The following is a 975877-nucleotide window of genomic DNA, read 5'->3' as shown; positions in this document are numbered from 1 at the left end:
CAAGTACATTATTTGAATTTTTCCTTTTGGAATACAATACATACAAATTTTCTTTATAATTTCTTTATTTTTAAGGATCTAGGGGGGGCAGCTGCCCCCCCTGCCCGTACCTGCGAACGCTTTTTCATGGAGTTATGTTTTTAATACGATAGTAGGTGGACAACGAGGCAGAGGAAGACCCCGGACACGATGGAAGACCAAGTGGTTGAAGTACCGTCAACCATTGGTGCTACAAACTGGCAGAGCTCCGCGCAAAAAAGGGACGCGTGGAGGCAAATTGCGCACCAGGCCATGCCCCAATTGGGGCTTCGAGGAATATAATTATAATCTTATGTATGTAACTTATAATTATGCGCTTATCTAAATAAGAGAAATAAATTTCAGCTTTTAATATATATTAAAAATAATTAATATTATATTATTATTTACCTTTATAATTTTTAGACCGGTTGCTCCTATGGAAGCTATAAGATATAGTAGATAGCTTTTGAATAAATTTGGTCAAAATGTATAGAACATAATAACACTTGTTACCAGCGAGTTTGGTTGAGATACGTTGAAAAACAAAAATGTTTGTCACACAGCTCGTTTTCGACCAAGTGTTCCAATGGCAGCTATATGATATAGGATTCCGATTTTGAATAAATTTGATAAGGGTGTAACAGGAAGTCCAAAATACACAATCTGTGAGTTTGGTTAAGATATCCTAAGAAACAAAATAGTTTTCCATACAATAACTATATTTTTTCATACAAATGCCCTGTGGTGACCTTTGACCTTTGATGATCTCCGATCGGGCTCAAATTTTGCAAGTCTATTCTAGGGGTAAAATCGAATATTTTTCAGCCCGGCGCTCATTGATATCAAACTATTTTTTTTAGAAGGCCACCCTAACCTGTAGTCCTTGTTCAATACGACCGTTGTGGTCTTCTCTCCTCTTTGCGTAGGTACTTCCGTATCGTGTGTCTTCCTATTCCACAGAACGGTTCTGAACCTGTTAGGTGCTTATCTGCACAAATTCTGACTAGCTTGTCAGCTGCTTCGTTCCCTGCTATATCCATGGGGGTCCTGGGGTCCATGTTAGGGTTAGCCTATTGTGTGATCAAAGTTGGTTAAGCTTGGTCCGCACCTCATGCACTATCTTAGACGTTATTTTCGCCTTACTGAGTGCATTTTGAGTTACTTGGCTATCAGATAAGATGGCAATTTCTCTATTTCGATAGTTGTGCTTGAGATTAAGGTCAACTCAAACAGGTGCTCATAGCCCCTGTCATATATACACAGGCCGTTCGTTGCAATCTTTGCAACTGTTTCTTGACGGTGATAAGCTGTGCTCTATCACCCAGTCTATTGCTCCGTAGGTGAGCATAGGCCTGACAACCATTAGGTATAGCCATCTGTATATCTTCAGTGATTTGCCTTATGACTTCCCGGTGCAAGGCTGCTTATCGTTATCTTTTTAAGGATTGGTAGGAGTATATCCTGCCCTTGCTGTAGAAAGGATGGTGATATCATATCTAGGCCTGGAGACTTGAATGGCTGGAAAGCTTTAATTTTCCATTGTAGCCGTTCCGTCGTAACCGACGGTCGGTGTACGTTGGCCTGATGATGTTTCTTATTTCGACGGAATCTTCATGTAAGGGGATGCTCCCTGGGAAGTGCGTCTTAAATAATAGCTCTAGTCTTGCTATGCTACTGTTTGTGAAGGTACCATCCCTTCTTTTCAAAGTTAGGTTCGCTTCCGGTGTACGTTTTGAAAGTGCCCTATGGAACCGGGCACCCTCATTTGTACTTTCTATACTTTCGCAGAATTCGCGATAATTCTTCGGTTTGGCCTTTCTTATCTCCTTATTGTAGGAAATCAGGCTTCCTTCCAAAAGCTTTCTTCATATAAATTTATTATGTTACTGTTTAGAGTGTCTACATCTCTGTCCAGTTCCAGTGGCGAGCGGGCATACCCGAACTTCCATTGAAAAGGTTTAGTTGTAGGGTCGTTTTATACTTATCCCAGTTAGTTTTCCTGGGATTGCGGTCTGGTATGCTGCTATCCATATTATCTTGCAGCTCAAATATGAAGGTTCTATGATCAGACATAAATTTATCCGATGAGACATGCCAATTTCTTAAATATGACTTAAGTCATCTACTTTTCATGGTTATGTCTAAGACTTCCCTGATTCTGGTTACAAATGTCGGTGAGATCCAATTTCTAAATTATATTTGAATATAAAGTCAAGAAGGTACTTACCTCTTGTGATTCTGTTTGTGCTTCCCCATACCTCGTGATGAGCGTTGGCATCGCACCCGATGACTAGGGGAAGTTTCTCTTTACGGCAGTGTTCTGCCAGCCGGACGATTTCTGGTGGCGGGCAAGCTCCATCTCCGGCGAAGTACGCCGAATGGTACACAACGGTGGTGCGGGCGTGCTGAGAAATTCTGAAAGAATAGTATAATTAATACATTTCTTTACCATTATGCATGTTCTAGGCACTAGATCCCTTTGATCGCAGACGCTCCTTTCAACTCGTCTGAGAGCTTTTGAGACGACATGGCCAAGAGTTGCTCCAACTCCTCAGCCATAGCGGGATCCAGCGCCATCTCCGCCAAGTCCTCATCCTCGGCCAGATCCTCCAATGTATTGGTGGGATCTGCCAGATAAGCACTGGATCCGCCGACAGCCATGGGAGATGGTTCCTCACCGTCATAGAAGACTCCTCTTTAGCGGTTTCAGCTTCCTAAGTCCACTTACGGGTATTGACCCGTAGCGGAAGAAAAGTTGGTGGCCTGTCGCGATGATGTCGTCCTTCGCCAATTTATCGATGACGAGCACCAGTAAGGCTCGATATTAACCTCTATGCGTCGGTCCTAATCCTGTTTTGATTCCTCAGCAGCATCAACAATGAATCGGTAGACCGTTCCGCACTTCTCGGGAAAAATATCGTGATATTATGCGGTGATGGGATGTCATCTCCCATTTTACTGTCAAGGGATACGCCCTTCCATGACTGACGCTACAGTTATCAACCAGTCTGCCGAGTTCTCGTCGGTGCAATCAATGATCAGGTGTCCCACCCTGAAGTGAATGCCCGCGAAAGAGACCGCAGTGTCCCATCCCGTCAGTATGACTTCATCCAGGGGCAAAAATAATCAGTGTTGCCAGAAATTTTTTTGTAGCATAGATGTTGCGTTGCAATAAAAACCGGTGTTGCCAGAAAGTTTTTTTTTTGTAGCATTGTTATAAGTTAAAAGAATTAAATTGTTGCAGTCTTTCTACAACTGTTTTTTAATATTAATGAAATAACAAGCAGAAACATTTGAAAGAAAAAAATTTCTGATAGCTTCCAAAAAAAAACATCTTCACGAGGTAAAATCCTATTGAAGAAAGGAAAGGATGCCCCAAAATTTCTGATATCCAATTTTGTGACGAACAATAAAAAATTTAATATGCAAATTTTATTAATATTTTAATCATATTTAAAAACAACTAGGGGGACCATACTCGACTGTCGGAGACCCCGTATTTACTTTGGAAGAAGCAAATACTGCTAAAAGTTAAAAAAATATTGAGCTCACTCGAAGCCCTACATACCTTTTACTCAAATTGGCATTCGGCACTGCGCAAAATGTAATTATTACATCCTTTTTGCGCACAGTGCAGAATGCCAATTTTCGTGTTTTTAACGAATATGTGCGTAACAGGCAGAAGCAGGCGTGGCAGACCCTATAAAGTATATATATTCTTGATTAGCATCAACAGCCGAGTCAATATAGCAATGTCCGTCTGTAAGAGCGCCTAGATCTCAGAGACTGTGAGAGATATTGACACCAAACTTGGTATGTAGGCTCCTCTATATGGCAAGCAGATCAAGTTTGTTTCAAAATTTGGCCACGCCCACTTGATCGCCCACAAATCGAAAAAAAAATTTCATATCCAAATTATAAAAACAATTTAAAAGCTAGTGACACCAAATTTGGTATGTAGATTCCTCTATCTTGCAGGCAGGTCAAGTTTGTTTCTTTTTTGAACCGGACCACTATATCATATAGCGCCCATAGGAACAATCGGTCGAAAATCAAGTTTTACTATGAAAAAACTTTTTTGTTTTATGAGATATCCTAACCAAAATGATAGAGTATAAATAAAACTTGGTTTTATATATCCTGTCCAAAGTTGGTTTAAATCGGAGCACTATATCATATAGCTGTCATAGGACCGATCGGGTGAAAATCAAGTCTTAGTATGAAAAACTTTTTTGTTTAATGAGATATCGTAACCAAACTGATTAAATATGCATAACAATTGGTTTTATATATCCTGTCCAAAATTGGTTCAAAATAGACCACTATATCATATAGCTGTCATAGGACCGATCGGACCGATCAAGTCTTAGTATGAAAATCTTTTATGTTTTATGAGACATTGTAACCAATATGATAGAATATGCATTTAAGTTAACTAAATATTTTGTAATTTTTCCCATTATTAATTTTTGATTATTATGCTCGACTTGTAGCACCGGCCGACTAGTTTTTTTTTATATTAAACTTTATTTTGTTCGTCACAAAATTGGATATCAGAAATTTTGGGACTGGAATATGCTTTCGTCACTAGACTTTTACATCGTGTAGATGATTTTTTGTGGAATTATACAATAAGCCGATCGGTGTTTGTGGGCAACAACGAATTTTATTGAGCGACCATGCTCGCTGAACATGCTTATCGTGTGTGGGCACCTTCACTAACACTTCATTCAGTGCTGTATAACTTGTGTTTTAGTGTCAGCTATGAATTTTCTGTCATCGCCAGAACGTCACCGAAGTATTCTTGAATGGGCTGTAAATTCAGACAGCCTCAGTTGTGTTCTGCAACTCGTTCCGAAGGGTTCTCCCATTTTAATTCTTAAATTTTGTTTTTTTTTTTGCCTATTTAAATTTACTATTGTACGTTGGTTGATAATAATGTAAAATTATAATCAACTTAAAAAAAATATTATAGCTCAAAAAGAAGGCTTGAATCGACATGCTAATAATTAAAAAGAGCACTCTTTTTCCTTTTCAACTAGTTTTAATACTGAACTATATGCAATGCATACATCATTACAGTACTAAAACTAGCTGTCGTTTTTTGCACTGCAGAATATAGTGAACGACATAAAGCGCATTTTTCGATCAGCTAACTTCGAGAGATTGTATCAACCAACTTTTTATTGCTTAGAAACAACAAATGACTTTTAATCCAATGTTAATATGCTGTCTAAAAATTAAGTTTTAGTAAATGCCTATTGCTTGTAAAAGCAAAATACAAAAATACAAAAGGTGTGCGGCCACTTTAGCTTAAGTTCTTTAGTGGCTGCAGTTGCTATTTACGTCTCAAAATACTTGTAGATAGCCGATACTAGACTTGGGTTGTTCATGAGTGAGTGAACAAAAAGGAGTTGCTCTTTGAAATGATTGCCCATTTTTGCTCAGCTGTTCAGTTTTGCTCTTTTGATCAATTTGAATAAACTGTTAAATTTTGCTCTGTTCAATTTGGTTAACCTGATGTTGATATAAAGTTTGTTCATTTCGCCCCGTCTTTTGATTACATTGTACAATGTCAGTAAGCGCCAACCGCACCACATCTCAAAATATAATTTGATGTGACATATAATTTAAGTGGCACAAAAAGTGAGTCACTTTTAATGTGAACACTGGTGTCATTCCGTGCTCATATTTTTTGTGCCAAAGGCTTGCACGGATTTGGCAGAAAAAAGTTTGACAGCTGTTTCAGTGGAACCAGCTCAAATGAAAGCTTTTTCCGTGCCAAGTATATCAAGCAAATTGGTTCTTTTGACACACTGAGGCACGACTAATTGTTTTTTTGTAATTCTTGTGTTTTTAAATGGATTTGGTGTACATTTTATAGTTTTTAAATAAACGTGATCTTGAAAATGATTCCCTAGAGAAGCAAGAGTAATATAGGATGAATATTTATTGATTGTTAATTAGACTGTCAAGAAGAAAGGGATGGTAGGGAAGTTGTTTAGAATGTTTAGAAATAATAATTAAGATCATTTTGTTTGCTGGACGAAAAAGCGCGCCACTGGTTTGTTTTTATTCTTTGTTGTGGAACTTGCTTAGTGCTTAATAACCAACAATTGTTCTATGATTTCTTACCTGATACAAACGGTGCTATTACTTTTTCAAAAATTTTGTGTATTAAATCTTGAGAATAAGTCAGTGCTTCATGGGACATTGAGAGATGGGGCAAATCAACATCAGGCTGCACCGTCATCATAGTACTAATGTTCGGCAGCGCAAGATAAGGATTTATACATTTGTAAAGCCGGTATGCTCGAAATGCAAATACTCTGGTTCTTTTTTTTATACTGAATAATATAGTTTGATTGGTCTAATTTAAACCCTGGCGGCATGGCTTCCGTCCGTGGTTAGAGATTCTGGATGTCAAAGCGGTTTTGTTTACCGACTGCCAAGACCTCCAGCTTCTTCATAATGGCGTGATGAGTTATAAGAACAACCAAATCATACTTATCTCTGCGGATGGCAGTTCGCGCTAGTGACGAAAGCAGCACGAAGGGAGCGAAAGGCGACAGATTTTGAAAAGATGGAAAATGCACAGAGGAAACAAAATAATACGTGGGCAGTCCGACAAGTATTGAGCCTTCAACATAGTCTCCTTTTAACTCGATACACTTGGCCCAACGATTCTTTAACCTCTTAAACCCTTTTAAAAAATACGTTGTGTGAAGGTCTGGAAAATCGGCCTCAGTGGCGGCGATAACTTCATCATTTGACTTAAATCTCTTCCCGGCGAATGATTTTTTTAAGTTTTGGAACAAAAAGAAGTCGCACGGGGCCAAGTCGGGGGAATAAGGTGGATGGGGCAGCAGTTCGTATCCTAATTCGCCGATTTTTGACGTGACGACGGTGGAGGTGTGAGCTTGTGCGTTGTCGTGGTGAAAGAGCAAACGGGGTCGTTTCTTGTGCAATTCCGCATCAAATCAGCCTAATAATTCGCTTTAATAGAGACCTGTAATCGTTTTGCATTTTTCCAGATAGTCGATGTAGATAACACCAGAAGACTGGTCATTAACTTCCCAACCGATGGGACAGTCTTCGCCATCTTCGGAGCACTTTCGCCGGGTAAAGTTTCGACTGTTCCTTGGTCTCAAGTGTGTACCAGTGAATTCATGTTTCGTCAACAGTCACAAAACGACGCAGAAAATCTTGTGGATCTTAAGCATTGTTAAACTCTGCTTTGAAATGGTTTCACGAATGCGCTTGTTGTCCGGAGTTAGCAAACGCGGCACCCATCTCGCCAACAGCTTTCTTATGCCCAAAACATCATGTAGGATATAGCCTACGCGGTCTTTTAAGATGCCTACTATCTGAGCTACCTCGCGTACCTTTAATCGGCGGTCTGCTAATACCAGATCATGGCATCATCGATATCAAAATATTCCAAGTGATTGGACTTATGCTCCACCAGCCACGTCATAAGCATTGAAGGCACCAAAGATATATCAAACAAGGAAAGAAAGGGAAAAGTAATGTAAAAAAATTTAAAAAAAAAGTTTTTTGAGAATTAACTATTATTATTAAAATTTATTATTATAGGCCCTGAATCCCCATTGGGGCATGCCTTGTTGCTCAATTGCCTCGTCCTCCTAGTTATGAGAATCGAAAAGAAAGATTTTTGTTCAAATTTGAAAATTAGCAGGTTCGTCAGGTTAAAAACTTATTTTGGTTATCAACTGCTTCTTGTTCACAATTGTTTCAACATCCTCAGGTCATCATCTGCTTTATATTAGCAACTGCTTCAGGTTTAGTTCAAGTAGCAACTGCTTCAGGTCTAAAAAAAAAATTTTGCATAGTTTGAAATCAATTCAAACTTTTATGGTTTACAAAATATTGTATGAGATAAATAAGGCAAAAACAAAAATTGTGTCTTTTGTTGGTTTACTGTGGATATGACACCTTCAGCAAGCAACACAACACTTGCATAAATGCAAGGAGCATGATTTCAATGGATGTTAATTTTCCATCCTCAGTACCGCTTCTGCTAGCTGACCAACAATTTGAACTTAATGCCATCTTTGCGTGACTAGAACTAGTTGAGAATTTTAAGGCGCAAAAATGATCAAAAGGTTTGAATGCCATATTGTGTTGCTGTTGTGACTTAGTTGAAACCTAATACATAAGATCTTAGGCCAACTTTTTAATCTCTTTGGTTACCGACCCCTCTACTGAGTAACAGGCCACATTATACAACCAACGACACACAACACATTTATAAAATCGTAGAGCATGGCATGGTACAGCTGATTCAAGAGATGCCAGTCCATATCATCAGTACCATTTGGGTTGCCTCAATTGGCGATTCAACACGAATGCCATATTTGCGTCGTCAGAACCAGTTGAGAGTTATTTGATGCATTTTTGTTGAGTCTAATAATATTAAAACTATTGCATACTCTTAGCTTATTTTACTTCAAGAACCTTGGCACGGTAATACTGCTGTTCTACTTATTCGATCTTGCTGCGATTTTATAGGATAATAGATAATAGGAACTTGCAACTCTAATACCCACAAAAAACGTATTATCTTAAAAACTGTGGTTGTGGTGGTTTTTCGCGATTTGCGAGGGCGGAGGGGGGCGTGGCTTAAATTTGAAACAAACTTGATCTGCGTGAGGTATATATAAATCACATGGCTATGTCGACAGGACACAATATACCCTTTTACTTATTTTTTAAGTAATGGGTATAAAAATGTCTTTAATTTTAGTTTCTTTGGACTTGGTAACCTTGCAATGTGTATATAATCATCAAGCATCTGATCGTCGCATCCAATGGAAAGAAACTCCAAAGATTCACAGCAATTATCGTTGATAAGATGCTCGAAACACGGGGATTTGAAAATAAATAATGGTATGTGTAATTACTTAAGCAGCGGCAGCCTACGAAATATTTTAATCATCAGTTTCGGGTCCTGCAGTGAATGGCATCCTTCTAGAGTCAGCAATTAAATAGAATTTGGCAAATAATTTAAAGGCTCTACAGTTGACATAGAAGTCTTAGAAAGATCCAGTTTCTTCAGCTGACTCAAATGCTCGAGCGCTGAAACCATAATCAACTATTTCCAGATTTTAAAGATGAGTAGAGATTTTGGATGGGAGTATGGATAGAATCCGGAATATCTATGCCCTGGTGGAATACAAAGTAAAGCAGACATGGTCGTGCTGCTCGCACATTTTTACATAAACAGAAAAATGTGTCTGATCCCGATGTGTTTATAATCATCAAGCATCTGATCGTCGCATCCAACGGAAAGAAACTCAACAGATTCACAGCAATTGTGGGTGATACACGGGGAATTTAAAATAATGAAAGGTATGTGTAATTCCTTAAGCAGCGGCAGCCTACGAAATATTTTAATCAACAGTTCCGGGTCCTGCAGAGAATGGCATTCTTCTAGAGTCAGCGATTGAATGGAATTTTGTTAATAATTCAAATGCTCTACAGTTGACGTAGAATTCTCGGAAAGATCCTATGGCTGTCTGCTACATAGGTTTGCTGCTATATCAAGTTATTGCGGCTGTCATATTTCAACTCTACGTAATATGTATATTTACACTTATTTGTTAATATCTTAAGAAAAAAAATTTTAACAGACATGTATATAACATATTAATATTTTATAAAAATGTTGAATGTAAATTTTTCTAAAATCGGCAAAATGTGAGACAAAAAACATTTTTTCACCTGTAAAATTTTATCTGAGCACTTTAGAAAAAGACACGCCCAAAAGGCCCTCAAACTTACCTTTCGAAAGACATATCTTTAGCTTTTATATTTTAGAACTGCGGAGGTTAAAATTTTAGTGGTTTTAGCGTTTTCCCTCTAAACTAGCGGGTTTTTCCAAAAGTCGTAGAACAAACAATTCTAGATTTTCGAAGAGGAATAAATCCTCATCATAAAATCTAAGCTTTTTAGCTCTTTGATACAAACAGACAAACAGACGAACTGACTTTTCAGCTCATTTTGAGAAGTCATTTCATTTCATTTTCGAACGGTATCAATCGACGCGTATTTTAAATTATACTTTAAAAAAAAAATAAAAAATGTTACCAAAAGGCCCCAACAGAAGTTTTGAAAAAGCCCAAAATGCCATTGCAACTTTCAATAAAGCTAGAATTCACCCGCTAGATCACAATTTTTCCACCATTTGGGATTCGAAAAACGTCAGTTCTGACAGGAATAAAACTGACTTGGCAACACCGCTGAAGACATTCAGACAGACACAGTGGTGTCATTTTCGCTTGTTTCCCGTCAGATTTGGCTTTTTATGAAGTGGGATTGCGGGTAAAAACAGCGGGCAGCGGGAATTCTAAATTTTTTAGCAAATATAAGCAGCTTTTTTTTAATTCCACTTTTACTCAAGTTTGACGGTGGAAATGTTAAAAATGTTTTTCTATCGGGAAAGTATCGATATTTACTTTAATCGAATAATTTCCCTCAAAAGTTCGCCCCTAAATTGGCGCGACTTTCATCGCTAGCATTGTGTTCCAGCGTTTTGTGAAATTTGTTTGCGAAAAAAACTAATAAATTGACGATACGATGCCAAAGGAAGTTTATTAACAAAAAGTCCGAGATGTCTGCATGCAGAGCTAGGAGCTCAAGGAGTGGTTTAGGATCACAGATTTTACATGGTTGTTTTGCAGCTATTGTAAGTGCAGCATAAGGTGCTACAAAAAAAGGACACCAGTGCAATGGAGGGCTTTGTTCAAGTAGCTGGCCAAACAGTTAAAGCAACGGTAAATATCTTCTTTATTTTTATTTATTTGTTGCAGGGAATCAAAAAAATATAGGCTATGGTTTCGGTTCCGGTACGTCCCGAAATAACCATTTCGGTAAAAGGTTATTTTTCAGTTTGATGCTGAATTGATGCGTGAAAAAGAGGAGCACTTCTTAAATTTTTCTTGAATAAACTTCTTTAATGCAAAGTTATTTTGCTGTACTATTTCCAAAAATTCGGGCACTTGTTATTTGGACAACCTAAAAATTCGGTCACTCAATTTTTATCTATAAAATATTCTGTAACCCGTGCACCACACAAATTTGTTTATTCTGAAATCCAATCACATTAACGTGCTTGTACATAAGAAAATAATATAAGTAACAAAAATATGTGCAAATGAAGGCATTTAAACTGCAGTTTTTTCAATTTAAGAGCAAAGTGTCTTTATTTCTAACATTGGGTTTATTCGGCGCGTTTTTTATCAGTCTATTATTATTTTTAACTTCTGATATATCAGTAATTAGTGCCTGCTAAATGACATGACACCTTCTTATACAAATCAGACGACTAAGTTTTTTACCGTTCGTACGATGCAATTACTATCAGTTATCAGTAAATATTTAAAATGTTTTGTAGTGAAAAATTTCAAGCTAAATGTATTTATTGCAACAAACTTATATAATATAACATTTTTTGTAAAAAGAATCGGCTTGATTTGGCAGAAAACTTCGATATTTGGCGTGCAAAAGCGAATCTGTAAGTTTGGTTAAAAAATTGCAAAAATTAAAAAAGTTTTTCATATTAAAGGTTAATTTAAAACCGACGTTCATATATTATATAGTCATCCGATTTCTAACAAATTTGAACAGGGTGTAACATTAACTAAAAAAGACATATTCTGTGAATTTGGTTGAAAAAGCTCAAAAAACAAAAATAATTTTCATACTAAGAGTTAATTTCCATCCAATTGTTCCAATGGCAGCTATATGAATCCAAATGTTGATGAATATGAATATCATAGAATATTAAAAAAAAATTTTTTTTTTTTTTTGTTATTAGGTTATTAAAACTATTTAATATGTTAAAAAATATTGTTTAATAATGAAATAAGATTAAAATAAATATACTAAACACCAAAAAATTGGTTTTTTTTTTAATTTTACATGTCAAAAATGCACCGAAAATATTTTTCAACTTTGGTCAACAACCCTGAATCGCCCTGTGGGCCAAACACCCTGTGCGAGCACTCATTTTAAAGCTTAAAGAGTTTTCTATCAAATGCTTTTTAAATTTTGAAAATATCTTCACCGGTTCAAAAGATATGATTTTTGCAACGCAAAATGAGGATCTGCCCCACTGTGCGCTGTTCACGACCTTAAAGTCGAGCTAATAGGTCTTTAAGTAAATATTTACCCTTTAATTGAATTAAAAAGGGTATTTTGAAATAAAAATTTTTCTTTTAAATGGAATAATCTTTTTCTCAATCAAATTTTTAAAGTTACTAAACAAATTAATCTGACCTTAATCATGCTCAGACATGGGAAGTAAATCAAGTTTGAAAACACATTCAAATGTGTGCATTTTTGGGACTTTTTGAAGTCCCACATAAATATCGAAAATATCGAAAATATCGATATTTTTAGTTAAAAATATCAAATAAAAATGATATTTTTTCATATCGAAATATCGTTGATAATAATATTTTTAAAAATATCAACAACCCTAGTGAAACCCGCTTAATAGTCTCTTATATAGGACGAACAGACGGACAGACACACATGCCTATATCGACTCTGATACCCAATTTTGTGTCGAAAACATAAAGTTTAATTTTAAAATAATAATATAAATAAATAAAAAAAAAACACGAAAATTGGCATTCTGCACTGTGCGCAAAAAGTAATTATTATGTTCGTGGTAGCTCACCCTTTTTGCGCACAGGGCAGAATGCCAATTTTCGTTTTTTTTTTTTTAGTGTGCCAAATTATTAATTTATATTATTATTTATAATTTTTATATCAGTACTTCTCATGCATTCGTTTAAGACGGACGTGTCGCGTTGTGAAAAGTTCTAAATAACCAAACTGAATTCTGTGTGCTTATCTAGCACTTAAATCTATTTTTAGACACTGCTTAGCGGTGTTGGTAACAAGAGATAAGAAAAAACACCGCAAACGAAGTAAGCTTTTGTCCAGTGGGCAAGACTACTGCCCTCGCTCTGCGCGCAGCCGCAAACGAGGGGCATCAAAAGCTCAGTTTTCTTATCAGCAAACAATTCTTGATGCTGGGCAATCGCAAATTTGAAATAAACAAATTTTGTGAATTGCCCAATAATGGAAGGAGACTCATCTGATCATCCCCAGCTTATTGGTAAGCTGTCTGCGATTGAAAAGATGAGGATAATCGCTGGTACATCAGCAGAGCTGCGTGCCAGTCTAGCCAAAGATCTGAACAAATCAATTGGAACCTTCAACTACAATAGTAACTTGATCGCAACGACTACAAGCACTATTACTACGAGCACATTAACTTTCTCAAATGGAAGCTGTCAACCAAATTACTCAACAGCAAACACCGCAGCTGGCAGCATATGTTCCTTATCAAGCACCGCTGAAGTTTCTAACTCAAGCTTAGCCAAAAAATTACACCAAGCAAATGATTGCACTTTTCAGATGCCGATGGTTTCTCTTCGTAAAAAACAAAAAAGAACGGACAAAGTCTCAAAAGCAATCCAGAAAAATACACACACAGCTACTTACAAAAAGCACCCAAACAAGGGCCGTCAAAACAATACACCTGCTACCACCTCTTCGGTAACATTTTAAAACAATCGCTTCGCAGCACTATCTGAAGAAGCTGAGTATGTAATGGAATTGGACGAAGAAGATCAACATGAGCAAGCAGAGGCCAGCAAACAAAGTGTAGCTGGCAATGAGCAGCAGAAAAGCATAATGACAAAGCCACCAGCTATCTGCGTTCCGCAAGTAAACATAATGGTCAAATTCGAAGAAGCCCTTAATTCTGTAATCACAGCTGACGATTATGACATTCGGACATCGAGATTTGGAGTCTCGGGTATATATACAAAAGATTCTAAGGTTTTTCGAGCAGTTGTTAATATGCTCACCAAACAAAATTGTGAATTTTGGCACTATCAGTTAAGAGAGGATACTCCGTTCAGATTATTCATACGAGATATTCATCCAAATGTTCCAAAACAACTGATTGAGCGCACGTTTACTGAAAAAGGTCATACAGTCATGAACATCTATTGCCCCAGAAAGCCAGACTGGCGTAATATTGAAATCAATGAAGATGATGATGAAGAAATAAATAATATAAAAACAAGACAGAACATGTTTTTCGTAAACCTAAAGAAGACACCAAATGTTGTAGAGGCACTTAAAATTACTCAAATTGGTAGACACAGAGTAACTGTGATGAAGGCAAAGCCAAGCAAAAGAATTGGTGCAATGCTTCATATGTCAAGATTTCGGGCATACTCGAAACTACTGCCTTAAAAAGCCAGTTTGTGGTAAATGCTCAGGTGATCACTATACTGGATCGAAATCGTGTGAGCTTAGTCATAGTGATAAATCTATTTGTGCCAATTGTGGTGATGACCACTTATCCAGCTCTAGAAGTTGTTCAGTCAGAACTGAGCTTAGCAAGAAGCTTAAGCCAGTTGCCAGACTACCGGAAAATGGACTCCCAACCACTAGCAAGAATAAAAATAATCCAGTCAAAGCACAGGTCATTTCAAATGCTACTGTTAGGAGTGGCTTTTCCTATGCAGACATGACAAGATCGCGTGGAGAGAAATATATTAACGTAAACACAATGCAGGATAGCTCCCGTTTGGTAGACGGAATTGAAGATCAGCATCTCAGTAGCAAATTTAAAATATTGGAAAAAGCTATAAACGACTTAAATAGCAGAATGGACCAAATGTTTAAGTTCATACAAGATACGATGGAGGCAAATAAAGCCTTCCGTGACCTTGTGCAGAAATTTATTTCAAAATGATTAATTTACAATTAAAAATCGGATTATGGAATGCACGAGGGCTAGTCAAAAACATAGAAGAGCTTGGACTTTTCCTTAGTGCAAATGAAATTGATGTAATGTTAATAACTGAAACACATATGCGTCCTGGCCTGAGAGCATACTTACCAGGATACGACCAATATTACGCTAATCATCCCAGTGAAACCGCGAAGGGTGGATCTGCTGTTTTTATACGATCAACTATTGCTCATACTCAGAATGAACCTATGTCAAGACTGAATATACAGGCTGCCAGCGTGAGTGTGCCGACTGATGGTGGATGCATCAAAATCTCTTCTATATATCTTCCTCCAAACCAACCTTGGTGTAAAACTGAATTTGATCAATTATTTCTAAGCTTGGGCGACAGATTCATCGTGCGCGGTGATTTTAACGCAAAGCATTCATGGTGAGGTAACATAAGATCATGCTCTCGAGGGAAGCAATTGCAAGAGGCCATCATCAGCAGCACATGCGAAATCCTTGCCACTGGCGAGCCAACGTTTTTCTCATATAACACTCGGCTTACACCCTCTGCTCTGGACTTTTTTATTGTCAATGGAATAGCTTTAAATCAACTTTCAGTTGAAATTAAGTATGAGCTCTCTTCAGATCACCTGCCAATTCTAGCAACACTTCATCATGCTCCACAACTTCAAGCCAAAAAGCAATGCATTCTCCCACGCGGCTCTAGTGTTGAATTTTTTAAAGCTGAACTGGATAGAAGAGTCAACCTAAACACGAAAATTAACTGCTCAGATGACATTGAAAATGCAATCTCAATCTTTATGAGAAACATAATATTGGCTGCATCTTACGCTACTCCGGTAAATCAATGCTTTTCAAGTCACCGTCGACAAGCTACTCTTCCACCAAGTGCCGATGCCCTCTTACGATTGAAAAGAAGAGTGAGAAAAGAATATGCAAGAGCTGGTGATATTCGTATACATCAAATCTACTTAAGATTATCAAACCGTTTGCAAAAGGTTCTTGCAAAAGTAAAGCAAAGAAAAATTGATGACATCTTAGAGAGTGCTGGTCCAGATGCATCCTTTAACTATACTCTCTGGAAGCTAACGAGCCGCTTTAAACGAGTTGTCATTCCAAAAACTCCAATTAAAGACCCAGCAGGCGGTTGGTGTTACTCAAGTCAGCAGAAGGCCGAAATCTTTGCAGACAGCTTAGAGGAAAGGTTCAAGCCTCTTAGGTTATCATCTGCGGTTATTCGAAGGGCGGTTGAGCTACGTTTGGATGAGCCGTTTCAAATGTCCTTGCCTACAAAGCCAGTCACACTGCAAGAGGTGGTGCAGCAAATCAAGAATCTGAAGGCCAAAAAATCACCGGGAGAGGTTCTTTTGGATAACAAGACCTTAAAACTCATGCCCAAAAAAGCCCTGCTGTTTATAGTTTTGCTCCTCAACAGTATACTCAGGCTGGGTGACTTCCCAAACAGCTGGAAAACCGCACTGATAACTATGGTACCAAAACCAGAGAAACTACACACAGAAGTTGATGGATACAGACCAATTAGTCTGCTCTCAGCGCTAGGGAAAATGACGGAAAGGGTAATCCTCAACCGTATGCTGCAGCTCGATCCCGTGATTCAAAGAATTCCAAAGTGGCAGTTTGGATTCAGACAAGGTCATGGCACGCCGGAGCAACTTCATCGTGTGGTCAATTTTGCCCTAGATGCAATGGAGCAAAAAATGTATTCAGTAGCTGTGTTCATGGACATTCAGCAAGCTTTTGACAGGGTGTGGCATGATGGCCTCCTCTTTAAACTCAAGAACATCCTAACGCCGCAGCTATTCCAACTTGTAAGTAGCTTTCTCAAGAACAGAAGCTTCAGAGTAGTTGTCGACGGCGCAATATCTTCGAAGCGCCCAATCTGCGCAGGCGTCCCTCAAGGCAGCGTTCTTGGTCCTACGCTATACATTCTGTTTACAGCCGATAGGCCTACCTCAAGCGTTATAACTGGATTAGACGAGGACGATGTGCTGATAGCAACCTACGCGGATGACACTGCTGTGTTGACCAGAAGTCCAAGCATTTTTCTAGCTACGGAAGCCTTGCAGCAATACGTGTGCAGTTTTGAGAAATGGGCTGCGAAATGGAATATAGGCGTCAACAGCAGCAAATGCGCAAATGTTACCTTTGCTACAAGGACATTGTCGTGCAGCGGCATTACGATGCTGGGCTCCACCCTTATGCACAAGAGCTCCCACAAATATTTAGGTGTTGTACTGGACAGGGAACTCAATTTCCAAGCACATACAACAATGGTCCGACAATCGGTAATGGCAAAGGCCAGAAAAATGGCGTGGTTACTGGCTCCCAGAAATAAGCTGTCATTGTACAGCAAAGTCACTATTTATAAATCTATATTAAGCCCCATATGGAAATATGCACTTCAAATTTACGGCATTGCGGCAAAAACAAACTTAAATAAAATTAGAGTTGCCCAATCAAAAATCCTGAGGCGAATATGCAACGCACCATGGTACATGCGAAATAGGGACGTCGAAAGAGACTTAAAGGTTCCTAAAGTGGGCGATGTTATGCAACTACAGGCCTCGAATTACGTTCAACGCCTTGGTGGTCATCCTAACGCGCTAGCCAGACGACTAACTACCAAACCCAGAAAGAGAAGACTCAAAAGGTGCCATCCATTGGATCTCCCTACTAGGTTCCTTCATTAATTTGTAAATTTTGTAAATAATATACTGTAAATAATATAATTCTATATATGTATCTCCTGTGATCAATTGTTCCTTCCCTTAAATGTAAAACTAGATTAAGTTGCCACTAATGGTAGCAGAAAACCACTTTAAATAAAATATACAAAATTTTTATGAAAAAAAAAAAAAAGAAGCGTAAATCCCCAAGTTTACCTTCCTCTTTTTTTTATGGGATAGATAATGCCAGCAACGACTATGCAGCCGCTGAACTATTTGCTAACTTTTTTCAATCCACCTATTCTCCAATCTCCACTTCCAACTCATCTTATCCTTATTCTATTTTTCAATCAAACACTATGTTTGCTTCCTCTATTTCTTTTAACGCTATAATCTCTTCTATTAGCTCTTTAAAATCTTCTTTCATTCCTGGGCCAGACAACATTCCTAGCTGTCTCCTTAAAGAATGTTGTTCTTCTTTAGCTGCTCCGTTGCATAAGCTTTTTAATCTATCCCTTGAATCTTCAATCTTTCCACATCTTTGGAAAGAATCTTATATCATTCCCCTCCACAAAAAAGGTGGTAAGTCTGATATTTCGAACTACAGAGGCATTGCAAAGCTATCAGCCATTCCTAAATTATTTGAAAAAATCCTTGTTTCTTCTTTGCAGCATCTCTGTAAATCGATCATTTCCCCTGCACAACAGGGTTTTATTAAGGGTCGGTCCACTACGACCAACTTTCTTGAATTTACCTCCTTGGTAAATGATGCATTTTCAGAAAAAAAGCAAACTGATGTCATATACACTGACTTCAGTAAAGCCTTTGACTCTGTGAACCATGACCTCTTACTTTATAAACTTAATTGCATAGGTTTCCCTCCCGTCTTTGTCCGTTGGGTTTCCACCAACTTAAAATGTAGGACCCAAAAAGTGCTTCTTAGGTCAACCATTTCGAGTTCGGTTCACGTTACTTCTGGTGTACCTCAAGGTAGTCACTTGGGGCCTTTATTTTTCACTCTGTTCATTAACGATCTACCCACTATTCTGTCCCATTCATATATTATAATGTATGCAGATGATGTAAAGCTTATCTTTTCATACACTGATCCCCTTCTTCATAACCGTCTGCAAGACGCTATGCAACTATGGTGCTCGGCCAATAAGTTGTATCTCAATTGTTCAAAGTGTATGCTCATGACATTTAGTCGTACTAGGCCCTAATTAGGTTCTTATACGATTGACAATACCCCTTTGCAACGTATAAAATCTGTAAAGGATCTTGGAGTTTTATTTGATTGCAAATTATGCTTCAATTTGCACATCTCCACTATAGTTAATGATGCCAAAGGAGTACTTGGTTTTATTAAACGTTGGTCGAAAGAATTTAATGATACTTTCACCACTAAACTCCTTTACGTTTCTTTAGTTGGTCCCATTCTGGAATACTGTTCATGCATTTGGAGCCCACAGTATCAAATAAACAAGAATCGAATTCAATCAGTTCAAAAGCAATTTTTGCTTTTTGCCTTACGTGGTTTTAACTGGGATCCCAACCTTCTTTTACCACCGTACTACCATAGGCTTCGTCTTCTCAATCTTCCGTCTTTTATTAATCGAAGGAAAACTCTTGGTGTTGTTTTTCTTCACAAATTGATTATTGGCGAGATTGATTGTAGTTCCCTTCTGGCCCGCCTCACCTTTTCGGTCCCCCGCAGGTATACTAGGTATTTTCACACGATTCGTTTCGTGCTTTATGCACTACCTATAATAGCCTCTTTCACATTTTCTCCTCAGAACTCTCTCTCCCTTACCTAAAATCCGCAATTTTCCAATACCTATCGTTAAATTACTGACCTTTCTAATACTAATAACTTGTTATGTTACTTTATACTAGTCTAACATTCATACTATTGTTATTAACAATAATAATCTTAATTGATTTGGTTGGGTTTTTCTGGCTTTTCCCCAATCCTAGCAACAAATGTTGGATCATTTATAATTTTTACTTACCCCAGATCTAACTTTAATTTTTTTCTTTACAGTTCATAATTTATTTTTAATTGTATTGTATTTTTAATCTTTAACTTAATTTTTATACTTGGTAATTTTTTTCTTTGCCGACTGCTTTTAGTCGTGCATAAATAAATAAATAAATAAGTAAATAAATAAATAAATAAATAACTGATTGCTATAGATGCTCAACCCTACAGCATTGTAGAGGATCCAGGCTTTATAAATTACAGCAAAGCACTGGATAGTAGGTACAAGCTGCCAAGTCGTGGACATTAAAAAAATGTGTTGATGTTGGACTTGTTCAAAGAAACTTCGGCAAAGCCTTCAACCATCTTTGAAGGAATTTCCGATATTGCTGTAGCATGTGACCTATGGACATCCCGTGCTAACACATGTTTCTTGACAGTGACTTGTCACTTTGTTTGTGGCTACAGCCTGAAAACGGCATCATTAGCGACAAGGAAACTATTGGATGCTACAAACCATTCGGAACAAACTTTGCAAGAAGTATTTGCGTCTTGGGGTTTACTGGAAAGACTGTGTGTGTTGTCACGGACAATGCCAGCTCCATGATCAAAGCTTGCGAACTGTTAAAGATTAGAAATATTCCCTGCTTTGCTCACACGCTATATTTAGTTGTCCAAGATGGACTAAAATTTAAGGATGATGCAACTAACGGGTTAATTCTAAAATGTAAAACAATCGTCAAGTTTTTCAAAAAAGGCTCTATCTCAAACGAAAAATTTAAAATTGCGCAAGAAAGCTTTCAGTACACGTTGCTACAAGAAACTCTTACTCGATGGAATAGCTTCTATTTCATGATCGAAATAGATGCACCGCTACCGTTTCATGCAGAAGAGATTAATGTATTGAAGTAATGTATTGATATGGAAGAAATTCTATCGCTTTTCCAACAAGTCAGCGAAAAAATATCAGGAGGACAGTATGTTACCATATCGCTTATAATTCCACTAACATATGGAATATCGCAATTTCAAACTGATGTTGGGAAAAATGTGGTAACTGTTTTGTTAGATTCCATTGAAAAGCGTTTGTCCCCATATGATAAAAGGACTGTGACGAGGATGGCTACAATTTTGGTTCCAAGATTTAATAAGGTTGGATTCCAACAAAATATAATCTGCAATTTGCTTTGAAAACGAGCTATTAACTTAAAGCAACATGGAAAATGCAGTTAGTTTGAATTTGGAAGTGAACCCAACAACTAATGGGGACTCGTTTTTCGATTTTCTGGATTAAGAATCTAGTAGCCATCATTATTAAGAGACAGTTTTTGGAAAGGCCATTGTGCCGCAGGAAATGGATCCCTTATTATGGATAAAGGTAAAATTAAAAAAAAAATAACTTTCGATACTTTAATATTAATTCTTTTTACATTAATCTCTATTTCAGGTTAACCAGATAGATTTTCCTTCAATTTAAACACTAAAGCTCAAATATTTGTGCATTCCAGCAACATCTGTGAAGTCAGAGCGAGTCTTTAGCAAGGCAGGACAAATAGTCTCGGACCGCAGAAAACGTTTGAAAGAGGAGAATGTCAACGTATTGCTTTTTCTCAATCAAAATCTTTGGATTAATTCTTACAACTTACAACAACAAACAAAAACCTAAAAAGCACAAGCAAGTTGTCAATTGAAGTATGAATACTTTTATTATTTTCTATTTTTTAATTTTTATTTTACCTTGAATTTATTTTGATAAATGATTTGTTTAAGTTTATATTCATTTGCTTACTCTGAAGAATAATAAATATTTACAAAATAAATAACTATTACCCAAAAGCTATGTTTTAAAGTCATTTTATAATAACCGATTTTGAAGAGTTTTAATTGTTTAAAACATCGAGTAGGCCAAGTTTTTAAATACTTAACTACAGTTTTTATATTGGGTACTATCGAGGTCACTATCGTCCACTATCGATGGTTTTGGAAAAACTATCGGCGGCCATCGGTGGGGCCCACTATCGATAGTTTACCACCTCTAACTTAAATGCATGCAGAAATGGTAGAGTGTAGCCATATTTTATGAGAAATTAACCGATGTCATCTCTATGTGAAAACTAGGGATGTCGAATATCATCGATATATCTATCTATCTATATTTTTTTGATGATATATTTTTGGGCAATATTTTTTTTCTGAAGATATCAATATCGATATTATTATGCGATATTATTGTGCGATATTTTTAACCGTTGTTTTTACCGTTGCCGTCCACTTGGTGTGAAATGTGGAAGCGAAAAAATATTTTGATAAAATTGATCAAACAAGTTTAAAGTGCAAACTTTGCAACAAAACAATAAAAAAAAAAGTGGGAACACTACAAATTTGAAGACGCACCTCAAAAACAAACATCATGAGGCTTTACTGCAGGCTAACATTTCTATTTCAATAAAGCGCAAAGCGGTGACAAAAAATATGTATTAAAAAAAATGTTCGATGTTTTGACAACCATAGAAGCAATTTATAAGTAATTTAAAAAAAACAACAAAGTATTTATTTTAAATAAAATATGCAATAGTTTTAATATGTTAAAGTTACTTTACTAACTGTATGACATACATTATTTTGCAAAACATATAACACTTTATTATATTATAGAGCTCAGATATCCCAGACAACGAGGTATCAACTAAAGAGCTGCACAAAATATTTTGATATTCTACTTCACTACTGTTCAGTACTTCAAGACACTTTGTTCTAGTGTAGCTTTGACAGCAATGTTATATGTTCTAATATTTTGTTTTGAAATAAAACAAACACAACAGAATACTGTAATGAGATACGGTGCTTGACAGTGCTTGAGTTCTATTGGGAAGTAAAATTTCAAAACAAAACATATTAGTATAGTAAAAAAAATCGTACATTTTCTAGTGTACAGCGAGTGCACTAGAATATAGAGAAATAACTTAACGTCTCACCTTTTTTGTAGCCCTCTCTCTCTGTAGATTCACAGTAAGTGATATTGTGGCAAATTAAAGAAGTTATGGATGTCTTAGATGGCTTGTGTTCTATTAGTTCTACTGCTTGACGTATAGAATTAGTTCAAATATCAAAAACTTTTGACACTGAAGTATTTGTTTTGAATTTGAGCAGAGTGCTTGTAAAACATAATTTTTGTGCTTGTGCAGCTCTTTAGTATCAACACAGCAGACAGTGCAACAATGCTTTGAAAATATAGAATCCTTCAAAGGTAATAATGATTACATATAATTTTATTTATAAACATGTTATTGTATTTACATTATCAGAAGGTGGATCAAAAGCAATATAACGGATGCAATCGCTTTTTTGATTTGCAAAGACAATATGCCCGTTCGCTGCGTAGAAAAAGAGGGATTAACTAAAGTGATGGCAACTTGCGCCCCTAGATAAAAGTTACCTAGTCGCTCTAAAGCAAGACTTACACTGTATGTAATTATTAGTAAATACAAGTCCCTTCTTTTTACAGATGACATCTTTGATTGAAGAAAAATATAGCATCAAGACAGAACATATGAAGTTAATGTTCCAAAAAGTTGACTACGTGTCCTTTACTTGCGATATTGTCACACTTAGAAATTCAACCCGATCATTCCTCATTATAACCGCTCATTATCTTTATGATAAGAAGCTTGCTTCAATTAACCATGCTGCAGAAAGAATTGTAACGGTAAGAATAACAAATATTAACTAACTACATTTTCAACTTTGTATTTATTATGCTTTATGTTTTATAGTCTCATACGGCAGATCTTATAAGCAAGATGCTTATAAATGCTGCCAATGACTTAAGCATTGATGGAGTGAAGTGGAATAGCTTGACAACAGACAATGCCGCCAATATGATAGCGGCGTCACGTCTATTTGTTGGAAATAACAGTCACATATCATGCTTGGCGCATACAGAGGAGAGGCTGCCAGGACGATTGTAACTGCGAGCTCCAAAAATCGGTTAGATCCCCTAGAGAGATCGAAATATCTCGCCCAGTCCACATTATTAGATCCTAGATTTAAGAAACTGAATTTTTGGTCGTTGCTGACGCTGTTCACGACCTAAAAGTCGAGCTAATGGGTCCTTAAGTAAATATTTACCCTTTAATTGAATTAAAAAGGGTATTTTGAAATAAAATTTTTTTGTTAAATGGAATAATCTTTTTCTCAATCAAATTTTTAAAATTACTGAACAAATTAATCTGACTTTAATCATGCTCAGACATGGGAAATAAATCAAGTTTGAAAACATATTCAAATGTGTGCATTTTTGGGACTTTTTGAAGTCCCACATAAATATCGAAAATATCGAAAATATCGATATTTTTAGTTAAAAATATCAAATAAAAATGATATTTTTTCATATCGAAATATCGTTGATATTAATATTTTTAAAAATATCAACAACCCTAGTGAAACCAGCTTTATAGTCTCTTATATAGGACGAACAGACGGACAAACACACATGCCTATATGGATATCCAATTTTGTGACGAAAAAATAAAGTCTAATTCTAAAATAATAATATAAATTAATAAAAAAAAAAACACGAAAATTGGCATTCTGCACTGTGCGCAAAAAGGGTGAGCTACCACGAACATAATAATTACTTTTTGAGTGCCAAATTATTAATTTATATTATTATTTAAAATTTTTATATTAAACTTTATTTTTTTCGTCACGAAATTGGATATCAGATATTTTGGGGCTGGAATATGCTTTCGTTACTAGACTTTTACCTTGTGTAGAAGTTTTTTTTGGGGGATATCAGAAATTTTTGAATTGCTTTTTTTACATTGTATTATAAATATCATTAATGTAGACAGATAATAAAATATGTACATTTATTTATTGAATTTCTTTCATATTAATAAAAAAAAATGTTTTCTTTAATAATAAAGAGAACAAGGGGGCTGCGGCTACAGTCGGTCACTCTCAACAGTATGACACCCAGGTACTCTTTTATAAAAGTGGATTATCGATCAATTGTTCCTATTGAACAAATTCGTGAGCAAAAAGCAAGTTCCATAAATAGAATAAAAACAAACCAGTGGCGCGCTTTTTCGTCCAGCAAACAAAATTCATTTAATGCATATTTATCAAACAATTATTATTTCTAAACATTCTACACAACTTCGTTAGCATCCCTTTTTTCTTGACAGTCTAATTAACAACTAATAAATATTCATCCAATATTACTTTTGTTTCTCTAGGGAATCAATTTCAAGATCACGTTAATTTAAAAACTATAAAATGTTCACCAAATCCATTTCAAAACACAAGGATTGCAAAAAAACATAATTAGTCGTGCCACACTTTCCCAAAAGAACCAACTTGCTCGATATGCTTGGTACGGGCACCAAGCAAATAACCTATAGAAAAGTCCTCCCATTAGTGATGTAGATTTGGGTCGAAACTTCGATGTCGATGTTCATCGATGTTTACAAAATGAAAATTCGATGGTGTATAAAACATCGGTCAAAAACTTCGATGCATCAATGGTGTCCGATGCTCCGTTTCCTTAACACGATTCCATTAAAAAAAATTAATAAAAATTAACAAAATAATAAAAATTTTGTTTTCATAACATTAAAAATTTTTTACTGACAATGTTTCAAATAAATATTATCACAATAAATTCCGTTGATTCAATTCCGTTGATCCATATTTTTGATTAACAATGTTTTAAATTATAATTATAACAATTAGTGCTTCCGAATCAGTCATTTTTATTGTATGTTATGCTTTTATAACAGTCTTAATCGTTACGACCGATGTTTTTTCAAACTTCGATGCATCGATGAACATCGGTATCTGCAAAAACATCGTAAAACATCGCGAAACATCGTTAAATAAAATTCGATGTGCGATGCATCGATGTTTTTTTACATCACTACTTCCCATACAACTGAAAGTGTCTCAGCTAAAAGCATGACGGGGCGTCCACTGGGTAATTTTTTTGTGGAAGTGTCGTCTAAGGGATATTATTTTTGGTTTCGATTCAGTTGGCTGGCCGAGTTCGTTGGTGGCACAGCGAAACATAAAACATGCGTGCTATGAAATACCCTTTAGCTATAAAAAATTATTGTTTTTAATATTTACAAAGAAAAACACCGTAAAACTAATATATTTCTAAATGTAGATAATAAAAAAAATGGGAAAAATTGGTGAGCTCACCAATTACCATTCACCACCATTGGTTACCGGACCAGTATGCTCGGCTGTAGCAAAGCGAGCAGGGGGCAGAGCCCCCTAGCTTTTCTTTATAATTAAAGAACAATTTTTTTTTCAATAGAAATACGTTTAACAACTAAATTTATATATTTTACTATTTGCCTGCAATAATGATAAAGTTACAATGTCAAAAGCAATTGCAAAAATTTCTGATATCCCACGAAAAAACCTCTACACGAGGTAAAATTCTAGTAATGAAAGCAATTTCTAGCCCCAAAATTTCTGATATCCAATTTTCTGACAAACAAAATTCAGTTAAATCTAAAAATTTTATATAAAAATATAAATTAATTAAAAAAAAGAGAAAATTGGCAATCGGCACTGCGCAAAATAATATACTTAGCTACTTCTGTCCCCTGCGATACCCTTATGTTAACATTTTGGAAAAATGTGAATGAGCTAAAGTTGTTGCAGACTTTGGCATGAAAAATTTTAGCCATTATTAGGCCTGGTTACACTTAGAGCGAAACGAACCGCCAAATAAAAAACTCCATACAAAACAAACGGTAAAAATTTGTACGATTTGCATTTTGATATTTGGTTCAAACTTCTCGCTACGTAACGCTACGTATCGGCATAACGTTGTGTTAACTATAATATGGCACTGTTACAGCCACTCTTCGCAATTACGTATTGGAAATAAGTTTCAAGCCTATTTTTCGTCAGTAAACAATGAAAAAAATGAGCTCGCCAATTAAGTTGATAAGATGCAGCTAATAAATGCCGATAAAATGAAGAACGCAGACATGAATAAATAAAAACAAAATAAAATAAAACTTTCTTTATTGATAATATTAATTAAAAAGGAAAAAGGTCAAACGTAAAGATTTCAGTTCGCTCCGAGTGTAAACTAGGCTATTCCAGTTAGCTCGGCAAGTGAGTGAATTTTTTCAACATCGGGAAATATTTTAAATGATAGACGCACCAAGCTCACAAGTTTTAATTTAGACAAAATCATTTTCTCACATAAGAAAAAAAATATTGAAGGGAAAAATAGTTTTTTTCTTAACAAAAAATTAAATTTTTTTTATATTAAAGAAATAAATAAATTAATGAATAAAGAAAAAATATTTATGTTGCACGAAATTTAAGAAATAGAATGGAATAAAGAAAAAAATTATTTTGTCCCGGGCCAGAATTTTGGTATTTTTGTTATCGATATACGTATTTAATCGACCCATTAGTAAAACAAAGTTATTGCGTGCTGTCAGTGGTGGAACTTGCCAAGTTAAGCCCGATAACATTTGTAAAGTTTGCGATAGTATCGATAGCTCTCTCACATAATTTTCAGCTGTCACAGTCACACAGCTGCTAGCCTACTCCTCCCATCGGTAGCAAAATACAAAGGCAAATTCGAAATTTTCAAGAAACAAATCACAGAAGACTACAAGACTCTAATTGAATTTATCGATGTATCGTTCAAAAATGACTGAATATGCTCAGTTGCTCATTTCAATAGCTCGTTCATTTGAACTTTTTCAGAACGAAAAAACACGTCTCTATAATTTATTGCGCACCTCTAATGCACATGTGTTTTGGTAGTCGACATTTATGCAAATCCGCAAATACCAACTTTAAAAACAAATAGCATCAGAAGCAGTGTAAAAATGGTAAAATACGCAAGGTTAAATAAATAATACGCAAATTTTAAGTGAATTTAAATTATAGGTGAAAGGGAAGAAACCATATATAGACCGCAAGAAGGCCGTCACATTTCACTTGGTGCATCGCAGTCAACACGATCCGTTGGTTACCGATGAAACTGCTCCACAGCGTGTGCTCTTGGAGGCTGGTGCTCGTCAGTCGCAAGGCAAAGCCCAAAATGAAGCGCCGACAGATCCAGCGAAACGTCAAGAGGAACTTAAGAAGTTTGGAATCCACTTTGATGACGACTACGACTATATGCAGCATCTTAAGAAGCGTGAGAATGATGTAGTCTGGGAGTATATGGAGAACCCGAACCAAGCGAAAAAACCAACCGCGGAGGAATCCAAGAATCGCAACCTGCTTTCGCTTCCCAGTTCGGTATTTGCTAGTGAATTCGAAGAGCCAGAGGGCATGTTAAACAAGGCGGCCCCGCAGCCCGGACCTCGTCCTGACTGGGATCCAGACGTTGTGGCAGCTCTTGATAGCGATTGTGAAGATAATGAAGAGTTGGATGACGATTTCGTCATGCAAGCAATGGGCGGTGATGACGACGATGATGAAGATGGCGATGATGATTGGGAAGACGATGATGGAGAAGACGATATGGATTTTGATTCGGATAATTTAAACGAGGACGATGCTGACGAGCTTATGGATCGTCTTGCTCCGCTGATGCGGAAAAATCGTTTTGACGATGAAGAAACCAAGTCGCGTTTCACAGAATACTCAATGTCATCTAGTGTAATCAGACGTAATGAACAGCTATCCTTGCTGGATGATCGTTTTGAACATTTTTATGCAAGCTACGACGATCCTGAGCTTGGTGATCTTGCTTTAGAAGACATTGAAGGCAACTGGCATCAAAAGCATCCTGTTGTTATGCAGTGTTTTAGGGAGTTCAAAAAGAAAACCGATGATTTGAGCTACGATAAAGAATGGGATCGTGAACGCATAAAAAAGTACGATAATGTTGTGGATGGTGAGCAGGATCCAACAGAGGAGCTTGTTGACTACGAGGTGGAAGATGCCAAGGAGAAGAAGTGGGACTGCGAGTCTATACTTTCAACCTACTCAAATATTTACAATCATCCCAAACTGATTGACGAGCCGCGCTCCAGTCGCCGTCCTGTGCCCATTCAAATCGATCCGAAAACTGGTCTCCCGGCAAATGTGTTGCGGGGCGGCGCCGATGCCCAGCTAACAGCAAAAGCACTAGCCAACCTGGGCGACGATTCACCAAATGCAACTGGTCCTAAATCACTGTGTGCCAAATCTGTTCTATCCACGCTCAGTGTTCTATCTATTCGCCCCAAGTCCGAAACTCCCGAAGAGAAACGTGAGCGAAAACGTTTGCTCAAGGATTATCGCACCGAACGTCGCATCGAAAAGAAGGCAAATTCAGAGGCATTCAAGGAGGAGAAGAAGCGTCTGACAAATGTGAAGATTAACCAGCGTACGAATCAACAAGGATCTACAATTGTTTGAACTGCGTCGGGTCCGCTGTTTAGCTTTAATTTCAAAATGAAAATGCTAGTTTTTAAGCTCTGTTTTAATACATAAATTAATCATGATCATGTATTTGTTAACATAAATTTGTTTAACTTAAATGCTAATTGTGTAGATTGGTAATACAATAACTAATTTTGTATAGACTGTTCCCATTGTTTGCGCATGCAACAGAGAGTAGCATATCCAAGCCTCATACCTTTCCTAGGGACTCTGTAAAGTTGTATATACGCCCTGCAAATGTATCTTGATTAAATAATATACAATTTATATCGATTCTGGATGTAGGATTTATAAATGATGTGTTGAATTTGAATAACAAAGCGAGTTGTTATAATTAAAATGAAATATCATAATATTAAAGACTACTTACTATTGTTTATTTGCGCACTACTCTCTACGACCAAAAAAGAACTCAAACCTAAAAGTGTACATAAATAGAAAACTACAAGCCACGCAGCAATTAGCCAGAAACTTTACAACATTGCCTCGGTCTTGGGTCTACTGGGGCCAACAGCACCCAGTAACCAAATGTTTTCGATATTATTTAATTTAATTATTAAAAACTTTACACTTATCTTTAAGTTTGGTTCACATTAAGTTTCTTTATTTAAAATTATTACTCTACTATTACTATTAGTAAATATTTAACAGAACTATCTGAATGAATTCGAGATATTAATACAATTATAATAGGTAAAGTCGATGGCCTAATTAGTTGCCAGAACTCCCAGTAATTGGATTGCCACTTTATAATTAATATTTAATGCTATAAAAAAAAGATAAAAATTATATTATATTATAAGCAGAGTGGCGGGTATCTCAAAGTCGTGCAGAGTTTCAATTTGCTTCGCTGTGGCTAACAGCAACAAATTGTCATAACAAATGCCTTTCGCCTGCTCCCATGATAGATGCGACTTTAAATTTCTCGTATGCATATAGTATACAATACACAGTTAATTATATATGTATATATGTGCAATATACTAAGTATATTTTAGTCCTAAAAACATCATAAACCATACCCTCCCATGAGAAATGACAAAAGGCAGGCACGATTTCCAGCTAGATATCTAGGCACGACGAAGTACTTAAATATGCAAGGTGGGTGTTAGTACTGGAAAGTCCCACATTATAATGGCACCTACATTTGTTTAGTCCTATTACAAGCCTTCATATACAATGAAGGCTTCAGAATAACTTTTGTCTTAGATTTTGGTTAGTTGGTGCAAATTTGAAATTGGAAATCCCAACGTCAATCATTTTGTAAGTCCTATAACGGATTTTCCTGCTGGTGAAAACTTGGCTTATGTGAAAGAAATTAAATAACTGTTTAAGTAGAAGAGATCATAATTACAATTTCGTAATCATAATCATTATAATCATAGCAATAATCATTTCCATTAATGGCTTTGATTTGTGCAACTACTGTGAATTGCACTTGCCATTGTGAATGATTAAAAATCCACAATCCACATGGCCATATTTCCATGGCGCCTAACGGAACCTAACACCAATTTGGAACCAAGCTCGAGCTCGCACGCTTTCCCAGCACGATACTCGGCAACTCCTTGTAAATGGAAACCGTCACAGTTGTCGTGCCCATACCTCCGTCTCTGTCCCCAGCTCCGTCTCTGCCTCCGTCTCTGTCTCCATTGAGCTGGCGGCCAGCGCCGGCGTCGCCGCTTTGCCGTTGGCTGTTGACTGTTGGCATCGCGTTCTGTTAAAGTGGCAAGAAAGCAGCAAAGAAATTCGCGCATTTTCAGTTGTGTTCAGTTCCTGAACGAAGCCGAAGGGATTCAAACGCGCGTCGGCCAACAAACGCGGTAATTTCCTCATGATTATTATTATTGCTGTCCAGTTCAGAGTTGGCTAATAAGTGTCAGTGACTGAGTTGAAAAGTGGAATAAGAATTCCTTACGAAACAAACAAATATTTAATTGTCAAATGCAAAAAAAGCAACTTAATTATTATTGTCCCTGTGTCTGTGCCAAAAACTAAAACAGTTACTCATCGAGAAACCCATTCCCTTTCCCAAGTCAATGCCTATTCCCATTCCCATTCCTTGTGAATGAAAACTCGTGAAAAGTCGTGAAAGCTCGTGTTGGGCCGTTACAAAATAGCTTTGCTTTATGACTGCAATAAAGATAGAATATTAGTAAAAGCGTAAAAAAATGTTTGAAATTAAAATTTAAAATAAATTTATAATAATTAAAAAGTATAAATTTGTAACGTGTGAATGCATTTCAAGTTGACCGCAACAAACAAAATTTATATAAATGGATTTTCAGATTTAATTAGTGACCTACACAAATATATGTATGAAAAGTCTTCTATCATGGCATACATACATAAATACTAAAATATTAAAACCATTAAAAAGTGTAATCAAAATAGCAATAAAAATGTTGATCTTGATTCAAATATGAATGCTTATATAGAGTAAGAGAGATCCACAGATCTACATACTTAAGTGTGTGCCTCTTCTACTTGTTGGGTTTAGCCGGATATGCTTCATCTTGCGGTCCTCTCATTGAAGTGGAATTTTTAATTTGAATGGCGAGAACTGTCATTCCCATTTCCATTCCCGTTCCCATTGCCAGTGCCAATGTCAATGTCGGTGTCGCTGTCAGTGTCAGTTCTTATAGACTACCTGCTCTATCTATACTCGTATGCATATTACATAAATTGTATCTACTTATAACCGATATTTTTAGGCGACTTTCGACTGATTTAAACTTAATTGATGCCAATTGGATTTTCAAGCAAACGCAATTTCTAGAGATAACACGACAGTTATGTTACTGTTACTTGATATATGCCCATTATGATCTAATAGAAGGAACCTACCGCCAACTCCTGTCATAAGCATATATTCCGACCGTTAAGGATGGGTGTGTTTCCTATATAGAATTGTCCAAAATTCTATTGATAGCGATAACAATAACGATAACGATAATACTTAAAGCGTGCGCGCTTAAGTGAAATCGGCACGCGATTCAATTGTCTCGTCCATTGACTGTTGTCGCGAAGTGTGCCACAATTACAGCTACAGTTACACTTATATGTATATGTACATGACTGCCCGTCCGTCTGGCGAGCTTTAACATCGTGTCAGTGGCAGCTATATCATCTTACGAGCACGCCTCCCACACAGATGGCCCGATAATCGCACAATCTATGAACATATGTGCATATCCGACAGCAGAAATCATGAGATAAATATTTTACACACTCTCAGTATCCACACACACATACACGGAATATATGTATATTTATTTAATTTGTTTCTGTGTGGGTACTCTCACAGTTGTCATACATGTCCGCGTTGGGGATGTACTCGCAGCCGAACTGTGGACATCGGATTCTGTATTTGATATTAGAAGGCGAAGTGAGCTGGTATCGAGTCGAGGTGGATCCACCGTGTCGTATAACCCAACAATTCTACAACAACCCGAGCAAACAAAATTAATTATCAACTTAAAACTTAACACGAGTATCGTATCCTAATCACATTTCCCGTCGTATTTTGTTCGTCTCTGAATATTCAAAAGTTAAAATACAAATTTTAAATAAAAGTGAAATTTAAAAAAATTATAAAAGCACATAAAATAATAAATTCAATATTGCTATAACTGTTGCTATATCGTGTTGCAGATTTTCTAAAGCGAATTATGAAATTCCCACGTCGATGTAAAGTGAGATGATTTGAGGTTTAGTTTCATTTTTTGTTCCGTCGTCAACATCATGCTGGGCAAATACAACACAAAAGCATTCATATCGCTTGGATTGACATTCTTATTGATGTGGTGAGTTCCTATTACAGCTGTTCCTCTCTAATCAAATTAACCCTCAGATCAAAGGAGTAATAATACTTACTGCATAAAGAAGATGAAAATTACTTTTAATCAGCATTCATTGTAAATTTGTTTTTTTTTTTTTATATGCAATTCGTTTTCTCAATACATTTCCCACCCCATTTCGATTAAATAAAATAATTGTTATTATTAGATTTATTTACAATCAAGTCTTCAACAAACCTCCAAAATGTTGGGGAAGTTTCGGACTATAGTGCAATATTTCCATTGGTTCACTTAAATAAATCAAATAAAAAGAAAGGCACGCCAATAATTTGATACCCTTGTAAGATTGATATATAATAATTATGATAATATCTCCAGAATAACAAACAAGTTTATACTATAACTTAAATTTTGATTCGATTTAACCAGTTTCGACAAATGTACAAGTGACTTGAGTGACTATTTTACTTAAAAACAAGCGGGGAAGGTCGAAATCCCGACCATAGGATACCCGTCACTTATTTCAATATATATAAAAGTACTTTAAATAAATTACTTGTATTACTTTGAAAACATTAAATCGCCATAGTGGCTTTTCTACTTGTCCGATTTTGATGAGATTCAGTGGAATAATTGATAATACTAATAGATAACGTTAACTATCACAAAATCGAAAATTATTAAAAACTGTGGGTGTGGTGGATTTTAGAACAAACTTTACCTGCGGGGGGTCTATAGAAATCTGTCTGCCAAATTAAGTTGCTCTGTCTCTTATGGTCTCTAAGATCTAGGCGCTTACACACACGGACAGACGGACGGACGGACAGACACACATGGCTATATCGACTCGGCTGTTGATCCTGATCAGGAAAAATATATATATATATATATATATATATATATATATATATATATATATATATATATAAATATATATGGGGTCGGAGATGCCTCCTTCTCGCTGTTACATACATTCCAACGAAGACAATATACCCTTTTACTTATTTTTTAAGTAACTGGTATAAAAAGATTAAAGGTATGTCATAAAGTCCTTTCAACGATACATGACACATATCTGTAGATTCTGTGGGCTGGAAACTGTGGGGTGTCAATTTCAGCGGACTTAAACGATATCACGCTGAGCTATTGGTTTTTTGAAAAAGTCGTACATTCCTAGATTTTTGACAAGGAATAAATCGTCGTCAACAAATCTTAGCCTTTTCAACGCTTTAATACAAACAAACAGACAGACAAAAAACTTTTCATCCAACTTTGGGAAGGCCACCAAAAGTTAAATTACACGGTGCTACAGTCAAAAAAGCTTCTGGGATGCGACATAGCGTAGGTTGTAGATATTGTTAATTGAAACATTGTGGCATACTATATTTTTTTGTTGCACATCGAAATTGTAAATTACGGTAAAAAAAACCTTTTTTTTGAGGTTGATGGAGTTAAGCAATCATATGTTTTAAACTTGAACAATCCGTGAAAATTTTCAAGTCCAAATTTAACATTATTAAGAAACGAGCTGGGAAAAGTTATATTGCGATATGTGATAATTTTGTTGACAAAAACAGGGGCGCCGACTATGCTGCAGTTGTAAACTGTTTTTTTATGGCGTACAATGACATGAACTGCAGCATGTCTATAGAAATCCATTATTTTAATTCCCATTTAAATTTCTTCCCAGTTATTCTGGACCAGTTCAGCAATAACAAACGATAGCTGCTCACCTAGTATGGATCGAGAAACTGATTATAATCAGTACTAAAAGTAAATTAAAAAAAAAATTAATAAAATAAAGTAGCTTGATATATATATTTTTTTTTAATTTTACAGTTCACTCTAAAAAAATTATTTGAAATTTACTATAATGTGCTCAACAATATTACAACAGTCGAAAGTGTAATAATGGCGCGCTCATCAACATATTGCGCAACATATAGTTTCCGAAAATATATTTTAACTTTGCTAATTATTGACCGATTTTAGAAAATGGGCACTCTTGTTACTCGTAAAAATGTGTTTTTTAATAAAAAACTAGTCGGCCGGTGCTACAGTCGAGCATACTCGACTGTCGGAGACCCCGTACTTACTATGGCAAAAACTAATAATGGAAAAAACTAAAAAATATTTAGTTAACTTAAATGCATATTCTATCATATTGGTTACAATGTCTCATAAAACATAAAACATTTTCATACTAAGACTTGATTTTCGCCCGATCGGTCCTATGACAGCTATATGATATAGTGGTCCGATTTGAACTTTGGACAGGATATATAAAACCAAGTCAAATGCATATTGTATCAGTTTGGTTACGATATCTCATAAAACAAAAAAGTTTTTCATACTAAAACTTGATTTTCCACCGATTGTTGGAGATTGCAATCATTTCAATTTTGCCTCTCGCACTTTTAGCCCCTTATTCTTCTTATTATGGAATTTTGATAGTAAAACTATACCTTTCGATCGGTGTATAGCTCGATTTGATCGTTCAGTCGTGACAAATTTTTCATTCTTGATGTATACGAGTATCTTGCTAGTCTCCGAAGAGAGCTTGCTGCTTTAGTTACTAGTAGTAAAAAAAACATTTCACTAGGTAACAATTTTGAACATTTTTAAATTATCGGGTGTCAAACCCACTTTTTTTATATATATGAGGCCCAGATATCGAAAAACAACGTTAATAGTTTTTCTATGATGTCGTTTTTTTTTGAATTTGAATTTTTTAATTTCTGTTTTTAAAATCTGTTTAAAAAAAGCTGTGAGTTTTTTGAAAGCTTATTAACATTAATATTTTAACCAAACTTACAAATTATCAGTCTTATATCGTCTTTTACAACCTGACAAAAATTTGGTTGGAATCGGAGTACTATAGCATATAGCTTCCATGGAAAAGATCGGTCGAAAATCAACCTTTATTTGGAAAATGGCTTGATAGGTAGGTTTTTTGATTCACTATACGAATGTCGAAAAATATTACTCAGAATACGAAAATTCGGAAAAAATATTAGGAAAACAAAATTAGGTATCCTATTTTAGGAATTTAAACTAGGAAATCAAATTAGGAATACTGTTATTAGGAATTAAATATTAGGAAAACAAAAATTAGGAATTACTAGTCGGCCGGTACTTAAAAAAAGTACAGGGGTCTCTTGATCAGCATCAATAGCCAAGTCGATATGGCAATGTCCGTCTGTCTGTCAGTCTGTCCGTCCGTCTGTATGAACACCTAGATCTCAGAAACTATAAGAGCTAGACACACCAAGCTTGGTATGTAGTTTCCTCTATATTGCAAGCAGATCAAGTTTGTTTCAGAATTTGGCAACGCCCCCTTTACCGCCTAAAAATTGACATAGAAAATTTCATATCCAAATTATAAGAACAATTTGAAGGCTAGTGACACTAAACTTGGTATGTAGACTCCTCTATATTGCAGGCAGATCAAGCTTGTTTCTTTTTACGATCAGACCACTATATCATATAGCGCCCATAGGAACAATCGGTCAAAAATCATGTTTTAGTATGAAAAACTTTTTTATTTTATGAGATATCATAACCAAACTTATACAATATGCACTTAAGTTAGTCTTAAACATCCTTACCGAAGTTGGTGCAATTTGGACTACTATATTATATAGCTGTCATAGGACCAATCAGGCGAAAATCAAGTCTTAGTATGAAAAACTTTATTGTTTTATGAGATATAACCAAACTGATACAATATGTATCTAATTTAGTTTTATATATCCTCACTAAAGTTGGTTAATATTGGATCACTATATCATATAGCGCCCATAGGAACAATCGGTCGAAATACAAGTTTTAGTATGAAAAACTTTTTTATTTTATGAGATATCATAACCAAACTTATAGAATATGCATTTAAGTTAGTCTTAAACATCCTTACCGAAGTTGGTTCAATTTGGACTACTATATCATATAGCTGTCATAGGACCAATCGGGCGAAAATCAAGTCTTAGTATGAAAAACTTTTTTGTTTTATGAGATATAACCAAACTTATAAAATGTGTATCTAATTTAGTTTTATATATCTTCACCTAAGTTGGTTCAAATCGGACCACTATATCACATAGCGCCCATAGGAACAATCAGTCGAAAATAAAGTTTTAATATAAAAAACTTTTTTGTTTTATGAGATATCATAACCAAACTTATGGAATATGCGTTTAAGTTAGTCATAAACATCCTTATCGAAGTTGGTTCAAATCGGACTACTATATCATATAGCTGTCGTAGGACCGATCGGGCGAAAATCAAGTCTTAGTATGAAAAACTTTATTGTTTTATGAGATATAACCAAACTGATACAATATGTATCTAATTTAGTTTTATATATCCTCACTAAAGTTGGTTAATATTGGATCACTATATCATATAGCGCCCATAGGAACAATCGGTCGAAATACAAGTTTTAGTATGAAAAACTTTTTTATTTTATGAGATATCATAACCAAACTTATAGAATATGCATTTAAGTTAGTCTTAAACATCCTTACCGAAGTTGGTTCAATTTGGACTACTATATCATATAGCTGTCATAGGACCAATCGGGCGAAAATCAAGTCTTAGTATGAAAAACTTTTTTGTTTTATGAGATATAACCAAACTTATAAAATGTGTATCTAATTTAGTTTTATATATCTTCACCTAAGTTGGTTCAAATCGGACCACTATATCACATAGCGCCTATAGGAACAATCAGTCGAAAATAAAGTTTTAATATAAAAAACTTTTTTGTTTTATGAGATATCATAACCAAACTTATGGAATATGCATTTAAGTTAGTCTTAAACATCCTTATCGAAGTTGGTTCAAAACGGACTACTATATCATATAGCTGTCATAGGACCGATCGGGCGAAAATCAAGTCTTAGTATGAAAAACTTTTTTGTTTTACGAGATATCATAACCAAACTTATACAACATGTATTTAACTTTGTCGAAAATGTAATACAGCGCTTTGCAAGGGCGTCAAGTGAGCAGAATATTTTTGAATTTTGAATAGTCTTAGGTTTTTCCATAGTGAGGTCTTCGACAGTCGAGATTGCTCGATTTTAGCTCCGTCCATCTAGTTTTTTCTATTTTTTTTGTAATTCCTTAAAAAAGGTTAAGAATTTGTCATCTTTCCATGGATTTCAATGATTAATATAAGAAATGTTTATTGTTTTCCTAGAGTTTAAAAATCAAAAAATCGTAGAAAGGAAAATAAAGGTTTTATATTCCTTACTCAAAAAATAATAGGTGTAAAACTATAGGCTTAAATTTAAGACTGTGTATGAATGAGTTACAGATTAGCTCTTAGTAGAGCTTTTGCATATCGGGTTTGGCAGTCTTATGAAATTATGAAATGTGCGCCTTTAGGCTATAGTCGAAATTCCCACCATAGGACACCCGTTACAAAAATTTAAAACAAACTTGACCTGCGTGGGGTCTATAGAAATCTGTGTGCCAAATTTATTTGCTCTGAAACATTATTCTTTGAATAGTTGCGACTAATTTGTTGACCCAGGCTGCAGCAGTAACATCCATAAATATACAGGGAATGCTATAAGAGAACAACAGCATTAAATAAGATCTGAAATTCCGAACTTAAATAAATAAAATAAAGAATTAATCTTTATACCCACAGAAACTACTGTTTCTAAGATCGACAATCTATTGGATATAAAAGGTCGACAATCAACAGGTTCCTTCTTCGCAAATGCTAATTTTTGTAACCAAAATTTTAAGTGCTTCGCCTCAGAAGGTAATCACTGCGGACGGCAGTTCGCGTTAGTAAAGAAAGAAGCTTAAGGGTTCGAAAGGCGACAAACAATATATACAGCTAAGTTGGAAAATTTGCTACGACTGTCCGATCAGATCGAGCTATATACCGATCGAAAGGTTTAGTCCTAACTTACAAAATGGCTAAAACTTTTTCTAACCAACCTGGGTCATGAGATACGGGGGTGTAAGCGGGAAGGGACAAATTTAAATGATTGCAGCTAATGGGGCTGTTAGGGCCTAAATCACCCAAACAGTTCCGATAGTAAAAGAAAATAAATTTGAAAATTTTAGTGGAAAAAAATTAGTTAGTTGTTTGTCTGTTTGTATCAAAGCGCTAAAGAAGCTTAAATGTAATGATGGGGATTTATTCCTTTTCGAAAATCTAGAAATGTTTGTTCTACGCCTTATTGAAAAAAACCGCTAGTTTAGCGGGAAAACGCTAAATCCCGGTAAAATTGAAACCTCATCAGTTTCCAAACCATAGACTCTACAGATATGTTCTATATATCATTAGAAAGGTGTGTTTGAGGGCGAGCAAAATTCAGTTTAATCTAAAAGCTTTAAATAAAAATATAAAATAATAAAAAAAAAAGCGAAAAGCTCACCCTTTTTGCTCACAGTGCACAATGCCAATTTTCGCTTTTTTTTATTTTATATTTTTATTTAAAGCTTTTAGATTAAACTGAATTTTCACAGGCTAGAGTAGATTTTTATTTACCTAGCAACTGCTTTAAAGTACTCTACTTAAAATATCTGTGCCAAGTTTAAACCAAAAATGTTAACATAGAAAAACAAAGAAAGATGGGTAAAATCACTGCGGACGCCAGTTCGCGTTAGTGAAGAAATCAGCATAAAGGGTTCGAAAGGCGACTAGCAATATATACAGCTTACAATGAAAATTTGCTACGACTGTCCGATCAGATCGAGTTATATACCGGTCGAAAGTTTTAGTCCTAACTTACAAAATGGCGTACTAAAACTTATGCTAACTCTTCTGGTTCATGAGATAAAGGGGTGTAAGTGGGAAGGGAAAAATGAGGCCGTTATGGCCTAACTTACAAAATGGCGTACTAAAACTTATGCTAACTCTTCTGGTTCATGAGATAAAGGGGTGTAAGTGGGAAGGGAAAAATGAGGCCGTTATGGCCTTTTGGTAAAATTTAATTAAAAATACGCGTCGATTGATAATACGATCACCCAAATCCGATAACTCGTTTTAAAGATAAATAAATTTGAAAATTTTAGTGGACTTCTCAAAATTAAATGAAAAGTTAGTTTTTTTGTTTGTTTGTTTGTCTGTTTGCATCAATGCGCTAAAAAAGCTTAGATGTAATGATAGGGGTTTTTTTCCTTTTTGAAAATCTAGAAATGTTTGTTCTACGACTATTTGAAAAAATACGCTTAGCGGGAAAACGCTAAATCCCGCTAAAATTAAACAGTTTTTAAATAAAAATATAATTTAATAAAAAAAAACGAAAATTGGCATTCGGCACCGTGCAAAAAGTATTTTTTATGTACAAAGAAGCTCAACCTTTTTAATTAATTATTAATTTATATTTAGACCCCGTACTTAAAAAAAGTACAGGGGTCTATTGGGTTTTTTTTAACGAATATGTGCGTAACAGGCAGAAGGAGGCGTGGCAGACCCTATAAAGTATATATATTCTTGATCAGCATCAACAGCCGAGTCGATATAGCAATGTCCGTCTGTCTGTCTATCTGTCCGTCTGTATGAGCGCCTAGATCTCAGAGACTATAAGAGATAGAGACAGCAAACTTGGTATGTAGGTTCCTCTATATTGCAAGCAGATAAAGTTTGTTTCAAAATTCGGCCAAGCCCCTTTATCGCCCACAAATCAAAAAAAAAATTCATATCCAAATTATAAGAACAATCTAAAAGCTAGTGACACCAAATTTGGTATGTAGACTCCTCTATCTTGCAGGCAGGTCAAGTTTTTTTTTTTTGAATCGGACCACTATATCATATAGCGCCTATAGGAACAATAGGTCAAAAATCAAGCTTTAGTATGAAAAACTTTTTTGTTTTATGAGATATCTAAAGCAAACTGATACAATAATCATAGGACTTGGTTTTATATATCCTGTCCAAAGTTGGTTCAAATTGGTCAACTATATCATATAGCTGTCATAGGACCGATCGGGTATAATTTAAGTCTTAGTATAAAAAAATTTTTTGTTTTATAAGATATCGTAACCAAACTGATAGAATTATTATACATACATTATTAGTTTTTGCCATAGTAAGTACGGGGTCTCCGACAGTCGAGTATGCTCGACTGTAGCACCGGCCAACTAGTTTTATTTAAAAACTGTTTAATTTTAGCGGGATTTAGCGTTTTCCGTATTTTTTCAAAAAAATTAAAATTTTTATATTAAACTGAATTTTGTTCGTCACAAAATTGGATATCAGAAATTTTGGGGCTAGAAATTGCTTTCGTCACTAGACTTTTACCTCGTGTACAGGCTTTTTTGTGGGATCTACATATTACCCATATGTATATGTGGCTCTGACGTACTTCTAAATCCGATTCTGTTTGAAATTCAGCGGAAACGGAAATCCGTTTTAGCAAGTAACGAACGACTTGATTGATTTTTATAGTTAGGGATCCACTCTCCCAAAATGGGTTGTGTCCCAGTGTCATTCCATGTTTGGTGGCATTTTCTCCCAGTTCTAATACAAATCATTAAACGTCACAGTTACTAAATTGCAAATGCGCCATTTTGTTTCGACATTGCGGAGGAGCACTAGCATAACCTTTACATTATACCAAGCTAATTCAAGTATTGGCAAGCTATTAGACAAACCCAGGCAAGGTCAAATCGAATCACAGAAATGAGGTACCAGCACGAATATTTGCTAACTTTAAGCTTGTCTCAGTGGCTGTCAGGTAAAAAAATGAATTTTGCATGTATGAAATGTATGAAATATACTCACAACCAAACAAACTGAGACACGAAGTAAGTTAATTCCAGTTCAGACTTAAATTGACAAAGTTTATACAACAACACACAATAGTTGCATGTGCCCCTGATGACTAAACTAAGCCTCTATCATAAGCCATCAACTATCGACCATATATTTCACGTCCAACTTGCACATGTGAAATGTATTTGCTATTGCTATTATATAGAGTATTATATCCGTTTGGCTTGTTTTTTTGGCCATTTTCAGGATTAGTGAGGCCACGGACACCCACATGAACTACAACTACAACTATAACTACACAACGAAGCCCCGAGTGGTTCTTCCGCCTAATTATGTCAAGGGTAAGTGTGCAATATTTGTGTACTTGGCCGAGTCTCTAGAACTGCATTTCGACTGATTTTTTTCTATTTAATATTCGCTTTGTTTTTCTTTGTTTTCTTTTTATTTTTTCTTTGGTATCTCAATCAAGTTTCATTACCTTTTTCCCCTCATTTTTCTACGGTTGTAAGTTAATTGCATGGACTTTTTAGGATTTGGTTTATTGCCATTGTTGGAGTTGGAACGTTGCGTGCGGCATTTATCGTGACGCAGCCAATTTCAGGGTCTTCCACCATGTAACCCCGCTTTCGGTTTTGGCTGGAATATATTCGCTTAATTTCTGTAATTACTACTTATGTAGATGTATGTCATTTCATAGTGTATATGCCGTAATATATAACTGTCCTCGACAAAGACCGACGTTAGAGCCTTTGGTATCGATTAATCTGAATTATAAGAATTCAATTATTTATTTGGCCATACTTTTGATATAGAAATTCATTGTTATTATTATCCATAGTTAATCTTGAAACTTTATGGGCCGATATCACTGCGGACGACAGTTCGCGTTAGTGACGAAAGCAGCACGTAGGGTTCGAAAGGCGACTAACAATATATACAGCTAAGTTGGAAAATTCGCTACGACTGTCCGATCAGATCGAGTTATATACCGATCGAAAGTTTAGGTCCTAACTTACAAAATGGCACATAAAACTTTTTCTAATTCATATGGGTCATGAGATACGGGGGTGTAAATGGGGGGGAAAAAATTTATTTGATCACAGCTTATGGAGCCGTTGGGGCTTTTTGGTAAAAATTTTATTTTTTAAAAATTTTTATCAAAAATACTCGTCGATTGATACCTCGATGATGCACATCCGCCAACTGGTTCAAAGGATAACTAAATTTGAAATTTTAAGTGGTCATCTCAAAATGAAATGAAAAGTCAGTTTGTCTGTCTGTTTGTCTGTTTGTATCAAAGCGCTAAAAAAAGCTTAGATGTAATGATGGGGATTTATTCCCTTTCGAAAATATAGAAATGTTTGTTCTACGACTTTTTGAAAAAAACGCTAGCTTAGCGGGAAAACGCTAAATCCCGGTAAAATTGAAACCTCAACAGTTTCCAAACCATAAAAGCTACCGATATGTTCTATATATCATTGGAAAGGTGGGCTTTGAGGGCTTTTATGCGTACCTTTAAACTTTTTTTCTTAAGTACTCAGGTAACATTTTACAGGTGATGTAATGTTTTTAGGCTTACATTTGTGCGATTTCTGACATAACGGCTCTAACGATTTTAATATGTTGTAATACGTAAAATATAATACGTTTTTTGGTATATGAAACATAAATTTTGGTTGAGGGATTTGGAAGATATTACCTGTTAAGTGAATAAATACATTTTTCTATCGGTCGAAAATCACGTTTTAGTACGAAAAACTTTTTGTTTTTATGAGAAATCTTAACCAAACTAATACAATATGCATTTTACTTGGTTTTATATATCCTGACCAAAGTTGGTTCAAATCGGACCACTATATCATGTAGCTGTCATAGGCCCGATTGGTCCAATATTAAGTCTTAGTATGAACAACTTTTTTTTTACGAGATATCGTAACCAAACTAATATGCATTTAAGTTAGACTTATATATCCTGACCAAAGTTGGTTCTAATCGAACCACTATATCATATAGCTGTCATAGGACCGATCGGGCGAAATCCAAGTAAGTACGGGGTCTCCGACAGTAGAGTATGCTGGGCTGTAGCAACGCGAGCAAAGCGAGCAGGGGGCGGTGCCCCTAGTTTTTCTTTATATTTAAAGAAAAATTTTTTTTAAATTATGAAATACGTTCAACAACTAAATTTATATATTTTACTATTCGCCTGCATTAATTATTAAGTTACAATGTCAAAAGCAAAAGCAATTGCAAAAACTTCTGATATCCCAATTTTCGCTTTTTTTTTATGAATTTATATTTTTTCTTAAAATTTTTAGATTAAACTGAATTTTGTCACAAAATTGGATATCAGAAATTTTGGGGCTAGAAATTGCTTTTGTCACTAGACTTTTACCTCGTGTAGAGGTTTTTTTTTGTGGGATTTCATATATTCTTAAAGTGTTTGAAAGCCTTTCATTGTATAGAGATGTTTGTTTGCAAAAGTGTTTCTAAAGCAATTTTTTCAATCTATCTACAAACCTATACATCACGTTAAATTGAGAATGAAAAAAATGTTCAAAATGCGAGATCGTTGTTCTTTAAAGCAGAACTTGGTCTTATTTTAAATGTTTTCAAAACCAATATGTGTTTTCTTAATCTAAGAATTTTATGTTCTCGACGCGTTTTTTAGACCAAAATTCGTAGCTTTGAGACTAAAATCTTGATTTTGGAACATTTTTATATCAGTGTACATATCTGCTATAACTGTTAATTTTAAACTTATAGAATATAGTAAATCCTAAATGAGATTAACAACTTCACATAGTATCGGTAATATAACAGGTAATTATGGAAGAGCAACGCCTTAGTTTTCATCGATTTTTACTGTTTACCGTTTACAGCCTATACAGTCTGTCCATGAACTTGAAGAACGACTGATGACCAAAATTGTTAGACCATTCTTAACCACATTCACACCCAGTCTGACTAGGTGTATTACCTGTGTGTTTGTTGTGTAAATGAATTTGCGCACGATATTTATTTTCATTTATTATTCTAAGTTACTGAAGTAAACTGTTGGCACCTCCTTAATACTAAACTGACGGGTATGCTAGAATAGTATAATAATAAAACGATTCACTCGCAACACCATGACTGAAATAACTTTAAGCTAAAGGGGGTATTTTCAAACCCTTTTTCATAAATATCACCTTCCTTCAAATTAAAAACAAGTGGGAAAGGCAATAGTCGAGATCCCGACCATAGGATACCCGTTACTTATTTCAATATATATAGAAGTACTTTAAAGAAATTACTTGTATTACTTTGCGATTCAGTGGGATAATAGATACTAATAGACAACGTTAATTACCACAAAAAACGAATAATCTTAAAAATTGTGGGTGTGGTAGTTTTTCGCGATATATATACTTTATGGGGTCAGAGATGCCTTCTTCTCCCTGTTACATACATTCCAACGAACACAATATACCCTTTTACTTATTTTTTAAGTAACGGGTATAAAATTTACTGAATTGTGTGAAAAAATAAAGTTTAAAATTTTCTGACGTACACGTTTATTTACAGAAATGCGCCCACCTTCTAGGAAGGGCTCCCCAGTGATAGTAGATTTTAGCATATTTGTTGTAGATATTAACTCAATCAATGTAGAGGATATGGACTTTAGGTAAGTGTCATTTAGCACTCCTTCCAATGTCTTTAGAGAACAATGATAATGTAGCCAGTTATTCAGTCATTGTATATTCATTTACAGAGTTGACATGTTTATACATCAACGTTGGATGGAATCCCGACTGGAAATATCTGATGACATATTCGAAGAGGGAGACGACTATGTCACACTACTTCCAGAATTTTTCGACAATCTCTGGCAGCCGGATCCGTATTTTCTTAATTCGAAAATTGCCGGTAAGTTTAGTATTTGAAGTTAATATGTGATAGCGTACCCGTGTGCTGTCCCAATTATAATTTATATATAAATAGTGAAGTGAGTGCATATGGGCTGGGATTTGATAGGTGCATTCCTAAAACTTTTAATTACATATATGTCACTGATTAGAAAAGTCTGTAATGCACTCTTCACTTATCTACGCATTTAATTTGTGTATAATAATATGGTGTTTTTTTTTTACTTTTGATTTTCATTGTTTGAAATATTTTCAAATACAACAAAAAATCAAATAAACAATGCAAACTTCTACTAGGATTTGGAAGTCCATATATTGCCTCAACTTCTCTGCTACGCTATAAGGATGAAAGAGAATCTAAAAACTTTCATCTAAACAAAACTTTAAGTATACCTACTAACAAAACTAGAATGTGTTTTTGTGTTCAAAAATCAAATCAAAAATAAAAGAGATCACAAATTATCTCATACACAATCAGATTGATAAAATACTTATCCGAAGACACTAACTTCGGCATGCCGAACATTAAATACCCTTGCAGACCAAAATATTCCCATGGCTTCAATTTCAGTACAGATAACGTTGTTCGAATATTCAATTTAATAAAATCAATGAATAATCCAATTTTAAAAAGAAATATCTGCAAGGCTATATTAATATTTCCACATGCTTCTGTATCATACTATTCTTATTTGGATCTCATTTCAACAAAAAAAAATAAAAATAAGCATTGTTCTTGCAATCATTCGTACTTATTGCTGTAAAGACGTCCATTATAAGATAACTTATATCACTTACATCGCAATAATAATTAAAACCAATGCTCACACGATCGGGCTTTAATTTTTTGCAATTCACATCAATGTTTACAACAAAAAAACACAGTCAAGATTTGTTTTAGCAGTTAAAAATTGCATTTTTTTAATTTGGTTCGCAAAATTTTGAGAATTTCACACACAACTTAATAGGTATCTCAATCGCATGCGGGAACCCCGTGACGTATAGTTTTACTGTTGTTCTCTAGTCAATTTAACCCGAATCAATTCCAATTTTTAAATCATGAGAATGAATTATGATTTGATAACTGGTAGTCTACTAGGTTTCTTGGTACTTTTGCAACTTTTTTATAGCATTATATGTAATGCTTTGAGAAGTCCATTTAAGTATTATTATATTGTTTGCCGGTGAACCAACATTTAACTATTAATAACTAGACTGCAAATCGGTTCTTAACCGAACCTCGCTGAACCGGTTCGGTTCTGGCTTTTAAGCAATTAGAACTGGATCATGAATCGAACATTTGATGTTATATACTCCTTGAAAAAAAACTTTTTTTGCACAAATTTGAACCAAGATTCGAACCAAACCTTGCGTTTATTAGGTATATAAACTGGTTTGCGAACCGAACCTAAGTCCTGCTCTATGGTTCGAACCGAACCTTTACCAAAATTTTGGTGGTTTGCATCCTTGATTAATAGCTACTTATATAATAACTATACCATAGATTATTATCTTTTTGGTTTCTTTAACGATCGACACAAAATTTTGAGGAAACTTCCGCTTAATGTACGTGTTCCATATAACAAATATAAACTTAAAATAATTTTACGAATAAAGTTCCGACTCCTTTGAAAAAGGTTATTAATTAATTCGAGCTAAAATTATAAATAGGACCATTGTCAGCTGCTGAGCAAAGGTTTAGCCATTATAAGAGTGTCTAAAAAGCATTTTGTGTGTGTTGACTTTGGATAGTTTGTAGTTCATATCATGCATAGTTAGATCTCTTTGTTTTAGCAAAACAAGTTTCTATTATAACTATTTAAGCCTTGGCTGCAACTAAAATATCACCAACAAAGTTCTAAATCTGATATGTGGACTGATTCGTCCTGTTTCCCTTCACAACGTCCTTAAAACAGAATGATTGCAGGTGCGAGTTAGCTATTAATCGCACGCTGACCAAATTGTTTGGGTCGATTTCAAAGTCACGGCCAACTAGAGCTGGTTCGAGTGTTTTTTTAGTCCTGCATTAGTCCATTAGTTTGTTATACTTACCACCCTATTGGCAAGCCATAGTCCAAAGACCATAGTGTCCATAGTATTGTTGAAAATGTGCAGTTGCATGTAGTGCGATAAGATCTCGGCTCGTTTTCATGGTTTATGTTATGGTTGAGTGTTTGTCCTACCAAAGTCAACGCCCACGAAAATCGATTTATACCTCTACCCAAAAAAAAAGGAAAGATTTAGCATTTAACTAACTATATTTTAAAAATATAATCACACAGAATTTAAGCGATTAAGTAAAACACTTAACGCCCATTAATTGGCAAATCCGAATCTATGAAATCTCGAATTCTGTATCTTGTGAGATGGGGTTTTATGGGTAAATAGTAATACGTAGGTTGCCCTAAAAGTTTCCGGAATATCATAGAAAAAACACAAATTTAATCGAAAAAATCACTTTATTGTATTTCAAAATATTCGCCTTCAAGATCAATACACTTTTGCATGCGAATAAACCAGTCATCAAACGTTTATTCCACTCCGAAGTCGGTATGTCAGAAACATGAATGGTCAAATTATGCGGGATCCAACGACTGCAAATCTTTTTCACGCCTAAATGTTCATGTAAGATCGTTTGTATTTGACTTTTGCCAATGCCCATTGTTGCCTCTATCTCACGGTATGTCACATGCCGATCTGCCTCAATCATTTCTCTCACAGCATCGATGTTTGCTGGAACAACAGCAGTTGATGGACGACCTTCACGCTTGAATTCTGAAAACCAATCATATACGGTGGTTTTGGATGGTGCTTCATCACCAAAAGCAGAATGAAGCCGATCGATGCACTGCTTTTGAGTAAGGCCACATTTAAAATCGTAAAAAATCATCGCACGAAAGTTTTCACGAGAAATTTCCATTTTTTCTCAAAATTGATTTTTTTTTTTAAAACGCTGTAAAAACGAAACTACTTGACGAATTTCTGATCTGTCAATGGTGTTTACCTTAAAAGATGTCAAACTTTACGAAAATAATAATGACGTCGCTTGCAAATGCCCCCTAGTGGTCGATTCCGGAAACTTTTAGGGTTACCTTCGTATACTATCCGATTCGAAATTTTATCCTTGTAGAGTCTTGCGAGTTGGTTCGAGAAAAATTAATGCTAGATTAAAATATTAAAATTTTATTTTTTAATTTTTGATAAATTTCACAATTTTGATTAGTTCTCAGTTTGTTTAAGGCAATCCTTTTATTGCTGTCTTTGGTGAGCTATGGAATTCCTCACATTAAAGGATGATTGCATTACATACATTCCAACGGATACACTTTTTTCTTAAAAAAATGTTAGGCAACGGGTATAAATATAATCGAATCACCATTTTCAAACGGTGGGAATATAATAGTTAGCTTAATTGAATAGATCCTTCTCTCTAAAATTTAGGAGTTTTGCAACCTCAATTACAATACTGTAATCAATAGATCCAGAAGGGAAGAGACAATACGGTTCGTAGGGAAAGGAATATTTTTCTACTTGTGGATAGATAATTGCAGCTCATTCATATTCGTAGCACACTGAAAAAAAAAAACGCAACACCCGATCCGAGTCATACGCTTATATAGTGCTACATATATACATACATACATAGATGATATACATATATATATATATATATGTATATATACTTCATAATGAAGGAGAAGGCACATGCAAACACTGAAGGCACAACGCATACTCGTACATTTCAGTAGTCACTAGCAAATATCAGTTAAGATCAGATAAGATCAGGTCAGATCAGATCTGATCAGACAATGAGTGCTTACCAATGCCATAGTTCTAATCGAAACCACTTTGTTCCGCATCTCTGCAACGTCTTTTCGATGTCTTCTCGTTGTAGAAATAGCTACCCTGACGCACAAGTTCACATCGGTGACGCTCTATAAGAATAAGACGGTCCGATATGCGGCTCGGATGCATGCGATAATTGCCTGCCAGATGGAGTTCCAGCTTTATCCAATGGATATCCAAGTGTGTCCTATATATATTGAGAGTTGTAAGTAGCATTTACTCATATAATCTGCTCGTAAATACTTATCTTAATCACATCTCAACTAAAAACGTACTTGGTTAAAGTTTCGTCCAATAACCAGAAGGTGAAGCTACGTTGGTCCGATTCGGGAGTAACGCTCAATCCAGAATTAAAGCTGCTGCAATACAATCTCGGCCAGCCATTGGAGCTGGAGGAGAGTGATGGTTATATGCCCGAGAAGGTGGGAAATTTCTCCCGTCTCACCGTCTATTTTCGATTCGAGCGACAAATCGGACATCATCTGATACAGACATTTGCCCCATCCTCGCTGGTGGTCATGTTGTCGTGGTTCAGCTTTTGGCTCGGCCTGGATGCCATCCCTGGACGGGTTACACTCCTGGTCACCTGCATGCTAACCCTAGTGACAATGTTCACGGGTCTTCGGGCGGACATACCACCCGTTGCGTATGTTAAGGCAAATACCTCGATCCCAAACTGCCCAGACAAACGTGGAACAATAACCCAACTAATCGTCTTCCATCTTGACAGGCGCTTGACCTATGGATGGCCGGATGTATGGTGTCCGTGTTCGCTGCCTTGGCCGAATTTGTCGTCGTCAAAGTGTTGGACGTGCAGTACCAGTACCAGGTAAACCGAATACCAAAGGTACTGCCCATGGTAAGCGCATGTCTGTGTTCCGCTTTAATAAATAAAGACATTTCTTTATCATTTCAAACCTCAACCCCAACTCCAAACCCAAAACCAAAACCAACCCCTATCCCAATCACGACCCCAATACAAACCTAATCCTCATCCTTGTCTTTGGTGTGCAGCGCATAAGCAATATGGAGAAAGGTCAATGTGCAACTGTGGCGAGCTGGGAGGGCGGGGCCGTTCGGTCACGAAAGGCCACACAAACTCCAACGACGCCGGGCCAGGTGAGTTGCCTTGGCACACATCGCAACCGCAACTATCGATGTGTTCCGTGTGGGCAAATCGATGCGTATTAGCGAATTGGCCAAAGATTGACTTATTCCGAATTCCCTTCTGATCATCATCACACAGACATCCCTGCAGGGCAACGGAGGACCGCCGAAGCCTGCCCGTCGTCAGAGTCTTCTGTCCGTGGCTTGGACGGACACGGATACGGGAGTTGAAAAGATCATGTGGCGAGAGATTGATAAAGTATCGCGAGCCGTCTTTCCCATACTTTTCTTTGTCTTTGTGCTCCTCTATTGGCCCATATTGCTGATGAAGTCATCCTAGGATTTGGGGAGTTCCAGAAATCACATTTCTGGACTCCGTTAAAAAAACAAATGGAATGGAACTCAATTCCAATGACTAAACGACTCAATGACACAAGGACACACACTGCAATACGTTTAATTCTTTAACTATCGAACTTATCTATTGCTACGAGTATAAATCATAATCCAAGTATTATGAGGTAACTATAGTTTCCTGAGCTAATCCTTCTTTATGCTAATCTTAGAAATTGAAAGCCTTAAAATAATTTTGCTCATTGATAGAATATTTAATTGGAGCTGTTTTTTAATTGGCATACTCATAGCACCTACAAATATAAGCCTTGATCGATATAAAGTACCTCAGAAACGAATCTTACAAATCGTACAAATGGATGACTAAATATATGATTGCCATACCTAATGAGTACTGCACACGTGTCAGATATCTGGCCATATACTTACAAATAGAAATGAAGAGATATTATAACATTCTATACCCTGTACCAATTAATAGTGGATAAAAAGTTTTGTGAAAATGTATCAATATATTACTTATGACATATTTATGCTTTATAGCATATGTACATAACTTTCAAAGCTGCAAGTTGGTTCTCTTTTAAATCATAAAATGATAATTCACAATCATCTTATTTAACCCGCTTAAAAATATAAAAACAAATTAAGCAATTGAAAAAGCAAAATTCTATTTTTGTATTAAATTGAACCAGGTGTCGAAATATATAACCTTATAATTATGGTGTTCTTAAATCCGGGCTACGAAATCTAACTGAAATCTAGCTCTATCGAACTAAGCTTCTTCAAAAATTTTAAGGCTTACAGCCTTGATACATTTTCTTTATCAATCTTGACCATGATTATATGTTCTTTCAGTATTTTGTAAGAATATTTTAAAGCCGGGTACAGGGATACGATTAAGCTCAAGCTCAGCATTAGTTCTTACAATTCAAGGAATTGACTATAGAGAAGAGTTTATGCAGTTAGCGAAATACGTGTAAGTTATCTTCACAAATAACCTGAATTTAAATTCACTAAAAAATTTGCAAACCAACCAAAATGTTGAACAACCGACAAAGGCTTTGCTATTCAAACATTTAGAGATATATTTATTTGATAAATAAATATTCCACAGCGTATTCAGTGGAATTATTTTGTTACGGCATTCGAAAGAATCTTTTTTTTTACATTTACTTAAGCTTAAGCAAAACAGCCAGAAAATTAATTGGTGCTTTAAAGAGATAATAAAATGTTTACAACCCTCTAAGGATCAATATATAAGTACATATATATAAATTATTGATTAAATGTAAATAAGTAATAAACAAAACGATGTTATATTGGAACTTTTTACACACAAATGAGACAAATAACACTTTAGAGCTGTGGCTTTATACTATATTAAATTTAAAACATTTACCTGTAGTTCAAATGGCACACACTCAAAAGAAGCTAGAAGTACGATCGTATATTAAATATACCTTATAAGTAAAGCAAACATTATATTTTGTATAACAAGAAATTGTGTAAATATAAAACCAATACCATTCAGATTTAAGATTAAAATACACCTAGACATTTATTTACTTTACGAGTAGCTACGATTTGCATGTACATACATTTTCATCGGTTAAGTTCTTCTTTTTAATTTCACACGGCTTTCAGAAATATTGTGCTCTAATTACGTGATTTCGAAACTTTCTAAACTAAATAAAGCCCTTCACATTTATGCAAGTAAATTATAAATAAATAAAATAATTTGATTCTAAACAAAACCTTTAATGGAGTTTACAAAAAACTGTTGAATGTCACGATAACTCATATTCATCATATTTAATTATAATTAGCTGGGGAGTTAACAACAATATCTAATCAATTTACACTACGTCGAGTCGCTTTCCTCAGCAATATCGTCCGTATCCTCCTCGCTGTCATTATTGAACTCCCGTTTCACTTCTTCATCATCATGGCTCCTGATCAACAGCATATCGTCATCGCTGTCCTCATTTGCTGCATCGGCATTGTCGCCACTGGATTGCTTTAACTCTTTCTGCTTCTCTGACCTGTCCAACAGCACGCGTATCGTGTACTTGTTATAGTCACAACTGGGGATTGGAAATAAGGATCAGTAAATTAAGTATTTTCCTTCTTACGTATGTAAATAGAAAAGCCGCAAGACTTACATTTTGTTTAGCATCTCATATTTGCGCGATATACTTTCGTGTAATCCAAGCAGAGCCGTCTGCTGGAAGACGCCGTCATGATAGCCATGAGTGGTTAACAAGCAACAGCACCACTGCAGATAGAACTCAATGTGGGGCGAGGATTGCAGCAGGCGGGATAGGTGTTGCAGCAAACGCTGGGCAAAATCGGGCGATAGGTCCCCACAGAGTAGCTCGACTGTTAAGTAGATTCAAGACATTGACTTTAATACATTCAACCGACACGTGCTGCCAAACAATGGAGGGCATTTTTCTATTTGTGGCAGGTTGCACTGACAGAAGGGGTTATTAACCATAAGCCGATGCAACCCGTACATTTTGCCAACTGCTAACCGGGCACGTGAATGCAGAAAGAACCTTGAAAGTGTTTATTAACACAGCAAGAAATTTGCACATTCGATCCAAATGTTGGTTAGGTAATAAGCGGGCTGCCTTGAATGTTTACCCCAACATCAACTCAACTCTACTCAACTGAACTCCCATCTATTTTTAGACATGCGAAAAACAACGAAATAACTATTGATTGCAAGAACAAAAGAGAATGACGAAGGCTGTAAAAATGACTCCATTTGCAAGGTTGTGCCTTTCTTTCTTTCTGCATTCCTCCAATATTTCTGTAATTTACGAGCACTTACTGTCCCTATAGGGCACACGCTCCAGCACTAAGGTCACCAAATTGGGCTCGTTTAGTTTCAGGGACATAACGAGGGCCTGCGTATACTCCAGCTTCTTGAGCGCGTCATGTGTTGCTTTCGGCGTCACTTCGAGTGACAAATCGAACGGATCAAAGACAACACCTAAAATAAATATTTAAAAAATTAAATTACATTCTTTATATGAATTATAGTAGGATATTTGGATTTACCCTTATCTAGAGCATAGATGCAAAGTCCCTCGGTTCCTGCGGCAGCAAATGCCTGTCCCGTCGGAGAGAACCGAACGGAGAAGACTCTCACTTCGGGCTGAAAGCGTCGAGAGGACATGTCGCCTTTGCGCACGCCTGGCAAGCGTATTGCCACGTTTCCTCCCTCCAGTTCCTCCCGCTGTTCCACCAATGACATGTTGCCAAACTCACTCAGATGCTTCCGGCTAATGAACTCCTGCAAATGAAAGAAACGTTTTCATATTACAAACCTTATTCGGCAATTAATGCGAATTCTGACTATTTTGTATGATTTACATAAAAAAAGCCACAAAAAAACAAAGAATAAAATTTAAGGAAAAAAAAACAATAAAGTATTCAAAAAAGTCAACGATTAGATTAATTATAAAAAATAGTAAAAAACTAGTTCATTATTATTAGAGAAAATCTGTTGATATTTAAATTTTAATATAAAACATTGCGTGTATTTTCGTGTTTTTGCAGGACCGAATGTGAAATCCCTTCCTTATCTGTTTCCCGAGATATTTTAACAGGGTTTTAAAAGTGGTTTTGCTGTGAAATTTTTATATTGATATTTTGATATTTTTATTTCATTGTACGATTTGTATTTCATACTCTGAAATGTGTAACCTTATTTAGAGTATTTTTGGAGCTCTACGAGAATTTACAAAATCAAAAAAATCATTTCAAATCCTTAATTCAAGTTTTTTAGTCTTGTGTCCTCAATTTTTATCACAAAATTGGTGCTGTTAATATTATTTGTCATTCTATGCTTGAAGTTACACTTACGTTTAGTCCATCCAAGCTGTGGTTCTGTGTTATCTGGAATTTCTTCAGCAAGATTGCCTCACGAACATGGTATATGCAAATGTTTGCGGATTTTCCTGCTGCCAGCAGGCATTCTCCATCTGCCGAATACTCTATCGTAGAGAAATAGCTAAATGACAGAATAATAATTAACTAAAGTAGATGATGATGCGGGTGCGACTAAAATGGTTTACTTACTTCGACTGTGCATTCTTTTTAGCAGTCACAACATCAGTCTCCAAGCGTCCACTTCCCAGATCATCGCGCCCCTCAATCGTGGTCACTTGTGTTGCGGATTTCACGTCAAAGATTGTAATGTTACCAGCAAGCGTGGCTACGGCGACCTAGAAAGTAGATTTGAGAGACATTGGGAATTGTGACAATATCATGGATATAAATGGATTTCTTACCTCGTCACCACTTGGACTAAATGTTACACAGGTGACATCAGAAAGGGCTTCGATTGTTTCGTGCTCACTGTTACTTTCGAGGCAGTTCCAAATCTTAACCGTTTTGTCCCAGGAGCCCGAAATGAGCGTCGACGAGGTGGAGACCGGAGAGAATGCTACAGAGGTTACAGGACCCTCGTGGCCGCTGATAACTTCCAATAGCTTGCCCGTCTTGATGGACCACAGGAATATCTCGAAAATATCTTGTCCTCCAGCCACAACCAGCTCGCCAGAGTAATCAACAGCAACACAAGCGAACTGAGCTGGAGTTGGCGACGTAAATGTCCTGAAATTGCGATACCTGCACAGCCACAGGGGGTTAAAATCGGATTCTAGGTAAACAAATAAAGCGAGATCTACCTTATGATATCAAAAGCACGCACTGTGCCGTCCAGAGAACTGCTAACAAGGAACTTCTTATTACGGCTGAATTGGACAGCGGTCACTCCACTCGTGTGTTCACTGAACGTGACAAAGCAGAAGCTGCTTTGAGTGTTCCACAGCTTCACTTTGGAGTCCTCGCCGCCGGTGGCAATATACTGTCCATCTGGCGAGTAGGCAATACACGTCATCTCACTGCTGTGCCCTTGCTGCTTCATAATGTACTGCTCGCTCTGCCACTCCCACACTAGGAGTTGGCCAATTTCTCTTGAGGCCAAGGCTACCCAATCACCAGTACAGTTGAAGAGTGCTGTGGATATGGGATAGTCGGAGATGCTCAGGGAGTGTATCATATTGACGTCGGGCAGCTCGTACAGATAGAAGGCACCAGTGCTGAAGGCCACAACCAAAACCTTGGTCTGACGATTGTAATTGGCTGCCGTTAGGAGTGCATCTCGTTTCTCCTTGCGCGGCTCATTAGCCAAGTAATGCCGTCCCAGCTTCTTGTAAAAGAATGGATGAGTCTTTTTCACGCTCTCGTCCTTAACTTCGTTCTGGTCTTCGGTTACGTCTCCTTCCAATGCTGGTTTTTCCACATTATTTTCGACATCATCTTCGGATTCGTTCTCCCCATCCGATCCCTTTTGCGTAAAAGGCGTCTTTCGTTTGCGTTGTGGTGGCACAGCGTCAGTTTCATCGGCTTCCAAGTCCGAGGGTTCCATGCTGCACTCCCACAGACACAATTGACCATTACGGCTCACCGTGTTGATGTGCAAGCTATTCAATTCGAAGAAGCACGAGACAATGGCATCCGTGTGACCGCTCAGATTGTAGGTTCGGAAGTTTGGCGTGAATTTGACAGCAATTATTTTGGTGGAGCTGTCGCGGCAACCGATGGCAAGCAGCTTTGAGTCTGAGGACCAATCCAGCCACGTGACGTCATCATAGCCGCCAAGGAAACTGCGTCTTAGCACAAATGGATTGTACTCGCCAGTAATTTCTCCCGGAGCGCTAAATATTAGCACAAGATTCTCCCTTGCCACCGCAAAGTAGTTGCCGTCTGGGCTAAAGTTGACACACTGAACTCCCGTTTGGAACTTATGACGATGTATCACTGTACAGGAGACCATACTGATGAGCTGTGCATTGCCCTTCTCATTGATAGCTATCAGCAGACTTCCATCCGGAGACAGGGCAATGTTTGTGTAGTTGTATCGAGACTCCAAAGACAGCGTGCGGGATTTATTGCTAGCAAGGGAACAATGATACGAGTTAAACTTTAGGATAACAGGAAAAAAGTAAGTGACATACTTCTTAAGATCGTATACGGTTATCCGATTGCCCACAGGACTGATGACTGAATTTCCATCTGGTGTAAAAACCAAGTTGCCATTGCGATAAATTGTACCCAACAAATTCGAAAACTAAAAGTAAAAGCAAGTCTTTATTCTAATAATACTTGTCATGGTGAGTATATTTACTTACTTTGTAACCAAACTTCATATTGCGACTTTCTTTTATAAATTAAATATATTGCAAAGCTGCTTCAATGCGGCAATAATAAACAAAACACAAATACACGTGCTCAACACACCACTGTTGACAAGTTAACTATTTTATAGCTATTTCTAGCTATTTTCAGAGTTCGTTTGCTAGAATAATTTCAAAATTTCTATTAGCTGAAAATCTAGCTATCTTAATATATTTTCAGCGAAGTTTTGCTATTCATATTTTTGGTAAAACTGTGCAAAAGTGACCACAAAAACAAATTTGAATACTTTTTAGTCAGAAACAGCTTTTGTTTCCCCTAATTTCTTAATTTGTAAGCTAGAATTTTGTAAGTTTTTGCCAAATTTTCGTTCGAGTTTTCTGCATTTTTTAATATTTATTTTAGATTTCAATTTAAAACTTCTCTCCCCTTAGGGTGACGAATTTCAAACCTTCATTAAAATTTTTTCCTTAATTTTATCTAATTTAGAATTTTAAATTTTCATAAAATTGTTAATTTATTGCAATATTATTGCATTTTGAAATTTGCATTTCCTAAAATTTACATTTACCAGTGTGGCCGCACGCGACCAATAACGGGTTCAGTATTTATTAAATACCAGAAGTTATAGTATATTTTAGGTATAATACTCACGAAGCGCTGCCATCTTGTTGCATTTTTTTTGTGAATTACACTTTATGAAAAAGAAGCACACATCAGAAATAAAGTAATAAATAAATACGTAAATCACACAAAAGCTACTATGGAAAAGGCAAAAACTGCTTCGGAGAAGTTGGCGGAACGCAAGGCGCGTCTTCATGACCTACACAAACAACGACAAGAGGCGCGCACCCAAAACCACCAGGAAGTCGTCGCAGAAGATGCACGCAAAAAACTGCCCAGCAATTGGGAAGCACGTAAAAGGCAAGCGGAATGGTTGCTGGCAGATGATAAAGCACGGGCGGAGGCAGAATCTACTGGCAAGGACTATGAGCGCATGAAGCTGCTGGACGTCTCTGCCGTGGATGCGGAACGCATTGAGAAGAAGAAGAAACGCAAGGATAATCCCGATCTGGGCTTTTCCACATTCGAGGCGCAGACTGCGAGGCAGTACAACAGACTGGTTAAAGGTATGCCAGCCCGCGATATGGCCAAGTATGAGAAACAAAAGGCCGAACTGGGTGAAGCCTTCTATGGCGGTCCAAACACAACACTTCATCTGCTCACCAAGGACACGCCGAGTGCGATTAACAACATGGTCAAGGACTTGGATCAGCAAATTGAGCGCAGAAAGAAGTATTCCAGAAGACGCATCTACAACGATGACGCCGACGTGGATTTCATCAACGAGCGCAACTCGAAGTTCAACAAGAAATTGGATCGATTCTACGGCGAGCATACGGCGGAGATCAAGCAAAACCTCGAGCGCGGAACGGCAATTTAAACTTGCTTTTTATCATAACAAATTACTAATAGTTAAATTTAAATATAAGCAGATATACTTTGTAAGTGCATTGTATCCCCAACAAACTCAAAGTACATGTACACGTATCTATTCGTTGTACATATTTACATACGAAAAGACAATTGAATTTTCATAATACCATGTATGGGAATCAAGTTATTTTGTAATAAAGCTACGCAAAATCAGTTAATGTGATTGTAACAGCTATTTAAATTAAATCGTGGCTAGGACAGCGTATAATAATAGTCAACAATTCAGGGCTCAAGAAACGAGCTTAAAAGCTTTCGCAAAGCCAAACTTCCTTCATTTTATACGATTTAACAATGAGAGAACAAAATGAGGGTGAAGATATATATTTATTTAAGAGATATATGTAGTTTTATTGCCGGTAAGGGAAGAGAAATATATTGAGAGTGGTTATTCTGGAGTTCCCCTTAAGAGTAGATAGCCCATTAAGATCCTTAGCATTCCTTCATTCGATAGCAACAGGGTGAATATTGAAACTGAAAATAACAATATTTATACATCGGCGAACCGCCTGTAATTGGAGAGCGACAGAATCTTATATTAATCTGTTTCAGAAATACCCAAAATGTGGAAGAAATTTAAATTTAAACTGACCAACTGAACAAAATGAACAATTATTAAACGACTAATCATATTCATGCTAAAATGACCCGTTCATTTGAACTTATTCTGAGCGAATCGACTCAGCTCTATCAAAATCTGCGATAGTCTAATTAAAATGCATATCCTTTATAAGGAATTGTAATAACTTGTGAATATCTAACTAACTACGTCCAGTATGCAAAACTTTAACTCACGAGAAAAGTATCTAATTTCAAACACATTAAACTGTTTGCCGGTAATATTACAGGGACGAGCTGTCCTCATAGATCTGCGCAATGAGACTTCTGTGGCGGGCATAATAAGTGTCTCCGACGGCCACATGACGTGCGAGCTGACACAGGCGGTCTTTATCGATAGGAATGGTGAACAGCACGCATTCGACAACTTCCTGGTGCGCAATCGCATGATTCGTCTGCTACATGTTCCAGCTGATCTAGATATCGGAGCTGAGCTATTGCAGGAGCAGAAGGATCGCAGGCGTGTGGGACGGATCAAAACAAATGCGAAGATGACATTTAAGCAGAAGAGAGCCGAACAGCGTCACAAGGAAACTTTGGAGAATGTCGCAAAACTGAGAAATAAGGAATCGACCTGATAATTGATATCAATAAGATTAAGATTATACCCCTATTACAAATGAAAATAAAAGCAGGTTTATGGTTCATCATATTATTTCCATAGCATACTTATTTATTTTATTGTAGCATTTACAAAAGTGGAAAATATTACTTAGATTCCTTCTCTGCTTTGTATTTGTAGTGGAGTTCCATGCAATCTGTTTCTGAAATTTTGATCCAACCATTTGGAGTCATGTGGTAGACACGAACTATACCGCCCGAGTAGGCATCTCTGAAGGTGGCATGGTAGATAGCACGACGTCCCAGCTCCTGGGCTTCGTCGTCCTTCAAATCCCAGTGATAGCCGGAGTCAAGCACACCAAAGGCAAAGATAGAACCGCTGCCAACGGAGAAGACATTGCCAGGAGTGCGTGAGCCTTCCGAGTCAACGTAGTATAGTCCTGGGCCGCGCTTGTCGTAGCCAGCTAACATCATGCCCATGCTCAAGCCCATTCCCTTGTACTCGTGAGCAATGTTGGCCATGATCTTGCTGGCGGCTGCTACAGAGATGCGTTCCTTGTTGCGCAGCTCGTGCAGACGGCATTCCTTGGCCAGAACGCGATCCCAGTAGACACAATCGGCGGCACCGCCGGCCAGTGTGCCAAGCAAGAACTGATTGATTTCCACAATCTTTTTCATTGTTTGCGATCCAATGTACTGACCTCCGGTTGCACGCGAGTCCACGGCCAAAATGACACCACCTTGGTACTTGAAGCCCAATGTTGTGGTGCCGTGATCAAAGTTAATCTTCATGCCGGTCTTCCCAGCATTTGCTTGGATTTTGTTCAAGTTATCAAGTGGCTGCAGGTGCATAACAAAATATTAAAATATAATATATAATTTCATATTTATTCGCAACTTACGTTTTCGAATGGAGGCGCTGCCAATGTGTACGGATTGGCAATGTTGCTTGTGAACGCGTTTATTTCATCTTCAACTTCAGCCGAATTCCAGGCTGCTGGCTTCATGTATGAAGCATTAGAAATTTTACAAATCTGTGCTAATGCCATTTTTTACTCTCTTCAAAAATTCCGATGTCAGGATTAAATGTAGAAATAATATTTGTGATGAGAATGACAAACAAAAATCGTCTAGCGGAATTGGATCCAGAGCTGCCAACTCTTCAGAGCAAAATATAGCTGTTTCTGGCTGGAAAGCATTACTGAAATTGCGATGAAAACTAGCTAAGAAAATACCCAGCCATCCTTAACATCAATTATTTTGCGTGCAAGTTTTGCACACTGATTTAGAAAAAATTTAATAGCATAACGTAGCTGAATAAATGTGTTAAATAGCCAGATTTCGGGACAGTAGCAACTAAAAAATTTTTCTAGCAATTATAGTCTGAAAATTGCAAGAACAAGCTATAAAATAGCTAAGTTGCCTACAGTGGCTGTCAAATATACTAGTAGTGCCGCCAACTTGTTTCAATGTGTCCACCAAAGACTGGTTGGCAGGCTTGTTTCGCGGATTTATGCCCGTTTTCAAATTTTAATTAAATCCCAAAAAGTATTACATTTTGCAAATATAAAATAGATAGCACACTGTAAGATAATAGTACAACAAACATAGCCAAAAGCCTTATGAAGCCAGTGCTATACCCAAACTAGACTACACATTTATCTGTAATCTTGTTATATAATAAATAAATAAACAAAATTAAATTCTGCAATTTCTACAATTTTAAAGCTAGAATTTGGAAAATTTTTTCCTATTTTTTGTTAGAATTTTGTCGAATAAGGGATTTTTTTTATATAGAATCAAATATACAACTTTTCCCACGAGGGGTAGAAATGTTCAACTTTATTGCTTTCATTATAAAAATAACTGATGTTTAAATTAGTTAATTTAAACCGCGCGCTGTTTTCAATAGTCGTAAAAACGATACTATTGTAGTCGATATATCTAATCGATATAATCGTCACAATAATTAAATTGGTGACAACCCTACACAAAACCTGTTGCCAATTTTACAATTCGCCTCAATTTTCTCTTCTATTTTCCTTAAGGCCTGGCTCAAAGCCAAAATTAACACTGGGCGTTCACAAAGTGTAAGCAAAAGAAAATATAAAAATAACAAACAACTGTTGAAGTGTAATATTATAAATAAATTAATAAATAACTTTGATAATAATTCATCAACTGCTAAAGTAACGGACAAAAATTAATCAGCGCTTCAAGTTGTAAGTTGTGAAAACGTCTCAATCCGCCGTCTGCCATTGATCGATCATTTGTAGTGAATTTCTCTGAGGCAAAATAACTGCAATAAGACAAAAATATTTGCAATTATTAAAGTGTGTTATTAATAATTGCAGATTTATTTATAATTTTAAGCAATCGTATATTGCAATAGATATTTTCATATGTGCTTATGAAAGTGTGGCTTACATGCATAAAAGTGATTTTCACTACAAATGTAATCCACGTACAAACACATTTACATTGCCAACTATTCGTATGTATGTATGTAAATACGTACTTGTGCGTGTAATGTAATTTAAACTATTTGATGATCGTTTTTCTCTTGATTTCTTACTAAACAAAATATAAAAGTGATATCAAGTTTATGTATTTATTTAATTAACTCATAGAAAATGCAGTATGGATCGCAACCTGAAGCAGGAAGCCTTGCCGAACGCCATTTCCGGGGTGAGTTGAAGGAGTTGAATATTTTAAGGGTAATGTTAATGAGATTCTTTAAATTTCAGCATGAATCCAGAAACTGGACGGCATTGCACGATGCGGTTGCTGCCGGCGATGATCGACGAGTGCAAATCCTGCTGTCCAGCAATGCTGATCGCCTGGCCAAGGAGTCCAGTCAGGGAAACACACCATTGCATGAGGCAGCTAGTCGGGGACTTAGTCGCTGCGTCAAATTGATCTGTGCACCGCCGTCCACAAAGACGCAGCCCAAGGACAAGAGCAGGCTAAAGGCGAGAGTGGCGAACACGATTGAAGCCCTGCACAATGGAAGCCTGAGTATCATCAACAACGAGGGTCTCTCCGCACTCCATTTGGCTGCACAGAATGGCCACAACCAAAGCTCTAGGGAACTGCTGATGGCTGGGGCGGATCCAGATGTTCAAAATAAGGTAAGATTGCTCTCTCTAAAATATAAAAATAATAATAATAGAGAATCTGTTTGCTATGTAGTATGGTGACACAGCGCTGCACACGGCGTGCCGTTATGGCCATGCGGGAGTAACTCGCATTCTCCTTTCGGCCTTGTGTGATCCCAACAAGACGAATCTGAACGGAGACACCGCCTTGCACATCACCTGCGCCATGGGCAGACGTAAGCTGACGCGGATTCTGCTCGAGGCGGACGCACGTCTGAGTGTGAAGAACGCACAAGGCGAGACGCCTCAAAGCATTGCAATCAGAAAGAATTATCGGGAAATAAACGAGATCCTTAACGCTCCGAAACGTATACGTAATCGCAGGGAAAAGCCCAAGGAAAATGACAAGTCGGCGCCAGCACAGGAGAAAGATAGAGATTGTGTGGATAAGACGATAAATTGGTCGCCTTATGGATGCCATTACTTTCCCGATCCCCGATCATTTCCATCGCCCAAGCTGGAGACCCTACCCAAAGAGCCCTTAAAGCAAGGCGAACAATACTTCCTCGACCTCGCCGGTCACATCCACAAGGGACCTGTCAGCGTTGGCAACACCTGCTATTGTGGTCCCTTCTTCCGGCACATAGAAAACAAGTTGAATTGCAACCGGAAGAGCTTGAAGAAGTATGTGCACAAGACAAAGGAGCGTCTGGGCCACAAGGTGCAGGCACTGGCAATAAAGACAAATGACCAAATCGAGCAGCTGACTCGCACCATGATCGAGGATCGGATACGATGCGAGAGTAAGCGTCAGTATCTGAACGAGTATCTGCGTCGTGGGGAGCCTATGCGTTCCACAGTCGACATTCAACCCAAGTGTCAAAGGATACAGCGTACGTTGTCTCGGTGTCGAAGCTTGGACTTGCTGGAGAGCAGCCATGATGACAACAGGATGTCCAACTCAAAGAGCGTTGAGGTTCTCGAGCAGAACAACCAAGCCGTAGTTACTGCCGTTTATCACTCCCATGCCAACGACGTAGCAGAAGAGAGCGACACTAATGAGGATACACATTCCAATTCGAGTACAGAAGTACCAGGGAACTGCAGTGATGCCATGACCCAAAACTTACCGATGGCTCAAGAGGAATTAAAGAAGTCGAAATTGAATGAACTTAAGCTGGATTTTCTAAAAGTGTCGGAGCGACTGGGAGATCTCTTAGAGAAAACCTCGTTGATCATGGAGAGAGAAAATGAACAAGAGAACAAGCTGCAGCTCTGCTCGCTGTCACCAGAACAAAGTGATCCATCAACTTACAGTCCGGGGAATCAATGCAATTTACTAGAGAATAAGGAGAGTCCCAATAGTCCAAACTACGATGAGTACACACATGTGCAGCGACGCTATCCCAACTCAAGTGAAACTTCGAATCCCTCACAGAACTCAAACAGTTGGGAATTTGAAATGTCTCCTCGAGATAATCAAAAGTATTACCATTGTATGGGCGGAGGGGACAATATGCTGAATACCGTGATTAAAGCACTGCGCAAGGATGCGTCCTTCACGGATCTCAACAAAGACGATGTGGCTCTCAATGAGAACGCGGACAGAATGTGCGGCGATAAGCTACTGTATAAGGCACAAGCCCATGGGACGCCATCTCCATCTCCATCTTGCAGCACAGATGTTGTCTACCATGCGCAGCAGCGCATGTCCAATCTTCTGAAGCGACAGGCACTTTGCTTGGATGAAAACTTTACAGCGAACTCAACGCTATATTATACTAATCCCATTGGCATAGCTCCTGGTGACATGGCGAGACACTCAGAAGGAGTGCAGGCTAGGAGGCAAAGCTCAAATGATGCTCCATCAAAGGTTGAAATCAGAAATAGCGAAATCAAGTATCTTAAAAAACCCATTTCTGGGCAGGTTAAAGACATGGTAGCTCAGTTGCAGGGTAAAATAGACTCCAACCTGCAATCGCCTCATGATATCCCTCTAAGCTCTGCTCTGCAGCATCCGAATGGAATGAGTCCACGCTTGAATAACAGCTTACACCAGCATAGTACTTCGGGTAATGAAAACACTGCACTTCCTTTACACAATCCTTCACTACTGTATGCAGCCCATGTAAGGAACAGTCACCAGTTTGGAGTAGCCGAGCGGCAAGTACCGAAAGATGCATATTTTCACGATCTCCCAAATCGATCGCGGAATCTTCAAAGAAGTCAACCAACTTATTCAGGAGATTTGGTAAATGCTCGGCTACTCAGAGGCTTAACAGGACAGCAAGTGCCTTATGGTCCCAGTGCTACGCATACTCTTCGTTTTCATCAATCGCATGATCATATACACGTACCGAGAGAATACATGAACCAATCTTCCAACTTGGCAAATGGCAATCAGTCTCCTCATTTGCATGCTAGTGCTCAGGTGCAAGGTGCACACTCTTTAAGACCGCATCCTCCCATGATCTTTCGCAATCAGATGCCTCCTGATGTTCTTAACAATGATGTTGATACAGATGTTGATGAAATCGCCGCTGTAGGATTATACAATAACGTGTCAAGCCTTGTTTGAAATGAATAAAACAAGGTTTAGGATAAAAACGTGGAGTCTTGGAAGCCACAAAAATTTGTAAATAGTTCTCAAAATGTATTTATCATAATTAAACAATGTTATGTTGTTGCGATATACTAGATATTTTCCAAATAATTAACTGGACGTTTAGGCGGATTGCAGCAAATATTAAGAAATTATATATAGGCCAATTCGCCATTTGGCGACATCAGTTTGGCACCATTTGACCATTTCGTCTGAAAAGATACGTGTGTACTTAGACATTAGGTAGTTTTGTAAATCTTAAACTATAAGTAACTATTTACGTATAGAATAATTAATTATTGAATTAAAATATATATTTTCTTTAAAAAATTTTAAATATAATAGTATTTAATGTATGTGTAAATATCAGAATGTCAAGTACATATTTATTTGATAACAGATCGTTTTGGTGTTTTGATAGACATGCGGCTTTCGACATTGTACAAATATAAATAAAAACATGGAAAAAATATAAATGGTTTCGAATCAAATGACAATGATGACAACTTTTGATATTCTTAACTTTAATATGCTTGCTGTTTGCTTGTTTCCTATAAATAACTCTCGATGTGTTCACTATTTAATTTAAAATTCCGAATTTTATAAATGATTCTGCAGAAAGTGTAGAGCCCTACAGCTTCCTATATATGCACTTACACTTATCGGCACTTAATAGTATCTTAGTTCTGAATAGTCAAATTACAATAGCCAATAATTTAGTCACTTTAATTGTAGCCTATTATAAACCTATTAACATTATTTTGCAATCTATTGAGGGTGTGTTTTTTTCTTGGCTTTAATCATGAAATGAGTGTCGATCACCCGGCTTTACTCTATTCAACTTAACAATATTGTTGTTGGTCTTCAGACAGCAGAGATGAGTTGCGCTCGCTTGGGACTTTGCAAATATCTTGGATCAGGTAATGTCTCAAAGGGGACTGTTGTCCGAGTCTTCGCGCTCTTGGATTGTTGTTATGCTTTGCTGCAAGGCATTCGGTGTGAGCCACTCTCTGCAATGATTAAGATTGCCTATTAATACGCAGGATATGGAATACATTCGAATGTAATCCACTTACTTTGGTAAGCATCTCTGTAAAAATGGCACACAGGAGCTGAAATGCGCGAGTCGATTCACCCAGCTGGGTATTTCTTGGCCGCAAAGTATCTAATAATTGGAATGATTTCAAATTAGATACATTTATGGCATATTTACAGAGTGACATGTGTGTTACCTGTGTTAATGAACCCGAAAAGTGGTTGCAATTATTGTTCATAAGATGATAACGATCTCCACGAAATTGATTGCCCAATTCCTCGACAATGCGACGCACTTCTTCATATGTAAAATCGGTACACCCAATTTGTATGCTCTGCCGGAATTGAAACTGTTCACCCAACTCATCGTGATCCCGTGGAGTTATTTCAAAGACGCCAGTAAAGGGAAACGGATGTCCGCCGTACGCGAACTCGGTTCCAAATGCTTCAACGCCGGAATGGAACACGCCAAGACCAATGGAAGTTGTGTACTCATTAATCCAATACTGCCAATCAGATTAAATCAAATCAATTAGCATTAATCAGCCAGTCCAACTGCACAACTCTTACTCACCATGTCGTAAACATTGAGAATAACTGGTTCCCTTGTCCCCATATTGGAAGGCAAGAGCTCCTCGTTTCCATCTTTTGGGACACTTAGGCAGCTCGGAAACGACAGGTTGCACGGCAGCCCGTTGGAGAACATTGATTAAATGCGTTGTTGGTTTCTGCTCTGTACTAAGCGAAAAATACATAAACCGCAAACATATTTTAAAAAAAAGTCAATAGATGACTATACACATATGTGGTTTTAAAGTTTTGTTTAATTTCCAACTCGGACTTGATCTTCAAGTGTTCACAGACACACACTCACTAATTTACAACGCAATGTACACATGTTTATGCACTTGTGTACTTGCATATGTGTTCATGTTACATACATATGTACATACACCATCATCTTTGTACATATACATACATACATATGTATTACAAATGTGTCATTCCAAACAACTTACACGAATATCTGATTTCTAATATCCCATAATCCAGTAAAAATTGACAATTTCAATTCTTTAAATATTCAGACATCCGCTTTTATAGTAGTATTTACTTCGGCGTCTGCTTTTAGTTTTATTGTACACAAATTTTTTTTGTTTATGGATTAGACTTGAGTTGTTCATGAGTGAGTGAACAAAAAAGAGTGGCTCTTTGAACTAAGTGAGTGAACATGTTCCTTTAAGCTTGTGCATTTTTGCTCAGCTGCTCACTTTTGTTTTATTGCTCAATTTGAATCAGTTGTTAAATTTAACGCTGCTTTAATTTCTGCGCTGATGTATTTTTTAAGCTTTCCCATTAAATAAGAATATTAAAAATATGTATTAATTATTGATAAGGGCTTATATAATTTGAAAAATAAAGTTTAATAAAAAAATCTCTAATAATTACTAATAATGTTTTTACTATTTTTTTATTTTAATAAATAACCATACGTTGTAACTAAGATAAAAATGTAATTTTGTTTTTTAAGCCTGATTATTTTTTTTTTTACTTAACTTTACGTATTATTTTGTTCATACTTCAAAATATTAGAGTAATTTTAAGAAAAGCTGTACTGTTCATGTAAAGGAACAGATCAATTATAACTGAGTAAACAAGTGAGCAAACTGAGTGGTTGACTCACTTCCAAAAAAAAAGAACAAGGGAGCATGTTCACCAAAGTGATCAAATGAGTATATAGCGAATGGTGAAAGTGAAGAAGCAGAGTAGCGCGCAAATAATTAATTGGAATATCATTTTATACATCATTTGTACAACAAAATCTCATCTAATCACATTTACAGCTTAATTACATTGCAGCTATCTTTTATCATTTAAGCTTAACTAGGGGGCAGTACTGTTGTAAATCAAATATATAAAGGCTGTTTCCAAATTTAATTCACTTGCATAATTGTACTTTATATGCTTGCGTGACCTTGTGCTGTTCAGCTCAGTTATTATTTTGTTTAAGTGATTCTCTAGCGTCAGTTAACCTTAACCCCCTTACCAAAATATAAGCACAACTTATGCGTAATTTAAAAATTTATTTTTTTTGTCAAAGGCTTTCTATTTCTATCCCCTCCTATTAAATTATATTTTTCCGTACACAAAAATATAAAGTCGATCAAAAATGAATTAAACACCAACACTTTAATTTTAGAAGCATTAATTCAAATAAATAATTATTTAATTGTTTCCCGCGGGTACAAAAATCAATGTCAATGTTAATAACATCATCGATTTTTTAAATTGTAAAAAACCAATATTTTTATCGATATTTTCTACCTTTATTCGGTGCCGATTCACATCACTAAATTTGGTGCATTGCAATTTTAGCAAATTTACGAAATGAGCGGCCGTCGAAAAAACAAAGCGTTTGAAGAACTCGGATTTGAATTGATCAGATTAAATAATAAAAAGCCTGCTGCTTATTGCAATATTTGCAACAAAAATTTATTAAACACAGCCGAGGCCCGGCTAAGAGCACATAGGTAAATATGTTATGTACATTTTATGAGCATCTATATTGTTTATTTACTCATTTTTAAGAAATGTATGCAAAATTGTTAACAACGATGATGCCAGCTTATCGAATCTTGATGCATGTAATGTATATGAAACATGTTTTCCAAATTACGAGGATGAAGAGGATGTTTTTGAATCAAAATGCGTTGATATCAGTGTGAGTTTAAGATTAATTTATTGAATCACAACCAGATGTAATATTGACTGTTTTATTATAGATGAAATATAACCCAATTACAATCTCTACACAAGCAAACTATGATCCTATCAATAATAAAGCTGAGTTGACAAGGCCAAAGATATCCGAGTCCACAAGAAGGAGCTCATTAACATCCTTATGTTCAAGCAGTGAACAGTTACCAACATCAGGGTCATGTAAGAGGAAGCGAGTAAATGCAATACAAAATTCCACCTCGAGCACTCACATTACTCAGACATTATCACAAAAAGAAGAAAATGATATAACCAAATCTTTGGCGCAGTTGTTCTTTGGATGTAACATTCCCCTGACTGTCGTAGATTCTTTATACTTCAAAAACTTTATTAACAAATTAAGACCTGCGTACGGAGCCAACATTCCTAAAAAGGAAGTTCTATCATCAACATTATTGGATAACACATATGAACAACTTTTAACTTCTGCAAAGGCTACAATGACTCCCGATTCCGTTTTGTTGATTGATGGTTGGAAAAATTTCTCGGACAATACCAAGACAGTCGTTTCAATATTACATAGCACTAATGGCGAAAAGGCATTTTTGGAACAGTGGGATCTAACGGCAGAAAGTGATACATATGAAAAACTAGCTGATATCGTATCGGAGTCTGTACATTTAGCAGAAAAAGTTTATTCAACCCATGTCTACGCAGTCGTGCTAGCTAATGCTAGCGCGGTGGAGAAAATGGAAAACATTACGAAACATTTAGTTTGGAACAGTAATTGTAGCAGCAGTGCAGGAAACTTGCTCGCTAACGATATTTTGAATAGAGAAATTAATCTCAAAGTCACATCTCTTCTAATGGAATTTAAACGAGCAGATTTCGAAAAAGAGATTATTGAAAAGGCCGGAGCCAGAATAAAATTACCATGCGAAGCTCGATGGTGTTCATATCGTGATGCGTACAAGTTTTTAATAGAGAATGAGCAGCTTTTGAAACAAATTGGAGTTGATAAGAACGTCAAATCAAATGTTGTTAAACTGCTTTATGATAATCAATTTTTAGATGATGTTAAGAGCAACTTACTTTTATTGGATCCAATTTGTAATTTAATTAAAAAATGCCAATCTAATAAGTGTTCAGCAGCGGAAGCAGTCGAAATATGGCTTGATCTTCAGTTGCCTAAAGAATTTTCAGAACAATTGAAGTCGAGACAGGAACTAGCTTTGAACAAATATGCTTTGACAGCTTTTCATTTGCATCCCTTTCTTAATAACTTGAAACTTACCGATGAACACAATAACATCATTTTTGAGTTCTTGTTTACAAGCCTTAATGGAGCTGGTCTTGAAGAGTGGGACAGTTTTAAAAAGAAATCGGGGTTTTTTAAAAGGCTTTATGAGAAGGAAATCAAAAGTCCGTTGGTTTTCTGGAGCTTGGCAGAGATGAAATACCCAAATCTGGCCAAAATAGCAATAAAACTTTTGCAAATACCAGCTTCTTCAGCTCAAATTTCACGCGTATTTTCAAACGCAGAAAATCGACCTGCATTTAAAACATCTAAGATTATGTCATATGTATACTATTCATTAAGAATTAAAGACGTTACCGAAGAGAAAGAGTTTGAAATAAATATATAATAAGGACAAAAGATGATGATGAAGAGGCTTTGACATGTAATAAAATATTTATAAGGAATCAGTTGTTGATACACAAAAATATTATGATTTACAATAAAGTGTGTAAATTCAAATGAAATTTTCTTTTTAACATATGTGACTTTCAATGTTATATTTTTCAATAGTTTACAATTATCACAAGCCGACACTTAATTGGAAAACAGTGCCAAATCTTTCTATTTTACTAAGTAAAGCAGCCGAATACCCCACAGTGACACATTGTAACAGCTGTTCTCGCTAAAAGTTTGTTTGAAAATGCATCTATCAACGTATGTACAAATGCTTATTAACCTGTAAGTAAATCATTACTGCGCATGTCACAGATTTTAATTCACAAACAACACGTGCTGACAAAAGCTCTTCCGTGGTCAGAAAGGAGAGCAATTCAAATTGCCGGCTCTCTCACTTGTTCGGTCGTTGTGGCGTCATTGTCGCTCTCTCGTAAGCAATCTTATAGGTGTCAGCGCCATCCGTACGCTCAGTCAATCTGGTACAGTGGTAACAGCAACCTCCGCTGTGCTTTTAGTTCTTGGTGAGCGACGCGGAAGGACGGTTAAGGTTGAGTCATCTCAAAGGCAACAAGAGAATGTGCAACCTCAAACAAGTAGCTCAGAGAAGGCTCTGAAAATAGTATAGATATAAAAAAAAGTGTGTTTTGGGTTGTGCATCCTTAATACGAGTACCTAACAAAGATAATTCAAAGTAAAAGTCAACATAAATAAAAAAAAATTTACATAATTTTATTTATTGTGTATTGCCGTTAAAATGTGTCTCGAAGTGAAAATGCATTAGTGTAACCAACGTCTATCACAGAAAAGTCCCTGTCAATACAAAATATATACATATATTTGTATATATATATGTGATAACATATTATCAAGTGATTCCGAAATGTGCGAATAAAAATGGAAAGCTCGCCATCCAGTTCCATTGAAAAACAAATTGATCACTTTTTGGAGCACTTCAAACGCAGTGCTTCCAAGGCCATCGATGCGGAGTGGGGCAGCGGCCCCGATATCAACAGTGGACAGTCCGGCAGTCCACAAAGGCAGCCGCCCTTGCAACGTTTGCTGCAAAGAACCAAAAGTCGGTCCAGTTGCCTAGACGTGTCGGAGCTATCGGGTAATGTACTCGCATTTCTGTGGATGAATTAATCAAGACCCCTCCTCATGTCCGGCACTCCTGCATTGTTTCATTGCCGTTTGCTTTTCCATAAACTCGTATATTGATTTTTCATACTCCTTTGGTGTCACGGTTAAACTCATTACGTGTGACATTCATGCAATGAATATGAGCATTTGAGTTTTGTGTGGAATCAAGGCTATGAAATGGGGAAGTATTTAACTTGAATTGATAAAAATATAATTTTTAAGGAAAACTCGACAGGTATAAGAAATGTGCGAGCCGATAGTCAAATTATAATTTTTTTATGTCTGTTGAATACTTTAGCATTGAGCTTGTCCAAGTTTCGATGCACAGTCTAATACTCGTAAAATGCTAAGCAATTTTTTTTAGAAAGCTTTCCAAAAGTTAATCTTTTAGTAAGGATTCTATATAGACATAGATTTGAAAGCAAAACAATACCTTGTATTAATACTTACATATGTATATGCCGGCTGTCAATGCATATAATGTAATGCATATGTCACTTTTCAATTAGCTGCACTTCATTGGCCGCACTTATGAAATACTTGTATGTATATGTACCCATCGGTATATCTGGCGTAAAGTGTTACCCCCATTGTAATTGACGTACACCAAGTGGGCTTCCATTCTATTTAGGGTAGACGATGCTTATTGCTAATCACCGGTACTGAAAATTGTCATTTGCTGCTGCTCCTTGCCCACGTTGGTTGCAACGATGTATGTGGCCTTGGTTTTAAATTATATGCACTGAAAACCAAAGAATAGTAGAATAGAGTTTCTATTCGATTCAATAGAAAGCGGCACTTCTTCTCTAGTCACAGCTCAAAACATTAATGCAACAACTGCACATTCTAGAAAAGTTCTGAGCGTTTCTAATTAAGAATAAATCTTAAATCTTACAAAAACTATTTTATTTTTTCCTTGGGTTTGCGAAATAGCGCATCCTTTAAGCATTCAACGTTTTTCAATTCAAGTAAACTTAATTGTTAAATTTATGGTTTCTTTAATAAGCTGTGATCTGACACCGATAGACTTTTATCTTTGGAGAGCGGTCAAGGACAAATGTTATGCAAACAATCCTGAATCAATTGATGTGTTAAAGAACCAGATTCGAGTTGCTATTGCTGACATACGTTCCAGAACAATTGAAAATATTCTCAAAAATTGGGTGAATCGAATGAGCTACTGCCAAGTCAGCCGTGGTGGTCATTTGATTGAAATTGTTTTTCATAAATAAATGACATGAACCAACCTTTCCAATAAATGTTCAACCATTGAAAATTCCAATTTTTAAATGGACCACGTTTCACTGCTTACTTACTATTTACATATGTATATAATTTTTAAAATTAAGTTTTGACAGTTAAGCTCTGTTGTTGATCTGTTAAAACATTTTGCCATTGAACTATTTATTGTTCGCGGTAAATAACAGTTCTGCAGTTTATAAAGTAGCTAAATTAATATATGGTATATTGCAGAGTTTTAGATGATATAAGGAAGATAAGTTTTTAGCGACGGATTTTAAAAGAAAGTTTTGCCAAATCCCTTTTTGCAGTAAACTCGGTTTCACTACAAGCGGCTTATGTCAACATTTAAACATGGTTTAAGTTATTTCATAATTTAAATCTGATATGTGAGTTGCACTTATAATAGAAAAACTAAAATATCCAAAATTGAAGATATATATTTGATGTAATGGAAAAGAAATGGCGACTTTTGCGAATCGCACTTAGCTTTATGGCTTCATGTTGTAAAAATAGCATTTGGCGCGAATATAAGAAGACTTGTGAGTTTTTAAAGTAAACAAACGCAAAGAAGAGCACGAACGCAAATTGAGCTAACAGTTTGATTGAAAAACTACGCAAAATGCCATTAAAAACTACAGAGCACAGAGAAAGAACAGAGCCAAACAACGAAAAATTTCCAAAATGGAAAATCTTAGCGAATTAAAGCAAAATAGAATAATTGAGCAAAAATAAAACAGTGAGCAGAAACGAGAAAATGAACCACTGAGCAGAAAAGAACAAGTAGAAAGGAACATGTTCACTTTCTCAGTGAGCAAATCTTTGTTGTTCATTTACTCACTGAGACAGTAAAATACCCGGTGCGTACATAGTAAAATAGATGTATTTAGCGATTTAAATAGCTGGTGCATATTTACGCTCATATATATAACAGTGCTATTCATAATCAAAATATAATTTATTTGTATATATATATTACTGAAATCAATTTATAATAATTGTGATCCAAGTTAGCTCAGCTGTGTATGTTTGATATTGCAATTGTTATTGTCGCGGTCCATTCAATTTGCGGATATTCGTTTACGAGAAGAAACAAAAATCTATTTAAAAAGATAATGTTTCGAAGCTATTGATTGTAATAATAATAATTTCCGCCCCTTTTAATGGGATAAGAAAATCGGACTGTTCTGACAATGTGTAAGTGAAACATACATATGTATGTATGTATGTTTTGGATACATCTGTGCGAGTGTGTGCGGGCGTTGTAATATCTCCTTCGCGTCGTCATTGCCAAACGGGATGCTAATTATCAGTACTTTAACAGCTGATCTGCTTCGCATAAATAAAATTCGCCAATTGTATAAGCTACTGCCATCAATGTTATTATTTTGTTATCGTAAAATAAGTTTTCTGTTTAATCTCATCTGTTAGATTCAAGGTTGATCCGAAGTATCAGCTTATAAAAATTGACATCGAGAAAAATTACGTACACATTTATGTATGTGGATACATTCACACATTATCCACTGTCGGCATAGCGCTGCGGGGTGTGCAATTACTTATGAAACAAACTACGCATATTCAAAACCACATACAGACTCTATACGTACATACATATATGTGTACATATTTTCGAACATTTATTGTTGTTTATTTTTGGTTGACCGACAATTTGCAAGCTTTAAACTTGATTGTCGGCGACTGAAATTATTGTTGTGTACAAATAAATAAAAAGAACATTTTCAATATATACATAGTTCTTTGATAATATCATATGATATGAATAAGGTGGCCTCATAATGGAAAATAGCGAATATTATGACTAAAGAGTAGACTCAAAATGTACCGCAATTTCTCGGAAATCACGTACACCTTTAAAAAGGTGACTGTGCTCTTAAATAATTGTATAAAAGATTTCTGCAGGCATTTTGTTTTTAAGTATTATTTTAAAGTACAATTTAACTTTAGATCTAGCTTTTATAAATACCTGATTGAAGTTCTTAACAGGTGCGGGTAGTAGTAAGCTGTGACTCACAGTATATACATAAAAGAGTATAGTCTGTAACCAAACCATAAGGTTGTTGGGCACAGGGTATGGCCCAGTCGACTCACACTGAACTACACTTTTGTTCATGTATATTAACAAATGATATGCGTAAGTGTCGAGTATTTTTACGCATATACAAATAAGCAAAACAAAATAAGTAAAAGTGTTAGTCGAAAGTTACCCACTGTGAAATTCTCTGTACTCGGGATTTAATTGATCATAAATGAGAGTAATACAAAAGATCGAAGATCAATATTTGTATTTTGATATTCGTATCAGTTGTTTTCAACAAATAATCTAAAGGACAAATAGAATAATTGCAGAAGCAAATACATATGAATAGAATCAATTCTAAAGTTTAAATGTTGAGATTCATGAACTTTCACTTGAAGTGTAAATGTAAAAATATACACTTATACATACATCGCTCCCTGAATACGCCAAGAATAAAACATTTGAAAAATTTGAATGCGAAGCATTTAATTGCACGAGTAATTGAAATAAGTGCAAGCTCTCGAAGGCAAAAGTAAAAGTTCACTAAACTCATATCATTTAGATGAGCATTTGCAAAAATAAAAAAATACACTTACCTATTACGTTACTACCTATTTATTAATTTTTTTTTCGAAATACTTTTACATGGATAAGTCTTAAAGTACAGATCTATACAATAATAAATTACCAATTCACTTTCAGTTAATACATCTTAGTTTGATTATACTGATCACCTAATCAAAGAATTTCATAATGATCTGGTAATTATCGCATAGGTTATTCAGTAAAGGTATTTATCAGATTGCAGATCAGGGAAAACTGCCGTGGCGCCATCTAGCGTGCGTCAAGATCATATGTGTGAGAGTAATATCTCAGAAAACACTCTTTTATCTATAATTTGTTACTGAATTCTCTGCTTATTAAACTTGAATGAAATCAAAGCATAAACTTAAAGAAATGTCGTATAGAATGTGTAGTTATAATGCTGTATGAGCATTATGACATCAACTTCGTTTGAGTCGCTGCAACGGTTCGGAACCAACTTAGCGGAACCAAAATCTCAGTATCTCAACTGCAGTTGACAGACGAGAGAACTTTTTCAGTTAACTTTCGTATCTGTTTGTCTATCTATCTGTGTATTCCGTGTATCTTTTGTGTGATCATTGAGTGAACAGCTGCTTACTTGCTGCTCCAATTGGGACTGCAGTCGCACAGAAGAAAGCTGAAGAAACGGTTGGCTTTTTCTTTTTCTGCATTGGTCTTAAATTAAATTGAATTCTAACGATCGGGCAATCGCCCCGATGCCAATTCTTCTCTCTTCTCATGATGGTTTTCTCTTACGCAAGCTCTCTCTCTCTCTCTCTCTCTCTATCTTTCCCTCTCTGTGTGGTTGTCAGAGCAGCTGACGATGATGACGATGCCAGCCAACGTTGGGTCTCACTACACAGAGTCTCGTCGAACACTACTATTCGAGTACGCTGCTTTTCAGTTACGCGATTCTATTTCTCATTTTTGTAGTTGTTGTCAGTGCGGAAAATACATTGGAGAAAAGTGCCGCATTAGTGTTATTACTCATTCCCGTGTACATCCGTATGCTGCTAAAGTTGACAGTCGTTCGGAGAACTCTACAGTCTGAGGTGTTTTTCGCATACAGATGCTTCCATATGGCACAAAGCGAAACCACATGTGATATATTTACATAGACCCGTAATCACTGCTGATACTACAAACTGTTTGCATACTTATGTACAAGTGATACATACATAAATAGCAATAACCGTATCCCGTACCCGTGCCAGGTACTATGGGAAACCAGCAAAGTCAGCTCGGTGGTATGTCAATGCGCCAGATATCTATTTGTAATTGTTTGTGATAAGAACGCCCATCTATATAGCCGATAAACTTACAATTGGCAAACACAACTGGAACACTGTTCTATTATATACCCTGAATCACACGCTATATGTTGGACGATTGTTGTTTCCCTTTTCCAACAATTCCAGTATTTGAAATGAGTTCACGACTTTACTTACAATAGTTGAAGTGTACTTTAGTGAGTGTGATATATTGTATTCGGGATTCAATACATCCATATAATCAAATAAGATAATGTATAGAAATTAAAACTTAACATCAACATTTTCATTGATAAAACTGGAAAACTGCCTAAAGGACTAGGATCTATGTAATTTATTTTCCCTATGCCATTAAAGTTAAGTTCAGTTTGAACATGGAAGTAACGGTTATGAACAGCAGAGAGCGTTGCAAAAGTGGAGACCTATTGATCTATCTTCGTTTAACAAGCAAAATAAGATATGTACATATATACGACACAACCAAATAGATATACGGTATCAGTTTGTAGTTTCAACCACGATGCTTTAATGATTGTTCAAAAGGTTGCATATTGTTGTTAAATTCTTGGTAATACTCTAGGTTCATTCATGTATCTGCTGAGATTGCAGATGTTAAACGAAACCTTGGCAGATGGTTACCAGTTACAAACAACTCTTTAGTTTACTATCAACTGAGTCCAAGACTCCAATTGATGAAAATACACCTGCTTATAACGCCTTACTCAATGAATGGGCATAGTAGAAGAGATAGAGAGAGGAAGAGAGGGAAAGAGAACTTCAAGTGGCTCGTCGACTTTAAATGGGTCAAAGCTAAAAACAAAACGCACCATCCATAACCACTTCGCAGATATGTGCATTCACACAAACATACTTACACACACACACACACACACACATTTATTGAAATGAATACAAACACGAGGGTGGGCTGAAAAGTCATCGATCTAAGTAAAAAGACCCAACACTTTTAAATTCGGTTTAAATTTTACTGCAGAGTGTAATCAACTGATGTTTTTTTTATGAAATTACTTAAGTGAAACGATTAAGTCAAAATTCCGTTTCTTATCTTACCATGACTAGATTGAATTTTGATTCTCCAACTTTAACAAAATTTACCGGAAAGAGTTCCACTCAAATAAAAACGTTGTCTGTGAAACACGTCTATTTTAAGGACCTTGAGCAATCTAATTATTTGAAAATCACAAAAAGGTTTTAGGACCGACAGACTAATTGAGTAGCTCTGAAAATAGATTGTTTTATTTTTATATAATTCTATTAAAAGCAAAGCTTTCTTCCTACTTTGGGCAATGACTTATCAGCCTACCCTCTCACGTGTTGAAAATATATACAATAAGTACTTATAGCAAGAGATTGCTCAAAAAGTGTGTGTGGATGCATCAAATATTCACAGTTCATTCGAAATACTTTTAGAAATAGTTTGTTGCATTTGAATTATGAGTTGAATGAGATGAATGAGATTGAATGAGATGCTAATGATTCGTTTGATTTTGCTTTTCGTTTCCGCCAACAGACAATGATGTGGAAACTGCGCTGGCCGAGTCCCAGGCTATTGTGATGAGCGCATCGCAGACACAGCAATCACAGCAATCTCAGCAATCACAACAATCACAGCAACGACAGCAGCAGTTGGTCAACCATCATATGATTGATTCCCAGATATCGGTTAGCAGTGGGACATCCATACAGACGGCGATCTTTCAATCGCTGAGCAACTCGCCGGCGCATACGAATCGCAGCACGGGATTCCTACAGCATACCACGTCCACGATCAGCAGCAACTCGACCACCTCGGTCAACTCACAGGGTGTCGCCTATGCCGCCGAAGCGTTGAGCTCACAAAGGGCTGCGGAGCAGATCAACTCGTTGCTAGAGCACATTAGTCCGGCCCAAGCGGCTGCTGCGATGAGCGGTGAGGGAGTGCTCAATATAGCCGATGTGGCGGATCTGTTGCATCCACAGCATGCGATCATCACCGGAGGTCGCTCTCAAGAGGGTTGTCCGCTGATCATTTTCCCGGATAACAATAATTTTAACTCCATCGAAGAAGCCGATTATCAGAAGCTCATCTTGTACCTCAGCTCAGTGCCATCGTAAGTGAAGCAGTCATTTTGCCACATATTGATGTTTATAATTATTTATATCATCTTTTTTTTAAGTCTACAAGATGCAGATCTCGGATTCCATTTGATTATCGATCGTCGCAAGGACAGATGGACATCGGTGAAGACGGCGTTACAGCGGATATCGGTGCGTTGTTGGGAAAACGATTGATGGACTCAAATTAATTCTTTAAAATTCCAGATTTACTTCCCAGGTATTATACATGTGGTCTATGTGCTGCGCCCCTCGGGTCTCTTTCAAAAAGCCATATCCGAAGTGAGCTCAAAGTTTTCCTCCAAGGATGAATATCGCTTTCGGCTTGTCGTCTGCTCAGCTCTCTCCGAACTGCATGAGTTTGTCGATGCGAGTCAGTTGACCCCCGACATGGGCGGCTCTCTGATCTATTCACATCATGAGTGGATTCAGCAGCGGATTGTAGGTATTTTCAGTTATGTCTTAATGTTCTCTCTAACAGCATCTACTTCCTGCAGTCGCTTGAGAAGTTTTCCAGCTTGACGCATCAAGTCTCTGCCGAGTTGGACGTATTTATTCAGGCCATACATGACACAGAGTTTCCCAATAACGTTGAGGCGACTAGAAAACTATTGGAAGATCAGGGCGTGGACTATGCGCGATTGAAGGTTAATTTACATTATAATTTATCATGGGCTTAATACTAATTGTTGATCATTTTCAGGATGAGATTCTTGCCGCTGCGAGACATGGCGAGACGCTCTTGAACAAGATCAAGTCAAACGAAGAGCTCAAGGAGTTTTCCGAACGCACTGGCAATGTCAGCGCCATTGAGAGGTACCTACACTACACGTACTATGTATTATACACTACACAACATAAGTTTGGTGTTTTTGAATTGCCCTGTTACCGTATTCTGCAGTATTTGGTTCGATATTTTAAACTTTCTTAACGCGTTTCTCTATTAACTTATCTAACTCCTCTTTTGATTAACTCTCGAAATCTATTTGCATTTGCTTTCGTTTCTTATAGCTCTGCACTGGTTATTGTCCAATAATAATTATGTATTACCATTTATACTTATATTGAAAATATTTTGAAAACATTCGTTTCATTTCGCTCATTCAAATTTGTGCTCTTTCATGTTCTTAGATCACAATCACATTTCTTTCATTATTTTCTTGGTAAAGTAGATGTCGATTTTTAACGAAATTACTAACAAAACTTATGTAATTTTTATTAATAATAGATAAACTAAAGATCTGTTAATTCACACTTGAACTGGGGCATTGTTCTTTAAATACTCTTGACAGATGAACTAAATTAAGAATTTACATCAATATAACAGGATAAAACATGAATATACATCAATTAATTCTAGACCGAGTCTACCGTGTGGATATGAAATAAGTGTGTTATTTTTTTTTATTGGAATGTGGGTAAAGGGTATCCCGTCGTCTAGCAACGTTGACAAAAATAGCTATAATAATTTTTTTTTTGTTATTTTGCTATAACCTTTTTATCATCTCTATTGAATTATATAGAGTATGCAAATTGTATATATTTGTAGAATTAATATTTTTAAGTAAACTATCTATCTGAATTACCAAAATCCGTCCTCAGTGTAAATTTGATAGCAGATAAGTTACAATATTATGTGCCAAAATATGCTGAGCAAATAAAAAAATGACAATAACTTAATTTAGCGTAAAGATTGGTTAGAAATTAAAATCAATATTCAAAGAAAATGTATTATAAGTAATAGCATTTGAAATGATTTAGTCTACATGTTGCATGCCAAATAAAAAATAATTGCTGTCGCTTTGTAAGTTTCGTTTAATTATAGAGAATGCATGTAAATATTTGTTAATAAGTCGGTAACAATCGATTCAAGTTTATTTGTCGATTTTTTTATTGCCAAAAATTCATAAACATCCACTGGGTCTTTGATATGATCACATCCATTCAATTAAGCACAAGCACATTTAACAGTCACAGTCACACAAATAGATACATTTTATTAATGAGATGGGATTAGCTTTAAATCTCATCGGAATTTCACTCATCGCACTCATTAAGCTGTTGTCGTCTCTTGTCTTTTATCTTCCCTGTCGCGCTCTCTCTTTTGTCATACATTCGCGATGTTCCCAAAATATTTTCAATTCAAAATAATAAATCAAAACGAATCGAATTAAATGTTGATGTGCAGATCCAGTGCAGGGCAGCCAATACATCGCCAACAAATTATTTATCACCAACAATATAAGATTAAGCAACCCCAACATTATGATGATTGTCGCGATTACCGTAGACTGCTCGTCCAGCTGGAGGAAACGGAGCGTCGCTTCGACGAGTTCTGGCGGACACATCGCAATCGCCTGGAGCAGTGTCTCCGATTGCGCATGTTCGAGCAGGACTTTCGGGAGCTACAGGTGAGTCAATCAATGTAAAGGATTGTACCTAATCAAACTAATTGTTGGCATTCCCTTTCAGAACATCTTCGATGGACATCTGAAGACGGTGGCCGAAATGACAGAGATCGGTGAGAGCGTCGATCGTGTCTCCACACTCATTCAGGAGACAGAACAATTTCGTGCCCTCATCAAATTGGACGTGGAACACGCCGAGGAGGTTATACAAACTGGTCAGCAACTGGTTGGCTCCCGCGGGGTCTATCCCTGGGAAATTGTTCAGCCCAAGTGCGATGAACTGCAGCGTGTCTGTGACATCATCAGCATGCGCCTGACAAAGCGCTTAGAGATCCTGGCGAAAAACAGCGAACTTATGGAGAGAGTTGAAAAGGTAAACCATCGTTGATCACTGTTATTTCGATTTCCACTCATCTTTTCCTTTTTTCTTTCTAGGCTAATCAATGGTGTGCCAATGGCGTGGAGCTTTTGGCCTCTCAGAGGATTGAGAAGTGTTCAGTTTCAGCTGATTTGGCTGAACAGAGTCTGCACGAAATTCAGGCGTTTATTGCATCTGCATCTGATTTCAAACTATCTAGTCCAAGTGAATTCAAGAAGATCTTCCTGGAAAGCACCACACCTGAAACCAAAGCTCTTGTATCTCAGGTGAGTTTCTGATAGATCCCTTTATTATATCAGGAGTGTTTGCTATAGTTGCGTCCATCTCTATCACCTTCCATCTATATGTTTTTATGTCAACTATTAATTATAACACGATTTATTTTAAAGATGATTAAAACACGTAGGGAGGTCATTAGTTGTCAGAACTTGATTTTAAGACAGATAGTTAAAACCAATTATAAAAAAAAAATGTTTGTAAGTGAATATTATTGTGACGACATTGGTGAAATAACGTATTGTTATCAAAAAATATATTCATAAACTTAATGGCCACATTCACCAGAATGATTTCCTCCCTGATAATTTTTATGAGTGCTCTGCTCCAATTTGTCAATGGTCGCGTTTATCAGTCACGTTTGCTCCCTGATCATTTTTGTGATACCTCTGATACTTCTGGTGAACGGAACTGATAGCGTATCATGATACCTGAGCATGTATCGAAATAATAAAATGTGTTCTAGAAATCTGTGCAGTTTTAAAAGGGAATCGCATTTGAAATCAAACGCTTAAATGTCGGTGGCCTTTAATTGTCAGAGATTTAATTTTTCGAGCATACTCGTATTTTCGAAGTCAAAAAAATCGGCTGCCTTAAATTTACTTCCTGTTTCAACAAAAGTACATATTATATTATTATTATTTTATATTTTATTGAATTAAAAAAAAATTTATTCAATTCAATAGATATTACATTTTGTCAAATCTCAACATTTTTTTAGACATTTCAAAGCAATGGTTACTTGTTTTCAGAAAACCAACAAATGCTTTTAGGTTGGTTTTGGGCTGTTAGAGACTTGAAAACGCACCTGAATATAATTGTAATGTGATGTGATTTTGCTACACAGCTGCTTATATCTGCTGAAAGCATGATGATGCTGTTGCTGATCCAGAATTTATGCCCTTTATTAGGTCTGGCATTTTTCTTTCTACCTGTTGCTCATATTTCGCTTTTGACAACATTTATAGACACTTGTAGTTATTAAGTACATGACATAAATGAGAACAATGTGATAAAATATTTTAATCGAACGAACGATAATGGGACTTAGACCAACGAAGGAACTATCAAGAACTTAGCTCGATATCACACTGTGCAGATTTAAGTTGTTGTTATTAAGTATAAAATGGAATTTTTGTTTTGTCATATTGAATGAAGAATTTTCATTTATTTTTATAATAACTGGTAACTGGCTATAAAACTTGAAATTGAGCTGATTTTAATGAAAATCCAATAGATTTAAATACTCAGAACAAATATCGAAGTCTATTTTAGAAAATAACGAAAGTCATAGACAATGTTCAACTAGATTTCACTACAGGCAGATGAGATAAAATGCATTAGCTAAGCCAAGCAACGGCTATTGACCCGTTGAGAGAAGAAGAGGCTTTTGTATGTTTGTCTAATTTTGCCACAGTCGTCGATTGACCAGATGGAAGAAATGGCGCTAGGAGTTGTTTAGCTTCGCAATGTGCAATTGTGATATAACTCAAAGACTGGTTCTTTCAAGATTGTCTTCAACTAGTTGCCACTTCAGTTTAGCCATGTACGAGTACAGTTAGATAACAGCGCTAGGAACGAAAGTGGGGCATTCTTTAATTTAATTGCAAGTATATTGTGCATTAAATGCTTTTAAAATTCTATCAATCAACCGGTTAATGTCGTCCGTGGGTTCAGTTCCTTATTATGAAGATAACATGAAGTTGTATTTGATATGGGGGATTGAAATAGACATCCATAACCTATTATTCAGGGACTGAAAAGATTATACCTTTTATAAAAATAAATTAGAAAACAAAAAAGCTTGTTGATTTTAAGAAAATTAAGAAATACCCGTATTTTCTTAATCCGATTTCAAGTTTATTTTAATTATCACTAAACATAAACCTTTTTGAAATAAATCATATTTATAACTATTATTTATCAAATCTTATTTTTTTTATATTTTTAATTTTTATAATAAATGTTGGTCTTGTTTTCCCTTTTTTTATATTTTTATTTTAAATCTTTAAATATATATTTGCGTTGGGCTTCAAGACAGGATTTGAGATAAATTTTCGCGTTTAGTTGTCTTTTTTAAACATGTTCGATCGTTATAACTCATGCAACTCCAACATCATCGCCTGCATCAAACTAGACATGTTTGAAGGTTAGGTATGAGTTCGTGTATAAGATGGATCATTAGAATTATTAGCCTTACAAACGCTTGACCGCCAAACAAATGTTTGATTAGAAGTATTAATGCTTTATTTAACAAATAAGGCACAAACTTTAAGTTCGGCTTTTATTTAATTGAAATCTTTGCACTGATTTAGATGTGTTTGATTTTGAATTTTGACCCGAGTACGAATATAAGATGAGATTAAACCAAAAATTTTTAATAAACATTATTTAAATTCAGACTTGGATGTCGAAAGAATATGTGACTAGAAATTTTTAAGCTTAACTTGAAGAAATTCATGTCGAATTTTAGGTTGTCCTCAATATGGTTTGAATGAAATCTTAGCATACGCTCAAGAGCCAAGCAACTCTTCAGAATGACCCATTTTCTTAGCCGTATTGCAATTCCAGTTTTTTGGTTCGGTATTTATTCAATTTAAGCAATAAGTAAAAAGTTGTTGTCGGTATCGAAATGGGTCAACCAGACCAGTTTTTTCGTTAAGACCCCCACTGCGGCACAAGTATTCTTTTAGCATTTACATTTTTCTGGATGTCTTCAGTATGTATAGTATAGCATATATTTGTATGTATGCATGTATGTAATTGTCCCCGATGATTCTGACACAATTCAGCCTTGCTCGCTGGACCGATCGACCGCTTTCATTCCAGTCTTTGGCCGTTTGACTAGTTGCCGAACTGGATATCCTTGCGATTGCGTTAACCAGTTGATGATTTAAAAATTCTTTGATAGTTTGATAACCATCATCTTATGTGTCTGTTGCTCAAGAGTTGCATCATGGAATAATTACCTAGCCTACTTTCCCTTACTCAGAGACCGATGATAGACTCAAAAGTAAACCAGACTTTTTAAGCTATTACAAGTTTAAAGTTTAATTGGACTATACTAGTAGTATTAAATAAGAGACATGTTCTGATGATCTATGATCCATGATCTTCGGGGGGAAAACCCGCCACGGAAAGACTATACACATCTGAATACAGCAATTATTGCTGCTCATCCTCTGCCTTGAGCAAATACGTTGTCTATTGCTATCAAAAGCGGAAAATCCATTCAAGATGCAGACACAAGCATGCTTGTATGTTCAAGTATGAACATGTATGCAGGCATCAAATCCCCGTTTCGAGTTCGTTCACAGCGTAGGCGACGCGTCGTCTCCTGCAAAGGTCAACGGAAGTTCAAGTAAGCTAACTGGTCGTGCATCTTGACAAGTGCCCATTTGAGTATGATTCCAAAGACACTGCCAGAGTTGCCTGCATTCCTAAATATTAAAGAAAAAGTAATTAGATAAATTAAAAAATTTTTATATTCATTATTTTTTTTTTAGTTTTATTTTTAGAATGTGGGATAATAACACTAAATACATTGTTTTTAAATTCTTTGTGAAGTTAGGAATCTTTTTATTTAAAGGTGAAACCATATGGAAAATGTTGAAATTTTTTTCTGTAAAGCTTATCCAAAGATTTATTCAAAACCTTGGGATAAGCGCTTTCTGAAATTCGTCCAAGTACCGAACCGAAATCTTACTCTACACTTTTCGAGGGTTAATAAGTTGTATATAGATGAGTTTTTTTTTTATGAATTTTCATTACAAACTTAAAGTTAAGCTATTGTTTATTTCAGAATTAAGATGTATTTGACAACCCTAAAAAACAACATAAAAAAATTTATGATAACTCTGGCCAAATAAATAACATTTTTAATGGGTTACAAAATACTTGTGTTTGGTTAGCTCATCGTCGGATCGTCGACTGCATTTTATTATGCATTTGATAGAGTTGCACGTGTTGCGTGAAGTTTCGCAGAAACCCACATAACTGGTCAGTGCCTGCCACATCGATGCCTGCCGCCTGTTTCAAGCTGAAGATGCGCCTTTATTTTGTTGACAATAAGCCCGATACGACGCTTTTCCTCGCCTCATTGCCGACCCCGACGAAAGCAAAAGTGAAAGCGGCAATTGTGTTGCCGTCGTCGTCCATTACGTAAAATGTCAAATGTCACGACATTGCCAAATGCCAAACGTTGTCCTCAGGGCGCAATTCGATTATGTAATTGCCAATTTTCGGTTAATAAATCTAACTCTGAAATTAAGGAAGTTAACTTATCGATACATGAAATTTAACGCTTTATATTCTTGGTTATTATTAGTCTATATATGTAAGGTATTCAGCACGTACTTTTAGCAACGAGCAGGAGACTTTAAACTTTCAAAGACATCCAGTTAGGTATTGGTAGTGTAAAAACTAATATTGATTCACAGGAGTCACAAATATTCCTTAGAATATACACAAAGAACTGAAATTTTCTTTTGTCTGCTCTCATTGCTCAAGCAAGACATATTTCGCGATAATCATTGGCCGAAAAATAAATGTACACAGTGTTTCTTATGTTTTTGTTTACATTTTCAGCTGAAAGAACCTTCTCCGAATAATGCCGCACTCTAAGCCCAGAATATGTAAATTCTTTGTTATTTATTACACTCAACTCATAATCAAAATTAAAGTATCCTTAAAAATAACAATTATTCAGTAAATTTTTGCCATGTAATATAATTATCTGCAGTTTTTGCAAATACAATAAGTAAAGTGTTGACTATTAATTTTAAACGACAAGCAAGCACATTTTGTGAGCTTTTAGAAAACTGTTATTTGAAGATGTAACTGCCCAGACACTTTAGTTGTTTGTCATGTCGTTCAGAAGGTATTGATAAATATAAGTAAAGAAGTGATTTCTGATATTATCCATCCTATCTCATTATTTTGTAATGTAACGAACGCATTATTAATCTGTACTGAAAGTTGAATATATGTTTTTAATCAAAAAACTTGCAATAACACAAAAACAAAAAAGAAATAGAGACCAATTGACAAGTCAGCCACGCCTGCGTGATTCGTTGAGGAGTTGATGCACTTTCGTTGTGGCACAAATTCCATTGTTATTTGTGTTGTTGTGTGGTGGCACCTGCATCACTTTTGTTTTTTACTCTTTTTTTCTATTTTTCCACGGCTCTGCTGTGCTTTTCACTCACAACAAATCACGGAGAAAACGCGTGCGAATGCCACTAAATTCTCCTACATAATTACATGACTATTTTGCATCTACACTTGTGGCTGCCTCTATTACACTTGCCACAATGTTGCAGACAGTGGGGGCATTTGTGACCCTATAAAGTACACGTTTTGGCAATTGAATATGAGAATCAAAATTACTATAATAACAAGTTCTGTTGAAGGACGACATAAGAATTAAGCTTCTATTTCGATCGGACCAACAAAAGTTCGGTCTAATTCTAAACGAAGTAAATGGTAAATAACAATAGCCAAAAGTCAAAATCCGAATTGAGCCATATGACATAAAACATATTTTGTTCTATTGCATTTTTTTTTTACTTTTTAAAATTTGGAATGAATGCATTTTTTTTAGTTTTCCTTAACTTTTTAAACTTAAACAATCGTAAAAAACCAAAAAAAAAAAACAACATTTTTTTCAATTAAACAAATGATTTCTCTGAAATTGTAAATAAAAGTTTAATTTAATAATAAAATAAACAGCAGCAATATTAATATATGTATATCTGTGCGTTTATATATTAAGGTGCTTTAAAAAAATTTTAGTACCCTAGTTTCACAGCTCGACACTTTCTCTTTGAAATGACAGACTCTAAGAACTTGACTCATTTTTAGTGTTTCACGCACAATAATGTTGTATAAAAAAGTGTAGACTAAATCTTTGATGAGTTGCTGTATATTGTGTTAATAACAATGAAGGTCTTAAAATGCCTTCTAGTTTCCTCAATACAATATTGTGTGCTTGTTTAATTCTCCGCACATAGATCGAGCTACTTTCCAAAACCATACGAATATGCAGAGAATACGATGACAATCTTTTTATTGTACATACTTTTACACCACTTGTTAGTTGACTAAGAACAACTTGTTACATTTTTTCTTACCGTTTTTCTTGGAAACTTGATTAACCTTGCGAAGTTGACATAATTTATGAAATTTGTTTTCATGAAAAATTCACATTATCAATTGGACATTGAAATAGATGCACCTATAGCAGAGGTCGGCACGACTTATGCGCGGGGCATAGACTTTTGCTCTGCCGCATCCCTGCCTCAAACGTAGAGTGTATAACGTAGCAGTTGTAACCAATACAAGCATAATTTTCTTCCTTTTTGACACGCTTCGTATAACAAAAGTTAAGTTAATATTTGATTGTGTTGGTGCCGACCAGTAACCTATAGATTTAAAAAAAAAACTATAAGAATCGTATATTCTATTCTTTAAACAAGTGGGCGGTTACAGTCGAGCACGCTAGACAGTATGATACCCTGTGCCTAGGTACTCTGTACTGAAAGTTGATTTTCGACCTATTGTTCCTATAGCAGCTATATGATATATGGAACCGAATTAAATCAAATTTGGTTAAAATGTATAAAACCAACTTTCGTGTAAATGTATATTCTAACAGTTTGGTTAGGATTTCTCAAAAAACCAAACTTTTTCATACTAAGACTTAATTTTCGATTGAGCGTCTCTATTGCAGCTATATGATATAGTGGACCGATTTTAACCAAATTTGGTCAGGATGTTTAATACCAGCCCAGATGCATATTCTATCAGTTTGGTTAATATATCTCAACAAACAAAAAACTTTTTCATCCTAAAACTTCATTTTCGATGTATCGTTCCTATGGCAGCTATATGATATAGTGGTCCGATCCAAAAATAAAAACAAGCTTGATATGCGTTTGGTATCCAGAAACCTACATACCAAGTTTGTAGTCTTAAGCTCTTATGGGTTCTGAGATCGACGCGTTCATTACAGACGGACAGACGGACAGACAGACGGACATGGCTCAATCGACTCGGTTGTTGATTCTGTTCAAGAATATATATAATTTGGGGGTCTGCCACGCCCCTTCTGTCTGTTACATTCATTCTGCCAAGGGTATACAAATTAACTACTTTGTCACCTCTTTCAATATGCACAAGTACTTATGTTAATCAAATTTAAAATCGAAATAAAACCATTTTAAGCTTTGTAAAAATATTATTTATGTTCTTCACTTATGCGTTCGCTCGAAACGTTGTATTAATTTGCTCGACTAAACTTAATTCTTCAATTGAAGTGAACTGAAGATTTTTCACGAAAATCTGTTAAAAGAGTTGTTGATATTTCCAAGTGTATATTTAAAATATTTGTACATAAGCTAATTTAATTGTGTTGCTTGTTACAGGTCTTGCAACGCATTGACGACGTGTCCCTGATGTGCGACAAGCGCATTGCGAGCCTCAAGAAACTGGCCCTGAAACCACCGCGTCCTGTGCAACAAGTCACCCCCGAGCCAGCCGTGCCCCTGCAGCCTCCGGGCGGAGCGCCACACCTGTTGCGTCGCAAACAGATTAAGGTGAGTGTCCAATAGACTAAGTCACTCTATGCTCCCAGCTGAGCAGATGGAACTCCGATGCCGCTGCGGCTTATTAACCGCTTGCTGAATATGCAATGCGTTTCTATTTGCATTTGTATTTTGATGCGCACGAAAAGCGTAAGATTCCTAATTAAACAATGACACCGCCGCATTACTCTGACTCTGAGCTGGTTGGCAGACAAATTTCTTTTTGTTGTATTTAGATTTGTTGTACAAATTTCAAGTTCATTGTGCAAAATTCACACGTTCCTCGTTTTTATCTGCCCAAAAGATTCAGGCCCGCTGCTGCGGTTGCCGCAGAGGCCAATTGTATTTGGCCAGAGCCATAAAGCAGCCCAGCAAACCAACAAACCAACAAACCAACAATAGCCGAGGGCTAAACAAAGCCAAGCCAAGACGCTTTACTTTACCATGATAAGACAAATGCCCCAGCAACAAGTTTCACTTTTGCCGACTGCGTAAATCATAGATTACGGCTCAGGCGAGCACAACACCGACCCATAGCTCCGGGCCAACTGTGAAAAGGAGCAGGGGGTAGGACGGGGTGAGGCGTCTGTCCCATTAAAAGTCGTATGGAATCCAAATGCTTGACCATCAGCCAACCGAAATTTCATAATTACCTTCTCCGAGTCGCACAATTGTGCAGCAGACAGTCCATAATTGAGTTGAACCCTCGGTTCCATTTACCATTAGGTTTATTTAATGACAGACACGCTAAAAACATTTACGTTCAGCCATTAGCAGAGTGTTTCCATTTACACGGCTTGCACTGTTGAAGCTAAAGTATGGCCAAGTATTATCTATCTATTAAGAGCTCAAACAGTGATTAGACAGTAGTAATTATAGCTGATAAGATACAGATGGATTGATGGGAGTAGATAAATAAAGAGATCTCTATCTCTGTCGGCAAGTTTAAAAGGTAGACGGATAGATTGATAGATAGCTGTATAGAAGATAGAAATTATATTTTCAATTTGTATCTATCTATCTTGCCATCGCTTGCACACAGTTAGCTAGTTCAAACCTGGCTTATACGAATGTGCGGGAACACAGCTCGCCAAAGGTTGAAGTGGCAAATTAACATTTCCGTTGGCCACAGTAAAAACGCTTTTCAATTCCGCATTGCAAATGAAGCAATTTTCATTCTAAATTATGCATATCTGAATTACTGTTAACTGTGCAGTTTCCCGTTGACCATTCGTTTTCCATCATTTTCCGATCTTGTGTTTAGATGCAAATGTCTTGTGTCCAGCAAACTGCCTTTAACATTTACATGGCCCACAAATAACTCTAAAATATTTGAAGTTGTTCGATATTCAATTGCTAGAAAATGCACTTGATTCACTTGAAAATCGTATGCCAAACTCATAAATAAAAAAAAAAATTGTAAAAGATTTGAATTCTAATTTTTTTTAAACTCATTTTCTAATCTCAAGAAGTTGTTGAATGTCTTCATTCATAATCAAAGGCATCTAGAGATATTTTGTAAAACTTTTTACCTCATTTAAATTTTTTTGTTGGGACTTCATTTCTAGGTGCAGTATTCTTTGTTCGCTTCATTACATTTTGAAGTAAATGCATTTGATCTATTTGCCAACTCATTAACTTGAGTGTCATTTGAAATACATTTGTAATGCTGACGTTTTTTGTTGACTGACTAGAGAATTAAGGCTAACACTCTGGGTGTACACTGTACATAAGAAAAGATACTTTCTAATACGATGGCATCGAAACGAGTTCATTTACTGCAACCTGCAAGCAAGTCATTCCAATTTGCAGCACAGTTTTTTGCTCAACTGATCATAATTTCGCACAGTTTATTTTTTGTTTTTTTTTTTTTGTTTCTTTGCCGACGCCGTTGATCTTCTTCTGCTTCTCCTTCTGCCTGAGGCCGAAGTTTGATGCAGTTCTTCAGCGAGCTGTCCCACATGATTGATGTCTGCAGTCAGGCTATTGTCTGTGCCACAGAGATACTCGTATGTTATGGCCACACGTTCTTACCATGTTGTACATTACCAAGTAATAGGTACCAAGTATAAAGTACTTGCACAATCGTCACACTTTGGCATTCCCAATGTCTTGAATGTCTGTTCGGTTTCAAGAGAGTTGCGTCGATTTCTCCTGCACAGGTGGTCATCATGGAGCAATTAATCGAAAGTCTTCACGCGTTTCGTTTGTAATTGTTTTTATTTTATTTTTTATTTTTGATCGATTCAAATCAAATATTGTCCAAAAAAGGGGAGACTGATGAGCCACTGATGGGTCTAAGCTCCCTCTTCTCAGTTGTAATGCTTGGACAGATGTCTGTGTTTCTCTGTCTGACTGTCTTTTCGTCGACTTGTGATTGTGTTGCATTCGCTGCTTTTCCATAATTAAATAATTAATCGTCATTTGATTAGGCTTGCTAATGCTAATGCTAAGCTATGCGCTCTTTCACTTTCACATTTGTACAACGCGGCGTATGCGCGATATTAAAAAATTATTATACGAGTACGCGACGCCAATTGAATGTGTCGCCATCGCGCAACAACACATAAACAATTTCCATTGTTGTTGTCGCTTCAAAGAAACGCAACCGAGGTTAAATAAGTGCAGCAATCAGATACATTACGAACTTGTGGCACGTATCTGAGGAATACCAAATATGGATGTCTTACAAATTCGCTAAAGATACTTTTATTCAAGTCTGTAAATCGGTTTAGAACCGAACCGCACAGAACTGGTTCCGATTTGATTTTTTGTGGAGTAACACGAATCACATTATTCAAATTAATTACTCCTCGATTCCGTACTAATTTGGTTCTTCAGAAATTTATTACGTAAATTTTATAACTTTTTATATTATATTTAACTAGGGTATTATACATAATATTTTTTAAGCATGATTGTAAAGCTTTGAAAATATTATTATAAAAACATTATTTTAAATATAATATTTGTATAGGATTAAGACATTATTGAAATTTAGAAAATAATCAAGGATATAAAATATCTATCGTATGAAATATGTTTTGTTTGGTTCTAACAATAATTGCGCTAAACCTTCTCCGAAACGTTGAAGGATTGCAGCTCTGCTTTCATTATTCCCCTGAAATGAGGTAAAAAGATGAGCATAAGGACAAAGTTGTAACTCAGAGCTTCATCCAATTTATCCTTTGGGCATTTTACTGAAAAAGTATGAGAGTTGGAATGGGATTTGTATGTGAGGATTGCAATCTACCCACAATTTGACAGTACTCCTCGCACTCCATTTTGTTATAGAATCGATTCTCATTGCCACCACAGCCGGAGTAGATGAACGGCTTGCACTTCTTCAGCTTTGAGATGTAGTACCACTTTCGGAGTTGCGCCTTGCAGGTGCCATACCGCGGGGGTTCACTGCAGATGCCTGTAAGAAAGAGGATTGAGATATTCCCCACATTAAAATGGACCCATGTCTACCCATGCGATGTATTAAGTCGTCTACAGTCCAGGCAGAGATTAAGGACAGGCTCAGCAGGAGAACCTGGCAACAACAGCAGAATCTCAGCAGGTTGATCTTCATATTGTGAGGAAAGCTTCTAATTGAAGTTTTTAGATTGGAGCAATGAATGCAAACTAGTGCCTTTTATAGATAAATCTAATGGAAAACAGAAATATACCAACTGTTTTACATTTGTTACTCAGCAACAATCAATATTGCTGTACAAAAGCGTACGAGACTGTGACATACCCTGTACTAGTTGTGTAAATTCAAATTGTACATCGAGTTTAAACTCGATTTTTTAAAGAATCGACAAATATATGGACAAATAAAAAACAGAACTCCAGTGATTTTTAAAATGGCCGATTTTTCATGATCGTCAATTATTTAACTAGATTCATCGTCCAACAAATATTTGAGTTTGGGTAGTAACAAATGCATGGTAATTTAAATCTAAATCTAAATCTGCATGCAATTTAAGAAAATACTTATAGATGATAAATTCACTCTGCTATTGATAAGTAAATTATAAATAATTGATATTTATAAGATTTGCCTCTCAAATAGTGTATTACATACACTTTCACAAGTCAATAACACCGCTTGTCATATGGAAAGAGGGTATAACAGCTGTTTTGGTCGGCTAATTGCAATTGTTAACTGGGCTAAGATAAGGCCGCAGACTAGAATCGAAGATATATGAACAAACAATGAATAGAGTGTGTATTATTCATGTAGTTTATTCGCAAACTATTCACGAGTGTCGAGTATTCATATTGAGTGAATTTCACTTTCACTGCGAGTCAAAGAAAATTAAAATCCAAATCCGAATTGAAATTTAAATCTCTTAGAGCTATTCGTCGACATTCGACGAATTTCTAAAAGCGACAACAAACAACAACGGAGACTGCAACATGTTGTGCATGTCAATCAAGATGAAGCCCACAAAAAAGTGCCGAAAGTCAAGTTAGCAAGCTACCCAATTGGCCAAATCCGTCTGCAGTGTCGATGGATCGTGCACGCCCAAGAATTTCACTCAACAAGTCATCGACCCGATGTGTGCGGGCCATGACACGACATGGCAGCCTTCAGGCCTGGCCAAAATAGTGTTTGTCACTTAAAAAGTATCTGACAGATACGCAATGTATCTACAGTTGCCTAATTGCTAACACGTACGTAACTGCGAGATACTTTTTAGCATTGCCTTGAGAACTTTCACGCCACTTCCGGATGCGGCTAACTGGAGCTACTCATGGCCAACTGGAGCTAACTGTCTTGGCTCCATCTACATTTCTCCATCTGTAGATCGTCTCGGTTGTCGGCCCTTTGATGGTGCTGGTGAAACGGCCATAAAAAGTGTCTGACATCTCAGAGATCAGCAAAGTGTTTTTGTTTAGGTTTTTTGAGTATTTGTTGAGCTACGTGAAAAGTATCTTTAAGTCGTGTTGGTAGTGAAATCCGTTAATACGAATTAGCGTAAGATATTGCGCAAAAAGATTTGGCAATAAGTGCGTTGATGTGCTAAGAATTTAAGTATTTCGCAACTGGATTTAACCGGGTTAGCTCTCATTGAGTCGAACTTTTTGCCAGCTTGAACTTGGCTGTCAGCAATTCGGCCACAAAGGCCATTAGGGCCACAGTGATGCCCAAGACCCAGACGACCAGAATGCCAGCAAAGTTAGACATGCCCAGGGTGACGGGTTCGATGTTAATGTCATCCTGACCCTGTCCCACACCCGGCATGGTGCTCTCCACCTGCTGCTGCAGCTGCACGTTGAGATTGTCAGCGACCACGCGGTATTCCCAGTACTTGTCGAAGCCAGAGGAATGCCAGCGATAGACGAGATCGTTGAAGCGTCCGAGGAGTGGCCAAAGACGAGGCACAAAGGCGACCGTGTACTGGTAGTAGAGATCCTCCTGCATGATCACCATCTTATCGATGGCCTCCCCCGTGAGGTAATCCCCAATGGCAAAGTGACCTGCAGGCAGTGGGATAACTCGATGACAACGCTTACAGATTAAATGAGATAGATGAAGGGGATATACCAAAGGGCAGACGCTCCACGGTGAATCCCATGCGTCCAGTTTGCGCCAAGTGGAGCAACTGCTCATCGCTGTAGATGTGAAAGTTACTCAATAGATCCTGCACCAGGGGCTGTCGGAATAAAGGAAGAGGTGGAGGATGAGCCAGCTCAGAGATTAGGATCGGCTACTCACATCATCGGTTCCACGTATTGCGGATACCCACGCCTCCGAGTTGGCCGCCCACTGCAATCGATGGCTGCGCATCCTCTGCATCGTGTCAGCCGCCTCCCCGAAACTGGGAATGGTCAAGATGCTGGCCAGGCCTCCGCCGTAGATGCTCGTGATGATGATGTCGTTGAGGAAGCAGGCGAAGAGCAGCACACGAACCGTGACGGATCTCACATTGCTGTTCCCAGACTGCGAAATGAACAGCTTGAAGGTGGTCACCAGGCCAAATGCCCAGCTGCTCCACCAGCTGGCGTCCTCGCTGCCCACCATCTTGTACAGCTTCTGCTCACTCCAATGTGCCACTACCAGACCCATAGTCTCGATGCTTAAGCAGACGACCACGGCGGCCCACAATGTGCCCTGGAACGGTTGCAGTGGCAGGTACCAGCTGGCCAGGCGATAGGGTGCCGGCACCAAGCATGTGATCCCGGATCTGACCAGATACATGGACAGGTCTAGGTAGGTATAATCGTCGGACCAGGAGTACATGGCGCCTATGCAAATGTCCGCCTTGTGCTGGATGATCATGCCCATGGCCCCGTCCCCCGACATGTTTGGGTAGATGGTGCCCCAGTCGTAGGCATCAGCTGGGGAGGGAATCGATGAAGATGATATTGAAATGCCTCACATGTCATACTCACATGTGTCGATCTGCACGGTGCAATTGAACTGTGCACAGAAGTTGAGCACAACTTGCGTCTCGGTGCCATCGATATAGACCTCGGCCTGGTCCGACTCGGCAGCCACGCCAACATCTCGGGCATTGCTCGAGATACCTTTGCTCTGCGAATGTATAGGATCAATGAGTTCTAGTTCGAGATTTGAACTCACCCTAACCTGTGATTGCTTGATGACCGTGTAGGGTCTGTAGTCGAACCCGGCGATGATCACCTCGCGTCCCTGAAGGTCTCTCAGTTTGTCGGGAAAGAGGAATGTGTTGAGCTGAAACTGTTCTTCGCTGGCATCAAAGCGATCCAGTAAAAGCAGCTGGCCAGGCTTCTCAGCTCTTGGTCCCACATACTTGTTCGTCTTCAGCTCAAAGATCGTTCCATGTGAAGAATTGCGCACCACAAACAAAATATTGGGTTGATCTGAATGGAAATAAAAAAAATACTTAAAAACAAGGCAGCAAACCGGCTCTGAACCGAACCGGATCATTAACCGAACCCTTGAAATTATTCACGTTGCGAACCCGAACCTAAACCGAACCGCTTTCTAAAATAAAAGGTTCGGATCGAAAAAAAAAAATAATTACATAAATTGTATGGTTTTCTAATACCACGCAATTACTTGAGACTTCGGATTAGAAAAAGTCATATTTAAATCTTCAAATAAATTTAAATTCACATCAAAAATTGATTTATAAAAAAAAAATGTAGTTATGTAGCTTAAAATTTAGAGAAAATTATGTAACAATAAAAATATTTTTTTTGTATGAAATTGAACCAAGGTTCGAACCCAAACCCAAATTTGGAGGCTTGCAGCCTTGCTTAAAAATGGCGACAAATGCAAGAAATGTTACCTAAAGTGACAGTCGAGGGACATTAGACTTAATATTATCTGCCTCATTACCTTAAAATTTTATACCCATAAGTTTTATTTTTAAGAAGAAAGTAAAAAAGGACAAAGAACTATATTTTTAGGTTGTATGACGCCCAAAAATGGATTTTTTATGTAATAGAATGTACCAGATTTTCAGGTTTCAATTGATTTTAACTGTTGAGAATTCTAAGTAACAAAACTGACAATCGTATAAAGCTGATGTAACTTAGCCTGGAGAAATATGGCTAATAAACTTAAGGTTAATGACGTATTTTTGAGGTTTTTGTATGGCCCAAGACAAGATTTTTGTAGGTAAATCTAACTAGCTTTAAGGCATTTATAAGCTAACATTTTATTTATAGGTAATGAAACTTTCCTTAAATTCTGAGTATACCTCAAAAAGTGTCGCTTACCTTCGAAGAAATATTCCCGGCAGCAGGACTCTCCCAGTTCCATTTCCACATGGGCAAACACGAATCTGTTGTGCAGACTGCGCCAAATAGAGTACATAGATGCCCTCGAGAAGGCGGCCACAAAGAGGGGAATGTGTTCACCAAAGACGAGGAAACTCTATAGGGGGAAGAGCGAAGAGTCTGCAACTAATTCTGATAGTTGGCAGATCTTACCTCGCAGTGCGACATCTCTATGGATATGGTGAGCTTGAGCATCAGATCGTCATAGTTCAAGTCGTTCTGCCTCAGCTGCTGTTCCTTGGCCTCCACATCAACCACATTCCTCTCGAAGCTACCGGAAAGCGTCTCCATCTGGATGCTCACGAAGCTCGAGTAATTTTTGGCTTCACCTTGCAACTGCCACTCAAAGTCATCGTGCCACAGAATACAAGTGGTGGTTCCCGCCAAGTATCTTTCAACTAAACAAGCGCCAAGTCAGGAATTATCCCAGATAGATTTCAATCATATCTTACTTATTATATTCAGAATAAGCGACCAACTTTTGTCAATGACCAACATCTTACCAGAAATTCAACCTGTAGGGATTCTGGTCGTGGCACAACTGAGTCCTAAGACTCAAAGAGTTTTTAGTGGGTATTCATTGAGTATTCATTTCTAATCTGTTTGTTCTGCTGCCCCACAAATTAAGCAATTGACCAAAACTGTTGAGTAATCGTTGTAAACAACGGCGGCAATTTCTCTTTTCTTGGCTTAAACGAAAAGTTTTGTGTTTGTTAAAAGTGAAAACAAGTGCTCGATTTTAGTAGCCCCCTCTTCCCCTTCCTCCCCTTCTCCAGACACGCGATAAAATTGCATAAGCATATTATTCGAATTACTCAAAACGAGGAAGAAGGTCAACAAATAATAATATTCGGCGTGCATCGTAAAACAAATAAATTAAAATATTCCCTAATCGAACACTACTCAAATACGAGGTACCCTGTAGCTAGCTGAGCCGGCATTTCGTTTTCTATTACCACTTAAGCAAAATGTTATTATATCGATTTCGTCACGGCTACAAGACTTTTCTATGTTTCGATTTCGAAATATGGAAATGATTTCGGTTAGCTATGATGACTGTTTCTTAATCGAAAATTAAAATCTTCGTTCATCAATTCCAAAATTGATTAAGAGTCCGAATCGGCTGAAATTTTGACAGTGCCCGTCTAAAAGAATAAACTACACGATAGTAAATGTCTCTTGCGATAGTGGCGACCTCAGGGGAAAAGTCTTACTCCTTGTCGGACTGCCCACGTATATAGGACCAACTTAAATGCAAATTCTATCAGTTAAGTTACAATATCTTATAAAACAAAAAAAAAATTTCATACTTAAACATGATATTCGCCCGATCGAACATATGGCAACTAAATGATATAGTGGACCGATTTGAACCAATTTCGGTTATGATTTATAAGACTAGCTTATATGCATATTCTATATTTGCATACTAATACTTGATTTTTGAGAATGAGGCATCTCCGACCTTATAAAGTATATATATTCTTGATCAGCATCAACAGCCGAGTCGATATAGCCGTGTCTGTCTTTCCGTCCGTGTGAGCGCCTAGATCACAGATATCTATAGACCCCACGCAGGTCAAGTTTGTTTTAAATTTTTGACACGCCCCCGCAAAACGTGAAAAAAACATCACACCCACAGTTTTTAAGATAATTCAGTTTTTATGGTTATGAACGTTATCTATTAATATTATCTTTAATCTCACTTAACCGCAGCAAGATCGGACAAGTAGAACGGGAGTAATAGATAACCAAAGTTATTATTTCAAAACAATCTGCTTAAAGTATGCAGTAGTTTTTATTAGGCAGTAATTTCTTTAAACTACTTTTACATATATTGAAATAAGATGCGGGTATCCTATGGTCGGGATCTCGACTATAGCCTTTCCCACTTGGCCACAAGATTTGTCGGAAGTGGAAATCTTTAGCCTGTTCTTATATCAATCCGGAAAAATTTTGCGTATTGAATTAATTTTGAGCTGGTGAATTTAAGTCCAATAAAGTGATTAAATACAGTTTTAAAATGTTTAGCCCAAATGAAAAATTACATTTTTTGAAATCTGATAACATGGGAAGTGAAAACCGGAAAAGGCCTGTATAATCCCTTAAGATAGCTAATTTCCAACAAAGAACAGCGAAATTTAAAATATATGTAAAAGCGCCTAAGCGATATTATCGAAGATATCGATATAAATACTTTCAAACTGATTTACATCACTAGAATAAGTCAACCTAAAAGTCGTCAAACCTAGTGAACTTGCCTATTGAAGAATTGTGAAATTCAGCACAGCTTCGCTTTGGGCGTCCAAATAAAAAAATCGTACAAAAGAGGGACTTTAATTTGCAAAGCTTATTTTAATACCAGCACAACGAAAAACTGAGTCATAGAACACACACTGCAAAAGGAACACACATACAAGCAAGCAAGTGCGCAACTGTAATCGACATATCTAATGCACATCGTTATCGATGACAATGATAATTGAGCAGACTGGAATATCGCTGAACGAGCGCTTCACTCACATGCAAAAATCGACTCTCAGACGTCGCAGTCGTTCCAATAAACGCCTTCTGAAGGAACTCGAACAAGAACACGGCGCCGGCGCTTGCGGCATCAAATCACTCCGGATCGGGCCAGGTGGAAAGCTCCTGCTCTCAAACAAGGGTACTCGGGTGGCAACCATGCGTGCTGATTTAGTTGCTAATAGTGAAAGGCAACGTCGAAGCAGAATCGACAGCCACCGATCCAGTTCAACGGTTGGACGACTTCCCCACCAACTGGGGATATGTCGACTCAACGTGGGTGGCGCAGCAGAGCGTGTAGCTCAACATATTCCTGGATTGCCTTGGCAGCAGCAGCAGCGTCGAGGACGTGACCCCTCAGTAAGTCGAGGACGTGACCAGAGCCGTGGACGAGCCCGAAGTCGTGGATACGACCAAAGCTGTAAGTTCAGCAGGAGCCGTGGACGCGACCAGATCCGTGACCTTGACCAAAGAGGTGATTTCAATAGGAGTCGTGGATTCATCCGTGGACGCAACCGAACTCGTAGACAAGACCAAAGTCGTGGAAGGGACCGGAGCAATCAGTCCCGTGGATTCAACCAGAACCGTGTACGCAATCAGAACCGTGGACGCGATCAGAGTTTCGGCCGTGTGCAGAGTCGTGGTCGGTGGCAACCGTTGGCAAATGCAGGCAGAGGATTTGACGGACATGTAGCAAGACGTGTTTCAGTGAAGCAGCGTCTGGGCGTGCGACGTGGCAACCGTCATAGTCCCAATTCGAGACCAGTTCTGATAACAGCTGCAACTGCCGTTGGATGGTGTGCGTACAAAGGACAAGAACGTGGCAGATCTGCAGAACGTGGGGTTAGTAATGCCAGTGCTGCCTCTGCTGCTTCTGCTGCTACGCAGCGTTCACGTTTTCGTTCACGATCTTGGAGACGTCGGAGTAATTCAACAGCTGCTCCTTCCGAAAATGCCAATCAGATGGGTGGACGCCGTGAACGCAGCTCACAGCGGGGCTGGAAAAGTGGTCATAGCTGGTCATAGAAATGGCTAAAACAATAATGGATCATTTGCAAGAAACAGAACAGCACAGGGGTTGGAGACACAAGCCAAAGAAAATTTCAACCTCAAAATCTGAATTCGATATTCCGTTGAAGTATAGCAATCAACGATGACTAAAGAAAAGCGATTCACCACCACCACAAACATCTTACGAACAAAAAAATTCTCCAAAACTCTTTAATTAATGCTAATCGAGCATTATGTCTCTACTACTTAAGTGAAGGATATATTCATACAGTTAAAATTGTTTTATTATTATGCAAAAATACAGAGTTTTCTTTCTGTTCAACTTTAAATATAATATATAACAATTTTGAACACGATTTTTTCTGTCAATCTTCTATCATTTACATATTTTATAACTGTTTTTACTAAACAATACATCGACACCTTTTTGCGAAAGTATCGCAAGTTAAATTTTTTCAAAATCCACTTTTTGATGCAATTTTGTTCCTAAACTCCAAACGCATCCAATAAATAAAATATTATATCGGAAATCGCTTTAATTAAGCCAGAATATCACTGTCAATTTTATCGTATGTGAAAGTGTTTTTTTGAATAAGCAGGAAGTTATCGTATGCCCCATAAAAAATATATTTTGAAGAAAATTACTTTCCGATTTGGCCTCACCAAATAGATTGAAGAAAATATTGAACATGCTGTGTACTGCTACTTATCAAAAAAGTATTTTGACAAACGAAATTAAATACCAATCTATCTGTAATTGCAATAAAAAAAAAATAAAAAAAATATTAAACAATTTAGACTTTAACCATAAACCTAGGCCTTCATATCCGTTTTAGTGAACTATCTCTTCTATAAAATCAAAGGATTTAACAATATAATTTTTTAAAATAATATTCTCTCAAAATATCAAGTGGAATAACTAAGTCTTAAGCATTCAAGCAATATCAAAGATGACTTGGCTGAAACGGTCGAAGATACTTAAATTTAATTGAATATTGTAATTAAAAAAATATACTTAAATAAATTACTTGATATAAATGTTTTATTTTGTTAATTTTTAACGTTATTCATTTTTCAAATTTTTATTAAACCTATAGTATATAATACATTTTGTGACAAAGCTATCAAAATTATAGGCACAAAAATATTAAAGGGTTTTTTTTACTACCGAGCAATTATTTACTCCAACTCTACTTAAAGCAAAAATAGAAATTAATCAAATTGTAATTAAATTTAAATGAGAAATTCAATGTGCTAATAATAAAGCACAAATACAAATAAATTCCTATAGCAGAATCGAATGTAAAGTTCATATTTGTAATAAGGGTCACTGTACAAACTTTCTATTAATTGTAATCTTAAAACGCATCAGTGTTTCAACTTTTCATTTTAATTTCTTTAATAGAAATTCGTAATGTTAAAGTTCGTTTACCTAAAACGACTACCGCATTAGCCCTCTGATTCAGTTCGATTTGGTAGCACTGCATTCGATAGTGTTCAACTATGGATACCCTGTAACCATTTTTAAATTATCTTTCCACTTTACACTATAGATGATTGTGCTCTACTTTCTTTATTTTCTATCCAGGGTAGTTAACGTTCATACCTTATATTTTGAAATAGATTTTAGATAAACAATTTATTCACAGCTTGTTCCCATTTGGGGATAGTTTTTTTACTTTGCAACTGTAATTAGTTAGTTGGTTTCTTGTCAATTAGAATTTACAGCACATTTTCTACAACAGTGCACATTTCCGATGAAGAGTATACGAAACGTCAACTTTAAAGATTACACATGTTTTCCATTTAGTTTCTTGTAGGTATCTAATTCATTATTATTGTGTTGTATTAAGCATTGTGCAAAAGATCTTTTGTGTGCCAATTTTTTAAAGAAAAAAATTTCATACAAAAGATTGTCATGTTGTCTTTGCGTTGACCAACTTTGTTGCCAAACAGAAATTGACACCAATCTAAATTTATGGTTTTTAAAGACAGATACAAGACGCTTCTTTTTCTTCTACTCATTAAATACATTCCCTAAATTTTGAGCTATGATTTTGGGATGGAGTAGCTCAGCTTTAGTTTCTACGATACAATTAAGTAAAGTGCTTGGCTCGTTGAACAATAATAAAGAAATAAACAAAAGAATGATGGTCACGTTCATCAGCTACCAAATTTGGTAATACGTTTGCCAATGTCATTACCAACATTGGCGAAATGAACTTGATCAAGGTAAAATATGGTTTGGGAATGCTATAGAGATGGTCCAGATGGTCTAAATATGAGTATATTGAGTGTAGTATATCGAATGTGGTGTCGTCATCTATTACACAGGGCTTACACGCAGCTATTGGCCGTAACGCTGATATGGCCCACAGATTAAACACAAGTTAAGAGCAGCAACGCCGCATTAGCTGTGTCGCTGAGTTGGCCACAAGAAATCATAAATTTAATTTGTGTTTAATGGCATTACATTTCCTTCAGATACGCGTACGCGTACCCGTAAGATACTTATTTGTTATGAGATAGTTTTCTCCGTTTTGTTGTGCTGTGCTGGGTTGTGTTTTCTTTTATTTTATTTTCTTTTCATTTCATTTTGATTTCATTTCTTTTGTTTTGTTTAATTGAATGAATGAACAGTTACAATTTCTTGCTGCACCGATTTCAGTTGCGTTTGCTGCGTTTCACTTTCAATTGAACCCACCGATTTGGCCATGGTCTGTCTTACCAATGCTAATACATATTTGGAGCTCCTACTCAAGCGTAATCCTTTTGCGGGCGACTAGCTTCCGTTTCACGTAATTGCGAAAGCCGGTAGACGCCCAATAGCCAAACTATACCAATGTAAACATTTATGCATACGTGTATGTGTTAGCCAACAACTATGAGTATTGCATGCTTTTGGCCATAAACGGATAAGCACGAACCTACAAATTAAGCTGTTCATTGGCTGCCTCTCGCAAATCGCAGTCATATCAACGTCTATCATGTACTACATACGAGTATGTCTTGTTTATGCTTATCCATATCTATATTTATGTATTAATATATTTCCATATACCCAGTAAATCGTTTTTAGATATCCTAACATATACTCCCACTTATACTCATATCAGCACCTGAACTACTGCATTTCTTAATTAAATTAATGTAAATCCAAACTCGAGTGTAAAATAAGATTTAAAAAATTGACATCGGTCTTATCCATTTTAACTCAAACTTTAAATTATTAAAAATGTAGAATTAGGTTTTTAATTGCTGCGTAGATTTAGGGAATTTTTTTTTGTATGCGACTATTATATCTCAGTAAGGTTTTGATTCGTATTTGTTTCGCTTTGGAAACAACAGACAAATATAGGAAACAAAAAAAGACACAATTATATTTGTATATATATAACATGCAACTTGAAGAAAATCAGACAAACTTTACCCAATTTTCGTTGGTCCTGAAACTATTTTCACGTTGAAAATATGTCAGCCTTTATCGGACTTGCATTTATTAATGAAATTTTATTTTAATTAACTTTACAATTTCTTAATAAATTGTTTTAATGTCAAATGGGCTGGCAAATCGTTTATAAAAATATTTATTTTCGTGCCTAATCATTATCTCATAATACAAAATCGTGGGTTTTTAATTTAACACATTCGGCTTCTCCTATTTAAGAAAATAAAGTGTTTTTAAAACCATTGATAAAATTTCAAATTTATGTAAAAATTTATTTATAAAAATGAAATGTTTTTCAAAATAATGATGGATAACATAACAAGAAGCTGTTATGACAAATGCAAATATACAGAAAAAATAATTTTGTGGAAATTTAAATTTATTTACGTCATCTGATTTTTATGACCTTGACAATATGATACACCTAAAAAATTTGACTTAAAAATTAAGAATAATTTCAGTTTTCTGATACCGATCAATAACATGTACATGTTGAAAATTGAAATATTACATTTATCTTATGTTTTTAAATATTTTTAAGAAAAGAGTTAAGCCATCGAACAGATTTTGTATGCAGCATCCGCTGATGCGGTTCGCTTACAACCAATTGAAACATCTAACAACCGCTTGCAACATGTTGCAAACGAGCTTCGGGTAGCTGTCGTCCATTCAAGTCGTCTGAGCGACAGTTGAAGCCGATCTTTCGAACTGCACGCAACATCGCCGCGCATTCGAGTCGTCAGCGAAGTCGAAAGAAATACGAAACGAGACGCGCGTCGTGTCACAGATCGCGAGTATATTAAACGTCGCGATGTTAGGCATAATTATGAAAAGCTGCATTAAGTGATTGGGTGTGTGTGTGTTTATTGGCAATAATAGAGAGACGGGATCAATAGAGGTGTGACAAAAGCCGACCTCGCAACTGGACCATCCGCAATTTGCATGAGAATAGAGCAAATCGGTGGGAGCGGGGAGCAGAGTGCAGTGTGCAGTGATAGTGACAGTGACAGTGGCAGTGATCACGTCAGTGACTGTGAAATGCGAATTGGGAAATGTGCAGCAAATGTATTGTTGCAATAATCGTTGTTGCTTCTACTGTTTTCATTTTGTTGTTGACCGCCTTGGACTTGGTCAACTGGAGATAAACTTTCGAATATGCCCATAGGCAAAGTACCCCAGGCGCAGTCGATCGCCATGACCCGCAAACCGTCAGCGAGTGAATCGCCGAGCATGGACAGCACGATCGACTCGCGGATGTCGAGCAGTGAGCTGCTCCCGATGGAGCTGCTCAAGGTGAACTATGTGCATCAGTGCAAGCAGGCCATGATGCGCAAGTCGAACGAGCCGCTTCCCACTCCCCATCTGAATAATCCCGCCCGTTTCATGGGCTATCGCCGCCAGCCGGCACCAATGCCAATGCACAGCGTGAACCAAGTGCCACGCCCTGGTCTGACACGCCTGGCAGGTCAACTTTCGCCCAATAGCGCCCACAAGCCCCTGCCCGCTCTGCCCCCGCCCACGGTTGAGTCCTGGCTGTTGCTGGCGAAGCCGACGAAGCCGCAATCCAATGACTCGGATTGCTGCTGTTCCCAGACCGCCTGCTCGTGCTCCGACTCCAGCTCGGATGTCACCGAGGCGAGTACCGTTACGCCGGACTGCGAGAAGTCACAGAGCTGGAACTACCGGGACATTCGGCGGGACATAGCACGAGCTGGAGCTGCAGCTGGGATCAAATCTCGAGCCGATCGCATTGCGCGCATCGAAAGAAGAACCGGCCAATCCCCATCCCAACTCCAATTCCAATCCCAATCCCAGGTGCAGAATAAAGAGCCAATAGATGGTCAGTGTGCAGCATGCGTGCTGCAGCCCGATCCCATGAGGAGTCCAGTGCTCCCGGCGAATCGGTCGCGCATACCAAAGCCGATGGTAGTGCGCAACGAGGCTGCACCGTACAGTGAGGCAAATGTGCAGCTGCAGCGTCGAGTGAAGCAGCTGTTTCAGCAGGATGTGGTGCACAGCCACAATGCGGCGCCCAGATGGATGTTCCAAAAAGCAGGGAGTCGCACTGGAGCCGGGAATACTCCGCCGCCTGTGGGAGCAGTGGAGCAGCAATCGCCTCGACTACAGCAGAAGACCAAGCTGGAACGCGTCCACATCCGCAAGAAGCGACAGCCATTGCATATCGTCAACCAGCTGACTGGAGAGGGAGCACGTGCATCCATGCCGGACACCAAGAGCAGCTGCAGCTTCAAACTGCCACAACTTAGTCCAACAACAAGTGCCGTGATTGCTCAGGGTGAGCGCATGAAGAGATTCTCCCTTGAGAGCTGCTCGGACTCGGGTGTATCCTCCTCCAACGACACCAAGGAGCAGCAGACCAAGCAAACGAATCTGCGGCGGGAAGAGAAGTGCGTCGATTGTGTCCAGGTGCTGGAGACTCCAGTGCCTGCCAAGCACAAGCAAAAGCACTATGAAAGAACACCTGGCAGTGGACAGTCCAAGGTACTTGCCGACCCCAACGACCTGCAGAACTTTGCCAAGAAGAACGTGACCAAGGCGACGACCACTGAGCTCCTTACGGCCGCATCCGCCGCCGGAGGAGTCCAGCCAAAGCAGTGCAACATTGAGAAGGAGCGGCATCTGAACAACCTGAATCATCAGTCGACTTCAACTTCAACCACAACCATAAGCATTGACGACAGCTGGGTTCAGGAGTCCTGCAAGGATCCTAGCGACGACTACATGGACACAGACTCTCTAATGCTCCCGACCATCCCTCAACCCGTGACCCCGCCCAACAGAAATAGTGTCAAGATCTTTGTAGACGGTGGAAATGGGGTTAAAGGATTAAGCAGGTCGCGTATCCTGGCGCCATCGTCAAGGGATTCAATGTCATCCTCGGGCTGCGGCTGTTCCAGTCGAGACAACAGCTCTCTGTGTGAGTCGGAGCAAGATTGCTGTTCATGCTCGGGACATCAGGGCATTCGACCGTCCAGTCCGAGCTGTGCATCCTTCGACTGCTGCAATGCCATCGGAGGCGTCTACTGGAACAACGCGTGCTATCAGATTGAAGCCGATGCAGGCGCCGGATGCTGCTGCAGTCTGTCCAGCTGTGACGAGGATGATTGCTCCTACTACGGAGGCGACTTTGTCGTTGAATTGGATCCCACTCCGCCTCGACATAACAATAAATTACCGCGAAAGGTACGATCCAAGCGTAACTCGAGACCCAATAATTATACGCCCCTAATTAGGCGGAAGTGGGGCTCTTTGGCGTTGTTTCCGCTCTCCACGCTATCATCATCCACACTCTTATTGTCTGTACTGATCATATCTTACTGGGAACTATCCGCATAGTTTCCATAACTTGCAGTTATGTATTTTAGTTCCCTGTCAAGAACTATTTGCATTTACCGTTGGCCAACAGTGTAACGTTTACACTTTTGCACTTACTCGATAAGTTGTCACTTAACTACAGTTTGTGAATTACCATTAGAAACATAGTCAGGAAATTATCTAATTGAGAGTGTATGACTGGGACTTAATTACTCTAATTGATTCTTGTTTATCAGCGTTTAAGTATGGCGATCTGGCAACAAGTTACCAAATAATTTGTGGTCAACATGAGCGAAGCTGATGTAATGTGGTTCAGGTTATATTACGTGCCTCGCCTTTTTGCAGGGTTAAGCATTCCCGCCCAAATTGTTGAAAAAATTGGTTTTGTGGGGTATAAATTCACATTAAGGCGTTATTTTTACTGTGGAACTAAAAAAACAACAACAAAAATCACTTGAATTTGTCAATTTTTTTTCAAAAACAGCAGAGCTTGAAATTGGGCCATTTTTGAGATCAATATATATGTTCCTTCAGTATATCTTTACATCTCTAATATTAATGTATTTCCGTTGCCTCTAATTGCCGTTGCCTGTATTGCCGTTGCCTACAAATCGAATTAGGTTATGGCTACACTCCAGCATGTACGTATTAACTAAATTTTGGTTATTCATTTTCGTCAAAATTGGAATTATTTTTGATTTAGTAGAGCGTTTGCTCTATACACATTACATAAATAGATTAATAAATTATCAGATGTTATACTACTTTGATAATATATACTAGTGGATGTATAATTGAAGTGAATGCTTTCAAACCTCTTGACCATCAAATGACAGACGGTCTCATTAAGTTAATGATCGTTTTAAAATACTACTAAGAATAGATAATTATATATGATGGGAAACGGTTGATAGCTCATATCCGGATTGATGGAAATTATATGCACATATAGCACAAGAAATCTGCAACAGGAAATATAGTAGGTTTGAGATTCGCTCACTATATTATCCGACATACTCCAATGACACGAAATACTCAAACTCAACCCAAATGGAGCACATAATTAGGTCTCTGTTCGTCTTTGCAACGGATGAACTGCTCTTATAATTATTAATCACACATATATACATGCATAGTACTTCCAACCGATATGCAATTGTTATATAACCGAAAGACACACATCCGAGGCGCCCAAAGAGCCGAGTGAATATGCTGATCAAAGGTGAAGGTAGCGTGGAATATACCTGCACTATGTTACCGTGTGCCAGGAAGCTTCGTTTCATTAATAAATACAACAGCTCAAATGTAGCAAGCAAAAAAAAACCACTTTATGTTTGATTTGGACCGTTGTGGTTTTCATTTCGCGGTTTCGTAACAAATTATGAAGATACTTTGCATTTTTTCACGACGAAGCAATTCGTCAGATATACTCTACTGTTATTTTAGTACGATTTTTTCGTTTACTTTTTAAGTAGTAGCCTGCGGCTTCATTAACACCAGGCCAAAACATGATCCGTTGTTTGTTGATAGTAGTTAAGGTTCATATAATTGGTTCCGTCGCGTCGTCTGTCCACTTCAAATATGTGTTTATATGTAAGCAGACATAAAACGACAAGTTATGCTTGTGTGACGATCTGGCCACGTTCAATTTAAAAGTCTACAAGTCAGGTTGAATCGTACTTTTGACTAAAAATTGTAGCCTGAGGTAGTGGGTCAAATAAATGGGTAAATAAAACAAATAGACTTGATGGCGTCTGGTGTGGCTAGCAAAATCTATTCCCACTCCCATTTCTGCAAAAACTTTGTGATATTTTATTTTGAGATTTGCTAATATCACGAATTTTCGTCACTGATCAGTACTTTATGAAGAATTTGATTGAAATTTTCTTTAAGGGGCAAGTTCTCTACTGTTGAGATTTCTCACTTTTAAGTTTTAAAGTTTTTAAAAAATTTTTTTAATAGAATAGAATACAATTACAGAAAATTACAAAATTTCGCTTTTCGGATCTTGGAAAATAATTTTTTAGTGTTCTACATGGAGAACAGGGCAAAATATATATCGGTTCTGGTACCGGAATCAATATTATTCCCTGGGTAAATTTTGATTGCATTCTGCCCAAAATGTTCCACATGAGTACTAAATACAACTTACACATTTTTGTAAGAATTAAACTAGAATTCTCCCTCCCCAGACTACACATGTATGTATATTTTATTCATACACTTTTTTACCATTTGGGTAATAGATACCTACGCAAATTCTCCAAGCTATCATCTTTGTTTTTTTGTGTCTCGCATTTACCGCTAACACCTTTCACTTTCCCTGTTGTTATTGTTGTATTACCAATCAATTTTTTCATATGCATATGTGTGTATTTTATTATTGGCTTCTTACCAAGTTGAAAGAATTCAAGAATTCAATCTCTGCAGAAAGCTGATCTTATCATTTCAATCAATTGTCATAAAGTCTTACGATTAAGATTTGATTGGACGTTGCTTTTTAAATACCGAACTTTATGAGCGTGTACCGTTAACACTTGATCTGAATTTCTCTGTTTGTGTGTTTATTGGCCCCGATTGAAAGCAGCCCAAAACAACAACACAAATTCGTAGTATTTGTCTGGGCTGGCAACTCGAGCTTGTGACCTTCATGGGCTTTCCAAAACTTGGCTCAGTGGGCAATTAGCACTGCCAGAAACTGAAATTATTGTCACCAACTTTAATGTCATAATTTGCCAGGTTTGCAGTGAGATTTGGCATCTCAGTGAGACGATTGTTGTAAACCAAGTTAGGGGAACAGCGTTAATTAATTGTCTTTGTCGACAAATTGTACTCTCACTTTTTTACAATCTAATTAAGTATAGTTATGGCAGGGTAACTGAACCGTAGGCCTATATAATAACTATACAGAGGCATATCCAAATGGACAGGGGTTAGTTAAGTGGCCCAGTTTTTGCTTCTGCTCCAAAAAGTCAACGAAATCGAAATGGAAATGGAAAAGTAAAGAACTGAGCCAATTTAGACCTTGTACTCTTACATTTACTGGTAATACTCGTGGCAATGGGAGAACCAAAGAATAGAGTTAATTCTGCCAAACCAGGCGAGGGAAGTCGCAATTAAAAGCTGAAACAGACTGTGAGCTGCTAACTTGGCCAATTGAGTTGTTGCCTGTTGGCGGTTTAGAAAGCGCAAAGTCTCGAGTTGCTTGGCAATTATCTCATACACTGTTAAAGCAAGTAATTAGATCCTCCCACCGCTTAAGAACTCATCACTATTGGGTAATGGAAAATGTGAAATGTGAAAAAGGCGACACTTGGCCATTAAAAGCATTCCAAATGGGCAGCTCTTTTTTTTTTTTTTGGTTTAAGTATGAAACCAAAAAAGCGTAGAAGCATGGAAAGTCGAACGAATTGACCGGTAAGCGGTAAGAGAGTGGAAAGAGGCAAACGGTCAACCTGAGCCACAGCGAAGCGAAAGTGGTAACAGTGGCTGCCACTGGTGGTTCAGTGGCTCACTGGTTTCTTGCCTACTAAAAGGCCAAAACAAAACTAAAAAAGAACCGTTTGTTTACATTTAAATAAACTTTGTCTAGTTAGAAAAGTCGCAGCTATTGCTAAGCTGTCGAAACCTTAAGATTTGTCCAAAAAGCGACACAAACTCGTCTCTGAGATCTGTGCCAACCGTTGTTTCTTTTAAGTCAGTGGTCAGTTAGTAGACTTAAGGCCTTCTTTCTTGTCAAGTGTGTTCCCTTTAGAAGTGTGTTAAACGCAGTTTGAGTTTGCAGAGGAAACCACGTCTACATATTTCGATATTTGGCGAGCTATTTGAATCTCTTTAATATATATTAATTATTACTGCTATTTATATTTCAATATACATTTGTGTTGGTTATTCTTCTTTTTTTCAGACTGGTATACATGAGTTACGACCCAGATCTATGGACGGTGTCATTGACCCGGGTTCGTTAATTGGCGACAACAGTTCGAGTCCAGACAATGCTGAACATGCAATACAAAATCAACAGGTTGGTCAAAAGCTTAATTACCACATTATATAATTCATTAAACATATCTAAAACATACTTTTGATTAAAAGTAAGTTTCGAGTTATTATTTGCTTATTTAAATATTAACAAAAAAGAATACGCATCGATTTTAATAGTTAATCATTAAAGAACATTTATTCTAAGATAAAATTATTTGTAGTTACACCCGTTAAGTAAAAAGGTATATTGTATTCGTTGGAATGTGTGTAACATATATATATATATATATATATATATATATATATATATGTATGTATGATATACATTGTATGTATATAGCCATGTCCGTCTGTATGAACAACTAGATCGTAGAGACTATAAGAGCTAGAGCAACCAAATTTGGCGCACTGACTTCAGATATACCGTTATATATTATTATCTATCGTCGTACTTAATCGAATCCAGATCTGTTAAACAGAAGGGCAGTAATAACTGTTTTAAATTTTTCAAGAAATAAAAGCTCCTAAAAGTATGTAATGGGTATTTCTATAGTCGGGGTCTCGACTATAGCCTTTTCGACTTAATGGTTATGTAATAAATATTTTACATTTGAGAGTTTGGGTTATGAGCATTTATTCAAGTGATCAATCTAAGCTAACGATTTATTCTTGTTTTATTGCCAAAATCAAAAGCTGAGTATTATTACAATTGTTTTTTTATAACTGGTATGTTTTTTTGTTTGTTAGTACATTAGATCAGTTTGTTTAAAATTCTTAATTTTTTTTATAGCACTCGCAAATTTTGAATGAAATGAGTGCATTTTATAGGTTCATGACCACAAAAAAAAAACAGTTAAGTTCAATTGACCGTAAAATAGCCTGTGCTAAGTATTAAATGTCGCCGCTCCAATTAGCGACGGATTATTTAAATTTTATTCAAATTCTACTATATTAAGCCACAGCCAATTGTTAGAATTAAAATAATAATTTTAAATTCGTTTGCAACGAATTAAAGCATTAAAACAAATGAGTACGTAATAAAATTGACAAGTCAGCATAGGCGTATCCAATAATCATCGGGTTTATTTGCCCCTAGTAATGTGCATTAATCCGATAAGCATCCTCCATACAACACAGATTGCAAATGGTTTTAAGAATAAGAATGCCTATTATGTATTTAGTAAACAGCAACAGAGTGAATGAATTATCTAATTGCAGTTGCGGATGTAAACAGAAATCGAAAAGGATGAATTCACAGCACACAATTTGGAATGCTGTGATATTCAGTATAAGTAGTCTACACACAAAATTAAATGATCCTAGGTGTTACAATCTTTGAGATCTTTTCGCTTCTTCCGACAGACAGAAAGTAGTTTGCCAATGATTGGGTACATTGTATTGTCTTATAAATCCAGAAGATATTTGTCTAAAATCATTTATTCCATTCGATATCATATAGCTGCCATAGCAATCAGAGCTCTATACGGTTATCAAGTCAAGACAACTTTTCTTTCATGTTATGTTTTAGTTTTAACGCTTTTTTTAATTTTCTGTAATTTATAAGTATGAGTACTTTCTACAGTAATCAACCATTTTAAAATTACAGGATGCTGAGGCGCGAAGACTTAAACGGGGTCACGTGCTATCTGAACTACTGGAGACGGAACGGATCTATGTTAATGAAATGAGTTCCATTCTAAAGGTAAATAATATTCAAATAGATAACGATAAGTTTATTGAGTTGATGTGTAAGTAAGTCGCACAACGGTATTTATAACCCTGCCCACAGGCATGGAAGCATGAAGCCTGGAGTTTTAGTCTAAGTCTAAGTCAGTCTCTCACTTTGAGTCAGTGAAGCTGCCCAGTGGTCAGCGAACTGAAACCAATAGAGTTTTGTATTTTATGGAAGTTGCTGGAAGTTCTTCACCATGATGATGTTAATGATGATGATGATGAAGATAATGCCCAAGCAGCGCAGCGCTTGAATGCTTATGCTTGTAATTAGTGCATTAAACTCATTAGGCTAACAGTTAACAGTGGCAACAGTGGCATCGAACTAAAGAAGATACCACTAATAATTTGTAACCAATTCTTGTGGCCGACAGCCCCCAGCGAGTTGCCAGCAATCATTTAGCGATCGTCTGTTGTGCACGACGGTACAATACGAGAAGTTCTAAGTGCGATTTCGACTCTTTAAATTTAATAAATATGCGATACGGCGGCTACGATCTCCGCAAAGCTTCAAAGCCAAAGACACCGACAACGCAAAGCTCATTCCGGCTGCGACGGGTGCAGAATACGGCTAGCAATATTGTCGGACGATTCAACTTGAAGTTTGGCGATTCCCTGATCCGCAGATTCAACACCGACGAGCCTCGCGAGTCGCCGCTCTCGTTTCAAGGCTCCCTTTTCGACTCGCAGGCATCCTGCGAAGGCGTCAGCTATCGCCCGTCGGATTTTCGGCCCCGCTTCGATCTTGGGGGCAACTACATTTTTGGCACCAATCTGTGCAACTTTGCCACACATAACATACTAAACGGCAAGTCGACCATCAAGATAATCAACACACTGCAGGAGTGTGAGGAAAGAGAAGCCTCCTCCCTAGGTAATCGGGAAGAGGAACTGGACTGCCAACCCACGGATATCAACCACGTTGGCAATAGTCTGCAGCGCTTAAAGGATCAACGACGCACCATATTCAAGGAGCTGATCGAATTGTCCAGCTGTGACGAGTCGCTGGAGTATCGTTTGGTCAAGGACTATCTGGAGTCGAATAGTTACTCGGAAATTGAGAACGACACGGAGTTCAAGGACTATTTACAGCGCAAGAACTACATGGATATCCTGGCCTACCTTGACGACAACGAGCCCAAAAGCCTAATGTCCGTTTCCTCCTCTATAGCAAGGGCCCAAAGCTCTCTGGGATCGCTGAACATCGCCAAGTCGTTGTCGACTCCCAAGTCTCTGAAGGCTCCTAAGCAGATACCTGGCTTGGACAGCCAGATGTGTAGCACCTGTCGCTCTAAATGGCCAAATAATCTCAATATTCAGCCGCATCCTGCAAGTAGAAAAGGAAGGCTGAAGGAAACGGGAACGGGAACGGGAACGGGATCGGGATCGGAAAGGGAAACGGAGAAAACGATAGCGGATAATGTTGGCAGTGAATGGAGTAGCTCCTATCGAGAGATACTCAGCTTTTGTCGTCAGTTCTTCGAGGAGACTGGCGAGTCGAGAGAGCTGCCCAAAATCAGGAACACCAAGTTCAAGTTGGCCAAATATGAGCGGGTCCTCAAGGACTTTGTTCTGGCCCAGGGCTACGTCAGCGTCGAGGAGTATGTGGAGCAGAAGTTTGGTCAGTTTATTAGCAGTAAAATGAAAGCCTTCCATGATCTCGACGAATCGCATGTAACATCAACTTAGCTTATTCTTTTAACACTTCCTTTACTGTAGCGACTCCTGTGCTTTCTTTCTCCCATCCTTTCCAGGGCTACTACGATCAAATGCAGTCAGACGAGCTGATGCATCTTGTGCCGGCCAGTCTGCAGGGCAAGGAGGACATACTCTTCGGCAACCTGCACGAGCTCTACACCTTCCACAACGAGGTGTTCCTCAAGGATCTGGAGAATTGCATATCCACGACCGAGCTTGTGGCGCTTTGTTTTGTACAAAGGGTAAGCTTATCCATAAGGATGATGGAGTATGGAATTACATATATTGATGTTGTATGTTTACTTGCAGCGTGATACCTTCTATCGACTGTACTCGTTCTATTGTCAGAACATTCCGAGATCAGAGAGACTGCGTGAGACGCTTGTGGACACGCATCTCTTCCTACAGGAATGCCAAAAGAGATTGGGCCATAAGCTGCCACTGGCCGCGTATCTGCTGAAGCCCGTCCAAAGGATAACCAAGTATCAGTTGCTACTGAAGGATCTGCTACGATTCAGCGACAGTGGCAGCTGCACCAAGGAGTTGCAGAAGGCTCTCGACTGTATGCTCATCGTGCTGAAGTGCGTCAATGACTCCATGCATCAGGTGGCCATCACGGGATTCCCTGTAAGTAATAGCACATTCAATGTTGGTACTCAATTGTAAAGACTTCTATCTTCACAGACCGATCTGACTCAGCAGGGAGACCTGCTACTGCAGGATTCGTTCCAGGTGTGGACGGAATCAAAGAAGGACATCCGATTGCGCATCAAGCCACAACAGCGTCACATCTTTCTCTACCAGAAATCGCTGCTATTCTGCAAGCAAACCTCAAAAACGGGTCACAACAAGAGCACCTATCAGTTCAAGCACCACGTTAAGGTGCGTTCCATATCCCTGAAATATTTATGTAACTCCCTTTAATGATTGCCCTTTCACAGATGTCGCACATCGGTCTAACCGAGTCTGTTCGTGGCGATGCCAAACGATTCGAGGTGTGGCTACAAGGACGCCAAGAGGTTCACACAATGCAGGCTCCATCGCTGGAAGTGAAGAACAAATGGGTGGCCGAGATCAAGCGGGTGTTACTTAACCAGCTCGAGGAGTTGAAGGGCGAGAAGATTAAGCAGTACGGCCTCAACCATCGAGGACTTAAGCAGACAACGTCCTGGGACACGCCAAACATTATTCTCAGCTCAGCAAGTCGCACAATCAGCTGTGACGCCTCCTCGGAGTCATCCAATCGCAACTCCAACTGCAGCACCGAGGACAATGGATCCTCGACAGTTGCCGGTGGCAACTCGAGCAGCGGCATCGGCATTGGCATCGGCGACAGGGAGAGGGAGCATCAAGAGGCATGCGGCTGGAGCTCAGATTACTCCAACAGCGAGGATGAGATGTCCCTGAACGAGGATAATAGCACGCCGGTAATAAATCCTTCAAAGCTCTAATCTGCAAACATATATCGGTTATTGATAGATCTCTAACTTACTTTAATCTAATCAAACTATGAATAATATTTTTATACCTTCATTGGATATATCTGAGTTTATCTTATTTACTTTCATGAACAAACACAACAAAAAAAATACAAATATTTACGAAAATTCCCCTTCGTTACAATATGTATGTGTTATCGATGTACGATCGATGCATTTTTATTTGACATCTTGAACATCAATCGTCAATCGGCAGAGCTTCCTGAATGTCCTCGCACAGTGGGCCTCATACAATGCCGATGGTTCTTCGTCAACATCCTTTACGCGTACCAACAAATCAAACTCCAAATTTTATGTTTCCGTTGACTAGTGCAAATGGCTAGGTACGCGACTCTCAAGTCTAGTATGCACACTCTTAATGTAAAAAGAATGTTTGTAATGCGCTCTTAATAACATTTCATAACGCTAGATCCGCATGTTAATTGCTCTTGCATCCGTTAAAAAGATTTCCAGAAGAATACTTTCCTATAGGAAAGTAGAGATTACCGGATGCAGCAGAAAAGTGATTAGAGCCGATTCTTAAATAATTCCCTGCTTATTATAGCAAATTCAGAAACAAGGCATCAAAGCTAATAACCAATTAAAATCTCTAAATATCAAAACTATCATGCTAACTACTATCCCTATAATTGAACACATATTTACTATTATTAATCTTAAAATGGTTTTCTATATTTTTCATTAGTTATATAGTTATGTAACTGTAAATAGTTTAAACAATATTGCTAGCTATGTTAAGAACTGCTAGAAACTTTAAACAAACAACATAGAAATATATTTATTATTTGGTCTAATAATTAACACTTATTGATTTGCATTCCTCCGCAAAAGACGTAATAATTACACTGTGCTGAATTAAGTGTGTGTGTGTGTGTGTGCAGTGGTTGTGTTATAGATGTCTGTGGGCGAGTAAGAAGGATGACAAAAAAAAAAATTTGCGAGAGATTAAGAAGGATAAAGGCTATTTTTGTTAGTGTTTCGTAGAGTATTGGCGGTTTTTAATCATGTACATTTAACTAATTTTGTGACAAGAATAAATTAATATATTTGCTTTAAAAAAATAAAACCTTTTTTTTTTAATTTTAGTATTTTTTATTTTAATATAGTTGCTTCTAGTTCTTAGAACAAGTTAAAAGAATAAAAAATAAATATATGATTTTTTTTTATTTTATTAAAATAACTACTCGACTTGTTGTGCTCTTAAGGCCACCAAAAAGAAAATTTTGAACAAAAAAGAAGATCGCCTGATATTTAAAGAATGACATATAAAAGCCAGGTTCTCTTATTGTCTGCAAGCGTAGAAAAGAGAGGAATCAAGAGAACGCTGCACAGGAGCGACATGACTTGCTCGCTCATACAAATATGTACGAATATGCTTGCTACACTGTAAAGTTATTTGAATTATTTTGTTAGTGTAATTATAACGCCTTTTGCCAAAGCACACATTACTTACACACTTAAATATAAAAATCTAACATCTAACTGTAACTGGTCACACAATAACCTCTTGTACAAATTTTAATTCAGGGCAGTAAATTCATTGCCCTGGCTGATTACACGGCTATGGGACACTCGGAAGTTTCGATGCGGGAAGGCGAATCTATCGAGCTATTGAAAGTGGGCTGCGCTGGCTGGTGGTATGTGCGCGTCTTAGGTAAATGCATTTCATTAACATGAATGGTGTTGGGTTACTAATATATCAGTGGAGATTGAAAATGCAACTTGCTTACCAATTTTCACTTTTACATTTTCACAGATTCCAATTCAGAAGGTTGGACCCCGGGAGCATATTTGGAATCGATCAATCGAAAATCGTCTCGATCATCGAGCTGCAATCAGGAGCGAATAAATATCAAATAAATCTTTAGAAGAACACACACAGACTACGCACCTCTCTCTCTCTCTCTCTCCAAATATTTTATCGGCTTTCGAATACTCTACAGCACGCTTTCAAAACTTAATCTATCTGTAAGATAGACCACAGCATTTGAGCTTTTATCGTATATTTGAATCATATTACAAATACTACACTACTCATGGAAAACTCTACTCTAAGCCTTTCCTTTCGCCTCAACCCCGCAGCCATGAAGCCTTGTAAAAGTGTACATTAGGAAATCTCTAAAGTATTTCTTGTTAATAAATTATTATAAAATATGATAATCTACTTACATTTAAGAATTCCTACAATTATGTATGTAGCTTCTAGTATCTAGTCCATAGTATACTAAATGTATGTTTATGTGCATACTTACATATGTACCTATGTACATTAATATGTATATCTAGTATTTTGAGGACTGTTGCAATGATTGTTAAGGACAACTTGTCGAATATTTCTTGGAGTCGTATTAATATCAATTGATCAAATTGTTTTCGATTACAGTAAATATTTAAAAAGCATATTTATATACGATTACATTCATTAAAACCCAAATATATTTGTGTAATTTACATATATACTACAATTAAGTACATAATAAATATCCCAAATTAAAAACTAAAGGAGTTGAATCGTTTATTAGACGAAAGCTTATTTTATTTATTTTTAGGATGTTGATGCTAATTAAAAATATTCCTTTTTAAGATCGAAAAATTGTCTTTCTCATAATTTACGGAAAAAGACAAGCAAAGAAATAAGGACTCAATGTTACTCCATACGTTTTATGCCGTTTTTACTAATCACTCAAAAAATCGTTTACTCATACAGGTGCAATTGAGCGCAGAATCTCAAGGTTATATTTTCACACATCCAATGTGGTGTTCGCCTGGTAGTTCACGTGGTTATTTGTAATTTTTTTAAGTACTTTTGCAAGTATTTAAGAACCACAGCTTCCTTAAAGCAACTTGCGACTTCGTTTATATTTCAACCAATAATGTACACTGAAGTTTGATTCATAATTGCTTTATCTTTTAAAAATTCTTGATATTAAAATTTACTGCAGAATGTTTATCTTCACATGCTTAGACGGTTGTAAGCGTGGAAAAGATGACCAAATCTAAATGTATTTGTTGGAAATTTTAGTTTATTTTACATTAATATTGTTTCGTATTACCATCCCAAATAGACTACAAAGCTAACGAATAGTTATTCTCTTTCTTTGACATTGAATACAGAATACATTCATGAAGAAGATAAAGATACTTATTAACGCTTGAGATGTTTTTACTGGAGGCAGATCGTTTTGATACATATTGATGGCTTTTGTTGGTTTCATTTAATTAACGAGTACGACCAATTAAATAAAAATAATCGAACTAACAAAGGAATGTGATTATTATGAACAAACAATTGTATTACGTACATACATACATGAAGTTTTTACTTAATAATTATCATATTTAATTCAATTTAAACATTAGCAACAAAACTTTGGGGATATTATACAGTAAATAAACAAATTTCTTCAACTTTAAATAAAACAATTCAATACTAAGTGTGGTTTTGGTGCCATCGTCGTTGAATGCACACGTTACTATTATGTTTGTATGTTTTGTGTTTCATGGATTCGCATTCAGCTTCGACAAGCAGCTCATAGTTTGAAGTTGAAGCACGGATTTTAGTTGGCAGTTACTCTGCTATTCATGTAGAATTGTTGTGCAGACAGCAAAAGTGTCAATACGTAGATACACGCCGCAATCCAGCAGTTGTATGCATTCTGAAAACAAATAATTTTGAATTATTGTCGTATCCGGAAGTACTACATGCATTCATAAATAATTGTGACTATTTGAACACCCTATGATATGTAGGGATGGGAACCTATTCTCTAATCAAACTCAGATAAACGAACTTGTAAGTACAAAGATATACACAGATACTCGTACACTTGTATATGTGTACATATGTATATACATATATGCATGTATGAAGGCCTCTGGCCTTAGCCAACACAGCTTCGAGTGGTGGAAAACATTCATATATAATATATATGTATGTACATGTTAGTGAACAAGAATGGGTGTATATGCCCATGTACTTAGATAAGCTTATGTCGATAGATATGGATGCATATAATTGTTTTTAAAACGAACCTGATTGTATGCATTATTCGCAGCTGTATAAAATGCATCTAAGCTTGAGTACTTCTCCTCAAGTGGCAAATCCTCAATCAGAGCCACACTATGTATGTAGAAGAAGAGCCCCATGAGCACCTAGTAATGAAAAACATTTGCATTAGATTCACACTTACTATTATGCCAATCATTTGAGTGGGTCTTGTGACTGACTCTGTCTTCAATGACTCCACCAAACAAATCAATTTTAGCAAATACACTCACCAACTGCACGATTCCCCAAACGGAGATAATCAATCCGCAGAGGGAGCACTTAGGACCACAGATTTTCATTTTGCTAGCTTCGTTCTTCGGTGCTGCTCGACGAGGATGAAAATTTCTTCCAATTACACTGGATTTATCGTCAACAGACTTTTTTTCGCAGAAGCTAGCAAATGTCAGGTGAAAATCATGTGACAGTTCGTGGTGACTTTGGTGTTGGGTTCAGTGCTGCCAACTTGCTATAATAGTCATGGCGCAACAAAAAACGGGCTGGCAGGCCTGGTTTGTTTTCATATTGTATTTAATTTCCAAATTTTATAATTTTAAAGATAGAAAAAAAAGCTTGAATTACAAAAATTATGGGTCCAACGATATTAAAGAGTAATCGAAGTAGGCGGCGAATCAGCTGTGAAAAAACCAGTTCGAGTGCTTGGGGTGGAGCAATGCTGTTGGGTGAGGAGCAATGCTGTTATTTTGTAATTTTTTATTTAGTTCATTCAATTTTTAAAATTGCAATAACTTTGAAATTAGCTAAAATTTAAATTTCGAAATTCGAAAAAAAATAAATCTAAATATTAATGAAGGTTTGAAACTCGTCAAGAGAAGTTAGAAATTAAATTCTAAAAAAAAAAAAAATATATCATAAAATTGAGAAAATTCCAACAAAAATTCTGCAAAAATTTAAAAAATTCTAGCTTCAAATTTAAGAAATTGTAAAAATTTTATTTTGACAATTTACCCAAAATGGTAGCCTTTCGTACGGGTGGCAGCACTTGGGCCAGGTGGCAACGCTTTGTCTCACACACACATAAATCAAATTACTATACACAATAATAATAAAGGAAATAACCAACTAAAAACAACAATTAAATTTAGTGAGAGTCATGCCAACATCATCTGTTTACCACGAAAAACAAATGAGGCAATTATGTGCCTTACACGCGCTGAACAATTTATTTCAAGGCGATCAATCGTACACAAAGGCTGAACTAGACGATATTTGCAACAATCTGACCCCAAATGTGTGGATTAATCCTCATCGCTCAGTGCTCGGACTTGGGAACTATGATATAAACGTCATAATGACGGCACTGCAAAGACGAAACTGCGAGGCAATTTGGTTTGATAAACGAAAGTGAGTATCTAGCATTTATTTGTATCTAACTCATATCCAGAGTCTAATGAAACATCTTTACCCAGAGACCCGTCCGTCATTAACTTGGATGCAATTGTTGGATTCATACTCAACATTCCCTCGGACTACAAATTTGGCATTATAACGCTGCCTCTGCGGAGGAGACACTGGATAGCGGTGCGTCGAGTTGGCGACCATTACTACAACCTGGATTCGAAACTAAGCCAGCCGGAATCTCTCGGCAATGAAGCAGATATGCTTCAGTTTTTGCGGGAGCAACTCTCTCAAGAGGACCAACGTGAACTGTTCCTTGTACTGGAACGAAGCACAAGTGAAGAATCGGCACAGCGTTGGCTAAAAGAAACCTGAAACTTGCCTAATTCCAATTTAGAGTGTTAATATGTACACATTAGATTTGAGAAGAATTCACTGTGTGAACAACAACTTCGCATTCATAATTGAATGAATAAACCAATCAATGTTCGTAAATGATACAAAACTTGTGAAGAGTAACGTCTAAAAACACTTAAAGATTGACAGTTTCCACTCTGAAATGTTAAATGCATGCACACTTCTATGAAGAGTTGAAGAATCAGTGTTTCGTCGGACTCCCGCACATTGATCAGGATGAATAACCTTTTACTGAAATGTATGTCTGTATAGACACAATTTATTTAAATAAATACATACATGCGTTGTACAAAAATAATGCTTAGTATTCGTAATGTGTCAAAACTTGTATATAAAATGGAATGTTTCGAGAATGTTATTGATATAGATTCGAGGAAAATTCGGACTTAAAACTAAGGACGACGACTTTACTCGTTAAACAGATAAAAACACATAAAAGGACGGATATGTTATTTGTGTGTATCAACATACACGTGACGGATATGTTGGTTATTGTACGTTTTAAATGTCCGTCTGGATGCCTCCCTGTGGCGGAGCTGTTGGCTGACGACCTGGTTGAGGTCGGCGCGGGCGACTTGGTTCCGGAGCAAAGAAGGACTGTGCTGGGGCCGATGGGGCAGCTACTGCCGCGGAAGCCTGGTTTTGATAATAGTCGTCGCCATATTCGCTAACTTCGCGGTTGCTAATCTCGTTGAGTCGCTTGTATCGCTCCCGACGTGCTTCTACCATGTATAGAATGCCTGCTGGCAACAGCATCACGGCACCGACCACGGCAAGGGCAAAGGACCAGCCCATATCGTTGTTCTGCCAGCCGGGCATCCAATCACGGGAATCTCCTTTGGCTCCGAAAGTCACCACTGCGATGAAGCCGAATATGGAGGCCATGATTTCACAGGTGCCAATAGTAAGAAGCAACACTACGTAGCGGTCATCATCGCGAGATGTTCGCAAAATGGACAATGTTAGGGGCAAGGCAATGAGGCACATAACAAAGCACAATGTGGCAAACAGCTGAACTGCTATGTAGAATCCAGGCAGCAAGAAGTCGTGTATAATGTAGTATTCCTCTTCGAAGACCCACATGCAGCCGTTGAAGCGAGTGTCGTAGAATCGGTGAATGTCCTGGAAGTTGTTGAAGCACACCTCCCAAAGGCCCAAGTTGGTGAAGCGTGGATTTTGAATACGGCCATCAGTGACCAGCCAATAGGGCGTTGAAAACGCGATAATAAACAGCAGAAACGAGAACACTGATATGCCAAGTGCAACTTTTGTGCTGCGATTGGAAACGCCCATGGCTCTACTTTTTAATTACTATATAATTCGCAGTTAGACAAACGGAAAAGAAACAAAAAATACATGGACAAAACAAATTAACAAGACACAAATGTGTCAGAACACACAAACACGGGCGTGACCCAAACGTTGCCACCCAGTCCAAAGACTGCCACTCTATTAACTTCACCGATATGTCAGCATGTACCACTTTGGGTAAAATGTCTAATTTGGTAGCTTTTTCCGTTTTTTTTTTTTTTTTTTTTATCAATTTCTTAATTTTGGAGCTAGAATTTTTTAAATTGATGCAAATTTTTTTTTAGAATTTTCTGCATTTTTAAATATTTTTTTAAGAATTCAACTTGTAACTTCTCTCCCCCTTGGATGATGAACTTACAACCTTCATTAAAATGTTTTCCTTAATTTTATGTAATTTAGAATTTTAAATATTCATCGAATTATTTATTTATTGCGAAGTTATTGCATTTTGAAATTTGCAATACCCAGAATTTACATTTACCGAATATTTACAGTTATTAAAATAAGTTTGCAGCACTGTTACTGCATTGCGGCAACTCTGCACTTTCTTGTAAGCGGCAACTCTGCACTTGTCAGACTCTTGTTTTGTGGCACAAAACTTGTTTGCGAAAGCAAACGAGGAAAAATGCGTGTTTCGGGTATAAAATCAACTTCAGTTGCTTAAAAAACACATTTTGCAATAATAACTTTGTGTTTGTGAATTTTACCTGTTGGAGTAAGCTGTTATTTAAAGGCGTTGCAACGCTCTGCTACCGTAGTCTACTGCCGCTGACGCCGAAGTCGAAGCTGACGCTGACGGCAACAATATGGCTTCCGATATCGCGGTGGTAAACATTGGAAATTTCGAAAAGATTCAGAACTTTTTAAATGACACGGCTTACAAAGAAATACTTGAGAACAGCGAGAACTTTAATACACGTCTGTGCATTGAGCGACGTCTCCGGATGCCGTTCCTCGACCCCCAGACAGGCGTTGCACAGACACATTGCGCGCTCTTCATGAAGCGAAAGCAGCGAATGCCCGGCTTCCGACATGGCCAAATTTACACTTACCCTTCTGCCCGCTGGCGCAAACCCAAACGTCAGTATCTTCTAAATCCGCATCATAGCTACCGCGCCTACCAGTATCGGGAGCACCACCTTTCTCATCAGCACCAGCATCAACACCATCATGTACCAACGTCTGGGTCCGGAACGGTCGGTGCACGTGATCATCATCAGACGGAAAGTGCAGGTAAGACTTACATTTGTTTATAATCAAGCATTTAAGCATCCATATAAATACATATATAAATATGTGCTTACAAAGGCGTTGTAAAATCAATAAAACTCTTACAATTGCTGCTGCTTTGTTCAGTCTCATCCTCATCGCTTCCACCACCTCTGCACAGTGGTCTAAAGTTGGTTAGCACCCCCAAATAAAGTATCTCGACAATGTGCTTACGGGCAATTCAAATGCTATGGATATTTCTACTCTGCTATTGATGATAACATCTATGAAATTTATTTGATTTGATTTCACCTATCGGATTAAGTCTACAGACATTTTGACTAGCCCACTGTAAAATAAAAACAACAATAAAAGTTCATCTTAACATGTGAGGGACTATGATGCTGCATTTATATCATAGAGTTACATTTACGCAGCATGTGCGTGTGTGTGTGTAGTCTTAAGTGAAGGCAACGAGTAACCACCCCATAGGAAAACACACAAACATCTCTGCATATTATAGTTATTGGGGGCTGATTTATGGCTGTGGTTTCACAAGCAATAATACGGCTTGAATCCTCAACGTTGCGTAAAAGGGGCATCCACTATCGAATTTGTTTGTCTTATTCGTTCGTGAAACAAAAATTAATTTTATCACAACATAAAGAATGCACTTTAATATACGACAAATGAATGAAGACTTCCTTAGCTTTATTTCTAATTTTTTAGACCGTTTACAACTTGTTAATTTTACAATCAAATATTTACATATAAATAAATGCAATAATCGGCATTTATTGTATGTTACTAAACTGGAATTATTGTAAATCATGTCAGATTAAGGCAACTATTTGGCGTAGTGCAATTAAGCGAATTATAATGTACTAGATTCGCAAACAATTGCCGATTCGACCTAACGCCTTTAATTTGCTTCACTTGAGTAGGCATTAATCAGAATTTTCACTATATTAGACTTTACGAAATGGAAAACTTTTGTTTCGTCACTGCTTCTGTTAAAAAACTCTCAAGGCCAACTTCGAGTAGACCAGCAATTTTCGCCGGCGGAAAGTCTTCTAGAATAGTGGTCAAAATCATCTTCTCTTGACGTTTTCTGGTCAACTCGATACAAACCTTTAATAAAAAAAAATTATTTTGGCAACTTGGATGACAAAGGGTTTTAAAAAAAATATATATATGACCAATCCAAACCAAGTTTTTGATAGATAAAGTTTGTTTAAAGAGAAGTGTGCTTATCAGACACAATATAGCAATATCCGGCACACCTAGAATCGGATGATATTTCGTCCTATAAATGTATTCGTTCATTGATAAATATTATTTGTTTTTGGTTTTTGTAGCAATTGTTGCGACGGATGGCAACTCGATGGGCGCTTCAGGTGACAATGACAGTAAGGACTCTCATGCGAATGCTGAAAAGGAATGGTTCCATGAGGATATGGACACTTCCCATTACCATCATGTCGATGACTATGAAGATGACTTCGACTCTGACAACGATTTTGATGAGTCCTATAGTAGTAGAGGAAAGCGCAAACGCGGCTCACGCCCACGGCGCTCCAATGCCAATGTGGATGGGACCCCGAAACGTGGACGCAAAGGAGGTGGTAAGGATAATCTTCGAACTCATTATTTGTCAGTAAAAATTTAACTCTTCTTCATATTGCCCAACACAGGCAGTCGTCGTCGCAATGCAACCGATGGAGAGACTGGAGATCGTAGAAGGCGCGGAGCTGGAAATAGTGCGAACACTTCTGCTGCAGCTGCAGCGGCAGCGGCGGCTGTGGCACATGCTGCCAGCACTGCGGCAGCTGCAGCAGCAACAGGACTCTATGCAACGCACTCTAACTCAGCATCACCGATTCCCATTATCGACGAAACCTCACAATCAGCTCTGGTCATGACGGCACCACTACCTTCGACATACGAAAAGAATCCATTAAATGATGCAGGCGCCTCAAATGATTCAATTCCATTGGCCACAATGGCTAGCATGGGCATGTCAACCACAACAGCTGCTACCCCAGCTGTATTCACGACTGTAAACGCAACCCCAACCACTCCGTTAGCCAGTCCCAAGAAGAACAAGATGCGCACTGAACGTGAAGTGGCGCAGCCATCACCGTATTGCGATTTTTGTTTGGGCGATCAGCGAGAAAACAAGAAAACCAATATGCCCGAAGAGCTTGTATCTTGCTCGGACTGCGGTCGTTCTGGTCATCCATCATGTCTGCAGTTTACGCCTAATATGATAATATCAGTGAAGCGCTACCGCTGGCAGTGCATTGAATGTAAATACTGTTCTATTTGTGGCACATCCGACAACGATGACCAGCTGCTTTTTTGCGACGATTGTGATCGCGGATACCATATGTATTGTCTTTCACCACCGCTGGTGACTCCGCCTGAGGGCTCGTGGAGCTGCAAACTCTGTATGGAGGAATTCCACAAGCACAAGTAAAATGAAATGACATGAGAATTGAGGTGTAGAGAACCAAGGGGACGTCGCTAAAGATGTATCTGTCATTTTGTTTGAATTTTCACTTACATGCTTAAATTACAAATTAGTCTCCCAACTCATAAAGCCGCGGCAGCTCTTGAAATTAATTTAAATTTAATGTTCATCTTAAGTATTCCTTAGTACGTTTTTAATTTTATGTACCTACTTAATTTAATTTTTTATTTGTAACTACGCTTATATGGACCGCCCCAAGTATTGTAAGTATTTCCAGCCTTCCGCGCAAAGTGATTGTCACAAGTTCATTACACGAGGTCCTTAAGCAAATCCAATCCTTATCGTACCCCTTTTTTTTACAAAGTTTTGTGTAAATTGTACGATCCATTCTATGAAAATATAATTAACATAATGCCAATAAATACTGCAACACTTTTTGTATCCATTATTTCGATCGGCATTTGATTTAACTCAAACGTAATGAGGATTGTTGAATTGAGTCGTGACAGTTGCCACCTAAGTAACTCTTAGAGTTGAGAACTTGGTTAGAATAATCTGGAAGTGTCAATTACCTTAGAACGTTGCACTTTAGTAAATAGGTTTTGATAGGAATTCTAACAACAGTTTGTTAATTGCTGGGAGCTACTTACTCATTCAGTTGCACTCGAGAATCTTTTGTCAGTCGCGTTTAGTTGGTCAACATGAATCGCAGTGTGTGGTACGTTTGTTTGTTAACTCTGTGCCTGGTCTTATCTGCACAGCTGAAAGACCACCGGACTCGATCTAGACGCTTTCTTATCTTTCCTCGTCAATCCCCAACTAGGCATCAGGTAAAATAAATAATTTTAATTCTAGCAAATTACGGAGCATCTTCCCACGAATTCCCAGTTCATCGCCGGCATTGGAATCCCGGCTGATCTGTCATATGAATCCCTAACCGTCGGTCATGTACTGAAATCCGAGTTCTTTCTGCCGTATAATGCCAGCGTGTACCGACAAAACCCATATCTGCCGGAATACCTGCCGTCAAGAGTGTCCTTAAATGATGGCAGCGACGGAATCACAATTCGTCACATGGCAAAAAATCCCTCCGAGATGCGATGGCAAATTTACGCTTACATTGAGCACATGTTGAATGGGTGAGTTTTAATAAATTAATTGAACTTGTATGTATGTGCATCATTTTGGATGTTGGACTTGCAGTTATGGCTATAACGGACATGAATGCCTGCTTCAAGCCATTTGCGAAGCAAGTTCGATTCGATTTTCAAGGAACTTTAATGTATTTCATGAATTGCTGCACTTGATGCTAAGGTATTTTCGCTATTGCAGGTTAGTTTTCAGATATTCCGAACTTAATTAAGCCTTTATTGCAGTCCTTCCACAACGCTGAATAAGGACTCAGTCGAAGCTTTCGATTTTATGCTGGCCGAAAAATCTAATAAGAACAATTGCGAAATCTACGATTGTAACTTTAAACTTTTGGATTGGATTTCGAAAGTAATACGTATCAATATTTAATTTCAGATATCTTCAAATAGATCTTGCAAAATGCTTACTTATCATTTATGAATACCCCAATAAATACTTAGAAGTATTTTTTTGAATGTATCGCTTATTGCTTAATGAATTGAATAAACAGACAAATTTGAATATATTTTTGAACTTTGCTTTAGGTGCGCTTCACAAACTTAATAAACACTTCAGATTTGGTTCGAATTAAAATTCCAGCCAAGAATCTGTATTCCTTCGGATTACTGACGGGTAATATTTCAAAGTTTCTAAGAATGTAGACCAACAATGTTTTCACTTCCATCATAGCAAACTTTTGGCCAATACAATTTCTTCGACCAGCGCTAAAGGGAATAAAGGCAAAGGGATGCCTGTGATCCGAGTTTTCAGGAAGGAATCGTTCTGGGATGAATTCATTTGGTTGATCAAAGTAACGTGGATTGCGATGTATATCGAATATATGCACTATAATCTGTGTGCCATTTGGCAGAAGCAAATTGTTCGCTAGTTTCGTATCCTCATGACACTCCCGCATAATGCCTGGCACCGATGGGCAAAGTCTCTGCGTCTCCTTGATCACGCATTCCAAATATTTCAGTTGGGCCAGCCTACGGTTGTCCAGTTCCTTAAGATTGTCTGAAACAATTTCATTCGATCATATTTTAGTAAACGAAATAATCTTGCCCATACGTGTACATTTACATAACATATTTCAAGCTCTACACATAACGTCAATAGATGTTTAGAGAATTAAATTTTAGAAAAAGTGTTAGATAAAATTATTGTGAGTGTAATATAAAAACTTAAGTAAAGTAATAGTAATAAAAGTTTAAAGAAATAGTAATAATGAAAGTACAGGTGGTAGTAGTAGTATTGCAAGTAGTAGTAGTAGTAAAATTGGTAAAAGGATTGGAAGTATCTGTACTAACCTGTGTTGGGTATTAGCTCTGTAATCTCCTCAACGCATCGCTGCTGCTTTTGCGGATGATTGGCCAAATAGGCGAGCGTGAGTATGATATTCATAGATGTCGTATCAAAGCCCTCAAACATAAAAGTGTCCACTTCTTCGCAAATGCCAGCATGATCGATAAGGCCTTCCTTTTCCGCCATCAACATTGTGTCCAGCATTGCATAACGTTGCTTAGTATTCAATTCCCTTTGCAGAATATCAAAATTTATATACGAGTTAATATATTTATGTAGCTATACGCTATTGATGGAGTATGCATACCTTGATTCCACATCGTTTGACTCCTTCAAATTATACTCATTAAAGTTCTGTCTTCGTTTTTCTATTATTCTGCTTGAGAATGAATGTAATTTTTTGAGGGTCGGTATATCCTGAAGGCCATCACCATAATGATTATAAAGGGCATCGCTGGACATGAGAGGATTTATAACACGCTTTATAAAACTGTGCTCCGCTATTGTGATGTTATTTCTGTATTCATCACCATCGGAGCAATCGTCCAGTTTCACGCCAAGGGCAGTTTCTAATTAAGGATTAAAGATAAATATATGTGTAGTAATATTCGAGTTCGTAGTAAAAGTAAAATTTGATGTCAAATTAATATTAGTAGTAATAGGTGTGGTAGTATTAGTATTAAAGGTAGAATTAGTAATTGTAACTTACAATATCACACAAAAACAAAATCTCTACACGAGGTAAAAGTCTAGTGATGAAACCATATTCCAGTCCCAAAATTTCTGATATCCAATTTTGTGACGAACAAAATAAAGTTTAATATAAAAATTTTAAATTTAAATATAAATTTATACAAAATTAACACGAAAATTAGCGTTCTGCACTTTGCGCAAAAAAGGTGAGCTACCACGAACATACAAATTTCTTATTTGTTAATATCTTGAGAAAGCAGATATGTGGGAAATATAAAAATTTGCGGAATGTTATTGACTATAACCTATTGAAATTTAATAAATATGTCATGTGTCAATTTTTAGTATTTTAGCGCTTTGATGCAAACAGAAAAACAAACAAACTGACTTCTCATTTAATTTTTAAAAAATCCGCTAAAAATTTCAAATTTAATAACCTTTTGAACTAGTTGTTGGATTAATCGGGGTATCAATCAACTCGTATTTTTGATTAGAATTTTTATAAAATATAAAATTTTACCTAAAGGCCCCAACAGCCCCACTAGCTGCCATCATTTAAATTTTGCCCCTCCCACTTACCTCCCCTTACCTCATGACCCATGTGAGTTAGAAAAAGTCTTAGTATGCCATTTTGTAAGTTAGGACTAAACCAGTCGATCGGTATATAATCGATCTGATTGGACTCGTAGCAAATTTTAATTGTTAGCTGTATATATTGCTAGTCGCCTTTCGCACTATTTGTGCTGGTTTCGTCACTAGCGCGGTCTGCCGTCCGCAGTGACTAATTCAACTCCAAATAATTTTATTTCTAATTGTTCTTTTTTGGAAATAAAAGTAGAAGTGGAAGTAGAGGTGGTAGTAGGAGTTGTTATAAAAGTAGTATTTAAATAAGCTGATCAGGTATTGATAGTAATGAAAGTATATGTGGTAGTAGTGGTTTTGGATGTATAAATAGTAATAAAAATAGTACTAGCTGTATTTAGTACCGCATATGCTGTTGAGGGTAAATCGCGGTATTACGTCGTTTAAATTAATCTCACAAGGTCCGACAGTATTATTCGAGATTTTTTGTAGAAGGTCTATCACTTTTACACTTTCCTGTCTGTTCAAAAGATATAATAATAGATAAATATGATAGCACATTCCATAGCTCTAATCACTTACTTAAACACCTCTAAGAACTGTTCCAGTATTTTAAAATGAAAAGCCGGTGTCAGTAGTTTTCGTCTGGCATGCCAGTGTTGACCTGCAAAGGATATAGTTATGTATGAGTCATAAAATAAATAATTGTTCACTATTAAATCGCAACAACAACAAACAGATGTTTTATAGTTGAAATACAAATGGTAGTAGTTATGTAACTTAGTGGAATACCTGTGCTCGTCAACAAGCCCGATTTCAGAAATGGTTGTAGAAATCGATACATATCACCTTTGGTAATCAAGTTATTGTCATTGAGCACTAACTCAGCATCGTCGGCATCAACAATGTTGTATATTGGAAATCCAAAAACATATTGAATGTAGCTTCGCTTCAGTTCCGCAGCATAATCACGAGAATAATAAAACAATTGTTCTATAGAAATGGTCAAAACAGTTATTTTGTAATCGAAAGATTTTGCACTACATCTTCTCACCAGAGGTCATCCCAATGGTATCAAAAGTATTGCCAAAAATAGTCGTTCCTTTTCCCTTGGCAACCGTCTTTTCCAAAGGTCCACCATCAACGGTTTTAAAACGTCGACATATTGACAATAGCTCATAGTCTTTTCTAAGGCTTAAAGCATAAATGGCTAGTAGAGCCAGTAATATTAAAATAATAAATAACATTGAAAAGCCGAAACTCAATTATTATCACTTGTTCTATACACAAAATGTGCGGATAACACGTCAAATTCACTCAACCGTCAGCTTTCGACTAAAATATGTAGATTACGGTTCTCTGAGATCCGTCATGCAATAATCACCTTATAGTATAGTTTTTACATATATGTAGAATAATCATAAACACATACAAAACTACATATGTATGAACTGACTTTTCAAACACTTCTCGACATTTGATTGGGAACAAGTTTTTGTTTCTACTTCTATTACGGGAATATGCAAATTTTTAAACTTGTGCAACTACAGGTTTATTTATTTTTATTTATAAAACAATTGATTGGTTTAATGAAATAACTTGTTGTGCTAAAAACTCATTCTTAGAGAGAATCACAAATCAAAAAATTTTGAATAGAAATAAATGCAACAATGTGAAAACGTCCCGAAAGCAGTGCATAGGTAGCATAAAATCAGTGTTGGCAATGTAGCCTTTACCTGGATAGATGTGTCCGTCCGTTTAAAAACTTTCTCACCCAGAAAAGTATTCCCCTTTAAAGCAAACTTTAGTTCGTTTTTGGATAGGTTATTCTATCAAGAGATACATTTTGTTAAACATGCAGACCAACAAAGAAAAAATCGGAACATTTTACAATTTTTTTTGATAAAGGCGAAAATGCAAGCAAGACGACTGAAATTGTGAACGATGTTTACGGTCCCGATAGTGTCTCGGCTAATAATGCGCAATTAAGATTTCGATGATTCCATTCAGGGAATTTCGACGTTAAAGATGTCCCCCGCGCCGGGTACATAATTCCGATAAAGCCGTGGAGATAACTGAAGCAGACCGTCATGTCAATAGACATAGCAAAAATATTTTTTTAAAGATCTCTTCGCTTATGTTTTTATTATTATTTTTGTATTGGATAATCTCAGAAAAAATTTGTATGAAAAGGAGGAAATAGTGGCTAAAACTATCATAGCAATTTTCAAATAAAAAAAAATAATATATATAAGCGAAGATATTCTTGAAATAAATTTTTTGCAGCAACTATTAAAATTGTTTGGAGTAACTTTTTGCATCAAAACATTTTTTGGTTTAGCCCTAGGAAATAAGTCAAAAAAGTAGACTATCCATAGATTAAAAATTTTCAATGGGTACTTAATGGGCTAAGGAAACTTTGTATTATTCAAACGAAATTTTAAAGACCTTTCCATTGTTGCCAAAATGTACATGAAGTAAGTTAAAATAGTGAGTAGATTTAACTTTAGTTTAGTGTTAATACCTTTGTCTACCCCTGTATAGTATTTGACTTGAATTAAACAGCCCAAGCCGAAATATTTTAACTTTTAAAATATGAAATAAAAAAGGGATTTATTTTACCCCAACCTAATATTTCTTTTTTGCTGACGTTTATTTTATTTGTTTTTTTTTTTTTGTTTTCATACCCTAGTCGAGGGTTCATTAACTTACCTATATATTCTTTATCAGCATCACCGAACTAATCTCTAAGAAAATAACAGTTATAAGCATCAAGTTTGGTATGAACACTCTATATAAGTTTTTCAATACACATGAAAAATATGTTAAGTGGCTGATTTGATAAAAAATTTTATTTTGAAAATATAATTCGGTTTTCATACTCATTGTGAGTTATATGTCAGGAATTAAATATACTTCTAAAATTTTAAAATATATTTTCTTAAATTCTTCGGTGTTATCATGTAAGTTCCCATGAGTTTTGGTCGCTTTCACGTAATATCACTAAATTGTGCTCGTTTCTTAATAGTTTTACAATGCTCAAGCGTTTGCCAAATTTAAAAGTTGTGCAGCACCCGTTTAAGAAGAGGATTCTGCACGTCCAATCGCCATTCCAAAATTCCAAGTCTGTTCCTATTCAGAAAGTTGTGAACAATGCCAAGCTGGAGCCAGAAACGGAACTCCGAAGAAATGTGCCATATGTAATAGAAGACCAGAATTATAGATACAAAGAAGGCAAAATTTATCACGGATTTCAGTGCGAACGTATCGAGTCTATCCCCGATTATGGGCTTATGTCGTGTACCCTTCGACATCTTGGCACGGGAACTGAGTTCTGGTATCTTGATAGGAATGATGTCCATAATGTATTTTCCATAAATTTCCGCACTACGCCGTTCGACTCAACGGGTCTACCCCATATACTAGAACATATAACTTTATGCGGCTCTAAAAACTATCCAGTTCGGGATCCCTTCTTCAAAATGCTTAATCGATCAGTTGCAACGTTTATGAATGCAATGACTGGACCAGATTACACACTATATCCATTTTCGTCGATGAATGAAGTGGATTTTAGAAACTTGCAGAAGATTTACTTGGATGCCGTATTCAGGTATTGTATATGTACAGAGTAATTCGCCAGAATCATATCTAACTCATACTGTTGCAGGCCAAACTTGTTGCATCTAGACTTTCTGCAAGAAGGATGGCGTCTTGAGCACGAGGATTTGCATAATCGCGACTCTGACATCGTATTTAAAGGTGTCGTCTACAATGAAATGATAGGAGCCCTCTCAGACAACGCCCGATTATTTAAGCATAAGATGGTTAATCACATTCTTCCCAGTCACACGTACGGTCACATAGCGGCAGGCGATCCCCTGGAGATTCCCAAGCTTACGCACAAGGATTTGGTCGAGTTTCATCGCAAATACTACCATCCAAGTAATGCGCGCATCTTCTGCTACGGCTCCTTTGACCTGGAGAAAACTCTTGCCTTTGTCGATAAGGAATACCTATCTCACTATGAGTTTATTGACAATGCCTATAGTTATGTTTCCCCGCATGAACGCTGGTCAGAGCCTCGTATTGTCCACGTTCCGACTAGACTTGATTGCATGGGTGCCAGTATTGACCGGCAGAACCAAATTGCAATTGGATTGCTTACGTGCGATATAACCGATATACAGGAGTGCTTTGAACTCAAAGTACTATCAGAACTGATGATTCGAGGCCCCAACTCCGCCTTCTATAAGAGTTTAATAGAGCCTAACTTCTCTGGCGGCTACATCACGGGAGCAGGGTTTACACCAAATTGCAAGGATACGTTTTTCTTTGTAGGCTTGCGGGATCTTAGGATTGATGATTTCGAAAGGTTCAATGATCTCTATGATCAGACGGTGCATAAAGCTAGCCAGGAAGGCTTTGAGTCTGAGCATATTGAAAGCGTTCTCTGCAATTTGGAGTTGTCTCTAAAGCATGAAAACGAGATGTTCGGCAAGCATCTTCTATATAAAACGGCTATACCGTGGAATCACGGGGGCGACGTTGTCTCGTGTCTGCGAGACTCGAACATGTTGGCAACGCTGCGAGGAAGATTAAAGGAGAACTCCAACTATTTTCAGCAGAAAATTGAAAAGTACTTTTTAGATAATACCCATAAGCTTACACTTACAATGTCTCCTGACGAAATGTGCGAGATCAAACGGAAGCTATCTGAAGCAAAGTTGCTCCTACAGAAATTAAATGAAATCAGCGATGAGGAATATGATAATATATATGAGAATGGCATCAAGTTGGAGGTCGCACAAAAGAGCCCAGAAAATATTGAAGTGCTGCCGTGTCTATCAATAAATGATGTAAAGGACCCTATAAAGTGTCCCCAAATGGAAGAGACAACTGTTCAAAATGTTCCCACGCAGTTCTGTAAGGTGTCCTCGAACGGAATAACCTACTTCAACTGCTTCTTTAATATCACAGGACTCAGTCAAGATGATGCTATGCTAGTACCTTTATTTTGTCATGTGATTAGTGAAATGGGCACTTCTAATCACGACTTTCGAGAATTCGATAGACTTCGTCTTACAAAAATGGCAACATTTACTTGTGATACCAAGGTAGTTGAGAATGTGTTGGACGGTAAGTCATATCGTCTGGGATTGATAATGACGACACACGCACTCGACAAGAATGTTTCCGATATGTTTGAACTATGCGAAGAGTTGATGCTCAATTTTAAGTTCGAGAATACAAGTCGGCTCAGCATGCTTATTGAGAATTATATTTCTAAGCTGTCACTTAAAATTGGATCATCTGGGCACTTGTTTGCCATGCTGAATTCCTCAGGGTTGGTAACAAATGCAGCCAAGTTGAAATCCCAATTAGCTGGGGTCTGTCATATCGACTTAATGAAGGAGTATGTTCAACAAAATAGCATTGAGGACATTCAAGACAGGTTAAGGAATATTGGCGCAATGGTCTTCAGCAAGAACAATTTGCGGGTTGCCATTAACAGCTCGGCTGCACATCAAGCTACTGTCTTGGAGCACTACGAAAGATTCCTGAACAAGTTGCCAACTCTCGAAAAGTCGATTGATAATACCGAACTTCATTTGCTGGAACCCTCGACTCGACACTTCATAATGAACAAACCCCTGAGCTACTGCGCCAAGTCGTTCTCGGCCGTTCCGTATGTACATGAAGATCATCCAGTATTGCGTGTTTTGGCCAAGTTCTTGACTGCTAAGTACCTGTTACCTGTGGTGCGTGAACAGAACGGAGCTTATGGTGCAGGTGCTAGGATAGGATTCGATGGTCTCTTCAGCTTTTACAGTTATCGGGACCCACACGCAAGAAATACTATCGAGGTATTTGATAAGACTTACGAGTGGCTGCAATCCGAAAGCTATAAACTTGACCAACAAGCACTCTTCGAGGCTAAGCTGGGAGTCCTGCAACTCCTAGACTGGCCAACTGGACCCGGAGACATTGGCATGGATAACTTTGTCTTGGGCGCGTCCTATGATATATATTCAAGATATCGCTCTCGAGTGCTTAATGTAACTGTGGACGATGTGCGAGCAGTGATTGAAAAGTACTTTAAGGAGGAACCAAAACACTTTGGAAAATGCATTTTAGGACCGGAAATTGAAGAAAATGAAACCAGTGAAGGTGTTGAAATAACATCATAACTTAAAAAAAAATATCTCGTACAAAATATGCTCTACGATAATATTTTAATATAAATTAATATTGTAAATGCATAAATCTATTGTATACTTTTAGCTGTATTTTGTTTATGCAAATCATATTTTCAAGTGAGATTATTAAATAAAATTTGACAACAATAGAATTTGATCATAGAAACATTAAACGAGAAGCATCCACTTAACTACTGCTATTACTTACTAAAGTCTAAGGGTGAACCATTTTCGAAAGCACAATTTTATTTTTCTACGTTTGTATACAAAAATTTTTAGCAATAAAAACTCTGAGAATACAGAGATTAATGAATAAATAAATTAATCAATTACGAAGATAAGAGAAACGTATGTGACGGCTGTTATTACTTCTCCCGAAATCTAATCATAGATGGACAATTTTTCGCGCCAAGTTGAGACGTGCTGTGACACACTCAATTGATTTAATTTCACGGATTTTTGTTTTTATAGCGCGTTAGAACTTCTAACCTTTTAGAATGACAATTACCCAAACATTCATTGATGTGATTACCACAACCTATCATATTTATAATTGCACTTGTGTAATTATTAATTAAAATTGTAAGCTGTAAAAAAATATATTTGAACTGTAACGATATTAACGAATTTTTGTTGCAAACCTATAGATAACGATAGTCAATATCGTACTTTTTCTGGGAACCAAGGCTGCCACACGTTTCAAAACTATCGGTGACTCTGTTTTTGGATACAAAAGCTGACACACGTTGCAATAAAAAAGGCGGCCAGATAACGGATCCCGGAGAACAATTTAAATGTCAATTTATTTTTATTTGATTTGCTAAAATTAAGCAACAAATTTACAAAATTATTGAACACTTTATTAAAAACTAGATACAAATATGTGAAAATGTTTGGAAATTCTAATGACATATTAAAAAAATCGACAAAGTTCGAACAAAAATTCTGAAAATTCTAACTTTAAAATTTAAACTTATGTGTTTACCTTTTTCGACAATTTACTTAAAATGGTACTTGCTAGATCGAAAAATTTTACTGGATGGCCTTCAGTAGGAACTCTCTACCAGACTGTTTTGGTATTATGTTCGCGTTATTAGTCGCGTGTGGCTACACCGGAAAATTTAAAGTTGGGTGAGTGCAATTTCAAAATGCATTAACTTTGAAATAAATTCATAATTTGATGAAAGCTTAAAATTTGAAACTAAACAAAATTAAGGTAAAGATTTTAATGAAGGTTTGATGTTCGTCAGCTTTCGGGAAGAGAAGTTAGAAAATTTAATTCTAAAAAATTATATCATATAAATCCTAAAAAAATTATGCAAAAATTTAAAAATTTCTAGCAAAAAAAAAAATAAAAAAAATTTAAAATGGGTACAAAAATTAAGAGCACCCATTTTCGGAATTGTACCTTTTTTTTAAGTTCCGGGTGGCAGTCTTTCGCGCCAGTGCTGGCAAGTTTTTAGGGGGAACAATAGCTGTTTCTGTCTGGGGAGCATCTTAATTTGCTTATTTTGGGCAGTTTTATAAAGTTTTACTTAAAATATTAATAGCAAAACATAGCTGAATATATATGTGAAATAGCCAGATTTGCAGCTAATAGCAATTTTGAAATTATTCCAGCAAACGAACTCTAAAAATAGCCAGATCTAGCTTTAAAATAGTTAATAGTTGGCAACAGTGTAAAAATATCAATATCAAAAAAATTTCGATATAACAAATATTAATTTATATTTGATATATTTTACTAAGAAATATCGATAATATCGATATGCCGTGTTTTCACTTAATATTAGTTGTGTTTCCACTAATATTAATATTTTATTACACGATTTGCGCTTGGATGCAGTGTTATCCATTTTGACAAAGTATAATATTGCTTTCATGCTTCACAATAAAAAAAAATTGGTGAAGACGGCAAAGCCAACGGCTAAAAATTTCGCTAAATAATATCAAATATCGATATTGATATTATCGCCAGAAAAAAATATCTCCCAAAAATATTTCATCACCAAAAAATATCTATCGATATATCGATGATATTTCGACATCCCTAGACAGTAGTGTGTAATAGAGATTCGCGGACAAAATAAATAATAACTGGTAAGTCTTGGAAATATTTATAATTAACTGACTACCAATTGAACCCAATTCCATATTAGAACTTATTAGTATATGGAAATTCAATCAGTTTGTGTCTAGAATAAACTAAATTTATCGAGGCATACATACATACATATGGTACATGCATATATGAATGCCGGCTGATGTAACTAAGTTTTGGCTCGTGTTTTATATTGGTTGCTGTTAATTCATGTAGCCCGATGCTTTTACCAGGATATCATCAGCAACTTGTATTGTGTACTTATCATTTATAGACTCGCACTCACAGAAATGCTAACACGGTTACAATGGTTAAAGGCGGTGCCGCGCCCAGTCAGCGTGCTGCACAGCAATTTCACCAGTCGAAATTTGAAGTCGTTCAGAGGCGAGGAGGTCCTGGGCGCTGTCAAGCCGAAGCCCAAGCTTTCGAGCCAAGGGAGTGAGAGAATGCCACATATAATGACAGATCGTAAATACAAATATAGTGAGGGTCAGATATATCACGGGTTCAAGTGCGAGCGTGTCGAGTATATCCCTGACTTTGAGCTAATGTCGTGTAGTCTTCGACATATTGGCACGGGTACTGAGTTTTGGTATCTGGATCGCAAGGATACCAACAATGTATTTTCCATAAATTTCCGTACTACGCCATTTGACTCTACGGGTCTACCTCACATATTGGAGCACCTTGCCTTGTGCGGTTCAAAAAACTTTCCAGTTCGGGATCCCTTCTTCAAAATGCTTAATCGATCAGTTGCAACTTTTATGAATGCAATGACTGGACCAGATTACACACTATATCCATTTTCAACCATGAACGAGGTGGACTTCAGAAACCTGCAGAAGATTTACTTGGATGCCGTATTTAGGTTAGTACCTGTGAACTTATTGCCAATGCCAACTTTCTATAATTTTATATTCGCAGACCAAACTTGGCGCATTTGGACTTTCTACAAGAAGGTTGGCGTCTTGAGCACAAGGATGTGCAGAACCGGGACTCCGAAATCATAATAAAAGGTGTCGTCTATAATGAAATGAAAGGAGCCTTCTCAGAAAACTCCCAAGTTTTCACACAAAACTTGCTGAACAATATGCTCCCAAGTCACACGTATGGCTACGTCTCGGGAGGTAACCCACTGGAGATTCCCAAGCTAACACATACGGATTTGGTCGAGTTCCATCGCAAATACTACCATCCAAGTAATGCGCGCATCTTCTGCTACGGCTCCTTTGACCTGGAGAAAACTCTTGCCTTTGTCGATAAGGAATACCTATCCCACCATGAGTGTATTGACAATGCCTACAGTTGTATTCCCCCGCAGGAGCGTTGGTCACAGCCTCGTAATGTCCACATTCCGAGTAGGTTGGATTGCATGGGCGCCAGCTTTGACCGACAGAACCAAATTGCAATTGGATTGTTAATGTGCGATATAAACGATATACAGGAGAGCTTTGAACTGAACGTGCTATCCGAAGTAATGATTCGTGGTCCCAACTCAGCCTTCTATAAGAGTTTGATAGAGCCCAATTTTTCCGGCGGCTACAACCAAAGTACGGGTTTCTCAGCAGACTGCAAGGACACATATTTCGTAGTGGGCTTACAGGACTTGAAGGTTGAAGACTTTAAAAAGTTCAACGAGCTCTTTGATCAGACGGTGCACAAAACTATCGAAGAAGGTTTTGAGTCGCAGCACATTAAAAGCGTTCTGCACAATCTGGAACTATCATTGAAACATCAGAGTCCTCATTTTGGTAATGCTCTATTGTTCAACTCGACAGCACTGTGGAATCATGAAGGTGACGTTGTCTCCAATCTGCGAGTCTCGGAAATGATTGCAACGCTGAGACAGCGATTAAATGATAATAAAAACTATCTTCAGGAGAAGGTTAAGCAATACTTTACAAACAACACTCATAAGCTCACACTCACAATGTCTCCAGACGAGTTGTACGAGGATAACTTTAAGCAGGCCGAGGCTGAAATGCTTAAACAAAAAGTAAGCGCTCTCGACAGTAAAAAGTTAGATCTGATTTATGAAAATGGCATCAAGTTGGAGACCTCTCAGAAGTCCACAGAAAGTTCAGATATTTTGCCGTGCCTATCGCTGACCGATGTCAAGGAACCGCCAAAGTTGCCCAAAATCACAATGAAATCCATTCAAAATGTGCCCACGCAGCTGTGTAAGGTGCCAACCAATGAAATAACATACTTGAAGTGTTTATTCAACATCACAGGACTGAGTCGAGAGGAAGTTATGCTCGTGCCTCTATTCTGCAATGTAATTAACGAAATGGGTACCTCAAACCACGACTTTCGCGAATTCGACAAACTGGTTCTATCCAAGACAGCGGGTATCGACTTTAAACTGAATTTTGTTGAGAATGTGAAAGATGCCAAGACATATCGCCTGGGATTGATGATGACGACGCACGCCCTCGATAAAAATGTTACTGACATGTTCTGTCTCAGCGAAGAGTTGCTGCTTAACTTTCAGCTGGAAGATACAAGTCGTCTCAAGATGCTTATTGAGAACTATATCTCCAATATATCCGTAGGAATCGCCAGTTCTGGCCACTTGTATGCCATGTTAAGCTCCGCGGGTTTGGTAACCGATGCTGCTCAGTTGAAGTCATTATTATCGGGAGTCGATCATATAGACTTTATGAAGAAGTACGTTCAACAGAATAGCACTGAAAACATTCGGGACATGTTAAAGAATATTGGAACAAAGGTCTTTAGCAAGAGCAACATGCGTGCTGCCATCAATAGCTCGGATGCTTACCAATCTACTGCATTGGAGAAGTACACAAAGTTCGTGGAAAAGTTGCCGGTTCTCGGTGAGATGAAGAGTGATATCAAATTAAATATGCTTGAACCCAGCCTTCAACACTACGTTATGAATATTCCCGTCAACTACTGCGCAAAGACCTTTTTCGCGGTGCCATATTTGCATGAGGATCATCCAGTTCTGCGGGTCTTGGCCAAGCTCATAACTGCCAAATATCTTTTGCCAGTGGTGCGTGAGCAGAATGGAGCTTATGGCGCTGGCGCCAAGATTGGCTCTGATGGCATCTTTAGCTTCTTTAGTTATCGTGATCCGCACTCAACAAAGACACTGAAAGCCTTCGACAAGACTTACGAGTGGTTGCAAGCCGAAAGCAAGAAACTGGATCAGCAAACACTTTTCGAGGCTAAACTGGGTGTGTTGCAGCAGCTGGACTCGCCAATTGCACCTGGAAACATTGGCATTGATTACTTCCTTTACGATGTTTCCCAAGAGATGTTTGTCAAATACCGATCCCGTGTCCTGTCCGTAACAGTCGACGAACTACGCACTGTAATTGACAAGTATTTCAAGGAAGAACCAAAGAACTTTGGCAAATGCATTTTAGGACCAGCCAACGATAAATTGGAAGAGGATTCTAATCTAAAATGGAATGTCATATCCTAAGTGTAGAATTTTGTACTAAAAATAAGACTGTAAATACTTATGCATACTCTCACACTCACATTCAACATTTGTTCCGTTTCTTTTTTAATGTTCGTTTGTTTTTGTTTTCTTCTCGCAAACGTTGATTACTTGTTATTAAAGGATATTTAAAGGACGTTGTCTTTCAACAAACAAATCTTCGAACTATGGAGAATAATCTGTAGCATAACTTTTGTTTATTATTCTATCGTAGTGAAACTTAAAGATTAGCTGGAAACTGTGATGAAATATTTGTAAACATTGAAACTGTTCTTATATTTTTATAAACTGTGGCTATGAAAAATAGGAATTATGTGTTTGGCAGAATGTATGTAGCAGGCAAAAGGAGGCATGGCAGATTCCATCAAGTATATATATTTGAGATCAGTATCAACAGCGGAGTTGAACTAGCCCTGTCCTGCACTAATAGGGGATACTGGTCATTCAATAAAACAAAAAATACGTCAACGAGGTAAAAGTCTAGGGACGCAAGCTTATCCAATTTTGTGACGAGCCATATTCTATTTAATATATAAATTTAAAAAAAAAAAATGATATTCTGCACCATGCGCAAAAAAGGTTGAGCTTCTTAGTCACTATACCGGTTACTTAAAAAATAAGTTAAAGGGTATAAAGGAGGCATCTCCGACCCTATAAAGTACATATATTCTTGATCCGCATCAACAGTCGAGTGTGTCTGTTCGTCCGTCCGTCTGTGTGATCTTAGAGACTATATGAGATAGAGAACAAAAAAAAACCTCTACACGAGGTAAAAGTCTAGTGACGAAAGCAATTTCTAGCCCCAAAATTTCTATATCCAATTTTGTGACGAACAAAATTCGAAAAATTTTAAATAAAAATGTAAATTAATTAAAAAAAAGCGAAAACGCGTACTTTTAAGTAGAATTTTTCAAAAATAAAAAATTTTACCAAAAGACCCCAACAGCCCCATTAGCTGCAATCATTTAAATGTTTCCCCTCCCACTTACACCCCCGTATCTCATGACCCAGGTTGGTTAGAAAAAGTTTTCCAACTTAGCTGTAAATATTGTTTATTCGCCTTTCGCACCCTTCGTGATACTTTCGTCACTAAAGCGAACTGCCGTCCGCAGTGATATAAGTACAAACCAACCTTGACTTAAGTACTAAAGAGAGTTTAAATGGCTATTTGCAGGGAAATCACTATAACATACAAACTATTTTTTAGAAGATTTCAATTGTTGGGTAAAAGATATTTGATATCTTAGTGAAACTTTAAAGATTATACTTCACTGTTAGACCCAGACTACATCCACAACAAATGGTAAAATCCATATTGATTGGGATATATTTTAATTATTATCCTTTAGGTATATTTAATATAAAATATTAATTGCCGAACTTTTTATTATTATAAGATTCATTTAATTTCTTTAAAGTACTTTTATATAATTTGAAATAAGTAACGGGTATCCTATGGTCGGGATCTCGACTATAGCCTTACCAACATGTTTTTTTTTTTATTTATATATTTTGTTATAAATTTATATATTAAATTGAATGTTGTTCGTCACAAAAATTGAATATCAGAAATTTTGGAGGATGGAAATACTTTCGTCTTTGAAGACATCATAATTTTTTAAAATTTCACTTATTTCTAACATTGATACTTCAAAAGAAGGTAATTTTAATGCTTACACCAAATTTAAAAATCAATTCACAATTACATCAAAGCAGGATACCCTGTGCTCAGGCATTTATAAGTCGATCGGCAATGAGAGCTATATAATGTGGTCATCCGATTTGCATAAATTTCGACCGGGAGGCATAAGACCAACTTTAATGCATATTCTGTCAGATTGTGATATCTTAAACTAGATGGACGGAGCTACAGTCGAGAATTCTCGACTGTCGGAGACCCCGTACTTACTATGGAAAAAGCTAAGACTGCTAAATATTAAAAAAATATTCTGCTCACTTGAGGCCTTTGCAGAGCGCTGTATAACATTTTCGACTTCTTGCTTTAATGGCAACTATTTGATATAGTAAACCGATTTCAACTGGTAAGGATGTATAAAACAAACTTAAAAGCATATTCTGTCAGTTTGTTTACGATATCCCATAAAACCAAAAGTTTTTCATTCTAAGACTTGATTTTCAGCCGATCGGTCCTGTGACAGCTTAATGATATAGGGGTCCGACTTAAACCAACTTTGGTCAGGATATATAAAATCAAGTTAGATACATATTGTATCAGTTTGGTTACAATACTTAAAAAAAAAAACAAAAAAGTTTTTCATACTAAGACTTGATTTTCGCCCGATCGGTCCTATGACAGCTTATGATATAGTGGTCCGATTTGAACCAACTTCGGTAAGAACGTATAAGACTAACTTAAATGCATATTCTATAAGTTTGGTTATGAAATCTCAAAAAACAAAAAAGTTTTTCATACTAAAACTAGATTTTTGACCGATTGTTCATATGGGCACTGTAAGATATAGTGGTCCGATCTAAAAAAGAAACAAGCTTGATCTGCCTGCAATAAAGGGGAATCTACATACCAAGTTTGGTGTCACTAGCTTTTAAATTGTTCTTATAGTTTCGATATAAAATTTTCTATGTCGATTTTTAGGCTGTAAAGTGGGCGTGGCCGTTCTGAAACTAACTTGATCTGCTTGCAATATAGAGGAACCTACATACCAAGTTTGGTGTCTCTAGTTCTTATAGTCTCTGAGATCTAGGTGTTCATACAGACGGACAGACAGACAGACATTGCTATATCGACTCGGCTATTGATGCTGTTCAAGAAAATATATACTTTTTAGGGTGTGCCACGCCTCCTTCTGCGTTTTACGCACATATTCCCTAAAACAAACTCAATAGACCCCTGTACGTTTTTTGAGTACGGGGTCTAAAATCAAGAAAGTTTTTTTTAATTTTCTGATTTCTGACCGATTTTTCCTATGGCACCCATTTTACGTTTTAGAACATACTTAAGCTAACATAAAAACATACACTGATAAAAAAAATGTTCTAAAATCAAGATTTTGGTCTCAGAACTAAGATTTTTGGTCTAAAAAATGCGTCGAGAACATAAAATTCTTTAATAAAGAGAACACATCTTGATTTTAAGAACAATTTAAATAAGACCAAGATCTTATTTTAAGAATAAATGTTCTTAAAATTAAAATCATAAAATAAAATGAATAAAAATTATTTTTTATATTTATATTTTATTTTATTTTTAAATTTTAATTTATTTATACTTTATTCTGTTTTAGTAAGTTTTTAAGTGTTATTTTAATTTGTTACGAGTGGGATTCGAACCGACGCCAACTGCTTCACAACTGAAGCGGTCTCTCCAACTAAAGCGCCACGGTGCCACCATTTCTTTGAGACGAAATAGTACCTATTTATTCTTGCCTAACAATTTAAGATCTTTATTCATATATTAAGAGCTTAAGACTTTTTAGATTAATAATCTCAGTTTTAGTAATTTGGTCCTAAAATAATCTTATTTTAAGAACAAAATATTTCAGACGAATGTTCTTGATTTTAGAAGTTGGTCTTTTTTTTCTGTGTAAGCATAAGCTAAAATACCTTATTTTACCTGTGAAATTTTACCTAAGTACTTTAGAAAAAAGTTTAAAGGTACGCCTAAAAGTCCTCAAACATACCTTTCCAACGATATATATATATATGACAAATGGATTGAAAACTATTCAGTTTTGCGTTTTCAAAAAGTCGTGGAACAAACATTTTTAGAATTTCGAAGTTCAATAAATCCCCATCATAATATCTAAGCTTATTATTAATAAGTTATTATTAATACAGTCAAACTGACAAACTGACTTTTCATCCCATTTTGAAAAGGACACTAAAAATTTAAATTTAATTATCTTTTGAACTCGTTTTCAGATTTGGGTTATCGAGGTATCAATCGACGCGTATTTATTTAACAAAAGACCCTAACGGCTGCAATCATTTAAATTTTGACTCTCCCATTAACTCCCCCTTATCTCATGAACCAGGTGAGTTAGCGTAAGTGTTAGTATGCAAATTTGTAAGTGATGACTATACCAGTCGATCTGTATACAATCGATCTTATCGGACAGTTGTATTAAATTTTCTATGTTAGATGTATATATTGCTAGTCGCCTTTCGCACCCTTCGTGCTGCTTTCGTCACTAGCGCCAACTACCGTCCGCAGTGATAATAAATAATAATATCCAATACCAGAATGTTAGGGGCCTTCTTTCCAAGCTCCAACAAAACCTGTGTTGTACTTCTTTTGAGTCTGAAATTGTAGCTTTTTCTGAGACTTGGTTAAATTCTACCATTTCTGACTGCGAAATTTTGTCAAACAATTTTATGATGCATAGAAAGATCGACAGTCTCGAGGCGGGGGTGTCTTAAATTCTGTCAAAACTACTCTTCACTCTGAAGTCCTGCTCCTTAATTCTTTGTCGGATGTTGAAATAGTTGCTTGTGTGCCTGAAGATCCTTATTACCCGTCCTTAGAAATCTCTCTCTCTATGTACCCAAGTCTTTTACCTCACTCACACCTATTCCCACTGAGCCTCGTCGTTGCTTTCGCAAAGTTAATTATACCTTGCTTAACAAACTGATCTTTGCAGCTGATTGGTCTTCGCTCGACAATGCAGTTAGCATTGATAACGCTCTAAGATCCTTCTATTTAATACTTAACGTATGTATACCCAGCTCTTTTCGATCTTTTAATTCTTCTAAGCCTCCATGAAGTACAGCCAGACTCTCAAACCTTAAAAATATTAATTAAAAATGTTTTATAAAATTTAAGAAGTCTGGTTCTAGTCTTGATCTTTTTAAATAATAAATCTAACTTTTCTCTTCTCCATTCTCAGTGTTATGCGGCAAACATTGATCGCTTTTAAAGTCATTTTACTCATAGCCCTAAATAATTTTATTCTTTTGTTAACTCTAGCTATTAAAATGCAGGTAGCGACTCAGCAGATGGTGAATTATTTGCTATTTTTTTTTCCAATCCACATATTCATCTATACCTACCACTAACACTTCTTATCCATATGATATATGCTCCTCTTATATTATTTTTTGTCCCATCATCTCAGAATCTTCCCTACTATCTGCCATAAATTCTGTAAAATTTTCTTACTCAGCTGGACCTGATAATATTTCAAGTTGTGTATTGAGAGAATGTAGTACCTCATTGCTGCAACCTTCACTTAATCTTTATAATCATTCAATTCCCACTGGATTATTTCCAAATCTTTGGAAAGACTCCTTTATTATCCCTTTACATAAAAAAGGTGGTAAGTCCAATATATCTAATTATAGAGGTATTGCAAAGTTATCTGCCATCCCTAAACTTTTTGAGAAAATTGTTTCAGCAACTTTGTAATTTGTAATTCTGTAGTTTCTTCTTCTCAACATGGGTTTATTAAGAGTCGGTCTACTTCGACCAACCTGTTGAAATTTTCATGTCTTATTAATCATGCGTTCCACAGGAAAAAGCAAACTGACGTAATTTTTACCGACTTCAATAAGGCATTTGACTCTGTAAATCATGATCTTTTACTTTTTTTACTCAGTGGTATTGGATTTTCTTCCCCTCTTCTATCCTGGATTTCTTTATACTTGAATGATAGAACGCAAAAAGTTCTAATCAGATCTACACTATGTAAACCTGTCTATGTAACTTCCGGGGTATACCCCAAGAAGTCATCTTGGGCCCCTATTCTTCACTCTCTTTATTATCGACCTTCCATCCATTTTATTAAACTCTCGCATACTTATGTATGCTGATGATGTAAAATTGTTTCTTTCATTTAATGATAATTCTCAACTTAGTCTATTTCAAAACGACCTAAACTCCATGCAACTATGGTGCTTGGCTAATTATCTTCCTTTGAATTGCTCTAAGTGCATTTTTATAACTTACAGTCGTTCCAAGCCATATCTTGGAACCTATACGATAAATAATGTTCCATCACAACGTATGCATACAGTTAAAGATTTAGGTGTTTTTTTTATTCTAAACTAAAATACAACTTACATATTTCCCATATGACTAATGCTGCTAAAGGCGTTTTGGGATTCATAAAGCGCTGGTCGAAGGAATTTAATGATCCCTTTACTACTAAGCTTCTTTATGTATCACTCGTACGTCCTATTCAGGAATATTGCTCATATACATGGTCCCCACAATATAGAAATAATGAGGATCGTATTGAGTCGATCCCGAAGTAGACTCCAACTTCTAAATCTTCCCTCACTATCTGACCATAGAAAAACTCTTGGCGTAATTTTCATTTATAAACTTATAAATAGCGATTATGCACCACAATCCTTTCCGTGTACTCTGCACCCACTATAACTCTTCATTCCATGTTTTCTCCTTCGAGCGTTCTCTGTATTCTATTAAGCTCTCTATTTTCTCTCACCTAAGAAATATTTCGGGCAGAGTCTAAACCCATTTTACCTTTTCTATTCTCAAATTTGTTTCCTTACCCTTTTCTTGTACATTTTTAAAGTTTTCTTTTTCTATGAAACTTCCATCAAACCCAACTGTGAGTAGCTTGCTGGACCGGCTAACAAACTTCCCATATCGAGTTGGATTTTTCATCCTTATTCTATCTTTAGTTTTTAAGGGTTTGAGCTTCTCTTAATTTACTTATAAGTCTCTTTTCTCCTTTTTTTTTCTTTATGTCAAACTTCCTTTACTCTCAATTTTATATTAGGCTCTAATAACTTCACCGACAATCCAAAGCTGGGATTAGGGGCATAGCTAGATGGACTGGCAATTAAAACACCCCCACCGTGTCGGTGTCGTTATTAGATTTGATTGTAATTTTTTGTAGGCTTTTATTTCACTTTTATTATGATTTTGTTAAGTTTTTAATCTATGTAAAATATTGATAATGTTATAATTTGAGGCAGCTTTGTATTTGCCTTCGAAAATAAATAAATAAATAAAATAAACTTAGCTTTACATGATCCTTCCATGACGTTAAAATTACAAGTGCTTCAAGCATTGTGATTGTACATTCATACAATTAATTTGAAAACGAAGTTTCTTTAAATTTTAATTCCAGTTAGTTGTAGTAATTATTTTTTTCATTGTTTGGTATATGGTCCAATATAACTTTAATATGTTGTAAGATACCAAGCTAACTAGTACCCATTTTTGGATAACACCTAACATTGTCAATACCATTTGGAATTACTTATTAATTAAAGAAACTACAAGTATTGTGGGGCAGTCATATTATTATATAGTGGTTCGTTAAATAGCAAAAACTCGTACATAGTCGACTAGCAAGTTGGGCTGCTTCCAAGACGGTAGCCAATCATTCTGCCTTTGCCAGAAATGCAACATTGCCCGTGGATTCTTATTAGACCATGGCTTCTCATAAGTGGCTGTCGTCAGATTATCAACAAAATCTCCAAAGCCGCCAACCGACAGGCCCACCGAAATGTAAAACTGTGAAAGAAAGGATATCAATATAGCATTAATTTAAATACAGACTTTCAATTTTTAACGGTAGCGAACTTGTTTCCATTCAGAATAGAATAAAAACGAAAAAAAAGGACCGTTATAGTCAAGACCCAAACTATTAGATACCCCTTTCACAATTTAATATACATACAATAATTTTGTCTATTAGTTGGAGAAAAATAAGGATTTGATTTTGTCCACATTTTTGCTTTTTTTCAGTTTACCTATTTAAAAATCTTTAGGGGTGCCACAGAAAGCGAAGCAAACCAAAAAACTACCAAAAATTAAATATATTTTCCGTGGTTTCGCTTTCTGTAGTACCTTTAATATCAGGGAATAATACCGGAACAGGTACCGGAACCGTCGAAAGCCAACACGTTTGTACCCAGCGCCGTTGCAACGAAAAGTTGCTCCCGGCGCAAAGATTTGTCGAAACACATTTTTATGCAAATAAACATAACAAAGAGAATTCCTTTAAAGGCATTTTAAACATACTTTAAAAATACATGCTAAAATTAAAAATTTTAAACTTTAATTTTATAATGTTATTTCTAAAATTATAAAATGGATTTAAGATCCCCCAAATTAAGGTATTAATTGTTAGCTTTTATGAAAGCCAAATCATAAATTACTTTACCCATATTTGGAGATATTCGATTGATAGCAAATGGAGAATGCTAAGTCCAATTGATCGTAAGTGGTTTAAATTTATTTGAAGTCGCTGAAAAATCGGTGTCAAATTCATTGTATGCTTTTCAATTTGGATTTAGTGTTAAAGTCCTGTTTATTAATTCAAATAATCGGAAACAATAAGATAGTTGCTAAATGTTGTGGTCGATTGATTCTTGAAACGGAATTCGAAATGTACCAGTTTCTGGTATGTTTTTGCTACCCCATCTGCAGCCACATATTGAAATTGTTTCGCACTTTTCGTTGTCTGATTAATTAATTTTCAAGCTCAACCCCTAAACTTTTTTCTCAGTTCAAACTCTTTTTGAAATATTTCTAATAATAATAATATCTTAGCGACCAGGGCGGTTTGCCAAATCAAACCGAAACAAATATCGGTTCCGATTTCGCATCCGGTACATCCCGAAGCAACTATTTCGGTAAACGGTTCTATTTCGGTATTTTCCTTTCGGTTCCGGTTTCAGTACCGGAACGCCCGTGTGAGCGCCTAGATCTTAGAGACTATAAGATAGCGTACCAGTACAAACGTTTCGGCTTTCGGTTCTTATAAAAAATTTTTTTTCGGTTACAGTTCCGGTTTCGGTACTCAAAATGAAACGGTTAGTTTCGGTTAACTGTTCCGGTACCTGTTCCGGTATTATTCCCTGGCTTTAACTGTGATTCAGATAAAGACTTTTTTTTAATGATTATATTTGTGTTTTTGGCTTACCATGCGATCGAAAGGTGCTAATGGTCCACCACGACGCCAGCCGGCATTCGAATGGGAATCTGCAAAGATACTCGACAGTTCTCCATATTCCTTGCCATCAATGGTAAATCGAAAACTTTGGCTGCTCCATTCCAGGCCATACACATGAAAGTCATTGCCAAAATGGACATTTCGTCGCAATGGCACCATGAAATCCTCTCGCTGAGACGCCTCGGTTGAGAGCACGGGCCCAGCTAACAAAGTGCGGCCATCGATAAGTTTACCGTGCGGAAGCCGCAGATGATCGTTGCCACGAGCCATGGCCACTCGCAGTTGACCTATGATAATCTTTGTTATCTCCCTCTTGAATATAGGGTACCTTACGATATCTCATAAAACTTAAAAGTTTTTCATACTAAGACTTGATTTTCTCCCGATCGGTCCTATGACAGCTATATGATATTGTGCTCCGATTTGAAGCAACTTTGGACAGGATATATAAAACCAAGTTTTATTTATATTCTACCTTGTTCGTCACCAAGTTTTATATTAGAAATTTTTAAAAATGGAAAGTTTTTTGTCACTAGACTTTTAACCCGTAAAGACGTAAATACGTTGCGGATCGTAACGAAAAGTCCTTTAAGGCCTTTAAGGGTAAGTTACTCTAGAAGCGAAACGACCGCGGAATGAAAAACTTCATATACAAAAAACAGCGTAAGATTTGGAGTTTTTCATTCCGCGGTCAATATTAAGAAGAAATAAGTAAAATACTGGGATAAAGGGCAAGATACAATGGAAGCAAAACGACCGCGGAATGAAAAACTTCATATACAAAAAACAGCGTAAGATTTGGAATTTTTCATTCCGCGGTCGTTTCGCTTCCAGTGTATCTTGCCCTTTATCCCAGTTTTTTACTTATTTCTTCTTAATATGCTATCTAGTTTTTGTTTCCTTATTAATATTTCTAAATTTTGGTATTCGTTTTATGTATTGCACAATCTTAAAAAGAATCACCTGATTCATAGCCAGTTTGACCATAATATTCCCTGTACGGTTCCAGCAGTAACAATGGTACAAGCCAATCGCCCTTGGGCAGCTTAGCACGTATCTCAATGCGTCCATATTTAAATTGAAAAGAATCCACGGTGCTTATACGTGGCACCACTACCGGTGGCATTATAAATGTTCCACCTGTGCGCAGTACACATTCCTTTTGTCGATTGTGGATGCCCGTACAGCGCTCGGATAAGTCGAGCTTAGCATTGGTTATATCCAGATCTGGTCGATAGCTAGACCAAAGCTGTGGCTCAATGATAAGCTGTCCATCGCGCACTCGTGCCTTGCCATCGTACAGCAGAAACTCGACATCTGTGATATCAGATGGTGTTCGGACTTCGTGCTGCCATCGAGTCTCGTTTAGCTGATCGAAGTTCTCTTCAAATATCAACTGACCCTTGCAAAGGGTTGCTATTGCAGGTGACGTCTCCGTCTCACTGCTCTGACAAGACATATGCGTTGGGGTTGTTCCCCTGTAATTAACTTGATTGTGGCTATCAATTGTTTCATCCGCCTTCTTTGGACAATCGTCAGGCAAATTATTGCCAGCCAAATCACAAGCTTGCAGCGGCTCAAACTCGTCCTTATAGATGCCATTGTCATTCTCCTCTTCCAGCCATAAAAAAAGTGTATCGTTTGCTCTCAGTGTAGCATTTACAAAATCATATTGCCAGCGTCCATTCTGCGATTTATGTACTTCCCCGCTTAACTCGCCAGTGACAAAATCCTTAAAATACTGATTGCGATTTACATTGAATACGATTCTCTTGGCGACGCTGTTGTCTGCAAAGGCAAGAATTCAAGGTCAACCGATAGCCAGGCAAATTAAATCATTGAGTGCTTACCTGGTATAGACACGCGAAAGCCTTTGGCCAATGTCTCCACTTTGACAGTTGTATCATCCGCGGTCTTGTGGCAATCGACAGGCAAATAATTTCCACCCAAATCACAAGCTGCCAGCGCCTCAAACTTTTCCTTATAGATGTCACTGTCATGCTCCACTTGGATCCAAGCATCGAGTGTATCATTTCCTTTCAGTTCGGCTGTCACAAAATCATATAGCCAGCGTCCATTCTGTGGCTCATGTACTTCCCCACTAAACTCGCCCGCCTCAAATTCCATAAATTTTCGATTTCGATTCACATTAAATATGACTCTCTTGATGCCGCTCTCGTCTGCAAAGAAAATAACTCAAAATAAATCGATAGACAGGCAAATCAAATCATTGAGTACTTACCTGGTATAAACAAACGAAAGCCTTTGGCCGATGTCCGCACTGCGACATTTGGTATTATGTAGCCAAAGATGCCCAAAATCATGGCATATAAAAACAGCACTAGCAGGAGCAGCGATCGTAATCTTCGAGCTGCAGCCATTATGTGTAGCGCGTTCTTCTTGACATTAAAAAACTTACTAACTGGGCTTAGTGAGTTGTGAATCTCTGTCAGACCAGTTTTAAGAATATTTTGTGGTTCGTATTTGCTTTGCCCACCAAGTTTTATCTGTTTATAAACATCACCAACACATTGGATGACTATTGTTCATGATATTCACTCTCTAGCATACATTTAATTAATATTTGTATTGCAATAATTCCGAAACAGGTTCAATATTTATTTGCAGATGTATTTTTGGCAACGTTATTATTATTATTATTATTATTATTATTATTATTATTATTATTATTATTATTATTATTATTATTATTATTATTATTATTATTATTATTATTATTATTATTATTATTATTATTATTATTATTATTATTATTATTATTATTATTATTATTATTATTATTATTATTATTATTATTATTATTATTATTATTATTATTATTATTATTATTATTATTATTATTATTATTATTATTATTATTATTATTATTATTATTATTATTATTATTATTATTATTATTATTATTATTATTATTATTATTATTATTATTATATTATTATTATTATTATTATTATTATTATTATTATTATTATTATTATTATTATTATTATTATTATTATTATTATTATTTTTTTTAGAGGTGCGCCCACATTTGTCATTATTACTTCATTATATCTATCATTCATTTACACACAGTCTTAGATTAAAACCAGTAGTTTTCGAGCCATCAATTTTAAAATTAAGGAAATGATAATTTTTTGTTTACCTTTTTTTTTAGATTTGTTTGCTTTAAAATTCAAGAAAACTATTAATTAAATTTTCTTTTCTATTTTATTTACATAGCTAAATAAATTACGCGATATGAAACGGCGAAACGGCGAGATGATAATAACACATTACTCAATAAGTCCCGGGCCTGACATATAATTGGTTCCACTAATAAGAAATCCATTTTTTTTTTCGAAAGTTCCATCCTTTATAAGATCTGTGTCCAAATTTGAGCTTAATTGGATAATTAGTTTGCAAGTAAATGTCACTTAAAAAAAGTTCCTTTTGTAATTTTCAATCAATGAAATAATCTGAATTTTCTTGCATTGAAAAAAAATTGCTTGATAAATGTTATTTAGAGTCTGCTCTGTTAAAATAACTGTTTTTGGTGGAATGATGAGGTTAAATGTGGTCGTACAAACATAAATGATGAAGAACTCTCTAAGCGTCCAAATTCGGAAATTGTTCAGGAAAATATAATAAAATCTATCAATTATTTTTTTTTGATCGTAAAATGAAGTTGAAGTAGGTAAGGTATTAAGGGTTTCAGATAAAGAATTTTCAAAATCTAGCATGAACATTTGCCGATGAAAAAGTTTTTCTTAAAATGGGTGCGGCGCTTGCCTAAAATAGGTTAAAATTGCCTAAAAAATGTACACTCCTATAGTAAAAAGGTATTCCCAAAATGGCATCGCATTAATACAGAAGTGATTGAATCTGGGTATAATCTTAAAAAATTATAACATTGATGAATAAAATTGAATTTTGTATAAAAGTTGCTGTTTTATTAGTTAGGCCCGGGACTTATTGAGTAATGTGTTACTTAATCTGTAGGGATGTTTTTGTCGATTTTCATGACTTCCTTGTGGAGCGGCATGACCTTTTTTGTGTTTTGTGTTTTTTAAAATACCTTAACCAATCTCACAGAAAATCAATTTGTTGTTGTCTTACACATTATGACCATTAGAGAGGGTCAATTTTTTTTCGCGACAAAGTGGTTATGAAATTCTTAATCTACGATGAATTCAAAGAAGAATTTCTCAAAAAACCATATGTCTCAAATCAATATCATCAACTTTTTTCGAGGAAGGTTTTCATGTGTTTTGTATGGCGAAACTGTCTGTAAGGTAAAACTTACCTCAACAAAAAAAAAGAAACCACAGATAGAGGCCGAATTATAATGAATTTTAAGATAAGAATTAGTTGGCGGTCTTAACTGGTTCAAATCGATCTACTATATCATATACCTGCCACATATTTAATCAAACTAAAAAATTGGGTATCTTTATTAGCCTTTAATATCCTAACCGAATTTGGTAGAAAACGAACCACTATATTATATAGCTGACATAGGAAAGATCGATACAAACGGTCGATAAGCTACCTTTAGTATATAAAACTTCTTTATTTTTTAAGTTATCTTTATCAAACTCACAAATTATGAATCTTGTATCGTCTTATACAACTTGTCCAAATTTGTGAATAATCGGACTACTATAACATATAGCTGCCATTAGACCGATGAGTCGAAAATCAACCATTGCGTGAAACTTGTTTCATTGCTCCCGGGGCGAAGATTTTGTCGGCGCCCCCTCCACCCCCTACAATTTCTTTTTCGCAACAAATTTGTTAAGCAAATAAACAAAACAAAGATAATTTCTTTAAAAACATATTAAATTGACAATTCCAGTGTCAAAAATGTTTACTAAAATTAATTAAATGTTACTATAATAAAAACTTATAACATGATAATTAGCTCGTTAAAAAAAAATTGTGTACTATTAGATTCGTGACAGATTATGGTATACCAGTTTGAACTTTTATATCTCCGAGACTATTCGAGCGAGAGGAACCAAATTGGGTGACAATACTCTTAGGATGTTGACCTATCGGAAGTTAATTTTAAAATTTGGACAGGCCCACGTCAGCCCATGTTTTTTTTAGTAAGATCAAATATTTTATACTTTTTAAATGCTGAGTCGTTGCCATTTTATCCGCATATTGTCTGAATTTAACAATAACATCCTGAATACATACTTAAAAAATACATGATAAAATTAAGTAGTTTAAACTTTAATTTTATAATGTTATTTCTAAAATTATAAAATGGATTTAAGATCCCCCAAATTAAGGTATTAATTGTTAGCTTTTGTGAAAGCCAAATCATAAATTACTTTACGCATGTTTGGAGATATTCGATTGATAGCAAACGGAGACTGCTAAGTTATCTTGTCCAATTGATGATCGTAAGTGGTTCAAATTTATTTGAAGTTTGCTAAATAAACGATGTGCTAATGCTGATGTGATGTGAAGGATGTGATGTGAATCGTTAAAAAATCGTTGTCAAATTCATTGTATGCTTTTCAAGTTCACTGTCCATTTTGGATTTAGTGTTATTATTAACTCAAATCATCAGAAACAATAAAAAGTGCCTCAAATCTCGATCTTAGTCATCAAATATATTACAATTGTTTTCGCAGTTTTCGTTGTCTGATTTATTTAATCTCAGGCTCAACCCCTCAAATTTTTTCTAAGTTCAAACTCTTTTTGAAATATCGGCGCCCCTAATATCTTAGCGCCCCTAATATATTAGCGCCCCTAATATCTTAGCGCCAAGGGCGGTTGCTCCCCCCCCTAATGCAGCTATTTATTTAAAATTGAAAAGAAAATTTTATTATTTTTTTCGAGTTTTCCTTGAATTTTAAAGTAAAACAAGTGGGAAAGGTTATAGTCGAGATCCCGACTATAGGATACCCGTTACTTAACTTAAATATGTATAAAAGTATTTTTTTAAGAATTTTTTTTTTAAGAAAAAAGGATTTTGTTATTATTAATTTTTGTTATTTTATATTGCCTGAATCCAGTTGAGAATTCTTAGGCACAAGAATGACAGAAAAGTTTGCTTGGCATATTGTGTTGCTGTTGTTACTTAGTTGTCGATTCAAAAAATTTTAAATTAGCAACTTCTTCAGGTTTATAATTTTGCTAAATGTCAATCCTCTTGGTTAGTGGCCTCTCTATATGGTAAACGGTGACTTGACACGCTCAACAGCATACTACTTTTGCATAAATGCAAGGAGTATGCTCAATACGATTCGATAGATGCCAGTTCCATCATCATTGAAGATTCATCGGTACCATTTGAGAATTATTTGATGCATTTTTGTTAAGTCTAATAATATTAAAACTATTGCATACTCTAAGGAGCTAATTTTGCTTCAAGAGCTTCGGCATGTTAATACTGCTGTTCTACTTGTCCGATCTTGCTGCGATTTTATAGGATAATAGATAATAGCAACTTGTAACTCTAATACCCACAAAACGTATTATCTTAAATACTGTGGGTGTGGTGGTTTTTCGATTTGCGAGGGCGGAGCGGGGCGTGATAAAATGTAAGACAAACTTGACCTGCGTGGTGTGTAGAGAAATCTGCGAGCCAAATTTGGTTATTCTATCTCTTTTAGACTCTAGATTCCTTTTGTTTAAAGAAATTACTTTGAAAACATTAAATCGCCATAACTGCCGTTGTACTTGTCCGATCTTGATGCAATTCATTGGGATAATAGATAATACTAATAGATTACTTTGAAAACATTAAATCGCCATAACTGCCGCTCTACTTGTCCGATCTTGATGCAATTCAGTGGGATAATAGATAATTCTAATAGATAACGTTTATTTTCACAAAAAAACGTATTATCTTAAAAACTGTGGGTGTGGTGGTTTTTCGCGATTTTCGGGGGCGGAGGGGGGCGTGGCTTAAATTTGAAACAAACTTGATCTGCGTAAGGTATATAGAAATCTGTCTGTCAAATTTGGTTACGCTATCTCTTATAGTCTTTGAGATCCCTTTGTTCAAACAGACGAGCAAAAGGTTTTTCGCTATTTGCGGTGGCGGAGGGGGGCGTAGCTTCAATTTGAAACAAACTTGATCTGCGTGGGGTATATAGAAGTCTGTGATTGAAAGTTTGGTATCTCTATCTCTTATAGTCTCTGAGATCCTTTTGTTCATACGGACGGACGGACGGACGGACGGACGGACGGACGGACAGACGGACAGACACACATGGCTATATCGACTCGGCTATTGATGCTGATCAAGAATATATATACTTTATAGTGTCGGAGATGCCTCCTTCTCCCTTTTACATTCATTCCAACGAACACAATATACCCTTTTACTTATTTTTTAAGTAACGGGTATAAAAATCTAAGAAAAAGCTAAACAATAAATCATAATTTTCTTAATTCAAAAATTTATGGCTCTAAAACTGTTGGTTTAGATCTTAGACTTTGTATGAATGAATTATATATATATTCAATAGCTTGTCCAAAAATTCAAAGAACCAATTTCGCAAGTTGCAGACCTTATAGAAATTTCTGCCAAATTCACTCACTTGTTGACTGCTGGCCCGGTTAGGTCGCCATTCTACTATATATCTTGATTTTTCTGCTACGATTACTTCGATGACCAGACCGTTACATGCATACATCACTTTTAGTCGTCTATGTATGTAGATTGGAAGCCTTTATAGCAGACTGGTGCGGCAGACCTTCGGTTGTCCTTTGTTAGTGGCTGCATACTCGTCTACAAAATATTCTAGTCTCGTGACTTGTGAACTTTTGACCACATGCTGGTCTTTGATTCTCTTCAGCAGTCAGGCGCCGGTGACGGCTGCCCGTGGTTCCAGACACGGTACTGATAGTGTGCACAGAGAACGAATAAGTGCCCGCAGCATGAGGAAGTTGACTTTGGTAGGCACAATTTTGGTTAATATAAAGTTGGATTTCATCACTGTGGACGGCAGTCCACCAAACCCCAGAAACTACATATATGTCACTGCGGACGGCAGTTCGCGCTAGTGACGAAAGCAGCACGAAGCACAGTGGGCGATTTGGCCGATCTTGAGTAACGAAATGAAATTTTTTATCATTGAAATCTACAAAAATTTGAATTCCCGCCAATATCAAACTGTTCAATTATTTCAATTTTTGATCAGCTGGGAGCTTTTAAGGTCAACATATGTAAACACAGCTGTGACAAAAAGCATTTCCCGCCTTTATAATAGCTGCACACATTGTCGCAAATAATTGTCAGATTGGATTGTTAGCAACTTGTTTTTATTAAAGTTAAAGCTATGTAATTAAAGAAAAAAAATAGTTTTGTGACCTGAGTTCTTCTATTAGAGCTTTCTAATAAGCCGAATAATTCGGAATCGAATTTGAGTACCGACTCTGAATATTTTTTGCTATATATATCAAAAAATTTGTTAAATTAAAAAAAAAAACAAAAAAATTTTGTGTTTTTTTTTTAATTTTCAAATTTTTCTTATTTTTAAAAATGAAATAAGAATTAATAATGCATAAAAAAATGCGACTTGCATCACTGCGGACGGCAGCTCGCGCTAGTGACGAAAGCAGCACGAAGGGTGCGAAATGCGACTAGCAGTATATACAGCTAATATGGAAAATTTGCTACGACTGTCCGATCAGATCGAAAGGTTTAGTCTTAACTAACAAAATGACAAAATTTTGCCATTTGCTAACTCATCTGGTTCATAAGATAAGGGGGTGTTAGTGGGAGTGGAAAAATTTAAATGATTACAGCTAATGGGGCTGTTGGGGCCTTTTGGTAAATTTTGTATTTTTATTAATTCTTATCAACCAAAATTTATATATTAAATTGAATATTGTTCGTCACAAAATTGGATATCAGGAATTTTGGGGCATGGAAAGACTTTCGTCACTAGACTTTTAACTCGTTAAAAGGTTTTTTTTGGAAGATCCAATGTTCTTGTATCATTTTTAACTTTAAAAAATTTTTAAGGTATTTTTAAAGAGTTTTAGGCGTACATTTTTTCTAAATTGTTTACGTATTTGTCACTTTATGTATATATACATTGTAGGGGACTTACAGCTGTAAGATAAAGAATAAAAATTCCTATGTTTTCTTTTCAGCAATGTCCCTGCCAAGAGCCTTTGTCAATGAAGATGCATATTTTAAGGCTGCGGTGGACTTCTTGCATAACTATTCTTGGGTATACAGTGAAGCCAACACATCCTGCATAAAAGCTCTCGATTGTATGCCACAAGAGTTCAAGGATTATTTTTTAGATTTATCAAATGAAAATCTAAATACATTTCCATTTGTCCACCAACCTTTAGAGGGTTGTCCAGAGAAGGTGCAACGATTCCGACAACAGATTGCCAGTATGGCACCCCAACAAAATGCAGCTACTTTGTCGCCTTGTGCGTCTCAAGTGAAGACGAAGTGCAGCAACCAGAATCGCAAAATAGGGCTTAAAAAGCTGCATGAGATTGAGCAACTGGCGGGCAAGATTCACGAACATTGTGCAGAGACACAGACTCAACTGATAATCGACTTGGGCTCCGGGCTGGGATACCTGAGCGAGGCGCTGTTTAAACTGAGGAATAACTATTTAATACTCGGTCTGGAGGCGGATGAGCAGAGAGTGGAATCGGCGAGGAAACGATGTCAGAAGTTTCTGCCACAAGAGGCACTTAACTCAATTAGCTACAAAAAGGAATTCATCAAAGCGGACGCCAACTCCCGTGCCCGCATTGAAGGATACGCCTCCAAGTTGGCCCAAAGTCATGGAATGTTGCCAGGACTAGACACGGCGATAATTGGTTTGCATGCGTGCGCGGATTTAAGCATCAGCGCCATGATATTGTTCCTGACAATGCCGCAAGTGCGGTCTCTCCACATCATGCCCTGCTGCTACCACAAGCTCGCTCTGCGCTCAGAGAACGACACCATGACGAGCACGACGAGTCCCTTTGTAAACTTCCCCCTGAGCAATGGACTCCGCAATGCCATATCAGCAGCAACATCAGTGGGATGCTTCAATCGTCCCTTCATGCGTCTGGCCTGTCAGGAGACAAGTTCACGCTGGCGTAAGGATTCCTTCGCACATGCCGACCATGGACGCCAGATGTACATGCGTGCTCTGGCGAATGCCTTATGCGATGTCGAAGAGCTGGTCAAAGTCAAGGTCTGCTCCAAGCCAGCTTTGCTCTCCCTCGAAGATCGAGACAGCTTCAACGAATTGCAGCAACGTTATCAACTGTACTCGCAACAGACGGGGAATCCCCTGGATTGGCGGCATGTGCATGAGGAACGCTTCATCCAGATTGGCAAGAGGTATTCCGACGGACGGGGATGCCGTCTGGCCGAGGCATTGTGCTGTTTACAGACGAGCATGCAGGTAATTCCTTATTGTTTACTCAAATTGTTAGCAAGAAATAACAGTTTCCGCTTCCACTCTCCCCCAGAAACTCTGCGAGAACTTGGTTCTGTACGACCGTCTGTGTTTTCTGAAGGATGCGGCTGCAGGACAACAGCTGCAACTTGAGGTGCGCTATGAGAAGCTGTTTGATGAGCAAATATCTCCACGCTGCCATGTCCTGATTGCCAAGAAGTTGTGATGCGGGCAGCCGAAGAGGCACTTCCACTTTACCCCGCCCACCCCCTCACTGTCCCGGAACAGGGATCAGAGTGTTGTCTATGCATACCTCTTAATACAATTAGCAAGCACTTCGCCGCTAACTGAAGATGTTGTTCCATTCCAATTATAGCCAAGGTGCTCCTACCAAGGCATCTACCGCTATCCGTTGCCATCAATTAAAATCAATGCCAGCTATGGGGAAACTTTATAAACTCACACTCAATTTTTACATTTCTCGTTTTCCATTTTCGCTATAAGAAAGCATTCCACGAGTAAGTGCTTCTCGTCCTTTTTTTTTTTTTGCTCATTACAACAGTTGCGGGCCTTGTTCTAGTAATTACATTTCCTGCTCTACATGTATACATATAAGTACATAAACAATTGTGTCAGCCCGCAGTTTAATGAAATTTTTTAGCAAAAAGTTAATTGCTTTAAGCAATGCAGCAATTGATGTACCTATTTTTACGTACGTAAACAGCTACTTAAACTCTAGGTCTCAAAGAAAGCAAATTAGGATCGGTTATTACGGATATACATATAAATAGCGCCCTGAAACATTTGTGATATGTCATTCTTGACGCACTGCGAAGTATATTAAATAAATAAATAAATTAATTAATTAAATCAATTTCAAAATAAAATGGTGCAAAACAAAGTGGCTAGCTTGCGGCTAGACTAGATGCCGTTCGGCAACGCAATGATTTGATGCCTTTGTAGAGCGCTGTATTACATTTTGGACTCAGTATTCCCATGATAGCTGTATGATGTAGTGGACCGGTTTGACCGACCAAATTTGGTCTGGATAAGTTGAACCAACCCAGATGCATATTTTTTGAGATTGGTTGAGATATCTCAAGAAACAAATCGTTTTCCATACTTAAACTTGATTTTTGACCGATCGTTCCTATATGATCGAATAATAATAAAAACTTGATTTTGATCTAGGAACCTACAAAGTCTCCAGCTCTTATAGTCTCTGAGATCGACCCGTTTAAACAGACGGAAAGACATGGCCAAATCGACTCGACTGTATCAAGAATACTTTAGGATGTCTGCCATGCCTCCTTCTTCCAAACACATTATACCCTGCTTTGTCGTTTTTTAATGGCCACAGGGTATAACAAGGTTACAACACTACAAACACTCGAACCAGAGAGAAAGATTTTATTTTTGGTTCGAGCTTTCCACCTTGTATTTATATCCTTATATCTATCAAGCTAATAGAATTCGTGAGTATCCAGGGTATAATCAAAAGAGCTCCTAACTTTTAAAATAATCTAAGCTCCAAAGCTCTGAATTTGAATAGAAAAATTATGTGAAGAATGGCTACGAATAACTTTCTTTAACAGCATCTAAAAATTAGCAGAACTATATTCTCGTGTTGGAGTAAGTATATTATAATATTAATATTAAGGATCATTTTATTGCCTAATATTCTTTAAAGGACTGCTAATATTATTTTTTCAGTTGAACGCATACTTTTATCAATGTGTTTAATTTTAAAGCAGCAACAGTACTTTTTCTTCAGTGTCGCCAATTATTGCACAGTTGGGATCGTGCGTTGACTTCTGTCGACCACTGTGCGCACTCACATACATTAATTTGATATAAGCTAATGTATTCTATTCGATATGCAAAGTTGAATAGAGAGCGAAAAGCAGAGATATACACATGTATGTAATTGTAATAACAATCTAAATACAATTTGCTTATGTATATAATAGGTAAACACTTATGCCAGTTTGTGTAATAATCGTAATAGATAGTTAAGGTATGCAGGTATTATATATATCGATCGATATAGATGAATGTATATTTACAATTTATTTTTGGGTATTAAAACTTTTCCAGCCCCGTTAAAAATCTTAATACCGTTTGCTTATTGAAAACTAAAATGCGCTACGCGAATAGCGAAAAGCGAAAGAATAATGATAACAGGAAGTGTGTATGTATGTAATAACTGTCAGAGGATCAGGTGTCACAACAGGATGGTCAATCAATCGCCGGTTTGCCGTTGTCACTTAAAGCCAAGGATGTCCGGCATCCTACTTGGTGTTGGTATTGGTGTTGGTATCCTCCGAGGCTATGCTGTTGGAATCCAATGTCATTGCATCGTTGCGGTTCATAATATGGTTGAGCTCGTCTCTGTGAAGGATGAAACTATATACGAGTACTCGTCAGACGAAGACGAAGGATTAACTTACGTGTTGACGTTGCTGCAGCGATAAAAGTCTCTGATGCCTGTGTACACACAGGACATGGTCACAGACATTGCCGGGCCGGTTCTTGTCCTGCTGTTGCTGCTGCCTTTGTTGTTGTCTCCGCCTGCCTCAACGGAATCCCGCTCCGCATCCCGCAAGGATGCCTTGTTAAGGCCCAAGCTCAGGCTACTTTGCTCGTAGGGCGATAGATATTCGTCGCTGCGTTTCCCATATCGGGAGCCTAGGAAGAAGCGATCATTGCGGGGTACAATGATTAGGCGTCGTGACTTCGAGGTACCCACTCCAGAATTGGAAGTACTTCCTCCAGCGCCGCTATTACCGCTAGAGCGTCCATATCGACTACCCACAAAAAATGCCGGTCGCTTGACCAATGATGGAAACTCTGAAAAGCCAGAAGATAAACTAGGCCCGATGTAAGCAGTAAACATTAACCATGAATGCTTACCGTTATCCTTCTGCACTTCATTGTCACCGTAGGCTGAATCCGTTGCTGCTGCCAGGACACCTTGCGTCAAAAATGCACACACGGTGAGCAATAAAAGGCCTACATAAGATTTGCGTGATTGCGTTCCAAAGGACTTTGACTGCGACATTCTGGTCTGTGGATTCTCGCTCTGCAATAAAACAAGACAAAAGCCTCCAGTAAGTGAGCAATTAAATGTGAAATAAGTCAGACACTTTTTTATGCGATATCGTTCGGCAATACGAGTATTTGCACATCGTGTGACATCTCTTAAAGCTACACATAATTTAAACAAATATTAAATATGACTCTTATACTAGTTGACTTTGAATCAATGAATGAAAAAAAAGACACACAATTTTTAAATGACATCCAATTTTACAAGTATTTATTTTTTGAATGTATTCATAATGACAAAATAACCTCGTACTAATGATAGTCTGAACGGATTTTTTGTAAGCTTATACACTACATTTCATTTGAATAGCACATCTTAAAAATTTAAACTCTACTGACATAATCCATAATTGCTAATTGGAAGTTTATAGTCTATGTTTAGAATACCACTTATTAAACTTATAGGCGCACCTATATTAACTTATTTTATCTTAGAAAATTTTATACATTTTTATACATTTTATAAAAAATTTTATTCCTAAGAACCCGAGGCTCCAAAAAAGCAATTGATGATCAAAAATCATAAAAATTTGCTTCCAAGCCACACAATCATAATCAAAGTAAATACTTTATCTATGAATAATTAATAATTATTTTAAAGTCAGGTGTTTAGACTTTTGTGGAGTAAAAACTATCGTTCAGCGGGTTTCTGCGATCTGTTATGTATGTTAAAATAAAGTAGTAAGTGTCTATTCATTAACGTTTGCAATGTTTTTTGTGGCCTTTTCGGTAAATTCAAATTGCAGGTAAGCTTTAATTCTGTCATGCAACGTTGCCGAACGTTTGATCGAAAATATCCGAGTATTTATGTGGTTTCTACCACCTAAAAATTAGTCATAATTCACTTAAAATTATTATTTTACATTTACAAAACTAATAAAAAAAACTCCAGCTCCATGGGAATTTTCTTTTTACATGAATATTACGTATACGCTATGTGTCTTTGTTTGGGCGGTCAAGGTAGGAGTGGTCAAATGAACTTAAAGTTATGTTTATATATTTTGCTTACTAAATTTTTTAAAAATGCCAAAATTCAACTCGATATCTACATTTATGACTTTATGCCAAATATTTCGCGATTGGGCCAGTGTGTACACATCAACATTGTTGAATTAAATTAAATTGGTTTTTTAGTTCAATAAAAAGGCTTAAAACACATATTAAAGGAATTGGTTTTTTTTTTATCAAATAAATCAACAATAAATTTGTTAATATTTGAAATAAATTAATGACAACTTAATTTTGTGTCAGAGCAAATATGTTTAAAAAATGAAATCTCTGACTTTTCTTTGTCCTTCATAAACCTTTGATAAATAGTTTCAAAACTGGAGCTCGTTCTTAATATTGTTCAAGCAATGCTTTTATACATATATCGCTTTCTATTTCTCTTATTGTGGCAAATAAAATTAGTGAAGAATGCACTGGAGAATTTCATCTACACTGAAAAAATAGACCAACTTCTAAAATCAAGAACATTCTTCATAAATATTTTGTTCTTAAAATAATAAACTTTTTTAGACCATATTATTAATAATAAGAATACTAATTTTAAAAATCAAAGTTCTTAATGCAAATATAAAAATCTTAAATTGTTAGGAAACTATAAATCAAGGCTGCAAGCCGGTTCTTAACCGAACCTCGTAGAACCGGTTCGGTTCGGGTTTTTAAGCAGACAGAACCGGATCATGAACCTAATCCTCGAAAATAAAAGGTTCTGTCAAAAAAAAAAGAATTACATAATTTTTATGGTTTTCTAATATTACGCAATTATTTGAGACTTCGGATTAAAATAAGTCACATTAAAGTCTTGGTATACATTTAAATTACCATCAAATATTGATATTTTTTAAGAAAAAAAATTTATATCAGTTGAAAATGTGGAGAAAAATGTATAGCATTCCTTGGGTTTAAGGGGTATATAAACCAACTCGCGAGCCGAACCAATGTCTTGCTCTATGGCTCGAACCGCCGAACCGAACCTTAAACACAATTTTGGAGGTTTGCTGCCTTGCTATAAACTATTTCATATAAAACAAGTGGTGGCCCCGTGGTGCTCTATTTAAGGAAACCGCTTCAGTTGTGAAGCAGTAGACGCCGGTTGGAATCCCACTCGTAACAAAGTAAAATAATATTTACAAATTACCAAGTCAGAATTAAATGTATTAAAATTAAAACAAAAAATTATAAATTTAAAAATCATTTTTAATTTTTTGATTTTTGATTTTAAGAACATTGGTTCTTTAAATAAGAGCTTCGTCTTATTTGAAATGTTTTCAAAACCAAGATATGTTTTCTTAATCCAAGAATTATATGTTCTCAACGCATTTTTAGACCAAAATTCTTAGTTTGTACACCAAAATCTTGATTTTAGAACTTTTTTTTATCAGTGTACTGCCTTCCGTATCGACCTTTTTCGCTTGTCGCTGACAGCATCAGCATTAACATCAGCTCCAGCTTCAGCTTGTCGTATTCAATTTGTATTCATTAATACGAGTAAAAAGTAAAATTTGAGTTTGTCAGTCGCTTTGTTTGCGGACGTGCATTAATGGTAATTACAATTGGTTCGGCTCTTCAACGGAGCTGCACAATTTGTATTGGTTGCTAGTCGTTGTCTTTCCCAGGAGTAATACCTTTTGGACACGTAAATTGCGTGGCTCTCGCGTTGTAATTAAATTTCATTTTTTCTCTTTTTTATAACATTAATAATGTGGCACAAAGGCGGCACGAGTGTGAGAGTATCTGCAATGAGATTACATACGTGTATGTTCATATCTCCGGAATTTAATATGTCCTTGTTAAGGCAATCACGTGTAATTTGCAGCGAAGTTCCAATTGACAAATCTAATTAGATTACGATAGCTACTTAGTTGACGAAAGGCCTAACGAAACAGAGCATTATTAATAGTCCATCCAAGTGAGTTGGATTGGCTTGGATGGGAGGAGAGAGGGAGTGGGAGAGGGTGAGGGAGAGGGGTAGAGGCACCTTTCATTTCCTGCTGATATTTATGAAAACGAGGCTTTTGCGATGCGGTTTTGAAATCAGTTGCAACAGAGAAAGAGGCCAAATTGGTGGCACCAACGCCAACGCCTACGTGAGTGATTATCAAAACAAGCGGCAGGTGGCATGCCGCAAGGAGGAGGGAGGAGGGGAGGAGGGAGGAGGGGAGGAGGCAGGTGACTGCGCTGCTCCACCATCATCATCTGCCACAGCAATAGACTATAAATAGCTAGGCCCTCAGGAGAAGAGTTCAGTGGAAGACAGCAATTGAAATCAGCAGAATGCATTCCAAACCAACTTGCAACTTGATGCAGCTCCTGCTGCTGGCAACAGTTGCCACAACCGGCTGCATTGCGTCGTCCAGCGACAAGACGCTGCCAAAGCGCAGTTTGGGGGATGGCAGCATTCCGTGGGCCTCGACGAGCAGCGGACAACTCGGACTCAGCGGCGCTTGGAATGCAGGTCATGCCGCCGGTGGCTGGTCAAGTGGCGGATGGAGTGGCGGCCACGGTCCGCTCAAGGCTGCACCGTCGCCCAACGAAGTGGCAAACGCCATCTCGGCAGCCAAGCAGGCCTCGGCCAATGTGCTCATTGCCCAGCAGCAAATGCAGGCGGCCAAGGAGAACGTGTTGAACCAACAGCGCATCGCCATGGAGAAGGAGACGCATGCCGCAATCCTCACACAAAAGTCGGAGGCGGCTGCCGCCATTCAGCGCTCTGAGGCAGCATCCGCTGCCTCGGCTGTGGTGCTCGCCCAGCAGAGACTCGCTGCCTCCAAGGCGGCGGTGGCCTATCAACAGCGCATTGCCGCCGCTCGCGAAGCTGAGGCAGCTTCTGCCCTCCAGCGGTCGGCACATGCGGCTGCTGCTGAGATCCAGAAATCGGAGTACGAGGCAACCAAGTTTGGCCAGTTCACACGCAATGGCAATGCAGGCGCGGCTCACCATCTGACCATCATCAAGGATACGGCTCTCTCGCCCATTACGGCTGGCACCAATCACGTTACCAATCTGGAGTCCCTCGGTCTTGGACCCTGGCTTAGTGGCAACAGCGTTGGCAAAGCTGCCGCCGCTGCCTCCAGTTGGTTGTAAGGAAATCCCCCCAAACTGATGTACCCCATATACCCTGTAACTCTGCTGTAACACACGAATAGCACAAATATAATAAGCGCATTGAAATAACCTTTTGTCTTTTGGCTTTATTGCTATTATTGAGCTGTTAACTTATCTCTGGGATAATATACCGATCAAAGTTGTAAGGGTGTGGATTTAAATTTAAAAGACATTAAACATTTTTAATGCAAAACGTCGATTGATACCTCTCAACTGATTAGTCTTTCAAAAGATATTTAATGACATTTTAAGTGGCCTTCCCGAATTAGGATAGCAAGTTTGTTTGTCATTTCGTTGTTTTGAAATGTTTCTTCTACCACTTTTTGAAGAAATATCTGCTTTCTACCAACACAAAAAGTAATTTTCAGTACAAAGAAGCGGGAATAATTCATATATTCAATTTAATTTTAATATCGTTCGTCCCAAATTGGAGTAATTTGGAGGCCTGAAAAGGTTTTCATCACTATCTTTGGGAGAGGAACCACATCATTTGTTGAGCATGGTGTTAACTTTGGGATTAGCCGTGTGTTTTAACTAAATAATTGTGCGGTGTCCAGTCAGAAAAGCTTTCGACGCTTTGCTTATCATTTTTCTTCTCTTGGGCTGGCTTCAAACAAATTAATTACAGACTGTCTGTGAACTGTTTGTCGACTTCCTGGCTCCCTGCCACCTGTTTCCCCTTTGTGGGGGCTACTTTTTTTCGTTTCAAGCCAACATGTTTGTGTCTCACAAGGGCGTGGTCACTCTACATACACACACACACACCTCAACCCGATACTTCGCCGTCCGTGTCATCGTCGTCGTCGGTTTCACAGAATATTTCGCACTTTTGGGACAAGTTTTTCCACACACTTAACCCTAGGTGTTGTCCTATTTATTTACTAGGGCAACTTTTGACTCGAATTTGTAGCTGACCAGAGGATGTAGGTGTGAGGAGGCTAGGAAATAGGTAAGCTCGAAGGTATGCGGTTTCAAAGGACACTCACGTGGTTTATTGCCATTGTGGTTGCAGCTGTTGCATTACGACTTTTCCCTTGTCATTCAATTTTTCAAAGTTTCTCCCATTTTGGGTATGCATTTAATGCAAATATGCAACGCGCCAGCTAATGAGACGTAATTAGATCCACGCCAGCACCAGGGATTCCGCTTTAGAGTGGATTTTAGCGTCAGTGTCTGTTGCTGCTGTGAAAAAGGGGGTGTTTCTTTCTAGCACATATGAATATACATATCGACCACTTTTCTCTTTTCAAAATTAACTATTTGATGCAAATTTGTTCTAAAGCCATTAAAATTTCAACTGGTTAATAATAATAGGAATGAAATAATAATTAGAGTTTTGGACATAATACAGAATTAGTTTTATCGCACGTATACGTATTTTAGGAATATAAAAAAAAGTTAATATGCAATTAAGTTTTAGCAAATTAATATTTATGAAAACTAAGAACGAACCTAAATACTCTCTAATATAAAAACTTGCCAAAAATGTAGATTACGTACATTACTTTAAATACATATGTTGAAATTGAATTTTTGTTACATTTAATTACATTGAGATTATAGAACTTTTATTCCAAAACAGTTGTTTTAAAATCAAATTGAAGTGTAAATTTCATTTGATTATTTATTATTGTAAGTTTTTATTTTTGTTGAAAAAATCATTTCATTATTTATCATGTCTTAAATGAAAAAAATTAAAGAAATTCACTATTTTTTAAGTCATATATAAAAAATCGTAAAATAATTGTTATTTTAAATCTTGTAGTAGTTACGGATCCTGTCACTGCAAACGTTACAGCACGACTGTGTAATACCCTGTACCTATAGCTTTTAGACGCACACATAAGTGTACATATATATTGCGCAACATTACATAAACATGTTATTAACTATGCGTCCTCTCTAATAAAATTTAATTTTCAGATTACTTGAACATATTACACTCTTAAAAAAAATGTTCTTAAATCAAGATTTTGGTCTCAAGACTAGGAATTTTGGTCTTAAAAATTCGACGAGAACATACAGTTCTTAGATTAAGAAAACACATCTTGGTTTTAAGAACATTTGACACAAGACCAAGTTCTTATTTAAAGAATCAATGCTTTTAAAATCAAAAAATTAAAAATGATTTTAACATAATTATTATTATTTTTTAACTTTTATACATTTTATTCTGACTTGCTGATTTTATAAATGTTATTTTATTTTGTTACGATTCGAATCGGTGCCTGTTGTTTTTACAACTGAAGAATTTAAGATTTTTATTCTTGTATTAAGAACTTTGATTTTTTGGATTGATATACTAAAAAATGTTCTTATTTTAAGAACAATATATTTAAGATGAATGTTCTTGGTGTTATAAGTTTTTCTTTTTTTTTAGTGTATCGCATATTTTCAATCCCGCACATAAGGATATGGAGGCAAGAAAATAACATAGTTCCAGCTGTTGATGCATCTTTAATAGCTATATTTAAATTGTTAAAATTGTATGCTACCCCGTTTCAAAATGTATAGGGTATAATAATTTTTACTTGGCTGACAAATAAATCAAATTGTCCAGCTAATTGTCAATACTCTTTCCCCCAGAAAGTCTGTATGCTCTTAGTCTGTGTTTGTCAAATGATGTTGTCCTGATGAGCTGTCAAGTCTGTCAGGACCTACGCCTGCTTGGCCCACAAAGGGGCGGGGAGTAATCTATACGGCAAACTGGTTTATGGGAACCCACCATCTTGTGGCTGTGTGTCTTTGTGTCTGTGGGTGTGTGTTGTTTTCTATGTATATTAATGCTGTGCTACATTGAGTTTCAACAAAGACAAACAAATAAATTTTAATAGATGTCGCCAGGTGACAAACGCCGCATTAGCTCGCACTAAATTGCAATTAGGGAATATTTGGTAATTTAGTAATTGCGGCGCGGGCGTATTCCAGAAAAAGAGTCATTTGGTCGCAGGCTTGGGCCAAATCCCACTGACTTGGCCGCGATGACAGAAATCCTTATCCCCGGTCATGACTGGGGATGACAAAGTCCATGTGATTACACGTGGAAATTCCAGTTAGATGATATCGCTTCGCAACTGATAAGGAAGTGATGTGCTGATGACCGACTGAAGCGAATCCAACTGGATGATAATGGGCCAATTGGTGGGCAATTTGATTGCCCGCCTTCTTTTCTTATCAATTTCAGGTCACGTCATGGCTGATAGTTGATTACTCGATATGCTTTAGACATTTTTACGCTACTGGGCTACTGACTATTAATGGCATTTAATTGCAGGCAATCATAAATTTGCTGTCCCTTTAACGTTGTCGGCCCAATATTTTGATGAAGGCATTGCGAATGTTTTTTAAATCACAATTTATGGTTTTCGGCAAGTTCGGTATTTATCGTAAATACCGTTATTACGTCCCAAACAATTCGAATGCCAATCGAGAACGCACCCTTGATACTCGTATCATGTTCAGAATAAAGGGCAACTTTCGATTTGATTGCCAAGCCGCAATCGTTTAACAAGGTCAGAAAAATCAGGTAAATACAGGGCCCAAAACGAACACGTACGAAATTTGATTTGAATTTTTTTTTCGGCTGATTTGTGCGTCAGCAAGAAAGCAGATGGTCCAATCGTCACCTTACCTCTCCCTCGCTCTGTCTCTGTCTCTCTCTTTCTCTCATTCTCTCTTTCTTTAAGTAAGTGAAGGTGTAATGCGGTGGCAAGTGCGGCATTGACTTAATTAAGAGACGATGGCTGATTTTGGCGGTTTTTGTAAAAAGGATGAATAAAAAAGATGAACATTTACCTGATAGAATTTTAAAAGACCAACGAAAACAACCAAGATGCTAACCATGTTGTTAGCCATGTTCTTTTCGCCACCTTCCACTTTCTCCTTTTATTAATTGAGATTATGAATATTTACTTTTTATTGTTTTGCTTAAAGTTCAATTAAGGTTTCAAGTGCACTGACGCTGACTTTTACCTCAAATCTTTGACAGTTTTTCAACAGGTTTGAAAATTGTGGCACCTCCTGGTCCCTGGTCTTCATCCGTTAAGCGTGGCATCATTAAATATATTTACCCAGGCATGCTTGTGACCACGAGTTACCTGATACAGTAATCGCAATAATTGTGTGCACACTTATAGGTTTGCACATTAATAATATCATCAAAAGTGTTACGCAACTGCATAAAATATACGAATTCATGTCTTTTAAATCAGTTAAATTAGATAACTAAACACAATCCAGGGTGGTCTGCAACACAATTTTTTTTGGGAATTCGAAATTATTTTTGTTGTCAAGATACCGACGTCGAATACCCGTTACTTTAAAGAAATTATTATCTAATAAAAACTACTGCATACTTTTGGGTGATTGTATTGCATTAATTATTAGTAACTTTGGTTTGCTTTTACTGCCGTTCTACTTGTCCGATCTTGCTACGAATAATATATATTTTTATATATTATATTAAATAACGTAAATTGCATAAAAAAAAAAAATCAGAATTATCTTAAAAACTGTGGCTGTGCGGGTTTTACGCGATTTGTGGGGCGGAAGGGGCCGTATCAAAAATTTAAAACTAACTTAATCTACTTCAATGCCATTGGGATCTGCGTACCAAATTTGATATCTCTATCTCTTACAGTTTCTGATATCTAGGCGCTAGATGCTGATCAAGAATATATATACTTTTTAGGGTCGGAGATGTTACCTTTTCCCTATTACATACATTCAATATAGAATAAATTCTTTACTTATTTTTTAAGTAACTGGTATAACAACCTTCTTCGTCGTTATTTTTTAAATTAGTCATGAGAGTATGATAGGCAGGGAATTAATAGGCATTTTGACATGACAACCAATCCTGTGCATATTTTCATGAAAATTAAAAGTTTTTAAATCAGTTCACTATATAATTTTGCCTAAGCTAAACAATGCGCCCATACTTCATGCAACTTTAACAGACAAGAGTTAATAGATTGTCAAATCAAAGTATAATATTATTTAATTTAAAAATGTGCGTTTTCTAATTAGGTCAAAGACTTATTAGCCCACCCTCGTAGATGGTATCAATCGAAATTCAAGATATAGTTTCAGCAATTATTAAGAGTAATTTGTCTTGTCAGAGAAATCAGTACGTCATTGATGATATGAGTCATTTACGACACCCTTTTGTGAGAACTAGCTTGGGAAACATTTCTTCATTATTATTAGATAGCACACCAATAGAATGTGTATATATGTGATGCTTGTCAACGTCATTCACCTTGTGTGCGAATATTTGAACCTATTTTGGTACGTTTAAATGGACAATTGACAAGTCTGTGGGCAACTGAGGTAATACTAGCTGAACGTTGATGTAAATGTTGAATATATTGACATGCCAAGGACAACGCAAAAGACAGCAATAGGGAATTGTAATAAAACAAATATAAACCCATTCCCTTAGTTTTCTAAGAACGTCTTCATGCATGTACATTGTACATAAAACATATTCTACATATTAGAATGTGGATATGGGATTATGTAAATATGAGGACACTGTTAGTGTGTGTTTAGCATGATAGGATTTGGTTTGTGGTACGCGAAATTTTCAAATATGTTTTCAATCGGTATTTTCATTTTTAAAACGAATTTCGGTGAGAAAACAATGCATTTTCACTTTGACTATTGTCTATGGAAAACAAATGAAATGTCAATATCACTGTAAATCCTAATCAAACACAACATAGTTTCTATTTAAGCCAAGCGAAGAGAAGACTGGAAAGGATGGACATGTATAGCATTTGTCACTCCCAAAGGGAGCATGCACAATTTCCATGGCTAAGCTGTCACCTTGGGATGGAGTCGCTGCTGGAGGGTAAGAAAAAGGAAGCTGCTTAGCGACTTCAATTCATATTTTCCGCAAAATTGTAACAAAAACTATTATCGAGATGAAACCTGCGACACTGGATAAAGTGCAAGAAGTATTGTGAACAAGTTGGCAACGTACAGAGCCAAGAACTTCTTGGCCCTCAGGCTCTTGGCTCGGCTGGTTTGCAATTCATAAATATTGATTGAAGAAAACTGTGTAGCCAAGCCTTCTGCTTCTATTCTCTTTGAAAAACAAAATGCGGCCATAATTTGTGCATATTTATTATTTGAAACAGCTACTCATTCACTAAACACTTAACACTCATTTGGCCCCATCAGAGCTTTTCCCACGTACTCGAACTTTATATTTATTCATTAGTTCGGCAGGTGGGAGAGTGGGCGATACAATGCGTCGCTCATTAAGCCAAAACCCATGACCTGGACCAAGTCGAAGGCCATCTCAGCAAAAAGTTTGCTAAAGTATTAGATGGCCATTTAATTTATTAGCAATTTCATCACTTCAACTTGAAAGCACAAGTCAATTTTTGCTTATGTTTAACTTATGCCGTTGAGTAATTTGTCTTAATAAGTTCAAGTCCCTTCCTGAATTTTGTATGCAAGTAAAAGTAGTGCTTATAAAAGTTGCGATTGAATTTTGAATGGACAATTATGCTTCGTAACTTATGCAGAATTGCATTAACCCAAGTCATACTTGAAGCATCCTTAATTATCACACAAAAAAAACAAACACAAAATAAACACGAAAATTGGCCTTCTGCACTATGCGTAAAAAGAGTGAGCTACCACGAACATAAGAATTTCTTTTTGCGCAGTGCCGAATGTCAATTTTCGTGTTTATTTTGAATAAATTGTCTGTCAGTTTGTTTACGATATCTCATAAAACAAAACGTTTTTCATACTTAGACTGATTTTCGCCCGATCGGTCCTATGACAGCTATATGATATAGTGGTCCGATTTGAACCAACTTTGTTCAGGATATATGAAACTAAGTTAGATACATATTGTATTAGTTTGGTTACGATATCCCAAAAAACAAAAAAGTTTTTCATACTAAGATTTGATTTTTGCCCGATCGGTTCTATGCAGCGCCGTTTCGAGGGGGGGACAAGAGGTGCACCCGCCCCGGGCGCTAAGATATTAGGGGCGCCGATATTTCAAAAAGTGTTTGAACTTAGAAAAAATTTGAGGGGTTGAGCCTGAGATTAAATAAATCAGACAACGAAAACTGCGAAAACAATTTTAATGTGTGGCTGCAGATGATGACTAAGATCGGGATTTGAGGCACTTTTTATTGTTTCTGATGATTTGAATTAATAAACAGGACTTTAACACTAAATCCAAAATGGACAGTGAGCTTGAAAAGCATACAATGAATTTGACAACGATTTTTTAACGATTCACATCACATCCTTCACATCACATCAGCATTAGCACATCGTTTATTTAGCAAACTTCAAATAAATTTGATCCACTTACGATCATCAATTGGACAAGTTAACTGCTAGTCTCCGTTTGCTATAAATCGAATATCTCCAAATATGGGTAAAGTAATTTATGATTTTGCTTTCATAAAAGCTAACAATTAATACATCAATTTGGGGGACCTTAAATCAATTTTACAATTTTAAGAATAACAAACCATTATAAAATTAAAGTTTAAAATTCTAAATTTTATCATTTTTTTTTAAGTATGTATTCAGGATGTTATTGTTTAGTTCAGACAATATGCGGATAAAATGGCAACGACTCATAATTTTAATAGTAAAAGAAGTCTAAAATATTTGATTTAGCTAAAAAAAAACATGGGCTGACGTGGGCCTGGCCAAATTTTAAAATTAACTTCCGATAGGTCAACATCCTTAGAGTATTGTCACCCAATTTGGTTCCTCTAACTCGAATAGTCACGGAGATAAAACTGTTCAAACTGGTATACCATTATCTGTCCCGAATCTAATAGTACCCATTTTTATGTAACGAGCTAGTTATCATGTTATAAGTTTTTATTGTAGTAACATTTAATTAATTTAAGTAAACATTTTTGACACTGGAATTGTCAATTTTATATGTTTAAAAGGAATTATCTTTGTTTTGTTGTTTTTCTTAAAAAATGTGTTGCCGAAAAGAAATTGTAGGGGGCGCCGACAAAATCTTTGCCCCGGGAGCAACTTTTCGTTGCAACGGCGCTGGTTCTATGACAGCTATATGGTCCGATCGAAAAAGGAAACAACATTCTACATCAACAAACATGATATCTCATAAAACAAAAAAGTTTTTTATACTAAGACTTTACTTTCGCTCGAGCTTTGCAATATAGTGGTCCGATATGAACCAACTTCGATCGGAATGTATAAGACTAACTTAAATGTATATTCTATAAGTTTGGTTATGATATCTCATAAAACAAAAAAGTTTTTCATACTAAAACTTGATTTTCGACCGATTGTTCCTATGAGCGCTATATAATATAGTGGTCCAATCGAAAAAAGAAACAAGCTTGATCTGCCTGCAATATAGGGGAATCTACATTCCAAGTTTGGTGTCACTAGCCTTTAAATTGTTCTTATAATTTGGATATGAAATTTTCTATGTCGATTTTTAGGCGGTAAAGGGGGCGTTGCCAAATTCTGAAACAAACTTGATCTGCTTGCAATACAGAGGAACCTACATACCAAGTTTGGTGTGTCTAGCTCTTATAGTCTCTGAGATCTAGGTGTTTATACAGACGGACGGACAGACGGACATTGCTTTGTCGACAAGGCTATTGATGCTGATCAAGAATATATATACTTTATAGGGTCTGCCAGGAATCCTTCTGTCTGTTACGCACATATTCCTTAAAACAAACTTAATAGACCCCTGCAATTTTTTTAAGTACGGTGTCTAAAAATTAAACATAAGTTTAATATGCGTAGCAGAAAGGCACAACTAATTTAATTCATTTTAACTAGTTCATTTCATTTAAACTAGTTTTAAAAAGCAAAACTAAACTGTCTGGCAACAATGGCTTTTTCATGGCATTTTTATTTTTGCCGAGCAAATGCTTTCTGCTACATAGGTTTGCTTATATGACACTTTATTGCTGCTGTCATCTTTGAACTCTTAACAATATGTATATGTTATATATGCTTAATTGGTAATATTTTGCCGAATCGAATTTTTACAGATAAGGGTGATATAGCAAAAAACGCGGAATTTTATTGACTATAGCTTTGACTTATCACTTCATTTCGAGAAGTCCACTAAAAATTTCAAATTTAATTATCTTTTGAACTAGTTGTCGGATTTGGGTAAGCGAGGTATCAATCGACGCGTATTTTTGATAAGAATTTTTCAAAAATAAAAAACCAAAGAGCCCCAACAGCCCCGTTAGCTGCAATCATTTAAATTTTGCCCCTCAATCCTACAGAGATAAGTAATTTATTCTGATGGTGCACTCGAAACTTTCAAGGATCTGAATTCTCGTTTCATTGGATGGAATTGGTTATAACATCTTCGAAAATTATAAATTGATTTCATTTCAATGTATGTAAATGCTAAACATAAGTAAAACTTATTGATACAATGCTCTTAAGCCAAAGCTTTTGCTATATATTTCCTAACATTTAATATCTAGATACCTTGATTAGACAAAAAAGATAAAAATTATGGTAATTTTGAGTAAATGTTGCCTTGTTGGCGCATTGTCAAAGTCAGTTGATTATGTAAAATTGTCGGAAAGTATTATCTAACTTTGGGTTGTTAAAAGAGAAAAAAGACTTTTTGTGATAGAATGTTTGCTGAGGAATGTATGTTTGAAAACACTTGTCAATGTTGTGTGTATTTGTCCAATTGTGCTCTATTTTGCTCATGTATTAGTATAGATTGACCCTAGCAATTGAAAACATGTTTCTTGGAATTATGCATTTGCACGACAAAACGTTGCAATTGTTTATAAATGGAAACTTAATAATAAAGCAATGAAGATTTATGGGTAATTTTGAATTCTGGGCGTAATTAATGTTTCGGAAGAAAAAAATTGCGTTGTAGTAGCAATATTTAATGTTAAAATAAAGTAAACTTAATCAAATCATAATTTACGCCAAAAAACTTTTTAATAAAACTTTAGTGCAGTGGATTTCAACCCGACAAAGCATTTACTTTAATAAATATAATTACATTTAATAAGATATCGCTAAAACGCACTGTTATAAATATCTGGGAGAAAAGCTTACATGACGAACCAAAATGTATAACCATTTTCAATGGGTACAGATTATTTTAATTAATTTGATTCACGAACATAAAAATATACGTTTTTTTGAATTTTTAAAAATTTCTGCTTTATAGCTTGTATTTTTTATATAAATTAGTGATGATATATTTAATATTTAACTAAACTCTTTTAAAATTGAAAGATTGGTATATTTGAATTCTTAAAAATTGTTTAAGCACGCACTAATGGGGACATAAAGAATATTCAAATAAGTTCTGTGATCATAAAACTAAATCTGTCGAATCAGTGAAATACGCATTATAACAACAATCATGTTGAAGACATTGCTATACTTTAAAGTTTTGTTTTACTTTAATGAATTTTGGACATTATTTAACTATATAAAATTCATTTATTTTTGGAATGTAGTGTCTTAAAAAAATTGTTGTTTTTATAACCGTTACTTAAAAAATAAATAAAAGGGTGAGCTATTTTTTTTAATACTTATAACTCCAATCATCCGTTTTTCTTTCCAGAAGCAATACCGTAATCAACATCCACATAATATAACAGAATATGATGGTATTACAATTTTCTGTTGTATAAATCTATCGAGATCCATTTGAAAATATAACTCACATTTGATAATCTAGGTATTTGAAATTGCACCGCACTGCGCTATCGCCTGTTGCCGCTGCCACAGGTAGCTCTGTTTTGATGCCGAGTTTTGATATTGACACGAACGTTAGCACACAACTCAACCGAAGTGAATGAGCGCAAGTCCTTTGGCCGCCTTGGCTTTTATACCTATCGGTAAACGGAACGGGTGACGTCGCGTCGCGACAGCGAAGCAACGGAGGAATACATGCACGCACTGGTATTGGAGTCTATCTTATGTGGGTGTGAGATAACACTAACACGCACTGCCTGCGTTTGAGCTGCGCACACCCCCTGTCTCTGCTGCCGCTGCTGTCTCTGCTGCCGCTGCTGTCTTTGCAGTCGCTGCTGCTGTTGAGTGTCGACGACGGGGCAGGTGACTTTTGCTTTGTTTTTGTTTCTGTTTTTGTGTTGCGGTTGCTTTTGTTGCCTTCAGAGGCTTAAGCGAGGCAGCAACATGTTGCACGGCACTGGCAAAATGCCCACAGATTTACCGGAAGCTGCCTATTATTAATGCATTGAGATCGCCAGAAAGCCGTTAAGTGTGTCCATATACTAAAGTGGGGTGATATTTACAACTCTGTTACTTGTCGCACGTATCATAAGTGAAAGTTACAAACTATTTATTTTATTTTGTTTATTTGTTTCTTATTTCCTAGTGCTGCAAGGGAACCCTTATAAATGAATGCACTAGTCACATCTAAAATCATGGGAAAACATAATTATTTTGTAACTTAACTTACTACATAATGTTTTGACATTTAAATTATAATTAAATTAAATTTATAGCTAAGCTGATTTTATATATTATTTATATTACTTAAATATCTATCTAGCATTCAATGATTTTGTCAGTGTGCACTCATGAATTTTAATATAATTAAATAAAGAGAAATTTGGAATGTAGACGAAAACTTAGATGAAATGAATTATAAATCAAAACATGCGCTCAAATAGTCAAATTTAAAGAAAATATTTTGAATCATGTATGTATAAAATTCACAGTTATATGGATTTTTTTGTAGCAGTCACATTTATCACTGTGACACTAATGTCACCATATCGTCCGCACCTGTTTGCTCTGAAAACACGACATTGATCTCAGCTCCCATTTTCAATTGCTATCGATTATAATCGATTATTTGCGTGTGATCAATAAAGTTAATCTAAGGATATTATTATCAATGACGTTTCGTAAAAGTGCGAAATGCTAAACCTATAAAAATGTACCGAAAAACTTATTGTAATCCATTAAAATGGGCTGTTATCTAATCAATGGGCTGTTTTTGGTTCCCCAAAAATTGGGAAATACTTTGTACGTATTTGTGAATGGTACATACATATATGTATTTATTTAGCATGTCTGAAACTTCAAGTGGCAATTAGATTAAACAACAAAAACCCATTGTAATATCCGCAAAGCAAATAATGCTGGCTCACTAATGCGTATACCGTATCGAAGTCTGACGCCGTGACAAATTGGACATATGGAAAAATAATTTAGCTTAATGCAAAGATTCTTTTTAAGTGTCACAAAAGAATCACTTAAGATACTACATCCTCACACGGACATTCGCGACTACGTCAACCCAAACAAAGTTATCGAAACAATTAAAAAGTTATAAAACTCATGCACAACTCTTTATATTTCCTATCTATAAGGCGAAACCAAGAACGACAAAGGCTTTTGACGTCTTAACCATTAAAGCGTATGTGTGCGTGTGTATACATCCCTCTTGCACACTCCCTGTTTGTATACAGTGCATTTTCATTATTACGCATTTTCATTATTATATCAGTTGATTTGTTTCAATCAGTTGAGTTGTCCTCATATCGATAATTATAACGGTAAACATAAATCGCTATAGATTTTGATAGGGATATTGCTTCGACTGGCTGCTTGGGCTCACAAAAAGCTGGCTTGAAACATTGTTTCCATAGACAATTTATGGGCTTTTTCAGGATCGCAAACGCGACATTTTTACGGCTTTAAAATAGAAAAAAATAGCTAAAGCTTTAAAAAAAATTCAAGATTAACATTGAGGAAACTGTGGCTGATTAACGCTATATTTTTGAGAATATAAATATAACAATGTGTTTATTATTGCGGCAAGATTTTTTATGAAAGGACAACTTTAAATCGCTCCTATATTAATATGTCTATGTGATGATTGATGACCACGTTTCATACAAAAAAATCTTTAAAGATCAGTTTTAATCAAACCAAAGCTTCGGCTTTGATGTATCCCCCACACTAATCTTTATTATGTGCTCTGTCCGCTTTTGTATTACTCAATTTTGAGCATTAGTAACCAATTTGGACATATCTTAGGTAAACTAGGTGGACGGAGCTACAGTCGAGCATTCTCGACTGTCGGAGACCCCGTACTTACTATGGAAAAAGCTAAGACTGCCAAGACTGCCAAAAACTCCGAAATATTCTGCTCACTTTGGTCAGAATATATAAAACCAAGTTAGACACATATTGCATTAGTTTGGTTACGATATCTCGAAATACAACAAAGTTTTTCATACTAAGACTTGATTTTCGCCCGATCGATCCTATGACAGCTATATGATATAGTGGTCCGATCGAAAAAGAAACGAGCTGGATCTACCTGCAATATAGAGGAATCTACATACCAAGTTTGGAGTCACTGGCTTTTAAATTGTTCGTATAGTTTGGATGGCTCTTATAGTCTCTGAGATCAAGGTGTTCATACAGACAGTTGGACAGACGGACATTGCTACATCGACTTGGCTATTGAGATTTATCAAGAATATGTATACTTCATAGGGTCTGCCACGCACAGTGGTCGATTTGGCCGATTTAGCGTAACGAAATGAAATTTTTCGATCTTTGAAATCCTATTGGTGAGTAAGTTTTAACTTTGGTGTGTAAATTGACCAAAATAAGCTGCAGCAGTCTGAAGCTGTTAAAACTGTTGATCATTTCAGTAACCATGCTTAGGTGAAAAACCCTGAAACTTAGGTAAAAAAAATCGTCTATTAAAGTTTTCTAATAAGCCGAATAACTCGGAATCGAATTTGAGCACCGACTCTGAGTAAGACTCTGCCTGTTACTCACATATTCCTTAAAACAAACTTAACAGAACCCTGTCCATTTTTTATATACGAGGTCTAAAAAATAATAATAATAATAGACTTTCACTTTTAAGTTCAAGGCTGTGAGTAAAGGATTTTCCTTGACACTAAAGCATTGTACAATTAAACGTGTTGCACAGCAAGTGATGAAATCTTACCTTTGGAAGCCATATTAAAAATTTTTCATTTTCTGGCGGGTCCGTCAACGTTTTACTATTGTTCCAATATTTACAGACTATTTTCACGCTATATCTCTCTCAAAGCTTTTTTTTTCTTTTTATAGATTTGCACCGCACACTTAAATAGCTTTATGTTCTTTATTGGTTTGCCATTGCTTTTGCCCAAATTGTGCTTTAATATAATCGGAGCTCAAAATTTGCTCACAAACTGGCTTACAGAATAAAATTAGGCACTAAAAAGACCAAATAAAACTACACCAACAACAAACTAAAATATGTTGTTACTTGTGTTTCATTAAAATATAATATAAAAGTTAATTTTGGAAATTTAGTTTACATTTTAGCTTATTCAAAATTAATTGCTGCCGTATAAATTAAAAATGGTTAAAAAAAATTCATGTTTTGAACAAATACTTTTATACCTTATACAAATAATTCATTTTCTCAGTTACTTATAAAAAACTTGCGACTATTTTGATTTGAAATGAGAGGTAATAAACTGACCTTTCAAAAAGTTTTACTTTGGATGTGTAATCCTTACCATATATGTACAGGAAGAAGCCATAGAAAGTCATACTTTCATAAAAAATATAAGCACTGACGACAGATAGGTGTCAAATATGGGCTCATGCAATAACGCCCAGTGCAACAACACAGCCAAAAGTGCAATGACAGCCATGGGCATTATTTCACTTTTTAAATTGCAATAACGGCCGAGACAAGTTCAAATCAGTTTTACAAACTCCCATTCTGTACCCTTATTTCCCTGATCCTCGAACTTTCTTATCAACGAAATTCACAAATATCCAAGTGTACAGATATTTTTTCATGACATTATTTTTAGATAAAGATTTTTTACAATCATATTGAAAAATCTATTAGATTTTGCGTTGCTGAAGAGGCCATAAAGAGGACAGATCACAGAACATTAACTTTGGTAAACGGGTCGTAATATTGACGTTTTGTATAAAAATTTTGTTATTCCATTTAAAAAAATTGTTGAGACTTCCAACTAGTGATGTAAAAATATATCGAAATATCGACACCTCGATTTTCGCGGAAGAAATTTTTTTTTTTAAATTCGATATTTGCAACTCGATCTACTATTTTCTGATATATCGACAACTCGATACTTATTCTTAGCGATTTTCACATCACTACTGCCAACTAACATGCATAAATCGCTCTCTATTTGGGCTTTTTAAGATGGCCCTGACTATTACTAAAATGTTAAAAAGCGCCCGCGGGCGTTACTGAAATTTAAAAAGTGTACACGCCCCACGGGCATTATTGCACTGGGCGTTATTGCATGCACCCGTCAAAAGTAACTTGTATTTTTCGATGATATTGAGAAAGATGATTAATTTTAATAGGCAACCAGATCAACAATATGTCTTACACACTCTGTGCAAAATCAGTAGAGAAGCTAGTGGATTTCTTGAATATTTAGAAAATGTCCACTGCGCCAAGAACAAAAAAAGTATAAAAAAAAAACTAAAATCTTGGGATTTTTTCTTCCAGAAATATATTTAGGTTACTCAATCAAACAAATTACCCAGAATTTAATAAATTGAGTTCTTAGATCCCGTACTTAAAAAAAGAATAGGGGTCTATTGGGTTTGTTTTAACGAATATGAGTAACAGGCAGAATAAGGCAGCGACAGGTGATAAAAAATACTTCAAGACGCTTAAGTTTTGCCGATTACAAGGCACGCCAAATGAAAAAATTAGAAGATTCAATCCAGAAAAGGAAAGAGTTTTTTTAGAGTCTAAAAAAATTGTTTGGCATTCGGCACATTACGCAAAAAGGTCCCGATTCTTTATACCCAAAAATAGCTTATATGCGCAGTGTCGAAAGCTAAAAAAAAATTTTTTAATTGTTAATGTACAAAAATTTATTTATTTTTTTTTATTTATATACATATCCCAGTTTCTATATGAATACAATATTTGAAATACTACCCAATATATTTTTCAATAAATCCATCCCGTAAAACTCAATGTAAGTTTTAAGTGATGTGTAGTATGTTTGAGTTCGAAATAGATGCAACCTGAAATAAAATAATGGGTTTAATTATATATCTCATTTATTGTATTTGTATTTACTTGAGTCATTAGCTTCGATTTGACTTCAATCTGAGCTGCGATATTTGGGCAGAATGGTCGATCAGGTTGAAAACCTCGCGTCTCTAATAAATTCAAAAGTGTTGGGAGAAACTTCTCATCAATGAATAAGGTATTACAATTAAGAATATTTAATGATCTACATTCTTTCAACAATCGCAAAATATCAAATTGGGTTATGTCTTGCATACATATTTGGTATAATCGCCTTCCGACAGGTCCAGAATCTAAAATTGGTGCAGTGTCTCCACAAATGAGGTGCTTAAGAGCACGAAGTTTTGATAGATGAGCGATGTCCTTTTCGTTTATAGTTAACAAATGAATGTGGAGATCTTGTAGCTGATCATTGTATCGGCTATTCAACTGAGAGACTAAATTATATACAGCCTTTACTTGAAATAAGCCAAGATACATGAATTTTGGAAAATATGGAAATACGGTTATATTTCTAAAGCTTTCTATAATCAATTTTTCCAGATTTGTAGAATGTTCTGCCAAACGAGTTAGCGTTGTTGTATCGGTATGATTGATATGTAATACACGAAGATATCCAAGTAAAGTGGAGAGATCCCTAACATAATCGGGTGCTATAAAAATAATTCTTAAATCCTTTGATTACAGCAATTTATTTAATTGAATTCCTGCAAATCAAATAAATTATTTTAGTATTCTGTAAAATTCAAATTAGCTTACTTTCGTTTTTATTTAAATAACCGCATAAATAGTGTAGTGAATGTAAATTTGTTAAACTTTGCAATGTTTCAAAAATGTTATGGTCTTGCTGTGGTTTATAAACTTTAAACAAACTATCTTCCAGTTTCTTAATTTTGCTTTCTTTGGCCATGAACATTTTTGTCGTCAAATTGGGACAGAATTTTACAGCAATCTCCATCAGATCTCCTGAGTCAACATAATTACAGCTATTGTTGATTGAGGTGAGACTTAAGCCCCACCATTCTAAAGTAATTTTGAATATACTCATATCTTGAGAGCTGTGTCATTATATTGATTTAAAGTGTGGGTAATTAATCAAATAAAGGAACTGAATCATGAATAATCAAATATATACATTTTTATAATTTGAGATTAAATTTATTTCTACATCAGTTTCCTAAAAAAAGAATTTATTAACAGCCTTTTCCGCTTGTTTGAATAAGTATAAAGCTTTAAACAAGACTTCTTGGCCATATTATTATTATGGTATGATGCCTTTTGTGTGAATCACCTGAGTGTGTAGAGCATATAGTGAAAATTTCCCATATTTCTTAAATTTCGCAACTCCTTCCTCGAGAAGAACAAGTAATTCTTGACTTCTCTCTGCCGTCAGAGCGTGCATTTAATCCAAACTTAGGAAACTTTGGCAGAAATTTATTTTTTTCCCTCTTTATGCAAAAACATAATTAAGAACTCTATAGAGCAATTTGATACTGAAATAAAATATTTTTAAGCGCAGCTGTGTTGATTTGCGATGCCCTCAAAGTCAGTTGGTTTTTTACTGCAACCTTCGACATTCTTTTTTCTGAACTAAATGAAAAGTTTAGACACATGGTATGAAGAATTTTGATTAAGTCCCTAAAAAAGTAATATACGAATTAAAAAAAAAGATTATGTTTAATGTTATTTGTCGGTATGGTTATCTGGTGTTTTGAAGAGATGTTTTTAGCAATTGTTACCTAAAAGTACTTGTATTTCGTGGAAGAAAAGTACAGTGTATTGACGCGTATTGTTGTAAGTGTTAATAAAACAATGTTCCTAAATATGTATAGTATACGATGCTAATAATTTTTTTGATACTTTTTGCAACTCTGTGAAAAAATTGACTTTTTCCAGGTTGAAATTATCGTGTAATACTAATAACCATTTTATGTGAATCTGAAGTAAATGTGCATAATATTTAAAACTTTTGTATAAAAGCTACGACCTAATTAAAATGAATATCCCTGGTACTTAATGTCGGCTACTGTCCACAAAATACTAGCTCTTGGACATTATAGCCTTGTCTGCAGTTCCAGTTAGCTGACTCAGAGAGAACGCTTCTGAGGTTCGATCCAAGATTTATTAACATTAAAGGCTTTCCAATGCCAGACAAAACAGTTGCCTTAATAATATGAATTATGTCTTTTGTAGAGCGCTGGATTCTTGTTTCCATTTATTTGTTAAAAGACGATTCAAAAATCGAAAACATAAAAGTTTTCCAAAAAATTTAAGGTCTGTATAGTCATTTGGACCAGTGTGCCTTCTAAAGAGGTTTTTTTTTGGAAGATTAACCTTGTTCCAATAACAGCGATTTGAACCAAAATCACCTTTACTTTATGTAATTTCGAATTAAAATTTTCAACAAATTATTAATTGATTGCAAAGTTATTGCATTTAGCAAATTCATTATCTAAAATTTAAATTCAACTACGCTGCGCCATCTGTGTTACAGACAGACCACGTATTACAATCTGCAAACGTGCGCAGTTTAAATCTAATTTAAATTAGTTTTTCGACAACAATTTGGCTAAGAATTCACAATTTAATTAAATTTTAACAAAAATTCTGTAAAAATTTTGGCAGTATTTTAGCTATTTTTCAACGTAATTTCGGCTATTTTTAAGATGCTTTCCAGCCAGAAACAGCTGGCAGCACTGGACCGCACAATGTATAAAAATTTTACTTAGCGCCACCTATTGTTTGTTTTCGAAAAAACTCCACCTATGTCTTGATTTTACGATGAGAAATTTCGTGCACTAAAATACTGTTTCGAAAGTTCGGAGCTAAAAATGATCATGGCGAGAAATATATATAATAAGATCCTTTTTTTCCAAAAAGATTCTTTTGCGAAAGGATCTCAACATTTTCAAGGATCTATTAAGAACTCGAAGGTCTGGCAACGTTAAATAGACAGCAACTTTTTTTCTGCCAGCTGGCAACGTCTTTCAAAAATATGAACGATTTGATAACTCTACTTGTCGGCAGTGCAGAATTTTTTTTGTGATTCGTGGAAAATATTGCAAAAAATAAATTTGAAATAAAGAAATAGTTGCACAGCGAAAACAAGTTAGGTAATGTACGAATTAATAATGGTTTGAATTGAATACAAAATAAGGGTTCTTTGACGCTTTGTCACAATTTGACGAACAAAGCGGCGTGGTGGGATACACACGATATAGAAAAGAGACGCTACCAAAAAGACCGAGCGTGAAAAAAGGCAAATTAAATGAATACTGACTAAATGTTAAATAATTAATGCTGTTTGTTTGTTGAGCTAAACGAGAAACGTTTCATTTGATATCATTTAAGCAGACAAAGCAAAGCGAAGCAACCTTTGACTCCGGCTTTATTTCAGCCGGTGGCGCGAAAAGTACACATTGCGCGCGTGCGTTGGCCAAGCATCGATTTTTCCGCAACTGCAGAGTGCAGTAATTACTGCGAATACAACAAACTAGTAGCAGGCACTTCAACATTCAGCTGAATTGACAGGACAGTTCGATTGGATATTCGATTGGAAGCACTGGACATTTCATATAATTCGATATAATAATGGGTGCTTATCTGACGCATCCTAAAACCGAGAAAGCGTCCACAGATGAATTCAACGAGCTGCTCGTCGTGGGTGCCAGCTCGATGCAGGGTTGGCGCAACAGTCAAGAGGTTAGTCAGTCCGTAAAGCATTCGACTATTTCATTATATTTTGCTCAAACATTGTTTTTAATAGGACGCACACAACGCGATACTAAATTTTGATAATAACACATCGTTTTTCGCCGTTTACGATGGTCACGGCGGAGCCGAAGTGGCCCAATACTGCGCTGATAAATTGCCGGAGTTCCTTAAAAGTCTGGAGGCTTATAAAAGCGGTGAGTTGGAGCAAGCGCTCAAGGATGCGTTCCTGGGCTTCGACAAGACTCTGCTTGAGCCCGCAGTGGTCAACACATTAAAGATTCTGGCTGGCGAACACAACATTGTCGACGAAGACGCCGAAGGATATGAAGAGGAAGACGATGAAGAAGATCTTGCCGAGTTGCACGAAGAGAGTCATTTGCCATTGAACGAGGTCCTGGAGAAATACAAAGGTCTCCCGCAGACTCACGACTTGTCCCTGCTCAAGTCTGATTCAGCTGCTGCCAAGCTGATGTCCACTTGCCTGCGTGGCCGTCGTGCTGCTGCTGTTGCTGCCGAGGCGGTCAATAAAGCCGTAATGGATCCAACAGCCAAACCAGCCGGCTCCTCCACCTCAGCCGCAGCTGCTGCGGCCGCTGCAGCTATCAGTGAGACCGACGGAGCAGGTCCCAGCTGTTCGAAGGGCGGCAAACTGGATCAGGAAGATGAGTCCACAGTGAGCAGCAGCAGTTCAAGTGCTAGCAAGGGCAACACTTCCACGACTGCCAGTACTTCTCCTAAGGACGAATGCGTTACCGGCCAAGCTTCTACCAGCAATAACGTTGCAGTTGCACCTACTGAGCAGAATGGTAATGTCACCTCTTCAGAGGCCAAGGCCGTTGTCAAGACTGGCGAAGAGACTGCCACTACATCGGAGGACGCCACCGTATCCGGCTCCAGCGACATTGCAGATGCTAAGTCCAATGGCAGCATTGAAAAGTCGGCAACTAGCAAAGCAGAGCCCGCTGATATTTCATCAACTAGCAAAGAATCGGAAAAGGTTCTGAAGAAGGCTACCACTGCACAAGACGATGACTCGACTGACGACGATGCCGACTATGATGAGAAAGCTGTAGTTAAAGCCCTAGACATCGCATCGCCTGACAGTTCTTCTGATGAGGACATGGAAGATGACGATGATGGCCTCGATGATGAAGACGACGACGATGACGATGATGAGGACGATGAAGTAAGTCACATTTAACTGATTTGATCCTAGCATACGAATCGTTAATGAAATTTGTCCAAACCATTTGCAGGACGAAAATGCCAGTGAAGAAGATGACGCCGATGAGGATCAACTGGCAAATGATCAGTTTTGCGCCAATATGATAGAAGAGCCTGGCAAAGATAGTGGATGTACTGCCGTTGTCTGCCTCCTGCACGGCCGTGACTTGTACGTGGCGAACGCTGGAGATTCCCGATGTGTTATTTCACGTAATGGAAAGGCTATCGAAATGAGTCTGGATCACAAGCCCGAAGACGATGAGGAGTCGACGCGCATTGTCAAGGCTGGAGGTCGTGTCACCCTCGATGGACGCGTTAACGGTGGATTAAATTTGTCCAGGGCTTTGGGTGACCACGCATACAAAACGAACCTTGAGTTATCAGCTGAAGCACAGATGATTTCCGCTCTGCCGGACGTCAAGAAACTCATCATTACACCAGAGGATGACTTTATGGTTCTGGCCTGCGATGGTATTTGGAATTACATGTCTAGCGATGAGGTTGTCGATTTCGTGCGTCTCCGCTTGAAGGATGAAAGCAAGAAACTATCTCAAGTTTGTGAGGAAGTAGGTTGAATTGAGTTCATCAGGGGTGCCACACAAAGCGAAAACAACCGAAAACCTCTCAAAACTCAACAAAATTTTGGGAGATATTCGGTTAGTTTCGTTTTCTTTGGCACACCTGCATATGTGAGTGTTTCAGAAATTTATCAATCAATCATCTTATCCAAATAGCTATTCGATAATTGTTTGGCACCGAACACAATGGGCGATGGCACTGGATGCGACAATATGACAGCCGTGATTGTGAAATTCGAGCAAAAACTTCAAGAACTGCCAGCCACAATTGATCCCACTAAAACGGAAGATGCACTCCTTGCAGCTGCTCAGCTAAAGAAGAAATCAGCCAACGTATCTGCTGAACAAATTGCTCTCAAGCGAAGCGCTTCTCCGGATACGCCTACCGACGAGGCCGATGATTGTGCGGAGAACACCAGCAAATCGAAGCGAGTGAAGATTGAGAGTCAATCATTGGAGTCTCTGGACGGAAAAGAAAAGAATTCCACCGATGTTATAAGTAACACTCCAGCTTCAGTTGATGATCAGAAGGAAAGTGTAGTCGTCTCATCTACGTAAATTCATATATTGAAACAACACGACGGTGGCAAGTGCTTCGGCATTTTGAACATTTTTCTGATCATTATTTCAAATCGGGCTCTTAGAGCTAACAAATAAAATCGAAAAGAAATTTTCAAATCATTTAATACCAGGCCAGTTTATACTAAATACATAACGAATATTCATTTTGTACACATAGATTTTTTTAATTCATAAATATATTTTTTTTATAATTGGATCTTTTTTTAAATTTTATTTAGTTCATTATTCCCTGGTTTTTATAATCAACAACAAGATCATCGTCAAACTGTACAACATATTCATACACGTACAAAAATATTATACATATATACTTTATTTTATATTTTATTCAATGAATGCAAACGAAAAATGTTTTCATACTCGTATATTTAAAATTATTTGTATAATGTGACGAGTAAATAAATAAAACCCAGAAAGAACGAGCATTTCTATCGACCATAGCATTTAAAAAATCAAGTGAATAATGTATCTGTGGAATACATTAATTAAATATTTTTATTAATGAGAAATGGCCTGATTTTGGTAGAATAACATTTGCTTAACGAATAATAAATACATGAAAATACACATGATTTTAAGGTTATTAACATTACTGTTGAATAATTTGGAGCGACAGCTTGGTCACTAATTTAACTGTGTAATGATGGGCTTACATAGGGGCACAAAGAGTCAAATTTGACAGCCACAGTGGCACGGAGCAATGTGAGCACAAATGCTGTGACATAAAATTCAAGTGGCACAAAAAATGTGAGCCACGGAATGACATTGAAAGTGACACATTTTTTTTGCCAGAAGCTGGCACGGAAATTAGCGACGGGTTTAAAAAACAAGCTACACTAAACCACTGTTAGCATTAAAGCGCCTTAAAAAAGTGTTCATAATGATGGTTTAAGGCAACACGCTTTCATTCAAAGCAGCTTAAGCTACTGTATATACATGGTATATATAAACCCAGCATTAGAGTTGCTCACCGTAGTTCAATTGAAGGTTTAGTTTAGTAGTTCAATAGTTTGTTCGTTCAGTGAATAGATCCCATATAGTTCGTTCAGTGAATAGATTTCAATCCCAATATAGTTCGTTCGTTAGACTAGGCCACAGCTGAGTTGAATTAAGGGACGCTGTGGTCATACCATGACTGCTACGGAAGCACTAATTGCTATAAATATAATTTAAAACATTGTTAATCAAAAATATGGATCAACGGAATTTATTGTGATAATATTTTTTTTAAACGTTGTCAATAAAAAATTGTTAATGTTATGAACACAAAATTTTTATTATATTCGAATCACTGCGGACGGCAGTTCGCGTTAGTGACGAAAGCATCACGAAGGGTGCGTAGGGCGACTATCACTGCGGACGGCAGTTCGCGTTCGTGACGAAAGCATCACGAAGGGTGCGAAAGGCGACTAGCAATATATACAGTTAATTTGGAAAATTTGCTGCGACCGTCCGATCAGATCGAGCTATATACCGATCGAAAGGTTTAGTTCTGTTGGGGTCTTTTGAAATATTTTTTTTTTTTTTAATTCTACTTAAATAATACGCGTCGATTGATACCTCAATCACCCAAATCCGATAACTGGTTCAAAAGATACATAAATTTGAAAATTGTAGTGGACTTCTCAAAATGAAATGTTTGTCTGTTTGTCTGTTTGCATCATAGCGATAAAGAAACTTAAATGTAATGATGGGGATTTATTCCTTTTCGAAAATCTAGAAATGTTTTTTTTTAAAACCGCTAGTTTAGCGGGAAAACGCTAAATCCCGTTAAAATTGAAACCTCAACAGTTTCCAAACCATAGAAGCTACAGATATATAGAAGCTATATATCATTAGAATGGTGTGTTTGAGGGCTTTTAGGCGTACCTTTAAGCTTTTTTTCTAAAGTACTCAGGTAACATTTTACAGGTGAAATAAAGTTTTTTAACTTACATTTTGGCGATTTCTGACAAAACGGCTCTAACGATTTTAATATGTTGTAATACGAACAATTTTGCGTATTTTGGTATATGAAACATCAAGTTTGGTTGAGGGGTCTGAAAGATATTACCTGTTAAATGAATAAATACATTTTCCTATCGGTCGAAAATCACGTCTTAGTACGAAAAACTTTTTGGTTTTATGAGATATCTCAACGAAACTGATACAATATGCATTTAACTTGGTTCTATATATCCTGACTAAAGTTGGATCAAATCGGACTTCTATATCATATAGCTGTCATAGGACCTATCGGTCCAATATTAAGTCTTAGTATGAAAAACTTTTTTGTTTTACGAGATATCGTAACCAAAACAATAGAATATGCATTAAAGTTAGACTTATACATCCTGATCAAATTTGGTTCTAATCGAACCACTATATCATATAGCTGTTATAGGACCGATCGGGCGAAATCCAACGCGAAATGCAAAGCGAGCAAGGGGCGGAGCCCCCTAGTTTTTCTTTATAATTAAAGAAAAAATTTTTTTTAAACATGTAATAAACAACTAAGTTTATATATTTTACTATTTGCCTGCATTAATGATAATGTTACAATGTCATAAGCAAAAGCAATTGCAAAAATTTCTGATATAACACAAAAAAAAACCTCTCCATGAGGTAAATGTCTAGTGACGAAAGCAATTTCTAGCCCCAAAAATTTCTGATATCCAATTTTGTGACGAACAAAATTAAGTTTAATCTAAAAATTTGAAATAAAAATATAAAATAATAAAAAAAAAAAGCGAAAATTGGCATTCGGCACTACGCAAAAAGTAATTTTTATGTACAAAGAAGCTCACCCTTTTTGCTCACAGTGCACAATGCCAATTTTCGCTTTATTAATTTATATTTTTATTTAAAACTTTTAGATTAAACAGAAATTTTGGGGCTAGAAATTGCTTTCGTCACTAGACTTTTACCTCGTGTAGAGGTTATTTTGTGGGATAATATTTATACGATATCAACACTAAATTTTTATTAATCATTTTTTAATGAAAAACGGAATATCGGGAACCATCAATGCATCGAAGTTTTTGACTGATGTTTTATACACCATCTAATTTTCATTATGTAAACATCAATTAACATCGACATCGAATTTTCGACCCAAATTTACATCACTAGATCTATTTACTAAACGAACTACATTGGAATTCTGGTCACTGAACTAAATGAGCTACAATCAGGGATTTAGTTCTTTCGTTCACTTTAGGGATAGTTCAATAGATCTCAGTCCGAACGATTCGATACAACTCTAATAATTCTTATAAGATTGAAAACAGCGTCAATAGTTAAGTTAGCAATATTTCGGTATTCCGCTTGAGAGAGTTTAAATATTCGCCAAAATTGATCCGTTAGCGCTCACGGCGAGCGTAAGCAACGCAAAAGAAGGCGTTTGCAAAGGCTCCAAACAAAAGGGCGTGGACGTAGTGAGTGGAAGTGTCGGTGCGGTGGCGGCGGTGGCTGGTCCGTCAAATACAACAACAACAACGACATCAACAACATCGAGCAGCATTGAAATTGACGATTTGAGTGGTGCTTTTAATGGTAAAGTCCATTTAACACCAGCAGTCAGCAACCAACTTGTGCTCCATGCCAAAGAGCCCGAAACAATGTCCGGCGATCAAAAAGTGCTACTCAAGGGACACGCCTCTCAGTACGTTAAACTAAATGTGGGCGGTCGCCTCTACTATACGACAATAGGAACTCTGACGAAACATAATGATACGATGCTAAGCGCCATGTTCAGTGGCCGTATGGAGGTGTTAACTGATTCAGAAGGTTTGCCCATTTAGTTAATAAGTCATGTTCTTTTCTGAATGCATGATTAATCTGTCGCTTATAAAATGTTCCTGCAGGTTGGATCTTGATAGATCGCTGTGGCAATCATTTTGGCATTATTCTCAACTTCTTGCGGGATGGCAGTGTTCCGTTGCCGGAGACAAACAAGGAAATCGCGGAGCTACTCGCAGAGGCCAAATACTACTGCATCACTGAGCTGGCAATGTCCTGCGAGCGTGCATTGTATACACACCAGGAGCCGAAGCCGATCTGCCGCATACCGTTGATAACTTCGCAGAAGGAAGAACAGCTGCTGATCAGTTCATCCTCGAAGCCGGCCGTGATATTGGTGGTGCAGCGACAGAACAACAAATACTCGTACACAAGTACATCCGATGATAATCTGCTCAAGAATATCGAACTATTTGACAAGCTGTCACTGCGCTTCAACGAGCGCATTCTCTTCATCAAGGATGTGATTGGGCCAAGTGAAATCTGTTGCTGGTCCTTCTATGGGCACGGGAAAAAGGTGGCCGAGGTCTGTTGTACGTCAATAGTGTATGCGACAGATCGCAAGCATACGAAGGTCGAGTTCCCAGAGGCGCGCATCTACGAAGAGACTCTTCAAGTACTGCTCTATGAGAATCGCAATGCTCCCGACCAGGAGCTCCTCCAAGCCACATCATCGGTGCGTGCCGGTGGCGTCAGTGGAGCCAGTATGCATCAGTATACCAGCGACGAGGAGGAGGAGCGTACAGGTCTCGCCCGACTGCGCTCCAACAAACGTAACAACCCCACTTGACTTATACCGAAACTGGAGCTCCCTCAGATTTGATGGCAAAATTGCGGTGCTTGCAGCCTCTGTTGGTTCACCTCTTGATCTTTGGCCCGAGTATCGCAAACACCATATGATTAATCGCAACCTAATCTATTATCTATATTCTTTCCGAACCAATCTTTCTATCTATGGTATATACAATTATCTTTAGCCAACTACTGAAATAGCAGATCCCAAGCAAAGTGTAAACAAAGTATTAGGTCTCATATGTTAAATTACGTTTACATGTTTAAATGATATATGAACTTGTTGATAACAATTATATAATATACATCTATGGACACATCCATAGGACATTTAGTCGCTGGCATACATTTTAATTTAGGGGGTGGATTTGGTAGTCATGGCAACAACTCAATAACATTAACGCTTGGTAGATTCCCAGAAAACCCATCACTTAAAATGGAGGAGCTACAGAAAGCGGGTCTTTATATAGACGACATCTACAGGCTGCGAGTTCAGGATCCGAGGATTGCTAATCAGACAATTGAGCTGCGGCAGGAATGCCTGGAATACTCAAGAAACCTGCAGGAACTCAAGAAATTTGGTGAGGACTTCTATAAGATATCCAACAATTTCGCCAAAGATGTGGAGAAGGAGAAATTGCGAGCGATTGGGACACAGAACCAGCTCAAGACAGTGGCAAAGCAGCGACAGAGCGAGCAGCAAGTATACCAGAGTCAGATCCTCGAGCAGACCGTCGAGTTGGAGCGCCTGAAGAGCGAGTACCAATACCTGCAACGCATTGAGTCCGAGCAGCAGGACATCATCAACAATTTCTTAATGAATCAATAAAGTAACATTTATTTTAACTATACCTAAATGGTAGCAACAATCTTCTTTAGGCAACGGCAAGATTCTTGCGGTAGCACGCCAAGCTGCACAGTGGAATATTTGTTTTGGAACAGCTATAAGCCTTGCGGTTGCCACACCCGGCGACACCGCACATCTGAACTGGAGGCGGAGTGAGCGCAGACTGTGCTTCCAGGGGAAACTCCTGTCCCGGGGGCACTATAATGTAGGCGCCTTCCAGGGTATTCATATATGTAAGGGATGGATGCGTCTGCTTTTGGTTGTTTTTGTTACGGGCTGCCGACCGTTGTTTCCCGCTTTCCTGTTTCTTCAGCAATCGCTCCATGGTCTTCTGTTTGTCCTTCTCCCGGCGCTCGTCAGCTTGTTGCTTTCGTTTCTGCGACTTTAGTGCCGCCTTCTGGATGTCCTCGGCCGTCTGGGGCTTTTCCTTCTCCCTGTAGCCACTGGGCAGTGCGATAAGCTCTTCAACAAATCCAGCCAATGCTGGTTCCGCATCTTGCGTTCGTTCATACATGGCTCTCTGGCGTGCTGTCATCAGCTTTGGATCCTTTATCTTCTTCAACTCGTCATCGACATCCTCCAGCTTGCCAGTTTCGATGGCGTTTAGCCAGCGTTCTTCATCGCTGGAGGTGTCGCTATTGCGACGTTTTCTTTGCTTCTTTGCGGCATTTGCAACCAACGTTGGCGCTGGCGGAGGTGTCTTTGTGCTGACGACTGGTCCAGGTCGTTGGCTACAAATCTCAATGCTTTTGGTACTCTGAGCAGGTGCGGCCGCTGTTTGAGTCGTTACCACTTCAACTGATTCGGATATAAAACTTGTTTGAATTGGCGATGACGCCGATTCTGTAGGGGATGCAAATCTTGCAGGTTTCTGTCGTTTGCTACGCTTGGAACGGCGATCTTAAATGAATTTAAATACACAGTTAATTGAAAGCTGCTTTTTAATGTGACATTATTTTTTTGCTTATACCGTCTAATTTCCCCATGCTTAGGTAATATAAGCTGAATTCGAATGGTTTTCTTTTGATTTGCAATCAATTTGGATGCTCAATTGTAGTTGTTAGTGGCACTAGAGTAGATTTGGGTCGTTTCGGTCTAAGCTAGTTCAAATGAACGGGTCATTTGCAATGTGCGAGTGAGCTGGCTCAGTCATTATTTAAGTATTTAGTTCATTTTACAGTTGGTCAGTTTAAATCCAATTTTATATAATATTAATTTTACTTTTTACACAAATACAATTAGAATAGTGTACATGAAGTTCCACAATACGATTTCAATAAATTTCGTGTATTTTTATTTTTTAAATGCAATGTGAAAGGTTAGTCAAACCCAATATAATTTTTCAATAGGCTTTAAGTTAATTAAAATAGATAAATGCTTATTTGTTTTAAAATTTAAATTTAATTTTGTATGCTGTATTAATTGAAAAAAGTGTATGTGACGAGTAAACTTTCCTTAAAAAATTTGATATATATATTCAAATATTGTTATATGTAAATAATGAAGAAATTTAATCCCACCGAGAAACATCATGGATATTATTCTTAGTATTTGTGAAAAAAGTTGAATTATATGAAGAAAATAAAATTAAAGCTGATCAACTGCAAAATTACCGATATAGCTCAGAAATGACTGAATAGGTTCACTCGTTCATTTCAAGACCCGTTCACTAGAACATTTTCAGAACGAAACGACCCAACTCTAATTAAATACAAAAAGAAATTAAAATATTCTAAAGCAAATAAATGCAAATAAATAAATAATAGACATTAAAGCCATTGTCACTGTGTCCACTTTCTAAAGGACAGAAAAGAACAGATGCATATAATTTTGCACCAAAAAGTCAATTTATAGATATGTACAAATAAATAAGTTCTTTATATTAAATGTTTTTCTTTTACATATACTCTAAACATAATTCCACTAATTATCTGCTTCGGCAATTGTTTGGAGTATTTTCAAACGTATGGCCCGCCGCTTTTTGGGATCTTCAACCAGCTCCATTTCAGCTTTAATTAGCTCCCCAAATGCGTCCACATCTGGTTGGTATTTACGCTTGTTTTTGTTAGTGGACAACATATTGTTGGCAGTATTGAAAATATCAGCAGATTCCTCAGCAAATCTACTTGAGTAGCTGGAGGTCTCGAAAAGAGTCTCCTCTTGGATTGGATCCTTCGATTGGATCGTGCGATATGTGCTTGGATCACGTGAGTCCGAATCCGACGAGTCATTTTGAATCTTTGGAACAAGTGTTCCTTTGTCTTCTATTGTCATAATGGGCTCGAGAAATGACATTAACTCATAGTAAGGAAAGGTTGGCTTCTTTGCAGAGCCACTCTGGCTTCTCGTCAAACTTGTCTTTAATGCAGTCTGCAAGAAATGTAATTAAAAAATATTGTTGCAAATAAAAGTATATATGAAAATAAATAACACTCACTCGATATGTGTTACGCAAGCTATTCCATTTGACCACCACGTCTCTATTGCTGACGCCTAGCTGCTCCGATATACTGTTCCAGCTCGCCTCCTTTGCGTAGCGATTTTTATAGTCTGTGTCCGCCACATTCCAGAGACATTCCGACTCCTCGACAGCCTCAATCAGCTGGTGGATGGCTTCGGGATGCCACTGAATGGTGACGCGGCGAGCACGGTTTTTGGTTGACCTATCCATTCTTGAAAGTTGGTTTTAATTCATTATTTTGATTATGCGCGGCAGTCCTTTGTATTTATTCTTCTTGCGAACCATGTGACGCTTTGTGGCAATGACAAGTTGTGTTCACATTGACGTCAATCATTTGGTTTAATCACATTGTGACTTCAGTCACACTGTCACGAATATCTGTCACAGACACAGACCGATAACATTTGCATTCAACAATGTGATTCAAAATTAAACAGACATCAAATGCGTCAGACTCTGTCAGGGAAAATGTATGATAAAAAATGGCACTGGAGCTCACATTAAAATGCTACAAATCTGTGACACAGAATGCATTTATAATTCTGTGACGCTGAAAGATGACGCTCTGTGTCGCAATGTGAACCTGCATTACTGTAAGTGTTACTTTTAAATATCACGGTATGCAAACATTGTTATCGATTTCCTAGTCGCATGGCCCGGCATGGGTCTGTTTTTGTTTTTAATTATTATTAATAATATTAAAAGAATTGCAATTAGTTTTTTAAACTTGACCAAACACGAAAATAACCATTACCATCTGTTTCTGGCAATACAAACCATAGATTGCAATTCGTTTTCAGAAAATAGCCGAAAAGTAAAAATCCTTAGAACTCAGGAGGCGCCGATTAAAGGTTTGGAAGTAAAGTTAATAAGTTAAAGAAATCAAGTCCAATTCAGGCAGTGCAGTTTTACGACCAGCTGAATACAGAGCTAAGTTACAAAATTGATTTTACGGAACCGAGCACTAAATAATAATGAAAATGACTAAAACTGGAAAACATAATCAAATGAAACACAAAAATAACAAAACTAAACCGAAGAAGGAATTGACAGTGCCAATGAAAAATAATAAAGAGTCGTCAGAGGGTTCCTCATGCGTTTTACAAAAGGGATCCAAACGCAAGGTGGAACCTGTTAACGCTACTCGGAGTGATAAAAGAGTTAAACTTAATCCTAAACAAGTTGCCAATGGATCTGACAAGAGATCAAAGAAACCAAATCGAGTTGAACTTGAAGTTCAGGATGAGGATAGAAATTTATTTGAAGATTTCGACGAACTGTCGAATGATTCTGGTAAGAACTTATTAATTTATACTGCTTAATAATAATTTGATAACAAAACTGTTTATTAAATAGATAGTGAGAGTGATTGGGTTAGTGACGATTCTGTCTCGCAATTATCACTGGACAGTGACGAGGAATTCTTCAGGAAACCGCAAGCAATAGAATGCGAAGCGTCTGAAAATATTCCACTTCAGTCAGATTTGGATACAGGCAGTGAGACAGAAAATGAAGAGCTGCCTTGGCTTATGGGCATGGATGCGATTGAAGCTGCAGTCACTAAGGTGAAGGTATTCGAAGGAATGTTTCCCGAAATGGAACCGAAAAGAATTGATGAACGGAAAAAGGAAGTAGTCGAGTTCCAAGAGGGTCAGGGAGCAGCGCCAATAATTGAGGAGCCACTGCCGGAGTCGGAAGATGCTCATTCATCATTTGAAGAGATATTGCCAGAGTTGAGCATCTTCGAGAATAGCCTGAAAAGCAACACAGTGCTGGCTGTGCTCAAGCAGGATATGGAATTGTATGGCACCGTAGTAGTCACAGTGCTGTGCGGCAGGATCACAATTAATGGCTACAAGGCACGCAAGCTGGAGCCACTGACCATTTATTCACCCAAGGGCTTCAATTGGGTTGTCATTTCACCAAAGGCAAACAAGAAGCCGCCCAAAGTCGACTTCGTCTGGGAGCATCTGGATCAGATCTTTTCTCGTGCTCAGGTGGAGAACATTTTGAGCAACTATGATAAGCAACGGGATGCAATTATTCTGCTAAAAAGAAACAGCAGAGCACAGAACGTGCTCAGCACATTTTCCAAGCACATGTCCGAGAATGTGTTCCCGCTGGTGAATGCCACCAATCGACCCAACTATTCCAGCGAGTATCTGCTGAATTGCCTCATCCAGAGTGCCGACAAGTCCAATGGCTTACAGGTGCCCACAGTGTGGACAAAATTGCCCCTGAAACAGGACAGCCGGCTTATGGTAACCGGCGGCAAGGGTGTGGGCAAATCCACACTACTCAGATACATGCTGAATCGTCATCTCGAGCAGTTCCCCCGGGTGCTGCTGATTGATTTGGACATTGGTCAGCCGGAGCTCTTTGTGCCACAAACGGTGTCATGCACTGTCGTCGATGCTCCATTGCTGGGACCCGGACTCTTCCTCAACAAGCAGCCGGATATCGCTTTTGTGGTGGGACACGTCAATGTCGTCATGTGTGCGGAACAATACGTACGAGCGGTGAAAAAACTGCTGGCTTATTGCTGGGAGAGTCCGAGCCTCAAGGGCATTCCTTGGCTAATCAACACGATGGGATACAATAAGGGATTTGGCACGGAGTTGATGGCGCTGATAGTTGACTGTGTTGAGCCAACGGATCTGGTGCAAATATACAGTACCAAGGCCATCAACAACTTTGATGAGCCCCTGGACAGGCAGTCCCTATCCAAGGTGGTTCCGGTGATCTACGTGGCCGATGAGTTCAAATTGAGGGGCACGTTACCAAAATATACCCTGCATCATCTTATGTGTGCAGTGCCCCCCCAATCCGACCGTAATTTTAAACCTTGGACGATGAGTGCCAAGGATAGTCGCTACTCCAATCTTTTGGCGCGTCTTAGTGCTACTCTTCATGGCAACGCTAGAAACCTTACGGACTGTCGGCCCGTACAGGTCGACCTAGATGCGCTGCAAGTTCTTCATCTGACGTCGAATGAGTATTCACGCGAGGAGCTCATTGCCGGCATGGAGGCTAACATGGTCTACCTATGCAAACGCTCGTCAGCCGATCAACCAGTGGAGTGTGTTGGCATTGGTTAGTATATGACGGTCCACTTGTTCCAGTTAATATCGTTATACTCCTCTCCAGGTGTTGTGCGTGCCGTGGACCATAAGACGGACAAGGTTTACCTGGTGCCGGCAATGCCATTCGATCGTCTCACTAAAGTCAACTGTCTGGTTATTGGCGGGGGTATGTGTCTTCCCCAGGGATTCTTTAAGGATCAGGGTGCCTGCGTGGCCAACAAAGTGCCTTTTGTTTTTGTTATCGATGACTCCAAGTCGTCGAAAAGCGTACAGCAGATCTACCACCGAGCTCCTGGTTTCCTAGGCAGTCCAGCAAACAAAAATGTTTAACAAAGATGTTAATCTTCCGAGTCACAAATTGTACAAATATAGTTAACTCTATAATGAATCTGCTTTATTAAGTAGCCTAATGGGAGAGATCGTGTCTGCCCTTCAGCATGCGTCGCATAAGAACTCGACGTCCCTCCGGCGTGGCCATCCGGGTCTCCCAGCCGTGCACATTGATTCTCTTCACTTCGCGGGGCTTTGGGAAGTGACACCGCACTTTGGGCTTCAGCACGGCACGGTCAAAGGCATGCTTTTGACGCACAAATAGCGTTTGTGCCGTGTTCAACGCAGACACACAAGTCCTGTAATATCGTACTGTGTTAAACTTTCATACAAAATATTGCTTTAATATTAGTTTTTTACCTTTGCAACAAACCTTGCAGCATGATTAAGTAATTGTAAATAAATCTTTAACCAACAGTGTGGCAACCTTAGTATTCCCGAAAAAACTATATAGTTTGAACGTCTGGCAACCTTTCATTAAAAATCATTCATTCATTCAAATTATGTCCTGTATTATACAATTTCGAGTTACAATATTGCGAAATGAACGAAAAATAGATTCACAGTTAAATATCGCGCCGGATATAAATTTAGATATAAGTATTTTTTTTTTTTATAATCTGAGCCATTCTATAAAAACACTGTTGCCAACTTAGATATTTTATAGCGAGCGAGCTCTGACTATTTTTCAAGTTGGATTGTTGGAAAATTTAAAAATTGCTATTAGCTAAAAATGTGGTTAATTTGAATATAGCTTGCACCCAAAATCAAGTTAAGATGCTTTCCGGCCAGAAAGTTGGCAGCACTCATTGTTTTTGTGGAGTAAAAAAATGATTTTTGCCAGGAAAGCATCCGAGAAATAGCTAAAATTGCGATGCAAAATAGGTAACATACTAGCCAACTTTTTTATCGCCAGCCTCTCTAAAACTAACTACAATTTAAAATGCGCGCGTTTGTGAGGAGCAAATTGCTAATGAGGAGGTAAATTAATAAATACTGAATCAGTATTATCAATTAAAAACCGTTATTGGTCGCCACACTGATAAATGTACATTTTTGTTGGTGCAAATTTTAAAATGCAATAACTTTTTCATAAAATAATAACTTAATGAATATTTAAAATTCAATATTAGATAAAATTAAGAAAAACATTTTTCTGAAGGTTTGAAGTTCGTCACCCCAAGGGAAGGGAGATGTTACAAGTTTAGTTCTAAAAAAAATAGTAAATAGTCCACAAAATTCTGCAAAAATTTTAAAAATTTTATCATCAATATTAAAAAAATTCAAAATTAGTTGAATTTTCTTAGTTGCAACTGTTTTTGGAATTTGATTAAAATGGTACGTGCTGCCAGAATGGAAAATTTTGTAGGGTGGCAGCCTTTGTACCGGGTGGCAACCTTCCACAGTGTGGAATTTCAAGCAGTGCCGTCGTTTGCTCCAACAATAAAACATCGCGTTGGAGCCGTATGTTTTGTATGTTGTTATACTAGAAAAAGTGAAAAGCCAACTGGAAAGTCATGTAAAGACTTAAACGCGAATTAAATAATTTACGCGCTGCAGATGCAAGTACTGCGTACTCAAATTAAGTTATAAAGGTGCAGGAGTGCAAAGGTGCAAGTGAAAAACCTACATACATACAATTGTGTGTGTGTGTGTGTGTGCACATAAGTGCAGCTGCTGTGTATGAGTAAATTTCTGTGTATGTGTGTCGCGGTGTTGGAAACAGAATTTTGGCAGCAAAATCCCCCTCATCATCCATACCAGCCAGAGCAGCAGCAGAAGGCGAAATTGAAGTGCATTTTATACATGCCTGTGCGCAAAACGCAAACTTAAATAGAATCCCAAGCAGCGCGGCGACAGTCAGAGGTGAGTGTGTTTCTCAGTTTGTCTGAGTGCCTTGCATTTTATTTTAACTTCAACTATGCCAACATTTCCACTGCACATGTACATATTTATGTGTGCAGTCATGTATGTGCCTGCAGTGCACGCTTATTAGCCTAATAAGTAAAATCCAAAAAGTAAAACAACAATACACGCATCATTCGTATAGCAAAAATAGGAAAAAAATCGATTTTCCTGAACTTGCAATTTTGTACGCCTCACTGACTCCGTGGAGCAGTTAGCAGGCATCAGGCACCAGGCATTGCCAACGCCAGCGGCGACGGCGGCAGCAGCAGCAATGGGGAGCCGGCGATGCCGATGCCGACGCCAGCGGCGCTGTCGACGTCCATATGCGGCATATGAGGAACGCGTCTGACAGGCGCAGCGAAGAATGCGGGGCAACATCATAAAGTATACATAAATTGAATTTCGAAACACGGAAGCGACGAGAGAGATGAGACTCCAACAAAACGCCCCAACAAGCTGACTCGTTGTTGTTGTTGTTCTTGCTGGTGTTGATGATGCAAAGCATGTGCATGTGTGTGTGATTGACTCAATGTATGTGTGTGCTTCAGTTAGTTCTCTCGTCCATCAGCAAAGCAACTTAATGCCAAAAAAAAGAAACAAAATTAAAAACAAAAAAAAAACTCGATCAGTTTTCATTTAACAGATTTTTGCAATCATTCGAGTAGCTGGATAGAAAGGGGAGATGGGGGCCTGTCACAACATGAGCAGCCCTTTTTGTTCCCCTTTACCTCGTTCGTCTTTTTTACTTACTCACTCACTTACTCTTCATTTATCTGTCCGTCCGTTTTTCTGTCTGTCTGTCTTGCTATGATGTGTGCTTTGATGACGGCACTCAGCCCACGGTGACGCCGATGCCGACGCCGGCAGTGGCAGCAACGCACCCGCACTGATTTAAGTCTTGTGCGTGTGTGCGTTTGTTTGCACCAATACATACGCACAACAGCATTAGCAATTCCATTCTTGTTGTTGTTGCTGTTGTTGTTTCTTTTTTGGCACTCACCGACAGCGGATGCTGCTGCCTGCTGACTGCCCAAAATGGGGGATGTCCCTTGTCATCCGCAGTGTTGTCCCTTTCCCTTTCTACCCTATTCCCTCTCCCGCAATGTCTGGTCTGCCGTGTCCCTTATTTGCCTTCCTTCCGCTAAGCACCCTTATACAGTCTCAGCGTGTGTGTGTGTGTTTGTGAGGCAACAAAATTACTTTTACGACCATTTAGCATAGGTTGTGTTTTCCTATTCGCATTCCCCTGCTCTCCATTTCTCCCTTTCTCTCTTTCAGTCATCGTTTCATTTAATTTGATGCGTTTTTAATCAGACTGCGTCAATTTGTCGAACGCTAATGACGAGGGCGTCACTTGTCTTCTTGGCTGCTGGTCGCCTGGTTGACTGGTTTACTGGCTGCCCTGGTTTCTTTGGATTTCCCTTATTCCTCTTAGTCTCACGCACATGCCATTTTCATTTCAATTTCCATATCCAATTCCATTTCCAGAGTCATCACCAGCTGCGTTTTAATTAACTATAATTATAATTCTGTTTTTGGTTAAAAGTCTTTCTTTTTGCTCGTCTGCTTCTTGCCACTTGCACCAATGCCAAAATTGAAATTCTGCGTTCCTCTTAACTGACTGCCTCTCTGGCATTTTGACCAAAAACAAGATAAAAACTTGCAAGTGACTGGGGCTGATTGAAAAGTTTTCTGCTTTTTCGAGCATTAAGAATTAAGAATCACGTTCAAAGCTGAGGCTGCCGAGAAGGGACTCAGTTGTATCGGGCGTATTTCTGTTGCGCTGTCATTTTTCTATTGTCGTTGATACCTCCATCTTTATCTCTATCTCTATCTCTATCTCTATCTCTATCTCTATCTCTATCTCTATCTCTATCTCTATCTCTATCTCTATCTCTATCTCTATCTCTATCTCTATCTCTATCTCTATCTCTATCTCTATCTCTATCTCTATCTCTATCTCTATCTCTATCTTTCAATCTCTCCCCTTTACCCTTATTGTTTCTCTTATTTTCATTTTCTCTTATCCTTTCTCTTTCTTTCTGTTTACATTTCCGTAAATCTTCTCTGTTTCTCTTATTCTTTTTCTCTCTCTATTGTCTAACCTCTCCTTGTCTAACTGTAAGGGTATTTAAGTTTCGTTATGCCTTTGTTAACTTCACTTTTACGTTGTTGTTTTTCTTCTTTTCTTCTTCCATGGACTGTTGGAGTACAAAAATACAAAAATACATACGAATCCATTCGTACATATATCATGGCCGCAGCTGTTGTTCGACCCGGCATACGCATTGCCCGAGTCAGCAACAGAGCGGACAACAACAACAACATCAACAGCAGCAACAACAACAACATCAACAATGCCAACGATGTCGACTGTCGACTTTATCAACGCCTCCAAATAATTGTTATTGTTGTTGCGTTTTTGCTGTGCGTTGTGAGTTTGTTTGTTTAGTTTTGCTTTTTTCTGTTTTGGCTAAAATAAATACAATTTTTATGAAAATTTAAAGGCTACAACAACAACAGCATTAATAGGAAGAATTGTCATACATTATGCATGCAAGCGATCTGCTTGTCGACTGTCGATTGTCAACGTTGCAACGTTGCAACTCGCAATATGCAACTGCCAACTGCCAACTGCACCCTGCACACTCCAAGCACACACACACATACACACAACAAAGTTATTGCTGCGTCTCGCAGCCCCACGCAAAAAATATTTTAGTGGCGACTTGGCAAAAAATATAACGTATCGTATTGTATCGCATGTATATCGTAAGCTATCGTAGGGAGCATTGGCCCCGATGATTCCTGTGGCAACAGTTGCACAACGTGTGGAAAGATGTTGGCGACACGCTGCCAGGTTTGATTATTAATCAACTTGAAGCATAGTAATCAAACTCCATTTATTTTAGTTTTGTTTTTTGTAGTTGCTGATCAATTTTCGTCGCCTTTTGTTTGTCTTAATTTAAAATCAAATTGGATTGCAAGTAAAGTAGGCGTGTCCCATTTGTTGCAGCTGAAGCAAAAAAAAAAATCAAAAGGAAAATAGGGTAACAACGTTGTCATAGTCCAATTACTGTCAATTAAACTCTATCAAAATTGTTTTCAGATATGGGTCTGTTGCTGCATCATCTGCCGATCTGCTGGTTGCAAGTTTGGTTTCTTGTTGTTGGGTCTTTTTGTTTTTGGGTTGCATGCCATATTTGACCTCGGTGCGTGACTCGAAGCTGGTTACGTGCCGTTTGTCTGCATCTCGGGTTAACACCTTTTCTGGCCAGCAGCGAGTCACAGATGCAAATGCTGATGCTGATATGTTATTACTGTTGTTGTTGTTGATGAGCTTGCCAAATGTATGCATTCAGTTGAGTTGCAGCCAGTTCACTTCACTTGCAAACTGTTGCAGTTTGTTGCAGTCAGCGGCATTCCGGCTCATTGCCCAACATTTCTTGAGCAATCGCCGGAAATTGGGTTACACACATCATCAGTCAGCTAACCGTATTCATTTTTGGACTTGTGGTGTTCTTATCTTTTATGCATATCTTATAACTCTTATCATATCTGGATCCCTCTCTCTCTCTCTCTCACTCTCTCTCTCTCTCACTCTCTCTCTCTCTCTCTCTGACGTGGTCAGGTATAAATACGAATATCATAATGCTAGATAATAGTTTAAAAACGTTTTTATGCCCGCCACATGTGTCCGCCTGCGTTTGACCCACAAAATGTGGACTACTGTTCCTCAACCAGTTGCTCACTTTATATAGACATTATTGTAGGATATTATTGTCTAAGAAAAAAGCTCAAAAAAACAGGTTTTTTTTGTAGCAGTATTTTACGGACAGGTCAAATGGATCAATCATTATATGTTTAAACTGATCAGCTTTCATTGTGACCTCTTTTGATAAGAATCTTGCTGAACTAATATATCATATGTACATATTCATTTTCTTTGTTGCTCTTTGAAATTTATTGTCGAGTCCAGCGAGTAATTCACAGCTAATGTTTAGTTCTCTATTCTTAATTGTCTCAAATTGTGTCAGCTTAGCGACTGCTCCTTAAATTTCAACAAATTTTTGTGCTTAAAAATTCCAAAATAAAAATCACATTGGGCGGCTTTTATTGTTGTTGTTGTCGCTGACTTTTTTACATGTCATTAAAAAATTGGTTGGAAAAACACGAAAAATGTGACACGCCTTTATGAAAAACTTGGCTAAATTCAACACAGAACTCAACTCAAGTGAACTGGGGCTATTTTTGGTAATTGTGGCCTGATTTCATTATGTTTCTGTACTTATGGACAGTCTAATGCATCCCCAACAATTCCATTTGTGCACGGGTTCCAGTTCATTGACGATGTAATACATGTATTACGCATAGACAGAGAAAGAGAGAAAGAGAGAGATAGATACGGAGAGGGAGACTAGGAAGAAAGAGAGCGGCTATTTTCGATGACAAGATTGTGGGTCAAAACATACGATGTCGTTGAGTATGAGAGTATGAATACACACATACACGTGTATATCATAAAAATCAAGAAATTTATAACAATTTTTTTCAATCAGGAAACTGCGTAAACAAAATGCAAGCAACAAACAATCCATTAAAAGTTCATTGGAGACGCGCCCATTGCGGGGCATCGAATTAATTAAAGCAGCCAAAAGAGCGAGAGAGATATGAATGCAGTGGCAGACAGAGATAGGAAAAGAATGAGAGAACAGAGGAATAGGGGGATTGGTTAAGCAAGAGAGTGAAAGCTGTACAGCAAGATGGAATGAAATTGTTTTATTATTTCTTGGAAAACAACACCACATGAAATACTTATAAGAAATAAAAAACAAAATTAACTAAACGTCAGATTCGACCATTAAAATACCCTGTACCATGTGAAGCTAACAAAAATGCGGAGTGCTGAAAAATGGTAACTGAGTTGGGGAGAAAAGTTCTCTGTGCTAATATAGCTTAACTAAACTCTTAAAGGGAGAGAACAGAGTAAGAGAGAAAAAAAATGAAAGACAGAGAGACAGGAGATAGGAGATGGATAGGAGAAGAATAAAGTTATTGAAGAATATTAAATGCGAGAGGGACAGAGAACAATTTATAAAGAGTGATACATACTAGGAAACATCGATTCTTATGTACAATCTTGTATTTTCAATTTCCTGACCAGATTCCGGGAACTTTTTGATCAAGGAAATTTATAAAGATAAAGAGATTTTGAGAAAGAGAAAAGACCATAGAAATAACGAAATAGGTATAGACAAGGGTGTACGCTGATAATATTTGGCGGATCACAGATGCTTAATGCGTCACCCCAAAACAAAAAACAGAATGAAGTTCTTAAAAACATGAGATAACTTCGACCACAAAAATTAAATTTTGTCAATAAAATAATAATTTTTCAGCGCAGGCTTTATCAACGTTGCACGGCCTTTGCGATTCTTGTGGTACTTTTAGATAGGTTCTTGATTTCTCTGCAAATTAATAAAAAAAAAGCGAAAATTGGCATTGTGCACTGTGAGCAAAAAGGGTAAGCTTCTTTGTACATAAAAATTACTTTTTACGCAGTGCCGAATGCCAATTTTCGCTTTTTTTTTTATTAATTTATATTTTTATTTAAAACTTTTAGATTTAACTGAATTTTGTTCGTCACAAAATTGGATATCAGAAATTTTGGGGCTAGAAATTGCTTTCGTCACTAGACTTTTACCTCGTTTTGAGGTTTTTTCATGGGATATCAGAAATTTTTGCAATTGCTTTTGCTTTTGACATTGTAACTTTATCATTAATGCAGGCAAATAGTAAAATATATAGATTTAGTTGTTTAACGTATTTCATTAAAAAAAAATGTTCTTTAATTATAAAGAAAAACTAGGGGGCTTCGCCCCCTGCTCGATTTGCTCGCGTTGCTACAGCTGAGCTGTCGGAGACCCCGTACTTACTGAGAGAAAAAAAAAGTTTTTCATACTAAGACTTGAATTTCGCCCGATCGGTGCTATGACAGCTATATGATATAGTGGTCCGATAAGAACTAACTTCTGTCAGGATTTTTTAAACTGACTTAAATGCATCTGCTATCAATTTGGTTAAAATATCTTACTAAACAAACAAGTTTTTCATACTAAAACCTAATTTTGACCCGATCGGTTCTATGACAGCTATATGATATAGAAGTCCGATTTGAACCAACTTTGGTCAGGATATATAAAACCAAGTTAAATGCATATTGTATCAGTTTGGTTGAGATATCTCATAAAACCAAAAAGTTTTTCGTACTAAAACATGATTTTCGACCGATAGAAAAATGTATTTATTCACTTAACAGGTAATATCTTCCAAACCCCTCAACCAAAATTTATGTTTCAAATACCAATAAACGCGAAATTTTACTTATTACAACATAATAAAATTTAACAGAAATCGTTAGAGCCGTTTTGTCAGAAATTGCCAAAATGTAAGCTTGAAAACATAATATCATTTGTAAAATGTTAGTTGAATACTTTAGAAAAAAAGTTTTAAGGTACGCTTAAAAGCCCTCAAGCACACCTTTACCAATGATATATAGAACATATCTGTAGCTTCTAAGGTTTGGAAACTGTTGAGGTTTCAATTTTACCGGGATTTAGCGTTTTCCCGCTAAACTAGCTGGAAATTGAAAAAGTCGTAGAACAAACATTTCTAGATAATCAAAGAGGAACAAATTCCCATAATTACATCTTAGCTTTTTTAGCGCTTTGATACAAACAGACAAACAAGAAACTAACTTTTCATTTCATTTTGAGAAGTCCACTAAAAATTTCAAATTTATTTATCTTTTGAACCAGTTAACGGATTTGGGTCATCGAGGTATCAATCGACGCGTTTTTTTAAAAATAAATAATTTTACCAAAAAGCCCCAACGGCTCCACAAGCTGCGATCATACAAATTTTTCCCCTCCCACTTACACCCCCGTATCTCATGACCCAGGTGAATTAGAAAAAGTTTTAGTATGCCATTTTGTAAGTTAGGACTAAACCTTTCGATCAATATATAACTTGATCTGATCGGACAGTCGTAGCCAATTTTCCAACTTAGCTGTATATATTGTTAGTCGCCTTTCTCACCATTCGTGCTGCTTTCGTCACTAACGCGAACTGCCGTCCGCAGTGATATAGTAAAAGGGAGTATAAATATTAAATTTAATCCGTTTTGCGATATAAAGATAACTAAGAAGTTTTATTTGTAAAGAAATTCTCATTTAAGTCTATTAAGAACCGCTTTTTCTCTAATGTTTACTGTAATTGTAAAGTTCGTAGCCGAACTTATTAACTTTTGAAACTGTAAATCTTTAATCAGATTTCTAATAAAGTCAAATTTCTTTTCCTGCCCACTAGTGACATACACCCTGTGCCCACGCAGCTAAAGGGTATAAAGATATACATAAGTCAAAACGAAAATAAGACGTGGCAAGAGCTTCCAAAACTTAGCTTTAATGCAGTGGCAAAAGTCGACGCAGTTTCAGTTTGGACAAGGAAATGTGAGAGTGTTGTGTGAGTGTGTGTGTTAATGAATACATGTCTTGTGTATGAGTGTGTGGGTGTGTGCGGTCATAATGAAAATAAATTTGTTTATGCGCTGACTTTGTTGGATTGTTGAAGAAAGAAGTTCTTTGTTGCCGTTGCAGTTGAAAGTTGCCTTTAAGAAACAACACTTCTGTGACACGAAGCAGCAACTAAAACTAGAGCTATGCACATATACATATTCATATGTAGAACTCTAGTTTTATATAGAAAGAGATCACCTTTGCCGCCCACTTGCGAGTCGTCTCTTTTAAATGTAACGCTAATTGGCTGCACTTTGGCCCAGTCGGTTGCATGTGGAGCGGGTTGCAAGATAATGAAATGCCCGCAGCAGGCAGCAATCAGAAAGCAGCAAGCAACAAGCTACATGCAACATCCTCCGAGTGCCACTCAACTCTAAATGCATGGCTAATCACATTATAGATAGCGATATGTCTTTGTGTGGCACTTGAATAGCGCCTGTGGCTTCATAAAGCGTGGGCGAAAACGAACAAAAAGAACGACATCATCATCGTCATAATTATCATTACTATCATCATCATCATTAGCTTTATGGATTGGCGCCTTTTGTTCTGGCCGTATATACATATATGTATATGTGTGTACAACTCTTGTACCTTTATTAGTTTGCTTTTGTTTGTTCAATTTATAAACTTAACTCTCGACTCCATTGAACTCTGGATGCAGCTTCATTTTTGTGTTGCATGCCACACACACTCCCATAGACATACAGATACACATACGATACAATGGAAAAACTTGTTCTCAGCTCGTTATACCCTGTATACATTAAATGTGAGTATATTAAAGCTAGAGTGGAAAAACTTTTACTTTTCTGAAACTGAACGAAATACAATTTTGTTTCTCTTAATTAATTCATTTCCTAAATAGACTAACAAGTGCCACAATTCTTTCTTCTTTATTTTAGTTCCATTACTTATGTTTCTTTTCGTACTAAAATTAAAGCCTGTAGCTCTATAAACTTAAAAATTTTTTTATATAGAAAATTAACTTAATTTGCTTAGAATATACAGAAATAATTTTTTTAGGCATTTTTATTAAATTTAATAAATAGCTAAATTTAATTCAATAAATTTTACATTTTATCACCTGATTATCTATGATTGATTATTGTGTAAAGGGTATTTTTGAGTCTGGTATACTCAAGCAAATTCATGTTTGTATGTTTTGTATTGTTTTCAGTTTGTATCTTCGTCTGTGTTTTGTCTCTGCCTGTTTTGCATTTGGCGCAATGCTAATTCATTTACATAAACACACAAACAACTACAACAGCAACAACAACACCCACACCAACTGTGGGTGTGTGTGTGTGTGTGGCTCATTCTCATTCATGCCAAAACTGCTGCCAACTTGACTGATGGCCCCGGCATGCTTGGTTGCATTTTAAGTTCATCTATTTGTGGCATATTGTATCTGTGCCCAGTTCTCAGTTCCCGGTTCTTCATCCACTTCCAGTCTTTACCTTCTATCTACCTTCACCACAGCCCCTTTCTCCTCTTTCTTCTCTTTCTCTCACTGCTCATTTGCTATGCCAGACAGCAGGCGGAAAGTGCTGTTTAATTAATATTGTAGCTCACTTTGAAAATAAACAAATTGCAGCAAAGTGCGAGAGGGTATGTTAAAGAATTTAACATTTCTTAAAGCTAACATTATTATTACAGAAGCATATTATGTTTATGTTTTTCTCTGACTGCCAGCTGTGCCTTAATTTCATCTAATTTTTCTCATTTTGTTGCATGTTGCATTTATCATTAATTGCGTGGCCCCCGGATCGAAGTTCGATCTCTGCTCCCTCTCTTTATGTTGGCATATTTAATGCCTCAATTAAGTCGTTTTCCAATTTTTTTTTTATTAGTTTTCCACGCATTCTATGTCATCTTTCAAACCGAACCCATTTCAAAAATGGTGACTCGCGTTTATTTGAAAGGATGGGGAGGATGACACATGTTAGCAAGCTTGTGGCCTCATTCATAGCGTACTCACAACTAGCGAGTGAGTGCTGACTGATTGTTTCCCGAAGTTAGAAGTCTGGGAATGATATTTGTCGTTTCTAAAAATAAACACAGTCATTGATAAGACTAGTCTAAACGGAATGCAGGCGTCGTTCCAGAGATTAAGCAAATCATCATCGTTAAAGTTACGCGGTTGATTTATCAATGGAATTGGCGTTCGGCAATAATGTTATCAAGTATATAATAAAGTTTATTTATTAAATAAACATTCATGCTTAAATGATAAAACTATGAATTCAAACCAATCGTTCACTGGAAATTTCTGCAGGTTTTTTAATTTCATGCAACTGTTTCCAGTCGCATCTCTTTCCAATGAATAATATGAATAATTTGTTTTTTGTAGTCTTTTTTCTCTGCTAATTCGAATTGACTCACCATTATTTTATGGTAATAATTTCGTTATATCTAAAATTATCATTATTAAAATGCCACTCAAAATGGTTGTAGCCTATTAGCCTCCTTGCACTACAAAGCTAATGTACTTTTTTTTTTAAATAAAATCCACATTTGTTGCTTATACAACGTTTAGTCTTAAAAGAAATATTTTGCATTAAATTAGATATTTTAGTTACTGTTAAGGAATTTATTGAAAATATAACATAATACACAATTACTTTGTATTATTAAAAAATCACAGGAAAACAAATACAGATTTGGTTCTAATTTTAATTTTTCAAGTAACAATCGTATAACCTATTTTGTTTTGTTGCCCGTGAATATTTTGCTGCCATTTCTTATACTCAAACCTATGAGTACGCGTTTGATACAAATGTTTTTTTTTTCACAAAAATCTACTGAACACACAAACACGATTTAAAAAAGACTATCACATGAGTCAAACAAAACCATTTCTGTCTTTATCAGGTCTCGGTATACGGTTTTAGCTGGATTTCCCTTTTTTTCTATCTTTATCTCAATTTCTCATTCCATATAGTTTTATCATCATCGTTATATATGTCTTGCATCTATCTCTCTAATTTTATTTATTTGTTCCTTTTCCTTATATTGCTATTTCTATCTCGACTTTATGTCTCTATCCTTTAACTCTATTCACTTTATGTATCTGTCTACCTATATCCATATCCAATATCCATTTTAATATCTTCCTATAACTTAAACCTAAAGATGTCCAAATATAAATTTCACAACTTTCCATTTTCCATACTTATGTCTCCAATGATCATTAGAGTCATTGATCAGGCGCTAATTTGAACTGGGAGAAAAACAAGAAAAAAAAAAGAAAAAAGAAAACAGTTGCTTATGTTAATTACGTATACGTAGAGCAGTTACTTATGCGCTTTGTGAATGGGCTACAAATTGTATTGGGTGCTGGGTCTTTGACCCAAATGGGTTTAAGGCAGACATACAAACATATATCTGTAGTGTAATGATAATTAAGTGCTTAATTAACTTTTAGTTGTACTTAATCAACGAGGCGAGACCTTTATGCTTATATAACTGACACATGTATTCATAATTCTCATAAATAATTCGTTTGCTTCTCTTACAGATGACGTAAACGACACCGACAACAACAACAAGTGAAGAAGATAACAACAACGACAACTGCACAAACGAGTCCAAAGAGCTCTCACTTTTTATTCCCCCTCAAAACCCCGCCCAATTGGAATTGTATATCAGCCCAACCGAATCCGAAAACGAAACTGAAACTGAATCCACAACCGAAACTTAAACTGATATTGTATTCTATCTATTGAGAGGGTCTATAGAGATATAATATTGTGTGTAAAATTAAAGAGGTATGGGGTCGATGGGCTTATCAGCAAAGTGCAATCGTTGCGCCATGTTGCCAATTTTATTGCTCGCTTTGCTGTTAACGGCAAACGCGGAGCGGGATTTCAATGTGAATGACTCTCAGGTAAGAGAAACGAAGGAATGAAGGGGAGAGAGGGAGCTGCAGTTGTAGTTGCAGCTGCAGCTGCAACAGTAGCAGAGACTGTGGCATGCAACGGCAGCAGCGAAAGCATCAGCAACAGCCGCCTGTCATTTGTTTGTTAATTTTGATTGATGGTGCCTGACACATTTCACTTGAATCGCCGACAACTGGCCCATGCTTCATCCGATTGTGTGGCCATTGTAAACTTTTGAACTTATATTTTGCGGCTTCTTTGTAGGTGCCCGTCATCGAGCCCAAAGATGCGCCCGCCTATATGCAGGATCCGTATGTGACGGAGCTAATGCGTTGCCAGCACACACAGTCTGAGATCGTGCTCTCGCTGCTGCTCAAAAAGCATGACTGGAGCGATCTCAGCGTTGCCAAGCGCACGCATGTTCAGGCCAAGCTCTCCAAGTTCTTCGCCATACCTAGGGTAAGTCATATTTATTGCATATTTCATTCCATAACCATTACTCACACTTAACATATCTCTTGCCTCTTACAGGAGTTCATTTCCCTGGATTCGGTGTCCAAGCGCGAGTTGGCCAGCATGCATAAACTGGCCATGCGCAAGGGCGGAAAGGGACAGAAGCATGTGGAGGCGTTGAATCGTCGCTTGGGACGTGCTAGTTTTATGGTAATTATATTAATCGACTTCACATACATGTATTAGTCGCTGACAGTTCTCTTTCTCTCTTGCAGATCGGCTGTGGTCCCAATTACTTTAGCATGGGGGAACCAATAGCCAAGCAAATAACTCATCAAATCAAGGATGGCACCATTGGCGCTTTAACAGAGGAAAACTTTGGATTGTGGTTTATATGGCGCAAGGAATTGAAGACAAGGTAGCGAGTGAAATCATTACGTATGGATTGAATGAATTAACCGTTTTGATTGGGACGCATTGGCAAATAACAAGTATTGAAGAATTAGGTTTTAAATATTTCAAATGTTGCAAGGATATTGAATGAATTTAAAGTTTTATGTAAAGAACCAAGTATGAAAGTATTAGATTATGAATATTATGAAAGCTCTTAATTGACAAATTAAACAAATTATTTACATTTGTAGAAAGTACTTGGTCTAATTGAACTGGCAAAGCATTCGATTTTGAATATTTCGAATGATTTACATTTTCTTTAATATTATATATTTGACAAATTAAACGAATGATCTATATTTGATTGACACATATTAATTGAATTAAATTTACTTAATTAAATTATTATGTTTTGAAGTTTTCAATTTATTCTAACATCAAGTTCTTGCTGGAATAATAAAATGAGTTTAAAATTTCTTAGACCTGAATTATTTTCAGCACTCGTTTGCATTTATTAAAAACAAATATTTAACAATAATAATGATGGATATTAATGTAATTTTTAGATTTGTAATGATGTAAATGTTCTTTTTAAGGCCTCAAGTGAAAGATACTCGTTTTGTCTAGTTAAATATATGATGTGTGATTGTAAATGCCAAGTGAATGAAATGGAATGAACCATCAAATGTAATTGCAAGTACATTAATAAACGTTGTCTCTTTGCATTGTAGATCACAAAGAAAGCGTCGACAGTCCGAAGGAAGCGGAACGGAGGAAGATGATTACGACTATGGAGAAGATGACGAAGAACAGGCACTGTATGTATTAAAAACGCAGTTGGTCAAGTAGTTGTTTTTTGTTACCGAAAATCCAGAGTTGTTTTTTTATTTTTTAATATAGTAACTTCTCTTTCGTTAACTTGTTCCAAGAACCTTAAGTAACTAGAATAACAGTTTAAAGAAATTGAAGCAAGATCAAGAATGTGTATTCTTTTTACAAAATAAAATATATGTAACTATACCCGTTGCTTCAAAAATAAGTAAAAGGGTATATTGTGTTTGTTGGAATGTATGTAACAGGGAGAAGGAGGCATCTCCGGCCCTATAAAGCATAGTCGAGTCGATATAGCCATGTGTGTCTGTCCGTCCGTACGTATGAACAAAAGGATCTCAGAGACTATAAGAGATAGAGCAACTAAATTTAGCACACCGATTTCTGTATACCCCACGCAGATCAATTTTGTTTCACCCCCTACCGCAAATTGCAAAAAACCATCACACTCACCGTTTTTAAGATAATAACTTTTTTGTGGTAATTAACGTTATCTAATATTATTATCTATTATCCCACTGAATTGCATCAAGATCGGACAAGTAGATCGGCAGTTATGGGGAGTTATATATATTGAAATAAGTAACGGGTATCCTATGGTCGAAATTTCGACTATTGCCTTTCCGACTAGTTTTTTTTTTTGTTTTGTCACAATTATTTGATTGACAGCATATTTTAAATGAAAATTTCCAAATATTATAATTTTATATATTTTGGTTTACTTACAGTGATGCAGTGACTGAGGTACCAACAACACATGCACATCGTCATCATCATGGCGTGGTGAGTTTTATTTCAAAACCCTTTTTGGCTGTTTTTTCTGATTTTGTTTTTGGTGTTTCCGATTACCTGAGGTTTTATCTGTTGGTTAAACACGCTAAAAACATATATGTGTATTATGAAATTGAAGTGAATAATATACTATATACATAATTGAAAGAAAATTACATTTAAGTAAACAGCATTATCATTTTCGGAAGATCCATAATTATGTTTGTTGATGCACTATGTTGATAACTGCAAAATGTACACGCAATACAAGCAATACAATCCACAGATCAGTATCCACACGATCCACACAACGTACTTACAAACATCTACCATATATTTATATACAATATTCAAGTATAGTTAAGACTTTGATGAATCGGTTCTTTAACATGTGTATATGTAATTCATCATATGGTGTTCTCGTCTTTTCTTCTCTTTTTGCCATTTACATTCTCTCTCTTTCTCAATCTCTCTCTCTCTCGCTGTACTCATTTACTACTACTTACTGTTACTACCATTTGCAAAATGAATGTAAATAATACATAAAACTAACAACAACAACAACAACACAACAAACTTTAAATGCAAATGCAAAAATAAAAAAACAGTCGGAACAATCGGAAACTGGGGGAATCAGTTCTTCTTCCTCCTCCTCCACCTCTCCGGTGAATAAATTGGATGAGGAAATCGAGAAGAGCGTCTCCGTGTTGGAGTCAGTTATTAGCAAGACCATTGAGAACACTAAGAACATCAAGGAGCTGCCCGTTCTAAACGTCGACGAGGATGTTGACGATGTCGAGGATGTGGACCTGCAGCAACTGGGCGTGCCCGCTGCGCCCGTTATTGTGGCCAGCGATAAAGTGCTCGACAATGAGCTGGAAACGCCAAATGTCGAGAAGCAGCAGAAGCAACAGCAACAGCAGCTGGAGCTCGAGATAACCACAACAGCATCACCTGGCAGCAGCAGCAGTTCCATGGTTACGGTAAACGCTGTTGCCATAGACCAAGATGCTGCCCACAACAATAACAATAACAACAACAACAACCAGGTTGACACTGCGCCCGCCTCTGTTGATGTAGCTGAGCACGCGGCAACGAGCACCTCACAAACGACCACTAACCACAGCAACTACAACAGCAACAGCAACAACAATAATAATACACCCGTTACACCAGGCACACCCATATCAGCGTCAGCCCATCCGCATCCCCAGCCGTCTGAGTCATCCTCCTCCTCTTTCATCCCGTCCATCTCATCCTCATCCACATCAATTGCATCCACCATCGAAACTGTCGAAATGCTGACTCCGCCCAGCAGCATCACACCCACATCCTCATCCTCATCCTCAACCACAGCCAACGGCTCCATGAGCAGCTCAAGCACAGCAAGTGCTATAGACAATGCTATAGCTAATACTCTTAAAACAACAGCAACAACTTCATTATCATCATCCTCATCAGCAACAACAACAACATCATCATCATCATTGTCAGCGTCATTACCAACAATTGCAACTATGCCAACAACAACAGCAACAGAAACAACAACTACAACAACAACAACACATTCACAAACGCCAAAGGTAATGTCGCTTTTGTGTGTGTTCCTCAGTGTGTGTGTGTGTGTGTGTGTGTGTGTGTATGCGTGTGTATGCGAGTGTGATTTTCTTTATGTGTCCCGTTGTGCGACAATTGTAACTGTTGTTTAGTCTGTCTTTTATATATATCTGTGTGTGTGATTTGCTGAGTGTGTGTTTGTGTATCTCTTGTCCTGTACCGCCTTCTAGATACCTCACCCCTCATTTAGTCAACAAACATACATATGTATAAACATGTATGTGTGTATATGTACTCTATATACGTACTTGTGCTTGTGTTGTAAACATTGTTGTTTAACCGTTGTACAACATTGACAAAGGACCTAACCTCAAAGTTGTTTACTAACCTCAAATAATATCCAAACAAGATGTTAAATTAACTATTTTAAGTGAAAATAGAAATAGAAAATAGAAACATAGAAAACTGATATATATAGTCGTTAGAAATGTCGAATGTTTCCTTCAAAAAATCGATTGTGACGTGCAATCGATTTATTTTAGGAAACATTCGATGAGCGCATAATTTCGCGGAATGGACCTGTCAATTGGCCACCAAGATCGTGTGATTTGACACCATTGGATTATTTTCTTTGGGGATAAGTGAACTCGCTCTTCTACGCCAACAAACCACAAACGACCGACATACGGCCCCAAATGCTCAAAAAAGTTCTTGAAAATTGGACCTCTAGACTTGGCTATATTCAGGCAGCCGCGGAGGCCACATGCCGGAAATCATGTTTAAACATTAATGGCATACAATTATCCTTCCAAATTAATGGACATTAAAACAATTCGAAGTTTTATACCTTTAAAAAAAAACACCCTTTAGATCGAATATAAAATCTGTTATTCAGTTAAATAGAAAATTATAAAAACTATTTATAAGATTGGCCTTACTTAGCCTAAGCTTTTGCATAGTTTTGTATTTATATTCAGTAACTTATAGTTTAGTTTATTTTATAAAATTATGTACAGTTTGTATAATTAATGGTTATGGCTAATGGGTATTTCTTTGGAATCTCTTTTTCTCTTCATCGAACTAATACTTTGCACTATAGACTATATAAATATGAGACATACTGATTGTTTCTAGAAGAATCTTTTGTGATTTCATTTACTGTAATTGAAGAATTGTCAGAATTGAATAGAGAAACTTATCCATTTTTAAGGATCTTGAATTCTTGATAGGTTATAAAAAGCTTTCTGTGTAGTTCAATTAAAGCTTTCGTACAAATTATTTATTAAGGAGAATACTCTCTCTTTGTCTTCTTATCCCAAAATAATTTATTTAATTGTTCTTATCTTAATAAAGTTATTTATAATAATTTTAGTTGGAGTTTATTCGACAAATGCTTTCAAATTATCTCCCATGAAAATCCTTTACCCTTTAAAACATTTTTTAATTTTTATTGCTAGCTAGTTGTGATCTCATTAAGTTACTGACCAACTCCGACCTCAATTTTACCCTCTTTGATATGACCGTTTGCCCATTTTATTTAACTGACAATTGATGAGTCCAATTGTAAACTGCAGCCAAATGAAAAGGAGCTCGAGCAGAGCACCTGGCTGCCCACGGATGTGGCTGAATCTGAGATGGCAGCCACACTGCGTCCAACGCTTGCCGAGATCGATAGCGAGATCGAGGCTGAGTCAACAACGGCTTCTTCGCACAGCACGCTCTCAATTAGCCCTAAGGTGAACTAAAGTACTTTTGCAAACACTTTGTATGCATACAAAATAAGTAGATTTAAATCTATAATTTAATAAGCTGCACATAAACCGTTACCGTATCCGAATCCGACTCCGATTCCGATTCCGAAACCAAACCTTATTCCCAGACCAAGTCAAGTGTACTGTATGCTGCCAACTAGTTAAGCCAATTAAGGGATTTCAAGAGCGTTTACAGCGAATGCACTTAATCCTCCCTCGCATTGAAGGGGGATGCCAATCAGCGTTGATTAACAGCGCATTCTCCCGCATGTCCTCGTACTTGTACTCGTATTGCATGAATATACATATCTATCCTTTTACATATAAGTATCTACTTCTCTATGTATTTGTTTTTGTATCTGTGTGGCACCCCCTATAATCTCTGCCTGCCTCTTAGCTGTATATTGTACACTATTCAAGCATGACACTAAATGAACTAAATGAAAACGCGATGCTGCTTCAATTAGCCAGTTCATATGTCATTTAATGAGTTCTCCGTAATTCTCAGGCTGGCGAAAGCGTGGATGCTCTGGAATCAGCCGGCAATGGCAGCAGCGTCCCCATCCTGTCCAGCAATGAGGTGCGTGTGTGGATTTTCCCAGCAACTCAAAAAGCTAATTAAATTGATTGCAAACTATGTTGCTTGTTCTTATTCCTTCTATTTGCAGCTGGCCACGCCCACTCTCACTCCCACCACGACAACGTCAGCGTCAGTGACAGTGACAGTGACTACGACCAGGCAACCGCAGATGGAGTTGAGTAGCACCACAACGGATGTGTCAACGGATTATGTGGAGCCGAGACAGGAGAACAGCTCGCCCATGATTAAGATGCGTCTGCAAAAGCTGGCGGTGACTTCGGGCAAAGCGTTTAGTTTTATGGTGCCCTTGGAAACCTTCTTTGATGCCGAGGATCAAACGAATCTACGTCTGGAAATCACCGACAAGGATGGTCATGAGCTAAAATCCACATCCTGGCTTCAATTCAATCCAGACAAACGAGAACTCTATGGACTGTAAGATATTTATTCACAGTCTGGGAATCAAACCGGAAACGAATTTTACTATCGGCTTTGCTTATGATCGATTACAGATTTCATTTTAGTTTCGAAAGCATTAGTTATACGAGTTTAGAAAGCGCTTCTTTCTGTTCATCTTTTTTTTAAATACTTTGTTAAGTAGCTTTTAATCAGTGCAGAGTGCAATCAGAAATAGAACACGTCGTACTCCATCGGTTCTTTTGCGCCGGTCAACTCAAGCCATTATAATTCTTACAGAAATAATAGAGTGTGCTCACATTCTTGAAAAGCAGCAAATAATGTTGAAAAACCGTAGCTATCGGTAGCTTCCGGTTTTTAAAAAAGAATTTTTTCGAATTCAGTTCCGGTACTAAATGTTAAAATGATAATTTCGTTTATCGGTTATGGTACACGCTGAGGTATCATTCCCTGCTTACAAGTACATACCAGAATAACTTGTATATCAAAGCTGAAGACTAATTTATTGAGATCAATATTCACGTTAGAAATTATAAACATAATTAGATAATTTAATGTTTAATTGTCCAAATTGTCCGAAAAACAACTTTAGACAATTAATATTTGAAATTATTACATTCCCTCGCTTAAACTGTTTATCCGAAACCTTTCTACCGTCACAGAAAATATGAGATCATTATATTCTGCAGTTTACTGTATAATTCTAAAAATTAATTGTCATTCCATTGACTTTTTTTTAAGTGGTTTCTAGCTGAAATAATAAGCAGGAACAGTTTAAAAAACAGACACAGACGGCTAATTGTGGCCAGAACCGAAACGGTTATTTTAGTTTTAAAAATTTAGGTTTTTCGGCTTAGATATCATGCGTTTTGCATAAGCTATGTTTACCAATCAAATTCGATTAATGCCGGCTAACGGTTTGATCCCCTTGTTGAAATTATCTTTAAGATTAGCTGATGAAAATTTTTTCTCAGGCCACTCGATGATGCTGTCTCTCGTTGGCAATATCGGCTCACGGCCACGGACTCGGGCAATGCCACCGTCACGGAGACCGTGGAGATTAGTGTACAGCAGCATCGTGCGGTGCGCACAATAAATCATGAGATCAGCATTGCAGTCAGGATCAATGAGAAGCTCGGTCACAACATTGACTGGCAGCTTAAATTGATTAGAGCCGTCGCTCATACACTGGAGGATGGCAGTAGCTCGGCGTTGGTTGTACGCGAGATTCGTCAGACGCTGCAGGAGCCCCAAAGCGCCACCTTTGTCTACTTCAATGAGACGCTGCCTACCAGCGAGTGTCCTGAGGTGGAGCTCAAGGATGTGGTGCGACGTTTGAATGCTGAGCGTTTGAGTGATCTGGTGCAGCCGCTGTTGAGCATCAAGTCCATAACAGGCCAGTTGATTGGCGCCTGTCAAAAGACCGAGCTGACCAAGATAAAGCCAACAACTCAAATGGCCAAGAATTTGCCACCGATGCCTCGAAATCAGGTGGATCGTGTGAATGCCTCTGTGGGTCAACTGCTCGTCTTCAAGGTGCCCAGTGATACCTTTTACGATCCGAACGATAACGAGTTGACGCTCTCGCTAAAGACTAAGGACCACCAAGATATAAGCCCACGCAACTGGATGCAGTTCGATTCGAAGAATCAAGAATTTTATGGCATTCCCAAGAGCGGCAACACTGGCACCGAAGAGTATTTATTGATCGCTGAGGACAGTGGCGGTCTCAGTGCCACCGATGCACTCGTTGTAGTTGTCAGCCAAATGCCCAAAAGGGAATACGCCTTGCTCTTCAAGGCCTTTTTGGCCATTCGCCACGACAACTTCAATGCGGAGATGCAGCGTAAGTTTGCGGAGCGCATTGCCCAGCTAAATGGTGATTCCAACACAAACCAGATCATCATGCGCTCCATCACGACGCTTCACGATGTGGATGGCACAAGTGTTTCCTTTTACAATGCGTCGCTCTACAAGATGCACAATCGTTGTCCCCACGAGGCAATGAACGCCCTGCGGTCCGTCTATTTCAACAAGGATCTGTCGACAAGGTCCAGCGTAAAGAAAGCACTCGGACCAGAGCTGAATCTGACCAACTTTATGGTGTCAATCCAAGGGCAATGTCAATGTAAGTACTCGTATAACTGATCATTTCCTTTTTAATGCCGGAAGAGAGGTTTTATCAAATAATCGTTATAATACACACTCTCCATTTTATGGGTAAATTTTTAAGATTGCAAAAGTTTAGAAAAACTGTATTTATTGAAGTGTGCGGTTGTTACTCTCGTCATAGTTAATAAGTCCATGTGTAAATTGTTTAAACAAGTTACTGGAAACAAATTTTATAATATGTAGGTTTTGGCCGCTGTGCAAATTCCCATATATGCTTTAGATATAAATACCAAGCTCTGTTATGTCGACATGGCTATAAATATTTATCTTATAGGGTCTGTCACATCTCCTTTTGTTTGTTATGTATATTGTTTTTATCAAAAACTTAATAGAGTCTTTGTATTAACTACAAATGTAGCAGATCGTGAATTCCAATTAAATATTTAGTTGTATAGTTTTTAAAACTATTGCTAACATTTGGTGAATTGTATATTGATCTTAACTATTTAAAGAAGTTGTTAGGATAAATTTTTAATTAGTGTCAATTGGTTTTAGTTACTGTTGATAAAATAACTAACAGAAATAAATATTTGTGTAAAACAAAAAAAAAAAAAAACAAATTCTTATTAATTCTGAGGTTTGCTTGGTTATGAATTTTAATATCTCTTCTTAGTTTCGCGTATTATGTTAAATTGATCCTTATAAAAATGACAATGTTTTCTCGTCTTAGATTCCGAGATCAGCGACATTAATCAGCATGATAATATGCCGCCACGTCTCAAGGAGCCGAGCCAGAAGCCGACCTTCTCTGAAAACTATCTGGCCACGTTTATACTGCCCGCCGTCATTATTGTGGTCATGATATTGTTGGCTTCGATAATAGCCTGCTGTTTACATCGACGCCGCCACAAGAGCGGCAAAATGGAGCTGGGTAAGTCATGAAACCATTGATTTTCACCTGGTCTAGCGCTAATGTAATTCTTTAACCACTTGCAGGTGATGAGGAGGAGCGTAAATCGTTCCGCACCAAGGGCATACCAGTTATCTTCCAAGATGAATTTGAGGAGAAGCCTGAAATTGGAAACAAGAGTCCAGTCATACTAAAGGATGAGAAGCCGCCGTTGTTGCCGCCCAGCTACAACACTTCCAACATGAATGGCGACAACGACGTGGATGAATATGTGCCACCTCCAGCTGTGGTCTTGGGTGGACGCGAGGTGCGAGGGAAATCACCTGCCACGCCGTCTTATCGCAAGCCACCGCCATATGTATCGCCATAAATGTGTCGATACCAACAATAAAAACAACAGCAACAGCAACAATAACAGGCAGCAACAACTACAATAATCATTACTTCAACTAATCAACATTTAACAAGAGGAAAAAAAAGAGTTTTTTCAAACTTAATCTTGCAACTTTGCACCCACAGAAATCAACTCGAGATTGAATTAGAATTTGGATTGAGTTTTAAATCGACAGACCCGCCCACAACATGAATGTTTATGAAATGGTATTATCTAAATGGACGCAACTGTAAAACAATCAATTAACGATTTCAATATGCGACTTGGCAAACACTTAAGCTAAAAACTAAAACTAATCATTTAAACAAAAAACAAACTATGCTGCATATTATTTATCTAGTATGTACCTTAACTTAACTTATATGATGTTTACACACACACACACACACTCTCACAATTTAGCAAGCTAAAGTGCTTGAAAAACCACACAACCAACAATTTATAGAGTAGCATTTAAAATGATGTATGTTAAAATGCGGCCAGCCGCTGTTTGCAATGCCCTTTGCCAAGGTGAAAATTGTACTTAGTATAAGTTAATATGAAAATTGTGTTTTTTGAGCAGCTAATATGACATTCAGCTTGAGCTGAATCAAGTTGTAATTGTTTAAATCATTGGGCCAGTCGCCGTCCGTTTGCCATAACTATCAATTGTTAAACTGGCCGCTGCCGCAAGCAAAAATTCAATTTGTACCACTTTCTAGCCAATCGATAGGGCTAGAAGATGTTGGGCATTATAAGTGTATGCAGTAGTTAGTCTAGTATTATATCATATCAACAAATATTATTTATTGGCTATGCTGTTAGTTTTTTATTAGCACTTCCTTTGGGCAGGGGGCATTTTGCTTCTGTTTTGAGTTTTGCATTTAGCTGTTAAGCAGAAAGATCAATGTGTTTTTTTTTTTGTAATGCCTTGTTTTCTTTTTAAATAGTAACGCTATACTCAATACAGCTGCCAATTTGTGAAAAGTGAATACTATCACGGTTCTATCAACAAAAACAAATCAAAATAATAGTACGTATTTAAATATTCCTACACAATAAATATGCCCCACAAAGTGCTTCCTCCATACCACCAAAATCATATCCAGAAATCAAACAATCAAATATCCTCACATACACATGCACTCTCACTCAAGTATATCAAATCATTACTTAAAGTAGCCCTTAGTTTTAAATTGATTTTACAAGGCCCCCTATATATGATTAGAATATATACACGTATTTATATACTTAAACTTAAACCTTGAAAAAAGAAAAGAATGACCCATTTGAATTACTCGTACTAATACTGCATATTTACCGTGTAGTGAGTATGTCCATTGATTTTTATACATACGGACGAGACCCGTAATCTATGTAAGTTAGAGCAATATTTTCTCTGAATTATAAATTATACTTAATGAAAAGATACGATACAGAAAGTGTTAAGAAAATGCGACCGCAATGCGGCGTAATGCCTATTAAATTAAGCATATAGCATATGTTCACGTATGTCTACTAATTTTGAGTAAATTGTAAAAGCTCATTAAGCATAAAACATTATTATATACACTGTATTTTGTAACAACAAACACAACAACATCAGCAACAATAACGGTATCGATTTATTTTGAATAAAAAATGCCAAAGATACAAATTTCTATTTATTATTTAAGGTTAATAAAACAAAACACAATCCGATGATTTGCTACATTTATTCCAGATTACTTAACAAGCTGGCGATAGAGAAGTCGACACTTGATGTGAATACCACCTACTCTTACTGTCTTCAGCTTTCTCTATCACACATACATACATACACACACACACTCACACAGATGCCCAAACCGTAAGTTCACAAAGCTAATATTAAATTCCACACAAAAATAGTTTTGAATTTAACCAAATTGTAGTCTAGAGAACTGAACTAATAAATACAAATAAATTGAACAACAACAAAATAAATACAATAATTGTGCATAGAAATTGTAAGCGCTGTAACGTAAATAGATCATCAATTGATGGCTGGCAAATTTGTATATTTGCAACAAATTATTTGGTTAAATGAAATTATCCAAATAATTCAAATAATTGTGAAAGAATGAATGTCAAAATAATATAATGAAAATAAAAAACAAACAAATAAATTGATTGCAATTTGTGTCTGCAATATTAAATTGCAATGAAAACGCAACCTAAAGACACGCATGCAAATAATATATTTAAACAAACAAGCATACATATTAAATATAAATAACAACAAAAATTACTAATAAACATTTATATATATTTTGATATAATTAATGAAGCGTTTTGATTTTTTAATTGGTTCTAGGTAAAGGTTCTTTGCACTAATTTAGCTAATGAATGGATATTCATTTTATTAAAATGCCAACCCAGAGGCTGAAATCATCGAATTTTTTTGTGATATCAAATCAAAAGCTTTTCACATAATGAAGTAATATAAAATTGTGTTAGCTTTCTCTCTCTCTCACCTGCCTAATAAAGCCAATGTCTCCCCTCCTGCAAATCCCAGAGTCCTCTGCTGTATCTTGTGTCCTGGCTTCTGACTCCAGAGTGTATGCTATTGATTCGGTTACTCTGACAACCAATATGCTTTGGTTGTTGCTGGATTCTTACGTATGCCCGTATAATACACGCACACACACACTTGCCTGGCTTCGCTGACGCCAACAGCAACAGCAATAGCAACAAGAACAATAACAACAGCAACAACAGTTGCCTTGTCTGTCACTCAATTCAGTTTGATGAAGGAGGATAAAAGGAGAAGAAGGTGGTGGGCGGCAGCTGCCACTTCAGGCTGTTATTGTTGTTATTATTATTATTATGTAATGCAGTCATTTAATTGGTAACAAATTGTATTGTTTGGCTTTGGCATTTGTACGCTTTTATGACTTTTCCAGGAAACCCAACAGAAGTAGCTTACAACAACAACACCAACAACACCTTCACATATACGGATACATTTTCAAATATATATATATATATATATTTAGATATATGTTTTTAGTATGTTGTTAGCTTTAATGCAGCACCCAAAGGCGATTTAGCAAACTCTGCTTGGGTTCTGGCCAGGAAAAGATCCAAGGCAAAACTTTTCTAGTGTCAATTGATGTTGTTGCTGTTGCTGTTGCAATTACGAGTCTTTCAGTGAGACTGCAATTAAAAAGTCGGCAACTATTTAGAGTCAACTCTATCAAAGGAGCAACAGGACATCCAATTTTGTAAATAATCCAAATTATTTAGCAAATTGTCTGGGAAAATGCAAACAATTTACTCAATTTACATTTACAGTGGTTTTAACTATTTTGCAGGTATACAATTTGACGAGAGAACCTTTCAAAAATAGTTCTAAAAGGTGCAAGACAATAAAATCGTTACGATAAAAGATATTATAGGATTATTGATTAAATTAAAACCAGTTTGAAGACATTAAAGGACAGCCAGAAGCTAACGTATAAGCAAATTAAATTAAAGCCCCATCGTTGGAATTGTTATATAAGACCTATTAAAAATATTTTCTTCGTAAGAAAATAAGTATCTATGGATACAATTTAAGCAAACTAATTTGTTTAAATGTGATTACATCCATTTTTTTTGTTTTTTAATATAAACCATCCAAATACAGACAACAATTCTGATTATATATTAATCTGCTTTCATTGATTTTATCCATTTGTTGGCGCTAAGTATGAAAATAAGATTGAAAGAATTGAAGGAATATGATCAATTAATAGATCGATTTTTCCAGAATTTCCATAACTATAATTTTGTCAAAATCGAATCGACTAAAAGTCTTTTTTCAAAAGAAAATTCATCAGGATAGGCAGGAACTACCCTTTGCCTCTTTTCTGGATCCTTTTCAAGAACTTCATTTGCCACAACTTGATCGAGACTTAAACGACTATTAAGAAATTAAAATACATTTTTTGTGGAATAAAAGACAGTTTTGAAACCTGACTCAGTCTGACTTTGGTAGTATACATTCTGCAATTTGCAAGGATGCAAAGTTGTAAAGATACGAGTACTTTGTAAATAAAGATGCTCGCTTTCAATGCGGTGGCTGTGGCTTGTGATTTCAACAGAGTTATCTAAGCCGAAACATCCTGGCTGTGGTAAAAATAGATCATACGTAATGAGTGCTAATAAGTAGTTGCCGTTGTTTTGTGAGAGGGGGAGGGTCGACTAAAGACTTTGACAGAAGACAAAAGACAAAAGGCCAAAGAAGACTGAGTTCATGTTGGGCTTTTATCAACGCGCAACAGCTGTCGTCAGTATCCTTTTACTTGTCCTGGCGTTGTCATAACACTAACTATCGCAATGCTGTCCCGTTATGCTTCCACATTTTTACGGCTTAAGTTACCAAACAACTTGTTGTTGTTGTTGGCTAACGTATAATTAACTTATAGTCTTTCAAAACATCAGCTCATCCAGTGGCAGCTTCAGATGGGCGGTAAAATACTTTGGAGTCCAAGGACTATTACTTTTTGAATAGCTTAGGATGCGTAAGTGCCAAAATTTTTGTGTCATAATTTAGTCAAAGGGCGTGCAGAGATAACAAATGAAAATCTCTACACAATTGAGTCTTGTCTCCTGCACCATCCAGTGCCTCCTGTTGTGTTGCATACACACACATATACACACACGAACACATGAAGCTCACCTTACACCTATTTCAAATACGTTTTCAGCTTTTGTGCTTTGTGAAAATGTTTACAGCACAAAAAACTGGCCAATTTTCGTTGGGGCCATTGTTTTTGCCAAGTGACCAACAGACGGGAAAGTGAAATTGGCAGTGGCATGAGCAGGATCAGAGAAGGGGGAGTGGCAGTTGACGTTGCCACGCCTATTTGAATTGTTTGTACTGTCACAACAGCAACAGTCCTCTCTCTTTTTGTTGCTGTAATCAATTCTGAATGCTCCATCTCATATTTGTATACGCATCCGGGATGCCCTTCAGCCAGCATCTGCAAGGCCAGAATAACAATCCTTGTCTCTCTGCCGCATCGAAGGACCAAACTTCGGAAAGTGTAAACCAATTTTTTTGTTGACCATTATTTTTGTTTTTTGTCTTTTGTTGCCTGCTTTTGAATGTATCGTCCATGGTCAAACGTTGAACACGCCCATTGCAATTGTTGTGTACCTTCAAGGCCTTTATTTGAAACAATGAAGTCGACGAATCCGTAATACTCTTCAGTGTTCTAATCTCTAACAGCACTAAATAAACGCCAGAGCAGTTGTCAGTTAAGTACTTTTAAATATCAACATATTTATTGGGAATTTTAATTTACATTATAATTAACTGAACTACTATATATTAAATTAAATGGAATTGAGTAAAAGGACACACAGCACATTTTAAATGAAGTTATGTATGGTATAAAATATGACTTTAATAATTCATTTGGTTGAAAGTTATTTCTGCCAATTTGTTTGACTTATATTTAAAGAGCAGGGACCGTAAAAGTCACGATTTATAAAATAAAAATAATTAAATTACAATTATTTGCTGATTTTTATAAAAAAGTTGAAAAATAACTATCATTTTCCGTATTTATTTTGAAATTTAAAAATAATTATTAATTTCAATTTTTAATTAAAGATAAAAAATAATTATTAATTTCTATTTTTATTATAAAAATCAAAACTAAAAACTATTTGTCAATTTCTATTATAAAAATTGAAAGATAGAAATTGAATAAAAATTTAATGTAAATATCCTGTGAACCAAGTGGCGTATTTCCAAAATCTAAAAATATTTATAATGTGTGACTTAATACTTTTCATATGACATTCACACTGGATTTCCATTCTTCAATTTTTATAATAGAAATTGACAAATAATATTTATTTTTGATTTTTATAATAAAAATTGAAATTATTAATAATTTTTAACTTATATAATAAAAATTGAAATTAATTATTATTTTTAATCTTTTATGATAAAAATCTAAAATAATATTAATTATCAAATTTTTTTATAATATTTTTATATTGTACCTAATTATAAAAAATAAAATAAAAAAATAAAAAAAATTATTTATTGTATAAGATTTACTAATAATTAATATTGTTAAAATATGAAGAAAAGATTTTAAGAGCACCCATATTATGTTAATTTTTTATATTCGTATAAAAAATATCTCGTTTAAACTAAAATTCAATTTTTATTCTGTTATAAAATTCGAGCATACCGAATATTTTAAGCATTGTCATAAAATATATAATAATAAACGTAGTTACAATAATTGTACTCAAAATCACAAATTTCTCAATTATCCACGAAAGCTAATATATATTCTTATTGAAAGTAAATCTTGAAATATTTCTTAGTTTGAACTTAGATACATATTAAAATTATTATATAAGTTGCTTTTCAATCAATTTATAGTTTACAAGAATTGTGCAAGAATCATAATTCCCATCCCACAAAATCCAAATTATTGTAGCATTAACAACGAAATATAATATGTTATGTACTTATTGCATGCTTTGACAAATGACCAAAAAACTATGCTGTGTTATAAAAACTTTCAAGCTTTGGTCAGAGCATTATTTAAATTATTATATCAATTAAGATATTAATGAAGTCCATTTCATTGAAATTAATTCAATAATGTGCCAAATTCACATTGTCTAATATCGGACTTTGTTGAGCAGCATCAATTGGATTGAAAGGATTCAAGGGGATTCGGAGATTATCACGTTAGACTCATTAAAGTGTATCTCAATGGCAGCTTTCCAATGGATATGCAGATGATACTCGGATACAGATTGGCAGTTTCATTTGAGGCACGTTCGTCGTGCTCTTTGCACTCTGCTCTGCAGTGCCAAAGGTAAACAGTGTATGGATATTGGGCAGGAGGTAGACGGAGGATGCCAGGACCTCCAGCAGAGGTGTGATTATGTGGGGGCAAATTGAGATTAATAACAAAAACCAAACCTGCAACGTGACAAATGCCGAGCTGCAGACGGAGGGATAAACACAGAGAAATATAGAGAAGAAAAGAGAGCGAGAGAGAGAGTGAGTGAGTGAGTGAGTGAGTGAGTGAGCAGGGAAAAAAATAGAGATAGTATAGAAGGGTACAGAGAAGCAGGAGCTGAAGGTGAATCGGTTTGGCGTTATTAGATTGAAATAAAATATTCGAATTGCTTCGGTAAGGACTAAATGCAAAAGCCAATGATTTGTAAGCATGGACACGGACATGGACATAGAGTTGGACAAGGACTTGAAGCAGGGACACACACACATACACACACATATACAGATGTATGTATTTAGATACATATGTATATTTAAGTTTCCATTCAATTGAGCAGGAGGCGAAATCGTTCAAATTGAGAAGGAGACGGCACAAATCAATTATATGCCAGGGAGTGGGGACCATAAGAGGACCCAGAGATCCACAGATGCAGAGCAAGACGAAGCAAAAGGACACAGCAAAGGCAAAATAGAAAATAGAAAAATGAAAAAGAAAGGGAACAATGGACAACATTGGCAACCTGCTGCGCGTTGAGCTAATGCCGCAGCTCAGACAAACAAAACTTTACTTTAACCCCCGCCCCCCGCCTCCTACCCCCTCTGCCCGTATCTTGCAACACGCTATGTGCCACAAAACGACGCACAATTTCGCTTTGTAGTCAATTGAAAGAAATGTTGCGTTTTTTTTGTTGTTTGGGAAGGGGCAACATGGAGGGGATTAAGATTGGCTACGACTGCCGGCAACACACTCTATTATTGAATGAATGAATAAGTGGTGGAAGGAGGCAGGTATGTTATGGCACAGGGGGGTAGGTGAGCTTTAGGTAAATTGCTTTTATTGCATACGCGTTTCGTGTCGCCATTTGAATTGCACTTAATTTCAATCAGTCGCCCGCTGCTAAAACCACTTCAGCTAATTGTTTGGCTTTTGAGGCAAGCGACTGTTGCAGGATCTGGCTAATTTGTAATACTCCCAGCTCCTCAGCACTAGCTGCTAGGTAACAACAAGCGATCCAATCCAAAACATCCAGTAACATCTTCAGTCAGCCTGCTACGACTTAACTTGGCTCTAAAATCAACTCAAGTGTGCTTCGCCTTGACGTGACTGTAAGTCTCTCCCTCTCAATCTCCCTCTATTTCTCTTCTCGCTCTTTTAATCTGTATCTCAAGCAGTGCTGCCAACTCTCCAGGGCCTAAGAATGTTGTATCGACACTAAAAAATGCTAGAAAAAGCTTCAGCATTTCTAAAACGTTAAAAAAGAAAGCCAAATAAAAATCATAATCAACAAAATGGCATACTAAAACATTTGCTAGCTCACCTCGTTCAAATGCGAGAAGGGGGTGTAAGTGGGAGGGAAAAAATTTTAAATGATTACAATTAATGGGGCCGTTGGGGCCTTATATCAAATTTTTTAAGTTCTCTTCAAAAATACGCGTCGATTGATACCTCGACGACCCAAATCCGACAACTGTTTCAAAAGATAAATAAATTTAATATTTTTAGTAGCCTTTTCAAAATAAAATGAAGTCAGTTTGTTTGTTTATTCGTTTGTCTGTTTGCATCAAAGCGCTAAAGAAGCTTAAATTTAATGATGGAGATCTATTCCTTTTTGAAAATCTAGAAATGTTTGTTCTACGACTTTTTGAAAAACTCGCTAGTTTAGTCCAGCAGCACTGCGCAAAAAGTAATTTTTATGTACAAAGGAGCTTACATTTTTTGCACACTGTGTAGAATTCCAATTTTCGCATTTTTTTTTTATTAGTTTGTATTTTATTTAAAACTTTTTTCTTCAAATTTTTTTTTTTTGTCACAAAATTGGATATCAGAAATTTTGGGGCTGGAATATGCTTTCAACACTAGTCTGTTACCTCGTGTAAAGTTTTCTTTTGTGTGGTATGTTCATACATAAAAAATTTTTAAAGGTTATATTTTAATTAACAATTCGGCGCTTTCATTTTATTTATATTTCCTTCCCACTAAGAGATAAATTCATTAAAAATCAAGGTGTATTTATATGAATGAGATGTTATAGTTTTTTTTTGGTTTTGGTGTTTTTTTACAAAGGTTCGTAACACATACATGATTTTTTAAATTCAATTTAAATATGTAATTATTACCTTAAAAATTATACTTTTACCATATGGCAACCTAAACTAGTATTAGATAAAAAAACAACACATTTAATGACTATCTACAAATCTCTAACATCTCTAAAGCAACCATGGCTTTAAAATGTCAAAAAATTGTTTAGAGATTTGACAAAATTTAATATTTATGAAATTGATTTAAAATAAATTCTTAATTGGAAAAAAATCCATAAAAATATGTTAAGAAAATTTAGATCTCTGACATTAAAGGAATACCCAAATTTCGAACGGCATTTGTCTTTAAAATCTCTAGAAATTTCTGGAACACACCTGTATAACAATAACAGTGAAATTTAATAAATTATGAAACTCCTGTAAAACTTCCAAACTAGCGGGAAAACAGCTGAACTAACAACACTGCCCTCAAGTTGTTTCCAAAAATTAATTGTAGTGGCGTTATGCGTGTTTTGCCAGAGCACTTTATAATTTCAGTGGGCGTGTATCATTAGCTGCAGCTAAGCCGAAAGCTGTAAGCCAAGAGCTGAAGTTCTGCTCCAGCTCCTGTTGCTTCTGCTCCAGCTCCTGCTCCAGTTTCTGCCAATCCGCGCCAGCTAATGGAACTTGCTTGTTGCTTCTGCCACATAGTTGTTGCGTTTCGCGTTTGCCATTTAATGCTCTAAAAAAAGTTTCGCGTACTTAAAGCTCCGATGAGCGGAAGGACAGCTTACGGAGCGGAGGGAGTAGGGAACAAATAGCGGAAAACAGAGCTGGCTGGATGGGGGTAGGCGGCGGTAGGCGAGGAAAGCGCGTGGCCTGGCAACGCATCAATAATGCGTTTTCCACTTGTTGTGCGTTCCATGAAGATTACGGAAATGTAAAACGATTCTAAAGCAAACGAATTAAAAAGACTCCTCGATTAGCCGATGCCCTGCAACTTATTGCAAGCTTCATGTACAATTTACGTTCGATTTGTATTGATATACTATACATATGGTATGTTCTATATTTGACTTTAATTAAAATTGTTTATATAGTCTAAACTTAAGGAATAATTATTATTAATTATTATCTACTAACAATAACAATTAAGGCGATAGTGATGATGAGAACACGTTGCATGGAATTAGATTTATTTTGTTCAGGGACTCCCTCAAATAAAAGCCTAAACTGAACATGTTTCTTAACAAGTTTCGCTTCCGAACAAGTATATAAATATATGTAAGTTTAGTAATATATGTAACTCTTTTTCTTATATTTCTATATGTTTTTGTCGCAGTGATTAATTTTTTTCTTTCGCCTATAGGATGCTGCTTGCGAAAAATTGAGAAAAACATATCAGTTACGTCAAAAAGAAAAATCTTAATAATAACGAATTTTTGAACGAATTACCCAATATTTCTCATTCTCAAACTTCAGATCCGGTAAGACATTTATAATAACTGAAACATTACCAGCCGTAAATATTTTCCTATTTTTAACTTTGTAAAAATTAGATTAACATAGACTTTGAATTGATGTAAGAAACAAATGCTATTGCTATTAATATAGGAAAATTTTAAGAAAACTATTTTTCAATATTATGATAGCAACATATCAAATGAACATTGCAAACAATTGCTGTCAATAGCAAAATTATGTTCAAATAACGGTAATTCCCAATTTTTTATTTTTTATTTTGGGGTTGTTACTAATTTTTCTCTTCACATAGATTTGCAGGATTATTTGGTGGCTGTCTGGAAAGCGAGTGAAGAAAATAACCATTGCTGACTGCCAAGAAAGTTTTGTAAATAAACGATTACCATCTGCAAATAGAAAATATGGTCAACAAATACTATTCATCAGGATTAACTATACAGTCCTTTATTATCGTGGAAGGTATATCTGATTCTCAGATTAAACAATTTTTGTTTATTTTAATAATAATTTACTCAGTTTTTCAAATTTCATCGAATGCGTCGATACTTGCTTTAAAATTTTTCAAGTTTTGTCATTACATTATCCACAAATTTGCCAAATAATAAACAAGAGCGAAGTAGACCTTGATTTTTCTCACTGCATTGACTATCCAGAAGTAACATATAAAGGAACAATTTATAAGCCTAATTATTATTTAAGTATATATAAAAATATATTGTCACTATACGACAAAAATATTTACGTTGTAAGTCAAGAGATCTCGGAAATGTTTATCATAATCATTTCCGTGCATTTGAAATAGACTGCCTAACTGATAAATTCATTATTAAGCACATTGATGAATTTAATAGCCCTCCGCTTTATATATACCCTTTAAATAATGGAAAATCATATGTTCGTTTTAAATATGTTTAATTTTTATTTCTTGAGTTTAAATTTGTAATATATATAAAATTTAAAAAATAATGAAAATAATAAAAAAAAACTGTCTTAATTGAAGTACAAATTGTTCTTAATTTCAGTGTGAAACTTCTTATTTCCAACGCAAATCGATATAGATTCGAGAATGAAATAAGATTGTCTTAAGAATTAATCGGGATGGATTTAAGAGTAGAACAGGGTAGCTTTAGTACGAAAAACGTTTGATATAAAAACGCATCAATATTACATTTTTGACAAAAAAAGATTGATTTAAGAATTTTGATGCATAAATCAAGTGTGTTTGGATCTTACTTTAAGCATATAAGGTCTTACCAAAAGAATTACTCGTTCTTAAATTAAGGTGACTTAACTGTAACTGTTTAGCCCAATACGGGATTATATTAAGAACAAAATAATCTTAAAAAAATCTAAAAACGATCTTGAATTATCCGAACGCTCTTGAAATCACGAATTTAAGAATGTTCTTAAATATAGAATTTCATACTTAAATCAAAAAGTTTCGGGCTTGGCTGACTTTTAACACCGGAAATTCTTGATTCAAGTACGATTCAAGTACAAGGAAAACTTTAAATAGTTGAGAAAGTATAATATATTTTTGGTTTCAGTAATGTATGATTTGAACCATTGAGCCGAACATTCTCCAATTCTTCTTTTTAAAGCCCGGCCCGGATCGGGCCCGAAATCAACGAGCCCGGCCCGTTCAGATTTTCAAGAAGGCTCCGTACCGATAAAGGATATGCTTAATGATGTTTACTGTGAATAATTACAGAAATTTTCTTATCAAATCATATTAAAAGTAAGTGTGATATCGCGACTCTTTGGGCCTACCGGGCTTTCGGTTTTTTGCTGAAGCCCGGTCCCGAACGAAAAAAAGCACGTTTACGATTTTCGAAAAGGCCTGTGCCCATCTCTATTTTGGAGGTTTGCAGCCCTGGTTTCCATATCATTGATAGACAGAAAATATAACCCACATAAGTTTTTGAAAAGCAACTTAAGCAAGAAAAGGCAAACATTTTAATTGTTATGTTTCACCAGTTTCTCCATTGAATTCTCTAAAAATAAGACGGAACAGAAATCAGTTAATTTCCTCGCTTTGTAGCTCTCTTTTCCACATCTTTTTTTCCATCTGTTTCCTTCTGTGCCTTGGCTTCAATCATCTATAGCTGGTTAAAGAGTATACAATATGTTGGCCTTGTTTGAGCCAGTTGTTGCCACCCGGCGCCGACTCTTGGCTGCGATTTCAAAGGCTAACAGCATTCCCATATGGCAAACGTGCCGCGTCTCATGACCTCATTTTCAAAATCGAAAAATCAGCGAGCGCAAAGCCCAAAGGACGCTCGATAAAACTTAGATTTAGATATGCGACAAGGAAAAGTAGAGATAGACACAGAGAGAGAGTAAGAAAGGGAGAGAGGTAGCAAGAGAGAGAGAATGGACTGCTGTTGCTGCTGGATTGTGGATCCAATTGAAGTGGCAACAATAACTAAATTAAAACTAAAGCCGCATGCCACTTGCCTCAGTTCTCTGACACCGCGGGGGAGGGTGGGGACAAGGGTGTGTCAAGGGGGTGTCAAGGGGACAGAGGACATGCCTCCTGACGTTGTACACGCGCTTTGAATACGTTTAAGCAAATGCTGCCCCTTCCAGAGGCAGCTCCTCAGACTCTGCGGGTAAATTAAAATGAAGCATTGCGGAATGATTTTTACCGCCTTCATCCCCATCCCTTCTCTCGACTATCAGAGCAGCAAAGGAAAATAGGGAATAGAGCAAAGAGAGATGAGAAGGGGTATGGGGCGAGGGGGTGGAAGGGTGAGGGGTGGTTGGGTTAACGCATCCACACGCACAGCTGGCTGCTAAGCAGACTGGCGCCAAAAATTGTGGCTGACTTCACAGATTTCTCATGACGATGACAAGATGACGGCTTAGCTGTATGGTCTATAAGGATATAGTCATGGCTCCCTCTCTGTCTCTGTCTCCGTCTACGGCTTTGGCTTTGGTCCTGACCATGCCCTGCAGCATTTGCTGACTCCCAGTGACTTTCAGTGACTTCATGACTCTCTCCTCCTGTCTTTCCTTCTCTCTCTCTCTCTCACTCTGTTGGACTGGCTCTCGTTAATGCCGCCCAGTCGAGCGCCGCAGGACGAGCTCGGTCTGAGTCTTCAAGCCTGAGATGGAGACGGAGACGCACTGGGAAGCGTCTACATGTGGTGTCTGTGTGTGAGTGGGTGTGTGTGTGTGTGTAGGTGACATGTCCATGACACAACAACAGCCCGCCCGCAACGAGGCGCCAGCTCATCAACTACACTTGGGCTTGGGTGCACATACAGACCCCCCTTCCCTTCTCTTCCAGCCCTCCACACTCTACCCCTGCTCCCTGCCCCCTGCCCCTGTCCCCTGCTATGGCAACACGCTTGTTGCTGTAGCTGATCCTTGGGGAGATACTTCGTTGAGAAAATGCTTGGCAAGTGTCACTCGGGGTTGCTTGTTGCTCCTTTGCGTAGCTTTTGTTGTTGTTATACCCGATACTTGTGGGTTACAAGGGTATATTGTATTTGTTACTACATAAAGTGTACATAAGTCATCATTTTATTTGATGGTAAACATAAATTTTTTTTTTGTATTATCAGGTATTCCCTTTTATCGCATTAAGATCGGTTAAATATATCGGAAGCTTTTGCAGTAAATCAGGTATCTATTGCGATTTTTAATTAAAAAACTTTTTTGATTGATAGGATTGGGTTTTTCTAGGTTTTCACCAATTCTTGAAACAAATTTTGGATCAATTATAATTGTTCTATACCCCGAAGATTTTGATTTTTCATTTTTATATTTAAGCTCTATTTTTATTTAATTGTTAATATTTGTTATAATACGAGGGTGAGAGACAATTTGAAAATACCGAGACCTTAATTGGTGCGATTTAAAAAGCCTGGACAGCGATTTCGCTTCCAAAATTTTATAAATCCTTGCCAGGTCGTATTTACGAAGTGATACTTAAAGCATGAGGTCATACTCATTATTAAATTATAGTGAAATAGTTTGTATTTAATAACAAATTTACCCATGCTTTGAATTTTTGCGATAAACATTTATTATTTTTATTTTAATCTCTTGAACGAATTCAGTTGAGCCAAAAAAAGCATGCCAGAATAGGTAAGCTTTTGGGAAATAAAATTATTTTAATATTTGTATTTGTATTAGACACCGGAAACTTTTACATATTGCTAACAACTAAATTCTCTATCAAATAAAAATTATTTATTTAAAATCGATCAATTGGTTTAATAGATCTGCCCAATTTAGTTTGATGAAAGTTGTGAACTTATTAAAAGCCGTATATTGTGAGCTAGGTGACATTGTCAAACCGTTTGGCCTGTACAATGTTCAGTCAGTCAGTGAGTAAGTATATGCGGACTAAGAGATTTATATATATAGATTAACTTGATTTTAAATTTGAATACATAGGCTGATTTATTCCGTAGCGGTTCGATACCGTATACCGCTGTAGATTAAAGTTCAAAAGTATTCAAATTGAGTAACGAGTATCTTATAGTCGGGGAATCAACTATAGCTTTTCCCGCTTGTTTTAACTTGTCGCTGTATTAAAAAATAGAAATACCAACAACAACATCAACAAAAGCAACGGCAACAACAACTTGCTCCATATGGCTGACTCCCAACCCAGATCCAGATCCAAATCCAAAGCCACGTCCACATCCAATGCTAAGAGTCGAGACCCTGCTCACTGACACAGCTCAGCGTCAGCTCTAAGGGATGGAGGGGGTCTATGGAGAACAGGGTAGGGGAGGGAATGGAAAGGGGAAAGTGGAAAGTGGCGGGAAGGGGATTTTCAACAAACGTTTCGCTGTTGGACGCCCGCTGTTGCTCGTTTTCATAATCGGGCGGTAATTGTACACCAATTTGACTTATGAATATAAATTAACTGTGAAACGTGCGACAGTAAAAAAACACACTCACACACACACATACACATATACGCACATGTATGTGGGGGTGCGTGACTCAGAGCACAGCTGGAAGAAAAGGGATAGTATAGAATAGGATAGGAACGGAACGGAAAAGAAAGGGTAGGAGACAGTAGCGTTTTATCAAGATCGTTGCACAATATTGTTGACAATCGAGATTATTGTACGTCCTTTGTCACATACTCGCTTATCTATTCATTTGTATTCGTTAGTATTCGTCTATTCATAATTAAGATGCAACAGTTTTAGATTAGTTTGTAATATTTGTGAATGGCAGTTGAAGGTTTTGGGTTTGTTTATGCTCAAATTGTATACGTAGTTATACGAAAGGCAAGCAAGTGTAATATCTAAGGATATGGTTTGAAAAAGAATTAAAGGATCATCGAGGTGATACATAGTTATTTAAAAAGAGGGAGGGAGAAAGATAAATTAATTATTAGACGTTAGCAAGAAGAGAATAGCAAATTAACTGATAGAGAAAGAGAGAGAGAGAGAGAGACAAAAAGAATGTTGTTAAAACAAGTATGCTTACTATATAAGAGCCAAACACACTAAATAAATTTTTAATTATTTAGTCTATTCTTCTGGTGTTTCCCCAATCCTTGAAACAAATGTTAGATGAATTTATAAATTTTGGAATGACCTCGGCTTCAACTTAAACCTAATTCTATTCTCAGTTTTGAATAAAAATTTAAATAAATTTTTTTTTCAATTTAAATAAAAAACTTACCTTAATATCTTTTTCGAATTTGCAATAGTTTTATTATGTACTTGATATGAATTTCTTGACATTTAAAGCACCGATATTGTTTCTAAAAGCAACGCTCTTCAAAAACTAGAGAAACTTGTGGTTAGTTATAATTTTTGTTACCTAATTTTCGTATTGTCTTCCTTTAATTCTTTTGAACTTCTTTCTTTTCTTTTATACATAGTTATCGTAGAAATTGAGTTTTGTTTATAGGAAACAAAAGAATGAAATATATTTTTATCTATTCACAAGACTTTCTATTCTTCCAGCTCTTAGTATCCATGTGCTAGTAATGGAACTCAATCATTGACGGGATTTAATTCACAGCTTGCTTTATAATTAGATTTTTTCTTTACTGTCATGTCACAAGAGTGATAGTAGATCAAGCATGTGTTATATGTATATGTGTGTGAGTGAACGTTAGTGTGTGTGTGAGTATGTGTAATTGCTTTAAACTGTCCGAATAGCTATTAAAAGCCAATGGACATCATCATCATCATCATCAGCAAGCCACATCCTGTATGCCAAGTGTTGAGTCCAAAAAGAACGAAAGAGAGAAACCCAAAATGGATAACAGGCAAAATAAGATAGACGAGAAGAGTGTGATAGTAAGGGAGGGGCTGAATAGTGGAGACAGGATGCAGGACACTGGCGAAGGACAAGCGAGCAAACCAAGTGATTTGCATGTGTAATTCGATTTGCGGTCTCAGAACTTGACGAGCTTAACACTCGTCTCGAACCAGGAACCAGGAACCAGCAACTAGGAACTGGTAACCAGGAACCAGGCAACATCAGCTGCAACAACGCACACCCTAAAGCGTGTGTGTGTGTGTGTGTGAGTGTGTGTGACAGTTAGACAAATGCCGGCGGCGACGCGACTGCTGCCTGAGCACAAACTTCAAATAAATCAAGAAAGCCAATTTATATTTGGTATATGGCCCATTAAATGAAATCTTATGAAGTTCGGATGACAATTACATAAATAATTATAAGAAAGGGTGTTGCGTCTAGCATATCAAAGTGTGAGTGCGTGCGAGTGTGTGTGTGGGTGTTTTTGTGTGTAACCTAAGAATTGAGCTTAAGTTGCGTTTCCCCCTCTCTCTCTCTCTATCTCTCTCAACATAGACTCACAAGGGCGTGCGGGGCGACAAGGCGACTCGTGTGCTTATATTATTTATGTGTGTCGCACACCCACACACACACACACACACTCACACATACATTGAGAGACATGCCACAAAAACCCAGGAAGGATATACAATTGCACTTAAAGCACACTCTCCATATGTTGCCACAAAGCGCCTTTGCTGACTGCCTCATCCGCATCCTCATCCTCATTCCATCGTCCATCCAGATCCACATCCGCATCCGGTCGTGAATGTGTAACTGTAACTCAATCCATGTAAGCAGGGGGAGGGGGCTGCGTTGCAGGATACGGTTACGCCCTGCTTGTATTAGTTGCCGTTGTCGTTGTCGTTGTCGTTGCAGCATTTCAAGTGCGTTTCATTTACAATTTCCTTCGGTTTTATGCGACTGTTGCGCACCAACACAATGCCAGACATAGAAGGGGATGGGGTAGGTAGTTGAGAGGGGGGGGGGGAAGGTTGAAGCTGCATGTTGCTTGGCTTTTATGTCATTGTTATATGCTTATTGTGTCTTTCGTTGCGTTGCTTTTACCGCTGCTTCCATTGCCGTTAAAACTGTTTGTTGCAATCGAATCACAGCGGCCGTAAAAGATGCAAATGGCAGCCAAGAAGCCAAGAAGCCATTCAGCAGATCCCAAAAGCATTGCCAATATGCATACATACAATATACATATACACGCGGCGTATACGTAATTTCTAATAGTGTATACTATATATTTATTATACGCGTATGCTGCATATTATTGCATATGAAACCAGACGCTGGAAATTTATCAGCAGCTGTTGCCAGCTGGACGTGAAAATGTGTAAATGTGTAAATGTGTAAATGTGTAAATGTGAAAATGTGTGAATGTGCTTAATGCTGAGTCCCAGCCAAAGAGCCAAAGAGCCAAACAACCAAACAGTCATTTCAGCCAGATAAAAGTAGGCCAAACACACAACAACAATAGCAACAAGAACAACAACAAAGACACCACCACTAACAACTGAAATACAGCGCACACCACACACACAACACACACACACACACACACTCTCAACACAATTGTTTGTCCAACCAAGCGTCTGTCTGACTGCGCCTCTTTCTGTCTCTCCGTCCGTCTGTCTCTCCGTCCGTCCGACTCTCCGTCCGTCCGTCTGTTCGCAACCCCAGCCAAGTCGAGCTGAGCCAGAAGTTTATCCAGCCGGCAGATGAGAGAGACAATTCAATTTTTCATGTGAGGCGACACTTCGCGTGCCACTTGCCACTTGCTACTTGCCACTTGCCACACATTCGCGACAGTGCAGCAAGCTTACACCGAAAATTTAAGAGCTACACTGCATTTAAATGAAACAAGTTCTTATTACAAATGTACATTGAACAACTAAATCAGACAGAGGAATAAAGTCTAGACAAAGAATTTATTTTTCGCTTATTATGTTGGATTTTTTTCTTTATTAAACTATAGTTTATTAGTACAGCTTATTAAGCTTTTTTTTTGTTTGAGTACATACAAAACAAATTAAAATTGGTAATATGTCAAAGACGAAAAATAACCGATTAATTATGTAATATGTTGCAATGCAAAAGCAATTGTCCAAATTCCTAACAAAAAACCTAGATGGCCTTAAAATATTAAAATGTTTCTTAAGAAATTTGCTGCAATTTAAAATTTATTTAGCTACATTTCATTCATTATTAAATTATATGGCAGCCGATTTAAATGATTCCAAAAAACGATCGAGAAACAGCATTATAAATTCAATTTAATGCTAGGAGTGATTTGGTCGATTTTGATGACTTCTTTGTGGAGTGGTTTTGACCTTAAGTATGAAAAACTATTGGTTTAAAATAATTTTAATAATTATTAATTTAAAAGCTATGTATATAGCTTTTGGTTTAAATTTCAGATTGTGTATAATTGAGTTACAGATATATCATTAGCTTTCTGAAAATGTAAAGCTTTTCAAAATTGGTTTTGGCTTAATGATATAACATATGCAAGCTCTGAAAAAATCTGAAATAAAAATTAAAAATAAAATAACTTTATTATCATTTGACTTCCTTATTAAATACAAAAATATAGCACTTTTATCAGTGAGTTTTATTTGTATATTGAAAGATATTGACTCTGATGACAACTATTACAAAAGTCTTGCCTATGCTCAAGCTTAAGCTAGTTAATAAAGTGTTTCCCAGAACTTGTATTAGGAACAAACTCAATCTCATTTTTACTGGCAATTTTCTAAAGCTTTCTCAACTTATTAACAAGTTATTTTATCGGAAAAAATCTGAAAGTTTTCTTTTCGTTTATTTGCAAGCTTAAAATCAATTAAGAACTTTGTTAACTCCCGCTAATCGTTTCTCAATTAGCAAAGAATGAGAGAATTTCCATATGCGCTAAAAAGTATGCTATGAAATTTGGTAACTTTTCTATTGGTTTCTGGTCGCTGCCAGCTGACTTGGTTGACTTATTTGGTTAGTTGTGCGGTATTAGGTGGCGATTATATGTCAACTATTTGCCATTTTACGTTGCACAATTGCCAAAAGTTAAGAGCCATATGGTGTGAGAGTGTGAGTGTGTGTGTGTGTGAAGCATGAGAAGTTCGACTGCAAGTTTGCTGAGAGGCAGTCAGCAACAAGTTTGCCAAGACACACACCACAATCACGTACTCGTATATCAGTCACACACACACACAGACACACACAGACACACACAGCCACACACACACACATATGCATACATGTTTGGAAAGTTACGTAGACTCTCGTGCAGGCGCAAACAATTGACTTTTGAGTATCGTCCGTCGTCTGCCCCAACTTCTGATGCTGCTGTTGCTGCTGCTGCGACAACGACAACAACAACGACAACGACAACGATGTCAATGTAGCCGGCGCCAGTCCTTGTTGTTGTGGTTGCTGTTGCTGTTGTTGTTGTGGTTGTTGGCTGACTGCCTTAGCCACAGCTAAGTAAAAGCAAAAACATATGAGACATGCTTGTTACTTTTTGCTTGTTTGCTTCCTATGCCAATAAATGCCAACGCATATGGACGCAGCTTCAGCCTCAGCCTCAGCCTCGGCTCTTTCCAACTGCTGTTTGCTTTAAATGCCTGCAGTTGCTGCTGTTGCTGTTGCTGTTGCCGTGTGTTTCTTTAATACCAACTCGGTAAAAATTAAGCATAATAATAAGTAGACGACGAGCGACGGCGACCAAAACTCCCAACAGCAAATAGTTTGAAAAAAAGAGGAAAAAAAAACAAACCGAAGCTAAGCGCCGCCAGCTGTCCATATGGATGTTGTTGTTGCTGCTAATGTGTGGCCGCCACACACACTCGTGCCTGCTCTCTCGCACCAACAGGTGTGGGCGTATATGCGCTCATGCTCTCTCACTCGCTCTCTCTCTCTCTGTTGCACGCACACACTTTGTTGCCGAGGGCCAGACGGGGCTGTTGCTGCTGTTGTTGTTGCTGCCGCTGCTGCTGCTGCTGTTGCTGCTGTTGCTGCTGCTTGTTGCTTCACTTGTTGGCAGCCGGCGATGGCGCCGGCGCAGTTGATGCTTGAGTCGCTTGTAACACAATAACAACAGTTGAATGCAATCCACATGCGAGCATTGGCACATAACGTATACGCAGCGTATGCCTCACTACAGGTGGGTGGTTGTTGCCAAGAAATCATGTTGCTCATGCAGTTCCTGCATTCAACTCAACGCCCCAAAAGAAATGTTCAAAATAAAGTACGAGAGAACGGAGCGAGCGAGCATATGGCGTATAGATGTCAACTGGTTGCCGTTTGTGGATTCCATTTTCGAAAATGAGCGAAACGTCGCTGCTTCAACAGGCGACACCAACAGCAACACCAACACCGACAACGACAACGACGACAATGTTTTTCATCCCTTTTGCGAACTGTTGCTGCTACACCGCGCCCAAGTTACCATAGATACTCGCAACCCCCTCCCCCGTGCCATGCTGCCCACGTTCGAGGGTTGACAGCGACGTCAGCAGCAGCAGCAGCAGCGACAGAGGCAGAGGCATCGCTGTCGCCGTGTGCCAGCGCAGCATGCGCTGCTAGACTTGCTGCCCGATAAATTATCAGGCTTCATAACAGTCACAGTCTGACTGGCAACGGTTGTGGTACTCTTGCCTGGAACACACACTCTTCCTCGCACACACACACACTCTCCCTCTTTGACTGTTAAACATATTTAGTTGTTAACTAAACTGCAAGTGAAAGTAACGCAAGTTCATCAAAAACAACGACAAATAAAGTTCGCAGCAGTATATGCAAATAAAAATAAACAATACAAAAAAAAAAATAAAATAATAAATAATGAACCAAGAAATATATAAAAAACTGTAGCATACAAATCGGCGCGAAGTGAGAGGAGACATAAAGCGAACATCACCATATGGCTGAGTAAGTAGATAATGCACACATTATTAACTTTTGCTCTTATCGTATTGAATATTAAATATGAAATATTAAATGTAAGCTCTGTGTGTCGTCGTCTCTTTGCTTATCGCAAAGGGAAGATAGGAGCGAGTAGTGGAGGGAAGGGAGGCTAACATATGGCAGCTAATTTATGACACTGTCGCCACATACTCACAGCCAAGTGAAAGACGTGAAAGTTCAAATGCTAGAACGTGCCTGGCAGTCAAACAAATCAAACTGGCAAATTGAATTGCCACAAACTGACTTACCAACCAACCGAACAACCGACCGACCCAACGACCAACCGACCAGGCCAACAGACAGCGTCCAGTGAAAGCAATTTGCCTGTGTCCCATTCTCATTCTGGACTCCTTGTCTCTTGTCTCTTGTCTGTTGTCTCCTGCTGCTATCTTCATCTCAGTTTTGTATCCTGGCCAGTGTCTGTGGCCGTGTCTTCTGTCTCCTGCCTCCTGTCTCCTTTCTCCTGTCTTGTGGCTCGCCTTTGGCCTTTGCCTTTGGGTCTACACAGCGTGATTGATCATTGTGATATATCGCAGGCAGCGAACGGTGCTAACACCTAAACGTCAACTTTAATTAATGTCCCTTGGCCCAAGGCGTTTGTTGTTCGTTGTGTGTTGTTTGTTGTGTGTTTGTTGGCCATAAACTGACTGACATGGGTATTGGCCAAATTTAATTTCGTTTAAATTACAAAAAGTTAGCAAGACCGTCTTCTTTACCGCTTACCGTTGACTCTGACTAATAAGCAATAAAATGAAAATTGAAATTTAACACCTGTTGATAACACACGACGACAGCAACAACAACAACGACGTATAACGACGGCAACAACTATAACCCAGCCTCATTAATTGCACTAAACAAACGAAGCCAACGCGTTCTGTGTAAACGGAAGAGGCAACAGCAACAGCAACGGCAACGGCAACGGCAACGACAAGAACAACGACAACATCACTAGAACCAACACCACCTTGGCTGGCGCTACGTTCCAGAGCTGAACGGGTGCAGCAGCTGCCAACTGCCAACTGCCAACAGGCAACAGGCAACTTCAATGGCGGGTGCTAAATTTATGGCCAAGCTCATATGCAGCCTGGAGCCAGCACAAGGCCAGTTCTCTTACTCCAACTGTGTGTGTGTGATTGTGTGTGTGGTTGTGTGTGTGCTGCTCCAGACAGTTGCCTGCATATCAGAATTTTATGCGTTCAGCAATGCGAGCAATAAAAGAAATTTGTTGGCCTGAACATCGTATAACTATATTGACTTAGATCTAAATCCAATAGAGCGACAGAGATAGTTGGTTGGTAGTGCTAGAGCGAGATGGCGCACTGAACTTTTTTATGGCCAGCAAACGTTGCTAATGGACATAAATTTAAGTTACCCAACGAGCTAAATAAATGAAAGAGAAAAAATGGTACTGAAAATTGGATGATAAGCAAAACAAATAAAAGCGATAAACTGTGACAGCAAAGCGAAAGAGAGAGAGAGAGAGAGAGAGAGAGAGAGAGAGAGACTAGGAAAAACAAAATTAAAAAGTTATTCGAATATATCGAAAACTTAGTATACAGCTTAAATGATCAACGCTCGCAGCAAGGACTGAAAAATTCGAATAAATTTGCTCCCCATTTTTAATGCAAGGCTGAAAAACAAGAAAGATGTTGGTTCGGTTCGCAAACCAGTTTTACACATCCCTGAATTCAAGATTTTAGTTCTAGCCCTGGATCAATTTAGTACAACAACACATTTCTACAATCTTACTGACTTTTTTTTGGCCTTTTTTTATTGAGCCCAAAAATAGCTTAAAATACAAACTGTTAGCTTTACAAAAAAAAACAAACAACAAAATATTTTTTACCATCTAACTTGTTTTTTTCTACCTTTAATTGATTGAGCCTAAAAATAGAAATAAAATTCAAACTGGTAATTTAAAAAAAAATATATTTTTCACATTTTAATTGTATTAATCAGTGGCTCTGTTCGGATAATTATTTTTTTAATATAATAAACAATTAAATACATATAGTATAAAATAAAAACCTAAATTTGGAATAGCTGATCGATATCGATTCATTTCCTGCTAAATATAGTACTAAAAAAGTAAAGAAATATTTTCTATTACATATTTGAGCAAAATTTCAATGATCAACGATCTCTGTACGTGGCTGCATGAAAAGTTTGGCTATGCTTCTCTTTTTGCAGCTTTTTAGTTAATTAACTTAAACGCAAACTCATTAACTCAAAGGCAAAGAAATTAACAAAATAGAGAGAATACAAAATACAAAGATGAAGTCTCAGACACAGACGCAGACAAAGTCACATATTTCCTGTGGCTCCTGCTGACTTCTCTCTCCCTCTCTCTTTCTCGCGCTCTTTCCACTTCTCCCAATTCTCCTTGCTATGAAGTTTGTCGAGTTTTCATTTACAATTTGTCTAGCTGAACAAATGGATTAACACCGCGGTAACTGTTATTTAACACAAAATCAGCTTAGTTATAAGATTAACACACACACACACACTCACATACACATACTCACTCGCTTTTAGCTGTTGTAATTAATAACTAATGGCAACTATTCATTTACCCTGAAAGTTGTCAGCCAAACTCTTAGAATATATGTAAGGAAATATATATACATATATATATATATGTTTATAAACAGACAAAACACAAGACACACACACACACATATACACTCACATATGCTGTGATAAGTAAGTATAAGTAATGGTTATATGGCTGCAAACCGGTTCCGAACCTTACCTCGCTGAACCGGTTCGGTTCGGGTTTTTAAGCAATCCGAGCCGGATCATGAACCGAACATTTGATGTTGTATACTCCGTGAACCCGAACTTGAGCCGAACCCATTTTTTTAATAAAAGGTTCGGCTCGAAAAAAAAATAATTACATTCTTTTTATTAGTGATGTAAAAATACATGAAAATTTCGACAACTCGATTTTCGCGAAAGCGACGATCTATCGAGTTAATTGTATCGATTTCCATGAAACATCGACAACTCACTGGAGCTTGTTCATCGTAGTTCGAAACTTTTCTTGGTATTTAGTGCTGTGGTGAATTTAATCGTGCGGAAACAAAACAAGTTCACTTAAATTATATTATAACATAGAAATCATAAAATAAAAGGTCATCTTAATTCTAAATTAGACTATTATAAAATTATATTTTTTTAAATTTTACTTCGATATAAAAATCAAGAAAATTATATGCATGAAACTTTTTTTTTTTGGAAATATATTATTTTAACCGAACCTAAGTATTGCTCTATGGTTCGAACCATCGAACCGAACCTTTACCAAAATTTTGGTGGTTTGTAGCCTTGGTTATATGTATAATGCACATAAATATCATATTTTACTAGTTACTTTTCAATCAATCGTTAAAATGCGAAAAGCTGTGAAAACATCAAAATTGTTTCAATTTTTGCTACAAAATAAAAATACATCGATGAGCGCTCCATGTGACCATTAAATGCCCTTAAGTGCCAATTAATGTTTGACTTATTCACGCAGACACTCACACACCCACACACACACACACACACACACATACAAGCACACACATAACAGCACAATAACAACGCACTGAGGGTTGGCATCGATATTAATGCTGGACATGGCGCAGAGATTGTGGTGAGTGGAGAGGGAGGGGGAACTTTGGGAGACTTGGGGGAAAGGTTACAGCTGCGAGCCGCACAAAATCTTATGACAATGGCAAAAGTATTTTCAATAGATATATAGTAAATATATATGTGCATTTATATATATTTATATTCTTATGTAAGAAAAGTACTTATCGTAACTTTTGTGCGACTTTTTAAACATCAATTATATTCAGTTATTGGAGCGTATTAATGCGACTACGTTAAATACCCACACCCACTGTCACACACCCACTGTCACACATACACACACACACACATAGCTAGTGCCTTTATGTCACACCTGATCCGAATGATGCGCATTAACCATTAGCACATCAGAGCTGAGGTAAGCTCATTTCATTTAATATGGCATTTACGAGTCTGTGGCATGCGACATGTTGCATACATGTTTTGGCTATTTATGAATTGCCGTTGAGTAATCAGTATAGTATTGTGCAGCTTTTGGCTTTATTTAATTAGACTTTCGCCTTGACTTTGGCAGCACGTTGCGGTGGCGTATACGCAATTTGTATGTTTGTTGTTTCAACTGCAGCTGCAACTCTTGTGCATAATTAATAAACGACAACAAATGCTCAAACTGAAAGCTTTCCCTGATTGAGCGCTATTCTGTGCAAATGACCCAGTCAAACATGACCCTAAAGAGAAAAGCGAAATGCTCGGATAAAAAAATAGGAGAAGATTCCTATCCAAAAAGTAACTGAACTCAGGGACATGCCAAAGGAAGCGACAGAAGTGTCTGCAATTTTGCATTGCTGGCACTTTGAATGAATGCGTTTTAATTAACTTGATATGCACCGCACAGTGCGATGTACTAAACAGAATACGAGTACACATAAAAGGGTTGAAAACGTGGCCAAAACTATTCAAAAGGGCTGGGCGTAAAGACTTTTCGCACTTAAAGCTGCTTAAAGACAAGGTCAGACAGGTGAAAAGTGGCCATAAATTCCACTTTTTTGTTAGTTACATTCTTTCTTTTCTTTTGTTGCCTATTAAAATGTGCAGCATACTTATCAGGGCACATTTCGGAATTAAATATTTCACGTCTTTTTAGTTTAAAAAATGTATTTTAAAATCCGTTGAAAAATATTCTATACGTTCTATATATGTATTAAAAATGTTTTTAAAACTTGTCAAATAATATTTCAAAGATATCTCATTTGAAAATTGCTAATATCTGAACAACTTCTACAATTTGGCTGCTTTCATAAGCACACTTCAATGATTTGTTAAGCGATCTGCTGAAAAATTTGTGATTGAGGTAATGAAAATATAATCACCAAAAATAATGTTACAAAATCAACTTAAAAAAAATAACACTATATATGAAATTAAGAAACTACTACTACATTAAACTACTTTGCGGTTGATATAAGTAAAAATTCAAACGTGGCTCGTCAGATTGCGCTGTTTATTATGGAGAAAATGGGTTTGGAATGTGCCTTCAAAATAGCATTATATATAATATAAGTGCATACAATTTAATAATTTACTATTACAACTTGTTATTTTGAATCGGGTCATTTATTCATTATGCTTTTATTTCATTAAAAATTCGCTGCAAATTGTTGTGTTATTCTTACCAAAAAAAAAAAAATAAAAAAATGATGTGACTTTAAAATAAATGAATTCTTTGCTTATGTCTGAAGATTTCTCAAACTGTTTTCTAGCAGACCATCACTATTTTATTCATAGCTCCACGGTGATTCATGTATCTTTTTTTGAAAAATATTCGCTTTGCTTTGAAGAAAAGAAAATTTTAAAATATATAAGAAGTTGTCACTAATTTGCTATGAAAAATTTCTGCAACTCTTCATGGTTATTAGCTATGCAAATGTTTGCTTTGTGTCTGTAACTTTGCACTATGCGACAGGGTAAATATTTTAATAAATGATTTAAAAAATGCGTAGCATTTGCCACTTAGATATAACGAGTGGTCTGCACAGACAGGATAAACTAAAAAGGGAAACCGGCAGAGAGACATAGAGTGAGTCGGAGAATGTGAGAAAGAGAGCGGGAAAGAGAGAGAGACAAATCCTGGTTCGAAATCGAACCCAACGAAACAGAACATCAAATGCGGGAGAACCCAAAATCAAAAGTTGCCTTTATTTTTACATTTCTGCATACTTTGTTTACTTTCGACAAGATTCGTTCTTATTTTTTTTATTATTATTGGGCCAATGATGTTGTTGTTGTTCACATTTTGTGCATAAATCAAGTTGAAATAAATTCGTGTGTCACATTAGCGAATGGATATATGCGATGGCATTCGCGCTGTTATTTGAATATCATTATTTGGCAACAACAATATGGCAACAAAAACAACAACAATATGGCAGCAATAGTAGCTGAGTTTTTGTTATTTGGTCAAGAATTTGTTGCCATTTTTCCATTTGGCATTTGTCATTTGATTGCGTTCTTTCAATTTGTTGCATAAATCCAATATTTGTGGTATTTGTGGCAAAGAGTGCAGTTGTTGTTGTTGTCGTTGTTGGCATGTTGTGCGCTTAATTAAACTTGGCAAATGATTTTTCAATTAGTGCTTCCGTCGCCAAACGAAATGAAAATATTTATACTCTCTATCTGTTTTCTCTGCTCTTTCTCACTTATTCTTTCAGTACTTTCTTCTGTCTCACACTTTGTGTCATTGTCTCATTTCTCACAGAGGCACAACAAATAGTTGCAAAGCAACTTCACGTACGTGGCCAATGGATTGTTGTTGCTGCAATTTCAAGAGTTGGTTCTTAAGAGTTAAGGCCAACTTGGCCGCAGACTGGCAGCAACAACAACAGCGGCAATAAGAACAACGGAAACGGATGCGGACGCGGATGAGGATGAGAATAAGGATGCGACAGTGACATCAACAGCAACAACAACAGCAACAGCAACAGGGTACTCGGAATGTCTACGTCTGTCAATGTTGGCACAAATTGTTTGTCACGCAGTGCAAATACTTCGTGATGTTGCTCTGCTATGCGGCATTATGCGCGATTTATTTTCGAACCAATAACCTCGGGGGCAGCAACAGCAATAGCAGCAACAGCAACAGCAGATACAGATACAACGACAGCAACAGCAACAAAAACAGCCACAGCACGAAGATCAGACATGGCAACAATATGTGGCAAGGCAAGAAAAAGGAAAAAAGAAAAAGGACGAGTCCAACCAACAATGCCAAAGGCAACAGGCAAAAGTGAAATACACACGACATCAAATAAAATAAAAATATATATATAAAAAATAAATAAATATGTAGCTATAAGGAAACAATTTGATATTGGCAAACAGACAGACAGAGAGACAAACAAACAGACAAATTTCTAATTAATGCCAAAGTCTCATGTGGGGGGAAAAAAATAAGCGAATGCTTTGCACTTTTACCTGCTAATTAGCTTGAAATGTTGCTCAACTTTCATCAACCAGAATCCAGAATTCAGAATCCATAAGTTTTAATGCAGTTTTACGCTCGCTCTTTTCCACTCTCTCTCTCTCTCTCTCTCTCTCTCTATCTCTCTCTCTTATTTTCTGTCTATGTCTACGCAGTAATTGAGTTTTATATACATTTTGCATTTTGCTTCTCACACACACACACACACACACACACATACAACTTGTTGGCAGAAAGTTGTTTGATTGGCTTTTGCCCAGCCACCAAATTGCAAAATAATTGCGAGCTAGGAACAAGAGAGGCAAGATGGTTAAAAGGGGGGGGAAAGGGGAGGTAAGGTGCAGTTGCTGATTGCGAAACAACTTAATTTTATAGAAAGTGACATTACGTACGGTTGTCAGCTAGCCTTGCCCCATTATTGTTGTTGTTGTTGCTATTGCTGTTGGTGTTGCTGCCGTTCATTACATTTCGCAACTGCAACAACAGCAGCAACAACAATGATGACAGCAAGTTTGTGTAATGTAATTAATTAATTATAGTGAAACAACGCAGTGGTCACACACACAGACACACACACTCACAAACACGTATAGATAGAGAGAGCAAGAGACAAGCGTCATGCAAACCAGCAGCAGCAGCAACAATGCTCGACCCTTGGACATCAACACCAGCAACAAAAGCAGCAGAAACAACAACAACAACAACGGGATGTTCCGGGTTTCAGTTGCGTCGCGTATTGTGCGCATTTTATGAGCTTGAAATGTTGCCCACGACTCCACCTGACGCCTTCGGCTGTCCTTTCCCATCCCCTCTCGAGGACAACATTGTTGGTTGGCTGTGTGTTCGTGTTCGGCCTGTAACTTAATTACAAATTATAGTGCAATTAATTTTGCGGCTTGGGCATTATTAGGCATATCAGGCGAAACACAAAACCGCCAACTAAGGCAGGCAGTTAAATAACACGGCTAACCAGTTGGTAGACCAGAGCAAAGTCAGGACAGGATACGACCTCTCTCGGATGCCTCGGGTAAGTTGATGAAAATTGAATAAAAAAAGAAAGCAGAGAGCAGAGAGCAGACAACTCGTAAAGCAAAGTGGCCGCAAAGTGACCACAACCCGTGGCAGGGGAATGTGGCATGTGGCATGTGGCATGTGAATCCCGAACGAGATCAAGTTGCAAGTGAATTCTATTTATGAATCTCATATGGCCACGTGTATGCTCGTAGCTATAACGTGTTCAATCAAATGTTATTGCTTGAGAATACACGTAGTTAACAAGATTCGCTCAACATATCAAAAAAAAAAAAAAACAAGTGCAACCCCGACTATAAGATACCCCTTATACAGTTTAGAACTGAATGATTTTCTATTTTCATTCATATATTTACAAATTACTGCATACCATTAGGCGCTTAATTGGTTTAAGAAATTAAAACAGCCTTAATAAAGTGAGATTTATTCGATCTTGATTCAATTCAATTGGGATATAAGATAATACTATTAGAATACATTAATCACAAAAAAGAAACGTATATCGTCATAACTATGGTCATGATTAATTTTGGTGATTTCCCTCGGCAAAAAAGGTCGTTGTAAATATTTGAATCAAACTTGATTGGCTTCCCATTCCTAAAATCTCGTTGCTCTAGCTATGAACATGACTATAACGACTCGGCTGTTGATGCTGATCAAAATGCATTTCAACAAACACAATATGCCCATATATTTATTTTTTAAATAACGGGTACAATAATTACATCGAAATTATAATCAAAGTTTATAAACATCGAGAAGTTTGTAGCCATCGATTATTCACATTTGATTGAACTGCAAAAGTCATCAATAAGCATTCAACTTGGAGCTAACAATTTGTTATAGAACTTGTGCATTAAGATTGATTACAGTGAAAGGACATCGTTTTCTTATAGACCAAATGAAATGTTTGCCTGCCTTTAAGTCTAATTATTCTTAGAACATTAAATAAAATATCAAAGGGATAATTTCCTTCAATGTAATAGGCGTCTCGTTACACTATTTGACACTTCAAAGGGACTTTTTCAAATAAAATATTACATATAATATGTAGTATCTGCGAGTACTCCCAAAGGGCATTTTATTTATCAAGAAAATGGCAAATGGTAAGCTTCGTAAGTTATTGAATTTCTGTGTCAAAATTGACTTTAATAGAAAGTATCACAGGATTTTCTGTCATAAACAGAAACATACGAGTAATTTTCACACATACGTGTACATCTGTGTGCTTATGTGCCTGCGGCTTTGTGTTAAACAAAAGACCTAATTAAGATTCATTTGAACATATGTCCATAGCACACACACAGGCACACACACGCTCATATATATAATTAGCAGGCGCCGCCTAAAAGTATGCAACATTTTGTTTGACTTGTGATTAACAGCCGCATTTAAAGGCCGGATGGCATCTGCGGCGGATGCGGGGGGTAACGTTGTATGACAAGCCTTTTAATGACAACAGCACATACACACATAAAGAGAGAGAGAGAGAGAGAGAGAGAGAGAGAGAGAGAGAGAGAGAGAGAGGGAGAGTGGCAGAGAGGATGTGGGAGTATGTGGGAGTATGGGAGATGATTTGCATTAATGATATGCAAATGATTTGTTTATTTTTTATGTTGCGACAACATTCGCATCTTTTATTGAAAAGTTTCTCATGCCGAAACAAATGAGCAAATAAGTTGATGAGTAGATGCAGAACATACCCATACATACTTACATATATTGATAAGGTTCTTCTTTTTATTATTTTGACGTAATGTTAAGATGTTAATCAAAGGTACACCTTGCTCATATTCAGGCCGTGTCGAGTACATTTTCATTGTACGACTGTCAGGACTGTCTTGCAACCATCTCCACCTCCACACTCACCTCCATCCCAAGCATACCACACCATATCACACCACACCACACCACACCCCACCACAAAACACGCACATCTGACGTCTGAAGTCGCACACGACGCGGTTGTTTATTTTTGTAAGATGCTTGGCTTGGCTTTTCTTTTTCTTGGCTCACATCAACGAACTGGAAGGAATGCGCATTGACAGCGCCAGTTGCTTCAGTTGCCCAAGTTGCTTTCTGGAGCAGGGACACAACCGAAGGCTACGCAATCTCCGTCCTGACGTTCGCTAACATACCATGCCTTGCCGTGCAGCGCCAGACATTTGCATTGTTTTATTTACATACTTGGGCATAAACTTTCGGCGGCAACTCCCAACATATCGATGATAATGATGATGATGATGCCAATGCCGATTGGCATGAGGATAAGAATGAGACATTGGCATGCATAAAATCTATCAGCAGCTAAAGCTAAACATTGACTTTAGCATTTAAGGCTGACATAAGACACACACACACACACACACACACACAAAGAGAGGTAGAGAGAGGGGAAGAGAGAGGGCCTCTCTTTTGGTGTTATCATAATCATTATTATTATTATTATTACTTTGTATTCGTTTTCGCCAAGTTACTCGTAAGATGAAAAACGAAATATGCAGATCAAGTTGAGCTTTTAGCATTTCATGGCGCATAATTTGTTTATCTTTAATTTCAATTAAACTCACAGCGCCATTTTTCGACTTACTTTTCCACTGTATCCTTAACATAACTTTAGGGAATACCATATTGATATTCTAGAACTTTACGGGGCTTATCGGGAATTTTAGACAAATTTATACTGAGAAAAAATTGACTGAAATAACAGAATCAAAACATATTCCATGGCCAAATAACAATTTTAAATTGCGCAGTTGGTCAACAAATTTCCAATTTGTGGCGAGTTTAAGGATTCAATACGGTAATTCTATATACAAAAAAGTTCCATCAATAAACAGAAGGCGACATGTGTATATATTTGTATATTTATTATGGTAGGTATTTTAATACATATTAGAAATGTTGCATTTTCACATCAAGAGTTTGTGAAAATAGTTTAGATAACATTTGTTAATTGCTTAATTGAAAGTCTCAGCAATGTTGTGGGCTCACACACACATCCCCACACACACACACAGGCATACACGCTCAGGCATATTAAAAAAAATGAAATATAATACAAATAAGTTGAAAGTTATAATTAACTTGTGTGTGGTTTCATCAAAGGTTTTTCGCAAGTCTGAAGCAAGCGAAACGCATTTATTATTTGGTTAATAAACCAACTGAGAGAACAGGAATAAACATTATAACATATTACAGTTACAAACAATATTTAATATATTTTCCAATTGCTTTTTGTTTGGAGGGAATAAAATGCAATCTGAAAATATGTAGCTCAAACGAAAAGGATATCAATTTCAATTGAATTATTGCGGGTAAAAGCAAATATCCAATAACAATATAATAACTTATAATAAAAACTGTTTCTTTGTTTTGCCGTTGGCTCTTTAAATAAACAAAATATTTATTTGCTAATATATAAAGGGAAGCTGAAAAGCGCATCATTTTGTAAAAAGCGACTAGCTTTAAATTTATATATGTCGTTGCATGCTTATGTGACATGTGACAAATGGTATAAAATAAAAATACATTTGTTGTTGTTTGACTTTTGCTGCTAATTAAAAGTCTCTTTGCTTTGCGTCGCGTTGTATCCATGGATAAATCCCGAAAAATATAACATTAATTTGTAGTTAAAAATCACTAAGTAACACAGTTAAGCATGCAACCAAAAATGAAATGTTGTCTAGTCACACATACACCACAGACTCACACACTCATTCACACGCACAGGCACACACGCACTCACACACACACGCACACTCAGTTTAGCAGACAGCATGCATGATCTAGACATAAGTACACCAGACAAATTATCTAAAATTTACTAGCTGTTTTTATGCTTGTTTAACATCTTGTATTTTGGGAGATAGCCCATACATTCCCCGCACTCTGCCCCATCATGCTCCGTGCTCCATGCTCCAACTTACAACTGGCCATCTTATTGGGCAAAAGTGTGGCAAAAAGGAAGGAGGACGTGGGACGGGGAACGGGGTGAAATGTGGGTTTTGTCTTTCTTATTCAGTTGTTTGCTGCTGCGGCTTCTGCTGCTCTTGTCACTTGGTTTGATGTATGTGGTGGAGTTTTCATTAGCTTTCCTTGCACCCCCTGTTGCTTCTGATCCATGTGGTTTGCAACGGCGTCGACATTGTCGTAATTTGCTGTTGACGTGAAGCTGTCGCCTTCTATAAAATCAACTGTTTGCCTGCCATCCATCATTGTGCTTGTGCTTTTGCTTGTGTTGGGCATGGACATTGCCTCAATCTCAAACCCATTCCCATTTCCAGTCCCAGAGCCAGAGCCAGACCCAGACTCAGCGCTAGCATCAGGCTCAGTCCCAGTCTCCTGCTCAGCTTTATCGTCTGCTCTGGATTGTTTTGACGTTTCTCTGCTTGTCGTTGTTGTTGTTGTTGTGGTTGTTGCTTGATTCTCCCTTTGCTGGTCAAGCAGTGGACTGCTTTGCTTTTCACCTGATGACGGCCTCGTCTCCAGCGCCTTCTGCGTGCTTTGAGCTGGCAAATTATTTGCTAATTGCTTTGCCAATGGCAGACCAAACCCATCTGTTGTTGTTGCTGTTGCTGTAGTAGTTTTAGCTGTTGCTATTGCTGCTGTTTTTGTATCCGGCATATTTATAATATCCGCCGTAGCGGAATTTAGATTTTTCAACATCTTAGCCACGCCTGCCTGCCCCAGATCCAAGCCCAGCACATTCCCCTTCATCAGCTGCTTGTCTTGAGTCGCTTCCGCTGTTGCTCCAGCTCCAGCCTCATCCTTATTCCCATTCCCATCCTGTATCGTTGCCGTCTCCTGCTCAGTTCCTCCTGCATCATTGATGCTGTTTATCGTTGTTGTTGCTGTTGTTGTTGTTGTCGTTGCTGGTGCTTCGCATCGTCCTTGTCCATGATTTGATTCGACATCTAAAATATGCAAAGAATGGCAAAGTTAGCAATGAAATAAAGTGAAAATAAAACAGGAAATGACAGGCGCGTAACAATCTACAAAACATTCGCTCGTTCTCAAATACTTTTTCGCAAAGCGAATTGGGAAATAATTTCATATTATTGTTAACATAGAAGAAGCAAAAAAAAAAAGTAAATAAAAATGAAATGAAGGAAAATATATTGTGGCTGGCATGGGAATGGGGCAGGGACAATACAGTGGCTGGGGAAGGGGAAGGTTGTTGCTGCCCAGAGGCAGAATTGCTGTGGTATGGGTTCCACATATTTATACTTTATATCGTTAATATTGACTGTTTTCATGTTCGAGTGCGTCGACTCTTTGACATTTATTGCCACTGATTTTTTACAAATTTTAGTCTTACAGTCAAACTCCTCATTCACGAACTTTAAGCAATATAAGCAAAAATCGTTAAAGAGAAATTTCAATATTATAAAATTGAAGAATGAAATATGTTTCCTACTTTGCACTGAAAAAAATGAATCTGAAGAATAAGCAGTGCATTTTAAATGTCCTTGCACTCGAAATCAGCTTGTTGTTACTTAACACAAATAATATTTAAGTACAAAATCGATTACCCATTTTTATGCGGAAAATTATCTGAACATATCTGTAAATTAACCACAACATTGCGATTTCAGTTACAATTAAAATTAAGAAAATATATACAGGTGTGCTCCAGAAATCTCTGGAGTTTTTGAAGAGAAATTTTTTTAAAACAACTACCGTTCGAAATGTTGGTGTTCCTAAAATGTCAGCAATTTAATATTTTCTAACATGTTCTTTTTGCTCTTTTATTTAATTTAAAGATTTAATTTCAATTTAATACTTATTTAATTTTTTTTTAGACATTTTAAAGCAATGGTTTCTTGTTTTCAGGAGCACCAACAACTGCTTTTGGGCTGCTTTACCGCTTTTAGAGACTTGTAGAACACACCTGATAATTTGTACAAGGCAGTTAATTCTGATTTAATCAAAAACGTTCTATTTACAAAACCTTCTTTTTATAAACCAACTTAGGTAGAATGGTAATCTTTGATATCCTTGCAATCTACAGGATGTTTAAAACAATAACAAACACACAATCTGAAAAAAAATTGTTGAGATATCTCAAGAAACAACAAAGTTTTTCGACCATTCGTTTCTCTGGAACTACTTGAACTTCAAGTCTTGAAGCACCAAAAATATAATACATATTCATATTGTCAGTGTTTTGTTATAGGCGAACTTGAGTGTCGATTATTTGATTTTCTCTTTCTCTTTTCTTTTGGATTTTCCCATTTTCCCCATTTGTTGACTGCGTTCTCGAGTGCAGCTTAATCGAATATTTAAATTTATCTTTCGGTCGATTACACACGTGTAGCAAGTGGTAAGTGGCATGTGGCGAGTGCGGCCAATACGGTGCATCCCCATGACAATGTTACAGTTATTTGTGGCAATTTTGGCCAACAATTTTGGCGCATGGCTTAAAAGTTAAAGCTCCCAATGAAGCGCAATGGACTGCAAGCAAATGATACAATTCAAATGGTCCATAATATTTAGTTACCTTCAGTTGTTGTTGTTGGTGTTGTTGTTAGTGTTGCTGCTGCTGTTGCAGCTGCATTTGCTGCTGCTGTGGCAGCTGTTGCTGCTGCCGCTGCTGCTGCTGTTGCCGCTGCTGCTGCCGCCGTTGCTGCTGCTGCCGCTGCGGCAGCTCGCGTCTGCAGGCCAGGAATATCGGCCATATTGATGCGCTGGACACGCACATGCATCATTTGGCCGGGTCCATGACCCTGGCCCAAAAAGACTCGTCGCACTGTTGTGAATTGCTGACGATGCTGCAACCAACGACCCACCAATGGCAATCGTCTCAAATTGCCAAAAGCAATGGCCACGGCAGCAGTTGCATTGTTGTTTCCCGGCTGCACAGCGCCATGCAACTGTGGCTCGGCTCCAGCTCCAGCTGCAGCTCCTCCTCCTGCTCCTACTCCGGCTCCTGCGCCAGTTCCACCTGCTGCTGCTGCCTGTTCGGCCGCCTGACCCTGACGCTGTGCAGCCAACTGGCGAAAGAGTCGCGTTACAATGAGACGTGCACGTCGCATGGCCGCCTGTTGACCAGGTGCACCTCCTCCTGCCCCAGCTCCAGCTCCTGCTCCAGCTCCAGCTGCAGCGCCAGCGGCAGCTGCTCCAGCCGCCGCATTTGCTTGATTCCGCGTAATGAAGAAGACATGACGCTGTGCCATTATGGCAGGCAGCTCATAACGATGAAAGAAGAATACCATTGAATGCTGCGAATACGGACAAAAAGAGAAAGACAGCGAGAGTGAGCAAAGAGCGAGAGGAGTCTACACTGATAAAAGACTTTTCGTCTTAAAAATCCGTTGAAAGCCAAAAATTATTTCAAGTAAAGAAAACATTTAGTTCGTCTTTTTAAAACGAATATTCTTGATGTTAGCGCTTTATATGAGAGAGAATTCAAATTTAAAATAAATCTATTTGTTGTTGCTTCTTTTTTTTAATTAAAAACTTTTTAGAACTTTTTAATAAATTTTCGGAATTCCAAATAAAGGGCGGTTTTTCAATGTCTCTTTAATATAGAGTTAAATCCGTTTTTTCAATTTTCAATATAAGTTTATCAGGGGTGCCACAGAAATCTCTAGAGATTTTAATTCGATTTGCAAAATCTCTCAAACCAAACCGTAGGTGACACAGAATTTTGAGAGATTTCATTTTTTGGAGTATTTAGTCCGAGTAAACGCGCAAAACGATAACGGCAACAAAGAACAACATGTACTAAAACGTATTGTTATTTTTGTCTTTGTTTTTAAAGTCGATCCCAAAGTGTTAGTATTATATTTGATGAGTGGGAAAATAACAATGTTTTTGTAACTAATCGCTTGTAAATTAAATACAAAAATATTCAAAAAGTTGTGAAAATTCGATTGCTTGTGAATGGCAAACTGATTTGTTTACATTTGTTAAGTATATGAATGCTTGCAACACAAAACTTCAAGTTATAATAAAGTAAACAATTTTATAGCAGATACGCATTAAATATTAAAGATAAAAATACCGGTTAGTGTTTTTATCAGTGTAGCTGGTTAAGTTATGCAATGGACACGTGAGTTTTCCTCAGTACTGTCTACACGTGAGCACAGCATACAGAGAATGACGGAGGCAGACTGGCAGGCAAATGGATAGACGGATGGACAGACAGACAGACAGTCGGAGAATAATGCGCTGGGTAATTTGTCATGCAGTTGACAGGCGGAAAGTGGCGTCAGTTGCGCAACAACGTCAACGACAACCGACAGCCGACAGCCGACAACCGACAACCACAATGCATCCATAGTTACCTGTATGAATAAGTAGGAGGAGAGCAGCGCCAGGGTACGATATTGTCCACTGAAGCGATAGTGATACGCATAGAACGCAAAATGATATAGGTAGAAGAATCTGTAAGCAAACAAAAGTATTATTAATATGTAATAACAACAACAACAACAGCAACAGCAACACTAAATTGTAACAACTAGAGCACAAACAACTGCGGGAAGTCGACGTCGCCAAAACCCTCGTCAAGAAATACAAATGGATGGATGTATGTTTTTAAAAGTTGTGTGTGTGTCTGGATATGATAGCCATTCAATAGATTTCTATTAAACATTGCTAAAATAAAAAGCAACAAATTATTGTTTTCTATTTTTATTATTGTTCTTCGAATTTATATTTCATATTTTGCACCCCTCTATCCTGATGTCTTCCCCGTCTCTTCGCTCTTGCTGTGCAAATGCCAGCTAAGCTGTAAAGAAATGGGTCAGACAGCCAGACAGAAGGACAGCAGGACAGGGGGACATTCATGACATAAGTAACGCCTTCGACTGACAACAGGCACAACAATAACACTTCTAACAACCGCTTAGCTAGTTGATGGTCTCTAGAATACCCTCGAGAATAAATGAAATCGATAAGTGTCTTCAAACTAATTGCTTCTCGCTTCAGTTTGCATATTTGAAGAAGAGAAGAAAAGGAAAATGTATTGAATTGTTGCTTTTCTCTTAAGTTTACTTAATTAGAAAAGATGAGATAAGAATTAAAGCTTTAATAAGATCACCGCTCTCTCATCTATTTAGTGTACCAATTTAGAGGAGAGAAGAGAAAAAAAGCCCTACAGCTGTTGCTTCTCTAAAGGATGCTCTCTTTAGTTTACTACTGTGTCCAAAAAATAAGGTGACATTGTATTTATTTTGAAAATTCTTTATTTATTCTTCCAAATCAATTTCATCCCCTTCAAAGTAATCCCCTCCCGACACAATGCACTTCTGCCAACGTTTTTTCCAATTTTCGAAACACTGGTTGTAGTCACTTTCCGGGATGGCCTTTAGTTCCGTCTTCGTTGCGGCTTGAATCTCCTCTATCGTGTCAAAACGGTGTCCCCGGAGCGGTCTTTTGAGCCTGCTGAACAGCCAGAAGTCGCACGGTGCCAGATCAGGTGAATACGGTGGTTGCGGAACGATATGGGTTGAGTTTTTGATGAAATGATCACGAATTACGAGTGCAGTATGGGATGGTGCATTATCGTGGTGCAGAAACCAAGAGTTGTCTCTCCACAAATCTGGCCTTTTTTGACGGATACTGTTACGCAAACGACACATAACGCTCAGATAATATTCCTTGTTGACTGTTTGACCCGGTGGAAGGAACTCATAATGCACAACACCACGATAATCGAAGAAAACAGTCAACATGACCTTGATTTTGGAGCGACTTTGGCGCGATTTTTTTTGGTCTCGGCTCTCCTTTGGCACGATATTCGCTCGATTGATCGGTTGTTTCGGGGTCGTAAGCATAGATCCAAGTCTCATCGCCAGTTATAATCCGTTTCATGACATCCTGGTAGTCGGAAAGCATCGTTTCACACTTCAACGCGACGCCCTTTTTCCAAAAAATTCAATGTTTTCGGTACCAGTCGAGATTTGACGCGCTTGAGGCCCAAAACATCCTTCAAAATGGTATTGACTGAGCCTTTTGATATGCCAACATCATCAGCAAGGTCTCTAATCGTTAATCGACGGTTTTTCAACACCAAATCTTTGATTTGTTGGACGTGAGCTTCGTCAGTTGAGGTTGATGGTCGCCCAGGACGCTCTTCGTCTTCGACACGTTCACGACCGGCTTTGAACTCACTATACCACTTGTAAACATTTTTTTTAGACATAGCCTCATCACCAAAGGCTTTCTGCACCATCCTCAACGTATCCGCAGCAGAAAATTGATTCCGCAAACAAAATTTAATGCAAATTCTTTGCTCAACAAATTTCGACATTGCAAAAAACGAGAAACTCACTTTTAGCAGCTCACAAAACGACGCGTATCTCAAACAGTAATGAATATTTTCACATGAAATTTGACATAGATGTCACTCACAGTACTACCAACCTAAAAACAAAAAGAATTCTCCTAATCCTTCAAAGCGCGCAGTTTAAAATCAAATGTCACCTTATTTTTTGGACACAGTAGTACATAATCAGAACTGATAAGAGATAATTTACAGCTGTTACTTTTCGCAACGCTTCTCGCTTCAGTTTTGCATATTTGCTTCTCTCTGGAGATTATCTCTTCAGAAGAGACCTTAAAAAAATAACCATAGTATGTTCATCTCTTCAGTTTGCCAATTAAGCTTTTTATTCTGGGGAGATTAGAAAAAGAGATAAGTTATACGGTTGTTCCTTCTCTTTATGCTTTTCTTTTCTTCAGATTGAATTCAGACTCTTTTAAAGTAAACTTTAACAATTTCTAGCCTCAATACTTCTCTCATCGCTTCCCTCTTTGCGAATTTTAGAGATGAGCAAATGCCTTACAGATCTTACTGCTCTCTTTTGTTTGCATATTCAGAAATGAGAAGATTCTCTCTCCAGCTGCTTGCTAAAAAAGTGACAAAGCTTAGCGACGTAAGGTGCTTCTCTCAACGTTTCTCGTTTTAACTGGATAGTAAGGTCAATTAGTAAGGATCTATTAGAATTGTGACAACAATGGCGAGGACACTCAAGAGGATTTAATAATATAAATAATTGCTGGCGCTGTTAGTTGAATTGTTGTTTTCCGAGCCAAAGACAACAAATAATAATAAACACAATGAACGACATGAGGCGTCGGCGTCGACGTTGGCGATTCTGATGGCGACGTTGGCCTTATTGATAAGCAGCTGATGCGGCAAGAAGCAGAGACAGGAACTGGACAATGGACAATAACTATAACCAGGAAAACACACACAGAGAAATAAGAGTGAGCGAGAGAGAGAGAGAGAGAGAGAGAGAGAGGGAGAGAGAGAGAGAGAGAGGAGAGAGAGAGAAAGAGTCATCAAAGAGTGTCCAACGGAATTCAACTTTAATTTATTTTTACAACGCCCCTGGACGTTGTTGTGTGTGGGTGTGGGACTCAATGGATATGGGCATGGCCATGATTGAGTTATGTTATTGAATTTAATTTGAGTTGATTGTGCACACACACACACACACATACACACATACACACACTCATACGCACAACAACATGAAAACGAACATCACAATCGACAGCGACAAATGAAGACACACGACACTTATTTGGTTGGTAAGCCTTTCTAAAGGATACGCATGCAGAAGACAGCGGGGGAAGGGGGCAGGAGGAGGAGCAGCAGCATTATGGACACATCGTGGCACAACGCTTTGCAGCAATTTCCGCGCTCCTTCCAGCCTTCCAACCTGCCTCCCTCCATCCCTCCCTTCGTTCCCCCGTCAGTCAGTTGAATAGAGACAGTGAAAGCAAACGACACGTAGACAACACTTATCGCTTGTTCGTTTCCGTTTCATTCGTTTTCCTAATGTACCGTAGCGTTGACAAGCGCCAAGCGGGCGGAACAACCTCGTGCTACCCCTGCCCCCACAACTTCGTATCCACCTCTGCCTCCGTCTCCATCTCCATTTCCATCACCATCACCATCACCATCGTCGTAGCCGGCGGCGTGTCGCAACGGATGTGCTCCAAGGAAGTGCTATTGGCATTCATATCCTTCGACCGAACGGAAATGAGGCCAAATGATGTTGCAACAACGGCAGACGAGGCGACAAAGTGAGGAAGAAGGCAACAGGCAACAGGCAACACCAGTTGTCGACGAAATACTGTCAACACATCTGTTGCATGTGTGCATGGAAAGCAGTGCTGTCCTTTTTTGGTGGTTTTGTCACCAGATTTAGTATGGATATAAATTTGGATGGAAACTTCCATGTAGACGGTGCGTCGGCCACAAAATATTAGCTAAGTTATAAAATTGTTCGTCTGTTTTTATAAAAGTTAAATGCTTTCATTGCAACAATTAAAACAATAATTAACACAATATTTTTCAAACATTAATAACTAAATAAAGCATTATTTGGTAAGTCATCGAGTCAAACAAATGTATAATTATTTATTTTTGTCTGCAATTTTCGCACTAATATTGAAACAATTATTACAAAGTTGTAAACCCAGAGACTCTATCATTAAAGTTTAATTCAAATGAAAACTTTTAAATATTAAGTATTCCAATTTGAATCTTGTCTTAATTAATTTAAAATACAATCTAATTTGATTAATTAAATAACAAAATATTCGTTATAAGCTATTCTACATTGTGTAAAAAATCATAATTCATATATTGTATTCTCTTCATGTAAAAATCGGAATTTCTTTAAATTTGATACTTTTGAATTGTGACCTAATTTCATTTCAAATTAAACTAAAAATTATTAATTTAAATGATATTTAAAAGTTCCTCATTTACACATAAAAAATACGATATAAAATTAAGTTAGATAAATAAATGTCAATAATAAAGCAAAACCGCATAATTAAATCTTAAATTGTAACTACTTATTTTGTTTACTTCGAAATATATTTAATTTGTTCTAAAAACTTTGGTGGTAAAAATCTAGAGGATTTTATTGGTTTTTAAAAAACAATGGCCAACACTGATTGATGGCAAGTTGGGACTTGAGAACTGTGCTGCTATCGGCAACGTTGCATGGTTAAATAAGCGGCCCCAATCCAAACAACACGCAGACGGCATTGCTTGAAAGTGCGACCCAGCAGGTGAGAAAGGCAGCAAGGGGGATAGGGAGGGGGACAGGTGAAGTTGTGTGTGGCACGTTGATCCGATCAGCGTCACAAGTGTTTATTTGTTGAGGGTAAACAGAAAGAGACTAAGACGAAGATGTAGTTGCAGATGAAGGAGCAGGTGCAGCTGTTGCAAGGGATACGAATAATGGCTAAAGTGCCCAATGAGCTAGCAAACACTTGAGCACACCCGACAACACCTAGACACAGACACAGCATTAGCATATTGGTTAAACCGATTGAATGGAATGCATGTATGAGTATAAATATAACGATGCTGGTGCAAAGTGCATCTTACATTAATCCAAGCAATTTGGCTAAAGTGCAGGGATAAATGATACCACCTGTTGCCTTATATCTTCATTTCAAAATACCACAATTCCCTTAAAAAGAGGCTCCAACTTAGACAACACCAATTATGTTACCTACATTTCTGTAGAAAATGCTCTGTTACCGCTTGATTGATTTGCTGTTTACAGTGCACTATGGTCCGGATGACGATTATTTTGGAAAAAAGTCATTTGTTAAAGTTATTCAAATTAACGATTTTTTGATGGCGATGCATTCAAAATACATCCAACTCAAATGTTGCATAACTAAAATTCTAACATTTTCCAACACTGTTTAGCAATCAGCTGTGAAACAGAGTTGATTTAAACAAACTGCACATGAAACGGATATTCTCATTTTTAAGGTTAATTTGAATTGTCTTACAGCACTAATTTAAAAGCTTTTTTAACAAAATTTATGGTGGATTATATATATTGTGGCTTGTACTTTGTGTTTATATATCCGCGTTGTTGAAAATCAACGTGCAATGTGTTGTTTTTTGTAATTTAAAAACTTGCCTCGTAAAAAAATTTTTGATTAAATTTCATCTTTGGAAAGAGGTAACTAATTTTGCTAGCATATGCTAGCAATGCGACTATATGTATTTTGTAGAGAAATCAATTCTAAATTTGTACTATTAAGCTGAAGTTGCGCAATTTTGCGCATTTTTCTAAATTTCACTTTATCGCAGCTAACCTCACGTTGAAAAATGCGTAGTTGCTTAAAATGTGGCGACAACACATGAGACAAAATGACCAAAATTATAATTTTTTGGCTTATTTTATTGGGCGCATTGGCGAAAATTACAAAAACTCGTGTTTACGTATTGAATAAATGATAAATCTTTACAATCGACAAAAAATAAAAATTTCTAGTTTCATACAAAAAGTTAGTTCACGACCGATTTTAATAATTTGAACAATATGATATTATAAATGATAGTATTTCGATCTTGATATATGTTGGTCAGAATGTCAGTAGCATAATATTACTTATATACGATCAGTTTGGTCGGATATTTTTTGGAAAAAAATAGCGTTTTTATCAACACGTTTGTCAACACGTTAAGGGCATAGTAACACGCCTAACCTGTAAGTTTGGTCCTGATAGCTTGAAAAACAAAAAATTTACATATCGCAGAATCCGAAATAAAGGCGGGACCACGCCCACTTTTCTAGGCCATTTGCGTATTTATATCATAGGCCCAATGCAAAAGACTAGACCAAAAAAACTTTATTCGTTCTCGAGTTATTAATTTATTCCTAAAAAATCGTCATCCGGACCATAGTGCAGTGGCGAGCAGTGCGCTGTTAATTAGCAGCTGCATGGAGATCAAATTTACATTTCAAATATATTGCCTACTTCTGGGCTGAATTTAATAAAATATATGTTCTGTTTATGTTCCCATTGCAGTCGTGGTTGTACAGAATCTTTTAAAATCGTACTCTTTTGTACAGAAAGATGTGACTAAAGAAAAACTACTTGTATATACAAAGCCTAAATATCAAAAATGGTGAGTTTTTCTTTCTAAATGTGGTATGAAATAAACGGGCTTTTTTGTTCGGACCGAACAGACACGATTTTATACTAACTTTTCATGTCGATTTTTAAAAAGTATTTCTTACTTATTTCACCTAACATCACTTAAGCCCATAGCTACCAAAAGTTTAAAAAATAAGTAAAAAAAAATCGACGCCAAAAAAACTCCAAATAAAAAAATTACAGAAGATGCGGGCCTTTTTGAATTTTTTATCGGGCCGGCCTTAAAGCTGTCCTTCGAGCTCAGACTGAGCCGGTTCTCGAAAAATAGATCCGTGCCCACCTCTAGTTTTCAAAAGTGATCATTACATAGGTATTAAAAATAGTGTTCTGTTACTGCTGTGTTTGCACAAAAATGCAAGCAGTGCAATGTTAAACAACAGCTGGATATCTGCACTTTGCAATTGCAAGCACTGCAATGTTAATGAACAGCTGCCTACTTTTTAGCATAAAATTGATCATGTTGGTTTCTAGCCATAAATATAGGAGTGATTTTAAAGGTTTTCCTGCCGAATTGGTACTCAGGCACAGGCATTTGTATGCAAACACATCGATTGATATCAATATGTTAATTAAATTCACTGACATATACGAAGCACAATCAAAATATAAATAAATACACACAGTCATATCACAAAAAACAATTCAGACAAATGCATCTTGTTGTAAAACGTGACAAATGTTAACTATTTTTATGAATCCCTGATTCAAATAATTGAAATATATCAAAACTGAAGTGCTATTGCATTCAATTCTATTTGTGAGTTTGTGTGTGTGTGTGTAAATGTGTGTATTCATTGATAAATGCGTGTAAACGACTCATTTTCATGCATAAATTGAAGCGGCTGAAGCAGTTTATGTTGCATAGAAGGGCACGTTGCGCATACGCCACGTTAACAAACAAACAACCAAATAAACAAACAAGCAACAACAAAAGCAAAGAAGAAAATAAAAGAAATACAACAACAAGAGCAGCAACGAGAACAGCAAAACAAAAAGCAAACAAACAGCCAAGCAGCCACTATATGCGTATAACAATGAAGCGATTTTGCCTCGTTATGAACACTCATCAACTGCACCTTTGAACAACAAGCGTGTACACACACACACACACGCACACACACAAAGTATGAGAAGGGCCAAAAGATATGCCACCCATGAGGACAGGCCACTTCAGGCATTGGCATTTGAATTGGGATTGGGTTCGAGGCGTTGGCTCGCGGACAAAAGTTATGGCAGCAAAACAAACTTGACGCAATTATACTTTGCGTAACATGATCTCAATCAACACGAAAAACAGCAAACAGCAAACTGCAAAAGGACGAACAGGGTGAAGAGTGAAGGGTGAGTGTAAAGGGTTGGGGTGGCAAATGTGGAAATGGGGAAGAAAATGCGCGATGCCACGGTTGCCAATGGCTTGAACATTGACGTTGATGTCGAGGCTAAACCGCCACCTTTGAGTGCCAACTAGGAGCAAGTAACGGCGACCCAAAGAGCCCAATGAGGCAACAATAACAAGCATACAAAATCTATATATACATAAAATACATACGCATATACAAGTATACATATGTATGTAAACACAGTGAGAAAATTAAGTTGAAATGTAATTGAATTAATTTTGTAAATTTCACTTTGAATTCCGCGCAAATAAGTAATTACTGTGTACTATATTCGCATATAGTAGGCATGATTCAGCATATTTCTTAACCAAAGCTCTTTCAATGTTAGACTCAAATAATTTAAAGAAACTTTAATTAAATTACTGCATCAACTTATTATAATTTTTCAAACAAAAATTTACTATTCAAATCGGATGATATGGGGCTGAGACAAGGGGTTTTAATAAATTTATTTATTTATTTATTTATTTATGCACGACTAAAAGCAGTCGGCAACCAAAAAATTACCAAGTATAAAAATTAAGTTAAAGATTAAAAATACAAATACAGTTAAAAATAAATTATGAACTGTAACGAAAAAAAAAAAAATTATAGTTAGAGCTGGGGTAAGCAAAAATTATAAATGATCCAACATTTGTTGCTAGGATTGGGGAAAACCCAATGCGATTCTTAAACGCTTACATTTATTCAAAAACTCGAAATTTTAAAATATTTGCTTTTTTATAAGAAAAACAGTTGAATTATAATATTCAACAGCAATTGGAATATAATACTTATTTTAAAATATAGTCCTGCTCTTATTATTTACAAAAATGTACCTCTAATACGAAAACTAGAGTATTCGAAAAAATGTTGAAAACATTAAAACGAGTACAATTCGCAATTTAATTGAAATGGGTAAGAACACAATTATTTTTGCAGGAAAATCACAAAAACCAAATTTGTAAAATCTGAATGGAAGATTTAAAAAAAACTCATAAATGAAAATTTGAAGTTTTGACCTCGCTGGACTAGAATTTTCACTTGGTGAGGAGCTGTACGACGGTTATTTTTGATTTGATTTTTAATTTTATCAAGTTTGAATCAAGTTTAATTTGTTCTTAATTTAAGAATGAGCGGATTATTAAAAAACAAGAGGAAGAGATTGTAATAGAGTGTGTCTGTGTGCATAGTTTACCTATATACCTTATATACCTCCTCCTTCTCTCAGTTTCATACATTTCACCAAATACAATATATTCATTTACTTGTTTTTTAAGTATTGGGAATAAATACTAAATATTATATACTAAACATTTACGGACTTGAAATCCTCGACCTCAGTTATTTCAATCTTAATGAGGAAACAAGTTTAAAAAGTGGAGATTACGATATACTTGTTTATTTCGCTCTGTGTATGTTTTATACTTATTTGTAAGTGGGTACGCATAACAAGCGTGTAAACAACAGACAAGCAAAAGGCGCAGCAACAGCAGGAGCCAAAAGATTATGCCGGCCACGAAGGAGGCGCGGGAAGGTAAGTGGAAGGCGGAAGGCGAGAGGTGGGAGGTGAGAAGTGGAAGCTACTTGAAACGCGCAACGGCGACTGTTACATTTTGCTCGTGGTATCGAATCCGAACTCGAACCTGAACCCGAACTTGAACCCGCAACCCAAAACTCAAACCCCTTTTGGCCTGATAAAATTTGCTCTTTGAAGCCGCCGCTGCCGTCGCCGTCGTCGTCGTCGTCGTCGTCGTCGTCGTCGTCGTCGTCGTCGTCGTCGTCGTCGTCGTTGCTGCCAATGCCAATGCCACGCAATTCCCTTTTGTGTGTCCGTCTAAATGTCTTTCCGTCCAACGAGGACAAGACGACAGCAACAGCGACAAACAATCTGCGCAAGACTCTAGTGGCATACGTAGCCGGCAGTTATGTTGTTTGGGGCATGGTCCTGTTCCTGATACAGATTCTGATTCCTGCCGCTGCTGCTGCTGCTGAGATTGGGATTGGTATTGGTTCTGGGCATGAAGCTTGGGCTGGCTTTTAGCAGCATCTTTCTCTTCAGTTACGCAGCTCATTTAATACGTGTCGTCTGCCCCGTGCCGTGGCAACCAGATTTAAGCACAAAAGAAGCATTACGCGGCATAGGAAGCCACAGGGCGAAAGCAACGACAACAAGTCATGGAGAGGACGACGGTGAAAAGAAAAGGGAAGGGTAAAGGGGAAATGGGAAGTTAACCAGGATGAAAGGGGTGCCAAATTATGTGCTCTATACATTTTGGCGCCTGCTCGTTAAACGGCGATTAACAGAGTTATTTTAAACGTGCCACAAACGACTTTCTTTGATGCCACTTTAAAAGTCGCTGACGGTAGTCAATTAGGCCAAATACCAAAGCTGACTATCTCTTCATACTCTTGCTCCTGCTCCTGCTCCTCCTTCCTCTCATTAGCCAACGCATGTTTGCATTGCAACTGGCAACTGGATAGGCAGACATCAGTTCACTCTGGCTAATTGATGCACATGGAGTTATGTATTACACTTACGTTTAACAGTGAAGATTGAAGAGATTTAGTGGCCATTTTGCTTGGCTTTAAGGCCAACTTGAATGGCAGCTAACCGCAAACAGGCAACCAAAACGGCAGCACAGACAGGATGTAAGTTGGAGCAATAGGATTGCGTAAAGGGATGGCATGAGATGGACGAAGGGAAGGAGGCAGGATGCTAACCCATAACCCATAACCGCAGGAGCCAAAGAAGCACAAGAAAAGCAATGCAGGGAAACAGAAGCTGAAAACCCCCTTCGATTGCTTCGGGCGGTCAATAACAGCAAAATTAAACCGTACCAAAGTACACAGCCCACACACACACACACACATCCATCTGCTATGTGTGTGTGTGTGTGTATGTGTGTGTATGATGAGCTCTGCCAATATGTTTTGACTTTTCACAAAATTAATTTTTACTTGTAGCCAGTCTGGGAAATGGGGCAAAAGCGAAGCCAGAACTAAATCTGCATATGGTTTGCCATTCTTTCCCTTTCTTCGCTTTTATGCTTCCTTTATGAATGCATTTTCTAGTCACATATTCAGGGACTACCCAAAATATGCTTGGAATGTTCATTTCCTAGGTAAACATTTGGCAAAACTTTCCTTTGACAACGGCAAAACCAACAACTTTTGCGGACACAAAAACCCAAACTCTGACTAAACATTTATGATTGATTTCATTTTTTGTTCCGATGAGCCCATTTTCTATAGAAAATAAACACGAGTATGTTATGTAAAAGGGGTATATTTCGAAATAAATTTTTTTTCCCTAAATGAACTGATAAATCTACTAATAATAAAAAACTGATAGGGAAGGCTTCATAAGAACAAATGCAATTTGAGTTTTAAATATACAAAGTTTTTTATTATTTTTTGAAACTGATAGAAAAGTCCATTTTAGTCAATATCGATTATTGATATATTAAAAATAATTAACAATACCTATTATACCCTTTACTTCAAAAATATGTAAAAGGGTATATTGAAATGTGTGTAACAGGTAGAAGAAGGCATTTCCGACTCTATAAAGTCTATATATTCTTGATCAGCATCAACAGGCGAGTCAATATATCATGTCTGTCTGTCCGTCTGTCTTATCATTATTATTGTTTTGAAATTGTTTTTTATGTCGTTTTTTTAATTTGCAAAAGCGGGCATGGCCAAATTCTAAAACAATATTTATGTTCCGAATGCAAATCTGTTTTATATGATAAAGTTGTGACTCTAAAATGTTCAGAAAGTTTAATTTGGGGAACTTAAAAACATGAAGCACCTCAGAATCTTAAGGCTATTTAAAAATAGTACATCCTGACTTAACTTAGCAAAAGACAAGATATAATTTTATGAGAAATACGGCTTTGATGGGAACCTGATTTAATTAAGTACAAAAATAATCTTATATTTTCTAAATTGTCTTCTATTTTTCATAGATTTCTAAAAGCTCGGAACTTAAAACTGAGCAGCTTGCATTATCAAAAAACAAGCTAAATAAAATTAGAGACCATATATATATATAAATATATATCGACCCCTTTTTGCAAAAGGATCGAAAAGTACCAAATGTAAATTGTTTAGGAGATTTTTTTTAGTTTTCTCGGGCTAGAGTGAAGACATCGCTTCAAAATTTGAATTGCACTTTAATTTATTTATTTATTTTATTTATTCCGATGTATTCTACAAATTTTAAACAGCGTTAAAGCAACCCAAAAGCAAAAATAGATTTGACAAAATTAAATATTTATTAAATTGAATTAAAAAGGTTGTTCGAAAATATGAAATCTCTGACATTATAGGAACACCAACATTTTTAACGGTTGTTTTCAAAAACTTTTCTGTTCAACATCTCCAGAGATTTCTGAAACACACTTGATTGTCAGGATATAAGCAGCCGACACTTAACTATGCATTTAAACTCAAAATACAAATTAAAAAAATCAATTAAATTATTACTGTGTAATGTAAAAGTAAATATAATTATTCTGGGGGTATCTAAAAAGATAAAGAAAGTGATTGGTCCAGCATTTGTTGCATGAATTGGGGAAAACCCAGAAAAACCGAATCAGACGAAGATAAAATTAGTGATAAGTTAAATAGCAAGCGGAGAGCACTCAAAACTAATCGTACGGTACAGATTGTAATAATCAGCACACAGAATACGAAAAGTTTCATGCAAAGCGCAGTTAGTGGTGCAGTGCTGAAGATACAGAGGATTAAAATTACGAATTAGTCCAAAAGGTATATTGATGCTGAACTTCTTTAATTGTGGCCAAAAAGAAATGTTGCAAAAAATGTATAGTTTTAATAAAATAAAGAATTTTCTACACACACGATACTCTTGTGCTCATAGTTTTGATAACTTTGTCAAAAAATGTATAACATACGATAAGTATAATAAAAGTTTAACTAATGAAGAAAATATCTATAACGCCTAAAATTAACAAAATTAAATAACTATTTTGGTAGTTAATTTAAGTATATTTTTTTTAAATACAACTGAATTCAACAAACTTTGACCGTTTCGGCCAAATCTCTGATATTTCTTGAATGCTTAAGACAGGTATTTCACATAATGCTTTGAGAGAATATAATTTAAAAAAAAATTAGATTTGTTAAATCCTTTTATTTTTTTTTTGTAGAAATATTTAACGAAAAGGGATATGGGGCCTTAGTTTGTGGTTAAAGTCTAAATTGCTTAACATTTTTTTATTGCAATGGCAAAATTAAAAAAAAAATATTCACATTTTAATACCGGTATAATTTTATTGAATGCAATCGTTGCACTATAAAAATAAGGAACGGAATTGGCTGCGCATTAAATGAAGATGTTAGAAAGAATGAGGCGAAATTATTGCCATTCACCTTTGGTCTTCAAAATAAATTTTCTGTAAATGTTGTATTGAACATACGATGATTTCCACTTTCACATACGATAAAATTGACAGTGAGATTATGGCGTAATTATAGCGATTACACCTATATTTTAACAGTGAATTTCGAAAAAAAAAAATAGTATCATACGATACTTTCGCAAAAATGTTATGTATATCTTTTATATTGCACACCGAACCATCATTTTAAAAAAGAGGCCCGGTTCGGGCTCGGGGGGTATATTTTTGGCAAATGAGTTTCAAGAAGATTTATGTATGTGTTAGTCAGAACAAAGATTTTTATTTATAGAAATTACCACCAGTTCATGTATTTAAGTAAAATCTTTCAAAATAGTAAGAGAGGAACCACAGTGCCATAAATATATGTTAAACAATAAATCATATTTCAAATAAACGTACTATTATAATATCAGCTCATTTTAAACAATTTTATGATAATATAAAGTCATGGAGAAATGATCTGGAAAGATGGGAAACGTTTACAGCAGCAAACGGCTAAATCAAAACAGTGGGACTCCGGCCTAAAGGGGGAATGGTAAGAGTTGGGAGCTGGTAGGACGGGGGTAAATTTAAATGATTTGCGGCCATGAATGTTTAATGAATACAAATTAAGGAGTGGACAAGTGGACCCCAACAGCTGTATTGACCATACCGCATTGATAGCCTTTTAATACAGGCGTAAATTACGCAAAATCAACACCAAAAAAGAAGAATTAGAGAGCGGGGGGTTGGCAGAGAGAGAGAGGGGGGTATAGTGATTGATAAATGCCGGCACATGAATATCTAATGGCAGTCATAAACGCAAAACTGGCGAATAAAGGGAATACTCGAGTTTCTTTTTGAATTATTGATAGGGCCGCCTTGAATGTTGTGAAAAATGAAAAGTGATGCTAAGGGGAGTGGGTAGAGGGGGGTAGGGGGGGTTGGATGGCAGACGGTTACCAAAATAATTTCTAGCTCTTCGCCAGCTTCTCAATTATGCAAAGTGCGCGCAATAAACCGCAAAGTAGCCGCCAGTTACCACAGCCCAACTCCAGTCCCACACTCCCTTCACTGACCCAGACTTCTCTCTTAAAACATCATATAAAAGGGGAAAAAAAGCAGCAGTTGTTTTTCCTGCGGCCTGATTGAGTTTTGTTGTTGTTGTTGTGGCGTGCGTGGTCATTAATGTTTATAGAGAAGTTGAAAGAGAGTGTGTGTTTCTATTTTTTTTTTTTTTTTTTTTTTGTATTTTGGCATGTTTTTAGAGTGTATTCCTGGCTATGCGAAGATATTACAAACAAGTTTATTTAAATGTTTGCTAATGGCGCGGCTCTGTTGGGAATGGGTCAGGGTATCGCTTGGGTTACGCTTGTTGACTTAAGTGATGAAATTCTGTGCTCCAAGGGGCCGCCGCTTGGTGTTGGTGTTGCTGTTGCTGTTGGTCGATTTGTTTTGGCCCCGGGGGAGGCTTGCGCAAGCCAAGTTAATTTTCAAATAACAACCAAACGGAACGAAACAGACGAAACGAAGAACCGAACAAACGAACAAACAAAACGAATTGTTGGGAAAGAGTGTGAAGTACAAAACAACAAAACGAAATGAACTGTTAAATGCTAGGGGTAGCCAAGGCAGCAGCCGGACAACTGACGAACGGACGGATGGACGAACGGACAACTGCATGGACATTGACGTAAAGCAAAGGATTGCGTTGCCAGTTCGACTTAATGTAATTGAATTTGTCATTTCTTTCAGTCTTTCTCTGCCCAACACAGACGATTGCACAAAAAGGCTCAGCATGAAGAAACTGTTGGTGGAAAGATTGCCAAATGTATGTTGCCCTGATACGCACCTGAGCCAATGACGCTTCGTTATGCTTGTGTGACAGCAGATGGCATCAAATTGATCGGCGATCCATACAATCAATATAATATAGAATGCAGTTGTGGTATCATTAAAGAACTCCGACATGATGGCCTCCATGCCTGCCAAAAAATAAAATTGAAATTACATTTAGTTCAATCATACTAAACACAAATTCAATCAGTTGGGCAATGCACACCTACTAGCGCCAATATGACCGTCAAAAGGGGCGCAATTGGAAAACGAGCCGACACATTGTACTCTAGCATTTGCAGCAGATCCACTGCAAAGAGATTGAGAGATATTTACTAGTATATATATATACTTATAGTTGTAACAAGCATAATTACCTATGAAGACAAAGATCTGATGATGCGAATAACGCAATAGCATTGACACCGAAAAAGTCTGCAATTGAATATAAACAAGTCAGTATAAGAAAACAAGTCAGCAAACATAGTGAGAGTCACGTACAAAGAGCAGCATCACTGAGAAGGCAGCTGGATAGCTGCTCCAGGCAGCCCACCACATGGAAACGAAGCGATAATGCTCGCCCGTGATAACATTGCGCAGATATCCCTTGTTCTCCTCCTTCTCGGCAATTGTGCGCACCGATGCCATCAGCAGATCATCGTAACTGTGAATAAAATTGCATGTAAGATAAGATTTCTGATTCCTGAGGTGTTAAACCTTACCCCAGTAACCGTTTAAGCAAATAACGGGTTAGTTTATCGCCAAAGCATGCATCTGTATTGGGATCCAGTTGGACTGTCAGCACGGGAATATTCAGTCGTTTGCGTGTGGCCGAGGATAGACGAAGATGTCCATATTCCAGAGAGTACTCCACAATGTATTGCTCATCTGCAAAAGAAGGCGGAGTGAGTAAACTGCTGTAATCTCTTAGGCAATAGCTACAACTGACCATCATCATCATCGCTTTTCAGTGGTATGGCGCTGGGATGGTCATAGTTATCCAGCAAATTGATGGCATCAAAGTAAAAGTACAGGGTCTCATTGCTGTAGGCGCGTACGGGACGAAGGGGAACACCCAGTTTGCGAAGTATCGCCTCGTAGCGTTTAATCCTATTGTGATTGTCGAGCGTTTGTGGACCCACATCATAGTGGCTGCAATCGAGTGGGGAGAATGAAGATACACATATGATTAACTTGGAGAGTAATCCTTACTAGGTATGTTTGAGGGACTGCACCACCTGCTGATCAGCCTTGATGCGCTGCCAAATAGCACGCTTCTCCGCCAGATGCGGTATGATTTCCACCCTGATGACACCCTCGCGTGGCCAGTTCTGCACATCCTGCAGGCAGGTGCACGGATTCTTGATGAAAGCCGTGTGCACATAGACCAATGTAAAGAAGAACACCAAAGCCTTGGCAAGCAGCAGAAACTCAATGGCCAATTGTACCTTGCTGCAATGCAGATAAGAGACACACAATTAATAGGAGAATCATGGAATAGACTGTTGCAGGTTGAATACATGCCGTGGCACCAGCTCTGCATATGTGGCGGCAACTCGAAAGTAAATGGCGTGAAACAGACGATCTCGCATATTCATCATGTTGTTCTACAAATGAAACAAAGATAAGCGTTACACTATGTACATGTACAAGTGCGTGTGTGTGTGTGTGTTTTTCTTACCTGGCCTGCACCACCCCCTCCTGCGCCTGCTAGTATACGATTGCGCCCATTGATATTATTGATTGCATTGGCAACGGCTATTTCAGCCGCATTTTCAGCAATACCTCCTGCATCGGCCATGACTGAGCTTGATCAGCTCGATCGGCGGCTCCAAGGTAGTATTTAATCAAGTTTTTAACAAATACTTCCGTATCTTTCAAGCGACCGTCTTCCGCAACGTCAGCCCCCAAGGTGTCTTAAAATTGCTGCCAACGCTTGTTGCTGTTCCTCTAGGGTGTCTCTTGTGGGTAGTGACACCTTCACCTATTGCTCAACAGTCTGCTGTCGTCTAGTTCTTTGCAGATAATCCCAAATTAATGAAAATAATAAAATTGCAATAGAAAATAAGAGGGGGGCACCTACCATTATTGTGAGTTGTTTGTTGTTGCTGCTGCAAGACTGCCAACTCGTTGCGAACGGTAGTCGAGTAACCGCTCAAGTAACGAGTGCTTACCGTATTTGTTTGTGACCGGCGCACTTTTTAAATTTGCACTTCATTTAGCAAAAATGCAATTATTTTAAAGAAACATAAAAAAAAAAAATATCATAAAATTGAGAAAATTCCAACAAAAATTCTGCAAAAATTTAAAAAATTCTAGCTTCAAAAAAAAAAAAATCCAATTTAGTCAAATTTTCAAAGTTGCAACTGAATTTTTTATTTTATTAAATTAGAGCAAGTTGCCAGATCGGGAAATTTCTGTAGGGTGGCAGCCCTAATTAGAACAAGCTGCCAGATCGGGAAATTTCTGTAGGGTGGCAGTCCCACTTTAAAAGGACGCCACGCCGGGAGAACTAACGGTGGTTTTTGAACAGAACAGAAACGATTTCGGAAAATTTTTTTTAACAATTTAGAACAATTCGACATTTTTTGAGATGGCCGACGAAACAAAAAAGATCCCTTACATTTTGAATGGAGGTATATTTAAAATCAAAAAGCGGAAGGGCGACCGTGTAATCGTGGAATGCGTTTGTTGTCCATCACAGCACCGGCTTCGCGGCAATCTGGCCAATGGCGCAGGCAATTTCCACCAGCACATCAAAGTAAGTAGTACCTCCCCTCCCAAGTAGTACATGAAGATGAAATTAATCAATTATTGAATGTTTATTCAACTTTGGCAGCGACGTCATCCATTTTTGATAGACAACGTAACGAAAATGAAAAAGGACAAGAAAGAGAAAGTCGCGGCAGCGAAGATTGCCAAACGTAGACGCAAGTTAAGTTTCGATGATGATAAGTCGCAGGAGTCTGATAAAGCTTCCATAACAGAATTGGAAGATGGGCTCCGCTTGATGCAAGAGGGCAACGAAAAAAACCTACTTCGTCAAGGGATCCAAATTTTGCTTCAACAAATAAGAAAAAACTTTTTGTTACAGCAAATTGTTTCGTAATCTTTTTCTATTAAGAAATACGAATGTGGTTTAGCTGAAGCTGTAAGCGGCCACCATCTTATTTTGATTATACGAATTTATTTAATTGTTCAAAACGACAAACTTGTAATTATATAATTGTAATTATTTAATATATTGTAATATTGTACACTTTAAATTTTATGCTTACATAAAAAATCATGAGTCAACACATTTGGTGCTTCTACTACATATGCATAACATACAAGTATAATAATAATTAATAGTATCTGGAGGGAGTCCAATCCCTATGTCGTCTATTTCCGCCAGTTGGATTTGGATTTGGCTCGGCGCTTTCACCGCAGTTGGAGGCGCTGCGGTGGGCAGTGCTGGCGGTGATTGCTGGGCATCCAGTGTCTCCTCGCTGGTGGTGCTGGCATTACTGCACGCCTTCAGCGAGTTATCCGCCATGGGCAGCGGTTTGGCCACCCCAATGCGGACCACTCCCTTGGGCGCGCCTTTCAATGCCTGGCACTGCCTGATCCAGCGAAGCGTTTTCCAGATTGAGTTCACAAAGAGCAAACGATCGCCCGGAATAAGTCTTCTGTCCAGCTGGGCAACGCCACCCGGCACCAAGGAGCGATAACAATCAGTGTATCATTCGAGTCAAATGGATCCTGGTAATCAGTATAGAGAATGAGAGAGTACTACTACGTAATAATTTTATTTTAATAATAAAAAATAATCATAAAATGTTTACAATAAACAGAGTTAAACTCAAAACTCACTTTGTTTATTTTCATTTTCATAATCATCATCATCATCTTCAATCATCTTTATCATTTTCAATCATTGAACAAAATTAAAAATTATAAAATTCAATCATTCTGTTGCTTGAAATACACATAATAGATAAAGATAAAGGTACTTAGAGAACGCAACTATATATGTATAAAAGAAATATCGAATAGAATAGAACTAGGAGTTTGTTGGTATATCTTTCTTTCTCTTTTTTTTTTGCATTTCTTTTCTTATTTTTCATTTAATTTTAAACTTTAGTTTAGTTTATGCATTTAAGAGTTGCATTGAGAATTACTGTTGTAATTGTAGTTGTAGTTGTAGTTGCGGTTGTTTACATATTGGTTGAGTTGTTTTATATTGTGGCAGTGTGACGTACTTAAAAAAAGCGATTAAAAAATTATTTCAGACATAAACTTCAGACCAGAAGTAAATTAATTTTTCTTGCTTTCCTCTCTTCTAGATTTCAAAGAAATTTGTTTTAGAGTGAGTGGTTCCATTTAACTGAAGCTGCACTGTAAGTTGTTGAAATTAACTCTTTGAAGTTGAGTTTTAATTTCTGTCATTATCCGAAAGTTACTACAGTGCAGCTTCACAAAATGCGCCACTTAGAGTTATCTGCTCTTCTGCTGTTGTGATTGTTGTGGTTTTTGTTTCTGTTCTTTAAATATACAAAACTTACAAGATAATAATTACAAGAAACTTTAGATAGGATTTGTGTTAGGGGTGAGAAGAAAGAAACACATAAATAAATAAACCTATACATACGTACATATTGTATATGTATTTACTTGCTCTATTTGGGACTGCCACCGTACAGAATTTCCCGATCTGGCAGCTTGTTCTAATTGGGGCTGCCACCCTACAGAAATTTCCCGATCTGGCAGCTTGTTCTAATTTAATAAAATCAAAAATTCAGGTGCAACTTTGAAAATTTGACTAAATTGGAATTCTAGCTATTTCTCGAATGCTTTCCAGCCAGAAACAGCTATTTTCGCCCTTAAAATTGGCAGCACTGGTCGTCATAAGCAATGAGTGCTGCCAGCTTTTGTTTATTTGGTCATTTTACAGCCTACAAATTCAAAAAAAATGTTTCCCCTATTTGCATAAAAAAAAATGTAACGTATGAAAACGAAACAAAATGAAATGCAGCCGCTTCAAGAATCATTTTTATTTTTATTTTCTGCAAACCAATGTACGAAATTAAATATTTCAATGCATCGTTTTCTCATATGTACGTTATAAATAAGCTACATTGAATGTCGTTTAATTTAGTTTTACATTGATTGGTGGTTGTGATTTCTTTATTCATTTTACGTTTGTTTTTTTCACTATAGTTTTTCTCATATTTATATATTTATATTTACGCATAAGTATTTTGTATTTTTATATATAGCTATGTACGTAGATGTTATTATTAAGCTACAAAATCATACTCATAAGATGAATACAAACGTTGTGTACTTGCATTTTTTCTCTTACAATTTTCAACAGGCTAATTTAGTTTTTCGTTCATTTATTTTAATTATGATTTATGTTGTTAGCATTTAAAAATTTCGCTATGGGATTGTTTAATTGCTTATGTATTTGTTAATTTGTTGTTTTTTGGTATTTTGTTTCGTTTTTAGCTAGTTGTTCTTGATGTTGTTGTTGTCTGTTGTATTTTGTATCGTAGTATAAATTGTTAAAAATCGCTCACATATTTCAATTCTGGTTCAGCGCGTGTTAAGTGTGTGTGTGTGTGTGTTGGTATGTGTGATTATAGTGTATGCTTACGTATGTTTTGTTGTTGTTGTTGTTATCATTTCGATTCTTTGGTGTATTTAGTTAATATTAAAGTTTACATAGGCATAGTGAGTGTGTGTATGTGTGTGTCTGTGATTGTGTTTGTGTGCTAACTTACAGACTAATACACGCTACACATTTATTAACTTACCATTTAATAAGTATGTTTTACTCTTCTTTTGTATTTGTTGTTTGTTGTTTTTGTTCAATACAGTTAAAGAACTTCCAAGAAGTGTCAATAAGTACAGAATGTACAGTTATAGTTTCTTAAGGTACAGCAATGCGAAAAACGAAAGTATTGCCAATATATGCATGTGTATCAGTGTTGTCTACAGCTTTCTCTCAGTGTATATATGTATGTGTGTATTTGTGTCTGTCTTACAAAAAGTCTGCACATAAAGCGTAACGTTCACTTAAATCAAGCGCTAAAAATGGACATAAAACATGTGCACACTCTTTTCATTTTCTCATATCTCATTTTCTACATTTCTTTATAGATATTTCTTCGCATAGTTTTTTTTTTGTTTTTGTCTTTTTTTTTCATTTGGTTTTGTTTTTATAAATCTTTGCTAAAGTTATATATAAACTATTCCATTCTGAAGTATTGACAGTCACAGGCTATGTGAAGCATGCCTTTTGGGATTTTACCTTTGTTTCTTCAAATATATACTTGTATACATATTTTTTGTATATAATCAATATGTTCTTGTATGCACTATATATTATGTAGTATGGGTTTCGTTTTATGCACTAGATTTACTTAGGTTTCATTTCATCTCACTTGGCGTAAAAAAATTCCATCCTTTTTCTCTTGGTTTCAATTGATATTTAAAAGCGTCTTTGTACAAACACAAACGAAAAAGACATTTGTAAACATTTCTAAATGAAAACATAACATTTAAACTATTTGATATCAAAAGTCTTGAGGCGTAAGTGCAGCGTTTCATAGTAGACCGGTTTCCACATTGTGCGCCGTGCCCAACGTGTTCGGATCAAAGTTAAGTTTATCCCCAGCCAAAACTATCTCTGATATGCATCCGATAATGCCGCTAAAATAGCGCTGGTGCGTAAAGTATGACACATCTGGCATGCCACCTGTGAACAGAATACAAAAGATACATCAGTAAAATATATTCAACAGAATATGTCCAGTTCGGATGATCCACGTACCAACAAAGAGCCCAGTATCGGTATTCAGTTGACGCAGCTTGCCAGGAGCTCGTAGTGTCGAGGTCTTGCGTCCATCAACCTCCAGATAGCCCTCCTGGGAGTTTCTGTAATGTGCATTGAAAGAGTTTTAGGCACAAATCTTAAAGAGAACTTTTAATATAGCTTTGCAGAAGGAATCATAATTTTATCAAAATTTTTACCCATGAAGAATATTCATAAATTTTGGATTAGAATAATAAGTAGTTTCGAAGCTTTTTTTAGTAAAACTTAATACTGATCCCTCTTCCTGCTGCAGACACTTAATATTGCTCACTTACTAAAGACTGTTATAGCTAAAAAAAACACAAATTTTGAGCTAATGATGCAAAAATATATACTGTTCTACTTATATTGTGCAACAGTTTAGTATTCTTATCTTGAATACTCTCTTGTGAGAGTCGAAAGAATTATTCTTTTTACTGAAAGAGGGTACTGAATTGAAAACTTTAATAGAGATTTTCGCCGAATGTTGATTTTTGATATATGACACTTTTTAAACTTTTATTATTATGAACAAATTTTGTCTAAGTCGAAATACTATATCTGTCATATGAACAATATGTCGAAAATCAACTATTAGTCTAAAAAACTTTTGAGATATCTCATCCAAACCCGCAGGTTGTGTGTTTGGCATTGTTTTATTATCTGCCGATTAACTAAATAGACTTAAAATGTTTTAATTTTAAGGCTTTGATTTTCTCATCTGTGCAGTAAGCTATCGCCAGAACCTTTGTGACTTGAATTTAGAGCATAATATAAGACAAGTTTAGAAATAAGAGTTGGCTGCAGAGAATTGATAGTTATAACATATTTATATTTTCCATTTTCTATGGCGAAAAAATGTGCTCCTTATTTAGGCAATCATAAGAATAGACACAGATGCTGTAATTTTATTTCTATACCCTGAGCAAATATAAAACCGGACTACTATCTGTCGAAATTGAATACATGGCAATCTTCTTGTTAGTCCTCCCTACCTTATGGCCCTAACACGATGCCAGAGTCCATCGCTGATCTTGGTGCCATTGAAACGTATATCCAACTCGCCAGCGCCCAGATCGTAACGGAAATGCAAATATCTGTTGAGAATTAAGGAATTGAGATGATTAGAATGACACTATTCCATTGGACGAATCGTTCAAATTTACCCCTTTTCAATACCCAGCGACAAGTAGTCATCGTGCTCTTCTGTGGTGCCCTGTCTGCCCGTCCAGAGTATGACGCCATTATCCGAGTGCGTCTTGATGCGCAGATTCAGATCGATATTGTAGCTGATAACCTGGCTCATGGTCTCTGCATCGTTGTAATGGAAGTAGCTGTCGGTGCCAGCAAAGCAGGCGCCAAAGTTCTTGCGCACTCTCTGCACCTGCGACTGATGCTCCGCGGACAAGTCGAACTTCTTCAACAGACTCCAGTCGGTGTGGGTTTGTGGTGTGCTAGGAGGAGGTGTTCCTCCTGCTGCTGCTGCTCCCTCCACCGACATGGCTGGCACAGACTCCGACTTGAGCACTGGCGTTAGCAGCTCATCATCGCTGTAATCCTCGCTGTACTGCATCTCGATAGCCGCAGTCTTTGAATGTTCCTCATCCTGCTTCGGCGTGTGTGCGTTTGCATGTGTGTTGGACATGATGCGCTTCATGTCCTGAGCAAGCTGCTTGCGTTGGTAATCCTCGGTGCCGTCGGAGGCATCAAAGAGAGACTCGTCAAAGACAAAACCACTCGTATCCGCATCCGTATCCGTATCTGATTCAAGCTCAACATTTAAATTGGGATTCGCATTGTCAACAACATCAGCTGAGCTCTGAGCTTTGCCCATTTGACTGGTTGCCATGGCATCCGCATACTCCTGCTGCTGCAGACTGGCCACCCAATCATTGTTATCATCAAAAGTGAGTATATCGCTGTCCGGATTCGTCTGGAAACTTTCATAGTGGGTGGGCAGACGACTCAGCTTGTGTAGTGTAAAGGCATTGGGCTTCTGGTGGTGCTCATGCTTGCTCACATGCTGCTTCCCAACATGCCTGCTCAGGAGAGTCGACTGTTTCTTCAACTTGCCCACCTCCTCTGCCCTCGGCGTCTGTATTTGCCCCTCAGTGCTTGTGGCACGTTGTGCGGCATTTTGCATGCCTGCATTTTCGTGCACAAAGCGGAAAATGATATCATCTTCGATTTCCTCATTGCTGTGCGCTCCAACTCCAGCAAATGTTGTTGTTGTAGCGGGCCTGCTTGTTGTTGTTGTTGTTGTGGTGGTGGTGGTGGTGGTGGTAGTGGGTGTGGCAGTTGTCGTTGTTGTTGTTGTGGGTGTTGTTGTGGGTGTTGTTGTGGGTGTTGTTGTGGGTGTTGTCTTGTGTTTGTGCAAATTCTTGCGCTTTGTGGCATGCTTCTTGTGGGGCCACAACTTCTTGGGGAGCAACGCAGGCGGCAACGAAGATGATGATGAGGTCGAGCCAACTCCTTTGTATTGTTTGCGTTCAAGTGGTTTGCCATTGTGTGCCTTGTGGAGCGATAACTTTGGCAGCAGCTCGGGTGGCACTTCAGCCGCCTTGTTGCAACGCTCGTTGTAGATGCTGCAGCGGCACTCGTAGCTCTCCATTTGTGGCACGCACTCGGCGAGCGGACCGCACGGACGGGCGACACAGGCGTGCGGGCAGTTGCCGATGTTGCTGCCACCCAGTGCCTCTGCCACAATGCCCAGCGAGTGTCCATTGATGTCAATCTAAGGTGCGAATTGCAATACTCGGGTTAGTTCAAGTGCCTCACAAATAGCAAGATTGCCATGAACTTACGCGCTGAATGCAGCCCACAAAGAAGGACTTGTACTTGAGGTCCAGTGGCAGGTGGTCCACGTGATTCACACCGCCCACAAACAGATTCTGTGCCAGCGACAGATGCCAGAAGCCATTCGAGGATATGGTCATGACCTCCTGATGCTGATCGATCTGTACAACACAGACAAAACCACAAAGGGTCAACATTCAAGCTACTCCTTGGCTCAAAGTTAGCTTTTGACTTACCTTGAGCACGGCCAGACGAGCAGTGCGGGAAATCTTGATGGTGTGCCATTGTCCCAGGCTCAGCGAGTACTCACTCCTATTTGGGGACAAAATAGGTAGTATTTTAATTCGAGAGTGCTCGACTACGAGATACCCTGCGCCCAGGTCTTTAGAAAGTCGAAAGCTTGCTCACCTAAACACTGCACTCACAAAATAACATAAGTACGAGTTACCCTTCAATGCCCGAATTCAATAAAAATAGTTTTGCTTGCCTTCCGAAAGAATGTTATGTATTCTATATCTCCATATTCTTCGCAATGTTTTATTTACGATGTCTTAAAAAAACTTAATGAATTCCTTGACACCTAATAAAGAATCTTGACGATTCATCAAAGAGTATTCAGGACATCTTATTGAAGTGTATGAACAAATAAATTCGCAGACAGACGAAGTTTTTTGACAAAACGTAAAGTTAAATCTACTCATAATTTCAACTAACTTTATGAAGATTTTAGTATCAATGAAAAGGTCATTTATATCCTGTTTGAGTGATACAAGATGTTCCTTAACCCATTAAGTACCCATTGAAAATTTTGAATTTAAGTAAAAAACTCCTTTTTTGACCTTTTTCCTATGGCTTAAACAAAAAATGTTTTGATGCAAAAAGTTTCTTCAAACAATTCTTATAGTGACTGCAAAAAGAATTTTTCAAAAATCTCCTTGCTTATATTTTTTATGAATTCTTGAATGGGATGATCTCAGAAAAATTTTGTATGAAAAGTAGGAAAAAGTGGCTAACATAGTAATTTTTAGCAATTTTCACAAAATCATAAAAAATATAAGCAAAGAGATTTTGAAAATTTCTATTTGCAGTCACTATTAGAATTGTTTGAAGTAACTTTTTGCATTACAAAATTTTTTTGTATAAGCCCGAGAAAAAAATTGTAAGATATGACTCAATTCTACGTCGACATAATTTCAAAATTTTCAATGGGTTCTTAATGGGTTAAGGAAAATTTTGTATCATTCAAACAGGATTTAAATGACCTTTTCAATAATGTTATAGTCTTCATAAAGTTAGTTCAAATTATGAGTAGATTTAACAATAAATTTTGTCAAAATAAATATGCCGACCACTGTATTATCTGAGAGCGATGAAATTTTCAGGCAAATCCGGACTTGTTTGTTTATAAATTGCTTGGGAGTAGAGGAAGGTATCCAAAGTTTAATTTTAATTTGATCTGCCCTTACTTAAAAGCAGCCTAAATACCAAGTTTAGTGCTTCTAGCTCTTGAAATTTGTGACATACGGTCGGACAGACAGAAGGTCGGGTGGACATGGCTATATTGATTCGGCTACTAAGGCTGGCTACTAAGGTCACGTCAAGTCTTTATATACGCTCGTTACAGGCTATCAGGGATTAATCTCAACTGCCAGCTTGGAATCTTCAACTTACCGCACCACAGCTGGACCGCTGCCCAGATCGAAGGCAAACTCCACGAATCCGTCGAGCAAATAGAGTGCTATAAAGTCGCCTCGATGCTCCGGGCCTGAGTAAAGGATCAGGCCATCTGACTGTTCCGGCTTCAGTATGACCTTTAGCTCCAGCCAGATGAGAGCACTGTTGCCCAGCGGCGCATAGCGCAGAAACGAGGATCCATTGAAGGCGGGCACCTAAGAAATCATACAATTTATAAGAGATAAGAAATAAAATACTTTCACCTTACGCTCACCTGAAGATCCATGCGGATCTCGCAGAGATCACCCACAAATCCAATGGGACAAAGACAAACGGCGCCCTGATCCGAGGGCAAACACTTGCCGCCATGTTGGCAAGGATAACGCACACACTTGTCCGTCGAGCAGTCCTCTGAAAGAACAGCACATCTTATAAATACCACAGCACGAGAGAGCAAACAGAAATCCTCTAGACTTACGTATATCGAAGCCATTGATGACATCGCCCAACGGATGATCCGTAAACTTGTAATCATGCTCGTTGGCCACAAAGCGACGGATGCAGCCGGCAAAGCCCTCGGCCAGAGGCAGACGCTTCGCCAGGCCGGTGATGTTGCCAATCCCGCCTAGGAAGACCGGTTCCCTGAAGGTAATCCTTGAGAACAGACCCTGCAAATGCAAATGATAAAGGGTAATGTTTGACTAGTCTAAAAAAGTACTTAATCCTCGACCTACATTTGATCTGCCTTGGACCTTGGTGCCATGATTGAGCACCATCCAGGCATCCCAGCGATGGCGATAAATGATGACCGAATTCCATTCATTCAGCATGATCGTTTCCCTGGAACGCACACTGCCCACACCGGATCCACAATCGAACCAGAACTCCACGAAGCCCTTGTTGAGCAGCAGAGCCATAAAGTCACCTGTCAAATCATCACGTTCCCCGCTCAGCAATATGATGCCATCAAAGGATTCTGGACGGAATTCCAGCCGCAGCTGGACATGCTTGTAGGCGCCATGCAATGCCGCAAATGCCAGCCAGGAGCGTTTCGCAAACCTCGGCACGTGAGCCCTAATATCTGTGCACAAAACCAACAATTAGCAACTGTAAATATCAAGATCAAAGGTTGCAAATTACCTTCCAGGCAGCCATTGCCCGTCTTGCCAAAGGGGCACAGACAGCGGGCAATGGTCGAGGTTGCCTCCAGGGCGCAGATACCCTCGGTGCCGCAGTCCAAATTACAGAGTGGGCTGCAAAAGGGAGGAAATGAAAAAAGGACGATCATTTTAAGAAGTTCATTTACTACTAAATTACTGCATGTCGGTTTCGTAACGGTCCCCGGTTTACTTTGGAATTCGGTTTTGAAATACCGGTGTGATTTCGGTTCACAAAAGACAAAAATTATTATAAAAGTTTTGCAAACGAAAATTCTTTAATTTCAAAAATTATCAATTTAATAAGATCAATATTGAAATGTAAAACAAGATAATTGAATTTAATAGTTGATTACCCTTTATATATAAATCGGTTACTAAACGGTTATTTTATATTGAATAATTTTGGATTTTCGGTATAATAATAATATTTTTGTTTCGGTTTGGGTTTCAGTTACAGTTACCAATTTCAATCGGGTAGTACCGGTTAATGGCTAATCCCTGGTTGCAACTGTCCTTAGTAACGTGCAGATATCAAAAAGCGATAACATGACTTTGTAAAATATTATTGATTAGGACCATTAGCTTCATTTTACAAATTCGATAAATTCGACATATATATGTAACATTCTATTTTGAGCAGTAGCATTTGCTCCTTTGTGCAAGAATGTATCGACAATGGATTCACTATCACATTTATCGATAACTTATAAATGAAAACATTTATCGGTACGCACCTGCTGAGTGTTGTTGGTGGTGTTGTTTTTTCTGATATGATGTTGCTATTGGCAGCATTTTTATTGATATGCATTGCGACTTTGTTGTTGTTGCTGTTGCTGTTATAGTTCTTGTTGTTGTTGTTGTTGCTAGTCATTTGATATGTATGCGAATTGCTGTTGCTGTTACTGCTGCGTCTTAAGTTTAATTGATTATTATTGACATCGTCATAGATGGACATGTCCGATTTGTAGCTATAATACTCATCCACATCCCCATCCCCATCCACCTCCCTATCATCTGCATAATCCACTACATTATGTTGAGCTTCTTTGCTTGTGCTTGTTGCAGTTGTCGACAACGTTGTTGTTGTTTTTGTAGTGGTGGGTCTTGGAGTTGTTGTTGTGGTGCCAGCTGTGGATGCCACCTTAAAGTCAGGCGCATCCAGTTCTTGATTCTCGTTCTCTGAATTGAAGCTAATGCTCTCGGCTGATATGTAATAATCGTTAGAATTGACATTTTGTTGCTGTTGCTGTTGTTGCTGTTGCTGTTGCATCCCATCCAAATTGTCATCGTTGTAATCGTAGCTGTCGCTATTGTTATCCGCCTCCAAATCCGCACCTGATTCGGACTCGGAATCGGAGTCAGACAAATCTAAATTGGAGTCAGAATTTGCTCCATCGGCTGCAAAGCGATTGTTGGCTATTTCCGGCCTGTCGTTGGCCAACTTGGCGCTAAATGAGGCGCCCTTCTGATACAGCACATCCTCATCCGACTTGCCAGGTGAATCCCCGCCGCTGTTTGTCGTATTTATGACTGCAAAACGAGAAGGAGACAAAGGACATTATTAATTTAGTTTATTTTATAATCTTAAAATAGTCACAATGATAAATTGAAATCAAACATTTTACACATTTAGATTCTTATACCCGTTACTAAAAGAAATAAGTAGAAGGGTATATTGTGTTCGTTGAAAGGGAGAAGAAGAATTCTCCAACCCTATAAAGTCTATATATTCTTCTTGAGCTCCTAGATCTCAGAGACGATAAAAGATAGAGCAACCAAATTTGGCAAACAGACTTCTAAAAACCGCACGCAGATCAAGTTTGTATCAAATTTCGTATGATTTTTTTGTGGTAATTAACGTTATCTATTATTATTATCTATGTATTATTCCAGTGAATCTCAGCAAGATCGGACAAGTAGAGAATACTTTTATATATATTAAAATAAATACCGGGTAGCCTATAGTCGGGATCTTGACTAAAGCCATTGCGACTAGTTGTATTTATTTAAACAGTAAATTTATTTATCATACGTTTTATTTCTGTCCTTTATATTTCATGTATTTTTCAGAAATAATTTTAAATTGGATTAGTTAATTAGTTAATGGGTTCCACATGAAAATAGTGTGCACAATTCATTGTAGTGTCAAATGCAGGTTTGTATTAGAGATGGGCACGGGCCTTTTCGGGCTTCGTGTCCCGCGGTCCTTTTCAAAAAATCCACGACTGAAAATCCTAAACGGAACTATTTTCGTTCGGGCCCGGGCCGCAGCAAAAAGCCCGAAGCCCGGTAGGCATGAAAAGTCACGATTTCATACTTTCTTTTTCATATTTTTTACTTTTTCATAAGGATTGATACAATTTTTCAGCTTTGCATCGATATTTTCATTAAGCTTAATTTTCGTACCTATCAAATGCGTAAATAAGAGGAAACAAATATGAATGTCTAAAACTAGCATAGAACAATATCAGGAAAAAAAAGGAAAAAAAAATATTTAATTTGTTTGTATTATATAATAATTTTGGGCCGGGCTTGGGCCGGGCCTTTCTGAAAATATAACCGGGCCGGGCTTGAAAAATTGAATTCGGGCCCGTGCCCATCCCTAGTTTGTATCGTATATTGTTAATATTACATATGTGTTTTTGTGGATCTGCTGATATTTAAGTAATCATATAAATAGCATGGTTCCTTTTGTACATGTAATTTTGTGCAATGAGAAAAGATTTTCGTATTCACAAATAATAAATAAGGTTTAATTCAATTATAAGTACTCACCTTGACAGCTGTAGCCATTCTTGTTCAGCTCGTAGCCCTCGATGCAATCGCACTCATACATGCCATCATGGATCTCATAGCACAGCTGCTCACAGGGACTCGTGTGGCCGCAGTGACCTGGCAATGGTGTTTGGATGGACAATAAAAGCAATTTAAGTATGTGCCTATCTGTGTGTCCATTTAAATTTCAAGTTGAGTTAATATTTTGAGTAGGAAGAGGAGGGGAGCGGGTCATGTGCGTGCTCCTACTCAATGTTGTTGGCCATGGCCATATGGGCTCTTTCTGTCTCTGGGTGTGACCGACGTGTCCGCAATAAATTCTAATGAGCTTTACCAACTTAGAGGCAGAGTCATGTCGGTAATTTACTGCTAAGCATTGGCCACATTTCCAAAACCAGCCCAAAGCAGACGCCACACACACAAACGCATTTCGACCAATGTTTGTGTCCATTTTGGCTGTTTGTCTGTTTGTCGATTTGTATTTTGGCATCGGGCCAAAACTGCAACTGTTGAGCCTCTTTACGCACATGCAGATGCTTTTGCAACTTGCTGCATACACCTATTTTCAATAAATATCTCAGCTTGGCCGCAATTTCAATGCAAGTGCAAACTCCTAAAAGCATGCTATGGAATTCTATTCTGTACAAAAGCTTCTCCCAAATGCAAATGGCGATTGAAGCGGTCCAAAAGCCCAATCAAAGCAAAGTCGAATGCGATGCAAAGCTCTTTGTATAGTTTTTCTTGCGGTTCCTTTTTAATATTTACCACTTTAACGAACCACTTGACATCAATAACTTAAAATGGTGTGCCTATTGCATAAGAAGTGACGAGTAAGCGATTATTTCTTTCTGACATTAACTCCAAATTGTGAACCTTTTACATAAGTGGACCGAGTGTCGAGTAAAGAAAAAAGGTACATCATTCTGCTCGCATCAACAAATCAATTGACATCAATAACTCCACACGGTTTAACTAACGAATAAGTGAGACGAGTGACGATTTAAGTGCAGCGAGTACATTTTATTGACATAAATTACTCCACATTAAGTAGTGAGTCACTTGAAGCGATAACTTCATATCAGAGTTGTTCCTAATTAACTACTTTTTTAATGAAATCGTAATTTCACTAGCATTAAAAAAAATTAGTGCTAATGAAATTTCATTTTACTAGCATTGAAAAAAGTAGTGCTAGTGAAAAATTATTCATAGCAATTGACATTAAATTTACAATTTTTTCAATTAGCATTGAAAATAATTTTTTGAAACAATTAAAAAAATGTTTAAAGTTTTGCAAAATTGCTTTTTAAAACTGTTTTCCCGATACTTATACGATAGTTTTATCCGATAGTTGTCTTTTCAACAAACCTCTTACAGTCAATAACTCCCAATGGTATTACCATTGAATAAGTGGTACGACTGACGATTAAAATGTATCAATTACTCCAAATGGGATGTCATAGCATACAAAAGGATTGAGTAACTTGTAGCGATTACTCCTTCTACTCCTTTGTAAAGAAATCACTTGACAACAATAACTTTGAATAATTTGTCTGAGGTACAAGTGTAGCGAGTGACGAGTAAAGGGTAGCGAGTATTTCATAGTAATATTTGTCATTTCAACTAGCCACTTGACATTAATAGCTCAAAATAGTGCTCCTATTGCAATATTGAAGCGACTAACGAGTAAAGTGCAGCGAGTACACTGATGAATAAGCGTAGCGAGTGACAATTATCGAATAGGGATTGCTCCTTTCTGGTGGTTCAATAACTTTAAATGGTGTATCTAACACAAAGGAGTAGCGAGAAACGAGTAGAGAGTAGTGAGGAACGGCTAAAGGATAGCGAGTACACATATGAATAAGAGTAGTAAATGACGATTCTCATAAAGCGATTAATTCGTTTTGGTGATTCCTTTTATATTTGCTTCACAAACACTTTACATCAATCACTTTAAATGGTGTGTCTGACACGTAATAGTAGCGAGAGACGAGTAAAAGTAGCGAATTAACGCAGCGAGTTGGAGTACTTGTTATTTGTCGAACACTTACGTCATGCTGGCAACAACTACATTTGACTTCATTGTATTAAATAGAACACGCAACTTGGCAACTACACTCTTAAAGAGCTATCAAGTAACACACACACAACACACAAACAGATATCAAGTGCAAGTGTGTGTGTGTGTGTGTGGTGCTAGTTGATTAAGCAACTATGCACTATGGTCCGGATGAAGATTTTTTAGGAATAAAGTCATTTTATAAACATGTTCAAAGTACCGATATTTTGATGGCGATGTATTCAAAACACATCAAGCTCAAATGTTGCATAACTAAAATTTTAACATATTCCAACACTGTTCAGCAATCAGCTGTTGAACAGAGTTGATTCGAACAAAGAGTACATGAAACGGATATTCTCATTTATAAGGTTAATTTGAATTGTCTAACAACACGTATTTAAAAGCTTTATTAACAAAATTTATCATGGATTATATTCATTGTGCTTTGTATTTTGTGTTTATATATCTGTGTTGCTTAAAATCAAAATGCTATATGTTGCCATCTGTAATTTAAAAACTAACCTCGAAAAAAAATTTGTTCAATTAAATTTTATCTTTAATAAGATACAACTAATTTTGTCAGCACTTGTCAGCAATGTGACTATATGCATTTTGAAGATTGATCAATTCTAAAATTGTACTATTAAGCTCAAGTTGCGCATTTTTGCGCATTTTTCACAATTTCACTTTATTTCAGCTAACCTCACGTTATAAAATGCGTATTTGCTTAAAGTATGGCGACAACACATGAGACAAAATGACCAAAATTATGATTTTTTGGCTTATTTTTTTGTGCGCATTGGCGAATATTACAAAAACTTGTGTTTACATATGGAATAAATGTTAAATCTATACAATCGACAAAAAATAGAAAATTCTTGTTTCATACAAAAAGTCAGTTCACGACCGATTTTAATATTTTGAACAATATGATATTATAAATTATAGTATTTCGATCTTGATATATGTTACCCCGAATGTGAGGAGCATAATATCACTTATATACGATCAGTTTGGTCAGATATTTTGGAAAAAATTTAGTTTTTATAAAAAAAATGACTTTTCGACTGATAATTTCTATTATTTCTATATGATATAGTTGTCCGATTTGGATGAAATTTTGCCAACATGTTACAGGCATAGTAACACGCCTAACCTGTAAGTTTGGTCCTGATTGCTTGAATAACAAAAAATTTAAATATCGCAGAATCGAAAATAAAGGCGGCACCACGCCCACATTTCTAGGCCATTTGCGTATTTATATCATAGACCCAATGCAAAAGACTAGACCAAAAAAACTTTATTCGTTCTCGAGTTATTAATTTATTCCTAAAAAATCTTCATCCGGACCATAGTGCTATGTGGTGCCGATTAAAGTGCACTGGACACTCAGCACATTTGCACATGTGAATGTACGTGTATGTATGTATAGTACATGTGTATGTGTCATTCTATGGGACACCGTTAGTACCACCTTCAATTGCCTGTTGTTCGAGTTGGGAATGGAGTTGAGTTTTCACTTGTCGTGTGCCATTGCGTATTCAAATTGGAATTGAAAAATCGCATATTGCATGCAATTGAAATCGAAGTGTCAGCAACAGAAGCAACAGCACATCAACACAAATACTGACAGAGAGAGAGATGGGCGAGGGATAGGATGAGATAGGAATAGGAGTGAGGGAGACAGAGCTTCGAATAGTTTTCCCAGCAGTATGAAAATTGGACAAAAACATTGCATAACAACGATAATTTACATACGCACACAACTGACATGCTTGTCAGTGCCTAAGTGTGTGTGTGTGTGTGTGTTTGGCTGTGTGTGTGTGGAACGCATAATTAAGTCGCTCATTAATGTCAAAGCCAAAAACCAGACTGACTGACAGACAGACAACCAGACAGGCAGAGCCTTCATTTATTGATATACTCGTGCTCAAATTTCACATTGCCCCAAAATTTGCATCATTACACTCTCAACAAGAGAGATGGGTAGCCAAAGTGTGAAGAGGATGGTACACAGAGCGAAAAGAACAATAATATTGAAATTACTAAAGTCAAGTATCTCGATATTATTTCAAGTACAATTTCCTAAGTTTAAAAATGTAAGTAGTTTTACACATAAATACAAGAAGAAAACTAACATTTTAAACTTGATACAAGTGCTTAAAGCTGTGTAACTGAGCCAAACAATTTGTAAATGTAAACTATCGAATGTCAATTGTACATACTAATATCGCTTACTTTCGAATAATAATTTACTTAAGGTATTGTAGGAATAACGACGACTGGTCACACGTAAGACTCAGAAAATAAATTTCAGAAAGAAATATAATAACGCAAATAATAAAATCAGAACATGATACTTGTTCTATACATACAGCAGACTTAAATAAAATTCGTGTCAAATCTTAATTTCTTAATGGCCACTGCTCCCTATAGCACACCTGCATGAACCATTTGGAAATTCTAAGCAAGGGACGAACATATTCTGTGAGTTTTAGCGTTTGCAACCTGAGTTTTGATCTCATATTACTAATTTTCGTACTCATTGCTAGTGAGTCTTGAGGGTTAATTGATGCAGGACTCTTTGCTTCTATATCAAGGTTATTTGTGTCAGTTTCAGTAATTTGTACTTATATCAAGTGTGAGTTTTAAGAATCATTAGTACTTAGTTAGAGTTTATTCAAATTTAATTGTAGTACGACTTTTTCTCTCTGTGTAATACATACCTTGAAATGCCGCCTCCTCAGGTTCGACAATGCTGCTGCCGCTGGCTGCCCAGTGTTGATGATCCCCCAGCAATGACAGCAGCAGGAACAACAGGAACAATAACCAGCTGTGCTCAACTCTCGACAGCCTTTGATGTCCTTGTTGTGCCTGCAGCTGTTGTTGTTGTTGTTGTTTTTGTTGTTGCTTTGAAGTTGACATGTTGTAGTTGGACATTTGGAGTGTTGTTGCGTTGTCGCTGACGCTGACGTTGGCGTTGGCGCTACTTCCACAAAATATTAAGTATACGTACGACTCACACGATCGCTGGCGCTTTTAGACGACTTCGGCGAGCAGCCAGCGTGGAACATGGAGCGTACATGCGTCTCGGCGTTGCCTCTGCGACTGTGCTTCACCTGCTTTTTCCTGTTGATATATCAAACATACACAAGTCAAGGCAAGCAATTAGTACAAGCGAACATGGAGCAAGGGAGATGAGGAGATGGACAGGCAAAGGCACTGGCACTGGCTCGGGTTTTTGGGCTCGAGCATGGGCGCAGGCAAATCAAGTGGTCATTATAATATAACCACAAATTGCTAAACACGCAACGCACACGAACCCACACAACATGATTCATGGCTGTTGCCTGATGGCTCTTGCCTCTTGGTAGTTGGCAGTTGGCTGTTGGCAGTTGGCAGAAGTAAAATCAATAAACGGCGTCATGGCAACGCTACAACACCACAACAAATAGTAGACAGTACGAGTATGACCCCATCCTACCTCTAAATTGTTTCCATTTGGTTGACTGAGCCACTCCTAAGCACATATACATGTATATATGTATGAATGTGTGTACATACGAGTATGGATCGGTGGATACCACCGTGTGGCCCTACCTTAAGTTGTTGCCTTTGGCCAAGTGCCGTCGTGTGGCAAATGCATGTAATTAGAAATCAATACGACAATTCGGCAAAGTGTCTACAGTCAGAAAGAGATAGCAATACTCATAGCGATAGATAAAAAGAAAATTAACGTGAATCAAAATGAGAATGAAAAGAAAATGAAATTTTTCGCATTTCGTTTTTATCCAATTTCGAATTTTTGCCAATTTGCTCTGCCGAATGAAATTGAAATGTCAAATGTCTAAGTTCGAAAAGAAACGCGTGCAAATGCTGTTAAGCCGGGTCACAGACCCATATACTCATACATACATATGTACACACAATACATACATACACTCATGTGTGGCACTTAACCCGTGCTCAAAAATATGTAGCATACTTACTGGGGCAAAAATTGCTGCCACAGCATGAAATCTTTCTTTATTGCTGTAGCTAGTTGTTGTTCTCGTTGATACACCCTACAATAACCGATGTGAGGTATATTAACAATAACCGAACACAGATGCTGAGTTACAATTAAACATAACATACAGTTGTTATTGTTCATTGTACACGCCAATCTTCGTTTTTAACTGATCTCGATGCTAACACTCTCAAATTCTGTTAAAGTGTAATGTTTACAGTGGCAACAACAACATAGGCTCAGGATCATTACCTGTTTAAACTTAATTCAGCTGTTAATGAGCTGACTACAGTTACCAGTTAAAAATTGTTCACAACTTTAACGTTCGCAAATTCTGTTGAATAGTAAATAAAATCGAGTTAAACAGCATTTAAAAACACTTTTAAATGAGTTTTAAGCAGGAAGCGATTTAGCGAATAAAAAGAACGCAATCATCAAAAAAGTGTTGTAAGATTAAATGATCTTTGTTAAACTGCAGCAGTTATAGCAGCACCCAGCATTGTTCTGTTAAGTTCGTTTTTCATTGTCTTGATAAACCGTATATATTAGATATATAGGAAATTTCCTTCTGCTATTTGTCAGATCGTTCAACACATAGGGTTATTAAGCCATTGAAAAAACAGCCCCAAAAAAGATTGGCTTGTTTATATCGCTCACCTGCAAGCTAGAATCAGGGTATTTCCCTATAGAGCACTCTCAACTGTAACTTTCTCAATGTTGTTGGTTTTTTTTGTTTTTGCTTTATTTTTATATAAACTTTTGTATGCCTGCGCTTAAAATCGCGACGTCTGCCTCTGACTCGGGCTGTAGGGCGATTTGGCGTATAAGTGAGAGTGTGTGTGGGTGCGTTTCTGTGTTGTGGTTGTTGTGCTTGTGTTGGTGTTTGTGTGCGTTGCTGTGCGTGCAAAAGTTTTGCAAGTTGGACGTTGGTAGGCTAAAAAGCATTCGCCATTTGTACTGTCTCGAGTTTTTGGGTGTTTCAGACCCAACCAAATGTTGCCGTATTCATTTATATCGATTTTTCCACCTTGGCTATTTGCAGTGGAGCCTTAAACACGCACACACACACACACGCACACACTCAGTCACACAGGCAAACATTGACATACTACCATATACTACAACCCATATATACTTCTTTGTACATTTTTGCGCACATTATATTTTCGTTTTTCTTTCATTTCATTTCAGTTTATCTTTTTATTTATTTATTTTTTTTTTTGTTATTGCGTTTTTAATGGCATTTCTTTCCGGTACGACGCCTCCGAATGGCCAGAAAATGTTGAAGGCTGTCGCATGGACGACGTCGAGCTTCAGTCAAATTGCATACGTTTTAACCAGGCATTCAGGACGGGATTTTTGATGATGGGACTGAAGTTGGCCATGTCCCGATGATGTGGGGCATGTGGCAGCAGCATGAAAACTCATTATTCAGGTAAACGCAGCAAAAACGTGCGCTCATTTGGCTGGAAAATTTTGCACTGGGTAAGTAGTCAGTGGATAAGTGGCAAATGGAATGCGGCAATTGGCAAGTGGCTTGCGGACGCTTTCGAGCCTTTTACTCGGACCAGGCATGGCGAGGCAGAAACTGAAACTAATTAGAGTAACACATTGGTATTGGCCGAATCAAAATTAATGGCACTTGCCTGTCTCTGGCTCTGGTTCTGGCTCTGGCTAGGCCTCTGCCAAAATGTTGATCAACTTAATTACACAGCTAATGGAGCTAAATTAGTACTGAGTGGCATTGATTTAATTACACAAATAAGTCTTAAATTCAAAGTAATGTCATCTTGATTAAATGATAGAACGAACAATAAACTTAAAACTTAAATTCCAATTTCACAGCTCAAAAGTATGCTATGCTTAAGTGACGTTTTGTCAAATCCTAATCGCCTACACTTAAGATCTGGCCCACAATTTATGACACTTCGCTCTCTTTTTATCAGTCTCCTTTGCTGTAAGGATAAAGTATGGACTGAGTGCATGTAAAAGTTTATGAGTCATTTTCCAGCTGAAATCGTAAACTCATAACATTCCTTTTTATGAGGAAAAAAATAAGAAAAATCGCCTTGAACGGCAACTAATGAAATTAAACTCATCTCACTATGAGCACCTTCTAGTAATATTTGTTAAAAACAGTTACCAAATGCTATTTTACCTAAAAATCATTATAGAACACTTTGTGTTTATGTGTTACGAGCTGCCATTTAATTGTATTATTAACTAGTTCTTATTCAATACAGTTGTATTTGGAAATCAGATATTAGTGTAATAAATTGCAAGTTGATAATTGTTTTTACTACAGCTAAAATGCAAGCATTGCTAAATCCCTTTAAGCTTGAAAATTAAATGAACATTTTTTATAAAAGCGGTATTGTCAATTCGATTTGAACTTTACTTAAGGTCAACAATGCATACGCTATATTACGAGTATGTTAGACTGCTGTTATTTGTTCACGGATCATGTGTTCACGGACCATGTGATCAACACTTTAAATTAACAGATTATTTACATAAACTGAATTCACACATGCCTGTATATAACAGCTTAATTCATTTCTGCTAACCGCACAAAGAACAAAAACTACAGTCTGATTATCTTGAATAACAAAACAGAGACCTACACATATTATATGCAGGCTTTTCTCCTTCAATGCTTAGTATAAATTATTGATTTAAAACTATAGCAAGGCCAACAACGACGAACACAGCAGAAATTATATTCTAACCAAATCGAGTGGATTCTTTTTATTATGTTATTGTTGCTTTTTGTGCTGCTGCTGATTTTTTGTTCTAATGTCACGCAAAACTTAATACAGAAAGCCAATATGAAAAGGGAACAGTAAATATACACAAACAAACACACATAGAACACAGAAAAACCAAACTACAAGGAGCATCAAAGTCAATGAGGGAAAAATACGAAAAAAGTTGAAACACACAGAACTACAATAAAAGCAACAACATCATCAACAACAACAACAACAAGAAGAATAAAAACAAAAACAACAAATGTCCGCAAAAGAAAAATCGTTAAAGCAGCAATAAATTGTGTTTTTATAAGGTAAATAGAGCAAAGCCCGCTGAGAGCCAATTGGAGGCGCACCACAAAATACGAGCAGACAAAAAGGACAGTCAGACAGCCGGACAGACAGACAGTGAAAGAGAAAAGGGAATAGAAGGGGGACGAATAGGGCCATTTTGGGCCGAGCAACTCACGCATGACAGACTGACCCAAGTAACGGTACCCACACACACACACATACACGCGTGTAAACATAAAAGTTTGGCGCGCGTTTTTGCTATCCGCTTTTGGTGTCGAAGGCTTTGATATACTTACATACATACACACTTAAATATGTATGTGAGTATGTATTTGTGTGTGTGTGGGTTTCTATCTTGCGCCTAATTTATGGCAAATTCACAGGTGCGCATATTACTTGCGCTCTGTCAAAGACGTCGCGCTGAGATGTACAACAAAAGCAAACAACAGCAAAAAGCAATTTCGAGCAAGGACTAAAACAAAAGCTACACAAACACAAACCCGCACTCACACTCACACATACAGAAAATTATGTTGAAAAGTAGCAAAAGCAGAACGTGACGTGTGTTTGTATGTGTGTACTGCATCGTGTGTGTGTGTGTGTGTGGGGCAACTTATGTCAAAGACATTTCACTGACTGCAAAAGGAATATAGTCGAAAAGGCTGTGAGAGGAACGTCAGCATTATTCGGGTATTGTTATATGTATCTTTAAGTGCAGCAACCAAAAATACCAGCTATATGTATGTACATATGCATTATGGTATGTAGTTTACATATGCGTATGTAATACTTATTTTAATTCCCCCCGCTTACTCCGATTGCCAACTGAAGTGGCACTTCAAAATGCGCTCTCTGCTTGTCCAACATAAATTTCCATTATTTCATTTCGCCTCGTTTCTGCAACTACAGCTACAACTACAGCTACAACAGCAACAACAACAAAAACAAATGCTACTCACTTGTATTGCCTTTGCTTTTTGGCGAGTGGCTGCCTCGTTGATAGCGTCGACGACGGCGACGACGACGATGGCGACGTCTTCGTCTTCGTTGATTTCTGCTGCTTTATTTTCGGCGTTCAGCGATTTTCGTGGTATTTACATTTACTTACACAGCCACACACGCATACTACAAACACAAACATGCACACACACACGCACGCACACACACACAATTTTTAAAACTGTCTTTCACATTGCACATTTGCCACTTATTAAGCTGAATATTTTCTGCTTCTATTCGGTTTACATTTTGCACCACATATTCTAATAAGAAGAAATTTACGTTTATTTTGTTTAGTTTTTAAAATTTTGCTGCTTCTGAAGTTGCTGTCGTTGTTGTTGTAGGTATATGTATGTGTGTATGTGTAATATTTTGGTTGTATCCTGCGAAAGGATGTGTCTGTAGCGGCGCCGTTCCGTTAGCCGTTTGTATGGAGCGTAACGTTTTTACACTCTAATTGACGGGAGACTACTGCGCGTATTGCAGCCAATGCTGTCTGATTGGAACGAAGCGAAAATCTGAAAGAGAGCAAAGTGCCCAACTGTGGCAGTTGCCGGAGACAGAGACAGAGACGGATGTGGATAAGTAGAGAAAAAGCACGCAATGCAACAACAACGAGAGAGGCGAGAGAGTACCACATTTGCTGTTGTTGTTGCTCTTACTATGCCCAAATCGCCATAGTAGTATCCGTTAGCTGATTACACGAGCATATAAACAGGCGCCAAATATGAACTGGCTCAGGGTAGTTTAGGGTTGTCAAACGACTCACGACATAATCTATAATAACAAATAAACAAAATTAAATTAATATGTATAGCAAGATTGATTCTTATTTAACATATATTAAGGCAATCAACCATTTTATTTTCTATTTAACTGTTGTCAGTCAGCTGCATAGGACAATAGTCTTCTCGTAGCTCTGACAATCCTAAACGCAGTCTTACTCACTCCCCCAATACCAACAACCAAGTAACGACCAAAGTCAGAGAAAAAGCGAGATAGAAATAAAGAGCGCGTTCGTTTTGACGCATGCGAGAAACGAATCGAATTGAAACGTGCAAAACACTCCGGGCTCAGAGAGTAAAGAGCGAGCTGTCAGCACCAGAGACGGCTGCGTTCTGTTAGACAACAGTTTGTTGTTGCTGCTGCCAGCAACTTAACATCACAATAAACACCTACAGACGCAACCGAGACTTGAGAGGACGACATACACACACAAAAACACACACACACAACGTCAGATTTGCGTAAGCCCATAATGAACTCAACGACACGCATGAACAACAAAAAACAAACAACAACAAGAGGTGGGATGTGATAAGAGAAGTCGAGAAGTGAAGGGCAATGGGCAGTAAGTCAGCAGCGACAGCTGATCAGGTTGCAAGGGTTGTAATTGTTTTTGTTCCCGCTGTTGTTGTTGTTTTTACCAAGGGGTGCTGTCATAGGAAAGTGACAGAAGAAATGAAATCGAAATAATATACAAGAGAAAAGGCGAAGAGGAGCTTCTGCTCCTGCTCCTGTCGGCCGTGTAACTGAGACTTGACTTGACCATGTGCATAAGTTGGAGTTGTTGCCGGTGTGGGATTGTCTGCGGCGTTGTTGCACACCCATTGTTGTTGCTATACCCGTTATTGGTATATCAAATCGAGTATATTGTATTGCACAAAAAAAACTTCTACACGAGGTAAAAGTCTAGGGACGAAAGCATATTCCAGCCCCAAAATTTCTGATATCCAATTTTATGACGAACAAAATAAAGTTTAACATAAAACTTATAAATGAATTATTTGTTGAATTTCTTTCATATTTAAAAAAAATTGTCAAAAAAAAACAAAACTAAACGGTCTGATAACACTGGATATTTCAGCAACGCAAAACTGTCAGCTACACTCTCAAGCTCTGGCTGCTACGCCTGCCTTGTTGCTGCTGTCCTCTCTTAATACTTATTAAAATATATATATTCAGTAAATAAGCTATATCTTCTGAGCCCCTTAGCAAAAATACCAAAAACGTTTATTTTACGTCTTACAATATGTTGCAATTTAACAAAAATCATTAGACCCATTTTGTCATAAATCACCGAAATGTAAGCTAAAAAATCTTATTTCACCTTTAAAATGTTACCTGAGTACTTTAGATGAAAAGTTTTAAGGTACGCCTAAAAGTCCTCAAAACTAACTTTCCAACGATATATAGGAAATATCTGTAGCGTTTTCCCGCTTCGATTAGATTCGATTCAATTCGATTGTAAATTGATATTGAAATTTAAGTTAAACATTATTTCAATTTGATAGATTTTTTTAAAACATCGTTAAAAGTCTCTTTTAAACTTCCATTCACCAAAATTCCGAATTCTCTCAGCTCACATTGCAGAGCTTTTTTAAATTTAATTTTTACGCCAGTACAAATCGGAAAAAACTATTTGAGTGATATATATTTGATATATCAAGATCTGTAAAATCTATATAAATACATATAAAAATATTTCTTGCGCTAAAACCGATTCATTGATTAATTACAAATAGATTCGATAAATATAGCCGTAAATATGAACGCGATGCGCTAAATTTTTTACCTTTGGAGTTTAGATTTCAAAGATATTATTAATATATATTAAAAGTATGTAACGGGTATCTTATAGTCGGGGAGCCGACTTCAGAGTTGCTACTTGCTGTTGGTGTTGTCGTTGCTGTTGTTACACTGACAGTCAACTTTGCTAATGACCAGAGCTATTCATGGCCCTTGACAATACGCTGTTAAGTCCTTTGGCTTTGCCTTTGCCTTTGCTTTTGCCTTTGCATTTACATTTGCTAGAGCAAAAGGGCAGTCTCTGACATGGATATCATCCTACGTGTATGTGAGTGTTTTTATGTCTTTTGTGCAAGACTTAGTGGGTGCAGTTCAAAGCCCAGCAGTAACTCCCACTTTCCGCTTGCAGCAAATGAGGCATTAATATCCAAACTGAACTGAACTGAACCGAACCGACCCGACCCCAGACTCATGACTGGCTTCCATGTTATTGTCGAGTATGTCATGGCAAATATTAGTATTCCACTTCAATGCTAGCATTTTGTAATGGAAAGTGTTGTTATCCTCCTCCTGTATGTCATTCTCATCCTTATCCTCATTCTGTTCCTCTGCGTCGTCTTTCTTCTTGTCGTCGCATCCATCAACCAGGCAGCCAGTCGAAACTAATGTGTCACATTACAAATGGCGTCTTTCCATTGACAAGCACCTGACAAGCCGCATACCCACCACACTTACCCCACCACACTTACGCACACACACACAAACACATGCATTTTCACGCTGTTCAATAACAAAAGTATTAACAACCATTCACGCCTGTCCTTCACTCATCATCACACAACCATCAAGCAATAAAGCCATACTTTATTCAGTTATAAAGCAGTTAGCATTAACAGAGAGTGAGAGAGAGAGAGAGAAGAGAGAAGCAGCAGAAGCAACAGTTAGCAGCAAAATATAAAGCGTAAACAGCATTAACATTATCATCATTTAATGCAGCAGCAGCAACGCGTTTACATAGAACACCAGGGCCAAGTCGTTAATGTGCTCGTTATTAGGGTCATCAGGAAACCAACTGTCAATTTCCATCACATTCCGCCAGTTGAGAAACTCATTATAGCCAAACAGTCCACAGATTGTAGCTGTAATTTATCACAATTTAACTTATAGAATTCCAATTCTTAAAACATACCTTGCTCCAAGTATAAATCTTTATACTTTCCCAATCCCAAAGCCAGACTGCGTATGGCATTTTGTTCGCTCAAAATCTCGTTGCAGTGACCTTTGGCCAGTTCCTCATAAAGCTTGGGAGGACTCAATGTGGGTGCACATTTGTGATGTGCCAGCATATAAAGCAGAAGTACTCTGAAAATCAGTATTATCTTAAATGAATTGTCTTTGAAATGAGTAAGCGATTAGTCGCACTGGGTTTGATAATATTTGCTCAGTTTTTAACTTTTGAATTGTGGCTCAACCGGAGCCGAAAACTTAAAATTGATCAAAAACTCAGATCTTGTGAAATTTTCTTGCAGAATATTTCAGCTTTTAAAATAAATACCAAAAATAAAATTTATTATTATTGAATAATTTTAATTTTTGATTTTATAATAAAAATTGAAAAGTAATTTTATTATTAGCTATTAATTGAAAAATAACTTTCGTTTTTTATTTTTAATAAAAAAAATTATAAAATAAATTGTATTAAAAATCGTTATTTTTAAAATTAAAAATAAAAGTTTATCCTGTTTCCAGGATACTGCATCCCAAAAAAGTATTTCAATTTTTTAAATTTAATTTCATAAGCTCAACTTTTATTTCGTGGTTTTTTTTTTAATTTAATTTAACATATATATTAACGAGTTCACGAATTAAAAAAAACAATAAATTTTACCAAAGCTTGTGCTGTTCATGAACAGTGAAGTAACGGAGCCACTTTGACTAAGTGAGCTGACTCACTTAAAAAAGAAAAAGAACAAGCATTTTCACAAATTGAGAAATGTTTAAACAAGTCAAGTGATAAGATTAACAAGGTCACATCATTATAAAACTAGATGTTGTATTCGTTTCACCTCAAACCTTGTTTTTTTCACCACAATGAGATAAATAGAGCATGCATGGTGAATTTATATCAAGATGATTTATTTATTTCACCTCGGTATCTTGTTTTCACCACACTGAGAGAAATTAAGTAAGATGTGTAGTACCATACTCTTCACTCCAAGAAGTTCGATGTCGGACTGAGCGAACTAAGGTCTAAAATGAATTTTCAAAACTTTATTATCAACTTACTGATGCGTACGATGATATCCATAGGCAACATCCCCGCTGGTCAACACTTTAAGGCAGTCCAGACTGAGTTTGCACTTCTTAGGGTTCAGATAAACTATATCACGCATGCAGAGATCCGACTGTGTGCCGTTGGGATGTCCCTTATTAACCAGATTCTCATAATTATAAGCCAGCTGCTCGTATTCAGCATTTGCATTCAAGGCGCCATATCTTTCGAGGAATAATTATTTATTAAGAATACAATCATAGTCTACTGACTGCTTACTTTAGACTAGGAGGCAGCAACAACACATTGCGCTGAAAGGCGTTTTCCAGTACTTTGGGAACAAATACAAATTATGATAATATTAAAAGGATCAATTAGCCAATTTGCATACTTACTTTGCATTTCTATTTGGTTTATACTGTCCAGATTCGCATTCTTCATCAAAAACTCCATACGGTGCAGCAGATGATAGTACAACTGTCTGTCGTATCGAGTGGGAGCCACATAACGCATTTTCTCTGTATTATTGAAAATTAATATTATGCACATATCGGGAAATTAATGAATATTTATGGTTAACACACAACACATCTATCAAATGTGCACAGCTCATTAGGCTCACGTTTTATCAGGAATTCGGCCAACAACAATGCAAACTTGGCACTCGCATTGAGTTTCCTGCCACTAGATAATTTATCTAGCAAACCATAAATGCGCTGCGGCAGTTGTTCCTGCGATGTCGATGTGGACACGGATGTGGACTGCGATTGGGACGGGGCTGTGGATAGTGTGAGGGCGCCACTAATAGCGCAAAGTGTTACAATTTTTAAGTAGAAATTTGCGCCCAAGAACATGTTGAACGAAGAGCTTGGATGATTCTATGACTGCCTGCCTGTTGGCCACATCGAAATCACATCGCTTTCAGACTTTGATTTCACTTTTTTATGAAGATTAATTGGATGACATTTGTTCTGTGCTGTGCGCTATGCGTAGGCGAGTAAGAAGTAGAGTAAGAGGTGGCTGGAGAGCGTGTCGGGATATCGAATACGTCTCACTGGTGCACAATATTAAGTTTCGCATATTAATCACAATTTAAAATTGAATACATTACATTGATTAAGAAAGGGTTTGAAAAACGAGAAGTTCTGTCAAGATAACCAACACATGTTCTTTACTTATTGGCTTGAAATGACTCAGCACTTTAACAACAACAAATACTTTTTCCCTTAAACCATCGACAACTTATCACAAAAACAGTTCATTACAAATGTATGCAACTTGCAATTTTCTTTTTGAATTTACCGCCAAGAACAGCCGTCTGCTATCGAAAATCGAAATCCAAAACATCAATTTATCGAAGTCTGTAATTGGATGGAGCAATGCTGTTGGGTGAGGAGCAATGCAATTTTTTATTTAGTTCATTCAATTTTTAAAATTGCAATAACTTTGAAATTAGCTAAAATTTTGATGAAAATTTTAAATTCGAAATTCGAAAAAAATATATCTAAATATTAATGAAGGTTTGAAACTCGTCAACCTAAGGTAAGAGAAGTTAGAAATTAAATTCTAAAAAAAAAAAATATCATAAAATTGAGAAAATTCCAACAAAAACTCTGCAAAAATTTAAAAAATTCTAGCTTCAAAAAAAAAATTCCAATTTAGTCAAATTTTCAAAGTTGCAACTGAATTTTTGATTTTATTAAATTAGAACAAGTTGCCAGATCGGGAAATTCTGTAGGGTGGCAGCCCCAAATAGAGCAAGTAACAGGCGAATGTTTTTTACATCAGACTGTCTTTTGTCTTTTCTTTGTGAAAAATTAGTAGTACTTTAGTTTAATTCGAAATACTAATTAAATACACTAATGTCGGACAACCAGGACAAAGAAGAAACATTGGCCAGTTTCCAGGTAATGAATGCTGCAACAATATCCAGCTAGACGCTGTAATCTTCTGTTATTATTTGTGGGCTAAAACGAAGAAGTGCTGAGTGCGCACATTTTCAATGCGTGTGTATGTGCGTGTGTGTGTGTGTGTGTTCGTATGGGTGTGTGTGTGTGGGTGTCTGCGTCTTGGTTCTTGCAGTGTATTTTTGTTAAATGCAATTTCAATTGAATTATAATGTCACAGGTCATAACTGGAATTGAGGATGTCGGCGAGGCCTTCTCTCACCTGGAGGCTACCAATTGGGATCTTGTGGTAAGTGCGTCTTTGTTTCATTTGCATTGTATCATTCAATTGCGTTGTTGTCGTAATCTTTCATCGTTGATTGTTGACTGTTTGTTGTGTTGTTGTTATTGCTATTGTTGTTGTTGTTGTAGGAGGCAATCAGCCGTGTAATGCCACACGACGATGCACCGTTGGCCAATCCCATACACCCGCCAGAGTCGCAAGCGCAATCGCAATCAGAAGATCCAGTGTCAGTAGCAACTGCGCATCCAAATCCAAATACCAACGGCTTCCGGCCATTCAATTTTGATGAGATGCCCGGTCCTTCACAAGGCGCACGCATGTTTCCATGTAAGTAAAACACACATAGAGAGAGAGAGAGCGAGCGAGAGTGAATTTCTCGCTGAGATGTGCAACGCACTTGACTTGAAACGTAACGTGTATCTACTATAGCGTCACAATTGCTAGCCCAGCTGACGTCGAGCATCAACTTGGATCCCTCCAGGCAGAACAACAACCAAAATATCCTATTATTTAACATACACTTCAACCAGCAGCTCTATCAAATTCGTATGCCATCAAATGCAACCATAGGTGAGTATTCTCCCTGCTCGTACACTATTATCCCATTGTCTTAACTGAATATCCTCCTGCAGAGCAACTCAAACGCAAGATCTTTGATGTGACCAATGTGCCACAATGTCGTCAGGCCTTACGCGGCTGGCCGCCGTCCAGAGCCAGCGAGGCTCAATTGGCCGAAACGCAGCTCTGCAATTTGGGTTTGGCTCCAGAGAATGAGCTCATACTCGTGGATCTAACTGATGATGGTTTCATGGATACCGAACAGTGAGCAGCTGCCACTTGCCCCAAACCAAACATATTCACTCAAATATTTTCATATTTGCAGAGATGAGAGTACACAGCGTTTGGACAAGATGTTTAAACTGCATATTGTCGAGGAGCCGGAGGGACGTAGAACCACACTGAATCTGGTCGGCAGGACGACAATTGAGGAGCTGAAAACAAAAGTTTACTACATTACCAATACACCAGTAAGGCATCAGGAATGGTCTGGCTGGCCCAGCGGTTGTGATAATGAAACCAATCTGGCGGTGAGTATCAATCAAGCAATCGAGTGAAGAGCAGTCAGTGAAGATCTACCAATCCTGTCTTTTTCCCACCTTAGCAATCGGGTATCGAGCAGAGCCATGAATTTATACTGCGCAATATTGCAGACCGAGTGCAAAACAATTCCAATCCAATAACCAGCTCGTAAGTGTGTGTAATTGTAATACTACTTAGTTTTAGACCCATATACATAGGAGGTGACGTACTTTTAAAACATGATTTGGGAGTTCAGTTGAGGAGCGAACGTTTCATGAGAAATATTCAGGGGTGCCACAGAATTAAAAACCAACTATAACACCATAACTCCAAACATTTTTGGTTGGTTTTCGGTTATGTTTTTGATTATGAAATAGTCGTCCAGTTTAGATGACGTATTCCCATTCGGTAAATTACTAAAATAAATTCCCCTTTAATGTCTATTATTACAAATTACTTAGCATTTTTCGGTTTAAGTTCGAAAACTTTGTAAATGCAAATTCTCTGGGCATTTTCAGAATCAATCAATGTTGCTACAAGCTGATGACTTGTCTTTCTATATAAACTTCCTTTGCCTTCTGTAAAACAGCATTTGGCATCAAAAGCATGCATTTCAATGAATTTTGGCACACAAATAATTTCATATAGCTGCCTTTACTTGATCCCTTTGAATAAACAGTTTTCGTAAATAGGTCTGTTAACAATATCAGCTAAAAACGCATTATCATTCAGTCTTACATATATATTCTTGATCAGCAAGTGCGTCCGTCTTTATCTCGGAGACTATGAGACCTAGAGAAATTAAATTCGACACAGAATCTTATTTGATGCTCACGGAAATCGGTGTTTTAAGAAATTTGTCACGCCCCCGTAAATCAGACAAATCTCTATACCACAAATTTCATGATAAAATGGTCTTTTTAATTGTGTATACTTTCCCTGTTATTATAACCAATCAACGCGCTTTGTTTCATTAACATCGGTTAAATATAAGTAAATTAATGTCCTAACTAATCTGAAAATTCATAAGTACTATTAATCAGAGAACGTAATCATTTTAAGTTTTATTTTTACAATTTACATAGTAGTGATTGACTATTTTTTTTGTTTATCAATGATAATGATTATTTTTGAGTAATTTTATAATGATCTGACAGTTATCAATATATTTGAGTGAAGAAAATTAAAATGACATACAATCATAATTTTTGATTTGTATTGTTTTTTTATATCGTAATATATATAGATATAATATATAGCTCTGTTTATATATCTACAGCGAAGTGGTAAATCTTGACAGCGAGAGCTCAGCGGATGAGTTTGAGGATGCAACAGATTTTAACAACTCGGAATACATATTCTCAGATTCGCCTCCAGTTCAGCCGCTCAACAGACATCTGAGTAAGCCAAAGTCAAACTGAAGCTATAGATGATTCTAAAACTCCTTCTTTTTATTGTAGTAACTAACAACACGAACGATGAGACCAGCGGCTCAGCACAATTTGTGGAAAACTACAAGCAACGCTTTGGAGAACCGCATCCAGATTTTTTTGTGGGCAGTTTAGAGAACGCATTGAGGCTCGCCTGTCACAAGCCGGCTAAAGAGGTAGCTACCTAACAAAAGGAAACTATATCAATTCTATAATCGAATAATTTTGTATTTTAGCGTAAATTGTTGGCCATTTATTTGCATCATGGCGAGAGCATACTCACAAACGTATTCTGTGATCATCTCATGAAGGACGATGGCATCATACTGACATTTAGAGAAAATTTTGTGCTCTATGGCTGGGATATGACGTACGAGAGCAACAAGGATATGTAAGCCGACCCTGAATCCTACACCCTGAGCACTGTACCAGGGAAATATTAACATTATGCAAAAGTCCGCCTGTCTGTCTGTATGAATGCCTGAATCTCAGCAAATATAAGAGCTAGAGATACCAAAGATAGCATGTAGAAAATTTAGGATACATAGTAGTCAAGTATTTATGTAAGTTAAGTAGTTTTGCTAGGTGCAACGCTCTGTTTTCTTTTAAATTATAATTATTTTTTTCAGTTTTTTAGTACAAGTTGTTTTCACGTCTAGTAAATTTACGCGAATACAAAGATTGTACGTTATGTGAATACCCAAACTATTTGATAGACACTGGTGTCACAGGGTGTCACAATGTCGCGTGCAATCGACTTTTCTTTCATTCGCAATTTCTTCTAGATCTGAATCTTATATGTAACATTTAATAATCTTTGTCTGGTTCAGGTTCCTGTCTTCTTTGACGGCATGCATCAACAACACCGCCTCGTTAACGGCCAGAAATATCAAACTTGACAAGCTTCCCGCCATTATGCTAGTCGGTAAAAGCCGCATGATGGGCCGCCAAACATGCGAGGTCTTATCTGTGATTCATGGTAAGCTTAAATTGCAGACCAATTCAAGCAATTGAATAACTAATTATATTCTTTCTGCTTGCAGGCAACATTGGTCTGGCTGATTTACAATCGCGGCTATTTGACACAACAGTGTTGTACGAGGAGCAACTGCAGGGCGAGATACGGGAGGAGAATGAGCGTGCTGCACGGGATCAGGTTAAAGCCGAACAGGACATGGCCTACGAGGAGACGCTACAGGCCGACATGGCCAAAGAGGCAGCGAAGCGACAAAAGGAGGCTGCTCAGGCAGCCGAACGTAAACGTATCGAATCCGAAAGAGCCGAAGAAGATGCTAGACGTGAATCCATAAGATTGGTGGTAAGCATTTGCAGAGTAATTTATATAAATATAGTTATAATATAATTAATTCTCTTCTCCTGACAGGCTAAGCAATCATTACCTCAAGAGCCAGCCGAGCATGAGGCAAACATTTCCAAAATACGCGTACGGAAGCCCACTGGGGATCATTTGGAGCGTCGCTTTTACATACATGACACATTGCAGGTTCGTCTCCATAAATTAAGCATACTTATTTTCAGATGAAAATGTGTTATTTAATTCTCTGCTCGTTTGTTTGCAGGATCTTTTAAACTTTGTGGCAGCTAATGGATTTCTGATCGATGAATACAAAGTTTTTAGTGGTTGGCCACGTCGGGACTTAACCGCCATTGAGGCGAGCCAAACGCTGGAGGGACTCAAGCTATATCCGCAGGAAACGGTCATATTGGAGGAGAGATTTTGATTTTGATTATTTAATATGATCAATGTTCGTTTTGAGTTCTTAGAGTTCGTTTTCATTGGATTTAAGTTCTGCATTAATAAGTGAAAAAATTAGTGTTTGTATTTTATGTTAATTTTTATAGAGGAACCAATAACAACAACAACAACAAGTAAACTAAGAAAACGAGAATTGGGCATAACGCAGAAAAAACTGATTGAGCTGTAGTTTAAGAGCAAACGTTTTTTACAATTACAACCGAAAAAAATAATAATGATAAAGTAAATGGCTCGAGCAAATATACAAATATAAATATATAAATACAATACATTTAGATTAGCACCGACTGCGATTTATGTTGCCCCTTCCACACCTCCATCGTCACTTTCTCTATCGCTCTATCTCTCTCCTTAAACGATAGCGGTAGTTACGCATTGAGATGAAACGCATTTAAGTTGGCTTTGTTTTACTTTATCAATAATAAATTATATAACATGTACTGAAAACGCATGCCCTAGGTTAAACTTTTGTTATCCTTCAGCATTTTATACATAACAACATAAAACGGGAGGCGGGTAAAAGGGGGGGTTAAGTTAATAAAATAATTAAGTGGCAGCCTACGAGTATTGACTGTACAGAGCGAATAGAGATTATAAAAACGTCTTCTTCAATGATGCTTGATGCTATTTGAAAGCCTTTTCGATGGGCGCCAGCACCACGAGCAATATCAGCACCACAACAAACAGCGCCAGGACAATGGTATAGACTCCGAGCAGACCCTTCCTCAGGCCACCATACTGTGCAAAAGAAATAGAAAAAAAGTTAGAACAGAAAAAGGTATAAACTCCATCTGGTGTCCATTTACCGGTGCATCCATTTTGCGTTCCATGCTCATGCCATTCCGCATGGCGTGCTGATGATGATGCGCCATGTCGCCCATTTGGAATGTGTTCACACGCTGGCTCTGGTGGCGATCCGATGCAATGGAGGACACCTGCCAATGATTCATACACAAAGAGATCTAGACATTAATGGACGTAGCCTCAAGCTCCATGGGGCGACACATGCGATGAGTGAATTAGTAGCAAATGGATGAGCATTTAATGACAATTCCTACATAAACTTTACAGGCAGGCAAATGCGACGGGGCTGACACTTTATACACTCGGAACATGACTGAGGGAATCCCCAAATCACCTATATTCCCGCACTCCCGCACAATCACACTTACGGAGAATATGAGATGAACCAGCACATGGAACACAACAAATCCAACCAGTATCCAGTCCATCCACTCGGGCAGCTCCGCCTTGGGCAATTTCACAGAAAAGAAGATGGCAACAACTGCAGAAAGCAACAGATTAGTAGTTATTAGCATATGCAAACAAACTGCTTGACTTACTGGCCAGGATGTGAGCCAGATTGCCGCCTAACCAATGGCCCCAGTTGAAGTACGGACGCATCTTGTCATTGGGTCCGGGACGGAAGAGTGCTCCGATTGGTTGGATGAAACAGAGGATGACTGTGATGAGGCCAATTATGGAATGGGCATGCCACACAGCACGCTTCAGTTCCACCCAGATTAGAATGTAGGCGGCGACAGTCAGCGACCAGGTGGTGACCATAAGCATGCGATGCCAGGCGAACCATTGATCCTTGCCGCAGGTTTGGCTGCCCACCCATGTCTGCTTAAAGTAGCGCGCAAAGATGATGCCCAGCGATGTGGTGCCGATCCAGGCGGCAATCATGAAGGCGCCATGCAAACGCACCAATAACATGCTGGAACCGCCCAGTTCCTGAACCACAGCCAGATTAATTGGACTCGACGAGGGCAAAAAGCCAATGTTGTGGAAGCCAACGCTGTTCTCCTTCAGGCCGGTGCCCGAGGCGACCAGCATGTGGTAGGCACCGTTCTTCAAATCGAAGCTGCGTCCCTGCACCACCGTGAGTGGATCACGTTGCACCTTACAGTAGATGACGCCGTCCACGAACGAGGCATTCAAAAGACGCGCCGAATTCTGTGACTGCAAAGGATAATCTTCGATAGAAATTGAAGCAAATGAAACAACAGGATAAACTTACCACGCTGCCTCTGATGGCGGCATAGGGATTATTGGACGTATAAGAGGAGTACAGGTTAACGCGCCCGTTTTCGGGCACACACTCGGTGGTCAGGTCGTCACCCATTCTGGCATCATCCGACAAGCCAACTGCCACATAGGCAGCGTTGGTTCCTATAAGGAAGTCAAGAAAGAGCATTAATTACCACATTTCTGAACCCAACCTAAGAGAACCGGATTATAAACAGAAACCTTTAAGTTATCTACCACTCGAACCGAAACCAGACCACTTTTTTCAAGTAATAATGTTTGCTTCAATAAATACGTCAATTATATTATTAAATTTATGTATAAACATATTTACAATTTCATTTCAGACTATTTCTAGCACAACAGGCAAAAAATATAATGTATTTATAATCACAAAAACAATAAAAAAAAGAAGCAAGTAATTTCGAAATATAAATTATTAAACCAGAATTAAAAATAATGATGTTAAGTAATATAATTGGGAAGACAAATTTTCACAAAGACCAAAATAAAATTTTTTTTGTAATAAATCGCACATTGGCAGTTTTTACTATCACTGTTCAATATGTTGGTCAATGTTTAAGAAAAAGAAACCAGAAAAGAACAAATCATTTTGACGTACCATTTATTCAAAATGATCTACAATCAAGGAGAGTCTAACTTATTAATATTGTGTAGATTTTCCTTAATTTACCCGTTACTTAAGAAATAATTTAAAGAATATATTATACTCGTTGAAATGTATGTAACAGGGAAAAGGAGTGCACTCCGATCAGCAAAGGCGTCTGAGTCGATATAGCCATGTCCGTCTGTTCTTCTGTATTTACAAATAGTTCTCAGAGACTATAAGAGATAGAGGAACCACATTTTTCACACTTACTTCTATGGGTGTGGAGCATATTAAGTTTTTTAGCTTTGCGTCTTTTTTTTTTGTAATTATATATTTTTATTATCTATCGTCATACTTAATAACAGGGAGGTATTGCAAATAGAACGGCAGAAATGGCTGTTTAAAGTTGTTAAAAAAATGTGAGCGCTTTAAAGAATGTATCGGGTATACTATAGTTTGTTTTTGTTGCTCTTACTGAAATATTCAGAACTCGATTTAGGTATTAGGATTAGATCTTTTAAATCTTATCAATTTTGTTACCCGTTACTTAAAAAATAAGTAAAAGTGTATATTGTGTTCTTTGGAGTGTATGTAACAGGGAGAAGGAGGCATCTCCCACCCCATAAAGTACATATATTTTTGATCAGCATCAACAGCCGAGTTGATAAAGCGTGTGAGCGCCTAGATCTCAGAGACAATAAGAAATAGAGATACCAAATTTGGCACACAGATTTCTATAGACCCCACGCAGGTCAAGTTTGTTTTAAATTTTTGACACGCCCCCAAATCGCGAAAAACCACCACACCCACAGTTTTTAAGATAATACAGCTTTTTTTTTAATTAACGTTATCTATTAATATGATCTATAATATCACCTAACCGCACCAAGATCGGTTCAAGTAAAACGGGAGTAATAGCTAACCAAAGTTATTAATAAAGTTATTATTTCAATACAACCACCTAAAAGTATGCAGTAGTTTTTATTAGGTAGTAAATTCTTTAAAGTACTTTTATATATATTGAAGTAAGTAACGGGTATCCTATAGTCGGGATCTCGACTATAGCCTTTCCCACTTGTTTTTCTTTTTTTATATAATTAAGTTGGTAAGCTTAAAAAATTAGGAGAAATGTAGAAAAAACTTAGATAATAATCGGTCCGCGAATCAAAATTTTTTAACAAATTTATAGGCTTGTGAACTTTGCTCTAATTAAGCTCCTGTGAGACTTACCCTTGCCGGAACGCATCTCGAACTCGTAGACTTCTCCACGAACGGTTATGGCGGAAATAATAGTACAGGATTGAGTGGCAACACAACCATTGGGAAAACCAAAGCAGTTCTTGATCTGGCCGCAGCCATCATAGAAGGTGTCCTCGATCACAGGACTTACACTGGGTGCCACATAGCTGGGTGGCACATAGGGAGAACGAGTGCTGGCAATGTTAAAGTTGGTGGGCGGATTGACTGTGGGCAGTGGTGCGGGTCCCGAGATATCACGTCTAACCACCTGCACGGGACTGGAGGGTATGCCCACCCAGAAGTCAGTATATGTCTGGGCAACAGTTGCGCTACAAGTGTATGGAGATAAAGATGGAACTCTTAGTAAAATAAAATAATTTAAGTTTTGACTTCTTTTTTTCCCTACTACTGGTCAATTTCTTTTCAATGTTTAAATAAAAGTAAACTATTTTGTCGTATTATTTAAAGTATTTACAATCATATACAATTAATAAAATCTAGAAGAAAAAAATTAAGTATTCCCAGAATTCATTTAGATTTAATTCAAAAGGAAAATTTAATCGGAGTAACAAAATCAAAGCTACTTTTTCCCAACACTAGCGGTATTTTTCTTTCTTTTACTTGCATCTCTATTTTGTTTTCCTTAAATTGGATTCTTAGATTATATATTGTGAAAAGATTTAAAAGAAATGGGTGTACTTACTTGAACACGACCTGACCAAGGAAGTCCACAGGGGGCTGCCAGTCGAGGCTGACCTGCTGCTTGGGACCGGCATTGCTGTGGGTGGCCGAATTGTTGACGGAGTTCTCGCAGTTCATCAGCTTGATGGTGCCGTCACGTGATGGACTAAACTGCCCCACAATCTGATAGGGAGGATTGCGGTTGCGTGCTTGGATCATGAAGCCACCAAAGCTCAACTCCGGTCTTAAGCCGCTGATATCCACGCGTAACGTCTGTCCCTGGCCGACCACAGACGTGGACGTCTCAATGCCAAAGGGGGGGACACTGTTTTGGGGCAACTCACGGCCGCCGGAATGGAACGGCAGCATTGTGTCGCACACCGTTTCCGGTGCACCTTGAGGCAAGCTCTGGACTGTGGCAGCAATCAGCAGTGCGGCCAGCGCAACGAGCACCACCATCGTCGGCAATGACATTTTTAAGCACCTGTCGGGAGACAATCATTAGTTCACTTATCTAAGGGCGTAGTCAGTATTGCGAGAAGAGGGGTCTATATTGTTTATAATCGCGTTTTTTAAGATATGGCAATAAGTTTACTTGTATGGATACGATGTTAGACTCCACGTATTAATGATAACTAGGTAGAATATTATTATAATCATAGTTATTAGACGTTGTTTATTTTTCGCAATCTCTTATAAGATAATGAGAAGAGCGTTCTGTACCAACACAACACACATAATCCTTCATTTTATTTTATTTTGACAAATTTATTTAATGTGGTCGTGTAAATTATTATAATTATAATTATATTATAAATATATTATAATCCGAGTTCGATTTAATAAAATAAAATAATTGTAATAATATAATAATAATATATAATAATAATATTCATATTCATATTCATATTCATATTCATATTCATATTCATATTCATATTCATATTCATATTCATATTCATATTCATATTCATATTCATATTCATATTCATATTCATATTCATATTCATATTCATATTCATATTCATATTCATGTTCATGATTCATGATTCATATTCATGTTCATGTTCACATGTTCATACATTCATATTCATGTTCATATTCATATTCATGTTCATATTCATATTCATGTTCATATTCATATTCATATTCATATTCATGTTCGTATTCATATTCATGTTCATGTTCATATTCTTGATATGTTCATATTCATGATTCATATTCATATTCATGTTCATGTTCATATTCATATTCATGTTCATATTCATATTCATTCATGTTCATCATTCATATTCATATTCATATTCATGTTCATGTTCATATTCATATTCATGATTCATATTCATATTCATGTTCATGTTCATGTTCATGATTCATATTCATGTTCATATTCATATTCATATTCATATTCATATTCATATTCATATTCATATTCATATTCATATTCATATTCATATTCATATTCATATTCATATTCATATTCATATTCATATTCATATTCATATTCATATTCATATTCATATTCATATTCATATTCATATTCATATTCATATTCATATTCATATTCATATTCATATTCATATTCATATTCATATTCATATTCATATTCATATTCATATTCATATTCATATTCATATTCATATTCATATTCATATTCATATTCATATTCATATTAAGATTATGGTTTTAACATTATTTCTTTAATTTTTTATTGTAAGTCCAAGTTAAATAGATTAGGTTTCTATTAAATTGATGTTTTTTTGAAAGGGGTAAATAATTTTAACAGTTTCGTTAATGATCTTGTTGTACCCAAAAAGTTAGCTATTTAAACTATAATAATTATTCTTTAAAATAGATTTTATTTATCATTGAATTGAAACTTTGACATTCGACAAAGAACGTTGTATTTGAATCAATTTTAATTTCATTCAGGGCTAAATTTTATCCGTCGATAAATAGTACCAAAATTCAAGTTAATTCTGAATACCTTTTAAGAAATAAAATGTCGAAGGTTTGCCAATTATAAATTTCACATCGTCGCAACTTGTTTTGGCTAATTAATGTGATTTAAACGCAACTTTTGGCTCATTTTGAAAGCTTCGCAATTTCTAACTATTTTTCTATTGAGGTATGAGTATATGGAAAAGGGGAAATGGCCTCCCTTTGGTCCCCCCTCAACTACGCCTTTGAACACAATCAACTCTTTAGGGGGCATCAAGCGTGTCCCCGCCCAGCTCCCAACTGATGTCTGACGTCTGATATTTGATGTTTGATGTCTTATGTCATCCCAAGACTGTTTAATTACCATGCAAAAATATAATTGCAATCGTCGAAGCATGCGTGTGCTTGCTTATCGCACTTGTACCATGGTAACATCATGTCCAGATACAGGTCTAGTCTTCATATCATGAATTGCTATCGTTTCGGATGTCAACGCACTGATAAGAATTCCCAATGCAGATCGATGTGCTCGATGCTCTGATTCATATTCAGCGAAATATATTACGAGTACATATCAGTTATGAGTATTTAAAATAGTTATTAAGTATTACATTTTACATCGTTTAGCTGTTAACTTTTTTTTTATCATTTGTTTGCCTTTGTTATGCTTCGGTGCGTATACGTAATATTCCAGCGAGTGGCAGCGATAAGCGACCAAGTAATTAGCTTACACCGCATTAAATTAACCAATTAATTATGGAGACAATTAAAATTATTATTATTATCATCGCAAAACGTGTTCATCATATTTAAGTTACGTCATTTCCTTCATCAGCTCCTTGGGCACATGACTCAGAACTTGATATTTCCCCAAAGAATGACTAATTAAACGGTTATAATTAAGCATAGACACAAATTTCCTAGTGAATCAGCATAAATACAATTTAAATATGCAAGCGCAGCCAACTTGACAGGCAAAAGGACTGCCGACCTTTTTTTATGAATAATTTATATATTTAATTGAATATCGTTCGTCACCAAATTGGATAAACATTTTTGGACATGGAAGGACTTTCGTCACTAGACTTTTAACTCGTAAAAAGTAACAGGCACTTTATCTTAAATTATATTAGAATTAGAATAGATTAGAAATTAACTAAAAGTAAAATAAAAACTTTGCGCCCTTGCCGATTGTAAAAATTTTGTTTATGTTAAAATCAGTATAATAAACAGAAACGAATAACGGATTCAGTAAGGTTTCGGTTATGTTTGTGTTTTGGTTTTAGGATACCAGTTATATCTGTGTATATCGATTTCGAAATACCGGTTCGATTTCGGTTCACAAATAGAAAAATTGGTTGAAAAATAGTTTAAAAATAAAAACGCTATTAGTTAAATAACCATAAGCTTATTGATATTAAAAATGATATACCCGTATAATAATAAGAGCAATATTTAAATTTATAATCCAAATTAGTTAAAAAACGATGATTAAACCTTGATTCTTGATTGACCGTAACAATCCATACATGAATGGTATCGGTTTTCGGTTAGGGTTTCAGTTATGATTCCCTATTTTTATCGGCTAATACCATTTAAAGTTTAAGGCTGTGAGCCCTGTCGATTGCAAGTAAAATACTATTACTAACTGATAGATATATACCATTATTAAAAAATATACACATTTAGCAAATTCGTTCAGGCAAATTTTTATTTTGCAAATTTAAGAATTCATAAAATTGTGCATATAAACTTGGTAAAATACCCTACGAAAATAGAGAAATAGCGTAAAATGGCAACATGACGTGAATGAGTCGAGTTTTACCCTCAGTGAATGGTGTTGTCTGTATTCAGTTCATAGCGCCATGATCACCGCAGATCACCGAGTACCGAGCACCGATCACAGAGCATGAGCTAAGCATGAGCTAAGCATGCTAATTAAGCACCTACTCATCGACATGATGACGTTGTCGTGGTTGTCGTCGTCATCATCATGGACTGGACGTGTGGAGTTGAGGGAAATAACGTTTTGTATAAAGATCTAAAGAATGCGAACTGAACTTGAAATTAAAAATCTTGAATGCGCCTAACCTTGAAGTGTGTATTGTAGTGAGTCGTGTGTTGTGTGTGCCTTGATTTAATGCCTATACGAATAAATGAGTAAACAGGCTATAACAACTTTTCTTTGAAAGTTATTTTGTTTTCGAAATGTTAATTGAATTGCGCGAATTAAAGCGCAAATCCGACAGACTCATTGTATAACGCCTTTTTGGTGGTTTTAGCCCAAAATCAAGCCATACCGAATCAAAGTGAACTCAACCTCACAGTTGGTTTTCACATTAAACTTGATGGAAACCTTGAAAGTAAAGGCATTTATGTCTTAGCCTGATTCATCTAATAAATAACATATAATCGTTGTCGGTATCATAAATAAATTACATTCCCTAAACACATTCACTTTTTGAACTTGGAATGGAATTCAATTTGAGAATTTAAGTTTTAGTTTAGGTCATAAAGTGAAAACTTCAATTTCACCCATTAAAATAAAAATATTGGATATACAATTTTTGGCCCATGTACTTACTTACGTGTACCTAGACATGTGTGTATGTGACACTGGGCATTGGCCCCAAAGAGTCCATGACGGAATTCAGCTTTTGTTTTCGAACGTGAGACAAAACTGATTAACCGTTTGCAACTTGCAAGCCAAAAAAAAAAATTATAATAATAAGAAAAACAATACAATACAATGGAACATTATGTGGGCTTATACACTCGACTCTAATCGCATAGGGGCTACATAACGTCTATAGCTTATGCCAAACGACAGGCCCATGCCCTTGTTAAAGCCAGTTTGACGTTGCCAATCACAATTTTCAACTTGTCTACCGAGCTGAGTACATACTCATGAGATATATATGTATATATATATAAATATATACATATTACTTGTATGTGTACAATCGTTTAACTGAGCGTTACGTTGAGTTGACAGTTGAGCTCTAATTGGTTTTAAAAACATTTGCAAAACGCATTTCAGTTATGTTGACCTTTGTCAAGAGGTTCGTAAACCTTCTGATTTTTAAAATCCCTCTCTCTCTCTCTCTCTCTCTCTCTCTGAGGCACTTGCTTATATTTTTCGAGTACAACATAAATCTAAGGAAAGTCATCTTGAAGTACATAAAAAACATATTTTATCAATCTCTTAATTGCAAAACGATAAGATTGCAATTTTCAAACTACTACCTTCACAGTGCCATCAAGAAAAAGAAGAAGAAGAATAAAAAGCAACCCTATTTTAACCCAACTTTATTATTTTAAATCAATTTTGTTGTTAAAAGCACAGAGCTATCGGGTGTTTGACCCACCGAGTGAGTGAAGTGGTGGAGTGGGTAATATGGTGACTGTCAAGCTACTGGACTTCTAGGCAAATGTTGGTCATTGACGCAATCTTCGCTTGGACATCGCGTGCCACAACTAACAATTGGGTTAGCCGTTATTAGACCTTTTCTAGGTATACAAAAACTAAGAGGTCGATAGTTCTGAGTATAGAACAAGTATGAACACTGCAGTCGAGTCTCCGACTATAAGATACCCTTTACACAATTTAAATATGTAAAAATTGGATACTTGAAGCTTAATCTTAAATGGTATGAAAATAATTGCAATAAATTTAAAAAACAAGTATTTATTGCATATCTTAAGGCAATAACCATTAGATTAGTCTATTAAATGAATAAATAAATTTTAATAAGAGAAATGATTCCTTTCCCCTGTTACTTACATTGCGATGAATATGATATACCCGATTAACCGGAATAAAGTGAACTATATGGTAGATTAATCAATTTAAGCCACTAATTTATGTTCCGGGTATTGATAATACATAGTTATGTCTGGGAACCGATAAAACATATCTTAAGTGACTATGCGTTAATTGTAATCATTTTATTGTTCTAGAAAATCCAAAAACAAAATTTACCAATTATATGGCGGCGTGGGTAAGCAATAAAAAAAAAATCTAATTTTAGCTTAGACCATTATTATTCAATGTCTAGAAACTATAGTCAATAGATTATATATTATATATATGTACATTTATGCAACAATAATAAAGCTAAAAGGGTCATAGATCACTCATCGTTGTGAATCTCTATCGCTTTTCGTAACTTGTTGTTGTAGATATCAGAACTATTATTAAAATTGCTTTAACAATCATCCCTTATATAAATTAATGATTGTGCATACCCTATAAAAATCGGTAATATACAGAAAAGGGTATGATAACCATGTCGAAATGGCAGAAATATTTATCTGTGACTGTAAGGTCGTCAATTTAGTGAAAATACATTTTATTGAAGAGATATTTTTTAATTTGACATAAATTTTTACATCAAATTATCAAATAGATATAAAAGATATACAGTGGTCGGCATATTTATTTTGACAAAATGAAGTGAAATCTACTCAAAATTTGAACTAACTTCTTGAAGATTTTGGCATCAATGAAAAGGTCATTTAAATCCTATTTGAATGATACAAAATTTTCCTTAACCCATTAAGTACCCATTGAAAATTTTGAATTTATGTCGACGTAGAATTGAGTTAAATTTTGAAACTTTTTTTCTCGGGCTTAAACAAAAAATGTTTTGATGTTTTTCTAATAGTAACAGGACAACTGCAATAGTACACAGGGTAACTTCCAGTCGAGCACATCCAACTATTTCTAATACGTAAATATGTATGGATGTTCTTATGTATGTCAGCACGTGAGTATTAACTTCAAACTACAACAATATTTGCAAGCATTGGATTCCATTGGAAATGGCAGTTAGGTGATATCACAGGTTAATTGGAAGTATTGAAGTTGAAGTTTTGGAAACGCTTAAGTGTTTCTTAAAACATTCGGAGAGCAATGGCATTAACATGTTTTATGTGTCAACTGTGATTTGTCATACACGCACACACACACACACACACACACATAGACGCGTGCACAAGTTGTAAGTGTTGTAAATAGAAAGCGACTTTGATTTATCAGCAATTTAGGAATTGTGTGAAACAACTATGCAACAACAAAAGCAAAACAACAGCGACAAGTGGAGTGGAGTGTGTTTTTCGATGTATGTGTCTGTGTTTGTGTGAGTGCTGGAAGAGTGTGCCAATTGGTAACGGCAAGCGTCACGTTTGCGTCCACTCCCCACTTTGTACTTGAGATAAACACGTTTGCCTCTCTTCTTCTTACACGCCCTCACACAGTTGCCACTTTATTGCTTTGTGCCTTATGCATTGCACTTTGCTTTTATTATTACGCCTTGTTTACATCATCGTCAGCTGCAGCGCAGCAGCAGCAAAACCAAAAACAACAATTAACCACAACATCATCTGCGTTTTTGCATTGCGCATGCGCGGGGCTTGACTTTGCATTTGAGTCAGGTTTATATTTTTCGTCGCGTACATATGAAAAAGCTGTTTTTTTAAATTATTATTTGCCATTGTATTAGAATGCACTGCGTTTCAGAAATTGCCATTGAAATTTAGCCAAGTAAATTCGTTGTGTGCTAGAGCAGCCGGCGCGAGAGTGAGAGAGAGAGATAGGAGCACACTGATACACTGATAGACACATACCAGCACACAGCATCATTGTCTGGCATAACTGGAAACCGGTTTCCAGTACACCTTTACCGTAGCCAAAGCTACCACAATAATACGAATATGCGACATAATTGTAAAAACATAAAAACAACACAGGCTTATTGTTGCCATCGCATATGAATATTTATTGTTGTTATTGTCTCATTTTGCGCGAGTCTCTCACAGTCAGTCTACGTTAACTGCGACTTTGGAATCTGTGTATTTTTCTTTTTTCGTTTGTAATGAACTGAGCCGCAAGTTTGTCTTCTAAACTTGAAACAAGTTATTCGTTTATAGCACAAATTCCGCAAACTTTGTTATGGGTGCGGCTTGTAGTTTTTAAGTGTAATTTCACTTTCAAATGCATTTAAGCTTCATATTTGCATTTTGCATGTTCAGGCGCACTAACTATTATTGACCAGTACTTATTTTTGGTAAGTAGAACACGCGAAATCTATCTCATTAGCAGGCAGCATTTTTGTTGCAAATGCAGAACATTAAACTTGTTTGTCAAAAAATCACACACTAACCTAGAATTGTTGTTGAAATGCTTCACAAATTAAACCGTATATGGCTTTGGTATTTTACTCCGTTTCAATCGCGCACAAGACTGCGCGCCTTGAATTCAAATCTGCAACTGACACTCCAATGTTCCAATTGGGCAAGCGCATGCTGCGTGTGACAGAGGTGAATTGCATTCGTGGTGAATTCCTATTTACCATCCATCCCTCGATAGTTGCGTACCCGTGATTATCGATTAACGATAACAAGAAACATCTGATGTGTTCTTTTTTTTTATTGAATAAAATTTTCAATTAGCGCTGCCCAAAAGTGAAAAGAGAAAATGTGCTATAAACTGCTTATAATTGCACTACTTATTGGCCTAAGTAGTTGTGAAGTCGTCATCGGCCAGGATGAGCTCGTCGACGAAGTATCCGGCTACTACACAATCGAGGGCAAAGTGTATGCGCCGGAGATTGGGCCCGGAGCTAACCAGGGATTCGCAGTCACATTGCCCAGTGGAAACAAGTGGCAGACGGATCTGTCCATAAGCATCAACAACGGAGAGTACAAGGGCTTTGTGCGCGAGGATGGACAGTTCATAATCAGTGGAGTTCCCTCTGGAAGTTACGTACTCGACATTTACCACCCTGACATATTCTATGAGCCCGTGCGCGTGGAGATCAATCCAAAGGGCAAGTTCCGGGCACGAAAAGTGAACTACATTCAACCGGCGCAGGTTGTCCAAGTGCCATATCCACTGAGGATGAAGCCGCTCATGCGATTCAAATATTTCCAGACGCGTGAGCAATGGAAGGTGAGAATACATTAATTTACACATTTAATCAATAATATAAACGTTTACTTGTAGATCACCGACTTCCTGTTCAGCCCCATGGTATTAATGATGGCCTTGCCCTTGTTGCTGATGTTGGTACTGCCTAAAATGATCAATGATCCCGAGACAAAGAAGGAAATCGAGAACATGCAGTTCTCAAAGGTAACACTCTTGACTGCAAATGTAAACCTTGAATACAAATGTACTTTTACTTCCCACAGATGACCAACGATATGCCGGAGATCAGTGAAATGCTGACATCATTCCTCGCAGGAAAACAGCCAGAGCCGAAGGAGAAGAAGCCAGTTACGGCCAGCAAACAAACAAAAAAACGCAATTAAGATGTGTTCCTTCATTGCCAGTGGAAGGGAACTAGAAAAGTAATTTGATGAAGCCCTAAGCTAATAGAGAAACTACTCTCAGTTTATAGTCAAATATCGAAACATAAATAAAAACTTTCATACCAAATCAATGTGCATTTATTTAAGAAACCCGACCGTCTTGGGTCGCTTGGGTCCCACACGGTCTTCCTCAGATTTAAGCATCTTTACCAGCAACTTGTTCAGTTGCTCACCCATGGAGAGACCAAGTTGAATGCAGTTCAGCATGGTATCCCTGTGCATAGAACCGCCGCCAGTCATATGTGTGCCGGAGAGATATGCTGAAAGTATTTACAAGTTATTAATCATACTGGAATATTGCCTATTTTAGTACCTGTATCATTGCGCATGGAGACGGATACAACCATGCTGACTGCACTGCAGACTTCCTCCTCTGCAGTTGGATCTACCAGACAGTAATCACCAATTTTGCACACTGTAACTAGCAGAGGCACCGCATCAATGCCTATCCGTGTGCAATCGTACGGATTATCTGATATTATTAGGTCCGTAACGCCGGCATCCAGCAGAGTAGCCGTAACCCGGGGCAACTTTGTGTTGTAGAGAGCTGCCTTGGCAGCCAGGGAGACAGCGTCATGCAGATTGCCACCACATTCGAGGATCTAAAGGGAAAGTTCATTTAGAATTGACAGGAAAGTGTACAGTAAGCACTAACCAGAATGTCTATGTACAGTTTCCAACATTGCTGACCCGGAATTAGGCACAAGGTGCGATAATCGAAGGCCAACGGCGATTCGTAGGCGTTTTGAAGGGACAGTATCAATTCTTGGGCTAAATCTGAGCCACCACGGCCTTCAAACTCTGGTGTTGCATTCGCAGAGCTGAAGTAAAGAAACATCTGGGTAGTATAGCTGTCAATCTTTCAGGAACTGCAATTTCCCGCCTTATGTCTTACCAGTCGACAAAGAACTCCAGTTTGCCAAATTCAGGAGTTAATGGGTTTGGCACATCAATTTCTGTTTTAACGCCAACTAAAATATCCGTATTTGCCAATCGCAGGCGTGCTGAGCCACTGGCATTGCTGACCAGACCAGTTTCCAGCTCCATTGGCCGGTAATCTCGACGAGAACGTCCATCACAGCGTAAATCCTCCTTAAAACACAATTTGTATAGCTTATTTCCGCAAGGGCTTTACTACTTACTTCAACGCCATGTAATATAAAGGTTTTCTCTGCTTCACTGAGCGCAACGTATGCCATTCCTTTCAATAAACACTCGCTTGAAGTAGAAGAAAATTGCTTTAAACTGAATCAAAACAAAGTCAACATGTGGATGACCGATATCGATAATAATATCTATCGATATGTACTGTTGACTTTCATATGCATGCCTGCAAGTTGCGTTATACAGCACTATGCCGGTTTGGCTGCTTCGCAACACTTGCCAAAAACAAGCCAGTCATTTCACTCTGCATTTTGCTGCACGAATTACAAATTTTAAAAAATCATCATCAGAATGGGTCCCGATTTTGAGTTCACCGACACCCCCGTCAGCACTGGCGTAAGTCCTACAACTAGAATTGTTTTGAGCAGAATACTACAATTACAATTGCTTACTTCCAGACAACTATTATGGCCGTGGAGTTCGATGGCGGCGTTGTGATCGGTGCCGATTCTCGGACCAGCTCTGGTCCCTATGTTGCCAATCGTGTGACCGACAAATTAACCCAGATCTCGGATAAGATATACTGTTGTCGCAGTGGATCCGCAGCAGATACCCAGGCCATTGCCGACATTGTGGCCTACTCCCTGAACTACCACAGGAATCAGACCAACAAGGAACCGCTGGTTTGGGAGGCAGCATCAGAGTTTCGCAACTTTTGCTACAATTACCGCGATTCCCTGTTGGCTGGTATCATTGTAGCCGGTTGGGACGAGGAACGCGGTGGTCAAGTATACAGTGTGCCACTTGGTGGCATGTTGACCCATGAGGCTTGCACCATTGGCGGCTCGGGATCCAGTTTCATCTACGGATTTGTCAGAGAGCATTACCGCGAAGGCATGCCAAAGGAGGAGTGTGTGGAATTCGTCAAGAAAGGTGTGTACATCATAAGTAATTATTAAAATTCTGCTAACGATTCCCAACTCTTCTTAGCTGTCCAACATGCCATCTACCACGATGGCAGCTCCGGAGGCGTGGTGCGCATTGGTATCATAACAAAGGACGGCATTGAGCGCCGTTTGTTCTACAACACAGAGTCTGGCCAGTCTACAATTGCGGGCTCACAAAGCTTTGTAAACTAAATGGGAATAAAAATGGAATGGATTCTAAATTCACAACTTACGGAGAGAATATAATTTGGTTTTTTTTAAATGTATCTATTGTGTTTCATTTGGCAATGGGTAATTAAAAAAGTCACAAGTCCTTACGTACTATATGATAATAAATAGTCGATGTAGCCTAAAAATACAGTATAAATCTATGACATAAAGTAGTTATCACATCCTTAGATTCAGTTCATTTATAATTATTGTTGTTGACTATGAGCGCGAGTTTATAGACGCCTGCTCTGGTGACATATAAGTAGTCTCCATGGATTTCGACGTGATTTGCTTCTGCTTAGTGAAACGATAATAGATCTCTGGGGTCCACACGAGTACGACCAGGAGCAGCAGCACGCTCTGTGCGTATAAACAGATTACATACGAGTCTGCATAGTCCCGAATCCAGCCAAGCAGTTGACCAACTGTTATCACAATGATACCCTTTGAAATCATGCTGAGACCCAGACCACCGGCTAGTTTGTCTGCTCGGCAGTGCGCTGAGATCGTGAGATTGTTGTTGATCACAGTCGCTGATTTGGTCATGCCAGTGAGCACAGACATGACCAGGATGATGTGCAGATTTGTAGTCTGAGCCAGACAAGCTCGGGCAATCAGCATTCCCGCCGTCCCCAGTAGGAAGACAACACGATAGGGAATCCTCAGACGATCGGTAATGCAGGGCAGCAGCAGGCGACAAATTATGTCCGCTCCAGCCACCACGGACATGCAGTTGGCCACCACTTGGCTGTCGAATCCAGCTGTCTGCTTCAGGAAAGTGGGAAAGACCATGGTGAAGTTAATTGTAGCTGTATACACCAATGCCATGCCAACGATAATGCTCCAAAAAACAATGTCCTTCAGCAGCCCCAAGTCCATGGCTTGGGTTAAACGATGTCCCATTTTGCTGCACACAGTCTCTGACTTTTCCTTGGGTGCAATCACACTGCTTTCAGCTGGTTCTATTGTAATTCTAGTCTGATTCTTGTCCTCTTTATCTGCCAGCAGCTTCATGTGCTTGCGATTGTTGTGCTTCATTGGAGGATTTAGGGGTTTCAGAAACATGGCTCCCAGCAACTGAAAAAGACAAAATGACAGTCAGTTAAAGAAATCTTAATAAGTCAAAGAAATGTGTATACTAACCCCAAACAGTGATAAGGCAGCCATGGCAAGGACTGCGAAACGGAAGCCATGGTTGTGCAGGAAGTAACGCACCATGTGGGGAATGAAGACCTGACCCATGCCAGCTCCGGCCAATGAGAAGCCCACTGCACGTCCTCGCTTGCTGCTGAAGTAGGAGTTAATGGCCATGAAAGTAGATGGGGAAATCAGGCCAAGTCCAAATCCGACAAAGAAACTATAGCCAACAATAAAGTGCCAGGTCTGGGTTGCCATCGAGCACAAGGCCAAGCCGAAGGAAACCATTACACATCCTGTGGCAGCAACATTCCGTGGCTTAAAGCTCTTGATGGCCGGACCAATGAATAAGCCGGAGAAGTTCAAGGCCAAACTGTTGAGATTGGTTATAAGTGCTGCGGTGAATGTGTCCTCATTCAAGCGTTGCAGTTCTCCCACGAATAGTTGTCCAAACACCGATAATATCGACTGGTTCGTCATCTAATAAAAGCAACAAATTATTACACATTTTCATCACAATTACACAGTTACAGTAAACTCACATTGATGACGGCCACGGCGGCGACCACGACCCAGCCAAATCCACCGTCGGGGACCATGCGACTTGTCTGGACATCCATTGCGTATTATCTGATTTATAATACAAAGAGCACTTGAGTAAGAGCCACTGAAATGTTAAGAAAGATAACAGGTAAATAGCGCATTTAAACAATTTGCTAATTATATTTAATGGGCTTATCAGCTTATCAAATCTCTTTATCACATTGCTTGAAATTCGGCTGTCTTTACACCAGAATCCGTCTACCTCCTATACGTAGGGGAAACAACCTCTGGCCAATGGGTTAGACAACCGACTCGAATTGTACGTTAAAATCGTTACAGCAACAACAATAACAACAGCAACCGCAACAATGATAGACAACAATAAAATAAAATAAAATAAACAAAGAACCAACTTACACTCAAGCATTTGATTAAGCGCTGACAAAATGCGAGTGCAGGTTATGTTCATTTTAAGCATTTCACTCTGCACATTTATTTAGATTAATCGTCACAAATCTAATAAAAATTTACATTAAATTGTTTAAATTAGTTCAAAGTCAAGTCGTGTCGCCCAAATGTCAAAGCTGCCAACTCCCCCGAAAAACACAACACACTGTCAATATAGTGGGCTTTGCGATAAGTTGGCAGGACTGTTTAGGTTAAAACAGCTGTTCGTTTGATGCCCGCTGTCGGATTCTTGACATTATTGAACACATTCGGTGTATTTTTAAGCGCAAAAGCATAGAAAATGTGTTTTCTGTGCACACAATGTACGGAGGACGCCGTTGGCAATATTCAGTTTGGGTCCAACGAAGCCGCCTTACTTGATGTGAATAAAATCATCGAAAAGCACTTCTGGATGCAGGTAAGAATTTACAAAGACTCCATGAACTATATTTTAATATTATCATTTAATTATTAGACTAAGGATGCCATTGGACATGTGTGTAGTGCTTGTTGGAACCAATTGTTTGCATTTCACAACTTTTATATGAGCGTGGAGCAGGCACACAGGCTGCTAGGCAATCAGATTCCAATTGGCAAAGAAGCCGAGTTAAGTGAGCAAGTGGAAAAGGAAATTGCCGCAATCGCCGCGGAGGTGGAAGTGGTGATTAACGAAGATGTGGTCAAACAGGAGAATGTGCTAGGCGAGAGCGTTGCGGCTGCAGTGAAGCGGCGACGTGGACGCCCTCGCAAGCAATTGCCACCTGAAACAGGTGCAACAGGTATCGACAGCAGCGAGTTGAAGGCCGTGCTGGAACAGATCAACCTCAACGAGATTAAGATTGAGTTTCCCGAGGCGGACTTGAGCATAGCCGATGTGCTGCAGGATCAGGAAGAGCAAAACATGTCAGACTATCTACAACAAAGCGGCTGTGAAAGCGACGCTGATGATGATGATAATGATGATGATGATGATAATGATGATGATAATGATGCTGATGATGATATTGTTACTGCTCCGATACAGAAAAGGCCACGAAAGAATAAAAAGCGTCGCAACGTCACAACGAAATCAAAATCAAAGGTTGTTAAAAAGGTGAAAACTGAAGGCATTCATAATATGAAGAAATCAAGAGAATTCAATGACTACATACGAGATCACTATAAAGTGCAGTGTCCCATTTGCAACGAACCCTTGGATGGATTCTCCGAGCTGCTCGTCCATGCGCGCAATGATCACAATCAGCGCGGATACGCAGTCTGCTGCGGTCGCAAGTTCTGGAAACGTGGCGTACTCGTCGATCATCTGCGTCGTCATCAGGATCCGGAACTATTCAAATGTCACATTTGTCACCGCGTCATGGGACATCGTCGCAGCTTGGAGCTGCATATGCGTATGCATGACATCAAACAACGTGGACGACTTCATCAATGCGATCAATGCCCAAAGAAATTCTTCAGCTCCGTCGTTTGCGAGCGCCACAAACTGACGCACATTCCCAAGGAGCAATGGCTTGTCAACTGCACCAATTGCAAGAAGACGTAAGCCGACATTATCTATCTGCTATATATATAAAAATTCTTTGACCTGACTGACTCACTGATCATTGCACAGCCCAAACTATAAGACATAGAAGACTAAAATTTTCACACAACATAGATAAGACAATTATATTTATATACATTTAAGCACTTCAATTGAAATTTGTGTTTGCAGCGATATCTATGTATATAAAATTCTTGACCTGACTTACTCACTTACTAACTGACTCACTAATCATTGCACAGCGCAAACCATAAGACCTAGGAGGCTGAAATTTATTCTTGCAGCGATATCTACCTTCTTTATATATAAAATTCTTTGACCTGACTTACTCACTTACTAACTGACTCACTAATCATTGCACAGCACAAACCATAAGACCTAGGAGGCTGAAATTTATTCTTGCAGCAATATCTATTTTCTATATTTATAAAATTCTTGACCTGACTTACTCACTTACTAACTGACTCACTGATCATTGCACAGCCAAACCATAAGACCTAGGAGACTGAAATTTAGACACAACATATATGAGACAATTATCTATATATACATTCAAGCAATTTAATTTAAATTTGTGTTTGCAGCTTCCCAACGGAGTATCTTATGCAGCAACATGTGAAGCTGGTGCACCTGAGAAAGTTTGACAAGATCTGCGACGTTTGTGGGAAGTCAGTACGGGGCCGTGAGGCCTTGGTCCGCCACATGAAGGAGCACACTGGGGCACCGCAACAGGTCATCAAGTGTGACCTGTGTGACTCAACGTTGACCACGAAATACGGTCTGGCACGGCACATTAAAATGATGCACACCGCCGAGAATCTGCAGCCAATCCAGTGCGAATATTGCCTTAAAGTATCACCCAGCCTTCAGGCCCATCAGCATCACATCAAATACACCCACAATACGGCACGTACGCACCAGTGTCCGATGTGCGAGAAGGCCTTCAAGCGTCCCAATGAATTGCGCGTAAGTTCTTTGTGCAGTGATTCAGTTGTACAAATAAAAATAAACAATTTCTATTGTGATTGCAGGAACACATGACAACTCATACGGGCGAGGTGTTGTATACCTGTCCGCACTGCCCAAAGACCTTCAACTCGAATGCAAATATGCATGCGCACCGCAAGAAAATGCACTTTAAGGAATGGCAAGAGTATCATCATCAGCATCACTCACGACGACGCAACTCGAACACAATCATCTCCGTGAGTGTGCGCAAGACAACGGAGAGAGCGTCCGCTGGGACAACAGAGGCGACTAACGAGGTGGTCGTCGAGGGATTGGAGTGTTGATTAAGTGCCCTTTGACATAATAATAATAATTATAATGAATATGTTCACAATAACATTGAAATCACTCTCAGATTTCGGCGTAATCAGTGTATAAATTTTAAAAAACAATTTGTAGCTTGTTTAATTGAAAAGCCAAGCGTTTAATGGAAAAGCAAAGTCTTGAAACCGGTTCAAGCCAGTTCACTGAAAGCACCGAGCTCATCATGAACTGGTATAGTACAACAGAGCTTGGTCTTATCACCACATTAAGGTCGAATCTGGTACCGTTGCGTCGCCACATATGTGTGTACATATAGCGCATGGTTCAGTATTCGGAGCAAATAAATTAATATGTTTACACCATTATTATTGAGCGGACTTCTATCGATCAGAGCCTAGACAAGACACTCATGGTGTAGTGTCTGTCATCGGTCGGATGAACCGGTTTAAGTCAGTTTAAAAGTGGATTCTAAGCCTTATCAGTGGATTTGCATTATCAGTTCAAAGGTACGATCGGCGTGTATGTTTCTTGTTGTTGCTGCTTATATTATTATTGCCCGGCAGCATCTTCAAACTGTGCCATCGGTTCACTAAGCATGACATAAAGCAATTTTTGTATTGGTGGGTTTTTAATTTTAAATAAATTCCGGTGAAATCCTGTTTACCTATGGAATATTTTGTGTTTTTTTTATAATAATTGGGACTTTTCAGACCATTCGTCTGGTGGAATTGGAATTGGAATTGTGAAATACATTTTTAGTCACGTTGCAGTCTAATATTGATTGAAATTGTGAATTTTTATTGACAATTTGACAATAATGCAGGCGTAACCAAATCCGCATCTGCAACGTCAACTGCACAAACAATTATGCATGTGTGATTAATTAAAAAATTAATTTTTCAACTTACCTACTAATGAATCGTAGCGTAACTTCGCACTAGTTTTCTTATATTTGTTAAAAACAAGTTAATTTAATTTATGACTATCACTGTTTACACGTTTTATGTCTTCAAGTTGATTGGGGGCTTATTCAGAAGTTCCCACCGAAAAACCTTATCACTCGACGAGTAAATATTGTTTGGCTGTCTGGTCGCTGTGTTGTGGTATTTATTGGCATCACCTTAACAGCAACCAACACAACACAAGAATTGTTTCCAGAATACTTTGAGATCAGCATTCAAAAATTGCAAGCACTAGTTTTGGCGCCAAATAACCGCATGGTGAAATTGATAAGCTATAGACACCTCACTTCGTAGCAATCAGCTTTCAACAGACTTGCTGCATTGCTGTTAACAACAGTTAAATAAATACTAGATTGATTTGATCTTTTTTTCTCGCATTTACTTTTTTTAATACAGTCAATCTTTTTTTTTATTAAATTTTTTTTTTATTTTACGAAACAGCGAGAAAGTTTCAGAATGTATAATTGCCCTCGCTGTTAATAACAGCAAGGGAATCTGTTAAGTTTTACACCGGTGGACACCCCAAACGACAACGCCAACCGACCCCAACACTGACGGCCAAGCTTGCCATCACTGACAAAATTTGCAAATTTTAAAATGCAAAAAAACTCAATAAAAGTTAATACATTTTATGAAAAATAAAATTTTGAAATTAGACAAAATTAAGCTTAACATTTTAAAAAAGGTTTGAAGTTCGTCAACCGTCGGGAAGAGAAGTTATCTAATTTAACTCGAAAAATAAAATTATATTATATCAAGAAATTCTAAAAAAAAAATTATGCAAAAATTTAAAAAATTCTAGAAAATAAAAAATCCCAAATTAACTACAAAAATGAAAAACACCCAATTTCGGAAATGTACTTGTTTTTTTTAAGTACAAAAAAACAAACTAGATCGGAAACTTTTACCGCATGGGCAGCCCTTGGTTTTAGGACTCCACGCCGCCATTATAACGGGATTTGTTTGAAGAAATGGCGGATCATACAAAATTAGCACCAATCCCCGTATATTTTAAAAGGGAATATATTTTACGTAAGGGAGCGGAAAGGGAAAAGAATGAAGGAAAAAAAAACAGTCGCTGCTGCCGCTGATCAAAGAAGGCGTCGGCGTCGTGGTCGCAATGACGATGATAATGATCATGATGATGAAGCAGCAAAACAGCCGGTGGAGGAGGAGGATGAAGAAAGCGAGTTGGAGGATTGCTGGAGCTTCTCTGGCTGTGTGCATTATGCGAGTCGCACGACATCCAAAGTCGAATCCCAATCAATCAAATAAATAGAGGGTAAGAAACTAAATGGAAAACCAATCCTGTCAACAAATCCTGGCCGTTATTTTAATATATAATTTAAACAACAAACAGGATAACAATTAACTTAATTAAATCTTTTAAATCCAACAGAGTCGTGTTATTTATTTATCCAATTTCAAGAAGGAGAAGGAAGGACAACAATTAAACTGTTATTTATAATCTGGAAAACATCGTTATTATGAATATCATATTTAATTAACGAAAATGTGATGGAAATTTAAATCAACAAACGAAATATTGGGAAATATGTTTTGTGACCTACAATCAGGGATTTAGTTCGTTCGTTCAGTTCAGGGTTTAGTTCAATAGAATCCGAACGACGTTCATACGAATTGATTGCACTGACTACGACGTGTCACACACACGCGCACACACATCCACACAAGTGTGTTTATTTTTATGAATAATTGTTTTTATTTTACGTGCTAGAATTCATCACAATGGTCGACGATAGCACCAGGAAAACACTAAGCAGCATTCCATTGCTGCAGATAAGAGCTGGTCCACGTGAAAAAGATATTTGGGTGCAACGCCTAAAGGAGGAATATCAAGCACTGATAAAGGTAAGTAGTTATAGAAACGATATGACAAATACGGAACATTGATAGGTTTATTTAATTTAACTGCAGTATGTGGAGAACAACAAGCAGTCTGGCAGCGATTGGTTTCGCCTGGAGTCGAACAAGGAGGGCACCAAATGGTTCGGCAAGTGTTGGTACATGCACAATCTGCTCAAATACGAATTCGATATCGAATTTGACATTCCCGTTACGTACCCGACAACGGCACCGGAAATAGCATTGCCGGAACTGGACGGCAAGACGGCTAAAATGTATCGAGGCGGTAAAATCTGCTTAACGGATCACTTCAAGCCCCTGTGGGCTCGCAATGTGCCCAAATTTGGCATTGCCCATGCGATGGCATTGGGCCTGGCGCCCTGGCTGGCTGTGGAAGTGCCGGACCTCATCGAAAAGGGCATCATCACATACAAGGACAACTGCTGAGGATACGCCTATTGCACGCTCCAACTCTGACTTTAAGAACAAAACTCCCCATAGACAATTTAGACACGTTTTGATTTTCCGTATATAAAAAAAGCATTTTTTATCTTATTTTGTACTTTGTTATTTCAATTCACTTGAACAAAAGTTTTTCAGTAATTCTTAAATAATTCCATTGAAATTTCTGTATATATTTTGACTAAACTGAAGAAATGCTCAATTTGTCCATATTCTATGCGATTTTACTTTGTTATACTGTTGTAAAATCTACTAGAAATGTGTAACGAACTAAAGAAGGCGTGGCAGAGCCCGTAAAGTATATATAGATCATTTACTATAACTCACAAAATACAAATTTTGATTGCAGATACATTCGGTATATACTTTTCTATTGTGTAAAAGTTGTTTATTTATATCTTGTATAATCTTCATGTTAAGGACGAGATATCCGAAATATTTAAATTGAAAATTTTTTATTGGCGTTTTCTGCAAAACCATTGTGTTTTAAGTTATCATGATTAACTTTTTTGCTGCAGGCAGAAACCGAGTTTCAGAAAGTACAACTGTCTATAAGGTATTATCCTGTATATATCTGATGAAATTTGGTTAAAATGAGACCATAATAACATATAGAATACATAGAATCAATGGCTCAAAAATTAAACGTTATTAGGGTAAATAATTTTAGGTTTTTTTTTGGCATTCTCCTACCCAATTCCAAAGATTATGTTTATGGTACAGTCTTAAACATATTTGGTTAATATCGGACTGTCTCGAATCAACTATTTCGGGATTTCTGTACAATTCCGGCATTATTACCGGTACGTACCGTTACAACAATTAAATTAAAAAAAAAAAAGTTATAAAACAAAAATATATTAACAGATTTGTACATACCATATTTACGCATTTTATCGAGACAAAGCTAACTTAAATTTTAAGAATTAGTGTAATAGAAAGCAAAATGATATACAGTACATAGAAAAAAACATCGAGTAATTTGTTATAAAGTGTATCGAAAGCGTACCGGTACAAACGTATAGTTTGCGTTTCTTAAAAAATAACTTATTTTCGTCCAGGTACCGGTACTTAAAACGAAACCGTTAAAATCGGTTAACGGTTCCGGCTTATTCCCTAGTTTAAATGTATGTAACAGGAAAAAGTGTGCGTCAATTTTTTCACAAAAAATTTTAGTCCAAAATTATATTTAACTGTCAATTCTAAGATGTTTTCACAAAAAACCATCGCTCTAAAAATTAATTCTTTTGAAATTGTTATCAAGAGTGGCCCAAATTTTCAAAAAATCAAAGGGCTAATTGTGCTTAAAACATAATTTTAGACTAAAAACCAGGGAACAATACAGGAACTGGTACCGTTAATGGAAATTAACCTTCAAATCTGTTAACATATTTTTGTTTTATAACATTTATATATGTTTTGTTTTAATTTATTTGCTGTACCGGTTCTGGTAACGGAACCGAAAGAAAAATAAACCGAAATAGAACCGTTTACCGAAATAGCTGTGACGGGACGTACCGGAACCAAACCGAAACCGATATTTATGATGATGAATTTAAGGTAAGAGTTAGTTGGCGGTCTTAACTTTTCCTTTTTCATTGAATTTTAAATATTTATAATCAAATTTCTTAGAAGATTCAGTAAAAAAGATCATGTTGCATTAATTTTAAAATTCAGTTAAAAAGAGACCGCTAACTAATTTTTATCTTTAAGTTCGTCGAAAAACGTCCTATATTTGGGTTTTTAGACCCCGTACTTAAAAAAAGTACAGGGGTCTATTGGGTTTGTTTTAACGAATATGTGCGTAACAGAAGGAGGCGTGGCAGTATATATATTCTTGATCAGCATCAATAGCCGAGTCGATATAGCAATGTCCGTCTGTCTGTCCGTCTGTATGAGCGCCTAGATCTCAGGGACTATAAGAGATAGAGTCACCAAACTTGGTATGTAGGTTCCTCTATATTGCAAGCAGATCAAGTTTTTTTCAAAATTCGGCCACGCCCCCTTTATCGCTCACAAATCGAAAAAAAATTTCATATCCAAATTATAAGAACAATTTAAAAGCTAGTGACACCAAATTTGGTATGTAGATTCCTCTATCTTGCAGGGAGGTCAAGTTTGTTTCTTTTTTGAATCTCACCACTATATCATATAGCGGCCATAGGAACAATCGGTCGAATATCAAGTTTTAGTATGGAAAACTTTTTTGTTTTATGAGATATCCTAACCAAACTAATACAATAAGCAAATGATTTAGTTTTAAATATCCTGTCCAAAGTTGGTTCAAATCAGACCACTATATCATATAGCTGTCATAGGACCAATCGGGTTAAAATCAAGCAGGGACTGAAAATAATGATTATTGTTAAAAATAGCTACATAAAAAATCAGCCATAAGGAGAAGTTCAATTTTTGTTTTGAATGTACCAAAATTGTTGTTATTTGTATATCTCTGCAAATAGCTAATAAACTTTTATTTGAGTTATAAAAGAAAAAAAATCAAAATTAATGGTTATTTAAAGACTTGATTTTTTAAATCACATTTAAGAATTATTTGTGATCAAAAAAATTAAGAATAATAATTATTATTGATTTTTATTTTATTAATCTTTCATAAGAGTCTTTAATTTTTTTTTGAATAAAAGTCTTTAAAGACTTTGAAGACTTTTATTTTGATAAATAAAATAAAAGTTTTTAAGGACTTTTACGATTTGAAAACTTTTGAATAAAAGTCTTTGTCAATATCTTCGCTTATACTCAAGATAAAACTTTTAAAATTACAACACCAGTAAAACCTACGACATTCTAAGAACCTTTATCCTCTACTAACCAACTACGCTCTTTTTCGCACAGCGGGATCAATTCACAATTTTTTGTTGCCATAATCATATCTCTTAATCCAATAAAGATATTTTAATTTAAAATAGTGGGAAATTGGCGATAGAAGGCGGCAGCTAGTTATCTTTCATCAATCTAGTGAATTTGTTAACGTGAGTTCAAATACTATTATTATTTTTTGGACTCAAAAAATATTTTTCTGTTATTCCAACTACTTCAGTACTTTTTTTTACAATGTAATAGGGGAAAATTTTTCCATAGTTGATGTAAATAAAAGAAACAAAGTGTGTATTTTTTAAATTTTTATCTTGATTATAAGCGGATATATTCACAAAGACTGTTATTCAAATTTTTTCATATGACAAAAGTCTTTAAAGACTTTTATTTCATTCCTCAAAAATAAAAGTCTTTTGAGACTTTTAAAATTTTAAAATCAGAAAGACTTGAAAGACTTACTAAAGACTAATAAAATAAAAATAAAAAATAATGATTAACTTTAATTTTTATTTTTTTTTAAATAAAAATAACTATTAATTTGTATTTATAAAATAAAAGTCTTAAAATAACCATTAAAAGTGACTTTTTTTGGATATTCCTCATAACAGTTATGGTCCCTGAAATCAAGTCTTAGTATGAAAAACTTTTTAGTTTTTTGAGATATCGTAACCATACTTATAGAATATGCATTTAAGTCAGTCTTATACATCCTTACCGAAGTTGGTCCACTATATCATGTAGCTGTCATAGGACCGATCGGGGGAAAATTAAGTCTTAGTATGAAAAACTTTTTTGCTTTATGAGATATCGTAACCAAACTGATAGAATAGAAATAAAACTTGGCTTTATATATCCTGTCCAAAGTTGGATCAAATCGGAGCACTAACCAAACTGATAGAATATACATAATACTTGGTTTTATATATTCTGTTTAAAGTTGGTTCAAATCGACCACTATATCATAGAGCTGTCATAGGACCGATCTGGCGAAAATCAAGTCTTAGTATGAAAAACTTTTTAGTTTTATGAGATATCGTAACCAAACTTATAAAATATGCATTTAAGTTAGTCTTATATATCCTTACCGAAGTTGGTTCTAATCGGTCAACTATATCATATAGCTGTCATAGGACCGATCGGGTAAAAATTAAGTCTTAGTATGAAAAACTTTTTGTTTAATGAGACATTGTAACCAATATGATAGAATATACATTTAAGTTAACTAAATATTTTTAATTTTTTCCATTGTTAGTTTTTGCATAGTAGGTACGGGGTCTCCGACAGTCGAGTATGCTAGACTGTAGCACCGTCCGACTAGTTTTTTTTAGAGTAAGGTCGCCGCTAATAGACAATGTCCAATATATAAAATACGTATACGTATTTTTATAAAAATGGGAAGCTCGAAATTGATTTCAGTCCCATGGATTCTTGGGCAAACCTTCTTAGAATACATTTAAGATTAAAAATTTAAAAACAGATATGTCGCGAAATGTGGATATGCCGATCCAAGAATGGATTCACAAATAATTTGCTTACGTGATTTTAAAGTTAATTCGTAATAGCATTTCCTTTTGCAAAATAAAAGTAAAGGAACAAAATTTTGTGTGTTTTTATCCACATTTGATATATTTATGCAATAATTCCGTCTTCGTGGTTTCCAAATCAAATTTAAAGTTAGAAACTTGTTGATCATTTCCCTTTTTATATTAAAATATTACTCTTATCAAAAAAATTTGATTAGGCGACATCCAAATTTCTCTCATAGCTCCAATTTAATAATTTGGTATTTGAGGGCCATGTGCCAATTCCCAAAGGGATTTCAGCTTGAACATAACATGAAATTTGTGGAAATTCCAAGTTCCCAAATGTGATTTACGTTCTAAATATGTGGATAAGCATACGTATATAAATATATGCAAATTCATTGGGGATCTATACCTAAAGCCCTATATTCACTCGAAATGAAACAGCCACGATATTAATAACTCGACATATTTTCTTTAAATGTTTATATGCTTGATAAGCCGGAGGAAGATTTGGAATTAAAGCAGAATCTATTTCAAACTTAAATGCTGCTCCTGTTTTTAAATAAATATGTAAAATCTTTAACTATTTCTGGGTAGGCTTCAAACCTACATTTAATTTTTATACCCGTTACTTAAAAAAAATTTTAAAGGATATATTGTGTTCGTTGAAATGTTGTCTGTCCGTCCGTATGAACGTTAATGTTGATAATGTTAGAGACTATAAGTGCTAGAGCAACCAAATTTGGCAGACTTCTATAAAGCCCATGCTGATGAAGTTTATTTTTAAATTTTGTCGCGTTCCCTTCTGCCCCCAGAAATCGCGAAAAGCCACCACATCTTTAGTTTTTAAGATATACTATATTTTCTTGTTAATATCTTTTTGTACTAGTGGAAACCGTTTTCCCTCTTTTCTTTTGAATCAGAGAATTATGTGTGATCCCTTAAATAGTTTATACTTTGCATTCAATATAAACCCATTAATATAGATAGTTTTTTTTAACATATTTGTCCATATGTATTATGAAAGTCATTAATCTTTGCGGTTTATTTAGTCAAAAGTCAAATTGAAAAAGATCATGTTTCAGTTTCATGGTGTCTCTTAGCGTAATCCTAAAAGTCTAAAGAGTAAGAATTTCATTTGGTTGCTTAAATTTGATCAGTGAGCTTTGATACGAGCCTTCAGTTCATGTGATTGTTGCGCTGGCGCCAATTGTCCGACCAGATTGAGCTTGGCGAGGTAAATGGATCATATTGGGTGGGCATGTTCTGTCCCCGATCTTGTTGTTGCTGTGCGTTGTGCGATGTGGCCAGTGCATCGATATGATTATTGTTATTGTTAGATATTGGTGCTGCGCCTGTGACAGCTCCTGTTCCAGGTCCCGTTCCCGTTCCTGCTCCTGGCAACTGACAATTCTTGTTATTGTAACTGGATTCAAGTCCTGGCGGTGGGCGAATGACACCCACACCAGGAGTTATGGTATGCGTTGGCGATGTACGCATCACAGCCTGATTCGGCCAGGCGGCATATCCAAGTGGCGTCCAGGTTGCAGCTGGTGTAGCATGATTCATTGGCCAATTGCTGCCCTCCATGTTGGACATGAGCAATAGCTTCTCCTGCTGCTGCAGCTTCCGTTGACGCTCCAGCAGAAGTTGCTGCTGCTGTTGCTGCTTCAACAACTGCTCCTGGCGTTCCCACTGCGCCTGCTGCAACTGATCCCGTTCATACAAGTTGCTGCAAAGGTCTGCAAGGGTGGAGGAAACAAAATTTAGTGGAGGATCAACAGCTTGTACAGAACTGCTTACCATTTAAGGCTGGCAAATCCAAGTTGTTCATGTCGATAGCGGATGGCTGTGAAATATCAAAGAGCGAATTCATTAGCGCATTGCTCGTGACCGTTGCCTCGGGAGTCATCAGTGGCTCCCAGAGCGATGTCACCGCCTGTGGCACCTGTGCCGGGCAACTCTTTCGACTGCCAATGGGACCCAGTTGACTGCTTGCCAGATCACTTCCTGCCGGATTCCAGTTAAGACCATTGTCCACATCGGGCAAAGGCTTCGTTTGGAGCACATCGCGAAAAGAGACGCGACTGCTGGTCTCCCACGGCGAGGTGATCATTGCATCCGTATCCGACGTGGATAGCGGCGAGATGTTGCCAGTTCCACCTGCATGGTTGCCGTTCCCATTCCCATTGACATTGCCATTAAAATTGAGCTGCTTGTTGCGCTGCTTTCGTTCCGTTGTCTTCTTGCCCGTTCCCGTTCCCGCTGCCGATACTGAAACCGATCCCAACCCGTTAGGCGAAGCTAACTTCTGTTCCTTGCGTCGCTCTCGACCCGGAGTCTTGCCCAGCTTCTTGGCACTGCCGTTCTGCTCCTTGAGCACACGTTCCTTGGGCGCTTCAACATTCGCTTTGGCTGCTTTCGGTGACATATTCTCCTGCGGTTTGGCACTCGGACTGACCTTGGCCTTCTCCTGGACATCCGCGGGCGGAGAGTCCACCTTTGGCTTGGGCGGGGCTCCAACTGGCGTTGTGGGCTTCGGTTTCTTTGGCACGCGCACAATTGTGGGAGGCGTTTGGACTACGGGAGTTGTCTTCTTGCTGGGCTTTGGCGAACTAGTTGGTGGCTTTGGTTGAACAGTTGCTGGAGCAGACAGATCCAAGCTCCATGCAGTCCACGACTTGGGCTTGGTCGACTTGGGTGTGATCACCTTATCCGCACCAGAAGTTATTGTTGCTGTTGTTGTTGCTGTTGTGCGTTTGCGCAGCTCCTTGAGCTGACCATTCCGGAGTTTCTGCTGTTGTTCCGCCTTGAGAGCAGCTGATGTCGCGGCTGCTGCATCATCCGGAGCCTGCATCTTGACAATGTTGCGCAAGTTGAATGTGGGCTGCAATGGACTCTTGTAGCGTGCCGCATCGTAGGCACTCTGCTGGGCCACAATCGCCCTTGCATCGAAGACGGCAGCCAGAAGCACCAGACAGAACGTGGCCAGGAGCACCATAAGCGCCGCATTGCGCAGCGCCGACTCCCAATGGGGGCGTGGCATGCTGGCGGCACAACGCTCCACACTCTCCGCCGGCAACTGGGCCAGGAGCTGATAGTTGATGTCATAGCTGAGATTCGTTAGGAGCGTCAGAGTCCGTTGCACACGCGATGCCGTAAAGTCCGTGCTGAAGCTAATCTCCACCTTGCGGGTCTCGTTCTCACGCAGCTCGAATCCCTGGCAATCGAGCACCTTGAACCCGTATCCCTCACATGGCCGCTTCCCAATGAGGAAGCCCTCAATCCTAATGGGCAGGACGCCAGCATTGCGAGCCGTAAAGCTGCGAGTGGCCACCACATTGTGACTTGAGGAAACATCCTGATCCTGATTCCGATCCCCAGTTGGTTTCAAGGTGCCATCGCAGCGTTCGAATGCATCTCGCTGGAGTTCAAAGAGCAACGGAGTGCTGGAGCCGGGTCGGCGATTGCCAAAGCGAAACTGGGACTGGACAGCGCGCGCCGTTAGCCAAACGGCCTCGTAGAGCGTGAGATTGCTGCGAACGTGGAGCAGGGTGCAGTACTTGTCCGCCTGCTGGGCACTGAACTGCACGGGAATGGTGAGCGTGGCGAGGGCGGGAAGAAGCACAGGTCCACCGAAGGGGGCATCGGGCAGGGAGAAGACATCCTGATCGGTCAGGTAGCAGCTGCTGCTGCTCACATCGATCACCTCGTGGGGCAGCGACAGTTGGGTGCGACGGGCAAACGCCGGATCCGACAGAAAGTAGTCGAGGAGCAGCGGTTGCGCTGTGGGATTGCTCATGGTGATCCACTGCCGTTGCACCTGACCAACCTCAATGGCGGGCGTCGGCGGCAGTGGCTGATACTGCACCAGCTTCGGCCACTCGATGGCAATGCTAAAGTCCAGATCCAACGGAGGCAACTCCTTGCTATGGAGCGTCAGGGACATGGAGTGCAGCTGTCGCTTGAACTGGCGATAAAGTTCGGTGCGTTGTCGGACCTCGACGCCATCGTACAGCAGATTATTGTTCGCCTGCCCAGATCCCGCGGATCCTCCAGCTCCATTGTTGGCAATCGGAAAGATCGAGTGCTCGTTGAACGACGGACGAATGTAGCACGTGGAGCGACAGACTGCCGATGGCTCAAAGTAGATGCGACCCACTTTGGTCAATGTCTGTGCTCCGATTGTTGTGCCCTTGGCATTAAAGTCCTTGAAGCGCAATCCAGGACTTGAAAACGTCACCGACTTCACATGCACCGGATGCAGGAAACTGGAGCGTATGCTCAACACCGCCGAGCAGATCTTGCCGGGAAAGCACGACTTAAACTGCAGCTGCTCGTGCTCAATGTCCAGCTGTCCCACCGCCGCCTTGAACTTCACCGACGTCCGGATGAGCTCGTAGGGTGTCCAGATCTTCAACGTGCCCGCACTTTCCTCCGCCACATACGTTTTGATGGACAATATGAAGACGGCACTTTCGCCCTCGCCAAGTTGGCTACAAAACTGAAAGCTTGTGCTGTTGTCCTGCGCATCCTTTGGCTCTGTGGCATTTACGCCGGCGGGAACGCAGCCCAGGAAGGTAGCATGAAAGTAGACATTCATTGGCGGCTTGAAGTACCAGTTGGTGATCTTGATGGGCATAGGATTGTCGTTGCGCAGTACGATGAAGCCATCGCGTGAATTCTCCGCAAATGGCACTGTGCCCAGATCCAGATCCAGCCCGTAATCGCTATCCCTGGGCACTTGGAGACTGAATGCTTGTGTGGACACGTGCAACCGTCCACTGCATGCGATTACGGGCAGCTCGAATATCGTCACATTGCTCTCGATGAGCAGCATAGACTTGAATGTGGCCTGCTCGTTGAGCAGATGCAGTTGCAGCAGCTCCACGGATTCGCCCGGCTGCAGCAGAAGCTCCTGATCCAGCGATGACATCTCCAGCAGTGCGGAATCAATGGGTTCCGTCAGACTGAGATTGTAGATCATCAGGGGAAAGGCAAAGTTATTTCGCACAACCAGAGTACGCCGTGTTTCCAGTGGCGTCTCCTCGCTGCCCAAGCTGGTGATGAACAGCGTCACATTGCGATCAAAGGACAAGCCACCTTTGAAGATGTCGGCACGTATCATGACCGTGAACTGCTGTTGTTGCTCCTCCCCAATCACGAGCAAATCATTCAGACTGGCGCTCTCCTCAAACAGCTTGGGATCGAGCACAATGCTGGCATTGTGTGGATCGTAGCTGAGGCCTGGAATATCACGCAGATAGTTGCCAATAAGTTGGCGCTGTGCTGCATCCACGGGCTGATTTTGCATATCCAGCTTGATGCGTACCGCATCCGCGTGCTGATCTGTGGAAAGGCGTCCAAAGTCCGCTAGAGGATTGCGGGCATAGGCGCCGTGTTTGGGCAGTATTTCGAATTCGACGGGTATGACTAGCACATTCTCGTTGAGATGCTCCAGCGGCGATGATTCGTCCGCCGATTGCTCAGCTATTTTGATACGTATATACGCGCTGTGGTTGCCAGCGGTGCGTCCGTGGAACGAGATCCGTATGACTGGCTTTAGCGAATGTGGCGGGATTTCCCATAGTTTTTGTGGTCCTTCCGAGACACCACTGGGCAGCTCCAATTGAAACTCGCCCCCGCTGCTGTAGACCTACAAAAAGAATGTATATAAACTGATGGTTATCATTGAACTTCGAGTGACGCACTCACCTCGAGTATCTGCAGCGGCCGCTCGTGGGGATTATACATGTGGATCTCTGGCGTGAGTGTTGCATTCATTGGCGCTTTAATGCCGACAAGTGGCTTCAAGCGATAGGGACACTCGCTACCCTCGCCACGCACCTCAAACTCGGCACGACCGAAGGACGTTTGGATGAGCAGACCCGTTGATATGGCACCAAGTTGACGGGGTAAAAATACCACGCTAAATGTTGTGTTGCCTTGTGGCGGCACCTCGCGCGTTCCAAAGAAACTGCTGTAGAACACTGGGCTTGGCCCAGCGACAGAATTTAGATGAACGGTGCGATTTGTGTGCTGATTAAATAGCGTCACAATCTGCGTTACCGTTTGCCCCACCGACCACTTGCCAAAGTCTATTGCCGGCGGCACAAAGTTTAAATGTCGCAACAGTTCAACCTGTTCGCGCGTGTGCGGCTCTGGCAACGTTTGCGACTCCTCCAGACTGATAAATCTCTCCTGTATTCCAGCCAGCACCTTTTCCCTGCTGCCCGCCATTTGCTGGTTGCCCCTGACGCAGTTCGTAACCATCAGCAGCAGCGCTAGGTGCTGTAGCAGCAGCAGCAGCAGCCTTTTTGTGTACATCCTTATTGTGATTTTGTTGTGCTGCGCAAGATGTTTGCTTCTTAATTACGGCTCTCAAGTCTCCTTTAGCCGCAATCCCTGTTCACATTAAGTACTAGTTTAATTATATTACTCAATATCGCTTATGTTATCGCTGATTTCGATTCTGAGAGCATTAACTTTGTCAGCTGTTTCATAGGGCTGTCAAGTCGTTCGAATAGTTCGTTTACAGACATAGTTGTTCGTTCGTTCACTATGGTGTGCAGTTCAATCGAACCTATTTCTGAACAAATCGACGAATCCGGTTCCGGATCGTAAAATGGCCCGCTTGCAATTTAAATGTGATTTTATTTTTTAATCTTTTAGTAATTAATGAATAATTTAATGACAATTTTCACTCAAAATTAGACATAAAATAAAGGTGATCATTTTAAATTAAACATTTCAACAAAAATTCTGCAAGCATTTTAAAAACTCTTTTCTTAAAATTGAAGAAATCCCAAAAAAAAAAAACATTTTACAATTGGATCAAAAAACTGAATGGAGCTTTTATCGGGAACCAAGGCTGCCACTTCGTCTTTTGAGCCCAAGGTGGCAACTAAACCAAACGGCATATAAAAAAGTCTCAAGCGAAAGAAAGTTGCGGTCTAGAAATTATTAACGAAAAAGTGAAACTGCTGTAATACATAATAGTTAAAGTGAGTTATTTAAAGTGTAAAAATATTGTGCTGTAATATACTTTGTTAGTTTTGCTTCCAATGACGGCATTTACAAATAAACATGAAAGGAATAAAAACACTCTCACACACACGCACTCATACATATAAAACCATGCGAATTTGTGGCAGCCACCAACGAACGACGCATTTGGTATCCAAAAAAAAAAATAGAAGGAAAAAAGTAGAAATTGCATCACTATTGATTTTACCCACTTTCACTGGCGCCCATCCTAAATTAGCATCAGCTGTGAGCAGTTGAAATCTAAGAAATTTTGTAATACACGTCAGAAATCCGCCGTGAACTTCGACAATTACGCGCTCTCATGTAAATTTGGAACTTGGCAACCGCAACCTGAACGATATCAGCGGGAGCGGGAGCTTTGAAACGCAAGCTCTGAATTTGCAAAGTCATTCGATTCCATTGTTAGGCGATAGCCTAAAATATGTGCAAATTAGAAGCAGAAACAGAAACGTCGCTTGATCAGTTGTTGTAAACAGGAAAGCCAATATGTGTGTGAGTGAGTGCGAGTGAGTGTGCGTTTAGTGTCTCTAAAACGTCAGCGTCGCAGTCGGCGCCGTTGTCAACGTCAATTTACCTGCATAATTCACAAGCCCAAAATCTGTTTTAGGTGAAAGTTGTGTTGTATTCACCTGCCCTTTCCCTTGCCTATTCAAGATGCTAAACCGGTTCATCTTCATCCCATTGTCTGTAACTGTAAAATGTTGAACAACATTTGTAGAGATACACTGTCCAACCTGAACTGAGTTCAATTAAACAAAATTTGTGAATTACAAGCGACATTCTACTCACACAGATTCCAACAACTTTAAATAAAAACCTAGCAAACACAATAACTTAAAGCGGACTTTAAAAGTAGTGGAATTAGTAGTAGTAATAGTAACTGGAATAGTAGTAGCAATAGTAGTGGCAACAAACAATTAAAACAACTGCTTGTGTTTTTTTTTAATTCCTGGACTAAAAATAATAAATAATACTTGGCGATAACAAAAAAAAAAAAAAAACAAACCAGAAATCCGAACAAGCCCACGAAGCATTGGTGTCGCTCGTCGTGTTGAGATTCGTAAATGGCATCGGTTTCTGGCTCGGTTTCGGATTCGGTTTCGGGTTCGGTTGTTGTCTTCATCGCTGGTTGGGCTTGCATATTGGGTTTCAGTTTACTTCAGGCTAGACAGTGTGCAGGTTGCCACCAGGTTGCCTACCGTTCTCACATATACATATATCTATATATATTTATACAAATATTTACATATAGAAAAAGGCGAGGAAACAAACAAATAAATAAAACACAAACGCACGTTCAGTCAGTCAATAACAACAACCAAGGCAGGTGCTTAAAGAAACTGGGTGCACTTCCATACACAAACACACACTCACACACATACACCACACCTTAAGTTGCGCCTCTCTAATCAATTCTAAGTAAATAGAATCAAAGTTTTAAAGTACAGCTAATACAAGTACTTGACACAGTCAAAGCAAAGTCAACAGAAACGATATTTAAATACTCACGCCTATACACAATACACAATTACAGAATTTACATATTTTAAATGCAAAAACTATAAAAAAAAAACAAAAAATATGTGAATTTATTTAGTGAAAACAATTACTTGACCAACTGTTGTTGTGTATTGTCTAATTACAGCCACACTAATACAGCATGTCTGCGAAAGCGATCACCGAAGCCACCGGCAAGGATATACTGAATCGTCATCTGAATCTGCACGGCGCCGGCGCAGCCACCTGTCGTTTTGCCACAGTCAATGACGAGACGGATTGGTCCAAGCTGAGCATCGATCATCCCTGGCTACTGACCACGGTAAGTGCTAGACGCCAAACTAAAACTTAAATAAATTACCAATAACAGCAGGCAGTAGATAAGACTTGTCAAACAGTGCCACCCAGCAAACAAATCTAAAATTAATATTTGAGCAATTCCCCCATTAAACTTGACCTTGAACTGATGGCCCAAGAAGCCGGCTAAGGCCACGTTGTGAGCTGCTGCTGCTGCGTCGCTTTGCGTCGTGACTAAGCGTCGCACTCACCCGACTCGACTTGCGGCATCAATGCTCCGCATGATTCCCCAATCAGCGATAAGCATGGTGCGAGTATTTCCACTATATATGTGTATATAAAAGAGAACTAAATTGAAAGGCAATCGGGTTGATTGAAGACTAGCAATTGATATGTGATTTCAAACATAAATACGAGTATACTCAACTGACATAATACCAGACAAAATAGGAGACACACCGATTAGATTACAACTATATATATATTCTTAGATCTGTCGTTCTGTCAAGTCTACTATCAATTCTTTGCTCCTTTTTTTTGTTTCCATTGTAAAATATGGCCTCATTCAAATTTCTAGATAAACGTCATTCAAGTGTATTCCATTACTATACATTATATCAGCTTTTTAGATCATATACTATATACGAGTACCTATCGTTTTTTTAGGGTCAAACTGTCATGCCATTTGTTTGTTTCCATGCTGTAAAATATTTGCTAATATTTTCATTTAAGTGTTTGTCTAAAAATTTTTCGATTAGATTACTTCTATATCATCTAGTTGTGGCGTTTTTAGGGCTATTTCCGTATTATATATAATATCAAATTATTTCCCCAGACACAGTGTTTCCAGGTTCCAAAACCAATCATATTATTGGCGCGGAGAAATTCGTTTTGATAGCGCGCATTTTTTTTTATCTACTAAACAAACATTCTATGTATGAGTGTGTGCTTAGTGTATGAGTGAGTGTGTTGTGTGTGCGCTTATTTGATTGACGGGCGGCGGGTGGCGTGATTATTTGATGATTTGATTATTTACTGAGGATTATCCGCAAACACAATTAGTATAATGTAATTCTGTATACAGCATACATTGTTTGTCTCAAATCTTTGAGATCTGTAGAGATACTCTTAAAGATCTTTGAGACCTGTTAATATGCAATTACACTTTGAAGCGAATCGCCTGAGATTACACACAAACGTTGCCCTCAGATGATTTTCCTCTTCTTTTTTTTTTTTGGTTGCTGCTCAATTTACACTCGTACGATCTTCTAATAAGCACATCTCACTCTGTGTGTGTGTGAGAGTGTGTATAACTTGCGTATTGTCATTGTCAATGACGCTGACTCTCGACTGACCTCTTAGCGATTGTCATTCAGTCGGATCTCATCTTAAATCTCGCATCCCGCTAATAACATTTGAACTTGGCAAGGGGAAGTGGAATCTCTAATAGGTTCATTGTATCATTTACACTGAATAAGTAAGGAAATTTTTTGTAAAGCGTGCACGACTTTAAGATACCCTGTCCCCAGACCTTAGGTATCTCAGCACTTGTTTACACACCTTCCCTTAATACTATGGTAAAAGAATTAATTTTATAATTCTAGGACTAGAAAATGCATAGGAATTATGGCAAGAAAAATAGAAACCTTACATATATGCCACTTTCAGAACCACTTTTATATATATCTTCTATAAAGTCCAGAGGTACCAAAATGATTGACAATATATAGAAGGAAATTTTTATGTAAATAATTACATGTGTGTACTTACAAATTTTTAAGACTACTGCCGTAATCTATAACACGTATATTTATCTTTTTGTTCTTATTTCCCGGACAACAAATTTTTAATTAAGTTACCTAAACAAAGTTTTTAGGATAATAAAGTATTGATATATTAGGTTATAATTATTATGAAATTTTAACAGCTTTTTTAAGTACACGACAAAAATAATAGGAGATTATAATAAAGTATTGATATATAAGTATAATATTAGAAAATTTTAATAACTTTTTTTAAAACACGACAAAAATAATAAGAGATGGATAGTAAATTATTGATATATTAGTATATAATTATTAGGACATTTTAAGTACATCATTACAAAAATAATAAGAGACGATACTCGTACTAGAAAATAATTATTTTGCACACGTCTTAAATCTAGGAAGTAACCAGTATTTGAAATTAGTGCATCTCTAAGATCTGTTGGTTTAAACGGAGTATATAATCTCGGCTGTTGATACAGATCATGAATCGTACATACATATACTTTATTGGGTCTCCCTCTGTCTGTTACCTACATCTACACAAACAAGTTATACCCTCCGTTAAGGGTATACTAATTAGTATAATTTAAATCTAAATTGTTATTGTTGTTGTTTTTGTTGTTATAGCCGCTAGTGGTTAAGCCGGATCAACTGATCAAGCGTCGTGGAAAACTGGGCCTAATTGGCGTCAAGAAGACTTTTGACCAGGTGAAACAATGGATTGGAGAGCGTTTAAACAAGGATCAAAAGATTGGCAATGCAGTGGGCAAGTTGCGCAACTTCATTATCGAGCCTTTCATACCCCACACAGAGGTAAGTCCTGGATTTGTTATACCTAGTATAGGCTCGAAATATAGCATCAATCTCCAATTATTCACAGGCAGAGGAGATGTACGTGTGCATCTATTCGCACCGTTCGGCGGATACGATTCTATTCTATCACCAGGGTGGCGTTGATATTGGCGATGTGGACGCCAAGGCTGTCAAGCTGGAGGTTCCAGTGGACAGCGCCTTGTCGCTGGCTGATGTCAAAACGACGCTACTGAAGGCGGTTACAGATGCGTCCACAAAGGAGCGCATTGCCAAATTCATATATGCGCTATATAAGACATTTGCGGATTTATATTTCACGTATCTGGAGATCAATCCTCTGGTGGTGACGGCCGATAGTCTTTATATACTGGATTTGGCAGCTAAGCTGGACTCGACCGCCGATTTCATATGCCGTCCAAAGTGGGGCGAAATTGATTATCCACCGCCATTTGGCCGTGATGCGTATCCAGAGGAGGCGTACATTGCGGATCTGGATGCGAAAAGCGGTGCCTCGCTAAAGCTGACCATTTTGAATAGAAACGGACGCATTTGGACAATGGTTGCCGGCGGTGGCGCTAGTGTCATTTACTCGGATACAATTTGCGATCTGGGCGGCGCATCTGAGCTGGCCAACTATGGCGAATACAGCGGTGCCCCTTCCGAACAGCAGACGTATGAATACGCTAAAACAATACTTAACCTGATGACCTCGTCACCGAAGCATCCCGATGGCAAAGTGCTGATTACCGGAGGTGGAATTGCCAATTTTACCAATGTCGCCGCGACCTTCCAAGGTGAGCCGGAGCCCTTGTCTTATCAGCAAGTCATTTGAATTAAATCACCTTCAACTTTGTCAGGCATCATTACCGCCCTTCGTGAGTTCCAGCCCAAGTTGGTCGAACATAATGTCTCGATCTTTGTGCGCCGTGCTGGCCCCAATTATCAGGAGGGATTACGTCGCATGCGTGACTTTGGCGGCACTCTCGGCATACCATTGCATGTCTTTGGCCCCGAGACTCACATGACCGCTATTTGTGGCATGGCGCTGGGCAAGCGACCCATTCCTCAGGTGGCCAGCGTTGAATTTTCCACGGCCAATTTTCTGTTGCCCGGCGGACAGCAGGCGCAGGCTGATCTAAAAGCAGCGTCCAGTGACGGACTCAGTCCAGGTAGGTGAAAAATCTAAAACCAAAGTCATGTGGTAGCATTCTCCCTTTTCCCGATCCTCCTTCACGCACCCAAACAACATAAACCACCTATTATATTATGTGTTTTTGTAGTTTTTACTTTGTCCTAATTTATTCTTGTTCTGGATCTGCATTTATATTTCTGTTTTCTCTGTATTTCTTTTGTATGTATTTGCATTGATCGCCCTCGTCCAACCAACAACAAATCAACAACCCACAAAACCATAAACAATTTATTCTGAACCGTTTGTTCCTTCGTTCGTTCGTTCGTTTGGCCAAATCGCACCTCGTCCTCGATATGTGAACTGAAATCCCCAACAAAAAAAAAAAAAATCAAAAATCAAAACCCAAACTCAAAATTAAAATCAAAACCAATAAAAATTCATATCGTGTTTCGCATATTCCCGCACCACCGTAATTGTATTGAATGTTGTCAATGTATGTGTATATATATATATATGTATGTGAAATTCTATACTCTCTCGACTATTTGCTCGCTCTCGCTCTCATCATCACATGATAATACCGATAACAATAACTGTAATGGCATCGACATCAACATCGACTTGCCACTCATTTGGGAAAAACGATATGAAAAAATCAAATCAAATATAAATAGCGTTGCGCTCGACAACAACACAATCGATTAAACTACCACCTATCTCGGCAGATGAGAGCGATGGAGTCGCCGCCACCAATAATCATCAGCAGGGCAACAGCAATGGATCGAACTTGAATAGAAAGTTCTTTTCCAATACAACCAAAGCTATCGTCTGGGGCATGCAACAGCGTGCAGTGCAATCTATGCTTGATTTCGATTTCATTTGCAGGCAAGTCTCATCAATAACTATTTATATTTAAAACTATATTTTAACCATGATCAGTTGACTTGGCCACTTTAAATAATCTTCCGACAGAACAAATTTAGAAAAAGGTCTTTTAAGGATACACTGGAAGAGCACTGTGTTTAATTTTCGTCCGATCGTTTTAACTTTATAGTAGTCCGATATTTACCAAATTTAGTCAGGATAAGAGTTTTCAAAAAACAAATGAGTTTTTCATACTAAAGATTGATATTCGACCGATCTTTCCTATGGCTGCTGATTCGATCTGATTGGTTCCGACATATGTACTGACTGTGACAAGAGACGAAACTGTGCTAAGTTGGATCAATAACACATCACTCAACAAGTTCCGGGCCTGACATATAATTGGTGCCACTAATAAAAAAATCAATGTTTTTTTTCGAAAGTTCCATCCTTTATAAGATCTGTGTCCAAATAAGAGCTTAATTGGATTATTAGTTTGTAAGTAACGGTCACTTAAAGAAATTTTTCGAAAATGGCGTCGCGCATTGATAGAGAAGCGATGGAATCAGGGTATAATCTTAGAAAAATATAACATTAATGAATAAAATGGAATTTTGTATAAAAGTTGCTGTTTTATAAGTTAGACCCGAGACTTATTGAGTGATGTGTTATAACTTCAAATCTAAGAGACAAGTTTGAATAGGGACAGGCCAGGACATGGCTATATTGACTCAGATCGCCGTCCTTATTTCTGACCAACTAAAAAAACCAAAAATTATAAATTTAAGTAAGTAGGAAGTTGTATTTATTATATAATTTTTTTTTTTTACACATTTTTAAATATTTTGAGCACGCTACGTGCTACTTAAAGCATTTTCAAAAGCAATTTCAAGAATTTACAGAACAGGTCAGTTACAGATTTTTTACATGGCAGGGTTCGAACCCAGTTATATTTCAAACTGTAGTTCTAGTAATGTGATAGGTCGGCTACTCTAACAGCTGAGCCACGGGACCACTCGTTTATTATATTGGAGAAAAATACCAGTGAAGGCTTCTTGCTCGGCATAGTTTGTACGACAAAATAGAAGATGGAGAGGCTTGTCTGATCAGGCGGGACGTAACGAAAATTCGAATGTGTATAGCTAGAACACAGGATTTTTGAAGAGCTATAATACCTTGGCATTTATCTGAGATTATTTTTATTCATTTATTTTTGGTATAGGCGTGATGAACCATCGGTGGTTGCCATGGTGTATCCATTTACGGGCGATCACAAGCAGAAGTACTACTGGGGTCACAAGGAGATATTGATCCCCGTCTATAAGAAGATGTCCGATGCCATACATAAGCACAAGGAGGTGGATGTTATGGTTAACTTTGCTTCATTGCGTTCCGCCTACGACTCGACCCTGGAGGTCCTCGAATTCCCTCAGATTCGTACGGTTGCCATCATTGCCGAGGGCATTCCAGAGAACATGACCCGCAAGCTGATTATTGAAGCCAACAAGAAGGGAGTGGCTATCATTGGACCTGCGACTGTGGGAGGCGTTAAGCCGGGATGCTTTAAGATTGGCAACACCGGTGGCATGCTGGATAACATTCTTCACTCGAAGCTGTATCGTCCAGGCAGCGTGGCTTACGTCTCCCGATCGGGTGGCATGAGCAACGAGCTGAACAACATCATCTCGAAGGCAACGGATGGCGTTATCGAGGGCATTGCCATTGGCGGTGACAGATATCCAGGCTCGACTTTCATGGATCACATTCTCCGCTACCAGGCCGATCCCGAAACGAAGCTCATTGTACTTCTGGGTGAGGTGGGTGGCACGGAGGAGTACGATGTGTGCGCTGCTCTCAAGGATAGTCGAATCACAAAGCCCCTGGTCGCCTGGTGCATTGGTACCTGCGCCAGCATGTTCACTTCGGAGGTGCAATTCGGTCACGCCGGTTCCTGTGCCAACTCGGATCGCGAAACGGCCACGTCGAAGAACAAAGCTCTGCGAGATGCTGGCGCATACGTGCCTGAATCGTTTGATACTCTGGGCGAGCTCATTCATCATGTGTACAGCGAGCTGGTGAAGACGGGACGCATTGTGCCCCGCGAAGAGGTGCCGCCACCAACAGTTCCCATGGATTACTCATGGGCCCGTGAGCTGGGACTCATCCGCAAGCCAGCCTCTTTCATGACCTCAATTTGTGATGAGCGTGGTCAGGAGCTTATGTATGCAGGCATGCCGATCAGTGAGGTACTCAACAAAGATGTGGGCATCGGTGGCGTCATCTCGCTGCTTTGGTTCCAACGCTGTCTACCCTCCTATGTGTGCAAGTTCTTCGAAATGTGCCTGATGGTCACCGCTGACCATGGACCCGCTGTCTCTGGCGCCCACAATACCATTGTGTGTGCCCGTGCTGGCAAGGATCTGGTTTCCTCAGTCGTTAGTGGACTGCTGACCATTGTAAGTAACTAATTAATCATTATTTAAACAGTTTTCTAAAGTATTGTGATGTATTCATAGGGTGATCGTTTCGGTGGTGCCCTTGATGGATCCGCCAGACAATTCTCTGAGGCCTACGACACCAACTTGCATCCCATGGAGTTTGTTAACAAAATGCGCAAGGAGGGCAAACTCATTTTGGGCATTGGACATCGCGTCAAGTCGATCAACAATCCCGATGTGCGAGTCAAGATCATCAAGGAGTTTGTAATGGAGAACTTCCCACAGTGTCCGCTGCTCAAGTACGCGTTGGAAGTGGAGAAGATCACCACGAACAAGAAACCAAATTTGATTTTGAATGTAGATGGCGTGATTGCCACCGCATTTGTCGACATGCTGCGCAACAGTGGCTCCTTCACCAGGTGATTATCTTGTAGTGCAATAACTAATCTGTTTGATTGCTAATTATGTCTTTTAATTACAGTGAGGAGGCACAGGAGTACATCAATGTGGGCGCCATTAATTCCCTGTTTGTGCTGGGTCGTAGCATAGGTTTTATTGGACATTATATGGATCAGAAGCGACTCAAGCAGGGCCTGTACCGTCATCCATGGGACGACATCTCGTATGTCATCCCGGAGCAATACAACTAAGAGCCGAGCTTGTCCATTGATATTATAAATTGTTGGATGTTGTTGTAGTTAAGCACAGATGTTAACCAACTGCTTGTGGCGAGCATGGAAATGTCCATGGCATGTTCCACAAACAATCACACAAAAAACACACTCCATTAGCTGTGTAGTTGAGTTTATATTCTTCTTCTTAAAAAAACAAAAACAAACAGCTCAGCTTTTCTTTGTTTGTCCCCTTCTCTCTCTCTATCTATCTATCTATATATACCCTCCCATTCTTAAATCTCTTAGTTAAATACATTAAATATGATAACAGTTTCATAACTAAGCCTGCATTTACATTCATATTAATTATCAACATAAAGTTATTAAGTTACGAACGTTTCATTGTTGACGCTCCTATAGGCTATAGCCGGGTTTTTGGAAACTAACAAAAAAATTATGAGTATATAGTGAAATCTTCTTGAGCTCCAAACAGCAACGACACTTGTCATTATTTTTCATACTTTTTAAAAATTCTTATTTTAGTTTGAATGCAAATTTAATTTAGTCAACGAACAATAAATTGTTGCAAAATGCTAAATTTTGTTTATTATTTTGGCAATTGATTCCGTTTTCTTTTTTAGAAACATGCTCGCTGGTATAAAAGTGGTAATTGCACTTATTAGAAATGCACCAGTTCCTGCACTCAAATGCACATTTACTTATAAATAATATACACTATATATTTACAAATCACAGGGCCTATGTGAACATTTTTAAAAAAGTGTTTCGGTCAAATCGAATCTGTGATTCCTTTCACAAAGGTTCAATTTCGCTCTCCACACTCGGGACCGTTTTATCCGACGTCTTGTGAAGTGTTTTTGCTTTATAAAATTGAAAGTTTGTTTACTTTGGCACATAAATTAAAACGCACAAAATTTCACAAATTAAAAAAAATGGATTTTTCTTTGACTAGAGACAATTGTCTCGGTTTTATTGTGGAAAACAAACCAATTTAAATACCCGCGTCACATCTTTGCGTTGGTCTCCTAATGACCAAGCTATCTAAGCTTAAAAATCTCATATTAATATTAGGTGTAAGCATATAAAGCAGCCTCGTGCGAGTATGTAATGAATGCAGCTTAAACCAAAGGTTAATGACTACAACCTATGCCCGGCGAATGAATGCCTTTCACTTCCATCATTTTATCTGATTCGACGCATTTTGCGGTCCAATTTTCGTTGTTTCTTTTCATCCAGTTCGGGCTCCTCATTGGAATTTTTCTGCGACAGCCAGGGCTGTATAATAGTGCCCCAGAGCATCCACACCGCGCGAATCGGAGCCAGCAATAGTACTAGCCAGAAGTAATTCGAAATTAAGGCCATCAACAGTGTGCCAGATGTAAGAATGATAAGATCCTTGACATTTCTACGGTAGTGAATGGGAAAACGGTTAAAAACATGAGGCTATGTAGGAATCTCTCAGATGCTTACTCCGCAATGCCTCCTTCCATATTTAAGTCATTTCCAGAGTCAAGAAGAGCCCCGCTCTCCGAGTATTTAGCACGGGACATGAATACCATAAATTGGTAAGCGGCTCCTAAGATAAGAAGCGATACGGCCAGCATGAACTAAAACGATTTGGGCTTATCATCACTAATTGTTATGCGTTAATCTACTCGTGATTAACTCACCACTGTGAGTTTTGTGATCTCAAACAGCAAAAAACTTAAAAGGACGGCAGGTGCAGCGCATCCAATCGACATGTTCCTATAAAATGCTAATGTTGTCTTGTTCTCCTCCACGATTTGTTTAGCGCCCTTCGTGGCCTGTTTACCTTTTTGTTGTGGCTGTAATTGGAATAAATTTTTATTCATAATATCAAGCCAATCGCATGTATGTACTCACAGCCATTTTTATTAATTATTACTATTATTTATTTATCAAAAACACGTCCAGGAAAAAGACGTGGCAACTTAGAGTTGTATCAAAGCGTTCGGACGTTGCCACCTGGCACAGAAAAAATGTTGCCAGACCTTGGATTTCGTAAAAGATCCTTGAAAATGTTCAAAAAGATATTTTTGGAAAAATTTGATCTTTTGGAGGAAGTGTCTGTTGTATCCAAAATAGAGGGCGATATTTCATGAATTAAGCCGAAAAAATTAGTTTGGGGACTTAGCTAGTTTATTTAAAAAAAACTTTGTAATTTTCTTACAAAATGATGTTTTTTATTGTTGTTTTGTGGAACTTTTCACTCTTATGGTCCGTTTATCAGCACTACTTTTGCGATCTGATTCCGATTCTGAACTATGCGGTTTATTGCATGTTTACCAGCACTATTTATAACGGAACGCTGTAAGAAATTGTATTTGAGCAAAATGTCGTGCGCAGGTTTCAAACTTTCGATGTTAAAATTCTATAAAATCAGTGAGGCTGATCCTAACTTTTTTCGGACTTTTTACGAAGTTGTCGTGCGTCGATTTCGCAGCAGATCGGAAAGAAGAAGAAAGTGAGAGTGCAGTTTCCAAGAAAGTGTGCGTATTAATACTTTATCGCGGGATTGAGGCTGCCGATCGAGGACATATGCAACTTTGTTGTGTATGATACTGTCCGCATGCACTCCGAAACAACATTTCTGGAGACGGAATAGACTGGAGTTAAGCAAATAGTCGTCCTACTATCGGACGCCGATTTAAAATAGTAGAGATATACGAAGCAAAAGTGGGAAAAAGAAAATATAATTGTGGACGAGTGGTTGAAGGCCGGTGGGTGTTTGTAGGAATTGAGAGGGAAAGTGGGGCCTTTTTATTGAGCGAGTGGTATGACGAAAGCTGATGGGAACACCATTAAGTCCGACTACTGGAACGCGTATGATTGTTTGGAGGACTAAGGCTTTAACCACCAAACAGTTAACCACTGGAAGAACTTTGTCGATCCAGTAAGTCAAGCTTACACTCAGAACATTGAACGACTGTTGCGGGACCAAATCCCACGGGCGCAAAAAGGTGCACTATGTTGGATACCTGGTGAAGTTCCAGTTCCAAAAGATAATTGTGGCGACTGTACAATGCTTCAAATGTTGCTGTTATTAATGAGGATGTTTAGTTCGACTAGAAGCAAAATTATCGCCGCAGGCAAAATTAAAAAAAAACGAGCGTTTAAAAAAAAATTTACCTACGGCTAACTTATTTCATTCGAAATAAGTTCAAATGAACGGTAGATAACAAAAATTCGATAAAAATAAAAATAAAAACAAGAAAGTAATCAGCTTGCACTTTTCAACAGTGTGGCAACGCCGAAACGCATTTCTGTGCCACTTGCACCTTGGACTTTATTTTAGTTGGACTTTATTTCAGTCGACACAAACAAACATGGATAAGTGGGTTCAGTTAAATAACCAAGCAGCCGGAAGAGATAAAATTGCGAGACTTATCCAATATGCGTCCCGTGCCATGTGGGATTCACTGGAGAGCTCTAATGCCCACCCTGCATTGGTAGACAATTTCAAGACCATTGAGTACATATTGAGTACATTCCGAAAACGTAGGTTTATTTGTTATTCAAGTTTGATATTGTACTTATGTTTTTTGTTGTATATTTGAACAGTACTTCGTTTTGGAAAGGGCTTGGATGTCTTCTACGCTAGTCTGCGTGCCATACATTATCCAGATTTGACAATTCGTGTTACATTAACTATGAGCAAGATTTCCCAAGCCTTATTCCTGCTGGCTGATCATCTACTTTGGCTTGCTCGCACCGGGCTGACCACTGTGAACGCTAAGAAATGGTCAAAAGTGGCCAACAAGTATTGGCTGTTTTCAATTATAATGAATCTGTGTCGGGATTTTTACGAAGTAGTGCGTGTCTTGGATCTGCACAAAGCTGGATGCAAAGGTGGCATAACACGCTGCAAGATTCCAACCAGCATTAATTCACCAGCGGACGTTAAACGTTTGGCTCTGCAATCCTACGTTATGGTATTGGCCCACAAAGATATCTTTGTTGATACTGTGAAAAATATGTGCGATGTCTTTATACCTCTCACGGCTTTGGGTTACACAAGTATGACACCGAGAACTATAGGCATGCTCGGAGCGATATCGTCAGCAGCTGGACTATGGGCACTACTCGATTCAACAGCCAAGCTGTCACCTTCATAAAACAAATAATTTTATGCATATCTACATACTATGTATTGTGTTGTACTGTTTGTTTATTATTACGTAATTTGTAAATTGACGATTTTATAAAAATGCTTAATGTAATGTATATAAACATTTTTGTCTAATTCGACATAATCCTTATCTACCTCAATTGTGTGTTGCGAAAAGTTGGCTGCATGAAAATACTACTTTGCGTTACGTTACTCAATTACATACGAGCACAAAGTAAATTCTTCTGGTTTATTCTAGCTGAAAGTTTTATCCATCTTGGCTAAAATCGGGGGTGTACGCAAACACCGGCCGAAACCGAGAACGGCGGCACAGCTGATTTTTAAATGTAGTGTTGCCAACTTGTTTCAATAGTTGTGGCGCAAATTGTATCAAAATATGCAAATTCAATATTTTAAAAGCTAGAATTTTAAAAATTTTGAAGAGATTATGTTTGCAGATTACACAACTTCTTCCCTTGAGGCACAACAAACTCCCATCGTTCATAAAAAATTTACCTCTATTTATCTCATTCCGAATTTAAAAATGTTCATTAAATTGTTAATTTTCTGTCAAATTATTGTTAAACAACTTCATAAATTAAAATTGCGCGCCGTTTGCATTTTTTAATAATTTTTTTTTTTTTTTAAGCGTGGTACCACTTAAATCCCGGAAAAAGGTCTGTTCCCTATTTTCAGATCAATTTGCAGTTTGCTTGTGTTTTTGTATTATGCGCTATTCAACACTGTCGAGCTATCGACTGTTTTTATTAGAGAAACAGCTGTTTTGGCTGAAACACCGTAATTGTTAATAAACTACTGTCCGCATTCACGAAGCGTTATCTATTGAGTCCATACCGATGCGTCATTGCTGGCCGTGAGTGCGTGTGGGCTGACAACGCATTTAAGTAGTGCGTGTCCCCGGTAGTCGATAGAATGCACTACTCATACTCCTCGCTGGCTGCTCCAGGTGGCGTGGATCAGCACAATCGGTGCCTGGGCAACCGGGCCTGGTGTGTCAAGGTGCGTATGCATATGGAGTTGTTGCCATGTGATCAATGTATAATATTTACTGATACAAATTTTGCAGGATATTTGTGGGATTGTGTGCGTGATTATGACATGGCTTCTCATACTCTTTGCGGAATTTGTGGTCTGTGGCCTGATACTGTTGCCCAGTTATAGTAGTTACGCCGCTTTCAGTACCATTAATATGATTATATTCCAAGCGCTTGCATTCCTCGCATTTGTCTCACATTTGCGCACCATGCTCTCCGATCCGGTAAGCCACATCAATCCATTCCAATCCATTGATTAACTGCATATTTCGATTCCCTTCCAGGGTGCTGTGCCGCGTGGTAACGCCACCAAGGAGATGATTGAGCAAATGGGCTATCGCGAGGGTCAGATGTTTTACAAGTGCCCAAAGTGCTGCAGCATCAAGCCAGATCGAGCACACCACTGCTCCGTCTGCCAGCGATGCATACGAAAAATGGACCATCACTGTCCATGGGTGAACAATTGCGTTGGCGAGAACAATCAAAAGTACTTTGTACTCTTTACAGTACGTATCTCAATATTCGAAAATTCACAATCATCTAATAATTATCCATTACTCTTTAAAGTTTTATATTGCGTCGATATCAGTGCACACGCTCTTCCTGGTGATGTCACAGTTTGCGGAGTGCGTGAAAAATGATTGGCGAATATGCTCACCTTACTCCCCACCAGCTACCATATTCCTGTTGCTCTTTCTCACATTCGAGGGCCTGATGTTTGGCATATTCACCATCATAATGCTGTCTACGCAACTGAATGCGATACTAAACGATCAAACGGTGCGTCTGGCGAACAACTACAGAAATGTATGCAATTATTTATAATTATCTTAATCGATCTCTCATCATGCAGGGCATTGAGCAACTGAAAAAGGAAGAGGCGCGCTGGGCTAAAAAGTCGCGTCTTAAGAGCATTCAATCGGTATTTGGACGATTCTCATTGGCCTGGTTCTCGCCCTTTACGGAGCCATCATGTCGCAATAAATTCAGCTCGCATTTTTATTCAGTCTGAGGCATCGCTCGGGATTCCCCAAGGATGTTAGCTTAAACGAACAATAACCTCTACGCTCCTCGACCCTGTTAAATAATTGTCACCTGTTGACTATTGCTGTGCAATAATCATAGTTGTAGTCCGTGTGTATCTGTATCTGTGTGTGTACAAGTATTTACTTAAACTTAACATCAATGGACATGTGTTGCTTTTGCCTCATCAGGTGCAACATGATTATACTTACTAATACTTAATTGTTTAACTACTCGTACCATAAAACAAGAGAGATTTTACCTTGTGAGAGCGTCGTGCAAGTATTTATTTTATAGAGAAAAATAATAAACATTGAAAACATGCGCAAACTTTTCAGTTGAAAACAACGGGATGCAACAGCTCTTTTACCAGAAATAATAATAGAATAAAAGACCGGAGAGGAGAAGAGAGCATCTGCTCTCAGAAGAAAAACGAATTTCTCCGACAGCGACAACGACAACGAAAACGAAAACGAGATTCGGGCATGGACTTGGCAGATGCCTTCGTTTAGTCTGAGAAGAACGATCGGAGATCCAGGAGGTGTCTGCTGGACGTGGTGCGCTCGTGTGGTCTCTTTTTTGTTGTATATATTATTTATATATATGGAAAAGTTTGTTCGTTCAAGAGATGTGTCAATTATGCGAGTGTGTGCGTGTCGTTGCTTGTCTGTGCGTGTATGTGCCTGTTGGAAGTAGCATATCATGGCTGCAGTTTACAAAATTATATTAGAAAAGTGCAAATAGTCAATTGAAACTATATATACATTCGTATTAAATATAAAATAATCATATACATATACAGCTAATCTTTGTGTTCAATATTATATTTGAAAATTTCATTTTTCAGTTTAAAACAAAAAGAAAATCGGTTTGAAAGTCTTTGACAACGTCGCCGCCTGTTCCATGTTTGTGTTCTAAATATAAAAAACAAATCGCCGCCTTTAAAAATATCTAAAGAAATTGCACACACCGAAGAATCCCAGATCCCAAAATTCCCAATAAGTGAAATAAGTTTAAAAATATATTTGAAAGAAAGTCCTGTAAACCAGACCAAGTGTGTCTGCGTGCGTGTGTGTGCAAGTGCGCGAGTGTGTGTGTGTCCATGTGAAGGTGGCCCTGTTTTGGGGCTAATTATATAGCAGATCGTCTAGCTGAAGCTGAAACATGGAAGTTACACCGGGAACAGCAGGTAAAGCAATTTTAGGGCAGACAGGGAGACGGATGCGGAGAGGAAGAGAGGTGGCGGGCCAAGGGTGGGAAAGAAAGCCAGCGACTTTTCCATTGTGTTTTTTTTAAATTTAATTTCTTTGACGAACAGACAATAGACTGAAAGTGTGTGTATTTTTATGATCGCACGGCCTTCTCCCTGTCCGTTTCCCTCTCCGTCTGGCATTTTCTGTGCGGTTACGTAATGTGGAACAGACTATGCAATACTTTTCATAATTCTGCGCTAAATAAACCTTTTGAATATACTACATTAGAATATAATATAAACATAATTATTAGTTAATTAGGAGCGAACTGTGCATTAAGTGAATTATTTTGATCTTTGCTAAACCTATATGTTAATACATATATATTTTTATATGCAAATATTTTAGTATAGTTTTTGTGTATGAATAATATTTGGAACTATTTTTAGTGCAAACTTTTGGTAGACAGTTTGCTGTGCCGCTTGCCGGTGATTATTTGCGCAGGAAAATATATTTTCACATATATTTGTAGGTTTAGTTGTGTGGAGCTGCACAAGTTGAAAGACTGCAACCACATTTAAGTCAGTATGTCCATTTATTTATTTTTATATTTGTACACTTTTATATTTATTTAAAATAAAGTCAACTTGGAGCAGGTAAATAAAATTGAAAATCAAATAAAAAAACTAGTGGGAAAGGCTATAGTCTAGATCCCGACTATGGGAATATCCGTTACATACTTTTAGGAGTTTGTATTTCTTCAAAAATTTTAGCAGCTATTTCCGCCGTTCTGCCTAACCGATTTTGATGCATTTAGGTAGGATTATATATAATAATAATAGATAACGTTAATTACCAAAAATAACGCTTTATCTTAAATCCAGTGGCTGTGCTGTTTTTTTTGCGATTTGCGGGGGCGGAAGCGGGCATGAAAAAAATTTAAAACTAACTTGATCTGCTTCAACGCCATTGGTGTCTGTGTGCCAAATTTGGATGCTCTAGCTCTTATTGTCTCTGAGACCTAGGCGTTCACACTAAAAGACAGACGGACATGGCTGTACGACTCGGCTGTTGATGCTGATCAAGAATATATATACTTTAAAGGGTCCGAGATACGTCCTTCTCCCTGTTACATACATTCCAACAAACACAATATACCCATTTACTTATTTTTTAAGTAAAGGGAATAATTAGGACAATTTTCTTGAATTAGAATTAAAAATAAATTGTATAAAAATTTAAAATTTAAGTTGAAAAATTAGCATTAAGAAATAAAATATTTTAAAGTTTAAAAGTCCTGGAAATTTAATGTGTAGGAGTAGAGGGTATAAATCTGTTGATATTAAATGCAAGCACTTATAGGCATTGGTTTTTGACTAAAACTCCAATATAATATGTATCTTAGAAATATTTAAAATTTGTGGATATACTCACAGGTAAATCACTAAAATCCAATTAATTTTAAGATTGAGCTTGGTACTAGATTTGCCAGGAATACTGAAGGTATGACTAAGACATTTGGTATATAGGAATGCTTCAATTTGCGAATATATTCACAGGCAAGTCGTTAAATGGCAGTTAACATGAGTGCAACTTGGGAGAAACCCAAATTAAATTATTAATAGTTAAAAGTTATTAAGATATTTGCTTATTTTATTTGTAGAACCTCCTGGCCGGGATACAACGGTACACAGAACCCCGCGTATTACGTTTAGTGATAACTCCAGTTCCCTTATACGATGCATACCCAACGAACGTGCAACTTTTTTTGTGAAAATCGATTGCGATGAGGACGAAGAATCTGAGCTGCTGCCCTTCAAATTCGAATGGTAAGTCGTACAATCATATGAAATGCTCATATGTATGTTATAATAAGTATATTAATAATTTTAAGTGTGTGTGTGTGTTTTGTGTGTGATTCACTCAGTTGCTGTGCATAATACTAACAGATTTGCGCATTTAACATATGATTTCGCCTTCACGCTTTGCCGCAAACAAGAACTCAACTGAGATGATCCCGGCAGTAGCGGAAGATGCGAGACTCTCTACGGAGACTGCGTCCAATTGCGTTTGCGCCCAGAGCGTGTTTTCTGCCGGGCAGCGGACCAGAGTTCCGCTCATCTTGCTCTGACCAAATTCGTTGGATTCTCTTGGGCGATCGTCAAAGGCAGCCAGTTCCACTTTGACGATCGCCGCATTAACATATCCGTTGCCCAGCAGCCAGGCATTTTTTCTATATTCTCGATCGGTTTAGGTATATGGGAATATACATAAGTGTGTATGTGCGTATGCGTTTGTGCGGGAGTGTGCGTTAAACGCTGCGTGTACTTGATAAATGCGACTTGTGCAACGAAATCAATCAATTTTATGAGAATTCCCAGAAGACAATGTAAAAAGTAGTGCACGCACAACTAAATACTCCAACGGGGGTGTGCGACAGTGTGTGTGTGTGTGTGTGTGTGTGTGTAGCTGGGCTAAATTTAGCTGCATTAACAAATCAAATAGCGAGCAAGTGAGAAAATGTTGCAATGCTATAGCATCAAAATGTTTCAAATTTTATGCCCAAAAAGTGTTGAAAATTAGTATAAAAATAGTTTTTCCGTTATATTTGTTTGTTTTTGTTGTTTTCAAATTAAATGGAAAATTACATAATCAGACAGCCAGACACGGGGACTGTTGGACAGACTGTGCAGCAGCCACGCCAAACCACGAGATCAACAAATTTGCAATAAATAAATACAAAAGCTAGAACCTCAAAGAAAACGTAACAATTCTCACTGTCTACTTGTAGTTGTCTTCTGACACATTCTTCATTGTATCTCAGACAGAGAACAACAAAGTTATTAGCTTTAGAAAATGAAATGCGTGGCATTCGAAAGTTGCGCGAAACCCAAAAATAAATTGCCAAAAACAAAAGGAAACAATAGAAAAATACAAGAAAAAATAATAAAAGCAATTTATACATTTTTTTTTTTCAGTGAGGTGTGCGTTGTGTGTGTGCACTACAAAATAGAAATCACAAAATACAACTAATATAGTCGAACTGCTTCGTATGTGCATTTATTTATAAACATTCTTGTTTGTGATTGATATATTTTCGTCATTTTTCATTTACGATTCACTTTTTCTTATTTTGTTTTGTTTATTTGCTAATAATCATAATAATGCCAAAATAAATAAATGACTTTGTTAAGCTAAATGTGCGCACGTGCTTAATGTTTATATGATTATTAATACTATATATTTTCTTTTGTTAATTACATAGCAACTTTGAGTGTGTATGTGCGTGTGTGTGTGTGTGTGTAAATAAATTATAAACATTTAGTATTTTTATAAAAAGAATGGGCAACGGGTGCTCGAAATGCTGTAAGTGCAATGAACACAAACAAATTCATGGCACGCTCTCCTCGGCCTCTGCCTCTTCGGTCTATAGAAAAAGGTAAACACATACCTTCCATTTATGATCCATGGCAATTCCCCCCACTCTTTTGCCATAACGATAATCCGTTCCATGTTTCACAGGAGCCGTAACGACATACCCATCGAAAACTCGGATCGCTTTCGCATTACAAACACGAGCAATGCCGTCCAGCTGGCCGTGGAGCATGTGCAGCGCGAGGATGCGGGACATTATACGTTGATTGCCCGCACGAAGAGCAACGATGTCGTGCGGAAGCATATCGAACTAATTGTCGAGGACAGATCCACGGGCGAGGATCCACCCGTGTTTCTGCGACGACTGGTCGATCTGTCCGTTAAAGTGGGAACACGCACGCGTCTACTTACCGAAATACGCAGCTCAACAGATCTTAAGGTATAGTAAAGTTACAGTTTAGAAGAGTTTGGAATCTCATAGAGATAGATTCCATTTACACGATATCCCCTTTGATCACAGAATGTTCAAGGCAGCGAGGGATCCTATTTGAATATGTTCCATAATCAGCAAAAATTTAGATACATCCTAGCTAAATTAGTGATTGAAATGTTTTTTCCCCTTAAATTTAATTAAATCAGGGCTGTTAAATCGGAAAAGAGTATAAAATTTCATATTCATTAACACTTTACTAAGAACTTCTTATACCACGATGATAATAACTGTAGCCATTTATTTATTTGCAATCGTAAATAAGTCGTGTAGTTTTGTTTTCTTCATGAAGATTTTTATGTGCGCCTCGGATTCTGATTTTCCAAAACTTCCCTAAAACTTTCCAGAGAGGCGAGAGTCTCGCGCAAGTTTTGTTATTTATTATTTTTTTATTATATTACGTATTTTTAAATAAATCTAAATTTTTTTTAGACCCCGTACTTAAAAAAAGTACAGGGATCTATTGGGTTTGTTTTAACGAATATGTGCGTAACAGGCAGAAGGAGGCGTGGCAGACCCTATAAAGTATATATATTCTTGATCAGCATCAAAAGCCGAGTCGATATAGCAATGTCCGTCTGTCTGTCCGTCTGTATGAGTGCCTAGATCTCAGGGACTATAAGAGATAGAGACACCAAACTTGGTATGTAGGTTCCTCTATATTGCAAGCAGATCAAGTTTGTTTCAAAATTCGGCCACGTCCCCTTTATCTCTCACAAATCGAAAAAAAAAATTTCATATCCAAATTATAAGAACAATTTAAAAGCTAGTGACACCAAATTTGGTATGTAGATTCCTCTATCTTGCAGGCAGGTCAAGTTTGTTTCTTTTTTGAATCGGACCACTATATCATATAGCGCCCATAGGAACAATCGGTCGAAAATCAAGTTTTAGTATGAAAAACTTTTTTGTTTAATGAGATATCCTAACCAAACTGATACAATAAGCATATGGTTTGGTTTTATATATCCTTACCAAAGCTCAAATCGGACCACTGTATCATATATCTGTCATAAAACCGATCAGGTGAAAATTATGTCTTAGTATAAAAAACTTTTTAGTTTTTTGAGATATCGTAAGCAAACTTATACAATATGCATTTAAGTCAGTCTTATACATCCTTACCGAAGTTGGTTAAAATCGGTCAACTATATCATATAGCTGTCATAGGACCGATCGGGTGAAAATAAGTCTTAGTATGAACAACTTTTTGTTTAATGAGAAATTGTAACCAATATGATAAAATATGCATTTAAGTTAACTAAATATTTTTAAATTTTTCCATTGTTGGTTTTTGCCATAGTAAGTACTGGGTCTCCGACAGTCGAGTATGCTCGACTGTAGCACCGTCCGACTAGTTTTAGTTGAATTTCCCAATTTATGCTTATTTATTCATTGAATCGAGCCTAAACTTTTTTTGCAGAAGTTATACGTATTTCATATATTGGTAATTGTCTGTTAGCGGGGGCCTACCCATAAAAAAAATAAATACCCAAATAGAGGTCGATTTATGATGAATTTTGAGATAAGAATAAGTTGGCGGTCTTTTTTCAATTAAATTTGAAAATAATGCAAAGTTAAAATTTTTTTGAATCTTCTAAGAATTTTGATAAAAGTGCTTATGCTTAAAATTCAATTTAAAAAACTAGCTAAGACCGCCAACTAATTCTTATCTTAACATTCATCATAATTCGTGCTCTATCTGGTTTTCCTTTATTTTATTTATTTTTTTTATTTAATATTGCCATTCTATAGCATTCCGATAATATTTTAATTTAATGGATCCTTGAAAAAACTTTTCCCTACACAAAAGCCTTATAATATTATTTCTTTAATAATTATTCTTAATAAGTCTTTAACCATTTATATATCAAAATTAGCTTACCTGGTATCGAAACGATCGTAGGATTTGCGAAAACGATCGCATCACAGAAACGAATGAGGGCACATTTCACTATCTCGAAGTGAGTCCAGTCATCTTAGAGGATGGTGGCCAATGGATGCTAATGGCCGAGAATATGGGCGGTCGCAATTCCTGTTTGGCCACGTTAAATGTGCTCGTCCCGAAGGCTTACAAGACTCCCGAGTTTGTCGAGGAGCTGCGGGCCGTGCTTACCGAACAGGGCACAGTATCGCTGGAGTGTAAAGTTGTGGGTGTACCGACACCACATTTGCGTTGGTTCAAGGACTCTAAGGAAATCAAGGCTGGAGATATCTTTGCGCTGACCGCCAATGCAGATGACCCCACATCGCTAGGCACCTACACTTGCGAGGCCAAGAACTGCATGGGCGTTACTTACTCCAGTTCCAAGGTTCATGTCGTGGGTCGGGGCAGTCGCGAGGGTTCCCTCAAACCAGCCGACAAGTGGGTATCTGAAAACTCTTTCCCAGCCAAAAGTTACTTACTCTCTCTCACTTTCCATCTCTCTCTTTGTTCTCTTGTGCAGTGTTAGCAATAATGCGCCGCCGCCGATCTTTACGAATGAGCTGAAAGACATGAGCGTTCGCATTGGCGATACCATCATACTCGGCTGTCAAGGTGAGTTCTCAGCGCGTTGGCGTTCAGCTTTTGGCCAAATGCCAATAAACAATTTAAAAAAAAATCGAAAGAAGAACCATTTTTTGTTTATTTTTCCTTGCACATCCATTTCTCTGTATATATATATGTTTCCATATCGTATAAAGTACTTATACTTATATATTGTATTGTATATATATTTTAGTGCCTATATAGTATATATATACAATTCAGGCCGACCGGCTAGCGGCGCTTGTTTTGTTTTTAGATTGTGTGCTCGTGCTCTAGAAACTTGAACTCAATGAAATTCGCTTGGAATGCTGTTGAGGGGGAATGTTTGGATTGTTGTTGAGGTGGGTCAACAACATTCCCAGCGAGAGTCGCCAAATGAGACGAGCAAAACAAAACTAATAATTGATAAAGAGCGCATGGCTCTCCCACATACACTTCCTCTCCTTCTATCTCTCTTATAAGACAACATGACGTATATACAATTAAGTTTCCTTCTATATGAGTGCATGACGGATACGTTATATTGATTTGCGCTGTCAAGCGAATATGTAAATATGCTGTAGGCCGTATGCGTAATGCTAATATAAAATCATTCATTCAATTTATAAGAAATCAAAGAATATTTACATATCAAAGAAAGGTTATCAGAATTGGGAACAAGAACTAAGAACACAATCTGTAAATGATATACAAATTACATACCAAATTTGAAGTCTCTATCTCCTACAGTCTTTAAGATAGACTCGTTCATACAGATGGACGGATGGACAGACAGACAGACGGACATACATTTATGTCCTTAATACCCTTTTTTGCCCATTTTCAATTTTTCTTTTTTTTGGGAACACCAACATTTGATTTTGGGTTGCTTTAGCGCTGATATAAAGTTGTAATATATGTATATTAAATAGATGAGAACTCATACAGGTGTGTTCGACAAATCTTTAGAGATTATGAAGAGAATTGCTTTTGAAAACAACTGTTCAAAAAGTCGATGTTTTTTAGAAGGCCGTGTTTTCATTTCATGAAGGATTTCGCAAAGTTTGCTTGACATCTACGTCCATGTAAGACCGTAAATTGAGTGGCCAGTTGGCGTTCGTAGACAACTTCACGTTTAACACCTTGTCAAACGGATCGTCCTTCAGCACAAAGTCTTTTTCAATAACACTACAATATTAGCTCGATTAGATAATTGAAAACGATTATAGAAATAAGAAGCAGATATACATACTCACACTATAGGGACATGTATGGTTTATGTTTGAGAAAGGCATGAAAGTCCGTTGAAAATAATAAAATATATTAAGTAGATTTGGATGCTTCATGTAGTGACAAAAATCCAAGGTGACTTTTAAGCGAAGTGGATGATAATCATTTAGTTTTTTCCATTTTCACCAAAACCCTCTTCACAGGCGGCTTAAGAATATTGAACTTCACGTTTATACTAACAATACCACGTCCAATAACCTTCAGCCTGCAGATCGAAATCTCAACCAACGACTTATCCAATATTTCACATTTAATGTTCGTCTGACGAACAAAAGGAATGCGACTGAGTAAAAAATCCAGAACTTCATTTTGAAAAAATAAACGAGAAATGTACAAATCGGTTTAAATAGATATTTGTATGCCCATTTGTGGGTGATCGATAATTATTACAGTTAATCACATGGAACCTAGTTAATAACTCGTTATCTATAAGAAAAAGTCTCTCTGTTCTCTAATCTCTTTGTTTATAATGAGTTTAGATAATAAGTTTACCAAGGCTGCAAACCTTCAAAATTTTGTTAAAGGTTCGGTTCGGCGGTTGGAACCATAAAGCAAGACATTGGTTTTGTATGCAAACTTCTTTACATACCGCCTGAACCCAAGGTTTGGCTTGATTTAATCTCATACAAAAAAATACTTTTATTCAAATTTTGATAATAATCTAAATTTATGCATCCTAACTTCGGCTCTCTGATTTTTGTTGTCTTATATGAATTTTCTAATTCGTCCATTCTTATTTTGGATTCTATAAATTTTGTTGTTGTAGTTTAAGTTTTGTGTATTTATTTTATTTATTTATTTTATTTATATTTCGTTTGAGGGACCAATTTGAATACATTTAATTTTCTTATTACAGTTGTGGTGCCACCTTGGCCCAAGAGTGTCACCTGGTACAACAAGGATGGTCGGGTGGAAACTGGCGAGCGTTATAAACTGATCGAGGATGGCCTCGGCGTCTATATGATCGAGATAAAGCCATCGGAATCGTGCGATGCTGGCGATTGGAAGTGTGTGGTCAGTAGCTTTGAGGGCTGCGTTGGAATCTCATCTTCTGCAGTCAACATGGACAGTGCGTCAAGTATCCGGAGATTTCAGCTTGATTTTTTGCCTAATCCATTTTATTTGCAGTTCCCAGAAACTATCGCAAGCCCAGATTTATGGAGAGTCTACGCGCCGTGCTGACCGATGAGGGCCTGGTCTCATTTGAGTGCAAAGTTGTGGGCTTTCCGACGCCTGTGCTCAAGTGGTTCAAGGATGGTCACGAACTGAAGCCAGGCGATGTCTATCAGCTGACAGGGACCAATTCCCTGGGCACCTACTGCTGCATCGCCCGAAACTGCATGGGAGAGACGAGCAGCACAGCTGTACTCACCGTCGAGGACATCCAGAATCAGTTGACGGATGAGGAGCGTTTGGTTTTCACCCATCAGAATCAGGCACCGAAATTCTTAACTGGACTCAAGAGCACAGATGCCAAGATCAATGAACCTTTTCAATTCAAGGTTGTGGTCAAGGCCACACCAGATCCTGTCCTAAGCTGGTTTCGGGATGAGTTGCCTATTGATCCGAATGAGCGATATAATCATTACCGTGGCGAGAACGACGATTGGCAGCTGGACATTAAATCTGTTGAGTTTGTCGATCAGGCCGAGTGGAAATGTGTTGCCGTCAATGATTTCGGAACGAGCATCACCTCCTGCTTCCTCAAGCTGCAGATCCCAAGGCACTATAAGAAACCGAGGTTCCTCGAATGCCTGCGAGCTGTGCTTACCGAGGAGGGAGCCGTCAATCTGGAGTGTAAGGTTATTGGCGTACCTCAGCCGGTGCTAAAGTGGTACAAGGATGGCGTTGAACTGAAGCCGGGTGACATTCATAGGATTATTTCTGGTCAGGATGGCACATGTTGCCTGGGCACATACACCTGTGAGGCGAGGAACTGCATGGGCGTGGTGGCCAGCTCAGCATCACTGCTAGGCTTTGAAGAGGCTCAACGGAGTCAGAAGACGGAGCAGTTGCATGAGAACGAATTACAAAGGAATTACTCTTTGTCCACTATACAGGAGGAGCGCACTTCGCAGATGTATGAGACACCAGTTGGAGATATAACCATTGATGAAAAGGGCGATGTCTCCTTCTCCTTCGATGGCAAAGAGGTTTCCGTGTCGCTTTACGAGACACCTGATCTAACCGAAGAGGAAGCGCTCAAGATTGTCGAAATGTATGCGGATCAGATATCAGAGCATGTGACGGAGCACAATATTGTGGAGCTGCCGCCACTGCGTTTCGTCAAGGAGACATCCCAATCTGGCAAACTGCTTATGGAAGCAGTCGTCATTGATATATCCCCCGAGTATTTTACTCATGATGAGGACATGCGAACTGAGGCGGATATGGACGACATATCCATAACAGAGATCACTGTGCATGGCTCCTCCGGCAGGGAGGGAGTCTTCGACAAAGAAACCGAACAATATGCCCAGCAATCCTTTGAGAAAATGGAAGAGGAACTCTCATTATCGGCGCCAATCAGGAAGCGCAAAAAGTCCCGACCAACAGAGACTGAGGAATTCTTCAGCTTATCAAAGGCCTCCGCTTCGGGCAGTCAGGGCGATGGCGATGGAGATGAGGAGACATCTGATTTGCAAACCTTTGCCAGTGCACAGATGTCTACATCACAAAAGACAGTTGCAGCGCCGGCAACTTCTGAGGGAGAAGCTGCCGCTCCCCCAAAGCGAAAGAAGTCCAAGAAACCCACGGACAGCGATTCATCAAAGACCACAGAGGATGAGGCCAAGTTACTGGACATTTCTGGCGCCGTTGGCGATGGTCTCTTGATGACACCCACTTCTCATCTGAAAGCAGTAACGGATGAAGCGGAAATCAACAATAATCTTATTGCCTTAGTTCCTTTGGCCAAACTGCTGAGAATCATTGAGAATCATCTGACTGTGGTGGAGACTGAAGTGATGGAACAGTCCACCATGATGATGACCCCAGCAGCTGCAGATCAAAGTATTGCCATCATCCGCAACATTTTAGAACCCATCAAACAGATCGAATCAAAGCTGAGAGTCTACTCGGGAGAGACTCAAATCGATGCACTTATCCAATCCATGGAGGATGACATACGCAGGCTACACATGGGTCTCCAGGTGATTGAGAAATGTGTGGAGATTGATGAAACAGGCGCCACTCTTATTCAAAGAACCAGTGTCTGCATCATCGACAGCGTCGCGGAGCACATGAAGCGGGCGCTGGAGGAGATGAAGATTGTCAGCGAGAAATTTGAATCTGAGACTTTGCGATCACAGATCAGGATAACAGCAGATGATATACAGCAGGGACTGGAGATTACCCAAGGTACAATCAGATCACAGGCCCTTCTGCAGGAGGCCCAAGAGTTGGAGGCAGCCAAGCACTTCTCGGATGCCGTGGAGAAGATGCAGGATGTTCCCGAAAGTGTTTCCTTTGCAACGATTTCGGAGGCCAATTTACCCAGCGAAGCGAGCGCCTTAAAAGAGATTTGTCAACCTGTGGCCAAGATACAAGAAGCTCTCGAACGTGTCGAGATGGAGCTTTCGCTGGAGGAGAGCGAGGAGGAAATCTACAAAAAGGTGCACAAAAAGGTCTTGGACAGTATTGTGGAGCCCATCAAGCAACTCCAGACGACACTCCAGTCCATTGAGGATAAAACAGAGTCTTTAACTGGTTCCGAATCAATGGAACAAAAGATTAACATGGCCATTCTCGATATTGTGACTCCGCCGCTCTTCGAACTCAACAAGGGATTGGAGCTGATTCTTAACGAAAAATCGGACAGCATTGAAGCTGGTATGTTTACAGTTCAGACGGTGGAATCGATGGTCCCTCCGCTGCAGGAGATTCAAAATGGTCTGGCCCAGTTGAGTCAAGATCTTGAGACGGGACAGATAGAGCGGGCAGAGGAAGCCACCTTGGATCTGGCAGATACGCAGAAGCTATTGCAGTCCATTGCCCAAGCTGTGTTGCATTTCGAGACGAATATTGAAAGGATATCAGATCGTCTTACTGACAATGTAAAGATTCGTTTACAGAATCTAAAGGATGAACTTTCAGCTTTAATTGGCACCATTCTGGATAAAGACATAACACGGCATCACGTGGATCTGCTCGACAAGCTCAAGCGTCCCATTGATGAACTAAACTATTGCATACGTCAGACGGAGGTGAAGTCCACATCTGGTTCATTGGCTGATTTGATTGAACCCCTCAGCATGCTACAGGAGAGTACGCAGAAGGGACATGGAGTCCTATTACGCGAACGGGAGCCCGATAAGCAAGCACTACAATCCCTTGAAAACATTCGTAATATCATACGCAATGTCATAATCGATATTGAGGAGCACGAGTTTAAGATGCTACAGCAGGAGATCCAACAGGATGAGCAGCATGCGGCGCAGCAGGATAAATCCTTTAGTGCGTTACGAAAGGTGCTCGAAACGAAAGTCTCCCTGGAGGAGGCCATTGGTAACATTGAAACCCTGCAGCTGGCATTAAACAGAATCAATGAGGATTCCAAAGCTGCACCCAAAACCAGATTCTCTGCAAATGAAGCTCAAGTTGCTTTGCTAAGGATTCTACAAATAGCCAAGGGATTAGCCACATTTAGCGAGTCGGAAACCACACTAAATTCAAATGAGGCAAATACCACTAGAATCCTATATGAAATGAGTAAAAGCTTTGCTGATCTGGCCAAGACACTGGATAATCCGGCAGCTGAGAATAATGAATACAACGATGTTCTGGGTAATTTTAATGATATTCTGACCCAGCAGAAAGACGAAAAACTGAATTGGAATACACTTGCGATTGCAAGTCCCCTTACGAGTTTCATACAAGCCCTGGGAAATCTTCAACCCCTGAAGGGATCTGTTGAGGATCTATCCACACTTGACGACATTTCGGTTTTAAAATCCATTGCTGAATCGCTGCCCACGGAGCCTGAAGTATTCGTAGAAGAGGAAAAGAAAAGAACTTTCGAAGGGGAAACCGTCAAGAAACCAACTGAAGTCTTACTCTCAGATCTTAATCATGGCATTGCCTCAGTGCTGTCTCATTGCGAGGATCTCGATGTGACCTCTTTGCGTTCCGATGCAGCTGAACCACTTCAAGCCGCAATCCTTAAAATGCAAGAGCTGCAGAACAGCATTGCGTTGGTGCAGGAGACAAACCTTGCCGAGGCCGCCCAATCCATATCAGAAGATACTGATCCTGGCACTTTCGCTGCTGCGATTTGCAGCTTGGAACGTTGTGTTCTGGAGGTGGAGGAATGTATTGCCCACAGTGGAGCCGAGAGTCTAACAGATCTGGAACTCTCCAAGCTGAAGACACTGGCAACTCCATTGCGCGATCTCAGACAGTACTGCGAACAGATTGATATCCAGGCCATGGAGCAAGCTATCGATATGTCGACACAAGATATATCGGAGCTGAAGACAAGCGGCCATAAGAAAACTGTGGAGGCCGCTGTCAAGGAAGAGGCTATCATCGAAGCAGAACCCAAAGTGGAACTGTACGATGTGAAACAGGGTGTTGTGAGTGGCATAAAGCAACTGGAGGCCTGTTTGGAGGTAACCAAAAAGGACAATAATGAGGAATTGCGACGGGTCGGTGAAATTATGCAGCAATTGAACTCTGACTTGAAGAGTATTCAAGAAGCCCTCAGCTCGGATAGCGATCAACAGGAAACTGTATTGGCTCAGGCGAAAATCGCCCAAACCATGTTCAAATTGAAGGAGTGTTTGGTTCATACATACGAATCTGGTTTGGTGGACTCCCTGGAGAATGTGGAAAGCGCTTTCGAAGATATTCTGCTCTCTTTACCCGTATTAGAGACGCAGTTGGCCCAGGAGATGTATGCGAAAATTGAGAATACCTTCAAAAACTTCATTAAATACTCTCAGAAATTAGCTAGCAGCCAACAACAGTCCGTTGGAAACCTAATCTCATCATTTGAAAAACTATTGGAAATTATAAAGGCTGTCGCCGATTCACCCAATGTCGATATTGACAAATCATCAACTTTAATGGTTAATCTGCAGACCAGCCTAATGACCTCATTCCGTGCCCTCAATGAGATCAGCGAAGTGGCTGACAATGATCACCTGGGAGGACTCCTTAAAACTCAGAGTAGTCTTGTTGCGGTCTTTGACTTTATTGAGAACAATGAAAACACGATTCGCATCATTGAGTTACTTCAGGAAATTGATGTCATATCTGCGGAACTAAAGAGCGTCTCTCTGGTTCCAATCGAACCAAGATTGCCAATCGATATCAGCATGATCATAGAAAATGTGTCTACGGGTAAAGCGTTTTTAACTCAAATTGAACAGGGCCTGCAAAACGATCATCCATTGAGTGTAATGCTTCTGGATGAGAACACGGAAGAATTAAGTCAACTAGAGGCCACACTCATTCAAATTGAAAATGAAATTCTCTCCCAGACTGAGCTAACACAAATTACATCGGAGCAACTCACCCTTATTGAGACGGTCCAGCTGCAAATCAACAATCTTCAGCAAAAATTAACTCTTCTTAATTCATCCCTTGAGGCACAGCTGCAGGAGGAGGAAAGGGGAATGAAGCAACAGGCAAATAAAGAATCCTTTAAATCAGAGCATGAAAAGGAAACAGAACAACAATTCCAGGAGGAGGAGATAACTCAGCAACAAATCCTGGAAAAAGCAGAAAAAGTTTATGGAAAGAAAATAGAGATAAAGGCGAAAAGAAAACTGAATGAAGAGGTAAAAGATGCAACACCAAAGAAGTCAAAAGATGAAATCGATGCAGAAGTGGCTCAACAACCTGATAAATCAATAAAAAAATCAACTGATGCAATTACTGATGATCTTGCGATATTTAAACAGACACTGAATAAAAAGCTTTTAGAGTTAAAGTCCCACGAGAGGAACAATGAGTTAAAGCTCGTTTTAAGTAACAGTAAAGATATCTTCGATAACTTGCAAGATTCGGAAAATATTAAAAAGGGCACTTTCATGCTTAGAGAGCATATAGTTCATACCTATGATGGGAAATCTGCTGAAGATCAAACGGATAAAGAAATGGTTGAAGCTTTTATCGAATCACTCCTTGAGTTCTCACCAACTGCTGCAGAAAATATTAGTAACCACTACCTGAAGGAAATTAAAACAAATATTATTTTAACTAAAGCTTCTATAAGACTAATTGACGACAGTAAAATGGATGCGAAGCCGTCTTTACTTTTGCCAAAACTCGTTAATCTTGAAACCATTGCCGAAAACATCAAGTCTCATCAGCATATTGAAAAATCCTCTGAAAAGATGATTCATCTACAACAAAATTTAATGGACATTTTTGTAATTCTGGATGATCTTTTAAATGACAGGACAGCAATCTTAAAACCTACAATTGACGATATTAAAAGTACTCTAGTTACAGAGTATGATTACATTGAGAAGAAACAGGGACACTTGCTTACTGCTACCGTGGTAGAAAAAATACACAACATTACTAAAAAAATGTTGAATGTGTGCGAGGAATTACAAAAGGTTAACAAGGAGTTGATTGATGAGAAGTCAATTAAATCTATTGAAGAAAAGAAAGAGGAATATAAGCAGGAGCAAAATAAGAAGATTGCTGAAGAAATGGTCCCCAAAAGTGAGAAACAAGAGGCTAAGGAAACTGAAGCTGAAGTGCAAAAGGCGAAGATTCTCGAAAAACAAACCATTGAGGAGAAGAAACTGGATGATAATCAAAAGACCCAGGAAGAAAAAGATGCTTTGAAGAAGGCTCAGAAGGCAGAGACAACTGAAGTTGTTGCTGAAAAGGTTTTTGAAGGAAAGGTTCCAGAATGTAAGAAACCAGACGTTAACGAACTCGAAGCTGAGGCGCAAAAAGCGAAGATTCTTGAACAACAAACCATTGAGGAGAAGAATTTAAGTGATATTCAAAAGAAACAGGAAGAAAAAGATGCTGAGATAAAGGCTCAGAAGGGAGAAGCATCTGAAGTGGTTACTAAAAAGGTTTCCGAAGAAAAGGTCCCAGAAAGTAAGAAACCACACATTAAGGAAGCAGAAGCTGAGGCGCAAAAAGCGAATATTCTTGAACAACAAACCATTGAGGAGAAGAAATTGGATGATAAACAAAAGAAACCGGAAGAAAAAGATGCTGGGAGGACGGCTCAAAGAGGAGAAACATCTGAAGTTGTTGCTGAAAAGGTTTCCAAAGAAATGGTCCCAGAAAGCAAGAAACCAGACGTTAAGGAAACAGAAGCTGAGGCGCACAAAGCGAATATTCTTGAACAAGAAACCATTGAGGAGAAGAAATTGGATGATAAACAAAAGAAACAGGAAGAAAAAGATGCTGGGAGGAAGGCTCAGAGGGGAGAAACATCTGAAGTGGTTGCTGAAAAGGTTTCCGAAGGAAAGGTCACAGAAAGTAAGAAACCAGACGTTAAGGAACCCGAAGCTGATGCGCAAAAAACGAGGATTCTAGAACATCAAATCATTGAGGAAAAGAAATTGGATGATAAAAAAAAGAAACAGGAAGAAAAAGATGGTGAGAAGAAAGCTAAACAGGCAGTGGCATCTGAAGTGGCTGCTGAAAAAGTTTCGGAAGTAAAGATCCCAGAAAGTAAGAAGCCTGACGTTAAGGAAACAGAAGCTGAAATGCAACAGGCTAAGATTCTGGAACTTCAAGCCATTGAGGAAAAGAAACTGGCTGATAAGCACAAGAAACAGGAAGAAAAACATGCCGACAAGAAATCACAGAAGGGAGAGACAACTGAAATTCTTGCAGAAAAGGTTTCCGAAGAAAAGGTCCCAAAAAGTATGAAACAAGGCGTTAAGGAAACTGAAGCTGAGGCGCTCATGGCGAAGAGTCTTGAACAACAAACAGTTGAAAAGAGGAAACTGGATGATGAACAAAAAAAACAGGAAAATGTCTCGGAGGAATTGAAGCCTGAAATAAAGATAACGGAAGCTGAGCAACAGGAAGCGAAGATCATGGAACAAAAGGACTCTAAAAAAGAGAAACAAGAAAAGAAACAAAAGGATGCAGGAAAACAAAGAGACGAGAACCGGGTACAAGATACTTTGAATGAGAAATTCTCAGACTTAGTCGAATTATCGAAATCACAATCTTCTAATGAAAGCTTGCAATCCATTCTAACACTGAGTAAGGATATTATCGAAAATATTGAAGATTCTGAGAGAGTTTCCAAATCTATATTTAAACTCAGAGAGTGTATTGTTCATACTTATCATGGAAAATCTGCTGAAAGTCAAACGGATAAAGAAATGGTTGAAGCTCTTATCGAATCACTGCTTGAGTTCTCTCCAACTATTGCAGTGAATATTATAAACCATTACCTGAAAGAAATTAAAACAAATATTATATTAACTAAAGCTTCCATTAGACTAATTGACGACAGTGAAATGTTTGCGAAGCCGTCGTTACTTTTGCCAAAACTGGTTAATCTTGAATCCATTTCTGAGAATATTAAGTCTGACCAGCATATTGAAAAGTCATCTGAAAAAATGGTTAATCTACAACAAAATATAATGGAAATTTTCGTAATTCTGGATGATTTATTAAATGACAAGACAGCAATCTTAAAACCTACAATTGAGGATATTAAAAGTACTCTACTTACAGAGTATGATTACATTGAGAAGAAACAGGGACACTTGCTCACTGCTACCGTGGTGGAAAAAATTCACAACATTACTAAAAAAATGTTGAATGTGTGCGAGGAATTACAAAAGGTTAACAAGGAGTTAATTGATGAGAAGTCAATTAAATCTATTGAAGAAGAGAAAGAGGAAGAAGAAAAAGAAAATAAGCAGGAGCAAATTAAGAAGATTGCTGAAGAAAAGGTTCCCAAAAGTGAGAAACAAGAGGTTAAGGAAACTGAAGCTGAGGTGCAAAAGGCGAAGATTCTTGAACAACAAACCATTGAGGAGAAGAAACTGGATGATAATCAAAGGACCCAGGAAGAAAAAGATGTTTTGAAGAAGGCTCAGAAGGTAGACCAATCTGAAGTTGTTGCTGAAAAGGTTTTCGAAGGAATGGTCCCAGAAAGTAAGAAACCAGACGTAAAGGAAACAGAAGCAGAGGCGCAAAAAGCGAAGATTCTTGAACAACAAAACATTGAGGAGAAGAAATTGGATGATAAACAAAAGAAACCGGAAGAAAAAGATGCTGGGAGGAAGGCTCAGAGGGGAGAAACATCTGAAGTTGTTGCCGAAAAGGTTTCCGAAGAAAGAGTCCCAAAAAGTAAGAAACCAGACGTTAAGGAAACAGAAGCTGAGGCGCAAAAAGCGAAGATTCTTGAACAACAAATCATTGAGGAGAAGAAATTGGATGATAAACAAAAGAAACAGGAAGATAAAGATGCTGAGATAAAGGATCAGAAGGGAGAGGCATCTTCAGTGGTTACTGAAAGGGTTTCCGAAGAAATGGTCCTAGAAAGTAAGAAACAAAAGGCAAAGATTCTTGAACAACAAACCATTGAAGAGAAGATACTGGATGATAATCAAAAGAAACAGAATGAAAAAGATGCTGAGATGAAGGCTCAAAGGGGAGAGACATCTGAAGCTGTTGCTGAAAAAGTTTCCGAAGAAAAGGATCCAGAATGTAGGAAACAAGACGTTAAGGAAAGTGAAGCTGATGCGCAAAAAGCGAAGATTCTTGAGAAAAAAACCATTGAGGAGAAGAATCTGAATGATTCACAAGAGAAACAGGAAGATGAGGGCGTTGAGAAGAATGCTCAATCGAAAGAAATATCTGAAATTCTTTCTAAAAAAGTTTGCGATGAAAATGTCTCGGAGGAGTTAAGTTCTGACATTATGATCTCTGCAGCTGAGCAACAGAAAGCAAATATCGTGGAACAAAAGGACTCTAAAATAGAGAAACAAGAAAATAAACAAAAGGATGTAGGAAAACAGAGACACGAGAATCGGTTACAAGATACATTGAATAAGAAATTCTCAGACTTAGTCGAACTATCGAAATCACAATCTTCTAATAAAAGCTTGAAATCCATTTTAGCACAGAGTAAGGATATAATCGAAAATATTGAAGATTCTGATAGAGTTTCCAAATCTATATTTAAAATCAGAGAGTGTATTGTTCATACTTATCATGGAAAACCTGCTGAATTTCAAACGGATATAGAAATGGTTGAAGCTTTTATCGAATCACTGCTTGAGTTCTCTCCAACTATTGCAGTGAATATTATAAACCATTACCTGAAAGAAATTAAAACAAATATTATATTAACTAAAGCATCCATTAGACTAATTGACGACAGTGAAATGTTTGCGAAGCCGTCGTTACTTTTGCCAAAACTGGTTAATCTTGAATCCATTTCTGAGAATATTAAGTCTGACCAGCATATTGAAAAGTCCTCTGAAAAAATGGTTAATCTACAACAAAATATAATGGAAATTTTCGTAATTCTGGATGATTTATTGAATGACAAGACAGCAATCTTAAAACCTACAATTGAGGATATTAAAAGTGCTCTACTTACAGAGTATGATTACATTGAGAAGAAACAGGGACACTTGCTCACTGCTACCGTGGTGGAAAAAATTCACAACATTACTAAAAAATTGTTGAATGTGTGCGAGGAATTACAAAAGGTTAACAAGGAGTTAATTGATGAGAAGTCAATTAAATCTATTGAAGAAGAGAAAGAGGAAGAAGAAAAAGAAAATAAGCAGGAGCAAATTAAGAAGATTGCTGAAGAAAAGGTTCCCAAAAGTGAGAAACAAGAGGTTAAGGAAACTGAAGCTGAGGTGCAAAAGGCGAAGATTCTTGAACAACAAACCATTGAGGAGAAGAAACTGAATGATAATCAAAAGACCCAGGAAGAAAAAGATGTTTTGAAGAAGCCTCAGAAGGCAGAGACATCTGAAGTTGTTGCTGAAAAGGTTTTCGAAGAAAAGGTCCCAGAAAGTAAGAAGCCAGACGTTAAGGAAACAGAAGCTGAGGCGCAAAAAGCGAAGATTCTTGAACAACAAACCATTGAGAAGAAGAAATGGATGATGAAAAAAAAAACAGGAAGATAACAATGCTGACAAAAGGTTCAGAAGGAGAGACATCTGAAGTTGTTGCTGAAAAGGTTTCCGAAGAAAAGGTCCCAGAAAGTAAGAAACCAGACGTTAAGGAAACAGAAGCTGAGGCGCAAAAAGCGAAGATTCTTGAACAACAAACCATTAAGGAGATGAAAGTGGATGATGAAAAAAAGAAACAGGAAGATAACAATGCTGACAAAAAGGTTCAGAAGGGAGAGACATCTGAAGTTGTTGCTGAAAAGGTTTTCGAAGAAAAGGTCCCAGAAAGTAAGAAGCCAGACGTTAAGGAAACAGAAGCTGAGGCGCAAAAAGCGAAGATTCTTGAACAACAAACCATTGAGGAGAAGAAACTGAATGATAATCAAAAGACCCAGGAAGAAAAAGATGTTTTGAAGAAGCCTCAAAAGGCAGAGACATCTGAAGTTGTTGCTGAAAAGGTTTTCGAAGAAAAGGTCCCAGAAAGTAAGAAGCCAGACGTTAAGGAAACAGAAGCTGAGGCGCAAAAAGCGAAGATTCTTGAACAACAAACCATTGAGAAGAAGAAATTGGATGATGAAAAAAAGAAACAGGAAGATAACAATGCTGACAAAAAGGTTCAGAAGGGAGAGACATCTGAAGTTGTTGCTGAAAAGGTTTCCGAAGAAAAGGTCCCAGAAAGTAAGAAACCAGACGTTAAGGAAACAGAAGCTGAGGCGCAAAAAGCGAAGATTCTTGAACAACAAACCATTAAGGAGATGAAAGTGGATGATGAAAAAACAGGAAGATAACAATGCTGACAAAAAGGTTCAGAAGGGAGAGACATCTGAAGTTGTTGCTGAAAAGGTTTTCGAAGAAAAGGTCCCAGAAAGTAAGAAGCCAGACGTTAAGGAAACAGAAGCTGAGGCGCAAAAAGCGAAGATTCTTGAACAACAAACCATTGAGAAGAAGAAATTGGATGATGAAAAAAAGAAACAGGAAGATAACAATGCTGACAAAAAGGTTCGGAAGGGAGAGACATCTGAAATTGTTGCCGAAAAGGTTTCCGAAGAAAAGGTCACAGAAAGTAAGAAACCAGACGTTAAGGAAACAGAAGCTGAGGCGCAAAAAGCGAAGATTCTTGAACAACAAACCATTGAGGAGAAGAAATTGAATGATAAACAAAAGAAACAGGAAGAAAAAGATGCTGGGAGGAAGGCTCAGAGGGGAGAGACATCTGAAGTTGTTGCTGAAAAGGTTTTCGAAGAAAAGGTCCCAGAAAGTAAGAAGCCAGACGTTAAGGAAACAGAAGCTGAGGCGCGCGAAGATTCTTGAACAACAAACCATTGAGAAGAAGAAATGGATGATGAAAAAAAGAAACAGGAAGATAACAATGCTGACAAAAAGGTTCGGAAGGGAGAGACATCTGAAATTGTTGCCGAAAAGGTTTCCGAAGAAAAGGTCCCAGAAAGTAAGAAACCAGATGTTAAGGAAACAGAAGCTGAGGCGCAAAAAGCGAAGATTCTTGAACAACAAACCATTGAGGAGAAGAAATTGGATAATAAACAAAAGAAACCGGAAGAAAAAGATGCTGGGAGGAAGGCTCAGAGGGGAGAGACATCTGAAGTTGTTGCTGAAAAGGTTTCCGAAGAAAAGGTCCCAGAAAGTAAGAAACCAGACGTTAAGGAAACAGAAGCTGAGGCGCAAAAAGCGAAGATTCTTGATCAACACAGCATTCAGGAGAAGAAAGTGGATGATGAAAAAAAGAAACAGGAAGATAGTAATGCTGACAAAAAGGTTCGGAAGGGAGAGACATCTGAAATTGTTGCCGAAAAGGTTTCCGAAGAAAAGGTCACAGAAAGTAAGAAACCAGACGTTAAGGAAACAGAAGCTGAGGCGCAAAAAGCGAAGATTCTTGAACAACAAACCATTGAGGAGAAGAAATTGGATGATAAACAAAAGAAACAGGAAGAAAAAGATGCTGGGAGGAAGGCTCAGAGGGGAGAAACATCTGAAGCTGTTGCCGAAAAGGTTTCCGAAGAAAAGGTCCCAGAAAGTAAGAAACCAGACGTAAAGGAAACAGAAGCTGAGGCTCAAAAAGCGAAGATTCTTGATCAACACAGCATTCAGGAGAAGAAATTGGATGATAAACAAAAGAAACCGGAAGAAAAAGATGCTGGGAGGAAGGATCAGAGGGGAGAAAGTTCTGAAGTTGTTGCTGAAAAGGTTTCCGAAGAAAAGGTCCCAGAAAGTAAGAAACCAGACGTTAAGGAAACAGAAGCTGAGGCGCAAAAAGCGAAGATTTTCGAACAACAAACCATTAAGGAGATGAAAGTGGATGATGAAAAAAAGAAACAGGAAGATAACAATGCTGACAAAAAGGTTCAGAAGGGAGAGACATCTGAAGTTGTTGCTGAAATGGTTTCCGAAGAAAAGGTTCCAGAAAGTAAGAAACCAGACGTTAAGGAAACAGAATCTGACGCTCAAAAAGTGAAGATTTTAGAGCAACACAGCATTGAGGAGAAGAAACTGGATGATAAACCAAATAAACAGGAAGAAAAAGATGCTGAGCAGAGGGGTCAGAGGGGAGAGACATCTGAAGTTGTTTCTGAAAAGGTTTCCGAAGAAAAGGTCCCAGAAAGTAAGAAACAAGACGTTAAGGAAACGGAAGGTGAGGTGCAACAGGCGAAGATTCTGGAGCAACAAGCCATTGAGGAAAAAAAACTGGCTGATAAGAAAAAGAAACAGGAAGAAAAACACGTTGGCAAGAATTCTCGGAAGGGAGAGACATCTAAAGTTGTTGCTGAAAAGGTTTCCGAAGAAGAGGTCCCAGAAAGTATGAAACAAGACATTAAGCAACCAGAAGCTGAGGTGCAAAAAGCGAAGATTCTTGAACAACAAACCATTGAGGAGAAGAAATTGGATGATAAACAAAAGAAACAGGAAGAAAAAGATGCTGGGAGGAAGGCTCAGAGGGGAGAAACATCTGAAGTTGTTGCTGAAAAGATTTCCGAAGAAAAGGTCCCAGAAAGTATGAAACAAGACATTATGCAAACAGAAGCTGAGGTGCAAAAAGCGAAGATTCTTGAGCAACAAACCATTGAGGAGAAGAAATTGGATGATAAACAAAAGAAACAGGACGAAAAAGATGCTAGGAGGAAGGCTCAGAGGGGAGAAACATCTGAAGTGGTTGCTGAAAAGGTTTTCGAAGGAAAGGTCACAGAAAGTAAGAAACCAGACGTTAAGGAAACGGAAGGTGAGGTGCAACAGGCGAAGATTCTGGAACAACAAGCCATTGAGGAAAAAAAACTGGCTGATAAGAAAAAGAAACAGGAAGAAAAACACGTTGGCAAGAAGGCTCGGAAGGAAGAGACATCTGAAGCTGTTGCTGAAAAGGTTTCCGTAGAAAAGGTTCCAGACAGTAACAAAGAAGACGTTAAGGAAACAGAAGCTGAGGCGCAAAAAACGAAGATTCTTGAACAACACAGCATTGACGGGAAGAAACTGGATGATAAACTAAATAAACAGGAAGAACATGCTGACAAGAAGGCTCAGAAAGGGGAGGCATCTGAAGTTGTTTCTGAAAAGGTTTCCGAAGAAAAGATCCCAGAAAGTAAGCAACAAGACGAGGCATCTGAAGTTGCTTCTGAAAAGGTTTCCGAAGGAAAGATCCCAGAAAGTAAGCAACAAGACGTTAAGGAAGTTGAAGCAACGGCTCAAAAGGCGAAGATTCTTGAACAAAAAAATATTAAGGAGAAGAAACTGGATGATAAACTAAATAAACAGGAAGAACATGCTGACAAAAAGGCTCAGAAATTAGAGACAACTGAAGTTGTTGCAACAAAAGTTTCTGAAGAAAAGGTTCCAGAAAGTAAGAAAAAAACTGAAGCTGAGGAGCAAAATGTAAATATTCTTGAACAACAGTCTATTGGGAAGAAGAAACTGGATAATAAACAACAGAAACTGGAAGCAACAGATGCTGAGAAAAAGGCTCAGAAGGGATTGTCATCTGAAGTTTTCGTCAAACAGAAAAAGCAGGGTGATAAAGATGGTGATGGTAAAACTAAAACTGGAGATGGGTCTGATAACATAGCTGATAAAGCTTCCCAAGAAAAAGTCCCTGATACGAAGATACCTGAAGCTGTGGAAGCTGGGGTTATAGCACCGAAAGCAAAGGTACTTCATCAAAATTTTCTTGAAGAAAAGAAAGTTGATGGAAAACAGCAAAATGATTCTGAAAAGTACGTTGAAATCAAGGGCGAGGTGGATACTGTAGAACTAAAGCTCCTATCGAAAGAGTCAAAAAGCGTACGAGAAGACGGACTGAGTCTACATGAGACAATTGAACGTAGAAGACAAACTGTAGAAACAGAAGACTCTGTAAGTCCAAGTCATGATAAGACTTACAAGTCCTTGGAGACTGAATATAAGGAAAGAAAGGAATCCCGAAGTGCTAAGCGTAAACCGACAGTTGACTTAATGCTGACAAACCGTAATTCGGCTACGGGAAGTGACCTAAAGCTAACATGTGGAGTATCTGGTCAGGATGTGAATGTTCAATGGTTCAAACAAAATATTTCGATTGCAAACGATGTTAAGTACAAAATAACCTTGAATGATGGTCTATACTGCCTTGAAATCAAAGCGACAGACATGAATGATTCTGGCATTTATCGATGCATAGCGTCCAATCGAAATGGAGAGGTCGAAACAAGTTGTCTTGTGACTATATACGAAGCACCTTCAACTAAATTTGGCACTCCGCCAATATTTACACGCAACATTCGAGGTAAGTGTCTATTCTACCTATGCAACATCATCAATGCAATTCCCAACACAAAATTTCTAACTTAATTAATGTCAGGTTACAAATGAATCAATTATTTACCAATAAGCATGCTAAACACTCACTAGGTAAATAGGAAGTAAATACATACAATATAGTATATAAGATCTTTGGCCAAGTTATTTCAATCAATCAGTTCGCACTTTTAGCTTATTTATCATAAGTAAAAGATAATAACCATGCAAACTATATTATATTATTTTTATAGTAAAATAGACGCCGCTAAAAATAGAAACGTAATTTATATAATTGAATTTACTGTGTGCATTCATTAAAATTCTACAGCATTTAAATAGATTATTTGAAATGATTTTTTTGGCAACAATCAAGTTGCCAGATATATGTATATATATAAGTATATATCTTAAGAACGAACTGATTTGCGTGAACAATCGATTGACAATTAGGATTTATTCGAGAACGAATGTATTTTCGAATATTTCACCACATGCGGACAGTCGTGAATCTTCTTTTGAATCGAACGGACGTTTGACGTCCTAGAAACTCTTTCGATCGAACCGTTGCGGGATTTATATATTTAAATACAGATATATAACAATCGACTCGAACGGATAATCATCATTTTTTATCGGTTTTCTTTATATTTTTCGCAACGAATTTTTAATTTTCCACCGTTATCCTTTGAAAAGAAAAAAAACAAACACTATTTGCGATGGGAGAGACGGACGGTGATATCGAGCCACGGGGTTCCGCTGAACCGGAGGCGGCACCAGCGCAGGATACGCTGCAGGTGCCGACGCAAAAGAAGCGAAAGCTCAAGTCTCCCACTCCGGGTAGTTTACGTGGACGCAGTGCCACGCCCATACACGGCAGGAGTCAGACTCCATTCAGTTTGTATATGACACGTCGAAGCGCGACGCCATCAACATGGCGTAGCATCACGCCGTTTTTAAAGCGCGAGGAGAAGGAGAAAACTCCCTTTGAACTGGGCAGGGACATTAAGATGCAGACAACGTGCAACATTGCTGTATTTGATCGGGCTTTGATCATGGACATCTCGGAACCCGTCGATGCTCAGAAACCCGTTCGTTACATAACATCCGATTTGTCGGTAATCGATCGGGCTGCCGTAATGGATGTGTCTAACGTTGAGGTTATTTACGTGGTTGAAGAGTACGAAGAGTATGAAGAGGAGGAGGAAATCATAGAGGAGGTGAAGCCAAAGAAAAAGGAAAAGAAAGCCAGGAAGCCACGCGTCGGACGCAAGTCTATCGACAAGGATCAAAGTCCCTCAGGTGCCGAAGATGGCGAAGACTTAGGCGACGGCGTTGAAGACCGAGAGGATAGCGTGGATTTCGATGATGGCGACGAGCCCGTTAAGAAGGGCAAGAAAAAGGCACCACCAAAGAAGAAGGAGAAGAAGGAAAAATCACCCAGCCCGAAGTTGTCCTTGAAACTGGAAATTGGTGGCGGCCAAAAAGCCAGCAAGAAGATGTTTGAGCAGCAACAGGCAGCTCCAAAGCCGCCACCAAAGAAGAGCAAGATGGTGCTCCAAATGGAAGAGCAGGCCAAAGCTGCAGCCAAGGCAGCTGAGGAGGCGGCTAACCGTGCCAAGCCAAAGGGCGAGACCTTCGAGGAGCGCCAAAAGCGTTTGAAGGAAGAAAAGGAGGAACAGGAACGACTCGAAGCCGAGCAGCGAGCCATCGAGGAAGCCGAGGCTGAAGCGGAAGCCGAAGCTGAGGAAGATGAAGAGGATCCATCCTTTGTCGATGACACCGATGTGGGCACCGAAGCGGCCGATGGAGAATATAACGAAGACGAGGAAAGGGATGAGGATCAGGATAACGAAGAAGACGATGAAGTTGTCGATCTCAAAGCTGAAAAACGTCGCGGCAGTAACTCTTCAGATGAATATACCCGTCCTGATCCGCATGAGGAAGAGCGCTGGCAACGCATTGCCGCCGTTGAGGGCGAGGAGTTCATGCAGCAGATGCGAAAATACAGCATGGCCAAGCGGACGAGCGAGAAGGAACGGGATGCCGACTGGCAACGCCGACGTGAACAGGCTCGCAATCCCAAGTTTATTAACTTCCTCTCCGATCGCACCGTCGAAGCTGGTCAAAGTGTCCGCTTGGCCTGCGCCGTGGATGGTCCGGAGCTCTCGGTCAAATGGTTCAAGGATGGCAGACAGCTGGAACGCGATGCCACTCATCGGATCATCAACAATAATAACATCTTGATCCTAGAGGTGGTCAATACTACAATATTGGACTCCGGCGAGTACTCTTGTCAAATAATGAACCAAAATGACGAGGTCACCTCATCGTGTATTGTTACTATTTACGAAATCTTTAAGGATGAACCCAAACCTCCCTCTATTCAATATATCAAAGGTACATGTCCACATCCAAGACGTTCTCTTCCCAATTTCCGTGTTTCCTCATTGCATTTTTTAATGTATTCTAGAATACTATCACATGCGTGATGATGAGTTAACTATTGAGGGTCATGTTCATGGTGTACCACGTCCGGTTGTTACCTGGTGGCGTGGTGCTTTCCAGGTGAAGCCAAGCTACAAGTTTACTATGATCGAGGAGGCCCACGGCGTATGCAAGCTGTTGATCTACAAGCCCGGCAACAAGGACGGCGGCATTTACACCCTGAAGGCGATCAACTCGGTGGGTGAGGCACAGATCAATAATACCGTCGAGGTGGCCAAGAATCGCCACTACCATGTGCCCGGCATATTCCATGCACGCGACAGGATCCAGCTAGACAGCTTGAAACAAGCCAGATTGTCAATGGATGCGGCACTCAAGTCATTGGCTGAATCTGATCTGAAGCGTGCTGAAATCGAAGCTGAACAACAACGCGTGCAGGCAGCTCGTGCCCCGCCAGAACCATTGGTGCCTGCCAAGCAGAAGCTGTCTTTTGCCACCCAATTGCGTGATCGCATGGCATTGGAGGGCACCACGGTGAAGTTTGTGGCCACAGTGATCGGTCCCGATCCGAATACTCGCTGGATGAAGGACGACAAATGGATAACGATGAGCGAGAATGTCAAGAACTTGTCCGAAGAGGGTAAAGCCATTATCGAGATCAGCAAAGTGACCTCTGCCGATTCGGGTGTCTACAAATGCGTGGCCAAGAATGATATGAGCGAAATAGAAACCTCATGCTACTTCAAGGTGTATGCGGCACAAGCTGATGGCGATGAGTCCGAACCCATATTTGCCCTACCCCTGCGAGGTATTTTTCATGTGTATCTGTATCTTCAATTGTCGCTGTCTTTGTATCTGTATCTGCAAGTGTATCTGTATCTGTTTTTGTTACAACGCCAACACGAGCCAAACACATACACCAATTGCCATTCGAATGCAAATCGATTGAGGTCGACAAGTGTACAAAAATAGAATCAATGTAGACAATAGACAATAGACAATCGACAATTGATTGAAGTGTCATTCTCTTCTTCTTAGATGTGTATCACTCTTCTCAAAATGATTTGATTATCGATACGAAGGTTCGCGGCAATCCCCGCCCGGTCATTTTGTGGACGAAAGACCAATTACCCGTTGTTCTCGACGATCGTGTCGTACAAATCGAGCACTTGGATGGCATCTGCGAGCTGATCGTTAACAAGCCAACGGAGAAAGACAACGGCGTCTACGTTTGCACCGCCCAGAACAAGTTGGGCAGTCAGTCGACTACCCACACGGTTGTTGTTGACACCGCACACTCTTCCCGTCGCTCAAGCATACTTTCCTCAGCCATGCAGGAGGATGCATCTGGCGCCGCTGGCGGCGATGCCACTAAGAAGAAGCCCAAAAAGTTGCCCAAAGGGGATGCCGATGGTGGAGAGGGTGGCGAGGGTGGCTACGAGAGACGCAGTCGGATGCCCGATCCGTCGCCTAAGCAAATGCTCTACTTCACGGTCAACCTGTCCAATCGCTACGTAGCTGAAGGCTCCAAGGTCAAGCTACAAGCGGTTGTCGGTGGACCCGAACCGACCATTAAATGGCAAAAGGATGATCAGAATGTACAGTATGGACCCCGTATAAAGAACATGAATCGAGACAGTCTGGCTGTACTGGAGTTCGTCAGTGCACAGCCTGAAGACTCCGGCACCTATACGATAACCGCACAGAATGAGTTTAGCAAGATCACGACATCGGCTCTCCTGCATGTCTATCAGCCGAAGGTCAACACTGATGTGCAACCTGTGTTCATACGCTCTCTGAAAGGTAATCTATCTGAATCTCAACCTCAACTTGTTTTCGAGTGCCCATGTCGTCGTTGTTATCGTTGCCTCGGCAGATGTCTAATAAGATCTATGAATAGATCAAAGCAATAGACGTATGACTGTAATTGTGCAATGCCAACCTGTCTGTCTGTCTTTCGGGTATTATGCAACCCCATTGACCGTGTTATTGTCTCTATTCGTTGGGTGTTTTTGTTGTGGCTGTTGCGAATTTATGTAACAACTAATGGGAGACCTTACACATTTTCAACCTCTTAGAGACTTATCATCTAACGTCGAACGAATTGATACTGGAAACAGCGGTGCGAGGTCAGCCCACGCCTCAGGTGCAGTGGTTCAAGGACAGCATTGAGGTTCAGAGCGGGGGTCGCTATCAGCTCATTGAGCATCAGGATGGCACCTGTGAGCTGATCATTGATCGGCCAGACAGCAAGGATTCCGGCAAATATGTGGTCAAGGCCGAGAGTCGTGCTGGCAAAATGGAAATAGCGCATTATGTGCTCTTTGAGGGTCAAGCACACCACATTGCGGACAATATCCATGGAGTGTTCCATGCGGACAAGAGTCTGTTGCGGCCCAAAGAGGTGGAGAAGCCTGTCGCAAAGGCTGCTCCAGCAGCTGCCGCTGAAGAGGGCGCTGCTGAGGGTGAAGAACCGAAGGGTAAGCGACGTGGTCGCAAGAAGGATGACCCTGAAGAGGAGGCTGCTTCCTCGGCCACGGACTATGCCTCGGATACGGCCAGCATGTCGAGCAAGCGGCGTGAGAAGAACGTTGCCATTCACTTCAGCACATCGATGAGAGATCGGGTTGTTGCCGAGGGATCCAAGGTGAAGATCTCCTGCTTCCTGGAGGCAAAGGAGCCTCAAGTCAAATGGTTCAAGAACGACGAACCCCTTCAAAATGGTCCGAAGATTCGGGGACGTTACAGCGAAGGTCTTTGCCTCTTGGAGATTAACAGCGCCTCAGTGGAGGATAATGGCGAGTACAAGTGTTGGGGACGAGATGAGTCCGGAGAAGCATCCACCTCTTGCACGCTGGAAGTCTTCGAGAATCCAGGCACTGGTGATGTCCCACCAACATTTACGCGAAACATCAAGGACACGCTCCACGGCAAGATCAACGAACTGCAGCTGGATGTGCATGTGCGAGGTCTGCCGACACCAACTGTCACATGGTTCAAGGATGGCGTGAAGGTCGAGAACAGCGACAAGTACCAGCAGGTGGATCATGATGATGGTACTTCCGAGCTGTTTGTCAGCAATCCAAAGCCAGCCGACAGCGGCAAATACGTTTGCCAGGCCGAGAATCGTGAGGGTCAATCGGAAATCGTACACATAGTCACCGTGGAGCCTCGTGTCCGTGTCAGACCCATGTCGCCTCCAAGGGAGGGCAGACCGCCGGCTAAGCCAGCTGGTGAAGGCGAGGAAGCCGCTGCTGAGGGAGACGAAACTGTTGAGGGCGAAGAAGGTGCACCTGAAAAGAGAGTGCGTAAAAAGTCAAAAAAAGGCGACGATGAGGAACAAACAAGCTCCAGGCGTGAGGTGCCACCACCTCCAGATCTAAAGAAGCGTCTCTATTTCCGCAACTTCCTCTCTAATCGCACTGTTCTGAGCGGCAGCAATGTCAAGTGGATGGTAAATATTGATGGACCGGAGCCAACGGCCAAGTGGTTCCATGGCGATCAACCAATAACCTTTGGACCCAAGAGCAAAATGTCCATGCAGGATGGCATTGCCTGGCTTAACCTGGTGGGAGTAACCGAGGAGGATGCCGGGGAGTATACTCTACGGGTTCGAGGTTCTGAAAATGAAATCGTCAGCACTTGCAATTTGTTCGTTTACAGCACGGGTAAAGTTGAAGTAATTTCACCCACTTTCACAGTGGGCATCAAAGGTATGCTAACAGGCTAAGTAACTACAATAGATTCAAATAGATGTACATGCATTCATTGTGGCATCTGTGCAGCTGTCCAAGTGAACGTTAAGGTATGCTCTTAAGCTTCACATAAACTAAGATTAATCCAAAATTTAATTAAATCCAATATCCCACTCCCGATCTTTGTACTTGTGTCATATGTCTTATGTCGTTTTGTGCCTTGTCTTTTTGTGTCCACATCCATTCCAGATGCATATCATTCCCAAAACAATCGCCTCACACTCGAGTGCAAAGTCTCAGGCAGTCCCAAGCCAAATATCTTCTGGCAACGGGACAACACCCTGTTGCCTCTCGAGAGTGCCAAATATGAGTACGCCGAGCAGGCAGATGGCGTTAAACAATTGACCATCACATCCCTTGGCAGCGATGATAGTGGACTCTACACTTGCTACGCGGAGAGTGAGAATGGTCAGATGAAGATCAGCAAATTTGTCCAGGCCTCGGATTATGTGAGAGAACGTACCGCCGACAAAAAGTCTTCAAATCACGAGATACAGGACATCAAGGGCCAGAAAACCTCAGCGAGTTCAATGGAAGAAAGTTCAGCTGCAACGACCAAGGCGAAGTCGCGAGAAGCCAAACTGCGGCTCAATCTGGAGACCAGTTTGAAGACTATGACAATAAGTAGTGGCAACAAGGCCCAGCTAATCTGTTATGTCACAGGCTTTATTGAGGACGTCAACTGGCTAAGGGACGACGAACGGATCACGAAGGATGCCCGTCACAAGATCTACAACATCAACGGTGCCATCAGTCTGGAGATCTACGATGCTCGCGCCGAGGACAGTGGACACTACAGATGCGTGGTCAGAAACAGTAAGCACACGGTTGAAAGCTCTGGACAGCTAACTGTATTGGACGAAACAAGCGGTCGGTTACCACAAAGTTTTTTGGAAGGCATAAAGAGTAAGTTAAATTTGAAGTCTACCAAGTGGGGATTGCAAACTAATTATAAAATCAACTTGTTTACAGAATCCTATGATGCACATCGCAATGAGATTTCACTAAGCTGTCAAGTTCATGGACGTCCCAATGTCAGTTGGATGCGCGATGATCACACGATCTGTAACAATCGTTATAGGGTCGTAGATGAGCCGGGTGGAGAACGCAAGCTGATCATACGCAATCCCATATCATCGGACTGTGGCATCTTTGCCTGCTATGCCGAGCATGATTCTCACATTGACTCGATCAGCACATCTATTAAAGCCGCTGACTTGAAACGGCTTATTACATACGATCACGACAATGCCATTTTAGCGCAATCACAATCGCAACCGCGGGAACTTGTCGAGGATTCCCCACGGTGTGTGAACGGTAATGCTGATCATCAACGTGCTGGTAGCCGTGTCCTGCGAAGTGTCGCCCAGGCGAAACCATTGTTCCATACATATCTTCATGATCGCACCGTGTCGGAGGGTGCTACTCTGCGACTGTTGTGCACTGTTTCTGGGGATGAGAACACACACATCGAGTGGCTGAAGAATCACAAGCCATTGCCAAAGGATACACGATATCAGACGCTCTATCAAAACGGCGAGGCATCGCTGGAGATCTTTGCAGCCGTCGCGGATGACAGTGGCAATTATACGTGCTCGGCGATCAATGACTTTGGCGAGAGCCTCAGCCATGCCCAACTACGGGTCTACAAACACTTTAGAGAGGCCTCCATGCCGAGTACCTTTACGCAGCCAATTCGAGGTATTCCACATCCAAAGCTGAGCGCCTCGAGAAGCTGATCCTTAACACAATCGCCACGCCTGCATAATATTTTATAGTTGCTGTTTTAACCGCTTTCATCTCTCGGTATTTTCTTGATGATCGTTTAGTGATATTCATCTTTCTACTTTCAGACACGTATTCTCTCAATGAGAATGAGTTGGTTCTGGATTGTCGTGTGCGTGGCCAGCCACGTCCAGAAATAGAATGGATGAAGGGCAACGATATCATCTATAACAATGAAAAATATGAGCAGATTGATCAGGCCGATGGTTACTCCAAGCTGATCATACGAAATCCAACGGAGAAGGACTCGGGCATCTATTACTGTGTGGCTACCAACGAGGGTGCCCAAAATAAAATGAACCACCAGGTGTTCTTTTCGGGACGCGAACGATTCACACTGGAGAAAACTCATGGCTTCTTCCATCGTGATCCCAACAAGCCACACTTCCTCAATCCCTTGGGCAATCAGACCGTCTGCAATGGCGGCACCGTCGCCATCTCGGCCGAATTCATGCAAACGAGCACACCAATTGAGGTGAAATGGTATCGCGATCGGAAAACTGTCGATGGTCCGAATGTGACAACCTTGAATGATAAGGGTGTGTACACGTTGGCTATCATGAATGCCGGAGCCGAGCATGAAGGCACCTACACTTGCCTGGCCTCGAATGCATTCGGGCGCATTGAATCGAATGTGAACATCGATGTCTCCGTCGGTGCCGAGAAGAACGAACGTCCGCCTCTCTTCCTGTCCAGACCGGAAACCGAAATGAAGATCGCTGTGGGTGATCCCTTCTCGCTGTCCTTCCGCATTGCGGGTGATCCCAAGCCAAAGTGTAAGATCAAAGCACATTTATACATATCGTTAGATGCGTTTTATTAATTTCTGATTCCTTTTTTAAACTCAGTGGTGTTCATGAAGGGCACCAAGGACATAACTCAATCGGATCGTGTGAGCAAAGAGGTATCCGATGATTACACCAGATTCACAGTGCAAAAGTCGCAGATCTCCGACTCCGGCACCTATTTCGTTGTCGCTCGAAACGACTTTGGAACGGACAGAATATTCGTTACCATTACGGTTCGTATTCCTTATTGACTCTATCTCTATTATATCTATTTGATTTATAATTTTTTGTGCTGTCGCTGTTCCTGAATGTTCCTAATGCTTTAGCTAAACTAACCTTTTGCTTATTTCTCTTTCTTTCTCTCTTCGCTTTTTCTTTTTCTAGATTAAAACACCCAAAAAGAAAGAATAAAGCTTATTTAATTATGTTTATATTGTTTGCGCAAAATTTAAACGCTCCTTCTAAACACGCACCAATTATCAAATATTTATTCTAAGTCTACTTTCCCGACCTATGTGTTCATTCAACAAACATAATACAATAATATCGTTCTGACTACAAAAAACTTATAGGTTAACCCTCGCGCTCGCTCTGAAACTCCAACGCAACCACGCTGGGGTCAACCCTTGGATAGTTACAGCGATACTTCGTATTTCAGAGGTGAGATATTGACCCATAATGTTTCCAAATCTACATGTATTACCCAAACATCTTCAATTTAACTGTACTCGTACTCCAATTTTTGTTATTCATTTGACCTTGTCGAATTGTGTCGTATTTCTTTCGTCTAATTTTTCAGATTGTACATTTTGTGTTCCATTGATGGGTGTCTCTGGGGTTTAGTTAGTACATATTTTACAGATTGTTTCAATTTAACCATTTAGTTAGTACAAATTTTACAGATTATTTCCATTTGTCAATTTCTGCGAACATTCCTTTTCTTTTGTGTTTCATTCTCCAAAGTTGAGAGTTAACTCAGCTATTTCTGAGATTGCAGATCGTTTCCAACTGTTTCACTCTTTTGTTCATTCGTTCCATTGCTTACAAGCGCTGTTTCATTGATCTTGAAAAGTTTAGTCTTAGATGTCTTAAAATTTAGGCTGAAACACTATGCAACAACTTTTGATCGTAACATTGACGCTTTGTGATGCTTTGCGATACCTGTGAAAAGTGTTCACATTCGCGTCAAAAAATTTCGCGTCACAATGTTGTGAGAAGCAAAATTTGAGCTATCAATGCGAACACCAAGGCTGCAACCCAGTTCTGAACCGAACCTCATAGAACCGGTTCAGTTCGCGTTTTTAAGCAGCCTATACCGGATCATGAACCAAACCCTTGAAATTATATACTTTGTGAACCCGAACTTAAACCGAACCGCTTTCTAAAATAAAAGGTTCGGTTCGAAAAAAAATAGTTACATAAAATGTATGGTTTTCTAATACTACGCAATTATTTGAGACTTAGGATTAAAAAGAGTCATATTTGAATCTTCAAATATGTTTAAATTATCATCAAAATTTGATTTCTTACAGCAACAAAAAATTTAAGTAGTTCAAAATGTTGAGAAAAATGTATAACCATACAAATATTTTTTTGTATGAAATGAATGTATGAAACCTTGGGTTCATGGGGGAATATAAACCAAATCGCGAAACGCACCGATGTCTTGCTCTATGTTTCGAACCGGCGAGCCGAACCCTTAACAAAATTTTGGAGGTTTGCAGCCTTGGTGAACACAAGTAGCCAATGTGACAGAGCTTCGCAAAACGTCGCAAAACTCCACATTCCATCGCAATGTTCACCAAAAATGAACACTAAACAAGTTCCACAAAATGAATAAAACCAATGAGATTTATTTGTTCTTTGATTTGTTTAATTGTCAATCGAGCAATCACAATCCAATAACGGCACTAGCTCTGCTTTCTTTTGCAAATCAATTTCTTCTGATAAAATCAAAATTAATTTAAATCACGAATGAAAACAGTGATGATTTTTTGTCTCCAAATGTAATCTGTCAAAAGAGTCAAGAAAAACAAAAGCAATGATTTCACAATGTGAACAACAACCAACTTGCTCGATGTGGTTGTCACAATAGGATTGGGTTCACGTGAGCTGCTTCAACTTTTTATAAAAATTGTGAGAGCCTCGTTCACAAAAAATTTGAAACTGGTGTTCACATTGGAGTGTCACAATTTTGTGTCTAAAATTTGTACTTGTGCAGGCAGCGCTGCGGCAAAAGGTGCAAAATTTGGAAAATTTGATACGACTGTCCGATCAGATCGAGCTATAAACCGATCGCAAGGTTTAGTCCATAAGTTTTAAACTTTTGCTAACTCACCTGGCTCATGAGATAAGAGGTGTAAGTGGGAGGGGAAAAATTTTAATGATTGCAGCTAATGGGGCCGTTGGGGCCTTTTGATAAAATTTATTATTTTTAAAAAATACGCGTCGATTGATACCTTGATTACCCAAATCCGACAACTAGCTCAAAAGATAATTAAATTTGAAATTTTTAGTGGACTTCTCAAAATAAGATGAAAAGTCAGTTTGTTTGTCTGTTTGTATCAAAGCGCACAGTGCCAAATTTCTTTCTTTTTTTATTAATTTATATTTTTATTAATTTATATTTTTATTTAAAATTTTTATATTAAACTGAATTTTGTTCGTCGCAAAATTGGATATCAGAAATTTTTTTGGCTAGAAATTGCTTTCGTCACTAGACTTTTACGTCGTGTAAAGGTTTTTTTGTGGGATATTCATTACTATAGCTTTCAGAAAAAGTTAATTCGGCTTTGGCATTCTCGAGTAATGATGACAATTGTGGGCGCCCCTCTAAAAAACGGTATGATAAAAATCAGATTTAAAAAAACCTTACCATAAAAAAAAAATGTTTTTTGTCATATGGGGCCATATCTATAGAAAAAAAGTTTGGTTCGTGTAATATTTTGGCTGTTGCATAGTGAAATCGGTTCTGTTCGCATTTTTGAGCTCCGACCAGATCATACCGATTCGCACGGAAACCCGTTAATAAACTAATTTTGGATCAGAAATATATATAATATTTAAACGTTCTTTTACATTATTGTCTAATATCCTACTTAATCGTAACAAGATCGGAAAGAATAAGGGTATTTATGGATGATTAAAGTTTTAAAGCAACTCGAGCTTCTAAAAGTGTGCAGTAATTTGTATTCTTTGGGAGTTTAAAGTTCATAAATAAGATCAAAATATACCTAATGCTCATTGTTTTGCCAGTGTTTTGTGCCGTTTCTAACTCATAATGTTATTTCGTTTGTCCGATCGTTTCTGTATCCATATCACAGTTTCCTAGTCCAAGTTTTGGCTTTGGTTCGTTTCTTATCGTGTACTACTTCTTTGTTATTCAACAGTTTGTTTCTTGTTCCATTCTTGTTCACCAATATTTTGTGTGTCCTTTTCAATTATATTATATAGCAACTCGAATCAAATATATTTTGCAGATCGCTTGAACTTCAACTTGTTTGCCTTCTGTGCCGTTAATCAAGAAACTTCTCAAAAGCAATTTCCTGTGAGATTAATGAATACCCGCAAAATAAAACCAAAAACGAAAACTAATCAAAACCGAACCAAAACAAAACAAAAGAACAAATTATCCGTGTATTTAGATTTTGTTAGTATTTCTGAACGATTGACTTATTTACAATTTATTATTTTTATTTTATTATGGTATACGAGTACAAATAGCGTATTATATAGAGCACAGCAATCCAGCTTATACATTTACGTAGTCGAAAACAAGAAAATAAAATATATTTCTCCGGGGCGTATTGTGTTTGATTTATTGGATAATATTCCGGCTCCTCAAATCTATTCTTTAGATCCACCTGGCTGCATTTCAACGGAACCCTTGGTGGTTGACTCTGGACCTACGCACATCTCACTGTCGTGGGGCAAACCCGTTAGTGTGAACTCCGCTCCGGTTATTGCCTACAAGGTGGAGGCGTGGATTGTTGGACACGAGGGAGGGGCTTATTGGCGGGAATTGGGTCTAACGCCGATCAACTCATTTGATGCCTTCAACCTGAAGCCCAATGTAGAGTATCATTTTCGTGTTACACCCAAGAATCGGTACGGCTGGGGTCCCACGGTTCAGACTAGTTCCCCGCTCCAAGTGGGAGGCGTCGAGTGTCTGCCAGAGTTTGTTAAGATCCTGCCGGGACAGGTAAAGGCGCTCATGGGGTCCTCCTTCACTCTACAGTGCAACATGCGGGGGGCACCTCGTCCACAGATTACCTGGTATAAGGATGGCATTCAGCTGAGCAACAGTTCGGAACGTGTTAAGATTCGCCAGATTGGCTCCACTTGCGCACTGACCATAGCCACAGTCACTGAGCTCGACTCCGGACGATACACGTGCGAGGCGACCAATTCGAAGGGTCGCGTCTCCACCTTTGCCCGGCTGCAAGTCGTCTCCGATCCAAGACTTTATGAGGCAGACTCTCGGCTCAAGGAAATCGCACATGGACACCATCAGGCTGAGCTGGGCGAATCCTTGCCGATTTTCACAATGCGCTTGAGGGATCGCCGAGTGCAGGTCACCTATCCGGTGCGTCTCACCTGCCAGATTGTGGGCTATCCCGCACCAGAGATACTATGGTACAAGGATGGCCAGCTCCTTAGCTGCGACAGGCGACATCTCATCACAGCCGATGGGCAATTCTTTACCCTGGAAATCGCAGCTACAACGCTCGACGACAGCGGCGATTACACTTGCACGGCTAAGAATGAACTGGGCTCCGTATCCTGTCACAGTTGCCTTGTGGTGGACAAGGGCATAAGGGCATACATCTCACCGGACTTTTATGTGCCCCTCGACCCGTTCTATGTGTTCCGCGAGGGCAGCGAGATCCGTCTGTCCACCAAGGTGGAAGCCTATCCTGCCGTTGGAGTCACCTGGCATCGCAATGGCATGCGTCTGCGTCCCAGTCGACGCATCTCCGCCACACTCGACTCTACTGGCTACGTGGAGCTGATCATTGCAGAGGCTACTCCACGCGACGCGGGCATCTACGTTTGTGTGGCCTCCAACGTGGTCGGCAAGGTGGAGACCATTTGCCGTGTGGCCATCGAGGAGAACGAAGCAGCTGCCGCGCCGCCACGAGCTCTCGAAATACCCAGTATTAAGACCAGCGACATGCCGTGAGTAAAAAGAGTTGTTCACATATACAATATCATTTCATTATTAGTTACTCAGTAAATTAATGATAAAAAACAAGCCTGCAAACCGGTTCTGAACAGAAACAATTATATTCAGATTATTATTAAGGTTCGAATTTTATAAATCAAAAATTAAATTAATTAGATTGGTTTAAAAAGTCGAGAAAAAATTAAAATAATAATAAACCATTTTGAATATCCGCTACTTAAAATATAGGTAAAAGGGTATATTGTGTTTGTTGGAATGTATGTAACAGGGAGAAGGAGGCAATTCCGACCCTATAAAGTATATATATTCCTAAAAAGCCTCAACAGCCGAGTCGATATAGCCGTGTATGTCTGTCCGTCCGTCCGTATCAACAAAAGGATCTCAGCAGATTAAGTTTGTTTTAAATTTAAACCACGCCCCACTTCGCCCCCGAAAATCGCGAAAAATCACCATAGCCAGAGTTTTTAAGATGATAAGTTTTTTGTGGTAATTACTGTTATATATTATTATTATCTGTTATCTCACTGAATCGCATAAGGATCGGACAAGTAGAACGGCATTAAGGCGAATTAAGGTTTTCAAAGTAATACAACTAATTTATTTAAAGTACTTTTACTGGGTCGGCATATTTACTTTGACAAAACTGGCAGTTGAGATTAATCCCTGATATAAAGACTTGACGTGACTTGATTATCCTTAGCAGCCGAATCAATATATCGATGTCCATCCGACCTTCTGTCTTTCCGTCCGTATGTCACAGATGTCAAGAGCTAGAAGCACTAAACTTGGTAGACTGCTTATAAGTAAGGGCAGATCAAGTTAAAACTAAACTTTGGACAACTTCCTCTACTCCCAAGCAATTTATAAACAAATTTATTATAAATGCAATTTTCAGGCTAAGGGTTTTGAGTTTAAGCATATAATCAAGTCCGGATTTGCCTCAAAATTTCATCGCTCTCAGATAATACAGTGGTCGGCATATTTATTTTGACGAAATGTAAAGTTAAATCTACTCATAATTTGAACTAACTTTATGAAGATTTTAACATCATTGAAAAGGTCATTAAAATCCTGTTTGAATGATACAAAATTTTCCTTAACCCATTAAGTACCCATTGAAAATTTTGAATATATGTCGACGTAGAATTGAGTCAAATTTTGGCTTTTCTCTCGGGTTTAAACGAAAAAATTTTCAAAATAAATATGCCGACCAGTGTATACTAAAGTAAGTAAAGGGTATCCTATGGTCGAGATCTCGACTATAGCTCTTCCCACTAGTTTTGTATTAAAAAGGTTCGAACTTCGAGCCCAAACCAAACCAAACCCAAACCCAAACATCATTAAAAAGGTCATTTAAATCCTGTTTGAATGATACAAAATTTTCCTTAACCCATTAAGCACCCATTGAAAATTTTGAATATATGTCGACGTAGAATTGAGTCAAATTTTGGCTTTTCTCTCGGGTTTAAACGAAAAAATTTTCAAAATAAATATGCCGACCAGTGTATACTTAAATAAGTAAAGGGTATCCTATGGTCGAGATCTCGACTATAGCTCTTCCCACTAGTTTTGTATTAAAAAGGTTCGAACTTCGAACCCAAACCAAACCAAACCCAAACCCAAACATCATTAAAAGGGTCATTTAAATCCTGTTTGAATGATACAAAATTTTCCTTAACCCATTAAGCACCCATTGAAAATTTTGAATATATGTCGACGTAGAATTGAGTCAAATTTTGGCTTTTCTCTCGGGTTTAAACGAAAAAATTTTCAAAATAAATATTCCGACCAGTGTATACTAAAGTAAGTAAAGGGTATCCTATGGTCGAGATCTCGACTATAGCTCTTCCCACTAGTTTTGTATTAAAAAGGTTCGAACGCAAACCTTGGGTTTAGGAGGTATATAAACCGATTTGCAAACCGAACCGAGGTCATGCCCTATGGTACACTGATAAAATAAATGTTCTAAAATCAAGATTTTGGTCTCAGAACTAAGATTTTTGGTCTAAAAAATGCGTCGAGAACATCAAATTCTTGAATTAAGAGAACACATCTTGATTTTAAGAACATTTTAAATAAGACCAAGTTCTTATTTTAAGAATAAATGTTCTTAAAATTAAAATCAAAAAATAAAATAAATTAAAATTATTTTTTATATTTATATTTTTTTATTTTTAAATTTTGATTTATTTATATTTTATTCTGTTTTAGTAATTTTATAAATGTTATTTTAATTTGTTACAAGGGGGATTCGAACCGCCGCCTACTGCTTCACAACTAAAGCGGACTCTCTAACCAGAGCACCACGGTGCCATCATTTATTTGACACGAAATAGTACTTATTTATACTTTCCTAACAATTTAAGATTTTTATTCTTATAATAAGATTTTAAGATTTTTTAGATTAATAATCTTAGTTTTAGTAATTTGGTCTTAAAATAATCTTATTTTAAGAACAAAATATTTAAGATGAATGTTCTTGATTTTAGAAGTTGGTCTTTTTTTTCAGTGTATGAACTGCCAAACCGAACCTTTACCAAAATGTTGGTTGTTTGCAGCCTTGATAGGAAAAACATTTTACTAGAATTGAAAAACTTTATACTTAGGATGCATTAAAAAAAATTACAAATCGTGCGATTACTTCATGATTGTTATATCTCATATCTTTGAGTTTGTGATGCCGAAATATTCGCTTTATGGGCATTTATACAGAAAGGTTCACCGTGGGCAAAAATTTAGAACTGATAAGAAAATCACATGTTGTGAAATTTACACATGAATTAATTTATTAAGATGAGGATGCTTGCTTTCAAAATATTGATTTTTAAAATAGAGTGTTGGTATTACATCAAGACCTATTTGCATAAAAGACGCAAGCGACGAAAAGCAAATTTTACAGGAGAGCATAAAAAAAACTGATCAGATGCAAAAAAAACACTTTAGTCTTCATTAATATTTTAGATAAATTGTAAAAGAAAACTAACATATATTAATTTAAAGTAATTTAACTCTTAAAACTTTTTGACATTAAACCATTGAATTTGAATTTGCAAAAGTAAAAAATATATGATTTTGACATACTTATAAATGCAAAATGAAAACATAATATGTATTAGATACTTTACAATTTTCGTGCTGTTTTTAGAATTGTTTATACAATTATCATTTATTTCTGTATGCTTTTTGTTATTTTTACACTAATCTCATAAACTAATATTTTTTTTAATATTTTAGCTACTCCAAGGAGCCACTGTTTGTGGTGAAGCCGCGCTCCAGCGAAGCCTACGAGGGCGACAATGTCATCATATTTTGCGAAGTTGTCGGTGATCCCAAGCCCGATGTTGTCTGGCTGCGAGATTTCCTAAATGTGAGTGTATTCATTTACTCATTCGTTCAGCTTGTGACGTCAGCAGCGACGGCGGCAGCGCTTGCGCAGCGTCTCGTTTAAGTTGCATTGCAGTTGCAGTTGCATTCACGGCGCCAACAAATGTGGGTCGGAGTTATCGTCTCTGTCGCTGTCTGTCGTTGTCTTGAATCTCGTTGCAATATCACAAATCAAGTGCAAGTGCGCCAACACCAAAAGTACGTTTAATCAAATTCTTCGGTTCTGTGGGCCCTACTCAACATCAGGAAATAGAACAAATTGCAATTTCCATATTGATTTCCGCACTATTTGCATATAAGTATATTAAAAGTGAAAATAATCTGGGCAGTCACAATTCAAACATTCGTTAATTGTACAGTTGCTCGTGCGGATAAATTTAAACTAAATCTGAAATATAATCCTATTTGATCCGTTAGAACGAGTAAAGTGTGCACGAGAGTGAAAAACTAAAGTGAAGTGAAGGTAAAACACATAAAGAAAGATCAAACAATCTTTTTAGTGTTGTCTACCAAATTGTTACAAAATTCACAAAGACTTCATTTTGAAATACAAAATCTTTTTTTTGTTCTTTCTTATTTTAGTAAAGGGTGGTCCATTTAAAAATTGGAATTTAATTTTGCTATGAAAAAACGGCTCGATATTTTTTAAAGGTTGAACCTTTATTGGAAAGGTTGTTTCATGTCATTTATTTATGAAAAACAATTTCGGTCAAATGACCACCACGGCTGACTTGAAAATGAAGAAGGGCCACCGTGACCGTGATTGGTGAGCGCTACTGCGCAAAGTTAAGTAATTGGTTCTTCGAGGAAATTGAAGCGGATGAACTGGACGATATTTGGATTCAACAAGACGGCGCAACGTGCTACACAGCGCACGCCACAATCGATTGAATAATCTGCAAATATGGAGATGTGAATTGGCCGCCAAGAAGATGTGATCTGACACCGTTAGACTATTATCTTTGGGGAGCGGTCAAGGAAAAATGTTATGCAAACAATCCTGAAACAATTGATGAGTTGAAGAACGAGACTCGAATTGCAATTGCTAGCATACGTGCCGAAACAATTGAAAATGTTCTCAAAAATTGGGTGGATTAAATGGGCTTCTGGTAAGTCAGCCGTGGTGGTCATTTGACCGAAATTTTTTTTCATAAATAAATGACATGAACCAACCTTTCCAATAAATGTTTAACCTTTGAAATATTTCGAGCCGTTTTTTATAGCAAAATTAAATTTCAATTTTTAAACGGACCACCCTTTAGCTAAAAGCACTTAGAACAAGTTGAACAAAGGAAACAATGATAATCATTGGGCCCAATAATATTTCAAAATTAAAAAAAAATATTTTTACTTTTGAATTTGAAAAAAAAAATTACTTGATCGATTGAATATCTTTTCTATGTCAACAGATTCTATCTGAACAGAACTATTTGAATTTATTTCCAAATTAAATGATAAAATTAGCATACTCTATCCCTTTCTTTTTGGGAGGCATAACAATGACAATTTAAGCAGCTGCAGCTGTTTCTTACTCAGATTACCAGACAACTGCGTCACACGTAGCGCTCCATATAGCTGGTTATACAATCCAATACACACACACACGCACAGAGTCACACACATATACAGACTTACACATTGACATGGACAGTTTGGATTCTTATAAAGCCGATCTGCTGTCAAACGCTAATTCAAGTTCAACCCATATCAAATAACAAGCTTGTTGTGATACAAACAATTACGACTCTTGGCCAGAGCCAAAAAGGCAACGAGCAACGAACAAAAATTATTAGCCACAATCGTGCCGCTGTTCGTACCAAGGAAGCAGGAGGTCAGGGTGGGCAGCCTATACAAACACACAGAGACAGACGGACAGACAGACAGGCTGACAGACGAGTTCCACATACCAGTTTTCCTATTGCAAGTCACAAAATTAAATTTTGTGCTTATATGGACATAAGTTGTGCACAACAACAACAACAACAACAACGATAAATGAACAATAAGAACATAAACGACTTATACATGATTCATTTATTCATTCATTCAGTTGGCTTAAACGATCCTTATGGCTGCACTTGGAATCTTGATGCAATTATCATTTTAATATCAATTGAATTTTTATTCATCTGTATTCGGTTTTTATTTGCAGACCGAGTATTACAAGGACGCACCACATTTCCGACGCATCGGCGAGGGACCGGAGTACCGTTTGGAGATACCCAGTGCCAAATTGGACTTTACCGGCACATATTCAGTTATTGCCAGCAATTGCCATGGCGAGGCCAAGGCTGTAATATCACTGCAAATATATGCCAAAGGTTAGTAGACTTGACACCTAATTGCTTGCTTAAATCTATTGACTAGCTAGTGGTGGGCTGGTGATGTGGGTCACATTAATAGTGTTATAGTGCTTGTGGATATATGTTCATGAGACGCGGATAGACGACGTCCTTCCAGAATTCATCGGCCATGCTCAGAAGGCTGGCCACAAATTCGGGATCAGCTTGCACCCAAACGTAGTGCAGAGCTCCGTTCGTTTCGAATGTGGGACTGAGCACACAGTAGAGAGCCTTCTTCACATTGGCCAGAAACATTTGTATTTGGATTTGTGCCATGTACTTGGGTGCGATGGATTCGCGTGCCTCGAGATACTTCTCAAAATCCTCCTCAGTCTTTGGTGATTTGATTTCAACAATGTGATCATCCGTTATTCCATCGGGAGCACCACACAAATAGGGATAATTTTCATGAAGCAGCAAACCGCACTCATAATACTCCTTGTTTTCCAGTTTCTCAGTCTGCTTCAAGATGAAACGCTTGTGTTGCTTCTGTTGCACACGATCCTCAGTGTTCTCGTCGCGACCCTTGCAAAAGAGCATATTGAAGATTTGTTCTTCTTCCACCTGCGTTTTACGCGTCGCAATCATGTGCATCATGGAGCAGCGTATGCGCATGTATTGCGCCTCAATCCATAGCTTGGATTTGTACTGAGTTTTGGTCACCTCGCTGAGGCTCTCAAAGAGTCCGCTCTGCGCCTGCAGCTCCATGTGCTGCAGAAAACTGTGCACATCGAATATATTGTACTCTGCAACCTTCAACAACACATGATGCACAAGTATGGCCTCGAATTCATCGGTTGTCTCCATGCACTGGCGATACAGCGCTGAGTCCCTTCCACATATGGCCAACTCCTCCAGTACAGACTGTAAAAAAGCGCGATCCTCGCCTGCACTATGGTCTGCCGCATCTGAATCCTCATCGATGGGAGGCTCATGGTCGCTCACCATATCGCGTATGCGAATAGCCCGTGTCGGTTCTGGTTGGACAAGCGCTTCCAGCTCATTACCCCAGAATTCCACAACAGCTGTAGGTCTCTTGTCCGTGCTTTTGTTGTGAAGCCATAACACCAAGGCTACAATGTGTGGGCAAACAGCTGCAGCAAGATTCGAATCAATTAAGTGGCAAGCACGTAACAACTACCCACTCACCTTCTCCGGGGCAAAGACTGCACTGACATTCCCTAATGCAATGCGTGCCTTCTATAACCTTAATGGCCACATTGGCATGTGTTTCCGTATTGGCAAAATCGGCAGCGGAGAATACTAATGCCTTCAACTCACATACTTCTCCTTGCCGGCGCAGATGTACGTAGTCTATTAACAGATCGTTATTATCCGAGGAACTGTTCAAGTAATAATTACATATTAGAAACTTGTTGTGTGCAGAAATGGCGGGAGACACTTACATTTGTTTGTCAGCGGCTTCTGAGAAATAGTTAAATACCATTCCGTGATTGATGGCGGGTATATTGTGTATGTCTGCTTTGCGGAAACCAGGCTCCAAGTCCATGGGCACAATAATTAATCCCCGCATTTGAGTAAATCACTTAAAACTGATTCAAAAACAAAAAACTCCAAACACGACAATAAAATTGTTCGTCAAACAAGCTGCTATAATAAATTGCTATAAATAGATGTACCAGGGCTGCAATTGATACTACAGAGTTGCTTTGGCTCACCACGCTCACGCTCACGCTGCTCAACTGTTGTGTATTGAAATATTGTAATAGCGCGGCAAAATGATATTTTAATTTTTATTTCTGCAGATATACTTAAAGATAATCGCATGGACAAGGTTCACACGCGACATGGGTGAGTACGAGCATTCAAAATTTGTATGGAATGGTATCTACATATTACAAATTTACAATTTCAGCAATATTGAAACTTTGCCGCGCTTCGTGAGAAATCTGCGCAATCTGCGCTGCTGCGATGGAGACGCCATATCGCTGGAGTGTCATGTGGAGGCCATGCCGGAGCCATATATAATTTGGGAAAAGGATGGCCACGTTATACCCAGCGATAGGGATTACGTGATGTCGTATGATGGCATCAAAGCCAAGTTGAGCATACCGCGCGTTTACCCCGAAGATGAGGGCGAATACACATGTGTGGCCAAGAACTCGGTGGGCCGGACACTCTCATCAGCTTGCATTATTGTCGATGTGCCGGAGGAGAAAGAGAATATGCTGAGCCGACAATTGGCCCGTCCAAGTGCCTTGCTATCCGCCCACTCCACGCCTCGTTCCACTCCCCGGTCGACGCCGAACCGTAGCTTTTCACCAATGAGACTTTCCTATCGCAACAGTAGCATCGACCTGACTATGGGCTCTGTGGATCGTCGACGCAGCGATGCACGCTGCATATCGGCGCCCAAATTCCTGGCCATTCCCTACAACCGTGTTGTGGAGGAGGGCGACAGTGTGCGCTTCCAGTGCGCCATTGCTGGGCATCCCTCGCCTTGGGCCACTTGGGATAAGGATGGTCTGATTGTCACACCATCCCCTCGGATTGCTGTCAAGGAAGTGGACGATCTGCGCTTTATTGAAATTGATGAGGTTGGCTTCGACGATGCCGGTCTGTATCGCATTACCCTGGAGAATGACTTTGGACGCATTGAAGCCACAGCTCGTCTGGATGTAATAAGCAGTTCCCGCTACTCGAAGTCCCCCTCCACGAGAAGTGTACGTGCATCCTCCTCTCGCCGCAATGCCTATCTATATAGACGCATCATGGGACCATCTACAGGTAAGTGAATGACACCACTAAACCAGGAATCGCAAATTAGTTGTGATTTCAAAAATAACAAGCCTCTTATGAATCCCAGTTACACTTGTTTTGGATTGAGAATCCTGAAAAGTTATCAAAAATAAGAAATTTCTTAAAATATTTTATTTAAATTTTAGTATTGGGGTTGGTTTAAAAAAAACACTTTTTCTGGTTTTAACAAAAATAATATTATTTTATTGACGAAAATATTTTATTTTTTTAAATAAAAATATATACACGTATTTAAATATTGAGTCAGTTTAAATGTAAGTTTTAATTATTTTTCTATATTGCTGGAAAATTTTAAATATATTATAAAAATTTGGACGGAATGCCCAGTTTTGCATTGAGGCGGTGTTACGCTTAGAGTAATGTTAGTGAACATAATTTATTTAATAAATAATTAATTTTCGTACTAGACAGTATTTTTAGCGCTGTACGATGAGTTTTACTATTTATTATCTATGTCTAAAAGATCAGTGAATGTCAACTTTTATTTATTTACGTCGAGGCACCAGCTAATTTGAATTTGAAGTAATATTTTAAAAATTAAATTGCGTTATATAGTAGCTACATGTGGGCATACATTACTTAAACTTGTATGACCCTTTTTCATAATTTGTGTTGTTTTAATTGTGTTGTGTTCTTTTAACTGGGTATTAGAGGGTTAAACTAGATCAAGCTTACTTTTGAGAAGAAATTGTATGGCTCATTTATCCTTGTAAATGTTAATAAATTACATTCGTTTACTTATCGGAACGAATCTTACACATATATTCGACCGAACATAAGTATTTTTTTTGTATTTTGGCGACTAATACGTTCACTTTATATTCTACATCTGTATTGATTACGAATTTGCCAATTTTAGTATAAATTAATTGCTTAAATCTATTAAGTATTTCCTGTCGAGTATAGATTTTGTGTTCTGATAGTTTTTCAGTCAAAATTCAGAGTCTGATTGGCTACAAAGTGCGGAAAGATAGTTCAAAATCTGACCTTTTACTGACAAAATTTAATTCCTTTGTTTAAAATAATTTTTATAATAAGAATTAAAAAATAATTTGTATTTTGCCATTATTTTTATTTGAAACAATTAAAATCGTTAAGGTCCGTGATATTAACAAATATTATTTCAGCTATTGGCGGTCGCATGGCATTGGCAAGCGGCTTTCGGGGATCTTCCGTGCCCTCTGTGAGATTCTATCACAATAATATTGAGCTGGAGCCTTCAGACCGGGTGCACATTGTGCTACAGGAGGATGAGGCTATGCTGTTTGTGGACAATGTAACGACTGCCGATGAGGGCAACTACACGTGCATTATTAGTGGCGATCATGATCCCCTAATTAGCTCCATCGATGTTAAGTTCCATGAGACAAGTACTGATATTCAACGTCGCCCTGCTATCATCTCGGAGCCGCTCCCTGAGCTCACGAAATCAGTTGAGGGCGAGGTGATCGATCTCTGCTGTGCTATTGATAGCATCGAACCCTATAGCTACGTCTGGTTGCGTAATGGCGAAATTCTGCCCGACAGCGAGGAGTTCAAGTGAGCAATGAGATCATAATATTGTGTGTTGTGAATATCCCCATTTATATCTTTGTCTTCTCTCTCTATCTGTGTCTTACAGCTACATCGATCACGGCAATGGTTGTCTCTGTTTGCGCATCAACGACGCCTTTGACATTGACTCCGGCATCTACAGCTGTCAGGTGTACACGTCCGAGGCTGATGACAGCGACGCCGACTGCGAATGCGACTGTCGCAGCAGCGGAGAACTGTGCGTTCTGGAGCGAGATCTCTCTCAGATTGATGAAAGTGTGCAACTGCTGAAAACACCGCTGCCCGTGGTATGTGCGGCAGGAGCGGAAGCTCTCTTCTATGCGCGTGTTTACCCCTGCGAAGCGGACGCCGAATGGTATCTCAATGGAAAACTCATCGAGGATGACTCACTGAATATGACGGTGCGTAATGTTAACACATTAAACACACACACACACACTCTAAAAGAGGACTGACCCATAATATAAGCTTAGACCGAAGTTTGTATACTCTTTCAGAAATTCTTTATATGCCTGATTGTATTTTAGGGCTTAATGAATCAATTTGGCCTCATTTGTTGACTTAAGTGTGCTTCGCTAGCTTCATTTGACCGCTCTCCAGTGGAGCACTTGAAGATGCCATGTCTTGCCTTGCCTCTGGCCACAAGCATAACCATAAAAAACAAAAGCGCTTCTTTCACACCTTGTCACCGTTGTGTTTGTATTTGTGTTTGTGCAGTGAAGACAACAACAATCATTATGCACACTCACACTACACTACAATGCTTGTAAGAAATTATAAACAGAGACCCCAAATAAAAAAGATTAAAATGCCATGGCATGCGTTGCGCATGCAAACGATTTTAGTGACGCTTCTGTCGTTGTGTCTGTCGTTAAGTCGCGTTGCGAATCGATTCGGACTCGGATTCGGATTTGGACGCGATGTGATGTGATGTGATGCTCGATCGGAGAGCAAACAAGCAAGAGTCAATTTGTTAGCACACTCGCTCAATGGCTTTCAAGCGGCACACACATCCAGTAGTCAGTCAGACAGACACTATAGACACATTAATAGATAGCAAGCCCTAAGATGTCACAGGTATGCAAAGTTATTTATCAAACGATCGGCATATCAATATCAACAACATTGTATGTAGATAAAATGCGAGTATATCGTAGCTACTGATAAGCGTCGAATTGCGCGCGCGAATTGTGTTAATTGAGAGTGAGCGTGAAAGTTTCGATATCGAAACCGACACCGAAACGAAACGATTATGGTGGAATTACTACAAGGTGACGTATGCGGATGTGGTGAGCTTGTTAAGTAATTTCACCATTACTTGAGGAGCAGCTCTGTGGAATATGTCATCTTGTTAGTCATCTCACCATGATCCAGATATCCATGCCACGAGAGAGAGAGAGAGAGAGAGAGACGTATCCATGCTCGGGTTTTAGTTCTGCGTGTTGTGCTCAAGCATTCTCAATAATGTTTAATTGGAGCGTCGCGTCGTCATTCTCAGTTTAACACTGGCCATTGGAGCCTCACGTAGCGTGCGAGGCAGACAAATCAATTGTTCAGTTAGTTATATATATACGAGTATATACATACATATGTATAAATGTCAATTTGGTGTTTATTTCATTTGCCTTAGCGTTGTCATTGAGCCGCGTTAAAGTTGTCTTATTTGCACATCAGTTTTCAAACACACACACACACACACACACACACATACACTTACAGCTGCTCACACACCCTCACACTAACCCACTGCTGTCTTCATTACAGTTGGAGTCGTATCCCGAGAACGGAATTCGTCTGTTGCGCCTGCGAAACGTGCAGTTGGCTCAAAGCGGGGAACTGCGTCTGCAAGTGAAGCATCCAGTGGCAGAAAGACGCACTCCTGCTGCCCGCAGCTATACCAGTCTCCTGGTATTGCCAATCGGCAATCACAACAACAACAACAACGACTTATCACTGGCTGCCACCAGCTGCATATTGAAAGGGCCGGAAGATTGCACCGCCCTAATAGGCGGACATGTCCAGCTGAGCGTGCAGTTCGAGCCATTCCCCAATACCAAGGTCATCTGGTATAAAGCGGTACGTACATACACACGGGTTCAAAATAATAAGAACACCTTTCCATGATGTTTATGTTTTTGAGTAAACGGTTTTTTGGAGCATCATTGAACAAGAATTATGGCAGGAAAAAAAAGAAAACCAACAAAGCAATAAGGATTATAACATGTGGGTCAATTTGTATGGAGTAAAAGAATGCACCAAGCTGTTATCAAAATTGTTATCTACGATAAATTATTAAAAGAATTGACCAAGAAACCATAGGTCTAAAATTAATATCGAATATCCAATTCTTATACGTATTTCATATATTGATAATTGTCAGTTAGCGAGGGCCTGTCTCTAAAACAAAAAAATTTAAAACCCCAATAAGGGCGATTTATGATGAATTTAGAGATAAGAATAATTCTCTTTTCAATTAAATTTTTTAATTAATGCAAAATGACCTTTTTCATTGAATCTTCTAAAAAAATGACAAAAGTGCTTTTGCTTAAAATTCAATTTAAAAAAAAACTAATTGAGACCGCCAACTAATTCTTATCTCTAAATTCATTACAAGTCGGCGTCTATCTGGGAATTTTTTGTTTTTTGTTTTTGAGGTTAGTTCCACCTAACAGACAATAACCAATATAATAAACGATTCTTCTTTAAAATTGGAAGCTCGATATTGATTTTAGATTCATGGTTTCTTGGGCAATTCTTCTTAGAATTCATCATAGATTGCGATTTTGATAATCGCTTTTTGGCGAAAAACGTTGACCCACTCTGGTATACATATCTGGATATAAAAACTATCAAGCTCTAACAGCTTTCTATAAATATTAATAAGGGATTATATTTGAAAAGAATTATTTTAACAACTTTATTGAGCAAATTCTGCTGTTCTTATTACTTTGCACACGTCTGTAGATAATTCTGTTTGCCTGGTAGGCTTTGGGAAAGTATAGAACTGCTTCTGTTAGCCTGGCTTACAGCCTCGTTTCATATGTAAATTGTTCCGGTTTTTCTGACCAAAGCTGGGAGCGAGATTTCACTTGCGTAATGCTTTTATTGACATGTGACCTAATTAGGCATAATGCCGTCAACAGCTTGAAGATTAACGCAATTGTTGTTATGCCCATGATCCATATCAGAATTATTATCTACTCGCATATAGGCCGACTCGCCTCAGCTGTTCCCCTATCTCGTTGCTTTCTATGGGCATTGGGGCACGTTTATAGATCGCTTGAGATCAATCTCAGGTCTTACAACACTTGTTGTTAGTAGGGTCTCAGACTGGGCGACTCTCTGACTGTGTCACGATCAGCTTGCGGTATTGACGTATGGAATACTGAGTACTGAAATACCAAATACTTTGTTAATACTCGTACGTAATTATTGCTATAAACCGCAAAAAAGCGAAAAGCAACAACAATAACTAACAAGGCGTCAGCATAGATGAACGTGTTTTCTCGTTTGCCAGCGAGCAAGGTTGTCTCCCAGCTGCCCCCCAATCCCAGTCTCAGTTCCAATCTCCTAAATGTTGTCGCAATTTTAATGCAATTTTCCACTTTTCCCTTTTCATACAGTGCCATGCCATCGTTGAAGGCGACAATGTGAAAATCCAGACGACATCGGAGCAATCGACGCTTTATATAACAGACATTGCAGCCGATGATAGCGGCAAATATACGGCGGAAATCATGAATGATTACGGTGTGGAAGCCGCAGCCGCTTCAGTAGCCGTCGAGGGGCCCCCGGAGCCGCCCAGTGGACAGCCAAGTGTGTCCCTAGGACCAGATCGTGTGGCAGTTGCCTGGTGTGGTCCACCCTACGATGGCGGTTGCATGATAACCGGTTTTATGTAAGTTGTATATCTAGTCATTATACCCTGAGACGTGGTTATACCAAGTATGTGCGTAGTTCGTAACAGACAGAAGAAAGCGGGAAACTATATCATGTAGCTGCCTTAGGAGCCAACGGATTTTAATATACCTTTAGTATTAAAAACAGTGTTGTTCTTGAGATATTATAACAAAACTCACAAATTGTCTTTTTACGGCTGCCTGTTACACTCAAATTCAATTTGGACAAAATCTGATATTAATTGCATATAGCTGTCATAGGAACAATCAGATTCAAATAAACCTTAAGTATGAACACCTTTCAAGATTTTATGTAGATATCTAAGGTAAACTAAAAGATTGGCTGTTTTCGTCAAATCTGGTCTTATCCCGCCCAATCTGTTTTCTGCCCAATCTAGCTTTTTCAGGGAAAAATTCAGAAAAGCGGTCAGCAGTTTTGTGTTTGTTAAATATGTTGATAAAGTTTAGTCAAGAAAAATATTAGAAATGTTCCTTAATTCTCCAACTCAAATCCGCGAGCGATCCCAGGGATGGTAAGAGCTAAAAGCACCAAGTTTGCTATGTGTGCTTCTTACAAATGCAGGTAGATCAAGAGTATTTAAGATAATATATTCCCTAAAATTAAATAAATTTACCCAGAGAATATTATCACGAACGGATAGTAAATTCAAGTGAACTCAACAACTGTACAAGGACTAACAAGAACTTGAGGAGTGTAGTTTTGTATGTTTTATCTATATCTAAGGTGTTCCGTAGTCGGGCACTTTCTTACTTTTTCATTCAGTCAATAAATATATATTCCCTCCTCTTTCAGCATCGAGATGCAAAGCTGCAAGCCATCGGACTGTGATAGCATTAAGGATAACTCTGACTGGCAGCAGGTGGCACGCGTGGTGGATACTCTGGCCTATACGGTCAAGGATCTGTTGCCCCAGTTGCAGTACAGATTTCGAGTGCGCGCCGAAAACATACACGGACGCAGTGCACCCAGTCAGGTCAGCGAGCTAGTGCAGACAACCCGTCCAATAAAAACAACAGCAGCAGCAACTGCGGCTGCGGCTGCGGCAGAAAATGAAACAGATACCTTGAGCAGTGTCTCTGTGGAATCTGGCGGAGATTTTAAATCCCGCTTTGACATCATCGAGGAGCTGGGCAAGGGACGCTTTGGCGTTGTCTACAAGGTGCAGGAACGCGGTCAGCCACAACAGTTGCTGGCCGCCAAGGTGATCAAGTGCATCAAGTCGCGTGATCGTCAAAAAGTGCTCGAGGAGATTTCCATAATGCGCTCTCTGCAGCATCCCAAGCTACTTCAGCTGGCGGCATCCTTCGAGAGTGCACGTGAAATTGTTATGGTCATGGAATAGTGAGTATATCGATGCCATCCGCTGCATTCACCTCATCATAATGATTCCTCCACATTCACAGCATCACTGGTGGCGAGCTCTTTGAGCGCGTTGTGGCCGATGACTTCACGCTGACGGAGCTGGATTGCATTTTGTTCCTGCGTCAGGTGTGCGAAGGAGTTGCCTACATGCACGGCCAGAGCGTGGTGCATTTGGATCTAAAGCCAGAGAACATAATGTGCCACACCAGGACCAGCCATCAAATCAAGATCATTGACTTTGGACTCGCCCAACGACTCGACACAAAATCCCCTGTCCGTGTGCTCTTCGGTACACCTGAATTTATACCTCCCGAGATCATCAGCTATGAACCCATTGACTTTAAGTCGGACATGTGGAGCGTGGGCGTCATTTGCTACGTGCTGTAAGTAAAATGTAACTGTCCGTCTCTCTCTTTTCTCTAATCCGTAAATCTTTCTCTGCCGCAGCCTCTCGGGCTTGTCGCCTTTCATGGGCGACACGGATGTGGAAACTTTTTCGAATATTACACGTGCCGATTACGATTTTGATGATGAGGCCTTTGACTGCGTGTATGTAGCTAGTAATTGGGAATCCCCCTTATGCATAAATGTAATCATTGTATCTGCTTACAGGTCACAGGAGGCCAAGGACTTTATCTCACAGCTGCTCGTGCATCGCAAGGAGACGCGTCTGACCGCTCAGCAGTGCCTGGAATCGAAGTGGTTGTGCCAGCGTCATGACGAGAATCTCAGCAACAATAAAATCTGCACGGACAAGCTTAAGAAGTTCATCATACGACGCAAGTGGCAGGTGAGTCAAGAAATACCTTTCCTCCGCTTGTCAAGACTAACTGCTCCATTTTATGACTATGTGTGTTGTTGTTGCATCCATGTCATGGCTTCCTTAATCCATGCTTTGCTTTGCCGCCTGCTTGTTGCCTAACCAGAAAACTGGAAATGCTATACGTGCTCTGGGCCGGATGGCCACGTTGTCGGCATCGCGTCGCAATTCGGCCATTGCCATGGGCGCTTTGAATAGTCCACGTCCCTCGATCTCCGGCTTGGGCATGTTGAGTGCAACGAGTGGGACGAGCACACAAATGGCCTCACTCAACGAGGAGGAGGACGACTTCAGTGTTGAGATGCCCCATTCAGTGGACAAACGTAAGACGACTGGCGTCCTTAAGCTGCGCGACAAATCGCAGTGCAGCGAACGCAGTGACTCCGGTTACAGCGAGTGCTCCAACGGCAGCCTGGGCACACAGGAGACACTGCTGTTGACGCTGGCCAAGTCCAAGCTGGAGCAGATTGCCAAGGCAAACAGCGAAATCGAGAGCACATCCAATGTGCCTACTCTGGAGCTACCTGCCAAGGGTGAACCCATAATGCTTTCCGACTTTACTAACACCATCAAGATGCGCAAGAAATCACTGGAGGACAGCTGCACACGGGAAAAGCTGAAACCGCATGCCAAGCCCATTTGCGATTCCAAGCTAAAGGTGTCGCAGCTGAAGCACAGGTTCCAGCAATCCAATGCTGCTGCAGCTGCTGCACTTAACAAGCCTGCCCCTGCATGCAACAAAGTCGCCAAGGTCGCGATCCCGAGCGTGGGCCACATCAGTAAATGTAACCATTTTGCCGATCTCTTACGTAATTCTCTTTCACTCACATAGACTAACAAGTTTCCCTCTTTTCTCTGTCAGCCGTCGCAGGTCGAGCAACTGTCGCCACTAAAGCGAAACCAACACAAACCCAATCAATGCCCAGTTCACCGCTGCCCCAACGTGCTGCAACGCCAACGCGGCTGAGCAGTCGCGTCCGTGAGACAACGGAGCGTCTTGCCCAACAGCACACGGTGGCAAGTGCACAGCGTCACAGCAAAGGGAATGGGATCGGGAAAGGGTATGACAGAGTCTGTGGCAATGGCAATGGAACTGGAAATGCTCTTGGACATGGCCACGAGTCACGTGCGCGACATCTTATCAATAGATTCAACGAAACGAAACATATCACGTCCTAGCTTTTATATCGTCCCACAAGTCGATTTCTTGATTCACATATTTTTATTAATATTTATGCAAAATATTATGATAATCATTATTTAATGTACAGTGTTTAAACAAAGCACAATCTTTACGAAACACACACGCACACACGTACACTCGAATATACATATGTGCATGTATTTATGTATATGTATAATATCAATATCTACATATATAGTTTATAGATGGATGTGAACTAATTATAATTATTATCCAAATCCGAATCCAAAATGCACCCAAACAACAGGCACATGTCAAATGCACTGCACTTAGGCTAGACGAAGGCTACAATATTTAAATTATTTTTATCGATTTATATACATAACTATTTACCTTACTAATTAAAGTTAATTAAACGAAGCCAGCGAAGCGTCCTGGAAATCTCTAAAGGATCGACTATGTTTCACTCCTGCGAGAGCCGTAAGAAATTGCAATCAATTTCGATTGCAACCGAAGAATTTTTAAAAAGAATTCAAACTGTTAAAATTGGTAAAATTTTTTATCTGCAATAAATTTTGATTTCCTTTTAGATTGATCGCAAAGACTTTCGGATTCCTATACTCTTCGAAAAGAAGCAAATTGGCAATTTAGAATAAAATATTGATAATAGTAATTTTGTTTCAACTAATGATTCAAACCAACTGTGATTGCAATTAAATTTGGTTAGAATCATATTTTTTCAATTGAGTGCAGACTGTAATTCTTACAATCATATTAAATGCAATCAATTGTGATTGCCATCAAATTAGTAGCACAATCATTAAGGTCATTAAGCTGGTAACTCTGATCATCAATCACGATACTTGAATACTTCTTTTTGATTCAGCAGGAAAGTTTCAACTCATATTAATCAGCAAGTACAGATTAGTGATCCATCACAAGTGAAGGAGTGATTTCCGATTGGAATTTCCTGCTAAATGCCTCCAATGATTGAAATTTTATAAGGCTCCGACTGCTGCTATAATTCCATTTCACTTGAGCTGGTTTTCTATACTATGCTATTACTACTCTGCATCATTGTGCAGCTCTCGCGGCTTTAGTCGCACCCAGAGGCCACCCGAGGCACGCAAGGTGATGCGATAGGTGGCCTCGAATGTTGTCTTGCCGGGCACGGACAGCAGCTGATAGCTGCGCAGCAGGCGGGAGACGATTGTCTTGATCTCAAGGATGGCGAACCGATTGCCAATGCAATATCGCGGTCCGGCGCTGAAGGGTAGGAAGGCATATGGATGACGCTGCTCCACTTGATCGGGGGCAAAACGTTCTGGCTTAAACTTCTCCGGCTCGGGATAGATATGCGCCAGTCGGTGTGTGGCATAGGGGCAGATGAAGATGTTACTGCCCGCGGGTAAGGTGTGTTCTCCCAGACGCACTTCCTCGCCCAGTTTGCGGGCGATCAACGGCACGCTGGGATACAGACGCAGTGCCTCTTTGATGCACATCTCCAGATAGCGCATTTCTCGTAAATCGCTTATGGTGGGCGCCCGATTGCTGTGCTCGAAGATGCGCTCTAGCTCCTCGTGACATTGCTCCTGACAATCCGCATTCTGGGCAAGCAGAAAGATGGTAAAGGCAACAGCGGCACCCACAGAATCCTGGCCAGCCAGCATAAATGTGCACGCCTCGTTAACAATGTCCTCCTCTGTGAAGTCGACGTTGCTCTCGGAGATTTCGATCATATAGTCCAGCAAGCAGTTGCGTTCCACGTTGTTGTTGCCAGCATTGGCCATAATCTCGCGTCTCCGCTTGATCATCTGTCGGGTAAACTCGTTGAGACGCTTCTTCTGGTTGAGTTCATCGCTGGCCAGCGATGTCAGCTGATAGATGCCGTCGAGGAGCAGCCAGGGCTGCGTGAAGCGAGCGGGTATCATGAGTTTTCCCTTGCGGAAAGGTGAATCCTCCATCAGGCCCAGGCCCTTCTTCTTGATGGGCACTCCCAGCACCGCCTCTGCATTTAAAATTTGAGAGATATGTGTAAAGGAAGGACTGATAGAAGCACCTTAACTCACCATTTAGTATATCAACGACGCAGTTGTTCACATACTTGGCTATATTGATCTCCATGCCCAGGGCGGATGCATCCAGGTTCTCATTTAGCGACTGCGAGGCATCCACAAAGGTATCAATGAACTTTTCCAGGAGATTGTGATGAAACGCCGGCTGTATGAGCTTACGATGTGTACTCCACCTCAGTCCACTGCTCGTGATCAGACCATCACCCAGAAAGTTATGCATCAGCCTGTAGAAGAACACCTTGTTCGTGTGCTTCTTCGATGAGAGTATAACCTGTAGATCCTCCGGCTGCAGAACCACAAAGAACGGAAACAATAGCACCCATATCCGAACGAGGGAACCATAGAGATTGAAGGCGTTGGCGGCACGTTTTCTCATCACTGCAAATGATATAATTATTACAAATTAAAATAATATTAATAATTATTATCTAATTAATATTTTAGATTATATTCTATTAATTCAGTTCCGATTTTTACTTTCGACCAAATTGTGCTAATTGAATTAACCTTGAGTTTTTGAAATTAAATCTGATAAAGTGAAAAACGAAGATTTTGAAATACTCAGCGTAAATGCAATGTAAAAAAATAGATTTTATTAACTTCTATCAAATGACTAGGGGCTCTGCTATAAATATAAAAACTTGATTTTTATTTATGGGAAAAAATATAAAATTTATTTTTTTAAAACTCTTGGAATAATCATTATTTATGAATAATCACATATTTTGAGTTGTCGGGTATAACCTAAAATGAATCATTATTTAAAAAAAACAATAAAACTTAAAAAAAATAAAAAACAAAAGTTTATTATTGCAATGCATTTTTCCAATTGTTTTGAGAACAATTGAATTTTATTTCTGTATATACTTTTTATGCTCGGGCTCCAAAACAAAAGTAAAAGCAATGATTATAAACTTAAGAGTGATCCTGCACTTCCAGCCCATATAATCGATAATTAATACGTACATCAGTGGTCGAGCAGGATTTCACAGCAGGGAATATTAAGATTAAAGCTGATCAGTCTAGGGGAAATCGTATTAAACAATAAAAATAAAACAAAATTAAGACATACCAAAAATTTTAAAAAACATTGAAGCTCAAACAACTAAACAGAAACTAGTCGGAAAGTCAAATAATAATAAAAACATTAAACATTATTATAGAATAGAATAGCAGTGAATCACTTACGATCTTTCTCATTGATCAGCAGGCAGTTTCCAATAAAGGGCAACGACGGTGGTCCACGGAGACGTAGTGATAACAGCACTGATCTGAGATACGTCTGCAAGTGTGAGTACAATGTGTAGATGCTCAGCGATAGCAGCAGCAGAGCAAGGACACTACACAGTTCCGATTTGGTGGCACGCTCCAACTATGAAGAGTGAGAGGAAGAGAGGGAGTGGTGAGAAGGGGAGTTAATTTGTTTACCAATTGAGTAGTTGAATTGCGAGTAAGTGCGTAAAATATTTGCTAAGCCCGCTGCCAATTGGCCCTTTGAACTGAACGGCACTTGACTTTAATAGCGTCAAGATACATAAGTATCTGTGTGCCACATACATACTTGTATACTATAATGTACATGCTCGCACGCCACTGAGTGTGGAGACTAAACATCGTTATGGGCAACTCGTGCCATGTCGTAAGTTTTTCGTAAACACTCATCATCAATAAAGTCGAAATAATCGAAAGTGCCTAGCAAAATGGTGTGAATTGCTTGGGACAACACGTCGTATGCGCGATACCAAACCCAGCCCTAAAGCGATATAATCAACTACTAAAATAAGTCAACAATCAACTGCAGTGCATTGCAAGGACGTCACAGTAACATATACAGATTCATTTACCAGCTACATTTGTATTCTTTGCCCTTTGTGCCAGCTGACGGCTTTAGTTAAACCTGTTGACAAGAACCCATTCACCATACAACAAAGTATCTTGATTAATGATGATCACCCAAAAACATATCAGCCAAATATCATGGACGCACGTTTTGTTTTGGCCTTTTCCCAGACGCGTCTGTTTGCTTTGTTCCATGTATATTTCGTTGGCCTCCCAGTAAAAGCGGCACACAATTTCTGAAATACGAGCACTCACTCACATTGTCAAGTGTTTTGTGGCCCACAAACATACAAAAACTGAGTTGAAAAAAAGCACACACCAAAATTTAAACGTTATTCATAAAATAGCAGGAAAACTTTTTTTTCTGAGGATTGCCGATGCCGGTATACTCTGCAAAACATTTCCAGAAAAAGCTAGCTAACATACATGAGTGGAGATATTTAAAATAGTGTTTTCTAATCAAAAATCACTCTCTTATTCTCTTTAGTTGTCGAATGAATCTTTAATGATTTTCGTGCATAGAATCACTCTAATGGTTCTACATTGGCTTTTTTTTAAGTTTTAACTATTCAATTATTTATAAATATTAGGTTTTTATTAATCTAAATATCAAATTTTTTTTTATACCATAGAGGTTAATTTTTTTTACAAATACAATTATATTAATCTCTTCAAAATTAAAAAAAGTTTTTTGCATGCTTTTTTTATTTATCTATTTTAATGTCCTTTCAGGTTTTGTTTTTAAATTTTCTAGCATTCAGATTATTTTGATCAATTAAGATATCATTTATTATATACAAAAACTATTATTTTAGAATTTTCTCAATTGTTTTCTATTTTTAAATTTATTCAAAATTTAGAATAAATTCCATCTTTAATGCTGGTACTTTAAATAGATTCATAGGCTTACAATCTTTCGATGCGTTTCCAACTACATAAGTAATTTAAAATACTCTACATGTATAGAGACTTTTACAATGTACATACACCTCCATCAAGTGCACCAGTAACATTTTCAGGGTCAATTTCACATTGTAGTTGTAAGCTATGAGAATTATCGCATAGTTCAGTTTTGTCATTAATAAAATTAAAGTCGCGTACGACATACAAATTAGATGTAAAAATATGTATATGCAGAACTTTCAAAATGTGCCCAAATAGCGAAAGTTGATAGAGCATCAGCAACAGCAACAGCAACAATTCAGCCACATAAAAACAACAACAACAATTAGTTGTACCTTTGTGTGTATGTTTGGCTCAATTTTATTTGCATTGCTGGGGAATTAATTTCTTACATTGACGGATTCAAAGATCACAAAAGTAGACAAAATTCGGAATGTTCTGACATGTTCTCGAATCTGAAAAACGGAATCTGCTAACCCTTAGACGAATGAACCTGAAGGGAGGAAAGAATTGATTATTGTTATATTCGCCTTTAAAGAGCTAAAGGAGAGCTTACCAAAACTAAACACAAAATTTGTAAATAAATTATAAACATAAGAAAGACTCAATCAGCCCCCAACTTTAAACTTCGTAGCCCTCGGAAAGTGCATTGACGTTGCGATTATGGAAGAGACTGCGCTCCCCATTGCCCCAGGGGAAACGTTTGTTGCGACGACGCATATACTCGTATTGGACAAACGGCTGTTGGGGCTTCTTTTCGGCGTCAATGGAGCTATAGGCATTGATCATGCACAGGGCAACGATTGGTGTGGCAACCAGGAAGGTGACACGCTTCCATAGAAGCGATCCTGTGGCCTTGCCACCAAATAGATTCAGACTGCGACTGACCTCGCTCACACTAGGACGTAGATAGCGTTCCCAAAACTGCGACATTATATGCACGATTTCCTAGAATTATTATTTTGAATTTTCCACTAATTTATTGTATACGATTCACAAATCGAAATGTGTTTGTCACTGGAAATTGAGAGTAGCTATTAAATCCTTATACAGACTTATCGAAAGCGACTCGATTGTGTGTGATTTAGTCACTTTACCGCCCACACACATACACACATATATACACTCGCACACATGCACAGCATTTGCAATTAGGAAGTTTCAAGGGGAATGCGCCAAAGCGAGGTTCAAGTCTAAGTCCAACAACCTGGACAGGCAGCAGCCTATGAAGCGCGTCTTCCGCTCTGGCGTGAGTAAGTATCTATCCATTTATCCATCTATCCATTTGTCCATCTACACAAGTATCTATCATAATCAGGTATCATAAACATGTGTAGGGAGAGAACTCGCGGCTAACTGGCGTATTTACACAACAATTCACACCTGTTCACTAATAAATGAACATGATTATTTCTCACTAATTCTATAAATTATCATCGGCGTCTTTCAGCACTCACAAGCCCAAGCCCAAAATCGGAATCCACAAGCTCAACCCAACAACTAGACCCCCCTTAAGTTTGTGCAATGGATCAGCCTACGTGCCTCTACCAAACTATAATAAAAAGAAACAAATTTAAAAACACTTTAAGTCATTTCAATATCATGGCTTTTAGATCTCTCGACATTACTCTCTTTAAACTCTTTAATGTTGCATAATTTATAATGCAATTGGTAAAAGATTTATTTATCTCTAAAGCTCAACATATTTATTCTTTAATGAAATACTTTACTTGTTATTCGTTATTAATTTCTCTTATTTAATATTTAATTTGTTTCTTGTTATAATTAATTTTTCTCACTTTTACTCACCACTTTTTCTACAATCATTTTGTACTTTCTGTCAATTTTTTCACAAATCTATTCACTTCACTTGCAAATAATTTTTCACAATATTTTCAGAGACGTGTGTGAAATGTCCTCAGAGACACTTACAGTGTCAGTTTAAATAAAACGTTTAAAGTATCAGTGCTTCTCGAAATGGCGCGTATTTTAAAAAAGTTCAATTTACACTCGCCGAAAGTTGAATTTCAAATGGTGAATCGCCAGCCGAGGCAACCTCTATTTATAAACGAAATATCCAAAAACGTTAAATGCTATACGCGAGGCGTACGTGAGACGTTACTAACGAAGATGATCGAAAGAGCAGCCGCGGCAATGTATATTGTATAGTATACATATTCATTTAGAAGTATTCGTTGAGGTGCTAAGTAACCAGAACTAGAAAGAGTTCCTGCTTATTATGCGCGAATATTCCGTGGAGAACATGTTCTAGGACTTACCTGTAATGCTTACTTATAGCGTACGTATGTGTTTACTATTATGTAGGTTGGTATAAGTGAATAGAGTGTCTACTTAAGTAGTAGCTAATGGAAGTCATTCGTGCTGCACTCTGCCTGCTAGATAATCAAATAATTAGGTATACGACTAGTTTGACAATATTTACAGAGATTCTCTGAAAACATTAGAACTATCTACGCATTTATGTAGACAACGGCAGCGGATTCGGGAAGCCTCATTCCTTCCGTGAAATTTCAAAATGTTGACTCAATAAACTTGGCATATTTGAATATTCAAATTGGGCATTAAATGTAAAATCTGTTGCCAACTTTTAGTCTGTCTTTGAAATTTAATATTTGCTGTATACCTTGCGGCGCAACGATTATTTGCGCCGAGCCATTACCGCAAAAGCTCCAACCCATAAAACTATTGTTCACTTATTTTCTACGTTACTCTTTCAGTCCAAAAATAACGCCGAAGCGTCCCGATACCAAGAAAACAATGGTTTATAATAAAAAAAATTTTTTTGACAAAATTATGGTGATTGAGATTAATTCGGGGACAAAAAATAACAACAAACTACTTTTTTCTGCTGTATAGAATTTTTTTGTAAAATTCAAAACTTTTAATATTTAATCATATTTCTACAATTTTTAAATATTGCTAAGACCACTTTTAACTAATCGGAAAGCCTATACTCGAGGTCCCGACTATAGTAATAAGCGTTAAATACTTTTAGGAGCTTGTATTTTTTTTTTAAATTAATGCTACTATTACTGCCGTTCTGTTTAACCGATCAGTTTTCTATTAAGTAGTGTAATATATAATAAAATAGATAATAATAAAAATTGAGTTATATCATAAAAACGTTGTGGGGGTGTGGCAAAAATTGTAAAACAAAATTGATCTGCGTGGGGTCTATGGATGCTGTAGCTCTTATTGCCTCTGAGATATTTTTCATAATACGGACGGATAGGCGGACCTGACTTATCACGAATATATATTCTTTGTAAGGTCTGAGATGCCTTCTTCTCCCTGTTATATACATTTTAACAAATAAAATATACCCTTTTACTAATTTCTTTAGTAACGGATATGAAATTAAAGTAAGCACAATTAACAAAATGCTAAATGCTGACAAAACCGAAAGCAAACAGTGATTTTTGTGATTTAAGTTTGTTGTTTGTATTTTTTGGTAAGAATCCGGCCCGAAACGAGACTCTTAGGCACGTTGACGACAAAATGTACGTTCTTTTAACTGATTTAAAATTCTAATCTTAAGTATTTAACATTGAGTACTAAACTAAATGTTTATTACTCGATACAAGATTCGTATAACTATGGTTAGTTATCATTAAGTGCATATGCATTTAAGTCTGAAGAATGTAAATGAAACAATTTTCATAATCAAATCCGAAATGCATCTCAAAAATATAAGAAAATAATCCACTCCAACTTAATTGTAATGCGCATAAAATCACAAACTCGCCGATTTAACTCATTTATTATTCTTAAATATGATATTCAATATATAATATATAATATACTATGTATTTATATTTATTTGTTAAATATATGAACATTGAATGATATTCCGTATACGTATTATATGACCTGAACATTTGACCCGTATGCTCTGTAAAAGTTGAGACAAGTGCACCTGAAAAGTAACCCTTAATGGAATGTGGTAATAAATATGAATTTTCTCATTGCTTGGCTGCCTCCAGAGTATAACGCACAAGATCGTTGATTCCCAGCCGTACGGAGGCCCAATAACAAAATCCACTGACAATAAGCGTCTTGCATATACGATCTAGGACATACATGCTGTAATAAGATGGAAAAGATTCAGTTATATTCATTGATCTAAATATATATTTATCTGATGGTACACTTACAATCGAAGGTGAATGCGCGCCTTGGGCAAGGAGGTTAGCGGTTCCTTCATAACGTATTGACGACCACCCAGAATGCTGACCTTCATGTATTCGTAATCATCCACATCGTTTGTATTGATTTTAAAACTATCAAAAAAGAGAACAAACATAACTAAGCATCTATGTATAAACAAACGAGGAAGTTTTCTAAAATGTGATGAAATTTGGAAGTGTTATGTATTGTTAATTGAAAGTCTGCTTCATCAAGACTCCAACTGGATTGGTAGATAAATCTATTTATGTGTCTAGTCACAGCAGATGGCGTACATTTTGCGATCTTCTTCCGAAATTTCTTGATAGATTTGCTGAAAATGCGAAGATTTGAAGTCCCAGTTTCGGGTTGTGAAGAACTGCAGCACCTCTAGACCCACGGATATCTTTGTCTGTACTCGAACCATACTGAATGACAAAAGTTAACTTGTTATTTAGTGGGTTGTATAATTCTGGAGGCAACTCACAAGCGTCGCTGTCCGAAGATGGCCAAGAGAAGATCGATGATATAAGCGGGCAACCACATGAACATGATGGTACAGAACGTGTGATAGAATTTGCTGGAGGTCATGTTGCCATCCGGATACCAGAGTCCCACCTCGAATGGGTATTTTATGCCCAGATCACGCCCCACATCCATAACCCACTTCCAGGTACGCTTCTTGTCCTCCTCCACAGTTATATTATAGACGGGTATCTGAAGGGGTCTAACGAGGTAAGGGAGCTTACGTTTTGGTATAGGCAAGTATTTACTTGTTTAATACTTACTTATGTTGTACTCGACTGTTGTGGTAGGGTATCAATATGAGTCCATTGATGGCTATGTCCACTGGAATGACCTCTGACTTGAGTTCTCCATTGCAAATCATAGAACGTATGACACCTTTTCCAGCGCCAATTAGCACACCTGTGGGTCCATTCATATTGTCCACCCAACCGGGCAGAGGTTCCGCCACAGCGGGCGTAACTGCACAAGCGGAATAAATGTTAGTATAGCTACAATAACTATAGTACGCTATTCTCAAAAAATAGTTACAATGTATATACTCGATACTCCAAAGATAGAAACAACAATTTGAGATGTTTAAAAAAATCCTAAATTCATTTATATTTATTGCAAAAACCTTGACTAATTACAACTAAATCTATTGACTACGATAATTCCTGTGACCACAAAAGTTAAAGAACTTCAAAGGAAGATTCAAAATATTGCCAGAACTCCCGTCCACTTCAGCAAATAGTAGAAAAACAGACCTACAATGAGGGTTTTACAAACGATATCAACGACCCATTGGCTGCAGAAAAATAAGGAAATGTAATAAAAGTATTTCAAAGATAGCTATATCAGTTAAAATAATTACATGCGCATATGAAGTCTCGCCTTAGGCAGATCCTCATCCTTTTCCTTCAGAATAAACTTGCGTGCACCTTGTGCACACTGTACCATATATTCCTCCTCGCTCTCCCGGGCATTCATATTCATATTGAAGCTAGAAATAAAATCAAATATAACTTAAGTAAAGCCATAATAATTCCATAGTCGGGAGTGTTTCACAAATCTCTAATTACTTCTGAAAACAACCAAACAAATTGTAAGTGATCCTGAAATGTTAGATATTTAATTGCCATTTGCATATCATATCAATACATATTGGTACATATTTTAAAAAGTGACGACCGTTTTTTCGCCGAATCTTTTTGTTAAAAACCCGTTAGTGTCTTGTGAGCACTCATAATAAAAAAAGTGTCGGTGCTCACTGATGAAAACACAACACGTCCTATTTCCATCAGTTTTTTGTGTCGGTCAAATTTGTGCTACGTTAAAGCATTTTTGTATGTACTTTTTCAAAATGTGACTAGATTTAGATACAACAAAGACTAATGAATGGATAATGCAAATGGCAAATTCACCGACGGTGAAAAGTATTGGTGAAAATACGTTCGTCTTACGGAAACTTTAAAGATTTGTAAACAGATTTTTCTGATTATTTATTCAACTTACATCCCTTTGTCCTGGTCGCCAAGTTTTTTCCAAAGTGAGGCATAGTTGTCGGAACGGAATGTCCAAGCATTGAGGGTAAAGAACTGAAGTACGTCCAGACCCGTGGAAATCTTCTCCTGCACTCGCAGCATGCTATGGATTGCAAAGAATTAAAAAATGCTATACACAGAAGATTATTTTGGGGCACACTTACAAACGCTTCTGGCCCAGGATGAGCATTAGGAAGTCCAATAGATAGGCTGGCAGCCAATGAAACATGGCAACATTGAAGTTATGATAGAGTTTGTTGGTTGTGACACAGGGATCCGGATACCAGAGACCCGCATTGAAAGGCACCTGCCTATTGATACGCTTGCTCATCTCGACAACCGTACCCATGGTCATCTTTCTGTGATCCGCATTCGTTATGTTATAGACGGGCACGTTATCGGGTCTCTTGGCTTGCTTATTAAATTCGTAGGGTATTACGATGAGGCCATTGATAGCATAGTCAACCGGTATGACCTCAGCCTTATTTTCCTGATTTACCAACACTGATCGAATGACACCTTTACCACAACCAATCATCAGACCGGTGGGTCCATTCAGATTATCTACCCAACCGGGAAGAGGTTCAAAGGCAGCTGGCGATACTGTGTGTAGGGCATAACAGTAGGAGAATAGATAGAGGAAAGGACATGAACAATTTTATTGGGTTCTACTCGTACATACCAAAAGCCCATTTGTGAATGACGTCTCCAGTAACTTGATGATAAACCGAAGCCAATTAAGTGTGAATGTGTGTGAATGAATATGAATGTGTATGAATGTGTATGAATGTGTGTGAGTGTTGTGAATATTTTGATGCTGTGAGTAGTGAATGTGAGTGAGTATCTTAAGTGTATTCATTGCATAGATGAGTAAAGTAAAAAAATAGTTTGAGTGTGTTGGAGTGAGTGCAATTCATTGCAATGGATTTTTTAAAATGTGTTCATTAAATTTTAACAAGGAGTAGTCTCTGTGATCAAAGTGTGAATTCAAGTGAATATTTTGAATGTATTTATTGAAATCATACACTGATTAGGTTAAATGTTTTCAAAAAAGAGTATTAAGTGGCTGCTGTGTTCTGTGAAATGAATACTTTGAATATATTCACTGTATTTATCTATGTAGTGATACTCTAGTGTTTATAAAAAAGAGATGTATTTTAAATATATTGAATATGTTCATATACGGAGAAAGTGTTGTTTGGGAAGAGTGAGTGAGTATGAATATTAAGAATATCATCATTGTATTCATACTCGAAGTAGGGTAAATGCTGGTTATCTGTATTCGGAGTGTTGTGCGAGCGTGTTAGAGGTGTGAGTTCGTATGAATATTTTGAATATATTCATTGTAATCATACACGTGTAATGTTGGAGTTGTGTGTCTGTTGTTAATTCAATTTGGCTTTTTTCGTAGTCCTTCTCGGCACTTGTACAATACTCAACACTCGAACACGTACTCATTAAAGTTATTCGAACCGTTTTATTAGATATTCATAGATAAGAAGAAGACTTAAGACTATAATTCAAAAACGTTTTGTACCCAACAAAGCGAACCTAAGCAATAATCATAAAGCGCGCAAATACAAGTATATTGGCCATTGGCAATTTTTTTTTAGCCATGGCTAATAGTTGTTAATTGATTAACACGCCCATAAGGCGTGACACCAGGCCGTATGTCCAGTACCCAAGGAAACTAATGATGATCGTCTTGCACGTACGATCCAAGATATACATCCTAGAATAGTAAGTGGTAGAAGAATGGGGGGAGGAGTGAGAAAAGTTGGATAGATATGGAATTGGAATTCATGAGATTACAGCATAAGTTGACGCCGGGCACGTGGCAATGACTCCGGCGACTCCTTCATTAGATATTGTCGACCGCCTTGAACACAGGACTCGATATACATGGGAATGGTCTCCTCGGGATCCATGTCCATGTTGAAGCTGCACAAGTCACGCAATAGGGCATTTAGGTGGTCATCTATATAAGTATATCTATTTAGATGGATCTTACTTTTTCCTATCCGCATCGTTCATCATGTCCCATAGCGAGGCATAGGCGTCCGATTTGAAATACCAGGCGCGCATCGTGAAGAATTGCAGTACCTCCAAGCCGACAGAGATGCGGTTCTGCACACGGATCATGCTAAGGGAGGAGGTTGGGTGTATGGGATAGGGGGCAGGAATATAGGTAGGACAAAACTATAGTCGCCGAAACTCAATTCCGCATTGGGGAACACTTACAAACGCTTCTGACCAAGAATAAAGAGCATGAAATCGATGACATAGGCGGGCAGCCAATGGAAGAGCAGCACATTGATGTTATGATGGAATTTATTGGTTGTTATGCATCCATCCGGATACCAGAGACCAGCCTCCATGGGATACCGATAGCCAATCTTTTTGCTCATCTCAATTACCTCGCCCCACTGCATCTTGCGATGATCGGCACACGTGATGTTATACACGGGCACATCCACCGGCCGCTGCTGCATTGTGAATTGATATGGAATGACGCAGAGACCATTGATGGCATAGTCCACCGGTATGACCTCGGACATGTGGCGTGTATCGATGAGCATGGATCTAATGACACCTTTGCCGGCGCCAACCATCAGACCAGTTGGTCCATTGAGATTGTCTACCCAGCCGGGCACAGGCTCATAGGCCGATGGTGAAACTGTGTTACATGAAATCAATCAAGCATCAGGATCTATTTCCAGATCTCCTTCTCTTTTTCAAGGATCAACAGCAGCAGCAGCAACGAGGGTAAGCGGGCAGAGACATAGGCGAAGGCAGAGGCGGAGGATTAGGCGTAGGCGTAGGCGTTTTTGGAGGTCATGTGTTTTGTGCTTAAGCTGGACAAGAGCTGGACAAGAGGACAAGGCGATAAGGCGATAAGGCAATAAGGCAAAAGGATAATTGGCTTTAACGCCTTAGTGCTTAGCGAGGGGCGTGGCGTGTTTAGGGCGTTTCTTTGAGTTTCTTCGTTTCAGTTGCAGTTTCTATTTGTTTTCACATTTAATTTCATGCTCAGTGAACTTGTTGGTCAATGGCGACGTCGATTTCTTACAGGCAGTGTGTGTGGGTGTGTGTAGTGTTTTTAATCAGCATGTACTTAGTCCAAAGCAGGTATTTGCTCAAAGCGCAGCTAATTTGAATTAAAGGGTAGTTACTTGCATACTTAAAGTTGTTTTATCTCTTTTTGTGACATAGATACAGATACAGATACAAATGCAGATACAGATACGTGCCACAAAAGTTCAGCAATTTCGAGACGAGCAGAGACATAAAAAAGCAACACATAGATGAAGAAGAAGAGAAGAGACGCATTCAAACAAGTTTCAATTAGCTTGAGACACACCCACAATACGAGTAGTTTCAAGTTTGGCAACCGTCGACAATGTTGGTCCAAACTAGAGATGGCCACGGGCCTTTTCGGGCTTCGTCTCCCACGGGCCTCTTCAAATATTCAACGGACTTTCATGCTAAGTCGCAAAATTCACGATTTCACTCTTACTTTACTTTCCTATGGATTGATAAAAATATTTCCTTAATAAGTCACTGTTAATAGCATTGACTTAACTCTTTAATCGATACGCAACGATATGTTTATCGAGCTTAATTCGACATATCTATCAAATGCGTAAATAAGAAGAAACAAAAATCATTTAAAATATTTTTAAGTTTTGGAGGAATTAATTTCGGGCGCGGATTCGGGCCGGGTCTCAAGAAGAAGGCCCGTGACATCTCTAGCCCAAGCCACAAGCGACCAGTTACCAAACCCATTTTGCGACTCGCTAAAAGATTTAAACTCAACGAACTTTACTTAAACTACGTGCCGGCAAAGTCATCAATTCATCAATATTTATATATACGAGAAGAGTTATCTTCTCTTTCTCTCTCTGTCTTTTTCTCTGAGGAAAACCAGAAGAGGTCAACACTGAGCAACACACAATTCGTTTCATTGTACGCTCAAACTCGTATTTACTCAACAATTGAGGATTTGAGTTCAATTTGCAAATTCGACTAATTTGTCATTCGTTTTACAAAGTATTTAAACTCAAGTTGAATATGCTAACTTGTTCCAAGTTCACACAGGCCAACAAAATATTTGGTTAACTTGTATGTATGCATGCATTGCAACAAGCATAGATGAGTCTAAGTTTAAATTCTTTTCTGACTACTAAAGATTCTAGACTTAAAAAATATGAAACTGGCTAACACTTAATAAAATATTATTTTCAGCAACCATTTACCGCTAATGATCTTTCACAGCTAATCGGACCTAGAACGCAAAAATGTACAATGCTCTAAATTGATAAAATAAAATTTTTTTCGAAAATCAAGATTTTAGTTTCATAGCTAAGAGATTAACATTCTTAAAATAAGAAAACACATTTTGGTTTTAAGAACATTTGAAATAAGACCAAGTTCTTATTTTAAGAATAAATGTTCTTATTATAAGAATAAAATTTAATTTTAAAATATTAGAAAGGATTTTTAAATCTATAATTTTTTATTGTTGTTTTAATTTTGAGTTATACACATTTTGTTCTGTCTTTTGTAATTTAGTGTAGTTGTTTTCCATATTAATGTAAGTAAATATATAATTTGGTAAAACTGCTTTTAATTGTTTAGACCAGTTAATTATTAGGATTTATCTCGTAGGTATCTTAACATAAATTGGAAGCTAATCCGGCATAGAACTGTTTGAAAATTGCTACTTTAATTCATTTCGCTAATGAAGTGCCACATTATAGAAAATCTTAAGACAAATCACAGTCATATCGAACTAAATAAGTCTTATGAATAGGTCCAAAGGTCACTCCTCCCTGCAGCACTTCAATTCTAAACCAAAGCATCACAATAAGTTTAAGATTCTTTGTCTTTTTGTAAAAAATGGAAGACACATTGGATACATCCATTTAACGCACATGGTCATGACTTAATTACGCCAAATTTTATCAAAGCGCTTCCAGGCACAACTATTACACAATATATTTTTAGAAGCATTAGAAATTGAAGTCGGAGTTTCAGAAGTCACCAATATCGATGTCTTCTTCGACGTCATATACGACTTTATTTTTAAAAGTCCTTAACTCGCTACCTATTTCGTAAAAGACCACCTAGTACTCATTGACTCATGAATGACAATAAGCTTAATTGAAATTTTTTAACATACACGCTCAACTGAAGGTGTAATGATCCTATACTAAAAGTAAATAGTTTCTAATGGCTTGTCAGCTTATAAGCTCTATATAAATATAAGTATAAAGACAATATATTTTTTATCGTGCGATAACAATTAAAAATTTAAGCACAGCGCTATTGGAAAGAGCTAGATGGTTGAAATAAGCAATAGTAACGTTAAATTGCAAAGATGCATGCTATAAAAATTCGTGGAAAATTTAAGCTGAGTGTAACCACAAAAATAAATCTTGTTTAAAGTTAAAAAAAAATAAAAACTAAAATTAAAATTAGAAATTTTGATAAAATTAATTTTGGAAATTAAGGTCCTACCGCTGTAGGTAATTACATTTGAATATTGATATTTCTTGAATTTGGAAGTAGACGAAATTAAGATTTAACACTAATTGTAAGCACTAATTGTAAGAATTGTAAGCAAACTATGAAAATATATATACCTTATATTCGATATCGAGTGTCTATCAGTCGCAGATATGAATTAAGATAACCTTCAATCGCTGATATTGTACGAAGTATCATTTGTAGCTCTTAATAATTACATTTATTGTGGATGTAATAGGGTCAGCTAAAGGGTCGTCTAACTTAATAAACATTTTGCAAATGTCTAAAAAAAATGCTCCTATTAGCCCCTTTACCCCCTTTAATTGTTTACACGAGTACAAAAAAATTAATTGGCAAATTGCTTGCAGTAGGATTTGTCTGTAAATCAAAAAGAGGGAGAGCTCGAGAGTTGCAGCTGTAACTGCAGCTGGTTAAATAAGGAAAAAAGAAGCCAAGGCAATTTAGTTGGCCAAGCGAAGAGGCGTGTGATTAGAGTTGGCGACTTTTATGGCCAACAGCGTAAAAAGCCACACATAAATTGATAGATGAAAACAAAAATACATAAAATTTGGTAGAAATTAAAGATGTGATTAAGGAAGCAAGCAAACCAAGCATAAGAGACAGCGACATAAATAAAGCCTTAAGGCACTGAAGCCTCACCAGCTGAAAGCCCCACAGTGATGGCTTATAAGCATGAGGGGGGAAAAATGAACTTACCAATGCTGGGACGGGCAATGATCACCGGCATCGTTTCGTAATGATCGCGAACGAGGAGCTCGGCAAGACGCTTGGAGTACGTATAAGTATTGGGATGCGGTTTCAACAGATCGGGCGTAATGGCATCCAGAGTTTTGACATCCATCCATTCGGCCAATCGCATCAGATCCTCGGGCTTATGTGGAAACTCATAGACCTTCTCGTACATCACCTCCTGATCGCAGTTGCAAAACGCTGTCGATAGATGCACAAATGCATCCAGTTGCTTCATCTGCTTGGCCACATTGAGAGCACGCTGTGTGCCCTGAAGATTCATGTCAATGGCATCACGAAGATTCCCCTCCAGCTTCAACGTGGCCGCCATATGGAACACAATGTTGGTATGCTCCACAACATGCTTGAGACTGTCGCCGCTTAGACCCAGCACTATAAAATGGGAGGGAAACTCAAATAAGTGGAGGTGGAAAGAAGTCAAGTGGTACCTTTGAAATTTTATGTAAGAGTTATAAAATCCAAAAAACAAAAAGCAAAGCTTAGCATTTGAAGAAACCAACAAAAACATAAAAATGGAAAAACATTCAGATAAATTAAAAAAAAATTTATTTTTTTTAAATAATAAAAAAAATAATCTTGTTTCATAATATTATGAAAGCGTAGATTTAATATAAATGACACCTGTTGAGTTTTGTTTTAAATTGTAATATATATTTTTATTTAGTTTTCCCAATTCTTTTTAATGCGATTCTATTTCAAATGAGTTCGAGTGGTCCATCAAAAATGTTGTAATTTTTTTGCTGATTTTTTTAATAGTAGTTTTTGGCAACGTACAAAAGTAGATAAAAGTCCACTCGTCATTTTTGCAATTGCCATTTACATTTTTTTCCTTATTGCAAATTTGCAATAACGTTGTTTCTAATTTTGGTTTACTAATTACTTTTTTGCTACTTTTCTTATTTCCAAAAGTTTGGTAATCGTTGCATAAGTTATTATTAGGAATCAATTTAAGCAGTTGCAACTTACAATCATAGGTCACATCACCCTGGTAGATGGTCACCTTCTTCAGCATATGAGGTCTCTCGTCCTTGATGCGTTGAAAGATGGGCAACTTGAACATTTCATCGAGACGCGTTTCCGGCGACTTGCCACGCTTGGGGCGACAGATGATGATCACCTCCTTGAGCGAGTGGCATGAATAGAGCAGTTTCTCCAGCAACACTTTGCCCATAAAGCCCGAGGCGCCAGTGATAAAGACGGTCTTGTCCTTGTAGAACTCTTGCACAGGTGACAAATCAATCATTTTGACGCTAAACGGGAAAGGAAGAGAGAAATAAAGAGAGAGAGAGAGAGAGAGAGAGAGAGAGAGAGAGAGAGAGAGAGCATTAGTTTAGTTGCAACAATTGTTGGGGCATAGCATTACAAAGCGTCGGGTTGGCCACATTCCGTTCAAGCAGTCCACAGGTGTCGAAAGCAGTTGGCCAAAACTGGGGCTAATTCTGAACCACAACATGAGCCAAGTCTCAGTCGCAGTCGCAATTCGAGCCTGTTCAATTGAAACGGGTTTCAATTTTGCTTTTTGATTGCGGCGTCGATTTCGCATTTCTTTACATTTCAGCTACGATTACGCAATACGACGGGGCGAATGTCTGGACGGCTGGCTGATCAGTTTAATGGCAATACAATGGTAGCAACAACAACAGACAAAACACCAGCAACAACCACAGTGACATCAACGACAGGTAGAAGCCATTGCAATGCAAGGAGCTCAGACCAGACTCAAACTCAAACTCAAACTCAGGCTTAGACTCGGTCTGAGACCCGGGCCACCAACACTCGTCTAACATGTCTGATTTGTATAGTATTTGCTTTTATAAAAGAGTGTTGCAAGTTGCAAGTAGCACGCAGCTTTGCAGCATGCAGCATGCCACCAGCTGAGCTTGCAACGTTTCAAAGTTGCACAATGCAGATTGAAGTTGCAGTTGGAGTTAGAGTTGCAGTTGCCTCTTGCTGTTGTTTCATGTTTTTTTTTGGGTTGTGGCCCGCGTTACACTTATCCAAATCATAAGCTGGGCTTTAATAGTGCCGTGTGTGTGTATGTGTGTGTGTGTGTGTGTAAACGTGCCTTGCTCTTTGGCCGCAAGTCGCTTCGTGACATTTCTAAACGGCCTCAGTCTCAAAGTTGCTTGGTTTCGCTCTCAACGAGTATACCTTGTACTTAAAAGTATGCAAATTAGGTATGCTCCAGTGGCAGCACCATAAAAAAGGGAAACTCCACTTCAAAAGTGAGCCTATATTTATATATGTATGATGAGCATAGTCTTTTAAGGGATATGATAATATATTTTAAATATGTTTACACGCTCACTTTTCATGTATGACTGTGAGCTTCAATTATCTAAACTTAAAATCAGGGACGATTAATAATGATTATATTGGTTTTTTTTATGAGTTTTACTTCTTTGTAACGATAACGATAAGTAACATAATAAAAATTAAAAGTAATGATTATTTTCCTATTTTTATAAGACTTTTAATGATTATAATGTAATTAAATGTGTGTGTATTCCATTAGAAAATAGTGATAGTGGGGTTAAACTTTCTGATAAATCTGTGCCACCAGCACACATCTAATTATATTTAAAAATCAAAAATATGTTTCACTCCGTAACTTTTATTTATTTTACAAGATTATTGCGTCGACTTAACTGCTCTTATAGAGCATCTAGTAGGCTATCATTGGCTGCTCGAGCTCTTTTACATTTGATAAATCGCACATTTCATGCAACACTGAACAAGTTTTTTGGCATTACGGCTTTTTCAGTTTGTCACCATGTCTATTTATCATAACAACCAACGAGAAGCACATCTGTTAAAACATACATTTGATATATGTATATCTATGTATATCTGTGACTGTAACTGTAACTGTAGCTGCATCTGTTTTACAAGCGGTTGTTCAGCAAAGCGATTAAAGAAAGCTCAGGAAGTGTTCGTAGTTGTTGACATGACGGGGCAGAAACTACTAACTGACTGACATTTCTATAATATGTATGTCAATACGAGTATAGCACAACCTTGAACTACAAGTTGTGCTATTCGCGGGGCTATTGACTAATTTATGAACTTGGCTAATTGAGACTGCATTTCAGCTTGAAAATCGAATGCAGTTTTTTCGTTTTACTCTTAATACATTTAGTTAACGTCTTTGAAGCGATTGCCTCATTTCCATGTTTATTGCCAATTAAAGCGCTTCTGCTACGCCACACGTCAAATAAGAAGAAGCAGAAGTAGAAGAAGAAAGAGCAGGGGAGTGGAAGAGGCAAAACTAGCGTGCAACTTGTGCAATCCCAAAGACAGCCCCAATTCATTTGAGGCCGAGTCAAACAGAAAATCATAGGCATAACCCACTCACACACACACAGACACGCATACACAGACGACAGCACACACAGTTTTTTGTGTGTGCATGGAAAATGCCAAAGCAAGCTGAAACAAAAGCCGAAATTGAGACCGAAAACTCGAAGCTAAAACTAACGTTTTTAATGGTAGAGGGCAAAACGAAAGACTTAGCCAACGAACTTGCGCACTGTGGCATGCAATATAATAACAATGTATCTGAAGAGGTCTAAGTACTATCAACATGACAGCCATAATATGCAAATAGTGGCACTCATATATCAACCTCATTAGCATCGTTTAGGCAAGAGCTAGTTTAGACCAAGTTAAGACCTCAGTAGAATCATAATTTGGCAATAAGAAAAATTATTATTATTCTTGACACAATTATGAAAGAATTATGGATAATGGTCAAGTTGGCCATAATATTAAGTGCATATAACGTTCTTTTATCGCTAAGCCAAGGACGTAATTAAATTGAGGTTATGACACGTTCAGATAAGTAATACTTATGAGTTTCCAAAGTATACAAAGTGTACCATTTAAGAATTTTGTCAGTTGTTTGGCTTTATTTCTTTACACCCTAAGGTTATAGTTATTTTATTGTTTGACTAGTGTGAAATACTAATGAATACATATTTTTAGTAATGTTATTTTTATACCCTGACCCCATTGAAAATAGGCACAAAAGGGTATAATGTGTATGTAACTAATGTAACAGGCAGAAGGGGGAGTGGCAGACTCCCCAAAGTATATACATTCTTGATCAGGATCAACAGCCGAGTCGATTGAGCCATGTCCGTCTGTCTGTCCGTCTGTCTCTCCATCTGTTCGTCTGTTTGAATTTGTCTATCTCGGAGACCATAAGAGCTAGAGACTTCAAACTTGGTAAGTAGGTTTCTGGATACCGTACGCAAATCAAGCTCGTTTTATTTTGGGTCGGATCTCTATATCATATAGCTGCCATAGGAACGATAGATCGAAAATGAAGTTTTAGTATGAAAAACTTCTTAGTTTTTTGAGATATCTCGACCAATCTGACACAATATACATCCTGCTCAAATTTGGTTCAAATCGGACCACTAAATCATATAGCTACCATAGAGACGCTCAGTCGAAAATCAAGTTTTAATCTTAACCAAACTGATAGAAAATGCATTTGGTTTGTTGTTATACATCCTGGCCAAATTTGGTTCACATCAGTTTCCTATATCATATAGCTGCCATAGGAACAATCGGTCGAAACTTTTAGTTCAGAGTACCTGGGCACAGGGTTTCCTACTGTCGAGCGGGCCCAACTGTAGCCGCCCACTTGCTTTTCCTGAAGTTTGTAAGTAGTATTTCAGGTATACTATTATATTGAAGTTGATCTTTTGATATTTGCCTCTGTGAGATAATATGAGTTCTTTTAAATGCTGTTAAGTATTTAAGTATGTATTATTATTGCAGCAATAATAAAACATAGGTTGTGGTTTAATTAAGATATCGTGGAAACTTTTACTGTGAAATTCTATCACACTTTACTAATAATATATTAAAATGCCTATTAAAATTGTTCATAATATTTTTCAGTTTCACTGAGATCATAATTTTTTATAGTTTTTAATTCTTTCTAAGCAAAGTTTAGCTTTGAAATTATTTTTATTGAATACAATTAAATGGATATTTGTCAAATGTTGTCTAATATGCAAAAAAAAAAATATCACTTAAATTGGGTGCTCCCTTAATGATTGAATGTTAGGTTAGGTTAAGTTTGACTGTTTCTCTTTATTAAATATGCATAGTTTATGGCTTGATTTTTTATTATCTGGCGTCTCCCTTTTCAACTCTTCGGACCCCACGATATATTAATGAAAACTGTCAAGTGTGTTTTAATGTATTTCAAACCGGTTTGATTTCTTTGATGTAACATTTCTTGATCATTTCAAATACAAATGATGGCAAAAGTGTTGTTTACATTTTGCAATAATGATGCTGTCGGTGTTGTTTTTGTTATTGTTGTTATATCTGTTTTATGATCATTTGAATCGAGACAGATTTCCGAATAGAACTCAAACAGTTAACATAAAAACTCTCCGAGTATAAATTCAAATTCGTTTGACCTCATTTCAGATTTGCCAAAAGAGTGTGACCGTTAAAAGAAAAATACATTAAGCCATGAAATCGAACAAATTTTACAATCTAACAGTCAACACGAGTTTATGTGTGTGTGTGTGTGTGTGTGTGTGTGTGTGTGTGTTTGTATGTGTGTGCGTGTCATCCCTTTAGGGGGTCTTATGGCATCTCAAAAACGAAACTACCAAATAATCGACCTCCAATACTCGTATGTAAATAAGCTTAGAGTGATTGCCATTGACACAACAGTGAAGAAGTGAAGAGAAACGAACACATTTGTCCACACTGTAAATGTGCCAAAATGGATCAAATAAAATAAGACACAGAAATGGCATGTCGAATTTTAAATTGTATATATTACAAAGGAAATGCGCGAATGTAAATGAGTTTCTAAACGATTTCGATTATCAAACCCGTTATCTAATCGATAATTTATTGAGCCACAACCGGAAGTAGTCGACTGTTTAAAATTTTCCTAACATTAAATCCAATTCACAGGCAATTTATGCAATATTTTGAGAGAATGAGACGAATGTCAAGTTGGTAGTATCATCAGGCGTACAACGACCATGACCTGATGCCGATGCCATGACACAAGCGTGACCCGTGATGATGCAAAGGTTAAACATTGTTCGAGAAATTGTTTTTTTTTCTACCTCTTCAGCTTATTTCTAAATAATTAATAACAGACGTTTTGAGTACACTTCCAATTAAATGCTTCGTTGGGCAGCTAATGGCGTCCAAAACGTTTCAATTGTTTTTGCATTTTTTTCGTGTTGTTTCAACTTTTTTGCTAATTACCCAAGTGCAAGACAATAATAAAAATAAGTAGAGGTCACAAAGCAATTGAATTAAATTGCACCCTATGGCTACAACTACTGTTGCTTGACTGTTTACAAAAAGATACATTTAACTTGGCCAACACATAAGGTGTTAGCTTTTTTTTTTTGGTGCGTGCAAGCGTTTTAATTACCTTTTGCAGTGATTCTTTTTTTGTAGTTGTTGTTGTTAATTAATTAAAAATCGTGAAAAATTTCAAAAAACAAAACACGTTACACAGATACACGTTATACGTTTAAAAGGCGAACGCGTCGACCAATAAATTCAAATGCCACGAGCACGAGATTTCAGATTGGAGCTGGAGCGATATCAGCTTGGAGCTTGGAGCTGGATCAACTGACGGCTTGTTGTGAGCACAGCGGCGTTCGAAAGAAGACTGAGCCGCGTTTAGCTGGAGCTTGTCAATATGAATGGAATGGCCAAGACTGGGGCTGCTTTGAAAGTGAGTCTATTTATTAACTGGTTGAGCATTCAGCCGGGATAAAGTGGTACTCGGAGCTGGCTTATGACAGACCTGCTGCAACGCTGCTGCAGTAATAAATAAACTATTAGCTATCGGGCATTTGCTTAGCAAATTCAGCGGAACTTTAACCAATTTTGAACGCACCTGCCGCAACAAGAAAGGAAGTTTTGTTATGGCTGTAACTCTTAGCCTAATTGCTAATTTTGACACCGTTTAAATGGTTCAATTGTTATGAACTGCAAATATACTCGTAGTTGATGTATTTGACTTGACACTCGTTAAATATGCGTCTTTATGGGCCACAAACATTCCAGTATTTATATGGTAAAAATAATTGTGAACTCATCGATGTATGCGGGCGAAACAAAATAAACAAAAATTTGCAAATATAATAAATCTGTTTAGTTTTCTTGTTGCCTTTTTAATTTAGATTACACAATGTTTACTGCATTTGCATTCATTTGCCACTTTTTTCTGTTTCAACTTAATTATGCAATTATCAATATGTCATGCAAATTTGCTAGCTTTATTGCCAAATGTTGCGAATTTCGCTAATAAAGTAGAGAGTTTGATTCAAACAAAAACTCACATACAAAATTAATTATGCTAATCTTTAACTTGTCTTATGCTAATGTGTAACCTGTTGGTTGTAACCGTTTAATTTTGGCGCCAACGTCAGTAACCGTCGATAGGCCAAGCGATTACAATCGAATGTAGTGCTGCCACCTAGCTTAGATCTCTCCTACTTGACAGACGTGTATATTTCTCATATCGATATGTCAATAGTAATAATAAAAATATACTTAACTGTATTATTTTAAAAATATTTAATATTTTCAATAAAAATCACAATTGCAATTGTGCAGAACAAAAATGTATACGTAAACATTGCAGTCTGGAACTATCGAAAGCAATCATTGCACCAATTGTTTGTATTCACATGCTAGGCAATGCAAAACGAAAAAACTAATAAACCGTAAATTTTAAACAGTAAAAATTAGTAAGTTAATGCACAGATTACGCGGTCAATAAGGTGTTTTGCATATTTTGCCTACTTTGACCACGTGTGGCTCATTCATCGATAAGCGCCTTCGATAACGATTTTTTTAATATCCCACCTCACGCGAGTGCGATTGGATTTCATTATAATTTGGAATTGGGAATTGCGAAAATAATTGCAAACATGGCCGAATTAGACGATTTCTTTGCGAAAAAGGACAAGAAGAAGTCAAAGAGCAAAGGTAAATTTGTAACGGCCGACGAACTCGTCAAGAACTTGGAAGAGTGCACGAAACGTGAGGTGGCGGCGAACGCCGCTGCCAACCCAAAAAAAATATTTGATGTCTCGGCAGCAGTGGCAGCGGCAGCGGCTGGCGGCGTGGCAGAAGTCAGTGAAAACGAGAGCAGCATCAAAGTAAAGGAGACGGAGACGGTAATCGAGGTAAGTGGATAAGTAATTAACCGTTATTTATATGCATACTGAAATAAATAATTATTTGTACTTTTATAAACAGCCGCAGCCCGTGGAGGAGGAGTGGAAAGAGTTTGAGCAGGAGCAGCGCAAGGACTACAGTGGTCTCAAAATTGGCCAGCTAACGATCAATGAGAAGCAGCAGCAACAGCAACATCATCATCATCAACAACATCATCATCAGCAACAACAACAGTTGGACGACATGGACGATGATGATGATGAGGATAGCGATGGTTATGCCAATACCGATCCAAATGTGAAACGCAGCGGATACGGTCCCTGGAAAAAGCTGATACCTGCCGAGGAGGTGACTCAGATACCGGTACCGGTTGAGGCGGAGAAGCCATCGTCGAATGTACGCTATATTAGTCCCGCGTTACGTGTAAGTATTATATCGAATATCGTTGTTCATAACAATGATCGTATGATACTCACTACTTTGGACTTTGTTCATTACCACTTACTGAACAATTGCAGCAAGCCGGCATCGGAATGAGCGGAATAGGAGGCAGCAGTGGTGGCATGCGGGCACGACGTGCTGCACCCGATATCACGAACACCGAGTTCTTCCCAACGCTGAGTGCAGCGCGTCCGGAGGAACAGCGCAAAAAGAAAAACGAACCCGCCTTCGAAGAAGTCCGTCATGGCGGTCGCTATCAGCGCGTGCAGGAGACAACCGCTGCGCCCGTTGCGGCCTCTAATCGATTCCAGTCGCTCGACGACGAAGCGGACAGCTAGACCTTGTCATGTCATGCCTGTTACTGATCCTGTTGCTGCTGCCGATACCGACACCACAAAATAAAACCGTTTTCACCTAATGTACTACGACAGTTGCCACTGCTAAACGAGCTCCAGGATTGGCCACAGCTAGAAGCATCTGGTCACCTGGTCCCGTCATTCAGCTAACAAACATTTCAAATGAGTTCTTTCTCTGCGTACGCATGTCAACTTTTTCTAGGCTTTCCGATCTAAAACACCTTTATATACCACCCACCCCCCTTTCCTGCCCTAAACAAAATATTGTTCATTTCGTTTGCATTTTTTGAAATATGGAATCAATGTAATAGAGAGTATGAATAATAGCCATGCGTTGAAATCCGTTTATATAAATGTTACAATTTTTTATAATCCTCCTGCACTTAATCACTACGTTGGTCGTCAGTCATCCTGGAAGAGATCGTCCAGCCTGCTGTCCGCATAGCTGGAATTTAATTCAATAAGATAAATCATCTTTGGCCGCAATCTGTGCATCTCGTACTGACTTCTCACTGTACGCCTGTTCTGGTTTATTGTGGTAGCTACTCAGGAATGGTTTAGATAACATACTCTCCGGAAACCTCCTTATCAGATAGAGCCAGCACTCCAATGTCCTGCGAAACAACAACAATCACTGATCAAAATCTGTTATCAGTTGCAGCTGTTTGCTTACTCGTTCTGCTCCGTCAGTATCGCTTGTGGCTCGCGATCATAGTACTTGGGGTATTCCTCGAGCTCATCCAGCTTGCCGAACATGGCATCGTCCACCTCATAGATCTCACCCTCTATGTGGTATCCCATTTCCGGCTTGTTGAGCAGAAATGGAATATTGTACCGAGTACCAATCACCAGGGGAAATTTAGTCACAGTTTTGCCCTTGGTTAGAAACTGTGACACTCCATTCTCCTTCTTTGTCAGCCAAAAATGATTCGGCTCTCCGCGCTTCAATGTGCCATAAACAAAAACTCTTTTTAGTGCCTGCGACATGACCAAGTGGAATTTTTTTTCGATTCGCGGACAAAATAAATAATAACAAACCAGATCGGTAAGCACTGCAGGGTGGCAACCTTTGGACCGGGTGGCAGTCTTGCTCACCAGTGCTGGGACCCCACCCCCACGACGGCAGCCGTCTCAACACTGACGGCCAAGCTTGCCATCACTGACAAAAATTGCAAATTTTAATATGCAAAAAAACTCAATAAAAGTTAATAAATTTGATGAAAATTAAAATTTAGAAATTAGACAAAATTAAGCTCAACATTTTAAAAAATGTTTGAAGATCGTCAGCCGTCGGGAAGAAAAGTTATCTAATTTAATTCTAAAAAAAAAAATTATATCGAAAAATCAAGAAAATTTAAAAGAAATGATGCAAAAATTTAAAAATTCTAGAAAATAACAAATAAAAAATCCGAAATTAAGTTCAAAAATTAAAAACATCCAATTTCGGAAATGTACTTATTTTCTTAAGTACAAAAAATCAAACCAGATCAGAAACTTTTACCGGATGTGCAGCCCTTGGTTTTAGGACGCCACGCCCCCATTATAACGGGATTTGTTTGAAGAAATGGCGGATCATACAAAATTAGCACCAATCCCGTAACCGGGACTTCGAAATCATAATTTAAGCGGAATTCTTTGCATTCGTATAAATCAGCCAGTGCTGTCAACCATTAGAGAAGTTTCTGTTTCTGGCTGAAAAGCATCCGAAAAATAGCTAAAATTGCAATGCAAAACAGATAAAAAAAAAAATATGCAACTATTTTTAACATCAATTATTTTTATTTATTAATAAAAAATATCAATTGTTTTTGTCTAATTTGAAAAATATCTCATCTACCTGAATTCTGTCTTGCAGAAAGTTGGCTGCAAGAGAATAAACTAACACAATTCAAATGTGAACTTAATTTGGCAATATATTTACAATTTTTAAGGAAAATTTTAAGTCAGATTAAATGAGGGCAATCACATTTATGAGTGTTTAAGGTTCGTCAAGTTGAATATAATTTAATTTAAAAAAATATCAAGAAATTGACAAAATTCTAACAACAATGCGGCAAAAATTTTCAAAAATAACCGATTAGTAACTGATTCATGTATAACGGCTAGTTTCGATCCAATCAGGAACTGAATTTAATGTTAAGGTGTAATCATCGTTTTTTAAACCTATTTTTATTTTAAATTTAAATGCTGATCTTATTAAGTGATCTTTAATGAAATAAATACTTAAAAAAACTTAAATTCGTACAGAGGTAAAATTTAATTGACTTTTAACTTTCAAATTGTTGAAATAAAAGAAAATTTAACAAACTTACCATCAGAAATACATAAATATATGCATATTTAACAATTGGAGATTAACATAGCTAAATAAACAATTGAATTAACAGAAGTATTGTATATTAACATATAATTTCATTGTACTGAAATTCTCAATGTTATTGCTAATTTAAAAAAATGTGCTTTTTGATATTAGTTTAATTTTTTATCTACATGTGTTAAAATGATTCCGTTTTGCAAATAAGAATTGTTTTCTAAGAATTGGGTAGTTTTCATGAAATTGGCTTTTTTAAATGAATATTAGCTCTTTTTTAGTGAAATTGATTTTTTTAAAACATTTTTTTGGCGCTTATTTTATTGTGCAAAGCGAAACTAATTTGCTTAATATATTCGCTGTTTATTATCCGATCGCAATGATGCAAATTTTCAGCATACATCATAGAGGTGGTAAGTCTATACGTATGCTGAATGCTGTACCTATTCAATTGGCCTTTTAATTGGATATTTTAGTTTTTTTCAATTAGATGGGAATTAGCGGGCGTGACAAAATTCTGAAGCAAACTTGATCGGTGTGCACCAACAACATAGCAGTATTGTCACCAAATTGGTGGCTCTAGCTCTGAAAGTTTTTGATCTCCAGGTATGAAAATGTGGCTTCAATACTATTGTTACTTGATTTTATATAAACTTGATATAAATCAACATCCTAGGATTTTTGTAATTTGGTTGCTCTAACTCTTATAGTCTCGGAGACAAAGGTGTTCAAAGTAGTGTACCATAATTTGTCACGAATCTAATAGGCTCTAATAGGCTCTCTTGGGTTCCGAGCTAATAATAATTTTCAAGAGAAAAAAATTCTAACAAAAAGAGATAGCACTGAAGAGTATAAAAAATACCGGCTATGTTCACATCTGTTTACAACTGCAAGGAGATAAATTGTGGATTTTAAAAGAAATACAGTAATTTATACATTCAAATAAACTGCACTTTTAGGAAATCTTCCCCGTTTTTCGTGTCACACACAGTGCTGCCATATTATCCTTTTTCCGGACAGATTTGTCCCTTTTTTAAATGAAATTGCCTGAATTTTTCTAAAACATCACCTATCCGAAAATCTGTCCTTTTTTTAATTTTTGTTATACTTTTAAATATTTGCTTAAAATAAGTGAGTGGCATTCATGTTAAAGTTGACTCGATTTACGTGTAAGCGAATCAATAAAATTTTGCACATATTTCGGGAATCGTGATTTATAGGGCTGGTTGCGATGTTAACGATGTTACTGCAAAGTAAAGCCTACTACAAATCTCCGTTGTCAATTTATATATATATATTTTTTTTGTAGCTGTTTTTAAGAGGCCACCAAGTTTTTTAAGCTATTGTAAAACACTTAAATCATATATTTTCTTTGTTTTTTGTGCTTACTCTTTTTTTTTTTAATATAGAATATTTATAATTAACGGTCAAAAATTGACAAAAACAGCAAAAACACAAAAACTGATGCATGATCTCATGTCTACTTAAAAACTATGAAAAAGTTGAATCTTTGAGATTTGTCCTGTTTTTCTGTCTCTTTTTTTAAATATTTGTACATTTTTTGGAGTCTTTCTATCCTGTTTTTCTTATCGAATTATGACAGCACTGGTCACACAAGATGTCGACAGTCTGAAACATAAGGTATGGACATAAAGTATATACCTTTAGTTTAATTCGTCGAATTGCCACGTAGAACCAAATAACACCTGTGGACATTAGGTAAATAATAATTCAGTTTACGTAAACTGACGTTGAGACAAATTGCTTTAATTTACTCGAAACTTATAAAATTACAAACTATGCTATAATATATAATTAATCAATACGTACACATAATAGCTATAAAGAGTGTACATATCAATAGATTTAAGTCTGTATGTGTCACATATCTATACATATTATAAGTATGTATATGTATATGTGAATATACTTGCTACAAATGCAACTACCGGTAAAAGTATTAATTGGCCACGCCCTTTTGAAAACACTTTAGTTTTGGGCTTCATAGCTGAGATCATCCTGGGCGGGATGCTTGTGAGTACGACGATGGCGCATTATATAGGGATGTGTGGAGCTGTTCTCATAGCTGGACAAGTATGGCAGGGACAGCAGCTTCTCGGGATACTTCTGCAGCAAGTAGACCCAGCAGGGAACGGTGCTGCAAATCAACATAAATTTATTTAGAATCAAAAAATAATAGACGACTTCGTATATTTCAGCATACCCCTCGCCGACGCCGATGTTCATGTCCAGCTTCTCTCGCGAACAGACGTCCTGGCAATCCTCAAGATTATCCAGCGAGTTGAGCATGCGATCGTCCACCTGTTGCATATGGAACCATTAATTAGTCCTAGGAATAGGCACTCTATGCTCAAACATATACATACCTCATAGATCTCACCGGTTACATAATATCCAATGCCGGGTTTGTTCAGCAGAAATGGAATGTTATAACGCGTGGCAATAACCAGCGGCAGCTTCTCTGTCGTTGTTGCCCGGCACCACAAATTGGCATAACCATTGCTGCTACTGGCCAAGATCGAGTTGCCTGGCTGACCATATTTCAAGGCGCCATAAACGAACAATTTGCTCAAAGCGGATGAAGCTTTCTACGGAATAGATATCAAGATAATTGATAAGGTTAGCAATGCATACTATCGCTTTTAAATCTATAATTAGCACCTGCTGCTTTATAAAAAGTGGCAAAAGAAAAATAGAAATAATGTTTCCAGAAGTGTTGACATTTAAGCTATTATTAAATATGAAGAAATACTTTTGGCTAATATAAAAAATTAACTAACTACAATATCTGAATACTTTATGCTGTACATTGTAGAAAATGTATCAAGGGTTAAAATAAATTACTTTTGATATTTATTTTGTAATTGTTAAAAAAAAATTCATTTTCTTCATTTCTTTTTTACATCTAGAAAACGTTTAAAAGAAAAAAGAAAATAGTAAAAGTAAAGTAAAAAGAATTGCAACTTTTTAATAGGGGAAATATTCCACAGATAAGATTGTTATTTAACAATTTGATTTCGATTAGGAAATCTTTTCTGACAAGGCACAATTTTGGAAAGAGGTTGAATGCGCTATATGGTATATGAATATTACAATTTAAATTTGGTATATTATTTATTAATTATTTTGCACATTTATTAAATGTTTAGCAAATTCTAGCTATCTTTTCTTATTAAATTAGCTAGTTTAGCACTTGAAATTCTGACATCTCTGGCCCCCAGCCGCGAAGTCGACTGATAAGGTCTTCAACAACAACAACAACAACCAAGACGACAATATCAACACACACACGAGCTGTCGTCCCTCTCCTACTCCTCCCACCACTTATTCTACCGTATTCATATTTATTTATAACATTTTGCTGCCAAAACGAGACGATCGAAAAAAAAAACGATTGTATCTCGCGGCGGCATTAATGCATCCGACCGGTTTTCTGCATTAACACTTCATTTTAGCTTAGTTGATTGTTTTTGTTAACACCGTTACTCACACATACACACACACACGCATAATAAATGTATTTAAGGTTTTAATTGTTCAAGTTTTTTGGGTTGACGTGATGTGCAAATTGCGCAGCAGCTACGCCTAATTCCAAAATATGTGTAGGAGAATAAGATAAAAAATATGCATACATAAACTTATACATAATAGTATATGTACATATGTATGTATGTGCATGTCATAGCTAATAATTGCTTAAATCGTTGTAATCAATGAAATTAATATTGACACGCTATAAATGTCAGAGCAAATCAGCCTGCAAATTCAATGTCACTTTTGTAAGTAATTTGTTGCAATTTAATAAGCAATTTGTCCGCCTCGTTGTTCTTACATAACACAAAGTACAGACACACACAAACATACATACATACATCTATATGTATTAATAATCATGTTGCCAATCATTGCAAATCATTAAATAAATAATTATTTCCCACGCTCTCTACTACAAACAGTGCTGCCAACTTGTCAAAGGATAACAGGCAGCTTATGTACACTTTAATGTATATATGTACATACGCACGTGTGTGCTTAATACCTGCGTGTGTGTGTGTGAAGAGAGAGTTCTTGTATTTACCTTGATTTGTCCCATTTTATTGAGTAAATGCACTTCGCTGTTGTTAAACTTGCTTAAAATTGCAAATTACTTCCAGTTTTTTTTTGTTAACGCTCAGTCAACGGAGACAGCAAGGAAAGCACAAAATTACGAACGAGGAGAGGCAAGAGAATTCTTAAGCTCCAGCGAAATTCACTTGGAAGGAAGTCGTACCACACCAGTGGAAAGCAAAACTCCAACTAAACGCAGCCGTCGCTGCTGCCATCGTCAGAGGCCAAAACATTGGAGAACGACTGTTGTGACTGCGCTGCTGCTATGTCGACGACGCGTCGTCTACAATAACAACACTGTGTACCAGGCCCCTGCCCCAACAAGAACAAATAAAAACACGCTACACATGCTTGCTATTCCACCGGCCACGCTCGCTCTTGCTTTAGCAAGACAAATTGTTAAAAAGCCGAATACCCTACGTTAGCTTTAAGACACAAATTAGCGCTTATTTATATATACAAACATAATAAATTTATGTCTGTATGTAAAACATTAGCTTATCATTTTTTTTTTTCGAGTAAAACTGACTACTTTTAACTAGTTGCTTGAACAGTGACATGGGCTCGGGGTGTGGGGACGTGTCTAACCCCTTTTAAAAAGTGAACAACGCAGATTTTAAAGCGCCGCCACTGGAGCACACGTACGCATTCGTTTTTTTTCTGCTGGTCGTCGGAAGAGGGTCGATTGCTTTCTTAAAGGCAGCTTGTTGAATGAGCTACTGATTATATTATATAATTATTTAAATTAATGTATTATATTTAAGACATGGGAAAGCAATTCCCTTCGAATTTTTCAAATGTAGACATAGTTTTTATTATATTATTGCTCCTAAAAACAGCACCGAAATGATGCTTTGATGCAATATTCAAAAAAATACTCCTTTCCTTATGTTAATAACTTTAAAATTTAGTATTAAAATATAAGATAAATAAATAAGACTGTTACCATAAATTAAGACTAAGCAGGATATTTTATTATTGCCTGGAAAAATAATAAAAGTTATTGAATTGATTACACTTCAGCAGCTTCATTTTGCAGAGAAGCCGATGAAGAGTTGACATACTCCTTTATATTGTCGCGTATGTACTTTGTATGTGTGAGGGTGTGTGCGTCCAGATCCTTCGGTAAGTATTGGTCTGCGGGACTCGTTCGTAATACAAAGTTGTGCAAGGAACAGCAAGCTGCAACAATTTTCTGGGCCGTATCCGGATTGCTTAACTGAGTGCGTTGCACGGCCATCCACTTGGCGCAAAGTATTCCAAAGGCATTATCTATACAACGTCGAGCTCGATGTAAGCGATGATTAAATATCCGCTCGGGTACATCCCGCTTTCTAGATCCGTACGGCTTCATTAACCTGCTATTTAATGGGAACACATCGCTCGTTTCCGGGAAACTCCAGACTATCCGACAATACTGCCTTTCCCAGTTTGCTGTGCGAAAAAGCATTCGTGTCTCCCTCCCTACCGCCAGCACCAACTTCGATGAATGTGAATCGATAGGATGCATCGCACACTGCCATTAGGACAATCGAGTAGAAGCCCTAAAGATGTAGGTAAAATGTGACTACTAAGAAGGTATTTGCCTTATCAAAGTCACTTACTTTGTGATTGTAAAAATCATCGTCATCATTAAGAGGGCTCTTAATTTGGATGTGTTTAGCGTCGATGGCACCAATGCAATGTGGGAAGTTCCATTGCTTTTCAAAATTCTCTGCCCACTCCAACATATTCTCCTTGTTCCACTTTGGAAACTCGCTGGTCAGCGCAGAGCAAATGCCATCACATACCAGGTCGATGGTAGCTCCCATATGTTGCTTTTTGATTCGATAGGATGAACCATTCTATTTGTAGGTTTCCGGATGCAAGCATTCTAATAAACAAAGCGATGAATATTAAATTAACACACACACATACACTCGCGAGCGATTGTTTTTGCTGTTCCTTAGGTTTTGGCTTCTGTGTAATAATATTTACAAAATATATGCGTACCCCGTTAGAAAAAGTTGTGTAAGATTTTTAATGTTTTTTTTTTCTGTGTAAATTTTTATACAAATTTTCCTACACAACAGCTATCGATAGGTAGGCGATAGCTATCGATAGACGAAATCGATATGGCCCGATCGGGCTGCCACCCCAATTAAAACAAGCTGCCAGATCGGGAAATTTCTGTAGGGTGGCAGTCCCACTTTAAAAGGACGCCACGCCGGGAGAACTAACGGTGCTTTTTGAACAGAACAGAAACGATTTCGGAAATTTTTTTTAACAATCTAGAACAATTCGACATTTCTTGAGATGGCCGACGAAACAAAAAAGATCCCTTACATTTTGAATGGAGGTATATTTAAAATCAAAAAGCGGAAGGGCGACCGTGTAATCGTGAAATGCGTTTATTGTCCATCACAGCACCGGCTTCGCGGCAATCTGGCCAATGGCACAGGCAATTTCCACCAGCACATCAAAGTAAGTAGTACCCCCCCTCCCAAGTAGTACATGAAGATGAAATTAATCAATTATTGAATGTTTATTCAACTTTGGCAGCGACGTCATCCATTTTTGATAGACAAAGTAACGAAAATGAAAAAGGACAAGAAAGAGAAAGTCGCGGCAGCGAAGATTGCAAAACGTAGACGCAAGTTAAGTTTCGATGATGATAAGTCGCAGGAGTCTGACGGAGAAGATTCTTCTTATGATATGTTTAATCTTGATAAAGCTTTCATAACAGAATTGGAAGATGGGCTCCGCTTGATGCAAGAGGGCAACGAAAAAAACCTAGTTCGTCAAGGGATCCAAATTTTGCTTCAACAAACACGAAAAAACTTTTTGTTACAGCAAATTGTTTCGTAATCTTTTTCTATTAATGTGGTTTAGCTGAAGCTGTAAGCGGCCACCGGTGGGTTTTATTTTGATTATACGAATTTATTTAATTGTTCAAAACGACAAAGTTGTAATTATATAATTGTAATTATTCAATATTTGTACATTTTAAATTTTATGCTTACATAAAAAATCAGCTGTAAGCGAATTTATTTAATTGTTCAAAACGACAAATTTGTAATTATATAATTGTAATTATTTAATATATTGTAATATTGTACATTTTAAATTTTATGCTTACATAAAAAATCATGAGTCAACACAGGTGCTTCTTACTACAATACGCATAACATACAAGTATAATAATAATTAATAGTATCTGGCGGGAGTCCAATCCCTATGTCGTCTATTTCCGCCAGTCGGATTTGGATTTGGCTCGGCGCTTTCACCGCAGTTGGAGGCGCTGCGGTGGGCAGTGCTGGCGGTGATTGCTGGGCATCCAGTGTCTCCTCGCTGGTGGTGCTGGCATTACTGCACGCCTTCAGCGAGTTATCCGCCATGGGCAGCGGTTTGGCCACCCCAATGCGGACCACTCCCTTGGGCGCGCCTTTCAATGCCTGCACTGCCTGATCCAGCGAAGCGTTTTCCAGATTGAGTTCACAAAGAGCAAACGATCGCCCGGAATAAGTCTTCTGTCCAGCTGGGCAACGCCACCCGGCACCAAGGAGCGATAACCATCAGTGTATCATTCGAGTCTAACGGATCCTGGTAATCAGTATAGAGAATGCTAAACCTCGATCGCCCTTAAGCAGCTCAAAGTACTACAGTAATAATTTTATTTTAATAATAAAAAATAATCATAAAAAATGTTTACAATAAACAGAGTTAAACTCAAAACTCACTTTGTTTATTTTCATTTTCATTTTCATAATCATCATCATCATCTTCAATCATCTCTATCATTTTTAATCATTGAACAAAATTAAAAATTAGAAAATTCAATCATTCTGTTGCTTGAAATACACATAATAGATAAAGATAAAGTACTTAGAGAAAGCAACTATATATGTATAAAAGAAATATCGAATAGAATAGAACTAGGAGTTTGTTGGTATATCTTTCTTTCTCTTTTTTTTTGCATTCCTTTTCTTATTTTTCATTTAATTTTAAACTTTAGTTTAGTTTATGCATTTAAGAGATTGCACGTTTTGGGCAGTGTTTGCAAATGTTGTAAATGTGTATATCTATGTGTTGCATTGAGAATTACTGTTGTAGTTGTAGTTGCGGTTGTTTACATATTGGTTGAGTTGTTTTATATTGTGGCAGTGTGACGTACTTAAAAAAAGCGTTTACAAAATTATTTCAGACATAAACTTCAGACCAAAAGTAAATTAATTTTTCTTGCTTTCAGAGGAAATAAATAAAATAAAAATATAAATTAATAAAAAAAAAAAAAAAACGAAAATTTGCATTCGGCACTGCGCAAAAAGTTATGTACAAAGAAGCTCACCCTTTTTACTCACAGTGCACAATGCCTATTTTCGCTTTTTTTTTTTAAATAATTTATATTTTTATTTAAAATTTTTAGAATAAACTGAATTTTGTTCGTCACAAAATTGGATATCAGAAATTTTGGGGCTAGAAATTGCTTTCGTCACAAGACTTTTACCTCGTGTAGAGGTTTTTTTTGTGGGATTGTTTATACTACAAATAGTAACAAATTTAGGACGGATTTGTTGTTATGTACCGACTTATCAATCGCAGCCAAATATCGATTTGCCGGCTAACTATCGGTATGCTCAGAGATAAGTACGACCATCGATACTTGGCGAGTCGGGTAACAATTATTTATATTTTTACTAACCGGAATACTACTCAGACTTTGGTCTCATAACACCTTCACGGACAATTGCTGGCAAGGATTAGGTAAACAGATGTTGTTATCCACCTCAACGATCGCCCTCCCAACCTATAGTCGGCTTTTAATAGTTCGTACCGACTCCCTACTCCAAACATTACCCAACCTCACCACATACCCATCTCACCCGAATAAATAAATTTAATTAATCATTTCTTTAAACGTTATAAAATTTAATTAATATTATTAATTATAATTATCTTTAACATTTTATTATTTAAATTGTATCCGATACTTCGTGTTTACTATTTAACATTTAACACCTAATCAAAATTCACGGAATACCCTTAACACAAAACGTAAACAAACAACTAATTGTACTAATCTGGCAGCCCCGTATTCGCTGGTGGCGCGAGCAAAATAATTAAGTTAAAAAGTGAACAAGTTATGTAAAGTGCGTAATTGTGAATAAATATACAAGTAAGTGTTAATATCTAAGTGTTATTAATTATAATATGTTTGTGTGTTGTGTAAATAATATAATTGAGTGTTTAAATTGTAAATGTTATATGTTTTGTGTAATATGGCCTTCCCTAACCAAAAGAGCTCTTGTGGGTCAGAGGGGGGGGCATCGACAACAATTCAAATTAAGTACATATATGCATATACAGGCGCACATATACATTAACAATATTGATACAATTTATAATCTATCTGCAGCAGGGGACATCAATCAACGCTCTTCGGTGGGTGTCTGGCCAAAGCAGCAGCGGATGGAGCAGGTGAGCAAGGAGGAAGACGCAGGTGACGGCTGCGCACTCGCCTGATAATTGGTTGCTTCGGACTGTGGGACGTGTTTGTGTAATGTGCTGCGGTGTCTTTGGCTGCTGCGGCTGATTGTGTATTGTGCGTGTTGTTGTTAGTCACTTAATTTATGATTTTCAATGTACATTTCAATTTCGCGTTCAAGAAAATTCCGCCTTGCAGCAGCCACCAGGCGAACCAGACTGACTTCCTCTCTAATTTTCCTAACCTGCAACCCATCTGTCAAATCCCTGATTCCTCCTTCTCCTAGATTTATCATTTATTCCTCCTATTAAAAGCATAAAGCTTTTTATGTGGTTGTCCAAGGAAAGTCCGACTCAATAGTCCTTGGTGCAGATCCCGTCCCGAGCGTAGTGAAAGTGTTTATGCCGACAGGCGCACATGTTGGGAGCAAAGCAGTAGGCTCTGGGACCGCAATCACTGTTAGATAAGATAAGATTGCTCGAATGGGAATGGGAATGGGAATGTGAAGGGGAAGCTGAGTACTTACTGATCGCAGATGGGGAAACACTGAGCGCCATGGAGCAGTGTGGATCGCATTTCGTAGCCCTGGGCACAAATGCAGCGACCTTCGTAGCAGCTGCCGTGAATGCAGCGCCTGGAAGTGTATTAAGATTCACTCTTTAACTGGAAAGCATGACGTCGACGTCACAACTCACCCGCCGCACAAATCCAGCAGCCGCGGTAAACGCCGACGGCAACGTCGCGCCACAGCGTCGTAGTAGTAGTGTTTACCCTTGCGGCAGACGCACAGTTCTGGTCCCGCACAATATCCGCCTGCCTGTTGGCAGCCCGGCAGACACTCGGCGGCGCAGGCAACTCCATCTGTGGGAGTGCTTTGGTACTGGTTATCACATGGACAGGGACCATCCTCAAAGCAAACGCCTCGCAAACACACAATGTTGCAGCGACGCACACACTGACGCGTATTTACAATCAGCATCTCGTACTCGGAGCAAATCGGAGGCGGTTCATTTATTTCCCAGTAACGGTACTCATGGTAGTAGCAGTGAACATGGAACGATTCCAGCAGTAGCAGCAGGAACGACAGTGACAGCGTCGGCGACAGCATCTTCCACTCAATTGACAGTTGGCAGCTGGATTGGATTTAATGGAAGGGGCCGAGTGAGAGTGAAAGTGTTGTTATTGTATGCGCAATTAATTTTGGCCGGTCACGATCATTGCGGTAATTGACTTAAGTACACATATGTACATATGGAATATGATGCAATCTGTTGGGGGCGCTAACTGATAAGACGAGCGCTTCCATCACTGGAATTACAAAACTTCATTAGCATTCAAACAAATGGAGCAGACGCCAGAGAAATATACCCATCAGCAGGGGGCTAGAGTGAGACAGTTTGATTAAGAAGGTGTGAAGAAGAGGGAGATACAACTCCAGCATGTGTGCATGCTAAGCACAAAGAGAGCGCAAACTGCAGAGAGCAAACAAAAGCGAGTGAATCAGAGAGGGAGTTATGCATATGCACTCTCACACTCGCACTCGCACTCGTATATGCATGGGAGAACATTTGCTGCGCCAGTCTGGAATGTCTCCCCCCGTATCCCAGACCCCATTCACTGCCATAGCTGACCCTCTGTACATACATATCTCTGGAATTGGCATGCGCTCAGTCTGCGCTTTGGCTGCTTTCAATGCGCGCCATTCATTCGACTCGCAGTTCAGTTTTCAGTCTGCCAGCGTTCAGCACGTCCACAACGCCTGCGCACAGGGAAGTGACAACAGAATGTTGCAAAATTGAAAGCGTACGCAGCATATTTGCAACACAAGCAAACGAAAAAGAAGAAAGAAGATAAAAACAACAACTACCGGCTACAGTTCAAGCTTTAATTGCAACAACAAAAATAAGTTCAACTATTTTCATTTGCGTTCTGACGTTCGTTCGTGTGGCTGTGTGTGTGTGTGTGTGTGTGGGGTGAATGAATAACATAAAACAGACAACGGCAATTCGAAAGCAGCATATAAAATAAACAATACCATTTCGGGCACGGTCTGGTCAGCTGGAAGGAAGTGGCACGGCTGGTGGTGGTGGTAGCAGTGGGGGGAGAGAGGGAGTGGGTGTGGGTGCGGCTGTGTGTGTGTGTGCGTGTAGCCAATACAGCACGCACTGCCAAATGATTAAAGCCCAGACAGAAGCAATTATGTATCCGGCAAGTGTTGACGCCTTCTGACAACGCATTCAACTTGATAAATCTCATCTATTCCGTTTTTGTATCTGTATCTGATTCCGCATCTGCATCTGAATCTCAATTGAAATGTGCTACGTTATCATAACGAGTGTGAGTCTAGTCTGGTTTCTGTGCACCCTCGTGGCAGATATGCTAGTGGCTGTGGCGCTGGTCACGCCCAAGTGGCTGATTGGACCTAGTTCCAATTTAAGTGGTGGTGCCACGCCCACCAGTGGCAGTGGGAGTCAACGTCAACCCTCCGTTGGCATCTACACACGCTGCAAGCAGATGCATCAACTGGGTTATCACTGTGGTCGCTTCGATTTGGATGGCTTTGCCACCGATGGCAGCGTCTATCCGCTGGAATGGAAGCTGGCCATGTTCTTCATGTCACTGGGATTCGTGCTGCTCTCGCTGACGGTGGCAGCCACGCTCCTCACCTGTTGCCGACAGTCCGCCTTTGGCAAGAGCATACACAACATGACGGCCTGTGCACAGGTGCTATCAGGTGAGTGTGCCCACTACTCCCAACTCTCCCCTTAACGCCTTTAATCTGGTCAGGTATCACTGTTATGCTGGCCATGTTCCTGCATCCCTTGGGTTGGCGTGCACAGCGCGTGCAACGCCTGTGTGGCACGGAGGCGGAACCCTTCTATCCCGCCGACTGCAGCATGGGTAAAATCACTGCCAAATGAACTGGGTTTACTTATTACAACAATTTAATCATTCTCGATCTGTTTGTTTTTAAGGAATCTCCTTTTATTGCGGCTTGCTGAGCATTCTGTTGACATTCGCCGCCGCCGGGATCAGCCTGAAGGCGGAGTCCTCCAACTTAAGGACACGTGTGCGCAGACGCGTCGAGGCGGGCAGCAAGTTCGTCTGCATTCCGTAACCACAACTAGAATGGCCAATTTCGGGCATTTGCACTTAATTTAATTTTGAAATTAACATAAATAAACAACTACAACATTTCTACAAGGAACCAGGACAATCTTCATTTGCGCCTTCCCTTTCCCTTGCCGCCTGGTGGTTTCCCCTCCACTTCCGGTTTAGACTTGGGTATATACACGCCGTGGTTTGTCTTCTTCAGATGCGCAAACAGTTTGTTCTTGGAGTCAAAGACCAGTTTGCAGGTGACACAGGTGTGTTGCATGCCACACGATGCTGCCTCATCATCTCGGATCGTCGCCGCCGTTGGCTTGGATTTGTTTTCCGTTGGCGGCTTTGCTTCCGTTTCGATCTTTTGTTTGCCGGTTGTTGTTTTGTTTCTGGTTTTTGCCTTTTTCGCTGACTTTTTGCCCCTGCTCCAATCGTCGTCGTCCTCGTCCTCCGTGTTGCTTGCTGCCGCATTCAGCTCGACAGGCTGGACAACTGCCTCCTCCTCCTCATCCTCGCTTTCGACCACAGCTTTTGGCGCTGCCTTCTTCGACTTTTTGCTCTTCTTGCTTCGTTTATTAGGCTGCTTCTCTGCGCTGTCTTCGCTGCCGAGATCGAGTTGATCACTTGGATCCGTCTCGTGGTTGCCATTGAGATTGAGATCGGCCAGACTTTCCTCTGTCGCCTCGAGACTGTCATTATGCCCGTTGAATTCCTGCTCCTCCGTCTCCATTTGCTGACGCAATCGTTCCACATTGTCGCGATGCTTCTTGCTCTCCTTGTGGTTGGCGCGTGCCTTGGCATTCTTGAAGGACTTGTTGCATGCCACACAGTAGAGATCGTCCACATACTCCAGCTCGGATTCGACTTCGTCTTGCTCTTCATTGCTATCTGCAGTCTTGGAGCCCTCATCAACATCGTCGCTCTCCTCGTCATCCTCGTCCGTGTAGATGTCCGAGTCACTGCCATACTGCTGCTCCAGCTGCCTAAGTTGCTCTTCGTAGCCATCGTTGACGACTTTATTGGCACGGACCGCAGCCAGTTGCTCTTGGCGCTTGCGAAGCTGCTCCTTCCGCTTCTCCTCCTGCTTCAACCGATTGGCCTCGGCGCGCTCCTCCAATACACGTCTGTAGGCCAGCACACGGCGATCTCGCTTCCGCACAAAGGACACCAAGTTGCGAACCTGTAAAATCAAGGATTAAAATTGATGCTCTCTAGTTGAACCTGTTGCTCACCTCTTCGTTGCGCTCCTTGCGCGCATTCTGCACAATCTTTCTCATTTCCTTCTCCACCTTGCGCAGTATGAAGCGCTCCTTGATGTCCCTAACATCGTAGGGACACAGCCACTCGTATGTCTTCTTCGTGCTGTACGACAACCAGTAGGCGTAGAAAGGACCAACCACATCTTCATAGCTGCTGTCCGCATTGCCAAACTGTGGAGCTCTCAGCTCATCATCGCCATCCATAAACTCAATATCCTCGGAGGCAATATTGTTGAAAACGTCCCGGTACACACTGTAGAATCCCTGCGCATCATTGCCATAGCCTTTGTAGCAGGAGCCAGTGAAATATTGAAAGACATCCAGGCAATTCTCCGAGTACTCCGAGTTCTTGCCACGCAAGATTTGCTCGCGATGATTATCATACCAAGCGCGCTCCTGGGCATCGGAGAGCACCTCGTAGGCCTGCTGGATCAGCTGAAAACGTTCCTTTGCCTCCTCCAAGCAATCGGGATTTTTGTCTGGATGCCAACGCAGTGCCAACTTTCGATAGGCTGTCTTGATGTCACCCTCGGCTGAGTCACGGCCTAGGCCCAGCTCCTCATAGTAGCAGCGCATGTTTAATGTTCAGCAAATACGAAATAATTACATGAAAGCGCGTATTAAACTCTCAATTTGCGCAAAAAGCTTTTTTTGCCCGTGTTTCACAACAAAATGGCATGGCATAAACCGAGGGTTACCCATTCAGTAAAAATTAACGATCTGGCTCGATTTTTGTTACCCAAAAAAAATAGGTAAATTTCGGAAGGAAGATATTCGGAACTTTTGTACCTTATTTCAAATATCTTTAAGCTAGAATTTTTTTAATAATTGCAGGATTTGTGTTCGAATTTTCTCGCTTTTTTTTATATATTTGTAGACTCTACCCGATTTATAATCGATACAATCGTCAGAAAAGCATCGATACATTAGCGGCTGATAAATTGTGGTGGCATACCGATGAGTTTTAACAAACAGATAAATTTTAAAAAAATTTATATTGCCTACTTTGAGGCTTTTATATTTTAAAAAATCCTGTACAACTTGATTTAATATTCCGTGCTATATTAAAAAATAACTGAAAAAATTACTTTACTACACACGTCGTAGTAATGTGAGCAGGATTCATAGCTATCGGTTCGTTGGGATTTGGTGGTGGCGCATTCCGTTAGTTGCTTTTTTCACTTCAGCGTCGGCAGTCGCTCTCTCTTTTATAGGCGCCGCGCAGCAAACGCCATCACAACCGCACACTTTACTGCTACCACCAAAAAATAAAATAAAACTAAGGCCGACACTTGTACATACCAATACATAACTTCTATAGACAGTGTAAAATGTGAAAGAAAAGAATCTTTTCGCTTGCAGCCTAGAAGTAGGCAATTTTCTGCTTTTTAACTTATACGTTTAAACGCGCATATTTGAAATTAATTTGCATTAAAGAAAACCAAGAGAACTTCTAATCACAACTTAATTAACATATATGCTATGCATACAATTACAATACAACAATAATCAAACGCATAAAGTTACAATTCGCTGAAGCTAAAGCATAAAGAAATCAAATCAATTTAAATATTCAAGAAACAACAATCGAAAATAGCTTGACATAAAAATTTACAGTTACGTTTGGATTTACAACCCAGGCTACGTTCCGTACCGCAAAAGGGGAGGGTTATAGCAAACACACAGACAGCCCAACACAATCACACACTCGCACACACACCCACACACACACACCAACACTGTTGAGTAACTCAGCAGGAGCAGGAGCTGATGAGTCCTTGAAGCGGCAATAGGCGTTCATACAGCTTACAATCAACCCCCAACAAACACACACACACACACACACACACACACACAAAGCAGTGAAATTGTAGATGTGTGTGACTGAAAAACGTCAACAAAAAATAAACAAACTCACACACACACAGAGATAAAAAGCTGTCTGCTTACACACACTCACACACTCATAGCACAGTAGTTTTATATATGTGTGTGAGTAGCTGCCCTTTCATCTCGTTGCCGCACAATAAAAACAGGCGTAAAGGATATTATGAGGCAGCAGACATTTGCGAATAAGGTAATTTCGCATCAAATACCAACACACACACAAACGAATTTACAGTTGCAAACACGAAAATAAAGATACCTTTGGCACGCCGAAGTTTTTGATACCCTTGCGGAGGTTTGATAACTAGGCAGCTATACGTGTATATGTATATAAAATAGTGTTCCGATTTTAACCAAATTTGATCAGGATGTAAAAGACAACACCCCTACAATCTGAAAGATTTCTTGAGACGTTTCAAGCAAAAAAAAAAGATCAGTAGAAAATGATTGGATTCGGCAGGTTCTGACATATGATGGACCTGTACCCAGTTTTCTCAAGATAACTTAAAAACTAAGAGATTAATTTGGAAAGGATAAACAGCTGGACATTACTACAGCTACTCAGGTTATAAGAGTTTGTCACGCCTTTTTACACATGTTACACAATTCGTAACAAAATTATAATACCCTCTGCAAGAGTATATAAACTATAGCATACATTTATGGGCGCTCGTTGAGCTTCAGCATCTTTTGTGCTGTCATAAATGGATTTTCTTATCAAGGCAAAGTGGCCCCAGGAGTCAGTTTGGAGCCCTCGCATTGTCCCAGCTACATTATGGGATTGCATTTTGAGATATGCATAAACTTAAATGGAACCTTTCATTTGCAGAAACAATCCGTCCATTTATACAATTACTACTTGCTTTGAGATAAAGAGAGAAGGACGTCATAACAATGTTTGGGTCCAAGCTGCGTTCCTGGATGGAAACGCACATTGTGCGTCCACGCAAAAAGAACAACAAGCACAAGCAGACGGAAAATGGTGGCAACAGTAGCAAAGCGGGTACCTTGCCCCAAAGCAGCAATCTGAAGTCCACAACGAGTCCAGTGTTAACCAGTGGCAGTGGCAGTCATAGTCACAGCATTGCCAGTCCGGTGCGACGACGTGAGGTGTCGCCCATACAATGCCATGTAAGTATCATCCATGATATAATTTCAAGAAACAGATGAGACATATATAATTCAAAATTTAATCCAAGGCCTTAAACTCTATTTGGTTCTATTATTCTATACTCTTGGTACAATTGGCGGACCAGTTTCAGATCAATTTCAATTTTAGTTCAAAAATATAATTTAATTTCCTCAATTATTATAAATTTTTCATAGTTTTTCAACCTTTATAAAAGTGCCTATCAGGACTGTTCCGGTTTTCACTTCCTTTTTCACGTTGCATTTGCGCTAAACATTTTAAAATTATATTTTATAATTTTATTGGACTTAAATTCACCAACACAATGTGAATTCAATATGCAAAATTTTTCCAGATTGATATAAGAACAGGCTAAAGATTTTTACTTTCGACTTATCTTGCCGAAAGTGAAAACCTAAAATATCCTTTTTCCACTAAAAAGTTTATTCACTTTTTTCTTTGATTTACACAATATGAGTATTTTTTATCATAGTTTTTATTAATTTGTTGTCTGCTTTCGTCAATAGCCTTGCGATTGTGCATTATAAATCAGGGAATAATATCGGAGCCGTTAACCAAAATTAACCGTTTCATTTTGAGTACCGGAAACGTAACCGAAAATAAATTATTTTTTAAAAACCAAAAATAGAAACGTTTTTATCGGTACGCTTTCGGTACACGTTTCGAAAAATATTTGTTGTTTTCTGACATACCATTTTGCTTTTTATTAAAAAATCACTTAAAATGTAAGTTAGTTTTGTCTCAAACAAATACGTACATATGTACAAATCTGTTAATATAGTTTTGTTTTTGTTTGGTTTTTGAACTGCTAACAAAAAAGCATCTCCTCCTACACTTAATAATAATGAAAAACTTGTAAAATAGCCAAGAAAAATAATCAAAAAGCTTGTAGTGTATAATATCTTTTTTGATTCAATTCAAATTTTTTGATATTGTAACCAAAGCTTGAAATCTATGTAGTTATTATTCTTTTCTTAGCCGAAGCCATGATGAAATTATATTAAATTATATGAAATTATATTAAATATAATTTCATCATGGCCGAAGCTTTGTGTAAGAAAACGGTTTTTTGTTCAATTACATGTTATTGAAATAAGCAATAGCAACTTATTGATTACATAAATTTTCTAAATTTCAATTATCTGAATTGATTCTAAAATCCTGTTCGAGCGGTAAATAATTATAAGGGCTTGCAACATAACCCTTAAAACCCGAGCCGCCATAGTCTCCTAAGATTCGTTTCAGAACTAGTTTCAAGCATTGCTATGTTTTTAAAATTTAACAAATTGTCTAATGGAATCACACCTTAATTCCCTTCATTTTATAGACTCCAAGCCGTTACGGTTGGCAATCGCCGGATCAGGATACGCACACCATAACCTCACCCAAGTCGGACAATTTGCTGTATGCGCCACATCGCTATCAACGCCATCAGTCGCTGCCTCCGCTGCAGCAGCTCCAGCAGCAACAACAGCTGAATGTGCCCAGCAAGGACAGCTGCAGTTCCAGTGCGGACAAATCTCCGATGCGGGTTAACTGCTCCTCCTCCTCCATATCGTCGCTTTCTTGGTCTACCGGCTCCAAAGAGCCATCGATGCAGTCGTCGGCCAAGCAGGCCAGCTTTAAAGTGGAGCACATTGAAGTGGCCAACGATTATCAGACGCCAGTCGAGGATGAGGTGGATTACGAGGAGGTGGGCGCATTGTTGCTGCGTCCACAGCCCCCGATTCAGGATTATCAGCGTCCAAGCTCTGAGAATATGATCAGCCTGCAGTTGGTCTACGAGGAGGAAGAGGGACAACAGAAGCTGCACTGCCAATCCCGGCAGAATAACAGTCAGCATGTGCACTACGGACGACTCTTGCCCTCCAAGCTGGCCGCCGTTCAGCTGGGCGACTCCGTGGAGAATCTGACTGTGGCACTACCTCCGCCACCGCCGGCAGTGATCAACCGCATGCGGACACCACGAGGTCTGCCACGTGGCAACTTCATGCCTGGTCCACGTCCACACAGCTTGTCTTCGCCGGAGAGCGCCTACTCCACAGGCTACTCCACCGATGGCACCTCGCCCTGCGCCGTCAGCGGCAGCTTGAGCTCGAATCCTCCTGCTCCGGAGTACTACATCAACATGCGCAGCGGAACTCATTACTTCCCTAGTCGGTCCGTCAACTCGCTGGCCATCGAGGCGCAACGCTACAAGTTCGGGCTTAATCGCATTGAGGAGATGTCTCCAATGGATCCGCTGCCTAAGAGCAACTTTGGCAATGTCCTGGAGCCGAATCCCAGTCCGTTGGCCTTGCAGCGTTCCTGTCAAGGAGCCAGTAAGCTCTTTGAATGTGAGTAAAGCGTATAATGCGAGTTATTAAACCACTTAACCCACCCTATTAACCCACCACCCTTGCAGCACCCTCGCCGAGACAACGTCCTCGCATACGGACCAATCCCTGGTATAGCACCGTCGAGCACAGTGCACAGATAATTTCTGGGGGAAGGCTGGAGCTGGATGCCACCAGCACCACCTCCACCACATCCTCAGGCATTAAGTCAAGCAATGAGCTGGAAGTGCGCCCAAACAACAACACAGCAACCAAGACCACACCTATTAAAGCAGCCGCAACAAAAACAACAACAACATCGGCAATTACAACCCCTAAGAAGTTGTCTGAGTCCTCGGAAGGGTCGTCGTCGTCCTCGACTGAAGTGGAAAATCTGCATGCACCACATACCATCAAGCGGCGCCACTTGGTGGAGCAGCAGGTAGGAATAGGAGTGGAAGTGGGAGTGGGAGTAGGTGTGGAAATCGCTGTTGTGGATGCCTTTATGGTTAGCGATGACGAGGCGACACTCAACGAGATGATTGGCAAGTTTGACGAGAGCTATGTCTACGAGAAGGAGACGGACATACTCAGGTAAGAAGTCCTTGCCCCACTCAAGTGGTTGTTGCTCAATTCTCAGCCACTTGCAGCAGCGACTCGGATCACACCGACTGTGCCTCGGAGCTGGATACAGGACAGGATGCGGGCGATGAGTGTGATACTGATGAGCTGCTGGACATTGATTTTATCGACACTTCCTCTATGCAGGAAGTGCTGCTGGAGCGTCAGGATCAGCAGCGTAATCTGGGCAGCTGCCAGTATTATCCCAATGCCAGTCCCCAGATCCTGCGACGCTCCTCGACGCGTTCCCGTCGCCGAAATCAACAAGAGCAACAGGAACAGCAGCGTCGCCGCAAACGATTCCTCAAGACGCGCAAGAAGAGTTGCGAGAATCGCGAAAAGATCGACAACTCGCCTTTACGGGAGCCACGAGGTAGTCGGAGCGTCGGTGGCACGCCCGTCTGCCTGCGACGACAGCTCTTGGGACCAAAGGAGCGGTAAGCATTAGTGCAGCGGTGGGCAAGCCCTTGCTCACGCTACTCAGGTTACTCAAAACGGTAAAATAAAGCTTGAGTTTCGGCTGCGACGCGTACTGTCATAAAAAGTTCATTTTGCTAATATTTATGACTTCAGTAGCGTATTTTACACTGAGTAAACAAGTGAGCGACTACAGTCGGGCACGCTCGACAGTAGGATACCCTGTGCCCAGGTACTCTATACTAAAAGTTGATTTTCGACCGATTGTCCCTATGGCAGCTATATGATATAGGAAACCGATCTGAGCCAAATTTGGCCAGGATGTGTAACACTAAACTAAGTGCATATTTTATCAGTTTGGTTAAGATATCTCAAAAAAACAAAAATCTTTTTCATACAAAAACTTGACTTTCGACTGAGCGTCTCTATGGTAGCAATATGATACAGTGGTCCGATTTGAACCAAATTTGGTCAGAATGTAAATTACCAGCTCAGAGGTATATTGTATAAGGTAGAGATATCTCAAAAAACCAAGAAATTATTCATACTAAAACTTAATTTTCGATCTATCGTTCCTATGGCAGCTATACGATATAGAGGTCCGATAAAAAAAAAACAAACTTTATCTGCGTACGGTATCCAGGAACCTACTTACCAAGTTTGAAATCTCTAGCTCTTATGGTCTCTGAGATCGACGGGTTCAAACTGACGGACAGACAGACAGACGGACGTGGCTCAATCGACTCGGCTATTGATCCTGATCAAGAATATATATACATTTTATACCCTTTTTAGCCCATTTTCAATGGGCTCGGGGTATAAAAAGTAAAGTTGGGTTTCATGCGTTTTGATTTTAACCACATGATTAGCGTACGACTTGCAAGTTTCTTAAAGTAAGGTTAATAATAATTTCTTTTAGTGTATATTTTTGTTGGTTCCTTGAAACCAACAACAACCATAAATGGGTTCATTTTGCTTTAATTTATGACTTCAGAAGTTGGGTTTGTTGTAGATGTTGTTGTAGTGCTCACGATTGCAAATTCCATGCCCACCGTTGCGTTAGTGTATTAGCTCAACAGGCACAACTGAATCTCCGTTTAAATCTTGACAGGATCTACAAGACGTCGCCGTTGTCGAATCGCTCGAATTCGTTGATCTTTGGCAGCGTCAATGAGCCGCACTTTATGACCATCGCGGAGAGCGAGAAGGCGTTGATGAAGGCGGATCTGGAGGCGGACATGAAGTACAAGCAGCTCATTATGGAAGCCGAATCGCTGCTCGAGTCCTTGAAGAACAGCCTGCAAAGGTGCGTTAACCACATTCCATACCATAATCATCTCAAGCAACTTCTCTTCCTTTGCGTTAGCATTCCACGTGACACGCCCGTCGCCAGTCCACGTCGCCTCAATCCGTTGGCCAACAAACGCGTGGAAATGCTGAAGCACAGCGAGGTTGAGTCCAAGAAGCAGGCACCACCAGCACCACCAACGCCTCCACTGGAGCACGAGTTGGCGGCGGCAATTAACAAACGCATCGAGCTCCTCAAATTTGAGACTTCAGCCGGAGCTTCGCCTCCAAACAGCCCCAAGACGGGCAGATGTAGTCCACGCAAGACGCATCTGACCAATTTTATGAATCAGAATGCACCGCCAGAGTTGCCACCACGTAAACCACTTTCACCACAGCTGCAGCTAAACGGACGACGTCTTCAGGGAAGTCCAAGGAGCAGTCGTCGGCAAATCCTAGCAAATGGCAGTGACTCGGAACTGGAGGATATGGCGAATCACAACTACTTGCCACCGCAGCATAAAGTGCAGCAACCCTACAACAACATGGACTACAACAATCGCAATGTGACGGATAACCAGAATAACTTCTATTGTCCACACAGTGAGCCGCTGAAGCGTAAGGTCTACAAGGGCAGCAGCTCCTTTGAGCGGATTAAAAAAACCTTCGACTTGGAGTTGGGTGAGTCTTTCCTGTTAATCTTGGCGTAGCCAATTCTACCGTGACCCTAATATATCCCAACCCATTTCTTTCCTATTTCATCTTAATCTTTTCTCTCCTCTCCTATCTAATCCTATCGTATTCTAATTAATACCTTTTCAATCTATCCAATCTTTTCCTGCTCTATCCTATTCGATCCAGTCCAGTCCAATTCCAGCCTATTTAGCTTTACTTTATTCACGAGTAGAATAGAAATGAAAGGAATACGAAAGGTCCTTCCTTTTAAACTACCCTTTCTCATCCTCCTATTTTCCAACTCCCTTCTATTTCATTCGGCTTGAATCGATTTGTTCCAATCCCTTCCTCACTTATCCTACTTTTTCTCAGCCTAATATATTCTTCTCTAACCCAAACCCATCCTATCGAGTCGTATTCGTACCCTATCGTATGCTGTGCTCTCTATCCTTTCTTATTCAATTCTATCCTACCCTATCCTATCCTAATCAGTTCTTTCATATCCATTCCTATTATATCATATCCTTATTTCTCCTATCCCTTTTTAGTACAGGATGTTCCTTTCAATTATACCCTTTCATAATCTATTCTTCCGAATTCTAACTCGTTCTATACATTTTCCATGCTTTCATATTCTATCCCTTCTTATCAAATCCTCCTATTCTATTATATTCTATTATATAATTCCTCAATCTCTTAATTTCATGTCCTTTCCTCACATATCCTGATCTCACTTATTCTATCCCATTGTAACCCTATCCTACTCATCCAAGTCTATCCTGCTACTCAACCTGTCGTATACATTCTATTCTCACGATCTATTTTATTCTTCTGCATCCAATTTTACCCTCTCCTACCCAATTCTTTCCTAATCCATTTGCTTCTATCCAATCGTATCCTATTAATTAATTTCAATCACATTCCATTGTCTTCGATCCTAAACTATCCTAGCCAAATAAATTGCATATAATATGAACACAATTCCAATCTTCCATCTGACTAGATATGAGTGAACGTCCAAAATCGATTGGGCATTCGAATAAACGTCACCAATCGAAGCTCTTGGCTTCGGTTTCTGCCAAAAGCTCCATGCAGGATGTAACTGTAGATAGTGCTAACAAGCAGCAACTTATAGTTAGCACCATTGTGGATCTGAAGCGAAGTCTGGAACATCAGAGCTATCAGCTAAATGGTCTAACAGAGGAATAGCTTAAGGTATCGATTATTAAAAGAGCTCAACACTGACTGACAGCCGATTAATCCTATAATGATCATCAATACATCAATCCATTATACAATATCATCAATTAGACACATAAGACCAACAGGAATCAAGTCCAACATCCCTCAGACTAAACAGAAATTGAGTGCAATAACTAAATAGAGGAGCCTAGAGTTAAGTGAAACTTTTGATGGACTGGAGGACAGCAGGTTATACGTTTATACGTAGATTTAATGGGAATACATAATCGTAATTGTAGTGAGTAAATTGTTTTTGATAGCATTTATTTAATCGTAGTAGTTAACTAATTTCTGTTTATTGATCAGCCAAAAAGTTACTCTAGTTTTAATAGTATAGTTTTATAGTTTTTTCATCTACATTAAAATGATTCACTTACAAAAGTTTCTACTAAAGCCCCAAGTCGACAAAAAGAGTGTTGAAAACACCGCAAACTATATAGAAAAAAGTCAACATAATGATATACTATCGATATTAGGCCAAATATCATCTTTAATCAGACACGATTAAAACCATAGCTGAAATTCTTCTTAGGTTTATTATTCCATTATCTTATTTAGATGTGTTTTATCGAACTTATCGAACATATCGCAATCATCATAATTATTTATACTACGTTTATCGACTATCGATCATGCATGGCCAACTTAACTTTGGTGTTATCAGATGATACGACTTTCAATCGACGAATTGATTCAAAACCAACTAAATATCGATTTTGGTGTTGAGCTATTCATGATAGTTTTATGGCATGAACGTAGTATTAACTAAATCTCATCTCATTACTAGACTTGGTAGAATTTCACTTAATCTAAACATATTTATATATACGAGTATCTACATCAATTATAACAATTATAAACGTAGCATTTTAAGTAAAAAAAAATCAATTATTATATCCATCCAAAAAAAAGATTGTTTAGCCAAATTGTTTGTAGAATACAAATTGTTTAACTGTTTTTTTCCTCGATAAATCTTCAAGGATTATCATGAACTTGAATTTGAATTTGTTATACGAGTATTGGTAAAAATTAATTCTGATTTAAAATTCGGTATAAGAAAGCCAAATTGGTTGTAATTAATTAATTAATTATGTAATTGTGTTGTGTGCTCATTATTTATGCATATAGACGCTATAGAACCTACACATATACTTATACAAGCTCGTAATTTACGTGTAAGCGAATAATGTAACGTGATAATAAAGTTAATGAAAACCAGTTGGGCTACGGTGTAAACATGAAAGTAACTGCATATGGAGTAAGTATATTATGTAGCTAATTTATTTCAGTTTTTTTCTACTTAGTATTACACCTAGTTATCGTTCTCGTATTACTTGATCCCAAAAATTAACCCACGTAGTTGTACTCATTAAACCTTACATTTAGTTTCGACTTACGTAGTCAATGTGTCTGGTTTCAATTCATTTACCTAATGAGTTTCAGCCAGGCGCGACACTTGACTGCAAAGTTGATAGAACCAAAGTACAGTTTCTACATCAAAACATCCAAATTTATGCGAATCCCACAAAATGCCGAACTGTAGTTTATCGACCAATGCGCAACACCCATTTCACTGGGGACTTTGGCAGCACTACTAATTAATTCATTCATCTCAGATAATGCTCTTAAGTAAGGGCTTCCTTCTATGCGACCTTAAGACAATCCAACGAGCTTTTTTTTGATAATAAAAAACATTTACAAATAACGCTCAACTACCGAAATAAACTTACATATCTATCATCTATTAGTGGAGTCGAACAAATAAATAAGACTGGTTAAAATAAAGAAAAAACTTTGACGTAGAACTAAACTTAATCAAAGGACTGTATCAAGTTTCTCCAAGTATGTAGACGACACTTTGTGAAACTGAAGATGTCAGTAGAGCTTATAAGCTAAGAGATAAGACTTGTAAAGAAAGCGAACCAATCATTTGGGCTTTAAGATGTCCTTTTCAATCTCTTTATTCAACATTATTCCATTCCATTTGATTGAGCTTATGAGGCTCCGTTATAAGTGACCTCTTATCTCCTTTCTTTGTATCAACTTACGTATCTACCACGAAATTTAATAAAGGACCAATTTATGTTCAACAATAAATAAGCATGAGTCTTCCTGATTTAGCTTGATTGATGGCCTTTTGTTTGCAATGATTGACAGTCCAGCGTCGTTGTGGATGCTGTTGTTATTTGCAAGTGGAAATTCCAGAGGTAATCGGCGCCATCTCGTTCATTATTATGCCCGACGGTAATATTCTCTTTTGGTTAATATAAAAAAAAATGTTCTGAAAATCAGCAGAAAGCATCGCAGTGGAAAATTAGCAGACAGAACGCAACAACTTGTTGATAATTATGCAAATGGTGGGCAGAGAGGGGCAGAAGAGGAGCAGAAGGGAAGGTAGCAGACATGCTCGACTGGAATATCAATCGTATATCGTATAGGAACGCACACGTATGATATAAAAGCAACAAAATAGCTTTAATTGGAGTGTTTCAACGGAGGCCCGACCTATGAATGTATTGTACATATGTATCTGCTGCGGATGAGGAGAATGGAGAATGCGAAACTGGTTCGAAAAAATACCTCCGGCTATGGCGAGAGGGGGACGAATGCAGCGCAGAGAGTGTGCAGGGCTGCATCGAAAAGCTCTGTCGAATTCCAAGCATAATCTGTTGATCTACAATAGAGTTGAAAAGGGGTATATTAATTATTAACCACTATATGTATTAATCAATCACTAATAGAAACAATGTTAATGTATTTAAATTAGTTCATGTACTTAATTTACAAATATCCAATAATATTTTAAAAATCTAAAGTCGAAGTCAAAGTCGAAGCAAAATTCGATCAGTTTTTAATCAGGATGGGAAAAGCCATCCTGTTCCATTTTCTCTTTCAACTTTTACTTGGAACTCAGATTTTTTAAAAGTCGAAGCAAAGCAACAATTTATTTTGAACAGTTAGAAACAGTTAAAGTTGAAAAAAGTCAACATTTTTGGACTTTTACTGCTACAACTGTAGGTTTTTAAACAGCGCAAACTTTCATCATCCCGATATAGAGAGAGAAGCAGACCTGAAATTCTTAATTAAACGCTCGAACAGATAAAATTGCGTAAATGATTTATGGTAAATTAAAATTTCATACTCAAGTTGATGTATGTTGGTTGGTCGTCCCATCCTGGAATACGGATATTGAATGGTGGTCTCCGCAATATCCACATAATTCGCGACTTTAAATCTTTCTTCATACTTAAATAAATAAAAGGTGAAATTGACTCTTCTGGGTTATTGAATCATATTAAATTTATATTCTGTAAATGCTTGATTTAACATCCAATCTTTGCATTAACATTTTGGGCCATTCTGTGCTGTTTAAACCAGGCAACAAATTTTAGCATCTTGGCTATTACACGAACGATACCCCCTTTTTTTATTTCGGGCCGATAAAACATTTATTTTTTAATTTGCCTTTTTTTTAGCGGTTTCTTAAGGTCCGCCCACAAATGTCGTCATTAGTCGAGAAGGCGTAAGCCGATATTGGAATGCTTTACATCTTCAGAAAGTTAGTCAGGCCTGTTCCGGGTTTATATCTGTAACTCATTTTTACACAGTTTACGATTAAAAGCCGTAGTTTTTGAGATATCAATTTTTTAATTAAGAAAACTATGTTTTTCTTTGATTCCTTTATCGATTTTTAAAAAAATTAGTTACATAAGGTTTAAACTAGTATTTATATAGATCACCTCTGAAAAAGCTAAAAGAATTTAAAACATATATGAATAAAAAAAAATGTTTTTTGTCCCTACACTTTAATATCTTTTTTTTATTTATTTTAGACCGTAGCAATTAATACTTATATCTATTGGAATTGCGATTTTCTGGGATCGCCCCAATTTTTTCAACAAATGTTGGTTAATTAATAAAGATTGTCCTATCAACATATATTATAATTTAAAAATTTTGCTAGCTTAAAATCTTTTTGATAAATTGAATTATTTTTTGTTTGACTGTTAAAATAGTTACAGCGAAGTTTATCGTCAACCACTTTTAAGTGCAGTTTTCGTACTAATTTTTTTTTTTGCATGCGACGCAATCTCAGTCGCTGTCGCAGCCGAAGTCGGCGTCGCAGTTCACAGCAGCAAAAGCAGCACAAGCAGCTTTCGTTTTCAAGCTCCAGTACATAATACTTATGTATGTATGCGCTTGACTTGAAAGCTTTTCAGTCTGTCGCCGACATGTTGTCTCTCTGTTGTGCTTTGGTTGTTGTTTTTTAACGTCTTTTCGCTGTATTGTTGCTTTTTGACCATAAACTGATACTTTAGCTGTTGGCTTCAACGCACTCGCAGCTGCCGCTACTGCTGCTGTCGCTGTCGCTGCTTCTGTCCGCGTCGCTGCCAGCTCTGCTGTTTTTTTTCTACGCATGAAGGTCATACCCAACGCTTGGCATTCAGATTCAAACCGAGCGGCTGCGCTTGCGCCGTGTGCTGTGCGCTTAGCAGGTGCGGCGGGCAGAGCGGTCGTATGTACAGAGCGGAGTGATAGGTGAGCGGTGGGGTGGGGAGGGGAGGTGAGGAGTGAGCTGCGCTGTTGTTTTGGCAGTTGTGAAACTAGTCCAATGACTCGCTGTGATTTTGTTGTTGTTGCGCTTTGTGAGCTTTGACGCCTCTTCTTGTAAGCATGTAAATGTACATACAGTTAGTCAAGTAGTTGTATTTACAATATTTGTGTATTTGAATTCTTTATGTTAAGTTGTTTAAGGGTTTTTGTAATAGTTAAACTTGTTAAATTTCATTGGAATAAACTAAGTAACAAATATGTGAATAGATTTTTTGGTAAAAACAATTACTTGACATACTGTATGTGTGATATGCGCCTACACGCTTTACATTCACACACACATTTGTATTTACAAATGTCTTGATTTCGAAGACCACAATAACAATTTTTTGTTTTATAAACAAAAAATTTTCGATGCCCAATGCAATGGTCAGCATTGAAGCGACCCCCAACCGCCCAAATGTGCTCGAGTGTGTGTGTATCTGTGTGTGTGTGTGTGTCGGACATATGCCGGCCAGTCCACAGGCCGGCCCCTAATGTCTGGCCAGTTCTCAAGATTTCGTCAGCTACTTCTCTCGAGGTAAAACCAAATGTACATACGCATTAGAAATAATTAATTTACGCATTAGGTTTTCATGTTGAACATTATTTTGCAACGCTTGCTGAATTTCATCAAATTATTCTCAATGAGGTTAAGCCAAAGGCATCACCTGTCTGGAAATTGGCAATAAAATCAAAATAAAATTCACAAAGAAGGAAAAGTTTAATCCGGTACGTCGAAGATTGGATACGCTTGGTTAGCCTATTATTCAGTTTCGAGTGATCGCCCCTAAGGCAGCTATAAGCTATAATGAACCAATTTTAAAAAATCAGTTCAGACAATACCAATTACCTAACCTCTGAGAAAACAGCGATTTAATTTAGTGATCCTATCTGGACGGTTACTGCCTGCAGTAAACAGATACATTAAAAAGACCTGTTTTTCAAATCAAGAACAATTGCAAAATATGTGCTTTTTTTATGAGAGTAATGAGTTAAAAAATAAGAAAAAAATAAACTAATAACTGGTCTCAATATATTTAGTCTACTTTTAAAAATATTTTCGATTCTACAACTTTTTTTAAATGGAATTGATTATGTTCCATTTGGAAACCGAAAATAATAAGTAATGGAACAGAAATATTAATTTATTTTATTCAAGATTGCTTAAAAATAATAATAATAAGTATAAATAATAAGGTCTGTCCTGCTTTTCGTAACAAAACTGGAATACCCACTGCAAGGGTATTATCAGCAGCGTCATGCAAGAATGTAATAATGAGCAAAATATTGTCATTAAATTTGATGCTGATGTTGACGTTGTTGAAGTTGCTGCGTAGCTGTTATTCTGGTTCTGATCCGTAAGCGATCGATAATGCCCTAGATATACAATTACACACTAAACAGATCCTAAGTCCAAAGTCCAAAGTGTTATAAGCCAACGACAGTAGCTGCCACAACTCCAATTAGTGTTGGGTTTTTTGCGGGGTTTTCTGACATTTCTTGCTGAGTTGTTGTCTAGACTCTAGACTCGAGAACCGGCCTACCGAAGAGGTTTATCGATATCGATATTGAGTCCAGTCAGGTGCTTCGACTGCTGCTGAATCAGATGCCATGCTGGGAAACCTACTGACGTCACATTTGCCATTTTTTAGTCGTTTCTTTTGGATTTCCTTTTGTATTTTTAAAGTAGGTACTACACCGTGAAGCTAATTAACTTGGAGTGCTCAATTAGCGTTTTTTTTCTTTTCACATTGAGCTGAAAGCTTGAACTTCAGAAATGCGTTCGATATTTCGAAATCCGGATTCAAGCACTCGCTTTTAAGATACAGTTGGTTAATAAATTGTTTTGACAAAAATAAGTTTAAGAATTTGTTTTTTTTTTTTTGTAATTTTAATACGGATCTCATTACTTTATTTAAATATAAATAGGGAAGCTATTTAATTTTTGTAAAATAAAATATGTAAGCTTGTATTTTGTCAAGACATTTACTTGACTAACTGTATAGACGCCCTTCTCATAAATAAGGAAATCTGTAGATGTGAATACTCGTATTGTTGTTATTGTTTTGATATGGATACACTGGGCACTGTCGCAGAATGTTCGTGAATGAATATATTGGCATCTTGGTCGTCGTCATGATTTAGCGATTTGTAAGAGCGTGTAGATACATAAATACTCATGTGTAGGTTGCCTTACGAGTATGTGTGGAATTTCGAGTTTTCGGACTTTGTACTACTCGCTAGCCATGAACCAACGCTTGGCCGCCAACCCATCAGCGACAGAGAAATAGCCAGAGACAGAGACAGAGCCAGACCCAGAGATATAGCCAAAGCCAGAGACGTTAACTGGAGACGTAGCTCAAGTGCCAAGTTTGCTAACGTGATAGATCGAAGCATACGAATTTGTATGTGTTTATGTATTTATCCATCTATTCATTTGTACTTCCCTCACCCTCTCTCTTTCTATCTGTAGTATCTAGACTCTAATTATTCATAAATGGATGGGGGCGGGGCCCATTGAATACTCATGACAGCATAATGCGGAATTCTAATCTTGTTTATGGCTAGAACCAAAACTTATTGCTCAGGTACAACCCATGAATACTCATTGTACTCACCATAACGATCATCAATGATCAATGATCAATGAATGAAAAACGGACAGCTGTGAATTTGGCAAACAGGAAGAATATTTTTCACTAAGGCATTAGATCAGTTGGCTAAAAGTCTAACGGAAATAATTAGTCAGTAATTATAGTTTATGGATACTTAAATACAAGTTTATGTTTGTTGTTAATATTTTATATCTATTTGACACACTTCCGCCATGTCGTAGGGGTTACGCTTTTTCAAGACTTGGGGTCAAATACAACGGAAGTATTTTCGATATGCACAGATATTCGGAAATATTCAAAATATTTCGTATTTAATTTTGTATTAATATAAATACTCAGTAGTTAAATGCGACAAAGGGTATATATTCAAATGGGAGTTTCTTACTCTCTTAGTATGACAAAATTTAACTGAACTTTAACAGTCGTTTCGAACTATTATACCAATTAACAAAATATTGATAATACGTTACAATTTATATTAACTTTCCAAAGTACGTTAACCATTTAAGAAAATGGTGCGATTTTTGTATTGTTAATAGTTTCCAGCAACTACTTGAGAAATAAACACATTTAACAAATACTAACGATTTTTTGCCATAAAAAGTGCGATGTATTCAGACTTTTGCGCTCTCCTAACCGGATCATAAATTAACCTCTAAAAATGTCTACCCCTCAAACTAGAACCCAAACTAGTTATTGGAATAATAGTTAGGTTTTGAAAAAATATAATAACATAAATTTCATTTATTTTTATAGTATACTCTCCGTAATATTATTATAGCTTTAATCTCAATATTAAGTTCCAAGTTTTAAGAAGTTGGAAAACTTTAATTATTTTAAAGTCTTAAAAAAAGTGGAATTGAGAAAAATAATTATTATTTTTAATACAAACTTTTGGGGTTTCTGAAACCGGTGTGCTACCCAAACTGAAATCTAACTCTATGACTAGAGCAATCCAACAATTAGTTCCATTATATAACAAACTATTGTTTTTTTTTTTTAACAAGGATATTACAGCTGCACACAAAGGGTATCTTTCCGTCGAGCTGCGGATTGTCAACTGGTTTCGGTTATTTATTGGTTATTTTTGGGTATTATTTTGTTTTGTCGCATTGTTAGCAAGCTCCAACGATGAGAATTTCACATTCACATTTACATTACAACTTGCATTCACATTCACACGTGATAATATTCATTTCCGAGTGCAGTCTTCTTCTCCGATTCTACAGCTGTGCTTGATGAAGAATTTGCCGACCTTGGTTAACTGTTAACCTTGCAGCGATCGTGTGAGTCCCCCAAAACTCTCCTCTCCCTCTCCCTTCCTCTCGCTCCCCTACCTCCCTCTTCAGTACACTGTTTGTTTCCATAACAAATTGAGGGCATATTTGTGGTAATTACCATACATACTTATTTTATTTAACTTGAATTTTACGATCTACACAAAAGTGCTGAGTCAGCGTGAACTTTCTTCATTTTAATCCGCAGAAACAGGTTGAAGCTTAACTTAAAGATCGTTACTGAAAATGATACATGTTAATATTATATTATTTCCGATTTCATTATCTGCTTGATGGACGGTATCATTAATCAGCTGTCGGTTGTAACGCAATTCTGACTGGTTATACCAAAATCTTGTCCAATTCAAGGCACAAAGGGGTCAATAAACGGAAATGAAACTAGTAGGACAGGTTACAGCCAAGCAAATACGACCACGAAAGACCCTGTACTTAAAAAATGAAAATAAAATTAATTCAAATGTTTCTAAATAATAAAAAAATTACAAATACGAAAACTTCTCAAGCAGAAAGTGTACTCGATTCACTAAGCCTACAGTTATCAGTAAGCCTGCAGAATAAAGTTTAATTTGGTGGATCTTGCTCATATAGTCTCTTTATACGAATGCTTGAAAACTCTATATTGACTAGGTTTTTGATGCTGATCACATATCCCACTTCACATACTTAAAAAACTTCACTATTCACTTTTAAAGTACAGGCTCTAACAATTGAAGATGCCTCTAAAATCCGAATGAAATCATAACTTTAATGTGCCGCCACAAAAGTCCGTATCAAAAATATGGTCTGACAATTTCCGGCTTCGATTTGGGGTCTAAAGAAGCTGGCTAACGGTCAGCGGCTGATTTTAGCAAAAATCAAAATCAATTTCCGCCTATAGCTAGAATAGCATTCAATAACAAGTTTCGACTCGCATTGTCTAAAATATATTTTTTTACTTATAGACTATAGATAAAAATATATACGCTCGTATATTAATGATAAACGAACGATCGAATCTGTCGCAATTTGCAAACGGCGTTAGCACCGACCCCGACACCGACCCCGACCCCCAACTCTATAGTATTATTATTATTGAAATCAGTTCTAGTTTTATTCGTTTGTTTTTCTGCTGATTTTTGGTCATTTATTTTCTCACACGGAAGAAGCCTTTCAATGAAATTAATTTTGCTCAAAGGCGTTAATTAAATATAGTAGACAGAACTCTTAGCAATACAACTTTGTACATTGTACATCGTCTAGAAGTCTCTCTTGGCCAAAAGACCATAATAACAGTCAGCACGCTGTTGCACGTTCCTCTGTCAATGGCAGAAATCGTTGAAACCGCTCAAGTACAGTGTCTTTAAATCACGAAACAAGTTCATGGCTTAATTAAATTGTTATGGTTCTTATGTCTATCTGAGATACGGCCAGTCTTGTTGGCCATGTCCAACAACCCAAAAATTCAAGTGTCAATATAAATGCTCTAGATAGCACTCAGCCCAGTTGGTATTCCCAACTATCCAAGTATTTGTATATAGAATCGCCTGATCGATAAGCATATATATACTATATGTACATTTTAAATGACTTTGATTAGGCTCTTGGCAATAGACTCGTCGCGTGGGCGTGGTCTTTCTTTAGAACACTTGAAACAGCCGCAAGTGTTCTTAATGGAAATGTTCCAAGTGCCAAAAGCTCTTTTGTGTTTTGTTTACCATGATTCAGCAGCCATTTTATTTATAATCTTCTCTCTATAATAATAACTTTCATTTGCAGTTCATTCTAGTTTCGTAGTTTTCAGGAAATTCTTATCAAAGTGTTCGATTTCTTAGCAAGTAAACATTCCCATATATACTCTATCTACTTGCCAGATAATGCTTCTTCTTTCAATTTCCGTTTCGGCATGACAGTGAAATCCCCTTACAATAGACAAATTTAATAAGTTAATATATAAATTCTATAAAGAAAATCATTTATAATGTTAAATGTTCATTACTACACTCTCCAGCATTCTTTACAAAAGCTTTTAGCTTAGTTAGATAATCAGTTAACTAATTACTGTAGCTTGTGGCACCATTAGTCTGAGTCAATACTGACAAAAGCATTTACCATATACCCTATGGCCAAATAGAATGCAGTGTACACATTTCATCCATACACTTTCATCCAACAACTGAACTTTTTATTTAAATTTAATGTTATTATACCCTATAATTTTCCAAAAATTACTAGTTACTTTGCCTAAAAAAGCTAAAGTTACAATCTGTAGCCTTTAAGTGTATAGTATGTGCTCAAACCTGATTACAGTGTATCTGCTAGTCGAGTAGACTTGTCTAAACACTTTTATTTTCCTTGCATTTACTTTTAAACCGAAAGTTCAACTATAATTGAGTGTGTTTTGTAAACAAATTAAGATATGTGAGAATATACCCTATAGAGCTCAAAAATCAAGGGTGCTTGCAATCTATCAACGCTTAAAGTCCCTTAATATTTATTACATTAATTTATTTGCTAATAAAAAAGATTTGTCGTGTACTTTGCACGGACAAACGAAAGGTAAATAAAGTCATAAACGCTTAAACGGACATCTTAGCCAATGTTGACTGTAGTTGTAATCTACGAGTTGACAAGTATAGAACAAATGTTTATTGATGGTCATTGCCACCGCTGAAAACCGACAACTGTTTGACCCAATTGGAATTTGCACCGAACATGCGGACGATCAATAATTATAATTGCTTTTTATCGTAACTGAAATTAGTTAAATAAACAAATTGAAAAAGAGACAAGAAGAGAGAGAAAGAGCAAGGGAAAAGTGTGGAAAAAAAGAGAAAAGATTGATACACATTTTTGTTGTATTGTATTTTCTAAATAAAATTTATTTATGTATAAATAATTCTCATTTCACGTTAACAGTTTGTGTTGAAAGTCTGCGCCTCTCTCTTCACGACAGCAACATACGTGTGTATGTGTGTGAGTTGTGTTTATGTGTGTATGTTGCTGTGTATACATTTATGTACATATTGTTGTTGCTGTCGCTTTGGGATTGGCAATTACAATAACATTAACGGAGTTACATGTTGGTTTTGTTTTTTTTTTTCGAAATTATATTTCTTGTACTTGAACATTTTGTTGTTTAACATTTCGAATTTGTTATTATTGATTGTTTATACACTTAACTAAACAGCATTAATGTTGTTGTTATTGTATAAGATAAACTATAAACTAATATATAGCATATTTAACATATACAATTAATCAAATGACAAACCGAGGTGAATCAACTGAAGGACAATTAGGAGATAACATAATCATTTTGTTACTGTTGCTGTTGTTGTTGTATTGACTATGACTTTCCACCCGTAGGGTCAACTATTGACTTGAGTATAAATTTCTCTTTTTATTTTGGCTGGGGCCAGGCCACACCCATTGCTAATGTATATACTAAATGTGTGTGTGTGTGTGTTTGTGGGACAGCGTGTGTATTAAAGGAATGCTCTGATTTTTATTTTGCTCAATATCATTAACAAACATATTTAAAAACATATACAGACTACGAGCTGCCCCTCCTCTTTTCACAGATTTTCATCTTTCCATTTTTGAAATTTTTCTATTGATGCGCTTTTCTTACGTTTTCCATTTTTCCATGTTGTTGTACCCGTCAACCCAAAAATACAAATTACGAATAGAAAGAACATGTTTTTTTTATCGAATGACTTAAACGCAATTATATAGTTATCGTTATCGTAATCGTATCGCATTATCAATATTACCTATACAATCCCCAATCATTTATATAACCCGCCCTGCGAATTTATCAAAAGAATTTATATGTATATATACACATATAGAATAGATTAAACACATCCGAGTTAGATATATATATATATATGCATATAGATAATAGTAGACATAGACATAGAGTTATACGAGTTGAATCCGTTTTCCCCCCCCCCTCACATTTCCCACTAGACGGGTCCAATATCACTTTGGTATCTGGCGGTCAGATAGTTGGCCGCCTCTGTCATTTGTTCCAGGCACTGGTAAAGACCATTCAAATGTCTTTTACAACGTTTCGCCAAATCGGTGGCCTTATCGCCGCCAGCGGATTTGGACTTGGATTGGCAGGCATCGATAATATCGCTGCCATCGCTGCTCTGGGCATTATCGCTCTTGTTGCCATCAGACTCGAGACCCGAATCGATCTCATTCGATACATCTGAATCTGAATCGCTCATGTTGCTCACGGATGTGGTGGACATCATGGACGCGGTTGAGGTGCGTCTCACATGACCCTTGACCCCCCTGCTGCTGTTGCTATTGTTGCTGCTGCCGCTGGTTGTGTGTTGACGTTGCTGTTGTTGTTGTTGTTGCTCCACCTCCAACTCAGCCTCCGTCTCATTAACCTCATCATCCTGATTGGCCGTCCAGAGCAAGTCTTTCTTCAGGGCATTGAGCACATTGTAGAGATTGAACAGCTCGGAGGCATTGAGAAAGTCTTGGACATTCTTTGACTGTGATACACCACGTTTACCGTGTGCACTAGAGCTCTGTGTCAGCTGATTGGCGGTTGTATCCTTGCCCGTGGCAGGTATTATATCAGTGCTATCACCGATCTATTGTATTTAAAAGAGATTAAAATATATATAGCATTGGGATTAGACTTGGCTCTATCATAAATATAAATATTTTTCAATGAAATTCGCATGAAAGTCGAAAGTATGAAAACAATGAAGGAAATTTGAAAACATTTAAATTCCCCAATTGATACAAATTTTAATGCAGTACCAATTAAGACAGCAAGCAATAATCTAAATGGTATTTCACACAAAAATTGGTTTTTTTCACATAATGATTTGGGTTGAACTTCTGAACCTTGAACTTGGGAATAACTTTAAGTCCGATAAGAACACTAATGAAATGTCAACTGCTAATAAGAGTATTCCCGAACTCGAAAACATTGCATCTATCATAATGCAAAAGTATTTGTAAGTTTCGAATTAGATTTTTAACATTTATTACTTTTTGCAAACTATTTAATTTTGGGCTCTTCAGAAAAAATGTTTAATGGTATTTTTAATGGTAAAATAAAAATAGTATTTTTAATGAGAAATAAAAACATTGGGTAAACATCGTTGTTTAAATCTTATACATTGTTACAATTCAATGTATTCCAATAACAAATGATAGATGTTGGCATTCTTGATTTGTATCCCTAGCATGAAATGAATTAAGGTGGGGGGTTGAGATTGAGTTTGAGATGCGGGACCAACCTGACGATCCATGAGCCTGCATGGCACCAGTATAGTGTCATCCATAATGTTGACAGTTTTCACAAACTTCTCCATTACGTTGACGATGCTGTCTTTGGAGAATTGCTGCTCATCGTGGCGCGCAATGCGACGCAGGCAGTTCCTGAAAAGAAAAACACAAAAAACAGAATAGAACTTTAATTAACTGATTCAGCTGTTTGGCCAAAAAACCAGTCTCCAAGCTAAGACAATAGAGCACATTCGAAATTCCCTCATTTGAGAAACAAAACGTGTCGTCGTTAAGTCTGCCACTTGTTCTTCTTTTCTTAACATTTCCTACATCATCTTAGCCACAACGTGTTGGCCTGGCCATAATATGATAAATACCAATTGATTTCAAACTATGCAAATAAGACTGACGTCGTCGTCGCTCGCAAATTCGATTTGTATAAAAATAGAGACTAACAACCTGTCCGTAGATTTCTATTTCTGAACAACGTTTGTCTTTGTGAGTGTGTGTGTGTGTGTGATGTGTGTCCAGTTGCCCGTCTCAGTCTTTGTTTCTACTTGGGCTCAAGCCACGTGTCTGAGCGCTTGAGAAAGTTATACAAGCGTCTCCATTAGCCCCCCTTTCCCCCTCACCCTCTTTCCCTTCTACAGTTTTTAACTCTATTAACCCGCTGTCGCCGGCAAGTCTCTCAGTTCATAACCAGCATATCAGCAGACGTTGTCTGGCGTCGTCTAGACTCTAGAGTCCAATGTCTGGAACTGAAGTTGCGTCTCTGATAACTGCAACAGCTTCTAGCCAGACGGGTCAGAGAGGGGACTCGAGAGGGGAGGGGTGTCGAGTGGTAGGAGAACTGTAGATTACGACGCAGTCACAGTGGAGGACGTTGCGTCTGCTCGCCGCGTGATCGCTCAGCGGGATCGCCCTTGTTGTGTGTACAAGAATTTCAAGCATTGATAAATTTGGACTGCGCATACAGTACGTCAAGTAATTGCTTTGACAAATAAATTAATATTAAAATATTTTAATTTCTTAAAATAGTTACACCCAATTGGTTTCTATATTTCTTTAACTTGTTTTAAAAATCATAAGCAACTTTTATTTAATTTAACCAAATATATTATGATATTTTTTTCGCAGTATTAAGGATTGGCATTTATTTGTTTGTCAAAATAATTACTTGACTTAGTGTATGTGGCCCAACCACCGTCTAGACTTCTATTGATAGTTCCTACACGCGAGTGCCGCGTGCTCTACCTACCTCCCTCCCTCCCTCTTCTCCTCTCTTTTCTCTCACTCCCCTTCTCATTCACTCGGTCGTCTGTCTGACCGACTAAATGCCATGCAGCCAGTGAATGATATCGTCAATGGACAAACAGTGTACACTGTACGGGCATGTGTCAAGGCTTTATTCCGCTGACCATGGGTAAAGGGAGTAAATACCCTGTAATTGTAAGAGCTTTTCATGCATTCTTGTGTCTCGACACTTAATTGAAAGTAATCGACGTCTTAATAAAAACTTTACTAAAGTTCCGACTAGGAGATACCCTGTAGTAAGTGCTTGACTAACTTCAATTTTTAAATATGTACTCCTTCAAAATAATTTAAAAACCTCAAGTATACTTTATCACCATATATTTTAATGACAACTGAATTGAATGCTGATTTAATTAATACCAAAAATAACTACACTACAGTTGTACAGGGTATAAGTGCGAGCACGCATGCAAAAAATTTCAAATAGCAATTATCTTATCTCTGTCAATTCTTAGTGTGGGAAATCGGGAATTCTTGAGTCTTAGTCACTTCATAGTTTTACAGGGTATATAATGAATAAACATGCACATTTCGAGACGCAATTGTAAATCTACATGTAAGATTCGCCAACCAGTCAATTATATGCATATTTATGGGATAGATTCTCCACTGTCTGACAATTGTATAATGATAATAATAATGATTATACAAACGTTTTATATGCATAACTGAACTTGGCCAAATGTATATTTTAAATATGATTATGGAATAAAACCACTGATAAAATAGGGTATTTAATAATAAGCTCAGACTCAATAACCTGCATATTTATTGAGTTGATTCACCCATCATCGGTTTTTCTTAAACTATTCTACAGGGTATCCTGCAAGTAATTATGCAAATCAAAAAATCAATGAAAATCAAATCACGCAGTTATCTTATCAGTTGTTAGTAATCAGTCTGTTTAATTCACACACACAGACACACACATTTCGCACATTATCATAACTAGCCCGTTAATGAATGAAGTGTTTACATAGTAAAAAATCAGGCGTTTCTTTATTTTTAGCAAATGTCGCATTCGACTGACTCAAAAACTTGGACACGCGCCAGAGCAGCAGGAGATGAGGGGAAAGGGGGAAAGTGGGTGGGGACGGGGAAGGGAGAGAGGGGATGGCGTTAAATTGAGGGTGATCAACGTTATTGACCTTTTGTGTTTGTGGCAATTGCACTTAGGGAAACGGTAAATTGTACAACAAAGCTGCCACATCAATTGTGCTGCAAGAATAAGTTACCGGCAGAGGCAGCGACTGTGGCAGCGACTGCGGCAGCAGCAGAAACAGGTCGGAACACGCCATCTGAAACGACCAATTGCAAAGCGGCACGGGACGAGCTTTGTGATTATCTTTGTGATATCAGGTGTATTGTCTATTTGTTTCTATTGTCGCCAAATAGCCAAGCGTTAAACCGCGACACACCTGGAAGCACCTGTGTGAAGTGGGCCAAGTCAGGCACGCGACACGGCTCCAGTTCGAACATGTTTGGACATGCGCACCAGCTGCGCGGCATACAACACAGAAATCGGCTGATTTCAGATTCTTGTGGACCCAACGTCGCGGGGCAATGCCATTTTGGCGTGGCAAGAGAATGAGTGAGTGAGTGAGCGCGCATTTACTCTCTTAAGCAATTATGTAGGTTCTCTTAACATGTGGCGTGATGTTTTTAAAGCTGCACATTTCATGAGTGAGTGCGGAAGGGGGGAAGGTAGCGAGGTAAGTAGAGAGCGAGTGAGAGGCAACTATGGCAAGCTGTAACTGTACGATTGTTAGATAAAGAGACGCTAGTCATGCTGTCCCGTTTGTTGTTATTGCTGTTGTTGTTAGCAATATTTGCAAAGTTAGGCAACACTTTTTTTGAACGCCAATTGACCAATATTTGTTTAATGTTTTTATATTTCTTGATGTTTCTGTTGCCCCTGACTGACCTTCAACGCATTGGTAAACTCAACATAATCGACAAATTAGCCTGCGACTAATTCAAATTCTATATAATAAAATTGTGAATATAGACGGCATGAGTATTACGGGGCCGTAGCGATTTCAAGGCAAAGCCACCGCAACTTTTGTTGTACTAATACAAAATTCACAATGGCACACAAAACGTCACCAATGTATGTATATGTACATATGTATGTATACATACATAAGTATGTATGTATGTACATATGTGAATACGTCAATCAGTCAAGTTGAAGTGAATCACAGAATTTGTGATTAGTTTTCATTATTTCTACTGTTTGATTTTACAGTCTTCAGGGCGTGTGGCTCATAATTATTTGTCTTACCTTTCGCATTGCGATAATGGCGAGGCAGATGAGTAATCGTGTGAAATACTATTGATAAATGATTAGGCACAGTACGATAAAATGCACGAGTGATCGAACGAGCAAAGTAAATGTGGGGAGAGTGGTCACCGAGGTATACGAATTATTAGTTTAGTTTAAGTAAACACACGATCCCAGCTTAAATGTAAGTGTGTATGTATGAGTATACTCACATAAACGAACACACACATATTTATGTACAGCTATAGCCCGATTGTGTCATATTAGGCAGCAGCGTTGCCTTTGCCTTTTTTCATCTTTCATGTTTTGAATGCTTGTCCGCATCATACGATAAATTTTTTGTATCTCGCTTGTTGTGTTTTTTTTTGTTTTTTTCTTCTTCTGTCGGTGCAAACGAAAGAGAAAATGCCGTGTGGCCTGACCAAGGGGTGCGCCACATAGACAGAAAACACACAGAGAGAGAGAGCACGTAATTGATGTGAGCGAAATTGAGTGTGTTGTTCCCCCTCGCTACCCGTGACTACCCGACCAGCTTTTACAATTTAGCAACTGATTTAAATTGAATTTAAACCCATTTTAACTAGAAACTCGCGCTTGCCCAGCCCAAAACTGGACGCACACTAATACTAACAACAAGAGACAGACTCCCCATCCCCATCATCATCATTCGCTTTTATTGCTCTGCTTCTGCTTTGCACACTCTTACACTTACCGACTAGTCTCCAGTTTGGTGAGGTCTGAGTATCCGCTCATTGTGTGCTGAATTTTAGTATTTGTTGTTTTGGTTTATGTGGGTTGCGTCTGTTACCAAAATGGCTTACAGACGTTTTAGGTTTTTTTTTACTTAAATGCTGACACCGCAAGTTAATTGATACAACAAATTTCTTTGCTTTTAATTTTATAACACATACACGCGCACTTTCACTCGCTGTCCGTGTTTGCCTGTGCCTCTGTGTGTGTGGGTGTGTGTGTTTCTATTTCTCTTCTGTGAGTTTGAGAGTTTCTGTGTGCGTATGGGATTTCAGCTGATTTTTGATTTTCTTGTGTTTTGTATTCTTTGCGTGACGACAACGAAGACTGACTGCAAGCAAATGTTTGATGCTGTTACGAAATCTGCAGACTTTTGTTACAGGTTGTTAGTTAATCGAGCGGTATTAGCTTTTTTAGTAGCTGCTGCTGCTGACACGTTTGCTTTTAATTGATCTCGAATACGATTTGCGTTGATTTTGAAATGTAGCTGCCGTTTTATGCCAAAATATTCCCTCATGTACACACGGTATTTAGATATGACTCCAACGGTTGGGGCTGCTGCTCAAATCTATTAAGTGCTTTATTTATATCAAAATTCTAAACACGCACCGCTGATGACACGACGAACGACCGCTTCGTACGAGTTTCGATTTCAAAATGGCAAGACCGAAAACGGCTCAGCTGATTTCCAAATGCAGTCTCAGTGCGGCCAACTTGTTTTTTGTCGCAACAAAAAACGGGCTGGCAGGTCTGGCTCTAGCACTTAAGCCCATTTTCATATTTAGGGTATTCCTGAAACAGATTCAGATTTTGTTTAAGCAAATCTGAATCACTTTCGGGAACGACCCTTTTTGCACACTGATTTCATTTTGATGTCGACAATTTAAAAAAATGGCACGAAAATTATTATAATACTATTTATTTATAATGCTTAAGATGCAATTCAAACATTATCAGCTCCAGTATATATTATCAAAACTGAAAATGCTGAAAACTTTTAACATTCTCCAGTAATGTTATCAAAGTGAAGGGTCACACATACTACACAGTTTCTCTTGTAAACAAATATTTGTATTTTTTTTTATTTTTCTTGTCTCTGGTTCTTAAAACAAGTAAAACAGAAATTGTTCATTAAATTTGACTGTTTTTAGAAATATAAATATAATGAACAGGTGAATTTTTATTTCGTAAATAACATATTTTAAGTAGATAAGCCAAGCTAGTGACGAAAGCAGCACGAAGGGTGTGAAAGGCGACTAGCAATATATACAGCTAATTTGGAAAATTTGCTATGATTGTCCGATAAGATTACCGAGTTATATACCGATCGAAAGGCTTAGTCCTAACTTGTGTAAGTGGTGTAAGTGGGAGGGGAATAATTTTAATAAATGCAGCTAATGGGAGGCCGTTTGGTAAAATTTTGTATTTATTAAAATTTCTTATTAAAAATTTGCGTCGATTGTTACCTCGATCACCAAAATCCGACAACTAGTTCAAGGATAATTAAATTTAAAATTTTTAGTGGACTTTTCAAAAAATTTTCATATTAGATGAAAAGTCAGTTTTTTTGTTTGTCTGTTTGTATCAATAAAAACTGGATCTAATGATGGGGATTTACTTCCCTTCTAAAATCTAGAAATGTTTGTTCTACGACTTTTTGAAAAAAGCCACTAGTTTAGCGGGAAAGGCGTACCTTCAAACTTTTTTTCTAAAGTACTCAGGTTACATTTTGCAGGTGAAATCAGGTTTTTTAGCTTACATTTCTGACGATTTCTGACAAAACGGCTCTAACGACTTTGATTAAATTTGAGTATGTTGTAGCCCGTAAAATTTTGCGTTTTTTTTGTATATGACCTTGTTTTATGGAATATCTCAACCAAACAAATACAATATGCACTTAACTTGGTTTTATATATCCTGACAAAAGTTGGTTCAAATCGGACCAGTATATCATATAGCTGGCATAGGACCGATCGGTCTAATATTAAGTCTTAGTATGAAAAACTTTTTTGTTATACGAGATATCTTAACCAAACTAATTTAAGCTAGACTTATAGATTCTGACCCAAGTTGGTTCTTTTCGAACTACTATATCATATAGCTGTCAGAGGACCGATTGGGCGAAATCCAAGTCTTAGTATGAAAATTTTTTTTGTCATAGTAAGTACGGGGTCTCCGACAGTAGAGTATGCTCGACTGTAGCAACGCAAGCGAGGCGAGCATGGGGCGGAGCACCCTAGTTTTCTTTATAATTAAAGAAAAAAATTTTTTTTTTAATATAAAAGAAATTCAACAAATAAACTTATATATTTTACTATCTGCCTGCATTCATGATAAAGTTACAATGTCAGAAGCAAAAGCAAATGCAAAAATTTCTAAAATCTTACAAAAAAAACCTCGACACGAGGTAAAAGTCTAGTTACGACAGCAATTTCTAGCCCCAAAATTTCGGATATCCAATTTTTGGCGAAAAAAATAAAGTTTATTATAAAAAATTTAAAATCAAAAAAAAAAAAAACACGAAAATTGGCGTTCTGCACTGAGCGCAAAAAGGGTGAGCTAACACGAACATAATAATTACTTCTTCCGCAGTGCCGAATGCCTTTTTTCTTTTATTTTTTATTATTAATTTATATTTTTATTTAAAATTTTTATGTTAAACTGAATTTTGTTCGTCACAAAATTAGATATCAGAAAATTTGAGGCTAGAGATTGCTTTCGTCACTAGACTTTTACATCGTGTAGAGGGCTTTTTTGTGGTTTTCAATTATTCATACTACATTTATATTAATAATATTGTTTGCCAATTCGATAAGCAATTAACAAAATCAAAATGGTTTTAGATTGTTTTAATCTTGAAATGTAGCGTTTTCCATAAAATTCCTTCGCATTTAGTAGTGTAGATTCATTGACGTTGGTGCCGAATATAAATAGTTTAATAGAAGCGGACGATGATGTTGATTGTTCATTAGACTCAAAATAATATCATAAAGAAGCTTATTAGTGAGTGTCGAGCAGTATATAAGATTTAACACCTGCAGTTTGGGACAAGCAAGGAAGTACACCATTATCAGTGATATATCTACTACAGCTGATATCGATTTCTGTCAAATCTTGCAAGGTGAATAGTGCCCCTAGTCCACGATCGGTGATCGCATCGGATCCTGGAAAAATCAGCATACGCAATGCGCTCAGCTTTCCAATCGTCTTAAGGGTCTCGGTACTCATAAAAAATTAATTACCTGCATATATTTCAAAATGTTCCAACTGCTTGGACTTATGCTCCACCAGCCATGCAATTAGAATATAAATCATCATGCAATCATTCCTATAATAAAATGCATTTAATTTAGATTTTTAAGATTTGGTAGCCGTGCAATGTGGAAATAACAAGGAATGCAGTTTTCGTCGAAGGCATTGGAGAGAAACTCCAAAAATGCACAAAAATTGTCGTTGATAAGCTCCTTGATATACGGGGATTTAAGAATTCCTTAAGCAGCGGTAGCCTCAGAAATATTTTAGTCAACAATTCCGGGTGCTGCGGTGAATCCCGGGCTTTTAGAGTCAACGACTCAATAGACTTTGGCAAACAATTCAAAAGCTCTTCAGTTAACATAATATTATTGGCAAGATTCATTTTTTTAGCCTATTCAAATGCTGCATTGCTTGTAGACTCTCATCAATGAGATTGCAATTAAGTATTTCCCGATTTTGAAGACTATTTTGATTTGCAAGCATTGATAATATTTTGTACGATGTTAATCTGTTGTTTTCGATTATCATTGACTATAAATAATGCAATGCTTGCCAATAAATTCGAACACGAGCCTAAGGTGACGACATGGTATAAGTCGTTCGATTTCGTTCGTAAAGTAAAGTTGAAAAAAATTAGCCAATTCCCATACAGTCATTTCTTCAAATTATTCAAAATCGATGGATTTGTCCAGCATTGGCGACATTCGCTCATAAATGCATTGAAAACGATTACAGGTGCGTGCAAATTGAATGCGATCAAATTGATCAGATAAATTTCGAAATGTATGATCTAGGCAATAATCGTTCAGTTGCATAATGGCAGCAGTTTTCTGGGGATTCACATTTTCCGGTTTGTCCGGAAATTTCTCGGCATTCGTTTTATGCGAAATGTAACCGGACTGAACTGTTATACGACATTCATTGACATTATGCATTTCTGTCTTCAATGCGTTGGCAGCATGATGAGGATTGAAGACGGTAACGCAGCCGGTTCCTCTCTTAATTCCACTCGACAACATATAAACTTCTTCAACGCATCCATATGTCTCAAAATACTTTTGAAGCTGATGTTGTTACATTTCCTTCTTCCGTGTAAGCCAATTCCTCTTTGTAGTAATGTTTTACACTCTCTCTCTCTCTTTTGTTTGTTTGATTTTAAGCTGCGCTGAAAGATTTTCAAATATTAGGCACAAATATAAGTAAAGAAAAATAAGCGAAGATGCTGGTCCAAATCATACTCTGTCTATGTTATGTGTGTTCTATGCGGCTTAGTTATACATACTATATAGCAAATATTGGGCGCATTCACCGGGAAACAAGTATCACAAAAATTTTAAATTTGTCGTACTTCGTGGCAAACGCTATAGAGGTGGAGAAACTTTGGTTTTAATATACATCGATGTTCGTGAAAACAATCGATCTATTTCTTATTCAGCTGTAAGGAAAAAAGCGACGCAAACGAGAAAGAAACGCGTCAAATGGTAAGAATAAAGTAGGGGTATTCCTGATACAGATTCAGATTTGGTTTTAATTTGAATTAAGCAAATATAAATCATTTTAAGGAACGATTCTTTTTGCACACCGATTTCATTTTGATATCGAGAATTTAAAAAAATGGCGCGATAACATAACATAAATTAACAAATGAAAGTGTGATAACTGTTTTTTTTTAGACTTTATATATAAAGTTTACTTGCAGAATAGTATTATTAGAATAATTCTATTTGTTTTAATGCTTAAGCAGCAATTTTACACATTATCAGCACCTTTACGTCTTTTACAATTATTTAGCTTTGGCTTTAATTCTCAAAAAGCACTATCAGCATTCATATGAAAGTTCACCTTTTTTTTATCAAATTGAGAATTTAAAGTTTTCATTCAATTGTTTTTATATTGGTAAATTATTTATAAAAAAATACTAAATTAAATAAATTTAGCACGCCATTTCAGATTATACCAAAATGTTATTTAATATTAACATTTCACATAAGTATAAAATCGCATAGTAACAACTTTAGAGAAAAAAAGCTATTTCTGGCTGGAAAGCTTCTTAACCTTAACTATTGCTTTCCTTTGTATGGATACAAAAAATTTGTTGTAGCAAATAATAGCTGAATAAATATTTTAAATAGGCTGATTTTCGGCTAATACGTACTAGTCTTAATGTTTTTCTAGCATCGAACTTTGAAAATATCCAAAGCTATAAAAAAGCTAAGTAGTCCAGAAAACGCACAAGTAAACCGATATTGTTTCGATATACTAATTAAGTAATTCGATATTAATCGCAGTCGATACTAGAATAAACATCGGTTGAACAATAAAAAAAATAGTCATAGACAGCGCGATTATTTAAATCTCTGATCAATTGCAAACAAAATGCGGCTAATCAGGTGAACATTTGTTCAATTGAAATATTAAGTTCGCTTGTTCAATATTTGATAAGCGAACAAATCGGTCATCAGTTTTCTTAGACCATTATATACTAGCTATCGCCCGCCCACCACAGTCACAATGGTCAGGCGCGCTGCTTAAATCAAAAATATATATATATATATTTTTAAACTATTTAATTTGCCGTAAGCAAATTGTATTTATTTGCTTCGTTTGTCAATTTTTGGGAATAGTTAAATCGTTTTCAATCTGTACGATCCGACAGATACCACTCGACTCGGGTGTTATTCTTGTTATCCATATATTACACATGTTTAAAGCCCCGCTCCAGTTTCACAACACAATGAAATGAAGGACTTGCCACAGCGGTGTCCCATTGCAATCTTCCAATTGGAGAAAAGAACAATGATGGTGTATTCCACGTTTGTACAAAATCATTTAGGCCAAACTAAAATGACGGTTTTATTCTCTTGAAAACAATTACTAATCATTATTGCCTTGTCTAGCAAAGCGTGCGTCGACGGACGACCTATTGACCCGCGGCGGTCGCAGCCTTGGCAGCGATCTCATCCTCCTTGGCGTGCAAAGCGATGAGCTCCTGTTTCTTGGTGGCAATGCGCTCCTCACGGCGCTTGCGTGCCTCACGCACCTTGGTCCGCCTGGCCTCGGCCTGGTCAGCGAGCATCTTGCTGCGCTGCTTCTCGGCCTTCTTCTTGTGAATGTATTCCATGAGAACACGCTTGTTCTTGAACACATTACCCTTGCACTTCATGTACAGATCGTGGTACAGATGGCGATCAATCTTCTTGCTGTCGCGGTACTTCTTCAGCAGACGACGCAGCACACGCTGGCGCTGCATCCACACCAGCTTGGTGGGCATACGAGCGTTCGCTGTACCCTTGCGCTTACCGAACCCACAGTGGCGACCCTTGCGACGGGCCTCGGTGTTCTTGCGGACACGGTAGCGGGAGTGCACCACGACGGGCTTCTTGATGATCAGACCATCCTTGATCAGTTTGCGTATGTTCTGACCTGTTAACCAAGATATATTATCATTAGTGATGTGATATCCACATCTATATCGATGGAAAGCAATACTTACGCGAGTTTGTATTGGCGATTTCGTTGATTTCATTGGGGTCCAACCAAACCTTTTTCTTGCCGCAACGCAGTACAGAGGCTGCGAGCCTCTTTTGGAGCTTTAGAGAACTGCAACAATAACAATCAATTCGATATTAATAAAACAGCGTGCCATGATTTTTTTATTCATGTGTGTATGCGTGCGTGCTCATGTGTGTGTGTGTGACTTCACACGTTCAGGTTATTTCACTTTTATTGCGCTCGAAATGAATTGCACTTATTATGTGCTGCATTTAATATATAATGCAATCACTGATGAACACTTTTCACACATTTTAACACAACAAAAGCGCAGTAAACACACAAATTTTTAAATTCCACTGTACCTCATGCTGTCGACCCTTGCTCGTCGTGGCTGGGAAAGAAAGAAAAATTTGACAGACGGAAATGACTGCCATTTTCGAGAATGTATGCTGACAGGAAGCTCGTTGCTGTAAAAGTGTGACCGTTTGCACGCTGTGCTAACATAACAGTGTGTTAACAGCACTTGCATAACTCCGATATGTTTACATCGAAAACCTTATCGATAGCAGTGGTCCAACAGCTGATTTCGATAGGAAAAAAGCCTACCAAAATAAAAATAATAATTTGTTGTTATTAAAATCAGTTAAGATGCAACACACTTTGAGGCGCTGCCTAACCATGGCGACCATACCAAAAATGCGATGCTATGCAACACTGCCACATGCTCCAGAGCAGAACAAGAAGCAGGCCAACAGAAATGAATTGCCTAGACTTATGGACTTTCCGGAGATCATTTGGCCATCGGCACTGAACACAATTAAAAATTGGATAACCGTACAGTTTATCATACGTCCCTATTTCGATAGCGAATTTCAGATCAAAGATTTCATATACGGCGCCAAGCAGGCGCTGCAGGTGAGAGCAGAGACTTAATCTACATATGAAATTAAATGCATCTATTTGAACTCCTCGTCGGTCAGGTTGTATCCTCCAAATTGACAGGCGGTGATCTGGGCCAACTGCAGCATCTTGTCAGCGCCGATGCCATTGCCGAGCTTAAGCCGGTCGTGCAGAAGCTATCGATGACCCAAAGGAAGCAGTTGGAAATCAATGAGAGCGATATATATCTATCGTTTCCGTATCAAATCGGCATCATATTCGATGATGCCAATGATAAGCTGCAAAAGCGATGGGTGGAAATCACAATGGTGTTTCATGTGATGCGGGGACTATCCGAGATGCGAGAGCGTGGCGAGGAAATACCCTGGAATATGGGGTAAGCACGGTTGCTGAGCTGCTTTCGAAAACAGGATATAATATTGAATCGAATATCGGTTTCAGTTAGGGTTTCGGTAATGTTTGTATTTACGTCTTCGGTTATAGGTTACGAAAAATCTTTGTATCCGGTTTATTGTAGCTTTTGGTTTGTAACTTCGGTATGATTTCGAATCACAAAAAAAAAAAGAGCTGAAGAAATGTTTTAAGAAAGTTAATATAAACAAGAGCAAAACTTCTTTGATTTCAAAAAGATTTGTTTAATAATATCAATATTTAAATTTAAAATTAAAATAGGTTGCAAAACAATGATTACACCTCAACAACATAACTGAATTTAATGCTTGATTGAACCGAAACGAACCGGTTTACATGAATCGGTTATTTCGGTTTAAATAGTTTCGGTTAAGGTATAATAAAAAAGTCTTGTTTAGGTTTGGGTTTCAGTTACTGTTACCAACTTCAATACGTTAATACCGGTTAAAGTATCTGTTAGAAAGTATCTTAAGCATTTCAATTTCTCAATTTTAGCACCATGCCAGAGTATCAGGATAAGGTGTTCATATGCAACTATCGGTTCAAGAAGGAGTTCACCGCGGGACAACAATCGGACTGGACCATCAATGTGGCCAATCACTTTAGGGCCATTGACCTTATCAACGAATCCAAATAACATAGGATGACATGAGAATTTAGCTGTAATCCATTCAACATTTTGGAATAAAATTTGCGTTAAAATTGTATAGGTATGAGATAGATACAGAAAATGCAATTGTTTATTGTGTAGTTTTAAATAACGAGTACATTTAGGATGTTTTAGTTAATATCTTTTGCTGTTGCTCTGTTTTTTGTTTGTTGTTTAAGTTTAAGCTTAAGTTTAATGCTTCTCGTACTTGGATCTGTAGACGCCCTTCGAGTCGTATTTGTCGAGCAGCTTCTTCCAGTCACCGGCATTATTGGCGCGCAGGTAATTGATCACCTTGTTGGAATTGCGACGCTGCACGTCGGTGCACTTGGAGCAGTCGGACTGGAGGGCATCGGGCAACAGGCGCTTCAGTTCGCGTCCCTCTGGGGTGCAGGCTCCCGTCTCCAACAGGCACTTGATATAGTTGCTCAGGATGCGTCTATTGCTCAGAACTTCGTCGACATTGACGTTGTCGAACTTGTTGGTGTATTCCTTCTGGGGACCGGCAGCTGCCAAGCCGGCAAACACACACACTATCAATATGGCCAACGAAGCTTTCATTTTGACCAGCTGTAAATAAACAAACGGCTACAAAATGAATTTAAATAAGATAAATCGCTTAGTGTGAGTAATTGTTAAACAAACAAGAAATCTTGTTAATACATTTTATGACTTTGACAAAACGCAAACAATTTCTCACTCCTGACGACGCGACGTCTCCGAGTATCTGTGTGTCAGTGAGCGTATCTGTATGTGTGTGTCTGAGTATCTTTGTTTCTTTTAAGCTGCTGCAGTTATAAGTCTTCGTTGATATCTTTCCTGATCTCTAAGCAACATTATCTTAAATTTGGCTACTCGGGCGTCGTTAAGTCTGCTTCTCGCACTTTCTTGACTCGACTTGACAACTGGCTGTATTTTTTTTTAAATTATTATTTTTATTATGATGTGACATTGGATAGATTCTCGGTCGTAGCTTGTTGGCCGCCTCATTTCTGGGCTAAACTCATTTCATGCATTATTAATGACTCTTGGCATATATGGCATATGCATACTAATTAATGTTTTTTTCTCTTACTTTTAATAACGAAAGATTTCACAATTTTGACCACGTCAGTTAGCTTAGTCTGGTTTAAGCTTTTTTTTATTTATTTATTTAAATTGAAATTAACATCAATGCAAATGCAAACGCAATTGACTGTTATTTATGTAAGCTAAAAGTCAAAACTTGTTGTTATTGTTACAGCTTAACCGTTAAATGAACCAATGCACACACACACGCAAAGTGTTGGCAATCGTTTACGCAATATTTTGTACATATCGATATCAATCAAGCACTTGCAAGCTACATATGCGCATGCTCGACGACTCGTATCAACGAGCTTGTGTCTCTCTCTCTCTCTCTCTCTGTCTCTCTCGTAAAATCTCTTTTGTTTTGTTGTGGTTTCTTTACTCACTTGTTGTTGTCTTGTCTTGTTGAGCTGCTCTTGTTGCTGAGTTTTAGTGTATTTGTGTGTGATGCGTACGACAGCACAGCTTTGATTGCGAGCTGTTAGCCTGTTTAACCGACTTTTATACTAAGGAGCTTTGGCAACTCGACGCGTGCAAAGCTTTCGCATTCGTTTTGGCCACTTGTCAACTTGTCACTTGTCGTTCCGTTCGTCGCACCTGGGCAGACCGAGCGAGTCAAAGGTCTCTTCGTGTTGCAGTGTACCCCACTACCGACCGATTACAACAAATACATATGTAGCTACCAAATGAACCGGATTTCAGTTTTCACTTGAAATTTCGGCGCAATCACTTGTACCTAAGGTGTCTGTAAGCTGCTTGTGCTGCTGTTGTTGTTGTTGTTTTCTGGATTGGTCTTACTTTACGAGTGTCGTTTGGCGCTTGGACTCGTTCACCCCCTTGCCCCCCTTGACACGGCTGTTTGCTTAGGTTGTTAGTTTGCTAGTGGGTTTGCACGTCTCGCCGCACTTATGCCAAAATTCGTAGGAAAAACGTTGACGTATTTACCCCAACATTTTAAAAAACAAGTAAGAAAGCTTTAGAGGAGAGTGCTCGACTTTGAGATACCCAGCATCTAAGCCCTTAGCGTGGCTTAAATTTGAAACAAACTCGATCTGCGTGGGGTATATAGAAATATGTGTGTAAAATTTGGTTACTCTACCTCTTATAGTCTCTGTGATCCTTCTGTTCATACAGACGGACAGACAGACAGACGGACAGACACACATGGCTATATCGACTCGGCTGTTGATGCTAATCAAGAACATATATACTTTATAGGGTCGAAGATGCCTCCTTCCGCCTGTTACATACATTCCAACGAGCACAATATACCCTTTTACTTATTTTTTGTGTAACTGGTATAATAATGATTTCGGTCCCTGATATAAACACATTGAAACAATTACACACACTTTCGAGCTTATTATCCGATATTGATGAAATTTTCAGGGAGAACTTCCTTATAATTACTTATACATATCTTTAATACAATGTACATTGGACTTGCCGTGAAGTATAGATAAAGCTCCAAAATTACAAAAATTAATCTAGTAAAACTTTTTCTTTCGAGTAGTAGGGATGGGGGTGAGGTAAACTAAATTTGAAATATATTTGAGCTGCCAGCATATTAAAGAAATTTACATAAGAATTTGGAATTTCCTAGCGCTTAACAAATTTGAGATTTTTTTTTTTTTAAATATATACACGTATTCCGTGGGGTCCGCCATGACAAGCTCTTTATACCCTCACTCAGCACAGGGTATAAAATCAGATCGAAAGAGAGGGAAAGAGAGCAGTCTGTAATGCTCTCTTCATTGTTTTTTTTTAGTAAACGTTTATGTTGTAATCGGTTTTATGCATTTCCCACTTTTAATTCCCATTCCCATTATCTCGCTATCTTTATCGAGTATCTGCTTTGCTCTCCATCGAAACTCTAGAAACAACCAGATTTCGAAAGCTCTTAACTGGTCTCAGATACTCTGTGGCTTTGTTTGTGCAGACTTCAAACTGGGGATTTACCCTCATAGCTTATCGGGTTATTCATAGATCTCGAATTCGTATTCGCTGCACTCACATATCAGAGCGATAATTGTCGCGACTTCTGTTTTTGGGTTCACATATTATGATCCATTAAATGTCTATATTTATTCGCACTCTAATGACAATGACGCATATTTGTTTGTCTACTTAACTGCAGTTCAATGGGTCAGTTCTACTTAATAATTAAAACAGCAAAACATAAAACAGCACTAACAGCTTCCCTAGTCAGAGGCTAATGAAAGGTGATAAATCATTTTGTGAAACAATGATATAACTTTTATGTTAATTACTTTGATACTCGTAATTATGCAAAGCTCTGTCTGATTTATCATATCATTAAAAACCAGCTATTTGTTTTTATTGTTGTCCACGCATATTACAACATTTTGCATGGAGAAGCGTATCCGGCGCGAGAAATTATATTTTTTTTGTCCTTCCAATATTAATTTGCATTGAATAATATAGTCCAATTAAGAGTTCGCGAGCCGTCATCTAAAATTACGCGATGTCTTTGTGGTCTTTGAACTTCATTAATATTTTTATTTTCAGGTCCAGTTTTTAAATTCCTTTTTTAACATTACTGGCTTGTTTTTTGAAAAGAATCGTTTAAACATTTTCAATATTTGTTGGTATTCAATTGGTTTGAATTACACAAAACTTGTTGTCGAAATGTTAACAAATTTTCTTATCACGTTAATGTAAGCAGTTCCTCAGGCAAATTCCGAATACTTTTTCAAAAATTACAAAAAAAAAATAAAAATTTTAAGGATACTAAAAAGAAGGATGAAAAAATTGGAAGAGGAAATTATAAAATTATTGAGAGTAAAAATATTATGAAAATTCTAGATTTAACAGCCTCGTAGTATATAGTATCCCGATCCCAATCCCTCAAAATTCCCCACAAAGTGGTCGGAAATGTTTAAGAATTTTGTCAAACTTTTTCGAGAAATAACAAAATTTCGAGAAATAACAAAATATACCACAAAAAAACCCCTACACGAGGTAAAAGTCTAGTGACGAAAGCAATTTCTTGCACAAAATTTCTGATATCCCATTTTGTGAGAAACAAAATTCAGCTTAATATAAAAATATGAAATAATAATAGAACAAAGGAAAATTGACATTCGGCACCGCGCAAAAAGTAATTTTTATGTACAAGGAAGCTCACCCTTTTTGCTCACAGTTTTCGCTTTTTATTTATTAATTTATATCTTTATTTAATATTTTTATATTAAACCGAATTTTGTTCGTCACAAAATTGGATATCAGAAATTTTGGGCTAAAAATTGCATTCGTCACTAGACTTTTACCTGGTGTAGGGGTTTTTTTGTGGGATATTTTATTCCCCAATTTTGTTATTTCTCGAAAAAGTTTGACAATTTTCTTAAACATTTCGGACATCTTTGTGGGAAATTTTGAAAAAAAAAACGACTTGATACTATAAGTTTACCGTTACCCAATTAACAGTTGTGTATTAAGTTGCAGCTTATTTAAATGGAAAGTACGATGTAAACCTTAGCGAGACAATCTAAAAGTGAAGGGGACAGTGGTAGAGAGGAGGTGACTGTTGCGAATAGGGAGATGCAGAGGAGAGGGAAAGACATAAGTGTAAAAGGAGACACAATGAGTCAGTGTAAAGAGTAAGAGAGAGAGAGAGAGAGAAAGACACAGCCCAAGAGGAAGATTCAGACACAGAGAGGAGGCATGAGGCTAAAGGGGGAACCAACTGAAGCTGGAAGCAAGGTCATCAAAGGGTTGTTTGCCTTGAAACAAGGCAACATATGCAAAAGTTCAGGTGCAGGAATACACATCAAAAACCTCAACAACAACAAAAGCGAAACAGAAAAATAAACAAACCAAAAAGAAGTAAAAAAAAGAATAACAATAATAAAAATCAAAACCGATTCAATAAACTTAAATAAATCTGGCGACAGATCTTTAGTGAGGCACGAGTACGTGTGCACGGGTTTTCATTGCCATGCGCCTGTCTGTCTGTCGGTCAGTCTGTCAGTCTGTCTGTCTGTCTGTCAGTGTGTGTAGAGGTGTGTTTAGGTGTGTATGACACTGTGTGTGTGCTTGTGTCTGGGCTTACAGATAATAATTGTGCACACAATTTATGACCAAATGACTAGGAATCAAACAAAAAGCCGCGACCTCAAGCAAAATCTCAACGAGACAATAAGGTGTGAGATTATGTTTGTGTGTTGGTGAGTACAGATTGGGAATTATAGATTGGCGACTGACAGATAAGGTGAAATGAGAGACACGTCGCTTACGATGGCCAATTACGTATATTTTTCTATTATTTGAAGCTGATAAGTAAAGCTCTGATTAGGCTCCAAAAATCAGCTGATCTCTCACTCTCACTATAACAATAACTATAAGGTAATTCTACAGAAGTATTTACAACTAAACGTATCTATGAGATACACATCAATATTTGTCAGCCTTGGATAAATCATGATGCGGCATTGGATTCGGATTTTGATATAGTTGTGGACTCAATCCGTCTCCAGCTTGGATAAATTATTTTGCGACGTTAAATCCGGACTTTGATTCGGATCTAGATGTGGATTCAAAACATTCTCTAGCTTGGATGAATCATGCTCCAGAGTTGACTCCGGATTTGAATGTGGATGTGAGTTCAAAACCGTCTCCAGCCGGACAACGGGCGTGGCGCAGATCTTTTTGCAGAGCCGCCTCAGCAGGCGTACCAAGAAGTAGAGACTCCCGATGGCGCAGAAAAGTTGCAAGCCCATCAAGATCGGCTGTAGATAAGGATTCGCATAGATCCTCATTATGACAAGCACATAGAGCGGCAATTGGCCCATTTCCTAGTTGGAAACACAAGAGCTAAGCTTTAGAGGATCGGTAACTGGATCAAAGGATCAGCTTGATTGATACTTACGAATTCATACCAAAAGGTGGGCACCATAACGTGACTCAGCTTATTGAGACCGTGACCGTATCCGTCCATGTTTGGCATAGGTGTCACCGACTGAAAACGATACTTCTCATTGAGGGGTATGCCCGACGTGGGCTCCAACAAAATGAAGCCCTCATGCTCCTCCGCATTCGGATTAAGTCCCTCAAAGTGTTCTGTCCAATCGTAGCTGCTGCCATAGAAATGTGGCGACGAAAATGCAGCAGGTGCATCATCTGCAAGATCAAACGAAACGAAAATTAAAAACATAAAAAAGAAATAAATACACTGAAAAAAACACAAACTTCTAAAGTCAAGAACATTCACCTTAAATATTTAGTTTTTAAAATATGAACATTATACTAATACTAAGAATATTAATATATAAATTCAAAGTTCTTAATATAATTATAGAAATCTCAAATTGTTAGGAAAGTATAAATATGTACTGCGAGTATTTCAAAAAATTATAAATTTAAAAAATCATTTTTATTTTTTTTGATTTTTGATTTTAATTTGAAGAACATTTATTCTTAAAATAAGAACTTGGCCTTATTTAAAATGTTCTCAAAACCTATATGTGTTTTCTTAATCTAAGAATTTTATGTTCTCGACGCATTTTTAAAACAAAAATTCTTAGTTTTGAGACCAAAATCTTGATTGTAGAAATTATTTATCAGTGTAGAAATTATTATATAGAATGTTAAATCATCAGAGAGATTTCCAGAAATACAACTCATACACGGGAGAAAGTCGTGGCAATATTTTAAGGCAAACAAAATCTGCTTAGGAAACGCAGATATCCCAAAGTTTAGAGTCTCTAGCTCTTATACTCTCTAGCTTAACAAGATAAGCAAACGGACATGCTGATTGAGAATATACAAGAGTCAGCCACGCCTTCTTCAAACTGTAACGTATTTTGTACTAGAACCTTTATACTTTTTCAGTACAGGGTCTAAATAAAGAATTAGAGGGGAAATTCTAGGAGTTAAAAAACGTACTTATCACACATTTGGACACGTCGAACATGCCCGATGGCAGCCTGACTTCATTGGTGATAGACAAGCAATTTGGCGCCGTCTCATTTTGCTTTAAAAGAGTATAGCGATAGCCCTTGATTCCCTCGTGCTCGTCTTCCCGCTGATAGTGAAGTGGGAGGATGCGACACGATTCACTGGCCATAATGTTGAGGGGCGTGTCCTTCTCGATAAAGGGCGGATAGAGGGAATTGTCCAAAGTACCCTTCACATTAATGGGACAACTCTCATCGATGGGTCCAGTGGGTCGCTTCAATTGCTCCTGTATTAATAGCTCATCATTGTAGGATTGAATGCGAAAGAAGTTTTCAACGCCAGGTTCCGTGCCTATATTGACAGTGAAGACCTCTTCCTTTTCCTTGAGAGCCTGTGGAATGAATGAACTGATGAATGATTCAATTGATCTGATTGATCCTTCAAAGCTTACATTGTAGAGCACGCCACAATTGGAGACAAGTGAAAGCCACCTGCTGATCATTTCCAGACCGGGACGCGTAAACTCCCAGAGGAAATAGTAGACACTGTCCGGCATAAACAGTTTCTCCCCCATGGTCACCGCATTGAAGCCTATAGCTGTAAACATCGAGTGGGTCTGGGCGGCCTTGGCGGCAGCTCCAATGAGGATGCTATTGAATTGGACAATTGTCTTGTTGAGAATGTCCGGGGCGACGCTCTCGTCCGGCAGGAACTCGACATGGCGATAGCGATGCTTGCGAAATGTGACACTGCTCTTCGTGCGATTCAATATATCGTTATACCCTACAATACTGTAGGTAATGGGTCCGACCTGCTCCAGTCGCACCTTCTTGTCGCGACCACTAAGAAACTCCTCCGCATTCGTGACATTGAATAGATAACTCTTGAGCTTGCCAAATGGTGAGTTTATCCAACTGTCCATTGTTGGCATCGATTCACTGAATTGCACATGCACCTTGGCCATCTCACGCTTATAGTCAATCCCGAAGGAGATCACAAACAAGTAGATGTTTAATGCACAGAATAGCGAAAGGAACACGATCTTAAGCCAGGAACATCCCGACTTTGTCACACTCCCCATAATCACACCGACAATTCCCACAGTGAATGAATCTAAACTGATGCGTCCGCGTTGTTGAGATCACGCGATCCGTTTGATTTCATTAAACTAATCTTTAGCTTTAGAATTTTCATATTATTCAAAAATTGCTGTCTTACATTGACTTATCTCGAGGTCCCTTCCTCTTGGTTCTTTTTGAAAACGAGACAAACAAATATGAATATAAATAAAAGCTGAGCAAAGTTAAAGTACTAAGCAGTGTGACGTGCTAACAGAATACCCTGTAGCAAGAAAAGCTCTCCATAATTGTTCGAGTGGTGATTGTTGTGCGATAAATACAAAATATATAAATGAAAATGAATAAAAAAAAACGTAAATTAACACACAACATAATAATAGTAAGAGTAAAAAAAATAATCACAGCGTACGGCAGTTCGCGCTAGTGACGAAAGCAGCACTAAGGGTGCGAAAGGCGACTAGCAAAATATACAGCTGGAATTGACAATTTGCTACGACTGTCCGATCAGATCAAGTTATACACCGATCGAAAGGTTTAGTCCAAACTAACAAAATGGCGTAATTAAACTTTTTCTAAGGGGGTGTAAATGGGAGGGAAAAAATGTAAATGATTGCCTTTTGTTAACATTTTTTATTTTTTAAAAGTTAAAATCGAATTAAAAATACGCGTTGATTGATACCTCGATAACCCGAATCCGACAACTAGTTCAAAAGATAATTAAATTTGAAATTTTTAGTGGACTTCTCAAAATGAAATAAAAAGTCAGTTTGTTTGTTTGTCTGCTTGCAAGGCGCTAAAGATGCTTAGCTGTAATGAAGTTGATTTATTTCTTTTCGAAAATCTATAAATGTTTGTTGTACGACATTTGCAAAAACCGCTAGCTTAGCGGGAAAATGCTAAGTCCCTCTAAGTTTGAAACCTCAACCTCAACAACCAAACCATAAAAGCTACACATATGTTCTATATATCATTGGAATGGTGTGTTTGAGGGCTTTTAGGCGTACTCTTAAACTTTTTTTTCTGAAGTACTCAGGTATTTTTTACGATTTTTATTAAATTTAAATACGTTGTAAAACGCAAAATTTAGCGTTTTTTTTGTATGTAAAACAAAAATTTTGGCTGAGGGGTTTGGAAGATATTACCTGTTAACTGAATATATACATTTTTCTATAGGTCGAAAATCAGGTTTTAGTACAAAAACCTTTTTAGGTTTATGAGATATCTCAACCAAACTGATACAATATACATTTAACTTGGTTTTATATATCCTGACCAAAGTTGGTTCAAATCAGACCACCAATTTTGGTTTTTTTTTTTTTATTAAATTATATTTTTATTTAAAATTTTTATATTAAACTGAATTTTGTTCGTCACAATATTTGATATCAGAAATTTTGGGGCTAGAAATTGCCTGCGTCACTAGACTAGTAACTCTTCTGTTTTAAATGCAATCAATCAGAAATTTGTAGGATAAATACTTACATGTCCAATATATACAACTTTTCATAATTTCAACTAATACCAAGTTAATTTCTTAACTAAATGGTATAAATTTCTAAGAAACTCAAGTTTACTTCCATCAAAACTTACACGCTCGACTCAACTGACGTATTAAGGGAAAGCATATGACTTGACAGTCTTAGGCTTTACAGGGTATCTAAATAACAGAAAGGCTATCAGCATCCAGCAGAGGGCAATCACGCTCCATCGGCTGCGAAATGTTAGTGATAGCGATAAAGCCACAAGTCTGACCCAGAGCATAGAATTTCACAAATCGTAATTATAATTAATGTCTCAAGATTAATTTTGTGACTCCGCTTCGATCTGCATCTTCCAACCTTCCGATGAATGCACCTGGACTCGATCATTGGCATTCGAATTGTTATTGGCAGCGTTAATTAGCTACACTTATTTAGTTTATTCGTAGCTATTTTTAAAGGCACTTTTGGATTATAATTATCGGACCATCGCATGGGAATAAATAAAGTGAGATTGTGTTATTCCCAACTGGTTGTTCTCTTATCACTGCAGATTGTGCAATTTCCAATTTGAAGTCTTATTATCAGTAACAGACAGGCGAATGCTATCAGCGGGGCAAATGGTCTGTCTGGCCGATCACACTGAATTGCAGTTATAATGCCATATCGGCTAATTCAGATCCGGTCTGGTATTGATTTCAAATACCCAGAATACTCTAATCGATAGAGTTGTATTATATGCAGCACCCATAATAATAAAATGGCGAATGCCCACCACTAGATATTCTATAGTAAAACTAGACGGAAGGAGCTACAGTCGAGCATTCTCGACTGTCGGAGACCCCGTACTTAATATGGAAATGCTAAGACTGTATTATATTTTCGACTACTTGTTTCAATGGCAGCTAAGTAATATAGTAGTAAACCGATTTGAACTGGTAAGGATGTATAAAACAAACTTAAAAGCATATTCTGTCAGTTTGCTTACGATATCTCACAAAACAAAAAGTTTTTCATACTAAGACTTGATTTTCGCCCGATCGGTCCTATGACAGCTTTATGGTATAGGGGTCCCATTTGAACCAACTTTGGTCAGGATAAAAAAAGGCAGGTTAGATACATATTGTATCAGTTTGGTTACGATATCACAAAAAACAAAAAAGTTTTTCATACTAAAACTTGACTTTAGACCGATCGGTCCTATGACAGATATATGATATAGTGGTCCGATCGAAAAAAGAAACAAGCTTGATTTGCCTGCAATATAAAGGAATCTACATACCAAGTTTGGTGTCACTAGCTTTTAAATTGTTCTTATTATATGGATATGAAATTTTCTATGTCGATTTTTAGGCGGTAAAGGGGGCGTGGCCAAATTCTGAAACAAACTTGATCTGCTTGCAATATAGAGGAATCTACATGTCTCTAGCTCTTATAGTCTCTTAGATCTAGGTGTTCATTCAGACAGACGGACAGACAGACAGACGGAAAGACGGACATTGCTATATCGACTGGGTTTTTGATGCTGATCAAGAATATGTACACTTTATAGAGTCTGTCAAGCCTCCTTCTGCCTGTTACGCACATATTCTTTATAACAAACCTAACAGACCCCTGACATTTTTTAAGTACGGGGTCTAAATATTTCTTAAGTAACTCTTTCATATTTATCCTCTGCGACTAAAAAAGGTAAAATGATTAGGTGCATATTTACTGCTATGTAACTATGACCCAATAAAGAATATATTCTTGATAAATATCAAGGCTATAAGTGGCCAAATCTGTGTTGTTTTCTGGATACAACGTGCAAATCCAGTTTAAATTTTAATGACACGTCCATTTGTGGGCATTGTGGGACACATAATTAGCATATCTAATAGTAACCCCTAGTTGTGGGCTCATGTCTAAAACGGTCATACCTGTTTCATATAAAATCTTTTACTAAATGTAATTCAATAATTTTAAGACAAAATAGCATATTTAATTCTTGTACAAACTAAAAAAATTAATTAACAAAAAACGAAGAGTTTATTGAATGATTTTGTTTATTGTAACAGGGTATATGATGAGCTTAACAATCTGCTGTGTCAGCAAAATTAATTACAGTAAACACCCTTTGTCGTTAAAAAAACAAACTTGACATAAAATCAAGTAAAAGCACTTTAGTCTTAAGTGCTGGATTCGTAGATACCCTCTATGCAGCTTCATAGTTACACTCGCTTTCATAGGAACATAAGAAACAATTTCATCTTTAACATTCATATATTTGTACTCAGCTATAGAATATATCACTGTATGGGGCTTTCCACTCTAGTGACGAATCGTCACGAAAAGTGCGAAAGGCGACTAGCAATATATTCACGACTAACCGAGAGCTATGTACCGATCGAAAGATATAGCTTTAACTAAGTGCATTCTAGAATTTTTCGAAAATCGCTTGTTTCAGGAGATAAGGCGGTGTAAATTGGCCACATTTTTATGTTTATCAAAATTATGCGTCAAATAAAACCTGGATAATCCCGATCCGACAACTAAGACTTTGCTACGACTGTTCGAGTTACATGCCGAACAAAAGGTATTGTCTTAATTAACAAAATTGCATTCTAAGACTTTTGCTAACTCACCTGGATCATGAGGTAAGGGGGTGTAAGTGGGAGGGAGCCGTTGGAGCCTTTTTATATAATTTTTTAATTTTAAAATTCTTCTTAAAAATACGCTTCGAAGGATACCTCGAACATCACAATTTAAAAACTGGTTCAAAAGATACAATAATAAAATTTGGAATCTTTAATGGCATTCCCAAAATGATATGAAAAGTCAGTTTGTCTGTTTGTATCATAGCATTAAAAAAGGTTAGATTTGATGTTGAGGATTTATTTCTTGTCATTTTACAGAGGAAATAAGGTTTTTTCCCCAACACTGGCGTTTAAATAGAAAATGAATAACAATTTGTATACACGTTGCTTAAAAAATAAGTAAAAGGGTATTTTGTGTTGTATGTATGTAACAGGGAGAAGGAGACATCTCCGACCCTTTAATTTAGATATATATTAGATCAGCATCAACAGCTGATATAGCCATGTCCATTTGTCCGTCTGTCTGATTGTCCGTCCGTGTGACCGCCTGGATTTCAGAGACTATAAGAGATAGAGCAACCAAATTTTGAACACAGACCGCGACGCCTACATTTTTTCAGATAAAACGTTAATCGTTATCTTTTTTTCATATCTATTATCCCACTTAATAGCTGCAAGATCGGACAGGTAAAACGGCAGTTGCGGCCTATTAAAGTTATTAATAATTATAATTAAAGAAACACAAGCTCCTAAAAGTATGTAACGGGTATTCGACTTTAGCATTTCCGACTAGTTTTAAATTTAATTCGGAAAATATTACCTAAAGGGTTACTACTTGAGAAGAGAACCATTAAAGAAAAACCTTTTTTTTATGCAAATATAACATACACATATATATATAGCATACGATACACTTCCTGTTGCCTCTTTATTGAACTCGAGTTTTCTTTTTGCGACACTTTTTTATTGATCCTAGTGTATATGAATAGATGACTCTCTAGATACTAAGTTGGATTTCCTTTTGTTTTTCAACAATGTTACAATAAATTTGGCCAAGTTGTTTAACCCTGTGTAAGGGTACATCAGATATATAATTAATAAAATATTTATGGTTCGCTAAAACCAAAAAGTACTTAGATTTATTTCTCGAATTTTTATTGTTTTTGGGTTTCTTTTATTGTTGCCAAAATGTTGTGGAAAAGGAAACTTATTGCTTAGATACACATAAAATATGGTATATGTTATATCTATCAAGCGATTATATCATTAAATATTCCATAGATGGTTTCTGTCGAGGAGAATTAATTGCAGAGGAATGCGTTTGGGGTTTTTATGTGCCTAATTAAAATAATAGCGTAATTTATTGTACACATTAAAGTCATATACATTATACAGATATAGATACGATATACATTAGTTTTACATATATATTCTTAATATATATTTGATATTATATTATATTATTGATTGATTGATTTTAGTTCGGGAAGTTCGCCAGTCCGTATTCGTAAATAATCCATTTTTTAGGTCTAATCAAGCACATTGAAATGCGGGGACGGAACTTCAGGTAGAACTTTTGTGACTTATTTGGAATATCGCACAATTTGTTTTCATTCTCGTTTTTGTGTTTGTTAAGATTTTGGCCAAGTTATTAATGGGTTTTTGTGTTTTCTTTTCTTGAGACTTATAGCGATCACGACCGTTGGACAGACTATAGGCTAATGCACTTTGAAAGCTCAGTAATGATTAAAGTTAAGTACTTAATAACGAGTTTCTACCAAAACATATACAATATACAATAAGTACATACACGTGTACATATAAGTCTTCCCAGCTCCATATTGTTCTAGATTACAACTCATTCGCAACCACATCCGCATCCGCACTCGTATCCGCATTTGCGTAACTAGCATAAATTTTGTATTTAAAACTAAAAGTGCCCTAAGGCCCTAAGAGACAATAAACCAAGGAGAGCTGCAGATCGCCGATCTCAGATCAATATCGTGGATTGCTTGGAGTGTTATCCTTGTTCTGTTTCTTGTTCATGTCCACCTGAGCGGTGGCCAGATAATTCGAGGCCTCCAGATGCAGTGTGCTCTGCCTGTGCGAGTTGCGGATCAAACAGAAGGTGGAGAGGACCAACAATGCCACGCCCAGAACACTGAGTCCCACAATGAGACCGACACGGATTTTGGGCGGAATTGTTTCAGCGAATCTCATCAGATTCGTGACTTCGTCGGGCAGATTATCGATGCCCTCCTCGAACCACAAAATGGGGAAGATGATGTCTGGGAAGTTGGCCACCTGCTTGATATCAAACACCTGACTGACCGCCAGATTGATTTGAATTCGAGCTCGCACACTCAATGTGGTGCCCATTTTCTAAAAGAGAATTGAATTGAATTAGAGATCGGAATCGATAGGAATAACTTTATCGATCACTTACAGGCTGCACATCGAAGAAGAACTGATGCTTCTCCTTTGTTGGTGGAGAAATGCCTTCAACTTGAGTCCTCAAACTATCGTCGGCCAGATAGAAATGTGGGAAGCTCAGCATAATGGGTGAGTCTAAAAAGAAATGAATTAGAAGAAATGCTGATCGTCCTCTTGTTTATTCCTTACCGTATTGACAGAGCGACACATTGAAGAGTCCATTCGGGGAACAGGATGGCTTGCCGGCTGGACAATAGCACATGTTGTCGGGATGGCTATCGACATCGGCGAAAACCCACTCGGGTGGGGTAAACCGATAGCCGGGCACTTCGTTAGTGGTCATCACCTCCTTCTCGAACACCAAGGGCAGCAGACGGCACAGATCTTTGTCGTAGACCTCCAGGATGCGGCTCTTCTCGATGTGGGGCGGGAATATGGAGCCATCGGTACCATCAAGACGATTGCAGTTATCCGAGGTCCAATGCGGCAAATGTGTCCGTCCATTGAACCTATCAATGATGCCATACTGCTTGATATCGTCGACGCCCGTGAAGACCGTCACACGATCCGATGAGGTGCCATTCTTGCCATAGAGAAGACCGAACTCCTCATAGGGCAACTTCTGTTCCTTGGGCACCACATCCTTGGCCAGTTTCAGCAATGGATCCTCATAGCCCCACAGCAATTGGCCCACTGAGACTTGCACAAATGGCTTGATCTTCAATATATCCATGATACTTGCCATTGCCAAGCGGAGGAATCTGAAAGAATCCAAGTTCAAGTTCAGTTTCAATTTCAATTCAAGTGGAATTTGGCATTGGAATCTCACCTGGCTGCATGTTTACTCTGTGAGGTGGCACTCAGCATGGGAATGTTGGGCACAATAACCACATCGTCTTCGGGTCCAACGGACAGATCTTCACGGAACTTGTAAATCTTGCGCAGATTATAGCTCAGCGTTCCATTGTCATTCTCCACAATGTTCACCTTTTCCCATGTCTCGCTATATGAAAATTGCAGCGATTACTTTCAGGTCTTACACGTGCCGAAGAAGAGGAGGAGGGAGGGGGCACTTACCTGTAAATATAGGGTCCCACCTCATCAACAATGGCCTTGGACCCGTTGCTTAGAAAATCGTCGGCGTTTGTCACATTGTACACATACAAACTGATGCGGGGCTCCACTGGAGGCTTGGCCCACCATCCAAAGGTCTTGGTTCCCACACGTAGCGCTATCATCCGATCAACGACGACATTGATCAACGCCGTGAATTGGCAGGCCACCAAAACGCCTCCAATTATCAGCACTGCACCAATTGCAATTGTGATCCCTGTGAATGCACAAGTAAATGGTAAAAGAGTTACATTTTAAAACAAGTTTATCGATAGCTACACATATCGATAGTTAAATTCATCGATTTATCGATCTATATATTGTCATATTTTTCGATTACTGGATCAATGATTACAACATTTGATCAATAGATCGATCGACTACTTTATCAATAACACCAATTCCGATTGTGATCACTGTGAATGCATTAGCAAATTGTAGTCGATTTATGCATATAATCGATTTATACGAATTTATATATTTATCGATTACTATATCTCTGATTGGTTGCCTACAGGATCGATTGTTTGCCATCTCCATTAACTGATAGATTGAATTACTAGCTTCATAGATCACTAGGTTAGTAGGTTAAAAAGTAAAACGCCTACTACACCGATAGTTTATGGTATCTATCTCATACTGTATTTGTAGATAATAACATTATTTGCATATTCTCAAATCGATTAATCGATCACTTTCTCACTTACAAGGTTTATCGTTTATTTGATTCATATATCTATCATTCTCTAGATCGATTTATTGATCAATTAATTAATGGCTCACTATTAACCCTACAGATACCGGACAGCCAATGGGCCAATCGGCCTGAGTGAACTCGACTTCGGTCGAGCAGTCAGAATAACCTAGACTAACCGAACCTAATCGATGGCTGTATCAATCGCTTACAAGACTTTTTAACTTAATTTCCATTAGATTGATCAACTACTAGGATTCTAGTTTCAACGGCAAGTAGATCACTAGAATGATAATTAACTAGATAAGAACATTGCTAGATCGACCGATAGCCAGTTATATAGGTTTGTAATTAACTAGATTACATTTTTAATAGATCAATAAAATTCTATAATAATTGATACTAATCACTTACTGAATCTATTACTTGCAGTATTTGTTGGTTTCGAGGTCTATCGCTCGCTAGATCTATCGATTATATATACGATCGATAGGCTCAGTATGAATAGACTGAATGAGTCAAACCGCCCGGAAAAACCGAAGCTAATCATGCACCCACAGCACGTTTTCTGTTTGACTGAAATCGGCTAATGGGCCATAGAATCGAAACTAATTGGGTTCAGTTCGAAGGTCTGAGGGCCAGAGGGGTTAGTATTGGCCGTAAACTAAACGTTAGTTTTTATCTCAAGTTGCATTCTTACATAAATCTCGAGAATTTGATCTTTTAACCTTTAGAAGCTGATCTCTCACTGATAATTAATTCTATTCATACAATAATATCATTGAAAATAGCCTGCAATTAGCAATTAATCATTCGCTTGAATAAATGCATAAATTACAGAACCACTTTAATAAGATTTAACCTGAAAGTTGGCTTTATAATAATTTTATTAAATGCCGATGATAATATCAAAGCTCATGATAACCCAGTTTCAAGTTCTAATCGCTATAATCATTTTTGCCATCGAAACTCTCGACTTCGATCGATCTATAAATATAAATTGAACTACATTCGCCTATTTATGAAACTTCAGAACGCAATAGACCTAGTGTATGAATCATCCAAAAATGTGTGAAATAAATCGTTCTAAAGGCAGGTAAACAATGATGTGCCTCGCTAACTGAACAAGTATCTGGAGTTTGTGTAAAGACCTTGATAGAGCAACTCAATGTCCGTCCGAAGCTTGGCTTTAAGTATTTAAGTATATAATACTTATGCGTGGAATCAATTAGAATTCCAAATTGAAATACCAGTATAACCAGTCATAGAAAATAACAGCCAGTAGTTTCTGACTAGCCAATGACTTCAATATAATTCAATTCCTATTCAATACAATACGGAAATCTTCTGGATTCTTATATAAAGAATCATTATTGGGCAATAAGTGAATGGATTGTGGAATTCCAATGATCTGGCAACTTTCCCATTTTAATTAAAGGGAATTCGAGTCCTCAAATTTCTGGCAGCGCTTAATAGTAAAATATCCTTATTAAGTTGGCTGCAGCTAACTAACAGTTAAGGAAGCGCGGTTTTCCACTTGTTAAGTTGGCTGCAGCTCACAAATTGGTCTTTTCTTTACTTGGTACTCTTAATTTTAGATGCTAGGCTTCTACTTACACCATTTGCGCAGATATGTGCTGGATAATTTTGTGCAGAGTTTGTGTTTGGGTCCGTTCATGTTGTCAACGTGTAAATCGCCTTCGGGTTCTCAACTAAAATTGCATAAAATATATGAAAGCAATATTAATAAAAAAAATCTCTGGTTTCATGGCGAATCATAAACTGGGCATTTTTAATGCGAAAATAAAGCGTGGAATATTTTGTCATATGAGTATGTTAAAATATTATGATCTCTCGTCTTTCCAGTTGATAGTCGGGCAAAGTTGCAGAACTCTAGACACTACACAATAATCATGGTAATAATGATGTTGACAGTGATCATTGTGAGCATTTTATTGTTATTATTATAAAAACATTTGACTTATTTTTAAAACAAAGCAAAAGTGTAGAAATAATCGCAGAGACAAGTTGAAACTTGTTCAGAGGGAGAAGCTTCAGACCCCCAAAATCTCCCAGACACGTTTCTGGGCGTGTTAACCTTGTGTTGTCTTTGACGTTGTTGTATTTGTTTCTTGAATTGTTATTGTTGCTTTTGTCTTTACTTGATTTATCAGAGACGCTTTTCGACACACTCTCTTTGGGCTTTTGTGTGTGTCTCGTTATTTGGACAAAGTGATATACAATCTTTTGTTATGCTATTTATTGTTATTGTTGTTATTGTTGTTGTTCTTCAGAACCTTGCCAAGTCAGCACACTGGGTACAAATTTTGATTTTTGTTAAGAGTTATTCTTCAGTTTTTGTTTTCATTTTTTTGGATTTAACTTTGCTTTTTAGGCTTTTACATAATTACTCATCTTTAAAGCTATTACTTATTGCTATTGTTGTTGCTTATTGTTGCTATTAATGTTGACAATAAGCCAACAAAGGGCACAGATTGAGTTACTAGATACTATGCAAGCTCGCTTAACCTCCGACTTTGACTTTAACTCCAACTTTGACTCTAACTGCGAGACCAACTACAACTACAGCTACAACTACAACAACGACTCTCGATTCCGGCACAAAGTCCCCAGAGTCAAGCAATTAAAATTTATGCCAAAACGTCTGAACGTCTCTTAATGGCCATGCGAGCAGTTTTCATATACGTTTTTTAAATAAAAAAAACTCAACAAATATATGAAAAATTTATATTTATAATTTTGGCAAACACCTTGACCGAGGCCAGGGCTATTGTTGGGCCATAATTTCGATAAAGCGTGTTGCCTGTTTGCTTGTTAACTGCTTTATTATTGACAATTGCAGCCAAAAGGCGCAATGAAAACATTAAAAAAACATTCAAAATTTCATTCATTCGCCAACCATTTGCAGGCGCCTCACGAAACAATAGAAAAATATCTACGAACAGAAAAAACTCAAAAGATTTAATTGCCAATGCGTCAATTTGTCAGTTTATAAAAAATTTGTCTAGTTTTGTTGTTAGGCAAATCTTTCGAGTCGACTTTTATGCAATCAATGAATTTGCAGTTGGAGAGTTTTGTGATCATTAAGGCCTGTAACTGCTCTGTTATTTAATATCACGTCAAACTAGATACACACGATAACGCATCCAGATACATGTATGCATCTGTATCTGTAGCTGGTGCTATTGGCTTTGTTTACGGTAAAGTGCATTGCAATTCGGTTTATAGGCACGTCTGAAAAAGGTTCGCTTTGAAAACGCATATCTTCGTGTCGGACGGTTTGTATTTATTTGCGGTTAAACATCACTTGACCATGTCACGGAAACCAGCAATAAGTTTATGCTATTTTTTCTTGTTTATCTTTGTGTTTAAAGCATACCCTGTAACCATAAAATGGCTTAGAAATGACACTGAAAAACCAACAGCAAAGGAAATAATAATGAGATTAAAAACTTTTCGAGGGTATAGCAGGTATTTCAGTAAAAACAGCTAGTTGCTAGCAGGGTATCTCTTCGCTTATCACTCTCCACTTACTTATTTTCGACATAGGTATAGCAGATATATTAACAATAGCAGAAGAGTTGATATTGTCAGATACTCTAATAATACAGGGTATCTGCTCGTCTAGAAATCTCCACAAACACTCGATCATTGTACTTTGAGCTTATAGGCACACACACACACATTGAGATGAGTTTGTGTATTCCGCGGAGTTTAGTGCGCTCTGAAGGTCGCTGCTGCTCCGATATAGATACAGATACAGATACAAATGCTCAGCTACAGATACAGATACAAATGCTCAACACATACAGTTAGTGACGCCAAAAGGCCAGTTCGAGCCACGTCCATGTCCACGCGTATTGAATAGTAATTAACTAATAATTATTTATACATTTTTCTTCTTTTTTCAATTTTGTTTTGGATTTTTTTTTAAATTTTATTTTGACGACACTCTGACCATAATCATTGGGCCCATCATTGAGCCGCTTTGTATGGGCCATAAATCAAGCAGCAAATTGCTTTGGCCACTGAATGCCAAATTGACTTTGACTGGACATACATTTTATATTTACAAAGTACTCGAATCTATATGCTCGTATACTCTATCATATGATTTGCAATTGAATTTTCAGTATTGATTTCGATTAGAAACTCGGCTTAACCTGAAGAGCTGATTGCAACAAGCTGTTGCCTGATCAGCCGGATCCAACCAGGCGTAACAACATCGACATCGACATCGACATCGATTTCAATGGAACTGCGCCACTGTTTATACAAATTATCTGAGGAAATTCTTGGTGAATGTTACAAAACAGCACAACAACTGGTACGACCTGTTTCGCTAACAGCTGCAATTATCTGAATATGATTAGAATCAATGTGGACAAAGATTACAGCTCGTCAGGTTGTTTATTATCAGCTTTGCTTGATTCTAAAACAGCTGCTTTGTTTCTTCCCCTTACTGAAGAATGCGCCCTAAACTATGCTATGATTCTTTTGACATTCTGTTTCTTGTAATTTTTTGTATGGGATGATCTCAGAAAAATTTTGTATGAAAGAGAGGAAAATGTGCCCAAAAATGTAATTTTTTGCAAGTTTCAAAAAATCATAGTTTTTTTGAAAAAAAATTGTTGCAGTCACCATTACACTTATTTGGAGAAATTGTTTATGCAGCAAAACATTCAGCCCTAGAAAAAAAGTAAAAAAGTAGATTTCTTAAATTCTAAATTTTCAATGTGTACTTAAAGGGTTAAGGAAAGTTTTGTATCATTCAAACGGCATTTTGAAGAACTTTCTATTGATGCCAAAATGTAAATAAAATAACTTTAAGTAGGGAATAGATTTAACTTTAGTTTTGTCAAAATAATTTTGTTCACCGTTGTATCTTAAAATTTTAAAGTAAGTTTTAAAACAATCGTTCAATATATCGACGTTCTTTAAGCAACGATTTTATTTGTTGTATTATTATAAATACTAACTGCCACAAATTATAAATTATTTTAAAATTTAATTTATCCATTTTTGTTAAATTCAAAAAACTATTTATTTTAATTCAATAAACTTGATATTTTGTCAAATCTCTTCACCATTTTTTTATCTTTCAAATGAATTAATTTCTGGTTATTAAGAACACTACAATTTATAATTGCTTTTGCGCTGTTAGATATTGATTGAAGACTCCTGATAAATAACATTTACGAGTAGTATCAGTTTTGATAAAGTTATTTAGGGAATTTTCAGCTGTTTTCTATTTTCAGCTGAATTCCTGTAACAAATGTCAACAGTTGTTGGCAGTTTAGCATAATGTGTGCTGTTTTCACTTGAGACTTTTAATGGTTCTTTCACTGTATTTGTATTTTTGTAATTGTTGTTGGTGCAGTTTAATTAACAACTGTTGGGGCCTTAGCGTGAAATTGCTTTGCGCTTAAACTTAAACAGAATCCAACATCACTTCAATAGAAACTTACTTTCTACTAGCAAAAAAATAAAAATAAAGTGCTGAGTTGCCAATCTTTATACAGACTGACTGGGAGAGACTGTGAGAATCGCATCGAACTGAAAGTGGAGATCCGTCATTGCCAAGCACACAGCACACAACATACAACACAGCACTGGTTAACTTGCAGCACTTTGCGGCGCCGCATAATTTCACTGCGTTTAAGTGTTGCACAAACACAACAACAACAAGTACAGCAGTAGCAGCAGCTACTTAGTGTAAACAATTACCCTGACCCATTTTATTCAACGTTGTTGTTGTTGTTGTTGTTGCTGCTGCTGACACTGGTCGGGCCAAAAAGTGAGCGACAACAACAGCAACAACAACAGTCAAGCTGTTGACAATTTTTGTTTAATTTGACTTTTTATTTTATTTTTTTTGGCTTGCTTGCCTGCCAAATATTGCGGTAAAGCTGCTGCCACTTATGCTGTTGCTGTTGCCATTGCTACTGCTATTGTTTTTGTTGCATTTGATAATACGTACAATAAAGTGATTTAAGTTTTTTTTTCTTTTGTTAAACAATAGCGTCAATGACATGTCTCGGTGACAATTTCAATTCCATCTCCATCTCGGCAGTAGGTCAGTTTAGTCTTCTTATTGTTGCTGTTGTTGTTATTGCGAAAGATGTTAAGGGGAGGAGAGAAGTGGGGAATGACTGGGGCGAGGGGAAGTCTGCAGACAAAGCGCGACAATTGTCGCACCGCACGCAACTTTAAAATGAATCATTTCAACGTTACATACATACATTCACAAACGGCACGCTCTTTGAAGGGCTTTTAACTAAAACTAACAAACGCACAATCTCTTTTTACGCACGCTTTTGCTCTCTTTACACTCGCCTCTCTCCTTTCGCTGGCTTGCTAAAACGGATATATTTCAGAGCTCAGTCTGTGTGTTTGTGTGTGTGTGTGCTTGGATATGTTATGTGGTCAGCGATTTGGCTGTATTTATTTATGTATTTATTTATTTATTTCATTTCATTTTATTCCATTTCATTTCATTTCATTTAAAGCGAATGTTATGCGCGCTTCACTTTGATTTCGATGTTTAGCTTTTATTTCGTTTTGAGTGGCTGCTTCTTCGTGGCGTCAACAGCGAAATTTCACTTTTTCCACATAAGTAATCATAAATAAAAAAAACTATGCACGTATGTACATACATACGTACATATATACAAACATCAAATGCGCTCTTGTATGTATGTGTGCTGAAGTTACACATGTATCTTAATGATTTTCCGCTTTGGAGCGCAGTTAAAGTCAATAAGCATGTTCAATTTGGTTACATTTGGCTGACTGGCAAGGTCTTGCAACAGCCTTTAAATAATGATACATATACAATGTATGTAAATGTATCTACATATATTTACATATGTACATATATTTGTCTTTTTCTATTGATGTGGCTTTCTTGGCATTTTATCAACGCCCAGCTCGCAACTTTTACTGCAGTAATGGTTTGGAATGCGACTACACTGCACAACGTGCAACATATATATACCATATACAAATGTATGTATGTATGGTGTTACACTTGTTGCCTGTTGATTTTGTGAAAGACACCAGCGAAACAGCGAATCATGAGCAAAAGGAGGGATACAAAAAGCGAGACAGACAAACAACCACAACAACAACTACAAGATTTGCTTGTCAGGCTACCGCAGGCATTTCAAAATAGTAAAATTAACACATACTCGTGGACAACACACTCACACTCGCACACTAACACACAGACGCACACAGAGAGCGAGCACGAGTCGGCTTTACACTGATAAATATATGCAATCAAAATTCTTGTCTTTTTAAGTAACGCACCCGGCAACGGCTAAAACGGCAACGGCAACGGCTAAAACGGATTTACGGCTAAAAAGCAACGACTTGTACGCTAGCAAAGCCGCTGAGAAACTGAAGACTTGAAATGCGCGCACACTGAAAAGATGTTTAGCCAGCGCAACAGCAACAGCGCAACAGTCAGTGAAGTCAGTCACCGTCGTTGTCGCCGTTGCCGTCGCAGTCGCAGCTGTAAAAGCTCAAGCTCAAGCTCAGCTTGTGTTGCGACAAAAAACCAGATAAACAGGTAAAAACGTAAACGGTCAGCGACGTTATCGCCAGCTTCAGCTTCTACAAGTACGCCAACATCAGCGTCGGCGTCGTCGTCGTCGTTGGCGTCGGCGTCAAAAGCGAGAGTAAGCTTTAAGTGCTCAAGTGCTAAGCATGCTCAGCATTTGTTTGTACTTCGTACTCGCACTCACACTCGTACTCTTCGGTTGATGAGGAGTGCAGCATGAAAGCTTTTTGCTCATGCTCGCCTTGCAATGCATGTAATAAAAGCTCTGCTAAATGCCGTTTGTCATGCTGTTGCTGTTGTTGTTGCTGTTGTTGTTGCTGTTGTTGTTGTCGTTGCTGTTACTATTTCTGCTGTTGCTTTGCTATTTTTTGTTGTGCTTTATTTAGTCTGCGCATGCGTGTATGTGTGTGTGTGTTTGTGTGTGCTGATAAAAACAAGTTTGTTGCTTGCATTGAAGTCTTTCGTTTCGTATCGTTTCATTTTATGCTGTCGATTCCAAAACGTGCAACGACAACGACAACAACAAACATATCTATGATTTCCACACACAAAAATGATTATGCCCAAAACGAGTAAATGACTCACATTTGTTGTTGTTGTTTGCGAAACACCCAACAACAATTACAACCACAAAGAATTTATGCAGCAGCCACACTTGATGTTGTTGTTATTAATGTTGTTGTTGTTGCTATTGCTTTATTTCTATAGTGTCCAACTTGACACAAGCCCCTGCCATTGTTGTTGTTGTTGTTCTAGTTGCTTGTGCAATATATTTACAGACAAGAATCGCAGAATCTTTAAGTTATTTTGGTTATCTTCGTGTTTACTTAACACAAATATGACAACTGAAGATTGAAAACAGAAAATGCAAGGCTGCAAAATGTATGCAAATTTTGTTGTGGAAATAACACGCATTTCAATTTGCATTTGCATTCACCATGAAAAAACTTGTTGCATTTGCATTGCAGTTGGACTGGAAATATTTGTAGGAAATACGACATAACTATTTTTTTAATATAACTTATAGTGTCCGAGTAAAAGACGCTTGGGAATTGAGTTCCAAGTAAATGTAAAGGTTTCCTCAAGTGATATCATGGGAATTTCATCGAGCTCGTATTCAGAGAATCTGCATTATTTCTTATCTGCATATAAATTCCAAAGATTAATGAAATTCGTTCTAGCATAGACTATATATTGAAAAGAATACTCAGTCTCATGAAATATATAATAAGTCATTTGGGTCAACCTTGAACTACATCGAAAATAACCTATACTTCAGTTTTATACTCCCGGCCAACACATGTGTCTAACCGCACAAGTATAACAACTTTATACGCCACTAAGGCTAACCGGGTTGCATGCGACCTTTTTGTTTACGAGTACATATATACGTGTGTAAAACTGACGTACAAACTGGCGCATTTGTTTTAATGATCCCATTAATATTACAAACAAGTAATAAATTTTACACGATCAACACAATTGCAGAAAATTTATTCTTGCTGAGGCTACGTTTAGTTTTTAATTTATTTTTATAATTATCCTTGACTTTTCAAACCTATAAAGTTGTATTAAGTAACCTCTAATCTTTCTTAACATTACTTAACACAAAATCAAGATAAAATTAAGATTTATATATTGTAAAAATGTAATAAAAGTATGAAATCGATAAGAATCAACAAGATAATACCGGTGGTTACAAGTTAATACTTTATAATTTATCTCGATACCTAGATTTTCATGTTGGGAATACAAAAGAGGATTATCAGCTTAATAATTATCAAAACTAAAATTAAATTATAAATTAACTAATTACAATAAAAATAAAAAAATAAATTTTATAAAATAATAAAAATATAATTATAAAAAAATAGCACTAGCAATACCAAGAATATAAATATCAAAATATATATAATACTATAATGAAAATAATAGCTTAAAGAGTAGACAAAAGATTAATAAAGAATCGTAAAAAAAATACCTACAAATATTGTTATTTTGAAATCTTATTGTCTAATTGAATTTTTATATCTAAATAAATAGTTTCCTTTAGTTTTCAACTGATTTTTAGTTTAGTTGTAGAGGCAGCTAGCAATGCGAAAAAATTTGCATATCATACACTGTTAATACTTATGTTACTGGTTGTATTAATTCAATGGGATTGCGTGCTATCAATTGCCCACGTAAGACCCCCGCTTGAGTTCAATTATAGATAAATTTTCAACTTACGATACAGAAGGTTGTCTATTTGCATTTTGAATCATAATACCAACGTTTATTTCTACGAGAATAATCACTGGAATTTTGAATTTGTAAAGTGGGAATTATATTTAAAAAGAATTTAAATCTATTTTTGGCAAAAATCGCCTGGCAATCTGGGGAAATATTCATTGTCGAAATTGCCCTAGGGGGCAGATGGGGACATTGTTAAAAGTGCCTTTCAACGGTTTAGTACTAAGTACTGATAAGAGATAGACTTGTACTTGTTGATGGCAATATAGGAAATAAATACTGCAGGGCATTCGCGACACTGATAAGACAATCGGCAATTGACGTAGGTCCCAAGACGAGCAACAGCTGTGATAACAGCTTAAAATCTCTTAAACCAAATACTCCCAAGTTAAAATTGCTCATTTGGCAACTCCAGCTGCTGTTGACTTAACGTCACTCAATCTGTCAGACAGCTGACTAAAAGCTGCTGATATTTAGTCAATATGTTAACTGAAAACATCTCGTAAGTTCTCTTGTCAATCTTTGATAGATCTCACAGTTAAATTAAATGATTGAATAAGTATTATGTACACGAAAACATTTCAATATTGATTTTCTCGTATATAGTATATAGCATATACATTCATAAGCTTAGTCGTCAACTTAATCACTTCAGTGCTGTGAACAAAGTTCAAAGAGGCTATCATTTGTTTGGATGATGTTGCCATATGGTAAACAATAATGAACTGTTCTACATGTCTACTAAATACCCAGTAAAAATATCTAGAATAGAATTATTTGTATTGCTACAAAAGTTGAACGTATAAAATCTTTAATGAAGCAATATACCCGCTAAAATTTATAGCACAGGGTGTAAATCTCAACACGCACATTGAGTGACAAAATAAATAGCTCGTTTTTAAGCGCTGCTGACTGTGCAGGAGGTAAGAGTGAGATAATGGGGAAATGCGAAATAAATATGTACAAGTGCGAGATTATTATAAACTCTTGACTAAACTGATAAATGTAGAATACACTTGGAGCAGGGTTCAATAACTCGACACTCGCTTTTCGCGGTTATCAGCTATTTTACAGCTCTAAAATAGATGCAAAGACCCACAGAGTGAATATGAGTCCCCAGAACAACACGTTTAATACTCGTACGTGTACAATCAGATAATATATCTAAATATATACCTACCTACAACAACGTACTTTGAGGTGTGGACGGGTATGTATGTATCTATCATAATATTATATTATAAGGAAACTGGGAGACAGAGTGCGTTAACAAGGCAACAACTTGAGTACACAAAGAGAAATTTCTGTTAATTACTACTCAAAACTGTGAATCTTTGTTGTAAGTAGCACTTGCTGTGGGTGGAGTAAGACGCAGTTTCACTTTGAACGAAATAAATCATGTTAACGCGCTAATTAGATGAGTAATGTCAGTTCTAAAATTATAGCTGAGTGCATTATTTGGACTTAATTGGTTTTTGCAAACTTCGAAAATGGATTAAAGGCTTTATGAACTTGAAGAAAGCCGAATTTAATGACAAAACAAAAGAAAAATCCTATAAAAGTTATTTTTAACACACCTGTGTAACTGTTCTTTTCCATAGAAAGTCATTCATCAGCCAGTGAGTGTGTAATAGATAAAGAATCTATTTAAATTTTAAAACATTGTCTCATCATGGAATATTCTATTTTAGCAATCAACTGCTAAAGAGAGTAAAATTGCAGTGAAAAATCGATTTATAACAGATCTGTATAACACTTTTGATTCGTAGATCAGCAAAATAGCTGCGACAGAGGGTTGAATTGCATTGTAAACACCAGTAAAAACAACAACAAAACTGGTATACACACACAAATACTTATGTATTCTGCTTCCACCTCTCCCACACACACACACAATGGAATTTCTCGCAGTGCACATCATATTCACTTCGACTTCGACCGATGATGAGAATTAAATAGAGCAACTCTCTGTTGACTCGCTAACACCGATGTGATAATAATAATGAAAAGACAACGACGACGAGTTGCTGAGTTGTCGAAGTAGTAAGAGGTCTAAGCAGAGCAGTCATTAGATGCGATGCTCCAGCTAGATTCCTATATACAAGATCATGTCTTGACTGTGGATGAATCTCTTTGTTTTTGTAGCGATTAAATTTGCACTTTGTGTCGTTGTTCATATGTATATGTATGTATGTACGTATGTACGTAAAAAAAAAACATAAATTAAACAAGAAATCCCGATACGTAAACAACAACGACAACGAAGACAGGCAGCAATCAAAGCTGTCGGTCGTCTTCTCCTTATCAATACTTGAATGCAGCGACGCAACTGAGCAGAGCAGGAGAGCAGCAGAGACAGTGGCAGAGGGAGAGCAGAGCAGCAAAGCAGCAGCTGGCAGTGAATGCGTTCTGCGCGCGTCGTAGTAATAACTTGTTTCCTGGACAGAACGCAACGCGCTCCGTTCCAACTCAAAACGTACCCCAATTTCAAAGAACAACAACCATATAGAACTGGAACAATAACGAAACGATACGAAACGAAACAAAAAGAAATCTAATCGCGGGGTGCGCAGTAATCGGAATCGTAATCTCAATCGTTTTGATAGTGCGTGGTCCGCTAATCATAATCCGTTAGTGGCTAAGATTGAAACAGTGGGCCACAAAAGCGAGACGAATATGTAGTATTGTCTCTGGACTTTTCTTATTGGGCCAAGTGGGCAGGCAGGCAAGTGTTCAATTAATTGTTGGTAATGAAAAAACTAAGCTGAATGGAAAGCTAAGCTGACAGTAAACTCCATTTATATGCAACGAATTTGTAACAAGTCGAACGGAAAACCAGCTTGTCGCCTTTCAAAAAGAAAAACAATAACAAGAACAGAGAAAAAAGAAAACAACAACAACTGCCAGCGATCAGCAGGCAGACAGCAAGCAGCAACGGAACAGCGACGAAAACAAAGAATCAAGTGGAAAACAAAGAACGCGAGCACAAGGCAACAAAACAAAAAGCAAAGACTGGAGCAGCAATAACAACAACAACGAGAACAACAACGAGAGCAAGAGCAATACCAGCAACAAGTAATAAGAAATAACAAATAACAAATAACAAAACCAGAACGCACAAGTATCTATCAGCTACAAACGACAACAACTCCTATGTATAGCGTGTCGGGTCGCAGTGGAATTAATAATAATAATAAGAGAAGACGAGCACAAAAAAAACGGCAATAATAAGCTAAACATTTTGACTACATTTTTTGTGCGCATTCAGCGTAAATAGCGACAAATTATTAATTAAGACGACAAATGTTTGGCTGGCGTCTCAGTAACTGCAAGCCAGAGCGAGAGCATCTTATTTACAACAGCAAGTGCAAGCGAGAGACAGCAGCACTCAGAAGAGAGAGAGAGAGTGTGTGTGTTTGGGAGCGCGGCTGCAATTTAATTGTGCGTGTTTCATTTCCATTTCGTTGCGCACAACGTGAACAGCTGAGCTGCTTAGCTGCGCCGTCAACGTCGACGTCGCTATTTCTGCTTGATAAGCTTTTTGTTGCTGATTGTTTTTTTCGTATTTTCAAGTGCATGCGATCAACTCGATCTTTGATTTGGATCTCAACACAATCTCATGCTCTCGCACGCTCACTCACACTCACTTACTAAAAAGACATCTTCCGCAGGCCGTGTCATTGTGTTATCAGTCAATGGCACGGAGCACAGAGACTTGCTACATTTTCTGCAGCGCCAAACTAATTTTATAGCAAGCAGACGACAGTCAGAGAACAACTACAAGAACAATTGCATCGGTGCAACCTTCAAAAGCTTTCAACGCCTGCTGCTTGCAAACGTATGTATGTATGCGCATATACCTATGTGTGTGCGTGTGTGTGTGTTGGTATGCATATCAGTTGCTTAATTATTCAGGCTAAGAACGGTTTTTATTTATTTGGTAAATATGTGTTGATCTGTGAATGCGCAGCTTGTACAGCAATATGTAAATCATTTACTTAGTTAGACACCTCAACAAGTTCGTGTATTATCGCCAAAATCTCTTATTGATAAGTTATAGACATGTTTGTATGTATGCGTGTGTTTTTAAATTATTGGAAAATTTTTATTTTCGTATTGCAACACAGCGTTAGCTTATCAGAAGCCGTTGAACCGTTTTTTTTTTTTAGCTGAAATCAGATGCAAAACTTGGCAAATAGAGTAGAAGAGTATTCACAGTGGCTCACAGCTTAATTGACCCTTTACATTTTTGACAATACTTTTTTTTCAATTAAAATATTAAGATCACAAGGATTTTGTTGTGATATTGTATAATAACTAATTCCATATATTACTTTTAATGTGTATTGTTAAAATTGAAAATGGAAATTTGTTAAATTTGTTAAAGGATAATACAAATTAGAAAAGAGAAATATTAGCTAGTGCTTTTATATGTTTTTCAAGTACACATTTATTTGTATTATTACTTTTAATTTTTGTTATGCATTTTAAGTATTACGATTTAAAGTAATCTAAATAATAAAAATTAATACATAAAATCTGATGTTTCTTATTCTGAAAATTTCTTATTCATCTTAATAATTGATTTTAATTATCTTATAACGTATCTTGCTTATTTTTAAAACTTAAGCTGACTTAAAAAGTTAACTTCTGAATCTTTTTCCAATTCAAAGATAAACTCTTATAATGTTACAAATATATCTGTAAGAATGGTGGCCCAAATTAGCTATGAGACACTGTATGTAGGTACAACAAATATCCCTTGTGCTTAACTATATACTTAATATTATTGAAATATGTACAAATAATCGCTAAATATTTTCTTTATGAATTGTAGCCTTCTGGTAATATATGAGTACAAATACGTACTTAGTATTTGCCGCGCTGCTGTTATCAGTAGAGAGCGACTCTATATGAAAATACATAAGTACATATATTAGTATATAGCTGTACATTGTTGTACTTTGATTTGATCAGCACGCGTAGCTTGTGAAAATATAAAACCCAGATTAGTTGGTACACATTCTGTTGAACGATCGGCTGGTTAAGAGCTGCTTAAGCTGCACATCCATCTAGACAAATACTATATATTCCTATATAGATAGGGACAGAAATATTGTAGGTACTGACTCGAAATATATATATTCTATAACTTTGTAGGCATTTGCGAAGTCGAGTGTGTCAAGTATGTGTTCAATGAACTCTACGCCACAAATCGATGAAGCATCAATATTGTGATAAGAGTTCCACGTGTACTTGAATTCCCAAAGACAACCCTATTATACATATATAGGCTGACTGTCACACGTGGCCGATAAAGTCGATTCAAAGTTAAGATCAAGACTTTTATTTTTACCGTTTTTTTTCTTTTATTCTTAGTGAAATACTCAACCAGAAACTGATACAGAGATAATGTCACATGCCACCAGCAATGATGTGGCACAGCAGCTGCCCCATCAAGAGGATCTCACAGTGCAAAACAAATCAAAGTCCAACACTTTGAACTCGCAACATAATGGAAACACAATGGGCCTTGGATACAGCAGCAGCTCGGAGACGTATTCGCTGCTAGACATGATACTGGACGCCTTGAGTCTACGCAATCTATCGTCCAAGGATATTGGCTCACTGATAAGTGAGTTGTAATACATGAATACGTTCGAATTGAGCACTCACTAAACCATTTTTTGATTCTCCTCATTTGACCTTAACAGTGTTGGGCTTCATGTTTCTGCTGTTTGTGATAAGCGTGACCGGATTCTTTGTAATGTGGTTCACCGAATACTATAATAATACCATGCTCCAGGTAATTCCCCAAATTCGCATAATCCGAGTCTTAATCGTTACATTTTATCCGTAATTCGTTACTGCGTTACTTACAGAAACTAGTACTCGCTAATAATTCGGAGACAGCCAAGAGTTGGATGAATCCAGAAACTGATTACGATACTGTACTCAAGGCCCACATCTTCAACTATACCAACATTGAAGAGTATCTGGACGGACGGGCGGATAAGATGCATGTTGTGGATCTGGGTCCAATCACCTACCAGGAGCACACGGTGAAGGATGAAGTGTCCTTCAACGATAATTACACAGTTACCTTTAGGGTAAGTACATTCAGATGAAAGCAATCATCATAATATTAAATAAAATTAATGGTAGTAGCAGGTAATCTGTTCTATGACTATGTTCTATGTTCCCATGCCACGCCTTCTTTTATTTTTGGTCCAAATTTTCTTTAAAGTGTTAAGAATATATATTTAAAATTTTAGACCGAAATCTCACCGGCAGCGCCGTTGCGACGAAAAGTTGCTTCCGCGGCAAAGATTTTAGCGATCACCCAAATCAAACAACTGGTTCAAAAGACAAATAAACTTGAAATTTTTAAAGGCATTTTCAATATGAAATGAAAAGTCAAAAGTGACGGAGATTAATTCCTCTTCGAAAATCAAGAAATTTTTCTTCGACGACATTTTGAAAAACCCGCTAGTTTAGCGTGAAAACACTAAGTCCCGCTAAAAATGAAACCCCAATAGTTTCCAACCATAGAAGCAACAGATATGTCCCATATATCATTAAAAAGGTGTGTTTGAGGGCTTTTAGGCGTAGACTAAAAACTTTAAAACTTTTTTTCTAAAGTACTCGGGTAAAATTTTACCGGTGAAATAAGGTATTTTAGCTTACATTTTAGCGATTTCCGACAAAACGGCTCTAACGATTTATTTATTTTCAATATGCTCTAACATGTATAACTTTTTTTAGCTTTTGATATATGATACATAATTTTTGCAGAGGTGTTTGGAAGATATTACCTGTTATCTAAATAAATACATTTTACGGTCGGTGAAATATCACGTTTTCATACGAAAAACTTATTCGTGTTTCGAGATATCTAAACCAATCTGACAGATAATGCATATGTCAGTCTTATACATACTGACTAAAATTGGTTCAAATCGGTTCACTATATCATATAGTTACCATTGAAAGGATCGGTCATAAATTAAGTTTTAGTATTAAAAAAACTATTATGTTTTTTAAGATATCTTAATCACTCTTAACGATAATGCATTTATGTCAGTTGTATTCGTCCTGACCAAATTTTATTGACATTGGTTCACTATATCATATAGCTGTCATGGAAACGATCGGTCGAAAGATAAGTTTTAGTTTTTAAAGTATTTTTTTTTTTTGAAATATATTGAAGTTGGTCTTATGCATACCAACCGAGCTTTATGAAAATCGGTTGACTATATAACATAGCTCTCATTGGAGCAATCAGTAGAAAATTAAATGCATCAAATCTTCGGTGTGCCAAGCAACTTTTAAATGTCTGAGCATAGGGTATCCTGCGTTCATGTAATTGTGAATTGATTTTTCAATTTGCAGTAAGCACATTAATAATTTTCTTTCAAAGTATCAATGTCAGAAGCAAATAAAATTCAAAAGATTTCTGAAATCTTCCTCTTAACGACGTTAAAGTCTAGTGACGAAAGTTTTTCGATGTCCCAAAATTTCTGATATCCAATTTTGTGAAGAACGATATTAAATTTAATATATAAATTTAAAAAAAATATATAAACTAAAACAAAAATGACATTCGACACTGCGTAAATAGTTATTTTTATGTACTACTCAACCTTTTTGCGTATGGTGCGACTCAGAAGTTTTTTCACAGTAAGAGCTTTATATATATCTAAATTGAGTCACGGTTATCCCCTAGTCGGTGTCTCGACTAAAGCCCCGACTAAAACTAACAATGATTACAGTCTCTGGATTTCAGTGTTGTTCGATGAACCTCTTTTAATTAATGAAATTGAACTTTGTGAAATGCCTTTTTATATAATGATGTAATTGATGATTCCTAAAGATTGTTTTTTGTGATTTCTATTGCTTGACTGTCCATCCCTGATCTAAAACTATTCCTTGACATTTGCAGGATCGCAAATCATACAAGCTTCTGTCGAATAAGTCAACAATACGGGAAGATGATGTGGTGCTGGTGCCCAATGTGCCCTTAATCTCGGCTGCGGTGCATATTAAGCGGTTTCCTCTGCTTCAGCGTGCGGGTATCACGATGTTTATTGCCCAGTTTTTGAAGGAGCCGCTCTTTAGGCGCCTGACTGTCCATGAATATCTATGGGGCTATCCGGACAAGATCATCAGTATGAAGTCTCTCCAGTCTATCGGTCGCGGAAAGACGCATTTTGGCCTACTGAGAACCGTAAGCTCAAGTCTTATTCTTAAATTCTTAAACTCAATTTAAATTATATTCAAATTCATTCATCTATAGCGCAATGGCACCAGCGTGGACTCGGTTCAATTGAACACTGGCGAAGATGACATCTCAAAGTTCAGCATCATCACACAGTTCAATGGGAAGCCGCAGCTGGATTTCTGGGAGGGTGACGAGTGCAATAGCATCAATGGCAGTGAACCCTCCATGTTCTCACCCAGCATATTGCAGGAACGCAGACCAGTGAATGTCTTCCTGCAGGTGCTGTGCCGCAAGGTTCCGCTTCACTTTGAGAGGGAGGAGACCATATACGATGACATCAATGTTTTGCGCTATCGCACGCCAATGGACGTGTTTGCCCATCCTTCCGAGAATCCGGCTAATGAATGCTACTGCAGGAACACCGATCTCTGCTTGCCGAGCGGGGTCATCAATGCGACCAGATGCTACGATGATTCGCCCATCTTTCCCTCATTCCCGCACTTCTTCTCTGGCGATCCTGTACTGTACAAGAACTTTGAGGGCATCAAGCCGGAGGCCGAACTGCATCAGACATTCGCCGATATCCATCCGCGTTTCGGCTTCCCTGTCGGTGGCGCCTCCCGCGTACAAATCAACATAATGGTGGACAAGACGCCGCTCCTGATAAGTAAGTGAAGCTAAATCAGATCAATTAACTGGCCAGTAACCGAACCAAATACACTTACAGATCAAGCTTATCACCTGGAGAATGGCACCATCTTACCCCTGATTTGGATTGAGATAACCGCTGGTGACCTTAACGACGACCTGCTGCGCACGCTCTACATCAGCACATTTGGCCTGGACGCCATACAGCTGGCCCTCAAATACGGCACCCTTTTGGTATCGGTCACCATGTTCAGCCTGATCGTAGCGAGCGTTTACTATCTGAACAGCAGGCGCGACGAACAGCAGCTGGAGCATAACAAGTCCTCAGCCGAGCTGGAGGCTCTCAATGGGGGACCAGGAAGTAGCGGCGTTGTTGTGGTCCAAGTGCATGTGGCACACAGCGTCGGTCATTCGCATCATGGGGGTCATGAGTGCCATTAACAATTTGTTGTAGTTGTAGTTGTAGCTGTAGTTGTGGTTGAGATTGGGGGAGCGGGTGGGGTGGGTAGCATTAAGTATGCAGCCCAAAGGAGAAACGCGTTAGTGTGCCTTAAAAAACAAAGAGATTTTCGAATTTGTCATGATGTAGCTTAGATTAGTATTAGCCTAGAACAAAAACTGTAGACTTAATAAATTGTATATATGTATAATATGTATAAAGAATCCAACAAATGTTCAATAAATTATAAGAAGTACCTCAAACACAATAATAATAAATGATATATTAATATTTACAAATCAATTTATTTAAAATCCCATTCAAAATTAAGGTTTCCGTTACATTTGCTTGCTGACAAGAGCTGAGCAGCACAGAGGATGTTATCGATAGACAGTTGACTACCGCTGAAGGTGAACGGGCACATTGGAACAGCGCTGCCAGCTTAATCAAGTTTGTAAACGCGCAGCTTTGAATACCAAATTAAATTTTTAACAATTGTTTAATTTTGCTCCAACAAAATTTTACACAATTCGAACTTTAATTCTAATTTAAATTAAAATCCAATTCTCTACCTTCAAATTTATAGAGAATGATAAGAACATAGATAGTTTCCTTTTCTATTTTCAAAAGAGTGGCGCCAACTTTTGTCTGGTTTGCGAAGCACATATGCGCCATCTATGGCCTTACTTTTTAAGTAGAATGTGATAATAAACGAATTGCGGACTTTTAATTTGTTATAATAGCAAATATTTATTGTTTCTAAACAAAACGAAATTCGTATATTAGTTGCTTGTTCAACATTTGATTGTTTTATAAACCTTTAGTTATTAAATGCATGTATTTATTAATGTACTTCGATTATAAAATCGGTTGAGTTTATTGCATGTTGTTGGGAGATTGAAAATGTGTTTTTTTGGAAGATGGAAAAGTTAATACGCGTATTTGTTGTAGATTTCCTTTTTTTATGTATGTATTATTATTATTTTGTTTTGCGTTTGTTGTTTTTAAGTTTTTAATTAAGTATAATAGTTTATATAAAAAATAACAGAGAAATTATATAAAAGAAACATTAAAATATAATCGTTTATTTTCTTTTTGTTGTTTTTTTTTGTTTTTGTTTTTGTTGATTTTTGTTTTTAATAATTAACGCGTCAATTGCCAGAATCCTCGCCATCTAATGATTCATCCTGCACCGATGAGCTGTCGTCGCCGCCGCCGCCCCCGCCGCCTCCGCGCTTGGATGAAGGTGTGCCCGTGAGCCGGGTGGAACTGAGGCCCATGCCGCCGGTGCGTCTATAAGGTAAATGGAGAGAGTATGCAATTAATTAAAGATGCAAAGGAGTGATATGAAATAGAGTTACTAAGCGTGCAGGTCAACAAATTAAACATACACGTAAAACAAAACTAGATCGGGGAACAGTCTCTAAGATTCTATTGTGGGAACAGGGCAGATCGAACTCGGAAACACAATTAGATCGCACGGAACGCATGTGTGTATGGATACGTGTGGCTGTGTGTACGTGTGTGTGTCTGTGTATTTGGATAACATGCACGAGATTCTCGGGTACATTCTCTGGATTATGAGGAATGTTGATGATGATGACGTTGGCCAGCACTTACAGCCTACCAAAAGTAGAAGCGAAGCGAAACGAAACCTAATGCAGACCCTCACAATTCATAATGAGTGCAGCATCCTTTTTGGGCGAATACGCCTTGGCCTTTTCAGTCTCGGCCACCTGAATCGAGCTATAGATGAATGACAACCGTCGAGTTGAGAGCGTCAATAAAAAATAACCAAAGAAATAAAATAATAAAAGAAATAAAGGTTATTTTCGGCAAGCCGAAGACTTAATACCCTTGCAGAGCCCTGTATGAAATTTTGGGCGTTCCCATGATAGCTATATGATATATTAACTCGATTTTAATTTGATCAAGATGCGTATATAAATAACAAATACACTATTTGTGAGATTTGTTGAGATAACTCGTGAAACCAAATTTTTCATTCAAAGCGTTGATCTTAGGTCAATCGATCCTATGATATAGTATTCCGATATTAGGAAAATTTGGTCCGAATGTATAAGAGTTAACCAAATACACTCTTGTTAATTATAGAGTTAATAGAGTTATCTTACTAAAAATTGATTTCCGACCGATCGCTTTGATTGAAGCTGTATAATATAGTTATCTGATTCTTTTAGTTTAAATTTTATCAAAAAAAAAACTTAAAATTTGAGACAGACGGACAGATTAACTTGGTTTTATGACCCAACATGTCATAAGAAATATATGCTTTATAAAATCTGCCACTCCTCCCTTAATGCATTGCACATTAAGAATACCCTCTGCAAAGATTATATACTAATTAGACAGACTCATGATGCCTCATGACTCATGCCTGTTCCTGCATCCTACTTAAACCCCATCAGAATGTTTTTCACACTTACCGCAATTTCGTTTTCAGTGAGTTAATCTCACGGTTCATGGCCTCCTGCGATTCGATCATATCCTCGCATTCGCGTTGATATTTACGCTTTTGCGTCTTCTCCTTCTGCAGCTCTTCCTCGGTCTCGTCCAGATTGCGCTTGAGCAGTTTGATGCGGCTATTCAGCTGTGGAAGCAGAGTGGAAAACATAAAAAGGGATTCTTTACAAAGAAAGCGAATGGTGTTAAAAAGAAACCTACTTTATCCATTTGCTCCTTATGCTGATCGACGTGTCTTCTCTCATCCTCAATGTTCATTGTGAGCTCCTTGATCTTCTTGTCCATCTTGCGATTGGCCTTCTGTTGCAGCAGTCGCTCCTTGCCCTCGTTCTCCAGCTGCTCCTCCAGATTGGTGATCTTCGCCTCGAGCGTGGCAATTGTGGCCTTCACCTTGGTGCGTTGCGCCGTCTCAATCTCGGCCAGCTTGGCCTTCAGCTCCTTGTTCTGGCGTTCGAGCAGGGCACGGGTATTCTCATTCTTCTGCGAATTGGACTTCTCGTTGGCCAGCTCCGTGGTCAGCTGTTCAATTTGCAGCTGCGCCTTGCGACTCCGATCGAGCAGCACCTCCGAATTGGACTGCTCCTCTTCGAGCTCCTCCTCCAGGGTGGCAATGCGCGCCTCCAGACGACGCTTCTCGTCGATCATCAGGGATCCCTTGCTCGCGTTGTTGGCAATCTCCTCGGCCAGTTCATCGCGATCCGTTTCGGCAAGGCGACGAGCCCGCTCCGAGCTGGCCAAATCCTCGGTCAGCTGTAATACTTCCGCTTCCAGGGCCTTGACCTTGCGGTCGGCCTCTTTGCTCTGCGCCTGCAGCTCCTCCTTGGCGGCCTTGGCTTCCTCGGCATCGCGCAGCGCATCCTTGACTTGTGCTTGCAGTTTCTTGGCATGCTTCAGTGCATCCTCCTTCACCTTGTTATGCATCTCCATGGTGGTCTCGATCTCCTTGAGGTCACCCTCCAGTTTCTTCTTGGATGCCACCGCAGCCGTGCGCTGCTTACGCTCCTCGTCCAGCTCGGCCTCGAGATCGCGCAGCTGCTTGACAAGACCGCGTCGCTTCTCCTCGGCGCCCTCCTCCTTGGCCTGCAGGTCACGTTCGAATTGGGAGCGCAGCGCCTGCATGTTGACCTCGAGACGCAACTTGGCATCCTCGGTCAGCTGCAGATCATCCTCGAGCTCCTCGTTTTGTGCTTTCAGCTCGGCCAGCTGCGATTCCAGCGCACGTTTCGCCTTCTCCAGCTCGTGGACGTTCTTGTCGGCGGTGCCTTGAGAGTTGGCCAGATCATCGAGTTCGTTTTGCAGCTGCTTGCGCTTCGTCTCCAGATCCTCAATCTTGTCGTAGGCCTCATCCAGCTCACGGGATACCGACAGCACCTTCGTCTCCTTCTCACGCGCCTCACGCTCCGCCGTGTCACGCTCCTGGGCGATCTGTTCTGATATGGCTTTCTCTTCCGCGAGAATCTTGTCGAAGTTCTTCTGCTTCTTCTCCAATTCGAGCACCTGGCAATGGCAGATATGGACAATATTTAATTTATGAATTATAAAGATAGAACTATTTCTTGATTTGTATCGAATTATTTATAAAAAAAAGGACATCATATGTTCATATATATTCATCTATTATATCATCTAATATTGAACAGCTCCTATTTTTATTATAATAATGTCTTAATTTTCAAATTTTGTTATGTAAATCTCGAATAAAAAACACTATTCAATTAAACTAAAAATTAAACTCATATTTAGTACCAAAAAAAAGGCAAAAAATATATTTCAGTGTATATCGTATGTCTCTCATTCATGTTTTTAATACGTGTACTTTTAGTATCGTTAAATATTTCCAACAAAAACTTTAGATAGCTCATAAATACTTATTATAAAAAGATAAAATAAGAGTAAGTTAAATTTAAAAATACATTGAATCGTTTCAAAGATTTTGATCCAGAAATATTTAAACTGATATTTTCCCATTTATCCATTTATATATAATTATTTATAGGGTTGTTTTTTTTTTTGGAAGCTTTTAACTCTTATTTCTCGATTTCGGTTTGTAAATATAAATGTAAATTAAATCTTACCTTCGTGCGTTGCGCCTCCAATTCAATGGTAGCATCCTCCAGCTCCGACTGTATCTTCTTTTTGCTCTTGTCCAGACGATCGTTCTGGGCCATCAGCTCCTTGACCTGTCGCTCCAGGGCTTCAATGTCCTTGTTGAGTCGCTTCTTGCCTTCTTCGAGTTCCTTGGCCAAATCGGCGTCCTCCTCGGCCTTCTTCTTGATCTCCTGCATTTGGGCTGTCACCTCGGCCAATTTGCGTTCAAAGTTGCGCTTGGCCTCCTCATCCTCCTCGAGCTGTTCCTGCAGCGCCTCCTTTTCCGATTCGATTTGACGCAGCTTCGAACTGAGACCCAATTTCTGGCGAGTTTCCTCCTCCAGAAGCTGTTGCGCCTCCGTCAGCTGCGATTCCATATTGCTGGCAGATTTGACGGCCGCCGATGCCTTCAGTTCTGCTTCCTCCAGCTGATTGGTGATGTTCTCGGCCTCCTGCTGCAGTTTCGTGCACTTCTCTTGGAGTTCGGAACGGGCACGTTCAATCTCTGCCAGTTTAACCTGCAGCTCGGCAATTTGGGACTCCGCCTGCTTGCGACGACGGTCGTTCTCCTGCCTGGAGCTGTTGACACTGCGCAGTTCCGTTGCTAGATCCGCATTCTCAGCCTCGAGAGTGCCCTTGGCCTTCTCCAGCACGGACTTGGCCTTGCGCAGATTCTCCAGCTGATCGTTGATGCCGTTCAATTCCTGGGAATGCTTATGACGCATTTCGGCCAGCACGCCCTCATGATTGACGCCCTCCTCCTCCAGTGACTTCTTAAGCATGGCCAGCTCCTGTTCGCGTTTGGAGCGCAGTTCCTGTTGGGCTGTGAAACGGAAAGGCAGAAGAATTTAATATCAAAATAAACTGCAGCTTGAAACATCCATCCACAGTTGGCACACTCGTGTGAAATTTATTCAGCACGTAAATTGAGCTCTTGAAGTTATCAAAACCAAAGAGCTTCAATAAAAAATAACTACTCTGTAAATCAGAGGTGGGCACATAGTGAATCACTTGGCTCACCGTCTTTCCGTTAATTTTTAAGTGTTTATTTTGATTTCATAAGGTTCTTTCTTTGATTTAGAAGTTGTGGACCAGTGTTCTGAGTATAAACTGGACCAATAAAGAATCAAATTTGTCATCCCTGCTATTACAATTTAAAAGTTATTTTTGTAATGATAGACATAAGTGTTAAATCTGGTGTTTTAGATTTTTTTTCTGCCTTCCTCCACAAAAATTATTTAAATATTTCTGCGATCTTACACATTTGTTGTGCAATATTAAAAAAAAAAACTTCCTTTGTTGCTTGCACAAACTTAAATTTCGATTAATAACAAAGTAAACAAATATGTATTCTTTCAGTAAAAAGAAATAATATCGTTACTTAATTTACCAAAAAATTTAGCTTTTTCCTGCAACTTACCAGCTGTGGTGTCCAGGGAGTCGAGCAGCTCATTCTTGAGCGCTTCCAGTTCCTCGCTGAGATCGCGACGCAGCTTCTCAGCCTTGCTGCGGGCCACCTTCTCGGCCTCGAGATCTTCCTGGATCTCGGCCAGCTGTGACTCCAGTTCGCGTTGGGCCTTCTGTGCGGTGGCTTTTGTGGCAGACTCCTCATCGATGCGCATCAGGGTTTGAGTGAGCTCCTCCTCTCGCTTGGCCAGCTGCGTCTGCATCTCCTCGACCTGGACGCGACGCTCGTTCAGCTGCTCCTTGAGATCAGCCACCTCGGTTTCGATCTTGCGCTTGGTGCGATCCGATTCTTGACGCTGTTGCTGATCCTTGTGCATGCGTTCCTCCAGCTCAGCAATAGTCGCCTCGTGCTTGGCCTTCAGCTTGGCCAGATGCTTGGCCTTCTCCTCCTCTTCGGCCAGCGTTTGGGATAAATCATTGGCGCGCTCCTCGAGCAGCTTCTTCTCCTTGAGCAGCTTCTGGTTTTGATCGTCGGTTTGCGCCAGATCTTCCTCATGCTTCTTGATCTTGGCATCCAGTTGCACCTTTTCTAGCTGCAGTTTTTGGCGAGCTGCCTCCTCCTCCTCCAGCTGCTCCTCTAGATCCTGAATATGCAATTCCAATTTCTTCTTCTCGCCGCCCAATGCAAGGACACGCTCCTCTTCCTCCTCGATACGTGTCTCCAGCTCCTGCATCATGTCCTCCAGCTCCTGTTTGCGCGCCATCAGACGTGATCGCGACTCCTCCGCCTCGGCACACAGCTCAATCTCGGCCTGCAACTGCTCGGCCAGCGTGGTCTTCTCGACCAGCGCCTGTTGATATTTCCGTTCATATTCCTGCGTATTCTTGGCCAGCGTATCGAGCTTCTCGCGCACCTGCTTTAGCTCATCCTCCTTCTGGACAAGCTTCTCCTCCTGCTTGGTCACCTCAAGCAGAGGCTTCACCTTGGTGTACAGACGCCACCATTGCCAGTTGCGCAGCTTGAGATAGGCGGCACAATTGCGCTGAATGATCCGGATGGCGTTGAGCTGCTGGAGTCGCTTCTGGTAGTTGCGACGGGCGAGGAAGCCGCGACAGAATGCCTGGAAATTGACTATCAGATCGGAGATCTTGAAATCGCGCTCCTCCTCGAGATGTGCCAGCACACCGGCGCGGAAGAAGATCTTCGATTGTCCGACACGATAGAGATTCGAGTCGAGCTCGAGGGCCTGAATCATTTTCTCGCAGGCCTTTTTGCCATCCATGAATCCCTTGGGTATGACATTGGGTGTGAGCAGTTCGTAGCGTTGCCTGAACTCCTGGAAGGGTATGCGATTGGGGAAGCCCTGGCGACAGATGCGTATACCCTCGAGGACACCGTTGCAACGCAACTGGTCCAGCACCAGGGGCGCGTCGATCTTGCCAGCCCGCTTCTCGTGATTCGGTATGATACAGCGCACAAAATTCGGGTTCGTGTTGCGCAGCGTGTCCATCAGCTTGGCCAGCTGCTCCTTATACAGATGCGACACGGTGCGGAACATGCCCTTGCGCGTGCGCGCACCAAATTGTGTATCGGTTAGCGCCTGCTGTGCCATGCCGACTATTTCCGCATCCTTCCAGATGTTCACGACAAACGGATCCTGCGATGCCTGCAACAGCGACACAATATTCTCATTCAACGGATCCATATTCTTCATCAGCCACTTGGCCGCCGAATAATCAACGCGTCCAGCATAATGAACGATGGCAAAATCGGCGACACCGCGGAAATCTGTCTTCATGAACTTGGGATGCATTGAATGCGCCGAGACGAGCTTATCGACAAAGGTCTTGTCCGTTGCCTTGGGGAACCAGCATTCCTCATCCAACAAGGCCATAATGCCACCTGGCTTATCAATCAAATCAATAGTAGGCTGCAGATCGAGTCCGAAATCAATGAACTTCCATTCGATGCCCTCCCGCTGGTATTCCTCCTGCTCCAAGATGAACATGGTATGATTGAATAGTTGCTGGAGCTTCTCGTTCGTATAATTGATGCACAGCTGCTCGAATGAATTCAATTCAAAGATCTCAAAGCCAGCCATATCGAGAATGCCAATGAACGAGGCACCCTGACGCTTGGTGCGATCCAAGGAGCGATTGATGCGATTCACCAGCCACTTGAACATGCGCTCATAGCACGCCTTTCCAATCGCCTCCACCGCGAACTCGACTTGCTCCTTGGTCTGGGCCTTGGTCACAAAATCGCGACCCACTTTAATGCGGGGCGTGAGAAAGGCGCGCGTCATGTCCGTAACGCTCAGACCCAACAGATGGGCAATCTTCTGGGCCACCGTGTTATCGGGCAGTGTGGCCTGATCATTGTTGCGCTCCTGACGGAACTTCATGCTGCCAAAGAGCAGGACCGCGCTCACAATGCGGAATATCGAATTGAAGTCGTCGGTGGTCATGCCCATGATGTTCATCGATTTGACAGTCGCCTGGAATTCGGCATAATCATCAACGCCGGGCACGGGGAGTGTGCCATTTGAGAGGAATGGATACGACTTGATGTCATCAAGTATGAATTTCTCACGCTGCTCCGGCGTTGCACCCGCCAGCAGCTGATAGAAAATATGGAATGTTCTTTCGTCCTTCGCTTGACGAATGGCACGCGACTTCTCCAGCAGATACGTCTCAATATTGGCTCCCGATATGAAGCCCGACGCATCAAAGTTAATTCTGATGAACTTGCCCTGCAATGCAACACAATTAATTATCAATTTGTATTGATTACAAATCCATTTCACTTACGAAACGTGATGAGTTGTCGTTCTTGACCGTCTTGGCATTGCCAAAGGCTTCCAGTATGGGATTGGCCTGCAGCAGCTGTTGCTCCAGTTCACCCTGTGAATTAATCATCGATTAATAAAGTTGCTTTAGAGCACCATTTGGTTAAAGCATTACACATAAAAAGTATCTACAAACACGCATACGACTTACAAGATAGTGTTACAGATACATTTATCTAAGCATTAATCTAGAAACAAATAAACATTAACATGCAAGTTTTGGAATATGAAATCCTAGACATAGATTACAGATACAGACACATTTATCTAAGGATTATCCTACACACAGATTGGACAATGGACAATTTCCTAAGTTAGTGCAATGAGATCGCCTTAATATTGAGTTGAAGATCAGAATATCTTTCGATAAACATCTCAGTTAGAAAAATAAATAAATGAAACTAATTCAAAGATCAATAAATCTTAATGAAGAAGAATATCTATTAAACTGCAATATTTCTGGCAGATGATCATATATAATAATAAGATCATGATTTAATATGATTTGTCTTGAATGAGGATCAAAAGCATAACTATGATCCGAATAAAGAATTAATTCAGAAGATTTGCTATTCACTTATGATCTTTTTGGAAGAGTATCATAGATAGAGTTCAGTTGATATATAAAAATGTACAATTTGATAAAGAAATGTTCAAGCTTAAATCTTATTTTAAACGATCGAGGATCATCTCATTTTCTAATATCTTGGCGACCTTTTTGATCGCACTGCGTTAGATCTTCTACGTTTGCTCCACACTCTGGTGGCTTTACCTCAACCTCTGGCATATCAATAACAACACAATTCGAATCTTGAATGAGTTCAGCAGTTCCCTCCAAGTGACAACAGTTTGTTAGTTGCATGATCGTTGTTGTGGCACCCACACCGTTGCTTGATTCGATTGTTGCATTCTTACTATGCACCACATTACCACATATATTATTCACATTACACTTGACCTTAATGTACTTATTTGTGTTGACCGAAAAGTTCTGGAATTATGCGAGGACTTGGTTAGGTTAAGGAATCGATCACTCGATAGGGAAGAGGCAGAACAAGCTTTACAAAATAAGATATAAAAAACCAAAAAGGAAATTCGAACGCAACGTCTACTTGTTAGTTTCTTTTAAGGAAATTTATATATAGTTTATATATAGCATACTTTACCGAAAATGTTTCTTGCTGACTACTCTAAAAAGGCGTAGCGTGAGACGCAAGGCGAGATATGGTGTTAGCATGAGGTGTTGGGGAGGCAGTAGTAAGTACATGACACAATTGCGATTAGAATTCAATTAGCGCGCAGGTTAAAAGTTCTTTTTTTTCTTTTTATAACAAAATGATTCAACAACGGAAAGTTAAAAAAATTAAATTAAATGAAATGAATTAATTGCAGATGAACAAGAAATGACAAAAAACAAACAAGAAATAACCACGAACAAGCCGTAGTTTTACATTTATAATCTTGCAGATCTAATGCAAATGAATTTAACAATTTTTAAACAAACTGCCAGTTATTATAATTATTCAATTTATCTTTAAATTTATTTTAGTATATTTTTTAAATTATGGAAATACTGTTTTAAATAGATAAATACAAAGGAGTAAATATATTCAAACTATTTATATTTCTGCAAGTTTATAAATATTTTTTTTTTTCATAAAAAATTTGTTTAGAAATTTTAGAAAAACGAAAAACAAAAAAATGTTTTTGTCAATTTGTTTGTAGATATTTTATATATTCTTGTTGAAAAGGTCTTTTGCATACTTACAATGAGCACGGCAGGATTCGGCACCTGTGCGTATACGTAATATTTGGGTTCAATATTGGTTGTTGGTTGTGGTGGGTTCGGTTGGTTGTGTTGATTTAATTTTTTTGTGGATTGCATGTGGATTTGGTGGCATAATAGTTGACAATATTTGTATATACAAATTAAATTTAAATACATTATTTTTATACAAAAATATACAAAAATTGTAATTGTATGTAGAAACAACAACCCATCAATTGTACAACAACAATAGCCGAGTGTATGTAGAGTAGGGTGTGTAGTGTTGTAAAGTGTAACATGAAAATAAAAAATGTATAATTAATAATAGATATATAATAAATACTTAAGACTTAATTAAATTGATAGAATTTGATAAACCCTTAGGGATGTTGAAGAGAAAGTAAGTGTATGTAGTGTTGAAAAATACACAAATAAAATCAGCAAAAACAATGCTGGATATGTAGGGGTTGTAGTTCTCTTTTAACGATCCGATCGATATATCATTTACAAGCCATTTTTTGTGTACTTTTGTTATCTTTTTCGTTTCGTTTCGTTTCGTTTCTTTTTCACTTTTCATTTGCCTTTCTTATCAGACAACTAGCATAGTGTCTGATTTGAACTAATTTCTAATCAGAATTTTTGTTTTCGTTTACAATTTCAGGTGAATTTCAAGTTAGTTCAGTTGCTTGGTAGGTTGCTTGGTTTAATGATGATTCAGTTGCCTCGACACGATATCAGCTTCTATTTATGGCAAATTTAATCATAATTAATAGCAGCAGCAACAGCTACGACAACAAAAACAACAAAAACTACGTTGTTGCTGGTAGCATTCAACAACTGTTTGCACTTCAATTTCAAGCTGAAGCTGCCTTTTTAAGTTTGTTTGCAGCTTATCACGTTTTGACTAGGCCAAATAGACCCCTCATATAAGGCAGTAAAACAACACGAACAATAACAACAACAGCAACACGCAGAGTAAACATATGTTGTTCCAAAGCCTAGCGCCTTAAAGGATTGCCAGTAGCTGAGTCTCAGTATTAGCCTCAGTCTGGTTTCTACCAATTATGGTAGCTACTGCAAATTATGAAACATTTGACACAGTTCCCCAATGGAAAAACTCTGAAATCATCTGCACATCAACTGGTTGGCCCTGGGCTCTTTGGCCTAACCATATGCCCCCATTCCAACTGATTTAATTTTCAATTCACTTTAATTTTCAATTGTCGCTAACTTAGTTGGCGAGGCAGAAGAGCAAACGGAGAATAGAAGGGGCAAGCAGCCCTTTTTCTATTTCTCATGTTATTTTGTTGCTTTTCATTGACAAAAAGCAATTAAATTTCATTTCGGTGTTTATTTTATGTTTGTAAATAATAAAAAAAAAAAAAAATTAGACGAAGGCAGCAGCACATACTCTGTAAAATTAAAAAAAAAAAGAACAGAGCGTAAAAGTCAAGTAAAAGTTCTTACAATGGCTGAAATTACTAAGTTTCTGGTAAATATAGATTTAAAATGTTAGCTTGGTTGAATTTTTAAGCTTGTTTTTATAATTTTGTACTTTTATTAAAAACTTTAAGATACTATATAAATTCATGTTTAGACAGACCTTTTTTGAGCCTGCAGATTTACTAGAAACACTCTGTGTTTATTCCATCGATCGTTATAGCGTGCATTTACTGTTTATTTCCAACTTGAGTAGAATACTCTTACTTAAACCTTAAACATCATAAAGCAGTTTCGCTGTCTCCCTAGCCATATATCATTTGAGAGTCATCTAAAGTCTTTTCTCCCCCCCTTTTATTTTGTATTTGACTGAAGTAATTTGTCAGCAGCCATCAAATAACTTAGGGAACAACACACACACACACACACATACTCGAGTGTGTGTGCCTGATTAATGAAGTGTGCGGCTTGTGTGTTTGTGTGTAAAGAGGGAGGTTCAGTTTGGCTCGCATTATAAAGCTTATATGGATAATGCTCATACTTGTACTGTGGGGTCTACGTGATTTAATATCATTACATCAATGCTAAGTGCAACATTTGTGGTGTCTCTATATATATATATATATATATATGTGTGTGTGAGTGTGTATTCAGTTGCATATGCGGATCATAACTCGAAATTGGAGACGGACAACAGCTGGGAAAACGTTTTCGTTGAAAAAATGAAAATCAAAGTTAATGAGCTTGCATCTACTGTTACCCTGTAATAAGTTTAAAGTGCAATTTTCACTTTAGCTTTCTAAGATATCTGCAAGTTTACATAACACTTAGAGTATAAGTCTCGCAAACAGTTTCAAATCTTCTATTAACATTATTACCTATACTTTATTTCCTCTTTCAATTTTAATCTCTGCTGTGGTTACCCTTTAGTGTATGTGCTATGTTTACAGGGTAATTTTAAAACACCCACAAAGCGTGTACTTGTTGCGGGCGTATAAAAGCCGCAGTCAATTTGCCGACACATTCACAAATGTATTTGGATCCATAAATATTGTCTACTTAGCCCCGTTTTCAGTCTGTTTATAATTCGTATAATAGCAATAACTACAACCATAATACTGAAATAAACTATTAATAATCAGCATAACAATTGTAGCGCCTAAGTATGTGTCATAAATGCGACTAATTCTTTTGCCGTTAAACCCACACATCGTTGGCATATTGAGAGATAGATTGGTAGATTGATAGAAAGTAACAACTAAGAATGGATCTATTTGAAATCACATCTTAATATAGATCTATGGATACAAAGATCGAACGAAAGACAATTAGACAGAAAGATCGAAGTATACATCTTAGATAAGTAGATCGACTTATGAACACCTAGATAGTAGTGATGATAATTCAAACAAAACATTGAGCTTAAAATTCGATTTGATGAATTGCAAATAAAAACATCGTTTTGTCGATTTATTGAGAAAATTATACAGATTCATAGATTATCCATACCAACTTTCAAATATTGAAGGAAATGTGGTTCTTAGTTCTTGCGTTCATTAATGGATATAATTTGTGATTCCCTTTGGAAATAATTTATACAACGCAAAGTCTCTTGTGAATTTCAAAACGACATATTTTCATAATCATCGATTTATTTCACGTGATTCGTCACCAAGAAAACAATCCTATTAAAGTAATCACAAATTGTTTAGGCAATCATTCATTGATGTTTCGATTTATTTTGACATCACTACTATCTCTCAACGTATAGATGAAAATAGATAGTAAAACTCGTTCTTACCGCACCAGAGCCCTTGGGCTTCGAAGCAGCCACATAGGCCAAAAACTGTATGACCTTCTTGGTATTTTCCGTTTTGCCAGCACCCGATTCGCCAGTACACAAAATCGATTGGTCTTCGCGATCTGTAGAAAAAAAGAAGAAGAGCAAAAGTTGAAGCAGATGTTTAAAAATAATATAGATATGGATAACATTTAAATGGGTCAAATCACACAGACACACACACTCAAAATGGCTGACAAAGTTTTTGTCTCTTTTTTTATTATCATTATTTTATTCAGTTTCTTTTTGGTTTTTGTTTAAGCAAAGCTCAGCTTGAAATTTCTGTTGACCCAAATTCAAGTGCGCAAAAAATAAAGCACAAGATTGGCAAACGCAGAGAGTGTTTGATGTGGAGATACCCTGTAGCTATATCATTACTAACTTTAATAGTTTACTGTATAACTTGAATCCGATTTTAATGGAAATTTAAGGGACATTAAGCAGAAAACTAAATTGATTAAATATTAGTTATTTATCCATTTAAAAGCAGACGAGATCAAGAAAACTTCCCCTTATTAAAAATACCCCTTTCGAATAGTTACAGAGCATGCAATTAGAGGCGAAAAAACAAAAGTGAGGGACGCACATTCAATTGAAAATCGTTTAAAAGTGCGCGCATCTCATAGATACACACAAACACATGGAGATAGAGACATAGATAGATGGAAACCTGTGGACTGCGGGCGCCACTAAATGATTCGCTGATAGATCTGACAGTCTATAGACATTATAGACAGATTGCAGTTAGCCCAGTTACACGATACACACATGATTTTTAACCACAAATGCAACAACATATCCATTGACTTGGTTTGGCACAGATGTTTTCGGTTTACAAAAAATACACAAAAAAAAAAAATTATAAATAAAATGGATAAAAAAGTAGATACGAAAAAATTGGCACATAACGACCCCGTACTTATTATGGCTGTCAGTATATAACCATAGATGGACACTGTATAGATCTCAGTTTTTATTTTTTTTTACTCTTTTTTTCTCTAGATTTAAAACGTCGCCAAGGCGCCGGCGGTGCGAGCATTGCAAAATCCACCCCGATCTTTCCACAGAATTCACCAAAACCAACAACAAAAAAATTCCCCCCCCAGCCAAACGATCTTTTCAAGCGATTGTTGAGCTAACGATAATAGCAAATGAATAGAGCTATAAAACAACAACAGTAACAGTAGCAACAACAACAATTACTGCAACTACTCAAAGTTTATAGCGTAAATATAGGCGCCACATTTGAGGCAGCAATTTAATGGTTTTTATTATTTCTATTATTATGTATTATGGCATTTTTTCATCTTTATTTTTTTTGTTATCTCTTAATTAAAACAAATTTCTGGAAATTGGGGCAAAAGTTGTTGGGGCGAATTGTCAAGTGAGAATAACACAAAATCAATAAATTTATATAGAAGGGATATATAATATAGATCAGCGGACTTTTTCGATGTCATTCCTTTTAATTAAAATACTATAGTTGAAAATATGTATGTACTTACAAAAACATTATATTATAAAATATTATCAAAATAATTAGTTTGCTGATCGTAATACCTATTTCCCACCAATAGGAGTGGATTTCCAAATCGGGTGAATCATTAATTGATTAACTTTTTAAGTACAGCTTTGACTTAAAGTAAATGTTCGCAAAAATACAACCGATTTACGCCCATTTACCTATACAAGAAAACCAGTACTGCAATATTATCTATACAGAAATTTAAAATAAATCTTTGAGTATTTGTTTTAAACACTCATTTTTTACGATGCTTGGCAGATGTATCGAGTATAGAGTGTGTAAATATTTCAGATCAGATAACTGCCAGATGAACTGACTTTGATCTTATCTTGCCACACCTCTATTACCACACCTCCCTTTGCTCCTTGTTGCAACTGTCAAAGAACTGAAAAGTCGACTCCAACAAGGCAAAATACAGGCAACGCCTTAAGGGCGTGTCCGTTGTGTCATAAGCAATAAACTTATGACATTGGGCGCATTATGAAGCTCACTTCAACTCCGCATTCCACAAACCGAAAATATACAAATAACAAACATGAAAAAATAAATAGGTACTTTGACAAGCCACAGATTCGATACCCTTTGCAGAGACTGTTATATTTCAACCGAAGAGTAGTTGGATCTCAAATAATTTAAGTAAGGATGTATAAGACAATACCAAATACATAATATAAAAGATTAATTGAGATATCTCAAAAAAAAAAAACGGTACAAAAGGTTCATATTCATCGCACTACGATCTTCGGCATGTTATACTAGGATTGTATAAGATAATACCAAACACACAGTCTGTGAAATTGGTTGAGATACCTCAGATAATAGATCCCTCTTTCTTTCGATTGCAGAAATATTATTAATCAGTTCGATTTCAGCTAAATTTGTTTAGAATGTTTGTATAAGTTAGTGATGTAAAAATATATCGAAATATCCACAACTTAATTTTCGCGGAATTGTAGAATTGAGTTTGGTCGTTTAATTTTTGATGAAATTTTTGTCAAAGTTTGAATAAGTCATAAAAACGATACAAGACAAATCAGATTTTTAATAAAAGTATGAGTGTATTTTTTTAATTACAATTGCATTAACAAATTTAAAAAAAAAATTTTTGAGAAAACTCGATATTTGCAACTCAATCTTTTATTTTCCGATATATCGGCAACTCGATACTTATTTGTGGCGATTTTTTATTTCGATATAAAACTCGAAAAACAGGCAGACATGATTATATCGACTCAGTTTATCTTCAGGGACCTGCCGCGACTCCTTTAATGCGTCACAGACTTCGTGACAAAATTATAATACCCTCGGAAAGAGTATAAAAATTGCATTTGCCAGAAAGGTGACCACTGAGTGGACGACGACGACGACGACGACTGTGAATGTGAATGTAAAGTGTGGTTCGATGGTGCGTGTTTGGGGCCAATGGAGACGGAGCTGATGATGGAGTTGCCATGGGATGGGCTGTGTGCTCCGCTGGGTGGGGCAGCGGGATTTGTATACCAACTCCCAAAGAAAGACAGAGAGGAAGGGAAGAAGAGCGAAAGAAATAAATCAAAAACGAGACAAAAGCCGCACCCGTAAAAGATTTTCGGTAATTTTCGGATAGCAGCTAAATTCAAAGTCCAAGTCGTGTTTCTGTTGTTGTTGTATTAATCTTTTTTTATAAGAAAATTGTGCATAAACAGAAATTGATTAAGCGGCAAATATGGTGACAAAGTGTTTAAAAGTTAACAACGAAAAAATTGCCAGACTGTGAGTTGAAATTCTAGGCCCAAATATGGAAATGACACGTATACGCAATATTACGAGGTGGGAGGGAAAGACAGAGTTTGTGCATATGTTTTTTTGCAGCTACAGTTGTGGCTGAGTCATCGCCATTATCATCATCACCGTCATCCTCATTGTCGTTAAGCGTTACGCTTCAAACGGACCCAGACCAGACCTTCTCCTATAATAATAAAAAGCCAAAAGCGAGTCAAAAGCCAGGCCAAAAAGGAAACCAGTTTCGGTTTCACATTTGCCACATTAACTGATTAGAAATATGCGAAACTCCCTCTCATTTTCTCTCTCTCTCTCTCTCTCTCTTGCTTTTAATTCAATATGATTCACTTGGTTTTCCATGTCAGTTGCAATCAGAGTTGACGTCAAGATCCAAAAAAAAAAAACACAAAAAGACAACAAATGACAGCATTGGGGCCAAATGTATCTTTTGGTTAAGTCAGGCACGCACTTCGCGGAAATTCAGAAGATACTTTTAGCTCCCCCTCAACTGATATCTTATCAAGGTATTTTCGACTGTGCGTTGTTTGTTTCCATTCTTTCCTTTTTTTTTGTGTTTATTTGCTTTGGTCTGGAATTTTTTCGATAAAGGCGTGCGATACAAATGGCAACAAACCGAGTTTATGGAGAAACGTTGCTGCAGCAGCTTATGCAGCTATATATAAACATATATCATACGATACTACATATATGTACAGAAATACAAAGATACATATATCGTAACTAGTGCTTGTTATCTTCGAGAATTGTACTTACCACCCAACATGTTCCTATAGGCACTGTCCGTTATTGCAAATACATGCGGAGGCACTTCGTGTCGCTTTATTCCCTTATACCGTTCCATTATCTTTTCCGTATAGATTGGCAATTTCTTGTAGGGATTGACCACAACGCAGAAAAGACCGGAATATGTCTGGAAAAAAAGATTAAACAAAATACATTTAATAAGCAACGATTATTTGAAATATATTAAATAAAAGTTATTAAAGTTGGCAGACAGAAGACTTAAGTTAAGTTACCATGGATGACACGAAATGTAGGTGGAGCCTTTTCAGAGAAAATATAATAGTGTGCTAAGAAAAACAATTTTCCGAAAGTATTGTGACAACAACAATGACATTTGAGAACATTGATAAAACAATACAAACAAATAAAGTAATTAATAATAAAAAGGTGTCGATATTTTCAATTGTATTAATTATAATTATAAGGTAATTAAAAGACATGTATTAGAAAAAATGGAGTTTGAATCGCAGTTAAATATTAAATAAAAAATCTTAAATAATTGTGTGTTCATTTAAGGCAAATCGTATTAAATAAAAACAGCTCATTCCTAAATAATGTGACAGTGGAGGACATAAACTATGATAAGGAAAAATCAGATGATCAGCATAATGCTAGGAAATTACAATCAAAAAAATTAATTGCGAATACTTTAGCAGTGCTTTGTGATATAAAGTGAACATGGATGCTTTATACAATAATATGCAATTAAATATATGATATTTGCTATGTTAGGTCATAATGTAGAGAACAAAGTTTTTGCTTGATTTTAAAGTTGAAACATGAATGCAACAAATTAGGCAGCGACAACTCGTTGGATGCTCAGTGGCCTAGTTAATGTTGCCCAAACACACTCAAACACACACACACACTTACACGCACAACCCAAGACTTTAAAGTTGGGTCGCTATAAACAGCAAACGCATGTAGCTGTATCTATGACTGTTAATGTATCTGTATCTGTGTCTGTATCTGCAAGTCAGGCAGTGGGTACAGCCCACATATACATACATGTTATATACATATTATATAGAGTATATATCTCTTCTAACTGGACTGCGTGGGCACTAAGTATGCGGCTCTTGAATGCTTTTTGTGTAGCGCTTTTCAGATATTAAATAAACATTAAATGCGAAATTCGCAGATACAAAACAAAACCCAAACTCAAACTCAAATTCAAATGCTGCCCACACACAAATCAAATCAAAAAGAGAAATTGAAAGTTGTTAATTGTGAATTGGGAATTGTAAATTGTGTGAGTTTTATAGGCGAAAATAAAACTATTTGGGTTGAAATTCGATGCTTGGCTTTGGCTCGTCATTTCACTGATGATTCACACCAAGCAGTTTCGAGAAGGGGGAGGGGGAACTGAAACTGGGCTTACTATAACTCCATACATATGGCATTAAAAAATCACGTCTTGGCAATCAACAACCAACAAAAACAGCAGCAGCAACAACAACAACAAACAACCTTGTCAGGCAGACCTAAAATGGCATCTGAAAATTTGTTGCTGTTTTTGGCAATCGTTTTAGAAGTGACGACCATGACGACCATGACGAACCTCCTCTTCTCACTCTTTCTCCGTCTCTCCGTCTCTCTCTCACTATCTCCCTCTCCTCCTTCCTTGTCTCGCACTGCTGATTCATTTGCCGGCTGCCTCAACTGATTTATGCTCTTGTGTTGTTGCCCCATTGAGTCATTGTCCTGTCGGCCAAAATGCGAGAATGAGCGATAACATGGCTAAAACTGTGTTCATTTAAGATCTTTAACCGCAGCTACCTCTGCTGCTTCCTCTGCCTCTTCCGGCCGGCATTAATTTTTTTTACCAAATATGGCCAAAAGATCGTTCAAGTGTGAAACGTGGCGACAACAATATTTTTGCGCATAATAATAAGTCAATATTAAACGACATGCTTGATGAAATGTATGCAAATGTGACAACAGCAACAACAATTTAATTAAGCAGCTGAAAATACATTATATTACAACATTAAGATATCCTATAAAACCGTAAATAATCCAAATTAGATTAAAAAAAAGAACGAACTAGAAATTGGCAACTGATCAAACAAATACTTGTACCTATTCTAATATTAATACTATTACTAATACCAATATTAATACTGATTGATCTGATGGAGTTTCTTAGGTCAACCCCCAATCCATGCAACAAATGTTGAATCATTTGATAATTTTTTTTAATATTTTATTTAATTTTTGTATCCCTTCCGTTTTAATTAAAATCAACTTTAAATAAATAAATTTGAATGATGTATGGTCACTCTAGAAATAAGATTTAATTACAGGGTATGCACAGGTCGCACAAGTTGTACTTAAATTATTTATATAAGACGATCAATGAACGTGTCAAGCCTTTCAAATAAGCACCGCTGAGCTTTGAGCTGAGCTTTTAAACAAATTCATTTGGCTGTCAAAATGAGAGACTCTGTTGTTGTTGTTACCAATGTCCAGCAGAATGTTAGCTACAAAAAGTTGCACCGAAATGTCGAACGTGTTGCAAGCAATTACATTTGCAATATGCAAATATGTAAAATGCAAAATGTCGGCACTTTTCATGTTAATTACGTGGCAAAATCAACCAAGACCCCCCCACACACCCACCCCCTCCACCCACTAGCCATGACACCAACAAAAACGAATGAAAGCATGAACGGTACATGGCAAAGCTCTCAAGCTGCCAATAATTATAAAGCCAATATGTAAAATGTATGCAATATAATTTATATGCCGCAACGTAGCCACAATTCGCATGCATCATAAATAAATGAAATATACCTTTAAAAGATATATATCTCTTTCTATATTTATGTGTATAGTATATTCTATATATCTGTATCTATATAATTACAGCCAAAAACACTGTGGCATATATGCATTCGATCGTGGCGAATTGTAAATCTAGCAAAACAAATTAAGTGTCATCAGTCAGAGTGAGGGGGAAAGTGAGAGAGAGAGAAGAGGCTGATGGTCATATTAATATGGCTTAAATGCTGCCACAATATGCGACTGTCTGCTCTGTATGCAATTTCAATTAGTGCACATCTCAAAGATAGTTAAAGGCGACTGCTCCTACACTCAGAGAATTTATATTCTGTTTTTATGAAATTCGGCACAAAATTCGCGTAAATTGGGAAACATCTAATTTGGGGACATTCTGTTCTAAAAAATAGTTTATGTTTTTCTATTATAAAAACTACCATTTTTTTAAATTTTTATATATTGAAGCCAAACTGCCTTTAAAAATCGAAAAAAAAAAAAAATAAATAAGTAACTCTTTCTTTTCTTAATATGAAAAAATAACCCTCAATTGTTACGGTACATTATATAAAACATTTATTTCAGTATGAAAACCTGAGTTCCAGTCCCACTGTGCCATGCTAAATGAGAACAGTCATGAATACAAAAAAAAATTAAATTAAATATACACCCGTCGTCCTTTAAATTAAGAAAAAAATTCTAAAATTAAGGGACAGTAGCCTTTTCCGCCTTTTTTGGGACGACTTTCTAAATTTTAGTGTGAAGCTCGACAGTTTTAGGTCGATTTTACGGTAGCATTTTTGTAAGTGTACCCTTATGTAGGGGAAGGGGAGGTGGAAATGGGTGCAGTTTTGGGTTTTGGCGTCATTTCGTCGGATACGTCGAGTGTATTTATTTTTAGCTGCCAACGCATTTGACGACAGCTAAGCAAACGCCGTTTTTTTTTTGTTGAATTATGTCGCATATTTGTTTGTTGTTTGCTTGTTTGTAATTCAATGTGAATTCAGCTGGTCAATTGCATCAAATTGGCTAAACATGAACAAGACATCAACAAGAAAATCGAAGAGTGTCGCATTCAATTTGCTTTGCATACAAGCGCATCCAATTGGACGCCACTGTGGCTGGCCGGACAACACTTGACGCCCATTCGATTGGACATGCATGTCAAACAAATCGCCAGTCGCCATATTTGTTGCTGCCGTTTTTGCTAGGTGTTGACATTTGATTTGCATGTACTTTAGATTTACGCAGTTTTTCGTATTTATTTGACGTGTATTAATTATGAACAAGCAGCAGCAGGCACAGCAGCTGCCACGCAAATTAATTTAATTGAAACTTGAAAATCAAATTAAATGTCAACAAATTACAATAATTATGCTGTTAAATGCAGCAGCAGCCAACGTAAAAGCTACAACAACTACGCACCTCTCTCTCTCTTTTTCTCTCTCAGCAACATTTGCTGCTATGAAAATGGAACAGGTCAAAAAGAAGCAGAGAACGAGAGCGCGCAAACGAATGAGAGTGCGTGGTGTGCTTGTGTAAGTGCAAAGCTGACAGCGCAGCAGCAACAGCAACAACTAGTTAAAACGCGTGCGTCGGCGTCGTGTGCTCTGAAGCGTAGCGCGGAAGCGCCAGCGCCAGCAGCAGCAACTAAAACAACAACAGCAATGTGTATAAACAAATTCAAAGTATTACGCGCCCACATCAAAACCAACGGCAGCCGCATTTAAAAAGGCCGAAAACAGTTTGCGCATTTAATTAGATTCAACAGCAACAACAACAACGACATTGTTGTAAGCAGCAGAGGCACATAAAATATTTATGTAAAAAAGCGCCGCATAATTTGTAAGCAAGAGGAAGCCGCATAGGTAACAAGCCAAAGGCAAAGAGAGAGGGAAAGAATGAGAGAGAGAGAACGCACACCCACAGCTCAAAAGCTCAGCAACAGCAGCTGGCAACATGAATTGCCCGCAACATGTTGCTGGCTCTGTTAGAGTGAAACTCATTTTGCAGTTGTTTATTTTATTGGGTTAATGAGAGATAGAGAGAGAAGAGGGGCGTTTGACTGTTTCTTAATCAATTCTCAATTTGTTGCTTATTTAGTTTTGGTTATTTATGTGTCAGAATAAATTTCTATTAATTGAAAATGCAATTGAAGGCAGCCACAGCAGCAGTTCATTGATTTATATTTAAGCCAAATTTATGGCCAGTAAGCGTGGAATTTTTTTATCTTCATTTAACAAATTAGATAAGTTTCAACCTTTTTTCTGTTGTTGCTTTTGTTTTTTTTTTTTATTATTATTTTCGCCAAATTGTCAAACGCTTTTGGCATAACAATTAGCAGCGGATATGTTAACGCTTTAAAGGCAAAGCAATCTTGTTAAGACATTGACAAATGCACTGGAAACGGGCGACAGGCGATTGATGACCCGATATTTGTATTTGTATTTGAATGTATGTGTGTGTGCGTGTGTATTTGTATTTGAATGTGTGTGTGTGTGTGTCTAATATTTGCATTGCTTTTAAACAAATCCAAGAAGAAACGAGACTCCAGAGCTGCCACAAAACGTTTCGTTTTTCAACATTTCCACATAACTTTGAATCAGCCGCAACAAACAGCGAGGGTATCTTAATACTTTTCGCCTTTAAACAATTTATGGACTTCTTTTTTTTAATATACTTGTCAATTTTTTCTGAATTTAGTGTTATTAAATAGCTGGCGCATTAATACTAAAAATGTGGTAAAATTTAAATATTCATGCACTGATGGTCAAAAATCAAGATTTTGGTTTAAAAACTAAGAATTTCTCTCTACAAAATTTGCCGAGAACATAAAGTTATTAAAGTTAAACGAACATTTCAAACATGACCAAGTTCTTAATATTAATTAATTAATTTTAAAAAAAAGGTAAATTTTAAAATTTAAAAATTGTTTCCGCTTTGGTAATTTTGTAAACATTCCTTTACTATGTTTTTCCTACAAAAAAATGGAGCCACTATTGGATTCAAAAAATATATGACATATTTAAACTTTTCTAAAGATTTAACATTTTTATTCATATATTAAGATCCGCGAATTTTTAGATAGAAAATCTAAGTATTAGCAATTTGCTTTTAAAATGTTCTTATTTTAAGAACAAAATATTTCAGATGAATGTTCTTGAATTTAGAAGTTTGTCTTTTTTCAGTATAAATTGATTTTATCATAGTTTAGTCATAGTTCGAGCAACCCTCGGCACATTCAATGTTTATCTAAAGTTCACGTCATCATCGTCACATTGCCAGCAGCTGTGGCAACTTTCAACCAATTCCCTCTAATGGCTTTTTATGTACAGATATGTATATATATATATGTGTTTGTATGTATGTGGATCTTGTTTAGATACTTACATAGATCAAGCCAGAGTAATATCTGTCTTTGATGTTGTGCAAGACGGATGCCTCATTGAGACACGTCAGCTCGGCCATATCCTCGACTTTGTCGAACTTTGGCGGATTCATCTTCTGTATGTCATCGCGTAGGATCATGACACGCTTGCCAGTCTCGGCCAATTCCACCTCCACCTCGTCGCCATGTTCGCGCTTAATACTGGCGGCAACGAAGCCCTGCAAATCAAATAAAAGAAAAGTTAATAAACAAAATACAGAAACACACAAATAAAGAAATCAAAAATCAAAGCAAATTCAATTGAGAGTTAGTCACACTTGTTATTGTTTGTTTGTTGTTGTTGTTGAGGTGACTCACAAGAGTCAATTAGCAGTCAAATACCGTTATTTGTGTTACAAATCGTATATCGATAAATCGAAATTGTCCAAACAAAAGACGAGAGAGCGGAAGGAGTAAAAAGAGAGCGAGAGCAACTTTTACGATTGCAAGAAGCATAGGTGAGAGAGCAGAAGGAGGAGAAGGAGAGCGAGAGCAGCAGTTACAGTTACAGTTAAAGCTCCTGCTGGCTTTAAAGCAAAGCAATAAAAACAATGCAAACGCCTTGTTATTGCACTCACTCTTCTTCTTGCTGTTGTTGTTTTCGTTCTTTCATTGAGTGTGGGGCCAAGTGAGTGTTCATATGTGTATATTTTTCTGTGTGTGTGCGTGTGTGTGCAAGTGCATCTCTTAACGCAGCGCTGCATGAGTCAAGCGCCAAGGCGCATCATCAACAGCAACAACAACAACAACAGCAGCACAGAAAGAAACAAAAATCTGAAAAGTAAAGAGGAAATGCAGACGATAAAACTGACGCCCGTTCAAGTGCTATTGCAGACAGCGGCGGCAGAGGCAGAGGCTGAAGCAGAGGCAGCAGCAGCGAAGAAGAAAAACACAAACAGCCAACGGGAAGGCAGCTACAACAAAAACTACAACATCATCAACAACAACAGTTGCAGATAGGCAGACAGAAGCTGTGGCAGCTCCCATTCTGTTGTCTGTCTGTGGCAAGTTCAAGGCTCTCTCTCCCCCTCTTTCCCATCTCCCTGTTTCTCCTTGTCTATGCTTATTAAGTATGTTGTCTAATTTGTTGTTTTCGTTCATCAACACTAATTGACAGGGAATTCCAACTGATTATTGTCTTTAACTTTACTCTCTCAAACTATAAACGAGTTTATTATATTCTTCCAATTCTTTTGTATTTATTCAAAGTTATCTGGAACTCAGATTCACTCTTTTGCATTATCGTAAAATTGCCCATGAAATATTTCAAGTTTCTTCAACTGGAACCAAGTTCTTTTCGATGTGGCATGCCTCAACTGCCCTACGCAGGGAGTCGACTGGTTTTTTTGTGGTTTTTTTTTTCGCACTTATAATGAAAATTAATGTGGCAGAAATTAACAGAAAATGTGGTATGCTAAAAGGAAAACAATAACAAAAGATCGCTTCATTAAATCTCCAATTAGAACTCAAGTGCAACTGTAGCAACAACAACAATAACAAAAAATTATTAGCAAGATGCAAAGGCATAGCATTATTTGGATTCCTAATTCCAGTTTATATTCCCATTAAAAAGGGTGAGCAACACAAGTGCAACGAAATGCATTAACCAACTAGCAGCAACAACAACAAAAACAACAAGTAGCAACAACAACAAGAAGCAACAACAACAATCAGCGAGGGGCAACCTTAAGTTAAGCATGAGCGCACCCCAATGCTCAGAGTTTTGTTATAACCGACTCACAATTCCATTTTCATTCTCATCTTGTTTATCTCTCATTTGTGCGTGTGCATGTGTGTGTGTGTGTATATATCTGTTATCTTTGGGCTTTCCGGCATAAAAGATAAACAGAAATGGAAAAACGGCGCGAGTTTTTTCTGTTTCCAAGAGGGCCAAACCATAAATTGTAGATGATTTATTACTCAATAATCAAATATAATAACTCATTAATCCAAATTAAACACAGATAATATACAGATATAATCCGATTCTACAATAAAAGTTTAAAAATTAAATAGACTGGAAAACCCTTAAAAATGGTTACTAAATATTTTATTTACTCTCAAAATTAGATTTTATTGGATCGTTTATATTTGATAGTCGTCTTATTTCGATCACATTTGAGATGATCTTAAATGAGTAATAATTAAAGTAGCTGTCAAAACATAGAAATTTCGACCTAATTTACTTGATCCAAATTTGTATTTAGTTTCAGACGATACACGATATAACTATATAATTTTATTGAGTTTCTGCAAATCTTTAATTGTTAAAAGATACAAATTCTCGAAAGAAGCATATATTGCTATTGCCTGCTCGACACAAATGAGATCATCAATCAGCTGTGTCCCCTCAAACGCCCCCGCCCATCTTTAAACGTGCTCCTTCACCTCCTCTTCTCCTCCTCTACTTCTTCTTCTTTCTTGGCTTTATTGCTTTAACAAAGTTTATAGATTTTATCTACATACACAATACATTCCAAGCAATCAACGAAGCAAAGCCAAGCAAAAAACAAGTAAAAAATAATAACAATAAAAACAACGCCAAAGATATCGACAACTTTGAAATGAAATTGCCAACAACATGTGGGAGATTTTAGCAGGTCAAGTTGTGTGATGGTATAAATGGCACGACTAAATCTTAAGTTTTGGATTCTGGCACGCCAACTAAAATAAAATTAAACAATATGAGGAGAAAACCTTGAACTTGTAATTGTTTATAGAAAGATTAAATAAAATGAAAAAAAATGCATATAAATAATAAATATATTTACTCTGTTCTGATATTTACATACCAGGTAATACCCAAGAGAATACTTGAATATTTAGTTTATTTTTGGCAACTTCTTTTGTTTACTTCAGAAATAAATATATGCATAAATAAAAGGTTTGTTCTCAGGCAGCATTCCTATCATTCTATCATGCCCTCTTTCTCCCTAGATCTCCTTGTCTCTGTCTCTGTCGATCTCGCTCTCACTTATGCGGTTGCGGCTGAGTGATCGGGATGGAAGATCTCAGTCTCAGGTTCTCTGACTGAAAACAAAGCTCACGCTGACCGGCAATAATAATTTGTAAGTCGCCTTCTGTATTTCGTGTTGTGTATTTTCTTTCTTTTAATCGATCAACGCATATGCATACATATATCGATATATACACACATATGTACATATGTGAGCTGGGAGAGAGAGGAGGTTCGTTGACCGTAAACCGGACAAAAACGAGAGACGAAGCCGAAAAAGCTTTGGCTTCGTTTGTCATTAGCGTTAAAGAAGAGACACATTTGTACCAGCGTAGATGAGGAGAGAGTAAACGACTGCATGACAGAAAGAGAGAGCGGGAACGAGAGAAGAACCCGCAATCGCAAGGTTCGTTCCCAAATATCTATCAGCAGAGAGCGTGGGTGTTGTTGTATCATATGCTTTCTGAACTGAGAGAACGAAAGATCAACATCAAAAGAGAGGAAAACATAATTCCTTAGAGTGTTGACTTCACTAAAATTGATTTAACAAATCGAAGATCTTTAATATTATTTGTTACATTTATAGTCAACTATCCACTATCTTGAAAGTCTTGTTTCGTGACCATGATTATCACTCATTTAATCAATTGCCAGCCTAGATACTCGTATCTAATTAAACTGAATGTATCCATAAGATACGACTTTATGTAGCTGACAAGTGAAACGTAACCAGGAACACAGAGCTATATATCAACTTTAACTTCAACTCCAACTTGTGCACACGCACAATGACACCCATTGTTCATTTATTTACATACATAGATACACACATACTGCTGAGACACACTTGAGTGAGTGTGGTATATTTTTAAGATACATATTTCTTTTTTTTACATTGCGCAAAGTTTGAACAGTTGTTGGATTGTTTGTTCGTTGGCAAAACGAGTGCACAAATTGTGTTGACACAATTCCGAATACCCTTTTTTGCCATGAAATGAGTGTAACTGTAGCCGCTGTGCAGCTGTTAGTGCGAGTGTGAGTATGCGTGTGTGTGTGTATGTGTGTGTATCTGTGTGTCTTGGACATTCCAGCGGCGCAACAGTTTGTGCCATATGCAAATTTCTTTACATTATCTGTCCGTCTTACTGTCTGACAGTCTGTCCATCTATCTGTCTGTCTGTCTGTCTGTCTGCCTGCCTGCTTGACAACTCATGACAATCGTCAGTTGCAAGTCGTGCCGTTTTTTTCCTTCATTTCATTTTATTTCTTTTTCTTTTGTTTTGTATCTTTTATTTGTGGCTTTATCTGTGTGCGCTTGAAATTCCTTTTGGGCTAAGCAAATGGTTTTTTTTATAAGTAAACGCGTAATTACTAAAAAATGCGACAAGTTGTTGTTTCTATTATTATTACTGTTATACCCTTTAACCGTAGCAATTGTTAAACGGGTTGAATCACCAGCGTAATAAAATAAAAAGATTGCTGATGAAGGGTATCTGCTAGTAAATCTAATTTTTATTTTTATCAATTATTTATCAAGTTTTCTACTGATTGTGTCCAGATCAATACAATCACAGCTGTAAAGTCTTTACAGGGTATCGATCAGGTAATCACTTAGTGCGATCTTGTTCAGATTATTCTTGGTGACAAATTTTTTTGTTTAGTCGTATAAAAAGTGCAGGTTGAATGACATCTAGAATAAAAATATTTTATTATATTTTTGGTATCTCGAAAACATTTTGCATAACATTTCAAAGGGCGAAACTAATGAAAAACCGTTGCGTTTGTCATCGTTATCGTTCACACACACATTGTATTGTATTTATTACAGATTAAACTTGTTTTGTCGTCGTTTGTTGCTATCACAAAGCTATTCCTATCTCCCTTCATCCCTATCTCTCTTTCTCTCTCTCTCTTTCTCGCTCTGACTTGTTGAATTGAATGACTCAGCGTGCATGCAAATTGGAAATTAGATGTTTAACTGTTAACTGAAACAGTCAACAGGTAAATTTACAAATTTCTGCATAAGTTTTTTTATTTTGAATATCAAACATGAATGAATGTACCTGTATCTTTGGCTTTTGGATGAATGTCTAACTGGACGCTCTTGTGACTCAAATTTGTGGCAAAAAACATAACAACAACAACACACTTGTGTGATTTCCTCGACGGATGTTTATTGAATTTTATCGCTAACCAGAAATTCAAAGAAGTTGCCTCGGTGCATGATTCATGCGATGAGTGAGCAGACAAAAAAAAAATGTGATAACTGCCAAAGAGAAAGGGAGCGGAAAAGGTAGTTGGTCAATGAAGTCAACAGATTGATTGCTCATCGAACATAGTTCCAGAACTAGTTCCACCTCAAATATCCCTTAATCGGCTTAACATATATTCAATAAAATATATACAAACAAGAAAAATGTGTGAAGCCTAAATACCCTATGTTGAAGTTGCCAAACTGCCTGAAAATGTTCGTTACATTCAAAGAGCAAGAAAACTGGTCAGCAAATAACAAGATGAAGAGGAAGAGGAAGAAGAAGAAGAACGAAGCACGGCCAACGCCTGCGCAACACAACGAGGCGCTCTACAGGTTTTTCAGGTCGTTTGGCGACCGACGGCGACGGCAGCGACGGCAGCAGCGACAGCGACTTCTGCGCGGACGGGTGAAAGCCAGAACATAAGAGAGTGCAGAGTGCAGAGTAACAGAGTCCAAGGAGCATGACAGCGCCCAAAAGATTTAAAAAAAAAGAAATAGAATAGGAGTACGTAAACAAATGAGAAAATTAGTGGAATGGTTGTGTACCAGTGTTGGTAAATCATCTAAAAGGGAATTATCCTCATTTATTTATGACACGTACGTAAACAAATAGAAGAATAAGTGGAATGAAAGGAAATGTTTAAGGTATGTAGAAGCTATGTCGCAGTGTTGATAAATCGTCAAAAGGAAATATCCTCATTTATTTATTATATTTATTTATTATTTATTATATGTACGTAAACAAATGAGAGAATAAGTGGAATGGATAGTGGAAGGTATGTGGAAGCTATGTCGCAGTGTTGGCCAATTTTCAAAAGGGAAATATCTTTATTTATTTATTTAATACATGTATGTAAGCAATTGAGCGAATAAGTAGAATGGAATTGAGTTTGGAAGATATGTGGAAGCTATGTCGCAGTGTTGGTAAATTGTCCAAAGGGGAATTATCCTCGTATATTTATTACACTTTAATACATTTTGTATTTGGTATAATGCCCTCACCTGATTCTCATGGGGCACCCAAACCAGACGCTTCTGTGTCCATTCGGCCTGTGTTGCCGGATCGTTGAATTGATTGCGCTCCACCGAGAGATATTTCAGCTCGGGGTCATTGCGATCGACTTCTTCCGACATTTTTTGTCCTTTATTGCGTTTTCTGTGTTATTAGTTTCGTTTTCTATATATTTGTATGTATTTATCGTGTTGAGGTTTCTTTGAGGTTTGCTTTATTTTGCAGTCGCAGATTTTTAAATTCTTTTCTGTTGGTTTTTGCACAAACAAATAAAATGCACATTAATTTTCAAATTTCTTTTTAGCACAAAACTCAAACGCACACATATATATACACACTCTCTCTCCCTTTCTGTCTCATTCACACACACAAATTGAGATGGCTAATAGCAAACGCATTGTAAACAAATAAATTCACACACACCCAAAGACAATTTCATACGGGAAGATACATTTTTTTATTTTTTGCGGCACATTTATATCTCCAAGACGCGTTCGCCGTTTTTTCTTATTCTCTTTTACTTTGTGTACTTTATCTAAGAAATGCGGCAACAAAAGGCAGACGGCGAGAACGGCAACAGCAGCAGAACCGAGAACATAGTTTAAAAAGGGAACCGACAAGAAACAAATATGGCCATACATTTTCTTAAGCCAGAGGCTCTCGCTCTCTCTCTCTATCTATCACTCTCCCTATAGCGCTGTGCACTCGCTGTCGCTCTCTCACAGCAGCAGCAGACATATTCCAAACACATCGTAGATGAGCAGCGACGTCGAACGACGCGTCGTTCAGCGGAAAATAGCGTTACGTAGCTGTTTAGCAATTAAAGTAACCAGTTTGCATTTAAGCCGCAACATTTGCCTTGATTTTCGGTTATGGTTACTCTAATTGCGGAGCAGGTACGTCAGCAAAATGCGGCGACTGTGGCTGCTGCTGCTGCCGCTTCTTGCTGTCGCCGTGGTCTCGCGGCCATCGTTTCTTCCTTTTGTGTTGCTTGTTCTGCACACACACACACATGCATTCATACTCATCCACGCACACATACACTCAGGCACACACATATAGAGCGCAGTTTTCGTTTCGATTTTGATTTTCATTTTCGTATGAATTTGTTAATATTTTTATATATTTATGTATCACTGTGTCAGCACTGCATTTCAGCTAATTCAGCGAAATTCGCATTAAATGCACACATTTTATTTTCATTTGTTTCAACAATCGGCTGCGGCTGCAGTTTCAGCGACAGCGGTGTCGATGGCGTCGGCGACGGCTGGCCGGCGGCTTTTGGGCGTTGAAATTATTTTACATGCATTTGTATTTTGCTCTCAGTATCGTGTTCCTTTGTTTTTCGACACTTTTCAGGCTTTAAATGCACCTGAGTGCAGCTCGGTTGCAATTGGATTAAATTATGGACGAAATTGATGCGGTTTTTATTTGTTACAAACGACAGCTGCACTTCTTAATTTTTAAACACCAACACACACTCTTATACAATTTCGAACGCACCCAAAACGCGTCTTTCTCGTTCGCTGCTACCAGCACGAATGTCCGTTTGACACACACACAAAACATACAGCGATATTGTGTTAACAGTTTGCTGAAATGTTATTAACAGCAAGCACTTATAGTTTTATAAAAATATTGCCAGCTTTTGTTTTTTAAATAATTCAATTGCATTTTAATTCAGGATCAAACATAACAACAAACAAATTAATCAAAATCAAAGATAAACAGGTTTTTTTTTGTAAAAAGCTGTGAACAAAGCTCGATTTAAATATAACAGCTGCTAACTTGCTCCAAATCACAGTCTCTAGCAAGTAATAACAGAGTCAGAACAGAACACATCTGATATCGATTGTTATGTTAAGCACATCTGTAACAATTTTACTGTAAGATATTCTGTTTTTTACGGTTATTGAAAAAATTGTATTTTTCCAATCCTATGACAGTCCCTTTTTTAAAGTATTTACCAAAAATATCGATAGGCAACAATATCGCTGGCTTACAGCACTAGCATTAAGAAAAGTGCTGCCCATCCATGTTCATGTTGTGGGACATGCTGTTATGTTAGACTCAAATTGGCACTGATAACCTCAAATTGGTAGGGTATGGTAATGTATGGTAACATTAAGATAACAGTTTTCGCTTTATTTTTCAAATTAAAAGAATAACATTTTCAGGTTACCGATACATTAACAAGTCGATTTTTAGGGTGACCATTAAAAACAGTCGATACGCCAATGAAGACAAAAATCAGAGTTGCCTTTAAAATCCTTGAGGCTACAAATTGTGGAGGTGATCGATAAGACAGAACGATGCAGTATTGAAAGTTCATATCGATTGTGTTAATCGCGCGTCTGCAACTTGCTGGTCACATCTCAGTAGTAAGACTAATTAAATTTAATACAAGTCCAACGTGAAAGAAATAGTGAAACACAAAGCAGCGCGCAACTCATACGACCGGAGGCAAACACAATAAAGTAAATCAGCTAAATGTAGTGTTGGCATTCAGAACCACGCAACGTTGCACGAGTCGAGTTGTGTGAGTGTGTGAGTTTCTGTGTGTGCCTGTGTGCGTGAGAGCATACATATGTGAAGTTTATAAAGAAGCGTAGTTTTGTGGAGGCGCATTTTACGTGCGGAGCATACAAAATATTCGTAGGCGTTGGAGCTTCGTCAGCAGCGGGAGTAGAAGCATAAAATCGATTCCAAGTGCATACATCATACATATGTATGTGTATATATGTGTGTGTGTGTGTGTTTATTGCATATGTAAGAAGAAGAGGCTCACGCGCTTCTTTTTTCCCTGCGAAAGCTAAAAAATCATTTAATTGAGAAATACAATATACAAAAGATGTTTTACCTTGTGGCGTGTTTCTGATATTTCGTGACTTTGTAACTTGAAATCAGGTATGTAAAACAGCCACAATAAATATTATACATACATACATATGTATGTGATGCTCGGGCTCCAAATGTATGCATGTATATATCAAAATGCGCGCCCATTATTACTATATACGTATGCATATATGTACGTGTGTGTGACAGTAAATTGTACATAACCTCAATTTTTCAATTGATTACGCTGAGCGATAGCATTTGTGAAACAGGCGTCGCAAGCTAAATGAAAATGAAATTTCCAACAAGTGTTATTCATGAAATTAATTAATAATTTATTATTCATGGTCCCCTATACTAAAGGTGTTTGCCTTTGCTTTGTCTACGTACAAACAAAGTTTCCGCAATTCGAATGCAATTGTATGCGCGTCTGTGTCTCTGTGTGTTTGTGAGTGTCTTTGAAAATTGTGAACGTAGACAATTTTAATTGGCCGTGCTTATAATTTGATTTAAAAAACTAAATATTTTTTTAAATGCCACACAATAAACTGCTGTAGAAAGGAAGGTATTAAAAAGAGCAACAACAATGACGCATATCATTTACACAAACACACTAATGCAATCGCACACCGACACTTTAATATGCGTTCGAGTGTGTGTGTGTTGTTTGAGAGAGCCGAGAACGAGAGCGTTTTAGGCTCTCCCTACCTCGCTCTCTCTCTCTCACCTTTCATAAAATACCAACAGAAAATACTGTATTGTCAGCAGTTCAAATTCAAATTGTTCCCCTGCTACCAAATATTTGCACGCGATTTAAAAGTTTTGTTAATACACTAAATTCTATAATTTATACAATTACTGACTGTTTACCCGAATTTTGAAAGCAATGTGCTCAATTATTTTCATCAATTTCTTTTTGTTTGCCGGCAATTTACAGTTAAATCAGAGCTTTTTATGTTTACAAAAATCTGAATTGAATTTATCTTAATTCTATTTGATAAGACCTCAATTTGTAGGTACTTCTCGGACAATTCTCGATTGTGCTTCAAGTCTGGTTTGCTTTGGTCTGGAACTTTGGGTCTTTGCTTTTTCATTTACCAAAAAGTCGTGAAAACTTGAAAAACGAGTTATTTGTAGTTACATACGATCGCACTTCAATTCGATACCCTGGTGTTGGGTATGATACATTTGTACACCAATGTGTAACACATTGACTCACGTCGCAAAAAATATCCAACACATATTATTTTATAATATCTGATCACAAAAATAAAAGAAAAAAAATGGATAACTGAAACCACTGAAAGTAATTTTGTTAAAGCTCACAGAATAAGTGGTATACGAAAGTGGTAAATTTTTCATTTATGTTGTTTTATTTTTATTTATATCAATTTTTAAAACAAGACAAAATTAAAATATTTTTTTTTTGTTTTTTTTTGCAATACAATAAATGTTACATTGTACGCTTTAAATCTTGTTTCAGAAAATGTTTATAGTTGGAAAAATATTCGAAAAAAAAAAAATAGTTTTTGCTTGACCAGTGACAGCAGAAAACAGAATAGAATGTGAAATTTTGTTCAGTTCAAGTACGTGTCCGAAACTATCGGCTATTTTACAATTAGGATCAACATCTGTAGTTGATGCATGACTTGGTAACAATACAAATAAGTCTACTACATAATAGCATTTTTTAAAAAAGTGTGTGTGAAATTTGTTGTTAATAAAAAGTATTTAGCACCAGAAATCATTTTTAAGATACATTTTATGTTACTGATTGTTGAAAATAAAATTGGAACTAAAAGTTACGTTCTGAAGGTCTTCATAAGTTAACTCTTTATAAAATCAAAGTTGTTCACAAGCTTTTCTTCTTCATTAGTTGTTTTACCAACTGATCGCTAGCTTTAAAGGGTATTTGGTCTTCGTACGTCCTTTTGTTTTCTTTTTCATCTAAGATTGGCGCGTTGTCGTCGCTTTTGCATTTGTTTTTGTGTCGCCTTTTATGTAAATAGAGATTGTTTCTGGAGATTCTTTGGGTTTGTGTAAGTAACGCCTTGCTACAAAGTTTTTCGTTTGTTTTTTCAAGGGCTAATAAGCAAATCTTGAACCCGGCTTAAGATCTATCTGTGAAGTTCTTTTGAAATTTTCTTAAAAAAAACAAAAAAAAAAAACACTTCTGATATGTAGAAATTTCAAAAAAGGTGTACAGAAATATTATTCGACTTCTATCTACATGTAAATATGTCTAAACTTTGGTATTAAGCACTGTAGAATCGTGTCTATAAAGGTGTATAGATATGTACACTCGATTCACTTTTGATTCCGATTTTCAGCTGACTTTGCACGTAATTTTAAGCTATTGTCTGAGATATCACATAAATGAGTACATACAAATTAACAAAAATTGCTTTAAAATGCAACCCAGAGCATTAAGTGTATTTAATTTATCAGTTGTTGTTGGTGTTACATTGACGATTCTGGTGCAGCTGCTGCTGTTGTTGTTGTTGTTGTTGTTGGACTGCTCATGTTTACATGCATGTAATATATATGCATGCATATTTGATATATGTATATATTTATATATCTTTGTTTATTGTTGCGCAACAGCAAATGGCGTGGCGTCGCGAAGTGTGCTGAGGTCTGGTGTGGGTGGCAAGAGGTATCTGAAATTAGTGTATACCAATTAGTATATAAGTAAAGCCACCTGAGAATACAAGCACATACATACATACGTCAAACCATCATCAAGAGTTCCTTGGAAAAGGCAAACAAACTTGTGTCCGTCCGTACAGCAACAACATGCAAGCACTGTGCAGCATTTGGCAAGATTGCAACACACGCACTCGCACACACACAGACAGCCTCACTATTGACATAAGTGTGGTTGTCCCTTTTGCACTTGTTTTAGTTTCTAGTGGGGGTATGCTATGCATCTGCACACTGCACAGGCGCCTACTCGTGAACTTTGAACTTTACTCAGCCGTCAGCAGTCATATGTTGTTGTTGTATCTGCAACTAAGTTAGGTTCACTCGATTTGCCATTATTATCAATAGTTATCGGTTAATGCAGTTGAGTTGTTGAGTTGTTGTTCTGCTGCTGCTACAGGCAGGTGATAGTCCACTCTCTCTCTCTTTGTTTTTACAGTTTGCCTCTCCTTCTATGTTCTCGTTCCCATTGCTGTTGTCGCTCTCCGCCTCCGCTGCGCAATGCAGTGAGCGCACGAAAAAGAAATCGATAATTGCAAGGTTTCCATTTTCACCACCATGAGCGCTCAATTCGCAAGTATACAGATTTTTTATTGACGCTCGCTCCTCTGCTGCTGCAGGCAACCCCCCTCCCCCGCATTCAACGTTTAGTTGCTCTTTCTCGCGACCGATCAAATTCCAACATGTGTTTGACCAATGCAGAGAGCCGAAAGGCCGACCAATGCGCTCTGGATCTATGCGTGTACATATGTCTCATATGTATGGTATGCCATCTACATACAAACATGCATACGTACACATGTATGTATGTACGTCTCCGCCATTGCCATGGTGAGATGGCGTTGGCATCGCCGCAACTTGCATCCACATTGTTGTTGTTCTTGGTTTCTTTTTATTTTACCTTGCGCTCAAATTGTCTGGCTGCTTTCTATGCCCGCTGTGGTGTGTGTAGTGTCTCTGTCTTTTTGTGCGTCTTCTCGTTTCCTTTTTGACAGCAGCAGCAGCAAAAACTACAATTTCACCACCACTTGCAAAGAATATACCTATGTATATGTATATAGATGTGCATATGTGTGTATGCGTGAGTCAAGTGTAAGGTGAGGTGAGGCAAGGTGTGTGCCGCTCCGCCGCCGCCACTGTCGCTGCTACAAAGTGTAACCGTGGCAGTGTTGTAGCCAGCTACTCGTCTGTTTGGTTTCTGATTTTCAGTTCAGTCGATTTCATTATGTACTGCAATATCTCTGTGGCTTGAACTCGTGAGTGTTGCCTGTATCTTTGTAAATGTACATACATATGAGTGTGTGTGTGCTCGCTCTCTCTCTTGTACAGGGTGGCAATGCTCAATCGGACACGTTATTGTCGTCATATTAATATGCTCATCATGAGCAGACACCGAAACACCCTGTTATCATTGCTTGAAACAGTCATGCTGACTCTGTCACACGTGTACAACTGTTGTGCCTTTTGCACTTACGTAAGCTTTACATATTTGAATTTATGAGCCATTTTTGCACTTTGCCTTATTTTGTTTTGGCTTAGATAGCACATTGAAAGTTTCGAGCTTCGATGACAAATTACAATAACTCAATTTTTGTGGATCGAACTATTACTGCTTGCTTTTGCTCTGTGCTCTGTATCTCAAATAACGAACCATAGTTTCTGGCAGTCAGTTCAGTTCCGTTCAGTTGGTTTGTCTCTCGAATACGAACACGGCGTGCTATTTTCTCGCACACACCACCGACTTGACTTGTTTCGGCCGTTTCCACGAAATGTTTTCTGCTACACAGATTGCAATTTGAACGCACAGCAACAAGACTCTCTACTTACTGTCCAAGTACATATGTATTCCATGTACATATAAGCATGTATTTACTTTCATACCCAAAGCAGCATTTTCACATTTTTTTTTTCGGTGTTGTGCTGCGTTGCCTCCCTGTTTGATATGCTGCTTGTCCGTTGCCATTGTAGCAATAGCAACAACAGATACGAAAATGAAAATGAAGAATTCCAAAGCAACACTGCGCGCGCGCATTTACTCTCCATCTCATCCACCAGTTTCTGCCTTGCTAACATTCGCTCTCTCTCTGTGACTCTCTCACAGCTCTCTCTCTTTCTGTTCTCTCGCTGTTCGCATTTCGCGCTCTTTTGTTTCTTTGCTCACACTGGCCGTCGTTTAATCGAAAATGTTTGCGGCGGCGTTAAGACGTACGAAAACGTTTCCTCGCCAAATTTTAGTGAATATCTGTAGAAATTCACTAGGAGGAAAATATTTAAAAAGTGAAGCAAATTTGAATTGAGTAGTGGAAAAGTTGTTAAAACCGCATGCATTCGCTGCATTTCAATAATTGGAAGTACTATAAAAAAAATATAGTGAAAAACTGCTTCAATACATACATACATTCAATACAAAATACATGTACTAAGAAAAAAGAAAAAGGTGAAAAGTTGTACAGTGTGTGGAATAAATGTTAGTGCAAAATACTGCGTAAAACGTGAAAGTTTTCAATAACAAGCCAACGGTTTATAGTAAATACACTTATGTATGTATATGTGCATACATACACTTTTCGAATACATACATATGTACACTATATCTGATGTAAGTTCCCTTTCGCGGGGTGAGGAGTATATTAGAAAAGCAACCAGAATATTACCCAAAATGAACAAAAAAGTTTAGTTATATGATAATTTATACCATCTGCTTAGTTGATCGCAGCAAAAACTTGTGAAAAATACAACATTTTTAGGTTAGGTCAATTTCAATTGGTTTATATACGACAGACGACGGCACACAAAGCCACACACATAAAAACATGCACAAACGACATGCTTACATATACATACGTACATACATATAAAGAGCACAGACAAAAAGTCGTCGACGGCCTGCTCGCACTCACACGCACACACTCGACTCACGCGTATACACATACACACAAGTTTTTAACATTGCTTTTGGCTTGCTTGTGAACTGACTGTATTTTTTCAACGTAGTGTCGTTTTATTTTCGTTCGTTCATTCGTTCGGTCGTCCGTCTGTTCTCAGTTCGTGCGCTTATCTCGACTTTTGCTTTGATGCGCCATTCGCATGTACGTCTGTATATATTTTTGTGCATATGTATAAATATATATGCCTGATTTCAGCGTACTTGCCTACATACATATGTATAAATGGGCTCCCAACACAGAATAACCCGCTGGCAGCTGGCTTGGTCAGCAGCTCCAAGAGCAAGCCCCATCATCACTCTCTTACTCTCCCTCTCTCAATTTCTATATGAGTCTCTCTCAATGAGAGCATCCTCTCGCTCAGTATTAATCGACTACTTGGGCTATGAGCTTGAATCTGCCAGTGTGCCTGCTGCTTTGTTCTTGTTTTTTCTATTTTGTCTACAGAATACATATACATATGTATGTATGCATGTACATACATATTTCTCTACACATCCATATGTTTTATGTATTTGCAAATTTATTAATAGCGTATAGAGTAGTACCCCATTCTCCAAGTGTGTGTGTGCAACAAAAAAAAAAACTATTAATATACCGATAAAAAAAAAATAAATAAAAATAAAATAGTGAAAAATAAGAAGTTGCCGTTGAAGCAAAACATTTTTGCATATTTCTCGTCTACATTTTCGCTATTCTCTGCAGTGTATACATAACAAAACAGATAAGATAATAGACGTGTGCACGTAATACAGCTATGAAGAATAAAAAAAAAAAATGGAGGGAAAATTTGCCCACATGTCTCCCTCTCACACACACAGCCCCATGAAGAGCTACGACGAACGCCCCAATTTTGTTCAGAGCTCCGCAACCGAGCTCGCTCTCACTGAAAGAGAGAGAGGGACAATTGTATATGTACACGCAAAAATATAAGTGTATCTGTGTGAGTATGCTGTTGCTGCTATGGCCGCCGCACTGCTCCAATATAGAGACATGAGCAACAGAGCAATAACAACAAAAGGCCACACACAGTAAACTAGAGAGTGGGAGAGCGTGTGCCGCTACAAACGTTTCAACTTGTTTTCACATTTGGCCATAATACTTGAAGGATTATTTGCAGCACAAAGCACACTCTCTCGCGAGCCGAAAATGGTGTGTGTGTGTGGGCCCCCGGTACAGTTTTCAAATGCAAATTACTGTAATTTGTTTACAAATGCACATATTTTTTATACAGATGCATACATTCATTAAAATATACATGCAATGATTAGTATGAATGTATGTATGTATGTATATCTATGCTATTCGCTAAGAAGATTCACAGAGGAGGTGGCAGCGCTGCCTCCCGCTAGCAGCACACATACATACATTCACTCACACACACTCGAACAATCGCTTCTAAATTCAAGTTATATTTACACTTTTAACGACACGAAAACGCACTCGCTGGGGAGCACAAATGTTGCTTAGGTTCTCGTTCTTTGTACATTCGTTGCTCTTGCTCTTGTTGTAGTTGCCGTTGCCGTTGACTGAGCGCCCGCCAAATGCTTGTTTATAGTTGTTGTTGAGCAAACGTTTAATATATATATAAAAAAGAAAAGAACTTTGTAGAAAGAAAAAAAATCCCAACTACGCCACAAAACAAATATGCGGCTCTCAATCGCGCCCTCGCTTGCTCTCTCTCTCGCTCTCTCTGTGCGCGAGCTCTCTCTGGCTCTCTTGCATGCTGGTGCAGCAGAATGAAGGAAAGAAGGAAAGCAAGCAAGGAGAGTAACATTCGCCTTACCACCACTGTTACCACCATTCTATATACTTACTCATTGTTTTGTGCGGCGGCTGCTGCACGGTTGGTCTGCCTCTGTAAGTTAGTATGTGGAAAGAGGCAAACACCCTGATGCATATACCCCCCCCACTCTACTCTCTTTCGTATTTCACGAGGCCCCCGTTCCGTTTCGTTCTGAAGTCGAAGCACTCTGCGAATTCTATGCAAGTTGACGTCGTCGTCGTCGTCACCGTCATCGTTGTGCATGGGTCATAAAAAAGCTCTCTGGGCTGCCGTCTGCCCTCCCTTGCCAGTTTTTACTGTACCCGTTAAAAACAACAAAGCGCGCGCGCCCAATTCCGGTTGCGCTTACACACACACACACTTTAATACACTTGCATGGATGATGACTCTCTGATCTGACGCTTGCTCTTCTCTTGGCCCTCTGTTCGTTTGGCTGCTGCTTGTAGTTGTAGTTGTATTTGTATTCGCTGCGGTATATACGAAAAAATAATTTTCTACTACCCGTTCATGTGTGCATAATATATAAACTATAGTTTGTGTGTGTGGTAAATGTGGTAAAGAATTTGTCGCTGAACAATTTAAAAATTTCATTGGAATGTGCAAGAAGTTTCAAATGAAATAAAATAAAAGCGTTTTCTTATTGTTTATTTGTTTGTGAAAGTTGTAATCAATTAGGATTAATAAATCGATCACTAATCGATGAATAAATTCACCAGCTGCTTGTAGATTGCATTGCAGTTTCCGTTAGATTTAAATGTGTGTGCTTTTCTACTAATTTCACGCTTATTTAATTTGAATTTTTGTTTTTGTTTTTTATTTTTTTTACAGTGACTGCGACGTCGACAAAAGAGAGTGATAGAGAGAGAGAGTGTGAAACGCAACTGAGACGTGGCAGCGGTAAAAGAAGAAGCTTTAAGGTAAAATTTGATAAAAGTTCAATTTGAGATTTGTTGCCTGCCGCTTAAGCGGACTGGCTGCGTCCATATCCAAATGCATAGACAACAACCAGGAGAGGGACAACAAGAAGAACAACATATGTTGCATATACGAGCAGAAGAAGAAACGCTGCAGTCGAATTACAGTTACCAGTTAAGAGCACGACCGTTTGTTGCCTACTACATACGCTCGTAGAGGGAGAGCGAATCCTGATCTGATCCACTTCAACATATTAAGTAGAGCACACCAAAACAAACAAAATAACAACAGAAAAGACAAAAACAAGAGAAATCAAACAAATAAGAGAAAGAGGAGAGAGAGAGAGCAGTCAATCAACTCAAAATCCCACTCCAAGCATGATGAAACGCACTCGCATTGATGAAGTCCAATTTGGGACGCGCACCGGTCCCGGACCGGGTGGAGGTGTTGGCGGGGTTGGAGGCGTATCAGGTGCAAATAGCGGGACAACCAGTGTGGGTGTTAACACAGCTGGTGGAGTAGGAGGAGGCGGCGTTACCATTGGCACAGTGGTACCAAATGCCCACAGCGCCACAATTAGTGGCATTGGATCCATACATCATCGGATATTGACGCCACAACATGGCGGGGCGCAGACCATTGCCTATTTGCCGTCCACAACGCCGACGGGGGCAACGAATCTGAAAACAACGAGCAGCATTGTCGACAGCAGCGTCAGCACTGGCGCCCAAACCAACGCTGTCGGTGGCGTTGTCGTCTCCACAGGCAGCGCTGCCACACAAACCTTGCAGTATACCACATGTAAGTGCAATCTATCTATAAATCCGATATGTAACTAATTTCATGTTGTTCATGTGCAGCTTATAGTGTCGCTTCCATCCAAGCGGGTGGCACTCTCAAGGCCACACTAGCCGACGGCAATGCGGTGCCGCTGCACGTCACTGGAGGAGGAGGAGGAGCCACTGCAGCTGGAGCTGGAGGTGGATCCCAGACAGTGTCGAGCAGTTGCCAGACGGGCACGTTGCGGCAACGCACAATTAGTGGCACCCAAACCCAGAATGCCACCAGTGGCAGTCTGACCACAACAGCACAGCAAACGCAACCACCGACACAGCAAACACCGCCGAATGGACCAGTTGGTGGTGCAATTGGAGCTGCAGCTGGAGCAGGAGCTGGAGGTGGTGCTGGCAACAGTACACCACCGCAGGGACAGTCGGCGGGTGGCGGCGGCAGCGCTGCACCGCGTCTTAAAGTGGAGGACGCGTTGAGCTATCTGGATCAGGTTAAATACCAGTATGCGGATCAGCCGCAGATATACAACAATTTCCTGGACATTATGAAGGAGTTCAAGTCGCACTGCATCGACACGCCGGGAGTGATTGAGCGCGTCTCCACGCTATTCAAGGGTCATGCGGAGCTCATCTATGGCTTTAACATGTTTCTGCCGCCCGGCTATAAGATTGAAATGCAACACGATGCGCTTGGCTTCTCTGTGCCAGTTGTCTCCATGCCCTCGCCACCTGGTGCACCCACCAGCACCGGCACGGTCCACATGATCGCTGCCGCCGGCAACAGTCCGTTGGCGAGCAGCGTGAATGCGCACACGACACTCAAGCCGTTGACGCAGACGCAGACAGGACCAGGTGGTGCAGGTGCGGGTGGTGCAGCTGCCGCGGCTGCTGCAGCTGTCGCACAAATTCAAACGGCTGGTGCCGTCAATTTGATGACACATGGTGGCGCCTCGCTCACCCAAACGACAATTCATGCCCTGCAACCGGCTGTTGCTGCTGCTCAGTCACCTGGAGGCCATGTGCATGTGACAAGCAGCTCAGCAGCACCGCCACCAGTTGCAGGAGGAGTTGGAGTCGGTGTTGGTGTTGGTGTTTCTGTCTCGGCGCATAATATCCCACAGAATTACTCGAGAGATCGAGGCGAGCAGCGTGCAACGATAACACCAACGGGACCTGGTCAAGTAGTGGCTGCATCTGTGCCGGCGCCAGGTGGTGCCAGCATTGTGGTTGGCGGTGGGCCACCGACGCCGAATTCATTGAGTGAGCTCAGTCCACACGCGGGACCAGCGGCACAGCACAATTTGCACCACATCCAGCAGGCACATCAGTCGCTGCTCCTGGGCGAGGCGACGGGACAACAGAATCAGCCGGTGGAATTCAATCACGCCATAACCTATGTGAATAAAATCAAGGTAAGCCATTGTAATTATTCATTTGCCGAGCAGAAATTTAATTTCAATTACCACTCGATCCTCTGCAGAATCGTTTCCAAAGCCAGCCGGCCAAGTACAAGAAATTCCTCGAGATTCTACATGCCTATCAGAAGGAACAGAAGGTGATGAAGGAGGGCAGCGGTGGTGGCACCACCATGAATCAAGGCAAAATGCTCACCGAGCAGGAGGTCTACACGCAGGTGGCCAAACTCTTTGGCCAGGACGAGGATCTGTTGCGTGAATTTGGACAGTTTCTGCCGGATGCCACCAATCATCAGTCGTCAGCTGCCGCTGCTGCTGCCGCCCAATACATGTCCAAGTCGGCGCTCCACAACGATCATCACAACAAGCAGCAGCAGTCGCATCAGCAACAGCAGCGCACCACAACAACGGCCACTTTGAGTGGTGGTGCCCACATCAGCATGTCATCTGCCTCGCCGTCGGCATCGGTGCCCAACAGCAGCTCCCCCCTGCACCTAAACAGCGGGGCAACGATCTCGCAGATCGATAGCAGCAGTGCACATGCCCATGCCGCTGCCATTGGCAACTTGTCGGCGGTCAACACGAGTGTGAGCATCAAATCCTGTGCCGTACAGCAGAACCACATCATTAGCAGCAGCAGCAGCATCTTTGAGAAGGAGTATCATGGACTGGGGCAACAACAACAACAGCAGCTGCAGCAACAGCAGCAGCAACATCGTGGATTGCCGCCACATCATCATTTGTCCGGGGGAACACCTCCTGGTGGTGGAGTGCGTGGCACAGGAGCAGCAGCTGGTGTCATTGGCGCCGCTGTGATGGATCAGCGCAATAATCATCATGCCCAGAAGTATGTGGCACAGCATCCTCATCAGAATATGTCGCAAAAGAAGTCACCCAGCTATGGTGGCATCTCGAATGCCAATATGCCGCTTCATCATCATCTCAGCGACAATTCCCTGGATCGCAATTCCCCAAATATTGCCAGCTATGTGACACCACCTCAGCTGCCCGCACATCCGCACCACAATGCACACAATTCGAGCAGCAGCCGGCGGCAAGCGGTGGATGAATTGACGGCAGCATCAATTGCGGGACCAGGAGCTGGTCCTGGTGCTCTTAGTACAGGCGGACCTCCACCAGCGAAGCGGCCAAAGCCATATTGTCGGGATGTTAGCTTCTCGGAGGCATCGCGCAAGTGCAGCATCTCGGATGCGGCATTCTTTGACAAGGTGCGCAAGGCGTTACGCAGTCCCGAGGTCTACGACAATTTCTTGCGCTGCTTAACGCTCTTCAATCAGGAGATTGTCTCGAAGACGGAACTTCTCGGCTTGGTATCGCCGTTCCTGGTCAAGTTTCCCGATCTGTTGCGTTGGTTCACCGACTTTTTGGGTCCCCCAATGTCCGGACAGATTGGTGGCGCAGGTTCAGGAGCCGGTGGCCTAATCGATGGCATGCCCCTGCCTGCCACACAGCGTCAGGGCAGCAACAGCAGCTCCCACGATCGGGCGAGCAGCCATCAGAGCACGGATTATGTCCAGGATGTGGACTTATCACTCTGCAAGCGACTCGGCGCTTCCTATTGTGCTCTGCCCCAATCCTCAGTTCCCAAGAAGTGCAGCGGACGCACTGCGCTTTGTCGAGAGGTGCTCAACGATAAATGGGTCTCATTCCCAACGTGGGCCAGTGAAGATTCAACATTTGTCACCTCACGAAAGACACAGTTTGAGGAGACCATCTACAGGTAAGCTTACTCTTTTTATACCTTGTATTTTCTCCTGCCCCAAGTTTTCCCCCCTTTGTATCTTGTTATACCCGTTACTCGTAGGAAAAAAAGAGTATATTATATTTATTGTAATATGTGTATGGGGGAGATGGAGGCGTGGTAGATCGTGTAAATTGATCAGCATTAGGATTCGAGTCTGGATAACAGAGACTATAAGAGCTAGAGCAAGCAAATTTGGCACACATACAAGTTTATTTATTTATTTTTTCCTTTTACAACGCCAAAAACTTTAACATATCGTCAATTTTTAGAATAGAATATTTTTATTGTAAGCATCTTTTTACACCCGTTACTTAAAAATTAAGTAAAAGGGTATATTGTGTTCGTTGGAATGTATGTATCAGGGAGAAGGAGACATCGATCCACAAATCGCGAAAACCACCACACCCACAGTTTAAAAGATAATACAGCTTTTACGGTAAATAACTTTATCTATTAATATGATCTATAATCTCACTTAACCGCAGCCAGATCGGACAAGTAGAACGGGAACAATAGCTAACCAAATTTATCAATAAATTAATTATTTTACAATCACTTAAAGGCATTCAGTAGTTTTTATTAGGTAGTAATTTCTTTAAAGTACTTTTATGTATATGGAAATAAGTAACGGGTATCCCATGGTCGGGATCTCGACTATAGCCTTTCCCACTTGTCATTTAATATTAAAAACCGTCTATGCTTAAAAATGCATAGATACAATTCTATCTTTTCATTAAATTGAGTAACGGGTATCTTATGGTCGGTTACTCGACTATAGTCTTCTTACTTGTTATGTTTATGTTTACGTTTTTCTTATCCTTTTTTCCTTTTCCATTTCCTTTGACTTTCTCTGTTATGGTTTCTTGTTGCTTGTTTCTGTTATCATTTCTGTTCTTTGGCTTTTGTTTATATTTTTATGAATTAACGAATCAACAAACGCTCTAAACAAAAGGAATATTCACAGAACGGAGGACGAGCGTTTCGAACTGGATCTTGTGATTGAGGTGAACAGTGCCACAATTCGTGTGCTGGAGAATGTGCAGAAGAAGATGTCTCGGATGTCACCAGAGGAGTTGGCCAAATACCATTTGGATGATCATTTGGGTGGCACATCCCAGACAATTCATCAGCGCGCCATTCATCGCATTTACGGCGACAAGTCCGGTGAGATAATCCAAGGCATGAAAAAGAATCCCTCGGTGGCGGTGCCCATTGTGCTCAAGCGGCTTAAGGTCAAGGAGGAGGAATGGCGGGATGCCCAAAAGGTTTGATTTGCCACTTGCACATTGGAATAATTAATCATACTCACATAATTTCACAATTCGCAGAGCTTCAACAAACAATGGCGCGAACAGAATGAGAAATATTATCTGAAATCTTTGGATCATCAGGCAATCAATTTCAAGCCCAACGATATGAAGGCTCTACGCTCCAAGAGTCTCTTTAATGAGATTGAAACGCTGTACGATGAGCGACATGATCAGGAGGATGATGCCATGGAGGCGGCCGGGCCGCATCTAATCCTGCCATACAAGGATAAAACCATACTGGACGATGCGGCCAATCTATTGATACATCATGTGAAGCGTCAGACTGGCATCCAGAAGCAGGAGAAGCAGAAAATCAAACAGATTATACGACAGTTTGTGCCTGATCTTTTCTTTGCGCCCCGACAACCGCTCAGCGACGATGAACGTGATGACGGTGAGCAGCTTAATACCCTATAATCTTCTTTAATACTCTAACTCTTGACCCAAGTCCAACACATTCATCTTAGCATTAAAAGAACTTCAATTAGTTGATTCATTTTCATCTTATCATTTTAAAGGCTAATCCTGTTTATGATTAACCTTTTAAAGCATATTTATAAGGGAAATTTATCCAGTTCTGCATGAATAATAAATAAGAGTTATAACTTACAAGTTTCAAATAAAATCAATCAAGTACAAGATGAGATAACTCTTATTTATTGATCTTTTTAAAAAATGTACAAATAAAACTTCAAACTATTATAACAAAGTTTTTTTTAACCGAAAATGAATATTGAAAATAAGATTTATTTTTTTGTTTCGTACTACAAATTTTAATTAAATATATATTTTACTATTTATTATTTTGTTAATTTATTATTTTATTGTTAAAAATCATACATTTTATTTAAAAAATTATAATCATTACATTCCCTGTCTCATAATAAATAATCTTAGTTTTAAATCGTGTTCATGCAACCCGTTTTTTATTAACACTCCATTTAATTTTTTGTTTCTAACAACATCTTTCAAAGTATGTAAATCTAACCATCGTTTAAATATAAACAACAAATTGTTAATTTTCAAGTATTTTTAACATAGAGAATGTTTTTATTTTTTGTTTTCTTTTCTTTTTTATATTTTTTATTCTTTTTACCGAATTCGAATTCGAACTGAAAATGTTGCAAATTGCCAAATTTTGCCGTTCCGTTTGCAATTTGCAATAATTAATTTTGTAATTTAACAACTGTAATTTGAATTGCATAATTATGACTAACCCACGAACAACAAATGGGGGACATCGCACCACCACAACCACAACCACCAATACACCGACCCAACGTATCCACCGATCACCAACCACAATACGAAACATCCATTATCTATAGCCTTTCAATTTTTGGTAGATGACACTAAAATGGAAGTCGATTCGCCGATAAGTCGCGCCCCCAAAGGCGTCGGCACGCCTAGCGAGAGCGCCTCCCCGGCGCGCAGCAATGCGAGCAGCAGCAGCAGTAGCGGTGGCGCCACCAACATCAATGCTGGTGGCAGTAGTGGACCAGCTGTGGCTGCCATTAAAAAGGAGTCGGAGGAATCCACGAAAGCGCTGTCAACATCAACGTCGGCAACGGCAACAACGACAGCAACAACATTGACCGATGATGCAACGCCGTCGACATCAACAGCAGCAGCTGCAGCAGCTTCATCATCAGCTGGCAACATTGATGTCAAGGAAAAGTCTGAGTCCGATGAGGCAGCAACAACAACAGCTACAACAACAACGACAGCTAACGCTGGCAATAAAACCAACAACAACAACAGCAATGTCTCGACAACTGGCGCAAGTCCAAGACGAGTCGATGATGGAGCAGGAGCGGAAGCAGGAGCAGCGACAACAACAACAACAGCATCCAGCAGCGATGTGAATGTCAAGCAGGAGCAAGGAGACTTTGCGAATCCTTCGATGTTGCCATCGCACGCTCAAGGACAACGTGAGGTGAGTGGAGAATTTGATTAAGATACTACAGTCAGTCAAGTAATTGTTTACATACTTAAACAAATTAAGTTATGAAGATGACGATAAATTTGCAAAAATTATACATTTCCTTTTTGTTGCGTCTTTTTATTATTGTTAATATTTAAAAGATAGTGTTTCAGTATATTATTCTTGCAGATTCAATAAACTTATTAAAATGCAAAGAAAGTTCTTTGAATGCTATAAATAATAAATAATGGAAAAAATATTCAAATCTAACAAAATACATTTCAGTATTTTTAAGTCTATGTGCTTTAGATTTGTTTCGGACTTTCGTGAATTGTGACTTTACACATATGATGCCGAAGATCAGCTATATTTTTATCCACTTTTGAACTGCTTCTTATTTTTACAATATTTAGCACATTGTAATTAACTCAGTACCAAATTGTGTTATTGCAAATCTATAATAGAAAAAAACATACTGAAATGCATTTATTGACTATTTGTAATTTGGAGTTTATATGTCCATAATATTTGATTTTTATTTCTACAAATTAAGGAGTGTTTTTATTTTCTCAAAATAGAATATGCACATTTTTTGCATTGTCAAAATTTAATCGCATTTAATATTTAACATTTCGTCAACTAATTTTTACATTTTATTCGACCTTCACAGAACGAATCGTATTCGCTGTTCTTTGCCAACAACAATTGGTATCTGTTCCTGCGCCTGCACGCCATCCTCTGCGACCGTCTCCACGTGATGTACGAGCGAGCGCGTCTCCTGGCCATCGAGGAGGAGCGGTGTCGTGTGAACCGACGGGAAAGTACGGCAACGGCATTGAGGCTGAAGCCCAAGCCGGATGTCCAAGTGGAAGACTATTATCCGACGTTCCTCGACATGCTGAAGAATGTGCTCGATGGCAACATGGATTCGAATACCTTTGAGGACACGATGCGTGAAATGTTTGGCATCTATGCCTACATATCCTTTACCCTCGATAAGGCAAGCTAAACAACTGACCAAAAGAAAACTCCTAATCTAATTAACTCACTCTCCTTTTTTTTCCTTCAGGTTGTTTCGAATGCTGTGAGACAGCTGCAATACTGCGTCACGGAACGGGCCGCCCTCGACTGCGTGGAACTCTTTGCCGGCGAGCAGCGACGTGGCAGCACTGGAGGCTTCTGTCGCGATGCCCACAAGAGCTACGAGCGGGAGATGGGCTATCAGCGGAAGGCCGAGAGCATTCTCAATGAGGAGAACTGCTTCAAAGTGTACATTGTATGTGAATACGTTTTAATCATCAACAGAATGATCTTAAAAATTGTATCTTTTAATTACAGTATAAGATTGATTGTCGAGTCACCATCGAACTGCTCGATTCCGAGCCCGAGGAAGTGGAGAAGCCAGCGGCGTTAAAGGCGCAAAAGTTTAGCAAATATGTTGAACGATTGGCGAATCCAGCGATGGGCGCCGGGGGAGGAAACGGAGGCGGAGGAGGTGCCAGCAATGCTGCCTCTGGCAATGACAACAACATGGATACAACGGACATCAAGACGGAGGAGGAAGAGGAAAACGCCGAGGTGAGTGTATAAATAAACAAATGACTCGAAACAAATAATAGAAAAGCGATAAAAGAGCAGCAGCAGCTTTATGTGTGCTTGAAGAGTGGTTAACCATGTTGTTTGTGTATTCTCTGTTCTCTGTTGTGTTTATTTGATTGTTTTGTTGTTGTTAAGTTTTGTTTACAATTTCACTTTCTCCGTTACGACTCTAATACTCCCAAAGGACGGCAGCTTCTACTTAACTCCTTTTCTGTACATACTAACGATAGAATTAGCAATCGCTTATATTCCATATTCGGCCGCCAAAGTATTTGCCTCTTTTCATAAGAAGAACGTAAAGTTATCCCATTGTTATCACACATTCAAATATTTAACTGATTAGTAATCAATTATTTCCGAATTTTAACTTTTAACCTTAGTTAAGTTTAGTAATTTAGTGGACCATTTTATACATGACGATTAACTATATTTTTTTTTTTTGTTAATTATTAAGAATGTTGTAATTCTTCAAGACCATCGATACTGTGGTCCCAGAGAGAGTAATATTTATCGATAAGTCGGTTGTACATACACGTGTACATAATTACATAAACATTGCTCCATTGTTGTATTGCTTTTGTATTATTGTATATACATACTTTATTTATGTTTGCGTTATTTCTTTGTTTTTTTTTTACCCATTTTGCCCACAATTTTTGAGTTATTTATGATTTTAATTTTTTCCGGGCCTATTGCGCTTTTCGCACATTTTCTATCTTTCAACAACTTTCTTTTTATCGTTCTCTTTCCTTTCCGTTTCGTCTCTCATTTCAACATGCCGCCTACCAATCGCCCACATATCCGTATGCGAACCAAACAACATTAAAAAATAATAAAAAAAAAAAAAAAACAATACCAAAAAAAGAAAAATGTTCACTAATTAATGCTTTTTCTGCATTTTTCTCATTTTTTCCACTTTATTTTATGTACCAGGTCAATTCCAAGGCTTGAAATAACAAAATAGTTTTGATAATTTCATTGAATAAGAAGAAGAAAAAGTCGTATTGCAAAATGAAATAGTAATAAATGAATTTGTTTTTTGAGATTAACCAACAAAAACCCGCAACAACAACAACAACAAAAGCCATACAGTTATCATCCAGTCATCCCACCAATACCACACCACCTGCACCACTAATACATACGTACAAGCATTCACACACACACATAAATAGACAACATTTGAATGTAAAAAGTCGAATACCATCATTTGTACAAAAATGATTACATTATGTAAATTTTAGTATATACCCGAACAATAACACACACACAGACACATAAGTAAATATGCATATGTATAAAAATGTTATCTTAGTAGTTTCTGAATAATATTCATAGGCACGCATTTATTGCATTTATTTCTAATTTCGTTTTGCTTTGCGTTCGTTCGTCTTAAAGTCAAGCAAGAATTACAAATACAATAATAACAACAACACATGTCCAGCAGGTGAATGATGACGAAAGCCAGAGATAGTGAAAGAGTGTGAGAGAGAGGGAGCAGGAGTGTGTGCTTGGGAGAGTAATGGGTGCAGTATTATTTGTTTGTACGTCTGCGTGTGCCAACTGCATACGATGATCGATTGCTGTATCGATGATATGTAATCGAAAACTGTGTTGGTTAAGGGCCAAAGTACTAGAGCAATCGAAAAAAAAAATAATTAAAAATAACGTAAAAATAAAACAAAATGAAAAAATGTAAATAATGTTTGTATGTATGTATTGTATTTTATTATCGTGTAGCTTAAGTGTTCAGCGTAGCAAATTTTGTAAATTGACGAAGGACAGAGACGTATTGGGAGTAAGAGTGAGAGAGAGAAAGAGATTAATTTAAAATGATAGAATTGGGCGTGTTATATATATTTAACAATTTTTATAACTCCTCTACACATACAAACATAAAAAGAAATGAAACGAAACAATCCAAACAAAACATCAATTGTAAATCCAATTGAAATATAAATAATTGAAAAAGTAAACGTTGCTTAGTTCTCTGCTCTCTGAGTTCTCTTGGGTGTTGTTTGGGTGCAGCTTAGTGCAGCTGGTGGCATGAATACATTATGTACATACATATGCAATTGTTCATATATATATGTGCCTATTTACATATGTATATAGTGTAATATGCTATTAAGTTGAAAGCAAGGTAAGTTATGCCTTACATCCTACGGTATGCATAAGTATTCATTTTACTATTTACTTAGATTAACACAAACTTGTATTTTTATTGCTCTCAGAGAGCAAAGAGATTTTGATGTTTGAGTTATTGTTATCGTTTTGTAAATTTCATTTGTGAATGTCTATCGATTCTTGCGTTTTGTCTTTATTAAATGTGTATTAAATTTGTGTGTGTGTGTGTGTTTGCTATGAATGTGTCCTGTCTTGGGCTTTTTTTTTGGCCTGGTACAAAACACTATCAAATACCAGCAACATTATTCCCCTTTGTGATTCTTTTGTTGTTCTCCCTTACCATCCATCTTTATCATGTATTCGTGTTCTGTCGTATAAACGTATCACTTGTTAATAGTTGTCATTGTTAGTAATTTACACAAACATACACTCGAACACTTACAGCAACACCTACACCCACACACTCACACCTACACTTACATACGTCTTAGCTTTAAGTACTTGATTTCTATTTAATTAAGCATGTTGAATTGCATTTAACAATTTGTTGTTGCTTCGCACTTGTGGCAAATGAATTAATTGTGTGTCTCATTCTCGTACTTGCAGCTGGTGCGTGGGGCACGTAAAGCGCGCTTTCTGCTGCGCAACAAGCGTCGATCGCAGCTGCACGAGGAGCAAGTGCGTCAGCTCTTTGAACAGAAACGGATCTGCGGTGGAAGTGGCATAGTTGCAACCGAAGCGAATGCAACTGCAACTCCAGTTGCTGCTGCTGCAACTGCGACTGCGACAGCAACTGACACAACGGCAACTGCCAACATCAATAACAATAATAACAACAACAACAATAATAACAATAACAACAACAACAGCTGGAATAAACGTGCCCCAGAGAGATTGGGTGCACCACAACTGGGACTGGCCGAGCAGTATGCATTCAACGATCGCGACGAGATCAGCACAAATGCCAGCAACGGACGCTGCTTTGTGACCAGCAAGAATCTCAATCTACTCAAATACGATGCAGTGCGTCGTGCCAAGAAGGTGAGTTGTGCAATCTGATGATGATATCAAGAAGTAATGCATACACAAATCTATATTGATTTTTTAAACACGTTATATATATGCATATTTTTACATGAAAGTGACGTAAAGACATTAATTAATAGGTTTTTACACAAGAAATATACATATATATTTAAATATTCATATATATATTCTACAAAGTCTTCAAAATTTAAAATTATGTGTTGTCAGATTTGATAAAATTTTTTTTTGCAACATTCGCTTTCAAATTTAAAAATGCTTAAAAATTGATTAAATTAAACTAATTAAAATGCATACAAAGCGTAAAAAAAAGTAAATTAATTTAATAATTTCAAAGAATGTTCGAATTAATTCATAGCTATGTCGAAATTTAAAAACATTTTAAGGCAGCCAATTTTTGTGACACCAAAAAATAGAATCCGTGGCAATTCAGGAACTTCATTGAAATTTCGTTTGATTGTTTGCAAATTCAATTGGCATCAATATCGCTAGAGACTTGCGAAACATACCAGTATAATACAGAGATGTGTCAATACTTTTATGATTTACTGTATGAAGATTTCAGAAGTTTTAAATTAGCAACTGTTATAAGAAAATTCAGAACATTCTGATACATTTCATATGCAACTATATTGAAAGCATTATGCAAGTTTAATCAAATTCAATTTTGAAGCACGTTTATTCAAATTGACAAGAAAAATATTATTATTTCCGAGGCAGTTTTTAAAATGTATACGATTTTTTTTGATGCAAACTCATGATCTCGATTCAAAACGATTCGTTTGTACTCATTTGCACTTAAATGCCGAGTGTACTCATCAGAATCCGTTTTGTCAATCAAATCTTAATTAATTCATAATTCTAATCACTGTTTTTCTTCTTTCAACAGAGTCATTGCCGTGTCACGCAGGCCAAGTACACGCGGTTTCAGGGCTATGTCAACAAGTGGCTGCAACAGCACGTCAGCGAGCAGTTGCAACAGCATTGCAGCGACTGGTTGCTGGGCAAGACGCCGGAGCAGATCAATGCCAGCGGCTGGGGAGCCACAAGTAAAACCAAATCGTTGCAACAGAAGGATACGTCTAAGACGCCGTATCGCATCTACACGCGCTACAAGGTGCAACAATCGGGCACCAGCAGCAGCAACAGCAACATCACTGTTGCAACAGGATCAACGGTTGCAGCAGCAACAACAGTTGCAACAACAGCTACAATGCCAGCAACAGTTGCAACAGCAACTGCAATTGTTTCAACCACACACTCAGTTGCCAACAATACCACCAGCAACAGCAGTAGCAGCAACAACATCACCAGCAGTGGCATAATAAACGCTGACACAACGACAACAGCAACAAGTGCACCACAACAGCATTGCAACAGCGCTGCAGCAGCGGCTGCTGCTGCCACAGCCGGCAATACAGAGTCGGGATTGCAGCAAGTGCGACCAATGGAAAGCTAACCGACAATTGCACTTGCCACAAAAAGTGGAGCAGGAACAGGCACAGCTGTTGTTGCCGCATGGCCAAATGCATTCATGTGAAGAGCCTCACTGTATTCTTCAAAGTGTTAATATATTTAAATTGTGATAGCAGTTCCTGAACATGTTGCAGACGGGAACGAGGTCAGCAAGCCTTGGCTTTATCCGGGCTATTATTGACTATTAGCATAGATCGAACGCAATTCATAAATTGGCAACACAAAAAACCAACTAGATTCGGGTTCAGATTCGGATCATCGCGATAACAAAGCTCTTTTTCACTTTGTACAAAAGTCATTTAAATTATAGGCGTAGTATTGCTCCTAATAAGAAATTTTATAGGCTTACTACCAACATCTTAAGTATCGTTTAATGTTAGTTTATTATTAAACGGCAGCGTTTCTAGTTAATAAGCAATTAATAAACACACACACATACACTTAGGCAGTCGTTTTGTGTCAAGTTAATATCGAGCGCCTGTTTAGCTTTAAGATTTTATGAATACACACACACAACTTTTTAATTTTACAAACATTTAACGTATTTTTATACAAAACAAACCTTGTACAATTCCTTGTGAATACTATTGATTATATGCCTAATTATAAGTTTATTCTAAGTTGTAAAAAATCAAATGAGCTAATTAAAAAAAAATCGTATCAAAAATGAAATTGAAAATTGACAACTATAGATTTTGGGATTTTAGAAAAGCGAATTATGTAAAGTAGAAACAAATAAGAGCGCTGTACTCGAGAGTGCTCGACCACGAGTTACTCTGCGGACAGGAAAGTCAGTTTCTCATTGTTTTGGCCCTAAGTTATGGAATACTAATTCTTTAATAACATCCGAGATTAATATGCGATCGGGATGCAATTTGCAGCTCGGTTAAGTGATTAAACTCAAAACTATTGATCCAAAAATGCTTTTCAATAATTTCTTCGCTTCAAAACATGAATTAAACTTTACCAGACTTGTTTATAATACGTATACAAATTAAAAGGGAATTTTTAAGTCGACTTAACGGGATCTGCCACGTCTCTCGCATGTTAAGGACATATGAACAAACTTATTTTGCTCTCGGCACAGAGTATACCAAAAAAGTTTTTGTTTAAGAAACAATTTCCTGTATTTTACATATTTTGACATACACATATAGAAATATTCGAATAATACATATAGATATAAATAGCTGGCTTCAATATAGTCTGTCCAAATATCACTTGTAGATGAAATCACGTCGCGTTATAATGCCGGCAATGCGATTCTCATTGTTGATGACCAGCATATGACGCAGTCCCAAGGCACGGAAGATATTAAAGATTTTGGGCACGGAATCATGCTGACAAACGAATTAAAGATTAGAATCGATTGATCAACAATATTTTGAATAGGAATACTTACCATATTGACGCGTACTGGAGATGGATTCATGAACGTGGATAGATCCACGGTGTAATTGATTTTTCTGTCCAATGGACGCACGCTCTATGGAATAAGAATGGATTAAAGTATAAAGAGTAAATAACTGGGCATATTTAGTAATTGAAATGTATGATAGTTGCCTTAATAGAAGGATAACGCGGATACACATCCCGAAATGTCTGGATTGTTGTTTCTGGCAGCCAAAAACGTTTATTCTCCACATACAACGACTTGAGCAGTATGACTATCAGTTGGGAGCGCAATATAATGCCACAGACACGACCCTCAGAACGACGATCCTGCAAAGAAACAATGGAATTAGAAGCAGCATTCCAACAGGCAAGGGATCCACTCACATCCACAACATTATCCACAACTGGGAATCCATTGTGATTGCATCTTCGAAGCATTTCATAGATGTAATGGGCGCTGTCAACCAGCTTGATGCAGACAACAGGTTTACTCAATATCTCGTTTGCAGTGAGTCCTTTGTATTGTGGCAATGGCTCCCAAGGCAGCATGGGCACATTGTTCACCTCGATAACTGTGTCGTAGATGCCGTCATTGAAGTAATCTCCCACCCATTTGGCGCTAATCAGTGCTATGATCAGTGGGAAAAAGAATGATGTCTCAATGCCCGTCGTCTCCATCAGGATGACCGACAAGCTGATGGTCATGCGAAGCACACCGCCCAAATTGGCAGCGGCGCCAATGAGCGCATACTTGCCAGGATGCAAGAATTGCTGCAAAAGTTCAACAGGTTGTAGGCTAAGATACCAACTGTCATAGAGCTAACTTACCGCAGCGGGAAACACATAAAACAACAACATGGCAACGAGTCGTCCCCAGGCAGCGCCCACCAGTGCCGTAGGTATAAAGACACCCAGGGAGACGTTGAGGCCAAAGGTGGCACACGACAGCACATAGTAGACGAGTGTGAACATGGCAAGCGTGAGTATTTTGTGTGAGCCTAAAGAATTAGAGATAATTCAATTATAAACCAGTGCGAAGCTAGGAAACTAGTCGAGCAAACTCGACTGTGAGAGACCGTGTAAATAGCCCGTAAAAAAGTAAGTAAAAAATGAAAATAAAAAGAAATCAAGAAAAACCAGGGATTTAAACCATAACCTTTAGCCGATTAAAATTGCTAGCCGTTAAATAACCGAAACAAGACTTGCTTTAGTACCGAAACCGAAAAAACAAACGTAACCGATTCACTTACAACGGTTAGTTTTGGATCATTCAAAAATTAAATTCAGGTATGTTGTTATTGTCATTGGCTTTTAAACTAATTTTGATTTTAAACTTGAATATTGATGTTATTAAATAGATCTATTTTGAATAAGGAGAATTTCTGTTTAGATATTAACTTTTTTATAACATTTCTACCACTTTTTTGTGACATTTCGAAAAAGAAGCCGTCTCGAAACCGATTTACCAAGATTTTAAGAAACCAAAATCCAAAATAACAACATACCCGAAACCCTAACTTAAACCGATTTTTCCTTCGGTTTGATACCCTGATAAAAACCATTTAAAACTTATTAAACTTTTAGGATTTCAAATTAACTTCAACTTGATGCCGTGTCATAATTCACTGCTTAACAAAAAAATTGAAACATATTTTAATTATTTTTGGAATTTAAAAACTTCTGAAGGGGTGTCGAATGCGGGACCGCTAACGAAAGAGTCAGACACAGTCCCTCATTTGACAAATTGCAATTTGTTATATAGCTGGGAGTCGACACTATAATTTATTCAAAGTGACTAGTAATAAATGAATAAATACATTATATCTACATTATCCAATCGTAATTCAACTTGAAGCACACATTGCAAATATAGAAAGCTTGCCAAATCTGAAATCTGCATCTTCTCAATTGTCCCTGAACTACGGGAATAAACTTAACCTTCGTGCGCACTGCAGAAATATTGGCGCAAATGTGATAGGTCTAGCTCTTAGAGCTTTTGAGATCTAGATTCTAGAAGATCATTCGACAGACGGACGGACTCGGTTACCTCGGAGCGGTTTTAATACTGATCAAGAATATATAGAATTTGTGGATTATTATCTTGTCAAAATATCTTACTGGTCTGCAATGCTTTCTTTCATTAAAATATTGGTTGCATTGGATTATTTGTCAAAATTTATAGCACTTTTATGGCTACAAATAATAACATCAAGTACAGTGTCTAATAAATCGGAATATAGGCACATTTGAGATGTGAATGAGCTCACCTGGAGGATCATGGAATAGAGCGCGCACAGTTGCCTCGGGAGTCTGGAACCAGAGAGCCGCCACTGCATTGTATTCGTTATCCTCGCAAAACAGCTGCACTGGATGAATAGTTGGATCGTTGCCCAGCGGACGGCAATCGTTGATGAAATAGATCATGGTGCAGGCCATTGTGACGCCCAATATCGCCACCAGAATGGCCTCGAACACCTTGCCCACTTTCCAAGGTACAAAACGTTTGCGGAACTTGTTGATACGCATGTTCAATGCGTTCCAAGCGGCGCCCAAAAGACCGCCCGTCACACCGAGCAGCATGAACAGGGGAAGCTCAAAGTATTCAAAGCTCAGCGGCTGGTCAAACTTTCCCAAATTGAAGAGGCCCGTGAATGTGAAATCCTGCAGGCCGTGATAAGCGGAGAGCACTATGTTTAGGGTAAATGAGCTGATGATCGATGCCACCAATGTGCGCCAGATAAGATTCTGATTCCAGAAACTGGCTGCCTCCTCCAGGGAGAAGAGCATGCCACCAATGGGTGCACCGAAGGCAGCTGAAACTCCAGCCGCAGCGCCGCCCAGAACAAAGTCACGCTTCTCATGATCATCACGAAAGGCTTTGAAGATGTGAAAGTCCTTGATAAAGGTTGTGCTCTTGCCCTGCGATATGCCCGCTGCGACAACTGCGCCGGCATGGATCATCGGTCCCTCCTTGCCGCCAGCTAGGCCGCCCACAACGGATGTGATGACACCGATCGCCTTCACCGCCAGCGTCTTGATGCGCACAATGCGCGGCACCTTGACGCCGTTGAGGTAACTCTTCACCTGGGGAATGCCACTGCCGGCGGTAATTGGCTCAATATAGGTCACCATGGTGGCCCCAATGGCTACCGGCACAATGCTAAGCAGTATCCACCAAAGGAAAGGCAACGCCAGATCCCCATTCCTGTCTGTCATCGGCACATTGTCATCCACAGCTGTAAGAGATGAAGAGAGCGAAAGAGTTTAATTATGTGATTCCATTTGATTGGGGTTTATCAGTTACATTGCTTGAGAAACTTGTACTTAATTTCCGACAGCTCCTCGATGATAATATCAATGGAGCTGGCTATCAGTGCGGTTATGATGCCAATGAGTATAAAGATAATCCAGCGTATGACGTGAGTTCGCAGCGAGAAGCGATCTCTCAACCGCTTGCGTTGCTCATCCTGGAACAGCGTGTTATCGCACACATCATAGTCCAGACTCTACAATAAATATGTGCATATGTGTAGATTAGATTATTATGTTCTACTCAGTCAATTAATTGTTTTGATAAAGAAGCAAAATCACATAAGACTTGCAAAATAAAGAGCTTGTCTTGGATATTTATTTTTTTTTCTCTTTTTTCATGAAGTTTAGATTATAATTATTATATGCAGTAAATGCAGTTAAGCACATTATATTTTAGTTGCAATTGCTCTTAAAAAAAAAGAGGTAAATTTGTGGGAATTACCTCATATTGAATGTGTGCCTGGTGATTATTCCCAGCTTGTGCCGCCGAAGTTCGCGATCGCACATGGAATACAGGCTCGGGATCATGTTGGACATGGTTGTGGTTATGGTTATGGTTGAGATTGTTGCTGCTGATCTGTTGCGTCGTAATGTCCTGCATAGAAAGAACAAAGTTCATAAGTTTAGCGCACTTATTTGCACAAGTCGCGAATAATTCCATCTGTTGCATGAATCATCCAAGTTGCTGTCGAATGCACTTTAAACAAAGCACTTACTTCGCTTATCTCTGGAGCTTCAGCATTAATATCTAATAAGGGCGGAACATCTATGGCATTATCAAAAGTCCCTTTTTCAAAAACTGGCTGACTTTGACTTGTAGACGCTTCTATTTCATTGGAGTTTATAGCAGGTAAACTGGACAGGGATTGTTGTTGTTGAGGTTTTTTGATTACTTCTTCGTCGTCACTCGAGAAAGAATTATCATCGAGATTGATTAATTTGTCTTTGTCATCCATTTTGGAAACAATAAAATCAGTTTAGTCACACAATAAAACACATAAACTTAGCAAAACAAATTATAGCGAATGCGTCTGCTTGCAGCCGATATTGCCACACCCCAGTGAAAAACTTACAGTTAATTTTAACGTCCGGCAACCTTGAAATATGATCTAAACTTTTTTCAAAATGATCCTTTTGAATATTTTTTTATGAAGCTAGAATATTTAAAATGTATGCAGAATTTTTGTTCAAATTTTTAAAAATAAAAAGGATAAAAATACCACCTTACTTTTTTTTAATTTTGAATTGAACGTTTTCATTAAATTATTAAGCTATTGCTAATTTATTGTTAAAAGAACTAAAAAATAAAAACACATTTGAATTGCGCGCCAGCTATTCAAAGCCGGAACCAGCGTAGAACTGACTGATTAAGTTCACGAATCAGAAATGCGCTAGTGAGCTTATTCAGCAATAGAACTTGGTTTCATTGCGCATTGGTTTCCAGAAGCGCTTTTCTTTACATTTCAATTTGAAACAAAAAATAATTATGAGAATTAATTATTAAATGAGTTTTTTTTTATAATTTCTGCTTTTTTAACGATGTGTTGTTAGACGATTAATAAATTTTCTTGAACATAAAATTGTTTGTTGCTGCCAGAGAACATTAAGTATGGATGCAACAGAAATATATTAAATGTATAATGAAATCAAATTCATTTCGCAGAAACAATTGTTCATTGTGGGGGATCAAAGTTGAAATTGGGATGAAGAAACTTAAACTTGGCCATGTCGAAGAGTAAACGTTTGCGCTCGATTTGATTGCGCGTTTGCAGCTCATCCTTGATATCGCCCAATGTATTGTCAATGCGCATCAGAATTTCACGTGGCGATCCATTAACATACGTCGCTACCTCCTGGCCACTGGATACTTCCATTTGAGCATTGTGTCCAGAATGATGACTCATGACGCTATGTTCCAGGTCGTCACTCTGCAAGGAAGAGCTTCTACTGAGATCTATAGCTTCCGGTTGCTCCACAGGCACTTGATTCTGTTGCTCCGGTTTGATGAAATGAGCAGGTAATAGGCGTGGAATACATATCAATGCTGGTATATCATCATTGGTTGCAGTTGGTTGAATGACTTGGTCCAATGACTTGGAACTCATATCTGTTAGCTGCAATTTAGAAAATCATTTCAAATATTAATTACTATTTTCTAAATGTGATTTATACTTACATTGCTTGTATTCTGTAGATTTGATATATTACTCGTATTGTTATTGTTATTATTAGTGTTGTCCTGTGATGGGGTCAAGGAACTTTGGCTATTGTTATCCAATGAAGAGTCGCACAGCGAAACGGACTAAAAACAGAAAAATAAATTCATTTATTTATTTATTTACATAATGACTATGTTTCATTCAACTCTTTTCCTGCAGCAACAGATACAAACATATTCTGCACAGGATAGGCAGCATGACACACACACACTCACGCATAAGCTCGCACACAAGCATGTGTGGAATTGTAACGGTGAATTGCATTGCGATCTCGCTCTCTCTCGAAACACCAAATTAACATGCAGATAGACAGAGACAACAATATTATTTTTGGCAATTCTTACAGTTCGAATAGCTGCTGCTTCCTCCTGTTTGTGGTGTTCTTGTTTATGTCGCTGAAACACCGTTTTAATTTTTAACTCGTGAGTTTTCGCGTACTTGGGCATTTCTGTCGTCGAAGTTGAAGATGAAGCCGAAACTGTAACAGGCACAGGCACAGACACATTTACAGGAGTTGTTGATTTCTTCCGGCATTTAGAAATGCGTCGGTTTTTCGTTATTCTATCCCGACGTTCAATTAACGCTGCCACCTTCATTTCATGTAATTTTCCCAGCAAAGATGCATGACGACGCTGTCAGTTAAATTGTTAAAATTGTCACTTAGAAATTTTCCAATATCGAGTATCTCATTTCATTTCTCATTTCCTTACCTTTATGTGCATATGAAAATTGCCAGTTGAGCGAACGCTGCCGCGATATATCCGATCCGGCGGACAGGAGCAGCACTTGACGGTCACATTATCGCCAATCTGGCTTTCAATTCGATAAAGCTCACCGTTCAATATATAAGGTACGTGCTGGCGAGGAACTATATCAGCTTTCAAATCAGATTTGTCTTCTTGCTCTTCGTCCTCTTCAAATTCCTCTTCCTTTGGCATTGCATAAAATATTTTAAAATATTTATGTTTGTTAGCACCAATAAGCGATCCGTTGCCTCAGCAGTTTAAGGTTCGATTGAACTTTTCTATCCCAGCTAGTGTGCATGTATGTATGTATGAATGTTATTATGTATGTGTGAAAATGGCAGAGTAGAAATTGCCGAATTAGATACATACGCACATGCATCTGTGAGTACAAATTGATGCTAAAGAGGAATTAAAAAAAAAAGCAGAGGGCTAGAAGAAATTGGCAAAATGTATGAAACGAAGCACATATTTTTGACAGGCACTCTATGGAGTTATCGATAATTGTAAAGAATCTATCAATTATTTTTTAATTGTTTTAAACCAAATTATGATTATACCTAACCCCTTTTAAAAAGTGAAGAACGCTGATTTTAAAGCGCCGCCACTGGAGCACACGTACGCATTCGTTTTTTTTCTGCTGGGCGTCGGAAGAGGCTCGATTGCTTTCTTAAAGGCAGCTGTTAAATGAGCTACTGATTATATTATATAATTATTTAAATTAATGTATTATATTTAAGACATGGGAAAGCAATTTCCTTCGAATTTTTCAAATGTAGACATAGTTTTTATTATATTATTGCTCCTAAAAACAGCACCGAAATGATGCTTTGATGCAATATTCAAAAAAATACTCCTTTCCTTATGTTAATAACTTTAAAATTTAGTATTAAAATATAAGATAAATAAATAAGACTGTTACCATAAATTAAGACTAAGCAGGATATTTTATTATTGCCTGGAAAAATAATAAAAGTTATTGAATTGATTACACTTCAGCAGCTTCATTTTGCAGAGAAGCCGATGAAGAGTTGACATACTTCTTTATATTGTCGCGTATGTACTTTGTATGTGTGAGGGTGTGTGCGTCCAGATCCTTCGGTAAGTATTGGTCTGCGGGACTCGTTCGTAATACAAAGTTGTGCAAGGAACAGCAAGCTGCAACAACTTTCTGGGCCGTATCCGGATTGCTTAACTGAGTGCGTTGCACGGCCATCCACTTGGCGCAAAGTATTCCAAAGGCATTATCTATACAACGTCGAGCTCGATTTAAGCGATGATTAAATATCCGCTCGGGTACATCCCGCTTTCTAGATCCGTACGGCTTCATTAACCTGCTAATTAATGGGAACACATCGTTTCCTACCATAAAATATGGTGTCGATATGCCATTCAGCAGCTCGTTTCCGGGAAACTCCAGACTATCCGACAATACTGCCTTTCCCAGTTTGCTGTGCGTAAAAGCATTCGTGTCTCCCTCCCTACCGCCAGCACCAACTTCGATGAATGTGAATCGATAGGATGCATCGCACACTGCCATTAGGACAATCGAGTAGAAGCCCTAAAGATGTAGGTAAAATGTGACTACTAAGAAGGTATTTGCCTTATCAAATTCACTTACTTTGTGATTGTAAAAATCATCGTCATCATTAAGAGGGCTCTTAATTTGGATGTGTTTTGCGTCGATGGCACCAATGCAATGTGGGAAGTTCCATTGCTTTTCAAAATTCTCTGCCCACTCCAACATATTCTCCTTGTTCCACTTTGCCCAGCAATCACCGCCAGCACTGCCCACCGCAGCGCCTCCAACTGCGGTGAAAGCGTCGAGCCAAATCCAAATCCTAGTGGCGGAAATAGACGACATAGGGATTGACTCCCTCCAGATACTATTAATTATAATTATACTTGTATGTTATGCGTATGTAGTAGAAGCACCGAATGTGTTGTCGACTAATGATTTTTTATGTAAGCATAAAATTTAAAATGTACAATATTACAATATATTAAATAATTACAATTATATAATTACAAATTTGTCGTTTTGAACAATTAAATAAATTCGCTTACAGCTGCTTTTTTAATTAAGGATAAAATTTAAAATGTACAAATATTGAATAATTACAATTATATAATTACAACTTTGTCGTTTTGAACAATTAAATAAATTCGTATAATCAAAATAAAACCGGTGGTGGCCGCTTACAGCTTCAGCTAAACCACATTCGTATTTCTTAATAGAAAAAGATTACGAAACAATTTGCTGTAAGAAAAAGTTTTTTCGTATATGTTGAAGCATAACTTGGATCCCTTGACGAAGTAGGTTTTTTTCGTTGCCCTCTTGCATCAAGCGGAGCCCATCTTCCAATTCTGTTATGGAAGCTTTATCAAGATTAAACACATCATCATAAGAAGAATCTTCCCCGTCAGACTCCTGCGACTTATCATCATCGAAACTTAACTTGCGTCTACGTTTGGCAATCTTCGCTGCCGCGACTTTCTCTTTCTTGTCCTTTTTCATTTTCGTTACTTTGTCTATCAAAAATGGATGACGTCGCTGCCAAAGTTGAATAAACATTCAATAATTGATTAATTTCATCTTCATGTACTACTTGGGCTGTGCTGGTGGAAATTGCCTGTGCCATTGGCCAGATTGCCGCGAAGCCGGTGCTGTGATGGACAATAAACGCATTCCACGATTACACGGTCGCCCTTCCGCTTTTTGATTTTAAATATACCTCCATTCAAAATGTAAGGGATCTTTTTTGTTTCGTCCGCCATCTCAAGAAATGTCGAATTGTTCTAGATTGTTACAAAAATTTTCCGAAATCGTTTCTGTTCTGTTCAAAAAGCACCGTTAGTTCTCCCGGCGTGGCGTCCTTTTAAAGTGGGGCTGCCACCCTACAGAATTTCCCGATCTGGCAGCTTGTTCTAATTGGGGCTGCCACCCTACAGAAATCTCCCGATCTGGCAGCTTGTTCTAATTGGGGCTGCCACCCTACAGAAATTTCCCGATCTGGCAACCTTTTTCTAATTAAATCAAATCTAAAATTCAGTTGCAACTTTGAAAATTCGACTAAATTGGAATTTTTTTTTTTTTACGCTAGAATTTTTTAAATTTTTGCAGAATTTTTGTTGGACTTTTCTCAATTTTATATTTTTTTTTTTTTTTTAGAATTAAATTTCTAACTTCTCTTCCCTTTGGTTGACGAGTTTCAAACCTTCATTAATATTTAGATATATTTTTTTTCGAATTTCAAATTTAAAATTTTCATCAAAATTTTAGCTAATTTTAAAGTTATTGCGATTTTAAAAATTGAGAAACTAAATAAAAAATGTTGCTGTAAAACGCCATCTGTGGGAGGACAGGGACGCCTCGCAACACAACATGTTGCAGCGACGTGTGCTAAAGTTATCGATACCTTAGTTTTGTTGCATCCCTGGTAAGTTCACGTTTTTGATTTTCAACATAAACAAACGAGATATGACGGAAATAAGCAAGCCAAATATATTAATTACCGGTACGTATAAACCTAATAACTATATTTATGCTTAATAAGCAATGTTTTTAATATATAGGTACTCCTGGAGCCGGCAAGTCGTATTTGTGTGAACGTTTGGCCGCACAGTTAAAGTTCAGCTGGCTGGATTGCTCAAAGATAGCAAAGGAAAAGAATTTCATTGAGGAATATGACGAGGAATACGACTGTCCCATTCTCGACGAGGACAAGGTGAGTAATATACGAATATATGACTTAGCTAATAAGGACATGTCTTTGCTTTAGCTCATGGATCACCTCGAACCTCTGATGGCCGATGGCGGCAACATCGTTGAATATCATGGCTGTGATTTCTTCCCAGAACGCTGGTTTCAAGCTGTCTTCGTCGTCACCTGCCCCAACAAAACCCTCTACGACAGACTCAAGGAACGCGACTATAATGAAAAAAAGCTAACGTCCAATATACAATGCGAAATCTTCGGCACAATATTGGAAGAAGCGCGGGAATCGTATAAATCTGATATAGTCTACGAGTTGTCCGGGGAGACAAAGGCGGATGCCGAAAAGAGTCTAAAAACAGTTAAAAATTGGTATAGCATGTGGAAACGCAAGTGAAAATAGAAAGTTATAAGTATATTTTAAGTAATTAATCCTTATAAATTATGGACAACTGTTTTCTTTTTCATCTGATTTTCAAAAATCTTATTTAGAAGGGAATCGTCGTTTTCAGATAATTCAAATTCAACAGCAGAATTGACATTGAGTCTCAATAAAGTTTTTTTTGAGAAATTATATAAACTTCAAATTCTTCGCTGAGTTCCCTTGGATTCAATGTTTAAATTTAAATTTTAACTGATGCAATTATTTCAAATTTTTGTATTGTTATTTCCAGCGTTTTGTTTAGTCCTTCAAGCCTCTGAAAAATTGCAATTAAAAGCCTTCATTTATATTATATTTATTATCGAGTTTATTTTTTCTTGAGTCTTTTTTTTAATGTTTTGGACCAAAACATTTTTCAACCCATTTTTCGGCCTCCAATGATAGGAAAGAACATATGTTACATGTATATAAAGAAGTATAGTTTACAGATATTGTACATGAAATGAATATACTTATATTTAATAGAAAGCTTAAGGACTTTTGTTAAATACGGGTCATTTTGAAACGGAGGGGACCATCCGGGGCGTACATGAAGGTTACGGCGTAGTCTAAAGGCGGATGATTGTACTCCAGTTTGTAGTTGCGGATCAGTTTGGCCAGAAGTATTTGCATCTCTAGATCAGCGAATCGCCGACCAAGACACATGCGGGCACCGTAACCGTAGGGGAGTGAGGCAAACGGATGCAGTTTTCCGGGAGTGCCACCATGCTGTGGCTTGAGCCAGCGCTCTGGCCTGAAAGTGGCTGCGTCTGTGACATATTCCTCCATGTTGCCGGTAACAATCGTGGGAAATACGGCCTGCACTCCCTTGGGCACCTGGTAGCCGCATATAACGCTGTCCTCCTGCAGGGTGCGTCCATTGCCGATGACGGTGCTGTACATGCGAAAGACCTCCTTGATGAACGCCTTCAGGTGGTGCATTTGGTCAAGCAGTGGAATCGTTAGAGGCGTGTTGGCATCTGGGAGCAAGCGCTTTAGCTCCTCGTGCACCTTCTGCTGCTCCACGGGTCGTGTGGCCAATTGGTACAGGATGGAGCAAACAGCCATGGAAATCTATAGAAAAGATAGCCTTATTATTCTTGGTCAAAAGCAGATAAAATAATTGGGTATAACATAGAAGTACTTTTTGATTTTTGTAATAAAAATTTAAGAAGCGTTATTTTATTCAAATTTAATAAATTGATTATTTTAAAATATTTATGAATAATATAATATAATAATAAAATCAATCGGTTACAGTTCCGGTTCCTGTACTTAAAGTTAAACGGTTTATTTCGGATAAAGGCTTACTCATCCAGATCATTAGCTTTTTAGTTTGATCTTTTGCGATCCCGGGTGGAAAACCAAAGGAACATGGAGTATGAAATCACTTACCGTGTCAATGCCAACGAGTATCAGATCCAATGCCATTATGGTGGCAATCTTCTCATCCTTCTCCGACATGATCACCTTCTCCAAGAGCGATGGTTCACCGGCTCGTTGGCTGGCATCCTGTGTCTTCAGGCGCTCTGTTGCACTCTGTATGTACTTCATGCACACTCTGAGATGGGGGAGAAGGAGATTAGGACACTTCCTAAGTTTATTTTGTTTCTTAAACTAACCCCACAAAAAAGTTCATATTTTTGACGTAGCGCGTCCAAAGTGGAGTGGGGAAATAACGCCAATAGGGCGCCTTCAGCTCCAATGTGGCCACATTGCGTAGAGCGTATTTGGCAGCATTAATAATCTGCTGTGGCTCCGAGTCCGGCGTCAGATTATCCTCTAGGCAACCAAGACGAGCATCCAGCGCTACACGACCGATGCCTGAAATTGGGGAATAAGTTGAATTGAATGTTACCTGGACCAAGAATAAAAGTATCTTACACTCCAAGGACCATTTGTGGATCTCGTTGTCAAAGTCAACGGGCAGTTCCTCGTTAGCATCCAGCAGACGTTCACAGCGCTCCAGAAAATCCTCCGTAATCACCTCCAAGGGCTGTAGATAGCGTCTGATGGTGGACAGCTGGAGCACTGGCTTTTGCACACGCGAACGGAACTGACGCCATGGCTCACCGTGCCTAAAATAAATTACTATTACATTAATAATTGTTAATTATGTAGTAATTGTGTAGTAACACGTGATTTTGATTGTATTTTCATTTAAAAAAAAACCACTCGAGGCACTCAAGAAATATAATCCAGACATATATTATAATAATTTAATTGTTAATTGATAAATTAAGTTTTAATTTAATGTTGAATATTTACTTTATTTTGTGCGACTTAAATTAGTCTAAAAATGAACATAAATAAATTACCATGACTATTTAATTTTGGCGAAAGTCAATATCGGGCTTAGATAAGACCATTACCCAAATCCTACGATACTGAACAGATATATATTTTTTATTAGGTTCTGCACATGCTACTTTTTATTCTTTTAACTTAGTTTCATAAATAATCTTAAAAAGCAACCAAATAACATGAGTAAAGTTAAATAATACTCGTAATTCAAATATACTTTTGGTCGAGCTCCTTTTTTTGAACTGAACATTTACTTATGTTCATTTCACAAATTGTCATACATGTTTTTTAAGATTCTTAGATTAAACAACTCATTAAAATTTAAAAATAAAAAAAGGGAAACCAAAACTAATCAAGAAGATATGAACATTTAAATTAAAATGTATTTTACAATTCGAAAAGAGAACTCAACCCCGGTTGTAAAATTGAAGTGAACATGTTTCTAATATTAATTAACTGGAATATTAAAATTTTTGTATTCGAAATGTCTTGCTTTTTATTGCCAGTTTTGTTGGATTTGCTTTTGTAATTCCCACAGAAATATTCGAGTTCGCATAAGGTGGAATGGAATGGAATATATGTTGTCTGGTAATATATGTTTTTTTTGTATGATGCAACTGTTTACTTACACGCCAACGACGCCGCCGAGCTCTCCAAAGAAATCCTTGCGCACGACGCTCTTGTACTTGACCAGACTGGGCATCGATGGCCGGAAGGGGGTTGGCCCCTCACTTCGGTAGCACTAGAAGAAGAAGAAGATTTCTTTGTTGTATACACGTATTGACATTGAGGCAATTTATGGGAGTTTTGCAACACAATTTGTTGTTGTACTTGATTGTAATGCTTTGTTGCCTTCGTGTGCTGTCGAGCGTGTCGCCAGTCTTTAATATGTTCCGATGTCTGAATGTGTCTCCTGTCCGGACTCCGGATATTATCATTATCAGTGCTCATGCTTACCTTTTCAATTTCATCGGCATCGTAGATGAAGAGCAGATCGGGTCTGCCAATTAGCCCGGAGAAGCGCACAATCCTCCCGTATCTGTCGTGCAACAGCGACGAGATTTTAGCCACATCCGATATCGTGTATTGGCCAATTATTGGCATCAGACTGTCAGGGTTAAGTATAATTCATGTGATGAAATGTCATTAAAAATTTGACAAATAAAAGTGGCTGCGTATTTGCACAGCAATGCTGCAACCGTTTGTCAATATTTAACCACACTTGTTAACGTTTTTTTTTGTAGCTGTCTAGACGGGAATAACTATTTTAGCTGTGGCCATATAAACATGTCAGTTGGTTAAGTACTGGTTAAGTGCAGTGGGGAATGCACTCGCACTATTGATGTGGGTTCGTTTGCATGACGACATAACAAATTATGAGATGGGCTCCATAAGTCTCTAGAGATTTTTACGACAGTTGCAAACAACTAAATGAAAGGTCCGTGTTCCCGTCAAACTCTTTCAAATTTTCAAGAAAATTTTTTATTTTTGTTGTGTTTTATACATTCAGTAAATTAATTAAAGATTCAACGTATATCATATAAATAAATTTAAATTATACGAAAACTCTCAGCAAATATTTAGACATTTGAATGCAACTCAAGTTGGATTGATAAGCACTTAAAATATCTTTGGCGTTGTTTTCGGGCTGTTAGAGATTTGTAGATCTTGCAAAATAAATTGTTTTTAAATTAATTTTTTCAAATTAATTCTAGTATACTAAACTTAATACTAGTTAACAAAGACTAGCTTCTGGAGCCTTCGCTTTGAGTTTTTTTTTTTTTTTTATCGATTTGATTGTTGCACTTAAATTTTTATTAGAGCCAAATTCACAGGCTTTCATTGCAATGACGAATGCAAATAGTTTTTATTTTTGCAAGTTCATACAAACGCACACACACATTTGTCATGTGTATAAATAATACTCAAGCATCAATTGTTTACGTTTGTGTATATTTTTTTTCAGCTTGCACTAAAAATTCACATATTGCGACCTTGAAAATTGCGATAATTGGACGCTAATGAAGAAGCAGCAGTTGAAGCAGATTGAGGGAAAGAGTGGGAGACGAAGAGACAAATGACACGCTGCGTATTTATGACTGGCAAAGGGGACGCTAAACAAATGCCCTGTTATACCTAACATCAAATAGTGTTAACCTAATCGACAGATTGGGTGTAAATTATAATAAATCCATAAGAATCTGCAAACGATTTATGAATTTATTGTCAATTATTTATGTTTGGCTTCAGGCATTCAATGGGAAATTGGAAAACCCGTTTGGTTATGGTCAGTGAAATGATTGCTTGAAAGCAAAGATTCAAAACTCGAACAAGATTATTATCGTCACACACACATACACATATGCTTTCAACAGTAATTGGGTCAAGAGAAGCAAGCGAAATACAAGAAGAAGACAAACAAAACAAAAGTTTTCTCTGCATTGCATTGCATTAATCATTGATTGCTGCATTGCAAACGCATTGAAAAGTGAAAGTAAGTTTGTCGCCTAAGTCTTTTGATTTTGCAACTATTTCTTTTGTCGCTTTATGTTATATACAAACCGCCAAGTATTGCCAAGTATGGGCAATGGCTTTGGTCCTGGTATCTCATTGTAGGCCAGTGCATTCTGCCACTCTGCTGTGGCATGTATCCGTGGTGCAGCTGGCTCCTGCTCCAGTCCAAGATGTGGACAAACTGTCGATGCAGTTGCTTCTGTGGCAGCTGCCGAATTGTCACGACGTTGCAGCAGTTGTGAAGTTGCTGCCTTGGCACCACCAACCTTGGACGCAGTGCGTCTTAGGCCAGGTGTGATTGTAGCTGTGCCTTTAACAGTCCAAGCGCGGATTGGCAGTTGATTCATTTTGTAGGCAAAAAGCTTTTGACGGATTTAAATTCAAAACAGATTTCACTTGCTTTGGATTTTCAACTGATAAATGGTGACACACACACACACACGGGCACAAAAAACGATTTGAAATGGGAATGCGAGAATTACAAAGAATAGCTTTGCTTTTGGCTTGTCAACTGCCAGATGCCGATTGCCGATTTTCAATTTTCAACTGCTCACTACCTACTACCAAATACCGTTGCTCACTCGACGGCCGCTCGTTGTAAACTGGTTAACCGAAAAGCTCAGCTTCGGCTTGGGCATCCGTTTTTGGCCGCTGAACGTGTCAGCTGCTTTCTAATGAATTTCGACGCGTGAGCTTCGGCTGCTCATTCGTTCAGTCTATCTTTGTTTTCGGGTTTGAGTTCAGTGCATAACTAAGTATGTTCAAGCACAGTTACGCACTACACCTTAACCTGAACAACAAGCTCTCCATCTTTACAACCATCAATAAAAATTTTAATGACCATTCTACACAATGCTTGACAGACACTTCCCAAATTCTAACCTCTGCTAGAGCCTTTCTGGTAACTTTCAGTTTTGGACCAAAGAAAAATGAAAGTTTTAATTCTCTATATTACAAAATGAATTAAAGAATAAAACTAGTAATGTAAAAATATATCGAAATATCGACAACTCGATTTTCGTTGACGCGATTGTCGAGTACTACAACTCGATGATTTTTTTTGGCAATCCATCGAGTGAATTATATCGATTTCCATGAAAAATCGACAGCTCACTGAGGCTTGTTCATCGTAGTTAAATTGCAGAATTAAGCTAAGTCCTTTAATTTTTTAAGAGCATCCGTAATAAATAAACTACAAAATTGACAAAGTTTGGATTTGGCATGAAAACAATGCAAGAAAGATAAGATTTCTAAAAAAAAAGGACGAGTGTATTATGTGATTACAATTACGTTTTCAAATTAAAAAATTTTTTTTTGAAAAAACTCGATATTTGCAACTCGATCTATTATTTTCCGATAAATCGACAACTCGATGCTTGTTTTTGGCGATTTTCTATTTCGATATAAAACTTAATCTAAAGTTTGGATTTACATCACTAAATGAAACCAAATCAGTTTAAATTCAAACGTTTTAAACGTTTTTTACGTTGCCCAAATACACGAAATATTCTTATCCAGCCTGAAAACCGATTCTGAAATGAACCTCGCAGAACCGGTTCGGTTCGCGAGCCGAACATGAACCAAACCACTTAAATAAAAGGTTCGGTTCAAAAATAAAATTATTATATATTTTTTTTGGTTTTTATAATATTACCCAACTATATTTAAGACTTCGGATTAAAATAAATTCCACTTAAATCGCCAAAAAATTTAGATTGTTAACAATATTTGATTATTTTTTAATAATAAATTGGTCAAGATAAAATTAGAATTATAAAAATATTTTGTTGTAATAAATTGAACAAATGTTTGAACCCAGAAAATTGGTTTAGGGGGTATATATATGGTTCGCGAGCCGAATCTAAGCCCGAACTGAACCTTTATAAAAATTGCGGTGGTTTGCATCGGTGATTCTTATAGAGTTCAGCATAGTTAACTATTTAGTTACCCTATTTGTTCTCGATATCGAAGTAAAATAGATAATAGTAAAATAATAATAATGAAAAATGCTAATGGAACTTTAAATGTTTGCAAATTAAAATTCGATCTAGAAATCAATAACAATCAAGTCTTTGTCAATTCTCGGGTCAAACGAACCTTGACGGAAATCCGTACTTTACGTAGTCTAGTTTAAAACTTAACAATTCATTATTGGATCAACAATGGACGTGACAGCTCACCGATTCTTAGTTCTGTTGATAATTGTTTTGTTGGCAATTGGCAATGGCAAAAAGTCCGGTTCGAGGTTTACCAATCTTAAGTGCGAGTCCTACAACATCAGTTTTGCCAAATTCGAGACCTGCAAGCTCAATGTGCTCGGCAGGGGCGTCATCGGGTCAAACATCCACTTAAATTTGTTCCAAGTACCGATTCACAGTGTATCCGTAAGTAAATAAAGAATGTATATATTTTATATGGTATTGAACTTACGTATACTATCATTTAGATCAACTGGAGCTTTTGGCGTCGCTACAGTGGCTACAAACCTTTTCTTTACAATTCCACTCTCGATTTCTGCAAGTTTGTAAAGCAACCAAAAAAGAAGTCCTTCGAGAAACTCGTGCTCGACGCTATTACATCTCGCTCCAATCTGAATCACACTTGCCCCTATGATGTGAGTTTCTTCTGCGATTATACTCGTATATCGAGGATTGTTTTCTTAATGCATAATCGCATTTTCAGCATGACATCATTGTGGATAATCTGGTGTTTAATGATAAATTTCTGCAAACGTTGCCACTTCCACAAGGTGATTACAAGATACAACTTCGTTTTGCCAGCGACAACATCTGGAGACTCCAAGTCGATATCTTTCTATTGCGAGATGAATAATGCAAATAAATCAGATCATTTCTAATTGAAACTAATCTAATTGTGTTTTATATTAATTAGCTTCAGGATTTTCAATTAAAATTCATATAGAGTTTTTTTAGTACTTTCAAATATGTGCTCATTAAGTTGATCAGATGACTTGATAATAGCTAATAGAATTTTAAATGCTTCCAAATTGTAATGAAGTGGAAAAATCAATAAATTTCTGGCGTAACGAACCTGAACTGTCCCAAAATTATGTTTGATCTAGTCTGGTAAAATAAGTATTATTAATATTATTGAGATAGCTATGGACGTGGCAAGTCTCCGATTTTTAATACTAATAGCAATTGTTCTGTTGCCATTGGGTGGATGCCGAAAATCCGGTTCAAGGTTTACGAATCTAAAGTGCGAGTCCTACGATCTTGATTTCGCCAAGTTCAACAACTGCAGACTCAACGTGCTCGGCAGGGGCGTGGTCGGCACTAATATACACATCAATTTGCTGAAAATACCAATCAATAATGTACAGGTTGGTATTTATATTTAAAACAACTTAAATATACAGGGTATTTCACTGTCAAGTACTTTTTATTTAGATCAACTGGAGTTTGTGGCGACGCTACAGTGGCTACAAATTGTTTTTATACAATGCCACCTGCAATTTCTGTCAGCTTTTGGCCCATCCCGACAGCATATCCTTTCAGTCAATTGTGCTGAGTGCGATCAGAACTAGTTCCAATCTGAATCACAGTTGCCCATATAAAGTGAGTACCATAGTGAGTGCGAGTATGTTGGCTATAAGTTTGAATATAATTTCAGCATGATATCATTGTGGATAATATGGTATTCAAGGACGAGTTTCTGCAAAAGCTGCCACTGCCACAGGGCGATTACAAGATACAAATGCGATTTGCCACATACAAGGTTTGGAAGTTTCAAATCGAAATTTTTCTTCTGCGTAATGAATGAGAAATACTCGGGTTTACAATGTGTTTTCATATTTATTTGGCAAATTTTCACATTTGCTTGCAAAAATGGTATCAAATAAAATTATTTTACAAATTTCAATGTATTTTCATGTGCAATGTTTTAGATAGATTTGAATTGATTTGAGATTATTGTGCATAGCAAGATGATAAAAATTCCATGTAATTCAATTTGTTCAGCTGCCGTGCAATAATGATAATCAAATAGAATTACAAATATTTATATAAAAAAAAAACACTTTTAATCATCGAATTTTGAATAGCTCAAAATAGTATATAAAAGATTTGTAATACTTATAGCTAGCATTACTATGCTTCTTTATATTATGCTTGTTTGTTAAATGTTAAATGCTTTGCTGGTAGCTTTACTGACTTTACTAGTGGATTACAGTCTAGAATGTTGACATTTAATAGGCCTAAGTAGTTAAGAGTTTTGTAACTTAAACAAAATGGCACGTTTCAAACTCAAAACCAAACGAGAATACAGTCATTATTTACTTAGACTTTACATTATTTATATATAGATGTACTAAAATTGCATCGAATCAGTTACAATTCATTTTACAACTCGAATATACAAGTACTAGATAAGTCGAATGTTTATGTGTTTTTGATTTGCTTCAGTTAATATAAGGTTTACGATGAGACTTAGCTTAGATGATGGATGTTTATTTATGCATGTTTATGTATAAGTAGTTAAAGTTATGGGAATATAGTTGGGTATCATCAAATCTGAGTCAAATCTAGAACAATACAATTAATGCCACTGGCTGAGAGAGACTTTCCGATAGTTGTATGAATGACTTAATTAATCACTTAATTGGTTATTGCTTAAAATTAACTATTCTATGTGATAATTATAGTTAATTTTATGTAACTACTCGTATTTATATTTATATGGCTTCGTTCGTGTTTCGTATTTACAGTTCTATTCGCACATTTAGATAAAATTAATTTAATTTAAGCTTAAATTAATTTCACATTAATGACAAATGCAATCAACTAAAAACGTCAACTCAAAGTGGTAAATCGAAAATTAAAATTAGAATAAAATAAAACAAATAACATTGTAAAATGTTGTTATCCCATGGGATGCGCTGCCATCTAATACTTTTTTCCATGTGTCCATTGTTAGCCGTGTTAACACTCGAATTCGTTGGCAGTTATGGCGCTTAGATCCTTCATTAGACCCTCCAGATTGGCCATCTCTTGATTTAACTCCTCGGTGGATGTGCTGGGCGCCAGTCTTTGTATCTCATCGGTGGAATGCGCCACTGAGCCGCCACCTTGCAGGCGATTGGGCGTGGCAGCAGAGAATGATGGCTTCTTGTATGGCGATTGATTCTGTGGACGTATTGTGACGGCAGGAGCTGCAAGAGCATATCAAGGATTAGCTTCAGTCGGGCCTATCAGTTGGTGCAGATTACTTACTGTGCTTATTGGCGGGCGTGGCAGCGCCTGTGGGCGGTGGACCTGGCACGCTGAAACTCTTGAGAGGATGACCACGCTTAGCGCTATCAATGGTGGACACACAATTGCCATTGCCTGCTGCCCCATTGCCTCCCGCTGTGCCGCCCGTGTAACCAGCATTGCTGCAATTGAATGAAAAGGAGAAACAACAATTGGTTTTTAGTTAAAGCATTATCTTTGGATTCATACAAAAGAGGGGAAGGCAATCAAATGGAACATGGAGCGTGTCGAGTGAAGAGAGAGATAGAGAATGGATTCAAGTGGCGTCACGGCAGAAGAAGTGCAGCATCCGCGACCGCTGTATCTGCTGTGCCTTGCGGGCCAGCCGAATGTACGGCTGTCGATCCGAGATGCTCATGATGCGCCAGGCGTGCGCCGCCAGCTCGGTGACAGTCGCCGATGTGCGCATCGTGTAAACGCCCTTGAATTCATGATTAATCAGTATCTTGTCCAGACGAAACTTGTTCAAGAAATTAAGAAACGGCGACGGCGATGCCATCAACAGCAACTGCTGTTGCACGAATCGCGGCAGCGTTCTCTTATCCAGCTGAAGTACACGGTGCGCAGGTCCTTGCACCAGGTCCACCTGTACGGTGGGATCGATGCGGCCCCAACGTGTTCGACTGCACATTTTGAATTGCGTTCGAATTTCGATGAAATCTCTAAAATGCCACCAGGCCAAAATGTTCATCAATTTTGGAAGAAATTTTGTTAAAAACTGTCGAAATTTGAATTTAAAATCGATTTTCTGATCCACAGTGACCCACTTGGCTCACTCCGTTAATTTTAGCGTCAAATTGGTGAAAGAACTTAATTCTTTTCGATATCGACTTTTGATATCGAGCAACTAAGGACGAGAAGGTACGACTATGAGATACCCTAAGCCAAGGCTTTTAGATCCCCCTATACTACAAGTATATCCTAAAAAGCGCCAACTTACCAGAAGTTGGCATCGTAGCCGCCGTAAGGATGCTCCGGCGTCTGGGCCAATGAATTGTTCTGCGGCTGCGTGAGACTCTGCTGGGATAGACCCGTCTCCATGGTCATGTGCGAGCGATTCTGGTGGTTATATTGAGTACGTGGATATTGAGGTCGTTCCATGGTTGAGTTCATTGAGGTGGCTGCTGGGTGAGAGGAAAGAGAGACAGACAGAGGGAGATTAGTATGGAATATTTGGGGAATGGAATGCGATTTGGAACTTACTCATGTAGCCCGCGACATAGGAACGCTTGTCCAGGGAGTTGGTCACGTGTGCCGGCACTGGTGTCTCCACCTCGTACTCGCTGTGGACGACGGAACGTGGGAGTGTTAGGGCGCCACTGCTGGAGGCGTTGTCACTGCAAACGGGCGTGCCAGTGTGCAGACCCTTGTCAATGTTCTTGAGCTCCATTTGATCATGATGTATCCAGAGATCCGGGGGCTTTGGCACGCCCACATTGTTCTTCTGATAGCTGTTGAAGATTGGTGAATATGTCAAGAACAGCTGGGGAATAAAAAGTGGAAAGCAAACCCGACTTACCTCTTCTTAGTGTGCTCTGGCGAGGATTGGGGCTTGCGGCGACAGAGCAGCAGCAAGCCAAGGAGCAGTAGGAACAACACCAGCGCCGTGCCTCCAATGATGATATACAATAGATTCTGATTGTCAGTCCCCTTGGCAATGGTGTCCGCCTCCTGCATGATGACTGCGGCGCTGGTGGTGAATGCCACCAGGGCGGAGAAGGGGGCATTGCTGCTGCCCTTGTTGGTTCGAGCCTGCACCTTGAAGTAGTAGGTGGTATGTGGCTTCAGTGTGGACAGCAGCAGCATCGTCTCCTCGCCATTGAATGCCTCGATCATCCAGTCCCGATCCCGCTTCGTGGTATCCGTCGTATAGTAGACGTTATAGCCGATTATCTGGCCAACAGTATGCTTTGGCGGCAGCCACTTGACGATCACATTGTGGGGATTCAGCTCGTCCAGGCGAACGTTCAGTTCCCTTGGCGGCGTCACTGGCACATTCTGGTAGGTGCTGTTCAGCACGGACATTGACCAGGCCGATTCCCTTCGACCCTTCACTACCTTCACGGCAAACTCGTATTGTGTGTTTGGACGCAGTTCGTTGATCATGCAATTCAGATTGGTGGTGTTGTGGTAACGATATCGAGTCGATCCCGTGATCCCATAGCTGACCATGTACTGACGATTGTCGGTCACGTGCTGGTTCTTGTTCAGCATCGTGTCTGTCCAGTAGACGACTATCGAGGAGCTGGACATGGTGATGGCTCTCAAGCCCACTGGCACCTCCAGTGGCACTGGCACATCCAATGGCTCCTCCTCACGTGTCTTGATATTGTCGTAGATCGGCTGACCCTCTCCCTTAACGTTGCGTGCCCGCAGGGACACCACGTACTCCGTGTTCGACTCGAGTCCCTTGAGCACATGGTAACGTTCCGTCTCCTTCAGCTCGAGCATATTCTCATCGGGTATGCCGCGTCCCCAGCCCAGCACATAGTTGCGAATCTTGATCTCCGGCTGTTGTGGTGGACCCCAGTGGAGTCCAATGTTGTTGGCCCCCGGCTGTATGTTGATCCAGATGGGTTTACCCGGCACCTGGGTCTCGTCCAGATCATTTTCGAGGGTATTCGAGCGATACCATTCGGTGAATGGTCCAGATCCATTCACAGTCATCGCCGAAATCTTCACCTGGTATTCCGCATTGCGATCCAATCCGTTCAGCTCGAAGTATCGAATGTTGGCCGGCGTGCTCTTTACCTGTGGTGCATCCTTGAACTTGCGATAACGTATCTTATAGCCGGTTATCTGTCCATTGCGATCCTCCTCAGCTGGCGGCTCCCAATGTACTGTAATCGTCTGTAGAGTGTAGAGAAGATTGGGATGTGAATGAGCTGGGATGAGATGAATTACGAGTAGAAGCAACTACTTACACTTGAGCTGGTCACCTCCAGCGTCACATTATTCGGTGGTTCCGATGGTGTTGAGGAGTAGGTCTTGACCTTTAGCTCACCGGAGGGATCTCCCATTCCGTTGTGGTTGAAAGGGACTACGCTGATCACATAATCTGTGTAAGGACGCAGGTCAGTCAGCACCAGATCCAAGGACATGCTGTCATTATACAAATCCGCACCGCTGTCGTTCTGTGAATGGATAAGGACGTGGTTCTTGAGAGGATCTAACAATGCTGATAATTTTACTTACCTCCGAATAGTAGACCCGATACTTGAGTATCTCGCCATTGGTCACTGTTGGTGGACTCCAGTGCACATAGATCTCCTTGTGATTGCGGGCATATGCATCCACATTCCGTGGCGGACCCGCTATGTTCACCTCCGGCTGTGTGCTGGCTTCCAAGGCTTGCGAGGATTCACCCATGCCAAAGTTGGTGTTGGCCACCACACGGAACTGATAGGTTCGACCTGGCAACAGTGACTGTATGCTAACCTGTTGATCCTCGTGCGATTGCGTCACAATCTTCTGCTCACTGTGGACAGGACCATCAAAAATTTCTTATTTCATATTTCTCCCATTAAATTTACACAAATAACTGCAAGCTTAAAACAGTCATAACTACCATGATATTTAACCGATCTTGATAGCACGATCAAAAATAATAAAAGGTAACATCAAAAAAAATATTCTATTTTAAATATTGTTGGTATGGATATATAGTAATCTTGTTTTAAATGGAATTCATAGATGTCTCTGTGTCAAATTTGGTTGCTCCAACTTTTATACCCGCTGAGATCTGCTTGTTCATATAGACAGACTAAATCGATGTTGATCAAGAGTGTATATGTATATACTTTTCCTACCTGTTATATACATTGCAACAAATATATTACGATTATACGCTTTTACTCAACGAGCAATGAGTGCAATAAACATAGCTATAATTTACTTAAAACTATCTTAGTATTATTATTAATTCGAATATATTGTTTATACAATAATAGTATATATCAGCGGTAGGCATGAATTATTCAATCGGAAATAATAGTAAGTTTATGTTGTTGAGTTCTACTTTGCAAAAAATAAGGGAAAGAGCAGTCGGAGCACTCTGATCAAAAGCGCTGGTATTTATTACATTTTTTTGTATATTTTTGATATGTAATCAACTATTTATTTATATATATTTACATATAAGTAGTTTGTTTAGTAGTAGTTTTAATTTTTGAGGAAGGATCTTGTTGGGACTGTTTGGAACTTACCGCTCGCTGTTGTTCACCCGATAGAAGACGGTGTAGGAGACCACCTCGTTGGCGTTCTGCTGGGGTTCCTGCCAGCTCAGTGTGACGAAGCGTGGCTTCACAATCTGTGCCACGAGGCTGCGGGGTGCACTAGGAAGGCGGGCGAGGAGGCCACTGCTCATGGGTTTGGGATCAACGGAAGTATCCACGCCTGCTGTCAAATCTGTTGAGGCAAAATTGGATGTGGGGGGCATTTGTTGTTGTTGTTGTTGCTGTTGGGATTTCTTGTTCTGATTCTGCCAGGAGGCCAGTATTTTGTTCCCGTTCATCTCCTGCTTAGACTCGGCCTCGTCATAGTCATCGTAATTATCGTCATCGTGAAAGTCTACGTCGTCGTCCGCTTCCTTTTGGCCCTGTCGACGCAGTGCACCCGCCTCATCTGCCTGCTGCTCGGCAGGACGCAGGAATTTGCGCAAGTTTCGTTGGGGAAACTCCGCGGATTTGTCATTCGCATAATTGTCCTCGTCCTCGTCCGCATCCGGGAATCTGCTGCCACCGGATTTGGTGCGCAGTTCACCAGAACTAAAGGGTCGTCGTCGTTTCATGGTCATGTCTGAGGTCTGAAGGGATTTTGTGGTCTGACCTTGTGCCTTACGTTGTTTGATTTTGGCTTTAGGATGCGGAACGGAATGTGGATCGGTTGGGTTTTGGGTGTGGAAATAATGAGTTCATTGGAGATGGGATAAAAAAAGAATAAACAATTGAATAAAACAATAAGTTAAGAAATGATGTAATAAAGGTAATAATATAATGATTTATTAACTAGAATAATGCAATAAAACAAATCAAAAGTTGACCCAATTCGCTTTTCTTTTATGTGTGTTTTAGTCGGAAAAGGAAGTGAGAATTACAATCTTTCGGTTGATACTTAACGAATATAGTTTCAGTTTAGATCAGCGTTGGGCACCGAAATTTTGCAAAATGAACACATAAAGAAAATGTGTAGACTGAGCGAAGATAGAATTAAAAAATATATAGTAATTTTAATAGATAGTAATCAAGAGATTAATAAGGATCTCAATATCAAAAGACACACTTCGAATTGAGCTATATTCCCGTGTTAAGGAAACCAGTTACTGTGCGTTGACAAAGAAGGCGACATAAAGCCGCCAATTTGTTAAAAGAGCTCGATCAGTTAATACGAGTCCAATTACCTTGTTTTTAAATTGGTTTCCCTAAAATTCAGAAGTGTTTTATGTGAATAAAAACGTTAAGTTATTGTCGAATTTAAAAAAAAAGCGAATTGAGAAAATAACTAAATACACAAACAATACGAAACATATACACATTTATATACACACACATAGGAAATTATTATACAATAGCTGAGGGAATCTGGGGGTAGGATTTGGCGTAAATTTTGTATAGTTATCGACATTATAATACAGTTAGGAGGCTCGTTAGAGGCGCCAATTGCTTAAGCTGGAGAAATACTGGACACCAAGCTAAGTAGTATATAGAGACTACGTCTACTAAGTTACAGAAAAATGACTTACCTCCTGGCGCAACGACACGTAGTCGGGCGGAGGCCTGAACACTGCCGGCGGGATTGGTGCCGATGCATTGGAACATGCCTGCGTCGGAGTAGAGGAGTCCATGGATGCGCAGATTGTGGCCATTGACGAACTGCATGTACTCATTGGGCGTGATGACATCGCCGTTCTTTAGCCAGCGTATGCTTGGTTTCGGTTTCCCATGGATGGAGCACTCCAGATTGAGGACTTCCTTCTCGGATGCAGTCTTATCCCGAGGTGACTGAATGAACTTGGGCGGTACCTGAACCTGCACCGTGGCCTGGGCATCCAGGGAGTCAACGGTGTTGCTGGCCCGGCACTGATAGTTACCAGAGTCAATGTCCTCGGCACTGGAGATCTGCAGGGAGCCGGTGCCGGTGATGGAGAAACGGGAATCGAGGTGATTGAGATCCAGCTCTTCGCCGTTCCTCAACCATTTGATCTGGGGCTTGGGCACACCATTTGCCACACAGTCCAGAGTGACGGTGTCGCCCTCGCTGACCGTCTTCGGGGAGGGTCCCACCAGGAAGGAGGGTGCCACCGCCTGATCCATGCTAGCCTCGGTAGCCTTCTTGATGTTCAGATTCGTCTTGCTGCTCAGCCGAAAGACGCTGCCCGAGGTGACGTTGCACTGATAGGCACCACGATCACTGGGTGCCACCTCATCGATCTCCAGCGCGCCATTGGGCAGCACCACCATACGCAGCTTGTCCAGTGGCAGCGGCATATCATCCTTGTACCACTGCACCGTATGCTTCAGTCCCGGTTGCCACACATGCTCCCCCACCATGCAACGGAAATAGGCCGTTTGTCCGGGCAGCAGATACGTCTCGATGAAGTCCTGATTGAGCTCCGGCTGACGGGCAATCGCCACCAGCGCCGGTCGACTGAGCACGCTCCCAATGCCATCGGCACTTAGGAGACATTGATAGGCGCCGGTGAGTCCACGATTCTCCTCCACGGAACTAATGTAGAGCGAACCATTCTTGAGCTGTGTCCGAAATGTATCCCCGACAACGCCCAGATCCTGACCGTCGGGTCCACGCCAGCGTATGCTTGTCCCAATGGGCGTGGCCTTGCCCTTGCCAGCGGCTTTGCCCGCGCACTGCAACAACACGGAATGGCCCTCGGGCACAACAGAGTCCTGTGGCTCCAGTGTGAACGTGAGTGCTGCAAATGAGGAACAGAACAGAGAGAGGACAAGTGGTTAACTTGTTGTTGTTGCTGTTGTCGAGTTGAAGTCACCCCCAACATGGTTGACCTGTACAGAGCACGCGCATCCACTTGACGGGTGGATGAGTCGGGTAGGCAGCTGCATTCTGTCAACTTGTAAACATGCCTGAATAATTGAAGCTACGAAAGCACACCCACTTCTGTCTCCCACCCTTTACCTCCCTCTTTCACTCCTCTGCCCTCGTCCGCTCTTCTGAGTTCCTCCTCAGGCCAGACAAATATTTGCATTTCCACTTTGACTTCAGTCTCTGATGGAGGCGCTGCCAATGAATAGCCTAACATCCTTTAATGGCAACAGCACAAAAATCGAATCTTTCTGCAGCTTCCCCTAAGCTAAAGTAAAAGTATCCCTGAAGCTGCGGACTAAGTCTTAAACAGGGTGATTTAATGACTCGTTGAGCTTGCGCCTTTAGCCTCTGAGTTGACGCTTCGGAACGAGTTTTGATTCAGTTTTAAACTGGTTCAATCTGTCTTTGAAATAAGTCATCTACAGTGTATAGCTTTAATCCCAATTTCCTCCATAAACTAAAGTTTGTTTAATTTGTTATAATTATTAGGTTTGCTAGTTCGCGATTATTTTATAAACGGATGGATTTAAAAATTGGGAATTTAATTTTGAGTTGTGAGCGTTTTTAAACAATTAATAATTTAAATAATTATTTAACTTCAATTCAGCCTACATCATAAAATTCAATATTGTATCTATAATTATTTGCAAGATACGAAAGTGAACAACTTGAGAACCAGTTAATATTAATTAACTCTATCTAGCTGCTTTCATTGTCAACTCTATCTGCTTGTTGCTTTAATTTGATATTTGAACAGCATTAATTAGGCATCCATAAGGACTTGAGATCCTGGTCTTTCATAATTTGCAACATTTATTCAGCTGAGCAAATGAAAAAAGAAGGTTGAAACAGGTGCAGCAACTTGGCCAGGGTTAATTTAAGACCCATCTCCCTCGTCTCTTCTCTCCCTTCCTCTCGTCAACATTCCAGTATGTTGACCTCAACGAGTTTCAACCTTTGAGTTTGACTTGGGCCAAGTATGCTGGCAATTTGCTGGCTTTTGTTTTGGCTTCCGCCACGTTTCGTTCTCTGCTCTGAAGTTTACCAAGTTTACGAAGCGTGTAGGATCCAATGCATCTCTCTCTCTCTATCCCCCTTTATTCCAACTCACCCCATTTCTCTGGTTACTCCTCGACTTCATTAGGGTAACAAATTTATGCCCTGCACAGAACCAGGAAACAACAGAAGCAGCTACTTAGCTGGATCTGCAGTTAATGCATTCGGCAACCTGAGCACAAGTCGATTGCCTTACTCTGCTCTCTGCTCTTTCAATTTCAATTTCAATTTCTATTCCACTTCTGGGTTCATATTGCTCTTCTTACTGTTGCTGTTGCTGCTGTTGAAGTCATGCATTTAAAGTCCCTTCGTGTGGTTTTTATGGTTATTGCCCCTCGCAATCCCGCCCGCTCTTTACAGCCAAGTAGAAAAGGTTCTTCGCGACTCATTGGCAGTCACATTTCACTCGACGCCAAGTAATTTTATTCGCAGTTCAGTCCAGACACATGACTGTGTAGCAAATACCCTATACATGATTGGCGACAAAGGGTACATAAACACGTTGAATGAAATGCAGTACGACTTCAATCAGTTTTTCTTCTCTCTTCTCGAATGCTAGGTAAACATAGAAAATTTTCATCGGTAATAGAAACTCTTATTTAATAAGCTCATCTTACGTAACCTACTGAACATCACGATTTCTTAATTATTTGATGGCAGGGTATAAGCAAGTTTATCACTTTCCAATACTATTTTCAACTAGCTTCTAAAGTCGCCTTTTAGGCGCTGTTCCATTAGACTAAACACACACTGAATGCTGCTGAATGTAACTGATTGGTCTACCTTATAGACCACCTTCCCTTTCAGTCTCTTTCTTCTCTTCTCTTCTCTTACCCTCTTTGCTGTCCGCCTATTTGCAGCTGCATTTTGATTGACATTTGCTCTCTCAAGTCCCATGTTTTGGTATTGGATTTCATCATGCATTGAATTGGGCTCACATTTCGTGCTACCTGCACTTTGTGGCACGTCTCAATTATGTGCCACGCCCGCATACATACATCTATCGATGTAGAAGCCAGCTGCATTTTCGAATACATAATTTGAAAAATATGCCAAAATCATAAAAACATAATGGAGCTTTAAATCAAATGAAGACATCCTCACAATCAAAATATGTAAACGCAACGGGGCGCGCAATCAATTAAAATAGTTTTTATTGCTCGAATTGATTTTTATTGTTTCTACGTTCTATCTGTAGATACAGAGACAACTCATAGATACGCGCAACACTTACCAGATACATTTCGAAAGGCAAATTGAGGTTATCTTTGCTCTCTCTCCCACTGTCTGGAAATATGTGTCAATTGGTTTTAGTGTTCGATTCGTTTCGTGAAAGTCTCTTATCAAAGGAATGCAACTGTCGCCAGTTATAAAAAAAAAGGCGGCAGAAGAAGAAGTGGGTCGAGGTGGGAGGTTATGTGAGGCAGCTGCCACAAATTAAATCAATTATCAATTATTATCATATGTCGAAAATAAACAGCCAAAAATCAAACGAGAATTAATTAAATGCTAATTGAAATAATCAATTATACGCGATACATTAAAATTCAGAGAGAGTGGTGGACAAAATGTAGAGAGAGAGAGAGAAAAGGAAAAATAACAGCACTTGAAGGATTTAATTCTACTTCTCATTGCTTGGTTTGCCACAAATTGAAGCTGCAACAAGCGGAAAGTTGCTCTGGCCCCAAACACGGATAACTCAGCAACGTAATCAAATTTCGTAAATTTCAGAAAATTTCGGTAAATTTTGTATTGCAGCCATTAGCAGGGCCTTTCACTCTGATCTCTCCCCCATTATCTCCTTTCCCTCCTCTCAAGTTACATTCCCCTGCCACAAAGGCGGCGTGGCATATGGAAACTTTGTCCGGCTCCAGCTTGTGTCGCTGGCAATTAAATGAGGCAAAAGTTGTTGTTGATTTTGCTTCTGCTGTTGGCTAATATGCCACATGCCTCGTCATGTGGCAACTGATAAGATGTCAGTCCTTCTATATGTCTGTCTGGCTTCCTGTGCGGCACTAACTTAGTATTTCTATGTGTCGATGTTGTTCCCAATCTATTTAAGTGCATTAGTCAAATGTTCAGCAGGGCAAAAACTCGAAAAGTACAAAGTAATTACGTTTCATCAACTTATTTGGTTAAAACATGTGGTTTATAAATTATAAAGACAAGTTCTTTTAATCTCCAACAAGCCATAACTAATTTTCAGTTTTTCTAAAATCCACTTTATTTGCTTTTAAACGTCAAAATACGAGTATTTTAAATGAGATTTGATTACAATTAAAGAATATTCATTTAAATTCATTTCAAAACTGAACAAAAAGGCCTTTTTTATAACAAAAGTGAATTATTTTTTCTTTTCGTTCAGTTGCTTTTTAAAGCAACTATGATCAGAATTTATTGACTTTTAAATACACGTTCAAAGAGCTTAAATTAAAATACGTCAGTCAACAAATTTCATTTTTGAAATGATGTCCTATCATTAAATAAAAAATTTTAAATTCCAGAGAAAATAGTCTATTTTGTCATTACCGTTGTATAATGCTTCAGAAGATATTAAAATTCGCGAACAATCTACACTATTAAAACTTCATAAAGAAAAAAGAAACGTCACCCACAATACTAATTTAATTTTTGGGCTTTACACTGTAGTCTTATTCTTTAAAGAATTTTTATAAATCAAAAAAAGAAGACATGAAACAGCAAGGAAGATCATTTACTTAAATATATGATATCACAAACTCAGAAACTTCATATAAAATACAGCAAATGTCGAAAAAGTTACATTTATTAATTTTACTGTAATAAAGTACTTAAAAAGGATTTAAAATTCGCGAATTGGTGCAGAAAACGCAACTAGGAACATCCACTGGATAGGATTTTGCAAATAATTTTATGCATTTTACCAAGCTCTTGTTTGGCCTTTGTTTCGGCGGAAACAGAAAAAAGTGAATGTAATGGGAAGGAGAGAAGAGGGAACGTTGCATTACTCTTATTATGCGCTTGCCCCCAACTACTGACTTTCCTCCTACTAGGCTACCCAATCTCACCATTGACGAATTTAGCGGAGTTTTTTTTTTTTCGCATTTTTTTCGCTTGAAAAGAATGTTTTTTCCTATTCATCGAAGCGTAGGAGTAGGCTGTAAAATATGTAAATATATAATGGACTGACGGCAACACAAATCCCCTACACACCCCTTCCGATTTCCCCTACCTTTTGTGATAAAATAGAAATGCAAATTCGATGTTAAATCCTTAAAGTTGACAAGAGATTTGCATGCGAAATCAACGAAATGCTTAAAGAATTTCTATTTCTCTATCTAATATCCAAGCTCTGGGGCGTATCAGGAAACACATTAGAGGTACGAGTCAGCAGAAATATAGCATGTGGGCTCTCATATATCATATGATGAACCGTCGCACCACCGCGACATACAAATAAAACGAGGGTAGAGAACAATATTTATTTTAATTAACGATATAAAAGCATAAATATTTTTACGTTAAAAAATGATAATGCCTCGTTGTGACTTAATTGAGTTGCCAGCAATTCTTCATTCCTCGGTTCCCGTTCAGCCCCTCCTTACCCTTCGCTTCTTGCCTTTGCAACTTTTGAGTTTGCTTTAATTATGAGTGCTGGATGTCGTTTCGTGCTCATTGAATCAAATTAAACAATTACAATTTCTACGAGATTTGAGTACTTCCCCAGAAAAAAGCTGAGTAGAGTTTAAATTATGGTCAAAGAAATTGAATTGAAATTTGTAGAAAAGAAAGGCGAAAAACATGTGGAGTAGACTTTTATTATTATTAAATATGCGTTCAGCTTAATTGACTTTAATTGTTGAAAATGTTGCAACTTAAACAAACAGCAACAAAAATACTCAAATGTGCAAGTCACGCACATAAAATAAATGATTTACATAATCTTTAGATACAGCCAATCGATTCAAATGTCAGTGACAACCAAAGTGCAGTAGATGCAGTGAACGAATAAGAGGAGAGAAGAAAAGAGTGCAAGTGGCGAGAGCAGTTCATGAGTTAGAGTTAAATCTATTTATAGCTTTAACTTAATTTCTAGCGAGCTTTAAAACGTTTAAGAAGATCACACAAAGCAGAAGAGGAACATTGAATGAACTAACAAGAGCGTAAAGGGAAAAAGAGTGAGATGTGTGAAGATCCTTACATTTATCTAGAAGAGAGTGGGCGAAAGAGAATGACAGACAGAAAGACAGCATATTTTATGCTAAGATCGATAACGTTTACGAATCTCGCAACAAAAAACAATGGATGCAATGAATGCTCTCTGCTAAACACACATGACAGTTAGAAACGAGCTTGCTCTCTTAAATGTGCTAGGAATGAATGTACAGCCAGTAAAACGCTTAAAGATTTCAAAAAAGGGGGAATTGGTGAAAATGCATGTACACTATTGAAACTGTATATCGTATTAAATATTATCAAAGTGTTAAACTTCAAGTTGAATGCACCAAACATGGCTAATGCTTGAAGCCAGTCAATTTAACTGTGAAAGTCGTCAACTAGTCAGTTTAGGCCAGTTCCAGTTCTCCTGGCTAACAGCATGAATATTTATGATTTTCCAATGAATTTGCATATTTTACGATTTTTCATTTGCAAGCGATAAAAATAAACAACAACAACAACAACATTAACATCAACACGCTAAGCAGATGCGACAGCCAGAGCAATAGCTCCAATCCATGTCCATGTCCACATCCACATCCACATCCAGGTTCAGGTCCAGATCCACCTCAGCATACACACAATATGCAAATTTTTTATGTCCACAGCCAGAGCAACAAAAGTAAACGATAAAAAATTAGCAGTTCGTAAGAAAAACGCTGTCAACTTTTTTGCTTGCTTGATTTTCCTTTTCGCCAGACACAAAATTGATGGTCAAAATGGTTTCTGTTAACTGGAACTGTTAGTGGATCAGCAGCAACTACTCTTACACGCCTGAGTTTTTTAGGCTTAAATCAATTGTCTAATTGCCTGGACTATGGGTCACGCCCCCTCGTACTGAGACGCGCCCTCAGCCTGTGCATGAAAAATACCAATCAAATTTGCATTTGGAAAAAAGAGAAAACAAAGAATAGGAAGAAAATTGCAAAATGCAAACACGCAAAAGACGCGCGCAATTAGCCAAAATTGTATGTATGAGCAACAACACCAACAACAACAACAACAACTGCAGCAGTAGCAACAACAACATGAACAAATATTTAAAGAAGCAGCCAACAAATGTGGCTATCGCCAGGCCAAGATCGCATTGGCTGACCGAGAAACAGAGAGAGAAGGAGTGAAAAGGCCATTAGAGCGGGCTAATGGTAGCACCTTTTAAGGTTAAATTGGGCCTCCAAAAAGCAGGAGGCAGCGGAGCATTTGGAGTGGAGGGAGGCAGCTTCTCTGTGTATGTGTTGAATCCAGCTGAAAGCCATCGTCTTATCGCCAGCTAAATTTATGCGCAGCAGCCGGGCTGCTAAGGGTTAAAATGTGCCAATAAGCCAGGCCAAAATGCGGGCCAAATGTTTAAATCGTCTCGGCGAAATCTACATAGACAGAGGCCCAAGTTTTAAGCCTTAGATCCAGACACTCGCTGCACTCAATTGCATTTGCATTTGGCTAGGAAAATAGCTCCTCGAACTGCAACTTCAGTTGCTGCCTTGGCTATCGGGAAATGTGCATCGCACGCTCGCGCCACAACGCAACCCAGAGCCTTGGGGCAACAGCGAACAATGCCCCAAAAGACGGTTACACGAGGGCGGTTCCAAATGTTTCTAGCCTCACTATAATACAAAAATTTTAAAAAAGTTATTTATTTCAATATAGTTTTCTTCTAAGGCAACACACACAGTTAGGTCTGCAGAATAAGAAAGATAGTAAGCTAGGTAACTGATGCTGGCTATCATTATCGTAATCATTATTATCATCAAGGCTGCAAACCTCCAAAATTTTGTTAAAGGTTCGGTTCGGCGGCTCGAACCATAGAGCAAGACATCAATTCGGTTCGCGAATTGGTATATACACCCCCTGAACCCAAGGTTTGGGTTCGAACCGGGGTTTAATTTCATACAAACCAATTTTTGTATTGATTTACATTTTTCTCTCTTTTTTTATGAAATCAAATTAGAATTATAATTTAAATTTATTTGAAGATTTAAATATGACTTAGTCCGAAGTCTCAAATAATTGCGTAGTATTAGAAAAACATAAAATATATGTAATAATTTTTTTTCAAACCGAACCATTTATTTTAGAAAGCGGTTCGGTTTAGGTTTGGGTTCGCAAGGTAAATAACTTCAAGGGTTCGGTTCATGATCCGGTTCAGGCTGCTTAAAAACCCGAACCGAATCGGTTCTACTAGGTTCGGTTCAGAACCGGTTGGCAGCCTTGATTATCATAATCGTTTTTCTTCCTCCAGATAATCGGTACATACACTACGGGTATTATAAGGCATTTTAATTAATAAATATTTTCGACGTCATCCCTACGATCTTGTTTCAAAAATTACTAATTTTGCTAAAAAAATATTTTAAAAAAAAATAAACTAAGAGCCCCACACAATTGTCATGTAACTCCAAAATATATTTACAATGTTCTTATTTTTTCAGTTACCTCTGTTTGATTTTTTAAATACTGACTGAAAAGATCGGCGAAACTCATCGGACTTACAGCATAAATAAAAATACCAAATAGTTAATGAATATTAAATGACACCATGAATATCCTATCCATATAACTGATAAAATACCAAAGTTTGTTTAACTTACAACTTTGAAACATTTTGGACACTCCTCGTAACTATGGCCACAATCACAGGCATGGGCCAGAGTCGCAGCTCCCACTCCCACTCCAACTCAAAACTGCGAGCTATCGATTTTGGCCTGGCTTGTTGATATTCCATTTGGCTAACCAAACGAACTCTCTGAGCCAAAGCAAGAGCAACACAAAAAGTTGTTGGCGGAAATGTTGCATCGTTAATCCCCGCCAGCTACTCCTCGCTTTCCTTCTCCTCCCTCTGTCTTCCTCCCTTTCCAGCTGGCAACTGTTGTGCGTGTGAATTCGATTCGATGACTCCAAATGGGCAGCGGCGTGTGAAATGCAGCAAAAGCCAAAGGCAGCTGCAATTCAAATTGCAGCATTGCCAAGTGCACAGCGGAAAGCAATTGCAGTCTACACCCTTCTCCCTCTCACCAATTTAATTAATGCGGGGGGTTAATGGAAGGGGGTTGAGAAGTATGTGCGTCTGAGACTTCATTGAACTCGCACAATCACTTAATGAAGTTGAATGTTTAATATTATGGAAATGAATTGAAATCTCTGCATTACATCGATTATAGTTTTAAGAGACTGAAAAACGTTGCAGAATGTGAGGTAAAGAGGAGTTGAGAAGGCAAGAAGATGGGGAATAAACACTTGGGAAAGTAGATCAAGATAAAAAAATTCAAGACTTGTAAATCGTTTAAATGACGAAGGAGAGAAAGCAAGGAAGTACAAAAATAAGGGTCAGAGGTAGACAAGGTAAGGAGAAAGAGAGCAAGAAAATAAGAATTAGAGAACAATGCAGGAGACAAAAATGGTGAGACAAGATTGGAAAATTAAAAAGGAGAGATAAATTGAGAAAAAATGAGAGAAAAATACAAGATCGCAGGGAAAAAAGCTAAAACTGACAGAGACGAGAGTATAATTACGAGAAGATGGACGAAGTCATAAAAAAAGAGGTTGATAGTGGGATTACGGACACAGTCAAAAAGAGAGAGAAGCACAGGAAGAAACAACGATTGATAGAATGCTTGAAAATGAAGGGTGTAGAGGGTGAAAAGATTTAAAATCTTGATTTAAAACATTTAACGATTGATAGAATGCTTGATAGTGAAGGGTGTAGAGGGTGAAGAGAGTTAAACTCTTGATTTAAAACGTTTAAGAAATTGACTCAAATCCAAAGTAAAAACAACTATACAGTTTAAAAGACAAAGGAAGAATGCAAGTGAAAGACAGAACACATAAGAGGTGCTAGCTAGATTGCTGTCCTTTTTTTTTGTTAGTAGACACTTCTTCTTTTGCCCGCCTTTGATTAACACTTCGAGCGACACTTGACGCTTTAAAACGGCGCCTTGTTGAGCCGAGAGGAAAAAACCCATGGCAAAACGTTAAAACGGCCAAAAGTCTGATGCCCTATGGGTGACGAAAACAACGCTAACAAATGCGAGACAAGAGAGAAAGAGAGAGAGGTGTGATGCTGTGTGCGTTTAGATTTAAAGTGAAAAGGCGACAGGATAAGCAAAGCCGCATATGGCATCATGATGCCACAACAGCAACCATCCTGCTCCTCCCCCCTTCCTTCCCACCCTCTTTCGCCTTGGCCACTTCTGCTGTCTGCGCTTGCCCGGGCGACACGAAATGCTGCACAAATATAATTATAAATGTCTGCCTACCATTAGACGAACCCAGACGCCTCGTCAACCTCTCGCCGTCCCCTCCCACTTCTCCCTCTTTCTGTCTGGCATTTTCCCCCCATGATGGGAAAATTGTCGCATCAAGTGAAAACATGAATGGACATGCACAGCGTCGTGGGGAAACTGACCAAAGGGCAGCTAAGCTTTGTCGTTTGATTTCCCTTTACGCTTCTTCACTTTGCTTCCCTCAGTTTAGAGTTGAATTTGACATTTGCCGGTCGGTTTTAAAGTCAACTTTCAATCGATTTGATGACCTATCCCCCTCCCTTTCCCCTCATCACTCCTTTTCCCCTACTTACTCGTAAACCTATCCCAAGCAGCTGCTTTCAATCAGCTTCGACTCCTCTTTTATAACATTTCAATTATGCTAATTACAAGCAGCCATCAAACACCTAATGGCTCTCGGCCAGGATTTATGTGCTGCCCATTCTCCATTTCTCGTACTGCCACGCCCCCCTTTATGCCATGCAACTGTCTAACTGTCTTTCTGCCTGTCCGCCTGTCTTTCCTTCATTTTGTCATTGAGCAATTGCGGTTTGCAGCTAATTTATGAGCTTGCCAACGCCAATTCCCCGACTCCCTCGATTCCAGGACTTCTACTCCCGACTTCCTGCCCCTCTTCCTGAGAGTCTTCTTCACTCTGCCGACGCTTGAATTGCTTTACCGACTGCGCATAAATAGAATACGGCTCTATTTTTTCTATGCCATACTACCAAAAATGAATGAAAATGGAAAGGATTTTTGCAGGAAAAAAGGAATATACGACTTGCTTTAAGAATAATATAAAAAGAAAGCCCTTTAGAATTCTAGGATATATATAAGGAAATTCATTAAAATGTAAACAGCCTGATAGCATAGCCAATTTATATAAAATTCATATGCATTTTAAGAAGTCATTTACAGAAGTCTATGGATATTCTTTAACAGAGGAAATTTTCAGGAATATAAATAATATCCATTTCAAAGCTTGGCGGGACATTTTCATAATTATTTTTTTGGTGCTAGTGCTTTTACAGAAATTTCATAAGAATTTCTCAGATGTTTACAATTATATAAAGAATTCTATTAGTGTTATTTGCCCAATGTAATTTCCAGGAGAATAAAGAATATCCATTTCCCTGCTGTACATAAAATCAAAATAGACGATCAAAGTCTTATTATTGAATTTAGGCTTTTATTTCTTGTTTTACCGTATTTATAGAAAGTTCTTATAGTTTTCTAGAATATTTTTAGTCACAAAAAATTCAGTGTATGTTCTTAGGAACTTCAATGCTTTACAGGGCAACATCTCGTCGATCAAAGTATTGCATAGCTTTCATAGTTGTTTTTAAGGGTGTATTTCTTGCACTAGCCGAAAGGATAGCTTCTGAGAATGCTTTTATGGACGTGTATATTGAACTGGGCCATGAAATTGAAGCAAATGAAGTGAGCAGCAGGAGGAGTTGAAGCAACAGGAGGAGAATGTGGAGGAAACCTTTGTACTCGAACAATGACAATACAAAGTAAGCTCAAATTACACAAGAAACATGGCAGGAGTAGAAGCAGAAGCAGGAGCAGGGAACAGTCTCAGCTGGAGCTGAAGTTGTCTACGATTGTCATCTATGGCACATAATTTGAGTACAACAAATTTTATTATGCACGGCGACAAGTTTATCGCCAAAAGATACGCAAAGAATTGCGTATAGTTTTCTGAAAGCCCGAAGGGAACAATAAGACCAGGAGGAAGGCATGCAGATACCCGAGATCCCAATCCCAATCCCAATCTCATCCTATATGACCAGGCAATATAATAAAGCATGCACAATGCGAGAGCTCGGCATTGTTTAAGTCTAACGGAGCGCCACTCCGACAGTTAGACAGTAAGACAATCCGATGCCTGTCGGCCACATAAATAAAGGTGGCTTCAGGCCGAGAAGAGACCGAGGCTGTTATCATAAGCAAACTGGGCTTGCATACAAATTGGCAAATGGAACGAGCCAAGCTGCAATTTACCAAGGAATGCGCAAACGACAACGACAAAGATGACGTTGAGACATTGCGCGGTAAGGACAAGAGACAAGAAATGAGGCAACTGCTAATGCGGCAACATGGCAAGAATCAAGAGAGAAGATAGAGAGAGGCGCCTTTGCGTCACTGTTTGAGCCACTTAAATAGCTGGTGGCTGTAATGAAGCCACAGTCAAAGGCACAAGTAATAAACGCTTGGCCAAGTTAACAGATTGCCAACAGACTCTGACGCAATATCATACTTCTACTTAATTTAAAACATCAACTTGCCTCCGCAATGCGTAGCCTGATTAAACTTTTATCAGACAGGCAGCAGGCATCCAGCAATGGGAGGCGGCACCACGCCCACTTTGTGCATTGTTGCGTCATTCAAGTTTCAAGTTCTTGTTGCACACACAAAAGGCCAACGGACGAGGCAATTTCCAAGAAGAAAAACGTAAGGAGAAAATCGTAAGAGTTTACATTCTTCAAGAATGTATTATTCATCTTCTCATTTTGTTAACTGGAAGAATACAGATTGCATAAGTTCTCATCTCAGATCGTTAATCATCACACAGTCATTGTCATCCTGCCTCGGTTCCTAACAAAGTTTTCCCCTTTTCCTCCTGCTTGAGCTCAGTTTCGATTTTGTATCAATGAACAAATAGAGCTTATTGGGATATTTCCCCTTTTTTTTTCCCCTCCTTTCAATGGTGTTAAGCCTTTCAAACAGCTTATGACGCGTTGTGCTCACAGAACTTTGCTCAGAAGTGCGTATGCGAAAGACTTAATAATGATGATGCAGTTGAGTACAATGAAGATAATAATGATGATTATGATATTCTTGTTGATGCTGAGTGCAGATTAAATGGAAAATTTCCAATTATGCTCAAATGTAAAGACAAAAGCGTTAGAATAGCTATTATCTCGTCAAATCTGCCTTTTAAACGCTCGATTGCGAGAAGAAAAAAAAACGAAATCTATGGATTTAATTGAATATTTATTCAAAAATTTAAAGTTAAATCGATCAATAGATATTTCAAAATTTGAGAGCAACGTAAGTTGAAACAGAACAGAGTTGTAGAACATGCCTGATAAACATAAACAAAATCAGCTTTTCAAATATTTGAGTGCAAAAATCTAGTTTTTTATGCCATTTTTCCCACTCAAAAGCTATATGCATGTCAAAGGATGGGTACACTGAACTTCAACCTAGACAAATTAGCTAAGCATGCTTCGAGTGTATATACCCTGTAAGAGTAGTACCATAGGGGTATGCTCAGCATCACAATAGCCGCAAGCAAACCAAACGAACCTTTACAAAGATGTCAGATGATAAATGATAAATGTTGCCACAATGGAGGTCAGTTGCCTCAGGGTTGCCCCCTTCCTCCCTCTCTCTCACTCTCTCACACTCAGTTACATGATAATCAGAAACAGCTATCGTTATCGATTACAAACGGCGATAAGATATGCTAGCATAACAGTTACAACGCGTTTCGGGGCGGGTTCAAAATCAGAATCAGATTCTGTCTGCAACTGCCGCCATGTTGATAGTTAACAAATTGATAAGCTTTATCAAACTGTGTCGCAAGCTGCCACAAGTTATAAATCAATTTGCAGCTATAGATTGTCGATGATACCACCAGACCCAAAGGCCACAGAAGGAAAGCTCAAAATAATTACGAATGAAAAGCAAAACCCTTTAAACTATAGTTTTCCACTGATGCACATAAGCTGCTTATGCGTGTATGTGTGTGTGTGTGCGACCCCATGTGTGTGTGTGTGCGTTGCATGATATTTTAATTAACAGTTAGTTAAAAGAGTTTTTTTAGCATGTCGCCGCTTGAATACTCTTTACAAGAAAATTGCATTTAAAATTTTCGACTCATGGTATCCAAATCCGAATCAGACTTACTGAAAATATTTTACTATCTATATTTTTATTTTGACAAGATTTTGAAACAATAAAGAGAAAATCTCATTATCTTTATTGAGTTAGTTTAAAAAGTTTTGAAAAATTATTTTAAATAAATAACAATTAAATAATTCATGGTGAAATTAAATTAAAATGATTATAAAATAATACTTAGAAAATACAATGTCAAAAAAAATTAATATTTGAACGAAATTGACACTAACAGAAATTTTTTATCGAACCGAACCTTCTCTAGAATTTTTAAAGCTTGCAGGTTAACTATAAAAATCTCCCCCTCAAATCATTTATTTAGCTGGTTACAAACGTATGTAAGATCTGATACTCCTCACAAAACGGCGGCTGCATAGGGTATAATCAAAAGACGACGACGACGACTGGTCAGTTGGACTTGGCGTCAATGCGGCGCGACAAGCGGCATATCGGACGTTGGGATTGGGAAGGGGTTAAAGCACGTGCTCTACGTGTGTCTCCAATGAGGTGTATATGTGTGTGAATTCGTGTGGGGCATTTAGTTGGCTAAACATAAGTTTAGAGGCGCTGTCAACGCTTTTCGGAAAGGGAGAAAGAGGGGAAAAGGTGCCCATATCACGCTGTGCGGCATGCAGCCAATTAAGTTACTTCCTTCAGCCGATCATTCATTCACTTATTCATGCATTCACTTTTTGCATCATCATTCATTTCGGGTCGCTTTTAAGGACTTCGAACAGCTCCAGGACACACCTGCAAAGGCATCTAGAAAATCAACGATAGTCTATATAATTTTCCTTTAATTTGGAAAATGTGTCCGCCTAGCACCCACCGCCTCTGCAATAGACGACGCCCCCTCTGCGCCTGCGCCTTCACTTGGCTAGGGTTCAATGCATCCTTAACGCGAATATTTTTTCTTTCTTTGCTGCCCACTGCAAATGACTTTGGCCACATGCTGAGGCGCAACTGAAACTGCTGCTTCTTCTTCTGGCTGCTGGTGCTGGCTAAGCTCAGCGCTTTTCCACTTTTCCGCTTTTTTACTTTCCGCTGTGTCTGTGCATTGTCCTTTTGGCATCATGTGGCGCCGCTTGTTGCACACAGCGCAACTTTTGCATTATGAAATTGTAAATGTTGCCACATACACTTCTAAAAGAAAGGCAGAAATGGAATAACTTACACTAGGCAGCCAAATTACTTGAAGCCGCATTGTGACTAAACGAAAGAATATGCTTAGGAATATTCCTTTGTTTAGAAATGAATCAAACTTTATCCATCGACATTTCCAGAATTTAAAGTTAAAAAAAAATACTAATACTTAAAAAACTAATTCTTTTTCGAAATCTTCAGAGAAGAGCTTAGTTTCAGTTAAAGCAAAAATTGAAGTTGCTTTCGTCGATGGAAAAGTATGGGAATGCAACTTCATATTTAATCGATTAACTTTAGACTAACACAGAATTATGCAGCTGGAATTTCTTTGACAGTAAAATAAGGAAAACTATGCTTAGATTCCCTTTGCTAAATAATGGTAATTTTGTAGAGTCAACCTATGTTATCCAGTGTGAATTCCAACAATGTTCCTTTGAAAATGTGACACAACTTATATACATGCTCGACTTGTTCCCTTTGAAACAAAGCACAAAATAATTTTCATTTCGAAATGTAAACTTTTGTTGTCCAGTGTTGGGAACTCCTATAAGAGAAAGAGAAAGAAAGCCAAACAGCTTAGAAGTTATGCTTTGAAACGAAAAGCAAATAAAGTTTTCATTTCAAGCCATCAACTCATGTTGTCTAGTGTTACTTTAGTTGGCAGTCAGTAAAAAGGTTTAGAAAATGCCTCCACAGATGGCGACCAGCTTAAGTTTTTCCCCTAATGCAACGCGCGACTTTCGTACAGTTTGCTTCTTGTTTTCGTTTTGTTTTTCGATTTTGATTGCATTTCGTTGTGGCATGAGGAATTAAATTCTTATCAACGCAGACGACTTCATCTTCATCTTCTACTTTATCTCCCCCGCCGTTGCAATTCCCCCGTTTTGCAAACGCAGCAAAAGAAAGCTTATTGTTTTCAGCGTAAAAGATTTGTATATAAAAATAATAAAAGAATACGTATGCATATATATAGAGGAGTTCATTCGTTCCCTAGTTCATAATCCACAACTTGCTGACAGAGACTGAGGTCAGAGCTCGAATTTCTTATCAATGTTGCTGCAGAGCTTTCAACTCGCCGCCAATTATATTTGTATTTTTTTGTGTGGTGTTCAATTATTTTAATCGTATTAAATTGCGAAATGAATTAGTAGACAGTTTAAAATTTACGTTTCATAACTTTTTGAAAATTAAAGTGTATTTCAAATTATATTTGTATATATTCCTTCAACTGTATCTATATTCCTCTCATACTCCCAATATAACCGCAACACTATTCCATATTCGTACAATACATATATCGATTCATTCTTCTCTAAGTTATTCTATCTCTTCTGGACACTAAGAAAATTACTGGGTCAGGTAAAAAAAATATGAAATGAAGCTGTAGCTTATTGCAAACCTAACTAAGGTCAGTTTAAGGGTGGTTCGACGAGGGTTCATTTTCAATGTGGGAACTGAATTCATTTCTATGGATTTTATTAGGTTTGTTATTGATCTGATGTGATTTTCAGCAGCCCAATCTCAGTTCACCCCTGAGATCTGAGGTTAGGTTGGACTGGGTTGGATGTTGGATCAGGTGGCAGGGTGTCCGGGTGGTATGGTGGACAGGTCGTGTGCCTGTCGTGTGTTGCATAAGTTGTGACATAAATAAGGGATGAGTCTCTGTGTGGCAGCCCCTTTGTTGTGCCTCCTTTAGGCATCGTTGCGCTTTGACAAACTGTAATCCCCGCGTGCCATAAAAATATGGATTTTGTTGCACTTTCCGGATTCTTTTCTGAATTCAGTTTCGTTCTGCTTCAAAAGATATTAAAAAAATAGAAAAGAAAATTCATATTTCCAGAATTAATGGCCAGTTGTTAAACTTTCAAATTGATCTATGCATTTCACAGTTGGCTGCGACGGCAGTTCCTCCCCCTGCCGATCTCTGCAATCGTTTGATGTTTGGTTTTTAGTAGCTGCCGTGCCCCATGTTGCATGCACTCCGCTTTGTATACGCTTTAGGCCTTAGGCTGTGTCAAAGAGCGCAGCAGAAAAATAAATTTATGATTTATCGAAAGCATATGCTTTCTTTACGTCTCCCTACTCCATTTCCCTCTCTCTATCTATCTCGAACTCTCCCCTTGCCGTATCCACAGGAAGTTCAGTGCATTGCAAGAGCTTCTTGTTGTGGCAGTTGAAGTTCTTTCTTCTTGTGTTCTTTTTGAGTGCAATTTTTAAGAGAATTCACAAACATTTCCCATTATTATTATTGGCTTATTACAAATAATCGTCGTATTTGAAAGTACTTTGAATCATGATAGATCTTGACTCTTAGAGTGAAAAACACTACAAAGTTATTCTTGATCAGCTTCAACAGTCGATGCAATCTAGAAAGGTCCGTCTGTCCGTGTAATCTCAGAGACTCTAAAGGCTCTAGAATTGGGAATAAGACGCGTATTATCCCCAAGAATAAAGTCTACCACACCCACAACTTTAGAAGTAAAACGTTGTTTTTTGATGTTGAACGCTCCATTTTATTATCAATAACTTTTATAACTTTCCTTCTTTTTAGTTTAAATATGTCTATGGGAACAATCGACTTTCAATCGATTTCATGATATTATGACTTCAGTTTTTCTTTCGTTGTCGTTAGGCATTGCCTACTGTATACATTGTTGTCTCTTCTCTGCCTAATGACAGATGACATTGAACACAAAACACCCTTCGCTACACCCTCGCAGCGGATCAAGAAGACAGATGTTTCTTTTTTTCCCATTGCAGCTGTTTGCAATATCGAGTTCTTTCAGTCCTTGGGGAGCTTGAAGTCAAATCATAGTCATGGCACATAGCACACATTAAAATTTATGACCTTAAAGCGTTTTTAGCTTCCGCATGCGAACACGCAACATTTTGCGGCAAGCGGTAAGAAAAGAAGTCAAAAGGTTGTCTATAACTTGAACTAATTGAAACTAAAACTACTAACATGAGACAATTGCAACTACGAGTATTATTTAAAGTAGACACACGAATACACACACTTACAGTACAGTAAAGACTCTTAAGAAGCACTCAAAATATTAACAGCGCCACGGGGAGATTCATTCTTAGGGAAACTACGTATATGTGCCTATATAAGGGGAATTATAATTTAACAGCATTAAAACAAATTAAAGCGCCCAAGCGGAAGTTGCCACAGGCGGCAGCATGTTGCAGCAACAACAAGAGTCTCGAGGAAGAACTACTCCAAAAATAGCTGAAAAATATGAAAATTGATGGCAACTTTCTCGACACCAAACACTGAATTATGCCTAAGGTTAAGTGTCGCTGACAGATTTTGACACATGAGGCTGCAACAGAAAGAGACAGCAGCTTGTGTGGGAGAAAGAGAGAAATAGGTAGAGACAGCAAATCAATTTAATCTTTCAATTTTGTTGCATCATTGTTGATCTATGGGCAGCAAATGGGAGAGTAAAATGCTTAAAGTTTCAAACTGTAATCAACGGAATTTTAAGTCCTTTGCTAATTAACATATGTTGTTGTTTTTGTTAGCTAGTTGTTGTTTTTAGTCCTTGTATGTCTGCTTGGATTGTATATAGTTGCAACATCTGCTCTGTCTGGTCTAACTTCATACCCAAAACATTGTTGCAACAACTTTCCAACAACTCGTTGGTTGTGCCGCACAAATTAATTACCTACACAAACAGACTCATACACAACTGACAACGCTTAGCCATAGAAAAACGGCATTATTTCTATACTCCTGCTCTTTCGGCCTCGGGTTACGTGCGGTTCTTTCAAATGTGTTGTGGGATGGGGAATGGAGTGGTATATCGAATACCGTGACTGCTTTCTTCATTGTAATTCTTTCAATTGAAATTAATGTTTTATGGTTTCATGGCGACCACACAAACACACACACATATAAAACATTTAGTTGCTGGCCAGTATCTGTGTCTTTCGATTCCCCATGACCATTGAAGATGGAGAGAAAAGAGTATTTTAACATTGTGGAACTGTAGACTGATGTACACCATGCGTATGAAGAAGGTTCGGTTCGATATTTCGAACAAGTTTTCGGAAAGGTTCGCGGAATAGCACCCATTAACACAGGACTTTGATGTATACCATATTTAAATTAAATACAAAGTGTCGCAATTGATTTAAGTTTTCTTTAATATTTAAAGCCAATAAAAAATTGTAATAAATATAAAATATGATTTATTTTTTCTTTACAATTTTTTATTAAAGTTAGTTAAAATTAGTTATAAACCAATTTATTGATCCCAATGTAAAGCGTTATGGGCTTAAAGTAATTAGATACGTTTTGGGGTATCTCCAAGTCGAGCACACTTTGATTTGTTCTTCGTTGTCCTCTTTCTTAACTCATTTTCTAATGCTCGATTGCAAAATGAAAATGAATGAGAAAATTGTAACTAAATTGGTTTGCAGGAAATACGCTGCTCATTCAACTGACCTCATCCTGTCTCCGTCTTCCTGTCTATCCTCTACTTATTCCTCTTCCCCTCCTAATTCCCCTCTGTCCCTTTATCCATTGGAGCTGTCGGCTTTGTTGTCCACTCGCAAATTGCGCATTCTTTGGCAAATTTCCTGTTTATGCTCCATAAAATCCATTGAAGCGTTTAATATTGCCAACTTGTCAGACGTCTCCGTTGACTACGTGGACAGAGTGTGAATCGTTGACAAGTGGATGCATCCTCAATGTGGGTGGCGTCGTTGCCGACGTTACCAACTGTGATTCCCTAACGCTGACTCATGGCCAGGCCAAAACCAGATACTTGGCAACCTCTAAATGTCAGTAATTGGCATATCCTATTGATCAGAGATTAATGACTATTGAAAGATAGTCCAATTTCCATTTAAATAACACTTAATTTAACTAAATTATTTTAATTAAATTTATGGCACTCGTTGTAAGTTGATACGTAATAATGTAACTTACATTTTTGTATGTTTTTTACGATATATATTTTTTGAGTCGCCATCATAATTTTTTATCAGTTTGTGTCGCCACAAAAAGTGGGCCACGCCTCAGCTTTTGGGTGCCAGCCTGTCGCAGATTACGCAATGTAAGCCCCTCCCAACCCCTTTCCCCTTTCGACCCATTCAACCTTCTCCTATCGCTCCTCTCAGCCACTCGAAGCTGCCACTGCCACTGCAGGCGCATCCCACGCTGGCAACTTGCAACGCTGTTATATGTGGCGCCTGCCCAAACGTTGCATGCAACGTTAATTGAATTTTCGCTTACAATAAAAAAAATAAATAAAAATACAAATAATAAAAGTCTTAAAAGAGTCAAAAGCGTAATAAGTACTGCAATTGCTGCTGGCTATCAAAACGAGTTTTCATTTTTGCCATTTTATCAAATTCGTGTCAATAATTTTCCCTCATTTTTTTTGAGTTGCTTTCGAAAATATGTGTTGATTGCACCTGCCATTCGATTTATGCGTGCAACAAGAGCAGCAATAACAAAAAAAAAAAACAAAATTTAAACATAAACATACTTATTTGAATGAACGACTAATATACATAACAAATAGCTTTTGCTCTACTTATCTATTGAAATCAATCTAGAGATCATGAGCGAAATAGTGATAAAAAAAAAAGATATTCCGAGCCAGTTATTTTAAAAAATTATAATAGTTTCTAGTCTAGAAAGGCTAAGAACAAAATTAGTATAATTTTAATAAATAAAACGTTATCGGAAATTAAAAGTGTACGGATAACGCATTATCATTCAACAACTTAACTTGGGTTATCCACCATAATATTTCTCTAATCGCTGCTGCTCCACAGACATAGAAAAAATCATCTGTCGACAATTCCCATGGACTTACCTGTAAAAAGATGGAAAGAGAAATCAAATTAAATATTATTCTATAATTATAAATTACAGCTAATGTGTGGACATAACCATCGGGAGGCGGAGCTAGAAAGGGAGGGAGATAGATAGGGAATACAAGAGGTTGCTAGATAGAAATACAATTTGTTTTAATGTTTTTTGACGTCAAATCTAAAAGTTTTAACATAATGTTTTTTATTGTTGCAGCCACGCCTACGCAAAGAAAATTTTGGAAAGGGGAAGAGAGGCTTTTTTTTAGGGGAGGCACTGATAATACACGTAAAATTTGTGTGTGCACAGCCGGTTGGCAACAAATCATGGCCATGAAAAGTGCCATCAAAGCGTTGTAAATCATCTGATTTTGTCATGGGGCATTATTATTTATGGGCGGGTTCAACAACACTCGAAAGCCATTAAAAACAAAAGGTTTGTCCGGTAGGTGCCAAAACCTGAGCACCGTTAATGTCCTTAACAGGACTTACTTGCTTCCAAATGCCCAAAAACAAATTCAAAAAAATTGGAGAAAGAATTTTTTGTTTAAAGAATGCTTTTCTGAATCATCCGAAAAACTGAAAATCATTTGCCATGACTTTTATGTGGCGGCTTCCCGTTCGCTGTGTTTAATGGCATGACCCAGACCCTCACTCTTCTACACTCTCTACCCGTACTTTCCACTCCCTCTCTCTCTCTCTCTCTCTCTCTCTCTCTCTCACCGCTGACTGTGCGTCAAAACATTTGTCGTGTTGGGGCCAACCACAACGGCAACAACTCTGGTATGTATCTGTAAATGTGTCTGTAACTGTATGAGTATGTATCTGTATCTGTAGATATATAATAAAGTGAGGCTGTTGAAAGTCGCATTAGTTGGCATGAAAGAAAGAGAGAGAGAAATGGGAGGGCATAAGGCAGTCAGGGGGAAATGTTAGCTGGCAAACGTCTGTTGCAAATCGTAAAAATATTGCGAGCATTCAAGGGCTGAAAGCCTGGCAAAGTTGAGCACACAAACAACTAACAGCTGAGTCTTTAGCCCTCAGTTGAGTTGACGGGGGCAGCTAAGACAAAATCGATAAACGCTGAATGAATGCTGTATGAATTATGTGTCTGACTAGGAACAAACTCACTCATACACACACACTTGCTTAACAGCTTCTTCTCTAGCTAAAAGTTCAACTGCCACTCGTTGCACCCTGTCGAACACACTGTCCACCTCTTCCCTACTTCTCTAACCTCTTTGCTGATATTTCTACGATTTGGCGTCAATTTTGTATTTAATTTTGCAGTCGCATTAGATGTTTGTTTATTATTTTTATGGTCAGCCCACACACGCATTTGATGTTGCCACTGCCCACAGCGAGTCGCCACAGTGACCGCATTCGATAGGCGCCCAGTTGCATTTGCAATTGCAGTTTCAGTTGCAACTGAAGCTGTTGAATTTGATTCGGGGGCAACTCTAGTCAAAATATGTTGCGGTAACTGTCAGTGCAGCAAGTTGGTTAACCAAAATCGACGCATTCTGCTTTCAAATCAATGTAAAAGCGAAACTACAAAACAACATCGCTGAAGGGAGAAATTAAGGGTAAAAAAGAAATAGAGATATCAATTTCAATTGATTTCAAATAAATTATTTTAAAACGGTAAAGCGCTTTAATATTATCAGAAGAAAAGGAGAATATCATAAATAGTTTTTTTTTTAATAGTTTTCTAACTATTTACAGAAATTTACTCAAATTCCTATAGAGCAGATAAAATGTTCAGCAAACGACTTTAGTTAACATACAAAAATAATTTAAACATTGCCTTGATAGTATCAAAATGTAAATAAAATCATATATACTACGAATCTGAATAATTTCAAAACAATCGACTAAAACACAATCAAATTCCAAATTCATGATGGATTATATCGACTACAGTTGCAGCTACGTGACTGTTGTGTAAAGTGTTTGATTGGTCGAAAGGTAATTTTCAGTGCATTTCAGTTCAGGTCTAATAAGGAGTCGAGTGTCGAGAGTTGAACTCTAACCTGACTAATTCCAAAGCTGTACGGGTCCGGGGCAACAACTTTCATAAATAGAAAGCGTGGCCGTACGTAATGCGTTGTGGATGTGGCTAATGCCCAGTGGCAGTGCATGATATCGACTCGGTCATAAATTGTGAGTGCATATGAGTGTACTCACATCACATTTATTTATTACAGGGCCTACCCTCTCCACTATTCACTGCCCCACTCCTAGCCTATAATGGGGCACGCACAACTCCAAAACAAATTTTCGAATTCAAAAAAAAAAAAAGAAAAAACTATAAAATTGACCCTCAAGACAGCACCAGAAAGTTATCTATAGATCGATGGTCGGAGCACAGTTATCAAGTTTGTTGTTTGTACGCAGATATGGAGGGGAAATAAATACAATTACTTTAAGTTGTTCGACAGAGATTTACCCTGTAAATGTAGGAAAACTTAAATATCCTTAGAATAAATGATCAGATGCGCCAGTAATTTAAATGCTGCGAAATAAATCAGTAAATGATGACAAACTTTTAACATAAGATGGCATAACTAAGAAATATACTGTTAAACGTTAAATTGTTTGAAAAGGATTTAGAAAAATATTCAATTGGAAAGGTTCAACGCTAGAATATTTTCAAATTAAAATGGGAATCAAATGTGGGGTGGTTCAAATAGTATTTTATATACCCTATATCCAAGGATTAGACGATTTCTATTAAAAAAAAAAATGCCCAACATCTAAAATTTTATTTAAAGGGTATTCAAAATGTAGCACAACAACATTCACTCTCAAATGTTGATAAGGCAATCAATAAAACAAATAGCACAGTTTATTGAACCAGCGAAGGGTCAGAGAAGACAATTAAGTGAGTTCGTTGGGATTTTTGTAAAGAGACTGACTTCGATTTGATGGGGAAGAGTATTTCTCAGCTTTGTATGTTAATTTCTTGCTTAACTAAGATTAATGTCGTGTTTTTTTGGGGTAAAACTCCCGAATAGTAGTTCTATTGCTAGTCAAAGGTATTAAAGGCTTTTGTTTGTACTTTGTCCGACGATAATGTGGCAAATATTTACAGGTAAGTTTCAACTTGCCTTGACTCGAGAGAGTCGTACATTGAGACTGGTTTCAGTTGGAAAGAGACTTTGGTTGTCAGTCCCAATATTTTATATCAAAATATTTACACAAAAACGCCAACACCAAGTGTTATTTGAGGTGTGTGTGGCCCTGAACTTGTTGCAGGCTGCAAGATTATAACACGCCACAAATGCAAAAAAAAAATAAATAAATAAATAAAATAAAATAAAAATTTGCATATGCCAAACGCTGAATACGATTACGACAAGTTTTGCATATAAAACATTCGTTGATCTGGACAAAGTTTTAATTGAATTCGAAGGCCTTAAAGTCTGAACAGAAGAAGGAACAGGGAGGGGCAATGTCTTTTCCATTACTTTGACTTAACAGCACATCAATCACATTTTGGCAGCTGAGAGGGCTTTATCTATCCACACTCTCCTCCTGTCACCCCCTCAGTCCGCTGAAGAGTTCTGAGACGTGACTTCCGTTGTGGCAACTTAGATCTGTTTGCCCCTTTTGGCAACAGCCTCGCACTTTCCCCCACTGTGGCAAATTATAAGCTACTCTCAGACATTTCTCTACTAGCATATACTGAAACAGTTCTTGCAACTGTCGTGTCAAACACTTGCTGCAAAAGTTCAAGTGCTTCTGTCTCTTCTACTTCTGCTTTTACTTACACTGACTTGTTTCTATTTGTTGTTATTCTAACGCGCAATTTCACGCTGCTCCGAGCAACAATTCGGGACAACAACTTGCCGCAGCGTGAGGCATTCATGTCTCTGGCTATCGCCTTTGCCTCTGAAAAGACTTTAGGCTAATCGAATGTAAAGTTTAACTCGGCGCATAACTGTCCACAACTTTGATTAAACTAGTTGGGAATTCTAAACGAATAGATTATATATATGTGTATTTATGTTGAATAGATAAAAATTCATACAGGTTTTAATTTATAGATTTTTGTTTTAAATTTACTATACGGAAAATTAAATTAAAGTCAGAAATCTCCAAGATATAAGCTAAAAAACCTTACTTCACCTGTAAAATGTTACCTGAGTACCTGTCTAGCTTCTATGGTTTGGACATGGTTGGAGTTTAAATTTTAGCGGGATTTAGCGTTTTCCCGCTAAACAAGAGGTAGAACAAACATTTCTAGATTTTCGAAAAGGAATAAATCCCCATCATTGCATAAACCGTTTTTAGCGCTTTGATACAGACAAACAAACTGACAAGTTTCAGTTCGATATTTTGTTAGTTAGGACAATACCTTGCGATCGGTTATAACTCGATCTGATCGGACAGTCGTAGCAAATTTTCCATATTAGCCGTATATATTGCTAGTCGCCTTTCACACCCTTCGTGCTGTTCTCGTCACAAGCGCGGAATGCCGTCCCGAGTGATAAAATTAACCAAATTATTCAAAATTTATTTTGTTCATTTTAATTTAGATCACACCGGAATTTATTTCAATAATCATTTGATAGGATTGGTATTTTTAGACTTATTTATCTGCGTTGTCTGAGGGATTTCGCAAACTTTGCTTGACATCTACGTCCAGGTAAGACTGGAAATCGAGCGCCCAGCTGACGGTCCCAGCAGACAACTTCACGTTGAACATGTAGCTTCCTCTGGGTACAGGCACCTTGTCAAACATATCGTCCTTCAGCACAAAGTTTTTAATAATAATACTACCCTGTTAACTCGATTAGATAATTAAAAGCTATTATCGATAAAGGAATCAAATGTATATACTCACACTATAGGGGCATGTATGGTTCAGGTTTGAAAATGGCATGAGTGCCCGATGAAAATAATAAAATACATTAAGTGGATTTGGATGCTTCATATAGTGACAGTAGTCCAAGGTGACGTTGAAGAGAAATGGGTGATATCCATTCAGTTTTTTCCATACGCTATAATTCACCAAAACCCTCTTCACAGGTGGCTTAAGAATATTGAATTGCAGATTCAAACCAACAATACCACGTCCAATAACCTTTAGTTTACAGATCGAGACCTCAACCAACGACTTATCCAATAATTCACATTTAATATTCGTGTGACGAACATGGCAAAGTAATAAAGGGAATGCGACTGAGCAAAGAATCCAGATCCTCATTTTATAACTATAATCGAGAACTGTTCAAATCGGTTTAAATAAATATTTCTATGCCCATTTGTGGAGGTTCAAATACGATTATAATTACAGTTAATCACATGGAAACTCGTTAAGAACTCGTTATACATTATCAAAAATTATATTAAAAAAGCAAACTGTTACCTCTGTTTACCACGAGTTTGGATAATATATTTTCCCTGTTCTCTCTTTAGATCCAGTGTCAACTTCGCATAATTTGATGCCCTGGCATGTAATTACGTATATGATCCGCATTAGGGCATGGCTAAACAAAAGCTAAACTTGGCTCTAACGTATGTAGATGGGATGTTGTTGTCACTTAGATAGTTACGGTCTCAGGGTCTCGATGTTTTAGTCTCAATGACAGGCCCAAGACAACCGCAATTTGTGTCATTGCCACAGAACGTGAAAAGTGCAGTCGAGTCTCGGTATTTTACCACCTCATTACAAGATTTGCATATCTGCCAGACAACTGCATACAACAAATGTGGAAGGAAGTCAGAACAATGACAATGTTAGCAGTTAGAGTCGAGACAATGTGAGATACGTTACGAACTATGATGCAAATAGATGACTACTTAGCATATAAATTACGCTATTATACTTGAGACTCACTCAATCAATAAACACAAGTAATTTTCTCAATTAAGCTCTTACATTCTACTTTTCCTTTGTATCCGTAAATGTTTCAGCGATGTTTATAATGTCGATTAAGTAAAAAGGTTTTGAATTCAACTTTGTGAAGTATTCTTAAACATTGCAGCTATGATTTTACTATTGCGATAATAACATAACAAAAAATAATACATTTTTAATAAAAAGTAAACACCCTTTTTGTCCTATTTAAATAAATAGGATTCATCGTTAAAACTATTTCTTAATTTGGTACAGTTGAATGTGTAATCAGTTAGTCAGTTGGCAGTCATTAACTCTGCGCCACCAAAATAAAAACACGACCTAACGTCAACACGGGCAGTCAGAGAGCCTGAATGAAAAGTTGGCCTAGTCGACAAACAAACGCTGACAGCGCTTCGGCTGTAAAGTTACGCAGTTATTAAGAGTCAAGTGTTTGGCCAACACAACTGAACTGGAATGCTTGGCCTGGCCTGGACAGAGAAGTTGGCTAAAAGAGATGGAGAAGTAGAATAAGCGGCAAGTGTTTGCCAGTAGCACATAAAGTTTAGCGTTTAATGGGCCGATTGCTCGACTGAGACCAAGTCACATTTTAAGCATTTTATGCAAATGTCAACTGCGACACGTAAATTAGCGCAAGAAACTCTCAAACTCCACTCAACTGATGCCAAACTGCAACTGCAACAACCTGAACCTGACAGCTCAATTGAGGATGCCACCCGAGAAATAGACTGACTGAGAGTGAGAGAGAGATATAGATGGGAAAATGTCTTTACCTAGAGATAATTTTCATTAATCAGAAATCGGGCGCGTCATAAAGTGCACAAAATAATCGCATTTTTAGCTCGCAGACAATGATGAAAAGACAGACAGCGGGTTCAACAGCTCAACAGATCGCGAACAGCCTATTATCTATTACCTATTCCCTCTGCTCTTCTCCTCCGTCTGCTGCGCGATCGGACCATGGCTATGATATATGCAGCACTTAGTACCTACTTAAGTTGTGCGATCGCGAGCTGCGACGAACAACGTTTGAGATAAGATCACAGCAACTGCCAACAAAGATCGTTGACTGTGCCCATGTGCACCATGAACACTATGGTCAAAACGGATACATTGGCAAAAAAAAAAAAAAAAATTTAATAAATAAATAATTTAAAAAAAAAATGAATAAATAAATAAATAATTTAAAAAAAAAGAATAAATAAATAATTAAAAAAAAGAATAAATAAATAATTAAAAAAAAGAATAAATAAATAATTAAAAAAAAGAATAAATAAATAATTAAAAAAAAATAAATAAAAACAATAACTAATAAAAATAAACAAAAATAAAATATTAAGACATACAGATATGGATATGGGAGCTATATGATATAGTGAGCCGACTTTAATCAAACTAATACAATTTGTGTGGCTTCAGATTTACGCTTACTACGTATGATGAACCGATAATCGATTCATTTTATCCATAGTGTGGAGACCCCATCACCTATTGGGAGCGGAGTTATCCGGGGTTTGTCGTGCTGCCAGCAAATTCAGATGTAGAACAGTGGCACGAGTATCAATTGAAATCGATATCAAAATACTGTTACAGTTGTTTATTGTCTTTCATTTCAGCAACTAAAAGATGCATAGGGTCAGCAAGCTTGGAATGCATACTCGCACATCTGAGAATCGCTTTAAGTAAGTTTTGATTTTAACAACTCACTGGTCAATAAAGTAGATAAAAGTTATTTGACTCTTCTAGATTTCTCCCAGTCGTTGGCTACACAAATAATATAAACGAGACCTCTAAAAATAGCAACTTCTTCAATGAACATTTATATATTTTCATAACTTCCGATATTTGGATTTAAATTAACGCTTATAAAATATTAAATTGTCGATTCATACACCGATTTATTTATTGTTCTTACAATTTGGACGATATTGCGAGAAGTAAGCTTAATGTAGTTCTTAATTTATGGGTATACAATTTTTAGAATTATTATCATCGCCTCGTTTTTTATTACGCACTGCATCACAATAATATAATAAATAAAACAAGAACTTAACTGAATTGTCAAAAGGTAGATTTTTCATGATTGTCGATTTTTATTTTCTCGATTAATCGACAAAGTTACTACTTGACATTTGCTGAAAAACTTCGATCTCTTATCATAACCGATTTTTATGGGTGTTCTCTAAATTGATGCTTCATCTAAATTTGTTAAGGTGAAGGCAATTTATATTTTTGTAAAACCCTATCGCTTTTCATTTCATTTTTATCGCTTTAGGTTTATCTTAAAAGATTCCGATGATGTCTTTTTAATAATAGTCTGCCCTCTTCTTAAAAACAATTTTAATTAAAACAATTTTTTCGAACATTTTTTAGAGTCGAGAATTTAAAATTTTTACCACTGTGCGTTAAGCAGGGAAGGAGGAGGATAGCAACGGTGGCGTAGACTTTGGTAAGTGGTATGAAATACGTGCATTTTGTAGATAATATTGAAATAATAGCAAAGACTGAACATTCGAGTCCGAGTCGATGTTGAAGTCGAGTTTAGATCGCTAGAATGAATGCAGTATCTGATGTTTTTGTTGTTGCTTTTGTCTTGTGCTGTTTGTAACAAATTACTTGGGTTGGCAACACCCTGTATACCCTCTCTGTCCCCCCAGTAGCCCCACAATACTCGGTCTGGCCAAGGCGAGTTCACGACGTCGTTTGTCGTCGCCGTTTTAAGCGTCGCTCGTTTTTCATGTTCTATTTTGTGTGGCAATTGCAGTCGCTAGATTAAAGCAGCAGATACAGATAAAGCTACAGCCAAAGCTATAGATACAGATACGAGTGGCTTGAATGGAATGGGAGGGGGGATTTAACGATCGATCTACTTTAATGCAGCCCATGGCCAGTAACTACAAGAGGAACGTTCAACCGATAGCGTCTGATAAGTGTGGCGACTCTTGGACGTGCCTCTAAAATGACCAACTCAATTTGGCTGCCGCATTTTCAATTAAATCTGCCCCAAAGCGGCGACAACAATAACAACAACTTTTGTTTTGTGCCCTCTCAAAATAATTATGAAACAAGTTTCATTTCGCTTTTCAGTCTGACTCATGCCCATAGGGAGGGGAGCGAGGAAAACTCGACAAGAGAATAAAGTTTTAATTGAGTTTGTTTTTTATTTCTTTATTTTAGCCCAGCTGCGTCTCTGATCTTCAGGTTGCTAGATAGCAAGAGGTGTTCCCTCGATTTCCGTTGCGCAGCCTGTGATTAAGTGAATTGCTCGAGACTAGTCGTAGTTGCTCTCTTACATAGTTCTTGTCTTACACTCAGAAAATACATTTGTTTTTTAAGAATATTGTTGTAAAATAATAATTGCTATAAAATTTTAAAACATTTTCTAATATTAAGAAATATTTTTTTACAAATATAAAGTAATTTTAAAATTAAAAAAAGGCTTTTACGATTTAAGAAAATTGTCTATTAATTTAAGAAAAATTGTTTCTAAATTAAAAAAAGGAATTATTTAAAAAACTTTGACCCTTTTTTGAGAACGATTTGCTAAATTTTAGTGTGAAATAGAAAAAAGGCATTTTTAGGCCGATTTCAGAATACTTTTTTGAGTGTAGTCCGAGTCTTGTTCGTTTGACTAGGAGATAATGTTTGGGCGTTTAATGGATCCTCTGTGCAGAAGCTGTTTTAGCTGGGCGTGAAATTTAATGAACAAGTTTCTTGCTTCGATTTGGTTGTTGTGGTCTGCTCAGGATTTCACACTTATTACAGTTGTTGTTGTTGTTAACGCTTAAAGTGCCGTTTAAACAGCACACTTAAATTACTATGAAAACTGCAATGAAATTAACAACAAGTTTAAGTACAAATGTAGGCTTAGGCTGATCTTTGGCTGCAGTTCTAGGTGCGGATTTTGACCTTTTTTCTCGTTTCTTCTAGCTTCAGTTTATTTATTGGTTCGCTGTTATTAAGTTAACATTTTATGGCCAAGACAACTGCATTGTTGTGGCCAGAATTTACAAGGCTTCTCAATTTCCGCAGATTGTCAGCTTCAGCTCCAATTGTTGGCTAATTGCTTTTGCTCCCACATACTACTCCCACACTTACACACACTCACTTAACAGGCGTACTGACTATGTAAATTGGCTGCAGCTACCACGCCCACGCCCTGGCCCTACGTTTGCGCCCTTTGCCAATGCCACAAGTAATTGCAAATGAAATAAAATTAAATAAAAGGAACTAGAAGGAGAGAACTCGATTGTGAGAGACCCTGTTAATATCCTAAAATCAGGCAAGGCCGCAGTCAGTTATAAACCACATTACAATTTTATTTACAAAACCCCAATTCAACTATTCACTTAAAAAAGAACCTGGTTTAATATCTGATTATTTTATTAATAATATTATAAAATGACAGTCGAAAAAAACAAGCAACAAATTTATTTTTAAATGTTAACGTAAATGTATATTTTCTTCAAGTTTCTTTTTTTACAGATAGGCGGACTTAGCTATCTTTGCTCGGTTTTTGAAGCTGATTAAGAATACCCATATACAAATGTATATTTTGTGATTTTTTTCACGTCTCCTTTTGCCTGTTTCGCTTTCGACAAACTTCGTAGACCCTTTGTAATTTTTAAGTACAGGGTTTAAAAAACAAGCAGAAGAGAAGAAGATGGAGTAAAAGGGAAAAAGTGAATTTTATGGTATTTCCTGCTGTGGATTTCTTTTTGGACTTTTGCCTTGAGATCAGCACAAGACCCGGGACAGATCTGACCAGAGTCTCGGGTGCGTTGAACTGCAGCAACAACAAAAATTGCAGCAGGAGCAGCAACAACAAGAGGAGCAACATTCGCCTCAGTTTGGAATTGTACTTTGGGATTTCTCCTGTTGAAACTCCTGTTGGTGTTATTGTTGTTGTTGTTGCTGATTTGAATTATTCATGTTGTCTTTTCGAATTGGTTAAAAATGAAGAAGAACTCGTCCGAAAGTGCATTTGCAGCAGCAAAGCCAATCAGATAGAGAGAGAAAGAAAGCGAGGGAGAACAAAAGTGAGAGAGAGCCAGTTGCAAGTTGTTTTTAATTTATTTTTGAAAAATGTTTGTTTCGTTGCAGGCAACATGCATGTTGCCCCTGCTGTTGCTCTTGTTCCTCCTGTGGTCAAACCATAAAACAAAAAACACAACACATAAAAAAACAATAAATAAAAAAAAAACACTGCATGCCAAAAATGCAATTCATTTTTAAATACATGCGAAAATGTATGTGCGCGCAAATTAAAATTAATTTCGGTTGTTAAATTTGTAGTAATTTACTGCACAGCTGAAGCGTAAAATAACGGCAGAAACCGTTAATAAGTGTAGAGGGAAAACATATTAGCTATATAAAAAAATGTGTAAGCTAAATTAATGTATTAACATTTGACTCGAGGAAAAAGTGACAAGTTTTTTAAATGTGATTTTTCTGTGAATTAAAAAGAATTTCAAAGCTGTTGTGTGTCAACAGAGCTTAGAATAATTAGTAATGTTAACATGGAAATTTCCCTTGGAATTCTTACAGGTGTACTAAAATGTAAGTTAGTTAATGAAGTTGTAGTTTGTGAAAACAAATGTTGTTCAGAAACCGAGTCGGTCTTGGTTTTTTGAGTTCCCAAAAAAACCTTTGAAATCATTTATTTTCTTACAAAAAATATGTTTGATTATAATATAAATACATTAAACTAAATTTCACTCTGTTTATATATTACTATCATAATTTTATTTCAGCCTGACTTTAAATCAGAGGAAAAAGAATAACAAAAACATTTTCTAACATTAGATTCTCATAAAAATGATTATTAAATTTTTCAGAAATTATCATCTTATTGTTTGTTATTCTTGCTCTGCAATCAATTTCAATATGTCGTCTGAGTTTGATTTGCCATAGGAAAATACATGTTGCAGTTGCCATAGCAATTGCAACCTTGAACAATGTCAAAGCCACCGTCAAGTAAAACACACACCACATACAACATGCAACACACCCAACTTGGCACAAAGACCTGGATGGATACCTTTCTACCTCCACAACAAAAGCATCAGCTCCTTAGCAGTTGTTATTTTGTTTGCACTGATTGAAAATTGACAGAATGTTGAGAGAATTCACTAACAGTTGACAGTACTCAATTCCCAACCCAATGCAAGATGGAAGTCCTTTCCGCCGCATATAAAAGACGTGCCCTTACACTTAGTCAGACTGTTGTCAATTTCCGTTTCAGGAAATGATTTCCAACTCAGACTTAAGAGTTGTTACGAGACTCTGCAATGGACTGTAATTAGTTGACAGCAGGCAACAGCGATTAACAAAAACCGAAACTGAAACTGAAGAAATGACCTCATTCTGGGCACATTCTCTCTCTCCCCACAACTTATTTATGTACATTGTGTACACATTGCGACAGAGTCAGCGTCAACGTCAACGTTAGAGCCATAACCATAGCCCTAAGGCCAGGCAAACCATATGGAAATGTTTATGGCGGCCGAGCGCACCCTTCAAAAGGGGTGTGAAATTAGAATAACATGTCACTCATATTCGGTATATCACGTAATGTGGCCAAATATGCTGGTGCTGCTTTGCCCGAATCCCCAGCTCAGCTACAAGCACGAGTCCAGGATTCGCACTGAGGTCCTGGTAACGTGAACATGAGCATGAGCACGAACACGAAACAATTGTCACAGTTCACAGAGGGAACAGCCACTAAGCAAAGAATTATGACCATTAAAAATGTGAAAAATACAAAAGCTGGTATTATTTATATGAGAATGGTGAAACAGGAGCAGGACTTTGCTTTCAGGTTACACCCAGTTCATTATTTTTATTGTTATTGTACTGGCTCCTTTGTGTGTGACACTAAGATTTTTTAATTACTACCTGGCCATTAATTAAGGCCACTCTGTGTACGTCTGTGTGTGTAGGAGACTCTTTAAATTGCCTTTTTAAAGTACTGTCAGAGCGAGCGAAATGTGTCTTTTAAGATTATGATCATCACAGCATAAGTGAGTAAAGGGTGCGAAAATTATGATATTCAAATACTTTCAGAGCAGACGATATATGAGTTTACTGCAGCGGAGTGTTCACATTTTAGCAATTTTTTAGCTGTTAGCTATTTTGTAATTTTAAAAGCAAGTCAGACTGTTGCCATTAAAGATATATTATTAAAAGCATTTAGAGAAATGCTATTCAAGCTATTGAATTCAATTTTCTTGATTCAGGTATCCAAATTTTTTTATATTTTTTTTTTTTAATTTTTACACCACTTCTGCCGTGCAAAAGAATTAAGTAAGAAGTCGACTTATCAAAATCTTTATACTAAGAGAGAGTAAAATTCGTTTATGGCTGTTTTTTTACAACGCATTAGAGTCAAGAATATGAACTACACTTTTAAGTTAGATTTGAATCCTTAAAGTGGTTTTAGCGTGTTTACCGTAACGCAATATAGTAAATTTGAATGCAGCATGATATAAACTTTTGGTTAGTTGGATATAACTTCAAGATTGACCCATATTTTGACATACCGTTACACGCAATTTGCATATATGTTTCATACCCGAAAAGTTGTTATGATAAAGCACATGACAGCTAAGGGTAGAGCTTATCATTATTTTCTGTTTGACTTTTTCCACTTTTCGGGGATGTTTAGTTTATTTTTTATGTTCTGGCAGTGATAAATTTCAGGCACCCCACCAGCTCAACAAGGGGGTGTTTCAGTTGCCTTGACGGCAGTTTCTTTTTTCCCCTATTCGTTGAGCCATGCGAAAGGCATTTAATTTGTTTGCATTATTTGCGCATTTTGTGAGGATTTTCTAAGGTTTATTTTCTAGATGGAAAACTGAGAAATTGAAATACGTTCGTTGCCAGTGGAAAATTAATCAGTTAATGCTTTGCAGCTGCTCCAGTCGCGATATTTGACCTGTTTTCATGGGATATTCAACTACCTGCTCAGGGGAACACTTGTTGTTGCTCTATGCTATTGTTAAGAATCCAATTCAAGTAAATATTGATACCCTGTAGTAAAGTGGGAAAGGGAAAAGTATAAGGTTTTATAAGTAAACATAATTATAGCAGGGTATATTTCAGTTCGTTTTTCTGTGGATCAATTCATGACATGGTATCTCCAAGTCGATAAATTCTGTATTACAAACTGAATACTTATCAAAAAAGACAGGTTTCGAGTAGATTGCTTGTAAATAAATGCGACATATTTCAACATTTTGCAAATTCTGAGGAATAACTATCGAACGAGCGCTTAATGTAATCGAATGACTCGAAAGTCAACTCATTAAAACTGTTTAACAGCCAAAAGCAAAGATAATGAAAGGCTGATAAAAACGTATTTGCAACGTCCTTGTCTTATCTTTAACTGAGTTATACATTTTACACTATAGCAATTATCGACAACAAGTGAAAATGGATGACTAGCATATGGCATATGGGTAAGGGTCGGGGTCGTATGATTGTATGATTGGTAAAGCTGTTTCACATGTGCTCAGGCAAAAAAAAGAACCTTCCCAATGTACGTCAAATCGTTTATCAGTTATCAGCTAATTTTTGTAGTAAACTAATTTAGGAACAATATTTAGTAGGCACTAGAAAGACCTGCACTTTTGCACGTCGGCCAGACAAACTGTCACCTCAATTGGCCTATCGATAACTGTAACTGTAACTGTACTCACCTTGACTCCCATGCGAAACTGTCACCAGTTGTAATAATTCAATCGAGATAAAAATCCACATCCACATCCATTTGCAAGTCCTGATCTTTCCGTTGTTTTCTGCCATTGTGAATTTCAGCGTTGTATTGCGAAACCGTCCGATGTTTACGCTGTCTACGGTTATTTGAATAGTTACGATATTGCTCAACTTAAGCAATATTTGCGTCTTTGTTATTGTTTTCAGTGCACTGCATTTTGAAGGCCTCTGATTTTGCTTTGGTTTCGTTTTCGGTTTCGATTTCCTGTCACTTGTTTGTTATTATTTTTGCACACACATTCTACACATTCTCCACATTTTATATTTCTTCTTTTTCTTATATTCGCTCACTCCACTTTTGTTGTGTATTCGCCGAATTTTGGCGTATCGCTGTTTTTCGCTGGAAACTTGCCGCTACTTGAGGAATATATTCATTGAACTCGAGTTGTTGGTTTGATTTGCCGGCTGCAAAAACAATAACAATAGTAACAGCAGAGACAGCAGGAAGAAATTAGAACAATTTTGGGCGCATTTGTTGTTCTTTTACAAACAAAACACTTTTACCACGGCGCATCCAACAACAATTACTATGAGCATAAGCGCCAGGCACTACCAACAACAAAAACGACATCAACAAATTGCGTACACAGTAGCGTTATCTCGCTCTAACTAACGTTTCAGTCCTTGGCCACAGGCAAGCGTCGCGAATTGTATTTTTCTTAATGCATGTTTTCCACTTAATTTGTGTATAAGAATAAATGAACTTGGTCAAACCAAGTAAATAATCGCACTTTTATTTCAGATAGTTGTATTTAGTTTAAATTTTCTTTTATTAAAATGCGGTTTTTGGTTTTCAATACGACCAGCAACACACGCGCAGCCAACCTCACGCGACCACAATTGAAAAGAGACTGACGAAAGGCGCCCGAAATGAAACAAAAATGCAGACGCTGAAAATGCATGCGAGAGAACGAGAGAGAGATTGAGAAAATGAGCGCCAGAAATTACCCTCAGTGTTGCGAGAGCGCAATACATCGTCATCGTATCGATACATCGATACAATCTGTAGACCGTTTATGGCGCGCTATTCAAAAAAAAAATTACATTCTTAAAGAATTGGTAAATTTAGCAACAAGACTTTTATTAAATACAAAATTTTGATTGGAAAATAAATTAAATAAAGAGAGTTATTTAAATAAATTTTGCTAGTTAATCATCCCTATGTTTATTAAATAACTCTAATTAAAAATATATTGTCACGTTACTACTTTTCTCTCTATTAATCGGCAGCTGCGTTTTTAAGCTACTGGCTTGGCGCCAGTTGACCACAATTTGAATTGACGTGACAAATTAAAGCAGTTTAAATTGAATAGTTTTAATTGATTTACATTGCGTTGTTTTATAAGTTTGTCAAACAAATTGATTTAACAATAAATGGCCAATGTCGCGACGCTTGTGTCTAGCAAAATGTTGACTGATTCAATTAAATTCAACTGTCATCTCTGCAAGTATTTATTCATTTATTTGCATTCTGCCCTTTTACTTTTTTTATTACAATGTGTGTCTTACTTTTTTTTACATTTATATGCATAAAAAGTGCATAACTTTTTTATAATACATATTTTTAATTTTCCGTTGAAAGTCGCGGTCGCAACTCGTTTGATTGCCACCCCAACGGACAGGTTGTGGCTAAAAGTTGTGGACGCACATTTCCATAGAAAAAGAAAAGCTCTCAACAACTCATTCTATGCACAAGTTTAAAAAAGTTTAGTTCAGTTCAGTTCAGTTGGGCTTTAAATTCAACTTTAAACATTTGCATCGGTCAGAAACCGCCCAAAAGTGGCTGTAAAATGATAAATTTTAAATTAAATGCTCAGTCATTTACACAAATTGCCCCAAAATGGCAAGAGGAGAGAACCAAGAGTGGAAGAAGCATGCTTAAAAAATGAAATTGCTCTGTACATTTTGGCCAGAACGTGAGACAGAGACAGAGAGGAGAGGGAAGATGGGAAGACTTCATCAGTGAGCTTGTAAGTGGGTCAAGTTATGTGGATTTATCAAATTGCCAGGCAAAAGATTTACACGCTCGCCGCTAATTGCAGCATTTCAATGGATTTCCTGGAATGATGCTGGGCTGGATGCTGCCAAGCCATCCCATCAAATTCCATCTCGGTGCAATTCGAAACCACTAATTTTCATTTTAATTAATGGAGCTGTCGGTGTCTGTCTGTTAGTTTGTCATTTGAAATGACGGGCGAAGGCGAAGAAAGTTACTTCCACAGGCTTTAAAACCGCCCACAAATAGCAGCAAACTGAGTACTTAGTGAAGAACTGCATGAATACACAGCTAATACGGATGGTAAAGTGAAAATAGTGATAAATGACGCAACTGTACCAAGTTGCATAGACATAGTCTTAGATTTTTGACTCTAAGTATTTGGCTCCTTTAAGGCAATCCTGTAATATAGATCTTACTTTTTAAATATTTATTCCATTACTCCAACTATGAGAACTGAAAAAACTCTACCAAATAAACACAACACACAAAACAAATTTTTAAACTGAGAACTTATTTCAATCTTTTAGAAATTAATTGAAATGCTCTTCTTTAATTGTCACATTCTTATTGACACACCTATACTACCCTATGCGAATGTATACCCAGCATTTTGATACCTTAATTGCAAGTGACGTCGACGTACACCGCAAATTGCGTTGGCTCAGCGAAAATGAGACAGACTAAAATCAGAGAGAGACAGACAGAGTGGAAGACAGAGAGGGAAACTACAACGAGAGTTAAATTAAGTTAGCGTCGAGACGACTTGACAGCAATAACAGCAACAACAAAATATATACGTATTTATATGCATACGGGCATAAATCAAAATCAACTTGTAAATTTAATATGTCGCCGTGTTTGTGGCGCTTGCCACATGATTTATGCCGATGGATTTTTGAATTGGCGAGCTTTAAATGAGGAAAAACAAAACAAAAAGCAAGATATGTTAAGGAGATCGGTTGGGGGAAGGGGAGAGAAGGACCATGCACTTAGCTCTCGACAGGTTCTCACAGTTAACAAACAACAGACCATAAACCAATTGGTAGGCACATCAGCTTCTTCCAATTTTCCCCAAAAAATATTTAATTTTCACACATTGAAATTAGTTGGAAGCCCCCTCAATCCAAACCAATATCTACCCAAAGCGAACCGAACCTCAACCTGTGCCCCTATAGAGAGCCCCGCTACAGTTCCCCCCTCTAGACATTGAATAATGACAATTTCTTGCGCTGGCGACAGTTTGACAGCTTGTGGATCTCCGACGCTCTGGTAACTTCATAGAAAAGCAGAAAAACATAGCTAACTACGGCATGTAGCACATTAAATACCCTTACTGATTGTTTATATAGCGGCAATATATTCTATAATCGGTAAAATCGCCTATGCGGTCAAATCGACCCTTAAGCCAAATTAATTTCTCTGTTCCTTTCATTAACTACTTATCTGTGCAATGTGAACTATGTTATTTCTTTTGAAATACCCCCAGAAATCATTTTTAAAACTTTTCTGTTATAATTAAAAATTGTTTCTAATATTATTTAAATAAAAAAAAGTGTCCTGCAAAAGCTCTTTTTTCAACTAATTATTGCTTTGTCAGCATTATCACATTTTTTTTTTTATAAATTTATGGAAAGTAATACAAAGAAATATTCCAGTATTTTTTTTTTACCAAAATTATTAACTTTAATCGGAAGGAGATATGAACAAAGTTTAAGCGCAGTTTTGTTGATTAATGCTTAGACTTAAGAAAAACAATTTCGTTTTATTTTATTTACAGTAAATAAAATATAGTCAAAAAAATACATGATCAAATAAGCCGGAAGTTGTGTTGCATGCCACAAAAAGTTTCAGCGATTGCAAGTTTGGTTCAACAAGCTTAAAAAAGAGAGTATTATCAGCATAGAAACAAACAAAAGACAGTCTATAATAGCTACAATGATTCAGCTCATAAGCCCAGATCAGAAATATATACAATTTAGGACTTCTCACTCCACCAATATAACGTTACATATTACTCAACAAAGCTGTAATGCTCGCAATAAGAGTATAACTATGCATGTGTCTAGCTGGTGTGAAACGAAAGCAAAATTAGGACTTGACTTGCACTTGGACTTGGTTTAGTTGTGTATCAATGTGTGTGTGTGTGTGTGTTGCATGCCACATGTCTTGAGTTTTGAGCTAAATAAATGAGTTTGTCAGGCAGCAGCGACATGATTTGATAATTGCTTTTAAATGCAATTCGAAAGCGGCTCAGAAAGTGGCCAAAAACAGGAAATGCTTACCAATGTACGAGTCAACATATACATATAGTAGATGATCTGCATACATGAATATAGATATGGCATATATGTGGTATAATTATGTTATTTGTAGCTCTGGCTAATGTGAAGGCCTTTCTTTATGGCCATGTCTAAAGTTTTGGCCATTGACATTTGGCTTAATCAGTTAATCGGCACCAGCTTCCAGTCAAAATGAGTCACAAACAAAATCAGCTCTCGACTCTCAATGTTGACTGTGACTGGGTGGGGTTCTTGCCACGCTTACGTAAGGTTATTAGACCCCAAACCATGACGCATGGGAAATAAGCCAAGTTCGGGCCAAACATAATTTCTGACACTCGAAAAAGTTTTATGAATGCATTCGAACCGTTAAATGTGGCCATAAAAAGAACTTAGTCAGCCCGAAGCGAAACTATTTTAATTAAACGCCAAACAAAATGTTTTTGGGGTGCCACCAGAAGTGGTGTCAAAAGTGGTGCCAGAAGTGGTGCACCACCAACTTCAGGGGTTGTTCCCCAGGTTGCCTCCCTAATGGACTCGTTAACGCCACTGACAGCCCCTTCGTTGCAAGGCTGCAGTTGCATCCATGTGCAACGCTGTGGCATGCAGCCCATAAATTAATGTTGCAGCCCCCATCCCTTTCCCTCGCCACCTTTCCCATGCCGCATGCTGCATGCTGCATGTCGCATGCCAAAAAAATTTACAAGCGACAGCATTTTCCACATGCTTTTCAAGCGTGAATTTTGCACACATGTCAAGTGAATGCAGCTGATCTTTTCAATGGGGTGTGGGAGATGGGGCATGCCACATGAAGCAAGTGCAACTGCAGCTGGCGCCCACAGCGCTGACAGCTTGCTAGAAAACTTGGCATCCCATATCTGTAGCAATGGTCAAGTTCGTGTCAAGGCATTGAAAAAACTGGCGAGAAATTGAAATCTGACAAAAAGGCGAGACAGCTGCTCCAATTGGGCATAAAAGGGGTTGAGGGAGAGGAATTTGGAAAAAGTTTAAGGGCTGAAACAGATTAAAGTGGTACCTAAGATGGTAGTTAAAAGGGGATACAATGGATAAGTATAGAATACAAAACCTTCAAGATTATATACGGTTCTTATTCCCACGCGAACCCGACCAAATTCTTTTAAAAACGGTCCCATACTAAAAATTATTATTATTTTATTAGTTCTGCTTAACTTAGAAAAAGGGTACAAATAATAATTAACATTTTTATTTTACTTTTCATTACTTTTTAATTTTAGTGGACTGTATTTTATTATTGTGGAGCAATGTCTTGGACTCGAAGGATTTTTTAAAACTGATGACTTCTTTAATGACAATTAAATTTCATAATAATTTAATTTCATAATATTTATAATTATAATTTCATAAAGTTCAGAAAAAGAACTCTTCATAGGAATAATATAGCTTTGTTATCGGAAACATTATAAGACATATTAAGTTCGAGTCACCTCAAAGAAAGAAAAGCATGTCAATGGATTTCACTCTATAAACAGCTGCATCTATAAAATACCATATTATATCATATAGGTATATTATCAGTAAGAAATGGGTCTACTTGAGGCTTGTGCCTAATTAACTTGACATAACAAAAGGTAGAAAAAGTACGTGTATGAACACCAAAGACATTCTTGTATTGTTTCTCAGCGTAATCCTCCACTTCTCACGCCAGAGAGAGCTTTTCAACATTTTCTTTGTGTTTGTATCTCTCGCTTGAGCTGACAGCTATTCACTTGCTGCTGGGAAATTAATTAAGAGCACTTTTTGCAGTTGTTGTAAGGCAATTGTAGCGTCAGGCTGAGCCAATAAATCCTTGTTGCCTGTCACAGAACGTATAGGAACAGGAGCAGGATGAGACTATATTTATCTTTGGGATGCGGACAAATTAGTGCATTTCAAATTATACCAAGCGACTAATTTAATTACAGCTCAATGAAAAATCGCATAAATTTCCACGCTGAAATCATTTTAATGAACTGCCAAGCCCAACTGACAGATTGTCTGTCTCCCTGTCTCTCTGTCTGTTTGCACACAATTAAAACAAAATTCGAAATAGACACAGACAATGATAGAGAGAACATAAATGCATTTTGGGAGTTTGTTGATTTTGGCAGCAAAAACGGGGGAAAATTGTGAAATTTTTCGAAAATGTATTTATCATATTTTTTCTGGTTCTGTAAACAAAATTTGATTTAACAAATATTGACAGCTGAATGACAGTTGATTACGAATGCGAATTGCGAATGAGATTTTTGTACTGCGGTTTCTATTTTCATATGAAATGGCACATTTTGTGCTATTTTGCGAGTATTTAAAGTTGCCTTCAAGTCTCGAGTCAATCAAAACAAAAGCCCATAAATCTTGAATAAATATTTGATCAAGTAAATCAACTGTAAACCTGGACCTCAACCTGAGACTTGAGCCACATTCTCAGTAAAATTGACCAAAGCAACATGACTGGTCATATATTGTAAGGCAATAATAGAACAACATATAGTATACATAATAGGATAATAATAATGAAACTGACCCACAATTGACACTTTCCTTGCAGCAGCTGTCAGTGTGTTTGCTCCATCTTAATTAAGCTAAGGCGATGCCCAAATTAAACACAATTGTCTGAATGTGCCTCAAAGATAGACACAATGCCACATGTGCTACACACACAATACTACACACTATTCTGTTTGGTGGCTCATCAATCATCAAGCTGGGAACTCAGTGTGTGCATGTGAAACTTTTAGCGAAAACGTTTAAACGTGACTTCCGACTTTGAAGAGTTCGAGAGTTGAACGTGTCGCCTTCCCTTGTCCCTCGAGTCATACTGGAATCATAAGTATTTATTACAGCGATATGTTTCCATCTAAGTAAGCCACATGTGGTTGTATCTGCCATAAATACACACACACACATACACTCAAGTGTGAATAAGCGTGGGCCAATAATGCGCATAACTGCATATCTGCATACCTGTTCCGGTTTATGGTCTGCAAGAATCGTAGCATGCTACATACATAAATCAAAATGTGTGTGTTGACCACATTTATTTGTGTGCAATTTCCACGCTTTCGTTGCACCAGCACTCGTAAATTAAACGAGCCATTCAATGTTTTGCGCAATTCAATTTCACATGCCTGACCTTTTTGTTTGACCTTTTACACACGTAAAACTCATCATGACTCCATTACACATGTACTGCTCTTGAATTAGCGCGCGCTTTGTTACAGTTCAGTGTTGTTTTGAGGAAATGTTGTCCAGCACTGACATAAATCTCACGCAGTTCTGCTGCTATCGATTGATATCGTGCTCTACATCACTTACTTATATATCGGCGACATTCACTGATTCTCTGCAGTCGCCAACAAGAAAATAGTTAAGATAAGCGAACCTTTTAAATTTGACCTTTTATTAATATAATTTGTATGATGACTTGCTTGCAATAAATTCAAGTTAATTTGAGGCGCGCTCGGTTACAGTTCAGTGTTATTGGTTTAAACAGTTGACCAGCACTGAGTTCAATCGCACGCAGGTCTGCTGCTATCGATAACACCACATCAGTTATCGGCGACATATACAAATTCTTTGAAGGCGTCAACTAGGAAATAATTTCGAGCGGCTTATTGAAGTTTTTATTGTATAAATAATAATTTAAATGTGAAAATGTCACGCGATGAAATAGCAAAACAATTGCGCGGAACACGAAAGGAAGTTGAGAGTGCTGTGAAGACAATTCAGTCGCAATTCAATCATATCCGAAATGGCGGGACGTCCAGCGTCGCATCTGATGCTCTGAGATATGAAATTAACATATTGAGTAAACTTAGCTTTGCTCTGCAAGACAATTGCCATAAACATGCCGACCTCTATTGCGACATTGTGGCCTCGATGCTGCCACACGTTGAGCCCTGCGCCACAAAGCCCGAGTTCTGGGCGAGACACTTGGGCAGCCTGCACTACATTTACCACGCGATCTGTCGAGAGGTAAGCAAAATGAAGCACTTAATTAAACAGCTCCTATAATAGAATATTGTACTTGCAGCAAACAATAGAGGAATGCCAAAGATTCTATGCGTTGGTCAACAAACAACGCGTCCACCTCAAAAACAAGACTGACTACAAACTCTACCTGAATATTCATATACGGCATCTCTACTTTTTTGGCCAGCAAATACAGATACAGCCAACGAGCACGGCCAAAAATCAACTCTGTTTGGCCCTACAAGCTATGGGTGTACTGTTCCAAGCCATGCAGCGCCAGAATGGTGGATACAGTGAGCTCATCGCCGAGCTAAATCAAATTCTAGGCAAGCGGAGCAACTCTTTCCTCAAGATCCTGGGCACATTGCCTGTGGCATACTCGAACAAGATGTACGAGCCGCTCTTTAAGCTACTGGCCAGCAGTGGAAGCACCACCGATGAGCTGAACACACAGTTTCCAGAATATTTAAGTGCTTTGCTGGCCCTCATCCAAATCGATGGCTTCTCGTGGCAGCAACAAGCGGAGGAAGCGCCTCAGCAATTGGCGTTGCAGCTGCTCCGTTGCTGCCGCGAGTCCTACAAAGAATTGACATCACTAAACTATGTCATGCAGTTACTCTACTACTACCTGAAGCTGCTGTTCACTCGAGATTCCGCACAGACTACCGACTTGAAGCGTCATTACATAGATCTGACCAAGAAGCTGATTAATTTCTTTGAGCACAAGGGCGCTGCACATGCCAAGGAGCAGTGGTTCATAGACTTTCTGTTGGTTTTTGTGCGTGTGCAGAAACTGCTGCATCAGAGGAATGGAAAGAACAACTGCTTCGAGGTCTTCTGGCAGGGATTGGGCGGCACGGACAGCGCCGAGACATATACCGCACACTTTGAGCTCATCCAGTGCTTGATTACCATGTCGATGGACATAAGCAGCAACAGTCCACTCGCCGCCAGTTGCACCAATGATTCCAAATGTCAAAGTCTTCGCAAACACTGCATTTTCACCCTCGGCTGCTGTGCCACCAACGCCTACAGCTTTTGGCAGCCCTCGGCGCAGGCAACACTCCAGAAGGTAAGATTCGATGAGCGAATTTAAGAAAGGACATCTTCGGTAGGCCGAAGATATGTTACTCTTGCAATACTCTATACATAATGTTTGGCTGATCGATTGTATGACAGCTTTATGATATAGTAGTTTGATTTTAACCAAACTGGGTCTTAAGGTCAACGACTGTAAAAAATTCATAAAATTAAAGACTAGTTTGGGTGAGATTGGTTAAGATTTCAGAAAAATTAACGTACATTATCATACTATAAGGCTTTTTTTCGATCGATCGTTCCTGTTAGATTTGTTGAGATATCTTAAGAAAGAATAAAGATTTCCATACTTAAGGTTGATTTTAAATCGAGCATTTGTAGGGCAGCTATACGATATAGTAATTTCCTTTCGACTGAATTTGCGCAGTATTTGAAAGAGAATACACATCGGTAAGATTGGTTAAGATAAGATAGATTTATACCCAGTTTGCCGAAGATATCTTCAAAACCGAGCATAGACAGAGATGGACTCGACTCGTCGTCTTGATCAAAAATATATATCTACTTTATAAGGACTGTTCTATATTATAATCTACTAATTGGTAATATCTGCTAATCGATTCCTTGACAGGCTGCTCAGGAGTCTCTCGCCGGCATTATACACTATGCCGTGGACGTGGTGAAGGTGACCAAGTGCATGGTGGCAACAAGCGCGGAATTGCTCAACTTTGTCTGGCATCTGAACAACATTGCCGACAAGGTGTCGAGTGGCACACAGATGGCATTGTTGCAACTGTTGGTGAAGCCGCTGCAGCAACTGCGATCCCTGCTGGGAGATCAGGAGATGCGACAACTGTTGCGTCGCTTGTACAAGGCCGGCTCATACTGCGATAATCCGGAGCTGGCCGCTCAGTTGCAGTGCACCTTCATTGCCGCCACTACCTGTCCCGCCCGTCAGTTTCAGCAGATCTGCGTCTATTATTGCAACGCCAAAAACTCGATTCCCAAGTGCGTCTACGAGCTTCACGAGATGAGCCCCTTGGGCAATCCCCTCACCACAGCACAGCGGCGTAAGCTCTACGAGCTGGACATGGTGGCCGTGATGGCCCACAGAAAGACGCCGCCGTTGCTGCAATCGCTGTTGCGTCATCGTCAAACCGACTACCAGTTGGTGCTCCTGGGACGTCACATGCGCACGGACACCACAATACTGAATCGGTTCGAGGAGCTACGCTTAAAACTGCAAAAGAAGAGACTGACTCGTCTGGAGCAGCTGATGCTGGCCCATGTCAGCGTTAGCAAGATCCTGGAATTGGACGAGAAGAACCAGAAGACTAAAATACCCATGAAGGAGGTGACGGAAAGGAGTCTGGAGGAGTTGTGTATCAAGTACAACCTTTTGGATGTCAATATTGCCAGCGAGAAGCCTCGGGTGCAACTGGCCACAGCGGTCATAGCCGCCTTTGAGGCCTTCTATAACCAGGTGAGTTCAAAATGCATCTATAAATATACATAGGAGTTGCCAATTACATTCTAAAAAAATACAAATTTGTTTTCTTCTGTAAAACAATAATAAAACAATTGTATAATTTGTCTTCAATATCTGATTAAATGAAAACTATCTTTTTCGAAATTGGACATTGTTCATACACAATTTTAGTACTGAAAAAAAAATGAGAAAAAGGAACTTAAACTTTAAAACTTAAAAAAACACTACGAATACTAACTGTATCAAATTTTTTTGTTGATTAATATTCCAAAAGGTACAAGATACTTATCATGCATGTCAAATCTCTAAAAATAAAATTTAGAACTTCTCTTGTTATTCGATTCTTTTCAATTTGCGTGAGAAGTGAGCATGACATTCAAAGTAGGATATAAAATGGAATAAAATAATGGCACATATAAGGAGTCTGCATACTAAATTTCTCTGTGATCTTCTTAGACTGACAGGTTAAATAATTACAAACGTTTAATAATTTTAAATATGTTTTAAAATAATACTAATAAAATCATTGTCTTAAATAAGCTTCTTTAAATAAAAGTATGTCTAATTATATTTATATTGGCTTAAAAAATAAACAAACAAAAAATAGGAAAACAGTTGAAATAATAAAAGAAATTTGTATAAAATTTAAGCATTGCTCGAAAGATAACCAGAAATCCAGAATGCCGAAACTTTTTAAAAATTTGAGAGGCTTGCCAATAGGTTTTGCAATCTCTGAATCTCACTTTCTGTTTCTCTCTCTGTTATTGTAGGCTGATGCCGAACGCTTGAGCAGTGACGAGGCGCTCATCGACTGGGAGGCGCTGATTGATGATGCCATTTGTGCTGCCAAGGCACTGTCCAGCATGGGTTACATGCAGCAAGCGGACAGGGCGTGGCTGCTGTTGCTCCGCATAAGTCGAATGCTGGGCGACAGATTCACCTTCCTTCGTGCTATTAGTCACTTTATGTCGCACTACACGCAACATGCGCTTTTCGATATGGCACACGAGGTGGAGCATGCCCAGCAGCTGTTGGACGATCTCTGGCCGCAGATCCGGAGTGATCACTTCTTAAAGCGTCAGCACACGACTTTGATGCTGTGTCTCTGTCAAATGGCGCTTTACTACGCTCGCTTGGATTGCCTGAGCCACGCCCAGTTGCTGTTGTTGCATGTGGAGCGACTGCGTGATCAATTCCAGGAGCGTGTGGGCAAATGCGACGTTGTCCTACTGACGCTGCAGTCGGTGCGCTTTCGAATCTGTTACCAGCAACGGCACTGCAGCATCCTGGCCAGAATGCCCACGGTCTATCAGCAGCTGGACACGTTAACGGAGAATGTGCGTAAATTTACCAGCATTTCATCCGTGGATCTTGGTGCTCTCTATATGTTGCTGAGTGATCTCGTTCGGGACAGCACCGAATGCACCGCCAATCGTCTTTGCGAGCTCCCCAACATGTCCATCAGCCTGCTGCAGGTGCTCCTTAAGAGCGGTCTGGTGCTGCGTACCGTGGAGGTCTTGATCTCCTGGATGTGGACCAATCTGAGAATGGAATGCATGGACAAGGCACTTTCCAAGCTGCGTCTCATCGAACACTTTCTCTGTATCCAGCCCTTGTCCTTGGCACAGCCGATCAGCAAATCCAGCAGCCTGATTACTACTCCCATGGATGCTCAGTCAAAGCACATGACCGAACTGGTCGGAAAGATGTTGTCCATGCAACTGGAACAGGGCACCGCCAGCGTGGAGCCCATTCGAAAGCAGCAACAGTTGACAGTGTCGTTGCCTCCACTGGTATGTACATAGATATCCAATAAAATATCCTATCCGATAGATAAATAGATATAAATCAATCTGATAGCAATCGCATTAGTTATCTGAAGTCTTTCGTCTTTTATGACCGAAATTAAATATGATTGCATTGTTTTGATTGTATAAATTTCAATCTACATTAAATTTGAAATAAAAAAAAGAAATTAAAATTGCAATACCTCATTATCAAATCAAACAACCGACTTCACCAATCTGATTGCCATCGCGTAAATAATGCTCCTATAGAGATTTCAAACGTTTTTGATCAAAATCTAAAATAATTATATGTGCTAGGATTATAAAATTTTAATCTGCAATCAGCACAGTTTTTAGCACATTATTGCAATCAACATTAGTAGGATCACTTCTTAATTTCAATCATTAACTAAATTAATAAATATTTTAATTCCAATCTCTTTATTAAATTTTGCAATTGAACTCAATTCCATCGCGACAATGTGGCTAACAGTCTCCGTTTAACTGCTAATTATATAGATACGCATCTGTGTTGATTAATAGATAATAAAACAAACTAATAATAATTTAGATAAAAGGAAGAATGCTCCATTTCGTCAATATTTTATAATGAAAGACTCGCGATGCACTCATCATCATTATTATTAACAATCATCAAAAGAAAAATCACCAAACACTTAAATTTCAGACTATTTTAGTAAAGTTTTAATGATTGCTTTTGATTGAATTGTGATTGCAATCAAATCAGTATGACAATCATTAAGGTCATTTAGCAGATAATTTTAAATAGTAATAAGTCACAAGTAGCGGATCAGTAATCCATACTTGCTTAACATAGTGATTGCAATTTTTGTACAGCTCTGTTAGTAACAGTAGTACCTCTTCTCATCCGATCTCATCCTTTCATTCTTCTTCAGAAAATACAATCTCAAAACGCTAACAGATTGAAGCTGCAACGTTACCTGCAGGAGACGCATCCTGTAATACGGGATAGCAATCAGTTGCAGTGCATCTACTTCATTGTGGGCTGTTTCCATGCGCGTTTATATTTTCTGAATCGGGAGTACGATCAGTTGGATGATTTCTATAGCATGGCCAATGATTGGCTACAACGGGACACGGAACGTAGCAACGCATTGGGGCATATGTTGCTCGTGTTGCCAGTCTATCAGGCCAACTATTTGCGTGCCACGAACAAGTATCGCCAGGCCATTGAGGTTACCGAGTCCGCCTTGAAGCTGGCCAAGAGCGAGCAGCTGCAGCAACGAGTCGATGTCAACTATCGCTACAATTTGTTGCTACAACTGCGAACGGCTCAACTGGAGTTGCAACCAAAACCCGTGGCAAAGACACGACGACAACAACAACCACGTCGCGCTCTCCAGTTTAACGTATCGCCGGAGGATAAGCCGAAGGAAAAGTCCAAAGCAAGCAAAACGAAACCGAAGTTTACAATTTATACAGAGGATTCCAGTCTATCCAGTGGCAGCAGTCCGGAGGAGAATAAACGTTTCGATCTCAATTCCTGTCAGTTAATTGAGATCATTGACTTGAGCGATGAGGAATTATCTCCACCTCTACCTCCTCCTCCGCTGACTGCTGCACAGGTGAAGCTCACAAAATCTTTGCCTCGCACTGCGCAGGCGACACGCAGCACAAGGACACGTGCCCAGAAGCAGTTGGAGACACCCATAGTGCCAGCTAGACGGGTTGCTACTGCTCCCAATACCCTGGGATTAACCAGCAGCATCAGCAGACGCAATACCACGCCCGAGGATACGCCCAAGACAACAACGGTCACAAGGGGACGCACAAGGAGGCAGAATGCTGTAGAGGAGCAGCCGGTGACGCCTTTGGTAAAGATGGATTCAATGAGCACAAGACGTCGCCAAAGGAACTGATTAACTTTATTCCAATTTAGTTTAGTATCTTATTAATTAATATACTTTGTGTTTTTACAATAAATGTTTAGCTGCAACTTGAACTTTGACTCTTCACTGGCATCACGGAGCTCTTGCAGATGTCCTGGCTCCACATGCCGTGCTGTGGCACCTGTCCATGATAGTAAACGCCTACGCCGGACTTGCAGCCGTCCTTAAACTCGCCCACATATCGATTGCCGTTGGCTGTGGATTGTGACTCAAATTAGGGATTTCAAATTGAAATCAAAATGAAAGCATCGATGCTTCGATATAGAAAATGTTGTGTACCTTGATGTATAGGGTAAAACAGTTTTTCGATATTCCTTAATAGGCCATTATTATTTAGTCTCTCTTATAACCCATTTACACAGTAACCGATATGACGATATAAATTGTTTTAAGAGCAGCTAAGCCGTATGTAACTAAAATCGTCTTTTCCTTCAACACATTTTTATGAAGTGTTTATAGTTACGACTAAATTTAGTTTTTATTGTGTATTAATAAAATATTTGTCCAATTGTGTAGCGTTTTTAATGTCACTTATAAGTTGTATATAAGAGACAGCTGGTTTTGTAGTACATTTCAAACCGAGAAGTGTTTATACGTTCATTTAAATCGACTTGAAAATTTAGCTACGATTTAAAAAAGCAATCCTAGTTAAATAACTGCTAGCTAATGCTAACATGCTGAATATCATTTAGATCATTATTTGGACTCTAAATTGATTTAGTAATTGAAATAGAGTAAAAAATTATGTTTTATTTTTCTTCTATCTCCAAAACCTATGACATTTTTAAAAAGTTTACTAGACTTCAATTTTGGATAACTTTTTCAAAACTAGCCAGATTTTCACGCGGAAAACCATTTTGATCATTATTTGGTCGCATGAAAAAGTGTGTTTTGAAGAGAATTGCTTTTGAAACAACCATTCGAAATGTCGGTGAACCTTAAGTGTCAGAGATTTTGTTTTTTGCACATATTTTCGAAGTCAAAAAAGGGGTTAGTTATAATTTCAACTATAATTAAAGGTTAAGAAAAATTTTGTATAATAAACAAAATTATAAGAAATATATTTTATGCATATTTGCCTCTGCCTCTGCTAAGTGCTGGGCAGTGGCAGAGCAGATGCTCTGCAGTTTCCGCTTCCTGCACATCGTTGCAGCTACGGCAGTGCTGATTGAACAGCAGTCCCGATGAACGATAGTGCCCCAGTGTCCTGTTACTGTGGCCGTTTGACTGTGTCTTTCCTTGACTTGCTGAGTCAAGTGCTTGCTGAGTCTGTGCGTTTTTCTTTCTAGGTTGGCCGTGTCTGCTTGGCTCATTGCAACCTTGTCCCCCTAGGGGACAGGCGTTCGCAAATTGCTTTTGTATTCTATTGACAAATTATGTTAAACGCAAAAACTCTATCGTAAGGAACGACTTTAAAAAGGCAGTCGAAACTTTGGCGACGTCCTTCTTCCTTACGAGGATCCATACGGACCATCCAGTCTTTTCCAATGCATCATATAAAACCAAGAACATAACTTTGAAAGACTTGCAAACCTATGCTTCGTTAATACAACTATGCAACCAACTTGACGCCGGACATACATAATGGATCCGTTGTATACATTAATATTAAAATTTTTGGTAAAACGTATATTAAATGTTGCATTGGGCAATTTACAATTTGACTTCAAAATATTGACCTTTTTATTGGATTTTTTTATTAGTGTAAATGCTTTTTGTCCTTAAGCGTTAGGACTCAAGGCAAACTGAAAACATACGTTTGCCTGTTTCATCGCTGAAAATAAGCTGATTTCTACAGAATTTCATTTAAAATAAATATTTTATAGAAATGTTTAACAACAAAATTAGGATTAACCTGGTACAAGAAGAGTGTAAATGAACGGTCAATGATTGTTTGTGATAATGTCGTCGAGTCGTGCATACATTGCTGATAACCTCAAAATATACATACGTATGTTCATTAGTGATGCAAGTCCATGTTTTAGACCGAGGTTTATATCGAAATAGAAAATCGCCCAAAATAAGTATGGAGTTGTCGATATATCGGTCTAAAAATATCGAGTTTTCTCAAAAAAATTTCTTTAATTTGAAAACACAAATCTTATTTTCCTTGTATCGTTTTCATGTCTTATTTAAACTTTGACAATTTAATGATTTATTACGGTCGTTCATTAAAAATTAAATGCCCAAAATTAACTACGATGAACAAACCACAGCGAGTCGTTGATTATTCTTGGAAATCGATTTAATCAACTCGAGAAATCGTCAAAATGTATAATAAAACTAGATGGACGGAGTTACAGTCGAGCATTCCCGACTGTTGGAATAAGCTAAGACTGCTAAAAATTCAAAAATATTTTGCTCACTTGACGCCCTTGCAGACCACTGTATTACATTTTGGACTGCTTGTTTCAATGGCAGCTATATGATATAGTAAGCCGATTTGAACTGGTAAGGATGTATAAGACAAACTTGAAAGCATATTCTGTCTTTGCATATTTTGTTTACGATATCTCATAAAACAAAAAAATTTTAATCTAAGACTTAATGTTTGCCCGATCGCTCCTATGACAGCTGTATGAAAAAGTGGTCCGATTTAAACTTCGGCAAGGATGTATAAGACTAACTTAAATGCATATTCTATAAGTTTGGTTATGATATCTCATAAAACAAAAAAGTTCTTCATACTAAAGCTTAATTTTCGACCGATTGTTCCTATGGGCGCTATATGATATAGTGGTCGAATCGGAAAAAGAAGCAAGCTTGATTTGCCTGCAATATAGAGGAATCTACATCCCAAGTTTGGTGTTACTAGATTTTAAATTGCTCTTATAATTTGGATATGAAATTTTTTATGTCGATTTTTAGGCGGTAAAGGGGACGTGGCCAATTTCTGAATCAAACTTGACCTGCTTACAATATAGAGGAACCTACATACCAAGTTTGGTGCCTCTAGCTTTTATAGTCTCTGAGATCTGGGTGTTCATACAGACAGACGGACATTCCGATATCGACTCGGCTATTGATGCTGATCAAGAATATATATACTTTATATATATTCCTTAAAACAAACTTAAAAGACCCCCGTACTTTTTTTAAGTACAGGGTCTAACTATAAAGTGGCCAAGATCGCTGTGGTATTCCTCCTAGTCGCAATTGTTGCTGTTAGTCAAATGATCGATTGAATAGTCACATATATTTATGTTCTCATCTGTCTATTATTCCTAAAGCTTCTTAACGCTATTCCTGAAACATCACCTGGCGATGGGAATTAGTAACAAGTTTCCGAGAAAACAATAATGGAGAACTATAATCTGTTATAAATTGGGCAAATAGTGCTCAAAACGAAATGCAAGAGGTAAGAAGGGGCAGCTGACCGAAGATGTTCCCTGACTCATTTTCTAATTCTGTGATATTTTACTTAGATTAACACTGCGAGCACAAAAGCACAGGCCTAACCTAAGTAATTTATGTAAACGTCAAGTAAAAGCTCAGCACAAACTAAAAACATTGCGTTTGCCCGTTTCCTTTATGAAAATCAGCTGAAAATCAGCTGATTGTTGTGTACACAATTTTTATCAATTTTTATTTTTATTTTACTATCAATAATTGTACTTAAGCGACCCTGCGCTGTTATTGTGCCCTTTTCAACCAAATCAGATGCTTTAAAATAAAATAAAGTAATTGTGCCTTGTTTAGATCTGCGTTCTTCATTTTATCATCATTTATCTTTATCTTTTCTATTTTTTTTTCATCATTGTTGACAAACGAAAATAGGATTAAAACCTAATTATAATACTAATTCCTAATTGGCATGTTATTGATAAAGCAACTTAATGCCAATACATTGCGGAACGTAGCGAGATGTTTAAACCAAATTTAAAACGACAAATCGTAATAAAAATTATGGTCATTCCGCGGTCGTCTAAATAGGGCTTTAACTATGGCTTTTTGCTTATAGGTCTCAGTTTAAAAAGGGTATTAGAAAAGATTTCAAAGCAATGCAAATTTTTGATTCAAAAAAGATCAATGTATGTTAATACTTGAAAATGGTCAAAATATGCTCGAGTTTTTGACTTTGAGACACCCGTTACTAATCTTAGCTAGTCGGAATGGCTATAGTCGAGATCCCGACCATAGAATACCCGTTACTTATTTCAATATGTATTTTATAGAAATTACTTGTGTTGCTTTGAAAACATGAATTTACAATTATGCTGTTCTACTAGTCCGATCTTGATGGGATTCAGTGGTATAATAGATAACGTTATTTACCACAAGAAGCGTTTTATCTTTAAAACTGTGGGTGTGGTAATTTTTCGCGAATTGCGGGTGCGGATGGGGGTGTGACTAATATTTAAATCAAACTTGACCTGCTCCAACGACTTTTGGATCTGCGTGTGAATATTTGGTACCACTATCTCTTTTAGTCTCTGAGATCTAGGCGCTCACACAGAAGGACGAACAGACAGACGGACAGATAGACATGGCTGTAGATGATGATCAAGAATAGATTTACTTTATGGGATCGGATATACTTCCTTCTCCCTGTTACATACATTCCAACGAACACAATATACCCTTTTACTTATTTTTTAAGTAACGGGTATAAAAATGTTAAATGAGTATAAAAATGACTGCATATTTTTAGGAGATTGCTGAAAAACATTAAGCAGCCATGACTACCGTTATATTTTTCCGATCTTGCGATTTGTAAGGATGATAATAATTTAAGGAAAAATTTAAATTTAAAAACTGTGTGGTGAAGCTTTTTATTTCGGTTTGTGAGTACAAAGTTTTAAAACCAACTTCATCTGCTTGGTGATTATTTGCCTAATTGGGTTGCTTTTGCAATCAAGAATATATTTACTTTGTACGACCTGCCCCGACGGGACTTGAAAAAAATTGTGAACAAATCCTTATACAACTTTTTTTTTGAATTGGGCAATAGAATCTCACGCCTAATTATAGTCTTCGCCTGACTTAAAGTTAAGAAAAGATCACGGAGGTGATACCAGTTTGAATATTATACCATACCATTTCCTACATTTTAGACATGAATTTGAATTTGATCGGTTTCTACGGTGTACAATGAGATCGGAGGAGTATAGAGAAACATCGATGCTTTCATATATACATACCAACTGCCGCTGGAAGGGAATCCCCTGCGTAGACTCACCCGCATAGAGCACGCCTCTGCCGTGCATGGCATCCTTTTGCCATTCCCCAATATAGACGCGCCCATCCGCATGCCATTGAATGCCGCGTCCATGGCGCCCATTGCCCTGCCACTGGCCATAGTAAACGGAGCCATCCTCGTAGTACTGCTTACCCTCCCCGCAGCGCACATCCTCCAGCCACTGACCCACATAAATGCGCTCCGCGTGTCCACTGGCCCATTGACGACGCAGTGTGCCGTAGCCGTGTCGTTGCCCAAGACGCCACTGTCCCTCGTAGATAAGACCACGGCCAGTGGCTTTGACGCCGTAGCCATGATGTTGGCCATGTTGCCACCTGCCCTTGTAGTGGCCACCGCCCGCAGTATAACGGAGGCATCTAACGCCACTGTCACGACTCGACATGTTGTCCTCAACTGAGTGTGCAACAGCAACTGGGAACGGGAGCACGACAATGTCGTTTGTCGCCTGTCGTTTGTCGCCTGTCGTTTCTCATCTGCCTCGGTGCCAGTCACAATCGGAGTGGGGATGGAGTTGGGGTAGACTTTTCTAATCAAGCTGCTAACATGTCTTGTCTATGCCACAATAGGTTAACCCGCCACAAATGTAGGCCAATGCCTGAGGCCTGACACGCAACCTTAACGACTCCTAGTTCCTTTGAGTGAAGAAAATGAATCTTTTATTTGTGTATGTCTTGGAAAATAAAACCTTTGCTTTAATTAAGTATGTAAAATTATAGCGAGATATCGCTTACAAATATAGGACTACCAATAAATATAGATTACAAGGACTCGATCCCCGCATAGTACAAATGGATCCAATATGAACGTATTTATCTATCATATCATTATATCGTCTATCGTTATTCGTAATTCGTATAATATATAAAGTTGTAAAAAAAAATGTAATTATAGTATATATATATATATTGCCTTATGCGTATCACAATTTATATTTTACTACAAATTCACATCTGAACCGATTTGTAGTCTAAAGATTAACGTCTCGGCCACGCCCCTAACAAGGATGGGCGCTTGACCGTTATGTCTTTTATCTTTACATAGATTTCCTATTTTATTTTATTTTATTTTATTTTTGCCGTGTTGAGGGAAGAATTCTCGATTTCAGGGAAGGCTATACGATATCGCCGGAAGCACCATAATTGAATCCGTTATTGCGTGAATTGTTGTGCACCTCGAGATGATCCTGTTCCATCTGTTCCTTGAGCATCTCCAGTTCCCGTATACCCGATATGGTCACCTCGTACTTGTGCGTCACCAGCGAGCGATAAAAGTGCACGGCAAAGGCCAGAAAGATGATCATCACGGGTATGAGAACAACGACTGCCGACCAGGCAGCCGTCGTGCTCAGATCATAGAACTTCACCCAGCACAGTATCGCAATCTCGACGAGGAACAGGATGAGGCCCAGCAATGTGGAGAATGCCCATGCCGTCTCGATGTACCAATGGAGGCGTTCGTGCGGCGATTCGTGGACCAGGGAGATGCTGTGCAGATTGCAGACCGTCTCAATGTTAGGCAGAATACAGGTGCTTATCATCAGGGCCAACATGTGCACCGCCACCAGCAATGTGGTGCAAATGGCAAAGGCCACCAGCATTCCGGGTGGCACTTTTGTGTTGCTGTCCAGTTGCACCTCCACCATGGCAACCTATCGAAAGTAGATCCAAATAAGACAGAATATTAGAGCGAGTCAGAGAGAACTGTCAGTCTGTCCCCTTTCACCATGTATTATGTATTTTGTGCCATTCATTTAATTATTATTATTAGCCAACTCTTGATTCGGCCTTTTTGGCAACCGTTTCCGTCCGCGGAACGAGAATAAAACATATTCAAAAAATATGTTCATATGTATGAATATACACATTTATCTATGCGATTATCCTCGCCTTATGCCCTCTATACTATTTCGCATTGGCATGCCAGCAATTAAATGTCGGTTCAGTGATCTTTGATCGACTAGCAAATACCCTGCTTGAAGCATTGTGTAACATTGAAGTAAAATTTTAACAGCATAGATTGATTGATAAGCATATTCTTTTCTATTTATCAATAATATCACTGTTTTGACTCATCGACTAGAATATACCCTGTAAGAAAAGCGTGTTGACTACAATTTAAATTGAATTGCGTCTAACATAGAAGTCTATTAATAAGCTTACTTAGAGCAACAATAACATATTGCAGACTGATCGACTACGCAATACGCTGTATGAAATTTTATGTAACATTTTAGTTAAATTTTGCTATATTAATAAGCATAGTAATATTATTACAATTACATTTAAGTTAAATTGTGACTCGCATACAAATATTTATATGAAACTCTAACCATGAAACTCAAATATGTTGACTTAACATTTATAATAAATAATAAAGGTTCCAGAAATCTCTAGAGTTTTTAAAAAGAATTGTTTTTGAAAACAACCTTTCGAAATGTCGGTGTTCCTTAAATGTCCGAGATTTAGTTTTTTCGAACATATTTTCGAAAAATCAGCTTACTGTCAGTTTCAACATTTTTTTGGCCTAGGAATATTTTATATAATTAACAAAATCATGAAAAATTTATTTTATGCATTTTTATTCAATTTATAAAATAATTTAATTTGATTCAATAAAAATTACATTTTTTTTTTGTCAAATCAATCAACAAATTTTAAGACACATGAAAGCAATGCTTGCTTGTTTTCAGGAACCCCAACAATTGCTTTTGGGTTGCATTGGTAGAAATTGATAGAAATTTTAACAAAATTACTCCTAGCCTGATTAGTATTTTTTGACTGATTGTTTAGAGAGTACCAAGTAAATTTGTATTTGCATTGTATTTTTTTAACAAGTCAGATAGAAAATTGTTGGCAATAGTTTTAAATAGAGCTTTCATAATTATACCGTTTACACTAAAAACATTATCATCAACACATTAATTAAACAGACTTGGTATTTTAATAATACAATTGATAGCATTTCTAAATTTCTTTTGACCATACTGTTTCGGCATACCACATTGAGCAGTTTCTTGTTTGCAGGGTATCATAAATATTTGAACTTTTAATTAGATTATATTTAACTAATTACGAATTTAATATTTGGCAATAATCAAAGGTTCCGATTAAAATAGTTGCTTGCGGATTCGGATTCGAATGAACTAGTTCGTTTTCGAGCACTTACCATAGCAAAACCGGATAGGAGAGCGGACGTCTTGCTGGACGCCTTCAGTTTGGCACGACTGAGCTGCAACTTGCGCCAGGACAAGTAGGTGGGCGAGTGTAGATCCTCGCCGGACTGCGACATGCTGCTCCTGGTGGTGCGTCGAGGCTGAAATCGAGAGAATTTATGCTGTTGGTATGTGCGCAACTTAATTGGACATGCACTGAAGGAGGAGGACTGTACTATGTAAGGTGGTGAGCCCACCCCTGACCCTGGCAATGGAAACTGCGGTGGCAGAGGCGGTTGCGGCGGCGGTGGCGGCGAATGCGACGGCTGCTGCGAAGATTGCGAATGCTGCGCGTTGAAGCGTCTCGAGCTCGCGTGCGGCGAATTCGAATTCAAATTGCTGTAGTTTAAATAACGCGTCGAACCGACGTTGCTGCTCGGCACCGAGTGGGTGTAACGACTGAGATTGTTGCTCTGCTGGTGGTGTGGCTGGTGATGTTGGCTCAATCTGTATGGTCGATACGTGTCGCAGAGGATGTGGTCGCCATGGCAATGCCCCGAGGTGGCAGCATTGGCTGTTGCCGCCGCCGTGTAGGCATCCACACTGGCAGCCAACTTAGCTGTGGCATGCAGCGCACTCGCCAGCCCATAGCGTCTGCATGCAGCCGGAGGCAACAACGGGCGGTTGGACGCCAATGGCTGTGGCTGTGACAGTGGCAGTGACTGTGCTGGCAGAGAGATTGCACTCTCTGGCTCTCCTTCTCTGTCACGTTCGCGCTCACGTTCCCGCTCACGTTCCCGCTCACGTTCCCGGGTTGATAGCGGCGTGTCTAGCGTCTCGCTGCTCTCAGTTCTCTCTGTGGATGTGGGAACACTGCCATCGAAAGAGCTTTGCTGGTGGCTGCTGAGCAGCAGGCTGCTGTGGCTGAGATTTGTGCGGGCATATCGCAGATTTGAGTACATGCTGCTGCTCGCGGATAGATTGAGTGGCAACAGTTGCTCCTTCTCTGTCGCACCGTCACCCGTAGCTTGATCCGCTTGATTCTCTGGTTGCGGCAGCTTTTGGCGTCGCGGCGGTTTAAGCGGCAATTCGCCACAATTGGAACGCATGTGCAGTTGTGGATTTCAATTGATAATTTCGTTAGTTGCTGCCAACTCTCTTTCACTTGCGTTGACTTTCTGTCTATAGGAACATTCTGCTTATCAGCCAACGCTTACAAGCATACGCTGCATATATGTATGTACATATGTTTACTTGTATATAATATTCTATTTTTTTTATTGGGAATTTCAAAGTTCTTTCTGTCGAAAATTCATACTTTAAGCTCGCCTGAGCGAGCGAGTATGAGTGTGGGTGTCAGTTGAAGAGAGAGAGAGAGAGAGAGAGCGCACAGACACTTGTTTCCTTTGCAACGTCACTTGAAGCTTTCGCTCTGAGCAAGCACTTTGAGCTGCGCTCTCTTTGAACGAAAAGCTCGCCTCAGTTGGCTGCGTTTTTTCCAATCATTATTGACGACGACGGCGGATGCTGATAGCGTTTGCAGTTTCGATTCGATCTTATTAATTAATATTGTTGACTTGCTATTTGTTTGTGTTATTCACAATTAAATGATCAGCAATAGCACACACACACACACACACACATGTATCTTTTAATTGGTAACACTGTCAGCTTCTTGGCGAGAATTTTGAGCAGTTTGTTAGTGCTCTCTTTCTTTGCTTCTCTTGCCTGTATTGTTATTCGGTAAAGTGTGAGTGCTTAGCGTATTTAAATATTTACTTTTTATTTATAAACATTTTATAGCATATAAAAATGTAAAATGAATGTGTCAATAAAACACAGTTTAGCACATATTTATGAGCACGTATGCATGCATGTACATATGTCTGCCTGTATGTTTGTCTTGTATTGTATTGTACGTGTAAACGTTTGCCAAACCGATTAACGATAACCGATGAACGAGCTGCGATTATGGAGACGCGTTTTAGGCGCACTTGTCGTTTTTATCGCTTGTCCATTTACAGTTTGAGCTCAATAAAAATAGCCATTAATCACGATCACACGGGGACAAGTTCACGGCAACGGCAACGACGACGGCGACGACGGCGACGACGACGGAGACAACGATGACGACGAGCGGCGAAGACAAATAAATAAGTTTTAATTAAATCGAAAAGTTGTTCGGCTCTGTTCGACACATTTAATTTAATTCGCACTGCAACAACAAATTCGCTTTCATTGCCAGAACGTTGCGTTTGTCAGACTCTCTTCGTTTTCTTCTTGTTTGGTCTCTCTTTATTCCTCGGCAGACACACACACAAACACACACACGCAGAGAGAGTGATATAAGAGAGCCGGTGGTGGATGTTGTTGTTGCTATTGCTCTGTTCTGGGTTCTGTTTGTTGTTCTTGTTGTTGGGTGGTGGGTGGTGAGTGGTGCGAACGCGCGACAACGTCTAGTTAACAACTAACTAAACTGATACGGCGACGACGGCGATGCCGTGTGTTGGTTGATGCGGCGACGTTGGCGTTGGTTGCTGAACTGTCGACGGCGGCGCGCGTGATATTCAAATTCGACAATCAATTTGGCGACGGCGACGACGACGACGACGACTAAAAAAAATAAAGCAACAACAACAATATAACAATAGAAAATCGAATTACAAATGCCATTTGAATTAAAACCGAATAATAGAAAAGAAACTAAAACGATGACAAGAGGGGGACAGGCAATAACAGAACAGAAAACGGAAAGCGGAAAACATTCAAATCAAAAACGAAAGAAAGAGATGGAGTGTACGAATTAACATTCTCATTCTCCCTCTCTCTACCCCTGTCTCTATCTGTATCTCTGTCTCACTCTATCGCTCTCCCGCACTATCTTGGCAATCAATCAGAGCAATTTCTACCTGATGCTCATCAATGGGGAAATAAAAAGATACAACAAATTGTTGACACTTGGCACTGTTGGCATTTTTGTTGGTCATGACCCTGAACTGTGTGAACAGTGATTGAATGCTGATTCAATTAATTAAGAACAAGAAGAAGCAGCAGCAGAAGCAGCAGAAGAAAGAAGACAGCTTCAATCCGGAGTGCGAACAGTTGGCCATCACATACTGAATCCAATTGACATGATCATACAGATTGTTGTAGACCATGACTCCGCCCTCTATACAGCGCTTATCCATGCCCACGGCCAGGCCGTAAAGTACACCGTCGCAATAGAGGGGACTCCCCGTATCTCCATGACAGAGTGAACCATGCTTATCGATGCTGGTCAGGCACAGGTTGAAGGGACACACGACACTGTAGTCAAATGAGTTCAGGCAAGATTTATAGGTCACCATCCTAACGGGCATTACCATCAGCTCATCGGCGTGTGGACCATCCTGTGGATTGCAGGATCAGCACAAAGATATTCATTCCCACTCCCTCACTCACCGTGTAAAAACGACCCCAGCCCAGAGTGTAACAGTGCGAGGTCATACTCAACGGTTCTATGGGCAATCGCATCCTCTTTGGATAGGAGCGACTGCTCCAAACGGGCCGGATCAGTTTCAGCAAGGCCATATCATGATTACAGGTTCGATCGTATTTCGAGTGCACCCAAATGCTCGACAAGTGGAGAATGTCACGCTCATCAGGACGCCTTAGGCGATTCATGGTGGCCACCACAACGGTAATGCTGTCCCGCTCCACAATTCGAAACTTGGAACTCTTGGATATTACAGTCACGCAATGGGCTGCGGTCAAGACCCATCTGGAAGTGATTATCGCCCCCCCGCAAAAGTGATTGTCCCCCCAATGACTTATGTATTCGTTTGTGCGTATGGACACTGTGCACCAACTATTTAAATCACTGTTATCCAGCTCCATGAACCTCGACACTGACATTCCGGAAAAGAAGCGCGATGAATTATACGCATCCCTCTTGACCTCCTTGTTACAGGATGCAGTAGGAAGTCTTTGCTCCCAAATGAGTATCAAATAAACAATAAGAATCTTACGATTAGCACTCGCGGTGCTTTTAAAATAATTTAATACTGTCATCTGATAACGAATTGAACTTTACCTAAGGATTGATCAAAACGCCTGCTGAGAGATTTACCGCAACTCCTATACTTACTAGTTTCGCATGATTTATATTACTTCGAATTCTTACAATAGACTCACGCTATAAATTACTATGGCAATAAGAGCCTACTTCTGAGAGGCAGAGTCTGAAATAGGGGAAAGAATCTAGAATCGCTTATAGTACAATTCTAATTATAATGAATCGATTATTATCGAGCGGTCAGTGTGCTTAAAAATTGTTACCAAGGGCAAAGGGGCTAAACACAAAGTCCATATTATAAGTTAACTGTGTTCGCGTTATTCAAATTGATAATAATAATAATAATGATAATAAGAATACGATAGTGACAGAATGGGATAATTCAGCAGGTAATTTTGATCATTAAACATGATTGAAACTATTGCATTAAAGTTTTTATTGGTGTCACAGAAAATGGATATCGATTTATTTTAAAGAGCGATGATTACAAGTTTTTCAAAAACTCTTAATAGAAGAAGTAGGCTGATTTAATAAAAAGTTTTCAATTAGTAGGTTGTTCACTGATTAAAATTGAAAGGAAAGCCTAAATTTATTTCAGAATTTCTATTCAACAGTTCTCATTAGCGAGCGATCACTGTATTTTACAATTGTGGTTGATTTGTGGTTAAGTCGCCAAAGACCTTGCACAAACTTGACCTAATTACCTAATCTAACATACAACACGATTCTTTAAGTTTGAAAATGTTTGACCTACGTGTTCGCAGTGTGTATTCATGCAGTGTTCTGTTATTTTCAACGCTATCGCTAACCGAATTGAACCGAATGACAATTGCATTGTTTCGGACGGAATTTAAAACAAATACACTGCGCCAAGTAAATGTTTTGACAATGAAAATAAAATGTTGATAATTGTTTTAATTTTAAAAAAATACTTAAACCATAAGAAACTATAATTAAACAAGGGAAAAAAGAAAAGGTGTTAATAATTTTTTTGCCTAATAATTGATTTGTAAAAAGAATTACTTGATCCACTGTATAAAAACATATAAATATTAAATGTATACACTGGGAGCGGGCTGCCTATAAAGTTTATAAATTGGTTTTTATCATATGCAAACATGTGATAAAGCCCTGCAGGGTGTGCACAACAAACACATAAAACGGGCCAAATTTAAATTTAACGGCAGGCGGGGGCATCTGAGAAGCTAGCCAAAAAAAAAAAAGAAACAGATTTAGAAACAAACGAGTTCCATGACGTCAGCGACAAGATCGATTTTTGTATGAAAAAGTAGCAGGTAATACGTTTTTTAGCATTACACACACACACACACACACACCGAGTGCGAGAGTTATTCGCCTAATATACAAAAAAATTTGTGGGATCTGGTTCCACTTGAAATGGAGGCCAAGTTTAGAGCGAGAATTTGTTGCCCGTGAAACGCGACGAATTCGCCTTGTTTGTTGTTGTTGCTGTTGTTGTTAGTGTTAGTATTGCCAGCGCGACAGCGGCTTAAACTTTCCACAAAAATAAATAAATGCAGAGTGGGAGGGAGAGGGAGAGAGTGAATGCGAGAGAGTGAGAATATAAAACTCAAATGATGAATAATGGAAATGAAAATGCAGAAATAAAACATGAACTTACCTTGGAAAGATTCTGACTGGAAGTGGGCAGCTGCGAAGCCGAATTGCTGAAACTGGAACGCTTGAAGGCGGCGAAGCCGCTGTTACCGTTATAGCTGCTACCCGAGCTGCTGCCAAAGTTGTTGTTGTTGTTGTTGTTACTGTTATTATTATTATTATTGTATGGATGATAATTTAGCTGCTGCTGGTGCTGCTGACCAGTTGCTATTGTTGTGGCGGCTGCGACGGCGGCGGCGACAACGTGCTGGAAATGCTGTGCGGTGACTGACGTGGTAATATCGCTGCCAATTGGCTGCACAAATGTGCTCAAGTTCAAATTGCCGGCAGTTTGGCGAAATGGTTTGATTGATGGCGTCGTTTGTGGCTGTTGTTGTTGTTGCTGTTGCGGTTGAGTGGATGAGGGGGAGGTGGAAGACGTTGCGTTGAGCGTCTCTAGGCCAATACCAGCTGAACTAGCAGTGGTCCACACAGACATCTTGAGCGTTGAGGCGTCGCAGTTGCGGCAAAACCAGCGTCCAAATTCCTTGAGAAAACACCCATTTTGTATTTATTCCAATACATATATATGAAGAGGAATTATAAAAAACACGCCAAAAACGATTGACAGCGGGAGACAGACGAGAAAAGCGCGACAAGACAAAATTATGATGATTAAGTACGTTAGGAACAGCAGGTAAATTAAAATTAAAACGGTTGCACTGTTTGTTTACATATTAATTACTATTTAATTTGCATTGATTTTTACATAAACATATTAAGTACGTGCTCGAGCAGTGCGCAAACTAAACTGTGAGAGTTTGGGCTGCGTGTTATTGAGTGAGAGAGAGAGAGGTGAACAAAAAAGAGGGTTGCCCATTCACTAAAAAGTTCCGATCTGGCTCGATTTTTTAAAAATTAAAAGTACGTTAATTTGAGAAACTCACGAACTTTTAACCTTCATTAAAATGTTAACTTTAATTTTATGTAATTTCGAATTTTAGATTTTCATCCAATTTATTCATTTTTTATAGAGTTTTTTTTGCATTTTAAATTTTTATCAGTGCTGGCTGCCAGTGCTGTCGCGCTGGCCATTTTCAGATCCGGATCTAATTATTGTTGTGCAAGAAACAGACAAAAGATGGCGCACTTGGTTGGCGTCGCGTCAGTTGTGAAACAGTTTGATGTTATGTCAGATGGCAGCACTACGCATATGTTATGTTAACGCTAACCACTAACAGCTGGCAGCGCTGCAAATTTGCGCGCCAGTTTGAAATTACAAATCTTTTAAAATTGTTTCAAAATAATTTATTAAATATTATTAAAATGTTCAGTTTAAAAATACAAGCAATACATAAATGATGTTTGTGTGCTGTTTTTAAAGTCGATGCTGCCAAAAAATTATAAAAAAAAAAAAAATAAACACAATTGCATATCAGTGTTAGGCCCATTAATCAAACGCCCACGAATTGTGCGCTAATTAAATTATTTTGAACGCAAATAAATGAAATGCATTCTTCTCAGCTAGCAGTGACATACATTTAAATTTTGCATATGTTTGTTGTCGCTACGCTTTCGCAGTTTTTGCTTTTGTTTTTGTTTATATATTTTTAATTTGGTTTTTTCGCTTCCGGCGTGGGCGTAAACTAGATGCTTTTATATTTTTGTCAAGAAACCATGGTATTTATATAAATACTGAATGAATATACTGAATGTGTCTATGCAACGTGCCTTGAACTTGCCAGCTTAGCAACTTGCCACAAGTTAAAGAAGAGGAAAAAAGAGTCCAATCAATGGCAGAGCTGTAAGAGATTTCCGAGAGATACTTTATATGTGTATGTAAATAAGACCATATGTAAATCTCTTTAGCTATAGTTTTTATCGGATTCTGCTTTGTGTTGTGAATTAATTTGGCAAATAGATACAGATACAGCAAGAGCAACAGCTATAGATACAGATACAGATGCAGACACATATGCAGATACAGATGCAGATACAGTTAGTGTCTGGGCAAAGTCATGTGCCGCATTTATTGGCTTCCTTTAATTTCTTTCTTTGAGGTTTGTTTCCGAATTGTCTGCGCCACCTTTGAAGGTGCTACAAACAAATATATATTGTATGAGTATATATGTGTATCTATATGTATAAGGGGCGAATTCTTATCAGGCTATCAGCAATTGCGACTGTGACTCTTTGTTTACTTTTCGAATAGAAATCGAAATAGAAAAAGTGTAGGAAAAAGTCACACGGTTCAAATGGGTTTTGTGCCTCATTTCAATTGCACACGCTATGATCGTGATGATGATTGTGATGATTGTGGACCAGGAACTGAGAACTGAGAATTCTCAAACTGGGAGCAGGCCCAGCACACGTTTTGGCCCAACAATTAATGTCAATTGAAATCAATAAACCAATTCAAGCCCAACAAATACTCGTATTGTAAGCCCTCCAAACACCATTTTCTATAAATATGTCCAATTTCTGAGCAAAGCTTCCATATTTCTATTTTATTTTCGTTTATAGCAAAAAGCCGCTAAGTCATGGGGCTAATAATAAACCAGATTTCTCAGTACAAAAATTGACTTTCGATAACAAAACAACAACAAGAACAAATACTTATATATGTATGTATTTCTCTATGTATTTCTCTAGATATGCCTGACGACAATCTAAGGCCCTAGAAATGTAGAAATATTATAATATTTACACACATACATGTGTAACACACATATATCTAATAGTTTGCAATTGAATTTGTTTGTTTTGTTCTTATTCTCCTTGTGCTTTGACTTGTGGGTTTTTTTTGTTGACTTCTGACGAAGGTTTCTAAATTTAACAAAAAAATAAAAAGGAAAACAAAATAATCTAATCAATAAAAAGAGACGCAATTAAATAACTTGAGCTTAAAGCGGACATAACCAAATGTTACCTCGTTAACAGTGCTGTTATTTAACTGCTTTTTTACTGCTGTTACACAAGCTCTGTTAGGTTCTGTTTAAAGTTCTGTCAATAAAATACTCTTTTTTTATCGCTTACTTTATCCTACTTTTGGACAGCACTGATTTAAGCCGATATTATATTTATTTCTTGACCTACAAATAATGTACATTGTAATTGTAAATATTCAAGTCAATAAAAACCCGCTTTAAAGCGCGCACAAGCAAATGTAAGCTGCTTTACTTGCTGTTAATTAACTGTTTTTTCACTGCTGTTACATAAGCTCTGTTAGATTCTGTTTAAAGTTCTGTCAATAAAATACTCTTTTCTATCGCTTACTTTATCCTACTTTTGGACAACATTGATTTAAACAGAAATTAGAATTATTTCTTGACCTACAAATAATGTAAATTGTAATTGTAAATATTCAAGTCAATAAAAACCCGCTTTAAAACGCGCACAAGCAAGTGATAGTTGCTTAACATTGCTGTTATTTAACTGCGTTTTTACTGCTGTTACATAAGCTCTGTTAGGTTCTGTTTAAAGTTCTGTCAATAAAATACTCTTTTTTTATCGGTTACTTTATCCTACTTTGGACAACATTGATTTAAACAGAAATTAGAATTATTTCTTGACCTACAAATAATGTAAATTGTAATTGTTAATATTCAAATCAATAAAAAAAACCGCTTTAAAATGCGCACAAGCAAATGTTAGCTGCTTAACAGTGCTGTTAGTTTACAGCGATTTCATTGCGGTTACATAACCTTTGTTAACTTCTATTTATAAAAGTGGCAAATATTAAAACAGATATTTGAACCATTTGTTGACCTACAATTATTGCTAATAGTGTTAGAAATGTATTCTCTGACAGAACTATAAATTGATAAGCAGAAAAGTAAACAATTTTCAATTGTAAATGTTGTTTTTAATGTTCAAGTCTTAAGTGTAAACATGGTAAATAGATGGGCAAACGGTAATTGGTAGTAGGTACAGTAATACATTGCTAAGTACGCGGCATAACTAACGACTAATGGACAAGATGAACATCACAAGACAATTATCCAATAAGGGGAATACCCAGCTAACTTAGAGCTAACTTAAGTTTATACAAGATATGATAAAAAGATACATGCTGGATCGATCACAAGACAATATACTCAAAATGGGAATCCCCGTCTAAAGGATACTCTAACAATTCAGTTAAAAGATAAATAATATAGTCTAGTGTCAGCGAATTGTGTGCTCAATGTTTCCCATGGACTTTTTGCGTTGATTGTTGACCTCGAAGCGCTGCATGATCTTGGCCACAATGGAGGAGGGCGGTTGATCGGTGCTGGATGTGAGTCCCCGATAGCCAAGAGCACTCGAGTCCGCCAGAGAGCTGGCCAGCTGAAGACGCTTGACAAACGCCTCGGTATCGATGCCCGGCACCTTGGAGGGCTTCAGGAATCGCTTGGGGATGCGGGATAACATGTCATCGGTGCCAACGGGGCCAAATCCCAGATTGATGAGGATCGCCTCGGGATCCGGCTTTCGGGACTCCAACAAACTGTCCACGCTCGAGTATCGACTCGAGTCCGACTGCATGGAGATGGAGCTGTCGCGGAGCAACAAGCTGCTGAAACGATGCTGTCGCACCGCCTGTGGACTCATCTCTGGAGCCGTGCTGCTCGAGTCGAAGGAGTCCTCATGACGCAGACAGCGATTGCCGGAGAGGATCGGGTGGGGCAAGTGTTTGGCCGGCATCAGACGCGGCACCTCATCATCCACATCGGGATCCGCATTCTCCTCCAGATCCGCAGCATAGGCGCATTCGCACTCGCATTCCATGGCCATGATCAGATCAGGATCCACATCATCCACGATCACCAATTGTTGCCGCTGCAGCTTGCGACGTTTGCGTAGCGGTTTATTGGGCGGAAGTTGCGACATTGTGTTGTTATTATTACTATGGTTGTTGTTGTTGCAACTCTGTGGCAAGTTGTCGCTGCTTGTGGCAAGTGTTGTCGGCTCATCCTTGAGTTGTGCAACAGTTGTTGTAGCTATAAAGTTGCTGCAACTATGCGATCGTTCCATCTTTCCAAGTGTGTGTGCGTGCGAGGTGTGTGTGTGTGTGTGTGTGTGAGTTGTTGTTGTTTTTGTTGTTCAAGTCACGGCTACTTGGATTACACGTTGTCTGTGCTGTGGGCTAGTTAGTGGCTTTTGCTCATATTTGGTAAGAGAGCAAAAGCCGACACGCTTCCGAGATTGAGATCAGGTTCAGTTGATGACGAAACAACAACAACAATTGAGCAGCTGACTCCAATTCTGGTCTGAACTGATCTTGGCCTGGCCCTGAGCTGAGCTCTCTCTTCACTCTTCGCTCTCTGCTCTCCTGCTGATCAAACGCAATTTATTGTTGTTTAAATTTAATTTTGGGGCCAACAACAACAACAGTAACAGTAACAATGATTACGACAATAATTTCAGTTATTTTGTTATTTGATTTGTGCGTTGTTTTTCGCTTCTTTCTGGAAAACACACACACAAAACGTGTTTCGCGCCGTTTCCCCTTTTTGTTGTTGTTGTGTGTATTGTTGTTTTTCTCTTCTCTGTTTTGTGCTTTTTTATTCTGCGGTGTTCGCTATGAGCTTCTATTGAACGTTAATCAGCCGCCAAGCACTTCTGACCCCGGATTTTATAACATTTATTTTTATTTATTTTCTGAAGTCAAGACTTGACATTATACGGAACTGTTATACGGAACTGAAGATTGACCGACAATTGAAGACGGCAAATTGTTGATTCAAGTTGAAGCTTCGCTTTGCACAGCTTTGTTTAGTTAATAATATTTATTAATGCATTAAGTACACAAATTAATTATAGACTCCATTCGTTCTCTCTCTCTCCTTCTGTCGCTGTGTATCTGTCTCACTTTCGCTCCCACCAACGAAGTTGAACCGTTCGACGCAAAGTGATCTTCAAAACTGAAATCACAAAACGAAATGCGCCCAACCGCAAAGCAAAAGCCGCAGCCAAAGCTCGCGCCACTAGAGAGACAAAGACGGAGAGCGAGCAAGTGAGTGTGAGTGCGAGTATGAGTATGAGTGTGCTTGGAGAGCAAGTGTAGAGTTTGCCGCTCTCTCCATGGGCGCTTCACTTGCGACTTGCGACTCGGGAGCGTATTGAAAAATTTAAATTACTTTGCGCGCATTCAACAATTTCCTCAAGCACGACGCCAATCTATAAAACTTTTGATTAAAAGCACAATGTTTTGCGGTTAACTTCGCTTCGTGCCACTTCTCTTCCCTTTTCACAATCCACACTGTTAAGCACAAGGGCGGTGACATTTGAGGGGACAACTTGTTTCCAGAATTACTCCAAGCGCGATAAGAGACTCCCTTTCCCCTTTCCTGCCCTTTAAGGGTATTTAATATTATTTGCACGTCTTGTTTTAATGGTTGTGTAATGCATTTTTTATTGTGCACAAATATGGCAAATTTAATGCTTTTTAAATAAAGATAATAATTTCTAATTATCTGTATCTGAATTCGACACGAATTGTTAAGATAACAAATCTGAAAAATCACGTACTTTGTGGCTTCAAGTTTGTGGAACTTAAGGAGCGGCTAGCTGTTAAATGAAGATAGTGGATCGTGTTTGTTTTGCAAGTGGATGTTCGGCACGTGCAAGCAAATTCCAATGCGAACGAGTTCCACAGTGTAAGAGTAAAAGCTTTCAGCACAGCTGATCGCATGACGAGCTTTAACGGTAGCTTCAAATGCAATGTCGTCGCTCTCAGTGAAACAGTTATGTGCGCCATTGTGAATATTGAATACCCTACCAGTTTGAATTATAACAAGAGTGTTACATACTTGCTTATAATATCCTGCTATCTTAGGAAAGGGTAGCGCAATAACTTTACAGTGGCATGTTCTGGCCAATCAGCAGCGAATGCAATTATTCTCGGTCATCATTGCCAACAACAAAAGCAACAATAACAACAACAAAGAAGGAAAATAATCGAAATGAAAATGGAAAACGAAAACGAAATTACGAAAACAAACACGAAAACAAGATCAACCAAAAATATTGTTTAAAGGTCTTGTTAACAGTTCGTAAACGATAAATGTTGCAAGACATTTTGAGCTTGTTTGGGTCGCAGTATTGATTACATTGGGAAATGTGTGCCAAGATAAAAGCTAAAGTCAATTTACACAAGTCATTGAAATTGTCTTTGGTATCTCTTCACAATGTGAAGCCATATAATTATATATTGTATTAAAAAATGTATAATATGATTCATGATATCTCAACTCTATGAATTCATCAGCAGGCAACCATTGAATTAGTCAATAGAAAATTAAAAATTGCAATCCACAAAACGGAACAACTCTAAAAAAAATGCCATAATAAAGTTGAATAATTAACCCGCTTCATTACAATTTTGAGCTAACTTATCAAAATTTGAATAGTGATTATCTCTACATAGTATATAAATAATAGTTATTCAAACAGACCGTGACTCTGACTGCGAACGAGAATCGGGAAGTGGGAACAGTTCCACTATTGGAAAAGGTTACACAGCTCATTACCAACTGGAAACTGGAATGTAGCCTCTCTCACTCGATGTATTCACTTTGTTTTCCAATATCAGATGCATGTATCTGAAACTTCAATCCGCATATTACGTTGCAGGTAATTATAAATGTTGATAAATGATAAATATATTTATAGACAATTTCAGCATGCGCAACCACTTCAATCACTGAGATTAGCAATTAATCCTCTCACTAATTGTTAAATAAACAAAATTGCTGCATCTTTGTTCACATAGTACAATTATGGCTGTATAACGGACTAAGCTGATGCGACAAACACGAGATGAGATGGTCACAATCAGTTACTGAAATAACAGTTATTAATGGAAAAATCTTTCCACTCAAAAGTCGCGTGTTGATAGAACCTGGAATATAAATGTCGCACTTCTCTGAATCTGGATACAGATATTCTTACTGCTTGGTTATGAAGCTTGCTGGCACCCTTTCAATTGAATCTAATTGGACTTCAATTAAAGCAAACAATAAAATAATCGAATTCGAAAGTGATCGGCAAATATATACATACATATATCCTATACTAAAAATAATATGTAAGGTTAGTTGCTATTCAAGCATATATGAATATTAAATGTATTACATGTATTATTTACAGATTACATAAATAAAAGTAACCATGTTTATGTGGCAGCTAAAACTGATTGAACCAATATCGTTCAAGCTTAAAACCAAATTTAAAGTGTCACTTTATAACAATGACCGTTACAATTATAATTTTTTTTATAAAAAAGGAAATGCAAATTATTATTTAAATATTATTAAAGAATTCAATTATAAATAGTTAAATTAATTTAAATAGTACTAAAAATTATATTTATATTTTAATTTTTATATAAAAGTTAAATCATATTTTTAATTTAACATTTTTATTTTAAGAATTCAAAAAAAGGATTGAGCTTAAATATTTTTTAAGCCGAGGTAGCTAGATCATGTATCATACCTATTATGAATTATAAACAACAATGCATAATAAATAACAAAGAAATGAGGACGGGTTTAAAATGTATCTTGGCTAAATCACTTCTCGTAAGTAAAGTAAAGTTAATACATAATAACCAATTTTAGCTCTCGTATAAACATAGTAAGTAGTTTTAGTTACCAGGAAGTACATTTATATTGAAAATTCTTCGAAATTAATCTCACCTGTTGTCGTTGTTTTTGTTTTGAATCCTTTATTCGCTTCGCTTTGGTTTGATTCGGTTCGTTCTGCTGTATTAATTAGTTGATAAGTTTTGAATTGTTTGACCGTTAATAATGGATCGATAAGAGACGTTTGTGTAACGGTTTATCGTATGCAACAACTGTTGTCGCTTTCCAAGGCATTCAAAATTCCACACAGCTTGAAAGTGCAACGTGTGCGAGTGTGTAGGTAGTGCAATTGGAGGGGGCGAGACAAGGACAGCGACACCGACAGCGACACCGACAGCGACACCGACAGCGACTGCGACAGCGACAGTGGCAGCAATTTATTAACTCACAACCGGCGCGAAAGACACGCAGAAGAGAACTGAGAAGTGAAAATGCCGTATGGCTTTTCACTTGGCAAGAAAAATGTTAACTGTTGTTTATGGAATGAGTCTTGATCATAATTATAATCAGTTCTATCATCTTACGCTGACATTAGAGATCATCTGTGGATCTTATCTTAGCGATGTCCACACACACACACACATATACACACACACTGTCACACGTGGACACTTGACTGTTTGTTCTGTCACAGAAATCAGTTTAGTCGACTTGCGACAACAGTTGTGTGTACTTAGAACTGTTTTAAGTGCCAACAGCCGTAAAAATATTTACGTTTACGTATAATTTCCGTTTTATTTTGTGCAAGTTAATGTAACTAAATGTAACATACTTGTACTAAGTAAGGTCTGGTCGCTCCAACAACACAACAAAAAAGAAAAGGAGAAACTAAAACCGAATGAGAGCGAGAGAGCGCGTTGTTGCTATAGCAACAAGTCTCAAGTGCAACGGCAGCGGCAATGCAAACACTTTTCGCTCCGACACTGTTAAGCATAACATATGGGCGATCTGTTGCTAACATTGCCTGCGGCAAACAAGCTTTCTCCAAAATTAACATTTTAACAGAAATATGCTAATTAGTAAGATGCTGAGAAGCTGTTATGTAGCACACTGTAGTTTGAATGTTAACAAGCTGCCGACTAACAGGGGTTGATGTATGATACGCACTTTCTGTTGTGTGTTACAGTTAATGTTGTTGCATCGAGCATGTTGTAATTTTTTATTTCGTTCATTCAATTTTTAAAATTGCAATAACTTTGAAATCAGCTAAAATTTTGATGAAAATTTTAAATTCGAAATTCGAAAAAAAATATATCTAAATATTAATGAAGGTTTGAAACTCGTCAACCTAAGGTAAGAGAAGTTAGAAATTAAATTCTAAAAAAAAAAAATATCATAAAATTGAGAAAATTCCAACAAAATTTCTGCAAAAATTTAAAAAATTCTAGCTTCAAAAAAAAAAAAAAATTCCAATTAAGTCAAGTTTTCAAAGTTGCAACTGAATTTTTGATTTTATTAAATTAGAACAAGTTGCCAGATCGAGAAATTTCTGTAGGGTGGCAGCCCCAAATAGAGCAAGTAAATACATATACAATATGTACGTATTATAGGTTTATTTATTTATGTGTTTCTTTCTTCTCACCCCTACCCACAAATCCCTATCTAAAGTTTCTTGTAATTATTATCTTGTAAGTTTTGTATATTTAAAGAACAGAAACAAAAACCACAACAATCACAACAGGAGAAGAGCAGATAACTTCTAAGTGGCGCATTTTGTGAAGCTGCACTGTAGTAACTTTCGGATAATGACAGAAATTAAAACTCAACTTCAAAGAGTTAATTTCAACAACTTACAGTGCAGCTTCAGTTAAATGGAACCACTCCACTCTAAAACAAATTTCTTTGAAATCTAGAGGAGAGGAAAGCAAGAAAAATTAATTTACTTTTGGTCTGAAGTTTATTAAAGGATTTAACACAATTTATTATTTACTTTTTGTTCTTTATTTAAATTTTGTGTATTCATTATGATAATATTGTACAATTTGTTTTAGAAAAAATTCACAAGTTCCAAGCATACATAAAATATGTACGAGTTTCACTTGTTTCTCAGTTTCAGTTAACTTTTACTATTTTTCGCGGAATCGTTTCCAACAGGTAACAAAAAATAAATTATTGGCTTTTTAAATATATATGTATATGTATATGCATATATGTATTGTAGAAAGAGCATAAAACTTATCAACTATAACTAAGCATAAAGATTTATAACATTTCGGCAAGATATTCGATTCTCTCATCTTTTGTTGTTCTTTTTCCTCTACTTCTTTCATCTCATTTATAATAAGTATTTTATTTTTATTTATATGTATATTATTATGTTTTGTTTTCTTCGATTTTTAGACTACAACTAAAAACAAATTGTGATGTACAACACCGAAAAGATGACAAATTGAAAAGAATTGTTGCTTACAAATGTAAAAAGGGGGTAGGGGGAATGGGGAAGGTGGGGATAGAGAGGGGGGGGTTATGTTTATAAACAAACTATAATATGTAATAATATTGAGCATTGAACCGTGTACTGTTCAAGATTGTAGCAATTGATGCGGAGTATTTCTGGGAAAGCAAAATGTAAGAATTTTCCAGCTTTTCTAAATTACTTCAAGTTAATTGTAAATGAATAAAACAATTGTTATTAATTAAATTAAGTAAGCTGTTAATTATGGCAAACAAAGATTGTAAACGCACAAATGTCATATATGTATGTATATGCTGTGTAATATTATCAAGTTATTATTATATATGCATGATATATTATCATAATATTATTATTATTTTGTCAGATTTTGTTTCATTGATTTCCCTGGTGCTTTTCTCACTTTCTCTTCTATCTTTTGTTTTTCTTTTAGTTTTGTATCAACCATTTTCATTTCGTTGATTATTTTATAGATTTTTTTTGTTTTACAACAAATGCACACAATTGTTTAGGTTTGTTTTGTTTTGTTTTGTTTTTTTTTTCAATTTTTAGTTTTTGTTTTTCTTTTAGCTTAACATGAACTTAATTAAGATTTGTATCAACATGTTTTATTGCAGAGCGACTTAATAAACTAAGATTTAATTACTTTAAAGTGCTGTTGTTTTTAGCATTTCATAAACATTTCATATTTTATTTATTTATATGATTACAAGTATTTTTTCTTTCTCATCTTTTGCTCGTTTTGTTCTAGGCATTCGGAAGCAAACATTGAATATTAATTAATAAATTAATTAATTTGTTTGTGTTCTTTCTTTCCTTTCTTTTTGTTCAGCAGAGATCCTAGATATTTCAACATTCTTAAATATTTATATATACGGTTATAGCCACAAACAACAAGGTCAAAGGGCAATAGGGCGTAGGCGTGGACGTGGGCATGGGCGTAGAACAAACAATTAAAATTGAAATGAACAATTTGAAATATTACAATTTTTGTAGTTGGTTTTATATTTAACAATAATAAAAGATGACTTAAGACGAGTACAATATATTAGCTTGATTTATCAGTTACAATATATATATATATTTAGAGAAAGATGGGGGGAGAATAGAGAGTTAAAGAGGGCGGGACCTATGGTCTACTAGGAGGGGGTTTAAAAGAAGCGAACTTATGTTTTACTGGACAGACATTTTGCACTCTATTCTTGTTGTAATTTACTTAATAATTATTAAAGAAATATATATATATAGATATATCTATCTGATGTATCTGATAATTTCACTTAATTACAGCATTGAAATTTGTTAAAGAATTGTTGTAATCTCATTGTTACTAAAATAACTAAACAAACAAAAAACAAATATCATGCAGCCAGCTAACGGTATATTGTTATCGATGCTGTGCCGATTCGATTGTTCGATTTGTTCAGTTTTCTTCTTCTTCTTCCTTCTTTTTTTTTTTTATCGATATACATACTCATATTACGATTCTTTAATTCTAACTTATGTTTTATATATATATATAAAAAATGGCTTATTGAAACAACTTGTTTGTTAGCAAAATTGTGTCCACATTTTGTGTGTGTAGATTTGTGTGTCTTGGGGGTGTGTCTGGGGGGTGTGGGGGCTGTGTGTAGATTTGAGAGCAACAACTACTGATTGGGCAGCTCTGTGAGCGTGACATCGTACAGGTCATCCTCGATTTGTTGCACCTCCAGCAAGAAAATGTCCTCGTTGCAGTAGAATGATATCATATCATCGTCAATTTTCGCCGTAATCCTGCAATAGACCAAACAAAACTAATATGAGTAAACTGCTTAAAAAACAGCACAAGAAATAGATAGATATAGAAAGAGATAGAGTATTATATCGTCGGTTCATTAGTTTCATTTTTTCTTATTTAGAGCACCCCATTGCCAGGAGTTAGTTTTAATCTTCACTACAGAATGAGAGCGTGTGATTGTTTTAATTTATTTAATATTTTTAATATGATGTGTTGGTGGTGCGGTTGGTGCTGGTGGTTGTGTGTGTGTGTGTGTGAGTGTTGAGATGTGTAGTGTAGTGTAGTGTAGTGTAGTGTATAGAGCTTCTTCCTTCTTACTTACCCCTTCTTATTTGTGCGATAAATGTTATTTATGCTCGTTGTTGAGATTTTGTATTTGTTTTCAATCTGCAATTGAGAAACGAGAGAAATATGATGTTTTGTCTGTTGTGTTTGCACGAGTAACGAGTAACGAGTAGCGAGTAGCGAGTAACGGAGTAACGAGAAAGTGGATCAAAACTAACTGGAAAACTAAAATATTTCTCTTATAACTCTTGTGTGTGTTTGTGATTTTGTTCATTCTTTTCTCTTCTTATATTTATACATTTAGCCAATTTTTAAGTCGTTCGCCCAACTCTATTTGTGCCACATTGCATTGTGTGTTAAGTGTAGTTATATATGAATAGATATTGTATACACACATATTGTAGATATATATATGTATGTAAATTGGTTGGATCAGCTACTGATGTGTTTGGTTGTTGGTTTTGATGAGGTTTACAACTGTTTTATGAGACATGGTTACGACGCATCAATTAGTTTCAACTACAATACGATCCTCAACTTGATTTCATTCAAAACTGCAAACCTTTAAATTTATTTACTTTGAAATTGTTTATCACTTTTTATAATTAGTGTTTCGGTTTGGAGTTGGCAACCAGAATTAAGGAAAGTGCATCGATTCGGTTTTTAAATTATTAGTCAAATTGGAACTGGAACTAGTTCGCATGCGATTTGCAGTCTTGCTTGGTATTATAATTTAATTTCCATTGGTTTTAATATGAATTACGATTGAAATGGAGTTGGTTTTTGGTTTAAGAATGCTTTAGTTGGTATTATGCTTTATTTATTTGTTTTAGAGTTCTCATCTTTAGAATTTGCACATTTTGGATTGTGAATTTGCAACGGATTCATATTATTCTTGAATTTATCAACCAATTAGACCAAAATGAACAAAATTACAGACGTTATTAGAGCTTTGTTTTTTTTATTTTTAGAGTGAGTTGAGTTTGAGTTTGAGTTTTGGTTGGGATATTACTTTGGATAGGGACACATGCTGGGTCACTTTGCAACTTGTGGTTCTATCTTGAGTTCTTACCGCATTGAGCAGGCCAATTGTGGTGGGCGGCACCACATGAAGGGGCGTGTAGACCTCCTCGTTCTCCTGCCGCACATACAACATGACACGCTCCGTGGTTGGTGGCGTCATTCGTCCACGTTTCATCGGTGGCCCAAAGTCGGACATCGGTGTGCTGGTTAACATACTCTGATCCAATATATGATCCTTCTTGTCACTGCAGAAATGTCAGACACAGAGAGAGACAGATAAAGAGAGAGAAAGAATAGTTTTATTAGTTTATTCTCTACGTTTACAAGACTCCACTATGGTAAAAAAGTCCGATATTTTGGCATAAAGTCCAATTATTTGTTCTTCGAAATCTTAAAAACTTTTTGATTTTCTAAATCTGAACAATCACGTGAGAACCGAACATTTTTTTCTTTGTTTTTTAGGGACTACCCGTAATGATTGAGACTCGATCAAAGTCATCTGATTTAGAGTTGCCACGTGAAGTGAAAAAGCTCGCAAATTTACTTGCAACTTGCAGCGCGAACTGTGTTTTTTTTGTTGAAATAGTAAAAAAAGTGTAAATACGAAAAAGGTTCAACAAGGTCATAAATCGGATCGGAGGGTAAAGACATAGTTATATAAAAAAATAAAAATTGAATAAATTCTACTTTAGTATAACTAATAAATATCCAAAATTTAAAAAAAAAAAAGAAAAAAAATCTTAATATCCACTATAACATATCTTACTAATGTTCATGCTAAATTTCAAGCCTGTACCTTTATATTAAGATTTTTTGTAAATAAATTAAACTTATTTTTTTATATTTGGATTGGAAGGGGGTAGGTTGAAGGGGTGGTCCAATTAAAAAAAATTTTTTGTTTTACATTAGTCTAACTAAGCTCCATGTCAAATTTTAATTCGGGCTTTTTTTATTATAGTGGAATCCATTTGTTTTAAAGGCTGGACGATTTTTACTCACGTCTGCATGTCGGGCGGAAAATGATTGTGAAACTTGAGCGTGGGCGTGGCAACCTTTTGGCCGTGCAACAAGAATGGTGAGGCGCCCTTCAGTTCCGGCGAGTCAGTCTCGTGGCCATAGAAGCTCTGTGGGGCACAAGCAATTGAGTGTAGTTGTAGTTGTTGTTGTTCATAATGTGGTTCTTGTTCATGTTGTTGTGGCATGCAACTAGCAATTGTTGTTACTGTCGCTGTTGTTGTTGTTACCTTCTCAATATCCTCGGCGGGCGAGAACAGCACCGGCGGCTTTCCCAAATCCTGCATGCCATAGAACTCGGAACGGTCCGTCACCGGATGATACAGCTCATCCAGCTTCTTGCGTCCAGTTGCTGTCATCTTGCGCTTTGCCGCACGTCGCTCCTCATCCCGTGTCTTGCGTTCCGCACCCTGTTACAAAAAAAAAAGTACAAAAGAGACAGAGCAAGAATATGAGTATGAGTATTAGCAGTGTTGCCATATATAATATATAATTTATAATAATATATATAAAAATATAATAATTTTTTAAAAGCTTAAATATTCGATGGTAATAGTAAGTTATAGTATAATCGGATTATTTCAATTGTTGTCAAATATAGAATCAAAAGTAATGGAACTCGATGTTTAAACTACAAACTTAGGGAACAATTATTTACAAATGATTTCAGAATTCGAACAAAAATAAAAATTGTTGCAGGAATTAAGGTTGCAAACCACAAAAATTTTAATAAGGGTTCGGTTCGGTGGTTCGAACCATAGACCAAGACTTGGGTTCGGTTCGCGAACCGGTTAATGCACCCCTGAACCCAAGGTTTGGGTTCGAGCCTTGGTTAAGTTTAAAGCAAAAAAATATTTTTATTGATTGCAACCATAAACCAATTAAATTTTAAATTTAAAAAATCCTAATTTTACTAATTATCTATTATTTTTTGATGATTTTAATATGACTTGTATTTATTCGAAGTCTTAAATAGTTGAGCAATATAAGAAAAGCATAAAATGTAGTTTTTATTTTTTTCCGAACCGAACCTTTTAATAAGGTAAGTGGTTCGGTTCAGGTTCGGGTTCGCGGGGTAAATAATTTCAGGGTTTGGTTCATGATCCGGTTCGGGCTGATTAAAAACCGGAACCGAACAGGTTTTGCGAGGTTCGGTTCCGAACCGGTTTGCAGCCTTAGCAGGAATAAAATAAGTTAAAACACATTATGTGTTTTATTTGGCAACCTTTAAATCTGTTCAAAAAATTAAATTTTTATTAAGCATTACTTAATTTATTTCTTTTAAATAGCGAGAGAGTGGGCAGCTAAAGTAGTTTTTGAATTTTAAGCACGGCTCTAACTTTAACTTTAACTTTAACTTGCGCAAGGCAACGCCAGGTGGCAGGTGGCAAGCTGCATCTGTGTGTGTGTGTGTGTGTGTGTCTATGTGTGTGTGTTTGTGTCTGTCTCTGTGTAATTAGCAATCAATCAAAAGGCATGGGATGCACACATTTTGGTTATTACCGCAGCAGTTCACAGTTTTTTTTTTATTTCTATTTTTTTTTATTATTATTAATTAAATTCGTGTATCGTGCTGCAAGTGCCATAAGCCTGCCACAGCCTGTGGCATACAACACTCAACTGTTGCCTGCCGTCTGCTGCTGATGTTGAATGCAAAAAGAAAACCACTAGAGTCCGACTATAAGATACCCGTTAGTCAGGAAAACTCTTGCTGAATTTAAAGAAATTTAACGTTACTTTGAGAAAAATACGTTGTTCAATTTTAATATATACAACTAAAAATTAAACCAATTTACTTTGTTTCCTTTTTAGAGAAATTTTTAAATATTTTGATGAAATGATTTTCTGAGAATTTTTCTATGAATTTTAATCTCAAACGGTTGAAAAAAGTACTGCATACATCAAGGCTCATTTTTTTAAAATTTAAAACAGTCATAACTACTGTACATATATATTCAATCTTAATGCAATTAAGTTAGATGATTGATAATAAAATAATGTTCTAGTTTTACTACTGTAGAAATGGTGAGGAGAAGGGGTGAATTTAGATAAGACTTTGATGTCGTTGGAATTAAAACGAGGTTGTTCACCGAATTTTGTGGTTTTAGGTCTAATAGTCTATGGAAATAATTATATCGAGTCGGCTGCTGTTGCTGTACAAGAATATATATACTTTATATGTTCTGCCACGCCTTAATCTGCCTGTTACATGCATTGCAACGAATGCAATATACTCTTGTGCTCTACGAGTAACGGGTATCGTAATGAAACACGTTATGTTGCTTGCCACCAACGCTGCAACTTGTTGCATTCGCTAGGCTTTAGCACCGTTAGGGTCAGCGCCCAAAAAGCAGCAAATAAATATAGTGTAAGCGAGAGAGAGGGAGAGAGAGAGAGAGAGGGAGCGAGAGAGATATTATTATAAAATAGTTAGGAGATGCCGCATAAATATGCATACATCATAAATAATACGCGGCGGCGCCCCAAACCATTGCAAAGCAATGTTGCAGCAGTTGTTGTTGCTGTTGCAGATGTTGCAGTTGTTGCTGTTGCAGTTGCTGTTGCAGTTGCAAGCTCTTGGCTAAGTTTGCCAAGCTGGTCAATTGCCCACCTGACCAGCTGCCCAGTTTGTAGTTGTTGTTGTTGTTGTTGCTTTGCTGCTTGATTGCTTGTGAGTGAGTGAGCGGCAGACACACACACACATACTGATTGCTAGTTTGCGTGTAAACAGATTCTGCAGTTGCCGCTGCTGCACTTTGCATTTGTAATTAAAAATCAAGCAATTGAGGCGCAGGAAGTGATATGTATATACCTCCTCCTCCCCCCCCTACCTCCTTCCTACCACTCTGTTCCACTACTGCACTCTGCTTCTTGCCTTTGCATCGGCTTTATCTTCTGCTTCTTCTTCTTCTTTTGCTTCTGCTTCTGCTCTGTTAGTCATTTTTTTATGTGCTTAGAGTTATGCAAGGCTAAGGATGTTCATATCTGCCTACATATCGCATAGATACCCTCTCTCTTTCTTTCTTTCTCTTCCTCTCCCTTTTTTGCCCCTTCCTCTTCCCCTTTCCATCGCTCAACTGTTGCTCTCGCTTCGCTTATCACAACTACACATTTTTGCCTAGAGCATTCTCCCTCCCTCTCTTTCTCTCACTCCCTCTCTCAGCCTCTGCACGCGCGTGTGTTTGTGTGTGTCTGCATGTAAATAACTGTATTTTATTACATACTTTTATTTTATCTTGGCAAAAATATCGCCAAAGTTGCGCAGACAGCGACTCGAATCGACGCCAATCGCGGTCAATGCACGTCGCAGTCGCAGTCGCTGCCGCTGTCGACGTCGCTGTCGCCGTCGCTTGCTCTTCATCTGCAACTCCATCTTTGCTTCTGCCTCTTCTGCTTCTTCTTCTTCATCTTGTTAATCGAGCAACTGACTGTGTGAGAGTGTGAGGAGAGAGGGTTGGGGAGGGGGAGGGGGCAGTGCACATTTGGCGCTGCGATAGCCACATCGATTACTAAGCGCAATTTTCGATATGCCAATTTGGTATTTTACTTTTTTTTTTTTTTGTTTTTGGTTTATTTCTTCTGTCGATAAATTCCAACTGCGTAGATCCCATAGACATTAACTTTCTCCACGCTGTTTACAGTTACGATAAAAGGAAACACCCAAAAGCGTTCTTAGACTGAAACTCTCAGCACTACTTGTAGAATCCACAAATATCACAAGTATTAAATATCTTAAGTATTATTCACTAGATGTGCTACTTTCAGAGCAGTCAAAAGTGGAGTAAAGAACAATCAATCACAAATAAATAAGGTTTATAATAAAATTTGTATCAAAGCTAACCACTTTATAAGTTCTTTTAAAAATAGAGGTAGTTATAAGGAATATACAATTGATTTGAAAGTCAATTCCAATTGAGAAACTAAATTAGCTATCATCAAAATGCACTCAAAAATTAAATGTTATGTCCTTGGATGCATATGACATCTTTAAATATTAATACAGGATATAAAAATTCAAAAATAAAGAAATGAAAAAACAAATACGAATATCGCTTTACATCAGGGATTCCCATAATGTCAAAAATCTTAATTCCAAAAACCAAATTTCAATTTGAATACAGAAACTAGGGAAGCTTAATATAAAAATCTGTTCAAACTAATTTTAACTCGTTCCAAAGTAAAACTGAACTCAGAGAATATAAGTACAATAAAAAGAATTTGTTACATTATAATTTTTTCTTTTGAAAATTAAACAGATTTTATTAATAAATATCTACAGTTCATCTATATTGATGCTATATTTAAAAAGATTTTAAAATATTTATGACTACTTTTAGACTGTTTAGGGTTGCTCTAAAGTAGGAATTGTCTTAAATTTAAGGGAATTTTTTTTTTGGAGAAATTTAAGGCCCTATTTAATTTTTTGTTATTCTTATTGTTCGTGTAATAACTGAAGATTACTTATGATTTTGATCAACATTGATCAGCAATAAAATGAAATTTTGGAAGTACTTTTTAAACGTTGCCAATGCGAAATTTTATGTATTGTTCCCCCTCAAAAAAAAAGGTGGCAAAAGGCTTTAATTGCAACCGAGTTGCAAATGCAGTGAAATCAAGAAAAAGAAACAGAGAGGAAGAGAGAGAGAAATGTGCGGTAAATAAAAGGGAGGAGTAGACAATCGGTATATAGCCATAAAATAAGCTGGTACCGCGAAATTTAATTGATACATTTACCGATAAACACACGCCTGGGAGTCTCGGAATGGGGCAAACCGATATGGTAGTTGTAGGGCAGAAGAAGGAGAGAGAGGGAGAGAGGAGAGAGAGGAAGAGAGAATAGGTGAAGTAGTGTAAGTACGAGTACGAGTACAATAAAAGGTAGTCAGGGCAGTTGGAACTGAGGGCCATGTCCATGTCCATGGCATCCGTCCGTTGGGATGGGGAAGCGCAGAAGTGTAATGATATGAGAAAATTAAATTGGAAATCCACGAAATGATTTATTAATAAAGCACATCAAGCTCGAAAAATAAAAAGAAAAAAAAGGAAACCAAAAGCAGAGAAGGAAAAAAAGTGAAGGGTTCGGGTTCGAAACGGTTCGCATAAAGCATAAAATGAAGAGGAAGACCAAGGCGAAACGATGCTAAAAACAAGGGCAATGGGCACATGGCGAAAGGATGGATGGATGATGTCGGGAATCAGTGTCCAGTAGAAGTGGGGGAATGGGGAAGGCAGAAGGGAGGAAGAGGAGCAGGAATTGGCGACTGACTTTGTCCATTTACTTTTGTACGCGTTACGCTTTCCACCTGAGCCCAGAGTCAAAGTCAGACTTGATGTAGGGACAGTCCATGCAACAGACAGCAGACAACAGACAACAGGCAAGAGGCAGTTGCCCCCAATTCGATAAAAGCAGTCAGCGACAAGTGGCAACAACAACAAGAGTGCCCCAAGTCACGTCTTGAGCGTCTTTTAGTCTTTTAGTTAGCTTGCCTCTCATTGCGAACTCATTCAACCTGTTGCACGTGGCAGCTGTGTCTGTGCGTAATTATGTGCTCTCCTCGTATGTGGTAGCTAGTGCACCACGTTGCACGTTGCACGCTGCACGCTGCAACATTGTGAAATTGAAATCACTTACCTTATCGCAGAAGACCTTTATCTGACAGTAGCCCCGATGGAAGACCGTCGCATCTCGCGGATCCTCGAATGTATCGATTTGTACGTGCAGCGGCAGACCCTGCAACAAACAACAAAAATGTGAATTAAAGCTAAATATTATAATGAAATCATAATCATTTCACGAGTATTTTTATGCTAAGACCACACTGATAATAAAAATGTTCTAAAATCAAGATTTTGGTCTCAAAACTAAGAATTTCGGTCTAAACAATGCGTCGAAAACATAAAATTCTTAAGTTAAAAAAAAAAACACATCTTGGTTTTAGAACATTTGAAACAAGACCAAGTTCTTATTTTAAGAATAAATGTATTTAATATTAAATTAAAAATTCAAAACATTAAAAATGTTTTTTAAATTTATAATTTTAATTTTTTTTAATTTTAATCTATATACATTTTATTCTGTCTCTTGGTAATTTTATAAATGGTTTTTTACTTTGTTACGAGTGGGATTCGAACCGGCGCTTACTACTACACAAATTTTTTTTTTCATATAAAATAGTACATTTTAATACTTTCCTAACAATTTAAGATTTTTATTCTTGTATTAAGAACTTTGATTTTTTAGATTAATATTCTTAGTATTAGTAATATGGTCTTAAAATGTTCTTATTTTAAGAACAAAATGTTTAAGATGTATGTTCTTGATTTTAGAAATTGGTCTTTTTTCCCAGTGTAACTGCAACAGCGCATGCCATTTTAGTCAGTCTTCACTGTAGCTGTCACAATTTGCAGTCCAACTGCAAGTCTGTGTTTCTGTCAATGAAATATCAACTTAATGGTACGCATTACAACATACAAAGGATGCAACAACAACATCAACAACAACAACAAAAACAACAACAACAACAACTATCTTTTCTACCTACGTAAACTTTGCCAGAACCAGTAAGAACTGTAGCAAAGCTCACAAATGACAATCGCCGATGGCTGTTGCCTGTTCTTCTTCCTCTTCATCCTCTTCTTCTTTTTTTATGATGTTGACGTTGGCCTTGCCACACGGGTATTATGACTATGTGATTAAGTGTGTAACACGGTTAGATCCTAGGGGTAACGCCCCTTGAGCAGACCCAGTAATTTGTAGGCACAGGTGTTTATGTAGCCGCAATGCAACAATTTGATCTCTCCTATAAACCTACATGAAATTAACTATATTTCAGCGATCTGGCAATATCAGCAGCATTGGTTGGGCGTATGAAGTTGGGTTGCCCTTAAGTATTTCGCGTAGTCTGACTTTATTTTCTAAACTATTAGTTATTTGGACTACATTCCTATTAAACGATATTTGATTTTCTTTCGGCTTTAAAGATGCTTAACTATTTTCAATATTATCAAATTTGAAACTTTATTTGAACTAATAAAATTATAGAATTTGCTGAGATTTTGATTTTGATAATTTAATTAATTTTTTTTATCAGATATTGAATTTTTATTTTCTTACAAGTGCTTTCTATATGCTTATAATTTAAGCTTTAAATCATGCTCAGATTTATAGATGTTTAACTTTTGTCAATACTGGCGCATAATTTAATGCATATATTAAATGCTAAAGTTTATATATTGTTTTCAGTTATTGCAACTATAAAACTTGCTGATAATCACTAAGATCTTGTTATAAAGATAATTTTTGTGAAAATAAATGAAACTCTAAAGAATTACGCTGGGATTTAGGACTGTTTAACTATCGTTTAAAGTTTAAACTATCGCGAAAATAAAATGTTAATTTTTAAATATTGTTATGAGTTATTGCAACTATAAAATGGCCTAAAATTCGTAGATTTTTGATATCTAATATAATCTTTAAGATAAGATGAACTTGAAGATAGTTCTGACGAAAGTTATGTGAAAAACTTAAATGAGCCTGACAAACTGCTTTGTTATTGCCTTACAGTGAAACTTGACTTTCTTGCGCTTATTAGACTTTAGTTAAATACATTTTTCTTAGTTTTTTCTGATTTTTAAAGTTAATTGAAAGTTGAACTCACCTTGACACCTTTTTGACTGCTGAAATCCGTGCTGAGACACTGTACGGCAATGTTGATCTGTGAAGGCAAAAAAAAATAAAAAATTGTGTAAGTTGCGACAAATGTGAAACAATTAAAGAAAAGTCAAATGCTTAATAAATGAATTGATATAAAAAAAGAAATTAAAGCGACAACAAAAAGTGCAAATTGCGTTTTGAGATTGAAGTCGAAGGGGTGGGATGGGGATGGGGGAAGGGGAATGATAAGGGGAGACTTCAATTTCAACATGGACTGCGACTGTTATTAGAAGCAATTGTTTTCTCTCTATTAAGTCGATGTCCTCTTTATGCCCACGACAGTTTAAAACATTCCAACACACGCACACACACGCACAACAAAAGGCGGGGATATATATATCTGTATATATGTATATAGTAGTTGAATATGGCAATGGCAATGCCAATGGAAGCTGGAGACAATAACAAGGCAATACACAGAGGACCAGCCCGAACTGTGGCAATAACTGAGTAGCCAGAGACATGAGAGAGGGAGAGAGGGAGAGAGAGAGGAGAGCGGGATGAAGAGGAAGAGAGACAACGATGGGAAGGGAGGGGAGTTGGTAGTTGGCCAGTTGACTTTTGCAACGCATCCAATTCATTTTTTTTTTCGACTTCGATTCAGTTGCTCAGCGACAGACTTCAAGTCGCACTTTCTGTGTGCGTGTGTGTGTGTGTGTGTGTGCGAGTGTGTGTGTGTGTTTAAAGGCATTTTAAGCATGTACAAGCCAGATGCGACGAGCCAAAGACAAACAACACAAACAAAAAAAAAAAAAAAAAAAGAGTAGAAAATCCATCAACGCAAAAATACCAAAGGAAACAATCTTAATGGTAAAAGTGCAACGCAGTCGCAGCAGCGCAGTCGACGTCAGCGTCGCAGTTGCTGTTGATGCTGTTGTTGTTGTTGCTGCTGGACGTGGAGCAGTATTTAATGTGAATAATTAGCGGGCGCGTACCATATAAGAGGAGACACAGAGACAGAGACAGAGACAGCGACAGCGACAGAGAGACAGACAGAGACAGAGACTAAGGCGGTGGCCGCTGTTGTGCTTGTGGTTGTGGCAGTTGCAGCCAGAGGGGAGTTGCAAGCAGTGTGGCAAGCACCTGCGTGTCAGTGCGTACGAAAGTTTTATACATATATATATATATATATATATATATATATATTCCTTTTTGTTGTTGCTGCTGTTGCTGCCGCCACCGCTGGGAAAGGCAATAACAGATGCGTGCGCCAGTCTTTGGGGAAGGGGAGGTAAGGGGGAGGGGGTTGGGAGATAGCGTAGCTGCCTAACGGCATAAAACGAAATCGACATTATGCGGCCGCTGCGTCTGCAACTGCAACTGCAACAGGCAACAGGCGACAGTCTCGACAGTCGACAGTCGACTCTCTCTCAATGTCTCTGGCGATTTTTATAGATGTCTCTGTTTTTTTCTTCATTTTTTTTTTGGATTAAAATCTCAGCGCGTAAACAATTTGTAAATAAAAAGCGCGTATCAAAATGCAGTCAAGATTGCGCTTATGGCCAGCCAGGCAATTGGCCAACAGTCCAGTTAGCCTGTTAGCCAATTTAATAACTGCTTACCAATTTGACACAAGTCACTGAACTTGCCATTTGACAAAAATACAAAATAAAGCATTTAAAAAATGGAAATAAATGTTGAAAAAAAATCAGTGCAATTGCAATCACATTACTATTTCAATTTTGTATACCCTGTAAAATGGCATATTCAGGCAAACGTAACTTTCTCTGCGCTATGATACTGAAGTCTATATAAAATACAATTTCATTGATTTTCTGTCATAGTCTAGACTCTAGAGTTCAGCGAGGTATCTATGAGTCACTTATTTGCTTCATAGGGTATTTTTAAGTCTTATACTATCTGTCAGCGCATTTCTACTCTATTAAAAAAGAAAACCAGCTTTTTCAAAGAGAGATTTTAGACATCTTTTTACTATAGGGTATCACATAGTCGTAAATTTGATTAAAAAAGTACTTACACTTATTAACAAACATCTGATTTATTTTAGGCTAGTGATGTAAATTCAAATTTTGGGTCGAGTTTTATATCGTAAGAGAAAGTGGCAAAAAAAAGTGCCGAGTTGTCGATATATCGGATATATTGAAAAATTAAAGATCGAGTTGGAAATCTCTATTTTAAAAAGTAAGTTTTTTTATTTCAAAACGCAATTTTAATCAGAAGATATAAGCGCACTTTTAATAAAATTCTTGTTTTTCTTGTGATCGTTTTAATGCCTAATTGTAATTTTTATGTGTTTATTATTTGTGTCGTTTATCAAAAATTAAACGACTAAAATTAATTCTGTAAATTGGCTACGATGAAAAGCCTCAGTAAGTTGTCTATTTTTCATGGCAATAAATTTAATCAACTCGATAGATCGTAAAAAAATAATGATCGAGTTAAAGTACTCGATAATCGCTTTCGAGAAAATCGAGTTGTCGATATTTGGATGTATTTTAACATCACTTTATTAGACATTAGGAATCATGCTACAGGGTATTTTGCAGTCGAGCACTTTGCTTTAAACAATATTGTTGATTGAAATTTGATATTTGCCGTCGCAAAAGCAATTGCAATTGTTTTTGTTGGTTTTATTGGGCGGAGCTTTAATCTAAGCGTAAGTTTGCATCTGCGGTGCAATTGTAAAGCGGTTTGGTGGTGCGGTGGTTGCGGTGCCTGAGGTTGAGGTTGTTGTCGTTGCTTTTGGCGTTACAGCGGGGCGTATACGTAATCCGACGGCGCTTGCTGCTTGAGCGCTCGATAGAATTGCAAATATTTGAGGCGATTAAAATTGCTGATAATTGCTAAATTAAACGCGCTGGGAGCTCAGACTATGTTAGTAGCTGTATTAACCGTAGTCGTCGCTTTGCCTCTGACTGTGCCAATATACCCCGTCATAAAATCTAACACACACACACACATTGACGGACGGACTGAAAATTGTCGAGGCAGGTGATTAAAACCAAGTGTCATAAATAAATAAATGCATAAATTATTCTTTTGAATAAAGGCAAAACAACAACAGCAACAAATAAAGCTTAAGCAACAAGCGAGATGGCTATAAGATAAGTTTGGCTGCGAGTGCAAGCGAGATGGCCATAGAGGTGACTGGCGCAACGCGACGCGCGTTGAATAATTTGCGTTGTACTTGCAATTGAAAATAAATCACAAATTAATTCTTGCACACACAACCACATGCACACAGCGTGTGAGAGCGAAATCGAGAGAGAGAGAGCATGGCAATGAAGGAGGTGGGGGAGCAGGGGGTCATTTATTTGCCGTCTCGTTTTGTTTTTTGTTTACATTTTTATATATCTGTTTTTTTTTCCATTTTAATTTAAGGCGGCGCTCCACACAAACAAAATGGCGATTTCTACACTTGACACAGCAAGCAGGTGTAGATCACATACATATTTACTATATATGTGTGTATGAATATATTTTTGTAGAAATAACTTAGAACTTACCTTGGCAGAGCTCTCGAGCGGATTCCAATAGACGGCAATGGCATTGTGCGACACTTCCTCAATGCAGCCAACGAGACCAACCGAGTTCTTAGTGTCTGCAAATAGAAATCAAAGCAGTGCGTAAGAGAGTAATCAAGAGAGCGAGCGAACGAGCGGACGAACGAACAAACGAACAAACGAACGAGCGAGAGCGGGGAGAGAAAAGCTAAGAACGCATTGGAACGTATTGTATCACATTGTATCGTATTGTATTGCATTGTATTGCATCGTCTCGTGTCGTTTCGTTTCGTTTGTATTTAACAATTAAGGAAAACTTCTGTGACAAGTGCCTAATGAGTTATGCCTGATGGGGCAGGCAACGCAACAGGATGCAACAACACGAGCAGTGGCAGTGGCAGTGGCAGCTGCAGCACAGAGAGAACTAGTGAGCGAGGGAGAGAGGGAGCGAGAGGTTGCCAGATTATCTGCAATCAAACAAACCCGAACGCATTGCGCGTTTATCAATGTCATAACTCCGAACGGAGTCTGGTTACCCCCGCATTGCCCCGCTCAACCGATCTGACTCTACGCTCAATAAAAACCAACAATTTACGGCTAGAAATCTTATACAATGGCCACTGTACACACACACACTCACACTCAGACGGACAGACGCTGTTGGAGTTCGTTGGGTTTACGCACCTGCATCCAAGATTCTTTGCTTTACGGAATGCTGACGACTGTGCCAGAATTGCCAGGCCTTTATCTCATCTTCGGGGCTCTTCTCCTCGCGAAACATTAACATGATCACACTCTGTGGAAGAAATAAAAGAAGAAACACAAAAATCGAAATACATATTAATTAGGCTTGTTTTGCTACACAAATACCCTGTAGACTTATTCTACATGGAGTTTCATCATTTTTTTATATCAGAAATGTCGATAAATAATAAAATATTCTGTAATTATGTATTTAATATTGTAATTTGTTACTTAATTGCAAATGTTACTTGAGTCGCTAATTAAACAAAATTCTTTTTGGCATCTTAACTACAAAAAGTTTAACAGCCACATCAAAAAAAAAAAAAATTGTGATATATTTATAAAAATTTATTTAATAGTGTAATTATATCAACTTTTACATCGAAATGTGACCCATTATTATCAATTAGACTTTTTAAGCCAAGACCCATTAATTTTAATATCTGTTTAAGATCTGAGTGAAATTTATCTTGGGGTAAAATGTATTAAAATAAATCAAAATCAAAACGATTTAATTTATCGGATCATAATTAACTGAATATATGCCATGATCACATCAGAAATCTAATAATTACAAATAGTTGTTTGTGGAATAATCAGCTATTGCTTACAGGGTATTTTTCAGTCGTTTTGGCTGACCAAGTCTCCCCCTCTTGACATATATGAGTTGTGACATTTGTTGCCAGGCTGCTGCCTTACTCGCACCCTATAAAGTCAAAAGGATTAGACGCTGGCGCACAAAAGGACGAATTCGATTTAGCAGAAAAATATCTAGCACATTTGTCCTGGCAACGATCAGACTGATCTGTCTGTCTGTCTGTCTGTCTCTATGTCCTTGCGACTTTTCCCAGAGCATTTGCATTTTCTGTGCATTATTTATACATAAATTTTCAAAGATTTTGAATAATTATGGTGACAGCGAAGCGCACAGATACATTTACATCCGCAGAGATACAGATACGAAGATAGTGAGATTTGAAGACGATCCCGTGTCGGCAGTTCTTGAAATTGCAACCCTTTGTTTCCCTTCCCTTAGTTTTAAGTCTTTCGCAACGCTCTAACTGATTACTTGGCATAAATATTTTTGTGTATTTTGTGCGCCTTTTTTTTAGGGTTCTTTTGGGATTTCTTTATAGACTTCGTAAATATTCATGGGCTAATCAGCTCGTAAATTATACTCGTTGTTTTTGTCATTTTTCCACCGTTACTAGCTGGGAAATGGATATGGAAATGAAAATGGACAAAAATGCTAATGCAAATGCTTTTGCTTGATTTTTCTTCAATTTACTTCGATGTTCTTAAGTTTCTTCTTCATAGTTTAACCCATTGTGAGGGGACGTGCCCGAAAAAGGGGCGAGAGGGTTAAACAAATAAACTCGTAAATTAATTTTGACACTTTTTTCTCCAACGTCTTACGCAAAAATATTGCTGTTTTATGGTAATACGAGATCATAATACGGTATGGAACATCAAATGGGCTACCAGGACAGTGGCAACTCTAAGATTTGACATACATATACTCTTCCGACTGTATTTTACTTTTTAATTTATCGCTTTTTATTATAAAAGACAATTCCTAGGCTGAATAATAAACTAGTACTCTAGAACTTGAGGTATTAAAGACACTTACTTAATATTCTAACGTTTTTTTTTTATGAAATATATTTTGAACTTTGTAATATGATTTAGCAGGGTAGCTTGAGCTTTAGGGTTGCCTAGTGACACAGTTACAATTCTTGAATTCAAGATCTTGAAGATGATTCGTAATTTTATCAAGTTACCCTTTGTTAATTCCATTTTTTTTTTACGAAAATTCGGTCGGCATGATTTGACAACTCTTAAACCCAATATCTTTGAAATCTTCAAGATCATTTTACCATGTTTTTTTTTCAATTTGTCGCCAGTTTTTGTTGCATATGCAAATTGTGAATTGAAAGAGAAATAAGAGCTCTTAACTCAATTGTTGTTTACTTAGTCACTTCCACTTCCACATCCATTTCTATTTCTATTCGTATTTGTATTTGTATTTCTATTTCAATTCCCGCTTCCCATTTCAACTGTTACTTTGATTGTCATTCTTCAACGGATCTCAACGGGTTCAGTTAACAATTTGCATTTGCATTTTCCAGTAGCCAAGCAGTCAGAAGACGTCATTTAAGCTTATCTGATTGATGATGTTGATGTGTATTGTCCTGAATGCTCTGAGCCTCAGCCCAATTCCGAAACGAAAGTCCTGAACAAACAACACACACACACACTCAAACACACACACACATGCGAGTGTGTGTTGAAAGGCTCACAATTTGCATTGAGCGTCATATTCAAATTCTCATAAAGCCGCCCCAGAGTATCATTTATCATTTATCATCGGGCGTCAGGATATGCAAAGGAATGTTAAGGAAGGATTGAAGATACAGGATATGCATGTAGTTGTAGTTGTTGTGTAATTGAGCAAAGGGTGCCGAGTGCCGAGTGCCGAGAACTGACAAACTTGATTAGCGCTCAGGCAAACTGACAAACTCCTCGGGGCATCAACTTGAGCATTGACAAATAGAGCGAGCTGATTCTAAAAGGTATGCTCTTAAGCCCCTACCCATTGGTGTTGATTGAAACAACAATAATACTCGTAGTAGAAGATTCAATACCATAAAATGTACGACCTCATATTATAGATATGTATTTTAATTTATACGCATCATACTTAATTCCTTTTAAGAATTCTGATAAATAATAAAAAGAATACCAAAGTTGAGAAATAAGTTAGGAATAAACAACTTGTAAGTAATAAAAAAAACTTCGCTAACTGTAATTACTCAATTTAAATTATAATAAAAATATTGGCAATGTAAAAACATTTTAAAAGATCGCAGTGTTTTGCATATACTATGTTTCTTAATTCTTATACTCGTTACTTAAAAATACATTAAGGGTATATTAAATTCGATGTTTCTACTACTTTTCAATATAAATTTTCAGGTTTTAGATAATTAGGAAATTGTCGTTCGATTTATTTAGAATTATTAAGGAACAATTTAGTATGTAACATTGTACGCACAGCTTTTGATAACTTTTCTCCATTTTATGAAAACGAAATTGAACTGTTGCTATTGAAAGGTTTTCGCATAGCTAAATGGAAACAAATTATATATTAAAATATTAAAGGAGAATTCAACCTGAGTCAATTTCATATTTCAATTTCCCAACATAAGTACTTTTTAGAAACATTATTTAGTCACAGTTCCTGGAAATAACTACAAAAATAGCATACGCTTTATTTTGAAAGATATCCTACCTTAACTGTTGTATTCTTGATTGGCTTTTCCGCATCGTGCACATACTCCAGGGTGATGCCATAGAACTGCCCCTTATTGATGTAGGTGATGCGATCGTCCTCACGACGCTGGGACGAGCTAATCGGACTCTCCAGATTATATCGAAAGCCCACATTTGTGAAGCTATTAAAAAAGAGTTACAAAGCATACAGGCCAAATGTATAACAGAAGTTGTATAAAATATAAAAGATGATAAGTGATAGTCTTTAATTTAACAGTTGGAGTCTGGACTTACATTTTTGGTATTTGGATTTTATCAGCATCGTTTTGACGGCCGAAATCGTGCCAGGGCCTCGAGCGAGTCGAGCCATTTGTGCTGGTATCCACCAGTGATGTGGTGGGACTATTCTGGCTGCCGTGCACCACTGTGCGCTGTTGGATGCTGTTCACCGAGACGGGTATGCTGCTGCCATTGGCATCGATCAGGGTGCCCGGCTGGCAAAGTTCCGTATAGTCGAAGGACTGCGAAGGATGGTTAAAGTTTAAGTTTAAATATACATTGTTCAGTTTAAAAGTTAGTTGTAATTTAATAAGCAAATAACTAAATAAATTAATTAATTAAAAAAATATGTTGTTGGTAAGTAGATCTAAGTTTAAAATTAAATACTTTAATGGACACGTCACGCATTTTACTACTCGCTACTCGCTACACTTTTAAGTAACTGTACTGCAAGTTACGAGAGGTCTTATTGTTATAGAGCATTCGGTAGACACATCACGCATTTTACTCGCTACTTGCTACTCGTTACTCGCTACACTTTTAAAGAACTGTACTGCCAGTTTAGAGAGGTCTTATAAGGATATAATGCATTTAATGGACACGTCGCGCACTTTACTCGCAACTCGTTACTTGTTACTCGCTACATTTAAGAGAAACTGTACTGCAAGTTTACTTCGCTATATAGATTATTTCAGTGTATACCTGCTGTATGTGATTCTGATCCCGCGGTGTGATGGCATCCGTGCCAATGCCCGAATCGGGACTCGGTAGATCCACAGTGAGACCCGCTGCCGTTATGGCTTTGGCATATAAAGGTGTACCACCGTTTTTCACCGACTGTTCTTGCTGTTGTTGTTGCTGCTGCTGTTGCTGTTGTTGCTGCTGCTGTTGTTGTTGTTGACTGTGATGGTGTGCATTACTGCTGGTAAGCACTGTGGTTGTGGTGGGCGCATTGCTTGTAAAGCGCGCCTCATAGACACCGCCAACGGGTTGCGCCTGCGTCGCCGCCGAGACAGAAACATCCTCGCCGTAGAGACTGCGAGCGGTACCAGCGGGAACGTAACCACCTTGGCCGTCGGGTGCAAAGTACTCCCGATAATAGGGCTCCGTTATGAAGGTCGTTGTGGGCGGGGGACCGGGAGGCAGTCGGGTGGCCGTATACATGCCATAGCTATCGGTCGTGATGTACGGACCCGGACTGGGACTCTGCGCTTGCAACGAGCTCTGTTGGGTGGGGCCAGTGCTGTTCTGATGTGAGGTCTGCAGGAGTTCGGGATCAATCTCTCTCTCTCACTCTCGCATACATGCTGCTCTCTCGCTCTCACTCACCTGTAGATAAATCTGTGTGCCGCCCGTGGTAGCATACATCTCTAGATCTGCTGTGGAACTGGCGGGACTAGATGCAGTTGCAGTTGCAGTTGCAGTTGTGGTTTCAGCTGCTTCTGTTACAGTTGCTGTAGTTGTTGTTGCAGCTGTACTATCGCTAATTTGTGCCTCACTTCTGGTGGCATCCACGCGCAATATCTGTGAAATTTTCGTGTTTGTTTTGCATTTTTGACTTGGACTTGGACTTGAACTTAAAGCTACAACTTGAATGCTGTCAAACAATTGGTTCAGCCTATTTTACATTGATTGATCTGCACACAAAAACACACACACACACACATATTCATACACACAGCAATAACAATAACAACAATAACATTAAGCACGTGTATTTATTAATTGTCGCTTGTTGATTGATGACGGATTTTGGACGCGGAAGGTCAAAACGAAACTGACCAGGTGACAAAAAATGCGTCTCTTTCTCAAGACTCAAGACTCAAGTCGAAGTTCTTTTTCGAGAGTGTTGTTAGCTGATTCATAAGCCAAAAGACAAGCGGGCCAATAAGTACAGTTTATAAAAAAAATCATACACACAATCGAGTCGAATCAGTCGTCGAGTGGAAAGAAACCAATTAAAATGCGTTGTCCACAGTGCGAGAGCGAGACGACAACACATATATATATATTTATAAATATCTATATAGTATATGGTATATAATTATATATATTTGTATATGCATATGTTAATTAGTATTGCTGCCTTTTTTTTATTATACATTTTGTATTTTTTTTTATTGATCGCACCAAAATGTCAAACGTTTTTCGACTCTTTATTTCAATTTTTTTTCGTTGTCGTTGACGCGCGCTAAATGAGGTAATATGCCAAAGACATACAGATACAGATACAGAGATACAATATACATATACATATATATATATATATATATATATATGCATATGCCACGCCCTGTTTAATGGCCAGCATCTAGGCGCAAAATTAACATTTAGTTGATGACTTTTTCACGAAAGAAAGTGAAATCCCAACACAGACGTCATGAATCGAGTCTATTACCAGATGTATCCAATCTGTATACACTTTCAATCTCTGCACACATTTTCTACAAAACGTTTCATTAACTAATATTTTCAACTAAATGCCAGCAACAACAAATTTGACAAAGAAAAAAAAATGATAATTTCAGTCTGTCCAATTGTTATTTATACAAAAATGAACTGTTGTATAATTCAGCAGCCTTGTTTTTGTTTCTTTTAAAATTTTTGGATTTTTTGTCTACCTTTATTTCTTCTTTTTTTGGGGGTTTTGTCTCAAATCGCCCCAAAGATTCTAGCTGCGAGCTAATTAAATTTGTTCATAAAAATCAATTTGCATTTTTTCAGTTTCAGCTTCAGCGTCAACGTGCAACGTCAGAAAAGGCCTTGGCTAGTGAGTCTCTAAGCCAACGATCGACAGTTTTTTGTTTTTTATTTTTCATTTTTTTTTTGTGCGTGTCGCGTTTGAATCTTTAGGAATCGTTAGCATATATGCCATATATAAGTAGTATATGTATAGTCTACAGTAAACTGAGCTATTGACGCTAGAATTATGCTAAGTGAGCAACTATCTCTCTCTCTCCCTCTCTCTTTCTCGCCCAGGCATTCTGTCTCTGTCTCTGGCACATATTTATGTATGAGGAAGAAATAAAAAATTTAAATAAAGCCAATTAACTATTTTAATGCCTTTGGATGATAAAAAGTGAAACTTTTTTCTTCATCTGCTTCTTGCTGTTTTTGTTGTTGTTGCTGCTGTATTTTTGTCTATTTTTTGGTATATTCTGTTTAGCTGGCATTTTTATGCATATCGTTAATTCTCGGAAATAAACCAAGGCAAGACAAATAATCGAATACAGAAGAACGAATACAACAAAATTATTATTATATATTTTGAATTCTTAATAGTTTTGTTTTTCAAGTGCTTTTAAGATTTTAACTATATTTAGGCTTTCATGAGTCGAATAACTTGGTTACTTGAGCTACTTTTAAATTTAAGTGCATTTCTTTTTTTTAAGTTCCTTTGAAGAAATTGTATTCTTGCTTATCAGTTATTTAAAATGCTCTAACAAAATTTAAAGCCAACCAAACAGGAAATATATATATATATATATATATATATTTTTTGGGCAGATTTGTTAACTATAAAATGTAGCAGCTATACAAAGAGCAAACAATATGAAAAGATTTGATGTCTTGGTAGGTTGCTCGATTAAATTGAGCACATGAAAGATATTGCATATTTAAGATAAACTGCCAAAGTTTTATCCAAATCGGACTACTTTAAAGTATAACCGACATGGCTTGAAAAAAAATTAAGATCGAGAAAAATTTTATTTTTGAAAAACTCTCAAAAAACCTCACAAAATATAAGATAAAATTGAGATATAAAATTACTCGCAAAAGAAAAATTGGTCAAATAGGGAATTTATTCTTGCAAAACGACATTGTTTTATTTTCTAGTTTTCTTTGTTTTCGGGATATGAATTTAAAATGTTGTAAGGTACAATAATTGAAATCAAATCTTTCCATTTTGTCTTGAGCTCTTAATCCTTTATCTGTCGATTACTTTTAGTTAAATTGAAAATGTTTTATAGTACAACTAAAATCTTTTTAGCAAGAGTATTCAACCGTCTGTGTTTGACTTCAATACTCCTTTTTCAGCTAATGATTCAACTTTCCGGTCTAAAATTGCAACAAATTGCAATATCAATTTTTCATTTGTCAATTGGAATTTGAATATGAATTCTGTGCCATAAATTAGCTAAGCAATTTGTTATATATGTTACGGAACCTTTAGACTTCATAAACAGATATACATAGCATTATATAAACATATATGTATATATATATATATATAGGTATTTAGATATATGTATATATATTTATTAGTTATGGCTTTGTCGCCGCGTGAATGCAAATGAATAAGACAAATATTACGAATAATTAACTGTCAATGCGAGAAAAAAACGTATTTATAATATGAATGTACAATAAATTAGAGTGCAATGCAAATTGCAGATAGATAGAAAAACAACATTAGCAACAACAACAAGAAGACAGCAAGAAAACAAGGCAATTAAATTTAACTAAAAAATCTTTGCTCAATGAATTTTTCTGTACATTTTTCCGTTCATACACACACAAGCACACACATATATATACACACACGCACATTTGTAGCCCACACTCTTATCTGCAAATCGAAGCGTTAAAAAGCAACAACTACAACAACTGTTACTGTTATTATTGTAGTTGTTGTCTTTGTTGTTGCTACTACTGCTAGTTTTTGTTGCTGTTGCTGTTGGGTTCTCGCGCGCGCCAAACAAAAGACTTAGAGCACAAACTTGTTCGCTCTGTGTGGGTGTTGAAAGGCAACGCGTTGCGGCTCAACTCAATTCAATTCAACTCAATTCAACTCGATTCAATTCAACTCAGCTGTGGCCACTGCACGCCCACACACAGGTTGTTGTTGTCGTTGTTGTTGTTGTCGCTGTCGCTGTTGTTGTTGTTCTTGTATTTGTCTTTGCGCATGTTCGTTCAATTTGTTGTCGTTGTAGTTGTAGTTGTTGGCTTTTTTTGTGTTTATTTTCTTTCGTTTTGGGCGCGCGTTTGCATTTTGTTTGCAGGTGTTTATTTGGTTCGATTTGATGTTGTTGTTATTGCTGCTATTGTTACTGTTGTTGCTGTTGATTGTTGACTGTTGCATTAGCTAACTGGGCAACTGGGCGCCCACATTCCAATCAAGCGGCACTATATCATATATCGCATGTATATAAAAAACATAATATGCAAATTTGCTAGCGTATCAAATTCAGACACAACACACACACACACACGCAGACACTTACATTTGCTTAGTATTAATTATGTTGAGGGGTGTTGCAGGGGGCGGGGGGAGGTATAGAAGTTGCAACTTTAGGTTATTGGCACTGATCACTGAACTGAACAACACTGTTTATTACGCTTGAGTCGATTATTATTATTATTACTATTGTTGTTGTGGTTGTTCTTGTCGTTGTTGTTGTTGTTGCGCGTCGCGTTACAAGATTTACGCGCAGGAAGCATTCGCGAGCTGCGGACTGCTCAGAAATCAGACGAATCGCAAAACGATCCTACTCCGACAGCGTGATACGACTGACTGAGCGATTCACGTATGACAACGTCGACGACTGCGACGTCGCTACCTGAACACACACACACACACACACACAGAGACACATACACATATACAGGCTTACACGCATGGACATAACGACAGACGTCAGCGCGCTGCGTCGGCCAGTTGGACCAGCAACAACCACACACATACGATCCACAGACACACACACACACACACACACACATACAGACGCACGCATATCAGTTCAAAATGGTTGGAATCTCTGTGTCTGTCGCATATTCTGACATGAGCAGCGGCCGGACAGGGCGTTACAAGCGTCGCGTCTCGGTTGCGTCGGCTTGGTTCGTCCGCTGCGAACAGCGCGGCATTAAAAAATAGTTTCATTGATTCGAATCCGATCGAAGGAAGAACGTAACACACAGTGCGCCGGAAGTGCGCACTTAACTTTTGTCGCCTTTGCCTATTTTTTTGTTCATATTTTTATAGTTTCTGTCTTTTTGTTGTTCTTGTTTTTGTTGTTGCATTTGTGCGCCGCGCAATTTCCCACCATTTCTTGTTGTTGTGCAAAAGTATTTAATTATAGTTTTGGTTTTTGTTGCTGCAATTGATAAAGACGGCGGGCATCGAACATGCAACATGCAACTCGAACCGACAAGCGAACCACTAAAAGCGCAAGCGAGCAAGTTGTATGCCAATGGGCAACGAGTGCGAGCGAGCGCAATATACTCAAATCTCACACAGGCACGCACACATGCACACATACATGCGCATACATACGACGCCGCGACAGCAGCAGCAGAGACGACGACGACGACACGATCGTGTATAACAAGTTGGCGTGTATAACAGTTTCGAATGCAAACTGCTGCGGCTGTGTTTCAATGTGTTTGTTGTTATTGCTGCTGCTCAGTCAGTTTGCCTGCTGAATTGTTGTTGTTGTGTTTGTTGTTGCTGTTGTCTCATTGCTTTTGCGTCAATAGAACCACGACGAGCGACAACAACAACAACAACAACAGCGCTACGACGCTGATTCGTATTGGCTGCAACCACTAATACTCATTGCTCACACTCACACGCGCAGTTGACAGACCAATTGCAGGTCTTAGAGAAGCAGCGACAGCGACGACGACGACGACGACGACGACGACGACGACGACAACGACAACAACAAAAACCGCAGGCAATCACAGCATGTTAATTAAGCAGACAAAATAGAGCGCAGGATGTGCGCGCTCTCTCTTTGTCTCTCCGACTCTGACTCTCACTGTCACTGTGAGTGTGACTGCGGCTGTGGCTGTGGCTGCGCAGTCGCTGCGCTGCCGCTAAATGTGAATGGGAAGTTTGATCTCTAGTCTAATTGCCTAATACAAATTAATTTCTAGTTGGATCTGATTTTGGAATTGCGTGCGTGTCCATTAAAGCATTGAAATATGTAAAGCTTTTAGCAGAGCTTTTAAGCTTTGCTTTTGATTTGGATTGTGATTGTGATTTTGATTTCCTACCTTCTGCGTTATCACTGAACCGCCACCGTTGGCAGCGGCGCCAATGTTGCCATTCTTGGGATCCTTGCTCAAGTCTTCGGGTTCTCGTTTGATGCTCAGCAACTGTTGTTGTTGCTGCTGCTGCTGCTGCTGTTGTTGCTGTTGCTGCTGCTGTTGTTGCACGACAGCAGAGACAATTGAGCCCGCACTCCCCACACCCGCTGTGGTTATGGTTACAATGTCGCTGGGATGTTGTTGTTGGTGCTGTTGTTGTTGTTGATGCTGCTGCTGCTGTTGTTGTTGTTGCTGCTGCTGTTGTTGCTGTTGCTGTTGCTGCTGCTGCTGATGTTGTTGCTGATTCGAGATTGTTGTTGTGGACACAACGCCGGTTGTGGCCGCCGACGATGAGGGGTGTGAACCAAGCAGAAAGCCTTGAATTTCATTTTGCGATAGGCCAGAGACATCGATAGGTGTGGTCTGACCATTTAGTTTGCCCGCGTTGCTCGCATTGCTGCAAAAACAAAAACAACAACAAGAAAAAAATAGCATAAAAATAGATAGACAGAGATGGCAAGATTTAGATAGAGAGAGAGCGAGAGAGAGTGAGTGAGAGAGAGAGAGAGCATGAGTACAAAATTGTATTAAATATTTAAATTAATTACATAACTTATGTTTTTGCCACCCACAAATGCATATTAATTGCTTACTGTTAAATCCCAATCAGAATATGTGTGTATGCCAATTGGACAACTGACAATCAAGAGCGCAAAATATGCAGCAATTGCAATTTTCAATAGTTAATCCGTTGGCTGCGCCTAATTTGCCAACAACAGCAACAACAACAGAAACTACACCTGTAGCTGCAGCTGAAGCTGTAGCTGGACCTGTTACCAACTGGCCAATCGACTCAAACACACACACTCGCACACGCACACTCGCACACTCACACACACACACGCCCGAATAGGAGCAACAACTGAAACCAAACCAGATTCCAGCTGCAGTATAACCCGACTGAGGCCGTCTTTGGCCAGTCAAAAAAACAACAACAGAGACAACAACAACAGAGACAACAAACACAGCAACAATATCTGCACAATAAAAACAAATTGCATTCAATGAAAATAAGCCACAAACGAATCGCACATCTACAAACCGTTTTTTCTGCTTTTTTTTATTCATTTCAGTTTCTTTCACTCTTAACCCTCTAAGACTATCTTCTAAAATAATGAACAGAAATAAGTCAAAAAATTTTTACTAAACTGAATTTGGGTCTCAGAATTCAAATAAGAGCTCAGAAACTGTGTAGAATATTTCGTTTAACTGTAAGGTGACAATATTTAACAAAATTTCAAAATTTTTATTTTGTGATAAAATGCTCAATTTAAATATTAATTTTGATTAGTAATTAAACGCACCTTTCACAAAAAAAATATATAAAAAAATTAATCGGTTATTTTTCAAGCTGTATTAATTTAAAAAAAACGCACATTTTAATAGATGAAATTGAACGCACAAAAAATCACATGACATGTGCAAGACACAAAAAAAACTACCGTCAAAATATTCTGAGTGATTTTAAACATTTGCAATTGAATCTACAAATATTTTATTATTAAAAATTGAATTACTTTTTTAGTTATTGTAATTAAACGGGTAAGTGTCTTGAGACACGCTTACGTGCTAGAGGGTTAAAGATCTCTCGGAAAAAGGCCTTAAAGTGATTCAAGCTAATGACAGTTAATCGCATATCGATAAACACTTTACGGCTCTTTTGGTATTTCCCCCCTCAAATAACAAAAAACAACAAAAAAAACAAAAATAAAGAGCACTTTCAAGGTCACAAGTACAAGTGGCATACCAAATTTGGTTGAATTTCTTGAGTCATGTTTTAAAGCGTTTCAAAAGAAACAAATTAAGAATTCAGTGAATACATTTGTATCCAAAAAAAGAACTTGATATGACGTCAAATATTACGAATAAGTTTAATTATAAACATTAAAGTGGCTTTTATAGCAAACCAAGTGGGAAAACAAAAACTAAGATATGATACACTAGCATCATCTTCATAAAATGAACTGTAATCACTGTAAGTATTATAAACTCAAGAAATAATCATTATTTTTTTGTAGCAAAAAAGCATTATTTTATGATTTTTTTTTTCTGAAAGATAATGATTATGTGTTCAGTAATATAAATAAAATCATAAATTTGAAGATCATGGTGAAATGGCATAGAATACCCTTAAAGAACAATTTTGGTATATTTCACGCTCTTTTAAAGCTACTAGACGTGAATGATTTTACCAATTGACGAAAAAAAAACAAAACTATTATTATTTATCATCTCTCCTTAAAATATAATTTTGTTAGTTAAAGCTCAAAATATTTCTAAAAGCCATTGCTTATAGAATGCCTCTATCAGTAATGATCTAATTTATTTCCAATCTAAGTGATATAGCTGCAATTGGAAAAATAGGTCAAAAAACAATTTTTAATATGAAAAACTTATTTTTTTTTTAAAGATATTTCAACCATTCGCACATTTGTATAATTTTTATTGTCGTATACACCCTGAACAATTTTGGCTAAAAGTTGATCCCAATATCATATAGCTGGCAAAGAACGATCGGACGAAAATCAACTTTAATATGATAAACTTTGTTGTTTTTTATAAAGCCTAGAAATATGAATATTATAAACTGTATCACTTTAATTTGACATATACGCTTTAGCCTAAATATGTAACTAACTTTATGATAATGTATCATAAAGATTTTTTTTATAAAAATGGAACCGAGGAATACAAAAAACTGACAAATGAGAACAAATGTCGCAATTTCTTCATCGAGCAGCTGCCGTTTTACGATTGCGAGATACATTTGTATCTATATGCATATAAGAGTGTGTGAGTGTGCGTGTGTGTGTGTGTGCGAGTGTGTATTGGGTAACTACATACACATAGGTTGTCCAAAGCTTTTAAAGCGCCCGTCGTGCCCGATTTCACCCGAATTGCGCGCCATGTCCACATTTAATTGTGAGGTTAAGGCCGCACAACAAACGGACATCGCACTTGGGATTCGCTTCTTCTTCATCTTCTTTTTAGTTTTCAGACGTGAAACATGGCACATTTCTGTGTTTTTTTTTATGTTCTGCAGAACATTTTCGCTATTAAAAAAACCTTTTTCGTAATGCGATATATGTCTCTGTCTCTGTCTCTCTTCGAGCAGTTGGGCCTTTAACCGCCCGATTTTAGGGTCAGTTCGTGTAAAGCACGTAGAACAGCAACATTTATTAGACACTTGGTAGAACTGTCTTTTAATTGTTAATTGTGTTTCTAAGCCAAGTCCTAACCGAAGACGACCTTTTCCATGCCCCCTTAGCGGTGCCTCACTGTTTGCCTCCCGTTACAGTTTCGACAGCCGCAACCTCAACTTGGCTTAAACGACAACACAAAAAATGAATAAAAAATATAAATAAAGCCAAAAAACGCACAAAAAAAAAACAAGAAACAAGAAATTGACAGAAACTCACTGTGATTCAACGAATCTTGTGTACCCTACACGTAAAAGAAATTAAGAAAGCTAAAAAATAATGTGACCATGGAGGAGATAGAGCTAAGAAAGACATTTCACTTGAAAAGAAGGTTGTGTAAAACAGAAGAAGGTATGACATTAAATATTACGCTTTTAATAATATTAAACATAATTAAGTCGATGATCAAACCAGGGAGGGTGTATTAAAGAATTAAGTACTAAAACAACAATATTAATAAGCAAAATTAGTCAGTAAGGTGAACATGGAGGACAACACAAAAATATATATAACTTATTAAAAGTCAACGTAATAACCGTGGAACGTTAAGGACAGTAATTTGAAGGATCGCTTAACATTTCTAACAAACATTCAAGAAAAGTCTTTGTAATAGAAGCGACTTTTGTCAAGTGGTATTAAGGGACAATGGAGGATAAATTAGCTATATGTGGAGTACGTAATTTTATGAATAGAGGCTTGAAAGAGAGAACAAGATCACGTTTCAAAGTTAGTTGCAAAAACGCAAAGTTCCAGAATAATATTAATCTAAAACGGTGTAAAAAACTCGGACATAGCGAATTTTTTAAATTGAGTAGCAAATTTAACTTTATGTTTATTTAACAATTATATCCTGCTAAAATCAAGAATTTTAAACATAAATTTGAGGATTGATTTTTTCAGGGACTGTAAATAATAATTATTTTGAATTGAAACTTCTCACTAAATGTATGAAAAAGTCAAAATTGAAGTTGATTTAATTTTCAAGCAAAAATTAAATAAATTAAAAATAATGTATAACTTAAAATTAATAAAAAGTTAATAAATAAAAATTAAAAGTAGTCAATTTATTGTAATTTGTATATTAAGAATTTAATTTATTACATTCCCTGATTTTAAGTTGTGTAGAAAACAGCTAGTTACCACGGTTGCAAACAGTTTGCGATGTTTAAAGTGCCCTGTTGGTGAGGGTATAATGAAAAGAGAACGCCGAAAGACAGAAAGACCAAAAGACGGAAAGTCAGTTTGGAAAAGCAGCACAAAAGTTATTTCATAACACGATTTTCGGAAGCGCCGCCGCGAGCTACGTGCCACCGCGAATTTCCACGAAGCCAAAAGGAAGACACAACCCAATTCCAAATAGGCGTTAAGCCGAGGTCAAGTCAAGAGAGTGGGGGGGAGGGGAGGGGTGGTGTTGCCTCCACTTACCTCCACTGCTGATGATGATCCTCCTCCTGCTGAGCATCGACATCCCGGTAATAGCTATAAACAGCATAGGAGGAGGCGGAGGCGGAGATAGAATCGGTGGCATCTGTGGGAGCAGCAGTTGCAGCGGGAGCAGAAACAGAAGGAGGAGGAGGCGGATGAGGCGGATGTGGAAGCTCGCTGGCCACATGAGGCTGCAAGAGGCCTGCGGCAGTCAGTGGCAGGTGCTGCAACTCGTCCTTGGCTGTCTCATAGTAATGATGATGATGATTTTGCTGCTGTTGCTGCTGCTGCTGATCATCATGATGTTGATGATGCTGATGATGAAGCTGTGGCGGCGTCGGCGTCGACGTTGACTGCTCTGCCTCCAGGTTGTAGCCGCGTCTGATGGAAGGGGGGTAATGTTCAGCAAAAGGGACAGCGAGAGAGAGAGAGAGATTGAGAGAGGAAGGTGGGAGAGAGAGGGGACAGAGGAGGCGTTCAAGTGCGTGCATTTTGCCAGTCGAGCGATCCCCATTAGCATTTATTTACATAACAAATTTGGCCAGCCCGCTGTGTGTGTGCGTGTGTGCGTGTGTGTGTGTGCTGTAACTCTTGCGGCAGCTTTAAAGCTTTTGGGCTCAATCAGTGAACGGCGATCGGCAACAAAATTGATTCGTTTAGCGTTATTAGCGCCATTAGATGAATGCTGTTAAAATTCCCAACAACAGCAACAACAAAAACAACAACAACAGTAAAAAATAAAAATAATAGTAATAATAAACCAACGCAGGGCCGTAAACTTTTTGTTAACACTTTAGTTATACCGGCATCCGTGCAGGAATCGAGCTACGCTTTAAACAGTGTTGCCGTTTCAGCTATTTTATAGCTAGAATTCAAACTAATGCAATTTGCTAGGAATTTGATTATTTTCTTTTCTTTACGAGAAAGAAAATTATTTATTGAAAAACAATAGATTGCTAGTTTAATTCAAATATCTTGAAACAGGGGTTAAAAATGAAAATAATCTTAGTCCAAAATATATCAAGAGCAAACAAAATGCAATATTTGAGGTATTTTGAAATGCGAATGAAATAAAAATGGAGAGTATAAGAAATTAAAATAGATCAAAATTTAGTTTGGTCAGTTACAAAATGTTTCGGACAAAACAAAATATTGAACAGAGGTTCAAAACTTGACAGATATACAGGTGTGTTCCACAAATCTCAAGAGATTTTAAAGAGACAAAATTTAATTTGTGTAGTATACTTTCAAAGTCACAAATTGGGACAGTCGATCCAAATTGATTGATAATTTCAACAAAGTTATTTACTTTATAACTTTAAGCATAGACACATTTTTAAAATGGAGTCAAAATCCAATTAAATTTATCGATTTTAACCTAAACGAAAAGTAATTTAGAGCTTCAATTTTTATTTGATTTTGCAGATAATGTAATTGAAGTTGAAGAATATGTTTCAAAAAATCATATTGCATTTTATTTATTTATCAATAATCAGCATGAATTATTAAATAATCATTATTCAAGCAGTTTTTCTTGATTTAGCTAGCAATTTTTAGCTTTGTTTTTGAAGAATTTTATTAGCTAGTTAAGCCCTTGTTTTTTTTTTTTTGCAAAACTGGTGTAAAGACCGATTCGGGAATCTTTGCACTGCATGTGGTCCGTTAATAACTTATTTCCCATGGTATTGTAAGCATTTACAGCTATTAAGTGCATGTATTGTGCTTTCTAGTGAGCCTGTGATTAGGCTATAGTCCACACAAAATCACTTCATTAGCAACCGTAAAAACCCAGGTGGGGAGTAAAGGTAAGTGCAACAAGTAGCGCAATTTTTTATTTTCGCAAACAAAACAAAAACAAAAAAACAAAAAAAAAAAACAATAATAGTGTAACGTGTGTGCAACCCTTAGAGCAGCCTGGCAACCCTGTGGATATTTGGCACATGCAGCGCATTAACACCTTGCCAAGAGGAGGCCGTTCCAAAGGGCTGTACCAGAAGGCAGTACCAGAAGGCAGTACCAGAAGGCCGTGCTCTGTGGTATCGAGCCTGGGAAGTGCCGGCCCAGTAGCTAAGGCAAGGTGCTCACCAGAATCTTGTTGCAAGAAATAAAGTAAAGAAACTAGTAGAAAAGGCTATAGTTGAGTAAACCTGACTGTGAAATACCCTGCTCTTGTGCTTTAAAAGCACATAAAAACGACAACAACCCTTTAGTGTTCTCTACTTCAAACTCTTGAATGTTTTTCTTATCATATGTGCCATAATTCTCTCTTTTAATATTAATCTTTAAATATTGTTTCTTAAATTTTATGGATTTTACTTATTATTAAAATTTTAAATTTCAGTAAAATTTCATCATTTTGGTATTGCGAAGTGAAACTGCATCTGCTTAGCATACACAGGAATCATCTTACCAACTTTCTGATCTTTTTTGACGAAAATTCATAGTTTTGAAACAAAAATCGAAATTTAAAATAAGAATTATTAAAAAAAGAGAAATCGTCATAGTTGTAGAATCAGTTAATTATTATTTTTATTATTATTATTATTATTATGAGCACGCTACATGCTCCTTAAAGCATTTTCAGAGTAATATCAAGAATAAACAGAACAGTTAAGTTACTGATTTTTCTTAACAGGGCAGGGTTCGAACCCAGCTATAATAGAATATGGAATGGCGAATATTCTGGATTTTAGAAACCTGTCTGCCTGTACCATTAGCTTTTATAGAAACTCATCTAGATTTTCCTACAGACATAAAGCGGACTTGACTATTTATGCTGATCAGGAATATATATATACTTTAAATTTAAATAGAACCTTTTGCACTTTCTAAGTGCAGGGTATAAGAACCGGTAACTGCTGCTATCAGCGGTAGCAGCTGCCGTTGTTTCTGCTGCTGGACGAAGAGACGAAGACGCATCCGTTAGATCATAATTGATATTTGTGGCAGGGCAGAAAGAAGACAATCAGTGGCAGCTCGGACAGCGTCCAATGCTAAGGACGACGACCCTTTTCTTATGGCGCTGGGAATACAAAGCACCAAATTTGCATAATGCTTTCAGCTAGCATTACGAAAAGGATTCTCTCGGGATGCGCATGCAGTTTTCACATGAAATGCTTTTGCTTCGGGCCAAGGCCGATAACGGACCGAAGACGGGGACAGGGACAGGGACAGGGACGGAGATGTGGACGGAGACGTGGACGGGGCAATGTCTTAGCATTTGATACGGTCGAATGACGATCCTCGGGGCGCAATTGTTGTTTGTCATTGTTTCTCAACGTTGGACATCGCACCTCATTCATATCCGTGTCTGTGTCCGTGTCCGGCCCATAGGACACTCACTTCAAACGGATAGCAACCCCTTCTGGGCAGTCGCTTAATTTGCATAAATACTCGCAGCTCGTATCAGCCAGGTAAGGAGTAGAAACTCTTCTTGTTGTTCTTCAACCCCCCGTCTTGATCATAAAGCTGCGGATGCTATTAATAAAAACACAGAGAGGAGACATCGAAATCAGAAATCCTTTTTCGGTTTGTTGTCCGTAACACCCTCCCCTACCCCTACCCCTATTCCTTTCCCTTTCCCTGCCCATTCCCCTTCCCTCATCAACATGATCATCTTGCGCATTTGTACAGCAGCAACAACAATAACAACGGCTATCGAGGTCCATTAATTTGTCCACAACGCACCCAGCGCGCATCCTTTTTGACCAGGCAGCAGTCAACGTCGCCGTTAGCTTCGCTGTCAGCGTCGCCGTGAGAAAGATTTGCGCCTGCGCCTGCGCCAGCGTCTGATTGGAAAGCGCGCAGCTGCTATTCCACTTGGAAAATGCAAAGAGTTGTCGTTGTTGTTGCTGTTTTGGTTGTGTGCGTTTTGTGGCATTTACATGCTCATTTTTTATGCAAATGGATTTCTGTAATATACCCAGGGAGACACACAGACTCCCAAAAAAAAAAACAACAACAAAAATACACCACTGTTAAAACGCTGGAGCCAAAAGCAAAAGCGAAGCCGCCAGCGTTTTTGTTTTTTTTTTCTTCTTTTTTTTTTGGTATGGTTTTTGGTTTTTTGATTCTGTTTTTTTCGGGCGTGGGGGCTATAAATTTCTCATTCGTATCGCATTAATTACTACAATATTATCAACAGCAACAGAAAAAACATAAAAACGAAACAGCAACAACAATAACAGTAACAACAGACAACAGCGGCAGCAGAGACTTGCGACTGCGTCTACGGCAGCGACAGCGAACGTATAGCGGCCATATTGAAAAGATGCAGAGATCAAGTAAGTGACAGGCAGAGCAAGAAAGCAAGAGGAGGAGAAGGAGTAAGCGCAGCAAAGCTTTGCAGCTTAAAAGCTTTGACAATAATAACAATGTTACACACACATACACACACACACAGGGAGAGAGAGATCAAGAGCGAGCGCGAAAGAGAAACTAAATACACAACGTGTTGGCTGGGTGGGTGGCTGGGTTGGATCGATTGGATTCCATGTGGATGCTAGCACACTTGAACGCCATCCACTGCGCGCGCATCTACCGTGACTCAGTTATCCAGTCGGTGTAGGATATGGCATAACTGCTCGTTGCATCCTGCATCATGTGTTTCAGTTAAACAGCTACAGTTACAGTTACCGCTATAATTACAGTTACAGTTACAGTTACAGTTTAAGGATACAAATTGTGTTGTTGTTTTTTGTGTTGCTTTCATGTCGCCCGTTTGTTTGTTTGTTTGCAATTGAAGCACATTTTGATGAGCTTTTACTTGAGTTTTATTTACGGCCTACAACAAGTCGACGCGGCAACGTTATTGAGAGTTGAGAGCTCGGACACTGATACGAATTCAGTTATTGAAAGAAGTCGGCAAAGAATAAAAATATAAACTTGATGCTGTTGTCGACCTTGTGGCTTTTCGATATCAACTGAAAACCACTTTGAGCGTTCGATTAACTTGTAGCGCCAATTCACAGTATGTATGTTTGTTTGTATGTGCTGTATGTGGATGTCGAGATGTGGAGTATAGGAGCAGAGAGGCAACAACAACAACTGACGACAAACGACAGTCGAAAGCGTACGACGTTGAATTGTGTTAACATGTTTCTTTCTTGTCTCGCTCAACATTGTTGTTGTTGTTGTTGTTGTTGTTGTTAGTGTTGTTGTTGTTGCTGCAGGTAGACTGCGCAGGTGAACAGGTTTGTTTTTGTATCAAAATGTCCAAACTCTGTTGCACCTTTAATATTAATAATAATAAAAATGAGACGCGAGAAAAAAGCAAAACAAAACAAAAGCAAAACATAAACAACAAGAAATTATCTACAACGAAGTTTAGTTGCCCTCAAACACGATCGCCAAAATAAAACCTACCAAAAAGATGCTGATATGAGCTTAAAGCTTCAGTCGCGAAGCTTTAAAGCTCATCAAAAAATTTTAAACAAAAGCTGTTTTCTTAGGCTTACCGAAAAAGTAATAAAAATAAGTTTTAAATCTTAAGAAATAAGATTTAGTGCATTCAAAATTTCTAACTGATTATGGAAATTTAAATAATTACAATATATAATACTAAGCAAAACGAAAAGTTGATGTAATTAACCTTATTTGAATCGAACCCAGGTGTAAATAATTTTGAGTTTTTACTAATGATCGGCTTTCAGATTTGCTTAAAAGCTGCAGAGCTGCATAAAAAGCTGATCTATTAGTAACTGCAGGAACTTAATACTTAATTTCGTGCTTCTAACTCTATTACAAAATGACTGATACAACTAATATGCTCAAATCTTTGATTGTTAATCGAAATACTCTAATTTGGAAGCAAGTATGTGTGTTATTTTGAGTGTGTGTAACGGTGACACCAATAACCCACTGAAATACTGTCAATAGGGGTAGTTAGGGACAAAAGTCGACCTGAAGACCTAAAGCAAAACAAATGCCAAATAATAAACATAATAAAGTACTCCTAACTTACTTTAAAAATATTTCAGACAGTCACTGTTTATTTTTATCCATTTTTAGGCGGCAACAAAAGGTGTCAACAATCTGCTGACCAGCACTGTACAGCGTTCACACACACACACGCACACTTATTCGGTTTTTTTTATCGTGACTAAAATGTCATATTAAAATAAAATAAAAATAAAAATTGAATAAAAATGGGGGGAAAAAACACGAAATACCAAGCAAAAATATGTTTTGCAGCTCGGAAATTTAATATGATCACTAAAGTGAAAGTAACTAAATAAATGAGGTGTGCCAGTCTGACAGTATGTTGTCCATGTGTGTGTGTGAGCGTGCGTGTGTGTGTGTGTGCGTGACCGCGAACGCCCCACAAGGAAGGCTATCATGAAGGGCATCCTTATGTATGGAAATTTCATAAAATGCAATTCATTTTAAACACAATTTTCTGTGGTTTCCGCATGATAAATTAAATACACTGCGCTACATAGTTGACTATAAAGCAACAGAGTTGCATATCATTATATTTTTTTTTTGTTTTAGCATGCGAATCTACGAGCAAAAGTTTCAGCTACTTTTTGTGTTATACAAAATAATATTTAGTATTGAATTATAAAAATTACTTTACATTACATTTTTTTGACAAGTCATTGCAAACATTCTGTTTTATCCCCAAGTGTAAAAGCTTTCGACTGACTGGCTGGTCAAAGCTTTTGTTTGGCTTGAATTTGCTTTGATTTTTTAACTCTTTATGGTCAGCTGTCATAAAAATGTGCTTGAAATTGGCAAATGATGGATATTAAGATATATTCCCACATTTGAGTATTGCACAATGCGAATTTAAATGAAAATGCATAAACCGTAGACGTTTTATGGCGCCTAAGCAATAAATATACCCATGTACGTGTGTGTGTGTGAGTGTGTGTAAATGAACATTGCAATGCACTTAACCGAATAATGTGGGCAATAAACGGTTATAAAAAAAACGTCGTCGCTTTAGGCGGTTAACGAACGTCAAAGCTTTCGTCATAATGCCTTGACATTTCATCAAAAGCTTGCCAAAGCTCTGTGCTCGATCACTGAGACAGAGACAGACAAAAAGAGAGAGAAAGAGATAGAAAGAGAGAGACAAAGTAAGAGCTTCCACAAGAGCTTCAACCGTGTTGTGCAGTGTAGTTTTTATTTAGTAAGCAGCTTAAGGGATAAGGGGACATGTGGTGACAGGCACTTGGGAAAGGATGTTCACAGTCAGCCTTAAAAGCAACAACAACAACAACGAAAGGTCAAATCTGACTGATGCACGCAGACGGACAGATGATACGTGCAACATGCGGCTTTAAGTAAGCTTAATGTGTACAAGTGCTCGACTGGCAGTTACCCTGTAATTCGTAAAACATATAAAAGCTTAAGAATTTTTGTTCAACATTTTGAACAATTCTTTATAGGGTAGCTTTATAGGGTATATGGTAACCAAAGCATACCCATTTTTCTTCACAACTGGTACATTCATATTTATTCAAATTCAATTTGGCATAAGAGTAGTCGAATTACAGCATTACAGGGTATATAGAAGTAATGGCATACCCAAATTAGACGATGTTACTACTTTCACATGGAGAAAGGCAGCTGCTTAGTTATACAAAGATAGTTTGTAGATAGTTTAGTTTTATAGGGTATCTTTAAGTAAAAAACTACCCAATTTAAATTGCTGTTTGTTTCTCATTTTAACTTTAAATTATTTACAGGGTATCAAACTAAGCTTTGCAGGGTATATATGAGTAACAAACAAACTAATTCAATTAGAGCTCAACTAACATAAATGCATTAAGCAATATGAGACCATTTCAGCTTGTTCATAACTACAGGGTATCTATAAAAACAAACTACCCCATTTGATTCGAGTCTTACATACATCTTAAGTCGTTAGCTGTGTAGCATCAATTGTTCTAGTACAATATGCCCAACTCAGCTCTCTATCAATTACAGGGTATCAAAGACAATAGAAGAAGTGTCGCAAAAGAAGCTGCAGCTGAAGTTGAAGCGTCAACCATATATCAAACTAGGCAAAAGGCAACTGTACAACATGCAACAGCAACAGCAACGCAACACGCAAAGCCAATGGTCAATGTGGCACGTTTGTTAGAATGCAACAGGCAACAGGCAGAAGACAGGAGGCAGGAGGCGAACTTGCAACGGGCAATGCCATCATCGTCTTGGGGCTTCATCTGCTGCTTCTTCTGTTGCTGCTGCTTCTTCTTGTGTCTTCAGCGCTTTGGTCAAACAGCATGCCACACGTCAGAGGCGTCCATCGGTGTACAGTGTGTCCACTGTGTCCAGTGTGTCCAATGGTGTCCATGGCGTCCACTGCATCCAAGGCGTCCATATGCGGAAACGCAATTTTGTCGTTATTTATGGACCTTGGCGTGCATGCAACATGCATGGAGCGGCGACTGTGTTGCTGCCTCCGCTATAACAGGATGACCATCGACGTTGCCAGCATTAGAAGCTGCCCCCCTCCTGCCCCATCACTCCTTCCCGCTTCCCCAGCTGTGGTTGCTGTTATTGCCGATGCTGCGGCATGCAGATTCAGCTGACGATGACTTAGTTGGTGTTGCTTGCCTGCCTGCTTGCCTCATGAGGCAACTGGCAACGGACAACTGGCAGCACCTTGCTCGAGGTGCCTTGCCACATTGCCACAGCGTTGCTGCATTGCCGCATTGGCGTAACGGTTCTCTATTAGATTAATTTATATTCAAATTTTTATTACTTGCGCATACCAAAAGCTCCACGATGATGATGATGATGACGATGACGACGATGGCGGCTGTTGCTCCAAAATGAATTGCCTGGCAGCGCACAGTGGTCATGTTGGCTATTTTAGCTCTTTATAACTTATATTGCCAATATTGACAATATTTTTTATTTTATCTTTGTTTTTAATTTGAATAAAAATGCAAAAATTACATTTTTAATGAATATGTTGGCTATATAAAACGCATCTAAACTTAATAATTTTAATTTTTTATGAAACTAGAAGTAAATTTGTACGCAGCCTATTTTTTTAATTTCGAACAAATTAAATCTCTTACATTTAAGGAAAACGGACGTTTCGTACGGTTTTTTTTTTACACTTGTTAATACATTTATTTTTTTTGACTTCATATTTAGTATGAACCTTCAATCTTAACATATGATTTTACAATCTAATCAGTTTTATTATATAAAATATTAGGTATGCGGTGTCCAAATTTCAAGGTCGCACGTCTAACGGTTTGGCTTTTACCCTGCTCAGTCAGTCAGTCAAGTCAAAGATAATTGAAGTTTAATTTGAATTCAGAAACGTTTTTAATTATTAAATAATAAAAAAACAAAAAAATAATTTATAAAATAATTTTTAAAAAATAGTTGAAATATAATAGAACAGTTATTTTTTCTGTACAAATTAGTTTTTAGTATAAAACCTGAAATTTTGTTGACAAATTTATAAATTAATCTGGCCCAAAATGAGAAAATTGACCACTATGCAACGGTGTGGCAAAGCGACTCGATGTGAGGCTGTGGCACATCCGCGTGGAGACTGCAACTGCAACAGCGGCTAAAACTGAGACGGAGACGGAGATGGAGACGGAGACGAAGAATCTCTTTGGCTCTGTATTATTAGTCTTCTCGCCTACTTGCAGATTCGATGCACGCCAAATGCCAGAGTTTTCTATTTGTTGTTGTTGTTGCAATAACGTATAGTAGAAACAGTTACAACGGAAGCTGTCATTCCCCTGGGAATGGGGACTGAGGATTGCCTGGCGATTGCACTTGGCCCACGAATCTGCGCTGGCGTTGTTGTTGTTGTTGTTGTTGTCGTTGACTGTTGCTCTTGTTAGTGTTTGTTGCCTATCGCAATAATTAACAGTAAAAAAATGGTCAGCGGTTAATTCAAATGCATGAGAAATGCAAATGACCAAACATTTTAGCCAAAAGGACGCGTCCACAACTGTTAACCAGGCCAATGGAGATGTTAGCCCGATACAACGAGCACTCTCAACTCAACTGTGGGCCCAGATGTGCGACAATTAGCCAAGATTGACGATAAGATGATGACTTGGCCGGTTGCGATTCATGAACATGGTCTAAAGAAGCCTTTACATCGATTCTTTTAGCATTGCGGACTCTTTTCACGCTAGTGATGTAGCTGGAGAAATAAAGGCAATGGAACACTATAGATAATCTGTCTCAAAACTGTTTGCTAGCAACCTTATCATTGGAATCTGATCTCATCCTAATTCACATCATGTAAAGTTCTTCCTGGCGGATTGTACAACACGCTGGTGACATAACTAGAGAAATTTAACTATACCACAGCACACTTTGTGAGTATTATAACAAACAAGCTTTGAAGTGTTAACCCTATAAATTATGATTTACTTTTATCAAAATTTATTTATTTAATAAACTAATATTAAGGTTAAACCCTTAGGATAAGCGTTAATCCTATCCAAATCTTAAATTAATTATTATTAAGCTTAACTCTACACGCTAGTCACATAGCGCAGTTAATCAAACAATACAGCAAACAACTAAGGAAATAAAGACTATTCATTGGAAATTTTATCCTGAGTATTTGAATTCTATTCAAGAATACAATTTCAGTTGCACGCTAGTGACATAATTTAAATACATCAAAGAATTCCAGAGTAATCAAACTATCAAGTGATTATTATGGAATTCAGTTTACAGAACTAAATTCCTAGTTCCATTGGCATTGTGAATTTTTGTACTCGCTGGTGACCTAAGCTCAAAAGCAAAATAAATTGAATGTCGATTTTGAAAGTTGGAAGTTGAAAGACTATTAAATTTCCACCCCTACCGAATCTTTCTGAGACTACGTAAGCCACAGTTCTGATATAAGTATAAAAGCGAAATCAATCAAATATATTAGTTACTATTAAAAACTTTTAATTAACAGTCCGTCAGACTCTAATGCCTCTAATGCTGGTGACGTAACTAGTCAATTGAAATCAGTAGCATAATCGTTTGAAAAACTATTAAGTGACAATCCTATCGTTAGCATTTCATAGTAGTACTAGAAAAATCTTACCACGAGAGAATGCACATTAAATAAAATATTTTTCATAGTCCCCAATTGTAAGATTCTTATAGCTTACGTGTATAAAAGGTATCTCAAAGGATCATTGATTTCCCCTTATGGTATCTCAACCATTATTGATCTCACTACATTCATATTGCCAGTGACTAGTGACGCAATTTATGTAGAGAATGCATTTAAAATGTAATATTCTTCCCCAGACTCCAATTGTAGAATTCTTTTACTAGTGACGCAATTTCTTGAGAGAATTTATCGTGTATGGAATATTCTTTCCCAGTCTTAAATTCTAGAATACTTGTAGCTAACATCCCTAAGAAATATGTATATTAAAGGATAATTGATCTCACTGTGACTCACCAGTGACTAGTGACGCAAATTATTGGATTATTCGTCCCCGTAAAGCCCGTATAAATCGTAAAAAATGGTAATTTTTTACTCACCCCTGCAAGTGCTCCTCAACGTCGGCAACAATGTAGACTGGTTGTCCGCTGGCATTGGTGGTTGTGGCATATGGAAGACCCGCTTGGACGACCACCTGACCGTCGGAAACGAGACTGCTGATATCACCGCCGGAGTAGATCTCGAGACCCTTCTGGTCACTGGTGGAATAGATGACCGTCTTGCTGCCATCGTTGTAGATCAGATCGATGTGCTTGTCCGGCTGATATAGTTCGGGGTCAAGCTTCTGTGGCACCGCCGCCAGATGTGGCAACTGTTTGACATTCACATTCACACCATTCGGATCGGATGTGGTATAGATAATGGATCCGCCGCCAGCAGCCGCATGTTTCTTGTGATCCTCATAGATCTCCGCCTCGGTTTTGATCACATTGTCGTTGCCATAGTGGAGCACGGAGGCATCCAGGGGCAGGGGCGATGTCTGGTAGACTCCCTGGTGCTCGTTGTTCAGTTTCTGGGCCTGATTGTACATCGCGGTGGCGACGGCATTGTCGTTGGGCATCAGCTTGGAGGGATCGCTGACGATGCGCGTGAGAATGTGCTCACCAGCCTCATTTCTGGACAGGATGTGATGCTCCCCATTGATGATCTCCCGCGAGATGATCTGCTGCTGCTCCCCATTGGGTCCCACCACTCGTATGATTTGATTCTCATCGAATTCGATCTTTGCCAGCGGTTGATGCTCCTGTTGTGCCTGTTGCGGTGGCCCGGACAGATGCTGTGTGCTCATCTGTGCCGCAATTCGGGCATCTATCACCTGGCCATCATCATGGCCGCCATTTGAGCCCGGATTACCGCCACCGCCACCGCCTCCTCCATCCGGGGGCATAACCACCTTGGGCGTCTCATAAATGAACACCGCCTCCTTGTCGTAGAGCTTCGACGAATCCGTATGCAAGTCCAGGACATTCACATTCGTCATGGTGGCCAATTCCGGCTGTGGACTGTCCGGCGATCGGTGCATTGTGGTCAAAAGGGGCACACCGTTTTGGCCCAGTGGCGAACTGTTGCTGCTGGCCACAATATTGGCACCACCCTGCTGTATGGGTGACAGTGAGGCGTCGCTAAGATGGCCACCAACTCCGACTCCGACTCCTCCGATTCCCACAACGCCGAGACGATGCGAGACAAGTGAATGTGAATGTGGATGCAATGTGGAGTGCGTGTGTGGATTGTGATTGTTGTGATTGTGGGCGTGTCCGTGCGAATGGGCGTGCGAGTGGGCGTGGCCGGACAGCGATAGATCGTTGGACGTTATCACGCTCGTTGTCGCGGTGGATGTGGACATTATATGTTCGGCTAACCTGTTTCGACTCTTGGGGATTACTTAACCAGCTAATTGGCCAAATCAATGGAAGACGCGCGATTCTCGATGTCGCTTGGCGAAGGCATTCGTAAAAGCTTCTATAGTTGCAGTTGCTGTTGTTGGTGTTGGTGTTGGCAAGCTATTGTTGTTGTTGTTGCTACAAGTATATACACATTATTAATATCACTATCACGTTTTGAATGAAGGCACTTGTTGTTGTCGTTGTTGTTGTTGTCGTTGTTGCTGTTGCTGTTGCTCTTGTTGTTGCTGTTGCTGTTGTTGTTGTTATCGTTTCAATATTGCATTTGTATGGCACTAAGGAACTTGGCTAACCAAACAAATAGCCCCTGTGTTGTTTTTGTTATTGTTGTCGTTGTTGTTGTAGTTGTCGTTGTAATTAGCTGAAATAAAACAAGTTTTGAACAAATTAATTAATACAATTTTAATTACTTTCATTTCACTAATCTAACCGTTAAACATTCTTTGCAGTCTGTGATCACTTCAACAGATCTGAATGACTCTCAAAGTCATCAAAACAAGCGCCTCTAAATTATAATTTTCAATTAAATGAGTTGTAATTTACTAAAAAATACTTCAATAGTTAATCATTTAAATAGATTAGCAATGTGAGCTTTTATTAAAGAAACTTTAAAAAAGAAACCATAAGTGTTATGAGTAATATGTAAAAAAAATAATTTTAAATAGTTATTTAAAAAGTATCATGTTCTCAATATGATTTATGAATTACTTCTTAATAAAAATTATATTTCAAATAAAAATTATTATTGACTTTAAATTATTCCCTCAACAATAGTGAGTAAAATTTACTTTAATCAAATCAGTCATTAAATACTAATAGTTTAAATGGATTTTGTTTTTTTACAAGAGTTATTGTTTTGAAATGAGTTATTCGTTTTTGAATAAAGTTTTTCACAAAAGTTGACTACGAATGATATATAAAATAAGATTGAATACTAAATGTAACAAAGCAATGTCAACAGAGTTTTTAAATATTTCTTAGTTTCCCAAGTTAAAACTTAAAAGCATCGTCAACTTTGTCATTTTTTTATTGACGTTGCTAGAAATATTGAGATTACTAGACTTACTGCATATTGTCTATGATTAACTTAATTTAATTTCTGTCGAGACTCTGTAATATTACAGTATTTGCTTTCCCTTCGAAACGTTTAATGTTCGGTAGTCAAATAGCTAACTGATCGATGATCAATTAAATAATCAAAAATATCACGACAAAATATGATCAATTATACGATTCCATTTAAAAAACATTTCTAGATGATTCTAGCCTGCGAGCTTTTGCTTTGTATTTATCCGAGGAACACAAACAGGAACATAAAGCTAAAGCTTTCAGAGATTTTTACACTGATTAAAAAAATATTTCAAAATCAAGATTTTGGTCTAAAATCTAAGAATTTTGGTCTAAAAAATGCGTCGAGAACATAAAAGTCTTAAATTAAGAAAACACATCTTGGTTTTAAAAACATGTCAAAAAAGACCAAGTTCTTATTTTAAGAATAAATGTTCTTAAAATTAAAATCAAATAATAAAAAAATTAAAAATGATTTTTTATATTTATAATTTGTATATTGTGTTCGTTGAAATGTATGTAACAGCGAGAAGGAGGCATCTCCGACCCTATGAAGTAAATATATTCTTGATCAGCATCAACAGCCGGGTCGATATATCCATGTCCGTCTGTTCGTCCGTCTGTGTTAGCGCTTAGATCTCAGAAACTATAAGAGATAGAGGTACCAAATTTGGCACACAGATTTCTATAAGCCCCACGCAGGTCTGTATAAACACAAGGATCTCAAAGACTGTAAAGGATAGAGTAACCAAATTCGGTTCACAGATTTATATATACCTCACGCAGATTAAGTTTGTTTTCAATTTAAGCCACCACACCCACAGTTTTTAGGATTATACGTTTTTTATGGTAATTACTGTTATATATTAGTATTATCTATTATCCTACTGAATCGCATCATGATCGGACAAGTAAAACATCAGTTATGGCGAATTAATGTTTTCAAAGTAATACAAGTAATTTCGTTAAAGTTCTTTTGTATATATTGAAATAAGTTACGGGTATCCTATGGTCCGGATCTTGACTATAGCCCTTCCCACTTGTTTTTTTTTTATTCATTTTGACTTTTATACATTTTATTCTGTCTTGGTAATTTTATATCACACAAAAAAAACCTCTACACGAGGTAAAAGTCTATTGACGAAAGCATAATACAGCTCCAAAACTTCTGATATCCAGTTTTGTGAAGAAAAAAATAAAGTTTATTATATAAAACTTTTAAACAAAAATATAAATTAAAAAAAAAACACGAAAAAGGCCACTCTGCACTGTGCGCAAAAAGGGTGAGTTATCACGAGCAGTCTTTTTTCGCAGTGCCGAATTTCAATTTTCGTGATTTTGTTTTTTAAATTTATATTTTTATTTAAAAGATTTATATAAAACATTTTTTTTTTTTGTGTGATATCAGAAATTTTTGAAATTGCTTTTGCTTAGACATTGTAACTTTATCATTAATGCAATACATCCCCTTATCTCATGAACCAGGTGAGTTTGAAGAAGTTTTAGTATGCCATTTTGTAAGTTAGGACTAAACTTTTCGATCGGTATACAACTCGATCTGATCGGACAGTCATAGCAAATTTTCCATATTAGCTGTATATATTGCTAGTCGCCTTTCGCACCCTTCGTGCTGATTTCGTCACTAGCGCTAACTGCCGTTCGCAGTGAAATGCTATAGCCTATTTCCACGACAGCACATTTGGCCCATTCGGCGCCATTTCCATCATTCGGCCCGAATGTGGACTTTATTTTATTCATAATGAATGTTAAGATTTTTTGCCATTCGCTATGCTTATCGATAAACTCGTAAAAAAAAGCAATTATCTCTTTAACCAGCTGATTTGTTCAATAAATAACTTAGCATACAATTTGCGCAATTTAAAATTGCAACATGAAAATGTTCTTATTTTCAGATTTTTTGCACAGAAATCGAACTATCGAAATATCGGGTGAATGGAAAATGTTTTAAAAGTTTCACATTTGGTCGTGGAAAGCCAAAAATCTGACACATTCCAATGAGAGTAAATGTGGCAAATGTGAGTGGTCGTGAAAATAGGCTATTATATTAATTTGTTGCGAGGGGGATTCGAACCGACCGCCTACCGCCTACTGCGCCAGAGCGCCACGAGACCACCATTTATTCTATATGAAATAGTACGTTTTAGTACTTTCCTAAAGATTTTTATTCTTGTATTAAGAACTTTGATTTTTTAGATTAATACTCTTTGCTTCAGTAATATGGTCTTAAAATGTTACTTTTTTTAAGAACAAAATATTTAAGATGAATGTTCTTGACTTAAGAAGTTGTTCTTTCTTTTCAGTGTATATAAGAAAGCTGATCAGAGTGTCCTGTAAGTGAAGTACAAATCTAAAAGCATTCTACAATAATAGCTAAAGTCTACATCCTAACGCTTTCCAACCCTACTCTCCACTTATTCATTCTCCAATAACTGCACTCTCCTATTGCCCATCAGCTGAGTCGTGCCTCCAAAACAAAATATAAGCAGAATGTGGAACGCGGAACTTGGAACTTGGAACGAGCTCAAACGTCAGCGATTTCCCCTCAATGAGCTGATGAGCCAATGAGTTATTGTTGTTGTTGTTGTTGAACTGAACGATTTGCAAGCACACTAACAAACGGAACAAACATGCAAACAAACATAAACAGATACAAAAACCGAAACACACAAAAAGAGAGAGAGAGAGAGAGACGCTTGGAATGGAAAGGGGGGATTGAGAAACAGGCGGAAAGGGGCGGAAGCAGACGGACGGATAGACGAAGGGCGGGAGCGAGGAAGTGAGGGACTGACGAGCAGAAGGGGCCAAACAACAAAAGCACAACACACGTGGCCGTCGAACTAGTTTGACTCCTTCGCAAATGTCAAACGTGTAACTGCATAACTCATCACATCAGCAACAACATCAACAACAACATCAACAACAACAACAACAGCAACAGGTGAAAAGAAGCGTCGACAGTACCAAGCAGACAGCTGACTGGCGCTAGCAGCGCTGTCGACGTCGCTGCCGACGGCGTCGTGCCTTATTTGTGTTTTGCTTTATTTTGTTTTGCTTACAGCGAACAAAAATTAAATAAACCCGGCGCTTTGTTTGGAAATTAAACAGAGACACCGATAAACCAATCCTACGTTCCACACACAATCCACAGCAATAGCTAGAATACTTCAGTTTTTACAACAAAAACTAAAAGAAAATTAATATATTAAAAATGTTTCTATGTTTTGAAAATTAAACAGAGAAACCGTTAAGCCAATCCTAAGTTTCACACACGCTCCACAACAATCGATCAGTATCAATTTCCTTTTTTTCCTCATTTTTATCATGCTTTTATAAATTTTTGACAGCAAAAATATAAAAATATTACATTTTTTGTTTAAATAAAACTGTCTCTTTTGTTTGAAAATTAAACAGAGAAACCGTTAAGCCATTCGAGCGTTCCACACACGATCCACAACAATCGATCAGCTGTAATAGTCCAGTTTTAATTTCAGTTTCAATTTCAATTTTCCAGTTAACAAACAAAACATGTTTAAATTTTTTCATGTGTTTTTTTCGAGGGATTTTGTTAAATGAACCGAAACAAACAAAACAACAACAGCAACAAGAAGTGGCAACAACTTGTTGTTGTTGTGTTTTTAGAACAGGTACCGGTAGTCGGTCGTCGGTTGTCGGTTGTCGGTAGTCCGGTACCAGGCCCAAACAACAACAACGAGTCGCCAATCCTTGACCTAATCCAGAAGTTGCTGATGCTGATGCTGACTTTCTGGTTCTCCAGCTTGGAGAGCAGCCTGCCCCCGAACCAGGTTCACATTCAGGTGGCACGTCCACTGCCAGTTATTGTTTGATAAAACGCTACCAAAAACTGCTGCTGTTGTTGTTGCTGCTGTTATTGTGGTTGTGGTTGTGGCTGTGGTGGTTGTTGTTGTTGCTACCCGTCGCAAAGTTCATGAGGCTGAGAGTCAAGTCTGTTGGGGATGTGGATAAACTTGTTTTGTCAGTGAACCGGCTCGAGTTCGAGTAGTGTCAGACTGCGACTCAGTCTGAAGATCGAGTCTCCCACCTACTCGCCTCGGCCGTCCTCCCCTCTCAGCCCTCTCAACCCTCCCAGCGCCGCCTCTGCTCCTCGTGCGTTGCCAATGCTGGTTCCGTTAGTAGGTGAGGTCAGTGTCATGTGGCGTGCTTATAGACTAGTTTTATATATATTTTTTTTTCTTTTTGGCACACAATGCACACACAACTTTTGGTTAGGAGACTAAGGCAGTGACAATGGTAGGGGCAGGGGCAGGGGCAGGGGCAGTGGTAGAGGGGTACTTGTGCTCTGCCCCTTGGCAAACCGGTCAATCAATATTGATGAGCTGCTGAGCGGCACGTGGCCCGTTACCAGATTCTTAATGCGATTAGACGTCCATCCGGCGGTGGGAATGGCGAAATGTGACGAAAATTCGCTAGAATTGCGTAGAAAGCTGTCGAGCAATTAGAAAACAATTAAAATGATATCAGCACTTTTTGAGCCATGTTGCTGACTTGGCCAATTTGGCGCTAACTATGAAATGGGGTCAACCCAACAGGTAAAATGTGAGGGGTATATCTGCATCTCATCTGAATCAGACTGAAAGTTCCCCCTCAGGCAAGGAATGAAAGAGAGTGGAGACTGGGCGAGTAATCTAAAGAGATTTTCTAAATCAAAGCTCCGACAGAACACAAAAGTTAAGCTTTTTATCAGAAGATTTAACTTTGTAATAAATTCGAATTAAAGGAGATTAACATTTACATTTATAAATTCTATTTCAATTAAACAATAAGCTTTACTTCTTGGCAGTTGAAACAAATTTCATTCTAAAAAGGAACGATTAGTAAGTATGACATTAAATTAGATTATTCTACTATTTAAACATTTATATTTTCAATTTTTCAAAAGACTGTTGTCATAATTTGTTGTCATAATTTGGTTTACGATGCGCTTAGATAAGGTACTAATAATTAAGTTCTTATGCCCTCTTCATTTATTTAACGTTATTCAAAAAATTTCAAATTTAAACAGCTTCACATAATGATTAAAAAAAATTCAGTTGTCAAGAGATTGGAAAAGGTTTTTAAGTACTATGTTATAGTAAACGATAAATTGTATGTGAATTTTTTAGCATCCAAATATGTGTATTTAAATTAAAAAATAAATTATTAGTTGTCTTGCTGATGTTAATATTATAATAGTATAAGCTATTGTATCTTAGCAGTAACTCCAATTCCAAGTCACAAAATAAATAAAGATCCCTTTAGGCTGGTTTTACTGATGTATTTAATTCGATTATAAAGAGGTTAGAATAGATTTTGATATATGATAGTAAGCACTTACATTTTTCTACATTTTTGACAATTTTTTCAAGACATCCAAAAGTATATTCTTTGCCCTTACAATTCCCAACACAATATTGGATGAATGTGTAAAAAGGGAGGGAAAGAGGGTAGTTAAGCTAAGAGAAATATTAAGACTATAGAGCTTTCCTAATACACTTTAAAATAAATATTGCATTTTCGAGGGCTTTTCCGCGCCAAAGCTCGATTTACACGCAGAAAGCTGTGCCAATTTCTAAAGTTCAAATAAACTTTGTTTGAATGGTAGAAAAATTAGTATTTTAGTGAGTTTTAAGAAGATTGCAATTAGTTAAAACATCCGATATATGATATTTATAAAAGTATTTTCTAATTTGCCTCTCCTTAATTTATTCAAAGTAGTTTAAAAACAAATCTCTGGAAATTTAGCCGTATCGGTGACTTTTCACTTTACCTAAGAATAAACGAAATAATCAATTCAAAGCAATACCATTTGAAATGCCATCAAGATTTGACATAATTTAACCCAGACAGTCATTTGATAGAACTGATACCAACACACCAACACACTTACAGATACATTTGTATATGTGTGAGCACCTTGAAGAGCGTTACCAGAAAGAAAGAAATGTACGAACCTAACCCTAAGCCATCGGTCAAAGCCGGGCATCAATATAACTACACATAAAGTCAAAACCCAAAGATGGAGAGATGGAGGGATGGAGAGAGGCAGAGACTGAGAGCCAAGAAGGTAAGAAAACGCAGAGAAGGCAAAGAAAAGAAATGAAAAGAAAAAGAAAAAAACAATAAACGTTAACACGAACACGAAAATAAAATAACTCTCTCACGAAGTGAAACCCCCGCCTCCCCTTTGGCGCGCTCACTTTTGTGTGGGTTAAGTGTGCCCCGACTGTGACCATGTGTGCGTGTGTGTGTGTGTGTGTGTGTGTAAGCTGGCTAACGTGCACATGTGAGTGCCATTGTATCTGTGCATCTGTGTGTGTGTGTGTGTGTTGCGTAGTGGCTAACGACGACGACGTCGACGATGTTGTTCATTTTACTGTACCATAATCGCAGCCCCAAATTGATCGCCATCATCAATGTGCGGACCACTAACAAAAAGTATAAAGAATAATACATAATACAAAATAAAAGAGAAACAACAACAACAACTACAACAGCAGCATTAAAGCCAAAGTCAACGAAGTCGAAGCCAAAACGATACAAGAAGCCACGAGAAAACGTAATCAAAAAAACACAACGCCAACAACATCGATTTTCGAACAAGCCAACTGAGACGCTGGCAGCGCACAGCAGCAAGCAGCGAAGAGAGAGAGAGCAGCTACCAGAGAGCAGCGCGCAGCAAGCAGCGCAAAGTGAGCAGAGAGCAGAAGTGACGTCGTGCATACAGAGACAACACCTTTTGATCCCTTTTCGCTCTCGCTCTGTGTTCGGGCGCTGCGTTCGGTTGACAGTGTTGCACGAACAGCTTTTTTCCCGTCAATTGTGAAAACGAATCGAGAAGAATGAGAAGCGGGAGTTCTAGCTTTTTTAAAAGGTTTTTGGATGTGCACAGTTTTTGTCGCTTTTAGTAAATGCATAAATTTAATCACTTCAAATCAATATAACAAGATAATTTGTAGAATATAACATAGGTATTTACTCGTATGATTATAGTAGTGTTTTAATGTTAATTCAAGCTTTTAATAAAGTCGAATATAAGCTCCCACACTTAATATTGATATGTTATGATTATTTATAGAATTTAACTCCAGTATTTATTCGTATGTACAAAGTGCAATTGCCTTCTACATATTTGTTTAATTTAAAAAATATCAGGATGCTATCAAATGTCTGATGGCAAAAATGCTCTGCAGAATTGATAGTTTTTTTGCCGAATACTGAAAAAGGCTGAAGTAGAATTTGAAAACAATAAAAAAAAATGTATGTTCCGTTGCTTAAAGAAGTAATTTAGCGGTGGCACTCTAATTATAATTATTGAATTAATTCCATGATTGAATCAAATAAATTAAATCTTTGCTGCTTAAGGACCTACAGATCACAAATTTAGTGAAAACACTGGAAGCTATTTACGTTTTATTAGAAGCAATGACAAAAAAAACTGGAAGTGTTTTATGATAAACTTTGATAGGATTATTGATACTATTGAAAGTCTATTTTATATTTTGTTTGAAAATTTCACCAATTTTACATATTTTTCCCGCTAAACAGCAGCTCTTTTGCTTCTAAACACTGTTGCCAACTCTGATTCAGGCGCTGTCTCACTCTGTCTCTTACTCCCTCTCTTTCTTACTCCCTCTCTGTCGCACTCTCTAATAAAGTAAGTGGCTGCTGCGTATTGTTGTTACCTATTACCGTCGCGGCTGCGACGTTGGCAGCGAGAAAAATTGTCTGCGCACCTTACAGGGTGCTTTATATTTGGCTTTTATTGATGTCGCTGTCGCTGTTGTCTTAAGCCTGGCTTATAGCTGGTTGTGTTGTTGGCAGTGTTGCATTTTATGCATTTATAATTACTTCTGTGTACTTACATATTTATTTATGCAGCTGTGCGCCTGCCAGGTAAAAACGTATATATGTTGTATATGTAGATGTAGATGGTTGGATATTGGATGGATATTGGCACTACAATTCGTAAGGATCTCTCTCTCTATGGCACACTATCACTTGCAGAACTTGGAGGAGGCTGTAAACCGAATAAAAAATGAACGTAACCGTGACCGCAAACGTAAGCGCAAAACGTTAACGTTAACGTAACCCGATTACTTTGACTTTGCTGACTTTAGAGACTGCGACGATTGTTGTTGTGGTTGTTGTTGCTGGTGGGTGCACCTTTCGCCACTTTTTTGCGCTGTTGTTGCTGTTGTTGTTGTTGCTGCTGCTGCTGCTGTGGTATGCGTCTTGGCTCAAAGCCTGACTGCGGGCTTTTTTGCTTTAGGCTTTCGAGCTTCTAATGTGCAACTCCTTGGCCTGTTTGTCGATTGAGTTGAGCTCTCGCTGTTGCCTCTGTTGTTGTCGTTGTCGCTGTTGTTGTTGTTGTTGTTGCTGTTGCTGGCGGGCGGCTGTGCATTTTGGATACACACACATACACAGGCAACGCACACAAACACATGCACTCGCCTATAGTCGGTACTAACACAACATTAACATTTGATTTGCGTATTTTGCATAAAACTTTTTAATTGCCACGACGAACACGAAACACGACTGCGTAGCAAGCGGGGGCGGGGGCGGCACATTCGCTGGCGGATGCGCGGTTCATTTGTGTCTCTTTGTTGTTGTTGTTGTTGTTCTCGTTGTTGTTGTTGTTGATGCTGTTGCTGTTGCCTTTGCACTTTAGTTAAGAGTTTAAACATTTTTCATTGTGCTGCGCGCCTTTTTTCTGCTCGTTTTGGTATTTTAGTATTTTTTTTATTTTTCTTTTTTGTAATATATAAAACTTTTACGCGCTTTTTTCGCTTGCTTTGTTGTTCTTTGCTTTTGCTTTGTTATTAATCACAATTTTTATTTTGAATTTTTATTTCTGTTGCTGTTGCTGTTGCTCAGCTTTGATGGCGTCTCGTTTTGGCTCACACAAACATGCATGCTTACGCTCACGCACACAGACAGCAGCCTCGACACATGCACACATTCAACACACAAACACACTCACAAAGCGACTACACTCACACACACACACAAGCACACGCGAAACGAACGCGAACGAATTCTTTTTTTTCGTTTTTCGTTTTTTTTTTTAATGTATTGTATTTCAATTTATTTCTTTTCACTTAAATATCATTAATTTAACAGAGTTTCAGGCGAATTCGATTTGTGCTGATGCTCGAATTTTGTTGTTAATAATTTTTGCGTTTTAATGTGCGTTGTTGAAGAGCCAAAGCGAAAAAAAGTGTAACTCGCCTGCACGGAAAGGTACGAAAAACTTGTCGCGGATGAACGTTGAGCTCGGCTATAATGCCCAAAGAGTCAATTGGAGATTGTTCAACTGTTGAATGTGGCTGTGTTGCTGTTGTTGCTGCTGCTGCCGCTGCTGCTGTCGTTTCGGTCGCGGCTGCTGCTCAGTCGACGTCGACGCCGCTGCCGCTTCGTCTCTTTTATTGTGTATGTATGTGTGGGCAAGGTGCTGTTGCTGTCCGTATGTGTGTGCTCAGCACAGGTGAGTGTCTTTGTGAGAGAGCGTGCATGTTGCTCGATTATTATTGCTTTTTATGGTTTCATCTCTTTCGTAACTGATATTGAGCGAGCTCGACGTCGACGTCGACAGCAACTGCGACAGCAACTGCGACAGCGACGCTGGCAGCGCGAGCGAAACTCAAATTCATCGAATCGATGATGATGGTGTCTCTACACTGGCAACACAGACACGCATACAGGTAGAAGGTAGGTTGAGGCAATGTCCGTCCGTCTCTCCTTCCGTTCCTTCCATTTGTCCCTGTCTGTTTGTGTGTGCGTGCACCTGCATAACTCTAGTGCGCAGCAGCAGCAGCAGCGACATCGACATCGACAGAGTTTCAGGTACGTATTTTGTGCATATTAGACAGCAATAACAAAAGACTTAGGCAACAAACTCTTTCGAAATTGGTTCGAAACTTGACTAGATCGCCTATCGCCAATTACTTATTACTCAGCAGCAGTACTTTAGCCGAGCCACAATAACAAATGTTATTTTTACGAAACTTTGCAAGCGCCTTACCTTGATTAACTGAACCGGCCCTGGAATTTTGCACTTTTGTAGCTTTCATGTTCATTTTGTGGCGTGCATTCATTTTCGAACTTTCAAACATTCGAACACGCCGTCGTCTGGGATTTTTTGTTTTGCTTGTTGCTTTTGCTACTGCTGCCGCTGCTGCTGCCGCTGCTGCTGCTGCGACGACGACAGTGACAGCGACTGCGACTGCGGCAGCTATTGCTTGGCTTACAGCGCCAGCGCGCATTGTGAAAGTGGTAGTGCAGTTGGACACCAGGTAGAGGCAGACGCAGAGAGCAGCTCACACGCATACCGAGAGTCAAACGCACACACATACACACGAACAGACATACATACATACGTAAAATAGTTATGCATGTACCACAAATGAATGCCATGTAGCAGTCGGCACAGACTCCGACGCCGCCTTACGACAACAGCAACAGCAACAACAACAGCAACATCAACTGAAATGACAACAACAATAGCAATAGCATCGACAGCGACAGCGGCAGCAAAATCAACGCTTTGTCGTGTGGACGGTACCGACTGTTTGCTCAGTGTGCTTTTTGCCGTGTTTTCTGCCAGCCAGCATACAGGGTGCTCCATTTCTATGGATAGCTATGTAATTGTTTTCACATACTAAGTAGTGCACATGCATAATTCTTTTTATTTTTAAATACAGTTAAACTTAATAGAATTAGTTTTATAACTTTGAACCTTGGCTTAAGAATCATTAAAAGCTATGACAAAATTAGAAATAGAATAAAAAAAAAAGAATGTCTTACGTTTTTTTGATCGGACAATATGCAGGATGTTGCTTTGATATGGATACCTGTGTACAGTCAAGCAACTATTTTGATAAAATAAAAAATATATAATTTTAAATTTTTATTTTTTATTAGAGTCGAGCCCAATATATTTAATTGTATTTATTACAATTTTTTTCAAATGATTGACAATAATATTAAGATAATATATATTTAATTGAATTTATTAAAAAAATTTTAAATGATTTACAATTAGCTTAAGATAGGCAATAACAAAATATCTAATAAAATGTATTTATGCCGTGTTTTCTGTCGGACTGCTCACTGGGTGTTCCACTCATATGGATAACTATGCACAATTGTTAATATAAAAAAAAATTTTTAATTTTAAATTTTATTAAACTCAATATATATTTGATAGCATCTTTTTCTTAAGAATCATACACAAATATAAAAAAATTAAAAGTTCAGGAAAATGTTTTTAATGACGTGTCAAGTAGTATACAGGGTACTCCAATAATATGAAATCCTATGAATAGTGAGTCAAGTAATTGTTTTGACAAAATAAGAATTCAGCATGTTTCCTTTTTTTTATTTTAAACAATAGTTGGGCCCAATATATTTTATTGTATCTTTTTCAAACCTTGTTTTAAAAACTATGTACAATTAAATTAAAAGAAGTAAAAATTAACAAGGGGCTCCGCCCCTAATCGCTTCGCTCGCGGTGAGCACGCTCGACAGTAGGATACCCTGTGCCTAGGTACTCTGCACTAAAAGTTGATTTTCGACCGATTGTTCCTATGGCAGCTATATGATATAGGGAACTGATATGAACCAAATTTGGCCAGGATGTATAACACCAACTTAAATACATGTTCTATTAATTTGGTTGATTTATATCAAAAAACAAAATAATTTTTCGTAGTAAATCTTGATTTTTGACTGATCGTCTCTATGGCAGCTATATGATAAAGAAGTCCAATTTGAATCAAATTTGATCAGGATGTATAACACCAACTTAAATGCATATTCTATTAGTTTGGTGGAGATATATCAAAAAACAAAAACCTATTTCATACTAAAACTTGAATTTCGACTCAACGTCTCTACCGCATCTATATGATATAACATAGTGTTCCAATTTGAAGCAAATTTGGTCAGGATGTACAATACCAGCCCAAATATATATTGTGTAAGATTGGTTGAGATATCTCATAAAACCAAAAAGTTTTTTATACTAAAACTTAGTTTTCGACCTATCGTTCCTAAGGCAGCTATATGATATAGGGGTCCGATCCAAAAATAAAAAATAATAACTTAATATGCGTACGGTATCCAGGAACCTACTTTCCAAGTTTGAGGTCTTTAGGTCCTATAGTCTCTGAGATCGACGAGTTCAAACTGACGGACAGACAGGCAGAAGGACAGTCCGTGATACAGACAAACATGGCTAAATCAACTTGGCTGTTGATGCTGATAAAGAATATATATACTTTGGGGAAGCTGTTAAACACAATTTAATGGACGCAAGTATAAAAGTCCAAGTGATTTACCATTTGTCATATAATTTCAGTTTTATTTTCATGTTTTGTTTATTGTTGCAATATATTAAATTTTTTAAAACTAAATGTATGCTTAGTTTAAACATGTTTTTGTATTCATTTTGAAATTGTATGTTTAAATTTGTTTAAAATAATTTTGTTTTTTTTTTAACTGGTCGAAACTTTTCACTAATACTTTTCATTTTTTTTTATGCGATTACATTTACATTTATGTAATTATGTATGTATTACATATACAATTATATATGCTTCATATATGTATGTAATTATGTGTGTTTTTGTGTACCTAAAAAATTAAATATAGATAATATTTTGTTAAATTTACTTAAATCTTTTGTTGTGTTTATTTGGTTTTACTTAAAAAAAAGTTGATTTTCTTTTTTATTAATTATTCTGCAAAGTAGAAAACTTAAATAAAACATATACAAAACAAACAATTTGTTGTTGTTTGTGTAGTTTGTTCATTTGTTGTAGCCTAAAATTAAGTTAACAAACCATGGAAAATGACACTTGTGTTTTCGAGCACGATAACTCGATTATCGGTCGTTATGGCTATCGTTATCGATATCGATATTCGTTATCTAATGCAAGAGGTTGTCGAATTTTCAATTCCAAGTAGCAGCCTGAGTGACGTAAATTCAATGATCTTGGGATATTTGAAATCTTTTTTGGTACATTGGTATTTTTTTTGGAGGCACTAAATAGTGCGTACTATCAACTGAAGCTAAGGTAGACTATATTATGGTATATTATGGGACTGGTTCGTGCGAGGGTTGATTAACGGATGATCGAGTGGAAAGACGCTTTTTTTATGCTCCTTCAACTGTTATCTCGTTCTCTCTCTCTCTCTCTCTCTCCCTCTTTCTTTTCGCTAGTGTGTGTGTGTATGTGTGTATTAAGTACATATGCATTAAAACTAGGCACACCAACTAGCTAATCTCTACTAAAAACATTCTCTGCTTTAACTAAGGTTAAGCCATTTTTTGTAAACCGAATTTCAAATTTAAACTTCAATTCAAATTTGTGCTTTAAAATGTTGTGCCTCAATACTACGTCAATAGTCGGACTTCCCCTTTTAGTCAACTGTTAAAACTCATGTTAACTTTTGCTTATGCTTCATTTCTTTTAAATGTTGTTCTTTGTTAATTTTAAGTCAAGTTAATTCGACAACGTTTGCTAAAAATTTTTAATTAAATGTTATACAATTTGTTGCTGTATTATTAACGCTTTAAACTCTAGCTGAAATTAGTTTTGGCAACGCTGCAAGTGTATTTCATAGTCGGCTTTGCCATAATGCAGCGTCTTTTATGTTTCTATTGCTAATACTGTTCAAATGCAGAAAAGGTGTGAAGTCCTAGGGGGGAGAGACAATGTATGGAGGGGGTTTTGGATTATCAGTTCTGAAAAATCCAGCCCACAGTTGCAGGTGTGCGTGTGTGTGTGTGTATGGGCGTGTGTGTGCGGATAGTAAACGCAACTGCTTAGTATGTGACACATATACGTATATATATATATATATAGATATATATATGAGATATATCTCTTGCGGAGTTGGCAGTGATATTGCGAAACATTTTCTTTTGTTTTGTTTCTTTCTTTTTTTATCGAAATAAAATACTTAGTAAGTTGGTACGCTTTGGTATTCTTTTTTTCCCGTTATGATCGATTATTAGAACATTTCCTTTGACATAATTATTGTAAATGATTTACGTTTTAAAACAAATGTACAATAAATATATGTAATGTTTAATTTTTTTAGCGTTAAATACTTTATAGACATTCCACACAATCAACAATTGTCTTGTTTTCGAGTTCGTAGTAAATATTTCTTTACTTTTCATTTCATATTTGTATCTCAAAACTAACGACTTTCCATCGCACTCGCTTCTAATTTGCTAAACTTGTATTATATATTTTTTCTTTTGGTATTATATTATTGTTGTAGTATTTGTATTTACAGAATGCTTCGATGTCGCTATCCATATATAATATATATGTATATATGTATCCATAATGTATTGTATTTGTATGATCTAAAACGTTTTCAAAACTAATTAAGTTACATACAAGTACAAGTATAAATGTAATTAATACGTTTAAAAATGTTGCTTATTTTCTTTCTGTTTTTTTGGATTTTTGTTTTTATTTTTTTTGGTTTTTTTTTAAGTTTGTTTTTGGAAAAAGTATTTGCGCTTAAAGTTGTTTTTCTTTCATTCAATTTGATTAATACATCTTAGAATAACAATTATTACAATGTATGCTAATTGTTTCGCTTCTCGCACCATTTTCTTCTATTATTTTTTGTCCTGTTTCTTGTGCTATTTTGGGGGAACCAGTTCCGAATAATACACAATACAATATAAACTTTAGACTCCCTAGAAATGCTGATCTGTATCAATTGTGTTATCAACTATACCCTCCCAATTCTGCATAGTACATTGCGCCTTAACTCTCTTAATTCTCTCTCTCTCTATTTTTGCATTTTGTTTGTTTGTGGTTTTTTTTTTTAACAACTAATTTTATAAATTGCCTAGTTTTGTTTGGTTTGTTAACGACTAGAACATTGTAAAGAAGGAATCGGTTTCACATAATGCATCATATATATATGTTTGTATATATCATATCGTCTAAATTGGTTGTGTCCTCCTTTAACAAAGGATCCTCTGCTGCTGCTGTTGTTGTTGATGTTGTTTGTTGTTTGTTGTTGTTGCTACCACAACATTTGCCGTTAGCTGTCTTTTTTGGTTAATTCTCTTTTTTGGTACTGCACACGCCAAATGGAATTGATCTATTTAGTTAGTATGACATATTGCTTTGTTAACTGCAGCAGCGGCTTTTGGTGGCAGCATTTTTCAGCTGTTGCAACGTTTAAGGACAACCAAAGAATACTAAAGTTAAACGAGAAAAACAACAACAACGACGAAATCAACACAGCACATTACATGACACAACATCTAAGTGGGGCTATCCGCCTTGGAGCCGGCATTCGAATTGTCTTGCATTTGAGCGAGTGTCTTGAACTTTTGCGAGTTTAGGAATCTATCAAAGGGAAATATATTTATATTAATATTAATTCTCTCATTTATCACTATCTCTTTATCTCTGTTATTTTTACCTGGGATATGAGTCTCTGTGCATCAGCGTATAGATCTGAATTTGAGCTTCGTCGAAGGTGTGAGTCGTCGGCTCGATCATGTTTCGATTAACTATTTCGCGAACTCGTGAGTCTAACGATACTTCGCGCGGCGATAGTATCGATATATAATCCTCGTATATCAGACGTGCTTTCTCCTCGACCACCTCGGCGCTGTTCTCCTTCTTCAGATCCTCGCAGGCAAGCCAAAACAATATGTTCTCCTCGCTAAATTCACTGCGCAGAAAGTCGCGGAATACCTTGCGACCACCTGCAAAATATCATTCGATTAATCAAACAATTCAAAAATGTATCGAATCCTTTCGGGACTTACTCGAATTCTTCATAAGTTTATCAAAGCTTTTACCCCAACTACGTATTTCCTCTAATGTGGGTCTGTAAATAAAGAAATAGCCGTTAAGTAATGTCACAGTCATTTAAATTATTTAAAAACTTACTGATCGCCGTCTAGGAATTCGGCGCTAACGAGATCACGTTTGGTGGGCGCATTTTCATCAGCATTCTTTATGGCAAGACTGTAATTTAAGAGATAAGAAAAAATACAGTATAAAAATTCTTAGAGGTCATAATGAATATATTTTGAAGAGCTTGAAAGCGAAATTTGTATATTTAATAGAATATGCAGAACTCAAAATTGGGAACTATTACGAGTTATACAAAACTCAAAAAGAATAAACTTTAATTTACCAAACATAAATTTATAAAGAGAAAGATTCCATTCTAGTGAGCAGTGTGGTTAATATTTTAATATGTTGGTTTTTTTTTTTAAATAGGCGTGAAACTTAAAACTTTCCTCAAAAATAAATGATGGAAAGAAACTGTATTTTAAGAAGAGGTAATTTTGTCAGCACTTGCCAGCAGTTTATAGAGTGATCAATTCTTAAATTTGACAGTTAACCTCAATATAAAACAACACATGAAATAACTTATTGGCCTAATTTAAGTCGCTTGGACGAAAATTACAATAGCTGGTGTTTAAATAACGAATATATATTAGGTCCTTGCAATTAATACATAATCAGAGGTGCTTTACAAATCTCTAACAGCACTAAAGCAATCCAAAAGCAATTGTTGGTGTTCTTGAAAACAAGCAACCATTGCTTTCAAATTTATTTGCGATTTATTTGACTTCAAAAATATGTTTGAAAAACATTAATCTCTGTCATTTTAGGAGCACCGTCATTTCGAACGGTTGTTTTCAAAAGCGATTCTCTTAAAAAATTTTATAGATTTCTGGAACACACCTGAATAAAAATGTTTCATACAAAATGCCAGTTCTCGACCGATATTTACCATACGATCTTTACGATTTTTGGTATGATAACATTCCAATCTTGTTATCTTATTGTGTGTGTGAGCGCTTAGGGCAACGCTTAGATGTTAAAGAATTAAGAACTATTATAGAACAATGAAATGTGCAACACAGACTTCAATTAGCGTGAAACAGATCAAGTTGGTTTTAAGCAAAAGCGCCAGTTTTGTTCATTAAAGCGATACAAGTTCCTAAAAGTAATCGTGTAATCGGTGTCTCGAGAATAGCCGATAACGTCTGTCAGTCTGTGTGAGCGCCTATATCTCAGAAACCAAATTCGGCACACAGATTTCTATACACCCCACTCAGGTCAAGTTTGCTTTAAATATTTGACACGATAGAACCATTTTCATCAGGTGTAGTCTCTTCAGCGCCGTTGCGACGAAAAGTTGCTCTTGGGGCAAAGGTTCGGCGGATTAAATATTTTAGAATTCTTTGACTTTTTAAATGATGAGCTATTGTCATTTTATTCGCATATTGTCTGAATTTAACAATAACATCCTGAATACATACTTTAAAAATACATGCTAAAATTAAGAATTTTAAGCTTCAATTTTATAATGGTTTGTTCTTATTTCTAAAATTGTAAAATTGTAAAATTGATTTAAAATCCTAAAAATTAATTCCTATTTTGTTTGCTTTTATGAAAGCAAAATCATAAAATATTTTACCCATATTTTTAGATATTCAATAGCAAACGGAGATTGCTAACTTTCTCTTGTCCAATTGATGACCGTAAGTGGTTTAAATTTATTTGAAGTTTGCTAAATAAACGATCAGCTAATGCTGATGTGACAAGAATCGTTAAAAAATCGTTGTCAAATTCATTGTATGCTTTTCAAGTTCACTGTCCAATTTGGATTAAGTATTTTAATCTAAATCCTCAGAAACATTAAAATTTGCCTAAAATCGTAATTTTAGTTGCTAAATGATGGGGTCGATTGATTCTAAAAATGGAATTCGAAATGTAGAAGTTTCAGATATGTTTTTGCTATCATCTGCAGCCACATATTAAAATTTTTTTCGAACTTTTCGTTGTCTGATTAATTTAATTTCAGTCTCAACCCCTTACTTTTTTTCTCAAGCTCAAACTCTTTTTGAAATATTTCAAAATTTCATATTTTCGGCGCCCCTAATATCTTGGCGCCCGGGGCGGTTGTACCCCTTGCCCCCATCCCCCCTCAAAACGGCGATGAGTCTCTTCATAACAAATAGTTAAGTTAGACAATGTGGTTCACTCTAAACTGTCCACACGTTATCAACGAATAGATTTGACTGCCTGGTATCAGGTAAGCATTACATGCACCTCTACGTAGTATTCATCAAAGTTCCTTATCAGTTTGCCAATCACATACACATGTATGTGAGCATTTGTGTTGGGGCTTGTGTGTGTGTGTGTGCCTATTTGTGAATTAAATGTACTCGGATGATTAAATGTGTAGGGAATGGACAACAACTAAGCATACAAAGGCGCGGGAGAATGATTGCCTCCCCCCCTAAAATACAATCAAGGACAGCTTTCATTTTCATTCACGAAAACTTGCAACATTTTTCGCAGTAACTTGGTGTGATTTAAAAAAAATCCCAAATTGTGGAGCTTTTGCTGTCTAATTTGGCGCTCTTGAAATTGTGAATGAAACATTTTGTTAGAATTAGCCAGAGAGAGGGCGACAGAAAGAGAGAAAGAGAGCGCGAGAGCGAGCTGGAGAGAGCTTTTACTATTCGCCTAGCAAAGCGTTGCCAGCTGTTAATAAAAATGTAAGTAGGCAACGCCACTTACTGCGTGGGAGCGAATGTACATGTGTGTATGAGTGTGTGTGAGTGTGTATGTGCCCAGGAACTTACCACTTAGCCCTGTTTTTGTGGTTAGACGTCCCGCGGAGCAGCGACAATGAAATAGAAGATTTAAGTTAGCAAGAAAAATATTGCAACCTGTGAAATAACATTAAATACTCACCAGGAGCAGGAACAACAACAGCACCAACAAAAACAACACGGCTTCTGCGACTGCGGTCGCTGCAGCGGCGCATTTGATTCCTGCAGCACGTTCGATGTGGCACTACCGCTCACCGGTAGCGTTGTGCCTGAGCTTGTGCCACTGATGCCACCCCCGCCCCCGCCTCCGCTGCCGGCCACGCCTCCAGCTGTTGAGCTCAAGCCGCTGACAGCGCCTATACTATCGCCGTTGCCATTTCCATTCCCGTTCCCATTCCCATTCCCGTTCCCGTTATTCGCCACCGAGTTCTGTGAGGTGGCGGTCATGCCGCGCAATCGACAGCCGCTGGGCAGCTCCGAGACGGTGCAGGACATGCTGCAAGTAGAATTAGGCATCGAGTTCAACACAAACACACACACACACGTTGACAATTTGGCCACTTACCTGCCCTTTTCAAGTTAAAGTTGATGTTGGCGTTAGCGTTGGCGTTGGCGTCGCTGCCACAGCTGCTGCTGCTGTCGCCCACTGCCACTGACCTACCTACCTAACGTCCGTTCGTTCGTTTGCTCGCTCGTTCGTCTTTCTGTCTGTTCGTCTCGTTCTGTCTCCTCTCCCACTCTCAGCTCAGCTCACACTCCCACACAGAGAGCACTTAGCGACTGCAGGGTAAGCGCGTTGGCGGTGCTCGCCCCTTTTTCGCTCCCCAAAGAGAGCAGAGAGTGAGAGTGAGAGCAAGTTACGTATTTATGTTTTTGCTAATAACTTTTTATTGAGTGCTTTTGCCTTTGCCTTTGCCTTTGCTTTTGCTTGTGCTTTGCTCTCGCGCCTTACACGCTCTTGATTTCCTTCTTGTTGTTGTTCTTGCTGCTGCTGATGATGATATTATTGCTGTTGTTGTTGTTGCTCTTGTTCTTTGCTGTTTTTCGTCTAATTCTAATATTATTTTAGTTTTTACATGCATGTGCAGAGAAATAATTGGCTCTGCTTTTATGTCTCTGCATTGAATTCTTTGCGTCGAATTTTGATTTTGTATCTGTTCACATAGAAATGAATAGTTAATATATATTTTAATTATTATTATTTTATTATTATTTGGTTATGCGTTGTTGCATTTGTTGTTGTCTGCTGTTGCTCCTGCTGTTACGCTTAGTACACGAAATGTCCGATAGGCGCGCTCTCGATTTCACTGTCGTTGCGTGGGCAGGTGGTGCAGATGCTTCGAGCGAGGAGGAAAGAGGGTGGGGGAAAGAGAAGGAGCGAATGGGGAGGGCTTCTGCTGATGTTCACTGTTGTTGTTGTTGTCGTTGGGTGCTTTAGCATTTACACATTTAGGTTTCGTATTTACAGCGAAATTAGTTTGTAATGAGGGGCGATTGATATGAGCTGAGAATTGCTTCTAGCAGCTATGCGCCAGTGTTGTGAAATTTGATTTGATTTTATTCCATTTTGTTGTACAGCAGCTGGAGATGCTTGCTGAACAATTGTTGTTGTTGTTGTTGTTACTGCTCGAAATTTGTATTTATTTCTTGTGCTAGTCATTACATAGACTCACACCAACCCAATCACACTGACACTCACATATTCACACTGAGACGCACAAACACATTGGCGAGGTCGCGAGGTCGCCTGACCGTTATTTTCCACTTTACTTTTGTTTCGTTTTCGTTTTGCTTGTGTTTTTATTGATGTTATTCAGTTTGGGGCTGATGGGGCGTATGCGTGATTTGCCTGCCTTGCTGCTGCTGCTGCAACTGCTTGTTATTGTTGTTGCTGTTTATTGTTTTTGTGTGCTGTGTTTTGGCAGCTGCAGGGAGAGAGAGAGAGAGGGAGACGGAGAGAGTGAGAGGGCAGCGCTGTTGCTAATTGCACTTGATGCTGGATTTGTTCGTTGCAGCCGTTACATTTGCTAAAATATCGAACATTTTCCAATCGTTTGTGCTTCCGCTCACACACATATACACACACACACACACCAATGCCTTCACAGCACTTTGATTTTGTTATATGTATGTGTGTGTGTGTGTACTCTATGTATTTAGGAGCAACGAATATATACAAATTTTTTTGCCTGCCACTGCCGCACTAAAAATATGTGTAGGTAATTCTTTTTTTTTCTTTCTTTTTGCTCTGAATGATTTTGCTTTGATTCAATTTCTACACAGAGAAAGAGAGCGAGAGGCAGAGAGGAATAGCCAAAAATTCTGGCTGTATGTGCGAGCGAACTGTGTGTGTGTGTGTGTGCGAGTGAGAGAGAACGAGACAGAGGGGTGGGTAGGAGGTGGGAGGTAGTGCAATTTAACTAGACTTTTGCTATGTTTTTTTCTTTTTACTTTTTGGTTGGTTACTTTCGTTGACATATTTCGATATTCACATTGCGACTGCTTTTTTGCGATACCACAAAAACACTTGCCATATTTTTTGGGACTCTGCTTTTACCACATTATTGCCATTTCATTTTCACTGCTGCGCTTTTTTCTATACGTGTGTGATTTTCTTCTTTGGCTATTCTTTTTTTTTTTGTAAAGTTGTGTGTGTGTGTGTGCGCGCGCTCTGATAGCCAAAACCCAAAATCCTCGACGACAACGACTGACAACCGAGAATCGAAAATCGACGACCGACGACAACGACGACGGCACGAGCACAAGTGCTAACGTTTCTCTTTGCATGGGCAAAGGCTGGCGACTGACTGACTGATTGAAGGAAAAGCTCCAAATAGCTATACTTCTATAGCTACTATATTGGAGCCAGCCGAAAGCGAACCGATTAGATTCCTGCTACATAAAGCACACGACATGTGCGCGAGTGCTTTGCAAAGAGATTGAAAGCTCTCTCTCTCTCTCTCTCTCTTGCTCGCGCGCTCTATCTCTCTGTGGCTGGAATTTAGTTGGCATTTGTGCTTTCGAAATGAACTGGGGGAATTTACAAATATTTGGGATCACGAGCAGCAACAACAACATTATGAATCTCTTGCTCGCTTTCTCTCACTTATTCATGATGTCCTCACTGCCCCGGGAGCATAAAAAAGGATGGCAATCCTGTCAGGGTTGTATTGAAGCTTTTCAATTTTGTGTTGACTTTCAATAAGATACATTCTTTACTATCGCAAGTTCTCCATACAAGTGAGCGCTTAAAACTAAAAATGTCACATTCCACATGCCACACGTTGCACGGATTACGTGTACAGCCGGATGGTGCAATCGGCGCCGGTGGAGAAGACCCAAGGCTGCACCGGATGCCAATTAACGTCCAGGACGCCAAACTCATCGCGCTTCTCGTGTGTCTGCAGTTTCTTGAGCGGCACAATCAAAGGATTTTGCAGTAAATCACTGAAACAAAACACAGAAGTATAAACATTGATGGATCGATCGAAAGTATGATTCGTTACTCACTTGTAGACCATGCCATGAGAGACAATAACCGCTTGGTCATCGCTGCCAGAGGCGAACAGTGGATACCGCAAATGGAAGGCGACACTGCGGACGGCATTGCGATGCAGTCGCATTGTTTGATACGGTTTCGTGGACAGATCCAAGTCGAACCAGAGCATCTTCTTGTCGTAGGTGGAGACCAGCAGATTGTCGCCCTTTGGATGTATAGACATGCCCGATATCCACTTGGAGTTGGTCAATAGTTTCTTGATCAGCTCCTGCTTCGCCAGATCATAGATGCGAATGTTGTGTTGTGTCTGTAAGATGAAAACCAAATGAATACACAAGTTACAGGTTGCATCTGGAGCACTTACTGCAACGAAGAAGCATGGCTTGACGGGATGGAAGAGCACGCATTGGATGAGGCCCTTGCTCTTCGAAAAGGGTATCTGGGAACGTCGCTTGGACAGCTGGTGAATCAATGCCGAGCGATTGGCGCCCTCGGGCATCACGGTGGCCAGATAGTCGCCGCGTCCGTGCCAGGTAACCTGACGTATGGGCTTGAAATGAGTGATGACCACACGGACGCCCTTCTCCTGTTCATCCGGCTCGGCATTGGACCATTGAACAGCCGCCTTAATGCGCTCGTTCTCGATGACATCCAGACTGGGCGACTCGGCGAGCAGGTCATCGGTTTTCTTAATGATCAGCTTATCGCCCACCTTGGGATTGATGAGCAGCAAGCGGCTGCCTGTGGCCACCGCCACAATGGATAGCTTAGCATTCGGACACCAGGCCACACAGCGGACCACATCGTCCGTCTCAATTGTGCGTATGCAACGGCCCGTGGCAATTTCCCAGACTACAAATAAAGTTGGGATTAAAAATGGACAGTCTTAAATTGATTTTTAGTGGGCACTTACTCTTGACAGTCTTGTCATCGGAGCCCGAGACCATGTACTCGCCCTTGGGCTCCACGCTGACGGAACGCACCAGATCTGTGTGTCCGCGATAGACGAGACTCTCCACTGTGGGGAATGGCTGTAGGTCGCGTGGTGAAGGCAGTTTGGGTATTAGATACTCTGCATCTATGTTCAGCTTGACGCGCTTGGCACGCGGACACAAGTACAGATCCAGACAGCGCAGGAAACGCTCTCGCAGGTAGCGGGAGTAGGCGGGCACCTCTCGCAGGGACTTGAACTTCTGGGGCATAAAGTGCAGCTTGCGCTTGTGCGGCTCATCCTTGAGTTTGAGCCACAACTTGGCTTCCTTCTCGTCAAACAGATACTCCGGTGGCGGATTGTAGGACTCGGCATGGCCGGGAAGGTCACGTTTGGGCGCAGAGACTGGATCATGTATGCGACGCATATGCTCGCGACTGGTGTCCGTTTCCCAGAGCATGTAGAACTTGGGACCACGCTTTTGTTGCTTCTCCCGTTCCACCTCCTCGGTGGTCTTCATCCAGCCCATCTTCAGGGCGTGCACCATGCGGGAGACCTTCTTCTTTTCCGACACGGACGGCAGGAACGAACGCTTGTGATCCGGAACATTCTTAATGGGCATTTTCTCCACCTCCGAGGTGAACCATTCAATCCAAGGCTCATACTCATTGTGTTCGGGATTGGGTATGCGTGCCGAGTTTACGCGTTTAATCAATGCAATGTCCTCGTCGGTGAGCAACACTTCCTGTCCTGTTTGTGGGTCCTTCACAGTGCGCCAGAAGTTTGGATCCTCAATCTTGCGCAGGAAGTCATCAATTTGATCGCCCTTTGGCGGTTTAACAATCTTCTTGGCATCCCAGTCATAACCAATGTGCTTGTACTCGTCATACCAATGCATGGGTATGTTGCCAACAGTATTTCGTATATCCTCCTCGTCAGATGTGTCCGAATCCTCATATTCCACCTTTGAGGGATCACGTTCAGTTATCGGAGTGGTTACATTTTTCGACTCCCCCTTTTTGTTGTTGGTGGCTGCAGCAGCTGCTTTACTGCTACTTGGTTTCTCCTCAATCTCGCTACTTTCGCTTGCATCATCATCATCATCATCGCTGTCTGATTTCTCCTCCTCCTCTTCTTCTTCAGACCCTTCCTCGTTGTTATCTTTTCGACCCAAATAATTACCCTCTTCGTCGCTCTCAAATTCGAGATCTTCGCTGCTGTCTGACTGGTATTCCTGGTCTATGCCCTCGTCGTCAGTTGAGTCCTCGCCAGGATCCTTGACTGCTTGCAGCAAGTCCTTGAAGATAAAAAAAAAAAAACAAACATTTAGTTTCATCAATTTATTTGGTACATACGATGCCAGCTTACCTCATCTTCTTCTTGGTCTGACTGTTCGGAAACTGAAGCCTGCTCTTTTGTGGGCTTCGATTCCTTAACTTTGCGTTTAGTTGCCTGTTTTTTAGTCATTTTTACAAGAAAACAAAACGAAACAGCGCGGCGCACGTGTTGCAACTGAATTAGAACAAGCTGCCAGATCGAGAAATTCTGTAGGGTGGCAGCCCCAATTAGAACAAGCTGCCAGATCGGAAAATTTCTGTAGGGTGGCAGCCTTTGAACCTGGTGGCAGTCTTTCACACCAGTGCTGGCATGTTTTTAGGGGGAACAAAAGCTGTTTCTGACTAGAAACCATGTAATTTTTTATTGCGCATGCACAGTTTTACCAAAAATATTAATAGCAAAACCTTGCTAAATATACATTCAAAATAGCCAGATTTCCAGCTAATATCAATTTTGGGATATTTCTATCAACCGAATTCTGAAAATAGCCAGATCTAGCTATAAAATAGCTAAGCTGTCAACAGTGGTGATACAACTCTATTTTTTGCCACAATAAAATGTGAAAAAGAGTGCAAAATAGCACATATCCTCGATATTCAAAGCAATTACAAGGCAAAAATTGCATCATCTCAACATTCTGTTTCCAGCTGCGGGTTCCATCGATTTGGAGCAATTATTAAGCACATTTAAAAAATGGCTGCACCGCGACGTCTACGCAAGGAGCTCGTCGACTTACAGGAAAGTAGTTTAAAATCATTTCGTGACATCAAGGCCGATGATGACAACCTGCTGCGCTGGACGGGCTTGATCCTGCCCGACAATCCACCCTACAACAAGGGAGCGTTTCGCATCGAAATCAACTTTCCGGCAGAGTATCCCTTCAAGCCACCAAAGATAAGTTTTAAAACAAAAATCTATCATCCCAACATTGATGAAAAGGGACAAGTGTGCTTGCCAATTATCAGCACCGAGAACTGGAAGCCGGCAACCCGCACCGACCAAGTGGTTCAGGCATTGATAGCACTCATCAACGATCCCGAACCAGAGCATCCACTGCGTGCCGAACTAGCCGAGGAGTTCCTCAAGGACAAGAAGAAATTTGTGAAGAACGCCGAGGATTACACCAGGAAACACAGCGAAAAGCGTCCGGCTGATTAGTCCAACGATGTCAAGTAGCCGGCACCGAGCAATCGCAAATGTAGCCGGGATGATAAAACCAAAACCTAAGCTCCCGCATCCACATTGCCAGTCGCCAGATGAGAAATGAACTGTAATCCCACAATCCACAATCCACACCCTAAAACCCAAACACAACCTACTTAAACACGAAATTAACATGAAATTTGCGTAGAAAATGAAGATGTATAAACTGTTCCAAGGAGACGAACGTCACAACCTAGTTTATATATACAAAAGTCTTGTCGAAATTTGTATAAACTCTGAGTAATTATTGTAGTAGAAATTAATTTGCATTAATTGTTTTTAAATACGAAAATACATATGTAAACGAAAATCGAGAGGATCATGGATCTTTTATGCAAGATAAATAATATATATACAATACATAATTAACACACAATTCCTTCGACTGTTTCAGTCTCTTTAATATCGTTTACGGCTTCAGTTTCAGCCTGATCAATGCTCATGCGGGTCGGGAACGAATCCTCGCCCAGCATGCGGCGATAGCAGGCCACCAGGACACTGTTGTTGTAGAGGATGAGGGCATTGCTGAACTGATTCTTCTGGAGTTGCTTGAGACTCAGCACACTGTGCACTGCTCCTTCCTTCTCATCATCGCTGCTAAGCACTTGGCGCAATTGTTGCAGCTGCTCCACCATCTCCTTGTCATCCTGCAGGACACTCAGTGTGATGGTCTGCTCTGGAAGACTACTGTCAAACTCGGTGTGCTGATAGATTAGCTCGGCTAGGAATAGGAGCACAGATGCCGCGTAATGGGTGAGAAATAGGAAATTATGAAACACAATTCTATGGGGCCTTAGTTCCAGCAATGACTCAACCAGCTTAACAAAGAAACGCTGCTGAACTTTATGAAATGTTGAGTCATCAGTCGACGGTGCGTAATTTAGTGATATCGTCTTGCTGTCGCTGCTATCAAGAAACAAGCACTTGGGCGCTGTTTGCCAGAGCGGATCGAGCTCGAATGTGTCCAGTATGCGTAAACGGAGCAGCAGCACCGGTTCCGAAGCAAACAGACTGCTCTGCAGCTCCCTCACAGGTGCTCCTCGAGACAGTTCCAGTTTTAGCTGCAATTGCGGGTCTTTGACGTGGGTGTAGCTCCGTGTAGCAGTTGGACACTTCTCCAGCTGATTGAACTCGCGTCGCAGGCAGTAGATTTGTTTTAGTATATCGCCCTGTCTGAGATGCTCCCGCTCCGTGTAGGAGCCACCATAGACGGGCACCGTGAATCCCAATGACTTGTTGATATCCTGCTGCCTAACAATGCACAGCTCGTCGGCCAAGGGTCGCACCTTGTAGCGATTGTAGTACATGGCAGAGACGACTCCTCGCAGATGGTGCAGATGGCGGAGATAGTAGCGATCCTTGGACTCGTATGCGTAGATGCTGCTTTCGATGGCATCCACCTGCAGCTTCAAGTAGAGTCTACATCCGATCTCGTGTTGCAGCTGAAAATCTTTGGGTATCTGGGATTTGCCAAACAGAGGCATGACCATGGCATCGTTTGGCTGGGCGAGCTTGGCTTGCAATGCCTCCAACAGACGAGGTAGACCGGGAGTGTCCTTGCGGTAATCCATGCAGATGACATAGACTTCGGAATTGCCACGCTTAGATGTCGCCGGCTTGTAGATGTGCACTCGCTGGAAGACGCAGTTCAGCATGTACATCACAGAAACGCTACACGCCTCAAACAACGTAAACATTTTAATAACAAAATTGCCACCCGGACTGAGTATCTTCAGTGCACTGACAATTTCCGCAAAGAAAAGACGGGCGACGATCTCCTCCTGGCAATCGGGCTGAGCAGAGCAATCAATTGAACCATCAGCTGTGACCAGTTGAACGCCGTCTTGGAACACTTCGGCACACCTGTGGGTCATGTGATCTATGTTGTCCATACTCAGTAGATTGCCAGTCAAGTCCTTATGGAAGAGCCAATTGTCCAGAGTGTGAAATATGAAACGATCGTCGGTAATCATCTCATTGAGCGCATTTCCCTCGTAGTACGGATTCAAAGTAGTCGAACGCCAGTTCCACTTTATCTGCAATGACGGTAATCTTGGTAATGTTTGCCGATCTTGACTTGAACCATTGTTACCTCATTTGGTTTGTGAGCCGAGTGCAAATAATGATTCAGTGCAGCGATAAAAGCACCTGGAGCCTCGCAAAGATGAAGACTATTAAGAACCGGCTGTGTGATGAGTGGATAACGATGCAGGCACTCAAAGATCTTGCACCAAGCTACCTGAAAATCATTCGCTTAATATGGATTAAGTAGAGATGAAACCACAACTTACGGTTACAAACTCAGCCTTTGTTTCGTTTTTCAACCGCCACGAAATCTCTCCCGACGGATCCCGACGATTTGTGTGTGTGCTCCACTCCTGCACCCCATAATTGTTAAGCTTACTCTTGACAGAATTCAGCTGATCCTTGAGATTCTGCAGAGACTCGAACTGGTAGAATTCACTGAACAGCGGCTCTTCTAATGGCAGCAACCAGGAGGCACCGTTAGTTGGCTTTTGATATTGGAACTTCTTCTCAAACAGCTGCTCCACTTCTTCCCTTATGCTTAGTTTGGGACGCATGCTGCTCGGTTTAATTAAATTTATTTTCTTATAGCAATTATTTATTTTTTACGTACAACAAATGTTTGCGTGCTCTACAATTTTCTGAGCGCCAGCATATGCTAGTGTGGCCAATGCAACAATGCAACAAAAATAACAGAAAGTTAAGTGGTAACACTGGAGCGTCCGCTGTTGACAAATCAAAACAAAACAGTTCGAAAATACCGACAGACTGTTGTTCAAAACAAGAAATTGCAATTCATTTAAAATGAACCATAGAGCAATGGCAATGAATGGTGTAATTGTGGGATTGTTAGCCTATTATGCTGTGCTGAAAAGGCAGGAGGAGGAGGAGGAAGAAGTCCTGGAACGCCAGCATAAATCACAACGCGGAAATCCGTATTTGCGTAAAAGGCGCAACAAGGGACGATTTGTTACCGCTGTAAGTATTCATATTTAGATATTATAAATATCTGTACAAGTGTACAAAATATGTCGTGTTTATTTGCAGTTCGAAAACATGACACAGTCTCCAAGAGTGTTCATTGAGAATTTCCATATGAGCGAATCCAACTTTAACTATTTGTTCAGTTTGGTGGAGCCATATCTGATCCCGAAGAGGAATTTACGCTCGGATGCGATGTCGCTCAAAACAACGTTTGCCGTTGTCCTCGAGTAAGTGTATTGTAATTGGATGTAGTCGTAAATTAGATATTCATCGATTTGTTTATTAGAATGCTTGCATCCGGAAACCTACATATCCAGAATGGTTCATCCTATCGAATCAAAAAGCAACATATGGGAGCTACCATCGACCTGGTATGTGATGGCATTTGCTCTGCGCTGACCAGCGAGTTTCCAAAGTGGGACAAGGAGAATATGTTGGAGTGGGCAGATGATTTTGAAAAGCAATGGAACTTTCCACACTGCATTGGTGCCATCGACGCTAAACACATCCAAATTAAGAGCCCTCTTAATGATGACGATGATTTTTACAATCACAAAGTAAGTGACTTTGATAAGGCAAATCCCTTCTTAGTAGTCACATTTTACCTACATCTTTAGGGCTTCTACTCGATTGTCCTAATGGCAGTTTGCGATGCATCCTATCGGTTCACATTCATCGAAGTTGGTGCTGGCGGTAGGGAGGGAGACACGAATGCTTTTTCGCACAGCAAACTGGGAAAGGCAGTATTGTCGGATAGTCTGGAGTTCCCCGGAAACGAGCTGCTGAATGGCATATCGACACCATATTTTATGGTAGGAAACGATGTGTTCCCATTAATTAGCAGGATAATGAAGCCGTACGGATCTAGAAAGCGGGATGTACCCGAGCGGATATTTAATCATCGCTTAAATCGAGCTCGACGTTGTATAGATAATGCCTTTGGAATACTTTGCGCCAAGTGGATGGCCGTGCAACGCACTCAGTTAAGCAATCCGGATACGGCCCAGAAAATTGTTGCAGCTTGCTGTTCCTTGCACAACTTTGTATTACGAACGAGTCCCGCAGACCAATACTTACCGAAGGATCTGGACGCACACACCCACACACATACAACACTCGTCGAACTTCTGTCCTTTCGCGGTCGCTGTCAGGATTACCCAAAGTACATACGCGACAATATAAAGGAGTATGTCAACTCTTCATCGGCTTCTCTGCAAAATGAAGCTGCTGAAGTGTAATCAATTCAATAACTTTTATTATTTTTCCAGCCAATAATAAAATATCCTGCTTAGTCTTAATTTATGGTAACAGTCTTATTTATTTATCTTATATTTTAATACTAAATTTTAAAGATGTGGTCCAAGTTATTAACATAAGGAGTATTATTTTGAATATTGCATCAAAGCATCATTTCGGTGCTGTTTTTAGGAGCATAATATAATAACAATGCTCCTTTTGTGAATACTTTGAGTCACATCAGTCGTCAAGAGAGTACAACAGCATCTAATTATGGATTAGCCATCTTCTGGTAGTTCCAAAGCAACTGAGTTACTGCTCGTTCAGCTTCCTTAGCATATTTTGGCTGAATCTCGTTTAGAATGCCATCCCAGTACTGAATAACTGGACGAAGCGGAATCGGCTCTGTGCGTTCAAACTTTTCTTTCTGTTCAGAGATAAAGTTTTCAAGCATATCTAAAACGTCGCCCGAATTCGTTGCCAGCTGCAGATTGCGTTTCTTGTTGGGCTGCTCCTTAAATACAAATGAGTGATGTTATTTTTACAAACACTTAATATAATTGTATACTAACAAACGATTCCGACGAGGCATCAGAGGATGTGCTTGCATCGCCATCGATTGGAACTTCGTCAATATCATTATTACTGCATTGAGAGGAATTCGATTCTGGAATAGAGCAGTCCAAGTCTGGTTCAATAGAGGGGTCTTGACTTGTTGAAGCGCTCTCATCGACTGGAGTACTCTCAGAAGTACTACAAAAAGAAACGTTCAAAATAATGATTGTAATTTGGACATTTCTACTTACCGCTTTTGCGAAGAGACCTTCGCAAGATACGCCATATAAGGAGCTAAATGCCACTCCACCCCGTCGCTGACTTTGGTCTGCTCCGATCCAGCTCCACCGGCAGTACTCTGGCGCTTCCGGGTTGCCACCGAGCGGTGGTATCTGTAGCTATCTCGAAGAGATTTCCATGCTGTCTTGCAATCACTTACTGACGTACAAATGTTTGAGTTAATGGCGTTTCAGATACTTAGAGATAAAGAAAAATTACCACTTCTATTGAGCACCTCGGCTATGTTCTCCCAGGCACTTTTAATATAAACAGCATCGTAATGCTTTTTATCAGAAGGATCCCATAAAAGGCGGTTCTTTTCCACCTCTTGGATCAGTTGAATTTTATCTGAATTTCCAAACAAAATCAATCGCTTTTTATTTATCATTTTTGAATTGTTTGCGGTCATATATGATACTCTTGTGATGATGTGAGAGGCCTAGAAAAACTCTGAACAGTTTGATGTTCTTCAAGCCCAAGATTTATTTTATATATGTATAAATAAAACTTTCTCTAGCCCAAATCAGCTGTTGCCTAAACTGTTTAAGCACTGTTTTACGGCACCGTTTATTTTTATTATGCCCTAGCAGAACGAATATTTTTGATGCAAAGCATACCAGTGCTGCCAGTTTTGTAGAGGAAAAAAGCTGTTTCTGGCTGAAAAGCACTCGAAAAATATCTTACAAAATAGGTTAAGAAAAACAGTATGGCAGCCCTGGACTCAATAACGGTGTGGCAGCCTTGAATCTAAAAAATCGATAGATTCAATTTAATACCCATTTCTTAGTGATATCGATACTTTACCGGACGAAATTTTAAATTTTAGTTGATGCAAATTTTAAAATGCAATAACTTTGAAATTAATTAACATTTTGATGAAAATGTAAAATTCGAAATTCGAAAAAAAATAATAAATTTTTGAATGTTTGAAACTCGTTAACCTAAGGTAAAAGAAGTTAAAAAATAAATTCTAAAAATAAAAGTATCATAAAAGCGAGAAAATTCCAACAAAAATTCTGCAAAAATTTTCAAAATTTTAGCTTCAAAAATAAGAAAAATTTCAAATTTTCAAAGTTGCAACTGAATTTTTTATTTTATTAAACTAGAACAAGCTGCCAGATCGGGAAATTCTGTAGGGTGACAGCCCCAATTTAAAAGGACGCCACGCCGGGAGAACTAACGGTGCTTTTTAACAATTGAGAACAATTCCACTTTTCTTGAGATGGCCGACGAAACAAAAAAGATCCCTTACATTTTGAATGGAGGTATATTTAAAATCAAAAAGCGGAGGGCGGTCGTGTAGTCGTGAAATGCATTTATTGTCCATCACAGCACCGGCTTCGCGGCAATCTGGCAAATGCACAGGCAATTTTTACCAGCACATCAAAGTAAGTAGTACCCCCCACTCCCAAGTAGTACACTTTCCAGTTAAGATGAAATTAATTAATTATTGAATGTTTATTCAACTTTGGCAGCGACGTCATCCATTTATGATAGACAAAGGTAACGGAAATGAAAAAGGACAAGAAAGAGAAAGTCGCGAAAATTGCCAAACGTAGACGCAAGTTAAGTTTCGATGATGAAAAGTCGCAGGAGTCTGACGGGGAAGACTCTTCTTATGATGTGTTTAATCTTGATAAAGCTTCCATAACAGTATTGGAAGATGGGCCGGAGCGGACTTGATGCAAGAGGGCAACGAAAAAAACCTAGTTCGTCAACAAACACGAAAAAACTATTTGTTACAGCGAATTGTTTCGTAATCTTATGGACCTTATCGTTTTCTAATAGAAATACGAATGTGGTTTAGATGAAGCTGGAAGCAACCACCACCGGTATGATTTTGATTATACGAATTTATTTAATTGTTCAAAACGACAAACTTGTAATTATATAATTGTAATTATTTAATCAGAATTAAATCCAATTTTATACTAATCAAAAATTGATTTAAACTAGAAATTAATTAGTAAAACTATGTTATGGTAATGAAATTCTTAGGGATTTGATTATTGTGAAATGAAAAAATTTTAAATTAAAACAATCAGATTAAATCCTATTTTATACTAATCAAAAATTGATTTAAACTAGAAACGTTTCAAATAAAATTGCAATACAATTTGTATTAATGAATCTGGGAACTTTATAGATATTAACTTAAATTAAGACTACTAATTTTGTATACTTTTTCAATATAGAATGTTGTTTCCTGCTTACCCTTTCTTTTTCATTTCCGCTTAAATTTCTTAGATTTCCATAGATTGTAAGAAAGGCAGAGGTAGAAAACTTTCCTGTCGGCATATTGAAATATGTGCTCAAAATATGAAATTAATAATTAAAATAAATTTCATTGGTGCTGTTTGATTTGAGTAAAACGGTATGTGCATAAAAGGAAGCAATAAAAAATAATATAATAGAAATAAGTTAGAAAGAGATATTATGAAACAATTGGGCAAACGTAAAGACATTTATGGCCAAATCGATGATTCGAGCTATGCATATTAAATTGCACATTAAGTCACACTTGGAATCGCTTTGGATACAAACGGATATAGATAATATCGAAAATATTGGAAGGGAGGGATGGAAGCAACGGTACTTTCGTAAAGCTTAGCCCATATTTATAAAGACATAGATAAGTATAGTATTTGATTAGAAAACAAGTTCAAAACTGTTTGAATCATCGTGATGATGCCTTGAACATTGGAATTCAAATTGTTTTTTGACTATATGGTCACTAAATTGGTGCGTGAGTTGGCGACTTTATTGCTAAAGAAATGAAACAAAACGTGCGACGTGTGTATATGAATAATAATATTCAAATTATTACACAAACGGATCCCAAACGTTGCATTTATCAAGTGAAACGTAAGCCGCCGGCTTTTAGGATCGACAAATCAACAGAGATCTTATTCTATAGTACACACATTCTCGTAACGCCGACCGCGACACGATCGTACAAAAGTATGTTTTTATATAAGTTTCAAGAGATATATAGGTATATATGTACTATATGTGCTTATCGTATGTAGAAGAAGCTTGGCACGTGACTCTTTTTTATAATCGACCATCAATACTCGTGCATATAGTATATGTAATGTAATTTACCATGTTCAAGAAGAACGGACGCCAAAGCTATTGTCTGTGCTGTCTTCTTCTTCGTTCTTCGTATTCTCTTCGGTTGGCTGTTGGAGTTTTATTGAAATCTATGCAGGCACACAGGTGACTTCTCCTCCCACAAAGCGGAAATAGCCGAGGCGGGAATTGTGACCGTGTTTGGAAAATCGTATTACTTTAACTCTTGCTTTATGGCGGTAAATTCCATTGTGGTTGTCGCTGACGTTGTGGATGTGGATGTGGACGTGGACACGGCTTTTGTTGGCAACTACATTTTTTTAAATTTCATATTTCTTTACTCTAAAAGGGAGTTCATTAATATGCCGGGCAGGCGCCATTGCGCTAAAAACGCTCAGCGTCACCGTCAGCTACCTGCCACTGGGCAGTCTGTACAGTATATACAGGCACACACGGACAGGTATGATAGTGTGCCAGACACACATGCACCCCCACTTTGCATAGGTATTTACTAGAGAGTGTGTCTCTCTGCTGGCAACGGGTATCAATCCCCGTTTTAGCCAACATTTTATTGTTTCTTTTTTTTGTTTTTTTTTATTTTGATTTCTTGAATTGTTTAACTTTTGTCTGAGCTGCACATCACACGCACACATCGTCACGTAAATTGAAACTTCTTCAATTGTCGCTTTTGGGCTTCTAACCGTCGACGTCGTCGTCGTTGCTGTCGCCGCTATTTGCTCACTTTTTTAGTCTGGTCCGAGGTGTGGTGCTAAGCTCGACTCAGGGCTTTAAAATCAGTTGCCAATTAGTCTTCATCGTTGACGGATTACAATTGCCTTTGCCTCTTGTTGTTCGCCCAATACCAATACAACAAAACTTTTTTCAAAAAAAAAAACTTGTTAAGTGCCTCTCAGAAAACAAAATACTCGTAACAACAAGAAAATAACAAGCATTTCATTGATAAAAAAATACATTTCGTTCATGAGAAAAAACAATAACACAATTTTGTATTTGTGTATTTTGGAATTTTGTGATTTAATTTATGTTCATCTCTTCTCGGATCGCATCTGTTGGTGAATTGGCAAGATGTCGGCATAGCTGACGTTTGAAAGCCAATTTTATAGCGCTATGCTGCATCTAGTCAGTTATTCAATGGAACAATCAACGATTTTATACTCTAAACGATTTTTATGTAATTAATTTCAACGATTTTAATGGAATAAAAAGTAAACTGTTCATCAGAATAGTAGGCATGTATTATAATTTAATTTGTACAAATATTTATAGTTAAGTTTCTTTGCAGTAATATAAGACGACCTAACGAAAGAGAGATAAAGGTCTTTCAAACGGATAACCAGGAATAGCAATCTTGAATATTGATTCATAATACCTTTGGTTCTTATTTATTTTTCGTTATTTACATAATTTTTACAATTAACAAATTTATATTTAGGTTCTTTGTAGTAAGAGATATTTGACTAAAGGTCCGTATCGAGTAGACCAGAAAACGTACTGGTAGGTCTAAACTTTATATAAAAAATACGGTGTCGTAAGGAAAAGAAGAATTTGACAACTATTCCATAGAAAACTTTCCGCCGGCGTAAATTTCTGGTCTACTCGATTCCGGCCTTAACTAACAAAAGAGAGATAAAGGTCTTACGAAATAATAACCCAGTATAACAAGTAGAACTTTTTTGATTGCCTCAAAAATAATTTATTTTCTTATCTATTTTATTAAAGTATTTATATTTAAGCTTTTTTGCAGAAAGAGAAAATGGCCTTAACGAAAGAGAGTCCTACGTTCCTCCAAACGGATAACCAAGAATATCTGTCCGGAATATTTTTAAATGATTCATTATAATGTTTTCTTAAGTGAATTAATTGCATTGATTATAATTTTTATGAGTCTACCACATTGAACCTATAGTTTGTATGTATTATAATTTATTTAAATATATGTACATATATTTGAAACACCGATATTACTTCTGTATTATTTTTTAAAAAAGTATTCATTAATATTACTATTCCTTTTAAGAATAATGAGTACTATGTAATGGTATTACTTATAATAAATGAAGGGCTTCAAAAAATTAGTTAATATGCTTTATTTTGGGTGAACTTTCAGACTGCCATTTTAAAATCCCAGGATCGTAAAAAAATTAGAATTGGCAGCGCAAATTTCAAGCTCGCGTCAGTTTGACCGCAGCTTTTACTTTAACAAGCAACATGTTCAAGAATATGTATGTAATTAAAATGCCACAAAATTTTGCAAAAGAATTTACTTAATTTAAAATTAGAATAATTAATTAAAAAAAGTAAAAATATGAAAAGTCTACAAAAAGTCGAATAACAGCGTGGCAACCTTGAGACCAAATAGCGGTGGCTAACTACAAAAAAAAGGTAAATTCTCATTTTTGAATCAATTTGCCAAATGGAGCTTGTTTGTTTTGAAGATATAACTTTAAAAATGTGTACAGAAATTTTGTTAGAATTTTTATTTTTTTAAATTGGGATTATTGACTTACAATTCAATTTTACTAACTCCCAAAATTCATCAAAATTAACTCCTTTGTTTTATTTAATTTTGATTGACTAATTTTCATTAAATTATTAATTTATTGCTTTATTATTTATATTTAATTAACTCAAAATAAATTCACGTTTAAAAAGTGCGCCAGGTTAATTTTACGATCCGTGAATCAATGCTGCCAGACGTTTCAAAACAGTGGCGCCACCATTTGTCTGTTTTGCTAAACATAAATTCGCTAGCAATCGATTAAGCGCTGCATTCCGATAAGCCTTGTTGCTGGAAAAAAGTAAACAATTAGCGGAATAAAACAAAGTAAAACTGGATAATCTAATTATTAACATATAAACAAGTGATGGACAGCCAAGTAAGTTCGATAAAGAGTCAGTATAGATACTTGATAAGTAAGTACTGTAATTGACATGACGTGCGAAGTAATATCGCTTCACACAAATTAGTTGCGCTTTTGTTGTTATCTCAAAGTGGCTTTGTGATAAATCTTATGTTTACCCACATAGTATGTGGAAATAACAATAGGTATTAACAAGACCGGGAGTTGTCAATGACGTAATAAACACGTCTGAGTTCAGTTATCTATCTACTTATCGTCGTCAGTTTTTGTGGATACTTAAGGAGGGGCGTTACTTTATATTTTGCAGGCACCAATTGATGATCTATTATTGGACATTGTGGACAATGCTTGGCGCATGGAAGTATTGCCGTTCGATCAGATATTAGTACCAATTGAGAAGCTACCCGATCCCGAAGCTGACGGTGGTGATTCACATCTGACATTAAGCGAACAGGTGAACAATTACCACTTGGCACTGATAACGATGTTCCCTTCTAAATTTGTATGAGCAATCGTTTTTAATTCCAGGAACAAAAGTGGACGGATTTGGCGCTCGGCTCATTGGCACCGGATGCCGCTTTAATCGATCAGCTCAACATAACAGCTATCTAACCAAGGACGAGCAGCCCACGTGTGAGCACGTCCCCAACTCTGCTGGTACCACAAGTATTATTATTAACACCACAACATGAGTAGCAGTAGCAGCAGCACCACAAGCAACAATAACAATAGCAACAACAACAATCCCGTACACCAACACCTACACTCACCCAGCAAACTCACTGAATTCGCACGCAATTTCGAGGATAAGCCGGAGTCTTTATTTGGACGCGTCGTCAACAAAATTCAAAATGTTTACAATCAAAGCTACAACACCGTCAATGACATCTCCAGTGGCAATAGCAATGTCCAGGTGGGCAAATCCATGTTCTATGCGGAGAAGAGAACTCCCAACGCGGAGGCGGAGAATGCGGATGTGGCCAGTGAGATCACTCGCGGCAGTTCATCCTCCAGTCTAAGCACAAGTCGTCCACAGCCGCCAACAACTCTGAAGCTGTCAAGCAATAGCACCATCGATATCACAACCACTGCTGAAGAATCTGAGGCCTATGAGCGTATCGATGAGCTGCCCAGTGAAGCGAATCAGAATCAAGGCCGCACCGTGTCCAATGTACTCAAACACATCAGCAATATTGTTGCCTCAAAGAACAACAACGTGAGTGCATTTTCATTATCATTTATTTCTATTTATTAAAAGTTATATTCTTTTAGGATTTGCGAAACTATAAAGAGACGGAGCTGCAGCAATTGTGGATGCCAGACTCAAAAGCTAAGGAATGCTATGACTGTGCACTAAAGTTCACTCTATATCGTCGTAAACATCATTGCCGTCTTTGCGGTCAGATATTCTGCTCCAAGTGCTGCAATCAAGTAGTTCCCGGAAGCATAATACGTTGCGAGGGGGATCTTAAGGTGTGCAATTACTGTTCCAAGATTGTGCTTACCTCGCTCAAGTCGTCAGACACCAACATGGGCGAAGATCTTCAGGCCTTGCAGCAGCATCTGAGCAGCAAGCTTGAAGTGCAGGAAAATGCGTCCAACACACACGCAGCACAGAAGCAGCGGGTTCAATTGTCCCGCAAGTCCTCTCTGGGCTATCAGGAGGAGCGATTCAGTTCGCAGCACAATTATACAACTCTATCTATGATTGATCGCAAGAACATACTGCAGCAATCGAATTCGTTGATCACGCTCCATGAAGAGATGCAGCGCGAGCTGCCAGCTCAAAACTGTGGCCAGCTGCTCATAGAGTTTCTCAAGAAGAACAACAAGTCGGCCAACGAGGTACAAGCTGTGGCTATATTAAATGCCATGCTCGCCGCTGGTTTCCTTGAGCCCATTGTGCCCGATGCCGAGCAGATCGAGTTCGATGCAACACTTCACTACAGATTTGCGGAGCTATCACGCCCTGGAACAACCATAGCAGAGACGCGCGAAGGAAGCTCTGAGCACTCCAATCCAATAAGTCCACAGTTTGATGCGACTAGTGCGGAGCCACATCCGCCCAAGTCGATGGATGTGTCGCAGAGCTTTCAGTCTGCTCAGGAGCTGGAATTGGAGAATGATATGTGCTTCACAACGATATCGACAAAGCTGCTGGAGTCATACTGTGATCATGAGGAGCAGCTGCTGGCACAATTGTTGCGAGCCAACCATCTGGATGCAGAGTGGGGCAAGGTTCTCCAGACGCTCTGCTCCACGGCAGCGAATCATTTCAAGCCCGAGTATTGCACCAACGATCTCATGGACATACGCAACTATGTCAACTTCAAAAAGGTGCCTGGTGGCAGGCCCAAGGAGTCGAAAATTGTGCATGGCGTTGCCTTCTCCAAGAATGTGGCCCACAAGGACATGGCCACTCATGTCGCCTTTCCACGCATCCTCCTGCTGCAATGCCCAATTGTCTATGAGCGAATCGAGGGCAAGTTTGTGACCATTGAGACGGTGATGCTTCAGGAGAAGGAATACCTACGCAACGTCTGTACCCGCATCATGAACTTTGAGCCGAACGTTGTGCTCGTCCACAAGAATGTGGCGGGCATTGCCCAGGATCTGTTACGCTCCTTTGGCGTCACCTTGGTTCTAGACGTCAAGCTGTCCGTCATGGAACGTCTCGCCCGCACCCTGCAGTGCGACATAGTCAGCTCCATTGAATCGAATATAAACATGCCCAAACTGGGCTACTGCAATGACTTCTACATACGCAACTATACGTGTGGGAAGACGCTCATGTTCTTTGAGAAACTGAACAGTCCACGTGGCTACACTTGCCTCCTGCGAGGTGGCAGCAATGCGGAGCTAACCCGGGCCAAGAAGGTGGCGCTGGCGCTTCTCTTTGCCCGCTACAATTGGCGACTGGAGATGTCTTTCCTATTGGATGAGTTTGCCCAGCCCCTTTGTCCTAAGCCACCCATCTTTGACTCCAAGGAGTCCAGTCCAAACACGGAGAATGGCAGTGAGGAACAGCCGGAGGTGGAGACCCAAATGCGCACCAAGCGGCCACTTTGTGAGCGCAAGTCGGAGGATAAGTTTATGGCCGCCGTCAGTGAAAATGTCTCCGACTTTACGGATCCTTTGCGATCCTCGCAGGCCGAAGCACTCACCAGCTCGTCCGCCAATCTTACCGTGGAGGCGCTTGCGGTTGAGATGCGATACGATAATCGTTTTCGCAATGCATTAAGCTCCACGTTGTTATCTGTCAGTCCGTTTCTAACTTTTCCACTTCCGTATTTGGAAACGGAGCAGGGACGCAATTGCAAGCTGCGTAAACTTTTTCCAGCTGAACTCTACTTCTCGAAATTGTGGTCCACGACTCCAGGCACTGCTCTCGAGCGACCAGACAGCATTGAAGCGGACACAGTCAAGAGCAACGCGGAACTGGGCAACAAGGAGAACGAACTGCAGTTGCTGCCAGCGCATGATTTTGTTAAGATGAAGATCACGGTCGCCGCCACCACTCGCGACATTCAAACGAAGCTCGCCGAGTTTCGATCCTTTGGAGGACGCTTTCCCAAGGGCAAAGCCCCAAGTGAGTATTATACTCGTAAGATTAAGTTTCATACATCTTAGTTTTTATACCCGTTACTTAAAAAGTTAAAAGGTATTATATTGTGTTCGTTGGAATAAAATATATAGTATATAGAGCCCAATTTGCATAAATAACGTAAGTGCCATTTTTCCGAAATTTGTTTTTTGATGCAAATGTGTTCATAGTTACCAACCGCATCTACACACAAAATATTTAATTTGTATTGTATATATTTACGAAGATATTGACCTGTCAATTATAACGTAAGCGACAAGCGGCATACGAAACCCGACACACGATTACACAAAATTACTGTCTCCAGTAAAATTTGCTTTTTGGCGCATACGTTATTTATGCAAATTGGGCTCGATATATTCTTGATCAGCATCAACAGCCGAGTCGATATAGCCCTGTGTGTCTGTCCGTCTGTCTGTCTGTCCGTCTGTCCGTCCGTATGAACAAAAGGATCTATGAGACTCTAAGAGGTAGAGTAACCAAATTTGGCACACATATTTCTATATACCCCACGCAGATCAAGTTTGTTTCAATTTTTTTAAGATAATACAGTTTTTAAGGTAATTAACGTTATCTAGTAATATTATTGATTATCCCACTGAATCGCATCAAGATCGGACTAGTAGAACGGCAGATATGGCGATTTTTTGTTTTCAAAGTAATACAAGTAATTCCTTTATAGTACATTTAAATATATTGAAATAAGTAACGGGTATCCTATAGTCGGGATCTCGACAAATAAGGGTAAGGGATTTAATAAGGGTAAGGGTTCCAAAAATACAATGATCCCTGTCCCTTAATTATTATATTCTTCCTTATTATTCCTGTGTCTTCAGCATCATCAAGATTATAATATGTTTCCTTCATATAAGTACTCCTGCCCTATTAGGACGTCTTAGCTACCATGTTCCCTTAAGACAGTAATTCGCTTATTTCGGACGTGTCTTCGAAAGCTTTTTATAAGTTTCAGTTTTTAATTTTAAATGAAACATCTTTCCAATCGGATCAACAAGTTTTTGGATCAAATACATTTTTTTAATACTCCTAAACTTAAAAAAAAATTTTTTTTTTGTATTTTCGGTTTGAATTAAAATTTTAATTTTGGTAGTTTTAGCTTATTCTATTCCTACGTTGTACATGGGTACAAAGGCACAAAGGGTATAGAAGAGATTATAAGAGCTAGAGGTACCAGTAATGTTTCGTAGATTTCTGCATATCCTAAGCATATCAAGATTGTTTTAGAATTTTAATACGCCCCCTTGGAAGCCTTGAATTTTGGCACACTTTATAAGTATTGTGGTTATCCTTTCATACACCGTAATGAGTTTTTCCAGAATAAGTAAAGGGTCTCGTATAATCGGGTACTCTCGACTGTAGCTTACCTGCTAGAGCCAGTAGGCTTACCTGTTGTGCTTCATTAATGACTTTTGTAATGATGGTAAAATTTAGTTTCATTAGAAGCGTTAGGGAAATTTAATTTTTTCAGCAGTGGTTATTATATTTAAATTATAAAAATGGTTAATCTTTGTTTTGTCTTATCTTCAATCTTATTTTTAATTTAACATTTTTTTGACATGAATAAATAAATGAAGTAAACCATTTGTCATTTCAGTGCTGAAGCCAAAGAAGAAGTCGGGCGAAGTGATTCAGATTCAGCGGCCACAAAAGGTGACCGATGAGCAACTGTACAAGGATGCACTGGATCCCCAGAACCATCAGAGATTGCCTGTGCTCTTCTGTAGCTTCCACTACAATCCCAAGGGCGTCTCATCGTTCTGCAAGCTGCCCATGCTGCTGGACATGAAGTTCTATGGTCAACACGACATCATGTTGGAGCAGTTCCTCCAACGCTATTGCTGTCTCTTTAATTCGATGTGTCCCTCCTGCAGTTTGCCCATGCTGGGCCACGTCCGTCGCTATGTCCACGCCCTGGGCTGTGTGCATGTCTATCTCACTGAAGATCTGACACGATCCGATCCCACCCGCATCTACTTTACCTCCTGGTGCAGCATCTGCAATGCGACGACGCCAACGGTGCCGCTATCAGCAGCTTCCAAATGCCTGTCCCTGGCCAAGTATCTGGAGATGCGATTCCATGGACACGCCTACAGACGTCGCCCGCCCACAGAGTCCATGCCCGATCAGAGCAGTCCTTGCGAGCATTCATTGCATCGCGACTATGTGCATCATTTTAGCTTTCGTGGCGTTGGAGCAAAGTTCCAGTATACGTCCGTCGAGGTCTGGGAACCGGAGCTGCCCTCGTTGACGTTGCAAATGGAGCTGCCCAAGCCATTCATTGGCATCCAGGTGCAGGAGGATATCAAGAGCTTTTCCATACGGGGACATGAAGTGTACACAAGAATTCATGAGCGGATTGCGGATCTGGCCACAGAGGAGGAGAATTCGCCATTGGTATCCCGACTGAAGGCGACACTCACCAAGGATCAGTTCCAGTTCAAGCAAAAGGTGGAAATTGTGCACACACTGTTGACGGAGCGTCTGGTGAACTCCTATGACATCAGAGATGCCCTTGTCATGGCCAAGCGTGCCCTGGCCGAGAGCATTGAGCTGTGGGGACCACGTCTGCATGAGATTGAGCAACTGACCCAGAAGCATGCCAAGCAATCGCATCACATAGATGCGGGCACCATTTGCACGGAGGAACTGCGTCCGGAGCAGCTGGAACAGGAGCTGGCCAAGAGCAGAGCGGGCAATCAGCAGCAGTTGGAAATCAGTGGCATCAGTGCTGCCACATCAGAGTGTCCAGTCGATGACACAGCCGAGGTGGAAAAGAAACTCACCGTGGACCAAATGCTGGCATCCACTGTGAACGTCAACTCGGACAAGAAGTCCATCAAGTCGCGATTGCTGACCCTGCGACAGACGACGAATAACCAGACGAATCCTTTGCAGTCGCCCTTCTCGGCACAGGACCATCTGACCCTGCCCCTGGGCAGCATTCCCCTCAATGTGCACGAGAACGATCTCAGCTCGGTCATTGCCTATGGCCTGACCTCCACTGAGTATCAACGTGCCATTGCTGCTCTCAATGCCGACGAAGCGGCGGCCAACGGAGGCGATGCCAACTGCAGTCCACAGCCGAAGCACAAGCAGCTAGATCCCGATGCTGAGGAGGCGTGTCCAGATGGTCCAGAAGAGCGCAGCAAGGCTAAAGGTCAACCGCAACCACAGCCTCCCAGCCCGCACGTCTGCCTGGCTTTTGGCAATGGACAGTTCCAGTGCAACATTTACTTTGCCCGTGAATTTGATGCAATGCGCGCCAAGTGCTTAAGTCCACCCAAGCTGGACAGGATGGTCTATCGCCGGCTGGAGAGAAGTAAAATGCGGGAGGAGCTGAGAATCTCACAGAATCGAAACGGTTCCGAAATCGAGCTGGTGCGCAAACCCAGTGAAGTTGGTGCCGCCTCCCATGATGATCAGCCGGATGCCGAGGAGGAGTCACGAATTGCCCTCGCCCGCAGCTTGTCCCGCAGCGTGCAGTGGGAGGCGCGTGGTGGCAAATCCGGTTCACGATTCTGCAAAACGTTGGGTAAGCTTAAAGCTCAAGAATATCGTTAAGTTGAATCTCAATTGACATGTTTATACCCTGGTATGGGTATGTTAGCACATCCCCTAGAGATTATATATTCTTAATAAACATAAACAGCGTAGTCGATATTCCCATGTCTGTCCTTCAGTCCGTATAAAAAAACATATTTCCGAGATCCTAAGAGCTATACCGTAAACACCAAATTTGGTAAATAGGTCCCTTTGAGGTGCATGCAAATCCAGTCTGCTGTATTACAAGAGCAATTTTACAGTTACATCCTTAAGTTAAAAAAAAAAATGATGTATAGAGAAGTTGGAATCTACCCTTAAAATTTTATTACGGTTGGATAATATACTTGAAAAATGTTCAAGAATAAACAGTGCAATACAACAATAATAGAAATACGTGATTATATCGTTGAATAACCGAAGAATTTCTAGTGCCGAAATCGAAAAACATTCTTCTTTGAAACCTTTGTACCAGAAAGGTTTCGGTGTTCCTGTTTAAATGTAATTTGTAGTTTTATAACGCATTCCACTATAAAATGACTTGAAATTTAAGCCTTTCGAAACAACTGGGAAAATGCACCATATCACTTTTAAGTCTTAATATTATCATAAATATACAGTTATGAAGATTCATTTTAGAAATTGAATTAGGATTTTTAAGTATGCAAATCATTATTTCTTGAAGCCAACTCTTAGAATATGCAACAATTTTTTTCGAATTATTTTGGCTTTCAAAATAAATTTCCGTCCCGAAAGGTTTTAGAAAGGCTTAGTAAGTTTTTGGTCCCTAAGATTTTAAAATTTGTAAAACTTTTACTGTCTTTTCGGCTCGGACAAAAACGAACAGAAGATGGATTCTTAAATGGCTAATGCCTGTTTTATATGTTTATCCCTGTTTTAGCTACATTTAACAAGCTAAAGTGTCAGAGTATCTCAGGACTAAAGCTTTCTTACTTGTTCAATTTGCAGATGATCGTTTCGTTCTCAAAGAGATGGATAAGAAGGACATGAACATTTTTGAGCAGTTTGCGCCGGAATATTTAGAATACATTGCCAAGTGTCAGCAGGAGGAGCAGCCCACACTACTGGCCAAGATCTTTGGGGTCTTTAAAGTTAGCGTCAAAAAGAAGGAGTAAGTGGTGGTCGTCCATCTATTGTTGCATTTAATTCTAATGCTTGTCTGCTTTGTGCCAACAGCTGCTTTGTGGAAAAGTCACTGCTGGTCATGGAGAATCTCTTCTATGGCTGCGACATATCCAATAAGTTCGATCTAAAGGGCTCTGAACGCAATCGCCACGTGGATCCAACCAATCAGAATGGCGAAATTGTGCTGCTCGATGAGAATCTGGTGGAGAGTAAGTGGACACTCTAGTGGCGATTGAGTAAATGCAGTAATGTAATGAATTATGCTTATAGTGTCCTGGTCGAAGCCTTTGTATGTCCTGTCGCACAGCAAAGCTGTGCTGCGTGATGCCATACTGAGGGATGCCTCGTTTCTGGAGCGGAACATCGTCATGGACTACTCCTTGCTTGTGGGACTCGACCAAAAGCGAAATGTGTTGGTTCTGGGCATAATAGGTGCGCTCTCCACTCTCAGTTGACAATATACAAATTTAAAGCAAGGTTTTTGCAGATTACATACGCACTTACACGATGGACAAGAAGATCGAGTCGATAATTAAACAGTCGGGAATACTTGGCGGTGGCATTGGCAAGATGCCAACAGTGGTGGCACCGCAACTCTACAAGCAACGCTTTGTGGAGGCAATGGATCGGTACTTCTATACGGTGCCCGATCGCTGGGAGGGATTGTCAAAGATTTGAAGCAGTTGACGCAAAAACGAAACAAGCACTTACCAGTTAGTTAATGTACTTAGTTAATAAAGCAGCTAACGCAATTGTTAAAGCAGTTGTTTAAAAGCACATTCACATAAAGCTGGCCAACATTTCCGGTCAGCTGGTTAGCTGGTCAGCCGGCAAATTGATTGGCCCTTGACCCAGATGTGCGTGCCGGAAACAGCCCACCGACCAGGACAATTGAAAGCAATAAAAGGCGTAGGCCGACAAGGAGCAGGAACAGGAGTGGAAGTAAGAGTCGGATTCATAGCAGACGTTGCGTGTGAGCTGTGCGGAAATTATTATGCTGATTGGGAAATGAATGGGCTGCGAATGTGGCTGCATTAAAGGATGCATGTGGCACACATAAAGCTACTCTTGTGACAGCTGCAACATTTGGCCGCCTTTTGATTGTGTCAGAAGTTCAGAAAGCGCCATGAAAGCGAAATGAAAAGTGCTTACAAGTGACACCTTCAACTCGATTCGCGCACAGTCAGGGCCAGTCACACACACAAACTGTCACACAAACACACACACACACACACACACTCACGCGACTCCTTTGAAGTTTGTGTGGCGTGTGAATTTGTTTTGGCTCAGTTGGAATTTACGATCTGAACGGTCAAGTTGTTGTTAGCGCTTGTTGTACAACGCGTGCCTGCTCCACGTCTGTTCCTCGCCAGCAACGACATGGACAGTGGCCATCAGCCAACGGCGCCAGTGATGAGCCACGCCAACCTGCCTCAATTGTTGACCTGTGCCAGGTGTTAGAAGAGGGAAAAGTAACGCCACAAAATGAATGCTGTTGACTGGAAATTCACTGATGGGTAAGAGGAAATCAGACAGGGAAGATTTTGGAATCAAGCAGTTACTCTAACAGCTGTTAGCCATGGCCTTGAATCAGTGTTAGCATAATGGCGCATTCATGTATCCTGACATGACGTATACGCCCCGTGGCGTGACATGCAAATTCAAAGAAGGGAACAAAAAGAAGAAAATAAATCTAAATGTCGTATCTAAATCTGCATAATTATGTGTACAGGAATACGAGTGTGTAAGAGTGCTTGTAGTATTGTGTAGTTGTTTATCGTTTTGTTGTAATTGCCAATTGATTAGCCTATTTAAATGCGACTGCGTTTCGCCTGACCGCCAAACGCGAGGGCTAAAAATAAAAATAACCAACTCAACCGCACCCAACAGAACCAACTGCCCAAAGGTCATTTCGCATTGTCAGGATAAGCACATGAAAGAAATACCAAAACCATTTTAAAACAGGAGTAATTAATATGCTCGACATGCCGGACATTAAATACTCTTTCCCTATACCAGTGCAATTAATGAAAATTCGATTTATTTTAAGCTTAACCAAGTTTCAGTTTTGAAATGAATTTGTAAAATTAGTTTAAATTTAGCTAAATGCAAGGCTGCAAGTCGATTCTAAAGCGAACATCGCAGTACAGGCTCGGATAGGGATTTTTGGGTAATTCTTTTAACAAGAACATTAGGCTACGGGATTTCTGAAACCGTTATTTTGTTTTTTGGCTCGAATCAAACCTTCTCCAAAACTTTTTAGGTTTACTGGCTGGATTTAAAGTCGGCATATAAAACTTTTTCCGAAATTGACTATTATTAAGGTTTTAATACAAAATGAATTTGTTGAAATTGTGGCTAACTTAAAGAACAAACAAGTTGAAGAAATTCTAACACATACTGCAAAAATTATTTGATTTTTTTGTGCTTACGATAATTTCAAGCTATGGCTATTCACTTCATAAAATCATAGCATAGTTTTTTGTGCCGACGTGTTAGCCCACTCTTTGTAAAAGTATAATAAGGAACGCTTGTATTCATTGATAAATAAAGTACTAGAAAACAATAGGGCAGGTAATTTTGCTTACAAACTATGCCAACTTACATCTATTCCATTTATCAGGAATATTTCGAAAGTTGACTAGGAATTCTTCCTCGCTTATTGTATAAACAGAATACAGTTTCAATTTTGAAGAATTCAGTATAAATTGAGTGACTTATTGCTTTATAAAGATTTATTACGAGCTTGTAAAATATATTGTAGACTTAATTAATGAAAAGTAGACCTTGCGCACTCTGAATTACTTATAGTAAAGACCGTCACCAAACGATTAAGTTGACAAAGCGTTATATAGAGTGTATAGCAGGGACCGTAACTGTTACAAGTTTGAAAAATAAAAATTACAACTTAACAATTATTTCCAAACTTTTATTTAAAAGTTACGATGCAACACTTATTTATGATTTTTATTAAAAAAGTAAAAGATAATAATTAAATAACAATTGGATTGTTTTAATAAAAATTTAAAATAGTTGTTATTTTTGATTTTTATCTTAAATGTCACAAACAAGAGTTAAAAAGTTTTTTGATAGTATAAAGCTACAAATATCTATAAAGAATAGTGTATCAACAAATCGTTATAATGAGTCGCAGAGCTTTTGCAATTTGGCTTTATTACCTTGAGGTGGGCGTTGAATTGGGTCAACCTTTTGGCACTGTTGCTATTAAAACTCGAGCTCGACATGATTTGGGCGCCCAGTTGCATGCTATTGGGTTTGCCAGTTTTGTCTGTTTCCGCTTTTGAGGTACAGTCACGCACGCAATTAGACTGATAGATAACTGACACTAACAAAACGAATATGAATTACTCGTATCCCCAAGACTGACCATTCACTGATATACAGTATAACCCCCAAAAATTATTCTTAAAACCCAAAACAACGGAGAATTATAAGTTCCTTTTTTTCTTTAGAAATTAAAACAAAATTATTTAAAAATGAATTTTCATATCCGGGAAACTCAAATCTAAAATGAAAATGTTTTATATAAAATCCGATAATAAACTATGGGAATATTCAAGAAACAATTATGCACGGCTTTTATTTATTTATATAATTATTTAACTATGAGGCAGCTAACTAAAATAATAAAAAAAATTGATTTATGATTGCATATAAATCAAAAAATTTAACTGAAAACCTAGTCGGAAAGGCTATAGTCGAGATCCCGACCATAGGATACCCGTTACTTATTTCAATATAGTATGTTTTTATACATATTTATATACTTACATATGTACAATGGGACTAACTGTTAAAATATATATGGTCCTGAGTGCAGGGTATCTTCTAGGGGTGCACTCTCGAGTAAAACTTTCTTACTTGTTTTTGAGTATTTCCTTTAAAGTTGCGGCTTATTATTTTTGTTTATTTACCTTAAAATTGCAAATATTTACTCCTCACATCAAAAAAAGCAAAAGACGAATTACTTTACAAGCAAATTAGCTAAGCTTGAAATAATTTCTTAATCTAATAAAAGGTAACCTTTAGATAAGGTTTATTTTAGTGCTTGATCCTTTGGCATTTACACACACACACACACACGACCCAGTTAAGATTGATTGCCTGACACAGCGGAAGTCGAGAAATAACTGCAAAAGCCAACTTTTGACCATTAAATATGCTAATTTGCCGGCCATAACAGCACTAATAAAAACAGCTACATCAAGTTCAACAGGTGTTCAACCTGGCAATGCATTTTCCACATTTTCCGTTTTTGAATTTTGCATGCAAGCCGAGGTCCTACATCATTTATGACTGACCCCAAGACCAAGATAATGTAGCTGCAATTAACCAAGTTTAATAGTTGGCTTAAGAAGCATTTAAATGAGTCCTTGACGTGTCCTGAGAAAACATACTTTTCCGCATTAAAAGTGGGAGAGAGAGATGAAGTAGTAGAGGGAGAAGTGAAGATGTAGAAAAGGGGAAATACCCAATCGATTTTGAGCTGCAGCTGCAACCAATTCCAATTTCATTCAAATAGATAATTTTCCAATTTATTGCAATTTTGTTTATTGTTTACACTTGCGAGTGTGTGTGTGCCTAGCAACAGATGTGTGTGTGTGTGTTTTTAGTGTGTGTGTGTTTGTTGTGTGCGTGCTGACACGCTATGAAAATTCCTTTACAGCTGTAGACTCTGGGGCTAGATTTGAGGCGCTTAGTATTATTCATAAGGCACCATTTATTTTCTATCATCCGTATACTCTATGTTGCCATAAACCTGGAAGGGTATATACATGTAAAAAAAATTAGTTTTAAGTCTTATGTTTCTATTATTTTTTTTAAGCACAGAAATTTATGCATTTTGAATCATTGGAACAAAGTAAAAATTTAAAAAAATTAAAAACTCAAGCAAAAACTTTTTGTTTCTATTAATTTTTGCATGATTTATTGCTGTGGCATCTTTAGTGGTTCTATCATCTTTTTATATTCTAAGTAATTAATTACTTGAAAACCTTAATCTCTCTACAAACGTTTAAGAGCGACGCAAAATCTTTAAAAATGATGTTGAAGAAAGAGGAATTAAAGACATAATGTTTAGGTAAGTAAGGCAAATAAAGGTACGTATAATTTAGGAACGCGGTTAAGAGAAGGATTAAAATCATTAATGCACTTAAGAACAAGGCTGCAAACTTCCAAAAATTTTTTAAATGTTCGGTTCGTCGGTTCGAACCATAGAGCAAGACATCGGTTTAGTTCGCGAATTGGTTTATATACCCCCTGAACCCAAGGTTTGGGTTCGAACCTTAGTTCAATTTTATACAAAAAAATTGTTTATTGTTATACATTTATTTCAACATTTTGAACTAATTAAATTTGTTTATTTAAAAGAAATCAAATTTTGATGATAATTAAAATTTATTTGAAGATTTAAATCTGACTTATTTTGATCCGAAGTCTCAAATAATTCCGTAATATTAGAAAACCATAAAATTTATGTAATTTTTTTTTTTTCGAACCGAACCTTTTATTTAAGAAAGTGGTTCGGCTTAGGCTAGGGTTCACTAAGTAAATAATTTCAAGGGCTTGTTTCATGATTCGTTTCATGCTGCTTAAAAACGCGACCCAAACGAGGTTCGGTTCAGAACCGGTTTGCAGCCTTGCATAATAAAAAATTAAAAACGCCGAGAATAGGGCATGAAGAGGACTTACAAATTAATGTGTTAAGGAATTTGTATACGTAATAAAATAAATAGATATCTATAGATGGTAGATAATCTGTGCTATAACAGTGCCCCATTCGGTTGCAGGGCATTTGTACAGTCGAGCATGCCCGCTGACAGCACTCACCTTGTTGTTGTAGCACTTTTTCGCCATTATTAGCACCGCTTCGATTCCCTGTTATTTGGTGCCAATGGCAACGTTGCTCAATTGCAAACATTTTTAGCCAAGGCCCAGAGGAATGCAGACTGAGAATCTGGCTAACAAAGGGTTTTTGTCTTTTATGGTATTTGCAGTGCCGAGGCGGAATTCAATTGGAGTCGTGCGTTCTCGGAGCCGGATCTGACAAGGAGTCAAAAAGGTCACGAGGATCGGTTTAGCATAAAGCATCCACACGAGTATATTACCGTCGATGATCTAAAGTTCTTCCGGCGACGACAGCCTTTCCCGTTGCATACGCAGAGCAACGTCTGTCTTCACAACAGCCAGGAGCCGGTGGTGTCCTTTGGCTCCTTGAAGTCGGAGTATCAGAAGCGGTATTGTTGCCAGGGACACGCCCCGACCCGATCCCGACCCCGATCCCTGCTGAGACGTGCGACATCGCTGCGTCTGGAGGGCCTTATGCATTTGCTGTCGGAGCATCACGAGAAATATCACTGGTACACGGCCGAGGAACTGCAGTTGTAAGTCAAGGATTAGACTAGGATTAGTTGCATTTCCTAGTTATCCCATTCCGTTGCAGTTCGCGCACTTTTCCAGTGCGCAATCCGGAGAACTTACAGCTGGGCCGCAACGGAGACAGCGCTGGGCAGGAGGAGATGAAGAACTCATCGTATCTCACGTATCCCATGGTAGATGCCGGTGCCCAAATCCTGCCAAGGGAAATGTTTCGCGAGGATCCGCACAAGGAGCAGCCCAATAAGCTGGCAAGCGACAAGTTCAAGCGGGATGTGGCCGCCCAGGAGCAGAATCGATGCCATCTGCAGATGCGGGCCGAGGATACACATTACGAGGCGACACCTTCTGAGTATAAGCGCCAGTTTGTGGAGCAGTTTCCCATCGAGAAGGCGCACTCCATACCACAGATGAGCAGCATTCGGATGCAGGGCGACTTTGTCACAGTTCCAGAGTACCAGGACAGCTTCAAGATGTACGCCAACTACTCGAAGAGTGCCCCCATCAAGAAGCACGACAATTTGCGCGTCTCCGGAGCCGAGCAGGAGAACACGGCGGAGGCAACCGGCGGAGATCTGCCCGAGTATCGTGATAAGTTTAATGTCCCACCCAAGCACATGGCCAAAGAGAAATCACTGAAGACCGACGATCATCTGCGTCCCCGTGGAGAATTCACCAAACAGGTGCCCGAATATTATGAGAGCTTCCGTGATCCCCAAATCACCGAGATGCCCGAGCGGGGCAAGGTAAGAGAGCCCTATCTCCGACTCCGCGGCAAGATCGAATTTAATCCCGAGTATCGCAACAATTACTTGGACTTTCCACGATCCCGTCCAGTGGTCCGCAAACCGGTGTCCTCCTTCCGTTTGCCCACCACCACCAGCACCACCAACACCAACACCACCACGACATCCAGTCCACGCAGGGAAAGGGAGCCAGCTGCCAGCTGTATGACTTCCACAGAGCTAACTGCCACGCCCGAATACCGACGCGCCCAATACAACTATCAATTGCGGGAACGGGAACGGGAACGTCCACGTGAGCTGAATCCCCCAGTAAAAGCGGCTCCTGGCAATCTGCGCAAGAGCTCCGATTCCTCGCTAGACGCCAGCCAGCTGCAGTCGCAGGCCAAACGGCGTCCATCGCGACAGAGGCAGCTGAAGGAGCCGACGCCGCAGTTGGCGCCCAACTTCGAGGATGTGGCCACTGGAGGTGGATTCAAGAAACCGCCCAGATATGGACGACGCGCTTCCGTTCTCCAAAATGCGGTCAACTGCCGCGACAAGTCGTCAATCATCGAGGGGAATCCCAAGTATGCAATTGGCTGTCGACGGGATAAGCAGAATACGGAGAATCAACATCAACAGGATTCCTTTGTGGTCCTTGATGAGCCTTGCAAGCCTTCCAATTGGATGAAGAAGACCTGGTACGATTCTTAGTTGAATCTTGATTAATTTAAGCACATAATTCAATAAACAATTTACAAAGAAAACTCAATTTTCTCCAAGGGAGTATGCCATTATTGATTGACCTCATTTTTTATGGGTCACGTTGTAATTAGCTCAACTTTTCCCTTATTACTTTTGTTTACCTTTGCAATGTTTGTTCTGATTGCGTATCGAGGTTTATTTCATAAAATTTGGACTTGGCTCCATTTAAAAGGAAAAGTTTCCAGATACAAATTAATCTTTTTGAAATTTAAACTATTTTAAAACTGGCAAAGCTGAACCGTAAAATAAATCATTTTCACTTCAGTTGGATTCATTTATACAAACCGTCTATTCTAGGCTATCATACCTCTACAAAAATTTATCCGATATCCAATATAAAAATCTTTATGATCAAGGTATGACCTACAGATCAAGAAGAGTAAAGTTTTTATGTTTAAGAAACTAAAATCTCAAGTTGGTAAGTTTTCAGGCTCAGAGTAAATGGTTTTTGTAAACTTTCAAGTACCATAGGTCTTTAAAAACAATGTCGCACTGGAAAGTTGATAAGAATTCGATGTGTCCTTTTAACAAGGCGGTCTTACTGGCCTCCCCATTAGGATGTGTAAGTATCTTATTTGATTCACCAAGTAACTAGCCTTTATTTGGTATAAGACTGTCCGAGTAGGTGAAGCTTTAAAGCTGAAACTATGATAGCTTTATTAAAACTCACTCGATTTGCAGAGAAAAGTAATGATCAGAATAAACTTTAATAATTGATAGATCAAGTTAAGTTCAGTCGATTGGTAACATACGATAAGTAATAATAAAATCTTAACTCATGAAGTTCAGTGTTCCCCCTGTTAAAGATCATAGAATGTATATTAACTAAAGTGATTTAAAATATTGTTTATCGTCAATAATCCATCCAATAAAGTTCTTCAATTTGGTGTAATTCAATCTTAGTTTAATGGCTGACTTAGTAATCGATCTTCATATATGTTTAACACTGATAGCTCTGTCGGAACTAAACAACACTGGCTGCAAACTGTTGGAGTAAGTAAACATAAACAAACCGATGGGTTTTTGAGACCTCGAGCAATTCGCGTCGTTTATCTAATCTTCGCCCTACACACCTATTGATAAGCGTACCGAGTGGCAGAGAGTAGCGCTTACTCATACTTACTTCAGTCGTAGTATTTTCAAGAATTTCGCAATTGAAACATGTAAAAAGCAGCTGGAGTGAATTACCTAGAGAAAGAATAGAGAAAATCTGGTCATGGTTGGAACAGAGGTGGGTCATGCGGCGGATCCGCCAGCTCATATAATGGGCTTTACGATAAGAAGTCGCACCCGGATCTATGTCTCCTACATAATCCCAAGCTGTCTGGGAATGTTGGTCTTTATGGTGCAGACAGCGACAGATTTGGCCTTGAGCTATCAGTATTTCCGACAGCAAGAGACGGGCTATGGAGTCGGTACCCTGATATTGGTGTTGATACCACCGCTACTTACATTCATCCTGGTGCTATCATCCAGGGAGCAGCGTTGCAGTGCTTGTGGCAATCGGAGCAAGTGCTTCAGTTTCTGTCTGGGATTATTGCAGCTACTCTCGTTTCCATTTGTGGTGCTCTACAGGTAAATTTGCGGCGGTTCTCTGAATTGCCTCAGTACTTTATTACGATTATCATTTGGTAGGTTCACTATGCGATTCTTTTGGTCCATTGAGGCGCTCTTCCATGCGGATGATGATGTGGAGCGCATGAAGTGCTTAGCGAAGGCAACGCAAACGTCCAGCATTGAGCTGTACCTGCTGATCCAGGCATATGCCCAGGCAGCCCCACAGATTATACTCCAGATGAACCACATGCTTGCTCAGGACATCTTTCGCAATTACGAGACAAGTAAGAGAGCTTTAGTCGAGTGTACTTGACTACTAAATACCCTTTGCATATGTACATATGAGCCTGATTCGGATTATATTGTATTCGAATCAAAAACAAGATGTTTTTAAGGGATTTAAATATTCACCGAAACTAATATAATCATAAGACTTAGCAGTATTAAAACCAGTGATATAAATTCAAAATGTGCCTAGTGCTTAAAATTAAATTGTGATAATCGCCATTGCAAATATCGGATTTTTCATTCATTGATTTATTGATTCTACCACCGAAAAATATACACTCAGAAAAATATGTCATCCTAAAATTAGGTACGACCGTACTTGAGAGTAAGAGAGCTTTAGTCGAGTGTACTTGACTACTAAATACCCTTTGCATATGTACATATGAGCCTAATTCGAATTATATTATATTCGAGCCGAAAAACAAGTCTTCAAATTGATCTTCGTTATTCAGAGATTCGAAAATTCACCGAAACTAACACAATCATAAGACCTCGAACTATTAAAACCAGTGGTATAAATTTAAAATGTGCATAGTGCTTAAAATTAAATTGTGATAATCGCCATTGCAATAATCGGATTTTTCATTCATTGATTAATTGTTTCTGCCACCGAAAAATATACACTCAGAAAAATATGTCATCCTAAAATTAGGTAACACCGTACTTGAATTTACACCATTACTAAAAATCTTGAATTAAGTATGAATCGATTTTAAATATAGGATTCTGACTGTCCATTCCTATGGCAGCTGTGCGAAATAGGAGTCCGATTTTAACCAAACTTAGTCAGAATATTTAAGACCATGGCAAATATATAACACTTGACTTTCGTAAAGATACCTCCAGAAACAACTGAGTTATTTGTACCAAACTAGTTTAAGATTTTTTTGATTTGAATTAAACCCAAAACGTACTTAAAGTATTCCCGAAAAATCTCACTTTAAGATTTCTGTACATGCGAAAACCGAACTTGAAATAAGATATTTGTTGTCAACTTTAGAAATTCTGAACTTAGACAGCTTTTGAGATCGGTTGTACTTGAATATCGCATGTTTAAGTACGGAAATCTTGATTTTTAACTGGGTTCGAGCCCTGCCATGTTTAAAATTCTGTAACTTACCTGTTCTGCTGTTAATTCTTGAAATTGCACTGAAAATGCTTTAAGTTGCATGTAGCGTGTACATAATATTAATAAAACGTATAAAAAAAAAAAAAATGTTTAAGTAAGGAAAATTTTGGTTTTTTTTCTGAGTGTAGGTGGCAAAACAAGAATTGCAAAGAGACCGGTTGCTTTATGTTACCGGTAACCGTAGTGTACCGGTAATGGTACCTAAATCAAAATGACTAAGCCGAAACTGAAAGTTGTACAGAAATATTCCTTTTTGAAATTTTTAAAACGTAACCGTTATTTCTTTGAAATAAACTTTAACCTCATCTTGTTGCTTCCGTTGCAGCTGCCTTGCAGGCGATGTGCCTGGTATTCGCTGCCATAGATCTGGCGGGGATTACAACCAGTTATCATCGGATCGAGAGTCAGCGGCGCGTGGGGCGACATTATCCCTGGGCAACGCCGCAGCAGGTGGAGACCCATCGCTGTCAGCTAGAGCAGAATCAGCGTCTCTGTTGCGAGGCTGAGCGAAGGAAACGCGAATCGGAGCGCACATTGGCCACAAGTTTTCCCCAGTCCGATAAGATCATGGAGAACTTTCATGCCAGACAGGGATCCGGACAGGTTGGCACCCATGAGCTGCTCGTAACCGGAGTGGATGAGGTGGACAACGACGGTATGGAGACACTGGAAACGAGAGCATTGCTGCATTCCCCCACTGGGACATCAGCTGGCAATGCCACCGACGATGATAAGATTCATCATAATACCAGGCCCAAACTTCAATTGTATCGCGAGGAGATGTCCAATCTGGATCGCATCGATGTGCTGGACACGGTGCCAGAAACGCCAGCGCCCCCTCCTCCACCTGTGTCGGCGCCGCCAGCGCTGCCCATGCTGCGGTTGCCCACAGAGAATAGTCCACCCGAGGCTCCGGATCTGCGACGCACCGTGTCGGATGCGGAGCACAGACGTAGTCGACGGACAACGCGACCGCTCTCCCAGCTGGAGACATTCAAGGACATGCTGCTGGTTAATGCACAGCTGTACATCAAGGAGCATGTACCGAGGCCGCCCAGGCTACTCATAGGACGTGTTGATGAGGAGGAGCAAAAAGACGATCGCACTCCGTTGGTGACAACGGCCCAGACACCAAAAGGAACGCCTCTCACTCCCAAGGATGTGGTGGATTTCTACTTTGCACGGCCCACAAGGATTGTGAATGGCATACAGCAGGATGACTTTGCCGGGAGAACCGTAGCCTTCTTTGGTTGGATTGCCTTCATCATCATGCGCATGCTCTCCCTCGCCACATTCTGTGTGTTCTACCCGCGCGCCTTCTTCATCGTTGTCGGTGTTCACTACGTCCTCATGCTGGCCGCATTGGCGCTGGAGACACGATGCCGGGGCAGCTGGAATCGCCATTTGTTCTACCTAATGCTTGGATATATCTATATCTTTGTGCTCCTGGAGTTCCGTGTGTGCTTTAAGAGCATCAGGTTGTGGTATGGCTGGTACTTGGTGCTCATTTTGGTTGAGAACATAACCATGTCATCCATTTGGTATGCCAATGAGGAGCTCAACTCCTGGTGGTTTGGTTTCATCTGGGAATGGATTGTATACAGTGGCATCCTCTTCTTGGCCACCATTGTGGTCTATTACAGCATACTGCGACCCAAGGATGTCTCCCTAATTGTTGAGGACGAGACCCCAGTCCAAACGGAGCAGTCGCAATTGGTTGCCTAGCATTTGAATCGTTGCCAGGCGAGAAACCCTTTATGTTTACCCGGCAAAGCAGGCCCTTTTACTTAGTCTAAGTATTTATTAAAATAAAAAAACATAAGTAAATTATTTTTGTTCGTTAAAACACTGACAAAAAATATGAATCAAAACGAGAACTTTCGTTTAAGAGGCAAAGGACCTTGTCCAGCCGAAACAACGGAGACTCAACGAAGTTTCGGGCCTCCCTACAGGAATAAAAAACTGAGTAAGATTCGAAATTCCTAGTAATACTTAAGGGGCATCAATCCACATTAGTTTCCTTACTCTGCAGTTACACGGGCCAATCGCATGGAGCAATTCTTGTGGAAAGAGTTCTTCGATGAGTACAATCGACAGAGCTCTGCCAAGACTGATTTGGGGCCCGACCATACCGAGTACTTTGAGCAGTACTGCAAGGACAAGCCTGCCGAGGATGAGGAGCGTAAGGAGGTTCGGGTCAACAAGTATCCACTGTATTGCACCACAGCAATAACCGTATGGAATCATGAGGGCGACATTACAAAGACCTTCAAAACCAAGTACACCGTTTCCAGGCCCCTTGCCGAATGCACCGAGAAGTTTGCTCCCTAATTATTAAAAAACAAATTATGTAGTTCTTTAATTTTAATGTTTAATGCCAAAAACGAAGCTGAATATACAGTTACAAACAATTCAAATAATGAAATCGATCATTTATTTCAGGAACATGTTCACTCACTCATGTCAAAGAGCAACTCTTTTTTGTTCACTCACTCATGAACAACGCAAGTCTGTTTTGGAAAATAAACGTAAGGTAAAGAGGGGACTTCCAGGATCGAATGTGTAAGCAAATAACCTACAGAAAACTCTTTTCATACAACGAAAGTGACCACATAAAACGACACTTTCGAATAAATTTAATTGATTTGAGATTCTTCCTTACTTTGAATTTCCGGCTCACATTAACAAATACAACAAGAACAGCTCCAGCTCTGTTCCAAGTTCCTTTTCATCATCATCCTCGCCTGGCTGCCTGCGACGACAACGCCTTCTTCTTTCCGCAGCAGCCACGATTTATTTTTCTTTTTGTCTTTTCATTTCCACATACTTTCAACTTATGCTTGTTTCCATCAAGTATGTAGGAGAGTGAGGGGAAGGGATTAGTGCTATTCGTTGTTTATCTGCCATTATTTATAAGTGAAAGTGCTGTTGATTTTCTGCGCGGCGTCCTTAAGCCAAGGGTTGCCAGTCCAGTAAATCTTTCCGATCTGGATCGATTTTTTTTACTTAAAAAAATAAGTACATTTCCGAAAAAAGGTCTAAAAATTATTAAATTTTTTGCAACCTTTTTGTTCGAATTTTGTCGATATTTACATGTTTATTTTTTAGAATTTAATTTTCTAACTTCTTTTTCCAAGGGCTGAAAAACTTCCAAATTTTATTACAAAATTAACCTTAATTTTATCTAATTTGGAATTATTAATTTTATCAAATGTTATTAATTTTTTAATGATTTTTTTAAATTTTACAATTTGCATTACCTTTAATTTTAATTTATCTACTCTGCGCCATCTGTGTCACATTTGCGAAAGACCACGTAACTAATGCTTTGCAATTTGTGACACAAGGTGGCGCTGCGTAGCTGCTTACTAATCTGGTACGTTCAACGCACGCTAAGCTATCGAACGTGCGACCAATAGGTGGCGCTTTAGACTAAATCAATGTGGTTTAAGAGCGCACTCTAGCGATATTAGTTATACTAACAGTTCAACGAAGGCTAAAATATCGAATATTACCAATCGTGGGAACGCATGCCACACTTGGTACATTTGCACCAAAAATGGTAAATTTTTTTTGGATCTCCTCTTTTGTAACTGGTACATTTTTTGTAGACTAAACGAACTTTTCTTCTATTTAAATTTTTTTTTGTCATGTAAAAGCTTATTTTAGCATTTATATGTGATGGAAAACTAAATGAGTGCATTTTCAAAACGGTTATTGTCTTTTTAGAATTATAAATTTAGAAAATATCAAAATTAACTTGAAATTAATATCAAATATTTGGTTCACATTTCTTACACAGAACATTTTTCCCAAAAATATGTTAAAAGATATTAGTATAAAGTGATAACAGTGGTTGTAGTTAAGGAGTTTGCTTAGGGTGCTTAAATGATTTTGATAAAATTTTCACCCAAGTGATACTTGTCAGGACCAATTGTTATGCATTTTTTTGACGAATTTCATTAACAAATTCGTTAGTATATATGTAAAGTATACATTTTTATAGTATAACTCAATATTTAACTGATTTTAGTTTTAGTGACACGCAATCCCAAGAAAGTGGCCATGTCTTATTACCATATAAATCGTTTGTTTCGCAACATGGGATACATTGGGGACTATTTTCAACATGGATTAAGAATGTTCACTAATTTTAAAATACTTGACATGACTTGTCGCCACTTTCAGGTCCCTGGCTGCCTTATTATAGCCACGTGAACAAGGCAAAAAAGTACAAGGAACTGCCGAATGTTTTATTGCAATTGCAAAGACTTGTATTGACTTGTCAGGAACTTTAAAAAGCACTGATGATTTCTTGGTTTGCACCCCAAAGCCAGAGGAACTAGAAAAATTACTCAATCATTTAAATATTAAAAATTTTCGAAAAAATAAATCAGTTAATATGCATCAAGTGGCAGCTGTTGGCATCATGAACGAAGGCGAAGCTGGATTTGTGCGAAAAGGAGGCGAGGGTATACACGCTAAACAGCTCGATCAACAGGAATTCTTGCACAATTCAGAACTATTAAAAAGCGCCTATTATTGAATACAACAAAATTCGAGTTTATAATATTAAGCATCTTGAACAAATCTCTAACAACCCTAATGCAACGCAAATCAATTGTCGGTATTCTTGCAAGCAACATGCACGTAAGTTGCTTTCAAATCTTAAGATACATTTAAATTCGAAATATATATTCTTAAAAATAATTTTTTATGTATTGTAAAGAAAACACTGCGGCTTGCATTTTTTAATAATTAAATACTTATAACAATCGCTATATTTAAAAGATCTTAATACGATAAAGTAGGAATTTTGATGATAATAAAAGGGATTATTTACCATACTGAAGTCGTTTTCCCTTTTTCGGAATACAAGTTTTTGAATATTGATATTTTGTCCGGAATAAAACAAAAACTACCATTTATTTTTCATTTGCGAGGCTTATGATAAGTAATTTGAAATATTCTCGACTTTAATTAAGATAGGAAAAATTCGTTCTCATAATACATACAAAATCAAGTTATTCGTTTTTATTTGTTATTTATTTATGTCTGTAGACAATACTTTTCGGACTCTGCAAGGAACTAGTGTGCCCTTTTGTTTCAATGACACCCTCGCTTACAAACAAAATTAAAATTTTACACAGCAATATAAATCTGGAAAATACCCAATATACATATTAAAATATGTATATGACCATTAAGAGAATGCCTCTACTATTGTGTTTCCACATTGAGCACCGTAGTTGAACTTGATCTCGTTTTGATTGAAGACTTCGATAGACGAGTTGAAATCAAGGTAAGCTTTTTCGAAACTTCATCATTAATGCAAAAAATGCACATTTCGACAAACTTGATAAGCCTCGGAGATCTTAGCTCTTGGACAATGGGAAGACACATCTCCAAAGCCTCTCCAGTCTGTTCCAATTTGTGCTGCATCGCATTGGCCTTGACAATTAGAATAACACTTAGAAAGTGCCATATCAAGCTGTTACACTCTCGACACTCTTTAATGGCTATACGAGCATTAAAACAACACTCATCGTAGTGTCCCTGCGATAAATGGGTATCAGCAATTTGATGATATAGATAGCACTTCTCGATATGAAATTTGGAAAATCTTATTCGATTCTCTAGATGAGCAATAAATTTTCTGAAATATAAAGTATTAGTTTTTAATTTGGGAATTACAATTTATGGATTCTAAGGTTACCGGAATTTCTTTCCTTTAATGTCTTGATCATCACCTTCTTGGTATGTAGCGCGGTCCCCAAAAACAAATGGTACAATATCCTTCGTTACAACACGTGGCAAGCGCAGGAGTTGCCACATAGTCGAATAACTGCTACTAACATATTTCGGAACGTAATACTGCTCGGATAATGCCAGGGCCAGGGTATTGTATACTTCATTTATGAATTCAAATTTCCAGCACATGACACGATTAGTTTTTCTCACGTAATATCCACCCATAATCTTCTCAACATAATCGGAAAGATTCTAAAATTGGTAATAAATGAGTAAGTTATAATTCCATTATAAGGAGTATAGATGACCTTGATTTTTTTCTCTCTGCGCATTTTGCGAATTAGTCTGAGATCCTGAATCATATTACGATAGGTATGCGACTGTATTCGGAATAGATACACCTCCTTGTTCTTTTCTAACATTTTCTTATTTTGATACTTTAAGAAATTGACCACGTAAAGAGGACTCCGAGATTGTAACATTTTCTAAGAACACAGAATTGCATCTTAAAGGAGATTTAAAGGAAGTTAGAAAAGTACTCACCATAAACTGTTTAATAATCTCGTATTGCTTCATCGATAGAGACTCCAAAATGCCCCTAGAACGTTTGCACTGTTCTAAAAGCAAGCTGGGATTTTTTCTTAAGTGCTTCATATAATAAATATCATACCAAGATTCATTTATATAAGTCTGATGAAGTACATTAAACGCACGTTTCCTGCGCGATATTTCCAGAGGTGACAAAATCTCTTCCTAGTTGAATATAGTAGTATTTAAAGCATACAATATGTACTAATATGTTACAATATGAGAATATTTCTACCTCAATTTCCGGTATGCTAACGACATCACATTTCCCCTGATCGCTTAATCTTTTCCACAGTAATCGTTCATCTTTAATTGCTTTTGCTTTGTAGATATTATCAGCACGTTGAATCAGATTCTGATGTCTTAAAAACAAAGTCATGGCTTTACCGGTAACATCTTTAATGACGCTATCAACCTATGAGGACGTGCAGGTTAATAAGGGAAGTCTAATCATTTGGCACTTTTGGAACTTACCACTACGAGTCGCTTCATAAATTCCTTTGCCTCATTTCCCTTGAAGATTTGCAGATTATTTTGCAATTCGCGTTTACTAGTCACAAATTTATTCAACTCGAAAAGTTCACAGCATATTTCTAGATTGATATTCATATTGGGTCCCCGCGCCTCCTTTGCCATGACTAAATATCATATGGATTAATCAGAAGTATAAAATAAATTAACTGGGATCTTACTTGCGGCTTTTCTTGCATCAGCTAAAGCACTTTCGATTCTTGCCGCCTTTCGTTGGGTCTGACACCGGTTATAGAGAGTCTTATAATCACTTTCATTTAGTTCCAACGCTTTATCAAAGTAATATATGGCAGTACTATTCATACGTCGATGCGAGTAATATTTTCCCCAATCTCTGTAAATCTTTTGTTCCACATCTTGATTCCAGTCAAGTTTTCCCATTTTAGCTGTACTAATAGAAACAATTTTTCTAATTTGATTCGAAGATCGTTTTGCTATAAGTGACGTATGTATACCTTATTATTATTATTTTTTTTTTTAAATTTTTTTTGTAAATATGTGGATTTTTTATTTGATTTGTTTAATAATTTTCGCGTATGAATTAAATTGTATTTCAATTATTACAAATATTCGTTTAAATATTTTTATTTCAATGTTTTTAAATTATATTATTTTTTATTTGATTTTTTGTATTTATTTTTATGTTGTTTTTATTTGATCAGTTCGATCATTTTCGCTTCCGTCTTGAAGTAAATTTGTGTTTTTTTTGTATTTATTTTAAATAATAGTTTATCTGTTATGTCTGTGTTGTTTAGTGTATTTAATATTACTGAATTTATATAACGACATATTTTTCAAAGACTAGTAACGCTGAAATACATAAATTTATTTTAAATACGTCCTATGCATGCCATAAGCACCATGCAAGTTATCTTTAGTCTTACCGTGAATAATGATTTAAGAAAGGTACTAATTGCTCTGCAATATTAAAAATATTTATTTAAAACACAATAGCACAAGTCGCCAATGTAAAAATTAAAAAAATAAGCGACTTTGGATAAATCATATTATTCTACTTTTATCCGAATATTATCCATTAATAAAATAGTCGTTGATATGACCGATAACCGATAAGTATAATTCAGAGCTATCATTTAAATAATGTGTACACACTTTTATCAGCGTTTTTCCCAGCCCTTATCATTAAAGACATAGAACAACACTGTCGCTGACGTGTCTGTAAAAAATATCGAAGCTAAAACAGGCGGTGCAGGCTATTTAAGCGTTTTTTATTTATTTATCCTATAGCATATAAGCTGCGTTTTACAACGCCACAAAATATAGGAGAATGTTGAAATTAGGTAAGTCATATTATGTAGTGTTACAGCAATATAAAGAGCCTGAGTCCTCGTGTGTTTGGTCCAAACGCCGGCAAAGTCGCTGTCGCTATCTCGTTCTCTGCGACAGTTGCCGGCGTCGGCGCTGACGTTTGCGCTGACAGTGCTGCCTCGACTGCTACCACATTTTAATTGTTGACCAATATATTTGACTGTATTAACGTATTAATTTGTTTATATTTTCGTTGAACGCACCAGGCTTAACGCTTTTATGCGTACTCTGCGCTGCAGCAACCACTTGGAGTGCGCGAACTGTTGACAGTCACCTGGGACCAAAGGATCTCACCCGCCTTCAAAAAGTCTTTGTCGATGGATTAAGCTCCAACGATCTGCAAGCGATCTTCTTTTCCAGCCAAAACATCGAAACAACTGATGCTGCAACCAAGGAAGCGATATGCAAGAAGATCGTGACTCTGCACGAGGAATCCAAGTTAAATGTGAGTACAAATCGCTGTTGCACCACCAGAAGATGCACCTCTTAATCATCCGACTACTTTTAGAACTTTGAAAAAGATTATTATCTGGTTGGAGCCAACAGAAATCTGCGTTGCACCTCAAAACTGTCAGAGACCTTGTTGTCAAAGATCTACAACTCGCTGGAGTCTCAGCTGACCACCACACAGGAAATTTACTATCGCATTGTGACGCACAAGATCCTTGGTGTTCAGGTCAGTGAGGCAACTCAGACGAAGGTGGCGAAGCGCCTGCAGGAACTGCTGAAGACAGATGACTCGCTCAGCGGCCTCGGTTATGGATTCAATGTGGCTATCGAACTGGGAGCAAGCGGCAGCTTTGTTGCTAACCGCGTTGAAGATGCCATTGTTCAAGCGGATGAGGTCGATGGAAAACTCCTGCAATTCGAGGGTGGACTGAGCATCACAGCTTTGATACTCAACGGTGTCTTTGGCGTAACCAAGGCCTACAACAAGCCAGCACCTGTCACACCCGAACAGGCAGTTAAGTTCTCCAACTATTTGTTGAGCCGTCGATCTGTGCAAACCGCTAAGGGAGCACATGTGCTCATCGAGGCTCTGAAGACCATCAGTGGTTCGCCCAAGGTTGCTCCCATCTGTGTTCAACTCATTGGTAGTGGACAACTGGAGGCACAATCCCCAACATTAAACGTGGCCATTGTCGATCTGCTTGGAAAGCCACTGTCACCTGCTGTGCAGAGTGTTACTGCCAAGATTCTTGTTAAGAAGGACAACTCAGTGCTGGCAGAGAAGGTTCAACTAGTTTCCAAGTCGTCCGACAAAACCACTTACGTTGCTGACCTGAGCAGTCTGAAGCCTGTACGTGGCATCTATCAGGCGGAGTTGAATGCCGATAGTGTGTACACGCAGAAACTGCAACTGAAAGTGCTGGGACGCGTCAAGGTTCAGACCTTGGAATTGGGCATTGCCGAATCAGACGCCAGCGCAGCCACACGCAAGCAAAGCGTCAGCTTCCCCAGCAAGCTGAAGGACACACTGTCCGCGGACAGCACTCAGAAACTGCTTCTGAAAGCGGTGCTAATCGATGAGAGTTCCAGCAAGCCCATCACAGTCCACCAGGCATTTGTCCGTCTGTATAACAAGGAAGCCGACAAGGAGATCATTTTCGTGGCAGAGCAGGACAGCAGCAAGGCCTACAAGTTTGACATGGATGTGGGCAATCAGGGCAAGAACTTTAACTACCAAAGCGGCGTCTACAACATTTATCTAACTGTTGGCGATGCCTCCTTGTCCAACTCCTTCGAGTGGCTGTTGGCCGATGTTCAGCTCAAGTTCAACCAACCTGACAGAGGTAGGTGCAACCTCAAGCCTTAATTATGGCCAATTATAACCATTAACACCTTACAGATTCCAAGCCGAGCACTGTGAGGGGTCCTCTGCCAGAGATCGTGCATCAATTCCGTGTACCTGACAAGCGCCCGCCCCGCATTGTTTCTGATATTTTCACTGGTCTGTGCATAACGCCTCTGGTGCTACTCTTCGTATTCTGGGGCAAATTGGGCATTAACGTCTCCAACTTATCATTGTCGCCGAGCACAATTGGATTCCATGTGGGTTTCGGTGGCATTCTGGCGCTGTTCTTCGTTTTCTGGCTGCAACTAAACATGTTCCAAACACTGCGTCTGCTGATACCCATCGCAGTATTCACATTCCTTTGTGGCAACCGCGTTCTGCGAAAACTCTATGCACAGCGCAATGCCAAGAATGCAGCGGGTGCATCATCATAAGCAACCCATCCGATGGCTTTATGGCTGTGCTCCGTTCTGCATTCGATTCGATGAACAATTAGCTGCTATCGATTATAAGTGCACGAGTTACAGTTACTCTCTATCTAAAAAAAAACTATAATTAAAAACCATCTTTAATAAAGCGTTTAGTGTAAGCTCTATTAAAACACATAAAACTCGTTTATATATTACACTTTAGACTTGACAATTGTCGCATAAAGGATTTACATCGGCTCGTTTCCTAAAAAAATCCACTACATTTGTATCTATATATATAAAATTCTTTGACCTGACTTACTCACTGATCAATGTACAGCCCAAACCATAAGACTTAGGCGGCTGCAATTTTTTTTTATTTAACAATCTACAATAATAAAAAAATAATATCGTTATCTTATGTGGGGTTCTTTATAAAGTTAGGAATCTTTTCATTGCATAATATCATAGGCTTCAAAAGTCACGGAAAATTGGAAGACAGTACATTTGTGTAAAATTTAACTGAGGCTTGGGATTAGGGATTCCTAAAATCGGACCGAACTGACTGAAATCTGTCTCTATGGCTCGAACCATCGAAATAAACCCCCAAAAAAGAACATATTTTCAATAGTTTTTCGTAAAAAAAACACACAGATCGGAAATGGTATAAAATTAACGAACAACGTTTATGATATATACAAACATGACATAACATGCATTTAACAAAATACCCTTCAATTGAAAATTATTGGTAATACTATTACAAATTGGCTTTCATGAAGGGTTTCAGATATTTGTGGAATGCAGCATTAACCGGTTCCTTGTTAAGCGGATTCTTCTTCGTCGACTCAAATATGTGCTCATAGACATTGCCATCGTATGCACCCAGAGCCGAGTCCAAAACGCGGTCATGCAAATCAAAACTGTCGACCAGAGCGACGGCATTTGGTCGCAATCTCTTCAAGCAGCTCTCTAGACGCATCTCCAAATTGGTAACATCCTTATCAGTTAGTTCAATGAACTGCATAGAGAAAGTCAATACAAAATGTTATCATATTTTATCAGTTAAAGTATTGTTTTACAACGTACGCGCAAGAAGTCACCAATGCGATTAAGGCAGGCATCGACCAGGTAGAGTTCTAGCACCACCTTGAGTACATCAGCCAAGGCGGGAGACACTTGTCGGGAAACCTCTGAAAGCTCTGTGAATGCGGATTGGGCCAAAAATGCGCGACCATGTAACTAAAGAAAGGATATTTCGTAAGTTATATTTTACAGATGATCAGCTTCAAAGATTTGCTTACGTCTGCAGCACCAGTTAGAAAGGCTCCACTGAGATTGGCCGCCATCTCCGTGCTGTGACCTTGTCTCCGACGCAGTTCGATCTGCTCATAAGCGACACGCACTTTGCTGAAGGAGAAATGATTAGAGATTTCTCTTGACGATTCATTGGATAACTTACTTGGCAGCCACAAACTGGAATGCTTTGACAATCGACTCCAAGGATCCATCGAAATTCACAAACTCCTTTTGCTTGATTGACTCGTTGATATACGCTACAGTGGGCACCAGTTGCTCCCCGTTCAGTGCCTGGCCGTAGACCTTGACCAGATAACGTGCCGTCTGCAGCAACATTACCGTGTTCTCACCCTCGTATGTGCACACAGCCGTCGTCATGCCATAAATGGTTGGAAAGTTTGAGCAGTCCATGAAGCCATGACCACCACATGAGAGGCGACAGGTCTCCACGCCAGCGGCTGCATCGGCACTGCAAATGGCCTTCAAGCAACAGGAGAGAGCGTGCATCTCGGGCAGACGATCCAAGTGTCCCAACTCAATTTCACCAGAAAGAACGTTGTACATGTTCCAAATGCCATCACCAGTTGACTTGAAAACTATGGCCTTGGCTATCTGCGGGAATAGCTTAAGTTGCTGTGTGGTATGCTCCATAATCTGTGGTTCCGGCTGACTGGGTTCAATGGGACTCTGGCGACGCACCGCTGAGTAACGTGTCGCAATCGTGGACGCCTTGGCCAAGCTCTGAGCGGTGTCTCGAATTAGGGCACAGCGCACAAACATCATTGTACCGTAGGTAAGGACACTGTTCTTGGGCGCCACATAGGTGCCGTCCGGCAGCACCTGTTGGTTCTTCATCAACATATTGTTTAGTGGCACGCGCACATTCTTCAGTCCCAGATAACCATTGTTGACGGCTTTCATGCCAAGCTTGGTACCAATGTCGCCAATATCAATGCCGGGCATTGGCTGATGAGTATCCGAATCCCTTAGCTGCACTATAAATGGTGCCAATCCACGGAACTCGCCCTTGGTGTACAGCTGTGCCACGACAACCGCATGATTTGCCGTGTGTCCCACTGTAAATAAACCATGCCATTTTCGTATATATTACAAAAAACAAAGACTAAAAATAAGGAAACATTTTTAGAAACCAAATTAACACTTTCCCTATTCCTTTCGAAAAATCCTTGACTAAACTAAAACTAATACTATTAATACTTATTGATCTAACTTAATAATCTGTTGCGCATCCCAGATTTTTACACTTTAAACATAGAATTATTTAAACCATTCAGTTTTATGTTTAATTCAAAATCAAATTCTATAATTTTATTTAAAGTTACTTTTAGTCAACTGCTCTTAGTTGAAAACTAGAAAATTCCATGAGAAAAACATTTAAATTACACACAAAGATTTTTAAATGTAGAGTCTAGAAACATTAGATAGAAATGTAGCTATGACTTTTACTAACTTCGTTTGAGTTTTTTTTAACTAGTAAGATTTATTGTAATGTTTTTAAATTGACTTTAGTTGACTATAGTCGATTTTAAATATATATCATGACAAAATGGTTTGCGTTTCATGCTGGTCCATTTTTTTTTTAGATAAAAAAGTAGGAAATGTGGAAATTAAAAGCCCTATAAAAAATCGCGTAACTTTTAATAACATATTTTTGATTTCTGATATTGCTAACTTTTGTCTTATCAGTGTTATAATCCGAAGATTTAATTAACTTGTAACTTTTTTCCTCATATTTATGTCCTAACTATAAGTTTCCCCGTTTTGTGTAATTTTTACTTAATTCGAATAGGGAATTGAGGTAGGAATACTTACAACCGCCTGGCCACCACTTGTAGGCGCTTAGTGAGGGCGTGTTGATTACAAACTCCTGTGTCCTTTCATCGTAGTCGGCACGCGTCTCCAGGCCACGCAGGAAGGTGCCGTGTCCCAGCTCGGTTTGTGCGTAGGTGCCAATAATTTCACAGTCCCAAGCCTTTGGCAGCCACTCCACCTGCTGGTCCATGGTGCCCTGTCCCATAATTGTTGGCACAAACATGACATAGTGCAGCGCAATGGGATTGCCCTCCTTAAGTAAAGCTGCACCCAAAGAGCCTCCGAGCAAAGCACTAGCAAAATAAAGCACAACAAATTACTAAATGTAAAATGTAAGCTAGAGAGCATTTTAGTTATACTTGTAGGTGTCCACACCATCCTCGCCATCGGCGCGCAATTGGCGGATCTTCTCGCCAATGAGACACGCCTTCCGCACACTGTTTTCATAGAGCTCCTTGTGGGATAAGTATGATATGGGCAGATTATCATTCAAGGCGGGATCTTCCAGAAACATTTTCTCTGCAAATAAGCCAAGATCATGAAATTGACACGTATAATATATTTATAAATTAACAAGTAAGAAGTAATCGAGTCACCGACTATGAAATACCCGTTCCTCTGTATAAGTCTTTATTGTGGTATCTTACAGTTTAAATTCCACCAGTATGAAAATTACTGCGTACATTTAAGCATACGCATTTTTTATTAACTTAAAACAGTCATAATTATCATAATATTTGTCCAATTTGATAAGCGTTCTATATTAAAAACTGTGGCTGTGGTGGAGTTTTAATCTTTAACAAACTGGATCGTCTGGCTCTTGATGCGGATCAAGAATATATATACTTGCGAATAGGTATACACGCCAGCGAATACAGTATACCTTGGTACTCTAAGAGTAAAGGGTATAATTACGTTTGACTTCCGGGCTACTATTATCGAGTAAGTGATTAGGACAAATCCATTAGATAAAGCTTATCAGCTGATGGCCGGAAAATTTATAACTTTCTCAAGAATCTCACAAAATATGTGAAATGTACAATCAAAGTCTATAGGTCGGCGATATGTTAAATTAATTAAGATATGTTGGATACTGTTTCATGTTCAAAGTTCAACGGCCATTCACTGTCGGTTAACTGGTTTATAACACAAACGAAAAAAAACTGGTAGTTGTTGCTCTGACCTAACAATAAATTAACTAAATACAAGCAATATACTATTAAACTGATGAATGGCAAAGTAAAGAAAATGTAAATCAAAACAAAGATGCAGAAAATGCCGGTCAAGGGTTGAAAGAAGAATTACAAATAAAAATAAAAATAAAAGTGGAAGCTCAGCTTTCTTATCGCAAATCCCGTTAAAGCATAAATATGAATGTAAGCTTTGATAACTCGCAGCATTATGTGCTGTGTCATGCAACTGAAGCAATTATTCAAAAGCTCTCTCGATCACGATCGTTTTTCAGACCATCGCTTTAGCTCGGGCTTAAAACCAGTTAATTGCAGCACCAAAGAGTAAAACCTAATTAAGCGTTTTTATCTGAAGAGTCGACTTACCCAAGGCTTTCTTCTCTTTGTATTTATCTTGTCCGCCTGCCCAATAGATAGAAAACTCCTGGGGGTCAAAGGTCGCGGTATTGCGTTCCTTCTGTAAATCAGGATTTACTTCGAGTGCTGGCATTTTGTTGCTTTGTTCAACAATCAACAAAAAAAAGTTAAAAATAGTAAATTTGTATTGATAGAGTTTAACAGAAGAACACGTACGCGTGCGTCTTCTACGACTGACGACTACTAACTAAATCGCAAATAGAAATAAATCCATGGAGTAGTTGATATGTGTACGAGATCACTCGCTTGCTTGCGCAAATCTAATCTGCGGGCACAGTGAACTTTAATCGCGCGAAAGTGGATTGAAATAAACATGTAATCAGCTTCTGTATCGATAATTGCAATAGTATGATTTAATCAATCTTTTGTTGCTTGCATTGAAAAAAAACGCTCATCTGTTTTGTTGCCACTTGTGTTGTTGTATTTCTCCCCCTCTCTTCCTTTGTTTGTGTGCAAACAGCTGTTCGCTAGGGCTGCATTACATAAACAGAGTTGCCGGACATTACTTTATGTCGATTGGCGCGCAGTATAATAAATTTGGATGGATACTTTTTTAGTTTATTTGCTAGTGGTATAAAAGTTTAAAATTAATTCTAATCTTTGGCTTAGTAAGTTACATAACATACATACAATTGCGAGTAGAATATAATCACGGTTATAATACAATTTCAGTTAGTTGTTGTCAGTTATATATATTTAAATGCCAAACGTAGTCCATGCTAAAGGCTATGCGCCTGACTTGTGGCTATCGGAATACCACGTTGATGCTGATGCTGGCCAACTCCGGCCGTTTCGTAGGCACAACAGCCATTACCGCTTCGGGACTGATCCAATTGCATCCCCATCTCAGCTGGATACCAATGTGCATCCTGCAATTGTGTATAGCTGGTATCGCTGACAATCTGATGATCATTACGTGGCGCCTTTGGATATGATTGCGTATGGGAACTTTGCCAATCCATGCGTGTTGAGTTGAATGTCAGGTTGGAATTGCGATTGGTACCATGCTGCAAATGTTGATGAAACTCGAAGGGCCAACTCTGAAAGGGAGTGATAAGAATTTTGATGTATTACTGCCAACTATGTAAGCTATTACGGGAAAACCGCATGACTATAAATGGAACAATATGACGACAAGCCAAAGAGCGACAGCGCCATTGTTTGTTTATACAATTTTGATTGTTTTTAGTGGCTCTTTAGGATGAAATGTTTTCATAGTTGAACAATAACAGCGTCATTAACGTATCTATAAAAACATAAACAGCCCAAAGACAAGAGACACTCATCGGCAGCTTGGCCTACCAATGGGTAATGTGTAATGGGTTCCTCCTATCCCGTTCCCATTCCCATTCCCACTCCCATTTTCATATTCATTCCCATCAACTGAAGGCGGCGCGTGCGACTCAGATAAATTAGGGTGCCGTTTGCTTAACGCTTCTGTTGGGTGTTTAGGAAGCCTCGGTACGATCCTGACAAATGCAAACAAAACACAGCCACCATATGGGCACAAGACGCTGTTCAGGCCAAATATTTGCTGAATATTTTTCACGCATTCAATGAATGGGTAAACAATTGTTTTTACTCGTCTTCGAATTAGTTTAAGAATTTCTTTTCGAATAACGCTGTGAATCATTTTCGATGCTAAAGAGAATACTACATATTTGACTATACTAAGAGTACATTTTCTTTTAATTACAAACTAAATAGCAAGAAGTAAAGTAAAGAGTCTGAAATGACAATTTTCCCTTGGATGTCATTCACTTTGCGCGCTTCAAAGTCGACAATCTTTAAAAATATATCAAGAAAAACTGACGAAGAATAACCAATGTTCTTCGTTTTCCAATCCCGTTCCCGTCTCCGTGTGAGTCTGTCACTCATATTTAGTATTTTTTTGAAATTCACAAAAGTATCTAATTACAGGAAAGCAAGACAAACTGAAATCACAAATTCTCATTTTAGTACTTACTAGTGGGGGGCCCTACACCTACTGAAGGTACGTCCAGACGAGTACACGTCGAGCACTTGAGCAGATGTTGCCCAACATATCCAGAGATGTAAATATATATGAACATTTGAATTGTTTTTGTACATTTTCTCCCACTTTATATCATGACAACAAGTATTACAGCTATTCAAAATTGAATCTTTTCAGTTAAAATTGAATCTTTCTGTGTTTGATTAGCAATTTCTAAGAGAATATAATAATGATAAAGGATCACTCAAATTTTCCGAGCCTGCACTGCAACCGTTAACAGAAATTACCCGTTTCATATGTAGTACCAAAACCGAAACAATTGTTGAAACAAATCCATTACTTTAACTTTAAAATGGGTTTTTCACGATGAAATAATTTGGCATTTGCATTTAATACATTTTTATCTTTTTAAATTTTCAACTATTGTATCGGCTTACCAGTATGTATTGCCATCGAAATCATATTTTGAATTTAAGGATTTTTGGTATTTATTTTTTATATTTTAAAAAAATATCACATTAAATCCTTTCTGTTTCGGTCTTGAAGTATGTATCAAAATATAATCTTCTACAGAAATACTCGTTTCGGAACGTACCCAAACTAAAACCTGAGCCAATTTAGGTGTTGGTATTCAATCCGATTAAAATAATTCAAATTTTAAATTAGAAGCCATAATGAAGTTAATAAACCATTTATTAGACTTATAATCTTAAATCATTATATATTCAGGTATCTGAATCTAGCATAAGAATTTTGAGAAGTTCAATGGAATAATCTTAAGAAGCCAATCCTACACATTTCAGTGTAATATTTAAAAAACCTTTAAAAATATCAGAATTTAATATCAGATAAAAATCAAAGCCTTTAAAAACTTTTAAAACTATCAGAATTAAATATCAGAAAAAAAGATCAGAACAGAATTGGAATCGTCTAGTAAGATATTTACAGTTATATTAGAATTTAATATTAAAAGGGAACAAAGAAGGAGGTTTAACTTATATATATAAAATGGATATGCATATTTAAGACGGGAAGAGTAAGGATCGACGCCCAAAAGATTTCGCAGGAATTATTACAGATATCTTAAAGCTTTATCTGCAAATAATTGCCCTACTTTAATTGCGTATAAGAGCTGCTTAATATGATATTTTAATTGGGTTAAATGCTGTCTGTCGCACGTCTGACATAAACTGGATGGATTTGAGCCTATCAACGCCTTTCTGCCTATCTGCCTATCATATCTGTGCTGACACCTGCCACAGATTGACGAGGTCCAGCTGGATGTGTTATGTGGATGTGGCTATCTATTAATAATTTATCCATTTCATTCAAGATGCATGCAACGTTAAGTGGTGCCACTGACATCACTTTCACTTCCAGTTGACACTTACCATGCCGAGATGTCCAGCATTGTGGAAATTAAATGATGTCGTACCGACGGCGACTGAGCTGTTGCAATCTGTCGTTGGATTCCTCGTGTCCAGCATATCAACAATGGGATTAGCATGGGGCTGAGGATGGGAACTGCCATTGCCATTGCCTGTTTCGACGGCATTAATTAGCTGCTTTATGTAAAGCGTGGCCAATCGCAAGGTGTCCAACTTTGAGAGCTTTGTGTCCGGCGGAATGTTGGGCAATTTGGTTTTCAGACGTCCGTAGGCGCTGGACAAAACCCGCATCCGCATTCGTTCCCGTGCATTTGCTGCATTCCGTTGCACCGGCGGCTGGGAGCCTGAAGAAGGTGTTCAATTAGCTACAATTCCAGATTAAAGTAATTCCTGTATACTTACTTTGTGAACTGGCATCCTCATCGAAGTCATCGTCGTATAAATCCAACGGACTCGACGATCGCTTTTTGCGTGGCATTGACTTTCTTAATTATTATCACTTAAAACTCTCGATAAATCTCTCAAAATACCACTAATATTATTACACGTATTACTTAAGATCATAGACACATCGATCCGTAACCTTCTCGAAGCACGTTTAAAACACATCTGCCTATTTCCATCGAGAAAGTCTTCCTTTTTACGAGATTCTCCTCTGTTTTTTTCTGAATTTTCTCTCTCCGATCTTTTCTCTTGCTCTCTCACAATGTTGCCTATTTTTGGCACTTGTAGGCGGGCCCTGTGCTCCGTAATTGTGTGTTGTGGCTGCTACAATTGGTGGAAGTGGCAACACATGGTGCGATCTGCGTTATCTCTTGCTTCGCCCTCGACACGACATTGGTCCAGCTGGTGGGTTGATCTATGCTCTCCTCTCTCGTGCTTACGCTTACCTAATTCAATAAGATCCTAAGGAAATCTTAAGGATGTCTATGGCAAACGTGAAGCGTGCTAGGAGCAGCTGTAAACACCTGGTCTAAAATTTGATATCATTGCTTAATCCAGAGTAATCACTACGGCATCCGGATGCTCATCCATATGTGACCCGAAGAACGCACGCGCCACTGACAATTGCTGAACTTGACCCCACAGAAAGTTCAATAAAATCTTTATTCGATTTTCGTTAATTCCTGCTGCATATTATTCAGCCTAAGTACCTTGGTTGTTATGGATGTGAAACTTCAGTTTGTTCTATAAGCTAAGGGATTAACTTACAAACCTTAACATAGTAAATAATTCCACATTTGTAAATCTTTGAGCAAATTAATAGTCTTCTTAAGAGTGATCAGAAATATCAATTACATACCAAATCTTTCCCAAATATTTCAATGCGAAGTATATCTAATGTAATGCGATTCTACTTCCTTGGTTTTTATTTTAACTTAACCATTGCTAAGTAATAATTATAATTATAATTATTAAAAAGTTACGAAATAATACTTACTTTTAATTATTTCTTTATAGAAATAAGTAACAATATTTCCTTTATTTTAAAATAAAAGAATATAAGCTAAATATTTGCCTCAATCGAATAAGATCCATTCAATAAATTGACCTTATCCCATTAAGGGGTTTTAAAAACTATTTAGTTTTAGACATATAATATTTATGTAAAATTCGGATAAATTAAAATACATCTTAAATTTAATTGAACTAGACTTTGAAAAACGAAATAAAGAGCAATTTAAAAAATTTTGAAAATTAACACAGATAAGAACCTAACTAATGATCTTACAATGTTAATTTCCAAACCGAAGTTTAAGCATTAAACCGCGGATTTTATGAACTGGATACCCTCTATGGCCAAGATCGCAATTAAGACCCAACCTTACCATTCCAAGAAAGCCGAATTTGTTATCCAACTGGTGAAAGGTAGATGCTGCTTCTACAAGTACTCTCTCCTTAAGTACTCCTAGACTTAAGCCAGCACGCAGTCCCTTTTAAGTGTATGGGGAAAGCCATAAATTATACTCGGCTCAATTGTTCGGAGAAAGGCGAAGACTGTCTGCCTCAATGTCTGTGGTTAACAGTTCAATTAATTTCACTGTGCCAACTATTATGACACAATGTGTGAGGTTCCTCGAAGCCATCTCGGAGTAAGTGTACTCGTAATACAATCTTCCAGAAAGATTCACCAGACACGCTGTCGCCGAGCGAACAGACTGGAAATCGAGTTGACTAAGATAAGTCGAGGGAAAGAGAGCTGGGAAACCCATTTCAATCCTTTGGTAACACTTTTCTTCCTTTAAAGTCTTCTAATGAGTTTACTTAAAATCGTTAATAATATTCCTAAGTCTAATAAAGTCGAGAGAGAGAGAGAGAGAGACTTTAGTCCTTTGATAGTTCTTAAAGCTGCCTGAAATGGACTAGCTTCAAGTTGTCAAGAAACTCTATTCAGATAATTCCTTGCCACTTCAAATTAACTAGTTCTATGTATTTCTAGTCCTTATAACTTTTCGAAGTAAGTAACTAAGGTCTTCCCCCATTAACTGTCCTCATGTGTACGTTAAAGTAAGTACAGCCTGCTTTATTTATGAATACTGTAGAATTATAAATTTTATGGGAACTATGTAGAGCCTAGGAAGGAGTTTCAGCATCCTCTTGTGCGGTCTCCATTGTCACTGTCGATGCCGTATTGGATGGACTTTCGAAGTGTGAAATCACCAACTCCTCGAGACCATAATCAAACTTGAAGATCGGACGCATCTCATTCTTTAAACGGCAGACGACGCCAGCGGAACTGATATTCCAGTTCCAGCAAATCAGATCACAGTTAATAGTCTTGAGATCTCCTTGGAGTGAAATTATGTTCTGTGGGATATTAATTTAAAGCTGATTCTTCGTTTCCAATTATAATTCTCAACCGGCTTACCATAGCAACTGTATAATCAATGGAATTAATTTCCTGTCCTTTGATTACCGCTAGATGAATCTTGGAGTCGAGTCGGTTAAGAAAGTGGACAACCTTCTCCTTTAGGAACTCGGCGGAGGCGTAGTCCAATTTCTGTTTAACATCCACCAGAGCAATTTCATAACCGTTGATCTGAAAAACGAATTTACTAAATGATCATCTTGACAATAATCCGATTCTCATTATATATACCTTCTCAAGCGTTATATGAACCTGCGGACGAGCACTACTATATAGTATATAGACTAGATTGGCGGCAATACCACAGAGTATACCGTACTCCAGGCTCCAAAAGAGGCATGTTAGAATTGTGACCAGAAACGGAAAGAGATCCCGTTCTGCAAGTGATCGATATGATTAGATCAGTTATATTTGGAATGATTCTACTCACTCTTTGACTTCCACATCTCGGATATTCTCTCTGGCTCTACTAAAGATATCATTGCCGCTATGATCAAGGCCGCCAGCGTCGCCTTTGGTATAAAGTAAAAGGTTTGGGTGAGAAAGGCCAAGGCCATCAGTACCAAGGCCCCAGTCACAGCTCCTCCCAGGGGAGATCGGACGCCACTTGCATTGTTGACTGCAGTACGGGTAAAGGAACCGGTAACCGGCATCGACAGCACAAAACTACCCATAATGTTGCACATTCCCAATGCAATCATTTCCTGTGAGGCATCCACAATTTTACCCTTAGCTAGAGTAGGGGTAAAGTAAATTGAAAATTCTCTTAAACATTCAGTTGGGAGCACTTACAGAACGCCTTGGATATGGCCACAATTTCCAGTATTGCAATCATTGGTATTGAACCCAAGGATGTGCCCATAGTGCTTACCATATCGCCAAAGGATACGTACTCCCCATCCACGGTAGTGCTAAAGGGCGGCAATCGGAAGGGTGGCAAGCCCGCGGTTATGTTACCCGTAACCCGGAAGGGTTGATTCCCATCTCGACTGAGAATGTAGGCGAGGAATGTGCCAAAGATGACGGCCAAGGCGTTCCGAGATAGCGAAAGGTATTTCCAGAACAACCTATGGCCCCATTTGATTTTTGTCACTTGCTGTAAAGTACTCAAGATAGTTAGGAAAGCCAAAAGAATGAAGCAGGTCTGAACAATAGTTTACCTTCATGAGTATCAGGAAAACCAAGGAGAGAACACCAAGCAGGGCATCCCAAACCCTGATCGAGGGCAGATGCGTAAAGAAGAACTCCCACGAGGGCAGCAAATCATTCGAGGGACCTGTTCGGAATAATGAGAATGAATCCTAGCAAGAAAAGATGCTTGCAACCAATTTTGGTAAAAATAAACAAGGGGGCTCCGTTCCCTGCTCACTTCGCTTGCGATGAGATGCAGTCGAGTGGACTCGGCCGGGATATATAGGACAAACACTGATGTATATGCTGTCAAATTGGTTAAAATATCTCAAAACAAAAAAATTTTTCATACTTCTAATTGGTTTACGACCGCGCGTACACAGAGATCGTACTTAAAACGCCACTCTTCGAACTTGATTTCTTACTAAGAATAAGAATACTAAAGTCGACGATTTCGATCTCAATCAAGTACGATATTTCAAATTTAAGTATTTTAGTATTTTCAAACTTAAAATAACTTGAAAACACACTTGATTTAAGTACATTTCAAACTTGATCCAAGTTCTTAGCATTCTGAAACTGAGTACAAAGATATGTTAAATTATTTACATGATACTTGATTTAAGTATATTGCAGACTTAAATCAAAATCGTGTATACTTGATTTATGTGTAAGTATGAAATTTTCTTGATATAGGTAGTACCGCACGCTACCTGATTAAATTATCTAAATCATTACCGTGGGTGTGAAAAGCTTTCAATTAGTATGAAAGCAAGTGTAGACTAATTACAGAAATTATTCTTATATAGTATTAAGTTCTGAGTGTCAGCCGAGTAGCGAGAACCAGTTGAGAATTCTAAGCAAGCGATCGCAAAAAGGTTAGAGAATAGATGAATTTGATCTGTTAGTTGACCCTGTATCCCGATCTTATATTAAGAATTTTTGTACTCATTTCTAGTAATTTGGGAGTTTTACTTGATTCAAGATTCATTGTTTTTATATCAAGAATGTTGGTACTTGGCTAAAGATTTTGTATACTTATGTATTAAGTTTAAGTATAGAAAATACTTAATTCAAGTTCATTCGAACTTAATTTTAGTACGGCTTTATTTTCTCTGTGTACCTATGGCAGCTATATGACATAGTTGTCTGATCCAAAAATTAAATCAAACTTGATCTGCGAACGGTATCCAGGAAATAGATCTTACGTGTATAGTTTCTGAGATCGACGCGTGCAAACAAACTGTCAGACGGACGGACAGAGCTAAATCGTCTCGGCTGTTGAGGCTGATCAAGAATATATATGGTTTATGGGGTCTCATTCTGTCTGTTACACACATTCAACAAAACCATTATACCCTTTCTGCCCATTATTAATGCGTGCAAGGTATAAAAAGTTATGACTGTCTAGAAGAAGTTGAGTGATATGTATCTAGGAAATTTGGGATTCTCAACTTTTATGATATTCAAGATAGAAATTGCCATTAATCGAGGTATTGTTGTAAATCAAGATAAGTAATTGACCATAATAGTCATAAGCCAGTTTGCCAGTTACCTGATAAGCTTAGTAAGAGGAAACTTACTCTTTAGGCCAACAAGATTGTTTATCTGGGCACTGCCAATTGTTGTGGCCGCAGCCATAGTGAAGCCAGTTATAACCGGTATTGATATGAATCGAACCAGCACTCCCATGTTGAGCAATCCCAACAAGAGGATGATGGAACCCGCCAGAAAGCAGACGAGTACCGCGTAATCCGGACTCAATTGTGCATATTGGTTGACCATCAATGCCATAATCGCAGTTGTAGCTGTGGAAATGTTCAGTGAAAAATGAAAATGCCATTTGGTCGGACTGAGGATTAGGGATAGGCACTTACCAATGGTAACATCCTTGCAGGAACCGAAAAGAATGTACATAAAGCCTCCCATAAACGCCGAGTACAGTCCATATTGTGGCTCCAAACCAGCCACAACGCCGTAGGCAATCGCCTGTGGTATCGTTGTGAGTCCAACTGTGAAGCCGGCAATGAAATCCTGCACCAGATACGAGGAGCGATAACGTGGCAGCCACGTTAAGATCGGAAATTTATTGGTAATTGTCGATGGACGGCACAACTTTCGTCCACACTCCCTGATAAGGGATCCCACATGCGGCAACTGCTCCCGGTAAAGATTCTCTGCGGAGAATGACAAATGCCAAGTGCATTATTGTATACAAACATGTTTTCATAAAGATTGTCGATGATGTCGATGTTGATAACCTCCTTCCAACAGTCAAGTACAAAATCGAGTCATAAATTGAATGATTCCAAAATAATGGCTGGTAGCAACGGAATCGGCTCAGACAACATATAAACATATGGGCGCTTTATAACCCGGAGATAAGAGCCCTCGTATTTGGCTTGTGTGTTTCTTACAATACGTAGTTTCTGCTGTTCGATTGGAGGAAAAGCCCCGAGATACTTTTAATTTGCATTTCAAACGAAATCTTTATATGGTGAAATAATGTTCTAAGCTGAGCACGACTTTGAAATATGCCGAGATCTTAAGTTGATCGTTGGCTAATCACTTTCTAGTTGGCGTTGCTACAAGTGAGAGCGCTGTTGTTAAGCGTGCTTGACTAACAGATACCCTGCAAACAGCAAATAACTAGTACATATCACTGAGATTTATTTATCTTATTTTATTTATTTATTTAAAGTTAACTAAAAACATGTAGCAAAAACTTAAAAAAAAAATTATTACAAATGAAAGTTTTCAATTTACTACTAAAATTATATGTTATATTCAAAACTGAACATCAAGAATCGATGTATTCATCCCAAAGACTCCAAACATTCATCATTTTGGTCAAAGCTCGGTCAAAGAGCAAGATTTCGTTCTGATTCGCGGATTATTATAATTTTTCCCTTATTTTCTAAGCCAATAAAGTTGGAAAATAATCTATAATACTTAAGATTCTGATTAAATCCGAGTTATAATAACTCAGTTATTACTTTCAACACTTTTCCGCTATTGGGGTTATATACAAAAATTATTCAATACTTATAAATATTTTATTTTCCATAGCTTTGCTTTATTATTCGTTAAAAACCGGAGGCGGTTTTGTGGGGCGGGGATCGATTTGCAGCCTTGGTTCATACAGAGAAAAAGAGGCTCGCTTTCTGCTGCTTATCCGCTGTTAATACTACCCTTTCCCACATGCTTGTGCAGGGTATGACTCTTGATTTTGAGAGGCAACTCCCGCAGACAGTACGAGTAATAACAAATGCCAACTCAAAACTCACCGTCATTATCATTCGCTCTCATTGTGTTTCTCTGGCTGAACGCTTTTTATAGCTAATATTATTAGCTTATATTTTATATGATTGTTGCTTTATTGTAATTTTTTATATCGAGTTCGAGTTAATTTCCGTGTTAAATTACAATGACGCGGCCGAGCAAACGTCCGCTCAGTTTGCTGTTCCAGACTCAAATGTCGCGCTCTAATCGCTTACTTGGCCACAATACGAGTACTGTGCACACACACACACACATACAGATACACTACTGGTGTGTTGCGTGTGTATCGAACAATGTATGATTTGCGATTTTGATTATCAATGTTATCTGACAATTTACAATTACGCCTCTTGACTCTCGTGAAGAGATAAGAAAACCAATGCAAAGATGCAATTAAATGCTGATAAAACTTGTAATTAATTAATAATTATGAAACAATGTAAATTTACTTTTTTAAAAAGTAATCCCCATATTCTTAGCCTAGTATCCAAACAGAGCATGGGACTTATAAGTTTGTGACAATGTATGCAACAGGCAGATAAAGTCGCTTCGACCCTATAAATACCCAGAACAATTTTAGAGCTAAGAACATCGTCAAAATATGTATGTCGTCTTAAAAATAAATAAACAAGTTAATCAAGAAATCAATTTTACGCAGCTTTGGACAATGGAATATGAAGGAATCAAGTGTCTCGGTACTGGGTCTCATACAGTCGAGCACACCCGACTGTAGCGGTCTTAATTTTTGTTAGAAATACATATCGTTCATGTACTTCAAGTATGTCATATGTAACTCAAAAACTGTGGTTTTGAGTTAATGAAGCAGAAATATTCTTTATGTCCTGTTCTATAATGTCTATGAAATTCATAGCATGTGACAGACAAAAGAAATTTGGTTTTTCTGCAAAGTGATAATAAATCGATAATTTTAAATGCATTTTTTTTAAATTCCGCTTTCGCGTACTGACAGCCCTAAAGTAAATGTGCGATAAATATGAATTTAATTTGCAAATTTGTACATTGTTACGATGTTATTTACATGAGCAAACAAAGTATACAAATTACGTGAGCTCTTGTTAAAGAAATAACTAACAATAATCAATCAAATTTGTTATTATAAATTAAGTCATGAAAGTTTCGCTACTCTTCAAAAGCAGACAGGTACATTGTCTCGACCTATGCTATAAAATTATTTAAAATCTGGTTATACAATTAAATAAATAATGACAATTTATTTGTCAACATAATTAAATAATTAGCTAGTTATAAGTCATAACTTTGTTGTAACAAAATTTCAAACTTGTAGATTAAGGTGTTTGGCCTGTACAAAGATACATGAGTGAATGGATGTACATGTCAAACAATTTTATATATATAGATTAAGCTATCAATAAACTGTAATTATAATTTATTGATAGCTATTTATAAAAAGCACCCAGTGCTAATTTCCAACTAGATTATAAGATTATTTTAAATCTTGTTATACAAATAAATAAACAATAACAAATTAGTTGTCAACATAATTAATTAATAACTATAATTTAGTCACAATTATTTAGCTATCAATAAATTAAGTAGACTAGACGAAAACAAGCGCGTACGACTGCAAAGATGCTGCCAACTCAACGTCGGGCCGCAAGCCAGCGATGGGAGCGCATCCTTATTACTAATGCTAAGCTGTTCAACGTCGAGCTGGATCAGAGCCACCAAAATGACAGGACCTGATCCGCACAGGCTCCCGGCACGTCGGTCAATGTCGAGCATCCCAAAAATTCGAAGTCCGACATGGTCTGTGGCGAAACTTGAACCAGCGACAAGACCGACTCAGAATGTTTTTACTAGTGCTCCATGTTGTCGTTACTAAATGTTGTTTTGCCAAATTTCTTTTGTTTAGTAAAATTATGATTAGAAATGTTTGTCTCCGTTTTTTCTGGTCAAACTGTAATATGAATAAAAATTTATAATAATCTCATATTTTTATCTTATCTTAAATAAATGTGAACTTTCGCTATTTTGACAAAGCACACAGACACATTGTTTCCCAAAAAATATACAACTGCATATGGCATTTCGTGCTAAATTCCATCTGGAAATTATTTATAATAATCATTTATTTGTAATTTAATAATAATTATTTTTAATATTCTTTTGTTTATCTTATAAATATCAAGTCAAGGAAGTTTCGCTGCTTTGCCAAAGCTTAAGATTCGCCTCGCATTGCAAGGCGCCGGTTGCAATCAAATTCTGGTTGGGATGGCAATCGGTGCAGATGAGCACCTGGTTGTGGGCATTCAGTTTCTGGACGAGCTTCTTGCTCTGCAGACTCCAGATGTGCAGGGCATTATCCTCGCTGCCCGAGACGATCCACATGCCAGCCGTCACAGAGAAGTTCACAGAGATGCAGTAGTTCAGATTTGTGTGACCTTTGTAGATGCGCAGGCATTTGGGTTTCTGAAAGTTCCACAGCTTGATCTGACTGTTCAGATAGGCGGCCAGTATATATCGGCCATTTGGTGCAAATTTCACATAGCCAACGGGCGAGTTGTCCTCATCGATGAGGGTCTTCAGCACTTGGCCACTGATGGTGTCCCAGATGCGAACGAGTCCATCGAAGCTGCCGGTGACAAGGAGATTGCCATCTCGATTAAAGTCCACCGATGATATCGGATCCATGTGGGCGGGCACCACTTTGAGGGATCTGCCATTACGCACATCCCAGAGTCGGAAGGTGCAGTCCATACTGCTGGATGCGATCAGATTCGATTGAGGATGCATACAGCAGGCAAAGACCTGATCCTTGTGTCCCTGCATTGTCCTGAGGCAATTGCCACTGCGGAGATCCCATAGCTTGATGGTCTTATCATCACTGCAGCTGATAAGGCATTTACTATCCGGCGACCAATTCAAATCGTTGATGCCCAGCACGTGTCCCTGCAGGGATTTAATCAACTGACCCGTGCCCACGTCCCACAACTTGAGGAATCTATCGGTCGATCCACTGGCCAGCCAATCCCCACGAGGACAGAATCTTACCGCACTAATGTAATACATATGACCCGCCAGCGTATGCTTGTGCTCATAGCCAGGCGTCAATGTATCCACCTTCTCTTTCTTCTCCTCCTGGTTGCCAGCATCCTTCACAGGTAATGGCACCTTGAACACTTCCTGCTCCTTCTGATCATTCGGCTCGCTGCTGACTGTTGTAGTCTCCCAGGATGCTGCCAATGCGGCCGCCACTTCTCCAATTTCTGGGCAGGCTTGTGGATCAGTCGCCGATTCACCATCCGCTGACATGACTTGTAACTCTTCCTTCTTCTAGCACAGGGATAAAAGTATAGATTAGCGACAGTTTCAATCTTAAAACTGTTCGAATTTATATCAGGGTTGCTTTGGTGCGCCATTGGAATATTTAAAAGCAATCAGTGCAAGTGTTCGATTTACCGATACCCTGTAGAGTATAAACATTAGAGGAGGCACTCACAAATAGAAATTACTTAAGAAAAGAATTTTTAAAATAAAAACATTTTTAAATCAAGAAAATCTTACAAAAAACTTTAAAACTTTGACCAAATTATAATACCCTGTGCAGAGTATTGATAAATTCATCTTATTTAAGCATTTCACAACACTGTCGAAAACGTCAGCAAAAGCTGCAATATCTTTACATCATTTAATAAATAACTACTTAAATTTCTTACCAGACAGCATATTTTTAGCTCTGTACGATCAGATTTAATTTAATTTATTTGACTATTGAGTTTCCCAGCACTATAAGTATAAACTTACTATTTAGTGTGCTTTACATTTCCATTGTCTTAAAATAAGTGAATATTAGTTCTCATATACCGTTTCAATTTGGTCCCATTTGCAATTAAAAGACTTATTTTTGAATCTCACATGAAAACTATACTTAAATATGTATAAGACATTTTTTCACAATATAGAACAACACATTAAGAATATTTCGCAAGTTAATATAAAAAATCGCGATTTTGAGTTACGACAGTCGAAGTAAATTAGCGATAATTAATTGATCGGGTAGGATAGTAAAGGCATCATATTGACACAACTTGTTGTCTGGTTCGAGCCAGACGTGTTAAGCAAAGATTAAACAAGAGTATTGACATATTTGACATATTTTAAGACGAATGCCATCGAACTCTTGAATCAATTGGTAAGCCTATATTGATTTAAAATGAACTGCAATAGTGTATATTTAGATTTATTTTATCTTCTAGTTATTCCTATTTGGCCTTAAAGAATGAAGCAATGCTCTTGCTGCCCTTGGCACCCTTGGCCAGCGCCTTCTCTTTGGCAGTCATGGTGCGCTCCTTGAGCGGAGCCGGTGTTGTGGGCGACGTAATAGATTCCTTGGCATCATCATCGTCCAGCAGACTGCTATTCCTCAGTTGGGCTGCAGCATCGACGCTTCCATTGTCACCGCTTGCGAGTTTCATCTTTTTGCTATTTGCGCTTTGTTGACCCTGCTGGGATTTTCTTTTCTGCGCTGTGGACTTCTCCTCAACCATCGCCTGGATTTCACTTGGTATGTGCAAATAACGATTAAGTTCTTCGTGCAAGTCCGCATCCAGATAGCGGCCCACATAGTCACAGGCCATGCGCATGTAATCCATTTCATTGACATCATTTTCCGTCACCAGTTTCTCGCTCCGCACATAGTTCTGCGATTTGGCGCCGAGTCCGCAGTGTACTTGCTTTGCCTTTAGCACGGACACAACTTGGCGCGTTTTCAGAGCAAGCCAGGCCAGCGTACGATCCGCGTTGTACTTGTAGAAGATCAGCTCACCGGAGGTCTTTACATCTGCCACACACTTGAGACTGGCGGCGCTTACAAATTTGGTAAGTAGGCGGTTTGTGCTGGCATCGTTCCCATCAACGTTAATACTGTCCAGCGACATGGCGCGTTGTGAGCAATGCTTGCGGAGATGGTGGAGCGCGAGGAGGGTGGCATCGATTGGCGTCGTCATGTAAATGCGGCCATTTGAGCAGACTTCGTTGTTAAGCAGCCAGCTGCGACGAGGCTCTCCGTACTCTAACAACTCCATAATGCTGCGATCCCCAAGCGTCACAAACATGGCAGACTGTCCCTTGCCTGGGTGATAGAAGCGCTCCAAGCACATTCGGTGGTCATCATCGGCATGCAACAAGTTGTCGGATATGTAAAACACTTTCTTTACAGCATCCACTACTTGTTTTTGAGGCGCCGCATCTGGGTCCGTTTTTGGCTTTGTGGAGCGTGTAGTCTTTTTACTCATATCGAGAACTTATAATAACAGATCTCCCGCCTTATTTCTTGTTTGTTTTCGTTCTTCTATTATCAACGCCGAGGGTTGCCCATCCAGTTAAAAATTCCGATCTGGCTCGATTTTTTACCCAAAAAAATTGTTAAATTTCAGAAAAAAAGGTTTGCGGAATTCTTATACCATTTTTCAAATATTTTTTATTTTTAAGCTAGAATTTTTACATTTATGCAGAATTTTTGGTAAAATTTTCTCAATTTTTTTATACACACATTTTTTTTTTTTTTTAATATTCTAACGCCTCTCCCCGAGGGCCGACGAACATCAGCTCTTCATTAAAATACTTACCTTAATTTTATCTAATTTCGTATTTATAATTTTTATCAAATTTAGTCATTTTTATTGAGTTTTTGTTGCAATTTTAAATGTGCATTTTTTATCAGTGCTGGCACTATCGCATGTTTCAATTACTTGGACTATCGATCACATTAATTGCATGGCTCACATAGCTCGTGCATCGATATATCGATTATTTCATTTGGCGCTCAATTGAAGCTCAGTCAAACAGCTGTCAGTGGATGTATTCTAATATGCTATGTTGGTATAATTTGTTACTTAGTTTATTTATTACTATTATTATTTTAATTTTGACATTTTCTTGCAATGATTAAAGCTTTTCGGGCTGTGAGGACACTTGTATAGACTTTCGACAGAGAATTTTTATGTATCTCTTAATATAACTTTCTGTATATCTTTTTTTACATTCGGTGCACTAATAGGAGGACATTTGTGTAGACTTTCGTAAAAATAGGTTGACCGGTGCTTTGTAATATCGCAACTCCGTTTATAGCTCCTCTCACAGTGCTTGCATTTATAAGGACGGATCTCAAAATGATTATTTTGCTTGTCACTCAACTCTTATGGATGCTCTCCAGTATGTCTAAGTATATGCAACTCAAGTCGATCTTTGTGGGCAAAGCTGTTCGGGCATTGATACTTAAGTTGCTCACTGTGAATTCTCTGGTGGATTTCCAGTTCATTGCTCTTTTCGAAGGCCCGGGGACAATGTGCACATTGGTAGGGACTGTCTTCACTTAATTGTAAATAAATAGTGTAGCTGACAACAATAAACTGCAGCTAAATATTTGATAACAAAGTCTGTTGGTTTTTTTTATAAATAAAACTACAATAGATGTTGCTGAAACTGCCAACTGTATTGTTTATGCGACCGATAACCCGATAACCGCGCTATGCAAAAACAGCTGTAAGATGTCCGCGATGATCGTGAATGGCAGTACGGCAGTCTTTATTTTATTTTTACATCGTTGGCGCCTTGGTTGCGAGCCGTTTCGCATTTTCAAATGAAATGTTCAAAAGCTTGTTTGATTCTTATAATTTGTGTATAGTTTATTGCGTATCAAATTGTAAATTATTTATACAAAAACTTTAGGTATTATAGTCAGCACTTTTACATTATTTATTATTTGTTTTAGTTGATTGTTATACAATCGGTAGGCGAATTTTTGATGTCGATTTAAAGTAAATACAAAATCGACAGTATTCTGAAATCGTTGGTTTTCTTTCATTTATTATTACAAAATACGACTTATTATTAGTTAGAACGAGAAAAATGTATTATGAAAGCGACGGCGGTAAAGGGTAAGGGTAAAAGTTAAAATTTTTTTAAACGTTTAATCATTATAAAAGCTATTGTCATGAATAACATATGTATATTGCCTCGACAGGGTTAAACATATTTATAATAAATGTATAGAATAGGTATGATATAAAATTGGTAGGATATATTGGTGTTATTTGAAATGGATGCAGTTTTTAGTCTAAACTTTCAATTTGTTAAATTTACAACAATTTGACGTTCGCTTTACAAAAACACAGATGAAAGAGCAGGATTCGTCCTGCCCCTTCCTTCGATTTTGGGAGCAATTTTTTAGGTTCACTATATATTTTTGGCAGGATATTGTGTATATTTGTTAAATATGTTATATGCGATCTGCTTTAATTGCTGTGTATGTGTTTGTTTGTTTTGTTTTATATCTTCTACTACGCTCAACTCATTTCGCTCGTAAAAAGACCTAATATTAAATTATATAAAATAAATAAATCGAAATCATAATCATAATAGACGACGACTCTCATTTAGCGTGTACAAAATATAAACGTAATTTTCCATTAGAGAAATTCAAACGATAACGACGAGCTTCTTCAAGCAGTTCTCTCTCTCTCTCTCTCTCTCGGTCTGTAGCTATCTTTCAATTTCTTGCCTCCCACTAAACAGTTCTGATTATCGCGATGATGCCAGCTAATCCTCGTCATGTGCATTGTCCGCCGCTTTTGCTGACGCAGTGGATGCGGCATGATCATTGGCACTTTCACTAACATGACTGCTATCTGCTGCCGCTGTTGCTGCTGCAGTTGAACCGCTGCCATTTTTGTTGCTGTTGCGGGCATCCGTTTCATCGCCGGCGGCTGCAGTGACCTTTGCTTCCAGGGCGCGTATCCGATTCTCCTGTTTCACAATAATAGCCTTCAGCTTGCGAATCTCATCCAGAATATTGCGATGATCCTTTTCCTGCGTAAGATCAATCAAATTAGATTCTTTATGAAAATTTTACACATCAAAACTAAGAATAACAAAATTAGGAAAACAGTTATAGGAGCACCTAACTTGGTAATTTGTAATTAGGAAATATAAATAAAGAAACCAAAAAGAGAAAAAAATACAACTAAAAAATTAAAATTAGGACAAAAGTATTGGGAAGGAAAATGTTAGAAAAATAATAACGGGAACAAAAATAAGAAACGCAAAATTGGAAATAAATAAGCCAATAAATTTTGGGAAGTCCAAAATTGTGATTATCCAAAATCCAAAATATTTTACTTTAAATCGCTCGATTTAATAAAATATTTGTATTTGTCTTAAACATTTCCGCTAATTTTAAATATTTTAGTTAAGTTTCAGAAAAACCTTTTTTGAGAACATCTCGGATCTATCAATTATTATTATTTTTACTTTCGACAGGCAAGCAAATATTTTTACCGTTACAAGAATTAAATAAAAACGTATCTTAATATTGTATAAGAATATACCACTGGAATAACAACCAATTAACTAATATTAGGATCTAGTTATGTTATGATTTTTAAATGCTTACCGTAAATATCGCTGCGGGCGCACCACCATCATTGGACTCGTTGTTGTTGGCGGGTGAATAATTACCACCGCCTCCACCACCTCCTCTTGAGGCGGACGCCTTGTTCAGTATGTTTTCCTTCTTGCTGAGCGAAAGCGACTTGTTGCCGGATGATGAGACATAGCCACCCTGTACAATAGAAACGCGATCCTGATTAGGTTTATTAGAATCACTGTTCGTTTAAGATTACAACAAAGAACAAAGAACACAACAACAAGCGCCACGCAGCGTGCATGTTACGAGCGTATGTAAGCCGTGAGAATGTGTGCGCGTTTTGTTCAGGGAATGTGTTATTTTTAAAATAAACATTTTAAAATAAAGATTTTTAACTCTTTTTTTATTTCTATAACAACCATAAAAAATTATTCGGTAAATTTTATTCTATTGATAAAAAATTGATCTTCTAATTTTAATTTAAATAAAAAATATCAATTTTAAAAATTAAAAATTTAAAGTAATTAACTCTTTAACCGGGAGGTGTTTTCGAAAAGTTTGGTATTCGCCGCCCTGCTTAAAAGATATTTGCATTATAATTATATTTTTGAAAATGAGTGTTTTAATAATAAATAAAATAATGCAAATTAATTTGATGAAAAATAAAAAACAATAAAAAGCTTTAAAGTTAAGCCAACCGAAAACCAACCAAAATCGCATTCAGCTTTGGTGGTTTTTGGGTTAGTTTACATTTCTGGAACACTCATGAATAATAAAAAATTAAAAATGTATAATTTTTGTGTAAAATTAATTTGTTTATCTAAAATTTTCTTTTGCCAAGTTTAAGTTTTCAAACTATGACTTTCATAAGCGATCCCTTTTTTTTGTGTGGGTGCGTCTGTTTTTCGTGCCTATGCAAAACTCTTGCAGTTAGTAAGTGTACTGACTATAGGAAAAAAGGCTGACAAGGCACAAACGTAGATAAGCAGCAAAGATCAAGAATCACAAATTTATTGGTAGCCACGAATTGGTTGCAAGCACACAGCATTTGGAGGCAACTACAAAAAGCCATTGGAATACAATTGTTGTGGTCCAAATTTGGAAACAGCCACAGTGAGTTGATCAGGATCCATGTACGCTCTCTAATGACAGCAACAGCTGAGCGGCAGCATCTGTGGCACCGAAGCATGTGGCAACGACGGAGCCGCAGCGCCGTGAGCGCTGTATTCCAAATCTATAGGGGATGCATTTGAATCGCAACTGGAGCCACTTACTTTGAGGGAGAATGTCAACGGATCGGCATCCTTGCCAGCTATCCACTCTTCGGCCGTGATTGCGGCGTCTTCCGCCAGCGTATCAGGATAGAGGTCCTCCTGGAAGAGATCAGACTTGCGCGGCACTGTCATCGATATGACCTGGCATAGACCATTATTGTTCAGACGATAGAATTTGGCAACTTCGCAGGTGGTAACATCACAGCCACGCTTTGGCATCAATCCAATGCCTCGCTGTGGATCCGGAGTTTGAAATGTGTTGATGTAGTGCACAAATGGAGGCTCCGGTGTCACCTGAGGGAGATCAGATATTTATTCACCATCTATATATATATACTTATTTTGTTTTCAACTAAGCTAAATTTCAAAGGAACGTTATAGTCGAGTTCCCGACAATGAGACAAACGTGCGTTACTGATATATATTCATTTTATCTTTAAAGCTTAAGCCCACCATAACTATTATAATATTTTATTTCAATTATAATTAAACATCAAACATAACAATTAATGAAATGTATTTGTTCATGTTTCATTTCGGCTGTTATTTAAAAATTACTGTTTTCACATTATCAGACTTTAATTCAACCAATGATTGTTAAATGTTGCCGAAATTAAAAACTCAAGATATAATATTCACTTTCGAATAATCTTGCTGAGAGTGAAAACCGTAACAGGCCTGAATATAATGAATCAATTTTTAGCAGGATGCATAAGACAAGACTAAATACACAATCTGTGACATTGGTTGAATTTCTAGTGCCTACCAAGAAAAGGTGGACCTCTATTAAGTTTTAACAAGATAGGTTCAAAACTAAGAGACTAGTTTGAACAGAAACAGACTGACTATATCTACATTTCTGAGCCAAATAATATTTAAACTACATGTTTAAATTTAAGCTTTGACAAATTAAATGATAATTAAAATCTAAATTTACTGCTTATAAATGTTTAACATTTGCTGCCAGAATTAGAAAAACCGTAGAAAGATCTCAATCAGATCAAAACTTAATAAAATCGAATTAAGAAAAAACAGAAAAATAATAACGGGAAATTAAAAAAAAGTAAGTCAGGAGATCGTACGATAGACAAGGAGAGCATACCTCGAAATAACGAATCACAGAATCGCCCTTGCCGCACAGATAAATCAGATTCGTATCCGCGTCATACAATGGGAACATGACACCGTTTGATGTGTCGAGCTCCACCATGACAATGGGCTCGCTTAGGGCATCCGGAGCACGCAGCGAATACTGACGTTCCGAGCTGCGATTGAAACCGGTGGTAAAAATCAATCCATGACGTAGAAAGATAGCACGTGTGGCCTTGGAGCCCTCATGACACATTGCCTCACTCTCCAGTTCGCCGCTGCGCGGGTCGTAGATGCGTATCTTTTTATCCTTGCATGTGGTGACCAGCTTGGAACCATCCCAATTGAAGCACGCGCTGTACACAATATCCGGATGCGAATCAATGTGCACAAGAATCTCACCAGTGCCCACATTCCATATGACTACCTGAAATACGAGAGTTTTGTCAATAGACTCAAAGAAGAAGCATGTGATCGATAGATTACCTGATTGTCAGAGCCGGCGGTGAGCAATACATTGAGCGCCGAGGGATGCCAAAGGACGAGACCAACGCGACGCTGATGGAAAACCAGATCCACAACTGGTTCGGTGAGTGTGCGCGATAAACCGCCGTCGGGTATTTGCCACACCTTGACTACACAATCCTCAGATCCAGAGGCAATGACATTATCGTTGTGTGGACACCACGAAATATCTAAAACTGGACCTTTGTGTCCACCGACCAGTGGATGATCAGCTGCAATGCGTCCAACCTGAAAGATGACAACAAGATTTTTTATCAGGCATCCCAAATAAGAGTAGAGTTTATTTTCGATTTTTACTATAAATATTAATGTAAAAGAAAATCTAAATAATAATTAAATTCAAATTTTTTTATTGAAAGTCATGTTATTTTAAATATTTATAATAAAGTGTATGTAATGTATATTTTCGAAAACCGGTTATTATACCGAAACAATCTTATTTTATTTAATGGGTGAACGAACGGACGCGTAGGTCTAAATCAACTTGGCTGCTGATACTGATGAAGAATCTATAAAATTAATAGTGTCGAAGATGCCTTCCTGTGGCCTAAAATTTGTAATTTATCAATAAATAAAATATGGTTCCTCCATCCTCACAAGCTTAATTTTTAATATTTAAATAAAAAAATAAACATCACATTTGTTGATTGTTTTTTAAATAAAAACTAATATTTAATTACTTTTTATTTTCTTTTGAAATTTAAAAAAATGTGGTTTAAATGAACTTTTATGTTATTTATAACAAAGAACCAAAGACAATTTTTTTTGAATTTACAATTTTAGCTAATAGTAAAATTATAGAAGTTAGGGTCCCTGATTAAAGCTAAATAACGTTCCACGTAACAGATCAATCCACAAATCGCGACCCATTGACCCAATTTTGGGTAGCATTATTTTTAGAAATTCCCGCCGGAATTTGAACTAAATTAGCAAAACATTCATAATGCAAACTTCATGGTGGCTGCCAATATGTTCAGCAATCCCTAGCGTTCAGGTGCGTGAAGTTTGCAATTAATAGAAACACGTGTGAAACACTTGATTAAATTCCATAGCCACCACATTCGAGTCCAATATTAGAAACTGTTGCACCTCCGATTCCACGAATTCTATAAAATTATTAACCGAGTGATTTTCTTGAATGCCACACTATGATTTATTACTGACCATTATAGAAAATATTTATAGTAAGCTCATATAACTCAGCGAGGGTCATTCCATAACTAATTCAAACTTTGTTTTTATGAAGCATTCAAGTTACACATGTAAATTGATCTATAAATATGACCCAATTATTTGATACTTTCAGAGGCTGTGAAGGGCCAAAGTGAAAATAGTCAATAAATATAAGGTTTTCTTATTTGATTTTATCAAACGTTAACACACTTAATATATAAAGGACTTTCAAAAGCTATTAGATCGTTGAAATGAACAAATATTAATGATAATAATTAGGAATGTGTCATCTACAGTTTACGATTAAAATCGAGAAATTGTCAAATGATATTATAGTAACATCTGAATGGTTTTTAAGAAACGTTTGGTCGGCGCAAAACAAATAGATTTTACTATATAATATTATACGAGCGATAACTGCAGGTGCATGCTAAAGTTTCATAAATAATTGTGCAAAATCATATCAATGAATAAAAACTATGCGACCATCTCAGTTACTTATAGTTGAATTTGATGTAATTGAAGAGTTACGCACTCATTGGATTTCTTTAATCATATGTACAGCAATGTCCATTTAATTGACACTTGGAATTTCAGCTAATCTCATAAAATATTTAAATTAGAGCGTGTGAAAGCCGCTCTACATAGAAAACGGCAGCTGTCTCAACTTTCGTAGATGGCGCGCATTTTGCATACAAATTTGGCCCAATTAGAACAGGCCAAAACACTTTACACTGGCCTCTCGTGTGTTGGCAATACGTTTTGACCAAATTCGGAGAGATCACAGCCGTCGCGAGTGTTGGCAGCGCCCACGCAGTTGCCCCGTTGCCGATGACAGCTGAACGGATGTTCGATTTGCCACTGCCAAATGCCTAAAATGCCGAAATCTGTTTCCAACCCAAGTGGAAATTTGAAAAATGTATTGCTTCTGCTTTATTATACCCCGCAATTCGAAATGTATAACAGAAGGATAGAGTCAAGTGATAAAGAAATATATATTCTGGATCTGTAAATACCGGAAACAGCAGAAACTCTTCTCTTTTTTTTAAATGTCATTTGCTTCTTTGTACTCAAAAATTTCCACTACAGATTTAAAGTAAATTTTTCTCATCTCGTTATACTATAATATTAATAGTTTTTTTTTTGTATATAATTAGATATTTACAATGCTGTAAATTCAAGTAAATTTTTTTTCAGTAAAAAAAATTGCTTGCTGTTTTTTTTAGGAAAATTTGTCGGTTTTTTATTAATGTGAGAATTGGTTGCTTTTTTTTTTTTAAATTTGTCGGTTTTTTATTGATGTGAGAACCTTGTGTTTGTGTAATTTCGTCTACAACATATTTCCCCTCATTTCATGTAGTGCAAGGATTATTAAACCTTAAAATATTATTAATTCCCGTCATCTGTTTTTGTTTTCTTTATTTTGTATCGCACAAATTTTATTTAGTTGGACTCTTGTTTTTTTATTCTTGCTGTTAATTTTAGACAATTTGGTGTGTCATGTTGGCCCCCGGCCAAAATTGAAAGTGCGTCCAAGAGATGCGACTATTAAGAACGAGAGAGAGAGAGAGCAACCAAGTGAGAGAGACAGGGAATTCATAACTACAAGTTTGAACTTTATTTATAAGCATTAGCCAAATCAGTCGACGTCATTTTTAACATGAACGTGGCAACAGGGACGCAAAAAAACGCCCTATAAATAGTAATATGCTTTTGCCATTGTCTTTCCTTATTGTTATAAAAAATAATAAATAAAGTGCCTGGTACGCTGTATGCATACATACGAGAAGTATGTGCCCGTATATAATTTGCCATCCAAAATAGGGATTTCCTCTTAATTTAGTGATTGGGTGGTTTAAATGACTACTCACTTTGTTGTGTGGCAATACAATGAACGCACCGCCGCCCGCCGACTCTACAATGATGGCCAAGAACTTTGGATTAACCGCACAGAATGTGGAATCCCAGCTGGACTTGGAGACGCGAATATTATCGTAACATTGCTCCCGTTTTAACGACTGTCCATAGACGTGACGAAACTTTGAGCTGCGAACCACGCGAAATGACATCTTTTAATTTAATATGTGTCTTCTTCTTCTTCCTTTTCGCCTTCTTCTTCTACTTCTTCTTCTAGTTGTTGTTGAGTTGAGTTATCAGCCCCGTTATTAGTATGTAGGTTTCTTCCTATTATACTATGTTGTTTTAATTTTGCTCTATAGTTTGTTGCCAGAATTCGCTTCGTTGTTGGTTTCTGCTTTTGAGGTTTTAAAGTTGTAACTACTTTGTTAACTTATTGTTTGTTTTCCTGCAAAGATAATGGTGAAAAAGTAAATATTAAAACGAATATAAAAGTTCTCATTTGTTTTTGGAATATATGTGTAATAATAACTTGAGTTGACATAAAGTGCTCAAGTCTATAGGGAGAAATTCTTAAGATCAAAAATGTCAACAGGAAAATAAGTATTTGTGCATTAATGTACATATTTATGTCTATCCAACATTGTAAACCTTTTTTACATAATTTTTAAAATTAAGATCTATTGAAATTTTTAACACAAAAGTACTTAATAAATACATAGCCATTAAAATTATAAACAAAGTTTGTAAAAATTCACCTATCCTAGTTTTTTCTAACTTTTATTGAAATATTATTAATAAGTTATTTTTGCATGTCTAGTCTGAATAGCCTCAAGGATTTTACTTATACATATAATGAAATATCTAAATTTGCAATCATTGAGTTATTTGTGTATTGTTAAGATACAACAAATGTATCTGGTAAATTCGAGTAAAATATAATAATAATAGCCAACATCATTAGTCGTAGTCGTTTCACAACCCCGATTTGTTTAATAGAAATTTGCATATTACGCTGTACGAACGACAATCAATAAGCAGCTCCGTTAATCTATGAAATTTATTCAAAAAAAAAAAAAATATATATATATAAAACAAAACAAAAAATTGGCATTGTTTACTTTTAAATTGCATAAAAAGTTGTTGCAATGAATGCAAACTTGGTCCAAATTGTGCCATAGAATATAAGTACTTTCTAAATGAAAAAAAAAAACACCCAAACGTGTCAATTTATCAAACATTGTTAAAAAAAAAACAATAATACCGATAGATAGATATAGTCGTAGACAGTTTAGCAGGAGCCAAGAGACTCTGTTTATATGATGTCATAATGCTGAAATAACGAATTGGTTGACAACACGTGAATTATGGCCAAATAAACTGACAAAACTCTAACGAAATTCGCAAAACTCTCAACTTTGGGTTGGGCACATACAATTTTTACGATATTTATATATAACCAAAAAGGCGCAGAGCTTTCGTTTTTAATCAGTGAAAAAACAAACAATAACAAAATAACCAAAAAGACGGGCTGTAAATTTATTAATATGCTTTTCTGCTTTTTCTTTCAGTTTTTTCTTGTTTTTTGCTGAAAATGTTATAAATGTAGCAATAATGCTATGGGGCATAATGGATTTGTCATTGACCTGCTAAGAAATCATAAAAAAAAACTTTTATATATTTATTTTCTTTTAGCCGCAAGGTAAACTCTGCCATGAAGAGGCTACATGTTTGTGTGTTGGTGTGTGTGTGTATGACCAGTTGGGTGTGGATGTGTGTGTAAGCCAGTCCAAGTGCCACAATTTGGTGACTATCATTGGGCGCTGCTGATAAACTATATCAGGTAGAAAATGCCTAAAAACAAACATATAACACGGCTACAATAAACGTACTTAATATAGCACTTGAAAAAATCTCTTCAAATTTCCTGAACAGATACAGATCAATCTATATACATCGATAAATATATATATTCTATATATGCATATATTTGTGTTTATCTGTGCGTTGTTTACGCCTCAAGAACACCTTCGCTTCTAGAAAATTTTTATACATAAATATATCACAGCTGTTGAAGGTCAAACTTATTAATAGAAAATTCAATCATCTTGCTTAAAATTCAATTTTCATATAAATACACACACACACACACATACACAGTGACACCTTTAGCGATTTGTAATTCGCTTTTGATGTGTTAATTGTACATTTTTCTTATTATTATTTTTTTTTGTGGTATTTTTTGGCATTTGCCATTTGGTTAAATTTATCGAAGCAACACATGCATCGAAGTATTTAATGGTCGCCCCTTCCCACGTCCCCTCCTCTGACAAACTAGCGATAATGCTTCATATATTTATAACGGAAGTTGATACAAATTATACTCATGTTAAAAAAAATACTTGTTATATGCCTCTATCATAATGCGGGCGGGGGTGTGAAATAAGGGTAAGGACAAGGGTGCGGTAGCGGCTGCGGGTGGTGGTCTGATTGAGTTGCCACAGTAGGTATAAAAAGTAAGCGATCATGTAACCTGTTCTACAACTACAACTACAACTACACTTGTCAATTTGTAATATATATAAATATTTATGTAAACAAAGCGAGCATTTGTCATAGTTAACTTGTGATTAGATATGTTAGACAATAAAAAAGGTCAGATAAGTATAAATTTGAAATAAGAAATAACTATGTGTAGCTTATTTTCGCACTTAATATATTTCTTTATTTATTTATTGTTATTTAATATGACGAAAAGTGAGAAATTGGGCCCATTTCAAAGTACTATCAAATTCTGACAAGTTTCGGCTCGGTTTCAAGAACCTTGTTTCAGTGTTGTACAAAAAAATATACCGGGGTTCCACAGAAAATGAAACCAACTGAAAATCTTTATTTGGACTTTTAGGACTATAATATTATTATTAAATAAAAAAGCTCTCAAGTGTTCAAAGAATCCAGCGTAAAATAATGATTTTACTACTATTTTCCACAATTATCACAATCAACATAATTATAGATAGAAAAATATAAAATTATATGAAATTTATAAAATAATTACTATCGGGCTTGTTCCGGATTTTACTTTCGGCAAGATCTATCGGAAGTGAACATCTTAACCTTATTAATTCTACTTGAGTTGGTGAACTTAAGTCTGATAAAGTGAGAAATAAATTTTTTAAGTATTAGCATAAATTCAATATGCAAAAGTACATTTTATGAAATCCTATAAATGTGGGAGTAAAAACAGGCCTGTCTTTATATTTTTTTATTTTATATGATAGGTCTCCGGCCCGTGTTTGACGGGGGATATAATATTAATGGTTCGATGTATGATCCAGTTCAGGGAAATCAACCCAATCTTACTAAATTGATTTCAAGAAATTTGCGTAATCAACTTATGGCACGCACTGTATATGCTGACTGCATTATGGCAGCTTCCAATGATCGGTGCATCAACTGATGATTGCAACGCGCCAACGACGACGGCGACTGCGACGTCGTCGTCAGCTGGCCACAAATTGACTTAATGCTTGATTGCAAATCTTAACGCTTTGTCGAAACGTTCACCGGCAATACACAATTCTAATTGCTAACAAATGTTGTTGTATTCGCTGCCTGTTTGTTGTCGGCGTGACTAAAAAATAACCAAAGCGCCCCGCTGGCTCCCTCTCTCTATCCTACTCTCTTCCTCTCTTTTTCTCATACAGGAGCTGTGCACAGTCCCAAGTCAATTAAGCATTGTAGTTACTTTTCTGTATGTGCGGCAATCAAGTGTAAGAAAAAATAAAAAAAAGACAAACGAAGCGGGCAATGAACAAATAAGTGGGGGGGGTAAGAGTTGTTGCTCCAATTGGCTGCTGCAGAATGCTAATGTGACCGCTATAAACCAACTGTCCAACATCTAATTAGCTTACAACGAGCGGCGTGAATGTGTCATGAGCAGCACATCAATAACAAAACAATAACAATAACAATAACAATCCACTGACTACGATATGCGCTTGTATTTGTTAAAGTTAAATGTGTGTATGTGTGTGTGTGTGTGTAGGAGGCAGTGAATCAACATTGCCAGACATTGCCTGTCTGATAAGCATCAGCTGCAAGTGCGCACTTATCAGCAGTCGAGCATCGATGGAAACTTTCGCCTGCATATACATACATTTGTACATACATACTTATATTGAAGGCAACTGCAGTCTGCAGCTGCTGACAGTGCCAACTGCATGCGGCATTTGAAGATGATGTCATTAGGCATTACTATAATTACCAATGACAACCAACAGCAACAGCAACAATAACAACAAATAACATTTTTGTCGTCATCGAATTGCCTTGTTGTACTTAAGTTCATCAAACTGAACTGCTCGACTGCTGCGCCTGCCTGTGTGTGATTAACTTAAATCTTGACAAAAAGCGCGCAAGTGTCTCTTCAGGCGGTTGACAACCATTCGTGCAACTAGAGATGAGCGCGTGTTGGTTGCACTTTTCGGGGGGGAAAAAAGGTAAAATACCAAATATTCTTAAGAAAAGGGATTGAATATTTACTGGTTCGGTGAAATAGTGAGACCGTTAATAATGAAGCTAATAAGACTTTAAACTGTCAATTGGAAGTCTCCTTAACTAAATAAATAAAAAAAAACAATATCCAACTATATTAAAAATTAATACATTTCATTTAATTTTATCTAATTTATATCATTTAATTAATCAATTTATTAAATATAAATTGTTTTGTATAATTCATTCGACACAATCCTTATCGATATTGTAGGTATCTCATGTACCAATGTCGCCTAGGTACTTTTTGGGCACATCATAATTGTGGCAGCATTTATTATGATACGGAATCCCGACATTTTTGCTTAGCTCAATTTGAATAAGCAAAAGATGTCGCAAATTTAAGATGTTCGTATAACAAAGTTTCAATACACACCAACGGCAATAACAAAAAATGGGCAAAAGGTTTAAATATGTTTGGCAGAATGTATGTAACAGACAGAAGGAGGCGTGGCAGACCCCATAAACTATATATATTTTATATTTTTGTATCGGAACTATATATCATATGGCTTTCATAGGACCGACCGGTCGAAAATCAAGATTTTGATTTTGAAAAAGTTTTTTGACTTTTGAGACATTTTAACAAAACTGATTGAATATGCATTTAAATTGGTGTTATACATCCTGACCAAATTTGGTTCAAATCGGTTCCCTATATCATATATCTGCCATAGGAGCAATCGGTCGAAAATCAACTTTTAGTACCCAGTATCTAGGCACAGGGTAACCTACTGCGAGCGTGCTTGACTTTAGCCGAGGCGGAGCCCCCTTGTTTTATATTATTATTTCAAAATTTTTCTATGGACGTAACTTTAAAAATAGAAAGAGCTAACTATAAAATAGCCAAGTTGACAGCAATAATACCAATAGAAATATAATATAAACAGTGTAACCATTCTTAGTGAAGCTTATAAGACTTTTAACAATTCAATAGAAGTTTTTTTTAACTAAAACGACCGATTTATTGGTTATAGTTTCATGAATTTGTTGAAGAGTGTGTGCGTTTGTGTGTGTGTGCATATTAATTTCTATTAACATCTTGTTAGTTGTTGTATCGTGCGTGTTCGTGCCAACGCAAAATAACACGACACGCATCAAACTTAACATGCAACAACAACAGCAACATGGAAAGAGGGAGGGAATGGGGGGAGCGGCGCAGAGGCTGGGCGGCTTGGTGGGTGTCGGTGTCGCCGCCGAGTGAAAGTGGAACTCTGCTGCTAAATTTAACTATGCATTGCTTGTTGTTGTTGATGTTGTTGTTGATGTGATGTTGTTGTTGTTGCTGTCTTAATTGCACGACGCGACGCTTCTTCGCTTCGCGTCTACTTGTTGCTATTTCTGCCGCATTTGCGCTTAGTCAGACTGGCGGCAGTCGTTGTTGCTGCTTTTTTGGACACTGTCACTTAATTTGCATACATATTTGCACACACACACACACTTTGCATGCGTTTTTCATTTATATTTTGTCACTAATTGGCGTTGCTGCGTTTGTTTCTTTTCTTTTTTTGCTATCGTTGCTTAACCCATTTTTGGACAACTACAGCAACAACGCCTAGCAGCAGCACAACAACAATAAATGTGCGTGGGGGCGTGATCGCACGCGCTTCTACACTTTCTAAGAGAGCGCCACAGACGGGGAGAGAGACGCAGAGACGCTGACGCCGACGCAGACGTGCGCTGCTGGAGGTCGTTTGTTTTTCACACTTGTTTCACACACACACACTCACACACACGCTCATACCCACACGCATGCATACATATGTATGTACAAAAGAAAGAAAGAGACTGGCTGTTTCTGCTGGAAGTGTGTAATTCTACTCTTGGGCCAACATGAAGCCACGTTTCTTGGCAATTGCTACAATACAATATTTCAATTACGGCTTATCGTTTGCGTTTGCGCCCACAACTCAAAACCGTTGACCAAACTGAGAGAGCACGCATTCGCATTCAGACACCACCCGCGCCCCCATTGAATGTGGATTTGTGACTTGTTGCTTCCAGAGCAACAATTGTTCGCTCTCCTCTCTAATCTACACACCAACACTCATTTCGCTCTCATTTTCGGCCAGAGCTTTATAAACAAGCTAGCCGGAAAATGTGAGCACAACAACAAAATACACACAAATTACAGCTAAAAGCAAAAAATAAAAAATAACAATTAATTTAAATGTACACGTATGAATGTGTGCGTGTGAGAATTGTAAGAGGCGAGAAACGCAGAAATCTTTTTGGCTTGCTTTCGTTTAGTTTGCTTTTCTTTCATTTTGCAACATTTTTCGGCGTTCGGTCTTATGTTGTTGCTGTCCAAGACGCTTCTCATTTTTATTCCCTTTTTTGGAGTGTTGCGACTCATATAACACTGTGTGGGAGCGGGAGCGCATGTAGCAACGTTTTATAGCTGCACTCTTCACATGCATTGCTCTCACCACTAAACGCGCACGTACAAGCGCGCGCGCACACACAAACACAATTGTCGCACTTTTTTTTATTTGCCGTGATTTGAATGATTTTGTAATACGCGCGTTCATTATTTAAATGTAATACTTTCATCAACTATTTTTATATTAATAACAAGGCATTTGAAATGGATGCCACTTGAAGACTAGTTATACAAATGCCACAGTGATTCATTGACATTTGTATCGAAATGCCAAAGTTGCCGCATTGAACTTAAGAAATACCCACACACTTAAGACACTCACTTTAAATTAGCGGTAATGCTTGGACAGGTGCTCTTAGATTATATTGAGAACAAGAAATTTCGAATTTCGCACTTTGTTGTTGTGAACTGTTTGAGAAATTGCGGTTACGAAAAGACGAAACGTAGCAAAACGCCGACCAGCAAGCAAGACGAGAGAAAACAAAACTGAACAAACTAATCGGTGTGACCGACACTGTTGCCAACTTAGCTATGTTATAGCTAGATCTGGCTATTTTCAGAGTTCGTTGGCTAGAAAAATTTGAAAATTGCTTTTATCCGGAAATCTGGCTATTTTAAATATTTGTTCAGCTAAGTTTTTCAATTTATATATTTGGTAAAACTGTGCAAAAGTGTAGACAAATTAAAATTAGATGCTTTCCAGGCAGAAACAGCTATTGTTCCCCCTAAAACTTGGCAGCACTGGTGTGGAAACACTGTTTTGGCCCAAAGGCTGCCATCCGGTTCAAAAGTTGCCCCCATGAAAAACTTTCAGATCTGGCAGCATGTACCATTTTAATCAAATTGCAAAAACAGTTACAACTAAGAAAATTTTAATTCAAATTTTTGCAGAATTTTTGTTCGAATTTGTTTGATTTTTTTATATTTATTTAGAATTAAACTTGTAAATTTTGTCACCTTGAAGAGACGCACTCCAAACCTTTATTAAAATGTTTTCCTTAATTGTGTCTAGTTTGGAATTTAAAATTTTTATCAAATTATAAATTTATTGTAAAGTTATTGTAGGTATTCCAAATGAATGAAATAATACGGAAAGTGTGGTAGCCCTAAGTGATTTCACGAAATCAGTTCTGAGGCTGATTTCGTTTTGATTTCATTTCGAGAATATATGAGACCATGCATTTCGATAACACTATTTGGTGTTTGTTTTCTTTTTGTTGTGATTTTAATATGGAGAATTGCTTGATAACTATATTTTTAATGCAGAATAATGCAGATGGATAAGACAGCTAAGAAAGGGCTGTGAGAATTGAAGTTGAAGCACAAAAATAGGTTAAAAGGTTAATTAGTTGCTGTACCGGTACGTACCGGTACTGATACCGGAACCGAAAGGAAAAAACCGATATAGAACCGTGTACCGTATAAATAGTTTTCACACTTTCATTTGTCAATTTGTGTTTTCCCGCCATTTTCTTAAATTCTCGATATCAATATCAAATCAGTGTGCAAAAAGGGTCGATCTTGAAATTCTTCAGGATTTGCTTAAAACAAATAAAAATCAAATCTAAATCAGTTTCAGGAATCCCAACATTGCATTTTGAAATTTGCATTATTAAATTTACATTTTCCGGTGTGGCCGCTTGCGACTAATAGGCTTAAAATATAACGTCGCGACGTTACTCATCACTAACCATTTGCTCCTCACTTAACATCAGCAAACGCTCGCAGTATAAGTTTTTTAAGTTTTTAATTAGTAATAATTTGCATCGCAATTTCAGCTATTTTTCGGATGGTTTCCGGCCAGAAACAATTTTTTGTCGTCTAAAAAGTTGGCAAAAGTGATATCGAGCGAGCCACACAAATACCGGAGCTCAAACTATTGGTATTACTTGGTATATTTAAAATGCTGGTCACTCTGGAGACTCAAATCTGGAAACGCGCGCATTTAAATTTTTTTTTATGTTTTTAGATAGAAATTAGATAATATAAAATCAATTTATTATGAATGTAGGGAATAACAAATATTCCAAAAAAATTTTAAAATATTCACCAAGGATACACCCTTGAATGCCCTTAAATAAAAAATTACTTATGTCAAATAAATAATATTATAATGATTAGCTTAATTATCAACTAGATGGGTTTACCCAACGTGTTGTTGAGTTCAATTTGACATACTGCTGGATTGTTCAAGTCCGGTTTCTTGTGAACTGCAATCGATAAAAATGAGTTTTACAATTAAATATTCGATATAATGTAAACGCACTTATGTCATGTTGGGTCAGTAACTTTAACAACTCTACCAAAGGATATTCAAATAATAGCGCCATGAAGAAGGCAACGATTTGTGTGAGCACAAAAACCAACAGCACATTTCCAAACTAATAACAAAATAGTTAAAAATAAGGAACGACAGAAACTAAATTTCAACAACTTGCCAAAAATAAACTGTTGATATATACCGGATCTCGAAAATAACCAGCTACCAATCGCAATATGAAGACATGCCATAAAAATGCTTGGAAAGAAATGCGAGACAAAGGCCGAAAAATGGGTAGACAGCAAAATTCATAGGCAATCCCTGCAAAATGAAAATATGATATAAATATGAAAGTTTAGTATTTTAAGCTGACATACGATCATTACTTACAGCCCACTTTAAAGCACATACAGCACACAAATCCGGCACAAATCAATATCCATAGATTCTTGTACAGTCCCGCATAGATGGCCAACCAAATGGACGGCTTCTCAAAGTCGTGTTTTATAAATATGAAGCCCGAGAGAAGCACCAAAATGGCAGCTGGAATCAATAACCACATGCCCAATTCCAAGCTCCATTTGCCCCTGTAACTTTCGGCTTTTGTCGAGGAACGCACTTTCAGATAGAGATGACCACAAAGAAAGCCCGTAAAATATCCACCCAAATTGGTATAGAATGGCGGATAGATCTGATAGAATGTCTCTGAGTTGCGAAAGTACAAATAGCGATATGTTCTATAAAATAGCATATACAGAAATATTCATGTAAGCTGATCAGTTTATACGGCAGCTTAAGTCAAGGTAATTGGCAACATAACTTACTCAGGCCTAATGTGATAAACGGCATCTAGTTTAAGATAATACGTTAATAAAGCTGGAACCGTAAATGTTAATAGAAATAGCACATAATAGATAAATCTAGTGAGTCCTGGATACCTATAAGGAACTATTAGCAAAGATTATTTTTATATCTTTTGTAGTCCTTACTTTTTGGTTATTATGATGATTATTAAAAAGAGTTCAAAGAGTTGCATATCGGCAGCCATATACCAAGTTTGTTGTGCGCACTGAAAAGTAGGAAAACATTTATAGACTATAGCTTAAGTTTTTTCACAATACCAACACTCTCTTTCAGCAAATAGTTGTTGATGAAGAAGACATTCTTCCACCAGTTGTTGCGACAGAAGACACGCTCTGCTTCAGTTAAATGTCTCCAGAAGGGTCCATCTCCCAGTCGGGTTAGGATCGTGCCATTGAACAATATGAGCATTATTAATGAGGGTAATAGGCGAAAATATCTGCTGATGAAAGCACGAAAATAGACTCTAATGCAGTTCAAGATACTCGTTTCTTTGTTAATCCATTGCCGTTCCGAAAAGTTCACGTATAGCAGAAAGGAGCTCATGACGAAAAAGATTTGGATGAAGGCGTTACCATTCTGAAATATCGATGTTTCGGGTCTGTAAAGAAACTGCTCGTAGAACTCGGGATTCTGTATCTGGACAGTCATAAAAACCATCAGCGTGTGTCCCAGAATTACAACAAAGATGCCCATCACACGAAAGGCATCAAAGAAGCGCAGATCTCGGGACATTTCACTTTGTGATGGCATTACGATTCGATAATAATTGCGACACAGCGAAAATGTCGCTAGAAATTGTTGAGCACGCGTCTTTAATCGCTGTTGGTAGAAGACATTGCCTTGAACTTTGGAGGGATCGGTTTGCTTCAACTTCAGGCGATAATCATAGTAGGTGGACATGATGGTGAGCAGGATGATTAAGGAAAGCATCACATACACAGTCACATCCAGTGCATCTAAAGGGTAAGAAAATTATGGTATTTACCACAAAGTGTGAGCTTAGTCGATATAGTTAAGTCCATTAGTCTATCTATCTTTTGGCTGCAAGCACTACATATGTAAGACAGAACTGGTAGGATCAGATTACTATATCTTTTAGTGTCACAGGACCAATCGGTTTCAAATCAATCTCTTGCATACAAAAACTTGCTTGTTTCTTGAGATATCTCAACCAATCTCACATATTGCGTGCTTGTCATAGTCGTTTATATCTTAAATAACTTTGGTTTAAATCGGTTCTCTACATCATATAGCTGCCACGTTAACGATAAGTTGAATATCAACTTTTAGTATAAAAAACTGTTGAATTTTCTGATATTATCTATCAAAACCTGTATTATTTTCTGATATATCTTAATGCAACTTATGTGTTTGGCATTCTTTTTTATATCCTGATCTGCTTTACCCAAAATTAATCTGCTGGTAATGGTAGGCTGAAAATCTACGTTATGTACGAACATTTGTGCTGTTTCTTGATAAATTTCTACCAATGAGTGGTCAAAAGTTAAATTTTTGCATTAAAAACTTTAGTTTTTCAGAATATAACTTTAAAGATGTCTATGGTTGTCTGTAAGGGTATCAAATCAATGTTTTATTTGCTTACCATGCTCCAGTTGCTCATCTGCCCATTTACAGTACTCGATGCTGCTGCGAAGTCGAAGTTGAAATTTGCGTTCAAAGTTTCGATTAAGGCAACTGTTGATCAAATGATCGTAGTGAATGCGTTCATCTGATGGCCTATTATGTACTTTGGCATAGTAAGTGCTCAGCTAGAGGCACTGGGATCAGTTTTAAGTTAGAAAACCTTTTCCAAATTCTTACCTCAGTGTCCATCACTTTGCCCTCGTACAGCTGCTGTATTTGAAATTTGCTGAGAGTTTGAATTGCTTTCTTGCACTGCTCTAGGCATACTCCAATAAATAGATGATCGTGCCGAAAACAATGCTTGTCGTCCTGGGATATATTCTCAATTTGCTGCCAGAGAGTGGAGCTAGCATTGGGCACAATTTCAGCATAGACCATGCAGTAGGTGCTGTGAGCTAAAAGCCAGCTTGGAGGCTTCTGCAGGCACAGATCATAGTCATCTAATTGGTACATGGCTGGCATTTGCTTGTAGATCGTTACTGCATGTGCAGGATTAATTAAAACTAAGAAAAATGGCAGTTTTCTAGCCCCAACTTACAGTTAAATTGCGTATACGTAACGTTTGCTCTACACTCCTTAAATTTTGAGAGCATAACTAAACTTGTAAGCGTCAACAGTTGCTTCCAATGCATCTTGACTTGCGTTTTAAGATAAACTGATCAAAAGTCACAGATTTTTGTCATTTTTACACATTATTAAATTGTACAATTGCATGCTTACATGCATCGCATCAATGATTTAGTAAATGCACTTTGATAAGGTCATGACAAATCAATCGAATTTATAAATATGTATATACAATACGTTATATAATAGAAAACTCAACTCCATTACAGTTATATACAGTTGAAACTTAGATAACCGAAATTTAACGTAACGAAACACAACATTTATAACATTTAAATTTAACAGCAGTCGCGCTCGTCTTAACATTAGCATAACAGAGTGGCATTAATTTTAACATAAAAGTATTTTAGTATTAAGATTCAATTTTGATATTTTATTTGTGCTCACTAGAATTAGTTTAATCGATAGTCTTGATTCTTTGGTGTATCGCGTGTTACTTTCAAACATTCGATAACCATTCATAATATCGATATTTCAGAGTTAATCGGCGGTATTTTTTGTCAGTACTTTGCTAATTGTTTTTCAAATAAATATATTTTTTAATTTTCTTACATTTGCTACAACTCTAAATCGGTCTACCAGCTTTGTTTTAATTGTGATATGTAATCTTACTATAGTTATTCAAACCAAAATTGTTTAATAATGTAGAAAAATGTTTAATAAAGCAAAAAGAGTTGCTTATAATGTGGCTATAAAGATCGGAGTGCAATAATTAATATTAAATACTAGAATTGATATATATGTGTGTTCTAATCAATATCAATTTCATCAACTCGTCCACGCACTCGATTTTTTTTATTCTTTTGCTTCTTGGTGGGCGGTGGAAGAAAGCTTTCCAGAAAGTCGATGGTTGTTAAAATAGTCTCAGAGCTGACATTGCCTATATAATTCTTGTCAAAGTAGATAACCGGATCATTAGTGACCTTATCGCAGTTGCAGTTTTGAACTTGTTTCTGAGAATCCAGAGTTTCCACAAACGAATTGGTGCTTTTATCTGCCGTCGTATAAAAAAATTAATACAAAGAAATGTTCAGGTTTTGGGGCGAGCTTACCATAATTCGGTCTATAACATTCGTTGACCTCAAACCACTTGGTGCAGAATTGCTGAATATAGCTATCATTCTGCTTAAAAAAACTTTTCGCGGCGCTATTAACACGCGATTTCATAAAACCCGGCATATAGGGCCACCTTCCCTTGGCGGCAAAATAACAAATGATATCTATGAGGTGATAAAAAATGTTGAGAAAAGATTATAAATGTTCTAGAATGTTGCAACACACTTACAGGGCACCTGAAATATATTCAGAAATGCACGTTGATGTTCCAGACTGGAGATTAAGTGAATGCCACTGGATCGCCTGTTATTGGTTAGATTCCTGGCTAGCAGACCAACTGGCCGCTGAGACATCTGTCTAAAGGGTATCTCCTCAACGCGAACACTCTGTAAATACGCCTCACTCAACGTTAACAGAAATCCCAAGACAAACATTGGAATTATCCATAATATTAATTTGCTCGCCAAATCCATGATGGTCAACTTAATGCCTTGCCCGACAAAACGCGACTGTCCAGCTAAAGTCTCCCGCAGGATAATGCCAGGACTCAGAGTTATTGATTTTAATTGTACTCCATGTTGACACAAATCGACGACACGGATACTCATTGGCTGTGCATGTGCTAACCCAATTTGTCTGGCAAATAAGCCATTATAAAGTGCAACGAACTCTACTCCAAATACCCAACAAATATCATCACAAATGACACGTACGCGTGCCCTGCTGAATGCAATTATAAACTCAAGTATTATGTGATCTACTCGGATCGACATCCAGCTGTTGGCGCCCGTAATAAAGCTGTATAAATATGCATATTATCTAATAGATAATAATATTGTAACAAAAATCTATTATAATGGAAATACAAAGAACTAGAAATACTAGTATATTTCAGTTACCTAACACTTAAACTTAATGCCATATTAAAATCTATTAGAACGGAAATACAAGTAACAATAAAACTAATATCTTAATACAAATCTCAATAATTACAATAACCTATACTTATTAAAAACTTTAAAATAAGCTAAAAAAAATAAAAATTACTACAAATTCCAGCATATATGAATAGTAACAACATTTCGATTACCCTATACTTAGACTGTAGTGGTATAATTAAACTAATTATACGGAAAAACAAACAACAATTAATTAAAAGTTAATTTAGAAACGGTAAAGTTAACTTACAATAATTATACCATATTGTAATCTACAAAACAAATTAAAATACCAATAATATTTACTAGCAAATATGAATAGTAAGCACAGTTTGAATTCCCTACAACTAAACTTTAGTGGATAATTGCATGCTAAAGTACATTTAAATGGAAATAAACTATGTTAGCACTAAGTTAACAAGAAAATACGAATATCAGCTATTGGCATATATAAATAGTAACGACATTACGAATACTCTAAAGCTTAGAGTATAATCTTAAGAAAACTGAGACGCCGTTTTGAGAAATTCGAATTGCAAGAGTCAAGGAATAAAACAGAGTCAAAGCTGCCATAGGATGTAAATAAAATAAAAAGATATACACCGTCAAGTTGTTATAAATGTGTTCTAAGTTCGTGCAGAATGAAAAATATACTTATGAGTCAAACTGAAAAAAAAAAAATAAATAAAAATTTCAATAGCCCGGATATTTAAAATTCAAGCATTAATTTTTTGTTTTGTTTTTGTCAGTGTAAGGTTATTTGAACTTTGACTTGACATTCTGTTGTTATTTTGTTTCACTTCCTCTTTCGCTTTCTATTAATGCTAGATATCTGGCATACATTACGTATACTTGATTTCAGTTACATATTAAGTGTACGGACCATTTAGCAGCTTATAAACCCGCGCCCCCTGAAACGCCCACTTGAAATAATTTAGATGACGAATATAATAAAAATTAAAGCGCGTGCAGGCGCCTTAGCTAAACTTGTTGTTGCAATTCTACATTAAGACTGAGCTAAAAGAAAGCCTCAGCTGTTGAGATCAGGTATCAAATATCTGAATATACATCGATGTATGTGTATGCTAATGAATGTTAAATAAGCAGAATACGATTAATACATATATGACGATTGAAAGGGAAAAAACGGAATCAAAATATGTACAAATATCAATACAATATGCAACTGTAGACAATGATATGAATATGTTTTATTGCAGTTCCCAAGGTGTTCACGTGTCGACTTTTTGTTGTAGTTGTAGTTGTTGTTGCAGTTATTATCAAACTGGCACAGTTAAAATAACACACGCGCGGCTAATTGAAATTGTTATGGAAATGAAACCTGGAAATAAGTCTAGAATAAAGATCCGATAACTGCAGTTACAAGTTTGTTATTGAATAATATTTTTCTTAACTAAATATTATCATATTCATGGGTACATGACATTTATAACTTTAGCTTTTTTTTATATTTTATTTGCATTTTTTTTAAACCTGTACCAGCTATTTACTAAAGTTTTGCAGAAGTATGCATGTTACAGGCGGAAAGTATATACAATGATAGAAAAAATTTTCTAACATTAAGATTTTGGTCTAAAAACTAAAAATTTTATTCTACAAAATGTGTCAAAAACAAAAAATTCTTGAAGATAGAAAACACATCTTGGTTTTAAGAACATTTCAAATAAGACCAAGTTCTTGTTATAAGAATAAATGTTCTTAAAATCTAAGTCAAGAAATAAAAAAAATGTTTTTTATAATTGTGACGTATTTATAATATTCTAACAATTTAAGATTATTATTTTTGTATTAAGAAATTCGAATTTTTAAATTAATATTCTTAGCATTAGTAATATTAAGACCATATTGGTCTTATGGTCTTATTTTAAGAATAATAAATTTAAGATGAATGTTCTTGTTTTCTTCAGCCAAATCCATTCGACCGTCCGTCCGATCCATATATTAGAGACTACAATTGTTATATATAACAAATGTTATAGTTGTTTTAAGTTGGAGTCTAAAATTCGTAGATACAATTAATGTGTATTTATTGGCGTTCTTAATAATTTTTATTAAAATTAATTATATACATCTTTAGCATTTATCTTTACAGCTTAGTAACGATTTGGTTCATTCAATAATTTACTCCAAAATCTGGCATTTTTTGTTCGGAAGTCTTGCGAGACATTCACCTCAAAGTCGGAATCTTCCCCATTCTCCAGCACCTGATAATCGCAAATGCCATTGGGTCGTGACTTTAGCAGCGATTCCGAACAGGGCGCTATCGACTCGGAATTAATGGGTTTACTTCAAAGAAATGGGCAAATTTCATAATTAATCTACAAATCTATAACAATTACTCCATCAATTGACTTACCCATACTTGGCAAAGTGCACAAAGTAACCCACAAACGATGCAACAACTCGGGCTTCTGTCGAGTTGCGATCAAAGTCGGGAAAGAGCATGGGACTACGGAAAAGATAGATCAAATCATCGCAGTGTACGACACCATATTTCTGGGTAACATTTGAGTTCGTGTAGATGGAGGCATAACTGTAGGGACCGAGGTAATTGAAGCTGTACAAGTACAGTGGATGCCCGCTAGTATCATCACTGTGCACATAATCCCATATGGCATTATAGAGCGGTTGCTTGAAGCCACGATCCGTAATGAGCTGATGATATTATAGAAATATTTGAATATTTCTCAAAGAGTTAATTATATTGTAAGCTTACATCGAGAAATCCCTGTACTGTGGACGCATTCAATTCGTGCTGGTTCCGAAAGTATTCATCGAGGATCAGTTGCATAGACTCGGCAAGTTTCTCTTGACTGAAATCTAAGGGGAACTCCATCAGCTCCTGGAGCAGCTCATCGAAGCGTGAATTGAAATCCTGACGCAACGTTGCATTCTCCATAATATTGACAACACGCACAGCACCCTCCTGAGGTACGGTTCCCAACAACCAGGGCACCTTTTGATAGTTGCCCTCGGCCATCAACTGCTTGGGATGCACACTTAGGAACGATTCTGGACCACATGGCTCGACGACAGGACGATAGTTGGTCATGTGGTCGACATCCCAGAACTTCAAGCCATCTCCCGCATTCAACAGGGTGTTCACATCGACAGCACGCAGAGCACGAGCTAATTTGAGAGTGCTCATCTTGTGGGCATCCTTCACCTGACAGAGTTGCGCCGTTTGACGTGCCTGCTCCAGCGGATTTTCAACCATTGCGAAGGGCACGTTGGCTGTGCCGCTCATGCTAATCACACGCTCGAAGAGACCCTGCGATCTAGGACTCAGCATATGCATATGTGTCGAAATACCGCCTACACTCTGTCCAAAAATGGTTACCCGACGTGGATCTCCGCCGAACGCTTTGATATTACGCTGCACCCAACGCAGGGCCAGCTGTTGATCCTTGAGTCCGAAGTTGCCGGGTATTGACGTGTCCTGTGTGGACAGAAAGCCTGCGAAGGGATTCAGATTAATACCAAATTAGGTGAAAAAAATTTAAAAAAATACTAGATAATCAAAACAATAATTAATTGGAGTTCATAACTATGGAGTAGTTTTATTATTATTTTTTTGAATTTTTCTTTATTTTATTTCATTGTTCTAATTATTTTGGAGGATTTTAGATAAGTTGTACCACAATATTTTGTTGCTTTTTATAATGTTTTCTTGATTTCGCCATTTACTAATTTCGGGTTTATTTTTTTTAATTTTGGGTTCTTAACTGCGAGGATCTTGGATTTGTGTTCCTAATCAGTTTTCCCGCATTTGTTGTATTTAATTTCTAATTTAAGTTTTCTTTCTAAATTTGAATTTTCAGTTTTGTGTTTCCAAATTGTTGGCCAACTTATGTTAGTATTATTTACCAGTTTTGTTGCTTAGTTAACTTACCCAAGGCACCCAGTCTATAAGCCATTGATACCAATATCACCTCGCCCGTGTCCATAAAATACTCCGGTCCAGTTATCAATGGACCCGCAGAGCCGCTAAAGAAACCGCCGCCATGAATATAGACCATGACTGGCAGGGATTGTGCTGGACGGCGCTGTAACATAAGTTGCTAAATGATCAGATGGTGTTCAAGGGTTCAACAGTGGGATAAACTTACCTCCGGTCTGTAGACATTGAGGTAGAGACAATCCTCTTCGCCGTAGATAAGCGGTGTTGGTAGTAGATAGTTCTTTTGTATGCAGTCCGGTTTGGCCATGCTGGCATTATAGATACCCTGCAGTTTGGGCATGACTTTGGGATTCTAAAGGGGAAAATTTTAATGAATTTCTGACTGGTCTTAAATAATTCAAATCTGTTGAGCTCACATTGAAGCGCAGCTCTCCGACAGGTGGCAGGGCATAGGGTATGCCCAGAAAGGCCTCGAATTGTTTTATCTGATAGCCGGGCATGTGGATGCCCTTCAGGCAGCCCAAGTTGCTTCCACAGACAATCAGGGTCTTGTCACTTAAGGCCAGGGCCGTGGCCGAGAGCAGAGTAAACAGTGTTAGCGGCAGAAGTAAAGCATTCCCCGGATGAATCATGACTGATGGCTTTTGTCTCTACAGAAAGAAATCAAAGTCAATAATAGCCCCATTAATTATGCATAACTCATTCATCTATCCACTATATTCATTCAAAAAATGCTTCTTTTACCGATGATGTCAACGACGTTTTATATTTATTTGAAACCTTAGCAAATATTCCCACGACAAGCGATCAAATCGAAGCTCCGGTATCGTTTAGATTTGCCAGGGCATTTTATTATCAATTTATTTATTCAGCGTAATGAATTATATATTTTTTTAAATTTCTTTCTTTCTATAAAATTAAACCTATTTAAATATTGTACTACTTACCTGGTTCTCCTTTTTAATCTGTTACTCGACACGCTTAAATAGTTAACCACGACTAACTAACTTGACTAAGATGACTACGCGACAGCGTACAAAATGTATCTGACGGGTTTGTAACCAAAGCGTTCAGTTTTATTCAATAAAGAAAAAATATTTCTATAAATAAATAAGAAGAAAACTTTGTTGCTGTTGTTGTTGTCACGCTTTTAGCAACGGTTGATCGCTTGAAAATATATAGATCCAGAGTTATTGTGCTCAGTTATTTGTAATCAAATTAAAATTTATTCAAACGGTTCACACGGCGTATAATCGATCTGATGTGTTCTGATCGGTTCTATTTTTGCCTAGCTAACGATTTCGTTTCCGAGACGATTCGATCAAGACTACACAACTATCTGCCGTTTGACTCGACTTATATCCTGTTCTCCAACAAACAAATACAACTACACTCACATGAATATATCTACGAGTACTTATATTACGTTTGTATTTATTCACATACCTCTTCTTCTTTTCCCAGGCTATGTTTGTGTTTGTTCGCCTGTGTTTCTTTTGTGATTCGCTTTCGGTGCAGAGATAAGAACTGTCTGGTTAACGGCAGAGCGGATTCCCGGGCAGGGCTCTTCACTTATATACATTTCATTATAGTAACTTAAATAAAGTCCGCCTTCGCATTGGGAACGTACACCAAAGCTCAGGGAAATATTGTCATATTTGAAATTCGTAACACTTAGAGTTATAGGAAAAATGAAGAAAACAAAAAAGCTGAGCATTTTCATAACTAATAATAATAATCCATCGAACTATAGGTTTTATATGGGTTTTCAAGATATTGGTAAAAACGAGAAATATGAAAACAGACTATTAATAAAAGTCCCAAAATACAGATATAAGATAAACATATTTATTTAAAAAAAAAAAAATGTAGGTGATAACTGTGTAAGTTCTACGTCCTCAGTTCCGTAAAAGTTCTACAACATATTTATTATTAAATAAAGAAGATTCTTCCAGTGAAATGTAGTCACAAAAGAGATTCTAAAGCGGTCCCTATGAATCTATTAATTATATTGTATTATTAGGTAGAAAGTTTTCAAAATAACCATAAGTTTTTCACAAAAAATTCCAAAAGAAACACTTCAGAAAAGATTGTTTCTATTTGAAGCAACACCATTGACATTTTAAAAAAGAAATGCAGTACAATTATAATATATTTATTAATGAAAAATGCACGCCCTTGAATTTTTAAGTGCCATATAAATATTATCATTATTATTATAAGTGCTATAAAATAAATTACAAGAGTTATCTTTCATTTATAAATCATTAAGCTCAAATTAAAGGCTGTACCTTTTAATTAAATTTTATGATTTTTAAATAAGCTCCACAAAAGTTGAATAGCCCAAATTAATAATTGAATAACAGTTCAGTTCAAAGGTGTACTATTTTGATGGCCTGCAGTGTGTTTACATATATGTAAGTGCATTACATTATTACATTTACTTTCCATATGGAAATTTAAGTGACCTTCGTCTGGGAGTGCGAACGAGTTCGAGTGCAAAATAGGTCAAAATTGCAGCAGCAGCTTAACATATCAATTCATTCTCCCGATTCGACTGGAGGGTGTGACAAGAGGAGGTGCATTATCATTATACTTGTAAGTAAGGCAATAATATGGGTGAGTACTTACTTCAGTAACTGTAGTTGTACAAAAAGGCACAAATTAAATGCTTTCTATAGAGTATCTCCACGTTTATCACTTTATCACAGTTATCCAACTTAAAAAACAAAATACAAGGATGAGGTACACTAAGGTCAACTACAAAACTTTATTCTTTACATATTCACAATTTTACAGGGTATCTCCAAGTGGTGCACCTTCTTATAACTTTTTAAAATCATACTAGCCATATATCTGGTGTGCAACTAACTGCTTTATGCTTAACATATTCATCATTTTACAGGGTATCCACAATTTTATCGGCTGTTAATTACAAACAATTTTTACAAGGTATACAAAATATGCAACTGTACTTATATACCTTATATCCAGTTTAACCCACAGAAGCTTTTATTAATCGGTACATACTTAAAGTAAATATTTCCTTTCATAGATACAATTTTACAGGATATCCTTAGGTTGTGCATTCAACTTTGAATAGCTTGCTATCTATAAATAGAGTTTCTTCCAAAGGGGCAGACCACGCAAGTCCATACTCCTCTCGATTGTCTCCTGATAAACCCCATTTTGTTGTCCAAAGCGTAAGTACTTGCACATTTCTTCTGTTGTAAAGTCGACAGCTTTGCAGGCTGGTAGCTTGGTTTCGTTATAGAACACCCTAGAATTGAGAGACCTCCAAATATACATATGCTATACTCGATTTAGATCTTTGGACTTACCCTGTTTTAGCGAACTCTACCAAAAGGGACGTAAGACGTTTGGTTACCAGATTGTCTTCGGAATCTTTGGGAAAGTCCGGCAATAAAATCGGCATACGAATGGTATGTAGACCATCATCCATGTGGGCAGGAAGGAGTTCAGGTTGGACAATTCCCTCGCTATAAGCTCGGGAAAAGGAGATGTTGCTTTGGCTGCGGTATTCGAAGCTATAAATCGAAAGGGGCTCTTGGGTATACCCAGCATATTTCTCGGCAGAAGCATAAAGAGGATACAAGAAGTCAAAGTCACCAACGATATTCGAGAGGGGAACTATTGTACGCTCGTTAAGTTCCATCTCCTGCACATCGTATAACGCCAGAAGATCCTTGACAGTATCCGTTGAGGTTCCCTCAGGCAGGTACAAGGTTAAAGGAAAAAATTCTAGGAAGTTTTCATTGAATTCCTTTAGAAACTGTGGATTTGTGTAGATGTGCAATAGGAACAAGGCACCTTCGCCAGCTCGAGATGAGATACCAAGTAACCAGGGCACCTGATGGATACGCCCAGCCATATGGGATTCTACGAAATCCTCGTTGAAAAAGGATTCGGACGTTGCATCCTGCTCCACAACAGCTGCGTAATTTACAAGAGGTCCATTGTTCCACACCTTGAATATATCGCCTCCTTCCAGTATTTTCAAGGCATCAACTTCACGCAGTGATTCGGCCAGCTGCTGGGTGTCCAGACTACTCCACTGCGGTACCCCCACCTGCTCTGCCAGTTGACGAGCCTGCGCCAAGGGATCCCTTACACGGACCATCGCCGACAAGGCTGTGCCGCTTAAGGATATGGTGCGGTGAAAGAGACCTGTGTTAGGAGAAGTAAAAAGAGGAGAAGGAAGAAAACAAGTAGGAGACGATAGGAGGGAAGGGGATTTAAGAAGGTCAAGAAACATAAAATAAAGGATTATGAGGATGATGGAGACAGAGGTAAAAGGGAATAAGAAACAAAAAGGAATGGTAGAAGAAGATGGAGGAGGAGAAGACGATAAACAGAAGGAGAAGTTGGAGAAGGAAGAAGGAAGAGGAGGAGTAAGAGGAAATGGAAATGGAGAAAGTGAAGGAGGAGAGAAGATGAAGAAGGAGAATGTAAGGAAAGCAAGAATAATAAGAGGCAAAAATAGAAAATATGGAGGTAAAAAAGTGCGAAGAAGGAGGGGGGAGGAGGAGAAGTTAGGAAGAGAGTTGATGGACAAGGAAGAAGATGAAATTGAAGAAGAGAAAAAGGAAAAGAAAGCAAAAAAGGATAAGACGAAGAAGATGAAAAAGATAGAGAAGATTAAGGATAGAATAAAACGTCGGAATAGGAAAAGAAGAAAGAAGAGAAACACGAGAAAGACAAAATAAAGTAGAAGGAGAAAAATTTGGACAAGGTGGAGTCGAAAAAAGAGGAGAAGGGAGAAAATGTGGGAGATCAAAAGAAGACAATGATACAATAAGTCGAGAACGTGGACGAGAAAGGAATATCAAGGAAAGGGGAAAAAGAAAGAGGGAGCGAACGCATGGATTACAGGTGAGCAAGAAAAGAAATGACAGTTGTCAAGAAGAAGTAGGAGTAGAAAAAGTAGAAAACAAGTTGAGCAAAAAAGAAATACTCTCTCAAAGGGATTACTTACCCTTGGAGTTGGGGCTGAGCATATGCAAGTGAGAGGACATGCCACCGGCACTGTGACCAAAAATGGTCACCAGATCAGGATCGCCGCCGAAGGAAGCGATATGCTGCTGCACCCACTGAAGCGCCAATCGTTGATCCTTAAATCCAAAGTTGCCAGACATGTGACGATCGCCCGTGCTCAAGAAGCCTATGGAACATTCCCAATGTAATAATTGTGTATTAATTCAAATGACAGTTACTGTCTTACCGAATGGACCTAGACGATTGTTGGTGGTGACCAAAATAACCTGCTGTGTGTCCATAAGATACTCCGGTCCAACGGAATGTGGATCTGAAGAGCCACAGGCGAATCCACCCGAGTGAAAATAGACCATAACGGGTAAAGAGTGTGCTGACTGATCCTCTTGAGACACAACAGGTCTGTATACGTTCAAGTAGAGACAATCCTCATCCCCAAACACAGGCCACGTTCTGAGAAAGTAGCACTTCTGCAGGCAACTGGTATGGGGAACGCTGGCATTCAGTATTCCCTCCCAGCCATTGGCAGCAACGGGATTCTAGAAGGGATCGTTGATCAACTGTTGAACAACTGCAGCTCATTAAGTTCACCTGGAAGCGTAAATCCTTTATGGGTGGCTGGGCAAAGGGTATGCCCATAAAAGCCTCAAAAGCATCGCCTCGATATCCTGGCATCATTGTGCCGCGAAGACAGCCCTGGTCCTTAAGACACACGTCCAAATCCGCCCGCACCACAAGCGTTGAGTAGAGAATCCCACACAGAACTGTCCACATTTCGAATTAAATATTGCTGGAATTGCATTAGCTGCTCTCCCTTTTTATACCGGCTGTTGCTTTAACTGCATTGCATGTCCAGATATCGGAAGTACTATGGTTAAAGCGCTAATAATCGGTTATACCCTGAATTGCTCATAAACCTATTATAAAAGGAAAGCCAAAGTTAATTGAGAGATAAACTTGCTTTGAGATCCCAAGCTAAAAAAATAGCCATACCCTTCCTAAATATTTTACAGGGTGTAAAATGGTGAAAATGGGAGCACTTTATGATGAAGAAATTGATTTGTGAAAATCAGAGCATAAGTGACTGAAACCCTAAAACTCCCAGATAAAAAGGAACTACCCGATTAAATCCTCTTAGTTTCATGCTTAAATCGGGACAAAAAAGGTAAAATAATTAAACTTAATAAGCATATCGATGCAAATCGATAAAAGAAATGCGTAAATGATATTAGCTGCGAATTATTACAGAAAAAATTTGATCAATCCATATGAAAAGAAAGTGTGAAATCGTGACTTTACGGACCTACCGGGCTTCGTGGTTTTTGCTGAGGCCCGGGCCGGAATGAAAAAAGGCCCGATTACGATTTTCAGGCCCGAAGCCCGTGGATTTTTTGAAGAGGCCCGCGGGACACGAAGCCCGGAAAGGCCCGTGCACATCTCTAATTTGGAATAAGAAATATTTTGACTTATTCCAATAATGAGAATGATAATAATAGAGCATTAAATGAAAGGTATGAGTTTTTCAAATTTAAAAGATTACTGTATTTACAAAATTGATTGAATACAGCAGCAAAAAAGCTGCCAAACAAGCAACAATAGTCATTTATCATAATCATAGACTTAGGGTAAATGTTTCTATTAAAACTAAACACGCATTCATATCAAAACTTATTGATTAAGAGTTACACTTAAATTATTGCTGTGATCTACGTAAATCAATTAACAAAAGAACATTTATGAATTGGATATCTGAAGAAATGGACACATTATTTAAATTAAGTTGAAATTTCAAATCGGCGACAGATTTCGACGTTGAGATTCACTCAAATCAGGATGCCAAAAGTCCAGGATGAGCACCAGGCGTAGCTGGGTTCCATTGTGCCAAACCTCGTGCTCGAAACTATCATCGAATATAAACAGCTCGCCTGCTTTCCACGTGCTGTTGATAGACAGAATAATATCTATTAGTATCAGTAAAACGAGTTTAGGTATGTCGAAGAAAGGTAAATTCTCATAGTTCAATACCCTTAATGTAAACAATAGTCCTAAAATAGTTTATGTTCTTTGTTCAATATATCCTGCTGGTATTAATATACCCACTAAATTAATTTTACTGTGTATCTAAAATCGAAATATTTCGATTTGGATACACCCTTTTAATACCCGTTACTTAAAAAATAAGTAAAAGTTTATATTGTGTTCGTTGAAATGTTTGTAACAGGGAGAAGGAGGCATCTCCGACCCTATAAAGTATAAATATTTCTTGATCAGCATCAACAGCCGAATCGATATAGCCATGTCCGTCTATGTAAGCGTCTAGATCTCAGAGACCATTAGAGATAAAGCAACCAAATGTGGCACACAGATTTCAACAGATCGCCCCCTTACGCCCCGCAAATTGCGAAAAACCAGTTTTTATGGGAAATAACGATATCTATAAATTTTATATATTATCAGAGTAGAACGGCAGTAAAGGCTAATCAAAGTAATTAAAAATTAAAGCAGTACAAGCACCCAAAACTATGCAGTAGTTTTTATTAGGTAGTAATTACTATAAGGTCTTTTAATATATAATTAAATAAGTAACGGGTATTCTATGGTCGTGATCTTGAATACAGCCATTCCGACTAGATATCACTGCTGTTGTTTATATAACATTTATATAAATGAAACAGGGTGGTTGATGGGTAAGTTTTTGAATTAGAGTAAGGAAAATGCATATTGACAGGGTATTCTGTAGACACTCACCGCTGCTGGTCGGCCACTCGCAAGCTGGTTAAGTGTGGCTCCGGTGCCAGCAGTGTCAGATGAGCACGCAGTCTGCAATTGGTGGGTCCACAATGTGGCCAGACATGTGTCAGTGCCTGCATTGCGCTGAACTTCACCTGACCCCGATGGCAGGTGGTGAAGGCGGGAAGCTTGGCGAGAAGAGCACAGGTGATGGGAGCCCGTTGACAATTGGCATGGAGACGCTTTCCCTGGGAGAACAGCTCATATTGCTGCCAATTGCCAGTGTCGCGCAGATGTTCCGCCTCAGGTTGAAAGTTACCGTGTTTGTTGAGCAACGACAGTGCCTCATTGCGTATGGCACGCCAGTTATGCTGCAGTTGCTCCAGCTGAGGGGCAATCCCCGTCTCGGTGAGCTGCCAAAAGGGTTTGGCTTTCAGGCCAGGCTCATTGTACAGCGAACGTTGATGGACGCTGAGAAAAAACTTTTTATCCACGCCACTTTGATGCAACTGCCACGCCTCCGTGTGCCTTCCCAGACGCTGCAGTGTCTCGCCAAGTGCCAGGTAGAAATAGGCCTCCTGTGTGCCCGCCTCCTGGGACTGAATGGCAAATTCCAAGTAAGGCAAAGCTCGAGCATAATCTCCGGTTAACTGCTTGACTGCCAGTCCAAAGTGAAGCTGTGCAACTGAATTATTGGGCCAACGCTTTAGTGTTTCACCTGCCACATGTTGCACCTTGGCCAAACTGTAACGAGAAATTGACCAAGTTAGCCATCAACTGCATTATTTGACAGCAGTATATCACCACACACCCACTTATTGGACATCAGGTAGCTGAGTGATAGTTGATTCCGTAGTTGTGCCTCATCCGGATATCGTTCAATAAGCAGCTCGTGAATAGAAAACACCTGATGTGTGTGACCTGCAGAAGAACAGGAGAAGGTAATATTATTTATTCAATATATAGTATACAGACACACATTTTCAGGGAAAATTTATAATCGGCTCAGTTCCTCACTCTTTTGCGCTTTTGTGTTGACTTTTATGTGTTTTTTGTTGAGCAACAACATAAAAGTGTCTGAAGTAAAACTACTTTGAAAAACAATTTCTACAAGTTTGTTTTAAAGTTTATATATTTGCCAAGCTTTCTTCCATCCCCGCAAAACGCGAAAAACAACCCGCAGTAATCGCATCAAGTTCGGTTTAACAGAGTGACAGTAATAGCAGTTTTAATTAGAAAAGAAATACAAGCTCCTAAAAGTATGAAGCGGATTTATTCTAGTTTCGAGTTTTTGAAGAGAATTGCTTTTGAAACAACCGTTCGAAATGTCGGTGTTCCTTAAATGTCAGAGATTTAATCTTTTCGAACAATTTTTTTTGTATCTCAAATCAATTTTAAAGATATTTTAGATCAATTTAATGAATATTTAATTTTGTCAAATATCTCAAAATTCTTTTAAACCAACAATTGCTTTTGGGCTGCTTTGGCGCTGTTACACATTTGTAGAACACACCTGATAGTAACGTTTTCTGGCAAGCACACAGAAGCATTTTGAAACAGTGCTGCCATAAGTCGATAAGAAAAACAGAATAGACGGACTCCGAAAAAAAAGGATAAAAATAGGACAAATATTTTAGAAAGAGACAGAAAAACAGGACAGATCTCAAAATTTTCACTTTTTCATAGTTTTTAAGTACACATGAATAATATCATGCATAAATTTTTGTATTAATGAGGTTTTTACCGCGATGTTGTCAGTTTTTGACCGTTAAAAATATTAAAATTGGAAAAGAGTTTTATAAATAACCTATGTTAAATAAGAAAAACAAAGAGTAAGCACCCAAAACATACAAAATATATGCTTTAAGTGTTTTTTATTACTTTAAAAAACTTGTAGGCCTCTTGATGATGTGCAGTAGGTGTTACTGCAATCGATAGCATGCGATGGCAACCAGCCCTATAAATCGCGATTCCCGAAATTTGTGAAAACTATTTTTGATTTGTTAACAAGTAAATCGAGTCAACTTTAACAAGGATGCCACTCACTTATATTTTTTAATATTAAAAAAATATTTAAAGTATAACAAAATTTAAAAAAGGACAGATTTCCAGATAGGGGATGTTTCAGAAAAGTTCAGACAAATTCATTTTTAAAAGGGACAAATCTGTTCGGAAAAAGGATGATATGGCTTTGGAAGCTTATTTGTTGGGAAACGTCGGAAAATTCGATTAAACCGTTACATATGTAGATAGCAGGCAGTAAACCAGACGGATCGAAACTCAATCAAACTCATGGAAACGCTTCGACCAAAACCATTCAAGATTAAATTGGTAATTTTGATCAAAAATCGTGATACCCGATTTCTACAATTTGCAACTATCAGGAAATTACCAATATTAAAAAATTTAAAATTTTGGTATGGGTACAACAAAAAAGTATCGTAAAAATGATTCCGTTTACAAATTTTCTAACTTATAAATTTGTATTGAAACTTAATGAGAAAGTTTAATTTTTTATTTTCGTTAATGACAATATCGAATTGTGGATTCATCGGAAAAATTATACAGATTCATCGATCATCCATAAAAATTATTAAATATTAAAAAATATAACATATGGTTCTTAATGTTTGGATCTATTTATAGATATTATTTATTCGTAATTTTTAGAACTCATTAAAATCTTTGCTTTGCTTTAGTGGCTCGTTGGAATACTTATTTAGAACACAGAAATATGGGAAACAAAACAAAGTATCATCGATTTATTGCCCTCGAATTATCGTCAAAAAAAAGCAATGAATTAAAAAATATACAAATCGTTAACGCAAACTTCGATTTGTCGATGTTGCGATGTATTTTTACATCATCTCTCTGTTATATCTTACCCAGAAATCTCAAGTGTTGAATACAGCGCTCGCTCGCTATTCGAAACTCGCTCTGATTTGTGATCAGTTCACCGAAGGCCAGATAGCGTTTGTAGGACTCGATGGCCTCCTGGAGCAACTGATTACTGCGACGTGTATCAGCCATCCTCTCCAGCGCCTGTGCCCGGGACAAATGTGCCGTCGGCTTGTGTGCGTATGTGTGTGTGAGGATGTTAAATGCACGCAAAGCTTTCGCAGGATTCTGATGTTAGTTCAGGATTCAGGTTAACGAATCATGCAAATAGAGCGAGGATTAGCAAAACATAGAAGCATATTGTTACAGCAGATGCAGCGATGGTAGAAGAGACATAAATCAACTGCTCGACTTGTGTATACTCTGTACTAGTTCTAAAGTACGCTTAAACTCACAGCAGTTGTCAAAATGACATCACTTAAAAGACTGAAATCATCTGCTCGACTTGTAAATACCCTGCAAAACAGGACAAAAATTCACATATGTTTAAGACTATAATTGTAGTCTTGAAAAATAGGACTTAAATAAAAAATTCGTCTTGTTTTTACCCTGCAAATCAGGCTAAAACTCAAATTAATTGTACCAACCACTTCCATATGTTCACAATTGTTATGTTTTACAGGGTATCTTTGAAGATTTAAATATTCACAGAGTACAAAAAACACGGTTGCTTTTAGATTTGGATTCAGCTATTGCAAGATCCATGTGGGTGTGTCTTGTTTGAACCTTGCAACAGCGATAAATCCTGAACCACAGAGAAAGCATGTTTTTTAGCATCTAAAAAACGTTATTCTAAAACTGTAAATTCATAAAGATAATCTATAATTATTTTAGCTACATTTCTTGTTATGTCAAAGGATATTTGTTAATAATTACTTAAGAACTTAAGCACATGAACTTAGAAAGCGAACATTAATTAAAGCTATGAAAGGACTTGACTTTTGTTTTTGTGTTTCTAGTGATTGTTGAGCTTTAAGTTGAAAAAATCAATCAATATTTAAATATATTTTTGCAAACTTCGTTTAAGGGTATTTCCCTCAACTTACCTCATTGATCATTTCGGCATTTGCTTTGTGCAATTCCTGTTCAAAAAGATCATCGGCAACTTCTTCGGCCTTTGCGCCCGTTGGATTCTTGGGTTTTATTTCTAATCGGATATAAATATTTCGATATTACAATAGTTGAATTGCACTTAAGATTAAAGACACCTATTGAACGGTTAATTTAAAGAGCTCCAGCTTATATATTAGATTAGCATGTTGATTTGAACTATAACTATGACTTACTATGGATATTAACGTATTTCTTAGAGTAGGTGTAACGTATGCCATGATCAGATATATATATACTTTAGAATAGATTTTAATACGATAGAGTTATGATGGATAATGGTTTCAGTTCGAGATGTGCTTGTAGATTGTATTTTTGTTTTTGGTTTGGTTTTGGTGTAAATTGTACATTTAGTAATTACGTGTCCAGGAGGGATCATCTGAATCTGGATCACTTTCGAATTCCTTGGCCGGCAGTCGGCCGTATTTGGCTTCCAATCTGCTCATGAGTTCAGCATCATCGACATCTGATATCTCGTCCTCCTCCTCGTCGCTTATTTCCTCCTCATCGATTTCATCGTGTTCGTAATCCTCAATATCGCCATCTTCGTATTCCACATAGATATCTGTAGCTGTTGTTGGTTCGGGATCGGGATCGGGTTCGTGTTCTGGTTCTGGTTCGGGTTCCGATTGGGGTTTCCGTTCGAATTTGGATTCGGCTTTGGGTTCAGTTTTTGTCTCCATTTTTGATCTATACATGGCACTGAGTTGTTCAAATGTTTCTGGCATATAGCTGGCATTGATTGCGACATTATCGTCGCTTTCCTCGATATCGCTCATCTCCACTTCAATTTCCTCCTCAATTTCGATCTCCTCTTCGGAATATTCCTCTTTTGATAAATAAATTTTGGCGTTAATAACTAAAAAATAAAAATCCTAAATAATTCACGTTTCAAATATTTTCAAGTTCTTTTCACTTGAAAATATTTAAAAACAGCTTCGGACAGACCGAAGTTATGAATAGCTATAAAATAGTTTGTCTACCGTCATCAAGTGGTGGCAACTCCTCAATATCATCTGGTATATTATCCTCAGCTGTGGCTATTGTCAGCCTGCGTCTCATGTTGAGCTCCGGATTGGGTTCCTCCTCCTCGTCTATGTTTTTGACAGAGATTAGTAAGTATATATACTTGGGAAGCAACAAAAACAAAGCCATACGACAAATTTACATACATAGATATTGGCGCATACGATTTAACAAAGCTGTGACTACAATAATAATAATAATAGTAATAATATTAAAATAAGTGTGAAAATAACAACAACAATTGAATTATTTTAGACTAAAACTTAAACAGTTTGTTTTAGACAATCATGAAATGAAAATAAAGAAAGTGCAAAATTTGGTTTTTATCTTCGAATCGAGAATAAAAAGTTCAATTGGGTTAATTTTAATTTATAAAGTTTGTTAATTGATTGACGACATTTAAAAACTGAAGTTGACTTTAAAATAAGTAAATTTTAGATGCTTTTTGGGAGTGTTATTAAGAACGTAAAGCAGCCTCATTTATATATAGAAACTGTCAATGCCAAATCAAAAAAGATATACATATACGTGTATACGATAGATTGGCGCTAACAGTTCGTAATATAAGCAGAGAGCAATATTTATTTATTTAGTCAGAATTTGGCTGAGCAGCATTGAAAACTCACTTGTATTTGGATTTTTCCTTATCAATACAAGGCGTGAAACAAGGGCAAGTGCAATGCCAACGCCAAATTTAACGGCAACTGGAAAATTTGATTTTTTATTTTAGTTAACAATTTGCAATTTCTAACAAAACAAATTTAATTTATTTATTTTTGCACTTTCTTGTACAGTACTCAAATGTTTTGACTAATTTTAAAGTTTAAACATATTTAAAAAGTTTTTAAATTGGAGCATGAAATATCCTTTATTTTTTTAACCGTTCACTGGCATCACCTTAGACCTTTTCTCAATGATACTTACGTGAACCCAACCAAGATGTTGTTGAAGGTGCTTCCTCTTCATCCTGCTCCACCTTCTTTTCGTTGTTTCTTTTCTGATCCTGACTAGCTTTACGTTCCTCAGGCTCATCATCTATATCCTGATCGAGGGATTCAAAATCATCCTCATCGTTGTCATCCTGCAAGTATAAATAAATGTAAATAAGACATTAATTTCATTTAAAGACTTGATTAACTTGATTAACTAACCTGATCTAAATCATCATCATCATCGGCAGCGTCGGGAGCACTTTGAGCTGCAGTCTCCGTGGAATCTTCAATTTCGTCATTATCCTCGTCAGCATCATCATCGAAATCATCATCATTATCATCCTCCTCTTCAGCTGTAGTCTGTGGTTGAGATTGCGAAATGGTTGGTTCATTGGAATCCTCCAGCTCCTCTTCCTCATCAACATCATCATCTTCGTCTTCTCCGTCAATGTCGTCCTCCTCTTCTGCAGTTTCCGGCGCACTTTGAGCTTGAGAATGCGAAATTGTTGGCTCGATGGATTCTTCGATCTCCTCATCATCATCATCGTCAGCATCATCTTCCTCTTCCTGCTCATCGTCATCAGCGCCATCAGCTGCAGATTGTGTTGGTTCCACAGACTCTTCCACCTCGTCGTCGTCCTAAAAAAAAAAGACATTTTTTATTTTTTATTTAGTTAACTTTAATACGTTGTAATTCGTAAGGTATTGGTCACACATTGGTTTACTAGAGAGCTGGGATTCTTTTCAATTTCTTTCCGCACTACACACATGTTCAATTTTTATAAAAATCAAAAATAAAATAACACAATTTTTTATTTTAATAAAAATTAGAAACAGCTTTTAAAATAAAAATTAAATGTAAACATCTTTCCAAAATCAAATACATTTACGGTGTTTGCTCAATTCCAATTATATAATGCATTACATGTCTTGAAAGGACACTTATAATCAGAACAAAGTTTAAAAAAAACCTGTTATTTTTAATTTAAATTAAAAAATTAAATAAAAATTTTTTGTTTTGGAATTTTATAGTAAAAATAAGATATATTTGCGATAAAATCATCCAATTATTTTTATTCGAATCGAATCTTTTATTTTCGAAAGTGATTCGGTTCCGGTTTGCGGCGTAAATAACTCCAAAAGGCTCGGTTCATGGTCTGGTTCGGGTTGCCCAAAAACCTGAACCGAACAGGATGTTATTTTCGAAGCTTCGTTATATATATTAATGTAATATATGGAGCCCTTCATGCTGCTTTCATTTTTTACCATTTACCATTTTTTTATATTTTTACACTTTTGTTTCATTTTTTTGGGGGAATGAAATTGCTCGTACCTGATCTTCCTCCTCCTCCTCAGCAGTTATATTTTCAGCTGCATTGTTGTCTTCCTCCTCCTCCTCCTCTTCCTCTTCCGCTTCGTGTTCGTCTTCGGCCTCCTCTTCGCCAGAATGTTGTTGATATTCATCATCGTGCTCATCATCGTGTTCGTCATCATGCTCATCATCGTGGTCATCTGGAGCCGCTTCATGGGAGCCATGTGCATCATGTTCATCCTCCTGACGATGTTCTTCCACCCAACCATCAAAGTAGTTAGAGTAACGTGATTGAGACAATGGAGTGTCCACTACGATCGGAGTTAAGTTATTATTATGAAAGATCTGCGAGTAATGTATACATATTCGGATACTTACAATCCTCAAGACCGCGATTCTCCATAATAATCAAGCCCACGAGTCCTAAGAGCACAGCCATGAGGGAGAAGAATATGATCTTGGCACACCAATGACCTCCAGTGCCGTGCTGTTGCTGCACGTGGAGATGCACGTCATCATTTCCCATCTTTGTGATGTGAACGCCGTGAGAAGATGAATCGTCATCTTCTGTACATATTAAAATTAAAGTGATTACAAAATGCTTAATTAAAAACGACTGCACGATAGGCGAAGTGGGGGCGGTTAGTACAAGCAACTTGATTAGTAATGTACTAGATTGAATAATTGCATTAAATGCATCTTCAATGATGGAAGAAGGGGATGGGGTATAATCACGGTTGCCACACTGAAAACTAGAATTAAAACTTCCTTCTTTTCCTATGACCATTTTTCTAAAGTCTAGTTAAAGGGTTTGATAACTATTTAGATGACTAAAAACATAATAACAAAATATTATTTAATTTAAAAAACCTCTTTTCGGTTTTGGTGCATTTAAAATGTTTTTTTTTTTTTTCAATTATGGTTTCTAACTTCAATCGGGTAAAACCCGAGGTTACGGATTCAATTACGGTTTAAATCTCTGGAATTAATTGAGATTTGTATTTGAATTCTTTGTGGCAAAGTAAGCAAATTTAATTCTTTTTTGTTGGTCATTTATTTTTTTTTTTTACGCATTTAGAGTTATTCAAGTGACAACCGTGGATATATTAGTTACTACATATGTATGAGTTGCTACCTTGGAAGCTTGGTTGTCGTAAAACACTCACGTCCCCTTCGGATTTGCGATCTTCTAAACAAAAAAGTTAGTTACTCTGATTAGAAATGTAGTGATTGATAACAACACCCGATTACAAAGTTCATGAACGACAGGGGAATACATACATATGTATGCATTTGTGGTTTTTGTTGTTGGTGTTGTAGTTGTTGTTCATGCAAAACAAAGAACGCGCAGAGTCATGCGCTTGGGCATATGGCCAAAAAAAAAAAACAAAAAACAAAAAGAAACGAAACGAAAGAAGAATAAATATAAATAAAAGAAATGAAAAATCTCTGCATAGTATGTATTACTGTGCGTGTGAGAATCTGTAATTGTATGTGTGTGTGTGTCCAAACTCTGGTGGGTGTAATAAATGTCTGGTCACGGAAGTCTCTTGACTTTGTGCATATTTATAATTTGACTCGTATCATTGAAGCCAATGATAATAAATTAATAAGTTAAGCTTGTCAACTTACAACTCTATTTAAATTTAAATAAGATCAAATCGGTTAGAGCGAACCTGCCATGCAGATGGCGGCAGTGACGAAAGAGAGTGATAGAGAGCGAGAGCGCAAGGAGCTGAAAATCTACCGGTATTTGTTTACGTTGCAGCAGATAAAGCAGATAAATAAACTTTTAATTTTTCTTTATCTTGCAATTCACGTTGCTCAGGCTTAAAATAAACACAAACTGAAAATTTGATTACGAGTATGAGATAATTTTTTTTTTAATTCAACATGATGTTTTAGCCCATTTATCCCGGTCAAAATATTTCAGTAGATTATATTGTAGCGCGTGTCCCAGCAGTATGACAACGTATAGAAATCATAAAATGAAAATATATTTCAAATATACTACTCGTACATATATAGTTTTTCTCAGCGGAGCGGCGGCGGCACACGCATAGCGACAAACAGCACAGAGCAATGTATAATTTTATATAATAGGGCAAAGTTATTTTTAAAGGCGCTCGACAATATTATTTATGCTAATAAAAGAAACGGACAGCTATGATTTTTGACTACAACGAAAGGTGTTGTGTGTGTGTAGTAATTTTCAATTTTAATGCCCAAGGGTTTTCCACTTACCACGTTTTTTGCGCTTATCCTTACGCTTTCGCGGCTGTACATCGCCCGACATAATTCTTCAGCTATCTCTTAATGCCAATTTCTTTTGCGTATAATATGTATTTCAGAATCACTGTATGTTTTCTTTTTTTCGGTCTTTAAGATCTTGGAATTCGACCGCGAACAGCTCAACCGCGATCACGATACGCAACTAAACAGAACCGACTGAGCAACAAGACGATGGAACTGCAGCTGCTCACGGCAGAGCTTTTATTTCATTTCGCTTTATTTGAAAATAGCGGGAAATTTACTAATTTTTTTCAACGGAAAGACTACAAATATAAAAAATTAACTGAATGCTTGATGGATTTAATGATTTCTCGAAAGCTAATGCCCTAAAACCTGCAGCTAGAAATCTTTTAAAAATTATTTAAAATGATTCTGTTAAGAAAAAGAAAAGTAGTTTTAGAAAAAATTAACACTGGAATTTGCAATCTTTTGAAAAATAAAAATAAAGTCTGCTAATTATTATGATTTAATTAATTACTAAGCTAGTATTTAAAATTCAAAAAAATTTTAATTTTATTTTATTTATTGCAAAGTTTATGGCAATCAAAATAAAATTAAGTTTACATTTGATTTTTCTTACTAGAACCAGTGTACAGAAATTACTCCACACTTATCACTACTCCTCACATAACTGAACTGACCACCAGTACTGCCAACTTTTTAGAGTTAAACTAACAGTTTCTGGCCGGTAGGCATTTACATTTGTTTTGCGTCTATAGCTTTAGATAAAATATGTATAGCAAAACATAGCATAACATATTTAAAATAGCCATCTATTAAATAGCTAATTGCTCAATTAGTGAATATTTAAATCAGCTCACATAACAGAGGAGAGACGCATTTCTGTAAAAGAGGAGTTGTTATGTTAGCTTAACGTACGAAAAAGGTCTGCGTCAAACTGAAAATTACAAATTTAAAAATGAAAAAAAAAAAATAACAAAATGAATAAATTTCAAGAGAATTCGAAATTCGAAATAACATAAAATTAAGATACGCATTTTAATGAAGGTTTAATTCTGAAAAAAAAATATTAAAAAATGATAAAAATTTCAACAAAAATTCTGCAAAAATAGAAAAAACCCTAGCTTCAATATTAAGAAATTGTAAAAAAAAAAACAGAAATATTTTTAAGTTACCAGTTTTGACAATTGACCCATAATGGTAAGTATTGCTAGATCGGCGAACTTAACAGGGTGGTAGCCTTTCGGTCGGGTGGCAACATTTGGGACAGGTGGTAGCACTGTTGTGTTTACTACCATACAAATTACAACAAAAACGAGGGAAAAACAACCCAGCACAAATTATGTATAGATACGATTGGAATTAAAGTCAACAAAAACCCGTTGAAGGATCTGGGCCAAGTGCAAGATTGTGGTAAGTCGATGACAACTAGAAACAGATGCATGCAGATGTGATTCATTTGTAACAGTTTCGTTCACGGTGTCACAGTGTTTGTTGGAGAGAGACCGACGAACCAGACAAACCGTCGGTGGCGGCGGCGGCAGATCAATTAGCCACGCCTTGGAGCATCCTTAGTGCAGCTATGGCCGGTGATATGTCCATAGGCTGTGCCGCTTTAAAGAGATCAACGAAACTAAAGAGTTGCACAAGTGCCGCTGATACCGACTCGATGCAGATGCCGAACGAGCGCAAAGAAAATGGCAATAATATGGGATTATTGAACCACAAACCACAGAACATGAGAGGTGGCCTCCGCGTCTATAAGATTGTCATACTTGGGGATGGCGGTGTCGGCAAATCGGGTAAGTTGACACAGACTACAGAGTGATGAAAGTTTTATCACTGCGCATTTTGATTGTGATTGGGACTGTGAAAAATCAATAAATTATCTCAATTTCTTTTACGCTTTGTTTTACGGCCAACCCCCACCCCCAAACCGTACGGTATGCTTCGTGCGTTCGGCTAACTTTGCGTGTACACAATACAAAACACACACACACGCATAAACACACGCACACCAACAGCTGTTACCCTGCAGTTCGTCAGCCACAGTTTCTTGGACTACCATGACCCCACAATTGGTGAGTTGCCCATTTAAAATAGTCGATAACCTTCGATTACATCTCTCTCGATTATCATTACACATTGCTCGCGCTGTGCAGAGGATTCGTATCAGCAACAGGCGGTAATTGACAATGAGGCCGCTTTGCTGGACATACTCGACACTGCTGGACAGGTTGAGTTCACGGCCATGCGGGACCAATACATGCGTTGCGGTGAAGGTTTCATCATATGCTATTCGGTAACAGATCGTCATAGCTTTCAGGAGGCCTCCGAGTATCGTAAGTTAATAACACGCGTTCGTTTATCGGAGGATATACCGCTTGTGTTGATCGCCAATAAAGTGGATCTCGAATCTCAACGACGTGTCACAACCGAAGAGGGCAAAAATCTAGCGAATCAATTTGGTTGCCCCTTCTTTGAGACATCCGCCGCTTTGCGTCATTACATTGATGAGGCGTTCTATACGCTCGTTAGGGAAATACGTCGCAAGGAGATGCAAAAGGCGCTGGGCACCGACAACAACTCCGAGAAGATTCACACACGTCATCGCAGTCGCTGGTGGCGCATACGTTCCATATTCGCTTTGGTTTTTAGACGTAGACGCAACTTGAACTAAAAGACAAAAATTAATGGAACAACATCAATGTTCATCTTGACGATGAAAATGAATATGAAATTAAGAACGAGAATGAGATTGAAGAATTCGAAATGGAAACTCTTCGATTTGCAGTGCAATAATAATCAATGCGTTATACTATATTTATTTGGCTATATATACGGTTCGTATATAACACAACCAATCATATGTATGTAGATGTATGTGTTGACATACTAAAAGTCTAAACATTATTTTTGAAAAAGCAACAAGAATTTATGTATTTAATTGTTATGGCCTAAATGGCATTTAACTAAGCGACATTTGTCAGTGGTTTAATTATTTGTTTTTGTTTATATTTGTTCTTATTAATTTTGTTTAACTATGCCACTTGTATTTGTATTGTTGAGTGGAATGATAAGTCAAATGATACAAGATGAGAGAGATATATTCATATATATATATATATATCAATATATTTAAGCACCAATCCAAATGATACATATTAGCAATGCACATAACGTATGTAGAATAATATTATAAGATTGTTGATTGATTCCTAACAAACAAATTGGCAAACAAACAAACCAAATATAAAAGATGCATTTAAATTGATCGAAAGAATTCAAATAATAATAATAAAGTTGAATCAAAAAACAATACGAAACGATACAAAACTGAGTCCTAGCAAAGCCAATAAGTCATAGTTTGGGCTATGTTAATATATTAACGAAATGGTCAAGTTTAATTCAGAGATAGAATGAGCTTTAAGTCGCAAAACTGTCCAATAAACAAATGAAAAGAAACGAAACGAAACACAAGCCAAGAAATAAGTGTGAAACGAAGAGAATTATGTATTATGTGCATGTATTATTATGATTATGATTATTATTAAATATTACTAAAAGAGCGCACACATTAACTAATCGAATAAATGTTGAATTTAAAACGTATGTATACTAAGCATATAAGAACGAAACGATCCAAGGGATTGATTATAATGCACAAAGAGCAAAAAGAAACATCCATTGAATTGTCCAATGTGATTTTAACGTACTATTTACTTGCGTTTTGCATTTGTTGTTTAAGTTTATGAAAATTGCAAAAATGTTTAAAGTGTTAACGCTTTTAAGTTTATTTATTATATATTATTATTATTAGTTAAAATGTCCTCTGTTTTGTTAATTACTTTTTAACATCCATAATGTTCTCTAAACATCACCACGAGTTCCTCTCATCAATGTTACTGTACCACAGCACAGTCTACACTATTTGTTATAAGACAATTCGAAATTGTTACAACAACTTGTCACCAAACCGATTTATGTAAATCAATTCAAAAACCAAACAAAATCGAGCTATGTAAAATTACAAACCGAAAAATTGTCAAGTATACATTTAATTATTTTTTGTCAGTTAATTAAATGCGGGTAAATGAAAGCAAGCTTTCCAACAAAAAAAAAAAATGTTAAATATCATATACGAGTATGTATTTCCCATTAAACATAACAAAACCTAGTAACTAGTAGATAAATGCGAGTTTTATATTAGAAGAGCAAGCTTGGATCAATCCAACTTGCATTGTTTTTCTTTATTTGGACCTCAATTTAGATCGCTTCGAGTGATCAATTAAACTATTTGATTCGTACATTTTAAATGTAAAACAAATAAATAAACACACAAAAAAAGACCCTCAATAAAGATTTTTGAAAACCCGTTAAAACAAAAACTTCTTTTTTTCATACTTACCATCAGGAAGCTATTTCCGTTTTATTATACATGTGAAATTAGATAGTCACAGAACTTAGATTTTATATTTTTTTTTTTATTTTTTATTTATTTAGTAAAATATTCAATTTTTTTTTGTAATTTTGAAAAGAAATGATTTTTTTGGTTTATATATGTATACGTATACATATACACATATAATTCTAATTTTGGTAATCTGGTAAATGTGTTTGTTGTTTTTTTGTTTTTTATTGTATAGGAAGCAAAACTTTGAATGCACAAATTTACAATTACTTTCGACGCGTTAATTTCTTGTTCATATTTTGTTGTTGTTTAAATTGTGTAATAGTAACTGTAGAAAATAGTATATATGTATATATAGATATGTACATACATATATATGTATAAATATATGTATATGCATATGTATATATAACACTTGTAGAAAACGGCGCATTTTCTTTTGAGTTTTGTGTGAGAATTACACGATTTGACGGTACAAAATACAAAAAGAGACATACACATATATATGTACTGTATATATTATTTATATATGTATACATCCATATATATATTTATATATTGGTATTTTAAAAAATCATAAAATACGCTCATTTATCTTGTGTTTAATGCAAAATACAAATATTAAAAACTTGAACTTGCTCTTTTGCTTGTGAAAATTGAATGCATCTCACTTGTGGCTTACGTTTAAACATTATCATTTGTGTATTGTTTGCAAAGTATTTATAATATTTAATCTTTTTTTGTTGCTGTTTTCTCTATATATTTATTTTGTTTTGTTTATTGGCGGTCTCTGTTTGAATATATACACATATGTATGTATATATGTATATGAGTCAAAAAATTGTAATTGGTATGTTTATGAACTCTATCTTCAATATTTGATTAGTCCGTTTATCATAATTTGCCTTAAGACTTTGAAAAAATGAATAACTGCATCCATTACTCATCAACACAGAAAACACACACACATACACACGCACACAGATGCAGACCAAGTAGTGTAGTAGACAATTTTTGTTGGCTTTTAATCTCAAATAATCAACGGATACGATGATATAGGACAAAGCATACATTCATATATAAATGTATATATATTTTATATATAAATGTTTTTTTTATATATACGAGTATGTATTTGTAGTTGTTGTGTGTTGACTGATTTGACGCCGTAATAGTTACAAATAATAATAATAATAATAATGCGATATTTATTATTGTTGTTTACTTCGGTTAATAACTACTCTAGACTGTATATAAAATCAAATCCGCATTTGACAATTTGCCCGGTTCTTGAAGTTCTTGTTGTTTATAATTTTTCATCATTTGTTGTTGTTGTAGCTTTAGATGTTGTTGCTGTTGTTGTTTTTGTAGTTACCGGATTCCAGCATGCTATCTGGTTTATGCAGTGATTTCTTGTTATTCTTGTAAAAGGTGTGTGTGTGTGTGTGGTGGTTGTTGTTGTTGTTGTGTATGTAAAGAATTCTGATATTTGCTCTTTTAGAACAAAAGGCATCTGGTCTTCTTCCGTTTTTTAACTTGCAGTGCAGCCCTAGTTGCTGTCTCGAATACCTCTCGAACACCCTCCTTGGACTTGGCCGAGCATTCCAAATAGGCAAAAGCATTAATTTTCTCAGCCATAGCGCGTCCCTCCTGCGGCTTAACCGGCTCCTGCTTCATCTTTGCCAGATCCTAAATTGAACAATTTAAAAAATCAATTAAATTAAAATGTTAATCATATGTAATTATATCGATAACTTACCCGAATTGTGTTGGGATCATTTCGCAAATCTTTCTTATTGCCTACCAAAATGATTGGAACATTGGGACAAAAGTGTTTGACCTGTTGGAATTATAATATTGTTAATAATTGTTAGATTGATTTGTCACATTTCTAATTGTTTGCTTACCTCTGGCGTCCATTTTTCGGGAATATTTTCTAGTGAATCAGGTGAATCCACTGAGAAACACATAAGTATAACATCGGTGTCAGGATAACTCAGCGGTCGCAGTCTGTCGTAATCCTCCTGACCAGCTGTATCCCATAAGGCCAACTCCACCTGTAGAGCATAAACAGAATCATGTCATTACTCAAAATGTATTGTATATAAACACACATGCAACTTGTGAATCTTATGTGGATGGATGGGATGGAGAAGTGATAACGCCCGTTCGTTAAGTTTGCAATTATGTAGCACAAAAGCGTTTCCATCACAAAGACTAAGTCAACGTCAAGTCAACTTCAGACGACAGTCAACTTCAAGTTGAAAGATAGCAAGGAACTGGCGGAAATGCCGAACGTATTAATCAGACACAATACGTAGGAATGACGTGAACGACAGACACTCACAGATACAGATACAGATGAATACATACATACATTTTATATTTACGTTACGTATATGTACATCATATGTAAGCGCTATCCAAACACAAGCGCCGCCATATTGTGCTGCGCAAATTGTTTATGCCGAAAAACGAATGAAAATATTAGAAACGAAACAATTTGCAAAATACCCAAAAATAAATATACAAAACATGACTTAATGCAAATCCAAATGGCATACAACATTTCTTTATTTTTTTTTTGTTACAATTGAGAGCAACAGCGCGCTTTACTGGCTCCAAACGTGAGCACAGGTACCAATTGGACACGGGGGAGGTAGAAAGAGAGACAGGCAGGGAGAGAGAGAGAGAGAGTGAGGCAACGCGCAAAACTGTATGTGCGCAACGGGCTTGTATAAGACGAATGAAATGAGCAAGAGCAAGAGGAGAGCAGAGCACAGCAAGAAACGGAAGGAAGGGAGCTTGCTATACAAGTACATGTATTAGTAGTAGTACTAGCCCTGTCTGTGTGTATTCGTGCGTACCACTCTGTTTGCATGTGTGCGTGTGTCTGTGTCCGTGTCGTTATATGTTGATAGAGAAGAGGATGAACGGAAGAGACGGAGTCAAGTATGCCTTCCGACAATTGATATTGACTCACAACTCTTTTTTCCAAGTCGAGTGCACTGGAGAGAGGAAAGGGTGTCATGTGAGGGAGGGAGAGATACGGAGGGAGAGAGAGAGGGAAAGAGAAAATATACAAAACAAAAATTGATGATCAGATGCATTTTTATGCTGTGGTGGTGGTGTTGAATAGATGGATGAACTTGGATAAACATATAGTGAACTTACCTGCTTTCCATCGACTTCGATATCGGCAACATAGTTCTCGAAGACAGTCGGCACATAGACCTCAGGGAATTGGTCTTTGCTAAAGACGATCAGAAGGCAAGTTTTACCGCAGGCACCATCGCCGACAATTACCAATTTCTTGCGAATCGTCGTCATTGGAGGTTCTGGAAGTGGCAGAGCAGATGCAACGACGACGACGGCGACGTCGAAGTCGACGATGCGTTGTGTTTAATTTATTTGCGAAAACTGCGCGAGCTGGTTGAAAATATCAAAGTGAAAAAGCCACACACACACACATTCATATCAACAACACACGTAGAGCCAGCCACAATCTCTCACTCTCTTCACACACACTTTGAGTCATACACTTCGAATGGTTCTCTTGCTTGCTTTTTTGTTGTTGCTTCTGCTGCTGCTGCTGACGATCTATAGCAAAGAAGAAGCATCAGCGAACAGCCGCATGAGGCGTTTTTGACAATCACCCGTTGTTGGAAGTGGGGGTTCTTTTTGGCCAGTTATGTATGTGTAACTAAATCAAACTGCAACCGTCTCCAATTGTTCAACACATAACACATACATAAGTATCTATCTATCTTTATACAAAACACATATATACATATGCATACTATATGTATTTGAAAGCCCGTGATTTTTTATCTGTGTTGGAGATTCGCCACTGTTCCACATATATATTTACTTTTCGTTAAATATATATTCGAATGTTTTTTTTTTTTAAATAGACCAATGGTCGCGTCATAGGTTTGTTTCCTTGCCCGCCACCAACTCTTCGTTCGTTTATTCCAAAAACATCATCATCCACTCGCATTTAAGTATATACATACATACATACATAAGTATATTGTCTGTGAGTTCGATTGCATAGCTGTGTGTGCGCGCAGTTGTATGTGTGTGTGTGTGGAATTTTTTCACTGCTCTTTCAACTTTTCTCACTTACAATTAATTATATTTTTTGTAACACTCAGCACGAACTCGACACTTAATATGCTTACAAAATGGCACAAATTTGTTGATTCTTATGCGTCGACCGTTATTCGTTTCGTATAAAATGTATTATAATAAAAAATTCGACGTTTTTTTTCTCATGCAAAATGACGATGAATTTTCTTGGTAGATGAACAACCAACGCCTTCGTGCGCCGCAGCAGTGTTGCCACCTTTCAGAGGGCTGCCCATCCAGTAAAAACTTCTGATCTGGCTCGATTTCTTACCCAAAAACTAGGTAAATTTCTGAAAAAGGTATTTTGAATTTTTTTTTTTTTCAAATTTTCATTTTTTTGTAGCTAGAATTTTTTTAATTTGTGCAGAGTTTTTGTTAGAATTTTCTCGATATTTTGATATATTTTTTTAAAAGAATTATCAGGTCTGTTCCGGTTTTCATATTTTCTCAAGTTGCTTTTATGCTAGGTACTTCAATATTATATTTTTTTACTTTATCGGACCTAAATTCATCAATACGCAAAATGTTTAGGAAATAAAATAAGAACAGGTCAATGATTTTCATTTCCGATAAATCTTGCCGAAAGTGAAAACCAGAAAAGGCCTGTATATTTTCTAATTTCTTTCCCCCTGACGAACTTCAAATCTTCATCAGAATGCTTACCTTAATTTGATCCAATTTCAAAGTTCAAATTTACATCAAATTTACTCATTTTTTTTTTAGTTTATTTGTATTTTTAAATTTGCAATTTTTATCAGTGCTGGGATCTTGGCCGTCAGGGTTGAGACGGCACAGCTGATTTCCAAATGTAGTTTCAGCGCTGCCAACTTGATTTAATAGATATGTTGCAACAAAAAACGGAGTGGCAACCTTGAATTCCAGAAAAAAATTCCGATAGCTTAAGCGTCTATTCAATGCGATAGTGCGTGCAATTTTAAAATTTAAAGTTGGCAATAAAAGTAATTATGACAAATCCAATGAAATTCGAAATTAGATAAAATAAAGGTGAATGATTTTATGAAGGTTTAGAGTTCGTCACTAGAATTAAAAAACTCTAGCTTTTAAATTAAGAAATATTAAAAATGCAAGCTCCCGAGGGTTGACGAGCATCCAACATTAATTATTTAATTATTATAATCTTAATACAATTGTAAAATTAAGTATGTATTTTTTAATTGCTCGCCATGACCACTTTTAGCTCCGACCGAGTGTGGTGGTGGTACTGCAGAGCTGCCAAAAGATTTACTGCAGCTACATATTTTCTTAGTTTTAACGGTTGATATTTTATAAATTAAATTAAAAAAACGACGATATTGGAATGATATTAATAACTCTTTTATTGAAGGCCAAATTAGCTCAAGTGCTGGAATAGTAATACAAGTCTAACTTAATAATAAGCAAGTTTTTATATGATTTTGTAATTAGATAGCATTTTTAATAAGTTCTTATGAACGACGGTAATTTTTATTTAACTAAATTTATCACATCGTCACCAGAGAGACAATATTTGTATGGATTTTTAATTATAACATTCTTTTTTTCTTGTTGGGAATCAATAGCACTAGTTTAGAAATTTGAGAAATGTTGCAATCCCAAACAAATAATAACAGTTTTTTCGAAAATTTTAAATAGGAATAATTATTATATGGTATATATGAATGTATTTTGGACACAAGCTTTTCCGCTTGAGATAAATGAAACAGTCATCAGTTGTTTGGGATTGAAAGTGTTATAAACTAGTGTGATTAATGCCAAATTTATATACATTTTATTGAACTGTTTCTCTTTAATAAGAATTTATTATTTAATGAAAATAGGAAGAAATCGAACCTTAACGATAAATTACAGGCCTTAGAGCTATAACGCCAAGGCCTCTCGTCCACTTAGTTGCTAGATATAGTATTAAAAGCTCAAGCTACCATAAACTGCTGGGAGTTATGGGTGGCAGATGATTACCACATCGGGGGAAGTTGGCTGGCACGGGCGGTAGATCCTTCAGAGTTCCGATTTGAAAGACCAGATTCATGCCGATCACAATGTGATATTGGAAGTGGCAATGAAACAGCCAGAAGCCGGGATTATCGGCCCGGAATCGCAACACGGCGTATCCATTATTCGGCACCGCAACCGTGTCCTTTAGCGAAGGCTTCAGATACTGACGCTCCAGCATGCCACGTTGATCCAAGTCCAGGGCATGTTTCAGGTTCATTCGCTTGATGTTCGTGTCCGGGGATCGACCCATTCCAAGGACATAGAAAGATGTGCCATGCAGATGGAAGGGATGACTGATGTTGATCTGCTGCACTTCATCAACGAGAACCACCTCAACAATTGCATTCAATGGGATGTCAATCTTGTGCGTGCACTGACAATTCTCCCCGCAATCCGACGGCCTATTATCCCCATTGCAGTAATACTCCTCCGGTATGTCCTTGTACTGGGACAACATCGGGGAGGGCGGAGCTATGTACGAGACCTCGTCTATAAGGGATATTAGATGGTCTGCATCGGAGGCGACTATATGTAGAATAAATTGGGTTAATGCAGTTTGACTATGGAGTCCTGTCGCCGATGCGAGCTGCCTTCTTGACAGGATGTTGCATCGCTTGTTATGATTAAGATTAAAAATTAACCAAAGACTATATATTATAAAGATCTCCATACTAGGAATAATTATAAAATACGAAGCTTTAAATTAGATATCATTACGTACTTTTTCTAATTTACACGAATTACATTATTATCTCAAAAAGAGACATAGCAATAAATATAAAGTGAGTTTTTTATAAATCCACATAAAAAAGGAAGTTTTATTCTCGATATCGTTATTATTTCCACTTAATGCGAATGATCGGAAAAAAATGAACAAAAGCCTGTAACGTCGCTAAATGATCCTTATAATATATAGTCTTTGGAGTTAACACACTTAGAACTATTACTAAACATAAACATAAACATTAGAATTATCACCGTAATATTCGATTCAGACACTTAATTATGTAAGTCTACTGGGGGTTAATAAATAAATAGGGATGCAATTTGTGTAGCAGGAGGATTAGGATTAGTAGTAACGAGTTAACGAGGGGCAATCCATAGATGCGTTGCTGGTCCTGGTGCTGGTGCTTAGTACCAGGTTACAGGTGGAACATGGTCACCGCATCGGGGGAATCGTGGCGGCACCGGGGGCAGGTCGGCTTGTGTGCCGATGTGAAAGACAAGGTTCATGCCGATCACAATGTGGAAGAGAAAGTGACAGTGGAAGAGCCAATAACCGGGATTGTCGGCTCGGAAGCGCATCACGACATAACCATTGTTGGGCACAGCAATTGTATCCTTTAGCGGTGGCTTCGAAAAGTCCCGCTCCAGCATTCCCATGCGATCCAGCTCCAGGGCGTGCTTGAGATTAATCTTCTTGATGGACTTGTCCGGCGATCGTCCCAAGCCGACGACATAGAAAGCCGTGCCGTGCAAATGGAAGGGATGACTGAGATTCACCTGCTGCACTTCATCCACGAGGACAACCTCCACAATTGCTCCCAGCGGTATATCTACCATGTGTGTGCACTCACAGTTGGGTCCACAATTGGGCGGACGATTATCCCCGTTGCAGAAATACTCCGGCGGAATGTCATCGATCTGCGAGAGCGGCGGAGCCGGAGGCGATATGTAGGAGATTTCATCGACGAGCGAGGTCAAATGGTCACCGCTAGGCACAACTGTGTATTCGTTTGTGTGTTGGTAGCGATCAGTTTGTGTGATTGACCAATTGATTGACCGATTGAAGCATTTGTCGATCATTTTAGTACAAGTAACGAGTATAAAAAGTCAAGTGTTAGTTCAAGCATTAACAGGCAATCGATTATTTACCAAAAATTAACACTTGGTTTATGAACTACGTACCCAGAAATCTATTGTAGGTGTTTGGTATGAAGAGTGTCTTCGGATCGTACACATAGAACCTGAAAGGCAGAAAGATCTTCACATCGGGACGCTCGACCAAAACGCTTTTATCCACTTTCTTAGCATTCTTCAGATTCGACACACAAATCGCATCCGCACGCTTGCGATCACAAATCGCATCCAACGGGTTAAGAATCTGTAAGCAATATCAAATATAACTTGCATAAAAAACTAATCAGCCTATAAATGTATTATTGAGGACTAGAACTGTTTTTCGGGTCGCATACTTAACTGCAAAAATAACGAGCGTTGAGGCTTGGTGCAAAAATATAAAGAGTATAGTGAGAGTATAGTCATGTAATTAATTTGATCGATTAAAAAATTCACACATTTCTTTTGTATTGAAAAATAGTTGAGAAGCATTTCGTTATTTAATTAACAAACCAAAAAATATAAAGAGTAAAGTGAGAGTATATTCATGTAATTAATTTGATGAATTAAAAAATTCTAACATTTCTTTTGTATTAAAAAAAATAGTTGAGCATCATTTCGTTATTTAATTAACACACCAAAAAATTGTATATATCTTTTTAAAATAAAATATGTGCATTTTTTAATGGACAAACTGTAGTTATATAGCTCATAGATACAGTTGGTGTATAATAAGGAAATTGTTGCACACATTTTGTTTTATTTTACACATTTTTATTAAAATTGATTTAAACAATAAATATACATTTAACGGGCAGTTAATTGGGTTCTGTTCATGCTTTACAAATCATCAGTTTCTTTTGTCCAGTTTAAATATTGATTTCTTTTGCTGTTTTTTGTACAAGTTGCATATATGTATATACGAATACTCGTATTTATTTAAACAATAGCAAATGCATGTTGTGCGTTAATGATAATTGTCAAAATTCGCAGCTATTAAATATGACTGTGAGAAGCCAATGAGAGTATATTGGATTTAATAGACCCTAGGCATTAGGCATTACATACAAGTATAGTTAAGCATAATACATACATAATTCATTTATATAGACATTTTATGTACATTAATAATTATTTATAGAGATTTAGATATATATAGATATACAAGTATATATTTATTTCCATTCGCATTTCACACACAAAAAATCCCTGCTCTTTCTCCCTCCCAGGGAAAAGGCGGAATTTGCAGAGAATTTGTTTAGGCACCAGCGTGTTTTCATTTCGGCCCTTCTATACACATACATTAGTTTAAATATACACTTTAAACATAACATTATTAACACTCGGCAGATAGTAGAGCATCCGGGTGTCGTTGTATCAAGGGGGATGGTGGGGAAACTCTTATATTTTATGGCTGCTTTAATAACTTTTTACACATGTTTTCTTTTTTCCAAATGGGTTTTAAGGGAAAGAAGACTTATTGCTTGATGCAACTTTGTGGCAAGCTTGTGCGGAAGGGGGTAAGGGAATGTGGGTGGGGGTGAGGGTGGGGGGAATATTATACAGGAAGCTGTGCTTTACAGGGTATATACAGACGTGTACATACATACTCATTGTGCTGTTGTTGTTCTTCTTCTTCTTCTCTTTCTCTAAAAAAAAACTTTGTACAAACTGTTCAGCTGGTTCAGTAGGCAGGTCCACTTTCTAGTTACATATTTTTACTTGTTACTCGTATTAAATTTGCTTTCTTGTTGCTGTTGCTGTTGTTGTTGTTGTTTGTTTGTTTGTTTAGTAAGCGAAACTCCCCATGAAGTAGCTTAGTTAATGGGTATGGGCGGAGTATGATCGCCACAGGTGGGGAAGCCAGGTGGCACTGGAGGCAGATCCGCATTTGTGCCCACTTGCAATATCAGACTCATGCCGATGACAATGTGGAACAGGAAATGACAATGGAACAGCCAGAAACCTATATAGAAAGTGAGGTTAATTTCACCCTTCAATCGAGCGCAACACAATTCAGTTTCAATTACCAGGATTATCTGCTCGGAAACGGAGCACAACGTAGCCATTATTGGGCACAGCGATTGTATCCTTGGTCGGTGGCAAATTGTACTGTCTGTGCAACAGACCGCGTCTGTCCAGATCGAGCGCATGTTTCAGATTGATCTTCTTCACTGTCGAGTCTGGCGATCTGCCAATACCGATGACACTGAAGCCATAACCGTGCAGATGGAATGGATGCGACAAATTCGGTTGTTGTACTAAAAAAAAAAATGGAAATTTTAAATAGGTTAGTTTAGGATTAACTTGGGATTAAGAGGATCACTTACCCTCATCGACGAGCACAACTTCCACAATGGCATTAAGGGGTATATCGATCTTGTGGGTGCACATGCAGTTGGGTCCACAATCCGCCGGACGATTGTCTCCGTTGCAGAACTGCTCCGGATTGATCTCATTGAACTGCGAGGTGAGTGGGGCCGGTGCCGACAAATAGGAGATCTCATCGATCAGTGAGATCACATGATCGCCCGTTGGAGCCACTGAAAATAATAGAGGTATCAATCAGTAATCGACAGGTTGAATGAAATATACTTAAGTTATACTTATTTACAGTTTTACTTATATGCTTAATTATTATATACCTTTCAAAATAATAATTGGGATGTAACAATTATTTTTAAATTAATATTATATTGTTTTCAAATAATATTTTTGCTATTATAATTTATTTACCATGTTTAGTATTCAAATTAAATTTTTTCCAATAAAATATAATATAAATTGAATTTATTAAATTCTATTAAAAATTTCATAAAGAAAAATTGGTTTGTAACAAAAAAAAAAAAACAAAGTAAATATTTTTTAAACCATTTATGAAAAAAATAAAACCAGCTGTTACAATTATAATTTTACAAAATAAATTTTTAAAAACTCTACAAGTGTTATTTTCGGTAATAATAGTAATAACGCGATTATAAGGTACCAAATTAAAATATAAATTAATTGTAACTACAAATGTTGAATTCGAACGAAACAAAAATTGTTGCATAGCTTCAGGCAAATTGTCGATCTCAATTAAAAACAGACATAACTCACGTTTTTAATAATAAAAATTGAATCTTTAGAAGATATAATGTATATATTATGTTTTGTACACATAAACTTATGTTCATATATATATATATTCAATTTGTCCCTCTAGGTTCTGGATGAATAAAATAATATCAGATTGTGAGGTTCTTTGTTTAAAAAATCTCGTTCTTTTATTTAGTTTCTTTTCATAAATTGTCGAATCCTATATTCTTATTTCGATGAGGTAGAATCGTTTAATTTTCCGTTATAGTACGAGTACCGGAATACAAGGAATTTTATCAGAGGTTATCATTAAATGTTTTTCATTTGCTTACCCAGGAATCTGTTGTAGGTGTTAGGCTGGAAGAGGTCCTCGGCGCGATAGACAAAGAATCGGAATGGCAGGAAGATCTTCACGTCTGGCTTCTCAGCTAGCAGTCCTCGATCTATTTCGAGAGCGTTCTTCAATTGACTCACGCAGATGGCGTCGTTCCGTTGACGGTTACATTGTGCGTCCAAGGGGTTCATGACCTTTTGTTGTTGTTTATGTTCGTTATGTCATAGTGTCATTATGTCATAGGGTTGTATATATATACAAGTGCGGCACAACAACAATCGCATAGTTGTTTGTTGTTGTTGTGGTTGTTGCAGGTGGTGCAATTTTTTTAGATTGGAGTGAAGGATTTGTATTTTTTTTTAGGGAAGAAGATAGAGAAATGTATTTAGTTATGCAGTTTTTGCTGTCTCGTTCTCTATCTCTCTTTTTTATATTTACAAGAGATATATATATATTTATATATATATACGTATTTACAATCCCATAACAGATATTTGATAGGCATATTTATTATACATGTACTTACAGATTCTCATACTCAATCTTGAGATTAAAACGTGCGACGGAAATTCTACTTGGATGTACATATTTACTTGTGCAGCGTTGTTCCAACCTCAAATCCCACCCTTAATTCCACCTAAAGAGTATTATTACTGTATTGATAACCTACTTTTGAAAATAGATAAGAAACAAACTTCTGTTGTGCTTTAAATCTGGATGAACTTATATGTGTAGATCACATTACTTTCAATTCATTTGTAAACTGAAACTTTTCTTAAATTTTGAAGTTCGAGAATAAGTATAATGTAAACTAGCTCTCCAATCCAAGAAAAGGATCCCCCTATTATTATTTTTTAAAGTTCAATGAGAGCCTTCCCTTCTAAGCAAATTGAAAGTTATACTCTGATAAAATCCAAAATCAAGAACATTCTAAAATATTTTAATTTTTAACAAAGGCAATCTCCTTTCATTTTTCTTAACTTTGTTCCTTGTTTTTTCAGGAAGTTTGAGCTAATCTTTTATGGGGAAGGTATAAGGAATTCCTTTCCTAATGTGCGAATCTAAAGATATCTAACTGATTATCAGATACAATGAAAAGAAGGAAGCTCCTTTACTTTCAAAGTGGAGCTTGTGGTTAAGTAGGGAAATGTTGATTACTTACCACACCCTGGGGAATGCCGACATCGTAGGTGGGAGGAGATGAGGCAGGTTGATAGGGACCACGGGCATAACGGAGAATGGCCAGTTGCTGGGCACGACGGATGCCGCACTCGCCAAGGCCTCGCAGTTGGATCCAATAGGCACCCACAGGCTGATCGGCAGTGATGATGAAGTCATAACGTTCACCTGGAGCAGAAAGAGGAAAGGTTTAAGAGATTCTCAGGGATTGAAGGGACTGGGATCTACCTGAGAATGAGATGATGGTGTTGACATTGACGGGATGCACTGGCTCGCCGTCAGTGGCAATGACGGTCATGCCGTGTCCCTCGATCGTCACCTGGGCGGGACAGACGGAGGCGAAGGCGTTGATCATGCGGAAGCGATAACGTCGTCCTGGTGTGATTGTGAAGATCTCGAGGGGAGTGTTGGTCATGAAGCCAGTGTTGGGATCCCTGAACTGTCCCTTGCCGTTGATCAACATGGACTCGGGATCCTGGCCAGTGTTGACCGCCAGACGACCAGGATAACGCTCAGCCGCATCCTCGTGCAACCAATCGCTGATGAGCATGATGTGTGTGGTCAGATCAAAGTCGTACAGATGCGAGTTGGGATCACGTGAGGGTGGCTGACGCACCACCACACTGCCGTAAAGTCCGTCCAATTTCTGGAGACCCGTATGGGCGTGCCAGAAGTGGGTGCCGGCATTGCCCGTCCATTGGTAGCGGAATGTGTTGCCCTGCTGAATGGGACACTGTGTGACGAATGGGACGCCATCGTAGTACTGCGATCCACGCTGCCAGATGCCGTGCCAGTGAATGGTCACCTCCATGCCCTCCATGTGGTTCTCCACATCGATTACAACCTTGTCGTTCTCGCACACCTGAATACTCGGACCGGGAATCATCCGATTTGCCGTGAGAATGCCGCGTTCAACGCCATCGGCCAAAACGCATTGACAGTGACTCCACACAGTATTCGTCGCATTTGGCGTGCACACCTGGCAGGCACTGTAAGCAATCAAATCGTTTTTAGCATGTAGAAAACACAGATCTCAATTTCAAACTAAAACTCTATTTCGATTTAGATCATTATGCATTATAAATTTCAACAAAAAAAAAGTAGTATCGACCGGAAACTAATCATAATCGTCTATTGATCATGTCCGGATGCAGTTTACAAATGGATGCAAATCGTTCAGTTTAATGCATTACACGATGCATGATTGCTGGCATCAACTAATATGCGAATAGACTGCACACTTAATACATTAATACATTTATTGACTGCGACTTAAGAGCTGAGGTTATTAAACTAGAGTTGAAGCAGAAGTAATTCAATAGTATTTCTTAGATAGAAATAATAATGGGAGCATACAAGAAATTAGAAGGGATCTTATCTAAAAATTATATTTTGTAAAAAAACAAACTTAGAATGAGTAATAATATTAAATATAAATGCATTTCAAGTTCATAAAAATAAACTACTTTCTTTTTTCTTAAAGAATTTTCTAGATTTATGAATTTTCTGCCTGATTTCTTAATTCTCTGCGTCGTTTCTGATATAGAGAAATATGCCAATATCTATGAACTTTTAATGGTTTCTTTCAGCGGTGTTCCAGATATATCTATCAGAAAAACAATCAATCTACATTACTGGAACATTTTTTTGGCCTCTTCAAATCAACCCAATTATAGAAAAAATGTCAAGTATTTTAATCTTGAAATAGTTTTAATACTTTGGCCTGCACAACTAATTAAATCCTATCCTATCGTCAACACCCAATTATAGAAAATTAAGGGAAATATTTATGAGCTTGAAATATTTTTTTTTTATCTTTAAGCCTTATAACTCTTAAACACCTATTAACCCCAATACCCAACTATTTAATAGTGTCTAATATATAGATGTAAAAGAAGAATCAAATGATATAATTAAAATTGAAAATTGGCTATCGTAAATTGTCCAAATAAGCTTTGATCTATATATTTATATTGCACTTATAGTATTTGTTGCAGATCTTAAAATAAACTTTTAATTTGAATATGATTTTAAGTTTACTTATTTCGCCAAAGTCAATTTCCTTTCTGTATAATTCATCACTTAAGTATCGCAGATCTACTAAATCTCATAGAGATACATCTATCTCCTCTAAGTATCTATTCATTTTCTAAGCCTATTATCTATTAATGTACCCGCTTATAAATATTTTGATCAACTCAAGACCTAATAGTATATATTTATCGTTGTATCATTTAATAATTTTTTGAATTTCCCCAGACCTTTATACTTTTAAATATTTAATGTGATTTTTTAGCATTTAATTTTAAATTTTAATTTATTTATTTAAAATATTAATTACAATTTTGCTTTAATTTTAGTCAACTGCTCACAGTTGGCACTAAATAAATTAATACATTATTCATCTCTGAAATTGTAATAATTTCTAACAATAAATTTCTCTGTATCTGTATCTATTTAAATGTCACTCAGATGTTTTTGTTGAGGTTGTCGAACTACGTGTATCTATGACGCTGTCAGGTTGACACTACAGATCCGAATACTAGTGTAAGCACGTTGAGTATACCCCGTTATTATGGTAAGTACGACTTTTGGTGCAGTAGGGCAACAGCTGAGACCCGTAACCGGAGCTGAGGCTGAGACTTAGACTAAGACTTAAACTGAGGCTGAGGTTGAAGCTTGTTGTTTACACTTGTAACTTGCAACTCGCAACTCGCAACTTGCGAATTGTGAGTTTGTGAGTTGCATTTGTCTTTGTCTGTGCAGCGAACTCGCACTTGGGGCTTTTTGTTTGTTTATTGCCATAACAGCACTTATGGCGTGGGAATAATTTGTAAGCATCCCTCTCTATCTCTCTGACTGTCTCTGTCTCTGTCCCACTCTGTCTCGTTCGCTTGACGACAACGCGGTGACAGCTTAGAGCTTAGAGCTTAGTTTTTTTCCTGTTGCTTTAATTTGATTGGGATCTGTATCTATAACTGTGTTTGTATCTGTATCTATATGCATATATGCATATGAATATCTATCTGTATTAATATGTATCTGTTTTTAAAAACATGTATGTATCTGTATCTTTATATATAAGAGTCTGAATCTAATCTAACTGTATCTGTATCTGTATCTCTTTATCTAAAGTCTGTATTTATATAAACACATCATCATAATCTAAATAAATATGTATCTTTTATAAGTATCTATACAAATATATACATGAATTTGTATCTTTATCTTTCTGTATCTGTATCTATAACTGTGTTTATATCTGAATCTAAATGCATATGCATATCTATCATTATTAAAATGTATCTGTATATATAAACATGTATGTATCTGTATCTTTATATATAAGAGTCTGAATCTAATCTAACTGTATCTGTATCTCTTTATCTAAAGTCTGTATTTATATAAACACATCATCATAATCTAAATAAATATGTATCTTTTTTAAGTATCTATACACATATATACAGGAATTTGTATCTTTATCTGTCTGTATCTGCATCTAAAACTGTGTTTGTAACTGTATCTATATGAATATGAATATCTATCTTTATAAATACGTATCTGTATCTCTTTATGTATCTTTAGCTTTGAGTATATTAATCTGAATCTAAATAAATATGTATCTTTTATAAGTATCTATATACATATATACATGAACTTTGTATCTTTATTGCCTGTATCTGTATCTCTTTGTATATACATATTCATCCGTATCTATATTTACATGTGTATATCTGTGTTTGTTGCTGTATCTGTATCTCTTTAAGCACACCTTAAGTATGTATCTACCAGACAAGCTGAACTTGCATGCAGCTTAACAATTATTTTGTATTCATATGCGCAGATGTAAGTATCTCTTCATGTCAATGGCTCCTAATCCTAATGCGGACTTTAATTTTATGATGCCTTAATTGCATCTGCCACTTTATGGATACGTCAAGTCAGCTGATGATCAGACTTTCAACATTATGGATTTTATACGGTTTCCGGTTTCTAATCTTCCCTTTCTCCAATACTAATAGCTACTTAGTACAACTATAAATATACTATATACATTTATACGGTTCGACTTTCGTTAAAGTCATCATAAAAGTTGATTGATTACTTACGCTCCCAGCACGGTGTAGTATTCGAGCGTGAAGTGGTAATAACAGATCCTTGGCGGTTCCCCCTCTCGGCAGGCACGGGCGCACTCATCGGGGGCGGACAGGGCGGGATTGCGTCGCAGTTCGGCGGTGGCGCTGGTTGAGAAATCCAGATGGCGGAAGGGCGACTTGGGATTCGGTTCCACAACGGTGCCGCTGATCTTGTTCGCCGGATAACGGGCGGAGGTGGGTAAGTTGCCTCGCGAATTCAAATATCCGCTGCCTGCGGTCAGCGATGGTTTGCCATTGACAGGGGCTCCGCTGCCCAAGCTATTGCTGCTGAGCGGCACGGGGCGTGGCACGCCAGCACCCAGCGAGGGGTGCGTCTGAACGAGGCCATGCGTCGCCGAGTAGAAGGGCGAATCGAAGGGCGTCGAGCTGCCGCTGCTGCCGCCGCTGCTGCTGCCGCTGCTGCTGGGTGTGGCCACGTGCTGTTGCCAGTAGGAGCCGGCCGATGTCTGATCCGGCTGTTTGTCTGCAAGCACAGAAACAGAAATATAACAAATGCTTTGTTAGTACTTTCTATTAATTTTGTGTGTGAACTTGGCGCTTTTCAATTAATTTTCAAACTCAAGCGCAAACTTCAACTTCAAATCGTGCCCAGCTACATTTTAAATTAAGTGCAAATTGGCCACAGTTTCTATATCTGTATCTCAGTATCTGTATTTGTTGTTGTGGTTGTTCGTTTTATTTTCTTTTTTTTTTTTGTTTTTGCCATTCGGCTTTTTGTGCAATCGCCAGAGTTCAATCAGCTCAACGATGACGATGACGCAATGCGCGTTTCGAGTAACTAATTAAGTGCAAAAGTCTTGTATTTGCTTTTGACTAGAAGCCAAAACCATTGGCAATAACTTTTAATGGCCATAAGCGCTGGAGATTTCGATTTTTATTGTTTTCAACCAATACACATTCACATTTGTACGTTTTGATTCGAACTAATATGTGAACATACAATTTGCACAGACAAATTAATTTTCGCCTGTTTCGCACTCGTTGCTCATATGTACACATACAGTAATGGAAATAATAGTAAAACAAATTTACCTTGTTGTCCTGTTGTGTTTGGACAAATTACTAAATAAGTATTTTGATACATTATTATTTTATTTTAACAAGACGGGTATATATCAGATTTTTTAACCGAGTAAGTATGCAAATTGAAGCTTCAATTATGTGACAGGTCGGAATGAAACAAAATTTAAAAAACCAGACAAAAATTAAATTAAAAATATCAAAACTTTAAAAAAACAAAATGTTTTGCCGTCTCTATTGCAATTTCCATCACTGTATTTGGATAAACTACACTTAAGTGTTACTTGGAGCCCCACTTGATGGGCAATGCCATTATTATACCAAAAATAGCAGCAAGAGTTTAATATAAGGGAAATTTCAAAATAATCCCCATTGTCTTTAGTTTTTAATCAAACACAGCTGCTGACGTGCCCACAGTTACAGTTACAATCACAGCTAGTCACAGTCCCACGCCCATGCACCCACCCACACATCAACATTTACACTCTCATACACACACACACACACAAAATGCAAATATGCTATCAGTTCAATAGAATTGCATACGGCACAAACAAAAGATTGAGGACACGAACTTCATTTGCCACAAGGTACGTGGAACGCATTTTCAGTGATAAATCAATTGTTCGACTATGCAACTTTCGCTAGAATAATACATGCCAATTAATTGAAATGCATTACAAGTTTAAATAAAACAATCAAACATGTACTTATTGTCCTATAAGTTAATATAACGATCTGATTCATATCATACCTCTGAGTCACTGTACGTGTATTCGCACACACTCACACACATATACATATATACGACTTGAAATTAATCCAAATAATAGATAATATCTGGAGGAAGCCAATTCGTTAAAATTTAAACATTTAAAATATTCATTAAAGAGATAATCTTTATGTGCGGTATACAAATATCTATAAGCACAGAAGTTATTGGTTAAACTATTAAGAGCGACATGGAACCACATCCATATAAAATAGTATTAATTTATTGTGGCTAATGGCTAAAAAAGAGCTAATTAGGATGTGTACACACCTTTTCATCATTTCATGTATTGGGAATTTGTCAAATAAAATGTTAATTAGAATTTAAGCACACTTTTTCACCACACAGTATAACAGTTCAGTGTGCAATCGGATTTTGGCATAAAAGAAAAGTATTTAAGATGGGTGCACACTTTTTCGCCACAGATTAGTTTAGAGACGGATATAGGGTGTTGTTTAGAAACATTCTTTGACAACTTGAATAGTTGTAATATCCTCATTATGACAGTTGGGCGACAAATCGTGGAATAATCTAAACGGATGCTCATTTAGTATTACGTTTGGAAACCCGTTCTACCGTTCTTAGCTCAAGTGTACAGAAATAGTTAAAGTCATTGTTGCGACTAGCACAAAATTGATTAATTCAATTTAAATCGATTCACTTGTATGGACAGTTGTTAATTGGGCGGGCTGCTTTAAGACCGAGTCCGTATCCGAAACGGAATTAAGTAGCAAGTAAAGAACAGAAAACGAGTACGATTATTTCCAAATTTGTATTATAAACGTTTGAAGAATTCGCGAATGGTGCGAATAACATTAACATAGAACTTTGGTGCCGAAATGGTGTGAGATTTTTTTGTTAAATGGAAGGTCATTTTACCGTCCAAAATGTGCTCTTAATGACTTTTCCGGCCCAAGTACCGAGAGCTCAGTGTACCGTCGCTTTATGTCGGCTTGGCATTGGCCAAATGTGGCAGTTTGTTACCAGCGTGGGTGTGTTAACAACAATTGTTGCCTGTCCTACATGCAGTTTGTTAAATTTACATTGTTTACGTGTAACCGAGTAAAACAATATATAGAGAAATATATCCATAATTGGACAATGTTCATATGCTCTACTCTGTCCATAAGTTAATCTCATAAGATGAAAGAAAGCCAGCGCATATTCTTGTATGGGTACGGGTATTCGATATTCGTGAATACATTCGGAATAACGAAAAGTGCAAGTCAAATAATAATTGATTCATACAATGGAATTTTTACTTCGATATTCCAATCATCCAATCGAAAATTTTATTCTATTGTAATAATGGACTTTTGTTTTCCAATCTATTGCTGTTCCGACCTTGACTTGAATGTCTGTGGCAACACCCAAGTTTACAATCCATTATACGATTACTTGTATGTAAATTAATATCATAAAAATGAATTTAAACTGGTGCTCGTTGGATGCCATAAAATTAGGTACCTACTGTTCCGGAAACACATATTTCTTTATAGTCTCTTAATTATTTTTTTTAAATTAACAGTGAAGAAAAGTGTATAAGTCCTTAACAGATAACTTTTAGTCCCTTATTTATAATTTATCCAGAAATAGGTGGTATTTCTATTTTGAGTAATGAATTGAATGTAATACGATATTGGGGTAATTGTATTTTCACTTCAACTGAAAACGTGTTTAGGCCTTGTTTTGACCGGCTTAAACAGCTGCAACTTGGCTGTGGATTGCAGCTGAGGAAAGTCTAAGACCGGCTAAAGGGGATCACTCTCTGCAGTGGGGGAGGGGGGAATGAAAGGGTAGCCAAGCAACTTGAACCGACAAAAGTACTTACCAAATACATGTGCATATGAATAACATTTGTTTTTATATCATTTCACTCGACACGCTCTGTAGTGGGAGAGAGTTTTGTAGAGTGTGAAGTGCATTGGCAAAATAAGAAGCGAAAAAAAGGAAAAGTATTAAGGGCATAAAGACCAAATGCTGAGCCAAGTGCTCGCAGATACGAGTATATTGTACGAGTTTGTATGAGTTTGTGGCATTAACGATCTCTATTTATGCACTTGTGGATATACTGGCAACCTGCCTGAAATTGATTAACGATTTGCTATTGCAGCTGTGCTGATTTTGCTGTTGCTTGCTGATGCTTGTTTGTCAGGTGGCAATAACCAACAGAAACGGCTAACAGCACATGCATACATTGTATCTCTGTGTGCGTGTGTGAGTCTGTGAGTGTGTGTGTGCATTTGCACGCGTTTGCAATCACATTTAGTCACTCGCCATTGCGGCTAACTGTCGGTCTGTCTGTCGGTCTGTCTGTCGGTCTGTCTGTCGGTCTGTCTGGTTGTGCCTGCCTCCATCTCAGTCTGATTTTGCTTCACTTTCACAATGAAACCGAAAACTCAACTGTTGGATAATTAGCGACACTAAAACAGAGTGCTCAGGCAATGGGGCAATAAATTAATTAGCTCAACACCGACTTTAGATAATTGCCCACAACTAAATCATTGGTAGTAGCCAACATACCTATACGTTTCTGCAGATACATTTGTATCTTTGTACACACAAAATTTCTGCAGGAGCAAAAATTATACAATTACACCCTGTGTTCATGGTGGAATTATTATGCCCTGTTTTTGATCATGGTGAATTATTAACAATGTAACGTGTTCATTTATTACTGACTGTGCCTTGAGTTCTTATTTTTTCTAATACTGAATACTGAATATTTTACAATTACTGTCAATTCGATAAAATAAATAAATATGTGAGGCAGATTGAATACGTCACCTTGTTTATTCAATTCAATTTCACCATGATTGTGCTTAGTCCGTGCATAGCTAAAGTAATAAGGTGAAGTAAAATAGTTATTCTTATTTCACCATGAGAACAAGAGCTGCAATTTATTACCCAGTTTATAAGGCAGTTAAGCATTGTCGGTTTGACTTACAACACCTTTTTTTTAATGATTATAGCTGGCATTAACTTATAATTTTATTATATTCTTATTAAATATATGGCATAATATCGCAATTTCAAAGCGATTAAATTTAAACTCAACTCAAATTTATGTAAACCGTAAAAACTTATTAAATAATTGCAGCTGCAATTTGACACTTTCCTAAAATACGTACTTGAATAGCTTATAAATCATGCAAGAATACGTAAAAATATATAAATAACGGGCTTGTTGATATTTATACTTATGTTGAGATGCATCGTCTTCTTATGCATCGTTGAGTGCAATTTGTTTGTTGTTGTTTATGCATTCATCCATACAATCTGAGTACTTGTTTAATTTATAATTTTAATTGGCTCTTTTTCATTTGTCGTCTTGTTGCTGACGCTCTAATTTGGCCACATTAAAATTAATTATTGTTTATACTAAAGCGTTGTGTCATTATTTTTTCGGTTGTTTTTTGGTTTTTTGTTTTGGTGTTGCAAGTGACAGGGCGTGGAAAGTACTGCGTGTTTATGTTTCTGTTTCTGTTTCTGTTTCACATTTCATTTTCATAAGTAGTATGAATTTAAAAAATTCGAATGTATGTCTGTACTTCAGTATCTGCCTCTGTCCCTGTCCCTGCCCCTGCCCCGGACTGTTGCCTTAGTTTTGTGAGCGGCACGGGTTCGCAAACAAAGCCAAACATTCAAACATTCAAGCCGGACCTCAATACATAAGCTTGTGGAACGGTCATAAATCTTAATAGATTTGTAAACTGGCGAAGTGAAAGTGAATTAGACAATCAATCTATTTTTTTCCTATTTTATTTTTTATTTTTTGGCGTTTTTCTCAGAAATTATCTCGTCCAGGGGTTAAGTATTCATTAGGCTTAGTTTGTTTGATAAAGACACGTTTAGTTCAAGTCCATAGTCAAATTTGATGATTAAGCCGTAATGTGAATTGAATTGGACTTTCGAGTGGTCGGTTCGTCACATTGACTGAAACTATAACTGGAAGTGGGACTGGAAGTTGGGGTTATGGTCAGTTGGCTTGCTTTATGAGAAATGCGCTCACGTTCCAGCCAATTGGCGGCATAGGTTGAGGTTGTAACTTAATTGTGTTCGTAATGCCAGGTTGTTGCACAATAAATATTACCATCGACACTGTTACTTATTAACTGGTTTTTGCTGCCTATACTAGAGTATAACTATTACTATTACTATTATTATGGCTAGTATTATTATTATTATTACTGCTAGTGTTAGTGTTAGTGTTACTCTTACTGGTATAAATAGTAACACTGTTTTGTTTGTCCATTTGACAGCACTTTTGATTGCAGACAGCAAGGTCATAATGAGTTGGTGGCGCCTCCGTCTGCTTGCGGCTTGTTCAACCTCTTGCGCCCAACTGAACTTTCACTTTACCGCTGCAAAAAACTTAACGCTCATAAAAAGTGTAGCAGTCAAATTCTGTTTTAATTCATTTTATTATGGTTTTCTGTTTCTTTTGAATAGTGTATGCGTCATTTATAATCCCACCTTTTTTAGTTTAAAAAATAAAACACGCCTACCTCATAGCTTTTACTTATTGCCAAATAATAAGATTAGAACACATTCAAATATGTATATATAGTTAATATTATATTTCCTCATTGTTTATTAAGTTTTTTAACAGTTAGTCAAGTAATTGTTTATTCGAAGAATAAAATTAAAAAATAATATATTTTTTACAACCGTTTTAGCCTTGTTTTAAGAATCATAAGCAACTATAATTAACTAAAAAATAATACCAAGGAAAGCTTGTACTCTGCAAAATAAAATATGCAAATTTTGTAGTTTGTCAAAGCAATTACTTGATTGCCTGTATATACATAATATTCGATGGTGTCTTTATGTAACAGACTATCCTAACTTGGAAGCAAATGCTTAGTCAATTGTTATTTCAACTCCGCGGATTTACCTTAACTAAAGTTAACGACTCTCCAGTTCGTGTTATGAAATATTATATATATGCCATTTTATATCATTTCTTTGATGTGGTTGATGTCGCTGTTGTTGTTGTCGCTGTTGTTGTTGTTGCTGTTGTTGCTTTTGCTTTGTTTTGTTGTCAGAGTGTGACTCTTGTGCCATTGTTTAATTTTGGAATTGCAACTGCCTAACTTTCCACTGACGTATGACCAATTATAATGTAATCTATTATAGTATAAGGTCCATTATAATATACTTCCCGAATGCCAACTTATAATCCCAATACCCCTTAAGCCCTTAGTTTGTCCGAAATCCATAATAATTGTACATTCTAGACGAAAACTGGGTCATGTTGGGCCAATTCAAGTATATAAGACGAATTGTAAATTGTGGGCCTGCCATTGCGATTAGAAGGGGCTATATCATATTTAACAGTAAACGATGTCTACTATCACAAGTAGGGTAATTGAAAGCCACGACCTTCTGTTTCATTTGAACGACAACCACAGCTGATTGAACGCTTTTGTGCAATGGAGGATTTTTGATCGCCGGGTATTTGAAGTATAATATGTGTGTGCTAACAATTAAGTGACCTCGACCTGGGTGCCAATACATTCATCAAAATGTAGTGTACATTTTTGAAGGGTGTGGTCAGGTGGATATCGGAATGTTGAGGCAGTGTAAAGGGAAGAAATGATAAATAATAAACATTACAAGATTAATCAAATTCCTAAACATCTATTATGCAAACGGTGAATATGACTTTGAAGAGAGCGATTGCAATTTGTAAATTTTTGCAATTCATTGCAAGATCAAAGTGTGAACAAACATTTTACTACACAGATGACATATTTCGATGTAGTAAAATATTTTTAAAAAAAACTTCAATCATAATTATTTTTTACAATTGTATATGGATATAGCATTGTAGTGTGTTTCTAGTATTTAAAATGTCTTTTTTTTACTTATTTTTGTACAAAAGACCAAACTTTGAATCGCACAAGAAATTCAACAAAATTTGCATATGTGTGTCATATGCACTAACATATAGTGCCCACAGTAAACTTAAATATATTGCCACCATAAACTAAATATATTACTGCAATACTCGTAAAGATTCATAATGCACGCGCAACGTAACTGGGAAACCGCAGTTAAATTTTACACTTCAGCACACATGAAAAATATGAAACATCAAACCTCAGGCAATACAAAAGACTTAGACAACGAACGTATAAACTTTTCTCGCTTTTATGTGTTTGGAACTTTTATGTTAAATTTAAGTGTCTGATAAGAGCATAAATAAATACCATGTAAATAAGGATGAATGACAAGTTACACATATGTAAATATATGTGAGAAGGTGCCTATAAATTAGGTGCTTATTAAACAAGATTAATGACAATCAATTTGCATATTCACACATTTATTTGTAACCGCATTTACAAAATTAGTCAATGGTCAACCGAGTTGTCATTTATTTGACGTTTCGGGTAAACTGTGAATGAACTCATCGTGAACAATTTTGAACATCAAGCAGGGAAGCCGATGCGAAGCTTTCTTTGCTCATTCATTGGCGTGTTAAGCTTTTGGGATTATTATGTTCATTGTCAATTCAACACATACATATGTGTTTTGTAATGCATATATACATAATCAATTTACACACACACAGGGTGTGACATCGACCGATGTTACGAGTCAAGTTCAGGGCTAACAACTAATGTTAACGAAGACGCTATTGGTTAATATAAGCGTCAACGTCTTCTTCACAAGTTGCTAGTGATCTTATTACAGTTAACTTATAGATTTTAAAACCAATCAGGGCAGTGTAATATCAAAGCGCACAACTTTTTACACTTTTTTTTTCTAGTCTTGTTAATTGAAAAATAAAATTTATTAATTATTATATTTAAAGTGTACTAATTCATAAAAGTAAATTTTTTCTTCAATTCGATTATTGAATTAAGTATAATTAAAAATTCAAAACTTCAAATCGCCTAATACTTTGAAAATCCCAAAATATTTTTATTAAAATCTAAATTATAGGGTCAGCATCAGGAGAACAAGGATTTGGACCCAATTTTTCAATAGGGTTTAGTTAACTAACTTTGAAACGAAATTTGATGTTAGATGTATGGAATATATAGAAATCAATTTCAGATTTAAATATCCCTCAGTTAACTAATGGGTATTAAAAACAAAAATATGATCTGTAGGAATACCGAAAAGACTAAGCAAACTTAGTTTGCTGTCTATTGAATATACACGTAATATTACAAAACGTTGGATATTAAATAGCTGAAAAACGACATTGCTTCATGAAAAGTTGAAAAAGACAATTTTAACGGTGTTGACATCGGAATTTATCGTTATCGTTAAGATTTTGGAAAATGAATTATCGATTGTAAAAGTTCTATATGCGTTTTTTATAAGCGTAAATTAAAGGTATTCAAACTGATTGCAACTGCCTTTTCTTTTTGTCGAAATTTGTTTAGCTGAGTCCTATGCATAAGTATAAGTATGTGTGAGTATGTGCGTGTTTGTCTATAGGAGAATACCTTTCACTTAGTGACCAAATGCCTTTAGGAATATGGCCATTTGTCTTCCGCATTGTTGATGCCAACAACAAATTCGTACATAAATGCAACTCATTGTTTTCAGTACAAGTTGTTGTTGTTGTTGTGGCTGTTGTTGTTATTGTTGTATGAAATTGGCAACTGCAGTGTACCGTGCCGGTGGCCGGTGTTCCATTCACGTGCACAAAATTGCGCCAAAATATCAAAAGACCCCCCCAAAAAAAAAGAAGCCAAAAAGTAATAAAGAAAATGAAAATGAAATACATGAAAAACTAAAATGAGAAGTAAAAAAAAAGACAATGGCGACGGCGACGCATGGCCCGGCAATTAGCTGAAAAGAGAGGGAGACAGCGGCGACACGATCGAAACTGCCACCGCAACGTGCAACGTGCCAACGATGCAAAAACAATGAAATTAAAGACTGCAACAGTCACAGCAGCAACAATAATAACAACAACAACATCAGCCACAGCCAGTTGCAATGTTGCATGCAACAGACGCTGCAATTAATTACGAGTATGTGAAAATGCCAGAAGCATTTGAGGCATCTGAATACGTTTACCCACAGTGCCAACGACTTGACTTTACGGTCTAAAGTCTACAGTCTACGGTCTTTGTTTTTATTTTTGGGCGTATTGACATTCCCAAATTCACTAACAATTACTCCAATTAAATTGTATGCATGAAATTAGAGTTTGGCAGGTGTTTGTCTAATATATAAATAGAAATAATGTGAATTATGTTGATTTTTCATTGTTACGAGTACGCTCTGAATCTAAAGCACACACATGTGTGTGTGTGTTTTTTGTGTGTGTCTATAATTTGTTCACATTTCGGGGTTGGGGTTAAGTTCAAACTCGATTCAACTCAAGTTGAGTCGACTCGATGCTTGGCTTTAGCATTTGGCGCCGCACGAGCGGACACAGATTTGTTGCAACTTGCAAAGCCGCAGCACCGTGGTCATTTTTGACCAAATTGCAGGCATTAATTTAACATTTTTGAATAATGCCTATATGCATTGCTTTAACTTTTAGACTTTGATTTTACAACATTTTTCGCCTGATGTTTTTGGTCTCCCACAGATCCTATTAAGTTTTTAATATGAGAAATTGCCTAAACATATTTATTTATTTATTAATACACGACTAAATGCAGTCGGCAAAGACTAAAAATTATATTAAAAATTAACAATTAAAATTAATATTGAATAAATAAAATTTATTTATTTATATAAATGATCCAACATATATTGCAAGGATTGGGGAAAACCCAAAAAAAACCCATAAAAATCGGTAATTTCGTTGACAAAGTAATGAATTAATCCGAGCTAAAATGATAAAAAGGACCACTGTGCGCAGATTAGACGAGCCTCAAAGTGTTGAATTGAATTGAGTTTCATTTCAGGTTTTCAGTCAATTTATTTTATTTTCATTTTACTTCTTGGCCCAGCCTTAGAATTGAACAACAAAAAAATGGCAGACGGACAGACAGATGATGACGATCCACATCAACAACAACAGCGACAGCGACAACAAAGACGGATGAAGGGGAAAATCGTTACGGTCTCATTGCGTTGCCTTTTTATGAGCATTTAATTTCATTTCATTTTCATGTTGATGTTGAGGTTGTTACTTGTTGTAGATGTTGTTGCTGTTGCCTTGCCGTCGATGTCTGCCACTTAGCCTAGCAGATTTCACAATTTTAGATGCTTTTTCCACTCTACCTAAACTTGGATTTTATTTCTTTATTTAATTGGCTGGCGTGTGTAAAATGTATTTATACATCTGTCTTATTTACATGACTTCTTCTTAGCTACTTACTTACTTACTTGGGTAGTATAGTTTGCTCGACTTGTGCTCAATGTTACAATTACTTTCTTATCCGTTTTCCGTTGCGACAGACTCTTCAGACAAATCATAGGGTATACACAATGAACATGAATGCTTGTGTATCAAGTGAAAGGGAAATGAATGATCTCTTGTTTCTTGGTCATAACATTATTTGACCTGGACAAGAAAGTGTCTGATTTCTTTTTCTTGTTCAAAGACAGTATTTATGTGCATGTTACTAAACACTTAACAAACTGTTGCCGGTTTACCTTTCACTCTCCACTCTCCACTCTAATCTCTTCTTTGTTTCTATGCATATTCGTTTCTTCCTGTGCACAGCTTTTGTTCTAGTTCCCAGTCTTTCTCTTTGAAAGAGAAATACAGAAACGAGACAGCCCTGTAATTATTAGGATTCAGCCAGCCCTGCGACGATAAGTTGTGTAACAAGTTATCGATAACTATTTCAAATTCACTTAAGTCCGTGGAAGGTGGTAGAATAAAATACAACAAGTTAATAAAGAAAAGACTATTAATTATTTATGCAACATATACAATCATGAAATTAATCTCAAATTTCTTTTCATGCGGAAACTATTGAACTTTATTTTCCTCAGATTGTGTTTGTTGTTATGTTATGATGAAATTGTTGCTATTGTTTTTCGCGGCAAAGCGAAATGAGGCACGGCATGCGTTTTAGCCTCCGTCCTCGAAATATGTTTTATAATTTACAAAGCATTGATTGTCTTTTTGCCGCCAAGTGTACCGACTGTATAGTATGTACTGTAATTATGTGATGGGAAAATTATACATATAGCTGAATAAGCGAAAACAGTTTTCAGCCTGTTGTAATTTTCGTGTAATTTGAAAATGTTTACAACGGTCGCTCAGTTAGCAGAAATAGGAGTAATAGGAGATACAGAAATGCGAGTGTACCTTGCCGAATGAAAACGAATTTCAGATTGAAATTGAAAAAGAAAATGAAAGCAATAAGAAAAGGAGAGCCGATAATAGCAACTGGAAATTGAACAAAATAACACACATAAAAAAAACACAAAATCACAAAATTTGGCAAGTACCAAAAACTGTTTGCGCCATTTGTATTGCGTGTCGGCAATCAAAGAAAATTGTTATCCACAGTTGTGTTGTTGTGTTGTGTTGTTGTGTGTGGATTGGGGTTGGGATTGTGTGTTGTTGGGCTGTTTGTCGGTGGCATAGATTATTGCACCTTTAACGGACCACAGCCGTACATACATATATTAGCCAAGTTAAAAGCAGTTCAATTAAAAAAAAAACTACCGGACTGCCACTAATTAGCGCTTGCCTAAGTGCCATGGTGCCATGTTCAATTAAGAGATACGAGCTTATGAGTGCGAGTAAGTATGGTATGTTCAGGTTTGCAGGAATGCAATTCACTCAGAATTATATGGCATTGAGTTGTAATTACTGCAATGTTATACGTTAAATTATACCCAGATATATTTAATATTCAAAAGTAAGAGATCGTTCATATGCAATCAAAGTTGACCCACGGTCAACCTGTAAAGGAACTTCTTCTGCAAAGCAAACTCAAATTGATCGATCAAAGATCAAGTGAAGTGTAGCCTAAGTAAAGTTCAAACAAGTCTAGCATTGTTGGATTTGTTTTAGTTACATTTTAGATTGTCCAATAACAGTTGGATTCCTGAAAGTGATTTAGATTTGATCTAGATTTCGATTACAAATGATGCGGTGGGCTCAAAAAGAGCAAGGGAACAAGAGTTACACTAACAAAATAAAATAAATCAGCTCTGAGACTGATTTAGATTTAAAATCGATCGCTTACTTTTTTTACATTCTTCTGTATTTTATATAAGGTATCATATAAGGAAAAAGCAGCTAAAAAGAAGTTTTAATAAGATTGAGATACAAAGTGGAATTGCAAGCAAACAATTATTTAAGAGACTTAAAGTAGTATTAGCACCTTCTAACGACATTTTGTGTTTTCGCACTTTTTTTTCCTGTCAGGCTGCCAAATCTAAATTTGTTTCAGGAATGCCACTATTAAACGCTCAGAGAATCTGCAAACTATTGTCAGGCAAAACGATCTGGTAACTCTCTTCATTCGAGATGATCGATTACCGATCAACAATGATAATCTGCTCCCAAAAGGATCTTTATTCATACCTATTGATATCTATGGTGAACATAGAAATTCCGAATGTACACATGGCAAATCGCTTGCGAAATCATGAAAGGAAATAGTTTTGCGCAAACAAGTTAAAAACCAAGACCAATATTTTGACCCAAATGTGGAGGCAACGTCACGTACTTACCGTTCTGACCACAGGCCGGCTAAATGAAATGTGTGGACGTGCGGTTCAAAAATAACAACAACAACAACAGCAACTTGTACTCGCAGTATATATATCTTTTAATTGACACTCGATTAGAAAAGCTCAAAACGAAGCTGTTAAAGTTGTTGAAAATGTTTTGCAATAAGATGTGAACAAAAAATGAATACATCAAAATCGAAATTGAATGTGTAGTATATGTGATCGCGAACCAATTGAGATCGAGAGCAGGAAGCACCTGTTTTTGTTGCGACTCGGAGTTGGGTGAATTGGTCCAAAGCTCGCTATTGCCCCAGTTAGCCAGTTTTAGCGCCAACACACAAATCAATTTGGGTTATAAGTATCACTAGTCCGCGGTAACGGGAACATTACCAGTTGGCAACTGGCAAACTTAGCAAGTTGGCCAAGTTGGCAGGGAAGCTAGTTGCCAAGTTGGCAGCTGCTGGCCCACTTGCCACTTACCTCTTGCCACTAGCCACTAGACACTAGCCACTTGCCACCAGCAGAGCCAGAAGCACTTTCGTTCACTGCGCTTGCACTGCTTGCAGCCATTTCGAATGCAATCTGTGGCTCGCAACAGGTTCGCACGCAGCCTGATTGAGCAAGCTTGAATCTTTCATGCATAGAACGACATACAGAGCACATGCACACAGACATACACACATATGTACATATATACTCGTTATACTTAGTGTCTAGACAATTTATTTATCTATGCCTAAATACTTATGCTGCACATTAACCGGTTTTATGTTGTTGTCGTTAATAGCATAATTCCAATCCACATTCCAAATTTCAGTATCAACAGTTTAATCACTTGATGAAATATGAAACTTGCATTGCTTGACAAATTCAACACATACCGATTCAACTGCAGTCTGGCAACCCTGTCAGGATCACGAGCATCTGGTCATTTCGCTCTGACCTAATTGCAACAGAAGTAAAAGTTCTATGCACAGTTTCGAGACATTTAATTAGTGTATTAAGTTGTGAAATTAAAGTGAAAAAAAGTAAAATCAGAGAACTCGACGACGCGGCGCGTCGTGGATATCGTTTGCTCCAGATCTGAGGCAGACTGACAATCTCGATGAAAATACGATTGCACAGAGTGTGAGAGAATTCTCAACGTTGGAAATTAAAGCAAACAAACAAAAACAGTTAAACAAATTAGAGCACTGCAGTAATATTTGTGTTTGTTGACTTAATTGTTGCTAACGGCAACGGCAAATTTTATGAAATTTATTTTACAAAAAAGACAAGTGAAATTTGTGAGTGTGTCCAAATAAATACCCTGCAGCACTCAAACTTACACATGCACCCGAAAAGTGTTATATTCGCACATATTCCTTATATTTATTAGAAGCTGTCTCTTTTTGTTCCATATGCATTTACAGGGTGTGAAAGAAGACAGACAGACAGACAGCTCTGATTGGTGATCAGCTGCCTAAGCACCGATATGCGTGTGTGTGTGTGTTCTGTCGAAACCCGCTCGGTGACCACATTTGCATTTAACAGTTATTTCATACTTTACTTTTTCTTTGATGTACTCATACACACACACACACACACACACACACGGTAATATGCGGTTTGCATGCATATCAATGGAATGCTGATCGAATTAGTGCCTAAATTAATACCCAACTTTTGACAGTAAATAATTGCAAACTCACTGGCGAATATTTAAAATGATTGAATTTTTCATTTGAATATGGTATTTGGACTAACGTATTTGCATTAATATGCAAGCAATAACATCTAAATTAGATTGTTCTTCAAGGTTATATCTCGCTTGTTTGTGTACATGTATTTTCTCATACTTGTGTGTAGTGTGTGTGTGTGTTCTTTATTCCTAACATTTCCATATTTTCAAGCCAAGTTTGAATGCGCTTTCGAGTTTTTGATTATAAACGCTGCTTTAATTATAAATTACTTGTATTGCATGTTTATAAATATGTATCTAGTATATAGTATATGTATTTGTTGATGAAATATCGGGCACACCCGTCAACTTTTATGTTAAGCAATTTGCCAAATATTATGCATAAGCTGACCTTTCAAATTCGTTGAATTTTCGAAACCAACAATAAACAACCAAAACAAAAAAGGCTAAGAACAACACTTTTTCAATACTAATAAATTATAATCATTAAGCATTAGCAGTAGCATTAGCAATGACATAAGAGTTAATGAATTTCAAGACTGCGATTATAACAGCTCCACATCCTTTCACAGTTTTTCTCCCACAATTAAATGTTGTGTTACAATTCTCTTGAATTGGTTCATTTGCGCAATTGTCGCACACGCATTCATTCAAAATATTATTTCGTGGCCCCCTTTTTGTTTTTATTTAATCATGTGAATATTACAACAATTTGCAATGCAATTGTCTGCGTACCGGATCTACAGATAGTACAAATACCAACTGCCATTAGCATACACTAATAGAAAATCATAAAATATATGTGTACAAATGTATGCATGTATGATGATGCATATTTAATTGCCTTTTAATATTGTTAGTTCAACTGAAAGATTTACATATCATAAGCGAACCATCAATTTTGTGACTTCTTGTCAAAGCATTTAAAAACTACTTAAACTGCAAAGTCATAAAATGTTTAATGATCTGGCGCGAAACAAGAAATAAAACATAATTAATTTTTTAAATGTCTTAATATGCAACTGTTTTTTCTGAGTGTATCAATTTATGTACACATTCCCTTTCAGTATAACAATTTAACAGCTTGCTTTAATGTGGTTGGCAGCTCGTATTGTACTTAGATTGTACTTACACATACATTTGCATACGTATGTGTGTATGTGTGTGACCGATCATATATTCAAAGTCCCTGGACCAAGAGTAACAGTTAACCATTTGAATAAATGCTTTCAAAATCTTTTGATTTTGATTGTGAGTTTGCTATTGAAAGGGTATTTGCCTGTCACAAATTTGGTTGGCAACAATGCCCCCATTCTCCGACATTCTACAATGGGCAACAACTTCCTGGTCACGTAGGCGTTTGCCTGCTCCACTGTACAAAATTTTGGGGAGCTGAAAGGTTTGGTAATCAAGTCGTAAATATGTATTTCGCATTTTCTCAAGTCTAAAACAAATTTATCGTGATTTTTACAAAGTATTTAGCTGCAAGCTAGGTCAACCAGAATTAGGTAATGCCAATTTTCCGCAGATCGTGCAGCGCTTTTGATCTCTGCGATGGGAATATAAGTAATTTCAAGAAGAATTTTATCAAATTGCATTTTTAATTGCAAAAATCTTTTAAATTGGCATAATCCAATCGGAACTAAAATTTGAACGATCTGGCTACGCTGGATTCCCAAGTCTGATTGTCTTTAAATGAATTAGGAAGTGTGCACACTTTTTTACCACTTTATATACAGTACTAGCCGCTCACATGGACCACCCAAAAGCAGAATCAAGCATACTATAATATTCTTATTGACCATTTGTAAGATTATGTTAATCTTAAAATCTCTTTTGCAAAAGCCAGTTCAAGTTTTTATTCAATATTGTAACGGATGATGTGTTGACAAATATTGAAAGTTGTTACTTTCATAACTAATGGATGTGTGTAAGAAAGTTAATCCTTTTGGGCATTAAGTATATGCAGACATTTGAATATGAGAAAGTTGAAAGCTAGTCAAAGTCATTTATTGAAACATACAGACAAACTTATATCATTGCAAATGTGACGGACAGTGATAGAAAGACATAATGCGCTTTCAGTTTACGACTATTATAATATTATTAAAGTCAGACTAACAATAGAAGTTGAATCTTATCTAGTCGCATCTTAAGAGTTTATTTAAACTGTAGCGCGAATCAGACTCAAAATGCAGATCAAATGAACTGTTTTGTGGTTCTCTTGTTTGGCTTCCACTGGGAGTATTAATTATATGCGATGTCAAGCGAATTTCCGCGTTCCAAAGCAAAATCTGCGCATGTGAACGATAATGCGTACAGTATGTTTATAAAAAAAAAACTATAATAAAATTAGATAAACAAAATAAAATATCTTTCAGTTGAAAAATATTTTTTTTTTTATCCAAACAGTTACTGGGTCCAACTGTACATAAAATATGCATATCGGTTTTTATATACACACGTATTTTATTAATTTGCACTCAAGTTGTTGAAGTGGGTGTCTTATTGACAGCAATTTGCATATAATTGAGAGCATGCCATTTGTCATTGGTACCACTGTGCTGTGCTCAGAATTGCCCCACTGTGATTAGGGTTAGTTGGATGTCGGCTCAGGTTGTTGTCTTGTTGCCTCGTTGACTGAATCTCAATCTGCAGCTCGAGACTCGGCTTGCGGTCGACTTTATAGCCGAGTTCATTTGCAACAAAGTTTTGGCCAACACAAAACATTATTTGCTCTTGTTGTTGCTGTTTTTGCTGTTGTTGTTGTTGCTTTGGTTACTCTTGTTGCTGTCGCTTTTTGCCCCAACGAGTTTTCTGTTCCATTTTGCCTACATAGTTATACATTTACTAGCTTACAGTCTCGCTTATAAGTAAGTGTACACGCAAGTGTCTGTGTGTGGGTCTGTGTATGTGTGTAACTTCAACTATTTATTTATTTATGTTTATAAACGACAACAACAACTTGTGGCTGAGATACACGTCAACTAGTTTGTGTCGTGTTTTCTTGTATTTGTATTTTTGACCCAAATTATTTATTATGTTTCCAAGAACTGCACTTAACTGAATGCAGCTGTCACTTAAATGGTCATTTCTCTACTTCCAATTTTGTTGCTGTTCAAGATGAAGAGGAAGAAGGCAACTGAAGTTGGCCCAAAGCCAATGTTAATGAGCTGATGCGCCCTCTTAGACATCATCAATTTTTGGCCAAAGTGAGAAATGAACTCAAATGAAAATCGAAATGAAATTGTCATAAAGTGTTGCAGTTTATCATTGTTTAGACAGGTATCAAGGTTGTTGCGGTTTTTATTTTGCTTTTGTTTTCCTATTAGCCGTTAGCTACTTTGCTATTTATGGGCTGAAATTTCGCAATATTCGCTGGGTTTTGTTTGACGCAATTTATTAGCTAGATTTGAAGCACAAGGGTATTGCTTAATTTGGGCAGCAAGGGGGTAAGAGGAGGAGGAGGAGGAGGGGCGACAAAGATTGCGATTGATTTTTGCAAGAAATTCGCAAACGGTTTGCAATGCTAATTAAATTGCCACTGACAGATAGAAGGACAGACAGATAGAGAGATAGAGAGACAGAGAGATATTTAAAATGCAGATATATGTATGTATGTACCTCACATTGTATAAGCAAAGTTGTGCCTGATACCAAAAAGGAATTGATAAATTTTTGCGCGCTTTTGACCCAGTTTTATCCACCTTACGCATAAATTTGGCAAAACTTGTTGATCTTTTATGTGGATTATGATTTAATCAATTTAAAAAATAGAAACGCTCATAAACATCTTTGCTTTTGTGAAACATTTGGGTTGAGCTTTGTGTTCATGTTTTAATGTATCGATAAATAGTTAATGTGATTGGCAACTCGGCGTGAACTACCAACTTATATGTGCAATGTGAATTGTGTGTGAGTGAGTGTGTGGAACCCGTTTACTTACTCGTAATCCTGCACATTGAAAACATCACACCTGAGCTTATTTCAAAAGTAATTAGCTATAGCTTTTAATCACTTATTCTTGGGAATGACAGCATCATCGAATTCGAAATACATAAATTCATAGCTAAATACATGTGTACATATGTATGCACGTATGTTTGCGCATATGCATTGTGTGTCGCAATCTTTGCCAAAAACCCAAAAAACCGAACGTGACATTTGCCAGGCTGCCTCTGTGCTTTAGTAAAATATGTATCTCAGCGCCCAGATACAGATTGTGTTTGCAACGGGTTCAACGGGTTTGCTTTGGAATTTGAATTTGGCATGTGTACATACATACATACTTTCATATTTGTGTACGTGTGTAAGTGATGCACAAACATTAATATACATACATACATATACTGTCAGCTAGCAGCTACTTAACTAATTTGGTATATATGTATATACTCGTATATAAGTCACAAATATGTCCAGCAGAAACTTTGCATCAGAATCAAAAAACCATCATATCAAGTATACGGCTTAAAATCTAAATATCCAGTCGCGTCAAAAACGACAAGGACACATAAAGTTATTTCCTAAAATTACAAAAAACGCTAATATTTTTATTTGAAATGTTGAAGTATCAACCAACTTGACAAATTCTTTTTAGACATAATTGGAGCATAACATTCTGTCGCTAATAATTTGCAACGACACCTGGGTACACTGCTTGCTTTACATACATGAGTATTGCAAGCAGTGCTGCATGTAAGAAAGAATTTCAAATCATTATACCCCAAAGCTGCCCACTTCAAGAGTGTGCAGGGTATAAATAGCTGCTACTTGTTATAATAAATAAACTAAACCTTTTGTGATCTCTACATAAATAAATGTGTAACTTCCTACTCAGTGATTTTGCCATATATTGCGGATATATGTACATATTTGTATGGACGTAAGTGTGTCGCCATACAGGAAATTAGAGTAAATTGCCGCTGAGATTTTAGTTCGATTTTTATTTTATAATAATTACACCCATATTGCGTTCGACTCTGGTTGGTTTTTTTTTTTTTATTTTGTTTACGTTACCATCAAAGCCAATTTTGACAAACGTGAGCAGTCGCCGTCACAGTCGCCGTCGCAGTCGACGTCACAGTCGCTGTCGCTACTGCAGTCGCCATTGTTGTTCAAGTCGATTGCAGTATGATTTTGGGGTGTGGCCAATTTAACAGCAACAGTACAACTGAGTTACCAATAGCGTGGTTATTCGTACATATAAATATTTTCGCATGCACAAATATTTTTTAATATTTTCTAATAATCCAATCACCACAAAATGTCAAAATTAAAGTAAGATTGACATTCGAATGTATAGAGAAATATTTAAACAAATATTAAAATAGATACATATTTAAAGTTTACTAAAGCGATCACTACATGTCAAACATTAAATAATCAACGAATAAGTACTTCCTTTTCATAATGACAGATCTCTAGTGTCCCAAAGGCTTTGGTTTAAGCTTTAAGCCACACAAATCCCGTTAGCGGGAAATATACGCCTTAGGGAACTGTGTTTAAATAGAGCTTTCACTGTAAACAAATGAGTAAATTTGTAAAGTTTACCCATTAAAAAGTTGTTATTCACAATTACATCCTTTGGGTCAGGAATGTGGTCCATTTACATAGTACCGAGGTATGCAAACATTTCAAATGTTCGTAATAAACAAAAAGAAACGCAAAAAAAATAAACAACTTTTAAAATTGCCCACGGGTAATTTTCATTTTCCTTTCAACCAACAAAAACAAAAATCCAGATTCATAACTGTGAGTAGTAATTACACACACACATATGTACTTACATACATGCATGGCTGTATACATATGTATTTGCATACCAAGAGACGGATGTAAAATTGCGTCATCGCGACTCTAATGATAGTAAGCTGATCCATTACTATATAAAAACATAGTTCGATTTATAGATAACACTCGAGTGTACTTCTTGTCAAAAAACGATATGAATTCAAACAATTAATACGATAAATACTCCATCCCTGTAAATGCAAGCATTGGTATCGATAGATTACGAAACAGGATATCGATACAAAAAGTTGCGTAGTGATAACTTTTGACATGCTTTATCGACAGCTTGCTGGTGAGAAGAATAGTTAAGAAAAGACAGAGATGATATGAATAGAAACTGCTTGCTTAACGTTCATGCGTATATGTGTGTGTTATGAGAACTGATACTATTTGCAAACTTGATAGTACTATTTCCTGATTTGAAAAATGTTAATAAGTATAGAAAAAAGTGCATTCATAATTAAAAATTATAATTTTATACACAAAAGTTCTCTGATTATGGATTTGAGTATTGGGGGTGGGGTTGGAACAACAACTGTAGCATTTTATTTACATATCAGACAGACATAGATGCACATTTACATGCACCTGTGCACACATGAGTTGAACCCACTGTTACCTGCTAACGGCATTACATTTTGCAATTGATTGTACTCTCAATCGCACTCACAAATCCATTTCTCTTTCTCGCTGAGACATGCGAATGTCAAGTTTGACATCTGCATTCACACAATACATGTATACACTACAGTTCGATAGTCGCTTAGCTAGTGGATCTGAATAGATTTAAAAAAGTTATCAAAATTCAATGCCAAAAGCAAAGATGTAGTGTATTGTGTGCTTCGTTGTTATTGAGACTTTCTTTTACTTGATTATTTTATTTTATTTTTTATGTGTAATTATTGTTTTCCACTTTTCACAGACATCGGCTTGAATCTGTTATTCAGTTTAATTTCAGTTTAATTTCTATTTTTTTTTTTTGGCCTGCTTTGTGTGTGAACTTTGGCACTGGCAAGATTTTAATTTCGAGTGATTTCGATGTCATTCAGATGATAAATGGAAAGTGACGGCTTAAGAAACAACATTGCCTGGCTATATAAATCGTGTTATTGACACTTTTAGAGTGCGTGTTGTTGTTGTTGCCACCATTAATAACTTGTTATGCTCGTTGGATAGCATTTCATATGCTACTTACATGTATACATACATATGTACTCGTACACACAATGTATCTTTGTACATACATACATCCGTTTGCATATTGAGTATACGCCACGTTTGTTTTCCTCAGCGAAAAAATGAAAGTGCTCCTCGGACCGTGTACAAGGCCACTCTACCATGCTTATAAACGTTAATTAAATTTCAAATTTCTGCTCTCTTTCACTCCCGCTCACTCTCCATCTTTCTTTATCTCACTCTCAAATAATGTAATTAATCTTTAGTTAGTTACAAAGTTAGCGAAGATCAAATAAAGATCGCAACAGATTAAATTAATAACTTTGAGAAAAAAATATAAACAAATAAAGCAACACAATAAAGTAAACGCATCTATTGTTCGCTGTTAATTTTGATCATTAATCGTAATAATTGCCTGAAGATCTAAGTTTTCAACAAAACTAAATGCGGCAATCAATCAAAAGATCGATTGTGATTCGCATTAGCAAGTTTTTATTTCTTGCTAATGTTGTCACCAGCTTGAAGACTTGATTTGCGTTTTGACCTACTCGAGTACCAACAAGATCAGTGTTGCTAAACGCATTTATTTTAAGGGCTTGTTTCCTATTTATTTTTTTTTAATTTTGACAAAATTTAAAATTTCGAAAATTCTTGAAGAGTTAAATGTATTATTATTTGCTTAATAATGACTGAATTTTCTTATATTAATCAATTTTGTTAAGCAAATTAATAGCATTTTAATGAAAGTTTGCATCACAAAATTGGAGAGAAAAGATTATTTGAGGAAAAGAAATAAAAATGAAATGATATGTATGTCTAAGATCCTTATGGATGGAATTTAGACTTTACTCTTTTATTTTGCAGATATGCATCTTGGCTATAGGAGGCGGTTAAAACTTACCTTTAATTCGTAGATTCTGTTGGGGACTGCCGACACGTACGGCCTGAACCACTGGTAAATCCGAAAGTATTGCAATAACGGCAACAAGACCGAATAAATGTTTTAATCCCTTTTGCGACATGGTCCATTTGGCTAACATTTTATGTAGCAGCTAGTTACTGTTGTATTTCAATTAGTGATTGGATTATTTGTATTTCTTGTTGAACACAGTGAACACACAGATTGTTGCCTATGCACATACGTGTAGATATGTACATAGGTTCAAATATTGGCTGGTGACTAGTTTCAGTGCCAAAACAGGATACCAACAATTCGAAATGTGCAATGTGATGCGTGTGCGATGCGTGTGCGAGAGCGAGTGCAAGTGCTTGATTGACTGATTGATCAGGGGGGGAGTCGATTCGGTTTATCTAGCTGACCACTTATCAAAAATTGCACGAGTCTACGGAGTACATACGAAGCGAATACACAAACTGCTTGCTGCACAACGTTTCGAAGCACGCGCACCGCGTCTAAGCACCAAACTGAAGCACTAGGCGGACCCGTATGACTATATAAAATCTTTTCAGCAACTGCAAGCGGTCGCGGTCGCTATTGAGCTTACGAGCGAGTGAGCGAGCGAGCCAGCAGGCGACAGCGACAGCGAGAGCGAGGCGGGGAATGGCCAAATGAATCACGCGATGGCATAAAAAGAGCGAAAGAAGTTGCTGCAGCCAGTAGATACAACAATAACAACAACAACAACAACAACTTAAACTCAAGCTCAAGCTCAACTCCAATCTCTAGCTCAAGCTCTAGAAAGCTTTCGAAGCTCAAGCGAGCGAGCGCATGCTACCAATACAAACGAGCTAAAAAGAAATGTAAAACAGCATTGATTTCAACAAGAATACACACACACACAACACACACACACACTCACACACATATACAGAATATTCATTATTAATAATTAAATAATTCTAAATGCTTTATTTTATTCTACTGCAAAAAGCAACCACATTTTACATGTACACACGCATTAGCATTTGAGTGTGTGTGTATGCATCAATACCGTTAACAGCCGAATATCGTTTACGATCTGCCAAGGCTAATTGCAGTCTTTTTGATCGTATCAGAAAGTTGTTTTTGGTTTCATTCATAACTGCCCAAAGTCTTTCCTGTCATTTCTACTCAAAGGCAAGTTATATCGTAATCTAGGCACACACACTCACACACACACACACACTCACACATACAGACATTGTTAGATAATAGAACGCCTTGTGTGGCCTTTTGGTTACCTACATACATACATACATATCTACATACTTTGTATGTTAATAAATAATACGAGCACCTTTCTTTAATTTAAAGTAATTTTTGGTAATTAAATTTATGAACTGACAGTTTCAAGTGGAATTGGACAGCTTACACACACACATACACATACATATAAAAAGTAAAAGCAACCTGACCAATAGGTATTTTTAATAGCATTTTTATGGTATTTTTAAATAATTAAAAAGGGATCACATATACAATTTGTTAATTAAAAACAAGTGGGAAAGGCTATAGTCGCGGTCCCGACCATAGAATATCAGTTACTTATTTCAATAAATATAAAAGTACTTTAAAGAAATTACTTGTATTACTTAGAAAACACTAATTCGCAATTTCTGCTTTTCTACTTGTCAGATCTTAATGCGATTCAGTGGGATAATAGATAATATTACTAGATAACGTTAATAACCATAAAAACTGTATTATCTTAAAAACTGTTTGTGTGGTGGTTTTTTGCGATTTGCGAGGGCGGTGGGGGGCGTGGCTTAAATTTGAAATAAACTTGATCTGCGTAGGGTATATAGAAATATAGGAGTCAAATTTGGTTCCTCTACCTCTAATAGTCTCTGAGATCCTTTTGTTCATACGGACGAACAGACAGACAGACGGACAGACATACATGGCTATATCGACTCGGCTGTTGATGCTGATCAAGAATATATATATATATATACTTTATGAAATCGGAGAAGCCTCCTTCTCCCTGATACATACATTCCAACGAATACAATGTACTCTACTACTTATTTTTTAAGTAACGGGTATAAAAAAACAAATTGATGAAATACTGGAAGAGAATACCTTTTGGTTTTCTTTTTTAAATACTGCACGGTATTCAACATTACATGTGCTTACATCCACTAAAATTGTTATAGAATCAATAAGAAGGAGAAATTATTTTAGCGTTACTCTTAACTTTGCATACCAATAGAAAACTAAAAGTCTTTGCTAATAACTGGTATAGGAATTTAAACTTTTATGAAGTTTAAAAGAAACATTTTTACAAGCAATTTACTGAATCGATCGTTTTTGCCATTTAGAAAGTGCCATTTAGAAAATGAATTTGGCGAACATTTTGGTGTCATTCAATGTTGAATTGGAAAATAGAATGAATTCACTTTGTCAATATTTAATGCATTTGTCTTTTCGATCGATTTACTTTACTCTATAACACTAAGTAAATGTCAAAACTTTTGAGTAGATTTTCACTTGTTTAAATATTATTTGGTTTGTAAAACAAAACAGATGCGTCTGTTTGCTTTGGTAATCGGCACACAAAGAACGTGTTTATATAATAAACACACATGACAATCGTCAGAATGACCGCATTTGCTTAATGTCAAAACATGTAGGGGGTGACGACAACCGACCAATGATGGTAACGAACCACTTTCCCCTACTAATATTTAGTATAGTTAGATATCCTCTGAATATGCATTTTCCTCTCAACCACTTAATCGGTAGTTAACCCCAAACAGATTTGCTCCAACGCAGTCTGTCAGTCGCATGTGAATTGTGGTCTTGAAATTGCATATGAAGTTGTTGTTATTTTCGAGGAGCAACATGTCTCTACATTTGCATACACATACATATATGTATGCACCTTGTGGTTGCAACGGTCGACTGGCCAAGTTTGTACAATGTGCAAGGTCAATGTCGGAGCCGATTTCGATGGTGAAATTTCGTCTTAAGCTGAATAGATTTATTACCAATTGAAACATGTTTTCAGTTTGTATTTTGAGAATTCATACAATCCATCGCTTACAGCTGCTCCGCTTGATGCATGGTCCTGTATCGGAAGCCTTTCGCACCCATCCCTCAGGACAAGCACAGCCAGGAGTGCATTCTACGGCCTTGCACTTGCGGACCAAGAGGTGACTCATGCAGATTCTTGGACACGGTGGCATGCAGTCGACCTTCACATCATTGTATCGGCATTCTGTAGATAAACATTCGAATTAAGTACGGTTCCATCTTATACCCTCTTTCCCCTACGAAGTTTAAACTTTTTTTTAGTTATTGTTAGAAGAAAAGTCTTGTACAGGCTACAAATGTACATATTTAAGAATAATTTATTTAAGCTTTGTAGTCGAAAGAGGATATGAATTATATCATCCAATGGGGGCATTTATAATTCTAAACTCACCACCTAGAAATGCATTCAGATGTGCAGTTGTCACTTTTAGAAAAACTACTCCTAATATTGCAGCGCTAAGTTTCATAATGTTTCTGAAGAATCCAGACATTAACATCTATATATTTTAGCTCCCTAAGAGTTGTAGTTTCCAACAAGTTAGTAGCGCTAAGTTATTCGTTATGCTACGATCAGATTGTAAATTAAATTTGTAACGACAGACAGCCGGCAATTTCACATTATGTTCCAGCGTTTATTTAGAGTAATATGTTAATAACAACATATCTATAACAATAAATATACAACTATTAAATACATTAATTTAATACAAAATTTATATTTCGGTTTGTCCTCTTGCTTACAGTTCATATTATGTTCTTTTAATGATTCAATATTTCAAAATGGTAAATGTTACAATTATCTATTTTAATAAAATACAAAATGATATGCATACAGAAAAACACTAATTATAGAATTTGATCCGGTTCCGGTATTTTTCGCTGTTGAAACCCCTATTATAAATATAAATTTTTTTGTACTTTTTAAGCACTTTGTTCATCGATATCCGTTATATATTTGTATTAAAAGGTCTGTGGTTATGTGAATACAATAAATACAAATATTTTTGAATATAAACCCACCCAAGTATGAGTTGAAAAAAATACACACACACATGCACCCTGAGATAAATAGATCCGCGGTATATTTTATTGTATATATGTAAATACATAAATAGAGAAAAACCTGCCCACAATTAAAATACCTTCACTTTCAGTTTCATTATGCCTGCCAAATAAATGATTTTTATCTGCGTAAAGTAGAAACTGGAATAAATAAGAGAATTTGTTGCTTTATTTTGTTTTGTGGCCAAACACCTCCGCCCAAATGTGGCATGAGAAAAACAAAAGACTCTTGACTTTACAAATTTATTGGCTTTGTTAATGTGATAGGTTGCTAATAAGAAAAAACTGAAAAAATAAATACAACTCTTGTAGCAATACTGTGAATCACGATTTTATGCAAAACTGAATGCTTTTTTGACTCACTTGTGTTTCGTTACGATTACTGCTGGCTAAATTGCGATTATAGCATTACAATAGTTGCAAACTTGCCACATTTTAAATTTGTTTTTCATAGTTACAAGTTGTTACATTTACCAGCGTTCAGCTTCCAGGCATTCTAATAAGATATCCACGAGAGCTCATATTAAGTTCAATTGCATGACTCTTTAAACTTTTTAAATGAACAAAGTTCATCATACGATACAAAATATCAAAATATGGATGGAAAAAAAGCGTATCTTGAACAAGGAAGCTCTAAGAAAAATAGTATTCTGTGTACAAATATAATAATCTTGGTTTTGCCTTCCCAATTGCTTTCTAGTTTTTGTATTCCAATAACGAATTTTTCAGAGGTAACAATGTCCTTCAATTGAAGTAAGCTTCACAACTATAGTAGCTAAAATTCACAGAATTTGTATATACAAATGAGTTTTATTTATAAGATTCGTTGTTTTTTATTGAGAAGATTCCATTAAAAGCGAAAAAATATAGTTGGGATATTAATCGTAAACGTTGACAATAGATCAAAAAGCAAAATTGAATATGAGAGCGATGACATTATAACTTTAATCTAAATGAATACCAGTTGCTGAGGAGGACAACGCTCGACCTCTCCTATATCTCTATGAGTGATGATAATAATAAACACATATATTAGATAATCTTTTTATTTAGGAGAACACGGATTTGTTTTAGTTTTTTGTTTGAATGGCTTTTCAAGCGGGTTTTTTGATTTTTAATTAATTCATTTCATAGTCGTTCAAATGCGTAACATTTCCCCTATTGGGCATTAGTGTTAGATTTACGGTGAGGTTGTCAAGGACGCAAAAGCAACTCAATAAGTGAAGCAGTTCAAATAAAACCAAATGGACTGAAACGTCATGAAGTGGCCAAACCTCAACAACGAGATCTAAATCGATTTTAAATTGCTTTGGTCGTTTCCAATTGGCACTGATATTGCAAAATGTGGAAGTGCTGCTTTGTCGCCGCATTTTCTCGCTACAATTTGCGGTCCAGATCAAAGTCAATTAAAACAAGAAAGAACGATCAATGATTTTGGGTTTGTTCGAAGCTTAAATACTCTTGTAGATATTAGCTAACCTCAAAAAATATATAGAAAATTCCAGATCGGTTCACAGAGCGGTTGCACAACAACAATACAACAAATTTGTTTTATTTTCTAAATTGTTTTGCAGTTTTCTTAGAAATGTTAAGCCTACAAACTGGTTTATTAAAAATATTCCAATCGTTTTTTTAATCAAAATCGAAAAGACTAAAAATCAAGCTGATATATATGTATAGGCAGTAAAACATAAAGAATTAAATTTAAATAATTATATTTTTCGAAAGCGAACCCTTATTTTAAGAAAGGAGTAAGATTTTGCTTGATAGCCGAATAAATTCCATTCAAAACTTGACCCAAAAACTGAAACAGGCTGTTCAAACAAGCTGACATTTAGGTATACCTCGGTCGATGTAGAGTATATGTAGAGTATACATATGTACAGGATGGACAACTACTATGTTCCCACAAGCTTCTAGTATTTATAATAACACTTGTATCCGTTGCGGTTACTGGAAACAGCCGAAATAGCCGAAACACTTTGCTATAAATCTTATATTTATTGAACTTTTGGAATATATTTCATTGTTTATGCATAAATTGACAAGAGAATTGTGGTTGTTGTTAAATTCAATTACCGCTCAAAACATTCGAATATAGAACACACCCAGTGTATTTGATATATCCAGAGGTGTAAGACAATGGTCGACTACTTTAATTGCGAGATTTATCCTGAAACGAAACAAGTAATCTAAATGTAATCAAAGTAATAGTAAGTAAAGGGAATCAGTAGAAATTATCAAGCAGCGTGTAAACATAAAACATAAACAGCAAACATAACAAGTATAGTATGATGATATAAGCATTCCATGTGATCTAAGATCAGAATTCTTTTTGACATGCTTTCACTCTGTGTTCCACAGTAAGAACAAAAAGGTGATTGGATGGACAACACAACAAAGTCATAGTTTCTGGAATATTACCTGTCATCACTTGCATAAACTCTGCAATTGATTGTTAAAAAAAAGTAGTACAATATAAAGTATAGTAATCATTTTGATTGAAAGCGTCTGTATTCAAAGAACTCTTACCATCGAAATCAACAGTTCCCGATCCATCGGCATCGATTTCCTCAATGATCGAGTCCAAGTCTTGGCTAGAGATTTTATCGTCGAGCTCGTGAAGAATTCCTCTCAGGGTGGCAACTGTGAGATATCCCTTTCCTTCCTTGTCGTACACACGGAATGCCTCCTTCAGCTCAGCCTGCAGAGCAGCCACATCCTCCTCGACCTCGATAAAGCGAGCTCCAAGCTTGCAAAATTGTTCAAAATTCAGTTTATTAGTTGTTCCCTTATCGACCTCCTTAATGAGGGCCTTAACTGCCGGCGGTTCGAGTTTCTGGCCCAGAATTTCGAGAATGCTTGAGACATCGCTATGATCGATCCATCCAGTGCCTTCCAGATCAAAGGCCTTAAAGGCATTGCGAAGAACTGGCGAAAAGACAAACTAGTTAGGAGAATTTCAGAGTGACAAACTGTGTTTATTTACTTCTCAATTGATCCTTGTCATATTCGGCTTCAGACTGCAAAGGAAAATTTATCAAATTATGATATTTGCTTTATTTTGTAATTAAATAAATGGAGATGCGAAAAGTCAAATGATTTATAAGTAGATATGTACGTATAATCGTACCTATTTTTGTACCCTACAAATGCCCTCTACGAGTACGGTATGTTTTTCAATTTCTATCAAGGCCAAACATTTGTCGAAACCAACAATTAAATTGATTTATGCCCTGTAGAGCATTCATTGTGCACTCACAACATTTTTAACAGTATTTATTCCGAATTATAGATGATATGATAAACTCACCATCTTGCAAATGAAAGTCCAATCTAGGGTAAGTTAAAAAGACCAAAACTAATTAAAAAAATTTCGAGAAAGTGCAGAACGAATCGAAATATTCACCAAAGATTGATTTGCACCAACAGAAAAATTAACTTTCGATCAGATCGAGTTAGCGCCAGCGTCTAAGCAATTCGACTTCTGTCCGCCGTATATAAACGACAGCGAATGCCTACGGCAAATGTCACCACGGTGCGGGATAACAACAACAACACCAATACCAACGACGACCCGTACAAATTTCACAGCAATCTGTGAAACAAATGCCAAATTGTCGACGTCGTCTTTGCCAATCGATTCAATCCGATGCAATGCGAAATGATGCGATGCGACACGATGAAAGATACTCAGATACTCGTACTTATGCAAGTTGCAAGCTGCAAGGTGCAAGCTGCAAACTGTCTGCCTCACGCACACGATGCCACTGACCCGATGACTAAGCATCACCAAAGATCAGTCAAGTTTATTGAAAATGCCTTAATTATTAGAATTATGAACCGAAAGCAGTATGTGTCCTTCATCAATTAGAAGCGAATGGGATGCTCATTCATATTTAATTCCAAAACTTATACTTTGACAACCTGACATGACATCTTCAAATCTTTAATATTTATTTATTTATTTATTCACGACTAAAAGCAGTCGGCAACGAAAACTTACTAAGTATAAAAATTAAATTAAGTTAATATAAATAATGAACTGTACAGAAAAAATTTAAATTATATCTGGGGTATGCAAAAATTATAAATGATCCAACATTTGTTGCAAGAATTGGGGAAACCCCTGAAAAACCCAATCAGATAATTAAGATTAGTGTTGTTATTAGTAATAGTATGAATGTTAGACTAGTGCAATAAAATATAACAAGTTTTAGTATTATTAAGGTCAAGGATTTAACGAAAGGTATCGGAAAAGTGAGGTTTTCAGGGAAGGGATAGAGAGCTCTGAGGAGAAAACGTGAAAGAGGCTATTATAGTTGGTGCACAAAGCACGAAACGAACCGTGTGAAGCGTAATCAGTTGTGCATGTAGATAAAAATATAGGCTTGTAATTCCTAGTAGACCTGCGGGGGACCGAAAAGGTGAGGCGGCCCAGAAGGGAACTAGAATCGACCTAGCCAATAATCAATTTGTGAAGAAGAACAACACCAAGAGTTTTCGATTAATTAAGGACGGAAGATTGAGAAGATGAAGCCTACCGGAGTACGGTGGTAAACGAAGGTTGGGATCCTAGTTAAAACCACGTAAGGCGAAAAGCAAGAATTGCTTTTGAACGATACAATTCGATTCTGGTTTATTTGATACTCCCAATTCATTAACAGTATTCCAGAACTTATATCAGAGTCCGTTTACAAACTGGACTCGATGTCCAGTCAATTATAAATGTTCTGTCTTCATTTTAAAATTTCCTTTTCATCTTATAGCAGTCGACAAAATAAATACTTACTATTCCACATGGATTTAAAAAAAGAATTATAAATATAAAAGTCTTAATTTATAACTGAATAGCGGAAACTGTCGTCCGCAGTGATGGCATTTGCAAGGATTGGGAAAAAAAAATTCAATCAGATCAATAAAGGCATCTCTACACTCAGTAAATATTGTGTTAAACAAATAATATTCAATATTAATTGGACATTTTATAAGTAAAGAGAAGAAGAAGAATACCCGTTACTTAAAATATAAATAAAAGGTTGTTTTGTGTCCGTTGGAATGTATGTAACAGGGAGAAGGAGGCATCTCCGACCATATAAAGTATATATATTCTTGATCAGCATCAACAGCCGATTCGATATAGCCATGTCCGTCTGTCCGTCCGTGTGAGCGCCTAAGTCTCAGAGGCTATTAGACATATAGATACCAGGTCAAGTTTGTTTTAAATTTTTAATACGCCCCATCCGCCCCCGTAAAACGCGAAAAACCTTCCGTCCGTCTGAATAAACACAAGAGTCTTAGAGACTAAGAGATAGATAGACAGATTTCTATAGACCCCATGCAGAGCAAGATTGTTCCCATTTTAAGCCACGACCCACTTCGCCCCCGAAAAATCAACACAGACACTGATAATAAGTTTTTGTGGTAATTAACGTTATCTATTATTATTGTCTATTATCCCACTGAATCGCATCAAGATAGGACATGTAGAACGGCAGTTATGGCGAATTAATGTTTTCAAAGTAATACAAGTAATTTCTTTAAAGTACTTTTATGTATATTGAAATAAGTAACGGGTGTCCTATGGTCGGGATCTCGACTTTAGCCTTTTCGACTAGTTTTATTTTAAGTTTCTAAGTTAAAGTTTGTATAATTATTTATTTATAATTTAAGTTTAGTTTAGGCCATATTGACTCGGCTGTTGATGCAGAAATACTACATGATTTCATGTACCATCGACCAGTAAGATCATAAACCTTTCATCTGCACATCTTACTTTTGTCAATTGTAAAATCATAGCTATATCAACTGTTGTCAATTGGGCATTATCAAGATATCACTTTATTATACTAGGAAAGCATACATTTTTCCAATTGAATATCATCTAGCCTCGGACTGCATGTGCACGGCTTATGCCTATTAAGTTCGTTGTGGCCTTGACATATTTTAAGGCTACGGTTAAGGCTAACACTTGCATCATGGCATTCACAAGAAGGCAGAAAGAATAAATAAATCGTTAAAAATTTAATGCATGGACTCCCTATTTATGAAAAACATCTGAACTTTTGGCAGGGCTGCCACCAAGTTGTAATTTGAACTGGCATTCTGCAATACTTTTTGAATTAAGGCCTGGTCGAATTTACACTGCTTTATTCTCACCACTGCCGTCTTCTACTGCATCCTAAAACTGCTTGCAACGCCATTTTCTGATTTTACCTCAAACTCCTGTGCAGTATGCTAGAAGGTTAAATATGTAAATCTAAAATATGTAGTGTGTAAATTGTTTAACCCTGAATATCCCATAATAACGCACGTCACTTTCTGAAAACACAAGTAGTTACCATTTGTCCAAACTCACAAAGAAATAAAAACACTGCTTGTAATTGTAAATGTACTGCTTGCAAACGCTATACACAAAATTAGCAAACACATACTGCTTGCTACATTCCACAGGTACCCTGCTTGCAGCAGCAAATAAAACTGCAAGCAGTGCGTAAATTGCAAGGAATCTTCGCTTTTATTCGTAATGTAATTTTAATTTTGAATTTTTTTGATAACTTTATTACAAATGAGCTGTGGTGAGGAAAGGTCTAGTTTTTTTTTCAAAAGGTTATTACTAAAATAAGGATGCATTAAACTCAAAAGATATACACATACAAATTTGTATTTACAGACAATAGAAAACTTAATTTTAGTATATTTCTAAAAAAAATACTGGAGACCTGTTTTAGAACTGGATTCGAGAAGACAACTTTCGGTATAAGCTTGAGAGATAAGGCGGCCGATAAAATTCAATCTAAAATTGTATAAATTTAGTCAGTAAAGCCATCAGAAAAGAGTCGATTGCCTGCTTAATCATCACCTCCGGTCATAACTTCCATAAATTCTGAAATTTGACACAAATATATATAAATACAAATATTTAGAGACATTGAGGTTTTTCAGCTGGTGCTTACCGTCAAAGTCCACGGTGCCGGAGCCATCAGAATCGATTTCCTCTATCATCATGTCGAGGTCATCGTTCGTCAGCTTGTCGTCCAACTCGCGAAGAATCTCCCGAAGAACCCCGGTTGTGATATAACCATTACCCTCCTTGTCATACAACCTGAAGGCCTCCTTCAATTCGGCCAACATGGCTTCCGCATCCTCCTCAACGAGGAAACGGGCAGCCAACGTTGTGAATTCCTCGAATTCAATTTGCCCAGAGCCATCCTCATCGACCTCAGCTATAATTTCCGCTAATGTCGCTTCATCTAACTGATGTCCCAGCATACTCAAGATGGTTCCAACCATAGGCGTGTTGATGTATCCATTCTTCTCCGGATCGAATGCGTTGAATGCATTTTGCAGCACTTTAACCCCAAAGAAACTATCCTTAAGAACAGATCTTTCCTTTGAACTCAATTAATACTCACGTGCAATCTGTTCCTTTGATAGTTCGTCCTGTAACATAGCAATAAATCATATAAACTATTAGTATTTCTTTTTATAATTATTGTAAAGCTCAAAAGTTTTCTCTTCCCGTCGGCATAGTTTATTATTATAAGTTCGGTTTTTTTTTAGTTTTCTGCATGTTATGAACACCCATTCCAGACATGTATTTCTAGAATATTTAGGTACTTCATTAATACAAATAGGGTTCGCTATAAATTTATGTTGTTTTTTATATTTAGTTTTACTTTCTTACTAATCACGGTAAAAATCTAGGATTTCATAACTTTTCTTTACATAGTTTTATTTTCTTATTTACTTTTCAATAAATTAGCAATTCAAATTCATTTTGTGATGTCCAAAAAACTTTTGTTTTCTTAAATAAAATTCATAACAGTTACAGATGTTGGAACTTTATTGTCATTATATTCTGTTTCACCATTTATATCATATAATAATGTAATATATAATATCATATAATAATATTGACAATGTAATATACTGAAGATGAACTGAGTTAATATAGACCCTCAAATTAAAAAAAAAATTAATTGATATCAGTTCAAATCATAAAATTTCAACGTTTACTTTAAAAATTTTTCTTTTCGTTTTTTAAACCGTTTATAAAGAAACTGTCGTCATGGATGTTGAAATGTTACAATCACTTTATTATATTTGATTTAGCACTTTTAATGGCTTATGTGTAAACAGATCTATTCACTGATCGAGTTCGAAAATATATTTTCTTATCATGCACACCTATGTTGGTTTTTTGTATTTCGTTTTCATAATTCGTTGTCTTCAGTTGTGTATTACAATTGAAAATTTGACAATTTTGTGAATTATAAACTTACAGTCATGTTGATCGTTTAAGCGTTACACCGATTCGACGAGCAGAGCGATAATCAAGTTTGGTAACACACACAGACTCACACACACATACACACAGAGACCGCTATATTAAGGCAACTGAAGCAAAGACAAACAAAAAAAACACAGAAGAATTGTTAAGTCGCGTTTGATTAGAATAAAAATGAGAGATGTTAAGATGATTGAAATTTAATGCTTAATGTATTCACTGTACTCGAATCCGTGTATCACTGTAGCCACTTCCAGGTGGCAGGTACCAAAAAATTGCAGCCCAATCCCTATGTCGGAAGACTATCTTCGGATGACTCAGATACCTCAGATATCTCGGCTGTTGCAGGTGAAAGATACAACGGAGACGACACTCGCTTTACAACTGGTAGCACGTTGTCCATTTACCTGCATCGCCACAAAGAATAACAACATCAATTTGATGTCGTCGACCAAATCGAAAATTCTGTCATATTTGTTTGTCTGCCGCGTCCTTAGCTCTTAGTCCCCTGCTTTGTCAAAATGGCAACATTTGCATTAGATTCTCGCATTTATTTATAACTGCAGGAAAGTGCAGATATCAACACACTCTCATAATTTGTATTTGCACATAAATAAACATATGTACTTGTAGTGCAGACAATTTCTCAGTTCTCGTTTTGGCACTCGAAATACTTTTGTCACTTTACAGTATATCAAAAAGAATTTTAGAATTAATTCTCAACAATCATATTATTGTTAGTTGCGCGCATTCCCTACCTCCTCCCCTCCCTTCCATCACTTACACTTCGAGAGCAAAAACATAGGCATTGAAAGAGAAAGATATATACTATAGAAAGGGACAGAGATAAAGAGCAGCGCAGCATAAAATATTCTAGCTTTTCCTTCTTCAGTGGCGGACAAAATACTTGAGAGTAAAAGTATAATGATAATTTCTCATGCCAATTGATTAAATATTGAAGGTAAGACTTATCGACTCAAAGTTACCCTGTAGAAGGGCCTCCCTATTAAAACAAGAGTTTGCCAAAGTCTTTAGAAAAGAATAACGTACTTAATTATGCGATGAATTGAGAAAATTATACTTACACAACATACATAAGTATATGCTACAGCATTTCAATTGTGATCTAATATGCATAAGATATGGGATCAACTATTTATATTGCGATAGGACCGGGTCCATAACGATATGGAAATTATGCAACAGTTTCAGGATTGATGAAAAATTAATCTATATTGTTGGGTTGCCTTAACTTCTATACACAGAAAAAAACAAATTATTCTAAATTTCTTGATTTTAGCACGTAGTTTTTAAGTATGTATTCAGAATATTAATGTTAAATTAAGATAATATCCTACAGAAGCCCAAAAATGAAAATAATGTTGAAAAAAATCGAGCTTGATTTTATTATTTTGTACTTGGCTTACGGTACATCTGACACCGCATTGAATTGATTCTAGCCCGGAATCCCGGGTTTTATTTTCTGTGTACATTTGACAAAACTCACCATAGCGATAATCACGATTAATAAAACCATTGTCGCAGCTACGGAGGCAAAAGGGACATTTAAACCCGGGCCCCGTAGTCAAGGATCTCCGAGGCTTTCAATTGAAATGAAAACAATCAATAAAATAACTAAGCAAATGGGAACCTTTAAATTTCTTGCCTTGATCCCCGAAATGTCCAAAAACATATACGATGCAATCCGATTTTAAGAAGGAATCAAAGCGAAAGGAAAATCGGTTCGGTTATATTTGTCTTAAAGTTTTTGATTACTTTTTAATAGTTTCGTCATGGTTGCCGTTTTTTTTTAATACTTCGATGATTCTTAACATTTTTATTAAAAAAAAACTAATAAAGGAAAAAAGTTTTTCTTACTAAGACTTAATTTTCACCCGACCGGTCCTATGACAGCTATATGATACAGTGGTCCGATTTGAACCAACTTTGGATAGGCTATATAAAGACAAGTTTTATGTACACTCTATCAGTTTGGTTACCATATCTCATAAAACAAAAAAGTTTTTATACTAAGACTCAATTTTTACCCGATCGGTCCTATGACAGCTATACGATATAGTTGACCGATTAGAACCAACTTCGGTAGGCACGTATAAGACTAACTTAAATACATATTCTATAGGTTTGGTTACGATATCTCATAAAACTAAAAAGTTGTTCATACTAAGACTTAATTTTGGCCCGACCGGTCCTATGACAGCTTTATGATATATTGCTCCGATTTGAACCAACTTTGGACAGAATATATAAAGCTATTCTATCAGTTTGGTTACGATATCTCAATAAACAAAAAAGTTTTTCATACTACGACTTCATTTTCACCCGATCGGTCCTATGACAGCTATATGATATAGTGGACCGATTTAAACTAACTTCGATCAGGATGTATAAGACTAACTCAAATGCGTATTCTATAAGTTTGGTTCCGATATCTCATAAAACTAAAAAGTTTTTCATACTAAGACTTGTTTTTCGCCCGATCGGTCCTATGACAGCTATATGATATGGTGGTCCGATTTGAACCAACTCTGAACAAGATATATAAAACCAAGTCATATGCTTATTGTATCAGTTTGCATTAGATATCTTACAAAACAAAAAAGGTTTTTCATACTAAAACTTGATTTTCGACCGATTTTTCGTATGGGCGCTATATGATATAGTGGTCCGATTCAAAAAAAGATACAAACTTGACCTGCCTGCAATATAGAGGAATCTAAATACCAAATTTGGTGTCACTAGCTTTTAAATTGTTCTTATAATTTAGATATGAGATTTTTTTTTCGATTTGTGGGCGATAAAGGGGGCGTGGCCGAATTTTGAAACAAACTTCATCTGCTTGCAATATAGAGGAACCTACATACCAATTTTGGTGTCTCTATCTCTTAAAGTCTCTGAGATCTAGGCGCTCATACAGACGGACAGACAGACGGACATTGCTATATCGACTCGGCTGTTGATCCTGTTCAAGAATATATATACTTTATAGGGTCTGCCACGCCTCCTTCTGCCTGTTACGCACATATTCGTTAAAACAAACCCAATAGAACCCTGTACTTTTTTTAAGTACGGGGTCTAAAAAGCTGAAAACGCTTTCTACTGTCAATCTATCTTTTACAAAAATATTTTAATTTTGAGACTTTTATTCAATACAACAGTTAAACTGTTAAGGACAAACAAAGCAGTACATATATATTAGATAATTGATAACACCTTAAAAAATTGTAATTTAAATTTGTTTATCCAACTTGGGGGAAAACGATAGAACAACTTTATAGAATTCACATAAATGTAGGAATATATTTTATGAATCGTTATACATGAATCATTTTATAATGAATAGTTTGTATAAAAGAATATCGGTTTTTTTGTATGTTTCATTTCAAAAAATTAATATCGGTTACGGATTTAAATTCTGGATTTTAAAGTTCACTTGCACCTTGATAAGAAGTAATAACTTTTCTCGTGATGCCGAAGATACTCAGAATATCCTTTGCTCACCAATTCCTGATTTTGCTTGAGACTTTCTTAAGTTCCCAAAGCATTTTAGGTGTACACATTTTTTATCACCTAGAGTAAGAAAGCTTGCATTTAGCAACTTTTTTATTTATGTAACGTTGATTTAGTTAAAATATGTAAGGGTATATAGATATATACTTTTCTTAATCCGGCAATTATATTTCATCTTTTGCAAATACTTGCACAATTTCATAAGCCCTATTTCCTGACGAAAATATAATTTTAGTTGCATTCAGCAGCAAACACAAAATTCGAACTCGATTGGAATAGAAGAAACTTCACATCATATTTTATGACTCTCACTATAGTTAGTCTCTGAGTATGGCGTATTTAATTATGCAGGAAAGTTCCTTCCTACACTTGCACAAGTGTTTAATAAACTTTTCTTGTCAATCTTTAATGTTTATGGGGTATAACTATGCAGATATTTTACTGGAGCTCATCAGTTCAAGCCAAGTAATAATAATAAATTAATTTAAATTTCTTAAAGAAACGTGAAATTCTTTTTATCGAGTATCTTGTACAAACCATTGTTGCGTTGCCCATCTTTATTGAGTTTTATTTATTGAGTGTTGTGTAAGTGAAATCTTTATGGACAATCAAGAGATAGCGAAAGAAACCAGTGAAGAATGATCCTTAAAAACACTTTTGCAAACGCGGAAATTTTTATGTTTGATCTAAATGACAGAACTGAACTAACTGGACCAAGTCAAAATAGATGATGGAGGCACACGAACGGAAACATTCATAAATCGGACACACACAGAACGACACATGCACGTCAACATTCATGAGTGTACGAGTATATTCAAATATTCGCAAGTCTACATATATTTGTAGAAATACAGATGCAAATCCAACAAGTAAGTACGATACAACCGAATCGATTTTCTCGCACACAGAAAATGGCGTGGAAACGATTTTTGACGTCGACGTCGACGTTGCGAATCCACTATAAATTGTCATTCCAAATAAAATTAAACGATACTAGTATAGTAATTCAGTGATGCAGCTAAAATTATCTAATACACAGATACCCTATTTTGCGTACAACTCCACGATTGGAAAAAGGGGATTACCATGTAAATCAATTTGTACAGAAGCGCGGGCAATGCCGAATAATACTTGCTAAAAATAAAATACTCTTTCTTTTACAATAAGTTAGAAGGGCCGTTTCTTATAGCAAAGTACACTGGGTATACAAACACAACAAATTGGTTTTTGAAAATTTAATTTGTGATTAAAAAAATAAGCTATCTAAAAGCATATCATTTAATATATCTCATAGGTCTTGGGGAAATCTACCACAATACGAATAATGCCGGGTAATGCCAAGCAGTAAATGATGTATCTCATCCATTCATCATAATTCCTCTACAAAGATACAATTCTCATTATAATTAATACTTATGTCTCTAAGCACTTATAACAATATGAAATGTTCGGATAATGTGACCAAAAGCAACTGTAAATTCAATTAAATAGAACAATTTGTGGTCAAGAGCAAGCCACTACACTAAGTCTATTTAAAATCTATTTTCCTTCTCTATTTTCTTCTGTTTTCCTTTTGAAAAATGTGTGTATGAATATGCGAATCTATTGGAGCAACCACAAGCGACTATAGAAACTGATTCAATGCGTTTCTTGATCTTTGAGAATGTCAAAAAGTCTTTTTATTTTTACATGAGTAGGCAATATTTTAAGCAAATTAATTTACCTACATCATTGCAACAAGAAACACCTGTATGTAAGTATGTCATCCCATTGATAAAACATAAAGTAAAAGTGCTGCGATTAATGTAAACGTGTATCTGGTAAAAATCAGTTCTCAATCGCAGAGAGGATAAATACGAGAACATCATGAAACAATTATAATACCATATACAAGGGGTTCAAATGCTTTGACGTTTGGCGTATGTTTATGTATTTTTAGGTACGAGTTTCTTTATAAATAAATACGAGTACGAGTACGAGTACAATTGCGATCATTCCGTTGCGGCAGAACACGTTTCCACTCACGTGTGGTGAGGCAATAATCTAGCAGTTTTCATAGCAATGTGGGACTACGAATACGTGTGTGGATCGTGCCAAGTTTTATAAATATGCACTTACATACCTCTATCTCTAGCTAATTTAATTAGCAATGAATTCTCGTTTTCATTCAATAGTGTTTGGCTTTAATAAAATGGCATAAAAGCAACGCATCTTTCATTTGATAAGACTAGGCAAGAGTATGAGCAGTTTTCTTGCCAAATAGCCAATTAGTCAAACATGTCCATCTGTTTCCTTCTCTCTCTGCAAATTAGCTGTCATAGGAACATGAAAATGGTGCACAGAAGCATGGTCGCCATTTTGTTCCAGCCTTGGCGCCTGCTCGTTTTATTATCGCTATCTCTTGATATCGATAAATCATTGTCTGTCTCATTTGCATTGAGTGCAAGTTATCGGGCATGGATGATGCACACACTCTTACGCCAAAGTAGAAATGACCTTTTGTATACCAATGTGCAAGTTAAAGAGTATCTACGAGTATATACACATATCATATTTTGCATGAAACAAATACATATGTAAATTTTTTCTTTGTCAAAAAAAGTACTTGACTGCATGTATATAATCGATAAATCTCTTAATTAGCCAATTTGCATAATAATGGGGGAGTCGGTAATCTAATCAGTTTTATTTTCATAATATCTAATAATAATATGCTGCGCCCATTCACTGATAATAAGCATGGCTAATTTGATAAATTAATCACACAAATGGCAAAGCTGATTAGTACGCTGAGAACCAACTTGAAACATCGTCAGGAATCGCTACAATTGAAAGACTAAAATATCAGTTTATTTATGTTTAAATCAAAGTCATTTGACCTGAATAATGAGGAAAATTCGAAGCTGCCGGAACATCTATATCAACCACGCAGAATACGATGGATGAAGTACATTATAATTCCAGTGGGAGTCTGTTTTGTTCTTCTTTTAATTATATGCAATATAGACTTCTCGACTGAGCAATCACATACGAATCGGAGCAAATACTTACAATCCGCCAAATGGTGCACAACCAATTGCAAGACATTTCAAACAGGTCTATATTGCGTTAAAAATGTGAACAATTTAAAGAATTGCATTGATAATCTTCTCCTTCACATTGAAAACTACAACTTTCCGGAGGGGATTATTACTAGTGACGTTTTTGCAGACGAATACAGATTGCAAAGTTTGGTTTTAAGCAATTGTTCCTTGATCTATATAGAAGATGGTGCCTTTGATCGAACCAACCTACGCAATCTACAGGATTTGGAACTTCTTAATACCCAACTCAAATATATAACTCGGAAAACATTTCAAGGCCTGCATAAACTCCGCAATTTCTCCCTATTTAACAACCGCAAAATGATCACATTTGAAAGCTTTATGACACCCATCGCAAGCACAGTGCGTTCGGCATCTATTCATCAGCAGTACAGTGGACATTCAATTTATACACCGCTTGATTTTTTTGGCACTGTAGTCTATAAAAATCTTAAGAGCTTGGATCTTAGGGGAAATAACTTTGGAAGTATACTGGAAATGAATTGGTTTAATAATATGCCTGTCCTGGAATCATTAATCTTAGCAGATTGCCGATTTAACAGTATCAATTTGGATATAAAAGATGAAACTGTTGGCAAGTTACGATTTTTAGATTTAAGCGGAAATCGATTACTAAAGATTAGTTCAGAGTTTATAGCGCATTCAATAGAAAAAGGCATTCGATTAAATCTTTTAAATCGCAATACTAAGATCAAAGAGTTTACTGTAATGCCATCGACAATTTTATCGAAGGAAATTCGCGCTATTGACTTTGATATTTCAGGTGATACTGATGCAACCGATTCTATTGAATCGACAGTTACCACCACAACAACAAAAACAACAACAAGAAAGCCACCAAGACCTGGACCTACTCCGCCAAAGACTACACCCAAAACAACAGAGCCCACAACTTTGAATACAACTGTCCCATTAAATAATACAGATATTACCACTCCTTTAGATGAGGATTTCACAACTCAATCCACATTGAATAATACGGAAATTACCACTCCTATAAGTGAGAATGTCACAATTCCTTCCGATCAATCAGATATCATCTGTCTCAATGCTGCTAAAGACACAATCTATAACCTATCGATGGTCTGCAATGCACGGTTTAGAATTGTGCAACAAGTTGAGAGCGTACTGTACATTACTGTATCCCAAGTAACCTATGACTATTGGAATATGGTTTACTTCTCACATAATTCTTCAGTAAGTTACGTTCATGCGGAAGACATAGATGTTGGATTAATGGGTAATATGACAGTGACAGTAAGGGACTTGAACTGTACCACATCCTACGTATTTTGCCTGATGCAAGGGACTGAGATCTCGCCATTTAATTGCCAATCTTATCACACAATGATGTGTGATAAAACGAAATCATCCTGGTTCGAGGATCACAGTGTAATGATCATAAGCCTGGCAATTGTCGGTATTTTGTTGTTTGTAGTTATAGGGGGACTCGCCATGTATGCCACCTTGTGGCATCGTCCGACTTGGCTGTGTGGCAGCAAGCGATTGCAACGCACGACACGTGACTCACTCACCATGCTTCTCCTGCCGCCAAGCTATCAGAAGGAAGCGTATGCTGCAATTAGGTAAGGTATACAGCTAGTCAAGTAATTGTTTTGACAAAAAAAAAACATTTTCTTCATATTTATACACCGATAAAAAAAATTTCTAAAATCAAGATATGGGTTTCAAAACTAAGCATTTTAGTCTAAAAAATACGTCGAGAACATAAAATTCTCGAATTAAGAAAATACATCTTGAATTTAAAAATACTTTAAATAAAACCAAGTTCTTATTTATAGAATAAATGTTTTTAAAATTAAAACCAATTTGTTTCATATGAAATAGTTCGTATTCATACTTTCCTAACAATTTTGTTTTAAGAACTTTGATTTTTAGATGAATATTCTTAGTATGGTCTTAAAATGTTCTTATTTTGAGAACAAAATATTTAAGTTGAATGTTCTTGATTTTAGAAGTTAGTCTTATTTTTCAGTGTATATATTTACTTTATAACAAATTCTGGTTGCTAATAATCTTATAGAAAAATATGCGAACTTCATTCTTTGTCAAAACAATTACTTGGCCAACTGTAAACATCGATACTAACTCAAAATCTCCGCTCTAATTTTTGTATAGAAGCAAAAATGGCGATGATGCGATTGGTGATTATGTGGCATACTATCGACATTTGGAGCAGGCGAAACTTTATGAAACAGAGTCCAATAAATACAATATTCCCCCTCAAGAAAGCGCTCCCCCCGTACCGAATACCAACAGTCATACATATGAATGTTTTGATTTATACGAGGAACTTTCGTGATCGTAAATAAATGAAATTACAAGTAACTACGATTTTTTGTAAATAAAGTATAGTATTGTATATAAAATAAATGTATCTAGTTTATGTATTGGGTTATCACTTATTTCTTTTGATAAGCTAAATGCGTATTATCTATATCAGTAAATACAATTGATTCGGTCGATAAGCCAGAATCTAATTCAAATGTATTTTTGTCAATAAATATAACATTAGTTATTTGCCAAATGTTTGTCAGTTGTGTTCAAGCTCTCAACCATTGAAATGCAGTCGAGAAACAAGTATCGCAAGGAAAAACTCAACTCCGAAGAAAACGTTTCCCAAAGGTAAAAAATAGTGAGATTAAAAAAAAATGCTGTATCTACAGTCAGGTTTAAATGGATTATGTGTTTCCTATTCTCTAGGTTTGTGCATAGATTGCACATTTATAGGCATATGGTATAGACATATGAATACCATTAGTCAAATAAATGTTTTGCAAAAAAATGCCTTATCTTGGTTTAAATTTGATTTCCTATTTAATTAAAGTTTCTTGTGGTTCTTACTTTTATACTTTAAAAAAAATAAATTATGCGATCCATCAAGCTTTTGAAATTAAAAATACAGTGCGTCAAGTTATAGTTTGAAAAACAAACTAATAAAATTTACATATGGGCATTTCCGCCAAACGGTCAACCGCACCAAAAATCTTAAAATTGATCAAAAGCTCACGTCTTGCGAAATTGATTTTCAGAAACATTTTGGAGTTCTTATTTCAACAAATTACACATAAATTAATTGAATTGTATGTAAATTGTAAACTAAAGCTGCAGGAGATACAGTCAGATACATACTCTTAAGCATAAACTAATCGCTTTAGAAGATTATAGCATTTTACTATCGAGTACTAGTCGAGTTTTATTTCGCGTACGTTAGTAACCGCATGTTTATTGCTATTCTTATGAAAACTAAAACTCGATAAAATTCATATTTTGCCCTTAATGGGTATAAAAAACTTGTATTATTTCATAATATATATATTTTTTTTTATATAATGCGATATTTCAGTTCTCGTTCAAATGAAAAAGTCGGCTCAAAAACAAAATGCTTACCCTGGATTTTGCTGACCATCGGAATCGGTCTATGTATTATCGCTACCGGTATTTATATTGTGTTATCTCTCAACAGCCATGATAGCAGGGCTATGTTGGACTTTGACCCAGCGATTAATCTTAGTTTCAGTCGTGAAATTCATGATGAAGGGTTTTTCAATTTTACTTTGGAAGGACTTGGGTAATAAATTATATAAAATAATAAACTTTTAGGCCAATCACCAACTTCAGATCTTACAGAAAAATATCAACTGGCTTACAATCTCCTCAAATAGTAAAGGGATGCCGTGAAGTATCCTGTCGCATTGACTGTTATGATAATGAGGATTTGTATCGGGATTTAGCTGTTGTAATGAATGCAAGTACATGTGAAGTGATTACCTCCTTGTTAGTATCAAATCAAGTCCAAGAAGGCATTGAAGACTTGTGGATCGGGTTAAACTCAACAGTTCTCAAAATTTTGCTGATCAAGAGCCAAATTTCAAAAATAAAAACTGGAGCATTTTCTGCGTTTATGTTTGCAAAGGTATTCCATATGAGTTGGGTTGATCTCCAGGTATCAGAACTTAGCAATGGAGCATTACTTGGACTTTACTCTCTAAAGAAACTGGAAATTGAATTTAAACTTCCTAACATAAGCATGACATTTCTGCAACCCGTTCAGGTTACTCTGACGCATCTGAGAATAAATGCCGGAATATCTTTTAAAGGGAATTTAAATGTTTTCGAGAATATATATCTGGGAAAATTAAATCACCTGGATCTGAGCCACAACAGCTTCAGTGGACCACTTAGTAAACGCATATTTACCGGAACTCCAAACATAACATATCTCTACTTAAAGTATTGCTCAATAACTTCTATCGAGGATACTGCATTCCAAGATCTTGTCGATAAACTGATTCTGGTTGATCTTAAGCACAATGTACTCACCCAAATCAGTGACAATGTTCTCCACATGGGCGGTAAGCCTATATTACTCGACCTTGAACCCAATAACTGGCACTGCAATTGTCAACTCCGATCAATGATTGCCTATTACAATGATAATAAGAGTCTTTTTATAAGCACACCATATTGTCGAATGCCATATAACCTTTATGGTAAAACATTTGATGAATTAAACGCTGAGGAACTGATCTGCGATCCACCAATGGAAATACCCAGTAATCTCACTACGGATACAATATATAAAGTCACAACAGATGGGAGCGAAAATGAGTCGGAGATTCCTAGCGAGGATTTCATTACCAATCAAGACTCTACAGAAGCACCAACAAATCAAAGTCCATATGGTGCAATTCTTCAGTTTAGCTGCTCGGAAGCTATCGATTATGATAAGACCGACAATAAAATCGAACGTGATGTGAATAAAAAGGAATCTAAATTCTATAGTTCAGGAACCTTTATCTTTGAACCACCCCTGTATGATCTTATATTGGATATATTCGATAATTATAGCGTTCGAGCTTTTATTGAGGGATATCAGAAGTCTGATCAGTATAACATCATTTGGTTTTCCGATCAGTTGGACAGCGGTGCAATTAGGAACGCATCACAAACGGACTACACTTGTATGCAATACGAAGAACCCTATTTAATTGTTGATCCCTTGCGACAGAATCGAACTTACACTTTTTGTATGATGCCCATGGACAGTTTAGTTATATCTCCTCTACTCTGTCAGCCCTTATATGTGCCTATTGCGAGGGACAACTCGGACTCTGATGATATCTGGATTCCAGAGAGTGAGAAACAGTTTACCATCGCAATGCTTTGCCTCATCTTCTTCATATCCACCGTATTTGGGGCAATATTTGCCTATCTGGGCATAAAGTCCTTTCCGAATTTATTGGAAGGTTCCAAAAATGTATTGGTAGTCAAGGAAGTCGATAAGGAATGTTACGTATCAACTATAACCGATTCAAAATACATAAAGACACCTCTAACTAAACATAATGTTGCAGAAAATTCATTTAGAATGAGAAACAAAAAGTAATCTCCTTTTTATTATTATTTAAAAACAGTTTTCTAATTAATCTTCTGCATTTCATTTCTAAGCAGGTCATTTGATACATCAGCTAAAATTTACGACGCAAATCTTCCAAGTTTACTAGATTTAAGATCTCCATCTACTTGCTTTGAGGAACCATTTTCGCAATTGGAATTTCAGACCATCGGATATGAGATGCCTAAACAGTTTAAGAATGATATCAAGGAAAGTTCCACAATTAATAAGTGCTTAGACAGACCCCACTCCCCGCCTCCTCTGCCTAAACGTAATTCTATTGTTTCTGATTACATGGACCCCAAGCTTAAGGCATAAATCATATTTTTAATAAATGAAAATATACTTATAAATAAATGTATACAAATATGCAAATATTAAAAAATACATCAATGTTTTGATTCCTCGTATATTTATATATATATATATGTATCTTTGTCAATATCTCTAAGACACGTTTTAACAGCTTCTTCGAGGGTAGAAAAGACAGATTTGCGATTATATACACACAAAAATCAAGATTTAATACAAAAACCTTTTTGTTTTTTTAACACATTCAGAATATGCAATAACGTTGGTCATATACTTCCTAACCAAATCTTGTCCAAATTGGTCCACTATATCATATAGCTGATACAGAAACAATCGTTCAAAATCAAGGTATCCTACTGTCGAGTGCGGTCAACTGATCTGCTTGTTTTGATGTAATTGTGATATTATTTTAAAAATTGAAGTAAGCATATTACTATCCATCTATCAAAATAATAAAGTTACAAAAGCATATGAAATTACAAATATTTCTGATATATGTATATTTATGGGCAATGCTCCAAAAATGTCAACCACAGCAAAACTCTTAAAATTGATAAAAAAAAAAAAAAAAACCCAAAAAAACTCACATCTTGTAAAATTTTCTTCCAGAAACATTTTCAAGTTACTTTTTTAAGCATACCGACTGCATCTTTGAATAAATTAAGTTTTTCCATATTTTTGACTTCCAAAATGGAGTGTTTGTATTATAATGCTTTTTTGACGAATCTTTCTGATAGGAACAAAAAAGTGATGAAAATGCAAAAGAGAACACTACAATTTTAGTTATAAAGCTTATAGGGACTAAAAAACTTAAAATATAATTCATACAAAGTAAACAAATATCATAAAAAGCATGATGGAGAAAAATGTCTCGTGCGAAAGTGATTAAAGTTAAATAAAAAATAAACTACTTACTTACTTACTTGAATCAAATAAAAGACATTATTAAGATGCATCAATGCATACCATTCATAAATTAATCGCATTAAAATATTTCAACAGGTTTCGCTGAAATTATTGTTTGAACAGTACGGCGCGGGAACGAAATCTGTTTTGTGTCGCATGCGAATGCCTTGGTTTTTTGTAATTTTTTCAAAACGAACCATTGCCTATAATCAACATTAACAGCAAATATAGTTCTAATCAATAGCCATAAGTTTTGCCTTTTGTCAAAATTCAACAATGTTTTGGCATATGTATTCTTTTTACTTTAAATGCGTACGAATATCGCATTCGACATGAGAGAATTGCCCATGTCTGATAAAAAAATATTTAAATAACTGGCATTCGTCACATTGTAATAAAAAGGTCCTTTATACACAAAAATTTTGTTTTATATTTTTAAAAGGAACAGAAGCGTATTTCCCTACGGATATTGATGTATATTCAAATGCTTTGTAAATGATTACCTAGAAACTCCACCACATGCGGAGCTTTTCGAATGAAACGCTATTTTCAAGACTGCAAAATATTGTACGTCATTATTAAATATTTTTTTTAATTTCATCATAATCACATAATTATAACGTTAGTTATTGCTGTTGTAAGTTGTGATTGGTGAATCAAGCGTCTCAATTGATGCAGCAATTTGTATACCTTTAGAGATTAAAATATTTAGATACAGATAGTATATATTTATTTATATTAATTATCTAGTCGGATACTCGACTTTTAACATATTATACTTCTACTCCATTCACTGAGACTCGACTATATATGCGATTGAAAACATGGGCACATTCACGAATGTACATATTTGCATGTGTAGGTATAGGTATAAAGCTTATCTTTAAATCGAAATCTCTTGCCTTTAGCACTCGAAATATTCTGGCTAATACGCTGATATGGATAGTAATAATGTTTTGCCATTAGCATTCGTATTAGATATCATCGCATACAGTCCCCTTTTAGTACTCGTAGAGAGAAGTTATTCGGCTAAAACACGTGCGATCATAAAAAGATTTATAAATGTGATTTTGTTTTCATTTAGATCGACTAAATGGAACAACGTGTTGTTCAAGTTCTCAAGAAAGTTTCTTTAAAGTTTTATTACCGATAAAGATAAATGCATTGTCATGCTGATGCTCACATCACAAAATCCTTCGGGAATCCTTATAGTTTTCTGCATGTTTCTCATCTGGACTGGTTTGTCTGTAATGGCATATGATATTGAATACTACAATAACACTACAAATTGGTTAAATAAATCCGATATTAAAATATCCGAAGTTCGCCAGGCTGTCACATTGCTTAAGAAAGTTATGGACAATATCAGGTAAATACTACTATAATATTATTGATTTTTTCGCCAAAAAAAAAAAATATGTATATATCTCAACCAAAAATACTTAATACTGCGTTACCGTTATCACTGCGATAACACCTATTATCGTGTTTCATTAATGGATGCACAATGTTGAATAATGAAAATCTGTGTTTATGCGACAGTGCTTATCTTGGCGATATGGATACAATCGGAAGTACACAGCCAAAGTGTCTAAAGGTTCAGTGTCGAATCATTTGCTTCAATGGTAGACAAAGCGAAATCGCGAAAGATATAACAATCGCTTTATCCCAAATAGATGATGTAAGTATCTTTTCAGGTAAAAGCTACAACATTTATAGACTTGCAGAGGGTATTAACATTTTGTTGAGAAATGTGTCAACCATTCTTAAAAAGTAAATTCAGATCGCTGCAGGAGTAAAAAATTCCCGACATGCCGAAAATAAACGTTTCTTGTTGTCTATAATTTTCATTTTATCAAATCAGAATAATCCATGTATTATCATCGACGAGCTGCATCTCTACAACTATAAGTTCCTTGACGCCGTGTTGCCAGTCGGCTTTTTATCTACGTACACCAAAAAGATAAGGCTCATTTATATCGGCATCTCAAATATCACCAAAATTGAGAGTGGTGCATTTGGCGGAGGCATATTCAATCAAATAGTTCTGGAAGAACTTCGGCTAGAGAAAATCGATAGGACGTTTTTCACAAACATCACATCACATTTCAAAGGCCTTTCAATTGTGCAGGAAAACGTACCGCTGCAAAGTGTGTATCCCGACTTGCTGGATATTGTGCAGTTTCAGATTGAATACCTAAGGCTGCGAACGGGAATCACTTGTGTACGGAATGTGACTGCTACTGATCCGGTTCTAGGAGCACTTTCTCATGCCGATTTCAGTTACAACAACTTCAGTGATCAATTACTTTACGATTCATTCAGGAAATTAACAATGGTGGAGCGTCTTCTTCTGTCATACTCAAATATTTTATATTTACCCAATTACATTTTTCAAGGTAATTTATTACATATAACTCTTAAATATTTTAATTTTTGTACAAGCAGAAACCCCATCCATAACGAAATTTTTTAATGCTAAAAATGAAAGTGCTTATATCGATACAATATATCGATTTGTGGTATTTCCAGTGTTGGCTTATTTCAACAACTGGCAGTGTTGCCTTATGTATATTATTTTAATAATTTCGCGCCCTATCGTAACGTTTTCTTAATTATTACAGATATGAAATATTTGGAAATATTGGATTTATCTAACAATAAGTTGACAACGATTTCAAAAACAATATTTGGGATTAGCGATATTTCACCTAATATGAGAATTTATGCGGACTCGAATATTTGGCACTGCGACTGTCAACTGCAGCGTGAAATGAATAGTATCTTCAATTATCAGAGCTCAAAATATTTAATGCTTTGCGAGACTCCAGAGCAGTATAAGGATTGGCTAGTATTTGATCAACGCATCTGTAATGGCATGGATGAGGAAGCAACAGCACAAGCTCGCACCACAACAACAATAACTACAACGACAATTAAAAGTGTACCAATCTCCACGATCAAGACTACTCCAAGATTCACAACAGATCATCCAATTTTTATTCCAACTATATCGACAGCTGGCACTGTCAATCCCAGTCATATTGTGCCTTTGGAATGTACTGCGTCTAATAATTCATTGATCACTAACGTCACAAGACAGAATTGCAGATGGCCACAAATTTACTTTATCCCCAAAGTTTTTGGGGCGCTCACTGTCAAAATAACGGTCGATCAAAGGGATAGCCAAAGTTCATTTGGCCTATTTTGGTTCTCAAAAACAACAAAAGAATATTACATGATGGAATTATTACCAGACGAATTCGGTCTTGGATGTTACTTCACAATGCCACTGCAGACGATTGTAACTAAATTGGTGCCCAACATGGCTTACACTTTCTGTTTGGTCGATGATAATCAAAACTCAGTGTCACCCTTCAGTTGCAAGTCCGTACATGTTGGCAGCAATTTAAATACACACTATAACACCTGGCTATCGAGAAGAATGCGAACCAAAGTAAATATTATACCAAAATATTAAATATGGTACAACAAATAAAATGTCTGTTGTTTTCTGAATTATACTACTTTTCGATTATTACATGAGGCAAAATTTTCTTTTTATTTAAAGGGTATTTCGGCGATGGTTCTAGGAATCGTTTTATTTATGTTCCTGGGCATATCGACCGTGTTTTTGATTTTAAAGAAGAAACCCATCTGGCTTAAGGGTAGCAAACGCGTCATCACGCCAAAGTATAGATCGGGCGAAGTTGTAGTACTGCCACGATCTTATACAGCAGAGTATCTAAAGTATAAAGAAGACATGATCTCTCGAATTAACGAACATCGGTAAGTGTAAAAATTAGTTATTTATAATTTTATATTCCTTAATGATAGAGAATCATTATTAAATAAGCCCATGTCAATTTAGCATCCAGCTAATTTCCTTGCGATCAGAAATTTATAAACCAATTAAGTTTATTTTAGTTATTTTAGACAAATTGACTTTATAATTCTATTATTTGTTGCTTTTTCCATGTGTTATCAAAAGTTTATTGGCTTAAATTTCAAAATAAGCGAACAATCAATGAATATTGGCCACTTAATCCCTTCATCTTAATTAAACTTTTTCGAAAAAAAATTTAATGAATTAATATTTTTGTTTTTAGATCAATTTCATTCATCTCAAGGCACAACTCTGTGGAGAGTCTGGCCAGCAGTGGCAGCTACATGGAAACAAATTTGTATGAAATGATACCGACTTATATAAGTTTTGATAAGGTACCGCAAGTTGATGCTCCCAGCCAGCCGGGAAGCCAAATACTCGATGCCTATCAATCGCATGAAACTTTAGCTGAGACTGACAGCGTCAAATATGCACAGATTACGCCGCGAACAAAACGTATTTCCAGTGATCCATTGCCAGCTGTTCCCTCCGATGTTAGTGATGTACCATAGTTATTTGAAGCTACGATCAATGAACGCAGTTCATAACCATAAACCTACAATATTTAATCAATAAAGGCTCTTGTGTTTAAATTATTTAAAAAGTAGACTGAAATTCAATCGTTTTTAATCAGCAAAATGACGACAGAGTAGTTCATATTGTCTCTTGGGCATGGGCTAAGATCCTAGACCTAGATTTTTTTTCAGAGGCACCAGTTACATCGCTTTCATATTGCGCTCCGTTTTTAGATTCCGATTATACTGGAAACTGACTGGAAATATGGATGACACTCCAGTTTCGACATTTTTTAGAAATTCATTCAAAATATACTTAGGTCTAAATAAGTATGTAAATATATACATTTATATTTTTTAATGCAGCTTTAAATTTTTATTTAGTATTGTGGCATTTCTACGGTTTTAAAATTTGGTCACTCTGTAACACATTATGACGCTCGCAACTAGAAATAATAACGATTTTAGAAACGAAAATTAGGTCGATATCCGTTAGCCGATTTTGAAAACCCCTCGGTTTAAGCGCCCGTGTATATTTCCCATTTATTAATGATTTGAAAAATTACTACTGCACTAATTTACGTATTTATATTGGTCCATTTAAAAGGTGTACAAAAATTTGTACATCAGTGGACGTCAAGCAAACCTTATGGAATAATAACCTTGATTGTAAATGTGTAAGTTAAGAATAAAATCCATTGGGCAAAACAGCCACATGTAACTTAATTAATTTTAATAAATAATATTCTAAATCGATATATATAAATATGTTTTAATTTACGTTTAGCTGTGAAACGTGATCATATGGACATTTTCTGTGCTGCCTATTGAATAACCTATTTACATGTGTGCTCCTCGAGTACCTTTGTACATACATCGCATTTAACCTGGCAGCACCAGTGGAATTTGCAGTTGCAGCGCTCACGAACGATGATATTTTTGGTGTTGTAGCCTCGGCCACAGCAGAGTATACCGCAGCCATCGAGACCCGACGAAGACTTGTTACAGACACGACCATGCGTACCTAAAAGATTTCAATTAGAATTGTTTACCAATACTGTGCTACACTGTGAATGACTTACCTGTCCACTGCAATAGACGATTGGTACGACACCAGTCAGGACTCTCATCCAAATAGATCAAATCGTGTGCAGTTGGAACTTTAAACTGGCTGTTTTTCACCTGCAAACGTCCGCGTTTATTTAGCTTCACTTCCGTAGCCTCTTCATATTTCTCTCGCAAATAGTCACCTGAAAAAGTTAAACAAATTTAAATTAACAATGAAATCAGCTGTATAACATCGACTTACCAATCTCTCTAATGGAGGATAATTGCTGCCAACACGTGATCAAACTGCAAGAACCAGAGACTCCATGGCATTTGCAAGTTATGCGTGTCTTTTTAATAACGGCCTATTTGAGTTGAAAAGTTGAAAGATGCAAATATATATATACTTTGTATAATAATTGTAAATTTAAAGAGATATTTTATATTTACTTATTATTATCGTAAATAGTAGTTTATAAATATTAAAAAAAAAACAAAAAATTATATTTAATGACATCTCAATAGTTTCAATTTCCCATTTCGAATAAAATGTACACTCAAAGTTTATAATTTAAATTTGAAATAGGGATTATAACATTATTATTATACGTTATTATCTTGACAAAAAATAAAATCAAACAGGTTTTTTCACTATAAGAAAAAAAAAAAAGGATATGAAGATTTGTCAAAAATATGGATTCTTACCCTTCGGCCAGCTTCATTATTGTGTAGATTCATTAAACTTCGAGCCTTGATGTTTGCATTCGACAGTACAGGCGCCTCTCCACTGACGGCCCGTTGATTCTTGCGCTTACGCTTGCGGCGTTTGCCATTAGCCTCTCCGTTGAATAGCTTGGAGTTTAGAATTTCACGATTGATATTCTCCTATTGCAATGTAAAAATATAAACATAAGAAAATTGTTTTAGTGAATAAGCTGGGTTTACATTTCAAAAGAGGATGCAGTTTGATATCTTTATATTGATTTAATATATGTGTCTGGCAAGCTCAACTTGACTGTCAATTTAAAGCCATTCAGTGATTGGGAAATTTGTAAAATTGGAAAGATTGGTTACACAAAGGGTTTTCATACTTATGGCAGCTATATGAAACATTAGTCCGATATATTCAGTTCCGAAACATGTAGCCAAGATATAATAAGAGTCAGACAGGCGAATCGGTTGATTAAGAATATAAATATACTTTCTAGGGTCGGAAACGTGTCCTTTTGTGCTACTTCCATAAAGATTGAAATTCATAATCACAATAATACGTGACGAGAGTTAATCAATTTTTCAGAATCCTCCCAGATCTCACCTGTAATTCGATCATTTCGTTTTCCTTTAATTTTGAGTTGAGAATTTCCTTTGTGATGCGTTCTTGAAGCTCTAATAAATCCTCAGAATTGATGCGAGGCTCTGTGCCATCATCATTTCCGTTGTTAAATTCTTGCCTGGGTGGGGCTAGTGATGACGACATCGTCAGTGAGTCGTTATTTTTTTTTTTAGTTTTTGTCTGAAGGTCATATAAGACGGAACCCGTTTCATTTTTAGTGGTCAAAGGGTCATGGACTAACTTTGACTCTTTCACATCACTTTTGGAAGATTTCTTCTTTAACTCAGGTTTTCCCCCACTCTTTGCATCATCAGCTTGCATCTGTCTGCGCTTTTGCTGCCCCTGATGAGCTGCTCGACGCTCAGGATTGCCAGCTCCACGAGTGCCGCGACGTGTCTCCTTCTCGCGTACATCAATAAAATCTGTGGCAAATCTTAAAGAAAAGATTTTAAAAAACTAGAATATACTCGCAAATATATTACAAAGTATAATTAAACTTACTTATATGCGTACTCGAGATTGTCTCCACATCCGCCCCAGGTCCAATCGTCGTGCAACTGTTTGGGTCGCGATCCACGTGAACAGCCACATGAGGTCAGCTGACCATCTCGACAGGCACGTGCCACGAAACTGGTCACTGTAGCCGCGGCCAATGCATGTATGAAGGCCATTTCTGGTGTTCCTGCAAAATGAAGAATATTGATTTTATTATTTACAACATAGCGGTACAAGGCTAATTTTGTGAACTTATTACCAATCAAAACTATAAATAGAAGTAAATACAAAAAAAACTAGTCGGAAAGAATGGAAATACCCGTTACATACTTTTAGGATCTTGTACTTCTCTAAAAATTAAAGCTACCATTACTGCCGTTCACGTTAACAAATCTTGTCACGATTAAGTTGAATAATAGGTAATTAAAATACACAACTTTAATTATTAAAAATAAAGTTATATCTTAAAGCCGATGCGCGTGTAAACGATTTGCGGGGAGGAAAGGTCTTAGGTTTGTAGAGGCCTGTTGCTTGCCTGATTGGTTGCTCTAGCTCCTATAGACTCTGAGATCTACGTGCTCACACGGACGTATAGAAATATTTTTTTAAGGAACATAATATACCCTTTTACTAATATTTTAAGTAACGGGTATAAAAACACCAGTTTATCAGGATAAAATTTAAAGTAATATTAATCTACTCCCGTCTGAATTCCCAAATGAATCGCAAGCTTACCCAATCCAGTCATGGGACCGAACACGGTTGCATCATCTGTTGTGCTGCAATTCCAGCGACGGTTTTTAAATTGAAATTGGCATTCCTGCAAAAGAAGAGTATATATTAATAAAAATGCTTGCAGTTTTCTCGATAACTACTTACTTGAATTGCTGCTCGGGCTCCTCGGCTTATCGCCGGCATGACACTGGTGTGCAGAGCACATTGTTTTTTCTGACCGTAGGTGAATCCCTCCACAGTATAGCAGTTATCTGGATTAAGATTGATAGTCTCTGAATACGCTGTTGGAGGGGGCAAGGTGTCGTTGACTTGGTCCGTTGGCACCATCATGTCGAACTGATGCACATTTGCGAGCATAAACTCGCGTCCGCTGGTGACTCCCGCAGAAGTCATTATTATATCGTGGGCAAAATAGTTGCCCGTTGATTGTAAATTCTTGTCTGCTGGAGCGGCAGCCTGATCCGACAGACTACCGCCAATATTGCGACGCTTGTGCTCAGAGCGAGTGACACGCGAGAGCGTCTGAAGATCGGGAGCATCTTCAGGAGCTGCCGAATCGGAGTCGGAATGTACTTTAAACGAATCGGGTATTTCAATGGACACCGCAAATCGTTTGGTGTTATTGATGGTCTGTATGATTGGCTCAAAGCGTGGACGCATGAACTCAGCCTGGCCGCGAAACCATTCGTCACGCTCACGCTGACGCTGTTGCTCCTCCCGCTGACGCTGGCGCACACACTTTGGTGAATCCGGATTTCGCAAGCAAACTGGACGTTTCGTTGTTCGCTTGCTCGTTGTTTCCGGAGTTACCGGAGTTGCCGACGTTGTCGACACAGGCACACTCCTTACTGTCGTCGACTCGTCATCACTGAGCAAATGCACCTGAGGAACTCCATCGAACTTGCTACGTTCTTTACTGCGATCGGATGAGACGACGGCGTCACCAATCGTCTGAACAAAACTATTTGCCTCATCCTCGTTGTGGTAATAACCTCCAAACGGGGTTTGGCCTGGTGTGTGGGCTCCCAGAGGAACCTTGCGTGTGGGCGGTGCTATTGGGGCGGCATATTGAAGAACTGGTCTCTGAGGTCGCTTCACATTCACGGTAGATCCCGTGCTCTGTTTTGTCTTCTCCTTTTGCAGGCTGGGGAATTTCACAAATTTTGACTCGAAGTTGTTGTCACTCTTCGTCATGTTGTGCAGGAAGAGAATGTGCTTCTTCAAGTCATCTATGTTAGATGTCGGATCGGGAGGTATTGTCGTGCTTGTGTGCGATGTTGTACTCCTCCGTCGAGTCGCCGTGCTATAGGCGGATCGTGTGGGAGTTGCACCCGTAAGGCTCGAAGACACTGGCGTCTTCGCAGGCACACCCCAGCGCAGTTCAGGCGATGCGTTCTTCAATGCCATCGGCACAATGAATTTGCGGTCCTCATCCGTAAGACTGGCTGGCAGGCCGTTCTCATCGGTATCCTCATCCAGCAGTATGATTTGCTTCTGATCCATCTCTTCCTGAATGGGATGTACACGCCTAGCCTGAGCGGTGGGCGTCTCCAGTCTTTTAGTGAGATCGCCCTTAACATAGCCAGTCTCCGAGTCCCGTAGATCCACCGGCTTAATGAAAGTGCCCAGCTTACGCAGTCCCTCCTGGTGCATATAGGCTTGTTCATCTTTGGTGATGTTCAGCGGAATACTCGTATTGGCCAGCTGCTCATCTTGTGCTCCAAACTCAATAAACGGCGATTTAAGCCCCAAAGAGCTGTGAACAAGTAGCAAAGATTAAAGGTAAACATTAATTGGTTGAAATTTTAACTTAATTTGTATTACTCTATATTTTACAAGGACATCCTAACCAATAATCTAATTCACATTTTTATGCTGTATATGATTTTAGATCTACTTGTTATATCTTGATTTATTTTACCATATATGATTATATATTTAATTTGTTGATTTTAAACATATATTTACTTTTACTTTTTTAATTTTTTTATTTATTTATTTTTATAGAAGTTATTTTAGTTTATACCCAAAATTTGTCGCGCTTCTAGTTATTGTCTTACTTTGAGGAGTTAAATGATTCTACAAAACTTGCAACAAAACTCGTAACTATTTTATATTTAAAAACAAATAAAAATGTTAGCAAACAAATTAATATTTAATTTTTATCAATAACTCAAAAAGAAATTAACATTTTTTAATCAAAATAAAAAAAAGATTCAAGTCAAACTGAAATTTACATTCTAATTTAAAAATCATAATGTTCCTGTTCCTTGTATAGTTATCCAAAAGAAAGAAATCAAAGATTTTCCCTGATTATTTTAAAGTAAACTTTTAATTTGTATCGAATATTTTTTTCATATTTTTCATTCTTGCAGACGTGCTTAAACATTGAAAGATAAATGAATAGTTTAAATTAACAGCAGGGAAAACATTTCTAGTCAAAAGTCGGAGAAATTGGCAAGACTTGAGAGAAAGATATTACTTTCTATGCTTATCAAAATAATTTTCCTAAAATTAGCATATTTATAACATAATCAACACTTATAGCTTGTTTGAACAAAACAAAAGGTTAAATTTACAACCATAACATTGAATTGGTTTCCAAAAAAAAACAAGTTTTTCTTGCTATTGAGACATCATCGAAGAACATTTACAGTTACTGTTCAGCTGTTTCAACATCATGTAATCTGTGACTTTGTATCTTGGTAATAGAAATAGACGAGCAGGTGTTGCCATTACAATCGCTGCATTATCAAAGTAGGCCAACTGCTAGATGCGATTCTCGCATGGAACTCTCTTGTATAAAAGCAAGGGACAGTCTCAGTCGAGACAACAGTTCAATTTCATCTTTAACCCAAAGCACAATGAATCGGAGTCTGATCCTCATTCATTTCCTGGCCACACTTGTTTGCCTCGCAAGTGCGCTGCGCGGAAACGATAATGAAGGTAACGACTATACGTGGGGTACCAAGGCGGCAACCAGCACGCTCATCGCCCAAGAGACCATCAGCAAGAATAAGATGATCTTCCAGACGACAACCAAGACATACACGCTCACCCAAGCTGGAACAACCCCAAAGACAATAGAATACATCAAGATTACAGATCTAAAACGTATGCGAGGCGCCACCGCGGAAATCACAGACGGTGGTGTAGGCGCTACAACAGTCACTGTCAAATTCACATCCGCTAAAGGCAGCGGAATCAAATCGCAGATCGAAATCTGGGGTGCATAAAATTTGCTCTGTAATAAACGCTTATTTGTTATGTCTAGTATAAATTTTGCTTTATTATTGGCGTATATTTAGACCCGTTACTTAAAAAATAAGTAAAAGGGTATGGTGCATTCACTGTAATGTAACGAGTATGTAATGGAGTGAAGTAGACGTCTCCGATCCCATAAAGTATATATTTTTTATCAGCATCAACAACCAGCTATTATAATATATATCTAATAATATAGATAATATAATCTATAATTATAGATCCCAGAGACTATTAGAGATAGACCAAACAAATTTGGCAAACAGACTTAGTTTTTAAAGATATTCAAGAGTGTTCCAGGAATACAAGCCCTCCGAAAGCTCATACATATTTGATTGGTTTTCGGTTGGTTTACATTTCTGGAATACCCCCAATAATGGCAAATTTCTTGTAATTAAAGTTATCTATTATTATTATTTAATCCAGTTTAAAGTTTTTCCCGCATGTTAGACCCTGTAGTTCAGAAGTACAAAAAGTCCAATAAGCTTGTCGAAAGCGAAAATAAATTATATTTTCATTTTTAATTTCTGTTTTTTTAATCGAGTTGCTTGATTATAGGATTTACTATTAGCTTTGATAATGTGATATTAAAGTATAATTTTTAACTCAATTTTATTTAATCCACCTGTAGATTTGCGCTTCTATATTTATTTATTCTATACAGAGCAATGACAATCGATAAACGTGTACATTAAAGTCTTATTCAACTAACTTATATAATTTACAAATTGTATTTACTCGCATCTCAAGTTTTTTTATTATTGCTTAAACAAAATCCCCAAATAACATAGGTATTTAGAGAGAATGGTAAGATGATTTAGTTTCCATAGATTTCAACACGAAATATTAAGCCATAATTATACTGCGATTGTAGTTTCATGTTGACAAAGTTAAAACCTGGGCCTCCAGAGTAAATCGTAGCATGGCCTCCAGTGTTGTTTGTCACCTGGTCAAATGCCCGGATGCCCGTGATGATTCGCCCATTACCAATGCCCTAAAGTGTGTGAAAATCGAATTATTGTTGGGTTCTCTTCTCTGATAAAGTCCAGTGATTTCAATTAAATGAAATTATTTACAATATTACATGCAGCTCTTGATGATATGATATGACATCTATGATATTTATATTCATTATTCTGTTTGAATGATCAACGAAAGTGTTTGGAATTTGATTATATCATTTCAAAAAGAGATTTCACTTTTGTTGAAACTCAAACAATGAAAGTTGGTGAAAAAAGTATTTTAACTTTCGTTAGAATACGGTTTATTTTTTTGATGTTTTGATACATGATGAAAAACAATTATTCAATTCCAATTTCAGAAAAGTGTACACTATTCAAAATATTTGAATTGAGCACAAAAAAACATGAGAGCAAGCGGACGATCACAAAATGGAAACAACAAGAAAGCATATTATACAATAGCACGAATGAGTTTTGCTCACATTTGTGGGATATTTAATCTCATGATCGACGTATTTGCCCGGCGAGGAACCGTTCATCACATTCTCAACATGAAGTAATTGCGCCGAATTGGAAATGTTGCCCCATGTGCTGGACACTGTGAAGACCGATGCCACCCAGAGGGAAACCAGGAGCAGGCCTGTGAGAATACTGTGAATCAGGGCCATTTTGGCGTAAGGTCAGGTCAGTTGTGTGTCCGCGTGTGTATTTGTGCTCAGAAAGAAACAGAGAGGGATGAGAGATTGCGATCTTGGTACAGCTCTAGTCCAGTTCCAGTTCTAGTTCCACTTCCAGTTTCAGTAGTAGTTGCGATCGCGTGTTATCAGGTTTTTTGTAGTGTTTGCAACATGTGCTTTATTCTTTTTTGAAGTGCATAAACCAAGAGATGATCTCTCAATATGTGCTTGAAGTTTGGAGCTGGTACTGCCGTCACTGCCGCTCTTGATAAGTTCAGATTTTCAACTAATTCATGGTTTTGGTATTCGAAAATAGCTACAACCACAGATTATTTTCTACTTATACGCAAAAAAAAAAATACAAAAAATACAAAAATAAACAACAAACAACATGGTGAGTCAAAGTTTGAGGCAGCAGCTCTCAAAGTCTTATCAATACGTGAACTGCGAGCACGTCAGCACCCAGGAATTTTAAATTCGAAATAAAACTTGATAGAAAAACCCTGTTTAGATGCCGCAAACTAAATACTCTAAGCAATCTATTACAAAACCTACATTTCCATCATATAAGTATTTTCATAATATGCCTATTTGTGCAAGGAAAAATAGGATCTACTTTCGAACAATAATTTCAGTTTCGAGCGGTTTACTTGCGCCTTTCTATTGAACCCAGCTCTTACTTTAAATCCAGGAAATATGTCATCAGTATACATACATATATTTACATATTGCTCACTAAGTTACATATTGCCTTGCAAAATTCAAATACTCTTTGCAAGAGAATATGAATTTGAGTAAATTTGATTTTCTCTATTACTCTTATAATACATTTTTAATACTCTCTATGCAAATTTTGAAAGGTCTTAAGAAAAAACTCAAATAATATTCTTCGATCACATTTGATCAACTTAGATCCGCCTTAAGTGTTTCGATTTTAAGAACGTCATCAAGTAATTAATAAACAATTAAAATAATATATTCAATCAAAAGGTAACAAAGTATGTCTATTAAATCGCTGTCAATTAGAACTAACTGCTGTTAGATCATTTAATTTATTAACATTAATTTTAATATATTATTAAACATTTACAGCAAATGTAGAGATGTGTATTTACAAATATGAAAATGAACGTAGATTAAAGTTGTATTATTTTGATTTGGAATAAGATTGGCATTGGCCATATAATACGTATATAAATGTTAACACTTTATGAGTTCTTAGCAATGTAAACAATTATAAAATGGTTAGGATCAGAAAAAGTCAAATGTTATACGTGGCAATAAAATAAAGTATTTAATTTTCCCCTTAAAATAAATATTATAGAAATCAGAATTAGTTAAGAGTTTTCGAGATATTCATAGTCACATACAACACCTGCTACAAACATTTAATGCTTCTTTAAGCGAGATGAAAATTATATAAATTATGTATGTAAATTAGGCATACTTACATCCAAGTTGGCACACCTTGCAAGCTAGATACTGCTTCTAGACCGGATACAGAAAGCAGCACAAACGTCATTATAACAGTCCACAGAAGAAAATTGTTTCTCTCGAGGAATGACATTTTTCGCGTTGCAATGAATAATGACTGATATTTAAATTCAAGAATACAATTCTTATTGTTTTCTTATTTATTATTAGCTGGATCTGGCGCATTCAAATTTTTAGTTATATTGCAAGTTCTGTTATCATAGTCAGCAGCGGGAGATCATCTATAGGAGATTTTAACATTTTTCAAAGGTATCCTTTATTTCGCGTTGGAAATATTTGTACATTTATGCAATCCTCTGATTCAAAAGAAGGTACGCACTCGATTTCCTTTTTTACAGTTATGTTTAATCAGTTGAAGACGATTTCAAGATAATCACAATTACAGTGCACTAGAAAATAAAAATTTAATTAAATAAGTGCCTAATTACTTTATTTACTTCAAATAACTGTTTATTTTAAGAAATACCTTATGAACTGATTGTTTTTTATTTGTTACCATCTTAAAATTAAGTATCTAGAATCTAGATCTAGAAACAGTTGAATGTAAGAGGCAACATGTTGCAAGGTTGAAAAAATAAATACGCATTCATTATTGTAAAAACTTTATAGCAAGCCCTCGCTTACATTCACTAATATTCAATATGAATTTTAGAGAGTTGCCACCCTATATAAATAAATGCGAATGAAATTTCGAAGGCAACTCAACATTTTATAAAATGAACTGAGATCATTTCGGATGTTTGTTTGTGCTGGCTGATGAAGAATATCGTTTTGAAGATCATTACCGTGTTACATGCACTTGGGCACTTTTAATATACCCTCTTTTAATGTCCGAGTACAGGGTATAAAAACAAATCAGTTTAGTACTTTTATTGTAATGGATAGAGGGTATATAAAAAATCAATGCCGAGCTTGTCTGGGGTAGCTGCATGCTGTTACATTTAAATGCACACATACATATTTACAGATACACTTGCACAATTTACATGCGTATGTACATATGTATTTATGTGCATTATTTTCCCGCTTGTTCTTGAGATTCTTATCAGTTGCAAATCATATGTATTTATTCAGGAAAACATTAGAAACCATGTTTAATTAATCTCGCTTAAAGTTACACACTTATTATTTAATATATGTACATATGCACATATAACAATGTGTATGCACACGTACACAAATACACACACACATGCATACATACTAAACACTATGTAAGTCTCTTTTGGTCATCGAACACCGTCGCGTCTGTTGCATTAGCTGCTCTCGGCAGAGAAACAAAGCTAGATGTACCAAACACAATACATTCAAGCAAATACTACACGGTACACACAAATAAACATATGAACAAAATCCTTTCGTTTCCAGCTTGATTGGATACGGATACACACACACAGATACTCACACTCACACAAATGCTTTGGGATCACACACACCCCTTTGTACAGCTTTAAAAAACAGAAACACTTACACACGCATACATACATACTCATTTATGTTTGCTTGCATGTGTGCGTATATTTATGTTTGTATATATGAATTGTGGCAACACATATCAAACATGCGTATGTACATATGTACATACTTTTGTTGCACGCATCAATTTTATGAAATTACGCACAAATCTAATATGCAAACATTCATGTGTATGCTTGTAAATATGTATGCATATACATATGTATGTATTTTTGAGTGCTAAACAAGTTGATGATGCTGCTCCAGATATTCGAAGAGACCACACATACATACATATAAACTTATGTATGTATACACATATATTTTAACTAACAATGCGACATGTTTACGATAAGCAAAGATGCGTGTTTGGTATTGTATACATACATATACATGAATACGCATTTAACCATTCTTAAGCTGTCTGGGCGGTAAAAGTATCGACAAACCTCTAGATATACCAGACATACAACAATCATACATATATTTGTATGTAAATATGTATGTATGCATTTGTGTAATACGTTTTGTTTGTATGTATTCTTTGTTTATATGTACATAGGATTTACATTCATATATTATTATATTGTTTTTTTTTTTATTTGTTATGGACACTTTGCTAATATGCACAAAACTATTTTCTGTTTATATCAGATATGTATGTACCTTACATTTTGTTTATGCATACATATGTAAAATTGTATACGACACTGGCACTATTTTATCAATTAAATACGCACAAATATTATGTGTGGATTAAAATATTAGTTGAAAACAAAATAAGTTTATCCCGAATGCATGTAAATATTATACGCACAACGTACACAAACGCATCCTAAAGAAATAAAGAAGCGCGCTGCGTTTGGTATGAACTGGAAATTGTAAATAACTGTTTGGTTCATTGATGCCAATTTAGCTATTTTATAGCTAATTGTGGCTATTTTCAAAGTTCGTTATCTAGAAGGTATTGAAAATTGCTAAAATCCGAAAATCTGGCTATATTAAATATATTTTCATCTATGCTTTGCTATTAATATTGTTTTCTAAAACTGTGCAAAGGTCCCACAAAAACAAAATTAGGTGCTTTCCAACCAGAAACAGCAATTTTGTCCTTCAAAAAGTTGCTTACACTGGCGTGCAAGCACTGTGTTGGCCCAAAAGGTTGCCACAAAGCAAAATTTTCCGATCTGGCTCGATTTTTTTCACCTACAAAAACATAAATTTCCAAAAAAAAAAAAAAAAAGGCAATTTAATTTTTTGTTTTGATAATTTTAAAGCTAGAGGTATTTTAATTTTTGCAGAACTTTTGTTAGAATTTTGTCAATGCTTTGATATTTTCTTCGAATTAATTTTGTAACTTCTCTCCCCGAAGAATGACAAAATTCAAAACTTTATAGAATCATTCACCATTATTTTATCTTATTTCGAATTTCATTTAACTTGTCATAAATGCTTTGATTGTTTTTTAAAAGAATTTTTTGTTCTATTTTTAAATAGTGCGTCCATATTCGAGAGCTGCTAGGCTGTTGCACTATGTCTGAAAAAGTGCAACCGATGCTGCCACCTCGCAGAAAAAACTTACATTTAATTTGAACATCTGGCAGCCTTGAAAACGGATTTAGATCATTTTTCAATTCAGTGCCTTTTTCAAAATGATCAGTTAGGCAAATGTTCTAAATTTCGAAGGATTTTACACATTTTGTAGAATACTGACAAATTTCCGGGCATTTTACAATCCAGCCGACGACGTTGTCAACTTATTTCCCATTTTCAGATCAAATTGGAAAATTGAGTGGATATACAAATGATCACTATTATTTTATCTAACTGTAACTAATTTATTAATTTATTGCTAAATAAACTAAAAATATGTCACAATTCAACATTTTACGACCCCCAAAATATGTGACACCAAGTGAATACTAGTGAACCACTTTGAGCAGCATTTCATACCTGTGACACAATTTGACACTGTGAAGCAATGTGATCCTATTCACTTTAAGCATAGGAACATACTTACAATCTTGTAAGATTAAGGTTTTATTATATGTTCTCGTTATTTAACTAGAGCCGAAATGCACTATTAATTTTTTTTTTTTCTAAATTTATTAACTTATAATCTCGAAGTCAACTCAAACGATACTCAGTTCAGACTGAGGTCTGTCGTGTGTTCTCAGATTAAAGAATACAGTGATAGTCCCGTCGCTAAGTACCATTGAAAATGAAACAATATGCTAAATATTAAATTAAATCACAATGATAACAAAATAAAGTCGCACGTATAAACACTTAAAAAAAAACGATTTAAGTTAAAATCAAGTTTAGCTGCTCTAAAAACATGGTAATTGTTTACTCCGCTTAGCTATATTATTGAAAAAAATTTTGTGTAAGAAATCATTTAGGACATTCCATACGCAGATTCAGATTAGATTCTATTTACATTTTATTACGTTGATCACATCTTCTAAATTTCAAAATGTGTGACCAGAAAAATAAGAATAATCTGGTCACACTCAGGGTTATCAAATAACACTAGGCAACAATTTTGAACTTTTTGGATATTACACCAACCAAACCAACCTTTTTTATACGGGGTATGTAATTTAAGGCTGACCCGTGTGAAAACGCTATAGCTTTTGACTGCGCTGACCGATCGACAAATGTTATACCGCGTTGAAAGCGTCGTTCGAGGGCAAATTTTTTCATGGAACATTACACTCCAAAAGAACGCGCCAAAATTATTCAGCTGTACATTCAAAAAAACGTCTTAATTTTGTTTACTCAACATGCGTTTCGCTAAAAAAAAAAAACAATTAATGGTTTGTACGCAAAAGTTGTGAGCACCGGTAATCTTAGTAATGCCAGTCATGTATCTGGACATTTAGGTGAACATGTTCACTTGTTCTTTTTTCTTTGGCGGAGTCAACTCACTCAGATTGCTCACTTGCTCAGCTGTTCAGTTGCTCACTCATGTTGCTCAGCTGCTCGGATTGTTCACTGCTCTTAGCGCACCTCACGCAATTTAACAAAAATAACATTTCAATTCAAATAAGACCCTTTATTTAATGATAATATAAAATAATTTATAAAAGAATTGTATTTTTCTCCCTGCAATGGAAATTCTTAAGATAGTACATAAATCTTAAATAAAAAAATTATAGAATAAAATTGTTGCATTTAGCTTTCTGGCTTCCGACAACTTCAAAATGGTTTTATAGTTCGCTATAATTTCTAATTAGCCACTTTCAAAATTTTTAAAATGACTATTTAACTATGGCGCTAATTCAATAAGCGTGTATTTTCGTTGAAAACAAACTCAAAGATGAGCAAGAACGCAAAATGCCCTAACTAACTACGAGCTCAGAGGAAAACTCGAGCAAAATGCGCAAAAATGAGCAAGTCAGAACAACTGAACAAGAATGAACAACTGAGCAACATAGAACAACTGAGCAAGAAAGAGCAAGTGAGCAAAAAAGAGCAAGTCAGCCAAGTGAGAACAACTTGAAAGGAACATGTTCATTTTTGTTCACTCACTCATAAGCAACCCAACACTATTAGACATAGCTCGCACCCCCTTCCGACGCATAAGTCATAGCTTAAATGACATGGATAACTTCTTGGCTCAACAGGACATGGCATTCAGCTAAAGAAACAATAATTTTATCAAACCCTTGTTCCCCGGGCTGTTGATATCGAAAAGTGGTGATTTTGACTGGTCACCAGAATTATTCATTTACGCGATATTCATTTTAAATATTAGCTGGAACAAATCTCCATGAACCATACTAAATAAATTTTCAAACGGAGAAAACAAAATCCCACAAAAAAAAACTCCACACGAGGTAAAAGTCTAGTAACGAAAGCAATTTCTAGCCCCAAAATTACTGATATCCAATTTTGTGACGAACAAAATTCAGTTTAATCTAAAAATTTTAAATAAAAATATAAATTAATAAAAAAAAAATCGAAAATTGGCATTGTGCACTGTGAGCAAAAAGAGTAAGCTTCTTTGTGCATAAAAATTACTTTTTGCGCAGTGCCGAATGCCAATTTTCGAAATTTAACGTATTACAACATATTAAAATTTAACAAAAATCGTTAAAGCCGTTTTGTCAGAAATAGCCAAAATGTAAGCTATAAAACTGTATTTCACCTGTAAAATGTTAACTGAGTACTTTAGAAAAAAGTTTAAAGTAGACTCCGATTAGATGAAATTTTATAATTTGAATGCTCACTTCGATAACATTACTTGGCTGCACTTTGTGTCTGTTAACATTTTATTGTAAGCGTTTCCTGCATTTACAATTTTTGATAATTAAATAAATATATCATTAATGCCGTAAGGTTTTTTTTTTATAGATATCTCAGATGGTTATGGCAGCTAAGACAAAGCTAATACTGTCTTTACACTGGGCGCATGATTGACTTTTAATAAAAGGTGCGGAATAGAGACCTGTGGATAGAAGAAGACAATGATGCGGGCGCATCTTCTGAAAGTGTAACAGCATTTTATTTAGTATTTTATCGAAATGTTGTCATCGATAATCGTAAGCAATTCAAATTATACCGCGTAAAGAAAAATAAAAAAATTAATAAACGCAAACACTTGCTTAATAATCATTTTGGTACACGCAATATAATTTCCGAATGCACCAATTACCACTTTAACATATTTTCACTCATTATTTTGTTAATAGCAGTACAAAAAATTTTGTTTTCTTCTTTTTAATTCCTGAGTTTGCTTACATTGACTGGCCGACTGATGATGCGACTTCAGTGTAAGCGCTCCGCATCATTTTTCGCACCTTCGACAATGATGCGGCAGTCTAAATCTGCTAAGCCGAAGCCTGAAAATACGTTAAAAAGAAGGAGCTAAAACCCGAGCTGATAATGTTTTAATTGTAGCTTAAGCATTTTAAGAAAAGTGAAAAAACAAGCGTGTATCCAGTTGTTTGTTTTCTAAAAATATAATTATTGGCAGGTAACTTCGATAACTAAATTTGCTTACGTTAAATGGGTACATTTCTACTGCGTTCACAAGCAATCGATAACTGTATTACTCATTAGATAAAGCAATGTGTATTATTGGTTAAATTTAGTAAGAATTGAGAAATAATTTCGTAATACAAATAAATTTGGTTGTATCTACATACACCCACATGTATTAAAGTGCATTTTTATAAGATTTTCCATTTAAAGATTTAACAATAAGCAGTAAGAAAAGCAGTTAGTATGATCGTAGCTTAATGAACAATGAAGACTTTGACAATTTTGTCGTGCTTACGTCGTGTTTATATTCATGCAAACCTGTTGCTCACGCTTCGATTTAAACCTGATCTTTTCAACATACATACACACATACGAATACTATCATGAACAGTCATTTATATATGCACATGCATACATAAATACACAAGTATTTATTCATCTATACGCATACATGTGCATTAAAGTTGAAGTTGTTCGTTCTTAGTATCAGTTCATTTTCAATTCTCGGTTCGAAATGGTGTATGCGTGCGGACTGTGATTCCATACGTGCTAATAAATTTGTGTACGTATTAACAATAATATGATTATGCAAATATACGGATTAGTGACGACAAATATGTAAATAAATACACTTGTTTTATTGCATGTAGGCTTGCATTGTTTCATGATCATACATATGTACATTGAAATATGTATTTACACATACACACATATATATGAATGTATTTATTAATGCAAGTGCCACACACACACACACACTCATATGTGATCATACATCCATACAAATATAGGAAGAGAAAGAAGAGTGAACGCAATTATAAAAAGGGACAGATTTCCCTTTTTTGTTAAAAGAAAACAAGACCACCAACAACATATTTATAAATCTATGAAATATGTTGCAGTTAAATAAAAGGTGCTTCCAAATAAATATGCGTTATATATGTACATATGTCTGTATTTATGTAAAAGCAATCATATACATACATGCATACATATGCAACAGCCCAACCTACATATGCATGTATATGTATACATCTAGCTGTATTAATATGCCTTCACTCTCTCCACTGTGTATTCGTATTTATCTATGTATGTACATATGTACACTACGCGTTGGCTTCCACATTAATGTATAAATGTAAATATGTAACTGTGTATGTATGCTTTCATGTTTTTGCTTATGAACAAATTAACTGCTGTAAGTATGTACGAGTGTACATGTGCATTAAAGCAGTGCGAAATTACACACATATGCAATGTGGACAGGAGACATACATATTTACATACTTCAGATTAAGTCACCTTCATATGTCTGTCTGTCTTATTGCAAATATTTTATGTATACATACATACATACGTATTTATTTATTTGTAATTGTTTATTCTTCCAGCAAACAGCAAGAATAACAACAACAATAACAATATTTAAAGGAAATAGATAAATGTATGCCTTGAAAGGCGGCAATTCTGCTTTTCTGTAGCTTGTGATCAATTAAACAGTATGCCATATTCGACATTTATCACAGATATTTAACAAAAACAAAACACACAAAAACAAAACAAATTTGCAAAATGAGCAGCAACGCTTCTCCATCCCTGGATAACACATGTGACCAGGATTATACGGAGTTTCTCAACGAGTATTTACTGCAAACCAATTCAACATGCAACGAGCCGGAGATTCATTACGAAGGTAAGAGATGGCCATAGAAATAGTTCTTCAAGTAATTGTTTTGACCAAACACAAAATTGCTTTATTTGTTAATTATTTTAATTAAATGTACGTGTATATTTTTTAAACTGTTCTTAAAAAAGGAAGAATAAAAGTTTAAAATCAAAAAACAATTATTTGAGTAAAGATTTGAAATACGAAAGATGAATTTCAATCTGAGCAACTAGAATTAAAAATTGGTTGTTTTATTTTATTTCACTCTCTTGTTTTACAGACGGAGAAATGGAGGCGGAATGGTTAATTTCAGCTGGATATCCAGAATTGACAAAGCCTTTTGAGCAAGTAAGTCGCAGTTCTATTGTAGAAACTACATATGTATGTACATACATATATATTATTTACTCAATCAACGTTTTGGAATTCCAACGTGCCTATAATACAAATTGTATTTAATAAATGCAGTAAACCTATTAACTGTTTATAATAGCCGATTTTTTGTTTATCGTGTCGTATTTTACAGGGTATTGAGCTACGTTCAACAGATCTGGAGCCAGTTTTAGCCACATTATCGAGGCCCCATGCCGAGGCGATTAAACAGCGTGTTCGGGCTCTCAATCACACAGTACGGGGACGCACAAAGAATCGATCCAAACGCAAACCCGACATACGAGATGTCTTTCGTGATTTCGATGTGAGTAAGCCAAATAGAGTAGAGTTGTAGTTATTCATGTTTATTTGTTATTATTGGCAGGAATCGAGTACGGGAACTCGATCTCGTAGCGCGACTCCCGACTCATTGGATTCGGTGCATGGCGACGATGTCTGGGGCAATCCTTCCATGTAAGTTATTCAAGTTACTTTTCATTACACTCTCATAACTTAATGTTTATTGCAGACCAAGTTTTGTTAGTGTCTTCGATCACAATGCGACCAATGACAATGTCAGCGGCTTTCCCTCACTGAACAAACACATGAAGCAGAAGATACGCCGGACTCCAAGCGCTCCGCTGAAATGCTCGACATCCACGGATTTATTCCGCGGTTCCCAAGTGCGCTGCGATATACCCATGTACTCCTCGGAGGGCATTGAGTTGCTTGGATTTTCGCGTATTGGCACCATTCATATTCCACGAAATCGATCCGGTTCAGATCCATCGTGCTCAGTTGGGTGAGTAGCAAATACAAAAACTCAGCATTAGATGATACATTTTATCTATAATTTAACATTTTACATTTAGGCGAGTACGCGGCCAAATTATGCAGGATTCGCAGAGTGAGAACAATACTTCTTCAGGTGATTCCAGCGATGAATATCTTCCAAATGCAGCGCGCATATCATCGACATTGTCGTCGCCGGAGAAGATACTTAACAAAATGAACTTGGAGTCGCCTAAACAGGAACTGCGCAACTCTCAGTCATCACGAGACGACGGTATTAGCTTTGAAAGTATGTGCCGAGATAATTCTAGTCAGGACGGCATTGACACGGTAGATGGCAGCTGTGTTATGGAATATAATTCCACATCCGACATCGATACCATTAACGAGATAGATCTGAAACGTTTGCAACCCATTTTTTGGCTCGAATTGGCCACAGTCTTTGATCGCAATCAGGTTTCGCTGGATAAGCGAAAACCATTTAAGAGGCGTCGAAAGGAGGAGGGCAGTCTCTTTGGCGTATCATTGAATGCACTGATACGCCGGGATCAACAACTATCCGGCATGGACTCTACATTAGTGCCGCAATTTCTCGAGGGTCTACTTGAAGAACTCATGAAGCGTGGAACTAGAGAAGAGGGAATTTTGCGTGTAGCTGGACAGAAACACAAGGTAACTTGGCTCATGATTTGACTCATGGCTCGGATCAAGAACCAAACCTTTAAAATTACAACTCTTATAAAACGAAACCCTTTCTTAAAATAACTCATCATACATTTTTTATTTTTATCTTAACTACAGTAAGATTGCTTAAACAACTAAAAATATTTTTAATAAATAATATTTAAGGGTTGTAACTTCATTATTACAATCATTTTCGTTGTGAGGTATCTTGATAATATAGAAAAAAATCTAAGAATAATATTAATATTCACTAATCAGGTCCGATTCTTGAAAACGTTAAAGTAATTCAATTGGCTTGAATTTAAATAGTTTTGAAGTATAAAAAAAAATAATATTATTATTAGATTCCAAAAAAAAGTAAGCAAACTTTTTCCAAAATCTTAACATAGTTTATTTTCCCATCAATGTTAAAATAATAATCAAACAATGTTCAATTTAATTACAGACTGAATTAATTTACAACGAATTAGAATCAAGTTTTTATCAAAAGCCGGAAAAATTCGCACAACTGCTTGGAAGCGCAAGTGTCCATGAGCTCAGTGCGTTGCTTAAGCGATGGCTACGTGAGCTTCCCCAGCCATTGCTGACGAATGAGCTAATCCAGCTGTTCTATCAGTGTCACACACTACCCCCAGTGGATCAGATGCGGGCATTATCAATTTTGTGTCAAATGCTGCCACATGAGAACCGTAACACACTCCGTTCGATATTGCGATTCCTCAACTCAATCATTGACCTAAAAGATATTAACAAGATGAACTTGCATAATGTATCCACAATCTTTGCACCATCATTCTTCCCACCACGTTACATACATCCAACGGACAAGAACAGCATTGCGGAGCAAGTGAAAATGGCCGCATTATGTTGTCGCCTGACAAACGTTCTGATTACAAGGGGCGAGGGTCTGTTTCAGGTTCCAAACCATCTTATCGCAGATTCGCGCAATCAAAAGGCTCGACCGGTACAGAGTATTAGTCTTATGCGTCTTAGATCATATTATTAATATCTATTTTCCTTTGCAGGGTAAACGTGGACATCGGCGCTTAGGAAAGACTTCATTACTGCATTCGACTTCCAAGCCGAGCTCCTCCGGCGTTGAACGTTCCAACAACAGCGTCAGCGTTAATCACGACAGCGGTACAACCATCAGTCGTCGCCCCTCCTTCAACCCAAGCCATGTTCATCGCTTTGTGGTCTGAGCCATGGTCTTCAAGGTGCAATGAATGCCTCTGTTTTCCCCATTTTGTTTCAGTTATTCTATAATTTATTTTGAATTTACTAATGTAACGACTCTTGTGCTTACAAAAACAAAAAATACCTTTAAAAAGCTTTAGTTAAAGATTGTTTCAAAACGAAAACGTTAAGTACTCAACAAAAAGCAAAAACAAAATGAAATGCGTACTCTAAAATAAAGTTTGGCCCAGAATTAATTTACTTACAAGAAAAATGGTCACTCAAATTAATCATTTATTATGTACAAAATAATTAATGTATGTATATGTTGTTATGAGAATTGTATTATTTTTTTCTAAAACTGTTAAAGGGTTTGGGAAGTAATAAAAACACTTTTGACTTGATTAATATCAAGAAATATACATTTAAAATCAAAGTCAAAGTTTTTTTTCAAGCATGAATCAAATATTTCTGATTCAGTGAACAGTGACCTGTGACAGTATTAACCAGTTTATCAATTTGTCAAAAAAGCTGACCTACATCAACCTTGGGTTAATCTTCAATGAAGGTGCGTCATCGATGTTTCCTGGGAAATGGGTCATGACGCGACAATCATGAGAAATCCAGCTGTTGCCAGCTCATAGTCGAAGAACAAAAGAAACTTGGAGACAAAGCATAATAAGTGGAAGTCCCCGCAACCGGCCAGGAGTCTTGACACCAATCCTCACAAGCGAGTTTTATTGAGCGTTGATATGTCTTTAACAGGGACCGTAACGATTTTTTTTAACAAATTATTTTTTTATTTGAATCAAAGAATTAAACAGAACTCCTTCTATATTTAGTCTCATGCAAAAAAAAATTAATAGTTAAAATTTCATTCTTAATAAAGTAAAATCAAAATATAATTCTTATTTTAAATTTATGTTGTCCATTTGTTATATTTTGAAAAAAAAAATAATTACAAATTTGATTTAAATTTACTTTTTTATTTGGATCAAAAGTAAAAGTTAAAATTAGTTTTTTTTTCACTTTCCCATTTTTCTGTTATTTTTTCTTTAGATTTGAGGTAAAAAACTCAACTCTTATTTGCGATCCCTGGTATTTACAGAAATAAACAAGCACGTTTACATTTATTAATTAAAGACTTGCTATATATAATCTTGCACATATACGGTTATTACATGAAATGTTTAAAATTTAAGAATAGATCTATGTGTAAAATGTAGATTAGCCAGGCAAACGTGAATCAAACGAGTCTGAAGAGAGTGTCCTGCTGCTATTAAACTCAACGAAACGTGGCTTCTCCTGGGACACGGCTGCAGCTGCCTGGTTCTTTGGACCAACCATGAAGTATGTGCGAACACGAGGTTTCTCATGCTTCACAGTTCTGTCCTGTAACTTAATGCTGCCCTGCGTTTTGCTATTGTTAATGGTAGCATGCTTGGGCTTCATTTGCCACTTGGTTACATTTGGCCGAAGCTTAGCTGGTATCATATCCGACTTGAGCTCCAACTCTTTAGTATTAAACACCTCACAGTCGACCTGCATCATCATCATGTCGCCATTATCCGATGGTTCTGCTGTCGGCAACAACAAAGATATCTTTGGGCGAGCACTTTTATTAGGTGTCGATGGTGATACAAGTATATGCTCTGTATTAAAGGAAAGCACATAGAATGTATCGTCCTGTCGCTTGATTCCGTTAAATAGATTTGTGGGCTCGCCAGTCATATTAAATGTGTTTTTATTTCCATGCGTCTGTGTATCTATCGTGTCCAATTTTCGTTGCTTATGTTCAATATCAGATATACGCTGCTTGTAGCCCACAAAAGCCTTACGTTTGCCTAGATTTGCTGTCTGCCTTTCCATGTCAGGTAAGTCCAAGTAATCCGTAGAAAATTTAAAACCATGTTCATTATTATCCCTTCCAATGTCGAATGCCGTTTGCTTGCTAAGATTAAGGTATCCACTGACGTTAATTAATTTCTGTAAATTAAGCGAATGCCGAGAATATTCCGATTGATTGCCAATAGAGTTCATTGTACAGTTTGATGGAGACGGAGAGAGAGATGGATAGGTGAGTGGCGGGGGATCATCCCTTCTGTTGTAACTGGCTGCCACTGTAGAATTCCAATTCTCGCCCTTTGTAGCATTGTTGCCTCGACTCGTTGTTGGACGCAAAAAGTGCAGTGGTGGCACCACCAACTCCTCCGACGCTTGACGATTGCTACGATTGAGCTTCTCATTGTATTCCTCCTCGGATTCAACCCAAAGCAGACGACGGCCAACTGGAATCGGCTCATTCACATTCGAGTCAACTGTAACTGCAGCGATCTCACTGTCAAGATTCTGTTTGCTTAGATACGACTGAAAATTGCCAGCATTCAAAGTCACCATAAAGGCCATGGCAAAAAGGACGGCAACATTCTTCTTGACTGTCGCTGCATTCATATGTTGTTTAAAACTCTTTGAAGCTGGTCTCGGAGCGATCTTGACATGCTGCTCAGATCTCGATGTGGAGTTCAAGGAGTGAAGCACGAATTCGCATGCACTTCCCTTGCGACATTTGCACGTTTTGGCGAATGCAACTAGTTGATTGCGCAGTGTCACGTTTTCCTGCAAGAATTAAATATAAATATCAATTATTGTAGAGAAATGAATTATAGTTCGTTACCCATACACCTCTTGCGAATTTCGAATATTTTTGTAAGTATAAGATTCAATTTATAGAATTCAAGAAAAGGCAAAAACTAGGAAACTTAAACTAGAAAAATTCTCATAGCACAAAAATTTAAAATATCTAGTTTATTAAAATTAATTCTAGTTATTCCGCTTAAGTTTGCTTTTCAAATAGTAAGATACAGTTATTATTTCATTGCGCGAATTCTTTTCAATAGTAACGAAAAAAACGAAAAATATTTAGAAAAGAAGAAAATTAAAAAGAGAAAGGCTTGTTTTTAATTTAGATAACTTTAGCATTTCCAATTTTTGCATCAAATTTTAATTTTCTAATAACATTTCCCATAATTTCTATGTCGTTTAACAAGTTTCCTAGCTTAAAGTTTAAATTTGATTTCAAATTGATTGATTTGTAATTAATATTGATATAAATGCTTATATCACTTACCCCTTTTAGTGTATAATTCTCCTTCTCAAGATTGTTTATACGTGTCTCCAGTGAGACAACATATTCTTTTTTCTTTTTACGCGACAGCGAAGCAGATTCGCGATTTTTAATCATTCGTTGCTGCTTCTTGTACATCTTCTCATCTATATTATTTCGACATCTGTAACTGGAGGACTCTGGCTCCCTCATGGGCGTGTCACGGTTGAAAGTGGAGATCTGGTTCTTGAGCAAATTGTGCGGGCTATTCGGGCTATTGGAATTTACTGTTCTTACAGCATTTCCTGTCTTTACAACGATCTTAGGAATTTGTGTCTTTACGCTTCCATTGATCTTGGCACCCTTGGAGCCATGCAAGTTCATCTTTTGCATAAGTGCCTTATAGTCATTCGAGGAAAGGAATATGGTCTTAGTTTTACCAACACTCTCCGCCGGCGGATCAATCGCCAGGAGTTTATCACGAGGTGGTTTTACAATTTTTGAAGCTGACTCCACTTTGGGAGGCACAATGCCAACAACAGGTATAATCGGCACTTTTTGTTCAGCTGTGGGAATACGAGGAACTGGCTCAATTAGCTGCTGATGATGGGGAACTGATGCTGAAAGCACCGGCATCTGAATGCTTCTTTGAATACTGTCATTATTATTTTGTATGCTAAAGTTTTGAACAATTGGTACTGTGGATAATTGTGGTACGTTCCGCATAGATGACTCAATGTCAATTTTGTCGAGCTGCTTATGTTGCCATGCATCGGAGGTATCACTGTGGACACCGCTTGTCGAACTGCCACTGGAGCTGCCCCAACTTTCCGTTGGCGAGGGTGTATCTCGATCTTGGGTATATGCCAGCAGATTACCGCTAGTTAATTTCTCAATTTCCGCATTATCATTGCAAATATTTAACAAATCGTTTGAACTTTCCAGACCTCCAAGCACAGAGGTCGCTGAGAAAGTTTTGTCTGCGTTCAGATTTTGCGTGGAAAACGCCGTTAAATTGTTAAAGTTAAGCTCCAAGTCATTATGTCCAACTGTTGTTTGAAACAAATCGGAGAAAAAGCTATCACCCTGCAATGACGTCTCCCGACCGTCGGGTATGATTGAATTAAGGTTAAGCGAAGAATCAAGAGGCGACACTGTCGAGCTTATGATCTCATCAAAATCATGGTGGTTAAGACTATAGTCACTCGGCGACGACATAAACGATGATAATTCATCTGGAAATAATAGAGAGTATATTGTTACTGATTAAAGATCGAATAATTATCCCTTAAGTAAACTCAAAAGTTATTAAATTTCACAAGAAGAACTTCTGTCTCTCTCTCTATTTCTCTTATCAATTGTGTTAGATGAATATCAGCGTTATAGGGTATGCAGGTGACTTGGGGAAGATAACAGTACCGCTGTTGTTGTTTAATTCACTATGATAACGCACACAAACAAACATAACACACACGCGCAGACCTTCATTACTCACACTAGAAACTTGGAAATGCATATATGCATGCACTAATGTATGTATGTATATTTGTTCTAATGTATGAAACTGACATACATTTGTATTCACAAGACACATGTGGCAAAATGCCCTTTCACTTTTCAAAATTTTGAAATTCTTAAAAAAATTGCACTTGTATTTGTAAATGCACTATCACGATGTATGTATGTATGTTGTTTGTGTGTATGTGCAGCCATAAAACTTACCGTAGAAGCATTCATCCACATCCATTGCACTGACGATTTATAAGAACCCTAATCATACGTCATTTAGTTTATCCATTCCCTTTTAATATTTGCGACTTATTATTATTTGCGCCGTTAAGAAAACAATTTAATTCTCTTTTAATATTTATTTCACGCAAGGTGTCGACGAAAGCAAAAAGTTTAACTGATGTTGCCACCTTGCATAAAAACAATTACTGTTAATTTGCACGTCTGGCAATCTCGAAACTGATCTAGATCATTTTTCATTTCAGTGTTTTTTCTTGAAAATGTTTTATTGATCATTTTGCTGAATTTCGAAACTAAATTTTGAAAATTTTTGCATATATTTTGTTAGAATATTGTCGAGTTTCGGATTTTGTTTTTGAATTAAATTTCTAGCTTCTCCCATTGAGGGGTGTGGAATTTAAACCGTCATAAAACTGATCATCCTAATTTTATCTAGCTTCGAGCTGAAAAACAATAAAATTTAATATTTTATTGCTAAACTATTGCTAAACGGAATAAAAATAAGTTCACGTTTAAATATTTTATCCGGAACCGGCGTTGAGTTCTCGGGGGAAATTTACTTTGAACCTGAAAAAATTAACCGTCTTCAGTGAATGGCGTTTTGTGTGGACACTTTTGTGTCCTCTATAGGTTATTTGCTTAGTGGCTCAATTGAACTATTCATCGCCAACTGGGGATGTCGAAATATCATCGATATATCAATCGATATTTTTTGGTGATGATTTATTTTTGGGCGATATTTTTTTTTGGCGATAATATCAATATCGATATCATTATTTAATATTTTTAGCCGTTGCCTTTGCCGTACTCACCAATTTTTTTTTGTGAAACATGAAAGTAATATTATACTTTATTAGTTCAAGTAACTAAAGGACTGATTTATTTCTCTACTCTGAAATGAACAAGCAAATTGCGCTAGAAATCCC

The 975877-nt window shown here is 37.7% G+C and overlaps 126 protein-coding genes and 4 long non-coding RNA genes across 180 annotated transcripts; 56 read left to right on the top strand and 74 right to left on the bottom strand.

The window, feature by feature from the left end:
* Positions 1-27243: 27243 nt before the first annotated feature.
* Positions 27244-29281, top strand: LOC117784620 (protein LTV1 homolog). Its single transcript, XM_034622415.1, has 2 exons — positions 27244-27375; positions 27434-29281. Exons 1-2 carry the CDS (start codon positions 27373-27375, stop codon positions 28895-28897), a joined length of 1467 nt encoding a protein of 488 aa, XP_034478306.1. The 5' UTR covers positions 27244-27372; the 3' UTR covers positions 28898-29281.
* A 3384-nt stretch (positions 29282-32665) lies between these two features.
* LOC117784421 (glycine receptor subunit alpha-2) lies at positions 32666-50706 on the top strand. 2 transcript variants are annotated; one of them, XM_034622156.1, is made up of 9 exons: positions 32666-32727; positions 41708-41802; positions 45026-45125; positions 45213-45367; positions 49262-49417; positions 49498-49868; positions 49943-50059; positions 50227-50331; positions 50459-50706. In XM_034622156.1, exons 1-9 carry the CDS (start codon positions 32666-32668, stop codon positions 50657-50659), a joined length of 1362 nt encoding a protein of 453 aa, XP_034478047.1. In that variant the 3' UTR covers positions 50660-50706. The 2 variants fall into 2 exon arrangements, with proteins under 2 accessions (XP_034478047.1, XP_034478046.1); XM_034622155.1 differs by having other exon boundaries at positions 49943-50071.
* Positions 50707-52413: 1707 nt separating this feature from the next.
* Positions 52414-56993, bottom strand: LOC117783004 (periodic tryptophan protein 2 homolog). Its single transcript, XM_034620129.1, has 10 exons — positions 56883-56993; positions 56709-56821; positions 55377-56645; positions 54978-55317; positions 54766-54911; positions 54550-54697; positions 53743-53977; positions 53513-53674; positions 52839-53055; positions 52414-52760 (listed from the first exon to the last, which is right to left on the bottom strand). Exons 1-10 carry the CDS (start codon positions 56898-56900, stop codon positions 52538-52540), a joined length of 2871 nt encoding a protein of 956 aa, XP_034476020.1. The 5' UTR covers positions 56901-56993; the 3' UTR covers positions 52414-52537.
* Positions 56994-57569: 576 nt separating this feature from the next.
* Positions 57570-58546, top strand: LOC117783007 (pre-mRNA-splicing factor Syf2). Its single transcript, XM_034620131.1, has one exon. It carries the CDS (start codon positions 57650-57652, stop codon positions 58328-58330), a length of 681 nt encoding a protein of 226 aa, XP_034476022.1. The 5' UTR covers positions 57570-57649; the 3' UTR covers positions 58331-58546.
* Positions 58547-59061: 515 nt separating this feature from the next.
* On the top strand, positions 59062-59661 carry LOC117783008. The gene has a single exon (XM_034620132.1). The coding sequence runs from the start codon at positions 59157-59159 to the stop codon at positions 59574-59576; it is 420 nt and encodes a 139-aa protein (XP_034476023.1). The 5' UTR covers positions 59062-59156; the 3' UTR covers positions 59577-59661.
* On the bottom strand, positions 59635-60690 carry LOC117783005 (proteasome subunit beta type-5). Its single transcript, XM_034620130.1, has 2 exons — positions 60462-60690; positions 59635-60399 (listed from the first exon to the last, which is right to left on the bottom strand). The coding sequence occupies exons 1-2, from the start codon at positions 60606-60608 to the stop codon at positions 59707-59709; spliced, it is 840 nt and encodes a 279-aa protein (XP_034476021.1). The 5' UTR covers positions 60609-60690; the 3' UTR covers positions 59635-59706.
* A 924-nt stretch (positions 60691-61614) lies between these two features.
* On the top strand, positions 61615-65740 carry LOC117784012. The gene is made up of 4 exons (XM_034621604.1): positions 61615-61649; positions 62190-62247; positions 62307-62690; positions 62752-65740. The coding sequence occupies exons 2-4, from the start codon at positions 62200-62202 to the stop codon at positions 65233-65235; spliced, it is 2916 nt and encodes a 971-aa protein (XP_034477495.1). The 5' UTR covers positions 61615-61649; positions 62190-62199; the 3' UTR covers positions 65236-65740.
* On the bottom strand, positions 65614-67486 carry LOC117784014 (deubiquitinase DESI2). Of its 2 annotated transcripts, none has more exons than XM_034621607.1 (5): positions 67314-67486; positions 66869-67027; positions 66492-66800; positions 66336-66424; positions 65614-66269 (listed from the first exon to the last, which is right to left on the bottom strand). In XM_034621607.1, the coding sequence occupies exons 2-5, from the start codon at positions 66998-67000 to the stop codon at positions 66188-66190; spliced, it is 612 nt and encodes a 203-aa protein (XP_034477498.1). In that variant the 5' UTR covers positions 67001-67027; positions 67314-67486; the 3' UTR covers positions 65614-66187. The 2 variants fall into 2 exon arrangements, with proteins under 2 accessions (XP_034477498.1, XP_034477497.1); XM_034621606.1 differs by having other exon boundaries at positions 66869-67032; positions 67309-67485.
* A 1164-nt stretch (positions 67487-68650) lies between these two features.
* On the top strand, positions 68651-70669 carry LOC117784013. The gene is made up of 3 exons (XM_034621605.1): positions 68651-68825; positions 68884-69016; positions 69078-70669. The coding sequence occupies exons 1-3, from the start codon at positions 68683-68685 to the stop codon at positions 70656-70658; spliced, it is 1857 nt and encodes a 618-aa protein (XP_034477496.1). The 5' UTR covers positions 68651-68682; the 3' UTR covers positions 70659-70669.
* Positions 70670-71587: 918 nt separating this feature from the next.
* LOC117782824 (guanine nucleotide exchange factor DBS) lies at positions 71588-119241 on the top strand. 4 transcript variants are annotated; one of them, XM_034619869.1, is made up of 18 exons: positions 71588-71819; positions 78516-79095; positions 79162-79252; positions 79307-79540; positions 79597-79746; positions 79803-79915; positions 81390-81510; positions 81572-81880; positions 81943-82152; positions 89587-89757; positions 111735-111851; positions 113418-113513; positions 115297-115482; positions 115550-115867; positions 115925-116122; positions 116182-116667; positions 118267-118393; positions 118496-119241. In XM_034619869.1, the coding sequence occupies exons 1-18, from the start codon at positions 71603-71605 to the stop codon at positions 118597-118599; spliced, it is 3828 nt and encodes a 1275-aa protein (XP_034475760.1). In that variant the 5' UTR covers positions 71588-71602; the 3' UTR covers positions 118600-119241. The 4 variants fall into 4 exon arrangements, with proteins under 4 accessions (XP_034475760.1, XP_034475762.1, XP_034475761.1 ...); XM_034619871.1 differs by lacking the exon at positions 71588-71819 and adding an exon at positions 74266-74284; XM_034619870.1 differs by lacking the exon at positions 71588-71819 and adding an exon at positions 76918-76960.
* Positions 84600-93336, bottom strand: LOC117782826 (kunitz-type serine protease inhibitor HCRG1-like). Of its 2 annotated transcripts, XM_034619876.1 has the most exons (4): positions 93220-93336; positions 93003-93166; positions 92898-92945; positions 84600-84616 (listed from the first exon to the last, which is right to left on the bottom strand). In XM_034619876.1, the coding sequence occupies exons 1-3, from the start codon at positions 93320-93322 to the stop codon at positions 92943-92945; spliced, it is 270 nt and encodes an 89-aa protein (XP_034475767.1). In that variant the 5' UTR covers positions 93323-93336; the 3' UTR covers positions 84600-84616; positions 92898-92942. The 2 variants fall into 2 exon arrangements, with proteins under 2 accessions (XP_034475767.1, XP_034475766.1); XM_034619875.1 differs by lacking the exon at positions 84600-84616 and having other exon boundaries at positions 92728-92945.
* LOC117785766 lies at positions 94808-98007 on the bottom strand. The gene is made up of 8 exons (XM_034623983.1): positions 97962-98007; positions 97663-97907; positions 97450-97606; positions 96342-96585; positions 96136-96275; positions 95459-96081; positions 95288-95396; positions 94808-95220 (listed from the first exon to the last, which is right to left on the bottom strand). The coding sequence occupies exons 1-8, from the start codon at positions 98005-98007 to the stop codon at positions 94808-94810; spliced, it is 1977 nt and encodes a 658-aa protein (XP_034479874.1).
* Positions 119242-119742: 501 nt separating the features above from the next.
* On the bottom strand, positions 119743-121194 carry LOC117782825 (ribonuclease kappa). The gene is made up of 3 exons (XM_034619874.1): positions 121018-121194; positions 120772-120891; positions 119743-120395 (listed from the first exon to the last, which is right to left on the bottom strand). The coding sequence occupies exons 1-3, from the start codon at positions 121084-121086 to the stop codon at positions 120297-120299; spliced, it is 288 nt and encodes a 95-aa protein (XP_034475765.1). The 5' UTR covers positions 121087-121194; the 3' UTR covers positions 119743-120296.
* Positions 121195-121772: 578 nt separating this feature from the next.
* On the top strand, positions 121773-122672 carry LOC117784808 (josephin-like protein). Its single transcript, XM_034622634.1, has 2 exons — positions 121773-122149; positions 122215-122672. The coding sequence occupies exons 1-2, from the start codon at positions 121899-121901 to the stop codon at positions 122516-122518; spliced, it is 555 nt and encodes a 184-aa protein (XP_034478525.1). The 5' UTR covers positions 121773-121898; the 3' UTR covers positions 122519-122672.
* Positions 122673-122786: 114 nt separating this feature from the next.
* Positions 122787-123976, bottom strand: LOC117784807. The gene has a single exon (XM_034622633.1). The coding sequence runs from the start codon at positions 123851-123853 to the stop codon at positions 123062-123064; it is 792 nt and encodes a 263-aa protein (XP_034478524.1). The 5' UTR covers positions 123854-123976; the 3' UTR covers positions 122787-123061.
* A 451-nt stretch (positions 123977-124427) lies between these two features.
* LOC117784927 (zinc finger protein DPF3) lies at positions 124428-128001 on the top strand. The gene is made up of 3 exons (XM_034622783.1): positions 124428-125104; positions 126439-126705; positions 126775-128001. Exons 1-3 carry the CDS (start codon positions 124678-124680, stop codon positions 127557-127559), a joined length of 1479 nt encoding a protein of 492 aa, XP_034478674.1. The 5' UTR covers positions 124428-124677; the 3' UTR covers positions 127560-128001.
* Positions 128002-128254: 253 nt separating this feature from the next.
* On the top strand, positions 128255-129074 carry LOC117783806. The gene is made up of 4 exons (XM_034621352.1): positions 128255-128383; positions 128442-128692; positions 128757-128867; positions 128930-129074. The coding sequence occupies exons 1-4, from the start codon at positions 128255-128257 to the stop codon at positions 129072-129074; spliced, it is 636 nt and encodes a 211-aa protein (XP_034477243.1).
* Positions 129075-129183: 109 nt separating this feature from the next.
* LOC117785383 (cytochrome P450 4p1-like) lies at positions 129184-132567 on the bottom strand. Its single transcript, XM_034623350.1, has 7 exons — positions 132319-132567; positions 132057-132257; positions 131847-131928; positions 131669-131784; positions 130297-130558; positions 129995-130221; positions 129184-129701 (listed from the first exon to the last, which is right to left on the bottom strand). Exons 1-7 carry the CDS (start codon positions 132509-132511, stop codon positions 129226-129228), a joined length of 1557 nt encoding a protein of 518 aa, XP_034479241.1. The 5' UTR covers positions 132512-132567; the 3' UTR covers positions 129184-129225.
* Positions 132568-134211: 1644 nt separating this feature from the next.
* Positions 134212-137616, top strand: LOC117785386 (presequence protease, mitochondrial-like). The gene is made up of 3 exons (XM_034623354.1): positions 134212-134227; positions 134293-134877; positions 134935-137616. Exons 2-3 carry the CDS (start codon positions 134300-134302, stop codon positions 137453-137455), a joined length of 3099 nt encoding a protein of 1032 aa, XP_034479245.1. The 5' UTR covers positions 134212-134227; positions 134293-134299; the 3' UTR covers positions 137456-137616.
* A 1900-nt stretch (positions 137617-139516) lies between these two features.
* LOC117783667 (presequence protease, mitochondrial-like) lies at positions 139517-143212 on the top strand. Its single transcript, XM_034621187.1, has 3 exons — positions 139517-139564; positions 139840-140433; positions 140490-143212. Exons 2-3 carry the CDS (start codon positions 139856-139858, stop codon positions 143014-143016), a joined length of 3105 nt encoding a protein of 1034 aa, XP_034477078.1. The 5' UTR covers positions 139517-139564; positions 139840-139855; the 3' UTR covers positions 143017-143212.
* A 7055-nt stretch (positions 143213-150267) lies between these two features.
* Positions 150268-154085, bottom strand: LOC117783804 (gram-negative bacteria-binding protein 1-like). Its single transcript, XM_034621350.1, has 4 exons — positions 153794-154085; positions 152907-153731; positions 151914-152230; positions 150268-150499 (listed from the first exon to the last, which is right to left on the bottom strand). The coding sequence occupies exons 1-4, from the start codon at positions 154068-154070 to the stop codon at positions 150302-150304; spliced, it is 1617 nt and encodes a 538-aa protein (XP_034477241.1). The 5' UTR covers positions 154071-154085; the 3' UTR covers positions 150268-150301.
* Positions 154086-161323: 7238 nt separating this feature from the next.
* Positions 161324-162560, top strand: LOC117783803 (protein RRNAD1-like). Its single transcript, XM_034621349.1, has 2 exons — positions 161324-162340; positions 162408-162560. Exons 1-2 carry the CDS (start codon positions 161324-161326, stop codon positions 162558-162560), a joined length of 1170 nt encoding a protein of 389 aa, XP_034477240.1.
* A 1423-nt stretch (positions 162561-163983) lies between these two features.
* Positions 163984-180362, bottom strand: LOC117784232. 2 transcript variants are annotated; one of them, XM_034621904.1, is made up of 4 exons: positions 180253-180362; positions 165248-165416; positions 164785-165184; positions 163984-164725 (listed from the first exon to the last, which is right to left on the bottom strand). In XM_034621904.1, exons 2-4 carry the CDS (start codon positions 165393-165395, stop codon positions 164626-164628), a joined length of 648 nt encoding a protein of 215 aa, XP_034477795.1. In that variant the 5' UTR covers positions 165396-165416; positions 180253-180362; the 3' UTR covers positions 163984-164625. The 2 variants fall into 2 exon arrangements, with proteins under 2 accessions (XP_034477795.1, XP_034477796.1); XM_034621905.1 differs by lacking the exon at positions 180253-180362 and having other exon boundaries at positions 165248-165525.
* An 8241-nt stretch (positions 180363-188603) lies between these two features.
* On the top strand, positions 188604-192279 carry LOC117783099 (probable protein phosphatase CG10417). 3 transcript variants are annotated; one of them, XM_034620291.1, is made up of 6 exons: positions 188604-188725; positions 188967-189072; positions 189116-189314; positions 189379-190512; positions 190583-191116; positions 191285-192279. In XM_034620291.1, exons 3-6 carry the CDS (start codon positions 189204-189206, stop codon positions 191684-191686), a joined length of 2181 nt encoding a protein of 726 aa, XP_034476182.1. In that variant the 5' UTR covers positions 188604-188725; positions 188967-189072; positions 189116-189203; the 3' UTR covers positions 191687-192279. The 3 variants fall into 3 exon arrangements, with proteins under 3 accessions (XP_034476182.1, XP_034476181.1, XP_034476180.1); XM_034620290.1 differs by having other exon boundaries at positions 189113-189314; XM_034620289.1 differs by having other exon boundaries at positions 188621-188725; positions 188964-189314.
* A 2751-nt stretch (positions 192280-195030) lies between these two features.
* LOC117783802 (BTB/POZ domain-containing adapter for CUL3-mediated RhoA degradation protein 3) lies at positions 195031-196616 on the top strand (the record flags this gene model as incomplete). Its single annotated transcript, XM_034621348.1, has 2 exons — positions 195031-195478; positions 195556-196616. Coding segments are annotated over 2 exons (1173 nt in total), but the record flags the coding sequence as incomplete, so codon positions are not given.
* A 102-nt stretch (positions 196617-196718) lies between these two features.
* Positions 196719-197131, top strand: LOC117783101 (intraflagellar transport protein 20 homolog). The gene has a single exon (XM_034620293.1). The coding sequence runs from the start codon at positions 196719-196721 to the stop codon at positions 197109-197111; it is 393 nt and encodes a 130-aa protein (XP_034476184.1). The 3' UTR covers positions 197112-197131.
* On the bottom strand, positions 197093-198203 carry LOC117783100 (INO80 complex subunit B). The gene is made up of 2 exons (XM_034620292.1): positions 198100-198203; positions 197093-198029 (listed from the first exon to the last, which is right to left on the bottom strand). Exons 1-2 carry the CDS (start codon positions 198113-198115, stop codon positions 197158-197160), a joined length of 888 nt encoding a protein of 295 aa, XP_034476183.1. The 5' UTR covers positions 198116-198203; the 3' UTR covers positions 197093-197157.
* Positions 198204-198984: 781 nt separating this feature from the next.
* On the bottom strand, positions 198985-200006 carry LOC117784120. Its single transcript, XM_034621769.1, has 2 exons — positions 199567-200006; positions 198985-199499 (listed from the first exon to the last, which is right to left on the bottom strand). The coding sequence occupies exons 1-2, from the start codon at positions 199798-199800 to the stop codon at positions 199053-199055; spliced, it is 681 nt and encodes a 226-aa protein (XP_034477660.1). The 5' UTR covers positions 199801-200006; the 3' UTR covers positions 198985-199052.
* A 218-nt stretch (positions 200007-200224) lies between these two features.
* LOC117784301 (polynucleotide 5'-hydroxyl-kinase NOL9) lies at positions 200225-203061 on the top strand. Its single transcript, XM_034622000.1, has 3 exons — positions 200225-200883; positions 200947-202683; positions 202738-203061. Exons 1-3 carry the CDS (start codon positions 200565-200567, stop codon positions 203001-203003), a joined length of 2322 nt encoding a protein of 773 aa, XP_034477891.1. The 5' UTR covers positions 200225-200564; the 3' UTR covers positions 203004-203061.
* LOC117784303 (39S ribosomal protein L34, mitochondrial) lies at positions 203045-203467 on the bottom strand. Its single transcript, XM_034622001.1, has 2 exons — positions 203364-203467; positions 203045-203302 (listed from the first exon to the last, which is right to left on the bottom strand). Exons 1-2 carry the CDS (start codon positions 203384-203386, stop codon positions 203080-203082), a joined length of 246 nt encoding a protein of 81 aa, XP_034477892.1. The 5' UTR covers positions 203387-203467; the 3' UTR covers positions 203045-203079.
* A 929-nt stretch (positions 203468-204396) lies between these two features.
* On the top strand, positions 204397-227783 carry LOC117783136. The gene is made up of 12 exons (XM_034620364.1): positions 204397-204869; positions 216009-216377; positions 216634-216828; positions 216901-217032; positions 217098-217240; positions 217947-218033; positions 218775-218829; positions 222634-222705; positions 222794-223140; positions 224097-225250; positions 225965-226165; positions 226231-227783. Exons 2-12 carry the CDS (start codon positions 216261-216263, stop codon positions 226512-226514), a joined length of 2787 nt encoding a protein of 928 aa, XP_034476255.1. The 5' UTR covers positions 204397-204869; positions 216009-216260; the 3' UTR covers positions 226515-227783.
* A 31441-nt stretch (positions 227784-259224) lies between these two features.
* On the bottom strand, positions 259225-282106 carry LOC117783233 (membralin). Of its 2 annotated transcripts, none has more exons than XM_034620517.1 (13): positions 282019-282106; positions 281617-281950; positions 281460-281542; positions 281148-281387; positions 280885-281087; positions 280658-280823; positions 280437-280599; positions 280313-280370; positions 280162-280245; positions 279952-280084; positions 264661-264760; positions 262872-263592; positions 259225-261285 (listed from the first exon to the last, which is right to left on the bottom strand). In XM_034620517.1, exons 2-13 carry the CDS (start codon positions 281734-281736, stop codon positions 260390-260392), a joined length of 2967 nt encoding a protein of 988 aa, XP_034476408.1. In that variant the 5' UTR covers positions 281737-281950; positions 282019-282106; the 3' UTR covers positions 259225-260389. The 2 variants fall into 2 exon arrangements, with proteins under 2 accessions (XP_034476408.1, XP_034476409.1); XM_034620518.1 differs by having other exon boundaries at positions 259225-261114; positions 263430-263592.
* Positions 282107-282528: 422 nt separating this feature from the next.
* Positions 282529-283044, top strand: LOC117783801 (protein stand still-like). The gene is made up of 2 exons (XM_034621347.1): positions 282529-282696; positions 282775-283044. The coding sequence occupies exons 1-2, from the start codon at positions 282529-282531 to the stop codon at positions 283042-283044; spliced, it is 438 nt and encodes a 145-aa protein (XP_034477238.1).
* A 103-nt stretch (positions 283045-283147) lies between these two features.
* LOC117784624 lies at positions 283148-284512 on the bottom strand. Its single transcript, XR_004617435.1, has 2 exons — positions 284483-284512; positions 283148-283679 (listed from the first exon to the last, which is right to left on the bottom strand). It is a non-coding gene; the product is annotated as an uncharacterized LOC117784624 (long non-coding RNA).
* Positions 284513-284956: 444 nt separating this feature from the next.
* On the bottom strand, positions 284957-300087 carry LOC117785384 (pikachurin; the record flags this gene model as incomplete). The annotated part of the gene is made up of 15 exons (XM_034623351.1): positions 284957-286680; positions 286756-286859; positions 287772-287873; positions 287943-289077; positions 289144-289510; positions 289581-289733; positions 289809-289884; positions 291244-291461; positions 291521-291657; positions 291725-291914; positions 291981-292327; positions 292387-292499; positions 293141-293936; positions 295182-295298; positions 299967-300087. Coding segments are annotated over 15 exons (4128 nt in total), but the record flags the coding sequence as incomplete, so codon positions are not given.
* A 51-nt stretch (positions 300088-300138) lies between these two features.
* LOC117784583 lies at positions 300139-305581 on the bottom strand. Its single transcript, XR_004617433.1, has 2 exons — positions 305253-305581; positions 300139-300369 (listed from the first exon to the last, which is right to left on the bottom strand). It is a non-coding gene; the product is annotated as an uncharacterized LOC117784583 (long non-coding RNA).
* A 3057-nt stretch (positions 305582-308638) lies between these two features.
* LOC117783800 lies at positions 308639-310947 on the bottom strand. The gene is made up of 6 exons (XM_034621345.1): positions 310716-310947; positions 310489-310611; positions 310373-310424; positions 310108-310317; positions 309011-309183; positions 308639-308960 (listed from the first exon to the last, which is right to left on the bottom strand). The coding sequence occupies exons 1-6, from the start codon at positions 310945-310947 to the stop codon at positions 308809-308811; spliced, it is 942 nt and encodes a 313-aa protein (XP_034477236.1). The 3' UTR covers positions 308639-308808.
* Positions 310948-311861: 914 nt separating this feature from the next.
* On the top strand, positions 311862-316779 carry LOC117783059 (FAS-associated factor 1). 3 transcript variants are annotated; one of them, XM_034620234.1, is made up of 14 exons: positions 311862-312000; positions 312221-312289; positions 312412-312610; positions 312728-312853; positions 312916-313105; positions 313167-313371; positions 313446-313531; positions 314643-314764; positions 314824-314969; positions 315030-315184; positions 315624-315772; positions 315837-316111; positions 316178-316297; positions 316374-316779. In XM_034620234.1, the coding sequence occupies exons 1-14, from the start codon at positions 311956-311958 to the stop codon at positions 316533-316535; spliced, it is 2049 nt and encodes a 682-aa protein (XP_034476125.1). In that variant the 5' UTR covers positions 311862-311955; the 3' UTR covers positions 316536-316779. The 3 variants fall into 3 exon arrangements, with proteins under 3 accessions (XP_034476125.1, XP_034476124.1, XP_034476126.1); XM_034620233.1 differs by having other exon boundaries at positions 312713-312853; XM_034620235.1 differs by lacking the exons at positions 311862-312000; positions 312221-312289 and having other exon boundaries at positions 312418-312610; positions 312733-312853.
* A 187-nt stretch (positions 316780-316966) lies between these two features.
* On the bottom strand, positions 316967-329342 carry LOC117783060 (putative ferric-chelate reductase 1 homolog). 2 transcript variants are annotated; one of them, XM_034620236.1, is made up of 8 exons: positions 329237-329342; positions 321154-321615; positions 320442-320779; positions 318594-318745; positions 317914-318535; positions 317743-317855; positions 317377-317532; positions 316967-317308 (listed from the first exon to the last, which is right to left on the bottom strand). In XM_034620236.1, the coding sequence occupies exons 2-8, from the start codon at positions 321603-321605 to the stop codon at positions 317195-317197; spliced, it is 1947 nt and encodes a 648-aa protein (XP_034476127.1). In that variant the 5' UTR covers positions 321606-321615; positions 329237-329342; the 3' UTR covers positions 316967-317194. The 2 variants fall into 2 exon arrangements, with proteins under 2 accessions (XP_034476127.1, XP_034476128.1); XM_034620237.1 differs by having other exon boundaries at positions 317377-317505.
* A 208-nt stretch (positions 329343-329550) lies between these two features.
* Positions 329551-330513, top strand: LOC117784367 (ER membrane protein complex subunit 7 homolog). Its single transcript, XM_034622091.1, has 3 exons — positions 329551-330024; positions 330079-330207; positions 330267-330513. The coding sequence occupies exons 1-3, from the start codon at positions 329551-329553 to the stop codon at positions 330384-330386; spliced, it is 723 nt and encodes a 240-aa protein (XP_034477982.1). The 3' UTR covers positions 330387-330513.
* On the bottom strand, positions 330502-331723 carry LOC117784366 (exosome complex exonuclease RRP42). The gene is made up of 5 exons (XM_034622090.1): positions 331589-331723; positions 331342-331538; positions 331102-331267; positions 330760-331048; positions 330502-330706 (listed from the first exon to the last, which is right to left on the bottom strand). Exons 1-5 carry the CDS (start codon positions 331643-331645, stop codon positions 330525-330527), a joined length of 891 nt encoding a protein of 296 aa, XP_034477981.1. The 5' UTR covers positions 331646-331723; the 3' UTR covers positions 330502-330524.
* A 73-nt stretch (positions 331724-331796) lies between these two features.
* LOC117783134 (proteasome subunit beta type-6) lies at positions 331797-332729 on the top strand. Its single transcript, XM_034620358.1, has 3 exons — positions 331797-331946; positions 332009-332483; positions 332541-332729. Exons 1-3 carry the CDS (start codon positions 331902-331904, stop codon positions 332687-332689), a joined length of 669 nt encoding a protein of 222 aa, XP_034476249.1. The 5' UTR covers positions 331797-331901; the 3' UTR covers positions 332690-332729.
* Positions 332730-332743: 14 nt separating this feature from the next.
* LOC117783133 (monocarboxylate transporter 13) lies at positions 332744-338709 on the bottom strand. Of its 3 annotated transcripts, none has more exons than XM_034620355.1 (4): positions 338558-338709; positions 334387-334511; positions 333851-334324; positions 332744-333784 (listed from the first exon to the last, which is right to left on the bottom strand). In XM_034620355.1, exons 2-4 carry the CDS (start codon positions 334462-334464, stop codon positions 332927-332929), a joined length of 1410 nt encoding a protein of 469 aa, XP_034476246.1. In that variant the 5' UTR covers positions 334465-334511; positions 338558-338709; the 3' UTR covers positions 332744-332926. The 3 variants fall into 3 exon arrangements, with proteins under 3 accessions (XP_034476246.1, XP_034476247.1, XP_034476248.1); XM_034620356.1 differs by lacking the exon at positions 338558-338709 and adding an exon at positions 334805-334998; XM_034620357.1 differs by lacking the exon at positions 338558-338709 and having other exon boundaries at positions 334387-334679.
* LOC117783132 (transcription factor grauzone) lies at positions 335018-337777 on the top strand. Its single transcript, XM_034620354.1, has 4 exons — positions 335018-335252; positions 335310-336373; positions 336962-337343; positions 337409-337777. Exons 1-4 carry the CDS (start codon positions 335136-335138, stop codon positions 337667-337669), a joined length of 1824 nt encoding a protein of 607 aa, XP_034476245.1. The 5' UTR covers positions 335018-335135; the 3' UTR covers positions 337670-337777.
* Positions 338710-340262: 1553 nt separating the features above from the next.
* Positions 340263-341033, top strand: LOC117783398 (ubiquitin-fold modifier-conjugating enzyme 1). Its single transcript, XM_034620797.1, has 2 exons — positions 340263-340483; positions 340550-341033. Exons 1-2 carry the CDS (start codon positions 340361-340363, stop codon positions 340922-340924), a joined length of 498 nt encoding a protein of 165 aa, XP_034476688.1. The 5' UTR covers positions 340263-340360; the 3' UTR covers positions 340925-341033.
* A 5265-nt stretch (positions 341034-346298) lies between these two features.
* On the bottom strand, positions 346299-351801 carry LOC117784588 (transmembrane protein 131 homolog). The gene is made up of 3 exons (XM_034622353.1): positions 351016-351801; positions 347104-350956; positions 346299-347042 (listed from the first exon to the last, which is right to left on the bottom strand). The coding sequence occupies exons 1-3, from the start codon at positions 351625-351627 to the stop codon at positions 346480-346482; spliced, it is 5028 nt and encodes a 1675-aa protein (XP_034478244.1). The 5' UTR covers positions 351628-351801; the 3' UTR covers positions 346299-346479.
* A 403-nt stretch (positions 351802-352204) lies between these two features.
* On the top strand, positions 352205-362215 carry LOC117785705 (ATP-citrate synthase). Of its 3 annotated transcripts, none has more exons than XM_034623894.1 (9): positions 352205-352304; positions 353993-354166; positions 356538-356723; positions 356791-357517; positions 357581-357892; positions 358530-358740; positions 359942-361175; positions 361236-361576; positions 361639-362215. In XM_034623894.1, the coding sequence occupies exons 2-9, from the start codon at positions 354008-354010 to the stop codon at positions 361805-361807; spliced, it is 3339 nt and encodes a 1112-aa protein (XP_034479785.1). In that variant the 5' UTR covers positions 352205-352304; positions 353993-354007; the 3' UTR covers positions 361808-362215. The 3 variants fall into 3 exon arrangements, with proteins under 3 accessions (XP_034479785.1, XP_034479787.1, XP_034479786.1); XM_034623896.1 differs by having other exon boundaries at positions 352206-352304; positions 358581-358740; XM_034623895.1 differs by lacking the exon at positions 352205-352304 and adding an exon at positions 353478-353670.
* A 514-nt stretch (positions 362216-362729) lies between these two features.
* On the bottom strand, positions 362730-363797 carry LOC117785706 (transmembrane protein 208). Its single transcript, XM_034623898.1, has 4 exons — positions 363677-363797; positions 363463-363618; positions 363263-363399; positions 362730-363197 (listed from the first exon to the last, which is right to left on the bottom strand). Exons 1-4 carry the CDS (start codon positions 363680-363682, stop codon positions 362975-362977), a joined length of 522 nt encoding a protein of 173 aa, XP_034479789.1. The 5' UTR covers positions 363683-363797; the 3' UTR covers positions 362730-362974.
* A 1262-nt stretch (positions 363798-365059) lies between these two features.
* LOC117783513 (peroxisomal membrane protein 11B) lies at positions 365060-366043 on the top strand. Its single transcript, XM_034620933.1, has 2 exons — positions 365060-365311; positions 365375-366043. Exons 1-2 carry the CDS (start codon positions 365140-365142, stop codon positions 365926-365928), a joined length of 726 nt encoding a protein of 241 aa, XP_034476824.1. The 5' UTR covers positions 365060-365139; the 3' UTR covers positions 365929-366043.
* Positions 366044-366854: 811 nt separating this feature from the next.
* LOC117784871 (palmitoyltransferase ZDHHC3) lies at positions 366855-368329 on the top strand. Its single transcript, XM_034622722.1, has 5 exons — positions 366855-366941; positions 367009-367200; positions 367261-367482; positions 367544-367756; positions 367830-368329. The coding sequence occupies exons 1-5, from the start codon at positions 366855-366857 to the stop codon at positions 367986-367988; spliced, it is 873 nt and encodes a 290-aa protein (XP_034478613.1). The 3' UTR covers positions 367989-368329.
* Positions 368330-369054: 725 nt separating this feature from the next.
* LOC117783799 (muscle M-line assembly protein unc-89-like) lies at positions 369055-393974 on the top strand. Its single transcript, XM_034621344.1, has 11 exons — positions 369055-369188; positions 370856-371021; positions 372715-373006; positions 374938-375422; positions 375505-375596; positions 377713-377925; positions 377985-384689; positions 386943-387487; positions 390359-391583; positions 392364-393701; positions 393967-393974. Exons 1-11 carry the CDS (start codon positions 369164-369166, stop codon positions 393972-393974), a joined length of 11094 nt encoding a protein of 3697 aa, XP_034477235.1. The 5' UTR covers positions 369055-369163.
* Positions 393975-394416: 442 nt separating this feature from the next.
* On the top strand, positions 394417-406290 carry LOC117784855 (obscurin-like). The gene is made up of 8 exons (XM_034622700.1): positions 394417-396112; positions 396186-396968; positions 397199-397963; positions 398239-399873; positions 401769-402476; positions 402549-402721; positions 402873-403148; positions 405968-406290. The coding sequence occupies exons 1-7, from the start codon at positions 394432-394434 to the stop codon at positions 402897-402899; spliced, it is 5772 nt and encodes a 1923-aa protein (XP_034478591.1). The 5' UTR covers positions 394417-394431; the 3' UTR covers positions 402900-403148; positions 405968-406290.
* Positions 406291-413069: 6779 nt separating this feature from the next.
* LOC117784868 lies at positions 413070-415001 on the bottom strand. The gene is made up of 3 exons (XM_034622720.1): positions 414806-415001; positions 414549-414742; positions 413070-414493 (listed from the first exon to the last, which is right to left on the bottom strand). Exons 1-3 carry the CDS (start codon positions 414931-414933, stop codon positions 413463-413465), a joined length of 1353 nt encoding a protein of 450 aa, XP_034478611.1. The 5' UTR covers positions 414934-415001; the 3' UTR covers positions 413070-413462.
* On the top strand, positions 413190-425430 carry LOC117784857 (myosin light chain kinase, smooth muscle-like). 3 transcript variants are annotated; one of them, XM_034622704.1, is made up of 13 exons: positions 413190-413378; positions 415166-415211; positions 415276-416147; positions 417308-417719; positions 417802-418135; positions 419499-419810; positions 421358-421632; positions 422448-422996; positions 423059-423400; positions 423465-423566; positions 423630-423807; positions 423944-424622; positions 424700-425430. In XM_034622704.1, exons 2-13 carry the CDS (start codon positions 415186-415188, stop codon positions 425014-425016), a joined length of 4398 nt encoding a protein of 1465 aa, XP_034478595.1. In that variant the 5' UTR covers positions 413190-413378; positions 415166-415185; the 3' UTR covers positions 425017-425430. The 3 variants fall into 3 exon arrangements, with proteins under 3 accessions (XP_034478595.1, XP_034478596.1, XP_034478597.1); XM_034622705.1 differs by lacking the exon at positions 423944-424622 and having other exon boundaries at positions 413268-413378; positions 424700-424878; XM_034622706.1 differs by lacking the exons at positions 413190-413378; positions 415166-415211; positions 415276-416147; positions 417308-417719; positions 417802-418135 and adding an exon at positions 418648-418811.
* Positions 425082-431815, bottom strand: LOC117784866 (probable cytochrome P450 4aa1). Its single transcript, XM_034622716.1, has 4 exons — positions 431608-431815; positions 428245-428428; positions 427051-427434; positions 425082-426989 (listed from the first exon to the last, which is right to left on the bottom strand). The coding sequence occupies exons 1-4, from the start codon at positions 431623-431625 to the stop codon at positions 426046-426048; spliced, it is 1530 nt and encodes a 509-aa protein (XP_034478607.1). The 5' UTR covers positions 431626-431815; the 3' UTR covers positions 425082-426045.
* LOC117784886 (cytochrome c oxidase subunit 6A, mitochondrial) lies at positions 430128-430795 on the bottom strand. The gene is made up of 2 exons (XM_034622740.1): positions 430355-430795; positions 430128-430291 (listed from the first exon to the last, which is right to left on the bottom strand). Exon 1 carries the CDS (start codon positions 430729-430731, stop codon positions 430420-430422), a length of 312 nt encoding a protein of 103 aa, XP_034478631.1. The 5' UTR covers positions 430732-430795; the 3' UTR covers positions 430128-430291; positions 430355-430419.
* A 1811-nt stretch (positions 431816-433626) lies between the features above and the next one.
* On the bottom strand, positions 433627-448982 carry LOC117784867 (putative fatty acyl-CoA reductase CG5065). 3 transcript variants are annotated; one of them, XM_034622717.1, is made up of 8 exons: positions 448762-448981; positions 443301-443584; positions 442281-442706; positions 434772-434970; positions 434471-434710; positions 434280-434411; positions 433974-434099; positions 433627-433902 (listed from the first exon to the last, which is right to left on the bottom strand). In XM_034622717.1, exons 2-8 carry the CDS (start codon positions 443575-443577, stop codon positions 433782-433784), a joined length of 1521 nt encoding a protein of 506 aa, XP_034478608.1. In that variant the 5' UTR covers positions 443578-443584; positions 448762-448981; the 3' UTR covers positions 433627-433781. The 3 variants fall into 3 exon arrangements, with proteins under 3 accessions (XP_034478608.1, XP_034478610.1, XP_034478609.1); XM_034622719.1 differs by lacking the exons at positions 433627-433902; positions 433974-434099; positions 434280-434411; positions 434471-434710; positions 434772-434970 and adding exons at positions 435078-435298; positions 435365-435493; positions 436006-436137; positions 436199-436637 and having other exon boundaries at positions 448762-448958; XM_034622718.1 differs by lacking the exons at positions 433627-433902; positions 433974-434099; positions 434280-434411; positions 434471-434710; positions 434772-434970 and adding exons at positions 437454-437766; positions 437847-437975; positions 438046-438177; positions 438276-438711 and having other exon boundaries at positions 448762-448982.
* A 1168-nt stretch (positions 448983-450150) lies between these two features.
* Positions 450151-451675, top strand: LOC117784872 (protein CDV3 homolog). The gene is made up of 3 exons (XM_034622723.1): positions 450151-450532; positions 450606-450947; positions 451043-451675. The coding sequence occupies exons 1-3, from the start codon at positions 450275-450277 to the stop codon at positions 451301-451303; spliced, it is 861 nt and encodes a 286-aa protein (XP_034478614.1). The 5' UTR covers positions 450151-450274; the 3' UTR covers positions 451304-451675.
* On the bottom strand, positions 451643-452338 carry LOC117784882 (putative gamma-glutamylcyclotransferase CG2811). Of its 2 annotated transcripts, XM_034622734.1 has the most exons (3): positions 451995-452335; positions 451828-451935; positions 451645-451766 (listed from the first exon to the last, which is right to left on the bottom strand). In XM_034622734.1, exons 1-3 carry the CDS (start codon positions 452306-452308, stop codon positions 451724-451726), a joined length of 465 nt encoding a protein of 154 aa, XP_034478625.1. In that variant the 5' UTR covers positions 452309-452335; the 3' UTR covers positions 451645-451723. The 2 variants fall into 2 exon arrangements, with proteins under 2 accessions (XP_034478624.1, XP_034478625.1); XM_034622733.1 differs by having other exon boundaries at positions 451643-451935; positions 451995-452338.
* Positions 452339-455512: 3174 nt separating this feature from the next.
* On the bottom strand, positions 455513-457930 carry LOC117784880 (troponin C-akin-1 protein). The gene is made up of 4 exons (XM_034622732.1): positions 457732-457930; positions 456020-456241; positions 455857-455954; positions 455513-455790 (listed from the first exon to the last, which is right to left on the bottom strand). The coding sequence occupies exons 1-4, from the start codon at positions 457744-457746 to the stop codon at positions 455622-455624; spliced, it is 504 nt and encodes a 167-aa protein (XP_034478623.1). The 5' UTR covers positions 457747-457930; the 3' UTR covers positions 455513-455621.
* A 781-nt stretch (positions 457931-458711) lies between these two features.
* On the bottom strand, positions 458712-459790 carry LOC117784884 (putative nuclease HARBI1). Of its 2 annotated transcripts, XM_034622738.1 has the most exons (3): positions 459753-459790; positions 459365-459633; positions 458712-459304 (listed from the first exon to the last, which is right to left on the bottom strand). In XM_034622738.1, exons 2-3 carry the CDS (start codon positions 459569-459571, stop codon positions 459122-459124), a joined length of 390 nt encoding a protein of 129 aa, XP_034478629.1. In that variant the 5' UTR covers positions 459572-459633; positions 459753-459790; the 3' UTR covers positions 458712-459121. The 2 variants fall into 2 exon arrangements, with proteins under 2 accessions (XP_034478629.1, XP_034478628.1); XM_034622737.1 differs by having other exon boundaries at positions 459365-459776.
* A 265-nt stretch (positions 459791-460055) lies between these two features.
* On the top strand, positions 460056-460643 carry LOC117783798 (protein stand still-like). Its single transcript, XM_034621343.1, has 3 exons — positions 460056-460223; positions 460302-460535; positions 460632-460643. Exons 1-3 carry the CDS (start codon positions 460056-460058, stop codon positions 460641-460643), a joined length of 414 nt encoding a protein of 137 aa, XP_034477234.1.
* A 2468-nt stretch (positions 460644-463111) lies between these two features.
* Positions 463112-464429, bottom strand: LOC117784876 (wnt inhibitory factor 1). The gene is made up of 3 exons (XM_034622728.1): positions 463920-464429; positions 463751-463858; positions 463112-463680 (listed from the first exon to the last, which is right to left on the bottom strand). The coding sequence occupies exons 1-3, from the start codon at positions 464330-464332 to the stop codon at positions 463578-463580; spliced, it is 624 nt and encodes a 207-aa protein (XP_034478619.1). The 5' UTR covers positions 464333-464429; the 3' UTR covers positions 463112-463577.
* Positions 464430-464830: 401 nt separating this feature from the next.
* LOC117784875 (LHFPL tetraspan subfamily member 2 protein) lies at positions 464831-466432 on the top strand. The gene is made up of 3 exons (XM_034622727.1): positions 464831-465958; positions 466012-466125; positions 466200-466432. The coding sequence occupies exons 1-3, from the start codon at positions 465538-465540 to the stop codon at positions 466340-466342; spliced, it is 678 nt and encodes a 225-aa protein (XP_034478618.1). The 5' UTR covers positions 464831-465537; the 3' UTR covers positions 466343-466432.
* LOC117784863 (dnaJ homolog subfamily C member 21) lies at positions 466184-468260 on the bottom strand. The gene is made up of 2 exons (XM_034622712.1): positions 467562-468260; positions 466184-467509 (listed from the first exon to the last, which is right to left on the bottom strand). Exons 1-2 carry the CDS (start codon positions 468162-468164, stop codon positions 466445-466447), a joined length of 1668 nt encoding a protein of 555 aa, XP_034478603.1. The 5' UTR covers positions 468165-468260; the 3' UTR covers positions 466184-466444.
* Positions 468261-469583: 1323 nt separating this feature from the next.
* Positions 469584-477617, top strand: LOC117784858. Its single transcript, XM_034622707.1, has 8 exons — positions 469584-469665; positions 470305-470606; positions 471953-472961; positions 473030-473534; positions 473591-473998; positions 475090-475284; positions 475345-475946; positions 476944-477617. The coding sequence occupies exons 2-8, from the start codon at positions 470370-470372 to the stop codon at positions 477147-477149; spliced, it is 3162 nt and encodes a 1053-aa protein (XP_034478598.1). The 5' UTR covers positions 469584-469665; positions 470305-470369; the 3' UTR covers positions 477150-477617.
* Positions 477618-489068: 11451 nt separating this feature from the next.
* LOC117784873 (dentin sialophosphoprotein) lies at positions 489069-495948 on the bottom strand. The gene is made up of 3 exons (XM_034622724.1): positions 495243-495948; positions 490944-491085; positions 489069-490286 (listed from the first exon to the last, which is right to left on the bottom strand). Exons 1-3 carry the CDS (start codon positions 495281-495283, stop codon positions 489639-489641), a joined length of 831 nt encoding a protein of 276 aa, XP_034478615.1. The 5' UTR covers positions 495284-495948; the 3' UTR covers positions 489069-489638.
* A 5394-nt stretch (positions 495949-501342) lies between these two features.
* On the bottom strand, positions 501343-502456 carry LOC117784877 (60S ribosomal protein L19). Its single transcript, XM_034622729.1, has 3 exons — positions 502393-502456; positions 502029-502135; positions 501343-501958 (listed from the first exon to the last, which is right to left on the bottom strand). The coding sequence occupies exons 1-3, from the start codon at positions 502395-502397 to the stop codon at positions 501456-501458; spliced, it is 615 nt and encodes a 204-aa protein (XP_034478620.1). The 5' UTR covers positions 502398-502456; the 3' UTR covers positions 501343-501455.
* A 153-nt stretch (positions 502457-502609) lies between these two features.
* LOC117784874 (m-AAA protease-interacting protein 1, mitochondrial) lies at positions 502610-504052 on the top strand. Its single transcript, XM_034622726.1, has 3 exons — positions 502610-502945; positions 503011-503306; positions 503837-504052. The coding sequence occupies exons 1-3, from the start codon at positions 502679-502681 to the stop codon at positions 503976-503978; spliced, it is 705 nt and encodes a 234-aa protein (XP_034478617.1). The 5' UTR covers positions 502610-502678; the 3' UTR covers positions 503979-504052.
* Positions 504049-505581, bottom strand: LOC117784885 (ejaculatory bulb-specific protein 3). Its single transcript, XM_034622739.1, has 2 exons — positions 505445-505581; positions 504049-504560 (listed from the first exon to the last, which is right to left on the bottom strand). The coding sequence occupies exon 2, from the start codon at positions 504549-504551 to the stop codon at positions 504183-504185; it is 369 nt and encodes a 122-aa protein (XP_034478630.1). The 5' UTR covers positions 504552-504560; positions 505445-505581; the 3' UTR covers positions 504049-504182.
* Positions 505582-509310: 3729 nt separating this feature from the next.
* On the bottom strand, positions 509311-512112 carry LOC117784864 (scavenger receptor class B member 1). The gene is made up of 4 exons (XM_034622714.1): positions 511426-512112; positions 510963-511365; positions 509947-510197; positions 509311-509872 (listed from the first exon to the last, which is right to left on the bottom strand). Exons 1-4 carry the CDS (start codon positions 512053-512055, stop codon positions 509540-509542), a joined length of 1617 nt encoding a protein of 538 aa, XP_034478605.1. The 5' UTR covers positions 512056-512112; the 3' UTR covers positions 509311-509539.
* Positions 512113-517434: 5322 nt separating this feature from the next.
* Positions 517435-527822, bottom strand: LOC117784865 (scavenger receptor class B member 1). The gene is made up of 7 exons (XM_034622715.1): positions 527680-527822; positions 521965-522059; positions 519618-519870; positions 519370-519543; positions 518730-519301; positions 518554-518675; positions 517435-518489 (listed from the first exon to the last, which is right to left on the bottom strand). Exons 2-7 carry the CDS (start codon positions 522023-522025, stop codon positions 518103-518105), a joined length of 1569 nt encoding a protein of 522 aa, XP_034478606.1. The 5' UTR covers positions 522026-522059; positions 527680-527822; the 3' UTR covers positions 517435-518102.
* A 4734-nt stretch (positions 527823-532556) lies between these two features.
* LOC117784860 (lysosome membrane protein 2) lies at positions 532557-539683 on the top strand. Of its 2 annotated transcripts, none has more exons than XM_034622710.1 (7): positions 532557-533239; positions 535544-535799; positions 535879-535970; positions 536047-536274; positions 538107-538391; positions 538461-539052; positions 539113-539683. In XM_034622710.1, exons 2-7 carry the CDS (start codon positions 535577-535579, stop codon positions 539472-539474), a joined length of 1782 nt encoding a protein of 593 aa, XP_034478601.1. In that variant the 5' UTR covers positions 532557-533239; positions 535544-535576; the 3' UTR covers positions 539475-539683. The 2 variants fall into 2 exon arrangements, with proteins under 2 accessions (XP_034478601.1, XP_034478600.1); XM_034622709.1 differs by having other exon boundaries at positions 532557-534002.
* A 637-nt stretch (positions 539684-540320) lies between these two features.
* Positions 540321-571433, bottom strand: LOC117784854 (myosin heavy chain, non-muscle). Its single transcript, XM_034622699.1, has 12 exons — positions 571369-571433; positions 569856-570112; positions 563607-563822; positions 557409-557565; positions 553310-553431; positions 550069-550092; positions 548263-548355; positions 545465-548204; positions 544032-544867; positions 542158-543453; positions 541920-542083; positions 540321-540765 (listed from the first exon to the last, which is right to left on the bottom strand). Exons 2-12 carry the CDS (start codon positions 569985-569987, stop codon positions 540624-540626), a joined length of 5922 nt encoding a protein of 1973 aa, XP_034478590.1. The 5' UTR covers positions 569988-570112; positions 571369-571433; the 3' UTR covers positions 540321-540623.
* A 705-nt stretch (positions 571434-572138) lies between these two features.
* Positions 572139-595175, top strand: LOC117784852. Of its 6 annotated transcripts, none has more exons than XM_034622696.1 (12): positions 572139-572342; positions 580966-581853; positions 581913-583255; positions 583324-584999; positions 585976-586288; positions 586352-586727; positions 587662-588269; positions 588928-589257; positions 589327-589533; positions 589596-589835; positions 592590-593024; positions 593917-595175. In XM_034622696.1, the coding sequence occupies exons 2-12, from the start codon at positions 581430-581432 to the stop codon at positions 594484-594486; spliced, it is 6522 nt and encodes a 2173-aa protein (XP_034478587.1). In that variant the 5' UTR covers positions 572139-572342; positions 580966-581429; the 3' UTR covers positions 594487-595175. The 6 variants fall into 6 exon arrangements, with proteins under 6 accessions (XP_034478587.1, XP_034478585.1, XP_034478588.1 ...); XM_034622694.1 differs by lacking the exon at positions 572139-572342 and adding an exon at positions 572352-572772; XM_034622697.1 differs by lacking the exon at positions 572139-572342 and adding an exon at positions 577762-578005 and having other exon boundaries at positions 585988-586288; positions 593917-595171.
* On the bottom strand, positions 574583-577233 carry LOC117784887. 2 transcript variants are annotated; one of them, XR_004617455.1, is made up of 2 exons: positions 575425-577233; positions 574583-575363 (listed from the first exon to the last, which is right to left on the bottom strand). It is a non-coding gene; the product is annotated as an uncharacterized LOC117784887 (long non-coding RNA). The 2 variants fall into 2 exon arrangements; XR_004617456.1 differs by having other exon boundaries at positions 575429-577233.
* A 432-nt stretch (positions 595176-595607) lies between the features above and the next one.
* Positions 595608-600247, bottom strand: LOC117784859 (H(+)/Cl(-) exchange transporter 7). Its single transcript, XM_034622708.1, has 9 exons — positions 599927-600247; positions 599653-599805; positions 599203-599404; positions 598166-599134; positions 596727-596896; positions 596283-596669; positions 596067-596225; positions 595906-595989; positions 595608-595843 (listed from the first exon to the last, which is right to left on the bottom strand). Exons 1-9 carry the CDS (start codon positions 600164-600166, stop codon positions 595721-595723), a joined length of 2487 nt encoding a protein of 828 aa, XP_034478599.1. The 5' UTR covers positions 600167-600247; the 3' UTR covers positions 595608-595720.
* Positions 600248-600827: 580 nt separating this feature from the next.
* LOC117784869 (protein stand still) lies at positions 600828-602593 on the bottom strand. The gene is made up of 4 exons (XM_034622721.1): positions 602140-602593; positions 601774-602061; positions 601387-601512; positions 600828-601324 (listed from the first exon to the last, which is right to left on the bottom strand). The coding sequence occupies exons 1-4, from the start codon at positions 602365-602367 to the stop codon at positions 600884-600886; spliced, it is 1083 nt and encodes a 360-aa protein (XP_034478612.1). The 5' UTR covers positions 602368-602593; the 3' UTR covers positions 600828-600883.
* Positions 602594-603099: 506 nt separating this feature from the next.
* On the bottom strand, positions 603100-603841 carry LOC117784878. The gene is made up of 2 exons (XM_034622730.1): positions 603794-603841; positions 603100-603733 (listed from the first exon to the last, which is right to left on the bottom strand). Exon 2 carries the CDS (start codon positions 603710-603712, stop codon positions 603161-603163), a length of 552 nt encoding a protein of 183 aa, XP_034478621.1. The 5' UTR covers positions 603713-603733; positions 603794-603841; the 3' UTR covers positions 603100-603160.
* Positions 603842-605596: 1755 nt separating this feature from the next.
* Positions 605597-606354, top strand: LOC117784879 (adenylate kinase isoenzyme 6 homolog). The gene is made up of 3 exons (XM_034622731.1): positions 605597-605690; positions 605749-605900; positions 605955-606354. Exons 1-3 carry the CDS (start codon positions 605654-605656, stop codon positions 606282-606284), a joined length of 519 nt encoding a protein of 172 aa, XP_034478622.1. The 5' UTR covers positions 605597-605653; the 3' UTR covers positions 606285-606354.
* A 273-nt stretch (positions 606355-606627) lies between these two features.
* Positions 606628-611709, bottom strand: LOC117784862 (probable cytochrome P450 301a1, mitochondrial). 2 transcript variants are annotated; one of them, XR_004617454.1, is made up of 8 exons: positions 611175-611709; positions 609570-609720; positions 609242-609354; positions 608193-608386; positions 607931-608132; positions 607704-607869; positions 606724-607382; positions 606628-606658 (listed from the first exon to the last, which is right to left on the bottom strand). XR_004617454.1 is itself a non-coding variant. In XM_034622711.1 (7 exons), exons 1-7 carry the CDS (start codon positions 611471-611473, stop codon positions 606813-606815), a joined length of 1695 nt encoding a protein of 564 aa, XP_034478602.1. In that variant the 5' UTR covers positions 611474-611709; the 3' UTR covers positions 606636-606812. The 2 variants fall into 2 exon arrangements, 1 of the variants encoding a protein (XP_034478602.1); XM_034622711.1 differs by having other exon boundaries at positions 606636-607382.
* A 1579-nt stretch (positions 611710-613288) lies between these two features.
* Positions 613289-613958, top strand: LOC117783797. Its single transcript, XM_034621342.1, has 3 exons — positions 613289-613510; positions 613573-613740; positions 613809-613958. The coding sequence occupies exons 1-3, from the start codon at positions 613289-613291 to the stop codon at positions 613956-613958; spliced, it is 540 nt and encodes a 179-aa protein (XP_034477233.1).
* Positions 613959-614247: 289 nt separating this feature from the next.
* Positions 614248-614909, top strand: LOC117783796. Its single transcript, XM_034621341.1, has 3 exons — positions 614248-614469; positions 614537-614704; positions 614760-614909. The coding sequence occupies exons 1-3, from the start codon at positions 614248-614250 to the stop codon at positions 614907-614909; spliced, it is 540 nt and encodes a 179-aa protein (XP_034477232.1).
* A 12-nt stretch (positions 614910-614921) lies between these two features.
* On the bottom strand, positions 614922-659329 carry LOC117784856 (neogenin). Of its 2 annotated transcripts, none has more exons than XM_034622702.1 (10): positions 658414-659329; positions 622137-623324; positions 620602-621250; positions 619592-619874; positions 619321-619530; positions 617916-619246; positions 617600-617847; positions 617337-617520; positions 616358-616518; positions 614922-616296 (listed from the first exon to the last, which is right to left on the bottom strand). In XM_034622702.1, exons 1-10 carry the CDS (start codon positions 658517-658519, stop codon positions 616067-616069), a joined length of 4590 nt encoding a protein of 1529 aa, XP_034478593.1. In that variant the 5' UTR covers positions 658520-659329; the 3' UTR covers positions 614922-616066. The 2 variants fall into 2 exon arrangements, with proteins under 2 accessions (XP_034478593.1, XP_034478594.1); XM_034622703.1 differs by having other exon boundaries at positions 616067-616296; positions 617337-617517.
* On the bottom strand, positions 616552-617106 carry LOC117784883. The gene has a single exon (XM_034622735.1). The coding sequence runs from the start codon at positions 617085-617087 to the stop codon at positions 616653-616655; it is 435 nt and encodes a 144-aa protein (XP_034478626.1). The 5' UTR covers positions 617088-617106; the 3' UTR covers positions 616552-616652.
* LOC117785765 lies at positions 648443-649060 on the bottom strand. The gene is given in 1 exon segment (XM_034623981.1): positions 648443-649060. A coding segment is annotated over 1 exon segment (618 nt).
* Positions 659330-666442: 7113 nt separating the features above from the next.
* On the top strand, positions 666443-673058 carry LOC117785241 (protein three rows). Its single transcript, XM_034623164.1, has 5 exons — positions 666443-666763; positions 666822-667832; positions 668430-669281; positions 670058-671080; positions 671992-673058. The coding sequence occupies exons 1-5, from the start codon at positions 666443-666445 to the stop codon at positions 672973-672975; spliced, it is 4191 nt and encodes a 1396-aa protein (XP_034479055.1). The 3' UTR covers positions 672976-673058.
* Positions 672967-678587, bottom strand: LOC117785242 (MORN repeat-containing protein 3). Of its 2 annotated transcripts, none has more exons than XM_034623165.1 (2): positions 678185-678587; positions 672967-673200 (listed from the first exon to the last, which is right to left on the bottom strand). In XM_034623165.1, exons 1-2 carry the CDS (start codon positions 678585-678587, stop codon positions 673043-673045), a joined length of 561 nt encoding a protein of 186 aa, XP_034479056.1. In that variant the 3' UTR covers positions 672967-673042. The 2 variants fall into 2 exon arrangements, 1 of the variants encoding a protein (XP_034479056.1); XR_004617491.1 differs by lacking the exon at positions 678185-678587 and adding an exon at positions 673285-673452 and having other exon boundaries at positions 673122-673200.
* Positions 678588-678868: 281 nt separating this feature from the next.
* On the bottom strand, positions 678869-695954 carry LOC117782795 (calcium release-activated calcium channel protein 1). Of its 3 annotated transcripts, XM_034619837.1 has the most exons (4): positions 695709-695954; positions 687053-687574; positions 681371-681517; positions 678869-679853 (listed from the first exon to the last, which is right to left on the bottom strand). In XM_034619837.1, the coding sequence occupies exons 2-4, from the start codon at positions 687524-687526 to the stop codon at positions 679317-679319; spliced, it is 1158 nt and encodes a 385-aa protein (XP_034475728.1). In that variant the 5' UTR covers positions 687527-687574; positions 695709-695954; the 3' UTR covers positions 678869-679316. The 3 variants fall into 3 exon arrangements, with proteins under 3 accessions (XP_034475728.1, XP_034475727.1, XP_034475726.1); XM_034619836.1 differs by lacking the exon at positions 695709-695954 and having other exon boundaries at positions 687053-687835; XM_034619835.1 differs by lacking the exons at positions 687053-687574; positions 695709-695954 and adding an exon at positions 681593-682552.
* On the bottom strand, positions 690871-692962 carry LOC117782796. Its single transcript, XM_034619838.1, has one exon. It carries the CDS (start codon positions 692041-692043, stop codon positions 691195-691197), a length of 849 nt encoding a protein of 282 aa, XP_034475729.1. The 5' UTR covers positions 692044-692962; the 3' UTR covers positions 690871-691194.
* Positions 695955-698500: 2546 nt separating the features above from the next.
* On the bottom strand, positions 698501-723010 carry LOC117784058 (protein grainyhead-like). Of its 2 annotated transcripts, XM_034621659.1 has the most exons (14): positions 722869-723010; positions 718973-719167; positions 718346-718903; positions 717659-717885; positions 717384-717546; positions 714032-714143; positions 713351-713445; positions 709828-709884; positions 707802-707900; positions 702400-702579; positions 702155-702279; positions 701205-701400; positions 700170-700234; positions 698501-699843 (listed from the first exon to the last, which is right to left on the bottom strand). In XM_034621659.1, exons 2-14 carry the CDS (start codon positions 719009-719011, stop codon positions 699717-699719), a joined length of 2043 nt encoding a protein of 680 aa, XP_034477550.1. In that variant the 5' UTR covers positions 719012-719167; positions 722869-723010; the 3' UTR covers positions 698501-699716. The 2 variants fall into 2 exon arrangements, with proteins under 2 accessions (XP_034477550.1, XP_034477549.1); XM_034621658.1 differs by lacking the exon at positions 722869-723010 and having other exon boundaries at positions 702155-702579; positions 718973-719303.
* Positions 723011-724527: 1517 nt separating this feature from the next.
* On the bottom strand, positions 724528-752016 carry LOC117784059 (protein grainyhead-like). The gene is made up of 3 exons (XM_034621660.1): positions 751185-752016; positions 740851-742576; positions 724528-725132 (listed from the first exon to the last, which is right to left on the bottom strand). Exons 2-3 carry the CDS (start codon positions 742155-742157, stop codon positions 724556-724558), a joined length of 1884 nt encoding a protein of 627 aa, XP_034477551.1. The 5' UTR covers positions 742158-742576; positions 751185-752016; the 3' UTR covers positions 724528-724555.
* A 5874-nt stretch (positions 752017-757890) lies between these two features.
* LOC117783817 (regulator of G-protein signaling 17) lies at positions 757891-764781 on the bottom strand. Of its 2 annotated transcripts, none has more exons than XM_034621362.1 (8): positions 764405-764781; positions 762519-763107; positions 762096-762449; positions 761984-761992; positions 759264-759341; positions 759140-759201; positions 758788-759076; positions 757891-758711 (listed from the first exon to the last, which is right to left on the bottom strand). In XM_034621362.1, the coding sequence occupies exons 3-8, from the start codon at positions 762446-762448 to the stop codon at positions 758627-758629; spliced, it is 876 nt and encodes a 291-aa protein (XP_034477253.1). In that variant the 5' UTR covers position 762449; positions 762519-763107; positions 764405-764781; the 3' UTR covers positions 757891-758626. The 2 variants fall into 2 exon arrangements, with proteins under 2 accessions (XP_034477253.1, XP_034477254.1); XM_034621363.1 differs by having other exon boundaries at positions 764511-764781.
* A 356-nt stretch (positions 764782-765137) lies between these two features.
* On the bottom strand, positions 765138-767896 carry LOC117784506 (ribosome biogenesis protein BOP1 homolog). The gene is made up of 5 exons (XM_034622257.1): positions 767752-767896; positions 766366-767680; positions 765817-766304; positions 765464-765759; positions 765138-765400 (listed from the first exon to the last, which is right to left on the bottom strand). The coding sequence occupies exons 1-5, from the start codon at positions 767848-767850 to the stop codon at positions 765247-765249; spliced, it is 2352 nt and encodes a 783-aa protein (XP_034478148.1). The 5' UTR covers positions 767851-767896; the 3' UTR covers positions 765138-765246.
* Positions 767897-768256: 360 nt separating this feature from the next.
* On the top strand, positions 768257-769300 carry LOC117783434 (ubiquitin-conjugating enzyme E2 L3). Its single transcript, XM_034620838.1, has one exon. It carries the CDS (start codon positions 768415-768417, stop codon positions 768877-768879), a length of 465 nt encoding a protein of 154 aa, XP_034476729.1. The 5' UTR covers positions 768257-768414; the 3' UTR covers positions 768880-769300.
* LOC117783431 (cap-specific mRNA (nucleoside-2'-O-)-methyltransferase 2) lies at positions 769235-771568 on the bottom strand. The gene is made up of 3 exons (XM_034620833.1): positions 771216-771568; positions 771017-771163; positions 769235-770960 (listed from the first exon to the last, which is right to left on the bottom strand). The coding sequence occupies exons 1-3, from the start codon at positions 771504-771506 to the stop codon at positions 769290-769292; spliced, it is 2109 nt and encodes a 702-aa protein (XP_034476724.1). The 5' UTR covers positions 771507-771568; the 3' UTR covers positions 769235-769289.
* Positions 771569-771620: 52 nt separating this feature from the next.
* LOC117783432 (putative nuclease HARBI1) lies at positions 771621-773235 on the top strand. The gene is made up of 4 exons (XM_034620834.1): positions 771621-771927; positions 771997-772160; positions 772220-772490; positions 772551-773235. The coding sequence occupies exons 1-4, from the start codon at positions 771754-771756 to the stop codon at positions 773169-773171; spliced, it is 1230 nt and encodes a 409-aa protein (XP_034476725.1). The 5' UTR covers positions 771621-771753; the 3' UTR covers positions 773172-773235.
* On the bottom strand, positions 773226-774548 carry LOC117783433 (transcription factor Adf-1-like). Of its 2 annotated transcripts, none has more exons than XM_034620837.1 (4): positions 774223-774548; positions 773976-774162; positions 773742-773922; positions 773226-773677 (listed from the first exon to the last, which is right to left on the bottom strand). In XM_034620837.1, exons 1-4 carry the CDS (start codon positions 774410-774412, stop codon positions 773441-773443), a joined length of 795 nt encoding a protein of 264 aa, XP_034476728.1. In that variant the 5' UTR covers positions 774413-774548; the 3' UTR covers positions 773226-773440. The 2 variants fall into 2 exon arrangements, with proteins under 2 accessions (XP_034476728.1, XP_034476727.1); XM_034620836.1 differs by having other exon boundaries at positions 773226-773683; positions 774223-774546.
* A 5329-nt stretch (positions 774549-779877) lies between these two features.
* LOC117782822 (anaphase-promoting complex subunit 13) lies at positions 779878-780624 on the top strand. Of its 2 annotated transcripts, none has more exons than XM_034619867.1 (3): positions 779878-779972; positions 780265-780411; positions 780486-780624. In XM_034619867.1, exons 1-3 carry the CDS (start codon positions 779961-779963, stop codon positions 780567-780569), a joined length of 243 nt encoding a protein of 80 aa, XP_034475758.1. In that variant the 5' UTR covers positions 779878-779960; the 3' UTR covers positions 780570-780624. The 2 variants fall into 2 exon arrangements, with proteins under 2 accessions (XP_034475758.1, XP_034475759.1); XM_034619868.1 differs by having other exon boundaries at positions 779890-779988.
* On the top strand, positions 780511-789025 carry LOC117782819 (putative 1-phosphatidylinositol 3-phosphate 5-kinase). The gene is made up of 7 exons (XM_034619864.1): positions 780511-781173; positions 781230-783546; positions 785174-787111; positions 788089-788251; positions 788317-788474; positions 788536-788697; positions 788753-789025. The coding sequence occupies exons 1-7, from the start codon at positions 780646-780648 to the stop codon at positions 788941-788943; spliced, it is 5457 nt and encodes a 1818-aa protein (XP_034475755.1). The 5' UTR covers positions 780511-780645; the 3' UTR covers positions 788944-789025.
* A 4333-nt stretch (positions 789026-793358) lies between these two features.
* On the top strand, positions 793359-796158 carry LOC117783795. Its single transcript, XM_034621340.1, has 3 exons — positions 793359-793366; positions 794283-794669; positions 794729-796158. Exons 1-3 carry the CDS (start codon positions 793359-793361, stop codon positions 796098-796100), a joined length of 1767 nt encoding a protein of 588 aa, XP_034477231.1. The 3' UTR covers positions 796101-796158.
* Positions 796159-797295: 1137 nt separating this feature from the next.
* LOC117782820 lies at positions 797296-800953 on the top strand. The gene is made up of 3 exons (XM_034619865.1): positions 797296-797726; positions 797787-797992; positions 799451-800953. The coding sequence occupies exons 1-3, from the start codon at positions 797368-797370 to the stop codon at positions 800848-800850; spliced, it is 1965 nt and encodes a 654-aa protein (XP_034475756.1). The 5' UTR covers positions 797296-797367; the 3' UTR covers positions 800851-800953.
* Positions 800839-801569, top strand: LOC117782821. Its single transcript, XM_034619866.1, has 2 exons — positions 800839-801091; positions 801158-801569. Exons 1-2 carry the CDS (start codon positions 800986-800988, stop codon positions 801454-801456), a joined length of 405 nt encoding a protein of 134 aa, XP_034475757.1. The 5' UTR covers positions 800839-800985; the 3' UTR covers positions 801457-801569.
* A 2575-nt stretch (positions 801570-804144) lies between these two features.
* Positions 804145-806414, bottom strand: LOC117784096. Its single transcript, XM_034621711.1, has 7 exons — positions 806157-806414; positions 805939-806102; positions 805700-805879; positions 805420-805629; positions 805185-805361; positions 804842-805128; positions 804145-804781 (listed from the first exon to the last, which is right to left on the bottom strand). The coding sequence occupies exons 1-7, from the start codon at positions 806374-806376 to the stop codon at positions 804346-804348; spliced, it is 1674 nt and encodes a 557-aa protein (XP_034477602.1). The 5' UTR covers positions 806377-806414; the 3' UTR covers positions 804145-804345.
* A 733-nt stretch (positions 806415-807147) lies between these two features.
* On the top strand, positions 807148-809729 carry LOC117784465 (dolichyl-diphosphooligosaccharide--protein glycosyltransferase subunit 2). Its single transcript, XM_034622212.1, has 4 exons — positions 807148-807296; positions 807531-807769; positions 807833-809117; positions 809174-809729. The coding sequence occupies exons 1-4, from the start codon at positions 807284-807286 to the stop codon at positions 809551-809553; spliced, it is 1917 nt and encodes a 638-aa protein (XP_034478103.1). The 5' UTR covers positions 807148-807283; the 3' UTR covers positions 809554-809729.
* Positions 809730-810189: 460 nt separating this feature from the next.
* Positions 810190-814489, bottom strand: LOC117784652 (probable peroxisomal acyl-coenzyme A oxidase 1). The gene is made up of 7 exons (XM_034622451.1): positions 814218-814489; positions 813021-813180; positions 812662-812954; positions 810992-811904; positions 810834-810939; positions 810619-810771; positions 810190-810550 (listed from the first exon to the last, which is right to left on the bottom strand). The coding sequence occupies exons 1-7, from the start codon at positions 814339-814341 to the stop codon at positions 810290-810292; spliced, it is 2010 nt and encodes a 669-aa protein (XP_034478342.1). The 5' UTR covers positions 814342-814489; the 3' UTR covers positions 810190-810289.
* Positions 814490-814814: 325 nt separating this feature from the next.
* LOC117784385 lies at positions 814815-818225 on the bottom strand. Its single transcript, XM_034622108.1, has 3 exons — positions 818034-818225; positions 817635-817975; positions 814815-815308 (listed from the first exon to the last, which is right to left on the bottom strand). The coding sequence occupies exons 1-3, from the start codon at positions 818107-818109 to the stop codon at positions 814988-814990; spliced, it is 738 nt and encodes a 245-aa protein (XP_034477999.1). The 5' UTR covers positions 818110-818225; the 3' UTR covers positions 814815-814987.
* A 1905-nt stretch (positions 818226-820130) lies between these two features.
* Positions 820131-825114, bottom strand: LOC117785352 (sodium-independent sulfate anion transporter). Its single transcript, XM_034623310.1, has 9 exons — positions 824919-825114; positions 823509-823808; positions 823215-823439; positions 821661-821776; positions 821293-821596; positions 820931-821233; positions 820732-820877; positions 820501-820671; positions 820131-820439 (listed from the first exon to the last, which is right to left on the bottom strand). Exons 1-9 carry the CDS (start codon positions 824938-824940, stop codon positions 820206-820208), a joined length of 1821 nt encoding a protein of 606 aa, XP_034479201.1. The 5' UTR covers positions 824941-825114; the 3' UTR covers positions 820131-820205.
* A 1960-nt stretch (positions 825115-827074) lies between these two features.
* On the bottom strand, positions 827075-846693 carry LOC117783794. The gene is made up of 10 exons (XM_034621339.1): positions 846501-846693; positions 839253-839686; positions 836170-836436; positions 835697-836110; positions 834595-834888; positions 833348-833536; positions 832498-832764; positions 829205-830159; positions 828612-828631; positions 827075-828228 (listed from the first exon to the last, which is right to left on the bottom strand). The coding sequence occupies exons 2-10, from the start codon at positions 839448-839450 to the stop codon at positions 827080-827082; spliced, it is 3753 nt and encodes a 1250-aa protein (XP_034477230.1). The 5' UTR covers positions 839451-839686; positions 846501-846693; the 3' UTR covers positions 827075-827079.
* Positions 829099-830298, bottom strand: LOC117785973 (ribonuclease H2 subunit B). Its single transcript, XM_034624274.1, has one exon. The coding sequence runs from the start codon at positions 830187-830189 to the stop codon at positions 829158-829160; it is 1032 nt and encodes a 343-aa protein (XP_034480165.1). The 5' UTR covers positions 830190-830298; the 3' UTR covers positions 829099-829157.
* Positions 846694-848311: 1618 nt separating the features above from the next.
* LOC117783793 (nose resistant to fluoxetine protein 6) lies at positions 848312-851408 on the bottom strand. The gene is made up of 9 exons (XM_034621337.1): positions 851124-851408; positions 850906-851071; positions 849564-850258; positions 849428-849507; positions 849263-849376; positions 848829-849175; positions 848617-848759; positions 848445-848559; positions 848312-848388 (listed from the first exon to the last, which is right to left on the bottom strand). The coding sequence occupies exons 1-9, from the start codon at positions 851406-851408 to the stop codon at positions 848312-848314; spliced, it is 2022 nt and encodes a 673-aa protein (XP_034477228.1).
* An 855-nt stretch (positions 851409-852263) lies between these two features.
* On the bottom strand, positions 852264-853420 carry LOC117784674. Its single transcript, XM_034622476.1, has 3 exons — positions 852859-853420; positions 852626-852793; positions 852264-852567 (listed from the first exon to the last, which is right to left on the bottom strand). Exons 1-3 carry the CDS (start codon positions 853400-853402, stop codon positions 852323-852325), a joined length of 957 nt encoding a protein of 318 aa, XP_034478367.1. The 5' UTR covers positions 853403-853420; the 3' UTR covers positions 852264-852322.
* A 2178-nt stretch (positions 853421-855598) lies between these two features.
* On the bottom strand, positions 855599-858815 carry LOC117783729 (venom carboxylesterase-6). Its single transcript, XM_034621272.1, has 7 exons — positions 858437-858815; positions 857906-858139; positions 857698-857841; positions 857481-857634; positions 856305-857044; positions 855945-856243; positions 855599-855874 (listed from the first exon to the last, which is right to left on the bottom strand). The coding sequence occupies exons 2-7, from the start codon at positions 858119-858121 to the stop codon at positions 855682-855684; spliced, it is 1746 nt and encodes a 581-aa protein (XP_034477163.1). The 5' UTR covers positions 858122-858139; positions 858437-858815; the 3' UTR covers positions 855599-855681.
* Positions 858816-860235: 1420 nt separating this feature from the next.
* On the bottom strand, positions 860236-863276 carry LOC117783792 (esterase E4). The gene is made up of 5 exons (XM_034621336.1): positions 863094-863276; positions 862732-863041; positions 862486-862671; positions 860831-861677; positions 860236-860769 (listed from the first exon to the last, which is right to left on the bottom strand). The coding sequence occupies exons 1-5, from the start codon at positions 863274-863276 to the stop codon at positions 860601-860603; spliced, it is 1695 nt and encodes a 564-aa protein (XP_034477227.1). The 3' UTR covers positions 860236-860600.
* Positions 863277-864020: 744 nt separating this feature from the next.
* LOC117783135 (aspartyl/asparaginyl beta-hydroxylase) lies at positions 864021-874967 on the bottom strand. 4 transcript variants are annotated; one of them, XM_034620360.1, is made up of 14 exons: positions 874755-874967; positions 873646-873699; positions 872889-873077; positions 872532-872821; positions 871418-871837; positions 871191-871347; positions 870893-870970; positions 870224-870334; positions 869602-870069; positions 869177-869277; positions 868118-868358; positions 866048-866153; positions 865251-865976; positions 864021-864441 (listed from the first exon to the last, which is right to left on the bottom strand). In XM_034620360.1, the coding sequence occupies exons 1-14, from the start codon at positions 874804-874806 to the stop codon at positions 864291-864293; spliced, it is 3144 nt and encodes a 1047-aa protein (XP_034476251.1). In that variant the 5' UTR covers positions 874807-874967; the 3' UTR covers positions 864021-864290. The 4 variants fall into 4 exon arrangements, with proteins under 4 accessions (XP_034476251.1, XP_034476252.1, XP_034476253.1 ...); XM_034620361.1 differs by lacking the exon at positions 873646-873699; XM_034620362.1 differs by lacking the exons at positions 870893-870970; positions 871191-871347; positions 871418-871837; ... (2 more) ...; positions 873646-873699; positions 874755-874967 and adding an exon at positions 870413-870442.
* A 1045-nt stretch (positions 874968-876012) lies between these two features.
* LOC117785750 (GTP-binding protein Rit2) lies at positions 876013-878872 on the top strand. 3 transcript variants are annotated; one of them, XM_034623966.1, is made up of 4 exons: positions 876013-876176; positions 876252-876565; positions 876788-876844; positions 876926-878872. In XM_034623966.1, exons 2-4 carry the CDS (start codon positions 876346-876348, stop codon positions 877441-877443), a joined length of 795 nt encoding a protein of 264 aa, XP_034479857.1. In that variant the 5' UTR covers positions 876013-876176; positions 876252-876345; the 3' UTR covers positions 877444-878872. The 3 variants fall into 3 exon arrangements, with proteins under 3 accessions (XP_034479857.1, XP_034479855.1, XP_034479856.1); XM_034623964.1 differs by having other exon boundaries at positions 876244-876565; XM_034623965.1 differs by having other exon boundaries at positions 876232-876565.
* Positions 878873-879394: 522 nt separating this feature from the next.
* On the bottom strand, positions 879395-883501 carry LOC117785751 (ras-like GTP-binding protein Rho1). 2 transcript variants are annotated; one of them, XM_034623968.1, is made up of 5 exons: positions 883359-883501; positions 882349-882512; positions 881082-881231; positions 880934-881014; positions 879395-880863 (listed from the first exon to the last, which is right to left on the bottom strand). In XM_034623968.1, the coding sequence occupies exons 2-5, from the start codon at positions 882502-882504 to the stop codon at positions 880672-880674; spliced, it is 579 nt and encodes a 192-aa protein (XP_034479859.1). In that variant the 5' UTR covers positions 882505-882512; positions 883359-883501; the 3' UTR covers positions 879395-880671. The 2 variants fall into 2 exon arrangements, with proteins under 2 accessions (XP_034479859.1, XP_034479858.1); XM_034623967.1 differs by having other exon boundaries at positions 883304-883494.
* A 4392-nt stretch (positions 883502-887893) lies between these two features.
* LOC117784361 (laccase-5) lies at positions 887894-919394 on the bottom strand. The gene is made up of 8 exons (XM_034622084.1): positions 918856-919394; positions 895840-896350; positions 891956-892716; positions 891711-891895; positions 890547-890742; positions 889467-889679; positions 889167-889397; positions 887894-889102 (listed from the first exon to the last, which is right to left on the bottom strand). The coding sequence occupies exons 1-8, from the start codon at positions 918992-918994 to the stop codon at positions 888954-888956; spliced, it is 2385 nt and encodes a 794-aa protein (XP_034477975.1). The 5' UTR covers positions 918995-919394; the 3' UTR covers positions 887894-888953.
* A 2468-nt stretch (positions 919395-921862) lies between these two features.
* LOC117784507 (von Willebrand factor) lies at positions 921863-922419 on the bottom strand. Its single transcript, XM_034622258.1, has 2 exons — positions 922322-922419; positions 921863-922114 (listed from the first exon to the last, which is right to left on the bottom strand). Exons 1-2 carry the CDS (start codon positions 922395-922397, stop codon positions 921921-921923), a joined length of 270 nt encoding a protein of 89 aa, XP_034478149.1. The 5' UTR covers positions 922398-922419; the 3' UTR covers positions 921863-921920.
* Positions 922420-924973: 2554 nt separating this feature from the next.
* On the bottom strand, positions 924974-926539 carry LOC117784774 (troponin C). The gene is made up of 6 exons (XM_034622588.1): positions 926402-926539; positions 926306-926328; positions 925982-926015; positions 925525-925923; positions 925417-925437; positions 924974-925165 (listed from the first exon to the last, which is right to left on the bottom strand). The coding sequence occupies exons 2-6, from the start codon at positions 926306-926308 to the stop codon at positions 925161-925163; spliced, it is 462 nt and encodes a 153-aa protein (XP_034478479.1). The 5' UTR covers positions 926309-926328; positions 926402-926539; the 3' UTR covers positions 924974-925160.
* Positions 926540-929486: 2947 nt separating this feature from the next.
* Positions 929487-935497, bottom strand: LOC117784758 (troponin C). Of its 5 annotated transcripts, none has more exons than XM_034622566.1 (5): positions 935351-935383; positions 930408-930435; positions 929949-930344; positions 929855-929878; positions 929487-929788 (listed from the first exon to the last, which is right to left on the bottom strand). In XM_034622566.1, the coding sequence occupies exons 1-5, from the start codon at positions 935366-935368 to the stop codon at positions 929784-929786; spliced, it is 471 nt and encodes a 156-aa protein (XP_034478457.1). In that variant the 5' UTR covers positions 935369-935383; the 3' UTR covers positions 929487-929783. The 5 variants fall into 5 exon arrangements, with proteins under 5 accessions (XP_034478457.1, XP_034478458.1, XP_034478460.1 ...); XM_034622567.1 differs by lacking the exons at positions 929487-929788; positions 935351-935383 and adding exons at positions 931278-931392; positions 931690-931786 and having other exon boundaries at positions 929844-929878; XM_034622569.1 differs by lacking the exons at positions 929487-929788; positions 935351-935383 and adding exons at positions 931278-931392; positions 931608-931658 and having other exon boundaries at positions 929844-929878.
* A 2165-nt stretch (positions 935498-937662) lies between these two features.
* On the top strand, positions 937663-940263 carry LOC117784653. Its single transcript, XM_034622452.1, has 2 exons — positions 937663-939506; positions 940060-940263. The coding sequence occupies exons 1-2, from the start codon at positions 937672-937674 to the stop codon at positions 940241-940243; spliced, it is 2019 nt and encodes a 672-aa protein (XP_034478343.1). The 5' UTR covers positions 937663-937671; the 3' UTR covers positions 940244-940263.
* A 229-nt stretch (positions 940264-940492) lies between these two features.
* On the top strand, positions 940493-943702 carry LOC117784481. The gene is made up of 4 exons (XM_034622230.1): positions 940493-940566; positions 941288-941512; positions 941572-943326; positions 943396-943702. Exons 1-4 carry the CDS (start codon positions 940505-940507, stop codon positions 943655-943657), a joined length of 2304 nt encoding a protein of 767 aa, XP_034478121.1. The 5' UTR covers positions 940493-940504; the 3' UTR covers positions 943658-943702.
* Positions 943703-945578: 1876 nt separating this feature from the next.
* LOC117783548 lies at positions 945579-949033 on the top strand. Its single transcript, XM_034620994.1, has 6 exons — positions 945579-945926; positions 946100-946238; positions 946422-946956; positions 947182-948014; positions 948129-948346; positions 948667-949033. The coding sequence occupies exons 1-6, from the start codon at positions 945727-945729 to the stop codon at positions 948953-948955; spliced, it is 2214 nt and encodes a 737-aa protein (XP_034476885.1). The 5' UTR covers positions 945579-945726; the 3' UTR covers positions 948956-949033.
* A 306-nt stretch (positions 949034-949339) lies between these two features.
* LOC117783551 lies at positions 949340-950074 on the top strand. Its single transcript, XR_004617372.1, has 2 exons — positions 949340-949635; positions 949746-950074. It is a non-coding gene; the product is annotated as an uncharacterized LOC117783551 (long non-coding RNA).
* Positions 949677-961260, bottom strand: LOC117783547 (protein Wnt-5). The gene is made up of 10 exons (XM_034620993.1): positions 961087-961260; positions 958923-959354; positions 952713-954324; positions 952569-952653; positions 951840-952020; positions 951321-951771; positions 950711-950890; positions 950268-950370; positions 950041-950208; positions 949677-949982 (listed from the first exon to the last, which is right to left on the bottom strand). The coding sequence occupies exons 2-10, from the start codon at positions 959036-959038 to the stop codon at positions 949795-949797; spliced, it is 3084 nt and encodes a 1027-aa protein (XP_034476884.1). The 5' UTR covers positions 959039-959354; positions 961087-961260; the 3' UTR covers positions 949677-949794.
* Positions 955417-955844, top strand: LOC117783549. The gene has a single exon (XM_034620995.1). The coding sequence runs from the start codon at positions 955433-955435 to the stop codon at positions 955802-955804; it is 372 nt and encodes a 123-aa protein (XP_034476886.1). The 5' UTR covers positions 955417-955432; the 3' UTR covers positions 955805-955844.
* On the bottom strand, positions 956461-957779 carry LOC117783550 (probable salivary secreted peptide). Its single transcript, XM_034620996.1, has 2 exons — positions 957277-957779; positions 956461-956826 (listed from the first exon to the last, which is right to left on the bottom strand). The coding sequence occupies exons 1-2, from the start codon at positions 957460-957462 to the stop codon at positions 956650-956652; spliced, it is 363 nt and encodes a 120-aa protein (XP_034476887.1). The 5' UTR covers positions 957463-957779; the 3' UTR covers positions 956461-956649.
* Positions 961261-965820: 4560 nt separating the features above from the next.
* On the top strand, positions 965821-970241 carry LOC117784443 (rho GTPase-activating protein conundrum). 2 transcript variants are annotated; one of them, XM_034622183.1, is made up of 9 exons: positions 965821-965971; positions 966801-967102; positions 967356-967423; positions 967602-967772; positions 967833-967921; positions 967977-968249; positions 968320-968911; positions 969369-969887; positions 969949-970241. In XM_034622183.1, exons 2-9 carry the CDS (start codon positions 966982-966984, stop codon positions 970123-970125), a joined length of 2010 nt encoding a protein of 669 aa, XP_034478074.1. In that variant the 5' UTR covers positions 965821-965971; positions 966801-966981; the 3' UTR covers positions 970126-970241. The 2 variants fall into 2 exon arrangements, with proteins under 2 accessions (XP_034478074.1, XP_034478075.1); XM_034622184.1 differs by having other exon boundaries at positions 965850-966027.
* Positions 970242-971154: 913 nt separating this feature from the next.
* On the bottom strand, positions 971155-975124 carry LOC117784032. The gene is made up of 3 exons (XM_034621629.1): positions 974925-975124; positions 973227-974437; positions 971155-972715 (listed from the first exon to the last, which is right to left on the bottom strand). The coding sequence occupies exons 1-3, from the start codon at positions 974947-974949 to the stop codon at positions 971327-971329; spliced, it is 2625 nt and encodes an 874-aa protein (XP_034477520.1). The 5' UTR covers positions 974950-975124; the 3' UTR covers positions 971155-971326.
* Between the last annotated feature and the right edge of the window lie 753 nt (positions 975125-975877).

This window comes from Drosophila innubila (assembly GCF_004354385.1).
Source record: "Drosophila innubila isolate TH190305 chromosome 2R unlocalized genomic scaffold, UK_Dinn_1.0 1_C_2R, whole genome shotgun sequence".
NCBI lineage: Eukaryota > Metazoa > Arthropoda > Insecta > Diptera > Drosophilidae > Drosophila > Drosophila innubila.
Note: the sequence above shows the minus strand (reverse complement) of the source record. Positions and strands in the feature narration are given on the sequence as shown.

Bases quoted from the DNA above. Each gene is read 5' to 3' on its own strand.
- LOC117784421 (XM_034622155.1), top strand. From the start codon at position 32,666: ATGCTGGGCAAATACAACACAAAAGCATTCATATCGCTTGGATTGACA. The intron at 45,126-45,212 runs GTAAGTGTCATT...ATTCATTTACAG, and splicing joins GTAGAGGATATGGACTTTAG to AGTTGACATGTTTATACATC. The intron at 49,869-49,942 runs GCAAATACCTCG...CCATCTTGACAG, and splicing joins CACCCGTTGCGTATGTTAAG to GCGCTTGACCTATGGATGGC.
- LOC117783004 (XM_034620129.1), bottom strand. The intron at 53,675-53,742 runs GTAAATCCAAAT...TATTTATTTTAG, and splicing joins CATCTATGCTCTAGATAAGG to GTGTTGTCTTTGATCCGTTC. The intron at 52,761-52,838 runs GTAAGTCTTGCG...TCCAATCCCCAG, and splicing joins TATGAGATGCTAAACAAAAT to TTGTGACTATAACAAGTACA.
- LOC117783007 (XM_034620131.1), top strand. From the start codon at position 57,650: ATGGAAAAGGCAAAAACTGCTTCGGAGAAGTTGGCGGAACGCAAGGCG.
- LOC117783008 (XM_034620132.1), top strand. From the start codon at position 59,157: ATGCAAAACTTTAACTCACGAGAAAAGTATCTAATTTCAAACACATTA.
- LOC117783005 (XM_034620130.1), bottom strand. From the start codon at position 60,608: ATGGCATTAGCACAGATTTGTAAAATTTCTAATGCTTCATACATGAAG. The intron at 60,400-60,461 runs GTAAGTTGCGAA...ATGCACCTGCAG, and splicing joins CAGCGCCTCCATTCGAAAAC to CCACTTGATAACTTGAACAA.
- LOC117784012 (XM_034621604.1), top strand. From the start codon at position 62,200: ATGGATCGCAACCTGAAGCAGGAAGCCTTGCCGAACGCCATTTCCGGG. The intron at 62,248-62,306 runs GTGAGTTGAAGG...TTTAAATTTCAG, and splicing joins TGCCGAACGCCATTTCCGGG to CATGAATCCAGAAACTGGAC. The intron at 62,691-62,751 runs GTAAGATTGCTC...TTTGCTATGTAG, and splicing joins ATCCAGATGTTCAAAATAAG to TATGGTGACACAGCGCTGCA.
- LOC117784014 (XM_034621607.1), bottom strand. From the start codon at position 67,000: ATGTTCTCCAACGGGCTGCCGTGCAACCTGTCGTTTCCGAGCTGCCTA. The intron at 66,801-66,868 runs GTGAGTAAGAGT...TCTGATTGGCAG, and splicing joins TTCTCAATGTTTACGACATG to TATTGGATTAATGAGTACAC. The intron at 66,425-66,491 runs GTAACACACATG...TCCAATTATTAG, and splicing joins TTTCGGGTTCATTAACACAG to ATACTTTGCGGCCAAGAAAT.
- LOC117784013 (XM_034621605.1), top strand. From the start codon at position 68,683: ATGAGCGGCCGTCGAAAAAACAAAGCGTTTGAAGAACTCGGATTTGAA. The intron at 68,826-68,883 runs GTAAATATGTTA...CTCATTTTTAAG, and splicing joins GCCCGGCTAAGAGCACATAG to AAATGTATGCAAAATTGTTA. The intron at 69,017-69,077 runs GTGAGTTTAAGA...GTTTTATTATAG, and splicing joins CAAAATGCGTTGATATCAGT to ATGAAATATAACCCAATTAC.
- LOC117782824 (XM_034619869.1), top strand. From the start codon at position 71,603: ATGGAAAGCTCGCCATCCAGTTCCATTGAAAAACAAATTGATCACTTT. The intron at 79,916-81,389 runs GTACCTACACTA...CGATTACCGTAG, and splicing joins AATGTCAGCGCCATTGAGAG to ACTGCTCGTCCAGCTGGAGG. The intron at 116,123-116,181 runs GTGCGTTCCATA...GCCCTTTCACAG, and splicing joins AGTTCAAGCACCACGTTAAG to ATGTCGCACATCGGTCTAAC.
- LOC117782826 (XM_034619876.1), bottom strand. From the start codon at position 93,322: ATGAAGATCAACCTGCTGAGATTCTGCTGTTGTTGCCAGGTTCTCCTG. The intron at 93,167-93,219 runs GTAGACATGGGT...TCTTTCTTACAG, and splicing joins CGACTTAATACATCGCATGG to GCATCTGCAGTGAACCCCCG.
- LOC117785766 (XM_034623983.1), bottom strand. From the start codon at position 98,007: ATGTTGGTCATTGACAAAAGTTGGTCGCTTATTCTGAATATAATAA. The intron at 97,607-97,662 runs GTAAGATCTGCC...TTCCCCCTATAG, and splicing joins TAGAGATGTCGCACTGCGAG to AGTTTCCTCGTCTTTGGTGA. The intron at 96,276-96,341 runs GCAATCACAGGT...ACATTCGCAGAG, and splicing joins AGACCCTACACGGTCATCAA to CAAAGGTATCTCGAGCAATG.
- LOC117782825 (XM_034619874.1), bottom strand. From the start codon at position 121,086: ATGAAAATCTGTGGTCCTAAGTGCTCCCTCTGCGGATTGATTATCTCC. The intron at 120,892-121,017 runs GTGAGTGTATTT...TTTCATTACTAG, and splicing joins TTTGGGGAATCGTGCAGTTG to GTGCTCATGGGGCTCTTCTT. The intron at 120,396-120,771 runs GTTCGTTTTAAA...ATTTGTTTTCAG, and splicing joins CGAATAATGCATACAATCAG to AATGCATACAACTGCTGGAT.
- LOC117784808 (XM_034622634.1), top strand. From the start codon at position 121,899: ATGCCAACATCATCTGTTTACCACGAAAAACAAATGAGGCAATTATGT. The intron at 122,150-122,214 runs GTGAGTATCTAG...ATCTTTACCCAG, and splicing joins ATTTGGTTTGATAAACGAAA to AGACCCGTCCGTCATTAACT.
- LOC117784807 (XM_034622633.1), bottom strand. From the start codon at position 123,853: ATGGGCGTTTCCAATCGCAGCACAAAAGTTGCACTTGGCATATCAGTG.
- LOC117784927 (XM_034622783.1), top strand. From the start codon at position 124,678: ATGGCTTCCGATATCGCGGTGGTAAACATTGGAAATTTCGAAAAGATT. The intron at 125,105-126,438 runs GTAAGACTTACA...TGGTTTTTGTAG, and splicing joins TCATCAGACGGAAAGTGCAG to CAATTGTTGCGACGGATGGC. The intron at 126,706-126,774 runs GTAAGGATAATC...TGCCCAACACAG, and splicing joins ACGTGGACGCAAAGGAGGTG to GCAGTCGTCGTCGCAATGCA.
- LOC117783806 (XM_034621352.1), top strand. From the start codon at position 128,255: ATGAATCGCAGTGTGTGGTACGTTTGTTTGTTAACTCTGTGCCTGGTC. The intron at 128,693-128,756 runs GTGAGTTTTAAT...TTGGACTTGCAG, and splicing joins ATTGAGCACATGTTGAATGG to TTATGGCTATAACGGACATG. The intron at 128,868-128,929 runs GTATTTTCGCTA...CCTTTATTGCAG, and splicing joins TTGCTGCACTTGATGCTAAG to TCCTTCCACAACGCTGAATA.
- LOC117785383 (XM_034623350.1), bottom strand. From the start codon at position 132,511: ATGTTATTTATTATTTTAATATTACTGGCTCTACTAGCCATTTATGCT. The intron at 131,929-132,056 runs GTATTCCACTAA...TATCCTTTGCAG, and splicing joins GGGCTTGTTGACGAGCACAG to GTCAACACTGGCATGCCAGA. The intron at 129,702-129,994 runs GTTAGTACAGAT...AAATTGTTTCAG, and splicing joins AGAGCTAATACCCAACACAG to ACAATCTTAAGGAACTGGAC.
- LOC117785386 (XM_034623354.1), top strand. From the start codon at position 134,300: ATGCTCAAGCGTTTGCCAAATTTAAAAGTTGTGCAGCACCCGTTTAAG. The intron at 134,878-134,934 runs GTATTGTATATG...ATACTGTTGCAG, and splicing joins TACTTGGATGCCGTATTCAG to GCCAAACTTGTTGCATCTAG.
- LOC117783667 (XM_034621187.1), top strand. From the start codon at position 139,856: ATGCTAACACGGTTACAATGGTTAAAGGCGGTGCCGCGCCCAGTCAGC. The intron at 140,434-140,489 runs GTTAGTACCTGT...TTATATTCGCAG, and splicing joins TACTTGGATGCCGTATTTAG to ACCAAACTTGGCGCATTTGG.
- LOC117783804 (XM_034621350.1), bottom strand. From the start codon at position 154,070: ATGGAATTTGAGGCGGGCGAGTTTAGTGGGGAAGTACATGAGCCACAG. The intron at 153,732-153,793 runs GTAAGCACTCAA...TTGCCTTTGCAG, and splicing joins CTTTCGCGTGTCTATACCAG to ACAACAGCGTCGCCAAGAGA. The intron at 150,500-151,913 runs GTAAGCCAAAAA...TTTCTTTCACAG, and splicing joins TAGCACCTTTCGATCGCATG to TTTTACATTTCGGTGGGCCT.
- LOC117783803 (XM_034621349.1), top strand. From the start codon at position 161,324: ATGGCACCCCAACAAAATGCAGCTACTTTGTCGCCTTGTGCGTCTCAA. The intron at 162,341-162,407 runs GTAATTCCTTAT...ACTCTCCCCCAG, and splicing joins GTTTACAGACGAGCATGCAG to AAACTCTGCGAGAACTTGGT.
- LOC117784232 (XM_034621904.1), bottom strand. From the start codon at position 165,395: ATGTCGCAGTCAAAGTCCTTTGGAACGCAATCACGCAAATCTTATGTA. The intron at 165,185-165,247 runs GTAAGCATTCAT...CTGGCTTTTCAG, and splicing joins TGAAGTGCAGAAGGATAACG to AGTTTCCATCATTGGTCAAG. The intron at 164,726-164,784 runs GTAAGTTAATCC...CATCCTTCACAG, and splicing joins CGCTGCAGCAACGTCAACAC to AGACGAGCTCAACCATATTA.
- LOC117783099 (XM_034620291.1), top strand. From the start codon at position 189,204: ATGGGTGCTTATCTGACGCATCCTAAAACCGAGAAAGCGTCCACAGAT. The intron at 190,513-190,582 runs GTAAGTCACATT...AACCATTTGCAG, and splicing joins ACGATGATGAGGACGATGAA to GACGAAAATGCCAGTGAAGA. The intron at 191,117-191,284 runs GTAGGTTGAATT...TTATCCAAATAG, and splicing joins TATCTCAAGTTTGTGAGGAA to CTATTCGATAATTGTTTGGC.
- LOC117783101 (XM_034620293.1), top strand. From the start codon at position 196,719: ATGGAGGAGCTACAGAAAGCGGGTCTTTATATAGACGACATCTACAGG.
- LOC117784120 (XM_034621769.1), bottom strand. From the start codon at position 199,800: ATGGATAGGTCAACCAAAAACCGTGCTCGCCGCGTCACCATTCAGTGG. The intron at 199,500-199,566 runs GTGAGTGTTATT...CATTTCTTGCAG, and splicing joins GCTTGCGTAACACATATCGA to ACTGCATTAAAGACAAGTTT.
- LOC117784301 (XM_034622000.1), top strand. From the start codon at position 200,565: ATGAAAATGACTAAAACTGGAAAACATAATCAAATGAAACACAAAAAT. The intron at 200,884-200,946 runs GTAAGAACTTAT...TTTATTAAATAG, and splicing joins CGAACTGTCGAATGATTCTG to ATAGTGAGAGTGATTGGGTT. The intron at 202,684-202,737 runs GTTAGTATATGA...ACTCCTCTCCAG, and splicing joins AGTGGAGTGTGTTGGCATTG to GTGTTGTGCGTGCCGTGGAC.
- LOC117784303 (XM_034622001.1), bottom strand. From the start codon at position 203,386: ATGCTGCAAGGTTTGTTGCAAAG. The intron at 203,303-203,363 runs GTAAAAAACTAA...ACGATATTACAG, and splicing joins CTGCAAGGTTTGTTGCAAAG to GACTTGTGTGTCTGCGTTGA.
- LOC117783136 (XM_034620364.1), top strand. From the start codon at position 216,261: ATGGGGTCGATGGGCTTATCAGCAAAGTGCAATCGTTGCGCCATGTTG. The intron at 218,034-218,774 runs GTATGTATTAAA...GTTTACTTACAG, and splicing joins GATGACGAAGAACAGGCACT to TGATGCAGTGACTGAGGTAC. The intron at 226,166-226,230 runs GTAAGTCATGAA...AACCACTTGCAG, and splicing joins GAGCGGCAAAATGGAGCTGG to GTGATGAGGAGGAGCGTAAA.
- LOC117783233 (XM_034620517.1), bottom strand. From the start codon at position 281,736: ATGGCCGATGCAGGAGGTATTGCTGAAAATGCGGCTGAAATAGCCGTT. The intron at 280,085-280,161 runs GTGTGCATTGCC...ATTTTTTGGCAG, and splicing joins GGTCATATTGGCGCTAGTAG to GCATGGAGGCCATCATGTCG. The intron at 263,593-264,660 runs GTAACTATGGAT...CCGTATTCGCAG, and splicing joins CCTCCTACTTATTCATACAG to CATTCAATGGTATTCTTCTT.
- LOC117783801 (XM_034621347.1), top strand. From the start codon at position 282,529: ATGGCCGACGAAACAAAAAAGATCCCTTACATTTTGAATGGAGGTATA. The intron at 282,697-282,774 runs GTAAGTAGTACC...CAACTTTGGCAG, and splicing joins ATTTCCACCAGCACATCAAA to CGACGTCATCCATTTTTGAT.
- LOC117783800 (XM_034621345.1), bottom strand. From the start codon at position 310,947: ATGTTCTTGGGCGCAAATTTCTACTTAAAAATTGTAACACTTTGCGCT. The intron at 310,612-310,715 runs GTGAGCCTAATG...TCAATAATACAG, and splicing joins GGCCGAATTCCTGATAAAAC to AGAAAATGCGTTATGTGGCT. The intron at 308,961-309,010 runs GTATGTTTTAAG...GATAAATTACAG, and splicing joins AGATTTATACTTGGAGCAAG to CTACAATCTGTGGACTGTTT.
- LOC117783059 (XM_034620233.1), top strand. From the start codon at position 311,956: ATGTCGGACAACCAGGACAAAGAAGAAACATTGGCCAGTTTCCAG. The intron at 313,106-313,166 runs GTGAGCAGCTGC...TCATATTTGCAG, and splicing joins GGTTTCATGGATACCGAACA to AGATGAGAGTACACAGCGTT. The intron at 313,532-314,642 runs GTAAGTGTGTGT...ATATATCTACAG, and splicing joins TCCAATCCAATAACCAGCTC to CGAAGTGGTAAATCTTGACA.
- LOC117783060 (XM_034620236.1), bottom strand. From the start codon at position 321,605: ATGTCATTGCCGACGATGGTGGTGCTCGTTGCGCTGGCCGCACTGCTG. The intron at 318,746-320,441 runs GTAAGTCTCACA...ACTTCCTTATAG, and splicing joins CGAGATGCGTTCCGGCAAGG to GAACCAACGCTGCCTATGTG. The intron at 318,536-318,593 runs GTAAGTTTATCC...TATCCTTTGCAG, and splicing joins CCGCCATCAGAGGCAGCGTG to TCACAGAATTCGGCGCGTCT.
- LOC117784367 (XM_034622091.1), top strand. From the start codon at position 329,551: ATGTGCTATAAACTGCTTATAATTGCACTACTTATTGGCCTAAGTAGT. The intron at 330,025-330,078 runs GTGAGAATACAT...GTTTACTTGTAG, and splicing joins AGACGCGTGAGCAATGGAAG to ATCACCGACTTCCTGTTCAG. The intron at 330,208-330,266 runs GTAACACTCTTG...TACTTCCCACAG, and splicing joins AGAACATGCAGTTCTCAAAG to ATGACCAACGATATGCCGGA.
- LOC117784366 (XM_034622090.1), bottom strand. From the start codon at position 331,645: ATGGCATACGTTGCGCTCAGTGAAGCAGAGAAAACCTTTATATTACAT. The intron at 331,539-331,588 runs GTAAGTAGTAAA...TTGTGTTTTAAG, and splicing joins TTATATTACATGGCGTTGAA to GAGGATTTACGCTGTGATGG. The intron at 331,268-331,341 runs GTAAGACATAAG...TCTTTACTTCAG, and splicing joins CTGGAGTTCTTTGTCGACTG to CTCTGCGAATGCAACACCAG.
- LOC117783134 (XM_034620358.1), top strand. From the start codon at position 331,902: ATGGGTCCCGATTTTGAGTTCACCGACACCCCCGTCAGCACTGGC. The intron at 331,947-332,008 runs GTAAGTCCTACA...GCTTACTTCCAG, and splicing joins ACACCCCCGTCAGCACTGGC to ACAACTATTATGGCCGTGGA. The intron at 332,484-332,540 runs GTGTGTACATCA...AACTCTTCTTAG, and splicing joins TGTGGAATTCGTCAAGAAAG to CTGTCCAACATGCCATCTAC.
- LOC117783133 (XM_034620355.1), bottom strand. From the start codon at position 334,464: ATGGATGTCCAGACAAGTCGCATGGTCCCCGACGGTGGATTTGGCTGG. The intron at 334,325-334,386 runs GTGAGTTTACTG...TGCTTTTATTAG, and splicing joins CCGCCGTGGCCGTCATCAAT to ATGACGAACCAGTCGATATT. The intron at 333,785-333,850 runs GTTAGTATACAC...TGTCTTTTTCAG, and splicing joins CTGCCTTATCACTGTTTGGG to TTGCTGGGAGCCATGTTTCT.
- LOC117783132 (XM_034620354.1), top strand. From the start codon at position 335,136: ATGTGTTTTCTGTGCACACAATGTACGGAGGACGCCGTTGGCAATATT. The intron at 336,374-336,961 runs GTAAGCCGACAT...TTGTGTTTGCAG, and splicing joins TGCACCAATTGCAAGAAGAC to CTTCCCAACGGAGTATCTTA. The intron at 337,344-337,408 runs GTAAGTTCTTTG...TTGTGATTGCAG, and splicing joins AGCGTCCCAATGAATTGCGC to GAACACATGACAACTCATAC.
- LOC117783398 (XM_034620797.1), top strand. From the start codon at position 340,361: ATGGTCGACGATAGCACCAGGAAAACACTAAGCAGCATTCCATTGCTG. The intron at 340,484-340,549 runs GTAAGTAGTTAT...ATTTAACTGCAG, and splicing joins AATATCAAGCACTGATAAAG to TATGTGGAGAACAACAAGCA.
- LOC117784588 (XM_034622353.1), bottom strand. From the start codon at position 351,627: ATGTACACAAAAAGGCTGCTGCTGCTGCTGCTACAGCACCTAGCGCTG. The intron at 350,957-351,015 runs GTGAGTGCGTCA...TTCTTTTTGTAG, and splicing joins GGCCGCTGCAGATACTCGAG to GTCTACAGCAGCGGGGGCGA. The intron at 347,043-347,103 runs GTAAGCAGTTCT...CCACCCTTGCAG, and splicing joins GGATTTGCCAGCCTTAAATG to ACCTTTGCAGCAACTTGTAT.
- LOC117785705 (XM_034623894.1), top strand. From the start codon at position 354,008: ATGTCTGCGAAAGCGATCACCGAAGCCACCGGCAAGGATATACTGAAT. The intron at 356,724-356,790 runs GTAAGTCCTGGA...AATTATTCACAG, and splicing joins CTTTCATACCCCACACAGAG to GCAGAGGAGATGTACGTGTG. The intron at 357,518-357,580 runs GTGAGCCGGAGC...CAACTTTGTCAG, and splicing joins TGTCGCCGCGACCTTCCAAG to GCATCATTACCGCCCTTCGT.
- LOC117785706 (XM_034623898.1), bottom strand. The intron at 363,400-363,462 runs GTGAGTTAATCA...AAATCGTTTTAG, and splicing joins AGATCACAAAACTCACAGTG to TTCATGCTGGCCGTATCGCT. The intron at 363,198-363,262 runs GTAAGCATCTGA...TCACTACCGTAG, and splicing joins ATGGAAGGAGGCATTGCGGA to AAATGTCAAGGATCTTATCA.
- LOC117783513 (XM_034620933.1), top strand. From the start codon at position 365,140: ATGGATAAGTGGGTTCAGTTAAATAACCAAGCAGCCGGAAGAGATAAA. The intron at 365,312-365,374 runs GTAGGTTTATTT...ATATTTGAACAG, and splicing joins ATTGAGTACATTCCGAAAAC to TACTTCGTTTTGGAAAGGGC.
- LOC117784871 (XM_034622722.1), top strand. From the start codon at position 366,855: ATGCACTACTCATACTCCTCGCTGGCTGCTCCAGGTGGCGTGGATCAG. The intron at 367,483-367,543 runs GTACGTATCTCA...TACTCTTTAAAG, and splicing joins AGTACTTTGTACTCTTTACA to TTTTATATTGCGTCGATATC. The intron at 367,757-367,829 runs GTGCGTCTGGCG...CTCATCATGCAG, and splicing joins CGATACTAAACGATCAAACG to GGCATTGAGCAACTGAAAAA.
- LOC117783799 (XM_034621344.1), top strand. From the start codon at position 369,164: ATGGAAGTTACACCGGGAACAGCAG. The intron at 375,597-377,712 runs GTGAGTTCTCAG...TTCTTATTACAG, and splicing joins CATCATACTCGGCTGTCAAG to TTGTGGTGCCACCTTGGCCC. The intron at 391,584-392,363 runs GTGAGGTGCAAC...AGGAAACAGAAG, and splicing joins AGACGTTAAGGAAACGGAAG to CTGAGGCGCAAAAAACGAAG.
- LOC117784855 (XM_034622700.1), top strand. From the start codon at position 394,432: ATGGGAGAGACGGACGGTGATATCGAGCCACGGGGTTCCGCTGAACCG. The intron at 397,964-398,238 runs GTAATCTATCTG...TCAACCTCTTAG, and splicing joins GTTCATACGCTCTCTGAAAG to AGACTTATCATCTAACGTCG. The intron at 402,722-402,872 runs GTTCGTATTCCT...TTCTTTTTCTAG, and splicing joins GAATATTCGTTACCATTACG to ATTAAAACACCCAAAAAGAA.
- LOC117784868 (XM_034622720.1), bottom strand. From the start codon at position 414,933: ATGCGGGGATTAATTATTGTGCCCATGGACTTGGAGCCTGGTTTCCGC. The intron at 414,743-414,805 runs GTAAGTGTCTCC...TTACTTGAACAG, and splicing joins GAAGCCGCTGACAAACAAAT to TTCCTCGGATAATAACGATC. The intron at 414,494-414,548 runs GTGAGTGGGTAG...ATCTTGCTGCAG, and splicing joins CAGTCTTTGCCCCGGAGAAG to CTGTTTGCCCACACATTGTA.
- LOC117784857 (XM_034622704.1), top strand. From the start codon at position 415,186: ATGGACAAGGTTCACACGCGACATGG. The intron at 415,212-415,275 runs GTGAGTACGAGC...TTACAATTTCAG, and splicing joins AAGGTTCACACGCGACATGG to CAATATTGAAACTTTGCCGC. The intron at 424,623-424,699 runs GTAACCATTTTG...TTTCTCTGTCAG, and splicing joins CGTGGGCCACATCAGTAAAT to CCGTCGCAGGTCGAGCAACT.
- LOC117784886 (XM_034622740.1), bottom strand. From the start codon at position 430,731: ATGTCGCAGTTTTGGGAACGCTATCTACGTCCTAGTGTGAGCGAGGTC.
- LOC117784866 (XM_034622716.1), bottom strand. The intron at 427,435-428,244 runs GTAAGTGATTCA...TATCATTTGCAG, and splicing joins GCTGATCAATGAGAAAGATC to TGATGAGAAAACGTGCCGCC. The intron at 426,990-427,050 runs GTGAGTTAAGGT...TTTTAAATGCAG, and splicing joins CGTCGTTGATATACTAAATG to AGGCGGTGCTGGGAGTGCCC.
- LOC117784867 (XM_034622717.1), bottom strand. From the start codon at position 443,577: ATGATTGATTTGTCACCTGTGCAAGAGTTCTACAAGGACAAGACCGTC. The intron at 434,412-434,470 runs GTGAGTTGCCTC...TTTGTCATTCAG, and splicing joins ATCTTCGGACAGCGACGCTT to TATGGTTCGAGTACAGACAA. The intron at 433,903-433,973 runs GTAAGTGTACCA...ATCTTATTACAG, and splicing joins GCGCGCATTCACCTTCGATT to CATGTATGTCCTAGATCGTA.
- LOC117784872 (XM_034622723.1), top strand. From the start codon at position 450,275: ATGGCCGAATTAGACGATTTCTTTGCGAAAAAGGACAAGAAGAAGTCA. The intron at 450,533-450,605 runs GTAAGTGGATAA...TTTTATAAACAG, and splicing joins AGACGGAGACGGTAATCGAG to CCGCAGCCCGTGGAGGAGGA. The intron at 450,948-451,042 runs GTAAGTATTATA...GAACAATTGCAG, and splicing joins ATATTAGTCCCGCGTTACGT to CAAGCCGGCATCGGAATGAG.
- LOC117784882 (XM_034622733.1), bottom strand. From the start codon at position 452,308: ATGTCGCAGGCACTAAAAAGAGTTTTTGTTTATGGCACATTGAAGCGC. The intron at 451,936-451,994 runs GTAAGCAAACAG...GTTGTTTCGCAG, and splicing joins ATACTGACGGAGCAGAACGA to GACATTGGAGTGCTGGCTCT.
- LOC117784880 (XM_034622732.1), bottom strand. The intron at 455,955-456,019 runs GTATGTATATGT...CATATGCAACAG, and splicing joins TAACCGGTGAGATCTATGAG to GTGGACGATCGCATGCTCAA. The intron at 455,791-455,856 runs GTATGCTGAAAT...GTTGATTTGCAG, and splicing joins AACATCGGCGTCGGCGAGGG to CACCGTTCCCTGCTGGGTCT.
- LOC117784884 (XM_034622738.1), bottom strand. From the start codon at position 459,571: ATGGGAGCTACCATCGACCTGGTATGTGATGGCATTTGCTCTGCGCTG. The intron at 459,305-459,364 runs GTAAGTGACTTT...CTACATCTTTAG, and splicing joins ATGATTTTTACAATCACAAA to GGCTTCTACTCGATTGTCCT.
- LOC117783798 (XM_034621343.1), top strand. From the start codon at position 460,056: ATGGCCGACGAAACAAAAAAGATCCCTTACATTTTGAATGGAGGTATA. The intron at 460,224-460,301 runs GTAAGTAGTACC...CAACTTTGGCAG, and splicing joins ATTTCCACCAGCACATCAAA to CGACGTCATCCATTTTTGAT.
- LOC117784876 (XM_034622728.1), bottom strand. From the start codon at position 464,332: ATGCTGTCGCCGACGCTGTCACTGTCGTTCCTGCTGCTACTGCTGGAA. The intron at 463,859-463,919 runs GTGAGTTGTGAC...ATACACTTCCAG, and splicing joins CTGCTGGATTTGTGCGGCGG to GCGCTGCATTCACGGCAGCT. The intron at 463,681-463,750 runs GTAAGTACTCAG...CTTATCTAACAG, and splicing joins TGTTTCCCCATCTGCGATCA to TGATTGCGGTCCCAGAGCCT.
- LOC117784875 (XM_034622727.1), top strand. From the start codon at position 465,538: ATGTGCTACGTTATCATAACGAGTGTGAGTCTAGTCTGGTTTCTGTGC. The intron at 465,959-466,011 runs GTGAGTGTGCCC...TAATCTGGTCAG, and splicing joins CTGTGCACAGGTGCTATCAG to GTATCACTGTTATGCTGGCC. The intron at 466,126-466,199 runs GTAAAATCACTG...TTTGTTTTTAAG, and splicing joins TCCCGCCGACTGCAGCATGG to GAATCTCCTTTTATTGCGGC.
- LOC117784863 (XM_034622712.1), bottom strand. From the start codon at position 468,164: ATGCGCTGCTACTATGAGGAGCTGGGCCTAGGCCGTGACTCAGCCGAG. The intron at 467,510-467,561 runs GTGAGCAACAGG...TTGATTTTACAG, and splicing joins GCAAGGAGCGCAACGAAGAG to GTTCGCAACTTGGTGTCCTT.
- LOC117784858 (XM_034622707.1), top strand. From the start codon at position 470,370: ATGTTTGGGTCCAAGCTGCGTTCCTGGATGGAAACGCACATTGTGCGT. The intron at 470,607-471,952 runs GTAAGTATCATC...TTCATTTTATAG, and splicing joins TGTCGCCCATACAATGCCAT to ACTCCAAGCCGTTACGGTTG. The intron at 472,962-473,029 runs GTGAGTAAAGCG...CCACCCTTGCAG, and splicing joins AGCCAGTAAGCTCTTTGAAT to CACCCTCGCCGAGACAACGT.
- LOC117784873 (XM_034622724.1), bottom strand. From the start codon at position 495,283: ATGAGCGGATACTCAGACCTCACCAAACTGGAGACTAGTCG. The intron at 491,086-495,242 runs GTAAGTGTAAGA...TTTTCTTTTCAG, and splicing joins ACCAAACTGGAGACTAGTCG to GAACTGCCTGCGTCGCATTG. The intron at 490,287-490,943 runs GTTGGTCCCGCA...TAAATACAATAG, and splicing joins GCAGGCTCATGGATCGTCAG to ATCGGTGATAGCACTGATAT.
- LOC117784877 (XM_034622729.1), bottom strand. The intron at 501,959-502,028 runs GTAAGTATTGCT...CTTGGTTAACAG, and splicing joins AATCGCCAATACAAACTCGC to GTCAGAACATACGCAAACTG.
- LOC117784874 (XM_034622726.1), top strand. From the start codon at position 502,679: ATGCAACACACTTTGAGGCGCTGCCTAACCATGGCGACCATACCAAAA. The intron at 502,946-503,010 runs GTGAGAGCAGAG...CTCGTCGGTCAG, and splicing joins GCGCCAAGCAGGCGCTGCAG to GTTGTATCCTCCAAATTGAC. The intron at 503,307-503,836 runs GTAAGCACGGTT...TCTCAATTTTAG, and splicing joins GAAATACCCTGGAATATGGG to CACCATGCCAGAGTATCAGG.
- LOC117784885 (XM_034622739.1), bottom strand. From the start codon at position 504,551: ATGAAAGCTTCGTTGGCCATATTGATAGTGTGTGTGTTTGCCGGCTTG.
- LOC117784864 (XM_034622714.1), bottom strand. From the start codon at position 512,055: ATGGGGAGTGTGACAAAGTCGGGATGTTCCTGGCTTAAGATCGTGTTC. The intron at 511,366-511,425 runs GTAAGCTTTGAA...TTCATTCCACAG, and splicing joins ATTGTGGCGTGCTCTACAAT to GCTCTCAAGGAAAAGGAAGA. The intron at 510,198-510,962 runs GTACGTTTTTTA...TTGATCTTGCAG, and splicing joins CGTGTCCAAATGTGTGATAA to ATGATGCACCTGCTGCATTT.
- LOC117784865 (XM_034622715.1), bottom strand. From the start codon at position 522,025: ATGAACGGACCCAAACACAAACTCTGCACAAAATTATCCAGCACATAT. The intron at 519,871-521,964 runs GTAAGTAGAAGC...GTGCATTCACAG, and splicing joins CACATATCTGCGCAAATGGT to GGATCACAATTGCAATTGGT. The intron at 518,490-518,553 runs GTAAGTGATCGA...ATTCTCTTTTAG, and splicing joins TCTTCTTCGATGTGCAGCCT to AAAATGGGCACCACATTGAG.
- LOC117784860 (XM_034622710.1), top strand. From the start codon at position 535,577: ATGTCACATGCCACCAGCAATGATGTGGCACAGCAGCTGCCCCATCAA. The intron at 535,800-535,878 runs GTGAGTTGTAAT...TGACCTTAACAG, and splicing joins GGATATTGGCTCACTGATAA to TGTTGGGCTTCATGTTTCTG. The intron at 535,971-536,046 runs GTAATTCCCCAA...CGTTACTTACAG, and splicing joins ATAATAATACCATGCTCCAG to AAACTAGTACTCGCTAATAA.
- LOC117784854 (XM_034622699.1), bottom strand. From the start codon at position 569,987: ATGTCGGAAGAAGTCGATCGCAATGACCCCGAGCTGAAATATCTCTCG. The intron at 553,432-557,408 runs GTAAGTACAATT...TTTTTTCTACAG, and splicing joins CTATAGGAACATGTTGGGTG to ATCGCGAAGACCAATCGATT. The intron at 543,454-544,031 runs GTAAGATTTAAT...TGCCATTGCCAG, and splicing joins TGGAGGCGCAACGCACGAAG to GTGCTCGAATTGGAGAAGAA.
- LOC117784852 (XM_034622696.1), top strand. From the start codon at position 581,430: ATGATGAAACGCACTCGCATTGATGAAGTCCAATTTGGGACGCGCACC. The intron at 588,270-588,927 runs GTGAGTGGAGAA...CGACCTTCACAG, and splicing joins ACGCTCAAGGACAACGTGAG to AACGAATCGTATTCGCTGTT. The intron at 593,025-593,916 runs GTGAGTTGTGCA...TTCTTTCAACAG, and splicing joins CAGTGCGTCGTGCCAAGAAG to AGTCATTGCCGTGTCACGCA.
- LOC117784859 (XM_034622708.1), bottom strand. From the start codon at position 600,166: ATGGATGACAAAGACAAATTAATCAATCTCGATGATAATTCTTTCTCG. The intron at 599,135-599,202 runs GTAACTGATAAA...CATCTCTTACAG, and splicing joins GTACAAGTTTCTCAAGCAAT to CTGTGGATGACAATGTGCCG. The intron at 595,990-596,066 runs GCAACTATCATA...CTTATTCCATAG, and splicing joins CGCGTTATCCTTCTATTAAG to AGCGTGCGTCCATTGGACAG.
- LOC117784869 (XM_034622721.1), bottom strand. From the start codon at position 602,367: ATGCCAAAGGAAGAGGAATTTGAAGAGGACGAAGAGCAAGAAGACAAA. The intron at 601,513-601,773 runs GTAAGAATTGCC...TTCTGTTTTTAG, and splicing joins AAGCAGCAGCTATTCGAACT to TCCGTTTCGCTGTGCGACTC. The intron at 601,325-601,386 runs GTAAGTATAAAT...TCTAAATTGCAG, and splicing joins ATCTACAGAATACAAGCAAT to CTAACAGATATGAGTTCCAA.
- LOC117784878 (XM_034622730.1), bottom strand. From the start codon at position 603,712: ATGGCAGTGTGCGATGCATCCTATCGATTCACATTCATCGAAGTTGGT.
- LOC117784879 (XM_034622731.1), top strand. From the start codon at position 605,654: ATGACGGAAATAAGCAAGCCAAATATATTAATTACCG. The intron at 605,691-605,748 runs GTACGTATAAAC...TTTAATATATAG, and splicing joins GCCAAATATATTAATTACCG to GTACTCCTGGAGCCGGCAAG. The intron at 605,901-605,954 runs GTGAGTAATATA...TCTTTGCTTTAG, and splicing joins CCATTCTCGACGAGGACAAG to CTCATGGATCACCTCGAACC.
- LOC117784862 (XM_034622711.1), bottom strand. From the start codon at position 611,473: ATGAATCAACTGCCAATCCGCGCTTGGACTGTTAAAGGCACAGCTACA. The intron at 608,387-609,241 runs GTAAGTAAACAG...AATTTATTTTAG, and splicing joins CTCGGCGGCGTCGTTGGCGT to GCACGGTGAGCCATGGCGTC. The intron at 607,870-607,930 runs GTTAGTTTAAGA...CCCCCATCTCAG, and splicing joins AATATGAACTTTTTTGTGGG to AGTGTGCATGAAGTACATAC.
- LOC117783797 (XM_034621342.1), top strand. From the start codon at position 613,289: ATGGACGTGACAGCTCACCGATTCTTAGTTCTGTTGATAATTGTTTTG. The intron at 613,511-613,572 runs GTAAGTAAATAA...ACTATCATTTAG, and splicing joins TACCGATTCACAGTGTATCC to ATCAACTGGAGCTTTTGGCG. The intron at 613,741-613,808 runs GTGAGTTTCTTC...TCGCATTTTCAG, and splicing joins ATCACACTTGCCCCTATGAT to CATGACATCATTGTGGATAA.
- LOC117783796 (XM_034621341.1), top strand. From the start codon at position 614,248: ATGGACGTGGCAAGTCTCCGATTTTTAATACTAATAGCAATTGTTCTG. The intron at 614,470-614,536 runs GTTGGTATTTAT...CTTTTTATTTAG, and splicing joins TACCAATCAATAATGTACAG to ATCAACTGGAGTTTGTGGCG. The intron at 614,705-614,759 runs GTGAGTACCATA...ATATAATTTCAG, and splicing joins ATCACAGTTGCCCATATAAA to CATGATATCATTGTGGATAA.
- LOC117784883 (XM_034622735.1), bottom strand. From the start codon at position 617,087: ATGAACATTTTGGCCTGGTGGCATTTTAGAGATTTCATCGAAATTCGA.
- LOC117784856 (XM_034622702.1), bottom strand. From the start codon at position 658,519: ATGGCAGAAAACAACGGAAAGATCAGGACTTGCAAATGGATGTGGATG. The intron at 617,848-617,915 runs GTAAGTCGGGTT...AATCTTCAACAG, and splicing joins CCAGAGCACACTAAGAAGAG to CTATCAGAAGAACAATGTGG. The intron at 616,297-616,357 runs GTAAGTAATCTG...ATGCTCTTGCAG, and splicing joins CACGCCCGCCAATAAGCACA to CTCCTGCCGTCACAATACGT.
- LOC117785241 (XM_034623164.1), top strand. From the start codon at position 666,443: ATGTCACGCGATGAAATAGCAAAACAATTGCGCGGAACACGAAAGGAA. The intron at 667,833-668,429 runs GTAAGATTCGAT...ATTCCTTGACAG, and splicing joins CGCAGGCAACACTCCAGAAG to GCTGCTCAGGAGTCTCTCGC. The intron at 671,081-671,991 runs GTATGTACATAG...ATTCTTCTTCAG, and splicing joins CAGTGTCGTTGCCTCCACTG to AAAATACAATCTCAAAACGC.
- LOC117785242 (XM_034623165.1), bottom strand. From the start codon at position 678,587: ATGTCGAGTCGTGACAGTGGCGTTAGATGCCTCCGTTATACTGCGGGC. The intron at 673,201-678,184 runs GTGAGTCTACGC...CACAATCCACAG, and splicing joins CAGAGGCGTGCTCTATGCGG to CCAACGGCAATCGATATGTG.
- LOC117782795 (XM_034619835.1), bottom strand. From the start codon at position 682,465: ATGCGTTCCAATTGTGGCGAATTGCCGCTTAAACCGCCGCGACGCCAA. The intron at 681,518-681,592 runs GTACAGTCCTCC...TCTCGATTTCAG, and splicing joins TGGGCTCACCACCTTACATA to CCTCGACGCACCACCAGGAG. The intron at 679,854-681,370 runs GTAAGTGCTCGA...TACTTTCGATAG, and splicing joins TCCTATCCGGTTTTGCTATG to GTTGCCATGGTGGAGGTGCA.
- LOC117782796 (XM_034619838.1), bottom strand. From the start codon at position 692,043: ATGGAACGATCGCATAGTTGCAGCAACTTTATAGCTACAACAACTGTT.
- LOC117784058 (XM_034621658.1), bottom strand. From the start codon at position 719,011: ATGTATGCTACCACGGGCGGCACACAGATTTATCTACAG. The intron at 718,904-718,972 runs GTGAGTGAGAGC...GAACTCCTGCAG, and splicing joins GCACACAGATTTATCTACAG to ACCTCACATCAGAACAGCAC. The intron at 714,144-717,383 runs GTAGGATATCTT...TTTCTTCCACAG, and splicing joins TCAAGAATACAACAGTTAAG to AGTGTGATCATGTTAATGTT.
- LOC117784059 (XM_034621660.1), bottom strand. From the start codon at position 742,157: ATGTCCACATCCACCGCGACAACGAGCGTGATAACGTCCAACGATCTA. The intron at 725,133-740,850 runs GTGAGTAAAAAA...TTGTTTTTGCAG, and splicing joins GTTGAGGAGCACTTGCAGGG to CAATGCGAGCAACGCGGGCA.
- LOC117783817 (XM_034621362.1), bottom strand. From the start codon at position 762,448: ATGTCCTGCACCGTCTCGGAGCTGCCCAGCGGCTGTCGATTGCGCGGC. The intron at 759,202-759,263 runs GTAAGTTTTTAA...CTTTATTTACAG, and splicing joins GAATTCCTAGACGGCGATCA to ACCCACATTAGAGGAAATAC. The intron at 759,077-759,139 runs GTAAGTCCCGAA...GATATTTTGCAG, and splicing joins TAAACTTATGAAGAATTCGA to GTGGTCGCAAGGTATTCCGC.
- LOC117784506 (XM_034622257.1), bottom strand. From the start codon at position 767,850: ATGACTAAAAAACAGGCAACTAAACGCAAAGTTAAGGAATCGAAGCCC. The intron at 765,760-765,816 runs GTAAGTGCTCCA...TTCATCTTACAG, and splicing joins AGCCATGCTTCTTCGTTGCA to ACACAACACAACATTCGCAT. The intron at 765,401-765,463 runs GTGAGTAACGAA...GTTTTGTTTCAG, and splicing joins TCTCATGGCATGGTCTACAA to TGATTTACTGCAAAATCCTT.
- LOC117783434 (XM_034620838.1), top strand. From the start codon at position 768,415: ATGGCTGCACCGCGACGTCTACGCAAGGAGCTCGTCGACTTACAGGAA.
- LOC117783431 (XM_034620833.1), bottom strand. From the start codon at position 771,506: ATGCGTCCCAAACTAAGCATAAGGGAAGAAGTGGAGCAGCTGTTTGAG. The intron at 771,164-771,215 runs GTAAGTTGTGGT...AATGATTTTCAG, and splicing joins CAAAGGCTGAGTTTGTAACC to GTAGCTTGGTGCAAGATCTT. The intron at 770,961-771,016 runs GTAACAATGGTT...CCGTCATTGCAG, and splicing joins CGGCTCACAAACCAAATGAG to ATAAAGTGGAACTGGCGTTC.
- LOC117783432 (XM_034620834.1), top strand. From the start codon at position 771,754: ATGAACCATAGAGCAATGGCAATGAATGGTGTAATTGTGGGATTGTTA. The intron at 771,928-771,996 runs GTAAGTATTCAT...GTTTATTTGCAG, and splicing joins AGGGACGATTTGTTACCGCT to TTCGAAAACATGACACAGTC. The intron at 772,161-772,219 runs GTAAGTGTATTG...TTTGTTTATTAG, and splicing joins ACGTTTGCCGTTGTCCTCGA to AATGCTTGCATCCGGAAACC.
- LOC117783433 (XM_034620836.1), bottom strand. From the start codon at position 774,412: ATGACCGCAAACAATTCAAAAATGATAAATAAAAAGCGATTGATTTTG. The intron at 774,163-774,222 runs GTAATTTTTCTT...TTTGTACGTCAG, and splicing joins CGAGGTGCTCAATAGAAGTG to TAAGTGATTGCAAGACAGCA. The intron at 773,684-773,741 runs GTTAGTATACAA...TTTGTATTTAAG, and splicing joins ATGCCTCGTCGGAATCGTTT to GAGCAGCCCAACAAGAAACG.
- LOC117782822 (XM_034619867.1), top strand. The intron at 780,412-780,485 runs GTGAACAATTAC...TTTTAATTCCAG, and splicing joins ATCTGACATTAAGCGAACAG to GAACAAAAGTGGACGGATTT.
- LOC117782819 (XM_034619864.1), top strand. From the start codon at position 780,646: ATGAGTAGCAGTAGCAGCAGCACCACAAGCAACAATAACAATAGCAAC. The intron at 781,174-781,229 runs GTGAGTGCATTT...ATATTCTTTTAG, and splicing joins TTGCCTCAAAGAACAACAAC to GATTTGCGAAACTATAAAGA. The intron at 787,112-788,088 runs GTAAGCTTAAAG...TTCAATTTGCAG, and splicing joins ACGATTCTGCAAAACGTTGG to ATGATCGTTTCGTTCTCAAA.
- LOC117783795 (XM_034621340.1), top strand. The intron at 794,670-794,728 runs GTAAGTCAAGGA...ATTCCGTTGCAG, and splicing joins ACGGCCGAGGAACTGCAGTT to TTCGCGCACTTTTCCAGTGC.
- LOC117782820 (XM_034619865.1), top strand. From the start codon at position 797,368: ATGGTTGGAACAGAGGTGGGTCATGCGGCGGATCCGCCAGCTCATATA. The intron at 797,727-797,786 runs GTAAATTTGCGG...ATCATTTGGTAG, and splicing joins CCATTTGTGGTGCTCTACAG to GTTCACTATGCGATTCTTTT. The intron at 797,993-799,450 runs GTAAGAGAGCTT...CTTCCGTTGCAG, and splicing joins CTTTCGCAATTACGAGACAA to CTGCCTTGCAGGCGATGTGC.
- LOC117782821 (XM_034619866.1), top strand. From the start codon at position 800,986: ATGAATCAAAACGAGAACTTTCGTTTAAGAGGCAAAGGACCTTGTCCA. The intron at 801,092-801,157 runs GTAAGATTCGAA...CTTACTCTGCAG, and splicing joins CTACAGGAATAAAAAACTGA to TTACACGGGCCAATCGCATG.
- LOC117784096 (XM_034621711.1), bottom strand. From the start codon at position 806,376: ATGGGAAAACTTGACTGGAATCAAGATGTGGAACAAAAGATTTACAGA. The intron at 806,103-806,156 runs GTAAGATCCCAG...TATGATATTTAG, and splicing joins TGATGCAAGAAAAGCCGCAA to TCATGGCAAAGGAGGCGCGG. The intron at 805,880-805,938 runs GTAAGTTCCAAA...ACGTCCTCATAG, and splicing joins TTATGAAGCGACTCGTAGTG to GTTGATAGCGTCATTAAAGA.
- LOC117784465 (XM_034622212.1), top strand. The intron at 807,770-807,832 runs GTGAGTACAAAT...GACTACTTTTAG, and splicing joins ACGAGGAATCCAAGTTAAAT to AACTTTGAAAAAGATTATTA. The intron at 809,118-809,173 runs GTAGGTGCAACC...AACACCTTACAG, and splicing joins GTTCAACCAACCTGACAGAG to ATTCCAAGCCGAGCACTGTG.
- LOC117784652 (XM_034622451.1), bottom strand. From the start codon at position 814,341: ATGCCAGCACTCGAAGTAAATCCTGATTTACAGAAGGAACGCAATACC. The intron at 811,905-812,661 runs GTAAGTATTCCT...GTTTATTTACAG, and splicing joins CAAGTGGTGGCCAGGCGGTT to TGGGACACACGGCAAATCAT. The intron at 810,551-810,618 runs GTACGTTGTAAA...TTCTCTATGCAG, and splicing joins GCATTGGTGACTTCTTGCGC to TTCATTGAACTAACTGATAA.
- LOC117784385 (XM_034622108.1), bottom strand. From the start codon at position 818,109: ATGCCACGCAAAAAGCGATCGTCGAGTCCGTTGGATTTATACGACGAT. The intron at 817,976-818,033 runs GTAAGTATACAG...CACCTTCTTCAG, and splicing joins TGAGGATGCCAGTTCACAAA to GCTCCCAGCCGCCGGTGCAA. The intron at 815,309-817,634 runs GTAAGTGTCAAC...ACTCCCTTTCAG, and splicing joins ATGCTGGACATCTCGGCATG to AGTTGGCCCTTCGAGTTTCA.
- LOC117785352 (XM_034623310.1), bottom strand. From the start codon at position 824,940: ATGAGAGCGAATGATAATGACG. The intron at 823,440-823,508 runs GTAAGTGCCTAT...ACATTTCCACAG, and splicing joins CTGCAAGGATGTTACCATTG to CTACAACTGCGATTATGGCA. The intron at 820,440-820,500 runs GTAAGCCGGTTG...AATATCCCACAG, and splicing joins TTGATTATACAGTTGCTATG to AACATAATTTCACTCCAAGG.
- LOC117785973 (XM_034624274.1), bottom strand. From the start codon at position 830,189: ATGAGTAAAAAGACTACACGCTCCACAAAGCCAAAAACGGACCCAGAT.
- LOC117783794 (XM_034621339.1), bottom strand. From the start codon at position 839,450: ATGTCATTTCGCGTGGTTCGCAGCTCAAAGTTTCGTCACGTCTATGGA. The intron at 833,537-834,594 runs GTAAGTGGCTCC...AAACCTAATCAG, and splicing joins CGTTGACATTCTCCCTCAAA to GATCGCGTTTCTATTGTACA. The intron at 828,229-828,611 runs GTAAGAAATTTA...TCCCTGTGCTAG, and splicing joins AGCTAAAAATATGCTGTCTG to AAGAAGGAAGAGTTACAAGT.
- LOC117783793 (XM_034621337.1), bottom strand. From the start codon at position 851,408: ATGCCAGCCATGTACCAATTAGATGACTATGATCTGTGCCTGCAGAAG. The intron at 848,760-848,828 runs GTAAGTAATGAT...TTCATTTTGCAG, and splicing joins TATGTGCTTTAAAGTGGGCT to GGATTGCCTATGAATTTTGC. The intron at 848,389-848,444 runs GTGCGTTTACAT...TATCGATTGCAG, and splicing joins ACTGACCCAACATGACATAA to TTCACAAGAAACCGGACTTG.
- LOC117784674 (XM_034622476.1), bottom strand. From the start codon at position 853,402: ATGTCGATCCGAGTAGATCACATAATACTTGAGTTTATAATTGCATTC. The intron at 852,794-852,858 runs GTAAGTGTGTTG...ATCACCTCATAG, and splicing joins GAATATATTTCAGGTGCCCT to ATATCATTTGTTATTTTGCC. The intron at 852,568-852,625 runs GTAAGCTCGCCC...ATACGACGGCAG, and splicing joins ATGTTATAGACCGAATTATG to ATAAAAGCACCAATTCGTTT.
- LOC117783729 (XM_034621272.1), bottom strand. From the start codon at position 858,121: ATGATTCATCCGGGGAATGCTTTACTTCTGCCGCTAACACTGTTTACT. The intron at 857,842-857,905 runs GTGAGCTCAACA...TTTCCCCTTTAG, and splicing joins TCGGAGAGCTGCGCTTCAAT to AATCCCAAAGTCATGCCCAA. The intron at 857,635-857,697 runs GTAAGTTTATCC...CTTATGTTACAG, and splicing joins TCAATGTCTACAGACCGGAG to CGCCGTCCAGCACAATCCCT.
- LOC117783792 (XM_034621336.1), bottom strand. From the start codon at position 863,276: ATGTGGACAGTTCTGTGTGGGATTCTCTACTCAACGCTTGTGGTGCGG. The intron at 862,672-862,731 runs GTAAGACAGTAA...AATGTTCCATAG, and splicing joins CAATCGTCTAGGTCCATTCG to GCTTCTTGAGCACGGGCGAT. The intron at 861,678-862,485 runs GTAAGTAATCCC...CTCCTAACACAG, and splicing joins GCTCAGCCCCAACTCCAAGG to GTCTCTTTCACCGCACCATA.
- LOC117783135 (XM_034620360.1), bottom strand. From the start codon at position 874,806: ATGTCGGGCGATGTACAGCCGCGAAAGCGTAAGGATAAGCGCAAAAAA. The intron at 870,971-871,190 runs GTAAGTATCATT...CAAATTTTCCAG, and splicing joins AACATCTTGGTTGGGTTCAC to TTGCCGTTAAATTTGGCGTT. The intron at 864,442-865,250 runs GTGAGTGTCTAC...GTCTATCAACAG, and splicing joins CGAGTGGCCGACCAGCAGCG to CACGTGGAAAGCAGGCGAGC.
- LOC117785750 (XM_034623966.1), top strand. From the start codon at position 876,346: ATGGCCGGTGATATGTCCATAGGCTGTGCCGCTTTAAAGAGATCAACG. The intron at 876,566-876,787 runs GTAAGTTGACAC...GCACACCAACAG, and splicing joins TGGCGGTGTCGGCAAATCGG to CTGTTACCCTGCAGTTCGTC. The intron at 876,845-876,925 runs GTGAGTTGCCCA...CGCGCTGTGCAG, and splicing joins CTACCATGACCCCACAATTG to AGGATTCGTATCAGCAACAG.
- LOC117785751 (XM_034623968.1), bottom strand. From the start codon at position 882,504: ATGACGACGATTCGCAAGAAATTGGTAATTGTCGGCGATGGTGCCTGC. The intron at 881,232-882,348 runs GTAAGTTCACTA...TATGCTCTACAG, and splicing joins TCGAAGTCGATGGAAAGCAG to GTGGAGTTGGCCTTATGGGA. The intron at 880,864-880,933 runs GTAAGTTATCGA...TGTTCAATTTAG, and splicing joins ATGATCCCAACACAATTCGG to GATCTGGCAAAGATGAAGCA.
- LOC117784361 (XM_034622084.1), bottom strand. From the start codon at position 918,994: ATGTTAGCCAAATGGACCATGTCGCAAAAGGGATTAAAACATTTATTC. The intron at 890,743-891,710 runs GTAAGTAATCAA...CAACAACAAAAG, and splicing joins TCGGCATTCCCCAGGGTGTG to GTCATGAACCCCTTGGACGC. The intron at 889,680-890,546 runs GTAAGCAAATGA...TATTATTTTCAG, and splicing joins CACCTACAACAGATTCCTGG to TGGCTCCAACGGGCGATCAT.
- LOC117784507 (XM_034622258.1), bottom strand. From the start codon at position 922,397: ATGAAACTTAGCGCTGCAATATTAGGAGTAGTTTTTCTAAAAGTGACA. The intron at 922,115-922,321 runs GTGAGTTTAGAA...GTTTATCTACAG, and splicing joins TCTGAATGCATTTCTAGGTG to AATGCCGATACAATGATGTG.
- LOC117784774 (XM_034622588.1), bottom strand. The intron at 925,924-925,981 runs GTAAATAAACAC...TCTTTTCGCCAG, and splicing joins TGACAAGGATCAATTGAGAA to TTCTTCGCAATGCCTTTAAG. The intron at 925,438-925,524 runs GTAAGAGTTCTT...AATCAATTGCAG, and splicing joins GGGAACTGTTGATTTCGATG to AGTTTATGCAAGTGATGACA.
- LOC117784758 (XM_034622565.1), bottom strand. The intron at 930,345-930,407 runs GTGAGTATTAAT...TTGGGGTTAAAG, and splicing joins ATCAAAGGAACAGATTGCAC to TGCTGCAAAATGCATTCAAC. The intron at 929,879-929,948 runs GTAAGCACCAGC...GTCAAATTTCAG, and splicing joins CGGCACCGTGGACTTTGACG to AATTTATGGAAGTTATGACC.
- LOC117784653 (XM_034622452.1), top strand. From the start codon at position 937,672: ATGTTTAAATCAAAGTCATTTGACCTGAATAATGAGGAAAATTCGAAG. The intron at 939,507-940,059 runs GTAAGGTATACA...ATTTTTGTATAG, and splicing joins GAAGCGTATGCTGCAATTAG to AAGCAAAAATGGCGATGATG.
- LOC117784481 (XM_034622230.1), top strand. From the start codon at position 940,505: ATGCAGTCGAGAAACAAGTATCGCAAGGAAAAACTCAACTCCGAAGAA. The intron at 940,567-941,287 runs GTAAAAAATAGT...GCGATATTTCAG, and splicing joins GAAGAAAACGTTTCCCAAAG to TTCTCGTTCAAATGAAAAAG. The intron at 943,327-943,395 runs GTAATCTCCTTT...ATTTCTAAGCAG, and splicing joins TTTAGAATGAGAAACAAAAA to GTCATTTGATACATCAGCTA.
- LOC117783548 (XM_034620994.1), top strand. From the start codon at position 945,727: ATGCTGATGCTCACATCACAAAATCCTTCGGGAATCCTTATAGTTTTC. The intron at 946,239-946,421 runs GTAAGTATCTTT...TTATCAAATCAG, and splicing joins CTTTATCCCAAATAGATGAT to AATAATCCATGTATTATCAT. The intron at 948,015-948,128 runs GTAAATATTATA...TTTTATTTAAAG, and splicing joins CGAGAAGAATGCGAACCAAA to GGTATTTCGGCGATGGTTCT.
- LOC117783549 (XM_034620995.1), top strand. From the start codon at position 955,433: ATGAATCGGAGTCTGATCCTCATTCATTTCCTGGCCACACTTGTTTGC.
- LOC117783550 (XM_034620996.1), bottom strand. From the start codon at position 957,462: ATGGCCCTGATTCACAGTATTCTCACAGGCCTGCTCCTGGTTTCCCTC. The intron at 956,827-957,276 runs GTGAGCAAAACT...CACACACTTTAG, and splicing joins AGATTAAATATCCCACAAAT to GGCATTGGTAATGGGCGAAT.
- LOC117783547 (XM_034620993.1), bottom strand. From the start codon at position 959,038: ATGTCATTCCTCGAGAGAAACAATTTTCTTCTGTGGACTGTTATAATG. The intron at 952,654-952,712 runs GTAAGTAGTTAT...CTTCTTTTGCAG, and splicing joins GAGCCCGAGCAGCAATTCAA to GAATGCCAATTTCAATTTAA. The intron at 950,891-951,320 runs GTGAGATCTGGG...ACATTGCAATAG, and splicing joins ACGAAATGATCGAATTACAG to GAGAATATCAATCGTGAAAT.
- LOC117784443 (XM_034622183.1), top strand. From the start codon at position 966,982: ATGAGCAGCAACGCTTCTCCATCCCTGGATAACACATGTGACCAGGAT. The intron at 967,773-967,832 runs GTGAGTAAGCCA...TATTATTGGCAG, and splicing joins ATGTCTTTCGTGATTTCGAT to GAATCGAGTACGGGAACTCG. The intron at 968,912-969,368 runs GTAACTTGGCTC...ATTTAATTACAG, and splicing joins TAGCTGGACAGAAACACAAG to ACTGAATTAATTTACAACGA.
- LOC117784032 (XM_034621629.1), bottom strand. From the start codon at position 974,949: ATGGATGTGGATGAATGCTTCTACG. The intron at 974,438-974,924 runs GTAAGTTTTATG...TATTATTTCCAG, and splicing joins TGTGGATGAATGCTTCTACG to ATGAATTATCATCGTTTATG. The intron at 972,716-973,226 runs GTAAGTGATATA...TAATTCTTGCAG, and splicing joins AGAATTATACACTAAAAGGG to GAAAACGTGACACTGCGCAA.